We start from the raw sequence: 1,131,739 nt of genomic DNA on the forward strand, positions 1-1,131,739 counted from the left end.
GTTGTCGCCTAACACCAGGTAGCAGCATAAACCAGATGCGGGTGAAGTTCTTGCAGGTGACATCTAACGTCAAATGAGCAAGCCGGCTTACCACAGCTACGGTCCTCTGGCAGTCTGAAAGCTTTGTGCACAAGCCGGATGCTAAGCGCCTTCCTTTGCCTTTTGGCAGTGCTCGTGCATTGCCAGCACTAGGCGGGAATGCTCACTATCCCCCACACACGTGTCGTTGTGCCCGTTGCCAAGCGCTCTGGAGCACTGTTTGTGACGAAAGCGGAACACCTCTTGCCGTTCCATTCTCAGAGCTCCTGAGTTAAGCAACCTGCGACTCTTGGTGCGAATGCCAGAGAAAAACATTTCCAATGTGCCTGGCAGGGAGAAACTGAACCGGGAGAACTCATTTGTCTGGAGCTTGCACCTGCGCCTTCCGCACACACAGATTTGCCGCACATTCCAATGGCCAAGCTCCTTCTTAGGCAAGTTGAAAGCAGCTGTCAGAAGGCTGTGCTCCTTGTCAGATGGAAGCAGCAGCAGGCACAGAGGAGTTTGGCAAGCACTAAAGAGCCACAGAAGAGCGTGGCCTAGCAAAATGAAAGTTGAAAAAGCATTTGCTACATGTGCCCTTGTTGTCGCTTAACAACAGGTAGCAGCATAAACCAGATGCAGGTGAAGTTCTTGCAGGTGACATCTAACGTCAAATGAGCAAGCCGGCTTACCACAGCTACGGTCCTCTGGCAGTCTGAAAGCTTTGCGCACAAGCCGGATCCTAAGCGCCTTCCTTTGCCTTTTGGCAGTGCTCGTGCATTGCCAGCACTAGGCGGGAATGCTCACTATCCCGCACACACGTTTCGTTGTGCCCGTTGCCAAGCGCTCTGGAGCACTGTTTGTGACGAAAGCGGAACACCTCTTGCCGTTCCATTCTCAGAGCTCCTGAGTTAAGCAACCTGCGACTCTTGATTCGAATGCCAGAGGAAAACATTTCCAATCGTCTGGCAGGGAGAAACTGAACCGGGAGAACGCTTTTGTCTGGAGCTTGCACCTGCGCCTTCCGCACACACAGATTTGCCGCACATTCCAATGGCCAAGCTCCTTCTTAGGCAAGTTGAAAGCAGCTGTCAGAAGGCTGTGCTCCTTGTACGATGGAAGCAGCAGCATGCACAGAGGAGTTTGGCAAGCACTAAAGAGCCAAATAAGAGCGTGGCCTAGCAAAATGAAAGAGGAAAAAGCATTTGCTACATGTGCCCTTGTTGTCGCCTAACAACAGGTAGCAGCATAAACCAGATGCGGGTGAAGTTCTTGCAGGTGACATCTAACGTCAAATGAGCAAGCCGGCTTACCACAGCTACGGTCCTCTGGCAGTCTGAAAGCTTTGCGCACAAGCCGGATGCTAAGCGCCTTCCTTTGCCTTTTGGCAGTGCTCGTGCATTGCCAGCACTAGGCGGGAATGCTCACTATCCCCCACACACGTTTCGTTGTGCCCGTTGCCAAGCGCTCTGGAGCACTGTTTGTGACGAAAGCGGAACACCTCTTGCCGTTCCATTCTCAGAGCTCCTGAGTTAAGCAACCTGCGACTCTTGGTGCGAATGCCAGAGAAAAACATTTCCAATGTGCCTGGCAGGGAGAAACTGAGCCGGGAGAACGCTTTTGTCAGGAGCTGGCACCTGCGCCTTCCGCACACACTGATTTGCCGCACATTCCAATGGCCAAGCTCCTTCTTAGGCAATCTGAAAGCTGCTGTCAGAAGGCTGTGCTCCTTGTACGATGGAAGCAGCAGCAGGCACAGATGAGTTTGGCAAGCACTAAAGAGCCACAGAAGAGCGTGGCCTAGCAAAATGAAAGAGGAAAAAGCATTTGCTACATGTGCCCTTGTTGTCGCCTAACAACAGGTAGCAGCATAAACCAGATGCGGGTGAAGTTCTTGCAGGTGACATCTAACGTCAAATGAGCAAGCCGGCTTACCACAGCTACGGTCCTCTGGCAGTCTGAAAGCTTTGCGCACAAGCCGGATGCTAAGCGCCTTCCTTTGCCTTTTGGCAGTGCTCGTGCATTGCCAGCACTAGGCGTGAATGGTCACTATCCCCCACACACGTGTCGTTGTGCCCGTTGCCAAGCGCTCTGGAGCACTGTTTGTGACGAAAGCGGAACACCTCTTGCCGTTCCATTCTCAGAGCTCCTGAGTTAAGCAACCTGCGACTCTTGGTGCGAATGCCAGAGAAAAACATTTCCAATGTGCCTGGCAGGGAGAAACTGAACCGGGAGAACGCTTTTGTCTGGAGCTTGCACCTGCGCCTTCCGCACACACTGATTTGCCGCACATTCCAATGGCCAAGCTCCTTCTTAGGCAAGTTGAAAGCAGCTGTCAGAAGGCTGTGCTCCTTGTACGATGGAAGCAGCAGCAGGCACAGAGGAGTTTGGCAAGCACTAAAGAGCCAAATAAGAGCGTGGCCTAGCAAAATGAAAGAGGAAAAAGCATTTGCTACATGTGCCCTTGTTGTCGCCTAACAACAGGTAGCAGCATAAACCAGATGCAGGTGAAGTTCTTGCAGGTGACATCTAACGTCAAATGAGCAAGCCGGCTTACCACAGCTACGGTCCTCTGGCAGTCTGAAAGCTTTGCGCACAAGCCGGATGCTAAGCGCCTTCCTTTGCCTTTTGGCTGTGCTAGTGCATTGCCAGCACTAGGCGTGAATGGTCACTATCCCCCACACACGTGTCGTTGTGCCCGTTGCCAAGCGCTCTGGAGCACTGTTTGTGACGAAAGCGGAACACCTCTTGCCGTTCCATTCTCAGAGCTCCTGAGTTAAGCAACCTGCGACTCTTGGTGTGAATGCCAGAGAAAAACATTTCCAATGTGCCTGGCAGGGAGAAACTGAACCGGGAGAACGCTTTTGTCTGGAGCTTGCACCTGCGCCTTCCGCACACACAGATTTGCCGCACATTCCAATGGCCAAGCTCCTTCTTAGGCAAGTTGAAAGCAGCTGTCAGAAGGCTGTGCTCCTTGTACGATGGAAGCAGCAGCAGGCACAGAGGAGTTTGGCAAGCACTAAAGAGCCAAATAAGAGCGTGGCCTAGCAAAATGAAAGAGGAAAAAGCATTTGCTACATGTGCCCTTGTTGTCGCCTAACAACAGGTAGCAGCATAAACCAGATGCGGGTGAAGTTCTTGCAGGTGACATCTAACGTCAAATGAGCAAGCCGGCTTACCACAGCTACGGTCCTCTGGCAGTCTGAAAGCTTTGCGCACAAGCCGGATGCTAAGCGCCTTCCTTTGCCTTTTGGCTGTGCTCGTGCATTGCCAGCACTAGGCGGGAATGGTCACTATCCCGCACACACGTTTCGTTGTGCCCGTTGCCAAGCGCTCTGGAGCACTGTTTGTGACGAAAGCAGAACACCTCTTGCCGTTCCATTCTCAGAGCTCCTGAGTTAAGCAACCTGCGACTCTTGGTGCGAATGCCAGTGGAAAACACTTCCAATGTGCCTGGCAGGGAGAAACTGAGCCGGGAGAACGCTTTTGTCAGGAGCTGGCACCTGCGCCTTCCGCACACACTGATTTGCCGCACATTCCAATGGCCAAGCTCCTTCTTAGGCAAGTTGAAAGCTGCTGTCAGAAGGCTGTGCTCCTTGTCAGATGGAAGCAGCAGCAGGCACAGATGAGTTTGGCAAGCACTAAAGAGCCACAGAAGAGCGTGGCCTAGCAAAATGAAAGAGGAAAAAGCATTTGCTACATGTGCCCTTGTTGTCGCTTAACAACAGGTAGCAGCATAAACCAGATGCGGGTGAAGTTCTTGCAGGTGACATCTAACGTCAAATGAGCAAGCCGGCTTACCACAGCTACGGTCCTCTGGCAGTCTGAAAGCTTTGCGCACAAGCCGGATGCTAAGCGCCTTCCTTTGCCTTTTGGCAGTGCTCGTGCATTGCCAGCACTAGGCGGGAATGCTCACTATCCCCCACACACGTTTCGTTGTGCCCGTTGCCAAGCGCTCTGGAGCACTGTTTGTGACGAAAGCGGAACACCTCTTGCCGTTCCATTCTCAGAGCTCCTGAGTTAAGCAACCTGCGACTCTTGGTGCGAATGCCAGAGAAAAACATTTCCAATGTGCCTGGCAGGGAGAAACTGAGCCGGGAGAACGCTTTTGTCAGGAGCTGGCACCTGCGCCTTCCGCACACACTGATTTGCCGCACATTCCAATGGCCAAGCTCCTTCTTAGGCAATCTGAAAGCTGCTGTCAGAAGGCTGTGCTCCTTGTCAGATGGAAGCAGCAGCAGGCACAGATGAGTTTGGCAAGCACTAAAGAGCCACAGAAGAGCGTGGCCTAGCAAAATGAAAGAGGAAAAAGCATTTGCTACATGTGCCCTTGTTGTCGCCTAAAAACAGGTAGCAGCATAAACCAGATGCGGGTGAAGTTCTTGCAGGTGACATCTAACGTCAAATGAGCAAGCCGGCTTACCACAGCTACGGTCCTCTGGCAGTCTGAAAGCTTTGCGCACAAGCCGGATGCTAAGCGCCTTCCTTTGCCTTTTGGCTGTGCTCGTGCATTGCCAGCACTAGGCGGGAATGGTCACTATCCCGCACACACGTTTCGTTGTGCCCGTTGCCAAGCGCTCTGGAGCACTGTTTGTGACGAAAGCGGAACACCTCTTGCCGTTCCATTCTCAGAGCTCCTGAGTTAAGCAACCTGCGACTCTTGGTGCGAATGCCAGTGGAAAACACTTCCAATGTGCCTGGCAGGGAGAAACTGAGCCGGGAGAACGCTTTTGTCAGGAGCTGGCACCTGCGCCTTCCGCACACACTGATTTGCCGCACATTCCAATGGCCAAGCTCCTTCTTAGGCAAGTTGAAAGCTGCTGTCAGAAGGCTGTGCTCCTTGTCAGATGGAAGCAGCAGCAGGCACAGAGGAGTTTGGCAAGCACTAAAGAGCCAAATAAGAGCGTGGCCTAGCAAAATGAAAGAGGAAAAAGCATTTGCTACATGTGCCCTTGTTGTCGCTTAACAACAGGTAGCAGCATAAACCAGATGCGGGTGAAGTTCTTGCAGGTGACATCTAACGTCAAATGAGCAAGCCGGCTTACCACAGCTACGGTCCTCTGGCAGTCTGAAAGCTTTGCGCACAAGCCGGATGCTAAGCGCCTTCCTTTGCCTTTTGGCTGTGCTCGTGCATTGCCAGCACTAGGCGGGAATGGTCACTATCCCGCACACACGTTTCGTTGTGCCCGTTGCCAAGCGCTCTGGAGCACTGTTTGTGACGAAAGCGGAACACCTCTTGCCGTTCCATTCTCAGAGCTCCTGAGTTAAGCAACCTGCGACTCTTGGTGCGAATGCCAGTGGAAAACACTTCCAATGTGCCTGGCACGGAGAAACTGAGCCGGGAGAACGCTTTTGTCTGGAGCTTGCACCTGCGCCTTCCGCACACACAGATTTGCCGCACATTCCAATGGCCAAGCTCCTTCTTAGGCAAGTTGAAAGCAGCTGTCAGAAGGCTGTGCTCCTTGTCAGATGGAAGCAGCAGCAGGCACAGATGAGTTTGGCAAGCACTAAAGAGCCAAATAAGAGCGTGGCCTAGCAAAATGAAAGAGGAAAAAGCATTTGCTACATGTGCCCTTGTTGTCGCCTAACAACAGGTAGCAGCATAAACCAGATGCAGGTGAAGTTCTTGCAGGTGACATCTAACGTCAAATGAGCAAGCCGGCTTACCACAGCTACGGTCCTCTGGCAGTCTGAAAGCTTTGCGCACAAGCCGGATGCTAAGCGCCTTCCTTTGCCTTTTGGCTGTGCTCGTGCATTGCCAGCACTAGGCGGGAATGGTCACTATCCCGCACACACGTTTCGTTGTGCCCGTTGCCAAGCGCTCTGGAGCACTGTTTGTGACGAAAGCGGAACACCTCTTGCCGTTCCATTCTCAGAGCTCCTGAGTTAAGCAACCTGCGACTCTTGGTGCGAATGCCAGTGGAAAACACTTCCAATGTGCCTGGCAGGGAGAAACTGAGCCGGGAGAACGCTTTTGTCAGGAGCTGGCACCTGCGCCTTCCGCACACACTGATTTGCCGCACATTCCAATGGCCAAGCTCCTTCTTAGGCAAGTTGAAAGCTGCTGTCAGAAGGCTGTGCTCCTTGTCAGATGGAAGCAGCAGCAGGCACAGATGAGTTTGGCAAGCACTAAAGAGCCACAGAAGAGCGTGGCCTAGCAAAATGAAAGAGGAAAAAGCATTTGCTACATGTGCCCTTGTTGTCGCTTAACAACAGGTAGCAGCATAAACCAGATGCGGGTGAAGTTCTTGCAGGTGACATCTAACGTCAAATGAGCAAGCCGGCTTACCACAGCTACGGTCCTCTGGCAGTCTGAAAGCTTTGCGCACAAGCCGGATGCTAAGCGCCTTCCTTTGCCTTTTGGCAGTGCTCGTGCATTGCCAGCACTAGGCGGGAATGCTCACTATCCCCCACACACGTTTCGTTGTGCCCGTTGCCAAGCGCTCTGGAGCACTGTTTGTGACGAAAGCGGAACACCTCTTGCCGTTCCATTCTCAGAGCTCCTGAGTTAAGCAACCTGCGACTCTTGGTGCGAATGCCAGAGAAAAACATTTCCAATGTGCCTGGCAGGGAGAAACTGAGCCGGGAGAACGCTTTTGTCAGGAGCTGGCACCTGCGCCTTCCGCACACACTGATTTGCCGCACATTCCAATGGCCAAGCTCCTTCTTAGGCAATCTGAAAGCTGCTGTCAGAAGGCTGTGCTCCTTGTCAGATGGAAGCAGCAGCAGGCACAGATGAGTTTGGCAAGCACTAAAGAGCCACAGAAGAGCGTGGCCTAGCAAAATGAAAGAGGAAAAAGCATTTGCTACATGTGCCCTTGTTGTCGCCTAACAACAGGTAGCAGCATAAACCAGATGCGGGTGAAGTTCTTGCAGGTGACATCTAACGTCAAATGAGCAAGCCGGCTTACCACAGCTACGGTCCTCTGGCAGTCTGAAAGCTTTGCGCACAAGCCGGATGCTAAGCGCCTTCCTTTGCCTTTTGGCTGTGCTCGTGCATTGCCAGCACTAGGCGGGAATGGTCACTATCCCGCACACACGTTTCGTTGTGCCCGTTGCCAAGCGCTCTGGAGCACTGTTTGTGACGAAAGCGGAACACCTCTTGCCGTTCCATTCTCAGAGCTCCTGAGTTAAGCAACCTGCGACTCTTGGTGCGAATGCCAGTGGAAAACACTTCCAATGTGCCTGGCAGGGAGAAACTGAGCCGGGAGAACGCTTTTGTCAGGAGCTGGCACCTGCGCCTTCCGCACACACTGATTTGCCGCACATTCCAATGGCCAAGCTCCTTCTTAGGCAAGTTGAAAGCTGCTGTCAGAAGGCTGTGCTCCTTGTCAGATGGAAGCAGCAGCAGGCACAGAGGAGTTTGGCAAGCACTAAAGAGCCAAATAAGAGCGTGGCCTAGCAAAATGAAAGAGGAAAAAGCATTTGCTACATGTGCCCTTGTTGTCGCTTAACAACAGGTAGCAGCATAAACCAGATGCGGGTGAAGTTCTTGCAGGTGACATCTAACGTCAAATGAGCAAGCCGGCTTACCACAGCTACGGTCCTCTGGCAGTCTGAAAGCTTTGCGCACAAGCCGGATGCTAAGCGCCTTCCTTTGCCTTTTGGCTGTGCTCGTGCATTGCCAGCACTAGGCGGGAATGGTCACTATCCCGCACACACGTTTCGTTGTGCCCGTTGCCAAGCGCTCTGGAGCACTGTTTGTGACGAAAGCGGAACACCTCTTGCCGTTCCATTCTCAGAGCTCCTGAGTTAAGCAACCTGCGACTCTTGGTGCGAATGCCAGTGGAAAACACTTCCAATGTGCCTGGCAGGGAGAAACTGAGCCGGGAGAACGCTTTTGTCTGGAGCTTGCACCTGCGCCTTCCGCACACACAGATTTGCCGCACATTCCAATGGCCAAGCTCCTTCTTAGGCAAGTTGAAAGCAGCTGTCAGAAGGCTGTGCTCCTTGTCAGATGGAAGCAGCAGCAGGCACAGATGAGTTTGGCAAGCACTAAAGAGCCAAATAAGAGCGTGGCCTAGCAAAATGAAAGAGGAAAAAGCATTTGCTACATGTGCCCTTGTTGTCGCCTAACAACAGGTAGCAGCATAAACCAGATGCAGGTGAAGTTCTTGCAGGTGACATCTAACGTCAAATGAGCAAGCCGGCTTACCACAGCTACGGTCCTCTGGCAGTCTGAAAGCTTTGCGCACAAGCCGGATGCTAAGCGCCTTCCTTTGCCTTTTGGCAGTGCTCGTGCATTGCCAGCACTAGGCGGGAATGGTCTCTATCTTCCACACACGTTTCGTTGTGCCTGTTGCCAAGCGCTCTGGAGCACTGTTTATGAGGAAAGCAGAACACCTCTTGCCGTTCCATTCTCAGAGCTCCTGAGTTAAGCAACCTGCGACTCTTGGTGCGAATGCCAGAGAAAAACATTTCCAATGTGCCTGGCAGGGAGAAACTGAACCGGGAGAACGCATTTGTCTGGAGCTTGCACCTGCGCCTTCCGCACACACAGATTTGCCGCACATTCCAATGGCCAAGCTCCTTCTTAGGCAAGTTGAAAGCTGCTGTCAGAAGGCTGTGCTCCTTGTCAGATGGAAGCAGCAGCAGGCACAGAGGAGTTTGGCAAGCACTAAAGAGCCACAGAAGAGCGTGGCCTAGCAAAATGAAAGAGGAAAAAGCATTTGCTACATGTGCCCTTGTTGTCGCCTAACAACAGGTAGCAGCATAAACCAGATGCGGGTGAAGTTCTTGCAGGTGACATCTAACGTCAAATGAGCAAGCCGGCTTACCACAGCTACGGTCCTCTGGCAGTCTGAAAGCTTTGCGCACAAGCCGGATGCTAAGCGCCTTCCTTTGCCTTTTGGCTGTGCTCGTGCATTGCCAGCACTAGGCGGGAATGGTCACTATCCCGCACACACGTTTCGTTGTGCCCGTTGCCAAGCGCTCTGGAGCACTGTTTGTGACGAAAGCGGAACACCTCTTGCCGTTCCATTCACAGAGCTCCTGAGTTAAGCAACCTGCGACTCTTGGTGCGAATGCCAGAGAAAAACATTTCCAATGTGCCTGGCAGGGAGAAACTGAACCGGGAGAACGCTTTTGTCTGGAGCTTGCACCTGTGCCTTCCGCACACACAGATTTGCCGCACATTCCAATGGCCAAGCTCCTTCTTAGGCAAGTTGAAAGCTGCTGTCAGAAGGCTGTGCTCCTTGTCAGATGGAAGCAGCAGCAGGCACAGATGAGTTTGGCAAGCACTAAAGAGCCACAGAAGAGCGTGGCCTAGCAAAATGAAAGAGGAAAAAGCATTTGCTACATGTGCCCTTGTTGTCGCCTAACAACAGGTAGCAGCATAAACCAGATGCGGGTGAAGTTCTTGCAGGTGACATCTAACGTCAAATGAGCAAGCCGGCTTACCACAGCTACGGTCCTCTGGCAGTCTGAAAGCTTTGCGCACAAGCCGGATGCTAAGCGCCTTCCTTTGCCTTTTGGCTGTGCTCGTGCATTGCCAGCACTAGGCGTGAATGGTCACTATCCCCCACACACGTTTCGTTGTGCCCGTTGCCAAGCGCTCTGGAGCACTGTTTGTGACGAAAGCGGAACACCTCTTGCCGTTCCATTCTCAGAGCTCCTGAGTTAAGCAACCTGCGACTCTTGGTGCGAATGCCAGAGAAAAACATTTCCAATGTGCCTGGCAGGGAGAAACTGAACCGGGAGAACGCTTTTGTCAGGAGCTGGCACCTGCGCCTTCCGCACACACTGATTTGCCGCACATTCCAATGGCCAAGCTCCTTCTTAGGCAATCTGAAAGCTGCTGTCAGAAGGCTGTGCTCCTTGTCAGATGGAAGCAGCAGCAGGCACAGATGAGTTTGGCAAGCACTAAAGAGCCACAGAAGAGCGTGGCCTAGCAAAATGAAAGAGGAAAAAGCATTTGCTACATGTGCCCTTGTTGTCGCCTAACAACAGGTAGCAGCATAAACCAGATGCGGGTGAAGTTCTTGCAGGTGACATCTAACGTCAAATGAGCAAGCCGGCTTACCACAGCTACGGTCCTCTGGCAGTCTGAAAGCTTTGCGCACAAGCCGGATGCTAAGCGCCTTCCTTTGCCTTTTGGCTGTGCTCGTGCATTGCCAGCACTAGGCGGGAATGGTCACTATCCCGCACACACGTTTCGTTGTGCCCGTTGCCAAGCGCTCTGGAGCACTGTTTGTGACGAAAGCGGAACACCTCTTGCCGTTCCATTCTCAGAGCTCCTGAGTTAAGCAACCTGCGACTCTTGGTGCGAATGCCAGTGGAAAACATTTCCAATGTGCCTGGCAGGGAGAAACTGAACCGGGAGAACGCTTTTGTCTGGAGCTTGCACCTGCGCCTTCCGCACACACAGATTTGCCGCACATTCCAATGGCCAAGCTCCTTCTTAGGCAAGTTGAAAGCAGCTGTCAGAAGGCTGTGCTCCTTGTACGATGGAAGCAGCAGCAGGCACAGAGGAGTTTGGCAAGCACTAAAGAGCCAAATAAGAGCGTGGCCTAGCAAAATGAAAGAGGAAAAAGCATTTGCTACATGTGCCCTTGTTGTCGCCTAACAACAGGTAGCAGCATAAACCAGATGCGGGTGAAGTTCTTGCAGGTGACATCTAACGTCAAATGAGCAAGCCGGCTTACCACAGCTACGGTCCTCTGGCAGTCTGAAAGCTTTGCGCACAAGCCGGATGCTAAGCGCCTTCCTTTGCCTTTTGGCTGTGCTCGTGCATTGCCAGCACTAGGCGGGAATGCTCACTATCCCCCACACACGTTTCGTTGTGCCCGTTGCCAAGCGCTCTGGAGCACTGTTTGTGATGAAAGCGGAACACCTCTTGCCGTTCCATTCTCAGAGCTCCTGAGTTAAGCAACCTGCGACTCTTGGTGCGAATGCCAGTGGAAAACATTTCCAATGTGCCTGGCAGGGAGAAACTGAACCGGGAGAACGCTTTTGTCTGGAGCTTGCACCTGCGCCTTCCGCACACACTGATTTGCCGCACATTCCAATGGCCAAGCTCCTTCTTAGGCAATCTGAAAGCTGCTGTCAGAAGACTGTGCTCCTTGTACGATGGAAGCAGCAGCAGGCACAGATGAGTTTGGCAAGCACTAAAGAGCCACAGAAGAGCGTGGCCTAGCAAAATGAAAGAGGAAAAAGCATTTGCTACATGTGCCCTTGTTGTCGCCTAACAACAGGTAGCAGCATAAACCAGATGCGGGTGAAGTTCTTGCAGGTGACATCTAACGTCAAATGAGCAAGCCGGCTTACCACAGCTACGGTCCTCTGGCAGTCTGAAAGCTTTGCGCACAAGCCGGATGCTAAGCGCCTTCCTTTGCCTTTTGGCAGTGCTCGTGCATTGCCAGCACTAGGCGTGAATGGTCACTATCCCCCACACACGTGTCGTTGTGCCCGTTGCCAAGCGCTCTGGAGCACTGTTTGTGACGAAAGCGGAACACCTCTTGCCGTTCCATTCTCAGAGCTCCTGAGTTAAGCAACCTGCGACTCTTGGTGCGAATGCCAGTGGAAAACACTTCCAATGTGCCTGGCAGGGAGAAACTGAGCCGGGAGAACGCTTTTGTCAGGAGCTGGCACCTGCGCCTTCCGCACACACTGATTTGCCGCACATTCCAATGGCCAAGCTCCTTCTTAGGCAAGTTGAAAGCTGCTGTCAGAAGGCTGTGCTCCTTGTCAGATGGAAGCAGCAGCAGGCACAGAGGAGTTTGGCAAGCACTAAAGAGCCAAATAAGAGCGTGGCCTAGCAAAATGAAAGAGGAAAAAGCATTTGCTACATGTGCCCTTGTTGTCGCCTAACAACAGGTAGCAGCATAAACCAGATGCAGGTGAAGTTCTTGCAGGTGACATCTAACCTCAAATGAGCAAGCCGGCTTACCACAGCTACGGTCCTCTGGCAGTCTGAAAGCTTTGCGCACAAGCCGGATGCTAAGCGCCTTCCTTTGCCTTTTGGCAGTGCTCGTGCATTGCCAGCACTAGGCGGGAATGGTCACTATCCCGCACACACGTTTCGTTGTGCCCGTTGCCAAGCGCTCTGGAGCACTGTTTGTGACGAAAGCGGAACACCTCTTGCCGTTCCATTCTCAGAGCTCCTGAGTTAAGCAACCTGCGACTCTTGGTGCGAATGCCAGTGGAAAACATTTCCAATGTGCCTGGCAGGGAGAAACTGAACCGGGAGAACGCTTTTGTCTGGAGCTTGCACCTGCGCCTTCCGCACACACAGATTTGCCGCACATTCCAATGGCCAAGCTCCTTCTTAGGCAAGTTGAAAGCAGCTGTCAGAAGGCTGTGCTCCTATTCAGATGGAAGCAGCAGCAGGCACAGAGGAGTTTGGCAAGCACTAAAGAGCCAAATAAGAGCGTGGCCTAGCAAAATGAAAGAGGAAAAAGCATTTGCTACATGTGCCCTTGTTGTCGCCTAACAACAGGTAGCAGCATAAACCAGATGCGGGTGAAGTTCTTGCAGGTGACATCTAACCTCAAATGAGCAAGCCGGCTTACCACAGCTACGGTCCTCTGGCAGTCTGAAAGCTTTGCGCACAAGCCGGATGCTAAGCGCCTTCCTTTGCCTTTTGGCTGTGCTCGTGCATTGCCAGCACTAGGCGGGAATGCTCACTATCCCCCACACACGTTTCGTTGTGCCCGTTGCCAAGCGCTCTGGAGCACTGTTTGTGACGAAAGCGGAACACCTCTTGCCGTTCCATTCTCAGAGCTCCTGAGTTAAGCAACCTGCGACTCTTGGTGCGAATGCCAGTGGAAAACATTTCCAATGTGCCTGGCAGGGAGAAACTGAACCGGGAGAACGCTTTTGTCTGGAGCTTGCACCTGCGCCTTCCGCACACACAGATTTGCCGCACATTCCAATGGCCAAGCTCCTTCTTAGGCAATCTGAAAGCTGCTGTCAGAAGACTGTGCTCCTTGTACGATGGAAGCAGCAGCAGGCACAGATGAGTTTGGCAAGCACTAAAGAGCCACAGAAGAGCGTGGCCTAGCAAAATGAAAGAGGAAAAAGCATTTGCTACATGTGCCCTATTTGTCGCCTAACAACAGGTAGCAGCATAAACCAGATGTGGGTGAAGTTCTTGCAGGTGACATCTAACGTCAAATGAGCAAGCCGGCTTACCACAGCTACGGTCCTCTGGCAGTCTGAAAGCTTTGCGCACAAGCCGGATGCTAAGCGCCTTCCTTTGCCTTTTGGCAGTGCTCGTGCATTGCCAGCACTAGGCGTGAATGGTCACTATCCCCCACACACGTGTCGTTGTGCCCGTTGCCAAGCGCTCTGGAGCACTGTTTGTGACGAAAGCGGAACACCTCTTGCCGTTCCATTCTCAGAGCTCCTGAGTTAAGCAACCTGCGACTCTTGGTGCGAATGCCAGAGAAAAACATTTCCAATGTGCCTGGCAGGGAGAAACTGAGCCGGGAGAACGCTTTTGTCTGGAGCTTGCACCTGCGCCTTCCGCACACACAGATTTGCCGCACATTCCAATGGCCAAGCTCCTTCTTAGGCAAGTTGAAAGCAGCTGTCAGAAGGCTGTGCTCCTTGTCAGATGGAAGCAGCAGCAGGCACAGAGGAGTTTGGCAAGCACTAAAGAGCCAAATAAGAGTGTGGCCTAGAAAAATGAAAGAGGAAAAAGCATTTGCTACATGTGCCCTTGTTGTCGCCTAACAACAGGTAGCAGCATAAACCAGATGCAGGTGAAGTTCTTGCAGGTGACATCTAACGTCAAATGAGCAAGCCGGTTTACCACAGCTACGGTCCTCTGGCAGTCTGAAAGCTTTGCGCACAAGCCGGATGCTAAGCGCCTTCCTTTGCCTTTTGGCAGTGCTCGTGCATTGCCAGCACTAGGTGGGAATGGTCTCTATCCCCCACACACGTTTCGTTGTGCCTGTTGCCAAGCGCTCTGGAGCACTGTTTATGAGGAAAGCAGAACACCTCTTGCCGCTCCATTCTCAGAGCTCCTGAGTTAAGCAACCTGCGACTCTTGGTGCGAATGCCAGAGAAAAACATTTCCAATGTGCCTGGCAGGGAGAAACTGAACCGGGAGAACGCATTTGTCTGGAGCTTGCACCTGCGCCTTCCGCACACACAGATTTGCCGCACATTCCAATGGCCAAGCTCCTTCTTAGGCAAGTTGAAAGCAGCTGTCAGAAGGCTGTGCTCCTTGTCAGATGGAAGCAGCAGCAGGCACAGAGGAGTTTGGCAAGCACTAAAGAGCCACAGAAGAGCGTGGCCTAGCAAAATGAAAGAGGAAAAAGCATTTGCTACATGTGCCCTTGTTGTCGCCTAACAACAGGTAGCAGCATAAACCAGATGCGGGTGAAGTTCTTGCAGGTGACATCTAACGTCAAATGAGCAAGCCGGCTTACCACAGCTACGGTCCTCTGGCAGTCTGAAAGCTTTGCGCACAAGCCGGATGCTAAGCGCCTTCCTTTGCCTTTTGGCTGTGCTCGTGCATTGCCAGCACTAGGCGGGAATGGTCTCTATCCCCCACACACGTTTCGTTGTGCCCGTTGCCAAGCGCTCTGGAGCACTGTTTGTGACGAAAGCGGAACACCTCTTGCCGTTCCATTCTCAGAGCTCCTGAGTTAAGCAACCTGCGACTCTTGGTGCGAATGCCAGTGGAAAACATTTCCAATGTGCCTGGCAGGGAGAAACTGAACCGGGAGAACGCTTTTGTCTGGAGCTTGCACCTGCGCCTTCCGCACACACTGATTTGCCGCACATTCCAATGGCCAAGCTCCTTCTTAGGCAATCTGAAAGCTGCTGTCAGAAGGCTGTGCTCCTTGTCAGATGGAAGCAGCAGCAGGCACAGAGGAGTTTGGCAAGCACTAAAGAGCCACAGAAGAGCGTGGCCTAGCAAAATGAAAGAGGAAAAAGCATTTGCTACATGTGCCCTTGTTGTCGCCTAACACCAGGTAGCAGCATAAACCAGATGCGGGTGAAGTTCTTGCAGGTGACATCTAACGTCAAATGAGCAAGCCGGCTTACCACAGCTACGGTCCTCTGGCAGTCTGAAAGCTTTGTGCACAAGCCGGATGCTAAGCGCCTTCCTTTGCCTTTTGGCAGTGCTCGTGCATTGCCAGCACTAGGCGTGAATGGTCACTATCCCCCACACACGTGTCGTTGTGCCCGTTGCCAAGCGCTCTGGAGCACTGTTTGTGACGAAAGCGGAACACCTCTTGCCGTTCCATTCTCAGAGCTCCTGAGTTAAGCAACCTGCGACTCTTGGTGCGAATGCCAGAGAAAAACATTTCCAATGTGCCTGGCAGGGAGAAACTGAACCGGGAGAACTCATTTGTCTGGAGCTTGCACCTGCGCCTTCCGCACACACAGATTTGCCGCACATTCCAATGGCCAAGCTCCTTCTTAGGCAAGTTGAAAGCAGCTGTCAGAAGGCTGTGCTCCTTGTCAGATGGAAGCAGCAGCAGGCACAGAGGAGTTTGGCAAGCACTAAAGAGCCACAGAAGAGCGTGGCCTAGCAAAATGAAAGTTGAAAAAGCATTTGCTACATGTGCCCTTGTTGTCGCTTAACAACAGGTAGCAGCATAAACCAGATGCAGGTGAAGTTCTTGCAGGTGACATCTAACGTCAAATGAGCAAGCCGGCTTACCACAGCTACGGTCCTCTGGCAGTCTGAAAGCTTTGCGCACAAGCCGGATCCTAAGCGCCTTCCTTTGCCTTTTGGCAGTGCTCGTGCATTGCCAGCACTAGGCGGGAATGCTCACTATCCCGCACACACGTTTCGTTGTGCCCGTTGCCAAGCGCTCTGGAGCACTGTTTGTGACGAAAGCGGAACACCTCTTGCCGTTCCATTCTCAGAGCTCCTGAGTTAAGCAACCTGCGACTCTTGATTCGAATGCCAGAGGAAAACATTTCCAATCGTCTGGCAGGGAGAAACTGAACCGGGAGAACGCTTTTGTCTGGAGCTTGCACCTGCGCCTTCCGCACACACAGATTTGCCGCACATTCCAATGGCCAAGCTCCTTCTTAGGCAAGTTGAAAGCAGCTGTCAGAAGGCTGTGCTCCTTGTACGATGGAAGCAGCAGCATGCACAGAGGAGTTTGGCAAGCACTAAAGAGCCAAATAAGAGCGTGGCCTAGCAAAATGAAAGAGGAAAAAGCATTTGCTACATGTGCCCTTGTTGTCGCCTAACAACAGGTAGCAGCATAAACCAGATGCGGGTGAAGTTCTTGCAGGTGACATCTAACGTCAAATGAGCAAGCCGGCTTACCACAGCTACGGTCCTCTGGCAGTCTGAAAGCTTTGCGCACAAGCCGGATGCTAAGCGCCTTCCTTTGCCTTTTGGCAGTGCTCGTGCATTGCCAGCACTAGGCGGGAATGCTCACTATCCCCCACACACGTTTCGTTGTGCCCGTTGCCAAGCGCTCTGGAGCACTGTTTGTGACGAAAGCGGAACACCTCTTGCCGTTCCATTCTCAGAGCTCCTGAGTTAAGCAACCTGCGACTCTTGGTGCGAATGCCAGAGAAAAACATTTCCAATGTGCCTGGCAGGGAGAAACTGAGCCGGGAGAACGCTTTTGTCAGGAGCTGGCACCTGCGCCTTCCGCACACACTGATTTGCCGCACATTCCAATGGCCAAGCTCCTTCTTAGGCAATCTGAAAGCTGCTGTCAGAAGGCTGTGCTCCTTGTACGATGGAAGCAGCAGCAGGCACAGATGAGTTTGGCAAGCACTAAAGAGCCACAGAAGAGCGTGGCCTAGCAAAATGAAAGAGGAAAAAGCATTTGCTACATGTGCCCTTGTTGTCGCCTAACAACAGGTAGCAGCATAAACCAGATGCGGGTGAAGTTCTTGCAGGTGACATCTAACGTCAAATGAGCAAGCCGGCTTAGCACAGCTACGGTCCTCTGGCAGTCTGAAAGCTTTGCGCACAAGCCGGATGCTAAGCGCCTTCCTTTGCCTTTTGGCAGTGCTCGTGCATTGCCAGCACTAGGCGTGAATGGTCACTATCCCCCACACACGTGTCGTTGTGCCCGTTGCCAAGCGCTCTGGAGCACTGTTTGTGACGAAAGCGGAACACCTCTTGCCGTTCCATTCTCAGAGCTCCTGAGTTAAGCAACCTGCGACTCTTGGTGCGAATGCCAGAGAAAAACATTTCCAATGTGCCTGGCAGGGAGAAACTGAACCGGGAGAACGCTTTTGTCTGGAGCTTGCACCTGCGCCTTCCGCACACACTGATTTGCCGCACATTCCAATGGCCAAGCTCCTTCTTAGGCAAGTTGAAAGCAGCTGTCAGAAGGCTGTGCTCCTTGTACGATGGAAGCAGCAGCAGGCACAGAGGAGTTTGGCAAGCACTAAAGAGCCAAATAAGAGCGTGGCCTAGCAAAATGAAAGAGGAAAAAGCATTTGCTACATGTGCCCTTGTTGTCGCCTAACAACAGGTAGCAGCATAAACCAGATGCAGGTGAAGTTCTTGCAGGTGACATCTAACGTCAAATGAGCAAGCCGGCTTACCACAGCTACGGTCCTCTGGCAGTCTGAAAGCTTTGCGCACAAGCCGGATGCTAAGCGCCTTCCTTTGCCTTTTGGCTGTGCTAGTGCATTGCCAGCACTAGGCGTGAATGGTCACTATCCCCCACACACGTGTCGTTGTGCCCGTTGCCAAGCGCTCTGGAGCACTGTTTGTGACGAAAGCGGAACACCTCTTGCCGTTCCATTCTCAGAGCTCCTGAGTTAAGCAACCTGCGACTCTTGGTGTGAATGCCAGAGAAAAACATTTCCAATGTGCCTGGCAGGGAGAAACTGAACCGGGAGAACGCTTTTGTCTGGAGCTTGCACCTGCGCCTTCCGCACACACAGATTTGCCGCACATTCCAATGGCCAAGCTCCTTCTTAGGCAAGTTGAAAGCAGCTGTCAGAAGGCTGTGCTCCTTGTACGATGGAAGCAGCAGCAGGCACAGAGGAGTTTGGCAAGCACTAAAGAGCCAAATAAGAGCGTGGCCTAGCAAAATGAAAGAGGAAAAAGCATTTGCTACATGTGCCCTTGTTGTCGCCTAACAACAGGTAGCAGCATAAACCAGATGCGGGTGAAGTTCTTGCAGGTGACATCTAACGTCAAATGAGCAAGCCGGCTTACCACAGCTACGGTCCTCTGGCAGTCTGAAAGCTTTGCGCACAAGCCGGATGCTAAGCGCCTTCCTTTGCCTTTTGGCTGTGCTCGTGCATTGCCAGCACTAGGCGGGAATGGTCACTATCCCGCACACACGTTTCGTTGTGCCCGTTGCCAAGCGCTCTGGAGCACTGTTTGTGACGAAAGCGGAACACCTCTTGCCGTTCCATTCTCAGAGCTCCTGAGTTAAGCAACCTGCGACTCTTGGTGCGAATGCCAGTGGAAAACACTTCCAATGTGCCTGGCAGGGAGAAACTGAGCCGGGAGAACGCTTTTGTCAGGAGCTGGCACCTGCGCCTTCCGCACACACTGATTTGCCGCACATTCCAATGGCCAAGCTCCTTCTTAGGCAAGTTGAAAGCTGCTGTCAGAAGGCTGTGCTCCTTGTCAGATGGAAGCAGCAGCAGGCACAGATGAGTTTGGCAAGCACTAAAGAGCCACAGAAGAGCGTGGCCTAGCAAAATGAAAGAGGAAAAAGCATTTGCTACATGTGCCCTTGTTGTCGCTTAACAACAGGTAGCAGCATAAACCAGATGCGGGTGAAGTTCTTGCAGGTGACATCTAACGTCAAATGAGCAAGCCGGCTTACCACAGCTACGGTCCTCTGGCAGTCTGAAAGCTTTGCGCACAAGCCGGATGCTAAGCGCCTTCCTTTGCCTTTTGGCAGTGCTCGTGCATTGCCAGCACTAGGCGGGAATGCTCACTATCCCCCACACACGTTTCGTTGTGCCCGTTGCCAAGCGCTCTGGAGCACTGTTTGTGACGAAAGCGGAACACCTCTTGCCGTTCCATTCTCAGAGCTCCTGAGTTAAGCAACCTGCGACTCTTGGTGCGAATGCCAGAGAAAAACATTTCCAATGTGCCTGGCAGGGAGAAACTGAGCCGGGAGAACGCTTTTGTCAGGAGCTGGCACCTGCGCCTTCCGCACACACTGATTTGCCGCACATTCCAATGGCCAAGCTCCTTCTTAGGCAATCTGAAAGCTGCTGTCAGAAGGCTGTGCTCCTTGTCAGATGGAAGCAGCAGCAGGCACAGATGAGTTTGGCAAGCACTAAAGAGCCACAGAAGAGCGTGGCCTAGCAAAATGAAAGAGGAAAAAGCATTTGCTACATGTGCCCTTGTTGTCGCCTAACAACAGGTAGCAGCATAAACCAGATGCGGGTGAAGTTCTTGCAGGTGACATCTAACGTCAAATGAGCAAGCCGGCTTACCACAGCTACGGTCCTCTGGCAGTCTGAAAGCTTTGCGCACAAGCCGGATGCTAAGCGCCTTCCTTTGCCTTTTGGCTGTGCTCGTGCATTGCCAGCACTAGGCGGGAATGGTCACTATCCCGCACACACGTTTCGTTGTGCCCGTTGCCAAGCGCTCTGGAGCACTGTTTGTGACGAAAGCGGAACACCTCTTGCCGTTCCATTCTCAGAGCTCCTGAGTTAAGCAACCTGCGACTCTTGGTGCGAATGCCAGTGGAAAACACTTCCAATGTGCCTGGCAGGGAGAAACTGAGCCGGGAGAACGCTTTTGTCTGGAGCTTGCACCTGCGCCTTCCGCACACACAGATTTGCCGCACATTCCAATGGCCAAGCTCCTTCTTAGGCAAGTTGAAAGCAGCTGTCAGAAGGCTGTGCTCCTTGTACGATGGAAGCAGCAGCAGGCACAGATGAGTTTGGCAAGCACTAAAGAGCCAAATAAGAGCGTGGCCTAGCAAAATGAAAGAGGAAAAAGCATTTGCTACATGTGCCCTTGTTGTCGCCTAACAACAGGTAGCAGCATAAACCAGATGCAGGTGAAGTTCTTGCAGGTGACATCTAACGTCAAATGAGCAAGCCGGCTTACCACAGCTACGGTCCTCTGGCAGTCTGAAAGCTTTGCGCACAAGCCGGATGCTAAGCGCCTTCCTTTGCCTTTTGGCAGTGCTCGTGCATTGCCAGCACTAGGCGGGAATGGTCTCTATCTTCCACACACGTTTCGTTGTGCCTGTTGCCAAGCGCTCTGGAGCACTGTTTATGAGGAAAGCAGAACACCTCTTGCCGTTCCATTCTCAGAGCTCCTGAGTTAAGCAACCTGCGACTCTTGGTGCGAATGCCAGAGAAAAACATTTCCAATGTGCCTGGCAGGGAGAAACTGAACCGGGAGAACGCATTTGTCTGGAGCTTGCACCTGCGCCTTCCGCACACACAGATTTGCCGCACATTCCAATGGCCAAGCTCCTTCTTAGGCAAGTTGAAAGCTGCTGTCAGAAGGCTGTGCTCCTTGTCAGATGGAAGCAGCAGCAGGCACAGAGGAGTTTGGCAAGCACTAAAGAGCCACAGAAGAGCGTGGCCTAGCAAAATGAAAGAGGAAAAAGCATTTGCTACATGTGCCCTTGTTGTCGCCTAACAACAGGTAGCAGCATAAACCAGATGCGGGTGAAGTTCTTGCAGGTGACATCTAACGTCAAATGAGCAAGCCGGCTTACCACAGCTACGGTCCTCTGGCAGTCTGAAAGCTTTGCGCACAAGCCGGATGCTAAGCGCCTTCCTTTGCCTTTTGGCTGTGCTCGTGCATTGCCAGCACTAGGCGGGAATGGTCACTATCCCGCACACACGTTTCGTTGTGCCCGTTGCCAAGCGCTCTGGAGCACTGTTTGTGACGAAAGCGGAACACCTCTTGCCGTTCCATTCACAGAGCTCCTGAGTTAAGCAACCTGCGACTCTTGGTGCGAATGCCAGAGAAAAACATTTCCAATGTGCCTGGCAGGGAGAAACTGAACCGGGAGAACGCTTTTGTCTGGAGCTTGCACCTGTGCCTTCCGCACACACAGATTTGCCGCACATTCCAATGGCCAAGCTCCTTCTTAGGCAAGTTGAAAGCTGCTGTCAGAAGGCTGTGCTCCTTGTCAGATGGAAGCAGCAGCAGGCACAGATGAGTTTGGCAAGCACTAAAGAGCCACAGAAGAGCGTGGCCTAGCAAAATGAAAGAGGAAAAAGCATTTGCTACATGTGCCCTTGTTGTCGCCTAACAACAGGTAGCAGCATAAACCAGATGCGGGTGAAGTTCTTGCAGGTGACATCTAACGTCAAATGAGCAAGCCGGCTTACCACAGCTACGGTCCTCTGGCAGTCTGAAAGCTTTGCGCACAAGCCGGATGCTAAGCGCCTTCCTTTGCCTTTTGGCTGTGCTCGTGCATTGCCAGCACTAGGCGGGAATGCTCACTATCCCCCACACACGTTTCGTTGTGCCCGTTGCCAAGCGCTCTGGAGCACTGTTTGTGACGAAAGCGGAACACCTCTTGCCGTTCCATTCTCAGAGCTCCTGAGTTAAGCAACCTGCGACTCTTGGTGCGAATGCCAGAGAAAAACATTTCCAATGTGCCTGGCAGGGAGAAACTGAACCGGGAGAACGCTTTTGTCAGGAGCTGGCACCTGCGCCTTCCGCACACACTGATTTGCCGCACATTCCAATGGCCAAGCTCCTTCTTAGGCAATCTGAAAGCTGCTGTCAGAAGGCTGTGCTCCTTGTACGATGGAAGCAGCAGCAGGCACAGATGAGTTTGGCAAGCACTAAAGAGCCACAGAAGAGCGTGGCCTAGCAAAATGAAAGAGGAAAAAGCATTTGCTACATGTGCCCTTGTTGTCGCCTAACAACAGGTAGCAGCATAAACCAGATGCGGGTGAAGTTCTTGCAGGTGACATCTAACGTCAAATGAGCAAGCCGGCTTACCACAGCTACGGTCCTCTGGCAGTCTGAAAGCTTTGCGCACAAGCCGGATGCTAAGCGCCTTCCTTTGCCTTTTGGCTGTGCTCGTGCATTGCCAGCACTAGGCGGGAATGGTCACTATCCCGCACACACGTTTCGTTGTGCCCGTTGCCAAGCGCTCTGGAGCACTGTTTGTGACGAAAGCGGAACACCTCTTGCCGTTCCATTCTCAGAGCTCCTGAGTTAAGCAACCTGCGACTCTTGGTGCGAATGCCAGTGGAAAACATTTCCAATGTGCCTGGCAGGGAGAAACTGAACCGGGAGAACGCTTTTGTCTGGAGCTTGCACCTGCGCCTTCCGCACACACAGATTTGCCGCACATTCCAATGGCCAAGCTCCTTCTTAGGCAAGTTGAAAGCAGCTGTCAGAAGGCTGTGCTCCTTGTACGATGGAAGCAGCAGCAGGCACAGAGGAGTTTGGCAAGCACTAAAGAGCCAAATAAGAGCGTGGCCTAGCAAAATGAAAGAGGAAAAAGCATTTGCTACATGTGCCCTTGTTGTCGCCTAACAACAGGTAGCAGCATAAACCAGATGCGGGTGAAGTTCTTGCAGGTGACATCTAACGTCAAATGAGCAAGCCGGCTTACCACAGCTACGGTCCTCTGGCAGTCTGAAAGCTTTGCGCACAAGCCGGATGCTAAGCGCCTTCCTTTGCCTTTTGGCTGTGCTCGTGCATTGCCAGCACTAGGCGGGAATGCTCACTATCCCCCACACACGTTTCGTTGTGCCCGTTGCCAAGCGCTCTGGAGCACTGTTTGTGATGAAAGCGGAACACCTCTTGCCGTTCCATTCTCAGAGCTCCTGAGTTAAGCAACCTGCGACTCTTGGTGCGAATGCCAGTGGAAAACATTTCCAATGTGCCTGGCAGGGAGAAACTGAACCGGGAGAACGCTTTTGTCTGGAGCTTGCACCTGCGCCTTCCGCACACACTGATTTGCCGCACATTCCAATGGCCAAGCTCCTTCTTAGGCAATCTGAAAGCTGCTGTCAGAAGACTGTGCTCCTTGTACGATGGAAGCAGCAGCAGGCACAGATGAGTTTGGCAAGCACTAAAGAGCCACAGAAGAGCGTGGCCTAGCAAAATGAAAGAGGAAAAAGCATTTGCTACATGTGCCCTTGTTGTCGCCTAACAACAGGTAGCAGCATAAACCAGATGCGGGTGAAGTTCTTGCAGGTGACATCTAACGTCAAATGAGCAAGCCGGCTTACCACAGCTACGGTCCTCTGGCAGTCTGAAAGCTTTGCGCACAAGCCGGATGCTAAGCGCCTTCCTTTGCCTTTTGGCAGTGCTCGTGCATTGCCAGCACTAGGCGTGAATGGTCACTATCCCCCACACACGTGTCGTTGTGCCCGTTGCCAAGCGCTCTGGAGCACTGTTTGTGACGAAAGCGGAACACCTCTTGCCGTTCCATTCTCAGAGCTCCTGAGTTAAGCAACCTGCGACTCTTGGTGCGAATGCCAGAGAAAAACATTTCCAATGTGCCTGGCAGGGAGAAACTGAGCCGGGAGAACGCTTTTGTCTGGAGCTTGCACCTGCGCCTTCCGCACACACAGATTTGCCGCACATTCCAATGGCCAAGCTCCTTCTTAGGCAAGTTGAAAGCAGCTGTCAGAAGGCTGTGCTCCTTGTACGATGGAAGCAGCAGCAGGCACAGAGGAGTTTGGCAAGCACTAAAGAGCCAAATAAGAGTGTGGCCTAGCAAAATGAAAGAGGAAAAAGCATTTGCTACATGTGCCCTTGTTGTCGCCTAACAACAGGTAGCAGCATAAACCAGATGCAGGTGAAGTTCTTGCAGGTGACATCTAACGTCAAATGAGCAAGCCGGCTTACCACAGCTACGGTCCTCTGGCAGTCTGAAAGCTTTGCGCACAAGCCGGATGCTAAGCGCCTTCCTTTGCCTTTTGGCAGTGCTCGTGCATTGCCAGCACTAGGCGGGAATGGTCTCTATCCCCCACACACGTTTCGTTGTGCCTGTTGCCAAGCGCTCTGGAGCACTGTTTATGAGGAAAGCAGAACAGCTCTTGCCGTTCCATTCTCAGAGCTCCTGAGTTAAGCAACCTGCGACTCTTGGTGCGAATGCCAGAGAAAAACATTTCCAATGTGCCTGGCAGGGAGAAACTGAACCGGGAGAACGCATTTGTCTGGAGCTTGCACCTGCGCCTTCCGCACACACAGATTTGCCGCACATTCCAATGGCCAAGCTCCTTCTTAGGCAAGTTGAAAGCAGCTGTCAGAAGGCTGTGCTCCTTGTACGATGGAAGCAGCAGCAGGCACAGAGGAGTTTGGCAAGCACTAAAGAGCCACAGAAGAGCGTGGCCTAGCAAAATGAAACAGGAAAAAGCATTTGCTACATGTGCCCTTGTTGTCGCCTAACAACAGGTAGCAGCATAAACCAGATGCGGGTGAAGTTCTTGCAGGTGACATCTAACGTCAAATGAGCAAGCCGGCTTACCACAGCTACGGTCCTCTGGCAGTCTGAAAGCTTTGTGCACAAGCCGGATGCTAAGCGCCTTCCTTTGCCTTTTGGCTGTGCTCGTGCATTGCCAGCACTAGGCGGGAATGGTCTCTATCCCCCACACATGTTTCGTTGTGCCCGTTGCCAAGCGCTCTGGAGCACTGTTTGTGACGAAAGCGGAACACCTCTTGCCGTTCCATTCTCAGAGCTCCTGAGTTAAGCAACCTGCGACTCTTGGTGCGAATGCCAGTGGAAAACATTTCCAATGTGCCTGGCAGGGAGAAACTGAGCCGGGAGAACGCTTTTGTCTGGAGCTTGCACCTGCGCCTTCCGCACACACTGATTTGCCGCACATTCCAATGGCCAAGCTCCTTCTTAGGCAATCTGAAAGCTGCTGTCAGAAGGCTGTGCTCCTTGTCAGATGGAAGCAGCAGCAGGCACAGAGGAGTTTGGCAAGCACTAAAGAGCCACAGAAGAGCGTGGCCTAGCAAAATGAAAGAGGAAAAAGCATTTGCTACATGTGCCCTTGTTGTCGCCTAACAACAGGTAGCAGCATAAACCAGATGCGGGTGAAGTTCTTGCAGGTGACATCTAACGTCAAATGAGCAAGCCGGCTTACCACAGCTACGGTCCTCTGGCAGTCTGAAAGCTTTGCGCACAAGCCGGATGCTAAGCGCCTTCCTTTGCCTTTTGGCTGTGCTAGTGCATTGCCAGCACTAGGCGTGAATGCTCACTATCCCCCACACACGTTTCGTTGTGCCCGTTGCCAAGCGCTCTGGAGCACTGTTTGTGACGAAAGCGGTACACCTCTTGCCGTTCCATTCTCAGAGCTCCTGAGTTAAGCAACCTGCGACTCTTGGTGCGAATGCCAGAGAAAAACATTTCCAATGTGCCTGGCAGGAAGAAACTGAGCCGGGAGAACGCTTTTGTCAGGAGCTGGCACCTGCGCCTTCCGCACACACTGATTTGCCGCACATTCCAATGGCCAAGCTCCTTCTTAGGCAAGTTGAAAGCTGCTGTCAGAAGGCTGTGCTCCTTGTCAGATGGAAGCAGCAGCAGGCACAGAGGAGTTTGGCAAGCACTAAAGAGCCACAGAAGAGCGTGGCCTAGCAAAATGAAAGAGGAAAAAGCATTTGCTACATGTGCCCTTGTTGTCGCTTAGCAACAGGTAGCAGCATAAACCAGATGCGGGTGAAGTTCTTGCAGGTGACATCTAACGTCAAATGAGCAAGCCGGCTTACCACAGCTACGGTCCTCTGGCAGTCTGAAAGCTTTGCGCACAAGCCGGATGCTAAGCGCCTTCCTTTGCCTTTTGGCTGTGCTCGTGCATTGCCAGCACTAGGCGGGAATGGTCACTATCCCGCACACACGTTTCGTTGTGCCCGTTGCCAAGCGCTCTGGAGCACTGTTTGTGACGAAAGCGGAACACCTCTTGCCGTTCCATTCTCAGAGCTCCTGAGTTAAGCAACCTGCGACTCTTGGTGCGAATGCCAGTGGAAAACACTTCCAATGTGCCTGGCAGGGAGAAACTGAACCGGGAGAACGCTTTTGTCTGGAGCTTGCACCTGCGCCTTCCGCACACACAGATTTGCCGCACATTCCAATGGCCAAGCTCCTTCTTAGGCAAGTTGAAAGCAGCTGTCAGAAGGCTGTGCTCCTTGTCAGATGGAAGCAGCAGCAGGCACAGAGGAGTTTGGCAAGCACTAAAGAGCCAAATAAGAGCGTGGCCTAGCAAAATGAAAGAGGAAAAAGCATTTGCTACATGTGCCCTTGTTGTCGCCTAACAACAGGTAGCAGCATAAACCAGATGCGGGTGAAGTTCTTGCAGGTGACATCTAACCTCAAATGAGCAAGCCGGCTTACCACAGCTACGGTCCTCTGGCAGTCTGAAAGCTTTGCGCACAAGCCGGATGCTAAGCGCCTTCCTTTGCCTTTTGGCTGTGCTCGTGCATTGCCAGCACTAGGCGGGAATGCTCACTATCCCCCACACACGTTTCGTTGTGCCCGTTGCCAAGCGCTCTGGAGCACTGTTTGTGACGAAAGCGGAACACCTCTTGCCGTTCCATTCTCAGAGCTCCTGAGTTAAGCAACCTGCGACTCTTGGTGCGAATGCCAGAGAAAAACATTTCCAATGTGCCTGGCAGGGAGAAACTGAACCGGGAGAACGCTTTTGTCTGGAGCTTGCACCTGCGCCTTCCGCACACACTGATTTGCCGCACATTCCAATGGCCAAGCTCCTTCTTAGGCAAGTTGAAAGCAGCTGTCAGAAGGCTGTGCTCCTTGTACGATGGAAGCAGCAGCAGGCACAGAGGAGTTTGGCAAGCACTAAAGAGCCACAGAAGAGCGTGGCCTAGCAAAATGAAAGAGGAAAAAGCATTTGCTACATGTGCCCTTGTTGTCGCCTAACAACAGGTAGCAGCATAAACCAGATGCAGGTGAAGTTCTTGCAGGTGACATCTAACGTCAAATGAGCAAGCCGGCTTACCACAGCTACGGTCCTCTGGCAGTCTGAAAGCTTTGCGCACAAGCCGGATCCTAAGCGCCTTCCTTTGCCTTTTGGCTGTGCTAGTGCATTGCCAGCACTAGGCGTGAATGGTCACTATCCCCCACACACGTGTCGTTGTGCCCGTTGCCAAGCGCTCTGGAGCACTGTTTGTGACGAAAGCGGAACACCTCTTGCCGTTCCATTCTCAGAGCTCCTGAGTTAAGCAACCTGCGACTCTTGGTGTGAATGCCAGAGAAAAACATTTCCAATGTGCCTGGCAGGGAGAAACTGAACCGGGAGAACGCTTTTGTCAGGAGCTGGCACCTGCGCCTTCCGCACACACAGATTTGCCGCACATTCCAATGGCCAAGCTCCTTCTTAGGCAAGTTGAAAGCAGCTGTCAGAAGGCTGTGCTCCTTGTACGATGGAAGCAGCAGCAGGCACAGAGGAGTTTGGCAAGCACTAAAGAGCCAAATAAGAGCGTGGCCTAGCAAAATGAAAGAGGAAAAAGCATTTGCTACATGTGCCCTTGTTGTCGCCTAACAACAGGTAGCAGCATAAACCAGATGCAGGTGAAGTTCTTGCAGGTGACATCTAACCTCAAATGAGCAAGCCGGCTTACCACAGCTACGGTCCTCTGGCAGTCTGAAAGCTTTGCGCACAAGCCGGATGCTAAGCGCCTTCCTTTGCCTTTTGGCAGTGCTCGTGCATTGCCAGCACTAGGCGGGAATGGTCTCTATCCCCCACACACGTTTCGTTGTGCCTGTTGCCAAGCGCTCTGGAGCACTGTTTATGAGGAAAGCAGAACAGCTCTTGCCGTTCCATTCTCAGAGCTCCTGAGTTAAGCAACCTGCGACTCTTGGTGCGAATGCCAGAGAAAAACATTTCCAATGTGCCTGGCAGGGAGAAACTGAACCGGGAGAACGCATTTGTCTGGAGCTTGCACCTGCGCCTTCCGCACACACAGATTTGCCGCACATTCCAATGGCCAAGCTCCTTCTTAGGCAAGTTGAAAGCAGCTGTCAGAAGGCTGTGCTCCTTGTACGATGGAAGCAGCAGCAGGCACAGAGGAGTTTGGCAAGCACTAAAGAGCCAAATAAGAGCGTGGCCTAGCAAAATGAAAGAGGAAAAAGCATTTGCTACATGTGCCCTTGTTGTCGCCTAACAACAGGTAGCAGCATAAACCAGATGCGGGTGAAGTTCTTGCAGGTGACATCTAACGTCAAATGAGCAAGCCGGCTTACCACAGCTACGGTCCTCTGGCAGTCTGAAAGCTTTGCGCACAAGCCGGATGCTAAGCGCCTTCCTTTGCCTTTTGGCTGTGCTCGTGCATTGCCAGCACTAGGCGGGAATGGTCACTATCCCGCACACACGTTTCGTTGTGCCCGTTGCCAAGCGCTCTGGAGCACTGTTTGTGACGAAAGCGGAACACCTCTTGCCGTTCCATTCTCAGAGCTCCTGAGTTAAGCAACCTGCGACTCTTGGTGCGAATGCCAGTGGAAAACACTTCCAATGTGCCTGGCAGGGAGAAACTGAGCCGGGAGAACGCTTTTGTCAGGAGCTGGCACCTGCGCCTTCCGCACACACTGATTTGCCGCACATTCCAATGGCCAAGCTCCTTCTTAGGCAAGTTGAAAGCTGCTGTCAGAAGGCTGTGCTCCTTGTCAGATGGAAGCAGCAGCAGGCACAGATGAGTTTGGCAAGCACTAAAGAGCCACAGAAGAGCGTGGCCTAGCAAAATGAAAGAGGAAAAAGCATTTGCTACATGTGCCCTTGTTGTCGCCTAACAACAGGTAGCAGCATAAACCAGATGCGGGTGAAGTTCTTGCAGGTGACATCTAACGTCAAATGAGCAAGCCGGCTTACCACAGCTACGGTCCTCTGGCAGTCTGAAAGCTTTGCGCACAAGCCGGATGCTAAGCGCCTTCCTTTGCCTTTTGGCTGTGCTCGTGCATTGCCAGCACTAGGCGGGAATGGTCACTATCCCCCACACACGTTTCGTTGTGCCCGTTGCCAAGCGCTCTGGAGCACTGTTTGTGACGAAAGCGGAACACCTCTTGCCGTTCCATTCTCAGAGCTCCTGAGTTAAGCAACCTGCGACTCTTGGTGCGAATGCCAGTGGAAAACACTTCCAATGTGCCTGGCAGGGAGAAACTGAGCCGGGAGAACGCTTTTGTCAGGAGCTGGCACCTGCGCCTTCCGCACACACTGATTTGCCGCACATTCCAATGGCCAAGCTCCTTCTTAGGCAAGTTGAAAGCTGCTGTCAGAAGGCTGTGCTCCTTGTCAGATGGAAGCAGCAGCAGGCACAGAGGAGTTTGGCAAGCACTAAAGAGCCAAATAAGAGCGTGGCCTAGCAAAATGAAAGAGGAAAAAGCATTTGCTACATGTGCCCTTGTTGTCGCTTAACAACAGGTAGCAGCATAAACCAGATGCGGGTGAAGTTCTTGCAGGTGACATCTAACGTCAAATGAGCAAGCCGGCTTACCACAGCTACGGTCCTCTGGCAGTCTGAAAGCTTTGCGCACAAGCCGGATGCTAAGCGCCTTCCTTTGCCTTTTGGCTGTGCTCGTGCATTGCCAGCACTAGGCGGGAATGGTCACAATCCCGCACACACGTTTCGTTGTGCCCGTTGCCAAGCGCTCTGGAGCACTGTTTGTGACGAAAGCAGAACACCTCTTGCCGTTCCATTCTCAGAGCTCCTGAGTTAAGCAACCTGCGACTCTTGGTGCGAATGCCAGTGGAAAACACTTCCAATGTGCCTGGCAGGGAGAAACTGAACCGGGAGAACGCTTTTGTCTGGAGCTTGCACCTGCGCCTTCCGCACACACAGATTTGCCGCACATTCCAATGGCCAAGCTCCTTCTTAGGCAAGTTGAAAGCAGCTGTCAGAAGGCTGTGCTCCTTGTACGATGGAAGCAGCAGCAGGCACAGAGGAGTTTGGCAAGCACTAAAGAGCCAAATAAGAGCGTGGCCTAGCAAAATGAAAGAGGAAAAAGCATTTGCTACATGTGCCCTTGTTGTCGCCTAACAACAGGTAGCAGCATAAACCAGATGCGGGTGAAGTTCTTGCAGGTGACATCTAACGTCAAATGAGCAAGCCGGCTTACCACAGCTACGGTCCTCTGGCAGTCTGAAAGCTTTGCGCACAAGCCGGATGCTAAGCGCCTTCCTTTGCCTTTTGGCTGTGCTCGTGCATTGCCAGCACTAGGCGGGAATGGTCACTATCCCCCACACACGTTTCGTTGTGCCCGTTGCCAAGCGCTCTGGAGCACTGTTTGTGACGAAAGCGGAACACCTCTTGCCGTTCCATTCTCAGAGCTCCTGAGTTAAGCAACCTGCGACTCTTGGTGCGAATGCCAGTGGAAAGCACTTCCAATGTGCCTGGCAGGGAGAAACTGAGCCGGGAGAACGCTTTTGTCAGGAGCTGGCACCTGCGCCTTCCGCACACACTGATTTGCCGCACATTCCAATGGCCAAGCTCCTTCTTAGGCAAGTTGAAAGCTGCTGTCAGAAGGCTGTGCTCCTTGTCAGATGGAAGCAGCAGCAGGCACAGAGGAGTTTGGCAAGCACTAAAGAGCCAAATAAGAGCGTGGCCTAGCAAAATGAAAGAGGAAAAAGCATTTGCTACATGTGCCCTTGTTGTCGCTTAACAACAGGTAGCAGCATAAACCAGATGCGGGTGAAGTTCTTGCAGGTGACATCTAACGTCAAATGAGCAAGCCGGCTTACCACAGCTACGGTCCTCTGGCAGTCTGAAAGCTTTGCGCACAAGCCGGATGCTAAGCGCCTTCCTTTGCCTTTTGGCTGTGCTCGTGCATTGCCAGCACTAGGCGGGAATGGTCACTATCCCGCACACACGTTTCGTTGTGCCCGTTGCCAAGCGCTCTGGAGCACTGTTTGTGACGAAAGCGGAACACCTCTTGCCGTTCCATTCTCAGAGCTCCTGAGTTAAGCAACCTGCGACTCTTGGTGCGAATGCCAGTGGAAAACATTTCCAATGTGCCTGGCAGGGAGAAACTGAGCCGGGAGAACGCTTTTGTCAGGAGCTGGCACCTGCGCCTTCCGCACACACTGATTTGCCGCACATTCCAATGGCCAAGCTCCTTCTTAGGCAATCTGAAAGCTGCTGTCAGAAGGCTGTGCTCCTTGTCAGATGGAAGCAGCAGCAGGCACAGATGAGTTTGGCAAGCACTAAAGAGCCACAGAAGAGCGTGGCCTAGCAAAATGAAAGAGGAAAAAGCATTTGCTACATGTGCCCTTGTTGTCGCCTAACAACAGGTAGCAGCATAAACCAGATGCGGGTGAAGTTCTTGCAGGTGACATCTAACGTCAAATGAGCAAGCCGGCTTACCACAGCTACGGTCCTCTGGCAGTCTGAAAGCTTTGCGCACAAGCCGGATGCTAAGCGCCTTCCTTTGCCTTTTGGCTGTGCTCGTGCATTGCCAGCACTAGGCGGGAATGGTTACTATCCCCCACACACGTTTCGTTGTGCCCGTTGCCAAGCGCTCTGGAGCACTGTTTGTGACGAAAGCAGAACACCTCTTGCCGTTCCATTCTCAGAGCTCCTGAGTTAAGCAACCTGCGACTCTTGGTGCGAATGCCAGTGGAAAACACTTCCAATGTGCCTGGCAGGGAGAAACTGAACCGGGAGAACGCTTTTGTCTGGAGCTTGCACCTGCGCCTTCCGCACACACAGATTTGCCGCACATTCCAATGGCCAAGCTCCTTCTTAGGCAAGTTGAAAGCAGCTGTCAGAAGGCTGTGCTCCTTGTCAGATGGAAGCAGCAGCAGGCACAGAGGAGTTTGGCAAGCACTAAAGAGCCAAATAAGAGCGTGGCCTAGCAAAATGAAAGAGGAAAAAGCATTTGCTACATGTGCCCTTGTTGTCGCCTAACAACAGGTAGCAGCATAAACCAGATGCGGGTGAAGTTCTTGCAGGTGACATCTAACCTCAAATGAGCAAGCCGGCTTACCACAGCTACGGTCCTCTGGCAGTCTGAAAGCTTTGCGCACAAGCCGGATGCTAAGCGCCTTCCTTTGCCTTTTGGCTGTGCTCGTGCATTGCCAGCACTAGGCGGGAATGCTCACTATCCCCCACACACGTTTCGTTGTGCCCGTTGCCAAGCGCTCTGGAGCACTGTTTGTGACGAAAGCGGAACACCTCTTGCCGTTCCATTCTCAGAGCTCCTGAGTTAAGCAACCTGCGACTCTTGGTGCGAATGCCAGAGAAAAACATTTCCAATGTGCCTGGCAGGGAGAAACTGAGCCGGGAGAACGCTTTTGTCAGGAGCTGGCACCTGCGCCTTCCGCACACACTGATTTGCCGCACATTCCAATGGCCAAGCTCCTTCTTAGGCAATCTGAAAGCTGCTGTCAGAAGGCTGTGCTCCTTGTCAGATGGAAGCAGCAGCAGGCACAGAGGAGTTTGGCAAGCACTAAAGAGCCACAGAAGAGCGTGGCCTAGCAAAATGAAAGAGGAAAAAGCATTTGCTACATGTGCCCTTGTTGTCGCCTAACACCAGGTAGCAGCATAAACCAGATGCAGGTGAAGTTCTTGCAGGTGACATCTAACGTCAAATGAGCAAGCCGGCTTACCACAGCTACGGTCCTCTGGCAGTCTGAAAGCTTTGCGCACAAGCCGGATGCTAAGCGCCTTCCTTTGCCTTTTGGCTGTGCTCGTGCATTGCCAGCACTAGGCGGGAATGCTCACTATCCCCCACACACGTTTCGTTGTGCCCGTTGCCAAGCGCTCTGGAGCACTGTTTGTGACGAAAGCGGAACACCTCTTGCCGTTCCATTCTCAGAGCTCCTGAGTTAAGCAACCTGCGACTCTTGGTGCGAATGCCAGTGGAAAACATTTCCAATGTGCCTGGCAGGGAGAAACTGAACCGGGAGAACGCTTTTGTCTGGAGCTTGCACCTGCGCCTTCCGCACACACAGATTTGCCGCACATTCCAATGGCCAAGCTCCTTCTTAGGCAAGTTGAAAGCTGCTGTCAGAAGACTGTGCTCCTTGTCAGATGGAAGCAGCAGCAGGCACAGATGAGTTTGGCAAGCACTAAAGAGCCACAGAAGAGCGTGGCCTAGCAAAATGAAAGAGGAAAAAGCATTTGCTACATGTGCCCTTGTTGTCGCCTAACAACAGGTAGCAGCATAAACCAGATGCGGGTGAAGTTCTTGCAGGTGACATCTAACGTCAAATGAGCAAGCCGGCTTACCACAGCTACGGTCCTCTGGCAGTCTGAAAGCTTTGCGCACAAGCCGGATGCTAAGCGCCTTCCTTTGCCTTTTGGCAGTGCTCGTGCATTGCCAGCACTAGGCGTGAATGGTCACTATCCCCCACACACATGTCGTTGTGCCCGTTGCCAAGCGCTCTGGAGCACTGTTTGTGACGAAAGCGGAACACCTCTTGCCGTTCCATTCTCAGAGCTCCTGAGTTAAGCAACCTGCGACTCTTGGTGCGAATGCCAGAGAAAAACATTTCCAATGTGCCTGGCAGGGAGAAACTGAACCGGGAGAATGCTTTTGTCTGGAGCTTGCACCTGAGCCTTCCGCACACACAGATTTGCCGCACATTCCAATGGCCAAGCTCCTTCTTAGGCAAGTTGAAAGCTGCTGTCAGAAGACTGTGCTCCTTGTCAGATGGAAGCAGCAGCAGGCACAGATGAGTTTGGCAAGCACTAAAGAGCCACAGAAGAGCGTGGCCTAGCAAAATGAAAGAGGAAAAAGCATTTGCTACATGTGCCCTTGTTGTCGCCTAACAACAGGTAGCAGCATAAACCAGATGCGGGTGAAGTTCTTGCAGGTGACATCTAACGTCAAATGAGCAAGCCGGCTTACCACAGCTACGGTCCTCTGGCAGTCTGAAAGCTTTGCGCACAAGCCGGATGCTAAGCGCCTTCCTTTGCCTTTTGGCTGTGCTCGTGCATTGCCAGCACTAGGCGGGAATGGTCACTATCCCCCACACACGTTTCGTTGTGCCCGTTGCCAAGCGCTCTGGAGCACTGTTTGTGACGAAAGCGGAACACCTCTTGCCGTTCCATTCTCAGAGCTCCTGAGTTAAGCAACCTGCGACTCTTGGTGCGAATGCCAGTGGAAAACACTTCCAATGTGCCTGGCAGGGAGAAACTGAGCCGGGAGAACGCTTTTGTCTGGAGCTTGCACCTGCGCCTTCCGCACACACAGATTTGCCGCACATTCCAATGGCCAAGCTCCTTCTTAGGCAAGTTGAAAGCAGCTGTCAGAAGGCTGTGCTCCTTGTCAGATGGAAGCAGCAGCAGGCACAGATGAGTTTGGCAAGCACTAAAGAGCCAAATAAGAGCGTGGCCTAGCAAAATGAAAGAGGAAAAAGCATTTGCTACATGTGCCCTTGTTGTCGCCTAACAACAGGTAGCAGCATAAACCAGATGCGGGTGAAGTTCTTGCAGGTGACATCTAACCTCAAATGAGCAAGCCGGCTTACCACAGCTACGGTCCTCTGGCAGTCTGAAAGCTTTGCGCACAAGCCGGATGCTAAGCGCCTTCCTTTGCCTTTTGGCTGTGCTCGTGCATTGCCAGCACTAGGCGGGAATGCTCACTATCCCCCACACACGTTTCGTTGTGCCCGTTGCCAAGCGCTCTGGAGCACTGTTTGTGACGAAAGCGGAAAACCTCTTGCCGTTCCATTCTCAGAGCTCCTGAGTTAAGCAACCTGCGACTCTTGGTGCGAATGCCAGAGAAAAACATTTCCAATGTGCCTGGCAGGGAGAAACTGAACCGGGAGAATGCTTTTGTCTGGAGCTTGCACCTGAGCCTTCCGCACACACAGATTTGCCGCACATTCCAATGGCCAAGCTCCTTCTTAGGCAAGTTGAAAGCAGCTGTCAGAAGGCTGTGCTCCTTGTACGATGGAAGCAGCAGCAGGCACAGAGGAGTTTGGCAAGCACTAAAGAGCCACAGAAGAGCGTGGCCTAGCAAAATGAAAGAGGAAAAAGCATTTGCTACATGTGCCCTTGTTGTCGCTTAACAACAGGTAGCAGCATAAACCAGATGCGGGTGAAGTTCTTGCAGGTGACATCTAACGTCAAATGAGCAAGCCGGCTTACCACAGCTACGGTCCTCTGGCAGTCTGAAAGCTTTGCGCACAAGCCGGATGCTAAGCGCCTTCCTTTGCCTTTTGGCTGTGCTCGTGCATTGCCAGCACTAGGCGGGAATGGTCACTATCCCGCACACACGTTTCGTTGTGCCCGTTGCCAAGCGCTCTGGAGCACTGTTTGTGACGAAAGCGGAACACCTCTTGCCGTTCCATTCTCAGAGCTCCTGAGTTAAGCAACCTGCGACTCTTGGTGCGAATGCCAGTGGAAAACATTTCCAATGTGCCTGGCAGGGAGAAACTGAACCGGGAGAACGCTTTTGTCTGGAGCTTGCACCTGCGCCTTCCGCAAACACTCATTTGCCGCACATTCCAATGGCCAAGCTCCTTCTTAGGCAATCTGAAAGCTGCTGTCAGAAGACTGTGCTCCTTGTCAGATGGAAGCAGCAGCAGGCACAGATGAGTTTGGCAAGCACTAAAGAGCCACAGAAGAGCGTGGCCTAGCAAAATGAAAGAGGAAAAAGCATTTGCTACATGTGCCCTTGTTGTCGCCTAACAACAGGTAGCAGCATAAACCAGATGCGGGTGAAGTTTTTGCAGGTGACATCTAACGTCAAATGAGCAAGCCGGCTTACCACAGCTACGGTCCTCTGGCAGTCTGAAAGCTTTGCGCACAAGCCGGATGCTAAGCGCCTTCCTTTGCCTTTTGGCTGTGCTCGTGCATTGCCAGCACTAGGCGTGAATGGTCACTATCCCCCACACACATGTCGTTGTGCCCGTTGCCAAGCGCTCTGGAGCACTGTTTGTGACGAAAGCGGAACACCTCTTGCCGTTCCATTCTCAGAGCTCCTGAGTTAAGCAACCTGCGACTCTTGGTGCGAATGCCAGTGGAAAACACTTCCAATGTGCCTGGCAGGGAGAAACTGAGCCGGGAGAACGCTTTTGTCAGGAGCTGGCACCTGCGCCTTCCGCACACACTGATTTGCCGCACATTCCAATGGCCAAGCTCCTTCTTAGGCAAGTTGAAAGCTGCTGTCAGAAGGCTGTGCTCCTTGTCAGATGAAAGCAGCAGCAGGCACAGAAAAGTTTGGCAAGCACTAAAGAGCCAAATAAGAGCGTGGCCTAGCAAAATGAAAGAGGAAAAAGCATTTGCTACATGTGCCCTTGTTGTCGCTTAACAACAGGTAGCAGCATAAACCAGATGCGGGTGAAGTTCTTGCAGGTGACATCTAACGTCAAATGAGCAAGCCGGCTTAGCACAGCTACGGTCCTCTGGCAGTCTGAAAGCTTTGCGCACAAGCCGGATGCTAAGCGCCTTCCTTTGCCTTTTGGCTGTGCTCGTGCATTGCCAGCACTAGGCGGGAATGCTCACTATCCCCCACACACGTTTCGTTGTGCCCGTTGCCAAGCGCTCTGGAGCACTGTTTGTGACGAAAGCGGAACACCTCTTGCCGTTCCATTCTCAGAGCTCCTGAGTTAAGCAACCTGCGACTCTTGGTGCGAATGCCAGAGAAAAACATTTCCAATGTGCCTGGCAGGGAGAAACTGAGCCGGGAGAACGCTTTTGTCAGGAGCTGGCACCTGCGCCTTCCGCACACACTGATTTGCCGCACATTCCAATGGCCAAGCTCCTTCTTAGGCAATCTGAAAGCTGCTGTCAGAAGGCTGTGCTCCTTGTCAGATGGAAGCAGCAGCAGGCACAGATGAGTTTGGCAAGCACTAAAGAGCCACAGAAGAGCGTGGCCTAGCAAAATGAAAGAGGAAAAAGCATTTGCTACATGTGCCCTTGTTGTCGCCTAACAACAGGTAGCAGCATAAACCAGATGCGGGTGAAGTTCTTGCAGGTGACATCTAACGTCAAATGAGCAAGCCGGCTTAGCACAGCTACGGTCCTCTGGCAGTCTGAAAGCTTTGCGCACAAGCCGGATGCTAAGCGCCTTCCTTTGCCTTTTGGCTGTGCTCGTGCATTGCCAGCACTAGGCGGGAATGGTCACTATCCCGCACACACGTTTCGTTGTGCCCGTTGCCAAGCGCTCTGGAGCACTGTTTGTGACGAAAGCGGAACACCTCTTGCCGTTCCATTCTCAGAGCTCCTGAGTTAAGCAACCTGCGACTCTTGGTGCGAATGCCAGTGGAAAACACTTCCAATGTGCCTGGCAGGGAGAAACTGAGCCGGGAGAACGCTTTTGTCAGGAGCTGGCACCTGCGCCTTCCGCACACACTGATTTGCCGCACATTCCAATGGCCAAGCTCCTTCTTAGGCAAGTTGAAAGCTGCTGTCAGAAGGCTGTGCTCCTTGTCAGATGAAAGCAGCAGCAGGCACAGAGGAGTTTGGCAAGCACTAAAGAGCCAAATAAGAGCGTGGCCTAGCAAAATGAAAGAGGAAAAAGCATTTGCTACATGTGCCCTTGTTGTCGCCTAACAACAGGTAGCAGCATAAACCAGATGCGGGTGAAGTTCTTGCAGGTGACATCTAACGTCAAATGAGCAAGCCGGCTTAGCACAGCTACGGTCCTCTGGCAGTCTGAAAGCTTTGCGCCCAAGCCGGATGCTAAGCGCCTTCCTTTGCCTTTTGGCTGTGCTCGTGCATTGCCAGCACTAGGCGGGAATGGTCACTATCCCGCACACACGTTTCGTTGTGCCCGTTGCCAAGCGCTCTGGAGCACTGTTTGTGACGAAAGCGGAACACCTCTTGCCGTTCCATTCTCAGAGCTCCTGAGTTAAGCAACCTGCGACTCTTGGTGCGAATGCCAGTGGAAAACACTTCCAATGTGCCTGGCAGGGAGAAACTGAACCGGGAGAACGCTTTTGTCTGGAGCTTGCACCTGCGCCTTCCGCACACACTGATTTGCCGCACATTCCAATGGCCAAGCTCCTTCTTAGGCAAGTTGAAAGCTGCTGTCAGAAGGCTGTGCTCCTTGTCAGATGGAAGCAGCAGCAGGCACAGAGGAGTTTGGCAAGCACTAAAGAGCCAAATAAGAGCGTGGCCTAGCAAAATGAAAGAGGAAAAAGCATTTGCTACATGTGCCCTTGTTGTCGCTTAACAACAGGTAGCAGCATAAACCAGATGCGGGTGAAGTTCTTGCAGGTGACATCTAACGTCAAATGAGCAAGCCGGCTTACCACAGCTACGGTCCTCTGGCAGTCTGAAAGCTTTGCGCACAAGCCGGATGCTAAGCGCCTTCCTTTGCCTTTTGGCTGTGCTCGTGCATTGCCAGCACTAGGCGGGAATGGTCACTATCCCGCACACACGTTTCGTTGTGCCCGTTGCCAAGCGCTCTGGAGCACTGTTTGTGACGAAAGCAGAACACCTCTTGCCGTTCCATTCTCAGAGCTCCTGAGTTAAGCAACCTGCGACTCTTGGTGCGAATGCCAGTGGAAAACACTTCCAATGTGCCTGGCAGGGAGAAACTGAACCGGGAGAACGCTTTTGTCTGGAGCTTGCACCTGCGCCTTCCGCACACACAGATTTGCCGCACATTCCAATGGCCAAGCTCCTTCTTAGGCAAGTTGAAAGCAGCTGTCAGAAGGCTGTGCTCCTTGTCAGATGGAAGCAGCAGCAGGCACAGAGGAGTTTGGCAAGCACTAAAGAGCCAAATAAGAGCGTGGCCTAGCAAAATGAAAGAGGAAAAAGCATTTGCTACATGTGCCCTTGTTGTCGCCTAACAACAGGTAGCAGCATAAACCAGATGCGGGTGAAGTTCTTGCAGGTGACATCTAACCTCAAATGAGCAAGCCGGCTTACCACAGCTACGGTCCTCTGGCAGTCTGAAAGCTTTGCGCACAAGCCGGATGCTAAGCGCCTTCCTTTGCCTTTTGGCTGTGCTCGTGCATTGCCAGCACTAGGCGGGAATGCTCACTATCCCCCACACACGTTTCGTTGTGCCCGTTGCCAAGCGCTCTGGAGCACTGTTTGTGACGAAAGCGGAACACCTCTTGCCGTTCCATTCTCAGAGCTCCTGAGTTAAGCAACCTGCGACTCTTGGTGCGAATGCCAGAGAAAAACATTTCCAATGTGCCTGGCAGGGAGAAACTGAGCCGGGAGAACGCTTTTGTCAGGAGCTGGCACCTGCGCCTTCCGCACACACTGATTTGCCGCACATTCCAATGGCCAAGCTCCTTCTTAGGCAATCTGAAAGCTGCTGTCAGAAGGCTGTGCTCCTTGTCAGATGGAAGCAGCAGCAGGCACAGATGAGTTTGGCAAGCACTAAAGAGCCACAGAAGAGCGTGGCCTAGCAAAATGAAAGAGGAAAAAGCATTTGCTACATGTGCCCTTGTTGTCGCCTAACAACAGGTAGCAGCATAAACCAGATGCGGGTGAAGTTCTTGCAGGTGACATCTAACGTCAAATGAGCAAGCCGGCTTACCACAGCTACGGTCCTCTGGCAGTCTGAAAGCTTTGCGCACAAGCCGGATGCTAAGCGCCTTCCTTTGCCTTTTGGCTGTGCTCGTGCATTGCCAGCACTAGGCGGGAATGGTCACTATCCCCCACACACGTTTCGTTGTGCCCGTTGCCAAGCGCTCTGGAGCACTGTTTGTGACGAAAGCGGAACACCTCTTGCCGTTCCATTCTCAGAGCTCCTGAGTTAAGCAACCTGCGACTCTTGGTGCGAATGCCAGTGGAAAACACTTCCAATGTGCCTGGCAGGGAGAAACTGAGCCGGGAGAACGCTTTTGTCTGGAGCTTGCACCTGCGCCTTCCGCACACACAGATTTGCCGCACATTCCAATGGCCAAGCTCCTTCTTAGGCAAGTTGAAAGCAGCTGTCAGAAGGCTGTGCTCCTTGTCAGATGGAAGCAGCAGCAGGCACAGAGGAGTTTGGCAAGCACTAAAGAGCCAAATAAGAGCGTGGCCTAGCAAAATGAAAGAGGAAAAAGCATTTGCTACATGTGCCCTTGTTGTCGCCTAACAACAGGTAGCAGCATAAACCAGATGCGGGTGAAGTTCTTGCAGGTGACATCTAACCTCAAATGAGCAAGCCGGCTTACCACAGCTACGGTCCTCTGGCAGTCTGAAAGCTTTGCGCACAAGCCGGATGCTAAGCGCCTTCCTTTGCCTTTTGGCTGTGCTCGTGCATTGCCAGCACTAGGCGGGAATGCTCACTATCCCCCACACACGTTTCGTTGTGCCCGTTGCCAAGCGCTCTGGAGCACTGTTTGTGACGAAAGCGGAAAACCTCTTGCCGTTCCATTCTCAGAGCTCCTGAGTTAAGCAACCTGCGACTCTTGGTGCGAATGCCAGAGAAAAACATTTCCAATGTGCCTGGCAGGGAGAAACTGAGCCGGGAGAACGCTTTTGTCAGGAGCTGGCACCTGCGCCTTCCGCACACACTGATTTGCCGCACATTCCAATGGCCAAGCTCCTTCTTAGGCAAGTTGAAAGCTGCTGTCAGAAGGCTGTGCTCCTTGTCAGATGGAAGCAGCAGCAGGCACAGATGAGTTTGGCAAGCACTAAAGAGCCACAGAAGAGCGTGGCCTAGCAAAATGAAAGAGGAAAAAGCATTTGCTACATGTGCCCTTGTTGTCGCTTAACAACAGGTAGCAGCATAAACCAGATGCGGGTGAAGTTCTTGCAGGTGACATCTAACGTCAAATGAGCAAGCCAGCTTACCACAGCTACGGTCCTCTGGCAGTCTGAAAGCTTTGCGCACAAGCCGGATGCTAAGCGCCTTCCTTTGCCTTTTGGCTGTGCTCGTGCATTGCCAGCACTAGGCGGGAATGGTCACTATCCCCCACACACGTTTCGTTGTGCCCGTTGCCAAGCGCTCTGGAGCACTGTTTGTGACGAAAGCGGAACACCTCTTGCCGTTCCATTCTCAGAGCTCCTGAGTTAAGCAACCTGCGACTCTTGGTGCGAATGCCAGTGGAAAACATTTCAAATGTGCCTGGCAGGGAGAAACTGAACCGGGAGAACGCTTTTGTCTGGAGCTTGCACCTGCGCCTTCCGCACACACTGATTTGCCGCACATTCCAATGGCCAAGCTCCTTCTTAGGCAATCTGAAAGCTGCTGTCAGAAGACTGTGCTCCTTGTACGATGGAAGCAGCAGCAGGCACAGAGGAGTTTGGCAAGCACTAAAGAGCCACAGAAGAGCGTGGCCTAGCAAAATGAAAGAGGAAAAAGCATTTGCTACATGTGCCCTTGTTGTCGCTTAACAACAGGTAGCAGCATAAACCAGATGCGGGTGAAGTTCTTGCAGGTGACATCTAACGTCAAATGAGCAAGCCGGCTTACCACAGCTACGGTCCTCTGGCAGTCTGAAAGCTTTGCGCACAAGCCGGATGCTAAGCGCCTTCCTTTGCCTTTTGGCTGTGCTCGTGCGTTGCCAGCACTAGGCGGGAATGGTCACTATCCCCCACACACGTTTCGTTGTGCCCGTTGCCAAGCGCTCTGGAGCACTGTTTGTGACGAAAGCGGAACACCTCTTGCCGTTCCATTCTCAGAGCTCCTGAGTTAAGCAACCTGCGACTCTTGGTGCGAATGCCAGTGGAAAACATTTCCAATGTGCCTGGCAGGGAGAAACTGAACCGGGAGAACGCTTTTGTCTGGAGCTTGTACCTGCGCCTTCCGCAAACACTCATTTGCCGCACATTCCAATGGCCAAGCTCCTTCTTAGGCAAGTTGAAAGCTGCTGTCAGAAGGCTGTGCTCCTTGTCAGATGGAAGCAGCAGCAGGCACAGATGAGTTTGGCAAGCACTAAAGAGCCACAGAAGAGCGTGGCCTAGCAAAATGAAAGAGGAAAAAGCATTTGCTACATGTGCCCTTGTTGTCGCTTAACAACAGGTAGCAGCATAAACCAGATGCGGGTGAAGTTCTTGCAGGTGACATCTAACGTCAAATGAGCAAGCCGGCTTACCACAGCTACGGTCCTCTGGCAGTCTGAAAGCTTTGCGCCCAAGCCGGATGCTAAGCGCCTTCCTTTGCCTTTTGGCAGTGCTCGTGCATTGCCAGCACTAGGCGGGAATGGTCACTATCCCCCACACACGTTTCGTTGTGCCCGTTGCCAAGCGCTCTGGAGCACTGTTTGTGACGAAAGCGGAACACCTCTTGCCGTTCCATTCTCAGAGCTCCTGAGTTAAGCAACCTGCGACTCTTGGTGCGAATGCCAGAGAAAAACATTTCCAATGTGCCTGGCAGGGAGAAACTGAGCCGGGAGAACGCTTTTGTCAGGAGCTGGCACCTGCGCCTTCCGCACACACTGATTTGCCGCACATTCCAATGGCCAAGCTCCTTCTTAGGCAATCTGAAAGCTGCTGTCAGAAGGCTGTGCTCCTTGTCAGATGGAAGCAGCAGCAGGCACAGATGAGTTTGGCAAGCACTAAAGAGCCACAGAAGAGCGTGGCCTAGCAAAATGAAAGAGGAAAAAGCATTTGCTACATATGCCCTTGTTGTCGCCTAACAACAGGTAGCAGCATAAACCAGATGCGGGTGAAGTTCTTGCAGGTGACATCTAACGTCAAATGAGCAAGCCGGCTTACCACAGCTACGGTCCTCTGGCAGTCTGAAAGCTTTGCGCACAAGCCGGATGCTAAGCGCCTTCCTTTGCCTTTTGGCTGTGCTCGTGCATTGCCAGCACTAGGCGGGAATGGTCACTATCCCCCACACACGTTTCGTTGTGCCCGTTGCCAAGCGCTCTGGAGCACTGTTTGTGACGAAAGCGGAACACCTCTTGCCGTTCCATTCTCAGAGCTCCTGAGTTAAGCAACCTGCGACTCTTGGTGCGAATGCCAGTGGAAAACATTTCAAATGTGCCTGGCAGGGAGAAACTGAACCGGGAGAACGCTTTTGTCTGGAGCTTGCACCTGCGCCTTCCGCACACACAGATTTGCCGCACATTCCAATGGCCAAGCTCCTTCTTAGGCAAGTTGAAAGCAGCTGTCAGAAGGCTGTGCTCCTTGTCAGATGGAAGCAGCAGCAGGCACAGAGGAGTTTGGCAAGCACTAAAGAGCCAAATAAGAGCGTGGCCTAGCAAAATGAAAGAGGAAAAAGCATTTGCTACATGTGCCCTTGTTGTCGCCTAACAACAGGTAGCAGCATAAACCAGATGCGGGTGAAGTTCTTGCAGGTGACATCTAACCTCAAATGAGCAAGCCGGCTTACCACAGCTACGGTCCTCTGGCAGTCTGAAAGCTTTGCGCACAAGCCGGATGCTAAGCGCCTTCCTTTGCCTTTTGGCTGTGCTCGTGCATTGCCAGCACTAGGCGGGAATGCTCACTATCCCCCACACACGTTTCGTTGTGCCCGTTGCCAAGCGCTCTGGAGCACTGTTTGTGACGAAAGCGGAACACCTCTTGCCGTTCCATTCTCAGAGCTCCTGAGTTAAGCAACCTGCGACTCTTGGTGCGAATGCCAGTGGAAAACATTTCCAATGTGCCTGGCAGGGAGAAACTGAGCCGGGAGAACGCTTTTGTCTGGAGCTTGCACCTGCGCCTTCCGCACACACTGATTTGCCGCACATTCCAATGGCCAAGCTCCTTCTTAGGCAATCTGAAAGCTGCTGTCAGAAGACTGTGCTCCTTGTCAGATGGAAGCAGCAGCAGGCACAGAGGAGTTTGGCAAGCACTAAAGAGCCACAGAAGAGCGTGGCCTAGCAAAATGAAAGAGGAAAAAGCATTTGCTACATGTGCCCTTGTTGTCGCCTAACAACAGGTAGCAGCATAAACCAGATGCGGGTGAAGTTCTTGCAGGTGACATCTAACGTCAAATGAGCAAGCCGGCTTACCACAGCTACGGTCCTCTGGCAGTCTGAAAGCTTTGCGCACAAGCCGGATGCTAAGCGCCTTCCTTTGCCTTTTGGCTGTGCTCGTGCATTGCCAGCACTAGGCGGGAATGGTCTCTATCCCCCACACACGTTTCGTTGTGCCTGTTGCCAAGTGCTCTGGAGCACTGTTTATGAGGAAAGCAGAACACCTCTTGCCGTTCCATTCTCAGAGCTCCTGAGTTAAGCAACCTGCGACTCTTGGTGCGAATGCCAGAGAAAAACATTTCCAATGTGCCTGGCAGGGAGAAACTGAACCGGGAGAACGCTTTTGTCTGGAGCTTGCACCTGCGCCTTCCGCACACACAGATTTGCCGCACATTCCAATGGCCAAGCTCCTTCTTAGGCAAGTTGAAAGCAGCTGTCAGAAGGCTGTGCTCCTTGTCAGATGGAAGCAGCAGCAGGCACAGAGGAGTTTGGCAAGCACTAAAGAGCCAAATAAGAGCGTGGCCTAGCAAAATGAAAGAGGAAAAAGCATTTGCTACATGTGCCCTTGTTGTCGCCTAACAACAGGTAGCAGCATAAACCAGATGCGGGTGAAGTTCTTGCAGGTGACATCTAACGTCAAATGAGCAAGCCGGCTTACCACAGCTACGGTCCTCTGGCAGTCTGAAAGCTTTGCGCACAAGCCGGATGCTAAGCGCCTTCCTTTGCCTTTTGGCTGTGCTAGTGCATTGCCAGCACTAGGCGGGAATGGTCACTATCCCCCACACACGTGTCGTTGTGCCCGTTGCCAAGCGCTCTGGAGCACTGTTTGTGACGAAAGCGGAACACCTCTTGCCGTTCCATTCTCAGAGCTCCTGAGTTAAGCAACCTGCGACTCTTGGTGCGAATGCCAGAGAAAAACATTTCCAATGTGCCTGGCAGGGAGAAACTGAGCCGGGAGAACGCTTTTGTCAGGAGCTGGCACCTGCGCCTTCCGCACACACTGATTTGCCGCACATTCCAATGGCCAAGCTCCTTCTTAGGCAATCTGAAAGCTGCTGTCAGAAGACTGTGCTCCTTGTCAGATGGAAGCAGCAGCAGGCACAGATGAGTTTGGCAAGCACTAAAGAGCCACAGAAGAGCGTGGCCTAGCAAAATGAAAGAGGAAAAAGCATTTGCTACATGTGCCCTTGTTGTCGCCTAACAACAGGTAGCAGCATAAACCAGATGCGGGTGAAGTTCTTGCAGGTGACATCTAACGTCAAATGAGCAAGCTGGCTTACCACAGCTACGGTCCTCTGGCAGTCTGAAAGCTTTGCGCACAAGCCGGATGCTAAGCGCCTTCCTTTGCCTTTTGGCTGTGCTAGTGCATTGCCAGCACTAGGCGTGAATGGTCACTATCCCCCACACACGTGTCGTTGTGCCCGTTGCCAAGCGCTCTGGAGCACTGTTTGTGACGAAAGCGGAACACCTCTTGCCGTTCCATTCTCAGAGCTCCTGAGTTAAGCAACCTGCGACTCTTGGTGCGAATGCCAGAGAAAAACATTTCCAATGTGCCTGGCAGGGAGAAACTGAACCGGGAGAACGCTTTTGTCTGGAGCTTGCACCTGCGCCTTCCGCACACACTGATTTGCCGCACATTCCAATGGCCAAGCTCCTTCTTAGGCAAGTTGAAAGCAGCTGTCAGAAGGCTGTGCTCCTTGTACGATGGAAGCAGCAGCAGGCACAGAGGAGTTTGGCAAGCACTAAAGAGCCACAGAAGAGCGTGGCCTAGCAAAATGAAAGTTGAAAAAGCATTTGCTACATGTGCCCTTGTTGTCGCTTAACAACAGGTAGCAGCATAAACCAGATGCGGGTGAAGTTCTTGCAGGTGACATCTAACGTCAAATGAGCAAGCCGGCTTAGCACAGCTACGGTCCTCTGGCAGTCTGAAAGCTTTGCGCACAAGCCGGATGCTAAGCGCCTTCCTTTGCCTTTTGGCAGTGCTCGTGCATTGCCAGCACTAGGCGGGAATGCTCACTATCCCCCACACACGTTTCGTTGTGCCCGTTGCCAAGCGCTCTGGAGCACTGTTTGTGACGAAAGCGGAACACCTCTTGCCGTTCCATTCTCAGAGCTCCTGAGTTAAGCAACCTGCGACTCTTGGTGCGAATGCCAGAGAAAAACATTTCCAATGTGCCTGGCAGGGAGAAACTGAACCGGGAGAACGCTTTTGTCAGGAGCTGGCACCTGCGCCTTCCGCACACACTGATTTGCCGCACATTCCAATGGCCAAGCTCCTTCTTAGGCAATCTGAAAGCTGCTGTCAGAAGGCTGTGCTCTTTGTCAGATGGAAGCAGCAGCAGGCACAGAGGAGTTTGGCAAGCACTAAAGAGCCAAATAAGAGCGTGGCCTAGCAAAATGAAAGAGGAAAAAGCATTTGCTACATGTGCCCTTGTTGTCGCTTAACAACAGGTAGCAGCATAAACCAGATGCGGGTGAAGTTCTTGCAGGTGACATCTAACGTCAAATGAGCAAGCCGGCTTACCACAGCTACGGTCCTCTGGCAGTCTGAAAGCTTTGTGCACAAGCCGGATGCTAAGCGCCTTCCTTTGCCTTTTGGCAGTGCTCGTGCATTGCCAGCACTAGGCGTGAATGGTCTCTATCCCCCACACACGTTTTGTTGTGCCTGTTGCCAAGCGCTCTGGAGCACTGTTTATGAGGAAAGCAGAACACCTCTTGCCGTTCCATTCTCAGAGCTCCTGAGTTAAGCAACCTGCGACTCTTGGTGCGAATGCCAGAGAAAAACATTTCCAATGTGCCTGGCAGGGAGAAACTGAGCCGGGAGAACGCTTTTGTCAGGAGCTGGCACCTGCGCCTTCCGCACACACTGATTTGCCGCACATTCCAATGGCCAAGCTCCTTCTTAGGCAATCTGAAAGCTGCTGTCAGAAGGCTGTGCTCCTTGTCAGATGGAAGCAGCAGCAGGCACAGATGAGTTTGGCAAGCACTAAAGAGCCACAGAAGAGCGTGGCCTAGCAAAATGAAAGAGGAAAAAGCATTTGCTACATATGCCCTTGTTGTCGCCTAACAACAGGTAGCAGCATAAACCAGATGCGGGTGAAGTTCTTGCAGGTGACATCTAACGTCAAATGAGCAAGCCGGCTTACCACAGCTACGGTCCTCTGGCAGTCTGAAAGCTTTGCGCACAAGCCGGATGCTAAGCGCCTTCCTTTGCCTTTTGGCTGTGCTCGTGCATTGCCAGCACTAGGCGGGAATGGTCACTATCCCCCACACACGTTTCGTTGTGCCCGTTGCCAAGCGCTCTGGAGCACTGTTTGTGACGAAAGCGGAACACCTCTTGCCGTTCCATTCTCAGAGCTCCTGAGTTAAGCAACCTGCGACTCTTGGTGCGAATGCCAGTGGAAAACATTTCAAATGTGCCTGGCAGGGAGAAACTGAGCCGGGAGAACGCTTTTGTCTGGAGCTTGCACCTGCGCCTTCCGCACACACTGATTTGCCGCACATTCCAATGGCCAAGCTCCTTCTTAGGCAATCTGAAAGCTGCTGTCAGAAGACTGTGCTCCTTGTCAGATGGAAGCAGCAGCAGGCACAGAGGAGTTTGGCAAGCACTAAAGAGCCACAGAAGAGCGTGGCCTAGCAAAATGAAAGAGGAAAAAGCATTTGCTACATGTGCCCTTGTTGTCGCCTAACAACAGGTAGCAGCATAAACCAGATGCGGGTGAAGTTCTTGCAGGTGACATCTAACGTCAAATGAGCAAGCCGGCTTACCACAGCTACGGTCCTCTGGCAGTCTGAAAGCTTTGCGCACAAGCCGGATGCTAAGCGCCTTCCTTTGCCTTTTGGCTGTGCTCGTGCATTGCCAGCACTAGGCGGGAATGGTCTCTATCCCCCACACACGTTTCGTTGTGCCTGTTGCCAAGTGCTCTGGAGCACTGTTTATGAGGAAAGCAGAACACCTCTTGCCATTCCATTCTCAGAGCTCCTGAGTTAAGCAACCTGCGACTCTTGGTGCGAATGCCAGAGAAAAACATTTCCAATGTGCCTGGCAGGGAGAAACTGAACCGGGAGAACGCATTTGTCTGGAGCTTGCACCTGCGCCTTCCGCACACACAGATTTGCCGCACATTCCAATGGCCAAGCTCCTTCTTAGGCAAGTTGAAAGCAGCTGTCAGAAGGCTGTGCTCCTTGTACGATGGAAGCAGCAGCAGGCACAGAGGAGTTTGGCAAGCACTAAAGAGCCACAGAAGAGCGTGGCCTAGCAAAATGAAAGAGGAAAAAGCATTTGCTACATGTGCCCTTGTTGTCGCCTAACAACAGGTAGCAGCATAAACCAGATGCGGGTGAAGTTCTTGCAGGTGACATCTAACGTCAAATGAGCAAGCCGGCTTAGCACAGCTACGGTCCTCTGGCAGTCTGAAAGCTTTGCGCACAAGCCGGATGCTAAGCGCCTTCCTTTGCCTTTTGGCTGTGCTCGTGCATTGCCAGCACTAGGCGGGAATGGTCACTATCCCGCACACACGTTTCGTTGTGCCCGTTGCCAAGCGCTCTGGAGCACTGTTTGTGACGAAAGCGGAACACCTCTTGCCGTTCCATTCTCAGAGCTCCTGAGTTAAGCAACCTGCGACTCTTGGTGCGAATGCCAGTGGAAAACATTTCCAATGTGCCTGGCAGGGAGAAACTGAACCGGGAGAACGCTTTTGTCTGGAGCTTGCACCTGCGCCTTCCGCACACACTGATTTGCCGCACATTCCAATGGCCAAGCTCCTTCTTAGGCAATCTGAAAGCTGCTGTCAGAAGACTGTGCTCCTTGTCAGATGGAAGCAGCAGCAGGCACAGATGAGTTTGGCAAGCACTAAAGAGCCACAGAAGAGCGTGGCCTAGCAAAATGAAAGAGGAAAAAGCATTTGCTACATGTGCCCTTGTTGTCGCCTAACAACAGGTAGCAGCATAAACCAGATGCGGGTGAAGTTCTTGCAGGTGACATCTAACGTCAAATGAGCAAGCCGGCTTACCACAGCTACGGTCCTCTGGCAGTCTGAAAGCTTTGCGCACAAGCCGGATGCTAAGCGCCTTCCTTTGCCTTTTGGCAGTGCTCGTGCATTGCCAGCACTAGGCGTGAATGGTCACTATCCCCCACACACGTGTCGTTGTGCCCGTTGCCAAGCGCTCTGGAGCACTGTTTGTGACGAAAGCGGAACACCTCTTGCCGTTCCATTCTCAGAGCTCCTGAGTTAAGCAACCTGCGACTCTTGGTGCGAATGCCAGAGAAAAACATTTCCAATGTGCCTGGCAGGGAGAAACTGAACCGGGAGAACGCTTTTGTCTGGAGCTTGCACCTGAGCCTTCCGCACACACAGATTTGCCGCACATTCCAATGGCCAAGCTCCTTCTTAGGCAATCTGAAAGCTGCTGTCAGAAGGCTGTGCTCCTTGTCAGATGGAAGCAGCAGCAGGCACAGATGAGTTTGGCAAGCACTAAAGAGCCACAGAAGAGCGTGGCCTAGCAAAATGAAAGAGGAAAAAGCATTTGCTACATGTGCCCTTGTTGTCACCTAACAACAGGTAGCAGCATAAACCAGATGCGGGTGAAGTTCTTGCAGGTGACATCTAACGTCAAATGAGCAAGCCGGCTTACCACAGCTACGGTCCTCTGGCAGTCTGAAAGCTTTGCGCACAAGCCGGATGCTAAGCGCCTTCCTTTGCCTTTTGGCAGTGCTCGTGCATTGCCAGCACTAGGCGGGAATGGTCACTATCCTGCACACACGTTTCGTTGTGCCCGTTGCCAAGCGCTCTGGAGCACTGTTTGTGACGAAAGCGGAACACCTCTTGCCGTTCCATTCTCAGAGCTCCTGAGTTAAGCAACCTGCGACTCTTGGTGCGAATGCCAGAGAAAAACATTTCCAATGTGCCTGGCAGGGAGAAACTGAGCCGGGAGAACGCTTTTGTCAGGAGCTGGCACCTGCGCCTTCCGCACACACTGATTTGCCGCACATTCCAATGGCCAAGCTCCTTCTTAGGCAATCTGAAAGCTGCTGTCAGAAGGCTGTGCTCCTTGTACGATGGAAGCAGCAGCAGGCACAGAGGAGTTTGGCAAGCACTAAAGAGCCACAGAAGAGCGTGGCCTAGCAAAATGAAAGAGGAAAAAGCATTTGCTACATGTGCCCTTGTTGTAGCCTAACAACAGGTAGCAGCATAAACCAGATGCGGGTGAAGTTCTTGCAGGTGACATCTAACGTCAAATGAGCAAGCCGGCTTACCACAGCTACGGTCCTCTGGCAGTCTGAAAGCTTTGTGCACAAGCCGGATGCTAAGCGCCTTCCTTTGCCTTTTGGCAGTGCTCGTGCATTGCCAGCACTAGGCGTGAATGGTCTCTATCCCCCACACACGTTTTGTTGTGCCTGTTGCCAAGCGCTCTGGAGCACTGTTTATGAGGAAAGCAGAACACCTCTTGCCGTTCCATTCTCAGAGCTCCTGAGTTAAGCAACCTGCGACTCTTGGTGCGAATGCCAGAGAAAAACATTTCCAATGTGCCTGGCAGGGAGAAACTGAACCGGGAGAACGCATTTGTCTGGAGCTTGCACCTGCGCCTTCCGCACACACAGATTTGCCGCACATTCCAATGGCCAAGCTCCTTCTTAGGCAAGTTGAAAGCAGCTGTCAGAAGGCTGTGCTCCTTGTACGATGGAAGCAGCAGCAGGCACAGAGGAGTTTGGCAAGCACTAAAGAGCCAAATAAGAGCGTGGCCTAGCAAAATGAAAGAGGAAAAAGCATTTGCTACATGTGCCCTTGTTGTCGCCTAACAACAGGTAGCAGCATAAACCAGATGCGGGTGAAGTTCTTGCAGGTGACATCTAACGTCAAATGAGCAAGCTGGCTTACCACAGCTACGGTCCTCTGGCAGTCTGAAAGCTTTGCGCACAAGCCGGATGCTAAGCGCCTTCCTTTGCCTTTTGGCTGTGCTAGTGCATTGCCAGCACTAGGCGGGAATGCTCACTATCCCCCACACACGTTTCGTTGTGCCCGTTGCCAAGCGCTCTGGAGCACTGTTTGTGACGAAAGTGGAACACCTCTTGCCGTTCCATTCTCAGAGCTCCTGAGTTAAGCAACCTGCGACTCTTGGTGCGAATGCCAGAGAAAAACATTTCCAATGTGCCTGGCAGGGAGAAACTGAGCCGGGAGAACGCTTTTGTCAGGAGCTGGCACCTGCGCCTTCCGCACACACTGATTTGCCGCACATTCCAATGGCCAAGCTCCTTCTTAGGCAATCTGAAAGCTGCTGTCAGAAGGCTGTGCTCCTTGTCAGATGGAAGCAGCAGCAGGCACAGATGAGTTTGGCAAGCACTAAAGAGCCACAGAAGAGCGTGGCCTAGCAAAATGAAAGAGGAAAAAGCATTTGCTACATGTGCCCTTGTTGTCACTTAACAACAGGTAGCAGCATAAACCAGATGCGGGTGAAGTTCTTGCAGGTGACATCTAACGTCAAATGAGCAAGCCGGCTTACCACAGCTACGGTCCTCTGGCAGTCTGAAAGCTTTGCGCACAAGCCGGATGCTAAGCACCTTCCTTTGCCTTTTGGCTGTGCTCGTGCATTGCCAGCACTAGGCGGGAATGGTCACTATCCCCCACACACGTTTCGTTGTGCCCGTTGCCAAGCGCTCTGGAGCACTGTTTGTGACGAAAGCGGAACACCTCTTGCCGTTCCATTCTCAGAGCTCCTGAGTTAAGCAACCTGCGACTCTTGGTGCGAATGCCAGTGGAAAACATTTCCAATGTGCCTGGCAGGGAGAAACTGAGCCGGGAGAACGCTTTTGTCAGGAGCTGGCACCTGCGCCTTCCGCACACACTGATTTGCCGCACATTCCAATGGCCAAGCTCCTTCTTAGGCAATCTGAAAGCTGCTGTCAGAAGGCTGTGCTCCTTGTCAGATGGAAGCAGCAGCAGGCACAGATGAGTTTGGCAAGCACTAAAGAGCCACAGAAGAGCGTGGCCTAGCAAAATGAAAGAGGAAAAAGCATTTGCTACATGTGCCCTTGTTGTCGCCTAACAACAGGTAGCAGCATAAACCAGATGCGGGTGAAGTTCTTGCAGGTGACATCTAACGTCAAATGAGCAAGCCGGCTTACCACAGCTACGGTCCTCTGGCAGTCTGAAAGCTTTGCGCACAAGCCGGATGCTAAGCGCCTTCCTTTGCCTTTTGGCTGTGCTCGTGCATTGCCAGCACTAGGCGGGAATGGTTACTATCCCCCACACACGTTTCGTTGTGCCCGTTGCCAAGCGCTCTGGAGCACTGTTTGTGACGAAAGCAGAACACCTCTTGCCGTTCCATTCTCAGAGCTCCTGAGTTAAGCAACCTGCGACTCTTGGTGCGAATGCCAGTGGAAAACACTTCCAATGTGCCTGGCAGGGAGAAACTGAACCGGGAGAACGCTTTTGTCTGGAGCTTGCACCTGCGCCTTCCGCACACACAGATTTGCCGCACATTCCAATGGCCAAGCTCCTTCTTAGGCAAGTTGAAAGCAGCTGTCAGAAGGCTGTGCTCCTTGTCAGATGGAAGCAGCAGCAGGCACAGAGGAGTTTGGCAAGCACTAAAGAGCCAAATAAGAGCGTGGCCTAGCAAAATGAAAGAGGAAAAAGCATTTGCTACATGTGCCCTTGTTGTCGCCTAACAACAGGTAGCAGCATAAACCAGATGCGGGTGAAGTTCTTGCAGGTGACATCTAACGTCAAATGAGCAAGCCGGCTTACCACAGCTACGGTCCTCTGGCAGTCTGAAAGCTTTGCGCACAAGCCGGATGCTAAGCGCCTTCCTTTGCCTTTTGGCTGTGCTCGTGCATTGCCAGCACTAGGCGGGAATGCTCACTATCCCCCACACACGTTTCGTTGTGCCCGTTGCCAAGCGCTCTGGAGCACTGTTTGTGACGAAAGCGGAACACCTCTTGCCGTTCCATTCTCAGAGCTCCTGAGTTAAGCAACCTGCGACTCTTGGTGCGAATGCCAGAGAAAAACATTTCCAATGTGCCTGGCAGGGAGAAACTGAGCCGGGAGAACGCTTTTGTCAGGAGCTGGCACCTGCGCCTTCCGCACACACTGATTTGCCGCACATTCCAATGGCCAAGCTCCTTCTTAGGCAAGTTGAAAGCTGCTGTCAGAAGACTGTGCTCCTTGTCAGATGGAAGCAGCAGCAGGCACAGATGAGTTTGGCAAGCACTAAAGAGCCACAGAAGAGCGTGGCCTAGCAAAATGAAAGAGGAAAAAGCATTTGCTACATGTGCCCTTGTTGTCGCCTAACAACAGGTAGCAGCATAAACCAGATGCGGGTGAAGTTCTTGCAGGTGACATCTAACGTCAAATGAGCAAGCCGGCTTACCACAGCTACGGTCCTCTGGCAGTCTGAAAGCTTTGCGCACAAGCCGGATGCTAAGCGCCTTCCTTTGCCTTTTGGCTGTGCTCGTGCGTTGCCAGCACTAGGCGGGAATGGTCACTATCCCCCACACACGTGTCGTTGTGCCCGTTGCCAAGCGCTCTGGAGCACTGTTTGTGATGAAAACGGAACACCTCTTGCCGTTCCATTCTCAGAGCTCCTGAGTTAAGCAACCTGCGACTCTTGGTGCGAATGCCAGTGGAAAACATTTCCAATGTGCCTGGCAGGGAGAAACTGAACCGGGAGAACGCTTTTGTCAGGAGCTGGCACCTGCGCCTTCCGCACACACTGATTTGCCGCACATTCCAATGGCCAAGCTCCTTCTTAGGCAATCTGAAAGCTGCTGTCAGAAGGCTGTGCTCCTTGTCAGATGGAAGCAGCAGCAGGCACAGATGAGTTTGGCAAGCACTAAAGAGCCACAGAAGAGCGTGGCCTAGCAAAATGAAAGAGGAAAAAGCATTTGCTACATGTGCCCTTGTTGTCACCTAACAACAGGTAGCAGCATAAACCAGATGCGGGTGAAGTTCTTGCAGGTGACATCTAACGTCAAATGAGCAAGCCGGCTTACCACAGCTACGGTCCTCTGGCAGTCTGAAAGCTTTGCGCACAAGCCGGATGCTAAGCGCCTTCCTTTGCCTTTTGGCAGTGCTCGTGCATTGCCAGCACTAGGCGGGAATGGTCACTATCCTGCACACACGTTTCGTTGTGCCCGTTGCCAAGCGCTCTGGAGCACTGTTTGTGACGAAAGCGGAACACCTCTTGCCGTTCCATTCTCAGAGCTCCTGAGTTAAGCAACCTGCGACTCTTGGTGCGAATGCCAGAGAAAAACATTTCCAATGTGCCTGGCAGGGAGAAACTGAGCCGGGAGAACGCTTTTGTCAGGAGCTGGCACCTGCGCCTTCCGCACACACTGATTTGCCGCACATTCCAATGGCCAAGCTCCTTCTTAGGCAATCTGAAAGCTGCTGTCAGAAGGCTGTGCTCCTTGTACGATGGAAGCAGCAGCAGGCACAGAGGAGTTTGGCAAGCACTAAAGAGCCACAGAAGAGCGTGGCCTAGCAAAATGAAAGAGGAAAAAGCATTTGCTACATGTGCCCTTGTTGTAGCCTAACAACAGGTAGCAGCATAAACCAGATGCGGGTGAAGTTCTTGCAGGTGACATCTAACGTCAAATGAGCAAGCCGGCTTACCACAGCTACGGTCCTCTGGCAGTCTGAAAGCTTTGTGCACAAGCCGGATGCTAAGCGCCTTCCTTTGCCTTTTGGCAGTGCTCGTGCATTGCCAGCACTAGGCGTGAATGGTCTCTATCCCCCACACACGTTTTGTTGTGCCTGTTGCCAAGCGCTCTGGAGCACTGTTTATGAGGAAAGCAGAACACCTCTTGCCGTTCCATTCTCAGAGCTCCTGAGTTAAGCAACCTGCGACTCTTGGTGCGAATGCCAGAGAAAAACATTTCCAATGTGCCTGGCAGGGAGAAACTGAACCGGGAGAACGCATTTGTCTGGAGCTTGCACCTGCGCCTTCCGCACACACAGATTTGCCGCACATTCCAATGGCCAAGCTCCTTCTTAGGCAAGTTGAAAGCAGCTGTCAGAAGGCTGTGCTCCTTGTCAGATGGAAGCAGCAGCAGGCACAGAGGAGTTTGGCAAGCACTAAAGAGCCAAATAAGAGCGTGGCCTAGCAAAATGAAAGAGGAAAAAGCATTTGCTACATGTGCCCTTGTTGTCGCCTAACAACAGGTAGCAGCATAAACCAGATGCGGGTGAAGTTCTTGCAGGTGACATCTAACCTCAAATGAGCAAGCCGGCTTACCACAGCTACGGTCCTCTGGCAGTCTGAAAGCTTTGCGCACAAGCCGGATGCTAAGCGCCTTCCTTTGCCTTTTGGCTGTGCTCGTGCATTGCCAGCACTAGGCGGGAATGCTCACTATCCCCCACACACGTTTCGTTGTGCCCGTTGCCAAGCGCTCTGGAGCACTGTTTGTGACGAAAGCGGAACACCTCTTGCCGTTCCATTCTCAGAGCTCCTGAGTTAAGCAACCTGCGACTCTTGGTGCGAATGCCAGAGAAAAACATTTCCAATGTGCCTGGCAGGGAGAAACTGAGCCGGGAGAACGCTTTTGTCAGGAGCTGGCACCTGCGCCTTCCGCACACACTGATTTGCCGCACATTCCAATGGCCAAGCTCCTTCTTAGGCAATCTGAAAGCTGCTGTCAGAAGGCTGTGCTCCTTGTCAGATGGAAGCAGCAGCAGGCACAGAGGAGTTTGGCAAGCACTAAAGAGCCACAGAAGAGCGTGGCCTAGCAAAATGAAAGAGGAAAAAGCATTTGCTACATGTGCCCTTGTTGTCGCCTAACAACAGGTAGCAGCATAAACCAGATGCGGGTGAAGTTCTTGCAGGTGACATCTAACGTCAAATGAGCAAGCCGGCTTACCACAGCTACGGTCCTCTGGCAGTCTGAAAGCTTTGCGCACAAGCCGGATGCTAAGCGCCTTCCTTTGCCTTTTGGCTGTGCTCGTGCATTGCCAGCACTAGGCGGGAATGCTCACTATCCCCCACACACGTTTCGTTGTGCCCGTTGCCAAGCGCTCTGGAGCACTGTTTGTGACGAAAGCGGAACACCTCTTGCCGTTCCATTCTCAGAGCTCCTGAGTTAAGCAACCTGCGACTCTTGGTGCGAATGCCAGAGAAAAACATTTCCAATGTGCCTGGCAGGGAGAAACTGAGCCGGGAGAACGCTTTTGTCAGGAGCTGGCACCTGCGCCTTCCGCACACACTGATTTGCCGCACATTCCAATGGCCAAGCTCCTTCTTAGGCAAGTTGAAAGCTGCTGTCAGAAGACTGTGCTCCTTGTCAGATGGAAGCAGCAGCAGGCACAGATGAGTTTGGCAAGCACTAAAGAGCCACAGAAGAGCGTGGCCTAGCAAAATGAAAGAGGAAAAAGCATTTGCTACATGTGCCCTTGTTGTCGCTTAACAACAGGTAGCAGCATAAACCAGATGCGGGTGAAGTTCTTGCAGGTGACATCTAACGTCAAATGAGCAAGCCGGCTTACCACAGCTACGGTCCTCTGGCAGTCTGAAAGCTTTGCGCACAAGCCGGATGCTAAGCGCCTTCCTTTGCCTTTTGGCTGTGCTCGTGCATTGCCAGCACTAGGCGTGAATGGTCACTATCCCCCACACACGTTTCGTTGTGCCCGTTGCCAAGCGCTCTGGAGCACTGTTTGTGACGAAAGCGGAACACCTCTTGCCGTTCCATTCTCAGAGCTCCTGAGTTAAGCAACCTGCGACTCTTGGTGCGAATGCCAGTGGAAAACATTTCCAATGTGCCTGGCAGGGAGAAACTGAACCGGGAGAACGCTTTTGTCTGGAGCTTGCACCTGCGCCTTCCGCACACACAGATTTGCCGCACATTCCAATGGCCAAGCTCCTTCTTAGGCAAGTTGAAAGCTGCTGTCAGAAGACTGTGCTCCTTGTCAGATGGAAGCAGCAGCAGGCACAGATGAGTTTGGCAAGCACTAAAGAGCCACAGAAGAGCGTGGCCTAGCAAAATGAAAGAGGAAAAAGCATTTGCTACATGTGCCCTTGTTGTCGCCTAACAACAGGTAGCAGCATAAACCAGATGCGGGTGAAGTTCTTGCAGGTGACATCTAACGTCAAATGAGCAAGCCGGCTTACCACAGCTACGGTCCTCTGGCAGTCTGAAAGCTTTGCGCACAAGCCGGATGCTAAGCGCCTTCCTTTGCCTTTTGGCAGTGCTCGTGCATTGCCAGCACTAGGCGTGAATGGTCACTATCCCCCACACACATGTCGTTGTGCCCGTTGCCAAGCGCTCTGGAGCACTGTTTGTGACGAAAGCGGAACACCTCTTGCCGTTCCATTCTCAGAGCTCCTGAGTTAAGCAACCTGCGACTCTTGGTGCGAATGCCAGAGAAAAACATTTCCAATGTGCCTGGCAGGGAGAAACTGAACCGGGAGAATGCTTTTGTCTGGAGCTTGCACCTGAGCCTTCCGCACACACAGATTTGCCGCACATTCCAATGGCCAAGCTCCTTCTTAGGCAAGTTGAAAGCAGCTGTCAGAAGGCTGTGCTCCTTGTACGATGGAAGCAGCAGCAGGCACAGAGGAGTTTGGCAAGCACTAAAGAGCCACAGAAGAGCGTGGCCTAGCAAAATGAAAGAGGAAAAAGCATTTGCTACATGTGCCCTTGTTGTCGCCTAACAACAGGTAGCAGCATAAACCAGATGCGGGTGAAGTTCTTGCAGGTGACATCTAACGTCAAATGAGCAAGCCGGCTTACCACAGCTACGGTCCTCTGGCAGTCTGAAAGCTTTGCGCACAAGCCGGATGCTAAGCGCCTTCCTTTGCCTTTTGGCTGTGCTCGTGCATTGCCAGCACTAGGCGGGAATGGTCACTATCCCCCACACACGTTTCGTTGTGCCCGTTGCCAAGCGCTCTGGAGCACTGTTTGTGACGAAAGCGGAACACCTCTTGCCGTTCCATTCTCAGAGCTCCTGAGTTAAGCAACCTGCGACTCTTGGTGCGAATGCCAGTGGAAAACATTTCCAATGTGCCTGGCAGGGAGAAACTGAACCGGGAGAACGCTTTTGTCTGGAGCTTGCACCTGCGCCTTCCGCACACACAGATTTGCCGCACATTCCAATGGCCAAGCTCCTTCTTAGGCAAGTTGAAAGCTGCTGTCAGAAGACTGTGCTCCTTGTCAGATGGAAGCAGCAGCAGGCACAGATGAGTTTGGCAAGCACTAAAGAGCCACAGAAGAGCGTGGCCTAGCAAAATGAAAGAGGAAAAAGCATTTGCTACATGTGCCCTTGTTGTCGCCTAACAACAGGTAGCAGCATAAACCAGATGCGGGTGAAGTTCTTGCAGGTGACATCTAACGTCAAATGAGCAAGCCGGCTTACCACAGCTACGGTCCTCTGGCAGTCTGAAAGCTTTGCGCACAAGCCGGATGCTAAGCGCCTTCCTTTGCCTTTTGGCAGTGCTCGTGCATTGCCAGCACTAGGCGTGAATGGTCACTATCCCCCACACACGTGTCGTTGTGCCCGTTGCCAAGCGCTCTGGAGCACTGTTTGTGACGAAAGCGGAACACCTCTTGCCGTTCCATTCTCAGAGCTCCTGAGTTAAGCAACCTGCGACTCTTGGTGCGAATGCCAGAGAAAAACATTTCCAATGTGCCTGGCAGGGAGAAACTGAACCGGGAGAATGCTTTTGTCTGGAGCTTGCACCTGAGCCTTCCGCACACACAGATTTGCCGCACATTCCAATGGCCAAGCTCCTTCTTAGGCAAGTTGAAAGCAGCTGTCAGAAGGCTGTGCTCCTTGTACGATGGAAGCAGCAGCAGGCACAGAGGAGTTTGGCAAGCACTAAAGAGCCACAGAAGAGCGTGGCCTAGCAAAATGAAAGAGGAAAAAGCATTTGCTACATGTGCCCTTGTTGTCGCCTAACAACAGGTAGCAGCATAAACCAGATGCGGGTGAAGTTCTTGCAGGTGACATCTAACGTCAAATGAGCAAGCCGGCTTACCACAGCTACGGTCCTCTGGCAGTCTGAAAGCTTTGCGCACAAGCCGGATGCTAAGCGCCTTCCTTTGCCTTTTGGCTGTGCTCGTGCATTGCCAGCACTAGGCGGGAATGGTCACTATCCCGCACACACGTTTCGTTGTGCCCGTTGCCAAGCGCTCTGGAGCACTGTTTGTGACGAAAGCGGAACACCTCTTGCCGTTCCATTCTCAGAGCTCCTGAGTTAAGCAACCTGCGACTCTTGGTGCGAATGCCAGTGGAAAACATTTCCAATGTGCCTGGCAGGGAGAAACTGAACCGGGAGAACGCTTTTGTCTGGAGCTTGCACCTGCGCCTTCCGCAAACACTCATTTGCCGCACATTCCAATGGCCAAGCTCCTTCTTAGGCAATCTGAAAGCTGCTGTCAGAAGACTGTGCTCCTTGTCAGATGGAAGCAGCAGCAGGCACAGATGAGTTTGGCAAGCACTAAAGAGCCACAGAAGAGCGTGGCCTAGCAAAATGAAAGAGGAAAAAGCATTTGCTACATGTGCCCTTGTTGTCGCCTAACAACAGGTAGCAGCATAAACCAGATGCGGGTGAAGTTTTTGCAGGTGACATCTAACGTCAAATGAGCAAGCCGGCTTACCACAGCTACGGTCCTCTGGCAGTCTGAAAGCTTTGCGCACAAGCCGGATGCTAAGCGCCTTCCTTTGCCTTTTGGCTGTGCTCGTGCATTGCCAGCACTAGGCGTGAATGGTCACTATCCCCCACACACATGTCGTTGTGCCCGTTGCCAAGCGCTCTGGAGCACTGTTTGTGACGAAAGCGGAACACCTCTTGCCGTTCCATTCTCAGAGCTCCTGAGTTAAGCAACCTGCGACTCTTGGTGCGAATGCCAGTGGAAAACACTTCCAATGTGCCTGGCAGGGAGAAACTGAGCCGGGAGAACGCTTTTGTCAGGAGCTGGCACCTGCGCCTTCCGCACACACTGATTTGCCGCACATTCCAATGGCCAAGCTCCTTCTTAGGCAAGTTGAAAGCTGCTGTCAGAAGGCTGTGCTCCTTGTCAGATGAAAGCAGCAGCAGGCACAGAGGAGTTTGGCAAGCACTAAAGAGCCAAATAAGAGCGTGGCCTAGCAAAATGAAAGAGGAAAAAGCATTTGCTACATGTGCCCTTGTTGTCGCTTAACAACAGGTAGCAGCATAAACCAGATGCGGGTGAAGTTCTTGCAGGTGACATCTAACGTCAAATGAGCAAGCTGGCTTACCACAGCTACGGTCCTCTGGCAGTCTGAAAGCTTTGCGCACAAGCCGGATGCTAAGCGCCTTCCTTTGCCTTTTGGCTGTGCTCGTGCATTGCCAGCACTAGGCGGGAATGCTCACTATCCCGCACACACGTTTCGTTGTGCCCGTTGCCAAGCGCTCTGGAGCACTGTTTGTGACGAAAGCGGAACACCTCTTGCCGTTCCATTCTCAGAGCTCCTGAGTTAAGCAACCTGCGACTCTTGGTGCGAATGCCAGTGGAAAACATTTCCAATGTGCCTGGCAGGGAGAAACTGAGCCGGGAGAACGCTTTTGTCAGGAGCTGGCACCTGCGCCTTCCGCACACACTGATTTGCCGCACATTCCAATGGCCAAGCTCCTTCTTAGGCAATCTGAAAGCTGCTGTCAGAAGGCTGTGCTCCTTGTCAGATGGAAGCAGCAGCAGGCACAGATGAGTTTGGCAAGCACTAAAGAGCCACAGAAGAGCGTGGCCTAGCAAAATGAAAGAGGAAAAAGCATTTGCTACATGTGCCCTTGTTGTCGCCTAACAACAGGTAGCAGCATAAACCAGATGCGGGTGAAGTTCTTGCAGGTGACATCTAACGTCAAATGAGCAAGCCGGCTTAGCACAGCTACGGTCCTCTGGCAGTCTGAAAGCTTTGCGCCCAAGCCGGATGCTAAGCGCCTTCCTTTGCCTTTTGGCTGTGCTCGTGCATTGCCAGCACTAGGCGGGAATGGTCACTATCCCGCACACACGTTTCGTTGTGCCCGTTGCCAAGCGCTCTGGAGCACTGTTTGTGACGAAAGCGGAACACCTCTTGCCGTTCCATTCTCAGAGCTCCTGAGTTAAGCAACCTGCGACTCTTGGTGCGAATGCCAGTGGAAAACACTTCCAATGTGCCTGGCAGGGAGAAACTGAACCGGGAGAACGCTTTTGTCTGGAGCTTGCACCTGCGCCTTCCGCACACACTGATTTGCCGCACATTCCAATGGCCAAGCTCCTTCTTAGGCAAGTTGAAAGCTGCTGTCAGAAGGCTGTGCTCCTTGTCAGATGGAAGCAGCAGCAGGCACAGAGGAGTTTGGCAAGCACTAAAGAGCCAAATAAGAGCGTGGCCTAGCAAAATGAAAGAGGAAAAAGCATTTGCTACATGTGCCCTTGTTGTCGCTTAACAACAGGTAGCAGCATAAACCAGATGCGGGTGAAGTTCTTGCAGGTGACATCTAACGTCAAATGAGCAAGCCGGCTTACCACAGCTACGGTCCTCTGGCAGTCTGAAAGCTTTGCGCACAAGCCGGATGCTAAGCGCCTTCCTTTGCCTTTTGGCTGTGCTCGTGCATTGCCAGCACTAGGCGGGAATGGTCACTATCCCGCACACACGTTTCGTTGTGCCCGTTGCCAAGCGCTCTGGAGCACTGTTTGTGACGAAAGCAGAACACCTCTTGCCGTTCCATTCTCAGAGCTCCTGAGTTAAGCAACCTGCGACTCTTGGTGCGAATGCCAGTGGAAAACACTTCCAATGTGCCTGGCAGGGAGAAACTGAACCGGGAGAACGCTTTTGTCAGGAGCTGGCACCTGCGCCTTCCGCACACACTGATTTGCCGCACATTCCAATGGCCAAGCTCCTTCTTAGGCAAGTTGAAAGCTGCTGTCAGAAGGCTGTGCTCCTTGTCAGATGGAAGCAGCAGCAGGCACAGAGGAGTTTGGCAAGCACTAAAGAGCCACAGAAGAGCGTGGCCTAGCAAAATGAAAGAGGAAAAAGCATTTGCTACATGTGCCCTTGTTGTCGCTTAACAACAGGTAGCAGCATAAACCAGATGCGGGTGAAGTTCTTGCAGGTGACATCTAACGTCAAATGAGCAAGCCGGCTTACCACAGCTACGGTCCTCTGGCAGTCTGAAAGCTTTGCGCACAAGCCGGATGCTAAGCGCCTTCCTTTGCCTTTTGGCTGTGCTCGTGCATTGCCAGCACTAGGCGGGAATGGTCACTATCCCGCACACACGTTTCGTTGTGCCCGTTGCCAAGCGCTCTGGAGCACTGTTTGTGACGAAAGCGGAACACCTCTTGCCGTTCCATTCTCAGAGCTCCTGAGTTAAGCAACCTGCGACTCTTGGTGCGAATGCCAGTGGAAAACACTTCCAATGTGCCTGGCAGGGAGAAACTGAGCCGGGAGAACGCTTTTGTCTGGAGCTTGCACCTGCGCCTTCCGCACACACAGATTTGCCGCACATTCCAATGGCCAAGCTCCTTCTTAGGCAAGTTGAAAGCAGCTGTCAGAAGGCTGTGCTCCTTGTCAGATGGAAGCAGCAGCAGGCACAGAGGAGTTTGGCAAGCACTAAAGAGCCACAGAAGAGCGTGGCCTAGCAAAATGAAAGAGGAAAAAGCATTTGCTACATGTGCCCTTGTTGTCGCCTAACAACAGGTAGCAGCATAAACCAGATGCGGGTGAAGTTCTTGCAGGTGACATCTAACCTCAAATGAGCAAGCCGGCTTACCACAGCTACGGTCCTCTGGCAGTCTGAAAGCTTTGCGCACAAGCCGGATGCTAAGCGCCTTCCTTTGCCTTTTGGCTGTGCTCGTGCATTGCCAGCACTAGGCGGGAATGCTCACTATCCCCCACACACGTTTCGTTGTGCCCGTTGCCAAGCGCTCTGGAGCACTGTTTGTGACGAAAGCGGAAAACCTCTTGCCGTTCCATTCTCAGAGCTCCTGAGTTAAGCAACCTGCGACTCTTGGTGCGAATGCCAGAGAAAAACATTTCCAATGTGCCTGGCAGGGAGAAACTGAACCGGGAGAATGCTTTTGTCTGGAGCTTGCACCTGAGCCTTCCGCACACACAGATTTGCCGCACATTCCAATGGCCAAGCTCCTTCTTAGGCAAGTTGAAAGCAGCTGTCAGAAGGCTGTGCTCCTTGTACGATGGAAGCAGCAGCAGGCACAGAGGAGTTTGGCAAGCACTAAAGAGCCACAGAAGAGCGTGGCCTAGCAAAATGAAAGAGGAAAAAGCATTTGCTACATGTGCCCTTGTTGTCGCTTAACAACAGGTAGCAGCATAAACCAGATGCGGGTGAAGTTCTTGCAGGTGACATCTAACGTCAAATGAGCAAGCCGGCTTACCACAGCTACGGTCCTCTGGCAGTCTGAAAGCTTTGCGCACAAGCCGGATGCTAAGCGCCTTCCTTTGCCTTTTGGCTGTGCTCGTGCATTGCCAGCACTAGGCGGGAATGGTCACTATCCCGCACACACGTTTCGTTGTGCCCGTTGCCAAGCGCTCTGGAGCACTGTTTGTGACGAAAGCGGAACACCTCTTGCCGTTCCATTCTCAGAGCTCCTGAGTTAAGCAACCTGCGACTCTTGGTGCGAATGCCAGTGGAAAACATTTCCAATGTGCCTGGCAGGGAGAAACTGAACCGGGAGAACGCTTTTGTCTGGAGCTTGCACCTGCGCCTTCCGCAAACACTCATTTGCCGCACATTCCAATGGCCAAGCTCCTTCTTAGGCAATCTGAAAGCTGCTGTCAGAAGACTGTGCTCCTTGTCAGATGGAAGCAGCAGCAGGCACAGATGAGTTTGGCAAGCACTAAAGAGCCACAGAAGAGCGTGGCCTAGCAAAATGAAAGAGGAAAAAGCATTTGCTACATGTGCCCTTGTTGTCGCCTAACAACAGGTAGCAGCATAAACCAGATGCGGGTGAAGTTCTTGCAGGTGACATCTAACCTCAAATGAGCAAGCCGGCTTACCACAGCTATGGTCCTCTGGCAGTCTGAAAGCTTTGCGCACAAGCCGGATGCTAAGCGCCTTCCTTTGCCTTTTGGCTGTGCTCGTGCATTGCCAGCACTAGGCGGGAATGCTCACTATCCCCCACACACGTTTCGTTGTGCCCGTTGCCAAGCGCTCTGGAGCACTGTTTGTGACGAAAGCGGAAAACCTCTTGCCGTTCCATTCTCAGAGCTCCTGAGTTAAGCAACCTGCGACTCTTGGTGCGAATGCCAGAGAAAAACATTTCCAATGTGCCTGGCAGGGAGAAACTGAGCCGGGAGAACGCTTTTGTCAGGAGCTGGCACCTGCGCCTTCCGCACACACTGATTTGCCGCACATTCCAATGGCCAAGCTCCTTCTTAGGCAATCTGAAAGCTGCTGTCAGAAGGCTGTGCTCCTTGTCAGATGGAAGCAGCAGCAGGCACAGAGGAGTTTGGCAAGCACTAAAGAGCCACAGAAGAGCGTGGCCTAGCAAAATGAAAGAGGAAAAAGCATTTGCTACATGTGCCCTTGTTGTCGCCTAACAACAGGTAGCAGCATAAACCAGATGCGGGTGAAGTTCTTGCAGGTGACATCTAACGTCAAATGAGCAAGCCGGCTTAGCACAGCTACGGTCCTCTGGCAGTCTGAAAGCTTTGCGCCCAAGCCGGATGCTAAGCGCCTTCCTTTGCCTTTTGGCTGTGCTCGTGCATTGCCAGCACTAGGCGGGAATGGTCACTATCCCGCACACACGTTTCGTTGTGCCCGTTGCCAAGCGCTCTGGAGCACTGTTTGTGACGAAAGCGGAACACCTCTTGCCGTTCCATTCTCAGAGCTCCTGAGTTAAGCAACCTGCGACTCTTGGTGCGAATGCCAGTGGAAAACACTTCCAATGTGCCTGGCAGGGAGAAACTGAACCGGGAGAACGCTTTTGTCTGGAGCTTGCACCTGCGCCTTCCGCACACACTGATTTGCCGCACATTCCAATGGCCAAGCTCCTTCTTAGGCAAGTTGAAAGCTGCTGTCAGAAGGCTGTGCTCCTTGTCAGATGGAAGCAGCAGCAGGCACAGAGGAGTTTGGCAAGCACTAAAGAGCCAAATAAGAGCGTGGCCTAGCAAAATGAAAGAGGAAAAAGCATTTGCTACATGTGCCCTTGTTGTCGCTTAACAACAGGTAGCAGCATAAACCAGATGCGGGTGAAGTTCTTGCAGGTGACATCTAACGTCAAATGAGCAAGCCGGCTTACCACAGCTACGGTCCTCTGGCAGTCTGAAAGCTTTGCGCACAAGCCGGATGCTAAGCGCCTTCCTTTGCCTTTTGGCTGTGCTCGTGCATTGCCAGCACTAGGCGGGAATGGTCACTATCCCGCACACACGTTTCGTTGTGCCCGTTGCCAAGCGCTCTGGAGCACTGTTTGTGACGAAAGCAGAACACCTCTTGCCGTTCCATTCTCAGAGCTCCTGAGTTAAGCAACCTGCGACTCTTGGTGCGAATGCCAGTGGAAAACACTTCCAATGTGCCTGGCAGGGAGAAACTGAACCGGGAGAACGCTTTTGTCAGGAGCTGGCACCTGCGCCTTCCGCACACACTGATTTGCCGCACATTCCAATGGCCAAGCTCCTTCTTAGGCAAGTTGAAAGCTGCTGTCAGAAGGCTGTGCTCCTTGTCAGATGGAAGCAGCAGCAGGCACAGAGGAGTTTGGCAAGCACTAAAGAGCCACAGAAGAGCGTGGCCTAGCAAAATGAAAGAGGAAAAAGCATTTGCTACATGTGCCCTTGTTGTCGCTTAACAACAGGTAGCAGCATAAACCAGATGCGGGTGAAGTTCTTGCAGGTGACATCTAACGTCAAATGAGCAAGCCGGCTTACCACAGCTACGGTCCTCTGGCAGTCTGAAAGCTTTGCGCACAAGCCGGATGCTAAGCGCCTTCCTTTGCCTTTTGGCTGTGCTCGTGCATTGCCAGCACTAGGCGGGAATGGTCACTATCCCGCACACACGTTTCGTTGTGCCCGTTGCCAAGCGCTCTGGAGCACTGTTTGTGACGAAAGCGGAACACCTCTTGCCGTTCCATTCTCAGAGCTCCTGAGTTAAGCAACCTGCGACTCTTGGTGCGAATGCCAGTGGAAAACACTTCCAATGTGCCTGGCAGGGAGAAACTGAGCCGGGAGAACGCTTTTGTCTGGAGCTTGCACCTGCGCCTTCCGCACACACAGATTTGCCGCACATTCCAATGGCCAAGCTCCTTCTTAGGCAAGTTGAAAGCAGCTGTCAGAAGGCTGTGCTCCTTGTCAGATGGAAGCAGCAGCAGGCACAGAGGAGTTTGGCAAGCACTAAAGAGCCACAGAAGAGCGTGGCCTAGCAAAATGAAAGAGGAAAAAGCATTTGCTACATGTGCCCTTGTTGTCGCCTAACAACAGGTAGCAGCATAAACCAGATGCGGGTGAAGTTCTTGCAGGTGACATCTAACCTCAAATGAGCAAGCCGGCTTACCACAGCTACGGTCCTCTGGCAGTCTGAAAGCTTTGCGCACAAGCCGGATGCTAAGCGCCTTCCTTTGCCTTTTGGCTGTGCTCGTGCATTGCCAGCACTAGGCGGGAATGCTCACTATCCCCCACACACGTTTCGTTGTGCCCGTTGCCAAGCGCTCTGGAGCACTGTTTGTGACGAAAGCGGAAAACCTCTTGCCGTTCCATTCTCAGAGCTCCTGAGTTAAGCAACCTGCGACTCTTGGTGCGAATGCCAGAGAAAAACATTTCCAATGTGCCTGGCAGGGAGAAACTGAACCGGGAGAATGCTTTTGTCTGGAGCTTGCACCTGAGCCTTCCGCACACACAGATTTGCCGCACATTCCAATGGCCAAGCTCCTTCTTAGGCAAGTTGAAAGCAGCTGTCAGAAGGCTGTGCTCCTTGTACGATGGAAGCAGCAGCAGGCACAGAGGAGTTTGGCAAGCACTAAAGAGCCACAGAAGAGCGTGGCCTAGCAAAATGAAAGAGGAAAAAGCATTTGCTACATGTGCCCTTGTTGTCGCTTAACAACAGGTAGCAGCATAAACCAGATGCGGGTGAAGTTCTTGCAGGTGACATCTAACGTCAAATGAGCAAGCCGGCTTACCACAGCTACGGTCCTCTGGCAGTCTGAAAGCTTTGCGCACAAGCCGGATGCTAAGCGCCTTCCTTTGCCTTTTGGCTGTGCTCGTGCATTGCCAGCACTAGGCGGGAATGGTCACTATCCCGCACACACGTTTCGTTGTGCCCGTTGCCAAGCGCTCTGGAGCACTGTTTGTGACGAAAGCGGAACACCTCTTGCCGTTCCATTCTCAGAGCTCCTGAGTTAAGCAACCTGCGACTCTTGGTGCGAATGCCAGTGGAAAACATTTCCAATGTGCCTGGCAGGGAGAAACTGAACCGGGAGAACGCTTTTGTCTGGAGCTTGCACCTGCGCCTTCCGCAAACACTCATTTGCCGCACATTCCAATGGCCAAGCTCCTTCTTAGGCAATCTGAAAGCTGCTGTCAGAAGACTGTGCTCCTTGTCAGATGGAAGCAGCAGCAGGCACAGATGAGTTTGGCAAGCACTAAAGAGCCACAGAAGAGCGTGGCCTAGCAAAATGAAAGAGGAAAAAGCATTTGCTACATGTGCCCTTGTTGTCGCCTAACAACAGGTAGCAGCATAAACCAGATGCGGGTGAAGTTCTTGCAGGTGACATCTAACGTCAAATGAGCAAGCCGGCTTACCACAGCTACGGTCCTCTGGCAGTCTGAAAGCTTTGCGCACAAGCCGGATGCTAAGCGCCTTCCTTTGCCTTTTGGCTGTGCTCGTGCATTGCCAGCACTAGGCGGGAATGCTCACTATCCCCCACACACGTTTCGTTGTGCCCGTTGCCAAGCGCTCTGGAGCACTGTTTGTGACGAAAGCGGAAAACCTCTTGCCGTTCCATTCTCAGAGCTCCTGAGTTAAGCAACCTGCGACTCTTGGTGCGAATGCCAGAGAAAAACATTTCCAATGTGCCTGGCAGGGAGAAACTGAGCCGGGAGAACGCTTTTGTCAGGAGCTGGCACCTGCGCCTTCCGCACACACTGATTTGCCGCACATTCCAATGGCCAAGCTCCTTCTTAGGCAATCTGAAAGCTGCTGTCAGAAGGCTGTGCTCCTTGTCAGATGGAAGCAGCAGCAGGCACAGAGGAGTTTTGCAAGCACTAACGAGCCACAGAAGAGCGTGGCCTAGCAAAATGAAAGAGGAAAAAGCATTTGCTACATGTGCCCTTGTTGTCGCTTAACAACAGGTAGCAGCATAAACCAGATGCGGGTGAAGTTCTTGCAGGTGACATCTAACGTCAAATGAGCAAGCCGGCTTACCACAGCTACGGTCCTCTGGCAGTCTGAAAGCTTTGTGCACAAGCCGGATGCTAAGCGCCTTCCTTTGCCTTTTGGCTGTGCTCGTGCATTGCCAGCACTAGGCGGGAATGGTCACTATCCCCCACACACGTTTCGTTGTGCCCGTTGCCAAGCGCTCTGGAGCACTGTTTGTGACGAAAGCGGAACACCTCTTGCCGTTCCATTCTCAGAGCTCCTGAGTTAAGCAACCTGCGACTCTTGGTGCGAATGCCAGTGGAAAACATTTCCAATGTGCCTGGCAGGGAGAAACTGAACCGGGAGAACGCTTTTGTCTGGAGCTTGTACCTGCGCCTTCCGCAAACACTCATTTGCCGCACATTCCAATGGCCAAGCTCCTTCTTAGGCAAGTTGAAAGCTGCTGTCAGAAGGCTGTGCTCCTTGTCAGATGGAAGCAGCAGCAGGCACAGATGAGTTTGGCAAGCACTAAAGAGCCACAGAAGAGCGTGGCCTAGCAAAATGAAAGAGGAAAAAGCATTTGCTACATGTGCCCTTGTTGTCGCTTAACAACAGGTAGCAGCATAAACCAGATGTGGGTGAAGTTCTTGCAGGTGACATCTAACGTCAAATGAGCAAGCCGGCTTACCACAGCTACGGTCCTCTGGCAGTCTGAAAGCTTTGCGCACAAGCCGGATGCTAAGCGCCTTCCTTTGCCTTTTGGCAGTGCTCGTGCATTGCCAGCACTAGGCGGGAATGCTCACTATCCCCCACACACGTTTCGTTGTGCCCGTTGCCAAGCGCTCTGGAGCACTGTTTGTGACGAAAGCGGAACACCTCTTGCCGTTCCATTCTCAGAGCTCCTGAGTTAAGCAACCTGCGACTCTTGGTGCGAATGCCAGAGAAAAACATTTCCAATGTGCCTGGCAGGGAGAAACTGAGCCGGGAGAACGCTTTTGTCAGGAGCTGGCACCTGCGCCTTCCGCACACACTGATTTGCCGCACATTCCAATGGCCAAGCTCCTTCTTAGGCAATCTGAAAGCTGCTGTCAGAAGGCTGTGCTCCTTGTCAGATGGAAGCAGCAGCAGGCACAGATGAGTTTGGCAAGCACTAAAGAGCCACAGAAGAGCGTGGCCTAGCAAAATGAAAGAGGAAAAAGCATTTGCTACATATGCCCTTGTTGTCGCCTAACAACAGGTAGCAGCATAAACCAGATGCGGGTGAAGTTCTTGCAGGTGACATCTAACGTCAAATGAGCAAGCCGGCTTACCACAGCTACGGTCCTCTGGCAGTCTGAAAGCTTTGCGCACAAGCCGGATGCTAAGCGCCTTCCTTTGCCTTTTGGCTGTGCTCGTGCATTGCCAGCACTAGGCGGGAATGCTCACTATCCCCCACACACGTTTCGTTGTGCCCGTTGCCAAGCGCTCTGGAGCACTGTTTGTGACGAAAGCGGAACACCTCTTGCCGTTCCATTCTCAGAGCTCCTGAGTTAAGCAACCTGCGACTCTTGGTGCGAATGCCAGTGGAAAACATTTCCAATGTGCCTGGCAGGGAGAAACTGAGCCGGGAGAACGCTTTTGTCTGGAGCTTGCACCTGCGCCTTCCGCACACACTGATTTGCCGCACATTCCAATGGCCAAGCTCCTTCTTAGGCAATCTGAAAGCTGCTGTCAGAAGACTGTGCTCCTTGTCAGATGGAAGCAGCAGCAGGCACAGAGGAGTTTGGCAAGCACTAAAGAGCCACAGAAGAGCGTGGCCTAGCAAAATGAAAGAGGAAAAAGCATTTGCTACATGTGCCCTTGTTGTCGCCTAACAACAGGTAGCAGCATAAACCAGATGCGGGTGAAGTTCTTGCAGGTGACATCTAACGTCAAATGAGCAAGCCGGCTTACCACAGCTACGGTCCTCTGGCAGTCTGAAAGCTTTGCGCACAAGCCGGATGCTAAGCGCCTTCCTTTGCCTTTTGGCAGTGCTCGTGCATTGCCAGCACTAGGCGTGAATGGTCACTATCCCCCACACACGTGTCGTTGTGCCCGTTGCCAAGCGCTCTGGAGCACTGTTTGTGACGAAAGCGGAACACCTCTTGCCATTCCATTCTCAGAGCTCCTGAGTTAAGCAACCTGCGACTCTTGGTGCGAATGCCAGAGAAAAACATTTCCAATGTGCCTGGCAGGGAGAAACTGAACCGGGAGAACGCTTTTGTCTGGAGCTTGCACCTGCGCCTTCCGCACACACAGATTTGCCGCACATTCCAATGGCCAAGCTCCTTCTTAGGCAAGTTGAAAGCAGCTGTCAGAAGGCTGTGCTCCTTGTACGATGGAAGCAGCAGCAGGCACAGAGGAGTTTGGCAAGCACTAAAGAGCCAAATAAGAGCCTGGCCTAGCAAAATGAAAGAGGAAAAAGCATTTGCTACATGTGCCCTTGTTGTCGCCTAACAACAGGTAGCAGCATAAACCAGATGCAGGTGAAGTTCTTGCAGGTGACATCTAACGTCAAATGAGCAAGCCGGCTTACCACAGCTACGGTCCTCTGGCAGTCTGAAAGCTTTGCGCACAAGCCGGATGCTAAGCGCCTTCCTTTGCCTTTTGGCTGTGCTCGTGCATTGCCAGCACTAGGCGGGAATGGTCTCTATCCCCCACACACGTTTCGTTGTGCCTGTTGCCAAGTGCTCTGGAGCACTGTTTATGAGGAAAGCAGAACACCTCTTGCCGTTCCATTCTCAGAGCTCCTGAGTTAAGCAACCTGCGACTCTTGGTGCGAATGCCAGAGAAAAACATTTCCAATGTGCCTGGCAGGGAGAAACTGAACCGGGAGAACGCATTTGTCTGGAGCTTGCACCTGCGCCTTCCGCACACACAGATTTGCCGCACATTCCAATGGCCAAGCTCCTTCTTAGGCAAGTTGAAAGCAGCTGTCAGAAGGCTGTGCTCCTTGTACGATGGAAGCAGCAGCAGGCACAGAGGAGTTTGGCAAGCACTAAAGAGCCACAGAAGAGCGTGGCCTAGCAAAATGAAAGAGGAAAAAGCATTTGCTACATGTGCCCTTGTTGTCGCCTAACAACAGGTAGCAGCATAAACCAGATGCGGGTGAAGTTCTTGCAGGTGACATCTAACGTCAAATGAGCAAGCCGGCTTACCACAGCTACGGTCCTCTGGCAGTCTGAAAGCTTTGCGCACAAGCCGGATGCTAAGCGCCTTCCTTTGCCTTTTGGCTGTGCTAGTGCATTGCCAGCACTAGGCGGGAATGGTCACTATCCCCCACACACGTGTCGTTGTGCCCGTTGCCAAGCGCTCTGGAGCACTGTTTGTGACGAAAGCGGAACACCTCTTGCCGTTCCATTCTCAGAGCTCCTGAGTTAAGCAACCTGCGACTCTTGGTGCGAATGCCAGAGAAAAACATTTCCAATGTGCCTGGCAGGGAGAAACTGAGCCGGGAGAACGCTTTTGTCAGGAGCTGGCACCTGCGCCTTCCGCACACACTGATTTGCCGCACATTCCAATGGCCAAGCTCCTTCTTAGGCAATCTGAAAGCTGCTGTCAGAAGGCTGTGCTCCTTGTCAGATGGAAGCAGCAGCAGGCACAGATGAGTTTGGCAAGCACTAAAGAGCCACAGAAGAGCGTGGCCTAGCAAAATGAAAGAGGAAAAAGCATTTGCTACATGTGCCCTTGTTGTCGCCTAACAACAGGTAGCAGCATAAACCAGATGCGGGTGAAGTTCTTGCAGGTGACATCTAACGTCAAATGAGCAAGCTGGCTTACCACAGCTACGGTCCTCTGGCAGTCTGAAAGCTTTGCGCACAAGCCGGATGCTAAGCGCCTTCCTTTGCCTTTTGGCTGTGCTAGTGCATTGCCAGCACTAGGCGTGAATGGTCACTATCCCCCACACACGTGTCGTTGTGCCCGTTGCCAAGCGCTCTGGAGCACTGTTTGTGACGAAAGCGGAACACCTCTTGCCGTTCCATTCTCAGAGCTCCTGAGTTAAGCAACCTGCGACTCTTGGTGCGAATGCCAGAGAAAAACATTTCCAATGTGCCTGGCAGGGAGAAACTGAACCGGGAGAACGCATTTGTCTGGAGCTTGCACCTGCGCCTTCCGCACACACAGATTTGCCGCACATTCCAATGGCCAAGCTCCTTCTTAGGCAAGTTGAAAGCAGCTGTCAGAAGGCTGTGCTCCTTGTCAGATGGAAGCAGCAGCAGGCACAGAGGAGTTTGGCAAGCACTAAAGAGCCACAGAAGAGCGTGGCCTAGCAAAATGAAAGAGGAAAAAGCATTTGCTACATGTGCCCTTGTTGTCGCCTAACAACAGGTAGCAGCATAAACCAGATGCGGGTGAAGTTCTTGCAGGTGACATCTAACGTCAAATGAGCAAGCCGGCTTACCACAGCTACGGTCCTCTGGCAGTCTGAAAGCTTTGCGCACAAGCCGGATGCTAAGCGCCTTCCTTTGCCTTTTGGCTGTGCTAGTGCATTGCCAGCACTAGGCGGGAATGGTCACTATCCCCCACACACGTGTCGTTGTGCCCGTTGCCAAGCGCTCTGGAGCACTGTTTGTGACGAAAGCGGAACACCTCTTGCCGTTCCATTCTCAGAGCTCCTGAGTTAAGCAACCTGCGACTCTTGGTGCGAATGCCAGAGAAAAACATTTCCAATGTGCCTGGCAGGGAGAAACTGAGCCGGGAGAACGCTTTTGTCAGGAGCTGGCACCTGCGCCTTCCGCACACACTGATTTGCCGCACATTCCAATGGCCAAGCTCCTTCTTAGGCAATCTGAAAGCTGCTGTCAGAAGGCTGTGCTCCTTGTCAGATGGAAGCAGCAGCAGGCACAGATGAGTTTGGCAAGCACTAAAGAGCCACAGAAGAGCGTGGCCTAGCAAAATGAAAGAGGAAAAAGCATTTGCTACATGTGCCCTTGTTGTCGCCTAACAACAGGTAGCAGCATAAACCAGATGCGGGTGAAGTTCTTGCAGGTGACATCTAACGTCAAATGAGCAAGCTGGCTTACCACAGCTACGGTCCTCTGGCAGTCTGAAAGCTTTGCGCACAAGCCGGATGCTAAGCGCCTTCCTTTGCCTTTTGGCTGTGCTAGTGCATTGCCAGCACTAGGCGTGAATGGTCACTATCCCCCACACACGTGTCGTTGTGCCCGTTGCCAAGCGCTCTGGAGCACTGTTTGTGACGAAAGCGGAACACCTCTTGCCGTTCCATTCTCAGAGCTCCTGAGTTAAGCAACCTGCGACTCTTGGTGCGAATGCCAGAGAAAAACATTTCCAATGTGCCTGGCAGGGAGAAACTGAACCGGGAGAACGCTTTTGTCTGGAGCTTGCACCTGCGCCTTCCGCACACACTGATTTGCCGCACATTCCAATGGCCAAGCTCCTTCTTAGGCAAGTTGAAAGCAGCTGTCAGAAGGCTGTGCTCCTTGTACGATGGAAGCAGCAGCAGGCACAGAGGAGTTTGGCAAGCACTAAAGAGCCACAGAAGAGCGTGGCCTAGCAAAATGAAAGTTGAAAAAGCATTTGCTACATGTGCCCTTGTTGTCGCTTAACAACAGGTAGCAGCATAAACCAGATGCGGGTGAAGTTCTTGCAGGTGACATCTAACGTCAAATGAGCAAGCCGGCTTAGCACAGCTACGGTCCTCTGGCAGTCTGAAAGCTTTGCGCACAAGCCGGATGCTAAGCGCCTTCCTTTGCCTTTTGGCAGTGCTCGTGCATTGCCAGCACTAGGCGGGAATGCTCACTATCCCCCACACACGTTTCGTTGTGCCCGTTGCCAAGCGCTCTGGAGCACTGTTTGTGACGAAAGCGGAACACCTCTTGCCGTTCCATTCTCAGAGCTCCTGAGTTAAGCAACCTGCGACTCTTGGTGCGAATGCCAGAGAAAAACATTTCCAATGTGCCTGGCAGGGAGAAACTGAACCGGGAGAACGCTTTTGTCAGGAGCTGGCACCTGCGCCTTCCGCACACACTGATTTGCCGCACATTCCAATGGCCAAGCTCCTTCTTAGGCAATCTGAAAGCTGCTGTCAGAAGGCTGTGCTCTTTGTCAGATGGAAGCAGCAGCAGGCACAGAGGAGTTTGGCAAGCACTAAAGAGCCAAATAAGAGCGTGGCCTAGCAAAATGAAAGAGGAAAAAGCATTTGCTACATGTGCCCTTGTTGTCGCTTAACAACAGGTAGCAGCATAAACCAGATGCGGGTGAAGTTCTTGCAGGTGACATCTAACGTCAAATGAGCAAGCCGGCTTACCACAGCTACGGTCCTCTGGCAGTCTGAAAGCTTTGCGCACAAGCCGGATGCTAAGCGCCTTCCTTTGCCTTTTGGCTGTGCTCGTGCATTGCCAGCACTAGGCGGGAATGGTCACTATCCCGCACACACGTTTCGTTGTGCCCGTTGCCAAGCGCTCTGGAGCACTGTTTGTGACGAAAGCGGAACACCTCTTGCCGTTCCATTCTCAGAGCTCCTGAGTTAAGCAACCTGCGACTCTTGGTGCGAATGCCAGTGGAAAACATTTCCAATGTGCCTGGCAGGGAGAAACTGAACCGGGAGAACGCTTTTGTCTGGAGCTTGCACCTGCGCCTTCCGCACACACTGATTTGCCGCACATTCCAATGGCCAAGCTCCTTCTTAGGCAATCTGAAAGCTGCTGTCAGAAGACTGTGCTCCTTGTCAGATGGAAGCAGCAGCAGGCACAGATGAGTTTGGCAAGCACTAAAGAGCCACAGAAGAGCGTGGCCTAGCAAAATGAAAGAGGAAAAAGCATTTGCTACATGTGCCCTTGTTGTCGCCTAACAACAGGTAGCAGCATAAACCAGATGCGGGTGAAGTTCTTGCAGGTGACATCTAACGTCAAATGAGCAAGCCGGCTTACCACAGCTACGGTCCTCTGGCAGTCTGAAAGCTTTGCGCACAAGCCGGATGCTAAGCGCCTTCCTTTGCCTTTTGGCAGTGCTCGTGCATTGCCAGCACTAGGCGTGAATGGTCACTATCCCCCACACACGTGTCGTTGTGCCCGTTGCCAAGCGCTCTGGAGCACTGTTTGTGACGAAAGCGGAACACCTCTTGCCGTTCCATTCTCAGAGCTCCTGAGTTAAGCAACCTGCGACTCTTGGTGCGAATGCCAGAGAAAAACATTTCCAATGTGCCTGGCAGGGAGAAACTGAACCGGGAGAACGCTTTTGTCAGGAGCTGGCACCTGCGCCTTCCGCACACACTGATTTGCCGCACATTCCAATGGCCAAACTCCTTCTTAGGCAAGTTGAAAGCTGCTGTCAGAAGGCTGTGCTCCTTGTCAGATGGAAGCAGCAGCAGGCACAGAGGAGTTTGGCAAGCACTAAAGAGCCACAGAAGAGCGTGGCCTAGCAAAATGAAAGAGGAAAAAGCATTTGCTACATGTGCCCTTGTTGTCGCTTAACAACAGGTAGCAGCATAAACCAGATGCGGGTGAAGTTCTTGCAGGTGACATCTAACGTCAAATGAGCAAGCCGGCTTACCACAGCTACGGTCCTCTGGCAGTCTGAAAGCTTTGCGCACAAGCCGGATGCTAAGCGCCTTCCTTTGCCTTTTGGCTGTGCTCGTGCGTTGCCAGCACTAGGCGGGAATGGTCACTATCCCGCACACACGTTTCGTTGTGCCCGTTGCCAAGCGCTCTGGAGCACTGTTTGTGACGAAAGCGGAACACCTCTTGCCGTTCCATTCTCAGAGCTCCTGAGTTAAGCAACCTGCGACTCTTGGTGCGAATGCCAGTGGAAAACATTTCCAATGTGCCTGGCAGGGAGAAACTGAGCCGGGAGAACGCTTTTGTCAGGAGCTGGCACCTGCGCCTTCCGCACACACTGATTTGCCGCACATTCCAATGGCCAAGCTCCTTCTTAGGCAATCTGAAAGCTGCTGTCAGAAGGCTGTGCTCCTTGTCAGATGGAAGCAGCAGCAGGCACAGATGAGTTTGGCAAGCACTAAAGAGCCAAATAAGAGCGTGGCCTAGCAAAATGAAAGAGGAAAAAGCATTTGCTACATGTGCCCTTGTTGTCGCTTAACAACAGGTAGCAGCATAAACCAGATGCGGGTGAAGTTCTTGCAGGTGACATCTAACGTCAAATGAGCAAGCCGGCTTACCACAGCTACGGTCCTCTGGCAGTCTGAAAGCTTTGTGCACAAGCCGGATGCTAAGCGCCTTCCTTTGCCTTTTGGCAGTGCTCGTGCATTGCCAGCACTAGGCGTGAATGGTCTCTATCCCCCACACACGTTTTGTTGTGCCTGTTGCCAAGCGCTCTGGAGCACTGTTTATGAGGAAAGCAGAACACCTCTTGCCGTTCCATTCTCAGAGCTCCTGAGTTAAGCAACCTGCGACTCTTGGTGCGAATGCCAGAGAAAAACATTTCCAATGTGCCTGGCAGGGAGAAACTGAACCGGGAGAACGCATTTGTCTGGAGCTTGCACCTGCGCCTTCCGCACACTCAGATTTGCCGCACATTCCAATGGCCAAGCTCCTTCTTAGGCAAGTTGAAAGCAGCTGTCAGAAGGCCGTGCTCCTTGTACGATGGAAGCAGCAGCAGGCACAGAGGAGTTTGGCAAGCACTAAAGAGCCAAATAAGAGCGTGGCCTAGCAAAATGAAAGAGGAAAAAGCATTTGCTACATGTGCCCTTGTTGTCGCCTAACAACAGGTAGCAGCATAAACCAGATGCGGGTGAAGTTCTTGCAGGTGACATCTAACGTCAAATGAGCAAGCCGGCTTACCACAGCTACGGTCCTCTGGCAGTCTGAAAGCTTTGCGCACAAGCCGGATGCTAAGCGCCTTCCTTTGCCTTTTGGCTGTGCTCGTGCATTGCCAGCACTAGGCGGGAATGGTCACTATCCCGCACACACGTTTCGTTGTGCCCGTTGCCAAGCGCTCTGGAGCACTGTTTGTGACGAAAGCGGAACACCTCTTGCCGTTCCATTCTCAGAGCTCCTGAGTTAAGCAACCTGCGACTCTTGGTGCGAATGCCAGTGGAAAACATTTCCAATGTGCCTGGCAGGGAGAAACTGAACCGGGAGAACGCTTTTGTCTGGAGCTTGCACCTGCGCCTTCCGCACACACTGATTTGCCGCACATTCCAATGGCCAAGCTCCTTCTTAGGCAATCTGAAAGCTGCTGTCAGAAGACTGTGCTCCTTGTCAGATGGAAGCAGCAGCAGGCACAGATGAGTTTGGCAAGCACTAAAGAGCCACAGAAGAGCGTGGCCTAGCAAAATGAAAGAGGAAAAAGCATTTGCTACATGTGCCCTTGTTGTCGCTTAACAACAGGTAGCAGCATAAACCAGATGCGGGTGAAGTTCTTGCAGGTGACATCTAACGTCAAATGAGCAAGCCGGCTTAGCACAGCTACGGTCCTCTGGCAGTCTGAAAGCTTTGTGCACAAGCCGGATGCTAAGCGCCTTCCTTTGCCTTTTGGCAGTGCTCGTGCATTGCCAGCACTAGGCGTGAATGGTCACTATCCCCCACACACGTGTCGTTGTGCCCGTTGCCAAGCGCTCTGGAGCACTGTTTGTGACGAAAGCGGAACACCTCTTGCCGTTCCATTCTCAGAGCTCCTGAGTTAAGCAACCTGCGACTCTTGGTGCGAATGCCAGAGAAAAACATTTCCAATGTGCCTGGCAGGGAGAAACTGAACCGGGAGAACGCTTTTGTCTGGAGCTTGCACCTGAGCCTTCCGCACACACAGATTTGCCGCACATTCCAATGGCCAAGCTCCTTCTTAGGCAAGTTGAAAGCAGCTGTCAGAAGGCTGTGCTCCTTGTACGATGGAAGCAGCAGCAGGCACAGAGGAGTTTGGCAAGCACTAAAGAGCCAAATAAGAGCGTGGCCTAGCAAAATGAAAGAGGAAAAAGCATTTGCTACATGTGCCCTTGTTGTCGCCTAACAACAGGTAGCAGCATAAACCAGATGCGGGTGAAGTTCTTGCAGGTGACATCTAACGTCAAATGAGCAAGCCGGCTTACCACAGCTACGGTCCTCTGGCAGTCTGAAAGCTTTGCGCACAAGCCGGATGCTAAGCGCCTTCCTTTGCCTTTTGGCTGTGCTAGTGCATTGCCAGCACTAGGCGGGAATGGTCACTATCCCCCACACACGTGTCGTTGTGCCCGTTGCCAAGCGCTCTGGAGCACTGTTTGTGATGAAAGCGGAACACCTCTTGCCGTTCCATTCTCAGAGCTCCTGAGTTAAGCAACCTGCGACTCTTGGTGCGAATGCCAGTGGAAAACATTTCCAATGTGCCTGGCAGGGAGAAACTGAACCGGGAGAACGCTTTTGTCAGGAGCTGGCACCTGCGCCTTCCGCACACACTGATTTGCCGCACATTCCAATGGCCAAACTCCTTCTTAGGCAAGTTGAAAGCTGCTGTCAGAAGGCTGTGCTCCTTGTCAGATGGAAGCAGCAGCAGGCACAGAGGAGTTTGGCAAGCACTAAAGAGCCACAGAAGAGCGTGGCCTAGCAAAATGAAAGAGGAAAAAGCATTTGCTACATGTGCCCTTGTTGTCGCTTAACAACAGGTAGCAGCATAAACCAGATGCGGGTGAAGTTCTTGCAGGTGACATCTAACGTCAAATGAGCAAGCCGGCTTACCACAGCTACGGTCCTCTGGCAGTCTGAAAGCTTTGCGCACAAGCCGGATGCTAAGCGCCTTCCTTTGCCTTTTGGCTGTGCTCGTGCGTTGCCAGCACTAGGCGGGAATGGTCACTATCCCGCACACACGTTTCGTTGTGCCCGTTGCCAAGCGCTCTGGAGCACTGTTTGTGACGAAAGCGGAACACCTCTTGCCGTTCCATTCTCAGAGCTCCTGAGTTAAGCAACCTGCGACTCTTGGTGCGAATGCCAGTGGAAAACATTTCCAATGTGCCTGGCAGGGAGAAACTGAACCGGGAGAACGCTTTTGTCTGGAGCTTGCACCTGCGCCTTCCGCACACACTGATTTGCCGCACATTCCAATGGCCAAGCTCCTTCTTAGGCAATCTGAAAGCTGCTGTCAGAAGGCTGTGCTCCTTGTATGATGGAAGCAGCAGCAGGCACAGATGAGTTTGGCAAGCACTAAAGAGCCACAGAAGAGCGTGGCCTAGCAAAATGAAAGAGGAAAAAGCATTTGCTACATGTGCCCTTGTTGTCGCCTAACAACAGGTAGCAGCATAAACCAGATGCGGGTGAAGTTCTTGCAGGTGACATCTAACGTCAAATGAGCAAGCCGGCTTACCACAGCTACGGTCCTCTGGCAGTCTGAAAGCTTTGCGCACAAGCCGGATGCTAAGCGCCTTCCTTTGCCTTTTGGCTGTGCTCGTGCATTGCCAGCACTAGGCGTGAATGGTCTCTATCCCCCACACACGTTTTGTTGTGCCTGTTGCCAAGCGCTCTGGAGCACTGTTTATGAGGAAAGCAGAACACCTCTTGCCGTTCCATTCTCAGAGCTCCTGAGTTAAGCAACCTGCGACTCTTGGTGCGAATGCCAGAGAAAAACATTTCCAATGTGCCTGGCAGGGAGAAACTGAACCGGGAGAACGCATTTGTCTGGAGCTTGCACCTGCGCCTTCCGCACACTCAGATTTGCCGCACATTCCAATGGCCAAGCTCCTTCTTAGGCAAGTTGAAAGCAGCTGTCAGAAGGCCGTGCTCCTTGTACGATGGAAGCAGCAGCAGGCACAGAGGAGTTTGGCAAGCACTAAAGAGCCAAATAAGAGCGTGGCCTAGCAAAATGAAAGAGGAAAAAGCATTTGCTACATGTGCCCTTGTTGTCGCCTAACAACAGGTAGCAGCATAAACCAGATGCGGGTGAAGTTCTTGCAGGTGACATCTAACGTCAAATGAGCAAGCCGGCTTACCACAGCTACGGTCCTCTGGCAGTCTGAAAGCTTTGCGCACAAGCCGGATGCTAAGCGCCTTCCTTTGCCTTTTGGCTGTGCTCGTGCATTGCCAGCACTAGGCGGGAATGGTCACTATCCCGCACACACGTTTCGTTGTGCCCGTTGCCAAGCGCTCTGGAGCACTGTTTGTGACGAAAGCGGAACACCTCTTGCCGTTCCATTCTCAGAGCTCCTGAGTTAAGCAACCTGCGACTCTTGGTGCGAATGCCAGTGGAAAACATTTCCAATGTGCCTGGCAGGGAGAAACTGAACCGGGAGAACGCTTTTGTCTGGGGCTTGCACCTGCGCCTTCCGCACACACTGATTTGCCGCACATTCCAATGGCCAAGCTCCTTCTTAGGCAATCTGAAAGCTGCTGTCAGAAGACTGTGCTCCTTGTCAGATGGAAGCAGCAGCAGGCACAGATGAGTTTGGCAAGCACTAAAGAGCCACAGAAGAGCGTGGCCTAGCAAAATGAAAGAGGAAAAAGCATTTGCTACATGTGCCCTTGTTGTCGCCTAACAACAGGTAGCAGCATAAACCAGATGCGGGTGAAGTTCTTGCAGGTGACATCTAACGTCAAATGAGCAAGCCGGCTTAGCACAGCTACGGTCCTCTGGCAGTCTGAAAGCTTTGCGCACAAGCCGGATGCTAAGCGCCTTCCTTTGCCTTTTGGCAGTGCTCGTGCATTGCCAGCACTAGGCGTGAATGGTCACTATCCCCCACACACGTGTCGTTGTGCCCGTTGCCAAGCGCTCTGGAGCACTGTTTGTGACGAAAGCGGAACACCTCTTGCCGTTCCATTCTCAGAGCTCCTGAGTTAAGCAACCTGCGACTCTTGGTGCGAATGCCAGAGAAAAACATTTCCAATGTGCCTGGCAGGGAGAAACTGAACCGGGAGAACGCTTTTGTCTGGAGCTTGCACCTGAGCCTTCCGCACACACAGATTTGCCGCACATTCCAATGGCCAAGCTCCTTCTTAGGCAAGTTGAAAGCAGCTGTCAGAAGGCTGTGCTCCTTGTACGATGGAAGCAGCAGCAGGCACAGAGGAGTTTGGCAAGCACTAAAGAGCCAAATAAGTGCGTGGCCTAGCAAAATGAAAGAGGAAAAAGCATTTGCTACATGTGCCCTTGTTGTCGCCTAACAACAGGTAGCAGCATAAACCAGATGCGGGTGAAGTTCTTGCAGGTGACATCTAACGTCAAATGAGCAAGCCGGCTTACCACAGCTACGGTCCTCTGGCAGTCTGAAAGCTTTGCGCACAAGCCGGATGCTAAGCGCCTTCCTTTGCCTTTTGGCTGTGCTAGTGCATTGCCAGCACTAGGCGGGAATGGTCACTATCCCCCACACACGTGTCGTTGTGCCCGTTGCCAAGCGCTCTGGAGCACTGTTTGTGATGAAAGCGGAACACCTCTTGCCGTTCCATTCTCAGAGCTCCTGAGTTAAGCAACCTGCGACTCTTGGTGCGAATGCCAGTGGAAAACATTTCCAATGTGCCTGGCAGGGAGAAACTGAACCGGGAGAACGCTTTTGTCAGGAGCTGGCACCTGCGCCTTCCGCACACACTGATTTGCCGCACATTCCAATGGCCAAACTCCTTCTTAGGCAAGTTGAAAGCTGCTGTCAGAAGGCTGTGCTCCTTGTCAGATGGAAGCAGCAGCAGGCACAGAGGAGTTTGGCAAGCACTAAAGAGCCACAGAAGAGCGTGGCCTAGCAAAATGAAAGAGGAAAAAGCATTTGCTACATGTGCCCTTGTTGTCGCTTAACAACAGGTAGCAGCATAAACCAGATGCGGGTGAAGTTCTTGCAGGTGACATCTAACGTCAAATGAGCAAGCCGGCTTACCACAGCTACGGTCCTCTGGCAGTCTGAAAGCTTTGCGCACAAGCCGGATGCTAAGCGCCTTCCTTTGCCTTTTGGCTGTGCTCGTGCGTTGCCAGCACTAGGCGGGAATGGTCACTATCCCGCACACACGTTTCGTTGTGCCCGTTGCCAAGCGCTCTGGAGCACTGTTTGTGACGAAAGCGGAACACCTCTTGCCGTTCCATTCTCAGAGCTCCTGAGTTAAGCAACCTGCGACTCTTGGTGCGAATGCCAGTGGAAAACATTTCCAATGTGCCTGGCAGGGAGAAACTGAACCGGGAGAACGCTTTTGTCTGGAGCTTGCACCTGCGCCTTCCGCACACACTGATTTGCCGCACATTCCAATGGCCAAGCTCCTTCTTAGGCAATCTGAAAGCTGCTGTCAGAAGGCTGTGCTCCTTGTATGATGGAAGCAGCAGCAGGCACAGATGAGTTTGGCAAGCACTAAAGAGCCACAGAAGAGCGTGGCCTAGCAAAATGAAAGAGGAAAAAGCATTTGCTACATGTGCCCTTGTTGTCGCCTAACAACAGGTAGCAGCATAAACCAGATGCGGGTGAAGTTCTTGCAGGTGACATCTAACGTCAAATGAGCAAGCCGGCTTACCACAGCTACGGTCCTCTGGCAGTCTGAAAGCTTTGCGCACAAGCCGGATGCTAAGCGCCTTCCTTTGCCTTTTGGCTGTGCTAGTGCATTGCCAGCACTAGGCGTGAATGGTCACTATCCCCCACACACGTGTCGTTGTGCCCGTTGCCAAGCGCTCTGGAGCACTGTTTGTGACGAAAGCGGAACACCTCTTGCCGTTCCATTCTCAGAGCTCCTGAGTTAAGCAACCTGCGACTCTTGGTGCGAATGCCAGAGAAAAACATTTCCAATGTGCCTGGCAGGGAGAAACTGAGCCGAGAGAACGCTTTTGTCAGGAGCTGGCACCTGCGCCTTCCGCACACACTGATTTGCCGCACATTCCAATGGCCAAGCTCCTTCTTAGGCAAGTTGAAAGCAGCTGTCAGAAGGCTGTGCTCCTTGTACGATGGAAGCAGCAGCAGGCACAGAGGAGTTTGGCAAGCACTAAAGAGCCAAATAAGAGCGTGGCCTAGCAAAATGAAAGAGGAAAAAGCATTTGCTACATGTGCCCTTGTTGTCGCCTAACAACAGGTAGCAGCATAAACCAGATGCGGGTGAAGTTCTTGCAGGTGACATCTAACGTCAAATGAGCAAGCCGGCTTACCACAGCTACGGTCCTCTGGCAGTCTGAAAGCTTTGCGCACAAGCCGGATCCTAAGCGCCTTCCTTTGCCTTTTGGCAGTGCTCGTGCATTGCCAGCACTAGGCGTGAATGGTCACTATCCCGCACACACGTTTCGTTGTGCCCGTTGCCAAGCGCTCTGGAGCACTGTTTGTGACGAAAGCGGAACACCTCTTGCCGTTCCATTCTCAGAGCTCCTGAGTTAAGCAACCTGCGACTCTTGGTGTGAATGCCAGTGGAAAACACTTCCAATGTGCCTGGCAGGGAGAAACTGAGCCGGGAGAACGCTTTTGTCAGGAGCTGGCACCTGCGCCTTCCGCACACACTGATTTGCCGCACATTCCAATGGCCAAGCTCCTTCTTAGGCAAGTTGAAAGCTGCTGTCAGAAGGCTGTGCTCCTTGTACGATGGAAGCAGCAGCAGGCACAGATGAGTTTGGCAAGCACTAAAGAGCCACAGAAGAGCGTGGCCTAGCAAAATGAAAGTTGAAAAAGCATTTGCTACATGTGCCCTTGTTGTCGCTTAACAACAGGTAGCAGCATAAACCAGATGCGGGTGAAGTTCTTGCAGGTGACATCTAACGTCAAATGAGCAAGCCGGCTTACCACAGCTACGGTCCTCTGGCAGTCTGAAAGCTTTGCGCACAAGCCGGATGCTAAGCGCCTTCCTTTGCCTTTTGGCAGTGCTCGTGCATTGCCAGCACTAGGCGTGAATGGTCACTATCCCCCACACACGTTTCGTTGTGCCCGTTGCCAAGCGCTCTGGAGCACTGTTTGTGACGAAAGCGGAACACCTCTTGCCGTTCCATTCTCAGAGCTCCTGAGTTAAGCAACCTGCGACTCTTGGTGCGAATGCCAGAGAAAAACATTTCCAATGTGCCTGGCAGGGAGAAACTGAGCCGGGAGAACGCTTTTGTCAGGAGCTGGCACCTGCGCCTTCCGCACACACTGATTTGCCGCACATTCCAATGGCCAAGCTCCTTCTTAGGCAATCTGAAAGCTGCTGTCAGAAGGCTGTGCTCCTTGTCAGATGGAAGCAGCAGCAGGCACAGAGGAGTTTGGCAAGCACTAAAGAGCCAAATAAGAGCGTGGCCTAGCAAAATGAAAGAGGAAAAAGCATTTGCTACATGTGCCCTTGTTGTCGCTTAACAACAGGTAGCAGCATAAACCAGATGCGGGTGAAGTTCTTGCAGGTGACATCTAACGTCAAATGAGCAAGCCGGCTTACCACAGCTACGGTCCTCTGGCAGTCTGAAAGCTTTGCGCACAAGCCGGATGCTAAGCGCCTTCCTTTGCCTTTTGGCTGTGCTCGTGCATTGCCAGCACTAGGCGGGAATGGTCACTATCCCGCACACACGTTTCGTTGTGCCCGTTGCCAAGCGCTCTGGAGCACTGTTTGTGACGAAAGCGGAACACCTCTTGCCGTTCCATTCTCAGAGCTCCTGAGTTAAGCAACCTGCGACTCTTGGTGCGAATGCCAGTGGAAAACATTTCCAATGTGCCTGGCAGGGAGAAACTGAACCGGGAGAACGTTTTTGTCTGGAGCTTGCACCTGCGCCTTCCGCACACACAGATTTGCCGCACATTCCAATGGCCAAGCTCCTTCTTAGGCAAGTTGAAAGCAGCTGTCAGAAGGCTGTGCTCCTTGTACGATGGAAGCAGCAGCAGGCACAGAGGAGTTTGGCAAGCACTAAAGAGCCAAATAAGAGCGTGGCCTAGCAAAATGAAAGAGGAAAAAGCATTTGCTACATGTGCCCTTGTCGCCTAACAACAGGTAGCAGCATAAACCAGATGCGGGTGAAGTTCTTGCGGGTGACATCTAACGTCAAATGAGCAAGCCGGCTTACCACAGCTACGGTCCTCTGGCAGTCTGAAAGCTTTGCGCACAAGCCGGATGCTAAGCACCTTCCTTTGCCTTTTGGCAGTGCTCGTGCATTGCCAGCACTAGGCGTGAATGGTCACTATCCCCCACACACGTTTCGTTGTACCCGTTGCCAAGCGCTCTGGAGCACTGTTTGTGACGAAAGCGGAACACCTCTTGCCGTTCCATTCTCAGAGCTCCTGAGTTAAGCAACCTGCGACTCTTGGTGCGAATGCCTGAGAAAAACATTTCCAATGTGCCTGGCAGGGAGAAACTGAGCCGGGAGAACGCTTTTGTCAGGAGCTGGCACCTGCGCCTTCCGCACACACTGATTTGCCGTACATTCCAATGGCCAAGCTCCTTCTTAGGCAATCTGAAAGCTGCTGTCAGAAGGCTGTGCTCCTTGTCAGATGGAAGCAGCAGCAGGCACAGATGAGTTTGGCAAGCACTAAAGAGCCACAGAAGAGCGTGGCCTAGCAAAATGAAAGAGGAAAAAGCATTTGCTACATGTGCCCTTGTTGTCGCCTAACAACAGGTAGCAGCATAAACCAGATGCGGGTGAAGTTCTTGCAGGTGACATCTAACCTCAAATGAGCAAGCCGGCTTACCACAGCTACGGTCCTCTGGCAGTCTGAAAGCTTTGCGCACAAGCCGGATGCTAAGCGCCTTCCTTTGCCTTTTGGCTGTGCTCGTGCATTGCCAGCACTAGGCGTGAATGGTCACTATCCCCCACACACGTTTCGTTGTGCCCGTTGCCAAGCGCTCTGGAGCACTGTTTGTGACGAAAGCGGAACACCTCTTGCCGTTCCATTCTCAGAGCTCCTGAGTTAAGCAACCTGCGACTCTTGGTGCGAATGCCAGAGAAAAACATTTCCAATGTGCCTGGCAGGGAGAAACTGAGCCGGGAGAACGCTTTTGTCAGGAGCTGGCACCTGCGCCTTCCGCACACACAGATTTGCCGCACATTCCAATGGCCAAGCTCCTTCTTAGGCAAGTTGAAAGCAGCTGTCAGAAGGCTGTGCTCCTTGTCAGATGGAAGCAGCAGCAGGCACAGATGAGTTTGGCAAGCACTAAAGAGCCACAGAAGAGCGTGGCCTAGCAAAATGAAAGAGGAAAAAGCATTTGCTACATGTGCCCTTGTCGCCTAACAACAGGTAGCAGCATAAACCAGATGCGGGTGAAGTTCTTGCAGGTGACATCTAACGTCAAATGAGCAAGCCGGCTTACCACAGCTACGGTCCTCTGGCAGTCTGAAAGCTTTGCGCACAAGCCGGATGCTAAGCGCCTTCCTTTGCCTTTTGGCAGTGCTCGTGCATTGCCAGCACTAGGCGGGAATGGTCACTATCCCCCACACACGTTTCGTTGTGCCCGTTGCCAAGCGCTCTGGAGCACTGTTTGTGACGAAAGCGGAACACCTCTTGCCGTTCCATTCTCAGAGCTCCTGAGTTAAGCAACCTGCGACTCTTGGTGCGAATGCCAGAGAAAAACATTTCCAATGTGCCTGGCAGGGAGAAACTGAGCCGGGAGAACGCTTTTGTCAGGAGCTGGCACCTGCGCCTTCCGCACACACTGATTTGCCGTACATTCCAATGGCCAAGCTCCTTCTTAGGCAATCTGAAAGCTGCTGTCAGAAGGCTGTGCTCCTTGTCAGATGGAAGCAGCAGCAGGCACAGAGGAGTTTGGCAAGCACTAAAGAGCCACAGAAGAGCGTGGCCTAGCAAAATGAAAGAGGAAAAAGCATTTGCTACATGTGCCCTTGTTGTCGCCTAACAACAGGTAGCAGCATAAACCAGATGCGGGTGAAGTTCTTGCAGGTGACATCTAACCTCAAATGAGCAAGCCGGCTTACCACAGCTACGGTCCTCTGGCAGTCTGAAAGCTTTGTGCACAAGCCGGATGCTAAGCGCCTTCCTTTGCCTTTTGGCAGTGCTCGTGCATTGCCAGCACTAGGCGTGAATGGTCTCTATCCCCCACACACGTTTTGTTGTGCCTGTTGCCAAGCGCTCTGGAGCACTGTTTATGAGGAAAGCAGAACACCTCTTGCCGTTCCATTCTCAGAGCTCCTGAGTTAACCAACCTGCGACTCTTGGTGCGAATGCCAGAGAAAAACATTTCCAATGTGCCTGGCAGGGAGAAACTGAACCGGGAGAACGCATTTGTCTGGAGCTTGCACCTGCGCCTTCCGCACACACAGATTTGCCGCACATTCCAATGGCCAAGCTCCTTCTTAGGCAATCTGAAAGCTGCTGTCAGAAGACTGTGCTCCTTGTCAGATGGAAGCAGCAGCAGGCACAGATGAGTTTGGCAAGCACTAAAGAGCCACAGAAGAGCGTGGCCTAGCAAAATGAAAGAGGAAAAAGCATTTGCTACATGTGCCCTTGTTGTCGCCTAACAACAGGTAGCAGCATAAACCAGATGCGGGTGAAGTTCTTGCAGGTGACATCTAACGTCAAATGAGCAAGCCGGCTTAGCACAGCTACGGTCCTCTGGCAGTCTGAAAGCTTTGCGCACAAGCCTGATGCTAAGCGCCTTCCTTTGCCTTTTGGCAGTGCTCGTGCATTGCCAGCACTAGGCGTGAATGGTCACTATCCCCCACACACGTGTCGTTGTGCCCGTTGCCAAGCGCTCTGGAGCACTGTTTGTGACGAAAGCGGAACACCTCTTGCCGTTCCATTCTCAGAGCTCCTGAGTTAAGCAACCTGCGACTCTTGGTGCGAATGCCAGAGAAAAACATTTCCAATGTGCCTGGCAGGGAGAAACTGAACCGGGAGAACGCTTTTGTCTGGAGCTTGCACCTGAGCCTTCCGCACACACAGATTTGCCGCACATTCCAATGGCCAAGCTCCTTCTTAGGCAAGTTGAAAGCAGCTGTCAGAAGGCTGTGCTCCTTGTACGATGGAAGCAGCAGCAGGCACAGAGGAGTTTGGCGAGCACTAAAGAGCCAAATAAGAGCGTGGCCTAGCAAAATGAAAGAGGAAAAAGCATTTGCTACATGTGCCCTTGTTGTCCCCTAACAACAGGTAGCAGCATAAACCAGATGCGGGTGAAGTTCTTGCAGGTGACATCTAACGTCAAATGAGCAAGCCGGCTTACCACAGCTACGGTCCTCTGGCAGTCTGAAAGCTTTGCGCACAAGCCGGATGCTAAGCGCCTTCCTTTGCCTTTTGGCAGTGCTCGTGCATTGCCAGCACTAGGCGTGAATGGTCACTATCCCCCACACACGTTTCGTTGTGCCCGTTGCCAAGCGCTCTGGAGCACTGTTTGTGACGAAAGCGGAACACCTCTTGCCGTTCCATTCTCAGAGCTCCTGAGTTAAGCAACCTGCGACTCTTGGTGCGAATGCCAGAGAAAAACATTTCCAATGTGCCTGGCAGGGAGAAACTGAACCGGGAGAACGCTTTTGTCAGGAGCTGGCACCTGCGCCTTCCGCACACACAGATTTGCCGCACATTCCAATGGCCAAGCTCCTTCTTAGGCAATCTGAAAACTGCTGTCAGAAGGCTGTGCTCCTTGTCAGATGGAAGCAGCAGCAGGCACAGATGAGTTTGGCAAGCACTAAAGAGCCACAGAAGAGCGTGGCCTAGCAAAATGAAAGAGGAAAAAGCATTTGCTACATGTGCCCTTGTTGTCGCTTAACAACAGGTAGCAGCATAAACCAGATGCGGGTGAAGTTCTTGCAGGTGACATCTAACGTCAAATGAGCAAGCCGGCTTACCACAGCTACGGTCCTCTGGCAGTCTGAAAGCTTTGCGCACAAGCCGGATGCTAAGCGCCTTCCTTTGCCTTTTGGCTGTGCTCGTGCATTGCCAGCACTAGGCGGGAATGGTCACTATCCCCCACACACGTTTCGTTGTGCCCGTTGCCAAGCGCTCTGGAGCACTGTTTGTGACGAAAGCGGAACACCTCTTGCCGTTCCATTCTCAGAGCTCCTGAGTTAAGCAACCTGCGACTCTTGGTGCGAATGCCAGTGGAAAACATTTCCAATGTGCCTGGCAGGGAGAAACTGAACCGGGAGAACGCTTTTGTCTGGAGCTTGCACCTGCGCCTTCCGCACACACTGATTTGCCGCACATTCCAATGGCCAAGCTCCTTCTTAGGCAATCTGAAAGCTGCTGTCAGAAGACTGTGCTCCTTGTCAGATGGAAGCAGCAGCAGGCACAGAGGAGTTTGGCAAGCACTAAAGAGCCAAATAAGAGCGTGGCCTAGCAAAATGAAAGAGGAAAAAGCATTTGCTACATGTGCCCTTGTTGTCGCCTAACAACAGGTAGCAGCATAAACCAGATGCGGGTGAAGTTCTTGCAGGTGACATCTAACGTCAAATGAGCAAGCCGGCTTACCACAGCTACGGTCCTCTGGCAGTCTGAAAGCTTTGCGCACAAGCCGGATGCTAAGCGCCTTCCTTTGCCTTTTGGCAGTGCTCGTGCATTGCCAGCACTAGGCGTGAATGGTCACTATCCCCCACACACGTTTCGTTGTGCCCGTTGCCAAGCGCTCTGGAGCACTGTTTGTGACGAAAGCGGAACACCTCTTGCCGTTCCATTCTCAGAGCTCCTGAGTTAAGCAACCTGCGACTCTTGGTGCGAATGCCAGAGAAAAACATTTCCAATGTGCCTGGCAGGGAGAAACTGAGCCGGGAGAACGCTTTTGTCAGGAGCTGGCACCTGCGCCTTCCGCACACACTGATTTGCCGCACATTCCAATGGCCAAGCTCCTTCTTAGGCAATCTGAAAGCTGCTGTCAGAAGGCTGTGCTCCTTGTCAGATGGAAGCAGCAGCAGGCACAGATGAGTTTGGCAAGCACTAAAGAGCCACAGAAGAGCGTGGCCTAGCAAAATGAAAGAGGAAAAAGCATTTGCTACATGTGCCCTTGTTGTCACCTAACAACAGGTAGCAGCATAAACCAGATGCGGGTGAAGTTCTTGCAGGTGACATCTAACGTCAAATGAGCAAGCCGGCTTACCACAGCTACGGTCCTCTGGCAGTCTGAAAGCTTTGCGCACAAGCCGGATGCTAAGCGCCTTCCTTTGCCTTTTGGCAGTGCTCGTGCATTGCCAGCACTAGGCGGGAATGGTCACTATCCTGCACACACGTTTCGTTGTGCCCGTTGCCAAGCGCTCTGGAGCACTGTTTGTGACGAAAGCGGAACACCTCTTGCCGTTCCATTCTCAGAGCTCCTGAGTTAAGCAACCTGCGACTCTTGGTGCGAATGCCAGAGAAAAACATTTCCAATGTGCCTGGCAGGGAGAAACTGAGCCGGGAGAACGCTTTTGTCAGGAGCTGGCACCTGCGCCTTCCGCACACACTGATTTGCCGCACATTCCAATGGCCAAGCTCCTTCTTAGGCAATCTGAAAGCTGCTGTCAGAAGGCTGTGCTCCTTGTACGATGGAAGCAGCAGCAGGCACAGAGGAGTTTGGCAAGCACTAAAGAGCCACAGAAGAGCGTGGCCTAGCAAAATGAAAGAGGAAAAAGCATTTGCTACATGTGCCCTTGTTGTAGCCTAACAACAGGTAGCAGCATAAACCAGATGCGGGTGAAGTTCTTGCAGGTGACATCTAACGTCAAATGAGCAAGCCGGCTTACCACAGCTACGGTCCTCTGGCAGTCTGAAAGCTTTGTGCACAAGCCGGATGCTAAGCGCCTTCCTTTGCCTTTTGGCAGTGCTCGTGCATTGCCAGCACTAGGCGTGAATGGTCTCTATCCCCCACACACGTTTTGTTGTGCCTGTTGCCAAGCGCTCTGGAGCACTGTTTATGAGGAAAGCAGAACACCTCTTGCCGTTCCATTCTCAGAGCTCCTGAGTTAAGCAACCTGCGACTCTTGGTGCGAATGCCAGAGAAAAACATTTCCAATGTGCCTGGCAGGGAGAAACTGAGCCGGGAGAACGCTTTTGTCAGGAGCTGGCACCTGCGCCTTCCGCACACACTGATTTGCCGCACATTCCAATGGCCAAGCTCCTTCTTAGGCAATCTGAAAGCTGCTGTCAGAAGGCTGTGCTCCTTGTCAGATGGAAGCAGCAGCAGGCACAGATGAGTTTGGCAAGCACTAAAGAGCCACAGAAGAGCGTGGCCTAGCAAAATGAAAGAGGAAAAAGCATTTGCTACATGTGCCCTTGTTGTCACCTAACAACAGGTAGCAGCATAAACCAGATGCGGGTGAAGTTCTTGCAGGTGACATCTAACGTCAAATGAGCAAGCCGGCTTACCACAGCTACGGTCCTCTGGCAGTCTGAAAGCTTTGCGCACAAGCCGGATGCTAAGCGCCTTCCTTTGCCTTTTGGCAGTGCTCGTGCATTGCCAGCACTAGGCGGGAATGGTCACTATCCTGCACACACGTTTCGTTGTGCCCGTTGCCAAGCGCTCTGGAGCACTGTTTGTGACGAAAGCGGAACACCTCTTGCCGTTCCATTCTCAGAGCTCCTGAGTTAAGCAACCTGCGACTCTTGGTGCGAATGCCAGAGAAAAACATTTCCAATGTGCCTGGCAGGGAGAAACTGAGCCGGGAGAACGCTTTTGTCAGGAGCTGGCACCTGCGCCTTCCGCACACACTGATTTGCCGCACATTCCAATGGCCAAGCTCCTTCTTAGGCAATCTGAAAGCTGCTGTCAGAAGGCTGTGCTCCTTGTACGATGGAAGCAGCAGCAGGCACAGAGGAGTTTGGCAAGCACTAAAGAGCCACAGAAGAGCGTGGCCTAGCAAAATGAAAGAGGAAAAAGCATTTGCTACATGTGCCCTTGTTGTAGCCTAACAACAGGTAGCAGCATAAACCAGATGCGGGTGAAGTTCTTGCAGGTGACATCTAACGTCAAATGAGCAAGCCGGCTTACCACAGCTACGGTCCTCTGGCAGTCTGAAAGCTTTGTGCACAAGCCGGATGCTAAGCGCCTTCCTTTGCCTTTTGGCAGTGCTCGTGCATTGCCAGCACTAGGCGTGAATGGTCACTATCCCCCACACACGTTTTGTTGTGCCTGTTGCCAAGCGCTCTGGAGCACTGTTTATGAGGAAAGCAGAACACCTCTTGCCGTTCCATTCTCAGAGCTCCTGAGTTAAGCAACCTGCGACTCTTGGTGCGAATGCCAGAGAAAAACATTTCCAATGTGCCTGGCAGGGAGAAACTGAACCGGGAGAACGCATTTGTCTGGAGCTTGCACCTGCGCCTTCCGCACACACAGATTTGCCGCACATTCCAATGGCCAAGCTCCTTCTTAGGCAAGTTGAAAGCAGCTGTCAGAAGGCTGTGCTCCTTGTACGATGGAAGCAGCAGCAGGCACAGAGGAGTTTGGCAAGCACTAAAGAGCCAAATAAGAGCGTGGCCTAGCAAAATGAAAGAGGAAAAAGCATTTGCTACATGTGCCCTTGTTGTCGCCTAACAACAGGTAGCAGCATAAACCAGATGCGGGTGAAGTTCTTGCAGGTGACATCTAACGTCAAATGAGCAAGCTGGCTTACCACAGCTACGGTCCTCTGGCAGTCTGAAAGCTTTGCGCACAAGCCGGATGCTAAGCGCCTTCCTTTGCCTTTTGGCTGTGCTAGTGCATTGCCAGCACTAGGCGGGAATGCTCACTATCCCCCACACACGTTTCGTTGTGCCCGTTGCCAAGTGCTCTGGAGCACTGTTTGTGACGAAAGTGGAACACCTCTTGCCGTTCCATTCTCAGAGCTCCTGAGTTAAGCAACCTGCGACTCTTGGTGCGAATGCCAGAGAAAAACATTTCCAATGTGCCTGGCAGGGAGAAACTGAGCCGGGAGAACGCTTTTGTCAGGAGCTGGCACCTGCGCCTTCCGCACACACTGATTTGCCGCACATTCCAATGGCCAAGCTCCTTCTTAGGCAATCTGAAAGCTGCTGTCAGAAGGCTGTGCTCCTTGTCAGATGGAAGCAGCAGCAGGCACAGATGAGTTTGGCAAGCACTAAAGAGCCACAGAAGAGCGTGGCCTAGCAAAATGAAAGAGGAAAAAGCATTTGCTACATGTGCCCTTGTTGTCACTTAACAACAGGTAGCAGCATAAACCAGATGCGGGTGAAGTTCTTGCAGGTGACATCTAACGTCAAATGAGCAAGCCGGCTTACCACAGCTACGGTCCTCTGGCAGTCTGAAAGCTTTGCGCACAAGCCGGATGCTAAGCACCTTCCTTTGCCTTTTGGCTGTGCTCGTGCATTGCCAGCACTAGGCGGGAATGGTCACTATCCCCCACACACGTTTCGTTGTGCCCGTTGCCAAGCGCTCTGGAGCACTGTTTGTGACGAAAGCGGAACACCTCTTGCCGTTCCATTCTCAGAGCTCCTGAGTTAAGCAACCTGCGACTCTTGGTGCGAATGCCAGTGGAAAACATTTCCAATGTGCCTGGCAGGGAGAAACTGAACCGGGAGAACGCTTTTGTCTGGAGCTTGCACCTGCGCCTTCCGCACACACTGATTTGCCGCACATTCCAATGGCCAAGCTCCTTCTTAGGCAATCTGAAAGCTGCTGTCAGAAGACTGTGCTCCTTGTCAGATGGAAGCAGCAGCAGGCACAGATGAGTTTGGCAAGCACTAAAGAGCCACAGAAGAGCGTGGCCTAGCAAAATGAAAGAGGAAAAAGCATTTGCTACATGTGCCCTTGTTGTCGCCTAACAACAGGTAGCAGCATAAACCAGATGCGGGTGAAGTTCTTGCAGGTGACATCTAACGTCAAATGAGCAAGCCGGCTTACCACAGCTACGGTCCTCTGGCAGTCTGAAAGCTTTGCGCACAAGCCGGATGCTAAGCGCCTTCCTTTGCCTTTTGGCAGTGCTCGTGCATTGCCAGCACTAGGCGGGAATGCTCACTATCCCCCACACACGTGTCGTTGTGCCCGTTGCCAAGCGCTCTGGAGCACTGTTTGTGACAAAAGCGGAACACCTCTTGCCGTTCCATTCTCAGAGCTCCTGAGTTAAGCAACCTGCGACTCTTGGTGCGAATGCCAGAGAAAAACATTTCCAATGTGCCTGGCAGGGAGAAACTGAACCGGGAGAACGCTTTTGTCTGGAGCTTGCACCTGAGCCTTCCGCACACACAGATTTGCCGCACATTCCAATGGCCAAGCTCCTTCTTAGGCAAGTTGAAAGCAGCTGTCAGAAGGCTGTGCTCCTTGTCAGATGGAAGCAGCAGCAGGCACAGAGGAGTTTGGCAAGCACTAAAGAGCCAAATAAGAGCGTGGCCTAGCAAAATGAAAGAGGAAAAAGCATTTGCTACATGTGCCCTTGTTGTCGCCTAACAACAGGTAGCAGCATAAACCAGATGCGGGTGAAGTTCTTGCAGGTGACATCTAACGTCAAATGAGCAAGCCGGCTTACCACAGCTACGGTCCTCTGGCAGTCTGAAAGCTTTGCGCACAAGCCGGATGCTAAGCGCCTTCCTTTGCCTTTTGGCTGTGCTAGTGCATTGCCAGCACTAGGCGTGAATGGTCACTATCCCCCACACACGTGTCGTTGTGCCCGTTGCCAAGCGCTCTGGAGCACTGTTTGTGATGAAAGCGGAACACCTCTTGCCGTTCCATTCTCAGAGCTCCTGAGTTAAGCAACCTGCGACTCTTGGTGCGAATGCCAGTGGAAAACATTTCCAATGTGCCTGGCAGGGAGAAACTGAGCCGGGAGAACGCTTTTGTCAGGAGCTGGCACCTGCGCCTTCCGCACACACTGATTTGCCGCACATTCCAATGGCCAAGCTCCTTCTTAGGCAAGTTGAAAGCTGCTGTCAGAAGGCTGTGCTCCTTGTCAGATGGAAGCAGCAGCAGGCACAGAGGAGTTTGGCAAGCACTAAAGAGCCACAGAAGAGCGTGGCCTAGCAAAATGAAAGAGGAAAAAGCATTTGCTACATGTGCCCTTGTTGTCGCTTAACAACAGGTAGCAGCATAAACCAGATGCGGGTGAAGTTCTTGCAGGTGACATCTAACGTCAAATGAGCAAGCCGGCTTAGCACAGCTACGGTCCTCTGGCAGTCTGAAAGCTTTGCGCACAAGCCGGATGCTAAGCGCCTTCCTTTGCCTTTTGGCTGTGCTCGTGCGTTGCCAGCACTAGGCGGGAATGGTCACTATCCCGCACACACGTTTCGTTGTGCCCGTTGCCAAGCGCTCTGGAGCACTGTTTGTGACGAAAGCGGAACACCTCTTGCCGTTCCATTCTCAGAGCTCCTGAGTTAAGCAACCTGCGACTCTTGGTGCGAATGCCAGTGGAAAACATTTCCAATGTGCCTGGCAGGGAGAAACTGAACCGGGAGAACGCTTTTGTCTGGAGCTTGCACCTGCGCCTTCCGCACACACTGATTTGCCGCACATTCCAATGGCCAAGCTCCTTCTTAGGCAAGTTGAAAGCAGCTGTCAGAAGGCTGTGCTCCTTGTACGATGGAAGCAGCAGCAGGCACAGAGGAGTTTGGCAAGCACTAAAGAGCCAAATAAGAGCGTGGCCTAGCAAAATGAAAGAGGAAAAAGCATTTGCTACATGTGCCCTTGTCGCCTAACAACAGGTAGCAGCATAAACCAGATGCGGGTGAAGTTCTTGCAGGTGACATCTAACGTCAAATGAGCAAGCCGGCTTACCACAGCTACGGTCCTCTGGCAGTCTGAAAGCTTTGCGCACAAGCCGGATGCTAAGCGCCTTCCTTTGCCTTTTGGCAGTGCTCGTGCATTGCCAGCACTAGGCGTGAATGGTCACTATCCCCCACACACGTGTCGTTGTGCCCGTTGCCAAGCGCTCTGGAGCACTGTTTGTGACGAAAGCGGAACACCTCTTGCCGTTCCATTCTCAGAGCTCCTGAGTTAAGCAACCTGCGACTCTTGGTGCGAATGCCAGAGAAAAACATTTCCAATGTGCCTGGCAGGGAGAAACTGAGCCGGGAGAACGCTTTTGTCAGGAGCTGGCACCTGCGCCTTCCGCACACACTGATTTGCCGCACATTCCAATGGCCAAGCTCCTTCTTAGGCAATCTGAAAGCTGCTGTCAGAAGGCTGTGCTCCTTGTCAGATGGAAGCAGCAGCAGGCACAGATGAGTTTGGCAAGCACTAAAGAGCCACAGAAGAGCATGGCCTAGCAAAATGAAAGAGGAAAAAGCATTTGCTACATGTGCCCTTGTTGTCGCCTAACAACAGGTAGCAGCATAAACCAGATGCGGGTGAAGTTCTTGCAGGTGACATCTAACGTCAAATGAGCAAGCCGGCTTACCACAGCTACGGTCCTCTGGCAGTCTGAAAGCTTTGCGCACAAGCCGGATGCTAAGCGCCTTCCTTTGCCTTTTGGCTGTGCTCGTGCGTTGCCAGCACTAGGCGGGAATGCTCACTATCCCCCACACACGTTTCGTTGTGCCCGTTGCCAAGCGCTCTGGAGCACTGTTTGTGACGAAAGCGGAACACCTCTTGCCGTTCCATTCTCAGAGCTCCTGAGTTAAGCAACCTGCGACTCTTGGTGCGAATGCCAGAGAAAAACATTTCCAATGTGCCTGGCAGGGAGAAACTGAGCCGGGAGAACGCTTTTGTCAGGAGCTGGCACCTGCGCCTTCCGCACACACTGATTTGCCGCACATTCCAATGGCCAAGCTCCTTCTTAGGCAATCTGAAAACTGCTGTCAGAAGGCTGTGCTCCTTGTCAGATGGAAGCAGCAGCAGGCACAGATGAGTTTGGCAAGCACTAAAGAGCCAAATAAGAGTGTGGCCTAGCAAAATGAAAGAGGAAAAAGCATTTGCTACATGTGCCCTTGTTGTCGCCTAACAACAGGTAGCAGCATAAACCAGATGCGGGTGAAGTTCTTGCAGGTGACATCTAACGTCAAATGAGCAAGCCGGCTTACCACAGCTACGGTCCTCTGGCAGTCTGAAAGCTTTGCGCACAAGCCGGATGCTAAGCGCCTTCCTTTGCCTTTTGGCTGTGCTAGTGCATTGCCAGCACTAGGCGGGAATGGTCACTATCCCCCACACACGTGTCGTTGTGCCCGTTGCCAAGCGCTCTGGAGCACTGTTTGTGACGAAAGCGGAACACCTCTTGCCGTTCCATTCTCAGAGCTCCTGAGTTAAGCAACCTGCGACTCTTGGTGCGAATGCCAGAGAAAAACATTTCCAATGTGCCTGGCAGGGAGAAACTGAGCCGGGAGAACGCTTTTGTCAGGAGCTGGCACCTGCGCCTTCCGCACACACTGATTTGCCGCACATTCCAATGGCCAAGCTCCTTCTTAGGCAATCTGAAAGCTGCTGTCAGAAGGCTGTGCTCCTTGTCAGATGGAAGCAGCAGCAGGCACAGAGGAGTTTGGCAAGCACTAAAGAGCCACAGAAGAGCGTGGCCTAGCAAAATGAAAGAGGAAAAAGCATTTGCTACATGTGCCCTTGTTGTCGCCTAACAACAGGTAGCAGCATAAACCAGATGCGGGTGAAGTTCTTGCAGGTGACATCTAACGTCAAATGAGCAAGCCGGCTTACCACAGCTACGGTCCTCTGGCAGTCTGAAAGCTTTGCGCACAAGCCGGATGCTAAGCGCCTTCCTTTGCCTTTTGGCTGTGCTAGTGCATTGCCAGCACTAGGCGTGAATGGTCACTATCCCCCACACACGTGTCGTTGTGCCCGTTGCCAAGCGCTCTGGAGCACTGTTTGTGACGAAAGCGGAACACCTCTTGCCGTTCCATTCTCAGAGCTCCTGAGTTAAGCAACCTGCGACTCTTGGTGCGAATGCCAGAGAAAAACATTTCCAATGTGCCTGGCAGGGAGAAACTGAACCGGGAGAACGCTTTTGTCTGGAGCTTGCACCTGCGCCTTCCGCACACACAGATTTGCCGCACATTCCAATGGCCAAGCTCCTTCTTAGGCAAGTTGAAAGCAGCTGTCAGAAGGCTGTGCTCCTTGTACGATGGAAGCAGCAGCAGGCACAGAGGAGTTTGGCAAGCACTAAAGAGCCAAATAAGAGTGTGGCCTAGCAAAATGAAAGAGGAAAAAGCATTTGCTACATGTGCCCTTGTTGTCGCCTAACAACAGGTAGCAGCATAAACCAGATGCAGGTGAAGTTCTTGCAGGTGACATCTAACCTCAAATGAGCAAGCCGGCTTACCACAGCTACGGTCCTCTGGCAGTCTGAAAGCTTTGCGCACAAGCCGGATGCTAAGCGCCTTCCTTTGCCTTTTGGCAGTGCTCGTGCATTGCCAGCACTAGGCGTGAATGGTCACTATCCCGCACACACGTTTCGTTGTGCCCGTTGCCAAGCGCTCTGGAGCACTGTTTGTGACGAAAGCGGAACACCTCTTGCCGTTCCATTCTCAGAGCTCCTGAGTTAAGCAACCTGCGACTCTTGGTGTGAATGCCAGTGGAAAACACTTCCAATGTGCCTGGCAGGGAGAAACTGAGCCGGGAGAACGCTTTTGTCAGGAGCTGGCACCTGCGCCTTCCGCACACACAGATTTGCCGCACATTCCAATGGCCAAGCTCCTTCTTAGGCAAGTTGAAAGCAGCTGTCAGAAGGCTGTGCTCCTTGTACGATGGAAGCAGCAGCAGGCACAGAGGAGTTTGGCAAGCACTAAAGAGCCAAATAAGAGCGTGGCCTAGCAAAATGAAAGAGGAAAAAGCATTTGCTACATGTGCCCTTGTTGTCGCCTAACAACAGGTAGCAGCATAAACCAGATGCGGGTGAAGTTCTTGCAGGTGACATCTAACGTCAAATGAGCAAGCCGGCTTACCACAGCTACGGTCCTCTGGCAGTCTGAAAGCTTTGCGCACAAGCCGGATGCTAAGCGCCTTCCTTTGCCTTTTGGCAGTGCTCGTGCATTGCCAGCACTAGGCGGGAATGCTCACTATCCCCCACACACGTTTCGTTGTGCCCGTTGCCAAGCGCTCTGGAGCACTGTTTGTGACGAAAGCGGAACACCTCTTGCCGTTCCATTCTCAGAGCTCCTGAGTTAAGCAACCTGCGACTCTTGGTGCGAATGCCAGAGAAAAACATTTCCAATGTGCCTGGCAGGGAGAAACTGAGCCGGGAGAACGCTTTTGTCAGGAGCTGGCACCTGCGCCTTCCGCACACACTGATTTGCCGCACATTCCAATGGCCAAGCTCCTTCTTAGGCAATCTGAAAGCTGCTGTCAGAAGGCTGTGCTCCTTGTCAGATGGAAGCAGCAGCAGGCACAGATGAGTTTGGCAAGCACTAAAGAGCCACAGAAGAGCGTGGCCTAGCAAAATGAAAGAGGAAAAAGCATTTGCTACATGTGCCCTTGTTGTCGCCTAACAACAGGTAGCAGCATAAACCAGATGCGGGTGAAGTTCTTGCAGGTGACATCTAACGTCAAATGAGCAAGCCGGCTTAGCACAGCTACGGTCCTCTGGCAGTCTGAAAGCTTTGCGCACAAGCCGGATGCTAAGCGCCTTCCTTTGCCTTTTGGCTGTGCTAGTGCATTGCCAGCACTAGGCGTGAATGGTCACTATCCCCCACACACGTGTCGTTGTGCCCGTTGCCAAGCGCTCTGGAGCACTGTTTGTGACGAAAGCGGAACACCTCTTGCCGTTCCATTCTCAGAGCTCCTGAGTTAAGCAACCTGCGACTCTTGGTGCGAATGCCAGAGAAAAACATTTCCAATGTGCCTGGCAGGGAGAAACTGAGCCGGGAGAACGCTTTTGTCAGGAGCTGGCACCTGCGCCTTCCGCACACACTGATTTGCCGCACATTCCAATGGCCAAGCTCCTTCTTAGGCAATCTGAAAGCTGCTGTCAGAAGGCTGTGCTCCTTGTCAGATGGAAGCAGCAGCAGGCACAGAGGAGTTTGGCAAGCACTAAAGAGCCACAGAAGAGCGTGGCCTAGCAAAATGAAAGAGGAAAAAGCATTTGCTACATGTGCCCTTGTTGTCGCCTAACAACAGGTAGCAGCATAAACCAGATGCGGGTGAAGTTCTTGCAGGTGACATCTAACGTCAAATGAGCAAGCCGGCTTACCACAGCTATGGTCCTCTGGCAGTCTGAAAGCTTTGCGCACAAGCCGGATGCTAAGCGCCTTCCTTTGCCTTTTGGCAGTGCTCGTGCATTGCCAGCACTAGGCGTGAATGGTCACTATCCCCCACACACGTGTCGTTGTGCCCGTTGCCAAGCGCTCTGGAGCACTGTTTGTGACGAAAGCGGAACACCTCTTGCCGTTCCATTCTCAGAGCTCCTGAGTTAAGCAACCTGCGACTCTTGGTGCGAATGCCAGAGAAAAACATTTCCAATGTGCCTGGCAGGGAGAAACTGAACCGGGAGAACGCTTTTGTCTGGAGCTTGCACCTGAGCCTTCCGCACACACAGATTTGCCGCACATTCCAATGGCCAAGCTCCTTCTTAGGCAAGTTGAAAGCAGGTGTCAGAAGGCTGTGCTCCTTGTCAGATGGAAGCAGCAGCAGGCACAGAGGAGTTTGGCAAGCACTAAAGAGCCAAATAAGAGCGTGGCCTAGAAAAATGAAAGAGGAAAAAGCATTTGCTACATGTGCCCTTGTTGTCGCCTAACAACAGGTAGCAGCATAAACCAGATGCGGGTGAAGTTCTTGCAGGTGACATCTAACGTCAAATGAGCAAGCCGGCTTACCACAGCTACGGTCCTCTGGCAGTCTGAAAGCTTTGCGCACAAGCCGGATGCTAAGCGCCTTCCTTTGCCTTTTGGCAGTGCTCGTGCATTGCCAGCACTAGGCGTGAATGGTCACTATCCCCCACACACGTGTCGTTGTGCCCGTTGCCAAGCGCTCTGGAGCACTGTTTGTGATGAAAGCGGAACACCTCTTGCCGTTCCATTCTCAGAGCTCCTGAGTTAAGCAACCTGCGACTCTTGGTGCGAATGCCAGTGGAAAACATTTCCAATGTGCCTGGCAGGGAGAAACTGAGCCGGGAGAACGCTTTTGTCAGGAGCTGGCACCTGCGCCTTCCGCACACACTGATTTGCCGCACATTCCAATGGCCAAGCTCCTTCTTAGGCAAGTTGAAAGCTGCTGTCAGAAGGCTGTGCTCCTTGTCAGATGGAAGCAGCAGCAGGCACAGAGGAGTTTGGCAAGCACTAAAGAGCCACAGAAGAGCGTGGCCTAGCAAAATGAAAGAGGAAAAAGCATTTGCTACATGTGCCCTTGTTGTCGCTTAACAACAGGTAGCAGCATAAACCAGATGCGGGTGAAGTTCTTGCAGGTGACATCTAACGTCAAATGAGCAAGCCGGCTTAGCACAGCTACGGTCCTCTGGCAGTCTGAAAGCTTTGCGCACAAGCCGGATGCTAAGCGCCTTCCTTTGCCTTTTGGCTGTGCTCGTGCGTTGCCAGCACTAGGCGGGAATGGTCACTATCCCGCACACACGTTTCGTTGTGCCCGTTGCCAAGCGCTCTGGAGCACTCTTTATGACGAAAGCGGAACACCTCTTGCCGTTCCATTCTCAGAGCTCCTGAGTTAAGCAACCTGCAACTCTTGGTGCGAATGCCAGTGGAAAACATTTCCAATGTGCCTGGCAGGGAGAAACTGAACCGGGAGAACGTATTTGTCAGGAGCTGGCACCTGCGCCTTCCGCACACACTGATTTGCCGCACATTCCAATGGCCAAGCTCCTTCTTAGGCAAGTTGAAAGCAGCTGTCAGAAGGCTGTGCTCCTTGTACGATGGAAGCAGCAGCAGGCACAGAGGAGTTTGGCAAGCACTAAAGAGCCAAATAAGAGCGTGGCCTAGCAAAATGAAAGAGGAAAAAGCATTTGCTACATGTGCCCTTGTCGCCTAACAACAGGTAGCAGCATAAACCAGATGCGGGTGAAGTTCTTGCAGGTGACATCTAACGTCAAATGAGCAAGCCGGCTTACCATAGCTACGGTCCTCTGGCAGTCTGAAAGCTTTGCGCACAAGCCGGATGCTAAGCGCCTTCCTTTGCCTTTTGGCTGTGCTAGTGCATTGCCAGCACTAGGCGTGAATGGTCACTATCCCCCACACACGTTTCGTTGTGCCCGTTGCCAAGCGCTCTGGAGCACTGTTTGTGACGAAAGCGGAACACCTCTTGCCGTTCCATTCTCAGAGCTCCTGAGTTAAGCAACCTGCGACTCTTGGTGCGAATGCCAGAGAAAAACATTTCCAATGTGCCTGGCAGGGAGAAACTGAGCCGGGAGAACGCTTTTGTCAGGAGCTGGCACCTGCGCCTTCCGCACACACTGATTTGCCGCACATTCCAATGGCCAAGCTCCTTCTTAGGCAATCTGAAAGCTGCTGTCAGAAGGCTGTGCTCCTTGTCAGATGGAAGCAGCAGCAGGCACAGATGAGTTTGGCAAGCACTAAAGAGCCACAGAAGAGCGTGGCCTAGCAAAATGAAAGAGGAAAAAGCATTTGCTACATGTGCCCTTGTTGTCGCCTAACAACAGGTAGCAGCATAAACCAGATGCGGGTGAAGTTCTTGCAGGTGACATCTAACGTCAAATGAGCAAGCCGGCTTAGCACAGCTACGGTCCTCTGGCAGTCTGAAAGCTTTGCGCACAAGCCGGATGCTAAGCGCCTTCCTTTGCCTTTTGGCTGTGCTAGTGCATTGCCAGCACTAGGCGTGAATGGTCACTATCCCCCACACACGTGTCGTTGTGCCCGTTGCCAAGCGCTCTGGAGCACTGTTTGTGACGAAAGCGGAACACCTCTTGCCGTTCCATTCTCAGAGCTCCTGAGTTAAGCAACCTGCGACTCTTGGTGCGAATGCCAGAGAAAAACATTTCCAATGTGCCTGGCAGGGAGAAACTGAGCCGGGAGAACGCTTTTGTCAGGAGCTGGCACCTGCGCCTTCCGCACACACTGATTTGCCGCACATTCCAATGGCCAAGCTCCTTCTTAGGCAATCTGAAAGCTGCTGTCAGAAGGCTGTGCTCCTTGTCAGATGGAAGCAGCAGCAGGCACAGAGGAGTTTGGCAAGCACTAAAGAGCCACAGAAGAGCGTGGCCTAGCAAAATGAAAGAGGAAAAAGCATTTGCTACATGTGCCCTTGTTGTCGCCTAACAACAGGTAGCAGCATAAACCAGATGCGGGTGAAGTTCTTGCAGGTGACATCTAACGTCAAATGAGCAAGCCGGCTTAGCACAGCTACGGTCCTCTGGCAGTCTGAAAGCTTTGCGCACAAGCCGGATGCTAAGCGCCTTCCTTTGCCTTTTGGCTGTGCTAGTGCATTGCCAGCACTAGGCGTGAATGCTCACTATCCCCCACACACGTGTCGTTGTGCCCGTTGCCAAGCGCTCTGGAGCACTGTTTGTGACGAAAGCGGAACACCTCTTGCCGTTCCATTCTCAGAGCTCCTGAGTTAAGCAACCTGCGACTCTTGGTGTGAATGCCAGTGGAAAACACTTCCAATGTGCCTGGCAGGGAGAAACTGAGCCGGGAGAACGCTTTTGTCATGAGCTGGCACCTGCGCCTTCCGCACACACAGATTTGCCGCACATTCCAATGGCCAAGCTCCTTCTTAGGCAAGTTGAAAGCAGCTGTCAGAAGGCTGTGCTCCTTGTACGATGGAAGCAGCAGCAGGCACAGAGGAGTTTGGCAAGCACTAAAGAGCCAAATAAGAGCGTGGCCTAGCAAAATGAAAGAGGAAAAAGCATTTGCTACATGTGCCCTTGTTGTCGCCTAACAACAGGTAGCAGCATAAACCAGATGCGGGTGAAGTTCTTGCAGGTGACATCTAACGTCAAATGAGCAAGCCGGCTTACCACAGCTACGGTCCTCTGGCAGTCTGAAAGCTTTGCGCACAAGCCGGATGCTAAGCGCCTTCCTTTGCCTTTTGGCTGTGCTCGTGCATTGCCAGCACTAGGCGGGAATGCTCACTATCCCCCACACACGTTTCGTTGTGCCCGTTGCCAAGCGCTCTGGAGCACTGTTTGTGACGAAAGCGGAACACCTCTTGCCGTTCCATTCTCAGAGCTCCTGAGTTAAGCAACCTGCGACTCTTGGTGTGAATGCCAGTGGAAAACACTTCCAATGTGCCTGGCAGGGAGAAACTGAGCCGGGAGAACGCTTTTGTCAGGAGCTGGCACCTGCGCCTTCCGCACACACAGATTTGCCGCACATTCCAATGGCCAAGCTCCTTCTTAGGCAAGTTGAAAGCAGCTGTCAGAAGGCTGTGCTCCTTGTACGATGGAAGCAGCAGCAGGCACAGAGGAGTTTGGCAAGCACTAAAGAGCCAAATAAGAGCGTGGCCTAGCAAAATGAAAGAGGAAAAAGCATTTGCTACATGTGCCCTTGTTGTTGCCTAACAACAGGTAGCAGCATAAACCAGATGCGGGTGAAGTTCTTGCAGGTGACATCTAACGTCAAATGAGCAAGCCGGCTTACCACAGCTACGGTCCTCTGGCAGTCTGAAAGCTTTGCGCACAAGCCGGATGCTAAGCGCCTTCCTTTGCCTTTTGGCAGTGCTCGTGCATTGCCAGCACTAGGCGGGAATGCTCACTATCCCCCACACACGTTTCGTTGTGCCCGTTGCCAAGCGCTCTGGAGCACTGTTTGTGACGAAAGCGGAACACCTCTTGCCGTTCCATTCTCAGAGCTCCTGAGTTAAGCAACCTGCGACTCTTGGTGCGAATGCCAGAGAAAAACATTTCCAATGTGCCTGGCAGGGAGAAACTGAGCCGGGAGAACGCTTTTGTCAGGAGCTGGCACCTGCGCCTTCCGCACACACTGATTTGCCGCACATTCCAATGGCCAAGCTCCTTCTTAGGCAATCTGAAAGCTGCTGTCAGAAGGCTGTGCTCCTTGTCAGATGGAAGCAGCAGCAGGCACAGATGAGTTTGGCAAGCACTAAAGAGCCACAGAAGAGCGTGGCCTAGCAAAATGAAAGAGGAAAAAGCATTTGCTACATGTGCCCTTGTTGTCGCCTAACAACAGGTAGCAGCATAAACCAGATGCGGGTGAAGTTCTTGCAGGTGACATCTAACGTCAAATGAGCAAGCCGGCTTACCACAGCTACGGTCCTCTGGCAGTCTGAAAGCTTTGCGCACAAGCCGGATGCTAAGCGCCTTCCTTTGCCTTTTGGCTGTGCTAGTGCATTGCCAGCACTAGGCGTGAATGGTCACTATCCCCCACACACGTGTCGTTGTGCCCGTTGCCAAGCGCTCTGGAGCACTGTTTGTGACGAAAGCGGAACACCTCTTGCCGTTCCATTCTCAGAGCTCCTGAGTTAAGCAACCTGCGACTCTTGGTGCGAATGCCAGAGAAAAACATTTCCAATGTGCCTGGCAGGGAGAAACTGAGCCGGGAGAACGCTTTTGTCAGGAGCTGGCACCTGCGCCTTCCGCACACACTGATTTGCCGCACATTCCAATGGCCAAGCTCCTTCTTAGGCAATCTGAAAGCTGCTGTCAGAAGGCTGTGCTCCTTGTCAGATGGAAGCAGCAGCAGGCACAGATGAGTTTGGCAAGCACTAAAGAGCCACAGAAGAGCGTGGCCTAGCAAAATGAAAGAGGAAAAAGCATTTGCTACATGTGCCCTTGTTGTCGCCTAACAACAGGTAGCAGCATAAACCAGATGCGGGTGAAGTTCTTGCAGGTGACATCTAACGTCAAATGAGCAAGCCGGCTTACCACAGCTATGGTCCTCTGGCAGTCTGAAAGCTTTGCGCACAAGCCGGATGCTAAGCGCCTTCCTTTGCCTTTTGGCAGTGCTCGTGCATTGCCAGCACTAGGCGTGAATGGTCACTATCCCCCACACACGTGTCGTTGTGCCCGTTGCCAAGCGCTCTGGAGCACTGTTTGTGACGAAAGCGGAACACCTCTTGCCGTTCCATTCTCAGAGCTCCTGAGTTAAGCAACCTGCGACTCTTGGTGCGAATGCCAGAGAAAAACATTTCCAATGTGCCTGGCAGGGAGAAACTGAACCGGGAGAACGCTTTTGTCTGGAGCTTGCACCTGAGCCTTCCGCACACACAGATTTGCCGCACATTCCAATGGCCAAGCTCCTTCTTAGGCAAGTTGAAAGCAGGTGTCAGAAGGCTGTGCTCCTTGTCAGATGGAAGCAGCAGCAGGCACAGAGGAGTTTGGCAAGCACTAAAGAGCCAAATAAGAGCGTGGCCTAGAAAAATGAAAGAGGAAAAAGCATTTGCTACATGTGCCCTTGTTGTCGCCTAACAACAGGTAGCAGCATAAACCAGATGCGGGTGAAGTTCTTGCAGGTGACATCTAACGTCAAATGAGCAAGCCGGCTTACCACAGCTACGGTCCTCTGGCAGTCTGAAAGCTTTGCGCACAAGCCGGATGCTAAGCGCCTTCCTTTGCCTTTTGGCAGTGCTCGTGCATTGCCAGCACTAGGCGTGAATGGTCACTATCCCCCACACACGTGTCGTTGTGCCCGTTGCCAAGCGCTCTGGAGCACTGTTTGTGATGAAAGCGGAACACCTCTTGCCGTTCCATTCTCAGAGCTCCTGAGTTAAGCAACCTGCGACTCTTGGTGCGAATGCCAGTGGAAAACATTTCCAATGTGCCTGGCAGGGAGAAACTGAGCCGGGAGAACGCTTTTGTCAGGAGCTGGCACCTGCGCCTTCCGCACACACTGATTTGCCGCACATTCCAATGGCCAAGCTCCTTCTTAGGCAAGTTGAAAGCTGCTGTCAGAAGGCTGTGCTCCTTGTCAGATGGAAGCAGCAGCAGGCACAGAGGAGTTTGGCAAGCACTAAAGAGCCACAGAAGAGCGTGGCCTAGCAAAATGAAAGAGGAAAAAGCATTTGCTACATGTGCCCTTGTTGTCGCTTAACAACAGGTAGCAGCATAAACCAGATGCGGGTGAAGTTCTTGCAGGTGACATCTAACGTCAAATGAGCAAGCCGGCTTAGCACAGCTACGGTCCTCTGGCAGTCTGAAAGCTTTGCGCACAAGCCGGATGCTAAGCGCCTTCCTTTGCCTTTTGGCTGTGCTCGTGCGTTGCCAGCACTAGGCGGGAATGGTCACTATCCCGCACACACGTTTCGTTGTGCCCGTTGCCAAGCGCTCTGGAGCACTCTTTATGACGAAAGCGGAACACCTCTTGCCGTTCCATTCTCAGAGCTCCTGAGTTAAGCAACCTGCGACTCTTGGTGCGAATGCCAGTGGAAAACATTTCCAATGTGCCTGGCAGGGAGAAACTGAACCGGGAGAACGTATTTGTCAGGAGCTGGCACCTGCGCCTTCCGCACACACAGATTTGCCGCACATTCCAATGGCCAAGCTCCTTCTTAGGCAAGTTGAAAGCAGCTGTCAGAAGGCTGTGCTCCTTGTACGATGGAAGCAGCAGCAGGCACAGAGGAGTTTGGCAAGCACTAAAGAGCCAAATAAGAGCGTGGCCTAGCAAAATGAAAGAGGAAAAAGCATTTGCTACATGTGCCCTTGTCGCCTAACAACAGGTAGCAGCATAAACCAGATGCGGGTGAAGTTCTTGCAGGTGACATCTAACGTCAAATGAGCAAGCCGGCTTACCACAGCTACGGTCCTCTGGCAGTCTGAAAGCTTTGCGCACAAGCCGGATGCTAAGCGCCTTCCTTTGCCTTTTGGCAGTGCTCGTGCATTGCCAGCACTAGGCGTGAATGGTCACTATCCCGCACACACGTTTCGTTGTGCCCGTTGCCAAGCGCTCTGGAGCACTGTTTGTGACGAAAGCGGAACACCTCTTGCCGTTCCATTCTCAGAGCTCCTGAGTTAAGCAACCTGCGACTCTTGGTGCGAATGCCAGAGAAAAACATTTCCAATGTGCCTGGCAGGGAGAAACTGAGCCGGGAGAACGCTTTTGTCAGGAGCTGGCACCTGCGCCTTCCGCACACACTGATTTGCCGCACATTCCAATGGCCAAGCTCCTTCTTAGGCAATCTGAAAGCTGCTGTCAGAAGGCTGTGCTCCTTGTCAGATGGAAGCAGCAGCAGGCACAGATGAGTTTGGCAAGCACTAAAGAGCCACAGAAGAGCGTGGCCTAGCAAAATGAAAGAGGAAAAAGCATTTGCTACATGTGCCCTTGTTGTCGCCTAACAACAGGTAGCAGCATAAACCAGATGCGGGTGAAGTTCTTGCAGGTGACATCTAACGTCAAATGAGCAAGCCGGCTTAGCACAGCTACGGTCCTCTGGCAGTCTGAAAGCTTTGCGCACAAGCCGGATGCTAAGCGCCTTCCTTTGCCTTTTGGCTGTGCTAGTGCATTGCCAGCACTAGGCGTGAATGGTCACTATCCCCCACACACGTGTCGTTGTGCCCGTTGCCAAGCGCTCTGGAGCACTGTTTGTGACGAAAGCGGAACACCTCTTGCCGTTCCATTCTCAGAGCTCCTGAGTTAAGCAACCTGCGACTCTTGGTGCGAATGCCAGAGAAAAACATTTCCAATGTGCCTGGCAGGGAGAAACTGAGCCGGGAGAACGCTTTTGTCAGGAGCTGGCACCTGCGCCTTCCGCACACACTGATTTGCCGCACATTCCAATGGCCAAGCTCCTTCTTAGGCAATCTGAAAGCTGCTGTCAGAAGGCTGTGCTCCTTGTCAGATGGAAGCAGCAGCAGGCACAGAGGAGTTTGGCAAGCACTAAAGAGCCACAGAAGAGCGTGGCCTAGCAAAATGAAAGAGGAAAAAGCATTTGCTACATGTGCCCTTGTTGTCGCCTAACAACAGGTAGCAGCATAAACCAGATGCGGGTGAAGTTCTTGCAGGTGACATCTAACGTCAAATGAGCAAGCCGGCTTAGCACAGCTACGGTCCTCTGGCAGTCTGAAAGCTTTGCGCACAAGCCGGATGCTAAGCGCCTTCCTTTGCCTTTTGGCTGTGCTAGTGCATTGCCAGCACTAGGCGTGAATGCTCACTATCCCCCACACACGTGTCGTTGTGCCCGTTGCCAAGCGCTCTGGAGCACTGTTTGTGACGAAAGCGGAACACCTCTTGCCGTTCCATTCTCAGAGCTCCTGAGTTAAGCAACCTGCGACTCTTGGTGCGAATGCCAGAGAAAAACATTTCCAATGTGCCTGGCAGGGAGAAACTGAACCGGGAGAACGCTTTTGTCTGGAGCTTGCACCTGCGCCTTCCGCACACACAGATTTGCCGCACATTCCAATGGCCAAGCTCCTTCTTAGGCAAGTTGAAAGCAGCTGTCAGAAGGCTGTGCTCCTTGTACGATGGAAGCAGCAGCAGGCACAGAGGAGTTTGGCAAGCACTAAAGAGCCAAATAAGAGCGTGGCCTAGCAAAATGAAAGAGGAAAAAGCATTTGCTACATGTGCCCTTGTTGTCGCCTAACAACAGGTAGCAGCATAAACCAGATGCGGGTGAAGTTCTTGCAGGTGACATCTAACGTCAAATGAGCAAGCCGGCTTACCACAGCTACGGTCCTCTGGCAGTCTGAAAGCTTTGCGCACAAGCCGGATGCTAAGCGCCTTCCTTTGCCTTTTGGCTGTGCTCGTGCATTGCCAGCACTAGGCGGGAATGCTCACTATCCCCCACACACGTTTCGTTGTGCCCGTTGCCAAGCGCTCTGGAGCACTGTTTGTGACGAAAGCGGAACACCTCTTGCCGTTCCATTCTCAGAGCTCCTGAGTTAAGCAACCTGCGACTCTTGGTGCGAATGCCAGAGAAAAACATTTCCAATGTGCCTGGCAGGGAGAAACTGAGCCGGGAGAACGCTTTTGTCAGGAGCTGGCACCTGCGCCTTCCGCACACACTGATTTGCCGCACATTCCAATGGCCAAGCTCCTTCTTAGGCAATCTGAAAGCTGCTGTCAGAAGGCTGTGCTCCTTGTCAGATGGAAGCAGCAGCAGGCACAGATGAGTTTGGCAAGCACTAAAGAGCCACAGAAGAGCGTGGCCTAGCAAAATGAAAGAGGAAAAAGCATTTGCTACATGTGCCCTTGTTGTCGCCTAACAACAGGTAGCAGCATAAACCAGATGCGGGTGAAGTTCTTGCAGGTGACATCTAACGTCAAATGAGCAAGCCGACTTAGCACAGCTACGGTCCTCTGGCAGTCTGAAAGCTTTGCGCACAAGCCGGATGCTAAGCGCCTTCCTTTGCCTTTTGGCAGTGCTCGTGCATTGCCAGCACTAGGCGGGAATGCTCACTATCCCCCACACACGTTTCGTTGTGCCCGTTGCCAAGCGCTCTGGAGCACTGTTTGTGACGAAAGCGGAACACCTCTTGCCGTTCCATTCTCAGAGCTCCTGAGTTAAGCAACCTGCGACTCTTGGTGCGAATGCCAGAGAAAAACATTTCCAATGTGCCTGGCAGGGAGAAACTGAGCCGGGAGAACGCTTTTGTCAGGAGCTGGCACCTGCGCCTTCCGCACACACTGATTTGCCGCACATTCCAATGGCCAAGCTCCTTCTTAGGCAATCTGAAAGCTGCTGTCAGAAGGCTGTGCTCCTTGTCAGATGGAAGCAGCAGCAGGCACAGATGAGTTTGGCAAGCACTAAAGAGCCACAGAAGAGCGTGGCCTAGCAAAATGAAAGAGGAAAAAGCATTTGCTACATGTGCCCTTGTTGTCGCCTAACAACAGGTAGCAGCATAAACCAGATGCGGGTGAAGTTCTTGCAGGTGACATCTATCGTCAAATGAGCAAGCCGGCTTACCACAGCTACGGTCCTCTGGCAGTCTGAAAGCTTTGCGCACAAGCCGGATGCTAAGCGCCTTCCTTTGCCTTTTGGCAGTGCTCGTGCATTGCCAGCACTAGGCGTGAATGGTCACTATCCCCCACACACGTTTCGTTGTGCCCGTTGCCAAGCGCTCTGGAGCACTGTTTGTGACGAAAGCGGAACACCTCTTGCCGTTCCATTCTCAGAGCTCCTGAGTTAAGCAACCTGCGACTCTTGGTGCGAATGCCAGAGAAAAACATTTCCAATGTGCCTGGCAGGGAGAAACTGAACCGGGAGAACGCTTTTGTCTGGAGCTTGCACCTGAGCCTTCCGCACACACAGATTTGCCGCACATTCCAATGGCCAAGCTCCTTCTTAGGCAAGTTGAAAGCAGGTGTCAGAAGGCTGTGCTCCTTGTCAGATGGAAGCAGCAGCAGGCACAGAGGAGTTTGGCAAGCACTAAAGAGCCAAATAAGAGCGTGGCCTAGAAAAATGAAAGAGGAAAAAGCATTTGCTACATGTGCCCTTGTTGTCGCCTAACAACAGGTAGCAGCATAAACCAGATGCGGGTGAAGTTCTTGCAGGTGACATCTAACGTCAAATGAGCAAGCCGGCTTACCACAGCTACGGTCCTCTGGCAGTCTGAAAGCTTTGCGCACAAGCCGGATGCTAAGCGCCTTCCTTTGCCTTTTGGCTGTGCTAGTGCATTGCCAGCACTAGGCGTGAATGGTCACTATCCCGCACACACGTGTCGTTGTGCCCGTTGCCAAGCGCTCTGGAGCACTGTTTGTGATGAAAGCGGAACACCTCTTGCCGTTCCATTCTCAGAGCTCCTGAGTTAAGCAACCTGCGACTCTTGGTGCGAATGCCAGTGGAAAACATTTCCAATGTGCCTGGCAGGGAGAAACTGAGCCGGGAGAACGCTTTTGTCAGGAGCTGGCACCTGCGCCTTCCGCACACACTGATTTGCCGCACATTCCAATGGCCAAGCTCCTTCTTAGGCAATCTGAAAGCTGCTGTCAGAAGGCTGTGCTCCTTGTCAGATGGAAGCAGCAGCAGGCACAGAGGAGTTTGGCAAGCACTAAAGAGCCACAGAAGAGCGTGGCCTAGCAAAATGAAAGAGGAAAAAGCATTTGCTACATGTGCCCTTGTTGTCGCCTAACAACAGGTAGCAGCATAAACCAGATGCGGGTGAAGTTCTTGCAGGTGACATCTAACGTCAAATGAGCAAGCCGGCTTAGCACAGCTACGGTCCTCTGGCAGTCTGAAAGCTTTGCGCACAAGCCGGATGCTAAGCGCCTTCCTTTGCCTTTTGGCTGTGCTAGTGCATTGCCAGCACTAGGCGTGAATGGTCACTATCCCCCACACACGTGTCGTTGTGCCCGTTGCCAAGCGCTCTGGAGCACTGTTTGTGACGAAAGCGGAACACCTCTTGCCGTTCCATTCTCAGAGCTCCTGAGTTAAGCAACCTGCGACTCTTGGTGCGAATGCCAGAGAAAAACATTTCCAATGTGCCTGGCAGGGAGAAACTGAACCGGGAGAACGCTTTTGTCTGGAGCTTGCACCTGCGCCTTCCGCACACACAGATTTGCCGCACATTCCAATGGCCAAGCTCCTTCTTAGGCAAGTTGAAAGCAGCTGTCAGAAGGCTGTGCTCCTTGTCAGATGGAAGCAGCAGCAGGCACAGAGGAGTTTGGCAAGCACTGAAGAGCCAAATAAGAGCGTGGCCTAGCAAAATGAAAGAGGAAAAAGCATTTGCTACATGTGCCCTTGTTGTCGCCTAACAACAGGTAGCAGCATAAACCAGATGCAGGTGAAGTTCTTGCAGGTGACATCTAACCTCAAATGAGCAAGCCGGCTTACCACAGCTACGGTCCTCTGGCAGTCTGAAAGCTTTGCGCACAAGCCGGATGCTAAGCGCCTTCCTTTGCCTTTTGGCAGTGCTCGTGCATTGCCAGCACTAGGCGTGAATGGTCACTATCCCCCACACACGTTTCGTTGTGCCCGTTGCCAAGCGCTCTGGAGCACTGTTTGTGACGAAAGCGGAACACCTCTTGCCGTTCCATTCTCAGAGCTCCTGAGTTAAGCAACCTGCGACTCTTGGTGCGAATGCCAGAGAAAAACATTTCCAATGTGCCTGGCAGGGAGAAACTGAACCGGGAGAACGCTTTTGTCTGGAGCTTGCACCTGAGCCTTCCGCACACACAGATTTGCCGCACATTCCAATGGCCAAGCTCCTTCTTAGGCAAGTTGAAAGCAGGTGTCAGAAGGCTGTGCTCCTTGTCAGATGGAAGCAGCAGCAGGCACAGAGGAGTTTGGCAAGCACTAAAGAGCCAAATAAGAGCGTGGCCTAGAAAAATGAAAGAGGAAAAAGCATTTGCTACATGTGCCCTTGTTGTCGCCTAACAACAGGTAGCAGCATAAACCAGATGCGGGTGAAGTTCTTGCAGGTGACATCTAACGTCAAATGAGCAAGCCGGCTTACCACAGCTACGGTCCTCTGGCAGTCTGAAAGCTTTGCGCACAAGCCGGATGCTAAGCGCCTTCCTTTGCCTTTTGGCTGTGCTAGTGCATTGCCAGCACTAGGCGTGAATGGTCACTATCCCCCACACACGTGTCGTTGTGCCCGTTGCCAAGCGCTCTGGAGCACTGTTTGTGATGAAAGCGGAACACCTCTTGCCGTTCCATTCTCAGAGCTCCTGAGTTAAGCAACCTGCGACTCTTGGTGCGAATGCCAGTGGAAAACATTTCCAATGTGCCTGGCAGGGAGAAACTGAGCCGGGAGAACGCTTTTGTCAGGAGCTGGCACCTGCGCCTTCCGCACACACTGATTTGCCGCACATTCCAATGGCCAAGCTCCTTCTTAGGCAATCTGAAAGCTGCTGTCAGAAGGCTGTGCTCCTTGTCAGATGGAAGCAGCAGCAGGCACAGAGGAGTTTGGCAAGCACTAAAGAGCCACAGAAGAGCGTGGCCTAGCAAAATGAAAGAGGAAAAAGCATTTGCTACATGTGCCCTTGTTGTCGCCTAACAACAGGTAGCAGCATAAACCAGATGCGGGTGAAGTTCTTGCAGGTGACATCTAACGTCAAATGAGCAAGCCGGCTTACCACAGCTACGGTCCTCTGGCAGTCTGAAAGCTTTGCGCACAAGCCGGATGCTAAGCGCCTTCCTTTGCCTTTTGGCTGTGCTCGTGCATTGCCAGCACTAGGCGTGAATGGTCACTATCCCCCACACACGTGTCGTTGTGCCCGTTGCCAAGCGCTCTGGAGCACTGTTTGTGACGAAAGCGGAACACCTCTTGCCGTTCCATTCTCAGAGCTCCTGAGTTAAGCAACCTGCGACTCTTGGTGCGAATGCCAGAGAAAAACATTTCCAATGTGCCTGGCAGGGAGAAACTGAACCGGGAGAACGCTTTTGTCTGGAGCTTGCACCTGCGCCTTCCGCACACACAGATTTGCCGCACATTCCAATGGCCAAGCTCCTTCTTAGGCAAGTTGAAAGCAGCTGTCAGAAGGCTGTGCTCCTTGTACGATGGAAGCAGCAGCAGGCACAGAGGAGTTTGGCAAGCACTGAAGAGCCAAATAAGAGCGTGGCCTAGCAAAATGAAAGAGGAAAAAGCATTTGCTACATGTGCCCTTGTTGTCGCCTAACAACAGGTAGCAGCATAAACCAGATGCAGGTGAAGTTCTTGCAGGTGACATCTAACCTCAAATGAGCAAGCCGGCTTACCACAGCTACGGTCCTCTGGCAGTCTGAAAGCTTTGCGCACAAGCCGGATGCTAAGCGCCTTCCTTTGCCTTTTGGCAGTGCTCGTGCATTGCCAGCACTAGGCGTGAATGGTCACTATCCCGCACACACGTTTCGTTGTGCCCGTTGCCAAGCGCTCTGGAGCACTGTTTGTGACGAAAGCGGAACACCTCTTGCCGTTCCATTCTCAGAGCTCCTGAGTTAAGCAACCTGCGACTCTTGGTGTGAATGCCAGTGGAAAACACTTCCAATGTGCCTGGCAGGGAGAAACTGAGCCGGGAGAACGCTTTTGTCAGGAGCTGGCACCTGCGCCTTCCGCACACACAGATTTGCCGCACATTCCAATGGCCAAGCTCCTTCTTAGGCAAGTTGAAAGCAGCTGTCAGAAGGCTGTGCTCCTTGTACGATGGAAGCAGCAGCAGGCACAGAGGAGTTTGGCAAGCACTAAAGAGCCAAATAAGAGCGTGGCCTAGCAAAATGAAAGAGGAAAAAGCATTTGCTACATGTGCCCTTGTTGTCGCCTAACAACAGGTAGCAGCATAAACCAGATGCGGGTGAAGTTCTTGCAGGTGACATCTAACGTCAAATGAGCAAGCCGGCTTACCACAGCTACGGTCCTCTGGCAGTCTGAAAGCTTTGCGCACAAGCCGGATGCTAAGCGCCTTCCTTTGCCTTTTGGCTGTGCTCGTGCATTGCCAGCACTAGGCGGGAATGCTCACTATCCCCCACACACGTTTCGTTGTGCCCGTTGCCAAGCGCTCTGGAGCACTGTTTGTGACGAAAGCGGAACACCTCTTGCCGTTCCATTCTCAGAGCTCCTGAGTTAAGCAACCTGCGACTCTTGGTGCGAATGCCAGAGAAAAACATTTCCAATGTGCCTGGCAGGGAGAAACTGAGCCGGGAGAACGCTTTTGTCAGGAGCTGGCACCTGCGCCTTCCGCACACACTGATTTGCCGCACATTCCAATGGCCAAGCTCCTTCTTAGGCAATCTGAAAGCTGCTGTCAGAAGGCTGTGCTCCTTGTCAGATGGAAGCAGCAGCAGGCACAGATGAGTTTGGCAAGCACTAAAGAGCCACAGAAGAGCGTGGCCTAGCAAAATGAAAGAGGAAAAAGCATTTGCTACATGTGCCCTTGTTGTCGCCTAACAACAGGTAGCAGCATAAACCAGATGCGGGTGAAGTTCTTGCAGGTGACATCTAACGTCAAATGAGCAAGCCGACTTAGCACAGCTACGGTCCTCTGGCAGTCTGAAAGCTTTGCGCACAAGCCGGATGCTAAGCGCCTTCCTTTGCCTTTTGGCTGTGCTCGTGCATTGCCAGCACTAGGCGGGAATGCTCACTATCCCCCACACACGTTTCGTTGTGCCCGTTGCCAAGCGCTCTGGAGCACTGTTTGTGACGAAAGCGGAACACCTCTTGCCGTTCCATTCTCAGAGCTCCTGAGTTAAGCAACCTGCGACTCTTGGTGCGAATGCCAGAGAAAAACATTTCCAATGTGCCTGGCAGGGAGAAACTGAGCCGGGAGAACGCTTTTGTCAGGAGCTGGCACCTGCGCCTTCCGCACACACTGATTTGCCGCACATTCCAATGGCCAAGCTCCTTCTTAGGCAATCTGAAAGCTGCTGTCAGAAGGCTGTGCTCCTTGTCAGATGGAAGCAGCAGCAGGCACAGATGAGTTTGGCAAGCACTAAAGAGCCACAGAAGAGCGTGGCCTAGCAAAATGAAAGAGGAAAAAGCATTTGCTACATGTGCCCTTGTTGTCGCCTAACAACAGGTAGCAGCATAAACCAGATGCGGGTGAAGTTCTTGCAGGTGACATCTAACGTCAAATGAGCAAGCCGGCTTACCACAGCTACGGTCCTCTGGCAGTCTGAAAGCTTTGCGCACAAGCCGGATGCTAAGCGCCTTCCTTTGCCTTTTGGCTGTGCTAGTGCATTGCCAGCACTAGGCGTGAATGGTCACTATCCCGCACACACGTGTCGTTGTGCCCGTTGCCAAGCGCTCTGGAGCACTGTTTGTGATGAAAGCGGAACACCTCTTGCCGTTCCATTCTCAGAGCTCCTGAGTTAAGCAACCTGCGACTCTTGGTGCGAATGCCAGTGGAAAACATTTCCAATGTGCCTGGCAGGGAGAAACTGAGCCGGGAGAACGCTTTTGTCAGGAGCTGGCACCTGCGCCTTCCGCACACACTGATTTGCCGCACATTCCAATGGCCAAGCTCCTTCTTAGGCAATCTGAAAGCTGCTGTCAGAAGGCTGTGCTCCTTGTATGATGGAAGCAGCAGCAGGCACAGAGGAGTTTGGCAAGCACTAAAGAGCCACAGAAGAGCGTGGCCTAGCAAAATGAAAGAGGAAAAAGCATTTGCTACATGTGCCCTTGTTGTCGCCTAACAACAGGTAGCAGCATAAACCAGATGCGGGTGAAGTTCTTGCAGGTGACATCTAACGTCAAATGAGCAAGCCGGCTTAGCACAGCTACGGTCCTCTGGCAGTCTGAAAGCTTTGCGCACAAGCCGGATGCTAAGCGCCTTCCTTTGCCTTTTGGCTGTGCTAGTGCATTGCCAGCACTAGGCGTGAATGGTCACTATCCCCCACACACGTGTCGTTGTGCCCGTTGCCAAGCGCTCTGGAGCACTGTTTGTGACGAAAGCGGAACACCTCTTGCCGTTCCATTCTCAGAGCTCCTGAGTTAAGCAACCTGCGACTCTTGGTGCGAATGCCAGAGAAAAACATTTCCAATGTGCCTGGCAGGGAGAAACTGAACCGGGAGAACGCTTTTGTCTGGAGCTTGCACCTGCGCCTTCCGCACACACAGATTTGCCGCACATTCCAATGGCCAAGCTCCTTCTTAGGCAAGTTGAAAGCAGCTGTCAGAAGGCTGTGCTCCTTGTACGATGGAAGCAGCAGCAGGCACAGAGGAGTTTGGCAAGCACTGAAGAGCCAAATAAGAGCGTGGCCTAGCAAAATGAAAGAGGAAAAAGCATTTGCTACATGTGCCCTTGTTGTCGCCTAACAACAGGTAGCAGCATAAACCAGATGCAGGTGAAGTTCTTGCAGGTGACATCTAACCTCAAATGAGCAAGCCGGCTTACCACAGCTACGGTCCTCTGGCAGTCTGAAAGCTTTGCGCACAAGCCGGATGCTAAGCGCCTTCCTTTGCCTTTTGGCAGTGCTCGTGCATTGCCAGCACTAGGCGTGAATGGTCACTATCCCCCACACACGTTTCGTTGTGCCCGTTGCCAAGCGCTCTGGAGCACTGTTTGTGACGAAAGCGGAACACCTCTTGCCGTTCCATTCTCAGAGCTCCTGAGTTAAGCAACCTGCGACTCTTGGTGCGAATGCCAGAGAAAAACATTTCCAATGTGCCTGGCAGGGAGAAACTGAACCGGGAGAACGCTTTTGTCTGGAGCTTGCACCTGAGCCTTCCGCACACACAGATTTGCCGCACATTCCAATGGCCAAGCTCCTTCTTAGGCAAGTTGAAAGCAGGTGTCAGAAGGCTGTGCTCCTTGTCAGATGGAAGCAGCAGCAGGCACAGAGGAGTTTGGCAAGCACTAAAGAGCCAAATAAGAGCGTGGCCTAGAAAAATGAAAGAGGAAAAAGCATTTGCTACATGTGCCCTTGTTGTCGCCTAACAACAGGTAGCAGCATAAACCAGATGCGGGTGAAGTTCTTGCAGGTGACATCTAACGTCAAATGAGCAAGCCGGCTTACCACAGCTACGGTCCTCTGGCAGTCTGAAAGCTTTGCGCACAAGCCGGATGCTAAGCGCCTTCCTTTGCCTTTTGGCTGTGCTAGTGCATTGCCAGCACTAGGCGTGAATGGTCACTATCCCCCACACACGTGTCGTTGTGCCCGTTGCCAAGCGCTCTGGAGCACTGTTTGTGATGAAAGCGGAACACCTCTTGCCGTTCCATTCTCAGAGCTCCTGAGTTAAGCAACCTGCGACTCTTGGTGCGAATGCCAGTGGAAAACATTTCCAATGTGCCTGGCAGGGAGAAACTGAGCCGGGAGAACGCTTTTGTCAGGAGCTGGCACCTGCGCCTTCCGCACACACTGATTTGCCGCACATTCCAATGGCCAAGCTCCTTCTTAGGCAATCTGAAAGCTGCTGTCAGAAGGCTGTGCTCCTTGTCAGATGGAAGCAGCAGCAGGCACAGAGGAGTTTGGCAAGCACTAAAGAGCCACAGAAGAGCGTGGCCTAGCAAAATGAAAGAGGAAAAAGCATTTGCTACATGTGCCCTTGTTGTCGCCTAACAACAGGTAGCAGCATAAACCAGATGCGGGTGAAGTTCTTGCAGGTGACATCTAACGTCAAATGAGCAAGCCGGCTTAGCACAGCTACGGTCCTCTGGCAGTCTGAAAGCTTTGCGCACAAGCCGGATGCTAAGCGCCTTCCTTTGCCTTTTGGCTGTGCTCGTGCATTGCCAGCACTAGGCGTGAATGGTCACTATCCCCCACACACGTGTCGTTGTGCCCGTTGCCAAGCGCTCTGGAGCACTGTTTGTGACGAAAGCGGAACACCTCTTGCCGTTCCATTCTCAGAGCTCCTGAGTTAAGCAACCTGCGACTCTTGGTGCGAATGCCAGAGAAAAACATTTCCAATGTGCCTGGCAGGGAGAAACTGAACCGGGAGAACGCTTTTGTCTGGAGCTTGCACCTGCGCCTTCCGCACACACAGATTTGCCGCACATTCCAATGGCCAAGCTCCTTCTTAGGCAAGTTGAAAGCAGCTGTCAGAAGGCTGTGCTCCTTGTACGATGGAAGCAGCAGCAGGCACAGAGGAGTTTGGCAAGCACTGAAGAGCCAAATAAGAGCGTGGCCTAGCAAAATGAAAGAGGAAAAAGCATTTGCTACATGTGCCCTTGTTGTCGCCTAACAACAGGTAGCAGCATAAACCAGATGCAGGTGAAGTTCTTGCAGGTGACATCTAACCTCAAATGAGCAAGCCGGCTTACCACAGCTACGGTCCTCTGGCAGTCTGAAAGCTTTGCGCACAAGCCGGATGCTAAGCGCCTTCCTTTGCCTTTTGGCAGTGCTCGTGCATTGCCAGCACTAGGCGTGAATGGTCACTATCCCGCACACACGTTTCGTTGTGCCCGTTGCCAAGCGCTCTGGAGCACTGTTTGTGACGAAAGCGGAACACCTCTTGCCGTTCCATTCTCAGAGCTCCTGAGTTAAGCAACCTGCGACTCTTGGTGTGAATGCCAGTGGAAAACACTTCCAATGTGCCTGGCAGGGAGAAACTGAGCCGGGAGAACGCTTTTGTCAGGAGCTGGCACCTGCGCCTTCCGCACACACAGATTTGCCGCACATTCCAATGGCCAAGCTCCTTCTTAGGCAAGTTGAAAGCAGCTGTCAGAAGGCTGTGCTCCTTGTACGATGGAAGCAGCAGCAGCAGGCACAGAGGAGTTTGGCAAGCACTAAAGAGCCAAATAAGAGCGTGGCCTAGCAAAATGAAAGAGGAAAAAGCATTTGCTACATGTGCCCTTGTTGTCGCCTAACAACAGGTAGCAGCATAAACCAGATGCGGGTGAAGTTCTTGCAGGTGACATCTAACGTCAAATGAGCAAGCCGGCTTACCACAGCTACGGTCCTCTGGCAGTCTGAAAGCTTTGCGCACAAGCCGGATGCTAAGCGCCTTCCTTTGCCTTTTGGCTGTGCTCGTGCATTGCCAGCACTAGGCGGGAATGCTCACTATCCCCCACACACGTTTCGTTGTGCCCGTTGCCAAGCGCTCTGGAGCACTGTTTGTGACGAAAGCGGAACACCTCTTGCCGTTCCATTCTCAGAGCTCCTGAGTTAAGCAACCTGCGACTCTTGGTGCGAATGCCAGAGAAAAACATTTCCAATGTGCCTGGCAGGGAGAAACTGAGCCGGGAGAACGCTTTTGTCAGGAGCTGGCACCTGCGCCTTCCGCACACACTGATTTGCCGCACATTCCAATGGCCAAGCTCCTTCTTAGGCAATCTGAAAGCTGCTGTCAGAAGGCTGTGCTCCTTGTCAGATGGAAGCAGCAGCAGGCACAGATGAGTTTGGCAAGCACTAAAGAGCCACAGAAGAGCGTGGCCTAGCAAAATGAAAGAGGAAAAAGCATTTGCTACATGTGCCCTTGTTGTCGCCTAACAACAGGTAGCAGCATAAACCAGATGCGGGTGAAGTTCTTGCAGGTGACATCTAACGTCAAATGAGCAAGCCGACTTAGCACAGCTACGGTCCTCTGGCAGTCTGAAAGCTTTGCGCACAAGCCGGATGCTAAGCGCCTTCCTTTGCCTTTTGGCTGTGCTCGTGCATTGCCAGCACTAGGCGGGAATGCTCACTATCCCCCACACACGTTTCGTTGTGCCCGTTGCCAAGCGCTCTGGAGCACTGTTTGTGACGAAAGCGGAACACCTCTTGCCGTTCCATTCTCAGAGCTCCTGAGTTAAGCAACCTGCGACTCTTGGTGCGAATGCCAGAGAAAAACATTTCCAATGTGCCTGGCAGGGAGAAACTGAGCCGGGAGAACGCTTTTGTCAGGAGCTGGCACCTGCGCCTTCCGCACACACTGATTTGCCGCACATTCCAATGGCCAAGCTCCTTCTTAGGCAATCTGAAAGCTGCTGTCAGAAGGCTGTGCTCCTTGTCAGATGGAAGCAGCAGCAGGCACAGATGAGTTTGGCAAGCACTAAAGAGCCACAGAAGAGCGTGGCCTAGCAAAATGAAAGAGGAAAAAGCATTTGCTACATGTGCCCTTGTTGTCGCCTAACAACAGGTAGCAGCATAAACCAGATGCGGGTGAAGTTCTTGCAGGTGACATCTAACGTCAAATGAGCAAGCCGGCTTACCACAGCTACGGTCCTCTGGCAGTCTGAAAGCTTTGCGCACAAGCCGGATGCTAAGCGCCTTCCTTTGCCTTTTGGCTGTGCTAGTGCATTGCCAGCACTAGGCGTGAATGGTCACTATCCCCCACACACGTGTCGTTGTGCCCGTTGCCAAGCGCTCTGGAGCACTGTTTGTGACGAAAGCGGAACACCTCTTGCCGTTCCATTCTCAGAGCTCCTGAGTTAAGCAACCTGCGACTCTTGGTGCGAATGCCAGAGAAAAACATTTCCAATGTGCCTGGCAGGGAGAAACTGAGCCGGGAGAACGCTTTTGTCAGGAGCTGGCACCTGCGCCTTCCGCACACACAGATTTGCCGCACATTCCAATGGCCAAGCTCCTTCTTAGGCAAGTTGAAAGCAGCTGTCAGAAGGCTGTGCTCCTTGTACGATGGAAGCAGCAGCAGGCACAGAGGAGTTTGGCAAGCACTAAAGAGCCAAATAAGAGCGTGGCCTAGCAAAATGAAAGAGGAAAAAGCATTTGCTACATGTGCCCTTGTTGTCGCCTAACAACAGGTAGCAGCATAAACCAGATGCGGGTGAAGTTCTTGCAGGTGACATCTAACGTCAAATGAGCAAGCCAGCTTACCACAGCTACGGTCCTCTGGCAGTCTGAAAGCTTTGCGCACAAGCCGGATGCTAAGCGCCTTCCTTTGCCTTTTGGCTGTGCTCGTGCATTGCCAGCACTAGGCGGGAATGCTCACTATCCCCCACACACGTTTCGTTGTGCCCGTTGCCAAGCGCTCTGGAGCACTGTTTGTGACGAAAGCGGAACACCTCTTGCCGTTCCATTCTCAGAGCTCCTGAGTTAAGCAACCTGCGACTCTTGGTGCGAATGCCAGAGAAAAACATTTCCAATGTGCCTGGCAGGGAGAAACTGAGCCGGGAGAACGCTTTTGTCAGGAGCTGGCACCTGCGCCTTCCGCACACACTGATTTGCCGCACATTCCAATGGCCAAGCTCCTTCTTAGGCAATCTGAAAGCTGCTGTCAGAAGGCTGTGCTCCTTGTCAGATGGAAGCAGCAGCAGGCACAGATGAGTTTGGCAAGCACTAAAGAGCCACAGAAGAGCGTGGCCTAGCAAAATGAAAGAGGAAAAAGCATTTGCTACATGTGCCCTTGTTGTCGCCTAACAACAGGTAGCAGCATAAACCAGATGCGGGTGAAGTTCTTGCAGGTGACATCTAACGTCAAATGAGCAAGCCGACTTAGCACAGCTACGGTCCTCTGGCAGTCTGAAAGCTTTGCGCACAAGCCGGATGCTAAGCGCCTTCCTTTGCCTTTTGGCTGTGCTCGTGCATTGCCAGCACTAGGCGGGAATGCTCACTATCCCCCACACACGTTTCGTTGTGCCCGTTGCCAAGCGCTCTGGAGCACTGTTTGTGACGAAAGCGGAACACCTCTTGCCGTTCCATTCTCAGAGCTCCTGAGTTAAGCAACCTGCGACTCTTGGTGCGAATGCCAGAGAAAAACATTTCCAATGTGCCTGGCAGGGAGAAACTGAGCCGGGAGAACGCTTTTGTCAGGAGCTGGCACCTGCGCCTTCCGCACACACTGATTTGCCGCACATTCCAATGGCCAAGCTCCTTCTTAGGCAATCTGAAAGCTGCTGTCAGAAGGCTGTGCTCCTTGTCAGATGGAAGCAGCAGCAGGCACAGATGAGTTTGGCAAGCACTAAAGAGCCACAGAAGAGCGTGGCCTAGCAAAATGAAAGAGGAAAAAGCATTTGCTACATGTGCCCTTGTTGTCGCCTAACAACAGGTAGCAGCATAAACCAGATGCGGGTGAAGTTCTTGCAGGTGACATCTAACGTCAAATGAGCAAGCCGGCTTACCACAGCTACGGTCCTCTGGCAGTCTGAAAGCTTTGCGCACAAGCCGGATGCTAAGCGCCTTCCTTTGCCTTTTGGCTGTGCTAGTGCATTGCCAGCACTAGGCGTGAATGGTCACTATCCCCCACACACGTGTCGTTGTGCCCGTTGCCAAGCGCTCTGGAGCACTGTTTGTGACGAAAGCGGAACACCTCTTGCCGTTCCATTCTCAGAGCTCCTGAGTTAAGCAACCTGCGACTCTTGGTGCGAATGCCAGAGAAAAACATTTCCAATGTGCCTGGCAGGGAGAAACTGAGCCGGGAGAACGCTTTTGTCAGGAGCTGGCACCTGCGCCTTCCGCACACACTGATTTGCCGCACATTCCAATGGCCAAGCTCCTTCTTAGGCAATCTGAAAGCTGCTGTCAGAAGGCTGTGCTCCTTGTCAGATGGAAGCAGCAGCAGGCACAGAGGAGTTTGGCAAGCACTAAAGAGCCACAGAAGAGCGTGGCCTAGCAAAATGAAAGAGGAAAAAGCATTTGCTACATGTGCCCTTGTTGTCGCCTAACAACAGGTAGCAGCATAAACCAGATGCGGGTGAAGTTCTTGCAGGTGACATCTAACGTCAAATGAGCAAGCCAGCTTACCACAGCTACGGTCCTCTGGCAGTCTGAAAGCTTTGCGCACAAGCCGGATGCTAAGCGCCTTCCTTTGCCTTTTGGCAGTGCTCGTGCATTGCCAGCACTAGGCGTGAATGGTCACTATCCCCCACACACGTGTCGTTGTGCCCGTTGCCAAGCGCTCTGGAGCACTGTTTGTGACGAAAGCGGAACACCTCTTGCCGTTCCATTCTCAGAGCTCCTGAGTTAAGCAACCTGCGACTCTTGGTGCGAATGCCAGAGAAAAACATTTCCAATGTGCCTGGCAGGGAGAAACTGAACCGGGAGAACGCTTTTGTCTGGAGCTTGCACCTGCGCCTTCCACACACACTGATTTGCCGCACATTCCAATGGCCAAGCTCCTTCTTAGGCAAGTTGAAAGCAGCTGTCAGAAGGCTGTGCTCCTTGTACGATGGAAGCAGCAGCAGGCACAGAGGAGTTTGGCAAGCACTAAAGAGCCAAATAAGAGCGTGGCCTAGCAAAATGAAAGAGGAAAAAGCATTTGCTACATGTGCCCTTGTTGTCGCTTAACAACAGGTAGCAGCATAAACCAGATGCAGGTGAAGTTCTTGCAGGTGACATCTAACCTCAAATGAGCAAGCCGGCTTACCACAGCTACGGTCCTCTGGCAGTCTGAAAGCTTTGCGCACAAGCCGGATGCTAAGCGCCTTCCTTTGCCTTTTGGCAGTGCTCGTGCATTGCCAGCACTAGGCGGGAATGCTCACTATCCCCCACACACGTTTCGTTGTGCCCGTTGCCAAGCGCTCTGGAGCACTGTTTGTGACGAAAGCGGAACACCTCTTGCCGTTCCATTCTCAGAGCTCCTGAGTTAAGCAACCTGCGACTCTTGGTGCGAATGCCAGAGAAAAACATTTCCAATGTGCCTGGCAGGGAGAAACTGAGCCGGGAGAACGCTTTTGTCAGGAGCTGGCACCTGCGCCTTCCGCACACACTGATTTGCCGCACATTCCAATGGCCAAGCTCCTTCTTAGGCAATCTGAAAGCTGCTGTCAGAAGGCTGTGCTCCTTGTCAGATGGAAGCAGCAGCAGGCACAGATGAGTTTGGCAAGCACTAAAGAGCCACAGAAGAGCGTGGCCTAGCAAAATGAAAGAGGAAAAAGCATTTGCTACATGTGCCCTTGTTGTCGCCTAACAACAGGTAGCAGCATAAACCAGATGCGGGTGAAGTTCTTGCAGGTGACATCTAACGTCAAATGAGCAAGCCGGCTTACCACAGCTACGGTCCTCTGGCAGTCTGAAAGCTTTGCGCACAAGCCGGATGCTAAGCGCCTTCCTTTGCCTTTTGGCAGTGCTCGTGCATTGCCAGCACTAGGCGGGAATGGTCACTATCCCCCACACACGTGTCGTTGTGCCCGTTGCCAAGCGCTCTGGAGCACTGTTTGTGACGAAAGCGGAACACCTCTTGCCGTTCCATTCTCAGAGCTCCTGAGTTAAGCAACCTGCGACTCTTGGTGCGAATGCCAGAGAAAAACATTTCCAATGTGCCTGGCAGGGAGAAACTGAACCGGGAGAACGCTTTTGTCTGGAGCTTGCACCTGCGCCTTCCGCACACACAGATTTGCCGCACATTCCAATGGCCAAGCTCCTTCTTAGGCAAGTTGAAAGCAGCTGTCAGAAGGCTGTGCTCCTTGTACGATGGAAGCAGCAGCAGGCACAGAGGAGTTTGGCAAGCACTAAAGAGCCACAGAAGAGCGTGGCCTAGCAAAATGAAAGAGGAAAAAGCATTTGCTACATGTGCCCTTGTTGTCGCTTAACAACAGGTAGCAGCATAAACCAGATGCGGGTGAAGTTCTTGCAGGTGACATCTAACGTCAAATGAGCAAGCCGGTTTACCACAGCTACGGTCCTCTGGCAGTCTGAAAGCTTTGCGCACAAGCCGGATGCTAAGCGCCTTCCTTTGCCTTTTGGCAGTGCTCGTGCATTGCCAGCACTAGGCGGGAATGCTCACTATCCCCCACACACGTTTCGTTGTGCCCGTTGCCAAGCGCTCTGGAGCACTGTTTGTGACGAAAGCGGAACACCTCTTGCCGTTCCATTCTCAGAGCTCCTGAGTTAAGCAACCTGCGACTCTTGGTGCGAATGCCAGAGAAAAACATTTCCAATGTGCCTGGCAGGGAGAAACTGAGCCGGGAGAACGCTTTTGTCAGGAGCTGGCACCTGCGCCTTCCGCACACACAGATTTGCCGCACATTCCAATGGCCAAGCTCCTTCTTAGGCAAGTTGAAAGCAGCTGTCAGAAGGCTGTGCTCCTTGTCAGATGGAAGCAGCAGCAGGCACAGATGAGTTTGGCAAGCACTAAAGAGCCACAGAAGAGCGTGGCCTAGAAAAATGAAAGAGGAAAAAGCATTTGCTACATGTGCCCTTGTTGTCGCTTAACAACAGGTAGCAGCATAAACCAGATGCGGGTGAAGTTCTTGCAGGTGACATCTAACGTCAAATGAGCAAGCCGGCTTACCACAGCTACGGTCCTCTGGCAGTCTGAAAGCTTTGCGCACAAGCCGGATGCTAAGCGCCTTCCTTTGCCTTTTGGCTGTGCTCGTGCATTGCCAGCACTAGGCGGGAATGGTCACTATCCCGCACACACGTTTCGTTGTGCCCGTTGCCAAGCGCTCTGGAGCACTGTTTGTGACGAAAGCGGAACACCTCTTGCCGTTCCATTCTCAGAGCTCCTGAGTTAAGCAACCTGCGACTCTTGGTGCGAATGCCAGTGGAAAACATTTCCAATGTGCCTGGCAGGGAGAAACTGAACCGGGAGAACGCTTTTGTCTGGAGCTTGCACCTGCGCCTTCCACACACACTGATTTGCCGCACATTCCAATGGCCAAGCTCCTTCTTAGGCAAGTTGAAAGCAGCTGTCAGAAGGCTGTGCTCCTTGTACGATGGAAGCAGCAGCAGGCACAGAGGAGTTTGGCAAGCACTAAAGAGCCAAATAAGAGCGTGGCCTAGCAAAATGAAAGAGGAAAAAGCATTTGCTACATGTGCCCTTGTTGTCGCCTAACAACAGGTAGCAGCATAAACCAGATGCGGGTGAAGTTCTTGCAGGTGACATCTAACGTCAAATGAGCAAGCCGGCTTACCACAGCTACGGTCCTCTGGCAGTCTGAAAGCTTTGCGCACAAGCCGGATGCTAAGCGCCTTCCTTTGCCTTTTGACTGTGCTCGTGCATTGCCAGCACTAGGCGGGAATGGTCACTATCCCCCACACACGTTTCGTTGTGCCCGTTGCCAAGCGCTCTGGAGCACTGTTTGTGACGAAAGCGGAACACCTCTTGCCGTTCCATTCTCAGAGCTCCTGAGTTAAGCAACCTGCGACTCTTGGTGCGAATGCCAGAGAAAAACATTTCCAATGTGCCTGGCAGGGAGAAACTGAGCCGGGAGAACGCTTTTGTCAGGAGCTGGCACCTGCGCCTTCCGCACACACTGATTTGCCGCACATTCCAATGGCCAAGCTCCTTCTTAGGCAATCTGAAAGCTGCTGTCAGAAGGCTGTGCTCCTTGTCAGATGGAAGCAGCAGCAGGCACAGATGAGTTTGGCAAGCACTAAAGAGCCACAGAAGAGCGTGGCCTAGCAAAATGAAAGAGGAAAAAGCATTTGCTACATGTGCCCTTGTCGCCTAACAACAGGTAGCAGCATAAACCAGATGCGGGTGAAGTTCTTGCAGGTGACATCTAACGTCAAATGAGCAAGCCGGCTTACCACAGCTACGGTCCTCTGGCAGTCTGAAAGCTTTGCGCACAAGCCGGATGCTAAGCGCCTTCCTTTGCCTTTTGGCAGTGCTCGTGCATTGCCAGCACTAGGCGGGAATGCTCACTATCCCCCACACACGTTTCGTTGTGCCCGTTGCCAAGCGCTCTGGAGCACTGTCTGTGACGAAAGCGGAACACCTCTTGCCGTTCCATTCTCAGAGCTCCTGAGTTAAGCAACCTGCGACTCTTGGTGCGAATGCCAGAGAAAAACATTTCCAATGTGCCTGGCAGGGAGAAACTGAGCCGGGAGAACGCTTTTGTCAGGAGCTGGCACCTGCGCCTTCCGCACACACTGATTTGCCGCACATTCCAATGGCCAAGCTCCTTCTTAGGCAATCTGAAAGCTGCTGTCAGAAGGCTGTGCTCCTTGTCAGATGGAAGCAGCAGCAGGCACAGATGAGTTTGGCAAGCACTAAAGAGCCACAGAAGAGCGTGACCTAGCAAAATGAAAGAGGAAAAAGCATTTGCTACATGTGCCCTTGTTGTCGCCTAACAACAGGTAGCAGCATAAACCAGATGCGGGTGAAGTTCTTGCAGGTGACATCTAACGTCAAATGAGCAAGCCGGCTTACCACAGCTACGGTCCTCTGGCAGTCTGAAAGCTTTGCGCACAAGCCGGATGCTAAGCGCCTTCCTTTGCCTTTTGGCAGTGCTCGTGCATTGCCAGCACTAGGCGGGAATGGTCACTATCCCCCACACACGTTTCGTTGTGCCCGTTGCCAAGCGCTCTGGAGCACTGTTTGTGACGAAAGCGGAACACCTCTTGCCGTTCCATTCTCAGAGCTCCTGAGTTAAGCAACCTGCGACTCTTGGTGCGAATGCCAGAGAAAAACATTTCCAATGTGCCTGGCAGGGAGAAACTGAGCCGGGAGAACGCTTTTGTCAGGAGCTGGCACCTGCGCCTTCCGCACACACTGATTTGCCGCACATTCCAATGGCCAAGCTCCTTCTTAGGCAATCTGAAAGCTGCTGTCAGAAGGCTGTGCTCCTTGTCAGATGGAAGCAGCAGCAGGCACAGATGAGTTTGGCAAGCACTAAAGAGCCACAGAAGAGCGTGACCTAGCAAAATGAAAGAGGAAAAAGCATTTGCTACATGTGCCCTTGTTGTCGCCTAACAACAGGTAGCAGCATAAACCAGATGCGGGTGAAGTTCTTGCAGGTGACATCTAACGTCAAATGAGCAAGCCGGCTTACCACAGCTACGGTCCTCTGGCAGTCTGAAAGCTTTGCGCACAAGCCGGATGCTAAGCGCCTTCCTTTGCCTTTTGGCTGTGCTAGTGCATTGCCAGCACTAGGCGTGAATGGTCACTATCCCCCACACACGTGTCGTTGTGCCCGTTGCCAAGCGCTCTGGAGCACTGTTTGTGACGAAAGCGGAACACCTCTTGCCGTTCCATTCTCAGAGCTCCTGAGTTAAGCAACCTGCGACTCTTGGTGCGAATGCCAGAGAAAAACATTTCCAATGTGCCTGGCAGGGAGAAACTGAACCGGGAGAACGCTTTTGTCTGGAGCTTGCACCTGCGCCTTCCGCACACACAGATTTGCCGCACATTCCAATGGCCAAGCTCCTTCTTAGGCAAGTTGAAAGCTGCTGTCAGAAGGCTGTGCTCCTTGTCAGATGGAAGCAGCAGCAGGCACAGATGAGTTTGGCAAGCACTAAAGAGCCACAGAAGAGCGTGGCCTAGCAAAATGAAAGAGGAAAAAGCATTTGCTACATGTGCCCTTGTTGTCGCTTAACAACAGGTAGCAGCATAAACCAGATGCAGGTGAAGTTCTTGCAGGTGACATCTAACCTCAAATGAGCAAGCCGGCTTACCACAGCTACGGTCCTCTGGCAGTCTGAAAGCTTTGCGCACAAGCCGGATGCTAAGCGCCTTCCTTTGCCTTTTGGCAGTGCTCGTGCATTGCCAGCACTAGGCGGGAATGCTCACTATCCCCCACACACGTTTCGTTGTGCCCGTTGCCAAGCGCTCTGGAGCACTGTTTGTGACGAAAGCGGAACACCTCTTGCCGTTCCATTCTCAGAGCTCCTGAGTTAAGCAACCTGCGACTCTTGGTGCGAATGCCAGAGAAAAACATTTCCAATGTGCCTGGCAGGGAGAAACTGAGCCGGGAGAACGCTTTTGTCAGGAGCTGGCACCTGCGCCTTCCGCACACACAGATTTGCCGCACATTCCAATGGCCAAGCTCCTTCTTAGGCAAGTTGAAAGCAGCTGTCAGAAGGCTGTGCTCCTTGTACGATGGAAGCAGCAGCAGGCACAGATGAGTTTGGCAAGCACTAAAGAGCCACAGAAGAGCGTGGCCTAGAAAAATGAAAGAGGAAAAAGCATTTGCTACATGTGCCCTTGTTGTCGCTTAACAACAGGTAGCAGCATAAACCAGATGCGGGTGAAGTTCTTGCAGGTGACATCTAACGTCAAATGAGCAAGCCGGCTTACCACAGCTACGGTCCTCTGGCAGTCTGAAAGCTTTGCGCACAAGCCGGATGCTAAGCGCCTTCCTTTGCCTTTTGGCTGTGCTCGTGCATTGCCAGCACTAGGCGGGAATGGTCACTATCCCGCACACACGTTTCGTTGTGCCCGTTGCCAAGCGCTCTGGAGCACTGTTTGTGACGAAAGCGGAACACCTCTTGCCGTTCCATTCTCAGAGCTCCTGAGTTAAGCAACCTGCGACTCTTGGTGCGAATGCCAGTGGAAAACATTTCCAATGTGCCTGGCAGGGAGAAACTGAACCGGGAGAACGCTTTTGTCTGGAGCTTGCACCTGCGCCTTCCACACACACTGATTTGCCGCACATTCCAATGGCCAAGCTCCTTCTTAGGCAAGTTGAAAGCAGCTGTCAGAAGGCTGTGCTCCTTGTACGATGGAAGCAGCAGCAGGCACAGAGGAGTTTGGCAAGCACTAAAGAGCCAAATAAGAGCGTGGCCTAGCAAAATGAAAGAGGAAAAAGCATTTGCTACATGTGCCCTTGTTGTCGCCTAACAACAGGTAGCAGCATAAACCAGATGCGGGTGAAGTTCTTGCAGGTGACATCTAACGTCAAATGAGCAAGCCGGCTTACCACAGCTACGGTCCTCTGGCAGTCTGAAAGCTTTGCGCACAAGCCGGATGCTAAGCGCCTTCCTTTGCCTTTTGGCAGTGCTCGTGCATTGCCAGCACTAGGCGGGAATGGTCACTATCCCCCACACACGTTTCGTTGTGCCCGTTGCCAAGCGCTCTGGAGCACTGTTTGTGACGAAAGCGGAACACCTCTTGCCGTTCCATTCTCAGAGCTCCTGAGTTAAGCAACCTGCGACTCTTGGTGCGAATGCCAGTGGAAAACACTTCCAATGTGCCTGGCAGGGAGAAACTGAACCGGGAGAACGCTTTTGTCTGGAGCTTGCACCTGCGCCTTCCGCACACACTGATTTGCCGCACATTCCAATGGCCAAGCTCCTTCTTAGGCAATCTGAAAGCTGCTGTCAGAAGGCTGTGCTCCTTGTCAGATGGAAGCAGCAGCAGGCACAGATGAGTTTGGCAAGCACTAAAGAGCCACAGAAGAGCGTGACCTAGCAAAATGAAAGAGGAAAAAGCATTTGCTACATGTGCCCTTGTTGTCGCCTAACAACAGGTAGCAGCATAAACCAGATGCGGGTGAAGTTCTTGCAGGTGACATCTAACGTCAAATGAGCAAGCCGGCTTACCACAGCTACGGTCCTCTGGCAGTCTGAAAGCTTTGCGCACAAGCCGGATGCTAAGCGCCTTCCTTTGCCTTTTGGCTGTGCTAGTGCATTGCCAGCACTAGGCGTGAATGGTCACTATCCCCCACACACGTGTCGTTGTGCCCGTTGCCAAGCGCTCTGGAGCACTGTTTGTGACGAAAGCGGAACACCTCTTGCCGTTCCATTCTCAGAGCTCCTGAGTTAAGCAACCTGCGACTCTTGGTGCGAATGCCAGAGAAAAACATTTCCAATGTGCCTGGCAGGGAGAAACTGAACCGGGAGAACGCTTTTGTCTGGAGCTTGCACCTGCGCCTTCCGCACACACAGATTTGCCGCACATTCCAATGGCCAAGCTCCTTCTTAGGCAAGTTGAAAGCTGCTGTCAGAAGGCTGTGCTCCTTGTCAGATGGAAGCAGCAGCAGGCACAGATGAGTTTGGCAAGCACTAAAGAGCCACAGAAGAGCGTGGCCTAGCAAAATGAAAGAGGAAAAAGCATTTGCTACATGTGCCCTTGTTGTCGCTTAACAACAGGTAGCAGCATAAACCAGATGCAGGTGAAGTTCTTGCAGGTGACATCTAACCTCAAATGAGCAAGCCGGCTTACCACAGCTACGGTCCTCTGGCAGTCTGAAAGCTTTGCGCACAAGCCGGATGCTAAGCGCCTTCCTTTGCCTTTTGGCAGTGCTCGTGCATTGCCAGCACTAGGCGGGAATGCTCACTATCCCCCACACACGTTTCGTTGTGCCCGTTGCCAAGCGCTCTGGAGCACTGTTTGTGACGAAAGCGGAACACCTCTTGCCGTTCCATTCTCAGAGCTCCTGAGTTAAGCAACCTGCGACTCTTGGTGCGAATGCCAGAGAAAAACATTTCCAATGTGCCTGGCAGGGAGAAACTGAGCCGGGAGAACGCTTTTGTCAGGAGCTGGCACCTGCGCCTTCCGCACACACAGATTTGCCGCACATTCCAATGGCCAAGCTCCTTCTTAGGCAAGTTGAAAGCAGCTGTCAGAAGGCTGTGCTCCTTGTACGATGGAAGCAGCAGCAGGCACAGATGAGTTTGGCAAGCACTAAAGAGCCACAGAAGAGCGTGGCCTAGAAAAATGAAAGAGGAAAAAGCATTTGCTACATGTGCCCTTGTTGTCGCTTAACAACAGGTAGCAGCATAAACCAGATGCGGGTGAAGTTCTTGCAGGTGACATCTAACGTCAAATGAGCAAGCCGGCTTACCACAGCTACGGTCCTCTGGCAGTCTGAAAGCTTTGCGCACAAGCCGGATGCTAAGCGCCTTCCTTTGCCTTTTGGCTGTGCTCGTGCATTGCCAGCACTAGGCGGGAATGGTCACTATCCCGCACACACGTTTCGTTGTGCCCGTTGCCAAGCGCTCTGGAGCACTGTTTGTGACGAAAGCGGAACACCTCTTGCCGTTCCATTCTCAGAGCTCCTGAGTTAAGCAACCTGCGACTCTTGGTGCGAATGCCAGTGGAAAACATTTCCAATGTGCCTGGCAGGGAGAAACTGAACCGGGAGAACGCTTTTGTCTGGAGCTTGCACCTGCGCCTTCCACACACACTGATTTGCCGCACATTCCAATGGCCAAGCTCCTTCTTAGGCAAGTTGAAAGCAGCTGTCAGAAGGCTGTGCTCCTTGTACGATGGAAGCAGCAGCAGGCACAGAGGAGTTTGGCAAGCACTAAAGAGCCAAATAAGAGCGTGGCCTAGCAAAATGAAAGAGGAAAAAGCATTTGCTACATGTGCCCTTGTTGTCGCCTAACAACAGGTAGCAGCATAAACCAGATGCGGGTGAAGTTCTTGCAGGTGACATCTAACGTCAAATGAGCAAGCCGGCTTACCACAGCTACGGTCCTCTGGCAGTCTGAAAGCTTTGCGCACAAGCCGGATGCTAAGCGCCTTCCTTTGCCTTTTGACTGTGCTCGTGCATTGCCAGCACTAGGCGGGAATGGTCACTATCCCCCACACACGTTTCGTTGTGCCCGTTGCCAAGCGCTCTGGAGCACTGTTTGTGACGAAAGCGGAACACCTCTTGCCGTTCCATTCTCAGAGCTCCTGAGTTAAGCAACCTGCGACTCTTGGTGCGAATGCCAGAGAAAAACATTTCCAATGTGCCTGGCAGGGAGAAACTGAACCGGGAGAACGCATTTGTCTGGAGCTGGCACCTGTGCCTTCCGCACACACAGATTTGCCGCACATTCCAATGGCCAAGCTCTTTCTTAGGCAAGTTGAAAGCAGCTGTCAGAAGGCTGTGCTCCTTGTCAGATGGAAGCAGCAGCAGGCACAGAGGAGTTTGGCAAGCACTAAAGAGCCACAGAAGAGCGTGGCCTAGAAAAATGAAAGAGGAAAAAGCATTTGCTACATGTGCCCTTGTTGTCGCCTAACAACAGGTAGCAGCATAAACCAGATGCGGGTGAAGTTCTTGCAGGTGACATCTAACGTCAAATGAGCAAGCCGGCTTAGCACAGCTACGGTCCTCTGGCAGTCTGAAAGCTTTGCGCACAAGCCGGATGCTAAGCGCCTTCCTTTGCCTTTTGGCAGTGCTCGTGCATTGCCAGCACTAGGCGTGAATGGTCTCTATCCCCCACACACGTTTCGTTGTGCCCGTTGCCAAGCGCTCTGGAGCACTCTTTATGACGAAAGCGGAACACCTCTTGCCGTTCCATTCTCAGAGCTCCTGAGTTAAGCAACCTGCGACTCTTGGTGCGAATGCCAGTGGAAAACATTTCCAATGTGCCTGGCAGGGAGAAACTGAGCCGGGAGAACGCTTTTGTCAGGAGCTGGCACCTGCGCCTTCCGCACACACAGATTTGCGCATATTCCAATGGCCAAGCTCCTTCTTAGGCAAGTTGAAAGCTGCTGTCAGAAGGCTGTGCTCCTTGTACGATGGAAGCAGCAGCAGGCACAGAGGAGTTTGGCAAGCACTAAAGAGCCAAATAAGAGCGTGGCCTAGCAAAATGAAAGAGGAAAAAGCATTTGTTACATGTGCCCTTGTTGTCGCCTAACAACAGGTAGCAGCATAAACCAGATGCGGGTGAAGTTCTTGCAGGTGACATCTAACGTCAAATGAGCAAGCCGGCTTACCACAGCTACGGTCCTCTGGCAGTCTGAAAGCTTTGCGCACAAGCCGGATGCTAAGCGCCTTCCTTTGCCTTTTGGCTGTGCTCGTGCATTGCCAGCACTAGGCGTGAATGGTCACTATCCCCCACACACGTGTCGTTGTGCCCGTTGCCAAGCGCTCTGGAGCACTGTTTGTGACGAAAGCGGAACACCTCTTGCCGTTCCATTCTCAGAGCTCCTGAGTTAAGCAACCTGCGACTCTTGGCGCGAATGCCAGAGAAAAACATTTCCAATGTGCCTGGCAGGGAGAAACTGAACCGGGAGAACGCTTTTGTCTGGAGCTGGCACCTGCGCTTTCCTCACACACAGATTTGCCGCACATTCCAATGGCCAAGCTCCTTCTTAGGCAAGTTGAAAGCAGCTGTCAGAAGGCTGTGCTCCTTGTCAGATGGAAGAAGCAGCAGGCACAGATGAGTTTGGCAAGCACTAAAGAGCCACAGAAGAGCGTGGCCTAGCAAAATGAAAGAGGAAAAAGCATTTGCTACATGTGCCCTTGTTGTCGCCTAACAACAGGTAGCAGCATAAACCAGATGCGGGTGAAGTTCTTGCAGGTGACATCTAACGTCAAATGAGCAAGCCGGCTTAGCACAGCTACGGTCCTCTGGCAGTCTGAAAGCTTTGCGCACAAGCCGGATGCTAAGCGCCTTCCTTTGCCTTTTGACTGTGCTCGTGCATTGCCAGCACTAGGCGGGAATGCTCACTATCCCCCACACACGTTTCGTTGTGCCCGTTGCCAAGCGCTCTGGAGCACTGTTTGTGACGAAAGCGGAACACCTCTTGCCGTTCCATTCTCAGAGCTCCTGAGTTAAGCAACCTGCGACTCTTGGTGCGAATGCCAGAGAAAAACATTTCCAATGTGCCTGGCAGGGAGAAACTGAGCCGGGAGAACGCTTTTGTCAGGAGCTGGCACCTGCGCCTTCCGCACACACAGATTTGCGCATATTCCAATGGCCAAGCTCCTTCTTAGGCAAGTTGAAAGCTGCTGTCAGAAGGCTGTGCTCCTTGTACGATGGAAGCAGCAGCAGGCACAGAGGAGTTTGGCAAGCACTAAAGAGCCAAATAAGAGCGTGGCCTAGCAAAATGAAAGAGGAAAAAGCATTTGTTACATGTGCCCTTGTTGTCGCCTAACAACAGGTAGCAGCATAAACCAGATGCGGGTGAAGTTCTTGCAGGTGACATCTAACGTCAAATGAGCAAGCCGGCTTACCACAGCTACGGTCCTCTGGCAGTCTGAAAGCTTTGCGCACAAGCCGGATGCTAAGCGCCTTCCTTTGCCTTTTGGCTGTGCTCGTGCATTGCCAGCACTAGGCGTGAATGGTCACTATCCCCCACACACGTGTCGTTGTGCCCGTTGCCAAGCGCTCTGGAGCACTGTTTGTGACGAAAGCGGAACACCTCTTGCCGTTCCATTCTCAGAGCTCCTGAGTTAAGCAACCTGCGACTCTTGGCGCGAATGCCAGAGAAAAACATTTCCAATGTGCCTGGCAGGGAGAAACTGAACCGGGAGAACGCTTTTGTCTGGAGCTGGCACCTGCGCTTTCCGCACACACAGATTTGCCGCACATTCCAATGGCCAAGCTCCTTCTTAGGCAAGTTGAAAGCAGCTGTCAGAAGGCTGTGCTCCTTGTCAGATGGAAGCAGCAGCAGGCACAGATGAGTTTGGCAAGCACTAAAGAGCCACAGAAGAGCGTGGCCTAGCAAAATGAAAGAGGAAAAAGCATTTGCTACATGTGCCCTTGTTGTCGCCTAACAACAGGTAGCAGCATAAACCAGATGCGGGTGAAGTTCTTGCAGGTGACATCTAACGTCAAATGAGCAAGCCGGCTTAGCACAGCTACGGTCCTCTGGCAGTCTGAAAGCTTTGCGCACAAGCCGGATGCTAAGCGCCTTCCTTTGCCTTTTGACTGTGCTCGTGCATTGCCAGCACTAGGCGGGAATGCTCACTATCCCCCACACACGTTTCGTTGTGCCCGTTGCCAAGCGCTCTGGAACACTGTTTGTGACGAAAGCGGAACACCTCTTGCCGTTCCATTCTCAGAGCTCCTGAGTTAAGCAACCTGCGACTCTTGGTGCGAATGCCAGAGAAAAACATTTCCAATGTGCCTGGCAGGGAGAAACTGAACCGGGAGAACGCATTTGTCTGGAGCTGGCACCTGTGCCTTCCGCACACACAGATTTGCCGCACATTCCAATGGCCAAGCTCTTTCTTAGGCAAGTTGAAAGCAGCTGTCAGAAGGCTGTGCTCCTTGTCAGATGGAAGCAGCAGCAGGCACAGAGGAGTTTGGCAAGCACTAAAGAGCCACAGAAGAGCGTGGCCTAGCAAAATGAAAGAGGAAAAAGCATTTGCTACATGTGCCCTTGTTGTCGCCTAACAACAGGTAGCAGCATAAACCAGATGCGGGTGAAGTTCTTGCAGGTGACATCTAACGTCAAATGAGCAAGCCGGCTTAGCACAGCTACGGTCCTCTGGCAGTCTGAAAGCTTTGCGCACAAGCCGGATGCTAAGCGCCTTCCTTTGCCTTTTGGCAGTGCTCGTGCATTGCCAGCACTAGGCGTGAATGGTCTCTATCCCCCACACACGTTTCGTTGTGCCCGTTGCCAAGCGTTCTGGAGCACTGTTTATGAGGAAAGCAGAACACCTCTTGCCGTTCCATTCTCAGAGCTCCTGAGTTAAGCAACCTGCGACTCTTGGTAAGAATGGCAGTGGAAAACATTTCCAATGTGCCTGGCAGGGAGAAACTGAACCGGGAGAAAGCTTTTGTCTGGAGCTTGCACCTGAGCCTTCCGCACACACAGATTTGCCGCACATTCCAATGGCCAAGCTCCTTCTTAGGCAAGTTGAAAGCAGCTGCCAGAAGGCTGTGCTCCTTGTACGATGGAAGCAGCAGCAGGCACAGAGGAGTTTGGCAAGCACTAAAGAGCCACAGAAGAGCGTGGCCTAGAAAAATGAAAGAGGAAAAAGCATTTGCTACATGTGCCCTTGTTGTCGCCTAACAACAGGTAGCAGCATAAACCAGATGCGGGTGAAGTTCTTGCAGGTGACATCTAACGTCAAATGAGCAAGCCGGCTTAGCACAGCTACGGTCCTCTGGCAGTCTGAAAGCTTTGCGCACAAGCCGGATGCTAAGCGCCTTCCTTTGCCTTTTGGCAGTGCTCGTGCATTGCCAGCACTAGGCGTGAATGGTCTCTATCCCCCACACACGTTTCGTTGTGCCCGTTGCCAAGCGCTCTGGAGCACTCTTTATGACGAAAGCGGAACACCTCTTGCCGTTCCATTCTCAGAGCTCCTGAGTTAAGCAACCTGCGACTCTTGGTGCGAATGCCAGAGAAAAACATTTCCAATGTGCCTGGCAGGGAGAAACTGAGCCGGGAGAACGCTTTTGTCAGGAGCTGGCACCTGCGCCTTCCGCACACACAGATTTGCGCATATTCCAATGGCCAAGCTCCTTCTTAGGCAAGTTGAAAGCTGCTGTCAGAAGGCTGTGCTCCTTGTACGATGGAAGCAGCAGCAGGCACAGAGGAGTTTGGCAAGCACTAAAGAGCCAAATAAGAGCGTGGCCTAGCAAAATGAAAGAGGAAAAAGCATTTGTTACATGTGCCCTTGTTGTCGCCTAACAACAGGTAGCAGCATAAACCAGATGCGGGTGAAGTTCTTGCAGGTGACATCTAACGTCAAATGAGCAAGCCGGCTTACCACAGCTACGGTCCTCTGGCAGTCTGAAAGCTTTGCGCACAAGCCGGATGCTAAGCGCCTTCCTTTGCCTTTTGGCTGTGCTCGTGCATTGCCAGCACTAGGCGTGAATGGTCACTATCCCCCACACACGTGTCGTTGTGCCCGTTGCCAAGCGCTCTGGAGCACTGTTTGTGACGAAAGCGGAACACCTCTTGCCGTTCCATTCTCAGAGCTCCTGAGTTAAGCAACCTGCGACTCTTGGCGCGAATGCCAGAGAAAAACATTTCCAATGTGCCAGGCAGGGAGAAACTGAACCGGGAGAACGCTTTTGTCTGGAGCTGGCACCTGCGCTTTCCGCACACACAGATTTGCCGCACATTCCAATGGCCAAGCTCCTTCTTAGGCAAGTTGAAAGCAGCTGTCAGAAGGCTGTGCTCCTTGTCAGATGGAAGCAGCAGCAGGCACAGATGAGTTTGGCAAGCACTAAAGAGCCACAGAAGAGCGTGGCCTAGCAAAATGAAAGAGGAAAAAGCATTTGCTACATGTGCCCTTGTTGTCGCCTAACAACAGGTAGCAGCATAAACCAGATGCGGGTGAAGTTCTTGCAGGTGACATCTAACGTCAAATGAGCAAGCCGGCTTACCACAGCTACGGTCCTCTGGCAGTCTGAAAGCTTTGCGCACAAGCCGGATGCTAAGCGCCTTCCTTTGCCTTTTGACTGTGCTCGTGCATTGCCAGCACTAGGCGGGAATGCTCACTATCCCCCACACACGTTTCGTTGTGCCCGTTGCCAAGCGCTCTGGAGCACTGTTTGTGACGAAAGCGGAACACCTCTTGCCGTTCCATTCTCAGAGCTCCTGAGTTAAGCAACCTGCGACTCTTGGTGCGAATGCCAGAGAAAAACATTTCCAATGTGCCTGGCAGGGAGAAACTGAACCGGGAGAACGCATTTGTCTGGAGCTGGCACCTGTGCCTTCCGCACACACAGATTTGCCGCACATTCCAATGGCCAAGCTCTTTCTTAGGCAAGTTGAAAGCAGCTGTCAGAAGGCTGTGCTCCTTGTCAGATGGAAGCAGCAGCAGGCACAGAGGAGTTTGGCAAGCACTAAAGAGCCACAGAAGAGCGTGGCCTAGCAAAATGAAAGAGGAAAAAGCATTTGCTACATGTGCCCTTGTTGTCGCCTAACAACAGGTAGCAGCATAAACCAGATGCGGGTGAAGTTCTTGCAGGTGACATCTAACGTCAAATGAGCAAGCCGGCTTAGCACAGCTACGGTCCTCTGGCAGTCTGAAAGCTTTGCGCACAAGCCGGATGCTAAGCGCCTTCCTTTGCCTTTTGGCAGTGCTCGTGCATTGCCAGCACTAGGCGTGAATGGTCTCTATCCCCCACACACGTTTCGTTGTGCCCGTTGCCAAGCGTTCTGGAGCACTGTTTATGAGGAAAGCAGAACACCTCTTGCCGTTCCATTCTCAGAGCTCCTGAGTTAAGCAACCTGCGACTCTTGGTGCGAATGCCAGTGGAAAACATTTCCAATGTGCCTGGCAGGGAGAAACTGAACCGGGAGAACGCTTTTGTCTGGAGCTTGCACCTGAGCCTTCCGCACACACAGATTTGCCGCACATTCCAATGGCCAAGCTCCTTCTTAGGCAAGTTGAAAGCAGCTGTCAGAAGGCTGTGCTCCTTGTACGATGGAAGCAGCAGCAGGCACAGAGGAGTTTGGCAAGCACTAAAGAGCCAAATAAGAGCGTGGCCTAGCAAAATGAAAGAGGAAAAAGCATTTGCTACATGTGCCCTTGTTGTCGCCTAACAACAGGTAGCAGCATAAACCAGATGCGGGTGAAGTTCTTGCAGGTGACATGTAACGTCAAATGAGCAAGCCGGCTTACCACAGCTACGGTCCTCTGGCAGTCGGAAAGCTTTGCGCACAAGCCGGATGCTAAGCGCCTTCCTTTGCCTTTTGGCTGTGCTCGTGCATTGCCAGCACTAGGCGGGAATTGTCACTATCCCGCACACACGTTTCGTTGTGCCCGTTGCCAAGCGCTCTGGAGCACTGTTTGTGACGAAAGCGGAACACCTCTTGCCGTTCCATTCTCAGAGCTCCTGAGTTAAGCAACCTGCGACTCTTGGTGCGAATGCCAGTGGAAAACATTTCCAATGTGCCTGGCAGGGAGAAACTGAGCCGGGAGAACGCTTTTGTCAGGAGCTGGCACCTGCGCCTTCCGCACACACTGATTTGCCGCATATTCCAATGGCCAAGCTCCTTCTTAGGCAAGTTGAAAGCTGCTGTCAGAAGGCTGTGCTCCTTGTCAGATGGAAGCAGCAGCAGGCACAGAGGAGTTTGGCAAGCACTAAAGAGCCAAATAAGAGCGTGGCCTAGCAAAATGAAAGAGGAAAAAGCATTTGCTACATGTGCCTTTGTTGTCGCCTAACAACAGGTAGCAGCATAAACCAGATGCGGGTGAAGTTCTTGCAGGTGACATCTAACGTCAAATGAGCAAGCCGGCTTACCACAGCTACGGTCCTCTGGCAGTCTGAAAGCTTTGTGCACAAGCCGGATGCTAAGCGCCTTTTTTTGCCTTTTGGCAGTGCTCGTGCATTGCCAGCACTAGGCGGGATTGCTCACTATCCCCCACACACGTTTCGTTGTGCCTGTTGCCAAGCGCTCTGGAGCACTGTTTGTGACGAAAGCGGAACACCTCTTGCCGTTCCATTCTCAGAGCTCCTGAGTTAAGCAACCTGCGACTCTTGGTGCGAATGCCAGAGAAAAACATTTCCAATGTGCCTGGCAGGGAGAAACTGAACCGGGAGAACGCATTTGTCTGGAGCTTGCACCTGTGCCTTCCGCACACACAGATTTGCCGCACATTCCAATGGCCAAGCTCTTTCTTAGGCAAGTTGAAAGCAGCTGTCAGAAGGCTGTGCTCCTTGTCAGATGGAAGCAGCAGCAGGCACAGAGGAGTTTGGCAAGCACTAAAGAGCCACAGAAGAGCGTGGCCTAGAAAAATGAAAGAGGAAAAAGCATTTGCTACATGTGCCCTTGTTGTCGCCTAACAACAGGTAGCAGCATAAACCAGATGCGGGTGAAGTTCTTGCAGGTGACATCTAACGTCAAATGAGCAAGCCGGCTTAGCACAGCTACGGTCCTCTGGCAGTCTGAAAGCTTTGCGCACAAGCCGGATGCTAAGCGCCTTCCTTTGCCTTTTGACTGTGCTCGTGCATTGCCAGCACTAGGCGGGAATGCTCACTATCCCCCACACACGTTTCGTTGTGCCCGTTGCCAAGCGCTCTGGAGCACTGTTTGTGACGAAAGCGGAACACCTCTTGCCGTTCCATTCTCAGAGCTCCTCAGTTAAGCAACCTGCGACTCTTGGTGCGAATGCCAGAGAAAAACATTTCCAATGTGCCTGGCAGGGAGAAACTGAACCGGGAGAACGCATTTGTCTGGAGCTGGCACCTGTGCCTTCCGCACACACAGATTTGCCGCACATTCCAATGGCCAAGCTCTTTCTTAGGCAAGTTGAAAGCAGCTGTCAGAAGGCTGTGCTCCTTGTCAGATGGAAGCAGCAGCAGGCACAGAGGAGTTTGGCAAGCACTAAAGAGCCACAGAAGAGCGTGGCCTAGCAAAATGAAAGAGGAAAAAGCATTTGCTACATGTGCCCTTGTTGTCGCCTAACAACAGGTAGCAGCATAAACCAGATGCGGGTGAAGTTCTTGCAGGTGACATCTAACGTCAAATGAGCAAGCCGGCTTAGCACAGCTACGGTCCTCTGGCAGTCTGAAAGCTTTGCGCACAAGCCGGATGCTAAGCGCCTTCCTTTGCCTTTTGGCAGTGCTCGTGCATTGCCAGCACTAGGCGTGAATGGTCTCTATCCCCCACACACGTTTCGTTGTGCCCGTTGCCAAGCGTTCTGGAGCACTGTTTATGAGGAAAGCAGAACACCTCTTGCCGTTCCATTCTCAGAGCTCCTGAGTTAAGCAACCTGCGACTCTTGGTGCGAATGCCAGTGGAAAACATTTCCAATGTGCCTGGCAGGGAGAAACTGAACCGGGAGAACGCTTTTGTCTGGAGCTTGCACCTGAGCCTTCCGCACACACAGATTTGCCGCACATTCCAATGGCCAAGCTCCTTCTTAGGCAAGTTGAAAGCAGCTGTCAGAAGGCTGTGCTCCTTGTACGATGGAAGCAGCAGCAGGCACAGAGGAGTTTGGCAAGCACTAAAGAGCCAAATAAGAGCGTGGCCTAGCAAAATGAAAGAGGAAAAAGCATTTGCTACATGTGCCCTTGTTGTCGCCTAACAACAGGTAGCAGCATAAACCAGATGCGGGTGAAGTTCTTGCAGGTGACATGTAACGTCAAATGAGCAAGCCGGCTTACCACAGCTACGGTCCTCTGGCAGTCGGAAAGCTTTGCGCACAAGCCGGATGCTAAGCGCCTTCCTTTGCCTTTTGGCTGTGCTCGTGCATTGCCAGCACTAGGCGGGAATTGTCACTATCCCGCACACACGTTTCGTTGTGCCCGTTGCCAAGCGCTCTGGAGCACTGTTTGTGACGAAAGCGGAACACCTCTTGCCGTTCCATTCTCAGAGCTCCTGAGTTAAGCAACCTGCGACTCTTGGTGCGAATGCCAGTGGAAAACATTTCCAATGTGCCTGGCAGGGAGAAACTGAGCCGGGAGAACGCTTTTGTCAGGAGCTGGCACCTGCGCCTTCCGCACACACTGATTTGCCGCATATTCCAATGGCCAAGCTCCTTCTTAGGCAAGTTGAAAGCTGCTGTCAGAAGGCTGTGCTCCTTGTCAGATGGAAGCAGCAGCAGGCACAGAGGAGTTTGGCAAGCACTAAAGAGCCACAGAAGAGCGTGGCCTAGCAAAATGAAAGAGGAAAAAGCATTTGCTACATGTGCCTTTGTTGTCGCCTAACAACAGGTAGCAGCATAAACCAGATGCGGGTGAAGTTCTTGCAGGTGACATCTAACGTCAAATGAGCAAGCCGGCTTACCACAGCTACGGTCCTCTGGCAGTCTGAAAGCTTTGTGCACAAGCCGGATGCTAAGCGCCTTCCTTTGCCTTTTGGCAGTGCTCGTGCATTGCCAGCACTAGGCGGGATTGCTCACTATCCCCCACACACGTTTCGTTGTGCCTGTTGCCAAGCGCTCTGGAGCACTGTTTGTGACGAAAGCGGAACACCTCTTGCCGTTCCATTCTCAGAGCTCCTGAGTTAAGCAACCTGCGACTCTTGGTGCGAATGCCAGAGAAAAACATTTCCAATGTGCCTGGCAGGGAGAAACTGAACCGGGAGAACGCATTTGTCTGGAGCTGGCACCTGTGCCTTCCGCACACACAGATTTGCCGCACATTCCAATGGCCAAGCTCTTTCTTAGGCAAGTTGAAAGCAGCTGTCAGAAGGCTGTGCTCCTTGTCAGATGGAAGCAGCAGCAGGCACAGAGGAGTTTGGCAAGCACTAAAGAGCCACAGAAGAGCGTGGCCTAGCAAAATGAAAGAGGAAAAAGCATTTGCTACATGTGCCCTTGTTGTCGCCTAACAACAGGTAGCAGCATAAACCAGATGCGGGTGAAGTTCTTGCAGGTGACATCTAACGTCAAATGAGCAAGCCGGCTTAGCACAGCTACGGTCCTCTGGCAGTCTGAAAGCTTTGCGCACAAGCCGGATGCTAAGCGCCTTCCTTTGCCTTTTGACTGTGCTCGTGCATTGCCAGCACTAGGCGGGAATGCTCACTATCCCCCACACACGTTTCGTTGTGCCCGTTGCCAAGCGCTCTGGAGCACTGTTTGTGACGAAAGCGGAACACCTCTTGCCGTTCCATTCTCAGAGCTCCTGAGTTAAGCAACCTGCGACTCTTGGTGCGAATGCCAGAGAAAAGCATTTCCAATGTGCCTGGCAGGGAGAAACTGAACCGGGAGAACGCATTTGTCTGGAGCTGGCACCTGTGCCTTCCGCACACACAGATTTGCCGCACATTCCAATGGCCAAGCTCTTTCTTAGGCAAGTTGAAAGCAGCTGTCAGAAGGCTGTGCTCCTTGTCAGATGGAAGCAGCAGCAGGCACAGAGGAGTTTGGCAAGCACTAAAGAGCCACAGAAGAGCGTGGCCTAGCAAAATGAAAGAGGAAAAAGCATTTGCTACATGTGCCCTTGTTGTCGCCTAACAACAGGTAGCAGCATAAACCAGATGCGGGTGAAGTTCTTGCAGGTGACATCTAACGTCAAATGAGCAAGCCGGCTTAGCACAGCTACGGTCCTCTGGCAGTCTGAAAGCTTTGCGCACAAGCCGGATGCTAAGCGCCTTCCTTTGCCTTTTGGCAGTGCTCGTGCATTGCCAGCACTAGGCGTGAATGGTCTCTATCCCCCACACACGTTTCGTTGTGCCCGTTGCCAAGCGCTCTGGAGCACTGTTTGTGACGAAAGCGGAACACCTCTTGCCGTTCCATTCTCAGAGCTCCTGAGTTAAGCAACCTGCGACTCTTGGTGCGAATGCCAGAGAAAAACATTTCCAATGTGCCTGGCAGGGAGAAACTGAACCGGGAGAACGCATTTTTCTGGAGCTGGCACCTGTGCCTTCCGCACACACAGATTTGCCGCACATTCCAATGGCCAAGCTCTTTCTTAGGCAAGTTGAAAGCAGCTGTCAGAAGGCTGTGCTCCTTGTCAGATGGAAGCAGCAGCAGGCACAGAGGAGTTTGGCAAGCACTAAAGAGCCACAGAAGAGCGTGGCCTAGCAAAATGAAAGAGGAAAAAGCATTTGCTACATGTGCCCTTGTTGTCGCCTAACAACAGGTAGCAGCATAAACCAGATGCGGGTGAAGTTCTTGCAGGTGACATCTAACGTCAAATGAGCAAGCCGGCTTAGCACAGCTACGGTCCTCTGGCAGTCTGAAAGCTTTGCGCACAAGCCGGATGCTAAGCGCCTTCCTTTGCCTTTTGGCAGTGCTCGTGCATTGCCAGCACTAGGCGTGAATGGTCTCTATCCCCCACACACGTTTCGTTGTGCCCGTTGCCAAGCGCTCTGGAGCACTCTTTATGACGAAAGCGGAACACCTCTTGCCGTTCCATTCTCAGAGCTCCTGAGTTAAGCAACCTGCGACTCTTGGTGCGAATGCCAGTGGAAAACATTTCCAATGTGCCTGGCAGGGAGAAACTGAGCCGGGAGAACGCTTTTGTCAGGAGCTGGCACCTGCGCCTTCCGCACACACTGATTTGCGCATATTCCAATGGCCAAGCTCCTTCTTAGGCAAGTTGAAAGCTGCTGTCAGAAGGCTGTGCTCCTTGTACGATGGAAGCAGCAGCAGGCACAGAGGAGTTTGGCAAGCACTAAAGAGCCAAATAAGAGCGTGGCCTAGCAAAATGAAAGAGGAAAAAGCATTTGTTACATGTGCCCTTGTTGTCGCCTAACAACAGGTAGCAGCATAAACCAGATGCGGGTGAAGTTCTTGCAGGTGACATCTAACGTCAAATGAGCAAGCCGGCTTACCACAGCTACGGTCCTCTGGCAGTCTGAAAGCTTTGCGCACAAGCCGGATGCTAAGCGCCTTCCTTTGCCTTTTGGCTGTGCTCGTGCATTGCCAGCACTAGGCGTGAATGGTCACTATCCCCCACACACGTGTCGTTGTGCCCGTTGCCAAGCGCTCTGGAGCACTGTTTGTGACGAAAGCGGAACACCTCTTGCCGTTCCATTCTCAGAGCTCCTGAGTTAAGCAACCTGCGACTCTTGGCGCGAATGCCAGAGAAAAACATTTCCAATGTGCCTGGCAGGGAGAAACTGAACCGGGAGAACGCTTTTGTCTGGAGCTTGCACCTGCACTTTCCGCACACACAGATTTGCCGCACATTCCAATGGCCAAGCTCCTTCTTAGGCAAGTTGAAAGCAGCTGTCAGAAGGCTGTGCTCCTTGTCAGATGGAAGCAGCAGCAGGCACAGATGAGTTTGGCAAGCACTAAAGAGCCACAGAAGAGCGTGGCCTAGCAAAATGAAAGAGGAAAAAGCATTTGCTACATGTGCCCTTGTTGTCGCCTAACAACAGGTAGCAGCATAAACCAGATGCGGGTGAAGTTCTTGCAGGTGACATCTAACGTCAAATGAGCAAGCCGGCTTACCACAGCTACGGTCCTCTGGCAGTCTGAAAGCTTTGCGCACAAGCCGGATGCTAAGCGCCTTCCTTTGCCTTTTGACTGTGCTCGTGCATTGCCAGCACTAGGCGTGAATGGTCACTATCCCCCACACACGTGTCGTTGTGCCCGTTGCCAAGCGCTCTGGAGCACTGTTTGTGACGAAAGCGGAACACCTCTTGCCGTTCCATTCTCAGAGCTCCTGAGTTAAGCAACCTGCGACTCTTGGTGCGAATGCCAGTGGAAAACATTTCCAATGTGCCTGGCAGGGAGAAACTGAGCCGGGAGAACGCTTTTGTCAGGAGCTGGCACCTGCGCCTTCCGCACACACAGATTTGCGCATATTCCAATGGCCAAGCTCCTTCTTAGGCAAGTTGAAAGCTGCTGTCAGAAGGCTGTGCTCCTTGTACGATGGAAGCAGCAGCAGGCACAGAGGAGTTTGGCAAGCACTAAAGAGCCAAATAAGAGCGTGGCCTAGCAAAATGAAAGAGGAAAAAGCATTTGTTACATGTGCCCTTGTTGTCGCCTAACAACAGGTAGCAGCATAAACCAGATGCGGGTGAAGTTCTTGCAGGTGACATCTAACGTCAAATGAGCAAGCCGGCTTACCACAGCTACGGTCCTCTGGCAGTCTGAAAGCTTTGCGCACAAGCCGGATGCTAAGCGCCTTCCTTTGCCTTTTGGCTGTGCTCGTGCATTGCCAGCACTAGGCGTGAATGGTCACTATCCCCCACACACGTGTCGTTGTGCCCGTTGCCAAGCGCTCTGGAGCACTGTTTGTGACGAAAGCGGAACACCTCTTGCCGTTCCATTCTCAGAGCTCCTGAGTTAAGCAACCTGCGACTCTTGGTGCGAATGCCAGAGAAAAACATTTCCAATGTGCCTGGCAGGGAGAAACTGAACCGGGAGAACGCTTTTGTCTGGAGCTGGCACCTGAGCCTTCCGCACACACAGATTTGCCGCACATTCCAATGGCCAAGCTCCTTCTTAGGCAAGTTGAAAGCAGCTGTCAGAAGGCTGTGCTCCTTGTACGATGGAAGCAGCAGCAGGCACAGAGGAGTTTGGCAAGCACTAAAGAGCCAAATAAGAGCGTGGCCTAGCAAAATGAAAGAGGAAAAAGCATTTGCTACATGTGCCCTTGTTGTCGCCTAACAACAGGTAGCAGCATAAACCAGATGCGGGTGAAGTTCTTGCAGGTGACATGTAACATCAAATGAGCAAGCCGGCTTACCACAGCTACGGTCCTCTGGCAGTCGGAAAGCTTTGCGCACAAGCCGGATGCTAAGCGCCTTCCTTTGCCTTTTGGCTGTGCTCGTGCATTGCCAGCACTAGGCGGGAATTGTCACTATCCCGCACACACGTTTCGTTGTGCCCGTTGCCAAGCGCTCTGGAGCACTGTTTGTGACGAAAGCGGAACACCTCTTGCCGTTCCATTCTCAGAGCTCCTGAGTTAAGCAACCTGCGACTCTTGGTGCGAATGCCAGTGGAAAACATTTCCAATGTGCCTGGCAGGGAGAAACTGAGCCGGGAGAACGCTTTTGTCAGGAGCTGGCACCTGCGCCTTCCGCACACACTGATTTGCCGCATATTCCAATGGCCAAGCTCCTTCTTAGGCAAGTTGAAAGCTGCTGTCAGAAGGCTGTGCTCCTTGTCAGATGGAAGCAGCAGCAGGCACAGAGGAGTTTGGCAAGCACTAAAGAGCCAAATAAGAGCGTGGCCTAGCAAAATGAAAGAGGAAAAAGCATTTGCTACATGTGCCTTTGTTGTCGCTTAACAACAGGTAGCAGCATAAACCAGATGCGGGTGAAGTTCTTGCAGGTGACATCTAACGTCAAATGAGCAAGCCGGCTTACCACAGCTACGGTCCTCTGGCAGTCTGAAAGCTTTGTGCACAAGCCGGATGCTAAGCGCCTTTTTTTGCCTTTTGGCAGTGCTCGTGCATTGCCAGCACTAGGCGGGATTGCTCACTATCCCCCACACACGTTTCGTTGTGCCTGTTGCCAAGCGCTCTGGAGCACTGTTTGTGACGAAAGCGGAACACCTCTTGCCGTTCCATTCTCAGAGCTCCTGAGTTAAGCAACCTGCGACTCTTGGTGCGAATGCCAGAGAAAAACATTTCCAATGTGCCTGGCAGGGACAAACTGAACCGGGAGAACGCATTTGTCTGGAGCTGGCACCTGTGCCTTCCGCACACACAGATTTGCCGCACATTCCAATGGCCAAGCTCTTTCTTAGGCAAGTTGAAAGCAGCTGTCAGAAGGCTGTGCTCCTTGTCAGATGGAAGCAGCAGCAGGCACAGAGGAGTTTGGCAAGCACTAAAGAGCCACAGAAGAGCGTGGCCTAGAAAAATGAAAGAGGAAAAAGCATTTGCTACATGTGCCCTTGTTGTCGCCTAACAACAGGTAGCAGCATAAACCAGATGCGGGTGAAGTTCTTGCAGGTGACATCTAACGTCAAATGAGCAAGCCGGCTTACCACAGCTACGGTCCTCTGGCAGTCTGAAAGCTTTGCGCACAAGCCGGATGCTAAGCGCCTTCCTTTGCCTTTTGGCAGTGCTCGTGCATTGCCAGCACTAGGCGTGAATGGTCTCTATCCCCCACACACGTTTCGTTGTGCCCGTTGCCAAGCGCTCTGGAGCACTCTTTATGACGAAAGCGGAACACCTCTTGCCGTTCCATTCTCAGAGCTCCTGAGTTAAGCAACCTGCGACTCTTGGTGTGAATGCCAGAGAAAAACATTTCCAATGTGCCTGGCAGGGAGAAACTGAGCCGGGAGAACGCTTTTGTCAGGAGCTGGCACCTGCGCCTTCCGCACACACTGATTTGCCGCACATTCCAATGGCCAAGCTCCTTCTTAGGCAATCTGAAAGCTGCTGTCAGAAGGCTGTGCTCCTTGTACGATGGAAGCAGCAGCAGGCACAGATGAGTTTGGCAAGCACTAAAGAGCCACAGAAGAGCGTGGCCTAGCAAAATGAAAGAGGAAAAAGCATTTGCTACATGTGCCCTTGTTGTCGCCTAACAACAGGTAGCAGCATAAACCAGATGCGGGTGAAGTTCTTGCAGGTGACATCTAACGTCAAATGAGCAAGCCGGCTTACCACAGCTACGGGCCTCTGGCAGTCTGAAAGCTTTGCGCACAAGCCGGATGCTAAGCGCCTTCCTTTGCCTTTTGACTGTGCTCGTGCATTGCCAGCACTAGGCGGGAATGGTCACTATCCCCCACACACGTTTCGTTGTGCCCGTTGCCAAGCGCTCTGGAGCACTGTTTGTGACGAAAGCGGAACACCTCTTGCCGTTCCATTCTCAGAGCTCCTGAGTTAAGCAACCTGCGACTCTTGGTGCGAATGCCAGAGAAAAACATTTCCAATGTGCCTGGCAGGGAGAAACTGAACCGGGAGAACGCATTTGTCTGGAGCTGGCACCTGTGCCTTCCGCACACACAGATTTGCCGCACATTCCAATGGCCAAGCTCTTTCTTAGGCAAGTTGAAAGCAGCTGTCAGAAGGCTGTGCTCCTTGTCAGATGGAAGCAGCAGCAGGCACAGAGGAGTTTGGCAAGCACTAAAGAGCCACAGAAGAGCGTGGCCTAGCAAAATGAAAGAGGAAAAAGCATTTGCTACATGTGCCCTTGTTGTCGCCTAACAACAGGTAGCAGCATAAACCAGATGCGGGTGAAGTTCTTGCAGGTGACATCTAACGTCAAATGAGCAAGCCGGCTTAGCACAGCTACGGTCCTCTGGCAGTCTGAAAGCTTTGCGCACAAGCCGGATGCTAAGCGCCTTCCTTTGCCTTTTGGCAGTGCTCGTGCATTGCCAGCACTAGGCGTGAATGGTCTCTATCCCCCACACACGTTTCGTTGTGCCCGTTGCCAAGCGTTCTGGAGCACTGTTTATGAGGAAAGCAGAACACCTCTTGCCGTTCCATTCTCAGAGCTCCTGAGTTAAGCAACCTGCGACTCTTGGTGCGAATGCCAGTGGAAAACATTTCCAATGTGCCTGGCAGGGAGAAACTGAACCGGGAGAACGCTTTTGTCTGGAGCTTGCACCTGAGCCTTCCGCACACACAGATTTGCCGCACATTCCAATGGCCAAGCTCCTTCTTAGGCAAGTTGAAAGCAGCTGTCAGAAGGCTGTGCTCCTTGTACGATGGAAGCAGCAGCAGGCACAGAGGAGTTTGGCAAGCACTAAAGAGCCACAGAAGAGCGTGGCCTAGAAAAATGAAAGAGGAAAAAGCATTTGCTACATGTGCCCTTGTTGTCGCCTAACAACAGGTAGCAGCATAAACCAGATGCGGGTGAAGTTCTTGCAGGTGACATCTAACGTCAAATGAGCAAGCCGGCTTAGCACAGCTACGGTCCTCTGGCAGTCTGAAAGCTTTGCGCACAAGCCGGATGCTAAGCGCCTTCCTTTGCCTTTTGGCAGTGCTCGTGCATTGCCAGCACTAGGCGTGAATGGTCTCTATCCCCCACACACGTTTCGTTGTGCCCGTTGCCAAGCGCTCTGGAGCACTCTTTATGACGAAAGCGGAACACCTCTTGCCGTTCCATTCTCAGAGCTCCTGAGTTAAGCAACCTGCGACTCTTGGTGCGAATGCCAGTGGAAAACATTTCCAATGTGCCTGGCAGGGAGAAACTGAGCCGGGAGAACGCTTTTGTCAGGAGCTGGCACCTGCGCCTTCCGCACACACAGATTTGCGCATATTCCAATGGCCAAGCTCCTTCTTAGGCAAGTTGAAAGCTGCTGTCAGAAGGCTGTGCTCCTTGTACGATGGAAGCAGCAGCAGGCACAGAGGAGTTTGGCAAGCACTAAAGAGCCAAATAAGAGCGTGGCCTAGCAAAATGAAAGAGGAAAAAGCATTTGTTACATGTGCCCTTGTTGTCGCCTAACAACAGGTAGCAGCATAAACCAGATGCGGGTGAAGTTCTTGCAGGTGACATCTAACGTCAAATGAGCAAGCCGGCTTACCACAGCTACGGTCCTCTGGCAGTCTGAAAGCTTTGCGCACAAGCCGGATGCTAAGCGCCTTCCTTTGCCTTTTGGCTGTGCTCGTGCATTGCCAGCACTAGGCATGAATGGTCACTATCCCCCACACACGTGTCGTTGTGCCCGTTGCCAAGCGCTCTGGAGCACTGTTTGTGACGAAAGCGGAACACCTCTTGCCGTTCCATTCTCAGAGCTCCTGAGTTAAGCAACCTGCGACTCTTGGCGCGAATGCCAGAGAAAAACATTTCCAATGTGCCTGGCAGGGAGAAACTGAACCGGGAGAACGCTTTTGTCTGGAGCTGGCACCTGCGCTTTCCGCACACACAGATTTGCCGCACATTCCAATGGCCAAGCTCCTTCTTAGGCAAGTTGAAAGCAGCTGTCAGAAGGCTGTGCTCCTTGTCAGATGGAAGCAGCAGCAGGCACAGATGAGTTTGGCAAGCACTAAAGAGCCACAGAAGAGCGTGGCCTAGCAAAATGAAAGAGGAAAAAGCATTTGCTACATGTGCCCTTGTTGTCGCCTAACAACAGGTAGCAGCATAAACCAGATGCGGGTGAAGTTCTTGCAGGTGACATCTAACGTCAAATGAGCAAGCCGGCTTACCACAGCTACGGTCCTCTGGCAGTCTGAAAGCTTTGCACACAAGCCGGATGCTAAGCGCCTTCCTTTGCCTTTTGACTGTGCTCGTGCATTGCCAGCACTAGGCGGGAATGCTCACTATCCCCCACACACGTTTCGTTGTGCCCGTTGCCAAGCGCTCTGGAGCACTGTTTGTGACGAAAGCGGAACACCTCTTGCCGTTCCATTCTCAGAGCTCCTGAGTTAAGCAACCTGCGACTCTTGGTGCGAATGCCAGAGAAAAACATTTCCAATGTGCCTGGCAGGGAGAAACTGAACCGGGAGAACGCATTTGTCTGGAGCTGGCACCTGTGCCTTCCGCACACACAGATTTGCCGCACATTCCAATGGCCAAGCTCTTTCTTAGGCAAGTTGAAAGCAGCTGTCAGAAGGCTGTGCTCCTTGTCAGATGGAAGCAGCAGCAGGCACAGAGGAGTTTGGCAAGCACTAAAGAGCCACAGAAGAGCGTGGCCTAGCAAAATGAAAGAGGAAAAAGCATTTGCTACATGTGCCCTTGTTGTCGCCTAACAACAGGTAGCAGCATAAACCAGATGCGGGTGAAGTTCTTGCAGGTGACATGTAACGTCAAATGAGCAAGCCGGCTTACCACAGCTACGGTCCTCTGGCAGTCGGAAAGCTTTGCGCACAAGCCGGATGCTAAGCGCCTTCCTTTGCCTTTTGGCTGTGCTCGTGCATTGCCAGCACTAGGCGGGAATTGTCACTATCCCCCACACACGTTTCGTTGTGCCCGTTGCCAAGCGCTCTGGAGCACTGTTTGTGACGAAAGCGGAACACCTCTTGCCGTTCCATTCTCAGAGCTCCTGAGTTAAGCAACCTGCGACTCTTGGTGCGAATGCCAGTGGAAAACATTTCCAATGTGCCTGGCAGGGAGAAACTGAGCCGGGAGAACGCTTTTGTCAGGAGCTGGCACCTGCGCCTTCCGCACACACTGATTTGCCGCATATTCCAATGGCCAAGCTCCTTCTTAGGCAAGTTGAAAGCTGCTGTCAGAAGGCTGTGCTCCTTGTCAGATGGAAGCAGCAGCAGGCACAGAGGAGTTTGGCAAGCACTAAAGAGCCAAATAAGAGCGTGGCCTAGCAAAATGAAAGAGGAAAAAGCATTTGCTACATGTGCCTTTGTTGTCGCCTAACAACAGGTAGCAGCATAAACCAGATGCGGGTGAAGTTCTTGCAGGTGACATCTAACGTCAAATGAGCAAGCCGGCTTACCACAGCTACGGTCCTCTGGCAGTCTGAAAGCTTTGTGCACAAGCCGGATGCTAAGCGCCTTTTTTTGCCTTTTGGCAGTGCTCGTGCATTGCCAGCACTAGGCGGGATTGCTCACTATCCCCCACACACGTTTCGTTGTGCCTGTTGCCAAGCGCTCTGGAGCACTGTTTGTGACGAAAGCGGAACACCTCTTGCCGTTCCATTCTCAGAGCTCCTGAGTTAAGCAACCTGCGACTCTTGGTGCGAATGCCAGAGAAAAACATTTCCAATGTGCCTGGCAGGGACAAACTGAACCGGGAGAACGCATTTGTCTGGAGCTGGCACCTGTGCCTTCCGCACACACAGATTTGCCGCACATTCCAATGGCCAAGCTCTTTCTTAGGCAAGTTGAAAGCAGCTGTCAGAAGGCTGTGCTCCTTGTCAGATGGAAGCAGCAGCAGGCACAGAGGAGTTTGGCAAGCACTAAAGAGCCACAGAAGAGCGTGGCCTAGAAAAATGAAAGAGGAAAAAGCATTTGCTACATGTGCCCTTGTTGTCGCCTAACAACAGGTAGCAGCATAAACCAGATGCGGGTGAAGTTCTTGCAGGTGACATCTAACGTCAAATGAGCAAGCCGGCTTAGCACAGCTACGGTCCTCTGGCAGTCTGAAAGCTTTGCGCACAAGCCGGATGCTAAGCGCCTTCCTTTGCCTTTTGGCAGTGCTCGTGCATTGCCAGCACTAGGCGTGAATGGTCTCTATCCCCCACACACGTTTCGTTGTGCCTGTTGCCAAGCGCTCTGGAGCACTGTTTGTGACGAAAGCGGAACACCTCTTGCCGTTCCATTCTCAGAGCTCCTGAGTTAAGCAACCTGCGACTCTTGGTGCGAATGCCAGAGAAAAACATTTCCAATGTGCCTGGCAGGGACAAACTGAACCGGGAGAACGCATTTGTCTGGAGCTGGCACCTGTGCCTTCCGCACACACAGATTTGCCGCACATTCCAATGGCCAAGCTCTTTCTTAGGCAAGTTGAAAGCAGCTGTCAGAAGGCTGTGCTCCTTGTCAGATGGAAGCAGCAGCAGGCACAGAGGAGTTTGGCAAGCACTAAAGAGCCACAGAAGAGCGTGGCCTAGAAAAATGAAAGAGGAAAAAGCATTTGCTACATGTGCCCTTGTTGTCGCCTAACAACAGGTAGCAGCATAAACCAGATGCGGGTGAAGTTCTTGCAGGTGACATCTAACGTCAAATGAGCAAGCCGGCTTAGCACAGCTACGGTCCTCTGGCAGTCTGAAAGCTTTGCGCACAAGCCGGATGCTAAGCGCCTTCCTTTGCCTTTTGGCAGTGCTCGTGCATTGCCAGCACTAGGCGTGAATGGTCTCTATCCCCCACACACGTTTCGTTGTGCCCGTTGCCAAGCGCTCTGGAGCACTCTTTATGACGAAAGCGGAACACCTCTTGCCGTTCCATTCTCAGAGCTCCTGAGTTAAGCAACCTGCGACTCTTGGTGCGAATGCCAGTGGAAAACATTTCCAATGTGCCTGGCAGGGAGAAACTGAACCGGGAGAACGCATTTGTCAGGAGCTGGCACCTGCGCCTTCCGCACACACTGATTTGCCGCATATTCCAATGGCCAAGCTCCTTCTTAGGCAAGTTGAAAGCAGCTGTCAGAAGGCTGTGCTCCTTGTACGATGGAAGCAGCAGCAGGCACAGAGGAGTTTGGCAAGCACTAAAGAGCCAAATAAGAGCGTGGCCTAGCAAAATGAAAGAGGAAAAAGCATTTGCTACATGTGCCCTTGTTGTCGCCTAACAACAGGTAGCAGCATAAACCAGATGCGGGTGAAGTTCTTGCAGGTGACATCTAACGTCAAATGAGCAAGCCGGCTTAGCACAGCTACGGTCCTCTGGCAGTCTGAAAGCTTTGCGCACAAGCCGGATGCTAAGCGCCTTCCTTTGCCTTTTGGCTGTGCTCGTGCATTGCCAGCACTAGGCGTGAATGGTCACTATCCCGCACACACGTGTCGTTGTGCCCGTTGCCAAGCGCTCTGGAGCACTGTTTGTGACGAAAGCGGAACACCTCTTGCCGTTCCATTCTCAGAGCTCCTGAGTTAAGCAACCTGCGACTCTTGGTGCGAATGCCAGAGAAAAACATTTCCAATGTGCCTGGCAGGGAGAAACTGAACCGGGAGAACGCTTTTGTCTGGAGCTGGCACCTGCGCTTTCCGCACACACAGATTTGCCGCACATTCCAATGGCCAAGCTCCTTCTTAGGCAAGTTGAAAGCAGCTGTCAGAAGGCTGTGCTCCTTGTCAGATGGAAGCAGCAGCAGGCACAGATGAGTTTGGCAAGCACTAAAGAGCCACAGAAGAGCGTGGCCTAGCAAAATGAAAGAGGAAAAAGCATTTGCTACATGTGCCCTTGTTGTCGCCTAACAACAGGTAGCAGCATAAACCAGATGCGGGTGAAGTTCTTGCAGGTGACATCTAACGTCAAATGAGCAAGCCGGCTTACCACAGCTACGGTCCTCTGGCAGTCTGAAAGCTTTGCGCACAAGCCGGATGCTAAGCGCCTTCCTTTGCCTTTTGGCAGTGCTCGTGCATTGCCAGCACTAGGCGGGAATGCTCACTATCCCCCACACACGTTTCGTTGTGCCCGTTGCCAAGCGCTCTGGAGCACTGTCTGTGACGAAAGCGGAACACCTCTTGCCGTTCCATTCTCAGAGCTCCTGAGTTAAGCAACCTGCGACTCTTGGTGCGAATGCCAGAGAAAAACATTTCCAATGTGCCTGGCAGGGAGAAACTGAGCCGGGAGAACGCTTTTGTCAGGAGCTGGCACCTGCGCCTTCCGCACACACTGATTTGCCGCACATTCCAATGGCCAAGCTCCTTCTTAGGCAATCTGAAAGCTGCTGTCAGAAGGCTGTGCTCCTTGTCAGATGGAAGCAGCAGCAGGCACAGAGGAGTTTGGCAAGCACTAAAGAGCCACAGAAGAGCGTGGCCTAGCAAAATGAAAGAGGAAAAAGCATTTGCTACATGTGCCCTTGTTGTCGCCTAACAACAGGTAGCAGCATAAACCAGATGCGGGTGAAGTTCTTGCAGGTGACATCTAACGTCAAATGAGCAAGCCGGCTTACCACAGCTACGGTCCTCTGGCAGTCTGAAAGCTTTGCGCACAAGCCGGATGCTAAGCGCCTTCCTTTGCCTTTTGGCAGTGCTCGTGCATTGCCAGCACTAGGCGGGAATGCTCACTATCCCCCACACACGTTTCGTTGTGCCCGTTGCCAAGCGCTCTGGAGCACTGTTTGTGACGAAAGCGGAACACCTCTTGCCGTTCCATTCTCAGAGCTCCTGAGTTAAGCAACCTGCGACTCTTGGTGCGAATGCCAGAGAAAAACATTTCCAATGTGCCTGGCAGGGAGAAACTGAGCCGGGAGAACGCTTTTGTCTGGAGCTTGCACCTGCGCCTTCCGCACACACAGATTTGCCGCACATTCCAATGGCCAAGCTCCTTCTTAGGCAAGTTGAAAGCAGCTGTCAGAAGGCTGTGCTCCTTGTACGATGGAAGCAGCAGCAGGCACAGATGAGTTTGGCAAGCACTAAAGAGCCACAGAAGAGCGTGGCCTAGCAAAATGAAAGAGGAAAAAGCATTTGCTACATGTGCCCTTGTTGTCGCCTAACAACAGGTAGCAGCATAAACCAGATGCAGGTGAAGTTCTTGCAGGTGACATCTAACGTCAAATGAGCAAGCCGGCTTACCACAGCTACGGTCCTCTGGCAGTCTGAAAGCTTTGCGCACAAGCCGGATGCTAAGCGCCTTCCTTTGCCTTTTGGCAGTGCTCGTGCATTGCCAGCACTAGGCGGGAATGCTCACTATCCCCCACACAGGTTTCGTTGTGCCCGTTGCCAAGCGCTCTGGAGCACTGTTTGTGACGAAAGCGGAACACCTCTTGCCGTTCCATTCTCAGAGCTCCTGAGTTAAGCAACCTGCGACTCTTGGTGCGAATGCCAGAGAAAAACATTTCCAATGTGCCTGGCAGGGAGAAACTGAGCCGGGAGAACGCTTTTGTCAGGAGCTGGCACCTGCGCCTTCCGCACACACTGATTTGCCGCACATTCCAATGGCCAAGCTCCTTCTTAGGCAATCTGAAAGCTGCTGTCAGAAGGCTGTGCTCCTTGTACGATGGAAGCAGCAGCAGGCACAGATGAGTTTGGCAAGCACTAAAGAGCCACAGAAGAGCGTGGCCTAGCAAAATGAAAGAGGAAAAAGCATTTGCTACATGTGCCCTTGTTGTCGCCTAACAACAGGTAGCAGCATAAACCAGATGCGGGTGAAGTTCTTGCAGGTGACATCTAACGTCAAATGAGCAAGCCGGCTTACCACAGCTACGGTCCTCTGGCAGTCTGAAAGCTTTGCGCACAAGCCGGATGCTAAAAGCCTTTTTTTGCCTTTTGGCAGTGCTCGTGCATTGCCAGCACTAGGCGGGAATGCTCACTATCCCCCACACAGGTTTCGTTGTGCCTGTTGCCAAGCGCTCTGGAGCACTGTTTATGACGAAAGCGGAACACCTCATGCCGTTCCATTCACAGAGCTCCTGAGTTAAGCAACCTGCGACTCTTGGTGCGAATGCCAGTGGAAAACATTTCCAATGTGCCTGGCAGGGAGTAACTGAACCGGGAGAACTCATTTGTCTGGAGCTGGCACCTGTGCCTTCCGCACACACAGATTTGCCGCACATTCCAATGGCCAAGCTCTTTCTTAGGCAAGTTGAAAGCAGCTGTCAGAAGGCTGTGCTCCTTGTACGATGGAAGCAGCAACAGGCACAGAGGAGTTTGGCAAGCACTAAAGAGCCACAGAAGAGCGTGGCCTAGAAAAATGAAAGAGGAAAAAGCATTTGCTACATGTGCCCTTGTTGTCGCTTAACAACAGGTAGCAGCATAAACCAGATGCGGGTGAAGTTCTTGCAGGTGACATCTAACGTCAAATGAGCAAGCCGGCTTACCACAGCTACGGTCCTCTGGCAGTCTGAAAGCTTTGCGCACAAGCCGGATGCTAAGCGCCTTCCTTTGCCTTTTGGCAGTGCTCGTGCATTGCCAGCACTAGGCGTGAATGGTCACTATCCCCCACACAGGTTTCGTTGTGCCTGTTGCCAAGCGCTCTGGAACAATGTTTGTGACGAAAGCGGAACACCCCTGCCGTTCCATTCTCAGAGCTCCTGAGTTAAGCAACCTGCGACTCTTGGTGCGAATGCCAGAGAAAAACATTTCCAATGTGCCTGGCAGGGAGAAACTGAACCGGGAGAACGCTTTTGTCTGGAGCTTGCACCTGCGCCTTCCGCACACACAGATTTGCCGCACATTCCAATGGCCAAGCTCCTTCTTAGGCAAGTTGAAAGCAGCTGTCAGAAGGCTGTGCTCCTTGTACGATGGAAGCAGCAGCAGGCACAGATGAGTTTGGCAAGCACTAAAGAGCCACAGAAGAGCGTGGCCTAGCAAAATAAAAGAGGAAAAAGCATTTGCTACATGTGCCCTTGTTGTCGCCTAACAACAGGTAGCAGCATAAACCAGATGCAGGTGAAGTTCTTGCAGGTGACATCTAACGTCAAATGAGCAAGCCGGCTTACCACAGCTACGGTCCTCTGGCAGTCTGAAAGCTTTGTGCACAAGCCGGATGCTAAGCGCCTTTTTTTGCCTTTTGGCTGTGCTCGTGCATTGCCAGCACTAGGCGGGAATGGTCACTATCCCGCACACACGTTTCGTTGTGCCTGTTGCCAAGCGCTCTGGAGCACTGTTTATGACGAAAGCAGAACACCTCTTGCCGTTCCATTCTCAAAGCTCCTGAGTTAAGCAACCTGCGACTCTTGGTGCGAATGCCAGTGGAAAACACTTCCAATGTGCCTGGCAGGGAGAAACTGAACCGGGAGAACGCTTTTGTCTGGAGCTGGCACCTGTGCCTTCCGCACACACAGATTTGCCACACATTCCAATGGCCAAGCTCTTTCTTAGGCAAGTTGAAAGCAGCTGTCAGAAGGCTGTGCTCCTTGTCAGATGGAAGCAGCAGCAGGCACAGAGGAGTTTGGCAAGCACTAAAGAGCCACAGAAGAGCGTGGCCTAGAAAAATGAAAGAGGAAAAAGCATTTGCTACATGTGCCCTTGTTGTCGCTTAACAACAGGTAGCAGCATAAACCAGATGCGGGTGAAGTTCTTGCAGGTGACATCTAACGTCAAATGAGCAAGCCGGCTTACCACAGCTACGGTCCTCTGGCAGTCTGAAAGCTTTGCGCACAAGCCGGATGCTAAGCGCCTTCCTTTGCCTTTTGGCTGTGCTCGTGCATTGCCAGCACTAGGCGTGAATGGTCACTATCCCCCACACACGTGTCGTTGTGCCCGTTGCCAAGCGCTCTGGAGCACTGTTTGTGACGAAAGCGGAACACCTCTTGCCGTTCCATTCTCAGAGCTCCTGAGTTAAGCAACCTGCGACTCTTGGTGCGAATGCCAGTGGAAAACATTTCCAATGTGCCTGGCAGGGAGAAACTGAGCCGGGAGAACGCTTTTGTCAGGAGCTGGCACCTGCGCCTTCCGCACACACTGATTTGCCGCATATTCCAATGGCCAAGCTCCTTCTTAGGCAAGTTGAAAGCTGCTGTCAGAAGGCTGTGCTCCTTGTCAGATGGAAGCAGCAGCAGGCACAGAGGAGTTTGGCAAGCACTAAAGAGCCACAGAAGAGCGTGGCCTAGCAAAATGAAAGAGGAAAAAGCATTTGCTACATGTGCCCTTGTTGTCGCCTAACAACAGGTAGCAGCATAAACCAGATGCGGGTGAAGTTCTTGCAGGTGACATCTAACGTCAAATGAGCAAGCCGGCTTAGCACAGCTACGGTCCTCTGGCAGTCTGAAAGCTTTGCGCACAAGCCGGATGCTAAGCGCCTTCCTTTGCCTTTTGGCAGTGCTCGTGCATTGCCAGCACTAGGCGTGAATGGTGTCTATCCCCCACACACGTTTCGTTGTGCCTGTTTCCAAGCGTTCTGGAGCACTGTTTATGAGGAAAGCAGAACACCTCTTGCCGTTCCATTCTCAGAGCTCCTGAGTTAAGCAACCTGCGACTCTTGGTGCGAATGCCAGAGAAAAACATTTCCAATGTGCCTGGCAGGGAGAAACTGAACCGGGAGAACGCTTTTGTCTGGAGCTTGCACCTGCGCCTTCCGCACACACAGATTTGCCGCACATTCCAATGGCCAAGCTCCTTCTTAGGCAAGTTGAAAGCAGCTGTCAGAAGGCTGTGCTCCTTGTCAGATGGAAGCAGCAGCAGGCACAGAGGAGTTTGGCAAGCACTAAAGAGCCAAATAAGAGCGTGGCCTAGCAAAATGAAAGAGGAAAAAGCATTTGCTACATGTGCCCTTGTTGTCGCCTAACAACAGGTAGCAGCATAAACCAGATGCGGGTGAAGTTCTTGCAGGTGACATCTAACGTCAAATGAGCAAGCCGGCTTAGCACAGCTACGGTCCTCTGGCAGTCTGAAAGCTTTGCGCACAAGCCGGATGCTAAGCGCCTTCCTTTGCCTTTTGGCAGTGCTCGTGCATTGCCAGCACTAGGCGTGAATGGTCTCTATCCCCCACACACGTTTCGTTGTGCCCGTTGCCAAGCGCTCTGGAGCACTCTTTATGACGAAAGCGGAACACCTCTTGCCGTTCCATTCTCAGAGCTCCTGAGTTAAGCAACCTGCGACTCTTGGTGCGAATGCCAGTGGAAAACATTTCCAATGTGCCTGGCAGGGAGAAACTGAGCCGGGAGAACGCTTTTGTCAGGAGCTGGCACCTGCGCCTTCCGCACACACAGATTTGCGCATATTCCAATGGCCAAGCTCCTTCTTAGGCAAGTTGAAAGCTGCTGTCAGAAGGCTGTGCTCCTTGTCAGATGGAAGCAGCAGCAGGCACAGAGGAGTTTGGCAAGCACTAAAGAGCCACAGAAGAGCGTGGCCTAGCAAAATGAAAGAGGAAAAAGCATTTGCTACATGTGCCCTTGTTGTCGCCTAACAACAGGTAGCAGCATAAACCAGATGCGGGTGAAGTTCTTGCAGGTGACATCTAACGTCAAATGAGCAAGCCGGCTTAGCACAGCTACGGTCCTCTGGCAGTCTGAAAGCTTTGCGCACAAGCCGGATGCTAAGCGCCTTCCTTTGCCTTTTGGCAGTGCTCGTGCATTGCCAGCACTAGGCGTGAATGGTCTCTATCCCCCACACACGTTTCGTTGTGCCCGTTGCCAAGCGTTCTGGAGCACTGTTTATGAGGAAAGCAGAACACCTCTTGCCGTTCCATTCTCAGAGCTCCTGAGTTAAGCAACCTGCGACTCTTGGTGCGAATGCCAGTGGAAAACATTTCCAATGTGCCTGGCAGGGAGAAACTGAACCGGGAGAACGCTTTTGTCTGGAGCTTGCACCTGAGCCTTCCGCACACACAGATTTGCCGCACATTCCAATGGCCAAGCTCCTTCTTAGGCAAGTTGAAAGCAGCTGTCAGAAGGCTGTGCTCCTTGTACGATGGAAGCAGCAGCAGGCACAGAGGAGTTTGGCAAGCACTAAAGAGCCACAGAAGAGCGTGGCCTAGAAAAATGAAAGAGGAAAAAGCATTTGCTACATGTGCCCTTGTTGTCGCCTAACAACAGGTAGCAGCATAAACCAGATGCGGGTGAAGTTCTTGCAGGTGACATCTAACGTCAAATGAGCAAGCCGGCTTAGCACAGCTACGGTCCTCTGGCAGTCTGAAAGCTTTGCGCACAAGCCGGATGCTAAGCGCCTTCCTTTGCCTTTTGGCAGTGCTCGTGCATTGCCAGCACTAGGCGTGAATGGTCTCTATCCCCCACACACGTTTCGTTGTGCCCGTTGCCAAGCGCTCTGGAGCACTCTTTATGACGAAAGCGGAACACCTCTTGCCGTTCCATTCTCAGAGCTCCTGAGTTAAGCAACCTGCGACTCTTGGTGCGAATGCCAGTGGAAAACATTTCCAATGTGCCTGGCAGGGAGAAACTGAGCCGGGAGAACGCTTTTGTCAGGAGCTGGCACCTGCGCCTTCCGCACACACAGATTTGCGCATATTCCAATGGCCAAGCTCCTTCTTAGGCAAGTTGAAAGCTGCTGTCAGAAGGCTGTGCTCCTTGTACGATGGAAGCAGCAGCAGGCACAGAGGAGTTTGGCAAGCACTAAAGAGCCAAATAAGAGCGTGGCCTAGCAAAATGAAAGAGGAAAAAGCATTTGTTACATGTGCCCTTGTTGTCGCCTAACAACAGGTAGCAGCATAAACCAGATGCGGGTGAAGTTCTTGCAGGTGACATCTAACGTCAAATGAGCAAGCCGGCTTACCACAGCTACGGTCCTCTGGCAGTCTGAAAGCTTTGCGCACAAGCCGGATGCTAAGCGCCTTCCTTTGCCTTTTGGCTGTGCTCGTGCATTGCCAGCACTAGGCGTGAATGGTCACTATCCCCCACACACGTGTCGTTGTGCCCGTTGCCAAGCGCTCTGGAGCACTGTTTGTGACGAAAGCGGAACACCTCTTGCCGTTCCATTCTCAGAGCTCCTGAGTTAAGCAACCTGCGACTCTTGGCGCGAATGCCAGAGAAAAACATTTCCAATGTGCCTGGCAGGGAGAAACTGAACTGGGAGAACGCTTTGGTCTGGAGCTGGCACCTGCGCTTTCCGCACACACAGATTTGCCGCACATTCCAATGGCCAAGCTCCTTCTTAGGCAAGTTGAAAGCAGCTGTCAGAAGGCTGTGCTCCTTGTCAGATGGAAGCAGCAGCAGGCACAGATGAGTTTGGCAAGCACTAAAGAGCCACAGAAGAGCGTGGCCTAGCAAAATGAAAGAGGAAAAAGCATTTGCTACATGTGCCCTTGTTGTCGCCTAACAACAGGTAGCAGCATAAACCAGATGCGGGTGAAGTTCTTGCAGGTGACATCTAACGTCAAATGAGCAAGCCGGCTTACCACAGCTACGGTCCTCTGGCAGTCTGAAAGCTTTGCGCACAAGCCGGATGCTAAGCGCCTTCCTTTGCCTTTTGACTGTGCTCGTGCATTGCCAGCACTAGGCGGGAATGCTCACTATCCCCCACACACGTTTCGTTGTGCCCGTTGCCAAGCGCTCTGGAGCACTGTTTGTGACGAAAGCGGAACACCTCTTGCCGTTCCATTCTCAGAGCTCCTGAGTTAAGCAACCTGCGACTCTTGGTGCGAATGCCAGAGAAAAACATTTCCAATGTGCCTGGCAGGGAGAAACTGAACCGGGAGAACGCATTTGTCTGGAGCTGGCACCTGTGCCTTCCGCACACACAGATTTGCCGCACATTCCAATGGCCAAGCTCTTTCTTAGGCAAGTTGAAAGCAGCTGTCAGAAGGCTGTGCTCCTTGTACGATGGAAGCAGCAGCAGGCACAGAGGAGTTTGGCAAGCACTAAAGAGCCAAATAAGAGCGTGGCCTAGCAAAATGAAAGAGGAAAAAGCATTTGCTACATGTGCCCTTGTTGTCGCCTAACAACAGGTAGCAGCATAAACCAGATGCGGGTGAAGTTCTTGCAGGTGACATCTAACGTCAAATGAGCAAGCCGGCTTACCACAGCTACGGTCCTCTGGCAGTCTGAAAGCTTTGCGCACAAGCCGGATGCTAAGCGCCTTCCTTTGCCTTTTGGCAGTGCTCGTGCATTGCCAGCACTAGGCGGGAATGCTCACTATCCCCCACACACGTTTCGTTGTGCCCGTTGCCAAGCGCTCTGGAGCACTGTCTGTGACGAAAGCGGAACACCTCTTGCCGTTCCATTCTCAGAGCTCCTGAGTTAAGCAACCTGCGACTCTTGGTGCGAATGCCAGAGAAAAACATTTCCAATGTGCCTGGCAGGGAGAAACTGAGCCGGGAGAACGCTTTTGTCAGGAGCTGGCACCTGCGCCTTCCGCACACACTGATTTGCCGCACATTCCAATGGCCAAGCTCCTTCTTAGGCAATCTGAAAGCTGCTGTCAGAAGGCTGTGCTCCTTGTCAGATGGAAGCAGCAGCAGGCACAGAGGAGTTTGGCAAGCACTAAAGAGCCACAGAAGAGCGTGGCCTAGCAAAATGAAAGAGGAAAAAGCATTTGCTACATGTGCCCTTGTTGTCGCCTAACAACAGGTAGCAGCATAAACCAGATGCGGGTGAAGTTCTTGCAGGTGACATCTAACGTCAAATGAGCAAGCCGGCTTACCACAGCTACGGTCCTCTGGCAGTCTGAAAGCTTTGCGCACAAGCCGGATGCTAAGCGCCTTCCTTTGCCTTTTGGCAGTGCTCGTGCATTGCCAGCACTAGGCGGGAATGCTCACTATCCCCCACACACGTTTCGTTGTGCCCGTTGCCAAGCGCTCTGGAGCACTGTTTGTGACGAAAGCGGAACACCTCTTGCCGTTCCATTCTCAGAGCTCCTGAGTTAAGCAACCTGCGACTCTTGGTGCGAATGCCAGAGAAAAACATTTCCAATGTGCCTGGCAGGGAGAAACTGAGCCGGTAGAACGCTTTTGTCTGGAGCTTGCACCTGCGCCTTCCGCACACACAGATTTGCCGCACATTCCAATGGCCAAGCTCCTTCTTAGGCAAGTTGAAAGCTGCTGTCAGAAGGCTGTGCTCCTTGTCAGATGGAAGCAGCAGCAGGCACAGATGAGTTTGGCAAGCACTAAAGAGCCACAGAAGAGCGTGGCCTAGCAAAATGAAAGAGGAAAAAGCATTTGCTACATGTGCCCTTGTTGTCGCCTAACAACAGGTAGCAGCATAAACCAGATGCAGGTGAAGTTCTTGCAGGTGACATCTAACGTCAAATGAGCAAGCCGGCTTACCACAGCTACGGTCCTCTGGCAGTCTGAAAGCTTTGCGCACAAGCCGGATGCTAAGCGCCTTCCTTTGCCTTTTGGCAGTGCTCGTGCATTGCCAGCACTAGGCGGGAATGCTCACTATCCCCCACACACGTTTCGTTGTGCCCGTTGCCAAGCGCTCTGGAGCACTGTTTGTGACGAAAGCGGAACACCTCTTGCCGTTCCATTCTCAGAGCTCCTGAGTTAAGCAACCTGCGACTCTTGGTGCGAATGCCAGAGAAAAACATTTCCAATGTGCCTGGCAGGGAGAAACTGAGCCGGGAGAACGCTTTTGTCAGGAGCTGGCACCTGCGCCTTCCGCACACACTGATTTGCCGCACATTCCAATGGCCAAGCTCCTTCTTAGGCAATCTGAAAGCTGCTGTCAGAAGGCTGTGCTCCTTGTACGATGGAAGCAGCAGCAGGCACAGATGAGTTTGGCAAGCACTAAAGAGCCACAGAAGAGCGTGGCCTAGCAAAATGAAAGAGGAAAAAGCATTTGCTACATGTGCCCTTGTTGTCGCCTAACAACAGGTAGCAGCATAAACCAGATGCGGGTGAAGTTCTTGCAGGTGACATCTAACGTCAAATGAGCAAGCCGGCTTAGCACAGCTACGGTCCTCTGGCAGTCTGAAAGCTTTGCGCACAAGCCGGATGCTAAGAGCCTTTTTTTGCCTTTTGGCAGTGCTCGTGCATTGCCAGCACTAGGCGGGAATGCTCACTATCCCCCACACAGGTTTCGTTGTGCCTGTTGCCAAGCGCTCTGGAGCACTTTTTATGACGAAAGCGGAACACCTCATGCCGTTCCATTCACAGAGCTCCTGAGTTAAGCAACCTGCGACTCTTGGTGTGAATGCCAGTGGAAAACATTTCCAATGTGCCTGGCAGGGAGTAACTGAACCGGGAGAACTCATTTGTCTGGAGCTGGCACCTGTGCCTTCCGCACACACAGATTTGCCGCACATTCCAATGGCCAAGCTCTTTCTTAGGCAAGTTGAAAGCAGCTGTCAGAAGGCTGTGCTCCTTGTACGATGGAAGCAGCAACAGGCACAGAGGAGTTTGGCAAGCACTAAAGAGCCACAGAAGAGCGTGGCCTAGAAAAATGAAAGAGGAAAAAGCATTTGCTACATGTGCCCTTGTTGTCGCCTAACAACAGGTAGCAGCATAAACCAGATGCGGGTGAAGTTCTTGCAGGTGACATCTAACGTCAAATGAGCAAGCCGGCTTACCACAGCTACGGTCCTCTGGCAGTCTGAAAGCTTTGCGCACAAGCCGGATGCTAAGCGCCTTCCTTTGCCTTTTGGCAGTGCTCGTGCATTGCCAGCACTAGGCGTGAATGGTCTCTATCCCCCACACACGTTTCGTTGTGCCTGTTTCCAAGTGTTCTGGAGCACTGTTTATGAGGAAAGCAGAACACCTCTTGCCGTTCCATTCTCAGAGCTCCTGAGTTAAGCAACCTGCGACTCTTGGTGCGAATGCCAGAGAAAAACATTTCCAATGTGCCTGGCAGGGAGAAACTGAACCGGGAGAACGCATTTGTCAGGAGCTGGCACCTGCGCCTTCCGCACACACTGATTTGCCGCATATTCCAATGGCCAAGCTCCTTCTTAGGCAAGTTGAAAGCAGCTGTCAGAAGGCTGTGCTCCTTGTACGATGGAAGCAGCAGCAGGCACAGAGGAGTTTGGCAAGCACTAAAGAGCCAAATAAGAGCGTGGCCTAGCAAAATGAAAGAGGAAAAAGCATTTGCTACATGTGCCCTTGTTGTCGCCTAACAACAGGTAGCAGCATAAACCAGATGCGGGTGAAGTTCTTGCAGGTGACATCTAACGTCAAATGAGCAAGCCGGCTTAGCACAGCTACGGTCCTCTGGCAGTCTGAAAGCTTTGCGCACAAGCCGGATGCTAAGCGCCTTCCTTTGCCTTTTGGCTGTGCTCGTGCATTGCCAGCACTAGGCGTGAATGGTCACTATCCCGCACACACGTGTCGTTGTGCCCGTTGCCAAGCGCTCTGGAGCACTGTTTGTGACGAAAGCGGAACACCTCTTGCCGTTCCATTCTCAGAGCTCCTGAGTTAAGCAACCTGCGACTCTTGGTGCGAATGCCAGAGAAAAACATTTCCAATGTGCCTGGCAGGGAGAAACTGAACCGGGAGAACGCTTTTGTCTGGAGCTGGCACCTGCGCTTTCCGCACACACAGATTTGCCGCACATTCCAATGGCCAAGCTCCTTCTTAGGCAAGTTGAAAGCAGCTGTCAGAAGGCTGTGCTCCTTGTCAGATGGAAGCAGCAGCAGGCACAGATGAGTTTGGCAAGCACTAAAGAGCCACAGAAGAGCGTGGCCTAGCAAAATGAAAGAGGAAAAAGCATTTGCTACATGTGCCCTTGTTGTCGCCTAACAACAGGTAGCAGCATAAACCAGATGCAGGTGAAGTTCTTGCAGGTGACATCTAACGTCAAATGAGCAAGCCGGCTTACCACAGCTACGGTCCTCTGGCAGTCTGAAAGCTTTGCGCACAAGCCGGATGCTAAGCGCCTTCCTTTGCCTTTTGGCAGTGCTCGTGCATTGCCAGCACTAGGCGGGAATGCTCACTATCCCCCACACAGGTTTCGTTGTGCCCGTTGCCAAGCGCTCTGGAGCACTGTTTGTGACGAAAGCGGAACACCTCTTGCCGTTCCATTCTCAGAGCTCCTGAGTTAAGCAACCTGCGACTCTTGGTGCGAATGCCAGAGAAAAACATTTCCAATGTGCCTGGCAGGGAGAAACTGAGCCGGGAGAACGCTTTTGTCTGGAGCTGGCACCTGCGCCTTCCGCACACACTGATTTGCCGCACATTCCAATGGCCAAGCTCCTTCTTAGGCAATCTGAAAGCTGCTGTCAGAAGGCTGTGCTCCTTGTACGATGGAAGCAGCAGCAGGCACAGATGAGTTTGGCAAGCACTAAAGAGCCACAGAAGAGCGTGGCCTAGCAAAATGAAAGAGGAAAAAGCATTTGCTACATGTGCCCTTGTTGTCGCCTAACAACAGGTAGCAGCATAAACCAGATGCGGGTGAAGTTCTTGCAGGTGACATCTAACGTCAAATGAGCAAGCCGGCTTACCACAGCTACGGTCCTCTGGCAGTCTGAAAGCTTTGCGCACAAGCCGGATGCTAAAAGCCTTTTTTTGCCTTTTGGCAGTGCTCGTGCATTGCCAGCACTAGGCGGGAATGCTCACTATCCCCCACACAGGTTTCGTTGTGCCTGTTGCCAAGCGCTCTGGAGCACTGTTTATGACGAAAGCGGAACACCTCATGCCGTTCCATTCACAGAGCTCCTGAGTTAAGCAACCTGCGACTCTTGGTGCGAATGCCAGTGGAAAACATTTCCAATGTGCCTGGCAGGGAGTAACTGAACCGGGAGAACTCATTTGTCTGGAGCTGGCACCTGTGCCTTCCGCACACACAGATTTGCCGCACATTCCAATGGCCAAGCTCTTTCTTAGGCAAGTTGAAAGCAGCTGTCAGAAGGCTGTGCTCCTTGTACGATGGAAGCAGCAACAGGCACAGAGGAGTTTGGCAAGCACTAAAGAGCCACAGAAGAGCGTGGCCTAGAAAAATGAAAGAGGAAAAAGCATTTGCTACATGTGCCCTTGTTGTCGCTTAACAACAGGTAGCAGCATAAACCAGATGCGGGTGAAGTTCTTGCAGGTGACATCTAACGTCAAATGAGCAAGCCGGCTTACCACAGCTACGGTCCTCTGGCAGTCTGAAAGCTTTGCGCACAAGCCGGATGCTAAGCGCCTTCCTTTGCCTTTTGGCAGTGCTCGTGCATTGCCAGCACTAGGCGTGAATGGTCACTATCCCCCACACAGGTTTCGTTGTGCCCGTTGCCAAGCGCTCTGGAGCAATGTTTGTGACGAAAGCGGAACACCCCTGCCGTTCCATTCTCAGAGCTCCTGAGTTAAGCAACCTGCGACTCTTGGTGCGAATGCCAGAGAAAAACATTTCCAATGTGCCTGGCAGGGAGAAACTGAACCGGGAGAACGCTTTTGTCTGGAGCTTGCACCTGCGCCTTCCGCACACACAGATTTGCCGCACATTCCAATGGCCAAGCTCCTTCTTAGGCAAGTTGAAAGCAGCTGTCAGAAGGCTGTGCTCCTTGTACGATGGAAGCAGCAGCAGGCACAGATGAGTTTGGCAAGCACTAAAGAGCCACAGAAGAGCGTGGCCTAGCAAAATAAAAGAGGAAAAAGCATTTGCTACATGTGCCCTTGTTGTCGCCTAACAACAGGTAGCAGCATAAACCAGATGCAGGTGAAGTTCTTGCAGGTGACATCTAACGTCAAATGAGCAAGCCGGCTTACCACAGCTACGGTCCTCTGGCAGTCTGAAAGCTTTGCGCACAAGCCGGATGCTAAGCGCCTTCCTTTGCCTTTTGGCTGTGCTCGTGCATTGCCAGCACTAGGCGGGAATGGTCACTATCCCCCACACACGTGTCGTTGTGCCCGTTGCCAAGCGCTCTGGAGCACTGTTTGTGACGAAAGCGGAACACCTCTTGCCGTTCCATTCTCAGAGCTCCTGAGTTAAGCAACCTGCGACTCTTGGTGCGAATGCCAGTGGAAAACATTTCCAATGTGCCTGGCAGGGAGAAACTGAGCCGGGAGAACGCTTTTGTCAGGAGCTGGCACCTGCGCCTTCCGCACACACTGATTTGCCGCATATTCCAATGGCCAAGCTCCTTCTTAGGCAAGTTGAAAGCTGCTGTCAGAAGGCTGTGCTCCTTGTCAGATGGAAGCAGCAGCAGGCACAGAGGAGTTTGGCAAGCACTAAAGAGCCACAGAAGAGCGTGGCCTAGCAAAATGAAAGAGGAAAAAGCATTTGCTACATGTGCCCTTGTTGTCGCCTAACAACAGGTAGCAGCATAAACCAGATGCGGGTGAAGTTCTTGCAGGTGACATCTAACGTCAAATGAGCAAGCCGGCTTAGCACAGCTACGGTCCTCTGGCAGTCTGAAAGCTTTGCGCACAAGCCGGATGCTAAGCGCCTTCCTTTGCCTTTTGGCAGTGCTCGTGCATTGCCAGCACTAGGCGTGAATGGTGTCTATCCCCCACACACGTTTCGTTGTGCCTGTTTCCAAGCGTTCTGGAGCACTGTTTATGAGGAAAGCAGAACACCTCTTGCCGTTCCATTCTCAGAGCTCCTGAGTTAAGCAACCTGCGACTCTTGGTGCGAATGCCAGAGAAAAACATTTCCAATGTGCCTGGCAGGGAGAAACTGAACCGGGAGAACGCTTTTGTCTGGAGCTTGCACCTGCGCCTTCCGCACACACAGATTTGCCGCACATTCCAATGGCCAAGCTCCTTCTTAGGCAAGTTGAAAGCAGCTGTCAGAAGGCTGTGCTCCTTGTCAGATGGAAGCAGCAGCAGGCACAGAGGAGTTTGGCAAGCACTAAAGAGCCAAATAAGAGCGTGGCCTAGCAAAATGAAAGAGGAAAAAGCATTTGCTACATGTGCCCTTGTTGTCGCCTTACAACAGGTAGCAGCATAAACCAGATGCGGGTGAAGTTCTTGCAGGTGACATCTAACGTCAAATGAGCAAGCCGGCTTAGCACAGCTACGGTCCTCTGGCAGTCTGAAAGCTTTGCGCACAAGCCGGATGCTAAGCGCCTTCCTTTGCCTTTTGGCAGTGCTCGTGCATTGCCAGCACTAGGCGTGAATGGTCTCTATCCCCCACACACGTTTCGTTGTGCCCGTTGCCAAGCGCTCTGGAGCACTCTTTATGACGAAAGCGGAACACCTCTTGCCGTTCCATTCTCAGAGCTCCTGAGTTAAGCAACCTGCGACTCTTGGTGCGAATGCCAGTGGAAAACATTTCCAATGTGCCTGGCAGGGAGAAACTGAGCCGGGAGAACGCTTTTGTCAGGAGCTGGCACCTGCGCCTTCCGCACACACAGATTTGCGCATATTCCAATGGCCAAGCTCCTTCTTAGGCAAGTTGAAAGCTGCTGTCAGAAGGCTGTGCTCCTTGTCAGATGGAAGCAGCAGCAGGCACAGAGGAGTTTGGCAAGCACTAAAGAGCCACAGAAGAGCGTGGCCTAGCAAAATGAAAGAGGAAAAAGCATTTGCTACATGTGCCCTTGTTGTCGCCTAACAACAGGTAGCAGCATAAACCAGATGCGGGTGAAGTTCTTGCAGGTGACATCTAACGTCAAATGAGCAAGCCGGCTTACCACAGCTACGGTCCTCTGGCAGTCTGAAAGCTTTGCGCACAAGCCGGATGCTAAGCGCCTTCCTTTGCCTTTTGGCAGTGCTCGTGCATTGCCAGCACTAGGCGTGAATGGTCTCTATCCCCCACACACGTTTCGTTGTGCCCGTTGCCAAGCGTTCTGGAGCACTGTTTATGAGGAAAGCAGAACACCTCTTGCCGTTCCATTCTCAGAGCTCCTGAGTTAAGCAACCTGCGACTCTTGGTGCGAATGCCAGTGGAAAACATTTCCAATGTGCCTGGCAGGGAGAAACTGAACCGGGAGAACGCTTTTGTCTGGAGCTTGCACCTGAGCCTTCCGCACACACAGATTTGCCGCACATTCCAATGGCCAAGCTCCTTCTTAGGCAAGTTGAAAGCAGCTGTCAGAAGGCTGTGCTCCTTGTACGATGGAAGCAGCAGCAGGCACAGAGGAGTTTGGCAAGCACTAAAGAGCCACAGAAGAGCGTGGCCTAGAAAAATGAAAGAGGAAAAAGCATTTGCTACATGTGCCCTTGTTGTCGCCTAACAACAGGTAGCAGCATAAACCAGATGCGGGTGAAGTTCTTGCAGGTGACATCTAACGTCAAATGAGCAAGCCGGCTTAGCACAGCTACGGTCCTCTGGCAGTCTGAAAGCTTTGCGCACAAGCCGGATGCTAAGCGCCTTCCTTTGCCTTTTGGCAGTGCTCGTGCATTGCCAGCACTAGGCGTGAATGGTCTCTATCCCCCACACACGTTTCGTTGTGCCCGTTGCCAAGCGCTCTGGAGCACTCTTTATGACGAAAGCGGAACACCTCTTGCCGTTCCATTCTCAGAGCTCCTGAGTTAAGCAACCTGCGACTCTTGGTGCGAATGCCAGTGGAAAACATTTCCAATGTGCCTGGCAGGGAGAAACTGAGCCGGGAGAACGCTTTTGTCAGGAGCTGGCACCTGCGCCTTCCGCACACACAGATTTGCGCATATTCCAATGGCCAAGCTCCTTCTTAGGCAAGTTGAAAGCTGCTGTCAGAAGGCTGTGCTCCTTGTACGATGGAAGCAGCAGCAGGCACAGAGGAGTTTGGCAAGCACTAAAGAGCCAAATAAGAGCGTGGCCTAGCAAAATGAAAGAGGAAAAAGCATTTGTTACATGTGCCCTTGTTGTCGCCTAACAACAGGTAGCAGCATAAACCAGATGCGGGTGAAGTTCTTGCAGGTGACATCTAACGTCAAATGAGCAAGCCGGCTTACCACAGCTACGGTCCTCTGGCAGTCTGAAAGCTTTGCGCACAAGCCTGATGCTAAGCGCCTTCCTTTGCCTTTTGGCTGTGCTCGTGCATTGCCAGCACTAGGCGTGAATGGTCACTATCCCCCACACACGTGTCGTTGTGCCCGTTGCCAAGCGCTCTGGAGCACTGTTTGTGACGAAAGCGGAACACCTCTTGCCGTTCCATTCTCAGAGCTCCTGAGTTAAGCAACCTGCGACTCTTGGCGCGAATGCCAGAGAAAAACATTTCCAATGTGCCTGGCAGGGAGAAACTGAACTGGGAGAACGCTTTGGTCTGGAGCTGGCACCTGCGCTTTCCGCACACACAGATTTGCCGCACATTCCAATGGCCAAGCTCCTTCTTAGGCAAGTTGAAAGCAGGTGTCAGAAGGCTGTGCTCCTTGTCAGATGGAAGCAGCAGCAGGCACAGATGAGTTTGGCAAGCACTAAAGAGCCACAGAAGAGCGTGGCCTAGCAAAATGAAAGAGGAAAAAGCATTTGCTACATGTGCCCTTGTTGTCGCCTAACAACAGGTAGCAGCATAAACCAGATGCGGGTGAAGTTCTTGCAGGTGACATCTAACGTCAAATGAGCAAGCCGGCTTAGCACAGCTACGGTCCTCTGGCAGTCTGAAAGCTTTGCGCACAAGCCGGATGCTAAGCGCCTTCCTTTGCCTTTTGACTGTGCTCGTGCATTGCCAGCACTAGGCGGGAATGCTCACTATCCCCCACACACGTTTCGTTGTGCCCGTTGCCAAGCGCTCTGGAGCACTGTTTGTGACGAAAGCGGAACACCTCTTGCCGTTCCATTCTCAGAGCTCCTGAGTTAAGCAACCTGCGACTCTTGGTGCGAATGCCAGAGAAAAACATTTCCAATGTGCCTGGCAGGGAGAAACTGAACCGGGAGAACGCATTTGTCTGGAGCTGGCACCTGTGCCTTCCGCACACACAGATTTGCCGCACATTCCAATGGCCAAGCTCTTTCTTAGGCAAGTTGAAAGCAGCTGTCAGAAGGCTGTGCTCCTTGTCAGATGGAAGCAGCAGCAGGCACAGAGGAGTTTGGCAAGCACTAAAGAGCCACAGAAGAGCGTGGCCTAGCAAAATGAAAGAGGAAAAAGCATTTGCTACATGTGCCCTTGTTGTCGCCTAACAACAGGTAGCAGCATAAACCAGATGCGGGTGAAGTTCTTGCAGGTGACATCTAACGTCAAATGAGCAAGCCGGCTTAGCACAGCTACGGTCCTCTGGCAGTCTGAAAGCTTTGCGCACAAGCCGGATGCTAAGCGCCTTCCTTTGCCTTTTGGCAGTGCTCGTGCATTGCCAGCACTAGGCGTGAATGGTCACTATCCCCCACACACGTTTCGTTGTGCCCGTTGCCAAGCGCTCTGGAGCACTCTTTATGACGAAAGCGGAACACCTCTTGCCGTTCCATTCTCAGAGCTCCTGAGTTAAGCAACCTGCGACTCTTGGTGCGAATGCCAGTGGAAAACATTTCCAATGTGCCTGGCAGGGAGAAACTGAACCGGGAGAACGCATTTGTCAGGAGCTGGCACCTGCGCCTTCCGCACACACTGATTTGCCGCATATTCCAATGGCCAAGCTCCTTCTTAGGCAAGTTGAAAGCAGCTGTCAGAAGGCTGTGCTCCTTGTACGATGGAAGCAGCAGCAGGCACAGAGGAGTTTGGCAAGCACTAAAGAGCCAAATAAGAGCGTGGCCTAGCAAAATGAAAGAGGAAAAAGCATTTGCTACATGTGCCCTTGTTGTCGCCTAACAACAGGTAGCAGCATAAACCAGATGCGGGTGAAGTTCTTGCAGGTGACATCTAACGTCAAATGAGCAAGCCGGCTTAGCACAGCTACGGTCCTCTGGCAGTCTGAAAGCTTTGCGCACAAGCCGGATGCTAAGCGCCTTCCTTTGCCTTTTGGCTGTGCTCGTGCATTGCCAGCACTAGGCGTGAATGGTCACTATCCCGCACACACGTGTCGTTGTGCCCGTTGCCAAGCGCTCTGGAGCACTGTTTGTGACGAAAGCGGAACACCTCTTGCCGTTCCATTCTCAGAGCTCCTGAGTTAAGCAACCTGCGACTCTTGGTGCGAATGCCAGAGAAAAACATTTCCAATGTGTCTGGCAGGGAGAAACTGAACTGGGAGAACGCTTTTGTCTGGAGCTGGCACCTGCGCTTTCCGCACACACAGATTTGCCGCACATTCCAATGGCCAAGCTCCTTCTTAGGCAAGTTGAAAGCAGCTGTCAGAAGGCTGTGCTCCTTGTCAGATGGAAGCAGCAGCAGGCACAGATGAGTTTGGCAAGCACTAAAGAGCCACAGAAGAGCGTGGCCTAGCAAAATGAAAGAGGAAAAAGCATTTGCTACATGTGCCCTTGTTGTCGCCTAACAACAGGTAGCAGCATAAACCAGATGCGGGTGAAGTTCTTGCAGGTGACATCTAACGTCAAATGAGCAAGCCGGCTTACCACAGCTACGGTCCTCTGGCAGTCTGAAAGCTTTGCGCACAAGCCGGATGCTAAGCGCCTTCCTTTGCCTTTTGGCAGTGCTCGTGCATTGCCAGCACTAGGCGGGAATGCTCACTATCCCCCACACACGTTTCGTTGTGCCCGTTGCCAAGCGCTCTGGAGCACTGTCTGTGACGAAAGCGGAACACCTCTTGCCGTTCCATTCTCAGAGCTCCTGAGTTAAGCAACCTGCGACTCTTGGTGCGAATGCCAGAGAAAAACATTTCCAATGTGCCTGGCAGGGAGAAACTGAGCCGGGAGAACGCTTTTGTCAGGAGCTGGCACCTGCGCCTTCCGCACACACTGATTTGCCGCACATTCCAATGGCCAAGCTCCTTCTTAGGCAATCTGAAAGCTGCTGTCAGAAGGCTGTGCTCCTTGTCAGATGGAAGCAGCAGCAGGCACAGAGGAGTTTGGCAAGCACTAAAGAGCCACAGAAGAGCGTGGCCTAGCAAAATGAAAGAGGAAAAAGCATTTGCTACATGTGCCCTTGTTGTCGCCTAACAACAGGTAGCAGCATAAACCAGATGCGGGTGAAGTTCTTGCAGGTGACATCTAACGTCAAATGAGCAAGCCGGCTTACCACAGCTACGGTCCTCTGGCAGTCTGAAAGCTTTGCGCACAAGCCGGATGCTAAGCGCCTTCCTTTGCCTTTTGGCAGTGCTCGTGCATTGCCAGCACTAGGCGGGAATGCTCACTATCCCCCACACACGTTTCGTTGTGCCCGTTGCCAAGCGCTCTGGAGCACTGTTTGTGACGAAAGCGGAACACCTCTTGCCGTTCCATTCTCAGAGCTCCTGAGTTAAGCAACCTGCGACTCTTGGTGCGAATGCCAGAGAAAAACATTTCCAATGTGCCTGGCAGGGAGAAACTGAGCCGGTAGAACGCTTTTGTCTGGAGCTTGCACCTGCGCCTTCCGCACACACAGATTTGCCGCACATTCCAATGGCCAAGCTCCTTCTTAGGCAAGTTGAAAGCTGCTGTCAGAAGGCTGTGCTCCTTGTCAGATGGAAGCAGCAGCAGGCACAGATGAGTTTGGCAAGCACTAAAGAGCCACAGAAGAGCGTGGCCTAGCAAAATGAAAGAGGAAAAAGCATTTGCTACATGTGCCCTTGTTGTCGCCTAACAACAGGTAGCAGCATAAACCAGATGCAGGTGAAGTTCTTGCAGGTGACATCTAACGTCAAATGAGCAAGCCGGCTTACCACAGCTACGGTCCTCTGGCAGTCTGAAAGCTTTGCGCACAAGCCGGATGCTAAGCGCCTTCCTTTGCCTTTTGGCAGTGCTCGTGCATTGCCAGCACTAGGCGGGAATGCTCACTATCCCCCACACACGTTTCGTTGTGCCCGTTGCCAAGCGCTCTGGAGCACTGTTTGTGACGAAAGCGGAACACCTCTTGCCGTTCCATTCTCAGAGCTCCTGAGTTAAGCAACCTGCGACTCTTGGTGCGAATGCCAGAGAAAAACATTTCCAATGTGCCTGGCAGGGAGAAACTGAGCCGGGAGAACGCTTTTGTCAGGAGCTGGCACCTGCGCCTTCCGCACACACTGATTTGCCGCACATTCCAATGGCCAAGCTCCTTCTTAGGCAATCTGAAAGCTGCTGTCAGAAGGCTGTGCTCCTTGTACGATGGAAGCAGCAGCAGGCACAGATGAGTTTGGCAAGCACTAAAGAGCCACAGAAGAGCGTGGCCTAGCAAAATGAAAGAGGAAAAAGCATTTGCTACATGTGCCCTTGTTGTCGCCTAACAACAGGTAGCAGCATAAACCAGATGCGGGTGAAGTTCTTGCAGGTGACATCTAACGTCAAATGAGCAAGCCGGCTTACCACAGCTACGGTCCTCTGGCAGTCTGAAAGCTTTGCGCACAAGCCGGATGCTAAGCGCCTTCCTTTGCCTTTTGGCAGTGCTCGTGCATTGCCAGCACTAGGCGTGAATGGTCTCTATCCCCCACACACGTTTCGTTGTGCCTGTTTCCAAGTGTTCTGGAGCACTGTTTATGAGGAAAGCAGAACACCTCTTGCCGTTCCATTCTCAGAGCTCCTGAGTTAAGCAACCTGCGACTCTTGGTGCGAATGCCAGAGAAAAACATTTCCAATGTGCCTGGCAGGGAGAAACTGAACCGGGAGAACGCATTTGTCAGGAGCTGGCACCTGCGCCTTCCGCACACACTGATTTGCCGCATATTCCAATGGCCAAGCTCCTTCTTAGGCAAGTTGAAAGCAGCTGTCAGAAGGCTGTGCTCCTTGTACGATGGAAGCAGCAGCAGGCACAGAGGAGTTTGGCAAGCACTAAAGAGCCAAATAAGAGCGTGGCCTAGCAAAATGAAAGAGGAAAAAGCATTTGCTACATGTGCCCTTGTTGTCGCCTAACAACAGGTAGCAGCATAAACCAGATGCGGGTGAAGTTCTTGCAGGTGACATCTAACGTCAAATGAGCAAGCCGGCTTAGCACAGCTACGATCCTCTGGCAGTCTGAAAGCTTTGCGCACAAGCCGGATGCTAAGCGCCTTCCTTTGCCTTTTGGCAGTGCTCGTGCATTGCCAGCACTAGGCGTGAATGGTCTCTATCCCCCACACACGTTTCGTTGTGCCTGTGGCCAAGCGCTCTGGAGCACTCTTTATGACGAAAGCGGAACACCTCTTGCCGTTCCATTCTCAGAGCTCCTGAGTTAAGCAACCTGCGACTCTTGGTGCGAATGCCAGAGAAAAACATTTCCAATGTGTCTGGCAGGGAGAAACTGAACCGGGAGAACGCATTTGTCTGGAGCTGGCACCTGTGCCTTCCGCACACACAGATTTGCCGCACATTCCAATGGCCAAGCTCTTTCTTAGGCAAGTTGAAAGCAGCTGTCAGAAGGCTGTGCTCCTTGTCAGATGGAAGCAGCAGCAGGCACAGAGGAGTTTGGCAAGCACTAAAGAGCCACAGAAGAGCGTGGCCTAGCAAAATGAAAGAGGAAAAAGCATTTGCTACATGTGCCCTTGTTGTCGCCTAACAACAGGTAGCAGCATAAACCAGATGCGGGTGAAGTTCTTGCAGGTGACATCTAACGTCAAATGAGCAAGCCGGCTTAGCACAGCTACGGTCCTCTGGCAGTCTGAAAGCTTTGCGCACAAGCCGGATGCTAAGCGCCTTCCTTTGCCTTTTGGCAGTGCTCGTGCATTGCCAGCACTAGGCGTGAATGGTCTCTATCCCCCACACACGTTTCGTTGTGCCCGTTGCCAAGCGCTCTGGAGCACTCTTTATGACGAAAGCGGAACACCTCTTGCCGTTCCATTCTCAGAGCTCCTGAGTTAAGCAACCTGCGACTCTTGGTGCGAATGCCAGTGGAAAACATTTCCAATGTGCCTGGCAGGGAGAAACTGAACCGGGAGAACGCATTTGTCAGGAGCTGGCACCTGCGCCTTCCGCACACACTGATTTGCCGCATATTCCAATGGCCAAGCTCCTTCTTAGGCAAGTTGAAAGCAGCTGTCAGAAGGCTGTGCTCCTTGTCAGATGGAAGCAGCAGCAGGCACAGAGGAGTTTGGCAAGCACTAAAGAGCCACAGAAGAGCGTGGCCTAGCAAAATGAAAGAGGAAAAAGCATTTGCTACATGTGCCCTTGTTGTCGCCTAACAACAGGTAGCAGCATAAACCAGATGCGGGTGAAGTTCTTGCAGGTGACATCTAACGTCAAATGAGCAAGCCGGCTTACCACAGCTACGGTCCTCTGGCAGTCTGAAAGCTTTGCGCACAAGCCGGATGCTAAGCGCCTTCCTTTGCCTTTTGGCAGTGCTCGTGCATTGCCAGCACTAGGCGTGAATGGTCTCTATCCCCCACACACGTTTCGTTGTGCCCGTTGCCAAGCGCTCTGGAGCACTCTTTATGACGAAAGCGGAACACCTCTTGCCGTTCCATTCTCAGAGCTCCTGAGTTAAGCAACCTGCGACTCTTGGTGCGAATGCCAGAGAAAAACATTTCCAATGTGCCTGGCAGGGAGAAACTGAACCGGGAGAACGCATTTGTCAGGAGCTGGCACCTGCGCCTTCCGCACACACTGATTTGCCGCATATTCCAATGGCCAAGCTCCTTCTTAGGCAAGTTGAAAGCAGCTGTCAGAAGGCTGTGCTCCTTGTACGATGGAAGCAGCAGCAGGCACAGAGGAGTTTGGCAAGCACTAAAGAGCCAAATAAGAGCGTGGCCTAGCAAAATGAAAGAGGAAAAAGCATTTGCTACATGTGCCCTTGTTGTCGCCTAACAACAGGTAGCAGCATAAACCAGATGCGGGTGAAGTTCTTGCAGGTGACATCTAACGTCAAATGAGCAAGCCGGCTTACCACAGCTACGGTCCTCTGGCAGTCTGAAAGCTTTGCGCACAAGCCGGATGCTAAGCGCCTTCCTTTGCCTTTTGGCAGTGCTCGTGCATTGCCAGCACTAGGCGTGAATGGTCACTATCCCCCACACACGTGTCGTTGTGCCCGTTGCCAAGCGCTCTGGAGCACTGTTTGTGACGAAAGCGGAACACCTCTTGCCGTTCCATTCTCAGAGCTCCTGAGTTAAGCAACCTGCGACTCTTGGTGCGAATGCCAGAGAAAAACATTTCCAATGTGCCTGGCAGGGAGAAACTGAACCGGGAGAACGCTTTTGTCTGGAGCTGGCACCTGCGCCTTCCGCACACACAGATTTGCCGCACATTCCAATGGCCAAGCTCCTTCTTAGGCAAGTTGAAAGCAGCTGTCAGAAGGCTGTGCTCCTTGTCAGATGGAAGCAGCAGCAGGCACAGATGAGTTTGGCAAGCACTAAAGAGCCACAGAAGAGCGTGGCCTAGCAAAATGAAAGAGGAAAAAGCATTTGCTACATGTGCCCTTGTTGTCGCCTAACAACAGGTAGCAGCATAAACCAGATGCGGGTGAAGTTCTTGCAGGTGACATCTAACGTCAAATGAGCAAGCCGGCTTAGCACAGCTACGGTCCTCTGGCAGTCTGAAAGCTTTGCGCACAAGCCGGATGCTAAGCGCCTTCCTTTGCCTTTTGACTGTGCTCGTGCATTGCCAGCAGTAGGCGGGAATGCTCACTATCCCCCACACACGTTTCGTTGTGCCCGTTGCCAAGCGCTCTGGAGCACTGTTTGTGACGAAAGCGGAACACCTCTTGCCGTTCCATTCTCAGAGCTCCTGAGTTAAGCAACCTGCGACTCTTGGTGCGAATGCCAGAGAAAAACATTTCCAATGTGTCTGGCAGGGAGAAACTGAACCGGGAGAACGCATTTGTCTGGAGCTGGCACCTGTGCCTTCCGCACACACAGATTTGCCGCACATTCCAATGGCCAAGCTCTTTCTTAGGCAAGTTGAAAGCAGCTGTCAGAAGGCTGTGCTCCTTGTCAGATGGAAGCAGCAGCAGGCACAGATGAGTTTGGCAAGCACTAAAGAGCCACAGAAGAGCGTGGCCTAGCAAAATGAAAGAGGAAAAAGCATTTGCTACATGTGCCCTTGTTGTCGCCTAACAACAGGTAGCAGCATAAACCAGATGCGGGTGAAGTTCTTGCAGGTGACATCTAACGTCAAATGAGCAAGCCGGCTTACCACAGCTACGGTCCTCTGGCAGTCTGAAAGCTTTGCGCACAAGCCGGATGCTAAGCGCCTTCCTTTGCCTTTTGGCAGTGCTCGTGCATTGCCAGCACTAGGCGTGAATGGTCTCTATCCCCCACACACGTTTCGTTGTGCCCGTTGCCAAGCGCTCTGGAGCACTCTTTATGACGAAAGCGGAACACCTCTTGCCGTTCCATTCTCAGAGCTCCTGAGTTAAGCAACCTGCGACTCTTGGTGCGAATGCCAGTGGAAAACATTTCCAATGTGCCTGGCAGGGAGAAACTGAACCGGGAGAACGCATTTGTCAGGAGCTGGCACCTGCGCCTTCCGCACACACTGATTTGCCGCATATTCCAATGGCCAAGCTCCTTCTTAGGCAAGTTGAAAGCAGCTGTCAGAAGGCTGTGCTCCTTGTACGATGGAAGCAGCAGCAGGCACAGAGGAGTTTGGCAAGCACTAAAGAGCCAAATAAGAGCGTGGCCTAGCAAAATGAAAGAGGAAAAAGCATTTGCTACATGTGCCCTTGTTGTCGCCTAACAACAGGTAGCAGCATAAACCAGATGCGGGTGAAGTTCTTGCAGGTGACATCTAACGTCAAATGAGCAAGCCGGCTTAGCACAGCTACGGTCCTCTGGCAGTCTGAAAGCTTTGCGCACAAGCCGGATGCTAAGCGCCTTCCTTTGCCTTTTGGCTGTGCTAGTGCATTGCCAGCACTTGGCGTGAATGGTCACTATCCCCCACACACGTGTCGTTGTGCCCGTTGCCAAGCGCTCTGGAGCACTGTTTGTGACGAAAGCGGAACACCTCTTGCCGTTCCATTCTCAGAGCTCCTGAGTTAAGCAACCTGCGACTCTTGGTGCGAATGCCAGAGAAAAACATTTCCAATGTGCCTGGCAGGGAGAAACTGAACCGGGAGAACGCTTTTGTCTGGAGCTGGCACCTGCGCTTTCCGCACACACAGATTTGCCGCACATTCCAATGGCCAAGCTCCTTCTTAGGCAAGTTGAAAGCAGCTGTCAGAAGGCTGTGCTCCTTGTCAGATGGAAGCAGCAGCAGGCACAGATGAGTTTGGCAAGCACTAAAGAGCCACAGAAGAGCGTGGCCTAGCAAAATGAAAGAGGAAAAAGCATTTGCTACATGTGCCCTTGTTGTCGCCTAACAACAGGTAGCAGCATAAACCAGATGCGGGTGAAGTTCTTGCAGGTGACATCTAACGTCAAATGAGCAAGCCGGCTTAGCACAGCTACGGTCCTCTGGCAGTCTGAAAGCTTTGCGCACAAGCCGGATGCTAAGCGCCTTCCTTTGCCTTTTGATTGTGCTCGTGCATTGCCAGCAGTAGGCGGGAATGGTCACTATCCCCCACACACGTTTCGTTGTGCCCGTTGCCAAGCGCTCTGGAGCACTGTTTGTGACGAAAGCGGAACACCTCTTGCCGTTCCATTCTCAGAGCTCCTGAGTTAAGCAACCTGCGACTCTTGGTGCGAATGCCAGAGAAAAACATTTCCAATGTGTCTGGCAGGGAGAAACTGAACCGGGAGAACGCATTTGTCTGGAGCTGGCACCTGTGCCTTCCGCACACACAGATTTGCCGCACATTCCAATGGCCAAGCTCTTTCTTAGGCAAGTTGAAAGCAGCTGTCAGAAGGCTGTGCTCCTTGTCAGATGGAAGCAGCAGCAGGCACAGAGGAGTTTGGCAAGCACTAAAGAGCCACAGAAGAGCGTGGCCTAGCAAAATGAAAGAGGAAAAAGCATTTGCTACATGTGCCCTTGTTGTCGCCTAACAACAGGTAGCAGCATAAACCAGATGCGGGTGAAGTTCTTGCAGGTGACATCTAACGTCAAATGAGCAAGCCGGCTTAGCACAGCTACGGTCCTCTGGCAGTCTGAAAGCTTTGCGCACAAGCCGGATGCTAAGCGCCTTCCTTTGCCTTTTGGCAGTGCTCGTGCATTGCCAGCACTAGGCGTGAATGGTCTCTATCCCCCACACACGTTTCGTTGTGCCCGTTGCCAAGCGCTCTGGAGCACTCTTTATGACGAAAGCGGAACACCTCTTGCCGTTCCATTCTCAGAGCTCCTGAGTTAAGCAACCTGCGACTCTTGGTGCGAATGCCAGTGGAAAACATTTCCAATGTGCCTGGCAGGGAGAAACTGAACCGGGAGAACGCATTTGTCAGGAGCTGGCACCTGCGCCTTCCGCACACACTGATTTGCCGCATATTCCAATGGCCAAGCTCCTTCTTAGGCAAGTTGAAAGCAGCTGTCAGAAGGCTGTGCTCCTTGTCAGATGGAAGCAGCAGCAGGCACAGAGGAGTTTGGCAAGCACTAAAGAGCCAAATAAGAGCGTGGCCTAGCAAAATGAAAGAGGAAAAAGCATTTGCTACATGTGCCCTTGTTGTCGCCTAACAACAGGTAGCAGCATAAACCAGATGCGGGTGAAGTTCTTGCAGGTGACATCTAACGTCAAATGAGCAAGCCGGCTTACCACAGCTACGGTCCTCTGGCAGTCTGAAAGCTTTGCGCACAAGCCGGATGCTAAGCGCCTTCCTTTGCCTTTTGGCAGTGCTCGTGCATTGCCAGCACTAGGCGTGAATGGTCTCTATCCCCCACACACGTTTCGTTGTGCCCGTTGCCAAGCGCTCTGGAGCACTCTTTATGACGAAAGCGGAACACCTCTTGCCGTTCCATTCTCAGAGCTCCTGAGTTAAGCAACCTGCGACTCTTGGTGCGAATGCCAGAGAAAAACATTTCCAATGTGCCTGGCAGGGAGAAACTGGACCGGGAGAACGTATTTGTCAGGAGCTGGCACCTGCGCCTTCCGCACACACTGATTTGCCGCATATTCCAATGGCCAAGCTCCTTCTTAGGCAAGTTGAAAGCAGCTGTCAGAAGGCTGTGCTCCTTGTACGATGGAAGCAGCAGCAGGCACAGAGGAGTTTGGCAAGCACTAAAGAGCCAAATAAGAGCGTGGCCTAGCAAAATGAAAGAGGAAAAAGCATTTGCTACATGTGCCCTTGTTGTCGCCTAACAACAGGTAGCAGCATAAACCAGATGCGGGTGAAGTTCTTGCAGGTGACATCTAACGTCAAATGAGCAAGCCGGCTTACCACAGCTACGGTCCTCTGGCAGTCTGAAAGCTTTGCGCACAAGCCGGATGCTAAGCGCCTTCCTTTGCCTTTTGGCAGTGCTCGTGCATTGCCAGCACTAGGCGTGAATGGTCACTATCCCCCACACACGTGTCGTTGTGCCCGTTGCCAAGCGCTCTGGAGCACTGTTTGTGACGAAAGCGGAACACCTCTTGCCGTTCCATTCTCAGAGCTCCTGAGTTAAGCAACCTGCGACTCTTGGTGCGAATGCCAGAGAAAAACATTTCCAATGTGCCTGGCAGGGAGAAACTGAACCGGGAGAACGCTTTTGTCTGGAGCTGGCACCTGCGCCTTCCGCACACACAGATTTGCCGCACATTCCAATGGCCAAGCTCCTTCTTAGGCAAGTTGAAAGCAGCTGTCAGAAGGCTGTGCTCCTTGTCAGATGGAAGCAGCAGCAGGCACAGATGAGTTTGGCAAGCACTAAAGAGCCACAGAAGAGCGTGGCCTAGCAAAATGAAAGAGGAAAAAGCATTTGCTACATGTGCCCTTGTTGTCGCCTAACAACAGGTAGCAGCATAAACCAGATGCGGGTGAAGTTCTTGCAGGTGACATCTAACGTCAAATGAGCAAGCCGGCTTAGCACAGCTACGGTCCTCTGGCAGTCTGAAAGCTTTGCGCACAAGCCGGATGCTAAGCGCCTTCCTTTGCCTTTTGACTGTGCTCGTGCATTGCCAGCACTAGGCGTGAATGGTCTCTATCCCCCACACACGTTTCGTTGTGCCCGTTGCCAAGCGCTCTGGAGCACTCTTTATGACGAAAGCGGAACACCTCTTGCCGTTCCATTCTCAGAGCTCCTGAGTTAAGCAACCTGCGACTCTTGGTGCGAATGCCAGTGGAAAACATTTCCAATGTGCCTGGCAGGGAGAAACTGAACCGGGAGAACGCATTTGTCAGGAGCTGGCACCTGTGCCTTCCGCACACACAGATTTGCCGCACATTCCAATGGCCAAGCTCTTTCTTAGGCAAGTTGAAAGCAGCTGTCAGAAGGCTGTGCTCCTTGTCAGATGGAAGCAGCAGCAGGCACAGAGGAGTTTGGCAAGCACTAAAGAGCCACAGAAGAGCGTGGCCTAGCAAAATGAAAGAGGAAAAAGCATTTGCTACATGTGCCCTTGTTGTCGCCTAACAACAGGTAGCAGCATAAACCAGATGCGGGTGAAGTTCTTGCAGGTGACATCTAACGTCAAATGAGCAAGCCGGCTTAGCACAGCTACGGTCCTCTGGCAGTCTGAAAGCTTTGCGCACAAGCCGGATGCTAAGCGCCTTCCTTTGCCTTTTGGCAGTGCTCGTGCATTGCCAGCACTAGGCGTGAATGGTCTCTATCCCCCACACACGTTTCGTTGTGCCCGTTGCCAAGCGCTCTGGAGCACTCTTTATGACGAAAGCGGAACACCTCTTGCCGTTCCATTCTCAGAGCTCCTGAGTTAAGCAACCTGCGACTCTTGGTGCGAATGCCAGTGGAAAACATTTCCAATGTGCCTGGCAGGGAGAAACTGAGCCGGGAGAACGCTTTTGTCTGGAGCTGGCACCTGCGCCTTCCGCACACACTGATTTGCCGCATATTCCAATGGCCAAGCTCCTTCTTAGGCAAGTTGAAAGCAGCTGTCAGAAGGCTGTGCTCCTTGTACGATGGAAGCAGCAGCAGGCACAGAGGAGTTTGGCAAGCACTAAAGAGCCAAATAAGAGCGTGGCCTAGCAAAATGAAAGAGGAAAAAGCATTTGCTACATGTGCCCTTGTTGTCGCCTAACAACAGGTAGCAGCATAAACCAGATGCGGGTGAAGTTCTTGCAGGTGACATCTAACGTCAAATGAGCAAGCCGGCTTAGCACAGCTACGGTCCTCTGGCAGTCTGAAAGCTTTGCGCACAAGCCGGATGCTAAGCGCCTTCCTTTGCCTTTTGGCTGTGCTAGTGCATTGCCAGCACTTGGCGTGAATGGTCACTATCCCCCACACACGTGTCGTTGTGCCCGTTGCCAAGCGCTCTGGAGCACTGTTTGTGACGAAAGCGGAACACCTCTTGCCGTTCCATTCTCAGAGCTCCTGAGTTAAGCAACCTGCGACTCTTGGTGCGAATGCCAGAGAAAAACATTTCCAATGTGCCTGGCAGGGAGAAACTGAACCGGGAGAACGCTTTTGTCTGGAGCTGGCACCTGCGCTTTCCGCACACACAGATTTGCCGCACATTCCAATGGCCAAGCTCCTTCTTAGGCAAGTTGAAAGCAGCTGTCAGAAGGCTGTGCTCCTTGTCAGATGGAAGCAGCAGCAGGCACAGATGAGTTTGGCAAGCACTAAAGAGCCACAGAAGAGCGTGGCCTAGCAAAATGAAAGAGGAAAAAGCATTTGCTACATGTGCCCTTGTTGTCGCCTAACAACAGGTAGCAGCATAAACCAGATGCGGGTGAAGTTCTTGCAGGTGACATCTAACGTCAAATGAGCAAGCCGGCTTAGCACAGCTACGGTCCTCTGGCAGTCTGAAAGCTTTGCGCACAAGCCGGATGCTAAGCGCCTTCCTTTGCCTTTTGATTGTGCTCGTGCATTGCCAGCAGTAGGCGGGAATGGTCACTATCCCCCACACACGTTTCGTTGTGCCCGTTGCCAAGCGCTCTGGAGCACTGTTTGTGACGAAAGCGGAACACCTCTTGCCGTTCCATTCTCAGAGCTCCTGAGTTAAGCAACCTGCGACTCTTGGTGCGAATGCCAGAGAAAAACATTTCCAATGTGTCTGGCAGGGAGAAACTGAACCGGGAGAACGCATTTGTCTGGAGCTGGCACCTGTGCCTTCCGCACACACAGATTTGCCGCACATTCCAATGGCCAAGCTCCTTCTTAGGCAAGTTGAAAGCAGCTGTCAGAAGGCTGTGCTCCTTGTCAGATGGAAGCAGCAGCAGGCACAGAGGAGTTTGGCAAGCACTAAAGAGCCACAGAAGAGCGTGGCCTAGCAAAATGAAAGAGGAAAAAGCATTTGCTACATGTGCCCTTGTTGTCGCCTAACAACAGGTAGCAGCATAAACCAGATGCGGGTGAAGTTCTTGCAGGTGACATCTAACGTCAAATGAGCAAGCCGGCTTACCACAGCTACGGTCCTCTGGCAGTCTGAAAGCTTTGCGCACAAGCCGGATGCTAAGCGCCTTCCTTTGCCTTTTGGCAGTGCTCGTGCATTGCCAGCACTAGGCGGGAATGGTCTCTATCCCCCACACACGTTTCGTTGTGCCCGTTGCCAAGCGCTCTGGAGCACTCTTTATGACGAAAGCGGAACACCTCTTGCCGTTCCATTCTCAGAGCTCCTGAGTTAAGCAACCTGCGACTCTTGGTGCGAATGCCAGTGGAAAACATTTCCAATGTGCCTGGCAGGGAGAAACTGAGCCGGGAGAACGCTTTTGTCAGGAGCTGGCACCTGCGCCTTCCGCACACACTGATTTGCCGCATATTCCAATGGCCAAGCTCCTTCTTAGGCAAGTTGAAAGCAGCTGTCAGAAGGCTGTGCTCCTTGTCAGATGGAAGCAGCAGCAGGCACAGAGGAGTTTGGCAAGCACTAAAGAGCCAAATAAGAGCGTGGCCTAGCAAAATGAAAGAGGAAAAAGCATTTGCTACATGTGCCCTTGTTGTCGCCTAACAACAGGTAGCAGCATAAACCAGATGCGGGTGAAGTTCTTGCAGGTGACATCTAACGTCAAATGAGCAAGCCGGCTTACCACAGCTACGGTCCTCTGGCAGTCTGAAAGCTTTGCGCACAAGCCGGATGCTAAGCGCCTTCCTTTGCCTTTTGGCAGTGCTCGTGCATTGCCAGCACTAGGCGTGAATGGTCTCTATCCCCCACACACGTTTCGTTGTGCCTGTTTCCAAGCGTTCTGGAGCACTGTTTATGAGGAAAGCAGAACACTTATTGCCGTTCCATTCTCAGAGCTCCTGAGTTAAGCAACCTGCGACTCTTGGTGCGAATGCCAGAGAAAAACATTTCCAATGTGCCTGGCAGGGAGAAACTGAACCGGGAGAACGCATTTGTCAGGAGCTGGCACCTGCGCCTTCCGCACACACTGATTTGCCGCATATTCCAATGGCCAAGCTCCTTCTTAGGCAAGTTGAAAGCAGCTGTCAGAAGGCTGTGCTCCTTGTACGATGGAAGCAGCAGCAGGCACAGAGGAGTTTGGCAAGCACTAAAGAGCCAAATAAGAGCGTGGCCTAGCAAAATGAAAGAGGAAAAAGCATTTGCTACATGTGCCCTTGTTGTCGCCTAACAACAGGTAGCAGCATAAACCAGATGCGGGTGAAGTTCTTGCAGGTGACATCTAACGTCAAATGAGCAAGCCGGCTTAGCACAGCTACGGTCCTCTGGCAGTCTGAAAGCTTTGCGCACAAGTTGGATGCTAAGCGCCTTCCTTTGCCTTTTGGCAGTGCTCGTGCATTGCCAGCACTAGGCGGGAATGCTCACTATCCCCCACACACGTTTCGTTGTGCCCGTTGCCAAGCGCTCTGGAGCACTGTTTGTGACGAAAGCGGAACACCTCTTGCCGTTCCATTCTCAGAGCTCCTGAGTTAAGCAACCTGCGACTCTTGGTGCGAATGCCAGTGGAAAACATTTCCAATGTGCCTGGCAGGGAGAAACTGAGCCGGGAGAACGCTTTTGTCAGGAGCTGGCACCTGCGCCTTCCGCACACACTGATTTGCCGCATATTCCAATGGCCAAGCTCCTTCTTAGGCAAGTTGAAAGCAGCTGTCAGAAGGCTGTGCTCCTTGTCAGATGGAAGCAGCAGCAGGCACAGAGGAGTTTGGCAAGCACTAAAGAGCCACAGAAGAGCGTGGCCTAGCAAAATGAAAGAGGAAAAAGCATTTGCTACATGTGCCCTTGTTGTCGCCTAACAACAGGTAGCAGCATAAACCAGATGCGGGTGAAGTTCTTGCAGGTGACATCTAACGTCAAATGAGCAAGCCGGCTTAGCACAGCTACGGTCCTCTGGCAGTCTGAAAGCTTTGCGCACAAGCCGGATGCTAAGCGCCTTCCTTTGCCTTTTGGCAGTGCTCGTGCATTGCCAGCACTAGGCGTGAATGGTCTCTATCCCCCACACACGTTTCGTTGTGCCCGTTGCCAAGCGCTCTGGAGCACTCTTTATGACGAAAGCGGAACACCTCTTGCCGTTCCATTCTCAGAGCTCCTGAGTTAAGCAACCTGCGACTCTTGGTGCGAATGCCAGTGGAAAACATTTCCAATGTGCCTGGCAGGGAGAAACTGAACCGGGAGAACGCATTTGTCAGGAGCTGGCACCTGCGCCTTCCGCACACACTGATTTGCCGCATATTCCAATGGCCAAGCTCCTTCTTAGGCAAGTTGAAAGCAGCTGTCAGAAGGCTGTGCTCCTTGTACGATGGAAGCAGCAGCAGGCACAGAGGAGTTTGGCAAGCACTAAAGAGCCAAATAAGAGCGTGGCCTAGCAAAATGAAAGAGGAAAAAGCATTTGCTACATGTGCCCTTGTTGTCGCCTAACAACAGGTAGCAGCATAAACCAGATGCGGGTGAAGTTCTTGCAGGTGACATCTAACGTCAAATGAGCAAGCCGGCTTAGCACAGCTACGGTCCTCTGGCAGTCTGAAAGCTTTGCGCACAAGCCGGATGCTAAGCGCCTTCCTTTGCCTTTTGGCTGTGCTAGTGCATTGCCAGCACTTGGCGTGAATGGTCACTATCCCCCACACACGTGTCGTTGTGCCCGTTGCCAAGCGCTCTGGAGCACTGTTTGTGACGAAAGCGGAACACCTCTTGCCGTTCCATTCTCAGAGCTCCTGAGTTAAGCAACCTGCGACTCTTGGTGCGAATGCCAGAGAAAAACATTTCCAATGTGCCTGGCAGGGAGAAACTGAACCGGGAGAACGCTTTTGTCTGGAGCTGGCACCTGCGCTTTCCGCACACACAGATTTGCCGCACATTCCAATGGCCAAGCTCCTTCTTAGGCAAGTTGAAAGCAGCTGTCAGAAGGCTGTGCTCCTTGTACGATGGAAGCAGCAGCAGGCACAGAGGAGTTTGGCAAGCACTAAAGAGCCAAATAAGAGCGTGGCCTAGCAAAATGAAAGAGGAAAAAGCATTTGCTACATGTGCCCTTGTTGTCGCCTAACAACAGGTAGCAGCATAAACCAGATGCAGGTGAAGTTCTTGCAGGTGACATCTAACGTCAAATGAGCAAGCCGGCTTAGCACAGCTACGGTCCTCTGGCAGTCTGAAAGCTTTGCGCACAAGCCGGATGCTAAGCGCCTTCCTTTGCCTTTTGACTGTGCTCGTGCATTGCCAGCAGTAGGCGGGAATGCTCACTATCCCCCACACACGTTTCGTTGTGCCCGTTGCCAAGCGCTCTGGAGCACTGTTTGTGACGAAAGCGGAACACCTCTTGCCGTTCCATTCTCAGAGCTCCTGAGTTAAGCAACCTGCGACTCTTGGTGCGAATGCCAGAGAAAAACATTTCCAATGTGTCTGGCAGGGAGAAACTGAACCGGGAGAACGCATTTGTCTGGAGCTGGCACCTGTGCCTTCCGCACACACAGATTTGCCGCACATTCCAATGGCCAAGCTCTTTCTTAGGCAAGTTGAAAGCAGCTGTCAGAAGGCTGTGCTCCTTGTCAGATGGAAGCAGCAGCAGGCACAGAGGAGTTTGGCAAGCACTAAAGAGCCACAGAAGAGCGTGGCCTAGCAAAATGAAAGAGGAAAAAGCATTTGCTACATGTGCCCTTGTTGTCGCCTAACAACAGGTAGCAGCATAAACCAGATGCGGGTGAAGTTCTTGCAGGTGACATCTAACGTCAAATGAGCAAGCCGGCTTAGCACAGCTACGGTCCTCTGGCAGTCTGAAAGCTTTGCGCACAAGCCGGATGCTAAGCGCCTTCCTTTGCCTTTTGGCAGTGCTCGTGCATTGCCAGCACTAGGCGTGAATGGTCTCTATCCCCCACACACGTTTCGTTGTGCCCGTTGCCAAGCGCTCTGGAGCACTCTTTATGACGAAAGCGGAACACCTCTTGCCGTTCCATTCTCAGAGCTCCTGAGTTAAGCAACCTGCGACTCTTGGTGCGAATGCCAGTGGAAAACATTTCCAATGTGCCTGGCAGGGAGAAACTGAACCGGGAGAACGCATTTGTCAGGAGCTGGCACCTGCGCCTTCCGCACACACTGATTTGCCGCATATTCCAATGGCCAAGCTCCTTCTTAGGCAAGTTGAAAGCAGCTGTCAGAAGGCTGTGCTCCTTGTACGATGGAAGCAGCAGCAGGCACAGAGGAGTTTGGCAAGCACTAAAGAGCCAAATAAGAGCGTGGCCTAGCAAAATGAAAGAGGAAAAAGCATTTGCTACATGTGCCCTTGTTGTCGCCTAACAACAGGTAGCAGCATAAACCAGATGCGGGTGAAGTTCTTGCAGGTGACATCTAACGTCAAATGAGCAAGCCGGCTTAGCACAGCTACGGTCCTCTGGCAGTCTGAAAGCTTTGCGCACAAGCCGGATGCTAAGCGCCTTCCTTTGCCTTTTGGCTGTGCTAGTGCATTGCCAGCACTTGGCGTGAATGGTCACTATCCCCCACACACGTGTCGTTGTGCCCGTTGCCAAGCGCTCTGGAGCACTGTTTGTGACGAAAGCGGAACACCTCTTGCCGTTCCATTCTCAGAGCTCCTGAGTTAAGCAACCTGCGACTCTTGGTGCGAATGCCAGAGAAAAACATTTCCAATGTGCCTGGCAGGGAGAAACTGAACCGGGAGAACGCTTTTGTCTGGAGCTGGCACCTGCGCTTTCCGCACACACAGATTTGCCGCACATTCCAATGGCCAAGCTCCTTCTTAGGCAAGTTGAAAGCAGCTGTCAGAAGGCTGTGCTCCTTGTCAGATGGAAGCAGCAGCAGGCACAGATGAGTTTGGCAAGCACTAAAGAGCCACAGAAGAGCGTGGCCTAGCAAAATGAAAGAGGAAAAAGCATTTGCTACATGTGCCCTTGTTGTCGCCTAACAACAGGTAGCAGCATAAACCAGATGCGGGTGAAGTTCTTGCAGGTGACATCTAACGTCAAATGAGCAAGCCGGCTTAGCACAGCTACGGTCCTCTGGCAGTCTGAAAGCTTTGCGCACAAGCCGGATGCTAAGCGCCTTCCTTTGCCTTTTGATTGTGCTCGTGCATTGCCAGCAGTAGGCGGGAATGGTCACTATCCCCCACACACGTTTCGTTGTGCCCGTTGCCAAGCGCTCTGGAGCACTGTTTGTGACGAAAGCGGAACACCTCTTGCCGTTCCATTCTCAGAGCTCCTGAGTTAAGCAACCTGCGACTCTTGGTGCGAATGCCAGAGAAAAACATTTCCAATGTGTCTGGCAGGGAGAAACTGAACCGGGAGAACGCATTTGTCTGGAGCTGGCACCTGCGCCTTCCGCACACACTGATTTGCCGCATATTCCAATGGCCAAGCTCCTTCTTAGGCAAGTTGAAAGCAGCTGTCAGAAGGCTGTGCTCCTTGTACGATGGAAGCAGCAGCAGGCACAGAGGAGTTTGGCAAGCACTAAAGAGCCAAATAAGAGCGTGGCCTAGCAAAATGAAAGAGGAAAAAGCATTTGCTACATGTGCCCTTGTTGTCGCCTAACAACAGGTAGCAGCATAAACCAGATGCGGGTGAAGTTCTTGCAGGTGACATCTAACGTCAAATGAGCAAGCCGGCTTACCACAGCTACGGTCCTCTGGCAGTCTGAAAGCTTTGCGCACAAGCCGGATGCTAAGCGCCTTCCTTTGCCTTTTGGCAGTGCTCGTGCATTGTCAGCACTAGGCGGGAATGCTCACTATCCCCCACACACGTTTCGTTGTGCCCGTTGCCAAGCGCTCTGGAGCACTGTTTGTGACGAAAGCGGAACACCTCTTGCCGTTCCATTCTCAGAGCTCCTGAGTTAAGCAACCTGCGACTCTTGGTGCGAATGCCAGTGGAAAACATTTCCAATGTGCCTGGCAGGGAGAAACTGAGCCGGGAGAACGCTTTTGTCAGGAGCTGGCACCTGCGCCTTCCGCACACACTGATTTGCCGCATATTCCAATGGCCAAGCTCCTTCTTAGGCAAGTTGAAAGCTGCTGTCAGAAGGCTGTGCTCCTTGTCAGATGGAAGCAGCAGCAGGCACAGAGGAGTTTGGCAAGCACTAAAGAGCCAAATAAGAGCGTGGCCTAGCAAAATGAAAGAGGAAAAAGCATTTGCTACATGTGCCCTTGTTGTCGCCTAACAACAGGTAGCAGCATAAACCAGATGCGGGTGAAGTTCTTGCAGGTGACATCTAACGTCAAATGAGCAAGCCGGCTTAGCACAGCTACGGTCCTCTGGCAGTCTGAAAGCTTTGCGCACAAGCCGGATGCTAAGCGCCTTCCTTTGCCTTTTGGCAGTGCTCGTGCATTGCCAGCACTAGGCGTGAATGGTCTCTATCCCCCACACACGTTTCGTTGTGCCTGTTTCCAAGCGTTCTGGAGCACTGTTTATGAGGAAAGCAGAACACCTCTTGCCGTTCCATTCTCAGAGCTCCTGAGTTAAGCAACCTGCGACTCTTGGTGCGAATGCCAGAGAAAAACATTTCCAATGTGCCTGGCAGGGAGAAACTGAACCGGGAGAACGCATTTGTCAGGAGCTGGCACCTGCGCCTTCCGCACACACTGATTTGCCGCATATTCCAATGGCCAAGCTCCTTCTTAGGCAAGTTGAAAGCAGCTGTCAGAAGGCTGTGCTCCTTGTACGATGGAAGCAGCAGCAGGCACAGAGGAGTTTGGCAAGCACTAAAGAGCCAAATAAGAGCGTGGCCTAGCAAAATGAAAGAGGAAAAAGCATTTGCTACATGTGCCCTTGTTGTCGCCTAACAACAGGTAGCAGCATAAACCAGATGCGGGTGAAGTTCTTGCAGGTGACATCTAACGTCAAATGAGCAAGCCGGCTTAGCACAGCTACGGTCCTCTGGCAGTCTGAAAGCTTTGCGCACAAGCCGGATGCTAAGCGCCTTCCTTTGCCTTTTGGCAGTGCTCGTGCATTGCCAGCACTAGGCGGGAATGCTCACTATCCCCCACACACGTTTCGTTGTGCCCGTTGCCAAGCGCTCTGGAGCACTGTTTGTGACGAAAGCGGAACACCTCTTGCCGTTCCATTCTCAGAGCTCCTGAGTTAAGCAACCTGCGACTCTTGGTGCGAATGCCAGAGAAAAACATTTCCAATGTGTCTGGCAGGGAGAAACTGAACCGGGAGAACGCATTTGTCTGGAGCTGGCACCTGCGCCTTCCGCACACACAGATTTGCCGCACATTCCAATGGCCAAGCTCTTTCTTAGGCAAGTTGAAAGCAGCTGTCAGAAGGCTGTGCTCCTTGTCAGATGGAAGCAGCAGCAGGCACAGAGGAGTTTGGCAAGCACTAAAGAGCCACAGAAGAGCGTGGCCTAGCAAAATGAAAGAGGAAAAAGCATTTGCTACATGTGCCCTTGTTGTCGCCTAACAACAGGTAGCAGCATAAACCAGATGCGGGTGAAGTTCTTGCAGGTGACATCTAACGTCAAATGAGCAAGCCGGCTTAGCACAGCTACGGTCCTCTGGCAGTCTGAAAGCTTTGCGCACAAGCCGGATGCTAAGCGCCTTCCTTTGCCTTTTGGCTGTGCTCGTGCATTGCCAGCACTAGGCGTGAATGGTCACTATCCCGCACACACGTGTCGTTGTGCCCGTTGCCAAGCGCTCTGGAGCACTGTTTGTGACGAAAGCGGAACACCTCTTGCCGTTCCATTCTCAGAGCTCCTGAGTTAAGCAACCTGCGACTCTTGGTGCGAATGCCAGAGAAAAACATTTCCAATGTGCCTGGCAGGGAGAAACTGAACCGGGAGAACGCTTTTGTCTGGAGCTGGCACCTGCGCCTTCCGCACACACAGATTTGCCGCACATTCCAATGGCCAAGCTCCTTCTTAGGCAAGTTGAAAGCAGCTGTCAGAAGGCTGTGCTCCTTGTCAGATGGAAGCAGCAGCAGGCACAGATGAGTTTGGCAAGCACTAAAGAGCCACAGAAGAGCGTGGCCTAGCAAAATGAAAGAGGAAAAAGCATTTGCTACATGTGCCCTTGTTGTCGCCTAACAACAGGTAGCAGCATAAACCAGATGCGGGTGAAGTTCTTGCAGGTGACATCTAACGTCAAATGAGCAAGCCGGCTTAGCACAGCTACGGTCCTCTGGCAGTCTGAAAGCTTTGCGCACAAGCCGGATGCTAAGCGCCTTCCTTTGCCTTTTGACTGTGCTCGTGCATTGCCAGCAGTAGGCGGGAATTGTCACTATCCCCCACACACGTTTCGTTGTGCCCGTTGCCAAGCGCTCTGGAGCACTGTTTGTGACGAAAGCGGAACACCTCTTGCCGTTCCATTCTCAGAGCTCCTGAGTTAAGCAACCTGCGACTCTTGGTGCGAATGCCAGAGAAAAACATTTCCAATGTGCCTGGCAGGGAGAAACTGAACCGGGAGAACGCATTTGTCAGGAGCTGGCACCTGCGCCTTCCGCACACACTGATTTGCCGCATATTCCAATGGCCAAGCTCCTTCTTAGGCAAGTTGAAAGCAGCTGTCAGAAGGCTGTGCTCCTTGTACGATGGAAGCAGCAGCAGGCACAGAGGAGTTTGGCAAGCACTAAAGAGCCAAATAAGAGCGTGGCCTAGCAAAATGAAAGAGGAAAAAGCATTTGCTACATGTGCCCTTGTTGTCGCCTAACAACAGGTAGCAGCATAAACCAGATGCGGGTGAAGTTCTTGCAGGTGACATCTAACGTCAAATGAGCAAGCCGGCTTAGCACAGCTACGGTCCTCTGGCAGTCTGAAAGCTTTGCGCACAAGCCGGATGCTAAGCGCCTTCCTTTGCCTTTTGGCTGTGCTCGTGCATTGCCAGCACTAGGCGTGAATGGTCACTATCCCCCACACACGTGTCGTTGTGCCCGTTGCCAAGCGCTCTGGAGCACTGTTTGTGACGAAAGCGGAACACCTCTTGCCGTTCCATTCTCAGAGCTCCTGAGTTAAGCAACCTGCGACTCTTGGTGCGAATGCCAGAGAAAAACATTTCCAATGTGCCTGGCAGGGAGAAACTGAACCGGGAGAACGCTTTTGTCTGGAGCTGGCACCTGCGCTTTCCGCACACACAGATTTGCCGCACATTCCAATGGCCAAGCTCCTTCTTAGGCAAGTTGAAAGCAGCTGTCAGAAGGGTGTGCTCCTTGTCAGATGGAAGCAGCAGCAGGCACAGATGAGTTTGGCAAGCACTAAAGAGCCACAGAAGAGCGTGGCCTAGCAAAATGAAAGAGGAAAAAGCATTTGCTACATGTGCCCTTGTTGTCGCCTAACAACAGGTAGCAGCATAAACCAGATGCGGGTGAAGTTCTTGCAGGTGACATCTAACGTCAAATGAGCAAGCCGGCTTACCACAGCTACGGTCCTCTGGCAGTCTGAAAGCTTTGCGCACAAGCCGGATGCTAAGCGCCTTCCTTTGCCTTTTGACTGTGCTCGTGCATTGCCAGCACTAGGCGGGAATGCTCACTATCCCCCACACACGTTTCGTTGTGCCCGTTGCCAAGCGCTCTGGAGCACTGTTTGTGACGAAAGCGGAACACCTCTTGCCGTTCCATTCTCAGAGCTCCTGAGTTAAGCAACCTGCGACTCTTGGTGCGAATGCCAGAGAAAAACATTTCCAATGTGTCTGGCAGGGAGAAACTGAACCGGGAGAACGCATTTGTCTGGAGCTGGCACCTGTGCCTTCCGCACACACAGATTTGCCGCACATTCCAATGGCCAAGCTCCTTCTTAGGCAAGTTGAAAGCAGCTGTCAGAAGGCTGTGCTCCTTGTCAGATGGAAGCAGCAGCAGGCACAGAGGAGTTTGGCAAGCACTAAAGAGCCAAATAAGAGCGTGGCCTAGCAAAATGAAAGAGGAAAAAGCATTTGCTACATGTGCCCTTGTTGTCGCCTAACAACAGGTAGCAGCATAAACCAGATGCGGGTGAAGTTCTTGCAGGTGACATCTAACGTCAAATGAGCAAGCCGGCTTAGCACAGCTACGGTCCTCTGGCAGTCTGAAAGCTTTGCGCACAAGCCGGATGCTAAGCGCCTTCCTTTGCCTTTTGGCAGTGCTCGTGCATTGCCAGCACTAGGCGTGAATGGTCTCTATCCCCCACACACGTTTCGTTGTGCCTGTTTCCAAGCGTTCTGGAGCACTGTTTATGAGGAAAGCAGAACACCTCTTGCCGTTCCATTCTCAGAGCTCCTGAGTTAAGCAACCTGCGACTCTTGGTGCGAATGCCAGAGAAAAACATTTCCAATGTGCCTGGCAGGGAGAAACTGAACCGGGAGAACGCATTTGTCAGGAGCTGGCACCTGCGCCTTCCGCACACACTGATTTGCCGCATATTCCAATGGCCAAGCTCCTTCTTAGGCAAGTTGAAAGCAGCTGTCAGAAGGCTGTGCTCCTTGTACGATGGAAGCAGCAGCAGGCACAGAGGAGTTTGGCAAGCACTAAAGAGCCAAATAAGAGCGTGGCCTAGCAAAATGAAAGAGGAAAAAGCATTTGCTACATGTGCCCTTGTTGTCGCCTAACAACAGGTAGCAGCATAAACCAGATGCGGGTGAAGTTCTTGCAGGTGACATCTAACGTCAAATGAGCAAGCCGGCTTAGCACAGCTACGGTCCTCTGGCAGTCTGAAAGCTTTGCGCACAAGCCGGATGCTAAGCGCCTTCCTTTGCCTTTTGGCTGTGCTCGTGCATTGCCAGCACTAGGCGGGAATGCTCACTATCCCCCACACACGTTTCGTTGTGCCCGTTGCCAAGCGCTCTGGAGCACTGTTTGTGACGAAAGCGGAACACCTCTTGCCGTTCCATTCTCAGAGCTCCTGAGTTAAGCAACCTGCGACTCTTGGTGCGAATGCCAGAGAAAAACATTTCCAATGTGTCTGGCAGGGAGAAACTGAACCGGGAGAACGCATTTGTCTGGAGCTGGCACCTGTGCCTTCCGCACACACAGATTTGCCGCACATTCCAATGGCCAAGCTCTTTCTTAGGCAAGTTGAAAGCAGCTGTCAGAAGGCTGTGCTCCTTGTCAGATGGAAGCAGCAGCAGGCACAGAGGAGTTTGGCAAGCACTAAAGAGCCACAGAAGAGCGTGGCCTAGCAAAATGAAAGAGGAAAAAGCATTTGCTACATGTGCCCTTGTTGTCGCCTAACAACAGGTAGCAGCATAAACCAGATGCGGGTGAAGTTCTTGCAGGTGACATCTAACGTCAAATGAGCAAGCCGGCTTAGCACAGCTACGGTCCTCTGGCAGTCTGAAAGCTTTGCGCACAAGCCGGATGCTAAGCGCCTTCCTTTGCCTTTTGGCAGTGCTCGTGCATTGCCAGCACTAGGCGGGAATGCTCACTATCCCCCACACACGTTTCGTTGTGCCCGTTGCCAAGCGCTCTGGAGCACTGTTTGTGACGAAAGCGGAACACCTCTTGCCGTTCCATTCTCAGAGCTCCTGAGTTAAGCAACCTGCGACTCTTGGTGCGAATGCCAGAGAAAAACATTTCCAATGTGTCTGGCAGGGAGAAACTGAACCGGGAGAACGCATTTGTCTGGAGCTGGCACCTGTGCCTTCCGCACACACAGATTTGCCGCACATTCCAATGGCCAAGCTCCTTCTTAGGCAAGTTGAAAGCAGCTGTCAGAAGGCTGTGCTCCTTGTCAGATGGAAGCAGCAGCAGGCACAGAGGAGTTTGGCAAGCACTAAAGAGCCACAGAAGAGCGTGGCCTAGCAAAATGAAAGAGGAAAAAGCATTTGCTACATGTGCCCTTGTTGTCGCCTAACAACAGGTAGCAGCATAAACCAGATGCGGGTGAAGTTCTTGCAGGTGACATCTAACGTCAAATGAGCAAGCCGGCTTAGCACAGCTACGGTCCTCTGGCAGTCTGAAAGCTTTGCGCACAAGCCGGATGCTAAGCGCCTTCCTTTGCCTTTTGGCAGTGCTCGTGCATTGCCAGCACTAGGCGTGAATGGTCTCTATCCCCCACACACGTTTCGTTGTGCCTGTTTCCAAGCGTTCTGGAGCACTGTTTATGAGGAAAGCAGAACACCTCTTGCCGTTCCATTCTCAGAGCTCCTGAGTTAAGCAACCTGCGACTCTTGGTGCGAATGCCAGAGAAAAACATTTCCAATGTGCCTGGCAGGGAGAAACTGAACCGGGAGAACGCATTTGTCAGGAGCTGGCACCTGCGCCTTCCGCACACACTGATTTGCCGCATATTCCAATGGCCAAGCTCCTTCTTAGGCAAGTTGAAAGCAGCTGTCAGAAGGCTGTGCTCCTTGTACGATGGAAGCAGCAGCAGGCACAGAGGAGTTTGGCAAGCACTAAAGAGCCAAATAAGAGCGTGGCCTAGCAAAATGAAAGAGGAAAAAGCATTTGCTACATGTGCCCTTGTTGTCGCCTAACAACAGGTAGCAGCATAAACCAGATGCGGGTGAAGTTCTTGCAGGTGACATCTAACGTCAAATGAGCAAGCCGGCTTAGCACAGCTACGGTCCTCTGGCAGTCTGAAAGCTTTGCGCACAAGCCGGATGCTAAGCGCCTTCCTTTGCCTTTTGGCAGTGCTCGTGCATTGCCAGCACTAGGCGGGAATGCTCACTATCCCCCACACACGTTTCGTTGTGCCCGTTGCCAAGCGCTCTGGAGCACTGTTTGTGACGAAAGCGGAACACCTCTTGCCGTTCCATTCTCAGAGCTCCTGAGTTAAGCAACCTGCGACTCTTGGTGCGAATGCCAGAGAAAAACATTTCCAATGTGTCTGGCAGGGAGAAACTGAACCGGGAGAACGCATTTGTCTGGAGCTGGCACCTGTGCCTTCCGCACACACAGATTTGCCGCACATTCCAATGGCCAAGCTCTTTCTTAGGCAAGTTGAAAGCAGCTGTCAGAAGGCTGTGCTCCTTGTCAGATGGAAGCAGCAGCAGGCACAGAGGAGTTTGGCAAGCACTAAAGAGCCAAATAAGAGCGTGGCCTAGCAAAATGAAAGAGGAAAAAGCATTTGCTACATGTGCCCTTGTTGTCGCCTAACAACAGGTAGCAGCATAAACCAGATGCGGGTGAAGTTCTTGCAGGTGACATCTAACGTCAAATGAGCAAGCCGGCTTAGCACAGCTACGGTCCTCTGGCAGTCTGAAAGCTTTGCGCACAAGCCGGATGCTAAGCGCCTTCCTTTGCCTTTTGGCAGTGCTCGTGCATTGCCAGCACTAGGCGGGAATGGTCTCTATCCCCCACACACGTTTCGTTGTGCCCGTTGCCAAGCGCTCTGGAGCACTGTTTGTGACGAAAGCGGAACACCTCTTGCCGTTCCATTCTCAGAGCTCCTGAGTTAAGCAACCTGCGACTCTTGGTGCGAATGCCAGTGGAAAACATTTCCAATGTGCTTGGCAGGGAGAAACTGAGCCGGGAGAACGCTTTTGTCAGGAGCTGGCACCTGCGCCTTCCGCACACACAGATTTGCGCATATTCCAATGGCCAAGCTCCTTCTTAGGCAAGTTGAAAGCTGCTGTCAGAAGGCTGTGCTCCTTGTCAGATGGAAGCAGCAGCAGGCACAGAGGAGTTTGGCAAGCACTAAAGAGCCAAATAAGAGCGTGGCCTAGCAAAATGAAAGAGGAAAAAGCATTTGCTACATGTGCCCTTGTTGTCGCCTAACAACAGGTAGCAGCATAAACCAGATGCGGGTGAAGTTCTTGCAGGTGACATCTAACGTCAAATGAGCAAGCCGGCTTACCACAGCTACGGTCCTCTGGCAGTCTGAAAGCTTTGCGCACAAGCCGGATGCTAAGAGCCTTTTTTTGCCTTTTGGCAGTGCTCGTGCATTGCCAGCACTAGGCGGGAATGCTCACTATCCCCCACACACGTTTCGTTGTGCCCGTTGCCAAGCGCTCTGGAGCACTGTTTGTGACGAAAGCGGAACACCTCTTGCCGTTCCATTCTCAGAGCTCCTGAGTTAAGCAACCTGCGACTCTTGGTGCGAATGCCAGAGAAAAACATTTCCAATGTGTCTGGCAGGGAGAAACTGAACCGGGAGAACGCATTTGTCTGGAGCTGGCACCTGTGCCTTCCGCACACACAGATTTGCCGCACATTCCAATGGCCAAGCTCTTTCTTAGGCAAGTTGAAAGCAGCTGTCAGAAGGCTGTGCTCCTTGTCAGATGGAAGCAGCAGCAGGCACAGAGGAGTTTGGCAAGCACTAAAGAGCCACAGAAGAGCGTGGCCTAGCAAAATGAAAGAGGAAAAAGCATTTGCTACATGTGCCCTTGTTGTCGCCTAACAACAGGTAGCAGCATAAACCAGATGCAGGTGAAGTTCTTGCAGGTGACATCTAACGTCAAATGAGCAAGCCGGCTTACCACAGCTACGGTCCTCTGGCAGTCTGAAAGCTTTGCGCACAAGCCGGATGCTAAGCGCCTTCCTTTGCCTTTTGGCAGTGCTCGTGCATTGCCAGCACTAGGCGTGAATGGTCTCTATCCCCCACACACGTTTCGTTGTGCCCGTTGCCAAGCGCTCTGGAGCACTCTTTATGACGAAAGCGGAACACCTCTTGCCGTTCCATTCTCAGAGCTCCTGAGTTAAGCAACCTGCGACTCTTGGTGCGAATGCCAGTGGAAAACATTTCCAATGTGCCTGGCAGGGAGAAACTGAGCCGGGAGAACGCTTTTGTCAGGAGCTGGCACCTGCGCCTTCCGCACACACTGATTAGCCGCATATTCCAATGGCCAAGCTCCTTCTTAGGCAAGTTGAAAGCTGCTGTCAGAAGGCTGTGCTCCTTGTCAGATGGAAGCTGCAGCAGGCACAGAGGAGTTTGGCAAGCACTAAAGAGCCAAATAAGAGCGTGGCCTAGCAAAATGAAAGAGGAAAAAGCATTTGCTACATGTGCCCTTGTTGTCGCCTAACAACAGGTAGCAGCATAAACCAGATGCGGGTGAAGTTCTTGCAGGTGACATCTAACGTCAAATGAGCAAGCCGGCTTACCACAGCTACGGTCCTCTGGCAGTCTGAAAGCTTTGCGCACAAGCCGGATGCTAAGCGCCTTCCTTTGCCTTTTGGCAGTGCTCGTGCATTGCCAGCACTAGGCGTGAATGGTCTCTATCCCCCACACACGTTTCGTTGTGCCTGTTTCCAAGCGTTCTGGAGCACTGTTTATGAGGAAAGCAGAACACCTCTTGCCGTTCCATTCTCAGAGCTCCTGAGTTAAGCAACCTGCGACTCTTGGTGCGAATGCCAGAGAAAAACATTTCCAATGTGCCTGGCAGGGAGAAACTGAACCGGGAGAAGGCATTTGTCAGGAGCTGGCACCTGCGCCTTCCGCACACACTGATTTGCCGCATATTCCAATGGCCAAGCTCCTTCTTAGGCAAGTTGAAAGCAGCTGTCAGAAGGCTGTGCTCCTTGTACGATGGAAGCAGCAGCAGGCACAGAGGAGTTTGGCAAGCACTAAAGAGCCAAATAAGAGCGTGGCCTAGCAAAATGAAAGAGGAAAAAGCATTTGCTACATGTGCCCTTGTTGTCGCCTAACAACAGGTAGCAGCATAAACCAGATGCGGGTGAAGTTCTTGCAGGTGACATCTAACGTCAAATGAGCAAGCCGGCTTACCACAGCTACGGTCCTCTGGCAGTCTGAAAGCTTTGCGCACAAGCCGGATGCTAAGCGCCTTCCTTTGCCTTTTGGCAGTGCTCGTGCATTGCCAGCACTAGGCGGGAATGCTCACTATCCCCCACACAGGTTTCGTTGTGCCCGTTGCCAAGCGCTCTGGAGCACTGTTTGTGACGAAAGCGGAACACCTCTTGCCGTTCCATTCTCAGAGCTCCTGAGTTAAGCAACCTGCGACTCTTGGTGCGAATGCCAGTGGAAAACATTTCCAATGTGCCTGGCAGGGAGAAACTGAGCCGGGAGAACGCTTTTGTCAGGAGCTGGCACCTGCGCCTTCCGCACACACTGATTTGCCGCACATTCCAATGGCCAAGCTCCTTCTTAGGCAATCTGAAAGCTGCTGTCAGAAGACTGTGCTCCTTGTCAGATGGAAGCAGCAGCAGGCACAGATGAGTTTGGCAAGCACTAAAGAGCCACAGAAGAGCGTGGCCTAGCAAAATGAAAGAGGAAAAAGCATTTGCTACATGTGCCCTTGTTGTCGCCTAACAACAGGTAGCAGCATAAACCAGATGCGGGTGAAGTTCTTGCAGGTGACATCTAACGTCAAATGAGCAAGCCGGCTTAGCACAGCTACGGTCCTCTGGCAGTCTGAAAGCTTTGCACACAAGCCGGATGCTAAGCGCCTTCCTTTGCCTTTTGACTGTGCTCGTGCATTGCCAGCACTAGGCGTGAATGGTCTCTATCCCCCACACACCTTTCGTTGTGCCCGTTGCCAAGCGCTCTGGAGCACTGTTTGTGACGAAAGCGGAACACCTCTTGCCGTTCCATTCTCAGAGCTCCTGAGTTAAGCAACCTGCGACTCTTGGTGCGAATGCCAGTGGAAAACATTTCCAATGTGCCTGGCAGGGAGAAACTGAGTCGGGAGAACGCTTTTGTTTGGAGCTGGCACCTGCGCCTTCCGCACACACTGATTTGCCGCACATTCCAATGGCCAAGCTCCTTCTTAGGCAAGTTGAAAGCTGCTGTCAGAAGGCTGTGCTCCTTGTACGATGGAAGCAGCAGCAGGCACAGATGAATTTGGCAAGCACTAAAGAGCCACAGAAGAGCGTGGCCTAGCAAAATGAAAGAGGAAAAAGCATTTGCTACATGTGCCCTTGTTGTCGCTTAACAACAGGTAGCAGCATAAACCAGATGCGGGTGAAGTTCTTGCAGGTGACATCTAACGTCAAATGAGCAAGCCGGCTTAGCACAGCTACGGTCCTCTGGCAGTCTGAAAGCTTTGCGCACAAGCCGGATGCTAAGCGCCTTTTTTTGCCTTTTGGCTGTGCTCGTGCATTGCCAGCACTAGGCGGGAATGGTCACTATCCCGCACACACGTTTCGTTGTGCCTGTTGCCAAGCGCTCTGGAGCACTGTTTATGACGAAAGCAGAACACCTCTTGCCGTTCCATTCTCAAAGCTCCTGAGTTAAGCAACCTGCGACTCTTGGTGCGAATGCCAGTGGAAAACATTTCCAATGTGCCTGGCAGGGAGAAACTGAACCGGGAGAACGCTTTTGTCTGGAGCTGGCACCTGTGCCTTCCGCACACACAGATTTGCCGCACATTCCAATGGCCAAGCTCTTTCTTAGGCAAGTTGAAAGCAGCTGTCAGAAGGCTGTGCTCCTTGTCAGATGGAAGCAGCAGCAGGCACAGAGGAGTTTGGCAAGCACTAAAGAGCCACAGAAGAGCGTGGCCTAGCAAAATGAAAGAGGAAAAAGCATTTGCTACATGTGCCCTTGTTGTCGCTTAACAACAGGTAGCAGCATAAACCAGATGCGGGTGAAGTTCTTGCAGGTGACATCTAACGTCAAATGAGCAAGCCGGCTTACCACAGCTACGGTCCTCTGGCAGTCTGAAAGCTTTGCGCACAAGCCGGATGCTAAGCGCCTTCCTTTGCCTTTTGGCAGTGCTCGTGCATTGCCAGCACTAGGCGGGAATGCTCACTATCCCCCACACACGTTTCGTTGTGCCCGTTGCCAAGCGCTCTGGAGCACTGTTTGTGACGAAAGCGGAACACCTCTTGCCGTTCCATTCTCAGAGCTCCTGAGTTAAGCAACCTGCGACTCTTGGTGCGAATGCCAGAGAAAAACATTTCCAATGTGCCTGGCAGGGAGAAACTGAACCGGGAGAACGCTTTTGTCTGGAGCTTGCACCTGCGCCTTCCGCACACACAGATTTGCCGCACATTCCAATGGCCAAGCTCCTTCTTAGGCAGGTTGAAAGCAGCTGTCAGAAGGCTGTGCTCCTTGTACGATGGAAGCAGCAGCAGGCACAGAGGAGTTTGGCAAGCACTAAAGAGCCAAATAAGAGCGTGGCCTAGCAAAATGAAAGAGGAAAAAGCATTTGCTACATGTGCCCTTGTTGTCGCCTAACAACAGGTAGCAGCATAAACCAGATGCGGGTGAAGTTCTTGCAGGTGACATCTAACGTCAAATGAGCAAGCCGGCTTACCACAGCTACGGTCCTCTGGCAGTCTGAAAGCTTTGCGCACAAGCCGGATGCTAAGCGCCTTCCTTTGCCTTTTGGCAGTGCTCGTGCATTGCCAGCACTAGGCGTGAATGGTCTCTATCCCCCACACACGTTTCGTTGTGCCCGTTGCCAAGCGCTCTGGAGCACTCTTTATGACGAAAGCGGAACACCTCTTGCCGTTCCATTCTCAAAGCTCCTGAGTTAAGCAACCTGCGACTCTTGGTGCGAATGCCAGTGGAAAACATTTCCAATGTGCCTGGCAGGGAGAAACTGAACCGGGAGAACGCATTTGTCAGGAGCTGGCACCTGCGCCTTCCGCACACACTGATTTGCCGCATATTCCAATGGCCAAGCTCCTTCTTAGGCAAGTTGAAAGCAGCTGTCAGAAGGCTGTGCTCCTTGTACGATGGAAGCAGCAGCAGGCACAGAGGAGTTTGGCAAGCACTAAAGAGCCAAATAAGAGCGTGGCCTAGCAAAATGAAAGAGGAAAAAGCATTTGCTACATGTGCCCTTGTTGTCGCCTAACAACAGGTAGCAGCATAAACCAGATGCGGGTGAAGTTCTTGCAGGTGACATCTAACGTCAAATGAGCAAGCCGGCTTAGCACAGCTACGGTCCTCTGGCAGTCTGAAAGCTTTGCGCACAAGCCGGATGCTAAGCGCCTTCCTTTGCCTTTTGGCTGTGCTCGTGCATTGCCAGCACTAGGCGTGAATGGTCACTATCCCCCACACACGTGTCGTTGTGCCCGTTGCCAAGCGCTCTGGAGCACTGTTTGTGACGAAAGCGGAACACCTCTTGCCGTTCCATTCTCAGAGCTCCTGAGTTAAGCAACCTGCGACTCTTGGTGCGAATGCCAGAGAAAAACATTTCCAATGTGCCTGGCAGGGAGAAACTGAACCGGGAGAACGCTTTTGTCTGGAGCTGGCACCTGCGCTTTCCGCACACACAGATTTGCCGCACATTCCAATGGCCAAGCTCCTTCTTAGGCAAGTTGAAAGCAGCTGTCAGAAGGGTGTGCTCCTTGTCAGATGGAAGCAGCAGCAGGCACAGATGAGTTTGGCAAGCACTAAAGAGCCACAGAAGAGCGTGGCCTAGCAAAATGAAAGAGGAAAAAGCATTTGCTACATGTGCCCTTGTTGTCGCCTAACAACAGGTAGCAGCATAAACCAGATGCGGGTGAAGTTCTTGCAGGTGACATCTAACGTCAAATGAGCAAGCCGGCTTAGCACAGCTACGGTCCTCTGGCAGTCTGAAAGCTTTGCGCACAAGCCGGATGCTAAGCGCCTTCCTTTGCCTTTTGACTGTGCTCGTGCATTGCCAGCAGTAGGCGGGAATGCTCACTATCCCCCACACACGTTTCGTTGTGCCCGTTGCCAAGCGCTCTGGAGCACTGTTTGTGACGAAAGCGGAACACCTCTTGCCGTTCCATTCTCAGAGCTCCTGAGTTAAGCAACCTGCGACTCTTGGTGCGAATGCCAGAGAAAAACATTTCCAATGTGTCTGGCAGGGAGAAACTGAACCGGGAGAACGCATTTGTCTGGAGCTGGCACCTGTGCCTTCCGCACACACAGATTTGCCGCACATTCCAATGGCCAAGCTCCTTCTTAGGCAAGTTGAAAGCAGCTGTCAGAAGGCTGTGCTCCTTGTCAGATGGAAGCAGCAGCAGGCACAGAGGAGTTTGGCAAGCACTAAAGAGCCACAGAAGAGCGTGGCCTAGCAAAATGAAAGAGGAAAAAGCATTTGCTACATGTGCCCTTGTTGTCGCCTAACAACAGGTAGCAGCATAAACCAGATGCGGGTGAAGTTCTTGCAGGTGACATCTAACGTCAAATGAGCAAGCCGGCTTAGCACAGCTACGGTCCTCTGGCAGTCTGAAAGCTTTGCGCACAAGCCGGATGCTAAGCGCCTTCCTTTGCCTTTTGGCAGTGCTCGTGCATTTCCAGCACTAGGCGTGAATGGTCTCTATCCCCCACACACGTTTCGTTGTGCCCGTTGCCAAGCGCTCTGGAGCACTCTTTATGACGAAAGCGGAACACCTCTTGCCGTTCCATTCTCAGAGCTCCTGAGTTAAGCAACCTGCGACTCTTGGTGCGAATGCCAGTGGAAAACATTTCCAATGTGCCTGGCAGGGAGAAACTGAGCCGGGAGAACGCTTTTGTCAGGAGCTGGCACCTGCGCCTTCCGCACACACTGATTTGCCGCATATTCCAATGGCCAAGCTCCTTCTTAGGCAAGTTGAAAGCTGCTGTCAGAAGGCTGTGCTCCTTGTCAGATGGAAGCAGCAGCAGGCACAGAGGAGTTTGGCAAGCACTAAAGAGCCAAATAAGAGCGTGGCCTAGCAAAATGAAAGAGGAAAAAGCATTTGCTACATGTGCCCTTGTTGTCGCCTAACAACAGGTAGCAGCATAAACCAGATGCGGGTGAAGTTCTTGCAGGTGACATCTAACGTCAAATGAGCAAGCCGGCTTACCACAGCTACGGTCCTCTGGCAGTCTGAAAGCTTTGCGCACAAGCCGGATGCTAAGCGCCTTCCTTTGCCTTTTGGCAGTGCTCGTGCATTGCCAGCACTAGGCGTGAATGGTCTCTATCCCCCACACACGTTTCGTTGTGCCTGTTTCCAAGCGTTCTGGAGCACTGTTTATGAGGAAAGCAGAACACCTCTTGCCGTTCCATTCTCAGAGCTCCTGAGTTAAGCAACCTGCGACTCTTGGTGCGAATGCCAGAGAAAAACATTTCCAATGTGCCTGGCAGGGAGAAACTGAACCGGGAGAACGCATTTGTCAGGAGCTGGCACCTGCGCCTTCCGCACACACTGATTTGCCGCATATTCCAATGGCCAAGCTCCTTCTTAGGCAAGTTGAAAGCAGCTGTCAGAAGGCTGTGCTCCTTGTCAGATGGAAGCAGCAGCAGGCACAGAGGAGTTTGGCAAGCACTAAAGAGCCAAATAAGAGCGTGGCCTAGCAAAATGAAAGAGGAAAAAGCATTTGCTACATGTGCCCTTGTTGTCGCCTAACAACAGGTAGCAGCATAAACCAGATGCGGGTGAAGTTCTTGCAGGTGACATCTAACGTCAAATGAGCAAGCCGGCTTAGCACAGCTACGGTCCTCTGGCAGTCTGAAAGCTTTGCGCACAAGCCGGATGCTAAGAGCCTTTTTTTGCCTTTTGGCAGTGCTCGTGCATTGCCAGCACTAGGCGGGAATGCTCACTATCCCCCACACACGTTTCGTTGTGCCCGTTGCCAAGCGCTCTGGAGCACTGTTTGTGACGAAAGCGGAACACCTCTTGCCGTTCCATTCTCAGAGCTCCTGAGTTAAGCAACCTGCGACTCTTGGTGCGAATGCCAGAGAAAAACATTTCCAATGTGTCTGGCAGGGAGAAACTGAACCGGGAGAACGCATTTGTCTGGAGCTGGCACCTGTGCCTTCCGCACACACAGATTTGCCGCACATTCCAATGGCCAAGCTCTTTCTTAGGCAAGTTGAAAGCAGCTGTCAGAAGGCTGTGCTCCTTGTCAGATGGAAGCAGCAGCAGGCACAGAGGAGTTTGGCAAGCACTAAAGAGCCACAGAAGAGCGTGGCCTAGCAAAATGAAAGAGGAAAAAGCATTTGCTACATGTGCCCTTGTTGTCGCCTAACAACAGGTAGCAGCATAAACCAGATGCAGGTGAAGTTCTTGCAGGTGACATCTAACGTCAAATGAGCAAGCCGGCTTACCACAGCTACGGTCCTCTGGCAGTCTGAAAGCTTTGCGCACAAGCCGGATGCTAAGCGCCTTCCTTTGCCTTTTGGCAGTGCTCGTGCATTGCCAGCACTAGGCGTGAATGGTCTCTATCCCCCACACACGTTTCGTTGTGCCCGTTGCCAAGCGCTCTGGAGCACTCTTTATGACGAAAGCGGAACACCTCTTGCCGTTCCATTCTCAGAGCTCCTGAGTTAAGCAACCTGCGACTCTTGGTGCGAATGCCAGTGGAAAACATTTCCAATGTGCCTGGCAGGGAGAAACTGAGCCGGGAGAACGCTTTTGTCAGGAGCTGGCACCTGCGCCTTCCGCACACACTGATTAGCCGCATATTCCAATGGCCAAGCTCCTTCTTAGGCAAGTTGAAAGCTGCTGTCAGAAGGCTGTGCTCCTTGTCAGATGGAAGCTGCAGCAGGCACAGAGGAGTTTGGCAAGCACTAAAGAGCCAAATAAGAGCGTGGCCTAGCAAAATGAAAGAGGAAAAAGCATTTGCTACATGTGCCCTTGTTGTCGCCTAACAACAGGTAGCAGCATAAACCAGATGCGGGTGAAGTTCTTGCAGGTGACATCTAACGTCAAATGAGCAAGCCGGCTTACCACAGCTACGGTCCTCTGGCAGTCTGAAAGCTTTGCACACAAGCCGGATGCTAAGCGCCTTCCTTTGCCTTTTGGCAGTGCTCGTGCATTGCCAGCACTAGGCGTGAATGGTGTCTATCCCCCACACAGGTTTCGTTGTGCCTGTTTCCAAGCGTTCTGGAGCACTGTTTATGAGGAAAGCAGAACACCTCTTGCCGTTCCATTCTCAGAGCTCCTGAGTTAAGCAACCTGCGACTCTTGGTGCGAATGCCAGAGAAAAACATTTCCAATGTGCCTGGCAGGGAGAAACTGAACCGGGAGAAGGCATTTGTCAGGAGCTGGCACCTGCGCCTTCCGCACACACTGATTTGCCGCATATTCCAATGGCCAAGCTCCTTCTTAGGCAAGTTGAAAGCAGCTGTCAGAAGGCTGTGCTCCTTGTCAGATGGAAGCAGCAGCAGGCACAGAGGAGTTTGGCAAGCACTAAAGAGCCAAATAAGAGCGTGGCCTAGCAAAATGAAAGAGGAAAAAGCATTTGCTACATGTGCCCTTGTTGTCGCCTAACAACAGGTAGCAGCATAAACCAGATGCGGGTGAAGTTCTTGCAGGTGACATCTAACGTCAAATGAGCAAGCCGGCTTACCACAGCTACGGTCCTCTGGCAGTCTGAAAGCTTTGCGCACAAGCCGGATGCTAAGCGCCTTCCTTTGCCTTTTGGCAGTGCTCGTGCATTGCCAGCACTAGGCGGGAATGCTCACTATCCCCCACACAGGTTTCGTTGTGCCCGTTGCCAAGCGCTCTGGAGCACTGTTTGTGACGAAAGCGGAACACCTCTTGCCGTTCCATTCTCAGAGCTCCTGAGTTAAGCAACCTGCGACTCTTGGTGCGAATGCCAGTGGAAAACATTTCCAATGTGCCTGGCAGGGAGAAACTGAGCCGGGAGAACGCTTTTGTCAGGAGCTGGCACCTGCGCCTTCCGCACACACTGATTTGCCGCACATTCCAATGGCCAAGCTCCTTCTTAGGCAATCTGAAAGCTGCTGTCAGAAGACTGTGCTCCTTGTCAGATGGAAGCAGCAGCAGGCACAGATGAGTTTGGCAAGCACTAAAGAGCCACAGAAGAGCGTGGCCTAGCAAAATGAAAGAGGAAAAAGCATTTGCTACATGTGCCCTTGTTGTCGCCTAACAACAGGTAGCAGCATAAACCAGATGCGGGTGAAGTTCTTGCAGGTGACATCTAACGTCAAATGAGCAAGCCGGCTTAGCACAGCTACGGTCCTCTGGCAGTCTGAAAGTTTTGCGCACAAGCCGGATGCTAAGCGCCTTCCTTTGCCTTTTGACTGTGCTCGTGCATTGCCAGCACTAGGCGTGAATGGTCTCTATCCCCCACACACCTTTCGTTGTGCCCGTTGCCAAGCGCTCTGGAGCACTGTTTGTGACGAAAGCGGAACACCTCTTGCCGTTCCATTCTCAGAGCTCCTGAGTTAAGCAACCTGCGACTCTTGGTGCGAATGCCAGTGGAAAACATTTCCAATGTGCCTGGCAGGGAGAAACTGAGTCGGGAGAACGCTTTTGTTTGGAGCTGGCACCTGCGCCTTCCGCACACACTGATTTGCCGCACATTCCAATGGCCAAGCTCCTTCTTAGGCAAGTTGAAAGCTGCTGTCAGAAGGCTGTGCTCCTTGTACGATGGAAGCAGCAGCAGGCACAGATGAATTTGGCAAGCACTAAAGAGCCACAGAAGAGCGTGGCCTAGCAAAATGAAAGAGGAAAAAGCATTTGCTACATGTGCCCTTGTTGTCGCTTAACAACAGGTAGCAGCATAAACCAGATGCGGGTGAAGTTCTTGCAGGTGACATCTAACGTCAAATGAGCAAGCCGGCTTAGCACAGCTACGGTCCTCTGGCAGTCTGAAAGCTTTGCGCACAAGCCGGATGCTAAGCGCCTTTTTTTGCCTTTTGGCTGTGCTCGTGCATTGCCAGCACTAGGCGGGAATGGTCACTATCCCGCACACACGTTTCGTTGTGCCTGTTGCCAAGCGCTCTGGAGCACTGTTTATGACGAAAGCAGAACACCTCTTGCCGTTCCATTCTCAAAGCTCCTGAGTTAAGCAACCTGCGACTCTTGGTGCGAATGCCAGTGGAAAACATTTCCAATGTGCCTGGCAGGGAGAAACTGAACCGGGAGAACGCTTTTGTCTAGAGCTGGCACCTGTGCCTTCCGCACACACAGATTTGCCGCACATTCCAATGGCCAAGCTCTTTCTTAGGCAAGTTGAAAGCAGCTGTCAGAAGGCTGTGCTCCTTGTCAGATGGAAGCAGCAGCAGGCACAGAGGAGTTTGGCAAGCACTAAAGAGCCACAGAAGAGCGTGGCCTAGCAAAATGAAAGAGGAAAAAGCATTTGCTACATGTGCCCTTGTTGTCGCTTAACAACAGGTAGCAGCATAAACCAGATGCGGGTGAAGTTCTTGCAGGTGACATCTAACGTCAAATGAGCAAGCCGGCTTACCACAGCTACGGTCCTCTGGCAGTCTGAAAGCTTTGCGCACAAGCCGGATGCTAAGCGCCTTCCTTTGCCTTTTGGCAGTGCTCGTGCATTGCCAGCACTAGGCGTGAATGGTCTCTATCCCCCACACACGTTTCGTTGTGCCCGTTGCCAAGCGCTCTGGAGCACTCTTTATGACGAAAGCGGAACACCTCTTGCCGTTCCATTCTCAAAGCTCCTGAGTTAAGCAACCTGCGACTCTTGGTGCGAATGCCAGTGGAAAACATTTCCAATGTGCCTGGCAGGGAGAAACTGAACCGGGAGAACGCATTTGTCAGGAGCTGGCACCTGCGCCTTCCGCACACACTGATTTGCCGCATATTCCAATGGCCAAGCTCCTTCTTAGGCAAGTTGAAAGCAGCTGTCAGAAGGCTGTGCTCCTTGTACGATGGAAGCAGCAGCAGGCACAGAGGAGTTTGGCAAGCACTAAAGAGCCAAATAAGAGCGTGGCCTAGCAAAATGAAAGAGGAAAAAGCATTTGCTACATGTGCCCTTGTTGTCGCCTAACAACAGGTAGCAGCATAAACCAGATGCGGGTGAAGTTCTTGCAGGTGACATCTAACGTCAAATGAGCAAGCCGGCTTAGCACAGCTACGGTCCTCTGGCAGTCTGAAAGCTTTGCGCACAAGCCGGATGCTAAGCGCCTTCCTTTGCCTTTTGGCTGTGCTCGTGCATTGCCAGCACTAGGCGTGAATGGTCACTATCCCCCACACACGTGTCGTTGTGCCCGTTGCCAAGCGCTCTGGAGCACTGTTTGTGACGAAAGCGGAACACCTCTTGCCGTTCCATTCTCAGAGCTCCTGAGTTAAGCAACCTGCGACTCTTGGTGCGAATGCCAGAGAAAAACATTTCCAATGTGCCTGGCAGGGAGAAACTGAACCGGGAGAACGCTTTTGTCTGGAGCTGGCACCTGCGCTTTCCGCACACACAGATTTGCCGCACATTCCAATGGCCAAGCTCCTTCTTAGGCAAGTTGAAAGCAGCTGTCAGAAGGCTGTGCTCCTTGTCAGATGGAAGCAGCAGCAGGCACAGATGAGTTTGGCAAGCACTAAAGAGCCACAGAAGAGCGTGGCCTAGCAAAATGAAAGAGGAAAAAGCATTTGCTACATGTGCCCTTGTTGTCGCCTAACAACAGGTAGCAGCATAAACCAGATGCGGGTGAAGTTCTTGCAGGTGACATCTAACGTCAAATGAGCAAGCCGGCTTAGCACAGCTACGGTCCTCTGGCAGTCTGAAAGCTTTGCGCACAAGCCGGATGCTAAGCGCCTTCCTTTGCCTTTTGACTGTGCTCGTGCATTGCCAGCAGTAGGCGGGAATGCTCACTATCCCCCACACACGTTTCGTTGTGCCCGTTGCCAAGCGCTCTGGAGCACTGTTTGTGACGAAAGCGGAACACCTCTTGCCGTTCCATTCTCAGAGCTCCTGAGTTAAGCAACCTGCGACTCTTGGTGCGAATGCCAGAGAAAAACATTTCCAATGTGTCTGGCAGGGAGAAACTGAACCGGGAGAACGCATTTGTCTGGAGCTGGCACCTGTGCCTTCCGCACACACAGATTTGCCGCACATTCCAATGGCCAAGCTCCTTCTTAGGCAAGTTGAAAGCAGCTGTCAGAAGGCTGTGCTCCTTGTCAGATGGAAGCAGCAGCAGGCACAGAGGAGTTTGGCAAGCACTAAAGAGCCACAGAAGAGCGTGGCCTAGCAAAATGAAAGAGGAAAAAGCATTTGCTACATGTGCCCTTGTTGTCGCCTAACAACAGGTAGCAGCATAAACCAGATGCGGGTGAAGTTCTTGCAGGTGACATCTAACGTCAAATGAGCAAGCCGGCTTAGCACAGCTACCGTCCTCTGGCAGTCTGAAAGCTTTGCGCACAAGCCGGATGCTAAGCGCCTTCCTTTGCCTTTTGGCAGTGCTCGTGCATTTCCAGCACTAGGCGTGAATGGTCTCTATCCCCCACACACGTTTCGTTGTGCCCGTTGCCAAGCGCTCTGGAGCACTCTTTATGACGAAAGCGGAACACCTCTTGCCGTTCCATTCTCAGAGCTCCTGAGTTAAGCAACCTGCGACTCTTGGTGCGAATGCCAGTGGAAAACATTTCCAATGTGCCTGGCAGGGAGAAACTGAGCCGGGAGAACGCTTTTGTCAGGAGCTGGCACCTGCGCCTTCCGCACACACTGATTTGCCGCATATTCCAATGGCCAAGCTCCTTCTTAGGCAAGTTGAAAGCTGCTGTCAGAAGGCTGTGCTCCTTGTCAGATGGAAGCAGCAGCAGGCACAGAGGAGTTTGGCAAGCACTAAAGAGCCACAGAAGAGCGTGGCCTAGCAAAATGAAAGAGGAAAAAGCATTTGCTACATGTGCCCTTGTTGTCGCCTAACAACAGGTAGCAGCATAAACCAGATGCGGGTGAAGTTCTTGCAGGTGACATCTAACGTCAAATGAGCAAGCCGGCTTAGCACAGCTACCGTCCTCTGGCAGTCTGAAAGCTTTGCGCACAAGCCGGATGCTAAGCGCCTTCCTTTGCCTTTTGGCAGTGCTCGTGCATTGCCAGCACTAGGCGGGAATGCTCACTATCCCCCACATACGTTTCGTTGTGCCCGTTGCCAAGCGCTCTGGAGCACTGTTTGTGACGAAAGCGGAACACCTCTTGCCGTTCCATTCTCAGAGCTCCTGAGTTAAGCAACCTGCGACTCTTGGTGCGAATGCCAGTGGAAAACATTTCCAATGTGCTTGGCAGGGAGAAACTGAGCCGGGAGAACGCTTTTGTCAGGAGCTGGCACCTGCGCCTTCCGCACACACAGATTTGCGCATATTCCAATGGCCAAGCTCCTTCTTAGGCAAGTTGAAAGCTGCTGTCAGAAGGCTGTGCTCCTTGTCAGATGGAAGCAGCAGCAGGCACAGAGGAGTTTGGCAAGCACTAAAGAGCCAAATAAGAGCGTGGCCTAGCAAAATGAAAGAGGAAAAAGCATTTGCTACATGTGCCCTTGTTGTCGCCTAACAACAGGTAGCAGCATAAACCAGATGCGGGTGAAGTTCTTGCAGGTGACATCTAACGTCAAATGAGCAAGCCGGCTTACCACAGCTACGGTCCTCTGGCAGTCTGAAAGCTTTGCGCACAAGCCGGATGCTAAGCGCCTTCCTTTGCCTTTTGGCAGTGCTCGTGCATTGCCAGCACTAGGCGTGAATGGTCTCTATCCCCCACACACGTTTCGTTGTGCCTGTTTCCAAGCGTTCTGGAGCACTGTTTATGAGGAAAGCAGAACACCTATTGCCGTTCCATTCTCAGAGCTCCTGAGTTAAGCAACCTGCGACTCTTGGTGCGAATGCCAGAGAAAAACATTTCCAATGTGCCTGGCAGGGAGAAACTGAACCGGGAGAAGGCATTTGTCAGGAGCTGGCACCTGCGCCTTCCGCACACACTGATTTGCCGCATATTCCAATGGCCAAGCTCCTTCTTAGGCAAGTTGAAAGCAGCTGTCAGAAGGCTGTGCTCCTTGTACGATGGAAGCAGCAGCAGGCACAGAGGAGTTTGGCAAGCACTAAAGAGCCAAATAAGAGCGTGGCCTAGCAAAATGAAAGAGGAAAAAGCATTTGCTACATGTGCCCTTGTTGTCGCCTAACAACAGGTAGCAGCATAAACCAGATGCGGGTGAAGTTCTTGCAGGTGACATCTAACGTCAAATGAGCAAGCCGGCTTACCACAGCTACGGTCCTCTGGCAGTCTGAAAGCTTTGCGCACAAGCCGGATGCTAAGAGCCTTTTTTTGCCTTTTGGCAGTGCTCGTCCATTGCCAGCACTAGGCGGGAATGCTCACTATCCCCCACACAGGTTTCGTTGTGCCCGTTGCCAAGCGCTCTGGAGCACTGTTTATGACGAAAGCAGAACACCTCTTGCCGTTCCATTCTCAAAGCTCCTGAGTTAAGCAACCTGCGACTCTTGGTGCGAATGCCAGTGGAAAACATTTCCAATGTGCCTGGCAGGGAGAAACTGAGCCGGGAGAACGCTTTTGTCAGGAGCTGGCACCTGCGCCTTCCGCACACACTGATTTGCCGCACATTCCAATGGCCAAGCTCCTTCTTAGGCAAGTTGAAAGCTGCTGTCAGAAGGCTGTGCTCCTTGTATGATGGAAGCAGCAGCAGGCACAGAGGAGTTTGGCAAGCACTAAAGAGCCAAATAAGAGCGTGGCCTAGCAAAATGAAAGAGGAAAAAGCATTTGCTACATGTGCCCTTGTTGTCGCCTAACAACAGGTAGCAGCATAAACCAGATGCGGGTGAAGTTCTTGCAGGTGACATCTAACGTCAAATGAGCAAGCCGGCTTACCACAGCTACGGTCCTCTGGCAGTCTGAAAGCTTTGCGCACAAGCCGGATGCTAAGCGTTTTTTTTTGCCTTTTGGCAGTGCTCGTGCATTGCCAGCACTAGGCGTGAATGGTCTCTATCCCCCACACACGTTTCGTTGTGCCCGTTGCCAAGCGCTCTGGAGCACTCTTTATGACGAAAGCGGAACACCTCTTGCCGTTCCATTCTCAGAGCTCCTGAGTTAAGCAACCTGCGACTCTTGGTGCGAATGCCAGTGGAAAACATTTCCAATGTGCCTGGCAGGGAGAAACTGAGCCGGGAGAACGCTTTTGTCAGGAGCTGGCACCTGCGCCTTCCGCACACACTGATTTGCCGCATATTCCAATGGCCAAGCTCCTTCTTAGGCAAGTTGAAAGCTGCTGTCAGAAGGCTGTGCTCCTTGTCAGATGGAAGCAGCAGCAGGCACAGAGGAGTTTGGCAAGCACTAAAGAGCCAAATAAGAGCGTGGCCTAGCAAAATGAAAGAGGAAAAAGCATTTGCTACATGTGCCCTTGTTGTCGCCTAACAACAGGTAGCAGCATAAACCAGATGCGGGTGAAGTTCTTGCAGGTGACATCTAACGTCAAATGAGCAAGCCGGCTTACCACAGCTACGGTCCTCTGGCAGTCTGAAAGCTTTGTGCACAAGCCGGATGCTAAGCGCCTTTTTTTGCCTTTTGGCAGTGCTCGTGCATTGCCAGCACTAGGCGGGAATGCTCACTATCCCCCACACACGTTTCGTTGTGCCCGTTGCCAAGCGCTCTGGAGCACTGTTTATGACGAAAGCGGAACACCTCTTGCCGTTCCATTCTCAGAGCTCCTGAGTTAAGCAACCTGCGACTCTTGGTGCGAATGCCAGTGGAAAACATTTCCAATGTGCCTGGCAGGGAGAAACTGAACCAGGAGAACGCATTTGTCTGGAGCTGGCACCTGCGCCTTCCGCACACACAGATTTGCCGCACATTCCAATGGCCAAGCTCTTTCTTAGGCAAGTTGAAAGCAGCTGTCAGAAGGCTGTGCTCCTTGTCAGATGGAAGCAGCAGCACGCACATAGCAGTTTGGCAAGCACTAAAGAGCCACAGAAGAGCGTGGCCTAGCAAAATGAAAGAGGAAAAAGCATTTGCTACATGTGCCCTTGTTGTCGCCTAACAACAGGTAGCAGCATAAACCAGATGCGGGTGAAGTTCTTGCAGGTGACATCTAACGTCAAATGAGCAAGCCGGCTTAGCACAGCTACCGTCCTCTGGCAGTCTGAAAGCTTTGCGCACAAGCCGGATGCTAAGCGCCTTCCTTTGCCTTTTGGCAGTGCTCGTGCATTGCCAGCACTAGGCGTGAATGGTCTCTATCCCCCACACACGTTTCGTTGTGCCTGTTGCCAAGTGCTCTGGAGCACTGTTTATGAGGAAAGCAGAACACCTCTTGCCGTTCCATTCTCAGAGCTCCTGAGTTAAGCAACCTGCGACTCTTGGTGCGAATGCCAGTGGAAAACATTTCCAATGTGCCTGGCAGGGAGAAACTGAACCGGGAGAACGCATTTGTCTGGAGCTGGCACCTGTGCCTTCCGCACACACAGATTTGCCGCACATTCCAATGGCCAAGCTCTTTCTTAGGCAAGTTGAAAGCAGCTGTCAGAAGGCTGTGCTCCTTGTACGATGGAAGCAGCAGCAGGCACAGAGGAGTTTGGCAAGCACTAAAGAGCCAAATAAGAGCGTGGCCTAGCAAAATGAAAGAGGAAAAAGCATTTGCTACATGTGCCCTTGTTGTCGCCTAACAACAGGTAGCAGCATAAACCAGATGCGGGTGAAGTTCTTGCAGGTGACATCTAACGTCAAATGAGCAAGCCGGCTTACCACAGCTACGGTCCTCTGGCAGTCTGAAAGCTTTGCGCACAAGCCGGATGCTAAGCGCCTTTTTTTGCCTTTTGGCAGTGCTCGTGCATTGCCAGCACTAGGCGTGAATGGTCTCTATCCCCCACACACGTTTCGTTGTGCCCGTTGCCAAGCGCTCTGGAGCACTCTTTATGACGAAAACGGAACACCTCTTGCCGTTCCATTCTCAGAGCTCCTGAGTTAAGCAACCTGCGACTCTTGGTGCGAATGCCAGTGGAAAACATTTCCAATGTGCCTGGCAGGGAGAAACTGAACCGGGAGAACGCATTTGTCTGGAGCTGGCACCTGTGCCTTCCGCACACACAGATTTGCCGCACATTCCAATGGCCAAGCTCTTTCTTAGGCAAGTTGAAAGCAGCTGTCAGAAGGCTGTGCTCCTTGTCAGATGGAAGCAGCAGCAGGCACAGAGGAGTTTGGCAAGCACTAAAGAGCCACAGAAGAGCGTGGCCTAGAAAAATGAAAGAGGAAAAAGCATTTGCTACATGTGCCCTTGTTGTCGCTTAACAACAGGTAGCAGCATAAACCAGATGCGGGTGAAGTTCTTGCAGGTGACATCTAACGTCAAATGAGCAAGCCGGCTTACCACAGCTACGGTCCTCTGGCAGTCTGAAAGCTTTGTGCACAAGCCGGATGCTAAGCGCCTTCCTTTGCCTTTTGGCTGTGCTCGTGCATTGCCAGCACTAGGCGGGAATGGTCACTATCCCGCACACACGTTTCGTTGTGCCCGTTGCCAAGCGCTCTGGAGCACTCTTTATGAGGAAAGCGGAACACCTCTTGCCGTTCCATTCTCAGAGCTCCTGAGTTAAGCAACCTGCGACTCTTGGTGCGAATGCCAGTGGAAAACATTTCCAATGTGCCTGGCAGGGAGAAACTGAGCCGGGAGAACGCTTTTGTCAGGAGCTGGCACCTGTGCCTTCCGCACACACAGATTTGCCGCACATTCCAATGGCCAAGCTCTTTCTTAGGCAAGTTGAAAGCAGCTGTCAGAAGGCTGTGCTCCTTGTCAGATGGAAGCAGCAGCACGCACATAGGAGTTTGGCAAGCACTAAAGAGCCACAGAAGAGCGTGGCCTAGCAAAATGAAAGAGGAAAAAGCATTTGCTACATGTGCCCTTGTTGTCGCCTAACAACAGGTAGCAGCATAAACCAGATGCGGGTGAAGTTCTTGCAGGTGACATCTAACGTCAAATGAGCAAGCCGGCTTACCACAGCTACGGTCCTCTTGCAGTCTGAAAGCTTTGCGCACAAGCCGGATGCTAAGCGCCTTCCTTTGCCTTTTGGCAGTGCTCGTGCATTGCCAGCACTAGGCGTGAATGGTCTCTATCCCCCACACACGTTTCGTTGTGCCCGTTGCCAAGCGCTCTGGAGCACTCTTTATGACGAAAGCGGAACACCTCTTGCCGTTCCATTCTCAGAGCTCCTGAGTTAAGCAACCTGCGACTCTTGGTGCGAATGCCAGTGGAAAACATTTCCAATGTGCCTGGCAGGGAGAAACTGAGCCGGGAGAACGCTTTTGTCAGGAGCTGGCACCTGCGCCTTCCGCACACACTGATTTGCCGCACATTCCAATGGCCAAGCTCCTTCTTAGGCAAGTTGAAAGCTGCTGTCAGAAGGCTGTGCTCCTTGTCAGATGGAAGCAGCAGCAGGCACAGAGGAGTTTGGCAAGCACTAAAGAGCCAAATAAGAGCGTGGCCTAGCAAAATGAAAGAGGAAAAAGCATTTGCTACATGTGCCCTTGTTGTCGCTTAACAACAGGTAGCAGCATAAACCAGATGCGGGTGAAGTTCTTGCAGGTGACATCTAACGTCAAATGAGCAAGCCGGCTTACCACAGCTACGGTCCTCTGGCAGTCTGAAAGCTTTGTGCACAAGCCGGATGCTAAGCGCCTTTTTTTGCCTTTTGGCAGTGCTCGTGCATTGCCAGCACTAGGCGGGAATGCTCACTATCCCCCACACACGTTTCGTTGTGCCCGTTGCCAAGCGCTCTGGAGCACTGTTTATGACGAAAGCAGAACACCTCTTGCCGTTCCATTCTCAGAGCTCCTGAGTTAAGCAACCTGCGACTCTTGGTGCGAATGCCAGTGGAAAACAGTTCCCATTTGCCTGTCAGGGAGAAACTGAACCGGGAGAACGCATTTGTCTGGAGCTGGCACCTGTGCCTTCCGCACACACAGATTTGCCGCACATTCCAATGGCCAAGCTCTTTCTTAGGCAAGTTGAAAGCAGCTGTCAGAAGGCTGTGCTCCTTGTCAGATGGAAGCAGCAGCACGCACATAGGAGTTTGGCAAGCACTAAAGAGCCACAGAAGAGCGTGGCCTAGCAAAATGAAAGAGGAAAAAGCATTTGCTACATGTGCCCTTGTTGTCGCCTAACAACAGGTAGCAGCATAAACCAGATGCGGGTGAAGTTCTTGCAGGTGACATCTAACGTCAAATGAGCAAGCCGGCTTACCACAGCTACCGTCCTCTGGCAGTCTGAAAGCTTTGCGCACAAGCCGGATGCTAAGCGCCTTCCTTTGCCTTTTGGCAGTGCTCGTGCATTGCCAGCACTAGGCGTGAATGGTCTCTATCCCCCACACACGTTTCGTTGTGCCTGTTGCCAAGCGCCCTGGAGCACTGTTTATGAGGAAAGCAGAACACCTCTTGCCGTTCCATTCTCAGAGCTCCTGAGTTAAGCAACCTGCGACTCTTGGTGCGAATGCCAGAGAAAAACATTTCCAATGTGCCTGGCAGGGAGAAACTGAACCGGGAGAACGCTTTTGTCTGGAGCTAGCACCTGTGCCTTCCGCACACACTGATTTGCCGCACATTCCAATGGCCAAGCTCTTTCTTAGGCAAGTTGAAAGCAGCTGTCAGAAGGCTGTGCTCCTTGTCAGATGGAAGCAGCAGCACGCACATAGCAGTTTGGCAAGCACTAAAGAGCCACAGAAGAGCGTGGCCTAGCAAAATGAAAGAGGAAAAAGCATTTGCTACATGTGCCCTATTTGTCGCCTAACAACAGGTAGCAGCATAAACCAGATGCGGGTGAAGTTCTTGCAGGTGACATCTAACGTCAAATGAGCAAGCCGGCTTACCACAGCTACGGTCCTCTGGCAGTCTGAAAGCTTTGCGCACAAGCCGAATGCTAAGCGCCTTCCTTTGCCTTTTGGCAGTGCTCGTGCATTGCCAGCACTAGGCGTGAATGGTCTCTATCCCCCACACACGTTTCGTTGTGCCCGTTGCCAAGCGCTCTGGAGCACTGTTTGTGACGAAAGCGGAACACCTCTTGCCGTTCCATTCTCAGAGCTCCTGAGTTAAGCAACCTGCGACTCTTGGTGCGAATGCCAGTGGAAAACATTTCCAATGTGCCTGGCAGGGAGAAACTGAACCGGGAGAACGCATTTGTCTGGAGCTGGCACCTGTGCCCTCCGCACACACAGATTTGCAGCACATTCCAATGGCCAAGCTCTTTCTTAGGCAAGTTGAAAGCAGCTGTCAGAAGGCTGTGCTCCTTGTCAGATGGAAGCAGCAGCACGCACATAGGAGTCTGGCAAGCACTAAAGAGCCACAGAAGAGCGTGGCCTAGCAAAATGAAAGAGGAAAAAGCATTTGCTACATGTGCCCTTGTTGTCGCCTAACAACAGGTAGCAGCATAAACCAGATGCGGGTGAAGTTCTTGCAGGTGACATCTAACGTCAAATGAGCAAGCCGGCTTAGCACAGCTACCGTCCTCTGGCAGTCTGAAAGCTTTGCGCACAAGCCGGATGCTAAGCGCCTTCCTTTGCCTTTTGGCAGTGCTCGTGCATTGCCAGCACTAGGCGTGAATGGTCTGTATCCCCCACACACGTTTCGTTGTGCCTGTTGCCAAGCGCTCTGGAGCACTGTTTATGAGGAAAGCAGAACACCTCTTGCCGTTCCATTCTCAGAGCTCCTGAGTTAAGCAACCTGCGACTCTTGGTGCGAATGCCAGTGGAAAACATTTCCAATGTGCCTGGCAGGGAGAAACTGAACCGGGAGAACACATTTGTCAGGAGCTGGCACCTGTGCCTTCCGCACACACAGATTTGCCGCACATTCCAATGGCCAAGCTCTTTCTTAGGCAAGTTGAAAGCAGCTGTCAGAAGGCTGTGCTCCTTGTCAGATGGAAGCAGCAGCACGCACATAGGAGTCTGGCAAGCACTAAAGAGCCACAGAAGAGCGTGGCCTAGCAAAATGAAAGAGGAAAAAGCATTTGCTACATGTGCCCTTGTTGTCGCCTAACAACAGGTAGCAGCATAAACCAGATGCGGGTGAAGTTCTTGCAGGTGACATCTAACGTCAAATGAGCAAGCCGGCTTACCACAGCTACGGTCCTCTGGCAGTCTGAAAGCTTTGCGCACAAGCCGGATGCTAAGCGCCTTCCTTTGCCTTTTGGCAGTGCTCGTGCATTGCCAGCACTAGGCGTGAATGGTCTCTATCCCCCACACACGTTTCGTTGTGCCCGTTGCCAAGCGCTCTGGAGCACTCTTTATGACGAAAGCGGAACACCTCTTGCCGTTCCATTCTCAGAGCTCCTGAGTTAAGCAACCTGCGACTCTTGGTGCGAATGCCAGTGGAAAACATTTCCAATGTGTCTGGCAGGGAGAAACTGAGCCGGGAGAACGCTTTTGTCTGGAGCTAGCACCTGTGCCTTCCGCACACACAGATTTGCCGCACATTCCAATGGCCAAGCTCTTTCTTAGGCAAGTTGAAAGCAGCTGTCAGAAGGCTGTGCTCCTTGTCAGATGGAAGCAGCAGCACGCACATAGCAGTTTGGCAAGCACTAAAGAGCCACAGAAGAGCGTGGCCTAGCAAAATGAAAGAGGAAAAAGCATTTGCTACATGTGCCCTATTTGTCGCCTAACAACAGGTAGCAGCATAAACCAGATGCGGGTGAAGTTCTTGCAGGTGACATCTAACGTCAAATGAGCAAGCCGGCTTACCACAGCTACGGTCCTCTGGCAGTCTGAAAGCTTTGCGCACAAGCCGAATGCTAAGCGCCTTTTTTTGCCTTTTGGCAGTGCTCGTGCATTGCCAGCACTAGGCGTGAATGGTCTCTATCCCCCACACACGTTTCGTTGTGCCCGTTGCCAAGCGCTCTGGAGCACTCTTTATGACGAAAGCGGAACACCTCTTGCCGTTCCATTCTCAGAGCTCCTGAGTTAAGCAACCTGCGACTCTTGGTGCGAATGCCAGAGAAAAACATTTCCAATGTGCCTGGCAGGGAGAAACTGAACCGGGAGAACGCATTTGTCTGGAGCTGGCACCTGTGCCCTCCGCACACACAGATTTGCAGCACATTCCAATGGCCAAGCTCTTTCTTAGGCAAGTTGAAAGCAGCTGTCAGAAGGCTGTGCTCCTTGTCAGATGGAAGCAGCAGCACGCACATAGGAGTCTGGCAAGCACTAAAGAGCCACAGAAGAGCGTGGCCTAGCAAAATGAAAGAGGAAAAAGCATTTGCTACATGTGCCCTTGTTGTCGCCTAACAACAGGTAGCAGCATAAACCAGATGCGGGTGAAGTTCTTGCAGGTGACATCTAACGTCAAATGAGCAAGCCGGCTTAGCACAGCTACCGTCCTCTGGCAGTCTGAAAGCTTTGCGCACAAGCCGGATGCTAAGCGCCTTCCTTTGCCTTTTGGCAGTGCTCGTGCATTGCCAGCACTAGGCGTGAATGGTCTGTATCCCCCACACACGTTTCGTTGTGCCTGTTGCCAAGCGCTCTGGAGCACTGTTTATGAGGAAAGCAGAACACCTCTTGCCGTTCCATTCTCAGAGCTCCTGAGTTAAGCAACCTGCGACTCTTGGTGCGAATGCCAGTGGAAAACATTTCCAATGTGCCTGGCAGGGAGAAACTGAGCCGGGAGAACGCTTTTGTCAGGAGCTGGCACCTGCGCCTTCCGCACACACTGATTTGCCGCATATTCCAATGGCCAAGCTCCTTCTTAGGCAAGTTGAAAGCTGCTGTCAGAAGGCTGTGCTCCTTGTCAGATGGAAGCAGCAGCAGGCACAGAGGAGTTTGGCAAGCACTAAAGAGCCACAGAAGAGCGTGGCCTAGCAAAATGAAAGAGGAAAAAGCATTTGCTACATGTGCCCTTGTTGTCGCTTAACAACAGGTAGCAGCATAAACCAGATGCGGGTGAAGTTCTTGCAGGTGACATCTAACGTCAAATGAGCAAGCCGGCTTACCACAGCTACCGTCCTCTGGCAGTCTGAAAGCTTTGCGCACAAGCCGGATGCTAAGCGCCTTCCTTTGCCTTTTGGCAGTGCTCGTGCATTGCCAGCACTAGGCGTGAATGGTCTCTATCCCCCACACACGTTTCGTTGTGCCTGTTGCCAAGCGCTCTGGAGCACTGTTTATGAGGAAAGCAGAACACCTCTTGCCGTTCCATTCTCAGAGCTCCTGAGTTAAGCAACCTGCGACTCTTGGTGCGAATGCCAGTGGAAAACATTTCCAATGTGCCTGGCAGGGAGAAACTGAACCGGGAGAACGCATTTGTCTGGAGCTGGCACCTGTGCCTTCCGCACACACAGATTTGCCGCACATTCCAATGGCCAAGCTCTTTCTTAGTCAAGTTGAAAGCAGCTGTCAGAAGGCTGTGCTCCTTGTACGATGGAAGCAGCAGCAGGCACAGAGGAGTTTGGCAAGCACTAAAGAGCCAAATAAGAGCGTGGCCTAGCAAAATGAAAGAGGAAAAAGCATTTGCTACATGTGCCCTTGTTGTCGCCTAACAACAGGTAGCAGCATAAACCAGATGCGGGTGAAGTTCTTGCAGGTGACATCTAACGTCAAATGAGCAAGCCGGCTTACCACAGCTACCGTCCTCTGGCAGTCTGAAAGCTTTGCGCACAAGCCGGATGCTAAGAGCCTTTTTTTGCCTTTTGGCAGTGCTCGTGCATTGCCAGCACTAGGCGTGAATGGTCTCTATCCCCCACACACGTTTCGTTGTGCCCGTTGCCAAGCGCTCTGGAGCACTCTTTATGACGAAAGCGGAACACCTCTTGCCGTTCCATTCTCAGAGCTCCTGAGTTAAGCAACCTGCGACTCTTGGTGCGAATGCCAGTGGAAAACATTTCCAATGTGCCTGGCAGGGAGAAACTGAGCCGGGAGAACGCTTTTGTCAGGAGCTGGCACCTGCGCCTTCCGCACACACTGATTTGCCGCATATTCCAATGGCCAAGCTCCTTCTTAGGCAAGTTGAAAGCTGCTGTCAGAAGGCTGTGCTCCTTGTACGATGGAAGCAGCAGCAGGCACAGAGGAGTTTGGCAAGCACTAAAGAGCCAAATAAGAGCGTGGCCTAGCAAAATGAAAGAGGAAAAAGCATTTGCTACATGTGCCCTTGTTGTCGCTTAACAACAGGTAGCAGCATAAACCAGATGCGGGTGAAGTTCTTGCAGGTGACATCTAACGTCAAATGAGCAAGCCGGCTTACCACAGCTACGGTCCTCTGGCAGTCTGAAAGCTTTGTGCACAAGCCGGATGCTAAGCGCCTTTTTTTGCCTTTTGGCAGTGCTCGTGCATTGCCAGCACTAGGCGGGAATGCTCACTATCCCCCACACACGTTTCGTTGTGCCCGTTGCCAAGCGCTCTGGAGCACTGTTTATGACGAAAGCAGAACACCTCTTGCCGTTCCATTCTCAGAGCTCCTGAGTTAAGCAACCTGCGACTCTTGGTGCGAATGCCAGTGGAAAACATTTCCAATGTGCCTGGCAGGGAGAAACTGAACCGGGAGAACGCATTTGTCTGGAGCTGGCACCTGTGCCTTCCGCACACACAGATTTGCCGCACATTCCAATGGCCAAGCTCTTTCTTAGGCAAGTTGAAAGCAGCTGTCAGAAGGCTGTGCTCCTTGTACGATGGAAGCAGCAGCAGGCACAGAGGAGTTTGGCAAGCACTAAAGAGCCACAGAAGAGCGTGGCCTAGAAAAATGAAAGAGGAAAAAGCATTTGCTACATGTGCCCTTGTCGCTTAACAACAGGTAGCAGCATAAACCAGATGCGGGTGAAGTTCTTGCAGGTGACATCTAACGTCAAATGAGCAAGCCGGCTTACCACAGCTACGGTCCTCTGGCAGTCTGAAAGCTTTGCGCACAAGCCGGATGCTAAGCGCCTTCCTATGCCTTTTGGCAGTGCTCGTGCATTGCCAGCACTAGGCGTGAATGGTCTCTATCCCCCACACACGTTTCGTTGTGCCCGTTGCCAAGCGCTCTGGAGCACTCTTTATGACGAAAGCGGAACACCTCTTGCCGTTCCATTCTCAGAGCTCCTGAGTTAAGCAACCTGCGACTCTTGGTGCGAATGCCAGTGGAAAACATTTCCAATGTGCCTGGCAGGGAGAAACTGAGCCGGGAGAACGCTTTTGTCAGGAGCTGGCACCTGCGCCTTCCACACACACTGATTTGCCGCACATTCCAATGGCCAAGCTCCTTCTTAGGCAAGTTGAAAGCTGCTGTCAGAAGGCTGTGCTCCTTGTCAGATGGAAGCAGCAGCAGGCACAGAGGAGTTTGGCAAGCACTAAAGAGCCAAATAAGAGCGTGGCCTAGCAAAATGAAAGAGGAAAAAGCATTTGCTACATGTGCCCTTGTTGTCGCCTAACAACAGGTAGCAGCATAAACCAGATGCGGCTGAAGTTCTTGCAGGTGACATCTAACGTCAAATGAGCAAGCCGGCTTACCACAGCTACGGTCCTCTGGCAGTCTGAAAGCTTTGCGCACAAGCCGGATGCTAAGCGCCTTCCTTTGCCTTTTGGCAGTGCTCGTGCATTGCCAGCACTAGGCGTGAATGGTCTCTATCCCCCACACACGTTTCGTTGTGCCTGTTGCCAAGCGCTCTGGAGCACTGTTTATGAGGAAAGCAGAACACCTCTTGCCGTTCCATTCTCAGAGCTCCTGAGTTAAGCAACCTGCGACTCTTGGTGCGAATGCCAGAGAAAAACATTTCCAATGTGCCTGGCAGGGAGAAACTGAACCGGGAGAACGCATTTGTCTGGAGCTTGCACCTGCGCCTTCCGCACACACAGATTTGCCGCACATTCCAATGGCCAAGCTCCTTCTTAGGCAAGTTGAAAGCAGCTGTCAGAAGGCTGTGCTCCTTGTACGATGGAAGCAGCAGCAGGCACAGAGGAGTTTGGCAAGCACTAAAGAGCCAAATAAGAGCGTGGCCTAGCAAAATGAAAGAGGAAAAAGCATTTGCTACATGTGCCCTTGTTGTCGCCTAACAACAGGTAGCAGCATAAACCAGATGCGGGTGAAGTTCTTGCAGGTGACATCTAACGTCAAATGAGCAAGCCGGCTTACCACAGCTACCGTCCTCTGGCAGTCTGAAAGCTTTGCGCACAAGCCGGATGCTAAGGGCCTTTTTTTGCCTTTTGGCAGTGCTCGTGCATTGCCAGCACTAGGCGTGAATGGTCTCTATCCCCCACACACGTTTCGTTGTGCCCGTTGCCAAGCGCTCTGGAGCACTCTTTATGACGAAAGCGGAACACCTCTTGCCGTTCCATTCTCAGAGCTCCTGAGTTAAGCAACCTGCGACTCTTGGTGCGAATGCCAGTGGAAAACATTTCCAATGTGCCTGGCAGGGAGAAACTGAGCCGGGAGAACGCTTTTGTCAGGAGCTGGCACCTGCGCCTTCCGCACACACTGATTTGCCGCATATTCCAATGGCCAAGCTCCTTCTTAGGCAAGTTGAAAGCTGCTGTCAGAAGGCTGTGCTCCTTGTACGATGGAAGCAGCAGCAGGCACAGAGGAGTTTGGCAAGCACTAAAGAGCCAAATAAGAGCGTGGCCTAGCAAAATGAAAGAGGAAAAAGCATTTGCTACATGTGCCCTTGTTGTCGCTTAACAACAGGTAGCAGCATAAACCAGATGCGGGTGAAGTTCTTGCAGGTGACATCTAACGTCAAATGAGCAAGCCGGCTTACCACAGCTACGGTCCTCTGGCAGTCTGAAAGCTTTGTGCACAAGCCGGATGCTAAGCGCCTTTTTTTGCCTTTTGGCAGTGCTCGTGCATTGCCAGCACTAGGCGGGAATGCTCACTATCCCCCACACACGTTTCGTTGTGCCCGTTGCCAAGCGCTCTGGAGCACTGTTTATGACGAAAGCAGAACACCTCTTGCCGTTCCATTCTCAGAGCTCCTGAGTTAAGCAACCTGCGACTCTTGGTGCGAATGCCAGTGGAAAACATTTCCAATGTGCCTGGCAGGGAGAAACTGAACCGGGAGAACGCATTTGTCTGGAGCTGGCACCTGTGCCTTCCGCACACACAGATTTGCCGCACATTCCAATGGCCAAGCTCTTTCTTAGGCAAGTTGAAAGCAGCTGTCAGAAGGCTGTGCTCCTTGTACGATGGAAGCAGCAGCAGGCACAGAGGAGTTTGGCAAGCACTAAAGAGCCACAGAAGAGCGTGGCCTAGAAAAATGAAAGAGGAAAAAGCATTTGCTACATGTGCCCTTGTCGCTTAACAACAGGTAGCAGCATAAACCAGATGCGGGTGAAGTTCTTGCAGGTGACATCTAACGTCAAATGAGCAAGCCGGCTTACCACAGCTACGGTCCTCTGGCAGTCTGAAAGCTTTGCGCACAAGCCGGATGCTAAGCGCCTTCCTATGCCTTTTGGCAGTGCTCGTGCATTGCCAGCACTAGGCGTGAATGGTCTCTATCCCCCACACACGTTTCGTTGTGCCCGTTGCCAAGCGCTCTGGAGCACTCTTTATGACGAAAGCGGAACACCTCTTGCCGTTCCATTCTCAGAGCTCCTGAGTTAAGCAACCTGCGACTCTTGGTGCGAATGCCAGTGGAAAACATTTCCAATGTGCCTGGCAGGGAGAAACTGAGCCGGGAGAACGCTTTTGTCAGGAGCTGGCACCTGCGCCTTCCACACACACTGATTTGCCGCACATTCCAATGGCCAAGCTCCTTCTTAGGCAAGTTGAAAGCTGCTGTCAGAAGGCTGTGCTCCTTGTCAGATGGAAGCAGCAGCAGGCACAGAGGAGTTTGGCAAGCACTAAAGAGCCAAATAAGAGCGTGGCCTAGCAAAATGAAAGAGGAAAAAGCATTTGCTACATGTGCCCTTGTTGTCGCCTAACAACAGGTAGCAGCATAAACCAGATGCGGCTGAAGTTCTTGCAGGTGACATCTAACGTCAAATGAGCAAGCCGGCTTACCACAGCTACGGTCCTCTGGCAGTCTGAAAGCTTTGCGCACAAGCCGGATGCTAAGCGCCTTCCTTTGCCTTTTGGCAGTGCTCGTGCATTGCCAGCACTAGGCGTGAATGGTCTCTATCCCCCACACACGTTTCGTTGTGCCTGTTGCCAAGCGCTCTGGAGCACTGTTTATGAGGAAAGCAGAACACCTCTTGCCGTTCCATTCTCAGAGCTCCTGAGTTAAGCAACCTGCGACTCTTGGTGCGAATGCCAGAGAAAAACATTTCCAATGTGCCTGGCAGGGAGAAACTGAACCGGGAGAACGCATTTGTCTGGAGCTTGCACCTGCGCCTTCCGCACACACAGATTTGCCGCACATTCCAATGGCCAAGCTCTTTCTTAGGCAAGTTGAAAGCAGCTGTCAGAAGGCTGTGCTCCTTGTACGATGGAAGCAGCAGCAGGCACAGAGGAGTTTGGCAAGCACTAAAGAGCCAAATAAGAGCGTGGCCTAGCAAAATGAAAGAGGAAAAAGCATTTGCTACATGTGCCCTTGTTGTCGCCTAACAACAGGTAGCAGCATAAACCAGATGCGGGTGAAGTTCTTGCAGGTGACATCTAACGTCAAATGAGCAAGCCGGCTTGCCACAGCTACGGTCCTCTGGCAGTCTGAAAGCTTTGCGCACAAGCCGGATGCTAAGCGCCTTCCTTTGCCTTTTGGCAGTGCTCGTGCATTGCCAGCACTAGGCGTGAATGGTCTCTATCCCCCACACACGTTTCGTTGTGCCCGTTGCCAAGCGCTCTGGAGCACTCTTTATGACGAAAGCGGAACACCTCTTGCCGTTCCATTCTCAGAGCTCCTGAGTTAAGCAACCTGCGACTCTTGGTGCGAATGCCAGTGGAAAACATTTCCAATGTGTCTGGCAGGGAGAAACTGAGCCGGGAGAACGCTTTTGTCTGGAGCTAGCACCTGTGCCTTCCGCACACACAGATTTGCCGCACATTCCAATGGCCAAGCTCTTTCTTAGGCAAGTTGAAAGCAGCTGTCAGAAGGCTGTGCTCCTTGTCAGATGGAAGCAGCAGCAGGCACAGAGGAGTTTGGCAAGCACTAAAGAGCCACAGAAGAGCGTGGCCTAGCAAAATGAAAGAGGAAAAAGCATTTGCTACATGTGCCCTTGTTGTCGCCTAACAACAGGTAGCAGCATAAACCAGATGCGGGTGAAGTTCTTGCAGGTGACATCTAACGTCAAATGAGCAAGCCGGCTTAGCACAGCTACCGTCCTCTGGCAGTCTGAAAGCTTTGCGCACAAGCCGGATGCTAAGCGCCTTCCTTTGCCTTTTGGCAGTGCTCGTGCATTGCCAGCACTAGGCGTGAATGGTCTCTATCCCCCACACACGTTTCGTTGTGCCTGTTGCCATGCGCTCTGGAGCACTGTTTATGAGGAAAGCAGAACACCTCTTGCCGTTCCATTCTCAGAGCTCCTGAGTTAAGCAACCTGCGACTCTTGGTGCGAATGCCAGTGGAAAACATTTCCAATGTGCCTGGCAGGGAGAAACTGAACCGGGAGAACACATTTGTCAGGAGCTGGCACCTGTGCCTTCCGCACACACAGATTTGCCGCACATTCCAATGGCCAAGCTCTTTCTTAGGCAAGTTGAAAGCAGCTGTCAGAAGGCTGTGCTCCTTGTCAGATGGAAGCAGCAGCAGGCACAGAGGAGTTTGGCAAGCACTAAAGAGCCACAGAAGAGCGTGGCCTAGAAAAATGAAAGAGGAAAAAGCATTTGCTACATGTGCCCTTGTCGCTTAACAACAGGTAGCAGCATAAACCAGATGCGGGTGAAGTTCTTGCAGGTGACATCTAACGTCAAATGAGCAAGCCGGCTTACCACAGCTACGGTCCTCTGGCAGTCTGAAAGCTTTGCGCACAAGCCGGATGCTAAGCGCCTTCCTTTGCCTTTTGGCAGTGCTCGTGCATTGCCAGCACTAGGCGTGAATGGTCTCTATCCCCCACACACGTTTCGTTGTGCCCGTTGCCAAGCGCTCTGGAGCACTCTTTATGACGAAAGCGGAACACCTCTTGCCGTTCCATTCTCAGAGCTCCTGAGTTAAGCAACCTGCGACTCTTGGTGCGAATGCCAGTGGAAAACATTTCCAATGTGTCTGGCAGGGAGAAACTGAGCCGGGAGAACGCTTTTGTCTGGAGCTAGCACCTGTGCCTTCCGCACACACAGATTTGCCGCACATTCCAATGGCCAAGCTCTTTCTTAGGCAAGTTGAAAGCAGCTGTCAGAAGGCTGTGCTCCTTGTCAGATGGAAGCAGCAGCAGGCACAGAGGAGTTTGGCAAGCACTAAAGAGCCAAATAAGAGCGTGGCCTAGCAAAATGAAAGAGGAAAAAGCATTTGCTACATGTGCCCTTGTTGTCGCCTAACAACAGGTAGCAGCATAAACCAGATGCGGGTGAAGTTCTTGCAGGTGACATCTAACGTCAAATGAGCAAGCCGGCTTAGCACAGCTACCGTCCTCTGGCAGTCTGAAAGCTTTGCGCACAAGCCGGATGCTAAGCGCCTTCCTTTGCCTTTTGGCAGTGCTCGTGCATTGCCAGCACTAGGCGTGAATGGTCTCTATCCCCCACACACGTTTCGTTGTGCCTGTTGCCATGCGCTCTGGAGCACTGTTTATGAGGAAAGCAGAACACCTCTTGCCGTTCCATTCTCAGAGCTCCTGAGTTAAGCAACCTGCGACTCTTGGTGCGAATGCCAGTGGAAAACATTTCCAATGTGCCTGGCAGGGAGAAACTGAACCGGGAGAACACATTTGTCAGGAGCTGGCACCTGTGCCTTCCGCACACACAGATTTGCCGCACATTCCAATGGCCAAGCTCTTTCTTAGGCAAGTTGAAAGCAGCTGTCAGAAGGCTGTGCTCCTTGTCAGATGGAAGCAGCAGCAGGCACAGAGGAGTTTGGCAAGCACTAAAGAGCCACAGAAGAGCGTGGCCTAGAAAAATGAAAGAGGAAAAAGCATTTGCTACATGTGCCCTTGTCGCTTAACAACAGGTAGCAGCATAAACCAGATGCGGGTGAAGTTCTTGCAGGTGACATCTAACGTCAAATGAGCAAGCCGGCTTACCACAGCTACGGTCCTCTGGCAGTCTGAAAGCTTTGCGCACAAGCCGGATGCTAAGCGCCTTCCTTTGCCTTTTGGCAGTGCTCGTGCATTGCCAGCACTAGGCGTGAATGGTCTCTATCCCCCACACACGTTTCGTTGTGCCCGTTGCCAAGCGCTCTGGAGCACTCTTTATGACGAAAGCGGAACACCTCTTGCCGTTCCATTCTCAGAGCTCCTGAGTTAAGCAACCTGCGACTCTTGGTGCGAATGCCAGTGGAAAACATTTCCGATGTGCCTGGCAGGGAGAAACTGAGCCGGGAGAACGCATTTGTCTGGAGCTGGCACCTGCGCCTTGCGCACACACTGATTTGCCGCATATTCCAATGGCCAAGCTCCTTCTTAGGCAAGTTGAAAGCAGCTGTCAGAAGGCTGTGCTCCTTGTCAGATGGAAGCAGCAGCAGGCACAGAGGAGTTTGGCAAGCACTAAAGAGCCACAGAAGAGCGTGGCCTAGCAAAATGAAAGAGGAAAAAGCATTTGCTACATGTGCCCTTGTTGTCGCCTAACAACAGGTAGCAGCATAAACCAGATGCGGGTGAAGTTCTTGCAGGTGACATCTAACGTCAAATGAGCAAGCCGGCTTACCACAGCTACGGTCCTCTGGCAGTCTGAAAGCTTTGCGCACAAGCCGGATGCTAAGCGCCTTTTTTTGCCTTTTGGCAGTGCTCGTGCATTGCCAGCACTAGGCGGGAATGCTCACTATCCCCCACACACGTTTCGTTGTGCCTGTTGCCAAGCGCTCTGGAGCACTGTTTATGACGAAAGCAGAACACCTCTTGCCGTTCCATTCTCAGAGCTCCTGAGTTAAGCAACCTGCGACTCTTGGTGCGAATGCCAGTGGAAAACATTTCCAATGTGCCTGGCAGGGAGAAACTGAACCGGGAGAACGCATTTGTCTGGAGCTGGCACCTGTGCCTTCCGCACACACTGATTTGCCGCACATTCCAATGGCCAAGCTCTTTCTTAGGCAAGTTGAAAGCAGCTGTCAGAAGGCTGTGCTCCTTGTACGATGGAAGCAGCAGCAGGCACAGAGGAGTTTGGCAAGCACTAAAGAGCCACAGAAGAGCGTGGCCTAGAAAAATGAAAGAGGAAAAAGCATTTGCTACATGTGCCCTTGTCGCTTAACAACAGGTAGCAGCATAAACCAGATGCGGGTGAAGTTCTTGCAGGTGACATCTAACGTCAAATGAGCAAGCCGGCTTACCACAGCTACGGTCCTCTGGCAGTCTGAAAGCTTTGCGCACAAGCCGGATGCTAAGCGCCTTCCTTTGCCTTTTGGCAGTGCTCGTGCATTGCCAGCACTAGGCGTGAATGGTCTCTATCCCCCACACACGTTTCGTTGTGCCCGTTGCCAAGCACTCTGGAGCACTCTTTATGACGAAAGCGGAACACCTCTTGCCGTTCCATTCTCAGAGCTCCTGAGTTAAGCAACCTGCGACTCTTGGTGCGAATGCCAGTGGAAAACATTTCCAATGTGCCTGGCAGGGAGAAACTGAGGCGGGAGAACGCTTTTGTCAGGAGCTGGCACCTGCGCCTTCCGCACACACTGATTTGCCGCACATTCCAATGGCCAAGCTCCTTCTTAGGCAAGTTGAAAGCTGCTGTCAGAAGGCTGTGCTCCTTGTCAGATGGAAGCAGCAGCAGGCACAGAGGAGTTTGGCAAGCACTAAAGAGCCAAATAAGAGCGTGGCCTAGCAAAATGAAAGAGGAAAAAGCATTTGCTACATGTGCCCTTGTTGTCGCCTAACAACAGGTAGCAGCATAAACCAGATGCGGGTGAAGTTCTTGCAGGTGACATCTAACGTCAAATGAGCAAGCCGGCTTACCACAGCTACGGTCCTCTGGCAGTCTGAAAGCTTTGCGCACAAGCCGAATGCTAAGCGCCTTTTTTTGCCTTTTGGCAGTGCTCGTGCATTGCCAGCACTAGGCGGGAATGGTCTCTATCCCCCACACACGTTTCGTTGTGCCCGTTGCCAAGCGCTCTGGAGCACTCTTTATGACGAAAGCGGAACACCTCTTGCCGTTCCATTCTCAGAGCTCCTGAGTTAAGCAACCTGCGACTCTTGGTGCGAATGCCAGTGGAAAACATTTCCAATGTGCCTGGCAGGGAGAAACTGAGCCGGGAGAACGCTTTTGTCAGGAGCTGGCACCTGCGCCTTCCGCACACACTGATTTGCCGCACATTCCAATGGCCAAGCTCTTTCTTAGGCAAGTTGAAAGCTGCTGTCAGAAGGCTGTGCTCCTTGTCAGATGGAAGCAGCAGCAGGCACAGAGGAGTTTGGCAAGCACTAAAGAGCCAAATAAGAGCGTGGCCTAGCAAAATGAAAGAGGAAAAAGCATTTGCTACATGTGCCCTTGTTGTCGCTTAACAACAGGTAGCAGCATAAACCAGATGCGGGTGAAGTTCTTGCAGGTGACATCTAACGTCAAATGAGCAAGCCGGCTTACCACAGCTACGGTCCTCTGGCAGTCTGAAAGCTTTGTGCACAAGCCGGATGCTAAGCGCCTTTTTTTGCCTTTTGGCAGTGCTCGTGCATTGCCAGCACTAGGCGGGAATGCTCACTATCCCCCACACACGTTTCGTTGTGCCCGTTGCCAAGCGCTCTGGAGTACTGTTTATGACGAAAGCAGAACACCTCTTGCCGTTCCATTCTCAGAGCTCCTGAGTTAAGCAACCTGCGACTCTTGGTGCGAATGCCAGTGGAAAACAGTTCCAATGTGCCTGGCAGGGAGAAACTGAACCGGGAGAACGCATTTGTCTGGAGCTGGCACCTGTGCCTTCCGCACACACAGATTTGCCGCACATTCCAATGGCCAAGCTCCTTCTTAGGCAAGTTGAAAGCAGCTGTCAGAAGGCTGTGCTCCTTGTCAGATGGAAGCAGCAGCACGCACATAGGAGTTTGGCAAGCACTAAAGAGCCACAGAAGAGCGTGGCCTAGCAAAATGAAAGAGGAAAAAGCATTTGCTACATGTGCCCTTGTTGTCGCCTAACAACAGGTAGCAGCATAAACCAGATGCGGGTGAAGTTCTTGCAGGTGACATCTAACGTCAAATGAGCAAGCCGGCTTACCACAGCTACCGTCCTCTGGCAGTCTGAAAGCTTTGCGCACAAGCCGGATGCTAAGCGCCTTCCTTTGCCTTTTGGCAGTGCTCGTGCATTGCCAGCACTAGGCGTGAATGGTCTCTATCCCCCACACACGTTTCGTTGTGCCTGTTGCCAAGCGCTCTGGAGCACTGTTTATGAGGAAAGCAGAACACCTCTTGCCGTTCCATTCTCAGAGCTCCTGAGTTAAGCAACCTGCGACTCTTGGTGCGAATGCCAGAGAAAAACATTTCCAATGTGCCTGGCAGGGAGAAACTGAACCGGGAGAACGCTTTTGTCTGGAGCTTGCACCTGCGCCTTCCGCACACACAGATTTGCCGCACATTCCAATGGCCAAGCTCTTTCTTAGGCAAGTTGAAAGCAGCTGTCAGAAGGCTGTGCTCCTTGTCAGATGGAAGCAGCAGCAGGCACAGAGGAGTTTGGCAAGCACTAAAGAGCCAAATAAGAGCGTGGCCTAGAAAAATGAAAGAGGAAAAAGCATTTGCTACATGTGCCCTTGTTGTCGCCTAACAACAGGTAGCAGCATAAACCAGATGCGGGTGAAGTTCTTGCAGGTGACATCTAACGTCAAATGAGCAAGCCGGCTTACCACAGCTACGGTCCTCTGGCAGTCTGAAAGCTTTGCGCACAAGCCGGATGCTAAGCGCCTTCCTTTGCCTTTTGGCAGTGCTCGTGCATTGCCAGCACTAGGCGTGAATGGTCTCTATCCCCCACACACGTTTCGTTGTGCCTGTTGCCAAGCGCTCTGGAGCACTGTTTATGAGGAAAGCAGAACACCTCTTGCCGTTCCATTCTCAGAGCTCCTGAGTTAAGCAACCTGCGACTCTTGGTGCGAATGCCAGAGAAAAACATTTCCAATGTGCCTGGCAGGGAGAAACTGAACCGGGAGAACGCATTTGTCTGGAGCTTGCACCTGCGCCTTCCGCACACACAGATTTGCAGCACATTCCAATGGCCAAGCTCCTTCTTAGGCAAGTTGAAAGCTGCTGTCAGAAGGCTGTGCTCCTTGTACGATGGAAGCAGCAGCAGGCACAGAGGAGTTTGGCAAGCACTAAAGAGCCAAATAAGAGCGTGGCCTAGCAAAATGAAAGAGGAAAAAGCATTTGCTACATGTGCCCTTGTTGTCGCCTAACAACAGGTAGCAGCATAAACCAGATGCGGGTGAAGTTCTTGCAGGTGACATCTAACGTCAAATGAGCAAGCCGGCTTGCCACAGCTACGGTCCTCTGGCAGTCTGAAAGCTTTGCGCACAAGCCGGATGCTAAGCGCCTTCCTTTGCCTTTTGGCAGTGCTCGTGCATTGCCAGCACTAGGCGTGAATGGTCTCTATCCCCCACACACGTTTCGTTGTGCCCGTTGCCAAGCGCTCTGGAGCACTCTTTATGACGAAAGCGGAACACCTCTTGCCGTTCCATTCTCAGAGCTCCTGAGTTAAGCAACCTGCGACTCTTGGTGCGAATGCCAGTGGAAAACATTTCCAATGTGTCTGGCAGGGAGAAACTGAACCGGGAGAACGCTTTTGTCTGGAGCTAGCACCTGTGCCTTCCGCACACACAGATTTGCCGCACATTCCAATGGCCAAGCTCTTTCTTAGGCAAGTTGAAAGCAGCTGTCAGAAGGCTGTGCTCCTTGTCAGATGGAAGCAGCAGCAGGCACAGAGGAGTTTGGCAAGCACTAAAGAGCCACAGAAGAGCGTGGCCTAGCAAAATGAAAGAGGAAAAAGCATTTGCTACATGTGCCCTTGTTGTCGCCTAACAACAGGTAGCAGCATAAACCAGATGCGGGTGAAGTTCTTGCAGGTGACATCTAACGTCAAATGAGCAAGCCGGCTTACCACAGCTACGGTCCTCTGGCAGTCTGAAAGCTTTGCGCACAAGCCGAATGCTAAGCGCCTTTTTTTGCCTTTTGGCAGTGCTCGTGCATTGCCAGCACTAGGCGTGAATGGTCTCTATCCCCCACACACGTTTCGTTGTGCCCGTTGCCAAGCGCTCTGGAGCACTCTTTATGACGAAAGCGGAACACCTCTTGCCGTTCCATTCTCAGAGCTCCTGAGTTAAGCAACCTGCGACTCTTGGTGCGAATGCCAGTGGAAAACATTTCCAATGTGCCTGGCAGGGAGAAACTGAGCCGGGAGAACGCTTTTGTCAGGAGCTGGCACCTGCGCCTTCCGCACACACTGATTTGCCGCATATTCCAATGGCCAAGCTCCTTCTTAGGCAAGTTGAAAGCTGCTGTCAGAAGGCTGTGCTCCTTGTCAGATGGAAGCAGCAGCAGGCACAGAGGAGTTTGGCAAGCACTAAAGAGCCAAATAAGAGCGTGGCCTAGCAAAATGAAAGAGGAAAAAGCATTTGCTACATGTGCCCTTGTTGTCGCTTAACAACAGGTAGCAGCATAAACCAGATGCGGGTGAAGTTCTTGCAGGTGACATCTAACGTCAAATGAGCAAGCCGGCTTAGCACAGCTACCGTCCTCTGGCAGTCTGAAAGCTTTGCGCACAAGCCGGATGCTAAGCGCCTTCCTTTGCCTTTTGGCAGTGCTCGTGCATTGCCAGCACTAGGCGTGAATGGTCTCTATCCCCCACACACGTTTCATTGTGCCTGTTGCCAAGCGCTCTGGAGCACTGTTTATGAGGAAAGCAGAACACCTCTTGCCGTTCCATTCTCAGAGCTCCTGAGTTAAGCAACCTGCGACTCTTGGTGCGAATGCCAGTGGAAAACATTTCCAATGTGCCTGGCAGGGAGAAACTGAACCGGGAGAACACATTTGTCAGGAGCTGGCACCTGTGCCTTCCGCACACACAGATTTGCCGCACATTCCAATGGCCAAGCTCTTTCTTAGGCAAGTTGAAAGCAGCTGTCAGAAGGCTGTGCTCCTTGTCAGATGGAAGCAGCAGCACGCACATAGGAGTCTGGCAAGCACTAAAGAGCCACAGAAGAGCGTGGCCTAGCAAAATGAAAGAGGAAAAAGCATTTGCTACATGTGCCCTTGTTGTCGCCTAACAACAGGTAGCAGCATAAACCAGATGCGGGTGAAGTTCTTGCAGGTGACATCTAACGTCAAATGAGCAAGCCGGCTTAGCACAGCTACCGTCCTCTGGCAGTCTGAAAGCTTTGCGCACAAGCCGGATGCTAAGCGCCTTCCTTTGCCTTTTGGCAGTGCTCGTGCATTGCCAGCACTAGGCGGGAATGGTCTCTATCCCCCACACACGTTTCGTTGTGCCTGTTGCCAAGCGCTCTGGAGCACTGTTTATGAGGAAAGCAGAACACCTCTTGCCGTTCCATTCTCAGAGCTCCTGAGTTAAGCAACCTGCGACTCTTGGTGCGAATGCCAGTGGAAAACATTTCCAATGTGCCTGGCAGGGAGAAACTGAACCGGGAGAACACATTTGTCAGGAGCTGGCACCTGTGCCTTCCGCACACACAGATTTGCCGCACATTCCAATGGCCAAGCTCTTTCTTAGGCAAGTTGAAAGCAGCTGTCAGAAGGCTGTGCTCCTTGTACGATGGAAGCAGCAGCAGGCACAGAGGAGTTTGGCAAGCACTAAAGAGCCACAGAAGAGCGTGGCCTAGAAAAATGAAAGAGGAAAAAGCATTTGCTACATGTGCCCTTGTCGCTTAACAACAGGTAGCAGCATAAACCAGATGCGGGTGAAGTTCTTGCAGGTGACATCTAACGTCAAATGAGCAAGCCGGCTTACCACAGCTACGGTCCTCTGGCAGTCTGAAAGCTTTGCGCACAAGCCGGATGCTAAGCGCCTTCCTTTGCCTTTTGGCAGTGCTCGTGCATTGCCAGCACTAGGCGGGAATGGTCTCTATCCCCCACACACGTTTCGTTGTGCCCGTTGCCAAGCGCTCTGGAGCACTCTTTATGACGAAAGCGGAACACCTCTTGCCGTTCCATTCTCAGAGCTCCTGAGTTAAGCAACCTGCGACTCTTGGTGCGAATGCCAGTGGAAAACATTTCCAATGTGCCTGGCAGGGAGAAACTGAGCCGGGAGAACGCATTTGTCAGGAGCTGGCACCTGCGCCTTCCGCACACACTGATTTGCCGCATATTCCAATGGCCAAGCTCCTTCTTAGGCAAGTTGAAAGCAGCTGTCAGAAGGCTGTGCTCCTTGTACGATGGAAGCAGCAGCAGGCACAGAGGAGTTTGGCAAGCACTAAAGAGCCAAATAAGAGCGTGGCCTAGCAAAATGAAAGAGGAAAAAGCATTTGCTACATGTGCCCTTGTTGTCGCCTAACAACAGGTAGCAGCATAAACCAGATGCGGGTGAAGTTCTTGCAGGTGACATCTAATGTCAAATGAGCAAGCCGGCTTACCACAGCTACGGTCCTCTGGCAGTCTGAAAGCTTTGCGCACAAGCCGGATGCTAAGCGCCTTCCTTTGCCTTTTGGCAGTGCTCGTGCATTGCCAGCACTAGGCGGGAATGCTCACTATCCCGCACACACGTTTCGTTGTGCCCGTTGCCAAGCGCTCTGGAGCACTGTTTGTGACGAAAGCGGAACACCTCTTGCCGTTCCATTCTCAGAGCTCCTGAGTTAAGCAACCTGCGACTCTTGGTGCGAATGCCAGTGGAAAACATTTCCAATGTGCCTGGCAGGGAGAAACTGAACCGGGAGAACGCTTTTGTCAGGAGCTGGCACCTGCGCCTTCCGCACACACTGATTTGCCGCACATTCCAATGGCCAAGCTCCTTCTTAGGCAAGTTGAAAGCTGCTGTCAGAAGGCTGTGCTCCTTGTCAGATGGAAGCAGCAGCAGGCACAGATGAGTTTGGCAAGCACTAAAGAGCCACAGAAGAGCGTGGCCTAGCAAAATGAAAGAGGAAAAAGCATTTGCTACATGTGCCCTTGTTGTCGCTTAACAACAGGTAGCAGCATAAACCAGATGCGGGTGAAGTTCTTGCAGGTGACATCTAACGTCAAATGAGCAAGCCGGCTTAGCACAGCTACGGTCCTCTGGCAGTCTGAAAGCTTTGTGCACAAGCCGGATGCTAAGCGCCTTTTTTTGCCTTTTGGCAGTGCTCGTGCATTGCCAGCACTAGGCGGGAATGCTCACTATCCCCCACACACGTTTCGTTGTGCCTGTTGCCAAGCGCTCTGGAGCACTGTTTATGAGGAAAGCAGGACACCTCTTGCCGTTCCATTCTCAGAGCTCCTGAGTTAAGCAACCTGCGACTCTTGGTGCGAATGCCAGTGGAAAACATTTCCAATGTGCCTGGCAGGGAGAAACTGAACCGGGAGAACGCATTTGTCTGGAGCTGGCACCTGTGCCTTCCGCACACACAGATTTGCCGCACATTCCAATGGCCAAGCTCTTTCTTAGGCAAGTTGAAAGCAGCTGTCAGAAGGCTGTGCTCCTTGTCAGATGGAAGCAGCAGCAGGCACAGAGGAGTTTGGCAAGCACTAAAGAGCCACAGAAGAGCGTGGCCTAGCAAAATGAAAGAGGAAAAAGCATTTGCTACATGTGCCCTTGTTGTCGCTTAACAACAGGTAGCAGCATAAACCAGATGCGGGTGAAGTTCTTGCAGGTGACATCTAACGTCAAATGAGCAAGCCGGCTTACCACAGCTACGGTCCTCTGGCAGTCTGAAAGCTTTGCGCACAAGCCGGATGCTAAGCGCCTTCCTTTGCCTTTTGGCAGTGCTCGTGCATTGCCAGCACTAGGCGGGAATGGTCTCTATCCCCCACACACGTTTCGTTGTGCCTGTTGCCAAGCGCTCTGGAGCACTGTTTATGAGGAAAGCAGAACACCTCTTGCCGTTCCATTCTCAGAGCTCCTGAGTTAAGCAACCTGCGACTCTTGGTGCGAATGCCAGTGGAAAACATTTCCAATGTGCCTGGCAGGGAGAAACTGAACCGGGAGAACACATTTGTCAGGAGCTGGCACCTGTGCCTTCCGCACACACAGATTTGCCGCACATTCCAATGGCCAAGCTCTTTCTTAGGCAAGTTGAAAGCAGCTGTCAGAAGGCTGTGCTCCTTGTCAGATGGAAGCAGCAGCAGGCACAGAGGAGTTTGGCAAGCACTAAAGAGCCACAGAAGAGCGTGGCCTAGAAAAATGAAAGAGGAAAAAGCATTTGCTACATGTGCCCTTGTCGCTTAACAACAGGTAGCAGCATAAACCAGATGCGGGTGAAGTTCTTGCAGGTGACATCTAACGTCAAATGAGCAAGCCGGCTTACCACAGCTACGGTCCTCTGGCAGTCTGAAAGCTTTGCGCACAAGCCGGATGCTAAGCGCCTTCCTTTGCCTTTTGGCAGTGCTCGTGCATTGCCAGCACTAGGCGGGAATGGTCTCTATCCCCCACACACGTTTCGTTGTGCCCGTTGCCAAGCGCTCTGGAGCACTCTTTATGACGAAAGCGGAACACCTCTTGCCGTTCCATTCTCAGAGCTCCTGAGTTAAGCAACCTGCGACTCTTGGTGCGAATGCCAGTGGAAAACATTTCCAATGTGCCTGGCAGGGAGAAACTGAGCCGGGAGAACGCATTTGTCAGGAGCTGGCACCTGCGCCTTCCGCACACACTGATTTGCCGCATATTCCAATGGCCAAGCTCCTTCTTAGGCAAGTTGAAAGCAGCTGTCAGAAGGCTGTGCTCCTTGTACGATGGAAGCAGCAGCAGGCACAGAGGAGTTTGGCAAGCACTAAAGAGCCAAATAAGAGCGTGGCCTAGCAAAATGAAAGAGGAAAAAGCATTTGCTACATGTGCCCTTGTTGTCGCCTAACAACAGGTAGCAGCATAAACCAGATGCGGGTGAAGTTCTTGCAGGTGACATCTAATGTCAAATGAGCAAGCCGGCTTACCACAGCTACGGTCCTCTGGCAGTCTGAAAGCTTTGCGCACAAGCCGGATGCTAAGCGCCTTCCTTTGCCTTTTGGCAGTGCTCGTGCATTGCCAGCACTAGGCGGGAATGCTCACTATCCCGCACACACGTTTCGTTGTGCCCGTTGCCAAGCGCTCTGGAGCACTGTTTGTGACGAAAGCGGAACACCTCTTGCCGTTCCATTCTCAGAGCTCCTGAGTTAAGCAACCTGCGACTCTTGGTGCGAATGCCAGTGGAAAACATTTCCAATGTGCCTGGCAGGGAGAAACTGAACCGGGAGAACGCTTTTGTCAGGAGCTGGCACCTGCGCCTTCCGCACACACTGATTTGCCGCACATTCCAATGGCCAAGCTCCTTCTTAGGCAAGTTGAAAGCTGCTGTCAGAAGGCTGTGCTCCTTGTCAGATGGAAGCAGCAGCAGGCACAGATGAGTTTGGCAAGCACTAAAGAGCCACAGAAGAGCGTGGCCTAGCAAAATGAAAGAGGAAAAAGCATTTGCTACATGTGCCCTTGTTGTCGCTTAACAACAGGTAGCAGCATAAACCAGATGCGGGTGAAGTTCTTGCAGGTGACATCTAACGTCAAATGAGCAAGCCGGCTTAGCACAGCTACGGTCCTCTGGCAGTCTGAAAGCTTTGTGCACAAGCCGGATGCTAAGCGCCTTTTTTTGCCTTTTGGCAGTGCTCGTGCATTGCCAGCACTAGGCGGGAATGCTCACTATCCCCCACACACGTTTCGTTGTGCCTGTTGCCAAGCGCTCTGGAGCACTGTTTATGAGGAAAGCAGGACACCTCTTGCCGTTCCATTCTCAGAGCTCCTGAGTTAAGCAACCTGCGACTCTTGGTGCGAATGCCAGTGGAAAACATTTCCAATGTGCCTGGCAGGGAGAAACTGAACCGGGAGAACGCATTTGTCTGGAGCTGGCACCTGTGCCTTCCGCACACACAGATTTGCCGCACATTCCAATGGCCAAGCTCTTTCTTAGGCAAGTTGAAAGCAGCTGTCAGAAGGCTGTGCTCCTTGTCAGATGGAAGCAGCAGCAGGCACAGAGGAGTTTGGCAAGCACTAAAGAGCCACAGAAGAGCGTGGCCTAGCAAAATGAAAGAGGAAAAAGCATTTGCTACATGTGCCCTTGTTGTCGCTTAACAACAGGTAGCAGCATAAACCAGATGCGGGTGAAGTTCTTGCAGGTGACATCTAACGTCAAATGAGCAAGCCGGCTTACCACAGCTACGGTCCTCTGGCAGTCTGAAAGCTTTGCGCACAAGCCGGATGCTAAGCGCCTTCCTTTGCCTTTTGGCAGTGCTCGTGCATTGCCAGCACTAGGCGTGAATGGTCTCTATCCCCCACACACGTTTCGTTGTGCCCGTTGCCAAGCGCTCTGGAGCACTGTTTATGAGGAAAGCAGAACACCTCTTGTCGTTCCATTCTCAGAGCTCCTGAGTTAAGCAACCTGCGACTCTTGGTGCGAATGCCAGAGAAAAACATTTCCAATGTGCCTGGCAGGGAGAAACTGAACCGGGAGAACGCTTTTGTCTGGAGCTTGCACCTGCGCCTTCCGCACACACTGATTTGCCGCACATTCCAATGGCCAAGCTCCTTCTTAGGCAAGTTGAAAGCAGCTGTCAGAAGGCTGTGCTCCTTGTCAGATGGAAGCAGCAGCAGGCACAGAGGAGTTTGGCAAGCACTAAATAGCCAAATAAGAGCGTGGCCTAGCAAAATGAAAGAGGAAAAAGCATTTGCTACATGTGCCCTATTTGTCGCCTAACAACAGGTAGCAGCATAAACCAGATGCGGGTGAAGTTCTTGCAGGTGACATCTAACGTCAAATGAGCAAGCCGGCTTACCACAGCTACGGTCCTCTGGCAGTCTGAAAGCTTTGCGCACAAGCCGAATGCTAAGCGCCTTTTTTTGCCTTTTGGCAGTGCTCGTGCATTGCCAGCACTAGGCGTGAATGGTCTCTATCCCCCACACACGTTTCGTTGTGCCCGTTGCCAAGCGCTCTGGAGCACTCTTTATGACGAAAGCGGAACACCTCTTGCCGTTCCATTCTCAGAGCTCCTGAGTTAAGCAACCTGCGACTCTTGGTGCGAATGCCAGTGGAAAACATTTCCAGTGTGCCTGGCAGGGAGAAACTGAACCGGGAGAACGCATTTGTCTGGAGCTTGCACCTGCGCCTTCCGCACACACAGATTTGCCGCACATTCCAATGGCCAAGCTCTTTCTTAGGCAAGTTGAAAGCAGCTGTCAGAAGGCTGTGCTCCTTGTACGATGGAAGCAGCAGCAGGCACAGAGGAGTTTGGCAAGCACTAAAGAGCCACAGAAGAGCGTGGCCTAGAAAAATGAAAGAGGAAAAAGCATTTGGTACATGTGCCCTTGTCGCTTAACAACAGGTAGCAGCATAAACCAGATGCGGGTGAAGTTCTTGCAGGTGACATCTAACGTCAAATGAGCAAGCCGGCTTACCACAGCTACGGTCCTCTGGCAGTCTGAAAGCTTTGCGCACAAGCCGGATGCTAAGCGCCTTCCTTTGCCTTTTGGCAGTGCTCGTGCATTGCCAGCACTAGGCGGGAATGGTCTCTATCCCCCACACACGTTTCGTTGTGCCTGTTGCCAAGCGCTCTGGAGCACTGTTTATGAGGAAAGCAGAACACCTCTTGCCGTTCCATTCTCAGAGCTCCTGAGTTAAGCAACCTGCGACTCTTGGTGCGAATGCCAGAGAAAAACATTTCCAATGTGCCTGGCAGGGAGAAACTGAACCGGGAGAACGCTTTTGTCTGGAGCTTGCACCTGCGCCTTCCGCACACACAGATTTGCCGCACATTCCAATGGCCAAGCTCTTTCTTAGGCAAGTTGAAAGCAGCTGTCAGAAGGCTGTGCTCCTTGTCAGATGGAAGCAGCAGCAGGCACAGAGGAGTTTGGCAAGCACTAAAGAGCCAAATAAGAGCGTGGCCTAGCAAAATGAAAGAGGAAAAAGCATTTGCTACATGTGCCCTTGTTGTCGCCTAACAACAGGTAGCAGCATAAACCAGATGCGGGTGAAGTTCTTGCAGGTGACATCTAACGTCAAATGAGCAAGCCGGCTTACCACAGCTACGGTCCTCTGGCAGTCTGAAAGCTTTGCGCACAAGCCGGATGCTAAGCGCCTTCCTTTGCCTTTTGGCAGTGCTCGTGCATTGCCAGCACTAGGCGTGAATGGTCTCTATCCCCCACACACGTTTCGTTGTGCCTGTTGCCAAGCGCTCTGGAGCACTGTTTATGAGGAAAGCAGAACACCTCTTGCCGTTCCATTCTCAGAGCTCCTGAGTTAAGCAACCTGCGACTCTTGGTGCGAATGCCAGAGAAAAACATTTCCAATGTGCCTGGCAGGGAGAAACTGAACCGGGAGAAGGCATTTGTCTGGAGCTTGCACCTGCGCCTTCCGCACACACAGATTTGCAGCACATTCCAATGGCCAAGCTCCTTCTTAGGCAAGTTGAAAGCAGCTGTCAGAAGGCTGTGCTCCTTGTACGATGGAAGCAGCAGCAGGCACAGAGGAGTTTGGCAAGCACTAAAGAGCCAAATAAGAGCGTGGCCTAGCAAAATGAAAGAGGAAAAAGCATTTGCTACATGTGCCCTTGTTGTCGCCTAACAACAGGTAGCAGCATAAACCAGATGCGGGTGAAGTTCTTGCAGGTGACATCTAACGTCAAATGAGCAAGCCGGCTTGCCACAGCTACGGTCCTCTGGCAGTCTGAAAGCTTTGCGCACAAGCCGGATGCTAAGCGCCTTCCTTTGCCTTTTGGCAGTGCTCGTGCATTGCCAGCACTAGGCGTGAATGGTCTCTATCCCCCACACACGTTTCGTTGTGCCCGTTGCCAAGCGCTCTGGAGCACTCTTTATGACGAAAGCGGAACACCTCTTGCCGTTCCATTCTCAGAGCTCCTGAGTTAAGCAACCTGCGACTCTTGGTGCGAATGCCAGTGGAAAACATTTCCAATGTGTCTGGCAGGGAGAAACTGAGCCGGGAGAACGCTTTTGTCTGGAGCTAGCACCTGTGCCTTCCGCACACACAGATTTGCCGCACATTCCAATGGCCAAGCTCTTTCTTAGGCAAGTTGAAAGCAGCTGTCAGAAGGCTGTGCTCCTTGTCAGATGGAAGCAGCAGCACGCACATAGCAGTTTGGCAAGCACTAAAGAGCCACAGAAGAGCGTGGCCTAGCAAAATGAAAGAGGAAAAAGCATTTGCTACATGTGCCCTTGTTGTCGCCTAACAACAGGTAGCAGCATAAACCAGATGCGGGTGAAGTTCTTGCAGGTGACATCTAACGTCAAATGAGCAAGCCGGCTTACCACAGCTACGGTCCTCTGGCAGTCTGAAAGCTTTGCGCACAAGCCGAATGCTAAGCGCCTTTTTTTGCCTTTTGGCAGTGCTCGTGCATTGCCAGCACTAGGCGTGAATGGTCTCTATCCCCCACACACGTTTCGTTGTGCCCGTTGCCAAGCGCTCTGGAGCACTCTTTATGACGAAAGCGGAACACCTCTTGCCGTTCCATTCTCAGAGCTCCTGAGTTAAGCAACCTGCGACTCTTGGTGCGAATGCCAGTGGAAAACATTTCCAATGTGCCTGGCAGGGAGAAACTGAGCCGGGAGAACGCTTTTGTCAGGAGCTGGCACCTGCGCCTTCCGCACACACTGATTTGCCGCATATTCCAATGGCCAAGCTCCTTCTTAGGCAAGTTGAAAGCTGCTGTCAGAAGGCTGTGCTCCTTGTCAGATGGAAGCAGCAGCAGGCACAGAGGAGTTTGGCAAGCACTAAAGAGCCAAATAAGAGCGTGGCCTAGCAAAATGAAAGAGGAAAAAGCATTTGCTACATGTGCCCTTGTTGTCGCTTAACAACAGGTAGCAGCATAAACCAGATGCGGGTGAAGTTCTTGCAGGTGACATCTAACGTCAAATGAGCAAGCCGGCTTAGCACAGCTACCGTCCTCTGGCAGTCTGAAAGCTTTGCGCACAAGCCGGATGCTAAGCGCCTTCCTTTGCCTTTTGGCAGTGCTCGTGCATTGCCAGCACTAGGCGTGAATGGTCTCTATCCCCCACACACGTTTCATTGTGCCTGTTGCCAAGCGCTCTGGAGCACTGTTTATGAGGAAAGCAGAACACCTCTTGCCGTTCCATTCTCAGAGCTCCTGAGTTAAGCAACCTGCGACTCTTGGTGCGAATGCCAGTGGAAAACATTTCCAATGTGCCTGGCAGGGAGAAACTGAACCGGGAGAACACATTTGTCAGGAGCTGGCACCTGTGCCTTCCGCACACACAGATTTGCCGCACATTCCAATGGCCAAGCTCTTTCTTAGGCAAGTTGAAAGCAGCTGTCAGAAGGCTGTGCTCCTTGTCAGATGGAAGCAGCAGCACGCACAGAGGAGTCTGGCAAGCACTAAAGAGCCACAGAAGAGCGTGGCCTAGCAAAATGAAAGAGGAAAAAGCATTTGCTACATGTGCCCTTGTTGTCGCCTAACAACAGGTAGCAGCATAAACCAGATGCGGGTGAAGTTCTTGCAGGTGACATCTAACGTCAAATGAGCAAGCCGGCTTACCACAGCTACGGTCCTCTGGCAGTCTGAAAGCTTTGCGCACAAGCCGGATGCTAAGCGCCTTCCTTTGCCTTTTGGCAGTGCTCGTGCATTGCCAGCACTAGGCGGGAATGGTCTCTATCCCCCACACACGTTTCGTTGTGCCCGTTGCCAAGCGCTCTGGAGCACTCTTTATGACGAAAGCGGAACACCTCTTGCCGTTCCATTCTCAGAGCTCCTGAGTTAAGCAACCTGCGACTCTTGGTGCGAATGCCAGTGGAAAACATTTCCAATGTGCCTGGCAGGGAGAAACTGAGCCGGGAGAACGCATTTGTCAGGAGCTGGCACCTGCGCCTTCCGCACACACTGATTTGCCGCATATTCCAATGGCCAAGCTCCTTCTTAGGCAAGTTGAAAGCAGCTGTCAGAAGGCTGTGCTCCTTGTACGATGGAAGCAGCAGCAGGCACAGAGGAGTTTGGCAAGCACTAAAGAGCCAAATAAGAGCGTGGCCTAGCAAAATGAAAGAGGAAAAAGCATTTGCTACATGTGCCCTTGTTGTCGCCTAACAACAGGTAGCAGCATAAACCAGATGCGGGTGAAGTTCTTGCAGGTGACATCTAATGTCAAATGAGCAAGCCGGCTTACCACAGCTACGGTCCTCTGGCAGTCTGAAAGCTTTGTGCACAAGCCGGATGCTAAGCGCCTTCCTTTGCCTTTTGGCAGTGCTCGTGCATTGCCAGCACTAGGCGGGAATGCTCACTATCCCGCACACACGTTTCGTTGTGCCCGTTGCCAAGCGCTCTGGAGCACTGTTTGTGACGAAAGCGGAACACCTCTTGCCGTTCCATTCTCAGAGCTCCTGAGTTAAGCAACCTGCGACTCTTGGTGCGAATGCCAGTGGAAAACATTTCCAATGTGCCTGGCAGGGAGAAACTGAACCGGGAGAACGCTTTTGTCAGGAGCTGGCACCTGCGCCTTCCGCACACACTGATTTGCCGCACATTCCAATGGCCAAGCTCCTTCTTAGGCAAGTTGAAAGCTGCTGTCAGAAGGCTGTGCTCCTTGTCAGATGGAAGCAGCAGCAGGCACAGATGAGTTTGGCAAGCACTAAAGAGCCACAGAAGAGCGTGGCCTAGCAAAATGAAAGAGGAAAAAGCATTTGCTACATGTGCCCTTGTTGTCGCTTAACAACAGGTAGCAGCATAAACCAGATGCGGGTGAAGTTCTTGCAGGTGACATCTAACGTCAAATGAGCAAGCCGGCTTACCACAGCTACGGTCCTCTGGCAGTCTGAAAGCTTTGTGCACAAGCCGGATGCTAAGCGCCTTTTTTTGCCTTTTGGCAGTGCTCGTGCATTGCCAGCACTAGGCGTGAATGGTCTCTATCCCCCACACACGTTTCATTGTGCCTGTTGCCAAGCGCTCTGGAGCACTGTTTATGAGGAAAGCAGAACACCTCTTGCCGTTCCATTCTCAGAGCTCCTGAGTTAAGCAACCTGCGACTCTTGGTGCGAATGCCAGTGGAAAACATTTCCAATGTGCCTGGCAGGGAGAAACTGAACCGGGAGAACACATTTGTCAGGAGCTGGCACCTGTGCCTTCCGCACACACAGATTTGCCGCACATTCCAATGGCCAAGCTCTTTCTTAGGCAAGTTGAAAGCAGCTGTCAGAAGGCTGTGCTCCTTGTCAGATGGAAGCAGCAGCACGCACAGAGGAGTCTGGCAAGCACTAAAGAGCCACAGAAGAGCGTGGCCTAGCAAAATGAAAGAGGAAAAAGCATTTGCTACATGTGCCCTTGTTGTCGCCTAACAACAGGTAGCAGCATAAACCAGATGCGGGTGAAGTTCTTGCAGGTGACATCTAACGTCAAATGAGCAAGCCGGCTTACCACAGCTACGGTCCTCTGGCAGTCTGAAAGCTTTGCGCACAAGCCGGATGCTAAGCGCCTTCCTTTGCCTTTTGGCAGTGCTCGTGCATTGCCAGCACTAGGCGGGAATGGTCTCTATCCCCCACACACGTTTCGTTGTGCCCGTTGCCAAGCGCTCTGGAGCACTCTTTATGACGAAAGCGGAACACCTCTTGCCGTTCCATTCTCAGAGCTCCTGAGTTAAGCAACCTGCGACTCTTGGTGCGAATGCCAGTGGAAAACATTTCCAATGTGCCTGGCAGGGAGAAACTGAGCCGGGAGAACGCATTTGTCAGGAGCTGGCACCTGCGCCTTCCGCACACACTGATTTGCCGCATATTCCAATGGCCAAGCTCCTTCTTAGGCAAGTTGAAAGCAGCTGTCAGAAGGCTGTGCTCCTTGTACGATGGAAGCAGCAGCAGGCACAGAGGAGTTTGGCAAGCACTAAAGAGCCAAATAAGAGCGTGGCCTAGCAAAATGAAAGAGGAAAAAGCATTTGCTACATGTGCCCTTGTTGTCGCCTAACAACAGGTAGCAGCATAAACCAGATGCGGGTGAAGTTCTTGCAGGTGACATCTAATGTCAAATGAGCAAGCCGGCTTACCACAGCTACGGTCCTCTGGCAGTCTGAAAGCTTTGTGCACAAGCCGGATGCTAAGCGCCTTCCTTTGCCTTTTGGCAGTGCTCGTGCATTGCCAGCACTAGGCGGGAATGCTCACTATCCCGCACACACGTTTCGTTGTGCCCGTTGCCAAGCGCTCTGGAGCACTGTTTGTGACGAAAGCGGAACACCTCTTGCCGTTCCATTCTCAGAGCTCCTGAGTTAAGCAACCTGCGACTCTTGGTGCGAATGCCAGTGGAAAACATTTCCAATGTGCCTGGCAGGGAGAAACTGAACCGGGAGAACGCTTTTGTCAGGAGCTGGCACCTGCGCCTTCCGCACACACTGATTTGCCGCACATTCCAATGGCCAAGCTCCTTCTTAGGCAAGTTGAAAGCTGCTGTCAGAAGGCTGTGCTCCTTGTCAGATGGAAGCAGCAGCAGGCACAGATGAGTTTGGCAAGCACTAAAGAGCCACAGAAGAGCGTGGCCTAGCAAAATGAAAGAGGAAAAAGCATTTGCTACATGTGCCCTTGTTGTCGCTTAACAACAGGTAGCAGCATAAACCAGATGCGGGTGAAGTTCTTGCAGGTGACATCTAACGTCAAATGAGCAAGCCGGCTTACCACAGCTACGGTCCTCTGGCAGTCTGAAAGCTTTGTGCACAAGCCGGATGCTAAGCGCCTTTTTTTGCCTTTTGGCAGTGCTCGTGCATTGCCAGCACTAGGCGGGAATGCTCACTATCCCCCACACACGTTTCGTTGTGCCTGTTGCCAAGCGCTCTGGAGCACTGTTTATGAGGAAAGCAGGACACCTCTTGCCGTTCCATTCTCAGAGCTCCTGAGTTAAGCAACCTGCGACTCTTGGTGCGAATGCCAGTGGAAAACATTTCCAATGTGCCTGGCAGGGAGAAACTGAACCGGGAGAACGCATTTGTCTGGAGCTGGCACCTGTGCATTCCGCACACACAGATTTGCCGCACATTCCAATGGCCAAGCTCTTTCTTAGGCAAGTTGAAAGCAGCTGTCAGAAGGCTGTGCTCCTTGTCAGATGGAAGCAGCAGCAGGCACAGAGGAGTTTGGCAAGCACTAAAGAGCCACAGAAGAGCGTGGCCTAGCAAAATGAAAGAGGAAAAAGCATTTGCTACATGTGCCCTTGTTGTCGCTTAACAACAGGTAGCAGCATAAACCAGATGCGGGTGAAGTTCTTGCAGGTGACATCTAACGTCAAATGAGCAAGCCGGCTTACCACAGCTACGGTCCTCTGGCAGTCTGAAAGCTTTGCGCACAAGCCGGATGCTAAGCGCCTTCCTTTGCCTTTTGGCAGTGCTCGTGCATTGCCAGCACTAGGCGTGAATGGTCTCTATCCCCCACACACGTTTCGTTGTGCCCGTTGCCAAGCGCTCTGGAGCACTGTTTATGAGGAAAGCAGAACACCTCTTGTCGTTCCATTCTCAGAGCTCCTGAGTTAAGCAACCTGCGACTCTTGGTGCGAATGCCAGAGAAAAACATTTCCAATGTGCCTGGCAGGGAGAAACTGAACCGGGAGAACGCTTTTGTCTGGAGCTTGCACCTGCGCCTTCCGCACACACTGATTTGCCGCACATTCCAATGGCCAAGCTCCTTCTTAGGCAAGTTGAAAGCAGCTGTCAGAAGGCTGTGCTCCTTGTCAGATGGAAGCAGCAGCAGGCACAGAGGAGTTTGGCAAGCACTAAATAGCCAAATAAGAGCGTGGCCTAGCAAAATGAAAGAGGAAAAAGCATTTGCTACATGTGCCCTTGTTGTCGCCTAACAACAGGTAGCAGCATAAACCAGATGCGGGTGAAGTTCTTGCAGGTGACATCTAACGTCAAATGAGCAAGCCGGCTTACCACAGCTACGGTCCTCTGGCAGTCTGAAAGCTTTGCGCACAAGCCGAATGCTAAGCGCCTTTTTTTGCCTTTTGGCAGTGCTCGTGCATTGCCAGCACTAGGCGTGAATGGTCTCTATCCCCCACACACGTTTCGTTGTGCCCGTTGCCAAGCGCTCTGGAGCACTCTTTATGACGAAAGCGGAACACCTCTTGCCGTTCCATTCTCAGAGCTCCTGAGTTAAGCAACCTGCGACTCTTGGTGCGAATGCCAGTGGAAAACATTTCCAGTGTGCCTGGCAGGGAGAAACTGAACCGGGAGAACGCATTTGTCTGGAGCTTGCACCTGCGCCTTCCGCACACACAGATTTGCCGCACATTCCAATGGCCAAGCTCTTTCTTAGGCAAGTTGAAAGCAGCTGTCAGAAGGCTGTGCTCCTTGTACGATGGAAGCAGCAGCAGGCACAGAGGAGTTTGGCAAGCACTAAAGAGCCACAGAAGAGCGTGGCCTAGAAAAATGAAAGAGGAAAAAGCATTTGGTACATGTGCCCTTGTCGCTTAACAACAGGTAGCAGCATAAACCAGATGCGGGTGAAGTTCTTGCAGGTGACATCTAACGTCAAATGAGCAAGCCGGCTTACCACAGCTACGGTCCTCTGGCAGTCTGAAAGCTTTGCGCACAAGCCGGATGCTAAGCGCCTTTTTTTGCCTTTTGGCAGTGCTCGTGCATTGCCAGCACTAGGCGGGAATGCTCACTATCCCGCACACACGTTTCGTTGTGCCCGTTGCCAAGCGCTCTGGAGCACTGTTTGTGACGAAAGCGGAACGCCTCTTGCCGTTCCATTCTCAGAGCTCCTGAGTTAAGCAACCTGCGACTCTTGGTGCGAATGCCAGTGGAAAACATTTCCAATGTGCCTGGCAGGGAGAAACTGAGCCGGGAGAACGCTTTTGTCAGGAGCTGGCACCTGCGCCTTCCGCACACACTGATTTGCCGCACATTCCAATGGCCAAGCTCCTTCTTAGGCAAGTTGAAAGCTGCTGTCAGAAGGCTGTGCTCCTTGTCAGATGGAAGCAGCAGCAGGCACAGAGGAGTTTGGCAAGCACTAAAGAGCCACAGAAGAGCGTGGCCTAGCAAAATGAAAGAGGAAAAAGCATTTGCTACATGTGCCCTTGTTGTCGCCTAACAACAGGTAGCAGCATAAACCAGATGCGGGTGAAGTTCTTGCAGGTGACATCTAACGTCAAATGAGCAAGCCGGCTTACCACAGCTACGGTCCTCTGGCAGTCTGAAAGCTTTGTGCACAAGCCGGATGCTAAGCGCCTTCCTTTGCCTTTTGGCTGTGCTCGTGCATTGCCAGCACTAGGCGGGAATGGTCACTATCCCGCACACACGTTTCGTTGTGCCCGTTGCCAAGCGCTCTGTAGCACTGTTTGTGACGAAAGTGGAACACCTCTTGCCGTTCCATTCTCAGAGCTCCTGAGTTAAGCAACCTGCGACTCTTGGTGCGAATGCCAGTGGAAAACATTTCCAATGTGCCTGGCAGGGAGAAACTGAACCGGGAGAACGCATTTGTCTGGAGCTGGCACCTGTGCCTTCCGCACACACAGATTTGCCGCACATTCCAATGGCCAAGCTCTTTCTTAGGCAAGTTGAAAGCAGCTGTCAGAAGGCTGTGCTCCTTGTCAGATGGAAGCAGCAGCAGGCACAGAGGAGTTTGGCAAGCACTAAAGAGCCACAGAAGAGCGTGGCCTAGCAAAATGAAAGAGGAAAAAGCATTTGCTACGTGTGCCCTTGTTGTCGCCTAACAACAGGTAGCAGCATAAACCAGATGCGGGTGAAGTTCTTGCAGGTGACATCTAACGTCAAATGAGCAAGCCGGCTTACCACAGCTACGGTCCTCTGGCAGTCTGAAAGCTTTGTGCACATGCCGGATGCTAAGCGCCTTTTTTTGCCTTTTGGCAGTGCTCGTGCATTGCCAGCACTAGGCGGGAATGCTCACTATCCCCCACACACGTTTCGTTGTGCCTGTTGCCAAGCGCTCTGGAGCACTGTTTATGAGGAAAGCAGAACACCTCTTGCCGTTCCATTCTCAGAGCTCCTGAGTTAAGCAACCTGCGACTCTTGGTGCGAATGCCAGTGGAAAACATTTCCAATGTGCCTGGCAGGGAGAAACTGAGCCGGGAGAACGCATTTGTCTGGAGCTGGCACCTGTGCCTTCCGCACACACAGATTTGCCGCATATTCCAATGGCCAAGCTCTTTCTTAGGCAAGTTGAAAGCAGCTGTCAGAAGGCTGTGCTCCTTGTACGATGGAAGCAGCAGCAGGCACAGAGGAGTTTGGCAAGCACTAAAGAGCCAAATAAGGGCGTGGCCTAGAAAAATGAAAGAGGAAAAAGCATTTGCTACATGTGCCCTTGTTGTCGCTTAACAACAGGTAGCAGCATAAACCAGATGCGGGTGAAGTTCTTGCAGGTGACATCTAACGTCAAATGAGCAAGCCGGCTTACCACAGCTACGGTCCTCTGGCAGTCTGAAAGCTTTGCGCACAAGCCGGATGCTAAGCGCCTTCCTTTGCCTTTTGGCAGTGCTCGTGCATTGCCAGCACTAGGCGTGAATGGTCTCTATCCCCCACACACGTTTCGTTGTGCCTGTTGCCAAGCGCTCTGGAGCACTGTTTATGAGGAAAGCAGAACACCTCTTGCCGTTCCATTCTCAGAGCTCCTGAGTTAAGCAACCTGCGACTCTTGGTGCGAATGCCAGTGGAAAACATTTCCAATGTGCCTGGCAGGGAGAAACTGAGCCGGGAGAACGCTTTTGTCAGGAGCTGGCACCTGTGCCTTCCGCACACACTGATTTGCCACACATTCCAATGACCAAGCTCTTTCTTAGGCAAGTTGAAAGCTGCTGTCAGAAGGCTGTGCTCCTTGTCAGATGGAAGCAGCAGCAGGCACAGATGAGTTTGGCAAGCACTAAAGAGCCACAGAAGAGCGTGGCCTAGCAAAATGAAAGAGGAAAAAGCATTTGCTACATGTGCCCTTGTTGTCACTTAACAACAGGTAGCAGCATAAACCAGATGCGGGTGAAGTTCTTGCAGGTGACATCTAACGTCAAATGAGCAAGCCGGCTTACCACAGCTACGGTCCTCTGGCAGTCTGAAAGCTTTGTGCACAAGCCGGATGCTAAGCGCCTTTTTTTGCCTTTTGGCAGTGCTCGTGCATTGCCAGCACTAGGCGTGAATGGTCTCTATCCCCCACACACGTTTCGTTGTGCCTGTTGCCAAGCGCTCTGGAGCACTGTTTATGAGGAAAGCAGAACACCTCTTGCCGTTCCATTCTCAGAGCTCCTGAGTTAAGCAACCTGCGACTCTTGGTGCGAATGCCAGAGAAAAACATTTCCAATGTGCCTGGCAGGGAGAAACTGAACCGGGAGAACGCTTTTGTCTGGAGCTTGCACCTGCGCCTTCCGCACACACAGATTTGCCGCACATTCCAATGGCCAAGCTCCTTCTTAGGCAAGTTGAAAGCAGCTGTCAGAAGGCTGTGCTCCTTGTACGATGGAAGCAGCAGCAGGCACAGATGAGTTTGGCAAGCACTCAAGAGCCACAGAAGAGCATGGCCTAGTAAAATGAAAGAGGAAAAAGCATTTGCTACATGTGCCCTTGTTGTCGCTTAACAACAGGTAGCAGCATAAACCAGATGCGGGTGAAGTTCTTGCAGGTGACATCTAACGTCAAATGAGCAAGCCGGCTTACCACAGCTACGGTCCTCTGGCAGTCTGAAAGCTTTGCGCACAAGCCGGATGCTAAGCGCCTTCCTTTGCCTTTTGGCAGTGCTCGTGCATTGCCAGCACTAGGCGTGAATGGTCTCTATCCCCCACACACGTTTCGTTGTGCCCGTTGCCAAGCGCTCTGGAGCACTCTTTATGACGAAAGCGGAACACCTCTTGCCGTTCCATTCTCAGAGCTCCTGAGTTAAGCAACCTGCGACTCTTGGTGCGAATGCCAGTGGAAAACATTTCCAATGTGCCTGGCAGGGAGAAACTGAGCCGGGAGAACGCATTTGTCAGGAGCTGGCACCTGCGCCTTCCGCACACACTGATTTGCCGCATATTCCAATGGCCAAGCTCCTTCTTAGGCAAGTTGAAAGCAGCTGTCAGAAGGCTGTGCTCCTTGTCAGATGGAAGCAGCAGCAGGCACAGATGAGTTTGGCAAGCACTAAAGAGCCACAGAAGAGCGTGGCCTAGCAAAATGAAAGAGGAAAAAGCATTTGCTACATGTGCCCTTGTTGTCGCTTAACAACAGGTAGCAGCATAAACCAGATGCGGGTGAAGTTCTTGCAGGTGACATCTAACGTCAAATGAGCAAGCCGGCTTACCACAGCTACGGTCCTCTGGCAGTCTGAAAGCTTTGTGCACAAGCCGGATGCTAAGCGCCTTTTTTTGCCTTTTGGCAGTGCTCGTGCATTGCCAGCACTAGGCGGGAATGCTCACTATCCCCCACACACGTTTCGTTGTGCCTGTTGCCAAGCGCTCTGGAGCACTGTTTATGAGGAAAGCAGGACACCTCTTGCCGTTCCATTCTCAGAGCTCCTGAGTTAAGCAACCTGCGACTCTTGGTGCGAATGCCAGTGGAAAACATTTCCAATGTGCCTGGCAGGGAGAAACTGAACCGGGAGAACGCATTTGTCTGGAGCTGGCACCTGTGCATTCCGCACACACAGATTTGCCGCACATTCCAATGGCCAAGCTCTTTCTTAGGCAAGTTGAAAGCAGCTGTCAGAAGGCTGTGCTCCTTGTCAGATGGAAGCAGCAGCAGGCACAGAGGAGTTTGGCAAGCACTAAAGAGCCACAGAAGAGCGTGGCCTAGCAAAATGAAAGAGGAAAAAGCATTTGCTACATGTGCCCTTGTTGTCGCTTAACAACAGGTAGCAGCATAAACCAGATGCGGGTGAAGTTCTTGCAGGTGACATCTAACGTCAAATGAGCAAGCCGGCTTACCACAGCTACGGTCCTCTGGCAGTCTGAAAGCTTTGCGCACAAGCCGGATGCTAAGCGCCTTCCTTTGCCTTTTGGCAGTGCTCGTGCATTGCCAGCACTAGGCGTGAATGGTCTCTATCCCCCACACACGTTTCGTTGTGCCCGTTGCCAAGCGCTCTGGAGCACTGTTTATGAGGAAAGCAGAACACCTCTTGTCGTTCCATTCTCAGAGCTCCTGAGTTAAGCAACCTGCGACTCTTGGTGCGAATGCCAGAGAAAAACATTTCCAATGTGCCTGGCAGGGAGAAACTGAACCGGGAGAACGCTTTTGTCTGGAGCTTGCACCTGCGCCTTCCGCACACACTGATTTGCCGCACATTCCAATGGCCAAGCTCCTTCTTAGGCAAGTTGAAAGCAGCTGTCAGAAGGCTGTGCTCCTTGTCAGATGGAAGCAGCAGCAGGCACAGAGGAGTTTGGCAAGCACTAAATAGCCAAATAAGAGCGTGGCCTAGCAAAATGAAAGAGGAAAAAGCATTTGCTACATGTGCCCTTGTTGTCGCCTAACAACAGGTAGCAGCATAAACCAGATGCGGGTGAAGTTCTTGCAGGTGACATCTAACGTCAAATGAGCAAGCCGGCTTACCACAGCTACGGTCCTCTGGCAGTCTGAAAGCTTTGCGCACAAGCCGAATGCTAAGCGCCTTTTTTTGCCTTTTGGCAGTGCTCGTGCATTGCCAGCACTAGGCGTGAATGGTCTCTATCCCCCACACACGTTTCGTTGTGCCCGTTGCCAAGCGCTCTGGAGCACTCTTTATGACGAAAGCGGAACACCTCTTGCCGTTCCATTCTCAGAGCTCCTGAGTTAAGCAACCTGCGACTCTTGGTGCGAATGCCAGTGGAAAACATTTCCAGTGTGCCTGGCAGGGAGAAACTGAACCGGGAGAACGCATTTGTCTGGAGCTTGCACCTGCGCCTTCCGCACACACAGATTTGCCGCACATTCCAATGGCCAAGCTCTTTCTTAGGCAAGTTGAAAGCAGCTGTCAGAAGGCTGTGCTCCTTGTACGATGGAAGCAGCAGCAGGCACAGAGGAGTTTGGCAAGCACTAAAGAGCCACAGAAGAGCGTGGCCTAGAAAAATGAAAGAGGAAAAAGCATTTGGTACATGTGCCCTTGTCGCTTAACAACAGGTAGCAGCATAAACCAGATGCGGGTGAAGTTCTTGCAGGTGACATCTAACGTCAAATGAGCAAGCCGGCTTACCACAGCTACGGTCCTCTGGCAGTCTGAAAGCTTTGCGCACAAGCCGGATGCTAAGCGCCTTTTTTTGCCTTTTGGCAGTGCTCGTGCATTGCCAGCACTAGGCGGGAATGCTCACTATCCCGCACACACGTTTCGTTGTGCCCGTTGCCAAGCGCTCTGGAGCACTGTTTGTGACGAAAGCGGAACGCCTCTTGCCGTTCCATTCTCAGAGCTCCTGAGTTAAGCAACCTGCGACTCTTGGTGCGAATGCCAGTGGAAAACATTTCCAATGTGCCTGGCAGGGAGAAACTGAGCCGGGAGAACGCTTTTGTCAGGAGCTGGCACCTGCGCCTTCCGCACACACTGATTTGCCGCACATTCCAATGGCCAAGCTCCTTCTTAGGCAAGTTGAAAGCTGCTGTCAGAAGGCTGTGCTCCTTGTCAGATGGAAGCAGCAGCAGGCACAGAGGAGTTTGGCAAGCACTAAAGAGCCACAGAAGAGCGTGGCCTAGCAAAATGAAAGAGGAAAAAGCATTTGCTACATGTGCCCTTGTTGTCGCCTAACAACAGGTAGCAGCATAAACCAGATGCGGGTGAAGTTCTTGCAGGTGACATCTAACGTCAAATGAGCAAGCCGGCTTACCACAGCTACGGTCCTCTGGCAGTCTGAAAGCTTTGTGCACAAGCCGGATGCTAAGCGCCTTCCTTTGCCTTTTGGCTGTGCTCGTGCATTGCCAGCACTAGGCGGGAATGGTCACTATCCCGCACACACGTTTCGTTGTGCCCGTTGCCAAGCGCTCTGTAGCACTGTTTGTGACGAAAGTGGAACACCTCTTGCCGTTCCATTCTCAGAGCTCCTGAGTTAAGCAACCTGCGACTCTTGGTGCGAATGCCAGTGGAAAACATTTCCAATGTGCCTGGCAGGGAGAAACTGAACCGGGAGAACGCATTTGTCTGGAGCTGGCACCTGTGCCTTCCGCACACACAGATTTGCCGCACATTCCAATGGCCAAGCTCTTTCTTAGGCAAGTTGAAAGCAGCTGTCAGAAGGCTGTGCTCCTTGTCAGATGGAAGCAGCAGCAGGCACAGAGGAGTTTGGCAAGCACTAAAGAGCCACAGAAGAGCGTGGCCTAGCAAAATGAAAGAGGAAAAAGCATTTGCTACGTGTGCCCTTGTTGTCGCCTAACAACAGGTAGCAGCATAAACCAGATGCGGGTGAAGTTCTTGCAGGTGACATCTAACGTCAAATGAGCAAGCCGGCTTACCACAGCTACGGTCCTCTGGCAGTCTGAAAGCTTTGTGCACATGCCGGATGCTAAGCGCCTTTTTTTGCCTTTTGGCAGTGCTCGTGCATTGCCAGCACTAGGCGGGAATGCTCACTATCCCCCACACACGTTTCGTTGTGCCTGTTGCCAAGCGCTCTGGAGCACTGTTTATGAGGAAAGCAGAACACCTCTTGCCGTTCCATTCTCAGAGCTCCTGAGTTAAGCAACCTGCGACTCTTGGTGCGAATGCCAGTGGAAAACATTTCCAATGTGCCTGGCAGGGAGAAACTGAGCCGGGAGAACGCATTTGTCTGGAGCTGGCACCTGTGCCTTCCGCACACACAGATTTGCCGCATATTCCAATGGCCAAGCTCTTTCTTAGGCAAGTTGAAAGCAGCTGTCAGAAGGCTGTGCTCCTTGTACGATGGAAGCAGCAGCAGGCACAGAGGAGTTTGGCAAGCACTAAAGAGCCAAATAAGGGCGTGGCCTAGAAAAATGAAAGAGGAAAAAGCATTTGCTACATGTGCCCTTGTTGTCGCTTAACAACAGGTAGCAGCATAAACCAGATGCGGGTGAAGTTCTTGCAGGTGACATCTAACGTCAAATGAGCAAGCCGGCTTACCACAGCTACGGTCCTCTGGCAGTCTGAAAGCTTTGCGCACAAGCCGGATGCTAAGCGCCTTCCTTTGCCTTTTGGCAGTGCTCGTGCATTGCCAGCACTAGGCGTGAATGGTCTCTATCCCCCACACACGTTTCGTTGTGCCTGTTGCCAAGCGCTCTGGAGCACTGTTTATGAGGAAAGCAGAACACCTCTTGCCGTTCCATTCTCAGAGCTCCTGAGTTAAGCAACCTGCGACTCTTGGTGCGAATGCCAGTGGAAAACATTTCCAATGTGCCTGGCAGGGAGAAACTGAGCCGGGAGAACGCTTTTGTCAGGAGCTGGCACCTGTGCCTTCCGCACACACTGATTTGCCACACATTCCAATGACCAAGCTCTTTCTTAGGCAAGTTGAAAGCTGCTGTCAGAAGGCTGTGCTCCTTGTCAGATGGAAGCAGCAGCAGGCACAGATGAGTTTGGCAAGCACTAAAGAGCCACAGAAGAGCGTGGCCTAGCAAAATGAAAGAGGAAAAAGCATTTGCTACATGTGCCCTTGTTGTCACTTAACAACAGGTAGCAGCATAAACCAGATGCGGGTGAAGTTCTTGCAGGTGACATCTAACGTCAAATGAGCAAGCCGGCTTACCACAGCTACGGTCCTCTGGCAGTCTGAAAGCTTTGTGCACAAGCCGGATGCTAAGCGCCTTTTTTTGCCTTTTGGCAGTGCTCGTGCATTGCCAGCACTAGGCGTGAATGGTCTCTATCCCCCACACACGTTTCGTTGTGCCTGTTGCCAAGCGCTCTGGAGCACTGTTTATGAGGAAAGCAGAACACCTCTTGCCGTTCCATTCTCAGAGCTCCTGAGTTAAGCAACCTGCGACTCTTGGTGCGAATGCCAGAGAAAAACATTTCCAATGTGCCTGGCAGGGAGAAACTGAACCGGGAGAACGCTTTTGTCTGGAGCTTGCACCTGCGCCTTCCGCACACACAGATTTGCCGCACATTCCAATGGCCAAGCTCCTTCTTAGGCAAGTTGAAAGCAGCTGTCAGAAGGCTGTGCTCCTTGTACGATGGAAGCAGCAGCAGGCACAGATGAGTTTGGCAAGCACTCAAGAGCCACAGAAGAGCATGGCCTAGTAAAATGAAAGAGGAAAAAGCATTTGCTACATGTGCCCTTGTTGTCGCTTAACAACAGGTAGCAGCATAAACCAGATGCGGGTGAAGTTCTTGCAGGTGACATCTAACGTCAAATGAGCAAGCCGGCTTACCACAGCTACGGTCCTCTGGCAGTCTGAAAGCTTTGCGCACAAGCCGGATGCTAAGCGCCTTCCTTTGCCTTTTGGCAGTGCTCGTGCATTGCCAGCACTAGGCGTGAATGGTCTCTATCCCCCACACACGTTTCGTTGTGCCCGTTGCCAAGCGCTCTGGAGCACTCTTTATGACGAAAGCGGAACACCTCTTGCCGTTCCATTCTCAGAGCTCCTGAGTTAAGCAACCTGCGACTCTTGGTGCGAATGCCAGTGGAAAACATTTCCAATGTGCCTGGCAGGGAGAAACTGAGCCGGGAGAACGCATTTGTCAGGAGCTGGCACCTGCGCCTTCCGCACACACTGATTTGCCGCATATTCCAATGGCCAAGCTCCTTCTTAGGCAAGTTGAAAGCAGCTGTCAGAAGGCTGTGCTCCTTGTCAGATGGAAGCAGCAGCAGGCACAGAGGAGTTTGGCAAGCACTAAAGAGCCAAATAAGAGCGTGGCCTAGCAAAATGAAAGAGGAAAAAGCATTTGCTACATGTGCCCTTGTTGTCGCCTAACAACAGGTAGCAGCATAAACCAGATGCAGGTGAAGTTCTTGCAGGTGACATCTAACGTCAAATGAGCAAGCCGGCTTACCACAGCTACGGTCCTCTGGCAGTCTGAAAGCTTTGCGCACAAGCCGGATGCTAAGCGCCTTCCTTTGCCTTTTGGCAGTGCTCGTGCATTGCCAGCACTAGGCGTGAATGGTCTCTATCCCCCACACACGTTTCGTTGTGCCTGTTGCCAAGCGCTCTGGAGCACTGTTTATGAGGAAAGCAGAACACCTCTTGCCGTTCCATTCTCAGAGCTCCTGAGTTAAGCAACCTGCGACTCTTGGTGCGAATGCCAGAGAAAAACATTTCCAATGTGCCTGGCAGGGAGAAACTGAACCGGGAGAATGCATTTGTCTGGAGCTTGCACCTGCGCCTTCCGCACACACTGATTTGCCGCACATTCCAATGGCCAAGCTCCTTCTTAGGCAAGTTGAAAGCTGCTGTCAGAAGGCTGTGCTCCTTGTCAGATGGAAGCAGCAGCAGGCACAGAGGAGTTTGGCAAGCACTAAAGAGCCACAGAAGAGCGTGGCCTAGCAAAATGAAAGAGGAAAAAGCATTTGCTACATGTGCCCTTGTTGTCGCTTAACAACAGGTAGCAGCATAAACCAGATGCGGGTGAAGTTCTTGCAGGTGACATCTAACGTCAAATGAGCAAGCCGGCTTAGCACAGCTACGGTCCTCTGGCAGTCTGAAAGCTTTGTGCACAAGCCGGATGCTAAGCGCCTTTTTTTGCCTTTTGGCAGTGCTCGTGCATTGCCAGCACTAGGCGGGAATGGTCTCTATCCCCCACACACGTTTCGTTGTGCCTGTTGCCAAGCGCTCTGGAGCACTGTTTATGAGGAAAGCAGAACACCTCTTGCCGTTCCATTCTCAGAGCTCCTGAGTTAAGCAACCTGCGACTCTTGGTGCGAATGCCAGTGGAAAACATTTCCAATGTGCCTGGCAGGGAGAAACTGAGCCGGGAGAACGCTTTTGTCAGGAGCTGGCACCTGCGCCTTCCGCACACACTGATTTGCCGCATATTCCAATGGCCAAGCTCCTTCTTAGGCAAGTTGAAAGCTGCTGTCAGAAGGCTGTGCTCCTTGTACGATGGAAGCAGCAGCAGGCACAGAGGAGTTTGGCAAGCACTAAAGAGCCACAGAAGAGCGTGGCCTAGAAAAATGAAAGAGGAAAAAGCATTTGGTACATGTGCCCTTGTCGCTTAACAACAGGTAGCAGCATAAACCAGATGCGGGTGAAGTTCTTGCAGGTGACATCTAACGTCAAATGAGCAAGCCGGCTTACCACAGCTACGGTCCTCTGGCAGTCTGAAAGCTTTGCGCACAAGCCGGATGCTAAGCGCCTTCCTTTGCCTTTTGGCTGTGCTCGTGCATTGCCAGCACTAGGCGGGAATGGTCACTATCCCGCACACACGTTTCGTTGTGCCCGTTGCCAAGCGCTCTGGAGCACTGTTTGTGACGAAAGCGGAACGCCTCTTGCCGTTCCATTCTCAGAGCTCCTGAGTTAAGCAACCTGCGACTCTTGGTGCGAATGCCAGTGGAAAACATTTCCAATGTGCCTGGCAGGGAGAAACTGAGCCGGGAGAACGCTTTTGTCAGGAGCTGGCACCTGCGCCTTCCGCACACACTGATTTGCCGCACATTCCAATGGCCAAGCTCCTTCTTAGGCAAGTTGAAAGCTGCTGTCAGAAGGCTGTGCTCCTTGTCAGATGGAAGCAGCAGCAGGCACAGATGAGTTTGGCAAGCACTAAAGAGCCACAGAAGAGCGTGGCCTAGCAAAATGAAAGAGGAAAAAGCATTTGCTACATGTGCCCTTGTTGTCGCTTAACAACAGGTAGCAGCATAAACCAGATGCGGGTGAAGTTCTTGCAGGTGACATCTAACGTCAAATGAGCAAGCCGGCTTACCACAGCTACGGTCCTCTGGCAGTCTGAAAGCTTTGTGCACAAGCCGGATGCTAAGCGCCTTTTTTTGCCTTTTGGCAGTGCTCGTGCATTGCCAGCACTAGGCGTGAATGGTCTCTATCCCCCACACACGTTTCGTTGTGCCTGTTGCCAAGCGCTCTGGAGCACTGTTTATGAGGAAAGCAGAACACCTCTTGCCGTTCCATTCTCAGAGCTCCTGAGTTAAGCAACCTGCGACTCTTGGTGCGAATGCCAGAGAAAAACATTTCCAATGTGCCTGGCAGGGAGAAACTGAACCGGGAGAACGCTTTTGTCTGGAGCTTGCACCTGCGCCTTCCGCACACACAGATTTGCCGCACATTCCAATGGCCAAGCTCCTTCTTAGGCAAGTTGAAAGCAGCTGTCAGAAGGCTGTGCTCCTTGTACGATGGAAGCAGCAGCAGGCACAGATGAGTTTGGCAAGCACTCAAGAGCCACAGAAGAGCATGGCCTAGTAAAATGAAAGAGGAAAAAGCATTTGCTACATGTGCCCTTGTTGTCGCTTAACAACAGGTAGCAGCATAAACCAGATGCGGGTGAAGTTCTTGCAGGTGACATCTAACGTCAAATGAGCAAGCCGGCTTACCACAGCTACGGTCCTCTGGCAGTCTGAAAGCTTTGCGCACAAGCCGGATGCTAAGCGCCTTCCTTTGCCTTTTGGCAGTGCTCGTGCATTGCCAGCACTAGGCGTGAATGGTCTCTATCCCCCACACACGTTTCGTTGTGCCCGTTGCCAAGCGCTCTGGAGCACTCTTTATGACGAAAGCGGAACACCTCTTGCCGTTCCATTCTCAGAGCTCCTGAGTTAAGCAACCTGCGACTCTTGGTGCGAATGCCAGTGGAAAACATTTCCAATGTGCCTGGCAGGGAGAAACTGAGCCGGGAGAACGCATTTGTCAGGAGCTGGCACCTGCGCCTTCCGCACACACTGATTTGCCGCATATTCCAATGGCCAAGCTCCTTCTTAGGCAAGTTGAAAGCAGCTGTCAGAAGGCTGTGCTCCTTGTCAGATGGAAGCAGCAGCAGGCACAGAGGAGTTTGGCAAGCACTAAAGAGCCAAATAAGAGCGTGGCCTAGCAAAATGAAAGAGGAAAAAGCATTTGCTACATGTGCCCTTGTTGTCGCCTAACAACAGGTAGCAGCATAAACCAGATGCAGGTGAAGTTCTTGCAGGTGACATCTAACGTCAAATGAGCAAGCCGGCTTACCACAGCTACGGTCCTCTGGCAGTCTGAAAGCTTTGCGCACAAGCCGGATGCTAAGCGCCTTCCTTTGCCTTTTGGCAGTGCTCGTGCATTGCCAGCACTAGGCGTGAATGGTCTCTATCCCCCACACACGTTTCGTTGTGCCTGTTGCCAAGCGCTCTGGAGCACTGTTTATGAGGAAAGCAGAACACCTCTTGCCGTTCCATTCTCAGAGCTCCTGAGTTAAGCAACCTGCGACTCTTGGTGCGAATGCCAGAGAAAAACATTTCCAATGTGCCTGGCAGGGAGAAACTGAACCGGGAGAACGCATTTGTCTGGAGCTTGCACCTGCGCCTTCCGCACACACTGATTTGCCGCACATTCCAATGGCCAAGCTCCTTCTTAGGCAAGTTGAAAGCTGCTGTCAGAAGGCTGTGCTCCTTGTCAGATGGAAGCAGCAGCAGGCACAGAGGAGTTTGGCAAGCACTAAAGAGCCACAGAAGAGCGTGGCCTAGCAAAATGAAAGAGGAAAAAGCATTTGCTACATGTGCCCTTGTTGTCGCTTAACAACAGGTAGCAGCATAAACCAGATGCGGGTGAAGTTCTTGCAGGTGACATCTAACGTCAAATGAGCAAGCCGGCTTAGCACAGCTACGGTCCTCTGGCAGTCTGAAAGCTTTGTGCACAAGCCGGATGCTAAGCGCCTTTTTTTGCCTTTTGGCAGTGCTCGTGCATTGCCAGCACTAGGCGGGAATGGTCTCTATCCCCCACACACGTTTCGTTGTGCCTGTTGCCAAGCGCTCTGGAGCACTGTTTATGAGGAAAGCAGAACACCTCTTGCCGTTCCATTCTCAGAGCTCCTGAGTTAAGCAACCTGCGACTCTTGGTGCGAATGCCAGTGGAAAACATTTCCAATGTGCCTGGCAGGGAGAAACTGAGCCGGGAGAACGCTTTTGTCAGGAGCTGGCACCTGCGCCTTCCGCACACACTGATTTGCCGCATATTCCAATGGCCAAGCTCCTTCTTAGGCAAGTTGAAAGCTGCTGTCAGAAGGCTGTGCTCCTTGTACGATGGAAGCAGCAGCAGGCACAGAGGAGTTTGGCAAGCACTAAAGAGCCACAGAAGAGCGTGGCCTAGAAAAATGAAAGAGGAAAAAGCATTTGGTACATGTGCCCTTGTCGCTTAACAACAGGTAGCAGCATAAACCAGATGCGGGTGAAGTTCTTGCAGGTGACATCTAACGTCAAATGAGCAAGCCGGCTTACCACAGCTACGGTCCTCTGGCAGTCTGAAAGCTTTGCGCACAAGCCGGATGCTAAGCGCCTTCCTTTGCCTTTTGGCTGTGCTCGTGCATTGCCAGCACTAGGCGGGAATGGTCACTATCCCGCACACACGTTTCGTTGTGCCCGTTGCCAAGCGCTCTGGAGCACTGTTTGTGACGAAAGCGGAACGCCTCTTGCCGTTCCATTCTCAGAGCTCCTGAGTTAAGCAACCTGCGACTCTTGGTGCGAATGCCAGTGGAAAACATTTCCAATGTGCCTGGCAGGGAGAAACTGAGCCGGGAGAACGCTTTTGTCAGGAGCTGGCACCTGCGCCTTCCGCACACACTGATTTGCCGCACATTCCAATGGCCAAGCTCCTTCTTAGGCAAGTTGAAAGCTGCTGTCAGAAGGCTGTGCTCCTTGTCAGATGGAAGCAGCAGCAGGCACAGAGGAGTTTGGCAAGCACTAAAGAGCCAAATAAGAGCGTGGCCTAGCAAAATGAAAGAGGAAAAAGCATTTGCTACATGTGCCCTTGTTGTCGCCTAACAACAGGTAGCAGCATAAACCAGATGCGGGTGAAGTTCTTGCAGGTGACATCTAACGTCAAATGAGCAAGCCGGCTTACCACAGCTACGGTCCTCTGGCAGTCTGAAAGCTTTGCGCACAAGCCGGATGCTAAGCGCCTTCCTTTGCCTTTTGGCAGTGCTCGTGCATTGCCAGCACTAGGCGGGAATGGTCTCTATCCCCCACACACGTTTCGTTGTGCCTGTTGCCAAGCGCTCTGGAGCACTGTTTATGAGGAAAGCAGAACACCTCTTGCCGTTCCATTCTCAGAGCTCCTGAGTTAAGCAACCTGCGACTCTTGGTGCGAATGCCAGAGAAAAACATTTCCAATGTGCCTGGCAGGGAGAAACTGAACCGGGAGAACGCTTTTGTCTGGAGCTTGCACCTGCGCCTTCCGCACACACAGATTTGCCGCACATTCCAATGGCCAAGCTCCTTCTTAGGCAAGTTGAAAGCAGCTGTCAGAAGGCTGTGCTCCTTGTACGATGGAAGCAGCAGCAGGCACAGATGAGTTTGGCAAGCACTCAAGAGCCACAGAAGAGCATGGCCTAGTAAAATGAAAGAGGAAAAAGCATTTGCTACATGTGCCCTTGTTGTCGCTTAACAACAGGTAGCAGCATAAACCAGATGCGGGTGAAGTTCTTGCAGGTGACATCTAACGTCAAATGAGCAAGCCGGCTTACCACAGCTACGGTCCTCTGGCAGTCTGAAAGCTTTGCGCACAAGCCGGATGCTAAGCGCCTTCCTTTGCCTTTTGGCAGTGCTCGTGCATTGCCAGCACTAGGCGTGAATGGTCTCTATCCCCCACACACGTTTCGTTGTGCCCGTTGCCAAGCGCTCTGGAGCACTCTTTATGACGAAAGCGGAACACCTCTTGCCGTTCCATTCTCAGAGCTCCTGAGTTAAGCAACCTGCGACTCTTGGTGCGAATGCCAGTGGAAAACATTTCCAATGTGCCTGGCAGGGAGAAACTGAGCCGGGAGAACGCATTTGTCAGGAGCTGGCACCTGCGCCTTCCGCACACACTGATTTGCCGCATATTCCAATGGCCAAGCTCCTTCTTAGGCAAGTTGAAAGCAGCTGTCAGAAGGCTGTGCTCCTTGTCAGATGGAAGCAGCAGCAGGCACAGAGGAGTTTGGCAAGCACTAAAGAGCCAAATAAGAGCGTGGCCTAGCAAAATGAAAGAGGAAAAAGCATTTGCTACATGTGCCCTTGTTGTCGCCTAACAACAGGTAGCAGCATAAACCAGATGCGGGTGAAGTTCTTGCAGGTGACATCTAACGTCAAATGAGCAAGCCGGCTTACCACAGCTACGGTCCTCTGGCAGTCTGAAAGCTTTGCGCACAAGCCGGATGCTAAGCGCCTTTTTTTGCCTTTTGGCAGTGCTCGTGCATTGCCAGCACTAGGCGTGAATGGTCTCTATCCCCCACACACGTTTCGTTGTGCCTGTTGCCAAGCGCTCTGGAGCACTGTTTATGAGGAAAGCAGAACACCTCTTGCCGTTCCATTCTCAGAGCTCCTGAGTTAAGCAACCTGCGACTCTTGGTGCGAATGCCAGAGAAAAACATTTCCAATGTGCCTGGCAGGGAGAAACTGAACCGGGAGAACGCATTTGTCTGGAGCTTGCACCTGCGCCTTCCGCACACACAGATTTGCCGCACATTCCAATGGCCAAGCTCCTTCTTAGGCAAGTTGAAAGCAGCTGTCAGAAGGCTGTGCTCCTTGTACGATGGAAGCAGCAGCAGGCACAGAGGAGTTTGGCAAGCACTAAAGAGCCAAATAAGAGCGTGGCCTAGCAAAATGAAAGAGGAAAAAGCATTTGCTACATGTGCCCTTGTTGTCGCCTAACAACAGGTAGCAGCATAAACCAGATGCGGGTGAAGTTCTTGCAGGTGACATCTAACGTCAAATGAGCAAGCCGGCTTAGCACAGCTACGGTCCTCTGGCAGTCTGAAAGCTTTGCGCACAAGCCGGATGCTAAGCGCCTTCCTTTGCCTTTTGGCTGTGCTCGTGCATTGCCAGCACTAGGCGGGAATGGTCACTATCCCGCACACACGTTTCGTTGTGCCCGTTGCCAAGCGCTCTGGAGCACTGTTTGTGACGAAAGCGGAACACCTCTTGCCGTTCCATTCTCAGAGCTCCTGAGTTAAGCAACCTGCGACTCTTGGTGCGAATGCCAGTGGAAAACATTTCCAATGTGCCTGGCAGGGAGAAACTGAACCGGGAGAACACATTTGTCAGGAGCTGGCACCTGCGCCTTCCGCACACACTGATTTGCCGCACATTCCAATGGCCAAGCTCCTTCTTAGGCAAGTTGAAAGCTGCTGTCAGAAGGCTGTGCTCCTTGTCAGATGGAAGCAGCAGCAGGCACAGAGGAGTTTGGCAAGCACTAAAGAGCCACAGAAGAGCGTGGCCTAGCAAAATGAAAGAGGAAAAAGCATTTGCTACATGTGCCCTTGTTGTCGCTTAACAACAGGTAGCAGCATAAACCAGATGCGGGTGAAGTTCTTGCAGGTGACATCTAACGTCAAATGAGCAAGCCGGCTTAGCACAGCTACGGTCCTCTGGCAGTCTGAAAGCTTTGTGCACAAGCCGGATGCTAAGCGCCTTTTTTTGCCTTTTGGCAGTGCTCGTGCATTGCCAGCACTAGGCGGGAATGGTCTCTATCCCCCACACACGTTTCGTTGTGCCTGTTGCCAAGCGCTCTGGAGCACTGTTTATGAGGAAAGCAGAACACCTCTTGCCGTTCCATTCTCAGAGCTCCTGAGTTAAGCAACCTGCGACTCTTGGTGCGAATGCCAGTGGAAAACATTTCCAATGTGCCTGGCAGGGAGAAACTGAGCCGGGAGAACGCTTTTGTCAGGAGCTGGCACCTGCGCCTTCCGCACACACTGATTTGCCGCATATTCCAATGGCCAAGCTCCTTCTTAGGCAAGTTGAAAGCAGCTGTCAGAAGGCTGTGCTCCTTGTCAGATGGAAGCAGCAGCACGCACATAGGAGTCTGGCAAGCACTAAAGAGCCACAGAAGAGCGTGGCCTAGCAAAATGAAAGAGGAAAAAGCATTTGCTACATGTGCCCTTGTTGTCGCTTAACAACAGGTAGCAGCATAAACCAGATGCGGGTGAAGTTCTTGCAGGTGACATCTAACGTCAAATGAGCAAGCCGGCTTACCACAGCTACGGTCCTCTGGCAGTCTGAAAGCTTTGCGCACAAGCCGGATGCTAAGCGCCTTTTTTTGCCTTTTGGCAGTGCTCGTGCATTGCCAGCACTAGGCGTGAATGGTCTCTATCCCCCACACACGTTTCGTTGTGCCTGTTGCCAAGCGCTCTGGAGCACTGTTTATGAGGAAAGCAGAACACCTCTTGCCGTTCCATTCTCAGAGCTCCTGAGTTAAGCAACCTGCGACTCTTGGTGCGAATGCCAGAGAAAAACATTTCCAATGTGCCTGGCAGGGAGAAACTGAACCGGGAGAACGCATTTGTCTGGAGCTTGCACCTGCGCCTTCCGCACACACAGATTTGCCGCACATTCCAATGGCCAAGCTCCTTCTTAGGCAAGTTGAAAGCAGCTGTCAGAAGGCTGTGCTCCTTGTACGATGGAAGCAGCAGCAGGCACAGAGGAGTTTGGCAAGCACTAAAGAGCCAAATAAGAGCGTGGCCTAGCAAAATGAAAGAGGAAAAAGCATTTGCTACATGTGCCCTTGTTGTCGCCTAACAACAGGTAGCAGCATAAACCAGATGCGGGTGAAGTTCTTGCAGGTGACATCTAACGTCAAATGAGCAAGCCGGCTTAGCACAGCTACGGTCCTCTGGCAGTCTGAAAGCTTTGCGCACAAGCCGGATGCTAAGCGCCTTCCTTTGCCTTTTGGCTGTGCTCGTGCATTGCCAGCACTAGGCGGGAATGGTCACTATCCCGCACACACGTTTCGTTGTGCCCGTTGCCAAGCGCTCTGGAGCACTGTTTGTGACGAAAGCGGAACACCTCTTGCCGTTCCATTCTCAGAGCTCCTGAGTTAAGCAACCTGCGACTCTTGGTGCGAATGCCAGTGGAAAACATTTCCAATGTGCCTGGCAGGGAGAAACTGAACCGGGAGAACACATTTGTCAGGAGCTGGCACCTGCGCCTTCCGCACACACTGATTTGCCGCACATTCCAATGGCCAAGCTCCTTCTTAGGCAAGTTGAAAGCTGCTGTCAGAAGGCTGTGCTCCTTGTCAGATGGAAGCAGCAGCAGGCACAGAGGAGTTTGGCAAGCACTAAAGAGCCACAGAAGAGCGTGGCCTAGCAAAATGAAAGAGGAAAAAGCATTTGCTACATGTGCCCTTGTTGTCGCTTAACAACAGGTAGCAGCATAAACCAGATGCGGGTGAAGTTCTTGCAGGTGACATCTAACGTCAAATGAGCAAGCCGGCTTAGCACAGCTACGGTCCTCTGGCAGTCTGAAAGCTTTGTGCACAAGCCGGATGCTAAGCGCCTTTTTTTGCCTTTTGGCAGTGCTCGTGCATTGCCAGCACTAGGCGGGAATGGTCTCTATCCCCCACACACGTTTCGTTGTGCCTGTTGCCAAGCGCTCTGGAGCACTGTTTATGAGGAAAGCAGAACACCTCTTGCCGTTCCATTCTCAGAGCTCCTGAGTTAAGCAACCTGCGACTCTTGGTGCGAATGCCAGTGGAAAACATTTCCAATGTGCCTGGCAGGGAGAAACTGAGCCGGGAGAACGCTTTTGTCAGGAGCTGGCACCTGCGCCTTCCGCACACACTGATTTGCCGCATATTCCAATGGCCAAGCTCCTTCTTAGGCAAGTTGAAAGCAGCTGTCAGAAGGCTGTGCTCCTTGTCAGATGGAAGCAGCAGCACGCACATAGGAGTCTGGCAAGCACTAAAGAGCCACAGAAGAGCGTGGCCTAGCAAAATGAAAGAGGAAAAAGCATTTGCTACATGTGCCCTTGTTGTCGCTTAACAACAGGTAGCAGCATAAACCAGATGCGGGTGAAGTTCTTGCAGGTGACATCTAACGTCAAATGAGCAAGCCGGCTTACCACAGCTACGGTCCTCTGGCAGTCTGAAAGCTTTGTGCACAAGCCGGATGCTAAGCGCCTTTTTTTGCCTTTTGGCAGTGCACGTGCATTGCCAGCACTAGGCGGGAATGCTCACTATCCCCCACACACGTTTCGTTGTGCCTGTTGCCAAGCGCTCTGGAGCACTGTTTATGAGGAAAGCAGAACACCTCTTGCCGTTCCATTCTCAGAGCTCCTGAGTTAAGCAACCTGCGACTCTTGGTGCGAATGCCAGTGGAAGACATTTCCAATGTGCCTGGCAGGGAGAAACTGAACCGGGAGAACGCATTTGTCTGGAGCTGGCACCTGTGCCTTCCGCACACACAGATTTGCCGCACATTCCAATGGCCAAGCTCTTTCTTAGGCAAGTTGAAAGCAGCTGTCAGAAGGCTGTGCTCCTTGTCAGATGGAAGCAGCAGCAGGCACAGAGGAGTTTGGCAAGCACTAAAGAGCCAAATAAGAGCGTGGCCTAGCAAAATGAAAGAGGAAAAAGCATTTGCTACATGTGCCCTTGTTGTCGCCTAACAACAGGTAGCAGCATAAACCAGATGCGGGTGAAGTTCTTGCAGGTGACATCTAACGTCAAATGAGCAAGCCGGCTTAGCACAGCTACGGTCCTCTGGCAGTCTGAAAGCTTTGCGCACAAGCCGGATGCTAAGCGCCTTCCTTTGCCTTTTGGCAGTGCTCGTGCATTGCCAGCACTAGGCGGGAATGGTCTCTATCCCCCACACACGTTTCGTTGTGCCTGTTGCCAAGCGCTCTGGAGCACTGTTTATGAGGAAAGCAGAACACCTCTTGCCGTTCCATTCTCAGAGCTCCTGAGTTAAGCAACCTGCGACTCTTGGTGCGAATGCCAGAGAAAAACATTTCCAATGTGCCTGGCAGGGAGAAACTGAACCGGGAGAACGCTTTTGTCTGGAGCTTGCACCTGCGCCTTCCGCACACACAGATTTGCCGCACATTCCAATGGCCAAGCTCCTTCTTAGGCAAGTTGAAAGCAGCTGTCAGAAGGCTGTGCTCCTTGTACGATGGAAGCAGCAGCAGGCACAGAGGAGTTTGGCAAGCACTAAAGAGCCAAATAAGAGCGTGGCCTAGCAAAATGAAAGAGGAAAAAGCATTTGCTACATGTGCCCTTGTTGTCGCCTAACAACAGGTAGCAGCATAAACCAGATGCGGGTGAAGTTCTTGCAGGTGACATCTAACGTCAAATGAGCAAGCCGGCTTACCACAGCTACGGTCCTCTGGCAGTCTGAAAGCTTTGTGCACAAGCCGGATGCTAAGCGCCTTCCTTTGCCTTTTGGCTGTGCTCGTGCATTGCCAGCACTAGGCGGGAATGGTCACTATCCCGCACACACGTTTCGTTGTGCCCGTTGCCAAGCGCTCTGGAGCACTGTTTGTGACGAAAGCGGAACACCTCTTGCCGTTCCATTCTCAGAGCTCCTGAGTTAAGCAACCTGCGACTCTTGGTGCGAATGCCAGTGGAAAACATTTCCAATGTGCCTGGCAGGGAGAAACTGAACCGGGAGAACACATTTGTCAGGAGCTGGCACCTGCGCCTTCCGCACACACTGATTTGCCGCACATTCCAATGGCCAAGCTCCTTCTTAGGCAAGTTGAAAGCTGCTGTCAGAAGGCTGTGCTCCTTGTCAGATGGAAGCAGCAGCAGGCACAGAGGAGTTTGGCAAGCACTAAAGAGCCACAGAAGAGCGTGGCCTAGCAAAATGAAAGAGGAAAAAGCATTTGCTACATGTGCCCTTGTTGTCGCTTAACAACAGGTAGCAGCATAAACCAGATGCGGGTGAAGTTCTTGCAGGTGACATCTAACGTCAAATGAGCAAGCCGGCTTACCACAGCTACGGTCCTCTGGCAGTCTGAAAGCTTTGTGCACAAGCCGGATGCTAAGCGCCTTTTTTTGCCTTTTGGCAGTGCTCGTGCATTGCCAGCACTAGGCGGGAATGGTCTCTATCCCCCACACACGTTTCGTTGTGCCTGTTGCCAAGCGCTCTGGAGCACTGTTTATGAGGAAAGCAGAACACCTCTTGCCGTTCCATTCTCAGAGCTCCTGAGTTAAGCAACCTGCGACTCTTGGTGCGAATGCCAGTGGAAAACATTTCCAATGTGCCTGGCAGGGAGAAACTGAGCCGGGAGAACGCTTTTGTCAGGAGCTGGCACCTGCGCCTTCCGCACACACTGATTTGCCGCATATTCCAATGGCCAAGCTCCTTCTTAGGCAAGTTGAAAGCTGCTGTCAGAAGGCTGTGCTCCTTGTCAGATGGAAGCAGCAGCAGGCACAGAGGAGTTTGGCAAGCACTAAAGAGCCACAGAAGAGCGTGGCCTAGCAAAATGAAAGAGGAAAAAGCATTTGCTACATGTGCCCTTGTTGTCGCCTAACAACAGGTAGCAGCATAAACCAGATGCGGGTGAAGTTCTTGCAGGTGACATCTAACGTCAAATGAGCAAGCCGGCTTAGCACAGCTACGGTCCTCTGGCAGTCTGAAAGCTTTGCGCACAAGCCGGATGCTAAGCGCCTTCCTTTGCCTTTTGGCAGTGCTCGTGCATTGCCAGCACTAGGCGGGAATGGTCTCTATCCCCCACACACGTTTCGTTGTGCCCGTTGCCAAGCGCTCTGGAGCACTCTTTATGACGAAAACGGAACACCTCTTGCCGTTCCATTCTCAGAGCTCCTGAGTTAAGCAACCTGCGACTCTTGGTGCGAATGCCAGTGGAAAACATTTCCAATGTCCCTGGCAGGGAGAAACTGAACCGGGAGAACGCATTTGTCTGGAGCTTGCACCTGTGCCTTCCGCACACACAGATTTGCCGCACATTCCAATGGCCAAGCTCTTTCTTAGGCAAGTTGAAAGCAGCTGTCAGAAGGCTGTGCTCCTTGTCAGATGGAAGCAGCAGCACGCACATAGGAGTCTGGCAAGCACTAAAGAGCCACAGAAGAGCGTGGCCTAGCAAAATGAAAGAGGAAAAAGCATTTGCTACATGTGCCCTTGTTGTCGCCTAACAACAGGTAGCAGCATAAACCAGATGCGGGTGAAGTTCTTGCAGGTGACATCTAACGTCAAATGAGCAAGCCGGCTTAGCACAGCTACCGTCCTCTGGCAGTCTGAAAGCTTTGCGCACAAGCCGGATGCTAAGCGCCTTCCTTTGCCTTTTGGCAGTGCTCGTGCATTGCCAGCACTAGGCGTGAATGGTCTCTATCCCCCACACACGTTTCGTTGTGCCTGTTGCCAAGCGCTCTGGAGCACTGTTTATGAGGAAAGCAGAACACCTCTTGCCGTTCCATTCTCAGAGCTCCTGAGTTAAGCAACCTGCGACTCTTGGTGCGAATGCCAGTGGAAAACATTTCCAATGTGCCTGGCAGGGAGAAACTGAACCGGGAGAACACATTTGTCAGGAGCTGGCACCTGTGCCTTCCGCACACACAGATTTGCCGCACATTCCAATGGCCAAGCTCTTTCTTAGGCAAGTTGAAAGCAGCTGTCAGAAGGCTGTGCTCCTTGTCAGATGGAAGCAGCAGCACGCACATAGGAGTCTGGCAAGCACTAAAGAGCCACAGAAGAGCGTGGCCTAGCAAAATGAAAGAGGAAAAAGCATTTGCTACATGTGCCCTTGTTGTCGCTTAACAACAGGTAGCAGCATAAACCAGATGCGGGTGAAGTTCTTGCAGGTGACATCTAACGTCAAATGAGCAAGCCGGCTTACCACAGCTACGGTCCTCTGGCAGTCTGAAAGCATTGTGCACAAGCCGGATGCTAAGCGCCTTTTTTTGCCTTTTGGCAGTGCTCGTGCATTGCCAGCACTAGGCGGGAATGCTCACTATCCCCCACACACGTTTCGTTGTGCCCGTTGCCAAGCACTCTGGAGCACTGTTTATGACGAAAGCAGAACACCTCTTGCCGTTCCATTCTCAGAGTTCCTGAGTTAAGCAACCTGCGACTCTTGGTGCGAATGCCAGTGGAAAACATTTCCAATGTGCCTGGCAGGGAGAAACTGAACCGGGAGAACGCATTTGTCTGGAGCTGGCACCTGTGCCTTCCGCACACACAGATTTGCCGCACATTCCAATGGCCAAGCTCTTTCTTAGGCAAGTTGAAAGCAGCTGTCAGAAGGCTGTGCTCCTTGTCAGATGGAAGCAGCAGCACGCACATAGGAGTCTGGCAAGCACTAAAGAGCCACAGAAGAGCGTGGCCTAGCAAAATGAAAGAGGAAAAAGCATTTGCTACATGTGCCCTTGTTGTCGCCTAACAACAGGTAGCAGCATAAACCAGATGCGGGTGAAGTTCTTGCAGGTGACATCTAACGTCAAATGAGCAAGCCGGCTTAGCACAGCTACCGTCCTCTGGCAGTCTGAAAGCTTTGCGCACAAGCCGGATGCTAAGCGCCTTCCTTTGCCTTTTGGCAGTGCTCGTGCATTGCCAGCACTAGGCGTGAATGGTCTCTATCCCCCACACACGTTTCGTTGTGCCTGTTGCCAAGCGCTCTGGAGCACTGTTTATGAGGAAAGCAGAACACCTCTTGCCGTTCCATTCTCAGAGCTCCTGAGTTAAGCAACCTGCGACTCTTGGTGCGAATGCCAGTGGAAAACATTTCCAATGTGCCTGGCAGGGAGAAACTGAGCCGGGAGAACGCTTTTGTCAGGAGCTGGCACCTGCGCCTTCCGCACACACTGATTTGCCGCATATTCCAATGGCCAAGCTCCTTCTTAGGCAAGTTGAAAGCTGCTGTCAGAAGGCTGTGCTCCTTGTCAGATGGAAGCAGCAGCAGGCACAGAGGAGTTTGGCAAGCACTAAAGAGCCACAGAAGAGCGTGGCCTAGCAAAATGAAAGAGGAAAAAGCATTTGCTACATGTGCCCTTGTTGTCGCCTAACAACAGGTAGCAGCATAAACCAGATGCGGGTGAAGTTCTTGCAGGTGACATCTAACGTCAAATGAGCAAGCCGGCTTAGCACAGCTACGGTCCTCTGGCAGTCTGAAAGCTTTGCGCACAAGCCGGATGCTAAGCGCCTTCCTTTGCCTTTTGGCAGTGCTCGTGCATTGCCAGCACTAGGCGGGAATGGTCTCTATCCCCCACACACGTTTCGTTGTGCCCGTTGCCAAGCGCTCTGGAGCACTCTTTATGACGAAAACGGAACACCTCTTGCCGTTCCATTCTCAGAGCTCCTGAGTTAAGCAACCTGCGACTCTTGGTGCGAATGCCAGTGGAAAACATTTCCAATGTGCCTGGCAGGGAGAAACTGAACCGGGAGAACGCATTTGTCTGGAGCTTGCACCTGTGCCTTCCGCACACACAGATTTGCCGCACATTCCAATGGCCAAGCTCTTTCTTAGGCAAGTTGAAAGCAGCTGTCAGAAGGCTGTGCTCCTTGTCAGATGGAAGCAGCAGCACGCACATAGGAGTCTGGCAAGCACTAAAGAGCCACAGAAGAGCGTGGCCTAGCAAAATGAAAGAGGAAAAAGCATTTGCTACATGTGCCCTTGTTGTCGCCTAACAACAGGTAGCAGCATAAACCAGATGCGGGTGAAGTTCTTGCAGGTGACATCTAACGTCAAATGAGCAAGCCGGCTTAGCACAGCTACCGTCCTCTGGCAGTCTGAAAGCTTTGCGCACAAGCCGGATGCTAAGCGCCTTCCTTTGCCTTTTGGCAGTGCTCGTGCATTGCCAGCACTAGGCGTGAATGGTCTCTATCCCCCACACACGTTTCGTTGTGCCTGTTGCCAAGCGCTCTGGAGCACTGTTTATGAGGAAAGCAGAACACCTCTTGCCGTTCCATTCTCAGAGCTCCTGAGTTAAGCAACCTGCGACTCTTGGTGCGAATGCCAGTGGAAAACATTTCCAATGTGCCTGGCAGGGAGAAACTGAACCGGGAGAACACATTTGTCAGGAGCTGGCACCTGTGCCTTCCGCACACACAGATTTGCCGCACATTCCAATGGCCAAGCTCTTTCTTAGGCAAGTTGAAAGCAGCTGTCAGAAGGCTGTGCTCCTTGTCAGATGGAAGCAGCAGCACGCACATAGGAGTCTGGCAAGCACTAAAGAGCCACAGAAGAGCGTGGCCTAGCAAAATGAAAGAGGAAAAAGCATTTGCTACATGTGCCCTTGTTGTCGCTTAACAACAGGTAGCAGCATAAACCAGATGCGGGTGAAGTTCTTGCAGGTGACATCTAACGTCAAATGAGCAAGCCGGCTTACCACAGCTACGGTCCTCTGGCAGTCTGAAAGCATTGTGCACAAGCCGGATGCTAAGCGCCTTTTTTTGCCTTTTGGCAGTGCTCGTGCATTGCCAGCACTAGGCGGGAATGCTCACTATCCCCCACACACGTTTCGTTGTGCCCGTTGCCAAGCACTCTGGAGCACTGTTTATGACGAAAGCAGAACACCTCTTGCCGTTCCATTCTCAGAGTTCCTGAGTTAAGCAACCTGCGACTCTTGGTGCGAATGCCAGTGGAAAACATTTCCAATGTGCCTGGCAGGGAGAAACTGAACCGGGAGAACGCATTTGTCTGGAGCTGGCACCTGTGCCTTCCGCACACACAGATTTGCCGCACATTCCAATGGCCAAGCTCTTTCTTAGGCAAGTTGAAAGCAGCTGTCAGAAGGCTGTGCTCCTTGTCAGATGGAAGCAGCAGCACGCACATAGGAGTCTGGCAAGCACTAAAGAGCCACAGAAGAGCGTGGCCTAGAAAAATGAAAGAGGAAAAAGCATTTGCTACATGTGCCCTTGTTGTCGCCTAACAACAGGTAGCAGCATAAACCAGATGCGGGTGAAGTTCTTGCAGGTGACATCTAACGTCAAATGAGCAAGCCGGCTTAGCACAGCTACCGTCCTCTGGCAGTCTGAAAGCTTTGCGCACAAGCCGGATGCTAAGCGCCTTCCTTTGCCTTTTGGCAGTGCTCGTGCATTGCCAGCACTAGGCGTGAATGGTCTCTATCCCCCACACACGTTTCGTTGTGCCTGTTGCCAAGCGCTCTGGAGCACTGTTTATGAGGAAAGCAGAACACCTCTTGCCGTTCCATTCTCAGAGCTCCTGAGTTAAGCAACCTGCGACTCTTGGTGCGAATGCCAGTGGAAAACATTTCCAATGTGCCTGGCAGGGAGAAACTGAACCGGGAGAACACATTTGTCAGGAGCTGGCACCTGTGCCTTCCGCACACACAGATTTGCCGCACATTCCAATGGCCAAGCTCTTTCTTAGGCAAGTTGAAAGCAGCTGTCAGAAGGCTGTGCTCCTTGTCAGATGGAAGCAGCAGCACGCACATAGGAGTCTGGCAAGCACTAAAGAGCCACAGAAGAGCGTGGCCTAGCAAAATGAAAGAGGAAAAAGCATTTGCTACATGTGCCCTTGTTGTCGCTTAACAACAGGTAGCAGCATAAACCAGATGCGGGTGAAGTTCTTGCAGGTGACATCTAACGTCAAATGAGCAAGCCGGCTTACCACAGCTACGGTCCTCTGGCAGTCTGAAAGCATTGTGCACAAGCCGGATGCTAAGCGCCTTTTTTTGCCTTTTGGCAGTGCTCGTGCATTGCCAGCACTAGGCGGGAATGCTCACTATCCCCCACACACGTTTCGTTGTGCCCGTTGCCAAGCACTCTGGAGCACTGTTTATGACGAAAGCAGAACACCTCTTGCCGTTCCATTCTCAGAGTTCCTGAGTTAAGCAACCTGCGACTCTTGGTGCGAATGCCAGTGGAAAACATTTCCAATGTGCCTGGCAGGGAGAAACTGAACCGGGAGAACGCATTTGTCTGGAGCTGGCACCTGTGCCTTCCGCACACACAGATTTGCCGCACATTCCAATGGCCAAGCTCTTTCTTAGGCAAGTTGAAAGCAGCTGTCAGAAGGCTGTGCTCCTTGTACGATGGAAGCAGCAGCAGGCACAGAGGAGTTTGGCAAGCACTAAAGAGCCACAGAAGAGCGTGGCCTAGCAAAATGAAAGAGGAAAAAGCATTTGCTACATGTGCCCTTGTTGTCGCCTAACAACAGGTAGCAGCATAAACCAGATGCGGGTGAAGTTCTTGCAGGTGACATCTAACGTCAAATGAGCAAGCCGGCTTAGCACAGCTACGGTCCTCTGGCAGTCTGAAAGCTTTGCGCACAAGCCGGATGCTAAGCGCCTTCCTTTGCCTTTTGGCAGTGCTCGTGCATTGCCAGCACTAGGCGGGAATGGTCTCTATCCCCCACACACGTTTCGTTGTGCCCGTTGCCAAGCGCTCTGGAGCACTCTTTATGACGAAAACGGAACACCTCTTGCCGTTCCATTCTCAGAGCTCCTGAGTTAAGCAACCTGCGACTCTTGGTGCGAATGCCAGTGGAAAACATTTCCAATGTGCCTGGCAGGGAGAAACTGAACCGGGAGAACGCATTTGTCTGGAGCTTGCACCTGTGCCTTCCGCACACACAGATTTGCCGCACATTCCAATGGCCAAGCTCTTTCTTAGGCAAGTTGAAAGCAGCTGTCAGAAGGCTGTGCTCCTTGTCAGATGGAAGCAGCAGCACGCACATAGGAGTCTGGCAAGCACTAAAGAGCCACAGAAGAGCGTGGCCTAGCAAAATGAAAGAGGAAAAAGCATTTGCTACATGTGCCCTTGTTGTCGCCTAACAACAGGTAGCAGCATAAACCAGATGCAGGTGAAGTTCTTGCAGGTGACATCTAACGTCAAATGAGCAAGCCGGCTTAGCACAGCTACCGTCCTCTGGCAGTCTGAAAGCTTTGCGCACAAGCCGGATGCTAAGCGCCTTCCTTTGCCTTTTGGCTGTGCTCGTGCATTGCCAGCACTAGGCGTGAATGGTCTCTATCCCCCACACACGTTTCGTTGTGCCTGTTGCCAAGCGCTCTGGAGCACTGTTTATGAGGAAAGCAGAACACCTCTTGCCGTTCCATTCTCAGAGCTCCTGAGTTAAGCAACCTGCGACTCTTGGTGCGAATGCCAGTGGAAAACATTTCCAATGTGCCTGGCAGGGAGAAACTGAACCGGGAGAACACATTTGTCAGGAGCTGGCACCTGTGCCTTCCGCACACACAGATTTGCCGCACATTCCAATGGCCAAGCTCTTTCTTAGGCAAGTTGAAAGCAGCTGTCAGAAGGCTGTGCTCCTTGTCAGATGGAAGCAGCAGCACGCACATAGGAGTCTGGCAAGCACTAAAGAGCCACAGAAGAGCGTGGCCTAGCAAAATGAAAGAGGAAAAAGCATTTGCTACATGTGCCCTTGTTGTCGCCTAACAACAGGTAGCAGCATAAACCAGATGCGGGTGAAGTTCTTGCAGGTGACATCTAACGTCAAATGAGCAAGCCGGCTTAGCACAGCTACCGTCCTCTGGCAGTCTGAAAGCTTTGCGCACAAGCCGGATGCTAAGCGCCTTCCTTTGCCTTTTGGCAGTGCTCGTGCATTGCCAGCACTAGGCGTGAATGGTCTCTATCCCCCACACACGTTTCGTTGTGCCTGTTGCCAAGCGCTCTGGAGCACTGTTTATGAGGAAAGCAGAACACCTCTTGCCGTTCCATTCTCAGAGCTCCTGAGTTAAGCAACCTGCGACTCTTGGTGCGAATGCCAGAGAAAAACATTTCCAATGTGCCTGGCAGGGAGAAACTGAACCGGGAGAACGCATTTGTCTGGAGCTGGCACCTGCGCCTTCCGCACACACTGATTTGCCGCACATTCCAATGGCCAAGCTCCTTCTTAGGCAATCTGAAAGCTGCTGTCAGAAGGCTGTGCTCCTTGTCAGATGGAAGCAGCAGCAGGCACAGATGAGTTTGGCAAGCACTAAAGAGCCACAGAAGAGCGTGGCCTAGCAAAATGAAAGAGGAAAAAGCATTTGCTACATGTGCCCTTGTTGTCGCCTAACAACAGGTAGCAGCATAAACCAGATGCGGGTGAAGTTCTTGCAGGTGACATCTAACGTCAAATGAGCAAGCCGGCTTACCACAGCTACGGTCCTCTGGCAGTCTGAAAGCTTTGCGCACAAGCCGGATGCTAAGCGCCTTCCTTTGCCTTTTGGCAGTGCTCGTGCATTGCCAGCACTAGGCGTGAATGGTCACTATCCCCCACACACGTGTCGTTGTGCCCGTTGCCAAGCGCTCTGGAGCACTGTTTGTGACGAAAGCGGAACACCTCTTGCCGTTCCATTCTCAGAGCTCCTGAGTTAAGCAACCTGCGACTCTTGGTGCGAATGCCAGAGAAAAACATTTCCAATGTGCCTGGCAGGGAGAAACTGAACCGGGAGAACGCTTTTGTCTGGAGCTTGCACCTGCGCCTTCCGCACACACAGATTTGCCGCACATTCCAATGGCCAAGCTCCTTCTCAGGCAAGTTGAAAGCAGCTGTCAGAAGGCTGTGCTCCTTGTACGATGGAAGCAGCAGCAGGCACAGAGGAGTTTGGCAAGCACTAAAGAGCCAAATAAGAGCGTGGCCTAGCAAAATGAAAGAGGAAAAAGCATTTGCTACATGTGCCCTTGTTGTCGCCTAACAACAGGTAGCAGCATAAACCAGATGCGGGTGAAGTTCTTGCAGGTGACATCTAACGTCAAATGAGCAAGCCGGCTTAGCACAGCTACGGTCCTCTGGCAGTCTGAAAGCTTTGCGCACAAGCCGGATGCTAAGCGCCTTCCTTTGCCTTTTGGCTGTGCTAGTGCATTGCCAGCACTAGGCGGGAATGGTCACTATCCCCCACACACGTGTCGTTGTGCCCGTTGCCAAGCGCTCTGGAGCACTGTTTGTGACGAAAGCGGAACACCTCTTGCCGTTCCATTCTCAGAGCTCCTGAGTTAAGCAACCTGCGACTCTTGGTGCGAATGCCAGAGAAAAACATTTCCAATGTGCCTGGCAGGGAGAAACTGAACCGGGAGAACGCATTTGTCTGGAGCTTGCACCTGCGCCTTCCGCACACACAGATTTGCCGCACATTCCAATGGCCAAGCTCCTTCTTAGGCAAGTTGAAAGCAGCTGTCAGAAGGCTGTGCTCCTTGTACGATGGAAGCAGCAGCAGGCACAGAGGAGTTTGGCAAGCACTAAAGAGCCAAATAAGAGCGTGGCCTAGCAAAATGAAAGAGGAAAAAGCATTTGCTACATGTGCCCTTGTTGTCGCCTAACAACAGGTAGCAGCATAAACCAGATGCGGGTGAAGTTCTTGCAGGTGACATCTAACGTCAAATGAGCAAGCCGGCTTACCACAGCTACGGTCCTCTGGCAGTCTGAAAGCTTTGCGCACAAGCCGGATGCTAAGCGCCTTCCTTTGCCTTTTGGCTGTGCTCGTGCATTGCCAGCACTAGGCGGGAATGGTCACTATCCCGCACACACGTTTCGTTGTGCCCGTTGCCAAGCGCTCTGGAGCACTGTTTGTGACGAAAGCGGAACACCTCTTGCCGTTCCATTCTCAGAGCTCCTGAGTTAAGCAACCTGCGACTCTTGGTGCGAATGCCAGTGGAAAACACTTCCAATGTGCCTGGCAGGGAGAAACTGAGCCGGGAGAACGCTTTTGTCAGGAGCTGGCACCTGCGCCTTCTGCACACACTGATTTGCCACACATTCCAATGGCCAAGCTCCTTCTTAGGCAAGTTGAAAGCTGCTGTCAGAAGGCTGTGCTCCTTGTCAGATGGAAGCAGCAGCAGGCACAGAGGAGTTTGGCAAGCACTAAAGAGCCACAGAAGAGCGTGGCCTAGCAAAATGAAAGAGGAAAAAGCATTTGCTACATGTGCCCTTGTTGTCGCTTAACAACAGGTAGCAGCATAAACCAGATGCGGGTGAAGTTCTTGCAGGTGACATCTAACGTCAAATGAGCAAGCCGGCTTAGCACAGCTACGGTCCTCTGGCAGTCTGAAAGCTTTACGCACAAGCCGGATGCTAAGCGCCTTCCTTTGCCTTTTGGCTGTGCTCGTGCATTGCCAGCACTAGGCGGGAATGGTCACTATCAAGCACACACGTTTCGTTGTGCCCGTTGCCAAGCGCTCTGGAGCACTGTTTGTGACGAAAGCGGAACACCTCTTGCCGTTCCATTCTCAGAGCTCCTGAGTTAAGCAACCTGCGACTCTTGGTGCGAATGCCAGTGGAAAACATTTCCAATGTGCCTGGCAGGGAGAAACTGAACCGGGAGAACGCTTTTGTCTGGAGCTTGCACCTTCGCCTTCCGCACACACTGATTTGCCGCACATTCCAATGGCCAAGCTCCTTCTTAGGCAAGTTGAAAGCAGCTGTCAGAAGGCTGTGCTCCTTGTACGATGGAAGCAGCAGCAGGCACAGAGGAGTTTGGCAAGCACTAAAGAGCCAAATAAGAGCGTGGCCTAGCAAAATGAAAGAGGAAAAAGCATTTGCTACATGTGCCATTGTCGCCTAACAACAGGTAGCAGCATAAACCAGATGCGGGTGAAGTTCTTGCAGGTGACATCTAACGTCAAATGAGCAAGCCGGCTTACCACAGCTACGGTCCTCTGGCAGTCTGAAAGCTTTGCGCACAAGCCGGATGCTAAGCGCCTTCCTTTGCCTTTTGGCAGTGCTCGTGCATTGCCAGCACTAGGCGGGAATGCTCACTATCCCCCACACACGTTTCGTTGTGCCCGTTGCCAAGCGCTCTGGAGCACTGTTTGTGACGAAAGCGGAACACCTCTTGCCGTTCCATTCTCAGAGCTCCTGAGTTAAGCAACCTGCGACTCTTGATTCGAATGCCAGAGGAAAACATTTCCAATCGTCTGGCAGGGAGAAACTGAACCGGGAGAACGCTTTTGTCTGGAGCTTGCACCTGCGCCTTCCGCACACACAGATTTGCCGCACATTCCAATGGCCAGGCTCCTTCTTAGGCAAGTTGAAAGCAGCTGTCAGAAGGCTGTGCTCCTTGTCAGATGGAAGCAGCAGCAGGCACAGAGGAGTTTGGCAAGCACTAAAGAGCCAAATAAGAGCGTGGCCTAGCAAAATGAAAGAGGAAAAAGCATTTGCTACATGTGCCCTTGTTGTCGCCTAACAACAGGTAGCAGCATAAACCAGATGCGGGTGAAGTTCTTGCAGGTGACATCTAACGTCAAATGAGCAAGCCGGCTTACCACAGCTACGGTCCTCTGGCAGTCTGAAAGCTTTGCGCACAAGCCGGATGCTAAGCGCCTTCCTTTGCCTTTTGGCAGTGCTCGTGCATTGCCAGCACTAGGCGGGAATGCTCACTATCCCCCACACACGTTTCGTTGTGCCCGTTGCCAAGCGCTCTGGAGCACTGTTTGTGACGAAAGCGGAACACCTCTTGCCGTTCCATTCTCAGAGCTCCTGAGTTAAGCAACCTGCGACTCTTGGTGCGAATGCCAGAGAAAAACATTTCCAATGTGCCTGGCAGGGAGAAACTGAGCCGGGAGAACGCTTTTGTCTGGAGCTGGCACCTGCGCCTTCCGCACACACTGATTTGCCGCACATTCCAATGGCCAAGCTCCTTCTTAGGCAATCTGAAAGCTGCTGTCAGAAGGCTGTGCTCCTTGTCAGATGGAAGCAGCAGCAGGCACAGATGAGTTTGGCAAGCACTAAAGAGCCACAGAAGAGCGTGGCCTAGCAAAATGAAAGAGGAAAAAGCATTTGCTACATGTGCCCTTGTTGTCGCCTAACAACAGGTAGCAGCATAAACCAGATGCGGGTGAAGTTCTTGCAGGTGACATCTAACGTCAAATGAGCAAGCCGGCTTACCACAGCTACGGTCCTCTGGCAGTCTGAAAGCTTTGCGCACAAGCCGGATGCTAAGCGCCTTCTTTTGCCTTTTGGCAGTGCTCGTGCATTGCCAGCACTAGGCGTGAATGGTCACTATCCCCCACACACGTGTCGTTGTGCCCGTTGCCAAGCGCTCTGGAGCACTGTTTGTGACGAAAGCGGAACACCTCTTGCCGTTCCATTCTCAGAGCTCCTGAGTTAAGCAACCTGCGACTCTTGGTGCGAATGCCAGAGAAAAACATTTCCAATGTGCCTGGCAGGGAGAAACTGAACCGGGAGAACGCTTTTGTCTGGAGCTTGCACCTGCGCCTTCCGCACACACTGATTTGCCGCACATTCCAATGGCCAAGCTCCTTCTTAGGCAAGTTGAAAGCAGCTGTCAGAAGGCTGTGCTCCTTGTACGATGGAAGCAGCAGCAGGCACAGAGGAGTTTGGCAAGCACTAAAGAGCCAAATAAGAGCGTGGCCTAGCAAAATGAAAGAGGAAAAAGCATTTGCTACATGTGCCCTTGTTGTCGCCTAACAACAGGTAGCAGCATAAACCAGATGCAGGTGAAGTTCTTGCAGGTGACATCTAACGTCAAATGAGCAAGCCGGCTTACCACAGCTACGGTCCTCTGGCAGTCTGAAAGCTTTGCGCACAAGCCGGATCCTAAGCGCCTTCCTTTGCCTTTTGGCTGTGCTAGTGCATTGCCAGCACTAGGCGGGAATGGTCACTATCCCCCACACACGTGTCGTTGTGCCCGTTGCCAAGCGCTCTGGAGCACTGTTTGTGACGAAAGCGGAACACCTCTTGCCGTTCCATTCTCAGAGCTCCTGAGTTAAGCAACCTGCGACTCTTGGTGTGAATGCCAGAGAAAAACATTTCCAATGTGCCTGGCAGGGAGAAACTGAACCGGGAGAACGCTTTTGTCTGGAGCTTGCACCTGCGCCTTCTGCACACACAGATTTGCCGCACATTCCAATGGCCAAGCTCCTTCTTAGGCAAGTTGAAAGCAGCTGTCAGAAGGCTGTGCTCCTTGTCAGATGGAAGCAGCAGCAGGCACAGAGGAGTTTGGCAAGCACTAAAGAGCCAAATAAGAGCGTGGCCTAGCAAAATGAAAGAGGAAAAAGCATTTGCTACATGTGCCCTTGTTGTCGCCTAACAACAGGTAGCAGCATAAACCAGATGCGGGTGAAGTTCTTGCAGGTGACATCTAACCTCAAATGAGCAAGCCGGCTTACCACAGCTACGGTCCTCTGGCAGTCTGAAAGCTTTGCGCACAAGCCGGATGCTAAGCGCCTTCCTTTGCCTTTTGGCAGTGCTCGTGCATTGCCAGCACTAGGCGTGAATGGTCTCTATCCCCCACACACGTTTCGTTGTGCCTGTTGCCAAGCGCTCTGGAGCACTGTTTATGAGGAAAGCAGAACAGCTCTTGCCGTTCCATTCTCAGAGCTCCTGAGTTAAGCAACCTGCGACTCTTGGTGCGAATGCCAGAGAAAAACATTTCCAATGTGCCTGGCAGGGAGAAACTGAACCGGGAGAACGCATTTGTCTGGAGCTTGCACCTGCGCCTTCCGCACACACAGATTTGCCGCACATTCCAATGGCCAAGCTCCTTCTTAGGCAAGTTGAAAGCAGCTGTCAGAAGGCTGTGCTCCTTGTACGATGGAAGCAGCAGCAGGCACAGAGGAGTTTGGCAAGCACTAAAGAGCCAAATAAGAGCGTGGCCTAGCAAAATGAAAGAGGAAAAAGCATTTGCTACATGTGCCCTTGTTGTCGCCTAACAACAGGTAGCAGCATAAACCAGATGCGGGTGAAGTTCTTGCAGGTGACATCTAACGTCAAATGAGCAAGCCGGCTTACCACAGCTACGGTCCTCTGGCAGTCTGAAAGCTTTGCGCACAAGCCGGATGCTAAGCGCCTTCCTTTGCCTTTTGGCTGTGCTCGTGCATTGCCAGCACTAGGCGGGAATGGTCACTATCCCGCACACACGTTTCGTTGTGCCCGTTGCCAAGCGCTCTGGAGCACTGTTTGTGACGAAAGCGGAACACCTCTTGCCGTTCCATTCTCAGAGCTCCTGAGTTAAGCAACCTGCGACTCTTGGTGCGAATGCCAGTGGAAAACATTTCCAATGTGCCTGGCAGGGAGAAACTGAGCCGGGAGAACGCTTTTGTCAGGAGCTGGCACCTGCGCCTTCCGCACACACTGATTTGCCGCACATTCCAATGGCCAAGCTCCTTCTTAGGCAAGTTGAAAGCTGCTGTCAGAAGGCTGTGCTCCTTGTCAGATGGAAGCAGCAGCAGGCACAGATGAGTTTGGCAAGCACTAAAGAGCCACAGAAGAGCGTGGCCTAGCAAAATGAAAGAGGAAAAAGCATTTGGTACATGTGCCCTTGTTGTCGCTTAACAACAGGTAGCAGCATAAACCAGATGCGGGTGAAGTTCTTGCAGGTGACATCTAACGTCAAATGAGCAAGCCGGCTTACCACAGCTACGGTCCTCTGGCAGTCTGAAAGCTTTGCGCACAAGCCGGATGCTAAGCGCCTTCCTTTGCCTTTTGGCTGTGCTCGTGCATTGCCAGCACTAGGCGGGAATGGTCACTATCCCCCACACACGTTTCGTTGTGCCCGTTGCCAAGCGCTCTGGAGCACTGTTTGTGACGAAAGCGGAACACCTCTTGCCGTTCCATTCTCAGAGCTCCTGAGTTAAGCAACCTGCGACTCTTGGTGCGAATGCCAGTGGAAAACATTTCCAATGTGCCTGGCAGGGAGAAACTGAACCGGGAGAACGCTTTTGTCTGGAGCTTGCACCTGCGCCTTCCGCACACACTGATTTGCCGCACATTCCAATGGCCAAGCTCCTTCTTAGGCAATCTGAAAGCTGCTGTCAGAAGGCTGTGCTCCTTGTCAGATGGAAGCAGCAGCAGGCACAGATGAGTTTGGCAAGCACTAAAGAGCCACAGAAGAGCGTGGCCTAGCAAAATGAAAGAGGAAAAAGCATTTGCTACATGTGCCCTTGTTGTCGCCTAACAACAGGTAGCAGCATAAACCAGATGCGGGTGAAGTTCTTGCAGGTGACATCTAACGTCAAATGAGCAAGCCGGCTTACCACAGCTACGGTCCTCTGGCAGTCTGAAAGCTTTGCGCACAAGCCGGATGCTAAGCGCCTTCCTTTGCCTTTTGGCAGTGCTCATGCATTGCCAGCACTAGGCGTGAATGGTCACTATCCCCCACACACATGTCGTTGTGCCCGTTGCCAAGCGCTCTGGAGCACTGTTTGTGACGAAAGCGGAACACCTCTTGCCGTTCCATTCTCAGAGCTCCTGAGTTAAGCAACCTGCGACTCTTGGTGCGAATGCCAGAGAAAAACATTTCCAATGTGCCTGACAGGGAGAAACTGAACCGGGAGAACGCTTTTGTCTGGAGCTTACACCTGAGCCTTCCGCACACACTGATTTGCCGCACATTCCAATGGCCAAGCTCCTTCTTAGGCAAGTTGAAAGCAGCTGTCAGAAGGCTGTGCTCCTTGTACGATGGAAGCAGCAGCAGGCACAGAGGAGTTTGGCAAGCACTAAAGAGCCAAATAAGAGCGTGGCCTAGCAAAATGAAAGAGGAAAAAGCATTTGCTACATGTGCCCTTGTTGTCGCCTAACAACAGGTAGCAGCATAAACCAGATGCAGGTGAAGTTCTTGCAGGTGACATCTAACCTCAAATGAGCAAGCCGGCTTACCACAGCTACGGTCCTCTGGCAGTCTGAAAGCTTTGCGCACAAGCCGGATGCTAAGCGCCTTCCTTTGCCTTTTGGCAGTGCTCGTGCATTGCCAGCACTAGGCGGGAATGGTCTCTATCCCCCACACACGTTTCGTTGTGCCTGTTGCCAAGCGCTCTGGAGCACTGTTTATGAGGAAAGCAGAACAGCTCTTGCCGTTCCATTCTCAGAGCTCCTGAGTTAAGCAACCTGCGACTCTTGGTGCGAATGCCAGAGAAAAACATTTCCAATGTGCCTGGCAGGGAGAAACTGAACCGGGAGAACGCATTTGTCTGGAGCTTGCACCTGCGCCTTCCGCACACACAGATTTGCCGCACATTCCAATGGCCAAGCTCCTTCTTAGGCAAGTTGAAAGCAGCTGTCAGAAGGCTGTGCTCCTTGTACGATGGAAGCAGCAGCAGGCACAGATGAGTTTGGCAAGCACTAAAGAGCCACAGAAGAGCGTGGCCTAGCAAAATGAAAGAGGAAAAAGCATTTGCTACATGTGCCCTTGTTGTCGCCTAACAACAGGTAGCAGCATAAACCAGATGCGGGTGAAGTTCTTGCAGGTGACATCTAACGTCAAATGAGCAAGCCGGCTTAGCACAGCTACGGTCCTCTGGCAGTCTGAAAGCTTTGCGCACAAGCCGGATGCTAAGCGCCTTCCTTTGCCTTTTGGCTGTGCTCGTGCATTGCCAGCACTAGGCGGGAATGGTCACTATCCCGCACACACGTTTCGTTGTGCCCGTTGCCAAGCGCTCTGGAGCACTGTTTGTGACGAAAGCGGAACACCTCTTGCCGTTCCATTCTCAGAGCTCCTGAGTTAAGCAACCTGCGACTCTTGGTGCGAATGCCAGTGGAAAACACTTCCAATGTGCCTGGCAGGGAGAAACTGAGCCGGGAGAACGCTTTTGTCAGGAGCTGGCACCTGCGCCTTCCGCACACACTGATTTGCCGCACATTCCAATGGCCAAGCTCCTTCTTAGGCAATCTGAAAGCTGCTGTCAGAAGGCTGTGCTCCTTGTCAGATGGAAGCAGCAGCAGGCACAGATGAGTTTGGCAAGCACTAAAGAGCCACAGAAGAGCGTGGCCTAGCAAAATGAAAGAGGAAAAAGCATTTGCTACATGTGCCCTTGTTGTCGCCTAACAACAGGTAGCAGCATAAACCAGATGCGGGTGAAGTTCTTGCAGGTGACATCTAACGTCAAATGAGCAAGCCGGCTTACCACAGCTACGGTCCTCTGGCAGTCTGAAAGCTTTGCGCACAAGCCGGATCCTAAGCGCCTTCCTTTGCCTTTTGGCTGTGCTAGTGCATTGCCAGCACTAGGCGGGAATGGTCACTATCCCCCACACACGTGTCGTTGTGCCCGTTGCCAAGCGCTCTGGAGCACTGTTTGTGACGAAAGCGGAACACCTCTTGCCGTTCCATTCTCAGAGCTCCTGAGTTAAGCAACCTGCGACTCTTGGTGTGAATGCCAGAGAAAAACATTTCCAATGTGCCTGGCAGGGAGAAACTGAACCGGGAGAACGCTTTTGTCTGGAGCTTGCACCTGCGCCTTCCGCACACACAGATTTGCCGCACATTCCAATGGCCAAGCTCCTTCTTAGGCAAGTTGAAAGCAGCTGTCAGAAGGCTGTGCTCCTTGTCAGATGGAAGCAGCAGCAGGCACAGAGGAGTTTGGCAAGCACTAAAGAGCCAAATAAGAGCGTGGCCTAGCAAAATGAAAGAGGAAAAAGCATTTGCTACATGTGCCCTTGTTGTCGCCTAACAACAGGTAGCAGCATAAACCAGATGCAGGTGAAGTTCTTGCAGGTGACATCTAACCTCAAATGAGCAAGCCGGCTTACCACAGCTACGGTCCTCTGGCAGTCTGAAAGCTTTGCGCACAAGCCGGATGCTAAGCGCCTTCCTTTGCCTTTTGGCAGTGCTCGTGCATTGCCAGCACTAGGCGTGAATGGTCTCTATCCCCCACACACGTTTCGTTGTGCCTGTTGCCAAGCGCTCTGGAGCACTGTTTATGAGGAAAGCAGAACAGCTCTTGCCGTTCCATTCTCAGAGCTCCTGAGTTAAGCAACCTGCGACTCTTGGTGCGAATGCCAGAGAAAAACATTTCCAATGTGCCTGGCAGGGAGAAACTGAACCGGGAGAACGCATTTGTCTGGAGCTTGCACCTGCGCCTTCCGCACACACAGATTTGCCGCACATTCCAATGGCCAAGCTCCTTCTTAGGCAAGTTGAAAGCAGCTGTCAGAAGGCTGTGCTCCTTGTACGATGGAAGCAGCAGCAGGCACAGAGGAGTTTGGCAAGCACTAAAGAGCCAAATAAGAGCGTGGCCTAGCAAAATGAAAGAGGAAAAAGCATTTGCTACATGTGCCCTTGTTGTCGCTTAACAACAGGTAGCAGCATAAACCAGATGCGGGTGAAGTTCTTGCAGGTGACATCTAACGTCAAATGAGCAAGCCGGCTTACCACAGCTACGGTCCTCTGGCAGTCTGAAAGCTTTGCGCACAAGCCGGATGCTAAGCGCCTTCCTTTGCCTTTTGGCTGTGCTCGTGCATTGCCAGCACTAGGCGGGAATGGTCACTATCCCGCACACACGTTTCGTTGTGCCCGTTGCCAAGCGCTCTGGAGCACTGTTTGTGACGAAAGCGGAACACCTCTTGCCGTTCCATTCTCAGAGCTCCTGAGTTAAGCAACCTGCGACTCTTGGTGCGAATGCCAGTGGAAAACATTTCCAATGTGCCTGGCAGGGAGAAACTGAACCGGGAGAACGCTTTTGTCTGGAGCTTGCACCTGCGCCTTCCGCACACACTGATTTGCCGCACATTCCAATGGCCAAGCTCCTTCTTAGGCAATCTGAAAGCTGCTGTCAGAAGACTGTGCTCCTTGTCAGATGGAAGCAGCAGCAGGCACAGATGAGTTTGGCAAGCACTAAAGAGCCACAGAAGAGCGTGGCCTAGCAAAATGAAAGAGGAAAAAGCATTTGCTACATGTGCCCTTGTTGTCGCCTAACAACAGGTAGCAGCATAAACCAGATGCGGGTTGTTGAGGGTTAGGTGGGAATTTTTACCCATTATGTGCTGGGAAGCCTAACTACCGGTACTTAAGGGTGCTCACGAAGGACAAAGAGTAGCCGGGCCCAGGGTGGCGGGGAAGGGGGCAGAAAAGGAGGGTGGGGACAGTTTTTTGGCTGTCTTTTTTTTTTCCCTCGGCTTCGGGGAAGAAGGACGTTCGTGCGCTGGGTCGCGGAGCTGCTGCCTCTCCTTCTCCCCTCTTTGGTTGGTGGCCTCGCACCCCCTGTCCTGCCAGGCATCGCCGTGGAGCTGCTGATACACCTCATCCACCAGCCCAGGATCGCAGCTCGTCCCTGCTGTTCCAGCTGACTGTTTCCTCGGAGTCCTGCAGGAGCACCAGGACTGACTGCCCGAGGGGTTTGTGAAAACCAAGCCTCTCCTCCATCCCGTCTCAGCCGAGAAAGCTGTCCCGGGGTCCCTGGTTCTGTTTTCTTGTTATTGCTGTAGTTATTGTTTGTTTGTTTACCTGGTTATACTAGTAAAGGACTGTTATTCCTATCCCCAGATCGCTGCCTGAAAACCCTTTGATTTCAAAATTATAATAATTCGGAGGGAGGGGGTCTACATTCTTTCATCGCAAGGGAGGCTCCTGCTCTCCCTAGCAGACACCTGTCTTCTAGAACCAAGACAGATTTTGGCCGCCCAACGTGGGGCACTGAGAGAAAAAGGGCAAAAAAGGAATAACAGTTCTTAAATAACCTAACTTTTGTGTGCTGGATTTAGAAACCTTGTTAGGTAGAACCATGTTGTTTAGCTTACCCAGGTTCGTGGGCCATGTGGTCACAGCTATATTTCTCCCATTTGCTGCACCTTACCTAAATATGGGTCCTATAACTAAGGCTACTGTGGCTATTATCCAGCTTGTTTTGTGGGTTGATAAGGTGAGGAATTCATGGATGTTTAACGTCCTCTGGACGGCGGGCTCATGGATTCAGAGCTGTCACACACTAACTGGATGGTTTTCAGGTTACTTTAATAATGGTACCTACTGGGAGAAAAAGACAGCTGGGGAAATTTTCTCCCAACCTTTCACCCAGTTCCTTGGGCCTACCCCGCCAGTTTTCAAAGGGCTAAAATCTTCTCTGGATGCTAATGACATCATACAGTGGCTGGTGTTGCTGATAGGCCTGTTCTACCTAGCCTTCAGAGACAAAGGGAAAGAGACAGGGAGTGGTGCTCCAGAGCCTGCCCCTGCCCCAGAGACTAGGGGTGCTGCTCCAGAGCCTGCCCCTGCCCCAGAGACAGGGAGTGCTGCTCCAGAGCCTGCCCCTGCCCCAGGGAGTGCTGCTCCAGAGCCTGCCCCTGCCCCACAGCCCACCTCAGAAATGAACCACCCAGGGTGGGTGGGGGTGCTGGTGAAGGAGATGCATGAGATGGGCCAGATGCTAAAGGAGTGCATTTACTCAGCTGCTGGGAAACCCTTCCCCTGCCCCAAAGAGGGAGAGTCTGATGGTGTAGCAGTGGAACCCACAGATGTTACAACCATCCAGGTTCCAGCTGAACCACAAGGGCAGTCACAGCCAGCAGCTGTTGCCCCTGTGGAAACAAGGAAGTCTAAGATGAAATCACAGCACCCTGCTGATAAGGATAAGAAAGGAGGGTCCTCACAACCCACAGGGGAGCCAGAAGTTGAAATCATTACTGAGTCTCTGACATATGACAGTCTCCGTAAGTTACAAAAAGACATTGTGAGGCGAGGGCGTGAGCCTTATACCACCTGGTTACTTCGGGTCTGGGACCTTATGGGTACAGGTGTACAGCTGGATGGTGGTGAGGCAAGGAATGTGGGACCCTTGACGCAGGACTCAGGTGTGAATCAGATATTCGTCAGGGAGCAAGGGCCCCTTTCCCTCTGGGAGCGGCTTTTGATGAGTGTAAGAGAAAGGTTTGTCCATAGAGAGAGAATGGAGGAGCACTATCATAGAAGGGAATGGAAAACCATTGAGGAAGGGATCCAACAGCTGAGAGAAGTGGCAATATTAGAGGTCCTTTTTGGAAGGGGTGGACAGCATGATAATGACCCCGACAAAGTCAGGTGCACTGGGCAGATGTTGTGGAGTCTAGCAAATCTAGGGCCACGTGACTACACCACCTATATTGCAACGATTAATGCCGATAACGGCCGAGAGACGGTGGGTTCTGTTGCCACCAGGCTTAGAAACTACGACAGTATGGTCCATGGCCCACATCAGGCTAAGATTTCTGCTGTGATTAAGGAACTCAAAGAGGAGATGAGGGAAATGAGGGAAGAGATGAGGAAGAGCAGTTCCCATATGGCACCAGTGCGGGTCACAAGCCCAAAACTCCAAGCCCCACGTCCCCCAGCTAGAGAGAGAGGGTACACCTCACGAACTGAGCTGTGGTTCTTTCTACGTGACCATGGGGAAGACATGGGAAAGTGGGATGGGAAACCCACTTCTGCCCTGGCAGCACGAGTGCGTCAACTCAGGCAGGGAACCAGTAACCAGAAAGGTTCCACTAAAGTGAAGGTAGCTTCAACCTCCCGTGATGAAACTGCCAGATATTACAGAAAAGAGGATGATCCCCTTGAAGGAACCTCTAGCATGTATGCCCAAGGAGGAGAGGATGACCAGTGCTAGAGGGGCCCTGCCTCTAGCCAGGAAGAGGCACGGGAAAACCGGGTCTTTTGGACGGTGTGGATCCGATGGCCTGGCACATCAGAGCCACAAAAATACGAAGCTTTAGTTGATACTGGTGCACAGTGTACCCTAATGCCATCAGGACATGTGGGGGCAGAACCTGTTTCCATTGCTGGGGTGACGGGGGGATCGCAGCAGTTGACTCTGTTGGAAGCTGAGGTGAGCCTGACTGGGAAGGAGTGGCAGAAACATCCCATTGTGACTGGCCCAGAGGCCCCGTGTATTCTGGGCATGGACTTCCTTCGAAATGGCTATTACAAAGACCCAAAGGGACTCAGGTGGGCTTTTGGAATAGCTGCTGTGGAGGCAGAGGACATTAAGCAATTGAACACCTTGCCTGGACTATCAGAGAACCCATCTGCAGTAGGACTCCTGAAGGTGGAAGAACAGCGAGTGCCAATTGCCACCTCGACAGTGCACCGCCGACAGTATAGGACAAATCGAGATGCTGTGATCCCCATCCACAAGATGATCCGAGAACTGGAGAGCCAAGGGGTGGTCAGCAAAACCCACTCACCCTTCAACAGCCCCATCTGGCCTGTGCGCAAGTCTGACAGAGAATGGAGATTGACTGTGGACTATCGTGCATTGAATGAAGTGACTCCACCGCTGAGCGCTGCCGTGCCGGACATGCTGGAGCTCCAGTACGAGCTGGAGTCCAAAGCAGCGAAGTGGTACGCCACTATTGACATTGCTAATGCATTTTTCTCCATTCCCTTGGCAGCAGAATGCAGGCCTCAGTTTGCCTTCACGTGGAGGGGAGTGCAGTACACCTGGAACCGACTGCCCCAGGGGTGGAAGCACAGCCCCACCATCTGCCATGGACTGATCCAGGCTGCCCTGGAAAAGGGTGAGGCTCCAGAACATCTGCAGTACATTGATGACATCATTGTGTGGGGGAACACAGCAGTGGAAGTATTTGAGAAAGGAGAAAAGATCATCCAGATTCTGCTAGAAGCCGGCTTTGCCATCAAGAAGAACAAAGTCAAAGGACCTGCTCGAGAGATCCAGTTCCTGGGAGTAAAGTGGCAAGATGGACGGCGTCAGATTCCCACTGAAGTTGTCAATAAGATCACTGCAATGTCTCCACCAGCCAACAAGAAGGAAACACAAGCTTTCCTAGGTGCCATAGGTTTTTGGAGGATGCACATTCCTGAGTACAGCCAGATCGTGAGCCCTCTCTACCTGGTTACCCGAAAAAAGAATGATTTCCACTGGGGCCCTGAACAGCAGCAAGCCTTTGCTCAGATCAAACAGGAGATTGCTCATGCAGTAGCCCTTGGCCCAGTCAGGACAGGACCAGACGTGAAGAACGTGCTCTACTCTGCAGCTGGGAACAATGGTTTGTCCTGGAGCCTTTGGCAGAAAGTGCCTGGGGAGACTCGAGGCCGACCACTGGGATTCTGGAGCCGAAGCTACAGAGGGTCCGAAGCCAACTACACTCCCACAGAGAAGGAAATCTTAGCTGCCTATGAAGGAGTCCAAGCCGCCTCAGAAGTGATTGGCACAGAAGCACAACTCCTCCTGGCACCCCGACTGCCAGTGCTGGGGTGGATGTTCAAAGGAAAAGTTCCTGCTACTCACCACGCCACCGACGCTACATGGAGCAAGTGGATCGCCCTCATCACGCAGCGCGCCCGTATTGGAAACCCAAATCGCCCTGGGATTTTGGAGATAATTACAAACTGGCCTGAAGGTGAAAACTTTGGTCTCACTGATGAAGAGGAGCAGGAACAAGTGACACGGGCTGAAGAAGCTCCACCGTATAACCAGCTGCCAGCAGAAGAAGCACGCTACGCTCTGTTCACTGATGGTTCCTGTCGCATCGTAGGGATGAACCGGAAGTGGAAAGCAGCCGTATGGAGCCCCACACGACAGGTCGCAGAGGCCACTGAAGGAGAAGGTGGATCAAGCCAACTTGCTGAACTCAAAGCTGTTCAACTGGCCCTGGACATTGCTGAAAGAGAGAGGTGGCCAAAGCTCTACCTCTACACTGATTCATGGATGGTAGCCAATGCTCTGTGGGGATGGTTGGAAAGGTGGAAAAAGGCCAACTGGCAACGCAGAGGAAAGCCAATCTGGGCTGCTGATGAGTGGAAAGACATCGCCACCAGGGTAGAGAAACTGTCTGTGAGGGTCCGTCATGTAGATGCCCATGTCCCCAAGAGTAGGGCTAATGAAGAGCACCGAAACAATGAGCAGGTGGATCAGGCTGCAAAGATGGAGGTGTCAAAGACAGACTTAGATTGGCAACACAAGGGAGAGTTGTTCCTAGCTCGATGGGCCCATGATGCCTCAGGTCATCAGGGTAGAGATGCCACCTATAAGTGGGCACGAGACCGAGGGGTGGACCTAACCATGGACAGTATTTCTCAGGTTATCCATGACTGTGAGACGTGTGCCACGATCAAGCAGGCCAAGCGGTTGAAGCCCCTCTGGTACGGTGGGCGGTGGTCCAGATACAAGTATGGGGAGGCCTGGCAGATTGACTACATCACACTGCCCCAAACCCGCCAAGGCAAGCGCTACGTGCTCACCATGGTAGAAGCCACCACTGGATGGCTGGAAACCTACCCTGTGCCTCATGCCACTGCCCGGAACACCATCCTGGGACTTGAAAAGCAGGTCCTTTGGAGGCATGGCACCCCTGAGAGGATTGAGTCAGACAATGGGACTCATTTCAAGAACAGCCTTATAAACAGCTGGGCTAGGGAACATGGCATTGAGTGGGTGTACCATATCCCCTACCATGCACCTGCTGCTGGAAAAGTTGAACGGTGCAATGGCCTGCTTAAAACCAGCTTGAAGGCGCTGGGTGGGGGAACTTTCAAGAACTGGGAGATTAATTTAGCAAAAGCCACATGGTTAGTGAACACCCGAGGTTCCACTAACCGAGCAGGCCCTGCCCAATCTGAGCCCTTTAGAACGACAGATGGAGATAAGGTTCCAGTGGTACATATGAGAGGTATGCTGGGAAAAACTGTTTGGGTTAATTCTGCCTCCAGCAAAGACAATCCAATCCGTGGGGTTGTCTTTGCTCAAGGACCGGGTTGCACTTGGTGGGTGATGCAAAAAGATGGAGAGACCCGGTGCATACCCCAAGGGGACCTGGTTTTAGGGTGAACTACCCATGACACTGTGCTTGTATCTGTATCTGCATGTACATATGTATATAGTTAAAGTAGTATGTGTTAGTGTATAATTTAAAGGTTTAATATTTGATGTAACATTTTGGTATGGGAAAAAATTCGGGGTGGATAGTGTTGAGGGTTAGGTGGGAATTTTTACCCATTATGTGCTGGGAAGCCTAACTACCGGTACTTAAGGGTGCTCACGAAGGACAAAGAGTAGCCGGGCCCAGGGTGGCGGGGAAGGGGGCAGAAAAGGAGGGTGGGGACAGTTTTTTGGCTGTCTTTTTTTTTTCCCTCGGCTTCGGGGAAGAAGGACGTTCGTGCGCTGGGTCGCGGAGCTGCTGCCTCTCCTTCTCCCCTCTTTGGTTGGTGGCCTCGCACCCCCTGTCCTGCCAGGCATCGCCGTGGAGCTGCTGATACACCTCATCCACCAGCCCAGGATCGCAGCTCGTCCCTGCTGTTCCAGCTGACTGTTTCCTCGGAGTCCTGCAGGAGCACCAGGACTGACTGCCCGAGGGGTTTGTGAAAACCAAGCCTCTCCTCCATCCCGTCTCAGCCGAGAAAGCTGTCCCGGGGTCCCTGGTTCTGTTTTCTTGTTATTGCTGTAGTTATTGTTTGTTTGTTTACCTGGTTATACTAGTAAAGGACTGTTATTCCTATCCCCAGATCGCTGCCTGAAAACCCTTTGATTTCAAAATTATAATAATTCGGAGGGAGGGGGTCTACATTCTTTCATCGCAAGGGAGGCTCCTGCTCTCCCTAGCAGACACCTGTCTTCTAGAACCAAGACACGGGTGAAGTTCTTGCAGGTGACATCTAACGTCAAATGAGCAAGCCGGCTTACCACAGCTACGGTCCTCTGGCAGTCTGAAAGCTTTGCGCACAAGCCGGATGCTAAGCGCCTTCCTTTGCCTTTTGGCAGTGCTCATGCATTGCCAGCACTAGGCGTGAATGGTCACTATCCCCCACACACATGTCGTTGTGCCCGTTGCCAAGCGCTCTGGAGCACTGTTTGTGACGAAAGCGGAACACCTCTTGCCGTTCCATTCTCAGAGCTCCTGAGTTAAGCAACCTGCGACTCTTGGTGCGAATGCCAGAGAAAAACATTTCCAATGTGCCTGACAGGGAGAAACTGAACCGGGAGAACGCTTTTGTCTGGAGCTTGCACCTGAGCCTTCCGCACACACTGATTTGCCGCACATTCCAATGGCCAAGCTCCTTCTTAGGCAAGTTGAAAGCAGCTGTCAGAAGGCTGTGCTCCTTGTACGATGGAAGCAGCAGCAGGCACAGAGGAGTTTGGCAAGCACTAAAGAGCCAAATAAGAGCGTGGCCTAGCAAAATGAAAGAGGAAAAAGCATTTGCTACATGTGCCCTTGTTGTCGCCTAACAACAGGTAGCAGCATAAACCAGATGCAGGTGAAGTTCTTGCAGGTGACATCTAACCTCAAATGAGCAAGCCGGCTTACCACAGCTACGGTCCTCTGGCAGTCTGAAAGCTTTGCGCACAAGCCGGATGCTAAGCGCCTTCCTTTGCCTTTTGGCAGTGCTCGTGCATTGCCAGCACTAGGCGGGAATGGTCTCTATCCCCCACACACGTTTCGTTGTGCCTGTTGCCAAGCGCTCTGGAGCACTGTTTATGAGGAAAGCAGAACAGCTCTTGCCGTTCCATTCTCAGAGCTCCTGAGTTAAGCAACCTGCGACTCTTGGTGCGAATGCCAGAGAAAAACATTTCCAATGTGCCTGGCAGGGAGAAACTGAACCGGGAGAACGCATTTGTCTGGAGCTTGCACCTGCGCCTTCCGCACACACAGATTTGCCGCACATTCCAATGGCCAAGCTCCTTCTTAGGCAAGTTGAAAGCAGCTGTCAGAAGGCTGTGCTCCTTGTACGATGGAAGCAGCAGCAGGCACAGATGAGTTTGGCAAGCACTAAAGAGCCACAGAAGAGCGTGGCCTAGCAAAATGAAAGAGGAAAAAGCATTTGCTACATGTGCCCTTGTTGTCGCCTAACAACAGGTAGCAGCATAAACCAGATGCGGGTGAAGTTCTTGCAGGTGACATCTAACGTCAAATGAGCAAGCCGGCTTAGCACAGCTACGGTCCTCTGGCAGTCTGAAAGCTTTGCGCACAAGCCGGATGCTAAGCGCCTTCCTTTGCCTTTTGGCTGTGCTCGTGCATTGCCAGCACTAGGCGGGAATGGTCACTATCCCGCACACACGTTTCGTTGTGCCCGTTGCCAAGCGCTCTGGAGCACTGTTTGTGACGAAAGCGGAACACCTCTTGCCGTTCCATTCTCAGAGCTCCTGAGTTAAGCAACCTGCGACTCTTGGTGCGAATGCCAGTGGAAAACACTTCCAATGTGCCTGGCAGGGAGAAACTGAGCCGGGAGAACGCTTTTGTCAGGAGCTGGCACCTGCGCCTTCCGCACACACTGATTTGCCGCACATTCCAATGGCCAAGCTCCTTCTTAGGCAATCTGAAAGCTGCTGTCAGAAGGCTGTGCTCCTTGTCAGATGGAAGCAGCAGCAGGCACAGATGAGTTTGGCAAGCACTAAAGAGCCACAGAAGAGCGTGGCCTAGCAAAATGAAAGAGGAAAAAGCATTTGCTACATGTGCCCTTGTTGTCGCCTAACAACAGGTAGCAGCATAAACCAGATGCGGGTGAAGTTCTTGCAGGTGACATCTAACGTCAAATGAGCAAGCCGGCTTAGCACAGCTACGGTCCTCTGGCAGTCTGAAAGCTTTGCGCACAAGCCGGATGCTAAGCGCCTTCCTTTGCCTTTTGGCTGTGCTCGTGCATTGCCAGCACTAGGCGGGAATGGTCACTATCCCCCACACACGTTTCGTTGTGCCCGTTGCCAAGCGCTCTGGAGCACTGTTTATGACGAAAGCGGAACACCTCTTGCCGTTCCATTCTCAGAGCTCCTGAGTTAAGCAACCTGCGACTCTTGGTGCGAATGCCAGTGGAAAACACTTCCAATGTGCCTGGCAGGGAGAAACTGAGCCGGGAGAACGCTTTTGTCAGGAGCTGGCACCTGCGCCTTCCGCACACACAGATTTGCCGCACATTCCAATGGCCAAGCTCCTTCTTAGGCAAGTTGAAAGCTGCTGTCAGAAGGCTGTGCTCCTTGTCAGATGGAAGCAGCAGCAGGCACAGAGGAGTTTGGCAAGCACTAAAGAGCCAAATAAGAGCGTGGCCTAGCAAAATGAAAGAGGAAAAAGCATTTGCTACATGTGCCCTTGTTGTCTCCTAACAACAGGTAGCAGCATAAACCAGATGCAGGTGAAGTTCTTGCAGGTGACATCTAACCTCAAATGAGCAAGCCGGCTTACCACAGCTACGGTCCTCTGGCAGTCTGAAAGCTTTGCGCACAAGCCGGATGCTAAGCGCCTTCCTTTGCCTTTTGGCAGTGCTCGTGCATTGCCAGCACTAGGCGTGAATGGTCACTATCCCGCACACACGTGTCGTTGTGCCCGTTGCCAAGCGCTCTGGAGCACTGTTTGTGACGAAAGCGGAACACCTCTTGCCGTTCCATTCTCAGAGCTCCTGAGTTAAGCAACCTGCGACTCTTGGTGCGAATGCCAGAGAAAAACATTTCCAATGTGCCTGGCAGGGAGAAACTGAACCGGGAGAACGCTTTTGTCTGCAGCTTGCACCTGCGCCTTCCGCACACACAGATTTGCCGCACATTCCAATGGCCAAGCTCCTTCTTAGGCAAGTTGAAAGCAGCTGTCAGAAGGCTGTGCTCCTTGTCAGATGGAAGCAGCAGCAGGCACAGAGGAGTTTGGCAAGCACTAAAGAGCCAAATAAGAGCGTGGCCTAGCAAAATGAAAGAGGAAAAAGCATTTGCTACATGTGCCCTTGTTGTCGCCTAACAACAGGTAGCAGCATAAACCAGATGCGGGTGAAGTTCTTGCAGGTGACATCTAACCTCAAATGAGCAAGCCGGCTTACCACAGCTACGGTCCTCTGGCAGTCTGAAAGCTTTGCGCACAAGCCGGATGCTAAGCGCCTTCCTTTGCCTTTTGGCTGTGCTCGTGCATTGCCAGCACTAGGCGGGAATGCTCACTATCCCCCACACACGTTTCGTTGTGCCCGTTGCCAAGCGCTCTGGAGCACTGTTTGTGACGAAAGCGGAACACCTCTTGCCGTTCCATTCTCAGAGCTCCTGAGTTAAGCAACCTGCGACTCTTGGTGCGAATGCCAGTGGAAAACATTTCCAATGTGCCTGGCAGGGAGAAACTGAACCGGGAGAACGCTTTTGTCTGGAGCTTGCACCTGCGCCTTCCGCACACACTGATTTGCCGCACATTCCAATGGCCAAGCTCCTTCTTAGGCAATCTGAAAGCTGCTGTCAGAAGACTGTGCTCCTTGTCAGATGGAAGCAGCAGCAGGCACAGATGAGTTTGGCAAGCACTAAAGAGCCACAGAAGAGCGTGGCCTAGCAAAATGAAAGAGGAAAAAGCATTTGCTACATGTGCCCTTGTTGTCGCCTAACAACAGGTAGCAGCATAAACCAGATGCGGGTGAAGTTCTTGCAGGTGACATCTAACGTCAAATGAGCAAGCCGGCTTACCACAGCTACGGTCCTCTGGCAGTCTGAAAGCTTTGCGCACAAGCCGGATGCTAAGCGCCTTCCTTTGCCTTTTGGCTGTGCTCGTGCATTGCCAGCACTAGGCGTGAATGGTCACTATCCCCCACACACGTGTCGTTGTGCCCGTTGCCAAGCGCTCTGGAGCACTGTTTGTGACGAAAGCGGAACACCTCTTGCCGTTCCATTCTCAGAGCTCCTGAGTTAAGCAACCTGCGACTCTTGGTGCGAATGCCAGAGAAAAACATTTCCAATGTGCCTGGCAGGGAGAAACTGAACCGGGAGAACGCTTTTGTCTGGAGCTTGCACCTGCGCCTTCCGCACACACAGATTTGCCGCACATTCCAATGGCCAAGCTCCTTCTTAGGCAAGTTGAAAGCAGCTGTCAGAAGGCTGTGCTCCTTGTACGATGGAAGCAGCAGCAGGCACAGAGGAGTTTGGCAAGCACTAAAGAGCCAAATAAGAGCGTGGCCTAGCAAAATGAAAGAGGAAAAAGCATTTGCTACATGTGCCCTTGTTGTCGCTTAACAACAGGTAGCAGCATAAACCAGATGCGGGTGAAGTTCTTGCAGGTGACATCTAACGTCAAATGAGCAAGCCGGCTTAGCACAGCTACGGTCCTCTGGCAGTCTGAAAGCTTTGCGCACAAGCCGGATGCTAAGCGCCTTCCTTTGCCTTTTGGCTGTGCTCGTGCATTGCCAGCACTAGGCGGGAATGGTCACTATCCCGCACACACGTTTCGTTGTGCCCGTTGCCAAGCGCTCTGGAGCACTGTTTGTGACGAAAGCGGAACACCTCTTGCCGTTCCATTCTCAGAGCTCCTGAGTTAAGCAACCTGCGACTCTTGGTGCGAATGCCAGTGGAAAACATTTCCAATGTGCCTGGCAGGGAGAAACTGAACCGGGAGAACGCTTTTGTCTGGAGCTTGCACCTGCGCCTTCCGCACACACAGATTTGCCGCACATTCCAATGGCCAAGCTCCTTCTTAGGCAAGTTGAAAGCAGCTGTCAGAAGGCTGTGCTCCTTGTCAGATGGAAGCAGCAGCAGGCACAGAGGAGTTTGGCAAGCACTAAAGAGCCAAATAAGAGCGTGGCCTAGCAAAATGAAAGAGGAAAAAGCATTTGCTACATGTGCCCTTGTTGTCGCCTAACAACAGGTAGCAGCATAAACCAGATGCAGGTGAAGTTCTTGCAGGTGACATCTAACGTCAAATGAGCAAGCCGGCTTACCACAGCTACGGTCCTCTGGCAGTCTGAAAGCTTTGCGCACAAGCCGGATGCGAAGCGCCTTCCTTTGCCTTTTGGCAGTGCTCGTGCATTGCCAGCACTATGCGTGAATGGTCACTATCCCCCACACACGTGTCGTTGTGCCCGTTGCCAAGCGCTCTGGAGCACTGTTTGTGACGAAAGCGGAACACCTCTTGCCGTTCCATTCTCAGAGCTCCTGAGTTAAGCAACCTGCGACTCTTGGTGCGAATGCCAGAGAAAAACATTTCCAATGTGCCTGGCAGGGAGAAACTGAACCGGGAGAACGCTTTTGTCTGGAGCTTGCACCTGCGCCTTCCGCACACACAGATTTGCCGCACATTCCAATGGCCAAGCTCCTTCTCAGGCAAGTTGAAAGCAGCTGTCAGAAGGCTGTGCTCCTTGTACGATGGAAGCAGCAGCAGGCACAGAGGAGTTTGGCAAGCACTAAAGAGCCAAATAAGAGCGTGGCCTAGCAAAATGAAAGAGGAAAAAGCATTTGCTACATGTGCCCTTGTTGTCGCCTAACAACAGGTAGCAGCATAAACCAGATGCGGGTGAAGTTCTTGCAGGTGACATCTAACGTCAAATGAGCAAGCCGGCTTAGCACAGCTACGGTCCTCTGGCAGTCTGAAAGCTTTGCGCACAAGCCGGATGCTAAGCGCCTTCCTTTGCCTTTTGGCAGTGCTCGTGCATTGCCAGCACTAGGCGTGAATGGTCTCTATCCCCCACACACGTTTCGTTGTGCCTGTTGCCAAGCGCTCTGGAGCACTGTTTATGAGGAAAGCAGAACACCTCTTGCCGTTCCATTCTCAGAGCTCCTGAGTTAAGCAACCTGCGACTCTTGGTGCGAATGCCAGAGAAAAACATTTCCAATGTGCCTGGCAGGGAGAAACTGAACCGGGAGAACGCTTTTGTCTGGAGCTTGCACCTGCGCCTTCCGCACACACAGATTTGCCGCACATTCCAATGGCCAAGCTCCTTCTTAGGCAAGTTGAAAGCAGCTGTCAGAAGGCTGTGCTCCTTGTACGATGGAAGCAGCAGCAGGCACAGATGAGTTTGGCAAGCACTAAAGAGCCAAATAAGAGCGTGGCCTAGCAAAATGAAAGAGGAAAAAGCATTTGCTACATGTGCCCTTGTTGTCGCCTAACAACAGGTAGCAGCATAAACCAGATGCAGGTGAAGTTCTTGCAGGTGACATCTAACGTCAAATGAGCAAGCCGGCTTACCACAGCTACGGTCCTCTGGCAGTCTGAAAGCTTTGCGTACAAGCCGGATGCTAAGCGCCTTCCTTTGCCTTTTGGCAGTGCTCGTGCATTGCCAGCACTAGGCGTGAATGGTCTCTATCCCCCACACACGTTTCGTTGTGCCTGTTGCCAAGCGCTCTGGAGCACTGTTTATGAGGAAAGCAGAACACCTCTTGCCGTTCCATTCTCAGAGCTCCTGAGTTAAGCAACCTGCGACTCTTGGTGCGAATGCCAGAGAAAAACATTTCCAATGTGCCTGGCAGGGAGAAACTGAACCGGGAGAACGCATTTGTCTGGAGCTTGCACCTGCGCCTTCCGCACACACAGATTTGCCGCACATTCCAATGGCCAAGCTCCTTCTTAGGCAAGTTGAAAGCAGCTGTCAGAAGGCTGTGCTCCTTGTACGATGGAAGCAGCAGCAGGCACAGAGGAGTTTGGCAAGCACTAAAGAGCCAAATAAGAGCGTGGCCTAGCAAAATGAAAGAGGAAAAAGCATTTGCTACATGTGCCCTTGTTGTCGCCTAACAACAGGTAGCAGCATAAACCAGATGCGGGTGAAGTTCTTGCAGGTGACATCTAACGTCAAATGAGCAAGCCGGCTTACCACAGCTACGGTCCTCTGGCAGTCTGAAAGCTTTGCGCACAAGCCGGATGCTAAGCGCCTTCCTTTGCCTTTTGGCAGTGCTCGTGCATTGCCAGCACTAGGCGGGAATGCTCACTATCCCGCACACACGTTTCGTTGTGCCCGTTGCCAAGCGCTCTGGAGCACTGTTTGTGACGAAAGCGGAACACCTCTTGCCGTTCCATTAGAGCTCCTGAGTTAAGCAACCTGCGACTCTTGGTGCGAATGCCAGAGAAAAACATTTCCAATGTGCCTGGCAGGGAGAAACTGAGCCGGGAGAACGCTTTTGTCAGGAGCTGGCACCTGCGCCTTCCGCACACACTGATTTGCCGCACATTCCAATGGCCAAGCTCCTTCTTAGGCAATCTGAAAGCTGCTGTCAGAAGGCTGTGCTCCTTGTACGATGGAAGCAGCAGCAGGCACAGATGAGTTTGGCAAGCACTAAAGAGCCACAGAAGAGCGTGGCCTAGCAAAATGAAAGAGGAAAAAGCATTTGCTACATGTGCCCTTGTTGTCGCCTAACAACAGGTAGCAGCATAAACCAGATGCGGGTGAAGTTCTTGCAGGTGACATCTAACGTCAAATGAGCAAGCCGGCTTAGCACAGCTACGGTCCTCTGGCAGTCTGAAAGCTTTGCGCACAAGCCGGATGCTAAGCGCCTTCCTTTGCCTTTTGGCAGTGCTCGTGCATTGCCAGCACTAGGCGTGAATGGTCACTATCCCCCACACACGTGTCGTTGTGCCCGTTGCCAAGCGCTCTGGAGCACTGTTTGTGACGAAAGCGGAACACCTCTTGCCGTTCCATTCTCAGAGCTCCTGAGTTAAGCAACCTGCGACTCTTGGTGCGAATGCCAGAGAAAAACATTTCCAATGTGCCTGGCAGGGAGAAACTGAACCGGGAGAACGCTTTTGTCTGGAGCTTGCACCTGCGCCTTCCGCACACACTGATTTGCCGCACATTCCAATGGCCAAGCTCCTTCTTAGGCAAGTTGAAAGCAGCTGTCAGAAGGCTGTGCTTCTTGTACGATGGAAGCAGCAGCAGGCACAGAGGAGTTTGGCAAGCACTAAAGAGCCAAATAAGAGCGTGGCCTAGCAAAATGAAAGAGGAAAAAGCATTTGCTACATGTGCCCTTGTTGTCGCCTAACAACAGGTAGCAGCATAAACCAGATGCAGGTGAAGTTCTTGCAGGTGACATCTAACGTCAAATGAGCAAGCCGGCTTACCACAGCTACGGTCCTCTGGCAGTCTGAAAGCTTTGCGCACAAGCCGGATGCTAAGCGCCTTCCTTTGCCTTTTGGCTGTGCTAGTGCATTGCCAGCACTAGGCGTGAATGGTCACTATCCCCCACACACGTGTCGTTGTGCCCGTTGCCAAGCGCTCTGGAGCACTGTTTGTGACGAAAGCGGAACACCTCTTGCCGTTCCATTCTCAGAGCTCCTGAGTTAAGCAACCTGCGACTCTTGGTGCGAATGCCAGTGGAAAACACTTCCAATGTGCCTGGCAGGGAGAAACTGAGCCGGGAGAACGCTTTTGTCAGGAGCTGGCACCTGCGCCTTCCGCACACACTGATTTGCCGCACATTCCAATGGCCAAGCTCCTTCTTAGGCAAGTTGAAAGCTGCTGTCAGAAGGCTGTGCTCCTTGTCAGATGGAAGCAGCAGCAGGCACAGATGAGTTTGGCAAGCACTAAAGAGCCACAGAAGAGCGTGGCCTAGCAAAATGAAAGAGGAAAAAGCATTTGCTACATGTGCCCTTGTTGTCGCTTAACAACAGGTAGCAGCATAAACCAGATGCGGGTGAAGTTCTTGCAGGTGACATCTAACGTCAAATGAGCAAGCCGGCTTACCACAGCTACGGTCCTCTGGCAGTCTGAAAGCTTTGCGCACAAGCCGGATGCTAAGCGCCTTCCTTTGCCTTTTGGCTGTGCTCGTGCATTGCCAGCACTAGGCGGGAATGCTCACTATCCCCCACACACGTTTCGTTGTGCCCGTTGCCAAGCGCTCTGGAGCACTGTTTGTGACGAAAGCGGAACACCTCTTGCCGTTCCATTCTCAGAGCTCCTGAGTTAAGCAACCTGCGACTCTTGGTGCGAATGCCAGAGAAAAACATTTCCAATGTGCCTGGCAGGGAGAAACTGAGCCGGGAGAACGCTTTTGTCAGGAGCTGGCACCTGCGCCTTCCGCACACACTGATTTGCCGCACATTCCAATGGCCAAGCTCCTTCTTAGGCAATCTGAAAGCTGCTGTCAGAAGGCTGTGCTCCTTGTCAGATGGAAGCAGCAGCAGGCACAGATGAGTTTGGCAAGCACTAAAGAGCCACAGAAGAGCGTGGCCTAGCAAAATGAAAGAGGAAAAAGCATTTGCTACATGTGCCCTTGTTGTCGCCTAACAACAGGTAGCAGCATAAACCAGATGCGGGTGAAGTTCTTGCAGGTGACATCTAACGTCAAATGAGCAAGCCGGCTTACCACAGCTACGGTCCTCTGGCAGTCTGAAAGCTTTGCGCACAAGCCGGATGCTAAGCGCCTTCCTTTGCCTTTTGGCAGTGCTCGTGCATTGCCAGCACTAGGCGGGAATGGTCACTATCCCCCACACACGTGTCGTTGTGCCCGTTGCCAAGCGCTCTGGAGCACTGTTTGTGACGAAAGCGGAACACCTCTTGCCGTTCCATTCTCAGAGCTCCTGAGTTAAGCAACCTGCGACTCTTGGTGCGAATGCCAGAGAAAAACATTTCCAATGTGCCTGGCAGGGAGAAACTGAACCGGGAGAACGCTTTTGTCTGGAGCTTGCACCTGCGCCTTCCGCACACACAGATTTGCCGCACATTCCAATGGCCAAGCTCCTTCTTAGGCAAGTTGAAAGCAGCTGTCAGAAGGCTGTGCTCCTTGTCAGATGGAAGCAGCAGCAGGCACAGAGGAGTTTGGCAAGCACTAAAGAGCCAAATAAGAGCGTGGCCTAGCAAAATGAAAGAGGAAAAAGCATTTGCTACATGTGCCCTTGTTGTCGCCTAACAACAGGTAGCAGCATAAACCAGATGCAGGTGAAGTTCTTGCAGGTGACATCTAACGTCAAATGAGCAAGCCGGCTTACCACAGCTACGGTCCTCTGGCAGTCTGAAAGCTTTGCGCACAAGCCGGATGCTAAGCGCCTTCCTTTGCCTTTTGGCAGTGCTCGTGCATTGCCAGCACTAGGCGGGAATGGTCTCTATCCCCCACACACGTTTCGTTGTGCCTGTTGCCAAGCGCTCTGGAGCACTGTTTATGAGGAAAGCAGAACACCTCTTGCCGTTCCATTCTCAGAGCTCCTGAGTTAAGCAACCTGCGACTCTTGGTGCGAATGCCAGAGAAAAACATTTCCAATGTGCCTGGCAGGGAGAAACTGAACCGGGAGAACGCATTTGTCTGGAGCTTGCACCTGCGCCTTCCGCACACACTGATTTGCCGCACATTCCAATGGCCAAGCTCCTTCTTAGGCAATCTGAAAGCTGCTGTCAGAAGGCTGTGCTCCTTGTCAGATGGAAGCAGCAGCAGGCACAGATGAGTTTGGCAAGCACTAAAGAGCCACAGAAGAGCGTGGCCTAGCAAAATGAAAGAGGAAAAAGCATTTGCTACATGTGCCCTTGTTGTCGCCTAACAACAGGTAGCAGCATAAACCAGATGCGGGTGAAGTTCTTGCAGGTGACATCTAACGTCAAATGAGCAAGCCGGCTTACCACAGCTACGGTCCTCTGGCAGTCTGAAAGCTTTGCGCACAAGCCGGATGCTAAGCGCCTTCCTTTGCCTTTTGGCTGTGCTCGTGCATTGCCAGCACTAGGCGGGAATGCTCACTATCCCCCACACACGTTTCGTTGTGCCCGTTGCCAAGCGCTCTGGAGCACTGTTTATGACGAAAGCGGAACACCTCTTGCCGTTCCATTCTCAGAGCTCCTGAGTTAAGCAACCTGCGACTCTTGGTGCGAATGCCAGTGGAAAACACTTCCAATGTGCCTGGCAGGGAGAAACTGAGCCGGGAGAACGCTTTTGTCAGGAGCTGGCACCTGCGCCTTCCGCACACACTGATTTGCCGCACATTCCAATGGCCAAGCTCCTTCTTAGGCAAGTTGAAAGCTGCTGTCAGAAGGCTGTGCTCCTTGTCAGATGGAAGCAGCAGCAGGCACAGAGGAGTTTGGCAAGCACTAAAGAGCCAAATAAGAGCGTGGCCTAGCAAAATGAAAGAGGAAAAAGCATTTGCTACATGTGCCCTTGTTGTCTCATAACAACAGGTAGCAGCATAAACCAGATGCAGGTGAAGTTCTTGCAGGTGACATCTAACCTCAAATGAGCAAGCCGGCTTAGCACAGCTACGGTCCTCTGGCAGTCTGAAAGCTTTGCGCACAAGCCGGATGCTAAGCGCCTTCCTTTGCCTTTTGGCAGTGCTCGTGCATTGCCAGCACTAGGCGGGAATGGTCACTATCCCGCACACACGTTTCGTTGTGCCCGTTGCCAAGCGCTCTGGAGCACTGTTTGTGACGAAAGCGGAACACCTCTTGCCGTTCCATTCTCAGAGCTCCTGAGTTAAGCAACCTGCGACTCTTGGTGCGAATGCCAGTGGAAAACATTTCCAATGTGCCTGGCAGGGAGAAACTGAACCGGGAGAACGCTTTTGTCTGGAGCTTGCACCTGCGCCTTCCGCACACACAGATTTGCCGCACATTCCAATGGCCAAGCTCCTTCTTAGGCAAGTTGAAAGCAGCTGTCAGAAGGCTGTGCTCCTTGTCAGATGGAAGCAGCAGCAGGCACAGAGGAGTTTGGCAAGCACTAAAGAGCCAAATAAGAGCGTGGCCTAGCAAAATGAAAGAGGAAAAAGCATTTGCTACATGTGCCCTTGTTGTCGCCTAACAACAGGTAGCAGCATAAACCAGATGTGGGTGAAGTTCTTGCAGGTGACATCTAACGTCAAATGAGCAAGCCGGCTTACCACAGCTACGGTCCTCTGGCAGTCTGAAAGCTTTGCGCACAAGCCGGATGCTAAGCGCCTTCCTTTGCCTTTTGGCAGTGCTCGTGCATTGCCAGCACTAGGCGTGAATGGTCACTATCCCCCACACACGTGTCGTTGTGCCCGTTGCCAAGCGCTCTGGAGCACTGTTTGTGACGAAAGCGGAACACCTCTTGCCGTTCCATTCTCAGAGCTCCTGAGTTAAGCAACCTGCGACTCTTGGTGCGAATGCCAGAGAAAAACATTTCCAATGTGCCTGGCAGGGAGAAACTGAGCCGGGAGAACGCTTTTGTCTGGAGCTTGCACCTGCGCCTTCCGCACACACAGATTTGCCGCACATTCCAATGGCCAAGCTCCTTCTTAGGCAAGTTGAAAGCAGCTGTCAGAAGGCTGTGCTCCTTGTCAGATGGAAGCAGCAGCAGGCACAGAGGAGTTTGGCAAGCACTAAAGAGCCAAATAAGAGTGTGGCCTAGAAAAATGAAAGAGGAAAAAGCATTTGCTACATGTGCCCTTGTTGTCGCCTAACAACAGGTAGCAGCATAAACCAGATGCAGGTGAAGTTCTTGCAGGTGACATCTAACGTCAAATGAGCAAGCCGGTTTACCACAGCTACGGTCCTCTGGCAGTCTGAAAGCTTTGCGCACAAGCCGGATGCTAAGCGCCTTCCTTTGCCTTTTGGCAGTGCTCGTGCATTGCCAGCACTAGGTGGGAATGGTCTCTATCCCCCACACACGTTTCGTTGTGCCTGTTGCCAAGCGCTCTGGAGCACTGTTTATGAGGAAAGCAGAACACCTCTTGCCGTTCCATTCTCAGAGCTCCTGAGTTAAGCAACCTGCGACTCTTGGTGCGAATGCCAGAGAAAAACATTTCCAATGTGCCTGGCAGGGAGAAACTGAACCGGGAGAACGCATTTGTCTGGAGCTTGCACCTGCGCCTTCCGCACACACAGATTTGCCGCACATTCCAATGGCCAAGCTCCTTCTTAGGCAAGTTGAAAGCAGCTGTCAGAAGGCTGTGCTCCTTGTACGATGGAAGCAGCAGCAGGCACAGAGGAGTTTGGCAAGCACTAAAGAGCCAAATAAGAGCGTGGCCTAGCAAAATGAAAGAGGAAAAAGCATTTGCTACATGTGCCCTTGTTGTCGCCTAACAACAGGTAGCAGCATAAACCAGATGCGGGTGAAGTTCTTGCAGGTGACATCTAACGTCAAATGAGCAAGCCGGCTTACCACAGCTACGGTCCTCTGGCAGTCTGAAAGCTTTGCGCACAAGCCGGATGCTAAGCGCCTTCCTTTGCCTTTTGGCTGTGCTCGTGCATTGCCAGCACTAGGCGGGAATGGTCTCTATCCCCCACACACGTTTCGTTGTGCCCGTTGCCAAGCGCTCTGGAGCACTGTTTGTGACGAAAGCGGAACACCTCTTGCCGTTCCATTCTCAGAGCTCCTGAGTTAAGCAACCTGCGACTCTTGGTGCGAATGCCAGTGGAAAACATTTCCAATGTGCCTGGCAGGGAGAAACTGAACCGGGAGAACGCTTTTGTCTGGAGCTTGCACCTGCGCCTTCCGCACACACTGATTTGCCGCACATTCCAATGGCCAAGCTCCTTCTTAGGCAATCTGAAATCTGCTGTCAGAAGGCTGTGCTCCTTGTCAGATGGAAGCAGCAGCAGGCACAGAGGAGTTTGGCAAGCACTAAAGAGCCACAGAAGAGCGTGGCCTAGCAAAATGAAAGAGGAAAAAGCATTTGCTACATGTGCCCTTGTTGTCGCCTAACACCAGGTAGCAGCATAAACCAGATGCGGGTGAAGTTCTTGCAGGTGACATCTAACGTCAAATGAGCAAGCCGGCTTACCACAGCTACGGTCCTCTGGCAGTCTGAAAGCTTTGTGCACAAGCCGGATGCTAAGCGCCTTCCTTTGCCTTTTGGCAGTGCTCGTGCATTGCCAGCACTAGGCGGGAATGCTCACTATCCCCCACACACGTGTCGTTGTGCCCGTTGCCAAGCGCTCTGGAGCACTGTTTGTGACGAAAGCGGAACACCTCTTGCCGTTCCATTCTCAGAGCTCCTGAGTTAAGCAACCTGCGACTCTTGGTGCGAATGCCAGAGAAAAACATTTCCAATGTGCCTGGCAGGGAGAAACTGAACCGGGAGAACTCATTTGTCTGGAGCTTGCACCTGCGCCTTCCGCACACACAGATTTGCCGCACATTCCAATGGCCAAGCTCCTTCTTAGGCAAGTTGAAAGCAGCTGTCAGAAGGCTGTGCTCCTTGTCAGATGGAAGCAGCAGCAGGCACAGAGGAGTTTGGCAAGCACTAAAGAGCCACAGAAGAGCGTGGCCTAGCAAAATGAAAGTTGAAAAAGCATTTGCTACATGTGCCCTTGTTGTCGCTTAACAACAGGTAGCAGCATAAACCAGATGCAGGTGAAGTTCTTGCAGGTGACATCTAACGTCAAATGAGCAAGCCGGCTTACCACAGCTACGGTCCTCTGGCAGTCTGAAAGCTTTGCGCACAAGCCGGATCCTAAGCGCCTTCCTTTGCCTTTTGGCAGTGCTCGTGCATTGCCAGCACTAGGCGGGAATGCTCACTATCCCGCACACACGTTTCGTTGTGCCCGTTGCCAAGCGCTCTGGAGCACTGTTTGTGACGAAAGCGGAACACCTCTTGCCGTTCCATTCTCAGAGCTCCTGAGTTAAGCAACCTGCGACTCTTGATTCGAATGCCAGAGGAAAACATTTCCAATCGTCTGGCAGGGAGAAACTGAACCGGGAGAACGCTTTTGTCTGGAGCTTGCACCTGCGCCTTCCGCACACACAGATTTGCCGCACATTCCAATGGCCAAGCTCCTTCTTAGGCAAGTTGAAAGCAGCTGTCAGAAGGCTGTGCTCCTTGTACGATGGAAGCAGCAGCATGCACAGAGGAGTTTGGCAAGCACTAAAGAGCCAAATAAGAGCGTGGCCTAGCAAAATGAAAGAGGAAAAAGCATTTGCTACATGTGCCCTTGTTGTCGCCTAACAACAGGTAGCAGCATAAACCAGATGCGGGTGAAGTTCTTGCAGGTGACATCTAACGTCAAATGAGCAAGCCGGCTTACCACAGCTACGGTCCTCTGGCAGTCTGAAAGCTTTGCGCACAAGCCGGATGCTAAGCGCCTTCCTTTGCCTTTTGGCAGTGCTCGTGCATTGCCAGCACTAGGCGGGAATGCTCACTATCCCCCACACACGTTTCGTTGTGCCCGTTGCCAAGCGCTCTGGAGCACTGTTTGTGACGAAAGCGGAACACCTCTTGCCGTTCCATTCTCAGAGCTCCTGAGTTAAGCAACCTGCGACTCTTGGTGCGAATGCCAGAGAAAAACATTTCCAATGTGCCTGGCAGGGAGAAACTGAGCCGGGAGAACGCTTTTGTCAGGAGCTGGCACCTGCGCCTTCCGCACACACTGATTTGCCGCACATTCCAATGGCCAAGCTCCTTCTTAGGCAATCTGAAAGCTGCTGTCAGAAGGCTGTGCTCCTTGTACGATGGAAGCAGCAGCAGGCACAGATGAGTTTGGCAAGCACTAAAGAGCCACAGAAGAGCGTGGCCTAGCAAAATGAAAGAGGAAAAAGCATTTGCTACATGTGCCCTTGTTGTCGCCTAACAACAGGTAGCAGCATAAACCAGATGCGGGTGAAGTTCTTGCAGGTGACATCTAACGTCAAATGAGCAAGCCGGCTTACCACAGCTACGGTCCTCTGGCAGTCTGAAAGCTTTGCGCACAAGCCGGATGCTAAGCGCCTTCCTTTGCCTTTTGGCAGTGCTCGTGCATTGCCAGCACTAGGCGTGAATGGTCACTATCCCCCACACACGTGTCGTTGTGCCCGTTGCCAAGCGCTCTGGAGCACTGTTTGTGACGAAAGCGGAACACCTCTTGCCGTTCCATTCTCAGAGCTCCTGAGTTAAGCAACCTGCGACTCTTGGTGCGAATGCCAGAGAAAAACATTTCCAATGTGCCTGGCAGGGAGAAACTGAACCGGGAGAACGCTTTTGTCTGGAGCTTGCACCTGCGCCTTCCGCACACACTGATTTGCCGCACATTCCAATGGCCAAGCTCCTTCTTAGGCAAGTTGAAAGCAGCTGTCAGAAGGCTGTGCTCCTTGTACGATGGAAGCAGCAGCAGGCACAGAGGAGTTTGGCAAGCACTAAAGAGCCAAATAAGAGCGTGGCCTAGCAAAATGAAAGAGGAAAAAGCATTTGCTACATGTGCCCTTGTTGTCGCCTAACAACAGGTAGCAGCATAAACCAGATGCAGGTGAAGTTCTTGCAGGTGACATCTAACGTCAAATGAGCAAGCCGGCTTACCACAGCTACGGTCCTCTGGCAGTCTGAAAGCTTTGCGCACAAGCCGGATGCTAAGCGCCTTCCTTTGCCTTTTGGCTGTGCTAGTGCATTGCCAGCACTAGGCGTGAATGGTCACTATCCCCCACACACGTGTCGTTGTGCCCGTTGCCAAGCGCTCTGGAGCACTGTTTGTGACGAAAGCGGAACACCTCTTGCCGTTCCATTCTCAGAGCTCCTGAGTTAAGCAACCTGCGACTCTTGGTGTGAATGCCAGAGAAAAACATTTCCAATGTGCCTGGCAGGGAGAAACTGAACCGGGAGAACGCTTTTGTCTGGAGCTTGCACCTGCGCCTTCCGCACACACAGATTTGCCGCACATTCCAATGGCCAAGCTCCTTCTTAGGCAAGTTGAAAGCAGCTGTCAGAAGGCTGTGCTCCTTGTACGATGGAAGCAGCAGCAGGCACAGAGGAGTTTGGCAAGCACTAAAGAGCCAAATAAGAGCGTGGCCTAGCAAAATGAAAGAGGAAAAAGCATTTGCTACATGTGCCCTTGTTGTCGCCTAACAACAGGTAGCAGCATAAACCAGATGCGGGTGAAGTTCTTGCAGGTGACATCTAACGTCAAATGAGCAAGCCGGCTTACCACAGCTACGGTCCTCTGGCAGTCTGAAAGCTTTGCGCACAAGCCGGATGCTAAGCGCCTTCCTTTGCCTTTTGGCTGTGCTCGTGCATTGCCAGCACTAGGCGGGAATGGTCACTATCCCGCACACACGTTTCGTTGTGCCCGTTGCCAAGCGCTCTGGAGCACTGTTTGTGACGAAAGCGGAACACCTCTTGCCGTTCCATTCTCAGAGCTCCTGAGTTAAGCAACCTGCGACTCTTGGTGCGAATGCCAGTGGAAAACACTTCCAATGTGCCTGGCAGGGAGAAACTGAGCCGGGAGAACGCTTTTGTCAGGAGCTGGCACCTGCGCCTTCCGCACACACTGATTTGCCGCACATTCCAATGGCCAAGCTCCTTCTTAGGCAAGTTGAAAGCTGCTGTCAGAAGGCTGTGCTCCTTGTCAGATGGAAGCAGCAGCAGGCACAGATGAGTTTGGCAAGCACTAAAGAGCCACAGAAGAGCGTGGCCTAGCAAAATGAAAGAGGAAAAAGCATTTGCTACATGTGCCCTTGTTGTCGCTTAACAACAGGTAGCAGCATAAACCAGATGCGGGTGAAGTTCTTGCAGGTGACATCTAACGTCAAATGAGCAAGCCGGCTTACCACAGCTACGGTCCTCTGGCAGTCTGAAAGCTTTGCGCACAAGCCGGATGCTAAGCGCCTTCCTTTGCCTTTTGGCAGTGCTCGTGCATTGCCAGCACTAGGCGGGAATGCTCACTATCCCCCACACACGTTTCGTTGTGCCCGTTGCCAAGCGCTCTGGAGCACTGTTTGTGACGAAAGCGGAACACCTCTTGCCGTTCCATTCTCAGAGCTCCTGAGTTAAGCAACCTGCGACTCTTGGTGCGAATGCCAGAGAAAAACATTTCCAATGTGCCTGGCAGGGAGAAACTGAGCCGGGAGAACGCTTTTGTCAGGAGCTGGCACCTGCGCCTTCCGCACACACTGATTTGCCGCACATTCCAATGGCCAAGCTCCTTCTTAGGCAATCTGAAAGCTGCTGTCAGAAGGCTGTGCTCCTTGTCAGATGGAAGCAGCAGCAGGCACAGATGAGTTTGGCAAGCACTAAAGAGCCACAGAAGAGCGTGGCCTAGCAAAATGAAAGAGGAAAAAGCATTTGCTACATGTGCCCTTGTTGTCGCCTAACAACAGGTAGCAGCATAAACCAGATGCAGGTGAAGTTCTTGCAGGTGACATCTAATGTCAAATGAGCAAGCCGGCTTACCACAGCTACGGTCCTCTGGCAGTCTGAAAGCTTTGCGCACAAGCCGGATGCTAAGCGCCTTCCTTTGCCTTTTGGCAGTGCTCGTGCATTGCCAGCACTAGGCGGGAATGGTCTCTATCTTCCACACACGTTTCGTTGTGCCTGTTGCCAAGCGCTCTGGAGCACTGTTTATGAGGAAAGCAGAACACCTCTTGCCGTTCCATTCTCAGAGCTCCTGAGTTAAGCAACCTGCGACTCTTGGTGCGAATGCCAGAGAAAAACATTTCCAATGTGCCTGGCAGGGAGAAACTGAACCGGGAGAACGCATTTGTCTGGAGCTTGCACCTGCGCCTTCCGCACACACAGATTTGCCGCACATTCCAATGGCCAAGCTCCTTCTTAGGCAAGTTGAAAGCTGCTGTCAGAAGGCTGTGCTCCTTGTCAGATGGAAGCAGCAGCAGGCACAGAGGAGTTTGGCAAGCACTAAAGAGCCACAGAAGAGCGTGGCCTAGCAAAATGAAAGAGGAAAAAGCATTTGCTACATGTGCCCTTGTTGTCGCCTAACAACAGGTAGCAGCATAAACCAGATGCGGGTGAAGTTCTTGCAGGTGACATCTAACGTCAAATGAGCAAGCCGGCTTACCACAGCTACGGTCCTCTGGCAGTCTGAAAGCTTTGCGCACAAGCCGGATGCTAAGCGCCTTCCTTTGCCTTTTGGCTGTGCTCGTGCATTGCCAGCACTAGGCGGGAATGGTCACTATCCCGCACACACGTTTCGTTGTGCCCGTTGCCAAGCGCTCTGGAGCACTGTTTGTGACGAAAGCGGAACACCTCTTGCCGTTCCATTCACAGAGCTCCTGAGTTAAGCAACCTGCGACTCTTGGTGCGAATGCCAGAGAAAAACATATCCAATGTGCCTGGCAGGGAGAAACTGAACCGGGAGAACGCTTTTGTCTGGAGCTTGCACCTGTGCCTTCCGCACACACAGATTTGCCGCACATTCCAATGGCCAAGCTCCTTCTTAGGCAAGTTGAAAGCTGCTGTCAGAAGGCTGTGCTCCTTGTCAGATGGAAGCAGCAGCAGGCACAGATGAGTTTGGCAAGCACTAAAGAGCCACAGAAGAGCGTGGCCTAGCAAAATGAAAGAGGAAAAAGCATTTGCTACATGTGCCCTTGTTGTCGCCTAACAACAGGTAGCAGCATAAACCAGATGCGGGTGAAGTTCTTGCAGGTGACATCTAACGTCAAATGAGCAAGCCGGCTTAGCACAGCTACGGTCCTCTGGCAGTCTGAAAGCTTTGCGCACAAGCCGGATGCTAAGCGCCTTCCTTTGCCTTTTGGCTGTGCTCGTGCATTGCCAGCACTAGGCGTGAATGGTCACTATCCCCCACACACGTTTCGTTGTGCCCGTTGCCAAGCGCTCTGGAGCACTGTTTGTGACGAAAGCGGAACACCTCTTGCCGTTCCATTCTCAGAGCTCCTGAGTTAAGCAACCTGCGACTCTTGGTGCGAATGCCAGAGAAAAACATTTCCAATGTGCCTGGCAGGGAGAAACTGAACCGGGAGAACGCTTTTGTCAGGAGCTGGCACCTGCGCCTTCCGCACACACTGATTTGCCGCACATTCCAATGGCCAAGCTCCTTCTTAGGCAATCTGAAAGCTGCTGTCAGAAGGCTGTGCTCCTTGTCAGATGGAAGCAGCAGCAGGCACAGATGAGTTTGGCAAGCACTAAAGAGCCACAGAAGAGCGTGGCCTAGCAAAATGAAAGAGGAAAAAGCATTTGCTACATGTGCCCTTGTTGTCGCCTAACAACAGGTAGCAGCATAAACCAGATGCGGGTGAAGTTCTTGCAGGTGACATCTAACGTCAAATGAGCAAGCCGGCTTACCACAGCTACGGTCCTCTGGCAGTCTGAAAGCTTTGCGCACAAGCCGGATGCTAAGCGCCTTCCTTTGCCTTTTGGCTGTGCTCGTGCATTGCCAGCACTAGGCGGGAATGGTCACTATCCCGCACACACGTTTCGTTGTGCCCGTTGCCAAGCGCTCTGGAGCACTGTTTGTGACGAAAGCGGAACACCTCTTGCCGTTCCATTCTCAGAGCTCCTGAGTTAAGCAACCTGCGACTCTTGGTGCGAATGCCAGTGGAAAACATTTCCAATGTGCCTGGCAGGGAGAAACTGAACCGGGAGAACGCTTTTGTCTGGAGCTTGCACCTGCGCCTTCCGCACACACAGATTTGCCGCACATTCCAATGGCCAAGCTCCTTCTTAGGCAAGTTGAAAGCAGCTGTCAGAAGGCTGTGCTCCTTGTACGATGGAAGCAGCAGCAGGCACAGAGGAGTTTGGCAAGCACTAAAGAGCCAAATAAGAGCGTGGCCTAGCAAAATGAAAGAGGAAAAAGCATTTGCTACATGTGCCCTTGTTGTCGCCTAACAACAGGTAGCAGCATAAACCAGATGCGGGTGAAGTTCTTGCAGGTGACATCTAACGTCAAATGAGCAAGCCGGCTTACCACAGCTACGGTCCTCTGGCAGTCTGAAAGCTTTGCGCACAAGCCGGATGCTAAGCGCCTTCCTTTGCCTTTTGGCTGTGCTCGTGCATTGCCAGCACTAGGCGGGAATGCTCACTATCCCCCACACACGTTTCGTTGTGCCCGTTGCCAAGCGCTCTGGAGCACTGTTTGTGATGAAAGCGGAACACCTCTTGCCGTTCCATTCTCAGAGCTCCTGAGTTAAGCAACCTGCGACTCTTGGTGCGAATGCCAGTGGAAAACATTTCCAATGTGCCTGGCAGGGAGAAACTGAGCCGGGAGAACGCTTTTGTCTGGAGCTTGCACCTGCGCCTTCCGCACACACTGATTTGCCGCACATTCCAATGGCCAAGCTCCTTCTTAGGCAATCTGAAAGCTGCTGTCAGAAGACTGTGCTCCTTGTACGATGGAAGCAGCAGCAGGCACAGATGAGTTTGGCAAGCACTAAAGAGCCACAGAAGAGCGTGGCCTAGCAAAATGAAAGAGGAAAAAGCATTTGCTACATGTGCCCTTGTTGTCGCCTAACAACAGGTAGCAGCATAAACCAGATGCGGGTGAAGTTCTTGCAGGTGACATCTAACGTCAAATGAGCAAGCCGGCTTACCACAGCTACGGTCCTCTGGCAGTCTGAAAGCTTTGCGCACAAGCCGGATGCTAAGCGCCTTCCTTTGCCTTTTGGCAGTGCTCGTGCATTGCCAGCACTAGGCGTGAATGGTCACTATCCCCCACACACGTGTCGTTGTGCCCGTTGCCAAGCGCTCTGGAGCACTGTTTGTGACGAAAGCGGAACACCTCTTGCCGTTCCATTCTCAGAGCTCCTGAGTTAAGCAACCTGCGACTCTTGGTGCGAATGCCAGTGGAAAACACTTCCAATGTGCCTGGCAGGGAGAAACTGAGCCGGGAGAACGCTTTTGTCAGGAGCTGGCACCTGCGCCTTCCGCACACACTGATTTGCCGCACATTCCAATGGCCAAGCTCCTTCTTAGGCAAGTTGAAAGCTGCTGTCAGAAGGCTGTGCTCCTTGTCAGATGGAAGCAGCAGCAGGCACAGAGGAGTTTGGCAAGCACTAAAGAGCCAAATAAGAGCGTGGCCTAGCAAAATGAAAGAGGAAAAAGCATTTGCTACATGTGCCCTTGTTGTCTCATAACAACAGGTAGCAGCATAAACCAGATGCAGGTGAAGTTCTTGCAGGTGACATCTAACCTCAAATGAGCAAGCCGGCTTACCACAGCTACGGTCCTCTGGCAGTCTGAAAGCTTTGCGCACAAGCCGGATGCTAAGCGCCTTCCTTTGCCTTTTGGCAGTGCTCGTGCATTGCCAGCACTAGGCGGGAATGGTCACTATCCCGCACACACGTTTCGTTGTGCCCGTTGCCAAGCGCTCTGGAGCACTGTTTGTGACGAAAGCGGAACACCTCTTGCCGTTCCATTCTCAGAGCTCCTGAGTTAAGCAACCTGCGACTCTTGGTGCGAATGCCAGTGGAAAACATTTCCAATGTGCCTGGCAGGGAGAAACTGAACCGGGAGAACGCTTTTGTCTGGAGCTTGCACCTGCGCCTTCCGCACACACAGATTTGCCGCACATTCCAATGGCCAAGCTCCTTCTTAGGCAAGTTGAAAGCAGCTGTCAGAAGACTGTGCTCCTTGTACGATGGAAGCAGCAGCAGGCACAGATGAGTTTGGCAAGCACTAAAGAGCCACAGAAGAGCGTGGCCTAGCAAAATGAAAGAGGAAAAAGCATTTGCTACATGTGCCCTTGTTGTCGCCTAACAACAGGTAGCAGCATAAACCAGATGTGGGTGAAGTTCTTGCAGGTGACATCTAACGTCAAATGAGCAAGCCGGCTTAGCACAGCTACGGTCCTCTGGCAGTCTGAAAGCTTTGCGCACAAGCCGGATGCTAAGCGCCTTCCTTTGCCTTTTGGCAGTGCTCGTGCATTGCCAGCACTAGGCGTGAATGGTCACTATCCCCCACACACGTGTCGTTGTGCCCGTTGCCAAGCGCTCTGGAGCACTGTTTGTGACGAAAGCGGAACACCTCTTGCCGTTCCATTCTCAGAGCTCCTGAGTTAAGCAACCTGCGACTCTTGGTGCGAATGCCAGAGAAAAACATTTCCAATGTGCCTGGCAGGGAGAAACTGAGCCGGGAGAACGCTTTTGTCTGGAGCTTGCACCTGCGCCTTCCGCACACACAGATTTGCCGCACATTCCAATGGCCAAGCTCCTTCTTAGGCAAGTTGAAAGCAGCTGTCAGAAGGCTGTGCTCCTTGTCAGATGGAAGCAGCAGCAGGCACAGAGGAGTTTGGCAAGCACTAAAGAGCCAAATAAGAGTGTGGCCTAGAAAAATGAAAGAGGAAAAAGCATTTGCTACATGTGCCCTTGTTGTCGCCTAACAACAGGTAGCAGCATAAACCAGATGCAGGTGAAGTTCTTGCAGGTGACATCTAACGTCAAATGAGCAAGCCGGTTTACCACAGCTACGGTCCTCTGGCAGTCTGAAAGCTTTGCGCACAAGCCGGATGCTAAGCGCCTTCCTTTGCCTTTTGGCAGTGCTCGTGCATTGCCAGCACTAGGTGGGAATGGTCTCTATCCCCCACACACGTTTCGTTGTGCCTGTTGCCAAGCGCTCTGGAGCACTGTTTATGAGGAAAGCAGAACACCTCTTGCCGTTCCATTCTCAGAGCTCCTGAGTTAAGCAACCTGCGACTCTTGGTGCGAATGCCAGAGAAAAACATTTCCAATGTGCCTGGCAGGGAGAAACTGAACCGGGAGAACGCATTTGTCTGGAGCTTGCACCTGCGCCTTCCGCACACACAGATTTGCCGCACATTCCAATGGCCAAGCTCCTTCTTAGGCAAGTTGAAAGCAGCTGTCAGAAGGCTGTGCTCCTTGTCAGATGGAAGCAGCAGCAGGCACAGAGGAGTTTGGCAAGCACTAAAGAGCCACAGAAGAGCGTGGCCTAGCAAAATGAAAGAGGAAAAAGCATTTGCTACATGTGCCCTTGTTGTCGCCTAACAACAGGTAGCAGCATAAACCAGATGCGGGTGAAGTTCTTGCAGGTGACATCTAACGTCAAATGAGCAAGCCGGCTTACCACAGCTACGGTCCTCTGGCAGTCTGAAAGCTTTGCGCACAAGCCGGATGCTAAGCGCCTTCCTTTGCCTTTTGGCTGTGCTCGTGCATTGCCAGCACTAGGCGGGAATGGTCTCTATCCCCCACACACGTTTCGTTGTGCCCGTTGCCAAGCGCTCTGGAGCACTGTTTGTGACGAAAGCGGAACACCTCTTGCCGTTCCATTCTCAGAGCTCCTGAGTTAAGCAACCTGCGACTCTTGGTGCGAATGCCAGTGGAAAACATTTCCAATGTGCCTGGCAGGGAGAAACTGAACCGGGAGAACGCTTTTGTCTGGAGCTTGCACCTGCGCCTTCCGCACACACTGATTTGCCGCACATTCCAATGGCCAAGCTCCTTCTTAGGCAATCTGAAAGCTGCTGTCAGAAGGCTGTGCTCCTTGTCAGATGGAAGCAGCAGCAGGCACAGAGGAGTTTGGCAAGCACTAAAGAGCCACAGAAGAGCGTGGCCTAGCAAAATGAAAGAGGAAAAAGCATTTGCTACATGTGCCCTTGTTGTCGCCTAACACCAGGTAGCAGCATAAACCAGATGCGGGTGAAGTTCTTGCAGGTGACATCTAACGTCAAATGAGCAAGCCGGCTTACCACAGCTACGGTCCTCTGGCAGTCTGAAAGCTTTGTGCACAAGCCGGATGCTAAGCGCCTTCCTTTGCCTTTTGGCAGTGCTCGTGCATTGCCAGCACTAGGCGTGAATGGTCACTATCCCCCACACACGTGTCGTTGTGCCCGTTGCCAAGCGCTCTGGAGCACTGTTTGTGACGAAAGCGGAACACCTCTTGCCGTTCCATTCTCAGAGCTCCTGAGTTAAGCAACCTGCGACTCTTGGTGCGAATGCCAGAGAAAAACATTTCCAATGTGCCTGGCAGGGAGAAACTGAACCGGGAGAACTCATTTGTCTGGAGCTTGCACCTGCGCCTTCCGCACACACAGATTTGCCGCACATTCCAATGGCCAAGCTCCTTCTTAGGCAAGTTGAAAGCAGCTGTCAGAAGGCTGTGCTCCTTGTCAGATGGAAGCAGCAGCAGGCACAGAGGAGTTTGGCAAGCACTAAAGAGCCACAGAAGAGCGTGGCCTAGCAAAATGAAAGTTGAAAAAGCATTTGCTACATGTGCCCTTGTTGTCGCTTAACAACAGGTAGCAGCATAAACCAGATGCAGGTGAAGTTCTTGCAGGTGACATCTAACGTCAAATGAGCAAGCCGGCTTACCACAGCTACGGTCCTCTGGCAGTCTGAAAGCTTTGCGCACAAGCCGGATCCTAAGCGCCTTCCTTTGCCTTTTGGCAGTGCTCGTGCATTGCCAGCACTAGGCGGGAATGCTCACTATCCCGCACACACGTTTCGTTGTGCCCGTTGCCAAGCGCTCTGGAGCACTGTTTGTGACGAAAGCGGAACACCTCTTGCCGTTCCATTCTCAGAGCTCCTGAGTTAAGCAACCTGCGACTCTTGATTCGAATGCCAGAGAAAAACATTTCCAATGTGCCTGGCAGGGAGAAACTGAGCCGGGAGAACGCTTTTGTCAGGAGCTGGCACCTGCGCCTTCCGCACACACTGATTTGCCGCACATTCCAATGGCCAAGCTCCTTCTTAGGCAATCTGAAAGCTGCTGTCAGAAGGCTGTGCTCCTTGTACGATGGAAGCAGCAGCAGGCACAGATGAGTTTGGCAAGCACTAAAGAGCCACAGAAGAGCGTGGCCTAGCAAAATGAAAGAGGAAAAAGCATTTGCTACATGTGCCCTTGTTGTCGCCTAACAACAGGTAGCAGCATAAACCAGATGCGGGTGAAGTTCTTGCAGGTGACATCTAACGTCAAATGAGCAAGCCGGCTTACCACAGCTACGGTCCTCTGGCAGTCTGAAAGCTTTGCGCACAAGCCGGATGCTAAGCGCCTTCCTTTGCCTTTTGGCAGTGCTCGTGCATTGCCAGCACTAGGCGTGAATGGTCACTATCCCCCACACACGTGTCGTTGTGCCCGTTGCCAAGCGCTCTGGAGCACTGTTTGTGACGAAAGCGGAACACCTCTTGCCGTTCCATTCTCAGAGCTCCTGAGTTAAGCAACCTGCGACTCTTGGTGCGAATGCCAGAGAAAAACATTTCCAATGTGCCTGGCAGGGAGAAACTGAACCGGGAGAACGCTTTTGTCTGGAGCTTGCACCTGCGCCTTCCGCACACACTGATTTGCCGCACATTCCAATGGCCAAGCTCCTTCTTAGGCAAGTTGAAAGCAGCTGTCAGAAGGCTGTGCTCCTTGTACGATGGAAGCAGCAGCAGGCACAGAGGAGTTTGGCAAGCACTAAAGAGCCAAATAAGAGCGTGGCCTAGCAAAATGAAAGAGGAAAAAGCATTTGCTACATGTGCCCTTGTTGTCGCCTAACAACAGGTAGCAGCATAAACCAGATGCAGGTGAAGTTCTTGCAGGTGACATCTAACGTCAAATGAGCAAGCCGGCTTACCACAGCTACGGTCCTCTGGCAGTCTGAAAGCTTTGCGCACAAGCCGGATGCTAAGCGCCTTCCTTTGCCTTTTGGCTGTGCTAGTGCATTGCCAGCACTAGGCGTGAATGGTCACTATCCCCCACACACGTGTCGTTGTGCCCGTTGCCAAGCGCTCTGGAGCACTGTTTGTGACGAAAGCGGAACACCTCTTGCCGTTCCATTCTCAGAGCTCCTGAGTTAAGCAACCTGCGACTCTTGGTGTGAATGCCAGAGAAAAACATTTCCAATGTGCCTGGCAGGGAGAAACTGAACCGGGAGAACGCTTTTGTCTGGAGCTTGCACCTGCGCCTTCCGCACACACAGATTTGCCGCACATTCCAATGGCCAAGCTCCTTCTTAGGCAAGTTGAAAGCAGCTGTCAGAAGGCTGTGCTCCTTGTACGATGGAAGCAGCAGAAGGCACAGAGGAGTTTGGCAAGCACTAAAGAGCCAAATAAGAGCGTGGCCTAGCAAAATGAAAGAGGAAAAAGCATTTGCTACATGTGCCCTTGTTGTCGCCTAACAACAGGTAGCAGCATAAACCAGATGCGGGTGAAGTTCTTGCAGGTGACATCTAACGTCAAATGAGCAAGCCGGCTTACCACAGCTACGGTCCTCTGGCAGTCTGAAAGCTTTGCGCACAAGCCGGATGCTAAGCGCCTTCCTTTGCCTTTTGGCTGTGCTCGTGCATTGCCAGCACTAGGCGGGAATGGTCACTATCCCGCACACACGTTTCGTTGTGCCCGTTGCCAAGCGCTCTGGAGCACTGTTTGTGACGAAAGCGGAACACCTCTTGCCGTTCCATTCTCAGAGCTCCTGAGTTAAGCAACCTGCGACTCTTGGTGCGAATGCCAGTGGAAAACACTTCCAATGTGCCTGGCAGGGAGAAACTGAGCCGGGAGAACGCTTTTGTCAGGAGCTGGCACCTGCGCCTTCCGCACACACTGATTTGCCGCACATTCCAATGGCCAAGCTCCTTCTTAGGCAAGTTGAAAGCTGCTGTCAGAAGGCTGTGCTCCTTGTCAGATGGAAGCAGCAGCAGGCACAGATGAGTTTGGCAAGCACTAAAGAGCCACAGAAGAGCGTGGCCTAGCAAAATGAAAGAGGAAAAAGCATTTGCTACATGTGCCCTTGTTGTCGCTTAACAACAGGTAGCAGCATAAACCAGATGCGGGTGAAGTTCTTGCAGGTGACATCTAACGTCAAATGAGCAAGCCGGCTTACCACAGCTACGGTCCTCTGGCAGTCTGAAAGCTTTGCGCACAAGCCGGATGCTAAGCGCCTTCCTTTGCCTTTTGGCAGTGCTCGTGCATTGCCAGCACTAGGCGGGAATGCTCACTATCCCCCACACACGTTTCGTTGTGCCCGTTGCCAAGCGCTCTGGAGCACTGTTTGTGACGAAAGCGGAACACCTCTTGCCGTTCCATTCTCAGAGCTCCTGAGTTAAGCAACCTGCGACTCTTGGTGCGAATGCCAGAGAAAAACATTTCCAATGTGCCTGGCAGGGAGAAACTGAGCCGGGAGAACGCTTTTGTCAGGAGCTGGCACCTGCGCCTTCCGCACACACTGATTTGCCGCACATTCCAATGGCCAAGCTCCTTCTTAGGCAATCTGAAAGCTGCTGTCAGAAGGCTGTGCTCCTTGTCAGATGGAAGCAGCAGCAGGCACAGATGAGTTTGGCAAGCACTAAAGAGCCACAGAAGAGCGTGGCCTAGCAAAATGAAAGAGGAAAAAGCATTTGCTACATGTGCCCTTGTTGTCGCCTAACAACAGGTAGCAGCATAAACCAGATGCGGGTGAAGTTCTTGCAGGTGACATCTAACGTCAAATGAGCAAGCCGGCTTACCACAGCTACGGTCCTCTGGCAGTCTGAAAGCTTTGCGCACAAGCCGGATGCTAAGCGCCTTCCTTTGCCTTTTGGCTGTGCTCGTGCATTGCCAGCACTAGGCGGGAATGGTCACTATCCCGCACACACGTTTCGTTGTGCCCGTTGCCAAGCGCTCTGGAGCACTGTTTGTGACGAAAGCGGAACACCTCTTGCCGTTCCATTCTCAGAGCTCCTGAGTTAAGCAACCTGCGACTCTTGGTGCGAATGCCAGTGGAAAACACTTCCAATGTGCCTGGCAGGGAGAAACTGAGCCGGGAGAACGCTTTTGTCTGGAGCTTGCACCTGCGCCTTCCGCACACACAGATTTGCCGCACATTCCAATGGCCAAGCTCCTTCTTAGGCAAGTTGAAAGCAGCTGTCAGAAGGCTGTGCTCCTTGTACGATGGAAGCAGCAGCAGGCACAGAGGAGTTTGGCAAGCACTAAAGAGCCAAATAAGAGCGTGGCCTAGCAAAATGAAAGAGGAAAAAGCATTTGCTACATGTGCCCTTGTTGTCGCCTAACAACAGGTAGCAGCATAAACCAGATGCAGGTGAAGTTCTTGCAGGTGACATCTAACGTCAAATGAGCAAGCCGGCTTACCACAGCTACGGTCCTCTGGCAGTCTGAAAGCTTTGCGCACAAGCCGGATGCTAAGCGCCTTCCTTTGCCTTTTGGCTGTGCTAGTGCATTGCCAGCACTAGGCGTGAATGGTCACTATCCCCCACACACGTGTCGTTGTGCCCGTTGCCAAGCGCTCTGGAGCACTGTTTGTGACGAAAGCGGAACACCTCTTGCCGTTCCATTCTCAGAGCTCCTGAGTTAAGCAACCTGCGACTCTTGGTGTGAATGCCAGAGAAAAACATTTCCAATGTGCCTGGCAGGGAGAAACTGAACCGGGAGAACGCTTTTGTCTGGAGCTTGCACCTGCGCCTTCCGCACACACAGATTTGCCGCACATTCCAATGGCCAAGCTCCTTCTTAGGCAAGTTGAAAGCAGCTGTCAGAAGGCTGTGCTCCTTGTACGATGGAAGCAGCAGCAGGCACAGAGGAGTTTGGCAAGCACTAAAGAGCCAAATAAGAGCGTGGCCTAGCAAAATGAAAGAGGAAAAAGCATTTGCTACATGTGCCCTTGTTGTCGCCTAACAACAGGTAGCAGCATAAACCAGATGCGGGTGAAGTTCTTGCAGGTGACATCTAACGTCAAATGAGCAAGCCGGCTTACCACAGCTACGGTCCTCTGGCAGTCTGAAAGCTTTGCGCACAAGCCGGATGCTAAGCGCCTTCCTTTGCCTTTTGGCAGTGCTCGTGCATTGCCAGCACTAGGCGGGAATGGTCACTATCCCGCACACACGTTTCGTTGTGCCCGTTGCCAAGCGCTCTGGAGCACTGTTTGTGACGAAAGCGGAACACCTCTTGCCGTTCCATTCTCAGAGCTCCTGAGTTAAGCAACCTGCGACTCTTGGTGCGAATGCCAGTGGAAAACACTTCCAATGTGCCTGGCAGGGAGAAACTGAGCCGGGAGAACGCTTTTGTCAGGAGCTGGCACCTGCGCCTTCCGCACACACTGATTTGCCGCACATTCCAATGGCCAAGCTCCTTCTTAGGCAAGTTGAAAGCTGCTGTCAGAAGGCTGTGCTCCTTGTCAGATGGAAGCAGCAGCAGGCACAGATGAGTTTGGCAAGCACTAAAGAGCCACAGAAGAGCGTGGCCTAGCAAAATGAAAGAGGAAAAAGCATTTGCTACATGTGCCCTTGTTGTCGCTTAACAACAGGTAGCAGCATAAACCAGATGCGGGTGAAGTTCTTGCAGGTGACATCTAACGTCAAATGAGCAAGCCGGCTTACCACAGCTACGGTCCTCTGGCAGTCTGAAAGCTTTGCGCACAAGCCGGATGCTAAGCGCCTTCCTTTGCCTTTTGGCAGTGCTCGTGCATTGCCAGCACTAGGCGGGAATGCTCACTATCCCCCACACACGTTTCGTTGTGCCCGTTGCCAAGCGCTCTGGAGCACTGTTTGTGACGAAAGCGGAACACCTCTTGCCGTTCCATTCTCAGAGCTCCTGAGTTAAGCAACCTGCGACTCTTGGTGCGAATGCCAGAGAAAAACATTTCCAATGTGCCTGGCAGGGAGAAACTGAGCCGGGAGAACGCTTTTGTCAGGAGCTGGCACCTGCGCCTTCCGCACACACTGATTTGCCGCACATTCCAATGGCCAAGCTCCTTCTTAGGCAATCTGAAAGCTGCTGTCAGAAGGCTGTGCTCCTTGTCAGATGGAAGCAGCAGCAGGCACAGATGAGTTTGGCAAGCACTAAAGAGCCACAGAAGAGCGTGGCCTAGCAAAATGAAAGAGGAAAAAGCATTTGCTACATGTGCCCTTGTTGTCGCCTAACAACAGGTAGCAGCATAAACCAGATGCGGGTGAAGTTCTTGCAGGTGACATCTAACGTCAAATGAGCAAGCCGGCTTACCACAGCTACGGTCCTCTGGCAGTCTGAAAGCTTTGCGCACAAGCCGGATGCTAAGCGCCTTCCTTTGCCTTTTGGCTGTGCTCGTGCATTGCCAGCACTAGGCGGGAATGGTCACTATCCCGCACACACGTTTCGTTGTGCCCGTTGCCAAGCGCTCTGGAGCACTGTTTGTGACGAAAGCGGAACACCTCTTGCCGTTCCATTCTCAGAGCTCCTGAGTTAAGCAACCTGCGACTCTTGGTGCGAATGCCAGTGGAAAACACTTCCAATGTGCCTGGCAGGGAGAAACTGAGCCGGGAGAACGCTTTTGTCTGGAGCTTGCACCTGCGCCTTCCGCACACACAGATTTGCCGCACATTCCAATGGCCAAGCTCCTTCTTAGGCAAGTTGAAAGCAGCTGTCAGAAGGCTGTGCTCCTTGTCAGATGGAAGCAGCAGCAGGCACAGATGAGTTTGGCAAGCACTAAAGAGCCAAATAAGAGCGTGGCCTAGCAAAATGAAAGAGGAAAAAGCATTTGCTACATGTGCCCTTGTTGTCGCCTAACAACAGGTAGCAGCATAAACCAGATGCAGGTGAAGTTCTTGCAGGTGACATCTAACGTCAAATGAGCAAGCCGGCTTACCACAGCTACGGTCCTCTGGCAGTCTGAAAGCTTTGCGCACAAGCCGGATGCTAAGCGCCTTCCTTTGCCTTTTGGCAGTGCTCGTGCATTGCCAGCACTAGGCGGGAATGGTCTCTATCTTCCACACACGTTTCGTTGTGCCTGTTGCCAAGCGCTCTGGAGCACTGTTTATGAGGAAAGCAGAACACCTCTTGCCGTTCCATTCTCAGAGCTCCTGAGTTAAGCAACCTGCGACTCTTGGTGCGAATGCCAGAGAAAAACATTTCCAATGTGCCTGGCAGGGAGAAACTGAACCGGGAGAACGCATTTGTCTGGAGCTTGCACCTGCGCCTTCCGCACACACAGATTTGCCGCACATTCCAATGGCCAAGCTCCTTCTTAGGCAAGTTGAAAGCTGCTGTCAGAAGGCTGTGCTCCTTGTCAGATGGAAGCAGCAGCAGGCACAGAGGAGTTTGGCAAGCACTAAAGAGCCACAGAAGAGCGTGGCCTAGCAAAATGAAAGAGGAAAAAGCATTTGCTACATGTGCCCTTGTTGTCGCCTAACAACAGGTAGCAGCATAAACCAGATGCGGGTGAAGTTCTTGCAGGTGACATCTAACGTCAAATGAGCAAGCCGGCTTACCACAGCTACGGTCCTCTGGCAGTCTGAAAGCTTTGCGCACAAGCCGGATGCTAAGCGCCTTCCTTTGCCTTTTGGCTGTGCTCGTGCATTGCCAGCACTAGGCGGGAATGGTCACTATCCCGCACACACGTTTCGTTGTGCCCGTTGCCAAGCGCTCTGGAGCACTGTTTGTGACGAAAGCGGAACACCTCTTGCCGTTCCATTCACAGAGCTCCTGAGTTAAGCAACCTGCGACTCTTGGTGCGAATGCCAGAGAAAAACATTTCCAATGTGCCTGGCAGGGAGAAACTGAACCGGGAGAACGCTTTTGTCTGGAGCTTGCACCTGTGCCTTCCGCACACACAGATTTGCCGCACATTCCAATGGCCAAGCTCCTTCTTAGGCAAGTTGAAAGCTGCTGTCAGAAGGCTGTGCTCCTTGTCAGATGGAAGCAGCAGCAGGCACAGATGAGTTTGGCAAGCACTAAAGAGCCACAGAAGAGCGTGGCCTAGCAAAATGAAAGAGGAAAAAGCATTTGCTACATGTGCCCTTGTTGTCGCCTAACAACAGGTAGCAGCATAAACCAGATGCGGGTGAAGTTCTTGCAGGTGACATCTAACGTCAAATGAGCAAGCCGGCTTACCACAGCTACGGTCCTCTGGCAGTCTGAAAGCTTTGCGCACAAGCCGGATGCTAAGCGCCTTCCTTTGCCTTTTGGCTGTGCTCGTGCATTGCCAGCACTAGGCGTGAATGGTCACTATCCCCCACACACGTTTCGTTGTGCCCGTTGCCAAGCGCTCTGGAGCACTGTTTGTGACGAAAGCGGAACACCTCTTGCCGTTCCATTCTCAGAGCTCCTGAGTTAAGCAACCTGCGACTCTTGGTGCGAATGCCAGAGAAAAACATTTCCAATGTGCCTGGCAGGGAGAAACTGAACCGGGAGAACGCTTTTGTCAGGAGCTGGCACCTGCGCCTTCCGCACACACTGATTTGCCGCACATTCCAATGGCCAAGCTCCTTCTTAGGCAATCTGAAAGCTGCTGTCAGAAGGCTGTGCTCCTTGTACGATGGAAGCAGCAGCAGGCACAGATGAGTTTGGCAAGCACTAAAGAGCCACAGAAGAGCGTGGCCTAGCAAAATGAAAGAGGAAAAAGCATTTGCTACATGTGCCCTTGTTGTCGCCTAACAACAGGTAGCAGCATAAACCAGATGCGGGTGAAGTTCTTGCAGGTGACATCTAACGTCAAATGAGCAAGCCGGCTTACCACAGCTACGGTCCTCTGGCAGTCTGAAAGCTTTGCGCACAAGCCGGATGCTAAGCGCCTTCCTTTGCCTTTTGGCTGTGCTCGTGCATTGCCAGCACTAGGCGGGAATGGTCACTATCCCGCACACACGTTTCGTTGTGCCCGTTGCCAAGCGCTCTGGAGCACTGTTTGTGACGAAAGCGGAACACCTCTTGCCGTTCCATTCTCAGAGCTCCTGAGTTAAGCAACCTGCGACTCTTGGTGCGAATGCCAGTGGAAAACATTTCCAATGTGCCTGGCAGGGAGAAACTGAACCGGGAGAACGCTTTTGTCTGGAGCTTGCACCTGCGCCTTCCGCACACACAGATTTGCCGCACATTCCAATGGCCAAGCTCCTTCTTAGGCAAGTTGAAAGCAGCTGTCAGAAGGCTGTGCTCCTTGTACGATGGAAGCAGCAGCAGGCACAGAGGAGTTTGGCAAGCACTAAAGAGCCAAATAAGAGCGTGGCCTAGCAAAATGAAAGAGGAAAAAGCATTTGCTACATGTGCCCTTGTTGTCGCCTAACAACAGGTAGCAGCATAAACCAGATGCGGGTGAAGTTCTTGCAGGTGACATCTAACGTCAAATGAGCAAGCCGGCTTAGCACAGCTACGGTCCTCTGGCAGTCTGAAAGCTTTGCGCACAAGCCGGATGCTAAGCGCCTTCCTTTGCCTTTTGGCTGTGCTCGTGCATTGCCAGCACTAGGCGGGAATGCTCACTATCCCCCACACACGTTTCGTTGTGCCCGTTGCCAAGCGCTCTGGAGCACTGTTTGTGATGAAAGCGGAACACCTCTTGCCGTTCCATTCTCAGAGCTCCTGAGTTAAGCAACCTGCGACTCTTGGTGCGAATGCCAGTGGAAAACATTTCCAATGTGCCTGGCAGGGAGAAACTGAACCGGGAGAACGCTTTTGTCTGGAGCTTGCACCTGCGCCTTCCGCACACACTGATTTGCCGCACATTCCAATGGCCAAGCTCCTTCTTAGGCAATCTGAAAGCTGCTGTCAGAAGACTGTGCTCCTTGTACGATGGAAGCAGCAGCAGGCACAGATGAGTTTGGCAAGCACTAAAGAGCCACAGAAGAGCGTGGCCTAGCAAAATGAAAGAGGAAAAAGCATTTGCTACATGTGCCCTTGTTGTCGCCTAACAACAGGTAGCAGCATAAACCAGATGCGGGTGAAGTTCTTGCAGGTGACATCTAACGTCAAATGAGCAAGCCGGCTTACCACAGCTACGGTCCTCTGGCAGTCTGAAAGCTTTGCGCACAAGCCGGATGCTAAGCGCCTTCCTTTGCCTTTTGGCAGTGCTCGTGCATTGCCAGCACTAGGCGTGAATGGTCACTATCCCCCACACACGTGTCGTTGTGCCCGTTGCCAAGCGCTCTGGAGCACTGTTTGTGACGAAAGCGGAACACCTCTTGCCGTTCCATTCTCAGAGCTCCTGAGTTAAGCAACCTGCGACTCTTGGTGCGAATGCCAGAGAAAAACATTTCCAATGTGCCTGGCAGGGAGAAACTGAGCCGGGAGAACGCTTTTGTCTGGAGCTTGCACCTGCGCCTTCCGCACACACAGATTTGCCGCACATTCCAATGGCCAAGCTCCTTCTTAGGCAAGTTGAAAGCAGCTGTCAGAAGGCTGTGCTCCTTGTACGATGGAAGCAGCAGCAGGCACAGAGGAGTTTGGCAAGCACTAAAGAGCCACAGAAGAGCGTGGCCTAGCAAAATGAAAGAGGAAAAAGCATTTGCTACATGTGCCCTTGTTGTCGCCTAACAACAGGTAGCAGCATAAACCAGATGCGGGTGAAGTTCTTGCAGGTGACATCTAACGTCAAATGAGCAAGCCGGCTTACCACAGCTACGGTCCTCTGGCAGTCTGAAAGCTTTGCGCACAAGCCGGATGCTAAGCGCCTTCCTTTGCCTTTTGGCTGTGCTCGTGCATTGCCAGCACTAGGCGGGAATGGTCTCTATCCCCCACACATGTTTCGTTGTGCCCGTTGCCAAGCGCTCTGGAGCACTGTTTGTGACGAAAGCGGAACACCTCTTGCCGTTCCATTCTCAGAGCTCCTGAGTTAAGCAACCTGCGACTCTTGGTGCGAATGCCAGTGGAAAACATTTCCAATGTGCCTGGCAGGGAGAAACTGAACCGGGAGAACGCTTTTGTCTGGAGCTTGCACCTGCGCCTTCCGCACACACTGATTTGCCGCACATTCCAATGGCCAAGCTCCTTCTTAGGCAATCTGAAAGCTGCTGTCAGAAGGCTGTGCTCCTTGTCAGATGGAAGCAGCAGCAGGCACAGAGGAGTTTGGCAAGCACTAAAGAGCCACAGAAGAGCGTGGCCTAGCAAAATGAAAGAGGAAAAAGCATTTGCTACATGTGCCCTTGTTGTCGCCTAACAACAGGTAGCAGCATAAACCAGATGCGGGTGAAGTTCTTGCAGGTGACATCTAACGTCAAATGAGCAAGCCGGCTTACCACAGCTACGGTCCTCTGGCAGTCTGAAAGCTTTGCGCACAAGCCGGATGCTAAGCGCCTTCCTTTGCCTTTTGGCTGTGCTAGTGCATTGCCAGCACTAGGCGTGAATGCTCACTATCCCCCACACACGTTTCGTTGTGCCCGTTGCCAAGCGCTCTGGAGCACTGTTTGTGACGAAAGCGGTACACCTCTTGCCGTTCCATTCTCAGAGCTCCTGAGTTAAGCAACCTGCGACTCTTGGTGCGAATGCCAGAGAAAAACATTTCCAATGTGCCTGGCAGGGAGAAACTGAGCCGGGAGAACGCTTTTGTCAGGAGCTGGCACCTGCGCCTTCCGCACACACTGATTTGCCGCACATTCCAATGGCCAAGCTCCTTCTTAGGCAATCTGAAAGCTGCTGTCAGAAGGCTGTGCTCCTTGTCAGATGGAAGCAGCAGCAGGCACAGATGAGTTTGGCAAGCACTAAAGAGCCACAGAAGAGCGTGGCCTAGCAAAATGAAAGAGGAAAAAGCATTTGCTACATGTGCTCTTGTTGTCGCCTAACAACAGGTAGCAGCATAAACCAGATGCGGGTGAAGTTCTTGCAGGTGACATCTAACGTCAAATGAGCAAGCCGGCTTACCACAGCTACGGTCCTCTGGCAGTCTGAAAGCTTTGCGCACAAGCCGGATGCTAAGCGCCTTCCTTTGCCTTTTGGCTGTGCTAGTGCATTGCCAGCACTAGGCGGGAATGCTCACTATCCCCCACACACGTGTCGTTGTGCCCGTTGCCAAGCGCTCTGGAGCACTGTTTGTGACGAAAGCGGAACACCTCTTGCCGTTCCATTCTCAGAGCTCCTGAGTTAAGCAACCTGCGACTCTTGGTGCGAATGCCAGAGAAAAACATTTCCAATGTGCCTGGCAGGGAGAAACTGAACCGGGAGAACGCTTTTGTCTGGAGCTTGCACCTGCGCCTTCCGCACACACAGATTTGCCGCACATTCCAATGGCCAAGCTCCTTCTTAGGCAAGTTGAAAGCAGCTGTCAGAAGGCTGTGCTCCTTGTCAGATGGAAGCAGCAGCAGGCACAGAGGAGTTTGGCAAGCACTAAAGAGCCACAGAAGAGCGTGGCCTAGCAAAATGAAAGTTGAAAAAGCATTTGCTACATGTGCCCTTGTTGTCGCCTAACAACAGGTAGCAGCATAAACCAGATGCAGGTGAAGTTCTTGCAGGTGACATCTAACCTCAAATGAGCAAGCCGGCTTACCACAGCTACGGTCCTCTGGCAGTCTGAAAGCTTTGCGCACAAGCCGGATGCTAAGCGCCTTCCTTTGCCTTTTGGCAGTGCTCGTGCATTGCCAGCACTAGGCGGGAATGGTCTCTATCCCCCACACACGTTTCGTTGTGCCTGTTGCCAAGCGCTCTGGAGCACTGTTTATGAGGAAAGCAGAACAGCTCTTGCCGTTCCATTCTCAGAGCTCCTGAGTTAAGCAACCTGCGACTCTTGGTGCGAATGCCAGAGAAAAACATTTCCAATGTGCCTGGCAGGGAGAAACTGAACCGGGAGAACGCATTTGTCTGGAGCTTGCACCTGCGCCTTCCGCACACACAGATTTGCCGCACATTCCAATGGCCAAGCTCCTTCTTAGGCAAGTTGAAAGCAGCTGTCAGAAGGCTGTGCTCCTTGTACGATGGAAGCAGCAGCAGGCACAGAGGAGTTTGGCAAGCACTAAAGAGCCAAATAAGAGCGTGGCCTAGCAAAATGAAAGAGGAAAAAGCATTTGCTACATGTGCCCTTGTTGTCGCCTAACAACAGGTAGCAGCATAAACCAGATGCGGGTGAAGTTCTTGCAGGTGACATCTAACGTCAAATGAGCAAGCCGGCTTACCACAGCTACGGTCCTCTGGCAGTCTGAAAGCTTTGCGCACAAGCCGGATGCTAAGCGCCTTCCTTTGCCTTTTGGCTGTGCTCGTGCATTGCCAGCACTAGGCGGGAATGGTCACTATCCCGCACACACGTTTCGTTGTGCCCGTTGCCAAGCGCTCTGGAGCACTGTTTGTGACGAAAGCGGAACACCTCTTGCCGTTCCATTCTCAGAGCTCCTGAGTTAAGCAACCTGCGACTCTTGGTGCGAATGCCAGTGGAAAACACTTCCAATGTGCCTGGCAGGGAGAAACTGAGCCGGGAGAACGCTTTTGTCAGGAGCTGGCACCTGCGCCTTCCGCACACACTGATTTGCCGCACATTCCAATGGCCAAGCTCCTTCTTAGGCAAGTTGAAAGCTGCTGTCAGAAGGCTGTGCTCCTTGTCAGATGGAAGCAGCAGCAGGCACAGATGAGTTTGGCAAGCACTAAAGAGCCACAGAAGAGCGTGGCCTAGCAAAATGAAAGAGGAAAAAGCATTTGCTACATGTGCCCTTGTTGTCGCCTAACAACAGGTAGCAGCATAAACCAGATGCGGGTGAAGTTCTTGCAGGTGACATCTAACGTCAAATGAGCAAGCCGGCTTACCACAGCTACGGTCCTCTGGCAGTCTGAAAGCTTTGCGCACAAGCCGGATGCTAAGCGCCTTCCTTTGCCTTTTGGCTGTGCTCGTGCATTGCCAGCACTAGGCGGGAATGGTCACTATCCCCCACACACGTTTCGTTGTGCCCGTTGCCAAGCGCTCTGGAGCACTGTTTGTGACGAAAGCGGAACACCTCTTGCCGTTCCATTCTCAGAGCTCCTGAGTTAAGCAACCTGCGACTCTTGGTGCGAATGCCAGTGGAAAACACTTCCAATGTGCCTGGCAGGGAGAAACTGAGCCGGGAGAACGCTTTTGTCAGGAGCTGGCACCTGCGCCTTCCGCACACACTGATTTGCCGCACATTCCAATGGCCAAGCTCCTTCTTAGGCAAGTTGAAAGCTGCTGTCAGAAGGCTGTGCTCCTTGTCAGATGGAAGCAGCAGCAGGCACAGAGGAGTTTGGCAAGCACTAAAGAGCCACAGAAGAGTGTGGCCTAGCAAAATGAAAGAGGAAAAAGCATTTGCTACATGTGCCCTTGTTGTCGCTTAACAACAGGTAGCAGCATAAACCAGATGCGGGTGAAGTTCTTGCAGGTGACATCTAACGTCAAATGAGCAAGCCGGCTTACCACAGCTACGGTCCTCTGGCAGTCTGAAAGCTTTGCGCACAAGCCGGATGCTAAGCGCCTTCCTTTGCCTTTTGGCTGTGCTCGTGCATTGCCAGCACTAGGCGGGAATGGTCACAATCCCGCACACACGTTTCGTTGTGCCCGTTGCCAAGCGCTCTGGAGCACTGTTTGTGACGAAAGCGGAACACCTCTTGCCGTTCCATTCTCAGAGCTCCTGAGTTAAGCAACCTGCGACTCTTGGTGCGAATGCCAGTGGAAAACACTTCCAATGTGCCTGGCAGGGAGAAACTGAACCGGGAGAACGCTTTTGTCTGGAGCTTGCACCTGCGCCTTCCGCACACACAGATTTGCCGCACATTCCAATGGCCAAGCTCCTTCTTAGGCAAGTTGAAAGCAGCTGTCAGAAGGCTGTGCTCCTTGTCAGATGGAAGCAGCAGCAGGCACAGAGGAGTTTGGCAAGCACTAAAGAGCCAAATAAGAGCGTGGCCTAGCAAAATGAAAGAGGAAAAAGCATTTGCTACATGTGCCCTTGTTGTCGCCTAACAACAGGTAGCAGCATAAACCAGATGCGGGTGAAGTTCTTGCAGGTGACATCTAACGTCAAATGAGCAAGCCGGCTTACCACAGCTACGGTCCTCTGGCAGTCTGAAAGCTTTGCGCACAAGCCGGATGCTAAGCGCCTTCCTTTGCCTTTTGGCTGTGCTCGTGCATTGCCAGCACTAGGCGGGAATGCTCACTATCCCCCACACACGTTTCGTTGTGCCCGTTGCCAAGCGCTCTGGAGCACTGTTTGTGACGAAAGCGGAACACCTCTTGCCGTTCCATTCTCAGAGCTCCTGAGTTAAGCAACCTGCGACTCTTGGTGCGAATGCCAGAGAAAAACATTTCCAATGTGCCTGGCAGGGAGAAACTGAGCCGGGAGAACGCTTTTGTCAGGAGCTGGCACCTGCGCCTTCCGCACACACTGATTTGCCGCACATTCCAATGGCCAAGCTCCTTCTTAGGCAATCTGAAAGCTGCTGTCAGAAGGCTGTGCTCCTTGTCAGATGGAAGCAGCAGCAGGCACAGATGAGTTTGGCAAGCACTAAAGAGCCACAGAAGAGCGTGGCCTAGCAAAATGAAAGAGGAAAAAGCATTTGCTACATGTGCCCTTGTTGTCGCCTAACAACAGGTAGCAGCATAAACCAGATGCGGGTGAAGTTCTTGCAGGTGACATCTAACGTCAAATGAGCAAGCCGGCTTACCACAGCTACGGTCCTCTGGCAGTCTGAAAGCTTTGCGCACAAGCCGGATGCTAAGCGCCTTCCTTTGCCTTTTGGCTGTGCTCGTGCATTGCCAGCACTAGGCGGGAATGGTCACTATCCCCCACACACGTTTCGTTGTGCCCGTTGCCAAGCGCTCTGGAGCACTGTTTGTGACGAAAGCGGAACACCTCTTGCCGTTCCATTCTCAGAGCTCCTGAGTTAAGCAACCTGCGACTCTTGGTGCGAATGCCAGTGGAAAACACTTCCAATGTGCCTGGCAGGGAGAAACTGAGCCGGGAGAACGCTTTTGTCAGGAGCTGGCACCTGCGCCTTCCGCACACACTGATTTGCCGCACATTCCAATGGCCAAGCTCCTTCTTAGGCAAGTTGAAAGCTGCTGTCAGAAGGCTGTGCTCCTTGTCAGATGGAAGCAGCAGCAGGCACAGAGGAGTTTGGCAAGCACTAAAGAGCCAAATAAGAGCGTGGCCTAGCAAAATGAAAGAGGAAAAAGCATTTGCTACATGTGCCCTTGTTGTCGCTTAACAACAGGTAGCAGCATAAACCAGATGCGGGTGAAGTTCTTGCAGGTGACATCTAACGTCAAATGAGCAAGCCGGCTTACCACAGCTACGGTCCTCTGGCAGTCTGAAAGCTTTGCGCACAAGCCGGATGCTAAGCGCCTTCCTTTGCCTTTTGGCTGTGCTCGTGCATTGCCAGCACTAGGCGGGAATGGTCACTATCCCGCACACACGTTTCGTTGTGCCCGTTGCCAAGCGCTCTGGAGCACTGTTTGTGACGAAAGCGGAACACCTCTTGCCGTTCCATTCTCAGAGCTCCTGAGTTAAGCAACCTGCGACTCTTGGTGCGAATGCCAGTGGAAAACATTTCCAATGTGCCTGGCAGGGAGAAACTGAGCCGGGAGAACGCTTTTGTCAGGAGCTGGCACCTGCGCCTTCCGCACACACTGATTTGCCGCACATTCCAATGGCCAAGCTCCTTCTTAGGCAATCTGAAAGCTGCTGTCAGAAGGCTGTGCTCCTTGTCAGATGGAAGCAGCAGCAGGCACAGATGAGTTTGGCAAGCACTAAAGAGCCACAGAAGAGCGTGGCCTAGCAAAATGAAAGAGGAAAAAGCATTTGCTACATGTGCCCTTGTTGTCGCCTAACAACAGGTAGCAGCATAAACCAGATGCGGGTGAAGTTCTTGCAGGTGACATCTAACGTCAAATGAGCAAGCCGGCTTACCACAGCTACGGTCCTCTGGCAGTCTGAAAGCTTTGCGCACAAGCCGGATGCTAAGCGCCTTCCTTTGCCTTTTGGCTGTGCTCGTGCATTGCCAGCACTAGGCGGGAATGGTTACTATCCCCCACACACGTTTCGTTGTGCCCGTTGCCAAGCGCTCTGGAGCACTGTTTGTGACGAAAGCAGAACACCTCTTGCCGTTCCATTCTCAGAGCTCCTGAGTTAAGCAACCTGCGACTCTTGGTGCGAATGCCAGTGGAAAACACTTCCAATGTGCCTGGCAGGGAGAAACTGAACCGGGAGAACGCTTTTGTCTGGAGCTTGCACCTGCGCCTTCCGCACACACAGATTTGCCGCACATTCCAATGGCCAAGCTCCTTCTTAGGCAAGTTGAAAGCAGCTGTCAGAAGGCTGTGCTCCTTGTCAGATGGAAGCAGCAGCAGGCACAGAGGAGTTTGGCAAGCACTAAAGAGCCAAATAAGAGCGTGGCCTAGCAAAATGAAAGAGGAAAAAGCATTTGCTACATGTGCCCTTGTTGTCGCCTAACAACAGGTAGCAGCATAAACCAGATGCGGGTGAAGTTCTTGCAGGTGACATCTAACGTCAAATGAGCAAGCCGGCTTAGCACAGCTACGGTCCTCTGGCAGTCTGAAAGCTTTGCGCACAAGCCGGATGCTAAGCGCCTTCCTTTGCCTTTTGGCTGTGCTCGTGCATTGCCAGCACTAGGCGGGAATGCTCACTATCCCCCACACACGTTTCGTTGTGCCCGTTGCCAAGCGCTCTGGAGCACTGTTTGTGACGAAAGCGGAACACCTCTTGCCGTTCCATTCTCAGAGCTCCTGAGTTAAGCAACCTGCGACTCTTGGTGCGAATGCCAGAGAAAAACATTTCCAATGTGTCTGGCAGGGAGAAACTGAGCCGGGAGAACGCTTTTGTCAGGAGCTGGCACCTGCGCCTTCCGCACACACTGATTTGCCGCACATTCCAATGGCCAAGCTCCTTCTTAGGCAATCTGAAAGCTGCTGTCAGAAGGCTGTGCTCCTTGTCAGATGGAAGCAGCAGCAGGCACAGAGGAGTTTGGCAAGCACTAAAGAGCCACAGAAGAGCGTGGCCTAGCAAAATGAAAGAGGAAAAAGCATTTGCTACATGTGCCCTTGTTGTCGCCTAACAACAGGTAGCAGCATAAACCAGATGCGGGTGAAGTTCTTGCAGGTGACATCTAACGTCAAATGAGCAAGCCGGCTTACCACAGCTACGGTCCTCTGGCAGTCTGAAAGCTTTGCGCACAAGCCGGATGCTAAGCGCCTTCCTTTGCCTTTTGGCAGTGCTCGTGCATTGCCAGCACTAGGCGTGAATGGTCACTATCCCCCACACACATGTCGTTGTGCCCGTTGCCAAGCGCTCTGGAGCACTGTTTGTGACGAAAGCGGAACACCTCTTGCCGTTCCATTCTCAGAGCTCCTGAGTTAAGCAACCTGCGACTCTTGGTGCGAATGCCAGAGAAAAACATTTCCAATGTGCCTGGCAGGGAGAAACTGAACCGGGAGAATGCTTTTGTCTGGAGCTTGCACCTGAGCCTTCCGCACACACAGATTTGCCGCACATTCCAATGGCCAAGCTCCTTCTTAGGCAAGTTGAAAGCAGCTGTCAGAAGGCTGTGCTCCTTGTACGATGGAAGCAGCAGCAGGCACAGAGGAGTTTGGCAAGCACTAAAGAGCCACAGAAGAGCGTGGCCTAGCAAAATGAAAGAGGAAAAAGCATTTGCTACATGTGCCCTTGTTGTCGCCTAACAACAGGTAGCAGCATAAACCAGATGCGGGTGAAGTTCTTGCAGGTGACATCTAACGTCAAATGAGCAAGCCGGCTTACCACAGCTACGGTCCTCTGGCAGTCTGAAAGCTTTGCGCACAAGCCGGATGCTAAGCGCCTTCCTTTGCCTTTTGGCTGTGCTCGTGCATTGCCAGCACTAGGCGGGAATGGTCACTATCCCCCACACACGTTTCGTTGTGCCCGTTGCCAAGCGCTCTGGAGCACTGTTTGTGACGAAAGCGGAACACCTCTTGCCGTTCCATTCTCAGAGCTCCTGAGTTAAGCAACCTGCGACTCTTGGTGCGAATGCCAGTGGAAAACATTTCCAATGTGCCTGGCAGGGAGAAACTGAACCGGGAGAACGCTTTTGTCTGGAGCTTGCACCTGCGCCTTCCGCACACACAGATTTGCCGCACATTCCAATGGCCAAGCTCCTTCTTAGGCAAGTTGAAAGCTGCTGTCAGAAGACTGTGCTCCTTGTCAGATGGAAGCAGCAGCAGGCACAGATGAGTTTGGCAAGCACTAAAGAGCCACAGAAGAGCGTGGCCTAGCAAAATGAAAGAGGAAAAAGCATTTGCTACATGTGCCCTTGTTGTCGCCTAACAACAGGTAGCAGCATAAACCAGATGCGGGTGAAGTTCTTGCAGGTGACATCTAACGTCAAATGAGCAAGCCGGCTTACCACAGCTACGGTCCTCTGGCAGTCTGAAAGCTTTGCGCACAAGCCGGATGCTAAGCGCCTTCCTTTGCCTTTTGGCAGTGCTCGTGCATTGCCAGCACTAGGCGTGAATGGTCACTATCCCCCACACACATGTCGTTGTGCCCGTTGCCAAGCGCTCTGGAGCACTGTTTGTGACGAAAGCGGAACACCTCTTGCCGTTCCATTCTCAGAGCTCCTGAGTTAAGCAACCTGCGACTCTTGGTGCGAATGCCAGAGAAAAACATTTCCAATGTGCCTGGCAGGGAGAAACTGAACCGGGAGAATGCTTTTGTCTGGAGCTTGCACCTGAGCCTTCCGCACACACAGATTTGCCGCACATTCCAATGGCCAAGCTCCTTCTTAGGCAAGTTGAAAGCAGCTGTCAGAAGGCTGTGCTCCTTGTACGATGGAAGCAGCAGCAGGCACAGAGGAGTTTGGCAAGCACTAAAGAGCCACAGAAGAGCGTGGCCTAGCAAAATGAAAGAGGAAAAAGCATTTGCTACATGTGCCCTTGTTGTCGCCTAACAACAGGTAGCAGCATAAACCAGATGCGGGTGAAGTTCTTGCAGGTGACATCTAACGTCAAATGAGCAAGCCGGCTTACCACAGCTACGGTCCTCTGGCAGTCTGAAAGCTTTGCGCACAAGCCGGATGCTAAGCGCCTTCCTTTGCCTTTTGGCTGTGCTCGTGCATTGCCAGCACTAGGCGGGAATGGTCACTATCCCCCACACACGTTTCGTTGTGCCCGTTGCCAAGCGCTCTGGAGCACTGTTTGTGACGAAAGCGGAACACCTCTTGCCGTTCCATTCTCAGAGCTCCTGAGTTAAGCAACCTGCGACTCTTGGTGCGAATGCCAGTGGAAAACATTTCCAATGTGCCTGGCAGGGAGAAACTGAACCGGGAGAACGCTTTTGTCTGGAGCTTGCACCTGCGCCTTCCGCACACACAGATTTGCCGCACATTCCAATGGCCAAGCTCCTTCTTAGGCAAGTTGAAAGCAGCTGTCAGAAGACTGTGCTCCTTGTCAGATGGAAGCAGCAGCAGGCACAGATGAGTTTGGCAAGCACTAAAGAGCCACAGAAGAGCGTGGCCTAGCAAAATGAAAGAGGAAAAAGCATTTGCTACATGTGCCCTTGTTGTCGCCTAACAACAGGTAGCAGCATAAACCAGATGCGGGTGAAGTTCTTGCAGGTGACATCTAACGTCAAATGAGCAAGCCGGCTTACCACAGCTACGGTCCTCTGGCAGTCTGAAAGCTTTGCGCACAAGCCGGATGCTAAGCGCCTTCCTTTGCCTTTTGGCAGTGCTCGTGCATTGCCAGCACTAGGCGTGAATGGTCACTATCCCCCACACACATGTCGTTGTGCCCGTTGCCAAGCGCTCTGGAGCACTGTTTGTGACGAAAGCGGAACACCTCTTGCCGTTCCATTCTCAGAGCTCCTGAGTTAAGCAACCTGCGACTCTTGGTGCGAATGCCAGAGAAAAACATTTCCAATGTGCCTGGCAGGGAGAAACTGAACCGGGAGAATGCTTTTGTCTGGAGCTTGCACCTGAGCCTTCCGCACACACAGATTTGCCGCACATTCCAATGGCCAAGCTCCTTCTTAGGCAAGTTGAAAGCAGCTGTCAGAAGGCTGTGCTCCTTGTACGATGGAAGCAGCAGCAGGCACAGAGGAGTTTGGCAAGCACTAAAGAGCCACAGAAGAGCGTGGCCTAGCAAAATGAAAGAGGAAAAAGCATTTGCTACATGTGCCCTTGTTGTCGCTTAACAACAGGTAGCAGCATAAACCAGATGCGGGTGAAGTTCTTGCAGGTGACATCTAACGTCAAATGAGCAAGCCGGCTTACCACAGCTACGGTCCTCTGGCAGTCTGAAAGCTTTGCGCACAAGCCGGATGCTAAGCGCCTTCCTTTGCCTTTTGGCTGTGCTCGTGCATTGCCAGCACTAGGCGGGAATGGTCACTATCCCGCACACACGTTTCGTTGTGCCCGTTGCCAAGCGCTCTGGAGCACTGTTTGTGACGAAAGCGGAACACCTCTTGCCGTTCCATTCTCAGAGCTCCTGAGTTAAGCAACCTGCGACTCTTGGTGCGAATGCCAGTGGAAAACATTTCCAATGTGCCTGGCAGGGAGAAACTGAACCGGGAGAACGCTTTTGTCTGGAGCTTGCACCTGCGCCTTCCGCAAACACTCATTTGCCGCACATTCCAATGGCCAAGCTCCTTCTTAGGCAATCTGAAAGCTGCTGTCAGAAGACTGTGCTCCTTGTCAGATGGAAGCAGCAGCAGGCACAGATGAGTTTGGCAAGCACTAAAGAGCCACAGAAGAGCGTGGCCTAGCAAAATGAAAGAGGAAAAAGCATTTGCTACATGTGCCCTTGTTGTCGCCTAACAACAGGTAGCAGCATAAACCAGATGCGGGTGAAGTTTTTGCAGGTGACATCTAACGTCAAATGAGCAAGCCGGCTTACCACAGCTACGGTCCTCTGGCAGTCTGAAAGCTTTGCGCACAAGCCGGATGCTAAGCGCCTTCCTTTGCCTTTTGGCTGTGCTCGTGCATTGCCAGCACTAGGCGTGAATGGTCACTATCCCCCACACACATGTCGTTGTGCCCGTTGCCAAGCGCTCTGGAGCACTGTTTGTGACGAAAGCGGAACACCTCTTGCCGTTCCATTCTCAGAGCTCCTGAGTTAAGCAACCTGCGACTCTTGGTGCGAATGCCAGTGGAAAACACTTCCAATGTGCCTGGCAGGGAGAAACTGAGCCGGGAGAACGCTTTTGTCAGGAGCTGGCACCTGCGCCTTCCGCACACACTGATTTGCCGCACATTCCAATGGCCAAGCTCCTTCTTAGGCAATCTGAAAGCTGCTGTCAGAAGGCTGTGCTCCTTGTCAGATGGAAGCAGCAGCAGGCACAGAGGAGTTTGGCAAGCACTAAAGAGCCACAGAAGAGCGTGGCCTAGCAAAATGAAAGAGGAAAAAGCATTTGCTACATGTGCCCTTGTTGTCGCCTAACAACAGGTAGCAGCATAAACCAGATGCGGGTGAAGTTCTTGCAGGTGACATCTAACGTCAAATGAGCAAGCCGGCTTACCACAGCTACGGTCCTCTGGCAGTCTGAAAGCTTTGCGCACAAGCCGGATGCTAAGCGCCTTCCTTTGCCTTTTGGCTGTGCTCGTGCATTGCCAGCACTAGGCGGGAATGCTCACTATCCCCCACACACGTTTCGTTGTGCCCGTTGCCAAGCGCTCTGGAGCACTGTTTGTGACGAAAGCGGAACACCTCTTGCCGTTCCATTCTCAGAGCTCCTGAGTTAAGCAACCTGCGACTCTTGGTGCGAATGCCAGTGGAAAACACTTCCAATGTGCCTGGCAGGGAGAAACTGAACCGGGAGAACGCTTTTGTCTGGAGCTTGCACCTGCGCCTTCCGCACACACTGATTTGCCGCACATTCCAATGGCCAAGCTCCTTCTTAGGCAAGTTGAAAGCTGCTGTCAGAAGGCTGTGCTCCTTGTCAGATGGAAGCAGCAGCAGGCACAGAGGAGTTTGGCAAGCACTAAAGAGCCAAATAAGAGCGTGGCCTAGCAAAATGAAAGAGGAAAAAGCATTTGCTACATGTGCCCTTGTTGTCGCTTAACAACAGGTAGCAGCATAAACCAGATGCGGGTGAAGTTCTTGCAGGTGACATCTAACGTCAAATGAGCAAGCCGGCTTACCACAGCTACGGTCCTCTGGCAGTCTGAAAGCTTTGCGCACAAGCCGGATGCTAAGCGCCTTCCTTTGCCTTTTGGCTGTGCTCGTGCATTGCCAGCACTAGGCGGGAATGGTCACTATCCCGCACACACGTTTCGTTGTGCCCGTTGCCAAGCGCTCTGGAGCACTGTTTGTGACGAAAGCAGAACACCTCTTGCCGTTCCATTCTCAGAGCTCCTGAGTTAAGCAACCTGCGACTCTTGGTGCGAATGCCAGTGGAAAACACTTCCAATGTGCCTGGCAGGGAGAAACTGAACCGGGAGAACGCTTTTGTCTGGAGCTTGCACCTGCGCCTTCCGCACACACAGATTTGCCGCACATTCCAATGGCCAAGCTCCTTCTTAGGCAAGTTGAAAGCAGCTGTCAGAAGGCTGTGCTCCTTGTCAGATGGAAGCAGCAGCAGGCACAGAGGAGTTTGGCAAGCACTAAAGAGCCAAATAAGAGCGTGGCCTAGCAAAATGAAAGAGGAAAAAGCATTTGCTACATGTGCCCTTGTTGTCGCCTAACAACAGGTAGCAGCATAAACCAGATGCGGGTGAAGTTCTTGCAGGTGACATCTAACGTCAAATGAGCAAGCCGGCTTACCACAGCTACGGTCCTCTGGCAGTCTGAAAGCTTTGCGCACAAGCCGGATGCTAAGCGCCTTCCTTTGCCTTTTGGCTGTGCTCGTGCATTGCCAGCACTAGGCGGGAATGCTCACTATCCCCCACACACATGTCGTTGTGCCCGTTGCCAAGCGCTCTGGAGCACTGTTTGTGACGAAAGCGGAACACCTCTTGCCGTTCCATTCTCAGAGCTCCTGAGTTAAGCAACCTGCGACTCTTGGTGCGAATGCCAGAGAAAAACATTTCCAATGTGCCTGGCAGGGAGAAACTGAGCCGGGAGAACGCTTTTGTCAGGAGCTGGCACCTGCGCCTTCCGCACACACTGATTTGCCGCACATTCCAATGGCCAAGCTCCTTCTTAGGCAATCTGAAAGCTGCTGTCAGAAGGCTGTGCTCCTTGTCAGATGGAAGCAGCAGCAGGCACAGATGAGTTTGGCAAGCACTAAAGAGCCACAGAAGAGCGTGGCCTAGCAAAATGAAAGAGGAAAAAGCATTTGCTACATGTGCCCTTGTTGTCGCCTAACAACAGGTAGCAGCATAAACCAGATGCGGGTGAAGTTCTTGCAGGTGACATCTAACGTCAAATGAGCAAGCCGGCTTACCACAGCTACGGTCCTCTGGCAGTCTGAAAGCTTTGCGCACAAGCCGGATGCTAAGCGCCTTCCTTTGCCTTTTGGCTGTGCTCGTGCATTGCCAGCACTAGGCGGGAATGGTCACTATCCCCCACACACGTTTCGTTGTGCCCGTTGCCAAGCGCTCTGGAGCACTGTTTGTGACGAAAGCGGAACACCTCTTGCCGTTCCATTCTCAGAGCTCCTGAGTTAAGCAACCTGCGACTCTTGGTGCGAATGCCAGTGGAAAACACTTCCAATGTGCCTGGCAGGGAGAAACTGAGCCGGGAGAACGCTTTTGTCAGGAGCTGGCACCTGCGCCTTCCGCACACACTGATTTGCCGCACATTCCAATGGCCAAGCTCCTTCTTAGGCAAGTTGAAAGCTGCTGTCAGAAGGCTGTGCTCCTTGTCAGATGGAAGCAGCAGCAGGCACAGAGGAGTTTGGCAAGCACTAAAGAGCCACAGAAGAGCGTGGCCTAGCAAAATGAAAGAGGAAAAAGCATTTGCTACATGTGCCCTTGTTGTCGCTTAACAACAGGTAGCAGCATAAACCAGATGCGGGTGAAGTTCTTGCAGGTGACATCTAACGTCAAATGAGCAAGCCGGCTTACCACAGCTACGGTCCTCTGGCAGTCTGAAAGCTTTGCGCACAAGCCGGATGCTAAGCGCCTTCCTTTGCCTTTTGGCTGTGCTCGTGCATTGCCAGCACTAGGCGGGAATGGTCACTATCCCGCACACACGTTTCGTTGTGCCCGTTGCCAAGCGCTCTGGAGCACTGTTTGTGACGAAAGCGGAACACCTCTTGCCGTTCCATTCTCAGAGCTCCTGAGTTAAGCAACCTGCGACTCTTGGTGCGAATGCCAGTGGAAAACACTTCCAATGTGCCTGGCAGGGAGAAACTGAGCCGGGAGAACGCTTTTGTCTGGAGCTTGCACCTGCGCCTTCCGCACACACAGATTTGCCGCACATTCCAATGGCCAAGCTCCTTCTTAGGCAAGTTGAAAGCAGCTGTCAGAAGGCTGTGCTCCTTGTCAGATGGAAGCAGCAGCAGGCACAGAGGAGTTTGGCAAGCACTAAAGAGCCAAATAAGAGCGTGGCCTAGCAAAATGAAAGAGGAAAAAGCATTTGCTACATGTGCCCTTGTTGTCGCCTAACAACAGGTAGCAGCATAAACCAGATGCGGGTGAAGTTCTTGCAGGTGACATCTAACGTCAAATGAGCAAGCCGGCTTACCACAGCTACGGTCCTCTGGCAGTCTGAAAGCTTTGCGCACAAGCCGGATGCTAAGCGCCTTCCTTTGCCTTTTGGCTGTGCTCGTGCATTGCCAGCACTAGGCGGGAATGGTCACTATCCCGCACACACGTTTCGTTGTGCCCGTTGCCAAGCGCTCTGGAGCACTGTTTGTGACGAAAGCGGAACACCTCTTGCCGTTCCATTCTCAGAGCTCCTGAGTTAAGCAACCTGCGACTCTTGGTGCGAATGCCAGTGGAAAACATTTCCAATGTGCCTGGCAGGGAGAAACTGAACCGGGAGAACGCTTTTGTCTGGAGCTTGCACCTGCGCCTTCCGCAAACACTCATTTGCCGCACATTCCAATGGCCAAGCTCCTTCTTAGGCAATCTGAAAGCTGCTGTCAGAAGACTGTGCTCCTTGTCAGATGGAAGCAGCAGCAGGCACAGATGAGTTTGGCAAGCACTAAAGAGCCACAGAAGAGCGTGGCCTAGCAAAATGAAAGAGGAAAAAGCATTTGCTACATGTGCCCTTGTTGTCGCCTAACAACAGGTAGCAGCATAAACCAGATGCGGGTGAAGTTTTTGCAGGTGACATCTAACGTCAAATGAGCAAGCCGGCTTACCACAGCTACGGTCCTCTGGCAGTCTGAAAGCTTTGCGCACAAGCCGGATGCTAAGCGCCTTCCTTTGCCTTTTGGCTGTGCTCGTGCATTGCCAGCACTAGGCGTGAATGGTCACTATCCCCCACACACATGTCGTTGTGCCCGTTGCCAAGCGCTCTGGAGCACTGTTTGTGACGAAAGCGGAACACCTCTTGCCGTTCCATTCTCAGAGCTCCTGAGTTAAGCAACCTGCGACTCTTGGTGCGAATGCCAGTGGAAAACACTTCCAATGTGCCTGGCAGGGAGAAACTGAGCCGGGAGAACGCTTTTGTCAGGAGCTGGCACCTGCGCCTTCCGCACACACTGATTTGCCGCACATTCCAATGGCCAAGCTCCTTCTTAGGCAAGTTGAAAGCTGCTGTCAGAAGGCTGTGCTCCTTGTCAGATGAAAGCAGCAGCAGGCACAGAGGAGTTTGGCAAGCACTAAAGAGCCAAATAAGAGCGTGGCCTAGCAAAATGAAAGAGGAAAAAGCATTTGCTACATGTGCCCTTGTTGTCGCTTAACAACAGGTAGCAGCATAAACCAGATGCGGGTGAAGTTCTTGCAGGTGACATCTAACGTCAAATGAGCAAGCCGGCTTACCACAGCTACGGTCCTCTGGCAGTCTGAAAGCTTTGCGCACAAGCCGGATGCTAAGCGCCTTCCTTTGCCTTTTGGCTGTGCTCGTGCATTGCCAGCACTAGGCGGGAATGCTCACTATCCCCCACACACGTTTCGTTGTGCCCGTTGCCAAGCGCTCTGGAGCACTGTTTGTGACGAAAGCGGAACACCTCTTGCCGTTCCATTCTCAGAGCTCCTGAGTTAAGCAACCTGCGACTCTTGGTGCGAATGCCAGAGAAAAACATTTCCAATGTGCCTGGCAGGGAGAAACTGAGCCGGGAGAACGCTTTTGTCAGGAGCTGGCACCTGCGCCTTCCGCACACACTGATTTGCCGCACATTCCAATGGCCAAGCTCCTTCTTAGGCAATCTGAAAGCTGCTGTCAGAAGGCTGTGCTCCTTGTCAGATGGAAGCAGCAGCAGGCACAGATGAGTTTGGCAAGCACTAAAGAGCCACAGAAGAGCGTGGCCTAGCAAAATGAAAGAGGAAAAAGCATTTGCTACATGTGCCCTTGTTGTCGCCTAACAACAGGTAGCAGCATAAACCAGATGCGGGTGAAGTTCTTGCAGGTGACATCTAACGTCAAATGAGCAAGCCGGCTTAGCACAGCTACGGTCCTCTGGCAGTCTGAAAGCTTTGCGCCCAAGCCGGATGCTAAGCGCCTTCCTTTGCCTTTTGGCTGTGCTCGTGCATTGCCAGCACTAGGCGGGAATGGTCACTATCCCGCACACACGTTTCGTTGTGCCCGTTGCCAAGCGCTCTGGAGCACTGTTTGTGACGAAAGCGGAACACCTCTTGCCGTTCCATTCTCAGAGCTCCTGAGTTAAGCAACCTGCGACTCTTGGTGCGAATGCCAGTGGAAAACACTTCCAATGTGCCTGGCAGGGAGAAACTGAACCGGGAGAACGCTTTTGTCTGGAGCTTGCACCTGCGCCTTCCGCACACACTGATTTGCCGCACATTCCAATGGCCAAGCTCCTTCTTAGGCAAGTTGAAAGCTGCTGTCAGAAGGCTGTGCTCCTTGTCAGATGGAAGCAGCAGCAGGCACAGAGGAGTTTGGCAAGCACTAAAGAGCCAAATAAGAGCGTGGCCTAGCAAAATGAAAGAGGAAAAAGCATTTGCTACATGTGCCCTTGTTGTCGCTTAACAACAGGTAGCAGCATAAACCAGATGCGGGTGAAGTTCTTGCAGGTGACATCTAACGTCAAATGAGCAAGCCGGCTTACCACAGCTACGGTCCTCTGGCAGTCTGAAAGCTTTGCGCACAAGCCGGATGCTAAGCGCCTTCCTTTGCCTTTTGGCTGTGCTCGTGCATTGCCAGCACTAGGCGGGAATGGTCACTATCCCGCACACACGTTTCGTTGTGCCCGTTGCCAAGCGCTCTGGAGCACTGTTTGTGACGAAAGCAGAACACCTCTTGCCGTTCCATTCTCAGAGCTCCTGAGTTAAGCAACCTGCGACTCTTGGTGCGAATGCCAGTGGAAAACACTTCCAATGTGCCTGGCAGGGAGAAACTGAACCGGGAGAACGCTTTTGTCTGGAGCTTGCACCTGCGCCTTCCGCACACACAGATTTGCCGCACATTCCAATGGCCAAGCTCCTTCTTAGGCAAGTTGAAAGCAGCTGTCAGAAGGCTGTGCTCCTTGTCAGATGGAAGCAGCAGCAGGCACAGAGGAGTTTGGCAAGCACTAAAGAGCCAAATAAGAGCGTGGCCTAGCAAAATGAAAGAGGAAAAAGCATTTGCTACATGTGCCCTTGTTGTCGCCTAACAACAGGTAGCAGCATAAACCAGATGCGGGTGAAGTTCTTGCAGGTGACATCTAACGTCAAATGAGCAAGCCGGCTTACCACAGCTACGGTCCTCTGGCAGTCTGAAAGCTTTGCGCACAAGCCGGATGCTAAGCGCCTTCCTTTGCCTTTTGGCTGTGCTCGTGCATTGCCAGCACTAGGCGGGAATGCTCACTATCCCCCACACACGTTTCGTTGTGCCCGTTGCCAAGCGCTCTGGAGCACTGTTTGTGACGAAAGCGGAACACCTCTTGCCGTTCCATTCTCAGAGCTCCTGAGTTAAGCAACCTGCGACTCTTGGTGCGAATGCCAGAGAAAAACATTTCCAATGTGCCTGGCAGGGAGAAACTGAGCCGGGAGAACGCTTTTGTCAGGAGCTGGCACCTGCGCCTTCCGCACACACTGATTTGCCGCACATTCCAATGGCCAAGCTCCTTCTTAGGCAATCTGAAAGCTGCTGTCAGAAGGCTGTGCTCCTTGTCAGATGGAAGCAGCAGCAGGCACAGATGAGTTTGGCAAGCACTAAAGAGCCACAGAAGAGCGTGGCCTAGCAAAATGAAAGAGGAAAAAGCATTTGCTACATGTGCCCTTGTTGTCGCCTAACAACAGGTAGCAGCATAAACCAGATGCGGGTGAAGTTCTTGCAGGTGACATCTAACGTCAAATGAGCAAGCCGGCTTACCACAGCTACGGTCCTCTGGCAGTCTGAAAGCTTTGCGCACAAGCCGGATGCTAAGCGCCTTCCTTTGCCTTTTGGCTGTGCTCGTGCATTGCCAGCACTAGGCGGGAATGGTCACTATCCCCCACACACGTTTCGTTGTGCCCGTTGCCAAGCGCTCTGGAGCACTGTTTGTGACGAAAGCGGAACACCTCTTGCCGTTCCATTCTCAGAGCTCCTGAGTTAAGCAACCTGCGACTCTTGGTGCGAATGCCAGTGGAAAACACTTCCAATGTGCCTGGCAGGGAGAAACTGAGCCGGGAGAACGCTTTTGTCAGGAGCTGGCACCTGCGCCTTCCGCACACACTGATTTGCCGCACATTCCAATGGCCAAGCTCCTTCTTAGGCAAGTTGAAAGCTGCTGTCAGAAGGCTGTGCTCCTTGTCAGATGGAAGCAGCAGCAGGCACAGAGGAGTTTGGCAAGCACTAAAGAGCCACAGAAGAGCGTGGCCTAGCAAAATGAAAGAGGAAAAAGCATTTGCTACATGTGCCCTTGTTGTCGCTTAACAACAGGTAGCAGCATAAACCAGATGCGGGTGAAGTTCTTGCAGGTGACATCTAACGTCAAATGAGCAAGCCGGCTTACCACAGCTACGGTCCTCTGGCAGTCTGAAAGCTTTGCGCACAAGCCGGATGCTAAGCGCCTTCCTTTGCCTTTTGGCTGTGCTCGTGCATTGCCAGCACTAGGCGGGAATGGTCACTATCCCGCACACACGTTTCGTTGTGCCCGTTGCCAAGCGCTCTGGAGCACTGTTTGTGACGAAAGCGGAACACCTCTTGCCGTTCCATTCTCAGAGCTCCTGAGTTAAGCAACCTGCGACTCTTGGTGCGAATGCCAGTGGAAAACACTTCCAATGTGCCTGGCAGGGAGAAACTGAGCCGGGAGAACGCTTTTGTCTGGAGCTTGCACCTGCGCCTTCCGCACACACAGATTTGCCGCACATTCCAATGGCCAAGCTCCTTCTTAGGCAAGTTGAAAGCAGCTGTCAGAAGGCTGTGCTCCTTGTACGATGGAAGCAGCAGCAGGCACAGAGGAGTTTGGCAAGCACTAAAGAGCCAAATAAGAGCGTGGCCTAGCAAAATGAAAGAGGAAAAAGCATTTGCTACATGTGCCCTTGTTGTCGCCTAACAACAGGTAGCAGCATAAACCAGATGCGGGTGAAGTTCTTGCAGGTGACATCTAACGTCAAATGAGCAAGCCGGCTTACCACAGCTACGGTCCTCTGGCAGTCTGAAAGCTTTGCGCACAAGCCGGATGCTAAGCGCCTTCCTTTGCCTTTTGGCTGTGCTCGTGCATTGCCAGCACTAGGCGGGAATGCTCACTATCCCCCACACACGTTTCGTTGTGCCCGTTGCCAAGCGCTCTGGAGCACTGTTTGTGACGAAAGCGGAAAACCTCTTGCCGTTCCATTCTCAGAGCTCCTGAGTTAAGCAACCTGCGACTCTTGGTGCGAATGCCAGAGAAAAACATTTCCAATGTGCCTGGCAGGGAGAAACTGAGCCGGGAGAACGCTTTTGTCAGGAGCTGGCACCTGCGCCTTCCGCACACACTGATTTGCCGCACATTCCAATGGCCAAGCTCCTTCTTAGGCAAGTTGAAAGCTGCTGTCAGAAGGCTGTGCTCCTTGTCAGATGGAAGCAGCAGCAGGCACAGATGAGTTTGGCAAGCACTAAAGAGCCACAGAAGAGCGTGGCCTAGCAAAATGAAAGAGGAAAAAGCATTTGCTACATGTGCCCTTGTTGTCGCTTAACAACAGGTAGCAGCATAAACCAGATGCGGGTGAAGTTCTTGCAGGTGACATCTAACGTCAAATGAGCAAGCCAGCTTACCACAGCTACGGTCCTCTGGCAGTCTGAAAGCTTTGCGCACAAGCCGGATGCTAAGCGCCTTCCTTTGCCTTTTGGCTGTGCTCGTGCATTGCCAGCACTAGGCGGGAATGGTCACTATCCCCCACACACGTTTCGTTGTGCCCGTTGCCAAGCGCTCTGGAGCACTGTTTGTGACGAAAGCGGAACACCTCTTGCCGTTCCATTCTCAGAGCTCCTGAGTTAAGCAACCTGCGACTCTTGGTGCGAATGCCAGTGGAAAACATTTCCAATGTGCCTGGCAGGGAGAAACTGAACCGGGAGAACGCTTTTGTCTGGAGCTTGCACCTGCGCCTTCCGCACACACTGATTTGCCGCACATTCCAATGGCCAAGCTCCTTCTTAGGCAATCTGAAAGCTGCTGTCAGAAGACTGTGCTCCTTGTACGATGGAAGCAGCAGCAGGCACAGAGGAGTTTGGCAAGCACTAAAGAGCCACAGAAGAGCGTGGCCTAGCAAAATGAAAGAGGAAAAAGCATTTGCTACATGTGCCCTTGTTGTCGCTTAACAACAGGTAGCAGCATAAACCAGATGCGGGTGAAGTTCTTGCAGGTGACATGTAACGTCAAATGAGCAAGCCGGCTTACCACAGCTACGGTCCTCTGGCAGTCTGAAAGCTTTGCGCACAAGCCGGATGCTAAGCGCCTTCCTTTGCCTTTTGGCTGTGCTCGTGCATTGCCAGCACTAGGCGGGAATGCTCACTATCCCCCACACACGTTTCGTTGTGCCCGTTGCCAAGCGCTCTGGAGCACTGTTTGTGACGAAAGCGGAACACCTCTTGCCGTTCCATTCTCAGAGCTCCTGAGTTAAGCAACCTGCGACTCTTGGTGCGAATGCCAGTGGAAAACATTTCCAATGTGCCTGGCAGGGAGAAACTGAACCGGGAGAACGCTTTTGTCTGGAGCTTGTACCTGCGCCTTCCGCAAACACTCATTTGCCGCACATTCCAATGGCCAAGCTCCTTCTTAGGCAAGTTGAAAGCTGCTGTCAGAAGGCTGTGCTCCTTGTCAGATGGAAGCAGCAGCAGGCACAGATGAGTTTGGCAAGCACTAAAGAGCCACAGAAGAGCGTGGCCTAGCAAAATGAAAGAGGAAAAAGCATTTGCTACATGTGCCCTTGTTGTCGCTTAACAACAGGTAGCAGCATAAACCAGATGCGGGTGAAGTTCTTGCAGGTGACATCTAACGTCAAATGAGCAAGCCGGCTTACCACAGCTACGGTCCTCTGGCAGTCTGAAAGCTTTGCGCCCAAGCCGGATGCTAAGCGCCTTCCTTTGCCTTTTGGCAGTGCTCGTGCATTGCCAGCACTAGGCGGGAATGGTCACTATCCCCCACACACGTTTCGTTGTGCCCGTTGCCAAGCGCTCTGGAGCACTGTTTGTGACGAAAGCGGAACACCTCTTGCCGTTCCATTCTCAGAGCTCCTGAGTTAAGCAACCTGCGACTCTTGGTGCGAATGCCAGAGAAAAACATTTCCAATGTGCCTGGCAGGGAGAAACTGAGCCGGGAGAACGCTTTTGTCAGGAGCTGGCACCTGCGCCTTCCGCACACACTGATTTGCCGCACATTCCAATGGCCAAGCTCCTTCTTAGGCAATCTGAAAGCTGCTGTCAGAAGGCTGTGCTCCTTGTCAGATGGAAGCAGCAGCAGGCACAGATGAGTTTGGCAAGCACTAAAGAGCCACAGAAGAGCGTGGCCTAGCAAAATGAAAGAGGAAAAAGCATTTGCTACATATGCCCTTGTTGTCGCCTAACAACAGGTAGCAGCATAAACCAGATGCGGGTGAAGTTCTTGCAGGTGACATCTAACGTCAAATGAGCAAGCCGGCTTACCACAGCTACGGTCCTCTGGCAGTCTGAAAGCTTTGCGCACAAGCCGGATGCTAAGCGCCTTCCTTTGCCTTTTGGCTGTGCTCGTGCATTGCCAGCACTAGGCGGGAATGGTCACTATCCCCCACACACGTTTCGTTGTGCCCGTTGCCAAGCGCTCTGGAGCACTGTTTGTGACGAAAGCGGAACACCTCTTGCCGTTCCATTCTCAGAGCTCCTGAGTTAAGCAACCTGCGACTCTTGGTGCGAATGCCAGTGGAAAACATTTCAAATGTGCCTGGCAGGGAGAAACTGAACCGGGAGAACGCTTTTGTCTGGAGCTTGCACCTGCGCCTTCCGCACACACAGATTTGCCGCACATTCCAATGGCCAAGCTCCTTCTTAGGCAAGTTGAAAGCAGCTGTCAGAAGGCTGTGCTCCTTGTCAGATGGAAGCAGCAGCAGGCACAGAGGAGTTTGGCAAGCACTAAAGAGCCAAATAAGAGCGTGGCCTAGCAAAATGAAAGAGGAAAAAGCATTTGCTACATGTGCCCTTGTTGTCGCCTAACAACAGGTAGCAGCATAAACCAGATGCGGGTGAAGTTCTTGCAGGTGACATCTAACGTCAAATGAGCAAGCCGGCTTACCACAGCTACGGTCCTCTGGCAGTCTGAAAGCTTTGCGCACAAGCCGGATGCTAAGCGCCTTCCTTTGCCTTTTGGCTGTGCTCGTGCATTGCCAGCACTAGGCGGGAATGCTCACTATCCCCCACACACGTTTCGTTGTGCCCGTTGCCAAGCGCTCTGGAGCACTGTTTGTGACGAAAGCGGAAAACCTCTTGCCGTTCCATTCTCAGAGCTCCTGAGTTAAGCAACCTGCGACTCTTGGTGCGAATGCCAGAGAAAAACATTTCCAATGTGCCTGGCAGGGAGAAACTGAGCCGGGAGAACGCTTTTGTCTGGAGCTTGCACCTGCGCCTTCCGCACACACTGATTTGCCGCACATTCCAATGGCCAAGCTCCTTCTTAGGCAATCTGAAAGCTGCTGTCAGAAGACTGTGCTCCTTGTCAGATGGAAGCAGCAGCAGGCACAGATGAGTTTGGCAAGCACTAAAGAGCCACAGAAGAGCGTGGCCTAGCAAAATGAAAGAGGAAAAAGCATTTGCTACATGTGCCCTTGTTGTCGCTTAACAACAGGTAGCAGCATAAACCAGATGCGGGTGAAGTTCTTGCAGGTGACATCTAACGTCAAATGAGCAAGCCAGCTTACCACAGCTACGGTCCTCTGGCAGTCTGAAAGCTTTGCGCACAAGCCGGATGCTAAGCGCCTTCCTTTGCCTTTTGGCTGTGCTCGTGCATTGCCAGCACTAGGCGGGAATGCTCACTATCCCCCACACACGTTTCGTTGTGCCCGTTGCCAAGCGCTCTGGAGCACTGTTTGTGACGAAAGCGGAACACCTCTTGCCGTTCCATTCTCAGAGCTCCTGAGTTAAGCAACCTGCGACTCTTGGTGCGAATGCCAGTGGAAAACATTTCCAATGTGCCTGGCAGGGAGAAACTGAACCGGGAGAACGCTTTTGTCTGGAGCTTGCACCTGCGCCTTCCGCACACACTGATTTGCCGCACATTCCAATGGCCAAGCTCCTTCTTAGGCAATCTGAAAGCTGCTGTCAGAAGACTGTGCTCCTTGTACGATGGAAGCAGCAGCAGGCACAGAGGAGTTTGGCAAGCACTAAAGAGCCACAGAAGAGCGTGGCCTAGCAAAATGAAAGAGGAAAAAGCATTTGCTACATGTGCCCTTGTTGTCGCTTAACAACAGGTAGCAGCATAAACCAGATGCGGGTGAAGTTCTTGCAGGTGACATCTAACGTCAAATGAGCAAGCCGGCTTACCACAGCTACGGTCCTCTGGCAGTCTGAAAGCTTTGCGCACAAGCCGGATGCTAAGCGCCTTCCTTTGCCTTTTGGCTGTGCTCGTGCATTGCCAGCACTAGGCGGGAATGGTCACTATCCCCCACACACGTTTCGTTGTGCCCGTTGCCAAGCGCTCTGGAGCACTGTTTGTGACGAAAGCGGAACACCTCTTGCCGTTCCATTCTCAGAGCTCCTGAGTTAAGCAACCTGCGACTCTTGGTGCGAATGCCAGTGGAAAACATTTCCAATGTGCCTGGCAGGGAGAAACTGAACCGGGAGAACGCTTTTGTCTGGAGCTTGTACCTGCGCCTTCCGCAAACACTCATTTGCCGCACATTCCAATGGCCAAGCTCCTTCTTAGGCAAGTTGAAAGCTGCTGTCAGAAGGCTGTGCTCCTTGTCAGATGGAAGCAGCAGCAGGCACAGATGAGTTTGGCAAGCACTAAAGAGCCACAGAAGAGCGTGGCCTAGCAAAATGAAAGAGGAAAAAGCATTTGCTACATGTGCCCTTGTTGTCGCTTAACAACAGGTAGCAGCATAAACCAGATGCGGGTGAAGTTCTTGCAGGTGACATCTAACGTCAAATGAGCAAGCCGGCTTACCACAGCTACGGTCCTCTGGCAGTCTGAAAGCTTTGCGCCCAAGCCGGATGCTAAGCGCCTTCCTTTGCCTTTTGGCAGTGCTCGTGCATTGCCAGCACTAGGCGGGAATGGTCACTATCCCCCACACACGTTTCGTTGTGCCCGTTGCCAAGCGCTCTGGAGCACTGTTTGTGACGAAAGCGGAACACCTCTTGCCGTTCCATTCTCAGAGCTCCTGAGTTAAGCAACCTGCGACTCTTGGTGCGAATGCCAGAGAAAAACATTTCCAATGTGCCTGGCAGGGAGAAACTGAGCCGGGAGAACGCTTTTGTCAGGAGCTGGCACCTGCGCCTTCCGCACACACTGATTTGCCGCACATTCCAATGGCCAAGCTCCTTCTTAGGCAATCTGAAAGCTGCTGTCAGAAGGCTGTGCTCCTTGTCAGATGGAAGCAGCAGCAGGCACAGATGAGTTTGGCAAGCACTAAAGAGCCACAGAAGAGCGTGGCCTAGCAAAATGAAAGAGGAAAAAGCATTTGCTACATATGCCCTTGTTGTCGCCTAACAACAGGTAGCAGCATAAACCAGATGCGGGTGAAGTTCTTGCAGGTGACATCTAACGTCAAATGAGCAAGCCGGCTTACCACAGCTACGGTCCTCTGGCAGTCTGAAAGCTTTGCGCACAAGCCGGATGCTAAGCGCCTTCCTTTGCCTTTTGGCTGTGCTCGTGCATTGCCAGCACTAGGCGGGAATGGTCACTATCCCCCACACACGTTTCGTTGTGCCCGTTGCCAAGCGCTCTGGAGCACTGTTTGTGACGAAAGCGGAACACCTCTTGCCGTTCCATTCTCAGAGCTCCTGAGTTAAGCAACCTGCGACTCTTGGTGCGAATGCCAGTGGAAAACATTTCAAATGTGCCTGGCAGGGAGAAACTGAACCGGGAGAACGCTTTTGTCTGGAGCTTGCACCTGCGCCTTCCGCACACACAGATTTGCCGCACATTCCAATGGCCAAGCTCCTTCTTAGGCAAGTTGAAAGCAGCTGTCAGAAGGCTGTGCTCCTTGTCAGATGGAAGCAGCAGCAGGCACAGAGGAGTTTGGCAAGCACTAAAGAGCCAAATAAGAGCGTGGCCTAGCAAAATGAAAGAGGAAAAAGCATTTGCTACATGTGCCCTTGTTGTCGCCTAACAACAGGTAGCAGCATAAACCAGATGCGGGTGAAGTTCTTGCAGGTGACATCTAACCTCAAATGAGCAAGCCGGCTTACCACAGCTACGGTCCTCTGGCAGTCTGAAAGCTTTGCGCACAAGCCGGATGCTAAGCGCCTTCCTTTGCCTTTTGGCTGTGCTCGTGCATTGCCAGCACTAGGCGGGAATGCTCACTATCCCCCACACACGTTTCGTTGTGCCCGTTGCCAAGCGCTCTGGAGCACTGTTTGTGACGAAAGCGGAACACCTCTTGCCGTTCCATTCTCAGAGCTCCTGAGTTAAGCAACCTGCGACTCTTGGTGCGAATGCCAGTGGAAAACATTTCCAATGTGCCTGGCAGGGAGAAACTGAGCCGGGAGAACGCTTTTGTCTGGAGCTTGCACCTGCGCCTTCCGCACACACTGATTTGCCGCACATTCCAATGGCCAAGCTCCTTCTTAGGCAATCTGAAAGCTGCTGTCAGAAGACTGTGCTCCTTGTCAGATGGAAGCAGCAGCAGGCACAGAGGAGTTTGGCAAGCACTAAAGAGCCACAGAAGAGCGTGGCCTAGCAAAATGAAAGAGGAAAAAGCATTTGCTACATGTGCCCTTGTTGTCGCCTAACAACAGGTAGCAGCATAAACCAGATGCGGGTGAAGTTCTTGCAGGTGACATCTAACGTCAAATGAGCAAGCCGGCTTACCACAGCTACGGTCCTCTGGCAGTCTGAAAGCTTTGCGCACAAGCCGGATGCTAAGCGCCTTCCTTTGCCTTTTGGCTGTGCTCGTGCATTGCCAGCACTAGGCGGGAATGGTCTCTATCCCCCACACACGTTTCGTTGTGCCTGTTGCCAAGTGCTCTGGAGCACTGTTTATGAGGAAAGCAGAACACCTCTTGCCGTTCCATTCTCAGAGCTCCTGAGTTAAGCAACCTGCGACTCTTGGTGCGAATGCCAGAGAAAAACATTTCCAATGTGCCTGGCAGGGAGAAACTGAACCGGGAGAACGCATTTGTCTGGAGCTTGCACCTGCGCCTTCCGCACACACAGATTTGCCGCACATTCCAATGGCCAAGCTCCTTCTTAGGCAAGTTGAAAGCAGCTGTCAGAAGGCTGTGCTCCTTGTACGATGGAAGCAGCAGCAGGCACAGAGGAGTTTGGCAAGCACTAAAGAGCCACAGAAGAGCGTGGCCTAGCAAAATGAAAGAGGAAAAAGCATTTGCTACATGTGCCCTTGTTGTCGCCTAACAACAGGTAGCAGCATAAACCAGATGCGGGTGAAGTTCTTGCAGGTGACATCTAACGTCAAATGAGCAAGCCGGCTTACCACAGCTACGGTCCTCTGGCAGTCTGAAAGCTTTGCGCACAAGCCGGATGCTAAGCGCCTTCCTTTGCCTTTTGGCTGTGCTAGTGCATTGCCAGCACTAGGCGGGAATGGTCACTATCCCCCACACACGTGTCGTTGTGCCCGTTGCCAAGCGCTCTGGAGCACTGTTTGTGACGAAAGCGGAACACCTCTTGCCGTTCCATTCTCAGAGCTCCTGAGTTAAGCAACCTGCGACTCTTGGTGCGAATGCCAGAGAAAAACATTTCCAATGTGCCTGGCAGGGAGAAACTGAGCCGGGAGAACGCTTTTGTCAGGAGCTGGCACCTGCGCCTTCCGCACACACTGATTTGCCGCACATTCCAATGGCCAAGCTCCTTCTTAGGCAATCTGAAAGCTGCTGTCAGAAGGCTGTGCTCCTTGTCAGATGGAAGCAGCAGCAGGCACAGATGAGTTTGGCAAGCACTAAAGAGCCACAGAAGAGCGTGGCCTAGCAAAATGAAAGAGGAAAAAGCATTTGCTACATGTGCCCTTGTTGTCGCCTAACAACAGGTAGCAGCATAAACCAGATGCGGGTGAAGTTCTTGCAGGTGACATCTAACGTCAAATGAGCAAGCTGGCTTACCACAGCTACGGTCCTCTGGCAGTCTGAAAGCTTTGCGCACAAGCCGGATGCTAAGCGCCTTCCTTTGCCTTTTGGCTGTGCTAGTGCATTGCCAGCACTAGGCGTGAATGGTCACTATCCCCCACACACGTGTCGTTGTGCCCGTTGCCAAGCGCTCTGGAGCACTGTTTGTGACGAAAGCGGAACACCTCTTGCCGTTCCATTCTCAGAGCTCCTGAGTTAAGCAACCTGCGACTCTTGGTGCGAATGCCAGAGAAAAACATTTCCAATGTGCCTGGCAGGGAGAAACTGAACCGGGAGAACGCATTTGTCTGGAGCTTGCACCTGCGCCTTCCGCACACACAGATTTGCCGCACATTCCAATGGCCAAGCTCCTTCTTAGGCAAGTTGAAAGCAGCTGTCAGAAGGCTGTGCTCCTTGTACGATGGAAGCAGCAGCAGGCACAGAGGAGTTTGGCAAGCACTAAAGAGCCACAGAAGAGCGTGGCCTAGCAAAATGAAAGAGGAAAAAGCATTTGCTACATGTGCCCTTGTTGTCGCCTAACAACAGGTAGCAGCATAAACCAGATGCGGGTGAAGTTCTTGCAGGTGACATCTAACGTCAAATGAGCAAGCCGGCTTACCACAGCTACGGTCCTCTGGCAGTCTGAAAGCTTTGCGCACAAGCCGGATGCTAAGCGCCTTCCTTTGCCTTTTGGCTGTGCTAGTGCATTGCCAGCACTAGGCGGGAATGGTCACTATCCCCCACACACGTGTCGTTGTGCCCGTTGCCAAGCGCTCTGGAGCACTGTTTGTGACGAAAGCGGAACACCTCTTGCCGTTCCATTCTCAGAGCTCCTGAGTTAAGCAACCTGCGACTCTTGGTGCGAATGCCAGAGAAAAACATTTCCAATGTGCCTGGCAGGGAGAAACTGAGCCGGGAGAACGCTTTTGTCAGGAGCTGGCACCTGCGCCTTCCGCACACACTGATTTGCCGCACATTCCAATGGCCAAGCTCCTTCTTAGGCAATCTGAAAGCTGCTGTCAGAAGGCTGTGCTCCTTGTCAGATGGAAGCAGCAGCAGGCACAGATGAGTTTGGCAAGCACTAAAGAGCCACAGAAGAGCGTGGCCTAGCAAAATGAAAGAGGAAAAAGCATTTGCTACATGTGCCCTTGTTGTCGCTTAACAACAGGTAGCAGCATAAACCAGATGCGGGTGAAGTTCTTGCAGGTGACATCTAACGTCAAATGAGCAAGCCGGCTTACCACAGCTACGGTCCTCTGGCAGTCTGAAAGCTTTGTGCACAAGCCGGATGCTAAGCGCCTTCCTTTGCCTTTTGGCAGTGCTCGTGCATTGCCAGCACTAGGCGTGAATGGTCTCTATCCCCCACACACGTTTTGTTGTGCCTGTTGCCAAGCGCTCTGGAGCACTGTTTATGAGGAAAGCAGAACACCTCTTGCCGTTCCATTCTCAGAGCTCCTGAGTTAAGCAACCTGCGACTCTTGGTGCGAATGCCAGAGAAAAACATTTCCAATGTGCCTGGCAGGGAGAAACTGAACCGGGAGAACGCATTTGTCTGGAGCTTGCACCTGCGCCTTCCGCACACTCAGATTTGCCGCACATTCCAATGGCCAAGCTCCTTCTTAGGCAAGTTGAAAGCAGCTGTCAGAAGGCCGTGCTCCTTGTACGATGGAAGCAGCAGCAGGCACAGAGGAGTTTGGCAAGCACTAAAGAGCCAAATAAGAGCGTGGCCTAGCAAAATGAAAGAGGAAAAAGCATTTGCTACATGTGCCCTTGTTGTCGCCTAACAACAGGTAGCAGCATAAACCAGATGCGGGTGAAGTTCTTGCAGGTGACATCTAACGTCAAATGAGCAAGCCGGCTTACCACAGCTACGGTCCTCTGGCAGTCTGAAAGCTTTGCGCACAAGCCGGATGCTAAGCGCCTTCCTTTGCCTTTTGGCTGTGCTCGTGCATTGCCAGCACTAGGCGGGAATGGTCACTATCCCGCACACACGTTTCGTTGTGCCCGTTGCCAAGCGCTCTGGAGCACTGTTTGTGACGAAAGCGGAACACCTCTTGCCGTTCCATTCTCAGAGCTCCTGAGTTAAGCAACCTGCGACTCTTGGTGCGAATGCCAGTGGAAAACATTTCCAATGTGCCTGGCAGGGAGAAACTGAACCGGGAGAACGCTTTTGTCTGGAGCTTGCACCTGCGCCTTCCGCACACACTGATTTGCCGCACATTCCAATGGCCAAGCTCCTTCTTAGGCAATCTGAAAGCTGCTGTCAGAAGACTGTGCTCCTTGTACGATGGAAGCAGCAGCAGGCACAGAGGAGTTTGGCAAGCACTAAAGAGCCAAATAAGTGCGTGGCCTAGCAAAATGAAAGAGGAAAAAGCATTTGCTACATGTGCCCTTGTTGTCGCCTAACAACAGGTAGCAGCATAAACCAGATGCGGGTGAAGTTCTTGCAGGTGACATCTAACGTCAAATGAGCAAGCCGGCTTACCACAGCTACGGTCCTCTGGCAGTCTGAAAGCTTTGCGCACAAGCCGGATGCTAAGCGCCTTCCTTTGCCTTTTGGCTGTGCTCGTGCGTTGCCAGCACTAGGCGGGAATGGTCACTATCCCCCACACACGTGTCGTTGTGCCCGTTGCCAAGCGCTCTGGAGCACTGTTTGTGATGAAAGCGGAACACCTCTTGCCGTTCCATTCTCAGAGCTCCTGAGTTAAGCAACCTGCGACTCTTGGTGCGAATGCCAGTGGAAAACATTTCCAATGTGCCTGGCAGGGAGAAACTGAACCGGGAGAACGCTTTTGTCAGGAGCTGGCACCTGCGCCTTCCGCACACACTGATTTGCCGCACATTCCAATGGCCAAACTCCTTCTTAGGCAAGTTGAAAGCTGCTGTCAGAAGGCTGTGCTCCTTGTCAGATGGAAGCAGCAGCAGGCACAGAGGAGTTTGGCAAGCACTAAAGAGCCACAGAAGAGCGTGGCCTAGCAAAATGAAAGAGGAAAAAGCATTTGCTACATGTGCCCTTGTTGTCGCTTAACAACAGGTAGCAGCATAAACCAGATGCGGGTGAAGTTCTTGCAGGTGACATCTAACGTCAAATGAGCAAGCCGGCTTACCACAGCTACGGTCCTCTGGCAGTCTGAAAGCTTTGCGCACAAGCCGGATGCTAAGCGCCTTCCTTTGCCTTTTGGCTGTGCTCGTGCGTTGCCAGCACTAGGCGGGAATGGTCACTATCCCGCACACACGTTTCGTTGTGCCCGTTGCCAAGCGCTCTGGAGCACTGTTTGTGACGAAAGCGGAACACCTCTTGCCGTTCCATTCTCAGAGCTCCTGAGTTAAGCAACCTGCGACTCTTGGTGCGAATGCCAGTGGAAAACATTTCCAATGTGCCTGGCAGGGAGAAACTGAGCCGGGAGAACGCTTTTGTCAGGAGCTGGCACCTGCGCCTTCCGCACACACTGATTTGCCGCACATTCCAATGGCCAAGCTCCTTCTTAGGCAATCTGAAAGCTGCTGTCAGAAGGCTGTGCTCCTTGTCAGATGGAAGCAGCAGCAGGCACAGATGAGTTTGGCAAGCACTAAAGAGCCAAATAAGAGCGTGGCCTAGCAAAATGAAAGAGGAAAAAGCATTTGCTACATGTGCCCTTGTTGTCGCTTAACAACAGGTAGCAGCATAAACCAGATGCGGGTGAAGTTCTTGCAGGTGACATCTAACGTCAAATGAGCAAGCCGGCTTACCACAGCTACGGTCCTCTGGCAGTCTGAAAGCTTTGTGCACAAGCCGGATGCTAAGCGCCTTCCTTTGCCTTTTGGCAGTGCTCGTGCATTGCCAGCACTAGGCGTGAATGGTCTCTATCCCCCACACACGTTTTGTTGTGCCTGTTGCCAAGCGCTCTGGAGCACTGTTTATGAGGAAAGCAGAACACCTCTTGCCGTTCCATTCTCAGAGCTCCTGAGTTAAGCAACCTGCGACTCTTGGTGCGAATGCCAGAGAAAAACATTTCCAATGTGCCTGGCAGGGAGAAACTGAACCGGGAGAACGCATTTGTCTGGAGCTTGCACCTGCGCCTTCCGCACACTCAGATTTGCCGCACATTCCAATGGCCAAGCTCCTTCTTAGGCAAGTTGAAAGCAGCTGTCAGAAGGCCGTGCTCCTTGTACGATGGAAGCAGCAGCAGGCACAGAGGAGTTTGGCAAGCACTAAAGAGCCAAATAAGAGCGTGGCCTAGCAAAATGAAAGAGGAAAAAGCATTTGCTACATGTGCCCTTGTTGTCGCCTAACAACAGGTAGCAGCATAAACCAGATGCGGGTGAAGTTCTTGCAGGTGACATCTAACGTCAAATGAGCAAGCCGGCTTACCACAGCTACGGTCCTCTGGCAGTCTGAAAGCTTTGCGCACAAGCCGGATGCTAAGCGCCTTCCTTTGCCTTTTGGCTGTGCTCGTGCATTGCCAGCACTAGGCGGGAATGGTCACTATCCCGCACACACGTTTCGTTGTGCCCGTTGCCAAGCGCTCTGGAGCACTGTTTGTGACGAAAGCGGAACACCTCTTGCCGTTCCATTCTCAGAGCTCCTGAGTTAAGCAACCTGCGACTCTTGGTGCGAATGCCAGTGGAAAACATTTCCAATGTGCCTGGCAGGGAGAAACTGAACCGGGAGAACGCTTTTGTCTGGAGCTTGCACCTGCGCCTTCCGCACACACTGATTTGCCGCACATTCCAATGGCCAAGCTCCTTCTTAGGCAATCTGAAAGCTGCTGTCAGAAGACTGTGCTCCTTGTCAGATGGAAGCAGCAGCAGGCACAGATGAGTTTGGCAAGCACTAAAGAGCCACAGAAGAGCGTGGCCTAGCAAAATGAAAGAGGAAAAAGCATTTGCTACATGTGCCCTTGTTGTCGCCTAACAACAGGTAGCAGCATAAACCAGATGCGGGTGAAGTTCTTGCAGGTGACATCTAACGTCAAATGAGCAAGCCGGCTTACCACAGCTACGGTCCTCTGGCAGTCTGAAAGCTTTGTGCACAAGCCGGATGCTAAGCGCCTTCCTTTGCCTTTTGGCAGTGCTCGTGCATTGCCAGCACTAGGCGTGAATGGTCACTATCCCCCACACACGTGTCGTTGTGCCCGTTGCCAAGCGCTCTGGAGCACTGTTTGTGACGAAAGCGGAACACCTCTTGCCGTTCCATTCTCAGAGCTCCTGAGTTAAGCAACCTGCGACTCTTGGTGCGAATGCCAGAGAAAAACATTTCCAATGTGCCTGGCAGGGAGAAACTGAACCGGGAGAACGCTTTTGTCTGGAGCTTGCACCTGAGCCTTCCGCACACACAGATTTGCCGCACATTCCAATGGCCAAGCTCCTTCTTAGGCAAGTTGAAAGCAGCTGTCAGAAGGCTGTGCTCCTTGTACGATGGAAGCAGCAGCAGGCACAGAGGAGTTTGGCAAGCACTAAAGAGCCAAATAAGTGCGTGGCCTAGCAAAATGAAAGAGGAAAAAGCATTTGCTACATGTGCCCTTGTTGTCGCCTAACAACAGGTAGCAGCATAAACCAGATGCGGGTGAAGTTCTTGCAGGTGACATCTAACGTCAAATGAGCAAGCCGGCTTACCACAGCTACGGTCCTCTGGCAGTCTGAAAGCTTTGCGCACAAGCCGGATGCTAAGCGCCTTCCTTTGCCTTTTGGCTGTGCTAGTGCATTGCCAGCACTAGGCGGGAATGGTCACTATCCCCCACACACGTGTCGTTGTGCCCGTTGCCAAGCGCTCTGGAGCACTGTTTGTGATGAAAGCGGAACACCTCTTGCCGTTCCATTCTCAGAGCTCCTGAGTTAAGCAACCTGCGACTCTTGGTGCGAATGCCAGTGGAAAACATTTCCAATGTGCCTGGCAGGGAGAAACTGAACCGGGAGAACGCTTTTGTCAGGAGCTGGCACCTGCGCCTTCCGCACACACTGATTTGCCGCACATTCCAATGGCCAAACTCCTTCTTAGGCAAGTTGAAAGCTGCTGTCAGAAGGCTGTGCTCCTTGTCAGATGGAAGCAGCAGCAGGCACAGAGGAGTTTGGCAAGCACTAAAGAGCCACAGAAGAGCGTGGCCTAGCAAAATGAAAGAGGAAAAAGCATTTGCTACATGTGCCCTTGTTGTCGCTTAACAACAGGTAGCAGCATAAACCAGATGCGGGTGAAGTTCTTGCAGGTGACATCTAACGTCAAATGAGCAAGCCGGCTTAGCACAGCTACGGTCCTCTGGCAGTCTGAAAGCTTTGCGCACAAGCCGGATGCTAAGCGCCTTCCTTTGCCTTTTGGCTGTGCTCGTGCGTTGCCAGCACTAGGCGGGAATGGTCACTATCCCGCACACACGTTTCGTTGTGCCCGTTGCCAAGCGCTCTGGAGCACTGTTTGTGACGAAAGCGGAACACCTCTTGCCGTTCCATTCTCAGAGCTCCTGAGTTAAGCAACCTGCGACTCTTGGTGCGAATGCCAGTGGAAAACATTTCCAATGTGCCTGGCAGGGAGAAACTGAACCGGGAGAACGCTTTTGTCTGGAGCTTGCACCTGCGCCTTCCGCACACACTGATTTGCCGCACATTCCAATGGCCAAGCTCCTTCTTAGGCAATCTGAAAGCTGCTGTCAGAAGGCTGTGCTCCTTGTATGATGGAAGCAGCAGCAGGCACAGATGAGTTTGGCAAGCACTAAAGAGCCACAGAAGAGCGTGGCCTAGCAAAATGAAAGAGGAAAAAGCATTTGCTACATGTGCCCTTGTTGTCGCCTAACAACAGGTAGCAGCATAAACCAGATGCGGGTGAAGTTCTTGCAGGTGACATCTAACGTCAAATGAGCAAGCCGGCTTACCACAGCTACGGTCCTCTGGCAGTCTGAAAGCTTTGCGCACAAGCCGGATGCTAAGCGCCTTCCTTTGCCTTTTGGCTGTGCTCGTGCGTTGCCAGCACTAGGCGGGAATGCTCACTATCCCCCACACACGTGTCGTTGTGCCCGTTGCCAAGCGCTCTGGAGCACTGTTTGTGACGAAAGCGGAACACCTCTTGCCGTTCCATTCTCAGAGCTCCTGAGTTAAGCAACCTGCGACTCTTGGTGCGAATGCCAGAGAAAAACATTTCCAATGTGCCTGGCAGGGAGAAACTGAGCCGGGAGAACGATTTTGTCAGGAGCTGGCACCTGCGCCTTCCGCACACACTGATTTGCCGCACATTCCAATGGCCAAGCTCCTTCTTAGGCAATCTGAAAGCTGCTGTCAGAAGGCTGTGCTCCTTGTCAGATGGAAGCAGCAGCAGGCACAGATGAGTTTGGCAAGCACTAAAGAGCCAAATAAGAGCGTGGCCTAGCAAAATGAAAGAGGAAAAAGCATTTGCTACATGTGCCCTTGTTGTCGCTTAACAACAGGTAGCAGCATAAACCAGATGCGGGTGAAGTTCTTGCAGGTGACATCTAACGTCAAATGAGCAAGCCGGCTTACCACAGCTACGGTCCTCTGGCAGTCTGAAAGCTTTGTGCACAAGCCGGATGCTAAGCGCCTTCCTTTGCCTTTTGGCAGTGCTCGTGCATTGCCAGCACTAGGCGGGAATGGTCTCTATCCCCCACACACGTTTTGTTGTGCCTGTTGCCAAGCGCTCTGGAGCACTGTTTGTGACGAAAGCGGAACACCTCTTGCCGTTCCATTCTCAGAGCTCCTGAGTTAAGCAACCTGCGACTCTTGGTGCGAATGCCAGTGGAAAACATTTCCAATGTGCCTGGCAGGGAGAAACTGAACCGGGAGAACGCTTTTGTCTGGAGCTTGCACCTGCGCCTTCCGCACACACTGATTTGCCGCACATTCCAATGGCCAAGCTCCTTCTTAGGCAATCTGAAAGCTGCTGTCAGAAGACTGTGCTCCTTGTCAGATGGAAGCAGCAGCAGGCACAGATGAGTTTGGCAAGCACTAAAGAGCCACAGAAGAGCGTGGCCTAGCAAAATGAAAGAGGAAAAAGCATTTGCTACATGTGCCCTTGTTGTCGCCTAACAACAGGTAGCAGCATAAACCAGATGCGGGTGAAGTTCTTGCAGGTGACATCTAACGTCAAATGAGCAAGCCGGCTTACCACAGCTACGGTCCTCTGGCAGTCTGAAAGCTTTGCGCACAAGCCGGATGCTAAGCGCCTTCCTTTGCCTTTTGGCAGTGCTCGTGCATTGCCAGCACTAGGCGTGAATGGTCACTATCCCCCACACACGTGTCGTTGTGCCCGTTGCCAAGCGCTCTGGAGCACTGTTTGTGACGAAAGCGGAACACCTCTTGCCGTTCCATTCTCAGAGCTCCTGAGTTAAGCAACCTGCGACTCTTGGTGCGAATGCCAGAGAAAAACATTTCCAATGTGCCTGGCAGGGAGAAACTGAACCGGGAGAACGCTTTTGTCTGGAGCTTGCACCTGAGCCTTCCGCACACACAGATTTGCCGCACATTCCAATGGCCAAGCTCCTTCTTAGGCAAGTTGAAAGCAGCTGTCAGAAGGCTGTGCTCCTTGTACGATGGAAGCAGCAGCAGGCACAGAGGAGTTTGGCAAGCACTAAAGAGCCAAATAAGTGCGTGGCCTAGCAAAATGAAAGAGGAAAAAGCATTTGCTACATGTGCCCTTGTTGTCGCCTAACAACAGGTAGCAGCATAAACCAGATGCGGGTGAAGTTCTTGCAGGTGACATCTAACGTCAAATGAGCAAGCCGGCTTACCACAGCTACGGTCCTCTGGCAGTCTGAAAGCTTTGCGCACAAGCCGGATGCTAAGCGCCTTCCTTTGCCTTTTGGCTGTGCTAGTGCATTGCCAGCACTAGGCGGGAATGGTCACTATCCCCCACACACGTGTCGTTGTGCCCGTTGCCAAGCGCTCTGGAGCACTGTTTGTGATGAAAGCGGAACACCTCTTGCCGTTCCATTCTCAGAGCTCCTGAGTTAAGCAACCTGCGACTCTTGGTGCGAATGCCAGTGGAAAACATTTCCAATGTGCCTGGCAGGGAGAAACTGAACCGGGAGAACGCTTTTGTCAGGAGCTGGCACCTGCGCCTTCCGCACACACTGATTTGCCGCACATTCCAATGGCCAAACTCCTTCTTAGGCAAGTTGAAAGCTGCTGTCAGAAGGCTGTGCTCCTTGTCAGATGGAAGCAGCAGCAGGCACAGAGGAGTTTGGCAAGCACTAAAGAGCCACAGAAGAGCGTGGCCTAGCAAAATGAAAGAGGAAAAAGCATTTGCTACATGTGCCCTTGTTGTCGCTTAACAACAGGTAGCAGCATAAACCAGATGCGGGTGAAGTTCTTGCAGGTGACATCTAACGTCAAATGAGCAAGCCGGCTTACCACAGCTACGGTCCTCTGGCAGTCTGAAAGCTTTGCGCACAAGCCGGATGCTAAGCGCCTTCCTTTGCCTTTTGGCTGTGCTCGTGCGTTGCCAGCACTAGGCGGGAATGGTCACTATCCCGCACACACGTTTCGTTGTGCCCGTTGCCAAGCGCTCTGGAGCACTGTTTGTGACGAAAGCGGAACACCTCTTGCCGTTCCATTCTCAGAGCTCCTGAGTTAAGCAACCTGCGACTCTTGGTGCGAATGCCAGTGGAAAACATTTCCAATGTGCCTGGCAGGGAGAAACTGAACCGGGAGAACGCTTTTGTCTGGAGCTTGCACCTGCGCCTTCCGCACACACTGATTTGCCGCACATTCCAATGGCCAAGCTCCTTCTTAGGCAATCTGAAAGCTGCTGTCAGAAGGCTGTGCTCCTTGTATGATGGAAGCAGCAGCAGGCACAGATGAGTTTGGCAAGCACTAAAGAGCCACAGAAGAGCGTGGCCTAGCAAAATGAAAGAGGAAAAAGCATTTGCTACATGTGCCCTTGTTGTCGCCTAACAACAGGTAGCAGCATAAACCAGATGCGGGTGAAGTTCTTGCAGGTGACATCTAACGTCAAATGAGCAAGCCGGCTTACCACAGCTACGGTCCTCTGGCAGTCTGAAAGCTTTGCGCACAAGCCGGATGCTAAGCGCCTTCCTTTGCCTTTTGGCTGTGCTAGTGCATTGCCAGCACTAGGCGTGAATGGTCACTATCCCCCACACACGTGTCGTTGTGCCCGTTGCCAAGCGCTCTGGAGCACTGTTTGTGACGAAAGCGGAACACCTCTTGCCGTTCCATTCTCAGAGCTCCTGAGTTAAGCAACCTGCGACTCTTGGTGCGAATGCCAGAGAAAAACATTTCCAATGTGCCTGGCAGGGAGAAACTGAGCCGAGAGAACGCTTTTGTCAGGAGCTGGCACCTGCGCCTTCCGCACACACTGATTTGCCGCACATTCCAATGGCCAAGCTCCTTCTTAGGCAAGTTGAAAGCAGCTGTCAGAAGGCTGTGCTCCTTGTACGATGGAAGCAGCAGCAGGCACAGAGGAGTTTGGCAAGCACTAAAGAGCCAAATAAGAGCGTGGCCTAGCAAAATGAAAGAGGAAAAAGCATTTGCTACATGTGCCCTTGTTGTCGCCTAACAACAGGTAGCAGCATAAACCAGATGCAGGTGAAGTTCTTGCAGGTGACATCTAACGTCAAATGAGCAAGCCGGCTTACCACAGCTACGGTCCTCTGGCAGTCTGAAAGCTTTGCGCACAAGCCGGATCCTAAGCGCCTTCCTTTGCCTTTTGGCAGTGCTCGTGCATTGCCAGCACTAGGCGTGAATGGTCACTATCCCGCACACACGTTTCGTTGTGCCCGTTGCCAAGCGCTCTGGAGCACTGTTTGTGACGAAAGCGGAACACCTCTTGCCGTTCCATTCTCAGAGCTCCTGAGTTAAGCAACCTGCGACTCTTGGTGTGAATGCCAGTGGAAAACACTTCCAATGTGCCTGGCAGGGAGAAACTGAGCCGGGAGAACGCTTTTGTCAGGAGCTGGCACCTGCGCCTTCCGCACACACTGATTTGCCGCACATTCCAATGGCCAAGCTCCTTCTTAGGCAAGTTGAAAGCTGCTGTCAGAAGGCTGTGCTCCTTGTACGATGGAAGCAGCAGCAGGCACAGATGAGTTTGGCAAGCACTAAAGAGCCACAGAAGAGCGTGGCCTAGCAAAATGAAAGTTGAAAAAGCATTTGCTACATGTGCCCTTGTTGTCGCTTAACAACAGGTAGCAGCATAAACCAGATGCGGGTGAAGTTCTTGCAGGTGACATCTAACGTCAAATGAGCAAGCCGGCTTACCACAGCTACGGTCCTCTGGCAGTCTGAAAGCTTTGCGCACAAGCCGGATGCTAAGCGCCTTCCTTTGCCTTTTGGCAGTGCTCGTGCATTGCCAGCACTAGGCGGGAATGCTCACTATCCCCCACACACGTTTCGTTGTGCCCGTTGCCAAGCGCTCTGGAGCACTCTTTATGACGAAAGTGGAACACCTCTTGCCGTTCCATTCTCAGAGCTCCTGAGTTAAGCAACCTGCGACTCTTGGTGCGAATGCCAGAGAAAAACATTTCCAATGTGCCTGGCAGGGAGAAACTGAGCCGGGAGAACGCTTTTGTCAGGAGCTGGCACCTGCGCCTTCCGCACACACTGATTTGCCGCACATTCCAATGGCCAAGCTCCTTCTTAGGCAATCTGAAAGCTGCTGTCAGAAGGCTGTGCTCCTTGTCAGATGGAAGCAGCAGCAGGCACAGAGGAGTTTGGCAAGCACTAAAGAGCCAAATAAGAGCGTGGCCTAGCAAAATGAAAGAGGAAAAAGCATTTGCTATATGTGCCCTTGTTGTCGCTTAACAACAGGTAGCAGCATAAACCAGATGCGGGTGAAGTTCTTGCAGGTGACATCTAACGTCAAATGAGCAAGCCGGCTTACCACAGCTACGGTCCTCTGGCAGTCTGAAAGCTTTGCGCACAAGCCGGATGCTAAGCGCCTTCCTTTGCCTTTTGGCTGTGCTCGTGCATTGCCAGCACTAGGCGGGAATGGTCACTATCCCGCACACACGTTTCGTTGTGCCCGTTGCCAAGCGCTCTGGAGCACTGTTTGTGACGAAAGCGGAACACCTCTTGCCGTTCCATTCTCAGAGCTCCTGAGTTAAGCAACCTGCGACTCTTGGTGCGAATGCCAGTGGAAAACATTTCCAATGTGCCTGGCAGGGAGAAACTGAACCGGGAGAACGTTTTTGTCTGGAGCTTGCACCTGCGCCTTCCGCACACACAGATTTGCCGCACATTCCAATGGCCAAGCTCCTTCTTAGGCAAGTTGAAAGCAGCTGTCAGAAGGCTGTGCTCCTTGTACGATGGAAGCAGCAGCAGGCACAGAGGAGTTTGGCAAGCACTAAAGAGCCAAATAAGAGCGTGGCCTAGCAAAATGAAAGAGGAAAAAGCATTTGCTACATGTGCCCTTGTCGCCTAACAACAGGTAGCAGCATAAACCAGATGCGGGTGAAGTTCTTGCGGGTGACATCTAACGTCAAATGAGCAAGCCGGCTTACCACAGCTACGGTCCTCTGGCAGTCTGAAAGCTTTGCGCACAAGCCGGATGCTAAGCACCTTCCTTTGCCTTTTGGCAGTGCTCGTGCATTGCCAGCACTAGGCGTGAATGGTCACTATCCCCCACACACGTTTCGTTGTGCCCGTTGCCAAGCGCTCTGGAGCACTGTTTGTGACGAAAGCGGAACACCTCTTGCCGTTCCATTCTCAGAGCTCCTGAGTTAAGCAACCTGCGACTCTTGGTGCGAATGCCTGAGAAAAACATTTCCAATGTGCCTGGCAGGGAGAAACTGAGCCGGGAGAACGCTTTTGTCAGGAGCTGGCACCTGCGCCTTCCGCACACACTGATTTGCCGTACATTCCAATGGCCAAGCTCCTTCTTAGGCAATCTGAAAGCTGCTGTCAGAAGGCTGTGCTCCTTGTCAGATGGAAGCAGCAGCAGGCACAGATGAGTTTGGCAAGCACTAAAGAGCCACAGAAGAGCGTGGCCTAGCAAAATGAAAGAGGAAAAAGCATTTGCTACATGTGCCCTTGTTGTCGCCTAACAACAGGTAGCAGCATAAACCAGATGCGGGTGAAGTTCTTGCAGGTGACATCTAACCTCAAATGAGCAAGCCGGCTTACCACAGCTACGGTCCTCTGGCAGTCTGAAAGCTTTGCGCACAAGCCGGATGCTAAGCGCCTTCCTTTGCCTTTTGGCTGTGCTCGTGCATTGCCAGCACTAGGCGTGAATGGTCACTATCCCCCACACACGTTTCGTTGTGCCCGTTGCCAAGCGCTCTGGAGCACTGTTTGTGACGAAAGCGGAACACCTCTTGCCGTTCCATTCTCAGAGCTCCTGAGTTAAGCAACCTGCGACTCTTGGTGCGAATGCCAGAGAAAAACATTTCCAATGTGCCTGGCAGGGAGAAACTGAGCCGGGAGAACGCTTTTGTCAGGAGCTGGCACCTGCGCCTTCCGCACACACAGATTTGCCGCACATTCCAATGGCCAAGCTCCTTCTTAGGCAAGTTGAAAGCAGCTGTCAGAAGGCTGTGCTCCTTGTCAGATGGAAGCAGCAGCAGGCACAGATGAGTTTGGCAAGCACTAAAGAGCCACAGAAGAGCGTGGCCTAGCAAAATGAAAGAGGAAAAAGCATTTGCTACATGTGCCCTTGTCGCCTAACAACAGGTAGCAGCATAAACCAGATGCGGGTGAAGTTCTTGCAGGTGACATCTAACGTCAAATGAGCAAGCCGGCTTACCACAGCTACGGTCCTCTGGCAGTCTGAAAGCTTTGCGCACAAGCCGGATGCTAAGCGCCTTCCTTTGCCTTTTGGCAGTGCTCGTGCATTGCCAGCACTAGGCGGGAATGGTCACTATCCCCCACACACGTTTCGTTGTGCCCGTTGCCAAGCGCTCTGGAGCACTGTTTGTGACGAAAGCGGAACACCTCTTGCCGTTCCATTCTCAGAGCTCCTGAGTTAAGCAACCTGCGACTCTTGGTGCGAATGCCAGAGAAAAACATTTCCAATGTGCCTGGCAGGGAGAAACTGAGCCGGGAGAACGCTTTTGTCAGGAGCTGGCACCTGCGCCTTCCGCACACACTGATTTGCCGTACATTCCAATGGCCAAGCTCCTTCTTAGGCAATCTGAAAGCTGCTGTCAGAAGGCTGTGCTCCTTGTCAGATGGAAGCAGCAGCAGGCACAGAGGAGTTTGGCAAGCACTAAAGAGCCACAGAAGAGCGTGGCCTAGCAAAATGAAAGAGGAAAAAGCATTTGCTACATGTGCCCTTGTTGTCGCCTAACAACAGGTAGCAGCATAAACCAGATGCGGGTGAAGTTCTTGCAGGTGACATCTAACCTCAAATGAGCAAGCCGGCTTACCACAGCTACGGTCCTCTGGCAGTCTGAAAGCTTTGTGCACAAGCCGGATGCTAAGCGCCTTCCTTTGCCTTTTGGCAGTGCTCGTGCATTGCCAGCACTAGGCGTGAATGGTCTCTATCCCCCACACACGTTTTGTTGTGCCTGTTGCCAAGCGCTCTGGAGCACTGTTTATGAGGAAAGCAGAACACCTCTTGCCGTTCCATTCTCAGAGCTCCTGAGTTAAGCAACCTGCGACTCTTGGTGCGAATGCCAGAGAAAAACATTTCCAATGTGCCTGGCAGGGAGAAACTGAACCGGGAGAACGCATTTGTCTGGAGCTTGCACCTGCGCCTTCCGCACACACAGATTTGCCGCACATTCCAATGGCCAAGCTCCTTCTTAGGCAATCTGAAAGCTGCTGTCAGAAGACTGTGCTCCTTGTCAGATGGAAGCAGCAGCAGGCACAGATGAGTTTGGCAAGCACTAAAGAGCCACAGAAGAGCGTGGCCTAGCAAAATGAAAGAGGAAAAAGCATTTGCTACATGTGCCCTTGTTGTCGCCTAACAACAGGTAGCAGCATAAACCAGATGCGGGTGAAGTTCTTGCAGGTGACATCTAACGTCAAATGAGCAAGCCGGCTTAGCACAGCTACGGTCCTCTGGCAGTCTGAAAGCTTTGCGCACAAGCCTGATGCTAAGCGCCTTCCTTTGCCTTTTGGCAGTGCTCGTGCATTGCCAGCACTAGGCGTGAATGGTCACTATCCCCCACACACGTGTCGTTGTGCCCGTTGCCAAGCGCTCTGGAGCACTGTTTGTGACGAAAGCGGAACACCTCTTGCCGTTCCATTCTCAGAGCTCCTGAGTTAAGCAACCTGCGACTCTTGGTGCGAATGCCAGAGAAAAACATTTCCAATGTGCCTGGCAGGGAGAAACTGAACCGGGAGAACGCTTTTGTCTGGAGCTTGCACCTGAGCCTTCCGCACACACAGATTTGCCGCACATTCCAATGGCCAAGCTCCTTCTTAGGCAAGTTGAAAGCAGCTGTCAGAAGGCTGTGCTCCTTGTACGATGGAAGCAGCAGCAGGCACAGAGGAGTTTGGCGAGCACTAAAGAGCCAAATAAGAGCGTGGCCTAGCAAAATGAAAGAGGAAAAAGCATTTGCTACATGTGCCCTTGTTGTCCCCTAACAACAGGTAGCAGCATAAACCAGATGCGGGTGAAGTTCTTGCAGGTGACATCTAACGTCAAATGAGCAAGCCGGCTTACCACAGCTACGGTCCTCTGGCAGTCTGAAAGCTTTGCGCACAAGCCGGATGCTAAGCGCCTTCCTTTGCCTTTTGGCAGTGCTCGTGCATTGCCAGCACTAGGCGTGAATGGTCACTATCCCCCACACACGTTTCGTTGTGCCCGTTGCCAAGCGCTCTGGAGCACTGTTTGTGACGAAAGCGGAACACCTCTTGCCGTTCCATTCTCAGAGCTCCTGAGTTAAGCAACCTGCGACTCTTGGTGCGAATGCCAGAGAAAAACATTTCCAATGTGCCTGGCAGGGAGAAACTGAGCCGGGAGAACGCTTTTGTCAGGAGCTGGCACCTGCGCCTTCCGCACACACAGATTTGCCGCACATTCCAATGGCCAAGCTCCTTCTTAGGCAATCTGAAAACTGCTGTCAGAAGGCTGTGCTCCTTGTCAGATGGAAGCAGCAGCAGGCACAGATGAGTTTGGCAAGCACTAAAGAGCCACAGAAGAGCGTGGCCTAGCAAAATGAAAGAGGAAAAAGCATTTGCTACATGTGCCCTTGTTGTCGCTTAACAACAGGTAGCAGCATAAACCAGATGCGGGTGAAGTTCTTGCAGGTGACATCTAACGTCAAATGAGCAAGCCGGCTTACCACAGCTACGGTCCTCTGGCAGTCTGAAAGCTTTGCGCACAAGCCGGATGCTAAGCGCCTTCCTTTGCCTTTTGGCTGTGCTCGTGCATTGCCAGCACTAGGCGGGAATGGTCACTATCCCCCACACACGTTTCGTTGTGCCCGTTGCCAAGCGCTCTGGAGCACTGTTTGTGACGAAAGCGGAACACCTCTTGCCGTTCCATTCTCAGAGCTCCTGAGTTAAGCAACCTGCGACTCTTGGTGCGAATGCCAGTGGAAAACATTTCCAATGTGCCTGGCAGGGAGAAACTGAACCGGGAGAACGCTTTTGTCTGGAGCTTGCACCTGCGCCTTCCGCACACACTGATTTGCCGCACATTCCAATGGCCAAGCTCCTTCTTAGGCAATCTGAAAGCTGCTGTCAGAAGACTGTGCTCCTTGTACGATGGAAGCAGCAGCAGGCACAGATGAGTTTGGCAAGCACTAAAGAGCCACAGAAGAGCGTGGCCTAGCAAAATGAAAGAGGAAAAAGCATTTGCTACATGTGCCCTTGTTGTCACCTAACAACAGGTAGCAGCATAAACCAGATGCGGGTGAAGTTCTTGCAGGTGACATCTAACGTCAAATGAGCAAGCCGGCTTACCACAGCTACGGTCCTCTGGCAGTCTGAAAGCTTTGCGCACAAGCCGGATGCTAAGCGCCTTCCTTTGCCTTTTGGCAGTGCTCGTGCATTGCCAGCACTAGGCGTGAATGGTCACTATCCCCCACACACGTGTCGTTGTGCCCGTTGCCAAGCGCTCTGGAGCACTGTTTGTGACGAAAGCGGAACACCTCTTGCCGTTCCATTCTCAGAGCTCCTGAGTTAAGCAACCTGCGACTCTTGGTGCGAATGCCAGAGAAAAACATTTCCAATGTGCCTGGCAGGGAGAAACTGAACCGGGAGAACGCTTTTGTCTGGAGCTTGCACCTGAGCCTTCCGCACACACAGATTTGCCGCACATTCCAATGGCCAAGCTCCTTCTTAGGCAAGTTGAAAGCAGCTGTCAGAAGGCTGTGCTCCTTGTCAGATGGAAGCAGCAGCAGGCACAGAGGAGTTTGGCAAGCACTAAAGAGCCAAATAAGAGCGTGGCCTAGCAAAATGAAAGAGGAAAAAGCATTTGCTACATGTGCCCTTGTTGTCGCCTAACAACAGGTAGCAGCATAAACCAGATGCGGGTGAAGTTCTTGCAGGTGACATCTAACGTCAAATGAGCAAGCCGGCTTACCACAGCTACGGTCCTCTGGCAGTCTGAAAGCTTTGCGCACAAGCCGGATGCTAAGCGCCTTCCTTTGCCTTTTGGCAGTGCTCGTGCATTGCCAGCACTAGGCGTGAATGGTCACTATCCTGCACACACGTTTCGTTGTGCCCGTTGCCAAGCGCTCTGGAGCACTGTTTGTGACGAAAGCGGAACACCTCTTGCCGTTCCATTCTCAGAGCTCCTGAGTTAAGCAACCTGCGACTCTTGGTGCGAATGCCAGAGAAAAACATTTCCAATGTGCCTGGCAGGGAGAAACTGAGCCGGGAGAACGCTTTTGTCAGGAGCTGGCACCTGCGCCTTCCGCACACACTGATTTGCCGCACATTCCAATGGCCAAGCTCCTTCTTAGGCAATCTGAAAGCTGCTGTCAGAAGGCTGTGCTCCTTGTCAGATGGAAGCAGCAGCAGGCACAGATGAGTTTGGCAAGCACTAAAGAGCCACAGAAGAGCGTGGCCTAGCAAAATGAAAGAGGAAAAAGCATTTGCTACATGTGCCCTTGTTGTCACCTAACAACAGGTAGCAGCATAAACCAGATGCGGGTGAAGTTCTTGCAGGTGACATCTAACGTCAAATGAGCAAGCCGGCTTACCACAGCTACGGTCCTCTGGCAGTCTGAAAGCTTTGCGCACAAGCCGGATGCTAAGCGCCTTCCTTTGCCTTTTGGCAGTGCTCGTGCATTGCCAGCACTAGGCGGGAATGGTCACTATCCTGCACACACGTTTCGTTGTGCCCGTTGCCAAGCGCTCTGGAGCACTGTTTGTGACGAAAGCGGAACACCTCTTGCCGTTCCATTCTCAGAGCTCCTGAGTTAAGCAACCTGCGACTCTTGGTGCGAATGCCAGAGAAAAACATTTCCAATGTGCCTGGCAGGGAGAAACTGAGCCGGGAGAACGCTTTTGTCAGGAGCTGGCACCTGCGCCTTCCGCACACACTGATTTGCCGCACATTCCAATGGCCAAGCTCCTTCTTAGGCAATCTGAAAGCTGCTGTCAGAAGGCTGTGCTCCTTGTACGATGGAAGCAGCAGCAGGCACAGAGGAGTTTGGCAAGCACTAAAGAGCCACAGAAGAGCGTGGCCTAGCAAAATGAAAGAGGAAAAAGCATTTGCTACATGTGCCCTTGTTGTAGCCTAACAACAGGTAGCAGCATAAACCAGATGCGGGTGAAGTTCTTGCAGGTGACATCTAACGTCAAATGAGCAAGCCGGCTTACCACAGCTACGGTCCTCTGGCAGTCTGAAAGCTTTGTGCACAAGCCGGATGCTAAGCGCCTTCCTTTGCCTTTTGGCAGTGCTCGTGCATTGCCAGCACTAGGCGTGAATGGTCTCTATCCCCCACACACGTTTTGTTGTGCCTGTTGCCAAGCGCTCTGGAGCACTGTTTATGAGGAAAGCAGAACACCTCTTGCCGTTCCATTCTCAGAGCTCCTGAGTTAAGCAACCTGCGACTCTTGGTGCGAATGCCAGAGAAAAACATTTCCAATGTGCCTGGCAGGGAGAAACTGAACCGGGAGAACGCTTTTGTCAGGAGCTGGCACCTGCGCCTTCCGCACACACAGATTTGCCGCACATTCCAATGGCCAAGCTCCTTCTTAGGCAAGTTGAAAGCAGCTGTCAGAAGGCTGTGCTCCTTGTACGATGGAAGCAGCAGCAGGCACAGAGGAGTTTGGCAAGCACTAAAGAGCCAAATAAGAGCGTGGCCTAGCAAAATGAAAGAGGAAAAAGCATTTGCTACATGTGCCCTTGTTGTCGCCTAACAACAGGTAGCAGCATAAACCAGATGCGGGTGAAGTTCTTGCAGGTGACATCTAACGTCAAATGAGCAAGCCGGCTTACCACAGCTACGGTCCTCTGGCAGTCTGAAAGCTTTGCGCACAAGCCGGATGCTAAGCGCCTTCCTTTGCCTTTTGGCAGTGCTCGTGCATTGCCAGCACTAGGCGTGAATGGTCACTATCCCCCACACACGTTTCGTTGTGCCCGTTGCCAAGCGCTCTGGAGCACTGTTTGTGACGAAAGCGGAACACCTCTTGCCGTTCCATTCTCAGAGCTCCTGAGTTAAGCAACCTGCGACTCTTGGTGCGAATGCCAGAGAAAAACATTTCCAATGTGCCTGGCAGGGAGAAACTGAGCCGGGAGAACGCTTTTGTCAGGAGCTGGCACCTGCGCCTTCCGCACACACTGATTTGCCGCACATTCCAATGGCCAAGCTCCTTCTTAGGCAATCTGAAAGCTGCTGTCAGAAGGCTGTGCTCCTTGTCAGATGGAAGCAGCAGCAGGCACAGATGAGTTTGGCAAGCACTAAAGAGCCACAGAAGAGCGTGGCCTAGCAAAATGAAAGAGGAAAAAGCATTTGCTACATGTGCCCTTGTTGTCACCTAACAACAGGTAGCAGCATAAACCAGATGCGGGTGAAGTTCTTGCAGGTGACATCTAACGTCAAATGAGCAAGCCGGCTTACCACAGCTACGGTCCTCTGGCAGTCTGAAAGCTTTGTGCACAAGCCGGATGCTAAGCGCCTTCCTTTGCCTTTTGGCAGTGCTCGTGCATTGCCAGCACTAGGCGTGAATGGTCTCTATCCCCCACACACGTTTTGTTGTGCCTGTTGCCAAGCGCTCTGGAGCACTGTTTATGAGGAAAGCAGAACACCTCTTGCCGTTCCATTCTCAGAGCTCCTGAGTTAAGCAACCTGCGACTCTTGGTGCGAATGCCAGAGAAAAACATTTCCAATGTGCCTGGCAGGGAGAAACTGAACCGGGAGAACGCATTTGTCTGGAGCTTGCACCTGCGCCTTCCGCACACACAGATTTGCCGCACATTCCAATGGCCAAGCTCCTTCTTAGGCAAGTTGAAAGCAGCTGTCAGAAGGCTGTGCTCCTTGTACGATGGAAGCAGCAGCAGGCACAGAGGAGTTTGGCAAGCACTAAAGAGCCAAATAAGAGCGTGGCCTAGCAAAATGAAAGAGGAAAAAGCATTTGCTACATGTGCCCTTGTTGTCGCCTAACAACAGGTAGCAGCATAAACCAGATGCGGGTGAAGTTCTTGCAGGTGACATCTAACGTCAAATGAGCAAGCCGGCTTACCACAGCTACGGTCCTCTGGCAGTCTGAAAGCTTTGCGCACAAGCCGGATGCTAAGCGCCTTCCTTTGCCTTTTGGCAGTGCTCGTGCATTGCCAGCACTAGGCGTGAATGGTCACTATCCCCCACACACGTTTCGTTGTGCCCGTTGCCAAGCGCTCTGGAGCACTGTTTGTGACGAAAGCGGAACACCTCTTGCCGTTCCATTCTCAGAGCTCCTGAGTTAAGCAACCTGCGACTCTTGGTGCGAATGCCAGAGAAAAACATTTCCAATGTGCCTGGCAGGGAGAAACTGAGCCGGGAGAACGCTTTTGTCAGGAGCTGGCACCTGCGCCTTCCGCACACACTGATTTGCCGCACATTCCAATGGCCAAGCTCCTTCTTAGGCAATCTGAAAGCTGCTGTCAGAAGGCTGTGCTCCTTGTCAGATGGAAGCAGCAGCAGGCACAGATGAGTTTGGCAAGCACTAAAGAGCCACAGAAGAGCGTGGCCTAGCAAAATGAAAGAGGAAAAAGCATTTGCTACATGTGCCCTTGTTGTCACCTAACAACAGGTAGCAGCATAAACCAGATGCGGGTGAAGTTCTTGCAGGTGACATCTAACGTCAAATGAGCAAGCCGGCTTACCACAGCTACGGTCCTCTGGCAGTCTGAAAGCTTTGCGCACAAGCCGGATGCTAAGCGCCTTCCTTTGCCTTTTGGCAGTGCTCGTGCATTGCCAGCACTAGGCGGGAATGGTCACTATCCTGCACACACGTTTCGTTGTGCCCGTTGCCAAGCGCTCTGGAGCACTGTTTGTGACGAAAGCGGAACACCTCTTGCCGTTCCATTCTCAGAGCTCCTGAGTTAAGCAACCTGCGACTCTTGGTGCGAATGCCAGAGAAAAACATTTCCAATGTGCCTGGCAGGGAGAAACTGAGCCGGGAGAACGCTTTTGTCAGGAGCTGGCACCTGCGCCTTCCGCACACACTGATTTGCCGCACATTCCAATGGCCAAGCTCCTTCTTAGGCAATCTGAAAGCTGCTGTCAGAAGGCTGTGCTCCTTGTACGATGGAAGCAGCAGCAGGCACAGAAGAGTTTGGCAAGCACTAAAGAGCCACAGAAGAGCGTGGCCTAGCAAAATGAAAGAGGAAAAAGCATTTGCTACATGTGCCCTTGTTGTAGCCTAACAACAGGTAGCAGCATAAACCAGATGCGGGTGAAGTTCTTGCAGGTGACATCTAACGTCAAATGAGCAAGCCGGCTTACCACAGCTACGGTCCTCTGGCAGTCTGAAAGCTTTGTGCACAAGCCGGATGCTAAGCGCCTTCCTTTGCCTTTTGGCAGTGCTCGTGCATTGCCAGCACTAGGCGTGAATGGTCTCTATCCCCCACACACGTTTTGTTGTGCCTGTTGCCAAGCGCTCTGGAGCACTGTTTATGAGGAAAGCAGAACACCTCTTGCCGTTCCATTCTCAGAGCTCCTGAGTTAAGCAACCTGCGACTCTTGGTGCGAATGCCAGAGAAAAACATTTCCAATGTGCCTGGCAGGGAGAAACTGAACCGGGAGAACGCTTTTGTCAGGAGCTGGCACCTGCGCCTTCCGCACACACAGATTTGCCGCACATTCCAATGGCCAAGCTCCTTCTTAGGCAAGTTGAAAGCAGCTGTCAGAAGGCTGTGCTCCTTGTACGATGGAAGCAGCAGCAGGCACAGAGGAGTTTGGCAAGCACTAAAGAGCCAAATAAGAGCGTGGCCTAGCAAAATGAAAGAGGAAAAAGCATTTGCTACATGTGCCCTTGTTGTCGCCTAACAACAGGTAGCAGCATAAACCAGATGCGGGTGAAGTTCTTGCAGGTGACATCTAACGTCAAATGAGCAAGCCGGCTTACCACAGCTACGGTCCTCTGGCAGTCTGAAAGCTTTGCGCACAAGCCGGATGCTAAGCGCCTTCCTTTGCCTTTTGGCAGTGCTCGTGCATTGCCAGCACTAGGCGTGAATGGTCACTAACCCCCACACACGTTTCGTTGTGCCCGTTGCCAAGCGCTCTGGAGCACTGTTTGTGACGAAAGCGGAACACCTCTTGCCGTTCCATTCTCAGAGCTCCTGAGTTAAGCAACCTGCGACTCTTGGTGCGAATGCCAGAGAAAAACATTTCCAATGTGCCTGGCAGGGAGAAACTGAGCCGGGAGAACGCTTTTGTCAGGAGCTGGCACCTGCGCCTTCCGCACACACTGATTTGCCGCACATTCCAATGGCCAAGCTCCTTCTTAGGCAATCTGAAAGCTGCTGTCAGAAGGCTGTGCTCCTTGTCAGATGGAAGCAGCAGCAGGCACAGATGAGTTTGGCAAGCACTAAAGAGCCACAGAAGAGCGTGGCCTAGCAAAATGAAAGAGGAAAAAGCATTTGCTACATGTGCCCTTGTTGTCACCTAACAACAGGTAGCAGCATAAACCAGATGCGGGTGAAGTTCTTGCAGGTGACATCTAACGTCAAATGAGCAAGCCGGCTTACCACAGCTACGGTCCTCTGGCAGTCTGAAAGCTTTGCGCACAAGCCGGATGCTAAGCGCCTTCCTTTGCCTTTTGGCAGTGCTCGTGCATTGCCAGCACTAGGCGGGAATGGTCACTATCCTGCACACACGTTTCGTTGTGCCCGTTGCCAAGCGCTCTGGAGCACTGTTTGTGACGAAAGCGGAACACCTCTTGCCGTTCCATTCTCAGAGCTCCTGAGTTAAGCAACCTGCGACTCTTGGTGCGAATGCCAGAGAAAAACATTTCCAATGTGCCTGGCAGGGAGAAACTGAGCCGGGAGAACGCTTTTGTCAGGAGCTGGCACCTGCGCCTTCCGCACACACTGATTTGCCGCACATTCCAATGGCCAAGCTCCTTCTTAGGCAATCTGAAAGCTGCTGTCAGAAGGCTGTGCTCCTTGTACGATGGAAGCAGCAGCAGGCACAGAGGAGTTTGGCAAGCACTAAAGAGCCACAGAAGAGCGTGGCCTAGCAAAATGAAAGAGGAAAAAGCATTTGCTACATGTGCCCTTGTTGTAGCCTAACAACAGGTAGCAGCATAAACCAGATGCGGGTGAAGTTCTTGCAGGTGACATCTAACGTCAAATGAGCAAGCCGGCTTACCACAGCTACGGTCCTCTGGCAGTCTGAAAGCTTTGTGCACAAGCCGGATGCTAAGCGCCTTCCTTTGCCTTTTGGCAGTGCTCGTGCATTGCCAGCACTAGGCGTGAATGGTCTCTATCCCCCACACACGTTTTGTTGTGCCTGTTGCCAAGCGCTCTGGAGCACTGTTTATGAGGAAAGCAGAACACCTCTTGCCGTTCCATTCTCAGAGCTCCTGAGTTAAGCAACCTGCGACTCTTGGTGCGAATGCCAGAGAAAAACATTTCCAATGTGCCTGGCAGGGAGAAACTGAACCGGGAGAACGCATTTGTCTGGAGCTTGCACCTGCGCCTTCCGCACACACAGATTTGCCGCACATTCCAATGGCCAAGCTCCTTCTTAGGCAAGTTGAAAGCAGCTGTCAGAAGGCTGTGCTCCTTGTACGATGGAAGCAGCAGCAGGCACAGAGGAGTTTGGCAAGCACTAAAGAGCCAAATAAGAGCGTGGCCTAGCAAAATGAAAGAGGAAAAAGCATTTGCTACATGTGCCCTTGTTGTCGCCTAACAACAGGTAGCAGCATAAACCAGATGCGGGTGAAGTTCTTGCAGGTGACATCTAACGTCAAATGAGCAAGCTGGCTTACCACAGCTACGGTCCTCTGGCAGTCTGAAAGCTTTGCGCACAAGCCGGATGCTAAGCGCCTTCCTTTGCCTTTTGGCTGTGCTAGTGCATTGCCAGCACTAGGCGGGAATGCTCACTATCCCCCACACACGTTTCGTTGTGCCCGTTGCCAAGCGCTCTGGAGCACTGTTTGTGACGAAAGTGGAACACCTCTTGCCGTTCCATTCTCAGAGCTCCTGAGTTAAGCAACCTGCGACTCTTGGTGCGAATGCCAGAGAAAAACATTTCCAATGTGCCTGGCAGGGAGAAACTGAGCCGGGAGAACGCTTTTGTCAGGAGCTGGCACCTGCGCCTTCCGCACACACTGATTTGCCGCACATTCCAATGGCCAAGCTCCTTCTTAGGCAATCTGAAAGCTGCTGTCAGAAGGCTGTGCTCCTTGTCAGATGGAAGCAGCAGCAGGCACAGATGAGTTTGGCAAGCACTAAAGAGCCACAGAAGAGCGTGGCCTAGCAAAATGAAAGAGGAAAAAGCATTTGCTACATGTGCCCTTGTTGTCACTTAACAACAGGTAGCAGCATAAACCAGATGCGGGTGAAGTTCTTGCAGGTGACATCTAACGTCAAATGAGCAAGCCGGCTTACCACAGCTACGGTCCTCTGGCAGTCTGAAAGCTTTGCGCACAAGCCGGATGCTAAGCACCTTCCTTTGCCTTTTGGCTGTGCTCGTGCATTGCCAGCACTAGGCGGGAATGGTCACTATCCCCCACACACGTTTCGTTGTGCCCGTTGCCAAGCGCTCTGGAGCACTGTTTGTGACGAAAGCGGAACACCTCTTGCCGTTCCATTCTCAGAGCTCCTGAGTTAAGCAACCTGCGACTCTTGGTGCGAATGCCAGTGGAAAACATTTCCAATGTGCCTGGCAGGGAGAAACTGAACCGGGAGAACGCTTTTGTCTGGAGCTTGCACCTGCGCCTTCCGCACACACTGATTTGCCGCACATTCCAATGGCCAAGCTCCTTCTTAGGCAATCTGAAAGCTGCTGTCAGAAGACTGTGCTCCTTGTCAGATGGAAGCAGCAGCAGGCACAGATGAGTTTGGCAAGCACTAAAGAGCCACAGAAGAGCGTGGCCTAGCAAAATGAAAGAGGAAAAAGCATTTGCTACATGTGCCCTTGTTGTCGCCTAACAACAGGTAGCAGCATAAACCAGATGCGGGTGAAGTTCTTGCAGGTGACATCTAACGTCAAATGAGCAAGCCGGCTTACCACAGCTACGGTCCTCTGGCAGTCTGAAAGCTTTGCGCACAAGCCGGATGCTAAGCGCCTTCCTTTGCCTTTTGGCAGTGCTCGTGCATTGCCAGCACTAGGCGGGAATGCTCACTATCCCCCACACACGTGTCGTTGTGCCCGTTGCCAAGCGCTCTGGAGCACTGTTTGTGACAAAAGCGGAACACCTCTTGCCGTTCCATTCTCAGAGCTCCTGAGTTAAGCAACCTGCGACTCTTGGTGCGAATGCCAGAGAAAAACATTTCCAATGTGCCTGGCAGGGAGAAACTGAACCGGGAGAACGCTTTTGTCTGGAGCTTGCACCTGCGCCTTCCGCACACACTGATTTGCCGCACATTCCAATGGCCAAGCTCCTTCTTAGGCAAGTTGAAAGCAGCTGTCAGAAGGCTGTGCTCCTTGTCAGATGGAAGCAGCAGCAGGCACAGAGGAGTTTGGCAAGCACTAAAGAGCCAAATAAGAGCGTGGCCTAGCAAAATGAAAGAGGAAAAAGCATTTGCTACATGTGCCCTTGTTGTCGCCTAACAACAGGTAGCAGCATAAACCAGATGCGGGTGAAGTTCTTGCAGGTGACATCTAACGTCAAATGAGCAAGCCGGCTTACCACAGCTACGGTCCTCTGGCAGTCTGAAAGCTTTGCGCACAAGCCGGATGCTAAGCGCCTTCCTTTGCCTTTTGGCTGTGCTAGTGCATTGCCAGCACTAGGCGTGAATGGTCACTATCCCCCACACACGTGTCGTTGTGCCCGTTGCCAAGCGCTCTGGAGCACTGTTTGTGATGAAAGCGGAACACCTCTTGCCGTTCCATTCTCAGAGCTCCTGAGTTAAGCAACCTGCGACTCTTGGTGCGAATGCCAGTGGAAAACATTTCCAATGTGCCTGGCAGGGAGAAACTGAGCCGGGAGAACGCTTTTGTCAGGAGCTGGCACCTGCGCCTTCCGCACACACTGATTTGCCGCACATTCCAATGGCCAAGCTCCTTCTTAGGCAAGTTGAAAGCTGCTGTCAGAAGGCTGTGCTCCTTGTCAGATGGAAGCAGCAGCAGGCACAGAGGAGTTTGGCAAGCACTAAAGAGCCACAGAAGAGCGTGGCCTAGCAAAATGAAAGAGGAAAAAGCATTTGCTACATGTGCCCTTGTTGTCGCTTAACAACAGGTAGCAGCATAAACCAGATGCGGGTGAAGTTCTTGCAGGTGACATCTAACGTCAAATGAGCAAGCCGGCTTAGCACAGCTACGGTCCTCTGGCAGTCTGAAAGCTTTGCGCACAAGCCGGATGCTAAGCGCCTTCCTTTGCCTTTTGGCTGTGCTCGTGCGTTGCCAGCACTAGGCGGGAATGGTCACTATCCCGCACACACGTTTCGTTGTGCCCGTTGCCAAGCGCTCTGGAGCACTGTTTGTGACGAAAGCGGAACACCTCTTGCCGTTCCATTCTCAGAGCTCCTGAGTTAAGCAACCTGCGACTCTTGGTGCGAATGCCAGTGGAAAACATTTCCAATGTGCCTGGCAGGGAGAAACTGAACCGGGAGAACGCTTTTGTCTGGAGCTTGCACCTGCGCCTTCCGCACACACTGATTTGCCGCACATTCCAATGGCCAAGCTCCTTCTTAGGCAAGTTGAAAGCAGCTGTCAGAAGGCTGTGCTCCTTGTACGATGGAAGCAGCAGCAGGCACAGAGGAGTTTGGCAAGCACTAAAGAGCCAAATAAGAGCGTGGCCTAGCAAAATGAAAGAGGAAAAAGCATTTGCTACATGTGCCCTTGTCGCCTAACAACAGGTAGCAGCATAAACCAGATGCGGGTGAAGTTCTTGCAGGTGACATCTAACGTCAAATGAGCAAGCCGGCTTACCACAGCTACGGTCCTCTGGCAGTCTGAAAGCTTTGCGCACAAGCCGGATGCTAAGCGCCTTCCTTTGCCTTTTGGCAGTGCTCGTGCATTGCCAGCACTAGGCGTGAATGGTCACTATCCCCCACACACGTGTCGTTGTGCCCGTTGCCAAGCGCTCTGGAGCACTGTTTGTGACGAAAGCGGAACACCTCTTGCCGTTCCATTCTCAGAGCTCCTGAGTTAAGCAACCTGCGACTCTTGGTGCGAATGCCAGAGAAAAACATTTCCAATGTGCCTGGCAGGGAGAAACTGAGCCGGGAGAACGCTTTTGTCAGGAGCTGGCACCTGCGCCTTCCGCACACACTGATTTGCCGCACATTCCAATGGCCAAGCTCCTTCTTAGGCAATCTGAAAGCTGCTGTCAGAAGGCTGTGCTCCTTGTCAGATGGAAGCAGCAGCAGGCACAGATGAGTTTGGCAAGCACTAAAGAGCCACAGAAGAGCATGGCCTAGCAAAATGAAAGAGGAAAAAGCATTTGCTACATGTGCCCTTGTTGTCGCCTAACAACAGGTAGCAGCATAAACCAGATGCGGGTGAAGTTCTTGCAGGTGACATCTAACGTCAAATGAGCAAGCCGGCTTACCACAGCTACGGTCCTCTGGCAGTCTGAAAGCTTTGCGCACAAGCCGGATGCTAAGCGCCTTCCTTTGCCTTTTGGCTGTGCTCGTGCGTTGCCAGCACTAGGCGGGAATGCTCACTATCCCCCACACACGTTTCGTTGTGCCCGTTGCCAAGCGCTCTGGAGCACTGTTTGTGACGAAAGCGGAACACCTCTTGCCGTTCCATTCTCAGAGCTCCTGAGTTAAGCAACCTGCGACTCTTGGTGCGAATGCCAGAGAAAAACATTTCCAATGTGCCTGGCAGGGAGAAACTGAGCCGGGAGAACGCTTTTGTCAGGAGCTGGCACCTGCGCCTTCCGCACACACTGATTTGCCGCACATTCCAATGGCCAAGCTCCTTCTTAGGCAATCTGAAAACTGCTGTCAGAAGGCTGTGCTCCTTGTCAGATGGAAGCAGCAGCAGGCACAGATGAGTTTGGCAAGCACTAAAGAGCCAAATAAGAGTGTGGCCTAGCAAAATGAAAGAGGAAAAAGCATTTGCTACATGTGCCCTTGTTGTCGCCTAACAACAGGTAGCAGCATAAACCAGATGCGGGTGAAGTTCTTGCAGGTGACATCTAACGTCAAATGAGCAAGCCGGCTTACCACAGCTACGGTCCTCTGGCAGTCTGAAAGCTTTGCGCACAAGCCGGATGCTAAGCGCCTTCCTTTGCCTTTTGGCTGTGCTAGTGCATTGCCAGCACTAGGCGGGAATGGTCACTATCCCCCACACACGTGTCGTTGTGCCCGTTGCCAAGCGCTCTGGAGCACTGTTTGTGACGAAAGTGGAACACCTCTTGCCGTTCCATTCTCAGAGCTCCTGAGTTAAGCAACCTGCGACTCTTGGTGCGAATGCCAGAGAAAAACATTTCCAATGTGCCTGGCAGGGAGAAACTGAGCCGGGAGAACGCTTTTGTCAGGAGCTGGCACCTGCGCCTTCCGCACACACTGATTTGCCGCACATTCCAATGGCCAAGCTCCTTCTTAGGCAATCTGAAAGCTGCTGTCAGAAGGCTGTGCTCCTTGTCAGATGGAAGCAGCAGCAGGCACAGAGGAGTTTGGCAAGCACTAAAGAGCCACAGAAGAGCGTGGCCTAGCAAAATGAAAGAGGAAAAAGCATTTGCTACATGTGCCCTTGTTGTCGCCTAACAACAGGTAGCAGCATAAACCAGATGCGGGTGAAGTTCTTGCAGGTGACATCTAACGTCAAATGAGCAAGCCGGCTTACCACAGCTACGGTCCTCTGGCAGTCTGAAAGCTTTGCGCACAAGCCGGATGCTAAGCGCCTTCCTTTGCCTTTTGGCTGTGCTAGTGCATTGCCAGCACTAGGCGTGAATGGTCACTATCCCCCACACACGTGTCGTTGTGCCCGTTGCCAAGCGCTCTGGAGCACTGTTTGTGACGAAAGCGGAACACCTCTTGCCGTTCCATTCTCAGAGCTCCTGAGTTAAGCAACCTGCGACTCTTGGTGCGAATGCCAGAGAAAAACATTTCCAATGTGCCTGGCAGGGAGAAACTGAGCCGGGAGAACGCTTTTGTCAGGAGCTGGCACCTGCGCCTTCCGCACACACTGATTTGCCGCACATTCCAATGGCCAAGCTCCTTCTTAGGCAATCTGAAAGCTGCTGTCAGAAGGCTGTGCTCCTTGTCAGATGGAAGCAGCAGCAGGCACAGATGAGTTTGGCAAGCACTAAAGAGCCACAGAAGAGCGTGGCCTAGCAAAATGAAAGAGGAAAAAGCATTTGCTACATGTGCCCTTGTTGTCGCCTAACAACAGGTAGCAGCATAAACCAGATGCGGGTGAAGTTCTTGCAGGTGACATCTAACGTCAAATGAGCAAGCCGGCTTACCACAGCTACGGTCCTCTGGCAGTCTGAAAGCTTTGCGCACAAGCCGGATGCTAAGCGCCTTCCTTTGCCTTTTGGCAGTGCTCGTGCATTGCCAGCACTAGGCGTGAATGGTCACTATCCCCCACACACGTGTCGTTGTGCCCGTTGCCAAGCGCTCTGGAGCACTGTTTGTGATGAAAGCGGAACACCTCTTGCCGTTCCATTCTCAGAGCTCCTGAGTTAAGCAACCTGCGACTCTTGGTGCGAATGCCAGTGGAAAACATTTCCAATGTGCCTGGCAGGGAGAAACTGAGCCGGGAGAACGCTTTTGTCAGGAGCTGGCACCTGCGCCTTCCGCACACACTGATTTGCCGCACATTCCAATGGCCAAGCTCCTTCTTAGGCAAGTTGAAAGCTGCTGTCAGAAGGCTGTGCTCCTTGTCAGATGGAAGCAGCAGCAGGCACAGAGGAGTTTGGCAAGCACTAAAGAGCCACAGAAGAGCGTGGCCTAGCAAAATGAAAGAGGAAAAAGCATTTGCTACATGTGCCCTTGTTGTCGCTTAACAACAGGTAGCAGCATAAACCAGATGCGGGTGAAGTTCTTGCAGGTGACATCTAACGTCAAATGAGCAAGCCGGCTTAGCACAGCTACGGTCCTCTGGCAGTCTGAAAGCTTTGCGCACAAGCCGGATGCTAAGCGCCTTCCTTTGCCTTTTGGCTGTGCTCGTGCGTTGCCAGCACTAGGCGGGAATGGTCACTATCCCCCACACACGTTTCGTTGTGCCCGTTGCCAAGCGCTCTGGAGCACTCTTTATGACGAAAGCGGAACACCTCTTGCCGTTCCATTCTCAGAGCTCCTGAGTTAAGCAACCTGCGACTCTTGGTGCGAATGCCAGTGGAAAACATTTCCAATGTGCCTGGCAGGGAGAAACTGAACCGGGAGAACGCTTTTGTCTGGAGCTTGCACCTGCGCCTTCCGCACACACTGATTTGCCGCACATTCCAATGGCCAAGCTCCTTCTTAGGCAAGTTGAAAGCAGCTGTCAGAAGGCTGTGCTCCTTGTACGATGGAAGCAGCAGCAGGCACAGAGGAGTTTGGCAAGCACTAAAGAGCCAAATAAGAGCGTGGCCTAGCAAAATGAAAGAGGAAAAAGCATTTGCTACATGTGCCCTTGTCGCCTAACAACAGGTAGCAGCATAAACCAGATGCGGGTGAAGTTCTTGCAGGTGACATCTAACGTCAAATGAGCAAGCCGGCTTACCATAGCTACGGTCCTCTGGCAGTCTGAAAGCTTTGCGCACAAGCCGGATGCTAAGCGCCTTCCTTTGCCTTTTGGCAGTGCTCGTGCATTGCCAGCACTAGGCGTGAATGGTCACTATCCCCCACACACGTTTCGTTGTGCCCGTTGCCAAGCGCTCTGGAGCACTGTTTGTGACGAAAGCGGAACACCTCTTGCCGTTCCATTCTCAGAGCTCCTGAGTTAAGCAACCTGCGACTCTTGGTGCGAATGCCAGAGAAAAACATTTCCAATGTGCCTGGCAGGGAGAAACTGAGCCGGGAGAACGCTTTTGTCAGGAGCTGGCACCTGCGCCTTCCGCACACACTGATTTGCCGCACATTCCAATGGCCAAGCTCCTTCTTAGGCAATCTGAAAGCTGCTGTCAGAAGGCTGTGCTCCTTGTCAGATGGAAGCAGCAGCAGGCACAGATGAGTTTGGCAAGCACTAAAGAGCCACAGAAGAGCGTGGCCTAGCAAAATGAAAGAGGAAAAAGCATTTGCTACATGTGCCCTTGTTGTCGCCTAACAACAGGTAGCAGCATAAACCAGATGCGGGTGAAGTTCTTGCAGGTGACATCTAACGTCAAATGAGCAAGCCGGCTTAGCACAGCTACGGTCCTCTGGCAGTCTGAAAGCTTTGCGCACAAGCCGGATGCTAAGCGCCTTCCTTTGCCTTTTGGCTGTGCTAGTGCATTGCCAGCACTAGGCGTGAATGGTCACTATCCCCCACACACGTGTCGTTGTGCCCGTTGCCAAGCGCTCTGGAGCACTGTTTGTGACGAAAGCGGAACACCTCTTGCCGTTCCATTCTCAGAGCTCCTGAGTTAAGCAACCTGCGACTCTTGGTGCGAATGCCAGAGAAAAACATTTCCAATGTGCCTGGCAGGGAGAAACTGAACCGGGAGAACGCTTTTGTCTGGAGCTTGCACCTGCGCCTTCCGCACACACAGATTTGCCGCACATTCCAATGGCCAAGCTCCTTCTTAGGCAAGTTGAAAGCAGCTGTCAGAAGGCTGTGCTCCTTGTACGATGGAAGCAGCAGCAGGCACAGAGGAGTTTGGCAAGCACTAAAGAGCCAAATAAGAGCGTGGCCTAGCAAAATGAAAGAGGAAAAAGCATTTGCTACATGTGCCCTTGTTGTCGCCTAACAACAGGTAGCAGCATAAACCAGATGCAGGTGAAGTTCTTGCAGGTGACATCTAACCTCAAATGAGCAAGCCGGCTTACCACAGCTACGGTCCTCTGGCAGTCTGAAAGCTTTGCGCACAAGCTGGATGCTAAGCGCCTTCCTTTGCCTTTTGGCAGTGCTCGTGCATTGCCAGCACTAGGCGTGAATGGTCACTATCCCGCACACACGTTTCGTTGTGCCCGTTGCCAAGCGCTCTGGAGCACTGTTTGTGACGAAAGCGGAACACCTCTTGCCGTTCCATTCTCAGAGCTCCTGAGTTAAGCAACCTGCGACTCTTGGTGTGAATGCCAGTGGAAAACACTTCCAATGTGCCTGGCAGGGAGAAACTGAGCCGGGAGAACGCTTTTGTCATGAGCTGGCACCTGCGCCTTCCGCACACACAGATTTGCCGCACATTCCAATGGCCAAGCTCCTTCTTAGGCAAGTTGAAAGCAGCTGTCAGAAGGCTGTGCTCCTTGTACGATGGAAGCAGCAGCAGGCACAGAGGAGTTTGGCAAGCACTAAAGAGCCAAATAAGAGCGTGGCCTAGCAAAATGAAAGAGGAAAAAGCATTTGCTACATGTGCCCTTGTTGTCGCCTAACAACAGGTAGCAGCATAAACCAGATGCGGGTGAAGTTCTTGCAGGTGACATCTAACGTCAAATGAGCAAGCCGGCTTACCACAGCTACGGTCCTCTGGCAGTCTGAAAGCTTTGCGCACAAGCCGGATGCTAAGCGCCTTCCTTTGCCTTTTGGCTGTGCTCGTGCATTGCCAGCACTAGGCGGGAATGCTCACTATCCCCCACACACGTTTCGTTGTGCCCGTTGCCAAGCGCTCTGGAGCACTGTTTGTGACGAAAGCGGAACACCTCTTGCCGTTCCATTCTCAGAGCTCCTGAGTTAAGCAACCTGCGACTCTTGGTGCGAATGCCAGAGAAAAACATTTCCAATGTGCCTGGCAGGGAGAAACTGAGCCGGGAGAACGCTTTTGTCAGGAGCTGGCACCTGCGCCTTCCGCACACACTGATTTGCCGCACATTCCAATGGCCAAGCTCCTTCTTAGGCAATCTGAAAGCTGCTGTCAGAAGGCTGTGCTCCTTGTCAGATGGAAGCAGCAGCAGGCACAGATGAGTTTGGCAAGCACTAAAGAGCCACAGAAGAGCGTGGCCTAGCAAAATGAAAGAGGAAAAAGCATTTGCTACATGTGCCCTTGTTGTCGCCTAACAACAGGTAGCAGCATAAACCAGATGCGGGTGAAGTTCTTGCAGGTGACATCTAACGTCAAATGAGCAAGCCGACTTAGCACAGCTACGGTCCTCTGGCAGTCTGAAAGCTTTGCGCACAAGCCGGATGCTAAGCGCCTTCCTTTGCCTTTTGGCAGTGCTCGTGCATTGCCAGCACTAGGCGGGAATGCTCACTATCCCCCACACACGTTTCGTTGTGCCCGTTGCCAAGCGCTCTGGAGCACTGTTTGTGACGAAAGCGGAACACCTCTTGCCGTTCCATTCTCAGAGCTCCTGAGTTAAGCAACCTGCGACTCTTGGTGCGAATGCCAGAGAAAAACATTTCCAATGTGCCTGGCAGGGAGAAACTGAGCCGGGAGAACGCTTTTGTCAGGAGCTGGCACCTGCGCCTTCCGCACACACTGATTTGCCGCACATTCCAATGGCCAAGCTCCTTCTTAGGCAATCTGAAAGCTGCTGTCAGAAGGCTGTGCTCCTTGTCAGATGGAAGCAGCAGCAGGCACAGATGAGTTTGGCAAGCACTAAAGAGCCACAGAAGAGCGTGGCCTAGCAAAATGAAAGAGGAAAAAGCATTTGCTACATGTGCCCTTGTTGTCGCCTAACAACAGGTAGCAGCATAAACCAGATGCGGGTGAAGTTCTTGCAGGTGACATCTAACGTCAAATGAGCAAGCCGGCTTACCACAGCTACGGTCCTCTGGCAGTCTGAAAGCTTTGCGCACAAGCCGGATGCTAAGCGCCTTCCTTTGCCTTTTGGCAGTGCTCGTGCATTGCCAGCACTAGGCGTGAATGGTCACTATCCCCCACACACGTTTCGTTGTGCCCGTTGCCAAGCGCTCTGGAGCACTGTTTGTGACGAAAGCGGAACACCTCTTGCCGTTCCATTCTCAGAGCTCCTGAGTTAAGCAACCTGCGACTCTTGGTGCGAATGCCAGAGAAAAACATTTCCAATGTGCCTGGCAGGGAGAAACTGAACCGGGAGAACGCTTTTGTCTGGAGCTTGCACCTGAGCCTTCCGCACACACAGATTTGCCGCACATTCCAATGGCCAAGCTCCTTCTTAGGCAAGTTGAAAGCAGGTGTCAGAAGGCTGTGCTCCTTGTCAGATGGAAGCAGCAGCAGGCACAGAGGAGTTTGGCAAGCACTAAAGAGCCAAATAAGAGCGTGGCCTAGAAAAATGAAAGAGGAAAAAGCATTTGCTACATGTGCCCTTGTTGTCGCCTAACAACAGGTAGCAGCATAAACCAGATGCGGGTGAAGTTCTTGCAGGTGACATCTAACGTCAAATGAGCAAGCCGGCTTACCACAGCTACGGTCCTCTGGCAGTCTGAAAGCTTTGCGCACAAGCCGGATGCTAAGCGCCTTCCTTTGCCTTTTGGCTGTGCTAGTGCATTGCCAGCACTAGGCGTGAATGGTCACTATCCCCCACACACGTGTCGTTGTGCCCGTTGCCAAGCGCTCTGGAGCACTGTTTGTGATGAAAGCGGAACACCTCTTGCCGTTCCATTCTCAGAGCTCCTGAGTTAAGCAACCTGCGACTCTTGGTGCGAATGCCAGTGGAAAACATTTCCAATGTGCCTGGCAGGGAGAAACTGAGCCGGGAGAACGCTTTTGTCAGGAGCTGGCACCTGCGCCTTCCGCACACACTGATTTGCCGCACATTCCAATGGCCAAGCTCCTTCTTAGGCAATCTGAAAGCTGCTGTCAGAAGGCTGTGCTCCTTGTCAGATGGAAGCAGCAGCAGGCACAGAGGAGTTTGGCAAGCACTAAAGAGCCACAGAAGAGCGTGGCCTAGCAAAATGAAAGAGGAAAAAGCATTTGCTACATGTGCCCTTGTTGTCGCCTAACAACAGGTAGCAGCATAAACCAGATGCGGGTGAAGTTCTTGCAGGTGACATCTAACGTCAAATGAGCAAGCCGGCTTAGCACAGCTACGGTCCTCTGGCAGTCTGAAAGCTTTGCGCACAAGCCGGATGCTAAGCGCCTTCCTTTGCCTTTTGGCTGTGCTAGTGCATTGCCAGCACTAGGCGTGAATGGTCACTATCCCCCACACACGTGTCGTTGTGCCCGTTGCCAAGCGCTCTGGAGCACTGTTTGTGACGAAAGCGGAACACCTCTTGCCGTTCCATTCTCAGAGCTCCTGAGTTAAGCAACCTGCGACTCTTGGTGCGAATGCCAGAGAAAAACATTTCCAATGTGCCTGGCAGGGAGAAACTGAACCGGGAGAACGCTTTTGTCTGGAGCTTGCACCTGCGCCTTCCGCACACACAGATTTGCCGCACATTCCAATGGCCAAGCTCCTTCTTAGGCAAGTTGAAAGCAGCTGTCAGAAGGCTGTGCTCCTTGTACGATGGAAGCAGCAGCAGGCACAGAGGAGTTTGGCAAGCACTGAAGAGCCAAATAAGAGCGTGGCCTAGCAAAATGAAAGAGGAAAAAGCATTTGCTACATGTGCCCTTGTTGTCGCCTAACAACAGGTAGCAGCATAAACCAGATGCAGGTGAAGTTCTTGCAGGTGACATCTAACCTCAAATGAGCAAGCCGGCTTACCACAGCTACGGTCCTCTGGCAGTCTGAAAGCTTTGCGCACAAGCCGGATGCTAAGCGCCTTCCTTTGCCTTTTGGCAGTGCTCGTGCATTGCCAGCACTAGGCGTGAATGGTCACTATCCCCCACACACGTTTCGTTGTGCCCGTTGCCAAGCGCTCTGGAGCACTGTTTGTGACGAAAGCGGAACACCTCTTGCCGTTCCATTCTCAGAGCTCCTGAGTTAAGCAACCTGCGACTCTTGGTGCGAATGCCAGAGAAAAACATTTCCAATGTGCCTGGCAGGGAGAAACTGAACCGGGAGAACGCTTTTGTCTGGAGCTTGCACCTGAGCCTTCCGCACACACAGATTTGCCGCACATTCCAATGGCCAAGCTCCTTCTTAGGCAAGTTGAAAGCAGGTGTCAGAAGGCTGTGCTCCTTGTCAGATGGAAGCAGCAGCAGGCACAGAGGAGTTTGGCAAGCACTAAAGAGCCAAATAAGAGCGTGGCCTAGAAAAATGAAAGAGGAAAAAGCATTTGCTACATGTGCCCTTGTTGTCGCCTAACAACAGGTAGCAGCATAAACCAGATGCGGGTGAAGTTCTTGCAGGTGACATCTAACGTCAAATGAGCAAGCCGGCTTACCACAGCTACGGTCCTCTGGCAGTCTGAAAGCTTTGCGCACAAGCCGGATGCTAAGCGCCTTCCTTTGCCTTTTGGCTGTGCTAGTGCATTGCCAGCACTAGGCGTGAATGGTCACTATCCCCCACACACGTGTCGTTGTGCCCGTTGCCAAGCGCTCTGGAGCACTGTTTGTGATGAAAGCGGAACACCTCTTGCCGTTCCATTCTCAGAGCTCCTGAGTTAAGCAACCTGCGACTCTTGGTGCGAATGCCAGTGGAAAACATTTCCAATGTGCCTGGCAGGGAGAAACTGAGCCGGGAGAACGCTTTTGTCAGGAGCTGGCACCTGCGCCTTCCGCACACACTGATTTGCCGCACATTCCAATGGCCAAGCTCCTTCTTAGGCAATCTGAAAGCTGCTGTCAGAAGGCTGTGCTCCTTGTCAGATGGAAGCAGCAGCAGGCACAGAGGAGTTTGGCAAGCACTAAAGAGCCACAGAAGAGCGTGGCCTAGCAAAATGAAAGAGGAAAAAGCATTTGCTACATGTGCCCTTGTTGTCGCCTAACAACAGGTAGCAGCATAAACCAGATGCGGGTGAAGTTCTTGCAGGTGACATCTAACGTCAAATGAGCAAGCCGGCTTAGCACAGCTACGGTCCTCTGGCAGTCTGAAAGCTTTGCGCACAAGCCGGATGCTAAGCGCCTTCCTTTGCCTTTTGGCTGTGCTAGTGCATTGCCAGCACTAGGCGTGAATGGTCACTATCCCCCACACACGTGTCGTTGTGCCCGTTGCCAAGCGCTCTGGAGCACTGTTTGTGACGAAAGCGGAACACCTCTTGCCGTTCCATTCTCAGAGCTCCTGAGTTAAGCAACCTGCGACTCTTGGTGCGAATGCCAGAGAAAAACATTTCCAATGTGCCTGGCAGGGAGAAACTGAACCGGGAGAACGCTTTTGTCTGGAGCTTGCACCTGCGCCTTCCGCACACACAGATTTGCCGCACATTCCAATGGCCAAGCTCCTTCTTAGGCAAGTTGAAAGCAGCTGTCAGAAGGCTGTGCTCCTTGTACGATGGAAGCAGCAGCAGGCACAGAGGAGTTTGGCAAGCACTGAAGAGCCAAATAAGAGCGTGGCCTAGCAAAATGAAAGAGGAAAAAGCATTTGCTACATGTGCCCTTGTTGTCGCCTAACAACAGGTAGCAGCATAAACCAGATGCAGGTGAAGTTCTTGCAGGTGACATCTAACCTCAAATGAGCAAGCCGGCTTACCACAGCTACGGTCCTCTGGCAGTCTGAAAGCTTTGCGCACAAGCCGGATGCTAAGCGCCTTCCTTTGCCTTTTGGCAGTGCTCGTGCATTGCCAGCACTAGGCGTGAATGGTCACTATCCCGCACACACGTTTCGTTGTGCCCGTTGCCAAGCGCTCTGGAGCACTGTTTGTGACGAAAGCGGAACACCTCTTGCCGTTCCATTCTCAGAGCTCCTGAGTTAAGCAACCTGCGACTCTTGGTGTGAATGCCAGTGGAAAACACTTCCAATGTGCCTGGCAGGGAGAAACTGAGCCGGGAGAACGCTTTTGTCAGGAGCTGGCACCTGCGCCTTCCGCACACACAGATTTGCCGCACATTCCAATGGCCAAGCTCCTTCTTAGGCAAGTTGAAAGCAGCTGTCAGAAGGCTGTGCTCCTTGTACGATGGAAGCAGCAGCAGGCACAGAGGAGTTTGGCAAGCACTAAAGAGCCAAATAAGAGCGTGGCCTAGCAAAATGAAAGAGGAAAAAGCATTTGCTACATGTGCCCTTGTTGTCGCCTAACAACAGGTAGCAGCATAAACCAGATGCGGGTGAAGTTCTTGCAGGTGACATCTAACGTCAAATGAGCAAGCCGGCTTACCACAGCTACGGTCCTCTGGCAGTCTGAAAGCTTTGCGCACAAGCCGGATGCTAAGCGCCTTCCTTTGCCTTTTGGCTGTGCTCGTGCATTGCCAGCACTAGGCGGGAATGCTCACTATCCCCCACACACGTTTCGTTGTGCCCGTTGCCAAGCGCTCTGGAGCACTGTTTGTGACGAAAGCGGAACACCTCTTGCCGTTCCATTCTCAGAGCTCCTGAGTTAAGCAACCTGCGACTCTTGGTGCGAATGCCAGAGAAAAACATTTCCAATGTGCCTGGCAGGGAGAAACTGAGCCGGGAGAACGCTTTTGTCAGGAGCTGGCACCTGCGCCTTCCGCACACACTGATTTGCCGCACATTCCAATGGCCAAGCTCCTTCTTAGGCAATCTGAAAGCTGCTGTCAGAAGGCTGTGCTCCTTGTCAGATGGAAGCAGCAGCAGGCACAGATGAGTTTGGCAAGCACTAAAGAGCCACAGAAGAGCGTGGCCTAGCAAAATGAAAGAGGAAAAAGCATTTGCTACATGTGCCCTTGTTGTCGCCTAACAACAGGTAGCAGCATAAACCAGATGCGGGTGAAGTTCTTGCAGGTGACATCTAACGTCAAATGAGCAAGCCGACTTAGCACAGCTACGGTCCTCTGGCAGTCTGAAAGCTTTGCGCACAAGCCGGATGCTAAGCGCCTTCCTTTGCCTTTTGGCAGTGCTCGTGCATTGCCAGCACTAGGCGGGAATGCTCACTATCCCCCACACACGTTTCGTTGTGCCCGTTGCCAAGCGCTCTGGAGCACTGTTTGTGACGAAAGCGGAACACCTCTTGCCGTTCCATTCTCAGAGCTCCTGAGTTAAGCAACCTGCGACTCTTGGTGCGAATGCCAGAGAAAAACATTTCCAATGTGCCTGGCAGGGAGAAACTGAGCCGGGAGAACGCTTTTGTCAGGAGCTGGCACCTGCGCCTTCCGCACACACTGATTTGCCGCACATTCCAATGGCCAAGCTCCTTCTTAGGCAATCTGAAAGCTGCTGTCAGAAGGCTGTGCTCCTTGTCAGATGGAAGCAGCAGCAGGCACAGATGAGTTTGGCAAGCACTAAAGAGCCACAGAAGAGCGTGGCCTAGCAAAATGAAAGAGGAAAAAGCATTTGCTACATGTGCCCTTGTTGTCGCCTAACAACAGGTAGCAGCATAAACCAGATGCGGGTGAAGTTCTTGCAGGTGACATCTAACGTCAAATGAGCAAGCCGGCTTACCACAGCTACGGTCCTCTGGCAGTCTGAAAGCTTTGCGCACAAGCCGGATGCTAAGCGCCTTCCTTTGCCTTTTGGCTGTGCTAGTGCATTGCCAGCACTAGGCGTGAATGGTCACTATCCCCCACACACGTGTCGTTGTGCCCGTTGCCAAGCGCTCTGGAGCACTGTTTGTGACGAAAGCGGAACACCTCTTGCCGTTCCATTCTCAGAGCTCCTGAGTTAAGCAACCTGCGACTCTTGGTGCGAATGCCAGAGAAAAACATTTCCAATGTGCCTGGCAGGGAGAAACTGAGCCGGGAGAACGCTTTTGTCAGGAGCTGGCACCTGCGCCTTCCGCACACACTGATTTGCCGCACATTCCAATGGCCAAGCTCCTTCTTAGGCAAGTTGAAAGCAGCTGTCAGAAGGCTGTGCTCCTTGTACGATGGAAGCAGCAGCAGGCACAGAGGAGTTTGGCAAGCACTAAAGAGCCAAATAAGAGCGTGGCCTAGCAAAATGAAAGAGGAAAAAGCATTTGCTACATGTGCCCTTGTCGCCTAACAACAGGTAGCAGCATAAACCAGATGCGGGTGAAGTTCTTGCAGGTGACATCTAACGTCAAATGAGCAAGCCGGCTTACCACAGCTACGGTCCTCTGGCAGTCTGAAAGCTTTGCGCACAAGCCGGATGCTAAGCGCCTTCCTTTGCCTTTTGGCTGTGCTAGTGCATTGCCAGCACTAGGCGTGAATGCTCACTATCCCCCACACACGTTTCGTTGTGCCCGTTGCCAAGCGCTCTGGAGCACTGTCTGTGACGAAAGCGGAACACCTCTTGCCGTTCCATTCTCAGAGCTCCTGAGTTAAGCAACCTGCGACTCTTGGTGCGAATGCCAGAGAAAAACATTTCCAATGTGCCTGGCAGGGAGAAACTGAACCGGGAGAACGCTTTTGTCTGGAGCTTGCACCTGCGCCTTCCGCACACACAGATTTGCCGCACATTCCAATGGCCAAGCTCCTTCTTAGGCAAGTTGAAAGCAGCTGTCAGAAGGCTGTGCTCCTTGTACGATGGAAGCAGCAGCAGGCACAGAGGAGTTTGGCAAGCACTGAAGAGCCAAATAAGAGCGTGGCCTAGCAAAATGAAAGAGGAAAAAGCATTTGCTACATGTGCCCTTGTTGTCGCCTAACAACAGGTAGCAGCATAAACCAGATGCAGGTGAAGTTCTTGCAGGTGACATCTAACCTCAAATGAGCAAGCCGGCTTACCACAGCTACGGTCCTCTGGCAGTCTGAAAGCTTTGCGCACAAGCCGGATGCTAAGCGCCTTCCTTTGCCTTTTGGCAGTGCTCGTGCATTGCCAGCACTAGGCGTGAATGGTCACTATCCCGCACACACGTTTCGTTGTGCCCGTTGCCAAGCGCTCTGGAGCACTGTTTGTGACGAAAGCGGAACACCTCTTGCCGTTCCATTCTCAGAGCTCCTGAGTTAAGCAACCTGCGACTCTTGGTGTGAATGCCAGTGGAAAACACTTCCAATGTGCCTGGCAGGGAGAAACTGAGCCGGGAGAACGCTTTTGTCAGGAGCTGGCACCTGCGCCTTCCGCACACACAGATTTGCCGCACATTCCAATGGCCAAGCTCCTTCTTAGGCAAGTTGAAAGCAGCTGTCAGAAGGCTGTGCTCCTTGTACGATGGAAGCAGCAGCAGGCACAGAGGAGTTTGGCAAGCACTAAAGAGCCAAATAAGAGCGTGGCCTAGCAAAATGAAAGAGGAAAAAGCATTTGCTACATGTGCCCTTGTTGTCGCCTAACAACAGGTAGCAGCATAAACCAGATGCGGGTGAAGTTCTTGCAGGTGACATCTAACGTCAAATGAGCAAGCCGGCTTACCACAGCTACGGTCCTCTGGCAGTCTGAAAGCTTTGCGCACAAGCCGGATGCTAAGCGCCTTCCTTTGCCTTTTGGCTGTGCTCGTGCATTGCCAGCACTAGGCGGGAATGCTCACTATCCCCCACACACGTTTCGTTGTGCCCGTTGCCAAGCGCTCTGGAGCACTGTTTGTGACGAAAGCGGAACACCTCTTGCCGTTCCATTCTCAGAGCTCCTGAGTTAAGCAACCTGCGACTCTTGGTGCGAATGCCAGAGAAAAACATTTCCAATGTGCCTGGCAGGGAGAAACTGAGCCGGGAGAACGCTTTTGTCAGGAGCTGGCACCTGCGCCTTCCGCACACACTGATTTGCCGCACATTCCAATGGCCAAGCTCCTTCTTAGGCAATCTGAAAGCTGCTGTCAGAAGGCTGTGCTCCTTGTCAGATGGAAGCAGCAGCAGGCACAGATGAGTTTGGCAAGCACTAAAGAGCCACAGAAGAGCGTGGCCTAGCAAAATGAAAGAGGAAAAAGCATTTGCTACATGTGCCCTTGTTGTCGCCTAACAACAGGTAGCAGCATAAACCAGATGCGGGTGAAGTTCTTGCAGGTGACATCTAACGTCAAATGAGCAAGCCGACTTAGCACAGCTACGGTCCTCTGGCAGTCTGAAAGCTTTGCGCACAAGCCGGATGCTAAGCGCCTTCCTTTGCCTTTTGGCAGTGCTCGTGCATTGCCAGCACTAGGCGGGAATGCTCACTATCCCCCACACACGTTTCGTTGTGCCCGTTGCCAAGCGCTCTGGAGCACTGTTTGTGACGAAAGCGGAACACCTCTTGCCGTTCCATTCTCAGAGCTCCTGAGTTAAGCAACCTGCGACTCTTGGTGCGAATGCCAGAGAAAAACATTTCCAATGTGCCTGGCAGGGAGAAACTGAGCCGGGAGAACGCTTTTGTCAGGAGCTGGCACCTGCGCCTTCCGCACACACTGATTTGCCGCACATTCCAATGGCCAAGCTCCTTCTTAGGCAATCTGAAAGCTGCTGTCAGAAGGCTGTGCTCCTTGTCAGATGGAAGCAGCAGCAGGCACAGATGAGTTTGGCAAGCACTAAAGAGCCACAGAAGAGCGTGGCCTAGCAAAATGAAAGAGGAAAAAGCATTTGCTACATGTGCCCTTGTTGTCGCCTAACAACAGGTAGCAGCATAAACCAGATGCGGGTGAAGTTCTTGCAGGTGACATCTAACGTCAAATGAGCAAGCCGGCTTACCACAGCTACGGTCCTCTGGCAGTCTGAAAGCTTTGCGCACAAGCCGGATGCTAAGCGCCTTCCTTTGCCTTTTGGCTGTGCTAGTGCATTGCCAGCACTAGGCGTGAATGGTCACTATCCCCCACACACGTGTCGTTGTGCCCGTTGCCAAGCGCTCTGGAGCACTGTTTGTGACGAAAGCGGAACACCTCTTGCCGTTCCATTCTCAGAGCTCCTGAGTTAAGCAACCTGCGACTCTTGGTGCGAATGCCAGAGAAAAACATTTCCAATGTGCCTGGCAGGGAGAAACTGAGCCGGGAGAACGCTTTTGTCAGGAGCTGGCACCTGCGCCTTCCGCACACACTGATTTGCCGCACATTCCAATGGCCAAGCTCCTTCTTAGGCAAGTTGAAAGCAGCTGTCAGAAGGCTGTGCTCCTTGTACGATGGAAGCAGCAGCAGGCACAGAGGAGTTTGGCAAGCACTAAAGAGCCAAATAAGAGCGTGGCCTAGCAAAATGAAAGAGGAAAAAGCATTTGCTACATGTGCCCTTGTCGCCTAACAACAGGTAGCAGCATAAACCAGATGCGGGTGAAGTTCTTGCAGGTGACATCTAACGTCAAATGAGCAAGCCGGCTTACCACAGCTACGGTCCTCTGGCAGTCTGAAAGCTTTGCGCACAAGCCGGATGCTAAGCGCCTTCCTTTGCCTTTTGGCTGTGCTAGTGCATTGCCAGCACTAGGCGTGAATGCTCACTATCCCCCACACACGTTTCGTTGTGCCCGTTGCCAAGCGCTCTGGAGCACTGTCTGTGACGAAAGCGGAACACCTCTTGCCGTTCCATTCTCAGAGCTCCTGAGTTAAGCAACCTGCGACTCTTGGTGCGAATGCCAGAGAAAAACATTTCCAATGTGCCTGGCAGGGAGAAACTGAGCCGGGAGAACGCTTTTGTCAGGAGCTGGCACCTGCGCCTTCCGCACACACTGATTTGCCGCACATTCCAATGGCCAAGCTCCTTCTTAGGCAATCTGAAAGCTGCTGTCAGAAGGCTGTGCTCCTTGTCAGATGGAAGCAGCAGCAGGCACAGATGAGTTTGGCAAGCACTAAAGAGCCACAGAAGAGCGTGACCTAGCAAAATGAAAGAGGAAAAAGCATTTGCTACATGTGCCCTTGTTGTCGCCTAACAACAGGTAGCAGCATAAACCAGATGCGGGTGAAGTTCTTGCAGGTGACATCTAACGTCAAATGAGCAAGCCGGCTTACCACAGCTACGGTCCTCTGGCAGTCTGAAAGCTTTGCGCACAAGCCGGATGCTAAGCGCCTTCCTTTGCCTTTTGGCTGTGCTCGTGCATTGCCAGCACTAGGCGGGAATGGTCACTATCCCCCACACACGTTTCGTTGTGCCCGTTGCCAAGCGCTCTGGAGCACTGTTTGTGACGAAAGCGGAACACCTCTTGCCGTTCCATTCTCAGAGCTCCTGAGTTAAGCAACCTGCGACTCTTGGTGCGAATGCCAGAGAAAAACATTTCCAATGTGCCTGGCAGGGAGAAACTGAGCCGGGAGAACGCTTTTGTCAGGAGCTGGCACCTGCGCCTTCCGCACACACTGATTTGCCGCACATTCCAATGGCCAAGCTCCTTCTTAGGCAATCTGAAAGCTGCTGTCAGAAGGCTGTGCTCCTTGTCAGATGGAAGCAGCAGCAGGCACAGATGAGTTTGGCAAGCACTAAAGAGCCACAGAAGAGCGTGACCTAGCAAAATGAAAGAGGAAAAAGCATTTGCTACATGTGCCCTTGTTGTCGCCTAACAACAGGTAGCAGCATAAACCAGATGCGGGTGAAGTTCTTGCAGGTGACATCTAACGTCAAATGAGCAAGCCGGCTTAGCACAGCTACGGTCCTCTGGCAGTCTGAAAGCTTTGCGCACAAGCCGGATGCTAAGCGCCTTCCTTTGCCTTTTGGCTGTGCTAGTGCATTGCCAGCACTAGGCGTGAATGGTCACTATCCCCCACACACGTGTCGTTGTGCCCGTTGCCAAGCGCTCTGGAGCACTGTTTGTGACGAAAGCGGAACACCTCTTGCCGTTCCATTCTCAGAGCTCCTGAGTTAAGCAACCTGCGACTCTTGGTGCGAATGCCAGAGAAAAACATTTCCAATGTGCCTGGCAGGGAGAAACTGAACCGGGAGAACGCTTTTGTCTGGAGCTTGCACCTGCGCCTTCCGCACACACAGATTTGCCGCACATTCCAATGGCCAAGCTCCTTCTTAGGCAAGTTGAAAGCTGCTGTCAGAAGGCTGTGCTCCTTGTCAGATGGAAGCAGCAGCAGGCACAGATGAGTTTGGCAAGCACTAAAGAGCCACAGAAGAGCGTGGCCTAGCAAAATGAAAGAGGAAAAAGCATTTGCTACATGTGCCCTTGTTGTCGCTTAACAACAGGTAGCAGCATAAACCAGATGCAGGTGAAGTTCTTGCAGGTGACATCTAACCTCAAATGAGCAAGCCGGCTTACCACAGCTACGGTCCTCTGGCAGTCTGAAAGCTTTGCGCACAAGCCGGATGCTAAGCGCCTTCCTTTGCCTTTTGGCAGTGCTCGTGCATTGCCAGCACTAGGCGGGAATGCTCACTATCCCCCACACACGTTTCGTTGTGCCCGTTGCCAAGCGCTCTGGAGCACTGTTTGTGACGAAAGCGGAACACCTCTTGCCGTTCCATTCTCAGAGCTCCTGAGTTAAGCAACCTGCGACTCTTGGTGCGAATGCCAGAGAAAAACATTTCCAATGTGCCTGGCAGGGAGAAACTGAGCCGGGAGAACGCTTTTGTCAGGAGCTGGCACCTGCGCCTTCCGCACACACTGATTTGCCGCACATTCCAATGGCCAAGCTCCTTCTTAGGCAATCTGAAAGCTGCTGTCAGAAGGCTGTGCTCCTTGTCAGATGGAAGCAGCAGCAGGCACAGATGAGTTTGGCAAGCACTAAAGAGCCACAGAAGAGCGTGGCCTAGCAAAATGAAAGAGGAAAAAGCATTTGCTACATGTGCCCTTGTTGTCGCCTAACAACAGGTAGCAGCATAAACCAGATGCGGGTGAAGTTCTTGCAGGTGACATCTAACGTCAAATGAGCAAGCCGGCTTACCACAGCTACGGTCCTCTGGCAGTCTGAAAGCTTTGCGCACAAGCCGGATGCTAAGCGCCTTCCTTTGCCTTTTGGCAGTGCTCGTGCATTGCCAGCACTAGGCGGGAATGGTCACTATCCCCCACACACGTGTCGTTGTGCCCGTTGCCAAGCGCTCTGGAGCACTGTTTGTGACGAAAGCGGAACACCTCTTGCCGTTCCATTCTCAGAGCTCCTGAGTTAAGCAACCTGCGACTCTTGGTGCGAATGCCAGAGAAAAACATTTCCAATGTGCCTGGCAGGGAGAAACTGAACCGGGAGAACGCTTTTGTCTGGAGCTTGCACCTGCGCCTTCCGCACACACAGATTTGCCGCACATTCCAATGGCCAAGCTCCTTCTTAGGCAAGTTGAAAGCAGCTGTCAGAAGGCTGTGCTCCTTGTACGATGGAAGCAGCAGCAGGCACAGAGGAGTTTGGCAAGCACTAAAGAGCCACAGAAGAGCGTGGCCTAGCAAAATGAAAGAGGAAAAAGCATTTGCTACATGTGCCCTTGTTGTCGCTTAACAACAGGTAGCAGCATAAACCAGATGCGGGTGAAGTTCTTGCAGGTGACATCTAACGTCAAATGAGCAAGCCGGTTTACCACAGCTACGGTCCTCTGGCAGTCTGAAAGCTTTGCGCACAAGCCGGATGCTAAGCGCCTTCCTTTGCCTTTTGGCAGTGCTCGTGCATTGCCAGCACTAGGCGTGAATGGTCACTATCCCCCACACACGTGTCGTTGTGCCCGTTGCCAAGCGCTCTGGAGCACTGTTTGTGACGAAAGCGGAACACCTCTTGCCGTTCCATTCTCAGAGCTCCTGAGTTAAGCAACCTGCGACTCTTGGTGCGAATGCCAGTGGAAAACATTTCCAATGTGCCTGGCAGGGAGAAACTGAGCCGGGAGAACGCTTTTGTCAGGAGCTGGCACCTGCGCCTTCCGCACACACAGATTTGCCGCACATTCCAATGGCCAAGCTCCTTCTTAGGCAAGTTGAAAGCAGCTGTCAGAAGGCTGTGCTCCTTGTCAGATGGAAGCAGCAGCAGGCACAGATGAGTTTGGCAAGCACTAAAGAGCCACAGAAGAGCGTGGCCTAGAAAAATGAAAGAGGAAAAAGCATTTGCTACATGTGCCCTTGTTGTCGCTTAACAACAGGTAGCAGCATAAACCAGATGCGGGTGAAGTTCTTGCAGGTGACATCTAACGTCAAATGAGCAAGCCGGCTTACCACAGCTACGGTCCTCTGGCAGTCTGAAAGCTTTGCGCACAAGCCGGATGCTAAGCGCCTTCCTTTGCCTTTTGGCTGTGCTCGTGCATTGCCAGCACTAGGCGGGAATGGTCACTATCCCGCACACACGTTTCGTTGTGCCCGTTGCCAAGCGCTCTGGAGCACTGTTTGTGACGAAAGCGGAACACCTCTTGCCGTTCCATTCTCAGAGCTCCTGAGTTAAGCAACCTGCGACTCTTGGTGCGAATGCCAGTGGAAAACATTTCCAATGTGCCTGGCAGGGAGAAACTGAACCGGGAGAACGCTTTTGTCTGGAGCTTGCACCTGCGCCTTCCACACACACTGATTTGCCGCACATTCCAATGGCCAAGCTCCTTCTTAGGCAAGTTGAAAGCAGCTGTCAGAAGGCTGTGCTCCTTGTACGATGGAAGCAGCAGCAGGCACAGAGGAGTTTGGCAAGCACTAAAGAGCCAAATAAGAGCGTGGCCTAGCAAAATGAAAGAGGAAAAAGCATTTGCTACATGTGCCCTTGTTGTCGCCTAACAACAGGTAGCAGCATAAACCAGATGCGGGTGAAGTTCTTGCAGGTGACATCTAACGTCAAATGAGCAAGCCGGCTTACCACAGCTACGGTCCTCTGGCAGTCTGAAAGCTTTGCGCACAAGCCGGATGCTAAGCGCCTTCCTTTGCCTTTTGACTGTGCTCGTGCATTGCCAGCACTAGGCGGGAATGGTCACTATCCCCCACACACGTTTCGTTGTGCCCGTTGCCAAGCGCTCTGGAGCACTGTTTGTGACGAAAGCGGAACACCTCTTGCCGTTCCATTCTCAGAGCTCCTGAGTTAAGCAACCTGCGACTCTTGGTGCGAATGCCAGAGAAAAACATTTCCAATGTGCCTGGCAGGGAGAAACTGAGCCGGGAGAACGCTTTTGTCAGGAGCTGGCACCTGCGCCTTCCGCACACACTGATTTGCCGCACATTCCAATGGCCAAGCTCCTTCTTAGGCAATCTGAAAGCTGCTGTCAGAAGGCTGTGCTCCTTGTCAGATGGAAGCAGCAGCAGGCACAGATGAGTTTGGCAAGCACTAAAGAGCCACAGAAGAGCGTGACCTAGCAAAATGAAAGAGGAAAAAGCATTTGCTACATGTGCCCTTGTTGTCGCCTAACAACAGGTAGCAGCATAAACCAGATGCGGGTGAAGTTCTTGCAGGTGACATCTAACGTCAAATGAGCAAGCCGGCTTACCACAGCTACGGTCCTCTGGCAGTCTGAAAGCTTTGCGCACAAGCCGGATGCTAAGCGCCTTCCTTTGCCTTTTGGCTGTGCTAGTGCATTGCCAGCACTAGGCGTGAATGGTCACTATCCCCCACACACGTGTCGTTGTGCCCGTTGCCAAGCGCTCTGGAGCACTGTTTGTGACGAAAGCGGAACACCTCTTGCCGTTCCATTCTCAGAGCTCCTGAGTTAAGCAACCTGCGACTCTTGGTGCGAATGCCAGAGAAAAACATTTCCAATGTGCCTGGCAGGGAGAAACTGAACCGGGAGAACGCTTTTGTCTGGAGCTTGCACCTGCGCCTTCCGCACACACAGATTTGCCGCACATTCCAATGGCCAAGCTCCTTCTTAGGCAAGTTGAAAGCTGCTGTCAGAAGGCTGTGCTCCTTGTCAGATGGAAGCAGCAGCAGGCACAGATGAGTTTGGCAAGCACTAAAGAGCCACAGAAGAGCGTGGCCTAGCAAAATGAAAGAGGAAAAAGCATTTGCTACATGTGCCCTTGTTGTCGCTTAACAACAGGTAGCAGCATAAACCAGATGCAGGTGAAGTTCTTGCAGGTGACATCTAACCTCAAATGAGCAAGCCGGCTTACCACAGCTACGGTCCTCTGGCAGTCTGAAAGCTTTGCGCACAAGCCGGATGCTAAGCGCCTTCCTTTGCCTTTTGGCAGTGCTCGTGCATTGCCAGCACTAGGCGGGAATGCTCACTATCCCCCACACACGTTTCGTTGTGCCCGTTGCCAAGCGCTCTGGAGCACTGTTTGTGACGAAAGCGGAACACCTCTTGCCGTTCCATTCTCAGAGCTCCTGAGTTAAGCAACCTGCGACTCTTGGTGCGAATGCCAGAGAAAAACATTTCCAATGTGCCTGGCAGGGAGAAACTGAGCCGGGAGAACGCTTTTGTCAGGAGCTGGCACCTGCGCCTTCCGCACACACTGATTTGCCGCACATTCCAATGGCCAAGCTCCTTCTTAGGCAATCTGAAAGCTGCTGTCAGAAGGCTGTGCTCCTTGTCAGATGGAAGCAGCAGCAGGCACAGATGAGTTTGGCAAGCACTAAAGAGCCACAGAAGAGCGTGGCCTAGCAAAATGAAAGAGGAAAAAGCATTTGCTACATGTGCCCTTGTTGTCGCCTAACAACAGGTAGCAGCATAAACCAGATGCGGGTGAAGTTCTTGCAGGTGACATCTAACGTCAAATGAGCAAGCCGGCTTACCACAGCTACGGTCCTCTGGCAGTCTGAAAGCTTTGCGCACAAGCCGGATGCTAAGCGCCTTCCTTTGCCTTTTGGCAGTGCTCGTGCATTGCCAGCACTAGGCGGGAATGCTCACTATCCCCCACACACGTGTCGTTGTGCCCGTTGCCAAGCGCTCTGGAGCACTGTTTGTGACGAAAGCGGAACACCTCTTGCCGTTCCATTCTCAGAGCTCCTGAGTTAAGCAACCTGCGACTCTTGGTGCGAATGCCAGAGAAAAACATTTCCAATGTGCCTGGCAGGGAGAAACTGAACCGGGAGAACGCTTTTGTCTGGAGCTTGCACCTGCGCCTTCCGCACACACAGATTTGCCGCACATTCCAATGGCCAAGCTCCTTCTTAGGCAAGTTGAAAGCAGCTGTCAGAAGGCTGTGCTCCTTGTACGATGGAAGCAGCAGCAGGCACAGAGGAGTTTGGCAAGCACTAAAGAGCCACAGAAGAGCGTGGCCTAGCAAAATGAAAGAGGAAAAAGCATTTGCTACATGTGCCCTTGTTGTCGCTTAACAACAGGTAGCAGCATAAACCAGATGCGGGTGAAGTTCTTGCAGGTGACATCTAACGTCAAATGAGCAAGCCGGCTTACCACAGCTACGGTCCTCTGGCAGTCTGAAAGCTTTGCGCACAAGCCGGATGCTAAGCGCCTTCCTTTGCCTTTTGGCAGTGCTCGTGCATTGCCAGCACTAGGCGGGAATGCTCACTATCCCCCACACACGTTTCGTTGTGCCCGTTGCCAAGCGCTCTGGAGCACTGTTTGTGACGAAAGCGGAACACCTCTTGCCGTTCCATTCTCAGAGCTCCTGAGTTAAGCAACCTGCGACTCTTGGTGCGAATGCCAGAGAAAAACATTTCCAATGTGCCTGGCAGGGAGAAACTGAGCCGGGAGAACGCTTTTGTCAGGAGCTGGCACCTGCGCCTTCCGCACACACAGATTTGCCGCACATTCCAATGGCCAAGCTCCTTCTTAGGCAAGTTGAAAGCAGCTGTCAGAAGGCTGTGCTCCTTGTACGATGGAAGCAGCAGCAGGCACAGATGAGTTTGGCAAGCACTAAAGAGCCACAGAAGAGCGTGGCCTAGAAAAATGAAAGAGGAAAAAGCATTTGCTACATGTGCCCTTGTTGTCGCTTAACAACAGGTAGCAGCATAAACCAGATGCGGGTGAAGTTCTTGCAGGTGACATCTAACGTCAAATGAGCAAGCCGGCTTACCACAGCTACGGTCCTCTGGCAGTCTGAAAGCTTTGCGCACAAGCCGGATGCTAAGCGCCTTCCTTTGCCTTTTGGCTGTGCTCGTGCATTGCCAGCACTAGGCGGGAATGGTCACTATCCCGCACACACGTTTCGTTGTGCCCGTTGCCAAGCGCTCTGGAGCACTGTTTGTGACGAAAGCGGAACACCTCTTGCCGTTCCATTCTCAGAGCTCCTGAGTTAAGCAACCTGCGACTCTTGGTGCGAATGCCAGTGGAAAACATTTCCAATGTGCCTGGCAGGGAGAAACTGAACCGGGAGAACGCTTTTGTCTGGAGCTTGCACCTGCGCCTTCCACACACACTGATTTGCCGCACATTCCAATGGCCAAGCTCCTTCTTAGGCAAGTTGAAAGCAGCTGTCAGAAGGCTGTGCTCCTTGTACGATGGAAGCAGCAGCAGGCACAGAGGAGTTTGGCAAGCACTAAAGAGCCAAATAAGAGCGTGGCCTAGCAAAATGAAAGAGGAAAAAGCATTTGCTACATGTGCCCTTGTTGTCGCCTAACAACAGGTAGCAGCATAAACCAGATGCGGGTGAAGTTCTTGCAGGTGACATCTAACGTCAAATGAGCAAGCCGGCTTACCACAGCTACGGTCCTCTGGCAGTCTGAAAGCTTTGCGCACAAGCCGGATGCTAAGCGCCTTCCTTTGCCTTTTGACTGTGCTCGTGCATTGCCAGCACTAGGCGGGAATGGTCACTATCCCCCACACACGTTTCGTTGTGCCCGTTGCCAAGCGCTCTGGAGCACTGTTTGTGACGAAAGCGGAACACCTCTTGCCGTTCCATTCTCAGAGCTCCTGAGTTAAGCAACCTGCGACTCTTGGTGCGAATGCCAGAGAAAAACATTTCCAATGTGCCTGGCAGGGAGAAACTGAACCGGGAGAACGCATTTGTCTGGAGCTGGCACCTGTGCCTTCCGCACACACAGATTTGCCGCACATTCCAATGGCCAAGCTCTTTCTTAGGCAAGTTGAAAGCAGCTGTCAGAAGGCTGTGCTCCTTGTCAGATGGAAGCAGCAGCAGGCACAGAGGAGTTTGGCAAGCACTAAAGAGCCACAGAAGAGCGTGGCCTAGAAAAATGAAAGAGGAAAAAGCATTTGCTACATGTGCCCTTGTTGTCGCCTAACAACAGGTAGCAGCATAAACCAGATGCGGGTGAAGTTCTTGCAGGTGACATCTAACGTCAAATGAGCAAGCCAGCTTAGCACAGCTACGGTCCTCTGGCAGTCTGAAAGCTTTGCGCACAAGCCGGATGCTAAGCGCCTTCCTTTGCCTTTTGGCAGTGCTCGTGCATTGCCAGCACTAGGCGTGAATGGTCTCTATCCCCCACACACGTTTCGTTGTGCCCGTTGCCAAGCGCTCTGGAGCACTCTTTATGACGAAAGCGGAACACCTCTTGCCGTTCCATTCTCAGAGCTCCTGAGTTAAGCAACCTGCGACTCTTGGTGCGAATGCCAGTGGAAAACATTTCCAATGTGCCTGGCAGGGAGAAACTGAGCCGGGAGAACGCTTTTGTCAGGAGCTGGCACCTGCGCCTTCCGCACACACAGATTTGCGCATATTCCAATGGCCAAGCTCCTTCTTAGGCAAGTTGAAAGCTGCTGTCAGAAGGCTGTGCTCCTTGTACGATGGAAGCAGCAGCAGGCACAGAGGAGTTTGGCAAGCACTAAAGAGCCAAATAAGAGCGTGGCCTAGCAAAATGAAAGAGGAAAAAGCATTTGTTACATGTGCCCTTGTTGTCGCCTAACAACAGGTAGCAGCATAAACCAGATGCGGGTGAAGTTCTTGCAGGTGACATCTAACGTCAAATGAGCAAGCCGGCTTACCACAGCTACGGTCCTCTGGCAGTCTGAAAGCTTTGCGCACAAGCCGGATGCTAAGCGCCTTCCTTTGCCTTTTGGCTGTGCTCGTGCATTGCCAGCACTAGGCGTGAATGGTCACTATCCCCCACACACGTGTCGTTGTGCCCGTTGCCAAGCGCTCTGGAGCACTGTTTGTGACGAAAGCGGAACACCTCTTGCCGTTCCATTCTCAGAGCTCCTGAGTTAAGCAACCTGCGACTCTTGGCGCGAATGCCAGAGAAAAACATTTCCAATGTGCCTGGCAGGGAGAAACTGAACCGGGAGAACGCTTTTGTCTGGAGCTGGCACCTGCGCTTTCCGCACACACAGATTTGCCGCACATTCCAATGGCCAAGCTCCTTCTTAGGCAAGTTGAAAGCAGCTGTCAGAAGGCTGTGCTCCTTGTCAGATGGAAGCAGCAGCAGGCACAGATGAGTTTGGCAAGCACTAAAGAGCCACAGAAGAGCGTGGCCTAGCAAAATGAAAGAGGAAAAAGCATTTGCTACATGTGCCCTTGTTGTCGCCTAACAACAGGTAGCAGCATAAACCAGATGCGGGTGAAGTTCTTGCAGGTGACATCTAACGTCAAATGAGCAAGCCGGCTTAGCACAGCTACGGTCCTCTGGCAGTCTGAAAGCTTTGCGCACAAGCCGGATGCTAAGCGCCTTCCTTTGCCTTTTGACTGTGCTCGTGCATTGCCAGCACTAGGCGGGAATGCTCACTATCCCCCACACACGTTTCGTTGTGCCCGTTGCCAAGCGCTCTGGAGCACTGTTTGTGACGAAAGCGGAACACCTCTTGCCGTTCCATTCTCAGAGCTCCTGAGTTAAGCAACCTGCGACTCTTGGTGCGAATGCCAGAGAAAAACATTTCCAATGTGCCTGGCAGGGAGAAACTGAACCGGGAGAACGCATTTGTCTGGAGCTGGCACCTGTGCCTTCCGCACACACAGATTTGCCGCACATTCCAATGGCCAAGCTCTTTCTTAGGCAAGTTGAAAGCAGCTGTCAGAAGGCTGTGCTCCTTGTCAGATGGAAGCAGCAGCAGGCACAGAGGAGTTTGGCAAGCACTAAAGAGCCACAGAAGAGCGTGGCCTAGCAAAATGAAAGAGGAAAAAGCATTTGCTACATGTGCCCTTGTTGTCGCCTAACAACAGGTAGCAGCATAAACCAGATGCGGGTGAAGTTCTTGCAGGTGACATCTAACGTCAAATGAGCAAGCCGGCTTAGCACAGCTACGGTCCTCTGGCAGTCTGAAAGCTTTGCGCACAAGCCGGATGCTAAGCGCCTTCCTTTGCCTTTTGGCTGTGCTCGTGCATTGCCAGCACTAGGCGTGAATGGTCTCTATCCCCCACACACGTTTCGTTGTGCCCGTTGCCAAGCGCTCTGGAGCACTGTTTGTGACGAAAGCGGAACACCTCTTGCCGTTCCATTCTCAGAGCTCCTGAGTTAAGCAACCTGCGACTCTTGGTGCGAATGCCAGAGAAAAACATTTCCAATGTGCCTGGCAGGGAGAAACTGAACCGGGAGAACGCTTTTGTCTGGAGCTTGCACCTGCGCCTTCCGCACACACAGATTTGCCGCACATTCCAATGGCCAAGCTCCTTCTTAGGCAAGTTGAAAGCAGCTGTCAGAAGGCTGTGCTCCTTGTCAGATGGAAGCAGCAGCAGGCACAGAGGAGTTTGGCAAGCACTAAAGAGCCAAATAAGAGCGTGGCCTAGCAAAATGAAAGAGGAAAAAGCATTTGCTACATGTGCCCTTGTTGTCGCCTAACAACAGGTAGCAGCATAAACCAGATGCGGGTGAAGTTCTTGCAGGTGACATGTAACGTCAAATGAGCAAGCCGGCTTACCACAGCTACGGTCCTCTGGCAGTCTGAAAGCTTTGCGCACAAGCCGGATGCTAAGCGCCTTCCTTTGCCTTTTGGCAGTGCTCGTGCATTGCCAGCACTAGGCGTGAATGGTCTCTATCCCCCACACACGTTTCGTTGTGCCCGTTGCCAAGCGCTCTGGAGCACTCTTTATGACGAAAGCGGAACACCTCTTGCCGTTCCATTCTCAGAGCTCCTGAGTTAAGCAACCTGCGACTCTTGGTGCGAATGCCAGTGGAAAACATTTCCAATGTGCCTGGCAGGGAGAAACTGAGCCGGGAGAACGCTTTTGTCAGGAGCTGGCACCTGCGCCTTCCGCACACACAGATTTGCGCATATTCCAATGGCCAAGCTCCTTCTTAGGCAAGTTGAAAGCTGCTGTCAGAAGGCTGTGCTCCTTGTACGATGGAAGCAGCAGCAGGCACAGAGGAGTTTGGCAAGCACTAAAGAGCCAAATAAGAGCGTGGCCTAGCAAAATGAAAGAGGAAAAAGCATTTGTTACATGTGCCCTTGTTGTCGCCTAACAACAGGTAGCAGCATAAACCAGATGCGGGTGAAGTTCTTGCAGGTGACATCTAACGTCAAATGAGCAAGCCGGCTTACCACAGCTACGGTCCTCTGGCAGTCTGAAAGCTTTGCGCACAAGCCGGATGCTAAGCGCCTTCCTTTGCCTTTTGGCTGTGCTCGTGCATTGCCAGCACTAGGCGTGAATGGTCACTATCCCCCACACACGTGTCGTTGTGCCCGTTGCCAAGCGCTCTGGAGCACTGTTTGTGACGAAAGCGGAACACCTCTTGCCGTTCCATTCTCAGAGCTCCTGAGTTAAGCAACCTGCGACTCTTGGTGCGAATGCCAGAGAAAAACATTTCCAATGTGCCTGGCAGGGAGAAACTGAACCGGGAGAACGCTTTTGTCTGGAGCTGGCACCTGCGCTTTCCGCACACACAGATTTGCCGCACATTCCAATGGCCAAGCTCCTTCTTAGGCAAGTTGAAAGCTGCTGTCAGAAGGCTGTGCTCCTTGTACGATGGAAGCAGCAGCAGGCACAGATGAGTTTGGCAAGCACTAAAGAGCCACAGAAGAGCGTGGCCTAGCAAAATGAAAGAGGAAAAAGCATTTGCTACATGTGCCCTTGTTGTCGCCTAACAACAGGTAGCAGCATAAACCAGATGCGGGTGAAGTTCTTGCAGGTGACATCTAACGTCAAATGAGCAAGCCGGCTTACCACAGCTACGGTCCTCTGGCAGTCTGAAAGCTTTGCGCACAAGCCGGATGCTAAGCGCCTTCCTTTGCCTTTTGACTGTGCTCGTGCATTGCCAGCACTAGGCGGGAATGGTCACTATCCCCCACACACGTTTCGTTGTGCCCGTTGCCAAGCGCTCTGGAGCACTGTTTGTGACGAAAGCGGAACACCTCTTGCCGTTCCATTCTCAGAGCTCCTGAGTTAAGCAACCTGCGACTCTTGGTGCGAATGCCAGAGAAAAACATTTCCAATGTGCCTGGCAGGGAGAAACTGAACCGGGAGAACGCATTTGTCTGGAGCTGGCACCTGTGCCTTCCGCACACACAGATTTGCCGCACATTCCAATGGCCAAGCTCTTTCTTAGGCAAGTTGAAAGCAGCTGTCAGAAGGCTGTGCTCCTTGTCAGATGGAAGCAGCAGCAGGCACAGAGGAGTTTGGCAAGCACTAAAGAGCCACAGAAGAGCGTGGCCTAGCAAAATGAAAGAGGAAAAAGCATTTGCTACATGTGCCCTTGTTGTCGCCTAACAACAGGTAGCAGCATAAACCAGATGCGGGTGAAGTTCTTGCAGGTGACATCTAACGTCAAATGAGCAAGCCGGCTTAGCACAGCTACGGTCCTCTGGCAGTCTGAAAGCTTTGCGCACAAGCCGGATGCTAAGCGCCTTCCTTTGCCTTTTGACTGTGCTCGTGCATTGCCAGCACTAGGCGGGAATGCTCACTATCCCCCACACACGTTTCGTTGTGCCCGTTGCCAAGCGTTCTGGAGCACTGTTTATGAGGAAAGCAGAACACCTCTTGCCGTTCCATTCTCAGAGCTCCTGAGTTAAGCAACCTGCGACTCTTGGTGCGAATGCCAGTGGAAAACATTTCCAATGTGCCTGGCAGGGAGAAACTGAACCGGGAGAACGCTTTTGTCTGGAGCTTGCACCTGAGCCTTCCGCACACACAGATTTGCCGCACATTCCAATGGCCAAGCTCCTTCTTAGGCAAGTTGAAAGCAGCTGTCAGAAGGCTGTGCTCCTTGTACGATGGAAGCAGCAGCAGGCACAGAGGAGTTTGGCAAGCACTAAAGAGCCACAGAAGAGCGTGGCCTAGAAAAATGAAAGAGGAAAAAGCATTTGCTACATGTGCCCTTGTTGTCGCCTAACAACAGGTAGCAGCATAAACCAGATGCGGGTGAAGTTCTTGCAGGTGACATCTAACGTCAAATGAGCAAGCCGGCTTAGCACAGCTACGGTCCTCTGGCAGTCTGAAAGCTTTGCGCACAAGCCGGATGCTAAGCGCCTTCCTTTGCCTTTTGGCAGTGCTCATGCATTGCCAGCACTAGGCGTGAATGGTCTCTATCCCCCACACACGTTTCGTTGTGCCCGTTGCCAAGCGCTCTGGAGCACTCTTTATGACGAAAGCGGAACACCTCTTGCCGTTCCATTCTCAGAGCTCCTGAGTTAAGCAACCTGCGACTCTTGGTGCGAATGCCAGAGAAAAACATTTCCAATGTGCCTGGCAGGGAGAAACTGAGCCGGGAGAACGCTTTTGTCAGGAGCTGGCACCTGCGCCTTCCGCACACACAGATTTGCGCATATTCCAATGGCCAAGCTCCTTCTTAGGCAAGTTGAAAGCTGCTGTCAGAAGGCTGTGCTCCTTGTACGATGGAAGCAGCAGCAGGCACAGAGGAGTTTGGCAAGCACTAAAGAGCCAAATAAGAGCGTGGCCTAGCAAAATGAAAGAGGAAAAAGCATTTGTTACATGTGCCCTTGTTGTCGCCTAACAACAGGTAGCAGCATAAACCAGATGCGGGTGAAGTTCTTGCAGGTGACATCTAACGTCAAATGAGCAAGCCGGCTTACCACAGCTACGGTCCTCTGGCAGTCTGAAAGCTTTGCGCACAAGCCGGATGCTAAGCGCCTTCCTTTGCCTTTTGGCTGTGCTCGTGCATTGCCAGCACTAGGCGTGAATGGTCACTATCCCCCACACACGTGTCGTTGTGCCCGTTGCCAAGCGCTCTGGAGCACTGTTTGTGACGAAAGCGGAACACCTCTTGCCGTTCCATTCTCAGAGCTCCTGAGTTAAGCAACCTGCGACTCTTGGCGCGAATGCCAGAGAAAAACATTTCCAATGTGCCAGGCAGGGAGAAACTGAACCGGGAGAACGCTTTTGTCTGGAGCTGGCACCTGCGCTTTCCGCACACACAGATTTGCCGCACATTCCAATGGCCAAGCTCCTTCTTAGGCAAGTTGAAAGCAGCTGTCAGAAGGCTGTGCTCCTTGTCAGATGGAAGCAGCAGCAGGCACAGATGAGTTTGGCAAGCACTAAAGAGCCACAGAAGAGCGTGGCCTAGCAAAATGAAAGAGGAAAAAGCATTTGCTACATGTGCCCTTGTTGTCGCCTAACAACAGGTAGCAGCATAAACCAGATGCGGGTGAAGTTCTTGCAGGTGACATCTAACGTCAAATGAGCAAGCCGGCTTAGCACAGCTACGGTCCTCTGGCAGTCTGAAAGCTTTGCGCACAAGCCGGATGCTAAGCGCCTTCCTTTGCCTTTTGACTGTGCTCGTGCATTGCCAGCACTAGGCGGGAATGCTCACTATCCCCCACACACGTTTCGTTGTGCCCGTTGCCAAGCGCTCTGGAGCACTGTTTGTGACGAAAGCGGAACACCTCTTGCCGTTCCATTCTCAGAGCTCCTGAGTTAAGCAACCTGCGACTCTTGGTGCGAATGCCAGAGAAAAACATTTCCAATGTGCCTGGCAGGGAGAAACTGAACCGGGAGAACGCATTTGTCTGGAGCTGGCACCTGTGCCTTCCGCACACACAGATTTGCCGCACATTCCAATGGCCAAGCTCTTTCTTAGGCAAGTTGAAAGCAGCTGTCAGAAGGCTGTGCTCCTTGTCAGATGGAAGCAGCAGCAGGCACAGAGGAGTTTGGCAAGCACTAAAGAGCCACAGAAGAGCGTGGCCTAGCAAAATGAAAGAGGAAAAAGCATTTGCTACATGTGCCCTTGTTGTCGCCTAACAACAGGTAGCAGCATAAACCAGATGCGGGTGAAGTTCTTGCAGGTGACATCTAACGTCAAATGAGCAAGCCGGCTTACCACAGCTACGGTCCTCTGGCAGTCTGAAAGCTTTGCGCACAAGCCGGATGCTAAGCGCCTTCCTTTGCCTTTTGGCAGTGCTCGTGCATTGCCAGCACTAGGCGTGAATGGTCTCTATCCCCCACACACGTTTCGTTGTGCCCGTTGCCAAGCGTTCTGGAGCACTGTTTATGAGGAAAGCAGAACACCTCTTGCCGTTCCATTCTCAGAGCTCCTGAGTTAAGCAACCTGCGACTCTTGGTGCGAATGCCAGTGGAAAACATTTCCAATGTGCCTGGCAGGGAGAAACTGAACCGGGAGAACGCTTTTGTCTGGAGCTTGCACCTGAGCCTTCCGCACACACAGATTTGCCGCACATTCCAATGGCCAAGCTCCTTCTTAGGCAAGTTGAAAGCAGCTGTCAGAAGGCTGTGCTCCTTGTACGATGGAAGCAGCAGCAGGCACAGAGGAGTTTGGCAAGCACTAAAGAGCCAAATAAGAGCGTGGCCTAGCAAAATGAAAGAGGAAAAAGCATTTGCTACATGTGCCCTTGTTGTCGCCTAACAACAGGTAGCAGCATAAACCAGATGCGGGTGAAGTTCTTGCAGGTGACATGTAACGTCAAATGAGCAAGCCGGCTTACCACAGCTACGGTCCTCTGGCAGTCGGAAAGCTTTGCGCACAAGCCGGATGCTAAGCGCCTTCCTTTGCCTTTTGGCTGTGCTCGTGCATTGCCAGCACTAGGCGGGAATTGTCACTATCCCGCACACACGTTTCGTTGTGCCCGTTGCCAAGCGCTCTGGAGCACTGTTTGTGACGAAAGCGGAACACCTCTTGCCGTTCCATTCTCAGAGCTCCTGAGTTAAGCAACCTGCGACTCTTGGTGCGAATGCCAGTGGAAAACATTTCCAATGTGCCTGGCAGGGAGAAACTGAGCCGGGAGAACGCTTTTGTCAGGAGCTGGCACCTGCGCCTTCCGCACACACTGATTTGCCGCATATTCCAATGGCCAAGCTCCTTCTTAGGCAAGTTGAAAGCTGCTGTCAGAAGGCTGTGCTCCTTGTCAGATGGAAGCAGCAGCAGGCACAGAGGAGTTTGGCAAGCACTAAAGAGCCACAGAAGAGCGTGGCCTAGCAAAATGAAAGAGGAAAAAGCATTTGCTACATGTGCCTTTGTTGTCGCCTAACAACAGGTAGCAGCATAAACCAGATGCGGGTGAAGTTCTTGCAGGTGACATCTAACGTCAAATGAGCAAGCCGGCTTACCACAGCTACGGTCCTCTGGCAGTCTGAAAGCTTTGTGCACAAGCCGGATGCTAAGCGCCTTTTTTTGCCTTTTGGCAGTGCTCGTGCATTGCCAGCACTAGGCGGGATTGCTCACTATCCCCCACACACGTTTCGTTGTGCCTGTTGCCAAGCGCTCTGGAGCACTGTTTGTGACGAAAGCGGAACACCTCTTGCCGTTCCATTCTCAGAGCTCCTGAGTTAAGCAACCTGCGACTCTTGGTGCGAATGCCAGAGAAAAACATTTCCAATGTGCCTGGCAGGGAGAAACTGAACCAGGAGAACGCATTTGTCTGGAGCTGGCACCTGTGCCTTCCGCACACACAGATTTGCCGCACATTCCAATGGCCAAGCTCTTTCTTAGGCAAGTTGAAAGCAGCTGTCAGAAGGCTGTGCTCCTTGTCAGATGGAAGCAGCAGCAGGCACAGAGGAGTTTGGCAAGCACTAAAGAGCCACAGAAGAGCGTGGCCTAGAAAAATGAAAGAGGAAAAAGCATTTGCTACATGTGCCCTTGTTGTCGCCTAACAACAGGTAGCAGCATAAACCAGATGCGGGTGAAGTTCTTGCAGGTGACATCTAACGTCAAATGAGCAAGCCGGCTTAGCACAGCTACGGTCCTCTGGCAGTCTGAAAGCTTTGCGCACAAGCCGGATGCTAAGCGCCTTCCTTTGCCTTTTGACTGTGCTCGTGCATTGCCAGCACTAGGCGGGAATGCTCACTATCCCCCACACACGTTTCGTTGTGCCCGTTGCCAAGCGCTCTGGAGCACTGTTTGTGACGAAAGCGGAACACCTCTTGCCGTTCCATTCTCAGAGCTCCTGAGTTAAGCAACCTGCGACTCTTGGTGCGAATGCCAGAGAAAAACATTTCCAATGTGCCTGGCAGGGAGAAACTGAACCGGGAGAACGCATTTGTCTGGAGCTGGCACCTGTGCCTTCCGCACACACAGATTTGCCGCACATTCCAATGGCCAAGCTCTTTCTTAGGCAAGTTGAAAGCAGCTGTCAGAAGGCTGTGCTCCTTGTCAGATGGAAGCAGCAGCAGGCACAGAGGAGTTTGGCAAGCACTAAAGAGCCACAGAAGAGCGTGGCCTAGCAAAATGAAAGAGGAAAAAGCATTTGCTACATGTGCCCTTGTTGTCGCCTAACAACAGGTAGCAGCATAAACCAGATGCGGGTGAAGTTCTTGCAGGTGACATCTAACGTCAAATGAGCAAGCCGGCTTAGCACAGCTACGGTCCTCTGGCAGTCTGAAAGCTTTGCGCACAAGCCGGATGCTAAGCGCCTTCCTTTGCCTTTTGGCAGTGCTCGTGCATTGCCAGCACTAGGCGTGAATGGTCTCTATCCCCCACACACGTTTCGTTGTGCCCGTTGCCAAGCGTTCTGGAGCACTGTTTATGAGGAAAGCAGAACACCTCTTGCCGTTCCATTCTCAGAGCTCCTGAGTTAAGCAACCTGCGACTCTTGGTGCGAATGCCAGTGGAAAACATTTCCAATGTGCCTGGCAGGGAGAAACTGAACCGGGAGAACGCTTTTGTCTGGAGCTTGCACCTGAGCCTTCCGCACACACAGATTTGCCGCACATTCCAATGGCCAAGCTCCTTCTTAGGCAAGTTGAAAGCAGCTGTCAGAAGGCTGTGCTCCTTGTACGATGGAAGCAGCAGCAGGCACAGAGGAGTTTGGCAAGCACTAAAGAGCCAAATAAGAGCGTGGCCTAGCAAAATGAAAGAGGAAAAAGCATTTGCTACATGTGCCCTTGTTGTCGCCTAACAACAGGTAGCAGCATAAACCAGATGCGGGTGAAGTTCTTGCAGGTGACATGTAACGTCAAATGAGCAAGCCGGCTTACCACAGCTACGGTCCTCTGGCAGTCGGAAAGCTTTGCGCACAAGCCGGATGCTAAGCGCCTTCCTTTGCCTTTTGGCTGTGCTCGTGCATTGCCAGCACTAGGCGGGAATTGTCACTATCCCGCACACACGTTTCGTTGTGCCCGTTGCCAAGCGCTCTGGAGCACTGTTTGTGACGAAAGCGGAACACCTCTTGCCGTTCCATTCTCAGAGCTCCTGAGTTAAGCAACCTGCGACTCTTGGTGCGAATGCCAGTGGAAAACATTTCCAATGTGCCTGGCAGGGAGAAACTGAGCCGGGAGAACGCTTTTGTCAGGAGCTGGCACCTGCGCCTTCCGCACACACTGATTTGCCGCATATTCCAATGGCCAAGCTCCTTCTTAGGCAAGTTGAAAGCTGCTGTCAGAAGGCTGTGCTCCTTGTCAGATGGAAGCAGCAGCAGGCACAGAGGAGTTTGGCAAGCACTAAAGAGCCAAATAAGAGCGTGGCCTAGCAAAATGAAAGAGGAAAAAGCATTTGCTACATGTGCCTTTGTTGTCGCCTAACAACAGGTAGCAGCATAAACCAGATGCGGGTGAAGTTCTTGCAGGTGACATCTAACGTCAAATGAGCAAGCCGGCTTACCACAGCTACGGTCCTCTGGCAGTCTGAAAGCTTTGTGCACAAGCCGGATGCTAAGCGCCTTTTTTTGCCTTTTGGCAGTGCTCGTGCATTGCCAGCACTAGGCGGGATTGCTCACTATCCCCCACACACGTTTCGTTGTGCCTGTTGCCAAGCGCTCTGGAGCACTGTTTGTGACGAAAGCGGAACACCTCTTGCCGTTCCATTCTCAGAGCTCCTGAGTTAAGCAACCTGCGACTCTTGGTGCGAATGCCAGAGAAAAACATTTCCAATGTGCCTGGCAGGGAGAAACTGAACCGGGAGAACGCATTTGTCTGGAGCTGGCACCTGTGCCTTCCGCACACACAGATTTGCCGCACATTCCAATGGCCAAGCTCTTTCTTAGGCAAGTTGAAAGCAGCTGTCAGAAGGCTGTGCTCCTTGTCAGATGGAAGCAGCAGCAGGCACAGAGGAGTTTGGCAAGCACTAAAGAGCCACAGAAGAGCGTGGCCTAGCAAAATGAAAGAGGAAAAAGCATTTGCTACATGTGCCCTTGTTGTCGCCTAACAACAGGTAGCAGCATAAACCAGATGCGGGTGAAGTTCTTGCAGGTGACATCTAACGTCAAATGAGCAAGCCGGCTTAGCACAGCTACGGTCCTCTGGCAGTCTGAAAGCTTTGCGCACAAGCCGGATGCTAAGCGCCTTCCTTTGCCTTTTGACTGTGCTCGTGCATTGCCAGCACTAGGCGGGAATGCTCACTATCCCCCACACACGTTTCGTTGTGCCCGTTGCCAAGCGCTCTGGAGCACTGTTTGTGACGAAAGCGGAACACCTCTTGCCGTTCCATTCTCAGAGCTCCTGAGTTAAGCAACCTGCGACTCTTGGTGCGAATGCCAGAGAAAAACATTTCCAATGTGCCTGGCAGGGAGAAACTGAACCGGGAGAACGCATTTGTCTGGAGCTGGCACCTGTGCCTTCCGCACACACAGATTTGCCGCACATTCCAATGGCCAAGCTCTTTCTTAGGCAAGTTGAAAGCAGCTGTCAGAAGGCTGTGCTCCTTGTCAGATGGAAGCAGCAGCAGGCACAGAGGAGTTTGGCAAGCACTAAAGAGCCACAGAAGAGCGTGGCCTAGCAAAATGAAAGAGGAAAAAGCATTTGCTACATGTGCCCTTGTTGTCGCCTAACAACAGGTAGCAGCATAAACCAGATGCGGGTGAAGTTCTTGCAGGTGACATCTAACGTCAAATGAGCAAGCCGGCTTAGCACAGCTACGGTCCTCTGGCAGTCTGAAAGCTTTGCGCACAAGCCGGATGCTAAGCGCCTTCCTTTGCCTTTTGGCAGTGCTCGTGCATTGCCAGCACTAGGCGTGAATGGTCTCTATCCCCCACACACGTTTCGTTGTGCCCGTTGCCAAGCGCTCTGGAGCACTGTTTGTGACGAAAGCGGAACACCTCTTGCCGTTCCATTCTCAGAGCTCCTGAGTTAAGCAACCTGCGACTCTTGGTGCGAATGCCAGAGAAAAACATTTCCAATGTGCCTGGCAGGGAGAAACTGAACCGGGAGAACGCATTTTTCTGGAGCTGGCACCTGTGCCTTCCGCACACACAGATTTGCCGCACATTCCAATGGCCAAGCTCTTTCTTAGGCAAGTTGAAAGCAGCTGTCAGAAGGCTGTGCTCCTTGTCAGATGGAAGCAGCAGCAGGCACAGAGGAGTTTGGCAAGCACTAAAGAGCCACAGAAGAGCGTGGCCTAGCAAAATGAAAGAGGAAAAAGCATTTGCTACATGTGCCCTTGTTGTCGCCTAACAACAGGTAGCAGCATAAACCAGATGCGGGTGAAGTTCTTGCAGGTGACATCTAACGTCAAATGAGCAAGCCGGCTTAGCACAGCTACGGTCCTCTGGCAGTCTGAAAGCTTTGCGCACAAGCCGGATGCTAAGCGCCTTCCTTTGCCTTTTGGCAGTGCTCGTGCATTGCCAGCACTAGGCGTGAATGGTCTCTATCCCCCACACACGTTTCGTTGTGCCCGTTGCCAAGCGCTCTGGAGCACTCTTTATGACGAAAGCGGAACACCTCTTGCCGTTCCATTCTCAGAGCTCCTGAGTTAAGCAACCTGCGACTCTTGGTGCGAATGCCAGTGGAAAACATTTCCAATGTGCCTGGCAGGGAGAAACTGAGCCGGGAGAACGCTTTTGTCAGGAGCTGGCACCTGCGCCTTCCGCACACACAGATTTGCGCATATTCCAATGGCCAAGCTCCTTCTTAGGCAAGTTGAAAGCTGCTGTCAGAAGGCTGTGCTCCTTGTACGATGGAAGCAGCAGCAGGCACAGAGGAGTTTGGCAAGCACTAAAGAGCCAAATAAGAGCGTGGCCTAGCAAAATGAAAGAGGAAAAAGCATTTGTTACATGTGCCCTTGTTGTCGCCTAACAACAGGTAGCAGCATAAACCAGATGCGGGTGAAGTTCTTGCAGGTGACATCTAACGTCAAATGAGCAAGCCGGCTTACCACAGCTACGGTCCTCTGGCAGTCTGAAAGCTTTGCGCACAAGCCGGATGCTAAGCGCCTTCCTTTGCCTTTTGGCTGTGCTCGTGCATTGCCAGCACTAGGCGTGAATGGTCACTATCCCCCACACACGTGTCGTTGTGCCCGTTGCCAAGCGCTCTGGAGCACTGTTTGTGACGAAAGCGGAACACCTCTTGCCGTTCCATTCTCAGAGCTCCTGAGTTAAGCAACCTGCGACTCTTGGCGCGAATGCCAGAGAAAAACATTTCCAATGTGCCTGGCAGGGAGAAACTGAACCGGGAGAACGCTTTTGTCTGGAGCTTGCACCTGCACTTTCCGCACACACAGATTCGCCGCACATTCCAATGGCCAAGCTCCTTCTTAGGCAAGTTGAAAGCAGCTGTCAGAAGGCTGTGCTCCTTGTCAGATGGAAGCAGCAGCAGGCACAGATGAGTTTGGCAAGCACTAAAGAGCCACAGAAGAGCGTGGCCTAGCAAAATGAAAGAGGAAAAAGCATTTGCTACATGTGCCCTTGTTGTCGCCTAACAACAGGTAGCAGCATAAACCAGATGCGGGTGAAGTTCTTGCAGGTGACATCTAACGTCAAATGAGCAAGCCGGCTTACCACAGCTACGGTCCTCTGGCAGTCTGAAAGCTTTGCGCACAAGCCGGATGCTAAGCGCCTTCCTTTGCCTTTTGACTGTGCTCGTGCATTGCCAGCACTAGGCGTGAATGGTCTCTATCCCCCACACACGTTTCGTTGTGCCCGTTGCCAAGCGCTCTGGAGCACTCTTTATGACGAAAGCGGAACACCTCTTGCCGTTCCATTCTCAGAGCTCCTGAGTTAAGCAACCTGCGACTCTTGGTGCGAATGCCAGTGGAAAACATTTCCAATGTGCCTGGCAGGGAGAAACTGAGCCGGGAGAACGCTTTTGTCAGGAGCTGGCACCTGCGCCTTCCGCACACACAGATTTGCGCATATTCCAATGGCCAAGCTCCTTCTTAGGCAAGTTGAAAGCTGCTGTCAGAAGGCTGTGCTCCTTGTACGATGGAAGCAGCAGCAGGCACAGAGGAGTTTGGCAAGCACTAAAGAGCCAAATAAGAGCGTGGCCTAGCAAAATGAAAGAGGAAAAAGCATTTGTTACATGTGCCCTTGTTGTCGCCTAACAACAGGTAGCAGCATAAACCAGATGCGGGTGAAGTTCTTGCAGGTGACATCTAACGTCAAATGAGCAAGCCGGCTTACCACAGCTACGGTCCTCTGGCAGTCTGAAAGCTTTGCGCACAAGCCGGATGCTAAGCGCCTTCCTTTGCCTTTTGGCTGTGCTCGTGCATTGCCAGCACTAGGCGTGAATGGTCACTATCCCCCACACACGTGTCGTTGTGCCCGTTGCCAAGCGCTCTGGAGCACTGTTTGTGACGAAAGCGGAACACCTCTTGCCGTTCCATTCTCAGAGCTCCTGAGTTAAGCAACCTGCGACTCTTGGTGCGAATGCCAGAGAAAAACATTTCCAATGTGCCTGGCAGGGAGAAACTGAACCGGGAGAACGCTTTTGTCTGGAGCTGGCACCTGCGCTTTCCGCACACACAGATTTGCCGCACATTCCAATGGCCAAGCTCCTTCTTAGGCAAGTTGAAAGCAGCTGTCAGAAGGCTGTGCTCCTTGTCAGATGGAAGCAGCAGCAGGCACAGATGAGTTTGGCAAGCACTAAAGAGCCACAGAAGAGCGTGGCCTAGCAAAATGAAAGAGGAAAAAGCATTTGCTACATGTGCCCTTGTTGTCGCCTAACAACAGGTAGCAGCATAAACCAGATGCGGGTGAAGTTCTTGCAGGTGACATCTAACGTCAAATGAGCAAGCCGGCTTACCACAGCTACGGTCCTCTGGCAGTCTGAAAGCTTTGCGCACAAGCCGGATGCTAAGCGCCTTCCTTTGCCTTTTGGCAGTGCTCGTGCATTGCCAGCACTAGGCGTGAATGGTCTCTATCCCCCACACACGTTTCGTTGTGCCCGTTGCCAAGCGTTCTGGAGCACTGTTTATGAGGAAAGCAGAACACCTCTTGCCGTTCCATTCTCAGAGCTCCTGAGTTAAGCAACCTGCGACTCTTGGTGCGAATGCCAGTGGAAAACATTTCCAATGTGCCTGGCAGGGAGAAACTGAACCGGGAGAACGCTTTTGTCTGGAGCTTGCACCTGAGCCTTCCGCACACACAGATTTGCCGCACATTCCAATGGCCAAGCTCCTTCTTAGGCAAGTTGAAAGCAGCTGTCAGAAGGCTGTGCTCCTTGTACGATGGAAGCAGCAGCAGGCACAGAGGAGTTTGGCAAGCACTAAAGAGCCAAATAAGAGCGTGGCCTAGCAAAATGAAAGAGGAAAAAGCATTTGCTACATGTGCCCTTGTTGTCGCCTAACAACAGGTAGCAGCATAAACCAGATGCGGGTGAAGTTCTTGCAGGTGACATGTAACGTCAAATGAGCAAGCCGGCTTACCACAGCTACGGTCCTCTGGCAGTCGGAAAGCTTTGCGCACAAGCCGGATGCTAAGCGCCTTCCTTTGCCTTTTGGCTGTGCTCGTGCATTGCCAGCACTAGGCGGGAATTGTCACTATCCCGCACACACGTTTCGTTGTGCCCGTTGCCAAGCGCTCTGGAGCACTGTTTGTGACGAAAGCGGAACACCTCTTGCCGTTCCATTCTCAGAGCTCCTGAGTTAAGCAACCTGCGACTCTTGGTGCGAATGCCAGTGGAAAACATTTCCAATGTGCCTGGCAGGGAGAAACTGAGCCGGGAGAACGCTTTTGTCAGGAGCTGGCACCTGCGCCTTCCGCACACACTGATTTGCCGCATATTCCAATGGCCAAGCTCCTTCTTAGGCAAGTTGAAAGCTGCTGTCAGAAGGCTGTGCTCCTTGTCAGATGGAAGCAGCAGCAGGCACAGAGGAGTTTGGCAAGCACTAAAGAGCCAAATAAGAGCGTGGCCTAGCAAAATGAAAGAGGAAAAAGCATTTGCTACATGTGCCCTTGTTGTCGCTTAACAACAGGTAGCAGCATAAACCAGATGCGGGTGAAGTTCTTGCAGGTGACATCTAACGTCAAATGAGCAAGCCGGCTTACCACAGCTACGGTCCTCTGGCAGTCTGAAAGCTTTGTGCACAAGCCGGATGCTAAGCGCCTTTTTTTGCCTTTTGGCAGTGCTCGTGCATTGCCAGCACTAGGCGGGATTGCTCACTATCCCCCACACACGTTTCGTTGTGCCTGTTGCCAAGCGCTCTGGAGCACTGTTTGTGACGAAAGCGGAACACCTCTTGCCGTTCCATTCTCAGAGCTCCTGAGTTAAGCAACCTGCGACTCTTGGTGCGAATGCCAGAGAAAAACATTTCCAATGTGCCTGGCAGGGACAAACTGAACCGGGAGAACGCATTTGTCTGGAGCTGGCACCTGTGCCTTCCGCACACACAGATTTGCCGCACATTCCAATGGCCAAGCTCTTTCTTAGGCAAGTTGAAAGCAGCTGTCAGAAGGCTGTGCTCCTTGTCAGATGGAAGCAGCAGCAGGCACAGAGGAGTTTGGCAAGCACTAAAGAGCCACAGAAGAGCGTGGCCTAGAAAAATGAAAGAGGAAAAAGCATTTGCTACATGTGCCCTTGTTGTCGCCTAACAACAGGTAGCAGCATAAACCAGATGCGGGTGAAGTTCTTGCAGGTGACATCTAACGTCAAATGAGCAAGCCGGCTTACCACAGCTACGGTCCTCTGGCAGTCTGAAAGCTTTGCGCACAAGCCGGATGCTAAGCGCCTTCCTTTGCCTTTTGGCAGTGCTCGTGCATTGCCAGCACTAGGCGTGAATGGTCTCTATCCCCCACACATGTTTCGTTGTGCCCGTTGCCAAGCGCTCTGGAGCACTCTTTATGACGAAAGCGGAACACCTCTTGCCGTTCCATTCTCAGAGCTCCTGAGTTAAGCAACCTGCGACTCTTGGTGCGAATGCCAGAGAAAAACATTTCCAATGTGCCTGGCAGGGAGAAACTGAACCGGGAGAACGCTTTTGTCTGGAGCTGGCACCTGCGCTTTCCGCACACACAGATTTGCCGCACATTCCAATGGCCAAGCTCCTTCTTAGGCAAGTTGAAAGCAGCTGTCAGAAGGCTGTGCTCCTTGTCAGATGGAAGCAGCAGCAGGCACAGATGAGTTTGGCAAGCACTAAAGAGCCACAGAAGAGCGTGGCCTAGCAAAATGAAAGAGGAAAAAGCATTTGCTACATGTGCCCTTGTTGTCGCCTAACAACAGGTAGCAGCATAAACCAGATGCGGGTGAAGTTCTTGCAGGTGACATCTAACGTCAAATGAGCAAGCCGGCTTACCACAGCTACGGTCCTCTGGCAGTCTGAAAGCTTTGCGCACAAGCCGGATGCTAAGCGCCTTCCTTTGCCTTTTGGCAGTGCTCGTGCATTGCCAGCACTAGGCGGGAATGCTCACTATCCCCCACACACGTTTCGTTGTGCCCGTTGCCAAGCGCTCTGGAGCACTGTCTGTGACGAAAGCGGAACACCTCTTGCCGTTCCATTCTCAGAGCTCCTGAGTTAAGCAACCTGCGACTCTTGGTGCGAATGCCAGAGAAAAACATTTCCAATGTGCCTGGCAGGGAGAAACTGAGCCGGGAGAACGCTTTTGTCAGGAGCTGGCACCTGCGCCTTCCGCACACACTGATTTGCCGCACATTCCAATGGCCAAGCTCCTTCTTAGGCAATCTGAAAGCTGCTGTCAGAAGGCTGTGCTCCTTGTCAGATGGAAGCAGCAGCAGGCACAGAGGAGTTTGGCAAGCACTAAAGAGCCACAGAAGAGCGTGGCCTAGCAAAATGAAAGAGGAAAAAGCATTTGCTACATGTGCCCTTGTTGTCGCCTAACAACAGGTAGCAGCATAAACCAGATGCGGGTGAAGTTCTTGCAGGTGACATCTAACGTCAAATGAGCAAGCCGGTTTACCACAGCTACGGTCCTCTGGCAGTCTGAAAGCTTTGCGCACAAGCCGGATGCTAAGCGCCTTCCTTTGCCTTTTGGCAGTGCTCGTGCATTGCCAGCACTAGGCGGGAATGCTCACTATCCCCCACACACGTTTCGTTGTGCCCGTTGCCAAGCGCTCTGGAGCACTGTTTGTGACGAAAGCGGAACACCTCTTGCCGTTCCATTCTCAGAGCTCCTGAGTTAAGCAACCTGCGACTCTTGGTGCGAATGCCAGAGAAAAACATTTCCAATGTGCCTGGCAGGGAGAAACTGAGCCGGGAGAACGCTTTTGTCTGGAGCTTGCACCTGCGCCTTCCGCACACACAGATTTGCCGCACATTCCAATGGCCAAGCTCCTTCTTAGGCAAGTTGAAAGCTGCTGTCAGAAGGCTGTGCTCCTTGTCAGATGGAAGCAGCAGCAGGCACAGATGAGTTTGGCAAGCACTAAAGAGCCACAGAAGAGCGTGGCCTAGCAAAATGAAAGAGGAAAAAGCATTTGCTACATGTGCCCTTGTTGTCGCCTAACAACAGGTAGCAGCATAAACCAGATGCAGGTGAAGTTCTTGCAGGTGACATCTAACGTCAAATGAGCAAGCCGGCTTACCACAGCTACGGTCCTCTGGCAGTCTGAAAGCTTTGCGCACAAGCCGGATGCTAAGCGCCTTCCTTTGCCTTTTGGCAGTGCTCGTGCATTGCCAGCACTAGGCGGGAATGCTCACTATCCCCCACACAGGTTTCGTTGTGCCCGTTGCCAAGCGCTCTGGAGCACTGTTTGTGACGAAAGCGGAACACCTCTTGCCGTTCCATTCTCAGAGCTCCTGAGTTAAGCAACCTGCGACTCTTGGTGCGAATGCCAGAGAAAAACATTTCCAATGTGCCTGGCAGGGAGAAACTGAGCCGGGAGAACGCTTTTGTCAGGAGCTGGCACCTGCGCCTTCCGCACACACTGATTTGCCGCACATTCCAATGGCCAAGCTCCTTCTTAGGCAATCTGAAAGCTGCTGTCAGAAGGCTGTGCTCCTTGTACGATGGAAGCAGCAGCAGGCACAGATGAGTTTGGCAAGCACTAAAGAGCCACAGAAGAGCGTGGCCTAGCAAAATGAAAGAGGAAAAAGCATTTGCTACATGTGCCCTTGTTGTCGCCTAACAACAGGTAGCAGCATAAACCAGATGCGGGTGAAGTTCTTGCAGGTGACATCTAACGTCAAATGAGCAAGCCGGCTTACCACAGCTACGGTCCTCTGGCAGTCTGAAAGCTTTGCGCACAAGCCGGATGCTAAGCGCCTTCCTTTGCCTTTTGGCAGTGCTCGTGCATTGCCAGCACTAGGCGTGAATGGTCTCTATCCCCCACACATGTTTCGTTGTGCCCGTTGCCAAGCGCTCTGGAGCACTCTTTATGACGAAAGCGGAACACCTCTTGCCGTTCCATTCTCAGAGCTCCTGAGTTAAGCAACCTGCGACTCTTGGTGCGAATGCCAGAGAAAAACATTTCCAATGTGCCTGGCAGGGAGAAACTGAACCGGGAGAACGCTTTTGTCTGGAGCTGGCACCTGCGCTTTCCGCACACACAGATTTGCCGCACATTCCAATGGCCAAGCTCCTTCTTAGGCAAGTTGAAAGCAGCTGTCAGAAGGCTGTGCTCCTTGTCAGATGGAAGCAGCAGCAGGCACAGATGAGTTTGGCAAGCACTAAAGAGCCACAGAAGAGCGTGGCCTAGCAAAATGAAAGAGGAAAAAGCATTTGCTACATGTGCCCTTGTTGTCGCCTAACAACAGGTAGCAGCATAAACCAGATGCGGGTGAAGTTCTTGCAGGTGACATCTAACGTCAAATGAGCAAGCCGGCTTACCACAGCTACGGTCCTCTGGCAGTCTGAAAGCTTTGCGCACAAGCCGGATGCTAAGCGCCTTCCTTTGCCTTTTGGCAGTGCTCGTGCATTGCCAGCACTAGGCGGGAATGCTCACTATCCCCCACACACGTTTCGTTGTGCCCGTTGCCAAGCGCTCTGGAGCACTGTCTGTGACGAAAGCGGAACACCTCTTGCCGTTCCATTCTCAGAGCTCCTGAGTTAAGCAACCTGCGACTCTTGGTGCGAATGCCAGAGAAAAACATTTCCAATGTGCCTGGCAGGGAGAAACTGAGCCGGGAGAACGCTTTTGTCAGGAGCTGGCACCTGCGCCTTCCGCACACACTGATTTGCCGCACATTCCAATGGCCAAGCTCCTTCTTAGGCAATCTGAAAGCTGCTGTCAGAAGGCTGTGCTCCTTGTCAGATGGAAGCAGCAGCAGGCACAGAGGAGTTTGGCAAGCACTAAAGAGCCACAGAAGAGCGTGGCCTAGCAAAATGAAAGAGGAAAAAGCATTTGCTACATGTGCCCTTGTTGTCGCCTAACAACAGGTAGCAGCATAAACCAGATGCGGGTGAAGTTCTTGCAGGTGACATCTAACGTCAAATGAGCAAGCCGGTTTACCACAGCTACGGTCCTCTGGCAGTCTGAAAGCTTTGCGCACAAGCCGGATGCTAAGCGCCTTCCTTTGCCTTTTGGCAGTGCTCGTGCATTGCCAGCACTAGGCGGGAATGCTCACTATCCCCCACACACGTTTCGTTGTGCCCGTTGCCAAGCGCTCTGGAGCACTGTTTGTGACGAAAGCGGAACACCTCTTGCCGTTCCATTCTCAGAGCTCCTGAGTTAAGCAACCTGCGACTCTTGGTGCGAATGCCAGAGAAAAACATTTCCAATGTGCCTGGCAGGGAGAAACTGAGCCGGGAGAACGCTTTTGTCTGGAGCTTGCACCTGCGCCTTCCGCACACACAGATTTGCCGCACATTCCAATGGCCAAGCTCCTTCTTAGGCAAGTTGAAAGCTGCTGTCAGAAGGCTGTGCTCCTTGTCAGATGGAAGCAGCAGCAGGCACAGATGAGTTTGGCAAGCACTAAAGAGCCACAGAAGAGCGTGGCCTAGCAAAATGAAAGAGGAAAAAGCATTTGCTACATGTGCCCTTGTTGTCGCCTAACAACAGGTAGCAGCATAAACCAGATGCAGGTGAAGTTCTTGCAGGTGACATCTAACGTCAAATGAGCAAGCCGGCTTACCACAGCTACGGTCCTCTGGCAGTCTGAAAGCTTTGCGCACAAGCCGGATGCTAAGCGCCTTCCTTTGCCTTTTGGCAGTGCTCGTGCATTGCCAGCACTAGGCGGGAATGCTCACTATCCCCCACACAGGTTTCGTTGTGCCCGTTGCCAAGCGCTCTGGAGCACTGTTTGTGACGAAAGCGGAACACCTCTTGCCGTTCCATTCTCAGAGCTCCTGAGTTAAGCAACCTGCGACTCTTGGTGCGAATGCCAGAGAAAAACATTTCCAATGTGCCTGGCAGGGAGAAACTGAGCCGGGAGAACGCTTTTGTCAGGAGCTGGCACCTGCGCCTTCCGCACACACTGATTTGCCGCACATTCCAATGGCCAAGCTCCTTCTTAGGCAATCTGAAAGCTGCTGTCAGAAGGCTGTGCTCCTTGTACGATGGAAGCAGCAGCAGGCACAGATGAGTTTGGCAAGCACTAAAGAGCCACAGAAGAGCGTGGCCTAGCAAAATGAAAGAGGAAAAAGCATTTGCTACATGTGCCCTTGTTGTCGCCTAACAACAGGTAGCAGCATAAACCAGATGCGGGTGAAGTTCTTGCAGGTGACATCTAACGTCAAATGAGCAAGCCGGCTTACCACAGCTACGGTCCTCTGGCAGTCTGAAAGCTTTGCGCACAAGCCGGATGCTAAGCGCCTTCCTTTGCCTTTTGACTGTGCTCGTGCATTGCCAGCACTAGGCGGGAATGGTCACTATCCCCCACACACGTTTCGTTGTGCCCGTTGCCAAGCGCTCTGGAGCACTGTTTGTGACGAAAGCGGAACACCTCTTGCCGTTCCATTCTCAGAGCTCCTGAGTTAAGCAACCTGCGACTCTTGGTGCGAATGCCAGAGAAAAACATTTCCAATGTGCCTGGCAGGGAGAAAGTGAACCGGGAGAACGCATTTGTCTGGAGCTGGCACCTGTGCCTTCCGCACACACAGATTTGCCGCACATTCCAATGGCCAAGCTCTTTCTTAGGCAAGTTGAAAGCAGCTGTCAGAAGGCTGTGCTCCTTGTCAGATGGAAGCAGCAGCAGGCACAGAGGAGTTTGGCAAGCACTAAAGAGCCACAGAAGAGCGTGGCCTAGCAAAATGAAAGAGGAAAAAGCATTTGCTACATGTGCCCTTGTTGTCGCCTAACAACAGGTAGCAGCATAAACCAGATGCGGGTGAAGTTCTTGCAGGTGACATCTAACGTCAAATGAGCAAGCCGGCTTAGCACAGCTACGGTCCTCTGGCAGTCTGAAAGCTTTGCGCACAAGCCGGATGCTAAGCGCCTTCCTTTGCCTTTTGGCAGTGCTCGTGCATTGCCAGCACTAGGCGTGAATGGTCTCTATCCCCCACACACGTTTCGTTGTGCCCGTTGCCAAGCGTTCTGGAGCACTGTTTATGAGGAAAGCAGAACACCTCTTGCCGTTCCATTCTCAGAGCTCCTGAGTTAAGCAACCTGCGACTCTTGGTGCGAATGCCAGTGGAAAACATTTCCAATGTGCCTGGCAGGGAGAAACTGAACCGGGAGAACGCTTTTGTCTGGAGCTTGCACCTGAGCCTTCCGCACACACAGATTTGCCGCACATTCCAATGGCCAAGCTCCTTCTTAGGCAAGTTGAAAGCAGCTGTCAGAAGGCTGTGCTCCTTGTACGATGGAAGCAGCAGCAGGCACAGAGGAGTTTGGCAAGCACTAAAGAGCCACAGAAGAGCGTGGCCTAGAAAAATGAAAGAGGAAAAAGCATTTGCTACATGTGCCCTTGTTGTCGCCTAACAACAGGTAGCAGCATAAACCAGATGCGGGTGAAGTTCTTGCAGGTGACATCTAACGTCAAATGAGCAAGCCGGCTTAGCACAGCTACGGTCCTCTGGCAGTCTGAAAGCTTTGCGCACAAGCCGGATGCTAAGCGCCTTCCTTTGCCTTTTGGCAGTGCTCGTGCATTGCCAGCACTAGGCGTGAATGGTCTCTATCCCCCACACACGTTTCGTTGTGCCCGTTGCCAAGCGCTCTGGAGCACTCTTTATGACGAAAGCGGAACACCTCTTGCCGTTCCATTCTCAGAGCTCCTGAGTTAAGCAACCTGCGACTCTTGGTGCGAATGCCAGTGGAAAACATTTCCAATGTGCCTGGCAGGGAGAAACTGAGCCGGGAGAACGCTTTTGTCAGGAGCTGGCACCTGCGCCTTCCGCACACACAGATTTGCGCATATTCCAATGGCCAAGCTCCTTCTTAGGCAAGTTGAAAGCTGCTGTCAGAAGGCTGTGCTCCTTGTACGATGGAAGCAGCAGCAGGCACAGAGGAGTTTGGCAAGCACTAAAGAGCCAAATAAGAGCGTGGCCTAGCAAAATGAAAGAGGAAAAAGCATTTGTTACATGTGCCCTTGTTGTCGCCTAACAACAGGTAGCAGCATAAACCAGATGCGGGTGAAGTTCTTGCAGGTGACATCTAACGTCAAATGAGCAAGCCGGCTTACCACAGCTACGGTCCTCTGGCAGTCTGAAAGCTTTGCGCACAAGCCGGATGCTAAGCGCCTTCCTTTGCCTTTTGGCTGTGCTCGTGCATTGCCAGCACTAGGCATGAATGGTCACTATCCCCCACACACGTGTCGTTGTGCCCGTTGCCAAGCGCTCTGGAGCACTGTTTGTGACGAAAGCGGAACACCTCTTGCCGTTCCATTCTCAGAGCTCCTGAGTTAAGCAACCTGCGACTCTTGGCGCGAATGCCAGAGAAAAACATTTCCAATGTGCCTGGCAGGGAGAAACTGAACCGGGAGAACGCTTTTGTCTGGAGCTGGCACCTGCGCTTTCCGCACACACAGATTTGCCGCACATTCCAATGGCCAAGCTCCTTCTTAGGCAAGTTGAAAGCAGCTGTCAGAAGGCTGTGCTCCTTGTCAGATGGAAGCAGCAGCAGGCACAGATGAGTTTGGCAAGCACTAAAGAGCCACAGAAGAGCGTGGCCTAGCAAAATGAAAGAGGAAAAAGCATTTGCTACATGTGCCCTTGTTGTCGCCTAACAACAGGTAGCAGCATAAACCAGATGCGGGTGAAGTTCTTGCAGGTGACATCTAACGTCAAATGAGCAAGCCGGCTTACCACAGCTACGGTCCTCTGGCAGTCTGAAAGCTTTGCACACAAGCCGGATGCTAAGCGCCTTCCTTTGCCTTTTGACTGTGCTCGTGCATTGCCAGCACTAGGCGGGAATGCTCACTATCCCCCACACACGTTTCGTTGTGCCCGTTGCCAAGCGCTCTGGAGCACTGTTTGTGACGAAAGCGGAACACCTCTTGCCGTTCCATTCTCAGAGCTCCTGAGTTAAGCAACCTGCGACTCTTGGTGCGAATGCCAGAGAAAAACATTTCCAATGTGCCTGGCAGGGAGAAACTGAACCGGGAGAACGCATTTGTCTGGAGCTGGCACCTGTGCCTTCCGCACACACAGATTTGCCGCACATTCCAATGGCCAAGCTCTTTCTTAGGCAAGTTGAAAGCAGCTGTCAGAAGGCTGTGCTCCTTGTCAGATGGAAGCAGCAGCAGGCACAGAGGAGTTTGGCAAGCACTAAAGAGCCACAGAAGAGCGTGGCCTAGCAAAATGAAAGAGGAAAAAGCATTTGCTACATGTGCCCTTGTTGTCGCCTAACAACAGGTAGCAGCATAAACCAGATGCGGGTGAAGTTCTTGCAGGTGACATGTAACGTCAAATGAGCAAGCCGGCTTACCACAGCTACGGTCCTCTGGCAGTCGGAAAGCTTTGCGCACAAGCCGGATGCTAAGCGCCTTCCTTTGCCTTTTGGCTGTGCTCGTGCATTGCCAGCACTAGGCGGGAATTGTCACTATCCCCCACACACGTTTCGTTGTGCCCGTTGCCAAGCGCTCTGGAGCACTGTTTGTGACGAAAGCGGAACACCTCTTGCCGTTCCATTCTCAGAGCTCCTGAGTTAAGCAACCTGCGACTCTTGGTGCGAATGCCAGTGGAAAACATTTCCAATGTGCCTGGCAGGGAGAAACTGAGCCGGGAGAACGCTTTTGTCAGGAGCTGGCACCTGCGCCTTCCGCACACACTGATTTGCCGCATATTCCAATGGCCAAGCTCCTTCTTAGGCAAGTTGAAAGCTGCTGTCAGAAGGCTGTGCTCCTTGTCAGATGGAAGCAGCAGCAGGCACAGAGGAGTTTGGCAAGCACTAAAGAGCCAAATAAGAGCGTGGCCTAGCAAAATGAAAGAGGAAAAAGCATTTGCTACATGTGCCTTTGTTGTCGCCTAACAACAGGTAGCAGCATAAACCAGATGCGGGTGAAGTTCTTGCAGGTGACATCTAACGTCAAATGAGCAAGCCGGCTTACCACAGCTACGGTCCTCTGGCAGTCTGAAAGCTTTGTGCACAAGCCGGATGCTAAGCGCCTTTTTTTGCCTTTTGGCAGTGCTCGTGCATTGCCAGCACTAGGCGGGATTGCTCACTATCCCCCACACACGTTTCGTTGTGCCTGTTGCCAAGCGCTCTGGAGCACTGTTTGTGACGAAAGCGGAACACCTCTTGCCGTTCCATTCTCAGAGCTCCTGAGTTAAGCAACCTGCGACTCTTGGTGCGAATGCCAGAGAAAAACATTTCCAATGTGCCTGGCAGGGACAAACTGAACCGGGAGAACGCATTTGTCTGGAGCTGGCACCTGTGCCTTCCGCACACACAGATTTGCCGCACATTCCAATGGCCAAGCTCTTTCTTAGGCAAGTTGAAAGCAGCTGTCAGAAGGCTGTGCTCCTTGTCAGATGGAAGCAGCAGCAGGCACAGAGGAGTTTGGCAAGCACTAAAGAGCCACAGAAGAGCGTGGCCTAGAAAAATGAAAGAGGAAAAAGCATTTGCTACATGTGCCCTTGTTGTCGCCTAACAACAGGTAGCAGCATAAACCAGATGCGGGTGAAGTTCTTGCAGGTGACATCTAACGTCAAATGAGCAAGCCGGCTTACCACAGCTACGGTCCTCTGGCAGTCTGAAAGCTTTGCGCACAAGCCGGATGCTAAGCGCCTTCCTTTGCCTTTTGGCAGTGCTCGTGCATTGCCAGCACTAGGCGTGAATGGTCTCTATCCCCCACACACGTTTCGTTGTGCCCGTTGCCAAGCGCTCTGGAGCACTCTTTATGACGAAAGCGGAACACCTCTTGCCGTTCCATTCTCAGAGCTCCTGAGTTAAGCAACCTGCGACTCTTGGTGCGAATGCCAGTGGAAAACATTTCCAATGTGCCTGGCAGGGAGAAACTGAACCGGGAGAACGCATTTGTCAGGAGCTGGCACCTGCGCCTTCCGCACACACTGATTTGCCGCATATTCCAATGGCCAAGCTCCTTCTTAGGCAAGTTGAAAGCAGCTGTCAGAAGGCTGTGCTCCTTGTACGATGGAAGCAGCAGCAGGCACAGAGGAGTTTGGCAAGCACTAAAGAGCCAAATAAGAGCGTGGCCTAGCAAAATGAAAGAGGAAAAAGCATTTGCTACATGTGCCCTTGTTGTCGCCTAACAACAGGTAGCAGCATAAACCAGATGCGGGTGAAGTTCTTGCAGGTGACATCTAACGTCAAATGAGCAAGCCGGCTTAGCACAGCTACGGTCCTCTGGCAGTCTGAAAGCTTTGCGCACAAGCCGGATGCTAAGCGCCTTCCTTTGCCTTTTGGCTGTGCTCGTGCATTGCCAGCACTAGGCGTGAATGGTCACTATCCCGCACACACGTGTCGTTGTGCCCGTTGCCAAGCGCTCTGGAGCACTGTTTGTGACGAAAGCGGAACACCTCTTGCCGTTCCATTCTCAGAGCTCCTGAGTTAAGCAACCTGCGACTCTTGGTGCGAATGCCAGAGAAAAACATTTCCAATGTGCCTGGCAGGGAGAAACTGAACCGGGAGAACGCTTTTGTCTGGAGCTGGCACCTGCGCTTTCCGCACACACAGATTTGCCGCACATTCCAATGGCCAAGCTCCTTCTTAGGCAAGTTGAAAGCAGCTGTCAGAAGGCTGTGCTCCTTGTCAGATGGAAGCAGCAGCAGGCACAGATGAGTTTGGCAAGCACTAAAGAGCCACAGAAGAGCGTGGCCTAGCAAAATGAAAGAGGAAAAAGCATTTGCTACATGTGCCCTTGTTGTCGCCTAACAACAGGTAGCAGCATAAACCAGATGCGGGTGAAGTTCTTGCAGGTGACATCTAACGTCAAATGAGCAAGCCGGCTTACCACAGCTACGGTCCTCTGGCAGTCTGAAAGCTTTGCGCACAAGCCGGATGCTAAGCGCCTTCCTTTGCCTTTTGGCAGTGCTCGTGCATTGCCAGCACTAGGCGGGAATGCTCACTATCCCCCACACACGTTTCGTTGTGCCCGTTGCCAAGCGCTCTGGAGCACTGTCTGTGACGAAAGCGGAACACCTCTTGCCGTTCCATTCTCAGAGCTCCTGAGTTAAGCAACCTGCGACTCTTGGTGCGAATGCCAGAGAAAAACATTTCCAATGTGCCTGGCAGGGAGAAACTGAGCCGGGAGAACGCTTTTGTCAGGAGCTGGCACCTGCGCCTTCCGCACACACTGATTTGCCGCACATTCCAATGGCCAAGCTCCTTCTTAGGCAATCTGAAAGCTGCTGTCAGAAGGCTGTGCTCCTTGTCAGATGGAAGCAGCAGCAGGCACAGAGGAGTTTGGCAAGCACTAAAGAGCCACAGAAGAGCGTGGCCTAGCAAAATGAAAGAGGAAAAAGCATTTGCTACATGTGCCCTTGTTGTCGCCTAACAACAGGTAGCAGCATAAACCAGATGCGGGTGAAGTTCTTGCAGGTGACATCTAACGTCAAATGAGCAAGCCGGCTTACCACAGCTACGGTCCTCTGGCAGTCTGAAAGCTTTGCGCACAAGCCGGATGCTAAGCGCCTTCCTTTGCCTTTTGGCAGTGCTCGTGCATTGCCAGCACTAGGCGGGAATGCTCACTATCCCCCACACACGTTTCGTTGTGCCCGTTGCCAAGCGCTCTGGAGCACTGTTTGTGACGAAAGCGGAACACCTCTTGCCGTTCCATTCTCAGAGCTCCTGAGTTAAGCAACCTGCGACTCTTGGTGCGAATGCCAGAGAAAAACATTTCCAATGTGCCTGGCAGGGAGAAACTGAGCCGGGAGAACGCTTTTGTCTGGAGCTTGCACCTGCGCCTTCCGCACACACAGATTTGCCGCACATTCCAATGGCCAAGCTCCTTCTTAGGCAAGTTGAAAGCTGCTGTCAGAAGGCTGTGCTCCTTGTCAGATGGAAGCAGCAGCAGGCACAGATGAGTTTGGCAAGCACTAAAGAGCCACAGAAGAGCGTGGCCTAGCAAAATGAAAGAGGAAAAAGCATTTGCTACATGTGCCCTTGTTGTCGCCTAACAACAGGTAGCAGCATAAACCAGATGCAGGTGAAGTTCTTGCAGGTGACATCTAACGTCAAATGAGCAAGCCGGCTTACCACAGCTACGGTCCTCTGGCAGTCTGAAAGCTTTGCGCACAAGCCGGATGCTAAGCGCCTTCCTTTGCCTTTTGGCAGTGCTCGTGCATTGCCAGCACTAGGCGGGAATGCTCACTATCCCCCACACAGGTTTCGTTGTGCCCGTTGCCAAGCGCTCTGGAGCACTGTTTGTGACGAAAGCGGAACACCTCTTGCCGTTCCATTCTCAGAGCTCCTGAGTTAAGCAACCTGCGACTCTTGGTGCGAATGCCAGAGAAAAACATTTCCAATGTGCCTGGCAGGGAGAAACTGAGCCGGGAGAACGCTTTTGTCAGGAGCTGGCACCTGCGCCTTCCGCACACACTGATTTGCCGCACATTCCAATGGCCAAGCTCCTTCTTAGGCAATCTGAAAGCTGCTGTCAGAAGGCTGTGCTCCTTGTACGATGGAAGCAGCAGCAGGCACAGATGAGTTTGGCAAGCACTAAAGAGCCACAGAAGAGCGTGGCCTAGCAAAATGAAAGAGGAAAAAGCATTTGCTACATGTGCCCTTGTTGTCGCCTAACAACAGGTAGCAGCATAAACCAGATGCGGGTGAAGTTCTTGCAGGTGACATCTAACGTCAAATGAGCAAGCCGGCTTACCACAGCTACGGTCCTCTGGCAGTCTGAAAGCTTTGCGCACAAGCCGGATGCTAAGCGCCTTTTTTTGCCTTTTGGCTGTGCTCGTGCATTGCCAGCACTAGGCGGGAATGGTCACTATCCCGCACACACGTTTCGTTGTGCCTGTTGCCAAGCGCTCTGGAGCACTGTTTATGACGAAAGCAGAACACCTCTTGCCGTTCCATTCTCAAAGCTCCTGAGTTAAGCAACCTGCGACTCTTGGTGCGAATGCCAGTGGAAAACACTTCCAATGTGCCTGGCAGGGAGAAACTGAACCGGGAGAACGCTTTTGTCTGGAGCTGGCACCTGTGCCTTCCGCACACACAGATTTGCCGCACATTCCAATGGCCAAGCTCTTTCTTAGGCAAGTTGAAAGCAGCTGTCAGAAGGCTGTGCTCCTTGTCAGATGGAAGCAGCAGCAGGCACAGAGGAGTTTGGCAAGCACTAAAGAGCCACAGAAGAGCGTGGCCTAGAAAAATGAAAGAGGAAAAAGCATTTGCTACATGTGCCCTTGTTGTCGCTTAACAACAGGTAGCAGCATAAACCAGATGCGGGTGAAGTTCTTGCAGGTGACATCTAACGTCAAATGAGCAAGCCGGCTTACCACAGCTACGGTCCTCTGGCAGTCTGAAAGCTTTGCGCACAAGCCGGATGCTAAGCGCCTTCCTTTGCCTTTTGGCTGTGCTCGTGCATTGCCAGCACTAGGCGTGAATGGTCACTATCCCCCACACACGTGTCGTTGTGCCCGTTGCCAAGCGCTCTGGAGCACTGTTTGTGACGAAAGCGGAACACCTCTTGCCGTTCCATTCTCAGAGCTCCTGAGTTAAGCAACCTGCGACTCTTGGTGCGAATGCCAGTGGAAAACATTTCCAATGTGCCTGGCAGGGAGAAACTGAGCCGGGAGAACGCTTTTGTCAGGAGCTGGCACCTGCGCCTTCCGCACACACTGATTTGCCGCATATTCCAATGGCCAAGCTCCTTCTTAGGCAAGTTGAAAGCTGCTGTCAGAAGGCTGTGCTCCTTGTCAGATGGAAGCAGCAGCAGGCACAGAGGAGTTTGGCAAGCACTAAAGAGCCACAGAAGAGCGTGGCCTAGCAAAATGAAAGAGGAAAAAGCATTTGCTACATGTGCCCTTGTTGTCGCCTAACAACAGGTAGCAGCATAAACCAGATGCGGGTGAAGTTCTTGCAGGTGACATCTAACGTCAAATGAGCAAGCCGGCTTAGCACAGCTACGGTCCTCTGGCAGTCTGAAAGCTTTGCGCACAAGCCGGATGCTAAGCGCCTTCCTTTGCCTTTTGGCAGTGCTCGTGCATTGCCAGCACTAGGCGTGAATGGTGTCTATCCCCCACACACGTTTCGTTGTGCCTGTTTCCAAGCGTTCTGGAGCACTGTTTATGAGGAAAGCAGAACACCTCTTGCCGTTCCATTCTCAGAGCTCCTGAGTTAAGCAACCTGCGACTCTTGGTGCGAATGCCAGAGAAAAACATTTCCAATGTGCCTGGCAGGGAGAAACTGAACCGGGAGAACGCTTTTGTCTGGAGCTTGCACCTGCGCCTTCCGCACACACAGATTTGCCGCACATTCCAATGGCCAAGCTCCTTCTTAGGCAAGTTGAAAGCAGCTGTCAGAAGGCTGTGCTCCTTGTCAGATGGAAGCAGCAGCAGGCACAGAGGAGTTTGGCAAGCACTAAAGAGCCAAATAAGAGCGTGGCCTAGCAAAATGAAAGAGGAAAAAGCATTTGCTACATGTGCCCTTGTTGTCGCCTAACAACAGGTAGCAGCATAAACCAGATGCGGGTGAAGTTCTTGCAGGTGACATCTAACGTCAAATGAGCAAGCCGGCTTAGCACAGCTACGGTCCTCTGGCAGTCTGAAAGCTTTGCGCACAAGCCGGATGCTAAGCGCCTTCCTTTGCCTTTTGGCAGTGCTCGTGCATTGCCAGCACTAGGCGTGAATGGTCTCTATCCCCCACACACGTTTCGTTGTGCCCGTTGCCAAGCGCTCTGGAGCACTCTTTATGACGAAAGCGGAACACCTCTTGCCGTTCCATTCTCAGAGCTCCTGAGTTAAGCAACCTGCGACTCTTGGTGCGAATGCCAGTGGAAAACATTTCCAATGTGCCTGGCAGGGAGAAACTGAGCCGGGAGAACGCTTTTGTCAGGAGCTGGCACCTGCGCCTTCCGCACACACAGATTTGCGCATATTCCAATGGCCAAGCTCCTTCTTAGGCAAGTTGAAAGCTGCTGTCAGAAGGCTGTGCTCCTTGTCAGATGGAAGCAGCAGCAGGCACAGAGGAGTTTGGCAAGCACTAAAGAGCCACAGAAGAGCGTGGCCTAGCAAAATGAAAGAGGAAAAAGCATTTGCTACATGTGCCCTTGTTGTCGCCTAACAACAGGTAGCAGCATAAACCAGATGCGGGTGAAGTTCTTGCAGGTGACATCTAACGTCAAATGAGCAAGCCGGCTTAGCACAGCTACGGTCCTCTGGCAGTCTGAAAGCTTTGCGCACAAGCCGGATGCTAAGCGCCTTCCTTTGCCTTTTGGCAGTGCTCGTGCATTGCCAGCACTAGGCGTGAATGGTCTCTATCCCCCACACACGTTTCGTTGTGCCCGTTGCCAAGCGTTCTGGAGCACTGTTTATGAGGAAAGCAGAACACCTCTTGCCGTTCCATTCTCAGAGCTCCTGAGTTAAGCAACCTGCGACTCTTGGTGCGAATGCCAGTGGAAAACATTTCCAATGTGCCTGGCAGGGAGAAACTGAACCGGGAGAACGCTTTTGTCTGGAGCTTGCACCTGAGCCTTCCGCACACACAGATTTGCCGCACATTCCAATGGCCAAGCTCCTTCTTAGGCAAGTTGAAAGCAGCTGTCAGAAGGCTGTGCTCCTTGTACGATGGAAGCAGCAGCAGGCACAGAGGAGTTTGGCAAGCACTAAAGAGCCACAGAAGAGCGTGGCCTAGAAAAATGAAAGAGGAAAAAGCATTTGCTACATGTGCCCTTGTTGTCGCCTAACAACAGGTAGCAGCATAAACCAGATGCGGGTGAAGTTCTTGCAGGTGACATCTAACGTCAAATGAGCAAGCCGGCTTAGCACAGCTACGGTCCTCTGGCAGTCTGAAAGCTTTGCGCACAAGCCGGATGCTAAGCGCCTTCCTTTGCCTTTTGGCAGTGCTCGTGCATTGCCAGCACTAGGCGTGAATGGTCTCTATCCCCCACACACGTTTCGTTGTGCCCGTTGCCAAGCGCTCTGGAGCACTGTTTATGACGAAAGCGGAACACCTCTTGCCGTTCCATTCTCAGAGCTCCTGAGTTAAGCAACCTGCGACTCTTGGTGCGAATGCCAGTGGAAAACATTTCCAATGTGCCTGGCAGGGAGAAACTGAGCCGGGAGAACGCTTTTGTCAGGAGCTGGCACCTGCGCCTTCCGCACACACAGATTTGCGCATATTCCAATGGCCAAGCTCCTTCTTAGGCAAGTTGAAAGCTGCTGTCAGAAGGCTGTGCTCCTTGTACGATGGAAGCAGCAGCAGGCACAGAGGAGTTTGGCAAGCACTAAAGAGCCAAATAAGAGCGTGGCCTAGCAAAATGAAAGAGGAAAAAGCATTTGTTACATGTGCCCTTGTTGTCGCCTAACAACAGGTAGCAGCATAAACCAGATGCGGGTGAAGTTCTTGCAGGTGACATCTAACGTCAAATGAGCAAGCCGGCTTACCACAGCTACGGTCCTCTGGCAGTCTGAAAGCTTTGCGCACAAGCCGGATGCTAAGCGCCTTCCTTTGCCTTTTGGCTGTGCTCGTGCATTGCCAGCACTAGGCGTGAATGGTCACTATCCCCCACACACGTGTCGTTGTGCCCGTTGCCAAGCGCTCTGGAGCACTGTTTGTGACGAAAGCGGAACACCTCTTGCCGTTCCATTCTCAGAGCTCCTGAGTTAAGCAACCTGCGACTCTTGGCGCGAATGCCAGAGAAAAACATTTCCAATGTGCCTGGCAGGGAGAAACTGAACTGGGAGAACGCTTTGGTCTGGAGCTGGCACCTGCGCTTTCCGCACACACAGATTTGCCGCACATTCCAATGGCCAAGCTCCTTCTTAGGCAAGTTGAAAGCAGCTGTCAGAAGGCTGTGCTCCTTGTCAGATGGAAGCAGCAGCAGGCACAGATGAGTTTGGCAAGCACTAAAGAGCCACAGAAGAGCGTGGCCTAGCAAAATGAAAGAGGAAAAAGCATTTGCTACATGTGCCCTTGTTGTCGCCTAACAACAGGTAGCAGCATAAACCAGATGCGGGTGAAGTTCTTGCAGGTGACATCTAACGTCAAATGAGCAAGCCGGCTTACCACAGCTACGGTCCTCTGGCAGTCTGAAAGCTTTGCGCACAAGCCGGATGCTAAGCGCCTTCCTTTGCCTTTTGGCAGTGCTCGTGCATTGCCAGCACTAGGCGGGAATGCTCACTATCCCCCACACACGTTTCGTTGTGCCCGTTGCCAAGCGCTCTGGAGCACTGTCTGTGACGAAAGCGGAACACCTCTTGCCGTTCCATTCTCAGAGCTCCTGAGTTAAGCAACCTGCGACTCTTGGTGCGAATGCCAGAGAAAAACATTTCCAATGTGCCTGGCAGGGAGAAACTGAGCCGGGAGAACGCTTTTGTCAGGAGCTGGCACCTGCGCCTTCCGCACACACTGATTTGCCGCACATTCCAATGGCCAAGCTCCTTCTTAGGCAATCTGAAAGCTGCTGTCAGAAGGCTGTGCTCCTTGTCAGATGGAAGCAGCAGCAGGCACAGAGGAGTTTGGCAAGCACTAAAGAGCCACAGAAGAGCGTGGCCTAGCAAAATGAAAGAGGAAAAAGCATTTGCTACATGTGCCCTTGTTGTCGCCTAACAACAGGTAGCAGCATAAACCAGATGCGGGTGAAGTTCTTGCAGGTGACATCTAACGTCAAATGAGCAAGCCGGCTTACCACAGCTACGGTCCTCTGGCAGTCTGAAAGCTTTGCGCACAAGCCGGATGCTAAGCGCCTTCCTTTGCCTTTTGGCAGTGCTCGTGCATTGCCAGCACTAGGCGGGAATGGTCACTATCCCCCACACACGTTTCGTTGTGCCCGTTGCCAAGCGCTCTGGAGCACTGTTTGTGACGAAAGCGGAACACCTCTTGCCGTTCCATTCTCAGAGCTCCTGAGTTAAGCAACCTGCGACTCTTGGTGCGAATGCCAGAGAAAAACATTTCCAATGTGCCTGGCAGGGAGAAACTGAGCCGGTAGAACGCTTTTGTCTGGAGCTTGCACCTGCGCCTTCCGCACACACAGATTTGCCGCACATTCCAATGGCCAAGCTCCTTCTTAGGCAAGTTGAAAGCTGCTGTCAGAAGGCTGTGCTCCTTGTCAGATGGAAGCAGCAGCAGGCACAGATGAGTTTGGCAAGCACTAAAGAGCCACAGAAGAGCGTGGCCTAGCAAAATGAAAGAGGAAAAAGCATTTGCTACATGTGCCCTTGTTGTCGCCTAACAACAGGTAGCAGCATAAACCAGATGCAGGTGAAGTTCTTGCAGGTGACATCTAACGTCAAATGAGCAAGCCGGCTTACCACAGCTACGGTCCTCTGGCAGTCTGAAAGCTTTGCGCACAAGCCGGATGCTAAGCGCCTTCCTTTGCCTTTTGGCAGTGCTCGTGCATTGCCAGCACTAGGCGGGAATGCTCACTATCCCCCACACACGTTTCGTTGTGCCCGTTGCCAAGCGCTCTGGAGCACTGTTTGTGACGAAAGCGGAACACCTCTTGCCGTTCCATTCTCAGAGCTCCTGAGTTAAGCAACCTGCGACTCTTGGTGCGAATGCCAGAGAAAAACATTTCCAATGTGCCTGGCAGGGAGAAACTGAGCCGGGAGAACGCTTTTGTCAGGAGCTGGCACCTGCGCCTTCCGCACACACTGATTTGCCGCACATTCCAATGGCCAAGCTCCTTCTTAGGCAATCTGAAAGCTGCTGTCAGAAGGCTGTGCTCCTTGTACGATGGAAGCAGCAGCAGGCACAGATGAGTTTGGCAAGCACTAAAGAGCCACAGAAGAGCGTGGCCTAGCAAAATGAAAGAGGAAAAAGCATTTGCTACATGTGCCCTTGTTGTCGCCTAACAACAGGTAGCAGCATAAACCAGATGCGGGTGAAGTTCTTGCAGGTGACATCTAACGTCAAATGAGCAAGCCGGCTTACCACAGCTACGGTCCTCTGGCAGTCTGAAAGCTTTGCGCACAAGCCGGATGCTAAGAGCCTTTTTTTGCCTTTTGGCAGTGCTCGTGCATTGCCAGCACTAGGCGGGAATGCTCACTATCCCCCACACACGTTTCGTTGTGCCTGTTGCCAAGCGCTCTGGAGCACTGTTTATGACGAAAGCGGAACACCTCATGCCGTTCCATTCACAGAGCTCCTGAGTTAAGCAACCTGCGACTCTTGGTGTGAATGCCAGTGGAAAACATTTCCAATGTGCCTGGCAGGGAGTAACTGAACCGGGAGAACTCATTTGTCTGGAGCTGGCACCTGTGCCTTCCGCACACACAGATTTGCCGCACATTCCAATGGCCAAGCTCTTTCTTAGGCAAGTTGAAAGCAGCTGTCAGAAGGCTGTGCTCCTTGTACGATGGAAGCAGCAACAGGCACAGAGGAGTTTGGCAAGCACTAAAGAGCCACAGAAGAGCGTGGCCTAGAAAAATGAAAGAGGAAAAAGCATTTGCTACATGTGCCCTTGTTGTCGCCTAACAACAGGTAGCAGCATAAACCAGATGCGGGTGAAGTTCTTGCAGGTGACATCTAACGTCAAATGAGCAAGCCGGCTTACCACAGCTACGGTCCTCTGGCAGTCTGAAAGCTTTGCGCACAAGCCGGATGCTAAGCGCCTTCCTTTGCCTTTTGGCAGTGCTCGTGCATTGCCAGCACTAGGCGTGAATGGTCTCTATCCCCCACACACGTTTCGTTGTGCCTGTTTCCAAGTGTTCTGGAGCACTGTTTATGAGGAAAGCAGAACACCTCTTGCCGTTCCATTCTCAGAGCTCCTGAGTTAAGCAACCTGCGACTCTTGGTGCGAATGCCAGAGAAAAACATTTCCAATGTGCCTGGCAGGGAGAAACTGAACCGGGAGAACGCATTTGTCAGGAGCTGGCACCTGCGCCTTCCGCACACACTGATTTGCCGCATATTCCAATGGCCAAGCTCCTTCTTAGGCAAGTTGAAAGCAGCTGTCAGAAGGCTGTGCTCCTTGTACGATGGAAGCAGCAGCAGGCACAGAGGAGTTTGGCAAGCACTAAAGAGCCAAATAAGAGCGTGGCCTAGCAAAATGAAAGAGGAAAAAGCATTTGCTACATGTGCCCTTGTTGTCGCCTAACAACAGGTAGCAGCATAAACCAGATGCGGGTGAAGTTCTTGCAGGTGACATCTAACGTCAAATGAGCAAGCCGGCTTAGCACAGCTACGGTCCTCTGGCAGTCTGAAAGCTTTGCGCACAAGCCGGATGCTAAGCGCCTTCCTTTGCCTTTTGGCAGTGCTCGTGCATTGCCAGCACTAGGCGTGAATGGTCTCTATCCCCCACACACGTTTCGTTGTGCCTGTGGCCAAGCGCTCTGGAGCACTCTTTATGACGAAAGCGGAACACCTCTTGCCGTTCCATTCTCAGAGCTCCTGAGTTAAGCAACCTGCGACTCTTGGTGCGAATGCCAGAGAAAAACATTTCCAATGTGTCTGGCAGGGAGAAACTGAACCGGGAGAACGCATTTGTCTGGAGCTGGCACCTGTGCCTTCCGCACACACAGATTTGCCGCACATTCCAATGGCCAAGCTCTTTCTTAGGCAAGTTGAAAGCAGCTGTCAGAAGGCTGTGCTCCTTGTCAGATGGAAGCAGCAGCAGGCACAGAGGAGTTTGGCAAGCACTAAAGAGCCACAGAAGAGCGTGGCCTAGCAAAATGAAAGAGGAAAAAGCATTTGCTACATGTGCCCTTGTTGTCGCCTAACAACAGGTAGCAGCATAAACCAGATGCGGGTGAAGTTCTTGCAGGTGACATCTAACGTCAAATGAGCAAGCCGGCTTAGCACAGCTACGGTCCTCTGGCAGTCTGAAAGCTTTGCGCACAAGCCGGATGCTAAGCGCCTTCCTTTGCCTTTTGGCTGTGCTCGTGCATTGCCAGCACTAGGCGTGAATGGTCACTATCCCGCACACACGTGTCGTTGTGCCCGTTGCCAAGCGCTCTGGAGCACTGTTTGTGACGAAAGCGGAACACCTCTTGCCGTTCCATTCTCAGAGCTCCTGAGTTAAGCAACCTGCGACTCTTGGTGCGAATGCCAGAGAAAAACATTTCCAATGTGCCTGGCAGGGAGAAACTGAACCGGGAGAACGCTTTTGTCTGGAGCTGGCACCTGCGCTTTCCGCACACACAGATTTGCCGCACATTCCAATGGCCAAGCTCCTTCTTAGGCAAGTTGAAAGCAGCTGTCAGAAGGCTGTGCTCCTTGTCAGATGGAAGCAGCAGCAGGCACAGATGAGTTTGGCAAGCACTAAAGAGCCACAGAAGAGCGTGGCCTAGCAAAATGAAAGAGGAAAAAGCATTTGCTACATGTGCCCTTGTTGTCGCCTAACAACAGGTAGCAGCATAAACCAGATGCGGGTGAAGTTCTTGCAGGTGACATCTAACGTCAAATGAGCAAGCCGGCTTACCACAGCTACGGTCCTCTGGCAGTCTGAAAGCTTTGCGCACAAGCCGGATGCTAAGCGCCTTCCTTTGCCTTTTGGCAGTGCTCGTGCATTGCCAGCACTAGGCGGGAATGCTCACTATCCCCCACACACGTTTCGTTGTGCCCGTTGCCAAGCGCTCTGGAGCACTGTTTGTGACGAAAGCGGAACACCTCTTGCCGTTCCATTCTCAGAGCTCCTGAGTTAAGCAACCTGCGACTCTTGGTGCGAATGCCAGAGAAAAACATTTCCAATGTGCCTGGCAGGGAGAAACTGAGCCGGTAGAACGCTTTTGTCTGGAGCTTGCACCTGCGCCTTCCGCACACACAGATTTGCCGCACATTCCAATGGCCAAGCTCCTTCTTAGGCAAGTTGAAAGCTGCTGTCAGAAGGCTGTGCTCCTTGTCAGATGGAAGCAGCAGCAGGCACAGATGAGTTTGGCAAGCACTAAAGAGCCACAGAAGAGCGTGGCCTAGCAAAATGAAAGAGGAAAAAGCATTTGCTACATGTGCCCTTGTTGTCGCCTAACAACAGGTAGCAGCATAAACCAGATGCAGGTGAAGTTCTTGCAGGTGACATCTAACGTCAAATGAGCAAGCCGGCTTACCACAGCTACGGTCCTCTGGCAGTCTGAAAGCTTTGCGCACAAGCCGGATGCTAAGCGCCTTCCTTTGCCTTTTGGCAGTGCTCGTGCATTGCCAGCACTAGGCGGGAATGCTCACTATCCCCCACACACGTTTCGTTGTGCCCGTTGCCAAGCGCTCTGGAGCACTGTTTGTGACGAAAGCGGAACACCTCTTGCCGTTCCATTCTCAGAGCTCCTGAGTTAAGCAACCTGCGACTCTTGGTGCGAATGCCAGAGAAAAACATTTCCAATGTGCCTGGCAGGGAGAAACTGAGCCGGGAGAACGCTTTTGTCAGGAGCTGGCACCTGCGCCTTCCGCACACACTGATTTGCCGCACATTCCAATGGCCAAGCTCCTTCTTAGGCAATCTGAAAGCTGCTGTCAGAAGGCTGTGCTCCTTGTACGATGGAAGCAGCAGCAGGCACAGATGAGTTTGGCAAGCACTAAAGAGCCACAGAAGAGCGTGGCCTAGCAAAATGAAAGAGGAAAAAGCATTTGCTACATGTGCCCTTGTTGTCGCCTAACAACAGGTAGCAGCATAAACCAGATGCGGGTGAAGTTCTTGCAGGTGACATCTAACGTCAAATGAGCAAGCCGGCTTACCACAGCTACGGTCCTCTGGCAGTCTGAAAGCTTTGCGCCCAAGCCGGATGCTAAGCGCCTTCCTTTGCCTTTTGGCAGTGCTCGTGCATTGCCAGCACTAGGCGGGAATGGTCACTATCCCCCACACACGTTTCGTTGTGCCCGTTGCCAAGCGCTCTGGAGCACTGTTTGTGACGAAAGCGGAACACCTCTTGCCGTTCCATTCTCAGAGCTCCTGAGTTAAGCAACCTGCGACTCTTGGTGCGAATGCCAGAGAAAAACATTTCCAATGTGCCTGGCAGGGAGAAACTGAGCCGGTAGAACGCTTTTGTCTGGAGCTTGCACCTGCGCCTTCCGCACACACAGATTTGCCGCACATTCCAATGGCCAAGCTCCTTCTTAGGCAAGTTGAAAGCTGCTGTCAGAAGGCTGTGCTCCTTGTCAGATGGAAGCAGCAGCAGGCACAGATGAGTTTGGCAAGCACTAAAGAGCCACAGAAGAGCGTGGCCTAGCAAAATGAAAGAGGAAAAAGCATTTGCTACATGTGCCCTTGTTGTCGCCTAACAACAGGTAGCAGCATAAACCAGATGCAGGTGAAGTTCTTGCAGGTGACATCTAACGTCAAATGAGCAAGCCGGCTTACCACAGCTACGGTCCTCTGGCAGTCTGAAAGCTTTGCGCACAAGCCGGATGCTAAGCGCCTTCCTTTGCCTTTTGGCAGTGCTCGTGCATTGCCAGCACTAGGCGGGAATGCTCACTATCCCCCACACACGTTTCGTTGTGCCCGTTGCCAAGCGCTCTGGAGCACTGTTTGTGACGAAAGCGGAACACCTCTTGCCGTTCCATTCTCAGAGCTCCTGAGTTAAGCAACCTGCGACTCTTGGTGCGAATGCCAGAGAAAAACATTTCCAATGTGCCTGGCAGGGAGAAACTGAGCCGGGAGAACGCTTTTGTCAGGAGCTGGCACCTGCGCCTTCCGCACACACTGATTTGCCGCACATTCCAATGGCCAAGCTCCTTCTTAGGCAATCTGAAAGCTGCTGTCAGAAGGCTGTGCTCCTTGTACGATGGAAGCAGCAGCAGGCACAGATGAGTTTGGCAAGCACTAAAGAGCCACAGAAGAGCGTGGCCTAGCAAAATGAAAGAGGAAAAAGCATTTGCTACATGTGCCCTTGTTGTCGCCTAACAACAGGTAGCAGCATAAACCAGATGCGGGTGAAGTTCTTGCAGGTGACATCTAACGTCAAATGAGCAAGCCGGCTTACCACAGCTACGGTCCTCTGGCAGTCTGAAAGCTTTGCGCACAAGCCGGATGCTAAGAGCCTTTTTTTGCCTTTTGGCAGTGCTCGTGCATTGCCAGCACTAGGCGGGAATGCTCACTATCCCCCACACACGTTTCGTTGTGCCTGTTGCCAAGCGCTCTGGAGCACTGTTTATGACGAAAGCGGAACACCTCATGCCGTTCCATTCACAGAGCTCCTGAGTTAAGCAACCTGCGACTCTTGGTGTGAATGCCAGTGGAAAACATTTCCAATGTGCCTGGCAGGGAGTAACTGAACCGGGAGAACTCATTTGTCTGGAGCTGGCACCTGTGCCTTCCGCACACACAGATTTGCCGCACATTCCAATGGCCAAGCTCTTTCTTAGGCAAGTTGAAAGCAGCTGTCAGAAGGCTGTGCTCCTTGTACGATGGAAGCAGCAACAGGCACAGAGGAGTTTGGCAAGCACTAAAGAGCCACAGAAGAGCGTGGCCTAGAAAAATGAAAGAGGAAAAAGCATTTGCTACATGTGCCCTTGTTGTCGCCTAACAACAGGTAGCAGCATAAACCAGATGCGGGTGAAGTTCTTGCAGGTGACATCTAACGTCAAATGAGCAAGCCGGCTTACCACAGCTACGGTCCTCTGGCAGTCTGAAAGCTTTGCGCACAAGCCGGATGCTAAGCGCCTTCCTTTGCCTTTTGGCAGTGCTCGTGCATTGCCAGCACTAGGCGTGAATGGTCTCTATCCCCCACACACGTTTCGTTGTGCCTGTTTCCAAGTGTTCTGGAGCACTGTTTATGAGGAAAGCAGAACACCTCTTGCCGTTCCATTCTCAGAGCTCCTGAGTTAAGCAACCTGCGACTCTTGGTGCGAATGCCAGAGAAAAACATTTCCAATGTGCCTGGCAGGGAGAAACTGAACCGGGAGAACGCATTTGTCAGGAGCTGGCACCTGCGCCTTCCGCACACACTGATTTGCCGCATATTCCAATGGCCAAGCTCCTTCTTAGGCAAGTTGAAAGCAGCTGTCAGAAGGCTGTGCTCCTTGTACGATGGAAGCAGCAGCAGGCACAGAGGAGTTTGGCAAGCACTAAAGAGCCAAATAAGAGCGTGGCCTAGCAAAATGAAAGAGGAAAAAGCATTTGCTACATGTGCCCTTGTTGTCGCCTAACAACAGGTAGCAGCATAAACCAGATGCGGGTGAAGTTCTTGCAGGTGACATCTAACGTCAAATGAGCAAGCCGGCTTAGCACAGCTACGGTCCTCTGGCAGTCTGAAAGCTTTGCGCACAAGCCGGATGCTAAGCGCCTTCCTTTGCCTTTTGGCAGTGCTCGTGCATTGCCAGCACTAGGCGTGAATGGTCTCTATCCCCCACACACGTTTCGTTGTGCCTGTGGCCAAGCGCTCTGGAGCACTCTTTATGACGAAAGCGGAACACCTCTTGCCGTTCCATTCTCAGAGCTCCTGAGTTAAGCAACCTGCGACTCTTGGTGCGAATGCCAGAGAAAAACATTTCCAATGTGTCTGGCAGGGAGAAACTGAACCGGGAGAACGCATTTGTCTGGAGCTGGCACCTGTGCCTTCCGCACACACAGATTTGCCGCACATTCCAATGGCCAAGCTCTTTCTTAGGCAAGTTGAAAGCAGCTGTCAGAAGGCTGTGCTCCTTGTCAGATGGAAGCAGCAGCAGGCACAGAGGAGTTTGGCAAGCACTAAAGAGCCACAGAAGAGCGTGGCCTAGCAAAATGAAAGAGGAAAAAGCATTTGCTACATGTGCCCTTGTTGTCGCCTAACAACAGGTAGCAGCATAAACCAGATGCGGGTGAAGTTCTTGCAGGTGACATCTAACGTCAAATGAGCAAGCCGGCTTAGCACAGCTACGGTCCTCTGGCAGTCTGAAAGCTTTGCGCACAAGCCGGATGCTAAGCGCCTTCCTTTGCCTTTTGGCTGTGCTCGTGCATTGCCAGCACTAGGCGTGAATGGTCACTATCCCGCACACACGTGTCGTTGTGCCCGTTGCCAAGCGCTCTGGAGCACTGTTTGTGACGAAAGCGGAACACCTCTTGCCGTTCCATTCTCAGAGCTCCTGAGTTAAGCAACCTGCGACTCTTGGTGCGAATGCCAGAGAAAAACATTTCCAATGTGCCTGGCAGGGAGAAACTGAACCGGGAGAACGCTTTTGTCTGGAGCTGGCACCTGCGCTTTCCGCACACACAGATTTGCCGCACATTCCAATGGCCAAGCTCCTTCTTAGGCAAGTTGAAAGCAGCTGTCAGAAGGCTGTGCTCCTTGTCAGATGGAAGCAGCAGCAGGCACAGATGAGTTTGGCAAGCACTAAAGAGCCACAGAAGAGCGTGGCCTAGCAAAATGAAAGAGGAAAAAGCATTTGCTACATGTGCCCTTGTTGTCGCCTAACAACAGGTAGCAGCATAAACCAGATGCGGGTGAAGTTCTTGCAGGTGACATCTAACGTCAAATGAGCAAGCCGGCTTACCACAGCTACGGTCCTCTGGCAGTCTGAAAGCTTTGCGCACAAGCCGGATGCTAAGCGCCTTCCTTTGCCTTTTGGCAGTGCTCGTGCATTGCCAGCACTAGGCGGGAATGCTCACTATCCCCCACACACGTTTCGTTGTGCCCGTTGCCAAGCGCTCTGGAGCACTGTTTGTGACGAAAGCGGAACACCTCTTGCCGTTCCATTCTCAGAGCTCCTGAGTTAAGCAACCTGCGACTCTTGGTGCGAATGCCAGAGAAAAACATTTCCAATGTGCCTGGCAGGGAGAAACTGAGCCGGTAGAACGCTTTTGTCTGGAGCTTGCACCTGCGCCTTCCGCACACACAGATTTGCCGCACATTCCAATGGCCAAGCTCCTTCTTAGGCAAGTTGAAAGCTGCTGTCAGAAGGCTGTGCTCCTTGTCAGATGGAAGCAGCAGCAGGCACAGATGAGTTTGGCAAGCACTAAAGAGCCACAGAAGAGCGTGGCCTAGCAAAATGAAAGAGGAAAAAGCATTTGCTACATGTGCCCTTGTTGTCGCCTAACAACAGGTAGCAGCATAAACCAGATGCAGGTGAAGTTCTTGCAGGTGACATCTAACGTCAAATGAGCAAGCCGGCTTACCACAGCTACGGTCCTCTGGCAGTCTGAAAGCTTTGCGCACAAGCCGGATGCTAAGCGCCTTCCTTTGCCTTTTGGCAGTGCTCGTGCATTGCCAGCACTAGGCGGGAATGCTCACTATCCCCCACACACGTTTCGTTGTGCCCGTTGCCAAGCGCTCTGGAGCACTGTTTGTGACGAAAGCGGAACACCTCTTGCCGTTCCATTCTCAGAGCTCCTGAGTTAAGCAACCTGCGACTCTTGGTGCGAATGCCAGAGAAAAACATTTCCAATGTGCCTGGCAGGGAGAAACTGAGCCGGGAGAACGCTTTTGTCAGGAGCTGGCACCTGCGCCTTCCGCACACACTGATTTGCCGCACATTCCAATGGCCAAGCTCCTTCTTAGGCAATCTGAAAGCTGCTGTCAGAAGGCTGTGCTCCTTGTACGATGGAAGCAGCAGCAGGCACAGATGAGTTTGGCAAGCACTAAAGAGCCACAGAAGAGCGTGGCCTAGCAAAATGAAAGAGGAAAAAGCATTTGCTACATGTGCCCTTGTTGTCGCCTAACAACAGGTAGCAGCATAAACCAGATGCGGGTGAAGTTCTTGCAGGTGACATCTAACGTCAAATGAGCAAGCCGGCTTACCACAGCTACGGTCCTCTGGCAGTCTGAAAGCTTTGCGCACAAGCCGGATGCTAAGAGCCTTTTTTTGCCTTTTGGCAGTGCTCGTGCATTGCCAGCACTAGGCGGGAATGCTCACTATCCCCCACACAGGTTTCGTTGTGCCTGTTGCCAAGCGCTCTGGAGCACTGTTTATGACGAAAGCGGAACACCTCATGCCGTTCCATTCACAGAGCTCCTGAGTTAAGCAACCTGCGACTCTTGGTGTGAATGCCAGTGGAAAACATTTCCAATGTGCCTGGCAGGGAGTAACTGAACCGGGAGAACTCATTTGTCTGGAGCTGGCACCTGTGCCTTCCGCACACACAGATTTGCCGCACATTCCAATGGCCAAGCTCTTTCTTAGGCAAGTTGAAAGCAGCTGTCAGAAGGCTGTGCTCCTTGTACGATGGAAGCAGCAACAGGCACAGAGGAGTTTGGCAAGCACTAAAGAGCCACAGAAGAGCGTGGCCTAGAAAAATGAAAGAGGAAAAAGCATTTGCTACATGTGCCCTTGTTGTCGCCTAACAACAGGTAGCAGCATAAACCAGATGCGGGTGAAGTTCTTGCAGGTGACATCTAACGTCAAATGAGCAAGCCGGCTTACCACAGCTACGGTCCTCTGGCAGTCTGAAAGCTTTGCGCACAAGCCGGATGCTAAGCGCCTTCCTTTGCCTTTTGGCAGTGCTCGTGCATTGCCAGCACTAGGCGTGAATGGTCTCTATCCCCCACACACGTTTCGTTGTGCCTGTTTCCAAGTGTTCTGGAGCACTGTTTATGAGGAAAGCAGAACACCTCTTGCCGTTCCATTCTCAGAGCTCCTGAGTTAAGCAACCTGCGACTCTTGGTGCGAATGCCAGAGAAAAACATTTCCAATGTGCCTGGCAGGGAGAAACTGAACCGGGAGAACGCATTTGTCAGGAGCTGGCACCTGCGCCTTCCGCACACACTGATTTGCCGCATATTCCAATGGCCAAGCTCCTTCTTAGGCAAGTTGAAAGCAGCTGTCAGAAGGCTGTGCTCCTTGTACGATGGAAGCAGCAGCAGGCACAGAGGAGTTTGGCAAGCACTAAAGAGCCAAATAAGAGCGTGGCCTAGCAAAATGAAAGAGGAAAAAGCATTTGCTACATGTGCCCTTGTTGTCGCCTAACAACAGGTAGCAGCATAAACCAGATGCGGGTGAAGTTCTTGCAGGTGACATCTAACGTCAAATGAGCAAGCCGGCTTAGCACAGCTACGGTCCTCTGGCAGTCTGAAAGCTTTGCGCACAAGCCGGATGCTAAGCGCCTTCCTTTGCCTTTTGGCAGTGCTCGTGCATTGCCAGCACTAGGCGTGAATGGTCTCTATCCCCCACACACGTTTCGTTGTGCCTGTGGCCAAGCGCTCTGGAGCACTCTTTATGACGAAAGCGGAACACCTCTTGCCGTTCCATTCTCAGAGCTCCTGAGTTAAGCAACCTGCGACTCTTGGTGCGAATGCCAGAGAAAAACATTTCCAATGTGTCTGGCAGGGAGAAACTGAACCGGGAGAACGCATTTGTCTGGAGCTGGCACCTGTGCCTTCCGCACACACAGATTTGCCGCACATTCCAATGGCCAAGCTCTTTCTTAGGCAAGTTGAAAGCAGCTGTCAGAAGGCTGTGCTCCTTGTCAGATGGAAGCAGCAGCAGGCACAGAGGAGTTTGGCAAGCACTAAAGAGCCACAGAAGAGCGTGGCCTAGCAAAATGAAAGAGGAAAAAGCATTTGCTACATGTGCCCTTGTTGTCGCCTAACAACAGGTAGCAGCATAAACCAGATGCGGGTGAAGTTCTTGCAGGTGACATCTAACGTCAAATGAGCAAGCCGGCTTAGCACAGCTACGGTCCTCTGGCAGTCTGAAAGCTTTGCGCACAAGCCGGATGCTAAGCGCCTTCCTTTGCCTTTTGGCTGTGCTCGTGCATTGCCAGCACTAGGCGTGAATGGTCACTATCCCGCACACACGTGTCGTTGTGCCCGTTGCCAAGCGCTCTGGAGCACTGTTTGTGACGAAAGCGGAACACCTCTTGCCGTTCCATTCTCAGAGCTCCTGAGTTAAGCAACCTGCGACTCTTGGTGCGAATGCCAGAGAAAAACATTTCCAATGTGCCTGGCAGGGAGAAACTGAACCGGGAGAACGCTTTTGTCTGGAGCTGGCACCTGCGCTTTCCGCACACACAGATTTGCCGCACATTCCAATGGCCAAGCTCCTTCTTAGGCAAGTTGAAAGCAGCTGTCAGAAGGCTGTGCTCCTTGTCAGATGGAAGCAGCAGCAGGCACAGATGAGTTTGGCAAGCACTAAAGAGCCACAGAAGAGCGTGGCCTAGCAAAATGAAAGAGGAAAAAGCATTTGCTACATGTGCCCTTGTTGTCGCCTAACAACAGGTAGCAGCATAAACCAGATGCGGGTGAAGTTCTTGCAGGTGACATCTAACGTCAAATGAGCAAGCCGGCTTACCACAGCTACGGTCCTCTGGCAGTCTGAAAGCTTTGCGCACAAGCCGGATGCTAAGCGCCTTCCTTTGCCTTTTGGCAGTGCTCGTGCATTGCCAGCACTAGGCGGGAATGCTCACTATCCCCCACACACGTTTCGTTGTGCCCGTTGCCAAGCGCTCTGGAGCACTGTCTGTGACGAAAGCGGAACACCTCTTGCCGTTCCATTCTCAGAGCTCCTGAGTTAAGCAACCTGCGACTCTTGGTGCGAATGCCAGAGAAAAACATTTCCAATGTGCCTGGCAGGGAGAAACTGAGCCGGGAGAACGCTTTTGTCAGGAGCTGGCACCTGCGCCTTCCGCACACACTGATTTGCCGCACATTCCAATGGCCAAGCTCCTTCTTAGGCAATCTGAAAGCTGCTGTCAGAAGGCTGTGCTCCTTGTACGATGGAAGCAGCAGCAGGCACAGATGAGTTTGGCAAGCACTAAAGAGCCACAGAAGAGCGTGGCCTAGCAAAATGAAAGAGGAAAAAGCATTTGCTACATGTGCCCTTGTTGTCGCCTAACAACAGGTAGCAGCATAAACCAGATGCGGGTGAAGTTCTTGCAGGTGACATCTAACGTCAAATGAGCAAGCCGGCTTACCACAGCTACGGTCCTCTGGCAGTCTGAAAGCTTTGCGCACAAGCCGGATGCTAAAAGCCTTTTTTTGCCTTTTGGCAGTGCTCGTGCATTGCCAGCACTAGGCGGGAATGCTCACTATCCCCCACACAGGTTTCGTTGTGCCTGTTGCCAAGCGCTCTGGAGCACTGTTTATGACGAAAGCGGAACACCTCATGCCGTTCCATTCACAGAGCTCCTGAGTTAAGCAACCTGCGACTCTTGGTGCGAATGCCAGTGGAAAACATTTCCAATGTGCCTGGCAGGGAGTAACTGAACCGGGAGAACTCATTTGTCTGGAGCTGGCACCTGTGCCTTCCGCACACACAGATTTGCCGCACATTCCAATGGCCAAGCTCTTTCTTAGGCAAGTTGAAAGCAGCTGTCAGAAGGCTGTGCTCCTTGTACGATGGAAGCAGCAACAGGCACAGAGGAGTTTGGCAAGCACTAAAGAGCCACAGAAGAGCGTGGCCTAGAAAAATGAAAGAGGAAAAAGCATTTGCTACATGTGCCCTTGTTGTCGCCTAACAACAGGTAGCAGCATAAACCAGATGCGGGTGAAGTTCTTGCAGGTGACATCTAACGTCAAATGAGCAAGCCGGCTTACCACAGCTACGGTCCTCTGGCAGTCTGAAAGCTTTGCGCACAAGCCGGATGCTAAGCGCCTTCCTTTGCCTTTTGGCAGTGCTCGTGCATTGCCAGCACTAGGCGTGAATGGTCACTATCCCCCACACAGGTTTCGTTGTGCCTGTTGCCAAGCGCTCTGGAGCAATGTTTGTGACGAAAGCGGAACACCCCTGCCGTTCCATTCTCAGAGCTCCTGAGTTAAGCAACCTGCGACTCTTGGTGCGAATGCCAGAGAAAAACATTTCCAATGTGCCTGGCAGGGAGAAACTGAACCGGGAGAACGCTTTTGTCTGGAGCTTGCACCTGCGCCTTCCGCACACACAGATTTGCCGCACATTCCAATGGCCAAGCTCCTTCTTAGGCAAGTTGAAAGCAGCTGTCAGAAGGCTGTGCTCCTTGTACGATGGAAGCAGCAGCAGGCACAGATGAGTTTGGCAAGCACTAAAGAGCCACAGAAGAGCGTGGCCTAGCAAAATAAAAGAGGAAAAAGCATTTGCTACATGTGCCCTTGTTGTCGCCTAACAACAGGTAGCAGCATAAACCAGATGCAGGTGAAGTTCTTGCAGGTGACATCTAACGTCAAATGAGCAAGCCGGCTTACCACAGCTACGGTCCTCTGGCAGTCTGAAAGCTTTGTGCACAAGCCGGATGCTAAGCGCCTTTTTTTGCCTTTTGGCTGTGCTCGTGCATTGCCAGCACTAGGCGGGAATGGTCACTATCCCCCACACACGTTTCGTTGTGCCTGTTGCCAAGCGCTCTGGAGCACTGTTTATGACGAAAGCAGAACACCTCTTGCCGTTCCATTCTCAAAGCTCCTGAGTTAAGCAACCTGCGACTCTTGGTGCGAATGCCAGTGGAAAACACTTCCAATGTGCCTGGCAGGGAGAAACTGAACCGGGAGAACGCTTTTGTCTGGAGCTGGCACCTGTGCCTTCCGCACACACAGATTTGCCGCACATTCCAATGGCCAAGCTCTTTCTTAGGCAAGTTGAAAGCAGCTGTCAGAAGGCTGTGCTCCTTGTCAGATGGAAGCAGCAGCAGGCACAGAGGAGTTTGGCAAGCACTAAAGAGCCACAGAAGAGCGTGGCCTAGAAAAATGAAAGAGGAAAAAGCATTTGCTACATGTGCCCTTGTTGTCGCTTAACAACAGGTAGCAGCATAAACCAGATGCGGGTGAAGTTCTTGCAGGTGACATCTAACGTCAAATGAGCAAGCCGGCTTAGCACAGCTACGGTCCTCTGGCAGTCTGAAAGCTTTGCGCACAAGCCGGATGCTAAGCGCCTTCCTTTGCCTTTTGGCTGTGCTCGTGCATTGCCAGCACTAGGCGTGAATGGTCACTATCCCGCACACACGTGTCGTTGTGCCCGTTGCCAAGCGCTCTGGAGCACTGTTTGTGACGAAAGCGGAACACCTCTTGCCGTTCCATTCTCAGAGCTCCTGAGTTAAGCAACCTGCGACTCTTGGTGCGAATGCCAGAGAAAAACATTTCCAATGTGCCTGGCAGGGAGAAACTGAACTGGGAGAACGCTTTTGTCTGGAGCTGGCACCTGCGCTTTCCGCACACACAGATTTGCCGCACATTCCAATGGCCAAGCTCCTTCTTAGGCAAGTTGAAAGCAGCTGTCAGAAGGCTGTGCTCCTTGTCAGATGGAAGCAGCAGCAGGCACAGATGAGTTTGGCAAGCACTAAAGAGCCACAGAAGAGCGTGGCCTAGCAAAATGAAAGAGGAAAAAGCATTTGCTACATGTGCCCTTGTTGTCGCCTAACAACAGGTAGCAGCATAAACCAGATGCGGGTGAAGTTCTTGCAGGTGACATCTAACGTCAAATGAGCAAGCCGGCTTACCACAGCTACGGTCCTCTGGCAGTCTGAAAGCTTTGCGCACAAGCCGGATGCTAAGCGCCTTCCTTTGCCTTTTGGCAGTGCTCGTGCATTGCCAGCACTAGGCGGGAATGCTCACTATCCCCCACACACGTTTCGTTGTGCCCGTTGCCAAGCGCTCTGGAGCACTGTCTGTGACGAAAGCGGAACACCTCTTGCCGTTCCATTCTCAGAGCTCCTGAGTTAAGCAACCTGCGACTCTTGGTGCGAATGCCAGAGAAAAACATTTCCAATGTGCCTGGCAGGGAGAAACTGAGCCGGGAGAACGCTTTTGTCAGGAGCTGGCACCTGCGCCTTCCGCACACACTGATTTGCCGCACATTCCAATGGCCAAGCTCCTTCTTAGGCAATCTGAAAGCTGCTGTCAGAAGGCTGTGCTCCTTGTCAGATGGAAGCAGCAGCAGGCACAGAGGAGTTTGGCAAGCACTAAAGAGCCACAGAAGAGCGTGGCCTAGCAAAATGAAAGAGGAAAAAGCATTTGCTACATGTGCCCTTGTTGTCGCCTAACAACAGGTAGCAGCATAAACCAGATGCGGGTGAAGTTCTTGCAGGTGACATCTAACGTCAAATGAGCAAGCCGGCTTACCACAGCTACGGTCCTCTGGCAGTCTGAAAGCTTTGCGCACAAGCCGGATGCTAAGCGCCTTCCTTTGCCTTTTGGCAGTGCTCGTGCATTGCCAGCACTAGGCGGGAATGCTCACTATCCCCCACACACGTTTCGTTGTGCCCGTTGCCAAGCGCTCTGGAGCACTGTTTGTGACGAAAGCGGAACACCTCTTGCCGTTCCATTCTCAGAGCTCCTGAGTTAAGCAACCTGCGACTCTTGGTGCGAATGCCAGAGAAAAACATTTCCAATGTGCCTGGCAGGGAGAAACTGAGCCGGTAGAACGCTTTTGTCTGGAGCTTGCACCTGCGCCTTCCGCACACACAGATTTGCCGCACATTCCAATGGCCAAGCTCCTTCTTAGGCAAGTTGAAAGCTGCTGTCAGAAGGCTGTGCTCCTTGTCAGATGGAAGCAGCAGCAGGCACAGATGAGTTTGGCAAGCACTAAAGAGCCACAGAAGAGCGTGGCCTAGCAAAATGAAAGAGGAAAAAGCATTTGCTACATGTGCCCTTGTTGTCGCCTAACAACAGGTAGCAGCATAAACCAGATGCAGGTGAAGTTCTTGCAGGTGACATCTAACGTCAAATGAGCAAGCCGGCTTACCACAGCTACGGTCCTCTGGCAGTCTGAAAGCTTTGCGCACAAGCCGGATGCTAAGCGCCTTCCTTTGCCTTTTGGCAGTGCTCGTGCATTGCCAGCACTAGGCGGGAATGCTCACTATCCCCCACACACGTTTCGTTGTGCCCGTTGCCAAGCGCTCTGGAGCACTGTTTGTGACGAAAGCGGAACACCTCTTGCCGTTCCATTCTCAGAGCTCCTGAGTTAAGCAACCTGCGACTCTTGGTGCGAATGCCAGAGAAAAACATTTCCAATGTGCCTGGCAGGGAGAAACTGAGCCGGGAGAACGCTTTTGTCAGGAGCTGGCACCTGCGCCTTCCGCACACACTGATTTGCCGCACATTCCAATGGCCAAGCTCCTTCTTAGGCAAGTTGAAAGCTGCTGTCAGAAGGCTGTGCTCCTTGTCAGATGGAAGCAGCAGCAGGCACAGATGAGTTTGGCAAGCACTAAAGAGCCACAGAAGAGCGTGGCCTAGCAAAATGAAAGAGGAAAAAGCATTTGCTACATGTGCCCTTGTTGTCGCCTAACAACAGGTAGCAGCATAAACCAGATGCGGGTGAAGTTCTTGCAGGTGACATCTAACGTCAAATGAGCAAGCCGGCTTACCACAGCTACGGTCCTCTGGCAGTCTGAAAGCTTTGCGCACAAGCCGGATGCTAAGAGCCTTTTTTTGCCTTTTGGCAGTGCTCGTGCATTGCCAGCACTAGGCGGGAATGCTCACTATCCCCCACACAGGTTTCGTTGTGCCTGTTGCCAAGCGCTCTGGAGCACTGTTTATGACGAAAGCGGAACACCTCATGCCGTTCCATTCACAGAGCTCCTGAGTTAAGCAACCTGCGACTCTTGGTGTGAATGCCAGTGGAAAACATTTCCAATGTGCCTGGCAGGGAGTAACTGAACCGGGAGAACTCATTTGTCTGGAGCTGGCACCTGTGCCTTCCGCACACACAGATTTGCCGCACATTCCAATGGCCAAGCTCTTTCTTAGGCAAGTTGAAAGCAGCTGTCAGAAGGCTGTGCTCCTTGTACGATGGAAGCAGCAACAGGCACAGAGGAGTTTGGCAAGCACTAAAGAGCCACAGAAGAGCGTGGCCTAGAAAAATGAAAGAGGAAAAAGCATTTGCTACATGTGCCCTTGTTGTCGCCTAACAACAGGTAGCAGCATAAACCAGATGCGGGTGAAGTTCTTGCAGGTGACATCTAACGTCAAATGAGCAAGCCGGCTTACCACAGCTACGGTCCTCTGGCAGTCTGAAAGCTTTGCGCACAAGCCGGATGCTAAGCGCCTTCCTTTGCCTTTTGGCAGTGCTCGTGCATTGCCAGCACTAGGCGTGAATGGTCTCTATCCCCCACACACGTTTCGTTGTGCCTGTTTCCAAGTGTTCTGGAGCACTGTTTATGAGGAAAGCAGAACACCTCTTGCCGTTCCATTCTCAGAGCTCCTGAGTTAAGCAACCTGCGACTCTTGGTGCGAATGCCAGAGAAAAACATTTCCAATGTGCCTGGCAGGGAGAAACTGAACCGGGAGAACGCATTTGTCAGGAGCTGGCACCTGCGCCTTCCGCACACACTGATTTGCCGCATATTCCAATGGCCAAGCTCCTTCTTAGGCAAGTTGAAAGCAGCTGTCAGAAGGCTGTGCTCCTTGTACGATGGAAGCAGCAGCAGGCACAGAGGAGTTTGGCAAGCACTAAAGAGCCAAATAAGAGCGTGGCCTAGCAAAATGAAAGAGGAAAAAGCATTTGCTACATGTGCCCTTGTTGTCGCCTAACAACAGGTAGCAGCATAAACCAGATGCGGGTGAAGTTCTTGCAGGTGACATCTAACGTCAAATGAGCAAGCCGGCTTAGCACAGCTACGGTCCTCTGGCAGTCTGAAAGCTTTGCGCACAAGCCGGATGCTAAGCGCCTTCCTTTGCCTTTTGGCAGTGCTCGTGCATTGCCAGCACTAGGCGTGAATGGTCTCTATCCCCCACACACGTTTCGTTGTGCCTGTGGCCAAGCGCTCTGGAGCACTCTTTATGACGAAAGCGGAACACCTCTTGCCGTTCCATTCTCAGAGCTCCTGAGTTAAGCAACCTGCGACTCTTGGTGCGAATGCCAGAGAAAAACATTTCCAATGTGTCTGGCAGGGAGAAACTGAACCGGGAGAACGCATTTGTCTGGAGCTGGCACCTGTGCCTTCCGCACACACAGATTTGCCGCACATTCCAATGGCCAAGCTCTTTCTTAGGCAAGTTGAAAGCAGCTGTCAGAAGGCTGTGCTCCTTGTCAGATGGAAGCAGCAGCAGGCACAGAGGAGTTTGGCAAGCACTAAAGAGCCACAGAAGAGCGTGGCCTAGCAAAATGAAAGAGGAAAAAGCATTTGCTACATGTGCCCTTGTTGTCGCCTAACAACAGGTAGCAGCATAAACCAGATGCGGGTGAAGTTCTTGCAGGTGACATCTAACGTCAAATGAGCAAGCCGGCTTAGCACAGCTACGGTCCTCTGGCAGTCTGAAAGCTTTGCGCACAAGCCGGATGCTAAGCGCCTTCCTTTGCCTTTTGGCTGTGCTCGTGCATTGCCAGCACTAGGCGTGAATGGTCACTATCCCGCACACACGTGTCGTTGTGCCCGTTGCCAAGCGCTCTGGAGCACTGTTTGTGACGAAAGCGGAACACCTCTTGCCGTTCCATTCTCAGAGCTCCTGAGTTAAGCAACCTGCGACTCTTGGTGCGAATGCCAGAGAAAAACATTTCCAATGTGCCTGGCAGGGAGAAACTGAACCGGGAGAACGCTTTTGTCTGGAGCTGGCACCTGCGCTTTCCGCACACACAGATTTGCCGCACATTCCAATGGCCAAGCTCCTTCTTAGGCAAGTTGAAAGCAGCTGTCAGAAGGCTGTGCTCCTTGTCAGATGGAAGCAGCAGCAGGCACAGATGAGTTTGGCAAGCACTAAAGAGCCACAGAAGAGCGTGGCCTAGCAAAATGAAAGAGGAAAAAGCATTTGCTACATGTGCCCTTGTTGTCGCCTAACAACAGGTAGCAGCATAAACCAGATGCGGGTGAAGTTCTTGCAGGTGACATCTAACGTCAAATGAGCAAGCCGGCTTACCACAGCTACGGTCCTCTGGCAGTCTGAAAGCTTTGCGCACAAGCCGGATGCTAAGCGCCTTCCTTTGCCTTTTGGCAGTGCTCGTGCATTGCCAGCACTAGGCGGGAATGCTCACTATCCCCCACACACGTTTCGTTGTGCCCGTTGCCAAGCGCTCTGGAGCACTGTCTGTGACGAAAGCGGAACACCTCTTGCCGTTCCATTCTCAGAGCTCCTGAGTTAAGCAACCTGCGACTCTTGGTGCGAATGCCAGAGAAAAACATTTCCAATGTGCCTGGCAGGGAGAAACTGAGCCGGGAGAACGCTTTTGTCAGGAGCTGGCACCTGCGCCTTCCGCACACACTGATTTGCCGCACATTCCAATGGCCAAGCTCCTTCTTAGGCAATCTGAAAGCTGCTGTCAGAAGGCTGTGCTCCTTGTCAGATGGAAGCAGCAGCAGGCACAGAGGAGTTTGGCAAGCACTAAAGAGCCACAGAAGAGCGTGGCCTAGCAAAATGAAAGAGGAAAAAGCATTTGCTACATGTGCCCTTGTTGTCGCCTAACAACAGGTAGCAGCATAAACCAGATGCGGGTGAAGTTCTTGCAGGTGACATCTAACGTCAAATGAGCAAGCCGGCTTACCACAGCTACGGTCCTCTGGCAGTCTGAAAGCTTTGCGCACAAGCCGGATGCTAAGCGCCTTCCTTTGCCTTTTGGCAGTGCTCGTGCATTGCCAGCACTAGGCGTGAATGCTCACTATCCCCCACACACGTTTCGTTGTGCCCGTTGCCAAGCGCTCTGGAGCACTGTTTGTGACGAAAGCGGAACACCTCTTGCCGTTCCATTCTCAGAGCTCCTGAGTTAAGCAACCTGCGACTCTTGGTGCGAATGCCAGAGAAAAACATTTCCAATGTGCCTGGCAGGGAGAAACTGAGCCGGGAGAACGCTTTTGTCTGGAGCTTGCACCTGCGCCTTCCGCACACACAGATTTGCCGCACATTCCAATGGCCAAGCTCCTTCTTAGGCAAGTTGAAAGCTGCTGTCAGAAGGCTGTGCTCCTTGTCAGATGGAAGCAGCAGCAGGCACAGATGAGTTTGGCAAGCACTAAAGAGCCACAGAAGAGCGTGGCCTAGCAAAATGAAAGAGGAAAAAGCATTTGCTACATGTGCCCTTGTTGTCGCCTAACAACAGGTAGCAGCATAAACCAGATGCAGGTGAAGTTCTTGCAGGTGACATCTAACGTCAAATGAGCAAGCCGGCTTACCACAGCTACGGTCCTCTGGCAGTCTGAAAGCTTTGCGCACAAGCCGGATGCTAAGCGCCTTCCTTTGCCTTTTGGCAGTGCTCGTGCATTGCCAGCACTAGGCGGGAATGCTCACTATCCCCCACACAGGTTTCGTTGTGCCTGTTGCCAAGCGCTCTGGAGCACTGTTTGTGACGAAAGCGGAACACCTCTTGCCGTTCCATTCTCAGAGCTCCTGAGTTAAGCAACCTGCGACTCTTGGTGCGAATGCCAGAGAAAAACATTTCCAATGTGCCTGGCAGGGAGAAACTGAGCCGGGAGAACGCTTTTGTCAGGAGCTGGCACCTGCGCCTTCCGCACACACTGATTTGCCGCACATTCCAATGGCCAAGCTCCTTCTTAGGCAATCTGAAAGCTGCTGTCAGAAGGCTGTGCTCCTTGTACGATGGAAGCAGCAGCAGGCACAGATGAGTTTGGCAAGCACTAAAGAGCCACAGAAGAGCGTGGCCTAGCAAAATGAAAGAGGAAAAAGCATTTGCTACATGTGCCCTTGTTGTCGCCTAACAACAGGTAGCAGCATAAACCAGATGCGGGTGAAGTTCTTGCAGGTGACATCTAACGTCAAATGAGCAAGCCGGCTTACCACAGCTACGGTCCTCTGGCAGTCTGAAAGCTTTGCGCACAAGCCGGATGCTAAAAGCCTTTTTTTGCCTTTTGGCAGTGCTCGTGCATTGCCAGCACTAGGCGGGAATGCTCACTATCCCCCACACAGGTTTCGTTGTGCCTGTTGCCAAGCGCTCTGGAGCACTGTTTATGACGAAAGCGGAACACCTCATGCCGTTCCATTCACAGAGCTCCTGAGTTAAGCAACCTGCGACTCTTGGTGCGAATGCCAGTGGAAAACATTTCCAATGTGCCTGGCAGGGAGTAACTGAACCGGGAGAACTCATTTGTCTGGAGCTGGCACCTGTGCCTTCCGCACACACAGATTTGCCGCACATTCCAATGGCCAAGCTCTTTCTTAGGCAAGTTGAAAGCAGCTGTCAGAAGGCTGTGCTCCTTGTACGATGGAAGCAGCAACAGGCACAGAGGAGTTTGGCAAGCACTAAAGAGCCACAGAAGAGCGTGGCCTAGAAAAATGAAAGAGGAAAAAGCATTTGCTACATGTGCCCTTGTTGTCGCTTAACAACAGGTAGCAGCATAAACCAGATGCGGGTGAAGTTCTTGCAGGTGACATCTAACGTCAAATGAGCAAGCCGGCTTACCACAGCTACGGTCCTCTGGCAGTCTGAAAGCTTTGCGCACAAGCCGGATGCTAAGCGCCTTCCTTTGCCTTTTGGCTGTGCTCGTGCATTGCCAGCACTAGGCGTGAATGGTCACTATCCCCCACACACGTGTCGTTGTGCCCGTTGCCAAGCGCTCTGGAGCACTGTTTGTGACGAAAGCGGAACACCTCTTGCCGTTCCATTCTCAGAGCTCCTGAGTTAAGCAACCTGCGACTCTTGGTGCGAATGCCAGTGGAAAACATTTCCAATGTGCCTGGCAGGGAGAAACTGAACCGGGAGAACGCTTTTGTCTGGAGCTGGCACCTGCGCCTTCCGCACACACTGATTTGCCGCATATTCCAATGGCCAAGCTCCTTCTTAGGCAAGTTGAAAGCAGCTGTCAGAAGGCTGTGCTCCTTGTCAGATGGAAGCAGCAGCAGGCACAGAGGAGTTTGGCAAGCACTAAAGAGCCAAATAAGAGCGTGGCCTAGCAAAATGAAAGAGGAAAAAGCATTTGCTACATGTGCCCTTGTTGTCGCCTAACAACAGGTAGCAGCATAAACCAGATGCGGGTGAAGTTCTTGCAGGTGACATCTAACGTCAAATGAGCAAGCCGGCTTAGCACAGCTACGGTCCTCTGGCAGTCTGAAAGCTTTGCGCACAAGCCGGATGCTAAGCGCCTTCCTTTGCCTTTTGGCAGTGCTCGTGCATTGCCAGCACTAGGCGTGAATGGTCTCTATCCCCCACACACGTTTCGTTGTGCCCGTTGCCAAGCGCTCTGGAGCACTCTTTATGACGAAAGCGGAACACCTCTTGCCGTTCCATTCTCAGAGCTCCTGAGTTAAGCAACCTGCGACTCTTGGTGCGAATGCCAGTGGAAAACATTTCCAATGTGCCTGGCAGGGAGAAACTGAGCCGGGAGAACGCTTTTGTCAGGAGCTGGCACCTGCGCCTTCCGCACACACAGATTTGCGCATATTCCAATGGCCAAGCTCCTTCTTAGGCAAGTTGAAAGCTGCTGTCAGAAGGCTGTGCTCCTTGTCAGATGGAAGCAGCAGCAGGCACAGAGGAGTTTGGCAAGCACTAAAGAGCCACAGAAGAGCGTGGCCTAGCAAAATGAAAGAGGAAAAAGCATTTGCTACATGTGCCCTTGTTGTCGCCTAACAACAGGTAGCAGCATAAACCAGATGCGGGTGAAGTTCTTGCAGGTGACATCTAACGTCAAATGAGCAAGCCGGCTTAGCACAGCTACGGTCCTCTGGCAGTCTGAAAGCTTTGCGCACAAGCCGGATGCTAAGCGCCTTCCTTTGCCTTTTGGCAGTGCTCGTGCATTGCCAGCACTAGGCGTGAATGGTCTCTATCCCCCACACACGTTTCGTTGTGCCCGTTGCCAAGCGTTCTGGAGCACTGTTTATGAGGAAAGCAGAACACCTCTTGCCGTTCCATTCTCAGAGCTCCTGAGTTAAGCAACCTGCGACTCTTGGTGCGAATGCCAGTGGAAAACATTTCCAATGTGCCTGGCAGGGAGAAACTGAACCGGGAGAACGCTTTTGTCTGGAGCTTGCACCTGAGCCTTCCGCACACACAGATTTGCCGCACATTCCAATGGCCAAGCTCCTTCTTAGGCAAGTTGAAAGCAGCTGTCAGAAGGCTGTGCTCCTTGTACGATGGAAGCAGCAGCAGGCACAGAGGAGTTTGGCAAGCACTAAAGAGCCACAGAAGAGCGTGGCCTAGAAAAATGAAAGAGGAAAAAGCATTTGCTACATGTGCCCTTGTTGTCGCCTAACAACAGGTAGCAGCATAAACCAGATGCGGGTGAAGTTCTTGCAGGTGACATCTAACGTCAAATGAGCAAGCCGGCTTAGCACAGCTACGGTCCTCTGGCAGTCTGAAAGCTTTGCGCACAAGCCGGATGCTAAGCGCCTTCCTTTGCCTTTTGGCAGTGCTCGTGCATTGCCAGCACTAGGCGTGAATGGTCTCTATCCCCCACACACGTTTCGTTGTGCCCGTTGCCAAGCGCTCTGGAGCACTCTTTATGACGAAAGCGGAACACCTCTTGCCGTTCCATTCTCAGAGCTCCTGAGTTAAGCAACCTGCGACTCTTGGTGCGAATGCCAGTGGAAAACATTTCCAATGTGCCTGGCAGGGAGAAACTGAGCCGGGAGAACGCTTTTGTCAGGAGCTGGCACCTGCGCCTTCCGCACACACAGATTTGCGCATATTCCAATGGCCAAGCTCCTTCTTAGGCAAGTTGAAAGCTGCTGTCAGAAGGCTGTGCTCCTTGTACGATGGAAGCAGCAGCAGGCACAGAGGAGTTTGGCAAGCACTAAAGAGCCAAATAAGAGCGTGGCCTAGCAAAATGAAAGAGGAAAAAGCATTTGTTACATGTGCCCTTGTTGTCGCCTAACAACAGGTAGCAGCATAAACCAGATGCGGGTGAAGTTCTTGCAGGTGACATCTAACGTCAAATGAGCAAGCCGGCTTACCACAGCTACGGTCCTCTGGCAGTCTGAAAGCTTTGCGCACAAGCCGGATGCTAAGCGCCTTCCTTTGCCTTTTGGCTGTGCTCGTGCATTGCCAGCACTAGGCGTGAATGGTCACTATCCCCCACACACGTGTCGTTGTGCCCGTTGCCAAGCGCTCTGGAGCACTGTTTGTGACGAAAGCGGAACACCTCTTGCCGTTCCATTCTCAGAGCTCCTGAGTTAAGCAACCTGCGACTCTTGGCGCGAATGCCAGAGAAAAACATTTCCAATGTGCCTGGCAGGGAGAAACTGAACTGGGAGAACGCTTTGGTCTGGAGCTGGCACCTGCGCTTTCCGCACACACAGATTTGCCGCACATTCCAATGGCCAAGCTCCTTCTTAGGCAAGTTGAAAGCAGCTGTCAGAAGGCTGTGCTCCTTGTCAGATGGAAGCAGCAGCAGGCACAGATGAGTTTGGCAAGCACTAAAGAGCCACAGAAGAGCGTGGCCTAGCAAAATGAAAGAGGAAAAAGCATTTGCTACATGTGCCCTTGTTGTCGCCTAACAACAGGTAGCAGCATAAACCAGATGCGGGTGAAGTTCTTGCAGGTGACATCTAACGTCAAATGAGCAAGCCGGCTTACCACAGCTACGGTCCTCTGGCAGTCTGAAAGCTTTGCGCACAAGCCGGATGCTAAGCGCCTTCCTTTGCCTTTTGACTGTGCTCGTGCATTGCCAGCACTAGGCGGGAATGCTCACTATCCCCCACACACGTTTCGTTGTGCCCGTTGCCAAGCGCTCTGGAGCACTGTTTGTGACGAAAGCGGAACACCTCTTGCCGTTCCATTCTCAGAGCTCCTGAGTTAAGCAACCTGCGACTCTTGGTGCGAATGCCAGAGAAAAACATTTCCAATGTGCCTGGCAGGGAGAAACTGAACCGGGAGAACGCATTTGTCTGGAGCTGGCACCTGTGCCTTCCGCACACACAGATTTGCCGCACATTCCAATGGCCAAGCTCTTTCTTAGGCAAGTTGAAAGCAGCTGTCAGAAGGCTGTGCTCCTTGTCAGATGGAAGCAGCAGCAGGCACAGAGGAGTTTGGCAAGCACTAAAGAGCCACAGAAGAGCGTGGCCTAGCAAAATGAAAGAGGAAAAAGCATTTGCTACATGTGCCCTTGTTGTCGCCTAACAACAGGTAGCAGCATAAACCAGATGCGGGTGAAGTTCTTGCAGGTGACATCTAACGTCAAATGAGCAAGCCGGCTTAGCACAGCTACGGTCCTCTGGCAGTCTGAAAGCTTTGCGCACAAGCCGGATGCTAAGCGCCTTCCTTTGCCTTTTGGCAGTGCTCGTGCATTGCCAGCACTAGGCGTGAATGGTCACTATCCCCCACACACGTTTCGTTGTGCCCGTTGCCAAGCGCTCTGGAGCACTCTTTATGACGAAAGCGGAACACCTCTTGCCGTTCCATTCTCAGAGCTCCTGAGTTAAGCAACCTGCGACTCTTGGTGCGAATGCCAGTGGAAAACATTTCCAATGTGCCTGGCAGGGAGAAACTGAACCGGGAGAACGCATTTGTCAGGAGCTGGCACCTGCGCCTTCCGCACACACTGATTTGCCGCATATTCCAATGGCCAAGCTCCTTCTTAGGCAAGTTGAAAGCAGCTGTCAGAAGGCTGTGCTCCTTGTACGATGGAAGCAGCAGCAGGCACAGAGGAGTTTGGCAAGCACTAAAGAGCCAAATAAGAGCGTGGCCTAGCAAAATGAAAGAGGAAAAAGCATTTGCTACATGTGCCCTTGTTGTCGCCTAACAACAGGTAGCAGCATAAACCAGATGCGGGTGAAGTTCTTGCAGGTGACATCTAACGTCAAATGAGCAAGCCGGCTTAGCACAGCTACGGTCCTCTGGCAGTCTGAAAGCTTTGCGCACAAGCCGGATGCTAAGCGCCTTCCTTTGCCTTTTGGCTGTGCTCGTGCATTGCCAGCACTAGGCGTGAATGGTCACTATCCCGCACACACGTGTCGTTGTGCCCGTTGCCAAGCGCTCTGGAGCACTGTTTGTGACGAAAGCGGAACACCTCTTGCCGTTCCATTCTCAGAGCTCCTGAGTTAAGCAACCTGCGACTCTTGGTGCGAATGCCAGAGAAAAACATTTCCAATGTGCCTGGCAGGGAGAAACTGAACTGGGAGAACGCTTTTGTCTGGAGCTGGCACCTGCGCTTTCCGCACACACAGATTTGCCGCACATTCCAATGGCCAAGCTCCTTCTTAGGCAAGTTGAAAGCAGCTGTCAGAAGGCTGTGCTCCTTGTCAGATGGAAGCAGCAGCAGGCACAGATGAGTTTGGCAAGCACTAAAGAGCCACAGAAGAGCGTGGCCTAGCAAAATGAAAGAGGAAAAAGCATTTGCTACATGTGCCCTTGTTGTCGCCTAACAACAGGTAGCAGCATAAACCAGATGCGGGTGAAGTTCTTGCAGGTGACATCTAACGTCAAATGAGCAAGCCGGCTTACCACAGCTACGGTCCTCTGGCAGTCTGAAAGCTTTGCGCACAAGCCGGATGCTAAGCGCCTTCCTTTGCCTTTTGGCAGTGCTCGTGCATTGCCAGCACTAGGCGGGAATGCTCACTATCCCCCACACACGTTTCGTTGTGCCCGTTGCCAAGCGCTCTGGAGCACTGTCTGTGACGAAAGCGGAACACCTCTTGCCGTTCCATTCTCAGAGCTCCTGAGTTAAGCAACCTGCGACTCTTGGTGCGAATGCCAGAGAAAAACATTTCCAATGTGCCTGGCAGGGAGAAACTGAGCCGGGAGAACGCTTTTGTCAGGAGCTGGCACCTGCGCCTTCCGCACACACTGATTTGCCGCACATTCCAATGGCCAAGCTCCTTCTTAGGCAATCTGAAAGCTGCTGTCAGAAGGCTGTGCTCCTTGTCAGATGGAAGCAGCAGCAGGCACAGAGGAGTTTGGCAAGCACTAAAGAGCCACAGAAGAGCGTGGCCTAGCAAAATGAAAGAGGAAAAAGCATTTGCTACATGTGCCCTTGTTGTCGCCTAACAACAGGTAGCAGCATAAACCAGATGCGGGTGAAGTTCTTGCAGGTGACATCTAACGTCAAATGAGCAAGCCGGCTTACCACAGCTACGGTCCTCTGGCAGTCTGAAAGCTTTGCGCACAAGCCGGATGCTAAGCGCCTTCCTTTGCCTTTTGGCAGTGCTCGTGCATTGCCAGCACTAGGCGGGAATGCTCACTATCCCCCACACACGTTTCGTTGTGCCCGTTGCCAAGCGCTCTGGAGCACTGTTTGTGACGAAAGCGGAACACCTCTTGCCGTTCCATTCTCAGAGCTCCTGAGTTAAGCAACCTGCGACTCTTGGTGCGAATGCCAGAGAAAAACATTTCCAATGTGCCTGGCAGGGAGAAACTGAGCCGGTAGAACGCTTTTGTCTGGAGCTTGCACCTGCGCCTTCCGCACACACAGATTTGCCGCACATTCCAATGGCCAAGCTCCTTCTTAGGCAAGTTGAAAGCTGCTGTCAGAAGGCTGTGCTCCTTGTCAGATGGAAGCAGCAGCAGGCACAGATGAGTTTGGCAAGCACTAAAGAGCCACAGAAGAGCGTGGCCTAGCAAAATGAAAGAGGAAAAAGCATTTGCTACATGTGCCCTTGTTGTCGCCTAACAACAGGTAGCAGCATAAACCAGATGCAGGTGAAGTTCTTGCAGGTGACATCTAACGTCAAATGAGCAAGCCGGCTTACCACAGCTACGGTCCTCTGGCAGTCTGAAAGCTTTGCGCACAAGCCGGATGCTAAGCGCCTTCCTTTGCCTTTTGGCAGTGCTCGTGCATTGCCAGCACTAGGCGGGAATGCTCACTATCCCCCACACACGTTTCGTTGTGCCCGTTGCCAAGCGCTCTGGAGCACTGTTTGTGACGAAAGCGGAACACCTCTTGCCGTTCCATTCTCAGAGCTCCTGAGTTAAGCAACCTGCGACTCTTGGTGCGAATGCCAGAGAAAAACATTTCCAATGTGCCTGGCAGGGAGAAACTGAGCCGGGAGAACGCTTTTGTCAGGAGCTGGCACCTGCGCCTTCCGCACACACTGATTTGCCGCACATTCCAATGGCCAAGCTCCTTCTTAGGCAATCTGAAAGCTGCTGTCAGAAGGCTGTGCTCCTTGTACGATGGAAGCAGCAGCAGGCACAGATGAGTTTGGCAAGCACTAAAGAGCCACAGAAGAGCGTGGCCTAGCAAAATGAAAGAGGAAAAAGCATTTGCTACATGTGCCCTTGTTGTCGCCTAACAACAGGTAGCAGCATAAACCAGATGCGGGTGAAGTTCTTGCAGGTGACATCTAACGTCAAATGAGCAAGCCGGCTTAGCACAGCTACGGTCCTCTGGCAGTCTGAAAGCTTTGCGCACAAGCCGGATGCTAAGCGCCTTCCTTTGCCTTTTGACTGTGCTCGTGCATTGCCAGCAGTAGGCGGGAATGCTCACTATCCCCCACACACGTTTCGTTGTGCCCGTTGCCAAGCGCTCTGGAGCACTGTTTGTGACGAAAGCGGAACACCTCTTGCCGTTCCATTCTCAGAGCTCCTGAGTTAAGCAACCTGCGACTCTTGGTGCGAATGCCAGAGAAAAACATTTCCAATGTGTCTGGCAGGGAGAAACTGAACCGGGAGAACGCATTTGTCTGGAGCTGGCACCTGTGCCTTCCGCACACACAGATTTGCCGCACATTCCAATGGCCAAGCTCTTTCTTAGGCAAGTTGAAAGCAGCTGTCAGAAGGCTGTGCTCCTTGTCAGATGGAAGCAGCAGCAGGCACAGAGGAGTTTGGCAAGCACTAAAGAGCCACAGAAGAGCGTGGCCTAGCAAAATGAAAGAGGAAAAAGCATTTGCTACATGTGCCCTTGTTGTCGCCTAACAACAGGTAGCAGCATAAACCAGATGCGGGTGAAGTTCTTGCAGGTGACATCTAACGTCAAATGAGCAAGCCGGCTTAGCACAGCTACGGTCCTCTGGCAGTCTGAAAGCTTTGCGCACAAGCCGGATGCTAAGCGCCTTCCTTTGCCTTTTGGCAGTGCTCGTGCATTGCCAGCACTAGGCGTGAATGGTCTCTATCCCCCACACACGTTTCGTTGTGCCTGTTTCCAAGTGTTCTGGAGCACTGTTTATGAGGAAAGCAGAACACCTCTTGCCGTTCCATTCTCAGAGCTCCTGAGTTAAGCAACCTGCGACTCTTGGTGCGAATGCCAGAGAAAAACATTTCCAATGTGCCTGGCAGGGAGAAACTGAACCGGGAGAACGCATTTGTCAGGAGCTGGCACCTGCGCCTTCCGCACACACTGATTTGCCGCATATTCCAATGGCCAAGCTCCTTCTTAGTCAAGTTGAAAGCAGCTGTCAGAAGGCTGTGCTCCTTGTACGATGGAAGCAGCAGCAGGCACAGAGGAGTTTGGCAAGCACTAAAGAGCCAAATAAGAGCGTGGCCTAGCAAAATGAAAGAGGAAAAAGCATTTGCTACATGTGCCCTTGTTGTCGCCTAACAACAGGTAGCAGCATAAACCAGATGCGGGTGAAGTTCTTGCAGGTGACATCTAACGTCAAATGAGCAAGCCGGCTTAGCACAGCTACGGTCCTCTGGCAGTCTGAAAGCTTTGCGCACAAGCCGGATGCTAAGCGCCTTCCTTTGCCTTTTGGCAGTGCTCGTGCATTGCCAGCACTAGGCGTGAATGGTCTCTATCCCCCACACACGTTTCGTTGTGCCTGTGGCCAAGCGCTCTGGAGCACTCTTTATGACGAAAGCGGAACACCTCTTGCCGTTCCATTCTCAGAGCTCCTGAGTTAAGCAACCTGCGACTCTTGGTGCGAATGCCAGAGAAAAACATTTCCAATGTGTCTGGCAGGGAGAAACTGAACCGGGAGAACGCATTTGTCTGGAGCTGGCACCTGTGCCTTCCGCACACACAGATTTGCCGCACATTCCAATGGCCAAGCTCTTTCTTAGGCAAGTTGAAAGCAGCTGTCAGAAGGCTGTGCTCCTTGTCAGATGGAAGCAGCAGCAGGCACAGAGGAGTTTGGCAAGCACTAAAGAGCCACAGAAGAGCGTGGCCTAGCAAAATGAAAGAGGAAAAAGCATTTGCTACATGTGCCCTTGTTGTCGCCTAACAACAGGTAGCAGCATAAACCAGATGCGGGTGAAGTTCTTGCAGGTGACATCTAACGTCAAATGAGCAAGCCGGCTTAGCACAGCTACGGTCCTCTGGCAGTCTGAAAGCTTTGCGCACAAGCCGGATGCTAAGCGCCTTCCTTTGCCTTTTGGCAGTGCTCGTGCATTGCCAGCACTAGGCGTGAATGGTCTCTATCCCCCACACACGTTTCGTTGTGCCCGTTGCCAAGCGCTCTGGAGCACTCTTTATGATGAAAGCGGAACACCTCTTGCCGTTCCATTCTCAGAGCTCCTGAGTTAAGCAACCTGCGACTCTTGGTGCGAATGCCAGTGGAAAACATTTCCAATGTGCCTGGCAGGGAGAAACTGAACCGGGAGAACGCATTTGTCAGGAGCTGGCACCTGCGCCTTCCGCACACACTGATTTGCCGCATATTCCAATGGCCAAGCTCCTTCTTAGGCAAGTTGAAAGCAGCTGTCAGAAGGCTGTGCTCCTTGTCAGATGGAAGCAGCAGCAGGCACAGAGGAGTTTGGCAAGCACTAAAGAGCCACAGAAGAGCGTGGCCTAGCAAAATGAAAGAGGAAAAAGCATTTGCTACATGTGCCCTTGTTGTCGCCTAACAACAGGTAGCAGCATAAACCAGATGCGGGTGAAGTTCTTGCAGGTGACATCTAACGTCAAATGAGCAAGCCGGCTTACCACAGCTACGGTCCTCTGGCAGTCTGAAAGCTTTGCGCACAAGCCGGATGCTAAGCGCCTTCCTTTGCCTTTTGGCAGTGCTCGTGCATTGCCAGCACTAGGCGTGAATGGTCTCTATCCCCCACACACGTTTCGTTGTGCCCGTTGCCAAGCGCTCTGGAGCACTCTTTATGACGAAAGCGGAACACCTCTTGCCGTTCCATTCTCAGAGCTCCTGAGTTAAGCAACCTGCGACTCTTGGTGCGAATGCCAGAGAAAAACATTTCCAATGTGCCTGGCAGGGAGAAACTGAACCGGGAGAACGCATTTGTCAGGAGCTGGCACCTGCGCCTTCCGCACACACTGATTTGCCGCATATTCCAATGGCCAAGCTCCTTCTTAGGCAAGTTGAAAGCAGCTGTCAGAAGGCTGTGCTCCTTGTACGATGGAAGCAGCAGCAGGCACAGAGGAGTTTGGCAAGCACTAAAGAGCCAAATAAGAGCGTGGCCTAGCAAAATGAAAGAGGAAAAAGCATTTGCTACATGTGCCCTTGTTGTCGCCTAACAACAGGTAGCAGCATAAACCAGATGCGGGTGAAGTTCTTGCAGGTGACATCTAACGTCAAATGAGCAAGCCGGCTTACCACAGCTACGGTCCTCTGGCAGTCTGAAAGCTTTGCGCACAAGCCGGATGCTAAGCGCCTTCCTTTGCCTTTTGGCAGTGCTCGTGCATTGCCAGCACTAGGCGTGAATGGTCACTATCCCCCACACACGTGTCGTTGTGCCCGTTGCCAAGCGCTCTGGAGCACTGTTTGTGACGAAAGCGGAACACCTCTTGCCGTTCCATTCTCAGAGCTCCTGAGTTAAGCAACCTGCGACTCTTGGTGCGAATGCCAGAGAAAAACATTTCCAATGTGCCTGGCAGGGAGAAACTGAACCGGGAGAACGCTTTTGTCTGGAGCTGGCACCTGCGCCTTCCGCACACACAGATTTGCCGCACATTCCAATGGCCAAGCTCCTTCTTAGGCAAGTTGAAAGCAGCTGTCAGAAGGCTGTGCTCCTTGTCAGATGGAAGCAGCAGCAGGCACAGATGAGTTTGGCAAGCACTAAAGAGCCACAGAAGAGCGTGGCCTAGCAAAATGAAAGAGGAAAAAGCATTTGCTACATGTGCCCTTGTTGTCGCCTAACAACAGGTAGCAGCATAAACCAGATGCGGGTGAAGTTCTTGCAGGTGACATCTAACGTCAAATGAGCAAGCCGGCTTACCACAGCTACGGTCCTCTGGCAGTCTGAAAGCTTTGCGCACAAGCCGGATGCTAAGCGCCTTCCTTTGCCTTTTTGCAGTGCTCGTGCATTGCCAGCACTAGGCGGGAATGCTCACTATCCCCCACACACGTTTCGTTGTGCCCGTTGCCAAGCGCTCTGGAGCACTGTTTGTGACGAAAGCGGAACACCTCTTGCCGTTCCATTCTCAGAGCTCCTGAGTTAAGCAACCTGCGACTCTTGGTGCGAATGCCAGAGAAAAACATTTCCAATGTGTCTGGCAGGGAGAAACTGAACCGGGAGAACGCATTTGTCTGGAGCTGGCACCTGTGCCTTCCGCACACACAGATTTGCCGCACATTCCAATGGCCAAGCTCTTTCTTAGGCAAGTTGAAAGCAGCTGTCAGAAGGCTGTGCTCCTTGTCAGATGGAAGCAGCAGCAGGCACAGATGAGTTTGGCAAGCACTAAAGAGCCACAGAAGAGCGTGGCCTAGCAAAATGAAAGAGGAAAAAGCATTTGCTACATGTGCCCTTGTTGTCGCCTAACAACAGGTAGCAGCATAAACCAGATGCGGGTGAAGTTCTTGCAGGTGACATCTAACGTCAAATGAGCAAGCCGGCTTAGCACAGCTACGGTCCTCTGGCAGTCTGAAAGCTTTGCGCACAAGCCGGATGCTAAGCGCCTTCCTTTGCCTTTTGGCAGTGCTCGTGCATTGCCAGCACTAGGCGTGAATGGTCACTATCCCCCACACACGTTTCGTTGTGCCCGTTGCCAAGCGCTCTGGAGCACTCTTTATGACGAAAGCGGAACACCTCTTGCCGTTCCATTCTCAGAGCTCCTGAGTTAAGCAACCTGCGACTCTTGGTGCGAATGCCAGTGGAAAACATTTCCAATGTGCCTGGCAGGGAGAAACTGAACCGGGAGAACGCATTTGTCAGGAGCTGGCACCTGCGCCTTCCGCACACACTGATTTGCCGCATATTCCAATGGCCAAGCTCCTTCTTAGGCAAGTTGAAAGCAGCTGTCAGAAGGCTGTGCTCCTTGTACGATGGAAGCAGCAGCAGGCACAGAGGAGTTTGGCAAGCACTAAAGAGCCAAATAAGAGCGTGGCCTAGCAAAATGAAAGAGGAAAAAGCATTTGCTACATGTGCCCTTGTTGTCGCCTAACAACAGGTAGCAGCATAAACCAGATGCGGGTGAAGTTCTTGCAGGTGACATCTAACGTCAAATGAGCAAGCCGGCTTAGCACAGCTACGGTCCTCTGGCAGTCTGAAAGCTTTGCGCACAAGCCGGATGCTAAGCGCCTTCCTTTGCCTTTTGGCTGTGCTAGTGCATTGCCAGCACTTGGCGTGAATGGTCACTATCCCCCACACACGTGTCGTTGTGCCCGTTGCCAAGCGCTCTGGAGCACTGTTTGTGACGAAAGCGGAACACCTCTTGCCGTTCCATTCTCAGAGCTCCTGAGTTAAGCAACCTGCGACTCTTGGTGCGAATGCCAGAGAAAAACATTTCCAATGTGCCTGGCAGGGAGAAACTGAACCGGGAGAACGCTTTTGTCTGGAGCTGGCACCTGCGCTTTCCGCACACACAGATTTGCCGCACATTCCAATGGCCAAGCTCCTTCTTAGGCAAGTTGAAAGCAGCTGTCAGAAGGCTGTGCTCCTTGTCAGATGGAAGCAGCAGCAGGCACAGATGAGTTTGGCAAGCACTAAAGAGCCACAGAAGAGCGTGGCCTAGCAAAATGAAAGAGGAAAAAGCATTTGCTACATGTGCCCTTGTTGTCGCCTAACAACAGGTAGCAGCATAAACCAGATGCGGGTGAAGTTCTTGCAGGTGACATCTAACGTCAAATGAGCAAGCCGGCTTAGCACAGCTACGGTCCTCTGGCAGTCTGAAAGCTTTGCGCACAAGCCGGATGCTAAGCGCCTTCCTTTGCCTTTTGATTGTGCTCGTGCATTGCCAGCAGTAGGCGGGAATGGTCACTATCCCCCACACACGTTTCGTTGTGCCCGTTGCCAAGCGCTCTGGAGCACTGTTTGTGACGAAAGCGGAACACCTCTTGCCGTTCCATTCTCAGAGCTCCTGAGTTAAGCAACCTGCGACTCTTGGTGCGAATGCCAGAGAAAAACATTTCCAATGTGCCTGGCAGGGAGAAACTGAACCGGGAGAACGCATTTGTCTGGAGCTGGCACCTGTGCCTTCCGCACACACAGATTTGCCGCACATTCCAATGGCCAAGCTCTTTCTTAGGCAAGTTGAAAGCAGCTGTCAGAAGGCTGTGCTCCTTGTCAGATGGAAGCAGCAGCAGGCACAGATGAGTTTGGCAAGCACTAAAGAGCCACAGAAGAGCGTGGCCTAGCAAAATGAAAGAGGAAAAAGCATTTGCTACATGTGCCCTTGTTGTCGCCTAACAACAGGTAGCAGCATAAACCAGATGCGGGTGAAGTTCTTGCAGGTGACATCTAACGTCAAATGAGCAAGCCGGCTTAGCACAGCTACGGTCCTCTGGCAGTCTGAAAGCTTTGCGCACAAGCCGGATGCTAAGCGCCTTCCTTTGCCTTTTGGCAGTGCTCGTGCATTGCCAGCACTAGGCGTGAATGGTCTCTATCCCCCACACACGTTTCGTTGTGCCCGTTGCCAAGCGCTCTGGAGCACTCTTTATGACGAAAGCGGAACACCTCTTGCCGTTCCATTCTCAGAGCTCCTGAGTTAAGCAACCTGCGACTCTTGGTGCGAATGCCAGTGGAAAACATTTCCAATGTGCCTGGCAGGGAGAAACTGAACCGGGAGAACGCATTTGTCAGGAGCTGGCACCTGCGCCTTCCGCACACACTGATTTGCCGCATATTCCAATGGCCAAGCTCCTTCTTAGGCAAGTTGAAAGCAGCTGTCAGAAGGCTGTGCTCCTTGTCAGATGGAAGCAGCAGCAGGCACAGAGGAGTTTGGCAAGCACTAAAGAGCCAAATAAGAGCGTGGCCTAGCAAAATGAAAGAGGAAAAAGCATTTGCTACATGTGCCCTTGTTGTCGCCTAACAACAGGTAGCAGCATAAACCAGATGCGGGTGAAGTTCTTGCAGGTGACATCTAACGTCAAATGAGCAAGCCGGCTTACCACAGCTACGGTCCTCTGGCAGTCTGAAAGCTTTGCGCACAAGCCGGATGCTAAGCGCCTTCCTTTGCCTTTTGGCAGTGCTCGTGCATTGCCAGCACTAGGCGTGAATGGTCTCTATCCCCCACACACGTTTCGTTGTGCCCGTTGCCAAGCGCTCTGGAGCACTCTTTATGACGAAAGCGGAACACCTCTTGCCGTTCCATTCTCAGAGCTCCTGAGTTAAGCAACCTGCGACTCTTGGTGCGAATGCCAGAGAAAAACATTTCCAATGTGCCTGGCAGGGAGAAACTGGACCGGGAGAACGTATTTGTCAGGAGCTGGCACCTGCGCCTTCCGCACACACTGATTTGCCGCATATTCCAATGGCCAAGCTCCTTCTTAGGCAAGTTGAAAGCAGCTGTCAGAAGGCTGTGCTCCTTGTACGATGGAAGCAGCAGCAGGCACAGAGGAGTTTGGCAAGCACTAAAGAGCCAAATAAGAGCGTGGCCTAGCAAAATGAAAGAGGAAAAAGCATTTGCTACATGTGCCCTTGTTGTCGCCTAACAACAGGTAGCAGCATAAACCAGATGCGGGTGAAGTTCTTGCAGGTGACATCTAACGTCAAATGAGCAAGCCGGCTTACCACAGCTACGGTCCTCTGGCAGTCTGAAAGCTTTGCGCACAAGCCGGATGCTAAGCGCCTTCCTTTGCCTTTTGGCAGTGCTCGTGCATTGCCAGCACTAGGCGTGAATGGTCACTATCCCCCACACACGTGTCGTTGTGCCCGTTGCCAAGCGCTCTGGAGCACTGTTTGTGACGAAAGCGGAACACCTCTTGCCGTTCCATTCTCAGAGCTCCTGAGTTAAGCAACCTGCGACTCTTGGTGCGAATGCCAGAGAAAAACATTTCCAATGTGCCTGGCAGGGAGAAACTGAACCGGGAGAACGCTTTTGTCTGGAGCTGGCACCTGCGCCTTCCGCACACACAGATTTGCCGCACATTCCAATGGCCAAGCTCCTTCTTAGGCAAGTTGAAAGCAGCTGTCAGAAGGCTGTGCTCCTTGTCAGATGGAAGCAGCAGCAGGCACAGATGAGTTTGGCAAGCACTAAAGAGCCACAGAAGAGCGTGGCCTAGCAAAATGAAAGAGGAAAAAGCATTTGCTACATGTGCCCTTGTTGTCGCCTAACAACAGGTAGCAGCATAAACCAGATGCGGGTGAAGTTCTTGCAGGTGACATCTAACGTCAAATGAGCAAGCCGGCTTAGCACAGCTACGGTCCTCTGGCAGTCTGAAAGCTTTGCGCACAAGCCGGATGCTAAGCGCCTTCCTTTGCCTTTTGACTGTGCTCGTGCATTGCCAGCACTAGGCGTGAATGGTCTCTATCCCCCACACACGTTTCGTTGTGCCCGTTGCCAAGCGCTCTGGAGCACTCTTTATGACGAAAGCGGAACACCTCTTGCCGTTCCATTCTCAGAGCTCCTGAGTTAAGCAACCTGCGACTCTTGGTGCGAATGCCAGTGGAAAACATTTCCAATGTGCCTGGCAGGGAGAAACTGAACCGGGAGAACGCATTTGTCAGGAGCTGGCACCTGTGCCTTCCGCACACACAGATTTGCCGCACATTCCAATGGCCAAGCTCTTTCTTAGGCAAGTTGAAAGCAGCTGTCAGAAGGCTGTGCTCCTTGTCAGATGGAAGCAGCAGCAGGCACAGAGGAGTTTGGCAAGCACTAAAGAGCCACAGAAGAGCGTGGCCTAGCAAAATGAAAGAGGAAAAAGCATTTGCTACATGTGCCCTTGTTGTCGCCTAACAACAGGTAGCAGCATAAACCAGATGCGGGTGAAGTTCTTGCAGGTGACATCTAACGTCAAATGAGCAAGCCGGCTTAGCACAGCTACGGTCCTCTGGCAGTCTGAAAGCTTTGCGCACAAGCCGGATGCTAAGCGCCTTCCTTTGCCTTTTGGCAGTGCTCGTGCATTGCCAGCACTAGGCGTGAATGGTCTCTATCCCCCACACACGTTTCGTTGTGCCCGTTGCCAAGCGCTCTGGAGCACTCTTTATGACGAAAGCGGAACACCTCTTGCCGTTCCATTCTCAGAGCTCCTGAGTTAAGCAACCTGCGACTCTTGGTGCGAATGCCAGTGGAAAACATTTCCAATGTGCCTGGCAGGGAGAAACTGAACCGGGAGAACGCTTTTGTCTGGAGCTGGCACCTGCGCCTTCCGCACACACTGATTTGCCGCATATTCCAATGGCCAAGCTCCTTCTTAGGCAAGTTGAAAGCAGCTGTCAGAAGGCTGTGCTCCTTGTACGATGGAAGCAGCAGCAGGCACAGAGGAGTTTGGCAAGCACTAAAGAGCCAAATAAGAGCGTGGCCTAGCAAAATGAAAGAGGAAAAAGCATTTGCTACATGTGCCCTTGTTGTCGCCTAACAACAGGTAGCAGCATAAACCAGATGCGGGTGAAGTTCTTGCAGGTGACATCTAACGTCAAATGAGCAAGCCGGCTTAGCACAGCTACGGTCCTCTGGCAGTCTGAAAGCTTTGCGCACAAGCCGGATGCTAAGCGCCTTCCTTTGCCTTTTGGCTGTGCTAGTGCATTGCCAGCACTTGGCGTGAATGGTCACTATCCCCCACACACGTGTCGTTGTGCCCGTTGCCAAGCGCTCTGGAGCACTGTTTGTGACGAAAGCGGAACACCTCTTGCCGTTCCATTCTCAGAGCTCCTGAGTTAAGCAACCTGCGACTCTTGGTGCGAATGCCAGAGAAAAACATTTCCAATGTGCCTGGCAGGGAGAAACTGAACCGGGAGAACGCTTTTGTCAGGAGCTGGCACCTGCGCTTTCCGCACACACAGATTTGCCGCACATTCCAATGGCCAAGCTCCTTCTTAGGCAAGTTGAAAGCAGCTGTCAGAAGGCTGTGCTCCTTGTCAGATGGAAGCAGCAGCAGGCACAGATGAGTTTGGCAAGCACTAAAGAGCCACAGAAGAGCGTGGCCTAGCAAAATGAAAGAGGAAAAAGCATTTGCTACATGTGCCCTTGTTGTCGCCTAACAACAGGTAGCAGCATAAACCAGATGCGGGTGAAGTTCTTGCAGGTGACATCTAACGTCAAATGAGCAAGCCGGCTTAGCACAGCTACGGTCCTCTGGCAGTCTGAAAGCTTTGCGCACAAGCCGGATGCTAAGCGCCTTCCTTTGCCTTTTGATTGTGCTCGTGCATTGCCAGCAGTAGGCGGGAATGGTCACTATCCCCCACACACGTTTCGTTGTGCCCGTTGCCAAGCGCTCTGGAGCACTGTTTGTGACGAAAGCGGAACACCTCTTGCCGTTCCATTCTCAGAGGTCCTGAGTTAAGCAACCTGCGACTCTTGGTGCGAATGCCAGAGAAAAACATTTCCAATGTGTCTGGCAGGGAGAAACTGAACCGGGAGAACGCATTTGTCTGGAGCTGGCACCTGTGCCTTCCGCACACACAGATTTGCCGCACATTCCAATGGCCAAGCTCCTTCTTAGGCAAGTTGAAAGCAGCTGTCAGAAGGCTGTGCTCCTTGTCAGATGGAAGCAGCAGCAGGCACAGAGGAGTTTGGCAAGCACTAAAGAGCCACAGAAGAGCGTGGCCTAGCAAAATGAAAGAGGAAAAAGCATTTGCTACATGTGCCCTTGTTGTCGCCTAACAACAGGTAGCAGCATAAACCAGATGCGGGTGAAGTTCTTGCAGGTGACATCTAACGTCAAATGAGCAAGCCGGCTTACCACAGCTACGGTCCTCTGGCAGTCTGAAAGCTTTGCGCACAAGCCGGATGCTAAGCGCCTTCCTTTGCCTTTTGGCAGTGCTCGTGCATTGCCAGCACTAGGCGTGAATGGTCACTATCCCCCACACACGTTTCGTTGTGCCCGTTGCCAAGCGCTCTGGAGCACTCTTTATGACGAAAGCGGAACACCTCTTGCCGTTCCATTCTCAGAGCTCCTGAGTTAAGCAACCTGCGACTCTTGGTGCGAATGCCAGTGGAAAACATTTCCAATGTGCCTGGCAGGGAGAAACTGAGCCGGGAGAACGCTTTTGTCAGGAGCTGGCACCTGCGCCTTCCGCACACACTGATTTGCCGCATATTCCAATGGCCAAGCTCTTTCTTAGGCAAGTTGAAAGCAGCTGTCAGAAGGCTGTGCTCCTTGTCAGATGGAAGCAGCAGCAGGCACAGATGAGTTTGGCAAGCACTAAAGAGCCACAGAAGAGCGTGGCCTAGCAAAATGAAAGAGGAAAAAGCATTTGCTACATGTGCCCTTGTTGTCGCCTAACAACAGGTAGCAGCATAAACCAGATGCGGGTGAAGTTCTTGCAGGTGACATCTAACGTCAAATGAGCAAGCCGGCTTACCACAGCTACGGTCCTCTGGCAGTCTGAAAGCTTTGCGCACAAGCCGGATGCTAAGCGCCTTCCTTTGCCTTTTGGCAGTGCTCGTGCATTGCCAGCACTAGGCGTGAATGGTCTCTATCCCCCACACACGTTTCGTTGTGCCTGTTTCCAAGCGTTCTGGAGCACTGTTTATGAGGAAAGCAGAACACTTATTGCCGTTCCATTCTCAGAGCTCCTGAGTTAAGCAACCTGCGACTCTTGGTGCGAATGCCAGAGAAAAACATTTCCAATGTGCCTGGCAGGGAGAAACTGAACCGGGAGAACGCATTTGTCAGGAGCTGGCACCTGCGCCTTCCGCACACACTGATTTGCCGCATATTCCAATGGCCAAGCTCCTTCTTAGGCAAGTTGAAAGCAGCTGTCAGAAGGCTGTGCTCCTTGTACGATGGAAGCAGCAGCAGGCACAGAGGAGTTTGGCAAGCACTAAAGAGCCACAGAAGAGCGTGGCCTAGCAAAATGAAAGAGGAAAAAGCATTTGCTACATGTGCCCTTGTTGTCGCCTAACAACAGGTAGCAGCATAAACCAGATGCGGGTGAAGTTCTTGCAGGTGACATCTAACGTCAAATGAGCAAGCCGGCTTAGCACAGCTACGGTCCTCTGGCAGTCTGAAAGCTTTGCGCACAAGTTGGATGCTAAGCGCCTTCCTTTGCCTTTTGGCAGTGCTCGTGCATTGCCAGCACTAGGCGGGAATGCTCACTATCCCCCACACACGTTTCGTTGTGCCCGTTGCCAAGCGCTCTGGAGCACTGTTTGTGACGAAAGCGGAACACCTCTTGCCGTTCCATTCTCAGAGCTCCTGAGTTAAGCAACCTGCGACTCTTGGTGCGAATGCCAGTGGAAAACATTTCCAATGTGCCTGGCAGGGAGAAACTGAGCCGGGAGAACGCTTTTGTCAGGAGCTGGCACCTGCGCCTTCCGCACACACTGATTTGCCGCATATTCCAATGGCCAAGCTCCTTCTTAGGCAAGTTGAAAGCTGCTGTCAGAAGGCTGTGCTCCTTGTCAGATGGAAGCAGCAGCAGGCACAGAGGAGTTTGGCAAGCACTAAAGAGCCAAATAAGAGCGTGGCCTAGCAAAATGAAAGAGGAAAAAGCATTTGCTACATGTGCCCTTGTTGTCGCCTAACAACAGGTAGCAGCATAAACCAGATGCGGGTGAAGTTCTTGCAGGTGACATCTAACGTCAAATGAGCAAGCCGGCTTAGCACAGCTACGGTCCTCTGGCAGTCTGAAAGCTTTGCGCACAAGCCGGATGCTAAGCGCCTTCCTTTGCCTTTTGGCAGTGCTCGTGCATTGCCAGCACTAGGCGTGAATGGTCTCTATCCCCCACACACGTTTCGTTGTGCCTGTTTCCAAGCGTTCTGGAGCACTGTTTATGAGGAAAGCAGAACACCTCTTGCCGTTCCATTCTCAGAGCTCCTGAGTTAAGCAACCTGCGACTCTTGGTGCGAATGCCAGAGAAAAACATTTCCAATGTGCCTGGCAGGGAGAAACTGAACCGGGAGAACGCATTTGTCAGGAGCTGGCACCTGCGCCTTCCGCACACACTGATTTGCCGCATATTCCAATGGCCAAGCTCTTTCTTAGGCAAGTTGAAAGCAGCTGTCAGAAGGCTGTGCTCCTTGTCAGATGGAAGCAGCAGCAGGCACAGAGGAGTTTGGCAAGCACTAAAGAGCCACAGAAGAGCGTGGCCTAGCAAAATGAAAGAGGAAAAAGCATTTGCTACATGTGCCCTTGTTGTCGCCTAACAACAGGTAGCAGCATAAACCAGATGCGGGTGAAGTTCTTGCAGGTGACATCTAACGTCAAATGAGCAAGCCGGCTTAGCACAGCTACGGTCCTCTGGCAGTCTGAAAGCTTTGCGCACAAGCCGGATGCTAAGCGCCTTCCTTTGCCTTTTGGCAGTGCTCGTGCATTGCCAGCACTAGGCGGGAATGGTCTCTATCCCCCACACACGTTTCGTTGTGCCCGTTGCCAAGCGCTCTGGAGCACTCTTTATGACGAAAGCGGAACACCTCTTGCCGTTCCATTCTCAGAGCTCCTGAGTTAAGCAACCTGCGACTCTTGGTGCGAATGCCAGTGGAAAACATTTCCAATGTGCCTGGCAGGGAGAAACTGAACCGGGAGAACGCATTTGTCAGGAGCTGGCACCTGCGCCTTCCGCACACACTGATTTGCCGCATATTCCAATGGCCAAGCTCCTTCTTAGGCAAGTTGAAAGCAGCTGTCAGAAGGCTGTGCTCCTTGTACGATGGAAGCAGCAGCAGGCACAGAGGAGTTTGGCAAGCACTAAAGAGCCAAATAAGAGCGTGGCCTAGCAAAATGAAAGAGGAAAAAGCATTTGCTACATGTGCCCTTGTTGTCGCCTAACAACAGGTAGCAGCATAAACCAGATGCGGGTGAAGTTCTTGCAGGTGACATCTAACGTCAAATGAGCAAGCCGGCTTAGCACAGCTACGGTCCTCTGGCAGTCTGAAAGCTTTGCGCACAAGCCGGATGCTAAGCGCCTTCCTTTGCCTTTTGGCAGTGCTCGTGCATTGTCAGCACTAGGCGGGAATGCTCACTATCCCCCACACACGTTTCGTTGTGCCCGTTGCCAAGCGCTCTGGAGCACTGTTTGTGACGAAAGCGGAACACCTCTTGCCGTTCCATTCTCAGAGCTCCTGAGTTAAGCAACCTGCGACTCTTGGTGCGAATGCCAGAGAAAAACATTTCCAATGTGCCTGGCAGGGAGAAACTGAACCGGGAGAACGCTTTTGTCTGGAGCTGGCACCTGCGCTTTCCGCACACACAGATTTGCCGCACATTCCAATGGCCAAGCTCCTTCTTAGGCAAGTTGAAAGCAGCTGTCAGAAGGCTGTGCTCCTTGTCAGATGGAAGCAGCAGCAGGCACAGATGAGTTTGGCAAGCACTAAAGAGCCACAGAAGAGCGTGGCCTAGCAAAATGAAAGAGGAAAAAGCATTTGCTACATGTGCCCTTGTTGTCGCCTAACAACAGGTAGCAGCATAAACCAGATGCGGGTGAAGTTCTTGCAGGTGACATCTAACGTCAAATGAGCAAGCCGGCTTAGCACAGCTACGGTCCTCTGGCAGTCTGAAAGCTTTGCGCACAAGCCGGATGCTAAGCGCCTTCCTTTGCCTTTTGATTGTGCTCGTGCATTGCCAGCAGTAGGCGGGAATGGTCACTATCCCCCACACACGTTTCGTTGTGCCCGTTGCCAAGCGCTCTGGAGCACTGTTTGTGACGAAAGCGGAACACCTCTTGCCGTTCCATTCTCAGAGCTCCTGAGTTAAGCAACCTGCGACTCTTGGTGCGAATGCCAGAGAAAAACATTTCCAATGTGTCTGGCAGGGAGAAACTGAACCGGGAGAACGCATTTGTCTGGAGCTGGCACCTGCGCCTTCCGCACACACTGATTTGCCGCATATTCCAATGGCCAAGCTCCTTCTTAGGCAAGTTGAAAGCAGCTGTCAGAAGGCTGTGCTCCTTGTACGATGGAAGCAGCAGCAGGCACAGAGGAGTTTGGCAAGCACTAAAGAGCCAAATAAGAGCGTGGCCTAGCAAAATGAAAGAGGAAAAAGCATTTGCTACATGTGCCCTTGTTGTCGCCTAACAACAGGTAGCAGCATAAACCAGATGCGGGTGAAGTTCTTGCAGGTGACATCTAACGTCAAATGAGCAAGCCGGCTTAGCACAGCTACGGTCCTCTGGCAGTCTGAAAGCTTTGCGCACAAGCCGGATGCTAAGCGCCTTCCTTTGCCTTTTGGCAGTGCTCGTGCATTGTCAGCACTAGGCGGGAATGCTCACTATCCCCCACACACGTTTCGTTGTGCCCGTTGCCAAGCGCTCTGGAGCACTGTTTGTGACGAAAGCGGAACACCTCTTGCCGTTCCATTCTCAGAGCTCCTGAGTTAAGCAACCTGCGACTCTTGGTGCGAATGCCAGTGGAAAACATTTCCAATGTGCCTGGCAGGGAGAAACTGAGCCGGGAGAACGCTTTTGTCAGGAGCTGGCACCTGCGCCTTCCGCACACACTGATTTGCCGCATATTCCAATGGCCAAGCTCCTTCTTAGGCAAGTTGAAAGCTGCTGTCAGAAGGCTGTGCTCCTTGTCAGATGGAAGCAGCAGCAGGCACAGAGGAGTTTGGCAAGCACTAAAGAGCCAAATAAGAGCGTGGCCTAGCAAAATGAAAGAGGAAAAAGCATTTGCTACATGTGCCCTTGTTGTCGCCTAACAACAGGTAGCAGCATAAACCAGATGCGGGTGAAGTTCTTGCAGGTGACATCTAACGTCAAATGAGCAAGCCGGCTTAGCACAGCTACGGTCCTCTGGCAGTCTGAAAGCTTTGCGCACAAGCCGGATGCTAAGCGCCTTCCTTTGCCTTTTGGCAGTGCTCGTGCATTGCCAGCACTAGGCGTGAATGGTCTCTATCCCCCACACACGTTTCGTTGTGCCTGTTTCCAAGCGTTCTGGAGCACTGTTTATGAGGAAAGCAGAACACCTCTTGCCGTTCCATTCTCAGAGCTCCTGAGTTAAGCAACCTGCGACTCTTGGTGCGAATGCCAGAGAAAAACATTTCCAATGTGCCTGGCAGGGAGAAACTGAACCGGGAGAACGCATTTGTCAGGAGCTGGCACCTGCGCCTTCCGCACACACTGATTTGCCGCATATTCCAATGGCCAAGCTCCTTCTTAGGCAAGTTGAAAGCAGCTGTCAGAAGGCTGTGCTCCTTGTACGATGGAAGCAGCAGCAGGCACAGAGGAGTTTGGCAAGCACTAAAGAGCCAAATAAGAGCGTGGCCTAGCAAAATGAAAGAGGAAAAAGCATTTGCTACATGTGCCCTTGTTGTCGCCTAACAACAGGTAGCAGCATAAACCAGATGCGGGTGAAGTTCTTGCAGGTGACATCTAACGTCAAATGAGCAAGCCGGCTTAGCACAGCTACGGTCCTCTGGCAGTCTGAAAGCTTTGCGCACAAGCCGGATGCTAAGCGCCTTCCTTTGCCTTTTGGCAGTGCTCGTGCATTGCCAGCACTAGGCGGGAATGCTCACTATCCCCCACACACGTTTCGTTGTGCCCGTTGCCAAGCGCTCTGGAGCACTGTTTGTGACGAAAGCGGAACACCTCTTGCCGTTCCATTCTCAGAGCTCCTGAGTTAAGCAACCTGCGACTCTTGGTGCGAATGCCAGAGAAAAACATTTCCAATGTGTCTGGCAGGGAGAAACTGAACCGGGAGAACGCATTTGTCTGGAGCTGGCACCTGTGCCTTCCGCACACACAGATTTGCCGCACATTCCAATGGCCAAGCTCTTTCTTAGGCAAGTTGAAAGCAGCTGTCAGAAGGCTGTGCTCCTTGTCAGATGGAAGCAGCAGCAGGCACAGAGGAGTTTGGCAAGCACTAAAGAGCCACAGAAGAGCGTGGCCTAGCAAAATGAAAGAGGAAAAAGCATTTGCTACATGTGCCCTTGTTGTCGCCTAACAACAGGTAGCAGCATAAACCAGATGCGGGTGAAGTTCTTGCAGGTGACATCTAACGTCAAATGAGCAAGCCGGCTTAGCACAGCTACGGTCCTCTGGCAGTCTGAAAGCTTTGCGCACAAGCCGGATGCTAAGCGCCTTCCTTTGCCTTTTGGCTGTGCTCGTGCATTGCCAGCACTAGGCGTGAATGGTCACTATCCCGCACACACGTGTCGTTGTGCCCGTTGCCAAGCGCTCTGGAGCACTGTTTGTGACGAAAGCGGAACACCTCTTGCCGTTCCATTCTCAGAGCTCCTGAGTTAAGCAACCTGCGACTCTTGGTGCGAATGCCAGAGAAAAACATTTCCAATGTGCCTGGCAGGGAGAAACTGAACCGGGAGAACGCTTTTGTCTGGAGCTGGCACCTGCGCCTTCCGCACACACAGATTTGCCGCACATTCCAATGGCCAAGCTCCTTCTTAGGCAAGTTGAAAGCAGCTGTCAGAAGGCTGTGCTCCTTGTCAGATGGAAGCAGCAGCAGGCACAGATGAGTTTGGCAAGCACTAAAGAGCCACAGAAGAGCGTGGCCTAGCAAAATGAAAGAGGAAAAAGCATTTGCTACATGTGCCCTTGTTGTCGCCTAACAACAGGTAGCAGCATAAACCAGATGCGGGTGAAGTTCTTGCAGGTGACATCTAACGTCAAATGAGCAAGCCGGCTTAGCACAGCTACGGTCCTCTGGCAGTCTGAAAGCTTTGCGCACAAGCCGGATGCTAAGCGCCTTCCTTTGCCTTTTGACTGTGCTCGTGCATTGCCAGCAGTAGGCGGGAATTGTCACTATCCCCCACACACGTTTCGTTGTGCCCGTTGCCAAGCGCTCTGGAGCACTGTTTGTGACGAAAGCGGAACACCTCTTGCCGTTCCATTCTCAGAGCTCCTGAGTTAAGCAACCTGCGACTCTTGGTGCGAATGCCAGAGAAAAACATTTCCAATGTGCCTGGCAGGGAGAAACTGAACCGGGAGAACGCATTTGTCAGGAGCTGGCACCTGCGCCTTCCGCACACACTGATTTGCCGCATATTCCAATGGCCAAGCTCCTTCTTAGGCAAGTTGAAAGCAGCTGTCAGAAGGCTGTGCTCCTTGTACGATGGAAGCAGCAGCAGGCACAGAGGAGTTTGGCAAGCACTAAAGAGCCAAATAAGAGCGTGGCCTAGCAAAATGAAAGAGGAAAAAGCATTTGCTACATGTGCCCTTGTTGTCGCCTAACAACAGGTAGCAGCATAAACCAGATGCGGGTGAAGTTCTTGCAGGTGACATCTAACGTCAAATGAGCAAGCCGGCTTAGCACAGCTACGGTCCTCTGGCAGTCTGAAAGCTTTGCGCACAAGCCGGATGCTAAGCGCCTTCCTTTGCCTTTTGGCTGTGCTCGTGCATTGCCAGCACTAGGCGTGAATGGTCACTATCCCCCACACACGTGTCGTTGTGCCCGTTGCCAAGCGCTCTGGAGCACTGTTTGTGACGAAAGCGGAACACCTCTTGCCGTTCCATTCTCAGAGCTCCTGAGTTAAGCAACCTGCGACTCTTGGTGCGAATGCCAGAGAAAAACATTTCCAATGTGCCTGGCAGGGAGAAACTGAACCGGGAGAACGCTTTTGTCTGGAGCTGGCACCTGCGCTTTCCGCACACACAGATTTGCCGCACATTCCAATGGCCAAGCTCCTTCTTAGGCAAGTTGAAAGCAGCTGTCAGAAGGCTGTGCTCCTTGTCAGATGGAAGCAGCAGCAGGCACAGATGAGTTTGGCAAGCACTAAAGAGCCACAGAAGAGCGTGGCCTAGCAAAATGAAAGAGGAAAAAGCATTTGCTACATGTGCCCTTGTTGTCGCCTAACAACAGGTAGCAGCATAAACCAGATGCGGGTGAAGTTCTTGCAGGTGACATCTAACGTCAAATGAGCAAGCCGGCTTACCACAGCTACGGTCCTCTGGCAGTCTGAAAGCTTTGCGCACAAGCCGGATGCTAAGCGCCTTCCTTTGCCTTTTGACTGTGCTCGTGCATTGCCAGCAGTAGGCGGGAATGCTCACTATCCCCCACACACGTTTCGTTGTGCCCGTTGCCAAGCGCTCTGGAGCACTGTTTGTGACGAAAGCGGAACACCTCTTGCCGTTCCATTCTCAGAGCTCCTGAGTTAAGCAACCTGCGACTCTTGGTGCGAATGCCAGAGAAAAACATTTCCAATGTGTCTGGCAGGGAGAAACTGAACCGGGAGAACGCATTTGTCTGGAGCTGGCACCTGTGCCTTCCGCACACACAGATTTGCCGCACATTCCAATGGCCAAGCTCCTTCTTAGGCAAGTTGAAAGCAGCTGTCAGAAGGCTGTGCTCCTTGTCAGATGGAAGCAGCAGCAGGCACAGAGGAGTTTGGCAAGCACTAAAGAGCCAAATAAGAGCGTGGCCTAGCAAAATGAAAGAGGAAAAAGCATTTGCTACATGTGCCCTTGTTGTCGCCTAACAACAGGTAGCAGCATAAACCAGATGCGGGTGAAGTTCTTGCAGGTGACATCTAACGTCAAATGAGCAAGCCGGCTTAGCACAGCTACGGTCCTCTGGCAGTCTGAAAGCTTTGCGCACAAGCCGGATGCTAAGCGCCTTCCTTTGCCTTTTGGCAGTGCTCGTGCATTGCCAGCACTAGGCGGGAATGCTCACTATCCCCCACACACGTTTCGTTGTGCCCGTTGCCAAGCGCTCTGGAGCACTGTTTGTGACGAAAGCGGAACACCTCTTGCCGTTCCATTCTCAGAGCTCCTGAGTTAAGCAACCTGCGACTCTTGGTGCGAATGCCAGAGAAAAACATTTCCAATGTGTCTGGCAGGGAGAAACTGAACCGGGAGAACGCATTTGTCTGGAGCTGGCACCTGTGCCTTCCGCACACACAGATTTGCCGCACATTCCAATGGCCAAGCTCTTTCTTAGGCAAGTTGAAAGCAGCTGTCAGAAGGCTGTGCTCCTTGTCAGATGGAAGCAGCAGCAGGCACAGAGGAGTTTGGCAAGCACTAAAGAGCCACAGAAGAGCGTGGCCTAGCAAAATGAAAGAGGAAAAAGCATTTGCTACATGTGCCCTTGTTGTCGCCTAACAACAGGTAGCAGCATAAACCAGATGCGGGTGAAGTTCTTGCAGGTGACATCTAACGTCAAATGAGCAAGCCGGCTTAGCACAGCTACGGTCCTCTGGCAGTCTGAAAGCTTTGCGCACAAGCCAGATGCTAAGCGCCTTCCTTTGCCTTTTGGCTGTGCTCGTGCATTGCCAGCACTAGGCGTGAATGGTCACTATCCCGCACACACGTGTCGTTGTGCCCGTTGCCAAGCGCTCTGGAGCACTGTTTGTGACGAAAGCGGAACACCTCTTGCCGTTCCATTCTCAGAGCTCCTGAGTTAAGCAACCTGCGACTCTTGGTGCGAATGCCAGAGAAAAACATTTCCAATGTGCCTGGCAGGGAGAAACTGAACCGGGAGAACGCTTTTGTCTGGAGCTGGCACCTGCGCCTTCCGCACACACAGATTTGCCGCACATTCCAATGGCCAAGCTCCTTCTTAGGCAAGTTGAAAGCAGCTGTCAGAAGGCTGTGCTCCTTGTCAGATGGAAGCAGCAGCAGGCACAGATGAGTTTGGCAAGCACTAAAGAGCCACAGAAGAGCGTGGCCTAGCAAAATGAAAGAGGAAAAAGCATTTGCTACATGTGCCCTTGTTGTCGCCTAACAACAGGTAGCAGCATAAACCAGATGCGGGTGAAGTTCTTGCAGGTGACATCTAACGTCAAATGAGCAAGCCGGCTTAGCACAGCTACGGTCCTCTGGCAGTCTGAAAGCTTTGCGCACAAGCCGGATGCTAAGCGCCTTCCTTTGCCTTTTGACTGTGCTCGTGCATTGCCAGCACTAGGCGGGAATTGTCACTATCCCCCACACACGTTTCGTTGTGCCCGTTGCCAAGCGCTCTGGAGCACTGTTTGTGACGAAAGCGGAACACCTCTTGCCGTTCCATTCTCAGAGCTCCTGAGTTAAGCAACCTGCGACTCTTGGTGCGAATGCCAGAGAAAAACATTTCCAATGTGCCTGGCAGGGAGAAACTGAACCGGGAGAACGCATTTGTCAGGAGCTGGCACCTGCGCCTTCCGCACACACTGATTTGCCGCACATTCCAATGGCCAAGCTCCTTCTTAGGCAAGTTGAAAGCAGCTGTCAGAAGGCTGTGCTCCTTGTACGATGGAAGCAGCAGCAGGCACAGAGGAGTTTGGCAAGCACTAAAGAGCCAAATAAGAGCGTGGCCTAGCAAAATGAAAGAGGAAAAAGCATTTGCTACATGTGCCCTTGTTGTCGCCTAACAACAGGTAGCAGCATAAACCAGATGCGGGTGAAGTTCTTGCAGGTGACATCTAACGTCAAATGAGCAAGCCGGCTTAGCACAGCTACGGTCCTCTGGCAGTCTGAAAGCTTTGCGCACAAGCCGGATGCTAAGCGCCTTCCTTTGCCTTTTGGCTGTGCTCGTGCATTGCCAGCACTAGGCGTGAATGGTCACTATCCCCCACACACGTGTCGTTGTGCCCGTTGCCAAGCGCTCTGGAGCACTGTTTGTGACGAAAGCGGAACACCTCTTGCCGTTCCATTCTCAGAGCTCCTGAGTTAAGCAACCTGCGACTCTTGGTGCGAATGCCAGAGAAAAACATTTCCAATGTGCCTGGCAGGGAGAAACTGAACCGGGAGAACGCTTTTGTCTGGAGCTGGCACCTGCGCTTTCCGCACACACAGATTTGCCGCACATTCCAATGGCCAAGCTCCTTCTTAGGCAAGTTGAAAGCAGCTGTCAGAAGGCTGTGCTCCTTGTCAGATGGAAGCAGCAGCAGGCACAGATGAGTTTGGCAAGCACTAAAGAGCCACAGAAGAGCGTGGCCTAGCAAAATGAAAGAGGAAAAAGCATTTGCTACATGTGCCCTTGTTGTCGCCTAACAACAGGTAGCAGCATAAACCAGATGCGGGTGAAGTTCTTGCAGGTGACATCTAACGTCAAATGAGCAAGCCGGCTTACCACAGCTACGGTCCTCTGGCAGTCTGAAAGCTTTGCGCACAAGCCGGATGCTAAGCGCCTTCCTTTGCCTTTTGACTGTGCTCGTGCATTGCCAGCAGTAGGCGGGAATGCTCACTATCCCCCACACACGTTTCGTTGTGCCCGTTGCCAAGCGCTCTGGAGCACTGTTTGTGACGAAAGCGGAACACCTCTTGCCGTTCCATTCTCAGAGCTCCTGAGTTAAGCAACCTGCGACTCTTGGTGCGAATGCCAGAGAAAAACATTTCCAATGTGTCTGGCAGGGAGAAACTGAACCGGGAGAACGCATTTGTCTGGAGCTGGCACCTGTGCCTTCCGCACACACAGATTTGCCGCACATTCCAATGGCCAAGCTCCTTCTTAGGCAAGTTGAAAGCAGCTGTCAGAAGGCTGTGCTCCTTGTCAGATGGAAGCAGCAGCAGGCACAGAGGAGTTTGGCAAGCACTAAAGAGCCAAATAAGAGCGTGGCCTAGCAAAATGAAAGAGGAAAAAGCATTTGCTACATGTGCCCTTGTTGTCGCCTAACAACAGGTAGCAGCATAAACCAGATGCGGGTGAAGTTCTTGCAGGTGACATCTAACGTCAAATGAGCAAGCCGGCTTAGCACAGCTACGGTCCTCTGGCAGTCTGAAAGCTTTGCGCACAAGCCGGATGCTAAGCGCCTTCCTTTGCCTTTTGGCAGTGCTCGTGCATTGCCAGCACTAGGCGTGAATGGTCTCTATCCCCCACACACGTTTCGTTGTGCCTGTTTCCAAGCGTTCTGGAGCACTGTTTATGAGGAAAGCAGAACACCTCTTGCCGTTCCATTCTCAGAGCTCCTGAGTTAAGCAACCTGCGACTCTTGGTGCGAATGCCAGAGAAAAACATTTCCAATGTGCCTGGCAGGGAGAAACTGAACCGGGAGAACGCATTTGTCAGGAGCTGGCACCTGCGCCTTCCGCACACACTGATTTGCCGCATATTCCAATGGCCAAGCTCCTTCTTAGGCAAGTTGAAAGCAGCTGTCAGAAGGCTGTGCTCCTTGTACGATGGAAGCAGCAGCAGGCACAGAGGAGTTTGGCAAGCACTAAAGAGCCAAATAAGAGCGTGGCCTAGCAAAATGAAAGAGGAAAAAGCATTTGCTACATGTGCCCTTGTTGTCGCCTAACAACAGGTAGCAGCATAAACCAGATGCGGGTGAAGTTCTTGCAGGTGACATCTAACGTCAAATGAGCAAGCCGGCTTAGCACAGCTACGGTCCTCTGGCAGTCTGAAAGCTTTGCGCACAAGCCGGATGCTAAGCGCCTTCCTTTGCCTTTTGGCAGTGCTCGTGCATTGCCAGCACTAGGCGGGAATGCTCACTATCCCCCACACACGTTTCGTTGTGCCCGTTGCCAAGCGCTCTGGAGCACTGTTTGTGACGAAAGCGGAACACCTCTTGCCGTTCCATTCTCAGAGCTCCTGAGTTAAGCAACCTGCGACTCTTGGTGCGAATGCCAGAGAAAAACATTTCCAATGTGTCTGGCAGGGAGAAACTGAACCGGGAGAACGCATTTGTCTGGAGCTGGCACCTGTGCCTTCCGCACACACAGATTTGCCGCACATTCCAATGGCCAAGCTCTTTCTTAGGCAAGTTGAAAGCAGCTGTCAGAAGGCTGTGCTCCTTGTCAGATGGAAGCAGCAGCAGGCACAGAGGAGTTTGGCAAGCACTAAAGAGCCACAGAAGAGCGTGGCCTAGCAAAATGAAAGAGGAAAAAGCATTTGCTACATGTGCCCTTGTTGTCGCCTAACAACAGGTAGCAGCATAAACCAGATGCGGGTGAAGTTCTTGCAGGTGACATCTAACGTCAAATGAGCAAGCCGGCTTAGCACAGCTACGGTCCTCTGGCAGTCTGAAAGCTTTGCGCACAAGCCGGATGCTAAGCGCCTTCCTTTGCCTTTTGGCAGTGCTCGTGCATTGCCAGCACTAGGCGGGAATGCTCACTATCCCCCACACACGTTTCGTTGTGCCCGTTGCCAAGCGCTCTGGAGCACTGTTTGTGACGAAAGCGGAACACCTCTTGCCGTTCCATTCTCAGAGCTCCTGAGTTAAGCAACCTGCGACTCTTGGTGCGAATGCCAGAGAAAAACATTTCCAATGTGTCTGGCAGGGAGAAACTGAACCGGGAGAACGCATTTGTCTGGAGCTGGCACCTGTGCCTTCCGCACACACAGATTTGCCGCACATTCCAATGGCCAAGCTCCTTCTTAGGCAAGTTGAAAGCAGCTGTCAGAAGGCTGTGCTCCTTGTCAGATGGAAGCAGCAGCAGGCACAGAGGAGTTTGGCAAGCACTAAAGAGCCACAGAAGAGCGTGGCCTAGCAAAATGAAAGAGGAAAAAGCATTTGCTACATGTGCCCTTGTTGTCGCCTAACAACAGGTAGCAGCATAAACCAGATGCGGGTGAAGTTCTTGCAGGTGACATCTAACGTCAAATGAGCAAGCCGGCTTAGCACAGCTACGGTCCTCTGGCAGTCTGAAAGCTTTGCGCACAAGCCGGATGCTAAGCGCCTTCCTTTGCCTTTTGGCAGTGCTCGTGCATTGCCAGCACTAGGCGTGAATGGTCTCTATCCCCCACACACGTTTCGTTGTGCCTGTTTCCAAGCGTTCTGGAGCACTGTTTATGAGGAAAGCAGAACACCTCTTGCCGTTCCATTCTCAGAGCTCCTGAGTTAAGCAACCTGCGACTCTTGGTGCGAATGCCAGAGAAAAACATTTCCAATGTGCCTGGCAGGGAGAAACTGAACCGGGAGAACGCATTTGTCAGGAGCTGGCACCTGCGCCTTCCGCACACACTGATTTGCCGCATATTCCAATGGCCAAGCTCCTTCTTAGGCAAGTTGAAAGCAGCTGTCAGAAGGCTGTGCTCCTTGTACGATGGAAGCAGCAGCAGGCACAGAGGAGTTTGGCAAGCACTAAAGAGCCACAGAAGAGCGTGGCCTAGCAAAATGAAAGAGGAAAAAGCATTTGCTACATGTGCCCTTGTTGTCGCCTAACAACAGGTAGCAGCATAAACCAGATGCGGGTGAAGTTCTTGCAGGTGACATCTAACGTCAAATGAGCAAGCCGGCTTAGCACAGCTACGGTCCTCTGGCAGTCTGAAAGCTTTGCGCACAAGCCGGATGCTAAGCGCCTTCCTTTGCCTTTTGGCAGTGCTCGTGCATTGCCAGCACTAGGCGGGAATGCTCACTATCCCCCACACACGTTTCGTTGTGCCCGTTGCCAAGCGCTCTGGAGCACTGTTTGTGACGAAAGCGGAACACCTCTTGCCGTTCCATTCTCAGAGCTCCTGAGTTAAGCAACCTGCGACTCTTGGTGCGAATGCCAGAGAAAAACATTTCCAATGTGTCTGGCAGGGAGAAACTGAACCGGGAGAACGCATTTGTCTGGAGCTGGCACCTGTGCCTTCCGCACACACAGATTTGCCGCACATTCCAATGGCCAAGCTCTTTCTTAGGCAAGTTGAAAGCAGCTGTCAGAAGGCTGTGCTCCTTGTCAGATGGAAGCAGCAGCAGGCACAGAGGAGTTTGGCAAGCACTAAAGAGCCACAGAAGAGCGTGGCCTAGCAAAATGAAAGAGGAAAAAGCATTTGCTACATGTGCCCTTGTTGTCGCCTAACAACAGGTAGCAGCATAAACCAGATGCGGGTGAAGTTCTTGCAGGTGACATCTAACGTCAAATGAGCAAGCCGGCTTAGCACAGCTACGGTCCTCTGGCAGTCTGAAAGCTTTGCGCACAAGCCGGATGCTAAGCGCCTTCCTTTGCCTTTTGGCAGTGCTCGTGCATTGCCAGCACTAGGCGGGAATGGTCTCTATCCCCCACACACGTTTCGTTGTGCCCGTTGCCAAGCGCTCTGGAGCACTGTTTGTGACGAAAGCGGAACACCTCTTGCCGTTCCATTCTCAGAGCTCCTGAGTTAAGCAACCTGCGACTCTTGGTGCGAATGCCAGTGGAAAACATTTCCAATGTGCTTGGCAGGGAGAAACTGAGCCGGGAGAACGCTTTTGTCAGGAGCTGGCACCTGCGCCTTCCGCACACACAGATTTGCGCATATTCCAATGGCCAAGCTCCTTCTTAGGCAAGTTGAAAGCTGCTGTCAGAAGGCTGTGCTCCTTGTCAGATGGAAGCAGCAGCAGGCACAGAGGAGTTTGGCAAGCACTAAAGAGCCAAATAAGAGCGTGGCCTAGCAAAATGAAAGAGGAAAAAGCATTTGCTACATGTGCCCTTGTTGTCGCCTAACAACAGGTAGCAGCATAAACCAGATGCGGGTGAAGTTCTTGCAGGTGACATCTAACGTCAAATGAGCAAGCCGGCTTACCACAGCTACGGTCCTCTGGCAGTCTGAAAGCTTTGCGCACAAGCCGGATGCTAAGCGCCTTCCTTTGCCTTTTGGCAGTGCTCGTGCATTGCCAGCACTAGGCGTGAATGGTCTCTATCCCCCACACACGTTTCGTTGTGCCTGTTTCCAAGCGTTCTGGAGCACTGTTTATGAGGAAAGCAGAACACCTATTGCCGTTCCATTCTCAGAGCTCCTGAGTTAAGCAACCTGCGACTCTTGGTGCGAATGCCAGAGAAAAACATTTCCAATGTGCCTGGCAGGGAGAAACTGAACCGGGAGAACGCATTTGTCAGGAGCTGGCACCTGCGCCTTCCGCACACACTGATTTGCCGCATATTCCAATGGCCAAGCTCCTTCTTAGGCAAGTTGAAAGCAGCTGTCAGAAGGCTGTGCTCCTTGTACGATGGAAGCAGCAGCAGGCACAGAGGAGTTTGGCAAGCACTAAAGAGCCAAATAAGAGCGTGGCCTAGCAAAATGAAAGAGGAAAAAGCATTTGCTACATGTGCCCTTGTTGTCGCCTAACAACAGGTAGCAGCATAAACCAGATGCGGGTGAAGTTCTTGCAGGTGACATCTAACGTCAAATGAGCAAGCCGGCTTAGCACAGCTACGGTCCTCTGGCAGTCTGAAAGCTTTGCGCACAAGCCGGATGCTAAGAGCCTTTTTTTGCCTTTTGGCAGTGCTCGTGCATTGCCAGCACTAGGCGGGAATGCTCACTATCCCCCACACACGTTTCGTTGTGCCCGTTACCAAGCGCTCTGGAGCACTGTTTGTGACGAAAGCGGAACACCTCTTGCCGTTCCATTCTCAGAGCTCCTGAGTTAAGCAACCTGCGACTCTTGGTGCGAATGCCAGAGAAAAACATTTCCAATGTGTCTGGCAGGGAGAAACTGAACCGGGAGAACGCATTTGTCTGGAGCTGGCACCTGTGCCTTCCGCACACACAGATTTGCCGCACATTCCAATGGCCAAGCTCTTTCTTAGGCAAGTTGAAAGCAGCTGTCAGAAGGCTGTGCTCCTTGTCAGATGGAAGCAGCAGCAGGCACAGAGGAGTTTGGCAAGCACTAAAGAGCCACAGAAGAGCGTGGCCTAGCAAAATGAAAGAGGAAAAAGCATTTGCTACATGTGCCCTTGTTGTCGCCTAACAACAGGTAGCAGCATAAACCAGATGCAGGTGAAGTTCTTGCAGGTGACATCTAACGTCAAATGAGCAAGCCGGCTTACCACAGCTACGGTCCTCTGGCAGTCTGAAAGCTTTGCGCACAAGCCGGATGCTAAGCGCCTTCCTTTGCCTTTTGGCAGTGCTCGTGCATTGCCAGCACTAGGCGTGAATGGTCTCTATCCCCCACACACGTTTCGTTGTGCCCGTTGCCAAGCGCTCTGGAGCACTCTTTATGACGAAAGCGGAACACCTCTTGCCGTTCCATTCTCAGAGCTCCTGAGTTAAGCAACCTGCGACTCTTGGTGCGAATGCCAGTGGAAAACATTTCCAATGTGCCTGGCAGGGAGAAACTGAGCCGGGAGAACGCTTTTGTCAGGAGCTGGCACCTGCGCCTTCCGCACACACTGATTAGCCGCATATTCCAATGGCCAAGCTCCTTCTTAGGCAAGTTGAAAGCTGCTGTCAGAAGGCTGTGCTCCTTGTCAGATGGAAGCTGCAGCAGGCACAGAGGAGTTTGGCAAGCACTAAAGAGCCAAATAAGAGCGTGGCCTAGCAAAATGAAAGAGGAAAAAGCATTTGCTACATGTGCCCTTGTTGTCGCCTAACAACAGGTAGCAGCATAAACCAGATGCGGGTGAAGTTCTTGCAGGTGACATCTAACGTCAAATGAGCAAGCCGGCTTACCACAGCTACGGTCCTCTGGCAGTCTGAAAGCTTTGCGCACAAGCCGGATGCTAAGCGCCTTCCTTTGCCTTTTGGCAGTGCTCGTGCATTGCCAGCACTAGGCGGGAATGCTCACTATCCCCCACACAGGTTTCGTTGTGCCCGTTGCCAAGCGCTCTGGAGCACTGTTTGTGACGAAAGCGGAACACCTCTTGCCGTTCCATTCTCAGAGCTCCTGAGTTAAGCAACCTGCGACTCTTGGTGCGAATGCCAGTGGAAAACATTTCCAATGTGCCTGGCAGGGAGAAACTGAGCCGGGAGAACGCTTTTGTCAGGAGCTGGCACCTGCGCCTTCCGCACACACTGATTTGCCGCACATTCCAATGGCCAAGCTCCTTCTTAGGCAATCTGAAAGCTGCTGTCAGAAGACTGTGCTCCTTGTCAGATGGAAGCAGCAGCAGGCACAGATGAGTTTGGCAAGCACTAAAGAGCCACAGAAGAGCGTGGCCTAGCAAAATGAAAGAGGAAAAAGCATTTGCTACATGTGCCCTTGTTGTCGCCTAACAACAGGTAGCAGCATAAACCAGATGCGGGTGAAGTTCTTGCAGGTGACATCTAACGTCAAATGAGCAAGCCGGCTTAGCACAGCTACGGTCCTCTGGCAGTCTGAAAGCTTTGCGCACAAGCCGGATGCTAAGCGCCTTCCTTTGCCTTTTGACTGTGCTCGTGCATTGCCAGCACTAGGCGTGAATGGTCTCTATCCCCCACACACCTTTCGTTGTGCCCGTTGCCAAGCGCTCTGGAGCACTGTTTGTGACGAAAGCGGAACACCTCTTGCCGTTCCATTCTCAGAGCTCCTGAGTTAAGCAACCTGCGACTCTTGGTGCGAATGCCAGTGGAAAACATTTCCAATGTGCCTGGCAGGGAGAAACTGAGTCGGGAGAACGCTTTTGTTTGGAGCTGGCACCTGCGCCTTCCGCACACACTGATTTGCCGCACATTCCAATGGCCAAGCTCCTTCTTAGGCAAGTTGAAAGCTGCTGTCAGAAGGCTGTGCTCCTTGTACGATGGAAGCAGCAGCAGGCACAGATGAATTTGGCAAGCACTAAAGAGCCACAGAAGAGCGTGGCCTAGCAAAATGAAAGAGGAAAAAGCATTTGCTACATGTGCCCTTGTTGTCGCTTAACAACAGGTAGCAGCATAAACCAGATGCGGGTGAAGTTCTTGCAGGTGACATCTAACGTCAAATGAGCAAGCCGGCTTAGCACAGCTACGGTCCTCTGGCAGTCTGAAAGCTTTGCGCACAAGCCGGATGCTAAGCGCCTTTTTTTGCCTTTTGGCTGTGCTCGTGCATTGCCAGCACTAGGCGGGAATGGTCACTATCCCGCACACACGTTTCGTTGTGCCTGTTGCCAAGCGCTCTGGAGCACTGTTTATGACGAAAGCAGAACACCTCTTGCCGTTCCATTCTCAAAGCTCCTGAGTTAAGCAACCTGCGACTCTTGGTGCGAATGCCAGTGGAAAACATTTCCAATGTGCCTGGCAGGGAGAAACTGAACCGGGAGAACGCTTTTGTCTGGAGCTGGCACCTGTGCCTTCCGCACACACAGATTTGCCGCACATTCCAATGGCCAAGCTCTTTCTTAGGCAAGTTGAAAGCAGCTGTCAGAAGGCTGTGCTCCTTGTCAGATGGAAGCAGCAGCAGGCACAGAGGAGTTTGGCAAGCACTAAAGAGCCACAGAAGAGCGTGGCCTAGCAAAATGAAAGAGGAAAAAGCATTTGCTACATGTGCCCTTGTTGTCGCTTAACAACAGGTAGCAGCATAAACCAGATGCGGGTGAAGTTCTTGCAGGTGACATCTAACGTCAAATGAGCAAGCCGGCTTACCACAGCTACGGTCCTCTGGCAGTCTGAAAGCTTTGCGCACAAGCCGGATGCTAAGCGCCTTCCTTTGCCTTTTGGCAGTGCTCGTGCATTGCCAGCACTAGGCGGGAATGCTCACTATCCCCCACACACGTTTCGTTGTGCCCGTTGCCAAGCGCTCTGGAGCACTGTTTGTGACGAAAGCGGAACACCTCTTGCCGTTCCATTCTCAGAGCTCCTGAGTTAAGCAACCTGCGACTCTTGGTGCGAATGCCAGAGAAAAACATTTCCAATGTGCCTGGCAGGGAGAAACTGAACCGGGAGAACGCTTTTGTCTGGAGCTGGCACCTGCGCTTTCCGCACACACAGATTTGCCGCACATTCCAATGGCCAAGCTCCTTCTTAGGCAAGTTGAAAGCAGCTGTCAGAAGGCTGTGCTCCTTGTCAGATGGAAGCAGCAGCAGGCACAGATGAGTTTGGCAAGCACTAAAGAGCCACAGAAGAGCGTGGCCTAGCAAAATGAAAGAGGAAAAAGCATTTGCTACATGTGCCCTTGTTGTCGCCTAACAACAGGTAGCAGCATAAACCAGATGCGGGTGAAGTTCTTGCAGGTGACATCTAACGTCAAATGAGCAAGCCGGCTTACCACAGCTACGGTCCTCTGGCAGTCTGAAAGCTTTGCGCACAAGCCGGATGCTAAGCGCCTTCCTTTGCCTTTTGGCAGTGCTCGTGCATTGCCAGCACTAGGCGGGAATGCTCACTATCCCCCACACACGTTTCGTTGTGCCCGTTGCCAAGCGCTCTGGAGCACTGTCTGTGACGAAAGCGGAACACCTCTTGCCGTTCCATTCTCAGAGCTCCTGAGTTAAGCAACCTGCGACTCTTGGTGCGAATGCCAGAGAAAAACATTTCCAATGTGCCTGGCAGGGAGAAACTGAGCCGGGAGAACGCTTTTGTCAGGAGCTGGCACCTGCGCCTTCCGCACACACTGATTTGCCGCACATTCCAATGGCCAAGCTCCTTCTTAGGCAATCTGAAAGCTGCTGTCAGAAGGCTGTGCTCCTTGTCAGATGGAAGCAGCAGCAGGCACAGAGGAGTTTGGCAAGCACTAAAGAGCCACAGAAGAGCGTGGCCTAGCAAAATGAAAGAGGAAAAAGCATTTGCTACATGTGCCCTTGTTGTCGCCTAACAACAGGTAGCAGCATAAACCAGATGCGGGTGAAGTTCTTGCAGGTGACATCTAACGTCAAATGAGCAAGCCGGCTTACCACAGCTACGGTCCTCTGGCAGTCTGAAAGCTTTGCGCACAAGCCGGATGCTAAGCGCCTTCCTTTGCCTTTTGGCAGTGCTCGTGCATTGCCAGCACTAGGCGGGAATGCTCACTATCCCCCACACACGTTTCGTTGTGCCCGTTGCCAAGCGCTCTGGAGCACTGTTTGTGACGAAAGCGGAACACCTCTTGCCGTTCCATTCTCAGAGCTCCTGAGTTAAGCAACCTGCGACTCTTGGTGCGAATGCCAGAGAAAAACATTTCCAATGTGCCTGGCAGGGAGAAACTGAGCCGGTAGAACGCTTTTGTCTGGAGCTTGCACCTGCGCCTTCCGCACACACAGATTTGCCGCACATTCCAATGGCCAAGCTCCTTCTTAGGCAAGTTGAAAGCTGCTGTCAGAAGGCTGTGCTCCTTGTCAGATGGAAGCAGCAGCAGGCACAGATGAGTTTGGCAAGCACTAAAGAGCCACAGAAGAGCGTGGCCTAGCAAAATGAAAGAGGAAAAAGCATTTGCTACATGTGCCCTTGTTGTCGCCTAACAACAGGTAGCAGCATAAACCAGATGCAGGTGAAGTTCTTGCAGGTGACATCTAACGTCAAATGAGCAAGCCGGCTTACCACAGCTACGGTCCTCTGGCAGTCTGAAAGCTTTGCGCACAAGCCGGATGCTAAGCGCCTTCCTTTGCCTTTTGGCAGTGCTCGTGCATTGCCAGCACTAGGCGGGAATGCTCACTATCCCCCACACACGTTTCGTTGTGCCCGTTGCCAAGCGCTCTGGAGCACTGTTTGTGACGAAAGCGGAACACCTCTTGCCGTTCCATTCTCAGAGCTCCTGAGTTAAGCAACCTGCGACTCTTGGTGCGAATGCCAGAGAAAAACATTTCCAATGTGCCTGGCAGGGAGAAACTGAGCCGGGAGAACGCTTTTGTCAGGAGCTGGCACCTGCGCCTTCCGCACACACTGATTTGCCGCACATTCCAATGGCCAAGCTCCTTCTTAGGCAATCTGAAAGCTGCTGTCAGAAGGCTGTGCTCCTTGTACGATGGAAGCAGCAGCAGGCACAGATGAGTTTGGCAAGCACTAAAGAGCCACAGAAGAGCGTGGCCTAGCAAAATGAAAGAGGAAAAAGCATTTGCTACATGTGCCCTTGTTGTCGCCTAACAACAGGTAGCAGCATAAACCAGATGCGGGTGAAGTTCTTGCAGGTGACATCTAACGTCAAATGAGCAAGCCGGCTTAGCACAGCTACGGTCCTCTGGCAGTCTGAAAGCTTTGCGCACAAGCCGGATGCTAAGCGCCTTCCTTTGCCTTTTGACTGTGCTCGTGCATTGCCAGCAGTAGGCGGGAATGCTCACTATCCCCCACACACGTTTCGTTGTGCCCGTTGCCAAGCGCTCTGGAGCACTGTTTGTGACGAAAGCGGAACACCTCTTGCCGTTCCATTCTCAGAGCTCCTGAGTTAAGCAACCTGCGACTCTTGGTGCGAATGCCAGAGAAAAACATTTCCAATGTGTCTGGCAGGGAGAAACTGAACCGGGAGAACGCATTTGTCTGGAGCTGGCACCTGTGCCTTCCGCACACACAGATTTGCCGCACATTCCAATGGCCAAGCTCTTTCTTAGGCAAGTTGAAAGCAGCTGTCAGAAGGCTGTGCTCCTTGTCAGATGGAAGCAGCAGCAGGCACAGATGAGTTTGGCAAGCACTAAAGAGCCACAGAAGAGCGTGGCCTAGCAAAATGAAAGAGGAAAAAGCATTTGCTACATGTGCCCTTGTTGTCGCCTAACAACAGGTAGCAGCATAAACCAGATGCGGGTGAAGTTCTTGCAGGTGACATCTAACGTCAAATGAGCAAGCCGGCTTAGCACAGCTACGGTCCTCTGGCAGTCTGAAAGCTTTGCGCACAAGCCGGATGCTAAGCGCCTTCCTTTGCCTTTTGGCAGTGCTCGTGCATTGCCAGCACTAGGCGTGAATGGTCTCTATCCCCCACACACGTTTCGTTGTGCCTGTTTCCAAGTGTTCTGGAGCACTGTTTATGAGGAAAGCAGAACACCTCTTGCCGTTCCATTCTCAGAGCTCCTGAGTTAAGCAACCTGCGACTCTTGGTGCGAATGCCAGAGAAAAACATTTCCAATGTGCCTGGCAGGGAGAAACTGAACCGGGAGAACGCATTTGTCAGGAGCTGGCACCTGCGCCTTCCGCACACACTGATTTGCCGCATATTCCAATGGCCAAGCTCCTTCTTAGGCAAGTTGAAAGCAGCTGTCAGAAGGCTGTGCTCCTTGTACGATGGAAGCAGCAGCAGGCACAGAGGAGTTTGGCAAGCACTAAAGAGCCAAATAAGAGCGTGGCCTAGCAAAATGAAAGAGGAAAAAGCATTTGCTACATGTGCCCTTGTTGTCGCCTAACAACAGGTAGCAGCATAAACCAGATGCGGGTGAAGTTCTTGCAGGTGACATCTAACGTCAAATGAGCAAGCCGGCTTAGCACAGCTACGGTCCTCTGGCAGTCTGAAAGCTTTGCGCACAAGCCGGATGCTAAGCGCCTTCCTTTGCCTTTTGGCAGTGCTCGTGCATTGCCAGCACTAGGCGTGAATGGTCTCTATCCCCCACACACGTTTCGTTGTGCCTGTGGCCAAGCGCTCTGGAGCACTCTTTATGACGAAAGCGGAACACCTCTTGCCGTTCCATTCTCAGAGCTCCTGAGTTAAGCAACCTGCGACTCTTGGTGCGAATGCCAGAGAAAAACATTTCCAATGTGTCTGGCAGGGAGAAACTGAACCGGGAGAACGCATTTGTCTGGAGCTGGCACCTGTGCCTTCCGCACACACAGATTTGCCGCACATTCCAATGGCCAAGCTCTTTCTTAGGCAAGTTGAAAGCAGCTGTCAGAAGGCTGTGCTCCTTGTCAGATGGAAGCAGCAGCAGGCACAGAGGAGTTTGGCAAGCACTAAAGAGCCACAGAAGAGCGTGGCCTAGCAAAATGAAAGAGGAAAAAGCATTTGCTACATGTGCCCTTGTTGTCGCCTAACAACAGGTAGCAGCATAAACCAGATGCGGGTGAAGTTCTTGCAGGTGACATCTAACGTCAAATGAGCAAGCCGGCTTAGCACAGCTACGGTCCTCTGGCAGTCTGAAAGCTTTGCGCACAAGCCGGATGCTAAGCGCCTTCCTTTGCCTTTTGGCAGTGCTCGTGCATTGCCAGCACTAGGCGTGAATGGTCTCTATCCCCCACACACGTTTCGTTGTGCCCGTTGCCAAGCGCTCTGGAGCACTCTTTATGACGAAAGCGGAACACCTCTTGCCGTTCCATTCTCAGAGCTCCTGAGTTAAGCAACCTGCGACTCTTGGTGCGAATGCCAGTGGAAAACATTTCCAATGTGCCTGGCAGGGAGAAACTGAACCGGGAGAACGCATTTGTCAGGAGCTGGCACCTGCGCCTTCCGCACACACTGATTTGCCGCATATTCCAATGGCCAAGCTCCTTCTTAGGCAAGTTGAAAGCAGCTGTCAGAAGGCTGTGCTCCTTGTCAGATGGAAGCAGCAGCAGGCACAGAGGAGTTTGGCAAGCACTAAAGAGCCACAGAAGAGCGTGGCCTAGCAAAATGAAAGAGGAAAAAGCATTTGCTACATGTGCCCTTGTTGTCGCCTAACAACAGGTAGCAGCATAAACCAGATGCGGGTGAAGTTCTTGCAGGTGACATCTAACGTCAAATGAGCAAGCCGGCTTACCACAGCTACGGTCCTCTGGCAGTCTGAAAGCTTTGCGCACAAGCCGGATGCTAAGCGCCTTCCTTTGCCTTTTGGCAGTGCTCGTGCATTGCCAGCACTAGGCGTGAATGGTCTCTATCCCCCACACACGTTTCGTTGTGCCCGTTGCCAAGCGCTCTGGAGCACTCTTTATGACGAAAGCGGAACACCTCTTGCCGTTCCATTCTCAGAGCTCCTGAGTTAAGCAACCTGCGACTCTTGGTGCGAATGCCAGAGAAAAACATTTCCAATGTGCCTGGCAGGGAGAAACTGAACCGGGAGAACGCATTTGTCAGGAGCTGGCACCTGCGCCTTCCGCACACACTGATTTGCCGCATATTCCAATGGCCAAGCTCCTTCTTAGGCAAGTTGAAAGCAGCTGTCAGAAGGCTGTGCTCCTTGTACGATGGAAGCAGCAGCAGGCACAGAGGAGTTTGGCAAGCACTAAAGAGCCAAATAAGAGCGTGGCCTAGCAAAATGAAAGAGGAAAAAGCATTTGCTACATGTGCCCTTGTTGTCGCCTAACAACAGGTAGCAGCATAAACCAGATGCGGGTGAAGTTCTTGCAGGTGACATCTAACGTCAAATGAGCAAGCCGGCTTACCACAGCTACGGTCCTCTGGCAGTCTGAAAGCTTTGCGCACAAGCCGGATGCTAAGCGCCTTCCTTTGCCTTTTGGCAGTGCTCGTGCATTGCCAGCACTAGGCGTGAATGGTCACTATCCCCCACACACGTGTCGTTGTGCCCGTTGCCAAGCGCTCTGGAGCACTGTTTGTGACGAAAGCGGAACACCTCTTGCCGTTCCATTCTCAGAGCTCCTGAGTTAAGCAACCTGCGACTCTTGGTGCGAATGCCAGAGAAAAACATTTCCAATGTGCCTGGCAGGGAGAAACTGAACCGGGAGAACGCTTTTGTCTGGAGCTGGCACCTGCGCCTTCCGCACACACAGATTTGCCGCACATTCCAATGGCCAAGCTCCTTCTTAGGCAAGTTGAAAGCAGCTGTCAGAAGGCTGTGCTCCTTGTCAGATGGAAGCAGCAGCAGGCACAGATGAGTTTGGCAAGCACTAAAGAGCCACAGAAGAGCGTGGCCTAGCAAAATGAAAGAGGAAAAAGCATTTGCTACATGTGCCCTTGTTGTCGCCTAACAACAGGTAGCAGCATAAACCAGATGCGGGTGAAGTTCTTGCAGGTGACATCTAACGTCAAATGAGCAAGCCGGCTTAGCACAGCTACGGTCCTCTGGCAGTCTGAAAGCTTTGCGCACAAGCCGGATGCTAAGCGCCTTCCTTTGCCTTTTGACTGTGCTCGTGCATTGCCAGCAGTAGGCGGGAATGCTCACTATCCCCCACACACGTTTCGTTGTGCCCGTTGCCAAGCGCTCTGGAGCACTGTTTGTGACGAAAGCGGAACACCTCTTGCCGTTCCATTCTCAGAGCTCCTGAGTTAAGCAACCTGCGACTCTTGGTGCGAATGCCAGAGAAAAACATTTCCAATGTGTCTGGCAGGGAGAAACTGAACCGGGAGAACGCATTTGTCTGGAGCTGGCACCTGTGCCTTCCGCACACACAGATTTGCCGCACATTCCAATGGCCAAGCTCTTTCTTAGGCAAGTTGAAAGCAGCTGTCAGAAGGCTGTGCTCCTTGTCAGATGGAAGCAGCAGCAGGCACAGATGAGTTTGGCAAGCACTAAAGAGCCACAGAAGAGCGTGGCCTAGCAAAATGAAAGAGGAAAAAGCATTTGCTACATGTGCCCTTGTTGTCGCCTAACAACAGGTAGCAGCATAAACCAGATGCGGGTGAAGTTCTTGCAGGTGACATCTAACGTCAAATGAGCAAGCCGGCTTACCACAGCTACGGTCCTCTGGCAGTCTGAAAGCTTTGCGCACAAGCCGGATGCTAAGCGCCTTCCTTTGCCTTTTGGCAGTGCTCGTGCATTGCCAGCACTAGGCGTGAATGGTCTCTATCCCCCACACACGTTTCGTTGTGCCCGTTGCCAAGCGCTCTGGAGCACTCTTTATGACGAAAGCGGAACACCTCTTGCCGTTCCATTCTCAGAGCTCCTGAGTTAAGCAACCTGCGACTCTTGGTGCGAATGCCAGTGGAAAACATTTCCAATGTGCCTGGCAGGGAGAAACTGAACCGGGAGAACGCATTTGTCAGGAGCTGGCACCTGCGCCTTCCGCACACACTGATTTGCCGCATATTCCAATGGCCAAGCTCCTTCTTAGGCAAGTTGAAAGCAGCTGTCAGAAGGCTGTGCTCCTTGTACGATGGAAGCAGCAGCAGGCACAGAGGAGTTTGGCAAGCACTAAAGAGCCAAATAAGAGCGTGGCCTAGCAAAATGAAAGAGGAAAAAGCATTTGCTACATGTGCCCTTGTTGTCGCCTAACAACAGGTAGCAGCATAAACCAGATGCGGGTGAAGTTCTTGCAGGTGACATCTAACGTCAAATGAGCAAGCCGGCTTAGCACAGCTACGGTCCTCTGGCAGTCTGAAAGCTTTGCGCACAAGCCGGATGCTAAGCGCCTTCCTTTGCCTTTTGGCTGTGCTAGTGCATTGCCAGCACTTGGCGTGAATGGTCACTATCCCCCACACACGTGTCGTTGTGCCCGTTGCCAAGCGCTCTGGAGCACTGTTTGTGACGAAAGCGGAACACCTCTTGCCGTTCCATTCTCAGAGCTCCTGAGTTAAGCAACCTGCGACTCTTGGTGCGAATGCCAGAGAAAAACATTTCCAATGTGCCTGGCAGGGAGAAACTGAACCGGGAGAACGCTTTTGTCTGGAGCTGGCACCTGCGCTTTCCGCACACACAGATTTGCCGCACATTCCAATGGCCAAGCTCCTTCTTAGGCAAGTTGAAAGCAGCTGTCAGAAGGCTGTGCTCCTTGTCAGATGGAAGCAGCAGCAGGCACAGATGAGTTTGGCAAGCACTAAAGAGCCACAGAAGAGCGTGGCCTAGCAAAATGAAAGAGGAAAAAGCATTTGCTACATGTGCCCTTGTTGTCGCCTAACAACAGGTAGCAGCATAAACCAGATGCGGGTGAAGTTCTTGCAGGTGACATCTAACGTCAAATGAGCAAGCCGGCTTAGCACAGCTACGGTCCTCTGGCAGTCTGAAAGCTTTGCGCACAAGCCGGATGCTAAGCGCCTTCCTTTGCCTTTTGGCAGTGCTCGTGCATTGCCAGCACTAGGCGTGAATGGTCTCTATCCCCCACACACGTTTCGTTGTGCCCGTTGCCAAGCGCTCTGGAGCACTCTTTATGACGAAAGCGGAACACCTCTTGCCGTTCCATTCTCAGAGCTCCTGAGTTAAGCAACCTGCGACTCTTGGTGCGAATGCCAGTGGAAAACATTTCCAATGTGCCTGGCAGGGAGAAACTGAACCGGGAGAACGCATTTGTCAGGAGCTGGCACCTGCGCCTTCCGCACACACTGATTTGCCGCATATTCCAATGGCCAAGCTCCTTCTTAGGCAAGTTGAAAGCAGCTGTCAGAAGGCTGTGCTCCTTGTCAGATGGAAGCAGCAGCAGGCACAGAGGAGTTTGGCAAGCACTAAAGAGCCAAATAAGAGCGTGGCCTAGCAAAATGAAAGAGGAAAAAGCATTTGCTACATGTGCCCTTGTTGTCGCCTAACAACAGGTAGCAGCATAAACCAGATGCGGGTGAAGTTCTTGCAGGTGACATCTAACGTCAAATGAGCAAGCCGGCTTACCACAGCTACGGTCCTCTGGCAGTCTGAAAGCTTTGCGCACAAGCCGGATGCTAAGCGCCTTCCTTTGCCTTTTGGCAGTGCTCGTGCATTGCCAGCACTAGGCGTGAATGGTCTCTATCCCCCACACACGTTTCGTTGTGCCCGTTGCCAAGCGCTCTGGAGCACTCTTTATGACGAAAGCGGAACACCTCTTGCCGTTCCATTCTCAGAGCTCCTGAGTTAAGCAACCTGCGACTCTTGGTGCGAATGCCAGAGAAGAACATTTCCAATGTGCCTGGCAGGGAGAAACTGGACCGGGAGAACGTATTTGTCAGGAGCTGGCACCTGCGCCTTCCGCACACACTGATTTGCCGCATATTCCAATGGCCAAGCTCCTTCTTAGGCAAGTTGAAAGCAGCTGTCAGAAGGCTGTGCTCCTTGTACGATGGAAGCAGCAGCAGGCACAGAGGAGTTTGGCAAGCACTAAAGAGCCAAATAAGAGCGTGGCCTAGCAAAATGAAAGAGGAAAAAGCATTTGCTACATGTGCCCTTGTTGTCGCCTAACAACAGGTAGCAGCATAAACCAGATGCGGGTGAAGTTCTTGCAGGTGACATCTAACGTCAAATGAGCAAGCCGGCTTACCACAGCTACGGTCCTCTGGCAGTCTGAAAGCTTTGCGCACAAGCCGGATGCTAAGCGCCTTCCTTTGCCTTTTGGCAGTGCTCGTGCATTGCCAGCACTAGGCGTGAATGGTCACTATCCCCCACACACGTGTCGTTGTGCCCGTTGCCAAGCGCTCTGGAGCACTGTTTGTGACGAAAGCGGAACACCTCTTGCCGTTCCATTCTCAGAGCTCCTGAGTTAAGCAACCTGCGACTCTTGGTGCGAATGCCAGAGAAAAACATTTCCAATGTGCCTGGCAGGGAGAAACTGAACCGGGAGAACGCTTTTGTCTGGAGCTGGCACCTGCGCCTTCCGCACACACAGATTTGCCGCACATTCCAATGGCCAAGCTCCTTCTTAGGCAAGTTGAAAGCAGCTGTCAGAAGGCTGTGCTCCTTGTCAGATGGAAGCAGCAGCAGGCACAGATGAGTTTGGCAAGCACTAAAGAGCCACAGAAGAGCGTGGCCTAGCAAAATGAAAGAGGAAAAAGCATTTGCTACATGTGCCCTTGTTGTCGCCTAACAACAGGTAGCAGCATAAACCAGATGCGGGTGAAGTTCTTGCAGGTGACATCTAACGTCAAATGAGCAAGCCGGCTTAGCACAGCTACGGTCCTCTGGCAGTCTGAAAGCTTTGCGCACAAGCCGGATGCTAAGCGCCTTCCTTTGCCTTTTGACTGTGCTCGTGCATTGCCAGCACTAGGCGTGAATGGTCTCTATCCCCCACACACGTTTCGTTGTGCCCGTTGCCAAGCGCTCTGGAGCACTCTTTATGACGAAAGCGGAACACCTCTTGCCGTTCCATTCTCAGAGCTCCTGAGTTAAGCAACCTGCGACTCTTGGTGCGAATGCCAGTGGAAAACATTTCCAATGTGCCTGGCAGGGAGAAACTGAACCGGGAGAACGCATTTGTCAGGAGCTGGCACCTGTGCCTTCCGCACACACAGATTTGCCGCACATTCCAATGGCCAAGCTCTTTCTTAGGCAAGTTGAAAGCAGCTGTCAGAAGGCTGTGCTCCTTGTCAGATGGAAGCAGCAGCAGGCACAGAGGAGTTTGGCAAGCACTAAAGAGCCACAGAAGAGCGTGGCCTAGCAAAATGAAAGAGGAAAAAGCATTTGCTACATGTGCCCTTGTTGTCGCCTAACAACAGGTAGCAGCATAAACCAGATGCGGGTGAAGTTCTTGCAGGTGACATCTAACGTCAAATGAGCAAGCCGGCTTAGCACAGCTACGGTCCTCTGGCAGTCTGAAAGCTTTGCGCACAAGCCGGATGCTAAGCGCCTTCCTTTGCCTTTTGGCAGTGCTCGTGCATTGCCAGCACTAGGCGTGAATGGTCTCTATCCCCCACACACGTTTCGTTGTGCCCGTTGCCAAGCGCTCTGGAGCACTCTTTATGACGAAAGCGGAACACCTCTTGCCGTTCCATTCTCAGAGCTCCTGAGTTAAGCAACCTGCGACTCTTGGTGCGAATGCCAGTGGAAAACATTTCCAATGTGCCTGGCAGGGAGAAACTGAACCGGGAGAACGCTTTTGTCTGGAGCTGGCACCTGCGCCTTCCGCACACACTGATTTGCCGCATATTCCAATGGCCAAGCTCCTTCTTAGGCAAGTTGAAAGCAGCTGTCAGAAGGCTGTGCTCCTTGTACGATGGAAGCAGCAGCAGGCACAGAGGAGTTTGGCAAGCACTAAAGAGCCAAATAAGAGCGTGGCCTAGCAAAATGAAAGAGGAAAAAGCATTTGCTACATGTGCCCTTGTTGTCGCCTAACAACAGGTAGCAGCATAAACCAGATGCGGGTGAAGTTCTTGCAGGTGACATCTAACGTCAAATGAGCAAGCCGGCTTAGCACAGCTACGGTCCTCTGGCAGTCTGAAAGCTTTGCGCACAAGCCGGATGCTAAGCGCCTTCCTTTGCCTTTTGGCTGTGCTAGTGCATTGCCAGCACTTGGCGTGAATGGTCACTATCCCCCACACACGTGTCGTTGTGCCCGTTGCCAAGCGCTCTGGAGCACTGTTTGTGACGAAAGCGGAACACCTCTTGCCGTTCCATTCTCAGAGCTCCTGAGTTAAGCAACCTGCGACTCTTGGTGCGAATGCCAGAGAAAAACATTTCCAATGTGCCTGGCAGGGAGAAACTGAACCGGGAGAACGCTTTTGTCTGGAGCTGGCACCTGCGCTTTCCGCACACACAGATTTGCCGCACATTCCAATGGCCAAGCTCCTTCTTAGGCAAGTTGAAAGCAGCTGTCAGAAGGCTGTGCTCCTTGTCAGATGGAAGCAGCAGCAGGCACAGATGAGTTTGGCAAGCACTAAAGAGCCACAGAAGAGCGTGGCCTAGCAAAATGAAAGAGGAAAAAGCATTTGCTACATGTGCCCTTGTTGTCGCCTAACAACAGGTAGCAGCATAAACCAGATGCGGGTGAAGTTCTTGCAGGTGACATCTAACGTCAAATGAGCAAGCCGGCTTAGCACAGCTACGGTCCTCTGGCAGTCTGAAAGCTTTGCGCACAAGCCGGATGCTAAGCGCCTTCCTTTGCCTTTTGATTGTGCTCGTGCATTGCCAGCAGTAGGCGGGAATGGTCACTATCCCCCACACACGTTTCGTTGTGCCCGTTGCCAAGCGCTCTGGAGCACTGTTTGTGACGAAAGCGGAACACCTCTTGCCGTTCCATTCTCAGAGCTCCTGAGTTAAGCAACCTGCGACTCTTGGTGCGAATGCCAGAGAAAAACATTTCCAATGTGTCTGGCAGGGAGAAACTGAACCGGGAGAACGCATTTGTCTGGAGCTGGCACCTGTGCCTTCCGCACACACAGATTTGCCGCACATTCCAATGGCCAAGCTCCTTCTTAGGCAAGTTGAAAGCAGCTGTCAGAAGGCTGTGCTCCTTGTCAGATGGAAGCAGCAGCAGGCACAGAGGAGTTTGGCAAGCACTAAAGAGCCACAGAAGAGCGTGGCCTAGCAAAATGAAAGAGGAAAAAGCATTTGCTACATGTGCCCTTGTTGTCGCCTAACAACAGGTAGCAGCATAAACCAGATGCGGGTGAAGTTCTTGCAGGTGACATCTAACGTCAAATGAGCAAGCCGGCTTAGCACAGCTACGGTCCTCTGGCAGTCTGAAAGCTTTGCGCACAAGCCGGATGCTAAGCGCCTTCCTTTGCCTTTTGGCAGTGCTCGTGCATTGCCAGCACTAGGCGTGAATGGTCTCTATCCCCCACACACGTTTCGTTGTGCCCGTTGCCAAGCGCTCTGGAGCACTCTTTATGACGAAAGCGGAACACCTCTTGCCGTTCCATTCTCAGAGCTCCTGAGTTAAGCAACCTGCGACTCTTGGTGCGAATGCCAGTGGAAAACATTTCCAATGTGCCTGGCAGGGAGAAACTGAGCCGGGAGAACGCTTTTGTCAGGAGCTGGCACCTGCGCCTTCCGCACACACTGATTTGCCGCATATTCCAATGGCCAAGCTCCTTCTTAGGCAAGTTGAAAGCAGCTGTCAGAAGGCTGTGCTCCTTGTCAGATGGAAGCAGCAGCAGGCACAGAGGAGTTTGGCAAGCACTAAAGAGCCAAATAAGAGCGTGGCCTAGCAAAATGAAAGAGGAAAAAGCATTTGCTACATGTGCCCTTGTTGTCGCCTAACAACAGGTAGCAGCATAAACCAGATGCGGGTGAAGTTCTTGCAGGTGACATCTAACGTCAAATGAGCAAGCCGGCTTACCACAGCTACGGTCCTCTGGCAGTCTGAAAGCTTTGCGCACAAGCCGGATGCTAAGCGCCTTCCTTTGCCTTTTGGCAGTGCTCGTGCATTGCCAGCACTAGGCGTGAATGGTCTCTATCCCCCACACACGTTTCGTTGTGCCTGTTTCCAAGCGTTCTGGAGCACTGTTTATGAGGAAAGCAGAACACTTATTGCCGTTCCATTCTCAGAGCTCCTGAGTTAAGCAACCTGCGACTCTTGGTGCGAATGCCAGAGAAAAACATTTCCAATGTGCCTGGCAGGGAGAAACTGAACCGGGAGAACGCATTTGTCAGGAGCTGGCACCTGCGCCTTCCGCACACACTGATTTGCCGCATATTCCAATGGCCAAGCTCCTTCTTAGGCAAGTTGAAAGCAGCTGTCAGAAGGCTGTGCTCCTTGTACGATGGAAGCAGCAGCAGGCACAGAGGAGTTTGGCAAGCACTAAAGAGCCAAATAAGAGCGTGGCCTAGCAAAATGAAAGAGGAAAAAGCATTTGCTACATGTGCCCTTGTTGTCGCCTAACAACAGGTAGCAGCATAAACCAGATGCGGGTGAAGTTCTTGCAGGTGACATCTAACGTCAAATGAGCAAGCCGGCTTACCACAGCTACGGTCCTCTGGCAGTCTGAAAGCTTTGCGCACAAGTTGGATGCTAAGCGCCTTCCTTTGCCTTTTGGCAGTGCTCGTGCATTGCCAGCACTAGGCGGGAATGCTCACTATCCCCCACACACGTTTCGTTGTGCCCGTTGCCAAGCGCTCTGGAGCACTGTTTGTGACGAAAGCGGAACACCTCTTGCCGTTCCATTCTCAGAGCTCCTGAGTTAAGCAACCTGCGACTCTTGGTGCGAATGCCAGTGGAAAACATTTCCAATGTGCCTGGCAGGGAGAAACTGAGCCGGGAGAACGCTTTTGTCAGGAGCTGGCACCTGCGCCTTCCGCACACACAGATTTGCCGCATATTCCAATGGCCAAGCTCCTTCTTAGGCAAGTTGAAAGCTGCTGTCAGAAGGCTGTGCTCCTTGTCAGATGGAAGCAGCAGCAGGCACAGAGGAGTTTGGCAAGCACTAAAGAGCCAAATAAGAGCGTGGCCTAGCAAAATGAAAGAGGAAAAAGCATTTGCTACATGTGCCCTTGTTGTCGCCTAACAACAGGTAGCAGCATAAACCAGATGCGGGTGAAGTTCTTGCAGGTGACATCTAACGTCAAATGAGCAAGCCGGCTTAGCACAGCTACGGTCCTCTGGCAGTCTGAAAGCTTTGCGCACAAGCCGGATGCTAAGCGCCTTCCTTTGCCTTTTGGCAGTGCTCGTGCATTGCCAGCACTAGGCGTGAATGGTCTCTATCCCCCACACACGTTTCGTTGTGCCTGTTTCCAAGCGTTCTGGAGCACTGTTTATGAGGAAAGCAGAACACCTCTTGCCGTTCCATTCTCAGAGCTCCTGAGTTAAGCAACCTGCGACTCTTGGTGCGAATGCCAGAGAAAAACATTTCCAATGTGCCTGGCAGGGAGAAACTGAACCGGGAGAACGCATTTGTCAGGAGCTGGCACCTGCGCCTTCCGCACACACTGATTTGCCGCATATTCCAATGGCCAAGCTCCTTCTTAGGCAAGTTGAAAGCAGCTGTCAGAAGGCTGTGCTCCTTGTACGATGGAAGCAGCAGCAGGCACAGAGGAGTTTGGCAAGCACTAAAGAGCCAAATAAGAGCGTGGCCTAGCAAAATGAAAGAGGAAAAAGCATTTGCTACATGTGCCCTTGTTGTCGCCTAACAACAGGTAGCAGCATAAACCAGATGCAGGTGAAGTTCTTGCAGGTGACATCTAACGTCAAATGAGCAAGCCGGCTTAGCACAGCTACGGTCCTCTGGCAGTCTGAAAGCTTTGCGCACAAGCCGGATGCTAAGCGCCTTCCTTTGCCTTTTGACTGTGCTCGTGCATTGCCAGCAGTAGGCGGGAATGCTCACTATCCCCCACACACGTTTCGTTGTGCCCGTTGCCAAGCGCTCTGGAGCACTGTTTGTGACGAAAGCGGAACACCTCTTGCCGTTCCATTCTCAGAGCTCCTGAGTTAAGCAACCTGCGACTCTTGGTGCGAATGCCAGAGAAAAACATTTCCAATGTGTCTGGCAGGGAGAAACTGAACCGGGAGAACGCATTTGTCTGGAGCTGGCACCTGTGCCTTCCGCACACACAGATTTGCCGCACATTCCAATGGCCAAGCTCTTTCTTAGGCAAGTTGAAAGCAGCTGTCAGAAGGCTGTGCTCCTTGTCAGATGGAAGCAGCAGCAGGCACAGAGGAGTTTGGCAAGCACTAAAGAGCCACAGAAGAGCGTGGCCTAGCAAAATGAAAGAGGAAAAAGCATTTGCTACATGTGCCCTTGTTGTCGCCTAACAACAGGTAGCAGCATAAACCAGATGCGGGTGAAGTTCTTGCAGGTGACATCTAACGTCAAATGAGCAAGCCGGCTTAGCACAGCTACGGTCCTCTGGCAGTCTGAAAGCTTTGCGCACAAGCCGGATGCTAAGCGCCTTCCTTTGCCTTTTGATTGTGCTCGTGCATTGCCAGCAGTAGGCGGGAATGGTCACTATCCCCCACACACGTTTCGTTGTGCCCGTTGCCAAGCGCTCTGGAGCACTGTTTGTGACGAAAGCGGAACACCTCTTGCCGTTCCATTCTCAGAGCTCCTGAGTTAAGCAACCTGCGACTCTTGGTGCGAATGCCAGAGAAAAACATTTCCAATGTGTCTGGCAGGGAGAAACTGAACCGGGAGAACGCATTTGTCTGGAGCTGGCACCTGCGCCTTCCGCACACACTGATTTGCCGCATATTCCAATGGCCAAGCTCCTTCTTAGGCAAGTTGAAAGCAGCTGTCAGAAGGCTGTGCTCCTTGTACGATGGAAGCAGCAGCAGGCACAGAGGAGTTTGGCAAGCACTAAAGAGCCAAATAAGAGCGTGGCCTAGCAAAATGAAAGAGGAAAAAGCATTTGCTACATGTGCCCTTGTTGTCGCCTAACAACAGGTAGCAGCATAAACCAGATGCGGGTGAAGTTCTTGCAGGTGACATCTAACGTCAAATGAGCAAGCCGGCTTAGCACAGCTACGGTCCTCTGGCAGTCTGAAAGCTTTGCGCACAAGCCGGATGCTAAGCGCCTTCCTTTGCCTTTTGGCAGTGCTCGTGCATTGTCAGCACTAGGCGGGAATGCTCACTATCCCCCACACACGTTTCGTTGTGCCCGTTGCCAAGCGCTCTGGAGCACTGTTTGTGACGAAAGCGGAACACCTCTTGCCGTTCCATTCACAGAGCTCCTGAGTTAAGCAACCTGCGACTCTTGGTGCGAATGCCAGTGGAAAACATTTCCAATGTGCCTGGCAGGGAGAAACTGAGCCGGGAGAACGCTTTTGTCAGGAGCTGGCACCTGCGCCTTCCGCACACACTGATTTGCCGCATATTCCAATGGCCAAGCTCCTTCTTAGGCAAGTTGAAAGCTGCTGTCAGAAGGCTGTGCTCCTTGTCAGATGGAAGCAGCAGCAGGCACAGAGGAGTTTGGCAAGCACTAAAGAGCCAAATAAGAGCGTGGCCTAGCAAAATGAAAGAGGAAAAAGCATTTGCTACATGTGCCCTTGTTGTCGCCTAACAACAGGTAGCAGCATAAACCAGATGCGGGTGAAGTTCTTGCAGGTGACATCTAACGTCAAATGAGCAAGCCGGCTTAGCACAGCTACGGTCCTCTGGCAGTCTGAAAGCTTTGCGCACAAGCCGGATGCTAAGCGCCTTCCTTTGCCTTTTGGCAGTGCTCGTGCATTGCCAGCACTAGGCGTGAATGGTCTCTATCCCCCACACACGTTTCGTTGTGCCTGTTTCCAAGCGTTCTGGAGCACTGTTTATGAGGAAAGCAGAACACCTCTTGCCGTTCCATTCTCAGAGCTCCTGAGTTAAGCAACCTGCGACTCTTGGTGCGAATGCCAGAGAAAAACATTTCCAATGTGCCTGGCAGGGAGAAACTGAACCGGGAGAACGCATTTGTCAGGAGCTGGCACCTGCGCCTTCCGCACACACTGATTTGCCGCATATTCCAATGGCCAAGCTCCTTCTTAGGCAAGTTGAAAGCAGCTGTCAGAAGGCTGTGCTCCTTGTACGATGGAAGCAGCAGCAGGCACAGAGGAGTTTGGCAAGCACTAAAGAGCCAAATAAGAGCGTGGCCTAGCAAAATGAAAGAGGAAAAAGCATTTGCTACATGTGCCCTTGTTGTCGCCTAACAACAGGTAGCAGCATAAACCAGATGCGGGTGAAGTTCTTGCAGGTGACATCTAACGTCAAATGAGCAAGCCGGCTTAGCACAGCTACGGTCCTCTGGCAGTCTGAAAGCTTTGCGCACAAGCCGGATGCTAAGCGCCTTCCTTTGCCTTTTGGCAGTGCTCGTGCATTGCCAGCACTAGGCGGGAATGCTCACTATCCCCCACACACGTTTCGTTGTGCCCGTTGCCAAGCGCTCTGGAGCACTGTTTGTGACGAAAGCGGAACACCTCTTGCCGTTCCATTCTCAGAGCTCCTGAGTTAAGCAACCTGCGACTCTTGGTGCGAATGCCAGAGAAAAACATTTCCAATGTGTCTGGCAGGGAGAAACTGAACCGGGAGAACGCATTTGTCTGGAGCTGGCACCTGTGCCTTCCGCACACACAGATTTGCCGCACATTCCAATGGCCAAGCTCTTTCTTAGGCAAGTTGAAAGCAGCTGTCAGAAGGCTGTGCTCCTTGTCAGATGGAAGCAGCAGCAGGCACAGAGGAGTTTGGCAAGCACTAAAGAGCCACAGAAGAGCGTGGCCTAGCAAAATGAAAGAGGAAAAAGCATTTGCTACATGTGCCCTTGTTGTCGCCTAACAACAGGTAGCAGCATAAACCAGATGCGGGTGAAGTTCTTGCAGGTGACATCTAACGTCAAATGAGCAAGCCGGCTTAGCACAGCTACGGTCCTCTGGCAGTCTGAAAGCTTTGCGCACAAGCCGGATGCTAAGCGCCTTCCTTTGCCTTTTGGCTGTGCTCGTGCATTGCCAGCACTAGGCGTGAATGGTCACTATCCCGCACACACGTGTCGTTGTGCCCGTTGCCAAGCGCTCTGGAGCACTGTTTGTGACGAAAGCGGAACACCTCTTGCCGTTCCATTCTCAGAGCTCCTGAGTTAAGCAACCTGCGACTCTTGGTGCGAATGCCAGAGAAAAACATTTCCAATGTGCCTGGCAGGGAGAAACTGAACCGGGAGAACGCTTTTGTCTGGAGCTGGCACCTGCGCCTTCCGCACACACAGATTTGCCGCACATTCCAATGGCCAAGCTCCTTCTTAGGCAAGTTGAAAGCAGCTGTCAGAAGGCTGTGCTCCTTGTCAGATGGAAGCAGCAGCAGGCACAGATGAGTTTGGCAAGCACTAAAGAGCCACAGAAGAGCGTGGCCTAGCAAAATGAAAGAGGAAAAAGCATTTGCTACATGTGCCCTTGTTGTCGCCTAACAACAGGTAGCAGCATAAACCAGATGCGGGTGAAGTTCTTGCAGGTGACATCTAACGTCAAATGAGCAAGCCGGCTTAGCACAGCTACGGTCCTCTGGCAGTCTGAAAGCTTTGCGCACAAGCCGGATGCTAAGCGCCTTCCTTTGCCTTTTGACTGTGCTCGTGCATTGCCAGCAGTAGGCGGGAATTGTCACTATCCCCCACACACGTTTCGTTGTGCCCGTTGCCAAGCGCTCTGGAGCACTGTTTGTGACGAAAGCGGAACACCTCTTGCCGTTCCATTCTCAGAGCTCCTGAGTTAAGCAACCTGCGACTCTTGGTGCGAATGCCAGAGAAAAACATTTCCAATGTGCCTGGCAGGGAGAAACTGAACCGGGAGAACGCATTTGTCAGGAGCTGGCACCTGCGCCTTCCGCACACACTGATTTGCCGCATATTCCAATGGCCAAGCTCCTTCTTAGGCAAGTTGAAAGCAGCTGTCAGAAGGCTGTGCTCCTTGTACGATGGAAGCAGCAGCAGGCACAGAGGAGTTTGGCAAGCACTAAAGAGCCAAATAAGAGCGTGGCCTAGCAAAATGAAAGAGGAAAAAGCATTTGCTACATGTGCCCTTGTTGTCGCCTAACAACAGGTAGCAGCATAAACCAGATGCGGGTGAAGTTCTTGCAGGTGACATCTAACGTCAAATGAGCAAGCCGGCTTAGCACAGCTACGGTCCTCTGGCAGTCTGAAAGCTTTGCGCACAAGCCGGATGCTAAGCGCCTTCCTTTGCCTTTTGGCTGTGCTCGTGCATTGCCAGCACTAGGCGTGAATGGTCACTATCCCCCACACACGTGTCGTTGTGCCCGTTGCCAAGCGCTCTGGAGCACTGTTTGTGACGAAAGCGGAACACCTCTTGCCGTTCCATTCTCAGAGCTCCTGAGTTAAGCAACCTGCGACTCTTGGTGCGAATGCCAGAGAAAAACATTTCCAATGTGCCTGGCAGGGAGAAACTGAACCGGGAGAACGCTTTTGTCTGGAGCTGGCACCTGCGCTTTCCGCACACACAGATTTGCCGCACATTCCAATGGCCAAGCTCCTTCTTAGGCAAGTTGAAAGCAGCTGTCAGAAGGCTGTGCTCCTTGTCAGATGGAAGCAGCAGCAGGCACAGATGAGTTTGGCAAGCACTAAAGAGCCACAGAAGAGCGTGGCCTAGCAAAATGAAAGAGGAAAAAGCATTTGCTACATGTGCCCTTGTTGTCGCCTAACAACAGGTAGCAGCATAAACCAGATGCGGGTGAAGTTCTTGCAGGTGACATCTAACGTCAAATGAGCAAGCCGGCTTACCACAGCTACGGTCCTCTGGCAGTCTGAAAGCTTTGCGCACAAGCCGGATGCTAAGCGCCTTCCTTTGCCTTTTGACTGTGCTCGTGCATTGCCAGCAGTAGGCGGGAATGCTCACTATCCCCCACACACGTTTCGTTGTGCCCGTTGCCAAGCGCTCTGGAGCACTGTTTGTGACGAAAGCGGAACACCTCTTGCCGTTCCATTCTCAGAGCTCCTGAGTTAAGCAACCTGCGACTCTTGGTGCGAATGCCAGAGAAAAACATTTCCAATGTGTCTGGCAGGGAGAAACTGAACCGGGAGAACGCATTTGTCTGGAGCTGGCACCTGTGCCTTCCGCACACACAGATTTGCCGCACATTCCAATGGCCAAGCTCCTTCTTAGGCAAGTTGAAAGCAGCTGTCAGAAGGCTGTGCTCCTTGTCAGATGGAAGCAGCAGCAGGCACAGAGGAGTTTGGCAAGCACTAAAGAGCCAAATAAGAGCGTGGCCTAGCAAAATGAAAGAGGAAAAAGCATTTGCTACATGTGCCCTTGTTGTCGCCTAACAACAGGTAGCAGCATAAACCAGATGCGGGTGAAGTTCTTGCAGGTGACATCTAACGTCAAATGAGCAAGCCGGCTTAGCACAGCTACGGTCCTCTGGCAGTCTGAAAGCTTTGCGCACAAGCCGGATGCTAAGCGCCTTCCTTTGCCTTTTGGCAGTGCTCGTGCATTGCCAGCACTAGGCGTGAATGGTCTCTATCCCCCACACACGTTTCGTTGTGCCTGTTTCCAAGCGTTCTGGAGCACTGTTTATGAGGAAAGCAGAACACCTCTTGCCGTTCCATTCTCAGAGCTCCTGAGTTAAGCAACCTGCGACTCTTGGTGCGAATGCCAGAGAAAAACATTTCCAATGTGCCTGGCAGGGAGAAACTGAACCGGGAGAACGCATTTGTCAGGAGCTGGCACCTGCGCCTTCCGCACACACTGATTTGCCGCATATTCCAATGGCCAAGCTCCTTCTTAGGCAAGTTGAAAGCAGCTGTCAGAAGGCTGTGCTCCTTGTACGATGGAAGCAGCAGCAGGCACAGAGGAGTTTGGCAAGCACTAAAGAGCCAAATAAGAGCGTGGCCTAGCAAAATGAAAGAGGAAAAAGCATTTGCTACATGTGCCCTTGTTGTCGCCTAACAACAGGTAGCAGCATAAACCAGATGCGGGTGAAGTTCTTGCAGGTGACATCTAACGTCAAATGAGCAAGCCGGCTTAGCACAGCTACGGTCCTCTGGCAGTCTGAAAGCTTTGCGCACAAGCCGGATGCTAAGCGCCTTCCTTTGCCTTTTGGCAGTGCTCGTGCATTGCCAGCACTAGGCGGGAATGCTCACTATCCCCCACACACGTTTCGTTGTGCCCGTTGCCAAGCGCTCTGGAGCACTGTTTGTGACGAAAGCGGAACACCTCTTGCCGTTCCATTCTCAGAGCTCCTGAGTTAAGCAACCTGCGACTCTTGGTGCGAATGCCAGAGAAAAACATTTCCAATGTGTCTGGCAGGGAGAAACTGAACCGGGAGAACGCATTTGTCTGGAGCTGGCACCTGTGCCTTCCGCACACACAGATTTGCCGCACATTCCAATGGCCAAGCTCTTTCTTAGGCAAGTTGAAAGCAGCTGTCAGAAGGCTGTGCTCCTTGTCAGATGGAAGCAGCAGCAGGCACAGAGGAGTTTGGCAAGCACTAAAGAGCCACAGAAGAGCGTGGCCTAGCAAAATGAAAGAGGAAAAAGCATTTGCTACATGTGCCCTTGTTGTCGCCTAACAACAGGTAGCAGCATAAACCAGATGCGGGTGAAGTTCTTGCAGGTGACATCTAACGTCAAATGAGCAAGCCGGCTTAGCACAGCTACGGTCCTCTGGCAGTCTGAAAGCTTTGCGCACAAGCCGGATGCTAAGCGCCTTCCTTTGCCTTTTGGCAGTGCTCGTGCATTGCCAGCACTAGGCGGGAATGCTCACTATCCCCCACACACGTTTCGTTGTGCCCGTTGCCAAGCGCTCTGGAGCACTGTTTGTGACGAAAGCGGAACACCTCTTGCCGTTCCATTCTCAGAGCTCCTGAGTTAAGCAACCTGCGACTCTTGGTGCGAATGCCAGAGAAAAACATTTCCAATGTGTCTGGCAGGGAGAAACTGAACCGGGAGAACGCATTTGTCTGGAGCTGGCACCTGTGCCTTCCGCACACACAGATTTGCCGCACATTCCAATGGCCAAGCTCCTTCTTAGGCAAGTTGAAAGCAGCTGTCAGAAGGCTGTGCTCCTTGTCAGATGGAAGCAGCAGCAGGCACAGAGGAGTTTGGCAAGCACTAAAGAGCCACAGAAGAGCGTGGCCTAGCAAAATGAAAGAGGAAAAAGCATTTGCTACATGTGCCCTTGTTGTCGCCTAACAACAGGTAGCAGCATAAACCAGATGCGGGTGAAGTTCTTGCAGGTGACATCTAACGTCAAATGAGCAAGCCGGCTTAGCACAGCTACGGTCCTCTGGCAGTCTGAAAGCTTTGCGCACAAGCCGGATGCTAAGCGCCTTCCTTTGCCTTTTGGCAGTGCTCGTGCATTGCCAGCACTAGGCGGGAATGCTCACTATCCCCCACACACGTTTCGTTGTGCCCGTTGCCAAGCGCTCTGGAGCACTGTTTGTGACGAAAGCGGAACACCTCTTGCCGTTCCATTCTCAGAGCTCCTGAGTTAAGCAACCTGCGACTCTTGGTGCGAATGCCAGAGAAAAACATTTCCAATGTGTCTGGCAGGGAGAAACTGAACCGGGAGAACGCATTTGTCTGGAGCTGGCACCTGTGCCTTCCGCACACACAGATTTGCCGCACATTCCAATGGCCAAGCTCCTTCTTAGGCAAGTTGAAAGCAGCTGTCAGAAGGCTGTGCTCCTTGTACGATGGAAGCAGCAGCAGGCACAGAGGAGTTTGGCAAGCACTAAAGAGCCAAATAAGAGCGTGGCCTAGCAAAATGAAAGAGGAAAAAGCATTTGCTACATGTGCCCTTGTTGTCGCCTAACAACAGGTAGCAGCATAAACCAGATGCGGGTGAAGTTCTTGCAGGTGACATCTAACGTCAAATGAGCAAGCCGGCTTAGCACAGCTACGGTCCTCTGGCAGTCTGAAAGCTTTGCGCACAAGCCGGATGCTAAGCGCCTTCCTTTGCCTTTTGGCAGTGCTCGTGCATTGCCAGCACTAGGCGGGAATGCTCACTATCCCCCACACACGTTTCGTTGTGCCCGTTGCCAAGCGCTCTGGAGCACTGTTTGTGACGAAAGCGGAACACCTCTTGCCGTTCCATTCTCAGAGCTCCTGAGTTAAGCAACCTGCGACTCTTGGTGCGAATGCCAGAGAAAAACATTTCCAATGTGTCTGGCAGGGAGAAACTGAACCGGGAGAACGCATTTGTCTGGAGCTGGCACCTGTGCCTTCCGCACACACAGATTTGCCGCACATTCCAATGGCCAAGCTCCTTCTTAGGCAAGTTGAAAGCAGCTGTCAGAAGGCTGTGCTCCTTGTACGATGGAAGCAGCAGCAGGCACAGAGGAGTTTGGCAAGCACTAAAGAGCCAAATAAGAGCGTGGCCTAGCAAAATGAAAGAGGAAAAAGCATTTGCTACATGTGCCCTTGTTGTCGCCTAACAACAGGTAGCAGCATAAACCAGATGCGGGTGAAGTTCTTGCAGGTGACATCTAACGTCAAATGAGCAAGCCGGCTTAGCACAGCTACGGTCCTCTGGCAGTCTGAAAGCTTTGCGCACAAGCCGGATGCTAAGCGCCTTCCTTTGCCTTTTGGCAGTGCTCGTGCATTGCCAGCACTAGGCGGGAATGCTCACTATCCCCCACACACGTTTCGTTGTGCCCGTTGCCAAGCGCTCTGGAGCACTGTTTGTGACGAAAGCGGAACACCTCTTGCCGTTCCATTCTCAGAGCTCCTGAGTTAAGCAACCTGCGACTCTTGGTGCGAATGCCAGAGAAAAACATTTCCAATGTGTCTGGCAGGGAGAAACTGAACCGGGAGAACGCATTTGTCTGGAGCTGGCACCTGTGCCTTCCGCACACACAGATTTGCCGCACATTCCAATGGCCAAGCTCTTTCTTAGGCAAGTTGAAAGCAGCTGTCAGAAGGCTGTGCTCCTTGTCAGATGGAAGCAGCAGCAGGCACAGAGGAGTTTGGCAAGCACTAAAGAGCCACAGAAGAGCGTGGCCTAGCAAAATGAAAGAGGAAAAAGCATTTGCTACATGTGCCCTTGTTGTCGCCTAACAACAGGTAGCAGCATAAACCAGATGCGGGTGAAGTTCTTGCAGGTGACATCTAACGTCAAATGAGCAAGCCGGCTTAGCACAGCTACGGTCCTCTGGCAGTCTGAAAGCTTTGCGCACAAGCCGGATGCTAAGCGCCTTCCTTTGCCTTTTGGCAGTGCTCGTGCATTGCCAGCACTAGGCGGGAATGGTCTCTATCCCCCACACACGTTTCGTTGTGCCCGTTGCCAAGCGCTCTGGAGCACTGTTTGTGACGAAAGCGGAACACCTCTTGCCGTTCCATTCTCAGAGCTCCTGAGTTAAGCAACCTGCGACTCTTGGTGCGAATGCCAGTGGAAAACATTTCCAATGTGCTTGGCAGGGAGAAACTGAGCCGGGAGAACGCTTTTGTCAGGAGCTGGCACCTGCGCCTTCCGCACACACAGATTTGCGCATATTCCAATGGCCAAGCTCCTTCTTAGGCAAGTTGAAAGCTGCTGTCAGAAGGCTGTGCTCCTTGTCAGATGGAAGCAGCAGCAGGCACAGAGGAGTTTGGCAAGCACTAAAGAGCCAAATAAGAGCGTGGCCTAGCAAAATGAAAGAGGAAAAAGCATTTGCTACATGTGCCCTTGTTGTCGCCTAACAACAGGTAGCAGCATAAACCAGATGCGGGTGAAGTTCTTGCAGGTGACATCTAACGTCAAATGAGCAAGCCGGCTTACCACAGCTACGGTCCTCTGGCAGTCTGAAAGCTTTGCGCACAAGCCGGATGCTAAGCGCCTTCCTTTGCCTTTTGGCAGTGCTCGTGCATTGCCAGCACTAGGCGTGAATGGTCTCTATCCCCCACACACGTTTCGTTGTGCCTGTTTCCAAGCGTTCTGGAGCACTGTTTATGAGGAAAGCAGAACACCTATTGCCGTTCCATTCTCAGAGCTCCTGAGTTAAGCAACCTGCGACTCTTGGTGCGAATGCCAGAGAAAAACATTTCCAATGTGCCTGGCAGGGAGAAACTGAACCGGGAGAACGCATTTGTCAGGAGCTGGCACCTGCGCCTTCCGCACACACTGATTTGCCGCATATTCCAATGGCCAAGCTCCTTCTTAGGCAAGTTGAAAGCAGCTGTCAGAAGGCTGTGCTCCTTGTACGATGGAAGCAGCAGCAGGCACAGAGGAGTTTGGCAAGCACTAAAGAGCCAAATAAGAGCGTGGCCTAGCAAAATGAAAGAGGAAAAAGCATTTGCTACATGTGCCCTTGTTGTCGCCTAACAACAGGTAGCAGCATAAACCAGATGCGGGTGAAGTTCTTGCAGGTGACATCTAACGTCAAATGAGCAAGCCGGCTTAGCACAGCTACGGTCCTCTGGCAGTCTGAAAGCTTTGCGCACAAGCCGGATGCTAAGAGCCTTTTTTTGCCTTTTGGCAGTGCTCGTGCATTGCCAGCACTAGGCGGGAATGGTCACTATCCCCCACACACGTTTCGTTGTGCCCGTTGCCAAGCGCTCTGGAGCACTGTTTGTGACGAAAGCGGAACACCTCTTGCCGTTCCATTCTCAGAGCTCCTGAGTTAAGCAACCTGCGACTCTTGGTGCGAATGCCAGAGAAAAACATTTCCAATGTGTCTGGCAGGGAGAAACTGAACCGGGAGAACGCATTTGTCTGGAGCTGGCACCTGTGCCTTCCGCACACACAGATTTGCCGCACATTCCAATGGCCAAGCTCTTTCTTAGGCAAGTTGAAAGCAGCTGTCAGAAGGCTGTGCTCCTTGTCAGATGGAAGCAGCAGCAGGCACAGAGGAGTTTGGCAAGCACTAAAGAGCCACAGAAGAGCGTGGCCTAGCAAAATGAAAGAGGAAAAAGCATTTGCTACATGTGCCCTTGTTGTCGCCTAACAACAGGTAGCAGCATAAACCAGATGCAGGTGAAGTTCTTGCAGGTGACATCTAACGTCAAATGAGCAAGCCGGCTTACCACAGCTACGGTCCTCTGGCAGTCTGAAAGCTTTGCGCACAAGCCGGATGCTAAGCGCCTTCCTTTGCCTTTTGGCAGTGCTCGTGCATTGCCAGCACTAGGCGTGAATGGTCTCTATCCCCCACACACGTTTCGTTGTGCCCGTTGCCAAGCGCTCTGGAGCACTCTTTATGACGAAAGCGGAACACCTCTTGCCGTTCCATTCTCAGAGCTCCTGAGTTAAGCAACCTGCGACTCTTGGTGCGAATGCCAGTGGAAAACATTTCCAATGTGCCTGGCAGGGAGAAACTGAGCCGGGAGAACGCTTTTGTCAGGAGCTGGCACCTGCGCCTTCCGCACACACTGATTAGCCGCATATTCCAATGGCCAAGCTCCTTCTTAGGCAAGTTGAAAGCTGCTGTCAGAAGGCTGTGCTCCTTGTCAGATGGAAGCTGCAGCAGGCACAGAGGAGTTTGGCAAGCACTAAAGAGCCAAATAAGAGCGTGGCCTAGCAAAATGAAAGAGGAAAAAGCATTTGCTACATGTGCCCTTGTTGTCGCCTAACAACAGGTAGCAGCATAAACCAGATGCGGGTGAAGTTCTTGCAGGTGACATCTAACGTCAAATGAGCAAGCCGGCTTACCACAGCTACGGTCCTCTGGCAGTCTGAAAGCTTTGCGCACAAGCCGGATGCTAAGCGCCTTCCTTTGCCTTTTGGCAGTGCTCGTGCATTGCCAGCACTAGGCGGGAATGCTCACTATCCCCCACACAGGTTTCGTTGTGCCCGTTGCCAAGCGCTCTGGAGCACTGTTTGTGACGAAAGCGGAACACCTCTTGCCGTTCCATTCTCAGAGCTCCTGAGTTAAGCAACCTGCGACTCTTGGTGCGAATGCCAGTGGAAAACATTTCCAATGTGCCTGGCAGGGAGAAACTGAGCCGGGAGAACGCTTTTGTCAGGAGCTGGCACCTGCGCCTTCCGCACACACTGATTTGCCGCACATTCCAATGGCCAAGCTCCTTCTTAGGCAATCTGAAAGCTGCTGTCAGAAGACTGTGCTCCTTGTCAGATGGAAGCAGCAGCAGGCACAGATGAGTTTGGCAAGCACTAAAGAGCCACAGAAGAGCGTGGCCTAGCAAAATGAAAGAGGAAAAAGCATTTGCTACATGTGCCCTTGTTGTCGCCTAACAACAGGTAGCAGCATAAACCAGATGCGGGTGAAGTTCTTGCAGGTGACATCTAACGTCAAATGAGCAAGCCGGCTTAGCACAGCTACGGTCCTCTGGCAGTCTGAAAGCTTTGCGCACAAGCCGGATGCTAAGCGCCTTCCTTTGCCTTTTGACTGTGCTCGTGCATTGCCAGCACTAGGCGTGAATGGTCTCTATCCCCCACACACCTTTCGTTGTGCCCGTTGCCAAGCGCTCTGGAGCACTGTTTGTGAGGAAAGCGGAACACCTCTTGCCGTTCCATTCTCAGAGCTCCTGAGTTAAGCAACCTGCGACTCTTGGTGCGAATGCCAGTGGAAAACATTTCCAATGTGCCTGGCAGGGAGAAACTGAGTCGGGAGAACGCTTTTGTTTGGAGCTGGCACCTGCGCCTTCCGCACACACTGATTTGCCGCACATTCCAATGGCCAAGCTCCTTCTTAGGCAAGTTGAAAGCTGCTGTCAGAAGGCTGTGCTCCTTGTACGATGGAAGCAGCAGCAGGCACAGATGAATTTGGCAAGCACTAAAGAGCCACAGAAGAGCGTGGCCTAGCAAAATGAAAGAGGAAAAAGCATTTGCTACATGTGCCCTTGTTGTCGCTTAACAACAGGTAGCAGCATAAACCAGATGCGGGTGAAGTTCTTGCAGGTGACATCTAACGTCAAATGAGCAAGCCGGCTTAGCACAGCTACGGTCCTCTGGCAGTCTGAAAGCTTTGCGCACAAGCCGGATGCTAAGCGCCTTTTTTTGCCTTTTGGCTGTGCTCGTGCATTGCCAGCACTAGGCGGGAATGGTCACTATCCCGCACACACGTTTCGTTGTGCCTGTTGCCAAGCGCTCTGGAGCACTGTTTATGACGAAAGCAGAACACCTCTTGCCGTTCCATTCTCAAAGCTCCTGAGTTAAGCAACCTGCGACTCTTGGTGCGAATGCCAGTGGAAAACATTTCCAATGTGCCTGGCAGGGAGAAACTGAACCGGGAGAACGCTTTTGTCTGGAGCTGGCACCTGTGCCTTCCGCACACACAGATTTGCCGCACATTCCAATGGCCAAGCTCTTTCTTAGGCAAGTTGAAAGCAGCTGTCAGAAGGCTGTGCTCCTTGTCAGATGGAAGCAGCAGCAGGCACAGAGGAGTTTGGCAAGCACTAAAGAGCCACAGAAGAGCGTGGCCTAGCAAAATGAAAGAGGAAAAAGCATTTGCTACATGTGCCCTTGTTGTCGCTTAACAACAGGTAGCAGCATAAACCAGATGCGGGTGAAGTTCTTGCAGGTGACATCTAACGTCAAATGAGCAAGCCGGCTTACCACAGCTACGGTCCTCTGGCAGTCTGAAAGCTTTGCGCACAAGCCGGATGCTAAGCGCCTTCCTTTGCCTTTTGGCAGTGCTCGTGCATTGCCAGCACTAGGCGGGAATGCTCACTATCCCCCACACACGTTTCGTTGTGCCCGTTGCCAAGCGCTCTGGAGCACTGTTTGTGACGAAAGCGGAACACCTCTTGCCGTTCCATTCTCAGAGCTCCTGAGTTAAGCAACCTGCGACTCTTGGTGCGAATGCCAGAGAAAAACATTTCCAATGTGCCTGGCAGGGAGAAACTGAACCGGGAGAACGCTTTTGTCTGGAGCTTGCACCTGCGCCTTCCGCACACACAGATTTGCCGCACATTCCAATGGCCAAGCTCCTTCTTAGGCAGGTTGAAAGCAGCTGTCAGAAGGCTGTGCTCCTTGTACGATGGAAGCAGCAGCAGGCACAGAGGAGTTTGGCAAGCACTAAAGAGCCAAATAAGAGCGTGGCCTAGCAAAATGAAAGAGGAAAAAGCATTTGCTACATGTGCCCTTGTTGTCGCCTAACAACAGGTAGCAGCATAAACCAGATGCGGGTGAAGTTCTTGCAGGTGACATCTAACGTCAAATGAGCAAGCCGGCTTACCACAGCTACGGTCCTCTGGCAGTCTGAAAGCTTTGCGCACAAGCCGGATGCTAAGCGCCTTCCTTTGCCTTTTGGCAGTGCTCGTGCATTGCCAGCACTAGGCGTGAATGGTCTCTATCCCCCACACACGTTTCGTTGTTCCCGTTGCCAAGCGCTCTGGAGCACTCTTTATGACGAAAGCGGAACACCTCTTGCCGTTCCATTCTCAAAGCTCCTGAGTTAAGCAACCTGCGACTCTTGGTGCGAATGCCAGTGGAAAACATTTCCAATGTGCCTGGCAGGGAGAAACTGAACCGGGAGAACGCATTTGTCAGGAGCTGGCACCTGCGCCTTCCGCACACACTGATTTGCCGCATATTCCAATGGCCAAGCTCCTTCTTAGGCAAGTTGAAAGCAGCTGTCAGAAGGCTGTGCTCCTTGTACGATGGAAGCAGCAGCAGGCACAGAGGAGTTTGGCAAGCACTAAAGAGCCAAATAAGAGCGTGGCCTAGCAAAATGAAAGAGGAAAAAGCATTTGCTACATGTGCCCTTGTTGTCGCCTAACAACAGGTAGCAGCATAAACCAGATGCGGGTGAAGTTCTTGCAGGTGACATCTAACGTCAAATGAGCAAGCCGGCTTAGCACAGCTACGGTCCTCTGGCAGTCTGAAAGCTTTGCGCACAAGCCGGATGCTAAGCGCCTTCCTTTGCCTTTTGGCTGTGCTCGTGCATTGCCAGCACTAGGCGTGAATGGTCACTATCCCCCACACACGTGTCGTTGTGCCCGTTGCCAAGCGCTCTGGAGCACTGTTTGTGACGAAAGCGGAACACCTCTTGCCGTTCCATTCTCAGAGCTCCTGAGTTAAGCAACCTGCGACTCTTGGTGCGAATGCCAGAGAAAAACATTTCCAATGTGCCTGGCAGGGAGAAACTGAACCGGGAGAACGCTTTTGTCTGGAGCTGGCACCTGCGCTTTCCGCACACACTGATTTGCCGCACATTCCAATGGCCAAGCTCCTTCTTAGGCAAGTTGAAAGCAGCTGTCAGAAGGCTGTGCTCCTTGTCAGATGGAAGCAGCAGCAGGCACAGATGAGTTTGGCAAGCACTAAAGAGCCACAGAAGAGCGTGGCCTAGCAAAATGAAAGAGGAAAAAGCATTTGCTACATGTGCCCTTGTTGTCGCCTAACAACAGGTAGCAGCATAAACCAGATGCGGGTGAAGTTCTTGCAGGTGACATCTAACGTCAAATGAGCAAGCCGGCTTAGCACAGCTACGGTCCTCTGGCAGTCTGAAAGCTTTGCGCACAAGCCGGATGCTAAGCGCCTTCCTTTGCCTTTTGACTGTGCTCGTGCATTGCCAGCAGTAGGCGGGAATGCTCACTATCCCCCACACACGTTTCGTTGTGCCCGTTGCCAAGCGCTCTGGAGCACTGTTTGTGACGAAAGCGGAACACCTCTTGCCGTTCCATTCTCAGAGCTCCTGAGTTAAGCAACCTGCAACTCTTGGTGCGAATGCCAGAGAAAAACATTTCCAATGTGTCTGGCAGGGAGAAACTGAACCGGGAGAACGCATTTGTCTGGAGCTGGCACCTGTGCCTTCCGCACACACAGATTTGCCGCACATTCCAATGGCCAAGCTCCTTCTTAGGCAAGTTGAAAGCAGCTGTCAGAAGGCTGTGCTCCTTGTCAGATGGAAGCAGCAGCAGGCACAGAGGAGTTTGGCAAGCACTAAAGAGCCACAGAAGAGCGTGGCCTAGCAAAATGAAAGAGGAAAAAGCATTTGCTACATGTGCCCTTGTTGTCGCCTAACAACAGGTAGCAGCATAAACCAGATGCGGGTGAAGTTCTTGCAGGTGACATCTAACGTCAAATGAGCAAGCCGGCTTACCACAGCTACGGTCCTCTGGCAGTCTGAAAGCTTTGCGCACAAGCCGGATGCTAAGCGCCTTCCTTTGCCTTTTGGCAGTGCTCGTGCATTTCCAGCACTAGGCGTGAATGGTCTCTATCCCCCACACACGTTTCGTTGTGCCCGTTGCCAAGCGCTCTGGAGCACTCTTTATGACGAAAGCGGAACACCTCTTGCCGTTCCATTCTCAGAGCTCCTGAGTTAAGCAACCTGCGACTCTTGGTGCGAATGCCAGTGGAAAACATTTCCAATGTGCCTGGCAGGGAGAAACTGAGCCGGGAGAACGCTTTTGTCAGGAGCTGGCACCTGCGCCTTCCGCACACACTGATTTGCCGCATATTCCAATGGCCAAGCTCCTTCTTAGGCAAGTTGAAAGCTGCTGTCAGAAGGCTGTGCTCCTTGTCAGATGGAAGCAGCAGCAGGCACAGAGGAGTTTGGCAAGCACTAAAGAGCCAAATAAGAGCGTGGCCTAGCAAAATGAAAGAGGAAAAAGCATTTGCTACATGTGCCCTTGTTGTCGCCTAACAACAGGTAGCAGCATAAACCAGATGCGGGTGAAGTTCTTGCAGGTGACATCTAACGTCAAATGAGCAAGCCGGCTTACCACAGCTACGGTCCTCTGGCAGTCTGAAAGCTTTGCGCACAAGCCGGATGCTAAGCGCCTTCCTTTGCCTTTTGGCTGTGCTCGTGCATTGCCAGCACTAGGCGTGAATGGTCACTATCCCCCACACACGTGTCGTTGTGCCCGTTGCCAAGCGCTCTGGAGCACTGTTTGTGACGAAAGCGGAACACCTCTTGCCGTTCCATTCTCAGAGCTCCTGAGTTAAGCAACCTGCGACTCTTGGTGCGAATGCCAGAGAAAAACATTTCCAATGTGCCTGGCAGGGAGAAACTGAACCGGGAGAACGCTTTTGTCTGGAGCTGGCACCTGCGCTTTCCGCACACACAGATTTGCCGCACATTCCAATGGCCAAGCTCCTTCTTAGGCAAGTTGAAAGCAGCTGTCAGAAGGCTGTGCTCCTTGTCAGATGGAAGCAGCAGCAGGCACAGATGAGTTTGGCAAGCACTAAAGAGCCACAGAAGAGCGTGGCCTAGCAAAATGAAAGAGGAAAAAGCATTTGCTACATGTGCCCTTGTTGTCGCCTAACAACAGGTAGCAGCATAAACCAGATGCGGGTGAAGTTCTTGCAGGTGACATCTAACGTCAAATGAGCAAGCCGGCTTAGCACAGCTACGGTCCTCTGGCAGTCTGAAAGCTTTGCGCACAAGCCGGATGCTAAGCGCCTTCCTTTGCCTTTTGACTGTGCTCGTGCATTGCCAGCAGTAGGCGGGAATGCTCACTATCCCCCACACACGTTTCGTTGTGCCCGTTGCCAAGCGCTCTGGAGCACTGTTTGTGACGAAAGCGGAACACCTCTTGCCGTTCCATTCTCAGAGCTCCTGAGTTAAGCAACCTGCAACTCTTGGTGCGAATGCCAGAGAAAAACATTTCCAATGTGTCTGGCAGGGAGAAACTGAACCGGGAGAACGCATTTGTCTGGAGCTGGCACCTGTGCCTTCCGCACACACAGATTTGCCGCACATTCCAATGGCCAAGCTCCTTCTTAGGCAAGTTGAAAGCAGCTGTCAGAAGGCTGTGCTCCTTGTCAGATGGAAGCAGCAGCAGGCACAGAGGAGTTTGGCAAGCACTAAAGAGCCACAGAAGAGCGTGGCCTAGCAAAATGAAAGAGGAAAAAGCATTTGCTACATGTGCCCTTGTTGTCGCCTAACAACAGGTAGCAGCATAAACCAGATGCGGGTGAAGTTCTTGCAGGTGACATCTAACGTCAAATGAGCAAGCCGGCTTACCACAGCTACGGTCCTCTGGCAGTCTGAAAGCTTTGCGCACAAGCCGGATGCTAAGCGCCTTCCTTTGCCTTTTGGCAGTGCTCGTGCATTTCCAGCACTAGGCGTGAATGGTCTCTATCCCCCACACACGTTTCGTTGTGCCCGTTGCCAAGCGCTCTGGAGCACTCTTTATGACGAAAGCGGAACACCTCTTGCCGTTCCATTCTCAGAGCTCCTGAGTTAAGCAACCTGCGACTCTTGGTGCGAATGCCAGTGGAAAGCATTTCCAATGTGCCTGGCAGGGAGAAACTGAGCCGGGAGAACGCTTTTGTCAGGAGCTGGCACCTGCGCCTTCCGCACACACTGATTTGCCGCATATTCCAATGGCCAAGCTCCTTCTTAGGCAAGTTGAAAGCTGCTGTCAGAAGGCTGTGCTCCTTGTCAGATGGAAGCAGCAGCAGGCACAGAGGAGTTTGGCAAGCACTAAAGAGCCAAATAAGAGCGTGGCCTAGCAAAATGAAAGAGGAAAAAGCATTTGCTACATGTGCCCTTGTTGTCGCCTAACAACAGGTAGCAGCATAAACCAGATGCGGGTGAAGTTCTTGCAGGTGACATCTAACGTCAAATGAGCAAGCCGGCTTACCACAGCTACGGTCCTCTGGCAGTCTGAAAGCTTTGCGCACAAGCCGGATGCTAAGCGCCTTCCTTTGCCTTTTGGCAGTGCTCGTGCATTGCCAGCACTAGGCGTGAATGGTCTCTATCCCCCACACACGTTTCGTTGTGCCTGTTTCCAAGCGTTCTGGAGCACTGTTTATGAGGAAAGCAGAACACCTCTTGCCGTTCCATTCTCAGAGCTCCTGAGTTAAGCAACCTGCGACTCTTGGTGCGAATGCCAGAGAAAAACATTTCCAATGTGCCTGGCAGGGAGAAACTGAACCGGGAGAACGCATTTGTCAGGAGCTGGCACCTGCGCCTTCCGCACACACTGATTTGCCGCATATTCCAATGGCCAAGCTCCTTCTTAGGCAAGTTGAAAGCAGCTGTCAGAAGGCTGTGCTCCTTGTACGATGGAAGCAGCAGCAGGCACAGAGGAGTTTGGCAAGCACTAAAGAGCCAAATAAGAGCGTGGCCTAGCAAAATGAAAGAGGAAAAAGCATTTGCTACATGTGCCCTTGTTGTCGCCTAACAACAGGTAGCAGCATAAACCAGATGCGGGTGAAGTTCTTGCAGGTGACATCTAACGTCAAATGAGCAAGCCGGCTTAGCACAGCTACGGTCCTCTGGCAGTCTGAAAGCTTTGCGCACAAGCCGGATGCTAAGCGCCTTCCTTTGCCTTTTGGCAGTGCTCGTGCATTGCCAGCACTAGGCGGGAATGCTCACTATCCCCCACACACGTTTCGTTGTGCCCGTTGCCAAGCGCTCTGGAGCACTGTTTGTGACGAAAGCGGAACACCTCTTGCCGTTCCATTCTCAGAGCTCCTGAGTTAAGCAACCTGCGACTCTTGGTGCGAATGCCAGTGGAAAACATTTCCAATGTGCTTGGCAGGGAGAAACTGAGCCGGGAGAACGCTTTTGTCAGGAGCTGGCACCTGCGCCTTCCGCACACACAGATTTGCGCATATTCCAATGCCCAAGCTCCTTCTTAGGCAAGTTGAAAGCTGCTGTCAGAAGGCTGTGCTCCTTGTCAGATGGAAGCAGCAGCAGGCACAGAGGAGTTTGGCAAGCACTAAAGAGCCAAATAAGAGCGTGGCCTAGCAAAATGAAAGAGGAAAAAGCATTTGCTACATGTGCCCTTGTTGTCGCCTAACAACAGGTAGCAGCATAAACCAGATGCGGGTGAAGTTCTTGCAGGTGACATCTAACGTCAAATGAGCAAGCCGGCTTACCACAGCTACGGTCCTCTGGCAGTCTGAAAGCTTTGCGCACAAGCCGGATGCTAAGCGCCTTCCTTTGCCTTTTGGCAGTGCTCGTGCATTGCCAGCACTAGGCGTGAATGGTCTCTATCCCCCACACACGTTTCGTTGTGCCTGTTTCCAAGCGTTCTGGAGCACTGTTTATGAGGAAAGCAGAACACCTCTTGCCGTTCCATTCTCAGAGCTCCTGAGTTAAGCAACCTGCGACTCTTGGTGCGAATGCCAGAGAAAAACATTTCCAATGTGCCTGGCAGGGAGAAACTGAACCGGGAGAACGCATTTGTCAGGAGCTGGCACCTGCGCCTTCCGCACACACAGATTTGCCGCATATTCCAATGGCCAAGCTCCTTCTTAGTCAAGTTGAAAGCAGCTGTCAGAAGGCTGTGCTCCTTGTACGATGGAAGCAGCAGCAGGCACAGAGGAGTTTGGCAAGCACTAAAGAGCCAAATAAGAGCGTGGCCTAGCAAAATGAAAGAGGAAAAAGCATTTGCTACATGTGCCCTTGTTGTCGCCTAACAACAGGTAGCAGCATAAACCAGATGCGGGTGAAGTTCTTGCAGGTGACATCTAACGTCAAATGAGCAAGCCGGCTTAGCACAGCTACGGTCCTCTGGCAGTCTGAAAGCTTTGCGCACAAGCCGGATGCTAAGCGCCTTCCTTTGCCTTTTGGCAGTGCTCGTGCATTGCCAGCACTAGGCGGGAATGCTCACTATCCCCCACACACGTTTCGTTGTGCCCGTTGCCAAGCGCTCTGGAGCACTGTTTGTGACGAAAGCGGAACACCTCTTGCCGTTCCATTCTCAGAGCTCCTGAGTTAAGCAACCTGCGACTCTTGGTGCGAATGCCAGAGAAAAACATTTCCAATGTGTCTGGCAGGGAGAAACTGAACCGGGAGAACGCATTTGTCTGGAGCTGGCACCTGTGCCTTCCGCACACACAGATTTGCCGCACATTCCAATGGCCAAGCTCTTTCTTAGGCAAGTTGAAAGCAGCTGTCAGAAGGCTGTGCTCCTTGTCAGATGGAAGCAGCAGCAGGCACAGATGAGTTTGGCAAGCACTAAAGAGCCACAGAAGAGCGTGGCCTAGCAAAATGAAAGAGGAAAAAGCATTTGCTACATGTGCCCTTGTTGTCGCCTAACAACAGGTAGCAGCATAAACCAGATGCGGGTGAAGTTCTTGCAGGTGACATCTAACGTCAAATGAGCAAGCCGGCTTACCACAGCTACGGTCCTCTGGCAGTCTGAAAGCTTTGCGCACAAGCCGGATGCTAAGCGCCTTCCTTTGCCTTTTGACTGTGCTCGTGCATTGCCAGCAGTAGGCGGGAATGCTCACTATCCCCCACACACGTTTCGTTGTGCCCGTTGCCAAGCGCTCTGGAGCACTGTTTGTGACGAAAGCGGAACACCTCTTGCCGTTCCATTCTCAGAGCTCCTGAGTTAAGCAACCTGCGACTCTTGGTGCGAATGCCAGAGAAAAACATTTCCAATGTGTCTGGCAGGGAGAAACTGAACCGGGAGAACGCATTTGTCTGGAGCTGGCACCTGTGCCTTCCGCACACACAGATTTGCCGCACATTCCAATGGCCAAGCTCCTTCTTAGGCAAGTTGAAAGCAGCTGTCAGAAGGCTGTGCTCCTTGTCAGATGGAAGCAGCAGCAGGCACAGAGGAGTTTGGCAAGCACTAAAGAGCCAAATAAGAGCGTGGCCTAGCAAAATGAAAGAGGAAAAAGCATTTGCTACATGTGCCCTTGTTGTCGCCTAACAACAGGTAGCAGCATAAACCAGATGCGGGTGAAGTTCTTGCAGGTGACATCTAACGTCAAATGAGCAAGCCGGCTTAGCACAGCTACGGTCCTCTGGCAGTCTGAAAGCTTTGCGCACAAGCCGGATGCTAAGCGCCTTCCTTTGCCTTTTGGCTGTGCTCGTGCATTGCCAGCACTAGGCGTGAATGGTCACTATCCCCCACACACGTGTCGTTGTGCCCGTTGCCAAGCGCTCTGGAGCACTGTTTGTGACGAAAGCGGAACACCTCTTGCCGTTCCATTCTCAGAGCTCCTGAGTTAAGCAACCTGCGACTCTTGGTGCGAATGCCAGAGAAAAACATTTCCAATGTGCCTGGCAGGGAGAAACTGAACCGGGAGAACGCTTTTGTCTGGAGCTGGCACCTGCGCTTTCCGCACACACAGATTTGCCGCACATTCCAATGGCCAAGCTCCTTCTTAGGCAAGTTGAAAGCAGCTGTCAGAAGGCTGTGCTCCTTGTCAGATGGAAGCAGCAGCAGGCACAGATGAGTTTGGCAAGCACTAAAGAGCCACAGAAGAGCGTGGCCTAGCAAAATGAAAGAGGAAAAAGCATTTGCTACATGTGCCCTTGTTGTCGCCTAACAACAGGTAGCAGCATAAACCAGATGCGGGTGAAGTTCTTGCAGGTGACATCTAACGTCAAATGAGCAAGCCGGCTTAGCACAGCTACGGTCCTCTGGCAGTCTGAAAGCTTTGCGCACAAGCCGGATGCTAAGCGCCTTCCTTTGCCTTTTGACTGTGCTCGTGCATTGCCAGCAGTAGGCGGGAATGCTCACTATCCCCCACACACGTTTCGTTGTGCCCGTTGCCAAGCGCTCTGGAGCACTGTTTGTGACGAAAGCGGAACACCTCTTGCCGTTCCATTCTCAGAGCTCCTGAGTTAAGCAACCTGCAACTCTTGGTGCGAATGCCAGAGAAAAACATTTCCAATGTGTCTGGCAGGGAGAAACTGAACCGGGAGAACGCATTTGTCTGGAGCTGGCACCTGTGCCTTCCGCACACACAGATTTGCCGCACATTCCAATGGCCAAGCTCCTTCTTAGGCAAGTTGAAAGCAGCTGTCAGAAGGCTGTGCTCCTTGTCAGATGGAAGCAGCAGCAGGCACAGAGGAGTTTGGCAAGCACTAAAGAGCCACAGAAGAGCGTGGCCTAGCAAAATGAAAGAGGAAAAAGCATTTGCTACATGTGCCCTTGTTGTCGCCTAACAACAGGTAGCAGCATAAACCAGATGCGGGTGAAGTTCTTGCAGGTGACATCTAACGTCAAATGAGCAAGCCGGCTTACCACAGCTACGGTCCTCTGGCAGTCTGAAAGCTTTGCGCACAAGCCGGATGCTAAGCGCCTTCCTTTGCCTTTTGGCAGTGCTCGTGCATTTCCAGCACTAGGCGTGAATGGTCTCTATCCCCCACACACGTTTCGTTGTGCCCGTTGCCAAGCGCTCTGGAGCACTCTTTATGACGAAAGCGGAACACCTCTTGCCGTTCCATTCTCAGAGCTCCTGAGTTAAGCAACCTGCGACTCTTGGTGCGAATGCCAGTGGAAAACATTTCCAATGTGCCTGGCAGGGAGAAACTGAGCCGGGAGAACGCTTTTGTCAGGAGCTGGCACCTGCGCCTTCCGCACACACTGATTTGCCGCATATTCCAATGGCCAAGCTCCTTCTTAGGCAAGTTGAAAGCTGCTGTCAGAAGGCTGTGCTCCTTGTCAGATGGAAGCAGCAGCAGGCACAGAGGAGTTTGGCAAGCACTAAAGAGCCAAATAAGAGCGTGGCCTAGCAAAATGAAAGAGGAAAAAGCATTTGCTACATGTGCCCTTGTTGTCGCCTAACAACAGGTAGCAGCATAAACCAGATGCGGGTGAAGTTCTTGCAGGTGACATCTAACGTCAAATGAGCAAGCCGGCTTACCACAGCTACGGTCCTCTGGCAGTCTGAAAGCTTTGCGCACAAGCCGGATGCTAAGCGCCTTCCTTTGCCTTTTGGCTGTGCTCGTGCATTGCCAGCACTAGGCGTGAATGGTCACTATCCCCCACACACGTGTCGTTGTGCCCGTTGCCAAGCGCTCTGGAGCACTGTTTGTGACGAAAGCGGAACACCTCTTGCCGTTCCATTCTCAGAGCTCCTGAGTTAAGCAACCTGCGACTCTTGGTGCGAATGCCAGAGAAAAACATTTCCAATGTGCCTGGCAGGGAGAAACTGAACCGGGAGAACGCTTTTGTCTGGAGCTGGCACCTGTGCCTTCCGCACACACAGATTTGCCGCACATTCCAATGGCCAAGCTCCTTCTTAGGCAAGTTGAAAGCAGCTGTCAGAAGGCTGTGCTCCTTGTCAGATGGAAGCAGCAGCAGGCACAGAGGAGTTTGGCAAGCACTAAAGAGCCACAGAAGAGCGTGGCCTAGCAAAATGAAAGAGGAAAAAGCATTTGCTACATGTGCCCTTGTTGTCGCCTAACAACAGGTAGCAGCATAAACCAGATGCGGGTGAAGTTCTTGCAGGTGACATCTAACGTCAAATGAGCAAGCCGGCTTACCACAGCTACGGTCCTCTGGCAGTCTGAAAGCTTTGCGCACAAGCCGGATGCTAAGCGCCTTCCTTTGCCTTTTGGCAGTGCTCGTGCATTTCCAGCACTAGGCGTGAATGGTCTCTATCCCCCACACACGTTTCGTTGTGCCCGTTGCCAAGCGCTCTGGAGCACTCTTTATGACGAAAGCGGAACACCTCTTGCCGTTCCATTCTCAGAGCTCCTGAGTTAAGCAACCTGCGACTCTTGGTGCGAATGCCAGTGGAAAACATTTCCAATGTGCCTGGCAGGGAGAAACTGAGCCGGGAGAACGCTTTTGTCAGGAGCTGGCACCTGCGCCTTCCGCACACACTGATTTGCCGCATATTCCAATGGCCAAGCTCCTTCTTAGGCAAGTTGAAAGCTGCTGTCAGAAGGCTGTGCTCCTTGTCAGATGGAAGCAGCAGCAGGCACAGAGGAGTTTGGCAAGCACTAAAGAGCCAAATAAGAGCGTGGCCTAGCAAAATGAAAGAGGAAAAAGCATTTGCTACATGTGCCCTTGTTGTCGCCTAACAACAGGTAGCAGCATAAACCAGATGCGGGTGAAGTTCTTGCAGGTGACATCTAACGTCAAATGAGCAAGCCGGCTTACCACAGCTACGGTCCTCTGGCAGTCTGAAAGCTTTGCGCACAAGCCGGATGCTAAGCGCCTTCCTTTGCCTTTTGGCAGTGCTCGTGCATTGCCAGCACTAGGCGTGAATGGTCTCTATCCCCCACACACGTTTCGTTGTGCCTGTTTCCAAGCGTTCTGGAGCACTGTTTATGAGGAAAGCAGAACACCTCTTGCCGTTCCATTCTCAGAGCTCCTGAGTTAAGCAACCTGCGACTCTTGGTGCGAATGCCAGAGAAAAACATTTCCAATGTGCCTGGCAGGGAGAAACTGAACCGGGAGAACGCATTTGTCAGGAGCTGGCACCTGCGCCTTCCGCACACACTGATTTGCCGCATATTCCAATGGCCAAGCTCCTTCTTAGGCAAGTTGAAAGCAGCTGTCAGAAGGCTGTGCTCCTTGTACGATGGAAGCAGCAGCAGGCACAGAGGAGTTTGGCAAGCACTAAAGAGCCAAATAAGAGCGTGGCCTAGCAAAATGAAAGAGGAAAAAGCATTTGCTACATGTGCCCTTGTTGTCGCCTAACAACAGGTAGCAGCATAAACCAGATGCGGGTGAAGTTCTTGCAGGTGACATCTAACGTCAAATGAGCAAGCCGGCTTAGCACAGCTACGGTCCTCTGGCAGTCTGAAAGCTTTGCGCACAAGCCGGATGCTAAGCGCCTTCCTTTGCCTTTTGGCAGTGCTCGTGCATTGCCAGCACTAGGCGGGAATGCTCACTATCCCCCACACACGTTTCGTTGTGCCCGTTGCCAAGCGCTCTGGAGCACTGTTTGTGACGAAAGCGGAACACCTCTTGCCGTTCCATTCTCAGAGCTCCTGAGTTAAGCAACCTGCGACTCTTGGTGCGAATGCCAGTGGAAAACATTTCCAATGTGCTTGGCAGGGAGAAACTGAGCCGGGAGAACGCTTTTGTCAGGAGCTGGCACCTGCGCCTTCCGCACACACAGATTTGCGCATATTCCAATGCCCAAGCTCCTTCTTAGGCAAGTTGAAAGCTGCTGTCAGAAGGCTGTGCTCCTTGTCAGATGGAAGCAGCAGCAGGCACAGAGGAGTTTGGCAAGCACTAAAGAGCCAAATAAGAGCGTGGCCTAGCAAAATGAAAGAGGAAAAAGCATTTGCTACATGTGCCCTTGTTGTCGCCTAACAACAGGTAGCAGCATAAACCAGATGCGGGTGAAGTTCTTGCAGGTGACATCTAACGTCAAATGAGCAAGCCGGCTTACCACAGCTACGGTCCTCTGGCAGTCTGAAAGCTTTGCGCACAAGCCGGATGCTAAGCGCCTTCCTTTGCCTTTTGGCAGTGCTCGTGCATTGCCAGCACTAGGCGTGAATGGTCTCTATCCCCCACACACGTTTCGTTGTGCCTGTTTCCAAGCGTTCTGGAGCACTGTTTATGAGGAAAGCAGAACACCTCTTGCCGTTCCATTCTCAGAGCTCCTGAGTTAAGCAACCTGCGACTCTTGGTGCGAATGCCAGAGAAAAACATTTCCAATGTGCCTGGCAGGGAGAAACTGAACCGGGAGAACGCATTTGTCAGGAGCTGGCACCTGCGCCTTCCGCACACACTGATTTGCCGCATATTCCAATGGCCAAGCTCCTTCTTAGTCAAGTTGAAAGCAGCTGTCAGAAGGCTGTGCTCCTTGTACGATGGAAGCAGCAGCAGGCACAGAGGAGTTTGGCAAGCACTAAAGAGCCAAATAAGAGCGTGGCCTAGCAAAATGAAAGAGGAAAAAGCATTTGCTACATGTGCCCTTGTTGTCGCCTAACAACAGGTAGCAGCATAAACCAGATGCGGGTGAAGTTCTTGCAGGTGACATCTAACGTCAAATGAGCAAGCCGGCTTAGCACAGCTACGGTCCTCTGGCAGTCTGAAAGCTTTGCGCACAAGCCGGATGCTAAGCGCCTTCCTTTGCCTTTTGGCAGTGCTCGTGCATTGCCAGCACTAGGCGGGAATGCTCACTATCCCCCACACACGTTTCGTTGTGCCCGTTGCCAAGCGCTCTGGAGCACTGTTTGTGACGAAAGCGGAACACCTCTTGCCGTTCCATTCTCAGAGCTCCTGAGTTAAGCAACCTGCGACTCTTGGTGCGAATGCCAGAGAAAAACATTTCCAATGTGTCTGGCAGGGAGAAACTGAACCGGGAGAACGCATTTGTCTGGAGCTGGCACCTGTGCCTTCCGCACACACAGATTTGCCGCACATTCCAATGGCCAAGCTCTTTCTTAGGCAAGTTGAAAGCAGCTGTCAGAAGGCTGTGCTCCTTGTCAGATGGAAGCAGCAGCAGGCACAGATGAGTTTGGCAAGCACTAAAGAGCCACAGAAGAGCGTGGCCTAGCAAAATGAAAGAGGAAAAAGCATTTGCTACATGTGCCCTTGTTGTCGCCTAACAACAGGTAGCAGCATAAACCAGATGCGGGTGAAGTTCTTGCAGGTGACATCTAACGTCAAATGAGCAAGCCGGCTTACCACAGCTACGGTCCTCTGGCAGTCTGAAAGCTTTGCGCACAAGCCGGATGCTAAGCGCCTTCCTTTGCCTTTTGACTGTGCTCGTGCATTGCCAGCAGTAGGCGGGAATGCTCACTATCCCCCACACACGTTTCGTTGTGCCCGTTGCCAAGCGCTCTGGAGCACTGTTTGTGACGAAAGCGGAACACCTCTTGCCGTTCCATTCTCAGAGCTCCTGAGTTAAGCAACCTGCGACTCTTGGTGCGAATGCCAGAGAAAAACATTTCCAATGTGTCTGGCAGGGAGAAACTGAACCGGGAGAACGCATTTGTCTGGAGCTGGCACCTGTGCCTTCCGCACACACAGATTTGCCGCACATTCCAATGGCCAAGCTCCTTCTTAGGCAAGTTGAAAGCAGCTGTCAGAAGGCTGTGCTCCTTGTCAGATGGAAGCAGCAGCAGGCACAGAGGAGTTTGGCAAGCACTAAAGAGCCACAGAAGAGCGTGGCCTAGCAAAATGAAAGAGGAAAAAGCATTTGCTACATGTGCCCTTGTTGTCGCCTAACAACAGGTAGCAGCATAAACCAGATGCGGGTGAAGTTCTTGCAGGTGACATCTAACGTCAAATGAGCAAGCCGGCTTACCACAGCTACGGTCCTCTGGCAGTCTGAAAGCTTTGCGCACAAGCCGGATGCTAAGCGCCTTCCTTTGCCTTTTGGCAGTGCTCGTGCATTTCCAGCACTAGGCGTGAATGGTCTCTATCCCCCACACACGTTTCGTTGTGCCCGTTGCCAAGCGCTCTGGAGCACTCTTTATGACGAAAGCGGAACACCTCTTGCCGTTCCATTCTCAGAGCTCCTGAGTTAAGCAACCTGCGACTCTTAGTGCGAATGCCAGTGGAAAACATTTCCAATGTGCCTGGCAGGGAGAAACTGAGCCGGGAGAACGCTTTTGTCAGGAGCTGGCACCTGCGCCTTCCGCACACACTGATTTGCCGCATATTCCAATGGCCAAGCTCCTTCTTAGGCAAGTTGAAAGCTGCTGTCAGAAGGCTGTGCTCCTTGTCAGATGGAAGCAGCAGCAGGCACAGAGGAGTTTGGCAAGCACTAAAGAGCCAAATAAGAGCGTGGCCTAGCAAAATGAAAGAGGAAAAAGCATTTGCTACATGTGCCCTTGTTGTCGCCTAACAACAGGTAGCAGCATAAACCAGATGCGGGTGAAGTTCTTGCAGGTGACATCTAACGTCAAATGAGCAAGCCGGCTTACCACAGCTACGGTCCTCTGGCAGTCTGAAAGCTTTGCGCACAAGCCGGATGCTAAGCGCCTTCCTTTGCCTTTTGGCAGTGCTCGTGCATTGCCAGCACTAGGCGTGAATGGTCTCTATCCCCCACACACGTTTCGTTGTGCCTGTTTCCAAGCGTTCTGGAGCACTGTTTATGAGGAAAGCAGAACACCTCTTGCCGTTCCATTCTCAGAGCTCCTGAGTTAAGCAACCTGCGACTCTTGGTGCGAATGCCAGAGAAAAACATTTCCAATGTGCCTGGCAGGGAGAAACTGAACCGGGAGAACGCATTTGTCAGGAGCTGGCACCTGCGCCTTCCGCACACACTGATTTGCCGCATATTCCAATGGCCAAGCTCCTTCTTAGGCAAGTTGAAAGCAGCTGTCAGAAGGCTGTGCTCCTTGTACGATGGAAGCAGCAGCAGGCACAGAGGAGTTTGGCAAGCACTAAAGAGCCAAATAAGAGCGTGGCCTAGCAAAATGAAAGAGGAAAAAGCATTTGCTACATGTGCCCTTGTTGTCGCCTAACAACAGGTAGCAGCATAAACCAGATGCGGGTGAAGTTCTTGCAGGTGACATCTAACGTCAAATGAGCAAGCCGGCTTAGCACAGCTACGGTCCTCTGGCAGTCTGAAAGCTTTGCGCACAAGCCGGATGCTAAGCGCCTTCCTTTGCCTTTTGGCAGTGCTCGTGCATTGCCAGCACTAGGCGGGAATGCTCACTATCCCCCACACACGTTTCGTTGTGCCCGTTGCCAAGCGCTCTGGAGCACTGTTTGTGACGAAAGCGGAACACCTCTTGCCGTTCCATTCTCAGAGCTCCTGAGTTAAGCAACCTGCGACTCTTGGTGCGAATGCCAGTGGAAAACATTTCCAATGTGCTTGGCAGGGAGAAACTGAGCCGGGAGAACGCTTTTGTCAGGAGCTGGCACCTGCGCCTTCCGCACACACAGATTTGCGCATATTCCAATGGCCAAGCTCCTTCTTAGGCAAGTTGAAAGCTGCTGTCAGAAGGCTGTGCTCCTTGTCAGATGGAAGCAGCAGCAGGCACAGAGGAGTTTGGCAAGCACTAAAGAGCCAAATAAGAGCGTGGCCTAGCAAAATGAAAGAGGAAAAAGCATTTGCTACATGTGCCCTTGTTGTCGCCTAACAACAGGTAGCAACATAAACCAGATGCGGGTGAAGTTCTTGCAGGTGACATCTAACGTCAAATGAGCAAGCCGGCTTACCACAGCTACGGTCCTCTGGCAGTCTGAAAGCTTTGCGCACAAGCCGGATGCTAAGCGCCTTCCTTTGCCTTTTGGCAGTGCTCGTGCATTGCCAGCACTAGGCGTGAATGGTCTCTATCCCCCACACACGTTTCGTTGTGCCTGTTTCCAAGCGTTCTGGAGCACTGTTTATGAGGAAAGCAGAACACCTCTTGCCGTTCCATTCTCAGAGCTCCTGAGTTAAGCAACCTGCGACTCTTGGTGCGAATGCCAGAGAAAAACATTTCCAATGTGCCTGGCAGGGAGAAACTGAACCGGGAGAACGCATTTGTCAGGAGCTGGCACCTGCGCCTTCCGCACACACTGATTTGCCGCATATTCCAATGGCCAAGCTCCTTCTTAGTCAAGTTGAAAGCAGCTGTCAGAAGGCTGTGCTCCTTGTACGATGGAAGCAGCAGCAGGCACAGAGGAGTTTGGCAAGCACTAAAGAGCCAAATAAGAGCGTGGCCTAGCAAAATGAAAGAGGAAAAAGCATTTGCTACATGTGCCCTTGTTGTCGCCTAACAACAGGTAGCAGCATAAACCAGATGCGGGTGAAGTTCTTGCAGGTGACATCTAACGTCAAATGAGCAAGCCGGCTTAGCACAGCTACGGTCCTCTGGCAGTCTGAAAGCTTTGCGCACAAGCCGGATGCTAAGCGCCTTCCTTTGCCTTTTGGCAGTGCTCGTGCATTGCCAGCACTAGGCGGGAATGCTCACTATCCCCCACACACGTTTCGTTGTGCCCGTTGCCAAGCGCTCTGGAGCACTGTTTGTGACGAAAGCGGAACACCTCTTGCCGTTCCATTCTCAGAGCTCCTGAGTTAAGCAACCTGCGACTCTTGGTGCGAATGCCAGAGAAAAACATTTCCAATGTGTCTGGCAGGGAGAAACTGAACCGGGAGAACGCATTTGTCTGGAGCTGGCACCTGTGCCTTCCGCACACACAGATTTGCCGCACATTCCAATGGCCAAGCTCTTTCTTAGGCAAGTTGAAAGCAGCTGTCAGAAGGCTGTGCTCCTTGTCAGATGGAAGCAGCAGCAGGCACAGATGAGTTTGGCAAGCACTAAAGAGCCACAGAAGAGCGTGGCCTAGCAAAATGAAAGAGGAAAAAGCATTTGCTACATGTGCCCTTGTTGTCGCCTAACAACAGGTAGCAGCATAAACCAGATGCGGGTGAAGTTCTTGCAGGTGACATCTAACGTCAAATGAGCAAGCCGGCTTACCACAGCTACGGTCCTCTGGCAGTCTGAAAGCTTTGCGCACAAGCCGGATGCTAAGCGCCTTCCTTTGCCTTTTGGCAGTGCTCGTGCATTGCCAGCACTAGGCGGGAATGCTCACTATCCCCCACACACGTTTCGTTGTGCCCGTTGCCAAGCGCTCTGGAGCACTGTTTGTGACGAAAGCGGAACACCTCTTGCCGTTCCATTCTCAGAGCTCCTGAGTTAAGCAACCTGCGACTCTTGGTGCGAATGCCAGTGGAAAACATTTCCAATGTGCTTGGCAGGGAGAAACTGAGCCGGGAGAACGCTTTTGTCAGGAGCTGGCACCTGCGCCTTCCGCACACACAGATTTGCGCATATTCCAATGGCCAAGCTCCTTCTTAGGCAAGTTGAAAGCTGCTGTCAGAAGGCTGTGCTCCTTGTCAGATGGAAGCAGCAGCAGGCACAGAGGAGTTTGGCAAGCACTAAAGAGCCAAATAAGAGCGTGGCCTAGCAAAATGAAAGAGGAAAAAGCATTTGCTACATGTGCCCTTGTTGTCGCCTAACAACAGGTAGCAGCATAAACCAGATGCGGGTGAAGTTCTTGCAGGTGACATCTAACGTCAAATGAGCAAGCCGGCTTACCACAGCTACGGTCCTCTGGCAGTCTGAAAGCTTTGCGCACAAGCCGGATGCTAAGAGCCTTTTTTTGCCTTTTGGCAGTGCTCGTGCATTGCCAGCACTAGGCGGGAATGCTCACTATCCCCCACACACGTTTCGTTGTGCCCGTTGCCAAGCGCTCTGGAGCACTGTTTGTGACGAAAGCGGAACACCTCTTGCCGTTCCATTCTCAGAGCTCCTGAGTTAAGCAACCTGCGACTCTTGGTGCGAATGCCAGAGAAAAACATTTCCAATGTGCCTGGCAGGGAGAAACTGAGCCGGGAGAACGCTTTTGTCAGGAGCTGGCACCTGCGCCTTCCGCACACACTGATTTGCCGCACATTCCAATGGCCAAGCTCCTTCTTAGGCAATCTGAAAGCAGCTGTCAGAAGGCTGTGCTCCTTGTCAGATGGAAGCAGCAGCAGGCACAGATGAGTTTGGCAAGCACTAAAGAGCCACAGAAGAGCGTGGCCTAGCAAAATGAAAGAGGAAAAAGCATTTGCTACATGTGCCCTTGTTGTCGCCTAACAACAGGTAGCAGCATAAACCAGATGCGGGTGAAGTTCTTGCAGGTGACATCTAACGTCAAATGAGCAAGCCGGCTTACCACAGCTACGGTCCTCTGGCAGTCTGAAAGCTTTGCGCACAAGCTGGATGCTAAGCGCCTTCCTTTGCCTTTTGGCTGTGCTAGTGCATTGCCAGCACTAGGCGTGAATGGTCACTATCCCCCACACACGTGTCGTTGTGCCCGTTGCCAAGCGCTCTGGAGCACTGTTTGTGACGAAAGCGGAACACCTCTTGCCGTTCCATTCTCAGAGCTCCTGAGTTAAGCAACCTGCGACTCTTGGTGCGAATGCCAGAGAAAAACATTTCCAATGTGCCTGGCAGGGAGAAACTGAACCGGGAGAACGCTTTTGTCTGGAGCTTGCACCTGCGCCTTCCGCACACACAGATTTGCCGCACATTCCAATGGCCAAGCTCCTTCTTAGGCAAGTTGAAAGCTGCTGTCAGAAGGCTGTGCTCCTTGTCAGATGGAAGCAGCAGCAGGCACAGATGAGTTTGGCAAGCACTAAAGAGCCACAGAAGAGCGTGGCCTAGCAAAATGAAAGAGGAAAAAGCATTTGCTACATGTGCCCTTGTTGTCGCTTAACAACAGGTAGCAGCATAAACCAGATGCAGGTGAAGTTCTTGCAGGTGACATCTAACGTCAAATGAGCAAGCCGGCTTACCACAGCTACGGTCCTCTGGCAGTCTGAAAGCTTTGCGCACAAGCCGGATGCTAAGCGCCTTCCTTTGCCTTTTGGCAGTGCTCGTGCATTGCCAGCACTAGGCGGGAATGCTCACTATCCCCCACACACGTTTCGTTGTGCCCGTTGCCAAGCGCTCTGGAGCACTGTTTGTGACGAAAGCGGAACACCTCTTGCCGTTCCATTCTCAGAGCTCCTGAGTTAAGCAACCTGCGACTCTTGGTGCGAATGCCAGAGAAAAACATTTCCAATGTGCCTGGCAGGGAGAAACTGAGCCGGGAGAACGCTTTTGTCAGGAGCTGGCACCTGCGCCTTCCGCACACACTGATTTGCCGCACATTCCAATGGCCAAGCTCCTTCTTAGGCAATCTGAAAGCTGCTGTCAGAAGGCTGTGCTCCTTGTACGATGGAAGCAGCAGCAGGCACAGATGAGTTTGGCAAGCACTAAAGAGCCACAGAAGAGCGTGGCCTAGCAAAATGAAAGAGGAAAAAGCATTTGCTACATGTGCCCTTGTTGTCGCCTAACAACAGGTAGCAGCATAAACCAGATGCGGGTGAAGTTCTTGCAGGTGACATCTAACGTCAAATGAGCAAGCCGGCTTACCACAGCTACGGTCCTCTGGCAGTCTGAAAGCTTTGCGCACAAGCCGGATGCTAAGCGCCTTCCTTTGCCTTTTGGCAGTGCTCGTGCATTGCCAGCACTAGGCGTGAATGGTCTCTATCCCCCACACACGTTTCGTTGTGCCTGTGGCCAAGCGCTCTGGAGCACTCTTTATGACGAAAGCGGAACACCTCTTGCCGTTCCATTCTCAGAGCTCCTGAGTTAAGCAACCTGCGACTCTTGGTGCGAATGCCAGAGAAAAACATTTCCAATGTGTCTGGCAGGGAGAAACTGAACCGGGAGAACGCATTTGTCTGGAGCTGGCACCTGTTCCTTCCGCACACACAGATTTGCCGCACATTCCAATGGCCAAGCTCCTTCTTAGGCAAGTTGAAAGCTGCTGTCAGAAGGCTGTGCTCCTTGTCAGATGGAAGCAGCAGCAGGCACAGAGGAGTTTGGCAAGCACTAAAGAGCCAAATAAGAGCGTGGCCTAGCAAAATGAAAGAGGAAAAAGCATTTGCTACATGTGCCCTTGTTGTCGCCTAACAACAGGTAGCAGCATAAACCAGATGCGGGTGAAGTTCTTGCAGGTGACATCTAACGTCAAATGAGCAAGCCGGCTTACCACAGCTACGGTCCTCTGGCAGTCTGAAAGCTTTGCGCACAAGCCGGATGCTAAGAGCCTTTTTTTGCCTTTTGGCAGTGCTCGTGCATTGCCAGCACTAGGCGGGAATGCTCACTATCCCCCACACACGTTTCGTTGTGCCCGTTGCCAAGCGCTCTGGAGCACTGTTTGTGACGAAAGCGGAACACCTCTTGCCGTTCCATTCTCAGAGCTCCTGAGTTAAGCAACCTGCGACTCTTGGTGCGAATGCCAGAGAAAAACATTTCCAATGTGCCTGGCAGGGAGAAACTGAGCCGGGAGAACGCTTTTGTCAGGAGCTGGCACCTGTGCCTTCCGCACACACTGATTTGCCGCACATTCCAATGGCCAAGCTCCTTCTTAGGCAATCTGAAAGCAGCTGTCAGAAGGCTGTGCTCCTTGTCAGATGGAAGCAGCAGCAGGCACAGATGAGTTTGGCAAGCACTAAAGAGCCACAGAAGAGCGTGGCCTAGCAAAATGAAAGAGGAAAAAGCATTTGCTACATGTGCCCTTGTTGTCGCCTAACAACAGGTAGCAGCATAAACCAGATGCGGGTGAAGTTCTTGCAGGTGACATCTAACGTCAAATGAGCAAGCCGGCTTACCACAGCTACGGTCCTCTGGCAGTCTGAAAGCTTTGCGCACAAGCCGGATGCTAAGCGCCTTCCTTTGCCTTTTGGCAGTGCTCGTGCATTGCCAGCAGTAGGCGGGAATGCTCACTATCCCCCACACACGTTTCGTTGTGCCCGTTGCCAAGCGCTCTGGAGCACTGTTTGTGACGAAAGCGGAACACCTCTTGCCGTTCCATTCTCAGAGCTCCTGAGTTAAGCAACCTGCGACTCTTGGTGCGAATGCCAGAGAAAAACATTTCCAATGTGCCTGGCAGGGAGAAACTGAGCCGGGAGAACGCTTTTGTCAGGAGCTGGCACCTGTGCCTTCCGCACACACAGATTTGCCGCACATTCCAATGGCCAAGCTCCTTCTTAGGCAATCTGAAAGCTGCTGTCAGAAGGCTGTGCTCCTTGTACGATGGAAGCAGCAGCAGGCACAGATGAGTTTGGCAAGCACTAAAGAGCCACAGAAGAGCGTGGCCTAGCAAAATGAAAGAGGAAAAAGCATTTGCTACATGTGCCCTTGTTGTCGCCTAACAACAGGTAGCAGCATAAACCAGATGCGGGTGAAGTTCTTGCAGGTGACATCTAACGTCAAATGAGCAAGCCGGCTTAGCACAGCTACGGTCCTCTGGCAGTCTGAAAGCTTTGCGCACAAGCCGGATGCTAAGCGCCTTCCTTTGCCTTTTGGCAGTGCTCGTGCATTGCCAGCACTAGGCGTGAATGGTCTCTATCCCCCACACACGTTTCGTTGTGCCTGTGGCCAAGCGCTCTGGAGCACTCTTTATGACGAAAGCGGAACACCTCTTGCCGTTCCATTCTCAGAGCTCCTGAGTTAAGCAACCTGCGACTCTTGGTGCGAATGCCAGAGAAAAACATTTCCAATGTGTCTGGCAGGGAGAAACTGAACCGGGAGAACGCATTTGTCTGGAGCTGGCACCTGTGCCTTCCGCACACACAGATTTGCCGCACATTCCAATGGCCAAGCTCTTTCTTAGGCAAGTTGAAAGCAGCTGTCAGAAGGCTGTGCTCCTTGTCAGATGGAAGCAGCAGCAGGCACAGAGGAGTTTGGCAAGCACTAAAGAGCCACAGAAGAGCGTGGCCTAGCAAAATGAAAGAGGAAAAAGCATTTGCTACATGTGCCCTTGTTGTCGCCTAACAACAGGTAGCAGCATAAACCAGATGCGGGTGAAGTTCTTGCAGGTGACATCTAACGTCAAATGAGCAAGCCGGCTTAGCACAGCTACGGTCCTCTGGCAGTCTGAAAGCTTTGCGCACAAGCCGGATGCTAAGCGCCTTCCTTTGCCTTTTGGCTGTGCTCGTGCATTGCCAGCACTAGGCGTGAATGGTCTCTATCCCCCACACACGTTTCGTTGTGCCCGTTGCCAAGCGCTCTGGAGCACTCTTTATGACGAAAGCGGAACACCTCTTGCCGTTCCATTCTCAGAGCTCCTGAGTTAAGCAACCTGCGACTCTTGGTGCGAATGCCAGTGGAAAACATTTCCAATGTGCCTGGCAGGGAGAAACTGAACCGGGAGAACGCATTTGTCAGGAGCTGGCACCTGCGCCTTCCGCACACACTGATTTGCCGCATATTCCAATGGCCAAGCTCCTTCTTAGGCAAGTTGAAAGCAGCTGTCAGAAGGCTGTGCTCCTTGTCAGATGGAAGCAGCAGCAGGCACAGAGGAGTTTGGCAAGCACTAAAGAGCCAAATAAGAGCGTGGCCTAGCAAAATGAAAGAGGAAAAAGCATTTGCTACATGTGCCCTTGTTGTCGCCTAACAACAGGTAGCAGCATAAACCAGATGCGGGTGAAGTTCTTGCAGGTGACATCTAACGTCAAATGAGCAAGCCGGCTTAGCACAGCTACGGTCCTCTGGCAGTCTGAAAGCTTTGCGCACAAGCCGGATGCTAAGCGCCTTCCTTTGCCTTTTGGCAGTGCTCGTGCATTGCCAGCACTAGGCGTGAATGGTCTCTATCCCCCACACACGTTTCGTTGTGCCCGTTGCCAAGCGCTCTGGAGCACTCTTTATGACGAAAGCGGAACACCTCTTGCCGTTCCATTCTCAGAGCTCCTGAGTTAAGCAACCTGCGACTCTTGGTGCGAATGCCAGAGAAAAACATTTCCAATGTGCCTGGCAGGGAGAAACTGAACCGGGAGAACGCATTTGTCAGGAGCTGGCACCTGCGCCTTCCGCACACACTGATTTGCCGCATATTCCAATGGCCAAGCTCCTTCTTAGGCAAGTTGAAAGCAGCTGTCAGAAGGCTGTGCTCCTTGTACGATGGAAGCAGCAGCAGGCACAGAGGAGTTTGGCAAGCACTAAAGAGCCAAATAAGAGCGTGGCCTAGCAAAATGAAAGAGGAAAAAGCATTTGCTACATGTGCCCTTGTTGTCGCCTAACAACAGGTAGCAGCATAAACCAGATGCGGGTGAAGTTCTTGCAGGTGACATCTAACGTCAAATGAGCAAGCCGGCTTAGCACAGCTACGGTCCTCTGGCAGTCTGAAAGCTTTGCGCACAAGCCGGATGCTAAGCGCCTTCCTTTGCCTTTTGGCAGTGCTCGTGCATTGCCAGCACTAGGCGTGAATGGTCACTATCCCCCACACACGTGTCGTTGTGCCCGTTGCCAAGCGCTCTGGAGCACTGTTTGTGACGAAAGCGGAACACCTCTTGCCGTTCCATTCTCAGAGCTCCTGAGTTAAGCAACCTGCGACTCTTGGTGCGAATGCCAGAGAAAAACATTTCCAATGTGCCTGGCAGGGAGAAACTGAACCGGGAGAACGCTTTTGTCTGGAGCTGGCACCTGCGCTTTCCGCACACACAGATTTGCCGCACATTCCAATGGCCAAGCTCCTTCTTAGGCAAGTTGAAAGCAGCTGTCAGAAGGCTGTGCTCCTTGTCAGATGGAAGCAGCAGCAGGCACAGATGAGTTTGGCAAGCACTAAAGAGCCACAGAAGAGCGTGGCCTAGCAAAATGAAAGAGGAAAAAGCATTTGCTACATGTGCCCTTGTTGTCGCCTAACAACAGGTAGCAGCATAAACCAGATGCGGGTGAAGTTCTTGCAGGTGACATCTAACGTCAAATGAGCAAGCCGGCTTAGCACAGCTACGGTCCTCTGGCAGTCTGAAAGCTTTGCGCACAAGCCGGATGCTAAGCGCCTTCCTTTGCCTTTTGACTGTGCTCGTGCATTGCCAGCAGTAGGCGGGAATGGTCACTATCCCCCACACACGTTTCGTTGTGCCCGTTGCCAAGCGCTCTGGAGCACTGTTTGTGACGAAAGCGGAACACCTCTTGCCGTTCCATTCTCAGAGCTCCTGAGTTAAGCAACCTGCGACTCTTGGTGCGAATGCCAGAGAAAAACATTTCCAATGTGTCTGGCAGGGAGAAACTGAACCGGGAGAACGCATTTGTCTGGAGCTGGCACCTGCGCCTTCCGCACACACTGATTTGCCGCATATTCCAATGGCCAAGCTCCTTCTTAGGCAAGTTGAAAGCAGCTGTCAGAAGGCTGTGCTCCTTGTACGATGGAAGCAGCAGCAGGCACAGAGGAGTTTGGCAAGCACTAAAGAGCCAAATAAGAGCGTGGCCTAGCAAAATGAAAGAGGAAAAAGCATTTGCTACATGTGCCCTTGTTGTCGCCTAACAACAGGTAGCAGCATAAACCAGATGCGGGTGAAGTTCTTGCAGGTGACATCTAACGTCAAATGAGCAAGCCGGCTTAGCACAGCTACGGTCCTCTGGCAGTCTGAAAGCTTTGCGCACAAGCCGGATGCTAAGCGCCTTCCTTTGCCTTTTGGCTGTGCTAGTGCATTGCCAGCACTAGGCGTGAATGGTCACTATCCCCCACACACGTGTCGTTGTGCCCGTTGCCAAGCGCTCTGGAGCACTGTTTGTGACGAAAGCGGAACACCTCTTGCCGTTCCATTCTCAGAGCTCCTGAGTTAAGCAACCTGCGACTCTTGGTGCGAATGCCAGAGAAAAACATTTCCAATGTGCCTGGCAGGGAGAAACTGAACCGGGAGAACGCTTTTGTCTGGAGCTGGCACCTGTGCCTTCCGCACACACAGATTTGCCGCACATTCCAATGGCCAAGCTCCTTCTTAGGCAAGTTGAAAGCAGCTGTCAGAAGGCTGTGCTCCTTGTCAGATGGAAGCAGCAGCAGGCACAGAGGAGTTTGGCAAGCACTAAAGAGCCACAGAAGAGCGTGGCCTAGCAAAATGAAAGAGGAAAAAGCATTTGCTACATGTGCCCTTGTTGTCGCCTAACAACAGGTAGCAGCATAAACCAGATGCGGGTGAAGTTCTTGCAGGTGACATCTAACGTCAAATGAGCAAGCCGGCTTAGCACAGCTACGGTCCTCTGGCAGTCTGAAAGCTTTGCGCACAAGCCGGATGCTAAGCGCCTTCCTTTGCCTTTTGGCAGTGCTCGTGCATTGCCAGCACTAGGCGTGAATGGTCTCTATCCCCCACACACGTTTCGTTGTGCCTGTTTCCAAGCGTTCTGGAGCACTGTTTATGAGGAAAGCAGAACACCTCTTGCCGTTCCATTCTCAGAGCTCCTGAGTTAAGCAACCTGCGACTCTTGGTGCGAATGCCAGAGAAAAACATTTCCAATGTGCCTGGCAGGGAGAAACTGAACCGGGAGAACGCATTTGTCAGGAGCTGGCACCTGCGCCTTCCGCACACACTGATTTGCCGCATATTCCAATGGCCAAGCTCCTTCTTAGGCAAGTTGAAAGCAGCTGTCAGAAGGCTGTGCTCCTTGTACGATGGAAGCAGCAGCAGGCACAGAGGAGTTTGGCAAGCACTAAAGAGCCAAATAAGAGCGTGGCCTAGCAAAATGAAAGAGGAAAAAGCATTTGCTACATGTGCCCTTGTTGTCGCCTAACAACAGGTAGCAGCATAAACCAGATGCGGGTGAAGTTCTTGCAGGTGACATCTAACGTCAAATGAGCAAGCCGGCTTAGCACAGCTACGGTCCTCTGGCAGTCTGAAAGCTTTGCGCACAAGCCGGATGCTAAGCGCCTTTTTTTGCCTTTTGGCAGTGCTCGTGCATTGCCAGCACTAGGCGGGAATGCTCACTATCCCCCACACACGTTTCGTTGTGCCCGTTGCCAAGCGCTCTGGAGCACTGTTTGTGACGAAAGCGGAACACCTCTTGCCGTTCCATTCTCAGAGCTCCTGAGTTAAGCAACCTGCGACTCTTGGTGCGAATGCCAGTGGAAAACATTTCCAATGTGCCTGGCAGGGAGAAACTGAGCCGGGAGAACGCTTTTGTCAGGAGCTGGCACCTGCGCCTTCCGCACACACTGATTTGCCGCATATTCCAATGGCCAAGCTCCTTCTTAGGCAAGTTGAAAGCTGCTGTCAGAAGGCTGTGCTCCTTGTCAGATGGAAGCAGCAGCAGGCACAGAGGAGTTTGGCAAGCACTAAAGAGCCAAATAAGAGCGTGGCCTAGCAAAATGAAAGAGGAAAAAGCATTTGCTACATGTGCCCTTGTTGTCGCCTAACAACAGGTAGCAGCATAAACCAGATGCGGGTGAAGTTCTTGCAGGTGACATCTAACGTCAAATGAGCAAGCCGGCTTACCACAGCTACGGTCCTCTGGCAGTCTGAAAGCTTTGCGCACAAGCCGGATGCTAAGCGCCTTCCTTTGCCTTTTGGCAGTGCTCGTGCATTGCCAGCACTAGGCGTGAATGGTCTCTATCCCCCACACACGTTTCGTTGTGCCTGTTTCCAAGCGTTCTGGAGCACTGTTTATGAGGAAAGCAGAACACCTCTTGCCGTTCCATTCTCAGAGCTCCTGAGTTAAGCAACCTGCGACTCTTGGTGCGAATGCCAGAGAAAAACATTTCCAATGTGCCTGGCAGGGAGAAACTGAACCGGGAGAACGCATTTGTCAGGAGCTGGCACCTGCGCCTTCCGCACACACTGATTTGCCGCATATTCCAATGGCCAAGCTCCTTCTTAGGCAAGTTGAAAGCAGCTGTCAGAAGGCTGTGCTCCTTGTACGATGGAAGCAGCAGCAGGCACAGAGGAGTTTGGCAAGCACTAAAGAGCCAAATAAGAGCGTGGCCTAGCAAAATGAAAGAGGAAAAAGCATTTGCTACATGTGCCCTTGTTGTCGCCTAACAACAGGTAGCAGCATAAACCAGATGCGGGTGAAGTTCTTGCAGGTGACATCTAACGTCAAATGAGCAAGCCGGCTTAGCACAGCTACGGTCCTCTGGCAGTCTGAAAGCTTTGCGCACAAGCCGGATGCTAAGCGCCTTCCTTTGCCTTTTGGCAGTGCTCGTGCATTGCCAGCACTAGGCGGGAATGCTCACTATCCCCCACACACGTTTCGTTGTGCCCGTTGCCAAGCGCTCTGGAGCACTGTTTGTGACGAAAGCGGAACACCTCTTGCCGTTCCATTCTCAGAGCTCCTGAGTTAAGCAACCTGCGACTCTTGGTGCGAATGCCAGTGGAAAACATTTCCAATGTGCCTGGCAGGGAGAAACTGAACCGGGAGAACGCATTTGTCAGGAGCTGGCACCTGCGCCTTCCGCACACACTGATTTGCCGCATATTCCAATGGCCAAGCTCCTTCTTAGGCAAGTTGAAAGCAGCTGTCAGAAGGCTGTGCTCCTTGTACGATGGAAGCAGCAGCAGGCACAGAGGAGTTTGGCAAGCACTAAAGAGCCAAATAAGAGCGTGGCCTAGCAAAATGAAAGAGGAAAAAGCATTTGCTACATGTGCCCTTGTTGTCGCCTAACAACAGGTAGCAGCATAAACCAGATGCGGGTGAAGTTCTTGCAGGTGACATCTAACGTCAAATGAGCAAGCCGGCTTAGCACAGTTACGGTCCTCTGGCAGTCTGAAAGCTTTGCGCACAAGCCGGATGCTAAGCGCCTTCCTTTGCCTTTTGGCTGTGCTCGTGCATTGCCAGCACTAGGCGTGAATGGTCACTATCCCCCACACACGTGTCGTTGTGCCCGTTGCCAAGCGCTCTGGAGCACTGTTTGTGACGAAAGCGGAACACCTCTTGCCGTTCCATTCTCAGAGCTCCTGAGTTAAGCAACCTGCGACTCTTGGTGCGAATGCCAGAGAAAAACATTTCCAATGTGCCTGGCAGGGAGAAACTGAACCGGGAGAACGCTTTTGTCTGGAGCTGGCACCTGCGCCTTCCGCACACACAGATTTGCCGCACATTCCAATGGCCAAGCTCCTTCTTAGGCAAGTTGAAAGCAGCTGTCAGAAGGCTGTGCTCCTTGTCAGATGGAAGCAGCAGCAGGCACAGATGAGTTTGGCAAGCACTAAAGAGCCACAGAAGAGCGTGGCCTAGCAAAATGAAAGAGGAAAAAGCATTTGCTACATGTGCCCTTGTTGTCGCCTAACAACAGGTAGCAGCATAAACCAGATGCGGGTGAAGTTCTTGCAGGTGACATCTAACGTCAAATGAGCAAGCCGGCTTAGCACAGCTACGGTCCTCTGGCAGTCTGAAAGCTTTGCGCACAAGCCGGATGCTAAGCGCCTTCCTTTGCCTTTTGACTGTGCTCGTGCATTGCCAGCACTAGGCGGGAATTGTCACTATCCCCCACACACGTTTCGTTGTGCCCGTTGCCAAGCGCTCTGGAGCACTGTTTGTGACGAAAGCGGAACACCTCTTGCCGTTCCATTCTCAGAGCTCCTGAGTTAAGCAACCTGCGACTCTTGGTGCGAATGCCAGAGAAAAACATTTCCAATGTGTCTGGCAGGGAGAAACTGAACCGGGAGAACGCTTTTGTCTGGAGCTGGCACCTGTGCCTTCCGCACACACAGATTTGCCGCACATTCCAATGGCCAAGCTCTTTCTTAGGCAAGTTGAAAGCAGCTGTCAGAAGGCTGTGCTCCTTGTACGATGGAAGCAGCAGCAGGCACAGAGGAGTTTGGCAAGCACTAAAGAGCCAAATAAGAGCGTGGCCTAGCAAAATGAAAGAGGAAAAAGCATTTGCTACATGTGCCCTTGTTGTCGCCTAACAACAGGTAGCAGCATAAACCAGATGCGGGTGAAGTTCTTGCAGGTGACATCTAACGTCAAATGAGCAAGCCGGCTTAGCACAGCTACGGTCCTCTGGCAGTCTGAAAGCTTTGCGCACAAGCCGGATGCTAAGCGCCTTCCTTTGCCTTTTGGCAGTGCTCGTGCATTGCCAGCACTAGGCGGGAATGCTCACTATCCCCCACACACGTTTCGTTGTGCCCGTTGCCAAGCGCTCTGGAGCACTGTTTGTGACGAAAGCGGAACACCTCTTGCCGTTCCATTCTCAGAGCTCCTGAGTTAAGCAACCTGCGACTCTTGGTGCGAATGCCAGAGAAAAACATTTCCAATGTGTCTGGCAGGGAGAAACTGAACCGGGAGAACGCTTTTGTCAGGAGCTGGCACCTGTGCCTTCCGCACACACTGATTTGCCGCACATTCCAATGGCCAAGCTCTTTCTTAGGCAAGTTGAAAGCAGCTGTCAGAAGGCTGTGCTCCTTGTCAGATGGAAGCAGCAGCAGGCACAGAGGAGTTTGGCAAGCACTAAAGAGCCACAGAAGAGCGTGGCCTAGCAAAATGAAAGAGGAAAAAGCATTTGCTACATGTGCCCTTGTTGTCGCCTAACAACAGGTAGCAGCATAAACCAGATGCGGGTGAAGTTCTTGCAGGTGACATCTAACGTCAAATGAGCAAGCCGGCTTAGCACAGCTACGGTCCTATGGCAGTCTGAAAGCTTTGCGCACAAGCCGGATGCTAAGCGCCTTCCTTTGCCTTTTGGCAGTGCTCGTGCATTGCCAGCACTAGGCGTGAATGGTCTCTATCCCCCACACACGTTTCGTTGTGCCCGTTGCCAAGCGCTCTGGAGCACTCTTTATGACGAAAGCGGAACACCTCTTGCCGTTCCATTCTCAGAGCTCCTGAGTTAAGCAACCTGCGACTCTTGGTGCGAATGCCAGTGGAAAACATTTCCAATGTGCCTGGCAGGGAGAAACTGAACCGGGAGAACGCATTTGTCAGGAGCTGGCACCTGCGCCTTCCGCACACACTGATTTGCCGCATATTCCAATGGCCAAGCTCCTTCTTAGGCAAGTTGAAAGCAGCTGTCAGAAGGCTGTGCTCCTTGTACGATGGAAGCAGCAGCAGGCACAGAGGAGTTTGGCAAGCACTAAAGAGCCAAATAAGAGCGTGGCCTAGCAAAATGAAAGAGGAAAAAGCATTTGCTACATGTGCCCTTGTTGTCGCTTAACAACAGGTAGCAGCATAAACCAGATGCGGGTGAAGTTCTTGCAGGTGACATCTAACGTCAAATGAGCAAGCCGGCTTAGCACAGTTACGGTCCTCTGGCAGTCTGAAAGCTTTGCGCACAAGCCGGATGCTAAGCGCCTTCCTTTGCCTTTTGGCTGTGCTCGTGCATTGCCAGCACTAGGCGTGAATGGTCACTATCCCCCACACACGTGTCGTTGTGCCCGTTGCCAAGCGCTCTGGAGCACTGTTTGTGACGAAAGCGGAACACCTCTTGCCGTTCCATTCTCAGAGCTCCTGAGTTAAGCAACCTGCGACTCTTGGTGCGAATGCCAGAGAAAAACATTTCCAATGTGCCTGGCAGGGAGAAACTGAACCGGGAGAACGCTTTTGTCTGGAGCTGGCACCTGCGCCTTCCGCACACACAGATTTGCCGCACATTCCAATGGCCAAGCTCCTTCTTAGGCAAGTTGAAAGCAGCTGTCAGAAGGCTGTGCTCCTTGTCAGATGGAAGCAGCAGCAGGCACAGATGAGTTTGGCAAGCACTAAAGAGCCACAGAAGAGCGTGGCCTAGCAAAATGAAAGAGGAAAAAGCATTTGCTACATGTGCCCTTGTTGTCGCTTAACAACAGGTAGCAGCATAAACCAGATGCGGGTGAAGTTCTTGCAGGTGACATCTAACGTCAAATGAGCAAGCCGGCTTAGCACAGCTACGGTCCTCTGGCAGTCTGAAAGCTTTGCGCACAAGCCGGATGCTAAGCGCCTTCCTTTGCCTTTTGACTGTGCTCGTGCATTGCCAGCAGTAGGCGGGAATTGTCACTATCCCCCACACACGTTTCATTGTGCCCGTTGCCAAGCGCTCTGGAGCACTGTTTGTGACGAAAGCGGAACACCTCTTGCCGTTCCATTCTCAGAGCTCCTGAGTTAAGCAACCTGCGACTCTTGGTGCGAATGCCAGAGAAAAACATTTCCAATGTGTCTGGCAGGGAGAAACTGAACCGGGAGAACGCATTTGTCTGGAGCTGGCACCTGTGCCTTCCGCACACACAGATTTGCCGCACATTCCAATGGCCAAGCTCTTTCTTAGGCAAGTTGAAAGCAGCTGTCAGAAGGCTGTGCTCCTTGTCAGATGGAAGCAGCAGCAGGCACAGAGGAGTTTGGCAAGCACTAAAGAGCCACAGAAGAGCGTGGCCTAGCAAAATGAAAGAGGAAAAAGCATTTGCTACATGTGCCCTTGTTGTCGCCTAACAACAGGTAGCAGCATAAACCAGATGCGGGTGAAGTTCTTGCAGGTGACATCTAACGTCAAATGAGCAAGCCGGCTTAGCACAGCTACGGTCCTCTGGCAGTCTGAAAGCTTTGCGCACAAGCCGGATGCTAAGCGCCTTCCTTTGCCTTTTGGCAGTGCTCGTGCATTGCCAGCACTAGGCGTGAATGGTCTCTATCCCCCACACACGTTTCGTTGTGCCCGTTGCCAAGCGCTCTGGAGCACTCTTTATGACGAAAGCGGAACACCTCTTGCCGTTCCATTCTCAGAGCTCCTGAGTTAAGCAACCTGCGACTCTTGGTGCGAATGCCAGTGGAAAACATTTCCAATGTGCCTGGCAGGGAGAAACTGAACCGGGAGAACGCATTTGTCAGGAGCTGGCACCTGCGCCTTCCGCACACACTGATTTGCCGCATATTCCAATGGCCAAGCTCCTTCTTAGGCAAGTTGAAAGCAGCTGTCAGAAGGCTGTGCTCCTTGTACGATGGAAGCAGCAGCAGGCACAGAGGAGTTTGGCAAGCACTAAAGAGCCACAGAAGAGCGTGGCCTAGCAAAATGAAAGAGGAAAAAGCATTTGCTACATGTGCCCTTGTTGTCGCCTAACAACAGGTAGCAGCATAAACCAGATGCGGGTGAAGTTCTTGCAGGTGACATCTAACGTCAAATGAGCAAGCCGGCTTAGCACAGCTACGGTCCTCTGGCAGTCTGAAAGCTTTGCGCACAAGCCGGATGCTAAGCGCCTTCCTTTGCCTTTTGGCTGTGCTCGTGCATTGCCAGCACTAGGCGTGAATGGTCACTATCCCCCACACACGTGTCGTTGTGCCCGTTGCCAAGCGCTCTGGAGCACTGTTTGTGACGAAAGCGGAACACCTCTTGCCGTTCCATTCTCAGAGCTCCTGAGTTAAGCAACCTGCGACTCTTGGTGCGAATGCCAGAGAAAAACATTTCCAATGTGCCTGGCAGGGAGAAACTGAACCGGGAGAACGCTTTTGTCTGGAGCTGGCACCTGCGCTTTCCGCACACACAGATTTGCCGCACATTCCAATGGCCAAGCTCCTTCTTAGGCAAGTTGAAAGCAGCTGTCAGAAGGCTGTGCTCCTTGTCAGATGGAAGCAGCAGCAGGCACAGATGAGTTTGGCAAGCACTAAAGAGCCACAGAAGAGCGTGGCCTAGCAAAATGAAAGAGGAAAAAGCATTTGCTACATGTGCCCTTGTTGTCGCCTAACAACAGGTAGCAGCATAAACCAGATGCGGGTGAAGTTCTTGCAGGTGACATCTAACGTCAAATGAGCAAGCCGGCTTACCACAGCTACGGTCCTCTGGCAGTCTGAAAGCTTTGCGCACAAGCCGGATGCTAAGCGCCTTCCTTTGCCTTTTGACTGTGCTCGTGCATTGCCAGCAGTAGGCGGGAATGGTCACTATCCCCCACACACGTTTCGTTGTGCCCGTTGCCAAGCGCTCTGGAGCACTGTTTGTGACGAAAGCGGAACACCTCTTGCCGTTCCATTCTCAGAGCTCCTGAGTTAAGCAACCTGCGACTCTTGGTGCGAATGCCAGAGAAAAACATTTCCAATGTGTCTGGCAGGGAGAAACTGAACCGGGAGAACGCATTTGTCTGGAGCTGGCACCTGTGCCTTCCGCACACACAGATTTGCCGCACATTCCAATGGCCAAGCTCCTTCTTAGGCAAGTTGAAAGCAGCTGTCAGAAGGCTGTGCTCCTTGTCAGATGGAAGCAGCAGCAGGCACAGATGAGTTTGGCAAGCACTAAAGAGCCACAGAAGAGCGTGGCCTAGCAAAATGAAAGAGGAAAAAGCATTTGCTACATGTGCCCTTGTTGTCGCCTAACAACAGGTAGCAGCATAAACCAGATGCGGGTGAAGTTCTTGCAGGTGACATCTAACGTCAAATGAGCAAGCCGGCTTAGCACAGCTACGGTCCTCTGGCAGTCTGAAAGCTTTGCGCACAAGCCGGATGCTAAGCGCCTTCCTTTGCCTTTTGGCAGTGCTCGTGCATTGCCAGCACTAGGCGTGAATGGTCTCTATCCCCCACACACGTTTCGTTGTGCCTGTTTCCAAGCGTTCTGGAGCACTGTTTATGAGGAAAGCAGAACACCTCTTGCCGTTCCATTCTCAGAGCTCCTGAGTTAAGCAACCTGCGACTCTTGGTGCGAATGCCAGTGGAAAACATTTCCAATGTGCCTGGCAGGGAGAAACTGAACCGGGAGAACGCATTTGTCAGGAGCTGGCACCTGCGCCTTCCGCACACACTGATTTGCCGCATATTCCAATGGCCAAGCTCCTTCTTAGGCAAGTTGAAAGCAGCTGTCAGAAGGCTGTGCTCCTTGTCAGATGGAAGCAGCAGCAGGCACAGATGAGTTTGGCAAGCACTAAAGAGCCACAGAAGAGCGTGGCCTAGCAAAATGAAAGAGGAAAAAGCATTTGCTACATGTGCCCTTGTTGTCGCCTAACAACAGGTAGCAGCATAAACCAGATGCGGGTGAAGTTCTTGCAGGTGACATCTAACGTCAAATGAGCAAGCCGGCTTACCACAGCTACGGTCCTCTGGCAGTCTGAAAGCTTTGCGCACAAGCCGGATGCTAAGCGCCTTCCTTTGCCTTTTGACTGTGCTCGTGCATTGCCAGCAGTAGGCGGGAATGGTCACTATCCCCCACACACGTTTCGTTGTGCCCGTTGCCAAGCGCTCTGGAGCACTGTTTGTGACGAAAGCGGAACACCTCTTGCCGTTCCATTCTCAGAGCTCCTGAGTTAAGCAACCTGCGACTCTTGGTGCGAATGCCAGAGAAAAACATTTCCAATGTGTCTGGCAGGGAGAAACTGAACCGGGAGAACGCATTTGTCTGGAGCTGGCACCTGTGCCTTCCGCACACACAGATTTGCCGCACATTCCAATGGCCAAGCTCCTTCTTAGGCAAGTTGAAAGCAGCTGTCAGAAGGCTGTGCTCCTTGTCAGATGGAAGCAGCAGCAGGCACAGATGAGTTTGGCAAGCACTAAAGAGCCACAGAAGAGCGTGGCCTAGCAAAATGAAAGAGGAAAAAGCATTTGCTACATGTGCCCTTGTTGTCGCCTAACAACAGGTAGCAGCATAAACCAGATGCGGGTGAAGTTCTTGCAGGTGACATCTAACGTCAAATGAGCAAGCCGGCTTAGCACAGCTACGGTCCTCTGGCAGTCTGAAAGCTTTGCGCACAAGCCGGATGCTAAGCGCCTTCCTTTGCCTTTTGGCAGTGCTCGTGCATTGCCAGCACTAGGCGTGAATGGTCTCTATCCCCCACACACGTTTCGTTGTGCCCGTTGCCAAGCGCTCTGGAGCACTCTTTATGACGAAAGCGGAACACCTCTTGCCGTTCCATTCTCAGAGCTCCTGAGTTAAGCAACCTGCGACTCTTGGTGCGAATGCCAGTGGAAAACATTTCCAATGTGCCTGGCAGGGAGAAACTGAACCGGGAGAACGCATTTGTCAGGAGCTGGCACCTGCGCCTTCCGCACACACTGATTTGCCGCATATTCCAATGGCCAAGCTCCTTCTTAGGCAAGTTGAAAGCAGCTGTCAGAAGGCTGTGCTCCTTGTACGATGGAAGCAGCAGCAGGCACAGAGGAGTTTGGCAAGCACTAAAGAGCCACAGAAGAGCGTGGCCTAGCAAAATGAAAGAGGAAAAAGCATTTGCTACATGTGCCCTTGTTGTCGCCTAACAACAGGTAGCAGCATAAACCAGATGCGGGTGAAGTTCTTGCAGGTGACATCTAACGTCAAATGAGCAAGCCGGCTTAGCACAGCTACGGTCCTCTGGCAGTCTGAAAGCTTTGCGCACAAGCCGGATGCTAAGCGCCTTCCTTTGCCTTTTGGCTGTGCTCGTGCATTGCCAGCACTAGGCGTGAATGGTCACTATCCCCCACACACGTGTCGTTGTGCCCGTTGCCAAGCGCTCTGGAGCACTGTTTGTGACGAAAGCGGAACACCTCTTGCCGTTCCATTCTCAGAGCTCCTGAGTTAAGCAACCTGCGACTCTTGGTGCGAATGCCAGAGAAAAACATTTCCAATGTGCCTGGCAGGGAGAAACTGAACCGGGAGAACGCTTTTGTCTGGAGCTGGCACCTGCGCTTTCCGCACACACAGATTTGCCGCACATTCCAATGGCCAAGCTCCTTCTTAGGCAAGTTGAAAGCAGCTGTCAGAAGGCTGTGCTCCTTGTCAGATGGAAGCAGCAGCAGGCACAGATGAGTTTGGCAAGCACTAAAGAGCCACAGAAGAGCGTGGCCTAGCAAAATGAAAGAGGAAAAAGCATTTGCTACATGTGCCCTTGTTGTCGCCTAACAACAGGTAGCAGCATAAACCAGATGCGGGTGAAGTTCTTGCAGGTGACATCTAACGTCAAATGAGCAAGCCGGCTTACCACAGCTACGGTCCTCTGGCAGTCTGAAAGCTTTGCGCACAAGCCGGATGCTAAGCGCCTTCCTTTGCCTTTTGACTGTGCTCGTGCATTGCCAGCAGTAGGCGGGAATGGTCACTATCCCCCACACACGTTTCGTTGTGCCCGTTGCCAAGCGCTCTGGAGCACTGTTTGTGACGAAAGCGGAACACCTCTTGCCGTTCCATTCTCAGAGCTCCTGAGTTAAGCAACCTGCGACTCTTGGTGCGAATGCCAGAGAAAAACATTTCCAATGTGTCTGGCAGGGAGAAACTGAACCGGGAGAACGCATTTGTCTGGAGCTGGCACCTGTGCCTTCCGCACACACAGATTTGCCGCACATTCCAATGGCCAAGCTCCTTCTTAGGCAAGTTGAAAGCAGCTGTCAGAAGGCTGTGCTCCTTGTCAGATGGAAGCAGCAGCAGGCACAGATGAGTTTGGCAAGCACTAAAGAGCCACAGAAGAGCGTGGCCTAGCAAAATGAAAGAGGAAAAAGCATTTGCTACATGTGCCCTTGTTGTCGCCTAACAACAGGTAGCAGCATAAACCAGATGCGGGTGAAGTTCTTGCAGGTGACATCTAACGTCAAATGAGCAAGCCGGCTTAGCACAGCTACGGTCCTCTGGCAGTCTGAAAGCTTTGCGCACAAGCCGGATGCTAAGCGCCTTCCTTTGCCTTTTGGCAGTGCTCGTGCATTGCCAGCACTAGGCGTGAATGGTCTCTATCCCCCACACACGTTTCGTTGTGCCTGTTTCCAAGCGTTCTGGAGCACTGTTTATGAGGAAAGCAGAACACCTCTTGCCGTTCCATTCTCAGAGCTCCTGAGTTAAGCAACCTGCGACTCTTGGTGCGAATGCCAGAGAAAAACATTTCCAATGTGCCTGGCAGGGAGAAACTGAACCGGGAGAAGGCATTTGTCAGGAGCTGGCACCTGCGCCTTCCGCACACACTGATTTGCCGCATATTCCAATGGCCAAGCTCCTTCTTAGGCAAGTTGAAAGCAGCTGTCAGAAGGCTGTGCTCCTTGTACGATGGAAGCAGCAGCAGGCACAGAGGAGTTTGGCAAGCACTAAAGAGCCACAGAAGAGCGTGGCCTAGCAAAATGAAAGAGGAAAAAGCATTTGCTACATGTGCCCTTGTTGTCGCCTAACAACAGGTAGCAGCATAAACCAGATGCGGGTGAAGTTCTTGCAGGTGACATCTAACGTCAAATGAGCAAGCCGGCTTAGCACAGCTACGGTCCTCTGGCAGTCTGAAAGCTTTGCGCACAAGCCGGATGCTAAGCGCCTTCCTTTGCCTTTTGGCAGTGCTCGTGCATTGCCAGCACTAGGCGGGAATGCTCACTATCCCCCACACACGTTTCGTTGTGCCCGTTGCCAAGCGCTCTGGAGCACTGTTTGTGACGAAAGCGGAACACCTCTTGCCGTTCCATTCTCAGAGCTCCTGAGTTAAGCAACCTGCGACTCTTGGTGCGAATGCCAGTGGAAAACATTTCCAATGTGCTTGGCAGGGAGAAACTGAGCCGGGAGAACGCTTTTGTCAGGAGCTGGCACCTGCCCCTTCCGCACACACTGATTTGCGCATATTCCAATGGCCAAGCTCCTTCTTAGGCAAGTTGAAAGCTGCTGTCAGAAGGCTGTGCTCCTTGTCAGATGGAAGCAGCAGCAGGCACAGAGGAGTTTGGCAAGCACTAAAGAGCCAAATAAGAGCGTGGCCTAGCAAAATGAAAGAGGAAAAAGCATTTGCTACATGTGCCCTTGTTGTCGCCTAACAACAGGTAGCAGCATAAACCAGATGCGGGTGAAGTTCTTGCAGGTGACATCTAACGTCAAATGAGCAAGCCGGCTTAGCACAGCTACGGTCCTCTGGCAGTCTGAAAGCTTTGCGCACAAGCCGGATGCTAAGCGCCTTCCTTTGCCTTTTGGCAGTGCTCGTGCATTGCCAGCACTAGGCGTGAATGGTCTCTATCCCCCACACACGTTTCGTTGTGCCTGTTTCCAAGCGTTCTGGAGCACTGTTTATGAGGAAAGCAGAACACCTCTTGCCGTTCCATTCTCAGAGCTCCTGAGTTAAGCAACCTGCGACTCTTGGTGCGAATGCCAGAGAAAAACATTTCCAATGTGCCTGGCAGGGAGAAACTGAACCGGGAGAACGCATTTGTCAGGAGCTGGCACCTGCGCCTTCCGCACACACTGATTTGCCGCATATTCCAATGGCCAAGCTCCTTCTTAGGCAAGTTGAAAGCAGCTGTCAGAAGGCTGTGCTCCTTGTACGATGGAAGCAGCAGCAGGCACAGAGGAGTTTGGCAAGCACTAAAGAGCCAAATAAGAGCGTGGCCTAGCAAAATGAAAGAGGAAAAAGCATTTGCTACATGTGCCCTTGTTGTCGCCTAACAACAGGTAGCAGCATAAACCAGATGCGGGTGAAGTTCTTGCAGGTGACATCTAACGTCAAATGAGCAAGCCGGCTTAGCACAGCTACGGTCCTCTGGCAGTCTGAAAGCTTTGCGCACAAGCCGGATGCTAAGCGCCTTCCTTTGCCTTTTGGCAGTGCTCGTGCATTGCCAGCACTAGGCGGGAATGCTCACTATCCCCCACACACGTTTCGTTGTGCCCGTTGCCAAGCGCTCTGGAGCACTGTTTGTGACGAAAGCGGAACACCTCTTGCCGTTCCATTCTCAGAGCTCCTGAGTTAAGCAACCTGCGACTCTTGGTGCGAATGCCAGAGAAAAACATTTCCAATGTGTCTGGCAGGGAGAAACTGAACCGGGAGAACGCATTTGTCTGGAGCTGGCACCTGTGCCTTCCGCACACACAGCTTTGCCGCACATTCCAATGGCCAAGCTCTTTCTTAGGCAAGTTGAAAGCAGCTGTCAGAAGGCTGTGCTCCTTGTCAGATGGAAGCAGCAGCAGGCACAGAGGAGTTTGGCAAGCACTAAAGAGCCAAATAAGAGCGTGGCCTAGCAAAATGAAAGAGGAAAAAGCATTTGCTACATGTGCCCTTGTTGTCGCCTAACAACAGGTAGCAGCATAAACCAGATGCGGGTGAAGTTCTTGCAGGTGACATCTAACGTCAAATGAGCAAGCCGGCTTACCACAGCTACGGTCCTCTGGCAGTCTGAAAGCTTTGCGCACAAGCCGGATGCTAAGCGCCTTCCTTTGCCTTTTGGCAGTGCTCGTGCATTGCCAGCACTAGGCGTGAATGGTCTCTATCCCCCACACACGTTTCGTTGTGCCTGTTTCCAAGCGTTCTGGAGCACTGTTTATGAGGAAAGCAGAACACCTATTGCCGTTCCATTCTCAGAGCTCCTGAGTTAAGCAACCTGCGACTCTTGGTGCGAATGCCAGTGGAAAACATTTCCAATGTGCCTGGCAGGGAGAAACTGAACCGGGAGAACGCATTTGTCAGGAGCTGGCACCTGCGCCTTCCGCACACACTGATTTGCCGCATATTCCAATGGCCAAGCTCCTTCTTAGGCAAGTTGAAAGCAGCTGTCAGAAGGCTGTGCTCCTTGTACGATGGAAGCAGCAGCAGGCACAGAGGAGTTTGGCAAGCACTAAAGAGCCAAATAAGAGCGTGGCCTAGCAAAATGAAAGAGGAAAAAGCATTTGCTACATGTGCCCTTGTTGTCGCCTAACAACAGGTAGCAGCATAAACCAGATGCGGGTGAAGTTCTTGCAGGTGACATCTAACGTCAAATGAGCAAGCCGGCTTACCACAGCTACGGTCCTCTGGCAGTCTGAAAGCTTTGCACACAAGCCGGATGCTAAGCGCCTTCCTTTGCCTTTTGGCAGTGCTCGTGCATTGCCAGCACTAGGCGTGAATGGTCTCTATCCCCCACACACGTTTCGTTGTGCCTGTTTCCAAGCGTTCTGGAGCACTGTTTATGAGGAAAGCAGAACACCTCTTGCCGTTCCATTCTCAGAGCTCCTGAGTTAAGCAACCTGCGACTCTTGGTGCGAATGCCAGAGAAAAACATTTCCAATGTGCCTGGCAGGGAGAAACTGAACCGGGAGAAGGCATTTGTCAGGAGCTGGCACCTGCGCCTTCCGCACACACTGATTTGCCGCATATTCCAATGGCCAAGCTCCTTCTTAGGCAAGTTGAAAGCAGCTGTCAGAAGGCTGTGCTCCTTGTACGATGGAAGCAGCAGCAGGCACAGAGGAGTTTGGCAAGCACTAAAGAGCCAAATAAGAGCGTGGCCTAGCAAAATGAAAGAGGAAAAAGCATTTGCTACATGTGCCCTTGTTGTCGCCTAACAACAGGTAGCAGCATAAACCAGATGCGGGTGAAGTTCTTGCAGGTGACATCTAACGTCAAATGAGCAAGCCGGCTTAGCACAGCTACGGTCCTCTGGCAGTCTGAAAGCTTTGCGCACAAGCCGGATGCTAAGCGCCTTCCTTTGCCTTTTGGCTGTGCTCGTGCATTGCCAGCACTAGGCGTGAATGGTCACTATCCCCCACACACGTGTCGTTGTGCCCGTTGCCAAGCGCTCTGGAGCACTGTTTGTGACGAAAGCGGAACACCTCTTGCCGTTCCATTCTCAGAGCTCCTGAGTTAAGCAACCTGCGACTCTTGGTGCGAATGCCAGAGAAAAACATTTCCAATGTGCCTGGCAGGGAGAAACTGAACCGGGAGAACGCTTTTGTCTGGAGCTGGCACCTGCGCTTTCCGCACACACAGATTTGCCGCACATTCCAATGGCCAAGCTCCTTCTTAGGCAAGTTGAAAGCAGCTGTCAGAAGGCTGTGCTCCTTGTCAGATGGAAGCAGCAGCAGGCACAGATGAGTTTGGCAAGCACTAAAGAGCCACAGAAGAGCGTGGCCTAGCAAAATGAAAGAGGAAAAAGCATTTGCTACATGTGCCCTTGTTGTCGCCTAACAACAGGTAGCAGCATAAACCAGATGCGGGTGAAGTTCTTGCAGGTGACATCTAACGTCAAATGAGCAAGCCGGCTTACCACAGCTACGGTCCTCTGGCAGTCTGAAAGCTTTGCGCACAAGCCGGATGCTAAGCGCCTTCCTTTGCCTTTTGGCAGTGCTCGTGCATTGCCAGCACTAGGCGTGAATGGTCTCTATCCCCCACACACGTTTCGTTGTGCCTGTTTCCAAGCGTTCTGGAGCACTGTTTATGAGGAAAGCAGAACACCTCTTGCCGTTCCATTCTCAGAGCTCCTGAGTTAAGCAACCTGCGACTCTTGGTGCGAATGCCAGAGAAAAACATTTCCAATGTGCCTGGCAGGGAGAAACTGAACCGGGAGAACGCATTTGTCAGGAGCTGGCACCTGCGCCTTCCGCACACACTGATTTGCCGCATATTCCAATGGCCAAGCTCCTTCTTAGGCAAGTTGAAAGCAGCTGTCAGAAGGCTGTGCTCCTTGTACGATGGAAGCAGCAGCAGGCACAGAGGAGTTTGGCAAGCACTAAAGAGCCAAATAAGAGCGTGGCCTAGCAAAATGAAAGAGGAAAAAGCATTTGCTACATGTGCCCTTGTTGTCGCCTAACAACAGGTAGCAGCATAAACCAGATGCGGGTGAAGTTCTTGCAGGTGACATCTAACGTCAAATGAGCAAGCCGGCTTAGCACAGCTACGGTCCTCTGGCAGTCTGAAAGCTTTGCGCACAAGCCGGATGCTAAGCGCCTTCCTTTGCCTTTTGGCAGTGCTCGTGCATTGCCAGCACTAGGCGGGAATGCTCACTATCCCCCACACACGTTTCGTTGTGCCCGTTGCCAAGCGCTCTGGAGCACTGTTTGTGACGAAAGCGGAACACCTCTTGCCGTTCCATTCTCAGAGCTCCTGAGTTAAGCAACCTGCGACTCTTGGTGCGAATGCCAGTGGAAAACATTTCCAATGTGCTTGGCAGGGAGAAACTGAGCCGGGAGAACGCTTTTGTCAGGAGCTGGCACCTGCCCCTTCCGCACACACTGATTTGCGCATATTCCAATGGCCAAGCTCCTTCTTAGGCAAGTTGAAAGCTGCTGTCAGAAGGCTGTGCTCCTTGTCAGATGGAAGCAGCAGCAGGCACAGAGGAGTTTGGCAAGCACTAAAGAGCCAAATAAGAGCGTGGCCTAGCAAAATGAAAGAGGAAAAAGCATTTGCTACATGTGCCCTTGTTGTCGCCTAACAACAGGTAGCAGCATAAACCAGATGCGGGTGAAGTTCTTGCAGGTGACATCTAACGTCAAATGAGCAAGCCGGCTTACCACAGCTACGGTCCTCTGGCAGTCTGAAAGCTTTGCGCACAAGCCGGATGCTAAGCGCCTTCCTTTGCCTTTTGGCAGTGCTCGTGCATTGCCAGCACTAGGCGTGAATGGTCTCTATCCCCCACACACGTTTCGTTGTGCCTGTTTCCAAGCGTTCTGGAGCACTGTTTATGAGGAAAGCAGAACACCTCTTGCCGTTCCATTCTCAGAGCTCCTGAGTTAAGCAACCTGCGACTCTTGGTGCGAATGCCAGAGAAAAACATTTCCAATGTGCCTGGCAGGGAGAAACTGAACCGGGAGAACGCATTTGTCAGGAGCTGGCACCTGCGCCTTCCGCACACACTGATTTGCCGCATATTCCAATGGCCAAGCTCCTTCTTAGGCAAGTTGAAAGCAGCTGTCAGAAGGCTGTGCTCCTTGTACGATGGAAGCAGCAGCAGGCACAGAGGAGTTTGGCAAGCACTAAAGAGCCAAATAAGAGCGTGGCCTAGCAAAATGAAAGAGGAAAAAGCATTTGCTACATGTGCCCTTGTTGTCGCCTAACAACAGGTAGCAGCATAAACCAGATGCGGGTGAAGTTCTTGCAGGTGACATCTAACGTCAAATGAGCAAGCCGGCTTAGCACAGCTACGGTCCTCTGGCAGTCTGAAAGCTTTGCGCACAAGCCGGATGCTAAGCGCCTTCCTTTGCCTTTTGGCAGTGCTCGTGCATTGCCAGCACTAGGCGGGAATGCTCACTATCCCCCACACACGTTTCGTTGTGCCCGTTGCCAAGCGCTCTGGAGCACTGTTTGTGACGAAAGCGGAACACCTCTTGCCGTTCCATTCTCAGAGCTCCTGAGTTAAGCAACCTGCGACTCTTGGTGCGAATGCCAGAGAAAAACATTTCCAATGTGTCTGGCAGGGAGAAACTGAACCGGGAGAACGCATTTGTCTGGAGCTGGCACCTGTGCCTTCCGCACACACAGCTTTGCCGCACATTCCAATGGCCAAGCTCTTTCTTAGGCAAGTTGAAAGCAGCTGTCAGAAGGCTGTGCTCCTTGTCAGATGGAAGCAGCAGCAGGCACAGAGGAGTTTGGCAAGCACTAAAGAGCCACAGAAGAGCGTGGCCTAGCAAAATGAAAGAGGAAAAAGCATTTGCTACATGTGCCCTTGTTGTCGCCTAACAACAGGTAGCAGCATAAACCAGATGCGGGTGAAGTTCTTGCAGGTGACATCTAACGTCAAATGAGCAAGCCGGCTTACCACAGCTACGGTCCTCTGGCAGTCTGAAAGCTTTGCGCACAAGCCGGATGCTAAGCGCCTTCCTTTGCCTTTTGGCAGTGCTCGTGCATTGCCAGCACTAGGCGTGAATGGTCTCTATCCCCCACACACGTTTCGTTGTGCCTGTTTCCAAGCGTTCTGGAGCACTGTTTATGAGGAAAGCAGAACACCTATTGCCGTTCCATTCTCAGAGCTCCTGAGTTAAGCAACCTGCGACTCTTGGTGCGAATGCCAGTGGAAAACATTTCCAATGTGCCTGGCAGGGAGAAACTGAACCGGGAGAACGCATTTGTCAGGAGCTGGCACCTGCGCCTTCCGCACACACTGATTTGCCGCATATTCCAATGGCCAAGCTCCTTCTTAGGCAAGTTGAAAGCAGCTGTCAGAAGGCTGTGCTCCTTGTACGATGGAAGCAGCAGCAGGCACAGAGGAGTTTGGCAAGCACTAAAGAGCCAAATAAGAGCGTGGCCTAGCAAAATGAAAGAGGAAAAAGCATTTGCTACATGTGCCCTTGTTGTCGCCTAACAACAGGTAGCAGCATAAACCAGATGCGGGTGAAGTTCTTGCAGGTGACATCTAACGTCAAATGAGCAAGCCGGCTTACCACAGCTACGGTCCTCTGGCAGTCTGAAAGCTTTGCACACAAGCCGGATGCTAAGCGCCTTCCTTTGCCTTTTGGCAGTGCTCGTGCATTGCCAGCACTAGGCGTGAATGGTCTCTATCCCCCACACACGTTTCGTTGTGCCTGTTTCCAAGCGTTCTGGAGCACTGTTTATGAGGAAAGCAGAACACCTCTTGCCGTTCCATTCTCAGAGCTCCTGAGTTAAGCAACCTGCGACTCTTGGTGCGAATGCCAGAGAAAAACATTTCCAATGTGCCTGGCAGGGAGAAACTGAACCGGGAGAAGGCATTTGTCAGGAGCTGGCACCTGCGCCTTCCGCACACACTGATTTGCCGCATATTCCAATGGCCAAGCTCCTTCTTAGGCAAGTTGAAAGCAGCTGTCAGAAGGCTGTGCTCCTTGTACGATGGAAGCAGCAGCAGGCACAGAGGAGTTTGGCAAGCACTAAAGAGCCAAATAAGAGCGTGGCCTAGCAAAATGAAAGAGGAAAAAGCATTTGCTACATGTGCCCTTGTTGTCGCCTAACAACAGGTAGCAGCATAAACCAGATGCGGGTGAAGTTCTTGCAGGTGACATCTAACGTCAAATGAGCAAGCCGGCTTACCACAGCTACGGTCCTCTGGCAGTCTGAAAGCTTTGCGCACAAGCCGGATGCTAAGCGCCTTCCTTTGCCTTTTGGCAGTGCTCGTGCATTGCCAGCACTAGGCGGGAATGCTCACTATCCCCCACACAGGTTTCGTTGTGCCCGTTGCCAAGCGCTCTGGAGCACTGTTTGTGACGAAAGCGGAACACCTCTTGCCGTTCCATTCTCAGAGCTCCTGAGTTAAGCAACCTGCGACTCTTGGTGCGAATGCCAGTGGAAAACATTTCCAATGTGCCTGGCAGGGAGAAACTGAGCCGGGAGAACGCTTTTGTCAGGAGCTGGCACCTGCGCCTTCCGCACACACTGATTTGCCGCACATTCCAATGGCCAAGCTCCTTCTTAGGCAATCTGAAAGCTGCTGTCAGAAGACTGTGCTCCTTGTACGATGGAAGCAGCAGCAGGCACAGATGAGTTTGGCAAGCACTAAAGAGCCACAGAAGAGCGTGGCCTAGCAAAATGAAAGAGGAAAAAGCATTTGCTACATGTGCCCTTGTTGTCGCCTAACAACAGGTAGCAGCATAAACCAGATGCGGGTGAAGTTCTTGCAGGTGACATCTAACGTCAAATGAGCAAGCCGGCTTACCACAGCTACGGTCCTCTGGCAGTCTGAAAGCTTTGCGCACAAGCCGGATGCTAAGCGCCTTCCTTTGCCTTTTGGCTGTGCTCGTGCATTGCCAGCACTAGGCGTGAATGGTCTCTATCCCCCACACACGTTTCGTTGTGCCCGTTGCCAAGCGCTCTGGAGCACTGTTTGTGACGAAAGCGGAACACCTCTTGCCGTTCCATTCTCAGAGCTCCTGAGTTAAGCAACCTGCGACTCTTGGTGCGAATGCCAGTGGAAAACATTTCCAATGTGCCTGGCAGGGAGAAACTGAACCGGGAGAACTCATTTGTCTGGAGCTGGCACCTGTGCCTTCCGCACACACAGATTTGCCGCACATTCCAATGGCCAAGCTCTTTCTTAGGCAAGTTGAAAGCAGCTGTCAGAAGGCTGTGCTCCTTGTCGGATGGAAGCAGCAGCAGGCACAGAGGAGTTTGGCAAGCACTAAAGAGCCACAGAAGAGCGTGGCCTAGCAAAATGAAAGAGGAAAAAGCATTTGCTACATGTGCCCTTGTTGTCGCTTAACAACAGGTAGCAGCATAAACCAGATGCGGGTGAAGTTCTTGCAGGTGACATCTAACGTCAAATGAGCAAGCCGGCTTACCACAGCTACGGTCCTCTGGCAGTCTGAAAGCTTTGCGCACAAGCCGGATGCTAAGCGCCTTCCTTTGCCTTTTGGCAGTGCTCGTGCATTGCCAGCACTAGGCGTGAATGGTCTCTATCCCCCACACACGTTTCGTTGTGCCCGTTGCCAAGCGCTCTGGAGCACTGTTTGTGACGAAAGCGGAACACCTCTTGCCGTTCCATTCTCAGAGCTCCTGAGTTAAGCAACCTGCGACTCTTGGTGCGAATGCCAGAGAAAAACATTTCCAATGTGCCTGGCAGGGAGAAACTGAACCGGGAGAACGCTTTTGTCTGGAGCTGGCACCTGCGCTTTCCGCACACACAGATTTGCCGCACATTCCAATGGCCAAGCTCCTTCTTAGGCAAGTTGAAAGCAGCTGTCAGAAGGCTGTGCTCCTTGTCAGATGGAAGCAGCAGCAGGCACAGAGGAGTTTGGCAAGCACTAAAGAGCCACAGAAGAGCGTGGCCTAGCAAAATGAAAGAGGAAAAAGCATTTGCTACATGTGCCCTTGTTGTCGCCTAACAACAGGTAGCAGCATAAACCAGATGCGGGTGAAGTTCTTGCAGGTGACATCTAACGTCAAATGAGCAAGCCGGCTTACCACAGCTACGGTCCTCTGGCAGTCTGAAAGCTTTGCGCACAAGCCGGATGCTAAGCGCCTTCCTTTGCCTTTTGGCAGTGCTCGTGCATTTCCAGCACTAGGCGTGAATGGTCTCTATCCCCCACACACGTTTCGTTGTGCCCGTTGCCAAGCGCTCTGGAGCACTCTTTATGACGAAAGCGGAACACCTCTTGCCGTTCCATTCTCAGAGCTCCTGAGTTAAGCAACCTGCGACTCTTGGTGCGAATGCCAGTGGAAAACATTTCCAATGTGCCTGGCAGGGAGAAACTGAGCCGGGAGAACGCTTTTGTCAGGAGCTGGCACCTGCGCCTTCCGCACACACTGATTTGCCGCATATTCCAATGGCCAAGCTCCTTCTTAGGCAAGTTGAAAGCTGCTGTCAGAAGGCTGTGCTCCTTGTCAGATGGAAGCAGCAGCAGGCACAGAGGAGTTTGGCAAGCACTAAAGAGCCAAATAAGAGCGTGGCCTAGCAAAATGAAAGAGGAAAAAGCATTTGCTACATGTGCCCTTGTTGTCGCCTAACAACAGGTAGCAGCATAAACCAGATGCGGGTGAAGTTCTTGCAGGTGACATCTAACGTCAAATGAGCAAGCCGGCTTACCACAGCTACGGTCCTCTGGCAGTCTGAAAGCTTTGCGCACAAGCCGGATGCTAAGCGCCTTCCTTTGCCTTTTGGCAGTGCTCGTGCATTGCCAGCACTAGGCGTGAATGGTCTCTATCCCCCACACACGTTTCGTTGTGCCTGTTTCCAAGCGTTCTGGAGCACTGTTTATGAGGAAAGCAGAACACCTCTTGCCGTTCCATTCTCAGAGCTCCTGAGTTAAGCAACCTGCGACTCTTGGTGCGAATGCCAGAGAAAAACATTTCCAATGTGCCTGGCAGGGAGAAACTGAACCGGGAGAACTCATTTGTCAGGAGCTGGCACCTGCGCCTTCCGCACACACTGATTTGCCGCATATTCCAATGGCCAAGCTCCTTCTTAGGCAAGTTGAAAGCAGCTGTCAGAAGGCTGTGCTCCTTGTACGATGGAAGCAGCAGCAGGCACAGAGGAGTTTGGCAAGCACTAAAGAGCCACAGAAGAGCGTGGCCTAGCAAAATGAAAGAGGAAAAAGCATTTGCTACATGTGCCCTTGTTGTCGCCTAACAACAGGTAGCAGCATAAACCAGATGCGGGTGAAGTTCTTGCAGGTGACATCTAACGTCAAATGAGCAAGCCGGCTTAGCACAGCTACGGTCCTCTGGCAGTCTGAAAGCTTTGCGCACAAGCCGGATGCTAAGCGCCTTCCTTTGCCTTTTGGCAGTGCTCGTGCATTGCCAGCACTAGGCGGGAATGCTCACTATCCCCCACACACGTTTCGTTGTGCCCGTTGCCAAGCGCTCTGGAGCACTGTTTGTGACGAAAGCGGAACACCTCTTGCCGTTCCATTCTCAGAGCTCCTGAGTTAAGCAACCTGCGACTCTTGGTGCGAATGCCAGTGGAAAACATTTCCAATGTGCTTGGCAGGGAGAAACTGAGCCGGGAGAACGCTTTTGTCAGGAGCTGGCACCTGCGCCTTCCGCACACACAGATTTGCCGCACATTCCAATGGCCAAGCTCTTTCTTAGGCAAGTTGAAAGCAGCTGTCAGAAGGCTGTGCTCCTTGTCGGATGGAAGCAGCAGCAGGCACAGAGGAGTTTGGCAAGCACTAAAGAGCCACAGAAGAGCGTGGCCTAGCAAAATGAAAGAGGAAAAAGCATTTGCTACATGTGCCCTTGTTGTCGCTTAACAACAGGTAGCAGCATAAACCAGATGCGGGTGAAGTTCTTGCAGGTGACATCTAACGTCAAATGAGCAAGCCGGCTTACCACAGCTACGGTCCTCTGGCAGTCTGAAAGCTTTGCGCACAAGCCGGATGCTAAGCGCCTTCCTTTGCCTTTTGGCAGTGCTCGTGCATTGCCAGCACTAGGCGTGAATGGTCTCTATCCCCCACACACGTTTCGTTGTGCCCGTTGCCAAGCGCTCTGGAGCACTGTTTGTGACGAAAGCGGAACACCTCTTGCCGTTCCATTCTCAGAGCTCCTGAGTTAAGCAACCTGCGACTCTTGGTGCGAATGCCAGAGAAAAACATTTCCAATGTGCCTGGCAGGGAGAAACTGAACCGGGAGAACGCTTTTGTCTGGAGCTTGCACCTGCGCCTTCCGCACACACAGATTTGCCGCACATTCCAATGGCCAAGCTCCGTCTTAGGCAGGTTGAAAGCAGCTGTCAGAAGGCTGTGCTCCTTGTACGATGGAAGCAGCAGCAGGCACAGAGGAGTTTGGCAAGCACTAAAGAGCCAAATAAGAGCGTGGCCTAGCAAAATGAAAGAGGAAAAAGCATTTGCTACATGTGCCCTTGTTGTCGCTTAACAACAGGTAGCAGCATAAACCAGATGCGGGTGAAGTTCTTGCAGGTGACATCTAACGTCAAATGAGCAAGCCGGCTTAGCACAGCTACGGTCCTCTGGCAGTCTGAAAGCTTTGCGCACAAGCCGGATGCTAAGCGCCTTCCTTTGCCTTTTGGCAGTGCTCGTGCATTGCCAGCACTATGCGTGAATGGTCTCTATCCCCCACACACGTTTCGTTGTGCCCGTTGCCAAGCGCTCTGGAGCACTCTTTATGACGAAAGCGGAACACCTCTTGCCGTTCCATTCTCAGAGCTCCTGAGTTAAGCAACCTGCGACTCTTGGTGCGAATGCCAGTGGAAAACATTTCCAATGTGCCTGGCAGGGAGAAACTGAACCGGGAGAACGCTTTTGTCTGGAGCTGGCACCTGCGCTTTCCGCACACACAGATTTGCCGCACATTCCAATGGCCAAGCTCCTTCTTAGGCAAGTTGAAAGCAGCTGTCAGAAGGCTGTGCTCCTTGTACGATGGAAGCAGCAGCAGGCACAGATGAGTTTGGCAAGCACTAAAGAGCCACAGAAGAGCGTGGCCTAGCAAAATGAAAGAGGAAAAAGCATTTGCTACATGTGCCCTTGTTGTCGCCTAACAACAGGTAGCAGCATAAACCAGATGCGGGTGAAGTTCTTGCAGGTGACATCTAACGTCAAATGAGCAAGCCGGCTTACCACAGCTACGGTCCTCTGGCAGTCTGAAAGCTTTGCGCACAAGCCGGATGCTAAGCGCCTTCCTTTGCCTTTTGACTGTGCTCGTGCATTGCCAGCAGTAGGCGGGAATGGTCACTATCCCCCACACACGTTTCGTTGTGCCCGTTGCCAAGCGCTCTGGAGCACTGTTTGTGACGAAAGCGGAACACCTCTTGCCGTTCCATTCTCAGAGCTCCTGAGTTAAGCAACCTGCGACTCTTGGTGCGAATGCCAGAGAAAAACATTTCCAATGTGTCTGGCAGGGAGAAACTGAACCGGGAGAACGCATTTGTCTGGAGCTGGCACCTGTGCCTTCCGCACACACAGATTTACCGCACATTCCAATGGCCAAGCTCCTTCTTAGGCAAGTTGAAAGCAGCTGTCAGAAGGCTGTGCTCCTTGTCAGATGGAAGCAGCAGCAGGCACAGAGGAGTTTGGCAAGCACTAAAGAGCCACAGAAGAGCGTGGCCTAGCAAAATGAAAGAGGAAAAAGCATTTGCTACATGTGCCCTTGTTGTCGCCTAACAACAGGTAGCAGCATAAACCAGATGCGGGTGAAGTTCTTGCAGGTGACATCTAACGTCAAATGAGCAAGCCGGCTTACCACAGCTACGGTCCTCTGGCAGTCTGAAAGCTTTGCGCACAAGCCGGATGCTAAGCGCCTTCCTTTGCCTTTTGGCAGTGCTCGTGCATTTCCAGCACTAGGCGTGAATGGTCTCTATCCCCCACACACGTTTCGTTGTGCCCGTTGCCAAGCGCTCTGGAGCACTCTTTATGACGAAAGCGGAACACCTCTTGCCGTTCCATTCTCAGAGCTCCTGAGTTAAGCAACCTGCGACTCTTGGTGCGAATGCCAGTGGAAAACATTTCCAATGTGCCTGGCAGGGAGAAACTGAGCCGGGAGAACGCTTTTGTCAGGAGCTGGCACCTGCGCCTTCCGCACACACTGATTTGCCGCATATTCCAATGGCCAAGCTCCTTCTTAGGCAAGTTGAAAGCTGCTGTCAGAAGGCTGTGCTCCTTGTCAGATGGAAGCAGCAGCAGGCACAGAGGAGTTTGGCAAGCACTAAAGAGCCAAATAAGAGCGTGGCCTAGCAAAATGAAAGAGGAAAAAGCATTTGCTACATGTGCCCTTGTTGTCGCCTAACAACAGGTAGCAGCATAAACCAGATGCGGGTGAAGTTCTTGCAGGTGACATCTAACGTCAAATGAGCAAGCCGGCTTACCACAGCTACGGTCCTCTGGCAGTCTGAAAGCTTTGCGCACAAGCCGGATGCTAAGCGCCTTCCTTTGCCTTTTGGCAGTGCTCGTGCATTGCCAGCACTAGGCGTGAATGGTCTCTATCCCCCACACACGTTTCGTTGTGCCTGTTTCCAAGCGTTCTGGAGCACTGTTTATGAGGAAAGCAGAACACCTCTTGCCGTTCCATTCTCAGAGCTCCTGAGTTAAGCAACCTGCGACTCTTGGTGCGAATGCCAGAGAAAAACATTTCCAATGTGCCTGGCAGGGAGAAACTGAACCGGGAGAACGCATTTGTCAGGAGCTGGCACCTGCGCCTTCCGCACACACTGATTTGCCGCATATTCCAATGGCCAAGCTCCTTCTTAGGCAAGTTGAAAGCAGCTGTCAGAAGGCTGTGCTCCTTGTACGATGGAAGCAGCAGCAGGCACAGAGGAGTTTGGCAAGCACTAAAGAGCCACAGAAGAGCGTGGCCTAGCAAAATGAAAGAGGAAAAAGCATTTGCTACATGTGCCCTTGTTGTCGCCTAACAACAGGTAGCAGCATAAACCAGATGCGGGTGAAGTTCTTGCAGGTGACATCTAACGTCAAATGAGCAAGCCGGCTTAGCACAGCTACGGTCCTCTGGCAGTCTGAAAGCTTTGCGCACAAGCCGGATGCTAAGCGCCTTCCTTTGCCTTTTGGCAGTGCTCGTGCATTGCCAGCACTAGGCGGGAATGCTCACTATCCCCCACACACGTTTCGTTGTGCCCGTTGCCAAGCGCTCTGGAGCACTGTTTGTGACGAAAGCGGAACACCTCTTGCCGTTCCATTCTCAGAGCTCCTGAGTTAAGCAACCTGCGACTCTTGGTGCGAATGCCAGTGGAAAACATTTCCAATGTGCTTGGCAGGGAGAAACTGAGCCGGGAGAACGCTTTTGTCAGGAGCTGGCACCTGTGCCTTCCGCACACACAGATTTGCGCATATTCCAATGGCCAAGCTCCTTCTTAGGCAAGTTGAAAGCTGCTGTCAGAAGGCTGTGCTCCTTGTACGATGGAAGCAGCAGCAGGCACAGAGGAGTTTGGCAAGCACTAAAGAGCCAAATAAGAGCGTGGCCTAGCAAAATGAAAGAGGAAAAAGCATTTGCTACATGTGCCCTTGTTGTCGCCTAACAACAGGTAGCAGCATAAACCAGATGCGGGTGAAGTTCTTGCAGGTGACATCTAACGTCAAATGAGCAAGCCGGCTTACCACAGCTACGGTCCTCTGGCAGTCTGAAAGCTTTGCGCACAAGCCGGATGCTAAGCGCCTTCCTTTGCCTTTTGGCAGTGCTCGTGCATTGCCAGCACTAGGCGTGAATGGTCTCTATCCCCCACACACGTTTCGTTGTGCCTGTTTCCAAGCGTTCTGGAGCACTGTTTATGAGGAAAGCAGAACACCTCTTGCCGTTCCATTCTCAGAGCTCCTGAGTTAAGCAACCTGCGACTCTTGGTGCGAATGCCAGAGAAAAACATTTCCAATGTGCCTGGCAGGGAGAAACTGAACCGGGAGAACGCATTTGTCAGGAGCTGGCACCTGCGCCTTCCGCACACACTGATTTGCCGCATATTCCAATGGCCAAGCTCCTTCTTAGGCAAGTTGAAAGCAGCTGTCAGAAGGCTGTGCTCCTTGTACGATGGAAGCAGCAGCAGGCACAGAGGAGTTTGGCAAGCACTAAAGAGCCAAATAAGAGCGTGGCCTAGCAAAATGAAAGAGGAAAAAGCATTTGCTACATGTGCCCTTGTTGTCGCCTAACAACAGGTAGCAGCATAAACCAGATGCGGGTGAAGTTCTTGCAGGTGACATCTAACGTCAAATGAGCAAGCCGGCTTAGCACAGCTACGGTCCTCTGGCAGTCTGAAAGCTTTGCGCACAAGCCGGATGCTAAGCGCCTTCCTTTGCCTTTTGGCAGTGCTCGTGCATTGCCAGCACTAGGCGGGAATGCTCACTATCCCCCACACACGTTTCGTTGTGCCCGTTGCCAAGCGCTCTGGAGCACTGTTTGTGACGAAAGCGGAACACCTCTTGCCGTTCCATTCTCAGAGCTCCTGAGTTAAGCAACCTGCGACTCTTGGTGCGAATGCCAGAGAAAAACATTTCCAATGTGTCTGGCAGGGAGAAACTGAACCGGGAGAACGCATTTGTCTGGAGCTGGCACCTGTGCCTTCCGCACACACAGATTTGCCGCACATTCCAATGGCCAAGCTCTTTCTTAGGCAAGTTGAAAGCAGCTGTCAGAAGGCTGTGCTCCTTGTCAGATGGAAGCAGCAGCAGGCACAGAGGAGTTTGGCAAGCACTAAAGAGCCAAATAAGAGCGTGGCCTAGCAAAATGAAAGAGGAAAAAGCATTTGCTACATGTGCCCTTGTTGTCGCCTAACAACAGGTAGCAGCATAAACCAGATGCGGGTGAAGTTCTTGCAGGTGACATCTAACGTCAAATGAGCAAGCCGGCTTAGCACAGCTACGGTCCTCTGGCAGTCTGAAAGCTTTGCGCACAAGCCGGATGCTAAGCGCCTTCCTTTGCCTTTTGGCAGTGCTCGTGCATTGCCAGCACTAGGCGGGAATGCTCACTATCCCCCACACACGTTTCGTTGTGCCCGTTGCCAAGCGCTCTGGAGCACTGTTTGTGACGAAAGCGGAACACCTCTTGCCGTTCCATTCTCAGAGCTCCTGAGTTAAGCAACCTGCGACTCTTGGTGCGAATGCCAGTGGAAAACATTTCCAATGTGCTTGGCAGGGAGAAACTGAGCCGGGAGAACGCTTTTGTCAGGAGCTGGCACCTGCGCCTTCCGCACACACAGATTTGCGCATATTCCAATGGCCAAGCTCCTTCTTAGGCAAGTTGAAAGCTGCTGTCAGAAGGCTGTGCTCCTTGTCAGATGGAAGCAGCAGCAGGCACAGAGGAGTTTGGCAAGCACTAAAGAGCCAAATAAGAGCGTGGCCTAGCAAAATGAAAGAGGAAAAAGCATTTGCTACATGTGCCCTTGTTGTCGCCTAACAACAGGTAGCAGCATAAACCAGATGCGGGTGAAGTTCTTGCAGGTGACATCTAACGTCAAATGAGCAAGCCGGCTTACCACAGCTACGGTCCTCTGGCAGTCTGAAAGCTTTGCGCACAAGCCGGATGCTAAGCGCCTTCCTTTGCCTTTTGGCAGTGCTCGTGCATTGCCAGCACTAGGCGTGAATGGTCTCTATCCCCCACACACGTTTCGTTGTGCCTGTTTCCAAGCGTTCTGGAGCACTGTTTATGAGGAAAGCAGAACACCTATTGCCGTTCCATTCTCAGAGCTCCTGAGTTAAGCAACCTGCGACTCTTGGTGCGAATGCCAGAGAAAAACATTTCCAATGTGCCTGGCAGGGAGAAACTGAACCGGGAGAAGGCATTTGTCAGGAGCTGGCACCTGCGCCTTCCGCACACACTGATTTGCCGCATATTCCAATGGCCAAGCTCCTTCTTAGGCAAGTTGAAAGCAGCTGTCAGAAGGCTGTGCTCCTTGTCAGATGGAAGCAGCAGCAGGCACAGAGGAGTTTGGCAAGCACTAAAGAGCCAAATAAGAGCGTGGCCTAGCAAAATGAAAGAGGAAAAAGCATTTGCTACATGTGCCCTTGTTGTCGCCTAACAACAGGTAGCAGCATAAACCAGATGCGGGTGAAGTTCTTGCAGGTGACATCTAACGTCAAATGAGCAAGCCGGCTTAGCACAGCTACGGTCCTCTGGCAGTCTGAAAGCTTTGCGCACAAGCCGGATGCTAAGCGCCTTCCTTTGCCTTTTGGCAGTGCTCGTGCATTGCCAGCACTAGGCGGGAATGCTCACTATCCCCCACACACGTTTCGTTGTGCCCGTTGCCAAGCGCTCTGGAGCACTGTTTGTGACGAAAGCGGAACACCTCTTGCCGTTCCATTCTCAGAGCTCCTGAGTTAAGCAACCTGCGACTCTTGGTGCGAATGCCAGTGGAAAACATTTCCAATGTGCTTGGCAGGGAGAAACTGAGCCGGGAGAACGCATTTGTCAGGAGCTGGCACCTGCGCCTTCCGCACACACTGATTTGCCGCATATTCCAATGGCCAAGCTCCTTCTTAGGCAAGTTGAAAGCAGCTGTCAGAAGGCTGTGCTCCTTGTACGATGGAAGCAGCAGCAGGCACAGAGGAGTTTGGCAAGCACTAAAGAGCCAAATAAGAGCGTGGCCTAGCAAAATGAAAGAGGAAAAAGCATTTGCTACATGTGCCCTTGTTGTCGCCTAACAACAGGTAGCAGCATAAACCAGATGCGGGTGAAGTTCTTGCAGGTGACATCTAACGTCAAATGAGCAAGCCGGCTTAGCACAGCTACGGTCCTCTGGCAGTCTGAAAGCTTTGCGCACAAGCCGGATGCTAAGCGCCTTCCTTTGCCTTTTGGCTGTGCTCGTGCATTGCCAGCACTAGGCGGGAATGGTCACTATCCCCCACACACGTGTCGTTGTGCCCGTTGCCAAGCGCTCTGGAGCACTGTTTGTGACGAAAGCGGAACACCTCTTGCCGTTCCATTCTCAGAGCTCCTGAGTTAAGCAACCTGCGACTCTTGGTGCGAATGCCAGAGAAAAACATTTCCAATGTGTCTGGCAGGGAGAAACTGAACCGGGAGAACGCATTTGTCTGGAGCTGGCACCTGTGCCTTCCGCACACACAGATTTGCCGCACATTCCAATGGCCAAGCTCTTTCTTAGGCAAGTTGAAAGCAGCTGTCAGAAGGCTGTGCTCCTTGTCAGATGGAAGCAGCAGCAGGCACAGAGGAGTTTGGCAAGCACTAAAGAGCCACAGAAGAGCGTGGCCTAGCAAAATGAAAGAGGAAAAAGCATTTGCTACATGTGCCCTTGTTGTCGCCTAACAACAGGTAGCAGCATAAACCAGATGCGGGTGAAGTTCTTGCAGGTGACATCTAACGTCAAATGAGCAAGCCGGCTTAGCACAGCTACGGTCCTCTGGCAGTCTGAAAGCTTTGCGCACAAGCCGGATGCTAAGCGCCTTCCTTTGCCTTTTGGCAGTGCTCGTGCATTGCCAGCACTAGGCGGGAATGCTCACTATCCCCCACATACGTTTCGTTGTGCCCGTTGCCAAGCGCTCTGGAGCACTGTTTGTGACGAAAGCGGAACACCTCTTGCCGTTCCATTCTCAGAGCTCCTGAGTTAAGCAACCTGCGACTCTTGGTGCGAATGCCAGTGGAAAACATTTCCAATGTGCTTGGCAGGGAGAAACTGAGCCGGGAGAACGCTTTTGTCAGGAGCTGGCACCTGCGCCTTCCGCACACACAGATTTGCGCATATTCCAATGGCCAAGCTCCTTCTTAGGCAAGTTGAAAGCTGCTGTCAGAAGGCTGTGCTCCTTGTCAGATGGAAGCAGCAGCAGGCACAGAGGAGTTTGGCAAGCACTAAAGAGCCAAATAAGAGCGTGGCCTAGCAAAATGAAAGAGGAAAAAGCATTTGCTACATGTGCCCTTGTTGTCGCCTAACAACAGGTAGCAGCATAAACCAGATGCGGGTGAAGTTCTTGCAGGTGACATCTAACGTCAAATGAGCAAGCCGGCTTACCACAGCTACGGTCCTCTGGCAGTCTGAAAGCTTTGCGCACAAGCCGGATGCTAAGCGCCTTCCTTTGCCTTTTGGCAGTGCTCGTGCATTGCCAGCACTAGGCGGGAATGGTCTCTATCCCCCACACACGTTTCGTTGTGCCTGTTTCCAAGCGTTCTGGAGCACTGTTTATGAGGAAAGCAGAACACCTATTGCCGTTCCATTCTCAGAGCTCCTGAGTTAAGCAACCTGCGACTCTTGGTGCGAATGCCAGAGAAAAACATTTCCAATGTGCCTGGCAGGGAGAAACTGAACCGGGAGAAGGCATTTGTCAGGAGCTGGCACCTGCGCCTTCCGCACACACTGATTTGCCGCATATTCCAATGGCCAAGCTCCTTCTTAGGCAAGTTGAAAGCAGCTGTCAGAAGGCTGTGCTCCTTGTACGATGGAAGCAGCAGCAGGCACAGAGGAGTTTGGCAAGCACTAAAGAGCCAAATAAGAGCGTGGCCTAGCAAAATGAAAGAGGAAAAAGCATTTGCTACATGTGCCCTTGTTGTCGCCTAACAACAGGTAGCAGCATAAACCAGATGCGGGTGAAGTTCTTGCAGGTGACATCTAACGTCAAATGAGCAAGCCGGCTTACCACAGCTACGGTCCTCTGGCAGTCTGAAAGCTTTGCGCACAAGCCGGATGCTAAGAGCCTTTTTTTGCCTTTTGGCAGTGCTCGTCCATTGCCAGCACTAGGCGGGAATGCTCACTATCCCCCACACAGGTTTCGTTGTGCCCGTTGCCAAGCGCTCTGGAGCACTGTTTATGACGAAAGCAGAACACCTCTTGCCGTTCCATTCTCAAAGCTCCTGAGTTAAGCAACCTGCGACTCTTGGTGCGAATGCCAGTGGAAAACATTTCCAATGTGCCTGGCAGGGAGAAACTGAACCGGGAGAACGCTTTTGTCTGGAGCTGGCACCTGTGCCTTCCGCACACACAGATTTGCCGCACATTCCAATGGCCAAGCTCTTTCTTAGGCAAGTTGAAAGCAGCTGTCAGAAGGCTGTGCTCCTTGTCAGATGGAAGCAGCAGCAGGCACAGAGGAGTTTGGCAAGCACTAAAGAGCCACAGAAGAGCGTGGCCTAGCAAAATGAAAGAGGAAAAAGCATTTGCTACATGTGCCCTTGTTGTCGCTTAACAACAGGTAGCAGCATAAACCAGATGCGGGTGAAGTTCTTGCAGGTGACATCTAACGTCAAATGAGCAAGCCGGCTTACCACAGCTACGGTCCTCTGGCAGTCTGAAAGCTTTGCGCACAAGCCGGATGCTAAGCGCCTTCCTTTGCCTTTTGGCAGTGCTCGTGCATTGCCAGCACTAGGCGGGAATGCTCACTATCCCCCACACACGTTTCGTTGTGCCCGTTGCCAAGCGCTCTGGAGCACTGTTTGTGACGAAAGCGGAACACCTCTTGCCGTTCCATTCTCAGAGCTCCTGAGTTAAGCAACCAGCGACTCTTGGTGCGAATGCCAGAGAAAAACATTTCTAATGTGTCTGGCAGGGAGAAACTGAACCGGGAGAACGCATTTGTCTGGAGCTGGCACCTGTGCCTTCCGCACACACAGATTTGCCGCACATTCCAATGGCCAAGCTCTTTCTTAGGCAAGTTGAAAGCAGCTGTCAGAAGGCTGTGCTCCTTGTACGATGGAAGCAGCAGCAGGCACAGAGGAGTTTGGCAAGCACTAAAGAGCCACAGAAGAGCGTGGCCTAGCAAAATGAAAGAGGAAAAAGCATTTGCTACATGTGCCCTTGTTGTCGCCTAACAACAGGTAGCAGCATAAACCAGATGCGGGTGAAGTTCTTGCAGGTGACATCTAACGTCAAATGAGCAAGCCGGCTTACCACAGCTACGGTCCTCTGGCAGTCTGAAAGCTTTGCGCACAAGCCGGATGCTAAGCGCCTTCCTTTGCCTTTTGGCAGTGCTCGTGCATTGCCAGCACTAGGCGTGAATGGTCTCTATCCCCCACACACGTTTCGTTGTGCCCGTTGCCAAGCGCTCTGGAGCACTCTTTATGACGAAAGCGGAACACCTCTTGCCGTTCCATTCTCAGAGCTCCTGAGTTAAGCAACCTGCGACTCTTGGTGCGAATGCCAGTGGAAAACATTTCCAATGTGCCTGGCAGGGAGAAACTGAGCCGGGAGAACGCTTTTGTCAGGAGCTGGCACCTGCGCCTTCCGCACACACTGATTTGCCGCATATTCCAATGGCCAAGCTCCTTCTTAGGCAAGTTGAAAGCTGCTGTCAGAAGGCTGTGCTCCTTGTACGATGGAAGCAGCAGCAGGCACAGAGGAGTTTGGCAAGCACTAAAGAGCCACAGAAGAGCGTGGCCTAGCAAAATGAAAGAGGAAAAAGCATTTGCTACATGTGCCCTTGTTGTCGCCTAACAACAGGTAGCAGCATAAACCAGATGCGGGTGAAGTTCTTGCAGGTGACATCTAACGTCAAATGAGCAAGCCGGCTTAGCACAGCTACGGTCCTCTGGCAGTCTGAAAGCTTTGCGCACAAGCCGGATGCTAAGCGCCTTCCTTTGCCTTTTGGCAGTGCTCGTGCATTGCCAGCACTAGGCGGGAATGCTCACTATCCCCCACATACGTTTCGTTGTGCCCGTTGCCAAGCGCTCTGGAGCACTGTTTGTGACGAAAGCGGAACACCTCTTGCCGTTCCATTCTCAGAGCTCCTGAGTTAAGCAACCTGCGACTCTTGGTGCGAATGCCAGTGGAAAACATTTCCAATGTGCTTGGCAGGGAGAAACTGAGCCGGGAGAACGCTTTTGTCAGGAGCTGGCACCTGCGCCTTCCGCACACACAGATTTGCGCATATTCCAATGGCCAAGCTCCTTCTTAGGCAAGTTGAAAGCTGCTGTCAGAAGGCTGTGCTCCTTGTCAGATGGAAGCAGCAGCAGGCACAGAGGAGTTTGGCAAGCACTAAAGAGCCAAATAAGAGCGTGGCCTAGCAAAATGAAAGAGGAAAAAGCATTTGCTACATGTGCCCTTGTTGTCGCCTAACAACAGGTAGCAGCATAAACCAGATGCGGGTGAAGTTCTTGCAGGTGACATCTAACGTCAAATGAGCAAGCCGGCTTACCACAGCTACGGTCCTCTGGCAGTCTGAAAGCTTTGCGCACAAGCCGGATGCTAAGCGCCTTCCTTTGCCTTTTGGCAGTGCTCGTGCATTGCCAGCACTAGGCGTGAATGGTCTCTATCCCCCACACACGTTTCGTTGTGCCTGTTTCCAAGCGTTCTGGAGCACTGTTTATGAGGAAAGCAGAACACCTATTGCCGTTCCATTCTCAGAGCTCCTGAGTTAAGCAACCTGCGACTCTTGGTGCGAATGCCAGAGAAAAACATTTCCAATGTGCCTGGCAGGGAGAAACTGAACCGGGAGAAGGCATTTGTCAGGAGCTGGCACCTGCGCCTTCCGCACACACTGATTTGCCGCATATTCCAATGGCCAAGCTCCTTCTTAGGCAAGTTGAAAGCAGCTGTCAGAAGGCTGTGCTCCTTGTACGATGGAAGCAGCAGCAGGCACAGAGGAGTTTGGCAAGCACTAAAGAGCCAAATAAGAGCGTGGCCTAGCAAAATGAAAGAGGAAAAAGCATTTGCTACATGTGCCCTTGTTGTCGCCTAACAACAGGTAGCAGCATAAACCAGATGCGGGTGAAGTTCTTGCAGGTGACATCTAACGTCAAATGAGCAAGCCGGCTTACCACAGCTACGGTCCTCTGGCAGTCTGAAAGCTTTGCGCACAAGCCGGATGCTAAGAGCCTTTTTTTGCCTTTTGGCAGTGCTCGTCCATTGCCAGCACTAGGCGGGAATGCTCACTATCCCCCACACAGGTTTCGTTGTGCCCGTTGCCAAGCGCTCTGGAGCACTGTTTATGACGAAAGCAGAACACCTCTTGCCGTTCCATTCTCAAAGCTCCTGAGTTAAGCAACCTGCGACTCTTGGTGCGAATGCCAGTGGAAAACATTTCCAATGTGCCTGGCAGGGAGAAACTGAACCGGGAGAACGCTTTTGTCTGGAGCTGGCACCTGTGCCTTCCGCACACACAGATTTGCCGCACATTCCAATGGCCAAGCTCTTTCTTAGGCAAGTTGAAAGCAGCTGTCAGAAGGCTGTGCTCCTTGTCAGATGGAAGCAGCAGCAGGCACAGAGGAGTTTGGCAAGCACTAAAGAGCCACAGAAGAGCGTGGCCTAGCAAAATGAAAGAGGAAAAAGCATTTGCTACATGTGCCCTTGTTGTCGCTTAACAACAGGTAGCAGCATAAACCAGATGCGGGTGAAGTTCTTGCAGGTGACATCTAACGTCAAATGAGCAAGCCGGCTTAGCACAGCTACGGTCCTCTGGCAGTCTGAAAGCTTTGCGCACAAGCCGGATGCTAAGCGCCTTCCTTTGCCTTTTGGCTGTGCTCGTGCATTGCCAGCACTAGGCGTGAATGGTCTCTATCCCCCACACACGTTTCGTTGTGCCCGTTGCCAAGCGCTCTGGAGCACTGTTTGTGACGAAAGCGGAACACCTCTTGCCGTTCCATTCTCAGAGCTCCTGAGTTAAGCAACCTGCGACTCTTGGTGCGAATGCCAGTGGAAAACATTTCCAATGTGCCTGGCAGGGAGAAACTGAACCGGGAGAACTCATTTGTCTGGAGCTGGCACCTGTGCCTTCCGCACACACAGATTTGCCGCACATTCCAATGGCCAAGCTCTTTCTTAGGCAAGTTGAAAGCAGCTGTCAGAAGGCTGTGCTCCTTGTCGGATGGAAGCAGCAGCAGGCACAGAGGAGTTTGGCAAGCACTAAAGAGCCACAGAAGAGCGTGGCCTAGCAAAATGAAAGAGGAAAAAGCATTTGCTACATGTGCCCTTGTTGTCGCTTAACAACAGGTAGCAGCATAAACCAGATGCGGGTGAAGTTCTTGCAGGTGACATCTAACGTCAAATGAGCAAGCCGGCTTACCACAGCTACGGTCCTCTGGCAGTCTGAAAGCTTTGCGCACAAGCCGGATGCTAAGCGCCTTCCTTTGCCTTTTGGCAGTGCTCGTGCATTGCCAGCACTAGGCGGGAATGCTCACTATCCCCCACACACGTTTCGTTGTGCCCGTTGCCAAGCGCTCTGGAGCACTGTTTGTGACGAAAGCGGAACACCTCTTGCCGTTCCATTCTCAGAGCTCCTGAGTTAAGCAACCAGCGACTCTTGGTGCGAATGCCAGAGAAAAACATTTCCAATGTGTCTGGCAGGGAGAAACTGAACCGGGAGAACGCATTTGTCTGGAGCTGGCACCTGTGCCTTCCGCACACACAGATTTGCCGCACATTCCAATGGCCAAGCTCTTTCTTAGGCAAGTTGAAAGCAGCTGTCAGAAGGCTGTGCTCCTTGTCAGATGGAAGCAGCAGCAGGCACAGAGGAGTTTGGCAAGCACTAAAGAGCCACAGAAGAGCGTGGCCTAGCAAAATGAAAGAGGAAAAAGCATTTGCTACATGTGCCCTTGTTGTCGCCTAACAACAGGTAGCAGCATAAACCAGATGCGGGTGAAGTTCTTGCAGGTGACATCTAACGTCAAATGAGCAAGCCGGCTTACCACAGCTACGGTCCTCTGGCAGTCTGAAAGCTTTGCGCACAAGCCGGATGCTAAGCGCCTTCCTTTGCCTTTTGGCAGTGCTCGTGCATTGCCAGCACTAGGCGTGAATGGTCTCTATCCCCCACACACGTTTCGTTGTGCCCGTTGCCAAGCGCTCTGGAGCACTCTTTATGACGAAAGCGGAACACCTCTTGCCGTTCCATTCTCAGAGCTCCTGAGTTAAGCAACCTGCGACTCTTGGTGCGAATGCCAGTGGAAAACATTTCCAATGTGCCTGGCAGGGAGAAACTGAGCCGGGAGAACGCTTTTGTCAGGAGCTGGCACCTGCGCCTTCCGCACACACTGATTTGCCGCATATTCCAATGGCCAAGCTCCTTCTTAGGCAAGTTGAAAGCTGCTGTCAGAAGGCTGTGCTCCTTGTACGATGGAAGCAGCAGCAGGCACAGAGGAGTTTGGCAAGCACTAAAGAGCCAAATAAGAGCGTGGCCTAGCAAAATGAAAGAGGAAAAAGCATTTGCTACATGTGCCCTTGTTGTCGCCTAACAACAGGTAGCAGCATAAACCAGATGCGGGTGAAGTTCTTGCAGGTGACATCTAACGTCAAATGAGCAAGCCGGCTTACCACAGCTACGGTCCTCTGGCAGTCTGAAAGCTTTGCGCACAAGCCGGATGCTAAGCGCCTTCCTTTGCCTTTTGGCAGTGCTCGTGCATTGCCAGCACTAGGCGTGAATGGTCTCTATCCCCCACACACGTTTCGTTGTGCCTGTTTCCAAGCGTTCTGGAGCACTGTTTATGAGGAAAGCAGAACACCTCTTGCCGTTCCATTCTCAGAGCTCCTGAGTTAAGCAACCTGCGACTCTTGGTGCGAATGCCAGAGAAAAACATTTCCAATGTGCCTGGCAGGGAGAAACTGAACCGGGAGAACGCTTTTGTCTGGAGCTGGCACCTGCGCCTTCCGCACACACTGATTTGCCGCATATTCCAATGGCCAAGCTCCTTCTTAGGCAAGTTGAAAGCAGCTGTCAGAAGGCTGTGCTCCTTGTACGATGGAAGCAGCAGCAGGCACAGAGGAGTTTGGCAAGCACTAAAGAGCCAAATAAGAGCGTGGCCTAGCAAAATGAAAGAGGAAAAAGCATTTGCTACATGTGCCCTTGTTGTCGCCTAACAACAGGTAGCAGCATAAACCAGATGCGGGTGAAGTTCTTGCAGGTGACATCTAACGTCAAATGAGCAAGCCGGCTTACCACAGCTACGGTCCTCTGGCAGTCTGAAAGCTTTGCGCACAAGCCGGATGCTAAGCGCCTTCCTTTGCCTTTTGGCAGTGCTCGTGCATTGCCAGCACTAGGCGTGAATGGTCTCTATCCCCCACACACGTTTCGTTGTGCCCGTTGCCAAGCGCTCTGGAGCACTGTTTGTGACGAAAGCGGAACACCTCTTGCCGTTCCATTCTCAGAGCTCCTGAGTTAAGCAACCTGCGACTCTTGGTGCGAATGCCAGTGGAAAACATTTCCAATGTGCCTGGCAGGGAGAAACTGAGCCGGGAGAACGCTTTTGTCAGGAGCTGGCACCTGCGCCTTCTGCACACACTGATTTGCCGCACATTCCAATGGCCAAGCTCCTTCTTAGGCAATCTGAAAGCTGCTGTCAGAAGACTGTGCTCCTTGTACGATGGAAGCAGCAGCAGGCACAGAGGAGTTTGGCAAGCACTAAAGAGCCACAGAAGAGCGTGGCCTAGAAAAATGAAAGAGGAAAAAGCATTTGCTACATGTGCCCTTGTTGTCGCCTAACAACAGGTAGCAGCATAAACCAGATGCGGGTGAAGTTCTTGCAGGTGACATCTAACGTCAAATGAGCAAGCCGGCTTACCACAGCTACGGTCCTCTGGCAGTCTGAAAGCTTTGCGCACAAGCCGGATGCTAAGCGCCTTCCTTTGCCTTTTGGCAGTGCTCGTGCATTGCCAGCACTAGGCATGAATGGTCTCTATCCCCCACACACGTTTCGTTGTGCCCGTTGCCAAGCGCTCTGGAGCACTCTTTATGACGAAAGCGGAACACCTCTTGCCGTTCCATTCTCAGAGCTCCTGAGTTAAGCAACCTGCGACTCTTGGTGCGAATGCCAGTGGAAAACATTTCCAATGTGCTTGGCAGGGAGAAACTGAGCCGAGAGAACGCTTTTGTCAGGAGCTGGCACCTGCGCCTTCCGCACACACTGATTTGCCGCATATTCCAATGGCCAAGCTCCTTCTTAGGCAAGTTGAAAGCTGCTGTCAGAAGGCTGTGCTCCTTGTCAGATGGAAGCAGCAGCAGGCACAGAGGAATTTGGCAAGCACTAAAGAGCCACAGAAGAGCGTGGCCTAGCAAAATGAAAGAGGAAAAAGCATTTGCTACATGTGCCCTTGTTGTCGCTTAACAACAGGTAGCAGCATAAACCAGATGCGGGTGAAGTTCTTGCAGGTGACATGTAACGTCAAATGAGCAAGCCGGCTTACCACAGCTACGGTCCTCTGGCAGTCTGAAAGCTTTGCGCACAAGCCGGATGCTAAGAGCCTTCCTTTGCCTTTTGGCAGTGCTCGTGCATTGCCAGCACTAGGCGGGAATGCTCACTATCCCCCACACAGGTTTCGTTGTGCCTGTTGCCAAGCGCTCTGGAGCACTGTTTATGACGAAAGCGGAACACCTCATGCCGTTCCATTCACAGAGCTCCTGAGTTAAGCAACCTGCGACTCTTGGTGCGAATGCCAGTGGAAAACATTTCCAATGTGCCTGGCAGGGAGAAACTGAACCGGGAGAACGCTTTTGTCTGGAGCTTGCACCTGCGCCTTCCGCACACACAGATTTGCCGCACATTCCAATGGCCAAGCTCCTTCTTAGGCAAGTTGAAAGCAGCTGTCAGAAGGCTGTGCTCCTTGTACGATGGAAGCAGCAGCAGGCACAGAGGAGTTTGGCAAGCACTAAAGAGCCAAATAAGAGCGTGGCCTAGCAAAATGAAAGAGGAAAAAGCATTTGCTACATGTGCCCTTGTTGTCGCCTAACAACAGGTAGCAGCATAAACCAGATGCGGGTGAAGTTCTTGCAGGTGACATCTAACGTCAAATGAGCAAGCCGGCTTAGCACAGCTACGGTCCTCTGGCAGTCTGAAAGCTTTGCGCACAAGCCGGATGCTAAGCGCCTTCCTTTGCCTTTTGGCAGTGCTCGTGCATTGCCAGCACTAGGCATGAATGGTCTCTATCCCCCACACACGTTTCGTTGTGCCCGTTGCCAAGCGCTCTGGAGCACTCTTTATGACGAAAGCGGAACACCTCTTGCCGTTCCATTCTCAGAGCTCCTGAGTTAAGCAACCTGCGACTCTTGGTGCGAATGCCAGTGGAAAACATTTCCAATGTGCTTGGCAGGGAGAAACTGAGCCGAGAGAACGCTTTTGTCAGGAGCTGGCACCTGCGCCTTCCGCACACACAGATTTGCCGCATATTCCAATGGCCAAGCTCCTTCTTAGGCAAGTTGAAAGCTGCTGTCAGAAGGCTGTGCTCCTTGTCAGATGGAAGCAGCAGCAGGCACAGAGGAGTTTGGCAAGCACTAAAGAGCCACAGAAGAGTGTGGCCTAGCAAAATGAAAGAGGAAAAAGCATTTGCTACATGTGCCCTTGTTGTCGCTTAACAACAGGTAGCAGCATAAACCAGATGCGAGTGAAGTTCTTGCAGGTGACATCTAACGTCAAATGAGCAAGCCGGCTTACCACAGCTACGGTCCTCTGGCAGTCTGAAAGCTTTGCGCACAAGCCGGATGCTAAGAGCCTTTTTTTGCCTTTTGGCAGTGCTCGTGCATTGCCAGCACTAGGCGGGAATGCTCACTATCCCCCACACAGGTTTCGTTGTGCCTGTTGCCAAGCGCTCTGGAGCACTGTTTATGACGAAAGCGGAACACCTCATGCCGTTCCATTCACAGAGCTCCTGAGTTAAGCAACCTGCGACTCTTGGTGCGAATGCCAGTGGAAAACATTTCCAATGTGCCTGGCAGGGAGAAACTGAACCGGGAGAACGCTTTTGTCTGGAGCTTGCACCTGCGCCTTCCGCACACACAGATTTGCCGCACATTCCAATGGCCAAGCTCCTTCTTAGGCAAGTTGAAAGCAGCTGTCAGAAGGCTGTGCTCCTTGTACGATGGAAGCAGCAGCAGGCACAGAGGAGTTTGGCAAGCACTAAAGAGCCAAATAAGAGCGTGGCCTAGCAAAATGAAAGAGGAAAAAGCATTTGCTACATGTGCCCTTGTTGTCGCCTAACAACAGGTAGCAGCATAAACCAGATGCGGGTGAAGTTCTTGCAGGTGACATCTAACGTCAAATGAGCAAGCCGGCTTAGCACAGCTACGGTCCTCTGGCAGTCTGAAAGCTTTGCGCACAAGCCGGATGCTAAGCGCCTTCCTTTGCCTTTTGGCAGTGCTCGTGCATTGCCAGCACTAGGCATGAATGGTCTCTATCCCCCACACACGTTTCGTTGTGCCCGTTGCCAAGCGCTCTGGAGCACTCTTTATGACGAAAGCGGAACACCTCTTGCCGTTCCATTCTCAGAGCTCCTGAGTTAAGCAACCTGCGACTCTTGGTGCGAATGCCAGTGGAAAACATTTCCAATGTGCTTGGCAGGGAGAAACTGAGCCGAGAGAACGCTTTTGTCAGGAGCTGGCACCTGCGCCTTCCGCACACACAGATTTGCCGCATATTCCAATGGCCAAGCTCCTTCTTAGGCAAGTTGAAAGCTGCTGTCAGAAGGCTGTGCTCCTTGTCAGATGGAAGCAGCAGCAGGCACAGAGGAGTTTGGCAAGCACTAAAGAGCCACAGAAGAGTGTGGCCTAGCAAAATGAAAGAGGAAAAAGCATTTGCTACATGTGCCCTTGTTGTCGCTTAACAACAGGTAGCAGCATAAACCAGATGCGAGTGAAGTTCTTGCAGGTGACATCTAACGTCAAATGAGCAAGCCGGCTTACCACAGCTACGGTCCTCTGGCAGTCTGAAAGCTTTGCGCACAAGCCGGATGCTAAGAGCCTTTTTTTGCCTTTTGGCAGTGCTCGTGCATTGCCAGCACTAGGCGGGAATGCTCACTATCCCCCACACAGGTTTCGTTGTGCCTGTTGCCAAGCGCTCTGGAGCACTGTTTATGAGGAAAGCGGAACACCTCATGCCGTTCCATTCACAGAGCTCCTGAGTTAAGCAACCTGCGACTCTTGGTGCGAATGCCAGTGGAAAACATTTCCAATGTGCCTGGCAGGGAGTAACTGAACCGGGAGAACTCATTTGTCTGGAGCTGGCACCTGTGCCTTCCGCACACACAGATTTGCCGCACATTCCAATGGCCAAGCTCTTTCTTAGTCAAGTTGAAAGCAGCTGTCAGAAGGCTGTGCTCCTTGTACGATGGAAGCAGCAGCAGGCACAGAGGAGTTTGGCAAGCACTAAAGAGCCACAGAAGAGCGTGGCCTAGAAAAATGAAAGAGGAAAAAGCATTTGCTACATGTGCCCTTGTTGTCGCTTAACAACAGGTAGCAGCATAAACCAGATGCGGGTGAAGTTCTTGCAGGTGACATGTAACGTCAAATGAGCAAGCCGGCTTACCACAGCTACGGTCCTCTGGCAGTCTGAAAGCTTTGTGCACAAGCCGGATGCTAAGCGCCTTCCTTTGCCTTTTGGCAGTGCTCGTGCATTGCCAGCACTAGGCGGGAATGGTCACTATCCCGCACACACGTTTCGTTGTGCCTGTTGCCAAGCGCTGTGGAGCACTGTTTATGATGAAAGCGGAACACCTCTTGCCGTTCCATTCTCAGAGCTCCTGAGTTAAGCAACCTGCGACTCTTGGTGCGAATGCCAGTGGAAAACATTTCCAATGTGCCTGGCAGGGAGAAACTGAGCCGGGAGAACGCTTTTGTCAGGAGCTGGCACCTGCGCCTTCCGCACACACAGATTTGCCGCATATTCCAATGGCCAAGCTCCTTCTTAGGCAAGTTGAAAGCTGCTGTCAGAAGGCTGTGCTCCTTGTCAGATGGAAGCAGCAGCAGGCACATAGGAGTTTGGCAAGCACTAAAGAGCCAAATAAGAGCGTGGCCTAGCAAAATGAAAGAGGAAAAAGCATTTGCTACATGTGCCCTTGCTGTCGCCAAACAACAGGTAGCAGCATAAACCAGATGCGGGTGAAGTTCTTGCAGGTGACATCTAACGTCAAATGAGCAAGCCGGCTTAGCACAGCTACGGTCCTCTGGCAGTCTGAAAGCTTTGCGCACAAGCCGGATGCTAAGCGCCTTCCTTTGCCTTTTGGCTGTGCTCGTGCATTGCCAGCACTAGGCGTGAATGGTCTCTATCCCCCACACACGTTTCGTTGTGCCCGTTGCCAAGCGCTCTGGAGCACTGTTTGTGACGAAAGCGGAACACCTCTTGCCGTTCCATTCTCAGAGCTCCTGAGTTAAGCAACCTGCGACTCTTGGTGCGAATGCCAGTGGAAAACATTTCCAATGTGCCTGGCAGGGAGAAACTGAGCCGGGAGAACGCTTTTGTCAGGAGCTGGCACCTGCGCCTTCCGCACACACTGATTTGCCGCACATTCCAATGGCCAAGCTCCTTCTTAGGCAAGTTGAAAGCTGCTGTCAGAAGGCTGTGCTCCTTGTACGATGGAAGCAGCAGCAGGCACAGAGGAATTTGGCAAGCACTAAAGAGCCACAGAAGAGTGTGGCCTAGCAAAATGAAAGAGGAAAAAGCATTTGCTACATGTGCCCTTGTTGTCGCTTAACAACAGGTAGCAGCATAAACCAGATGCGGGTGAAGTTCTTGCAGGTGACATCTAACGTCAAATGAGCAAGCCGGCTTACCACAGCTACGGTCCTCTGGCAGTCTGAAAGCTTTGCGCACAAGCCGGATGCTAAGAGCCTTTTTTTGCCTTTTGGCAGTGCTCGTGCATTGCCAGCACTAGGCGGGAATGCTCACTATCCCCCACACAGGTTTCGTTGTGCCTGTTGCCAAGCGCTCTGGAGCACTGTTTATGAGGAAAGCGGAACACCTCATGCCGTTCCATTCACAGAGCTCCTGAGTTAAGCAACCTGCGACTCTTGGTGCGAATGCCAGTGGAAAACATTTCCAATGTGCCTGGCAGGGAGTAACTGAACCGGGAGAACTCATTTGTCTGGAGCTGGCACCTGTGCCTTCCGCACACACAGATTTGCCGCACATTCCAATGGCCAAGCTCTTTCTTAGGCAAGTTGAAAGCAGCTGTCAGAAGGCTGTGCTCCTTGTCAGATGGAAGCAGCAGCAGGCACAGAGGAGTTTGGCAAGCACTAAAGAGCCACAGAAGAGCGTGGCCTAGAAAAATGAAAGAGGAAAAAGCATTTGCTACATGTGCCCTTGTTGTCGCTTAACAACAGGTAGCAGCATAAACCAGATGCGGGTGAAGTTCTTGCAGGTGACATGTAACGTCAAATGAGCAAGCCGGCTTACCACAGCTACGGTCCTCTGGCAGTCTGAAAGCTTTGTGCACAAGCCGGATGCTAAGCGCCTTCCTTTGCCTTTTGGCAGTGCTCGTGCATTGCCAGCACTAGGCGGGAATGGTCACTATCCCGCACACACGTTTCGTTGTGCCTGTTGCCAAGCGCTCTGGAGCACTGTTTATGACGAAAGCGGAACACCTCTTGCCGTTCCATTCTCAGAGCTCCTGAGTTAAGCAACCTGCGACTCTTGGTGCGAATGCCAGTGGAAAACATTTCCAATGTGCCTGGCAGGGAGAAACTGAGCCGGGAGAACACTTTTGTCTGGAGCTGGCACCTGCGCCTTCCGCACACACAGATTTGCCGCATATTCCAATGGCCAAGCTCCTTCTTAGGCAAGTTGAAAGCTGCTGTCAGAAGGCTGTGCTCCTTGTCAGATGGAAGCAGCAGCAGGCACATAGGAGTTTGGCAAGCACTAAAGAGCCAAATAAGAGCGTGGCCTAGCAAAATGAAAGAGGAAAAAGCATTTGCTACATGTGCCCTTGTTGTCGCCTAACAACAGGTAGCAGCATAAACCAGATGCGGGTGAAGTTCTTGCAGGTGACATCTAACGTCAAATGAGCAAGCCGGCTTACCACAGCTACGGTCCTCTGGCAGTCTGAAAGCTTTGCGCACAAGCCGGATGCTAAGCGCCTTCCTTTGCCTTTTGGCTGTGCTCGTGCATTGCCAGCACTAGGCGTGAATGGTCTCTATCCCCCACACACGTTTCGTTGTGCCCGTTGCCAAGCGCTCTGGAGCACTGTTTGTGACGAAAGCGGAACACCTCTTGCCGTTCCATTCTCAGAGCTCCTGAGTTAAGCAACCTGCGACTCTTGGTGCGAATGCCAGTGGAAAACATTTCCAATGTGCCTGGCAGGGAGAAACTGAGCCGGGAGAACGCTTTTGTCAGGAGCTGGCACCTGCGCCTTCCGCACACACAGATTTGCCGCATATTCCAATGGCCAAGCTCCTTCTTAGGCAAGTTGAAAGCTGCTGTCAGAAGGCTGTGCTCCTTGTACGATGGAAGCAGCAGCAGGCACAGAGGAATTTGGCAAGCACTAAAGAGCCACAGAAGAGCGTGGCCTAGAAAAATGAAAGAGGAAAAAGCATTTGCTACATGTGCCCTTGTTGTCGCTTAACAACAGGTAGCAGCATAAACCAGATGCGGGTGAAGTTCTTGCAGGTGACATGTAACGTCAAATGAGCAAGCCGGCTTACCACAGCTACGGTCCTCTGGCAGTCTGAAAGCTTTGTGCACAAGCCGGATGCTAAGCGCCTTCCTTTGCCTTTTGGCAGTGCTCGTGCATTGCCAGCACTAGGCGGGAATGGTCACTATCCCGCACACACGTTTCGTTGTGCCTGTTGCCAAGCGCTCTGGAGCACTGTTTATGACGAAAGCAGAACACCTCTTGCCGTTCCATTCTCAAAGCTCCTGAGTTAAGCAACCTGCGACTCTTGGTGCGAATGCCAGAGAAAAACATTTCCAATGTGCCTGGCAGGGAGAAACTGAACCGGGAGAACGCTTTTGTCTGGAGCTTGCACCTGCGCCTTCCGCACACACAGATTTGCCGCACATTCCAATGGCCAAGCTCCTTCTTAGGCAAGTTGAAAGCAGCTGTCAGAAGGCTGTGCTCCTTGTCAGATGGAAGCAGCAGCAGGCACAGAGGAGTTTGGCAAGCACTAAAGAGCCAAATAAGAGCGTGGCCTAGCAAAATGAAAGAGGAAAAAGCATTTGCTACATGTGCCCTTGTTGTCGCTTAACAACAGGTAGCAGCATAAACCAGATGCGGGTGAAGTTCTTGCAGGTGACATCTAACGTCAAATGAGCAAGCCGGCTTACCACAGCTACGGTCCTCTGGCAGTCTGAAAGCTTTGCGCACAAGCCGGATGCTAAGAGCCTTTTTTTGCCTTTTGGCAGTGCTCGTGCATTGCCAGCACTAGGCGGGAATGCTCACTATCCCCCACACAGGTTTCGTTGTGCCTGTTGCCAAGCGCTCTGGAGCACTGTTTATGAGGAAAGCGGAACACCTCATGCCGTTCCATTCACAGAGCTCCTGAGTTAAGCAACCTGCGACTCTTGGTGCGAATGCCAGTGGAAAACATTTCCAATGTGCCTGGCAGGGAGTAACTGAACCGGGAGAACTCATTTGTCTGGAGCTGGCACCTGTGCCTTCCGCACACACAGATTTGCCGCACATTCCAATGGCCAAGCTCTTTCTTAGTCAAGTTGAAAGCAGCTGTCAGAAGGCTGTGCTCCTTGTACGATGGAAGCAGCAGCAGGCACAGAGGAGTTTGGCAAGCACTAAAGAGCCACAGAAGAGCGTGGCCTAGAAAAATGAAAGAGGAAAAAGCATTTGCTACATGTGCCCTTGTTGTCGCTTAACAACAGGTAGCAGCATAAACCAGATGCGGGTGAAGTTCTTGCAGGTGACATGTAACGTCAAATGAGCAAGCCGGCTTACCACAGCTACGGTCCTCTGGCAGTCTGAAAGCTTTGTGCACAAGCCGGATGCTAAGCGCCTTCCTTTGCCTTTTGGCAGTGCTCGTGCATTGCCAGCACTAGGCGGGAATGGTCACTATCCCGCACACACGTTTCGTTGTGCCTGTTGCCAAGCGCTGTGGAGCACTGTTTATGACGAAAGCGGAACACCTCTTGCCGTTCCATTCTCAGAGCTCCTGAGTTAAGCAACCTGCGACTCTTGGTGCGAATGCCAGTGGAAAACATTTCCAATGTGCCTGGCAGGGAGAAACTGAGCCGGGAGAACGCTTTTGTCAGGAGCTGGCACCTGCGCCTTCCGCACACACAGATTTGCCGCATATTCCAATGGCCAAGCTCCTTCTTAGGCAAGTTGAAAGCTGCTGTCAGAAGGCTGTGCTCCTTGTCAGATGGAAGCAGCAGCAGGCACATAGGAGTTTGGCAAGCACTAAAGAGCCAAATAAGAGCGTGGCCTAGCAAAATGAAAGAGGAAAAAGCATTTGCTACATGTGCCCTTGCTGTCGCCAAACAACAGGTAGCAGCATAAACCAGATGCGGGTGAAGTTCTTGCAGGTGACATCTAACGTCAAATGAGCAAGCCGGCTTAGCACAGCTACGGTCCTCTGGCAGTCTGAAAGCTTTGCGCACAAGCCGGATGCTAAGCGCCTTCCTTTGCCTTTTGGCTGTGCTCGTGCATTGCCAGCACTAGGCGTGAATGGTCTCTATCCCCCACACACCTTTCGTTGTGCCCGTTGCCAAGCGCTCTGGAGCACTGTTTGTGACGAAAGCGGAACACCTCTTGCCGTTCCATTCTCAGAGCTCCTGAGTTAAGCAACCTGCGACTCTTGGTGCGAATGCCAGTGGAAAACATTTCCAATGTGCCTGGCAGGGAGAAACTGAGCCGGGAGAACGCTTTTGTCAGGAGCTGGCACCTGCGCCTTCCGCACACACTGATTTGCCGCACATTCCAATGGCCAAGCTCCTTCTTAGGCAAGTTGAAAGCTGCTGTCAGAAGGCTGTGCTCCTTGTACGATGGAAGCAGCAGCAGGCACAGAGGAATTTGGCAAGCACTAAAGAGCCACAGAAGAGTGTGGCCTAGCAAAATGAAAGAGGAAAAAGCATTTGCTACATGTGCCCTTGTTGTCGCTTAACAACAGGTAGCAGCATAAACCAGATGCGGGTGAAGTTCTTGCAGGTGACATCTAACGTCAAATGAGCAAGCCGGCTTACCACAGCTACGGTCCTCTGGCAGTCTGAAAGCTTTGCGCACAAGCCGGATGCTAAGAGCCTTTTTTTGCCTTTTGGCAGTGCTCGTGCATTGCCAGCACTAGGCGGGAATGCTCACTATCCCCCACACAGGTTTCGTTGTGCCTGTTGCCAAGCGCTCTGGAGCACTGTTTATGAGGAAAGCGGAACACCTCATGCCGTTCCATTCACAGAGCTCCTGAGTTAAGCAACCTGCGACTCTTGGTGCGAATGCCAGTGGAAAACATTTCCAATGTGCCTGGCAGGGAGTAACTGAACCGGGAGAACTCATTTGTCTGGAGCTGGCACCTGTGCCTTCCGCACACACAGATTTGCCGCACATTCCAATGGCCAAGCTCTTTCTTAGTCAAGTTGAAAGCAGCTGTCAGAAGGCTGTGCTCCTTGTACGATGGAAGCAGCAGCAGGCACAGAGGAGTTTGGCAAGCACTAAAGAGCCACAGAAGAGCGTGGCCTAGAAAAATGAAAGAGGAAAAAGCATTTGCTACATGTGCCCTTGTTGTCGCTTAACAACAGGTAGCAGCATAAACCAGATGCGGGTGAAGTTCTTGCAGGTGACATGTAACGTCAAATGAGCAAGCCGGCTTACCACAGCTACGGTCCTCTGGCAGTCTGAAAGCTTTGTGCACAAGCCGGATGCTAAGCGCCTTCCTTTGCCTTTTGGCAGTGCTCGTGCATTGCCAGCACTAGGCGGGAATGGTCACTATCCCGCACACACGTTTCGTTGTGCCTGTTGCCAAGCGCTCTGGAGCACTGTTTATGACGAAAGCGGAACACCTCTTGCCGTTCCATTCTCAGAGCTCCTGAGTTAAGCAACCTGCGACTCTTGGTGCGAATGCCAGTGGAAAACATTTCCAATGTGCCTGGCAGGGAGAAACTGAGCCGGGAGAACACTTTTGTCTGGAGCTGGCACCTGCGCCTTCCGCACACACAGATTTGCCGCATATTCCAATGGCCAAGCTCCTTCTTAGGCAAGTTGAAAGCTGCTGTCAGAAGGCTGTGCTCCTTGTCAGATGGAAGCAGCAGCAGGCACATAGGAGTTTGGCAAGCACTAAAGAGCCAAATAAGAGCGTGGCCTAGCAAAATGAAAGAGGAAAAAGCATTTGCTACATGTGCCCTTGTTGTCGCCTAACAACAGGTAGCAGCATAAACCAGATGCGGGTGAAGTTCTTGCAGGTGACATCTAACGTCAAATGAGCAAGCCGGCTTACCACAGCTACGGTCCTCTGGCAGTCTGAAAGCTTTGCGCACAAGCCGGATGCTAAGCGCCTTCCTTTGCCTTTTGGCTGTGCTCGTGCATTGCCAGCACTAGGCGTGAATGGTCTCTATCCCCCACACACGTTTCGTTGTGCCCGTTGCCAAGCGCTCTGGAGCACTGTTTGTGACGAAAGCGGAACACCTCTTGCCGTTCCATTCTCAGAGCTCCTGAGTTAAGCAACCTGCGACTCTTGGTGCGAATGCCAGTGGAAAACATTTCCAATGTGCCTGGCAGGGAGAAACTGAGCCGGGAGAACGCTTTTGTCAGGAGCTGGCACCTGCGCCTTCCGCACACACTGATTTGCCGCACATTCCAATGGCCAAGCTCCTTCTTAGGCAAGTTGAAAGCTGCTGTCAGAAGGCTGTGCTCCTTGTACGATGGAAGCAGCAGCAGGCACAGAGGAATTTGGCAAGCACTAAAGAGCCACAGAAGAGCGTGGCCTAGCAAAATGAAAGAGGAAAAAGCATTTGCTACATGTGCCCTTGTTGTCGCTTAACAACAGGTAGCAGCATAAACCAGATGCGGGTGAAGTTCTTGCAGGTGACATCTAACGTCAAATGAGCAAGCCGGCTTACCACAGCTACGGTCCTCTGGCAGTCTGAAAGCTTTGCGCACAAGCCGGATGCTAAGAGCCTTTTTTTGCCTTTTGGCAGTGCTCGTGCATTGCCAGCACTAGGCGGGAATGCTCACTATCCCCCACACAGGTTTCGTTGTGCCTGTTGCCAAGCGCTCTGGAGCACTGTTTATGAGGAAAGCGGAACACCTCATGCCGTTCCATTCACAGAGCTCCTGAGTTAAGCAACCTGCGACTCTTGGTGCGAATGCCAGTGGAAAACATTTCCAATGTGCCTGGCAGGGAGTAACTGAACCGGGAGAACTCATTTGTCTGGAGCTGGCACCTGTGCCTTCCGCACACACAGATTTGCCGCACATTCCAATGGCCAAGCTCTTTCTTAGTCAAGTTGAAAGCAGCTGTCAGAAGGCTGTGCTCCTTGTACGATGGAAGCAGCAGCAGGCACAGAGGAGTTTGGCAAGCACTAAAGAGCCACAGAAGAGCGTGGCCTAGAAAAATGAAAGAGGAAAAAGCATTTGCTACATGTGCCCTTGTTGTCGCTTAACAACAGGTAGCAGCATAAACCAGATGCGGGTGAAGTTCTTGCAGGTGACATGTAACGTCAAATGAGCAAGCCGGCTTACCACAGCTACGGTCCTCTGGCAGTCTGAAAGCTTTGTGCACAAGCCGGATGCTAAGCGCCTTCCTTTGCCTTTTGGCAGTGCTCGTGCATTGCCAGCACTAGGCGGGAATGGTCACTATCCCGCACACACGTTTCGTTGTGCCTGTTGCCAAGCGCTCTGGAGCACTGTTTATGACGAAAGCAGAACACCTCTTGCCGTTCCATTCTCAAAGCTCCTGAGTTAAGCAACCTGCGACTCTTGGTGCGAATGCCAGAGAAAAACATTTCCAATGTGCCTGGCAGGGAGAAACTGAACCGGGAGAACGCTTTTGTCTGGAGCTTGCACCTGCGCCTTCCGCACACACAGATTTGCCGCACATTCCAATGGCCAAGCTCCTTCTTAGGCAAGTTGAAAGCAGCTGTCAGAAGGCTGTGCTCCTTGTCAGATGGAAGCAGCAGCAGGCACAGAGGAGTTTGGCAAGCACTAAAGAGCCAAATAAGAGCGTGGCCTAGCAAAATGAAAGAGGAAAAAGCATTTGCTACATGTGCCCTTGTTGTCGCCTAACAACAGGTAGCAGCATAAACCAGATGCGGGTGAAGTTCTTGCAGGTGACATCTAACGTCAAATGAGCAAGCCGGCTTACCACAGCTACGGTCCTCTGGCAGTCTGAAAGCTTTGCGCACAAGCCGGATGCTAAGCGCCTTCCTTTGCCTTTTGGCAGTGCTCGTGCATTGCCAGCACTAGGCATGAATGGTCTCTATCCCCCACACACGTTTCGTTGTGCCCGTTGCCAAGCGCTCTGGAGCACTCTTTATGACGAAAGCGGAACACCTCTTGCCGTTCCATTCTCAGAGCTCCTGAGTTAAGCAACCTGCGACTCTTGGTGCGAATGCCAGTGGAAAACATTTCCAATGTGCCTGGCAGGGAGAAACTGAGCCGGGAGAACGCTTTTGTCAGGAGCTGGCACCTGCGCCTTCCGCACACACAGATTTGCCGCATATTCCAATGGCCAAGCTCCTTCTTAGGCAAGTTGAAAGCTGCTGTCAGAAGGCTGTGCTCCTTGTACGATGGAAGCAGCAGCAGGCACAGAGGAATTTGGCAAGCACTAAAGAGCCACAGAAGAGCGTGGCCTAGCAAAATGAAAGAGGAAAAAGCATTTGCTACATGTGCCCTTGTTGTCGCTTAACAACAGGTAGCAGCATAAACCAGATGCGGGTGAAGTTCTTGCAGGTGACATCTAACGTCAAATGAGCAAGCCGGCTTACCACAGCTACGGTCCTCTGGCAGAATGAAAGCTTTGCGCACAAGCCGGATGCTAAGAGCCTTTTTTTGCCTTTTGGCAGTGCTCGTGCATTGCCAGCACTAGGCGGGAATGCTCACTATCCCCCACACAGGTTTCGTTGTGCCTGTTGCCAAGCGCTCTGGAGCACTGTTTATGAGGAAAGCGGAACACCTCATGCCGTTCCATTCACAGAGCTCCTGAGTTAAGCAACCTGCGACTCTTGGTGCGAATGCCAGTGGAAAACATTTCCAATGTGCCTGGCAGGGAGTAACTGAACCGGGAGAACTCATTTGTCTGGAGCTGGCACCTGTGCCTTCCGCACACACAGATTTGCCGCACATTCCAATGGCCAAGCTCTTTCTTAGTCAAGTTGAAAGCAGCTGTCAGAAGGCTGTGCTCCTTGTACGATGGAAGCAGCAGCAGGCACAGAGGAGTTTGGCAAGCACTAAAGAGCCACAGAAGAGCGTGGCCTAGAAAAATGAAAGAGGAAAAAGCATTTGCTACATGTGCCCTTGTTGTCGCTTAACAACAGGTAGCAGCATAAACCAGATGCGGGTGAAGTTCTTGCAGGTGACATGTAACGTCAAATGAGCAAGCCGGCTTACCACAGCTACGGTCCTCTGGCAGTCTGAAAGCTTTGTGCACAAGCCGGATGCTAAGCGCCTTCCTTTGCCTTTTGGCAGTGCTCGTGCATTGCCAGCACTAGGCGGGAATGGTCACTATCCCGCACACACGTTTCGTTGTGCCTGTTGCCAAGCGCTCTGGAGCACTGTTTATGACGAAAGCAGAACACCTCTTGCCGTTCCATTCTCAGAGCTCCTGAGTTAAGCAACCTGCGACTCTTGGTGCGAATGCCAGTGGAAAACATTTCCAATGTGCCTGGCAGGGAGAAACTGAGCCGGGAGAACGCTTTTGTCAGGAGCTGGCACCTGCGCCTTCCGCACACACAGATTTGCCGCATATTCCAATGGCCAAGCTCCTTCTTAGGCAAGTTGAAAGCTGCTGTCAGAAGGCTGTGCTCCTTGTCAGATGGAAGCAGCAGCAGGCACATAGGAGTTTGGCAAGCACTAAAGAGCCAAATAAGAGCGTGGCCTAGCAAAATGAAAGAGGAAAAAGCATTTGCTACATGTGCCCTTGTTGTCGCCTAACAACAGGTAGCAGCATAAACCAGATGCGGGTGAAGTTCTTGCAGGTGACATCTAACGTCAAATGAGCAAGCCGGCTTAGCACAGCTACGGTCCTCTGGCAGTCTGAAAGCTTTGCGCACAAGCCGGATGCTAAGCGCCTTCCTTTGCCTTTTGGCTGTGCTCGTGCATTGCCAGCACTAGGCGTGAATGGTCTCTATCCCCCACACACGTTTCGTTGTGCCCGTTGCCAAGCGCTCTGGAGCACTGTTTGTGACGAAAGCGGAACACCTCTTGCCGTTCCATTCTCAGAGCTCCTGAGTTAAGCAACCTGCGACTCTTGGTGCGAATGCCAGTGGAAAACATTTCCAATGTGCCTGGCAGGGAGAAACTGAGCCGGGAGAACGCTTTTGTCAGGAGCTGGCACCTGCGCCTTCCGCACACACTGATTTGCCGCACATTCCAATGGCCAAGCTCCTTCTTAGGCAAGTTGAAAGCTGCTGTCAGAAGGCTGTGCTCCTTGTACGATGGAAGCAGCAGCAGGCACAGAGGAATTTGGCAAGCACTAAAGAGCCACAGAAGAGTGTGGCCTAGCAAAATGAAAGAGGAAAAAGCATTTGCTACATGTGCCCTTGTTGTCGCTTAACAACAGGTAGCAGCATAAACCAGATGCGGGTGAAGTTCTTGCAGGTGACATCTAACGTCAAATGAGCAAGCCGGCTTACCACAGCTATGGTCCTCTGGCAGTCTGAAAGCTTTGCGCACAAGCCGGATGCTAAGAGCCTTTTTTTGCCTTTTGGCAGTGCTCGTGCATTGCCAGCACTAGGCGGGAATGCTCACTATCCCCCACACAGGTTTCGTTGTGCCTGTTGCCAAGCGCTCTGGAGCACTGTTTATGAGGAAAGCGGAACACCTCATGCCGTTCCATTCACAGAGCTCCTGAGTTAAGCAACCTGCGACTCTTGGTGCGAATGCCAGTGGAAAACATTTCCAATGTGCCTGGCAGGGAGTAACTGAACCGGGAGAACTCATTTGTCTGGAGCTGGCACCTGTGCCTTCCGCACACACAGATTTGCCGCGCATTCCAATGGCCAAGCTCTTTCTTAGTCAAGTTGAAAGCAGCTGTCAGAAGGCTGTGCTCCTTGTACGATGGAAGCAGCAGCAGGCACAGAGGAGTTTGGCAAGCACTAAAGAGCCACAGAAGAGCGTGGCCTAGAAAAATGAAAGAGGAAAAAGCATTTGCTACATGTGCCCTTGTTGTCGCTTAACAACAGGTAGCAGCATAAACCAGATGCGGGTGAAGTTCTTGCAGGTGACATGTAACGTCAAATGAGCAAGCCGGCTTACCACAGCTACGGTCCTCTGGCAGTCTGAAAGCTTTGTGCACAAGCCGGATGCTAAGCGCCTTCCTTTGCCTTTTGGCAGTGCTCGTGCATTGCCAGCACTAGGCGGGAATGGTCACTATCCCGCACACACGTTTCGTTGTGCCTGTTGCCAAGCGCTCTGGAGCACTGTTTATGACGAAAGCGGAACACCTCTTGCCGTTCCATTCTCAGAGCTCCTGAGTTAAGCAACCTGCGACTCTTGGTGCGAATGCCAGTGGAAAACATTTCCAATGTGCCTGGCAGGGAGAAACTGAGCCGGGAGAACGCTTTTGTCAGGAGCTGGCACCTGCGCCTTCCGCACACACAGATTTGCCGCATATTCCAATGGCCAAGCTCCTTCTTAGGCAAGTTGAAAGCTGCTGTCAGAAGGCTGTGCTCCTTGTCAGATGGAAGCAGCAGCAGGCACATAGGAGTTTGGCAAGCACTAAAGAGCCAAATAAGAGCGTGGCCTAGCAAAATGAAAGAGGAAAAAGCATTTGCTACATGTGCCCTTGTTGTCGCCTAACAACAGGTAGCAGCATAAACCAGATGCGGGTGAAGTTCTTGCAGGTGACATCTAACGTCAAATGAGCAAGCCGGCTTACCACAGCTACGGTCCTCTGGCAGTCTGAAAGCTTTGCGCACAAGCCGGATGCTAAGCGCCTTCCTTTGCCTTTTGGCTGTGCTCGTGCATTGCCAGCACTAGGCGTGAATGGTCTCTATTCCCCACACACGTTTCGTTGTGCCCGTTGCCAAGCGCTCTGGAGCACTGTTTGTGACGAAAGCGGAACACCTCTTGCCGTTCCATTCTCAGAGCTCCTGAGTTAAGCAACCTGCGACTCTTGGTGCGAATGCCAGTGGAAAACATTTCCAATGTGCCTGGCAGGGAGAAACTGAGCCGGGAGAACGCTTTTGTCAGGAGCTGGCACCTGCGCCTTCCGCACACACTGATTTGCCGCACATTCCAATGGCCAAGCTCCTTCTTAGGCAAGTTGAAAGCTGCTGTCAGAAGGCTGTGCTCCTTGTACGATGGAAGCAGCAGCAGGCACAGAGGAATTTGGCAAGCACTAAAGAGCCACAGAAGAGTGTGGCCTAGCAAAATGAAAGAGGAAAAAGCATTTGCTACATGTGCCCTTGTTGTCGCTTAACAACAGGTAGCAGCATAAACCAGATGCGGGTGAAGTTCTTGCAGGTGACATCTAACGTCAAATGAGCAAGCCGGCTTAGCACAGCTACGGTCCTCTGGCAGTCTGAAAGCTTTGCGCACAAGCCGGATGCTAAGAGCCTTTTTTTGCCTTTTGGCAGTGCTCGTGCATTGCCAGCAGTAGGCGGGAATGCTCACTATCCCCCACACAGGTTTCGTTGTGCCTGTTGCCATGCGCTCTGGAGCACTGTTTATGAGGAAAGCGGAACACCTCATGCCGTTCCATTCACAGAGCTCCTGAGTTAAGCAACCTGCGACTCTTGGTGCGAATGCCAGTGGAAAACATTTCCAATGTGCCTGGCAGGGAGTAACTGAACCGGGAGAACTCATTTGTCTGGAGCTGGCACCTGTGCCTTCCGCACACACAGATTTGCCGCACATTCCAATGGCCAAGCTCTTTCTTAGTCAAGTTGAAAGCAGCTGTCAGAAGGCTGTGCTCCTTGTACGATGGAAGCAGCAGCAGGCACAGAGGAGTTTGGCAAGCACTAAAGAGCCACAGAAGAGCGTGGCCTAGAAAAATGAAAGAGGAAAAAGCATTTGCTACATGTGCCCTTGTTGTCGCTTAACAACAGGTAGCAGCATAAACCAGATGCGGGTGAAGTTCTTGCAGGTGACATGTAACGTCAAATGAGCAAGCCGGCTTACCACAGCTACGGTCCTCTGGCAGTCTGAAAGCTTTGTGCACAAGCCGGATGCTAAGCGCCTTCCTTTGCCTTTTGGCAGTGCTCGTGCATTGCCAGCACTAGGCGGGAATGGTCACTATCCCCCACACACGTGTCGTTGTGCCTGTTGCCAAGCGCTCTGGAGCACTGTTTATGACGAAAGCAGAACACCTCTTGCCGTTCCATTCTCAAAGCTCCTGAGTTAAGCAACCTGCGACTCTTGGTGCGAATGCCAGAGAAAAACATTTCCAATGTGCCTGGCAGGGAGAAACTGAACCGGGAGAACGCTTTTGTCTGGAGCTTGCACCTGCGCCTTCCGCACACACAGATTTGCCGCACATTCCAATGGCCAAGCTCCTTCTTAGGCAAGTTGAAAGCAGCTGTCAGAAGGCTGTGCTCCTTGTCAGATGGAAGCAGCAGCAGGCACAGAGGAGTTTGGCAAGCACTAAAGAGCCAAATAAGAGCGTGGCCTAGCAAAATGAAAGAGGAAAAAGCATTTGCTACATGTGCCCTTGTTGTCGCCTAACAACAGGTAGCAGCATAAACCAGATGCGGGTGAAGTTCTTGCAGGTGACATCTAACGTCAAATGAGCAAGCCGGCTTAGCACAGCTACGGTCCTCTGGCAGTCTGAAAGCTTTGCGCACAAGCCGGATGCTAAGCGCCTTCCTTTGCCTTTTGGCAGTGCTCGTGCATTGCCAGCACTAGGCATGAATGGTCTCTATCCCCCACACACGTTTCGTTGTGCCCGTTGCCAAGCGCTCTGGAGCACTCTTTATGACGAAAGCGGAACACCTCTTGCCGTTCCATTCTCAGAGCTCCTGAGTTAAGCAACCTGCGACTCTTGGTGCGAATGCCAGTGGAAAACATTTCCAATGTGCCTGGCAGGGAGAAACTGAGCCGGGAGAACGCTTTTGTCAGGAGCTGGCACCTGCGCCTTCCGCACACACAGATTTGCCGCATATTCCAATGGCCAAGCTCCTTCTTAGGCAAGTTGAAAGCTGCTGTCAGAAGGCTGTGCTCCTTGTACGATGGAAGCAGCAGCAGGCACAGAGGAATTTGGCAAGCACTAAAGAGCCACAGAAGAGCGTGGCCTAGCAAAATGAAAGAGGAAAAAGCATTTGCTACATGTGCCCTTGTTGTCGCTTAACAACAGGTAGCAGCATAAACCAGATGCGGGTGAAGTTCTTGCAGGTGACATCTAACGTCAAATGAGCAAGCCGGCTTACCACAGCTGCGGTCCTCTGGCAGTCTGAAAGCTTTGCGCACAAGCCGGATGCTAAGAGCCTTTTTTTGCCTTTTGGCAGTGCTCGTGCATTGCCAGCACTAGGCGGGAATGCTCACTATCCCCCACACAGGTTTCGTTGTGCCTGTTGCCAAGCGCTCTGGAGCACTGTTTATGAGGAAAGCGGAACACCTCATGCCGTTCCATTCACAGAGCTCCTGAGTTAAGCAACCTGCGACTCTTGGTGCGAATGCCAGTGGAAAACATTTCCAATGTGCCTGGCAGGGAGTAACTGAACCGGGAGAACTCATTTGTCTGGAGCTGGCACCTGTGCCTTCCGCACACACAGATTTGCCGCACATTCCAATGGCCAAGCTCTTTCTTAGTCAAGTTGAAAGCAGCTGTCAGAAGGCTGTGCTCCTTGTACGATGGAAGCAGCAGCAGGCACAGAGGAGTTTGGCAAGCACTAAAGAGCCACAGAAGAGCGTGGCCTAGCAAAATGAAAGAGGAAAAAGCATTTGCTACATGTGCCCTTGTTGTCGCCTAACAACAGGTAGCAGCATAAACCAGATGCGGGTGAAGTTCTTGCAGGTGACATCTAACGTCAAATGAGCAAGCCGGCTTAGCACAGCTACGGTCCTCTGGCAGTCTGAAAGCTTTGCGCACAAGCCGGATGCTAAGCGCCTTCCTTTGCCTTTTGGCTGTGCTCGTGCATTGCCAGCACTAGGCGTGAATGGTCTCTATCCCCCACACACGTTTCGTTGTGCCCGTTGCCAAGCGCTCTGGAGCACTGTTTGTGACGAAAGCGGAACACCTCTTGCCGTTCCATTCTCAGAGCTCCTGAGTTAAGCAACCTGCGACTCTTGGTGCGAATGCCAGTGGAAAACATTTCCAATGTGCCTGGCAGGGAGAAACTGAGCCGGGAGAACGCTTTTGTCAGGAGCTGGCACCTGCGCCTTCCGCACACACTGATTTGCCGCACATTCCAATGGCCAAGCTCCTTCTTAGGCAAGTTGAAAGCTGCTGTCAGAAGGCTGTGCTCCTTGTACGATGGAAGCAGCAGCAGGCACAGAGGAATTTGGCAAGCACTAAAGAGCCACAGAAGAGTGTGGCCTAGCAAAATGAAAGAGGAAAAAGCATTTGCTACATGTGCCCTTGTTGTCGCTTAACAACAGGTAGCAGCATAAACCAGATGCGGGTGAAGTTCTTGCAGGTGACATCTAACGTCAAATGAGCAAGCCGGCTTACCACAGCTACGGTCCTCTGGCAGTCTGAAAGCTTTGCGCACAAGCCGGATGCTAAGAGCCTTTTTTTGCCTTTTGGCAGTGCTCGTGCATTGCCAGCACTAGGCGGGAATGCTCACTATCCCCCACACAGGTTTCGTTGTGCCTGTTGCCAAGCGCTCTGGAGCACTGTTTATGAGGAAAGCGGAACACCTCATGCCGTTCCATTCACAGAGCTCCTGAGTTAAGCAACCTGCGACTCTTGGTGCGAATGCCAGTGGAAAACATTTCCAATGTGCCTGGCAGGGAGTAACTGAACCGGGAGAACTCATTTGTCTGGAGCTGGCACCTGTGCCTTCCGCACACACAGATTTGCCGCACATTCCAATGGCCAAGCTCTTTCTTAGTCAAGTTGAAAGCAGCTGTCAGAAGGCTGTGCTCCTTGTACGATGGAAGCAGCAGCAGGCACAGAGGAGTTTGGCAAGCACTAAAGAGCCACAGAAGAGCGTGGCCTAGAAAAATGAAAGAGGAAAAAGCATTTGCTACATGTGCCCTTGTTGTCGCTTAACAACAGGTAGCAGCATAAACCAGATGCGGGTGAAGTTCTTGCAGGTGACATCTAACGTCAAATGAGCAAGCCGGCTTACCACAGCTACGGTCCTCTGGCAGTCTGAAAGCTTTGTGCACAAGCCGGATGCTAAGCGCCTTCCTTTGCCTTTTGGCAGTGCTCGTGCATTGCCAGCACTAGGCGGGAATGGTCACTATCCCGCACACACGTTTCGTTGTGCCTGTTGCCAAGCGCTCTGGAGCACTGTTTATGACGAAAGCAGAACACCTCTTGCCGTTCCATTCTCAAAGCTCCTGAGTTAAGCAACCTGCGACTCTTGGTGCGAATGCCAGTGGAAAACATTTCCAATGTGCCTGGCAGGGAGAAACTGAGCCGGGAGAACGCTTTTGTCTGGAGCTTGCACCTGCGCCTTCCGCACACACAGATTTGCCGCACATTCCAATGGCCAAGCTCTTTCTTAGCCAAGTTGAAAGCAGCTGTCAGAAGGCTGTGCTCCTTGTACGATGGAAGCAGCAGCAGGCACAGAGGAATTTGGCAAGCACTAAAGAGCCACAGAAGAGCGTGGCCTAGAAAAATGAAAGAGGAAAAAGCATTTGCTACATGTGCCCTTGTTGTCGCTTAACAACAGGTAGCAGCATAAACCAGATGCGGGTGAAGTTCTTGCAGGTGACATCTAACGTCAAATGAGCAAGCCGGCTTACCACAGCTACGGTCCTCTGGCAGTCTGAAAGCTTTGCGCACAAGCCGGATGCTAAGCGCCTTCCTTTGCCTTTTGGCAGTGCTCGTGCATTGCCAGCACTAGGCATGAATGGTCTCTATCCCGCACACACGTTTCGTTGTGCCCGTTGCCAAGCGCTCTGGAGCACTCTTTATGACGAAAGCGGAACACCTCTTGCCGTTCCATTCTCAGAGCTCCTGAGTTAAGCAACCTGCGACTCTTGGTGCGAATGCCAGTGGAAAACATTTCCAATGTGCCTGGCAGGGAGAAACTGAGCCGGGAGAACGCTTTTGTCAGGAGCTGGCACCTGCGCCTTCCGCACACACAGATTTGCCGCATATTCCAATGGCCAAGCTCCTTCTTAGGCAAGTTGAAAGCTGCTGTCAGAAGGCTGTGCTCCTTGTCAGATGGAAGCAGCAGCAGGCACATAGGAGTTTGGCAAGCACTAAAGAGCCAAATAAGAGCGTGGCCTAGCAAAATGAAAGAGGAAAAAGCATTTGCTACATGTGCCCTTGTTGTCGCCTAACAACAGGTAGCAGCATAAACCAGATGCGGGTGAAGTTCTTGCAGGTGACATCTAACGTCAAATGAGCAAGCCGGCTTACCACAGCTACGGTCCTCTGGCAGTCTGAAAGCTTTGCGCACAAGCCGGATGCTAAGCGCCTTCCTTTGCCTTTTGGCTGTGCTCGTGCATTGCCAGCACTAGGCGTGAATGGTCTCTATCCCCCACACACCTTTCGTTGTGCCCGTTGCCAAGCGCTCTGGAGCACTGTTTGTGACGAAAGCGGAACACCTCTTGCCGTTCCATTCTCAGAGCTCCTGAGTTAAGCAACCTGCGACTCTTGGTGCGAATGCCAGTGGAAAACATTTCCAATGTGCCTGGCAGGGAGAAACTGAACCAGGAGAACGCTTTTGTCAGGAGCTGGCACCTGCGCCTTCCGCACACACTGATTTGCCGCACATTCCAATGGCCAAGCTCCTTCTTAGGCAAGTTGAAAGCTGCTGTCAGAAGGCTGTGCTCCTTGTACGATGGAAGCAGCAGCAGGCACAGAGGAATTTGGCAAGCACTAAAGAGCCACAGAAGAGCGTGGCCTAGCAAAATGAAAGAGGAAAAAGCATTTGCTACATGTGCCCTTGTTGTCGCTTAACAACAGGTAGCAGCATAAACCAGATGCGGGTGAAGTTCTTGCAGGTGACATCTAACGTCAAATGAGCAAGCCGGCTTACCACAGCTGCGGTCCTCTGGCAGTCTGAAAGCTTTGCGCACAAGCCGGATGCTAAGAGCCTTTTTTTGCCTTTTGGCAGTGCTCGTGCATTGCCAGCACTAGGCGGGAATGCTCACTATCCCCCACACAGGTTTCGTTGTGCCTGTTGCCAAGCGCTCTGGAGCACTGTTTATGAGGAAAGCGGAACACCTCATGCCGTTCCATTCACAGAGCTCCTGAGTTAAGCAACCTGCGACTCTTGGTGCGAATGCCAGTGGAAAACATTTCCAATGTGCCTGGCAGGGAGTAACTGAACCGGGAGAACTCATTTGTCTGGAGCTGGCACCTGTGCCTTCCGCACACACAGATTTGCCGCACATTCCAATGGCCAAGCTCTTTCTTAGTCAAGTTGAAAGCAGCTGTCAGAAGGCTGTGCTCCTTGTACGATGGAAGCAGCAGCAGGCACAGAGGAGTTTGGCAAGCACTAAAGAGCCACAGAAGAGCGTGGCCTAGCAAAATGAAAGAGGAAAAAGCATTTGCTACATGTGCCCTTGTTGTCGCTTAACAACAGGTAGCAGCATAAACCAGATGCGGGTGAAGTTCTTGCAGGTGACATCTAACGTCAAATGAGCAAGCCGGCTTACCACAGCTACGGTCCTCTGGCAGTCTGAAAGCTTTGTGCACAAGCCGGATGCTAAGCGCCTTCCTTTGCCTTTTGGCAGTGCTCGTGCATTGCCAGCACTAGGCGGGAATGGTCACTATCCCGCACACACGTTTCGTTGTGCCTGTTGCCAAGCGCTCTGGAGCACTGTTTATGACGAAAGCAGAACACCTCTTGCCGGTCCATTCTCAAAGCTCCTGAGTTAAGCAACCTGCGACTCTTGGTGCGAATGCCAGAGAAAAACATTTCCAATGTGCCTGGCAGGGAGAAACTGAACCGGGAGAACGCTTTTGTCTGGAGCTTGCACCTGCGCCTTCCGCACACACAGATTTGCCGCACATTCCAATGGCCAAGCTCCTTCTTAGGCAAGTTGAAAGCAGCTGTCAGAAGGCTGTGCTCCTTGTCAGATGGAAGCAGCAGCAGGCACAGAGGAGTTTGGCAAGCACTAAAGAGCCAAATAAGAGCGTGGCCTAGCAAAATGAAAGAGGAAAAAGCATTTGCTACATGTGCCCTTGTTGTCGCCTAACAACAGGTAGCAGCATAAACCAGATGCGGGTGAAGTTCTTGCAGGTGACATCTAACGTCAAATGAGCAAGCCGGCTTAGCACAGCTACGGTCCTCTGGCAGTCTGAAAGCTTTGCGCACAAGCCGGATGCTAAGCGCCTTCCTTTGCCTTTTGGCAGTGCTCGTGCATTGCCAGCACTAGGCATGAATGGTCTCTATCCCCCACACACGTTTCGTTGTGCCCGTTGCCAAGCGCTCTGGAGCACTCTTTATGACGAAAGCGGAACACCTCTTGCCGTTCCATTCTCAGAGCTCCTGAGTTAAGCAACCTGCGACTCTTGGTGCGAATGCCAGTGGAAAACATTTCCAATGTGCCTGGCAGGGAGAAACTGAGCCGGGAGAACGCTTTTGTCAGGAGCTGGCACCTGCGCCTTCCGCACACACAGATTTGCCGCATATTCCAATGGCCAAGCTCCTTCTTAGGCAAGTTGAAAGCTGCTGTCAGAAGGCTGTGCTCCTTGTCAGATGGAAGCAGCAGCAGGCACATAGGAGTTTGGCAAGCACTAAAGAGCCAAATAAGAGCGTGGCCTAGCAAAATGAAAGAGGAAAAAGCATTTGCTACATGTGCCCTTGTTGTCGCCTAACAACAGGTAGCAGCATAAACCAGATGCGGGTGAAGTTCTTGCAGGTGACATCTAACGTCAAATGAGCAAGCCGGCTTACCACAGCTACGGTCCTCTGGCAGTCTGAAAGCTTTGCGCACAAGCCGGATGCTAAGCGCCTTCCTTTGCCTTTTGGCTGTGCTCGTGCATTGCCAGCACTAGGCGGGAATGGTCACTATCCCCCACACACGTTTCGTTGTGCCTGTTGCCAAGCGCTCTGGAGCACTGTTTATGACGAAAGCAGTACACTTCTTGCCGTTCCATTCTCAGAGCTCCTGAGTTAAGCAACCTGCGACTCTTGGTGCGAATGCCAGTGGAAAACACTTCCAATGTGCCTGGCAGGGAGAAACTTAACCGGGAGAACGCTTTTGTCTGGAGCTGGCACCTGTGCCTTCCGCACACACAGATTTGCCGCACATTCCAATGGCCAAGCTCTTTCTTAGGCAAGTTGAAAGCAGCTGTCAGAAGGCTGTGCTCCTTGTCAGATGGAAGCAGCAGCAGGCACAGAGGAGTTTGGCAAGCACTAAAGAGCCAAATAAGAGCGTGGCCTAGCAAAATGAAAGAGGAAAAAGCATTTGCTACATGTGCCCTTGTTGTCGCCTAACAACAGGTAGCAGCATAAACCAGATGCGGGTGAAGTTCTTGCAGGTGACATCTAACGTCAAATGAGCAAGCCGGCTTAGCACAGCTACGGTCCTCTGGCAGTCTGAAAGCTTTGCGCACAAGCCGGATGCTAAGCGCCTTCCTTTGCCTTTTGGCTGTGCTCGTGCATTGCCAGCACTAGGCGTGAATGGTCTCTATCCCCCACACACGTTTCGTTGTGCCCGTTGCCAAGCGCTCTGGAGCACTGTTTGTGACGAAAGCGGAACACCTCTTGCCGTTCCATTCTCAGAGCTCCTGAGTTAAGCAACCTGCGACTCTTGGTGCGAATGCCAGTGGAAAACATTTCCAATTTGCCTGGCAGGGAGAAACTGAGCCGGGAGAACGCTTTTGTCAAGAGCTGGCACCTGTGCCTTCCGCACACACAGATTTGCCGCACATTCCAATGGCCAAGCTCCTTCTTAGGCAAGTTGAAAGCTGCTGTCAGAAGGCTGTGCTCCTTGTACGATGGAAGCAGCAGCAGGCACAGAGGAGTTTGGCAAGCACTAAAGAGCCACAGAAGAGCGTGGCCTAGCAAAATGAAAGAGGAAAAAGCATTTGCTACATGTGCCCTTGTTGTCGCCTAACAACAGGTAGCAGCATAAACCAGATGCGGGTGAAGTTCTTGCAGGTGACATCTAACGTCAAATGAGCAAGCCGGCTTACCACAGCTACGGTCCTCTGGCAGTCTGAAAGCTTTGCGCACAAGCCGGATGCTAAGCGCCTTCCTTTGCCTTTTGGCAGTGCTCGTGCATTGCCAGCACTAGGCGTGAATGGTCTCTATCCCCCACACACGTTTCGTTGTGCCCGTTGCCAAGCGCTCTGGAGCACTGTTTGTGACGAAAGCGGAACACCTCTTGCCGTTCCATTCTCAGAGCTCCTGAGTTAAGCAACCTGCGACTCTTGGTGCGAATGCCAGAGGAAAACATTTCCAATGTGCCTGGCAGGGAGAAACTGAGCCGGGAGAACGCTTTTGTCAGGAGCTGGCACCTGCGCCTTCCGCACACACTGATTTGCCGCACATTCCAAAGGCCAAGCTCCTCCTTAGTCAAGTTGAAAGCAGCTGTCAGAAGGCTGTGCTCCTTGTACGATGGAAGCAGCAGCAGGCACAGAGGAGTTTGGCAAGCACTAAAGAGCCACAGAAGAGCGTGGCCTAGAAAAATGAAAGAGGAAAAAGCATTTGCTACATGTGCCCTTGTTGTCGCTTAACAACAGGTAGCAGCATAAACCAGATGCGGGTGAAGTTCTTGCAGGTGACATGTAACGTCAAATGAGCAAGCCGGCTTACCACAGCTACGGTCCTCTGGCAGTCTGAAAGCTTTGTGCACAAGCCGGATGCTAAGCGCCTTCCTTTGCCTTTTGGCAGTGCTCGTGCATTGCCAGCACTAGGCGGGAATGGTCACTATCCCGCACACACGTTTCGTTGTGCCTGTTGCCAAGCGCTCTGGAGCACTGTTTATGACGAAAGCAGAACACCTCTTGCCGTTCCATTCTCAAAGCTCCTGAGTTAAGCAACCTGCGACTCTTGGTGCGAATGCCAGAGAAAAATATTTCCAATGTGCCTGGCAGGGAGAAACTGAACCGGGAGAACGCTTTTGTCTGGAGCTTGCACCTGCGCCTTCCGCACACACAGATTTGCCGCACATTCCAATGGCCAAGCTCCTTCTTAGGCAAGTTGAAAGCAGCTGTCAGAAGGCTGTGCTCCTTGTCAGATGGAAGCAGCAGCAGGCACAGAGGAGTTTGGCAAGCACTAAAGAGCCACAGAAGAGCGTGGCCTAGCAAAATGAAAGAGGAAAAAGCATTTGCTACATGTGCCCTTGTTGTCGCCTAACAACAGGTAGCAGCATAAACCAGATGCGGGTGAAGTTCTTGCAGGTGACATCTAACGTCAAATGAGCAAGCCGGCTTAGCACAGCTACGGTCCTCTGGCAGTCTGAAAGATTTGCGCACAAGCTGGATGCTAAGCGCCTTCCTTTGCCTTTTGGCAGTGCTCGTGCATTGCCAGCACTAGGCATGAATGGTCTCTATCCCCCACACACGTTTCGTTGTGCCCGTTGCCAAGCGCTCTGGAGCACTCTTTATGACGAAAGCGGAACACCTCTTGCCGTTCCATTCTCAGAGCTCCTGAGTTAAGCAACCTGCGACTCTTGGTGCGAATGCCAGTGGAAAACATTTCCAATGTGCCTGGCAGGGAGAAACTGAGCCGGGAGAACGCTTTTGTCAGGAGCTGGCACCTGCGCCTTCCGCACACACAGATTTGCCGCATATTCCAATGGCCAAGCTCCTTCTTAGGCAAGTTGAAAGCTGCTGTCAGAAGGCTGTGCTCCTTGTCAGATGGAAGCAGCAGCAGGCACATAGGAGTTTGGCAAGCACTAAAGAGCCAAATAAGAGCGTGGCCTAGCAAAATGAAAGAGGAAAAAGCATTTGCTACATGTGCCCTTGTTGTCGCCTAACAACAGGTAGCAGCATAAACCAGATGCGGGTGAAGTTCTTGCAGGTGACATCTAACGTCAAATGAGCAAGCCGGCTTAGCACAGCTACGGTCCTCTGGCAGTCTGAAAGCTTTGCGCACAAGCCGGATGCTAAGCGCCTTCCTTTGCCTTTTGGCTGTGCTCGTGCATTGCCAGCACTAGGCGTGAATGGTCTCTATCCCCCACACACCTTTCGTTGTGCCCGTTGCCAAGCGCTCTGGAGCACTGTTTGTGACGAAAGCGGAACATCTCTTGCCGTTCCATTCTCAGAGCTCCTGAGTTAAGCAACCTGCGACTCTTGGTGCGAATGCCAGTGGAAAACATTTCCAATGTGCCTGGCAGGGAGAAACTGAGCCGGGAGAACGCTTTTGTCAGGAGCTGGCACCTGCGCCTTCCGCACACACTGATTTGCCGCACATTCCAATGGCCAAGCTCCTTCTTAGGCAAGTTGAAAGCTGCTGTCAGAAGGCTGTGCTCCTTGTACGATGGAAGCAGCAGCAGGCACAGAGGAATTTGGCAAGCACTAAAGAGCCACAGAAGAGCGTGGCCTAGCAAAATGAAAGAGGAAAAAGCATTTGCTACATGTGCCCTTGTTGTCGCTTAACAACAGGTAGCAGCATAAACCAGATGCGGGTGAAGTTCTTGCAGGTGACATCTAACGTCAAATGAGCAAGCCGGCTTACCACAGCTGCGGTCCTCTGGCAGTCTGAAAGCTTTGCGCACAAGCCGGATGCTAAGAGCCTTTTTTTGCCTTTTGGCAGTGCTCGTGCATTGCCAGCACTAGGCGGGAATGCTCACTATCCCCCACACAGGTTTCGTTGTGCCTGTTGCCAAGCGCTCTGGAGCACTGTTTATGAGGAAAGCGGAACACCTCATGCCGTTCCATTCACAGAGCTCCTGAGTTAAGCAACCTGCGACTCTTGGTGCGAATGCCAGTGGAAAACATTTCCAATGTGCCTGGCAGGGAGTAACTGAACCGGGAGAACTCATTTGTCTGGAGCTGGCACCTGTGCCTTCCGCACACACAGATTTGCCGCACATTCCAATGGCCAAGCTCTTTCTTAGGCAAGTTGAAAGCAGCTGTCAGAAGGCTGTGCTCCTTGTCAGATGGAAGCAGCAGCAGGCACAGAGGAGTTTGGCAAGCACTAAAGAGCCAAATAAGAGCGTGGCCTAGCAAAATGAAAGAGGAAAAAGCATTTGCTACATGTGCCCTTGTTGTCGCCTAACAACAGGTAGCAGCATAAACCAGATGCGGGTGAAGTTCTTGCAGGTGACATCTAACGTCAAATGAGCAAGCCGGCTTAGCACAGCTACGGTCCTCTGGCAGTCTGAAAGCTTTACGCACAAGCCGGATGCTAAGCGCCTTCCTTTGCCTTTTGGCAATGCTCGTGCATTGCCAGCACTAGGCGTGAATGGTCTCTATCCCCCACACACGTTTCGTTGTGCCCGTTGCCAAGCGCTCTGGAGCACTCTTTATGACGAAAGCGGAACACCTCTTGCCGTTCCATTCTCAGAGCTCCTGAGTTAAGCAACCTGCGACTCTTAGTGCGAATGCCAGTGGAAAACATTTCCAATGTGCCTGGCAGGGAGAAACTGAGCCGGGAGAACGCTTTTGTCAGGAGCTGGCACCTGCGCCTTCCGCACACACAGATTTGCGCATATTCCAATGGCCAAGCTCCTTCTTAGGCAAGTTGAAAGCTGCTGTCAGAAGGCTGTGCTCCTTGTACGATGGAAGCAGCAGCAGGCACAGAGGAGTTTGGCAAGCACTAAAGAGCCAAATAAGAGCGTGGCCTAGCAAAATGAAAGAGGAAAAAGCATTTGTTACATGTGCCCTTGTTGTCGCCTAACAACAGGTAGCAGCATAAACCAGATGCGGGTGAAGTTCTTGCAGGTGACATCTAACGTCAAATGAGCAAGCCGGCTTAGCACAGCTACGGTCCTCTGGCAGTCTGAAAGCTTTGCGCACAAGCCGGATGCTAAGCGCCTTCCTTTGCCTTTTGGCAGTGCTCGTGCATTGCCAGCACTAGGCATGAATGGTCTCTATCCCCCACACACGTTTCGTTGTGCCCGTTGCCAAGCGCTCTGGAGCACTGTTTGTGACGAAAGCGGAACACCTCTTGCCGTTCCATTCTCAGAGCTCCTGAGTTAAGCAACCTGCGACTCTTGGTGCGAATGCCAGTGGAAAACATTTCCAATTTGCCTGGCAGGGAGAAACTGAGCCGGGAGAACGCTTTTGTCAGGAGCTGGCACCTGTGCCTTCCGCACACACTGATTTGCCGCACATTCCAATGGCCAAGCTCCTTCTTAGGCAAGTTGAAAGCTGCTGTCAGAAGGCTGTGCTCCTTGTCAGATGGAAGCAGCAGCAGGCACAGATGAGTTTGGCAAGCACTAAAGAGCCACAGAAGAGCGTGGCCTAGCAAAATGAAAGAGGAAAAAGCATTTGCTACATGTGCCCTTGTTGTCGCCTAACAACAGGTAGCAGCATAAACCAGATGCGGGTGAAGTTCTTGCAGGTGACATCTAACGTCAAATGAGCAAGCCGGCTTAGCACAGCTACGGTCCTCTGGCAGTCTGAAAGCTTTGCGCACAAGCCGGATGCTAAGCGCCTTCCTTTGCCTTTTGGCAGTGCTCGTGCATTGCCAGCACTAGGCGTGAATGGTCACTATCCCCCACACACGTGTCGTTGTGCCCGTTGCCAAGCGCTCTGGAGCACTGTTTGTGACGAAAGCGGAACACCTCTTGCCGTTCCATTCTCAGAGCTCCTGAGTTAAGCAACCTGCGACTCTTGGTGCGAATGCCAGAGAAAAACATTTCCAATGTGCCTGGCAGGGAGAAACTGAACCGGGAGAACGCTTTTGTCAGGAGCTTGCACCTGCGCCTTCCGCACACACAGATTTGCCGAACATTCCAAAGGCCAAGCTCCTTCTTAGGCAAGTTGAAAGCTGCTGTCAGAAGGCTGTGCTCCTTGTCAGATGGAAGCAGCAGCAGGCACATAGGAGTTTGGCAAGCACTAAAGAGCCAAATAAGAGCGTGGCCTAGCAAAATGAAAGAGGAAAAAGCATTTGCTACATGTGCCCTTGTTGTCGCCTAACAACAGGTAGCAGCATAAACCAGATGCGGGTGAAGTTCTTGCAGGTGACATCTAACGTCAAATGAGCAAGCCGGCTTAGCACAGCTACGGTCCTCTGGCAGTCTGAAAGCTTTGCTCGCAAGCCGGATGCTAAGAGCCTTTTTTTGCCTTTTGGCAGTGCTCGTGCATTGCCAGCACTAGGCGGGAATGCTCACTATCCCCCACACAGGTTTCGTTGTGCCTGTTGCCAAGCGCTCTGGAGCACTCTTTATGAGGAAAGCGGAACACCTCATGCCGTTCCATTCTCAGAGCTCCTGAGTTAAGCAACCTGCGACTCTTGGTGCGAATGCCAGTGGAAAACATTTCCAATGTGCCTGGCAGGGAGTAACTGAACCGGGAGAACTCATTTGTCTGGAGCTGGCACCTGTGCCTTCCGCACACACAGATTTGCCGCACATTCCAATGGCCAAGCTCTTTCTAAGGCAAGTTGAAAGCAGCTGTCAGAAGGCTGTGCTCCTTGTCAGATGGAAGCAGCAGCAGGCACAGAGGAGTTTGGCAAGCACTAAAGAGCCACAGAAGAGCGTGGCCTAGAAAAATGAAAGAGGAAAAAGCATTTGCTACATGTGCCCTTGTTGTCGCTTAACAACAGGTAGCAGCATAAACCAGATGCAGGTTAAGTTCTTGCAGGTGACATCTAACGTCAAATGAGCAAGCCGGCTTACCACAGCTACGGTCCTCTGGCAGTCTGAAAGCTTTGCGCACAAGCTGGATGCTAAGCGCCTTTTTTTGCCTTTTGGCAGTGCTCGTGCATTGCCAGCATTAGGCGTGAATGGTCACTATCCCCCACACAGGTTTCGTTGTGCCCGTTGCCAAGCGCTCTGGAGCACTGTTTTTGACGAAAGCGGAACACCTCTTGCCGTTCCATTCTCAGAGCTCCTGAGTTAAGCAACCTGCGACTCTTGGTGCGAATGCCAGAGAAAAACATTTCCAATGTGCCTGGCAGGGAGAAACTGAACCGGGAGAACGCTTTTGTCTGGAGCTTGCACCTGCGCCTTCCGCACACACAGATTTGCCGCACATTCCAATGGCCAAGCTCCTTCTTAGGCAAGTTGAAAGCAGCTGTCAGAAGGCTGTGCTCCTTGTCAGATGGAAGCAGCAGCAGGCACAGATGAGATTGGCAAGCACTAAAGAGCCACAGAAGAGCGTGGCCTAGCAAAATGAAAGAGGAAAAAGCATTTGCTACATGTGCCCTTGTTGTCGCCTAACAACAGGTAGCAGCATAAACCAGATGCGGGTGAAGTTCTTGCAGGTGACATCTAACGTCAAATGAGCAAGCCGGCTTAGCACAGCTACGGTCCTCTGGCAGTCTGAAAGCTTTGCGCACAAGCCGGATGCTAAGCGCCTTCCTTTGCCTTTTGGCAGTGCTCGTGCATTGCCAGCACTAGGCGTGAATGGTCTCTATCCCCCACACACGTTTCGTTGTGCCCGTTGCCAAGCGCTCTGGAGCACTCTTTATGACGAAAGCGGAACACCTCTTGCCGTTCCATTCTCAGAGCTCCTGAGTTAAGCAACCTGCGACTCTTGGTGCGAATGCCAGTGGAAAACATTTCCAATGTGCCTGGCAGGGAGAAACTGAGCCGGGAGAACGCTTTTGTCAGGAGCTGGCACCTGCGCCTTCCGCACACACTGATTTGCCGCACATTCCAATGGCCAAGCTCCTTCTTAGGCAAGTTGAAAGCTGCTGTCAGAAGGCTGTGCTCCTTGTACGATGGAAGCAGCAGCAGGCACAGAGGAATTTGGCAAGCACTAAAGAGCCACAGAAGAGCGTGGCCTAGCAAAATGAAAGAGGAAAAAGCATTTGCTACGTGTGCCCTTGTTGTCGCTTTACAACAGGTAGCAGCATAAACCAGATGCGGGTGAAGTTCTTGCAGGTGACATCTAACGTCAAATGAGCAAGCCGGCTTACCACAGCTACGGTCCTCTGGCAGTCTGAAAGCTTTGCGCACAAGCCGGATGCTAAGAGCCTTTTTTTGCCTTTTGGCAGTGCTCGTGCATTGCCAGCACTAGGCGGGAATGCTCACTATCCCCCACACAGGTTTCTTTGTGCCCGTTGCCAAGCGCTCTGGAGCACTGTTTATGACGAAAGCGGAACACCTCATGCCGTTCCATTCACAGAGCTCCTGAGTTAAGCAACCTGCGACTCTTGGTGCGAATGCCAGTGGAAAACATTTCCAATATGCCTGGCAGGGAGTAACTGAACCGGGAGAACTCATTTGTCTGGAGCTGGCACCTGTGCCTTCCGCACACACAGATTTGCCGCACATTCCAATGGCCAAGCTCTTTCTTAGCCAAGTTGAAAGCAGCTGTCAGAAGGCTGTGCTCCTTGTACGATGGAAGCAGCAGCAGGCACAGAGGAGTTTGGCAAGCACTAAAGAGCCACAGAAGAGCGTGGCCTAGAAAAATGAAAGAGGAAAAAGCATTTGCTACATGTGCCCTTGTTGTCGCTTAACAACAGGTAGCAGCATAAACCAGATGCGGGTGAAGTTCTTGCAGGTGACATCTAACGTCAAATGAGCAAGCCGGCTTACCACAGCTACGGTCCTCTGGCAGTCTGAAAGCTTTGCGCACAAGCTGGATGCTAAGCGCCTTCCTTTGCCTTTTGGCAGTGCTCGTGCATTGCCAGCACTAGGCGTGAATGGTCACTATCCCCCACACAGGTTTCGTTGTGCCCGTTGCCAAGCGCTCTGGAGCACTGTTTGTGACGAAAGCGGAACACCTCTTGCCGTTCCATTCTCAGAGCTCCTGAGTTAAGCAACCTGCGACTCTTGGTGCGAATGCCAGAGAAAAACATTTCCAATGTGCCTGGCAGGGAGAAACTGAACCGGGAGAACGCTTTTGTCTGGAGCTTGCACCTGCGCCTTCCGCACACACAGATTTGCCGCACATTCCAATGGCCAAGCTCCTTCTTAGGCAAGTTGAAAGCAGCTGTCAGAAGGCTGTGCTCCTTGTACGATGGAAGCAGCAGCAGGCACAGATGAGTTTGGCAAGCACTAAAGAGCCAAATAAGAGCGTGGCCTAGCAAAATGAAAGAGGAAAAAGCATTTGCTACATGTGCCCTTGTTGTCGCTTAACAACAGGTAGCAGCATAAACCAGATGCGGGTGAAGTTCTTGCAGGTGACATCTAACGTCAAATGAGCAAGCCGGCTTACCACAGCTACGGTCCTCTGGCAGTCTGAAAGCTTTGCGCACAAGCCGGATGCTAAGAGCCTTTTTTTGCCTTTTGGCAGTGCTCGTGCATTGCCAGCACTAGGCGGGAATGCTCACTATCCCCCACACAGGTTTCGTTGTGCCTGTTGCCAAGCGCTCTGGAGCACTGTTTATGAGGAAAGCGGAACACCTCATGCCGTTCCATTCACAGAGCTCCTGAGTTAAGCAACCTGCGACTCTTGGTGCGAATGCCAGTGGAAAACATTTCCAATGTGCCTGGCAGGGAGTAACTGAACCGGGAGAACTCATTTGTCTGGAGCTGGCACCTGTGCCTTCCGCACACACAGATTTGCCGCACATTCCAATGGCCAAGCTCTTTCTTAGTCAAGTTGAAAGCAGCTGTCAGAAGGCTGTGCTCCTTGTACGATGGAAGCAGCAGCAGGCACAGAGGAGTTTGGCAAGCACTAAAGAGCCACAGAAGAGCGTGGCCTAGCAAAATGAAAGAGGAAAAAGCATTTGCTACATGTGCCCTTGTTGTCGCTTAACAACAGGTAGCAGCATAAACCAGATGCGGGTGAAGTTCTTGCAGGTGACATGTAACGTCAAATGAGCAAGCCGGCTTACCACAGCTACGGTCCTCTGGCAGTCTGAAAGCTTTGTGCACAAGCCGGATGCTAAGCGCCTTTTTTTGCCTTTTGGCTGTGCTCGTGCATTGCCAGCACTAGGCGGGAATGGTCACTATCCCGCACACACGTTTCGTTGTGCCTGTTGCCAAGCGCTCTGGAGCACTGTTTATGACGAAAGCAGAACACCTCTTGCCGTTCCATTCTCAAAGCTCCTGAGTTAAGCAACCTGCGACTCTTGGTGCGAATGCCAGAGAAAAACATTTCCAATGTGCCTGGCAGGGAGAAACTGAACCGGGAGAACGCTTTTGTCTGGAGCTTGCACCTGCGCCTTCCGCACACACAGATTTGCCGCACATTCCAATGGCCAAGCTCCTTCTTAGGCAAGTTGAAAGCAGCTGTCAGAAGGCTGTGCTCCTTGTCAGATGGAAGCAGCAGCAGTCACAGAGGAATTTGGCAAGCACTAAAGAGCCAAATAAGAGCGTGGCCTAGCAAAATGAAAGAGGAAAAAGCATTTGCTACATGTGCCCTTGTTGTCGCCTAACAACAGGTAGCAGCATAAACCAGATGCGGGTGAAGTTCTTGCAGGTGACATCTAACGTCAAATGAGCAAGCCGGCTTAGCACAGCTACGGTCCTCTGGCAGTCTGAAAGCTTTGCGCACAAGCCGGATGCTAAGCGCCTTCCTTTGCCTTTTGGCTGTGCTCGTGCATTGCCAGCACTAGGCATGAATGGTCTCTATCCCCCACACACGTTTCGTTGTGCCCGTTGCCAAGCGCTCTGGAGCACTCTTTATGACGAAAGCGGAACACCTCTTGCCGTTCCATTCTCAGAGCTCCTGAGTTAAGCAACCTGCGACTCTTGGTGCGAATGCCAGTGGAAAACATTTCCAATGTGCCTGGCAGGGAGAAACTGAGCCGGGAGAACGCTTTTGTCAGGAGCTGGCACCTGCGCCTTCCGCACACACAGATTTGCCGCATATTCCAATGGCCAAGCTCCTTCTTAGGCAAGTTGAAAGCAGCTGTCAGAAGGCTGTGCTCCTTGTACGATGGAAGCAGCAGCAGGCACAGATGAGTTTGGCAAGCACTAAAGAGCCACAGAAGAGCGTGGCCTAGCAAAATGAAAGAGGAAAAAGCATTTGCTACATGTGCCCTTGTTGTCGCTTAACAACAGGTAGCAGCATAAACCAGATGCGGGTGAAGTTCTTGCAGGTGACATCTAACGTCAAATGAGCAAGCCGGCTTACCACAGCTACGGTCCTCTGGCAGTCTGAAAGCTTTGCGCACAAGCCGGATGCTAAGAGCCTTTTTTTGCCTTTTGGCAGTGCTCGTGCATTGCCAGCACTAGGCGGGAATGCTCACTATCCCCCACACAGGTTTCGTTGTGCCTGTTGCCAAGCGCTCTGGAGCACTGTTTATGAGGAAAGCGGAACACCTCATGCCGTTCCATTCACAGAGCTCCTGAGTTAAGCAACCTGCGACTCTTGGTGCGAATGCCAGTGGAAAACATTTCCAATGTGCCTGGCAGGGAGTAACTGAACCGGGAGAACTCATTTGTCTGGAGCTGGCACCTGTGCCTTCCGCACACACAGATTTGCCGCACATTCCAATGGCCAAGCTCTTTCTTAGGCAAGTTGAAAGCAGCTGTCAGAAGGCTGTGCTCCTTGTCAGATGGAAGCAGCAGCAGGCACAGAGGAGTTTGGCAAGCACTAAAGAGCCAAATAAGAGCGTGGCCTAGCAAAATGAAAGAGGAAAAAGCATTTGCTACATGTGCCCTTGTTGTCGCCTAACAACAGGTAGCAGCATAAACCAGATGCGGGTGAAGTTCTTGCAGGTGACATCTAACGTCAAATGAGCAAGCCGGCTTAGCACAGCTACGGTCCTCTGGCAGTCTGAAAGCTTTACGCACAAGCCGGATGCTAAGCGCCTTCCTTTGCCTTTTGGCAATGCTCGTGCATTGCCAGCACTAGGCGTGAATGGTCTCTATCCCCCACACACGTTTCGTTGTGCCCGTTGCCAAGCGCTCTGGAGCACTCTTTATGACGAAAGCGGAACACCTCTTGCCGTTCCATTCTCAGAGCTCCTGAGTTAAGCAACCTGCGACTCTTAGTGCGAATGCCAGTGGAAAACATTTCCAATGTGCCTGGCAGGGAGAAACTGAGCCGGGAGAACGCTTTTGTCAGGAGCTGGCACCTGCGCCTTCCGCACACACAGATTTGCGCATATTCCAATGGCCAAGCTCCTTCTTAGGCAAGTTGAAAGCTGCTGTCAGAAGGCTGTGCTCCTTGTACGATGGAAGCAGCAGCAGGCACAGAGGAGTTTGGCAAGCACTAAAGAGCCAAATAAGAGCGTGGCCTAGCAAAATGAAAGAGGAAAAAGCATTTGTTACATGTGCCCTTGTTGTCGCCTAACAACAGGTAGCAGCATAAACCAGATGCGGGTGAAGTTCTTGCAGGTGACATCTAACGTCAAATGAGCAAGCCGGCTTAGCACAGCTACGGTCCTCTGGCAGTCTGAAAGCTTTGCGCACAAGCCGGATGCTAAGCGCCTTCCTTTGCCTTTTGGCAGTGCTCGTGCATTGCCAGCACTAGGCATGAATGGTCTCTATCCCCCACACACGTTTCGTTGTGCCCGTTGCCAAGCGCTCTGGAGCACTGTTTGTGACGAAAGCGGAACACCTCTTGCCGTTCCATTCTCAGAGCTCCTGAGTTAAGCAACCTGCGACTCTTGGTGCGAATGCCAGTGGAAAACATTTCCAATTTGCCTGGCAGGGAGAAACTGAGCCGGGAGAACGCTTTTGTCAGGAGCTGGCACCTGTGCCTTCCGCACACACTGATTTGCCGCACATTCCAATGGCCAAGCTCCTTCTTAGGCAAGTTGAAAGCTGCTGTCAGAAGGCTGTGCTCCTTGTCAGATGGAAGCAGCAGCAGGCACAGATGAGTTTGGCAAGCACTAAAGAGCCACAGAAGAGCGTGGCCTAGCAAAATGAAAGAGGAAAAAGCATTTGCTACATGTGCCCTTGTTGTCGCCTAACAACAGGTAGCAGCATAAACCAGATGCGGGTGAAGTTCTTGCAGGTGACATCTAACGTCAAATGAGCAAGCCGGCTTAGCACAGCTACGGTCCTCTGGCAGTCTGAAAGCTTTGCGCACAAGCCGGATGCTAAGCGCCTTCCTTTGCCTTTTGGCAGTGCTCGTGCATTGCCAGCACTAGGCGTGAATGGTCACTATCCCCCACACACGTGTCGTTGTGCCCGTTGCCAAGCGCTCTGGAGCACTGTTTGTGACGAAAGCGGAACACCTCTTGCCGTTCCATTCTCAGAGCTCCTGAGTTAAGCAACCTGCGACTCTTGGTGCGAATGCCAGAGAAAAACATTTCCAATGTGCCTGGCAGGGAGAAACTGAACCGGGAGAACGCTTTTGTCAGGAGCTTGCACCTGCGCCTTCCGCACACACAGATTTGCCGAACATTCCAAAGGCCAAGCTCCTTCTTAGGCAAGTTGAAAGCTGCTGTCAGAAGGCTGTGCTCCTTGTCAGATGGAAGCAGCAGCAGGCACATAGGAGTTTGGCAAGCACTAAAGAGCCAAATAAGAGCGTGGCCTAGCAAAATGAAAGAGGAAAAAGCATTTGCTACATGTGCCCTTGTTGTCGCCTAACAACAGGTAGCAGCATAAACCAGATGCGGGTGAAGTTCTTGCAGGTGACATCTAACGTCAAATGAGCAAGCCGGCTTAGCACAGCTACGGTCCTCTGGCAGTCTGAAAGCTTTGCTCGCAAGCCGGATGCTAAGAGCCTTTTTTTGCCTTTTGGCAGTGCTCGTGCATTGCCAGCACTAGGCGGGAATGCTCACTATCCCCCACACAGGTTTCGTTGTGCCTGTTGCCAAGCGCTCTGGAGCACTCTTTATGAGGAAAGCGGAACACCTCATGCCGTTCCATTCTCAGAGCTCCTGAGTTAAGCAACCTGCGACTCTTGGTGCGAATGCCAGTGGAAAACATTTCCAATGTGCCTGGCAGGGAGTAACTGAACCGGGAGAACTCATTTGTCTGGAGCTGGCACCTGTGCCTTCCGCACACACAGATTTGCCGCACATTCCAATGGCCAAGCTCTTTCTTAGGCAAGTTGAAAGCAGCTGTCAGAAGGCTGTGCTCCTTGTCAGATGGAAGCAGCAGCAGGCACAGAGGAGTTTGGCAAGCACTAAAGAGCCACAGAAGAGCGTGGCCTAGAAAAATGAAAGAGGAAAAAGCATTTGCTACATGTGCCCTTGTTGTCGCTTAACAACAGGTAGCAGCATAAACCAGATGCAGGTTAAGTTCTTGCAGGTGACATCTAACGTCAAATGAGCAAGCCGGCTTACCACAGCTACGGTCCTCTGGCAGTCTGAAAGCTTTGCGCACAAGCTGGATGCTAAGCGCCTTTTTTTGCCTTTTGGCAGTGCTCGTGCATTGCCAGCATTAGGCGTGAATGGTCACTATCCCCCACACAGGTTTCGTTGTGCCCGTTGCCAAGCGCTCTGGAGCACTGTTTTTGACGAAAGCGGAACACCTCTTGCCGTTCCATTCTCAGAGCTCCTGAGTTAAGCAACCTGCGACTCTTGGTGCGAATGCCAGAGAAAAACATTTCCAATGTGCCTGGCAGGGAGAAACTGAACCGGGAGAACGCTTTTGTCTGGAGCTTGCACCTGCGCCTTCCGCACACACAGATTTGCCGCACATTCCAATGGCCAAGCTCCTTCTTAGGCAAGTTGAAAGCAGCTGTCAGAAGGCTGTGCTCCTTGTCAGATGGAAGCAGCAGCAGGCACAGATGAGATTGGCAAGCACTAAAGAGCCACAGAAGAGCGTGGCCTAGCAAAATGAAAGAGGAAAAAGCATTTGCTACATGTGCCCTTGTTGTCGCCTAACAACAGGTAGCAGCATAAACCAGATGCGGGTGAAGTTCTTGCAGGTGACATCTAACGTCAAATGAGCAAGCCGGCTTAGCACAGCTACGGTCCTCTGGCAGTCTGAAAGCTTTGCGCACAAGCCGGATGCTAAGCGCCTTCCTTTGCCTTTTGGCAGTGCTCGTGCATTGCCAGCACTAGGCGTGAATGGTCTCTATCCCCCACACACGTTTCGTTGTGCCCGTTGCCAAGCGCTCTGGAGCACTCTTTATGACGAAAGCGGAACACCTCTTGCCGTTCCATTCTCAGAGCTCCTGAGTTAAGCAACCTGCGACTCTTGGTGCGAATGCCAGTGGAAAACATTTCCAATGTGCCTGGCAGGGAGAAACTGAGCCGGGAGAACGCTTTTGTCAGGAGCTGGCACCTGCGCCTTCCGCACACACTGATTTGCCGCACATTCCAATGGCCAAGCTCCTTCTTAGGCAAGTTGAAAGCTGCTGTCAGAAGGCTGTGCTCCTTGTACGATGGAAGCAGCAGCAGGCACAGAGGAATTTGGCAAGCACTAAAGAGCCACAGAAGAGCGTGGCCTAGCAAAATGAAAGAGGAAAAAGCATTTGCTACATGTGCCCTTGTTGTCGCTTTACAACAGGTAGCAGCATAAACCAGATGCGGGTGAAGTTCTTGCAGGTGACATCTAACGTCAAATGAGCAAGCCGGCTTACCACAGCTACGGTCCTCTGGCAGTCTGAAAGCTTTGCGCACAAGCCGGATGCTAAGAGCCTTTTTTTGCCTTTTGGCAGTGCTCGTGCATTGCCAGCACTAGGCGGGAATGCTCACTATCCCCCACACAGGTTTCTTTGTGCCCGTTGCCAAGCGCTCTGGAGCACTGTTTATGACGAAAGCGGAACACCTCATGCCGTTCCATTCACAGAGCTCCTGAGTTAAGCAACCTGCGACTCTTGGTGCGAATGCCAGTGGAAAACATTTCCAATATGCCTGGCAGGGAGTAACTGAACCGGGAGAACTCATTTGTCTGGAGCTGGCACCTGTGCCTTCCGCACACACAGATTTGCCGCACATTCCAATGGCCAAGCTCTTTCTTAGCCAAGTTGAAAGCAGCTGTCAGAAGGCTGTGCTCCTTGTACGATGGAAGCAGCAGCAGGCACAGAGGAGTTTGGCAAGCACTAAAGAGCCACAGAAGAGCGTGGCCTAGCAAAATGAAAGAGGAAAAAGCATTTGCTACATGTGCCCTTGTTGTCGCCTAACAACAGGTAGCAGCATAAACCAGATGCGGGTGAAGTTCTTGCAGGTGACATCTAACGTCAAATGAGCAAGCCGGCTTAGCACAGCTACGGTCCTCTGGCAGTCTGAAAGCTTTGCGCACAAGCCGGATGCTAAGCGCCTTCCTTTGCCTTTTGGCAGTGCTCGTGCATTGCCAGCACTAGGCGTGAATGGTCACTATCCCCCACACACGTGTCGTTGTGCCCGTTGCCAAGCGCTCTGGAGCACTGTTTGTGACGAAAGCGGAACACCTCTTGCCGTTCCATTCTCAGAGCTCCTGAGTTAAGCAACCTGCGACTCTTGGTGCGAATGCCAGAGAAAAACATTTCCAATGTGCCTGGCAGGGAGAAACTGAACCGGGAGAACGCTTTTGTCAGGAGCTTGCACCTGCGCCTTCCGCACACACAGATTTGCCGAACATTCCAAAGGCCAAGCTCCTTCTTAGGCAAGTTGAAAGCTGCTGTCAGAAGGCTGTGCTCCTTGTCAGATGGAAGCAGCAGCAGGCACATAGGAGTTTGGCAAGCACTAAAGAGCCAAATAAGAGCGTGGCCTAGCAAAATGAAAGAGGAAAAAGCATTTGCTACATGTGCCCTTGTTGTCGCCTAACAACAGGTAGCAGCATAAACCAGATGCGGGTGAAGTTCTTGCAGGTGACATCTAACGTCAAATGAGCAAGCCGGCTTAGCACAGCTACGGTCCTCTGGCAGTCTGAAAGCTTTGCTCGCAAGCCGGATGCTAAGAGCCTTTTTTTGCCTTTTGGCAGTGCTCGTGCATTGCCAGCACTAGGCGGGAATGCTCACTATCCCCCACACAGGTTTCGTTGTGCCTGTTGCCAAGCGCTCTGGAGCACTCTTTATGAGGAAAGCGGAACACCTCATGCCGTTCCATTCTCAGAGCTCCTGAGTTAAGCAACCTGCGACTCTTGGTGCGAATGCCAGTGGAAAACATTTCCAATGTGCCTGGCAGGGAGTAACTGAACCGGGAGAACTCATTTGTCTGGAGCTGGCACCTGTGCCTTCCGCACACACAGATTTGCCGCACATTCCAATGGCCAAGCTCTTTCTTAGGCAAGTTGAAAGCAGCTGTCAGAAGGCTGTGCTCCTTGTCAGATGGAAGCAGCAGCAGGCACAGAGGAGTTTGGCAAGCACTAAAGAGCCACAGAAGAGCGTGGCCTAGAAAAATGAAAGAGGAAAAAGCATTTGCTACATGTGCCCTTGTTGTCGCTTAACAACAGGTAGCAGCATAAACCAGATGCAGGTTAAGTTCTTGCAGGTGACATCTAACGTCAAATGAGCAAGCCGGCTTACCACAGCTACGGTCCTCTGGCAGTCTGAAAGCTTTGCGCACAAGCTGGATGCTAAGCGCCTTTTTTTGCCTTTTGGCAGTGCTCGTGCATTGCCAGCATTAGGCGTGAATGGTCACTATCCCCCACACAGGTTTCGTTGTGCCCGTTGCCAAGCGCTCTGGAGCACTGTTTTTGACGAAAGCGGAACACCTCTTGCCGTTCCATTCTCAGAGCTCCTGAGTTAAGCAACCTGCGACTCTTGGTGCGAATGCCAGAGAAAAACATTTCCAATGTGCCTGGCAGGGAGAAACTGAACCGGGAGAACGCTTTTGTCTGGAGCTTGCACCTGCGCCTTCCGCACACACAGATTTGCCGCACATTCCAATGGCCAAGCTCCTTCTTAGGCAAGTTGAAAGCAGCTGTCAGAAGGCTGTGCTCCTTGTCAGATGGAAGCAGCAGCAGGCACAGATGAGATTGGCAAGCACTAAAGAGCCACAGAAGAGCGTGGCCTAGCAAAATGAAAGAGGAAAAAGCATTTGCTACATGTGCCCTTGTTGTCGCCTAACAACAGGTAGCAGCATAAACCAGATGCGGGTGAAGTTCTTGCAGGTGACATCTAACGTCAAATGAGCAAGCCGGCTTAGCACAGCTACGGTCCTCTGGCAGTCTGAAAGCTTTGCGCACAAGCCGGATGCTAAGCGCCTTCCTTTGCCTTTTGGCAGTGCTCGTGCATTGCCAGCACTAGGCGTGAATGGTCTCTATCCCCCACACACGTTTCGTTGTGCCCGTTGCCAAGCGCTCTGGAGCACTCTTTATGACGAAAGCGGAACACCTCTTGCCGTTCCATTCTCAGAGCTCCTGAGTTAAGCAACCTGCGACTCTTGGTGCGAATGCCAGTGGAAAACATTTCCAATGTGCCTGGCAGGGAGAAACTGAGCCGGGAGAACGCTTTTGTCAGGAGCTGGCACCTGCGCCTTCCGCACACACTGATTTGCCGCACATTCCAATGGCCAAGCTCCTTCTTAGGCAAGTTGAAAGCTGCTGTCAGAAGGCTGTGCTCCTTGTACGATGGAAGCAGCAGCAGGCACAGAGGAATTTGGCAAGCACTAAAGAGCCACAGAAGAGCGTGGCCTAGCAAAATGAAAGAGGAAAAAGCATTTGCTACATGTGCCCTTGTTGTCGCTTTACAACAGGTAGCAGCATAAACCAGATGCGGGTGAAGTTCTTGCAGGTGACATCTAACGTCAAATGAGCAAGCCGGCTTACCACAGCTACGGTCCTCTGGCAGTCTGAAAGCTTTGCGCACAAGCCGGATGCTAAGAGCCTTTTTTTGCCTTTTGGCAGTGCTCGTGCATTGCCAGCACTAGGCGGGAATGCTCACTATCCCCCACACAGGTTTCTTTGTGCCCGTTGCCAAGCGCTCTGGAGCACTGTTTATGACGAAAGCGGAACACCTCATGCCGTTCCATTCACAGAGCTCCTGAGTTAAGCAACCTGCGACTCTTGGTGCGAATGCCAGTGGAAAACATTTCCAATATGCCTGGCAGGGAGTAACTGAACCGGGAGAACTCATTTGTCTGGAGCTGGCACCTGTGCCTTCCGCACACACAGATTTGCCGCACATTCCAATGGCCAAGCTCTTTCTTAGCCAAGTTGAAAGCAGCTGTCAGAAGGCTGTGCTCCTTGTACGATGGAAGCAGCAGCAGGCACAGAGGAGTTTGGCAAGCACTAAAGAGCCACAGAAGAGCGTGGCCTAGAAAAATGAAAGAGGAAAAAGCATTTGCTACATGTGCCCTTGTTGTCGCTTAACAACAGGTAGCAGCATAAACCAGATGCGGGTGAAGTTCTTGCAGGTGACATCTAACGTCAAATGAGCAAGCCGGCTTACCACAGCTACGGTCCTCTGGCAGTCTGAAAGCTTTGCGCACAAGCCGGATGCTAAGAGCCTTTTTTTGCCTTTTGGCAGTGCTCGTGCATTGCCAGCACTAGGCGGGAATGCTCACTATCCCCCACACAGGTTTCGTTGTGCCTGTTGCCAAGCGCTCTGGAGCACTGTTTATGAGGAAAGCGGAACACCTCATGCCGTTCCATTCACAGAGCTCCTGAGTTAAGCAACCTGCGACTCTTGGTGCGAATGCCAGTGGAAAACATTTCCAATGTGCCTGGCAGGGAGTAACTGAACCGGGAGAACTCATTTGTCTGGAGCTGGCACCTGTGCCTTCCGCACACACAGATTTGCCGCACATTCCAATGGCCAAGCTCTTTCTTAGTCAAGTTGAAAGCAGCTGTCAGAAGGCTGTGCTCCTTGTACGATGGAAGCAGCAGCAGGCACAGAGGAGTTTGGCAAGCACTAAAGAGCCACAGAAGAGCGTGGCCTAGCAAAATGAAAGAGGAAAAAGCATTTGCTACATGTGCCCTTGTTGTCGCTTAACAACAGGTAGCAGCATAAACCAGATGCGGGTGAAGTTCTTGCAGGTGACATGTAACGTCAAATGAGCAAGCCGGCTTACCACAGCTACGGTCCTCTGGCAGTCTGAAAGCTTTGTGCACAAGCCGGATGCTAAGCGCCTTTTTTTGCCTTTTGGCTGTGCTCGTGCATTGCCAGCACTAGGCGGGAATGGTCACTATCCCGCACACACGTTTCGTTGTGCCTGTTGCCAAGCGCTCTGGAGCACTGTTTATGACGAAAGCAGAACACCTCTTGCCGTTCCATTCTCAAAGCTCCTGAGTTAAGCAACCTGCGACTCTTGGTGCGAATGCCAGAGAAAAACATTTCCAATGTGCCTGGCAGGGAGAAACTGAACCGGGAGAACGCTTTTGTCTGGAGCTTGCACCTGCGCCTTCCGCACACACAGATTTGCCGCACATTCCAATGGCCAAGCTCCTTCTTAGGCAAGTTGAAAGCAGCTGTCAGAAGGCTGTGCTCCTTGTCAGATGGAAGCAGCAGCAGTCACAGAGGAATTTGGCAAGCACTAAAGAGCCAAATAAGAGCGTGGCCTAGCAAAATGAAAGAGGAAAAAGCATTTGCTACATGTGCCCTTGTTGTCGCCTAACAACAGGTAGCAGCATAAACCAGATGCGGGTGAAGTTCTTGCAGGTGACATCTAACGTCAAATGAGCAAGCCGGCTTAGCACAGCTACGGTCCTCTGGCAGTCTGAAAGCTTTGCGCACAAGCCGGATGCTAAGCGCCTTCCTTTGCCTTTTGGCTGTGCTCGTGCATTGCCAGCACTAGGCATGAATGGTCTCTATCCCCCACACACGTTTCGTTGTGCCCGTTGCCAAGCGCTCTGGAGCACTCTTTATGACGAAAGCGGAACACCTCTTGCCGTTCCATTCTCAGAGCTCCTGAGTTAAGCAACCTGCGACTCTTGGTGCGAATGCCAGTGGAAAACATTTCCAATGTGCCTGGCAGGGAGAAACTGAGCCGGGAGAACGCTTTTGTCAGGAGCTGGCACCTGCGCCTTCCGCACACACAGATTTGCCGCATATTCCAATGGCCAAGCTCCTTCTTAGGCAAGTTGAAAGCAGCTGTCAGAAGGCTGTGCTCCTTGTACGATGGAAGCAGCAGCAGGCACAGATGAGTTTGGCAAGCACTAAAGAGCCACAGAAGAGCGTGGCCTAGCAAAATGAAAGAGGAAAAAGCATTTGCTACATGTGCCCTTGTTGTCGCTTAACAACAGGTAGCAGCATAAACCAGATGCGGGTGAAGTTCTTGCAGGTGACATCTAACGTCAAATGAGCAAGCCGGCTTACCACAGCTACGGTCCTCTGGCAGTCTGAAAGCTTTGCGCACAAGCCGGATGCTAAGAGCCTTTTTTTGCCTTTTGGCAGTGCTCGTGCATTGCCAGCACTAGGCGGGAATGCTCACTATCCCCCACACAGGTTTCGTTGTGCCTGTTGCCAAGCGCTCTGGAGCACTGTTTATGAGGAAAGCGGAACACCTCATGCCGTTCCATTCACAGAGCTCCTGAGTTAAGCAACCTGCGACTCTTGGTGCGAATGCCAGTGGAAAACATTTCCAATGTGCCTGGCAGGGAGTAACTGAACCGGGAGAACTCATTTGTCTGGAGCTGGCACCTGTGCCTTCCGCACACACAGATTTGCCGCACATTCCAATGGCCAAGCTCTTTCTTAGTCAAGTTGAAAGCAGCTGTCAGAAGGCTGTGCTCCTTGTACGATGGAAGCAGCAGCAGGCACAGAGGAGTTTGGCAAGCACTAAAGAGCCAAATAAGAGCGTGGCCTAGCAAAATGAAAGAGGAAAAAGCATTTGCTACATGTGCCCTTGTTGTCGCCTAACAACAGGTAGCAGCATAAACCAGATGCGGGTGAAGTTCTTGCAGGTGACATCTAACGTCAAATGAGCAAGCCGGCTTACCACAGCTACGGTCCTCTGGCAGTCTGAAAGCTTTGCGCACAAGCCGGATGCTAAGCGCCTTCCTTTGCCTTTTGGCTGTGCTCGTGCATTGCCAGCACTAGGCGTGAATGGTCTCTATCCCCCACACAGGTTTCGTTGTGCCCGTTGCCAAGCGCTCTGGAGCACTGTTTTTGACGAAAGCGGAACACCTCTTGCCGTTCCATTCTCAGAGCTCCTGAGTTAAGCAACCTGCGACTCTTGGTGCGAATGCCAGTGGAAAACATTTCCAATGTGCCTGGCAGGGAGAAACTGAACCGGGAGAACGCTTTTGTCAGGAGCTGGCACCTGCGCCTTCCGCACACACTGATTTGCCGCACATTCCAATGGCCAAGCTCCTTCTTAGGCAAGTTGAAAGCTGCTGTCAGAAGGCTGTGCTCCTTGTACGATGGAAGCAGCAGCAGGCACAGAGGAATTTGGCAAGCACTAAAGAGCCACAGAAGAGCGTGGCCTAGCAAAATGAAAGAGGAAAAAGCATTTGCTACATGTGCCCTTGTTGTCGCTTAACAACAGGTAGCAGCATAAACCAGATGCGGGTGAAGTTCTTGCAGGTGACATCTAACGTCAAATGAGCAAGCCGGCTTACCACAGCTGCGGTCCTCTGGCAGTCTGAAAGCTTTGCGCACAAGCCGGATGCTAAGAGCCTTTTTTTGCCTTTTGGCAGTGCTCGTGCATTGCCAGCACTAGGCGGGAATGCTCACTATCCCCCACACAGGTTTCGTTGTGCCTGTTGCCAAGCGCTCTGGAGCACTGTTTATGAGGAAAGCGGAACACCTCATGCCGTTCCATTCACAGAGCTCCTGAGTTAAGCAACCTGCGACTCTTGGTGCGAATGCCAGTGGAAAACATTTCCAATGTGCCTGGCAGGGAGTAACTGAACCGGGAGAACTCATTTGTCTGGAGCTGGCACCTGTGCCTTCCGCACACACAGATTTGCCGCACATTCCAATGGCCAAGCTCTTTCTTAGTCAAGTTGAAAGCAGCTGTCAGAAGGCTGTGCTCCTTGTCAGATGGAAGCAGCAGCAGGCACAGAGGAGTTTGGCAAGCACTAAAGAGCCAAATAAGAGCGTGGCCTAGCAAAATGAAAGAGGAAAAAGCATTTGCTACATGTGCCCTTGTTGTCGCTTAACAACAGGTAGCAGCATAAACCAGATGCGGGTGAAGTTCTTGCAGGTGACATGTAACGTCAAATGAGCAAGCCGGCTTACCACAGCTACGGTCCTCTGGCAGTCTGAAAGCTTTGTGCACAAGCCGGATGCTAAGCGCCTTCCTTTGCCTTTTGGCAGTGCTCGTGCATTGCCAGCACTAGGCGGGAATGGTCACTATCCCGCACACACGTTTCGTTGTGCCTGTTGCCAAGCGCTCTGGAGCACTGTTTATGACGAAAGCAGAACACCTCTTGCCGTTCCATTCTCAAAGCTCCTGAGTTAAGCAACCTGCGACTCTTGGTGCGAATGCCAGAGAAAAACATTTCCAATGTGCCTGGCAGGGAGAAACTGAACCGGGAGAACGCTTTTGTCTGGAGCTTGCACCTGCGCCTTCCGCACACACAGATTTGCCGCACATTCCAATGGCCAAGCTCTTTCTTAGCCAAGTTGAAAGCAGCTGTCAGAAGGCTGTGCTCCTTGTACGATGGAAGCAGCAACAGGCACAGAGGAGTTTGGCAAGCACTAAAGAGCCACAGAAGAGCGTGGCCTAGAAAAATGAAAGAGGAAAAAGCATTTGCTACATGTGCCCTTGTTGTCGCTTAACAACAGGTAGCAGCATAAACCAGATGCGGGTGAAGTTCTTGCAGGTGACATCTAACGTCAAATGAGCAAGCCGGCTTAGCACAGCTACGGTCCTCTGGCAGTCTGAAAGCTTTGCGCACAAGCCGGATGCTAAGCGCCTTCCTTTGCCTTTTGGCAGTGCTCGTGCATTGCCAGCACTAGGCATGAATGGTCTCTATCCCCCACACACGTTTCGTTGTGCCCGTTGCCAAGCGCTCTGGAGCACTCTTTATGACGAAAGCGGAACACCTCTTGCCGTTCCATTCTCAGAGCTCCTGAGTTAAGCAACCTGCGACTCTTGGTGCGAATGCCAGTGGAAAACATTTCCAATGTGCCTGGCAGGGAGAAACTGAGCCGGGAGAACGCTTTTGTCAGGAGCTGGCACCTGCGCCTTCCGCACACACAGATTTGCCGCATATTCCAATGGCCAAGCTCCTTCTTAGGCAAGTTGAAAGCTGCTGTCAGAAGGCTGTGCTCCTTGTCAGATGGAAGCAGCAGCAGGCACATAGGAGTTTGGCAAGCACTAAAGAGCCAAATAAGAGCGTGGCCTAGCAAAATGAAAGAGGAAAAAGCATTTGCTACATGTGCCCTTGTTGTCGCCTAACAACAGGTAGCAGCATAAACCAGATGCGGGTGAAGTTCTTGCAGGTGACATCTAACGTCAAATGAGCAAGCCGGCTTAGCACAGCTACGGTCCTCTGGCAGTCTGAAAGCTTTGCGCACAAGCCGGATGCTAAGCGCCTTCCTTTGCCTTTTGGCTGTGCTCGTGCATTGCCAGCACTAGGCGTGAATGGTCTCTATCCCCCACACACCTTTCGTTGTGCCCGTTGCCAAGCGCTCTGGAGCACTGTTTGTGACGAAAGCGGAACATCTCTTGCCGTTCCATTCTCAGAGCTCCTGAGTTAAGCAACCTGCGACTCTTGGTGCGAATGCCAGTGGAAAACATTTCCAATGTGCCTGGCAGGGAGAAACTGAGCCGGGAGAACGCTTTTGTCAGGAGCTGGCACCTGCGCCTTCCGCACACACTGATTTGCCGCACATTCCAATGGCCAAGCTCCTTCTTAGGCAAGTTGAAAGCTGCTGTCAGAAGGCTGTGCTCCTTGTACGATGGAAGCAGCAGCAGGCACAGAGGAATTTGGCAAGCACTAAAGAGCCACAGAAGAGCGTGGCCTAGCAAAATGAAAGAGGAAAAAGCATTTGCTACATGTGCCCTTGTTGTCGCTTAACAACAGGTAGCAGCATAAACCAGATGCGGGTGAAGTTCTTGCAGGTGACATCTAACGTCAAATGAGCAAGCCGGCTTACCACAGCTGCGGTCCTCTGGCAGTCTGAAAGCTTTGCGCACAAGCCGGATGCTAAGAGCCTTTTTTTGCCTTTTGGCAGTGCTCGTGCATTGCCAGCACTAGGCGGGAATGCTCACTATCCCCCACACAGGTTTCGTTGTGCCTGTTGCCAAGCGCTCTGGAGCACTGTTTATGAGGAAAGCGGAACACCTCTTGCCGTTCCATTCACAGAGCTCCTGAGTTAAGCAACCTGCGACTCTTGGTGCGAATGCCAGTGGAAAACATTTCCAATGTGCCTGGCAGGGAGTAACTGAACCGGGAGAACTCATTTGTCTGGAGCTGGCACCTGTGCCTTCCGCACACACAGATTTGCCGCACATTCCAATGGCCAAGCTCTTTCTTAGTCAAGTTGAAAGCAGCTGTCAGAAGGCTGTGCTCCTTGTACGATGGAAGCAGCAACAGGCACAGAGGAGTTTGGCAAGCACTAAAGAGCCACAGAAGAGCGTGGCCTAGAAAAATGAAAGAGGAAAAAGCATTTGCTACATGTGCCCTTGTTGTCGCTTAACAACAGGTAGCAGCATAAACCAGATGCGGGTGAAGTTCTTGCAGGTGACATCTAACGTCAAATGAGCAAGCCGGCTTAGCACAGCTACGGTCCTCTGGCAGTCTGAAAGCTTTGCGCACAAGCCGGATGCTAAGCGCCTTCCTTTGCCTTTTGGCAGTGCTCGTGCATTGCCAGCACTAGGCATGAATGGTCTCTATCCCCCACACACGTTTCGTTGTGCCCGTTGCCAAGCGCTCTGGAGCACTCTTTATGACGAAAGCGGAACACCTCTTGCCGTTCCATTCTCAGAGCTCCTGAGTTAAGCAACCTGCGACTCTTGGTGCGAATGCCAGTGGAAAACATTTCCAATGTGCCTGGCAGGGAGAAACTGAGCCGGGAGAACGCTTTTGTCAGGAGCTGGCACCTGCGCCTTCCGCACACACAGATTTGCCGCATATTCCAATGGCCAAGCTCCTTCTTAGGCAAGTTGAAAGCTGCTGTCAGAAGGCTGTGCTCCTTGTCAGATGGAAGCAGCAGCAGGCACATAGGAGTTTGGCAAGCACTAAAGAGCCAAATAAGAGCGTGGCCTAGCAAAATGAAAGAGGAAAAAGCATTTGCTACATGTGCCCTTGTTGTCGCCTAACAACAGGTAGCAGCATAAACCAGATGCGGGTGAAGTTCTTGCAGGTGACATCTAACGTCAAATGAGCAAGCCGGCTTAGCACAGCTACGGTCCTCTGGCAGTCTGAAAGCTTTGCGCACAAGCCGGATGCTAAGCGCCTTCCTTTGCCTTTTGGCTGTGCTCGTGCATTGCCAGCACTAGGCGTGAATGGTCTCTATCCCCCACACACCTTTCGTTGTGCCCGTTGCCAAGCGCTCTGGAGCACTGTTTGTGACGAAAGCGGAACATCTCTTGCCGTTCCATTCTCAGAGCTCCTGAGTTAAGCAACCTGCGACTCTTGGTGCGAATGCCAGTGGAAAACATTTCCAATGTGCCTGGCAGGGAGAAACTGAGCCGGGAGAACGCTTTTGTCAGGAGCTGGCACCTGCGCCTTCCGCACACACTGATTTGCCGCACATTCCAATGGCCAAGCTCCTTCTTAGGCAAGTTGAAAGCTGCTGTCAGAAGGCTGTGCTCCTTGTACGATGGAAGCAGCAGCAGGCACAGAGGAATTTGGCAAGCACTAAAGAGCCACAGAAGAGCGTGGCCTAGCAAAATGAAAGAGGAAAAAGCATTTGCTACATGTGCCCTTGTTGTCGCTTAACAACAGGTAGCAGCATAAACCAGATGCGGGTGAAGTTCTTGCAGGTGACATCTAACGTCAAATGAGCAAGCCGGCTTACCACAGCTGCGGTCCTCTGGCAGTCTGAAAGCTTTGCGCACAAGCCGGATGCTAAGAGCCTTTTTTTGCCTTTTGGCAGTGCTCGTGCATTGCCAGCACTAGGCGGGAATGCTCACTATCCCCCACACAGGTTTCGTTGTGCCTGTTGCCAAGCGCTCTGGAGCACTGTTTATGAGGAAAGCGGAACACCTCATGCCGTTCCATTCACAGAGCTCCTGAGTTAAGCAACCTGCGACTCTTGGTGCGAATGCCAGTGGAAAACATTTCCAATGTGCCTGGCAGGGAGTAACTGAACCGGGAGAACTCATTTGTCTGGAGCTGGCACCTGTGCCTTCCGCACACACAGATTTGCCGCACATTCCAATGGCCAAGCTCTTTCTTAGTCAAGTTGAAAGCAGCTGTCAGAAGGCTGTGCTCCTTGTACGATGGAAGCAGCAACAGGCACAGAGGAGTTTGGCAAGCACTAAAGAGCCACAGAAGAGCGTGGCCTAGAAAAATGAAAGAGGAAAAAGCATTTGCTACATGTGCCCTTGTTGTCGCTTAACAACAGGTAGCAGCATAAACCAGATGCGGGTGAAGTTCTTGCAGGTGACATCTAACGTCAAATGAGCAAGCCGGCTTACCACAGCTACGGTCCTCTGGCAGTCTGAAAGCTTTGCGCACAAGCCGGATGCTAAGCGCCTTCCTTTGCCTTTTGGCAGTGCTCGTGCATTGCCAGCACTAGGCGTGAATGGTCACTATCCCCCACACAGGTTTCGTTGTGCCCGTTGCCAAGCGCTCTGGAGCACTGTTTTTGACGAAAGCGGAACACCTCTTGCCGTTCCATTCTCAGAGCTCCTGAGTTAAGCAACCTGCGACTCTTGGTGCGAATGCCAGAGAAAAACATTTCCAATGTGCCTGGCAGGGAGAAACTGAACCGGGAGAACGCTTTTGTCTGGAGCTTGCACCTGCGCCTTCCGCACACACAGATTTGCCGCACATTCCAATGGCCAAGCTCCTTCTTAGGCAAGTTGAAAGCAGCTGTCAGAAGGCTGTGCTCCTTGTACGATGGAAGCAGCAGCAGGCACAGATGAGTTTGGCAAGCACTAAAGAGCCACAGAAGAGCGTGGCCTAGCAAAATGAAAGAGGAAAAAGCATTTGCTACATGTGCCCTTGTTGTCGCCTAACAACAGGTAGCAGCATAAACCAGATGCGGGTGAAGTTCTTGCAGGTGACATCTAACGTCAAATGAGCAAGCCGGCTTAGCACAGCTACGGTCCTCTGGCAGTCTGAAAGCTTTACGCACAAGCCGGATGCTAAGCGCCTTCCTTTGCCTTTTGGCAGTGCTCGTGCATTGCCAGCACTAGGCGTGAATGGTCTCTATCCCCCACACACGTTTCGTTGTGCCCGTTGCCAAGCGCTCTGGAGCACTCTTTATGACGAAAGCGGAACACCTCTTGCCGTTCCATTCTCAGAGCTCCTGAGTTAAGCAACCTGCGACTCTTGGTGCGAATGCCAGTGGAAAACATTTCCAATGTGCCTGGCAGGGAGAAACTGAACCGGGAGAACGCTTTTGTCAGGAGCTGGCACCTGCGCCTTCCGCACACACAGATTTGCGCATATTCCAATGGCCAAGCTCCTTCTTAGGCAAGTTGAAAGCTGCTGTCAGAAGGCTGTGCTCCTTGTACGATGGAAGCAGCAGCAGGCACAGAGGAGTTTGGCAAGCACTAAAGAGCCAAATAAGAGCGTGGCCTAGCAAAATGAAAGAGGAAAAAGCATTTGTTACATGTGCCCTTGTTGTCGCCTAACAACAGGTAGCAGCATAAACCAGATGCGGGTGAAGTTCTTGCAGGTGACATCTAACGTCAAATGAGCAAGCCGGCTTAGCACAGCTACGGTCCTCTGGCAGTCTGAAAGCTTTGCGCACAAGCCGGATGCTAAGCGCCTTCCTTTGCCTTTTGGCTGTGCTCGTGCATTGCCAGCACTAGGCGGGAATTGTCTCTATCCCCCACACACGTTTCGTTGTGCCCGTTGCCAAGCGCTCTGGAGCACTGTTTGTGACGAAAGCGGAACACCTCTTGCCGTTCCATTCTCAGAGCTCCTGAGTTAAGCAACCTGCGACTCTTGGTGCGAATGCCAGTGGAAAACATTTCCAATTTGCCTGGCAGGGAGAAACTGAGCCGGGAGAACGCTTTTGTCAGGAGCTGGCACCTGTGCCTTCCGCACACACTGATTTGCCGCACATTCCAATGGCCAAGCTCCTTCTTAGGCAAGTTGAAAGCTGCTGTCAGAAGGCTGTGCTCCTTGTACGATGGAAGCAGCAGCAGGCACAGAGGAGTTTGGCAAGCACTAAAGAGCCACAGAAGAGCGTGGCCTAGCAAAATGAAAGAGGAAAAAGCATTTGCTACATGTGCCCTTGTTGTCGCCTAACAACAGGTAGCAGCATAAACCAGATGCGGGTGAAGTTCTTGCAGGTGACATCTAACGTCAAATGAGCAAGCCGGCTTACCACAGCTACGGTCCTCTGGCAGTCTGAAAGCTTTGCGCACAAGCCGGATGCTAAGCGCCTTCCTTTGCCTTTTGGCAGTGCTCGTGCATTGCCAGCACTAGGCGTGAATGGTCTCTATCCCCCACACACGTTTCGTTGTGCCCGTTGCCAAGCGCTCTGGAGCACTGTTTGTGACGAAAGCGGAACACCTCTTGCCGTTCCATTCTCAGAGCTCCTGAGTTAAGCAACCTGCGACTCTTGGTGCGAATGCCAGAGGAAAACATTTCCAATGTGCCTGGCAGGGAGAAACTGAGCCGGGAGAACGCTTTTGTCAGGAGCTGGCACCTGCGCCTTCCGCACACACTGATTTGCCGCACATTCCAATGGCCAAGCTCCTTCTTAGGCAAGTTGAAAGCTGCTGTCAGAAGGCTGTGCTCCTTGTACGATGGAAGCAGCAGCAGGCACAGAGGAATTTGGCAAGCACTAAAGAGCCACAGAAGAGTGTGGCCTAGCAAAATGAAAGAGGAAAAAGCATTTGCTACATGTGCCCTTGTTGTCGCCTAACAACAGGTAGCAGCATAAACCAGATGCGGGTGAAGTTCTTGCAGGTGACATCTAACGTCAAATGAGCAAGCCGGCTTACCACAGCTACGGTCCTCTGGCAGTCTGAAAGCTTTGCGCACAAGCCGGATGCTAAGAGCCTTTTTTTGCCTTTTGGCAGTGCTCGTGCATTGCCAGCACTAGGCGTGAATGCTCACTATCCCCCACACAGGTTTCGTTGTGCCTGTTGCCAAGCGCTCTGGAGCACTGTTTATGAGGAAAGCGGAACACCTCATGCCGTTCCATTCACAGAGCTCCTGAGTTAAGCAACCTGCGACTCTTGGTGCGAATGCCAGTGGAAAACATTTCCAATGTGCCTGGCAGGGAGTAACTGAACCGGGAGAACTCATTTGTCTGGAGCTTGCACCTGTGCCTTCCGCACACACAGATTTGCCGCACATTCCAATGGCCAAGCTCTTTCTTAGTCAAGTTGAAAGCAGCTGTCAGAAGGCTGTGCTCCTTGTACGATGGAAGCAGCAGCAGGCACAGAGGAGTTTGGCAAGCACTAAAGAGCCACAGAAGAGCGTGGCCTAGAAAAATGAAAGAGGAAAAAGCATTTGCTACATGTGCCCTTGTTGTCGCTTAACAACAGGTAGCAGCATAAACCAGATGCGGGTGAAGTTCTTGCAGGTGACATGTAACGTCAAATGAGCAAGCCGGCTTACCACAGCTACGGTCCTCTGGCAGTCTGAAAGCTTTGTGCACAAGCCGGATGCTAAGCGCCTTTTTTTGCCTTTTGGCTGTGCTCGTGCATTGCCAGCACTAGGCGGGAATGGTCACTATCCCGCACACACGTTTCGTTGTGCCTGTTGCCAAGCGCTCTGGAGCACTGTTTATGACGAAAGCAGAACACCTCTTGCCGTTCCATTCTCAAAGCTCCTGAGTTAAGCAACCTGCGACTCTTGGTGCGAATGCCAGAGAAAAACATTTCCAATGTGCCTGGCAGGGAGAAACTGAACCGGGAGAACGCTTTTGTCTGGAGCTTGCACCTGCGCCTTCCGCACACACAGATTTGCCGCACATTCCAATGGCCAAGCTCCTTCTTAGGCAAGTTGAAAGCAGCTGTCAGAAGGCTGTGCTCCTTGTCAGATGGAAGCAGCAGCAGGCACAGAGGAATTTGGCAAGCACTAAAGAGCCAAATAAGAGCGTGGCCTAGCAAAATGAAAGAGGAAAAAGCATTTGCTACATGTGCCCTTGTTGTCGCCTAACAACAGGTAGCAGCATAAACCAGATGCGGGTGAAGTTCTTGCAGGTGACATCTAACGTCAAATGAGCAAGCCGGCTTAGCACAGCTACGGTCCTCTGGCAGTCTGAAAGCTTTGCGCACAAGCCGGATGCTAAGCGCCTTCCTTTGCCTTTTGGCTGTGCTCGTGCATTGCCAGCACTAGGCATGAATGGTCTCTATCCCCCACACACGTTTCGTTGTGCCCGTTGCCAAGCGCTCTGGAGCACTCTTTATGACGAAAGCGGAACACCTCTTGCCGTTCCATTCTCAGAGCTCCTGAGTTAAGCAACCTGCGACTCTTGGTGCGAATGCCAGTGGAAAACATTTCCAATGTGCCTGGCAGGGAGAAACTGAGCCGGGAGAACGCTTTTGTCAGGAGCTGGCACCTGCGCCTTCCGCACACACAGATTTGCCGCATATTCCAATGGCCAAGCTCCTTCTTAGGCAAGTTGAAAGCAGCTGTCAGAAGGCTGTGCTCCTTGTACGATGGAAGCAGCAGCAGGCACAGATGAGTTTGGCAAGCACTAAAGAGCCACAGAAGAGCGTGGCCTAGCAAAATGAAAGAGGAAAAAGCATTTGCTACATGTGCCCTTGTTGTCGCTTAACAACAGGTAGCAGCATAAACCAGATGCGGGTGAAGTTCTTGCAGGTGACATCTAACGTCAAATGAGCAAGCCGGCTTACCACAGCTACGGTCCTCTGGCAGTCTGAAAGCTTTGCGCACAAGCCGGATGCTAAGAGCCTTTTTTTGCCTTTTGGCAGTGCTCGTGCATTGCCAGCACTAGGCGGGAATGCTCACTATCCCCCACACAGGTTTCGTTGTGCCTGTTGCCAAGCGCTCTGGAGCACTGTTTATGAGGAAAGCGGAACACCTCATGCCGTTCCATTCACAGAGCTCCTGAGTTAAGCAACCTGCGACTCTTGGTGCGAATGCCAGTGGAAAACATTTCCAATGTGCCTGGCAGGGAGTAACTGAACCGGGAGAACTCATTTGTCTGGAGCTGGCACCTGTGCCTTCCGCACACACAGATTTGCCGCACATTCCAATGGCCAAGCTCTTTCTTAGTCAAGTTGAAAGCAGCTGTCAGAAGGCTGTGCTCCTTGTACGATGGAAGCAGCAGCAGGCACAGAGGAGTTTGGCAAGCACTAAAGAGCCACAGAAGAGCGTGGCCTAGCAAAATGAAAGAGGAAAAAGCATTTGCTACATGTGCCCTTGTTGTCGCTTAACAACAGGTAGCAGCATAAACCAGATGCGGGTGAAGTTCTTGCAGGTGACATGTAACGTCAAATGAGCAAGCCGGCTTACCACAGCTACGGTCCTCTGGCAGTCTGAAAGCTTTGTGCACAAGCCGGATGCTAAGCGCCTTTTTTTGCCTTTTGGCTGTGCTCGTGCATTGCCAGCACTAGGCGGGAATGGTCACTATCCCGCACACACGTTTCGTTGTGCCCGTTGCCAAGCGCTCTGGAGCACTGTTTATGACGAAAGCAGAACACCTCTTGCCGTTCCATTCTCAAAGCTCCTGAGTTAAGCAACCTGCGACTCTTGGTGCGAATGCCAGAGAAAAACATTTCCAATGTGCCTGGCAGGGAGAAACTGAACCGGGAGAACGCTTTTGTCTGGAGCTTGCACCTGCGCCTTCCGCACACACAGATTTGCCGCACATTCCAATGGCCAAGCTTTTTCTTAGGCAAGTTGAAAGCAGCTGTCAGAAGGCTGTGCTCCTTGTCAGATGGAAGCAGCAGCAGGCACAGAGGAGTTTGGCAAGCACTAAAGAGCCAAATAAGAGCGTGGCCTAGCAAAATGAAAGAGGAAAAAGCATTTGCTACATGTGCCCTTGTTGTCGCCTAACAACAGGTAGCAGCATAAACCAGATGCGGGTGAAGTTCTTGCAGGTGACATCTAACGTCAAATGAGCAAGCCGGCTTAGCACAGCTACGGTCCTCTGGCAGTCTGAAAGCTTTGCGCACAAGCCGGATGCTAAGCGCCTTCCTTTGCCTTTTGGCTGTGCTCGTGCATTGCCAGCACTAGGCATGAATGGTCTCTATCCCCCACACACGTTTCGTTGTGCCCGTTGCCAAGCGCTCTGGAGCACTCTTTATGACGAAAGCGGAACACCTCTTGCCGTTCCATTCTCAGAGCTCCTGAGTTAAGCAACCTGCGACTCTTGGTGCGAATGCCAGTGGAAAACATTTCCAATGTGCCTGGCAGGGAGAAACTGAGCCGGGAGAACGCTTTTGTCAGGAGCTGGCACCTGCGCCTTCCGCACACACAGATTTGCCGCATATTCCAATGGCCAAGCTCCTTCTTAGGCAAGTTGAAAGCTGCTGTCAGAAGGCTGTGCTCCTTGTCAGATGGAAGCAGCAGCAGGCACATAGGAGTTTGGCAAGCACTAAAGAGCCAAATAAGAGCGTGGCCTAGCAAAATGAAAGAGGAAAAAGCATTTGCTACATGTGCCCTTGTTGTCGCCTAACAACAGGTAGCAGCATAAACCAGATGCGGGTGAAGTTCTTGCAGGTGACATGTAACGTCAAATGAGCAAGCCGGCTTAGCACAGCTACGGTCCTCTGGCAGTCTGAAAGCTTTGCGCACAAGCCGGATGCTAAGCGCCTTCCTTTGCCTTTTGGCTGTGCTCGTGCATTGCCAGCACTAGGCGTGAATGGTCTCTATCCCCCACACAGGTTTCGTTGTGCCCGTTGCCAAGCGCTCTGGAGCACTGTTTTTGACGAAAGCGGAACACCTCTTGCCGTTCCATTCTCAGAGCTCCTGAGTTAAGCAACCTGCGACTCTTGGTGCGAATGCCAGTGGAAAACATTTCCAATGTGCCTGGCAGGGAGAAACTGAACCGGGAGAACGCTTTTGTCAGGAGCTGGCACCTGCGCCTTCCGCACACACTGATTTGCCGCACATTCCAATGGCCAAGCTCCTTCTTAGGCAAGTTGAAAGCTGCTGTCAGAAGGCTGTGCTCCTTGTACGATGGAAGCAGCAGCAGGCACAGAGGAATTTGGCAAGCACTAAAGAGCCACAGAAGAGCGTGGCCTAGCAAAATGAAAGAGGAAAAAGCATTTGCTACATGTGCCCTTGTTGTCGCTTAACAACAGGTAGCAGCATAAACCAGATGCGGGTGAAGTTCTTGCAGGTGACATCTAACGTCAAATGAGCAAGCCGGCTTACCACAGCTGCGGTCCTCTGGCAGTCTGAAAGCTTTGCGCACAAGCCGGATGCTAAGAGCCTTTTTTTGCCTTTTGGCAGTGCTCGTGCATTGCCAGCACTAGGCGGGAATGCTCACTATCCCCCACACAGGTTTCGTTGTGCCTGTTGCCAAGCGCTCTGGAGCACTGTTTATGAGGAAAGCGGAACACCTCATGCCGTTCCATTCACAGAGCTCCTGAGTTAAGCAACCTGCGACTCTTGGTGCGAATGCCAGTGGAAAACATTTCCAATGTGCCTGGCAGGGAGTAACTGAACCGGGAGAACTCATTTGTCTGGAGCTGGCACCTGTGCCTTCCGCACACACAGATTTGCCGCACATTCCAATGGCCAAGCTCTTTCTTAGGCAAGTTGAAAGCAGCTGTCAGAAGGCTGTGCTCCTTGTCAGATGGAAGCAGCAGCAGGCACAGAGGAGTTTGGCAAGCACTAAAGAGCCAAATAAGAGCGTGGCCTAGCAAAATGAAAGAGGAAAAAGCATTTGCTACATGTGCCCTTGTTGTCGCTTAACAACAGGTAGCAGCATAAACCAGATGCGGGTGAAGTTCTTGCAGGTGACATGTAACGTCAAATGAGGAAGCCGGCTTACCACAGCTACGGTCCTCTGGCAGTCTGAAAGCTTTGTGCACAAGCCGGATGCTAAGCGCCTTCCTTTGCCTTTTGGCAGTGCTCGTGCATTGCCAGCACTAGGCGGGAATGGTCACTATCCCGCACACACGTTTCGTTGTGCCTGTTGCCAAGCGCTCTGGAGCACTGTTTATGACGAAAGCAGAACACCTCTTGCCGTTCCATTCTCAAAGCTCCTGAGTTAAGCAACCTGCGACTCTTGGTGCGAATGCCAGAGAAAAACATTTCCAATGTGCCTGGCAGGGAGAAACTGAACCGGGAGAACGCTTTTGTCTGGAGCTTGCACCTGCGCCTTCCGCACACACAGATTTGCCGCACATTCCAATGGCCAAGCTCTTTCTTAGCCAAGTTGAAAGCAGCTGTCAGAAGGCTGTGCTCCTTGTACGATGGAAGCAGCAGCAGGCACAGAGGAGTTTGGCAAGCACTAAAGAGCCACAGAAGAGCGTGGCCTAGAAAAATGAAAGAGGAAAAAGCATTTGCTACATGTGCCCTTGTTGTCGCTTAACAACAGGTAGCAGCATAAACCAGATGCGGGTGAAGTTCTTGCAGGTGACATCTAACGTCAAATGAGCAAGCCGGCTTAGCACAGCTACGGTCCTCTGGCAGTCTGAAAGCTTTGCGCACAAGCCGGATGCTAAGCGCCTTCCTTTGCCTTTTGGCAGTGCTCGTGCATTGCCAGCACTAGGCATGAATGGTCTCTATCCCCCACACACGTTTCGTTGTGCCCGTTGCCAAGCGCTCTGGAGCACTCTTTATGACGAAAGCGGAACACCTCTTGCCGTTCCATTCTCAGAGCTCCTGAGTTAAGCAACCTGCGACTCTTGGTGCGAATGCCAGTGGAAAACATTTCCAATGTGCCTGGCAGGGAGAAACTGAGCCGGGAGAACGCTTTTGTCAGGAGCTGGCACCTGCGCCTTCCGCACACACAGATTTGCCGCATATTCCAATGGCCAAGCTCCTTCTTAGGCAAGTTGAAAGCTGCTGTCAGAAGGCTGTGCTCCTTGTCAGATGGAAGCAGCAGCAGGCACATAGGAGTTTGGCAAGCACTAAAGAGCCAAATAAGAGCGTGGCCTAGCAAAATGAAAGAGGAAAAAGCATTTGCTACATGTGCCCTTGTTGTCGCCTAACAACAGGTAGCAGCATAAACCAGATGCGGGTGAAGTTCTTGCAGGTGACATCTAACGTCAAATGAGCAAGCCGGCTTAGCACAGCTACGGTCCTCTGGCAGTCTGAAAGCTTTGCGCACAAGCCGGATGCTAAGCGCCTTCCTTTGCCTTTTGGCTGTGCTCGTGCATTGCCAGCACTAGGCGTGAATGGTCTCTATCCCCCACACACCTTTCGTTGTGCCCGTTGCCAAGCGCTCTGGAGCACTGTTTGTGACGAAAGCGGAACATCTCTTGCCGTTCCATTCTCAGAGCTCCTGAGTTAAGCAACCTGCGACTCTTGGTGCGAATGCCAGTGGAAAACATTTCCAATGTGCCTGGCAGGGAGAAACTGAGCCGGGAGAACGCTTTTGTCAGGAGCTGGCACCTGCGCCTTCCGCACACACTGATTTGCCGCACATTCCAATGGCCAAGCTCCTTCTTAGGCAAGTTGAAAGCTGCTGTCAGAAGGCTGTGCTCCTTGTACGATGGAAGCAGCAGCAGGCACAGAGGAATTTGGCAAGCACTAAAGAGCCACAGAAGAGCGTGGCCTAGCAAAATGAAAGAGGAAAAAGCATTTGCTACATGTGCCCTTGTTGTCGCTTAACAACAGGTAGCAGCATAAACCAGATGCGGGTGAAGTTCTTGCAGGTGACATCTAACGTCAAATGAGCAAGCCGGCTTACCACAGCTGCGGTCCTCTGGCAGTCTGAAAGCTTTGCGCACAAGCCGGATGCTAAGAGCCTTTTTTTGCCTTTTGGCAGTGCTCGTGCATTGCCAGCACTAGGCGGGAATGCTCACTATCCCCCACACAGGTTTCGTTGTGCCTGTTGCCAAGCGCTCTGGAGCACTGTTTATGAGGAAAGCGGAACACCTCATGCCGTTCCATTCACAGAGCTCCTGAGTTAAGCAACCTGCGACTCTTGGTGCGAATGCCAGAGAAAAACATTTCCAATGTGCCTGGCAGGGAGAAACTGAACCGGGAGAACGCTTTTGTCTGGAGCTTGCACCTGCGCCTTCCGCACACACAGATTTGCCGCACATTCCAATGGCCAAGCTCCTTCTTAGGCAAGTTGAAAGCAGCTGTCAGAAGGCTGTGCTCCTTGTCAGATGGAAGCAGCAGCAGGCACAGAGGAGTTTGGCAAGCACTAAAGAGCCAAATAAGAGCGTGGCCTAGCAAAATGAAAGAGGAAAAAGCATTTGCTACATGTGCCCTTGTTGTCGCCTAACAACAGGTAGCAGCATAAACCAGATGCGGGTGAAGTTCTTGCAGGTGACATCTAACGTCAAATGAGCAAGCCGGCTTAGCACAGCTGCGGTCCTCTGGCAGTCTGAAAGCTTTGCGCACAAGCCGGATGCTAAGAGCCTTTTTTTGCCTTTTGGCAGTGCTCGTGCATTGCCAGCACTAGGCGGGAATGCTCACTATCCCCCACACAGGTTTCGTTGTGCCTGTTGCCAAGCGCTCTGGAGCACTGTTTATGAGGAAAGCGGAACACCTCATGCCGTTCCATTCACAGAGCTCCTGAGTTAAGCAACCTGCGACTCTTGGTGCGAATGCCAGAGAAAAACATTTCCAATGTGCCTGGCAGGGAGAAACTGAACCGGGAGAACGCTTTTGTCTGGAGCTTGCACCTGCGCCTTCCGCACACACAGATTTGCCGCACATTCCAATGGCCAACCTCCTTCTTAGGCAAGTTGAAAGCAGCTGTCAGAAGGCTGTGCTCCTTGTCAGATGGAAGCAGCAGCAGGCACAGAGGAGTTTGGCAAGCACTAAAGAGCCAAATAAGAGCGTGGCCTAGCAAAATGAAAGAGGAAAAAGCATTTGCTACATGTGCCCTTGTTGTCGCCTAACAACAGGTAGCAGCATAAACCAGATGCGGGTGAAGTTCTTGCAGGTGACATCTAACGTCAAATGAGCAAGCCGGCTTAGCACAGCTACGGTCCTCTGGCAGTCTGAAAGCTTTGCGCACAAGCCGGATGCTAAGCGCCTTCCTTTGCCTTTTGGCAGTGCTCGTGCATTGCCAGCACTAGGCATGAATGGTCTCTATCCCCCACACACGTTTCGTTGTGCCCGTTGCCAAGCGCTCTGGAGCACTCTTTATGACGAAAGCGGAACACCTCTTGCCGTTCCATTCTCAGAGCTCCTGAGTTAAGCAACCTGCGACTCTTGGTGCGAATGCCAGTGGAAAACATTTCCAATGTGCCTGGCAGGGAGAAACTGAGCCGGGAGAACGCATTTGTCTGGAGCTGGCACCTGTGCCTTCCGCACACACAGATTTGCCGCACATTCCAATGGCCAAGCTCTTTCTTAGGCAAGTTGAAAGCTGCTGTCAGAAGGCTGTGCTCCTTGTCAGATGGAAGCAGCAGCAGGCACAGATGAGTTTGGCAAGCACTAAAGAGCCACAGAAGAGCGTGGCCTAGCAAAATGAAAGAGGAAAAAGCATTTGCTACATGTGCCCTTGTTGTCGCCTAACAACAGGTAGCAGCATAAACCAGATGCGGGTGAAGTTCTTGCAGGTGACATCTAACGTCAAATGAGCAAGCCGGCTTACCACAGCTACGGTCCTCTGGCAGTCTGAAAGCTTTGCGCACAAGCCGGATGCTAAGCGCCTTCCTTTGCCTTTTGGCTGTGCTCGTGCATTGCCAGCACTAGGCGGGAATGGTCACTATCCCCCACACACGTTTCGTTGTGCCTGTTGCCAAGCGCTCTGGAGCACTGTTTATGACGAAAGCAGTACACTTCTTGCCGTTCCATTCTCAGAGCTCCTGAGTTAAGCAACCTGCGACTCTTGGTGCGAATGCCAGTGGAAAACACTTCCAATGTGCCTGGCAGGGAGAAACTTAACCGGGAGAACGCTTTTGTCTGGAGCTGGCACCTGTGCCTTCCGCACACACAGATTTGCCGCACATTCCAATGGCCAAGCTCTTTCTTAGGCAAGTTGAAAGCAGCTGTCAGAAGGCTGTGCTCCTTGTCAGATGGAAGCAGCAGCAGGCACAGAGGAGTTTGGCAAGCACTAAAGAGCCAAATAAGAGCGTGGCCTAGCAAAATGAAAGAGGAAAAAGCATTTGCTACATGTGCCCTTGTTGTCGCCTAACAACAGGTAGCAGCATAAACCAGATGCGGGTGAAGTTCTTGCAGGTGACATCTAACGTCAAATGAGCAAGCCGGCTTAGCACAGCTACGGTCCTCTGGCAGTCTGAAAGCTTTGCGCACAAGCCGGATGCTAAGCGCCTTCCTTTGCCTTTTGGCTGTGCTCGTGCATTGCCAGCACTAGGCGTGAATGGTCTCTATCCCCCACACACGTTTCGTTGTGCCCGTTGCCAAGCGCTCTGGAGCACTGTTTGTGACGAAAGCGGAACACCTCTTGCCGTTCCATTCTCAGAGCTCCTGAGTTAAGCAACCTGCGACTCTTGGTGCGAATGCCAGTGGAAAACATTTCCAATTTGCCTGGCAGGGAGAAACTGAGCCGGGAGAACGCTTTTGTCAAGAGCTGGCACCTGTGCCTTCCGCACACACAGATTTGCCGCACATTCCAATGGCCAAGCTCCTTCTTAGGCAAGTTGAAAGCTGCTGTCAGAAGGCTGTGCTCCTTGTACGATGGAAGCAGCAGCAGGCACAGAGGAGTTTGGCAAGCACTAAAGAGCCACAGAAGAGCGTGGCCTAGCAAAATGAAAGAGGAAAAAGCATTTGCTACATGTGCCCTTGTTGTCGCCTAACAACAGGTAGCAGCATAAACCAGATGCGGGTGAAGTTCTTGCAGGTGACATCTAACGTCAAATGAGCAAGCCGGCTTACCACAGCTACGGTCCTCTGGCAGTCTGAAAGCTTTGCGCACAAGCCGGATGCTAAGCGCCTTCCTTTGCCTTTTGGCAGTGCTCGTGCATTGCCAGCACTAGGCGTGAATGGTCTCTATCCCCCACACACGTTTCGTTGTGCCCGTTGCCAAGCGCTCTGGAGCACTGTTTGTGACGAAAGCGGAACACCTCTTGCCGTTCCATTCTCAGAGCTCCTGAGTTAAGCAACCTGCGACTCTTGGTGCGAATGCCAGAGGAAAACATTTCCAATGTGCCTGGCAGGGAGAAACTGAGCCGGGAGAACGCTTTTGTCAGGAGCTGGCACCTGCGCCTTCCGCACACACTGATTTGCCGCACATTCCAAAGGCCAAGCTCCTTCTTAGTCAAGTTGAAAGCAGCTGTCAGAAGGCTGTGCTCCTTGTACGATGGAAGCAGCAGCAGGCACAGAGGAGTTTGGCAAGCACTAAAGAGCCACAGAAGAGCGTGGCCTAGAAAAATGAAAGAGGAAAAAGCATTTGCTACATGTGCCCTTGTTGTCGCTTAACAACAGGTAGCAGCATAAACCAGATGCGGGTGAAGTTCTTGCAGGTGACATGTAACGTCAAATGAGCAAGCCGGCTTACCACAGCTACGGTCCTCTGGCAGTCTGAAAGCTTTGTGCACAAGCCGGATGCTAAGCGCCTTCCTTTGCCTTTTGGCAGTGCTCGTGCATTGCCAGCACTAGGCGGGAATGGTCACTATCCCGCACACACGTTTCGTTGTGCCTGTTGCCAAGCGCTCTGGAGCACTGTTTATGACGAAAGCAGAACACCTCTTGCCGTTCCATTCTCAAAGCTCCTGAGTTAAGCAACCTGCGACTCTTGGTGCGAATGCCAGAGAAAAATATTTCCAATGTGCCTGGCAGGGAGAAACTGAACCGGGAGAACGCTTTTGTCTGGAGCTTGCACCTGCGCCTTCCGCACACACAGATTTGCCGCACATTCCAATGGCCAAGCTCCTTCTTAGGCAAGTTGAAAGCAGCTGTCAGAAGGCTGTGCTCCTTGTCAGATGGAAGCAGCAGCAGGCACAGAGGAGTTTGGCAAGCACTAAAGAGCCACAGAAGAGCGTGGCCTAGCAAAATGAAAGAGGAAAAAGCATTTGCTACATGTGCCCTTGTTGTCGCCTAACAACAGGTAGCAGCATAAACCAGATGCGGGTGAAGTTCTTGCAGGTGACATCTAACGTCAAATGAGCAAGCCGGCTTAGCACAGCTACGGTCCTCTGGCAGTCTGAAAGATTTGCGCACAAGCTGGATGCTAAGCGCCTTCCTTTGCCTTTTGGCAGTGCTCGTGCATTGCCAGCACTAGGCATGAATGGTCTCTATCCCCCACACACGTTTCGTTGTGCCCGTTGCCAAGCGCTCTGGAGCACTCTTTATGACGAAAGCGGAACACCTCTTGCCGTTCCATTCTCAGAGCTCCTGAGTTAAGCAACCTGCGACTCTTGGTGCGAATGCCAGTGGAAAACATTTCCAATGTGCCTGGCAGGGAGAAACTGAGCCGGGAGAACGCTTTTGTCAGGAGCTGGCACCTGCGCCTTCCGCACACACAGATTTGCCGCATATTCCAATGGCCAAGCTCCTTCTTAGGCAAGTTGAAAGCTGCTGTCAGAAGGCTGTGCTCCTTGTCAGATGGAAGCAGCAGCAGGCACATAGGAGTTTGGCAAGCACTAAAGAGCCAAATAAGAGCGTGGCCTAGCAAAATGAAAGAGGAAAAAGCATTTGCTACATGTGCCCTTGTTGTCGCCTAACAACAGGTAGCAGCATAAACCAGATGCGGGTGAAGTTCTTGCAGGTGACATCTAACGTCAAATGAGCAAGCCGGCTTAGCACAGCTACGGTCCTCTGGCAGTCTGAAAGCTTTGCGCACAAGCCGGATGCTAAGCGCCTTCCTTTGCCTTTTGGCTGTGCTCGTGCATTGCCAGCACTAGGCGTGAATGGTCTCTATCCCCCACACACCTTTCGTTGTGCCCGTTGCCAAGCGCTCTGGAGCACTGTTTGTGACGAAAGCGGAACATCTCTTGCCGTTCCATTCTCAGAGCTCCTGAGTTAAGCAACCTGCGACTCTTGGTGCGAATGCCAGTGGAAAACATTTCCAATGTGCCTGGCAGGGAGAAACTGAGCCGGGAGAACGCTTTTGTCAGGAGCTGGCACCTGCGCCTTCCGCACACACTGATTTGCCGCACATTCCAATGGCCAAGCTCCTTCTTAGGCAAGTTGAAAGCTGCTGTCAGAAGGCTGTGCTCCTTGTACGATGGAAGCAGCAGCAGGCACAGAGGAATTTGGCAAGCACTAAAGAGCCACAGAAGAGCGTGGCCTAGCAAAATGAAAGAGGAAAAAGCATTTGCTACATGTGCCCTTGTTGTCGCTTAACAACAGGTAGCAGCATAAACCAGATGCGGGTGAAGTTCTTGCAGGTGACATCTAACGTCAAATGAGCAAGCCGGCTTACCACAGCTGCGGTCCTCTGGCAGTCTGAAAGCTTTGCGCACAAGCCGGATGCTAAGAGCCTTTTTTTGCCTTTTGGCAGTGCTCGTGCATTGCCAGCACTAGGCGGGAATGCTCACTATCCCCCACACAGGTTTCGTTGTGCCTGTTGCCAAGCGCTCTGGAGCACTGTTTATGAGGAAAGCGGAACACCTCATGCCGTTCCATTCACAGAGCTCCTGAGTTAAGCAACCTGCGACTCTTGGTGCGAATGCCAGTGGAAAACATTTCCAATGTGCCTGGCAGGGAGTAACTGAACCGGGAGAACTCATTTGTCTGGAGCTGGCACCTGTGCCTTCCGCACACACAGATTTGCCGCACATTCCAATGGCCAAGCTCCTTCTTAGGCAAGTTGAAAGCTGCTGTCAGAAGGCTGTGCTCCTTGTACGATGGAAGCAGCAGCAGGCACAGAGGAGTTTGGCAAGCACTAAAGAGCCAAATAAGAGCGTGGCCTAGCAAAATGAAAGAGGAAAAAGCATTTGTTACATGTGCCCTTGTTGTCGCCTAACAACAGGTAGCAGCATAAACCAGATGCGGGTGAAGTTCTTGCAGGTGACATCTAACGTCAAATGAGCAAGCCGGCTTAGCACAGCTACGGTCCTCTGGCAGTCTGAAAGCTTTGCGCACAAGCCGGATGCTAAGCGCCTTCCTTTGCCTTTTGGCAGTGCTCGTGCATTGCCAGCACTAGGCATGAATGGTCTCTATCCCCCACACACGTTTCGTTGTGCCCGTTGCCAAGCGCTCTGGAGCACTGTTTGTGACGAAAGCGGAACACCTCTTGCCGTTCCATTCTCAGAGCTCCTGAGTTAAGCAACCTGCGACTCTTGGTGCGAATGCCAGTGGAAAACATTTCCAATTTGCCTGGCAGGGAGAAACTGAGCCGGGAGAACGCTTTTGTCAGGAGCTGGCACCTGTGCCTTCCGCACACACTGATTTGCCGCACATTCCAATGGCCAAGCTCCTTCTTAGGCAAGTTGAAAGCTGCTGTCAGAAGGCTGTGCTCCTTGTCAGATGGAAGCAGCAGCAGGCACAGATGAGTTTGGCAAGCACTAAAGAGCCACAGAAGAGCGTGGCCTAGCAAAATGAAAGAGGAAAAAGCATTTGCTACATGTGCCCTTGTTGTCGCCTAACAACAGGTAGCAGCATAAACCAGATGCGGGTGAAGTTCTTGCAGGTGACATCTAACGTCAAATGAGCAAGCCGGCTTAGCACAGCTACGGTCCTCTGGCAGTCTGAAAGCTTTGCGCACAAGCCGGATGCTAAGCGCCTTCCTTTGCCTTTTGGCAGTGCTCGTGCATTGCCAGCACTAGGCGTGAATGGTCACTATCCCCCACACACGTGTCGTTGTGCCCGTTGCCAAGCGCTCTGGAGCACTGTTTGTGACGAAAGCGGAACACCTCTTGCCGTTCCATTCTCAGAGCTCCTGAGTTAAGCAACCTGCGACTCTTGGTGCGAATGCCAGAGAAAAACATTTCCAATGTGCCTGGCAGGGAGAAACTGAACCGGGAGAACGCTTTTGTCAGGAGCTTGCACCTGCGCCTTCCGCACACACAGATTTGCCGAACATTCCAAAGGCCAAGCTCCTTCTTAGGCAAGTTGAAAGCTGCTGTCAGAAGGCTGTGCTCCTTGTCAGATGGAAGCAGCAGCAGGCACATAGGAGTTTGGCAAGCACTAAAGAGCCAAATAAGAGCGTGGCCTAGCAAAATGAAAGAGGAAAAAGCATTTGCTACATGTGCCCTTGTTGTCGCCTAACAACAGGTAGCAGCATAAACCAGATGCGGGTGAAGTTCTTGCAGGTGACATCTAACGTCAAATGAGCAAGCCGGCTTAGCACAGCTACGGTCCTCTGGCAGTCTGAAAGCTTTGCTCGCAAGCCGGATGCTAAGAGCCTTTTTTTGCCTTTTGGCAGTGCTCGTGCATTGCCAGCACTAGGCGGGAATGCTCACTATCCCCCACACAGGTTTCGTTGTGCCTGTTGCCAAGCGCTCTGGAGCACTCTTTATGAGGAAAGCGGAACACCTCATGCCGTTCCATTCTCAGAGCTCCTGAGTTAAGCAACCTGCGACTCTTGGTGCGAATGCCAGTGGAAAACATTTCCAATGTGCCTGGCAGGGAGTAACTGAACCGGGAGAACTCATTTGTCTGGAGCTGGCACCTGTGCCTTCCGCACACACAGATTTGCCGCACATTCCAATGGCCAAGCTCTTTCTTAGGCAAGTTGAAAGCAGCTGTCAGAAGGCTGTGCTCCTTGTCAGATGGAAGCAGCAGCAGGCACAGAGGAGTTTGGCAAGCACTAAAGAGCCACAGAAGAGCGTGGCCTAGAAAAATGAAAGAGGAAAAAGCATTTGCTACATGTGCCCTTGTTGTCGCTTAACAACAGGTAGCAGCATAAACCAGATGCAGGTTAAGTTCTTGCAGGTGACATCTAACGTCAAATGAGCAAGCCGGCTTACCACAGCTACGGTCCTCTGGCAGTCTGAAAGCTTTGCGCACAAGCTGGATGCTAAGCGCCTTTTTTTGCCTTTTGGCAGTGCTCGTGCATTGCCAGCATTAGGCGTGAATGGTCACTATCCCCCACACAGGTTTCGTTGTGCCCGTTGCCAAGCGCTCTGGAGCACTGTTTTTGACGAAAGCGGAACACCTCTTGCCGTTCCATTCTCAGAGCTCCTGAGTTAAGCAACCTGCGACTCTTGGTGCGAATGCCAGAGAAAAACATTTCCAATGTGCCTGGCAGGGAGAAACTGAACCGGGAGAACGCTTTTGTCTGGAGCTTGCACCTGCGCCTTCCGCACACACAGATTTGCCGCACATTCCAATGGCCAAGCTCCTTCTTAGGCAAGTTGAAAGCAGCTGTCAGAAGGCTGTGCTCCTTGTCAGATGGAAGCAGCAGCAGGCACAGATGAGATTGGCAAGCACTAAAGAGCCACAGAAGAGCGTGGCCTAGCAAAATGAAAGAGGAAAAAGCATTTGCTACATGTGCCCTTGTTGTCGCCTAACAACAGGTAGCAGCATAAACCAGATGCGGGTGAAGTTCTTGCAGGTGACATCTAACGTCAAATGAGCAAGCCGGCTTAGCACAGCTACGGTCCTCTGGCAGTCTGAAAGCTTTGCGCACAAGCCGGATGCTAAGCGCCTTCCTTTGCCTTTTGGCAGTGCTCGTGCATTGCCAGCACTAGGCGTGAATGGTCTCTATCCCCCACACACCTTTCGTTGTGCCCGTTGCCAAGCGCTCTGGAGCACTCTTTATGACGAAAGCGGAACACCTCTTGCCGTTCCATTCTCAGAGCTCCTGAGTTAAGCAACCTGCGACTCTTGGTGCGAATGCCAGTGGAAAACATTTCCAATGTGCCTGGCAGGGAGAAACTGAGCCGGGAGAACGCTTTTGTCAGGAGCTGGCACCTGCGCCTTCCGCACACACTGATTTGCCGCACATTCCAATGGCCAAGCTCCTTCTTAGGCAAGTTGAAAGCTGCTGTCAGAAGGCTGTGCTCCTTGTACGATGGAAGCAGCAGCAGGCACAGAGGAATTTGGCAAGCACTAAAGAGCCACAGAAGAGCGTGGCCTAGCAAAATGAAAGAGGAAAAAGCATTTGCTACATGTGCCCTTGTTGTCGCTTTACAACAGGTAGCAGCATAAACCAGATGCGGGTGAAGTTCTTGCAGGTGACATCTAACGTCAAATGAGCAAGCCGGCTTACCACAGCTACGGTCCTCTGGCAGTCTGAAAGCTTTGCGCACAAGCCGGATGCTAAGAGCCTTTTTTTGCCTTTTGGCAGTGCTCGTGCATTGCCAGCACTAGGCGGGAATGCTCACTATCCCCCACACAGGTTTCTTTGTGCCCGTTGCCAAGCGCTCTGGAGCACTGTTTATGACGAAAGCGGAACACCTCATGCCGTTCCATTCACAGAGCTCCTGAGTTAAGCAACCTGCGACTCTTGGTGCGAATGCCAGTGGAAAACATTTCCAATATGCCTGGCAGGGAGTAACTGAACCGGGAGAACTCATTTGTCTGGAGCTGGCACCTGTGCCTTCCGCACACACAGATTTGCCGCACATTCCAATGGCCAAGCTCTTTCTTAGCCAAGTTGAAAGCAGCTGTCAGAAGGCTGTGCTCCTTGTACGATGGAAGCAGCAGCAGGCACAGAGGAGTTTGGCAAGCACTAAAGAGCCACAGAAGAGCGTGGCCTAGAAAAATGAAAGAGGAAAAAGCATTTGCTACATGTGCCCTTGTTGTCGCTTAACAACAGGTAGCAGCATAAACCAGATGCGGGTGAAGTTCTTGCAGGTGACATCTAACGTCAAATGAGCAAGCCGGCTTACCACAGCTACGGTCCTCTGGCAGTCTGAAAGCTTTGCGCACAAGCTGGATGCTAAGCGCCTTTTTTTGCCTTTTGGCAGTGCTCGTGCATTGCCAGCACTAGGCGTGAATGGTCACTATCCCCCACACAGGTTTCGTTGTGCCCGTTGCCAAGCGCTCTGGAGCACTGTTTGTGACGAAAGCGGAACACCTCTTGCCGTTCCATTCTCAGAGCTCCTGAGTTAAGCAACCTGCGACTCTTGGTGCGAATGCCAGAGAAAAACATTTCCAATGTGCCTGGCAGGGAGAAACTGAACCGGGAGAACGCTTTTGTCTGGAGCTTGCACCTGCGCCTTCCGCACACACAGATTTGCCGCACATTCCAATGGCCAAGCTCCTTCTTAGGCAAGTTGAAAGCAGCTGTCAGAAGGCTGTGCTCCTTGTACGATGGAAGCAGCAGCAGGCACAGATGAGTTTGGCAAGCACTAAAGAGCCAAATAAGAGCGTGGCCTAGCAAAATGAAAGAGGAAAAAGCATTTGCTACATGTGCCCTTGTTGTCGCTTAACAACAGGTAGCAGCATAAACCAGATGCGGGTGAAGTTCTTGCAGGTGACATCTAACGTCAAATGAGCAAGCCGGCTTACCACAGCTACGGTCCTCTGGCAGTCTGAAAGCTTTGCGCACAAGCCGGATGCTAAGAGCCTTTTTTTGCCTTTTGGCAGTGCTCGTGCATTGCCAGCACTAGGCGGGAATGCTCACTATCCCCCACACAGGTTTCGTTGTGCCTGTTGCCAAGCGCTCTGGAGCACTGTTTATGAGGAAAGCGGAACACCTCATGCCGTTCCATTCACAGAGCTCCTGAGTTAAGCAACCTGCGACTCTTGGTGCGAATGCCAGTGGAAAACATTTCCAATGTGCCTGGCAGGGAGTAACTGAACCGGGAGAACTCATTTGTCTGGAGCTGGCACCTGTGCCTTCCGCACACACAGATTTGCCGCACATTCCAATGGCCAAGCTCTTTCTTAGTCAAGTTGAAAGCAGCTGTCAGAAGGCTGTGCTCCTTGTACGATGGAAGCAGCAGCAGGCACAGAGGAGTTTGGCAAGCACTAAAGAGCCACAGAAGAGCGTGGCCTAGCAAAATGAAAGAGGAAAAAGCATTTGCTACATGTGCCCTTGTTGTCGCTTAACAACAGGTAGCAGCATAAACCAGATGCGGGTGAAGTTCTTGCAGGTGACATGTAACGTCAAATGAGCAAGCCGGCTTACCACAGCTACGGTCCTCTGGCAGTCTGAAAGCTTTGTGCACAAGCCGGATGCTAAGCGCCTTTTTTTGCCTTTTGGCTGTGCTCGTGCATTGCCAGCACTAGGCGGGAATGGTCACTATCCCGCACACACGTTTCGTTGTGCCTGTTGCCAAGCGCTCTGGAGCACTGTTTATGACGAAAGCAGAACACCTCTTGCCGTTCCATTCTCAAAGCTCCTGAGTTAAGCAACCTGCGACTCTTGGTGCGAATGCCAGAGAAAAACATTTCCAATGTGCCTGGCAGGGAGAAACTGAACCGGGAGAACGCTTTTGTCTGGAGCTTGCACCTGCGCCTTCCGCACACACAGATTTGCCGCACATTCCAATGGCCAAGCTCCTTCTTAGGCAAGTTGAAAGCAGCTGTCAGAAGGCTGTGCTCCTTGTCAGATGGAAGCAGCAGCAGTCACAGAGGAATTTGGCAAGCACTAAAGAGCCAAATAAGAGCGTGGCCTAGCAAAATGAAAGAGGAAAAAGCATTTGCTACATGTGCCCTTGTTGTCGCCTAACAACAGGTAGCAGCATAAACCAGATGCGGGTGAAGTTCTTGCAGGTGACATCTAACGTCAAATGAGCAAGCCGGCTTAGCACAGCTACGGTCCTCTGGCAGTCTGAAAGCTTTGCGCACAAGCCGGATGCTAAGCGCCTTCCTTTGCCTTTTGGCTGTGCTCGTGCATTGCCAGCACTAGGCATGAATGGTCTCTATCCCCCACACACGTTTCGTTGTGCCCGTTGCCAAGCGCTCTGGAGCACTCTTTATGACGAAAGCGGAACACCTCTTGCCGTTCCATTCTCAGAGCTCCTGAGTTAAGCAACCTGCGACTCTTGGTGCGAATGCCAGTGGAAAACATTTCCAATGTGCCTGGCAGGGAGAAACTGAGCCGGGAGAACGCTTTTGTCAGGAGCTGGCACCTGCGCCTTCCGCACACACAGATTTGCCGCATATTCCAATGGCCAAGCTCCTTCTTAGGCAAGTTGAAAGCAGCTGTCAGAAGGCTGTGCTCCTTGTACGATGGAAGCAGCAGCAGGCACAGATGAGTTTGGCAAGCACTAAAGAGCCACAGAAGAGCGTGGCCTAGCAAAATGAAAGAGGAAAAAGCATTTGCTACATGTGCCCTTGTTGTCGCTTAACAACAGGTAGCAGCATAAACCAGATGCGGGTGAAGTTCTTGCAGGTGACATCTAACGTCAAATGAGCAAGCCGGCTTACCACAGCTACGGTCCTCTGGCAGTCTGAAAGCTTTGCGCACAAGCCGGATGCTAAGAGCCTTTTTTTGCCTTTTGGCTGTGCTCGTGCATTGCCAGCACTAGGCGGGAATGCTCACTATCCCCCACACAGGTTTCGTTGTGCCTGTTGCCAAGCGCTCTGGAGCACTGTTTATGAGGAAAGCGGAACACCTCATGCCGTTCCATTCACAGAGCTCCTGAGTTAAGCAACCTGCGACTCTTGGTGCGAATGCCAGTGGAAAACATTTCCAATGTGCCTGGCAGGGAGTAACTGAACCGGGAGAACTCATTTGTCTGGAGCTGGCACCTGTGCCTTCCGCACACACAGATTTGCCGCACATTCCAATGGCCAAGCTCTTTCTTAGTCAAGTTGAAAGCAGCTGTCAGAAGGCTGTGCTCCTTGTACGATGGAAGCAGCAGCAGGCACAGAGGAGTTTGGCAAGCACTAAAGAGCCAAATAAGAGCGTGGCCTAGCAAAATGAAAGAGGAAAAAGCATTTGCTACATGTGCCCTTGTTGTCGCCTAACAACAGGTAGCAGCATAAACCAGATGCGGGTGAAGTTCTTGCAGGTGACATGTAACGTCAAATGAGCAAGCCGGCTTACCACAGCTACGGTCCTCTGGCAGTCTGAAAGCTTTGCGCACAAGCCGGATGCTAAGCGCCTTCCTTTGCCTTTTGGCTGTGCTCGTGCATTGCCAGCACTAGGCGTGAATGGTCTCTATCCCCCACACAGGTTTCGTTGTGCCCGTTGCCAAGCGCTCTGGAGCACTGTTTTTGACGAAAGCGGAACACCTCTTGCCGTTCCATTCTCAGAGCTCCTGAGTTAAGCAACCTGCGACTCTTGGTGCGAATGCCAGTGGAAAACATTTCCAATGTGCCTGGCAGGGAGAAACTGAACCGGGAGAACGCTTTTGTCAGGAGCTGGCACCTGCGCCTTCCGCACACACTGATTTGCCGCACATTCCAATGGCCAAGCTCCTTCTTAGGCAAGTTGAAAGCTGCTGTCAGAAGGCTGTGCTCCTTGTACGATGGAAGCAGCAGCAGGCACAGAGGAATTTGGCAAGCACTAAAGAGCCACAGAAGAGCGTGGCCTAGCAAAATGAAAGAGGAAAAAGCATTTGCTACATGTGCCCTTGTTGTCGCTTAACAACAGGTAGCAGCATAAACCAGATGCGGGTGAAGTTCTTGCAGGTGACATCTAACGTCAAATGAGCAAGCCGGCTTACCACAGCTGCGGTCCTCTGGCAGTCTGAAAGCTTTGCGCACAAGCCGGATGCTAAGAGCCTTTTTTTGCCTTTTGGCAGTGCTCGTGCATTGCCAGCACTAGGCGGGAATGCTCACTATCCCCCACACAGGTTTCGTTGTGCCTGTTGCCAAGCGCTCTGGAGCACTGTTTATGAGGAAAGCGGAACACCTCATGCCGTTCCATTCACAGAGCTCCTGAGTTAAGCAACCTGCGACTCTTGGTGCGAATGCCAGTGGAAAACATTTCCAATGTGCCTGGCAGGGAGTAACTGAACCGGGAGAACTCATTTGTCTGGAGCTGGCACCTGTGCCTTCCGCACACACAGATTTGCCGCACATTCCAATGGCCAAGCTCTTTCTTAGTCAAGTTGAAAGCAGCTGTCAGAAGGCTGTGCTCCTTGTCAGATGGAAGCAGCAGCAGGCACAGAGGAGTTTGGCAATCACTAAAGAGCCAAATAAGAGCGTGGCCTAGCAAAATGAAAGAGGAAAAAGCATTTGCTACATGTGCCCTTGTTGTCGCTTAACAACAGGTAGCAGCATAAACCAGATGCGGGTGAAGTTCTTGCAGGTGACATGTAACGTCAAATGAGCAAGCCGGCTTACCACAGCTACGGTCCTCTGGCAGTCTGAAAGCTTTGTGCACAAGCCGGATGCTAAGCGCCTTCCTTTGCCTTTTGGCAGTGCTCGTGCATTGCCAGCACTAGGCGGGAATGGTCACTATCCCGCACACACGTTTCGTTGTGCCTGTTGCCAAGCGCTCTGGAGCACTGTTTATGACGAAAGCAGAACACCTCTTGCCGTTCCATTCTCAAAGCTCCTGAGTTAAGCAACCTGCGACTCTTGGTGCGAATGCCAGAGAAAAACATTTCCAATGTGCCTGGCAGGGAGAAACTGAACCGGGAGAACGCTTTTGTCTGGAGCTTGCACCTGCGCCTTCCGCACACACAGATTTGCCGCACATTCCAATGGCCAAGCTCTTTCTTAGCCAAGTTGAAAGCAGCTGTCAGAAGGCTGTGCTCCTTGTACGATGGAAGCAGCAACAGGCACAGAGGAGTTTGGCAAGCACTAAAGAGCCACAGAAGAGCGTGGCCTAGAAAAATGAAAGAGGAAAAAGCATTTGCTACATGTGCCCTTGTTGTCGCTTAACAACAGGTAGCAGCATAAACCAGATGCGGGTGAAGTTCTTGCAGGTGACATCTAACGTCAAATGAGCAAGCCGGCTTAGCACAGCTACGGTCCTCTGGCAGTCTGAAAGCTTTGCGCACAAGCCGGATGCTAAGCGCCTTCCTTTGCCTTTTGGCAGTGCTCGTGCATTGCCAGCACTAGGCATGAATGGTCTCTATCCCCCACACACGTTTCGTTGTGCCCGTTGCCAAGCGCTCTGGAGCACTCTTTATGACGAAAGCGGAACACCTCTTGCCGTTCCATTCTCAGAGCTCCTGAGTTAAGCAACCTGCGACTCTTGGTGCGAATGCCAGTGGAAAACATTTCCAATGTGCCTGGCAGGGAGAAACTGAGCCGGGAGAACGCTTTTGTCAGGAGCTGGCACCTGCGCCTTCCGCACACACAGATTTGCCGCATATTCCAATGGCCAAGCTCCTTCTTAGGCAAGTTGAAAGCTGCTGTCAGAAGGCTGTGCTCCTTGTCAGATGGAAGCAGCAGCAGGCACATAGGAGTTTGGCAAGCACTAAAGAGCCAAATAAGAGCGTGGCCTAGCAAAATGAAAGAGGAAAAAGCATTTGCTACATGTGCCCTTGTTGTCGCCTAACAACAGGTAGCAGCATAAACCAGATGCGGGTGAAGTTCTTGCAGGTGACATCTAACGTCAAATGAGCAAGCCGGCTTAGCACAGCTACGGTCCTCTGGCAGTCTGAAAGCTTTGCGCACAAGCCGGATGCTAAGCGCCTTCCTTTGCCTTTTGGCTGTGCTCGTGCATTGCCAGCACTAGGCGTGAATGGTCTCTATCCCCCACACACCTTTCGTTGTGCCCGTTGCCAAGCGCTCTGGAGCACTGTTTGTGACGAAAGCGGAACATCTCTTGCCGTTCCATTCTCAGAGCTCCTGAGTTAAGCAACCTGCGACTCTTGGTGCGAATGCCAGTGGAAAACATTTCCAATGTGCCTGGCAGGGAGAAACTGAGCCGGAAGAACGCTTTTGTCAGGAGCTGGCACCTGCGCCTTCCGCACACACTGATTTGCCGCACATTCCAATGGCCAAGCTCCTTCTTAGGCAAGTTGAAAGCTGCTGTCAGAAGGCTGTGCTCCTTGTACGATGGAAGCAGCAGCAGGCACAGAGGAATTTGGCAAGCACTAAAGAGCCACAGAAGAGCGTGGCCTAGCAAAATGAAAGAGGAAAAAGCATTTGCTACATGTGCCCTTGTTGTCGCTTAACAACAGGTAGCAGCATAAACCAGATGCGGGTGAAGTTCTTGCAGGTGACATCTAACGTCAAATGAGCAAGCCGGCTTACCACAGCTGCGGTCCTCTGGCAGTCTGAAAGCTTTGCGCACAAGCCGGATGCTAAGAGCCTTTTTTTGCCTTTTGGCAGTGCTCGTGCATTGCCAGCACTAGGCGGGAATGCTCACTATCCCCCACACAGGTTTCGTTGTGCCTGTTGCCAAGCGCTCTGGAGCACTGTTTATGAGGAAAGCGGAACACCTCTTGCCGTTCCATTCACAGAGCTCCTGAGTTAAGCAACCTGCGACTCTTGGTGCGAATGCCAGTGGAAAACATTTCCAATGTGCCTGGCAGGGAGTAACTGAACCGGGAGAACTCATTTGTCTGGAGCTGGCACCTGTGCCTTCCGCACACACAGATTTGCCGCACATTCCAATGGCCAAGCTCTTTCTTAGTCAAGTTGAAAGCAGCTGTCAGAAGGCTGTGCTCCTTGTACGATGGAAGCAGCAACAGGCACAGAGGAGTTTGGCAAGCACTAAAGAGCCACAGAAGAGCGTGGCCTAGAAAAATGAAAGAGGAAAAAGCATTTGCTACATGTGCCCTTGTTGTCGCTTAACAACAGGTAGCAGCATAAACCAGATGCGGGTGAAGTTCTTGCAGGTGACATCTAACGTCAAATGAGCAAGCCGGCTTAGCACAGCTACGGTCCTCTGGCAGTCTGAAAGCTTTGCGCACAAGCCGGATGCTAAGCGCCTTCCTTTGCCTTTTGGCAGTGCTCGTGCATTGCCAGCACTAGGCATGAATGGTCTCTATCCCCCACACACGTTTCGTTGTGCCCGTTGCCAAGCGCTCTGGAGCACTCTTTATGACGAAAGCGGAACACCTCTTGCCGTTCCATTCTCAGAGCTCCTGAGTTAAGCAACCTGCGACTCTTGGTGCGAATGCCAGTGGAAAACATTTCCAATGTGCCTGGCAGGGAGAAACTGAGCCGGGAGAACGCTTTTGTCAGGAGCTGGCACCTGCGCCTTCCGCACACACAGATTTGCCGCATATTCCAATGGCCAAGCTCCTTCTTAGGCAAGTTGAAAGCTGCTGTCAGAAGGCTGTGCTCCTTGTCAGATGGAAGCAGCAGCAGGCACATAGGAGTTTGGCAAGCACTAAAGAGCCAAATAAGAGCGTGGCCTAGCAAAATGAAAGAGGAAAAAGCATTTGCTACATGTGCCCTTGTTGTCGCCTAACAACAGGTAGCAGCATAAACCAGATGCGGGTGAAGTTCTTGCAGGTGACATCTAACGTCAAATGAGCAAGCCGGCTTAGCACAGCTACGGTCCTCTGGCAGTCTGAAAGCTTTGCGCACAAGCCGGATGCTAAGCGCCTTCCTTTGCCTTTTGGCTGTGCTCGTGCATTGCCAGCACTAGGCGTGAATGGTCTCTATCCCCCACACACCTTTCGTTGTGCCCGTTGCCAAGCGCTCTGGAGCACTGTTTGTGACGAAAGCGGAACATCTCTTGCCGTTCCATTCTCAGAGCTCCTGAGTTAAGCAACCTGCGACTCTTGGTGCGAATGCCAGTGGAAAACATTTCCAATGTGCCTGGCAGGGAGAAACTGAGCCGGGAGAACGCTTTTGTCAGGAGCTGGCACCTGCGCCTTCCGCACACACTGATTTGCCGCACATTCCAATGGCCAAGCTCCTTCTTAGGCAAGTTGAAAGCTGCTGTCAGAAGGCTGTGCTCCTTGTACGATGGAAGCAGCAGCAGGCACAGAGGAATTTGGCAAGCACTAAAGAGCCACAGAAGAGCGTGGCCTAGCAAAATGAAAGAGGAAAAAGCATTTGCTACATGTGCCCTTGTTGTCGCTTAACAACAGGTAGCAGCATAAACCAGATGCGGGTGAAGTTCTTGCAGGTGACATCTAACGTCAAATGAGCAAGCCGGCTTACCACAGCTGCGGTCCTCTGGCAGTCTGAAAGCTTTGCGCACAAGCCGGATGCTAAGAGCCTTTTTTTGCCTTTTGGCAGTGCTCGTGCATTGCCAGCACTAGGCGGGAATGCTCACTATCCCCCACACAGGTTTCGTTGTGCCTGTTGCCAAGCGCTCTGGAGCACTGTTTATGAGGAAAGCGGAACACCTCATGCCGTTCCATTCACAGAGCTCCTGAGTTAAGCAACCTGCGACTCTTGGTGCGAATGCCAGTGGAAAACATTTCCAATGTGCCTGGCAGGGAGTAACTGAACCGGGAGAACTCATTTGTCTGGAGCTGGCACCTGTGCCTTCCGCACACACAGATTTGCCGCACATTCCAATGGCCAAGCTCTTTCTTAGTCAAGTTGAAAGCAGCTGTCAGAAGGCTGTGCTCCTTGTACGATGGAAGCAGCAACAGGCACAGAGGAGTTTGGCAAGCACTAAAGAGCCACAGAAGAGCGTGGCCTAGAAAAATGAAAGAGGAAAAAGCATTTGCTACATGTGCCCTTGTTGTCGCTTAACAACAGGTAGCAGCATAAACCAGATGCGGGTGAAGTTCTTGCAGGTGACATCTAACGTCAAATGAGCAAGCCGGCTTACCACAGCTACGGTCCTCTGGCAGTCTGAAAGCTTTGCGCACAAGCCGGATGCTAAGCGCCTTCCTTTGCCTTTTGGCAGTGCTCGTGCATTGCCAGCACTAGGCGTGAATGGTCACTATCCCCCACACAGGTTTCGTTGTGCCCGTTGCCAAGCGCTCTGGAGCACTGTTTTTGACGAAAGCGGAACACCTCTTGCCGTTCCATTCTCAGAGCTCCTGAGTTAAGCAACCTGCGACTCTTGGTGCGAATGCCAGAGAAAAACATTTCCAATGTGCCTGGCAGGGAGAAACTGAACCGGGAGAACGCTTTTGTCTGGAGCTTGCACCTGCGCCTTCCGCACACACAGATTTGCCGCACATTCCAATGGCCAAGCTCCTTCTTAGGCAAGTTGAAAGCAGCTGTCAGAAGGCTGTGCTCCTTGTACGATGGAAGCAGCAGCAGGCACAGATGAGTTTGGCAAGCACTAAAGAGCCACAGAAGAGCGTGGCCTAGCAAAATGAAAGAGGAAAAAGCATTTGCTACATGTGCCCTTGTTGTCGCCTAACAACAGGTAGCAGCATAAACCAGATGCGGGTGAAGTTCTTGCAGGTGACATCTAACGTCAAATGAGCAAGCCGGCTTAGCACAGCTACGGTCCTCTGGCAGTCTGAAAGCTTTACGCACAAGCCGGATGCTAAGCGCCTTCCTTTGCCTTTTGGCAGTGCTCGTGCATTGCCAGCACTAGGCGTGAATGGTCTCTATCCCCCACACACGTTTCGTTGTGCCCGTTGCCAAGCGCTCTGGAGCACTCTTTATGACGAAAGCGGAACACCTCTTGCCGTTCCATTCTCAGAGCTCCTGAGTTAAGCAACCTGCGACTCTTGGTGCGAATGCCAGTGGAAAACATTTCCAATGTGCCTGGCAGGGAGAAACTGAACCGGGAGAACGCTTTTGTCAGGAGCTGGCACCTGCGCCTTCCGCACACACAGATTTGCGCATATTCCAATGGCCAAGCTCCTTCTTAGGCAAGTTGAAAGCTGCTGTCAGAAGGCTGTGCTCCTTGTACGATGGAAGCAGCAGCAGGCACAGAGGAGTTTGGCAAGCACTAAAGAGCCAAATAAGAGCGTGGCCTAGCAAAATGAAAGAGGAAAAAGCATTTGTTACATGTGCCCTTGTTGTCGCCTAACAACAGGTAGCAGCATAAACCAGATGCGGGTGAAGTTCTTGCAGGTGACATCTAACGTCAAATGAGCAAGCCGGCTTAGCACAGCTACGGTCCTCTGGCAGTCTGAAAGCTTTGCGCACAAGCCGGATGCTAAGCGCCTTCCTTTGCCTTTTGGCTGTGCTCGTGCATTGCCAGCACTAGGCGGGAATTGTCTCTATCCCCCACACACGTTTCGTTGTGCCCGTTGCCAAGCGCTCTGGAGCACTGTTTGTGACGAAAGCGGAACACCTCTTGCCGTTCCATTCTCAGAGCTCCTGAGTTAAGCAACCTGCGACTCTTGGTGCGAATGCCAGTGGAAAACATTTCCAATTTGCCTGGCAGGGAGAAACTGAGCCGGGAGAACGCTTTTGTCAGGAGCTGGCACCTGTGCCTTCCGCACACACTGATTTGCCGCACATTCCAATGGCCAAGCTCCTTCTTAAACAAGTTGAAAGCTGCTGTCAGAAGGCTGTGCTCCTTGTACGATGGAAGCAGCAGCAGGCACAGAGGAGTTTGGCAAGCACTAAAGAGCCACAGAAGAGCGTGGCCTAGCAAAATGAAAGAGGAAAAAGCATTTGCTACATGTGCCCTTGTTGTCGCCTAACAACAGGTAGCAGCATAAACCAGATGCGGGTGAAGTTCTTGCAGGTGACATCTAACGTCAAATGAGCAAGCCGGCTTACCACAGCTACGGTCCTCTGGCAGTCTGAAAGCTTTGCGCACAAGCCGGATGCTAAGCGCCTTCCTTTGCCTTTTGGCAGTGCTCGTGCATTGCCAGCACTAGGCGTGAATGGTCTCTATCCCCCACACACGTTTCGTTGTGCCCGTTGCCAAGCGCTCTGGAGCACTGTTTGTGACGAAAGCGGAACACCTCTTGCCGTTCCATTCTCAGAGCTCCTGAGTTAAGCAACCTGCGACTCTTGGTGCGAATGCCAGAGGAAAACATTTCCAATGTGCCTGGCAGGGAGAAACTGAGCCGGGAGAACGCTTTTGTCAGGAGCTGGCACCTGCGCCTTCCGCACACACTGATTTGCCGCACATTCCAATGGCCAAGCTCCTTCTTAGGCAAGTTGAAAGCTGCTGTCAGAAGGCTGTGCTCCTTGTACGATGGAAGCAGCAGCAGGCACAGAGGAATTTGGCAAGCACTAAAGAGCCACAGAAGAGTGTGGCCTAGCAAAATGAAAGAGGAAAAAGCATTTGCTACATGTGCCCTTGTTGTCGCCTAACAACAGGTAGCAGCATAAACCAGATGCGGGTGAAGTTCTTGCAGGTGACATCTAACGTCAAATGAGCAAGCCGGCTTACCACAGCTACGGTCCTCTGGCAGTCTGAAAGCTTTGCGCACAAGCCGGATGCTAAGAGCCTTTTTTTGCCTTTTGGCAGTGCTCGTGCATTGCCAGCACTAGGCGGGAATGCTCACTATCCCCCACACAGGTTTCGTTGTGCCTGTTGCCAAGCGCTCTGGAGCACTGTTTATGAGGAAAGCGGAACACCTCATGCCGTTCCATTCACAGAGCTCCTGAGTTAAGCAACCTGCGACTCTTGGTGCGAATGCCAGTGGAAAACATTTCCAATGTGCCTGGCAGGGAGTAACTGAACCGGGAGAACTCATTTGTCTGGAGCTTGCACCTGTGCCTTCCGCACACACAGATTTGCCGCACATTCCAATGGCCAAGCTCTTTCTTAGTCAAGTTGAAAGCAGCTGTCAGAAGGCTGTGCTCCTTGTACGATGGAAGCAGCAGCAGGCACAGAGGAGTTTGGCAAGCACTAAAGAGCCACAGAAGAGCGTGGCCTAGAAAAATGAAAGAGGAAAAAGCATTTGCTACATGTGCCCTTGTTGTCGCTTAACAACAGGTAGCAGCATAAACCAGATGCGGGTGAAGTTCTTGCAGGTGACATGTAACGTCAAATGAGCAAGCCGGCTTACCACAGCTACGGTCCTCTGGCAGTCTGAAAGCTTTGTGCACAAGCCGGATGCTAAGCGCCTTTTTTTGCCTTTTGGCTGTGCTCGTGCATTGCCAGCACTAGGCGGGAATGGTCACTATCCCGCACACACGTTTCGTTGTGCCTGTTGCCAAGCGCTCTGGAGCACTGTTTATGACGAAAGCAGAACACCTCTTGCCGTTCCATTCTCAAAGCTCCTGAGTTAAGCAACCTGCGACTCTTGGTGCGAATGCCAGAGAAAAACATTTCCAATGTGCCTGGCAGGGAGAAACTGAACCGGGAGAACGCTTTTGTCTGGAGCTTGCACCTGCGCCTTCCGCACACACAGATTTGCCGCACATTCCAATGGCCAAGCTCCTTCTTAGGCAAGTTGAAAGCAGCTGTCAGAAGGCTGTGCTCCTTGTCAGATGGAAGCAGCAGCAGGCACAGAGGAATTTGGCAAGCACTAAAGAGCCAAATAAGAGCGTGGCCTAGCAAAATGAAAGAGGAAAAAGCATTTGCTACATGTGCCCTTGTTGTCGCCTAACAACAGGTAGCAGCATAAACCAGATGCGGGTGAAGTTCTTGCAGGTGACATCTAACGTCAAATGAGCAAGCCGGCTTAGCACAGCTACGGTCCTCTGGCAGTCTGAAAGCTTTGCGCACAAGCCGGATGCTAAGCGCCTTCCTTTGCCTTTTGGCTGTGCTCGTGCATTGCCAGCACTAGGCATGAATGGTCTCTATCCCCCACACACGTTTCGTTGTGCCCGTTGCCAAGCGCTCTGGAGCACTCTTTATGACGAAAGCGGAACACCTCTTGCCGTTCCATTCTCAGAGCTCCTGAGTTAAGCAACCTGCGACTCTTGGTGCGAATGCCAGTGGAAAACATTTCCAATGTGCCTGGCAGGGAGAAACTGAGCCGGGAGAACGCTTTTGTCAGGAGCTGGCACCTGCGCCTTCCGCACACACAGATTTGCCGCATATTCCAATGGCCAAGCTCCTTCTTAGGCAAGTTGAAAGCAGCTGTCAGAAGGCTGTGCTCCTTGTACGATGGAAGCAGCAGCAGGCACAGATGAGTTTGGCAAGCACTAAAGAGCCACAGAAGAGCGTGGCCTAGCAAAATGAAAGAGGAAAAAGCATTTGCTACATGTGCCCTTGTTGTCGCTTAACAACAGGTAGCAGCATAAACCAGATGCGGGTGAAGTTCTTGCAGGTGACATCTAACGTCAAATGAGCAAGCCGGCTTACCACAGCTACGGTCCTCTGGCAGTCTGAAAGCTTTGCGCACAAGCCGGATGCTAAGAGCCTTTTTTTGCCTTTTGGCAGTGCTCGTGCATTGCCAGCACTAGGCGGGAATGCTCACTATCCCCCACACAGGTTTCGTTGTGCCTGTTGCCAAGCGCTCTGGAGCACTGTTTATGAGGAAAGCGGAACACCTCATGCCGTTCCATTCACAGAGCTCCTGAGTTAAGCAACCTGCGACTCTTGGTGCGAATGCCAGTGGAAAACATTTCCAATGTGCCTGGCAGGGAGTAACTGAACCGGGAGAACTCATTTGTCTGGAGCTGGCACCTGTGCCTTCCGCACACACAGATTTGCCGCACATTCCAATGGCCAAGCTCTTTCTTAGTCAAGTTGAAAGCAGCTGTCAGAAGGCTGTGCTCCTTGTACGATGGAAGCAGCAGCAGGCACAGAGGAGTTTGGCAAGCACTAAAGAGCCACAGAAGAGCGTGGCCTAGCAAAATGAAAGAGGAAAAAGCATTTGCTACATGTGCCCTTGTTGTCGCTTAACAACAGGTAGCAGCATAAACCAGATGCGGGTGAAGTTCTTGCAGGTGACATGTAACGTCAAATGAGCAAGCCGGCTTACCACAGCTACGGTCCTCTGGCAGTCTGAAAGCTTTGTGCACAAGCCGGATGCTAAGCGCCTTTTTTTGCCTTTTGGCTGTGCTCGTGCATTGCCAGCACTAGGCGGGAATGGTCACTATCCCGCACACACGTTTCGTTGTGCCCGTTGCCAAGCGCTCTGGAGCACTGTTTATGACGAAAGCAGAACACCTCTTGCCGTTCCATTCTCAAAGCTCCTGAGTTAAGCAACCTGCGACTCTTGGTGCGAATGCCAGAGAAAAACATTTCCAATGTGCCTGGCAGGGAGAAACTGAACCGGGAGAACGCTTTTGTCTGGAGCTTGCACCTGCGCCTTCCGCACACACAGATTTGCCGCACATTCCAATGGCCAAGCTCCTTCTTAGGCAAGTTGAAAGCAGCTGTCAGAAGGCTGTGCTCCTTGTCAGATGGAAGCAGCAGCAGGCACAGAGGAGTTTGGCAAGCACTAAAGAGCCAAATAAGAGCGTGGCCTAGCAAAATGAAAGAGGAAAAAGCATTTGCTACATGTGCCCTTGTTGTCGCCTAACAACAGGTAGCAGCATAAACCAGATGCGGGTGAAGTTCTTGCAGGTGACATCTAACGTCAAATGAGCAAGCCGGCTTAGCACAGCTACGGTCCTCTGGCAGTCTGAAAGCTTTGCGCACAAGCCGGATGCTAAGCGCCTTCCTTTGCCTTTTGGCTGTGCTCGTGCATTGCCAGCACTAGGCATGAATGGTCTCTATCCCCCACACAGGTTTCGTTGTGCCCGTTGCCAAGCGCTCTGGAGCACTCTTTATGACGAAAGCGGAACACCTCTTGCCGTTCCATTCTCAGAGCTCCTGAGTTAAGCAACCTGCGACTCTTGGTGCGAATGCCAGTGGAAAACATTTCCAATGTGCCTGGCAGGGAGAAACTGAGCCGGGAGAACGCTTTTGTCAGGAGCTGGCACCTGCGCCTTCCGCACACACAGATTTGCCGCATATTCCAATGGCCAAGCTCCTTCTTAGGCAAGTTGAAAGCTGCTGTCAGAAGGCTGTGCTCCTTGTCAGATGGAAGCAGCAGCAGGCACATAGGAGTTTGGCAAGCACTAAAGAGCCAAATAAGAGCGTGGCCTAGCAAAATGAAAGAGGAAAAAGCATTTGCTACATGTGCCCTTGTTGTCGCCTAACAACAGGTAGCAGCATAAACCAGATGCGGGTGAAGTTCTTGCAGGTGACATGTAACGTCAAATGAGCAAGCCGGCTTACCACAGCTACGGTCCTCTGGCAGTCTGAAAGCTTTGCGCACAAGCCGGATGCTAAGCGCCTTCCTTTGCCTTTTGGCTGTGCTCGTGCATTGCCAGCACTAGGCGTGAATGGTCTCTATCCCCCACACAGGTTTCGTTGTGCCCGTTGCCAAGCGCTCTGGAGCACTGTTTTTGACGAAAGCGGAACACCTCTTGCCGTTCCATTCTCAGAGCTCCTGAGTTAAGCAACCTGCGACTCTTGGTGCGAATGCCAGTGGAAAACATTTCCAATGTGCCTGGCAGGGAGAAACTGAACCGGGAGAACGCTTTTGTCAGGAGCTGGCACCTGCGCCTTCCGCACACACTGATTTGCCGCACATTCCAATGGCCAAGCTCCTTCTTAGGCAAGTTGAAAGCTGCTGTCAGAAGGCTGTGCTCCTTGTACGATGGAAGCAGCAGCAGGCACAGAGGAATTTGGCAAGCACTAAAGAGCCACAGAAGAGCGTGGCCTAGCAAAATGAAAGAGGAAAAAGCATTTGCTACATGTGCCCTTGTTGTCGCTTAACAACAGGTAGCAGCATAAACCAGATGCGGGTGAAGTTCTTGCAGGTGACATCTAACGTCAAATGAGCAAGCCGGCTTACCACAGCTGCGGTCCTCTGGCAGTCTGAAAGCTTTGCGCACAAGCCGGATGCTAAGAGCCTTTTTTTGCCTTTTGGCAGTGCTCGTGCATTGCCAGCACTAGGCGGGAATGCTCACTATCCCCCACACAGGTTTCGTTGTGCCTGTTGCCAAGCGCTCTGGAGCACTGTTTATGAGGAAAGCGGAACACCTCATGCCGTTCCATTCACAGAGCTCCTGAGTTAAGCAACCTGCGACTCTTGGTGCGAATGCCAGTGGAAAACATTTCCAATGTGCCTGGCAGGGAGTAACTGAACCGGGAGAACTCATTTGTCTGGAGCTGGCACCTGTGCCTTCCGCACACACAGATTTGCCGCACATTCCAATGGCCAAGCTCTTTCTTAGGCAAGTTGAAAGCAGCTGTCAGAAGGCTGTGCTCCTTGTCAGATGGAAGCAGCAGCAGGCACAGAGGAGTTTGGCAAGCACTAAAGAGCCAAATAAGAGCGTGGCCTAGCAAAATGAAAGAGGAAAAAGCATTTGCTACATGTGCCCTTGTTGTCGCTTAACAACAGGTAGCAGCATAAACCAGATGCGGGTGAAGTTCTTGCAGGTGACATGTAACGTCAAATGAGGAAGCCGGCTTACCACAGCTACGGTCCTCTGGCAGTCTGAAAGCTTTGTGCACAAGCCGGATGCTAAGCGCCTTCCTTTGCCTTTTGGCAGTGCTCGTGCATTGCCAGCACTAGGCGGGAATGGTCACTATCCCGCACACACGTTTCGTTGTGCCTGTTGCCAAGCGCTCTGGAGCACTGTTTATGACGAAAGCAGAACACCTCTTGCCGTTCCATTCTCAAAGCTCCTGAGTTAAGCAACCTGCGACTCTTGGTGCGAATGCCAGAGAAAAACATTTCCAATGTGCCTGGCAGGGAGAAACTGAACCGGGAGAACGCTTTTGTCTGGAGCTTGCACCTGCGCCTTCCGCACACACAGATTTGCCGCACATTCCAATGGCCAAGCTCTTTCTTAGCCAAGTTGAAAGCAGCTGTCAGAAGGCTGTGCTCCTTGTACGATGGAAGCAGCAGCAGGCACAGAGGAGTTTGGCAAGCACTAAAGAGCCACAGAAGAGCGTGGCCTAGAAAAATGAAAGAGGAAAAAGCATTTGCTACATGTGCCCTTGTTGTCGCTTAACAACAGGTAGCAGCATAAACCAGATGCGGGTGAAGTTCTTGCAGGTGACATCTAACGTCAAATGAGCAAGCCGGCTTAGCACAGCTACGGTCCTCTGGCAGTCTGAAAGCTTTGCGCACAAGCCGGATGCTAAGCGCCTTCCTTTGCCTTTTGGCAGTGCTCGTGCATTGCCAGCACTAGGCATGAATGGTCTCTATCCCCCACACACGTTTCGTTGTGCCCGTTGCCAAGCGCTCTGGAGCACTCTTTATGACGAAAGCGGAACACCTCTTGCCGTTCCATTCTCAGAGCTCCTGAGTTAAGCAACCTGCGACTCTTGGTGCGAATGCCAGTGGAAAACATTTCCAATGTGCCTGGCAGGGAGAAACTGAGCCGGGAGAACGCTTTTGTCAGGAGCTGGCACCTGCGCCTTCCGCACACACAGATTTGCCGCATATTCCAATGGCCAAGCTCCTTCTTAGGCAAGTTGAAAGCTGCTGTCAGAAGGCTGTGCTCCTTGTCAGATGGAAGCAGCAGCAGGCACATAGGAGTTTGGCAAGCACTAAAGAGCCAAATAAGAGCGTGGCCTAGCAAAATGAAAGAGGAAAAAGCATTTGCTACATGTGCCCTTGTTGTCGCCTAACAACAGGTAGCAGCATAAACCAGATGCGGGTGAAGTTCTTGCAGGTGACATCTAACGTCAAATGAGCAAGCCGGCTTAGCACAGCTACGGTCCTCTGGCAGTCTGAAAGCTTTGCGCACAAGCCGGATGCTAAGCGCCTTCCTTTGCCTTTTGGCTGTGCTCGTGCATTGCCAGCACTAGGCGTGAATGGTCTCTATCCCCCACACACCTTTCGTTGTGCCCGTTGCCAAGCGCTCTGGAGCACTGTTTGTGACGAAAGCGGAACATCTCTTGCCGTTCCATTCTCAGAGCTCCTGAGTTAAGCAACCTGCGACTCTTGGTGCGAATGCCAGTGGAAAACATTTCCAATGTGCCTGGCAGGGAGAAACTGAGCCGGGAGAACGCTTTTGTCAGGAGCTGGCACCTGCGCCTTCCGCACACACTGATTTGCCGCACATTCCAATGGCCAAGCTCCTTCTTAGGCAAGTTGAAAGCTGCTGTCAGAAGGCTGTGCTCCTTGTACGATGGAAGCAGCAGCAGGCACAGAGGAATTTGGCAAGCACTAAAGAGCCACAGAAGAGCGTGGCCTAGCAAAATGAAAGAGGAAAAAGCATTTGCTACATGTGCCCTTGTTGTCGCTTAACAACAGGTAGCAGCATAAACCAGATGCGGGTGAAGTTCTTGCAGGTGACATCTAACGTCAAATGAGCAAGCCGGCTTACCACAGCTGCGGTCCTCTGGCAGTCTGAAAGCTTTGCGCACAAGCCGGATGCTAAGAGCCTTTTTTTGCCTTTTGGCAGTGCTCGTGCATTGCCAGCACTAGGCGGGAATGCTCACTATCCCCCACACAGGTTTCGTTGTGCCTGTTGCCAAGCGCTCTGGAGCACTGTTTATGAGGAAAGCGGAACACCTCATGCCGTTCCATTCACAGAGCTCCTGAGTTAAGCAACCTGCGACTCTTGGTGCGAATGCCAGTGGAAAACATTTCCAATGTGCCTGGCAGGGAGTAACTGAACCGGGAGAACTCATTTGTCTGGAGCTGGCACCTGTGCCTTCCGCACACACAGATTTGCCGCACATTCCAATGGCCAAGCTCTTTCTTAGTCAAGTTGAAAGCAGCTGTCAGAAGGCTGTGCTCCTTGTACGATGGAAGCAGCAACAGGCACAGAGGAGTTTGGCAAGCACTAAAGAGCCACAGAAGAGCGTGGCCTAGCAAAATGAAAGAGGAAAAAGCATTTGCTACATGTGCCCTTGTTGTCGCTTAACAACAGGTAGCAGCATAAACCAGATGCGGGTGAAGTTCTTGCAGGTGACATGTAACGTCAAATGAGCAAGCCGGCTTACCACAGCTACGGTCCTCTGGCAGTCTGAAAGCTTTGCGCACAAGCCGGATGCTAAGCGCCTTCCTTTGCCTTTTGGCAGTGCTCGTGCATTGCCAGCACTAGGCGTGAATGGTCACTATCCCCCACACAGGTTTCGTTGTGCCCGTTGCCAAGCGCTCTGGAGCACTGTTTTTGACGAAAGCGGAACACCTCTTGCCGTTCCATTCTCAGAGCTCCTGAGTTAAGCAACCTGCGACTCTTGGTGCGAATGCCAGAGAAAAACATTTCCAATGTGCCTGGCAGGGAGAAACTGAACCGGGAGAACGCTTTTGTCTGGAGCTTGCACCTGCGCCTTCCGCACACACAGATTTGCCGCACATTCCAATGGCCAAGCTCCTTCTTAGGCAAGTTGAAAGCAGCTGTCAGAAGGCTGTGCTCCTTGTACGATGGAAGCAGCAGCAGGCACAGATGAGTTTGGCAAGCACTAAAGAGCCACAGAAGAGCGTGGCCTAGCAAAATGAAAGAGGAAAAAGCATTTGCTACATGTGCCCTTGTTGTCGCCTAACAACAGGTAGCAGCATAAACCAGATGCGGGTGAAGTTCTTGCAGGTGACATCTAACGTCAAATGAGCAAGCCGGCTTACCACAGCTACGGTCCTCTGGCAGTCTGAAAGCTTTGTGCACAAGCCGGATGCTAAGCGCCTTTTTTTGCCTTTTGGCTGTGCTCGTGCATTGCCAGCACTAGGCGGGAATGGTCACTATCCCGCACACACGTTTCGTTGTGCCTGTTGCCAAGCGCTCTGGAGCACTGTTTATGACGAAAGCAGTACACTTCTTGCCGTTCCATTCTCAAAGCTCCTGAGTTAAGCAACCTGCGACTCTTGGTGCGAATGCCAGTGGAAAACACTTCCAATGTGCCTGGCAGGGAGAAACTTAACCGGGAGAACGCTTTTGTCTGGAGCTGGCACCTGTGCCTTCCGCACACACAGATTTGCCGCACATTCCAATGGCCAAGCTCTTTCTTAGGCGAGTTGAAAGCAGCTGTCAGAAGGCTGTGCTCCTTGTCAGATGGAAGCAGCAGCAGGCACAGAGGAGTTTGGCAAGCACTAAAGAGCCAAATAAGAGCGTGGCCTAGCAAAATGAAAGAGGAAAAAGCATTTGCTACATGTGCCCTTGTTGTCGCCTAACAACAGGTAGCAGCATAAACCAGATGCGGGTGAAGTTCTTGCAGGTGACATCTAACGTCAAATGAGCAAGCCGGCTTAGCACAGCTACGGTCCTCTGGCAGTCTGAAAGCTTTACGCACAAGCCGGATGCTAAGCGCCTTCCTTTGCCTTTTGGCAGTGCTCGTGCATTGCCAGCACTAGGCGTGAATGGTCTCTATCCCCCACACACGTTTCGTTGTGCCCGTTGCCAAGCGCTCTGGAGCACTCTTTATGACGAAAGCGGAACACCTCTTGCCGTTCCATTCTCAGAGCTCCTGAGTTAAGCAACCTGCGACTCTTGGTGCGAATGCCAGTGGAAAACATTTCCAATGTGCCTGGCAGGGAGAAACTGAGCCGGGAGAACGCTTTTGTCAGGAGCTGGCACCTGCGCCTTCCGCACACACAGATTTGCGCATATTCCAATGGCCAAGCTCCTTCTTAGGCAAGTTGAAAGCTGCTGTCAGAAGGCTGTGCTCCTTGTACGATGGAAGCAGCAGCAGGCACAGAGGAGTTTGGCAAGCACTAAAGAGCCAAATAAGAGCGTGGCCTAGCAAAATGAAAGAGGAAAAAGCATTTGTTACATGTGCCCTTGTTGTCGCCTAACAACAGGTAGCAGCATAAACCAGATGCGGGTGAAGTTCTTGCAGGTGACATCTAACGTCAAATGAGCAAGCCGGCTTAGCACAGCTACGGTCCTCTGGCAGTCTGAAAGCTTTGCGCACAAGCCGGATGCTAAGCGCCTTCCTTTGCCTTTTGGCTGTGCTCGTGCATTGCCAGCACTAGGCGGGAATTGTCTCTATCCCCCACACACGTTTCGTTGTGCCCGTTGCCAAGCGCTCTGGAGCACTGTTTGTGACGAAAGCGGAACACCTCTTGCCGTTCCATTCTCAGAGCTCCTGAGTTAAGCAACCTGCGACTCTTGGTGCGAATGCCAGTGGAAAACATTTCCAATTTGCCTGGCAGGGAGAAACTGAGCCGGGAGAACGCTTTTGTCAGGAGCTGGCACCTGTGCCTTCCGCACACACTGATTTGCCGCACATTCCAATGGCCAAGCTCCTTCTTAGGCAAGTTGAAAGCTGCTGTCAGAAGGCTGTGCTCCTTGTCAGATGGAAGCAGCAGCAGGCACAGAGGAGTTTGGCAAGCACTAAAGAGCCACAGAAGAGCGTGGCCTAGCAAAATGAAAGAGGAAAAAGCATTTGCTACATGTGCCCTTGTTGTCACCTAACAACAGGTAGCAGCATAAACCAGATGCGGGTGAAGTTCTTGCAGGTGACATCTAACGTCAAATGAGCAAGCCGGCTTAGCACAGCTACGGTCCTCTGGCAGTCTGAAAGCTTTGCGCACAAGCCGGATGCTAAGCGCCTTCCTTTGCCTTTTGGCAGTGCTCGTGCATTGCCAGCACTAGGCGTGAATGGTCACTATCCCCCACACACGTGTCGTTGTGCCCGTTGCCAAGCGCTCTGGAGCACTGTTTGTGACGAAAGCGGAACACCTCTTGCCGTTCCATTCTCAGAGCTCCTGAGTTAAGCAACCTGCGACTCTTGGTGCGAATGCCAGAGAAAAACATTTCCAATGTGCCTGGCAGGGAGAAACTGAACCGGGAGAACGCTTTTGTCTGGAGCTTGCACCTGTGCCTTCCGCACACACAGATTTGCCGAACATTCCAATGGCCAAGCTCCTTCTTAGGCAAGTTGAAAGCTGCTGTCAGAAGGCTGTGCTCCTTGTCAGATGGAAGCAGCAGCAGGCACATAGGAGTTTGGCAAGCACTAAAGAGCCAAATAAGAGCGTGGCCTAGCAAAATGAAAGAGGAAAAAGCATTTGCTACATGTGCCCTTGTTGTCGCCTAACAACAGGTAGCAGCATAAACCAGATGCGGGTGAAGTTCTTGCAGGTGACATCTAACGTCAAATGAGCAAGCCGGCTTACCACAGCTACGGTCCTCTGGCAGTCTGAAAGCTTTGCTCGCAAGCCGGATGCTAAGAGCCTTTTTTTGCCTTTTGGCAGTGCTCGTGCATTGCCAGCACTAGGCGGGAATGCTCACTATCCCCCACACAGGTTTCGTTGTGCCTGTTGCCAAGCGCTCTGGAGCACTGTTTATGAGGAAAGCGGAACACCTCATGCCGTTCCATTCTCAGAGCTCCTGAGTTAAGCAACCTGCGACTCTTGGTGCGAATGCCAGTGGAAAACATTTCCAATGTGCCTGGCATGGAGTAACTGAACCGGGAGAACTCATTTGTCTGGAGCTGGCACCTATGCCTTCCGCACACACAGATTTGCCGCACATTCCAATGGCCAAGCTCTTTCTTAGGCAAGTTGAAAGCAGCTGTCAGAAGGCTGTGCTCCTTGTCAGATGGAAGCAGCAGCAGGCACAGAGGAGTTTGGCAAGCACTAAAGAGCCACAGAAGAGCGTGGCCTAGAAAAATGAAAGAGGAAAAAGCATTTGCTACATGTGCCCTTGTTGTCGCTTAACAACAGGTAGCAGCATAAACCAGATGCAGGTTAAGTTCTTGCAGGTGACATCTAACGTCAAATGAGCAAGCCGGCTTACCACAGCTACGGTCCTCTGGCAGTCTGAAAGCTTTGCGCACAAGCTGGATGCTAAGCGCCTTTTTTTGCCTTTTGGCAGTGCTCGTGCATTGCCAGCATTAGGCGTGAATGGTCACTATCCCCCACACAGGTTTCGTTGTGCCCGTTGCCAAGCGCTCTGGAGCACTGTTTTTGACGAAAGCGGAACACCTCTTGCCGTTCCATTCACAGAGCTCCTGAGTTAAGCAACCTGCGACTCTTGGTGCGAATGCCAGTGGAAAACATTTCCAATGTGCCTGGCAGGGAGAAACTGAGCCGGGAGAACGCTTTTGTCTGGAGCTGGCACCTGCGCCTTCCGCACACACAGATTTGCCGCATATTCCAATGGCCAAGCTCCTTCTTAGGCAAGTTGAAAGCTGCTGTCAGAAGGCTGTGCTCCTGGTCAGATAGAAGCAGCAGCAGGCACATAGGAGTTTGGCAAGCACTAAAGAGCCACAGAAGAGCGTGGCCTAGCAAAATGAAAGAGGAAAAAGCATTTGCTACATGTGCCCTTGTTGTCGCCTAACAACAGGTAGCAGCATAAACCAGATGCGGGTGAAGTTCTTGCAGGTGACATCTAACGTCAAATGAGCAAGCCGGCTTACCACAGCTACGGTCCTCTGGCAGTCTGAAAGCTTTGCGCACAAGCCGGATGCTAAGCGCCTTCCTTTGCCTTTTGGCTGTGCTCGTGCATTGCCAGCACTAGGCGTGAATGGTCTCTATCCCCCACACACGTTTCGTTGTGCCCGTTGCCAAGCGCTCTGGAGCACTGTTTGTGACGAAAGCGGAACACCTCTTGCCGTTCTATTCTCAGAGCTCCTGAGTTAAGCAACCTGCGACTCTTGGTGCGAATGCCAGTGGAAAACATTTCCAATGTGCCTGGCAGGGAGAAACTGAGCCGGGAGAACGCTTTTGTCAGGAGCTGGCACCTGCGCCTTCCGCACACACTGATTTGCCACACATTCCAATGGCCAAGCTCCTTCTTAGGCAAGTTGAAAGCTGCTGTCAGAAGGCTGTGCTCCTTGTACGATGGAAGCAGCAGCAGGCACAGAGGAATTTGGCAAGCACTAAAGAGCCACAGAAGAGCGTGGCCTAGCAAAATGAAAGAGGAAAAAGCATTTGCTACATGTGCCCTTGTTGTCGCTTTACAACAGGTAGCAGCATAAACCAGATGCGGGTGAAGTTCTTGCAGGTGACATCTAACGTCAAATGAGCAAGCCGGCTTACCACAGCTACGGTCCTCTGGCAGTCTGAAAGCTTTGCGCACAAGCTGGATGCTAAGCGCCTTTTTTTGCCTTTTGGCAGTGCTCGTGCATTGCCAGCACTAGGCGTGAATGGTCACTATCCCCCACACAGGTTTCGTTGTGCCCGTTGCCAAGCGCTCTGGAGCACTGTTTGTGACGAAAGCGGAACACCTCTTGCCGTTCCATTCTCAGAGCTCCTGAGTTAAGCAACCTGCGACTCTTGGTGCGAATGCCAGAGAAAAACATTTCCAATGTGCCTGGCAGGGAGAAACTGAACCGGGAGAACGCTTTTGTCTGGAGCTTGCACCTGCGCCTTCCGCACACACAGATTTGCCGCACATTCCAATGGCCAAGCTCCTTCTTAGGCAAGTTGAAAGCAGCTGTCAGAAGGCTGTGCTCCTTGTACGATGGAAGCAGCAGCAGGCACAGATGAGTTTGGCAAGCACTAAAGAGCCACAGAAGAGCGTGGCCTAGCAAAATGAAAGAGGAAAAAGCATTTGCTACATGTGCCCTTGTTGTCGCTTAACAACAGGTAGCAGCATAAACCAGATGCGGGTGAAGTTCTTGCAGGTGACATCTAACGTCAAATGAGCAAGCCGGCTTACCACAGCTACGGTCCTCTGGCAGTCTGAAAGCTTTGCGCACAAGCCGGATGCTAAGAGCCTTTTTTTGCCTTTTGGCAGTGCTCGTGCATTGCCAGCACTAGGCGGGAATGCTCACTATCCCCCACACAGGTTTCGTTGTGCCTGTTGCCAAGCGCTCTGGAGCACTGTTTATGAGGAAAGCGGAACACCTCATGCCGTTCCATTCACAGAGCTCCTGAGTTAAGCAACCTGCGACTCTTGGTGCGAATGCCAGTGGAAAACATTTCCAATGTGCCTGGCAGGGAGTAACTGAACCGGGAGAACTCATTTGTCTGGAGCTGGCACCTGTGCCTTCCGCACACACAGATTTGCCGCACATTCCAATGGCCAAGCTCTTTCTTAGTCAAGTTGAAAGCAGCTGTCAGAAGGCTGTGCTCCTTGTACGATGGAAGCAGCAGCAGGCACAGAGGAGTTTGGCAAGCACTAAAGAGCCACAGAAGAGCGTGGCCTAGCAAAATGAAAGAGGAAAAAGCATTTGCTACATGTGCCCTTGTTGTCGCTTAACAACAGGTAGCAGCATAAACCAGATGCGGGTGAAGTTCTTGCAGGTGACATGTAACGTCAAATGAGCAAGCCGGCTTACCACAGCTACGGTCCTCTGGCAGTCTGAAAGCTTTGCGCACAAGCCGGATGCTAAGCGCCTTCCTTTGCCTTTTGGCAGTGCTCGTGCATTGCCAGCACTAGGCGTGAATGGTCACTATCCCCCACACAGGTTTCGTTGTGCCCGTTGCCAAGCGCTCTGGAGCACTGTTTTTGACGAAAGCGGAACACCTCTTGCCGTTCCATTCTCAGAGCTCCTGAGTTAAGCAACCTGCGACTCTTGGTGCGAATGCCAGAGAAAAACATTTCCAATGTGCCTGGCAGGGAGAAACTGAACCGGGAGAACGCTTTTGTCTGGAGCTTGCACCTGCGCCTTCCGCACACACAGATTTGCCGCACATTCCAATGGCCAAGCTCCTTCTTAGGCAAGTTGAAAGCAGCTGTCAGAAGGCTGTGCTCCTTGTACGATGGAAGCAGCAGCAGGCACAGATGAGTTTGGCAAGCACTAAAGAGCCACAGAAGAGCGTGGCCTAGCAAAATGAAAGAGGAAAAAGCATTTGCTACATGTGCCCTTGTTGTCGCCTAACAACAGGTAGCAGCATAAACCAGATGCGGGTGAAGTTCTTGCAGGTGACATCTAACGTCAAATGAGCAAGCCGGCTTACCACAGCTACGGTCCTCTGGCAGTCTGAAAGCTTTGTGCACAAGCCGGATGCTAAGCGCCTTTTTTTGCCTTTTGGCTGTGCTCGTGCATTGCCAGCACTAGGCGGGAATGGTCACTATCCCGCACACACGTTTCGTTGTGCCTGTTGCCAAGCGCTCTGGAGCACTGTTTATGACGAAAGCAGTACACTTCTTGCCGTTCCATTCTCAAAGCTCCTGAGTTAAGCAACCTGCGACTCTTGGAGCGAATGCCAGTGGAAAACACTTCCAATGTGCCTGGCAGGGAGAAACTTAACCGGGAGAACGCTTTTGTCTGGAGCTGGCACCTGTGCCTTCCGCACACACAGATTTGCCGCACATTCCAATGGCCAAGCTCTTTCTTAGGCGAGTTGAAAGCAGCTGTCAGAAGGCTGTGCTCCTTGTCAGATGGAAGCAGCAGCAGGCACAGAGGAGTTTGGCAAGCACTAAAGAGCCAAATAAGAGCGTGGCCTAGCAAAATGAAAGAGGAAAAAGCATTTGCTACATGTGCCCTTGTTGTCGCCTAACAACAGGTAGCAGCATAAACCAGATGCGGGTGAAGTTCTTGCAGGTGACATCTAACGTCAAATGAGCAAGCCGGCTTAGCACAGCTACGGTCCTCTGGCAGTCTGAAAGCTTTACGCACAAGCCGGATGCTAAGCGCCTTCCTTTGCCTTTTGGCAGTGCTCGTGCATTGCCAGCACTAGGCGTGAATGGTCTCTATCCCCCACACACGTTTCGTTGTGCCCGTTGCCAAGCGCTCTGGAGCACTCTTTATGACGAAAGCGGAACACCTCTTGCCGTTCCATTCTCAGAGCTCCTGAGTTAAGCAACCTGCGACTCTTGGTGCGAATGCCAGTGGAAAACATTTCCAATGTGCCTGGCAGGGAGAAACTGAGCCGGGAGAACGCTTTTGTCAGGAGCTGGCACCTGCGCCTTCCGCACACACAGATTTGCGCATATTCCAATGGCCAAGCTCCTTCTTAGGCAAGTTGAAAGCTGCTGTCAGAAGGCTGTGCTCCTTGTACGATGGAAGCAGCAGCAGGCACAGAGGAGTTTGGCAAGCACTAAAGAGCCAAATAAGAGCGTGGCCTAGCAAAATGAAAGAGGAAAAAGCATTTGTTACATGTGCCCTTGTTGTCGCCTAACAACAGGTAGCAGCATAAACCAGATGCGGGTGAAGTTCTTGCAGGTGACATCTAACGTCAAATGAGCAAGCCGGCTTAGCACAGCTACGGTCCTCTGGCAGTCTGAAAGCTTTGCGCACAAGCCGGATGCTAAGCGCCTTCATTTGCCTTTTGGCTGTGCTCGTGCATTGCCAGCACTAGGCGGGAATTGTCTCTATCCCCCACACACGTTTCGTTGTGCCCGTTGCCAAGCGCTCTGGAGCACTCTTTATGACGAAAGCGGAACACCTCTTGCCGTTCCATTCTCAGAGCTCCTGAGTTAAGCAACCTGCGACTCTTGGTGCGAATGCCAGTGGAAAACATTTCCAATTTGCCTGGCAGGGAGAAACTGAGCCGGGAGAACGCTTTTGTCAGGAGCTGGCACCTGTGCCTTCCGCACACACTGATTTGCCGCACATTCCAATGGCCAAGCTCCTTCTTAGGCAAGTTGAAAGCAGCTGTCAGAAGGCTGTGCTCCTTGTCAGATGGAAGCAGCAGCAGGCACAGAGGAGTTTGGCAAGCACTAAAGAGCCACAGAAGAGCGTGGCCTAGCAAAATGAAAGAGGAAAAAGCATTTGCTACATGTGCCCTTGTTGTCACCTAACAACAGGTAGCAGCATAAACCAGATGCGGGTGAAGTTCTTGCAGGTGACATCTAACGTCAAATGAGCAAGCCGGCTTAGCACAGCTACGGTCCTCTGGCAGTCTGAAAGCTTTGCGCACAAGCCGGATGCTAAGCGCCTTCCTTTGCCTTTTGGCAGTGCTCGTGCATTGCCAGCACTAGGCGTGAATGGTCACTATCCCCCACACACGTGTCGTTGTGCCCGTTGCCAAGCGCTCTGGAGCACTGTTTGTGACGAAAGCGGAACACCTCTTGCCGTTCCATTCTCAGAGCTCCTGAGTTAAGCAACCTGCGACTCTTGGTGCGAATGCCAGAGAAAAACATTTCCAATGTGCCTGGCAGGGAGAAACTGAACCGGGAGAACGCTTTTGTCTGGAGCTTGCACCTGCGCCTTCCGCACACACAGATTTGCCGAACATTCCAATGGCCAAGCTCCTTCTTAGGCAAGTTGAAAGCTGCTGTCAGAAGGCTGTGCTCCTTGTCAGATGGAAGCAGCAGCAGGCACATAGGAGTTTGGCAAGCACTAAAGAGCCAAATAAGAGCGTGGCCTAGCAAAATGAAAGAGGAAAAAGCATTTGCTACATGTGCCCTTGTTGTCGCCTAACAACAGGTAGCAGCATAAACCAGATGCGGGTGAAGTTCTTGCAGGTGACATCTAACGTCAAATGAGCAAGCCGGCTTACCACAGCTACGGTCCTCTGGCAGTCTGAAAGCTTTGCTCGCAAGCCGGATGCTAAGAGCCTTTTTTTGCCTTTTGGCAGTGCTCGTGCATTGCCAGCACTAGGCGGGAATGCTCACTATCCCCCACACAGGTTTCGTTGTGCCTGTTGCCAAGCGCTCTGGAGCACTGTTTATGAGGAAAGCGGAACACCTCATGCCGTTCCATTCTCAGAGCTCCTGAGTTAAGCAACCTGCGACTCTTGGTGCGAATGCCAGTGGAAAACATTTCCAATGTGCCTGGCATGGAGTAACTGAACCGGGAGAACTCATTTGTCTGGAGCTGGCACCTATGCCTTCCGCACACACAGATTTGCCGCACATTCCAATGGCCAAGCTCTTTCTTAGGCAAGTTGAAAGCAGCTGTCAGAAGGCTGTGCTCCTTGTCAGATGGAAGCAGCAGCAGGCACAGAGGAGTTTGGCAAGCACTAAAGAGCCACAGAAGAGCGTGGCCTAGAAAAATGAAAGAGGAAAAAGCATTTGCTACATGTGCCCTTGTTGTCGCTTAACAACAGGTAGCAGCATAAACCAGATGCAGGTTAAGTTCTTGCAGGTGACATCTAACGTCAAATGAGCAAGCCGGCTTACCACAGCTACGGTCCTCTGGCAGTCTGAAAGCTTTGCGCACAAGCTGGATGCTAAGCGCCTTTTTTTGCCTTTTGGCAGTGCTCGTGCATTGCCAGCATTAGGCGTGAATGGTCACTATCCCCCACACAGGTTTCGTTGTGCCCGTTGCCAAGCGCTCTGGAGCACTGTTTTTGACGAAAGCGGAACACCTCTTGCCGTTCCATTCTCAGAGCTCCTGAGTTAAGCAACCTGCGACTCTTGGTGCGAATGCCAGAGAAAAACATTTCCAATGTGCCTGGCAGGGAGAAACTGAACCGGGAGAACGCTTTTGTCTGGAGCTTGCACCTGCGCCTTCCGCACACACAGATTTGCCGCACATTCCAATGGCCAAGCTCCTTCTTAGGCAAGTTGAAAGCAGCTGTCAGAAGGCTGTGCTCCTTGTACGATGGAAGCAGCAGCAGGCACAGATGAGTTTGGCAAGCACTAAAGAGCCACAGAAGAGCGTGGCCTAGCAAAATGAAAGAGGAAAAAGCATTTGCTACATGTGCCCTTGTTGTCGCCTAACAACAGGTAGCAGCATAAACCAGATGCGGGTGAAGTTCTTGCAGGTGACATCTAACGTCAAATGAGCAAGCCGGCTTACCACAGCTACGGTCCTCTGGCAGTCTGAAAGCTTTGTGCACAAGCCGGATGCTAAGCGCCTTCCTTTGCCTTTTGGCAGTGCTCGTGCATTGCCAGCACTAGGCGTGAATGGTCTCTATCCCCCACACACGTTTCGTTGTGCCCGTTGCCAAGCGCTCTGGAGCACTCTTTATGACGAAAGCGGAACACCTCTTGCCGTTCCATTCTCAGAGCTCCTGAGTTAAGCAACCTGCGACTCTTGGTGCGAATGCCAGTGGAAAACATTTCCAATGTGCCTGGCAGGGAGAAACTGAGCCGGGAGAACGCTTTTGTCTGGAGCTGGCACCTGCGCCTTCCGCACACACAGATTTGCCGCATATTCCAATGGCCAAGCTCCTTCTTAGGCAAGTTGAAAGCTGCTGTCAGAAGGCTGTGCTCCTGGTCAGATAGAAGCAGCAGCAGGCACATAGGAGTTTGGCAAGCACTAAAGAGCCACAGAAGAGCGTGGCCTAGCAAAATGAAAGAGGAAAAAGCATTTGCTACATGTGCCCTTGTTGTCGCCTAACAACAGGTAGCAGCATAAACCAGATGCGGGTGAAGTTCTTGCAGGTGACATCTAACGTCAAATGAGCAAGCCGGCTTACCACAGCTACGGTCCTCTGGCAGTCTGAAAGCTTTGCGCACAAGCCGGATGCTAAGCGCCTTCCTTTGCCTTTTGGCTGTGCTCGTGCATTGCCAGCACTAGGCGTGAATGGTCTCTATCCCCCACACACGTTTCGTTGTGCCCGTTGCCAAGCGCTCTGGAGCACTGTTTGTGACGAAAGCGGAACACCTCTTGCCGTTCTATTCTCAGAGCTCCTGAGTTAAGCAACCTGCGACTCTTGGTGCGAATGCCAGTGGAAAACATTTCCAATGTGCCTGGCAGGGAGAAACTGAGCCGGGAGAACGCTTTTGTCAGGAGCTGGCACCTGCGCCTTCCGCACACACTGATTTGCCACACATTCCAATGGCCAAGCTCCTTCTTAGGCAAGTTGAAAGCTGCTGTCAGAAGGCTGTGCTCCTTGTACGATGGAAGCAGCAGCAGGCACAGAGGAATTTGGCAAGCACTAAAGAGCCACAGAAGAGCGTGGCCTAGCAAAATGAAAGAGGAAAAAGCATTTGCTACATGTGCCCTTGTTGTCGCTTTACAACAGGTAGCAGCATAAACCAGATGCGGGTGAAGTTCTTGCAGGTGACATCTAACGTCAAATGAGCAAGCCGGCTTACCACAGCTACGGTCCTCTGGCAGTCTGAAAGCTTTGCGCACAAGCTGGATGCTAAGCGCCTTTTTTTGCCTTTTGGCAGTGCTCGTGCATTGCCAGCACTAGGCGTGAATGGTCACTATCCCCCACACAGGTTTCGTTGTGCCCGTTGCCAAGCGCTCTGGAGCACTGTTTGTGACGAAAGCGGAACACCTCTTGCCGTTCCATTCTCAGAGCTCCTGAGTTAAGCAACCTGCGACTCTTGGTGCGAATGCCAGAGAAAAACATTTCCAATGTGCCTGGCAGGGAGAAACTGAACCGGGAGAACGCTTTTGTCTGGAGCTTGCACCTGCGCCTTCCGCACACACAGATTTGCCGCACATTCCAATGGCCAAGCTCCTTCTTAGGCAAGTTGAAAGCAGCTGTCAGAAGGCTGTGCTCCTTGTACGATGGAAGCAGCAGCAGGCACAGATGAGTTTGGCAAGCACTAAAGAGCCACAGAAGAGCGTGGCCTAGCAAAATGAAAGAGGAAAAAGCATTTGCTACATGTGCCCTTGTTGTCGCTTAACAACAGGTAGCAGCATAAACCAGATGCGGGTGAAGTTCTTGCAGGTGACATCTAACGTCAAATGAGCAAGCCGGCTTACCACAGCTACGGTCCTCTGGCAGTCTGAAAGCTTTGCGCACAAGCCGGATGCTAAGAGCCTTTTTTTGCCTTTTGGCAGTGCTCGTGCATTGCCAGCACTAGGCGGGAATGCTCACTATCCCCCACACAGGTTTCGTTGTGCCTGTTGCCAAGCGCTCTGGAGCACTGTTTATGAGGAAAGCGGAACACCTCATGCCGTTCCATTCACAGAGCTCCTGAGTTAAGCAACCTGCGACTCTTGGTGCGAATGCCAGTGGAAAACATTTCCAATGTGCCTGGCAGGGAGTAACTGAACCGGGAGAACTCATTTGTCTGGAGCTGGCACCTGTGCCTTCCGCACACACAGATTTGCCGCACATTCCAATGGCCAAGCTCTTTCTTAGTCAAGTTGAAAGCAGCTGTCAGAAGGCTGTGCTCCTTGTACGATGGAAGCAGCAGCAGGCACAGAGGAGTTTGGCAAGCACTAAAGAGCCACAGAAGAGCGTGGCCTAGCAAAATGAAAGAGGAAAAAGCATTTGCTACATGTGCCCTTGTTGTCGCTTAACAACAGGTAGCAGCATAAACCAGATGCGGGTGAAGTTCTTGCAGGTGACATGTAACGTCAAATGAGCAAGCCGGCTTACCACAGCTACGGTCCTCTGGCAGTCTGAAAGCTTTGCGCACAAGCCGGATGCTAAGCGCCTTCCTTTGCCTTTTGGCAGTGCTCGTGCATTGCCAGCACTAGGCGTGAATGGTCACTATCCCCCACACAGGTTTCGTTGTGCCCGTTGCCAAGCGCTCTGGAGCACTGTTTTTGACGAAAGCGGAACACCTCTTGCCGTTCCATTCTCAGAGCTCCTGAGTTAAGCAACCTGCGACTCTTGGTGCGAATGCCAGAGAAAAACATTTCCAATGTGCCTGGCAGGGAGAAACTGAACCGGGAGAACGCTTTTGTCTGGAGCTTGCACCTGCGCCTTCCGCACACACAGATTTGCCGCACATTCCAATGGCCAAGCTCCTTCTTAGGCAAGTTGAAAGCAGCTGTCAGAAGGCTGTGCTCCTTGTACGATGGAAGCAGCAGCAGGCACAGATGAGTTTGGCAAGCACTAAAGAGCCACAGAAGAGCGTGGCCTAGCAAAATGAAAGAGGAAAAAGCATTTGCTACATGTGCCCTTGTTGTCGCCTAACAACAGGTAGCAGCATAAACCAGATGCGGGTGAAGTTCTTGCAGGTGACATCTAACGTCAAATGAGCAAGCCGGCTTACCACAGCTACGGTCCTCTGGCAGTCTGAAAGCTTTGTGCACAAGCCGGATGCTAAGCGCCTTTTTTTGCCTTTTGGCTGTGCTCGTGCATTGCCAGCACTAGGCGGGAATGGTCACTATCCCGCACACACGTTTCGTTGTGCCTGTTGCCAAGCGCTCTGGAGCACTGTTTATGACGAAAGCAGTACACTTCTTGCCGTTCCATTCTCAAAGCTCCTGAGTTAAGCAACCTGCGACTCTTGGAGCGAATGCCAGTGGAAAACACTTCCAATGTGCCTGGCAGGGAGAAACTTAACCGGGAGAACGCTTTTGTCTGGAGCTGGCACCTGTGCCTTCCGCACACACAGATTTGCCGCACATTCCAATGGCCAAGCTCTTTCTTAGGCGAGTTGAAAGCAGCTGTCAGAAGGCTGTGCTCCTTGTCAGATGGAAGCAGCAGCAGGCACAGAGGAGTTTGGCAAGCACTAAAGAGCCAAATAAGAGCGTGGCCTAGCAAAATGAAAGAGGAAAAAGCATTTGCTACATGTGCCCTTGTTGTCGCCTAACAACAGGTAGCAGCATAAACCAGATGCGGGTGAAGTTCTTGCAGGTGACATCTAACGTCAAATGAGCAAGCCGGCTTAGCACAGCTACGGTCCTCTGGCAGTCTGAAAGCTTTACGCACAAGCCGGATGCTAAGCGCCTTCCTTTGCCTTTTGGCAGTGCTCGTGCATTGCCAGCACTAGGCGTGAATGGTCTCTATCCCCCACACACGTTTCGTTGTGCCCGTTGCCAAGCGCTCTGGAGCACTCTTTATGACGAAAGCGGAACACCTCTTGCCGTTCCATTCTCAGAGCTCCTGAGTTAAGCAACCTGCGACTCTTGGTGCGAATGCCAGTGGAAAACATTTCCAATGTGCCTGGCAGGGAGAAACTGAGCCGGGAGAACGCTTTTGTCAGGAGCTGGCACCTGCGCCTTCCGCACACACAGATTTGCGCATATTCCAATGGCCAAGCTCCTTCTTAGGCAAGTTGAAAGCTGCTGTCAGAAGGCTGTGCTCCTTGTACGATGGAAGCAGCAGCAGGCACAGAGGAGTTTGGCAAGCACTAAAGAGCCAAATAAGAGCGTGGCCTAGCAAAATGAAAGAGGAAAAAGCATTTGTTACATGTGCCCTTGTTGTCGCCTAACAACAGGTAGCAGCATAAACCAGATGCGGGTGAAGTTCTTGCAGGTGACATCTAACGTCAAATGAGCAAGCCGGCTTAGCACAGCTACGGTCCTCTGGCAGTCTGAAAGCTTTGCGCACAAGCCGGATGCTAAGCGCCTTCATTTGCCTTTTGGCTGTGCTCGTGCATTGCCAGCACTAGGCGGGAATTGTCTCTATCCCCCACACACGTTTCGTTGTGCCCGTTGCCAAGCGCTCTGGAGCACTGTTTGTGACGAAAGCGGAACACCTCTTGCCGTTCCATTCTCAGAGCTCCTGAGTTAAGCAACCTGCGACTCTTGGTGCGAATGCCAGTGGAAAACATTTCCAATTTGCCTGGCAGGGAGAAACTGAGCCGGGAGAACGCTTTTGTCAGGAGCTGGCACCTGTGCCTTCCGCACACACTGATTTGCCGCACATTCCAATGGCCAAGCTCCTTCTTAGGCAAGTTGAAAGCAGCTGTCAGAAGGCTGTGCTCCTTGTCAGATGGAAGCAGCAGCAGGCACAGAGGAGTTTGGCAAGCACTAAAGAGCCACAGAAGAGCGTGGCCTAGCAAAATGAAAGAGGAAAAAGCATTTGCTACATGTGCCCTTGTTGTCACCTAACAACAGGTAGCAGCATAAACCAGATGCGGGTGAAGTTCTTGCAGGTGACATCTAACGTCAAATGAGCAAGCCGGCTTAGCACAGCTACGGTCCTCTGGCAGTCTGAAAGCTTTGCGCACAAGCCGGATGCTAAGCGCCTTCCTTTGCCTTTTGGCAGTGCTCGTGCATTGCCAGCACTAGGCGTGAATGGTCACTATCCCCCACACACGTGTCGTTGTGCCCGTTGCCAAGCGCTCTGGAGCACTGTTTGTGACGAAAGCGGAACACCTCTTGCCGTTCCATTCTCAGAGCTCCTGAGTTAAGCAACCTGCGACTCTTGGTGCGAATGCCAGAGAAAAACATTTCCAATGTGCCTGGCAGGGAGAAACTGAACCGGGAGAACGCTTTTGTCTGGAGCTTGCACCTGCGCCTTCCGCACACACAGATTTGCCGAACATTCCAATGGCCAAGCTCCTTCTTAGGCAAGTTGAAAGCTGCTGTCAGAAGGCTGTGCTCCTTGTCAGATGGAAGCAGCAGCAGGCACATAGGAGTTTGGCAAGCACTAAAGAGCCAAATAAGAGCGTGGCCTAGCAAAATGAAAGAGGAAAAAGCATTTGCTACATGTGCCCTTGTTGTCGCCTAACAACAGGTAGCAGCATAAACCAGATGCGGGTGAAGTTCTTGCAGGTGACATCTAACGTCAAATGAGCAAGCCGGCTTACCACAGCTACGGTCCTCTGGCAGTCTGAAAGCTTTGCTCGCAAGCCGGATGCTAAGAGCCTTTTTTTGCCTTTTGGCAGTGCTCGTGCATTGCCAGCACTAGGCGGGAATGCTCACTATCCCCCACACAGGTTTCGTTGTGCCTGTTGCCAAGCGCTCTGGAGCACTGTTTATGAGGAAAGCGGAACACCTCATGCCGTTCCATTCTCAGAGCTCCTGAGTTAAGCAACCTGCGACTCTTGGTGCGAATGCCAGTGGAAAACATTTCCAATGTGCCTGGCATGGAGTAACTGAACCGGGAGAACTCATTTGTCTGGAGCTGGCACCTATGCCTTCCGCACACACAGATTTGCCGCACATTCCAATGGCCAAGCTCTTTCTTAGGCAAGTTGAAAGCAGCTGTCAGAAGGCTGTGCTCCTTGTCAGATGGAAGCAGCAGCAGGCACAGAGGAGTTTGGCAAGCACTAAAGAGCCACAGAAGAGCGTGGCCTAGAAAAATGAAAGAGGAAAAAGCATTTGCTACATGTGCCCTTGTTGTCGCTTAACAACAGGTAGCAGCATAAACCAGATGCAGGTTAAGTTCTTGCAGGTGACATCTAACGTCAAATGAGCAAGCCGGCTTACCACAGCTACGGTCCTCTGGCAGTCTGAAAGCTTTGCGCACAAGCTGGATGCTAAGCGCCTTTTTTTGCCTTTTGGCAGTGCTCGTGCATTGCCAGCATTAGGCGTGAATGGTCACTATCCCCCACACAGGTTTCGTTGTGCCCGTTGCCAAGCGCTCTGGAGCACTGTTTTTGACGAAAGCGGAACACCTCTTGCCGTTCCATTCTCAGAGCTCCTGAGTTAAGCAACCTGCGACTCTTGGTGCGAATGCCAGAGAAAAACATTTCCAATGTGCCTGGCAGGGAGAAACTGAACCGGGAGAACGCTTTTGTCTGGAGCTTGCACCTGCGCCTTCCGCACACACAGATTTGCCGCACATTCCAATGGCCAAGCTCCTTCTTAGGCAAGTTGAAAGCAGCTGTCAGAAGGCTGTGCTCCTTGTACGATGGAAGCAGCAGCAGGCACAGATGAGTTTGGCAAGCACTAAAGAGCCACAGAAGAGCGTGGCCTAGCAAAATGAAAGAGGAAAAAGCATTTGCTACATGTGCCCTTGTTGTCGCCTAACAACAGGTAGCAGCATAAACCAGATGCGGGTGAAGTTCTTGCAGGTGACATCTAACGTCAAATGAGCAAGCCGGCTTACCACAGCTACGGTCCTCTGGCAGTCTGAAAGCTTTGTGCACAAGCCGGATGCTAAGCGCCTTCCTTTGCCTTTTGGCAGTGCTCGTGCATTGCCAGCACTAGGCGTGAATGGTCTCTATCCCCCACACACGTTTCGTTGTGCCCGTTGCCAAGCGCTCTGGAGCACTCTTTATGACGAAAGCGGAACACCTCTTGCCGTTCCATTCTCAGAGCTCCTGAGTTAAGCAACCTGCGACTCTTGGTGCGAATGCCAGTGGAAAACATTTCCAATGTGCCTGGCAGGGAGAAACTGAGCCGGGAGAACGCTTTTGTCTGGAGCTGGCACCTGCGCCTTCCGCACACACAGATTTGCCGCATATTCCAATGGCCAAGCTCCTTCTTAGGCAAGTTGAAAGCTGCTGTCAGAAGGCTGTGCTCCTGGTCAGATAGAAGCAGCAGCAGGCACATAGGAGTTTGGCAAGCACTAAAGAGCCACAGAAGAGCGTGGCCTAGCAAAATGAAAGAGGAAAAAGCATTTGCTACATGTGCCCTTGTTGTCGCCTAACAACAGGTAGCAGCATAAACCAGATGCGGGTGAAGTTCTTGCAGGTGACATCTAACGTCAAATGAGCAAGCCGGCTTACCACAGCTACGGTCCTCTGGCAGTCTGAAAGCTTTGCGCACAAGCCGGATGCTAAGCGCCTTCCTTTGCCTTTTGGCTGTGCTCGTGCATTGCCAGCACTAGGCGTGAATGGTCTCTATCCCCCACACACGTTTCGTTGTGCCCGTTGCCAAGCGCTCTGGAGCACTGTTTGTGACGAAAGCGGAACACCTCTTGCCGTTCCATTCTCAGAGCTCCTGAGTTAAGCAACCTGCGACTCTTGGTGCGAATGCCAGAGAAAAACATTTCCAATGTGCCTGGCAGGGAGAAACTGAACCGGGAGAACGCTTTTGTCTGGAGCTTGCACCTGCGCCTTCCGCACACACAGATTTGCCGCACATTCCAATGGCCAAGCTCCTTCTTAGGCAAGTTGAAAGCAGCTGTCAGAAGGCTGTGCTCCTTGTACGATGGAAGCAGCAGCAGGCACAGATGAGTTTGGCAAGCACTAAAGAGCCACAGAAGAGCGTGGCCTAGCAAAATGAAAGAGGAAAAAGCATTTGCTACATGTGCCCTTGTTGTCGCTTAACAACAGGTAGCAGCATAAACCAGATGCGGGTGAAGTTCTTGCAGGTGACATCTAACGTCAAATGAGCAAGCCGGCTTACCACAGCTACGGTCCTCTGGCAGTCTGAAAGCTTTGCGCACAAGCCGGATGCTAAGAGCCTTTTTTTGCCTTTTGGCAGTGCTCGTGCATTGCCAGCACTAGGCGGGAATGCTCACTATCCCCCACACAGGTTTCGTTGTGCCTGTTGCCAAGCGCTCTGGAGCACTGTTTATGAGGAAAGCGGAACACCTCATGCCGTTCCATTCACAGAGCTCCTGAGTTAAGCAACCTGCGACTCTTGGTGCGAATGCCAGTGGAAAACATTTCCAATGTGCCTGGCAGGGAGTAACTGAACCGGGAGAACTCATTTGTCTGGAGCTGGCACCTGTGCCTTCCGCACACACAGATTTGCCGCACATTCCAATGGCCAAGCTCTTTCTTAGTCAAGTTGAAAGCAGCTGTCAGAAGGCTGTGCTCCTTGTACGATGGAAGCAGCAGCAGGCACAGAGGAGTTTGGCAAGCACTAAAGAGCCACAGAAGAGCGTGGCCTAGCAAAATGAAAGAGGAAAAAGCATTTGCTACATGTGCCCTTGTTGTCGCTTAACAACAGGTAGCAGCATAAACCAGATGCGGGTGAAGTTCTTGCAGGTGACATGTAACGTCAAATGAGCAAGCCGGCTTACCACAGCTACGGTCCTCTGGCAGTCTGAAAGCTTTGCGCACAAGCCGGATGCTAAGCGCCTTCCTTTGCCTTTTGGCAGTGCTCGTGCATTGCCAGCACTAGGCGTGAATGGTCACTATCCCCCACACAGGTTTCGTTGTGCCCGTTGCCAAGCGCTCTGGAGCACTGTTTTTGACGAAAGCGGAACACCTCTTGCCGTTCCATTCTCAGAGCTCCTGAGTTAAGCAACCTGCGACTCTTGGTGCGAATGCCAGAGAAAAACATTTCCAATGTGCCTGGCAGGGAGAAACTGAACCGGGAGAACGCTTTTGTCTGGAGCTTGCACCTGCGCCTTCCGCACACACAGATTTGCCGCACATTCCAATGGCCAAGCTCCTTCTTAGGCAAGTTGAAAGCAGCTGTCAGAAGGCTGTGCTCCTTGTACGATGGAAGCAGCAGCAGGCACAGATGAGTTTGGCAAGCACTAAAGAGCCACAGAAGAGCGTGGCCTAGCAAAATGAAAGAGGAAAAAGCATTTGCTACATGTGCCCTTGTTGTCGCCTAACAACAGGTAGCAGCATAAACCAGATGCGGGTGAAGTTCTTGCAGGTGACATCTAACGTCAAATGAGCAAGCCGGCTTACCACAGCTACGGTCCTCTGGCAGTCTGAAAGCTTTGTGCACAAGCCGGATGCTAAGCGCCTTTTTTTGCCTTTTGGCTGTGCTCGTGCATTGCCAGCACTAGGCGGGAATGGTCACTATCCCGCACACACGTTTCGTTGTGCCTGTTGCCAAGCGCTCTGGAGCACTGTTTATGACGAAAGCAGTACACTTCTTGCCGTTCCATTCTCAAAGCTCCTGAGTTAAGCAACCTGCGACTCTTGGTGCGAATGCCAGTGGAAAACACTTCCAATGTGCCTGGCAGGGAGAAACTTAACCGGGAGAACGCTTTTGTCTGGAGCTGGCACCTGTGCCTTCCGCACACACAGATTTGCCGCACATTCCAATGGCCAAGCTCTTTCTTAGGCGAGTTGAAAGCAGCTGTCAGAAGGCTGTGCTCCTTGTCAGATGGAAGCAGCAGCAGGCACAGAGGAGTTTGGCAAGCACTAAAGAGCCAAATAAGAGCGTGGCCTAGCAAAATGAAAGAGGAAAAAGCATTTGCTACATGTGCCCTTGTTGTCGCCTAACAACAGGTAGCAGCATAAACCAGATGCGGGTGAAGTTCTTGCAGGTGACATCTAACGTCAAATGAGCAAGCCGGCTTAGCACAGCTACGGTCCTCTGGCAGTCTGAAAGCTTTACGCACAAGCCGGATGCTAAGCGCCTTCCTTTGCCTTTTGGCAGTGCTCGTGCATTGCCAGCACTAGGCGTGAATGGTCTCTATCCCCCACACACGTTTCGTTGTGCCCGTTGCCAAGCGCTCTGGAGCACTCTTTATGACGAAAGCGGAACACCTCTTGCCGTTCCATTCTCAGAGCTCCTGAGTTAAGCAACCTGCGACTCTTGGTGCGAATGCCAGTGGAAAACATTTCCAATGTGCCTGGCAGGGAGAAACTGAGCCGGGAGAACGCTTTTGTCAGGAGCTGGCACCTGCGCCTTCCGCACACACAGATTTGCGCATATTCCAATGGCCAAGCTCCTTCTTAGGCAAGTTGAAAGCTGCTGTCAGAAGGCTGTGCTCCTTGTACGATGGAAGCAGCAGCAGGCACAGAGGAGTTTGGCAAGCACTAAAGAGCCAAATAAGAGCGTGGCCTAGCAAAATGAAAGAGGAAAAAGCATTTGTTACATGTGCCCTTGTTGTCGCCTAACAACAGGTAGCAGCATAAACCAGATGCGGGTGAAGTTCTTGCAGGTGACATCTAACGTCAAATGAGCAAGCCGGCTTAGCACAGCTACGGTCCTCTGGCAGTCTGAAAGCTTTGCGCACAAGCCGGATGCTAAGCGCCTTCCTTTGCCTTTTGGCTGTGCTCGTGCATTGCCAGCACTAGGCGGGAATTGTCTCTATCCCCCACACACGTTTCGTTGTGCCCGTTGCCAAGCGCTCTGGAGCACTGTTTGTGACGAAAGCGGAACACCTCTTGCCGTTCCATTCTCAGAGCTCCTGAGTTAAGCAACCTGCGACTCTTGGTGCGAATGCCAGTGGAAAACATTTCCAATTTGCCTGGCAGGGAGAAACTGAGCCGGGAGAACGCTTTTGTCAGGAGCTGGCACCTGTGCCTTCCGCACACACTGATTTGCCGCACATTCCAATGGCCAAGCTCCTTCTTAGGCAAGTTGAAAGCTGCTGTCAGAAGGCTGTGCTCCTTGTCAGATGGAAGCAGCAGCAGGCACAGAGGAGTTTGGCAAGCACTAAAGAGCCACAGAAGAGCGTGGCCTAGCAAAATGAAAGAGGAAAAAGCATTTGCTACATGTGCCCTTGTTGTCACCTAACAACAGGTAGCAGCATAAACCAGATGCGGGTGAAGTTCTTGCAGGTGACATCTAACGTCAAATGAGCAAGCCGGCTTAGCACAGCTACGGTCCTCTGGCAGTCTGAAAGCTTTGCGCACAAGCCGGATGCTAAGCGCCTTCCTTTGCCTTTTGGCAGTGCTCGTGCATTGCCAGCACTAGGCGTGAATGGTCACTATCCCCCACACACGTGTCGTTGTGCCCGTTGCCAAGCGCTCTGGAGCACTGTTTGTGACGAAAGCGGAACACCTCTTGCCGTTCCATTCTCAGAGCTCCTGAGTTAAGCAACCTGCGACTCTTGGTGCGAATGCCAGAGAAAAACATTTCCAATGTGCCTGGCAGGGAGAAACTGAACCGGGAGAACGCTTTTGTCTGGAGCTTGCACCTGCGCCTTCCGCACACACAGATTTGCCGAACATTCCAATGGCCAAGCTCCTTCTTAGGCAAGTTGAAAGCTGCTGTCAGAAGGCTGTGCTCCTTGTCAGATGGAAGCAGCAGCAGGCACATAGGAGTTTGGCAAGCACTAAAGAGCCAAATAAGAGCGTGGCCTAGCAAAATGAAAGAGGAAAAAGCATTTGTTACATGTGCCCTTGTTGTCGCCTAACAACAGGTAGCAGCATAAACCAGATGCGGGTGAAGTTCTTGCAGGTGACATCTAACGTCAAATGAGCAAGCCGGCTTACCACAGCTACGGTCCTCTGGCAGTCTGAAAGCTTTGCTCGCAAGCCGGATGCTAAGAGCCTTTTTTTGCCTTTTGGCAGTGCTCGTGCATTGCCAGCACTAGGCGGGAATGCTCACTATCCCCCACACAGGTTTCGTTGTGCCTGTTGCCAAGCGCTCTGGAGCACTGTTTATGAGGAAAGCGGAACACCTCATGCCGTTCCATTCTCAGAGCTCCTGAGTTAAGCAACCTGCGACTCTTGGTGCGAATGCCAGTGGAAAACATTTCCAATGTGCCTGGCATGGAGTAACTGAACCGGGAGAACTCATTTGTCTGGAGCTGGCACCTATGCCTTCCGCACACACAGATTTGCCGCACATTCCAATGGCCAAGCTCTTTCTTAGGCAAGTTGAAAGCAGCTGTCAGAAGGCTGTGCTCCTTGTCAGATGGAAGCAGCAGCAGGCACAGAGGAGTTTGGCAAGCACTAAAGAGCCACAGAAGAGCGTGGCCTAGAAAAATGAAAGAGGAAAAAGCATTTGCTACATGTGCCCTTGTTGTCGCTTAACAACAGGTAGCAGCATAAACCAGATGCAGGTTAAGTTCTTGCAGGTGACATCTAACGTCAAATGAGCAAGCCGGCTTACCACAGCTACGGTCCTCTGGCAGTCTGAAAGCTTTGCGCACAAGCTGGATGGTAAGCGCCTTTTTTTGCCTTTTGGCAGTGCTCGTGCATTGCCAGCATTAGGCGTGAATGGTCACTATCCCCCACACAGGTTTCGTTGTGCCCGTTGCCAAGCGCTCTGGAGCACTGTTTTTGACGAAAGCGGAACACCTCTTGCCGTTCCATTCTCAGAGCTCCTGAGTTAAGCAACCTGCGACTCTTGGTGCGAATGCCAGAGAAAAACATTTCCAATGTGCCTGGCAGGGAGAAACTGAACCGGGAGAACGCTTTTGTCTGGAGCTTGCACCTGCGCCTTCCGCACACACAGATTTGCCGCACATTCCAATGGCCAAGCTCCTTCTTAGGCAAGTTGAAAGCAGCTGTCAGAAGGCTGTGCTCCTTGTACGATGGAAGCAGCAGCAGGCACAGATGAGTTTGGCAAGCACTAAAGAGCCACAGAAGAGCGTGGCCTAGCAAAATGAAAGAGGAAAAAGCATTTGCTACATGTGCCCTTGTTGTCGCCTAACAACAGGTAGCAGCATAAACCAGATGCGGGTGAAGTTCTTGCAGGTGACATCTAACGTCAAATGAGCAAGCCGGCTTAGCACAGCTACGGTCCTCTGGCAGTCTGAAAGCTTTGCGCACAAGCCGGATGCTAAGCGCCTTCCTTTGCCTTTTGGCAGTGCTCGTGCATTGCCAGCACTAGGCGTGAATGGTCTCTATCCCCCACACACGTTTCGTTGTGCCCGTTGCCAAGCGCTCTGGAGCACTCTTTATGACGAAAGCGGAACACCTCTTGCCGTTCCATTCTCAGAGCTCCTGAGTTAAGCAACCTGCGACTCTTGGTGCGAATGCCAGTGGAAAACATTTCCAATGTGCCTGGCAGGGAGAAACTGAGCCGGGAGAACGCTTTTGTCTGGAGCTGGCACCTGCGCCTTCCGCACACACAGATTTGCCGCATATTCCAATGGCCAAGCTCCTTCTTAGGCAAGTTGAAAGCTGCTGTCAGAAGGCTGTGCTCCTGGTCAGATAGAAGCAGCAGCAGGCACATAGGAGTTTGGCAAGCACTAAAGAGCCACAGAAGAGCGTGGCCTAGCAAAATGAAAGAGGAAAAAGCATTTGCTACATGTGCCCTTGTTGTCGCCTAACAACAGGTAGCAGCATAAACCAGATGCGGGTGAAGTTCTTGCAGGTGACATCTAACGTCAAATGAGCAAGCCGGCTTACCACAGCTACGGTCCTCTGGCAGTCTGAAAGCTTTGCGCACAAGCCGGATGCTAAGCGCCTTCCTTTGCCTTTTGGCTGTGCTCGTGCATTGCCAGCACTAGGCGTGAATGGTCTCTATCCCCCACACACGTTTCGTTGTGCCCGTTGCCAAGCGCTCTGGAGCACTGTTTGTGACGAAAGCGGAACACCTCTTGCCGTTCCATTCTCAGAGCTCCTGAGTTAAGCAACCTGCGACTCTTGGTGCGAATGCCAGAGAAAAACATTTCCAATGTGCCTGGCAGGGAGAAACTGAACCGGGAGAACGCTTTTGTCTGGAGCTTGCACCTGCGCCTTCCGCACACACAGATTTGCCGCACATTCCAATGGCCAAGCTCCTTCTTAGGCAAGTTGAAAGCAGCTGTCAGAAGGCTGTGCTCCTTGTACGATGGAAGCAGCAGCAGGCACAGATGAGTTTGGCAAGCACTAAAGAGCCACAGAAGAGCGTGGCCTAGCAAAATGAAAGAGGAAAAAGCATTTGCTACATGTGCCCTTGTTGTCGCTTAACAACAGGTAGCAGCATAAACCAGATGCGGGTGAAGTTCTTGCAGGTGACATCTAACGTCAAATGAGCAAGCCGGCTTACCACAGCTACGGTCCTCTGGCAGTCTGAAAGCTTTGCGCACAAGCCGGATGCTAAGAGCCTTTTTTTGCCTTTTGGCAGTGCTCGTGCATTGCCAGCACTAGGCGGGAATGCTCACTATCCCCCACACAGGTTTCGTTGTGCCTGTTGCCAAGCGCTCTGGAGCACTGTTTATGAGGAAAGCGGAACACCTCATGCCGTTCCATTCACAGAGCTCCTGAGTTAAGCAACCTGCGACTCTTGGTGCGAATGCCAGTGGAAAACATTTCCAATGTGCCTGGCAGGGAGTAACTGAACCGGGAGAACTCATTTGTCTGGAGCTGGCACCTGTGCCTTCCGCACACACAGATTTGCCGCACATTCCAATGGCCAAGCTCTTTCTTAGTCAAGTTGAAAGCAGCTGTCAGAAGGCTGTGCTCCTTGTACGATGGAAGCAGCAGCAGGCACAGAGGAGTTTGGCAAGCACTAAAGAGCCACAGAAGAGCGTGGCCTAGCAAAATGAAAGAGGAAAAAGCATTTGCTACATGTGCCCTTGTTGTCGCTTAACAACAGGTAGCAGCATAAACCAGATGCGGGTGAAGTTCTTGCAGGTGACATCTAACGTCAAATGAGCAAGCCGGCTTACCACAGCTACGGTCCTCTGGCAGTCTGAAAGCTTTGTGCACAAGCCGGATGCTAAGCGCCTTTTTTTGCCTTTTGGCTGTGCTCGTGCATTGCCAGCACTAGGCGGGAATGGTCACTATCCCGCACACACGTTTCGTTGTGCCTGTTGCCAAGCGCTCTGGAGCACTGTTTATGACGAAAGCAGAACACCTCTTGCCGTTCCATTCTCAAAGCTCCTGAGTTAAGCAACCTGCGACTCTTGGTGCGAATGCCAGAGAAAAACATTTCCAATGTGCCTGGCAGGGAGAAACTGAACCGGGAGAACGCTTTTGTCTGGAGCTGGCACCTGCGCCTTCCGCACACACAGATTTGCCGCACATTCCAATGGCCAAGCTCCTTCTTAGGCAAGTTGAAAGCAGCTGTCAGAAGGCTGTGCTCCTTGTCAGATGGAAGCAGCAGCAGGCACATAGGAGTTTGGCAAGCACTAAAGAGCCAAATAAGAGCGTGGCCTAGCAAAATGAAAGAGGAAAAAGCATTTGCTACATGTGCCCTTGTTGTCGCCTAACAACAGGTAGCAGCATAAACCAGATGCGGGTGAAGTTCTTGCAGGTGACATCTAACGTCAAATGAGCAAGCCGGCTTACCACAGCTACGGTCCTCTGGCAGTCTGAAAGCTTTGCGCACAAGCCGGATGCTAAGCGCCTTCCTTTGCCTTTTGGCAGTGCTCGTGCATTGCCAGCACTAGGCATGAATGGTCTCTATCCCCCACACACGTTTCGTTGTGCCCGTTGCCAAGCGCTCTGGAGCAGTGTTTGTGACGAAAGCGGAACACCTCTTGCCGTTCCATTCTCAGAGCTCCTGAGTTAAGCAACCTGCGACTCTTGGTGCGAATGCCAGTGGAAAACATTTCCAATGTGCCTGGCAGGGAGAAACTGAACCGGGAGAACGCTTTTGTCAGGTGCTGGCACCTGCGCCTTCCGCACACACTGATTTGCCGCACATTCCAATGGCCAAGCTCCTTCTTAGGCAAGTTGAAAGCTGCTGTCAGAAGGCTGTGCTCCTTGTCAGATGGAAGCAGCAGCAGGCACAGTGGAATTTGGCAAGCACTAAAGAGCCACAGAAGAGCGTGGCCTAGCAAAATGAAAGAGGAAAAAGCATTTGCTACATGTGCCCTTGTTGTCGCTTAACAACAGGTAGCAGCATAAACCAGATGCGGGTGAAGTTCTTGCAGGTGACATCTAACGTCAAATGAGCAAGCCGGCTTACCACAGCTACGGTCCTCTGGCAGTCTGAAAGCTTTGTGCACAAGCCGGATGCTAAGAGCCTTTTTTTGCCTTTTGGCAGTGCTCGTGCATTGCCAGCACTAGGCGGGAATGCTCACTACCCCCCACACAGGTTTCGTTGTGCCTGTTGCCAAGCGCTCTGGAGCACTGTTTATGACGAAAGCGGAACACCTCATGCCGTTCCATTCACAGAGCTCCTGAGTTAAGCAACCTGCGACTCTTGGTGCGAATGCCAGTGGAAAACATTTCCAATGTGCCTGGCAGGGAGTAACTGAACCGGGAGAACTCATTTGTCTGGAGCTGGCACCTGTGCCTTCCGCACACACAGATTTGCCGCACATTCCAATGGCCAAGCTCTTTCTTAGTCAAGTTGAAAGCAGCTGTCAGAAGGCTGTGCTCCTTGTACGATGGAAGCAGCAGCAGGCACAGAGGAGTTTGGCAAGCACTAAAGAGCCACAGAAGAGCGTGGCCTAGAAAAATGAAAGAGGAAAAAGCATTTGCTACATGTGCCCTTGTTGTCGCTTAACAACAGGTAGCAGCATTGTCTTGGTTCTAGAAGACAGGTGTCTGCTAGGGAGAGCAGGAGCTTCCCTTGCGATGAAAGAATGTAGACCCCCTCCCTCCGAATTATTATAATTTTGAAATCAAAGGGTTTTCAGGCAGCGATCTGGGGATAGGAATAACAGTTCTTTACTAGTATAACTAGGTAAACAAACAAACAATAACTACAGCAATAACAAGAAAACAGAACCAGGGACCCCGGGACAGCTTTCTCGGCTGAGACGGGATGGAGGAGAGGCTTGGTTTTCACAAACCCCTCGGGCAGTCAGTCCTGGTGCTCCTGCAGGGCTCCGAGGAAACAGTCAGCTGGAACAGCAGGGACGAGCTGCGATCCTGGGCTGGTGGATGAGGTGTATCAGCAGCTCCACGGCGATGCCTGGCAGGACAGGGGGTGCGAGGCCACCAACCAAAGAGGGGAGAAGGAGAGGCAGCAGCTCCGCGACTCAGCGCACGAACGTCCTTCTTCCCCGAAGCCGAGGAAAAAAAGCCAGCCAAAAACTGTCTCCACCCTCCTTTTCTGCCCCCTTCCCCGCCACCCTGGGCCCGGCTACTCTTTGTCCTTCGTGAGCACCCTTAAGTACCGGTAGTTAGGCTTCCCAGCACATAATGGGTAAAAATTCCCACCTAACCCTCAACACTATCCACCCCGAATTTTTTCCCATACCAAAATGTTACATCAAATATTAAACCTTTAAATTATACACTAACACATACTACTTTAACTATATACATATGTACATGCAGATACAGATACAAGCACAATGTCATGGGTAGTTCACCCTAAAACCAGGTCCCCTTGGGGTATGCACCGGGTCTCTCTATCTTTTTGCATCACTTACCAAGTGCAACCCGGTCCTTGAGCAAAGACAACCCCACGGATTGGATTGTCTTTGCTGGAGGCAGAATTAACCTAAACAGTTTTTCCCAGCATACCTCTCATATGTACCACTGGAACTTTATTTCTATCTGTCGTTCTAAAGGGCTCAGATTGGGCAGGGCCTACTCGGTTAGTGGAACCTCGGGTGTTCACTAACCATGTGGCTTTTGCTAAATTAATCTCCCAGTTCTTGAAAGTTCCCCCACTCAGCGCCTTTAAGCTTGTTTTAAGCAGGCCATTGCACCGTTCAACTTTTCCAGCAGCGGGTGCATGGTAGGGGATATGATACACCCACTCAATGCCATGTTCCCTAGCCCAGCTGTTTATAAGGCTGTTCTTGAAATGAGTCTCATTGTCTGACTCAATCCTCTCAGGGGTGCCATGCCTCCAAAGGACCTGCTTTTCAAGTCCCAGGATGGTGTTCCGGGCAGTGGCATGAGGCACAGGGTAGGTTTCCAGCCATCCAGTGGTGGCTTTTACCATGGTGAGCACGTAGCGCTTTTCTTGGCGGGTTTGGGGCAGTGTGATGTAGTCAATCTGCCAGGCCTCTCCATACTTGTATCTGGACCACCGCCCACCGTACCAGAGGGGCTTCAACCGCTTGGCCTGCTTGATCGTGGCACACGTCTCACAGTCATGGATAACTTGAGAAATACTGTCCATGGTTAGATCCACCCCTCGGTCTCGTGCTCACTTATAGGTGGCATCTCTACCCTGATGACCTGAGGCATCATGGGCCCATCGAGCTAGGAACAACTCTCCCTTGTGTTGCCAATCTAAGTCTGTCTTTGACACCTCTATTTTTGCAGCCTGATCCACCTGCTCATTGTTTCGGTGCTCTTCATTAGCCCTACTCTTGGGGACATGGGCATCTACATGACGGACCCTCACAGACAGTTTCTCTACCCTGGTGGCGATGTCTTTCTACTCATCAGCAGCCCAGATTGGCTTTCTTCTGCGTTGCCAGTTGGCCTTTTTCCACCTTTCCAACCATCCCCACAGAGCATTGGCTACCATCCATGAATCAGTGTAGAGGTAGAGCTTTGGCCACCTCTCTCTTTCAGCAATGTCCAGGGCCAGTTGAACAGCTTTGAGTTCAGCAAGTTGGCTTGATCTACCTTCTCCTTCAGTGGCCTCTGCGACCTGTCGTGTGGGGCTCCATACGGCTGCTTTCCACTTCCGGTTCATCTCTACGATGCGACAGGAACCATCAGTGAACAGAGCGTAGCGTGCTTCTTCTGCTGGCAGCTGGTTATACTGTGGAGCTTCTTCAGCCCGTGTCACTTGTTCTTGCTCCTCTTCATCAGTGAGACCAAAGTTTTCACCTTCAGGCCAGTTTGTAATTATCTCCAAAATCCCAGGGCGATTTGGGTTTCCAATACGGGCGCGCTGCGTGATGAGGGCGATCCACTTGCTCCATGTAGCGTCGGTGGCGTGGTGAGTAGAGGGAACCTTTCCTTTAAACATCCAACCCAGCACTGGCAGTCGGGGTGCCAGGAGGAGTTGTGCTTCTGTGCCAATCACTTCTGAGGCGGCTTGGACTCCTTCATAGGCAGCTAAGATTTCTTTCTCTGTGGGAGTGTAGTTGGCTTCGGACCCTCTGTAGCTTCGGCTCCAGAATCCCAGTGGTCGGCCTCGAGTCTTTCCAGGCACTTTCTGCCAAAGGCTCCAGGACAAACCATTGTTCCCGGCTGCAGAGTAGAGCACGTTCTTCACATCTGGTCCTGTCCTGACTGGGCCAAGGGCTACTGCATGAGCAATCTCCTGTTTGATCTGAGCAAAGGCTTGCTGCTGTTCAGGGCCCCAGTGGAAATCATTCTTTTTTCGGGTAACCAGGTAGAGAGGGCTCACGATCTGGCTGTACTCAGGAATGTGCATCTTCTAAAAACCTATGGCACCTAGGAAAGCTTGTGTTTCCTTCTTGTTGGCTGGTGGAGACATTGCAGTGATCTTATTGACAACTTCAGTGGGAATCTGACGCCGTCCATCTTGCCACTTTACTCCCAGGAACTGGATCTCTCGAGCAGGTCCTTTGACTTTGTTCTTTTTGATGGCAAAGCCGGCTTCTAGCAGAATCTGGATGATCTTTTCTCCTTTCTCAAATACTTCCACTGCTGTGTTCCCCCACACAATGATGTCATCAATGTACTGCAGATGTTCTGGAGCCTCACCCTTTTCCAGGGCAGCCTGGATCAGTCCATGGCAGATGGTGGGGCTGTGCTTCCACCCCTGGGGCAGTCGGTTCCAGGTGTACTGCACTCCCCTCCACGTGAAGGCAAACTGAGGCCTGCATTCTGCTGCCAAGGGAATGGAGAAAAATGCATTAGCAATGTCAATAGTGGCGTACCACTTCGCTGCTTTGGACTCCAGCTCGTACTGGAGCTCCAGCATGTCCGGCACGGCAGCGCTCAGAGGTGGAGTCACTTCATTCAATGCACGATAGTCCACAGTCAATCTCCATTCTCTGTCAGACTTGCGCACAGGCCAGATGGGGCTGTTGAAGGGTGAGTGGGTTTTGCTGACCACCCCTTGGCTCTCCAGTTCTCGGATCATCTTGTGGATGGGGATCACAGCATCTCGATTTGTCCTATACTGTCGGCGGTGCACTGTCGAGGTGGCAATTGGCACTCGCTGTTCTTCCACCTTCAGGAGTCCTACTGCAGATGGGTTCTCTGATAGTCCAGGCAAGGTGTTCAATTGCTTAATGTCCTCTGCCTCCACAGCAGCTATTCCAAAAGCCCACCTGAGTCCCTTTGGGTCTTTGTAATAGCCATTTCGAAGGAAGTCCATGCCCAGAATACACGGGGCCTCTGGGCCAGTCACAATGGGATGTTTCTGCCACTCTTTCCCAGTCAGGCTCACCTCAGCTTCCAACAGAGTCAATTGCTGCGATCCCCCCGTCACCCCAGCAATGGAAACAGGTTCTGCCCCCACATGTCCTGATGGCATTAGGGTACACTGTGCACCAGTATCAACTAAAGCTTCGTATTTTTGTGGCTCTGATGTGCCAGGCCATCGGATCTACACCGTCCAAAAGACCCGGTTTTCCCGTGCCTCTTCCTGGCTAGAGGCAGGGCCCCTCTAGCACTGGTCATCCTCTCCTCCTTGGGCATACATGCTAGAGGTTCCTTCAAGGGGATCATCCTCTTTTCTGTAATATCTGGCAGTTTCATCACGGGAGGTTGAGGCTATCTTCACTTTAGTGGAACCTTTCTGGTTACTGGTTCCCTGCCTGAGTTGACGCACTCGTGCTGCCAGGGCAGAAGTGGGTTTCCCATCCCACTTTCCCATGTCTTCCTCATGGTCACGTAGAAAGAACCACAGCTCAGTTCGTGAGGTGTACCCTCTCTCTCTAGCTGGGGGACGTGGGGCTTGGAGTTTTGGGCTTGTGACCCGCACTGGTGCCATATGGGAACTGCTCTTCTTCATCTCTTCCCTCATTTCCCTCATCTCCTCTTTGAGTTCCTTAATCACAGCAGAAATCTTAGCCTGATGTGGGCCATGGACCATACTGTCATAATTTCTAAGCCTGGTGGTAACAGAACCCACCGTCTTTCGGCCGTTATCGGCATTAATCGTTGCAATATAGGTGGTGTAGTCACGTGGCCCTAGATTTGCTAGACTCCACAACATCTGCTCAGTGCACCTGACTTTGTCGGGGTCATTATCATGCTGTCCACCCCTTCTAAAAAGGACCTCTAATATTGCCACTTCTCTCAGCTGTTGGATCCCTTCCTCAATGGTTTTCCATTCCCTTCTATGATAGTGCTCCTCCATTCTCTCTCTATGGACAAACCTTTCTCTTACACTCATCAAAAGCCGCTCCCAGAGGGAAAGGGGCCCTTGCTCCCTGACGAATATCTGATTCACACCTGAGTCCTGCGTCAAGGGTCCCACATTCCTCGCTTCACCACCATCCAGCTGCACGCCTGTACCCATAAGGTCCCAGACCCGAAGTAACCAGGTGGTATAAGGCTCACGCCCTCGCCTCACAATGTCTTTTTGTAACTTACGGAGACTGTCATATGTCAGAGACTCAGTAATGATTTCAACTTCTGGCTCCCCTGTGGGTTGTGAGGACCCTCCTTTCTTATCTTTATCAGCAGGGTGCTGTGATTTCATCTTAGACTTCCTTGTTTCCACAGGGGCAACAGCTGCTGGCTGTGACTGCCCTTGTGGTTCAGCTGGAACCTGGATGGTTGTAACATCTGTGGGTTCCACTGCTGCACCATCAGACTCTCCCTCTTTGGGGCAGGGGAAGGGTTTCCCAGCAGCTGAGTAAATGCACTCCTTTAGCATCTGGCCCATCTCATGCATCTCCTTCACCAGCACCCCCACCCACCCTGGGTGGTTCATTTCTGAGGTGGGCTGTGGGGCAGGGGCAGGCTCTGGAGCAGCACTCCCTGGGGCAGGGGCAGGCTCTGGAGCAGCACTCCCTGTCTCTGGGGCAGGGGCAGGCTCTGGAGCAGCACCCCTAGTCTCTGGGGCAGGGGCAGGCTCTGGAGCACCACTCTCTGTCTCTGGGGCAGGGGCAGGCTCTGGGGCAGCACCTCCGGTCTCTTTCCCTTTGTCTCTGAAGGCTAGGTAGAACAGGCCTATCAGCAACACCAGCCACTGTATGATGTCATTAGCATCTAGAGAAGATTTTAGCCCTTTGAAAACTGGCGGGGTAGGCCCAAGGAACTGGGTGAAAGGTTGGGAGAAAATTTCCCCAGCTGTCTTTTTCTCCCAGTAGGTACCATTATTAAAGTAACCTGAAAACCATCCAGTTAGTGTGTGACAGCTCTGAATCCATGAGCCCGCCGTCCAGAGGACGTTAAACATCCATGAATTCCTCACCTTATCAACCCACAAAACAAGCTGGATAATAGCCACAGTAGCCTTAGTTATAGGACCCATATTTAGGTAAGGTGCAGCAAATGGGAGAAATATAGCTGTGACCACATGGCCCACGAACCTGGGTAAGCTAAACAACATGGTTCTACCTAACAAGGTTTCTAAATCCAGCACACAAAAGTTAGGTTATTTAAGAACTGTTATTCCTTTTTTGCCCTTTTTCTCTCAGTGCCCCACGTTGGGCGCCAAAATCTGTCTTGGTTCTAGAAGACAGGTGTCTGCTAGGGAGAGCAGGAGCCTCCCTTGCGATGAAAGAATGTAGACCCCCTCCCTCCGAATTATTATAATTTTGAAATCAAAGGGTTTTCAGGCAGCGATCTGGGGATAGGAATAACAGTTCTTTACTAGTATAACTAGGTAAACAAACAAACAATAACTACAGCAATAACAAGAAAACAGAACCAGGGACCCCGGGACAGCTTTCTCGGCTGAGACGGGATGGAGGAGAGGCTTGGTTTTCACAAACCCCTCGGGCAGTCAGTCCTGGTGCTCCTGCAGGGCTCCGAGGAAACAGTCAGCTGGAACAGCAGGGACGAGCTGCGATCCTGGGCTGGTGGATGAGGTGTATCAGCAGCTCCACGGCGATGCCTGGCAGGACAGGGGGTGCGAGGCCACCAACCAAAGAGGGGAGAAGGAGAGGCAGCAGCTCCGCGACTCAGCGCACGAACGTCCTTCTTCCCCGAAGCCGAGGAAAAAAAGCCAGCCAAAAACTGTCCCCACCCTCCTTTTCTGCCCCCTTCCCAGCCACCCTGGGCCCGGCTACTCTTTGTCCTTCGTGAGCACCCTTAAGTACCGGTAGTTAGGCTTCCCAGCACATAATGGGTAAAAATTCCCACCTAACCCTCAACAAGCATAAACCAGATGCGGGTGAAGTTCTTGCAGGTGACATGTAACATCAAATGAGCAAGCCGGCTTACCACAGCTACGGTCCTCTGGCAGTCTGAAAGCTTTGTGCACAAGCCGGATGCTAAGCGCCTTCCTTTGCCTTTTGGCAGTGCTCGTGCATTGCCAGCACTAGGCGGGAATGGTCACTATCCCGCACACACGTTTCGTTGTGCCTGTTGCCAAGCGCTCTGGAGCACTGTTTATGACGAAAGCAGAACACCTCTTGCCGTTCCATTCTCAAAGCTCCTGAGTTAAGCAACCTGCGACTCTTGGTGCGAATGCCAGAGAAAAACATTTCCAATGTGCCTGGCAGGGAGAAACTGAACCGGGAGAACGCTTTTGTCTGGAGCTTGCACCTGCGCCTTCCGCACACACAGATTTGCCGCACATTCCAATGGCCAAGCTCCTTCTTAGGCAAGTTGAAAGCAGCTGTCAGAAGGCTGTGCTCCTTGTCAGATGGAAGCAGCAGCAGGCACAGAGGAGTTTGGCAAGCACTAAAGAGCCAAATAAGAGCGTGGCCTAGCAAAATGAAAGAGGAAAAAGCATTTGCTACATGTGCCCTTGTTGTCGCCTAACAACAGGTAGCAGCATAAACCAGATGCGGGTGAAGTTCTTGCAGGTGACATCTAACGTCAAATGAGCAAGCTGGCTTACCACAGCTACGGTCCTCTGGCAGTCTGAAAGCTTTGCGCACAAGCCGGATGCTAAGCGCCTTTTTTTGCCTTTTGGCAGTGCTCGTGCATTGCCAGCACTAAGCATGAATGGTCTCTATCCCCCACACACGTTTCGTTGTGCCCGTTGCCAAGCGCTCTGGAGCAGTGTTTGTGACGAAAGCGGAACACCTCTTGCCGTTCCATTCTCAGAGCTCCTGAGTTAAGCAACCTGCGACTCTTGGTGCGAATGCCAGTGGAAAACATTTCCAATGTGCCTGGCAGGGAGAAACTGAACCGGGAGAACGCTTTTGTCTGGAGCTTGCACCTGCGCCTTCCGCACACACAGATTTGCCGCACATTCCAATGGCCAAGCTCCTTCTTAGGCAAGTTGAAAGCAGCTGTCAGAAGGCTGTGCTCCTTGTACGATGGAAGCAGCAGCAGGCACAGAGGAGTTTGGCAAGCACTAAAGAGCCACAGAAGAGCGTGGCCTAGAAAAATGAAAGAGGAAAAAGCATTTGCTACATGTGCCCTTGTTGTCGCCTAACAACAGGTAGCAGCATAAACCAGATGCGGGTGAAGTTCTTGCAGGTGACATCTAACGTCAAATGAGCAAGCCGGCTTAGCACAGCTACGGTCCTCTGGCAGTCTGAAAGCTTTACGCACAAGCCGGATGCTAAGCGCCTTCCTTTGCCTTTTGGCAGTGCTCGTGCATTGCCAGCACTAGGCGTGAATGGTCTCTATCCCCCACACACGTTTCGTTGTGCCCGTTGCCAAGCGCTCTGGAGCACTCTTTATGACGAAAGCGGAACACCTCTTGCCGTTCCATTCTCAGAGCTCCTGAGTTAAGCAACCTGCGACTCTTGGTGCGAATGCCAGTGGAAAACATTTCCAATGTGCCTGGCAGGGAGAAACTGAGCCGGGAGAACGCTTTTGTCAGGAGCTGGCACCTGCGCCTTCCGCACACACAGATTTGCGCATATTCCAATGGCCAAGCTCCTTCTTAGGCAAGTTGAAAGCTGCTGTCAGAAGGCTGTGCTCCTTGTACGATGGAAGCAGCAGCAGGCACAGAGGAGTTTGGCAAGCACTAAAGAGCCAAATAAGAGCGTGGCCTAGCAAAATGAAAGAGGAAAAAGCATTTGTTACATGTGCCCTTGTTGTCGCCGAACAACAGGTAGCAGCATAAACCAGATGCGGGTGAAGTTCTTGCAGGTGACATCTAACGTCAAATGAGCAAGCCGGCTTACCACAGCTACGGTCCTCTGGCAGTCTGAAAGCTTTGCGCACAAGCCGGATGCTAAGCGCCTTCCTTTGCCTTTTGGCTGTGCTCGTGCATTGCCAGCACTAGGCGGGAATTGTCTCTATCCCCCACACACGTTTCGTTGTGCCCGTTGCCAAGCGCTCTGGAGCACTGTTTGTGACGAAAGCGGAACACCTCTTGCCGTTCCATTCTCAGAGCTCCTGAGTTAAGCAACCTGCGACTCTTGGTGCGAATGCCAGTGGAAAACATTTCCAATGTGCCTGGCAGGGAGAAACTGAGCCGAGAGAACGCTTTTGTCAGGAGCTGGCACCTGTGCCTTCCGCACACACTGATTTGCCGCACATTCCAATGGCCAAGCTCCTTCTTAGGCAAGTTGAAAGCAGCTGTCAGAAGGCTGTGCTCCTTGTACGATGGAAGCAGCAGCAGGCACAGAGGAGTTTGGCAAGCACTAAAGAGCCACAGAAGAGCGTGGCCTAGCAAAATGAAAGAGGAAAAAGCATTTGCTACATGTGCCCTTGTTGTCGCCTAACAACAGGTAGCAGCATAAACCAGATGCGGGTGAAGTTCTTGCAGGTGACATCTAACGTCAAATGAGCAAGCCGGCTTACCACAGCTACGGTCCTCTGGCAGTCTGAAAGCTTTGCGCACAAGCCGGATGCTAAGCGCCTTCCTTTGCCTTTTGGCAGTGCTCGTGCATTGCCAGCACTAGGCGTGAATGGTCACTATCCCCCACACACGTGTCGTTGTGCCCGTTGCCAAGCGCTCTGGAGCACTGTTTGTGACGAAAGCGGAACACCTCTTGCCGTTCCATTCTCAGAGCTCCTGAGTTAAGCAACCTGCAACTCTTGGTGCGAATGCCAGAGAAAAACATTTCCAATGTGCCTGGCAGGGAGAAACTGAACCGGGAGAACGCTTTTGTCTGGAGCTTGCACCTGCGCCTTCCGCACACACAGATTTGCCGAACATTCCAATGGCCAAGCTCCTTCTTAGGCAAGTTGAAAGCTGCTGTCAGAAGGCTGTGCTCCTTGTCAGATGGAAGCAGCAGCAGGCACATAGGAGTTTGGCAAGCACTAAAGAGCCAAATAAGAGCGTGGCCTAGCAAAATGAAAGAGGAAAAAGCATTTGCTACATGTGCCCTTGTTGTCGCCTAACAACAGGTAGCAGCATAAACCAGATGCGGGTGAAGTTCTTGCAGGTGACATCTAACGTCAAATGAGCAAGCCGGCTTAGCACAGCTACGGTCCTCTGGCAGTCTGAAAGCTTTGCGCACAAGCCGGATGCTAAGCGCCTTCCTTTGCCTTTTGGCTGTGCTCGTGCATTGCCAGCACTAGGGGGGAATGGTCTCTATCCCCCACACACGTTTCGTTGTGCCTGTTGCCAAGCGCTCTGGAGCACTGTTTATGAGGAAAGCGGAACACCTCATGCCGTTCCATTCTCAGAGCTCCTGAGTTAAGCAACCTGCGACTCTTGGTGCGAATGCCAGTGGAAAACATTTCCAATGTGCCTGGCAGGGAGTAACTGAACCGGGAGAACTCATTTGTCTGGATCTGGCACCTATGCCTTCCGCACACACAGATTTGCCGCACATTCCAATGGCCAAGCTCTTTCTTAGCCAAGTTGAAAGCAGCTGTCAGAAGGCTGTGCTCCTTGTCAGATGGAAGCAGCAGCAGGCACAGAGGAGTTTGGCAAGCACTAAAGAGCCACAGAAGAGCGTGGCCTAGAAAAATGAAAGAGGAAAAAGCATTTGCTACATGTGCCCTTGTTGTCGCTTAACAACAGGTAGCAGCATAAACCAGATGCGGGTGAAGTTCTTGCAGGTGACATCTAACGTCAAATGAGCAAGCCGGCTTACCACAGCTACGGTCCTCTGGCAGTCTGAAAGCTTTGCGCACAAGCTGGATGCTAAGCGCCTTTTTTTGCCTTTTGGCAGTGCTCGTGCATTGCCAGCACTAGGCGTGAATGGTCACTATCCCCCACACAGGTTTCGTTGTGCCCGTTGCCAAGCGCTCTGGAGCACTGTTTTTGACGAAAGCGGAACACCTCTTGCCGTTCCATTCTCAGAGCTCCTGAGTTAAGCAACCTGCGACTCTTGGTGCGAATGCCAGAGAAAAACATTTCCAATGTGCCTGGCAGGGAGAAACTGAACCGGGAGAACGCTTTTGTCTGGAGCTTGCACCTGCGCCTTCCGCACACACAGATTTGCCGCACATTCCAATGGCCAAGCTCCTTCTTAGGCAAGTTGAAAGCAGCTGTCAGAAGGCTGTGCTCCTTGTACGATGGAAGCAGCAGCAGGCACAGATGAGTTTGGCAAGCACTAAAGAGCCACAGAAGAGCGTGGCCTAGCAAAATGAAAGAGGAAAAAGCATTTGCTACATGTGCCCTTGTTGTCGCCTAACAACAGGTAGCAGCATAAACCAGATGCGGGTGAAGTTCTTGCAGGTGACATCTAACGTCAAATGAGCAAGCCGGCTTAGCACAGCTACGGTCCTCTGGCAGTCTGAAAGCTTTGCGCACAAGCCGGATGCTAAGCGCCTTCCTTTGCCTTTTGGCAGTGCTCGTGCATTGCCAGCACTAGGCGTGAATGGTCTCTATCCCCCACACACGTTTCGTTGTGCCCGTTGCCAAGCGCTCTGGAGCACTCTTTATGACGAAAGCGGAACACCTCTTGCCGTTCCATTCTCAGAGCTCCTGAGTTAAGCAACCTGCGACTCTTGGTGCGAATGCCAGTGGAAAACATTTCCAATGTGCCTGGCAGGGAGAAACTGAACCGGGAGAACGCTTTTGTCTGGAGCTGGCACCTGCGCCTTCCGCACACACAGATTTGCCGCATATTCCAATGGCCAAGCTCCTTCTTAGGCAAGTTGAAAGCTGCTGTCAGAAGGCTGTGCTCCTTGTCAGATGGAAGCAGCAGCAGGCACATAGGAGTTTGGCAAGCACTAAAGAGCCACAGAAGAGCGTGGCCTAGCAAAATGAAAGAGGAAAAAGCATTTGCTACATGTGCCCTTGTTGTCGCCTAACAACAGGTAGCAGCATAAACCAGATGCGGGTGAAGTTCTTGCAGGTGACATCTAACGTCAAATGAGCAAGCCGGCTTACCACAGCTACGGTCCTCTGGCAGTCTGAAAGCTTTGCGCACAAGCCGGATGCTAAGCGCCTTCCTTTGCCTTTTGGCTGTGCTCGTGCATTGCCAGCACTAGGCGTGAATGGTCTCTATCCCCCACACACGTTTCGTTGTGCCCGTTGCCAAGCGCTCTGGAGCACTGTTTGTGACGAAAGCGGAACACCTCTTGCCGTTCTATTCTCAGAGCTCCTGAGTTAAGCAACCTGCGACTCTTGGTGCGAATGCCAGTGGAAAACATTTCCAATGTGCCTGGCAGGGAGAAACTGAGCCGGGAGAACGCTTTTGTCAGGAGCTGGCACCTGCGCCTTCCGCACACACTGATTTGCCGCACATTCCAATGGCCAAGCTCCTTCTTAGGCAAGTTGAAAGCTGCTGTCAGAAGGCTGTGCTCCTTGTCAGATGGAAGCAGCAGCAGGCACATAGGAGTTTGGCAAGCACTAAAGAGCCAAATAAGAGCGTGGCCTAGCAAAATGAAAGAGGAAAAAGCATTTGCTACATGTGCCCTTGTTGTCGCCTAACAACAGGTAGCAGCATAAACCAGATGCGGGTGAAGTTCTTGCAGGTGACATCTAACGTCAAATGAGCAAGCCGGCTTAGCACAGCTACGGTCCTCTGGCAGTCTGAAAGCTTTGCGCACAAGCCGGATGCTAAGCGCCTTCCTTTGCCTTTTGGCTGTGCTCGTGCATTGCCAGCACTAGGCGTGAATGGTCTCTATCCCCCACACACGTTTCGTTGTGCCCGTTGCCAAGCGCTCTGGAGCACTGTTTGTGACGAAAGCGGAACACCTCTTGCCGTTCCATTCTCAGAGCTCCTGAGTTAAGCAACCTGCGACTCTTGGTGCGAATGCCAGAGGAAAACATTTCCAATGTGCCTGGCAGGGAGAAACTGAGCCGGGAGAACGCTTTTGTCAGGAGCTGGCACCTGCGCCTTCCGCACACACTGATTTGCCGCACATTCCAATGGCCAAGCTCCTTCTTAGGCAAGTTGAAAGCTGCTGTCAGAAGGCTGTGCTCCTTGTACGATGGAAGCAGCAGCAGGCACAGAGGAATTTGGCAAGCACTAAAGAGCCACAGAAGAGCGTGGCCTAGCAAAATGAAAGAGGAAAAAGCATTTGCTACATGTGCCCTTGTTGTCGCCTAACAACAGGTAGCAGCATAAACCAGATGCGGGTGAAGTTCTTGCAGGTGACATCTAACGTCAAATGAGCAAGCCGGCTTACCACAGCTACGGTCCTCTGGCAGTCTGAAAGCTTTGCGCACAAGCCGGATGCTAAGAGCCTTTTTTTGCCTTTTGGCAGTGCTCGTGCATTGCCAGCACTAGGCGGGAATGCTCACTATCCCCCACACAGGTTTCTTTGTGCCTGTTGCCAAGCGCTCTGGAGCACTGTTTATGAGGAAAGCGGAACACCTCATGCCGTTCCATTCTCAGAGCTCCTGAGTTAAGCAACCTGCGACTCTTGGTGCGAATGCCAGTGGAAAACATTTCCAATGTGCCTGGCAGGGAGTAACTGAACCGGGAGAACTCATTTGTCTGGAGCTGGCACCTATGCCTTCCGCACACACAGATTTGCCGCACATTCCAATGGCCAAGCTCTTTCTTTGGCAAGTTGAAAGCAGCTGTCAGAAGGCTGTGCTCCTTGTCAGATGGAAGCAGCAGCAGGCACAGAGGAGTTTGGCAAGCACTAAAGAGCCACAGAAGAGCGTGGCCTAGAAAAATGAAAGAGGAAAAAGCATTTGCTACATGTGCCCTTGTTGTCGCTTAACAACAGGTAGCAGCATAAACCAGATGCGGGTGAAGTTCTTGCAGGTGACATCTAACGTCAAATGAGCAAGCCGGCTTACCACAGCTACGGTCCTCTGGCAGTCTGAAAGCTTTGCGCACAAGCTGGATGCTATGCGCCTTTTTTTGCCTTTTGGCAGTGCTCGTGCATTGCCAGCACTAGGCGTGAATGGTCACTATCCCCCACACACGTTTCGTTGTGCCCGTTGCCAAGCGCTCTGGAGCACTGTTTTTGACGAAAGCGGAACACCTCTTGCCGTTCCATTCTCAGAGCTCCTGAGTTAAGCAACCTGCGACTCTTGGTGCGAATGCCAGAGAAAAACATTTCCAATGTGCCTGGCAGGGAGAAACTGAACCGGGAGAACGCTTTTGTCTGGAGCTTGCACCTGCGCCTTCCGCACACACAGATTTGCCGCACATTCCAATGGCCAAGCTCCTTCTTAGGCAAGTTGAAAGCAGCTGTCAGAAGGCTGTGCTCCTTGTACGATGGAAGCAGCAGCAGGCACAGATGAGTTTGGCAAGCACTAAAGAGCCACAGAAGAGCGTGGCCTAGCAAAATGAAAGAGGAAAAAGCATTTGCTACATGTGCCCTTGTTGTCGCCTAACAACAGGTAGCAGCATAAACCAGATGCGGGTGAAGTTCTTGCAGGTGACATCTAACGTCAAATGAGCAAGCCGGCTTAGCACAGCTACGGTCCTCTGGCAGTCTGAAAGCTTTGCGCACAAGCCGGATGCTAAGCGCCTTCCTTTGCCTTTTGGCAGTGCTCGTGCATTGCCAGCACTAGGCGTGAATGGTCTCTATCCCCCACACACGTTTCGTTGTGCCCGTTGCCAAGCGCTCTGGAGCACTCTTTATGACGAAAGCGGAACACCTCTTGCCGTTCCATTCTCAGAGCTCCTGAGTTAAGCAACCTGCGACTCTTGGTGCGAATGCCAGTGGAAAACATTTCCAATGTGCCTGGCAGGGAGAAACTGAGCCGGGAGAACGCTTTTGTCTGGAGCTGGCACCTGCGCCTTCCGCACACACAGATTTGCCGCATATTCCAATGGCCAAGCTCCTTCTTAGGCAAGTTGAAAGCTGCTGTCAGAAGGCTGTGCTCCTTGTCAGATGGAAGCAGCAGCAGGCACATAGGAGTTTGGCAAGCACTAAAGAGCCACAGAAGAGCGTGGCCTAGCAAAATGAAAGAGGAAAAAGCATTTGCTACATGTGCCCTTGTTGTCGCCTAACAACAGGTAGCAGCATAAACCAGATGCGGGTGAAGTTCTTGCAGGTGACATCTAACGTCAAATGAGCAAGCCGGCTTACCACAGCTACGGTCCTCTGGCAGTCTGAAAGCTTTGCGCACAAGCCGGATGCTAAGCGCCTTCCTTTGCCTTTTGGCTGTGCTCGTGCATTGCCAGCACTAGGCGTGAATGGTCTCTATCCCCCACACAGGTTTCGTTGTGCCCGTTGCCAAGCGCTCTGGAGCACTGTTTGTGACGAAAGCGGAACACCTCTTGCCGTTCTATTCTCAGAGCTCCTGAGTTAAGCAACCTGCGACTCTTGGTGCGAATGCCAGTGGAAAACATTTCCAATGTGCCTGGCAGGGAGAAACTGAGCCGGGAGAACGCTTTTGTCAGGAGCTGGCACCTGCGCCTTCCGCACACACTGATTTGCCGCACATTCCAATGGCCAAGCTCCTTCTTAGGCAAGTTGAAAGCTGCTGTCAGAAGGCTGTGCTCCTTGTACGATGGAAGCAGCAGCAGGCACAGAGGAATTTGGCAAGCACTAAAGAGCCACAGAAGAGCGTGGCCTAGCAAAATGAAAGAGGAAAAAGCATTTGCTACATGTGCCCTTGTTGTCGCTTTACAACAGGTAGCAGCATAAACCAGATGCGGGTGAAGTTCTTGCAGGTGACATCTAACGTCAAATGAGCAAGCCGGCTTACCACAGCTACGGTCCTCTGGCAGTCTGAAAGCTTTGCGCACAAGCCGGATGCTAAGCGCCTTCCTTTGCCTTTTGGCTGTGCTCGTGCATTGCCAGCACTAGGCGTGAATGGTCTCTATCCCCCACACACGTTTCGTTGTGCCCGTTGCCAAGCGCTCTGGAGCACTGTTTGTGACGAAAGCGGAACACCTCTTGCCGTTCCATTCTCAGAGCTCCTGAGTTAAGCAACCTGCGACTCTTGGTGCGAATGCCAGAGGAAAACATTTCCAATGTGCCTGGCAGGGAGAAACTGAGCCGGGAGAACGCTTTTGTCAGGAGCTGGCACCTGCGCCTTCCGCACACACTGATTTGCCGCACATTCCAATGGCCAAGCTCCTTCTTAGGCAAGTTGAAAGCTGCTGTCAGAAGGCTGTGCTCCTTGTACGATGGAAGCAGCAGCAGGCACAGAGGAATTTGGCAAGCACTAAAGAGCCACAGAAGAGCGTGGCCTAGCAAAATGAAAGAGGAAAAAGCATTTGCTACATGTGCCCTTGTTGTCGCCTAACAACAGGTAGCAGCATAAACCAGATGCGGGTGAAGTTCTTGCAGGTGACATCTAACGTCAAATGAGCAAGCCGGCTTACCACAGCTACGGTCCTCTGGCAGTCTGAAAGCTTTGCGCACAAGCCGGATGCTAAGAGCCTTTTTTTGCCTTTTGGCTGTGCTCGTGCATTGCCAGCACTAGGCGGGAATGCTCACTATCCCCCACACAGGTTTCTTTGTGCCTGTTGCCAAGCGCTCTGGAGCACTGTTTATGAGGAAAGCGGAACACCTCATGCCGTTCCATTCTCAGAGCTCCTGAGTTAAGCAACCTGCGACTCTTGGTGCGAATGCCAGTGGAAAACATTTCCAATGTGCCTGGCAGGGAGTAACTGAACCGGGAGAACTCATTTGTCTGGAGCTGGCACCTATGCCTTCCGCACACACAGATTTGCCGCACATTCCAATGGCCAAGCTCTTTCTTTGGCAAGTTGAAAGCAGCTGTCAGAAGGCTGTGCTCCTTGTCAGATGGAAGCAGCAGCAGGCACAGAGGAGTTTGGCAAGCACTAAAGAGCCACAGAAGAGCGTGGCCTAGAAAAATGAAAGAGGAAAAAGCATTTGCTACATGTGCCCTTGTTGTCGCTTAACAACAGGTAGCAGCATAAACCAGATGCGGGTGAAGTTCTTGCAGGTGACATCTAACGTCAAATGAGCAAGCCGGCTTACCACAGCTACGGTCCTCTGGCAGTCTGAAAGCTTTGCGCACAAGCTGGATGCTAAGCGCCTTTTTTTGCCTTTTGGCAGTGCTCGTGCATTGCCAGCACTAGGCGTGAATGGTCACTATCCCCCACACACGTTTCGTTGTGCCCGTTGCCAAGCGCTCTGGAGCACTGTTTTTGACGAAAGCGGAACACCTCTTGCCGTTCCATTCTCAGAGCTCCTGAGTTAAGCAACCTGCGACTCTTGGTGCGAATGCCAGAGAAAAACATTTCCAATGTGCCTGGCAGGGAGAAACTGAACCGGGAGAACGCTTTTGTCTGGAGCTTGCACCTGCGCCTTCCGCACACACAGATTTGCCGCACATTCCAATGGCCAAGCTCCTTCTTAGGCAAGTTGAAAGCAGCTGTCAGAAGGCTGTGCTCCTTGTACGATGGAAGCAGCAGCAGGCACAGATGAGTTTGGCAAGCACTAAAGAGCCACAGAAGAGCGTGGCCTAGCAAAATGAAAGAGGAAAAAGCATTTGCTACATGTGCCCTTGTTGTCGCCTAACAACAGGTAGCAGCATAAACCAGATGCGGGTGAAGTTCTTGCAGGTGACATCTAACGTCAAATGAGCAAGCCGGCTTAGCACAGCTACGGTCCTCTGGCAGTCTGAAAGCTTTGCGCACAAGCCGGATGCTAAGCGCCTTCCTTTGCCTTTTGGCAGTGCTCGTGCATTGCCAGCACTAGGCGTGAATGGTCTCTATCCCCCACACACGTTTCGTTGTGCCCGTTGCCAAGCGCTCTGGAGCACTCTTTATGACGAAAGCGGAACACCTCTTGCCGTTCCATTCTCAGAGCTCCTGAGTTAAGCAACCTGCGACTCTTGGTGCGAATGCCAGTGGAAAACATTTCCAATGTGCCTGGCAGGGAGAAACTGAGCCGGGAGAACGCTTTTGTCTGGAGCTGGCACCTGCGCCTTCCGCACACACAGATTTGCCGCATATTCCAATGGCCAAGCTCCTTCTTAGGCAAGTTGAAAGCTGCTGTCAGAAGGCTGTGCTCCTTGTCAGATGGAAGCAGCAGCAGGCACATAGGAGTTTGGCAAGCACTAAAGAGCCACAGAAGAGCGTGGCCTAGCAAAATGAAAGAGGAAAAAGCATTTGCTACATGTGCCCTTGTTGTCGCCTAACAACAGGTAGCAGCATAAACCAGATGCGGGTGAAGTTCTTGCAGGTGACATCTAACGTCAAATGAGCAAGCCGGCTTACCACAGCTACGGTCCTCTGGCAGTCTGAAAGCTTTGCGCACAAGCCGGATGCTAAGCGCCTTCCTTTGCCTTTTGGCTGTGCTCGTGCATTGCCAGCACTAGGCGTGAATGGTCTCTATCCCCCACACAGGTTTCGTTGTGCCCGTTGCCAAGCGCTCTGGAGCACTGTTTGTGACGAAAGCGGAACACCTCTTGCCGTTCTATTCTCAGAGCTCCTGAGTTAAGCAACCTGCGACTCTTGGTGCGAATGCCAGTGGAAAACATTTCCAATGTGCCTGGCAGGGAGAAACTGAGCCGGGAGAACGCTTTTGTCAGGAGCTGGCACCTGCGCCTTCCGCACACACTGATTTGCCGCACATTCCAATGGCCAAGCTCCTTCTTAGGCAAGTTGAAAGCTGCTGTCAGAAGGCTGTGCTCCTTGTACGATGGAAGCAGCAGCAGGCACAGAGGAATTTGGCAAGCACTAAAGAGCCACAGAAGAGCGTGGCCTAGCAAAATGAAAGAGGAAAAAGCATTTGCTACATGTGCCCTTGTTGTCGCTTTACAACAGGTAGCAGCATAAACCAGATGCGGGTGAAGTTCTTGCAGGTGACATCTAACGTCAAATGAGCAAGCCGGCTTACCACAGCTACGGTCCTCTGGCAGTCTGAAAGCTTTGCGCACAAGCCGGATGCTAAGAGCCTTTTTTTGCCTTTTGGCAGTGCTCGTGCATTGCCAGCACTAGGCGGGAATGCTCACTATCCCCCACACAGGTTTCTTTGTGCCTGTTGCCAAGCGCTCTGGAGCACTGTTTATGAGGAAAGCGGAACACCTCATGCCGTTCCATTCACAGAGCTCCTGAGTTAAGCAACCTGCGACTCTTGGTGCGAATGCCAGTGGAAAACATTTCCAATATGCCTGGCAGGGAGTAACTGAACCGGGAGAACTCATTTGTCTGGAGCTGGCACCTGTGCCTTCCGCACACACAGATTTGCCGCACATTCCAATGGCCAAGCTCTTTCTTAGCCAAGTTGAAAGCAGCTGTCAGAAGGCTGTGCTCCTTGTACGATGGAAGCAGCAGCAGGCACAGAGGAGTTTGGCAAGCACTAAAGAGCCACAGAAGAGCGTGGCCTAGAAAAATGAAAGAGGAAAAAGCATTTGCTACATGTGCCCTTGTTGTCGCTTAACAACAGGTAGCAGCATAAACCAGATGCGGGTGAAGTTCTTGCAGGTGACATCTAACGTCAAATGAGCAAGCCGGCTTACCACAGCTACAGTCCTCTGGCAGTCTGAAAGCTTTGCGCACAAGCTGGATGCTAAGCGCCTTTTTTTGCCTTTTGGCAGTGCTCGTGCATTGCCAGCACTAGGCGTGAATGGTCACTATCCCCCACACAGGTTTCGTTGTGCCCGTTGCCAAGCGCTCTGGATCACTGTTTTTGACGAAAGCGGAACACCTCTTGCCGTTCCATTCTCAGAGCTCCTGAGTTAAGCAACCTGCGACTCTTGGTGCGAATGCCAGAGAAAAACATTTCCAATGTGCCTGGCAGGGAGAAACTGAACCGGGAGAACGCTTTTGTCTGGAGCTTGCACCTGCGCCTTCCGCACACACAGATTTGCCGCACATTCCAATGGCCAAGCTCCTTCTTAGGCAAGTTGAAAGCAGCTGTCAGAAGGCTGTGCTCCTTGTACGATGGAAGCAGCAGCAGGCACAGAGGAATTTGGCAAGCACTAAAGAGCCACAGAAGAGCGTGGCCTAGCAAAATGAAAGAGGAAAAAGCATTTGCTACATGTGCCCTTGTTGTCGCTTAACAACAGGTAGCAGCATAAACCAGATGCGGGTGAAGTTCTTGCAGGTGACATCTAACGTCAAATGAGCAAGCCGGCTTAGCACAGCTACGGTCCTCTGGCAGTCTGAAAGCTTTGCGCACAAGCCGGATGCTAAGAGCCTTTTTTTGCCTTTTGGCAGTGCTCGTGCATTGCCAGCACTAGGCGGGAATGCTCACTATCCCGCACACACGTTTCGTTGTGCCTGTTGCCAAGCGCTCTGGAGCACTGTTTATGAGGAAAGCGGAACACCTCATGCCGTTCCATTCACAGAGCTCCTGAGTTAAGCAACCTGCGACTCTTGGTGCGAATGCCAGTGGAAAACATTTCCAATGTGCCTGGCAGGGAGTAACTGAACCGGGAGAACTCATTTGTCTGGAGCTGGCACCTGTGCCTTCCGCACACACAGATTTGCCGCACATTCCAATGGCCAAGCTCTTTCTTAGTCAAGTTGAAAGCAGCTGTCAGAAGGCTGTGCTCCTTGTACGATGGAAGCAGCAGCAGGCACAGAGGAGTTTGGCAAGCACTAAAGAGCCACAGAAGAGCGTGGCCTAGCAAAATGAAAGAGGAAAAAGCATTTGCTACATGTGCCCTTGTTGTCGCTTAACAACAGGTAGCAGCATAAACCAGATGCGGGTGAAGTTCTTGCAGGTGACATGTAACGTCAAATGAGCAAGCCGGCTTACCACAGCTACGGTCCTCTGGCAGTCTGAAAGCTTTGTGCACAAGCCGGATGCTAAGCGCCTTTATTTGCCTTTTGGCTGTGCTCGTGCATTGCCAGCACTAGGCGGGAATGGTCACTATCCCGCACACACGTTTCGTTGTGCCTGTTGCCAAGCGCTCTGGAGCACTGTTTATGACGAAAGCAGAACACCTCTTGCCGTTCCATTCTCAAAGCTCCTGAGTTAAGCAACCTGCGACTCTTGGTGCGAATGCCAGAGAAAAACATTTCCAATGTGCCTGGCAGGGAGAAACTGAACCGGGAGAACGCTTTTGTCTGGAGCTTGCACCTGCGCCTTCCGCACACACAGATTTGCCGCACATTCCAATGGCCAAGCTCCTTCTTAGGCAAGTTGAAAGCAGCTGTCAGAAGGCTGTGCTCCTTGTCAGATGGAAGCAGCAGCAGGCACAGAGGAGTTTGGCAAGCACTAAAGAGCCAAATAAGAGCGTGGCCTAGCAAAATGAAAGAGGAAAAAGCATTTGCTACATGTGCCCTTGTTGTCGCCTAACAACAGGTAGCAGCATAAACCAGATGCGGGTGAAGTTCTTGCAGGTGACATCTAACGTCAAATGAGCAAGCCGGCTTAGCACAGCTACGGTCCTCTGGCAGTCTGAAAGCTTTGCGCACAAGCCGGATGCTAAGCGCCTTCCTTTGCCTTTTGGCAGTGCTCGTGCATTGCCAGCACTAGGCATGAATGGTCTCTATCCCCCACACACGTTTCGTTGTGCTCGTTGCCAAGCGCTCTGGAGCACTGTTTGTGACGAAAGCGGAACACCTCTTGCCGTTCCATTCTCAGAGCTCCTGAGTTAAGCAACCTGCGACTCTTGGTGCGAATGCCAGTGGAAAACATTTCCAATGTGCCTGGCACGGAGAAACTGAACCGGGAGAACGCTTTTGTCAGGAGCTGGCACCTGCGCCTTCCGCACACACTGATTTGCCGCACATTCCAATGGCCAAGCTCCTTCTTAGGCAAGTTGAAAGCAGCTGTCAGAAGGCTGTGCTCCTTGTCAGATGGAAGCAGCAGCAGGCACAGAGGAGTTTGGCAAGCACTAAAGAGCCAAATAAGAGCGTGGCCTAGCAAAATGAAAGAGGAAAAAGCATTTGCTACATGTGCCCTTGTTGTCGCCTAACAACAGGTAGCAGCATAAACCAGATGCGGGTGAAGTTCTTGCAGGTGACATCTAACGTCAAATGAGCAAGCCGGCTTAGCACAGCTACGGTCCTCTGGCAGTCTGAAAGCTTTGCGCACAAGCCGGATGCTAAGAGCCTTTTTTTGCCTTTTGGCAGTGCTCGTGCATTGCCAGCACTAGGCGGGAATGCTCACTATCCCCCACACAGGTTTCTTTGTGCCTGTTGCCAAGCGCTCTGGAGCACTGTTTATGACGAAAGCGGAACACCTCATGCCGTTCCATTCACAGAGCTCCTGAGTTAAGCAACCTGCGACTCTTGGTGCGAATGCCAGTGGAAAACATTTCCAATATGCCTGGCAGGGAGTAACTGAACCGGGAGAACTCATTTGTCTGGAGCTGGCACCTGTGCCTTCCGCACACACAGATTTGCCGCACATTCCAATGGCCAAGCTCTTTCTTAGCCAAGTTGAAAGCAGCTGTCAGAAGGCTGTGCTCCTTGTACGATGGAAGCAGCAGCAGGCACAGATGAGTTTGGCAAGCACTAAAGAGCCACAGAAGAGCGTGGCCTAGAAAAATGAAAGAGGAAAAAGCATTTGCTACATGTGCCCTTGTTGTCGCTTAACAACAGGTAGCAGCATAAACCAGATGCGGGTGAAGTTCTTGCAGGTGACATCTAACGTCAAATGAGCAAGCCGGCTTACCACAGCTACGGTCCTCTGGCAGTCTGAAAGCTTTGTGCACAAGCCGGATGCTAAGCGCCTTCCTTTGCCTTTTGGCAGTGCTCGTGCATTGCCAGCACTAGGCGGGAATGGTCACTATCCCGCACAAACGTTTCGTTGTGCCTGTTGCCAAGCGCTCTGGAGCACTGTTTATGACGAAAGCAGAACACCTCTTGCCGTTCCATTCTCAAAGCTCCTGAGTTAAGCAACCTGCGACTCTTGGTGCGAATGCCAGTGGAAAACATTTCCAATGTGCCTGGCAGGGAGAAACTGAACCGGGAGAACGCTTTTGTCTGGAGCTTGCACCTGCGCCTTCCGCACACACAGATTTGCCGCACATTCCAATGGCCAAGCTCCTTCTTAGGCAAGTTGAAAGCAGCTGTCAGAAGGCTGTGCTCCTTGTCAGATGGAAGCAGCAGCAGGCACAGAGGAGTTTGGCAAGCACTAAAGAGCCAAATAAGAGCGTGGCCTAGCAAAATGAAAGAGGAAAAAGCATTTGCTACATGTGCCCTTGTTGTCGCCTAACAACAGGTAGCAGCATAAACCAGATGCGGGTGAAGTTCTTGCAGGTGACATCTAACGTCAAATGAGCAAGCCGGCTTACCACAGCTACGGTCCTCTGGCAGTCTGAAAGCTTTGCGCACAAGCCGGATGCTAAGCGCCTTCCTTTGCCTTTTGGCAGTGCTCGTGCATTGCCAGCACTAGGCATGAATGGTCTCTATCCCCCACACACGTTTCGTTGTGCCCGTTGCCAAGCGCTCTGGAGCACTGTTTGTGACGAAAGCGGAACACCTCTTGCCGTTCCATTCTCAGAGCTCCTGAGTTAAGCAACCTGCGACTCTTGGTGCGAATGCCAGTGGAAAACATTTCCAATGTGCCTGGCAGGGAGAAACTGAACCGGGAGAACGCTTTTGTCAGGAGCTGGCACCTGCGCCTTCCGCACACACTGATTTGCCGCACATTCCAATGGCCAAGCTCCTTCTTAGGCAAGTTGAAAGCTGCTGTCAGAAGGCTGTGCTCCTTGTACGATGGAAGCAGCAGCAGGCACAGTGGAATTTGGCAAGCACTAAAGAGCCACAGAAGAGCGTGGCCTAGCAAAATGAAAGAGGAAAAAGCATTTGCTACATGTGCCCTTGTTGTCGCTTAACAACAGGTAGCAGCATAAACCAGATGCGGGTGAAGTTCTTGCAGGTGACATCTAACGTCAAATGAGCAAGCCGGCTTACCACAGCTACGGTCCTCTGGCAGTCTGAAAGCTTTGCTCACAAGCCGGATGCTAAGAGCCTTTTTTTGCCTTTTGGCTGTGCTCGTGCATTGCCAGCACTAGGCGGGATTGCTCACTATCCCCCACACAGGTTTCGTTGTGCCTGTTGCCAAGCGCTCTGGAGCACTGTTTATGAGGAAAGCGGAACACCTCATGCCGTTCCATTCACAGAGCTCCTGAGTTAAGCAACCTGCGACTCTTGGTGCGAATGCCAGTGGAAAACATTTCCAATGTGCCTGGCAGGGAGTAACTGAACCGGGAGAACTCATTTGTCTGGAGCTGGCACCTGCGCCTTCCGCACACACAGATTTGCCGCACATTCCAATGGCCAAGCTCCTTCTTAGGCAAGTTGAAAGCAGCTGTCAGAAGGCTGTGCTCCTTGTCAGATGGAAGCAGCAGCAGGCACATAGGAGTTTGGCAAGCACTAAAGAGCCAAATAAGAGCGTGGCCTAGCAAAATGAAAGAGGAAAAAGCATTTGCTACATGTGCCCTTGTTGTCGCCTAACAACAGGTAGCAGCATAAACCAGATGCGGGTGAAGTTCTTGCAGGTGACATCTAACGTCAAATGAGCAAGCCGGCTTAGCACAGCTACGGTCCTCTGGCAGTCTGAAAGCTTTGCGCACAAGCCGGATGCTAAGCGCCTTCCTTTGCCTTTTGGCAGTGCTCGTGCATTGCCAGCACTAGGCATGAATGGTCTCTATCCCCCACACACGTTTCGTTGTGCCCGTTGCCAAGCGCTCTGGAGCACTGTTTGTGACGAAAGCGGAACACCTCTTGCCGTTCCATTCTCAGAGCTCCTGAGTTAAGCAACCTGCGACTCTTGGTGCGAATGCCAGTGGAAAACATTTCCAATGTGCCTGGCAGGGAGAAACTGAACCGGGAGAACGCTTTTGCCAGGAGCTGGCACCTGCGCCTTCCGCACACACAGATTTGCCGCATATTCCAATGGCCAAGCTCCTTCTTAGGCAAGTTGAAAGCAGCTGTCAGAAGGCTGTGCTCCTTGTCAGATGGAAGCAGCAGCAGGCACATAGGAGTTTGGCAAGCACTAAAGAGCCACAGAAGAGCGTGGCCTAGCAAAATGAAAGAGGAAAAAGCATTTGCTACATGTGCCCTTGTTGTCGCCTAACAACAGGTAGCAGCATAAACCAGATGCGGGTGAAGTTCTTGCAGGTGACATCTAACGTCAAATGAGCAAGCCGGCTTAGCACAGCTACGGTCCTCTGGCAGTCTGAAAGCTTTGCGCACAAGCCGGATGCTAAGCGCCTTCCTTTGCCTTTTGGCTGTGCTCGTGCATTGCCAGCACTAGGCGTGAATGGTCTCTATCCCCCACACAGGTTTCGTTGTGCCCGTTGCCAAGCGCTCTGGAGCACTGTTTGTGACGAAAGCGGAACACCTCTTGCCGTTCCATTCTCAGAGCTCCTGAGTTAAGCAACCTGCGACTCTTGGTGCGAATGCCAGTGGAAAACATTTCCAATGTGCCTGGCAGGGAGAAACTGAGCCGGGAGAACGCTTTTGTCAGGAGCTGGCACCTGCGCCTTCCGCACACACTGATTTGCCGCACATTCCAATGGCCAAGCTCCTTCTTAGGCAAGTTGAAAGCTGCTGTCAGAAGGCTGTGCTCCTTGTACGATGGAAGCAGCAGCAGGCACAGAGGAATTTGGCAAGCACTAAAGAGCCACAGAAGAGCGTGGCCTAGCAAAATGAAAGAGGAAAAAGCATTTGCTACATGTGCCCTTGTTGTCGCTTAACAAGAGGTAGCAGCATAAACCAGATGCGGGTGAAGTTCTTGCAGGTGACATCTAACGTCAAATGAGCAAGCCGGCTTACCACAGCTACGGTCCTCTGGCAGTCTGAAAGCTTTGCGCACAAGCCGGATGCTAAGAGCCTTTTTTTGCCTTTTGGCAGTGCTCGTGCATTGCCAGCACTAGGCGGGAATGCTCACTATCCCCCACACAGGTTTCGTTGTGCCTGTTGCCAAGCGCTCTGGAGCACTGTTTATGAGGAAAGCGGAACACCTCTTGCCGTTCCATTCTCAGAGCTCCTGAGTTAAGCAACCTGCGACTCTTGGTGCGAATGCCAGTGGAAAACATTTCCAATGTGCCTGGCAGGGAGTAACTGAACCGGGAGAACTCATTTGTCTGGAGCTGGCACCTGTGCCTTCCGCACACACAGATTTGCCGCACATTCCAATGGCCAAGCTCTTTCTTAGTCAAGTTGAAAGCAGCTGTCAGAAGGCTGTGCTCCTTGTCAGATGGAAGCAGCAGCAGGCACAGAGGAGTTTGGCAAGCACTAAAGAGCCAAATAAGAGCGTGGCCTAGCAAAATGAAAGAGGAAAAAGCATTTGCTACATGTGCCCTTGTTGTCGCCTAACAACAGGTAGCAGCATAAACCAGATGCGGGTGAAGTTCTTGCAGGTGACATCTAACGTCAAATGAGCAAGCCGGCTTAGCACAGCTACGGTCCTCTGGCAGTCTGAAAGCTTTGCGCACAAGCCGGATGCTAAGCGCCTTCCTTTGCCTTTTGGCAGTGCTCGTGCATTGCCAGCACTAGGCATGAATGGTCTCTATCCCCCACACACGTTTCGTTGTGCCCGTTGCCAAGCGCTCTGGAGCACTGTTTGTGACGAAAGCGGAACACCTCTTGCCGTTCCATTCTCAGAGCTCCTGAGTTAAGCAACCTGCGACTCTTGGTGCGAATGCCAGTGGAAAACATTTCCAATGTGCCTGGCAGGGAGAAACTGAACCGGGAGAACGCTTTTGTCAGGAGCTGGCACCTGCGCCTTCCGCACACACAGATTTGCCGCATATTCCAATGGCCAAGCTCCTTCTTAGGCAAGTTGAAAGCTGCTGTCAGAAGGCTGTGCTCCTTGTCAGATGGAAGCAGCAGCAGGCACATAGGAGTTTGGCAAGCACTAAAGAGCCAAATAAGAGCGTGGCCTAGCAAAATGAAAGAGGAAAAAGCATTTGCTACATGTGCCCTTGTTGTCGCTTAACAACAGGTAGCAGCATAAACCAGATGCGGGTGAAGTTCTTGCAGGTGACATCTAACGTCAAATGAGCAAGCCGGCTTACCACAGCTCCGGTCCTCTGGCAGTCTGAAAGCTTTGTGCACAAGCCGGATGCTAAGCGCCTTCCTTTGCCTTTTGGCAGTGCTCGTGCATTGCCAGCACTAGGCGGGAATGCTCACTATCCCCCACACAGGTTTCTTTGTGCCTGTTGCCAAGCGCTCTGGAGCACTGTTTATGAGGAAAGCGGAACACCTCATGCCGTTCCATTCTCAGAGCTCCTGAGTTAAGCAACCTGCGACTCTTGGTGCGAATGCCAGTGGAAAACATTTCCAATGTGCCTGGCAGGGAGTAACTGAACCGGGAGAACTCATTTGTCTGGAGCTGGCACCTAGGCCTTCCGCACACACAGATTTGCCGCACATTCCAATGGCCAAGCTCTTTCTTAGGCAAGTTGAAAGCAGCTGTCAGAAGGCTGTGCTCCTTGTCAGATGGAAGCAGCAGCAGGCACAGAGGAGTTTGGCAAGCACTAAAGAGCCACAGAAGAGCGTGGCCTAGAAAAATGAAAGAGGAAAAAGCATTTGCTACATGTGCCCTTGTTGTCGCTTAACAACAGGTAGCAGCATAAACCAGATGCGGGTGAAGTTCTTGCAGGTGACATCTAACGTCAAATGAGCAAGCCGGCTTACCACAGCTACGGTCCTCTGGCAGTCTGAAAGCTTTGCGCACAAGCTGGATGCTAAGCGCCTTTTTTTGCCTTTTGGCAGTGCTCGTGCATTGCCAGCACTAGGCGTGAATGGTCACTATCCCCCACACACGTTTCGTTGTGCCCGTTGCCAAGCGCTCTGGAGCACTGTTTTTGACGAAAGCGGAACACCTCTTGCCGTTCCATTCTCAGAGCTCCTGAGTTAAGCAACCTGCGACTCTTGGTGCGAATGCCAGAGAAAAACATTTCCAATGTGCCTGGCAGGGAGAAACTGAACCGGGAGAACGCTTTTGTCTGGAGCTTGCACCTGCGCCTTCCGCACACACAGATTTGCCGCACATTCCAATGGCCAAGCTCCTTCTTAGGCAAGTTGAAAGCAGCTGTCAGAAGGCTGTGCTCCTTGTACGATGGAAGCAGCAGCAGGCACAGATGAGTTTGGCAAGCACTAAAGAGCCACAGAAGAGCGTGGCCTAGCAAAATGAAAGAGGAAAAAGCATTTGCTACATGTGCCCTTGTTGTCGCCTAACAACAGGTAGCAGCATAAACCAGATGCGGGTGAAGTTCTTGCAGGTGACATCTAACGTCAAATGAGCAAGCCGGCTTACCACAGCTACGGTCCTCTGGCAGTCTGAAAGCTTTGCGCACAAGCCGGATGCTAAGCGCCTTCCTTTGCCTTTTGGCAGTGCTCGTGCATTGCCAGCACTAGGCGTGAATGGTCTCTATCCCCCACACACGTTTCGTTGTGCCCGTTGCCAAGCGCTCTGGAGCACTCTTTATGACGAAAGCGGAACACCTCTTGCCGTTCCATTCTCAGAGCTCCTGAGTTAAGCAACCTGCGACTCTTGGTGCGAATGCCAGTGGAAAACATTTCCAATGTGCCTGGCAGGGAGAAACTGAGCCGGGAGAACGCTTTTGTCTGGAGCTGGCACCTGCGCCTTCCGCACACACAGATTTGCCGCATATTCCAATGGCCAAGCTCCTTCTTAGGCAAGTTGAAAGCTGCTGTCAGAAGGCTGTGCTCCTTGTCAGATGGAAGCAGCAGCAGGCACATAGGAGTTTGGCAAGCACTAAAGAGCCACAGAAGAGCGTGGCCTAGCAAAATGAAAGAGGAAAAAGCATTTGCTACATGTGCCCTTGTTGTCGCCTAACAACAGGTAGCAGCATAAACCAGATGCGGGTGAAGTTCTTGCAGGTGACATCTAACGTCAAATGAGCAAGCCGGCTTAGCACAGCTACGGTCCTCTGGCAGTCTGAAAGCTTTGCGCACAAGCCGGATGCTAAGAGCCTTTTTTTGCCTTTTGGCAGTGCTCGTGCATTGCCAGCACTAGGCGGGAATGCTCACTATCCCGCACACACGTTTCGTTGTGCCTGTTGCCAAGCGCTCTGGAGCACTGTTTATGAGGAAAGCGGAACACCTCATGCCGTTCCATTCACAGAGCTCCTGAGTTAAGCAACCTGCGACTCTTGGTGCGAATGCCAGTGGAAAACATTTCCAATGTGCCTGGCAGGGAGTAACTGAACCGGGAGAACTCATTTGTCTGGAGCTGGCACCTGTGCCTTCCGCACACACAGATTTGCCGCACATTCCAATGGCCAAGCTCTTTCTTAGTCAAGTTGAAAGCAGCTGTCAGAAGGCTGTGCTCCTTGTACGATGGAAGCAGCAGCAGGCACAGAGGAGTTTGGCAAGCACTAAAGAGCCACAGAAGAGCGTGGCCTAGCAAAATGAAAGAGGAAAAAGCATTTGCTACATGTGCCCTTGTTGTCGCTTAACAACAGGTAGCAGCATAAACCAGATGCGGGTGAAGTTCTTGCAGGTGACATGTAACGTCAAATGAGCAAGCCGGCTTACCACAGCTACGGTCCTCTGGCAGTCTGAAAGCTTTGTGCACAAGCCGGATGCTAAGCGCCTTTATTTGCCTTTTGGCTGTGCTCGTGCATTGCCAGCACTAGGCGGGAATGGTCACTATCCCGCACACACGTTTCGTTGTGCCTGTTGCCAGCGCTCTGGAGCACTGTTTATGACGAAAGCAGAACACCTCTTGCCGTTCCATTCTCAAAGCTCCTGAGTTAAGCAACCTGCGACTCTTGGTGCGAATGCCAGTGGAAAACATTTCCAATGTGCCTGGCAGGGAGAAACTGAACCGGGAGAACGCTTTTGTCTGGAGCTTGCACCTGCGCCTTCCGCACACACAGATTTGCCGCACATTCCAATGGCCAAGCTCCTTCTTAGGCAAGTTGAAAGCAGCTGTCAGAAGGCTGTGCTCCTTGTCAGATGGAAGCAGCAGCAGGCACAGAGGAGTTTGGCAAGCACTAAAGAGCCAAATAAGAGCGTGGCCTAGCAAAATGAAAGAGGAAAAAGCATTTGCTACATGTGCCCTTGTTGTCGCCTAACAACAGGTAGCAGCATAAACCAGATGCGGGTGAAGTTCTTGCAGGTGACATCTAACGTCAAATGAGCAAGCCGGCTTAGCACAGCTACGGTCCTCTGGCAGTCTGAAAGCTTTGCGCACAAGCCGGATGCTAAGCGCCTTCCTTTGCCTTTTGGCAGTGCTCGTGCATTGCCAGCACTAGGCATGAATGGTCTCTATCCCCCACACACGTTTCGTTGTGCCCGTTGCCAAGCGCTCTGGAGCACTGTTTGTGACGAAAGCGGAACACCTCTTGCCGTTCCATTCTCAGAGCTCCTGAGTTAAGCAACCTGCGACTCTTGGTGCGAATGCCAGTGGAAAACATTTCCAATGTGCCTGGCACGGAGAAACTGAACCGGGAGAACGCTTTTGTCAGGAGCTGGCACCTGCGCCTTCCGCACACACTGATTTGCCGCACATTCCAATGGCCAAGCTCCTTCTTAGGCAAGTTGAAAGCAGCTGTCAGAAGGCTGTGCTCCTTGTCAGATGGAAGCAGCAGCAGGCACAGAGGAGTTTGGCAAGCACTAAAGAGCCAAATAAGAGCGTGGCCTAGCAAAATGAAAGAGGAAAAAGCATTTGCTACATGTGCCCTTGTTGTCGCCTAACAACAGGTAGCAGCATAAACCAGATGCGGGTGAAGTTCTTGCAGGTGACATCTAACGTCAAATGAGCAAGCCGGCTTACCACAGCTACGGTCCTCTGGCAGTCTGAAAGCTTTGCGCACAAGCCGGATGCTAAGAGCCTTTTTTTGCCTTTTGGCAGTGCTCGTGCATTGCCAGCACTAGGCGGGAATGCTCACTATCCCCCACACAGGTTTCTTTGTGCCTGTTGCCAAGCGCTCTGGAGCACTGTTTATGACGAAAGCGGAACACCTCATGCCGTTCCATTCACAGAGCTCCTGAGTTAAGCAACCTGCGACTCTTGGTGCGAATGCCAGTGGAAAACATTTCCAATATGCCTGGCAGGGAGTAACTGAACCGGGAGAACTCATTTGTCTGGAGCTGGCACCTGTGCCTTCCGCACACACAGATTTGCCGCACATTCCAATGGCCAAGCTCTTTCTTAGCCAAGTTGAAAGCAGCTGTCAGAAGGCTGTGCTCCTTGTACGATGGAAGCAGCAGCAGGCACAGATGAGTTTGGCAAGCACTAAAGAGCCACAGAAGAGCGTGGCCTAGAAAAATGAAAGAGGAAAAAGCATTTGCTACATGTGCCCTTGTTGTCGCTTAACAACAGGTAGCAGCATAAACCAGATGCGGGTGAAGTTCTTGCAGGTGACATCTAACGTCAAATGAGCAAGCCGGCTTACCACAGCTACGGTCCTCTGGCAGTCTGAAAGCTTTGCGCACAAGCCGGATGCTAAGAGCCTTTTTTTGCCTTTTGGCAGTGCTCGTGCATTGCCAGCACTAGGCGGGAATGCTCACTATCCCCCACACAGGTTTCGTTGTGCCTGTTGCCAAGCGCTCTGGAGCACTGTTTATGAGGAAAGCGGAACACCTCTTGCCGTTCCATTCTCAGAGTTCCTGAGTTAAGCAACCTGCGACTCTTGGTGCGAATGCCAGTGGAAAACATTTCCAATGTGCCTGGCAGGGAGTAACTGAACCGGGAGAACTCATTTGTCTGGAGCTGGCACCTGTGCCTTCCGCACACACAGATTTGCCGCACATTCCAATGGCCAAGCTCTTTCTTAGTCAAGTTGAAAGCAGCTGTCAGAAGGCTGTGCTCCTTGTACGATGGAAGCAGCAGCAGGCACAGAGGAGTTTGGCAAGCACTAAAGAGCCACAGAAGAGCGTGGCCTAGCAAAATGAAAGAGGAAAAAGCATTTGCTACATGTGCCCTTGTTGTCGCTTAACAACAGGTAGCAGCATAAACCAGATGTGGGTGAAGTTCTTGCAGGTGACATGTAACGTCAAATGAGCAAGCCGGCTTACTACAGCTACGGTCCTCTGGCAGTCTGAAAGCTTTGTGCACAAGCCGGATGCTAAGCGCCTTCCTTTGCCTTTTGGCAGTGCTCGTGCATTGCCAGCACTAGGCGGGAATGGTCACTATCCCGCACACACGTTTCGTTGTGCCTGTTGCCAAGCGCTCTGGAGCACTGTTTATGACGAAAGCAGAACACCTCTTGCCGTTCCATTCTCAAAGCTCCTGAGTTAAGCAACCTGCGACTCTTGGTGCGAATGCCAGTGGAAAACATTTCCAATGTGCCTGGCAGGGAGAAACTGAACCGGGAGAACTCATTTGTCTGGAGCTGGCACCTGTGCCTTCCGCACACACAGATTTGCCGCACATTCCAATGGCCAAGCTCTTTCTTAGCCAAGTTGAAAGCAGCTGTCAGAAGGCTGTGCTCCTTGTACGATGGAAGCAGCAGCAGGCACAGTGGAATTTGGCAAGCACTAAAGAGCCACAAAAGAGCGTGGCCTAGCAAAATGAAAGAGGAAAAAGCATTTGCTACATGTGCCCTTGTTGTCGCTTAACAACAGGTAGCAGCATAAACCAGATGCGGGTGAAGTTCTTGCAGGTGACATCTAACGTCAAATGAGCAAGCCGGCTTACCACAGCTACGGTCCTCTGGCAGTCTGAAAGCTTTGCTCACAAGCCGGATGCTAAGAGCCTTTTTTTGCCTTTTGGCTGTGCTCGTGCATTGCCAGCACTAGGCGGGATTGCTCACTATCCCCCACACAGGTTTCGTTGTGCCTGTTGCCAAGCGCTCTGGAGCACTGTTTATGAGGAAAGCGGAACACCTCATGCCGTTCCATTCACAGAGCTCCTGAGTTAAGCAACCTGCGACTCTTGGTGCGAATGCCAGTGGAAAACATTTCCAATGTGCCTGGCAGGGAGAAACTGAACCGGGAGAACGCTTTTGCCAGGAGCTGGCACCTGCGCCTTCCGCACACACAGATTTGCCGCATATTCCAATGGCCAAGCTCCTTCTTAGGCAAGTTGAAAGCAGCTGTCAGAAGGCTGTGCTCCTTGTCAGATGGAAGCAGCAGCAGGCACATAGGAGTTTGGCAAGCACTAAAGAGCCAAATAAGAGCGTGGCCTAGCAAAATGAAAGAGGAAAAAGCATTTGCTACATGTGCCCTTGTTGTCGCCTAACAACAGGTAGCAGCATAAACCAGATGCGGGTGAAGTTCTTGCAGGTGACATCTAACGTCAAATGAGCAAGCCGGCTTAGCACAGCTACGGTCCTCTGGCAGTCTGAAAGCTTTGCGCACAAGCCGGATGCTAAGCGCCTTCCTTTGCCTTTTGGCTGTGCTCGTGCATTGCCAGCACTAGGCGTGAATGGTCTCTATCCCCCACACACGTTTCGTTGTGCCCGTTGCCAAGCGCTCTGGAGCACTGTTTGTGACGAAAGCGGAACACCTCTTGCCGTTCCATTCTCAGAGCTCCTGAGTTAAGCAACCTGCGACTCTTGGTGCGAATGCCAGTGGAAAACATTTCCAATGTGCCTGGCAGGGAGAAACTGAGCCGGGAGAACGCTTTGTCTGGAGCTGGCACCTGCGCCTTCCGCACACACTGATTTGCCGCACATTCCAATGGCCAAGCTCCTTCTTAGGCAAGTTGAAAGCTGCTGTCAGAAGGCTGTGCTCCTTGTACGATGGAAGCAGCAGCAGGCACAGAGGAATTTGGCAAGCACTAAAGAGCCACAGAAGAGCGTGGCCTAGCAAAATGAAAGAGGAAAAAGCATTTGCTACATGTGCCCTTGTTGTCGCTTAACAAGAGGTAGCAGCATAAACCAGATGCGGGTGAAGTTCTTGCAGGTGACATCTAACGTCAAATGAGCAAGCCGGCTTACCACAGCTACGGTCCTCTGGCAGTCTGAAAGCTTTGCGCACAAGCCGGATGCTAAGAGCCTTTTTTTGCCTTTTGGCAGTGCTCGTGCATTGCCAGCACTAGGCGGGAATGCTCACTATCCCCCACACAGGTTTCGTTGTGCCTGTTGCCAAGCGCTCTGGAGCACTGTTTATGAGGAAAGCGGAACACCTCTTGCCGTTCCATTCTCAGAGCTCCTGAGTTAAGCAACCTGCGACTCTTGGTGCGAATGCCAGTGGAAAACATTTCCAATGTGCCTGGCAGGGAGTAACTGAACCGGGAGAACTCATTTGTCTGGAGCTGGCACCTGTGCCTTCCGCACACACAGATTTGCCGCACATTCCAATGGCCAAGCTCTTTCTTAGTCAAGTTGAAAGCAGCTGTCAGAAGGCTGTGCTCCTTGTACGATGGAAGCAGCAGCAGGCACAGAGGAGTTTGGCAAGCACTAAAGAGCCACAGAAGAGCGTGGCCTAGCAAAATGAAAGAGGAAAAAGCATTTGCTACATGTGCCCTTGTTGTCGCTTAACAACAGGTAGCAGCATAAACCAGATGCGGGTGAAGTTCTTGCAGGTGACATGTAACGTCAAATGAGCAAGCCGGCTTACCACAGCTACGGTCCTCTGGCAGTCTGAAAGCTTTGTGCACAAGCCGGATGCTAAGCGCCTTCCTTTGCCTTTTGGCAGTGCTCGTGCATTGCCAGCACTAGGCGGGAATGGTCACTATCCCGCACACACGTTTCGTTGTGCCTGTTGCCAAGCGCTCTGGAGCACTGTTTATGACGAAAGCAGAACACCTCTTGCCGTTCCATTCTCAAAGCTCCTGAGTTAAGCAACCTGCGACTCTTGGTGCGAATGCCAGTGGAAAACATTTCCAATGTGCCTGGCAGGGAGAAACTGAACCGGGAGAACGCTTTTGTCTGGAGCTTGCACCTGCGCCTTCCGCACACACAGATTTGCCGCACATTCCAATGGCCAAGCTCCTTCTTAGGCAAGTTGAAAGCAGCTGTCAGAAGGCTGTGCTCCTTGTCAGATGGAAGCAGCAGCAGGCACAGAGGAGTTTGGCAAGCACTAAAGAGCCAAATAAGAGCGTGGCCTAGCAAAATGAAAGAGGAAAAAGCATTTGCTACATGTGCCCTTGTTGTCGCCTAACAACAGGTAGCAGCATAAACCAGATGCGGGTGAAGTTCTTGCAGGTGACATCTAACGTCAAATGAGCAAGCCGGCTTAGCACAGCTACGGTCCTCTGGCAGTCTGAAAGCTTTGCGCACAAGCCGGATGCTAAGCGCCTTCCTTTGCCTTTTGGCAGTGCTCGTGCATTGCCAGCACTAGGCATGAATGGTCTCTATCCCCCACACACGTTTCGTTGTGCCCGTTGCCAAGCGCTCTGGAGCACTGTTTGTGACGAAAGCGGAACACCTCTTGCCGTTCCATTCTCAGAGCTCCTGAGTTAAGCAACCTGCGACTCTTGGTGCGAATGCCAGTGGAAAACATTTCCAATGTGCCTGGCAGGGAGAAACTGAACCGGGAGAACGCTTTTGTCAGGAGCTGGCACCTGCGCCTTCCGCACACACAGATTTGCCGCATATTCCAATGGCCAAGCTCCTTCTTAGGCAAGTTGAAAGCTGCTGTCAGAAGGCTGTGCTCCTTGTCAGATGGAAGCAGCAGCAGGCACATAGGAGTTTGGCAAGCACTAAAGAGCCAAATAAGAGCGTGGCCTAGCAAAATGAAAGAGGAAAAAGCATTTGCTACATGTGCCCTTGTTGTCGCTTAACAACAGGTAGCAGCATAAACCAGATGCGGGTGAAGTTCTTGCAGGTGACATCTAACGTCAAATGAGCAAGCCGGCTTACCACAGCTCCGGTCCTCTGGCAGTCTGAAAGCTTTGCGCACAAGCCGGATGCTAAGAGCCTTTTTTTGCCTTTTGGCAGTGCTCGTGCATTGCCAGCACTAGGCGGGAATGCTCACTATCCCCCACACAGGTTTCTTTGTGCCTGTTGCCAAGCGCTCTGGAGCACTGTTTATGAGGAAAGCGGAACACCTCATGCCGTTCCATTCTCAGAGCTCCTGAGTTAAGCAACCTGCGACTCTTGGTGCGAATGCCAGTGGAAAACATTTCCAATGTGCCTGGCAGGGAGAAACTGAGCCGGGAGAACTCATTTGTCTAGAGCTGGCACCTGCGCCTTCCGCACACACAGATTTGCCGCACATTCCAATGGCCAAGCTCTTTCTTAGCCAAGTTGAAAGCAGCTGTCAGAAGGCTGTGCTCCTTGTCAGATGGAAGCAGCAGCAGGCACATAGGAGTTTGGCAAGCACTAAAGAGCCACAGAAGAGCGTGGCCTAGCAAAATGAAAGAGGAAAAAGCATTTGCTACATGTGCCCTTGTTGTCGCCTAACAACAGGTAGCAGCATAAACCAGATGCGGGTGAAGTTCTTGCAGGTGACATCTAACGTCAAATGAGCAAGCCGGCTTAGCACAGCTACGGTCCTCTGGCAGTCTGAAAGCTTTGCGCACAAGCCGGATGCTAAGCGCCTTCCTTTGCCTTTTGGCAGTGCTCGTGCATTGCCAGCACTAGGCGTGAATGGTCTCTATCCCCCACACACGTTTCGTTGTGCCCGTTGCCAAGCGCTCTGGAGCACTCTTTATGACGAAAGCGGAACACCTCTTGCCGTTCCATTCTCAGAGCTCCTGAGTTAAGCAACCTGCGACTCTTGGTGCGAATGCCAGTGGAAAACATTTCCAATGTGCCTGGCAGGGAGAAACTGAACCGGGAGAACGCTTTTGTCAGGAGCTGGCACCTGCGCCTTCCGCACACACAGATTTGCCGCATATTCCAATGGCCAAGCTCCTTCTTAGGCAAGTTGAAAGCTGCTGTCAGAAGGCTGTGCTCCTTGTCAGATGGAAGCAGCAGCAGGCACATAGGAGTTTGGCAAGCACTAAAGAGCCAAATAAGAGCGTGGCCTAGCAAAATGAAAGAGGAAAAAGCATTTGCTACATGTGCCCTTGTTGTCGCTTAACAACAGGTAGCAGCATAAACCAGATGCGGGTGAAGTTCTTGCAGGTGACATCTAACGTCAAATGAGCAAGCCGGCTTACCACAGCTACGGTCCTCTGGCAGTCTGAAAGCTTTGCGCACAAGCCGGATGCTAAGCGCCTTCCTTTGCCTTTTGGCTGTGCTCGTGCATTGCCAGCACTAGGCGTGAATGGTCTCTATCCCCCACACACGTTTCGTTGTGCCCGTTGCCAAGCGCTCTGGAGCACTGTTTGTGACGAAAGCGGAACACCTCTTGCCGTTCCATTCTCAGAGCTCCTGAGTTAAGCAACCTGCGACTCTTGGTGCGAATGCCAGTGGAAAACATTTCCAATGTGCCTGGCAGGGAGAAACTGAGCCGGGAGAACGCTTTTGTCAGGAGCTGGCACCTGCGCCTTCCGCACACACTGATTTGCCGCACATTCCAATGGCCAAGCTCCTTCTTAGGCAAGTTGAAAGCTGCTGTCAGAAGGCTGTGCTCCTTGTACGATGGAAGCAGCAGCAGGCACAGAGGAATTTGGCAAGCACTAAAGAGCCACAGAAGAGCGTGGCCTAGCAAAATGAAAGAGGAAAAAGCATTTGCTACATGTGCCCTTGTTGTCGCTTAACAACAGGTAGCAGCATAAACCAGATGCGGGTGAAGTTCTTGCAGGTGACATCTAACGTCAAATGAGCAAGCCGGCTTAGCACAGCTACGGTCCTCTGGCAGTCTGAAAGCTTTGTGCACAAGCCGGATGCTAAGAGCCTTTTTTTGCCTTTTGGCAGTGCTCGTGCATTGCCAGCACTAGGCGGAAATGCTCACTATCCCCCACACAGGTTTCGTTGTGCCTGTTGCCAAGCGCTCTGGAGCACTGTTTATGAGGAAAGCGGAACACCTCTTGCCGTTCCATTCTCAGAGCTCCTGAGTTAAGCAACCTGCGACTCTTGGTGCGAATGCCAGTGGAAAACATTTCCAATGTGCCTGGCAGGGAGTAACTGAACCGGGAGAACTCATTTGTCTGGAGCTGGCACCTGTGCCTTCCGCACACACAGATTTGCCGCACATTCCAATGGCCAAGCTCTTTCTTAGTCAAGTTGAAAGCAGCTGTCAGAAGGCTGTGCTCCTTGTCAGATGGAAGCAGCAGCAGGCACAGAGGAGTTTGGCAAGCACTAAAGAGCCACAGAAGAGCGTGGCCTAGCAAAATGAAAGAGGAAAAAGCATTTGCTACATGTGCCCTTGTTGTCGCTTAACAACAGGTAGCAGCATAAACCAGATGCGGGTGAAGTTCTTGCAGGTGACATCTAACGTCAAATGAGCAAGCCGGCTTACCACAGCTACGGTCCTCTGGCAGTCTGAAAGCTTTGTGCACAAGCCGGATGCTAAGCGCCTTCCTTTGCCTTTTGGCTGTGCTCGTGCATTGCCAGCACTAGGCGGGAATGGTCACTATCCCGCACACACGTTTCGTTGTGCCTGTTGCCAAGCGCTCTGGAGCACTGTTTATGACGAAAGCAGAACACCTCTTGCCGTTCCATTCTCAAAGCTCCTGAGTTAAGCAACCTGCGACTCTTGGTGCGAATGCCAGAGAAAAACATTTCCAATGTGCCTGGCAGGGAGAAACTGAACCGGGAGAACGCTTTTGTCTGGAGCTTGCACCTGCGCCTTCCGCACACACAGATTTGCCGCACATTCCAATGGCCAAGCTCCTTCTTAGGCAAGTTGAAAGCAGCTGTCAGAAGGCTGTGCTCCTTGTCAGATGGAAGCAGCAGCAGGCACATAGGAGTTTGGCAAGCACTAAAGAGCCACAGAAGAGCGTGGCCTAGCAAAATGAAAGAGGAAAAAGCATTTGCTACATGTGCCCTTGTTGTCGCCTAACAACAGGTAGCAGCATAAACCAGATGCGGGTGAAGTTCTTGCAGGTGACATCTAACGTCAAATGAGCAAGCCGGCTTAGTACAGCTACGGTCCTCTGGCAGTCTGAAAGCTTTGCGCACAAGCCGGATGCTAAGCGCCTTCCTTTGCCTTTTGGCAGTGCTCGTGCATTGCCAGCACTAGGCGTGAATGGTCTCTATCCCCCACACACGTTTCGTTGTGCCCGTTGCCAAGCGCTCTGGAGCACTGTTTATGACGAAAGCGGAACACCTCTTGCCGTTCCATTCTCAGAGCTCCTGAGTTAAGCAACCTGCGACTCTTGGTGCGAATGCCAGTGGAAAACATTTCCAATGTGCCTGGCAGGGAGAAACTGAGCCGGGAGAACGCTTTTGTCAGGAGCTGGCACCTGCGCCTTCCGCACACACAGATTTGCCGCATATTCCAATGGCCAAGCTCCTTCTTAGGCAAGTTGAAAGCTGCTGTCAGAAGGCTGTGCTCCTTGTCAGATGGAAGCAGCAGCAGGCACATAGGAGTTTGGCAAGCACTAAAGAGCCAAATAAGAGCGTGGCCTAGCAAAATGAAAGAGGAAAAAGCATTTGCTACATGTGCCCTTGTTGTCGCCTAACAACAGGTAGCAGCATAAACCAGATGCGGGTGAAGTTCTTGCAGGTGACATCTAACGTCAAATGAGCAAGCCGGCTTACCACAGCTACGGTCCTCTGGCAGTCTGAAAGCTTTGCGCACAAGCCGGATGCTAAGAGCCTTCCTTTGCCTTTTGGCTGTGCTCGTGCATTGCCAGCACTAGGCGTGAATGGTGTCTATCCCCCTCACAGGTTTCGTTGTGCCCGTTGCCAAGCGCTCTGGAGCACTGTTTGTGACGAAAGCGGAACACCTCTTGCCGTTCCATTCTCAGAGCTCCTGAGTTAAGCAACCTGCGACTCTTGGTGCGAATGCCAGTGGAAAACATTTCCAATGTGCCTGGCAGGGAGTAACTGAACCGGGAGAACTCATTTGTCTGGAGCTGGCACCTGTGCCTTCCGCACACACAGATTTGCCGCACATTCCAATGGCCAAGCTCTTTCTTAGTCAAGTTGAAAGCAGCTGTCAGAAGGCTGTGCTCCTTGTACGATGGAAGCAGCAGCAGGCACAGAGGAGTTTGGCAAGCACTAAAGAGCCACAGAAGAGCGTGGCCTAGAAAAATGAAAGAGGAAAAAGCATTTGCTACATGTGCCCTTGTTGTCGCTTAACAACAGGTAGCAGCATAAACCAGATGCGGGTGAAGTTCTTGCAGGTGACATGTAACGTCAAATGAGCAAGCCGGCTTACCACAGCTACGGTCCTCTGGCAGTCTGAAAGCTTTGTGCACAAGCCGGATGCTAAGCGCCTTCCTTTGCCTTTTGGCAGTGCTCGTGCATTGCCAGCACTAGGCGGGAATGGTCACTATCCCGCACACACGTTTCGTTGTGCCTGTTGCCAAGCGCTCTGGAGCACTGTTTATGACGAAAGCAGAACACCTCTTGCCGTTCCATTCTCAAAGCTCCTGAGTTAAGCAACCTGCGACTCTTGGTGCGAATGCCAGAGAAAAACATTTCCAATGTGCCTGGCAGGGAGAAACTGAACCGGGAGAACGCTTTTGTCTGGAGCTTGCACCTGCGCCTTCCGCACACACAGATTTGCCGCACATTCCAATGGCCAAGCTCCTTCTTAGGCAAGTTGAAAGCAGCTGTCAGAAGGCTGTGCTCCTTGTACGATGGAAGCAGCAGCAGGCACAGATGAGTTTGGCAAGCACTAAAGAGCCACAGAAGAGCGTGGCCTAGCAAAATGAAAGAGGAAAAAGCATTTGCTACATGTGCCCTTGTTGTCGCCTAACAACAGGTAGCAGCATAAACCAGATGCGGGTGAAGTTCTTGCAGGTGACATCTAACGTCAAATGAGCAAGCCGGCTTAGCACAGCTACGGTCCTCTGGCAGTCTGAAAGCTTTGCGCACAAGCCGGATGCTAAGCGCCTTCCTTTGCCTTTTGGCAGTGCTCGTGCATTGCCAGCACTAGGCGTGAATGGTCTCTATCCCCCACACACGTTTCGTTGTGCCCGTTGCCAAGCGCTCTGGAGCACTCTTTATGACGAAAGCGGAACACCTCTTGCCGTTCCATTCTCAGAGCTCCTGAGTTAAGCAACCTGCGACTCTTGGTGCGAATGCCAGTGGAAAACATTTCCAATGTGCCTGGCAGGGAGAAACTGAACCGGGAGAACGCTTTTGTCAGGAGCTGGCACCTGCGCCTTCCGCACACACTGATTTGCCGCATATTCCAATGGCCAAGCTCCTTCTTAGGCAAGTTGAAAGCTGCTGTCAGAAGGCTGTGCTCCTTGTCAGATGGAAGCAGCAGCAGGCACATAGGAGTTTGGCAAGCACTAAAGAGCCAAATAAGAGCGTGGCCTAGCAAAATGAAAGAGGAAAAAGCATTTGCTACATGTGCCCTTGTTGTCGCCTAACAACAGGTAGCAGCATAAACCAGATGCGGGTGAAGTTCTTGCAGGTGACATCTAACGTCAAATGAGCAAGCCGGCTTACCACAGCTACGGTCCTCTGGCAGTCTGAAAGCTTTGCGCACAAGCCGGATGCTAAGCGCCTTCCTTTGCCTTTTGGCTGTGCTCGTGCATTGCCAGCACTAGGCGTGAATGGTCTCTATCCCCCTCACAGGTTTCGTTGTGCCCGTTGCCAAGCGCTCTGGAGCACTGTTTGTGACGAAAGCGGAACACCTCTTGCCGTTCTATTCTCAGAGCTCCTGAGTTAAGCAACCTGCGACTCTTGGTGCGAATGCCAGTGGAAAACATTTCCAATGTGCCTGGCAGGGAGAAACTGAGCCGGGAGAACGCTTTTGTCAGGAGCTGGCACCTGCGCCTTCCGCACACACTGATTTGCCGCACATTCCAATGGCCAAGCTCCTTCTTAGGCAAGTTGAAAGCTGCTGTCAGAAGGCTGTGCTCCTTGTACGATGGAAGCAGCAGCAGGCACAGAGGAATTTGGCAAGCACTAAAGAGCCACAGAAGAGCGTGGCCTAGCAAAATGAAAGAGGAAAAAGCATTTGCTACATGTGCCCTTGTTGTCGCTTAACAACAGGTAGCAGCATAAACCAGATGCGGGTGAAGTTCTTGCAGGTGACATCTAACGTCAAATGAGCAAGCCGGCTTACCACAGCTACGGTCCTCTGGCAGTCTGAAAGCTTTGCGCACAAGCCGGATGCTAAGCGCCTTCCTTTGCCTTTTGGCTGTGCTCGTGCATTGCCAGCACTAGGCGTGAATGGTCTCTATCCCCCACACAGGTTTCGTTGTGCCTGTTGCCAAGCGCTCTGGAGCACTGTTTGTGACGAAAGCGGAACACCTCTTGCCGTTCCATTCTCAGAGCTCCTGAGTTAAGCAACCTGCGACTCTTGGTGCGAATGCCAGTGGAAAACATTTCCAATGTGCCTGGCAGGGAGAAACTGAGCCGGGAGAACGCTTTTGTCAGGAGCTGGCACCTGCGCCTTCCGCACACACTGATTTGCCGCACATTCCAATGGCCAAGCTCCTTCTTAGGCAAGTTGAAAGCTGCTGTCAGAAGGCTGTGCTCCTTGTACGATGGAAGCAGCAGCAGGCACAGAGGAATTTGGCAAGCACTAAAGAGCCACAGAAGAGCGTGGCCTAGCAAAATGAAAGAGGAAAAAGCATTTGCTACATGTGCCCTTGTTGTCGCTTAACAAGAGGTAGCAGCATAAACCAGATGCGGGTGAAGTTCTTGCAGGTGACATCTAACGTCAAATGAGCAAGCCGGCTTACCACAGCTACGGTCCTCTGGCAGTCTGAAAGCTTTGTGCACAAGCCGGATGCTAAGAGCCTTTTTTTGCCTTTTGGCAGTGCTCGTGCATTGCCAGCACTAGGCGGAAATGCTCACTATCCCCCACACAGGTTTCGTTGTGCCTGTTGCCAAGCGCTCTGGAGCACTGTTTATGAGGAAAGCGGAACACCTCTTGCCGTTCCATTCTCAGAGCTCCTGAGTTAAGCAACCTGCGACTCTTGGTGCGAATGCCAGTGGAAAACATTTCCAATGTGCCTGGCAGGGAGTAACTGAACCGGGAGAACTCATTTGTCTGGAGCTGGCACCTGTGCCTTCCGCACACACAGATTTGCCGCACATTCCAATGGCCAAGCTCTTTCTTAGTCAAGTTGAAAGCAGCTGTCAGAAGGCTGTGCTCCTTGTACGATGGAAGCAGCAGCAGGCACAGAGGAGTTTGGCAAGCACTAAAGAGCCACAGAAGAGCGTGGCCTAGAAAAATGAAAGAGGAAAAAGCATTTGCTACATGTGCCCTTGTTGTCGCTTAACAACAGGTAGCAGCATAAACCAGATGCGGGTGAAGTTCTTGCAGGTGACATGTAACGTCAAATGAGCAAGCCGGCTTACCACAGCTACGGTCCTCTGGCAGTCTGAAAGCTTTGTGCACAAGCCGGATGCTAAGCGCCTTCCTTTGCCTTTTGGCAGTGCTCGTGCATTGCCAGCACTAGGCGGGAATGGTCACTATCCCGCACACAGGTTTCGTTGTGCCTGTTGCCAAGCGCTCTGGAGCACTGTTTATGACGAAAGCAGAACACCTCTTGCCGTTCCATTCTCAAAGCTCCTGAGTTAAGCAACCTGCGACTCTTGGTGCGAATGCCAGAGAAAAACATTTCCAATGTGCCTGGCAGGGAGAAACTGAACCGGGAGAACGCTTTTGTCTGGAGCTTGCACCTGCGCCTTCCGCACACACAGATTTGCCGCACATTCCAATGGCCAAGCTCCTTCTTAGGCAAGTTGAAAGCAGCTGTCAGAAGGCTGTGCTCCTTGTCAGATGGAAGCAGCAGCAGGCACATAGGAGTTTGGCAAGCACTAAAGAGCCACAGAAGAGCGTGGCCTAGCAAAATGAAAGAGGAAAAAGCATTTGCTACATGTGCCCTTGTTGTCGCCTAACAACAGGTAGCAGCATAAACCAGATGCGGGTGAAGTTCTTGCAGGTGACATCTAACGTCAAATGAGCAAGCCGGCTTAGTACAGCTACGGTCCTCTGGCAGTCTGAAAGCTTTGCGCACAAGCCGGATGCTAAGCGCCTTCCTTTGCCTTTTGGCAGTGCTCGTGCATTGCCAGCACTAGGCGTGAATGGTCTCTATCCCCCACACACGTTTCGTTGTGCCCGTTGCCAAGCGCTCTGGAGCACTCTTTATGACGAAAGCGGAACACCTCTTGCCGTTCCATTCTCAGAGCTCCTGAGTTAAGCAACCTGCGACTCTTGGTGCGAATGCCAGTGGAAAACATTTCCAATGTGCCTGGCAGGGAGAAACTGAGCCGGGAGAACGCTTTTGTCAGGAGCTGGCACCTGCGCCTTCCGCACACACAGATTTGCCGCATATTCCAATGGCCAAGCTCCTTCTTAGGCAAGTTGAAAGCTGCTGTCAGAAGGCTGTGCTCCTTGTCAGATGGAAGCAGCAGCAGGCACATAGGAGTTTGGCAAGCACTAAAGAGCCAAATAAGAGCGTGGCCTAGCAAAATGAAAGAGGAAAAAGCATTTGCTACATGTGCCCTTGTTGTCGCCTAACAACAGGTAGCAGCATAAACCAGATGCGGGTGAAGTTCTTGCAGGTGACATCTAACGTCAAATGAGCAAGCCGGCTTACCACAGCTACGGTCCTCTGGCAGTCTGAAAGCTTTGCGCACAAGCCGGATGCTAAGAGCCTTCCTTTGCCTTTTGGCTGTGCTCGTGCATTGCCAGCACTAGGCGTGAATGGTCTCTATCCCCCACACACGTTTCGTTGTGCCCGTTGCCAAGCGCTCTGGAGCACTGTTTGTGACGAAAGCGGAACACCTCTTGCCGTTCCATTCTCAGAGCTCCTGAGTTAAGCAACCTGCGACTCTTGGTGCGAATGCCAGTGGAAAACATTTCCAATGTGCCTGGCAGGGAGTAACTGAACCGGGAGAACTCATTTGTCTGGAGCTGGCACCTGTGCCTTCCGCACACACAGATTTGCCGCACATTCCAATGGCCAAGCTCTTTCTTAGTCAAGTTGAAAGCAGCTGTCAGAAGGCTGTGCTCCTTGTACGATGGAAGCAGCAGCAGGCACAGAGGAGTTTGGCAAGCACTAAAGAGCCACAGAAGAGCGTGGCCTAGCAAAATGAAAGAGGAAAAAGCATTTGCTACATGTGCCCTTGTTGTCGCTTAACAACAGGTAGCAGCATAAACCAGATGCGGGTGAAGTTCTTGCAGGTGACATGTAACGTCAAATGAGCAAGCCGGCTTACCACAGCTACGGTCCTCTGGCAGTCTGAAAGCTTTGTGCACAAGCCGGATGCTAAGCGCCTTCCTTTGCCTTTTGGCAGTGCTCGTGCATTGCCAGCACTAGGCGGGAATGGTCACTATCCCGCACACACGTTTCGTTGTGCCTGTTGCCAAGCGCTCTGGAGCACTGTTTATGACGAAAGCAGAACACCTCTTGCCGTTCCATTCTCAAAGCTCCTGAGTTAAGCAACCTGCGACTCTTGGTGCGAATGCCAGAGAAAAACATTTCCAATGTGCCTGGCAGGGAGAAACTGAACCGGGAGAACGCTTTTGTCTGGAGCTTGCACCTGCGCCTTCCGCACACACAGATTTGCCGCACATTCCAATGGCCAAGCTCCTTCTTAGGCAAGTTGAAAGCAGCTGTCAGAAGGCTGTGCTCCTTGTACGATGGAAGCAGCAGCAGGCACAGATGAGTTTGGCAAGCACTAAAGAGCCACAGAAGAGCGTGGCCTAGCAAAATGAAAGAGGAAAAAGCATTTGCTACATGTGCCCTTGTTGTCGCCTAACAACAGGTAGCAGCATAAACCAGATGCGGGTGAAGTTCTTGCAGGTGACATCTAACGTCAAATGAGCAAGCCGGCTTAGCACAGCTACGGTCCTCTGGCAGTCTGAAAGCTTTGCGCACAAGCCGGATGCTAAGCGCCTTCCTTTGCCTTTTGGCAGTGCTCGTGCATTGCCAGCACTAGGCGGGAATGGTCTCTATCCCCCACACACGTTTCGTTGTGCCCGTTGCCAAGCGCTCTGGAGCACTCTTTATGACGAAAGCGGAACACCTCTTGCCGTTCCATTCTCAGAGCTCCTGAGTTAAGCAACCTGCGACTCTTGGTGCGAATGCCAGTGGAAAACATTTCCAATGTGCCTGGCAGGGAGAAACTGAACCGGGAGAACGCTTTTGTCTGGAGCTTGCACCTGCGCCTTCCGCACACACAGATTTGCCGCACATTCCAATGGCCAAGCTCCTTCTTAGGCAAGTTGAAAGCAGCTGTCAGAAGGCTGTGCTCCTTGTCAGATGGAAGCAGCAGCAGGCACATAGGAGTTTGGCAAGCACTAAAGAGCCACAGAAGAGCGTGGCCTAGCAAAATGAAAGAGGAAAAAGCATTTGCTACATGTGCCCTTGTTGTCGCCTAACAACAGGTAGCAGCATAAACCAGATGCGGGTGAAGTTCTTGCAGGTGACATCTAACGTCAAATGAGCAAGCCGGCTTAGTACAGCTACGGTCCTCTGGCAGTCTGAAAGCTTTGCGCACAAGCCGGATGCTAAGCGCCTTCCTTTGCCTTTTGGCAGTGCTCGTGCATTGCCAGCACTAGGCGTGAATGGTCTCTATCCCCCACACACGTTTCGTTGTGCCCGTTGCCAAGCGCTCTGGAGCACTGTTTATGACGAAAGCGGAACACCTCTTGCCGTTCCATTCTCAGAGCTCCTGAGTTAAGCAACCTGCGACTCTTGGTGCGAATGCCAGTGGAAAACATTTCCAATGTGCCTGGCAGGGAGAAACTGAGCCGGGAGAACGCTTTTGTCAGGAGCTGGCACCTGCGCCTTCCGCACACACAGATTTGCCGCATATTCCAATGGCCAAGCTCCTTCTTAGGCAAGTTGAAAGCTGCTGTCAGAAGGCTGTGCTCCTTGTCAGATGGAAGCAGCAGCAGGCACATAGGAGTTTGGCAAGCACTAAAGAGCCAAATAAGAGCGTGGCCTAGCAAAATGAAAGAGGAAAAAGCATTTGCTACATGTGCCCTTGTTGTCGCCTAACAACAGGTAGCAGCATAAACCAGATGCGGGTGAAGTTCTTGCAGGTGACATCTAACGTCAAATGAGCAAGCCGGCTTACCACAGCTACGGTCCTCTGGCAGTCTGAAAGCTTTGCGCACAAGCCGGATGCTAAGAGCCTTCCTTTGCCTTTTGGCTGTGCTCGTGCATTGCCAGCACTAGGCGTGAATGGTCTCTATCCCCCACACACGTTTCGTTGTGCCCGTTGCCAAGCGCTCTGGAGCACTGTTTGTGACGAAAGCGGAACACCTCTTGCCGTTCCATTCTCAGAGCTCCTGAGTTAAGCAACCTGCGACTCTTGGTGCGAATGCCAGTGGAAAACATTTCCAATGTGCCTGGCAGGGAGTAACTGAACCGGGAGAACTCATTTGTCTGGAGCTGGCACCTGTGCCTTCCGCACACACAGATTTGCCGCACATTCCAATGGCCAAGCTCTTTCTTAGTCAAGTTGAAAGCAGCTGTCAGAAGGCTGTGCTCCTTGTACGATGGAAGCAGCAGCAGGCACAGAGGAGTTTGGCAAGCACTAAAGAGCCACAGAAGAGCGTGGCCTAGCAAAATGAAAGAGGAAAAAGCATTTGCTACATGTGCCCTTGTTGTCGCTTAACAACAGGTAGCAGCATAAACCAGATGCGGGTGAAGTTCTTGCAGGTGACATGTAACGTCAAATGAGCAAGCCGGCTTACCACAGCTACGGTCCTCTGGCAGTCTGAAAGCTTTGTGCACAAGCCGGATGCTAAGCGCCTTCCTTTGCCTTTTGGCAGTGCTCGTGCATTGCCAGCACTAGGCGGGAATGGTCACTATCCCGCACACACGTTTCGTTGTGCCTGTTGCCAAGCGCTCTGGAGCACTGTTTATGACGAAAGCAGAACACCTCTTGCCGTTCCATTCTCAAAGCTCCTGAGTTAAGCAACCTGCGACTCTTGGTGCGAATGCCAGAGAAAAACATTTCCAATGTGCCTGGCAGGGAGAAACTGAACCGGGAGAACGCTTTTGTCTGGAGCTTGCACCTGCGCCTTCCGCACACACAGATTTGCCGCACATTCCAATGGCCAAGCTCCTTCTTAGGCAAGTTGAAAGCAGCTGTCAGAAGGCTGTGCTCCTTGTACGATGGAAGCAGCAGCAGGCACAGATGAGTTTGGCAAGCACTAAAGAGCCACAGAAGAGCGTGGCCTAGCAAAATGAAAGAGGAAAAAGCATTTGCTACATGTGCCCTTGTTGTCGCCTAACAACAGGTAGCAGCATAAACCAGATGCGGGTGAAGTTCTTGCAGGTGACATCTAACGTCAAATGAGCAAGCCGGCTTAGCACAGCTACGGTCCTCTGGCAGTCTGAAAGCTTTGCGCACAAGCCGGATGCTAAGCGCCTTCCTTTGCCTTTTGGCAGTGCTCGTGCATTGCCAGCACTAGGCGGGAATGGTCTCTATCCCCCACACACGTTTCGTTGTGCCCGTTGCCAAGCGCTCTGGAGCACTGTTTATGACGAAAGCGGAACACCTCTTGCCGTTCCATTCTCAGAGCTCCTGAGTTAAGCAACCTGCGACTCTTGGTGCGAATGCCAGTGGAAAACATTTCCAATGTGCCTGGCAGGGAGAAACTGAACCGGGAGAACGCTTTTGTCAGGAGCTGGCACCTGCGCCTTCCGCACACACTGATTTGCCGCATATTCCAATGGCCAAGCTCCTTCTTAGGCAAGTTGAAAGCTGCTGTCAGAAGGCTGTGCTCCTTGTCAGATGGAAGCAGCAGCAGGCACAGAGGAATTTGGCAAGCACTAAAGAGCCACAGAAGAGCGTGGCCTAGCAAAATGAAAGAGGAAAAAGCATTTGCTACATGTGCCCTTGTTGTCGCTTTACAACAGGTAGCAGCATAAACCAGATGCGGGTGAAGTTCTTGCAGGTGACATCTAACGTCAAATGAGCAAGCCGGCTTAGCACAGCTACGGTCCTCTGGCAGTCTGAAAGCTTTGCGCACAAGCCGGATGCTAAGCGCCTTCCTTTGCCTTTTGGCTGTGCTCGTGCATTGCCAGCACTAGGCGTGAATGGTCTCTATCCCCCTCACAGGTTTCGTTGTGCCCGTTGCCAAGCGCTCTGGAGCACTGTTTGTGACGAAAGCGGAACACCTCTTGCCGTTCTATTCTCAGAGCTCCTGAGTTAAGCAACCTGCGACTCTTGGTGCGAATGCCAGTGGAAAACATTTCCAATGTGCCTGGCAGGGAGAAACTGAGCCGGGAGAACGCTTTTGTCAGGAGCTGGCACCTGCGCCTTCCGCACACACTGATTTGCCGCACATTCCAATGGCCAAGCTCCTTCTTAGGCAAGTTGAAAGCTGCTGTCAGAAGGCTGTGCTCCTTGTACGATGGAAGCAGCAGCAGGCACAGAGGAATTTGGCAAGCACTAAAGAGCCACAGAAGAGCGTGGCCTAGCAAAATGAAAGAGGAAAAAGCATTTGCTACATGTGCCCTTGTTGTCGCTTTACAACAGGTAGCAGCATAAACCAGATGCGGGTGAAGTTCTTGCAGGTGACATCTAACGTCAAATGAGCAAGCCGGCTTACCACAGCTACGGTCCTCTGGCAGTCTGAAAGCTTTGCGCACAAGCCGGATGCTAAGAGCCTTTTTTTGCCTTTTGGCAGTGCTCGTGCATTGCCAGCACTAGGCGGGAATGCTCACTATCCCCCACACAGGTTTCTTTGTGCCTGTTGCCAAGCGCTCTGGAGCACTGTTTATGAGGAAAGCGGAACACCTCATGCCGTTCCATTCACAGAGCTCCTGAGTTAAGCAACCTGCGACTCTTGGTGCGAATGCCAGTGGAAAACATTTCCAATATGCCTGGCAGGGAGTAACTGAACCGGGAGAACTCATTTGTCTGGAGCTGGCACCTGTGCCTTCCGCACACACAGATTTGCCGCACATTCCAATGGCCAAGCTCTTTCTTAGGCAAGTTGAAAGCAGCTGTCAGAAGGCTGTGCTCCTTGTCAGATGGAAGCAGCAGCAGGCACATAGGAGTTTGGCAAGCACTAAAGAGCCAAATAAGAGCGTGGCCTAGCAAAATGAAAGAGGAAAAAGCATTTGCTACATGTGCCCTTGTTGTCGCCTAACAACAGGTAGCAGCATAAACCAGATGCGGGTGAAGTTCTTGCAGGTGACATCTAACGTCAAATGAGCAAGCCGGCTTAGCACAGCTACGGTCCTCTGGCAGTCTGAAAGCTTTGCGCACAAGCCGGATGCTAAGCGCCTTCCTTTGCCTTTTGGCAGTGCTCGTGCATTGCCAGCACTAGGCGTGAATGGTCTCTATCCCCCACACACGTTTCGTTGTGCCCGTTGCCAAGCGCTCTGGAGCACTCTTTATGACGAAAGCGGAACACCTCTTGCCGTTCCATTCTCAGAGCTCCTGAGTTAAGCAACCTGCGACTCTTGGTGCGAATGCCAGTGGAAAACATTTCCAATGTGCCTGGCAGGGAGAAACTGAGCCGGGAGAACGCTTTTGTCAGGAGCTGGCACCTGCGCCTTCCGCACACACAGATTTGCCGCATATTCCAATGGCCAAGCTCCTTCTTAGGCAAGTTGAAAGCTGCTGTCAGAAGGCTGTGCTCCTTGTCAGATGGAAGCAGCAGCAGGCACATAGGAGTTTGGCAAGCACTAAAGAGCCAAATAAGAGCGTGGCCTAGCAAAATGAAAGAGGAAAAAGCATTTGCTACATGTGCCCTTGTTGTCGCTTAACAACAGGTAGCAGCATAAACCAGATGCGGGTGAAGTTCTTGCAGGTGACATCTAACGTCAAATGAGCAAGCCGGCTTACCACAGCTACGGTCCTCTGGCAGTCTGAAAGCTTTGCGCACAAGCCGGATGCTAAGCGCCTTCCTTTGCCTTTTGGCTGTGCTCGTGCATTGCCAGCACTAGGCGTGAATGGTCTCTATCCCCCTCACAGGTTTCGTTGTGCCCGTTGCCAAGCGCTCTGGAGCACTGTTTGTGACGAAAGCGGAACACCTCTTGCCGTTCTATTCTCAGAGCTCCTGAGTTAAGCAACCTGCGACTCTTGGTGCGAATGCCAGTGGAAAACATTTCCAATGTGCCTGGCAGGGAGAAACTGAGCCGGGAGAACGCTTTTGTCAGGAGCTGGCACCTGCGCCTTCCGCACACACTGATTTGCCGCACATTCCAATGGCCAAGCTCCTTCTTAGGCAAGTTGAAAGCTGCTGTCAGAAGGCTGTGCTCCTTGTACGATGGAAGCAGCAGCAGGCACAGAGGAATTTGGCAAGCACTAAAGAGCCACAGAAGAGCGTGGCCTAGCAAAATGAAAGAGGAAAAAGCATTTGCTACATGTGCCCTTGTTGTCGCTTTACAACAGGTAGCAGCATAAACCAGATTCGGGTGAAGTTCTTGCAGGTGACATCTAACGTCAAATGAGCAAGTCGGCTTACCACAGCTACGGTCCTCTGGCAGTCTGAAAGCTTTGCGCACAAGCCGGATGCTAAGCGCCTTCCTTTGCCTTTTGGCTGTGCTCGTGCATTGCCAGCACTAGGCGGGAATGCTCACTATCCCCCACACAGGTTTCTTTGTGCCTGTTGCCAAGCGCTCTGGAGCACTGTTTATGAGGAAAGCGGAACACCTCATGCCGTTCCATTCACAGAGCTCCTGAGTTAAGCAACCTGCGACTCTTGGTGCGAATGCCAGTGGAAAACATTTCCAATATGCCTGGCAGGGAGTAACTGAACCGGGAGAACTCATTTGTCTGGAGCTGACACCTGTGCCTTCCGCACACACAGATTTGCCGCACATTCCAATGGCCAAGCTCTTTCTTAGCCAAGTTGAAAGCAGCTGTCAGAAGGCTGTGCTCCTTGTACGATGGAAGCAGCAGCAGGCACAGAGGAGTTTGGCAAGCACTAAAGAGCCAAATAAGAGCGTGGCCTAGCAAAATGAAAGAGGAAAAAGCATTTGCTACATGTGCCCTTGTTGTCGCTTAACAACAGGTAGCAGCATAAACCAGATGCGGGTGAAGTTCTTGCAGGTGACATCTAACGTCAAATGAGCAAGCCGGCTTACCACAGCTACGGTCCTCTGGCAGTCTGAAAGCTTTGCGCACAAGCTGGATGCTAAGCGCCTTTTTTTGCCTTTTGGCAGTGCTCGTGCATTGCCAGCACTAGGCGTGAATGGTCACTATCCCCCACACAGGTTTCGTTGTGCCCGTTGCCAAGCGCTCTGGAGCACTGTTTTTGACGAAAGCGGAACACCTCTTGCCGTTCCATTCTCAGAGCTCCTGAGTTAAGCAACCTGCGACTCTTGGTGCGAATGCCAGAGAAAAACATTTCCAATGTGCCTGGCAGGGAGAAACTGAACCGGGAGAACGCTTTTGTCTGGAGCTTGCACCTGCGCCTTCCGCACACACAGATTTGCCGCACATTCCAATGGCCAAGCTCCTTCTTAGGCAAGTTGAAAGCAGCTGTCAGAAGGCTGTGCTCCTTGTACGATGGAAGCAGCAGCAGGCACATAGGAATTTGGCAAGCACTAAAGAGCCACAGAAGAGCGTGGCCTAGCAAAATGAAAGAGGAAAAAGCATTTGCTACATGTGCCCTTGTTGTCGCTTAACAACAGGTAGCAGCATAAACCAGATGCGGGTGAAGTTCTTGCAGGTGACATCTAACGTCAAATGACCAAGCCGGCTTACCACAGCTACGGTCCTCTGGCAGTCTGAAAGCTTTGTGCACAAGCCGGATGCTAAGCGCCTTTTTTTGCCTTTTGGCTGTGCTCGTGCATTGCCAGCACTAGGCGGGAATGGTCTCTATCCCCCACACACGTTTCGTTGTGCCTGTTGCCAAGCGCTTTGGAGCACTGTTTATGACGAAAGCAGAACACCTCTTGCCGTTCCATTCTCAAAGCTCCTGAGTTAAGCAACCTGCGACTCTTGGTGCGAATGCCAGTGGAAAACATTTCCAATGTGCCTGGCAGGGAGAAACTGAACCGGGAGAACGCTTTTGTCTGGAGCTGGCACCTGTGCCTTCCGCACACACAGATTTGCCGCACATTCCAATGGCCAAGCTCTTTCTTAGGCAAGTTGAAAGCAGCTGTCAGAAGGCTGTGCTCCTTGTCAGATGGAAGCAGCAGCAGGCACATAGGAGTTTGGCAAGCACTAAAGAGCCAAATAAGAGCGTGGCCTAGCAAAATGAAAGAGGAAAAAGCATTTGCTACATGTGCCCTTGTTGTCGCCTAACAACAGGTAGCAGCATAAACCAGATGCGGGTGAAGTTCTTGCAGGTGACATCTAACGTCAAATGAGCAAGCCGGCTTAGCACAGCTACGGTCCTCTGGCAGTCTGAAAGCTTTGCGCACAAGCCGGATGCTAAGCGCCTTCCTTTGCCTTTTGGCAGTGCTCGTGCATTGCCAGCACTAGGCATGAATGGTCTCTATCCCCCACACACGTTTCGTTGTGCCCGTTGCCAAGCGCTCTGGAGCACTCTTTATGACGAAAGCGGAACACCTCTTGCCGTTCCATTCTCAGAGCTCCTGAGTTAAGCAACCTGCAACTCTTGGTGCGAATGCCAGTGGAAAACATTTCCAATGTGCTTGGCAGGGAGAAACTGAGCCGAGAGAACGCTTTTGTCAGGAGCTGGCACCTGCGCCTTCCGCACACACAGATTTGCCGCATATTCCAATGGCCAAGCTCCTTCTTAGGCAAGTTGAAAGCTGCTGTCAGAAGGCTGTGCTCCTTGTCAGATGGAAGCAGCAGCAGGCACATAGGAGTTTGGCAAGCACTAAAGAGCCAAATAAGAGCGTCGCCTAGCAAAATGAAAGAGGAAAAAGCATTTGCTACATGTGCCCTTGTTGTCGCCTAACAACAGGTAGCAGCATAAACCAGATGCGGGTGAAGTTCTTGCAGGTGACATCTAACGTCAAATGAGCAAGCCGGCTTAGCACAGCTACGGTCCTCTGGCAGTCTGAAAGCTTTGCGCACAAGCCGGATGCTAAGCGCCTTCCTTTGCCTTTTGGCAGTGCTCGTGCATTGCCAGCACTAGGCGTGAATGGTCTCTATCCCCCACACACGTTTCGTTGTGCCCGTTGCCAAGCGCTCTGGAGCACTGTTTGTGACGAAAGCGGAACACCTCTTGCCGTTCCATTCTCAGAGCTCCTGAGTTAAGCAACCTGCGACTCTTGGTGCGAATGCCAGTGGAAAACATTTCCAATGTGCCTGGCAGGGAGAAACTGAACCGGGAGAACGCTTTTGTCAGGAGCTGGCACCTGCGCCTTCCGCACACACTGATTTGCCGCACATTCCAATGGCCAAGCTCCTTCTTAGGCAAGTTGAAAGCTGCTGTCAGAAGGCTGTGCTCCTTGTACGATGGAAGCAGCAGCAGGCACAGAGGAATTTGGCAAGCACTAAAGAGCCACAGAAGAGCGTGGCCTAGCAAAATGAAAGAGGAAAAAGCATTTGCTACATGTGCCCTTGTTGTCGCTTAACAAGAGGTAGCAGCATAAACCAGATGCGGGTGAAGTTCTTGCAGGTGACATCTAACGTCAAATGAGCAAGCCGGCTTACCACAGCTACGGTCCTCTGGCAGTCTGAAAGCTTTGCTCACAAGCCGGATGCTAAGAGCCTTTTTTTGCCTTTTGGCAGTGCTCGTGCATTGCCAGCACTAGGCGGGAATGCTCACTATCCCCCACACAGGTTTCGTTGTGCCTGTTGCCAAGCGCTCTGGAGCACTGTTTATGAGGAAAGCGGAACACCTCATGCCGTTCCATTCACAGAGCTCCTGAGTTAAGCAACCTGCGACTCTTGGTGCGAATGCCAGTGGAAAACATTTCCAATGTGCCTGGCAGGGAGTAACTGAACCGGGAGAACTCATTTGTCTGGAGCTGGCACCTGTGCCTTCCGCACACACAGATTTGCCGCACATTCCAATGGCCAAGCTCTTTCTTAGTCAAGTTGAAAGCAGCTGTCAGAAGGCTGTGCTCCTTGTACGATGGAAGCAGCAGCAGGCACATAGGAGTTTGGCAAGCACTAAAGAGCCAAATAAGAGCGTGGCCTAGCAAAATGAAAGAGGAAAAAGCATTTGCTACATGTGCCCTTGTTGTCGCCTAACAACAGGTAGCAGCATAAACCAGATGCGGGTGAAGTTCTTGCAGGTGACATCTAACGTCAAATGAGCAAGCCGGCTTAGCACAGCTACGGTCCTCTGGCAGTCTGAAAGCTTTGTGCACAAGCCGGATGCTAAGCGCCTTCCTTTGCCTTTTGGCTGTGCTCGTGCATTGCCAGCACTAGGCGTGAATGGTCTCTATCCCCCACACACGTTTCGTTGTGCCCGTTGCCAAGCGCTCTGGAGCACTGTTTGTGACGAAAGCGGAACACCTCTTGCCGTTCCATTCTCAGAGCTCCTGAGTTAAGCAACCTGCGACTCTTGGTGCGAATGCCAGTGGAAAACATTTCCAATGTGCCTGGCAGGGAGAAACTGAACCGGGAGAACGCTTTTGTCAGGAGCTGGCACCTGCGCCTTCCGCACACACTGATTTGCCGCACATTCCAATGGCCAAGCTCCTTCTTAGGCAAGTTGAAAGCTGCTGTCAGAAGGCTGTGCTCCTTGTACGATGGAAGCAGCAGCAGGCACAGAGGAATTTGGCAAGCACTAAAGAGCCACAGAAGAGCGTGGCCTAGCAAAATGAAAGAGGAAAAAGCATTTGCTACATGTGCCCTTGTTGTCGCTTAACAACAGGTAGCAGCATAAACCAGATGCGGGTGAAGTTCTTGCAGGTGACATCTAACGTCAAATGAGCAAGCTGGCTTACCACAGCTACGGTCCTCTGGCAGTCTGAAAGCTTTGCGCACAAGCCGGATGCTAAGAGCCTTTTTTTGCCTTTTGGCAGTGCTCGTGCATTGCCAGCACTAGGCGGGAATGCTCACTATCCCCCACACAGGTTTCGTTGTGCCTGTTGCCAAGCGCTCTGGAGCACTGTTTATGAGGAAAGCGGAACACCTCATGCCGTTCCATTCACAGAGCTCCTGAGTTAAGCAACCTGCGACTCTTGGTGCGAATGCCAGTGGAAAACATTTCCAATGTGCCTGGCAGGGAGTAACTGAACCGGGAGAACTCATTTGTCTGGAGCTGGCACCTGTGCCTTCCGCACACACAGATTTGCCGCACATTCCAATGGCCAAGCTCTTTCTTAGTCAAGTTGAAAGCTGCTGTCAGAAGGCTGTGCTCCTTGTCAGATGGAAGCAGCAGCAGGCACATAGGAGTTTGGCAAGCACTAAAGAGCCAAATAAGAGCGTGGCCTAGCAAAATGAAAGAGGAAAAAGCATTTGCTACATGTGCCTTTGTTGTCGCCTAACAACAGGTAGCAGCATAAACCAGATGCGGGTGAAGTTCTTGCAGGTGACATCTAACGTCAAATGAGCAAGCCAGCTTAGCACAGCTACGGTCCTCTGGCAGTCTGAAAGCTTTGCGCACAAGCCGGATGCTAAGCGCCTTCCTTTGCCTTTTGGCAGTGCTCGTGCATTGCCAGCACTAGGCGGGAATGCTCACTATCCCCCACACACGTTTCGTTGTGCCCGTTGCCAAGCGCTCTGGAGCACTGTTTGTGACGAAAGCGGAACACCTCTTGCCGTTCCATTCTCAGAGCTCCTGAGTTAAGCAACCTGCGACTCTTGGTGCGAATGCCAGAGAAAAACATTTCCAATGTGCCTGGCAGGGAGAAACTGAACCGGGAGAACGCTTTTGTCTGGAGCTTGCACCTGCGCCTTCCACACACACAGATTTGCCGCACATTCCAATGGCCAAGCTCCTTCTTAGGCAAGTTGAAAGCAGCTGTCAGAAGGCTGTGCTCCTTGTACGATGGAAGCAGCAGCAGGCACAGAGGAGTTTGGCAAGCACTAAAGAGCCAAATAAGAGCGTCGCCTAGCAAAATGAAAGAGGAAAAAGCATTTGCTACATGTGCCCTTGTTGTCGCTTTACAACAGGTAGCAGCATAAACCAGATGCGGGTGAAGTTCTTGCAGGTGACATCTAACGTCAAATGAGCAAGCCGGCTTAGCACAGCTACGGTCCTCTGGCAGTCTGAAAGCTTTGCGCACAAGCCGGATGCTAAGCGCCTTCCTTTGCCTTTTGGCTGTGCTCGTGCATTGCCAGCACTAGGCGTGAATGGTCTCTATCCCCCTCACAGGTTTCGTTGTGCCCGTTGCCAAGCGCTCTGGAGCACTGTTTGTGACGAAAGCGGAACACCTCTTGCCGTTCTATTCTCAGAGCTCCTGAGTTAAGCAACCTGCGACTCTTGGTGCGAATGCCAGTGGAAAACATTTCCAATGTGCCTGGCAGGGAGAAACTGAGCCGGGAGAACGCTTTTGTCAGGAGCTGGCACCTGCGCCTTCCGCACACACTGATTTGCCGCACATTCCAATGGCCAAGCTCCTTCTTAGGCAAGTTGAAAGCTGCTGTCAGAAGGCTGTGCTCCTTGTACGATGGAAGCAGCAGCAGGCACAGAGGAATTTGGCAAGCACTAAAGAGCCACAGAAGAGCGTGGCCTAGCAAAATGAAAGAGGAAAAAGCATTTGCTACATGTGCCCTTGTTGTCGCTTTACAACAGGTAGCAGCATAAACCAGATGCGGGTGAAGTTCTTGCAGGTGACATCTAACGTCAAATGAGCAAGCCGGCTTACCACAGCTACGGTCCTCTGGCAGTCTGAAAGCTTTGCGCACAAGCCGGATGCTAAGAGCCTTTTTTTGCCTTTTGGCAGTGCTCGTGCATTGCCAGCACTAGGCGGGAATGCTCACTATCCCCCACACAGGTTTCTTTGTGCCTGTTGCCAAGCGCTCTGGAGCACTGTTTATGAGGAAAGCGGAACACCTCATGCCGTTCCATTCACAGAGCTCCTGAGTTAAGCAACCTGCGACTCTTGGTGCGAATGCCAGTGGAAAACATTTCCAATATGCCTGGCAGGGAGTAACTGAACCGGGAGAACTCATTTGTCTGGAGCTGGCACCTGTGCCTTCCGCACACACAGATTTGCCGCACATTCCAATGGCCAAGCTCTTTCTTAGGCAAGTTGAAAGCAGCTGTCAGAAGGCTGTGCTCCTTGTCAGATGGAAGCAGCAGCAGGCACATAGGAGTTTGGCAAGCACTAAAGAGCCAAATAAGAGCGTGGCCTAGCAAAATGAAAGAGGAAAAAGCATTTGCTACATGTGCCCTTGTTGTCGCCTAACAACAGGTAGCAGCATAAACCAGATGCGGGTGAAGTTCTTGCAGGTGACATCTAACGTCAAATGAGCAAGCCGGCTTAGCACAGCTACGGTCCTCTGGCAGTCTGAAAGCTTTGCGCACAAGCCGGATGCTAAGCGCCTTCCTTTGCCTTTTGGCAGTGCTCGTGCATTGCCAGCACTAGGCGTGAATGGTCTCTATCCCCCACACACGTTTCGTTGTGCCCGTTGCCAAGCGCTCTGGAGCACTCTTTATGACGAAAGCGGAACACCTCTTGCCGTTCCATTCTCAGAGCTCCTGAGTTAAGCAACCTGCGACTCTTGGTGCGAATGCCAGTGGAAAACATTTCCAATGTGCCTGGCAGGGAGAAACTGAGCCGGGAGAACGCTTTTGTCAGGAGCTGGCACCTGCGCCTTCCGCACACACAGATTTGCCGCATATTCCAATGGCCAAGCTCCTTCTTAGGCAAGTTGAAAGCTGCTGTCAGAAGGCTGTGCTCCTTGTCAGATGGAAGCAGCAGCAGGCACATAGGAGTTTGGCAAGCACTAAAGAGCCAAATAAGAGCGTGGCCTAGCAAAATGAAAGAGGAAAAAGCATTTGCTACATGTGCCCTTGTTGTCGCTTAACAACAGGTAGCAGCATAAACCAGATGCGGGTGAAGTTCTTGCAGGTGACATCTAACGTCAAATGAGCAAGCCGGCTTACCACAGCTACGGTCCTCTGGCAGTCTGAAAGCTTTGCGCACAAGCCGGATGCTAAGCGCCTTCCTTTGCCTTTTGGCTGTGCTCGTGCATTGCCAGCACTAGGCGTGAATGGTCTCTATCCCCCTCACAGGTTTCGTTGTGCCCGTTGCCAAGCGCTCTGGAGCACTGTTTGTGACGAAAGCGGAACACCTCTTGCCGTTCTATTCTCAGAGCTCCTGAGTTAAGCAACCTGCGACTCTTGGTGCGAATGCCAGTGGAAAACATTTCCAATGTGCCTGGCAGGGAGAAACTGAGCCGGGAGAACGCTTTTGTCAGGAGCTGGCACCTGCGCCTTCCGCACACACTGATTTGCCGCACATTCCAATGGCCAAGCTCCTTCTTAGGCAAGTTGAAAGCTGCTGTCAGAAGGCTGTGCTCCTTGTACGATGGAAGCAGCAGCAGGCACAGAGGAATTTGGCAAGCACTAAAGAGCCACAGAAGAGCGTGGCCTAGCAAAATGAAAGAGGAAAAAGCATTTGCTACATGTGCCCTTGTTGTCGCTTTACAACAGGTAGCAGCATAAACCAGATGCGGGTGAAGTTCTTGCAGGTGACATCTAACGTCAAATGAGCAAGTCGGCTTACCACAGCTACGGTCCTCTGGCAGTCTGAAAGCTTTGCGCACAAGCCGGATGCTAAGCGCCTTCCTTTGCCTTTTGGCTGTGCTCGTGCATTGCCAGCACTAGGCGGGAATGCTCACTATCCCCCACACAGGTTTCTTTGTGCCTGTTGCCAAGCGCTCTGGAGCACTGTTTATGAGGAAAGCGGAACACCTCATGCCGTTCCATTCACAGAGCTCCTGAGTTAAGCAACCTGCGACTCTTGGTGCGAATGCCAGTGGAAAACATTTCCAATATGCCTGGCAGGGAGTAACTGAACCGGGAGAACTCATTTGTCTGGAGCTGACACCTGTGCCTTCCGCACACACAGATTTGCCGCACATTCCAATGGCCAAGCTCTTTCTTAGCCAAGTTGAAAGCAGCTGTCAGAAGGCTGTGCTCCTTGTACGATGGAAGCAGCAGCAGGCACAGAGGAGTTTGGCAAGCACTAAAGAGCCAAATAAGAGCGTGGCCTAGCAAAATGAAAGAGGAAAAAGCATTTGCTACATGTGCCCTTGTTGTCGCTTAACAACAGGTAGCAGCATAAACCAGATGCGGGTGAAGTTCTTGCAGGTGACATCTAACGTCAAATGAGCAAGCCGGCTTACCACAGCTACGGTCCTCTGGCAGTCTGAAAGCTTTGCGCACAAGCTGGATGCTAAGCGCCTTTTTTTGCCTTTTGGCAGTGCTCGTGCATTGCCAGCACTAGGCGTGAATGGTCACTATCCCCCACACAGGTTTCGTTGTGCCCGTTGCCAAGCGCTCTGGAGCACTGTTTTTGACGAAAGCGGAACACCTCTTGCCGTTCCATTCTCAGAGCTCCTGAGTTAAGCAACCTGCGACTCTTGGTGCGAATGCCAGAGAAAAACATTTCCAATGTGCCTGGCAGGGAGAAACTGAACCGGGAGAACGCTTTTGTCTGGAGCTTGCACCTGCGCCTTCTGCACACACAGATTTGCCGCACATTCCAATGGCCAAGCTCCTTCTTAGGCAAGTTGAAAGCAGCTGTCAGAAGGCTGTGCTCCTTGTACGATGGAAGCAGCAGCAGGCACATAGGAATTTGGCAAGCACTAAAGAGCCACAGAAGAGCGTGGCCTAGCAAAATGAAAGAGGAAAAAGCATTTGCTACATGTGCCCTTGTTGTCGCTTAACAACAGGTAGCAGCATAAACCAGATGCGGGTGAAGTTCTTGCAGGTGACATCTAACGTCAAATGACCAAGCCGGCTTACCACAGCTACGGTCCTCTGGCAGTCTGAAAGCTTTGTGCACAAGCCGGATGCTAAGCGCCTTTTTTTGCCTTTTGGCTGTGCTCGTGCATTGCCAGCACTAGGCGGGAATGGTCTCTATCCCCCACACACGTTTCGTTGTGCCTGTTGCCAAGCGCTTTGGAGCACTGTTTATGACGAAAGCAGAACACCTCTTGCCGTTCCATTCTCAAAGCTCCTGAGTTAAGCAACCTGCGACTCTTGGTGCGAATGCCAGTGGAAAACATTTCCAATGTGCCTGGCAGGGAGAAACTGAACCGGGAGAACGCTTTTGTCTGGAGCTGGCACCTGTGCCTTCCGCACACACAGATTTGCCGCACATTCCAATGGCCAAGCTCTTTCTTAGGCAAGTTGAAAGCAGCTGTCAGAAGGCTGTGCTCCTTGTCAGATGGAAGCAGCAGCAGGCACATAGGAGTTTGGCAAGCACTAAAGAGCCAAATAAGAGCGTGGCCTAGCAAAATGAAAGAGGAAAAAGCATTTGCTACATGTGCCCTTGTTGTCGCCTAACAACAGGTAGCAGCATAAACCAGATGCGGGTGAAGTTCTTGCAGGTGACATCTAACGTCAAATGAGCAAGCCGGCTTAGCACAGCTACGGTCCTCTGGCAGTCTGAAAGCTTTGCGCACAAGCCGGATGCTAAGCGCCTTCCTTTGCCTTTTGGCAGTGCTCGTGCATTGCCAGCACTAGGCATGAATGGTCTCTATCCCCCACACACGTTTCGTTGTGCCCGTTGCCAAGCGCTCTGGAGCACTCTTTATGACGAAAGCGGAACACCTCTTGCCGTTCCATTCTCAGAGCTCCTGAGTTAAGCAACCTGCAACTCTTGGTGCGAATGCCAGTGGAAAACATTTCCAATGTGCTTGGCAGGGAGAAACTGAGCCGAGAGAACGCTTTTGTCAGGAGCTGGCACCTGCGCCTTCCGCACACACAGATTTGCCGCATATTCCAATGGCCAAGCTCCTTCTTAGGCAAGTTGAAAGCTGCTGTCAGAAGGCTGTGCTCCTTGTCAGATGGAAGCAGCAGCAGGCACATAGGAGTTTGGCAAGCACTAAAGAGCCAAATAAGAGCGTCGCCTAGCAAAATGAAAGAGGAAAAAGCATTTGCTACATGTGCCCTTGTTGTCGCCTAACAACAGGTAGCAGCATAAACCAGATGCGGGTGAAGTTCTTGCAGGTGACATCTAACGTCAAATGAGCAAGCCGGCTTAGCACAGCTACGGTCCTCTGGCAGTCTGAAAGCTTTGCGCACAAGCCGGATGCTAAGCGCCTTCCTTTGCCTTTTGGCAGTGCTCGTGCATTGCCAGCACTAGGCGTGAATGGTCTCTATCCCCCACACACGTTTCGTTGTGCCCGTTGCCAAGCGCTCTGGAGCACTGTTTGTGACGAAAGCGGAACACCTCTTGCCGTTCCATTCTCAGAGCTCCTGAGTTAAGCAACCTGCGACTCTTGGTGCGAATGCCAGTGGAAAACATTTCCAATGTGCCTGGCAGGGAGAAACTGAACCGGGAGAACGCTTTTGTCAGGAGCTGGCACCTGCGCCTTCCGCACACACTGATTTGCCGCACATTCCAATGGCCAAGCTCCTTCTTAGGCAAGTTGAAAGCTGCTGTCAGAAGGCTGTGCTCCTTGTACGATGGAAGCAGCAGCAGGCACAGAGGAATTTGGCAAGCACTAAAGAGCCACAGAAGAGCGTGGCCTAGCAAAATGAAAGAGGAAAAAGCATTTGCTACATGTGCCCTTGTTGTCGCTTAACAACAGGTAGCAGCATAAACCAGATGCGGGTGAAGTTCTTGCAGGTGACATCTAACGTCAAATGAGCAAGCCGGCTTACCACAGCTACGGTCCTCTGGCAGTCTGAAAGCTTTGCTCACAAGCCGGATGCTAAGAGCCTTTTTTTGCCTTTTGGCAGTGCTCGTGCATTGCCAGCACTAGGCGGGAATGCTCACTATCCCCCACACAGGTTTCGTTGTGCCTGTTGCCAAGCGCTCTGGAGCACTGTTTATGAGGAAAGCGGAACACCTCATGCCGTTCCATTCACAGAGCTCCTGAGTTAAGCAACCTGCGACTCTTGGTGCGAATGCCAGTGGAAAACATTTCCAATGTGCCTGGCAGGGAGTAACTGAACCGGGAGAACTCATTTGTCTGGAGCTGGCACCTGTGCCTTCCGCACACACAGATTTGCCGCACATTCCAATGGCCAAGCTCTTTCTTAGTCAAGTTGAAAGCAGCTGTCAGAAGGCTGTGCTCCTTGTACGATGGAAGCAGCAGCAGGCACATAGGAGTTTGGCAAGCACTAAAGAGCCAAATAAGAGCGTGGCCTAGCAAAATGAAAGAGGAAAAAGCATTTGCTACATGTGCCCTTGTTGTCGCCTAACAACAGGTAGCAGCATAAACCAGATGCGGGTGAAGTTCTTGCAGGTGACATCTAACGTCAAATGAGCAAGCCGGCTTAGCACAGCTACGGTCCTCTGGCAGTCTGAAAGCTTTGTGCACAAGCCGGATGCTAAGCGCCTTCCTTTGCCTTTTGGCTGTGCTCGTGCATTGCCAGCACTAGGCGTGAATGGTCTCTATCCCCCACACACGTTTCGTTGTGCCCGTTGCCAAGCGCTCTGGAGCACTGTTTGTGACGAAAGCGGAACACCTCTTGCCGTTCCATTCTCAGAGCTCCTGAGTTAAGCAACCTGCGACTCTTGGTGCGAATGCCAGTGGAAAACATTTCCAATGTGCCTGGCAGGGAGAAACTGAACCGGGAGAACGCTTTTGTCAGGAGCTGGCACCTGCGCCTTCCGCACACACTGATTTGCCGCACATTCCAATGGCCAAGCTCCTTCTTAGGCAAGTTGAAAGCTGCTGTCAGAAGGCTGTGCTCCTTGTACGATGGAAGCAGCAGCAGGCACAGAGGAATTTGGCAAGCACTAAAGAGCCACAGAAGAGCGTGGCCTAGCAAAATGAAAGAGGAAAAAGCATTTGCTACATGTGCCCTTGTTGTCGCTTAACAACAGGTAGCAGCATAAACCAGATGCGGGTGAAGTTCTTGCAGGTGACATCTAACGTCAAATGAGCAAGCTGGCTTACCACAGCTACGGTCCTCTGGCAGTCTGAAAGCTTTGCGCACAAGCCGGATGCTAAGAGCCTTTTTTTGCCTTTTGGCAGTGCTCGTGCATTGCCAGCACTAGGCGGGAATGCTCACTATCCCCCACACAGGTTTCGTTGTGCCTGTTGCCAAGCGCTCTGGAGCACTGTTTATGAGGAAAGCGGAACACCTCATGCCGTTCCATTCACAGAGCTCCTGAGTTAAGCAACCTGCGACTCTTGGTGCGAATGCCAGTGGAAAACATTTCCAATGTGCCTGGCAGGGAGTAACTGAACCGGGAGAACTCATTTGTCTGGAGCTGGCACCTGTGCCTTCCGCACACACAGATTTGCCGCACATTCCAATGGCCAAGCTCTTTCTTAGTCAAGTTGAAAGCTGCTGTCAGAAGGCTGTGCTCCTTGTCAGATGGAAGCAGCAGCAGGCACATAGGAGTTTGGCAAGCACTAAAGAGCCAAATAAGAGCGTGGCCTAGCAAAATGAAAGAGGAAAAAGCATTTGCTACATGTGCCTTTGTTGTCGCCTAACAACAGGTAGCAGCATAAACCAGATGCGGGTGAAGTTCTTGCAGGTGACATCTAACGTCAAATGAGCAAGCCAGCTTAGCACAGCTACGGTCCTCTGGCAGTCTGAAAGCTTTGCGCACAAGCCGGATGCTAAGCGCCTTCCTTTGCCTTTTGGCAGTGCTCGTGCATTGCCAGCACTAGGCGGGAATGCTCACTATCCCCCACACACGTTTCGTTGTGCCCGTTGCCAAGCGCTCTGGAGCACTGTTTGTGACGAAAGCGGAACACCTCTTGCCGTTCCATTCTCAGAGCTCCTGAGTTAAGCAACCTGCGACTCTTGGTGCGAATGCCAGAGAAAAACATTTCCAATGTGCCTGGCAGGGAGAAACTGAACCGGGAGAACGCTTTTGTCTGGAGCTTGCACCTGCGCCTTCCACACACACAGATTTGCCGCACATTCCAATGGCCAAGCTCCTTCTTAGGCAAGTTGAAAGCAGCTGTCAGAAGGCTGTGCTCCTTGTACGATGGAAGCAGCAGCAGGCACAGAGGAGTTTGGCAAGCACTAAAGAGCCAAATAAGAGCGTCGCCTAGCAAAATGAAAGAGGAAAAAGCATTTGCTACATGTGCCCTTGTTGTCGCCTAACAACAGGTAGCAGCATAAACCAGATGCGGGTGAAGTTCTTGCAGGTGACATCTAACGTCAAATGAGCAAGCCGGCTTAGCACAGCTACGGTCCTCTGGCAGTCTGAAAGCTTTGCGCACAAGCCGGATGCTAAGCGCCTTCCTTTGCCTTTTGGCAGTGCTCGTGCATTGCCAGCACTAGGCGTGAATGGTCTCTATCCCCCACACACGTTTCGTTGTGCCCGTTGCCAAGCGCTCTGGAGCACTGTTTGTGACGAAAGCGGAACACCTCTTGCCGTTCCATTCTCAGAGCTCCTGAGTTAAGCAACCTGCGACTCTTGGTGCGAATGCCAGTGGAAAACATTTCCAATGTGCCTGGCAGGGAGAAACTGAACCGGGAGAACGCTTTTGTCAGGAGCTGGCACCTGCGCCTTCCGCACACACAGATTTGCCGCACATTCCAATGGCCAAGCTCTTTCTTAGTCAAGTTGAAAGCTGCTGTCAGAAGGCTGTGCTCCTTGTCAGATGGAAGCAGCAGCAGGCACATAGGAGTTTGGCAAGCACTAAAGAGCCAAATAAGAGCGTGGCCTAGCAAAATGAAAGAGGAAAAAGCATTTGCTACATGTGCCCTTGTTGTCGCTTAACAACAGGTAGCAGCATAAACCAGATGCGGGTGAAGTTCTTGCAGGTGACATCTAACGTCAAATGACCAAGCCGGCTTACCACAGCTACGGTCCTCTGGCAGTCTGAAAGCTTTGTGCACAAGCCGGATGCTAAGCGCCTTTTTTTGCCTTTTGGCTGTGCTCGTGCATTGCCAGCACTAGGCGGGAATGGTCTCTATCCCCCACACACGTTTCGTTGTGCCTGTTGCCAAGCGCTCTGGAGCACTGTTTATGACGAAAGCAGAACACCTCTTGCCGTTCCATTCTCAAAGCTCCTGAGTTAAGCAACCTGCGACTCTTGGTGCGAATGCCAGTGGAAAACATTTCCAATGTGCCTGGCAGGGAGAAACTGAACCGGGAGAACGCTTTTGTCTGGAGCTGGCACCTGTGCCTTCCGCACACACAGATTTGCCGCACATTCCAATGGCCAAGCTCTTTCTTAGGCAAGTTGAAAGCAGCTGTCAGAAGGCTGTGCTCCTTGTCAGATGGAAGCAGCAGCAGGCACATAGGAGTTTGGCAAGCACTAAAGAGCCAAATAAGAGCGTGGCCTAGCAAAATGAAAGAGGAAAAAGCATTTGCTACATGTGCCCTTGTTGTCGCCTAACAACAGGTAGCAGCATAAACCAGATGCGGGTGAAGTTCTTGCAGGTGACATCTAACGTCAAATGAGCAAGCCGGCTTAGCACAGCTACGGTCCTCTGGCAGTCTGAAAGCTTTGCGCACAAGCCGGATGCTAAGCGCCTTCCTTTGCCTTTTGGCAGTGCTCGTGCATTGCCAGCACTAGGCATGAATGGTCTCTATCCCCCACACACGTTTCGTTGTGCCCGTTGCCAAGCGCTCTGGAGCACTCTTTATGACGAAAGCGGAACACCTCTTGCCGTTCCATTCTCAGAGCTCCTGAGTTAAGCAACCTGCAACTCTTGGTGCGAATGCCAGTGGAAAACATTTCCAATGTGCTTGGCAGGGAGAAACTGAGCCGAGAGAACGCTTTTGTCAGGAGCTGGCACCTGCGCCTTCCGCACACACAGATTTGCCGCATATTCCAATGGCCAAGCTCCTTCTTAGGCAAGTTGAAAGCTGCTGTCAGAAGGCTGTGCTCCTTGTACGATGGAAGCAGCAGCAGGCACAGAGGAATTTGGCAAGCACTAAAGAGCCACAGAAGAGCGTGGCCTAGCAAAATGAAAGAGGAAAAAGCATTTGCTACATGTGCCCTTGTTGTCGCTTAACAACAGGTAGCAGCATAAACCAGATGCGGGTGAAGTTCTTGCAGGTGACATCTAACGTCAAATGAGCAAGCTGGCTTACCACAGCTACGGTCCTCTGGCAGTCTGAAAGCTTTGCGCACAAGCCGGATGCTAAGAGCCTTTTTTTGCCTTTTGGCAGTGCTCGTGCATTGCCAGCACTAGGCGGGAATGCTCACTATCCCCCACACACGTTTCGTTGTGCCCGTTGCCAAGCGCTCTGGAGCACTCTTTATGACGAAAGCGGAACACCTCTTGCCGTTCCATTCTCAGAGCTCCTGAGTTAAGCAACCTGCAACTCTTGGTGCGAATGCCAGTGGAAAACATTTCCAATGTGCTTGGCAGGGAGAAACTGAGCCGAGAGAACGCTTTTGTCAGGAGCTGGCACCTGCGCCTTCCGCACACACAGATTTGCCGCATATTCCAATGGCCAAGCTCCTTCTTAGGCAAGTTGAAAGCTGCTGTCAGAAGGCTGTGCTCCTTGTACGATGGAAGCAGCAGCAGGCACAGAGGAATTTGGCAAGCACTAAAGAGCCACAGAAGAGCGTGGCCTAGCAAAATGAAAGAGGAAAAAGCATTTGCTACATGTGCCCTTGTTGTCGCTTAACAACAGGTAGCAGCATAAACCAGATGCGGGTGAAGTTCTTGCAGGTGACATCTAACGTCAAATGAGCAAGCTGGCTTACCACAGCTACGGTCCTCTGGCAGTCTGAAAGCTTTGCGCACAAGCCGGATGCTAAGAGCCTTTTTTTGCCTTTTGGCAGTGCTCGTGCATTGCCAGCACTAGGCGGGAATGCTCACTATCCCCCACACAGGTTTCGTTGTGCCTGTTGCCAAGCGCTCTGGAGCACTGTTTATGAGGAAAGCGGAACACCTCATGCCGTTCCATTCACAGAGCTCCTGAGTTAAGCAACCTGCGACTCTTGGTGCGAATGCCAGTGGAAAACATTTCCAATGTGCCTGGCAGGGAGTAACTGAACCGGGAGAACTCATTTGTCTGGAGCTGGCACCTGTGCCTTCCGCACACACAGATTTGCCGCACATTCCAATGGCCAAGCTCTTTCTTAGTCAAGTTGAAAGCTGCTGTCAGAAGGCTGTGCTCCTTGTCAGATGGAAGCAGCAGCAGGCACATAGGAGTTTGGCAAGCACTAAAGAGCCAAATAAGAGCGTGGCCTAGCAAAATGAAAGAGGAAAAAGCATTTGCTACATGTGCCTTTGTTGTCGCCTAACAACAGGTAGCAGCATAAACCAGATGCGGGTGAAGTTCTTGCAGGTGACATCTAACGTCAAATGAGCAAGCCAGCTTAGCACAGCTACGGTCCTCTGGCAGTCTGAAAGCTTTGCGCACAAGCCGGATGCTAAGCGCCTTCCTTTGCCTTTTGGCAGTGCTCGTGCATTGCCAGCACTAGGCGGGAATGCTCACTATCCCCCACACACGTTTCGTTGTGCCCGTTGCCAAGCGCTCTGGAGCACTGTTTGTGACGAAAGCGGAACACCTCTTGCCGTTCCATTCTCAGAGCTCCTGAGTTAAGCAACCTGCGACTCTTGGTGCGAATGCCAGAGAAAAACATTTCCAATGTGCCTGGCAGGGAGAAACTGAACCGGGAGAACGCTTTTGTCTGGAGCTTGCACCTGCGCCTTCCACACACACAGATTTGCCGCACATTCCAATGGCCAAGCTCCTTCTTAGGCAAGTTGAAAGCAGCTGTCAGAAGGCTGTGCTCCTTGTACGATGGAAGCAGCAGCAGGCACAGAGGAGTTTGGCAAGCACTAAAGAGCCAAATAAGAGCGTCGCCTAGCAAAATGAAAGAGGAAAAAGCATTTGCTACATGTGCCCTTGTTGTCGCCTAACAACAGGTAGCAGCATAAACCAGATGCGGGTGAAGTTCTTGCAGGTGACATCTAACGTCAAATGAGCAAGCCGGCTTAGCACAGCTACGGTCCTCTGGCAGTCTGAAAGCTTTGCGCACAAGCCGGATGCTAAGCGCCTTCCTTTGCCTTTTGGCAGTGCTCGTGCATTGCCAGCACTAGGCGTGAATGGTCTCTATCCCCCACACACGTTTCGTTGTGCCCGTTGCCAAGCGCTCTGGAGCACTGTTTGTGACGAAAGCGGAACACCTCTTGCCGTTCCATTCTCAGAGCTCCTGAGTTAAGCAACCTGCGACTCTTGGTGCGAATGCCAGTGGAAAACATTTCCAATGTGCCTGGCAGGGAGAAACTGAACCGGGAGAACGCTTTTGTCAGGAGCTGGCACCTGCGCCTTCCGCAAACACTGATTTGCCGCACATTCCAATGGCCAAGCTCCTTCTTAGGCAAGTTGAAAGCTGCTGTCAGAAGGCTGTGCTCCTTGTACGATGGAAGCAGCAGCAGGCACAGAGGAATTTGGCAAGCACTAAAGAGCCACAGAAGAGCGTGGCCTAGCAAAATGAAAGAGGAAAAAGCATTTGCTACATGTGCCCTTGTTGTCGCTTAACAACAGGTAGCAGCATAAACCAGATGCGGGTGAAGTTCTTGCAGGTGACATCTAACGTCAAATGAGCAAGCCGGCTTACCACAGCTACGGTCCTCTGGCAGTCTGAAAGCTTTGCGCACAAGCCGGATGCTAAGAGCCTTTTTTTGCCTTTTGGCAGTGCTCGTGCATTGCCAGCACTAGGCGGGAATGCTCACTATCCCCCACACAGGTTTCGTTGTGCCTGTTGCCAAGCGCTCTGGAGCACTGTTTATGAGGAAAGCGGAACACCTCATGCCGTTCCATTCACAGAGCTCCTGAGTTAAGCAACCTGCGACTCTTGGTGCGAATGCCAGTGGAAAACATTTCCAATGTGCCTGGCAGGGAGTAACTGAACCGGGAGAACTCATTTGTCTGGAGCTGGCACCTGTGCCTTCCGCACACACAGATTTGCCGCACATTCCAATGGCCAAGCTCTTTCTTAGTCAAGTTGAAAGCAGCTGTCAGAAGGCTGTGCTCCTTGTACGATGGAAGCAGCAGCAGGCACAGAGGAGTTTGGCAAGCACTAAAGAGCCAAATAAGAGCGTGGCCTAGCAAAATGAAAGAGGAAAAAGCATTTGCTACATGTGCCCTTGTTGTCGCTTAACAACAGGTAGCAGCATAAACCAGATGCGGGTGAAGTTCTTGCAGGTGACATCTAACGTCAAATGAGCAAGCCGGCTTAGCACAGCTACGGTCCTCTGGCAGTCTGAAAGCTTTGCGCACAAGCCGGATGCTAAGCGCCTTCCTTTGCCTTTTGGCAGTGCTCGTGCATTGCCAGCACTAGGCATGAATGGTCTCTATCCCCCACACACGTTTCGTTGTGCCCGTTGCCAAGCGCTCTGGAGCACTCTTTATGACGAAAGCGGAACACCTCTTGCCGTTCCATTCTCAGAGCTCCTGAGTTAAGCAACCTGCGACTCTTGGTGCGAATGCCAGTGGAAAACATTTCCAATGTGCTTGGCAGGGAGAAACTGAGCCGAGAGAACGCTTTTGTCAGGAGCTGGCACCTGCGCCTTCCGCACACACAGATTTGCCGCATATTCCAATGGCCAAGCTCCTTCTTAGGCAAGTTGAAAGCTGCTGTCAGAAGGCTGTGCTCCTTGTCAGATGGAAGCAGCAGCAGGCACATAGGAGTTTGGCAAGCACTAAAGAGCCAAATAAGAGCGTGGCCTAGCAAAATGAAAGAGGAAAAAGCATTTGCTACATGTGCCCTTGTTGTCGCCTAACAACAGGTAGCAGCATAAACCAGATGCGGGTGAAGTTCTTGCAGGTGACATCTAACGTCAAATGAGCAAGCCGGCTTAGCACAGCTACGGTCCTCTGGCAGTCTGAAAGCTTTGCGCACAAGCCGGATGCTAAGCGCCTTCCTTTGCCTTTTGGCAGTGCTCGTGCATTGCCAGCACTAGGCGTGAATGGTCTCTATCCCCCACACACGTTTCGTTGTGCCCGTTGCCAAGCGCTCTGGAGCACTGTTTGTGACGAAAGCGGAACACCTCTTGCCGTTCCATTCTCAGAGCTCCTGAGTTAAGCAACCTGCGACTCTTGGTGCGAATGCCAGTGGAAAACATTTCCAATGTGCCTGGCAGGGAGAAACTGAACCGGGAGAACGCTTTTGTCAGGAGCTGGCACCTGCGCCTTCCGCACACACTGATTTGCCGCACATTCCAATGGCCAAGCTCCTTCTTAGGCAAGTTGAAAGCTGCTGTCAGAAGGCTGTGCTCCTTGTACGATGGAAGCAGCAGCAGGCACAGAGGAATTTGGCAAGCACTAAAGAGCCACAGAAGAGCGTGGCCTAGCAAAATGAAAGAGGAAAAAGCATTTGCTACATGTGCCCTTGTTGTCGCTTAACAACAGGTAGCAGCATAAACCAGATGCGGGTGAAGTTCTTGCAGGTGACATCTAACGTCAAATGAGCAAGCCGGCTTACCACAGCTACGGTCCTCTGGCAGTCTGAAAGCTTTGCGCACAAGCCGGATGCTAAGAGCCTTTTTTTGCCTTTTGGCAGTGCTCGTGCATTGCCAGCACTAGGCGGGAATGCTCACTATCCCCCACACAGGTTTCGTTGTGCCTGTTGCCAAGCGCTCTGGAGCACTGTTTATGAGGAAAGCGGAACACCTCATGCCGTTCCATTCACAGAGCTCCTGAGTTAAGCAACCTGCGACTCTTGGTGCGAATGCCAGTGGAAAACATTTCCAATGTGTCTGGCAGGGAGTAACTGAACCGGGAGAACGCATTTGTCAGGAGCTGGCACCTGTGCCTTCCGCACACACAGATTTGCCGCACATTCCAATGGCCAAGCTCTTTCTTAGGCAAGTTGAAAGCAGCTGTCAGAAGGCTGTGCTCCTTGTCAGATGGAAGCAGCAGCAGGCACATAGGAGTTTGGCAAGCACTAAAGAGCCAAATAAGAGCGTGGCCTAGCAAAATGAAAGAGGAAAAAGCATTTGCTACATGTGCCCTTGTTGTCGCCTAACAACAGGTAGCAGCATAAACCAGATGCGGGTGAAGTTCTTGCAGGTGACATCTAACGTCAAATGAGCAAGCCGGCTTAGCACAGCTACGGTCCTCTGGCAGTCTGAAAGCTTTGCGCACAAGCCGGATGCTAAGCGCCTTCCTTTGCCTTTTGGCAGTGCTCGTGCATTGCCAGCACTAGGCATGAATGGTCTCTATCCCCCACACACGTTTCGTTGTGCCCGTTGCCAAGCGCTCTGGAGCACTGTTTTTGACGAAAGCGGAACACCTCTTGCCGTTCCATTCTCAGAGCTCCTGAGTTAAGCAACCTGCGACTCTTGGTGCGAATGCCAGTGGAAAACATTTCCAATGTGCCTGGCAGGGAGAAACTGAGCCGGGAGAACGCTTTTGTCAGGAGCTGGCACCTGCGCCTTCCGCACACACTGATTTGCCGCACATTCCAATGGCCAAGCTCCTTCTTAGGCAAGTTGAAAGCTGCTGTCAGAAGGCTGTGCTCCTTGTACGATGGAAGCAGCAGCAGGCACAGAGGAATTTGGCAAGCACTAAAGAGCCACAGAAGAGCGTGGCCTAGCAAAATGAAAGAGGAAAAAGCATTTGCTACATGTGCCCTTGTTGTCGCTTAACAACAGGTAGCAGCATAAACCAGATGCGGGTGAAGTTCTTGCAGGTGACATCTAACGTCAAATGAGCAAGCCGGCTTACCACAGCTACGGTCCTCTGGCAGTCTGAAAGCTTTGCGCACAAGCCGGATGCTAAGCGCCTTCCTTTGCCTTTTGGCTGTGCTCGTGCATTGCCAGCACTAGGCGGGAATGGTCTCTATCCCCCACACACGTTTCGTTGTGCCCGTTGCCAAGCGCTCTGGAGCACTGTTTGTGACGAAAGCGGAACACCTCTTGCCGTTCCATTCTCAGAGCTCCTGAGTTAAGCAACCTGCGACTCTTGGTGCGAATGCCAGTGGAAAACATTTCCAATGTGCCTGGCAGGGAGAAACTGAACCGGGAGAACGCTTTTGTCAGGAGCTGGCACCTGCGCCTTCCGCACACACTGATTTGCCGCACATTCCAATGGCCAAGCTCCTTCTTAGGCAAGTTGAAAGCTGCTGTCAGAAGGCTGTGCTCCTTGTACGATGGAAGCAGCAGCAGGCACAGAAGAATTTGGCAAGCACTAAAGAGCCACAGAAGAGCGTGGCCTAGAAAAATGAAAGAGGAAAAAGCATTTGCTACATGTGCCCTTGTTGTCGCTTAACAACAGGTAGCAGCATAAACCAGATGCGGGTGAAGTTCTTGCAGGTGACATCTAACGTCAAATGAGCAAGCCGGCTTACCACAGCTACGGTCCTCTGGCAGTCTGAAAGCTTTGCTCACAAGCCGGATGCTAAGAGCCTTTTTTTGCCTTTTGGCAGTGCTCATGCATTGCCAGCACTAGGCGGGAATGCTCACTATCCCCCACACACGTTTCGTTGTGCCCGTTGCCAAGCGCTCTGGAGCACTGTTTGTGACGAAAGCGGAACACCTCTTGCCGTTCCATTCTCAGAGCTCCTGAGTTAAGCAACCTGCGACTCTTGGTGCGAATGCCAGAGAAAAACATTTCCAATGTGCCTGGCAGGGAGAAACTGAACCGGGAGAACGCTTTTGTCTGGAGCTTGCACCTGCGCCTTCCGCACACACAGATTTGCCGCACATTCCAATGGCCAAGCTCCTTCTTAGGCAAGTTGAAAGCAGCTGTCAGAAGGCTGTGCTCCTTGTACGATGGAAGCAGCAGCAGGCACAGAGGAGTTTGGCAAGCACTAAAGAGCCAAATAAGAGCGTGGCCTAGCAAAATGAAAGAGGAAAAAGCATTTGCTACATGTGCCCTTGTTGTCGCCTAACAACAGGTAGCAGCATAAACCAGATGCGGGTGAAGTTCTTGCAGGTGACATCTAACGTCAAATGAGCAAGCCGGCTTAGCACAGCTACGGTCCTCTGGCAGTCTGAAAGCTTTGCGCACAAGCCGGATGCTAAGCGCCTTCCTTTGCCTTTTGGCAGTGCTCGTGCATTGCCAGCACTAGGCATGAATGGTCTCTATCCCCCACACACGTTTCGTTGTGCCCGTTGCCAAGCGCTCTGGAGCACTGTTTTTGACGAAAGCGGAACACCTCTTGCCGTTCCATTCTCAGAGCTCCTGAGTTAAGCAACCTGCGACTCTTGGTGCGAATGCCAGTGGAAAACATTTCCAATGTGCCTGGCAGGGAGAAACTGAGCCGGGAGAACGCTTTTGTCAGGAGCTGGCACCTGCGCCTTCCGCACACACTGATTTGCCGCACATTCCAATGGCCAAGCTCCTTCTTAGGCAAGTTGAAAGCTGCTGTCAGAAGGCTGTGCTCCTTGTACGATGGAAGCAGCAGCAGGCACAGAGGAATTTGGCAAGCACTAAAGAGCCACAGAAGAGCGTGGCCTAGCAAAATGAAAGAGGAAAAAGCATTTGCTACATGTGCCCTTGTTGTCGCTTAACAACAGGTAGCAGCATAAACCAGATGCGGGTGAAGTTCTTGCAGGTGACATCTAACGTCAAATGAGCAAGCCGGCTTACCACAGCTACGGTCCTCTGGCAGTCTGAAAGCTTTGCGCACAAGCCGGATGCTAAGCGCCTTCCTTTGCCTTTTGGCTGTGCTCGTGCATTGCCAGCACTAGGCGGGAATGGTCTCTATCCCCCACACACGTTTCGTTGTGCCCGTTGCCAAGCGCTCTGGAGCACTGTTTGTGACGAAAGCGGAACACCTCTTGCCGTTCCATTCTCAGAGCTCCTGAGTTAAGCAACCTGCGACTCTTGGTGCGAATGCCAGTGGAAAACATTTCCAATGTGCCTGGCAGGGAGAAACTGAACCGGGAGAACGCTTTTGTCAGGAGCTGGCACCTGCGCCTTCCGCACACACTGATTTGCCGCACATTCCAATGGCCAAGCTCCTTCTTAGGCAAGTTGAAAGCTGCTGTCAGAAGGCTGTGCTCCTTGTACGATGGAAGCAGCAGCAGGCACAGAAGAATTTGGCAAGCACTAAAGAGCCACAGAAGAGCGTGGCCTAGAAAAATGAAAGAGGAAAAAGCATTTGCTACATGTGCCCTTGTTGTCGCTTAACAACAGGTAGCAGCATAAACCAGATGCGGGTGAAGTTCTTGCAGGTGACATCTAACGTCAAATGAGCAAGCCGGCTTACCACAGCTACGGTCCTCTGGCAGTCTGAAAGCTTTGCTCACAAGCCGGATGCTAAGAGCCTTTTTTTGCCTTTTGGCAGTGCTCATGCATTGCCAGCACTAGGCGGGAATGCTCACTATCCCCCACACACGTTTCGTTGTGCCCGTTGCCAAGCGCTCTGGAGCACTGTTTGTGACGAAAGCGGAACACCTCTTGCCGTTCCATTCTCAGAGCTCCTGAGTTAAGCAACCTGCGACTCTTGGTGCGAATGCCAGAGAAAAACATTTCCAATGTGCCTGGCAGGGAGAAACTGAACCGGGAGAACGCTTTTGTCTGGAGCTTGCACCTGCGCCTTCCGCACACACAGATTTGCCGCACATTCCAATGGCCAAGCTCCTTCTTAGGCAAGTTGAAAGCAGCTGTCAGAAGGCTGTGCTCCTTGTACGATGGAAGCAGCAGCAGGCACAGAGGAGTTTGGCAAGCACTAAAGAGCCAAATAAGAGCGTGGCCTAGCAAAATGAAAGAGGAAAAAGCATTTGCTACATGTGCCCTTGTTGTCGCCTAACAACAGGTAGCAGCATAAACCAGATGCGGGTGAAGTTCTTGCAGGTGACATCTAACGTCAAATGAGCAAGCCGGCTTAGCACAGCTACGGTCCTCTGGCAGTCTGAAAGCTTTGCGCACAAGCCGGATGCTAAGCGCCTTCCTTTGCCTTTTGGCAGTGCTCGTGCATTGCCAGCACTAGGCATGAATGGTCTCTATCCCCCACACACGTTTCGTTGTGCCCGTTGCCAAGCGCTCTGGAGCACTCTTTATGACGAAAGCGGAACACCTCTTGCCGTTCCATTCTCAGAGCTCCTGAGTTAAGCAACCTGCGACTCTTGGTGCGAATGCCAGTGGAAAACATTTCCAATGTGCTTGGCAGGGAGAAACTGAGCCGAGAGAACGCTTTTGTCAGGAGCTGGCACCTGCGCCTTCCGCACACACAGATTTGCCGCATATTCCAATGGCCAAGCTCCTTCTTAGGCAAGTTGAAAGCTGCTGTCAGAAGGCTGTGCTCCTTGTCAGATGGAAGCAGCAGCAGGCACATAGGAGTTTGGCAAGCACTAAAGAGCCAAATAAGAGCGTGGCCTAGCAAAATGAAAGAGGAAAAAGCATTTGCTACATGTGCCCTTGTTGTCGCCTAACAACAGGTAGCAGCATAAACCAGATGCGGGTGAAGTTCTTGCAGGTGACATCTAACGTCAAATGAGCAAGCCGGCTTAGCACAGCTACGGTCCTCTGGCAGTCTGAAAGCTTTGCGCACAAGCCGGATGCTAAGCGCCTCCCTTTGCCTTTTGGCAGTGCTCGTGCATTGCCAGCACTAGGCATGAATGGTCTCTATCCCCCACACACGTTTCGTTGTGCCCGTTGCCAAGCGCTCTGGAGCACTCTTTATGACGAAAGCGGAACACCTCTTGCCGTTCCATTCTCAGAGCTCCTGAGTTAAGCAACCTGCGACTCTTGGTGCGAATGCCAGTGGAAAACATTTCCAATGTGCTTGGCAGGGAGAAACTGAGCCGAGAGAACGCTTTTGTCAGGAGCTGGCACCTGTGCCTTCCGCACACACAGATTTGCCGCATATTCCAATGGCCAAGCTCCTTCTTAGGCAAGTTGAAAGCTGCTGTCAGAAGGCTGTGCTCCTTGTCAGATGGAAGCAGCAGCAGGCACAGAGGAGTTTGGCAAGCACTAAAGAGCCACAGAAGAGCGTGGCCTAGAAAAATGAAAGAGGAAAAAGCATTTGCTACATGTGCCCTTGTTGTCGCCTAACAACAGGTAGCAGCATAAACCAGATGCGGGTGAAGTTCTTGCAGGTGACATCTAATGTCAAATGAGCAAGCCGGCTTAGCACAGCTACGGTCCTCTGGCAGTCTGAAAGCTTTGCGCACAAGCCGGATGCTAAGCGCCTTCCTTTGCCTTTTGGCTGTGCTCGTGCATTGCCAGCACTAGGCGTGAATGGTCTCTATCCCCCACACACGTTTCGTTGTGCCCGTTGCCAAGCGCTCTGGAGCACTGTTTGTGACGAAAGCGGAACACCTCTTGCCGTTCCATTCTCAGAGCTCCTGAGTTAAGCAACCTGCGACTCTTGGTGCGAATGCCAGTGGAAAACATTTCCAATGTGCCTGGCAGGGAGAAACTGAACCGGGAGAACGCTTTTGTCAGGAGCTGGCACCTGCGCCTTCCGCACACACTGATTTGCCGCACATTCCAATGGCCAAGCTCCTTCTTAGGCAAGTTGAAAGCTGCTGTCAGAAGGCTGTGCTCCTTGTACGATGGAAGCAGCAGCAGGCACAGAGGAATTTGGCAAGCACTAAAGAGCCACAGAAGAGCGTGGCCTAGCAAAATGAAAGAGGAAAAAGCATTTGCTACATGTGCCCTTGTTGTCGCTTAACAACAGGTAGCAGCATAAACCAGATGCGGGTGAAGTTCTTGCAGGTGACATCTAACGTCAAATGAGCAAGCCGGCTTACCACAGCTACGGTCCTCTGGCAGTCTGAAAGCTTTGCGCACAAGCCGGATGCTAAGAGCCTTTTTTTGCCTTTTGGCAGTGCTCGTGCATTGCCAGCACTAGGCGGGAATGCTCACTATCCCCCACACAGGTTTCGTTGTGCCTGTTGCCAAGCGCTCTGGAGCACTGTTTATGAGGAAAGCGGAACACCTCATGCCGTTCCATTCACAGAGCTCCTGAGTTAAGCAACCTGCGACTCTTGGTGCGAATGCCAGTGGAAAACATTTCCAATGTGCCTGGCAGGGAGTAACTGAACCGGGAGAACTCATTTGTCTGGAGCTGGCACCTGCGCCTTCCGCACACACAGATTTGCCGCACATTCCAATGGCCAAGCTCCTTCTTAGGCAAGTTGAAAGCAGCTGTAAGAAGGCTGTGCTCCTTGTCAGATGGAAGCAGCAGCAGGCACAGAGGAGTTTGGCAAGCACTAAAGAGCCAAATAAGAGCGTGGCCTAGCAAAATGAAAGAGGAAAAAGCATTTGCTACATGTGCCCTTGTTGTCGCCTAACAACAGGTAGCAGCATAAACCAGATGCGGGTGAAGTTCTTGCAGGTGACATCTAACGTCAAATGAGCAAGCCGGCTTAGCACAGCTACGGTCCTCTGGCAGTCTGAAAGCTTTGCGCACAAGCCGGATGCTAAGAGCCTTTTTTTGCCTTTTGGCAGTGCTCGTGCATTGCCAGCACTAGGCGGGAATGCTCACTATCCCCTACACAGGTTTCGTTGTGCCTGTTGCCAAGCGCTCTGGAGCACTGTTTATGAGGAAAGCGGAACACCTCATGCCGTTCCATTCACAGAGCTCCTGAGTTAAGCAACCTGCGACTCTTGGTGCGAATGCCAGTGGAAAACATTTCCAATGTGCCTGGCAGGGAGAAACTGAACCGGGAGAACGCTTTTGTCAGGAGCTGGCACCTGCGCCTTCCGCACACACAGATTTGCCGCATATTCCAATGGCCAAGCTCCTTCTTAGGCAAGTTGAAAGCTGCTGTCAGAAGGCTGTGCTCCTTGTCAGATGGAAGCAGCAGCAGGCACAGAGGAGTTTGGCAAGCACTAAAGAGCCAAATAAGAGCGTGGCCTAGCAAAATGAAAGAGGAAAAAGCATTTGCTACATGTGCCCTTGTTGTCGCCTAACAACAGGTAGCAGCATAAACCAGATGCGGGTGAAGTTCTTGCAGGTGACATCTAACGTCAAATGAGCAAGCCGGCTTAGCACAGCTACGGTCCTCTGGCAGTCTGAAAGCTTTGCGCACAAGCCGGATGCTAAGCGCCTTCCTTTGCCTTTTGGCTGTGCTCGTGCATTGCCAGCACTAGGTGTGAATGGTCTCTATCCCCCACACACGTTTCGTTGTGCCCGTTGCCAAGCGCTCTGGAGCACTCTTTATGACGAAAGCGGAACACCTCTTGCCGTTCCATTCTCAGAGCTCCTGAGTTAAGCAACCTGCGACTCTTGGTGCGAATGCCAGTGGAAAACATTTCCAATGTGCTTGGCAGGGAGAAACTGAGCCGAGAGAACGCTTTTGTCAGGAGCTGGCACCTGCGCCTTCCGCACACACAGATTTGCCGCATATTCCAATGGCCAAGCTCCTTCTTAGGCAAGTTGAAAGCTGCTGTCAGAAGGCTGTGCTCCTTGTCAGATGGAAGCAGCAGCAGGCACATAGGAGTTTGGCAAGCACTAAAGAGCCAAATAAGAGCGTGGCCTAGCAAAATGAAAGAGGAAAAAGCATTTGCTACATGTGCCCTTGTTGTCGCCTAACAACAGGTAGCAGCATAAACCAGATGCGGGTGAAGTTCTTGCAGGTGACATCTAACGTCAAATGAGCAAGCCGGCTTAGCACAGCTACGGTCCTCTGGCAGTCTGAAAGCTTTGCGCACAAGCCGGATGCTAAGCGCCTTCCTTTGCCTTTTGGCTGTGCTCGTGCATTGCCAGCACTAGGCGTGAATGGTCTCTATCCCCCACACACGTTTCGTTGTGCCCGTTGCCAAGCGCTCTGGAGCACTGTTTGTGACGAAAGCGGAACACCTCTTGCCGTTCCATTCTCAGAGCTCCTGAGTTAAGCAACCTGCGACTCTTGGTGCGAATGCCAGTGGAAAACATTTCCAATGTGCCTGGCAGGGAGAAACTGAACCGGGAGAACGCTTTTGTCAGGAGCTGGCACCTGCGCCTTCCGCACACACTGATTTGCCCCACATTCCAATGGCCAAGCTCCTTCTTAGGCAAGTTGAAAGCTGCTGTCAGAAGGCTGTGCTCCTTGTACGATGGAAGCAGCAGCAGGCACAGAGGAATTTGGCAAGCACTAAAGAGCCACAGAAGAGCGTGGCCTAGCAAAATGAAAGAGGAAAAAGCATTTGCTACATGTGCCCTTGTTGTCGCTTAACAACAGGTAGCAGCATAAACCAGATGCGGGTGAAGTTCTTGCAGGTGACATCTAACGTCAAATGAGCAAGCCGGCTTACCACAGCTACGGTCCTCTGGCAGTCTGAAAGCTTTGCGCACAAGCCGGATGCTAAGAGCCTTTTTTTGCCTTTTGGCAGTGCTCGTGCATTGCCAGCACTAGGCGGGAATGCTCACTATCCCCCACACAGGTTTCGTTGTGCCTGTTGCCAAGCGCTCTGGAGCACTGTTTATGAGGAAAGCAGAACACCTCATGCCGTTCCATTCACAGAGCTCCTGAGTTAAGCAACCTGCGACTCTTGGTGCGAATGCCAGTGGAAAACATTTCCAATGTGCCTGGCAGGGAGTAACTGAACCGGGAGAACTCATTTGTCTGGAGCTGGCACCTGTGCCTTCCGCACACACAGATTTGAAGCACATTCCAATGGCCAAGCTCTTTCTTAGTCAAGTTGAAAGCAGCTGTCAGAAGGCTGTGCTCCTTGTCAGATGGAAGCAGCAGCAGGCACATAGGAGCTTGGCAAGCACTAAAGAGCCAAATAAGAGCGTGGCCTAGCAAAATGAAAGAGGAAAAAGCATTTGCTACATGTGCCCTTGTTGTCGCCTAACAACAGGTAGCAGCATAAACCAGATGCGGGTGAAGTTCTTGCAGGTGACATCTAACGTCAAATGAGCAAGCCGGCTTAGCACAGCTACGGTCCTCTGGCAGTCTGAAAGCTTTGCGCACAAGCCGGATGCTAAGCGCCTTCCTTTGCCTTTTGGCTGTGCTCGTGCATTGCCAGCACTAGGCGTGAATGGTCTCTATCCCCCACACACGTTTCGTTGTGCCCGTTGCCAAGCGCTCTGGAGCACTCTTTATGACGAAAGCGGAACACCTCTTGCCGTTCCATTCTCAGAGCTCCTGAGTTAAGCAACCTGCGACTCTTGGTGCGAATGCCAGTGGAAAACATTTCCAATGTGCCTGGCAGGGAGAAACTGAACCGGGAGAACGCTTTTGTCAGGAGCTGGCACCTGCGCCTTCCGCACACACTGATTTGCCGCACATTCCAATGGCCAAGCTCCTTCTTAGGCAAGTTGAAAGCTGCTGTCAGAAGGCTGTGCTCCTTGTACGATGGAAGCAGCAGCAGGCACAGAGGAATTTGGCAAGCACTAAAGAGCCACAGAAGAGCGTGGCCTAGCAAAATGAAAGAGGAAAAAGCATTTGCTACATGTGCCCTTGTTGTCGCTTAACAACAGGTAGCAGCATAAACCAGATGCGGGTGAAGTTCTTGCAGGTGACATCTAACGTCAAATGAGCAAGCCGGCTTACCACAGCTACGGTCCTCTGGCAGTCTGAAAGCTTTGCGCACAAGCCGGATGCTAAGAGCCTTTTTTTGCCTTTTGGCAGTGCTCGTGCATTGCCAGCACTAGGCGGGAATGCTCACTATCCCCCACACAGGTTTCGTTGTGCCTGTTGCCAAGCGCTCTGGAGCACTGTTTATGAGGAAAGCGGAACACCTCATGCCGTTCCATTCACAGAGCTCCTGAGTTAAGCAACCTGTGACTCTTGGTGCGAATGCCAGTGGAAAACATTTCCAATGTGCCTGGCAGGGAGTAACTGAACCGGGAGAACGCTTTTGTCTGGAGCTGGCACCTGTGCCTTCCGCACACACAGATTTGCCGCACATTCCAATGGCCAAGCTCTTTCTTAGTCAAGTTGAAAGCAGCTGTCAGAAGGCTGTGCTCCTTGTCAGATGGAAGCAGCAGCAGGCACATAGGAGTTTGGCAAGCACTAAAGAGCCAAATAAGAGCGTGGCCTAGCAAAATGAAAGAGGAAAAAGCATTTGCTACATGTGCCCTTGTTGTCGCCTAACAACAGGTAGCAGCATAAACCAGATGCGGGTGAAGTTCTTGCAGGTGACATCTAACGTCAAATGAGCAAGCCGGCTTAGCACAGCTACGGTCCTCTGGCAGTCTGAAAGCTTTGTGCACAAGCCGGATGCTAAGCGCCTTCCTTTGCCTTTTGGCAGTGCTCGTGCATTGCCAGCACTAGGCGTGAATGGTCTCTATCCCCCACACACGTTTCGTTGTGCCCGTTGCCAAGCGCTCTGGAGCACTGTTTGTGACGAAAGCGGAACACCTCTTGCCGTTCCATTCTCAGAGCTCCTGAGTTAAGCAACCTGCGACTCTTGGTGCGAATGCCAGTGGAAAACATTTCCAATGTGCCTGGCAGGGAGAAACTGAACCGGGAGAACGCTTTTGTCAGGAGCTGGCACCTGCGCCTTCCGCACACACTGATTTGCTGCACATTCCAATGGCCAAGCTCCTTCTTAGGCAAGTTGAAAGCTGCTGTCAGAAGGCTGTGCTCCTTGTACGATGGAAGCAGCAGCAGGCACAGAGGAATTTGGCAAGCACTAAAGAGCCACAGAAGAGCGTGGCCTAGCAAAATGAAAGAGGAAAAAGCATTTGCTACATGTGCCCTTGTTGTCGCTTAACAACAGGTAGCAGCATAAACCAGATGCAGGTGAAGTTCTTGCAGGTGACATCTAACGTCAAATGAGCAAGCCGGCTTACCACAGCTACGGTCCTCTGGCAGTCTGAAAGCTTTGCGCACAAGCCGGATGCTAAGAGCCTTTTTTTGCCTTTTGGCAGTGCTCGTGCATTGCCAGCACTAGGCGGGAATGCTCACTATCCCCCACACAGGTTTCGTTGTGCCTGTTGCCAAGCGCTCTGGAGCACTGTTTATGAGGAAAGCGGAACACCTCATGCCGTTCCATTCACAGAGCTCCTGAGTTAAGCAACCTGCGACTCTTGGTGCGAATGCCAGTGGAAAACATTTCCAATGTGCCTGGCAGGGAGTAACTGAACCGGGAGAACTCATTTGTCTGGAGCTGGCACCTGTGCCTTCCGCACACACAGATTTGCCGCACATTCCAATGGCCAAGCTCTTTCTTAGTCAAGTTGAAAGCAGCTGTCAGAAGGCTGTGCTCCTTGTCAGATGGAAGCAGCAGCAGGCACATAGGAGTTTGGCAAGCACTAAAGAGCCAAATAAGAGCGTGGCCTAGCAAAATGAAAGAGGAAAAAGCATTTGCTACATGTGCCCTTGTTGTCGCCTAACAACAGGTAGCAGCATAAACCAGATGCGGGTGAAGTTCTTGCAGGTGACATCTAACGTCAAATGAGCAAGCCGGCTTAGCACAGCTTCGGTCCTCTGGCAGTCTGAAAGCTTTGCGCACAAGCCGGATGCTAAGCGCCTTCCTTTGCCTTTTGGCTGTGCTCGTGCATTGCCAGCACTAGGCGTGAATGGTCTCTATCCCCCACACACCTTTCGTTGTGCCCGTTGCCAAGCGCTCTGGAGCACTGTTTGTGACGAAAGCGGAACACCTCTTGCCGTTCCATTCTCAGAGCTCCTGAGTTAAGCAACCTGCGACTCTTGGTGCGAATGCCAGTGGAAAACATTTCCAATGTGCCTGGCAGGGAGAAACTGAACCGGGAGAACGCTTTTGTCAGGAGCTGCCACCTGCGCCTTCCGCACACACTGATTTGCCGCACATTCCAATGGCCAAGCTCCTTCTTAGGCAAGTTGAAAGCTGCTGTCAGAAGGCTGTGCTCCTTGTACGATGGAAGCAGCAGCAGGCACAGATGAGTTTGGCAAGCACTAAAGAGCCACAGAAGAGCGTGGCCTAGCAAAATGAAAGAGGAAAAAGCATTTGCTACATGTGCCCTTGTTGTCGCTTAACAACAGGTAGCAGCATAAACCAGATGCGGGTGAAGTTCTTGCAGGTGACATCTAACGTCAAATGAGCAAGCCGGCTTACCACAGCTACGGTCCTCTGGCAGTCTGAAAGCTTTGCGCACAAGCCGGATGCTAAGAGCCTTTTTTTGCCTTTTGGCAGTGCTCGTGCATTGCCAGCACTAGGCGGGAATGCTCACTATCCCCCACACAGGTTTCGTTGTGCCTGTTGCCAAGCGCTCTGGAGCACTGTTTATGAGGAAAGCGGAACACCTCATGCCGTTCCATTCACAGAGCTCCTGAGTTAAGCAACCTGCGACTCTTGGTGCGAATGCCAGTGGAAAACATTTCCAATGTGCCTGGCAGGGAGTAACTGAACCGGGAGAACTCATTTGTCTGGAGCTGGCACCTGTGCCTTCCGCACACACAGATTTGCCGCACATTCCAATGGCCAAGCTCTTTCTTAGTCAAGTTGAAAGCAGCTGTCAGAAGGCTGTGCTCCTTGTCAGATGGAAGCAGCAGCAGGCACATAGGAGTTTGGCAAGCACTAAAGAGCCAAATAAGAGCGTGGCCTAGCAAAATGAAAGAGGAAAAAGCATTTGCTACATGTGCCCTTGTTGTCGCCTAACAACAGGTAGCAGCATAAACCAGATGCGGGTGAAGTTCTTGCAGGTGACATCTAACGTCAAATGAGCAAGCCGGCTTAGCACAGCTACGGTCCTCTGGCAGTCTGAAAGCTTTGCGCACAAGCCGGATGCTAAGCGCCTTCCTTTGCCTTTTGGCTGTGCTCGTGCATTGCCAGCACTAGGCGTGAATGGTCTCTATCCCCCACACACGTTTCGTTGTGCCCGTTGCCAAGCGCTCTGGAGCACTGTTTTTGACGAAAGCGGAACACCTCTTGCCGTTCCATTCTCAGAGCTCCTGAGTTAAGCAACCTGCGACTCTTGGTGCGAATGCCAGTGGAAAACATTTCCAATGTGCCTGGCAGGGAGAAACTGAACCGGGAGAACGCTTTTGTCAGGAGCTGGCACCTGCGCCTTCCGCACACACTGATTTGCCGCACATTCCAATGGCCAAGCTCCTTCTTAGGCAAGTTGAAAGCTGCTGTCAGAAGGCTGTGCTCCTTGTACGATGGAAGCAGCAGCAGGCACAGAGGAATTTGGCAAGCACTAAAGAGCCACAGAAGAGCGTGGCCTAGCAAAATGAAAGAGGAAAAAGCATTTGCTACATGTGCCCTTGTTGTCGCTTAACAACAGGTAGCAGCATAAACCAGATGCGGGTGAAGTTCTTGCAGGTGACATCTAACGTCAAATGAGCAAGCCGGCTTACCACAGCTACGGTCCTCTGGCAGTCTGAAAGCTTTGCGCACAAGCCGGATGCTAAGAGCCTTTTTTTGCCTTTTGGCAGTGCTCGTGCATTGCCAGCACTAGGCGTGAATGCTCACTATCCCCCACACAGGTTTCGTTGTGCCTGTTGCCAAGCGCTCTGGAGCACTCTTTATGACGAAAGCGGAACACCTCTTGCCGTTCCATTCTCAGAGCTCCTGAGTTAAGCAACCTGCGACTCTTGGTGCGAATGCCAGTGGAAAACATTTCCAATGTGCTTGGCAGGGAGAAACTGAGCCGAGAGAACGCTTTTGTCAGGAGCTGGCACCTGCGCCTTCCGCACACACAGATTTGCCGCATATTCCAATGGCCAAGCTCCTTCTTAGGCAAGTTGAAAGCTGCTGTCAGAAGGCTGTGCTCCTTGTCAGATGGAAGCAGCAGCAGGCACATAGGAGTTTGGCAAGCACTAAAGAGCCAAATAAGAGCGTGGCCTAGCAAAATGAAAGAGGAAAAAGCATTTGCTACATGTGCCCTTGTTGTCGCCTAACAACAGGTAGCAGCATAAACCAGATGCGGGTGAAGTTCTTGCAGGTGACATCTAACGTCAAATGAGCAAGCCGGCTTAGCACAGCTACGGTCCTCTGGCAGTCTGAAAGCTTTGCGCACAAGCCGGATGCTAAGCGCCTTCCTTTGCCTTTTGGCTGTGCTCGTGCATTGCCAGCACTAGGCGTGAATGGTCTCTATCCCCCACACACGTTTCGTTGTGCCCGTTGCCAAGCGCTCTGGAGCACTGTTTGTGACGAAAGCGGAACACCTCTTGCCGTTCCATTCTCAGAGCTCCTGAGTTAAGCAACCTGCGACTCTTGGTGCGAATGCCAGTGGAAAACATTTCCAATGTGCCTGGCAGGGAGAAACTGAACCGGGAGAACGCTTTTGTCAGGAGCTGGCACCTGCGCCTTCCGCACACACTGATTTGCCCCACATTCCAATGGCCAAGCTCCTTCTTAGGCAAGTTGAAAGCTGCTGTCAGAAGGCTGTGCTCCTTGTACGATGGAAGCAGCAGCAGGCACAGAGGAATTTGGCAAGCACTAAAGAGCCACAGAAGAGCGTGGCCTAGCAAAATGAAAGAGGAAAAAGCATTTGCTACATGTGCCCTTGTTGTCGCTTAACAACAGGTAGCAGCATAAACCAGATGCGGGTGAAGTTCTTGCAGGTGACATCTAACGTCAAATGAGCAAGCCGGCTTACCACAGCTACGGTCCTCTGGCAGTCTGAAAGCTTTGCGCACAAGCCGGATGCTAAGAGCCTTTTTTTGCCTTTTGGCAGTGCTCGTGCATTGCCAGCACTAGGCGGGAATGCTCACTATCCCCCACACAGGTTTCGTTGTGCCTGTTGCCAAGCGCTCTGGAGCACTGTTTATGACGAAAGCAGAACACCTCATGCCGTTCCATTCACAGAGCTCCTGAGTTAAGCAACCTGCGACTCTTGGTGCGAATGCCAGTGGAAAACATTTCCAATGTGCCTGGCAGGGAGTAACTGAACCGGGAGAACTCATTTGTCTGGAGCTGGCACCTGTGCCTTCCGCACACACAGATTTGAAGCACATTCCAATTGCCAAGCTCTTTCTTAGTCAAGTTGAAAGCAGCTGTCAGAAGGCTGTGCTCCTTGTCAGATGGAAGCAGCAGCAGGCACATAGGAGCTTGGCAAGCACTAAAGAGCCAAATAAGAGCGTGGCCTAGCAAAATGAAAGAGGAAAAAGCATTTGCTACATGTGCCCTTGTTGTCGCCTAACAACAGGTAGCAGCATAAACCAGATGCGGGTGAAGTTCTTGCAGGTGACATCTAACGTCAAATGAGCAAGCCGGCTTAGCACAGCTACGGTCCTCTGGCAGTCTGAAAGCTTTGCGCACAAGCCGGATGCTAAGCGCCTTCCTTTGCCTTTTGGCTGTGCTCGTGCATTGCCAGCACTAGGCGTGAATGGTCTCTATCCCCCACACACGTTTCGTTGTGCCCGTTGCCAAGCGCTCTGGAGCACTCTTTATGACGAAAGCGGAACACCTCTTGCCGTTCCATTCTCAGAGCTCCTGAGTTAAGCAACCTGCGACTCTTGGTGCGAATGCCAGTGGAAAACATTTCCAATGTGCCTGGCAGGGAGAAACTGAACCGGGAGAACGCTTTTGTCAGGAGCTGGCACCTGCGCCTTCCGCACACACTGATTTGCCGCACATTCCAATGGCCAAGCTCCTTCTTAGGCAAGTTGAAAGCTGCTGTCAGAAGGCTGTGCTCCTTGTACGATGGAAGCAGCAGCAGGCACAGAGGAATTTGGCAAGCACTAAAGAGCCACAGAAGAGCGTGGCCTAGCAAAATGAAAGAGGAAAAAGCATTTGCTACATGTGCCCTTGTTGTCGCTTAACAACAGGTAGCAGCATAAACCAGATGCGGGTGAAGTTCTTGCAGGTGACATCTAACGTCAAATGAGCAAGCCGGCTTACCACAGCTACGGTCCTCTGGCAGTCTGAAAGCTTTGCGCACAAGCCGGATGCTAAGAGCCTTTTTTTGCCTTTTGGCAGTGCTCGTGCATTGCCAGCACTAGGCGGGAATGCTCACTATCCCCCACACAGGTTTCGTTGTGCCTGTTGCCAAGCGCTCTGGAGCACTGTTTATGAGGAAAGCGGAACACCTCATGCCGTTCCATTCACAGAGCTCCTGAGTTAAGCAACCTGTGACTCTTGGTGCGAATGCCAGTGGAAAACATTTCCAATGTGCCTGGCAGGGAGTAACTGAACCGGGAGAACGCTTTTGTCTGGAGCTGGCACCTGTGCCTTCCGCACACACAGATTTGCCGCACATTCCAATGGCCAAGCTCTTTCTTAGTCAAGTTGAAAGCAGCTGTCAGAAGGCTGTGCTCCTTGTCAGATGGAAGCAGCAGCAGGCACATAGGAGTTTGGCAAGCACTAAAGAGCCAAATAAGAGCGTGGCCTAGCAAAATGAAAGAGGAAAAAGCATTTGCTACATGTGCCCTTGTTGTCGCCTAACAACAGGTAGCAGCATAAACCAGATGCGGGTGAAGTTCTTGCAGGTGACATCTAACGTCAAATGAGCAAGCCGGCTTAGCACAGCTACGGTCCTCTGGCAGTCTGAAAGCTTTGTGCACAAGCCGGATGCTAAGCGCCTTCCTTTGCCTTTTGGCAGTGCTCGTGCATTGCCAGCACTAGGCGTGAATGGTCTCTATCCCCCACACACGTTTCGTTGTGCCCGTTGCCAAGCGCTCTGGAGCACTGTTTGTGACGAAAGCGGAACACCTCTTGCCGTTCCATTCTCAGAGCTCCTGAGTTAAGCAACCTGCGACTCTTGGTGCGAATGCCAGTGGAAAACATTTCCAATGTGCCTGGCAGGGAGAAACTGAACCGGGAGAACGCTTTTGTCAGGAGCTGGCACCTGCGCCTTCCGCACACACTGATTTGCTGCACATTCCAATGGCCAAGCTCCTTCTTAGGCAAGTTGAAAGCTGCTGTCAGAAGGCTGTGCTCCTTGTACGATGGAAGCAGCAGCAGGCACAGAGGAATTTGGCAAGCACTAAAGAGCCACAGAAGAGCGTGGCCTAGCAAAATGAAAGAGGAAAAAGCATTTGCTACATGTGCCCTTGTTGTCGCTTAACAACAGGTAGCAGCATAAACCAGATGCAGGTGAAGTTCTTGCAGGTGACATCTAACGTCAAATGAGCAAGCCGGCTTACCACAGCTACGGTCCTCTGGCAGTCTGAAAGCTTTGCGCACAAGCCGGATGCTAAGAGCCTTTTTTTGCCTTTTGGCAGTGCTCGTGCATTGCCAGCACTAGGCGGGAATGCTCACTATCCCCCACACAGGTTTCGTTGTGCCTGTTGCCAAGCGCTCTGGAGCACTGTTTATGAGGAAAGCGGAACACCTCATGCCGTTCCATTCACAGAGCTCCTGAGTTAAGCAACCTGCGACTCTTGGTGCGAATGCCAGTGGAAAACATTTCCAATGTGCCTGGCAGGGAGTAACTGAACCGGGAGAACTCATTTGTCTGGAGCTGGCACCTGTGCCTTCCGCACACACAGATTTGCCGCACATTCCAATGGCCAAGCTCTTTCTTAGTCAAGTTGAAAGCAGCTGTCAGAAGGCTGTGCTCCTTGTCAGATGGAAGCAGCAGCAGGCACATAGGAGTTTGGCAAGCACTAAAGAGCCAAATAAGAGCGTGGCCTAGCAAAATGAAAGAGGAAAAAGCATTTGCTACATGTGCCCTTGTTGTCGCCTAACAACAGGTAGCAGCATAAACCAGATGCGGGTGAAGTTCTTGCAGGTGACATCTAACGTCAAATGAGCAAGCCGGCTTAGCACAGCTTCGGTCCTCTGGCAGTCTGAAAGCTTTGCGCACAAGCCGGATGCTAAGCGCCTTCCTTTGCCTTTTGGCTGTGCTCGTGCATTGCCAGCACTAGGCGTGAATGGTCTCTATCCCCCACACACCTTTCGTTGTGCCCGTTGCCAAGCGCTCTGGAGCACTGTTTGTGACGAAAGCGGAACACCTCTTGCCGTTCCATTCTCAGAGCTCCTGAGTTAAGCAACCTGCGACTCTTGGTGCGAATGCCAGTGGAAAACATTTCCAATGTGCCTGGCAGGGAGAAACTGAACCGGGAGAACGCTTTTGTCAGGAGCTGGCACCTGCGCCTTCCGCACACACTGATTTGCCGCACATTCCAATGGCCAAGCTCCTTCTTAGGCAAGTTGAAAGCTGCTGTCAGAAGGCTGTGCTCCTTGTCAGATGGAAGCAGCAGCAGGCACATAGGAGTTTGGCAAGCACTAAAGAGCCAAATAAGAGCGTGGCCTAGCAAAATGAAAGAGGAAAAAGCATTTGCTACATGTGCCCTTGTTGTCGCCTAACAACAGGTAGCAGCATAAACCAGATGCGGGTGAAGTTCTTGCAGGTGACATCTAACGTCAAATGAGCAAGCCGGCTTAGCACAGCTTCGGTCCTCTGGCAGTCTGAAAGCTTTGCGCACAAGCCGGATGCTAAGCGCCTTCCTTTGCCTTTTGGCTGTGCTCGTGCATTGCCAGCACTAGGCGTGAATGGTCTCTATCCCCCACACACGTTTCGTTGTGCCCGTTGCCAAGCGCTCTGGAGCACTGTTTTTGACGAAAGCGGAACACCTCTTGCCGTTCCATTCTCAGAGCTCCTGAGTTAAGCAACCTGCGACTCTTGGTGCGAATGCCAGTGGAAAACATTTCCAATGTGCCTGGCAGGGAGAAACTGAACCGGGAGAACGCTTTTGTCAGGAGCTGGCACCTGCGCCTTCCGCACACACTGATTTGCCGCACATTCCAATGGCCAAGCTCCTTCTTAGGCAAGTTGAAAGCTGCTGTCAGAAGGCTGTGCTCCTTGTACGATGGAAGCAGCAGCAGGCACAGAGGAATTTGGCAAGCACTAAAGAGCCACAGAAGAGCGTGGCCTAGCAAAATGAAAGAGGAAAAAGCATTTGCTACATGTGCCCTTGTTGTCGCTTAACAACAGGTAGCAGCATAAACCAGATGCGGGTGAAGTTCTTGCAGGTGACATCTAACGTCAAATGAGCAAGCCGGCTTACCACAGCTACGGTCCTCTGGCAGTCTGAAAGCTTTGCGCACAAGCCGGATGCTAAGAGCCTTTTTTTGCCTTTTGGCAGTGCTCGTGCATTGCCAGCACTAGGCGTGAATGCTCACTATCCCCCACACAGGTTTCGTTGTGCCTGTTGCCAAGCGCTCTGGAGCACTGTTTATGAGGAAAGCGGAACACCTCATGCCGTTCCATTCACAGAGCTCCTGAGTTAAGCAACCTGCGACTCTTGGTGCGAATGCCAGTGGAAAACATTTCCAATGTGCCTGGCAGGGAGTAACTGAACCGGGAGAACTCATTTGTCTGGAGCTGGCACCTGTGCCTTCCGCACACACAGATTTGCCGCACATTCCAATGGCCAAGCTCTTTCTTAGTCAAGTTGAAAGCAGCTGTCAGAAGGCTGTGCTCCTTGTCAGATGGAAGCAGCAGCAGGCACATAGGAGTTTGGCAAGCACTAAAGAGCCAAATAAGAGCGTGGCCTAGCAAAATGAAAGAGGAAAAAGCATTTGCTACATGTGCCCTTGTTGTCGCCTAACAACAGGTAGCAGCATAAACCAGATGCGGGTGAAGTTCTTGCAGGTGACATCTAACGTCAAATGAGCAAGCCGGCTTAGCACAGCTACGGTCCTCTGGCAGTCTGAAAGCTTTGCGCACAAGCCGGATGCTAAGCGCCTTCCTTTGCCTTTTGGCTGTGCTCGTGCATTGCCAGCACTAGGTGTGAATGGTCTCTATCCCCCACACACGTTTCGTTGTGCCCGTTGCCAAGCGCTCTGGAGCACTGTTTGTGACGAAAGCGGAACACCTCTTGCCGTTCCATTCTCAGAGCTCCTGAGTTAAGCAACCTGCGACTCTTGGTGCGAATGCCAGTGGAAAACATTTCCAATGTGCCTGGCAGGGAGAAACTGAACCGGGAGAACGCTTTTGTCAGGAGCTGGCACCTGCGCCTTCCGCACACACTGATTTGCCGCACATTCCAATGGCCAAGCTCCTTCTTAGGCAAGTTGAAAGCAGCTGTCAGAAGGCTGTGCTCCTTGTACGATGGAAGCAGCAGCAGGCACAGAGGAGTTTGGCAAGCACTAAAGAGCCACAGAAGAGCGTGGCCTAGCAAAATGAAAGAGGAAAAAGCATTTGCTACATGTGCCCTTGTTGTCGCCTAACAACAGGTAGCAGCATAAACCAGATGCGGGTGAAGTTCTTGCAGGTGACATCTAACGTCAAATGAGCAAGCCGGCTTAGCACAGCTACGGTCCTCTGGCAGTCTGAAAGCTTTGCGCACAAGCCGGATGCTAAGAGCCTTTTTTTGCCTTTTGGCAGTGCTCGTGCATTGCCAGCACTAGGCGGGAATGCTCACTATCCCCCACACAGGTTTCGTTGTGCCTGTTGCCAAGCGCTCTGGAGCACTGTTTATGAGGAAAGCGGAACACCTCATGCCGTTCCATTCACAGAGCTCCTGAGTTAAGCAACCTGCGACTCTTGGTGCGAATGCCAGTGGAAAACATTTCCAATGTGCCTGGCAGGGAGTAACTGAACCGGGAGAACGCTTTTGTCAGGAGCTGGCACCTGTGCCTTCCGCACACACAGATTTGCCGCATATTCCAATGGCCAAGCTCCTTCTTAGGCAAGTTGAAAGCTGCTGTCAGAAGGCTGTGCTCCTTGTCAGATGGAAGCAGCAGCAGGCACAGAGGAGTTTGGCAAGCACTAAAGAGCCAAATAAGAGCGTGGCCTAGCAAAATGAAAGAGGAAAAAGCATTTGCTACATGTGCCCTTGTTGTCGCCTAACAACAGGTAGCAGCATAAACCAGATGCGGGTGAAGTTCTTGCAGGTGACATCTAACGTCAAATGAGCAAGCCGGCTTAGCACAGCTACGGTCCTCTGGCAGTCTGAAAGCTTTGCGCACAAGCCGGATGCTAAGCGCCTTCCTTTGCCTTTTGGCTGTGCTCGTGCATTGCCAGCACTAGGTGTGAATGGTCTCTATCCCCCACACACGTTTCGTTGTGCCCGTTGCCAAGCGCTCTGGAGCACTCTTTATGACGAAAGCGGAACACCTCTTGCCGTTCCATTCTCAGAGCTCCTGAGTTAAGCAACCTGCGACTCTTGGTGCGAATGCCAGTGGAAAACATTTCCAATGTGCTTGGCAGGGAGAAACTGAGCCGAGAGAACGCTTTTGTCAGGAGCTGGCACCTGCGCCTTCCGCACACACAGATTTGCCGCATATTCCAATGGCCAAGCTCCTTCTTAGGCAAGTTGAAAGCTGCTGTCAGAAGGCTGTGCTCCTTGTCAGATGGAAGCAGCAGCAGGCACATAGGAGTTTGGCAAGCACTAAAGAGCCAAATAAGAGCGTGGCCTAGCAAAATGAAAGAGGAAAAAGCATTTGCTACATGTGCCCTTGTTGTCGCCTAACAACAGGTAGCAGCATAAACCAGATGCGGGTGAAGTTCTTGCAGGTGACATCTAACGTCAAATGAGCAAGCCGGCTTAGCACAGCTACGGTCCTCTGGCAGTCTGAAAGCTTTGCGCACAAGCCGGATGCTAAGAGCCTTTTTTTGCCTTTTGGCAGTGTTCGTGCATTGCCAGCACTAGGCGGGAATGCTCACTATCCCCCACACAGGTTTCGTTGTGCCTGTTGCCAAGCGCTCTGGAGCACTGTTTATGACGAAAGCAGAACACCTCATGCCGTTCCATTCACAGAGCTCCTGAGTTAAGCAACCTGCGACTCTTGGTGCGAATGCCAGTGGAAAACATTTCCAATGTGCCTGGCAGGGAGTAACTGAACCGGGAGAACTCATTTGTCTGGAGCTGGCACCTGTGCCTTCCGCACACACAGATTTGAAGCACATTCCAATGGCCAAGCTCTTTCTTAGTCAAGTTGAAAGCAGCTGTCAGAAGGCTGTGCTCCTTGTCAGATGGAAGCAGCAGCAGGCACATAGGAGTTTGGCAAGCACTAAAGAGCCAAATAAGAGCGTGGCCTAGCAAAATGAAAGAGGAAAAAGCATTTGCTACATGTGCCCTTGTTGTCGCCTAACAACAGGTAGCAGCATAAACCAGATGCGGGTGAAGTTCTTGCAGGTGACATCTAACGTCAAATGAGCAAGCCGGCTTAGCACAGCTACGGTCCTCTGGCAGTCTGAAAGCTTTGCGCACAAGCCGGATGCTAAGCGCCTTCCTTTGCCTTTTGGCTGTGCTCGTGCATTGCCAGCACTAGGCGTGAATGGTCTCTATCCCCCACACACGTTTCGTTGTGCCTGTTGCCAAGCGCTCTGGAGCACTGTTTGTGACGAAAGCGGAACACCTCTTGCCGTTCCATTCTCAGAGCTCCTGAGTTAAGCAACCTGCGACTCTTGGTGCGAATGCCAGTGGAAAACATTTCCAATGTGCCTGGCAGGGAGAAACTGAACCGGGAGAACGCTTTTGTCAGGAGCTGGCACCTGCGCCTTCCGCACACACTGATTTGCCGCACATTCCAATGGCCAAGCTCCTTCTTAGGCAAGTTGAAAGCTGCTGTCAGAAGGCTGTGCTCCTTGTACGATGGAAGCAGCAGCAGGCACAGAGGAATTTGGCAAGCACTAAAGAGCCACAGAAGAGCGTGGCCTAGCAAAATGAAAGAGGAAAAAGCATTTGCTACATGTGCCCTTGTTGTCGCTTAACAACAGGTAGCAGCATAAACCAGATGCGGGTGAAGTTCTTGCAGGTGACATCTAACGTCAAATGAGCAAGCCGGCTTACCACAGCTACGGTCCTCTGGCAGTCTGAAAGCTTTGCGCACAAGCCGGATGCTAAGCGCCTTTTTTTGCCTTTTGGCAGTGCTCGTGCATTGCCAGCACTAGGCGGGAATGCTCACTATCCCCCACACAGGTTTCGTTGTGCCTGTTGCCAAGCGCTCTGGAGCACTGTTTATGAGGAAAGCGGAACACCTCATGCCGTTCCATTCACAGAGCTCCTGAGTTAAGCAACCTGTGACTCTTGGTGCGAATGCCAGTGGAAAACATTTCCAATGTGCCTGGCAGGGAGTAACTGAACCGGGAGAACTCATTTGTCTGGAGCTGGCACCTGCGCCTTCCGCACACACAGATTTGCCGCACATTCCAATGGCCAAGCTCTTTCTTAGTCAAGTTGAAAGCAGCTGTCAGAAGGCTGTGCTCCTTGTACGATGGAAGCAGCAGCAGGCACATAGGAGTTTGGCAAGCACTAAAGAGCCAAAAAGGAGCGTGGCCTAGCAAAATGAAAGAGGAAAAAGCATTTGCTACATGTGCCCTTGTTGTCGCCTAACAACAGGTAGCAGCATAAACCAGATGCGGGTGAAGTTCTTGCAGGTGACATCTAACGTCAAATGAGCAAGCCGGCTTAGCACAGCTACGGTCCTCTGGCAGTCTGAAAGCTTTGCGCACAAGCCGGATGCTAAGCGCCTTCCTTTGCCTTTTGGCTGTGCTCGTGCATTGCCAGCACTAGGCGTGAATGGTCTCTATCCCCCACACACGTTTCGTTGTGCCCGTTGCCAAGCGCTCTGGAGCACTGTTTGTGACGAAAGCGGAACACCTCTTGCCGTTCCATTCTCAGAGCTCCTGAGTTAAGCAACCTGCGACTCTTGGTGCGAATGCCAGTGGAAAACATTTCCAATGTGCCTGGCAGGGAGAAACTGAACCGGGAGAACGCTTTTGTCAGGAGCTGCCACCTGCGCCTTCCGCACACACTGATTTGCCGCACATTCCAATGGCCAAGCTCCTTCTTAGGCAAGTTGAAAGCTGCTGTCAGAAGGCTGTGCTCCTTGTACGATGGAAGCAGCAGCAGGCACAGAGGAATTTGGCAAGCACTAAAGAGCCACAGAAGAGCATGGCCTAGCAAAATGAAAGAGGAAAAAGCATTTGCTACATGTGCCCTTGTTGTCGCTTAACAACAGGTAGCAGCATAAACCAGATGCGGGTGAAGTTCTTGCAGGTGACATCTAACGTCAAATGAGCAAGCCGGCTTACCACAGCTACGGTCCTCTGGCAGTCTGAAAGCTTTGCGCACAAGCCGGATGCTAAGAGCCTTCCTTTGCCTTTTGGCAGTGCTCGTGCATTGCCAGCACTAGGCATGAATGGTCTCTATCCCCCACACACGTTTCGTTGTGCCCGTTGCCAAGCGCTCTGGAGCACTCTTTATGACGAAAGCGGAACACCTCTTGCCGTTCCATTCTCAGAGCTCCTGAGTTAAGCAACCTGCGACTCTTGGTGCGAATGCCAGTGGAAAACATTTCCAATGTGCTTGGCAGGGAGAAACTGAGCCGAGAGAACGCTTTTGTCAGGAGCTGGCACCTGCGCCTTCCGCACACACAGATTTGCCGCATATTCCAATGGCCAAGCTCCTTCTTAGGCAAGTTGAAAGCTGCTGTCAGAAGGCTGTGCTCCTTGTCAGATGGAAGCAGCAGCAGGCACAGAGGAATTTGGCAAGCACTAAAGAGCCACAGAAGAGCGTGGCCTAGCAAAATGAAAGAGGAAAAAGCATTTGCTACATGTGCCCTTGTTGTCGCTTAACAACAGGTAGCAGCATAAACCAGATGCGGGTGAAGTTCTTGCAGGTGACATCTAACGTCAAATGAGCAAGCCGGCTTACCACAGCTACGGTGCTCTGGCAGTCTGAAAGCTTTGTGCACAAGCCGGATGCTAAGCGCCTTCCTTTGCCTTTTGGCTGTGCTCGTGCATTGCCAGCACTAGGCGGGAATGCTCACTATCCCCCACACAGGTTTCGTTGTGCCTGTTGCCAAGCGCTCTGGAGCACTGTTTATGAGGAAAGCGGAACACCTCATGCCGTTCCATTCACAGAGCTCCTGAGTTAAGCAACCTGCGACTCTTGGTGCGAATGCCAGTGGAAAACATTTCCAATGTGCCTGGCAGGGAGAAACTGAACCGGGAGAACGCTTTTGTCAGGAGCTGGCACCTGCGCCTTCCGCACACACAGATTTGCCGCATATTCCAATGGCCAAGCTCCTTCTTAGGCAAGTTGAAAGCTGCTGTCAGAAGGCTGTGCTCCTTGTCAGATGGAAGCAGCAGCAGGCACAGAGGAGTTTGGCAAGCACTAAAGAGCCAAATAAGAGCGTGGCCTAGCAAAATGAAAGAGGAAAAAGCATTTGCTACATGTGCCCTTGTTGTCGCCTAACAACAGGTAGCAGCATAAACCAGATGCGGGTGAAGTTCTTGCAGGTGACATCTAACGTCAAATGAGCAAGCCGGCTTAGCACAGCTACGGTCCTCTGGCAGTCTGAAAGCTTTGCGCACAAGCCGGATGCTAAGCGCCTTCCTTTGCCTTTTGGCTGTGCTCGTGCATTGCCAGCACTAGGTGTGAATGGTCTCTATCCCCCACACACGTTTCGTTGTGCCCGTTGCCAAGCGCTCTGGAGCACTCTTTATGACGAAAGCGGAACACCTCTTGCCGTTCCATTCTCAGAGCTCCTGAGTTAAGCAACCTGCGACTCTTGGTGCGAATGCCAGTGGAAAACATTTCCAATGTGCTTGGCAGGGAGAAACTGAGCCGAGAGAACGCTTTTGTCAGGAGCTGGCACCTGCGCCTTCCGCACACACAGATTTGCCGCATATTCCAATGGCCAAGCTCCTTCTTAGGCAAGTTGAAAGCTGCTGTCAGAAGGCTGTGCTCCTTGTCAGATGGAAGCAGCAGCAGGCACATAGGAGTTTGGCAAGCACTAAAGAGCCAAATAAGAGCGTGGCCTAGCAAAATGAAAGAGGAAAAAGCATTTGCTACATGTGCCCTTGTTGTCGCCTAACAACAGGTAGCAGCATAAACCAGATGCGGGTGAAGTTCTTGCAGGTGACATCTAACGTCAAATGAGCAAGCCGGCTTAGCACAGCTACGGTCCTCTGGCAGTCTGAAAGCTTTGCGCACAAGCCGGATGCTAAGAGCCTTTTTTTGCCTTTTGGCAGTGTTCGTGCATTGCCAGCACTAGGCGGGAATGCTCACTATCCCCCACACAGGTTTCGTTGTGCCTGTTGCCAAGCGCTCTGGAGCACTGTTTATGACGAAAGCAGAACACCTCATGCCGTTCCATTCACAGAGCTCCTGAGTTAAGCAACCTGCGACTCTTGGTGCGAATGCCAGTGGAAAACATTTCCAATGTGCCTGGCAGGGAGTAACTGAACCGGGAGAACTCATTTGTCTGGAGCTGGCACCTGTGCCTTCCGCACACACAGATTTGAAGCACATTCCAATGGCCAAGCTCTTTCTTAGTCAAGTTGAAAGCAGCTGTCAGAAGGCTGTGCTCCTTGTCAGATGGAAGCAGCAGCAGGCACATAGGAGTTTGGCAAGCACTAAAGAGCCAAATAAGAGCGTGGCCTAGCAAAATGAAAGAGGAAAAAGCATTTGCTACATGTGCCCTTGTTGTCGCCTAACAACAGGTAGCAGCATAAACCAGATGCGGGTGAAGTTCTTGCAGGTGACATCTAACGTCAAATGAGCAAGCCGGCTTAGCACAGCTACGGTCCTCTGGCAGTCTGAAAGCTTTGCGCACAAGCCGGATGCTAAGCGCCTTCCTTTGCCTTTTGGCTGTGCTCGTGCATTGCCAGCACTAGGCGTGAATGGTCTCTATCCCCCACACACGTTTCGTTGTGCCTGTTGCCAAGCGCTCTGGAGCACTGTTTGTGACGAAAGCGGAACACCTCTTGCCGTTCCATTCTCAGAGCTCCTGAGTTAAGCAACCTGCGACTCTTGGTGCGAATGCCAGTGGAAAACATTTCCAATGTGCCTGGCAGGGAGAAACTGAACCGGGAGAACGCTTTTGTCAGGAGCTGGCACCTGCGCCTTCCGCACACACTGATTTGCCGCACATTCCAATGGCCAAGCTCCTTCTTAGGCAAGTTGAAAGCTGCTGTCAGAAGGCTGTGCTCCTTGTACGATGGAAGCAGCAGCAGGCACAGAGGAATTTGGCAAGCACTAAAGAGCCACAGAAGAGCGTGGCCTAGCAAAATGAAAGAGGAAAAAGCATTTGCTACATGTGCCCTTGTTGTCGCTTAACAACAGGTAGCAGCATAAACCAGATGCGGGTGAAGTTCTTGCAGGTGACATCTAACGTCAAATGAGCAAGCCGGCTTACCACAGCTACGGTCCTCTGGCAGTCTGAAAGCTTTGCGCACAAGCCGGATGCTAAGCGCCTTTTTTTGCCTTTTGGCAGTGCTCGTGCATTGCCAGCACTAGGCGGGAATGCTCACTATCCCCCACACAGGTTTCGTTGTGCCTGTTGCCAAGCGCTCTGGAGCACTGTTTATGAGGAAAGCGGAACACCTCATGCCGTTCCATTCACAGAGCTCCTGAGTTAAGCAACCTGTGACTCTTGGTGCGAATGCCAGTGGAAAACATTTCCAATGTGCCTGGCAGGGAGTAACTGAACCGGGAGAACGCTTTTGTCTGGAGCTGGCACCTGTGCCTTCCGCACACACAGATTTGCCGCACATTCCAATGGCCAAGCTCTTTCTTAGTCAAGTTGAAAGCAGCTGTCAGAAGGCTGTGCTCCTTGTCAGATGGAAGCAGCAGCAGGCACATAGGAGTTTGGCAAGCACTAAAGAGCCAAATAAGAGCGTGGCCTAGCAAAATGAAAGAGGAAAAAGCATTTGCTACATGTGCCCTTGTTGTCGCCTAACAACAGGTAGCAGCATAAACCAGATGCGGGTGAAGTTCTTGCAGGTGACATCTAACGTCAAATGAGCAAGCCGGCTTAGCACAGCTACGGTCCTCTGGCAGTCTGAAAGCTTTGCGCACAAGCCGGATGCTAAGCTCCTTTTTTTGCCTTTTGGCAGTGCTCGTGCATTGCCAGCACTAGGCGTGAATGGTCTCTATCCCCCACACAGGTTTCGTTGTGCCCGTTGCCAAGCGCTCTGGAGCACTGTTTTTGACGAAAGCGGAACACCTCTTGCCGTTCCATTCTCAGAGCTCCTGAGTTAAGCAACCTGCGACTCTTGGTGCGAATGCCAGTGGAAAACATTTCCAATGTGACTGGCAGGGAGTAACTGAACCGGGAGAACTCATTTGTCTGGAGCTGGCACCTGTGCCTTCGGCACACACAGATTTGCCGCACATTCCAATGGCCAAGCTCCTTCTTAGGCAAGTTGAAAGCAGCTGTCAGAAGGCTGTGCTCCTTGTCAGATGGAAGCAGCAGCAGGCACAGAGGAGTTTGGCAAGCACTAAAGAGCCACAGAAGAGCGTGGCCTAGAAAAATGAAAGAGGAAAAAGCATTTGCTACATGTGCCCTTGTTGTCGCTTAACAACAGGTAGCAGCATAAACCAGATGCGGGTGAAGTTCTTGCAGGTGACATCTAACGTCAAATGAGCAAGCCGGCTTAGCACAGCTATGGTCCTCTGGCAGTCTGAAAGCTTTGTGCACAAGCCGGATGCTAAGCGCCTTCCTTTGCCTTTTGGCAGTGCTCGTGCATTGCCAGCACTAGGCGTGAATGGTCTCTATCCCCCACACACGTTTCGTTGTGCCCGTTGCCAAGCGCTCTGGAGCACTGTTTGTGACGAAAGCGGAACACCTCTTGCCGTTCCATTCTCAGAGCTCCTGAGTTAAGCAACCTGCGACTCTCGGTGCGAATGCCAGTGGAAAACATTTCCAATGTGCCTGGCAGGGAGAAACTGAACCGGGAGAACGCTTTTGTCAGGAGCTGGCACCTGCGCCTTCCGCACACACTGATTTGCCGCACATTCCAATGGCCAAGCTCCTTCTTAGGCAAGTTGAAAGCTGCTGTCAGAAGGCTGTGCTCCTTGTACGATGGAAGCAGCAGCAGGCACAGAGGAATTTGGCAAGCACTAAAGAGCCACAGAAGAGCGTGGCCTAGCAAAATGAAAGAGGAAAAAGCATTTGCTACATGTGCCCTTGTTGTCGCTTAACAACAGGTAGCAGCATAAACCAGATGCGGGTGAAGTTCTTGCAGGTGACATCTAACGTCAAATGAGCAAGCCGGCTTACCACAGCTACGGTCCTCTGGCAGTCTGAAAGCTTTGCGCACAAGCCGGATGCTAAGAGCCTTTTTTTGCCTTTTGGCAGTGCTCGTGCATTGCCAGCACTAGGCGGGAATGCTCACTATCCCCCACACAGGTTTCGTTGTGCCTGTTGCCAAGCGCTCTGGAGCACTGTTTATGAGGAAAGCGGAACACCTCATGCCGTTCCATTCACAGAGCTCCTGAGTTAAGCAACCTGCGACTCTTGGTGCGAATGCCAGTGGAAAACATTTCCAATGTGCCTGGCAGGGAGTAACTGAACCGGGAGAACTCATTTGTCTGGAGCTGGCACCTGTGCCTTCCGCACACACAGATTTGCCGCACATTCCAATGGCCAAGCTCTTTCTTAGTCAAGTTGAAAGCAGCTGTCAGAAGGCTGTGCTCCTTGTCAGATGGAAGCAGCAGCAGGCACATAGGAGTTTGGCAAGCACTAAAGAGCCAAATAAGAGCGTGGCCTAGCAAAATGAAAGAGGAAAAAGCATTTGCTACATGTGCCCTTGTTGTCGCCTAACAACAGGTAGCAGCATAAACCAGATGCGGGTGAAGTTCTTGCAGGTGACATCTAACGTCAAATGAGCAAGCCGGCTTAGCACAGCTTCGGTCCTCTGGCAGTCTGAAAGCTTTGCGCACAAGCCGGATGCTAAGCGCCTTCCTTTGCCTTTTGGCTGTGCTCGTGCATTGCCAGCACTAGGCGTGAATGGTCTCTATCCCCCACACACGTTTCGTTGTGCCCGTTGCCAAGCGCTCTGGAGCACTGTTTGTGACGAAAGCGGAACACCTCTTGCCGTTCCATTCTCAGAGCTCCTGAGTTAAGCAACCTGCGACTCTTGGTGCGAATGCCAGTGGAAAACATTTCCAATGTGCCTGGCAGGGAGAAACTGAACCGGGAGAACGCTTTTGTCAGGAGCTGGCACCTGCGCCTTCCGCACACACTGATTTGCCGCACATTCCAATGGCCAAGCTCCTTCTTAGGCAAGTTGAAAGCTGCTGTCAGAAGGCTGTGCTCCTTGTACGATGGAAGCAGCAGCAGGCACAGAGGAATTTGGCAAGCACTAAAGACCCACAGAAGAGCGTGGCCTAGCAAAATGAAAGAGGAAAAAGCATTTGCTACATGTGCCCTTGTTGTCGCTTAACAACAGGTAGCAGCATAAACCAGATGCGGGTGAAGTTCTTGCAGGTGACATCTAACGTCAAATGAGCAAGCCGGCTTACCACAGCTACGGTCCTCTGGCAGTCTGAAAGCTTTGCGCACAAGCCGGATGCTAAGAGCCTTTTTTTGCCTTTTGGCAGTGCTCGTGCATTGCCAGCACTAGGCGGGAATGCTCACTATCCCCCACACACGTTTCGTTGTGCCTGTTGCCAAGCGCTCTGGAGCACTGTTTATGAGGAAAGCGGAACACCTCATGCCGTTCCATTCACAGAGCTCCTGAGTTAAGCAACCTGCGACTCTTGGTGCGAATGCCAGTGGAAAACATTTCCAATGTGACTGGCAGGGAGTAACTGAACCGGGAGAACTCATTTGTCTGGAGCTGGCACCTGCGCCTTCCGCACACACAGATTTGCCGCACATTCCAATGGCCAAGCTCTTTCTTAGTCAAGTTGAAAGCAGCTGTCAGAAGGCTGTGCTCCTTGTACGATGGAAGCAGCAGCAGGCACATAGGAGTTTGGCAAGCACTAAAGAGCCAAATAAGAGCGTGGCCTAGCAAAATGAAAGAGGAAAAAGCATTTGCTACATGTGCCCTTGTTGTCGCCTAACAACAGGTAGCAGCATAAACCAGATGCGGGTGAAGTTCTTGCAGGTGACATCTAACGTCAAATGAGCAAGCCGGCTTAGCACAGCTACGGTCCTCTGGCAGTCTGAAAGCTTTGCGCACAAGCCGGATGCTAAGCGCCTTCCTTTGCCTTTTGGCTGTGCTCGTGCATTGCCAGCACTAGGCGTGAATGGTCTCTATCCCCCACACACGTTTCGTTGTGCCTGTTGCCAAGCGCTCTGGAGCACTGTTTGTGACGAAAGCGGAACACCTCTTGCCGTTCCATTCTCAGAGCTCCTGAGTTAAGCAACCTGCGACTCTTGGTGCGAATGCCAGTGGAAAACATTTCCAATGTGCCTGGCAGGGAGAAACTGAACCGGGAGAACGCTTTTGTCAGGAGCTGCCACCTGCGCCTTCCGCACACACTGATTTGCCGCACATTCCAATGGCCAAGCTCCTTCTTAGGCAAGTTGAAAGCTGCTGTCAGAAGGCTGTGCTCCTTGTACGATGGAAGCAGCAGCAGGCACAGAGGAATTTGGCAAGCACTAAAGAGCCACAGAAGAGCATGGCCTAGCAAAATGAAAGAGGAAAAAGCATTTGCTACATGTGCCCTTGTTGTCGCTTAACAACAGGTAGCAGCATAAACCAGATGCGGGTGAAGTTCTTGCAGGTGACATCTAACGTCAAATGAGCAAGCCGGCTTACCACAGCTACGGTCCTCTGGCAGTCTGAAAGCTTTGCGCACAAGCCGGATGCTAAGAGCCTTTTTTTGCCTTTTGGCAGTGCTCGTGCATTGCCAGCACTAGGCGGGAATGCTCACTATCCCCCACACAGGTTTCGTTGTGCCTGTTGCCAAGCGCTCTGGAGCACTGTTTATGAGGAAAGCGGAACACCTCATGCCGTTCCATTCACAGAGCTCCTGAGTTAAGCAACCTGTGACTCTTGGTGCGAATGCCAGTGGAAAACATTTCCAATGTGCCTGGCAGGGAGTAACTGAACCGGGAGAACGCTTTTGTCTGGAGCTGGCACCTGTGCCTTCCGCACACACAGATTTGCCGCACATTCCAATGGCCAAGCTCTTTCTTAGTCAAGTTGAAAGCAGCTGTCAGAAGGCTGTGCTCCTTGTCAGATGGAAGCAGCAGCAGGCACATAGGAGTTTGGCAAGCACTAAAGAGCCAAATAAGAGCGTGGCCTAGCAAAATGAAAGAGGAAAAAGCATTTGCTACATGTGCCCTTGTTGTCGCCTAACAACAGGTAGCAGCATAAACCAGATGCGGGTGAAGTTCTTGCAGGTGACATCTAACGTCAAATGAGCAAGCCGGCTTAGCACAGCTACGGTCCTCTGGCAGTCTGAAAGCTTTGCGCACAAGCCGGATGCTAAGCGCCTTCCTTTGCCTTTTGGCAGTGCTCGTGCATTGCCAGCACTAGGCGTGAATGGTCTCTATCCCCCACACACCTTTCGTTGTGCCCGTTGCCAAGCGCTCTGGAGCACTGTTTTTGACGAAAGCGGAACACCTCTTGCCGTTCCATTCTCAGAGCTCCTGAGTTAAGCAACCTGCGACTCTTGGTGCGAATGCCAGTGGAAAACATTTCCAATGTGCCTGGCAGGGAGAAACTGAACCGGGAGAACGCTTTTGTCAGGAGCTGGCACCTGCGCCTTCCGCACACACTGATTTGCCGCACATTCCAATGGCCAAGCTCCTTCTTAGGCAAGTTGAAAGCTGCTGTCAGAAGGCTGTGCTCCTTGTACGATGGAAGCAGCAGCAGGCACAGAGGAATTTGGCAAGCACTAAAGAGCCACAGAAGAGCGTGGCCTAGCAAAATGAAAGAGGAAAAAGCATTTGCTACATGTGCCCTTGTTGTCGCTTAACAACAGGTAGCAGCATAAACCAGATGCGGGTGAAGTTCTTGCAGGTGACATCTAACGTCAAATGAGCAAGCCGGCTTACCACAGCTACGGTCCTCTGGCAGTCTGAAAGCTTTGCGCACAAGCCGGATGCTAAGAGCCTTTTTTTGCCTTTTGGCAGTGCTCGTGCATTGCCAGCACTAGGCGGGAATGCTCACTATCCCCCACACAGGTTTCGTTGTGCCTGTTGCCAAGCGCTCTGGAGCACTGTTTATGAGGAAAGCGGAACACCTCATGCCGTTCCATTCACAGAGCTCCTGAGTTAAGCAACCTGCGACTCTTGGTGCGAATGCCAGTGGAAAACATTTCCAATGTGCCTGGCAGGGAGTAACTGAACCGGGAGAACTCATTTGTCTGGAGCTGGCACCTGTGCCTTCCGCACACACAGATTTGCCGCACATTCCAATGGCCAAGCTCTTTCTTAGTCAAGTTGAAAGCAGCTGTCAGAAGGCTGTGCTCCTTGTCAGATGGAAGCAGCAGCAGGCACATAGGAGTTTGGCAAGCACTAAAGAGCCAAATAAGAGCGTGGCCTAGCAAAATGAAAGAGGAAAAAGCATTTGCTACATGTGCCCTTGTTGTCGCCTAACAACAGGTAGCAGCATAAACCAGATGCGGGTGAAGTTCTTGCAGGTGACATCTAACGTCAAATGAGCAAGCCGGCTTAGCACAGCTACGGTCCTCTGGCAGTCTGAAAGCTTTGCGCACAAGCCGGATGCTAAGCGCCTTCCTTTGCCTTTTGGCTGTGCTCGTGCATTGCCAGCACTAGGCGTGAATGGTCTCTATCCCCCACACACGTTTCGTTGTGCCCGTTGCCAAGCGCTCTGGAGCACTGTTTGTGACGAAAGCGGAACACCTCTTGCCGTTCCATTCTCAGAGCTCCTGAGTTAAGCAACCTGCGACTCTTGGTGCGAATGCCAGTGGAAAACATTTCCAATGTGCCTGGCAGGGAGAAACTGAACCGGGAGAACGCTTTTGTCAGGAGCTGGCACCTGCGCCTTCCGCACACACTGATTTGCCGCACATTCCAATGGCCAAGCTCCTTCTTAGGCAAGTTGAAAGCTGCTGTCAGAAGGCTGTGCTCCTTGTCAGATGGAAGCAGCAGCAGGCACAGAGGAATTTGGCAAGCACTAAAGACCCACAGAAGAGCGTGGCCTAGCAAAATGAAAGAGGAAAAAGCATTTGCTACATGTGCCCTTGTTGTCGCTTTACAACAGGTAGCAGCATAAACCAGATGCGGGTGAAGTTCTTGCAGGTGACATCTAACGTCAAATGAGCAAGCCGGCTTACCACAGCTACGGTCCTCTGGCAGTCTGAAAGCTTTGCGCACAAGCCGGATGCTAAGAGCCTTTTTTTGCCTTTTGGCAGTGCTCGTGCATTGCCAGCACTAGGCGGGAATGCTCACTATCCCCCACACAGGTTTCGTTGTGCCTGTTGCCAAGCGCTCTGGAGCACTGTTTATGAGGAAAGCGGAACACCTCATGCCGTTCCATTCACAGAGCTCCTGAGTTAAGCAACCTGCGACTCTTGGTGCGAATGCCAGTGGAAAACATTTCCAATGTGACTGGCAGGGAGTAACTGAACCGGGAGAACTCATTTGTCTGGAGCTGGCACCTGCGCCTTCCGCACACACAGATTTGCCGCACATTCCAATGGCCAAGCTCTTTCTTAGTCAAGTTGAAAGCAGCTGTCAGAAGGCTGTGCTCCTTGTACGATGGAAGCAGCAGCAGGCACATAGGAGTTTGGCAAGCACTAAAGAGCCAAATAAGAGCGTGGCCTAGCAAAATGAAAGAGGAAAAAGCATTTGCTACATGTGCCCTTGTTGTCGCCTAACAACAGGTAGCAGCATAAACCAGATGCGGGTGAAGTTCTTGCAGGTGACATCTAACGTCAAATGAGCAAGCCGGCTTAGCACAGCTACGGTCCTCTGGCAGTCTGAAAGCTTTGCGCACAAGCCGGATGCTAAGAGCCTTTTTTTGCCTTTTGGCAGTGCTCGTGCATTGCCAGCACTAGGCGTGAATGGTCTCTATCCCCCACACACGTTTCGTTGTGCCCGTTGCCAAGCGCTCTGGAGCACTGTTTGTGACGAAAGCGGAACACCTCTTGCCGTTCCATTCTCAGAGCTCCTGAGTTAAGCAACCTGCGACTCTTGGTGCGAATGCCAGTGGAAAACATTTCCAATGTGCCTGGCAGGGAGAAACTGAACCGGGAGAACGCTTTTGTCAGGAGCTGGCACCTGCGCCTTCCGCACACACTGATTTGCCGCACATTCCAATGGCCAAGCTCCTTCTTAGGCAAGTTGAAAGCTGCTGTCAGAAGGCTGTGCTCCTTGTCAGATGGAAGCAGCAGCAGGCACAGAGGAATTTGGCAAGCACTAAAGAGCCACAGAAGAGCGTGGCCTAGCAAAATGAAAGAGGAAAAAGCATTTGCTACATGTGCCCTTGTTGTCGCTTAACAACAGGTAGCAGCATAAACCAGATGCGGGTGAAGTTCTTGCAGGTGACATCTAACGTCAAATGAGCAAGCCGGCTTACCACAGCTACGGTCCTCTGGCAGTCTGAAAGCTTTGCGCACAAGCCGGATGCTAAGAGCCTTTTTTTGCCTTTTGGCAGTGCTCGTGCATTGCCAGCACTAGGCGGGAATGCTCACTATCCCCCACACAGGTTTCGTTGTGCCTGTTGCCAAGCGCTCTGGAGCACTGTTTATGAGGAAAGCGGAACACCTCATGCCGTTCCATTCACAGAGCTCCTGAGTTAAGCAACCTGCGACTCTTGGTGCGAATGCCAGTGGAAAACATTTCCAATGTGCCTGGCAGGGAGTAACTGAACCGGGAGAACTCATTTGTCTGGAGCTGGCACCTGTGCCTTCCGCACACACAGATTTGCCGCACATTCCAATGGCCAAGCTCTTTCTTAGTCAAGTTGAAAGCAGCTGTCAGAAGGCTGTGCTCCTTGTCAGATGGAAGCAGCAGCAGGCACATAGGAGTTTGGCAAGCACTAAAGAGCCAAATAAGAGCGTGGCCTAGCAAAATGAAAGAGGAAAAAGCATTTGCTACATGTGCCCTTGTTGTCGCCTAACAACAGGTAGCAGCATAAACCAGATGCGGGTGAAGTTCTTGCAGGTGACATCTAACGTCAAATGAGCAAGCCGGCTTAGCACAGCTACGGTCCTCTGGCAGTCTGAAAGCTTTGCGCACAAGCCGGATGCTAAGCGCCTTCCTTTGCCTTTTGGCTGTGCTCGTGCATTGCCAGCACTAGGCGTGAATGGTCTCTATCCCCCACACACGTTTCGTTGTGCCCGTTGCCAAGCGCTCTGGAGCACTGTTTGTGACGAAAGCGGAACACCTCTTGCCGTTCCATTCTCAGAGCTCCTGAGTTAAGCAACCTGCGACTCTTGGTGCGAATGCCAGTGGAAAACATTTCCAATGTGCCTGGCAGGGAGAAACTGAACCGGGAGAACGCTTTTGTCAGGAGCTGGCACCTGCGCCTTCCGCACACACTGATTTGCCGCACATTCCAATGGCCAAGCTCCTTCTTAGGCAAGTTGAAAGCTGCTGTCAGAAGGCTGTGCTCCTTGTACGATGGAAGCAGCAGCAGGCACAGAGGAATTTGGCAAGCACTAAAGAGCCACAGAAGAGCGTGGCCTAGCAAAATGAAAGAGGAAAAAGCATTTGCTACATGTGCCCTTGTTGTCGCTTAACAACAGGTAGCAGCATAAACCAGATGCGGGTGAAATTCTTGCAGGTGACATCTAACGTCAAATGAGCAAGCCGGCTTACCACAGCTACGGTCCTCTGGCAGTCTGAAAGCTTTGCGCACAAGCCGGATGCTAAGAGCCTTTTTTTGCCTTTTGGCAGTGCTCGTGCATTGCCAGCACTAGGCGGGAATGCTCACTATCCCCCACACAGGTTTCGTTGTGCCTGTTGCCAAGCGCTCTGGAGCACTGTTTATGAGGAAAGCGGAACACCTCATGCCGTTCCATTCACAGAGCTCCTGAGTTAAGCAACCTGTGACTCTTGGTGCGAATGCCAGTGGAAAACATTTCCAATGTGCCTGGCAGGGAGTAACTGAACCGGGAGAACGCTTTTGTCTGGAGCTGGCACCTGTGCCTTCCGCACACACAGATTTGCCGCACATTCCAATGGCCAAGCTCTTTCTTAGTCAAGTTGAAAGCAGCTGTCAGAAGGCTGTGCTCCTTGTCAGATGGAAGCAGCAGCAGGCACATAGGAGTTTGGCAAGCACTAAAGAGCCAAATAAGAGCGTGGCCTAGCAAAATGAAAGAGGAAAAAGCATTTGCTACATGTGCCCTTGTTGTCGCCTAACAACAGGTAGCAGCATAAACCAGATGCGGGTGAAGTTCTTGCAGGTGACATCTAACGTCAAATGAGCAAGCCGGCTTAGCACAGCTTCGGTCCTCTGGCAGTCTGAAAGCTTTGCGCACAAGCCGGATGCTAAGCGCCTTCCTTTGCCTTTTGGCTGTGCTCGTGCATTGCCAGCACTAGGCGTGAATGGTCTCTATCCCCCACACACGTTTCGTTGTGCCCGTTGCCAAGCGCTCTGGAGCACTGTTTGTGACGAAAGCGGAACACCTCTTGCCGTTCCATTCTCAGAGCTCCTGAGTTAAGCAACCTGCGACTCTTGGTGCGAATGCCAGTGGAAAACATTTCCAATGTGCCTGGCAGGGAGAAACTGAACCGGGAGAACGCTTTTGTCAGGAGCTGGCACCTGCGCCTTCCGCACACACTGATTTGCCGCACATTCCAATGGCCAAGCTCCTTCTTAGGCAAGTTGAAAGCTGCTGTCAGAAGGCTGTGCTCCTTGTACGATGGAAGCAGCAGCAGGCACAGAGGAATTTGGCAAGCACTAAAGACCCACAGAAGAGCGTGGCCTAGCAAAATGAAAGAGGAAAAAGCATTTGCTACATGTGCCCTTGTTGTCGCTTAACAACAGGTAGCAGCATAAACCAGATGCGGGTGAAGTTCTTGCAGGTGACATCTAACGTCAAATGAGCAAGCCGGCTTACCACAGCTACGGTCCTCTGGCAGTCTGAAAGCTTTGCGCACAAGCCGGATGCTAAGAGCCTTTTTTTGCCTTTTGGCAGTGCTCGTGCATTGCCAGCACTAGGCGGGAATGCTCACTATCCCCCACACACGTTTCGTTGTGCCTGTTGCCAAGCGCTCTGGAGCACTGTTTATGAGGAAAGCGGAACACCTCATGCCGTTCCATTCACAGAGCTCCTGAGTTAAGCAACCTGCGACTCTTGGTGCGAATGCCAGTGGAAAACATTTCCAATGTGACTGGCAGGGAGTAACTGAACCGGGAGAACTCATTTGTCTGGAGCTGGCACCTGCGCCTTCCGCACACACAGATTTGCCGCACATTCCAATGGCCAAGCTCTTTCTTAGTCAAGTTGAAAGCAGCTGTCAGAAGGCTGTGCTCCTTGTACGATGGAAGCAGCAGCAGGCACATAGGAGTTTGGCAAGCACTAAAGAGCCAAATAAGAGCGTGGCCTAGCAAAATGAAAGAGGAAAAAGCATTTGCTACATGTGCCCTTGTTGTCGCCTAACAACAGGTAGCAGCATAAACCAGATGCGGGTGAAGTTCTTGCAGGTGACATCTAACGTCAAATGAGCAAGCCGGCTTAGCACAGCTACGGTCCTCTGGCAGTCTGAAAGCTTTGCGCACAAGCCGGATGCTAAGCGCCTTCCTTTGCCTTTTGGCTGTGCTCGTGCATTGCCAGCACTAGGCGTGAATGGTCTCTATCCCCCACACACGTTTCGTTGTGCCTGTTGCCAAGCGCTCTGGAGCACTGTTTGTGACGAAAGCGGAACACCTCTTGCCGTTCCATTCTCAGAGCTCCTGAGTTAAGCAACCTGCGACTCTTGGTGCGAATGCCAGTGGAAAACATTTCCAATGTGCCTGGCAGGGAGAAACTGAACCGGGAGAACGCTTTTGTCAGGAGCTGCCACCTGCGCCTTCCGCACACACTGATTTGCCGCACATTCCAATGGCCAAGCTCCTTCTTAGGCAAGTTGAAAGCTGCTGTCAGAAGGCTGTGCTCCTTGTACGATGGAAGCAGCAGCAGGCACAGAGGAATTTGGCAAGCACTAAAGAGCCACAGAAGAGCATGGCCTAGCAAAATGAAAGAGGAAAAAGCATTTGCTACATGTGCCCTTGTTGTCGCTTAACAACAGGTAGCAGCATAAACCAGATGCGGGTGAAGTTCTTGCAGGTGACATCTAACGTCAAATGAGCAAGCCGGCTTACCACAGCTACGGTCCTCTGGCAGTCTGAAAGCTTTGCGCACAAGCCGGATGCTAAGAGCCTTTTTTTGCCTTTTGGCAGTGCTCGTGCATTGCCAGCACTAGGCGGGAATGCTCACTATCCCCCACACAGGTTTCGTTGTGCCTGTTGCCAAGCGCTCTGGAGCACTGTTTATGAGGAAAGCGGAACACCTCATGCCGTTCCATTCACAGAGCTCCTGAGTTAAGCAACCTGTGACTCTTGGTGCGAATGCCAGTGGAAAACATTTCCAATGTGCCTGGCAGGGAGTAACTGAACCGGGAGAACGCTTTTGTCTGGAGCTGGCACCTGTGCCTTCCGCACACACAGATTTGCCGCACATTCCAATGGCCAAGCTCTTTCTTAGTCAAGTTGAAAGCAGCTGTCAGAAGGCTGTGCTCCTTGTCAGATGGAAGCAGCAGCAGGCACATAGGAGTTTGGCAAGCACTAAAGAGCCAAATAAGAGCGTGGCCTAGCAAAATGAAAGAGGAAAAAGCATTTGCTACATGTGCCCTTGTTGTCGCCTAACAACAGGTAGCAGCATAAACCAGATGCGGGTGAAGTTCTTGCAGGTGACATCTAACGTCAAATGAGCAAGCCGGCTTAGCACAGCTACGGTCCTCTGGCAGTCTGAAAGCTTTGCGCACAAGCCGGATGCTAAGCGCCTTCCTTTGCCTTTTGGCAGTGCTCGTGCATTGCCAGCACTAGGCGTGAATGGTCTCTATCCCCCACACAGGTTTCGTTGTGCCCGTTGCCAAGCGCTCTGGAGCACTGTTTTTGACGAAAGCGGAACACCTCTTGCCGTTCCATTCTCAGAGCTCCTGAGTTAAGCAACCTGCGACTCTTGGTGCGAATGCCAGTGGAAAACATTTCCAATGTGACTGGCAGGGAGTAACTGAACCGGGAGAACTCATTTGTCTGGAGCTGGCACCTGTGCCTTCGGCACACACAGATTTGCCGCACATTCCAATGGCCTAGCTCCTTCTTAGGCAAGTTGAAAGCAGCTGTCAGAAGGCTGTGCTCCTTGTCAGATGGAAGCAGCAGCAGGCACAGAGGAGTTTGGCAAGCACTAAAGAGCCACAGAAGAGCGTGGCCTAGAAAAATGAAAGAGGAAAAAGCATTTGCTACATGTGCCCTTGTTGTCGCTTAACAACAGGTAGCAGCATAAACCAGATGCGGGTGAAGTTCTTGCAGGTGACATCTAACGTCAAATGAGCAAGCCGGCTTAGCACAGCTACGGTCCTCTGGCAGTCTGAAAGCTTTGTGCACAAGCCGGATGCTAAGCGCCTTCCTTTGCCTTTTGGCAGTGCTCGTGCATTGCCAGCACTAGGCGTGAATGGTCTCTATCCCCCACACACGTTTCGTTGTGCCCGTTGCCAAGCGCTCTGGAGCACTGTTTGTGACGAAAGCGGAACACCTCTTGCCGTTCCATTCTCAGAGCTCCTGAGTTAAGCAACCTGCGACTCTTGGTGCGAATGCCAGTGGAAAACATTTCCAATGTGCCTGGCAGGGAGAAACTGAACCGGGAGAACGCTTTTGTCAGGAGCTGGCACCTGCGCCTTCCGCACACACTGATTTGCCGCACATTCCAATGGCCAAGCTCCTTCTTAGGCAAGTTGAAAGCTGCTGTCAGAAGGCTGTGCTCCTTGTACGATGGAAGCAGCAGCAGGCACAGAGGAATTTGGCAAGCACTAAAGAGCCACAGAAGAGCGTGGCCTAGCAAAATGAAAGAGGAAAAAGCATTTGCTACATGTGCCCTTGTTGTCGCTTAACAACAGGTAGCAGCATAAACCAGATGCGGGTGAAGTTCTTGCAGGTGACATCTAACGTCAAATGAGCAAGCCGGCTTACCACAGCTACGGTCCTCTGGCAGTCTGAAAGCTTTGCGCACAAGCCGGATGCTAAGAGCCTTTTTTTGCCTTTTGGCAGTGCTCGTGCATTGCCAGCACTAGGCGGGAATGCTCACTATCCCCCACACAGGTTTCGTTGTGCCTGTTGCCAAGCGCTCTGGAGCACTGTTTATGAGGAAAGCGGAACACCTCATGCCGTTCCATTCACAGAGCTCCTGAGTTAAGCAACCTGCGACTCTTGGTGCGAATGCCAGTGGAAAACATTTCCAATGTGCCTGGCAGGGAGTAACTGAACCGGGAGAACTCATTTGTCTGGAGCTGGCACCTGTGCCTTCCGCACACACAGATTTGCCGCACATTCCAATGGCCAAGCTCTTTCTTAGTCAAGTTGAAAGCAGCTGTCAGAAGGCTGTGCTCCTTGTCAGATGGAAGCAGCAGCAGGCACATAGGAGTTTGGCAAGCACTAAAGAGCCAAATAAGAGCGTGGCCTAGCAAAATGAAAGAGGAAAAAGCATTTGCTACATGTGCCCTTGTTGTCGCCTAACAACAGGTAGCAGCATAAACCAGATGCGGGTGAAGTTCTTGCAGGTGACATCTAACGTCAAATGAGCAAGCCGGCTTAGCACAGCTACGGTCCTCTGGCAGTCTGAAAGCTTTGCGCACAAGCCGGATGCTAAGCGCCTTCCTTTGCCTTTTGGCTGTGCTCGTGCATTGCCAGCACTAGGCGTGAATGGTCTCTATCCCCCACACACGTTTCGTTGTGCCCGTTGCCAAGCGCTCTGGAGCACTGTTTGTGACGAAAGCGGAACACCTCTTGCCGTTCCATTCTCAGAGCTCCTGAGTTAAGCAACCTGCGACTCTTGGTGCGAATGCCAGTGGAAAACATTTCCAATGTGCCTGGCAGGGAGAAACTGAACCGGGAGAACGCTTTTGTCAGGAGCTGGCACCTGCGCCTTCCGCACACACTGATTTGCCGCACATTCCAATGGCCAAGCTCCTTCTTAGGCAAGTTGAAAGCTGCTGTCAGAAGGCTGTGCTCCTTGTCAGATGGAAGCAGCAGCAGGCACAGAGGAATTTGGCAAGCACTAAAGACCCACAGAAGAGCGTGGCCTAGCAAAATGAAAGAGGAAAAAGCATTTGCTACATGTGCCCTTGTTGTCGCTTTACAACAGGTAGCAGCATAAACCAGATGCGGGTGAAGTTCTTGCAGGTGACATCTAACGTCAAATGAGCAAGCCGGCTTACCACAGCTACGGTCCTCTGGCAGTCTGAAAGCTTTGCGCACAAGCCGGATGCTAAGAGCCTTTTTTTGCCTTTTGGCAGTGCTCGTGCATTGCCAGCACTAGGCGGGAATGCTCACTATCCCCCACACAGGTTTCGTTGTGCCTGTTGCCAAGCGCTCTGGAGCACTGTTTATGAGGAAAGCGGAACACCTCATGCCGTTCCATTCACAGAGCTCCTGAGTTAAGCAACCTGCGACTCTTGGTGCGAATGCCAGTGGAAAACATTTCCAATGTGACTGGCAGGGAGTAACTGAACCGGGAGAACTCATTTGTCTGGAGCTGGCACCTGCGCCTTCCGCACACACAGATTTGCCGCACATTCCAATGGCCAAGCTCTTTCTTAGTCAAGTTGAAAGCAGCTGTCAGAAGGCTGTGCTCCTTGTCAGATGGAAGCAGCAGCAGGCACATAGGAGTTTGGCAAGCACTAAAGAGCCAAATAAGAGCGTGGCCTAGCAAAATGAAAGAGGAAAAAGCATTTGCTACATGTGCCCTTGTTGTCGCCTAACAACAGGTAGCAGCATAAACCAGATGCGGGTGAAGTTCTTGCAGGTGACATCTAACGTCAAATGAGCAAGCCGGCTTAGCACAGCTACGGTCCTCTGGCAGTCTGAAAGCTTTGCGCACAAGCCGGATGCTAAGAGCCTTTTTTTGCCTTTTGGCAGTGCTCGTGCATTGCCAGCACTAGGCGTGAATGGTCTCTATCCCCCACACACGTTTCGTTGTGCCCGTTGCCAAGCGCTCTGGAGCACTGTTTGTGACGAAAGCGGAACACCTCTTGCCGTTCCATTCTCAGAGCTCCTGAGTTAAGCAACCTGCGACTCTTGGTGCGAATGCCAGTGGAAAACATTTCCAATGTGCCTGGCAGGGAGAAACTGAACCGGGAGAACGCTTTTGTCAGGAGCTGGCACCTGCGCCTTCCGCACACACTGATTTGCCGCACATTCCAATGGCCAAGCTCCTTCTTAGGCAAGTTGAAAGCTGCTGTCAGAAGGCTGTGCTCCTTGTCAGATGGAAGCAGCAGCAGGCACAGAGGAATTTGGCAAGCACTAAAGAGCCACAGAAGAGCGTGGCCTAGCAAAATGAAAGAGGAAAAAGCATTTGCTACATGTGCCCTTGTTGTCGCTTAACAACAGGTAGCAGCATAAACCAGATGCGGGTGAAGTTCTTGCAGGTGACATCTAACGTCAAATGAGCAAGCCGGCTTACCACAGCTACGGTCCTCTGGCAGTCTGAAAGCTTTGCGCACAAGCCGGATGCTAAGAGCCTTTTTTTGCCTTTTGGCAGTGCTCGTGCATTGCCAGCACTAGGCGGGAATGCTCACTATCCCCCACACAGGTTTCGTTGTGCCTGTTGCCAAGCGCTCTGGAGCACTGTTTATGAGGAAAGCGGAACACCTCATGCCGTTCCATTCACAGAGCTCCTGAGTTAAGCAACCTGCGACTCTTGGTGCGAATGCCAGTGGAAAACATTTCCAATGTGCCTGGCAGGGAGTAACTGAACCGGGAGAACTCATTTGTCTGGAGCTGGCACCTGTGCCTTCCGCACACACAGATTTGCCGCACATTCCAATGGCCAAGCTCTTTCTTAGTCAAGTTGAAAGCAGCTGTCAGAAGGCTGTGCTCCTTGTCAGATGGAAGCAGCAGCAGGCACATAGGAGTTTGGCAAGCACTAAAGAGCCAAATAAGAGCGTGGCCTAGCAAAATGAAAGAGGAAAAAGCATTTGCTACATGTGCCCTTGTTGTCGCCTAACAACAGGTAGCAGCATAAACCAGATGCGGGTGAAGTTCTTGCAGGTGACATCTAACGTCAAATGAGCAAGCCGGCTTAGCACAGCTACGGTCCTCTGGCAGTCTGAAAGCTTTGCGCACAAGCCGGATGCTAAGCGCCTTCCTTTGCCTTTTGGCTGTGCTCGTGCATTGCCAGCACTAGGCGTGAATGGTCTCTATCCCCCACACACGTTTCGTTGTGCCCGTTGCCAAGCGCTCTGGAGCACTGTTTGTGACGAAAGCGGAACACCTCTTGCCGTTCCATTCTCAGAGCTCCTGAGTTAAGCAACCTGCGACTCTTGGTGCGAATGCCAGTGGAAAACATTTCCAATGTGCCTGGCAGGGAGAAACTGAACCGGGAGAACGCTTTTGTCAGGAGCTGGCACCTGCGCCTTCCGCACACACTGATTTGCCGCACATTCCAATGGCCAAGCTCCTTCTTAGGCAAGTTGAAAGCTGCTGTCAGAAGGCTGTGCTCCTTGTACGATGGAAGCAGCAGCAGGCACAGAGGAATTTGGCAAGCACTAAAGAGCCACAGAAGAGCGTGGCCTAGCAAAATGAAAGAGGAAAAAGCATTTGCTACATGTGCCCTTGTTGTCGCTTAACAACAGGTAGCAGCATAAACCAGATGCGGGTGAAGTTCTTGCAGGTGACATGTAACGTCAAATGAGCAAGCCGGCTTACCACAGCTACGGTCCTCTGGCAGTCTGAAAGCTTTGCGCACAAGCCGGATGCTAAGAGCCTTTTTTTGCCTTTTGGCAGTGCTCGTGCATTGCCAGCACTAGGCGGGAATGCTCACTATCCCCCACACAGGTTTCGTTGTGCCTGTTGCCAAGCGCTCTGGAGCACTGTTTATGAGGAAAGCGGAACACCTCATGCCGTTCCATTCACAGAGCTCCTGAGTTAAGCAACCTGTGACTCTTGGTGCGAATGCCAGTGGAAAACATTTCCAATGTGCCTGGCAGGGAGTAACTGAACCGGGAGAACGCTTTTGTCTGGAGCTGGCACCTGTGCCTTCCGCACACACAGATTTGCCGCACATTCCAATGGCCAAGCTCTTTCTTAGTCAAGTTGAAAGCAGCTGTCAGAAGGCTGTGCTCCTTGTCAGATGGAAGCAGCAGCAGGCACATAGGAGTTTGGCAAGCACTAAAGAGCCAAATAAGAGCGTGGCCTAGCAAAATGAAAGAGGAAAAAGCATTTGCTACATGTGCCCTTGTTGTCGCCTAACAACAGGTAGCAGTATAAACCAGATGCGGGTGAAGTTCTTGCAGGTGACATCTAACGTCAAATGAGCAAGCCGGCTTACCACAGCTACGGTCCTCTGGCAGTCTGAAAGCTTTGTGCACAAGCCGGATGCTAAGCGCCTTTTTTTGCCTTTTGGCAGTGCTCGTGCATTGCCAGCACTAGGCGGGAATGCTCACTATCCCCCACACAGGTTTCGTTGTGCCTGTTGCCAAGCGCTCTGGAGCACTGTTTATGAGGAAAGCGGAACACCTCATGCCGTTCCATTCACAGAGCTCCTGAGTTAAGCAACCTGCGACTCTTGGTGCGAATGCCAGTGGAAAACATTTCCAATGTGCCTGGCAGGGAGTAACTGAACCGGGAGAACTCATTTGTCTGGAGCTGGCACCTGTGCCTTCCGCACACACAGATTTGCCGCACATTCCAATGGCCAAGCTCTTTCTTAGTCAAGTTGAAAGCAGCTGTCAGAAGGCTGTGCTCCTTGTCAGATGGAAGCAGCAGCAGGCACATAGGAGTTTGGCAAGCACTAAAGAGCCACAGAAGAGCGTGGCCTAGAAAAATGAAAGAGGAAAAAGCATTTGCTACATGTGCCCTTGTTGTCGCTTAACAACAGGTAGCAGCATAAACCAGATGCGGGTGAAGTTCTTGCAGGTGACATCTAACGTCAAATGAGCAAGCCGGCTTACCACAGCTACGGTCCTCTGGCAGTCTGAAATCTTTGTGCACAAGCCGGATGCTAAGCGCCTTCCTTTGCCTTTTGGCAGTGCTCGTGCATTGCCAGCACTAGGCGGGAATGCTCACTATCCCCCACACACGTTTCGTTGTGCCCGTTGCCAAGCGCTCTGGAGCACTGTTTGTGACGAAAGCGGAACACCTCTTGCCGTTCCATTCTCAGAGCTCCTGAGTTAAGCAACCTGCGACTCTTGGTGCGAATGCCAGTGGAAAATATTTCCAATGTGCTTGGCAGGGAGAAACTGAGCCGAGAGAACGCTTTTGTCAGGAGCTGGCACCTGCGCCTTCCGCACACACAGATTTGCCGCATATTCCAATGGCCAAGCTCCTTCTTAGGCAAGTTGAAAGCTGCTGTCAGAAGGCTGTGCTCCTTGTCAGATGGAAGCAGCAGCAGGCACAGAGGAGTTTGGCAAGCACTAAAGAGCCAAATAAGAGCGTGGCCTAGCAAAATGAAAGAGGAAAAAGCATTTGCTACATGTGCCCTTGTTGTCGCCTAACAACAGGTAGCAGCATAAACCAGATGCGGGTGAAGTTCTTGCAGGTGACATCTAACGTCAAATGAGCAAGCCGGCTTAGCACAGCTACGGTCCTCTGGCAGTCTGAAAGCTTTGCGCACAAGCCGGATGCTAAGCGCCTTCCTTTGCCTTTTGGCTGTGCTCGTGCATTGCCAGCACTAGGCGTGAATGGTCTCTATCCCCCACACACGTTTCGTTGTGCCCGTTGCCAAGCGCTCTGGAGCACTGTTTTTGACGAAAGCGGAACACCTCTTGCCGTTCCATTCTCAGAGCTCCTGAGTTAAGCAACCTGCGACTCTTGGTGCGAATGCCAGTGGAAAACATTTCCAATGTGCCTGGCAGGGAGAAACTGAGCCGGGAGAACGCTTTTGTCAGGAGCTGGCACCTGCGCCTTCCGCACACACTGATTTGCCGCATATTCCAATGGCCAAGCTCCTTCTTAGGCAAGTTGAAAGCTGCTGTCAGAAGGCTGTGCTCCTTGTCAGATGGAAGCAGCAGCAGGCACATAGGAGTTTGGCAAGCACTAAAGAGCCACAGAAGAGCGTGGCCTAGCAAAATGAAAGAGGAAAAAGCATTTGCTACATGTGCCCTTGTTGTCGCCTAACAACAGGTAGCAGCATAAACCAGATGCGGGTGAAGTTCTTGCAGGTGACATCTAACGTCAAATGAGCAAGCCGGCTTAGCACAGCTTCGGTCCTCTGGCAGTCTGAAAGCTTTGCGCACAAGCCGGATGCTAAGCGCCTTCCTTTGCCTTTTGGCTGTGCTCGTGCATTGCCAGCACTAGGCGTGAATGGTCTCTATCCCCCACACACGTTTCGTTGTGCCCGTTGCCAAGCGCTCTGGAGCACTCTTTATGACGAAAGCGGAACACCTCTTGCCGTTCCATTCTCAGAGCTCCTGAGTTAAGCAACCTGCGACTCTTGGTGCGAATGCCAGTGGAAAACATTTCCAATGTGCTTGGCAGGGAGAAACTGAGCCGAGAGAACGCTTTTGTCAGGAGCTGGCACCTGCGCCTTCCGCACACACAGATTTGCCGCATATTCCAATGGCCAAGCTCCTTCTTAGGCAAGTTGAAAGCTGCTGTCAGAAGGCTGTGCTCCTTGTCAGATGGAAGCAGCAGCAGGCACATAGGAGTTTGGCAAGCACTAAAGAGCCAAATAAGAGCGTGGCCTAGCAAAATGAAAGAGGAAAAAGCATTTGCTACATGTGCCCTTGTTGTCGCCTAACAACAGGTAGCAGCATAAACCAGATGCGGGTGAAGTTCTTGCAGGTGACATCTAACGTCAAATGAGCAAGCCGGCTTAGCACAGCTACGGTCCTCTGGCAGTCTGAAAGCTTTGCGCACAAGCCGGATGCTAAGCGCCTTCCTTTGCCTTTTGGCTGTGCTCGTGCATTGCCAGCACTAGGCGTGAATGGTCTCTATCCCCCACACACGTTTCGTTGTGCCCGTTGCCAAGCGCTCTGGAGCACTGTTTGTGACGAAAGCGGAACACCTCTTGCCGTTCCATTCTCAGAGCTCCTGAGTTAAGCAACCTGCGACTCTTGGTGCGAATGCCAGTGGAAAACATTTCCAATGTGCCTGGCAGGGAGAAACTGAACCGGGAGAACGCTTTTGTCAGGAGCTGGCACCTGCGCCTTCCGCACACACTGATTTGCCGCACATTCCAATGGCCAAGCTCCTTCTTAGGCAAGTTGAAAGCTGCTGTCAGAAGGCTGTGCTCCTTGTACGATGGAAGCAGCAGCAGGCACAGAGGAATTTGGCAAGCACTAAAGAGCCACAGAAGAGCGTGGCCTAGCAAAATGAAAGAGGAAAAAGCATTTGCTACATGTGCCCTTGTTGTCGCTTAACAACAGGTAGCAGCATAAACCAGATGCAGGTGAAGTTCTTGCAGGTGACATCTAACGTCAAATGAGCAAGCCGGCTTACCACAGCTACGGTCCTCTGGCAGTCTGAAAGCTTTGCGCACAAGCCGGATGCTAAGAGCCTTTTTTTGCCTTTTGGCAGTGCTCGTGCATTGCCAGCACTAGGCGGGAATGCTCACTATCCCCCACACAGGTTTCGTTGTGCCTGTTGCCAAGCGCTCTGGAGCACTGTTTATGAGGAAAGCGGAACACCTCATGCCGTTCCATTCACAGAGCTCCTGAGTTAAGCAACCTGCGACTCTTGGTGCGAATGCCAGTGGAAAACATTTCCAATGTGCCTGGCAGGGAGTAACTGAACCGGGAGAACTCATTTGTCTGGAGCTGGCACCTGCGCCTTCCGCACACACAGATTTGCCGCACATTCCAATGGCCAAGCTCTTTCTTAGTCAAGTTGAAAGCAGCTGTCAGAAGGCTGTGCTCCTTGTCAGATGGAAGCAGCAGCAGGCACATAGGAGTTTGGCAAGCACTAAAGAGCCAAATAAGAGCGTGGCCTAGCAAAATGAAAGAGGAAAAAGCATTTGCTACATGTGCCCTTGTTGTCGCCTAACAACAGGTAGCAGCATAAACCAGATGCGGGTGAAGTTCTTGCAGGTGACATCTAACGTCAAATGAGCAAGCCGGCTTAGCACAGCTACGGTCCTCTGGCAGTCTGAAAGCTTTGCGCACAAGCCGGATGCTAAGCGCCTTCCTTTGCCTTTTGGCTGTGCTCGTGCATTGCCAGCACTAGGCGTGAATGGTCTCTATCCCCCACACACGTTTCGTTGTGCCCGTTGCCAAGCGCTCTGGAGCACTGTTTGTGACGAAAGCGGAACACCTCTTGCCGTTCCATTCTCAGAGTTCCTGAGTTAAGCAACCTGCGACTCTTGGTGCGAATGCCAGTGGAAAACATTTCCAAAGTGCTTGGCCGGGAGAAACTGAGCCGAGAGAACGCTTTTGTCAGGAGCTGGCACCTGCGCCTTCCGCACACACAAATTTGCCGCATATTCCAATGGCCAAGCTCCTTCTTAGGCAAGTTGAAAGCTGCTGTCAGAAGGCTGTGCTCCTTGTCAGATGGAAGCAGCAGCAGGCACATAGGAGTTTGGCAAGCACTAAAGAGCCAAATAAGAGCGTGGCCTAGCAAAATGAAAGAGGAAAAAGCATTTGCTACATGTGCCCTTGTTGTCGCCTAACAACAGGTAGCAGCATAAACCAGATGCGGGTGAAGTTCTTGCAGGTGACATCTAACGTCAAATGAGCAAGCCGGCTTAGCACAGCTACGGTCCTCTGGCAGTCTGAAAGCTTTGCGCACAAGCCGGATGCTAAGCGCCTTCCTTTGCCTTTTGGCTGTGCTCGTGCATTGCCAGCACTAGGCGTGAATGGTCTCTATCCCCCACACACGTTTCGTTGTGCCCGTTGCCAAGCGCTCTGGAGCACTGTTTGTGACGAAAGCGGAACACCTCTTGCCGTTCCATTCTCAGAGCTCCTGAGTTAAGCAACCTGCGACTCTTGGTGCGAATGCCAGTGGAAAACATTTCCAATGTGCCTGGCAGGGAGAAACTGAACCGGGAGAACGCTTTTGTCAGGAGCTGGCACCTGCGCCTTCCGCACACACTGATTTGCCGCACATTCCAATGGCCAAGCTCCTTCTTAGGCAAGTTGAAAGCTGCTGTCAGAAGGCTGTGCTCCTTGTACGATGGAAGCAGCAGCAGGCACAGAGGAATTTGGCAAGCACTAAAGAGCCACAGAAGAGCGTGGCCTAGCAAAATGAAAGAGGAAAAAGCATTTGCTACATGTGCCCTTGTTGTCGCTTAACAACAGGTAGCAGCATAAACCAGATGCAGGTGAAGTTCTTGCAGGTGACATCTAACGTCAAATGAGCAAGCCGGCTTACCACAGCTACGGTCCTCTGGCAGTCTGAAAGCTTTGCGCACAAGCCGGATGCTAAGAGCCTTTTTTTGCCTTTTGGCAGTGCTCGTGCATTGCCAGCACTAGGCGGGAATGCTCACTATCCCCCACACAGGTTTCGTTGTGCCTGTTGCCAAGCGCTCTGGAGCACTGTTTATGAGGAAAGCGGAACACCTCATGCCGTTCCATTCACAGAGCTCCTGAGTTAAGCAACCTGCGACTCTTGGTGCGAATGCCAGTGGAAAACATTTCCAATGTGCCTGGCAGGGAGTAACTGAACCGGGAGAACTCATTTGTCTGGAGCTGGCACCTGTGCCTTCCGCACACACAGATTTGCCGCACATTCCAATGGCCAAGCTCTTTCTTAGTCAAGTTGAAAGCAGCTGTCAGAAGGCTGTGCTCCTTGTCAGATGGAAGCAGCAGCAGGCACATAGGAGTTTGGCAAGCACTAAAGAGCCAAATAAGAGCGTGGCCTAGCAAAATGAAAGAGGAAAAAGCATTTGCTACATGTGCCCTTGTTGTCGCCTAACAACAGGTAGCAGCATAAACCAGATGCGGGTGAAGTTCTTGCAGGTGACATCTAACGTCAAATGAGCAAGCCGGCTTAGCACAGCTACGGTCCTCTGGCAGTCTGAAAGCTTTGCGCACAAGCCGGATGCTAAGCGCCTTCCTTTGCCTTTTGGCTGTGCTCGTGCATTGCCAGCACTAGGCGTGAATGGTCTCTATCCCCCACACACGTTTCGTTGTGCCCGTTGCCAAGCGCTCTGGAGCACTGTTTATGACGAAAGCGGAACACCTCTTGCCGTTCCATTCTCAGAGCTCCTGAGTTAAGCAACCTGCGACTCTTGGTGCGAATGCCAGTGGAAAACATTTCCAATGTGCCTGGCAGGGAGAAACTGAACCGGGAGAACGCTTTTGTCAGGAGCTGGCACCTGCGCCTTCCGCACACACTGATTTGCCGCACATTCCAATGGCCAAGCTCCTTCTTAGGCAAGTTGAAAGCTGCTGTCAGAAGGCTGTGCTCCTTGTACGATGGAAGCAGCAGCAGGCACAGAGGAATTTGGCAAGCACTAAAGAGCCACAGAAGAGCGTGGCCTAGCAAAATGAAAGAGGAAAAAGCATTTGCTACATGTGCCCTTGTTGTCGCTTAACAACAGGTAGCAGCATAAACCAGATGCGGGTGAAGTTCTTGCAGGTGACATCTAACGTCAAATGAGCAAGCCGGCTTACCACAGCTACGGTCCTCTGGCAGTCTGAAAGCTTTGCGCACAAGCCGGATGCTAAGAGCCTTTTTTTGCCTTTTGGCAGTGCTCGTGCATTGCCAGCACTAGGCGGGAATGCTCACTATCCCGCACACACGTTTCGTTGTGCCTGTTGCCAAGCGCTCTGGAGCACTGTTTATGAGGAAAGCGGAACACCTCATGCCGTTCCATTCACAGAGCTCCTGAGTTAAGCAACCTGCGACTCTTGGTGCGAATGCCAGTGGAAAACATTTCCAATGTGCCTGGCAGGGAGTAACTGAACCGGGAGAACTCATTTGTCTGGAGCTGGCACCTGTGCCTTCCGCACACACAGATTTGCCGCACATTCCAATGGCCAAGCTCTTTCTTAGTCAAGTTGAAAGCAGCTGTCAGAAGGCTGTGCTCCTTGTCAGATGGAAGCAGCAGCAGGCACATAGGAGTTTGGCAAGCACTAAAGAGCCAAATAAGAGCGTGGCCTAGCAAAATGAAAGAGGAAAAAGCATTTGCTACATGTGCCCTTGTTGTCGCCTAACAACAGGTAGCAGCATAAACCAGATGCGGGTGAAGTTCTTGCAGGTGACATCTAACGTCAAATGAGCAAGCCGGCTTAGCACAGCTACGGTCCTCTGGCAGTCTGAAAGCTTTGCGCACAAGCCGGATGCTAAGCGCCTTCCTTTGCCTTTTGGCTGTGCTCGTGCATTGCCAGCACTAGGCGGGAATGGTCTCTATCCCCCACACACCTTTCGTTGTGCCCGTTGCCAAGCGCTCTGGAGCACTGTTTTTGACGAAAGCGGAACACCTCTTGCCGTTCCATTCTCAGAGCTCCTGAGTTAAGCAACCTGCGACTCTTGGTGCGAATGCCAGTGGAAAACATTTCCAATGTGCCTGGCAGGGAGAAACTGAGCCGGGAGAACGCTTTTGTCAGGAGCTGGCACCTGCGCCTTCCGCACACACTGATTTGCCGCACATTCCAATGGCCAAGCTCCTTCTTAGGCAAGTTGAAAGCTGCTGTCAGAAGGCTGTGCTCCTTGTACGATGGAAGCAGCAGCAGGCACAGATGAATTTGGCAAGCACTAAAGAGCCACAGAAGAGCGTGGCATAGCAAAATGAAAGAGGAAAAAGCATTTGCTACATGTGCCCTTGTTGTCGCTTAACAACAGGTAGCAGCATAAACCAGATGCGGGTGAAGTTCTTGCAGGTGACATCTAACGTCAAATGAGCAAGCCGGCTTACCACAGCTACGGTCGTCTGGCAGTCTGAAAGCTTTGTGCACAAGCCGGATGCTAAGCGCCTTTTTTTGCCTTTTGGCAGTGCTCGTGCATTGCCAGCACTAGGCGGGAATGCTCACTATCCCCCACACAGGTTTCGTTGTGCCTGTTGCCAAGCGCTCTGGAGCACTGTTTGTGACGAAAGCGGAACACCTCTTGCCGTTCCATTCTCAGAGCTCCTGAGTTAAGCAACCTGCGACTCTTGGTGCGAATGCCAGTGGAAAACATTTCCAATGTGCCTGGCAGGGAGAAACTGAACCGGGAGAACGCTTTTGTCAGGAGCTGGCACCTGCGCCTTCCGCACACACAGATTTGCCGCACATTCCAATGGCCAAGCTCTTTCTTAGTCAAGTTGAAAGCAGCTGTCAGAAGGCTGTGCTCCTTGTACGATGGAAGCAGCAGCAGGCACAGAGGAGTTTGGCAAGCACTAAAGAGCCAAATAAGAGCGTGGCCTAGCAAAATGAAAGAGGAAAAAGCATTTGCTACATGTGCCCTTGTTGTCGCTTAACAACAGGTAGCAGCATAAACCAGATGCGGGTGAAGTTCTTGCAGGTGACATCTAACGTCAAATGAGCAAGCCGGCTTAGCACAGCTACGGTCCTCTGGCAGTCTGAAAGCTTTGCGCACAAGCCGGATGCTAAGCGCCTTCCTTTGCCTTTTGGCAGTGCTCGTGCATTGCCAGCACTAGGCATGAATGGTCTCTATCCCCCACACACGTTTCGTTGTGCCCGTTGCCAAGCGCTCTGGAGCACTCTTTATGACGAAAGCGGAACACCTCTTGCCGTTCCATTCTCAGAGCTCCTGAGTTAAGCAACCTGCGACTCTTGGTGCGAATGCCAGTGGAAAACATTTCCAATGTGCTTGGCAGGGAGAAACTGAGCCGAGAGAACGCTTTTGTCAGGAGCTGGCACCTGCGCCTTCCGCACACACAGATTTGCCGCATATTCCAATGGCCAAGCTCCTTCTTAGGCAAGTTGAAAGCTGCTGTCAGAAGGCTGTGCTCCTTGTCAGATGGAAGCAGCAGCAGGCACATAGGAGTTTGGCAAGCACTAAAGAGCCACAGAAGAGCGTGGCCTAGCAAAATGAAAGAGGAAAAAGCATTTGCTACATGTGCCCTTGTTGTCGCCTAACAACAGGTAGCAGCATAAACCAGATGCGGGTGAAGTTCTTGCAGGTGACATCTAACGTCAAATGAGCAAGCTGGCTTAGCACAGCTACGGTCCTCTGGCAGTCTGAAAGCTTTGCGCACAAGCCGGATGCTAAGCGCCTTCCTTTGCCTTTTGGCTGTGCTCGTGCATTGCCAGCACTAGGCGTGAATGGTCTCTATCCCCCACACACGTTTCGTTGTGCCCGTTGCCAAGCGCTCTGGAGCACTGTTTGTGACGAAAGCGGAACACCTCTTGCCGTTCCATTCTCAGAGCTCCTGAGTTAAGCAACCTGCGACTCTTGGTGCGAATGCCAGTGGAAAACATTTCCAATGTGCCTGGCAGGGAGAAACTGAACCGGGAGAACGCTTTTGTCAGGAGCTGGCACCTGCGCCTTCCGCACACACTGATTTGCCGCACATTCCAATGGCCAAGCTCCTTCTTAGGCAAGTTGAAAGCTGCTGTCAGAAGGCTGTGCTCCTTGTACGATGGAAGCAGCAGCAGGCACAGAGGAATTTGGCAAGCACTAAAGAGCCACAGAAGAGCGTGGCCTAGCAAAATGAAAGAGGAAAAAGCATTTGCTACATGTGCCCTTGTTGTCGCTTAACAACAGGTAGCAGCATAAACCAGATGCAGGTGAAGTTCTTGCAGGTGACATCTAACGTCAAATGAGCAAGCCGGCTTACCACAGCTACGGTCCTCTGGCAGTCTGAAAGCTTTGCGCACAAGCCGGATGCTAAGAGCCTTTTTTTGCCTTTTGGCAGTGCTCGTGCATTGCCAGCACTAGGCGGGAATGCTCACTATCCCCCACACAGGTTTCGTTGTGCCTGTTGCCAAGCGCTCTGGAGCACTGTTTATGAGGAAAGCGGAACACCTCTTGCCGTTCCATTCACAGAGCTCCTGAGTTAAGCAACCTGCGACTCTTGGTGCGAATGCCAGTGGAAAACATTTCCAATGTGCCTGGCAGGGAGTAACTGAACCGGGAGAACTCATTTGTCTGGAGCTGGCACCTGCGCCTTCCGCACACACAGATTTGCCGCACATTCCAATGGCCAAGCTCTTTCTTAGTCAAGTTGAAAGCAGCTGTCAGAAGGCTGTGCTCCTTGTCAGATGGAAGCAGCAGCAGGCACAGAGGAGTTTGGCAAGCACTAAAGAGCCAAATAAGAGCGTGGCCTAGCAAAATGAAAGAGGAAAAAGCATTTGCTACATGTGCCCTTGTTGTCGCCTAACAACAGGTAGCAGCATAAACCAGATGCGGGTGAAGTTCTTGCAGGTGACATCTAACGTCAAATGAGCAAGCCGGCTTAGCACAGCTACGGTCCTCTGGCAGTCTGAAAGCTTTGCGCACAAGCCGGATGCTAAGCGCCTTCCTTTGCCTTTTGGCTGTGCTCGTGCATTGCCAGCACTAGGCGGGAATGGTCTCTATCCCCCACACACGTTTCGTTGTGCCCGTTGCCAAGCGCTCTGGAGCACTGTTTGTGACGAAAGCGGAACACCTCTTGCCGTTCCATTCTCAGAGCTCCTGAGTTAAGCAACCTGCGACTCTTGGTGCGAATGCCAGTGGAAAACATTTCCAAAGTGCTTGGCAGGGAGAAACTGAGCCGAGAGAACGCTTTTGTCAGGAGCTGGCACCTGCGCCTTCCGCACACACAGATTTGCCGCATATTCCAATGGCCAAGCTCCTTCTTAGGCAAGTTGAAAGCTGCTGTCAGAAGGCTGTGCTCCTTGTCAGATGGAAGCAGCAGCAGGCACATAGGAGTTTGGCAAGCACTAAAGAGCCAAATAAGAGCGTGGCCTAGCAAAATGAAAGAGGAAAAAGCATTTGCTACATGTGCCCTTGTTGTCGCCTAACAACAGGTAGCAGCATAAACCAGATGCGGGTGAAGTTCTTGCAGGTGACATCTAACGTCAAATGAGCAAGCCGGCTTAGCACAGCTACGGTCCTCTGGCAGTCTGAAAGCTTTGCGCACAAGCCGGATGCTAAGCGCCTTCCTTTGCCTTTTGGCTGTGCTCGTGCATTGCCAGCACTAGGCGTGAATGGTCTCTATCCCCCACACACGTTTCGTTGTGCCCGTTGCCAAGCGCTCTGGAGCACTGTTTGTGACGAAAGCGGAACACCTCTTGCCGTTCCATTCTCAGAGCTCCTGAGTTAAGCAACCTGCGACTCTTGGTGCGAATGCCAGTGGAAAACATTTCCAATGTGCCTGGCAGGGAGAAACTGAACCGGGAGAACGCTTTTGTCTGGAGCTTGCACCTGCGCCTTCCGCACACACTGATTTGCCGCACATTCCAATGGCCAAGCTCTTTCTTAGGCAAGTTGAAAGCAGCTGTCAGAAGGCTGTGCTCCTTGTACGATGGAAGCAGCAGCAGGCACATAGGAGTTTGGCAAGCACTAAAGAGCCAAATAAGAGCGTGGCCTAGCAAAATGAAAGAGGAAAAAGCATTTGCTACATGTGCCCTTGTTGTCGCCTAACAACAGGTAGCAGCATAAACCAGATGCGGGTGAAGTTCTTGCAGGTGACATCTAACGTCAAATGAGCAAGCCGGCTTAGCACAGCTACGGTCCTCTGGCAGTCTGAAAGCTTTGCGCACAAGCCGGATGCTAAGCGCCTTCCTTTGCCTTTTGGCAGTGCTCGTGCATTGCCAGCATTAGGCGTGAATGGTCTCTATCCCCCACACACGTTTCGTTGTGCCCGTTGCCAAGCGCTCTGGAGCACTCTTTATGACGAAAGCGGAACACCTCTTGCCGTTCCATTCTCAGAGCTCCTGAGTTAAGCAACCTGCGGCTCTTGGTGCGAATGCCAGTGGAAAACATTTCCAATGTGCCTGGCAGGGAGAAACTGAGCCGGGAGAACGCTTTTGTCAGGAGCTGGCACCTGCGCCTTCCGCACACACAGATTTGCCGCATATTCCAATGGCCAAGCTCCTTCTTAGGCAAGTTGAAAGCTGCTGTCAGAAGGCTGTGCTCCTTGTCAGATGGAAGCAGCAGCAGGCACATAGGAGTTTGGCAAGCACTAAAGAGCCAAATAAGAGCGTGGCCTAGCAAAATGAAAGAGGAAAAAGCATTTGCTACATGTGCCCTTGTTGTCGCTTAACAACAGGTAGCAGCATAAACCAGATGCGGGTGAAGTTCTTGCAGGTGACATGTAACGTCAAATGAGCAAGCCGGCTTACCACAGCTACGGTCCTCTGGCAGTCTGAAAGCTTTGTGCACAAGCCGGATGCTAAGCGCCTTCCTTTGCCTTTTGGCTGTGCTCGTGCATTGCCAGCACTAGGCGTGAATGGTCTCTATCCCCCACACACGTTTCGTTGTGCCCGTTGCCAAGCGCTCTGGAGCACTGTTTGTGACGAAAGCGGAACACCTCTTGCCGTTCCATTCTCAGAGCTCCTGAGTTAAGCAACCTGCGACTCTTGGTGCGAATGCCAGTGGAAAACATTTCCAATGTGCTTGGCAGGGAGAAACTGAGCCGAGAGAACGCTTTTGTCAGGAGCTGGCACCTGCGCCTTTCGCACACACAGATTTGCCGCATATTCCAATGGCCAAGCTCCTTCTTAGGCAAGTTGAAAGCTGCTGTCAGAAGGCTGTGCTCCTTCTCAGATGGAAGCAGCAGCAGGCACATAGGAGTTTGGCAAGCACTAAAGAGCCAAATAAGAGCGTGGCCTAGCAAAATGAAAGAGGAAAAAGCATTTGCTACATGTGCCCTTGTTGTCGCCTAACAACAGGTAGCAGCATAAACCAGATGCGGGTGAAGTTCTTGCAGGTGACATCTAACGTCAAATGAGCAAGCCGGCTTACCACAGCTACGGTCCTCTGGCAGTCTGAAAGCTTTGCGCACAAGCCGGATGCTAAGAGCCTTTTTTTGCCTTTTGGCAGTGCTCGTGCATTGCCAGCACTAGGCGGGAATGCTCACTATCCCCCACACAGGTTTCGTTGTGCCTGTTGCCAAGCGCTCTGGAGCACTGTTTATGAGGAAAGCGGAACACCTCATGCCGTTCCATTCACAGAGCTCCTGAGTTAAGCAACCTGCGACTCTTGGTGCGAATGCCAGTGGAAAACATTTCCAATGTGCCTGGCAGGGAGTAACTGAACCGGGAGAACTCATTTGTCTGGAGCTGGCACCTGTGCCTTCCGCACACACAGATTTGCCGCACATTCCAATGGCCAAGCTCTTTCTTAGTCAAGTTGAAAGCAGCTGTCAGAAGGCTGTGCTCCTTGTCAGATGGAAGCAGCAGCAGGCACATAGGAGTTTGGCAAGCACTAAAGAGCCAAATAAGAGCGTGGCCTAGCAAAATGAAAGAGGAAAAAGCATTTGCTACATGTGCCCTTGTTGTCGCCTAACAACAGGTAGCAGCATAAACCAGATGCGGGTGAAGTTCTTGCAGGTGACATCTAACGTCAAATGAGCAAGCCGGCTTAGCACAGCTACGGTCCTCTGGCAGTCTGAAAGCTTTGCGCACAAGCCGGATGCTAAGCGCCTTCCTTTGCCTTTTGGCTGTGCTCGTGCATTGCCAGCACTAGGCGTGAATGGTCTCTATCCCCCACACACGTTTCGTTGTGCCCGTTGCCAAGCGCTCTGGAGCACTGTTTGTGACGAAAGCGGAACACCTCTTGCCGTTCCATTCTCAGAGCTCCTGAGTTAAGCAACCTGCGACTCTTGGTGCGAATGCCAGTGGAAAACATTTCCAATGTGCCTGGCAGGGAGAAACTGAACCGGGAGAACGCTTTTGTCAGGAGCTGGCACCTGCGCCTTCCGCACACACTGATTTGCCGCACATTCCAATGGCCAAGCTCCTTCTTAGGCAAGTTGAAAGCTGCTGTCAGAAGGCTGTGCTCCTTGTACGATGGAAGCAGCAGCAGGCACAGAGGAATTTGGCAAGCACTAAAGAGCCACAGAAGAGCGTGGCCTAGCAAAATGAAAGAGGAAAAAGCATTTGCTACATGTGCCCTTGTTGTCGCTTAACAACAGGTAGCAGCATAAACCAGATGCGGGTGAAGTTCTTGCAGGTGACATGTAACGTCAAATGAGCAAGCCGGCTTAGCACAGCTACGGTCCTCTGGCAGTCTGAAAGCTTTGCGCACAAGCCGGATGCTAAGTGCCTTTTTTTGCCTTTTGGCTGTGCTCGTGCATTGCCAGCACTAGGCGTGAATGGTCTCTATCCCCCACACACGTTTCGTTGTGCCCGTTGCCAAGCGCTCTGGAGCACTGTTTGTGACGAAATCGGAACACCTCTTGCCGTTCCATTCTCAGAGCTCCTGAGTCAAGCAACCTGCGACTCTTGGTGCGAATGCCAGTGGAAAACATTTCCAATGTGCCTGGCAGGGAGAAACTGAACCGGGAGAACGCTTTTGTCAGGAGCTGGCACCTGCGCCTTCCGCACACACTGATTTGCCGCATATTCCAATGGCCAAGCTCCTTCTTAGGCAAGTTGAAAGCTGCTGTCAGAAGGCTGTGCTCCTTGTACGATGGAAGCAGCAGCAGGCACAGAGGAATTTGGCAAGCACTAAAGAGCCACAGAAGAGCGTGGCCTAGCAAAATGAAAGAGGAAAAAGCATTTGCTACATGTGCCCTTGTTGTCGCTTAACAACAGGTAGCAGCATAAACCAGATGCGGGTGAAGTTCTTGCAGGTGACATCTAACGTCAAATGAGCAAGCCGGCTTAGCACAGCTACGGTCCTCTGGCAGTCTGAAAGCTTTGCGCACAAGCCGGATGCTAAGCGCCTTCCTTTGCCTTTTGGCTGTGCTCGTGCATTGCCAGCACTAGGCGTGAATGGTCTCTATCCCCCACACACGTTTCGTTGTGCCCGTTGCCAAGCGCTCTGGAGCACTGTTTGTGACGAAAGCGGAACACCTCTTGCCGTTCCATTCTCAGAGCTCCTGAGTTAAGCAACCTGCGACTCTTGGTGCGAATGCCAGTGGAAAACATTTCCAATGTGCCTGGCAGGGAGAAACTGAACCGGGAGAACGCTTTTGTCAGGAGCTGGCACCTGCGCCTTCCGCACACACTGATTTGCCGCACATTCCAATGGCCAAGCTCCTTCTTAGGCAAGTTGAAAGCTGCTGTCAGAAGGCTGTGCTCCTTGTACGATGGAAGCAGCAGCAGGCACAGAGGAATTTGGCAAGCACTAAAGAGCCACAGAAGAGCGTGGCCTAGCAAAATGAAAGAGGAAAAAGCATTTGCTACATGTGCCCTTGTTGTCGCTTAACAACAGGTAGCAGCATAAACCAGATGCGGGTGAAGTTCTTGCAGGTGACATCTAACGTCAAATGAGCAAGCCGGCTTACCACAGCTACGGTCCTCTGGCAGTCTGAAAGCTTTGCGCACAAGCCGGATGCTAAGAGCCTTTTTTTGCCTTTTGGCAGTGCTCGTGCATTGCCAGCACTAGGCGGGAATGCTCACTATCCCCCACACAGGTTTCGTTGTGCCTGTTGCCAAGCGCTCTGGAGCACTGTTTATGAGGAAAGCGGAACACCTCATGCCGTTCCATTCACAGAGCTCCTGAGTTAAGCAACCTGCGACTCTTGGTGCGAATGCCAGTGGAAAACATTTCCAATGTGCCTGGCAGGGAGTAACTGAACCGGGAGAACTCATTTGTCTGGAGCTGGCACCTGTGCCTTCCGCACACACAGATTTGCCGCACATTCCAATGGCCAAGCTCTTTCTTAGTCAAGTTGAAAGCAGCTGTCAGAAGGCTGTGCTCCTTGTCAGATGGAAGCAGCAGCAGGCACATAGGAGTTTGGCAAGCACTAAAGAGCCAAATAAGAGCGTGGCCTAGCAAAATGAAAGAGGAAAAAGCATTTGCTACATGTGCCCTTGTTGTCGCCTAACAACAGGTAGCAGCATAAACCAGATGCGGGTGAAGTTCTTGCAGGTGACATCTAACGTCAAATGAGCAAGCCGGCTTAGCACAGCTACGGTCCTCTGGCAGTCTGAAAGCTTTGCGCACAAGCCGGATGCTAAGCGCCTTCCTTTGCCTTTTGGCAGTGCTCGTGCATTGCCAGCACTAGGCGTGAATGGTCTCTATCCCCCACACACCTTTCGTTGTGCCCGTTGCCAAGCGCTCTGGAGCACTGTTTTTGACGAAAGCGGAACACCTCTTGCCGTTCCATTCTCAGAGCTCCTGAGTTAAGCAACCTGCGACTCTTGGTGCGAATGCCAGTGGAAAACATTTCCAATGTGCCTGGCAGGGAGAAACTGAGCCGGGAGAACGCTTTTGTCAGGAGCTGGCACCTGCGCCTTCCGCACACACTGATTTGCCGCACATTCCAATGGCCAAGCTCCTTCTTAGGCAAGTTGAAAGCTGCTGTCAGAAGGCTGTGCTCCTTGTACGATGGAAGCAGCAGCAGGCACAGATGAATTTGGCAAGCACTAAAGAGCCACAGAAGAGCGTGGCCTAGCAAAATGAAAGAGGAAAAAGCATTTGCTACATGTGCCCTTGTTGTCGCTTAACAACAGGTAGCAGCATAAACCAGATGCGGGTGAAGTTCTTGCAGGTGACATCTAACGTCAAATGAGCAAGCCGGCTTACCACAGCTACGGTCCTCTGGCAGTCTGAAAGCTTTGCGCACAAGCCGGATGCTAAGAGCCTTTTTTTGCCTTTTGGCAGTGCTCGTGCATTGCCAGCACTAGGCGGGAATGCTCACTATCCCCCACACAGGTTTCGTTGTGCCTGTTGCCAAGCGCTCTGGAGCACTGTTTATGAGGAAAGCGGAACACCTCATGCCGTTCCATTCACAGAGCTCCTGAGTTAAGCAACCTGCGACTCTTGGTGCGAATGCCAGTGGAAAACATTTCCAATGTGCCTGGCAGGGAGTAACTGAACCGGGAGAACTCATTTGTCTGGAGCTGGCACCTGTGCCTTCCGCACACACAGATTCGCCGCACATTCCAATGGCCAAGCTCTTTCTTAGTCAAGTTGAAAGCAGCTGTCAGAAGGCTGTGCTCCTTGTACGATGGAAGCAGCAGCAGGCACAGAGGAGTTTGGCAAGCACTAAAGAGCCACAGAAGAGCGTGGCCTAGAAAAATGAAAGAGGAAAAAGCATTTGCTACATGTGCCCTTGTTGTCGCTTAACAACAGGTAGCAGCATAAACCAGATGCGGGTGAAGTTCTTGCAGGTGACATGTAACGTCAAATGAGCAAGCCGGCTTACCACAGCTACGGTCCTCTGGCAGTCTGAAAGCTTTGTGCACAAGCCGGATGCTAAGCGCCTTTTTTTGCCTTTTGGCAGTGCTCGTGCATTGCCAGCACTAGGCGGGAATGGTCACTATCCCGCACACACGTTTCGTTGTGCCTGTTGCCAAGCGCTCTGGAGCACTGTTTATGACGAAAGCAGAACACCTCTTGCCGTTCCATTCTCAAAGCTCCTGAGTTAAGCAACCTGCGACTCTTGGTGCGAATGCCAGAGAAAAACATTTCCAGTGTGCCTGGCAGGGAGAAACTGAACCGGGAGAACGCTTTTGTCTGGAGCTTGCACCTGCGCCTTCCGCACACACAGATTTGCCGCACATTCCAATGGCCAAGCTCCTTCTTAGGCAAGTTGAAAGCTGCTGTCAGAAGGCTGTGCTCCTTGTCAGATGGAAGCAGCAGCAGGCACAGAGGAGTTTGGCAAGCACTAAAGAGCCAAATAAGAGCGTGGCCTAGCAAAATGAAAGAGGAAAAAGCATTTGCTACATGTGCCCTTGTTGTCGCCTAACAACAGGTAGCAGCATAAACCAGATGCGGGTGAAGTTCTTGCAGGTGACATCTAACGTCAAATGAGCAAGCCGGCTTAGCACAGCTACGGTCCTCTGGCAGTCTGAAAGCTTTGCGCACAAGCCGGATGCTAAGCGCCTTCCTTTGCCTTTTGGCAGTGCTCGTGCATTGCCAGCACTAGGCATGAATGGTCTCTATCCCCCACACACGTTTCGTTGTGCCCGTTGCCAAGCGCTCTGGAGCACTGTTTGTGACGAAAGCGGAACACCTCTTGCCGTTCCATTCTCAGAGCTCCTGAGTTAAGCAACCTGCGACTCTTGGTGCGAATGCCAGTGGAAAACATTTCCAATGTGCCTGGCAGGGAGAAACTGAACCGGGAGAACGCTTTTGTCAGGAGCTGGCACCTGCGCCTTCCGCACACACTGATTTGCCGCACATTCCAATGGCCAAGCTCCTTCTTAGGCAAGTTGAAAGCTGCTGTCAGAAGGCTGTGCTCCTTGTACGATGGAAGCAGCAGCAGGCACAGATGAATTTGGCAAGCACTAAAGAGCCAAATAAGAGCGTGGCCTAGCAAAATGAAAGAGGAAAAAGCATTTGCTACATGTGCCCTTGTTGTCGCCTAACAACAGGTAGCAGCATAAACCAGATGCGGGTGAAGTTCTTGCAGGTGACATCTAACGTCAAATGAGCAAGCCGGCTTAGCACAGCTACGGTCCTCTGGCAGTCTGAAAGCTTTGCGCACAAGCCGGATGCTAAGCGCCTTCCTTTGCCTTTTGGCAGTGCTCGTGCATTGCCAGCACTAGGCGTGAATGGTCTCTATCCCCCACACACGTTTCGTTGTGCCCGTTGCCAAGCGCTCTGGAGCACTGTTTGTGACGAAAGCGGAACACCTCTTGCCGTTCCATTCTCAGAGCTCCTGAGTTAAGCAACCTGCGACTCTTGGTGCGAATGCCAGTGGAAAACATTTCCAATGTGCCTGGCAGGGAGAAACTGAACCGGGAGAACGCTTTTGTCAGGAGCTGGCACCTGCGCCTTCCGCACACACTGATTTGCCGCACATTCCAATGGCCAAGCTCCTTCTTAGGCAAGTTGAAAGCTGCTGTCAGAAGGCTGTGCTCCTTGTACGATGGAAGCAGCAGCAGGCACAGATGAATTTGGCAAGCACTAAAGAGCCACAGAAGAGCGTGGCCTAGCAAAATGAAAGAGGAAAAAGCATTTGCTACATGTGCCCTTGTTGTCGCTTAACAACAGGTAGCAGCATAAACCAGATGCGGGTGAAGTTCTTGCAGGTGACATCTAACGTCAAATGAGCAAGCCGGCTTACCACAGCTACGGTCCTCTGGCAGTCTGAAAGCTTTGTGCACAAGCCGGATGCTAAGCGCCTTTTTTTGCCTTTTGGCAGTGCTCGTGCATTGCCAGCACTAGGCGGGAATGGTCACTATCCCGCACACACGTTTCGTTGTGCCTGTTGCCAAGCGCTCTGGAGCACTGTTTATGACGAAAGCAGAACACCTCTTGCCGTTCCATTCTCAAAGCTCCTGAGTTAAGCAACCTGCGACTCTTGGTGCGAATGCCAGTGGAAAACATTTCCAATGTGCCTGGCAGGGAGAAACTGAACCGGGAGAACGCTTTTGTCAGGAGCTGGTACCTGTGCCTTCCGCACACACAGATTTGCCGCACATTCCAATGGCCAAGCTCCTTCTTAGGCAAGTTGAAAGCTGCTGTCAGAAGGCTGTGCTCCTTGTCAGATGGAAGCAGCAGCAGGCACATAGGAGTTTGGCAAGCACTAAAGAGCCAAATAAGAGCGTGGCCTAGCAAAATGAAAGAGGAAAAAGCATTTGCTACATGTGCCCTTGTTGTCGCCTAACAACAGGTAGCAGCATAAACCAGATGCGGGTGAAGTTCTTGCAGGTGACATCTAACGTCAAATGAGCAAGCCGGCTTAGCACAGCTACGGTCCTCTGGCAGTCTGAAAGCTTTGCGCACAAGCCGGATGCTAAGCGCCTTCCTTTGCCTTTTGGCAGTGCTCGTGCATTGCCAGCACTAGGCATGAATGGTCTCTATCCCCCACACACGTTTCGTTGTGCCCGTTGCCAAGCGCTCTGGAGCACTGTTTGTGACGAAAGCGGAACATCTCTTGCCGTTCCATTCTCAGAGCTCCTGAGTTAAGCAACCTGCGACTCTTGGTGCGAATGCCAGTGGAAAACATTTCCAATGTGCCTGGCAGGGAGAAACTGAACCGGGAGAACGCTTTTGTCAGGAGCTGGCACCTGCGCCTTCCGCACACACTGATTTGCCGCACATTCCAATGGCCAAGCTCCTTCTTAGGCAAGTTGAAAGCTGCTGTCAGAAGGCTGTGCTCCTTGTACGATGGAAGCAGCAGCAGGCACAGATGAATTTGGCAAGCACTAAAGAGCCAAATAAGAGCGTGGCCTAGCAAAATGAAAGAGGAAAAAGCATTTGCTACATGTGCCCTTGTTGTCGCCTAACAACAGGTAGCAGCATAAACCAGATGCGGGTGAAGTTCTTGCAGGTGACATCTAACGTCAAATGAGCAAGCCGGCTTAGCACAGCTACGGTCCTCTGGCAGTCTGAAAGCTTTGCGCACAAGCCGGATGCTAAGCGCCTTCCTTTGCCTTTTGGCAGTGCTCGTGCATTGCCAGCACTAGGCATGAATGGTCTCTATCCCCCACACACGTTTCGTTGTGCCCGTTGCCAAGCGCTCTGGAGCACTGTTTGTGACGAAAGCGGAACACCTCTTGCCGTTCCATTCTCAGAGCTCCTGAGTTAAGCAACCTGCGACTCTTGGTGCGAATGCCAGTGGAAAACATTTCCAATGTGCCTGGCAGGGAGAAACTGAACCGGGAGAACGCTTTTGTCAGGAGCTGGCACCTGCGCCTTCCGCACACACTGATTTGCCGCACATTCCAATGGCCAAGCTCCTTCTTAGGCAAGTTGAAAGCTGCTGTCAGAAGGCTGTGCTCCTTGTACGATGGAAGCAGCAGCAGGCACAGATGAATTTGGCAAGCACTAAAGAGCCAAATAAGAGCGTGGCCTAGCAAAATGAAAGAGGAAAAAGCATTTGCTACATGTGCCCTTGTTGTCGCCTAACAACAGGTAGCAGCATAAACCAGATGCGGGTGAAGTTCTTGCAGGTGACATCTAACGTCAAATGAGCAAGCCGGCTTAGCACAGCTACGGTCCTCTGGCAGTCTGAAAGCTTTGCGCACAAGCCGGATGCTAAGCGCCTTCCTTTGCCTTTTGGCAGTGCTCGTGCATTGCCAGCACTAGGCGTGAATGGTCTCTATCCCCCACACACGTTTCGTTGTGCCCGTTGCCAAGCGCTCTGGAGCACTGTTTGTGACGAAAGCGGAACACCTCTTGCCGTTCCATTCTCAGAGCTCCTGAGTTAAGCAACCTGCGACTCTTGGTGCGAATGCCAGTGGAAAACATTTCCAATGTGCCTGGCAGGGAGAAACTGAACCGGGAGAACGCTTTTGTCAGGAGCTGGCACCTGCGCCTTCCGCACACACTGATTTGCCGCACATTCCAATGGCCAAGCTCCTTCTTAGGCAAGTTGAAAGCTGCTGTCAGAAGGCTGTGCTCCTTGTACGATGGAAGCAGCAGCAGGCACAGATGAATTTGGCAAGCACTAAAGAGCCACAGAAGAGCGTGGCCTAGCAAAATGAAAGAGGAAAAAGCATTTGCTACATGTGCCCTTGTTGTCGCTTAACAACAGGTAGCAGCATAAACCAGATGCGGGTGAAGTTCTTGCAGGTGACATCTAACGTCAAATGAGCAAGCCGGCTTACCACAGCTACGGTCCTCTGGCAGTCTGAAAGCTTTGTGCACAAGCCGGATGCTAAGCGCCTTTTTTTGCCTTTTGGCAGTGCTCGTGCATTGCCAGCACTAGGCGGGAATGGTCACTATCCCGCACACACGTTTCGTTGTGCCTGTTGCCAAGCGCTCTGGAGCACTGTTTATGACGAAAGCAGAACACCTCTTGCCGTTCCATTCTCAAAGCTCCTGAGTTAAGCAACCTGCGACTCTTGGTGCGAATGCCAGTGGAAAACATTTCCAATGTGCCTGGCAGGGAGAAACTGAACCGGGAGAACGCTTTTGTCAGGAGCTGGTACCTGTGCCTTCCGCACACACAGATTTGCCGCACATTCCAATGGCCAAGCTCCTTCTTAGGCAAGTTGAAAGCTGCTGTCAGAAGGCTGTGCTCCTTGTCAGATGGAAGCAGCAGCAGGCACATAGGAGTTTGGCAAGCACTAAAGAGCCAAATAAGAGCGTGGCCTAGCAAAATGAAAGAGGAAAAAGCATTTGCTACATGTGCCCTTGTTGTCGCCTAACAACAGGTAGCAGCATAAACCAGATGCGGGTGAAGTTCTTGCAGGTGACATCTAACGTCAAATGAGCAAGCCGGCTTAGCACAGCTACGGTCCTCTGGCAGTCTGAAAGCTTTGCGCACAAGCCGGATGCTAAGCGCCTTCCTTTGCCTTTTGGCAGTGCTCGTGCATTGCCAGCACTAGGCATGAATGGTCTCTATCCCCCACACACGTTTCGTTGTGCCCGTTGCCAAGCGCTCTGGAGCACTGTTTGTGACGAAAGCGGAACATCTCTTGCCGTTCCATTCTCAGAGCTCCTGAGTTAAGCAACCTGCGACTCTTGGTGCGAATGCCAGTGGAAAACATTTCCAATGTGCCTGGCAGGGAGAAACTGAACCGGGAGAACGCTTTTGTCAGGAGCTGGCACCTGCGCCTTCCGCACACACTGATTTGCCGCACATTCCAATGGCCAAGCTCCTTCTTAGGCAAGTTGAAAGCTGCTGTCAGAAGGCTGTGCTCCTTGTACGATGGAAGCAGCAGCAGGCACAGATGAATTTGGCAAGCACTAAAGAGCCAAATAAGAGCGTGGCCTAGCAAAATGAAAGAGGAAAAAGCATTTGCTACATGTGCCCTTGTTGTCGCCTAACAACAGGTAGCAGCATAAACCAGATGCGGGTGAAGTTCTTGCAGGTGACATCTAACGTCAAATGAGCAAGCCGGCTTAGCACAGCTACGGTCCTCTGGCAGTCTGAAAGCTTTGCGCACAAGCCGGATGCTAAGCGCCTTCCTTTGCCTTTTGGCAGTGCTCGTGCATTGCCAGCACTAGGCGTGAATGGTCTCTATCCCCCACACACGTTTCGTTGTGCCCGTTGCCAAGCGCTCTGGAGCACTGTTTGTGACGAAAGCGGAACACCTCTTGCCGTTCCATTCTCAGAGCTCCTGAGTTAAGCAACCTGCGACTCTTGGTGCGAATGCCAGTGGAAAACATTTCCAATGTGCCTGGCAGGGAGAAACTGAACCGGGAGAACGCTTTTGTCAGGAGCTGGCACCTGCGCCTTCCGCACACACTGATTTGCCGCACATTCCAATGGCCAAGCTCCTTCTTAGGCAAGTTGAAAGCTGCTGTCAGAAGGCTGTGCTCCTTGTACGATGGAAGCAGCAGCAGGCACAGATGAATTTGGCAAGCACTAAAGAGCCACAGAAGAGCGTGGCTTAGCAAAATGAAAGAGGAAAAAGCATTTGCTACATGTGCCCTTGTTGTCGCTTAACAACAGGTAGCAGCATAAACCAGATGCGGGTGAAGTTCTTGCAGGTGACATCTAACGTCAAATGAGCAAGCCGGCTTACCACAGCTACGGTCCTCTGGCAGTCTGAAAGCTTTGTGCACAAGCCGGATGCTAAGCGCCTTTTTTTGCCTTTTGGCAGTGCTCGTGCATTGCCAGCACTAGGCGGGAATGGTCACTATCCCGCACACACGTTTCGTTGTGCCTGTTGCCAAGCGCTCTGGAGCACTGTTTATGACGAAAGCAGAACACCTCTTGCCGTTCCATTCTCAAAGCTCCTGAGTTAAGCAACCTGCGACTCTTGGTGCGAATGCCAGTGGAAAACATTTCCAATGTGCCTGGCAGGGAGAAACTGAACCGGGAGAACGCTTTTGTCAGGAGCTGGTACCTGTGCCTTCCGCACACACAGATTTGCCGCACATTCCAATGGCCAAGCTCCTTCTTAGGCAAGTTGAAAGCTGCTGTCAGAAGGCTGTGCTCCTTGTCAGATGGAAGCAGCAGCAGGCACATAGGAGTTTGGCAAGCACTAAAGAGCCAAATAAGAGCGTGGCCTAGCAAAATGAAAGAGGAAAAAGCATTTGCTACATGTGCCCTTGTTGTCGCCTAACAACAGGTAGCAGCATAAACCAGATGCGGGTGAAGTTCTTGCAGGTGACATCTAACGTCAAATGAGCAAGCCGGCTTAGCACAGCTACGGTCCTCTGGCAGTCTGAAAGCTTTGCGCACAAGCCGGATGCTAAGCGCCTTCCTTTGCCTTTTGGCAGTGCTCGTGCATTGCCAGCACTAGGCGTGAATGGTCTCTATCCCCCACACACGTTTCGTTGTGCCCGTTGCCAAGCGCTCTGGAGCACTCTTTATGACGAAAGCGGAACACCTCTTGCCGTTCCATTCTCAGAGCTCCTGAGTTAAGCAACCTGCGACTCTTGGTGCGAATGCCAGTGGAAAACATTTCCAATGTGCCTGGCAGGGAGAAACTGAACCGGGAGAACGCTTTTGTCAGGAGCTGGCACCTGCGCCTTCCGCACACACTGATTTGCCGCACATTCCAATGGCCAAGCTCCTTCTTAGGCAAGTTGAAAGCTGCTGTCAGAAGGCTGTGCTCCTTGTCAGATGGAAGCAGCAGCAGGCACATAGGAGTTTGGCAAGCACTAAAGAGCCAAATAAGAGCGTGGCCTAGCAAAATGAAAGAGGAAAAAGCATTTGCTACATGTGCCCTTGTTGTCGCCTAACAACAGGTAGCAGCATAAACCAGATGCGGGTGAAGTTCTTGCAGGTGACATCTAACGTCAAATAAGCAAGCCGGCTTAGCACAGCTACGGTCCTCTGGCAGTCTGAAAGCTTTGCGCACAAGCCGGATGCTAAGCGCCTTCCTTTGCCTTTTGGCAGTGCTCGTGCATTGCCAGCACTAGGCATGAATGGTCTCTATCCCCCACACACGTTTCGTTGTGCCCGTTGCCAAGCGCTCTGGAGCACTCTTTATGACGAAAGCGGAACACCTCTTGCCGTTCCATTCTCAGAGCTCCTGAGTTAAGCAACCTGCGACTCTTGGTGCGAATGCCAGTGGAAAACATTTCCAATGTGCCTGGCAGGGAGAAACTGAGCCGGGAGAACGCTTTTGTCAGGAGCTGGCACCTGCGCCTTCCGCACACACAGATTTGCCGCATATTCCAATGGCCAAGCTCCTTCTTAGGCAAGTTGAAAGCTGCTGTCAGAAGGCTGTGCTCCTTGTCAGATGGAAGCAGCAGCAGGCACATAGGAGTTTGGCAAGCACTAAAGAGCCAAATAAGAGCGTGGCCTAGCAAAATGAAAGAGGAAAAAGCATTTGCTACATGTGCCCTTGTTGTCGCTTAACAACAGGTAGCAGCATAAACCAGATGCGGGTGAAGTTCTTGCAGGTGACATCTAACGTCAAATGAGCAAGCCGGCTTACCACAGCTACGGTCCTCTGGCAGTCTGAAAGCTTTGTGCACAAGCCGGATGCTAAGCGCCTTCCTTTGCCTTTTGGCAGTGCTCGTGCATTGCCAGCACTAGGCGGGAATGCTCACTATCCCCCACACACGTTTCGTTGTGCCCGTTGCCAAGCGCTCTGGAGCACTGTTTGTGACGAAAGCGGAACACCTCTTGCCGTTCCATTCTCAGAGCTCCTGAGTTAAGCAACCTGCGACTCTTGGTGCGAATGCCAGAGAAAAACATTTCCAATGTGCCTGGCAGGGAGAAACTGAACCGGGAGAACGCTTTTGTCTGGAGCTTGCACCTGCGCCTTCCGCACACACAGATTTGCCGCACATTCCAATGGCCAAGCTCCTTCTTAGGCAAGTTGAAAGCAGCTGTCAGAAGGCTGTGCTCCTTGTACGATGGAAGCAGCAGCAGGCACAGAGGAGTTTGGCAAGCACTAAAGAGCCAAATAAGAGCGTGGCCTAGCAAAATGAAAGAGGAAAAAGCATTTGCTACATGTGCCCTTGTTGTCGCCTAACAACAGGTAGCAGCATAAACCAGATGCGGGTGAAGTTCTTGCAGGTGACATCTAACGTCAAATGAGCAAGCCGGCTTAGCACAGCTACGGTCCTCTGGCAGTCTGAAAGCTTTGCGCACAAGCCGGATGCTAAGCGCCTTCCTTTGCCTTTTGGCAGTGCTCGTGCATTGCCAGCACTAGGCGGGAATGCTCACTATCCCCCACACAGGTTTCGTTGTGCCTGTTGCCAAGCGCTCTGGAGCACTGTTTATGAGGAAAGCGGAACACCTCATGCCGTTCCATTCACAGAGCTCCTGAGTTAAGCAACCTGCGACTCTTGGTGCGAATGCCAGTGGAAAACATTTCCAATGTGCTTGGCAGGGAGAAACTGAGCCGAGAGAACGCTTTTGTCAGGAGCTGGCACCTGCGCCTTCCGCACACACAGATTTGCCGCATATTCCAATGGCCAAGCTCCTTCTTAGGCAAGTTGAAAGCTGCTGTCAGAAGGCTGTGCTCCTTGTCAGATGGAAGCAGCAGCAGGCACATAGGAGTTTGGCAAGCACTAAAGAGCCAAATAAGAGCATGGCCTAGCAAAATGAAAGAGGAAAAAGCATTTGCTACATGTGCCCTTGTTGTCGCCTAACAACAGGTAGCAGCATAAACCAGATGCGGGTGAAGTTCTTGCAGGTGACATCTAACGTCAAATGAGCAAGCCGGCTTAGCACAGCTACGGTCCTCTGGCAGTCTGAAAGCTTTGCGCACAAGCCGGATGCTAAGCGCCTTCCTTTGCCTTTTGGCTGTGCTCGTGCATTGCCAGCACTAGGCGTGAATGGTCTCTATCCCCCACACACGTTTCGTTGTGCCCGTTGCCAAGCGCTCTGGAGCACTGTTTGTGACGAAAGCGGAACACCTCTTGCCGTTCCATTCTCAGAGCTCCTGAGTTAAGCAACCTGCGACTCTTGGTGCGAATGCCAGTGGAAAACATTTCCAATGTGCCTGGCAGGGAGAAACTGAACCGGGAGAACGCTTTTGTCAGGAGCTGGCACCTGCGCCTTCCGCACACACTGATTTGCCGCACATTCCAATGGCCAAGCTCCTTCTTAGGCAAGTTGAAAGCTGCTGTCAGAAGGCTGTGCTCCTTGTACGATGGAAGCAGCAGCAGGCACAGAGGAATTTGGCAAGCACTAAAGAGCCACAGAAGAGCGTGGCCTAGCAAAATGAAAGAGGAAAAAGCATTTGCTACATGTGCCCTTGTTGTCGCTTAACAACAGGTAGCAGCATAAACCAGATGCGGGTGAAGTTCTTGCAGGTGACATCTAACGTCAAATGAGCAAGCCGGCTTACCACAGCTACGGTCCTCTGGCAGTCTGAAAGCTTTGCGCACAAGCCGGATGCTAAGAGCCTTTTTTTGCCTTTTGGCAGTGCTCGTGCATTGCCAGCACTAGGCGGGAATGCTCACTATCCCCCACACAGGTTTCGTTGTGCCTGTTGCCAAGCGCTCTGGAGCACTGTTTATGAGGAAAGCGGAACACCTCATGCCGTTCCATTCACAGAGCTCCTGAGTTAAGCAACCTGCGACTCTTGGTGCGAATGCCAGTGGAAAACATTTCCAATGTGCTTGGCAGGGAGAAACTGAACCGGGAGAACTCATTTGTCTGGAGCTGGCACCTGCGCCTTCCGCACACACAGATTTGCCGCATATTCCAATGGCCAAGCTCCTTCTTAGGCAAGTTGAAAGCTGCTGTCAGAAGGCTGTGCTCCTTGTCAGATGGAAGCAGCAGCAGGCACAGAGGAGTTTGGCAAGCACTAAAGAGCCAAATAAGAGCGTGGCCTAGCAAAATGAAAGAGGAAAAAGCATTTGCTACATGTGCCCTTGTTGTCGCCTAACAACAGGTAGCAGCATAAACCAGATGCGGGTGAAGTTCTTGCAGGTGACATCTAACGTCAAATGAGCAAGCCGGCTTAGCACAGCTACGGTCCTCTGGCAGTCTGAAAGCTTTGCGCACAAGCCGGATGCTAAGCGCCTTCCTTTGCCTTTTGGCTGTGCTCGTGCATTGCCAGCACTAGGCGTGAATGGTCTCTATCCCCCACACACGTTTCGTTGTGCCCGTTGCCAAGCGCTCTGGAGCACTGTTTGTGACGAAAGCGGAACACCTCTTGCCGTTCCATTCTCAGAGCTCCTGAGTTAAGCAACCTGCGACTCTTGGTGCGAATGCCAGTGGAAAACATTTCCAATGTGCCTGGCAGGGAGAAACTGAACCGGGAGAACGCTTTTGTCAGGAGCTGGCACCTGCGCCTTCCGCACACACTGATTTGCCGCACATTCCAATGGCCAAGCTCCTTCTTAGGCAAGTTGAAAGCTGCTGTCAGAAGGCTGTGCTCCTTGTACGATGGAAGCAGCAGCAGGCACAGAGGAATTTGGCAAGCACTAAAGAGCCACAGAAGAGCGTGGCCTAGCAAAATGAAAGAGGAAAAAGCATTTGCTACATGTGCCCTTGTTGTCGCTTAACAACAGGTAGCAGCATAAACCAGATGCGGGTGAAGTTCTTGCAGGTGACATCTAACGTCAAATGAGCAAGCCGGCTTACCACAGCTACGGTCCTCTGGCAGTCTGAAAGCTTTGCGCACAAGCCGGATGCTAAGAGCCTTTTTTTGCCTTTTGGCAGTGCTCGTGCATTGCCAGCACTAGGCGGGAATGCTCACTATCCCGCACACACGTTTCGTTGTGCCTGTTGCCAAGCGCTCTGGAGCACTGTTTATGAGGAAAGCGGAACACCTCATGCCGTTCCATTCACAGAGCTCCTGAGTTAAGCAACCTGCGACTCTTGGTGCGAATGCCAGTGGAAAACATTTCCAATGTGCCTGGCAGGGAGTAACTGAACCGGGAGAACTCATTTGTCTGGAGCTGGCACCTGTCCCTTCCGCACACACAGATTTGCCGCACATTCCAATGGCCAAGCTCTTTCTTAGTCAAGTTGAAAGCAGCTGTCAGAAGGCTGTGCTCCTTGTCAGATGGAAGCAGCAGCAGGCACATAGGAGTTTGGCAAGCACTAAAGAGCCAAATAAGAGCGTGGCCTAGCAAAATGAAAGAGGAAAAAGCATTTGCTACATGTGCCCTTGTTGTCGCCTAACAACAGGTAGCAGCATAAACCAGATGCGGGTGAAGTTCTTGCAGGTGACATCTAACGTCAAATGAGCAAGCCGGCTTAGCACAGCTACGGTCCTCTGGCAGTCTGAAAGCTTTGCGCACAAGCCGGATGCTAAGCGCCTTCCTTTGCCTTTTGGCTGTGCTCGTGCATTGCCAGCACTAGGCGTGAATGGTCTCTATCCCCCACACACCTTTCGTTGTGCCCGTTGCCAAGCGCTCTGGAGCACTGTTTTTGACGAAAGCGGAACACCTCTTGCCGTTCCATTCTCAGAGCTCCTGAGTTAAGCAACCTGCGACTCTTGGTGCGAATGCCAGTGGAAAACATTTCCAATGTGCCTGGCAGGGAGAAACTGAGCCGGGAGAACGCTTTTGTCAGGAGCTGGCACCTGCGCCTTCCGCACACACTGATTTGCCGCACATTCCAATGGCCAAGCTCCTTCTTAGGCAAGTTGAAAGCTGCTGTCAGAAGGCTGTGCTCCTTGTACGATGGAAGCAGCAGCAGGCACAGATGAATTTGGCAAGCACTAAAGAGCCACAGAAGAGCGTGGCCTAGCAAAATGAAAGAGGAAAAAGCATTTGCTACATGTGCCCTTGTTGTCGCTTAACAACAGGTAGCAGCATAAACCAGATGCGGGTGAAGTTCTTGCAGGTGACATCTAACGTCAAATGAGCAAGCCGGCTTACCACAGCTACGGTCCTCTGGCAGTCTGAAAGCTTTGTGCACAAGCCGGATGCTAAGCGCCTTTTTTTGCCTTTTGGCAGTGCTCGTGCATTGCCAGCACTAGGCGGGAATGCTCACTATCCCCCACACAGGTTTCGTTGTGCCTGTTGCCAAGCGCTCTGGAGCACTGTTTGTGACGAAAGCGGAACACCTCTTGCCGTTCCATTCTCAGAGCTCCTGAGTTAAGCAACCTGCGACTCTTGGTGCGAATGCCAGTGGAAAACATTTCCAATGTGCCTGGCAGGGAGAAACTGAACCGGGAGAACGCTTTTGTCAGGAGCTGGCACCTGCGCCTTCCGCACACACTGATTTGCCGCACATTCCAATGGCCAAGCTCCTTCTTAGGCAAGTTGAAAGCTGCTGTCAGAAGGCTGTGCTCCTTGTACGATGGAAGCAGCAGCAGGCACAGAGGAATTTGGCAAGCACTAAAGAGCCACAGAAGAGCGTGGCCTAGCAAAATGAAAGAGGAAAAAGCATTTGCTACATGTGCCCTTGTTGTCGCTTAACAACAGGTAGCAGCATAAACCAGATGCGGGTGAAGTTCTTGCAGGTGACATCTAACGTCAAATGAGCAAGCCGGCTTACCACAGCTACGGTCCTCTGGCAGTCTGAAAGCTTTGCGCACAAGCCGGATGCTAAGAGCCTTTTTTTGCCTTTTGGCAGTGCTCGTGCATTGCCAGCACTAGGCGGGAATGCTCACTATCCCCCACACAGGTTTCGTTGTGCCTGTTGCCAAGCGCTCTGGAGCACTGTTTATGAGGAAAGCGGAACACCTTATGCCGTTCCATTCACAGAGCTCCTGAGTTAAGCAACCTGCGACTCTTGGTGCGAATGCCAGTGGAAAACATTTCCAATGTGCCTGGCAGGGAGTAACTGAACCGGGAGAACTCATTTGTCTGGAGCTGGCACCTGTGCCTTCCGCACACACAGATTTGCCGCACATTCCAATGGCCAAGCTCTTTCTTAGTCAAGTTGAAAGCAGCTGTCAGAAGGCTGTGCTCCTTGTACGATGGAAGCAGCAGCAGGCACAGAGGAGTTTGGCAAGCACTAAAGAGCCAAATAAGAGCGTGGCCTAGCAAAATGAAAGAGGAAAAAGCATTTGCTACATGTGCCCTTGTTGTCGCTTAACAACAGGTAGCAGCATAAACCAGATGCGGGTGAAGTTCTTGCAGGTGACATCTAACGTCAAATGAGCAAGCCGGCTTAGCACAGCTACGGTCCTCTGGCAGTCTGAAAGCTTTGCGCACAAGCCGGATGCTAAGCGCCTTCCTTTGCCTTTTGGCAGTGCTCGTGCATTGCCAGCACTAGGCATGAATGGTCTCTATCCCCCACACACGTTTCGTTGTGCCCGTTGCCAAGCGCTCTGGAGCACTCTTTATGACGAAAGCGGAACACCTCTTGCCGTTCCATTCTCAGAGCTCCTGAGTTAAGCAACCTGCGACTCTTGGTGCGAATGCCAGTGGAAAACATTTCCAATGTGCTTGGCAGGGAGAAACTGAGCCGAGAGAACGCTTTTGTCAGGAGCTGGCACCTGCGCCTTCCGCACACACAGATTTGCCGCATATTCCAATGGCCAAGCTCCTTCTTAGGCAAGTTGAAAGCTGCTGTCAGAAGGCTGTGCTCCTTGTCAGATGGAAGCAGCAGCAGGCACATAGGAGTTTGGCAAGCACTAAAGAGCCAAATAAGAGCGTGGCCTAGCAAAATGAAAGAGGAAAAAGCATTTGCTACATGTGCCCTTGTTGTCGCCTAACAACAGGTAGCAGCATAAACCAGATGCGGGTGAAGTTCTTGCAGGTGACATCTAACGTCAAATGAGCAAGCTGGCTTAGCACAGCTACGGTCCTCTGGCAGTCTGAAAGCTTTGCGCACAAGCCGGATGCTAAGCGCCTTCCTTTGCCTTTTGGCTGTGCTCGTGCATTGCCAGCACTAGGCGTGAATGGTCTCTATCCCCCACACACGTTTCGTTGTGCCCGTTGCCAAGCGCTCTGGAGCACTGTTTGTGACGAAAGCGGAACACCTCTTGCCGTTCCATTCTCAGAGCTCCTGAGTTAAGCAACCTGTGACTCTTGGTGCGAATGCCAGTGGAAAACATTTCCAATGTGCCTGGCAGGGAGAAACTGAACCGGGAGAACGCTTTTGTCAGGAGCTGGCACCTGCGCCTTCCGCACACACTGATTTGCCGCACATTCCAATGGCCAAGCTCCTTCTTAGGCAAGTTGAAAGCTGCTGTCAGAAGGCTGTGCTCCTTGTACGATGGAAGCAGCAGCAGGCACAGAGGAATTTGGCAAGCACTAAAGAGCCACAGAAGAGCGTGGCCTAGCAAAATGAAAGAGGAAAAAGCATTTGCTACATGTGCCCTTGTTGTCGCTTAACAACAGGTAGCAGCATAAACCAGATGCAGGTGAAGTTCTTGCAGGTGACATCTAACGTCAAATGAGCAAGCCGGCTTACCACAGCTACGGTCCTCTGGCAGTCTGAAAGCTTTGCGCACAAGCCGGATGCTAAGAGCCTTTTTTTGCCTTTTGGCAGTGCTCGTGCATTGCCAGCACTAGGCGGGAATGCTCACTATCCCCCACACAGGTTTCGTTGTGCCTGTTGCCAAGCGCTCTGGAGCACTGTTTATGAGGAAAGCGGAACACCTCTTGCCGTTCCATTCTCAGAGCTCCTGAGTTAAGCAACCTGCGACTCTTGGTGCGAATGCCAGTGGAAAACATTTCCAATGTGCCTGGCAGGGAGTAACTGAACCGGGAGAACTCATTTGTCTGGAGCTGGCACCTGCGCCTTCCGCACACACAGATTTGCCGCACATTCCAATGGCCAAGCTCTTTCTTAGTCAAGTTGAAAGCAGCTGTCAGAAGGCTGTGCTCCTTGTCAGATGGAAGCAGCAGCAGGCACATAGGAGTTTGGCAAGCACTAAAGAGCCAAATAAGAGCGTGGCCTAGCAAAATGAAAGAGGAAAAAGCATTTGCTACATGTGCCCTTGTTGTCGCCTAACAACAGGTAGCAGCATAAACCAGATGCGGGTGAAGTTCTTGCAGGTGACATCTAACGTCAAATGAGCAAGCCGGCTTACCACAGCTACGGTCCTCTGGCAGTCTGAAAGCTTTGCGCACAAGCCGGATGCTAAGCGCCTTCCTTTGCCTTTTGGCAGTGCTCGTGCATTGCCAGCATTAGGCGTGAATGGTCTCTATCCCCCACACACGTTTCGTTGTGCCCGTTGCCAAGCGCTCTGGAGCACTCTTTATGACGAAAGCGGAACACCTCTTGCCGTTCCATTCTCAGAGCTCCTGAGTTAAGCAACCTGCGACTCTTGGTGCGAATGCCAGTGGAAAACATTTCCAATGTGCCTGGCAGGGAGAAACTGAGCCGGGAGAACGCTTTTGTCAGGAGCTGGCACCTGCGCCTTCCGCACACACAGATTTGCCGCATATTCCAATGGCCAAGCTCCTTCTTAGGCAAGTTGAAAGCTGCTGTCAGAAGGCTGTGCTCCTTGTCAGATGGAAGCAGCAGCAGGCACATAGGAGTTTGGCAAGCACTAAAGAGCCAAATAAGAGCGTGGCCTAGCAAAATGAAAGAGGAAAAAGCATTTGCTACATGTGCCCTTGTTGTCGCCTAACAACAGGTAGCAGCATAAACCAGATGCGGGTGAAGTTCTTGCAGGTGACATCTAACGTCAAATGAGCAAGCCGGCTTACCACAGCTACGGTCCTCTGGCAGTCTGAAAGCTTTGCGCACAAGCCGGATGCTAAGCGCCTTCCTTTGCCTTTTGGCTGTGCTCGTGCATTGCCAGCACTAGGCGTGAATGGTCTCTATCCCCCACACACGTTTCGTTGTGCCCGTTGCCAAGCGCTCTGGAGCACTGTTTGTGACGAAAGCGGAACACCTCTTGCCGTTCCATTCTCAGAGCTCCTGAGTTAAGCAACCTGCGACTCTTGGTGCGAATGCCAGTGGAAAACATTTCCAATGTGCCTGGCAGGGAGAAACTGAGCCGAGAGAACGCTTTTGTCAGGAGCTGGCACCTGCGCCTTTCGCACACACAGATTTGCCGCATATTCCAATGGCCAAGCTCCTTCTTAGGCAAGTTGAAAGCTGCTGTCAGAAGGCTGTGCTCCTTCTCAGATGGAAGCAGCAGCAGGCACATAGGAGTTTGGCAAGCACTAAAGAGCCAAATAAGAGCGTGGCCTAGCAAAATGAAAGAGGAAAAAGCATTTGCTACATGTGCCCTTGTTGTCGCCTAACAACAGGTAGCAGCATAAACCAGATGCGGGTGAAGTTCTTGCAGGTGACATCTAACGTCAAATGAGCAAGCCGGCTTAGCACAGCTACGGTCCTCTGGCAGTCTGAAAGCTTTGCGCACAAGCCGGATGCTAAGCGCCTTCCTTTGCCTTTTGGCAGTGCTCGTGCATTGCCAGCATTAGGCGTGAATGGTCTCTATCCCCCACACACGTTTCGTTGTGCCCGTTGCCAAGCGCTCTGGAGAACTCTTTATGACGAAAGCGGAACACCTCTTGCCGTTCCATTCTCAGAGCTCCTGAGTTAAGCAACCTGCGACTCTTGGTGCGAATGCCAGTGGAAAACATTTCCAATGTGCCTGGCAGGGAGAAACTGAGCCGGGAGAACGCTTTTGTCAGGAGCTGGCACCTGCGCCTTCCGCACACACAGATTTGCCGCATATTCCAATGGCCAAGCTCCTTCTTAGGCAAGTTGAAAGCTGCTGTCAGAAGGCTGTGCTCCTTGTCAGATGGAAGCAGCAGCAGGCACATAGGAGTTTGGCAAGCACTAAAGAGCCAAATAAGAGCGTGGCCTAGCAAAATGAAAGAGGAAAAAGCATTTGCTACATGTGCCCTTGTTGTCGCCTAACAACAGGTAGCAGCATAAACCAGATGCGGGTGAAGTTCTTGCAGGTGACATCTAACGTCAAATGAGCAAGCCGGCTTAGCACAGCTACGGTCCTCTGGCAGTCTGAAAGCTTTGCGCACAAGCCGGATGCTAAGCGCCTTCCTTTGCCTTTTGGCTGTGCTCGTGCATTGCCAGCACTAGGCGTGAATGGTCTCTATCCCCCACACAGGTTTCGTTGTGCCCGTTGCCAAGCGCTCTGGAGCACTGTTTGTGACGAAAGCGGAACACCTCTTGCCGTTCCATTCTCAGAGCTCCTGAGTTAAGCAACCTGCGACTCTTGGTGCGAATGCCAGTGGAAAACATTTCCAATGTGCTTGGCAGGGAGAAACTGAGCCGAGAGAACGCTTTTGTCAGGAGCTGGCACCTGCGCCTTTCGCACACACAGATTTGCCGCATATTCCAATGGCCAAGCTCCTTCTTAGGCAAGTTGAAAGCTGCTGTCAGAAGGCTGTGCTCCTTCTCAGATGGAAGCAGCAGCAGGCACATAGGAGTTTGGCAAGCACTAAAGAGCCAAATAAGAGCGTGGCCTAGCAAAATGAAAGAGGAAAAAGCATTTGCTACATGTGCCCTTGTTGTCGCCTAACAACAGGTAGCAGCATAAACCAGATGCGGGTGAAGTTCTTGCAGGTGACATCTAACGTCAAATGAGCAAGCCGGCTTACCACAGCTACGGTCCTCTGGCAGTCTGAAAGCTTTGCGCACAAGCCGGATGCTAAGAGCCTTTTTTTGCCTTTTGGCAGTGCTCGTGCATTGCCAGCACTAGGCGGGAATGCTCACTATCCCCCACACAGGTTTCGTTGTGCCTGTTGCCAAGCGCTCTGGAGCACTGTTTATGAGGAAAGCGGAACACCTCATGCCGTTCCATTCACAGAGCTCCTGAGTTAAGCAACCTGCGACTCTTGGTGCGAATGCCAGTGGAAAACATTTCCAATGTGCCTGGCAGGGAGTAACTGAACCGGGAGAACTCATTTGTCTGGAGCTGGCACCTGTGCCTTCCGCACACACAGATTTGCCGCACATTCCAATGGCCAAGCTCTTTCTTAGTCAAGTTGAAAGCAGCTGTCAGAAGGCTGTGCTCCTTGTCAGATGGAAGCAGCAGCAGGCACAGAGGAGTTTGGCAAGCACTAAAGAGCCAAATAAGAGCGTGGCCTAGCAAAATGAAAGAGGAAAAAGCATTTGCTACATGTGCCCTTGTTGTCGCCTAACAACAGGTAGCAGCATAAACCAGATGCGGGTGAAGTTCTTGCAGGTGACATCTAACGTCAAATGAGCAAGCCGGCTTAGCACAGCTACGGTCCTCTGGCAGTCTGAAAGCTTTGCGCACAAGCCGGATGCTAAGCGCCTTCCTTTGCCTTTTGGCTGTGCTCGTGCATTGCCAGCACTAGGCGTGAATGGTCTCTATCCCCCACACACGTTTCGTTGTGCCCGTTGCCAAGCGCTCTGGAGCACTGTTTGTGACGAAAGCGGAACACCTCTTGCCGTTCCATTCTCAGAGCTCCTGAGTTAAGCAACCTGCGACTCTTGGTGCGAATGCCAGTGGAAAACATTTCCAATGTGCCTGGCAGGGAGAAACTGAACCGGGAGAACGCTTTTGTCAGGAGCTGGCACCTGCGCCTTCCGCACACACTGATTTGCCGCACATTCCAATGGCCAAGCTCCTTCTTAGGCAAGTTGAAAGCTGCTGTCAGAAGGCTGTGCTCCTTGTACGATGGAAGCAGCAGCAGGCACAGAGGAATTTGGCAAGCACTAAAGAGCCACAGAAGAGCGTGGCCTAGCAAAATGAAAGAGGAAAAAGCATTTGCTACATGTGCCCTTGTTGTCGCTTAACAACAGGTAGCAGCATAAACCAGATGCGGGTGAAGTTCTTGCAGGTGACATGTAACGTCAAATGAGCAAGCCGGCTTAGCACAGCTACGGTCCTCTGGCAGTCTGAAAGCTTTGCGCACAAGCCGGATGCTAAGCGCCTTCCTTTGCCTTTTGGCTGTGCTCGTGCATTGCCAGCACTAGGCGTGAATGGTCTCTATCCCCCACACACGTTTCGTTGTGCCCGTTGCCAAGCGCTCTGGAGCACTGTTTGTGACGAAATCGGAACACCTCTTGCCGTTCCATTCTCAGAGCTCCTGAGTTAAGCAACCTGCGACTCTTGGTGCGAATGCCAGTGGAAAACATTTCCAATGTGCCTGGCAGGGAGAAACTGAACCGGGAGAACGCTTTTGTCAGGAGCTGGCACCTGCGCCTTCCGCACACACTGATTTGCCGCATATTCCAATGGCCAAGCTCCTTCTTAGGCAAGTTGAAAGCTGCTGTCAGAAGGCTGTGCTCCTTGTACGATGGAAGCAGCAGCAGGCACAGAGGAATTTGGCAAGCACTAAAGAGCCACAGAAGAGCGTGGCCTAGCAAAATGAAAGAGGAAAAAGCATTTGCTACATGTGCCCTTGTTGTCGCTTAACAACAGGTAGCAGCATAAACCAGATGCGGGTGAAGTTCTTGCAGGTGACATCTAACGTCAAATGAGCAAGCCGGCTTAGCACAGCTACGGTCCTCTGGCAGTCTGAAAGCTTTGCGCACAAGCCGGATGCTAAGCGCCTTCCTTTGCCTTTTGGCTGTGCTCGTGCATTGCCAGCACTAGGCGTGAATGGTCTCTATCCCCCACACACGTTTCGTTGTGCCCGTTGCCAAGCGCTCTGGAGCACTGTTTGTGACGAAAGCGGAACACCTCTTGCCGTTCCATTCTCAGAGCTCCTGAGTTAAGCAACCTGCGACTCTTGGTGCGAATGCCAGTGGAAAACATTTCCAATGTGCCTGGCAGGGAGAAACTGAACCGGGAGAACGCTTTTGTCAGGAGCTGGCACCTGCGCCTTCCGCACACACTGATTTGCCGCACATTCCAATGGCCAAGCTCCTTCTTAGGCAAGTTGAAAGCTGCTGTCAGAAGGCTGTGCTCCTTGTACGATGGAAGCAGCAGCAGGCACAGAGGAATTTGGCAAGCACTAAAGAGCCACAGAAGAGCGTGGCCTAGCAAAATGAAAGAGGAAAAAGCATTTGCTACATGTGCCCTTGTTGTCGCTTAACAACAGGTAGCAGCATAAACCAGATGCGGGTGAAGTTCTTGCAGGTGACATCTAACGTCAAATGAGCAAGCCGGCTTACCACAGCTACGGTCCTCTGGCAGTCTGAAAGCTTTGCGCACAAGCCGGATGCTAAGAGCCTTTTTTTGCCTTTTGGCAGTGCTCGTGCATTGCCAGCACTAGGCGGGAATGCTCACTATCCCCCACACAGGTTTCGTTGTGCCTGTTGCCAAGCGCTCTGGAGCACTGTTTATGAGGAAAGCGGAACACCTCATGCCGTTCCATTCACAGAGCTCCTGAGTTAAGCAACCTGCGACTCTTGGTGCGAATGCCAGTGGAAAACATTTCCAATGTGCCTGGCAGGGAGTAACTGAACCGGGAGAACTCATTTGTCTGGAGCTGGCACCTGTGCCTTCCGCACACACAGATTTGCCGCACATTCCAATGGCCAAGCTCTTTCTTAGTCAAGTTGAAAGCAGCTGTCAGAAGGCTGTGCTCCTTGTCAGATGGAAGCAGCAGCAGGCACATAGGAGTTTGGCAAGCACTAAAGAGCCAAATAAGAGCGTGGCCTAGCAAAATGAAAGAGGAAAAAGCATTTGCTACATGTGCCCTTGTTGTCGCCTAACAACAGGTAGCAGCATAAACCAGATGCGGGTGAAGTTCTTGCAGGTGACATCTAACGTCAAATGAGCAAGCCGGCTTAGCACAGCTACGGTCCTCTGGCAGTCTGAAAGCTTTGCGCACAAGCCGGATGCTAAGCGCCTTCCTTTGCCTTTTGGCAGTGCTCGTGCATTGCCAGCACTAGGCGTGAATGGTCTCTATCCCCCACACACCTTTCGTTGTGCCCGTTGCCAAGCGCTCTGGAGCACTGTTTTTGACGAAAGCGGAACACCTCTTGCCGTTCCATTCTCAGAGCTCCTGAGTTAAGCAACCTGCGACTCTTGGTGCGAATGCCAGTGGAAAACATTTCCAATGTGCCTGGCAGGGAGAAACTGAGCCGGGAGAACGCTTTTGTCAGGAGCTGGCACCTGCGCCTTCCGCACACACTGATTTGCCGCACATTCCAATGGCCAAGCTCCTTCTTAGGCAAGTTGAAAGCTGCTGTCAGAAGGCTGTGCTCCTTGTACGATGGAAGCAGCAGCAGGCACAGATGAATTTGGCAAGCACTAAAGAGCCACAGAAGAGCGTGGCCTAGCAAAATGAAAGAGGAAAAAGCATTTGCTACATGTGCCCTTGTTGTCGCTTAACAACAGGTAGCAGCATAAACCAGATGCGGGTGAAGTTCTTGCAGGTGACATCTAACGTCAAATGAGCAAGCCGGCTTACCACAGCTACGGTCCTCTGGCAGTCTGAAAGCTTTGCGCACAAGCCGGATGCTAAGCGCCTTCCTTTGCCTTTTGGCAGTGCTCGTGCATTGCCAGCACTAGGCGGGAATGCTCACTATCCCCCACACACGTTTCGTTGTGCCCGTTGCCAAGCGCTCTGGAGCACTGTTTGTGACGAAAGCGGAACACCTCTTGCCGTTCCATTCTCAGAGCTCCTGAGTTAAGCAACCTGCGACTCTTGGTGCGAATGCCAGAGAAAAACATTTCCAATGTGCCTGGCAGGGAGAAACTGAACCGGGAGAACGCTTTTGTCTGGAGCTTGCACCTGCGCCTTCCGCACACACAGATTTGCCGCACATTCCAATGGCCAAGCTCCTTCTTCGGCAAGTTGAAAGCAGCTGTCAGAAGGCTGTGCTCCTTGTCAGATGGAAGCAGCAGCAGGCACAGAGGAGTTTGGCAAGCACTAAAGAGCCACAGAAGAGCGTGGCCTAGCAAAATGAAAGAGGAAAAAGCATTTGCTACATGTGCCCTTGTTGTCGCCTAACAACAGGTAGCAGCATAAACCAGATGCGGGTGAAGTTCTTGCAGGTGACATCTAACGTCAAATGAGCAAGCCGGCTTAGCACAGCTACTGTCCTCTGGCAGTCTGAAAGCTTTGCGCACAAGCCGGATGCTAAGAGCCTTTTTTTGCCTTTTGGCAGTGCTCGTGCATTGCCAGCACTAGGCGGGAATGCTCACTATCCCCCACACAGGTTTCGTTGTGCCTGTTGCCAAGCGCTCTGGAGCACTGTTTATGAGGAAAGCGGAACACCTCATGCCGTTCCATTCACAGAGCTCCTGAGTTAAGCAACCTGCGACTCTTGGTGCGAATGCCAGTGGAAAACATTTCCAATGTGCCTGGCAGGGAGTAACTGAACCGGGAGAACTCATTTGTCTGGAGCTGGCACCTGTGCCTTCCGCACACACAGATTCGCCGCACATTCCAATGGCCAAGCTCTTTCTTAGTCAAGTTGAAAGCAGCTGTCAGAAGGCTGTGCTCCTTGTACGATGGAAGCAGCAGCAGGCACAGAGGAGTTTGGCAAGCACTAAAGAGCCAAATAAGAGCGTGGCCTAGCAAAATGAAAGAGGAAAAAGCATTTGCTACATGTGCCCTTGTTGTCGCCTAACAACAGGTAGCAGCATAAACCAGATGCGGGTGAAGTTCTTGCAGGTGACATCTAACGTCAAATGAGCAAGCCGGCTTAGCACAGCTACGGTCCTCTGGCAGTCTGAAAGCTTTGCGCACAAGCCGGATGCTAAGCGCCTTCCTTTGCCTTTTGGCAGTGCTCGTGCATTGCCAGCACTAGGCATGAATGGTCTCTATCCCCCACACACGTTTCGTTGTGCCCGTTGCCAAGCGCTCTGGAGCACTCTTTATGACGAAAGCGGAACACCTCTTGCCGTTCCATTCTCAGAGCTCCTGAGTTAAGCAACCTGCGACTCTTGGTGCGAATGCCAGTGGAAAACATTTCCAATGTGCCTGGCAGGGAGTAACTGAACCGGGAGAACTCATTTGTCTGGAGCTGGCACCTGTGCCTTCCGCACACACAGATTTGCCGCACATTCCAATGGCCAAGCTCTTTCTTAGTCAAGTTGAAAGCAGCTGTCAGAAGGCTGTGCTCCTTGTCAGATGGAAGCAGCAGCAGGCACATAGGAGTTTGGCAAGCACTAAAGAGCCACAGAAGAGCGTGGCCTAGCAAAATGAAAGAGGAAAAAGCATTTGCTACATGTGCCCTTGTTGTCGCCTAACAACAGGTAGCAGCATAAACCAGATGCGGGTGAAGTTCTTGCAGGTGACATCTAACGTCAAATGAGCAAGCCGGCTTAGCACAGCTACGGTCCTCTGGCAGTCTGAAAGCTTTGCGCACAAGCCGGATGCTAAGCGCCTTCCTTTGCCTTTTGGCAGTGCTCGTGCATTGCCAGCACTAGGCATGAATGGTCTCTATCCCCCACACACGTTTCGTTGTGCCCGTTGCCAAGCGCTCTGGAGCACTGTTTGTGACGAAAGCGGAACACCTCTTGCCGTTCCATTCTCAGAGCTCCTGAGTTAAGCAACCTGCGACTCTTGGTGCGAATGCCAGTGGAAAACATTTCCAATGTGCCTGGCAGGGAGAAACTGAACCGGGAGAACGCTTTTGTCAGGAGCTGGCACCTGCGCCTTCCGCACACACAGATTTGCCGCACATTCCAATGGCCAAGCTCCTTCTTAGGCAAGTTGAAAGCTGCTGTCAGAAGGCTGTGCTCCTTGTACGATGGAAGCAGCAGCAGGCACAGATGAATTTGGCAAGCACTAAAGAGCCAAATAAGAGCGTGGCCTAGCAAAATGAAAGAGGAAAAAGCATTTGCTACATGTGCCCTTGTTGTCGCCTAACAACAGGTAGCAGCATAAACCAGATGCGGGTGAAGTTCTTGCAGGTGACATCTAACGTCAAATGAGCAAGCCGGCTTAGCACAGCTACGGTCCTCTGGCAGTCTGAAAGCTTTGCGCACAAGCCGGATGCTAAGCGCCTTCCTTTGCCTTTTGGCAGTGCTCGTGCATTGCCAGCACTAGGCGTGAATGGTCTCTATCCCCCACACACGTTTCGTTGTGCCCGTTGCCAAGCGCTCTGGAGCACTGTTTGTGACGAAAGCGGAACACCTCTTGCCGTTCCATTCTCAGAGCTCCTGAGTTAAGCAACCTGCGACTCTTGGTGCGAATGCCAGTGGAAAACATTTCCAATGTGCCTGGCAGGGAGAAACTGAACCGGGAGAACGCTTTTGTCAGGAGCTGGCACCTGCGCCTTCCGCACACACTGATTTGCCGCACATTCCAATGGCCAAGCTCCTTCTTAGGCAAGTTGAAAGCTGCTGTCAGAAGGCTGTGCTCCTTGTACGATGGAAGCAGCAGCAGGCACAGATGAATTTGGCAAGCACTAAAGAGCCACAGAAGAGCGTGGCCTAGCAAAATGAAAGAGGAAAAAGCATTTGCTACATGTGCCCTTGTTGTCGCTTAACAACAGGTAGCAGCATAAACCAGATGCGGGTGAAGTTCTTGCAGGTGACATCTAACGTCAAATGAGCAAGCCGGCTTACCACAGCTACGGTCCTCTGGCAGTCTGAAAGCTTTGTGCACAAGCCGGATGCTAAGCGCCTTTTTTTGCCTTTTGGCAGTGCTCGTGCATTGCCAGCACTAGGCGGGAATGGTCACTATCCCGCACACACGTTTCGTTGTGCCTGTTGCCAAGCGCTCTGGAGCACTGTTTATGACGAAAGCAGAACACCTCTTGCCGTTCCATTCTCAAAGCTCCTGAGTTAAGCAACCTGCGACTCTTGGTGCGAATGCCAGTGGAAAACATTTCCAATGTGCCTGGCAGGGAGAAACTGAACCGGGAGAACGCTTTTGTCAGGAGCTGGTACCTGTGCCTTCCGCACACACAGATTTGCCGCACATTCCAATGGCCAAGCTCCTTCTTAGGCAAGTTGAAAGCTGCTGTCAGAAGGCTGTGCTCCTTGTCAGATGGAAGCAGCAGCAGGCACATAGGAGTTTGGCAAGCACTAAAGAGCCAAATAAGAGCGTGGCCTAGCAAAATGAAAGAGGAAAAAGCATTTGCTACATGTGCCCTTGTTGTCGCCTAACAACAGGTAGCAGCATAAACCAGATGCGGGTGAAGTTCTTGCAGGTGACATCTAACGTCAAATGAGCAAGCCGGCTTAGCACAGCTACGGTCCTCTGGCAGTCTGAAAGCTTTGCGCACAAGCCGGATGCTAAGCGCCTTCCTTTGCCTTTTGGCAGTGCTCGTGCATTGCCAGCACTAGGCATGAATGGTCTCTATCCCCCACACACGTTTCGTTGTGCCCGTTGCCAAGCGCTCTGGAGCACTGTTTGTGACGAAAGCGGAACATCTCTTGCCGTTCCATTCTCAGAGCTCCTGAGTTAAGCAACCTGCGACTCTTGGTGCGAATGCCAGTGGAAAACATTTCCAATGTGCCTGGCAGGGAGAAACTGAACCGGGAGAACGCTTTTGTCAGGAGCTGGCACCTGCGCCTTCCGCACACACTGATTTGCCGCACATTCCAATGGCCAAGCTCCTTCTTAGGCAAGTTGAAAGCTGCTGTCAGAAGGCTGTGCTCCTTGTACGATGGAAGCAGCAGCAGGCACAGATGAATTTGGCAAGCACTAAAGAGCCAAATAAGAGCGTGGCCTAGCAAAATGAAAGAGGAAAAAGCATTTGCTACATGTGCCCTTGTTGTCGCCTAACAACAGGTAGCAGCATAAACCAGATGCGGGTGAAGTTCTTGCAGGTGACATCTAACGTCAAATGAGCAAGCCGGCTTAGCACAGCTACGGTCCTCTGGCAGTCTGAAAGCTTTGCGCACAAGCCGGATGCTAAGCGCCTTCCTTTGCCTTTTGGCAGTGCTCGTGCATTGCCAGCACTAGGCGTGAATGGTCTCTATCCCCCACACACGTTTCGTTGTGCCCGTTGCCAAGCGCTCTGGAGCACTGTTTGTGACGAAAGCGGAACACCTCTTGCCGTTCCATTCTCAGAGCTCCTGAGTTAAGCAACCTGCGACTCTTGGTGCGAATGCCAGTGGAAAACATTTCCAATGTGCCTGGCAGGGAGAAACTGAACCGGGAGAACGCTTTTGTCAGGAGCTGGCACCTGCGCCTTCCGCACACACTGATTTGCCGCACATTCCAATGGCCAAGCTCCTTCTTAGGCAAGTTGAAAGCTGCTGTCAGAAGGCTGTGCTCCTTGTACGATGGAAGCAGCAGCAGGCACAGATGAATTTGGCAAGCACTAAAGAGCCACAGAAGAGCGTGGCCTAGCAAAATGAAAGAGGAAAAAGCATTTGCTACATGTGCCCTTGTTGTCGCTTAACAACAGGTAGCAGCATAAACCAGATGCGGGTGAAGTTCTTGCAGGTGACATCTAACGTCAAATGAGCAAGCCGGCTTACCACAGCTACGGTCCTCTGGCAGTCTGAAAGCTTTGTGCACAAGCCGGATGCTAAGCGCCTTTTTTTGCCTTTTGGCAGTGCTCGTGCATTGCCAGCACTAGGCGGGAATGGTCACTATCCCGCACACACGTTTCGTTGTGCCTGTTGCCAAGCGCTCTGGAGCACTGTTTATGACGAAAGCAGAACACCTCTTGCCGTTCCATTCTCAAAGCTCCTGAGTTAAGCAACCTGCGACTCTTGGTGCGAATGCCAGTGGAAAACATTTCCAATGTGCCTGGCAGGGAGAAACTGAACCGGGAGAACGCTTTTGTCAGGAGCTGGTACCTGTGCCTTCCGCACACACAGATTTGCCGCACATTCCAATGGCCAAGCTCCTTCTTAGGCAAGTTGAAAGCAGCTGTCAGAAGGCTGTGCTCCTTGTCAGATGGAAGCAGCAGCAGGCACATAGGAGTTTGGCAAGCACTAAAGAGCCAAATAAGAGCGTGGCCTAGCAAAATGAAAGAGGAAAAAGCATTTGCTACATGTGCCCTTGTTGTCGCCTAACAACAGGTAGCAGCATAAACCAGATGCGGGTGAAGTTCTTGCAGGTGACATCTAACGTCAAATGAGCAAGCCGGCTTAGCACAGCTACGGTCCTCTGGCAGTCTGAAAGCTTTGCGCACAAGCCGGATGCTAAGCGCCTTCCTTTGCCTTTTGGCAGTGCTCGTGCATTGCCAGCACTAGGCGTGAATGGTCTCTATCCCCCACACACGTTTCGTTGTGCCCGTTGCCAAGCGCTCTGGAGCACTCTTTATGACGAAAGCGGAACACCTCTTGCCGTTCCATTCTCAGAGCTCCTGAGTTAAGCAACCTGCGACTCTTGGTGCGAATGCCAGTGGAAAACATTTCCAATGTGCCTGGCAGGGAGAAACTGAACCGGGAGAACGCTTTTGTCAGGAGCTGGCACCTGCGCCTTCCGCACACACTGATTTGCCGCACATTCCAATGGCCAAGCTCCTTCTTAGGCAAGTTGAAAGCTGCTGTCAGAAGGCTGTGCTCCTTGTCAGATGGAAGCAGCAGCAGGCACATAGGAGTTTGGCAAGCACTAAAGAGCCAAATAAGAGCGTGGCCTAGCAAAATGAAAGAGGAAAAAGCATTTGCTACATGTGCCCTTGTTGTCGCCTAACAACAGGTAGCAGCATAAACCAGATGCGGGTGAAGTTCTTGCAGGTGACATCTAACGTCAAATAAGCAAGCCGGCTTAGCACAGCTACGGTCCTCTGGCAGTCTGAAAGCTTTGCGCACAAGCCGGATGCTAAGCGCCTTCCTTTGCCTTTTGGCAGTGCTCGTGCATTGCCAGCACTAGGCATGAATGGTCTCTATCCCCCACACACGTTTCGTTGTGCCCGTTGCCAAGCGCTCTGGAGCACTCTTTATGACGAAAGCGGAACACCTCTTGCCGTTCCATTCTCAGAGCTCCTGAGTTAAGCAACCTGCGACTCTTGGTGCGAATGCCAGTGGAAAACATTTCCAATGTGCCTGGCAGGGAGAAACTGAGCCGGGAGAACGCTTTTGTCAGGAGCTGGCACCTGCGCCTTCCGCACACACAGATTTGCCGCATATTCCAATGGCCAAGCTCCTTCTTAGGCAAGTTGAAAGCTGCTGTCAGAAGGCTGTGCTCCTTGTCAGATGGAAGCAGCAGCAGGCACATAGGAGTTTGGCAAGCACTAAAGAGCCAAATAAGAGCGTGGCCTAGCAAAATGAAAGAGGAAAAAGCATTTGCTACATGTGCCCTTGTTGTCGCTTAACAACAGGTAGCAGCATAAACCAGATGCGGGTGAAGTTCTTGCAGGTGACATGTAACGTCAAATGAGCAAGCCGGCTTACCACAGCTACGGTCCTCTGGCAGTCTGAAAGCTTTGTGCACAAGCCGGATGCTAAGCGCCTTCCTTTGCCTTTTGGCAGTGCTCGTGCATTGCCAGCACTAGGCGGGAATGCTCACTATCCCCCACACACGTTTCGTTGTGCCCGTTGCCAAGCGCTCTGGAGCACTGTTTGTGACGAAAGCGGAACACCTCTTGCCGTTCCATTCTCAGAGCTCCTGAGTTAAGCAACCTGCGACTCTTGGTGCGAATGCCAGAGAAAAACATTTCCAATGTGCCTGGCAGGGAGAAACTGAACCGGGAGAACGCTTTTGTCTGGAGCTTGCACCTGCGCCTTCCGCACACACAGATTTGCCGCACATTCCAATGGCCAAGCTCCTTCTTAGGCAAGTTGAAAGCAGCTGTCAGAAGGCTGTGCTCCTTGTACGATGGAAGCAGCAGCAGGCACAGAGGAGTTTGGCAAGCACTAAAGAGCCAAATAAGAGCGTGGCCTAGCAAAATGAAAGAGGAAAAAGCATTTGCTACATGTGCCCTTGTTGTCGCCTAACAACAGGTAGCAGCATAAACCAGATGCGGGTGAAGTTCTTGCAGGTGACATCTAACGTCAAATGAGCAAGCCGGCTTAGCACAGCTACGGTCCTCTGGCAGTCTGAAAGCTTTGCGCACAAGCCGGATGCTAAGCGCCTTCCATTGCCTTTTGGCAGTGCTCGTGCATTGCCAGCACTAGGCGGGAATGCTCACTATCCCCCACACAGGTTTCGTTGTGCCTGTTGCCAAGCGCTCTGGAGCACTGTTTATGAGGAAAGCGGAACACCTCATGCCGTTCCATTCACAGAGCTCCTGAGTTAAGCAACCTGCGACTCTTGGTGCGAATGCCAGTGGAAAACATTTCCAATGTGCTTGGCAGGGAGAAACTGAGCCGAGAGAACGCTTTTGTCAGGAGCTGGCACCTGCGCCTTCCGCACACACAGATTTGCCGCATATTCCAATGGCCAAGCTCCTTCTTAGGCAAGTTGAAAGCTGCTGTCAGAAGGCTGTGCTCCTTGTCAGATGGAAGCAGCAGCAGGCACATAGGAGTTTGGCAAGCACTAAAGAGCCAAATAAGAGCATGGCCTAGCAAAATGAAAGAGGAAAAAGCATTTGCTACATGTGCCCTTGTTGTCGCCTAACAACAGGTAGCAGCATAAACCAGATGCGGGTGAAGTTCTTGCAGGTGACATCTAACGTCAAATGAGCAAGCCGGCTTAGCACAGCTACGGTCCTCTGGCAGTCTGAAAGCTTTGCGCACAAGCCGGATGCTAAGCGCCTTCCTTTGCCTTTTGGCTGTGCTCGTGCATTGCCAGCACTAGGTGTGAATGGTCTCTATCCCCCACACACGTTTCGTTGTGCCCGTTGCCAAGCGCTCTGGAGCACTGTTTGTGACGAAAGCGGAACACCTCTTGCCGTTCCATTCTCAGAGCTCCTGAGTTAAGCAACCTGCGACTCTTGGTGCGAATGCCAGTGGAAAACATTTCCAATGTGCCTGGCAGGGAGAAACTGAACCGGGAGAACGCTTTTGTCAGGAGCTGGCACCTGCGCCTTCCGCACACACTGATTTGCCGCACATTCCAATGGCCAAGCTCCTTCTTAGGCAAGTTGAAAGCTGCTGTCAGAAGGCTGTGCTCCTTGTACGATGGAAGCAGCAGCAGGCACAGAGGAATTTGGCAAGCACTAAAGAGCCACAGAAGAGCGTGGCCTAGCAAAATGAAAGAGGAAAAAGCATTTGCTACATGTGCCCTTGTTGTCGCTTAACAACAGGTAGCAGCATAAACCAGATGCGGGTGAAGTTCTTGCAGGTGACATCTAACGTCAAATGAGCAAGCCGGCTTACCACAGCTACGGTCCTCTGGCAGTCTGAAAGCTTTGCGCACAAGCCGGATGCTAAGAGCCTTTTTTTGCCTTTTGGCAGTGCTCGTGCATTGCCAGCACTAGGCGGGAATGCTCACTATCCCCCACACAGGTTTCGTTGTGCCTGTTGCCAAGCGCTCTGGAGCACTGTTTATGAGGAAAGCGGAACACCTCATGCCGTTCCATTCACAGAGCTCCTGAGTTAAGCAACCTGCGACTCTTGGTGCGAATGCCAGTGGAAAACATTTCCAATGTGCTTGGCAGGGAGAAACTGAACCGGGAGAACTCATTTGTCTGGAGCTGGCACCTGCGCCTTCCGCACACACAGATTTGCCGCATATTCCAATGGCCAAGCTCCTTCTTAGGCAAGTTGAAAGCTGCTGTCAGAAGGCTGTGCTCCTTGTCAGATGGAAGCAGCAGCAGGCACAGAGGAGTTTGGCAAGCACTAAAGAGCCAAATAAGAGCGTGGCCTAGCAAAATGAAAGAGGAAAAAGCATTTGCTACATGTGCCCTTGTTGTCGCCTAACAACAGGTAGCAGCATAAACCAGATGCGGGTGAAGTTCTTGCAGGTGACATCTAACGTCAAATGAGCAAGCCGGCTTAGCACAGCTACGGTCCTCTGGCAGTCTGAAAGCTTTGCGCACAAGCCGGATGCTAAGCGCCTTCCTTTGCCTTTTGGCTGTGCTCGTGCATTGCCAGCACTAGGCGGGAATGGTCTCTATCCCCCACACAGGTTTCGTTGTGCCCGTTGCCAAGCGCTCTGGAGCACTGTTTGTGACGAAAGCGGAACACCTCTTGCCGTTCCATTCTCAGAGCTCCTGAGTTAAGCAACCTGCGACTCTTGGTGCGAATGCCAGTGGAAAACATTTCCAATGTGCCTGGCAGGGAGAAACTGAACCGGGAGAACGCTTTTGTCAGGAGCTGGCACCTGCGCCTTCCGCACACACTGATTTGCCGCACATTCCAATGGCCAAGCTCCTTCTTAGGCAAGTTGAAAGCTGCTGTCAGAAGGCTGTGCTCCTTGTACGATGGAAGCAGCAGCAGGCACAGAGGAATTTGGCAAGCACTAAAGAGCCACAGAAGAGCGTGGCCTAGCAAAATGAAAGAGGAAAAAGCATTTGCTACATGTGCCCTTGTTGTCGCTTAACAACAGGTAGCAGCATAAACCAGATGCGGGTGAAGTTCTTGCAGGTGACATCTAACGTCAAATGAGCAAGCCGGCTTACCACAGCTACGGTCCTCTGGCAGTCTGAAAGCTTTGCGCACAAGCCGGATGCTAAGAGCCTTTTTTTGCCTTTTGGCAGTGCTCGTGCATTGCCAGCACTAGGCGGGAATGCTCACTATCCCCCACACAGGTTTCGTTGTGCCTGTTGCCAAGCGCTCTGGAGCACTGTTTATGAGGAAAGCGGAACACCTCATGCCGTTCCATTCACAGAGCTCCTGAGTTAAGCAACCTGCGACTCTTGGTGCGAATGCCAGTGGAAAACATTTCCAATGTGCCTGGCAGGGAGTAACTGAACCGGGAGAACTCATTTGTCTGGAGCTGGCACCTGTGCCTTCCGCACACACAGATTTGCCGCACATTCCAATGGCCAAGCTCTTTCTTAGTCAATTTGAAAGCAGCTGTCAGAAGGCTGTGCTCCTTGTACGATGGAAGCAGCAGCAGGCACAGAGGAGTTTGGCAAGCACTAAAGAGCCACAGAAGAGCGTGGCCTAGAAAAATGAAAGAGGAAAAAGCATTTGCTACATGTGCCCTTGTTGTCGCTTAACAACAGGTAGCAGCATAAACCAGATGCGGGTGATGTTCTTGCAGGTGACATCTAACGTCAAATGAGCAAGCCGGCTTACCACAGCTACGGTCCTCTGGCAGTCTGAAAGCTTTGTGCACAAGCCGGATGCTAAGCGCCTTCCTTTGCCTTTTGGCAGTGCTCGTGCATTGCCAGCACTAGGCGGGAATGGTCACTATCCCGCACACACGTTTCGTTGTGCCTGTTGCCAAGCGCTCTGGAGCACTGTTTATGACGAAAGCAGAACACCTCTTGCCGTTCCATTCTCAAAGCTCCTGAGTTAAGCAACCTGCGACTCTTGGTGCGAATGCCAGAGAAAAACATTTCCAATGTGCCTGGCAGGGAGAAACTGAACCGGGAGAACGCTTTTGTCTGGAGCTTGCACCTGCGCCTTCCGCACACACAGATTTGCCGCACATTCCAATGGCCAAGCTCCTTCTTAGGGAAGTTGAAAGCAGCTGTCAGAAGGCTGTGCTCCTTGTCAGATGGAAGCAGCAGCAGGCACAGAGGAGTTTGGCAAGCACTAAAGAGCCAAATAAGAGCGTGGCCTAGCAAAATGAAAGAGGAAAAAGCATTTGCTACATGTGCCCTTGTTGTCGCCTAACAACAGGTAGCAGCATAAACCAGATGCGGGTGAAGTTCTTGCAGGTGACATCTAACGTCAAATGAGCAAGCCGGCTTAGCACAGCTACGGTCCTCTGGCAGTCTGAAAGCTTTGCGCACAAGCCGGATGCTAAGCGCCTTCCTTTGCCTTTTGGCAGTGCTCGTGCATTGCCAGCACTAGGCATGAATGGTCTCTATCCCCCACACACGTTTCGTTGTGCCCGTTGCCAAGCGCTCTGGAGCACTCTTTATGACGAAAGCGGAACACCTCTTGCCGTTCCATTCTCAGAGCTCCTGAGTTAAGCAACCTGCGACTCTTGGTGCGAATGCCAGTGGAAAACATTTCCAATGTGCCTGGCAGGGAGAAACTGAGCCGGGAGAACGCTTTTGTCAGGAGCTGGCACCTGCGCCTTCCGCACACACAGATTTGCCGCATATTCCAATGGCCAAGCTCCTTCTTAGGCAAGTTGAAAGCTGCTGTCAGAAGGCTGTGCTCCTTGTCAGATGGAAGCAGCAGCAGGCACATAGGAGTTTGGCAAGCACTAAAGAGCCAAATAAGAGCGTGGCCTAGCAAAATGAAAGAGGAAAAAGCATTTGCTACATGTGCCCTTGTTGTCGCCTAACAACAGGTAGCAGCATAAACCAGATGCGGGTGAAGTTCTTGCAGGTGACATCTAACGTCAAATGAGCAAGCCGGCTTAGCACAGCTACGGTCCTCTGGCAGTCTGAAAGCTTTGCGCACAAGCCGGATGCTAAGCGCCTTCCTTTGCCTTTTGGCTGTGCTCGTGCATTGCCAGCACTAGGCGTGAATGGTCTCTATCCCCCACACACGTTTCGTTGTGCCCGTTGCCAAGCGCTCTGGAGCACTGTTTGTGACGAAAGCGGAACACCTCTTGCCGTTCCATTCTCAGAGCTCCTGAGTTAAGCAACCTGCGACTCTTGGTGCGAATGCCAGTGGAAAACATTTCCAATGTGCCTGGCAGGGAGAAACTGAGCCGGGAGAACGCTTTTGTCAGGAGCTGGCACCTGCGCCTTCCGCACACACTGATTTGCCGCACATTCCAATGGCCAAGCTCCTTCTTAGGCAAGTTGAAAGCTGCTGTCAGAAGGCTGTGCTCCTTGTACGATGGAAGCAGCAGCAGGCACAGAGGAATTTGGCAAGCACTAAAGAGCCACAGAAGAGCGTGGCCTAGCAAAATGAAAGAGGAAAAAGCATTTGCTACATGTGCCCTTGTTGTCGCTTAACAACAGGTAGCAGCATAAACCAGATGCGGGTGAAGTTCTTGCAGGTGACATCTAACGTCAAATGAGCAAGCCGGCTTACCACAGCTACGGTCCTCTGGCAGTCTGAAAGCTTTGCGCACAAGCCGGATGCTAAGAGCCTTTTTTTGCCTTTTGGCAGTGCTCGTGCATTGCCAGCACTAGGCGGGAATGCTCACTATCCCCCACACAGGTTTCGTTGTGCCTGTTGCCAAGCGCTCTGGAGCACTGTTTATGAGGAAAGCGGAACACCTCATGCCGTTCCATTCACAGAGCTCCTGAGTTAAGCAACCTGCGACTCTTGGTGCGAATGCCAGTGGAAAACATTTCCAATGTGCTTGGCAGGGAGAAACTGAACCGGGAGAACTCATTTGTCTGGAGCTGGCACCTGCGCCTTCCGCACACACAGATTTGCCGCATATTCCAATGGCCAAGCTCCTTCTTAGGCAAGTTGAAAGCTGCTGTCAGAAGGCTGTGCTCCTTGTCAGATGGAAGCAGCAGCAGGCACAGAGGAGTTTGGCAAGCACTAAAGAGCCAAATAAGAGCGTGGCCTAGCAAAATGAAAGAGGAAAAAGCATTTGCTACATGTGCCCTTGTTGTCGCCTAACAACAGGTAGCAGCATAAACCAGATGCGGGTGAAGTTCTTGCAGGTGACATCTAACGTCAAATGAGCAAGCCGGCTTAGCACAGCTACGGTCCTCTGGCAGTCTGAAAGCTTTGCGCACAAGCCGGATGCTAAGCGCCTTCCTTTGCCTTTTGGCTGTGCTCGTGCATTGCCAGCACTAGGCGGGAATGGTCTCTATCCCCCACACAGGTTTCGTTGTGCCCGTTGCCAAGCGCTCTGGAGCACTGTTTGTGACGAAAGCGGAACACCTCTTGCCGTTCCATTCTCAGAGCTCCTGAGTTAAGCAACCTGCGACTCTTGGTGCGAATGCCAGTGGAAAACATTTCCAATGTGCCTGGCAGGGAGAAACTGAACCGGGAGAACGCTTTTGTCAGGAGCTGGCACCTGCGCCTTCCGCACACACTGATTTGCCGCACATTCCAATGGCCAAGCTCCTTCTTAGGCAAGTTGAAAGCTGCTGTCAGAAGGCTGTGCTCCTTGTACGATGGAAGCAGCAGCAGGCACAGAGGAATTTGGCAAGCACTAAAGAGCCACAGAAGAGCGTGGCCTAGCAAAATGAAAGAGGAAAAAGCATTTGCTACATGTGCCCTTGTTGTCGCTTAACAACAGGTAGCAGCATAAACCAGATGCGGGTGAAGTTCTTGCAGGTGACATCTAACGTCAAATGAGCAAGCCGGCTTACCACAGCTACGGTCCTCTGGCAGTCTGAAAGCTTTGCGCACAAGCCGGATGCTAAGAGCCTTTTTTTGCCTTTTGGCAGTGCTCGTGCATTGCCAGCACTAGGCGGGAATGCTCACTATCCCCCACACAGGTTTCGTTGTGCCTGTTGCCAAGCGCTCTGGAGCACTGTTTATGAGGAAAGCGGAACACCTCATGCCGTTCCATTCACAGAGCTCCTGAGTTAAGCAACCTGCGACTCTTGGTGCGAATGCCAGTGGAAAACATTTCCAATGTGCCTGGCAGGGAGTAACTGAACCGGGAGAACTCATTTGTCTGGAGCTGGCACCTGTGCCTTCCGCACACACAGATTTGCCGCACATTCCAATGGCCAAGCTCTTTCTTAGTCAATTTGAAAGCAGCTGTCAGAAGGCTGTGCTCCTTGTACGATGGAAGCAGCAGCAGGCACAGAGGAGTTTGGCAAGCACTAAAGAGCCACAGAAGAGCGTGGCCTAGAAAAATGAAAGAGGAAAAAGCATTTGCTACATGTGCCCTTGTTGTCGCTTAACAACAGGTAGCAGCATAAACCAGATGCAGGTGATGTTCTTGCAGGTGACATCTAACGTCAAATGAGCAAGCCGGCTTACCACAGCTACGGTCCTCTGGCAGTCTGAAAGCTTTGTGCACAAGCCGGATGCTAAGCGCCTTCCTTTGCCTTTTGGCAGTGCTCGTGCATTGCCAGCACTAGGCGGGAATGGTCACTATCCCGCACACAGGTTTCGTTGTGCCTGTTGCCAAGCGCTCTGGAGCACTGTTTATGACGAAAGCAGAACACCTCTTGCCGTTCCATTCTCAGAGCTCCTGAGTTAAGCAACCTGCGACTCTTGGTGCGAATGCCAGTGGAAAACATTTCCAATGTGCCTGGCAGGGAGAAACTGAGCCGGGAGAACGCTTTTGTCAGGAGCTGGCACCTGCGCCTTCCGCACACACAGATTTGCCGCATATTCCAATGGCCAAGCTCCTTCTTAGGCAAGTTGAAAGCTGCTGTCAGAAGGCTGTGCTCCTTGTCAGATGGAAGCAGCAGCAGGCACATAGGAGTTTGGCAAGCACTAAAGAGCCAAATAAGAGCGTGGCCTAGCAAAATGAAAGAGGAAAAAGCATTTGCTACATGTGCCCTTGTTGTCGCCTAACAACAGGTAGCAGCATAAACCAGATGCGGGTGAAGTTCTTGCAGGTGACATCTAACGTCAAATGAGCAAGCCGGCTTAGCACAGCTACGGTCCTCTGGCAGTCTGAAAGCTTTGCGCACAAGCCGGATGCTAAGCGCCTTCCTTTGCCTTTTGGCTGTGCTCGTGCATTGCCAGCACTAGGCGTGAATGGTCTCTATCCCCCACACACGTTTCGTTGTGCCCGTTGCCAAGCGCTCTGGAGCACTGTTTGTGACGAAAGCGGAACACCTCTTGCCGTTCCATTCTCAGAGCTCCTGAGTTAAGCAACCTGCGACTCTTGGTGCGAATGCCAGTGGAAAACATTTCCAATGTGCCTGGCAGGGAGAAACTGAGCCGGGAGAACGCTTTTGTCAGGAGCTGGCACCTGCGCCTTCCGCACACACTGATTTGCCGCACATTCCAATGGCCAAGCTCCTTCTTAGGCAAGTTGAAAGCTGCTGTCAGAAGGCTGTGCTCCTTGTACGATGGAAGCAGCAGCAGGCACAGAGGAATTTGGCAAGCACTAAAGAGCCACAGAAGAGCGTGGCCTAGCAAAATGAAAGAGGAAAAAGCATTTGCTACATGTGCCCTTGTTGTCGCTTAACAACAGGTAGCAGCATAAACCAGATGCGGGTGAAGTTCTTGCAGGTGACATCTAACGTCAAATGAGCAAGCCGGCTTACCACAGCTACGGTCCTCTGGCAGTCTGAAAGCTTTGCGCACAAGCCGGATGCTAAGAGCCTTTTTTTGCCTTTTGGCAGTGCTCGTGCATTGCCAGCACTAGGCGGGAATGCTCACTATCCCCCACACAGGTTTCGTTGTGCCTGTTGCCAAGCGCTCTGGAGCACTGTTTATGAGGAAAGCGGAACACCTCATGCCGTTCCATTCACAGAGCTCCTGAGTTAAGCAACCTGCGACTCTTGGTGCGAATGCCAGTGGAAAACATTTCCAATGTGCCTGGCAGGGAGTAACTGAACCGGGAGAACTCATTTGTCTGGAGCTGGCACCTGTGCCTTCCGCACACACAGATTTGCCGCACATTCCAATGGCCAAGCTCTTTCTTAGTCAATTTGAAAGCAGCTGTCAGAAGGCTGTGCTCCTTGTACGATGGAAGCAGCAGCAGGCACAGAGGAGTTTGGCAAGCACTAAAGAGCCACAGAAGAGCGTGGCCTAGAAAAATGAAAGAGGAAAAAGCATTTGCTACATGTGCCCTTGTTGTCGCTTAACAACAGGTAGCAGCATAAACCAGATGCGGGTGAAGTTCTTGCAGGTGACATCTAACGTCAAATGAGCAAGCCGGCTTACCACAGCTACGGTCCTCTGGCAGTCTGAAAGCTTTGTGCACAAGCCGGATGCTAAGCGCCTTCCTTTGCCTTTTGGCAGTGCTCGTGCATTGCCAGCACTAGGCGGGAATGGTCACTATCCCGCACACACGTTTCGTTGTGCCTGTTGCCAAGCGCTCTGGAGCACTGTTTATGACGAAAGCAGAACACCTCTTGCCGTTCCATTCTCAAAGCTCCTGAGTTAAGCAACCTGCGACTCTTGGTGCGAATGCCAGAGAAAAACATTTCCAATGTGCCTGGCAGGGAGAAACTGAACCGGGAGAACGCTTTTGTCTGGAGCTTGCACCTGCGCCTTCCGCACACACAGATTTGCCGCACATTCCAATGGCCAAGCTCCTTCTTAGGGAAGTTGAAAGCTGCTGTCAGAAGGCTGTGCTCCTTGTCAGATGGAAGCAGCAGCAGGCACAGAGGAGTTTGGCAAGCACTAAAGAGCCAAATAAGAGCGTGGCCTAGCAAAATGAAAGAGGAAAAAGCATTTGCTACATGTGCCCTTGTTGTCGCCTAACAACAGGTAGCAGCATAAACCAGATGCGGGTGAAGTTCTTGCAGGTGACATCTAACGTCAAATGAGCAAGCCGGCTTAGCACAGCTACGGTCCTCTGGCAGTCTGAAAGCTTTGCGCACAAGCCGGATGCTAAGCGCCTTCCTTTGCCTTTTGGCAGTGCTCGTGCATTGCCAGCACTAGGCATGAATGGTCTCTATCCCCCACACACGTTTCGTTGTGCCCGTTGCCAAGCGCTCTGGAGCACTCTTTATGACGAAAGCGGAACACCTCTTGCCGTTCCATTCTCAGAGCTCCTGAGTTAAGCAACCTGCGACTCTTGGTGCGAATGCCAGTGGAAAACATTTCCAATGTGCCTGGCAGGGAGAAACTGAGCCGGGAGAACGCTTTTGTCAGGAGCTGGCACCTGCGCCTTCCGCACACACAGATTTGCCGCATATTCCAATGGCCAAGCTCCTTCTTAGGCAAGTTGAAAGCTGCTGTCAGAAGGCTGTGCTCCTTGTACGATGGAAGCAGCAGCAGGCACAGAGGAATTTGGCAAGCACTAAAGAGCCACAGAAGAGCGTGGCCTAGCAAAATGAAAGAGGAAAAAGCATTTGCTACATGTGCCCTTGTTGTCGCTTAACAACAGGTAGCAGCATAAACCAGATGCGGGTGAAGTTCTTGCAGGTGACATCTAACGTCAAATGAGCAAGCCGGCTTACCACAGCTACGGTCCTCTGGCAGTCTGAAAGCTTTGCGCACAAGCCGGATGCTAAGAGCCTTTTTTTGCCTTTTGGCAGTGCTCGTGCATTGCCAGCACTAGGCGGGAATGCTCACTATCCCCCACACAGGTTTCGTTGTGCCTGTTGCCAAGCGCTCTGGAGCACTGTTTATGAGGAAAGCGGAACACCTCATGCCGTTCCATTCACAGAGCTCCTGAGTTAAGCAACCTGCGACTCTTGGTGCGAATGCCAGTGGAAAACATTTCCAATGTGCCTGGCAGGGAGAAACTGAGCCGAGAGAACGCTTTTGTCAGGAGCTGGCACCTGCGCCTTCCGCACACACAGATTTGCCGCATATTCCAATGGCCAAGCTCCTTCTTAGGCAAGTTGAAAGCTGCTGTCAGAAGGCTGTGCTCCTTGTCAGATGGAAGCAGCAGCAGGCACAGAGGAGTTTGGCAAGCACTAAAGAGCCAAATAAGAGCGTGGCCTAGCAAAATGAAAGAGGAAAAAGCATTTGCTACATGTGCCCTTGTTGTCGCCTAACAACAGGTAGCAGCATAAACCAGATGCGGGTGAAGTTCTTGCAGGTGACATCTAACGTCAAATGAGCAAGCCGGCTTAGCACAGCTACGGTCCTCTGGCAGTCTGAAAGCTTTGCGCACAAGCCGGATGCTAAGCGCCTTCCTTTGCCTTTTGGCTGTGCTCGTGCATTGCCAGCACTAGGCGTGAATGGTCTCTATCCCCCACACACGTTTCGTTGTGCCCGTTGCCAAGCGCTCTGGAGCACTGTTTGTGACGAAAGCGGAACACCTCTTGCCGTTCCATTCTCAGAGCTCCTGAGTTAAGCAACCTGCGACTCTTGGTGCGAATGCCAGTGGAAAACATTTCCAATGTGCCTGGCAGGGAGAAACTGAACCGGGAGAACGCTTTTGTCAGGAGCTGGCACCTGCGCCTTCCGCACACACTGATTTGCCGCACATTCCAATGGCCAAGCTCCTTCTTAGGCAAGTTGAAAGCAGCTGTCAGAAGGCTGTGCTCCTTGTCAGATGGAAGCAGCAGCAGGCACATAGGAGTTTGGCAAGCATTAAAGAGCCAAATAAGAGCGTGGCCTAGCAAAATGAAAGAGGAAAAAGCATTTGCTACATGTGCCCTTGTTGTCGCTTAACAACAGGTAGCAGCATAAACCAGATGCGGGTGAAGTTCTTGCAGGTGACATCTAACGTCAAATGAGCAAGCCGGCTTACCACAGCTACGGTCCTCTGGCAGTCTGAAAGCTTTGCGCACAAGCCGGATGCTAAGAGCCTTTTTTTGCCTTTTGGCAGTGCTCGTGCATTGCCAGCACTAGGCGGGAATGCTCACTATCCCCCACACAGGTTTCGTTGTGCCTGTTGCCAAGCGCTCTGGAGCACTGTTTATGAGGAAAGCGGAACACCTCATGCCGTTCCATTCTCAGAGCTCCTGAGTTAAGCAACCTGCGACTCTTGGTGCGAATGCCAGTGGAAAACATTTCCAATGTGCTTGGCAGGGAGAAACTGAGCCGAGAGAACGCTTTTGTCAGGAGCTGGCACCTGCGCCTTTCGCACACACAGATTTGCCGCATATTCCAATGGCCAAGCTCCTTGTTAGGCAAGTTGAAAGCTGCTGTCAGAAGGCTGTGCTCCTTGTCAGATGGAAGCAGCAGCAGGCACATAGGAGTTTGGCAAGCATTAAAGAGCCAAATAAGAGCGTGGCCTAGCAAAATGAAAGAGGAAAAAGCATTTGCTACATGTGCCCTTGTTGTCGCTTAACAACAGGTAGCAGCATAAACCAGATGCGGGTGAAGTTCTTGCAGGTGACATCTAACGTCAAATGAGCAAGCCGGCTTACCACAGCTACGGTCCTCTGGCAGTCTGAAAGCTTTGCGCACAAGCCGGATGCTAAGAGCCTTTTTTTGCCTTTTGGCAGTGCTCGTGCATTGCCAGCACTAGGCGGGAATGCTCACTATCCCCCACACAGGTTTCGTTGTGCCTGTTGCCAAGCGCTCTGGAGCACTGTTTATGAGGAAAGCGGAACACCTCATGCCGTTCCATTCACAGAGCTCCTGAGTTAAGCAACCTGCGACTCTTGGTGCGAATGCCAGTGGAAAACATTTCCAATGTGCCTGGCAGGGAGAAACTGAACCGGGAGAACGCTTTTGTCAGGAGCTGGCACCTGCGCCTTCCGCACACACTGATTTGCCGCACATTCCAATGGCCAAGCTCCTTCTTAGGCAAGTTGAAAGCTGCTGTCAGAAGGCTGTGCTCCTTGTACGATGGAAGCAGCAGCAGGCACAGAGGAATTTGGCAAGCACTAAAGAGCCACAGAAGAGCGTGGCCTAGCAAAATGAAAGAGGAAAAAGCATTTGCTACATGTGCCCTTGTTGTCGCTTAACAACAGGTAGCAGCATAAACCAGATGCGGGTGAAGTTCTTGCAGGTGACATCTAACGTCAAATGAGCAAGCCGGCTTACCACAGCTACGGTCCTCTGGCAGTCTGAAAGCTTTGCGCACAAGCCGGATGCTAAGAGCCTTTTTTTGCCTTTTGGCAGTGCTCGTGCATTGCCAGCACTAGGCGGGAATGCTCACTATCCCCCACACAGGTTTCGTTGTGCCTGTTGCCAAGCGCTCTGGAGCACTGTTTATGAGGAAAGCGGAACACCTCATGCCGTTCCATTCACAGAGCTCCTGAGTTAAGCAACCTGCGACTCTTGGTGCGAATGCCAGTGGAAAACATTTCCAATGTGCCTGGCAGGGAGTAACTGAACCGGGAGAACTCATTTGTCTGGAGCTGGCACCTGTGCCTTCCGCACACACAGATTTGCCGCACATTCCAATGGCCAAGCTCTTTCTTAGTCAATTTGAAAGCAGCTGTCAGAAGGCTGTGCTCCTTGTACGATGGAAGCAGCAGCAGGCACAGAGGAGTTTGGCAAGCACTAAAGAGCCACAGAAGAGCGTGGCCTAGAAAAATGAAAGAGGAAAAAGCATTTGCTACATGTGCCCTTGTTGTCGCTTAACAACAGGTAGCAGCATAAACCAGATGCGGGTGATGTTCTTGCAGGTGACATCTAACGTCAAATGAGCAAGCCGGCTTACCACAGCTACGGTCCTCTGGCAGTCTGAAAGCTTTGTGCACAAGCCGGATGCTAAGCGCCTTCCTTTGCCTTTTGGCAGTGCTCGTGCATTGCCAGCACTAGGCGGGAATGGTCACTATCCCGCACACACGTTTCGTTGTGCCTGTTGCCAAGCGCTCTGGAGCACTGTTTATGACGAAAGCAGAACACCTCTTGCCGTTCCATTCTCAAAGCTCCTGAGTTAAGCAACCTGCGACTCTTGGTGCGAATGCCAGAGAAAAACATTTCCAATGTGCCTGGCAGGGAGAAACTGAACCGGGAGAACGCTTTTGTCTGGAGCTTGCACCTGCGCCTTCCGCACACACAGATTTGCCGCACATTCCAATGGCCAAGCTCCTTCTTAGGGAAGTTGAAAGCAGCTGTCAGAAGGCTGTGCTCCTTGTCAGATGGAAGCAGCAGCAGGCACAGAGGAGTTTGGCAAGCACTAAAGAGCCAAATAAGAGCGTGGCCTAGCAAAATGAAAGAGGAAAAAGCATTTGCTACATGTGCCCTTGTTGTCGCCTAACAACAGGTAGCAGCATAAACCAGATGCGGGTGAAGTTCTTGCAGGTGACATCTAACGTCAAATGAGCAAGCCGGCTTAGCACAGCTACGGTCCTCTGGCAGTCTGAAAGCTTTGCGCACAAGCCGGATGCTAAGCGCCTTCCTTTGCCTTTTGGCAGTGCTCGTGCATTGCCAGCACTAGGCATGAATGGTCTCTATCCCCCACACACGTTTCGTTGTGCCCGTTGCCAAGCGCTCTGGAGCACTCTTTATGACGAAAGCGGAACACCTCTTGCCGTTCCATTCTCAGAGCTCCTGAGTTAAGCAACCTGCGACTCTTGGTGCGAATGCCAGTGGAAAACATTTCCAATGTGCCTGGCAGGGAGAAACTGAGCCGGGAGAACGCTTTTGTCAGGAGCTGGCACCTGCGCCTTCCGCACACACAGATTTGCCGCATATTCCAATGGCCAAGCTCCTTCTTAGGCAAGTTGAAAGCTGCTGTCAGAAGGCTGTGCTCCTTGTCAGATGGAAGCAGCAGCAGGCACATAGGAGTTTGGCAAGCACTAAAGAGCCAAATAAGAGCGTGGCCTAGCAAAATGAAAGAGGAAAAAGCATTTGCTACATGTGCCCTTGTTGTCGCCTAACAACAGGTAGCAGCATAAACCAGATGCGGGTGAAGTTCTTGCAGGTGACATCTAACGTCAAATGAGCAAGCCGGCTTAGCACAGCTACGGTCCTCTGGCAGTCTGAAAGCTTTGCGCACAAGCCGGATGCTAAGCGCCTTCCTTTGCCTTTTGGCTGTGCTCGTGCATTGCCAGCACTAGGCGTGAATGGTCTCTATCCCCCACACACGTTTCGTTGTGCCCGTTGCCAAGCGCTCTGGAGCACTGTTTGTGACGAAAGCGGAACACCTCTTGCCGTTCCATTCTCAGAGCTCCTGAGTTAAGCAACCTGCGACTCTTGGTGCGAATGCCAGTGGAAAACATTTCCAATGTGCCTGGCAGGGAGAAACTGAGCCGGGAGAACGCTTTTGTCAGGAGCTGGCACCTGCGCCTTCCGCACACACTGATTTGCCGCACATTCCAATGGCCAAGCTCCTTCTTAGGCAAGTTGAAAGCTGCTGTCAGAAGGCTGTGCTCCTTGTACGATGGAAGCAGCAGCAGGCACAGAGGAATTTGGCAAGCACTAAAGAGCCACAGAAGAGCGTGGCCTAGCAAAATGAAAGAGGAAAAAGCATTTGCTACATGTGCCCTTGTTGTCGCTTAACAACAGGTAGCAGCATAAACCAGATGCGGGTGAAGTTCTTGCAGGTGACATCTAACGTCAAATGAGCAAGCCGGCTTACCACAGCTACGGTCCTCTGGCAGTCTGAAAGCTTTGCGCACAAGCCGGATGCTAAGAGCCTTTTTTTGCCTTTTGGCAGTGCTCGTGCATTGCCAGCACTAGGCGGGAATGCTCACTATCCCCCACACAGGTTTCGTTGTGCCTGTTGCCAAGCGCTCTGGAGCACTGTTTATGAGGAAAGCGGAACACCTCATGCCGTTCCATTCACAGAGCTCCTGAGTTAAGCAACCTGCGACTCTTGGTGCGAATGCCAGTGGAAAACATTTCCAATGTGCCTGGCAGGGAGTAACTGAACCGGGAGAACTCATTTGTCTGGAGCTGGCACCTGTGCCTTCCGCACACACAGATTTGCCGCACATTCCAATGGCCAAGCTCTTTCTTAGTCAATTTGAAAGCAGCTGTCAGAAGGCTGTGCTCCTTGTACGATGGAAGCAGCAGCAGGCACAGAGGAGTTTGGCAAGCACTAAAGAGCCACAGAAGAGCGTGGCCTAGAAAAATGAAAGAGGAAAAAGCATTTGCTACATGTGCCCTTGTTGTCGCTTAACAACAGGTAGCAGCATAAACCAGATGCGGGTGAAGTTCTTGCAGGTGACATCTAACGTCAAATGAGCAAGCCGGCTTACCACAGCTACGGTCCTCTGGCAGTCTGAAAGCTTTGTGCACAAGCCGGATGCTAAGCGCCTTCCTTTGCCTTTTGGCAGTGCTCGTGCATTGCCAGCACTAGGCGGGAATGGTCACTATCCCGCACACACGTTTCGTTGTGCCTGTTGCCAAGCGCTCTGGAGCACTGTTTATGACGAAAGCAGAACACCTCTTGCCGTTCCATTCTCAAAGCTCCTGAGTTAAGCAACCTGCGACTCTTGGTGCGAATGCCAGAGAAAAACATTTCCAATGTGCCTGGCAGGGAGAAACTGAACCGGGAGAACGCTTTTGTCTGGAGCTTGCACCTGCGCCTTCCGCACACACAGATTTGCCGCACATTCCAATGGCCAAGCTCCTTCTTAGGGAAGTTGAAAGCTGCTGTCAGAAGGCTGTGCTCCTTGTCAGATGGAAGCAGCAGCAGGCACAGAGGAGTTTGGCAAGCACTAAAGAGCCAAATAAGAGCGTGGCCTAGCAAAATGAAAGAGGAAAAAGCATTTGCTACATGTGCCCTTGTTGTCGCCTAACAACAGGTAGCAGCATAAACCAGATGCGGGTGAAGTTCTTGCAGGTGACATCTAACGTCAAATGAGCAAGCCGGCTTAGCACAGCTACGGTCCTCTGGCAGTCTGAAAGCTTTGCGCACAAGCCGGATGCTAAGCGCCTTCCTTTGCCTTTTGGCAGTGCTCGTGCATTGCCAGCACTAGGCATGAATGGTCTCTATCCCCCACACACGTTTCGTTGTGCCCGTTGCCAAGCGCTCTGGAGCACTCTTTATGACGAAAGCGGAACACCTCTTGCCGTTCCATTCTCAGAGCTCCTGAGTTAAGCAACCTGCGACTCTTGGTGCGAATGCCAGTGGAAAACATTTCCAATGTGCCTGGCAGGGAGAAACTGAGCCGGGAGAACGCTTTTGTCAGGAGCTGGCACCTGCGCCTTCCGCACACACAGATTTGCCGCATATTCCAATGGCCAAGCTCCTTCTTAGGCAAGTTGAAAGCTGCTGTCAGAAGGCTGTGCTCCTTGTACGATGGAAGCAGCAGCAGGCACAGAGGAATTTGGCAAGCACTAAAGAGCCACAGAAGAGCGTGGCCTAGCAAAATGAAAGAGGAAAAAGCATTTGCTACATGTGCCCTTGTTGTCGCTTAACAACAGGTAGCAGCATAAACCAGATGCGGGTGAAGTTCTTGCAGGTGACATCTAACGTCAAATGAGCAAGCCGGCTTACCACAGCTACGGTCCTCTGGCAGTCTGAAAGCTTTGCGCACAAGCCGGATGCTAAGAGCCTTTTTTTGCCTTTTGGCAGTGCTCGTGCATTGCCAGCACTAGGCGGGAATGCTCACTATCCCCCACACAGGTTTCGTTGTGCCTGTTGCCAAGCGCTCTGGAGCACTGTTTATGAGGAAAGCGGAACACCTCATGCCGTTCCATTCACAGAGCTCCTGAGTTAAGCAACCTGCGACTCTTGGTGCGAATGCCAGTGGAAAACATTTCCAATGTGCCTGGCAGGGAGAAACTGAGCCGAGAGAACGCTTTTGTCAGGAGCTGGCACCTGCGCCTTCCGCACACACAGATTTGCCGCATATTCCAATGGCCAAGCTCCTTCTTAGGCAAGTTGAAAGCTGCTGTCAGAAGGCTGTGCTCCTTGTCAGATGGAAGCAGCAGCAGGCACAGAGGAGTTTGGCAAGCACTAAAGAGCCAAATAAGAGCGTGGCCTAGCAAAATGAAAGAGGAAAAAGCATTTGCTACATGTGCCCTTGTTGTCGCCTAACAACAGGTAGCAGCATAAACCAGATGCGGGTGAAGTTCTTGCAGGTGACATCTAACGTCAAATGAGCAAGCCGGCTTAGCACAGCTACGGTCCTCTGGCAGTCTGAAAGCTTTGCGCACAAGCCGGATGCTAAGCGCCTTCCTTTGCCTTTTGGCTGTGCTCGTGCATTGCCAGCACTAGGCGTGAATGGTCTCTATCCCCCACACACGTTTCGTTGTGCCCGTTGCCAAGCGCTCTGGAGCACTGTTTGTGACGAAAGCGGAACACCTCTTGCCGTTCCATTCTCAGAGCTCCTGAGTTAAGCAACCTGCGACTCTTGGTGCGAATGCCAGTGGAAAACATTTCCAATGTGCCTGGCAGGGAGAAACTGAACCGGGAGAACGCTTTTGTCAGGAGCTGGCACCTGCGCCTTCCGCACACACTGATTTGCCGCACATTCCAATGGCCAAGCTCCTTCTTAGGCAAGTTGAAAGCAGCTGTCAGAAGGCTGTGCTCCTTGTCAGATGGAAGCAGCAGCAGGCACATAGGAGTTTGGCAAGCATTAAAGAGCCAAATAAGAGCGTGGCCTAGCAAAATGAAAGAGGAAAAAGCATTTGCTACATGTGCCCTTGTTGTCGCTTAACAACAGGTAGCAGCATAAACCAGATGCGGGTGAAGTTCTTGCAGGTGACATCTAACGTCAAATGAGCAAGCCGGCTTACCACAGCTACGGTCCTCTGGCAGTCTGAAAGCTTTGCGCACAAGCCGGATGCTAAGAGCCTTTTTTTGCCTTTTGGCAGTGCTCGTGCATTGCCAGCACTAGGCGGGAATGCTCACTATCCCCCACACAGGTTTCGTTGTGCCTGTTGCCAAGCGCTCTGGAGCACTGTTTATGAGGAAAGCGGAACACCTCATGCCGTTCCATTCTCAGAGCTCCTGAGTTAAGCAACCTGCGACTCTTGGTGCGAATGCCAGTGGAAAACATTTCCAATGTGCTTGGCAGGGAGAAACTGAGCCGAGAGAACGCTTTTGTCAGGAGCTGGCACCTGCGCCTTTCGCACACACAGATTTGCCGCATATTCCAATGGCCAAGCTCCTTGTTAGGCAAGTTGAAAGCTGCTGTCAGAAGGCTGTGCTCCTTGTCAGATGGAAGCAGCAGCAGGCACATAGGAGTTTGGCAAGCATTAAAGAGCCAAATAAGAGCGTGGCCTAGCAAAATGAAAGAGGAAAAAGCATTTGCTACATGTGCCCTTGTTGTCGCTTAACAACAGGTAGCAGCATAAACCAGATGCGGGTGAAGTTCTTGCAGGTGACATCTAACGTCAAATGAGCAAGCCGGCTTACCACAGCTACGGTCCTCTGGCAGTCTGAAAGCTTTGCGCACAAGCCGGATGCTAAGAGCCTTTTTTTGCCTTTTGGCAGTGCTCGTGCATTGCCAGCACTAGGCGGGAATGCTCACTATCCCCCACACAGGTTTCGTTGTGCCTGTTGCCAAGCGCTCTGGAGCACTGTTTATGAGGAAAGCGGAACACCTCATGCCGTTCCATTCACAGAGCTCCTGAGTTAAGCAACCTGCGACTCTTGGTGCGAATGCCAGTGGAAAACATTTCCAATGTGCCTGGCAGGGAGAAACTGAACCGGGAGAACGCTTTTGTCAGGAGCTGGCACCTGCGCCTTCCGCACACACTGATTTGCCGCACATTCCAATGGCCAAGCTCCTTCTTAGGCAAGTTGAAAGCTGCTGTCAGAAGGCTGTGCTCCTTGTACGATGGAAGCAGCAGCAGGCACAGAGGAATTTGGCAAGCACTAAAGAGCCACAGAAGAGCGTGGCCTAGCAAAATGAAAGAGGAAAAAGCATTTGCTACATGTGCCCTTGTTGTCGCTTAACAACAGGTAGCAGCATAAACCAGATGCGGGTGAAGTTCTTGCAGGTGACATGTAACGTCAAATGAGCAAGCCGGCTTACCACAGCTACGGTCCTCTGGCAGTCTGAAAGCTTTGCGCACAAGCCGGATGCTAAGAGCCTTTTTTTGCCTTTTGGCAGTGCTCGTGCATTGCCAGCACTAGGCGGGAATGCTCACTATCCCCCACACAGGTTTCGTTGTGCCTGTTGCCAAGCGCTCTGGAGCACTGTTTATGAGGAAAGCGGAACACCTCATGCCGTTCCATTCACAGAGCTCCTGAGTTAAGCAACCTGCGACTCTTGGTGCGAATGCCAGTGGAAAACATTTCCAATGTGCCTGGCAGGGAGTAACTGAACCGGGAGAATTCATTTGTCTGGAGCTGGCACCTGTGCCTTCCGCACACACAGATTTGCCGCACATTCCAATGGCCAAGCTCTTTCTTAGTCAAGTTGAAAGCAGCTGTCAGAAGGCTGTGCTCCTTGTACGATGGAAGCAGCAGCAGGCACAGAGGAGTTTGGCAAGCACTAAAGAGCCACAGAAGAGCGTGGCCTAGAAAAATGAAAGAGGAAAAAGCATTTGCTACATGTGCCCTTGTTGTCGCTTAACAACAGGTAGCAGCATAAACCAGATGCGGGTGAAGTTCTTGCAGGTGACATCTAACGTCAAATGAGCAAGCCGGCTTACCACAGCTACGGTCCTCTGGCAGTCTGAAAGCTTTGTGCACAAGCCGGATGCTAAGCGCCTTCCTTTGCCTTTTGGCAGTGCTCGTGCATTGCCAGCACTAGGCGGGAATGGTCACTATCCCGCACACACGTTTCGTTGTGCCTGTTGCCAAGTGCTCTGGAGCACTGTTTATGACGAAAGCAGAACACCTCTTGCCGTTCCATTCTCAAAGCTCCTGAGTTAAGCAACCTGCGACTCTTGGTGCGAATGCCAGAGAAAAACATTTCCAATGTGCCTGGCAGGGAGAAACTGAACCGGGAGAACGCTTTTGTCTGGAGCTTGCACCTGCGCCTTCCGCACACACAGATTTGCCGCACATTCCAATGGCCAAGCTCCTTCTTAGGCAAGTTGAAAGCAGCTGTCAGAAGGCTGTGCTCCTTGTCAGATGGAAGCAGCAGCAGGCACAGAGGAGTTTGGCAAGCACTAAAGAGCCAAATAAGAGCGTGGCCTAGCAAAATGAAAGAGGAAAAAGCATTTGCTACATGTGCCCTTGTTGTCGCCTAACAACAGGTAGCAGCATAAACCAGATGCGGGTGAAGTTCTTGCAGGTGACATCTAACGTCAAATGAGCAAGCCGGCTTAGCACAGCTACGGTCCTCTGGCAGTCTGAAAGCTTTGCGCACAAGCCGGATGCTAAGCGCCTTCCTTTGCCTTTTGGCAGTGCTCGTGCATTGCCAGCACTAGGCATGAATGGTCTCTATCCCCCACACACGTTTCGTTGTGCCCGTTGCCAAGCGCTCTGGAGCACTCTTTATGACGAAAGCGGAACACCTCTTGCCGTTCCATTCTCAGAGCTCCTGAGTTAAGCAACCTGCGACTCTTGGTGCGAATGCCAGTGGAAAACATTTCCAATGTGCCTGGCAGGGAGAAACTGAGCCGGGAGAACGCTTTTGTCAGGAGCTGGCACCTGCGCCTTCCGCACACACAGATTTGCCGCATATTCCAATGGCCAAGCTCCTTCTTAGGCAAGTTGAAAGCTGCTGTCAGAAGGCTGTGCTCCTTGTCAGATGGAAGCAGCAGCAGGCACATAGGAGTTTGGCAAGCATTAAAGAGCCAAATAAGAGCGTGGCCTAGCAAAATGAAAGAGGAAAAAGCATTTGCTACATGTGCCCTTGTTGTCGCCTAACAACAGGTAGCAGCATAAACCAGATGCGGGTGAAGTTCTTGCAGGTGACATCTAACGTCAAATGAGCAAGCCGGCTTAGCACAGCTACGGTCCTCTGGCAGTCTGAAAGCTTTGCGCACAAGCCGGATGCTAAGCGCCTTCCTTTGCCTTTTGGCTGTGCTCGTGCATTGCCAGCACTAGGCGTGAATGGTCTCTATCCCCCACACACGTTTCGTTGTGCCCGTTGCCAAGCGCTCTGGAGCACTCTTTATGACGAAAGCGGAACACCTCTTGCCGTTCCATTCTCAGAGCTCCTGAGTTAAGCAACCTGCGACTCTTGGTGCGAATGCCAGTGGAAAACATTTCCAATGTGCCTGGCAGGGAGAAACTGAACCGGGAGAACGCTTTTGTCAGGAGCTGGCACCTGCGCCTTCCGCACACACTGATTTGCCGCACATTCCAATGGCCAAGCTCCTTCTTAGGCAAGTTGAAAGCTGCTGTCAGAAGGCTGTGCTCCTTGTACGATGGAAGCAGCAGCAGGCACAGAGGAATTTGGCAAGCACTAAAGAGCCACAGAAGAGCGTGGCCTAGCAAAATGAAAGAGGAAAAAGCATTTGCTACATGTGCCTTTGTTGTCGCTTAACAACAGGTAGCAGCATAAACCAGATGCGGGTGAAGTTCTTGCAGGTGACATCTAACGTCAAATGAGCAAGCCGGCTTACCACAGCTACGGTCCTCTGGCAGTCTGAAAGCTTTGCGCACAAGCCGGATGCTAAGAGCCTTTTTTTGCCTTTTGGCTGTGCTCGTGCATTGCCAGCACTAGGCGGGAATGCTCACTATCCCCCACACAGGTTTCGTTGTGCCTGTTGCCAAGCGCTCTGGAGCACTGTTTATGAGGAAAGCGGAACACCTCATGCCGTTCCATTCACAGAGCTCCTGAGTTAAGCAACCTGCGACTCTTGGTGCGAATGCCAGTGGAAAACATTTCCAATGTGCTTGGCAGGGAGTAACTGAACCGGGAGAACTCATTTGTCTGGAGCTGGCACCTGTGCCTTCCGCACACACAGATTTGCCGCACATTCCAATGGCCAAGCTCTTTCTTAGTCAAGTTGAAAGCAGCTGTCAGAAGGCTGTGCTCCTTGTACGATGGAAGCAGCAGCAGGCACAGAGGAGTTTGGCAAGCACTAAAGAGCCACAGAAGAGCGTGGCCTAGAAAAATGAAAGAGGAAAAAGCATTTGCTACATGTGCCCTTGTTGTCGCTTAACAACAGGTAGCAGCATAAACCAGATGCGGGTGAAGTTCTTGCAGGTGACATGTAACGTCAAATGAGCAAGCCGGCTTACCACAGCTACGGTCCTCTGGCAGTCTGAAAGCTTTGTGCACAAGCCGGATGCTAAGCGCCTTCCTTTGCCTTTTGGCAGTGCTCGTGCATTGCCAGCACTAGGCGGGAATGGTCACTATCCCGCACACACGTTTCGTTGTGCCTGTTGCCAAGCGCTCTGGAGCACTGTTTATGACGAAAGCAGAACACCTCTTGCCGTTCCATTCTCAAAGCTCCTGAGTTAAGCAACCTGCGACTCTTGGTGCGAATGCCAGAGAAAAACATTTCCAATGTGCCTGGCAGGGAGAAACTGAACCGGGAGAACGCTTTTGTCTGGAGCTTGCACCTGCGCCTTCCGCACACACAGATTTGCCGCACATTCCAATGGCCAAGCTCCTTCTTAGGCAAGTTGAAAGCAGCTGTCAGAAGGCTGTGCTCCTTGTCAGATGGAAGCAGCAGCAGGCACAGAGGAGTTTGGCAAGCACTAAAGAGCCAAATAAGAGCGTGGCCTAGCAAAATGAAAGAGGAAAAAGCATTTGCTACATGTGCCCTTGTTGTCGCCTAACAACAGGTAGCAGCATAAACCAGATGCGGGTGAAGTTCTTGCAGGTGACATCTAACGTCAAATGAGCAAGCCGGCTTAGCACAGCTACGGTCCTCTGGCAGTCTGAAAGCTTTGCGCACAAGCCGGATGCTAAGCGCCTTCCTTTGCCTTTTGGCAGTGCTCGTGCATTGCCAGCACTAGGCATGAATGGTCTCTATCCCCCACACACGTTTCGTTGTGCCCGTTGCCAAGTGCTCTGGAGCACTCTTTATGACGAAAGCGGAACACCTCTTGCCGTTCCATTCTCAGAGCTCCTGAGTTAAGCAACCTGCGACTCTTGGTGCGAATGCCAGTGGAAAACATTTCCAATGTGCCTGGCAGGGAGAAACTGAGCCGGGAGAACGCTTTTGTCAGGAGCTGGCACCTGCGCCTTCCGCACACACAGATTTGCCGCATATTCCAATGGCCAAGCTCCTTCTTAGGCAAGTTGAAAGCTGCTGTCAGAAGGCTGTGCTCCTTGTCAGATGGAAGCAGCAGCAGGCACATAGGAGTTTGGCAAGCATTAAAGAGCCAAATAAGAGCGTGGCCTAGCAAAATGAAAGAGGAAAAAGCATTTGCTACATGTGCCCTTGTTGTCGCTTAACAACAGGTAGCAGCATAAACCAGATGCGGGTGAAGTTCTTGCAGGTGACATCTAACGTCAAATAAGCAAGCCGGCTTACCACAGCTACGGTCCTCTGGCAGTCTGAAAGCTTTGCGCACAAGCCGGATGCTAAGAGCCTTTTTTTGCCTTTTGGCAGTGCTCGTGCATTGCCAGCACTAGGCGGGAATGCTCACTATCCCCCACACAGGTTTCGTTGTGCCTGTTGCCAAGCGCTCTGGAGCACTGTTTATGAGGAAAGCGGAACACCTCATGCCGTTCCATTCACAGAGCTCCTGAGTTAAGCAACCTGCGACTCTTGGTGCGAATGCCAGTGGAAAACATTTCCAATGTGCTTGGCAGGGAGAAACTGAGCCGAGAGAACGCTTTTGTCAGGAGCTGGCACCTGCGCCTTCCGCACACACAGATTTGCCGCATATTCCAATGGCCAAGCTCCTTCTTAGGCAAGTTGAAAGCTGCTGTCAGAAGGCTGTGCTCCTTGTCAGATGGAAGCAGCAGCAGGCACATAGGAGTTTGGCAAGCACTAAAGAGCCAAATAAGAGCGTGGCCTAGCAAAATGAAAGAGGAAAAAGCATTTGCTACATGTGCCCTTGTTGTCGCCTAACAACAGGTAGCAGCATAAACCAGATGCGGGTGAAGTTCTTGCAGGTGACATCTAACGTCAAATGAGCAAGCCGGCTTAGCACAGCTACGGTCCTCTGGCAGTCTGAAAGCTTTGCGCACAAGCCGGATGCTAAGCGCCTTCCTTTGCCTTTTGGCTGTGCTCGTGCATTGCCAGCACTAGGCGGGAATGGTCTCTATCCCCCACACAGGTTTCGTTGTGCCCGTTGCCAAGCGCTCTGGAGCACTGTTTGTGACGAAAGCGGAACACCTCTTGCCGTTCTATTCTCAGAGCTCCTGAGTTAAGCAACCTGCGACTCTTGGTGCGAATGCCAGTGGAAAACATTTCCAATGTGCCTGGCATGGAGAAACTGAACCGGGAGAACGCTTTTGTCAGGAGCTGGCACCTGCGCCTTCCGCACACACTGATTTGCCGCACATTCCAATGGCCAAGCTCCTTCTTAGGCAAGTTGAAAGCTGCTGTCAGAAGGCTGTGCTCCTTGTACGATGGAAGCAGCAGCAGGCACAGAGGAATTTGGCAAGCACTAAAGAGCCACAGAAGAGCGTGGCCTAGCAAAATGAAAGAGGAAAAAGCATTTGCTACATGTGCCCTTGTTGTCGCTTAACAACAGGTAGCAGCATAAACCAGATGCGGGTGAAGTTCTTGCAGGTGACATCTAACGTCAAATGAGCAAGCCGGCTTACCACAGCTACGGTCCTCTGGCAGTCTGAAAGCTTTGCGCACAAGCCGGATACTAAGAGCCTTTTTTTGCCTTTTGGCAGTGCTCGTGCATTGCCAGCACTAGGCGGGAATGCTCACTATCCCCCACACAGGTTTCTTTGTGCCTGTTGCCAAGCGCTCTGGAGCACTGTTTATGAGGAAAGCGGAACACCTCTTGCCGTTCCATTCTCAGAGCTCCTGAGTTAAGCAACCTGCGACTCTTGGTGCGAATGCCAGTGGAAAACATTTCCAATGTGCCTGGCAGGGAGAAACTGAACCGGGAGAACGCTTTTGTCAGGAGCTGGCACCTGCGCCTTCCGCACACACTGATTTGCCGCACATTCCAATGGCCAAGCTCCTTCTTAGGCAAGTTGAAAGCTGCTGTCAGAAGGCTGTGCTCCTTGTACGATGGAAGCAGCAGCAGGCACAGAGGAATTTGGCAAGCACTAAAGAGCCACAGAAGAGCGTGGCCTAGCAAAATGAAAGAGGAAAAAGCATTTGCTACATGTGCCCTTGTTGTCGCTTAACAACAGGTAGCAGCATAAACCAGATGCGGGTGAAGTTCTTGCAGGTGACATGTAACGTCAAATGAGCAAGCCGGCTTACCACAGCTACGGTCCTCTGGCAGTCTGAAAGCTTTGCGCACAAGCCGGATGCTAAGAGCCTTTTTTTGCCTTTTGGCAGTGCTCGTGCATTGCCAGCACTAGGCGGGAATGCTCACTATCCCCCACACAGGTTTCGTTGTGCCTGTTGCCAAGCGCTCTGGAGCACTGTTTATGAGGAAAGCGGAACACCTCATGCCGTTCCATTCACAGAGCTCCTGAGTTAAGCAGCCTGCGACTCTTGGTGCGAATGCCAGTGGAAAACATTTCCAATGTGCCTGGCAGGGAGTAACTGAACCGGGAGAACTCATTTGTCTGGAGCTGGCACCTGTGCCTTCCGCACACACAGATTTGCCGCACATTCCAATGGCCAAGCTCTTTCTTAGTCAAGTTGAAAGCAGCTGTCAGAAGGCTGTGCTCCTTGTACGATGGAAGCAGCAGCAGGCACAGAGGAGTTTGGCAAGCACTAAAGAGCCACAGAAGAGCGTGGCCTAGAAAAATGAAAGAGGAAAAAGCATTTGCTACATGTGCCCTTGTTGTCGCTTAACAACAGGTAGCAGCATAAACCAGATGCGGGTGAAGTTCTTGCAGGTGACATGTAACGTCAAATGAGCAAGCCGGCTTACCACAGCTACGGTCCTCTGGCAGTCTGAAAGCTTTGTGCACAAGCCGGATGCTAAGCGCCTTCCTTTGCCTTTTGGCAGTGCTCGTGCATTGCCAGCACTAGGCGGGAATGGTCACTATCCCGCACACACGTTTCGTTGTGCCTGTTGCCAAGCGCTCTGGAGCACTGTTTATGACGAAAGCAGAACACCTCTTGCCGTTCCATTCTCAAAGCTCCTGAGTTAAGCAACCTGCGACTCTTGGTGCGAATGCCAGAGAAAAACATTTCCAATGTGCCTGGCAGGGAGAAACTGAACCGGGAGAACGCTTTTGTCTGGAGCTTGCACCTGCGCCTTCCGCACACACAGATTTGCCGCACATTCCAATGGCCAAGCTCCTTCTTAGGCAAGTTGAAAGCAGCTGTCAGAAGGCTGTGCTCCTTGTCAGATGGAAGCAGCAGCAGGCACAGAGGAGTTTGGCAAGCACTAAAGAGCCAAATAAGAGCGTGGCCTAGCAAAATGAAAGAGGAAAAAGCATTTGCTACATGTGCCCTTGTTGTCGCCTAACAACAGGTAGCAGCATAAACCAGATGCGGGTGAAGTTCTTGCAGGTGACATCTAACGTCAAATGAGCAAGCCGGCTTAGCACAGCTACGGTCCTCTGGCAGTCTGAAAGCTTTGCGCACAAGCCGGATGCTAAGCGCCTTCCTTTGCCTTTTGGCAGTGCTCGTGCATTGCCAGCACTAGGCATGAATGGTCTCTATCCCCCACACACGTTTCGTTGTGCCCGTTGCCAAGCGCTCTGGAGCACTCTTTATGACGAAAGCGGAACACCTCTTGCCGTTCCATTCTCAGAGCTCCTGAGTTAAGCAACCTGCGACTCTTGGTGCGAATGCCAGTGGAAAACATTTCCAATGTGCCTGGCAGGGAGAAACTGAGCCGGGAGAACGCTTTTGTCAGGAGCTGGCACCTGCGCCTTCCGCACACACAGATTTGCCGCATATTCCAATGGCCAAGCTCCTTCTTAGGCAAGTTGAAAGCTGCTGTCAGAAGGCTGTGCTCCTTGTCAGATGGAAGCAGCAGCAGGCACATAGGAGTTTGGCAAGCACTAAAGAGCCAAATAAGAGCGTGGCCTAGCAAAATGAAAGAGGAAAAAGCATTTGCTACATGTGCCCTTGTTGTCGCCTAACAACAGGTAGCAGCATAAACCAGATGCGGGTGAAGTTCTTGCAGGTGACATCTAACGTCAAATGAGCAAGCCGGCTTAGCACAGCTACGGTCCTCTGGCAGTCTGAAAGCTTTGCGCACAAGCCGGATGCTAAGCGCCTTCCTTTGCCTTTTGGCTGTGCTCGTGCATTGCCAGCACTAGGCGTGAATGGTCTCTATCCCCCACACACATTTCGTTGTGCCCGTTGCCAAGCGCTCTGGAGCACTGTTTGTGACGAAAGCGGAACACCTCTTGCCGTTCCATTCTCAGAGCTCCTGAGTTAAGCAACCTGCGACTCTTGGTGCGAATGCCAGTGGAAAACATTTCCAATGTGCTTGGCAGGGAGAAACTGAGCCGAGAGAACGCTTTTGTCAGGAGCTGGCACCTGCGCCTTTCGCACACACAGATTTGCCGCATATTCCAATGGCCAAGCTCCTTCTTAGGCAAGTTGAAAGCTGCTGTCAGAAGGCTGTGCTCCTTGTCAGATGGAAGCAGCAGCAGGCACATAGGAGTTTGGCAAGCATTAAAGAGCCAAATAAGAGCGTGGCCTAGCAAAATGAAAGAGGAAAAAGCATTTGCTACATGTGCCCTTGTTGTCGCTTAACAACAGGTAGCAGCATAAACCAGATGCGGGTGAAGTTCTTGCAGGTGACATCTAACGTCAAATGAGCAAGCCGGCTTACCACAGCTACGGTCCTCTGGCAGTCTGAAAGCTTTGCGCACAAGCCGGATGCTAAGAGCCTTTTTTTGCCTTTTGGCAGTGCTCGTGCATTGCCAGCACTAGGCGGGAATGCTCACTATCCCCCACACAGGTTTCGTTGTGCCTGTTGCCAAGCGCTCTGGAGCACTGTTTATGAGGAAAGCGGAACACCTCATGCCGTTCCATTCACAGAGCTCCTGAGTTAAGCAACCTGCGACTCTTGGTGCGAATGCCAGTGGAAAACATTTCCAATGTGCCTGGCAGGGAGTAACTGAACCGGGAGAACTCATTTGTCTGGAGCTGGCACCTGTGCCTTCCGCACACACAGATTTGCCGCACATTCCAATGGCCAAGCTCTTTCTTAGTCAAGTTGAAAGCAGCTGTCAGAAGGCTGTGCTCCTTGTACGATGGAAGCAGCAGCAGGCACAGAGGAGTTTGGCAAGCACTAAAGAGCCACAGAAGAGCGTGGCCTAGAAAAATGAAAGAGGAAAAAGCATTTGCTACATGTGCCCTTGTTGTCGCTTAACAACAGGTAGCAGCATAAACCAGATGCGGGTGAAGTTCTTGCAGGTGACATGTAACGTCAAATGAGCAAGCCGGCTTACCACAGCTACGGTCCTCTGGCAGTCTGAAAGCTTTGTGCACAAGCCGGATGCTAAGCGCCTTCCTTTGCCTTTTGGCAGTGCTCGTGCATTGCCAGCACTAGGCGGGAATGCTCACTATCCCCCACACACGTTTCGTTGTGCCTGTTGCCAAGTGCTCTGGAGCACTGTTTATGACGAAAGCAGAACACCTCTTGCCGTTCCATTCTCAAAGCTCCTGAGTTAAGCAACCTGCGACTCTTGGTGCGAATGCCAGAGAAAAACATTTCCAATGTGCCTGGCAGGGAGAAACTGAACCGGGAGAACGCTTTTGTCTGGAGCTTGCACCTGCGCCTTCCGCACACACAGATTTGCCGCACATTCCAATGGCCAAGCTCCTTCTTAGGCAAGTTGAAAGCAGCTGTCAGAAGGCTGTGCTCCTTGTCAGATGGAAGCAGCAGCAGGCACAGAGGAGTTTGGCAAGCACTAAAGAGCCAAATAAGAGCGTGGCCTAGCAAAATGAAAGAGGAAAAAGCATTTGCTACATGTGCCCTTGTTGTCGCCTAACAACAGGTAGCAGCATAAACCAGATGCGGGTGAAGTTCTTGCAGGTGACATCTAACGTCAAATGAGCAAGCCGGCTTAGCACAGCTACGGTCCTCTGGCAGTCTGAAAGCTTTGCGCACAAGCCGGATGCTAAGCGCCTTCCTTTGCCTTTTGGCAGTGCTCGTGCATTGCCAGCACTAGGCATGAATGGTCTCTATCCCCCACACACGTTTCGTTGTGCCCGTTGCCAAGCGCTCTGGAGCACTCTTTATGACGAAAGCGGAACACCTCTTGCCGTTCCATTCTCAGAGCTCCTGAGTTAAGCAACCTGCGACTCTTGGTGCGAATGCCAGTGGAAAACATTTCCAATGTGCCTGGCAGGGAGAAACTGAGCCGGGAGAACGCTTTTGTCAGGAGCTGGCACCTGCGCCTTCCGCACACACAGATTTGCCGCATATTCCAATGGCCAAGCTCCTTCTTAGGCAAGTTGAAAGCTGCTGTCAGAAGGCTGTGCTCCTTGTCAGATGGAAGCAGCAGCAGGCACATAGGAGTTTGGCAAGCATTAAAGAGCCAAATAAGAGCGTGGCGTAGCAAAATGAAAGAGGAAAAAGCATTTGCTACATGTGCCCTTGTTGTCGCCTAACAACAGGTAGCAGCATAAACCAGATGCGGGTGAAGTTCTTGCAGGTGACATCTAACGTCAAATGAGCAAGCCGGCTTACCACAGCTACGGTCCTCTGGCAGTCTGAAAGCTTTGCGCACAAGCCGGATGCTAAGCGCCTTCCTTTGCCTTTTGGCTGTGCTCGTGCATTGCCAGCACTAGGCGTGAATGGTCTCTATCCCCCACACACGTTTCGTTGTGCCCGTTGCCAAGCGCTCTGGAGCACTGTTTGTGAAGAAAGCGGAACACCTCTTGCCGTTCCATTCTCAGAGCTCCTGAGTTAAGCAACCTGCGACTCTTGGTGCGAATGCCAGTGGAAAACATTTCCAATGTGCCTGGCAGGGAGAAACTGAGCCGGGAGAACGCTTTTGTCAGGAGCTGGCACCTGCGCCTTCCGCACACACTGATTTGCCGCACATTCCAATGGCCAAGCTCCTTCTTAGGCAAGTTGAAAGCTGCTGTCAGAAGGCTGTGCTCCTTGTACGATGGAAGCAGCAGCAGGCACAGAGGAATTTGGCAAGCACTAAAGAGCCACAGAAGAGCGTGGCCTAGCAAAATGAAAGAGGAAAAAGCATTTGCTACATGTGCCCTTGTTGTCGCCTAACAACAGGTAGCAGCATAAACCAGATGCGGGTGAAGTTCTTGCAGGTGACATCTAACGTCAAATGAGCAAGCCGGCTTACCACAGCTACGGTCCTCTGGCAGTCTGAAAGCTTTGCGCACAAGCCGGATGCTAAGAGCCTTTTTTTGCCTTTTGGCAGTGCTCGTGCATTGCCAGCACTAGGCGGGAATGCTCACTATCCCCCACACACGTTTCGTTGTGCCTGTTGCCAAGCGCTCTGGAGCACTGTTTATGAGGAAAGCGGAACACCTCATGCCGTTCCATTCACAGAGCTCCTGAGTTAAGCAACCTGCGACTCTTGGTGCGAATGCCAGTGGAAAACATTTCCAATGTGCCTGGCAGGGAGTAACTGAACCGGGAGAACTCATTTGTCTGGAGCTGGCACCTGTGCCTTCCGCACACACAGATTTGCCGCACATTCCAATGGCCAAGCTCTTTCTTAGTCAAGTTGAAAGCAGCTGTCAGAAGGCTGTGCTCCTTGTACGATGGAAGCAGCAGCAGGCACAGAGGAGTTTGGCAAGCACTAAAGAGCCACAGAAGAGCGTGGCCTAGAAAAATGAAAGAGGAAAAAGCATTTGCTACATGTGCCCTTGTTGTCGCTTAACAACAGGTAGCAGCATAAACCAGATGCGGGTGAAGTTCTTGCAGGTGACATGTAACGTCAAATGAGCAAGCCGGCTTACCACAGCTACGGTCCTCTGGCAGTCTGAAAGCTTTGTGCACAAGCCGGATGCTAAGCGCCTTCCTTTGCCTTTTGGCAGTGCTCGTGCATTGCCAGCACTAGGCGGGAATGGTCACTATCCCGCACACACGTTTCGTTGTGCCTGTTGCCAAGCGCTCTGGAGCACTGTTTATGACGAAAGCAGAACACCTCTTGCCGTTCCATTCTCAGAGCTCCTGAGTTAAGCAACCTGCGACTCTTGGTGCGAATGCCAGAGAAAAACATTTCCAATGTGCCTGGCAGGGAGAAACTGAACCGGGAGAACGCTTTTGTCTGGAGCTTGCACCTGCGCCTTCCGCACACACAGATTTGCCGCACATTCCAATGGCCAAGCTCCTTCTTAGGCAAGTTGAAAGCAGCTGTCAGAAGGCTGTGCTCCTTGTCAGATGGAAGCAGCAGCAGGCACATAGGAGTTTGGCAAGCACTAAAGAGCCACAGAAGAGCGTGGCCTAGAAAAATGAAAGAGGAAAAAGCATTTGCTACATGTGCCCTTGTTGTCGCTTAACAACAGGTAGCAGCATAAACCAGATGCGGGTGAAGTTCTTGCAGGTGACATCTAACGTCAAATGAGCAAGCCGGCTTACCACAGCTACGGTCCTCTGGCAGTCTGAAAGCTTTGCGCACAAGCCGGATGCTAAGCGTCTTTTTTTGCCTTTTGGCAGTGCTCGTGCATTGCCAGCACTAGGCGTGAATGGTCACTATCCCCCGCACAAGTTTCGTTGTGCCCGTTGCCAAGCGCTCTGGAGCACTGTTTTTGACGAAAGCGGAACACCTCTTGCCGTTCCATTCTCAGAGCTCCTGAGTTAAGCAACCTGCGACTCTTGGTGCGAATGCCAGAGAAAAACATTTCCAATGTGCCTGGCAGGGAGAAACTGAACCGGGAGAACGCTTTTGTCTGGAGCTTGCACCTGCGCCTTCCGCACACACAGATTTGCCGCACATTCCAATGGCCAAGCTCCTTCTTCGGCAAGTTGAAAGCAGCTGTCAGAAGGCTGTGCTCCTTGTCAGATGGAAGCAGCAGCAGGCACATAGGAGTTTGGCAAGCACTAAAGAGCCACAGAAGAGCGTGGCCTAGCAAAATTAAAGAGGAAAAAGCATTTGCTACATGTGCCCTTGTTGTCGCCTAACAACAGGTAGCAGCATAAACCAGATGCAGGTGAAGTTCTTGCAGGTGACATCTAACGTCAAATGAGCAAGCCGGCTTACCACAGCTACGGTCCTCTGGCAGTCTGAAAGCTTTGTGCACAAGCCGGATGCTAAGCGCCTTCCTTTGCCTTTTGGCTGTGCTCGTGCATTGCCAGCACTAGGCGGGAATGGTCACTATCCCGCACACACGTTTCGTTGTGCCTGTGGCCAAGCGCTCTGGAGCACTGTTTATGACGAAAGCAGAACACCTCTTGCCCTTCCATTCTCAAAGCTCCTGAGTTAAGCAACCTGCGACTCTTGGTGCAAATGCCAGTGGAAAACATTTCCAATGTGCCTGGCATGGAGAAACTGAACCGGGAGAACGCTTTTGTCAGGAGCTGGCACCTGCGCCTTCCGCACACACTGATTTGCCGCACATTCCAATGGCCAAGCTCCTTCTTAGGCAAGTTGAAAGCTGCTGTCAGAAGGCTGTGCTCCTTGTACGATGGAAGCAGCAGCAGGCACAGAGGAATTTGGCAAGCACTAAAGAGCCACAGAAGAGCGTGGCCTAGCAAAATGAAAGAGGAAAAAGCATTTGCTACATGTGCCCTTGTTGTCGCCTAACAACAGGTAGCAGCATAAACCAGATGCGGGTGAAGTTCTTGCAGGTGACATCTAACGTCAAATGAGCAAGCCGGCTTACCACAGCTACGGTCCTCTGGCAGTCTGAAAGCTTTGCGCACAAGCCGGATGCTAAGAGCCTTTTTTTGCCTTTTGGCAGTGCTCGTGCATTGCCAGCACTAGGCGGGAATGCTCACTATCCCCCACACACGTTTCGTTGTGCCTGTTGCCAAGCGCTCTGGAGCACTGTTTATGAGGAAAGCGGAACACCTCATGCCGTTCCATTCACAGAGCTCCTGAGTTAAGCAACCTGCGACTCTTGGTGCGAATGCCAGTGGAAAACATTTCCAATGTGCCTGGCAGGGAGAAACTGAACCGGGAGAACGCTTTTGTCTGGAGCTTGCACCTGCGCCTTCCGCACACACAGATTTGCCGCACATTCCAATGGCCAAGCTCCTTCTTAGGCAAGTTGAAAGCAGCTGTCAGAAGGCTGTGCTCCTTGTCAGATGGAAGCAGCAGCAGGCACAGAGGAGTTTGGCAAGCACTAAAGAGCCAAATAAGAGCGTGGCCTAGCAAAATGAAAGAGGAAAAAGCATTTGCTACATGTGCCCTTGTTGTCGCCTAACAACAGGTAGCAGCATAAACCAGATGCGGGTGAAGTTCTTGCAGGTGACATCTAACGTCAAATGAGCAAGCCGGCTTAGCACAGCTACGGTCCTCTGGCAGTCTGAAAGCTTTGCGCACAAGCCGGATGCTAAGCGCCTTCCTTTGCCTTTTGGCAGTGCTCGTGCATTGCCAGCACTAGGCATGAATGGTCTCTATCCCCCACACACGTTTCGTTGTGCCTGTTGCCAAGCGCTCTGGAGCACTGTTTATGACGAAAGCAGAACACCTCTTGCCGTTCCATTCTCAAAGCTCCTGAGTTAAGCAACCTGCGACTCTTGGTGCGAATGCCAGAGAAAAACATTTCCAATGTGCCTGGCAGGGAGAAACTGAACCGGGAGAACGCTTTTGTCTGGAGCTTGCACCTGCGCCTTCCGCACACACAGATTTGCCGCACATTCCAATGGCCAAGCTCCTTCTTAGGCAAGTTGAAAGCAGCTGTCAGAAGGCTGTGCTCCTTGTCAGATGGAAGCAGCAGCAGGCACATAGGAGTTTGGCAAGCACTAAAGAGCCACAGAAGAGCGTGGCCTAGAAAAATGAAAGAGGAAAAAGCATTTGCTACATGTGCCCTTGTTGTCGCTTAACAACAGGTAGCAGCATAAACCAGATGCGGGTGAAGTTCTTGCAGGTGACATCTAACGTCAAATGAGCAAGCCGGCTTACCACAGCTACGGTCCTCTGGCAGTCTGAAAGCTTTGCGCACAAGCCGGATGCTAAGCGCCTTTTTTTGCCTTTTGGCAGTGCTCGTGCATTGCCAGCACTAGGCGTGAATGGTCACTATCCCCCACACAGGTTTCGTTGTGCCCGTTGCCAAGCGCTCTGGAGCACTGTTTTTGACGAAAGCGGAACACCTCTTGCCGTTCCATTCTCAGAGCTCCTGAGTTAAGCAACCTGCGACTCTTGGTGCGAATGCCAGAGAAAAACATTTCCAATGTGCCTGGCAGGGAGAAACTGAACCGGGAGAACGCTTTTGTCTGGAGCTTGCACCTGCGCCTTCCGCACACACAGATTTGCCGCACATTCCAATGGCCAAGCTCCTTCTTCGGCAAGTTGAAAGCAGCTGTCAGAAGGCTGTGCTCCTTGTACGATGGAAGCAGCAGCAGGCACAGATGAGTTTGGCAAGCACTAAAGAGCCACAGAAGAGCGTGGCCTAGCAAAATTAAAGAGGAAAAAGCATTTGCTACATGTGCCCTTGTTGTCGCCTAACAACAGGTAGCAGCATAAACCAGATGCACGTGAAGTTCTTGCAGGTGACATCTAACGTCAAATGAGCAAGCCGGCTTACCACAGCTACGGTCCTCTGGCAGTCTGAAAGCTTTGTGCACAAGCCGGATGCTAAGCGCCTTTTTTTGCCTTTTGGCTGTGCTCGTGCATTGCCAGCACTAGGCGGGAATGCTCACTATCCCCCACACACGTTTCGTTGTGCCTGTGGCCAAGCGCTCTGGAGCACTGTTTATGACGAAAGCAGAACACCTCTTGCCGTTCCATTCTCAAAGCTCCTGAGTTAAGCAACCTGCGACTCTTGGTGCGAATGCCAGTGGAAAACACTTCCAATGTGCCTGGCAGGGAGAAACTGAACCGGGAGAACGCTTTTGTCTGGAGCTGGCACCTGTGCCTTCCGCACACACAGATTTGCCGCACATTCCAATGGCCAAGCTCTTTCTTAGGCAAGTTGAAAGCAGCTGTCAGAAGGCTGTGCTCCTTGTCAGATGGAAGCAGCGGCAGGCACAGAGGAGTTTGGCAAGCACTAAAGAGCCACAGAAGAGCGTGGCCTAGAAAAATGAAAGAGGAAAAAGCATTTGCTACATGTGCCCTTGTTGTCGCTTAACAACAGGTAGCAGCATAAACCAGATGCGGGTGAAGTTCTTGCAGGTGACATCTAACGTCAAATGAGCAAGCCGGCTTAGCACAGCTACGGTCCTCTGGCAGTCTGAAAGCTTTGCGCACAAGCCGGATGCTAAGAGCCTTTTTTTGCCTTTTGGCTGTGCTCGTGCATTGCCAGCACTAGGCGTGAATGGTCTCTATCCCCCACACACCTTTCGTTGTGCCTGTTGCCAAGCGCTCTGGAGCACTGTTTGTGACGAAAGCGGAACACCTCTTGCCGTTCCATTCTCAGAGCTCCTGAGTTAAGCAACCTGCGACTCTTGGTGCGAATGCCAGTGGAAAACAATTCCAATGTGCCTGGCAGGGAGTAACTGAACCGGGAGAACTCATTTGTCTGGAGCTGGCACCTGTGCCTTCCGCACACACAGATTTGCCGCACATTCCAATGGCCAAGCTCCTTCTTAGGCAAGTTGAAAGCAGCTGTCAGAAGGCTGTGCTCCTTGTACGATGGAAGCAGCAACAGGCACAGAGGAGTTTGGCAAGCACTAAAGAGCCACAGAAGAGCGTGGCCTAGAAAAATGAAAGAGGAAAAAGCATTTGCTACATGTGCCCTTGTTGTCGCTTAACAACAGGTAGCAGCATAAACCAGATGCGGGTGAAGTTCTTGCAGGTGACATCTAACGTCAAATGAGCAAGCCGGCTTACCACAGCTACGGTCCTCTGGCAGTCTGAAAGCTTTGCGCACAAGCCGGATGCTAAGCGCCTTTTTTTGCCTTTTGGCAGTGCTCGTGCATTGCCAGCACTAGGCGTGAATGGTCACTATCCCCCACACAGGTTTCGTTGTGCCCGTTGCCAAGCGCTCTGGAGCACTGTTTGTGACGAAAGCGGAACACCTCTTGCTGTTCCATTCTCAGAGCTCCTGAGTTAAGCAACCTGCGACTCTTGGTGCGAATGCCAGAGAAAAACATTTCCAATGTGCCTGGCAGGGAGAAACTGAACCGGGAGAACGCTTTTGTCTGGAGCTTGCACCTGCGCCTTCCGCACACACAGATTTGCCGCACATTCCAATGGCCAAGCTCCTTCTTCGGCAAGTTGAAAGCAGCTGTCAGAAGGCTGTGCTCCTTGTACGATGGAAGCAGCAGCAGGCACATAGGAGTTTGGCAAGCACTAAAGAGCCAAATAAGAGCGTGGCCTAGCAAAATGAAAGAGGAAAAAGCATTTGCTACATGTGCCCTTGTTGTCGCCTAACAACAGGTAGCAGCATAAACCAGATGCGGGTGAAGTTCTTGCAGGTGACATCTAACGTCAAATGAGCAAGCCGGCTTACCACAGCTACGGTCCTCTGGCAGTCTGAAAGCTTTGCGCACAAGTCGGATGCTAAGAGCCTTTTTTTGCCTTTTGGCTGTGCTCGTGCATTGCCAGCACTAGGCGTGAATGGTCTCTATCCCCCACACACCTTTCGTTGTGCCTGTTGCCAAGCGCTCTGGAGCACTGTTTATGAGGAAAGCGGAACACCTCATGCCGTTCCATTCACAGAGCTCCTGAGTTAAGCAACCTGCGACTCTTGGTGCGAATGCCAGTGGAAAACATTTCCAATGTGCCTGGCAGGGAGTAACTGAACCGGGAGAACTCATTTGTCTGGAGCTGGCACCTGTGCCTTCCGCACACACAGATTTGCCGCACATTCCAATGGCCAAGCTCTTTCTTAGTCAAGTTGAAAGCAGCTGTCAGAAGGCTGTGCTCCTTGTACGATGGAAGCAGCAGCAGGCACAGAGGAGTTTGGCAAGCACTAAAGAGCCACAGAAGAGCGTGGCCTAGAAAAATGAAAGAGGAAAAAGCATTTGCTACATGTGCCCTTGTTGTCGCTTAACAACAGGTAGCAGCATAAACCAGATGCGGGTGAAGTTCTTGCAGGTGACATCTAACGTCAAATGAGCAAGCCGGCTTACCACAGCTACGGTCCTCTGGCAGTCTGAAAGCTTTGTGCACAAGCCGGATGCTAAGCGCCTTCCTTTGCCTTTTGGCAGTGCTCGTGCATTGCCAGCACTAGGCGGGAATGGTCACTATCCCGCACACACGTTTCGTTGTGCCTGTTGCCAAGCGCTCTGGAGCACTGTTTATGACGAAAGCAGAACACCTCTTGCCGTTCCATTCTCAAAGCTCCTGAGTTAAGCAACCTGCGACTCTTGGTGCGAATGCCAGAGAAAAACATTTCCAATGTGCCTGGCAGGGAGAAACTGAACCGGGAGAACGCTTTTGTCTGGAGCTTGCACCTGCGCCTTCCGCACACACAGATTTGCCGCACATTCCAATGGCCAAGCTCCTTCTTAGGCAAGTTGAAAGCAGCTGTCAGAAGGCTGTGCTCCTTGTCAGATGGTAGCAGCAGCAGGCACATAGGAGTTTGGCAAGCACTAAAGAGCCACAGAAGAGCGTGGCCTAGAAAAATGAAAGAGGAAAAAGCATTTGCTACATGTGCCCTTGTTGTCGCTTAACAACAGGTAGCAGCATAAACCAGATGCGGGTGAAGTTCTTGCAGGTGACATCTAACGTCAAATGAGCAAGCCGGCTTACCACAGCTACGGTCCTCTGGCAGTCTGAAAGCTTTGCGCACAAGCCGGATGCTAAGCGCCTTTTTTTGCCTTTTGGCAGTGCTCGTGCATTGCCAGCACTAGGCGTGAATGGTCACTATCCCCCACACAGGTTTCGTTGTGCCCGTTGCCAAGCGCTCTGGAGCACTGTTTTTGACGAAAGCGGAACACCTCTTGCCGTTCCATTCTCAGAGCTCCTGAGTTAAGCAACCTGCGACTCTTGGTGCGAATGCCAGAGAAAAACATTTCCAATGTGCCTGGCAGGGAGAAACTGAACCGGGAGAACGCTTTTGTCTGGAGCTTGCACCTGCGCCTTCCGCACACACAGATTTGCCGCACATTCCAATGGCCAAGCTCCTTCTTCGGCAAGTTGAAAGCAGCTGTCAGAAGGCTGTGCTCCTTGTACGATGGAAGCAGCAGCAGGCACAGATGAGTTTGGCAAGCACTAAAGAGCCACAGAAGAGCGTGGCCTAGCAAAATTAAAGAGGAAAAAGCATTTGCTACATGTGCCCTTGTTGTCGCCTAACAACAGGTAGCAGCATAAACCAGATGCAGGTGAAGTTCTTGCAGGTGACATCTAACGTCAAATGAGCAAGCCGGCTTACCACAGCTACGGTCCTCTGGCAGTCTGAAAGCTTTGTGCACAAGCCGGATGCTAAGAGCCTTTTTTTGCCTTTTGGCTGTGCTCGTGCATTGCCAGCACTAGGCGGGAATGCTCACTATCCCCCACACACGTTTCGTTGTGCCTGTGGCCAAGCGCTCTGGAGCACTGTTTATGACGAAAGCAGAACACCTCTTGCCGTTCCATTCTCAAAGCTCCTGAGTTAAGCAACCTGCGACTCTTGGTGCGAATGCCAGTGGAAAACACTTCCAATGTGCCTGGCAGGGAGAAACTGAACCGGGAGAACGCTTTTGTCTGGAGCTGGCACCTGTGCCTTCCGCACACACAGATTTGCCGCACATTCCAATGGCCAAGCTCTTTCTTAGGCAAGTTGAAAGCAGCTGTCAGAAGGCTGTGCTCCTTGTCAGATGGAAGCAGCGGCAGGCACAGAGGAGTTTGGCAAGCACTAAAGAGCCACAGAAGAGCGTGGCCTAGAAAAATGAAAGAGGAAAAAGCATTTGCTACATGTGCCCTTGTTGTCGCTTAACAACAGGTAGCAGCATAAACCAGATGCGGGTGAAGTTCTTGCAGGTGACATCTAACGTCAAATGAGCAAGCCGGCTTAGCACAGCTACGGTCCTCTGGCAGTCTGAAAGCTTTGCGCACAAGCCGGATGCTAAGAGCCTTTTTTTGCCTTTTGGCTGTGCTCGTGCATTGCCAGCACTAGGCGTGAATGGTCTCTATCCCCCACACACCTTTCGTTGTGCCTGTTGCCAAGCGCTCTGGAGCAGTGTTTGTGACGAAAGCGGAACACCTCTTGCCGTTCCATTCTCAGAGCTCCTGAGTTAAGCAACCTGCGACTCTTGGTGCGAATGCCAGAGAAAAACATTTCCAATGTGCCTGGCAGGGAGAAACTGAACCGGGAGAACGCTTTTGTCTGGAGCTTGCACCTGCGCCTTCCGCACACACAGATTTGCCGCACATTCCAATGGCCAAGCTCCTTCTTCGGCAAGTTGAAAGCAGCTGTCAGAAGGCTGTGCTCCTTGTACGATGGAAGCAGCAGCAGGCACAGAGGAGTTTGGCAAGCACTAAAGAGCCAAATAAGAGCGTGGCCTAGCAAAATGAAAGAGGAAAAAGCATTTGCTACATGTGCCCTTGTTGTCGCCTAACAACAGGTAGCAGCATAAACCAGATGCGGGTGAAGTTCTTGCAGGTCAAATGAGCAAGCCGGCTTAGCACAGCTACGGTCCTCTGGCAGTCTGAAAGCTTTGCGCACAAGCCGGATGCTAAGCGCCTTCCTTTGCCTTTTGGCAGTGCTCGTGCATTGCCAGCACTAGGCGTGAATGGTCTCTATCCCCCACACACGTTTCGTTGTGCCCGTTGCCAAGCGCTCTGGAGCACTGTTTGTGACGAAAGCGGAACACCTCTTGCCGTTCCATTCTCAGAGCTCCTGAGTTAAGCAACCTGCGACTCTTGGTGCGAATGCCAGTGGAAAACATTTCCAATGTGCCTGGCAGGGAGAAACTGAGCCGGGAGAACGCTTTTGTCAGGAGCTGGCACCTGTGCCTTCCGCACACACAGATTTGCCGCACATTCCAATGGCCAAGCTCTTTCTTAGGCAAGTTGAAAGCAGCTGTCAGAAGGCTGTGCTCCTTGTCAGATGGAAGCAGCGGCAGGCACAGAGGAGTTTGGCAAGCACTAAAGAGCCACAGAAGAGCGTGGCCTAGAAAAATGAAAGAGGAAAAAGCATTTGCTACATGTGCCCTTGTTGTCGCTTAACAACAGGTAGCAGCATAAACCAGATGCGGGTGAAGTTCTTGCAGGTGACATCTAACGTCAAATGAGCAAGCCGGCTTAGCACAGCTACGGTCCTCTGGCAGTCTGAAAGCTTTGCGCACAAGCCGGATGCTAAGAGCCTTTTTTTGCCTTTTGGCTGTGCTCGTGCATTGCCAGCACTAGGCGTGAATGGTCTCTATCCCCCACACACGTTTCGTTGTGCCTGTTGCCAAGCGCTCTGGAGCACTGTTTGTGACGAAAGCGGAACACCTCTTGCCGTTCCATTCTCAGAGCTCCTGAGTTAAGCAACCTGCGACTCTTGGTGCGAATGCCAGTGGAAAACATTTCCAATGTGCCTGGCAGGGAGTAACTGAACCGGGAGAACTCATTTGTCTGGAGCTGGCACCTGTGCCTTCCGCACACACAGATTTGCCGCACATTCCAATGGCCAAGCTCTTTCTTAGTCAAGTTGAAAGCAGCTGTCAGAAGGCTGTGCTCCTTGTACGATGGAAGCAGCAACAGGCACAGAGGAGTTTGGCAAGCACTAAAGAGCCACAGAAGAGCGTGGCCTAGAAAAATGAAAGAGGAAAAAGCATTTGCTACATGTGCCCTTGTTGTCGCTTAACAACAGGTAGCAGCATAAACCAGATGCGGGTGAAGTTCTTGCAGGTGACATCTAACGTCAAATGAGCAAGCCGGCTTACCACAGCTACGGTCCTCTGGCAGTCTGAAAGCTTTGCGCACAAGCCGGATGCTAAGCGCCTTTTTTTGCCTTTTGGCAGTGCTCGTGCATTGCCAGCACTAGGCGTGAATGGTCACTATCCCCCACACAGGTTTCGTTGTGCCCGTTGCCAAGCGCTCTGGAGCACTGTTTTTGACGAAAGCGGAACACCTCTTGCCGTTCCATTCTCAGAGCTCCTGAGTTAAGCAACCTGCGACTCTTGGTGCGAATGCCAGAGAAAAACATTTCCAATGTGCCTGGCAGGGAGAAACTGAACCGGGAGAACGCTTTTGTCTGGAGCTTGCACCTGCGCCTTCCGCACACACAGATTTGCCGCACATTCCAATGGCCAAGCTCCTTCTTCGGCAAGTTGAAAGCAGCTGTCAGAAGGCTGTGCTCCTTGTACGATGGAAGCAGCAGCAGGCACATAGGAGTTTGGCAAGCACTAAAGAGCCAAATAAGAGCGTGGCCTAGAAAAATGAAAGAGGAAAAAGCATTTGCTACATGTGCCCTTGTTGTCGCCTAACAACAGGTAGCAGCATAAACCAGATGCGGGTGAAGTTCTTGCAGGTGACATCTAACGTCAAATGAGCAAGCCGGCTTAGCACAGCTACGGTCCTCTGGCAGTCTGAAAGCTTTGCGCACAAGCCGGATGCTAAGCGCCTTCCTTTGCCTTTTGGCAGTGCTCGTGCATTGCCAGCACTAGGCGTGAATGGTCTCTATCCCCCACACACGTTTCGTTGTGCCCGTTGCCAAGCGCTCTGGAGCACTGTTTGTGACGAAAGCGGAACACCTCTTACCGTTCCATTCTCAGAGCTCCTGAGTTAAGCAACCTGCGACTCTTGGTGCGAATGCCAGTGGAAAACATTTCCAATGTGCCTGGCAGGGAGAAACTGAGCCGGGAGAACGCTTTTGTCAGGAGCTGGCACCTGCGCCTTCCGCACACACAGATTTGCCGCATATTCCAATGGCCAAGCTCCTTCTTAGGCAAGTTGAAAGCTGCTGTCAGAAGGCTGTGCTCCTTGTCAGATGGAAGCAGCAGCAGGCACATAGGAGTTTGGCAAGCATTAAAGAGCCAAATAAGAGCGTGGCCTAGCAAAATGAAAGAGGAAAAAGCATTTGCTACATGTGCCCTTGTTGTCGCCTAACAACAGGTAGCAGCATAAACCAGATGCGGGTGAAGTTCTTGCAGGTGACATCTAACGTCAAATGAGCAAGCCGGCTTAGCACAGCTACGGTCCTCTGGCAGTCTGAAAGCTTTGCGCACAAGCCGGATGCTAAGCGCCTTCCTTTGCCTTTTGGCTGTGCTCGTGCATTGCCAGCACTAGGCGTGAATGGTCTCTATCCCCCACACACGTTTCGTTGTGCCCGTTGCCAAGCGCTCTGGAGCACTGTTTGTGACGAAAGCGGAACACCTCTTGCCGTTCCATTCTCAGAGCTCCTGAGTTAAGCAACCTGCGACTCTTGGTGCGAATGCCAGTGGAAAACATTTCCAATGTGCCTGGCAGGGAGAAACTGAACCGGGAGAACGCTTTTGTCAGGAGCTGGCACCTGCGCCTTCCGCACACACTGATTTGCCGCACATTCCAATGGCCAAGCTCCTTCTTAGGCAAGTTGAAAGCTGCTGTCAGAAGGCTGTGCTCCTTGTACGATGGAAGCAGCAGCAGGCACAGAGGAATTTGGCAAGCACTAAAGAGCCACAGAAGAGCGTGGCCTAGCAAAATGAAAGAGGAAAAAGCATTTGCTACATGTGCCCTTGTTGTCGCTTAACAACAGGTAGCAGCATAAACCAGATGCGGGTGAAGTTCTTGCAGGTGACATCTAACGTCAAATGAGCAAGCCGGCTTACCACAGCTACGGTCCTCTGGCAGTCTGAAAGCTTTGCGCACAAGCCGGATGCTAAGAGCCTTCCTTTGCCTTTTGGCAGTGCTCGTGCATTGCCAGCACTAGGCGGGAATGCTCACTATCCCCCACACACGTTTCGTTGTGCCCGTTGCCAAGCGCTCTGGAGCACTGTTTGTGACGAAAGCGGAACACCTCTTGCCGTTCCATTCTCAGAGCTCCTGAGTTAAGCAACCTGCGACTCTTGGTGCGAATGCCAGTGGAAAACATTTCCAATGTGCCTGGCAGGGAGAAACTGAGCCGGGAGAACGCTTTTGTCAGGAGCTGGCACCTGCGCCTTCCGCACACACTGATTTGCCGCACATTCCAATGGCCAAGCTCCTTCTTAGGCAAGTTGAAAGCTGCTGTCAGAAGGCTGTGCTCCTTGTACGATGGAAGCAGCAGCAGGCACAGAGGAATTTGGCAAGCACTAAAGAGCCACAGAAGAGCGTGGCCTAGCAAAATGAAAGAGGAAAAAGCATTTGCTACATGTGCCCTTGTTGTCGCTTAACAACAGGTAGCAGCATAAACCAGATGCGGGTGAAGTTCTTGCAGGTGACATCTAACGTCAAATGAGCAAGCCGGCTTAGCACAGCTACGGTCCTCTGGCAGTCTGAAAGCTTTGTGCACAAGCCGGATGCTAAGCGCCTTCCTTTGCCTTTTGGCAGTGCTCGTGCATTGCCAGCACTAGGCGGGAATGGTCACTATCCCGCACACACGTTTCGTTGTGCCTGTTGCCAAGCGCTCTGGAGCACTGTTTATGACGAAAGCAGAACACCTCTTGCCGTTCCATTCTCAAAGCTCCTGAGTTAAGCAACCTGCGACTCTTGGTGCGAATGCCAGAGAAAAACATTTCCAATGTGTCTGGCAGGGAGAAACTGAACCGGGAGAACGCTTTTGTCTGGAGCTTGCACCTGCGCCTTCCGCACACACAGATTTGCCGCACATTCCAATGGCCAAGCTCCTTCTTAGGCAAGTTGAAAGCAGCTGTCAGAAGGCTGTGCTCCTTGTCAGATGGAAGCAGCAGCAGGCACAGAGGAGTTTGGCAAGCACTAAAGAGCCAAATAAGAGCGTGGCCTAGCAAAATGAAAGAGGAAAAAGCATTTGCTACATGTGCCCTTGTTGTCGCCTAACAACAGGTAGCAGCATAAACCAGATGCGGGTGAAGTTCTTGCAGGTGACATCTAACGTCAAATGAGCAAGCCGGCTTAGCACAGCTACGGTCCTCTGGCAGTCTGAAAGCTTTGCGCACAAGCCGGATGCTAAGCGCCTTCCTTTGCCTTTTGGCAGTGCTCGTGCATTGCCAGCACTAGGCATGAATGGTCTCTATCCCCCACACACGTTTCGTTGTGCCCGTTGCCAAGCGCTCTGGAGCACTCTTTATGACGAAAGCGGAACACCTCTTGCCGTTCCATTCTCAGAGCTCCTGAGTTAAGCAACCTGCGACTCTTGGTGCGAATGCCAGTGGAAAACATTTCCAATGTGCCTGGCAGGGAGAAACTGAGCCGGGAGAACGCTTTTGTCAGGAGCTGGCACCTGCGCCTTCCGCACACACAGATTTGCCGCATATTCCAATGGCCAAGCTCCTTCTTAGGCAAGTTGAAAGCTGCTGTCAGAAGGCTGTGCTCCTTGTCAGATGGAAGCAGCAGCAGGCACATAGGAGTTTGGCAAGCACTAAAGAGCCACAGAAGAGCGTGGCCTAGCAAAATGAAAGAGGAAAAAGCATTTGCTACATGTGCCCTTGTTGTCGCCTAACAACAGGTAGCAGCATAAACCAGATGCGGGTGAAGTTCTTGCAGGTGACATCTAACGTCAAATGAGCAAGCCGGCTTAGCACAGCTACGGTCCTCTGGCAGTCTGAAAGCTTTGCGCACAAGCCGGATGCTAAGCGCCTTTTTTTGCCTTTTGGCAGTGCTCGTGCATTGCCAGCACTAGGCGTGAATGGTCTCTATCCCCCACACACGTTTCGTTGTGCCCGTTGCCAAGCGCTCTGGAGCACTGTTTGTGACGAAAGCGGAACATCTCTTGCCGTTCCATTCTCAGAGCTCCTGAGTTAAGCAACCTGCGACTCTTGGTGCGAATGCCAGTGGAAAACATTTCCAATGTGCCTGGCATGGAGAAACTGAACCGGGAGAACGCTTTTGTCAGGAGCTGGCACCTGCGCCTTCCGCACACACTGATTTGCCGCACATTCCAATGGCCAAGCTCCTTCTTAGGCAAGTTGAAAGCTGCTGTCAGAAGGCTGTGCTCCTTGTACGATGGAAGCAGCAGCAGGCACAGAGGAATTTGGCAAGCACTAAAGAGCCACAGAAGAGCGTGGCCTAGCAAAATGAAAGAGGAAAAAGCATTTGCTACATGTGCCCTTGTTGTCGCCTAACAACAGGTAGCAGCATAAACCAGATGCAGGTGAAGTTCTTGCAGGTGACATCTAACGTCAAATGAGCAAGCCGGCTTACCACAGCTACGGTCCTCTGGCAGTCTGAAAGCTTTGTGCACAAGCCGGATGCTAAGCGCCTTTTTTTGCCTTTTGGCTGTGCTCGTGCATTGCCAGCACTAGGCGGGAATGGTCACTATCCCGCACACAGGTTTCGTTGTGCCTGTGGCCAAGCGCTCTGGAGCACTGTTTATGACGAAAGCAGAACACCTCTTGCCGTTCCATTCTCAAAGCTCCTGAGTTAAGCAACCTGCGACTCTTGGTGCGAATGCCAGTGGAAAACACTTCCAATGTGCCTGGCAGGGAGAAACTGAACCGGGAGAACGCTTTTGTCTGGAGCTGGCACCTGTGCCTTCCGCACACACAGATTTGCCGCACATTCCAATGGCCAAGCTCTTTCTTAGGCAAGTTGAAAGCAGCTGTCAGAAGGCTGTGCTCCTTGTACGATGGAAGCAGCAGCAGGCACAGAGGAGTTTGGCAAGCACTAAAGAGCCACAGAAGAGCGTGGCCTAGAAAAATGAAAGAGGAAAAAGCATTTGCTACATGTGCCCTTGTTGTCGCTTAACAACAGGTAGCAGCATAAACCAGATGCGGGTGAAGTTCTTGCAGGTGACATGTAACGTCAAATGAGCAAGCCGGCTTACCACAGCTACGGTCCTCTGGCAGTCTGAAAGCTTTGTGCACAAGCCGGATGCTAAGCGCCTTCCTTTGCCTTTTGGCAGTGCTCGTGCATTGCCAGCACTAGGCGGGAATGGTCACTATCCCGCACACACGTTTCGTTGTGCCTGTTGCCAAGCGCTCTGGAGCACTCTTTATGACGAAAGCAGAACACCTCTTGCCGTTCCATTCTCAAAGCTCCTGAGTTAAGCAACCTGCGACTCTTGGTGCGAATGCCAGAGAAAAACATTTCCAATGTGCCTGGCAGGGAGAAACTGAGCCGGGAGAACGCTTTTGTAAGGAGCTGGCACCTGCGCCTTCCGCACACACAGATTTGCCGCATATTCCAATGGCCAAGCTCCTTCTTAGGCAAGTTGAAAGCTGCTGTCAGAAGGCTGTGCTCCTTGTCAGATGGAAGCAGCAGCAGGCACATAGGAGTTTGGCAAGCATTAAAGAGCCAAATAAGAGCGTGGCCTAGCAAAATGAAAGAGGAAAAAGCATTTGCTACATGTGCCCTTGTTGTCGCCTAACAACAGGTAGCAGCATAAACCAGATGCGGGTGAAGTTCTTGCAGGTGACATCTAACGTCAAATGAGCAAGCCGGCTTACCACAGCTACGGTCCTCTGGCAGTCTGAAAGCTTTGCGCACAAGCCGGATGCTAAGCGCCTTCCTTTGCCTTTTGGCAGTGCTCGTGCATTGCCAGCACTAGGCGTGAATGGTCACTATCCCCCACACACGTTTCGTTGTGCCCGTTGCCAAGCGCTCTGGAGCACTGTTTGTGACGAAAGCGGAACACCTCTTGCCGTTCCATTCTCAGAGCTCCTGAGTTAAGCAACCTGCGACTCTTGGTGCGAATGCCAGTGGAAAACATTTCCAATGTGCCTGGCAGGGAGTAACTGAACCGGGAGAACTCATTTGTCTGGAGCTGGCACCTGTGCCTTCCGCACACACAGATTTGCCGCACATTCCAATGGCCAAGCTCTTTCTTAGTCAAGTTGAAAGCAGCTGTCAGAAGGCTGTGCTCCTTGTACGATGGAAGCAGCAGCAGGCACAGAGGAGTTTGGCAAGCACTAAAGAGCCACAGAAGAGCGTGGCCTAGAAAAATGAAAGAGGAAAAAGCATTTGCTACATGTGCCCTTGTTGTCGCTTAACAACAGGTAGCAGCATAAACCAGATGCGGGTGAAGTTCTTGCAGGTGACATGTAACGTCAAATGAGCAAGCCGGCTTACCACAGCTACGGTCCTCTGGCAGTCTGAAAGCTTTGTGCACAAGCCGGATGCTAAGCGCCTTCCTTTGCCTTTTGGCAGTGCTCGTGCATTGCCAGCACTAGGCGGGAATGGTCACTATCCCGCACACACGTTTCGTTGTGCCCGTTGCCAAGCGCTCTGGAGCACTGTTTATGACGAAAGCAGAACACCTCTTGCCGTTCCATTCTCAAAGCTCCTGAGTTAAGCAACCTGCGACTCTTGGTGCGAATGCCAGAGAAAAACATTTCCAATGTGCCTGGCAGGGAGAAACTGAACCGGGAGAACGCTTTTGTCTGGAGCTGGCACCTGCGCCTTCCGCACACACAGATTTGCCGCACATTCCAATGGCCAAGCTCCTTCTTAGGCAAGTTGAAAGCAGCTGTCAGAAGGCTGTGCTCCTTGTCAGATGGAAGCAGCAGCAGGCACATAGGAGTTTGGCAAGCACTAAAGAGCCACAGAAGAGCGTGGCCTAGAAAAATGAAAGAGGAAAAAGCATTTGCTACATGTGCCCTTGTTGTCGCTTAACAACAGGTAGCAGCATAAACCAGATGCGGGTGAAGTTCTTGCAGGTGACATCTAACGTCAAATGAGCAAGCCGGCTTAGCACAGCTACGGTCCTCTGGCAGTCTGAAAGCTTTGCGCACAAGCCGGATGCTAAGCGCCTTTTTTTGCCTTTTGGCAGTGCTCGTGCATTGCCAGCACTAGGCGTGAATGGTCACTATCCCCCACACAGGTTTCGTTGTGCCCGTTGCCAAGCGCTCTGGAGCACTGTTTTTGACGAAAGCGGAACACCTCTTGCCGTTCCATTCTCAGAGCTCCTGAGTTAAGCAACCTGCGACTCTTGGTGCGAATGCCAGAGAAAAACATTTCCAATGTGCCTGGCAGGGAGAAACTGAACCGGGAGAACGCTTTTGTCTGGAGCTTGCACCTGCGCCTTCCGCACACACAGATTTGCCGCACATTCCAATGGCCAAGCTCCTTCTTCGGCAAGTTGAAAGCAGCTGTCAGAAGGCTGTGCTCCTTGTACGATGGAAGCAGCAGCAGGCACAGATGAGTTTGGCAAGCACTAAAGAGCCACAGAAGAGCGTGGCCTAGCAAAATGAAAGAGGAAAAAGCATTTGCTACATGTGCCCTTGTTGTCGCCTAACAACAGGTAGCAGCATAAACCAGATGCAGGTGAAGTTCTTGCAGGTGACATCTAACGTCAAATGAGCAAGCCGGCTTACCACAGCTACGGTCCTCTGGCAGTCTGAAAGCTTTGTGCACAAGCCGGATGCTAAGCGCCTTTTTTTGCCTTTTGGCTGTGCTCGTGCATTGCCAGCACTAGGCGGGAATGCTCACTATCCCGCACACACGTTTCGTTGTGCCTGTGGCCAAGCGCTCTGGAGCACTGTTTATGACGAAAGCAGAACACCTCTTGCCGTTCCATTCTCAAAGCTCCTGAGTTAAGCAACCTGCGACTCTTGGTGCGAATGCCAGTGGAAAACACTTCCAATGTGCCTGGCAGGGAGAAACTGAACCGGGAGAACGCTTTTGTCTGGAGCTGGCACCTGTGCCTTCCGCACACACAGATTTGCCGCACATTCCAATGGCCAAGCTCTTTCTTAGGCAAGTTGAAAGCAGCTGTCAGAAGGCTGTGCTCCTTGTCAGATGGAAGCAGCGGCAGGCACAGAGGAGTTTGGCAAGCACTAAAGAGCCACAGAAGAGCGTGGCTTAGAAAAATGAAAGAGGAAAAAGCATTTGCTACATGTGCCCTTGTTGTCGCTTAACAACAGGTAGCAGCATAAACCAGATGCGGGTGAAGTTCTTGCAGGTGACATCTAACGTCAAATGAGCAAGCCGGCTTAGCACAGCTACGGTCCTCTGGCAGTCTGAAAGCTTTGCGCACAAGCCGGATGCTAAGAGCCTTTTTTTGCCTTTTGGCTGTGCTCGTGCATTGCCAGCACTAGGCATGAATGGTCTCTATCCCCCACACACCTTTCGTTGTGCCTGTTGCCAAGCGCTCTGGAGCACTGTTTGTGACGAAAGCGGAACACCTCTTGCCGTTCCATTCTCAGAGCTCCTGAGTTAAGCAACCTGCGACTCTTGGTGCGAATGCCAGTGGAAAACATTTCCAATGTGCCTGGCAGGGAGTAACTGAACCGGGAGAACTCATTTGTCTGGAGCTGGCACCTGTGCCTTCCGCACACACAGATTTGCCGCACATTCCAATGGCCAAGCTCTTTCTTAGTCAAGTTGAAAGCAGCTGTCAGAAGGCTGTGCTCCTTGTACGATGGAAGCAGCAACAGGCACAGAGGAGTTTGGCAAGCACTAAAGAGCCACAGAAGAGCGTGGCCTAGAAAAATGAAAGAGGAAAAAGCATTTGCTACATGTGCCCTTGTTGTCGCTTAACAACAGGTAGCAGCATAAACCAGATGCGGGTGAAGTTCTTGCAGGTGACATCTAACGTCAAATGAGCAAGCCGGCTTACCACAGCTACGGTCCTCTGGCAGTCTGAAAGCTTTGCGCACAAGCCGGATGCTAAGCGCCTTTTTTTGCCTTTTGGCAGTGCTCGTGCATTGCCAGCACTAGGCGTGAATGGTCACTATCCCCCACACAGGTTTCGTTGTGCCCGTTGCCAAGCGCTCTGGAGCACTGTTTGTGACGAAAGCGGAACACCTCTTGCTGTTCCATTCTCAGAGCTCCTGAGTTAAGCAACCTGCGACTCTTGGTGCGAATGCCAGAGAAAAACATTTCCAATGTGCCTGGCAGGGAGAAACTGAACCGGGAGAACGCTTTTGTCTGGAGCTTGCACCTGCGCCTTCCGCACACACAGATTTGCCGCACATTCCAATGGCCAAGCTCCTTCTTCGGCAAGTTGAAAGCAGCTGTCAGAAGGCTGTGCTCCTTGTACGATGGAAGCAGCAGCAGGCACATAGGAGTTTGGCAAGCACTAAAGAGCCAAATAAGAGCGTGGCCTAGCAAAATGAAAGAGGAAAAAGCATTTGCTACATGTGCCCTTGTTGTCGCCTAACAACAGGTAGCAGCATAAACCAGATGCGGGTGAAGTTCTTGCAGGTGACATCTAACGTCAAATGAGCAAGCCGGCTTAGCACAGCTACGGTCCTCTGGCAGTCTGAAAGCTTTGCGCACAAGTCGGATGCTAAGAGCCTTTTTTTGCCTTTTGGCTGTGCTCGTGCATTGCCAGCACTAGGCGTGAATGGTCTCTATCCCCCACACACCTTTCGTTGTGCCTGTTGCCAAGCGCTCTGGAGCACTGTTTATGAGGAAAGCGGAACACCTCATGCCGTTCCATTCACAGAGCTCCTGAGTTAAGCAACCTGCGACTCTTGGTGCGAATGCCAGTGGAAAACATTTCCAATGTGCCTGGCAGGGAGTAACTGAACCGGGAGAACTCATTTGTCTGGAGCTGGCACCTGTGCCTTCCGCACACACAGATTTGCCGCACATTCCAATGGCCAAGCTCTTTCTTAGTCAAGTTGAAAGCAGCTGTCAGAAGGCTGTGCTCCTTGTACGATGGAAGCAGCAGCAGGCACAGAGGAGTTTGGCAAGCACTAAAGAGCCACAGAAGAGCGTGGCCTAGAAAAATGAAAGAGGAAAAAGCATTTGCTACATGTGCCCTTGTTGTCGCTTAACAACAGGTAGCAGCATAAACCAGATGCGGGTGAAGTTCTTGCAGGTGACATCTAACGTCAAATGAGCAAGCCGGCTTACCACAGCTACGGTCCTCTGGCAGTCTGAAAGCTTTGTGCACAAGCCGGATGCTAAGCGCCTTCCTTTGCCTTTTGGCAGTGCTCGTGCATTGCCAGCACTAGGCGGGAATGGTCACTATCCCGCACACACGTTTCGTTGTGCCTGTTGCCAAGCGCTCTGGAGCACTGTTTATGACGAAAGCAGAACACCTCTTGCCGTTCCATTCTCAAAGCTCCTGAGTTAAGCAACCTGCGACTCTTGGTGCGAATGCCAGAGAAAAACATTTCCAATGTGCCTGGCAGGGAGAAACTGAACCGGGAGAACGCTTTTGTCTGGAGCTTGCACCTGCGCCTTCCGCACACACAGATTTGCCGCACATTCCAATGGCCAAGCTCCTTCTTAGGCAAGTTGAAAGCAGCTGTCAGAAGGCTGTGCTCCTTGTCAGATGGTAGCAGCAGCAGGCACATAGGAGTTTGGCAAGCACTAAAGAGCCACAGAAGAGCGTGGCCTAGAAAAATGAAAGAGGAAAAAGCATTTGCTACATGTGCCCTTGTTGTCGCTTAACAACAGGTAGCAGCATAAACCAGATGCGGGTGAAGTTCTTGCAGGTGACATCTAACGTCAAATGAGCAAGCCGGCTTAGCACAGCTACGGTCCTCTGGCAGTCTGAAAGCTTTGCGCACAAGCCGGATGCTAAGCGCCTTTTTTTGCCTTTTGGCAGTGCTCGTGCATTGCCAGCACTAGGCGTGAATGGTCACTATCCCCCACACAGGTTTCGTTGTGCCCGTTGCCAAGCGCTCTGGAGCACTGTTTTTGACGAAAGCGGAACACCTCTTGCCGTTCCATTCTCAGAGCTCCTGAGTTAAGCAACCTGCGACTCTTGGTGCGAATGCCAGAGAAAAACATTTCCAATGTGCCTGGCAGGGAGAAACTGAACCGGGAGAACGCTTTTGTCTGGAGCTTGCACCTGCGCCTTCCGCACACACAGATTTGCCGCACATTCCAATGGCCAAGCTCCTTCTTCGGCAAGTTGAAAGCAGCTGTCAGAAGGCTGTGCTCCTTGTACGATGGAAGCAGCAGCAGGCACAGATGAGTTTGGCAAGCACTAAAGAGCCACAGAAGAGCGTGGCCTAGCAAAATGAAAGAGGAAAAAGCATTTGCTACATGTGCCCTTGTTGTCGCCTAACAACAGGTAGCAGCATAAACCAGATGCAGGTGAAGTTCTTGCAGGTGACATCTAACGTCAAATGAGCAAGCCGGCTTACCACAGCTACGGTCCTCTGGCAGTCTGAAAGCTTTGTGCACAAGCCGGATGCTAAGCGCCTTTTTTTGCCTTTTGGCTGTGCTCGTGCATTGCCAGCACTAGGCGGGAATGCTCACTATCCCCCACACACGTTTCGTTGTGCCTGTGGCCAAGCGCTCTGGAGCACTGTTTATGACGAAAGCAGAACACCTCTTGCCGTTCCATTCTCAAAGCTCCTGAGTTAAGCAACCTGCGACTCTTGGTGCGAATGCCAGTGGAAAACACTTCCAATGTGCCTGGCAGGGAGAAACTGAACCGGGAGAACGCTTTTGTCTGGAGCTGGCACCTGTGCCTTCCGCACACACAGATTTGCCGCACATTCCAATGGCCAAGCTCTTTCTTAGGCAAGTTGAAAGCAGCTGTCAGAAGGCTGTGCTCCTTGTCAGATGGAAGCAGCGGCAGGCACAGAGGAGTTTGGCAAGCACTAAAGAGCCACAGAAGAGCGTGGCCTAGCAAAATGAAAGAGGAAAAAGCATTTGCTACATGTGCCCTTGTTGTCGCTTAACAACAGGTAGCAGCATAAACCAGATGCGGGTGAAGTTCTTGCAGGTGACATCTAACGTCAAATGAGCAAGCCGGCTTAGCACAGCTACGGTCCTCTGGCAGTCTGAAAGCTTTGCGCACAAGCCGGATGCTAAGAGCCTTTTTTTGCCTTTTGGCTGTGCTCGTGCATTGCCAGCACTAGGCGTGAATGGTCTCTATCCCCCACACACCTTTCGTTGTGCCCGTTGCCAAGCGCTCTGGAGCACTGTTTGTGACGAAAGCGGAACACCTCTTGCCGTTCCATTCTCAGAGCTCCTGAGTTAAGCAACCTGCGACTCTTGGTGCGAATGCCAGTGGAAAACATTTCCAATGTGCCTGGCAGGGAGTAACTGAACCGGGAGAACTCATTTGTCTGGAGCTGGCACCTGTGCCTTCCGCACACACAGATTTGCCGCACATTCCAATGGCCAAGCTCTTTCTTAGTCAAGTTGAAAGCAGCTGTCAGAAGGCTGTGCTCCTTGTACGATGGAAGCAGCAACAGGCACAGAGGAGTTTGGCAAGCACTAAAGAGCCACAGAAGAGCGTGGCCTAGAAAAATGAAAGAGGAAAAAGCATTTGCTACATGTGCCCTTGTTGTCGCTTAACAACAGGTAGCAGCATAAACCAGATGCGGGTGAAGTTCTTGCAGGTGACATCTAACGTCAAATGAGCAAGCCGGCTTACCACAGCTACGGTCCTCTGGCAGTCTGAAAGCTTTGCGCACAAGCCGGATGCTAAGCGCCTTTTTTTGCCTTTTGGCAGTGCTCGTGCATTGCCAGCACTAGGCGTGAATGGTCACTATCCCCCACACAGGTTTCGTTGTGCCCGTTGCCAAGCGCTCTGGAGCACTGTTTTTGACGAAAGCGGAACACCTCTTGCCGTTCCATTCTCAGAGCTCCTGAGTTAAGCAACCTGCGACTCTTGGTGCGAATGCCAGAGAAAAACATTTCCAATGTGCCTGGCAGGGAGAAACTGAACCGGGAGAACGCTTTTGTCTGGAGCTTGCACCTGCGCCTTCCGCACACACAGATTTGCCGCACATTCCAATGGCCAAGCTCCTTCTTCGGCAAGTTGAAAGCAGCTGTCAGAAGGCTGTGCTCCTTGTACGATGGAAGCAGCAGCAGGCACATAGGAGTTTGGCAAGCACTAAAGAGCCAAATAAGAGCGTGGCCTAGCAAAATGAAAGAGGAAAAAGCATTTGCTACATGTGCCCTTGTTGTCGCCTAACAACAGGTAGCAGCATAAACCAGATGCGGGTGAAGTTCTTGCAGGTGACATCTAACGTCAAATGAGCAAGCCGGCTTAGCACAGCTACGGTCCTCTGGCAGTCTGAAAGCTTTGCGCACAAGTCGGATGCTAAGCGCCTTCCTTTGCCTTTTGGCTGTGCTCGTGCATTGCCAGCACTAGGCGTGAATGGTCTCTATCCCCCACACACCTTTCGTTGTGCCTGTTGCCAAGCGCTCTGGAGCACTGTTTATGAGGAAAGCGGAACACCTCATGCCGTTCCATTCACAGAGCTCCTGAGTTAAGCAACCTGCGACTCTTGGTGCGAATGCCAGTGGAAAACATTTCCAATGTGCCTGGCAGGGAGTAACTGAACCGGGAGAACTCATTTGTCTGGAGCTGGCACCTGTGCCTTCCGCACACACAGATTTGCCGCACATTCCAATGGCTAAGCTCTTTCTTAGTCAAGTTGAAAGCAGCTGTCAGAAGGCTGTGCTCCTTGTACGATGGAAGCAGCAGCAGGCACAGAGGAGTTTGGCAAGCACTAAAGAGCCACAGAAGAGCGTGGCCTAGAAAAATGAAAGAGGAAAAAGCATTTGCTACATGTGCCCTTGTTGTCGCTTAACAACAGGTAGCAGCATAAACCAGATGCGGGTGAAGTTCTTGCAGGTGACATCTAACGTCAAATGAGCAAGCCGGCTTACCACAGCTACGGTCCTCTGGCAGTCTGAAAGCTTTGTGCACAAGCCGGATGCTAAGCGCCTTCCTTTGCCTTTTGGCAGTGCTCGTGCATTGCCAGCACTAGGCGGGAATGGTCACTATCCCGCACACACGTTTCGTTGTGCCTGTTGCCAAGCGCTCTGGAGCACTGTTTATGACGAAAGCAGAACACCTCTTGCCGTTCCATTCTCAAAGCTCCTGAGTTAAGCAACCTGCGACTCTTGGTGCGAATGCCAGAGAAAAACATTTCCAATGTGCCTGGCAGGGAGAAACTGAACCGGGAGAACGCTTTTGTCTGGAGCTTGCACCTGCGCCTTCCGCACACACAGATTTGCCGCACATTCCAATGGCCAAGCTCCTTCTTAGGCAAGTTGAAAGCAGCTGTCAGAAGGCTGTGCTCCTTGTCAGATGGTAGCAGCAGCAGGCACATAGGAGTTTGGCAAGCACTAAAGAGCCACAGAAGAGCGTGGCCTAGAAAAATGAAAGAGGAAAAAGCATTTGCTACATGTGCCCTTGTTGTCGCTTAACAACAGGTAGCAGCATAAACCAGATGCGGGTGAAGTTCTTGCAGGTGACATCTAACGTCAAATGAGCAAGCCGGCTTAGCACAGCTACGGTCCTCTGGCAGTCTGAAAGCTTTGCGCACAAGCCGGATGCTAAGCGCCTTTTTTTGCCTTTTGGCAGTGCTCGTGCATTGCCAGCACTAGGCGTGAATGGTCACTATCCCCCACACAGGTTTCGTTGTGCCCGTTGCCAAGCGCTCTGGAGCACTGTTTTTGACGAAAGCGGAACACCTCTTGCCGTTCCATTCTCAGAGCTCCTGAGTTAAGCAACCTGCGACTCTTGGTGCGAATGCCAGAGAAAAACATTTCCAATGTGCCTGGCAGGGAGTAACTGAACCGGGAGAACGCTTTTGTCTGGAGCTTGCACCTGCGCCTTCCGCACACACAGATTTGCCGCACATTCCAATGGCCAAGCTCCTTCTTCGGCAAGTTGAAAGCAGCTGTCAGAAGGCTGTGCTCCTTGTACGATGGAAGCAGCAGCAGGCACAGATGAGTTTGGCAAGCACTAAAGAGCCACAGAAGAGCGTGGCCTAGCAAAATGAAAGAGGAAAAAGCATTTGCTACATGTGCCCTTGTTGTCGCCTAACAACAGGTAGCAGCATAAACCAGATGCAGGTGAAGTTCTTGCAGGTGACATCTAACGTCAAATGAGCAAGCCGGCTTACCACAGCTACGGTCCTCTGGCAGTCTGAAAGCTTTGTGCACAAGCCGGATGCTAAGCGCCTTTTTTTGCCTTTTGGCTGTGCTCGTGCATTGCCAGCACTAGGCGGGAATGCTCACTATCCCCCACACACGTTTCGTTGTGCCTGTGGCCAAGCGCTCTGGAGCACTGTTTATGACGAAAGCAGAACACCTCTTGCCGTTCCATTCTCAAAGCTCCTGAGTTAAGCAACCTGCGACTCTTGGTGCGAATGCCAGTGGAAAACACTTCCAATGTGCCTGGCAGGGAGAAACTGAACCGGGAGAACGCTTTTGTCTGGAGCTGGCACCTGTGCCTTCCGCACACACAGATTTGCCGCACATTCCAATGGCCAAGCTCTTTCTTAGGCAAGTTGAAAGCAGCTGTCAGAAGGCTGTGCTCCTTGTCAGATGGAAGCAGCGGCAGGCACAGAGGAGTTTGGCAAGCACTAAAGAGCCACAGAAGAGCGTGGCCTAGAAAAATGAAAGAGGAAAAAGCATTTGCTACATGTGCCCTTGTTGTCGCTTAACAACAGGTAGCAGCATAAACCAGATGCGGGTGAAGTTCTTGCAGGTGACATCTAACGTCAAATGAGCAAGCCGGCTTAGCACAGCTACGGTCCTCTGGCAGTCTGAAAGCTTTGCGCACAAGCCGGATGCTAAGAGCCTTTTTTTGCCTTTTGGCTGTGCTCGTGCATTGCCAGCACTAGGCGTGAATGGTCTCTATCCCCCACACACCTTTCGTTGTGCCCGTTGCCAAGCGCTCTGGAGCACTGTTTGTGACGAAAGCGGAACACCTCTTGCCGTTCCATTCTCAGAGCTCCTGAGTTAAGCAACCTGCGACTCTTGGTGCGAATGCCAGTGGAAAACATTTCCAATGTGCCTGGCAGGGAGTAACTGAACCGGGAGAACTCATTTGTCTGGAGCTGGCACCTGTGCCTTCCGCACACACAGATTTGCCGCACATTCCAATGGCCAAGCTCTTTCTTAGTCAAGTTGAAAGCAGCTGTCAGAAGGCTGTGCTCCTTGTACGATGGAAGCAGCAACAGGCACAGAGGAGTTTGGCAAGCACTAAAGAGCCACAGAAGAGCGTGGCCTAGAAAAATGAAAGAGGAAAAAGCATTTGCTACATGTGCCCTTGTTGTCGCTTAACAACAGGTAGCAGCATAAACCAGATGCGGGTGAAGTTCTTGCAGGTGACATCTAACGTCAAATGAGCAAGCCGGCTTACCACAGCTACGGTCCTCTGGCAGTCTGAAAGCTTTGCGCACAAGCCGGATGCTAAGCGCCTTTTTTTGCCTTTTGGCAGTGCTCGTGCATTGCCAGCACTAGGCGTGAATGGTCACTATCCCCCACACAGGTTTCGTTGTGCCCGTTGCCAAGCGCTCTGGAGCACTGTTTTTGACGAAAGCGGAACACCTCTTGCCGTTCCATTCTCAGAGCTCCTGAGTTAAGCAACCTGCGACTCTTGGTGCGAATGCCAGAGAAAAACATTTCCAATGTGCCTGGCAGGGAGAAACTGAACCGGGAGAACGCTTTTGTCTGGAGCTTGCACCTGCGCCTTCCGCACACACAGATTTGCCGCACATTCCAATGGCCAAGCTCCTTCTTCGGCAAGTTGAAAGCAGCTGTCAGAAGGCTGTGCTCCTTGTACGATGGAAGCAGCAGCAGGCACATAGGAGTTTGGCAAGCACTAAAGAGCCAAATAAGAGCGTGGCCTAGCAAAATGAAAGAGGAAAAAGCATTTGCTACATGTGCCCTTGTTGTCGCCTAACAACAGGTAGCAGCATAAACCAGATGCGGGTGAAGTTCTTGCAGGTGACATCTAACGTCAAATGAGCAAGCCGGCTTAGCACAGCTACGGTCCTCTGGCAGTCTGAAAGCTTTGCGCACAAGCCGGATGCTAAGCGCCTTCCTTTGCCTTTTGGCAGTGCTCGTGCATTGCCAGCACTAGGCGTGAATGGTCTCTATCCCCCACACACGTTTCGTTGTGCCCGTTGCCAAGCGCTCTGGAGCACTGTTTGTGACGAAAGCGGAACACCTCTTACCGTTCCATTCTCAGAGCTCCTGAGTTAAGCAACCTGTGACTCTTGGTGCGAATGCCAGTGGAAAACATTTCCAATGTGCCTGGCAGGGAGAAACTGAGCCGGGAGAACGCTTTTGTCAGGAGCTGGCACCTGCGCCTTCCGCACACACTGATTTGCCGCACATTCCAATGGCCAAGCTCCTTCTTAGGCAAGTTGAAAGCTGCTGTCAGAAGGCTGTGCTCCTTGTACGATGGAAGCAGCAGCAGGCACAGAGGAATTTGGCAAGCACTAAAGAGCCACAGAAGAGCGTGGCCTAGCAAAATGAAAGAGGAAAAAGCATTTGCTACATGTGCCCTTGTTGTCGCTTAACAACAGGTAGCAGCATAAACCAGATGCGGGTGAAGTTCTTGCAGGTGACATCTAACGTCAAATGAGCAAGCCGGCTTAGCACAGCTACGGTCCTCTGGCAGTCTGAAAGCTTTGTGCACAAGCCGGATGCTAAGCGCCTTCCTTTGCCTTTTGGCAGTGCTCGTGCATTGCCAGCACTAGGCGGGAATGGTCACTATCCCGCACACACGTTTCGTTGTGCCTGTTGCCAAGCGCTCTGGAGCACTGTTTATGACGAAAGCAGAACACCTCTTGCCGTTCCATTCTCAAAGCTCCTGAGTTAAGCAACCTGCGACTCTTGGTGCGAATGCCAGAGAAAAACATTTCCAATGTGTCTGGCAGGGAGAAACTGAACCGGGAGAACGCTTTTGTCTGGAGCTTGCACCTGCGCCTTCCGCACACACAGATTTGCCGCACATTCCAATGGCCAAGCTCCTTCTTAGGCAAGTTGAAAGCAGCTGTCAGAAGGCTGTGCTCCTTGTACGATGGAAGCAGCAACAGGCACAGAGGAGTTTGGCAAGCACTAAAGAGCCAAATAAGAGCGTGGCCTAGCAAAATGAAAGAGGAAAAAGCATTTGCTACATGTGCCCTTGTTGTCGCCTAACAACAGGTAGCAGCATAAACCAGATGCGGGTGAAGTTCTTGCAGGTGACATCTAACGTCAAATGAGCAAGCCGGCTTAGCACAGCTACGGTCCTCTGGCAGTCTGAAAGCTTTGCGCACAAGCCGGATGCTAAGCGCCTTCCTTTGCCTTTTGGCAGTGCTCGTGCATTGCCAGCACTAGGCATGAATGGTCTCTATCCCCCACACACGTTTCGTTGTGCCCGTTGCCAAGCGCTCTGGAGCACTCTTTATGACGAAAGCGGAACACCTCTTGCCGTTCCATTCTCAGAGCTCCTGAGTTAAGCAACCTGCGACTCTTGGTGCGAATGCCAGTGGAAAACATTTCCAATGTGCCTGGCAGGGAGAAACTGAGCCGGGAGAACGCTTTTGTCAGGAGCTGGCACCTGCGCCTTCCGCACACACAGATTTGCCGCATATTCCAATGGCCAAGCTCCTTCTTAGGCAAGTTGAAAGCTGCTGTCAGAAGGCTGTGCTCCTTGTCAGATGGAAGCAGCAGCAGGCACATAGGAGTTTGGCAAGCACTAAAGAGCCACAGAAGAGCGTGGCCTAGCAAAATGAAAGAGGAAAAAGCATTTGCTACATGTGCCCTTGTTGTCGCCTAACAACAGGTAGCAGCATAAACCAGATGCGGGTGAAGTTCTTGCAGGTGACATCTAACGTCAAATGAGCAAGCCGGCTTAGCACAGCTACGGTCCTCTGGCAGTCTGAAAGCTTTGCGCACAAGCCGGATGCTAAGCGCCTTTTTTTGCCTTTTGGCAGTGCTCGTGCATTGCCAGCACTAGGCGTGAATGGTCTCTATCCCCCACACACGTTTCGTTGTGCCCGTTGCCAAGCGCTCTGGAGCACTGTTTGTGACGAAAGCGGAACATCTCTTGCCGTTCCATTCTCAGAGCTCCTGAGTTAAGCAACCTGCGACTCTTGGTGCGAATGCCAGTGGAAAACATTTCCAATGTGCCTGGCATGGAGAAACTGAACCGGGAGAACGCTTTTGTCAGGAGCTGGCACCTGCGCCTTCCGCACACACTGATTTGCCGCACATTCCAATGGCCAAGCTCCTTCTTAGGCAAGTTGAAAGCTGCTGTCAGAAGGCTGTGCTCCTTGTACGATGGAAGCAGCAGCAGGCACAGAGGAATTTGGCAAGCACTAAAGAGCCACAGAAGAGCGTGGCCTAGCAAAATGAAAGAGGAAAAAGCATTTGCTACATGTGCCCTTGTTGTCGCCTAACAACAGGTAGCAGCATAAACCAGATGCAGGTGAAGTTCTTGCAGGTGACATCTAACGTCAAATGAGCAAGCCGGCTTACCACAGCTACGGTCCTCTGGCAGTCTGAAAGCTTTGCGCACAAGCCGGATGCTAAGCGCCTTTTTTTGCCTTTTGGCAGTGCTCGTGCATTGCCAGCACTAGGCGTGAATGGTCACTATCCCCCACACAGGTTTCGTTGTGCCCGTTGCCAAGCGCTCTGGAGCACTGTTTTTGACGAAAGCGGAACACCTCTTGCCGTTCCATTCTCAGAGCTCCTGAGTTAAGCAACCTGCGACTCTTGGTGCGAATGCCAGAGAAAAACATTTCCAATGTGCCTGGCAGGGAGAAACTGAACCGGGAGAACGCTTTTGTCTGGAGCTTGCACCTGCGCCTTCCGCACACACAGATTTGCCGCACATTCCAATGGCCAAGCTCCTTCTTCGGCAAGTTGAAAGCAGCTGTCAGAAGGCTGTGCTCCTTGTACGATGGAAGCAGCAGCAGGCACAGAGGAGTTTGGCAAGCACTAAAGAGCCAAATAAGAGCGTGGCCTAGCAAAATGAAAGAGGAAAAAGCATTTGCTACATGTGCCCTTGTTGTCGCCTAACAACAGGTAGCAGCATAAACCAGATGCGGGTGAAGTTCTTGCAGGTGACATCTAACGTCAAATGAGCAAGCCGGCTTAGCACAGCTACGGTCCTCTGGCAGTCTGAAAGCTTTGCGCACAAGCCGGATGCTAAGCGCCTTCCTTTGCCTTTTGGCAGTGCTCGTGCATTGCCAGCACTAGGCGTGAATGGTCTCTATCCCCCACACACGTTTCGTTGTGCCCGTTGCCAAGCGCTCTGGAGCACTGTTTGTGACGAAAGCGGAACACCTCTTACCGTTCCATTCTCAGAGCTCCTGAGTTAAGCAACCTGTGACTCTTGGTGCGAATGCCAGTGGAAAACATTTCCAATGTGCCTGGCAGGGAGAAACTGAGCCGGGAGAACGCTTTTGTCAGGAGCTGGCACCTGCGCCTTCCGCACACACTGATTTGCCGCACATTCCAATGGCCAAGCTCCTTCTTAGGCAAGTTGAAAGCTGCTGTCAGAAGGCTGTGCTCCTTGTACGATGGAAGCAGCAGCAGGCACAGAGGAATTTGGCAAGCACTAAAGAGCCACAGAAGAGCGTGGCCTAGCAAAATGAAAGAGGAAAAAGCATTTGCTACATGTGCCCTTGTTGTCGCTTAACAACAGGTAGCAGCATAAACCAGATGCGGGTGAAGTTCTTGCAGGTGACATCTAACGTCAAATGAGCAAGCCGGCTTAGCACAGCTACGGTCCTCTGGCAGTCTGAAAGCTTTGTGCACAAGCCGGATGCTAAGCGCCTTCCTTTGCCTTTTGGCAGTGCTCGTGCATTGCCAGCACTAGGCGGGAATGGTCACTATCCCGCACACACGTTTCGTTGTGCCTGTTGCCAAGCGCTCTGGAGCACTGTTTATGACGAAAGCAGAACACCTCTTGCCGTTCCATTCTCAAAGCTCCTGAGTTAAGCAACCTGCGACTCTTGGTGCGAATGCCAGAGAAAAACATTTCCAATGTGTCTGGCAGGGAGAAACTGAACCGGGAGAACGCTTTTGTCTGGAGCTTGCACCTGCGCCTTCCGCACACACAGATTTGCCGCACATTCCAATGGCCAAGCTCCTTCTTAGGCAAGTTGAAAGCAGCTGTCAGAAGGCTGTGCTCCTTGTACGATGGAAGCAGCAACAGGCACAGAGGAGTTTGGCAAGCACTAAAGAGCCAAATAAGAGCGTGGCCTAGCAAAATGAAAGAGGAAAAAGCATTTGCTACATGTGCCCTTGTTGTCGCCTAACAACAGGTAGCAGCATAAACCAGATGCGGGTGAAGTTCTTGCAGGTGACATCTAACGTCAAATGAGCAAGCCGGCTTAGCACAGCTACGGTCCTCTGGCAGTCTGAAAGCTTTGCGCACAAGCCGGATGCTAAGCGCCTTTTTTTGCCTTTTGGCAGTGCTCGTGCATTGCCAGCACTAGGCGTGAATGGTCTCTATCCCCCACACACGTTTCGTTGTGCCCGTTGCCAAGCGCTCTGGAGCACTGTTTGTGACGAAAGCGGAACATCTCTTGCCGTTCCATTCTCAGAGCTCCTGAGTTAAGCAACCTGCGACTCTTGGTGCGAATGCCAGTGGAAAACATTTCCAATGTGCCTGGCATGGAGAAACTGAACCGGGAGAACGCTTTTGTCAGGAGCTGGCACCTGCGCCTTCCGCACACACTGATTTGCCGCACATTCCAATGGCCAAGCTCCTTCTTAGGCAAGTTGAAAGCTGCTGTCAGAAGGCTGTGCTCCTTGTACGATGGAAGCAGCAGCAGGCACAGAGGAATTTGGCAAGCACTAAAGAGCCACAGAAGAGCGTGGCCTAGCAAAATGAAAGAGGAAAAAGCATTTGCTACATGTGCCCTTGTTGTCGCCTAACAACAGGTAGCAGCATAAACCAGATGCAGGTGAAGTTCTTGCAGGTGACATCTAACGTCAAATGAGCAAGCCGGCTTACCACAGCTACGGTCCTCTGGCAGTCTGAAAGCTTTGTGCACAAGCCGGATGCTAAGCGCCTTTTTTTGCCTTTTGGCTGTGCTCGTGCATTGCCAGCACTAGGCGGGAATGGTCACTATCCCGCACACACGTTTCGTTGTGCCTGTGGCCAAGCGCTCTGGAGCACTGTTTATGACGAAAGCAGAACACCTCTTGCCGTTCCATTCTCAAAGCTCCTGAGTTAAGCAACCTGCGACTCTTGGTGCGAATGCCAGTGGAAAACATTTCCAATGTGCCTGGCAGGGAGTAACTGAACCGGGAGAACTCATTTGTCTGGAGCTGGCACCTGTGCCTTCCGCACACACAGATTTGCCGCACATTCCAATGGCCAAGCTCTTTCTTAGTCAAGTTGAAAGCAGCTGTCAGAAGGCTGTGCTCCTTGTACGATGGAAGCAGCAACAGGCACAGAGGAGTTTGGCAAGCACTAAAGAGCCACAGAAGAGCGTGGCCTAGAAAAATGAAAGAGGAAAAAGCATTTGCTACATGTGCCCTTGTTGTCGCTTAACAACAGGTAGCAGCATAAACCAGATGCGGGTGAAGTTCTTGCAGGTGACATCTAACGTCAAATGAGCAAGCCGGCTTACCACAGCTACGGTCCTCTGGCAGTCTGAAAGCTTTGCGCACAAGCCGGATGCTAAGCGCCTTTTTTTGCCTTTTGGCAGTGCTCGTGCATTGCCAGCACTAGGCGTGAATGGTCACTATCCCCCACACAGGTTTCGTTGTGCCCGTTGCCAAGCGCTCTGGAGCACTGTTTTTGACGAAAGCGGAACACCTCTTGCCGTTCCATTCTCAGAGCTCCTGAGTTAAGCAACCTGCGACTCTTGGTGCGAATGCCAGAGAAAAACATTTCCAATGTGCCTGGCAGGGAGAAACTGAACCGGGAGAACGCTTTTGTCTGGAGCTTGCACCTGCGCCTTCCGCACACACAGATTTGCCGCACATTCCAATGGCCAAGCTCCTTCTTCGGCAAGTTGAAAGCAGCTGTCAGAAGGCTGTGCTCCTTGTACGATGGAAGCAGCAGCAGGCACATAGGAGTTTGGCAAGCACTAAAGAGCCAAATAAGAGCGTGGCCTAGCAAAATGAAAGAGGAAAAAGCATTTGCTACATGTGCCCTTGTTGTCGCCTAACAACAGGTAGCAGCATAAACCAGATGCGGGTGAAGTTCTTGCAGGTGACATCTAACGTCAAATGAGCAAGCCGGCTTAGCACAGCTACGGTCCTCTGGCAGTCTGAAAGCTTTGCGCACAAGCCGGATGCTAAGCGCCTTCCTTTGCCTTTTGGCAGTGCTCGTGCATTGCCAGCACTAGGCGTGAATGGTCTCTATCCCCCACACACGTTTCGTTGTGCCCGTTGCCAAGCGCTCTGGAGAACTGTTTGTGACGAAAGCGGAACACCTCTTACCGTTCCATTCTCAGAGCTCCTGAGTTAAGCAACCTGCGACTCTTGGTGCGAATGCCAGTGGAAAACATTTCCAATGTGCCTGGCAGGGAGAAACTGAGCCGGGAGAACGCTTTTGTCAGGAGCTGGCACCTGCGCCTTCCGCACACACTGATTTGCCGCACATTCCAATGGCCAAGCTCCTTCTTAGGCAAGTTGAAAGCTGCTGTCAGAAGGCTGTGCTCCTTGTACGATGGAAGCAGCAGCAGGCACAGAGGAATTTGGCAAGCACTAAAGAGCCACAGAAGAGCGTGGCCTAGCAAAATGAAAGAGGAAAAAGCATTTGCTACATGTGCCCTTGTTGTCGCTTAACAACAGGTAGCAGCATAAACCAGATGCGGGTGAAGTTCTTGCAGGTGACATCTAACGTCAAATGAGCAAGCCGGCTTAGCACAGCTACGGTCCTCTGGCAGTCTGAAAGCTTTGTGCACAAGCCGGATGCTAAGCGCCTTCCTTTGCCTTTTGGCAGTGCTCGTGCATTGCCAGCACTAGGCGGGAATGGTCACTATCCCGCACACACGTTTCGTTGTGCCTGTTGCCAAGCGCTCTGGAGCACTGTTTATGACGAAAGCAGAACACCTCTTGCCGTTCCATTCTCAAAGCTCCTGAGTTAAGCAACCTGCGACTCTTGGTGCGAATGCCAGAGAAAAACATTTCCAATGTGTCTGGCAGGGAGAAACTGAACCGGGAGAACGCTTTTGTCTGGAGCTTGCACCTGCGCCTTCCGCACACACAGATTTGCCGCACATTCCAATGGCCAAGCTCCTTCTTAGGCAAGTTGAAAGCAGCTGTCAGAAGGCTGTGCTCCTTGTCAGATGGAAGCAGCAGCAGGCACAGAGGAGTTTGGCAAGCACTAAAGAGCCAAATAAGAGCGTGGCCTAGCAAAATGAAAGAGGAAAAAGCATTTGCTACATGTGCCCTTGTTGTCGCCTAACAACAGGTAGCAGCATAAACCAGATGCGGGTGAAGTTCTTGCAGGTGACATCTAACGTCAAATGAGCAAGCCGGCTTAGCACAGCTACGGTCCTCTGGCAGTCTGAAAGCTTTGCGCACAAGCCGGATGCTAAGCGCCTTCCTTTGCCTTTTGGCAGTGCTCGTGCATTGCCAGCACTAGGCATGAATGGTCTCTATCCCCCACACACGTTTCGTTGTGCCCGTTGCCAAGCGCTCTGGAGCACTCTTTATGACGAAAGCGGAACACCTCTTGCCGTTCCATTCTCAGAGCTCCTGAGTTAAGCAACCTGCGACTCTTGGTGCGAATGCCAGTGGAAAACATTTCCAATGTGCCTGGCAGGGAGAAACTGAGCCGGGAGAACGCTTTTGTCAGGAGCTGGCACCTGCGCCTTCCGCACACACAGATTTGCCGCATATTCCAATGGCCAAGCTCCTTCTTAGGCAAGTTGAAAGCTGCTGTCAGAAGGCTGTGCTCCTTGTCAGATGGAAGCAGCAGCAGGCACATAGGAGTTTGGCAAGCACTAAAGAGCCACAGAAGAGCGTGGCCTAGCAAAATGAAAGAGGAAAAAGCATTTGCTACATGTGCCCTTGTTGTCGCCTAACAACAGGTAGCAGCATAAACCAGATGCGGGTGAAGTTCTTGCAGGTGACATCTAACGTCAAATGAGCAAGCCGGCTTAGCACAGCTACGGTCCTCTGGCAGTCTGAAAGCTTTGCGCACAAGCCGGATGCTAAGCGCCTTCCTTTGCCTTTTGGCAGTGCTCGTGCATTGCCAGCACTAGGCGTGAATGGTCTCTATCCCCCACACACGTTTCGTTGTGCCCGTTGCCAAGCGCTCTGGAGCACTGTTTGTGACGAAAGCGGAACACCTCTTGCCGTTCCATTCTCAGAGCTCCTGAGTTAAGCAACCTGCGACTCTTGGTGCGAATGCCAGTGGAAAACATTTCCAATGTGCCTGGCATGGAGAAACTGAACCGGGAGAACGCTTTTGTCAGGAGCTGGCACCTGCGCCTTCCGCACACACTGATTTGCCGCACATTCCAATGGCCAAGCTCCTTCTTAGGCAAGTTGAAAGCTGCTGTCAGAAGGCTGTGCTCCTTGTCAGATGGAAGCAGCAGCAGGCACAGAGGAATTTGGCAAGCACTAAAGAGCCACAGAAGAGCGTGGCCTAGCAAAATGAAAGAGGAAAAAGCATTTGCTACATGTGCCCTTGTTGTCGCCTAACAACAGGTAGCAGCATAAACCAGATGCGGGTGAAGTTCTTGCAGGTGACATCTAACGTCAAATGAGCAAGCCGGCTTACCACAGCTACGGTCCTCTGGCAGTCTGAAAGCTTTGCGCACAAGCCGGATGCTAAGCGCCTTCCTTTGCCTTTTGGCAGTGCTCGTGCATTGCCAGCACTAGGCGTGAATGGTCTCTATCCCCCACACACGTTTCGTTGTGCCTGTTTCCAAGCGTTCTGGAGCACTGTTTATGAGGAAAGCAGAACACCTCTTGCCGTTCCATTCTCAGAGCTCCTGAGTTAAGCAACCTGCGACTCTTGGTGCGAATGCCAGAGAAAAACATTTCCAATGTGCCTGGCAGGGAGAAACTGAACCGGGAGAACGCATTTGTCAGGAGCTGGCACCTGCGCCTTCCGCACACACTGATTTACCGCATATTCCAATGGCCAAGCTCCTTCTTAGGCAAGTTGAAAGCAGCTGTCAGAAGGCTGTGCTCCTTGTACGATGGAAGCAGCAGCAGGCACAGAGGAGTTTGGCAAGCACTAAAGAGCCAAATAAGAGCGTGGCCTAGCAAAATGAAAGAGGAAAAAGCATTTGCTACATGTGCCCTTGTTGTCGCCTAACAACAGGTAGCAGCATAAACCAGATGCGGGTGAAGTTCTTGCAGGTGACATCTAACGTCAAATGAGCAAGCCGGCTTACCACAGCTACGGTCCTCTGGCAGTCTGAAAGCTTTGCGCACAAGCCGGATGCTAAGCGCCTTCCTTTGCCTTTTGGCTGTGCTCGTGCATTGCCAGCACTAGGCGGGAATGGTCTCTATCCCCCACACACGTTTCGTTGTGCCCGTTGCCAAGCGCTCTGGAGCACTGTTTGTGACGAACGCGGAACACCTCTTGCCGTTCCATTCTCAGAGCTCCTGAGTTAAGAAACCTGCGACTCTTGGTGCGAATGCCAGTGGAAAACATTTCCAATGTGCCTGGCAGGGAGAAACTGAGCCGGGAGAACGCTTTTGTCAGGAGCTGGCACCTGCGCCTTCCGCACACACTGATTTGCCGCACATTCCAATGGCCAAGCTCCTTCTTAGGCAAGTTGAAAGCTGCTGTCAGAAGGCTGTGCTCCTTGTACGATGGAAGCAGCAGCAGGCACAGATGAATTTGGCAAGCACTAAAGAGCCACAGAAGAGCGTGGCCTAGCAAAATGAAAGAGGAAAAAGCATTTGCTACATGTGCCCTTGTTGTCGCTTAACAACAGGTAGCAGCATAAACCAGATGCGGGTGAAGTTCTTGCAGGTGACATCTAACGTCAAATGAGCAAGCCGGCTTACCACAGCTACGGTCCTCTGGCAGTCTGAAAGCTTTGTGCACAAGCCGGATGCTAAGCGCCTTTTTTTGCCTTTTGGCTGTGCTCGTGCATTGCCAGCACTAGGCGGGAATGGTCACTATCCCCCACACACGTTTCGTTGTGCCTGTTGCCAAGCGCTCTGGAGCACTGTTTATGACGAAAGCAGAACACCTCTTGCCGTTCCATTCTCAAAGCTCCTGAGTTAAGCAACCTGCGACTCTTGGTGCGAATGCCAGTGGAAAACATTTCCAATGTGCCTGGCAGGGAGAAACTGAACCGGGAGAACGCTTTTGTCTGGAGCTGGCACCTGTGCCTTCCGCACACACAGATTTGCCGCACATTCCAATGGCCAATCTCTTTCTTAGGCAAGTTGAAAGCAGCTGTCAGAAGGCTGTGCTCCTTGTCAGATGGAAGCAGCAGCAGGCACAGAGGAGTTTGGCAAGCACTAAAGAGCCACAGAAGAGCGTGGCCTAGAAAAATGAAAGAGGAAAAAGCATTTGCTACATGTGCCCTTGTTGTCGCTTAACAACAGGTAGCAGCATAAACCAGATGCGGGTGAAGTTCTTGCAGGTGACATCTAACGTCAAATGAGCAAGCCGGCTTACCACAGCTACGGTCCTCTGGCAGTCTGAAAGCTTTGCGCACAAGCCGGATGCTAAGCGCCTTCCTTTGCCTTTTGGCAGTGCTCGTGCATTGCCAGCACTAGGCGGGAATGCTCACTATCCCCCACACACGTTTCGTTGTGCCCGTTGCCAAGCGCTCTGGAGCACTGTTTGTGACGAAAGCGGAACACCTCTTGCCGTTCCATTCTCAGAGCTCCTGAGTTAAGCAACCTGCGACTCTTGGTGCGAATGCCAGAGAAAAACATTTCCAATGTGCTTGGCAGGGAGAAACTGAGCCGAGAGAACGCTTTTGTCAGGAGCTGGCACCTGCGCCTTCCGCACACACAGATTTGCCGCATATTCCAATGGCCAAGCTCCTTCTTAGGCAAGTTGAAAGCAGCTGTCAGAAGGCTGTGCTCCTTGTCAGATGGAAGCAGCAGCAGGCACAGAGGAGTTTGGCAAGCACTAAAGAGCCAAATAAGAGCGTGGCCTAGCAAAATGAAAGAGGAAAAAGCATTTGCTACATGTGCCCTTGTTGTCGCCTAACAACAGGTAGCAGCATAAACCAGATGCGGGTGAAGTTCTTGCAGGTGACATCTAACGTCAAATGAGCAAGCCGGCTTACCACAGCTACGGTCCTCTGGCAGTCTGAAAGCTTTGCGCACAAGCCGGATGCTAAGCACCTTCCTTTGCCTTTTGGCTGTGCTCGTGCATTGCCAGCACTAGGCGTGAATGGTCTCTATCCCCCACACACCTTTCGTTGTGCCCGTTGCCAAGCGCTCTGGAGCACTGTTTGTGACGAAAGCGGAACACCTCTTGCCGTTCCATTCTCAGAGCTCCTGAGTTAAGCAACCTGCGACTCTTGGTGCGAATGCCAGAGAAAAACATTTCCAATGTGCCTGGCAGGGAGAAACTGAACCGGGAGAACGCATTTGTCAGGAGCTGGCACCTGCGCCTTCCGCACACACTGATTTACCGCATATTCCAATGGCCAAGCTCCTTCTTAGGCAAGTTGAAAGCAGCTGTCAGAAGGCTGTGCTCCTTGTACGATGGAAGCAGCAGCAGGCACAGAGGAGTTTGGCAAGCACTAAAGAGCCAAATAAGAGCGTGGCCTAGCAAAATGAAAGAGGAAAAAGCATTTGCTACATGTGCCCTTGTTGTCGCCTAACAACAGGTAGCAGCATAAACCAGATGCGGGTGAAGTTCTTGCAGGTGACATCTAACGTCAAATGAGCAAGCCGGCTTACCACAGCTACGGTCCTCTGGCAGTCTGAAAGCTTTGCGCACAAGCCGGATGCTAAGCGCCTTCCTTTGCCTTTTGGCTGTGCTCGTGCATTGCCAGCACTAGGCGGGAATGGTCTCTATCCCCCACACACGTTTCGTTGTGCCCGTTGCCAAGCGCTCTGGAGCACTGTTTGTGACGAACGCGGAACACCTCTTGCCGTTCCATTCTCAGAGCTCCTGAGTTAAGAAACCTGCGACTCTTGGTGCGAATGCCAGTGGAAAACATTTCCAATGTGCCTGGCAGGGAGAAACTGAGCCGGGAGAACGCTTTTGTCAGGAGCTGGCACCTGCGCCTTCCGCACACACTGATTTGCCGCACATTCCAATGGCCAAGCTCCTTCTTAGGCAAGTTGAAAGCTGCTGTCAGAAGGCTGTGCTCCTTGTACGATGGAAGCAGCAGCAGGCACAGATGAATTTGGCAAGCACTAAAGAGCCACAGAAGAGCGTGGCCTAGCAAAATGAAAGAGGAAAAAGCATTTGCTACATGTGCCCTTGTTGTCGCTTAACAACAGGTAGCAGCATAAACCAGATGCGGGTGAAGTTCTTGCAGGTGACATCTAACGTCAAATGAGCAAGCCGGCTTACCACAGCTACGGTCCTCTGGCAGTCTGAAAGCTTTGTGCACAAGCCGGATGCTAAGCGCCTTTTTTTGCCTTTTGGCTGTGCTCGTGCATTGCCAGCACTAGGCGGGAATGGTCACTATCCCCCACACACGTTTCGTTGTGCCTGTTGCCAAGCGCTCTGGAGCACTGTTTATGACGAAAGCAGAACACCTCTTGCCGTTCCATTCTCAAAGCTCCTGAGTTAAGCAACCTGCGACTCTTGGTGCGAATGCCAGTGGAAAACATTTCCAATGTGCCTGGCAGGGAGAAACTGAACCGGGAGAACGCTTTTGTCTGGAGCTGGCACCTGTGCCTTCCGCACACACAGATTTGCCGCACATTCCAATGGCCAATCTCTTTCTTAGGCAAGTTGAAAGCAGCTGTCAGAAGGCTGTGCTCCTTGTCAGATGGAAGCAGCAGCAGGCACAGAGGAGTTTGGCAAGCACTAAAGAGCCACAGAAGAGCGTGGCCTAGAAAAATGAAAGAGGAAAAAGCATTTGCTACATGTGCCCTTGTTGTCGCTTAACAACAGGTAGCAGCATAAACCAGATGCGGGTGAAGTTCTTGCAGGTGACATCTAACGTCAAATGAGCAAGCCGGCTTACCACAGCTACGGTCCTCTGGCAGTCTGAAAGCTTTGCGCACAAGCCGGATGCTAAGCGCCTTCCTTTGCCTTTTGGCAGTGCTCGTGCATTGCCAGCACTAGGCGGGAATGCTCACTATCCCCCACACACGTTTCGTTGTGCCCGTTGCCAAGCGCTCTGGAGCACTGTTTGTGACGAAAGCGGAACACCTCTTGCCGTTCCATTCTCAGAGCTCCTGAGTTAAGCAACCTGCGACTCTTGGTGCGAATGCCAGAGAAAAACATTTCCAATGTGCTTGGCAGGGAGAAACTGAGCCGAGAGAACGCTTTTGTCAGGAGCTGGCACCTGCGCCTTCCGCACACACAGATTTGCCGCATATTCCAATGGCCAAGCTCCTTCTTAGGCAAGTTGAAAGCAGCTGTCAGAAGGCTGTGCTCCTTGTCAGATGGAAGCAGCAGCAGGCACAGAGGAGTTTGGCAAGCACTAAAGAGCCAAATAAGAGCGTGGCCTAGCAAAATGAAAGAGGAAAAAGCATTTGCTACATGTGCCCTTGTTGTCGCCTAACAACAGGTAGCAGCATAAACCAGATGCGGGTGAAGTTCTTGCAGGTGACATCTAACGTCAAATGAGCAAGCCGGCTTACCACAGCTACGGTCCTCTGGCAGTCTGAAAGCTTTGCGCACAAGCCGGATGCTAAGCACCTTCCTTTGCCTTTTGGCTGTGCTCGTGCATTGCCAGCACTAGGCGTGAATGGTCTCTATCCCCCACACACCTTTCGTTGTGCCCGTTGCCAAGCGCTCTGGAGCACTGTTTGTGACGAAAGCGGAACACCTCTTGCCGTTCCATTCTCAGAGCTCCTGAGTTAAGCAACCTGCGACTCTTGGTGCGAATGCCAGTGGAAAACATTTCCAATGTGCCTGGCAGGGAGAAACTGAGCCGGGAGAACGCTTTTGTCAGGAGCTGGCACCTGCGCCTTCCGCACACACTGATTTGCCGCACATTCCAATGGCCAAGCTCCTTCTTAGGCAAGTTGAAAGCTGCTGTCAGAAGGCTGTGCTCCTTGTACGATGGAAGCAGCAGCAGGCACAGAGGAATTTGGCAAGCACTAAAGAGCCACAGAAGAGCGTGGCCTAGCAAAATGAAAGAGGAAAAAGCATTTGCTACATGTGCCCTTGTTGTCGCTTAACAACAGGTAGCAGCATAAACCAGATGCGGGTGAAGTTCTTGCAGGTGACATCTAACGTCAAATGAGCAAGCCGGCTTACCACAGCTACGGTCCTCTGGCAGTCTGAAAGCTTTGCGCACAAGCCGGATGCTAAGCGCCTTCCTTTGCCTTTTGGCAGTGCTCGTGCATTGCCAGCACTAGGCGTGAATGGTCTCTATCCCCCACACACGTTTCGTTGTGCCTGTTTCCAAGCGTTCTGGAGCACTGTTTATGAGGAAAGCAGAACACCTCTTGCCGTTCCATTCTCAGAGCTCCTGAGTTAAGCAACCTGCGACTCTTGGTGCGAATGCCAGAGAAAAACATTTCCAATGTGCCTGGCAGGGAGAAACTGAACCGGGAGAACGCTTTTGTCTGGAGCTTGCACCTGCGCCTTCCGCACACACAGATTTGCCGCACATTCCAATGGCCAAGCTCCTTCTTCGGCAAGTTGAAAGCAGCTGTCAGAAGGCTGTGCTCCTTGTACGATGGAAGCAGCAGCAGGCACATAGGAGTTTGGCAAGCACTAAAGAGCCAAATAAGAGCGTGGCCTAGCAAAATGAAAGAGGAAAAAGCATTTGCTACATGTGCCCTTGTTGTCGCCTAACAACAGGTAGCAGCATAAACCAGATGCGGGTGAAGTTCTTGCAGGTGACATCTAACGTCAAATGAGCAAGCCGGCTTAGCACAGCTACGGTCCTCTGGCAGTCTGAAAGCTTTGCGCACAAGCCGGATGCTAAGCGCCTTCCTTTGCCTTTTGGCAGTGCTCGTGCATTGCCAGCACTAGGCGTGAATGGTCTCTATCCCCCACACACGTTTCGTTGTGCCCGTTGCCAAGCGCTCTGGAGCACTGTTTGTGACGAAAGCGGAACACCTCTTACCGTTCCATTCTCAGAGCTCCTGAGTTAAGCAACCTGCGACTCTTGGTGCGAATGCCAGTGGAAAACATTTCCAATGTGCCTGGCAGGGAGAAACTGAGCCGGGAGAACGCTTTTGTCAGGAGCTGGCACCTGCGCCTTCCGCACACACTGATTTGCCGCACATTCCAATGGCCAAGCTCCTTCTTAGGCAAGTTGAAAGCTGCTGTCAGAAGGCTGTGCTCCTTGTACGATGGAAGCAGCAGCAGGCACAGAGGAATTTGGCAAGCACTAAAGAGCCACAGAAGAGCGTGGCCTAGCAAAATGAAAGAGGAAAAAGCATTTGCTACATGTGCCCTTGTTGTCGCTTAACAACAGGTAGCAGCATAAACCAGATGCGGGTGAAGTTCTTGCAGGTGACATCTAACGTCAAATGAGCAAGCCGGCTTACCACAGCTACGGTCCTCTGGCAGTCTGAAAGCTTTGTGCACAAGCCGGATGCTAAGCGCCTTCCTTTGCCTTTTGGCAGTGCTCGTGCATTGCCAGCACTAGGCGGGAATGGTCACTATCCCGCACACACGTTTCGTTGTGCCTGTTGCCAAGCGCTCTGGAGCACTGTTTATGACGAAAGCAGAACACCTCTTGCCGTTCCATTCTCAAAGCTCCTGAGTTAAGCAACCTGCGACTCTTGGTGCGAATGCCAGAGAAAAACATTTCCAATGTGTCTGGCAGGGAGAAACTGAACCGGGAGAACGCTTTTGTCTGGAGCTTGCACCTGCGCCTTCCGCACACACAGATTTGCCGCACATTCCAATGGCCAAGCTCCTTCTTAGGCAAGTTGAAAGCAGCTGTCAGAAGGCTGTGCTCCTTGTACGATGGAAGCAGCAGCAGGCACAGAGGAGTTTGGCAAGCACTAAAGAGCCAAATAAGAGCGTGGCCTAGCAAAATGAAAGAGGAAAAAGCATTTGCTACATGTGCCCTTGTTGTCGCCTAACAACAGGTAGCAGCATAAACCAGATGCGGGTGAAGTTCTTGCAGGTGACATCTAACGTCAAATGAGCAAGCCGGCTTAGCACAGCTACGGTCCTCTGGCAGTCTGAAAGCTTTGCGCACAAGCCGGATGCTAAGCGCCTTCCTTTGCCTTTTGGCAGTGCTCGTGCATTGCCAGCACTAGGCATGAATGGTCTCTATCCCCCACACACGTTTCGTTGTGCCCGTTGCCAAGCGCTCTGGAGCACTCTTTATGACGAAAGCGGAACACCTCTTGCCGTTCCATTCTCAGAGCTCCTGAGTTAAGCAACCTGCGACTCTTGGTGCGAATGCCAGTGGAAAACATTTCCAATGTGCCTGGCAGGGAGAAACTGAGCCGGGAGAACGCTTTTGTCAGGAGCTGGCACCTGCGCCTTCCGCACACACAGATTTGCCGCATATTCCAATGGCCAAGCTCCTTCTTAGGCAAGTTGAAAGCTGCTGTCAGAAGGCTGTGCTCCTTGTCAGATGGAAGCAGCAGCAGGCACATAGGAGTTTGGCAAGCACTAAAGAGCCACAGAAGAGCGTGGCCTAGCAAAATGAAAGAGGAAAAAGCATTTGCTACATGTGCCCTTGTTGTCGCCTAACAACAGGTAGCAGCATAAACCAGATGCGGGTGAAGTTCTTGCAGGTGACATCTAACGTCAAATGAGCAAGCCGGCTTAGCACAGCTACGGTCCTCTGGCAGTCTGAAAGCTTTGCGCACAAGCCGGATGCTAAGCGCCTTCCTTTGCCTTTTGGCAGTGCTCGTGCATTGCCAGCACTAGGCGTGAATGGTCTCTATCCCCCACACACGTTTCGTTGTGCCCGTTGCCAAGCGCTCTGGAGCACTGTTTGTGACGAAAGCGGAACACCTCTTGCCGTTCCATTCTCAGAGCTCCTGAGTTAAGCAACCTGCGACTCTTGGTGCGAATGCCAGTGGAAAACATTTCCAATGTGCCTGGCATGGAGAAACTGAACCGGGAGAACGCTTTTGTCAGGAGCTGGCACCTGCGCCTTCCGCACACACTGATTTGCCGCACATTCCAATGGCCAAGCTCCTTCTTAGGCAAGTTGAAAGCTGCTGTCAGAAGGCTGTGCTCCTTGTACGATGGAAGCAGCAGCAGGCACAGAGGAATTTGGCAAGCACTAAAGAGCCACAGAAGAGCGTGGCCTAGCAAAATGAAAGAGGAAAAAGCATTTGCTACATGTGCCCTTGTTGTCGCCTAACAACAGGTAGCAGCATAAACCAGATGCGGGTGAAGTTCTTGCAGGTGACATCTAACGTCAAATGAGCAAGCCGGCTTAGCACAGCTACGGTCCTCTGGCAGTCTGAAAGCTTTGCGCACAAGCCGGATGCTAAGCGCCTTCCTTTGCCTTTTGGCAGTGCTCGTGCATTGCCAGCACTAGGCGTGAATGGTCTCTATCCCCCACACACGTTTCGTTGTGCCTGTTTCCAAGCGTTCTGGAGCACTGTTTATGAGGAAAGCAGAACACCTCTTGCCGTTCCATTCTCAGAGCTCCTGAGTTAAGCAACCTGCGACTCTTGGTGCGAATGCCAGAGAAAAACATTTCCAATGTGCCTGGCAGGGAGAAACTGAACCGGGAGAACGCATTTGTCAGGAGCTGGCACCTGCGCCTTCCGCACACACTGATTTACCGCATATTCCAATGGCCAAGCTCCTTCTTAGGCAAGTTGAAAGCAGCTGTCAGAAGGCTGTGCTCCTTGTCAGATGGAAGCAGCAGCAGGCACAGAGGAGTTTGGCAAGCACTAAAGAGCCAAATAAGAGCGTGGCCTAGCAAAATGAAAGAGGAAAAAGCATTTGCTACATGTGCCCTTGTTGTCGCCTAACAACAGGTAGCAGCATAAACCAGATGCGGGTGAAGTTCTTGCAGGTGACATCTAACGTCAAATGAGCAAGCCGGCTTACCACAGCTACGGTCCTCTGGCAGTCTGAAAGCTTTGCGCACAAGCCGGATGCTAAGCGCCTTCCTTTGCCTTTTGGCTGTGCTCGTGCATTGCCAGCACTAGGCGGGAATGGTCTCTATCCCCCACACACGTTTCGTTGTGCCCGTTGCCAAGCGCTCTGGAGCACTGTTTGTGACGAACGCGGAACACCTCTTGCCGTTCCATTCTCAGAGCTCCTGAGTTAAGAAACCTGCGACTCTTGGTGCGAATGCCAGTGGAAAACATTTCCAATGTGCCTGGCAGGGAGAAACTGAGCCGGGAGAACGCTTTTGTCAGGAGCTGGCACCTGCGCCTTCCGCACACACTGATTTGCCGCACATTCCAATGGCCAAGCTCCTTCTTAGGCAAGTTGAAAGCTGCTGTCAGAAGGCTGTGCTCCTTGTACGATGGAAGCAGCAGCAGGCACAGATGAATTTGGCAAGCACTAAAGAGCCACAGAAGAGCGTGGCCTAGCAAAATGAAAGAGGAAAAAGCATTTGCTACATGTGCCCTTGTTGTCGCTTAACAACAGGTAGCAGCATAAACCAGATGCGGGTGAAGTTCTTGCAGGTGACATCTAACGTCAAATGAGCAAGCCGGCTTACCACAGCTACGGTCCTCTGGCAGTCTGAAAGCTTTGTGCACAAGCCGGATGCTAAGCGCCTTTTTTTGCCTTTTGGCTGTGCTCGTGCATTGCCAGCACTAGGCGGGAATGGTCACTATCCCCCACACACGTTTCGTTGTGCCTGTTGCCAAGCGCTCTGGAGCACTGTTTATGACGAAAGCAGAACACCTCTTGCCGTTCCATTCTCAAAGCTCCTGAGTTAAGCAACCTGCGACTCTTGGTGCGAATGCCAGTGGAAAACATTTCCAATGTGCCTGGCAGGGAGAAACTGAACCGGGAGAACGCTTTTGTCTGGAGCTGGCACCTGTGCCTTCCGCACACACAGATTTGCCGCACATTCCAATGGCCAATCTCTTTCTTAGGCAAGTTGAAAGCAGCTGTCAGAAGGCTGTGCTCCTTGTCAGATGGAAGCAGCAGCAGGCACAGAGGAGTTTGGCAAGCACTAAAGAGCCACAGAAGAGCGTGGCCTAGAAAAATGAAAGAGGAAAAAGCATTTGCTACATGTGCCCTTGTTGTCGCTTAACAACAGGTAGCAGCATAAACCAGATGCGGGTGAAGTTCTTGCAGGTGACATCTAACGTCAAATGAGCAAGCCGGCTTAGCACAGCTACGGTCCTCTGGCAGTCTGAAAGCTTTGCGCACAAGCCGGATGCTAAGCGCCTTCCTTTGCCTTTTGGCAGTGCTCGTGCATTGCCAGCACTAGGCGGGAATGCTCACTATCCCCCACACACGTTTCGTTGTGCCCGTTGCCAAGCGCTCTGGAGCACTGTTTGTGACGAAAGCGGAACACCTCTTGCCGTTCCATTCTCAGAGCTCCTGAGTTAAGCAACCTGCGACTCTTGGTGCGAATGCCAGTGGAAAACATTTCCAATGTGTCTGGCAGGGAGAAACTGAACCGGGAGAACGCTTTTGTCTGGAGCTTGCACCTGCGCCTTCCGCACACACAGATTTGCCGCACATTCCAATGGCCAAGCTCCTTCTTAGGCAAGTTGAAAGCAGCTGTCAGAAGGCTGTGCTCCTTGTACGATGGAAGCAGCAGCAGGCACAGAGGAGTTTGGCAAGCACTAAAGAGCCAAATAAGAGCGTGGCCTAGCAAAATGAAAGAGGAAAAAGCATTTGCTACATGTGCCCTTGTTGTCGCCTAACAACAGGTAGCAGCATAAACCAGATGCGGGTGAAGTTCTTGCAGGTGACATCTAACGTCAAATGAGCAAGCCGGCTTAGCACAGCTACGGTCCTCTGGCAGTCTGAAAGCTTTGCGCACAAGCCGGATGCTAAGCGCCTTCCTTTGCCTTTTGGCAGTGCTCGTGCATTGCCAGCACTAGGCATGTATGGTCTCTATCCCCCACACACGTTTCGTTGTGCCCGTTGCCAAGCGCTCTGGAGCACTCTTTATGACGAAAGCGGAACACCTCTTGCCGTTCCATTCTCAGAGCTCCTGAGTTAAGCAACCTGCGACTCTTGGTGCGAATGCCAGAGAAAAACATTTCCAATGTGCTTGGCAGGGAGAAACTGAGCCGAGAGAACGCTTTTGTCAGGAGCTGGCACCTGCGCCTTCCGCACACACAGATTTGCCGCATATTCCAATGGCCAAGCTCCTTCTTAGGCAAGTTGAAAGCAGCTGTCAGAAGGCTGTGCTCCTTGTCAGATGGAAGCAGCAGCAGGCACAGAGGAGTTTGGCAAGCACTAAAGAGCCAAATAAGAGCGTGGCCTAGCAAAATGAAAGAGGAAAAAGCATTTGCTACATGTGCCCTTGTTGTCGCCTAACAACAGGTAGCAGCATAAACCAGATGCGGGTGAAGTTCTTGCAGGTGACATCTAACGTCAAATGAGCAAGCCGGCTTACCACAGCTACGGTCCTCTGGCAGTCTGAAAGCTTTGCGCACAAGCCGGATGCTAAGCACCTTCCTTTGCCTTTTGGCTGTGCTCGTGCATTGCCAGCACTAGGCGTGAATGGTCTCTATCCCCCACACACGTTTCGTTGTGCCCGTTGCCAAGCGCTCTGGAGCACTGTTTGTGACGAAAGCGGAACACCTCTTGCCGTTCCATTCTCAGAGCTCCTGAGTTAAGCAACCTGCGACTCTTGGTGCGAATGCCAGTGGAAAACATTTCCAATGTGCCTGGCAGGGAGAAACTGAGCCGGGAGAACGCTTTTGTCAGGAGCTGGCACCTGCGCCTTCCGCACACACTGATTTGCCGCACATTCCAATGGCCAAGCTCCTTCTTAGGCAAGTTGAAAGCTGCTGTCAGAAGGCTGTGCTCCTTGTACGATGGAAGCAGCAGCAGGCACAGAGGAATTTGGCAAGCACTAAAGAGCCACAGAAGAGCGTGGCCTAGCAAAATGAAAGAGGAAAAAGCATTTGCTACATGTGCCCTTGTTGTCGCTTAACAACAGGTAGCAGCATAAACCAGATGCGGGTGAAGTTCTTGCAGGTGACATCTAACGTCAAATGAGCAAGCCGGCTTACCACAGCTACGGTCCTCTGGCAGTCTGAAAGCTTTGCGCACAAGCCGGATGCTAAGAGCCTTTTTTTGCCTTTTGGCAGTGCTCGTGCATTGCCAGCACTAGGCGGGAATGGTCACTATCCCGCACACACGTTTCGTTGTGCCTGTTGCCAAGCGCTCTGGAGCACTGTTTATGACGAAAGCAGAACACCTCTTGCCGTTCCATTCTCAAAGCTCCTGAGTTAAGCAACCTGCGACTCTTGGTGCGAATGCCAGAGAAAAACATTTCCAATGTGTCTGGCAGGGAGAAACTGAACCGGGAGAACGCTTTTGTCTGGAGCTTGCACCTGCGCCTTCCGCACACACAGATTTGCCGCACATTCCAATGGCCAAGCTCCTTCTTAGGCAAGTTGAAAGCAGCTGTCAGAAGGCTGTGCTCCTTGTCAGATGGAAGCAGCAGCAGGCACAGAGGAGTTTGGCAAGCACTAAAGAGCCAAATAAGAGCGTGGCCTAGCAAAATGAAAGAGGAAAAAGCATTTGCTACATGTGCCCTTGTTGTCGCCTAACAACAGGTAGCAGCATAAACCAGATGCGGGTGAAGTTCTTGCAGGTGACATCTAACGTCAAATGAGCAAGCCGGCTTAGCACAGCTACGGTCCTCTGGCAGTCTGAAAGCTTTGCGCACAAGCCGGATGCTAAGCGCCTTCCTTTGCCTTTTGGCAGTGCTCGTGCATTGCCAGCACTAGGCATGAATGGTCTCTATCCCCCACACACGTTTCGTTGTGCCCGTTGCCAAGCGCTCTGGAGCACTCTTTATGACGAAAGCGGAACACCTCTTGCCGTTCCATTCTCAGAGCTCCTGAGTTAAGCAACCTGCGACTCTTGGTGCGAATGCCAGTGGAAAACATTTCCAATGTGCCTGGCAGGGAGAAACTGAGCCGGGAGAACGCTTTTGTCAGGAGCTGGCACCTGCGCCTTCCGCACACACAGATTTGCCGCATATTCCAATGGCCAAGCTCCTTCTTAGGCAAGTTGAAAGCTGCTGTCAGAAGGCTGTGCTCCTTGTCAGATGGAAGCAGCAGCAGGCACATAGGAGTTTGGCAAGCACTAAAGAGCCACAGAAGAGCGTGGCCTAGCAAAATGAAAGAGGAAAAAGCATTTGCTACATGTGCCCTTGTTGTCGCCTAACAACAGGTAGCAGCATAAACCAGATGCGGGTGAAGTTCTTGCAGGTGACATCTAACGTCAAATGAGCAAGCCGGCTTACCACAGCTACGGTCCTCTGGCAGTCTGAAAGCTTTGCGCACAAGCCGGATGCTAAGCGCCTTCCTTTGCCTTTTGGCAGTGCTCGTGCATTGCCAGCACTAGGCGTGAATGGTCTCTATCCCCCACACACGTTTCGTTGTGCCCGTTGCCAAGCGCTCTGGAGCACTGTTTGTGACGAAAGCGGAACACCTCTTGCCGTTCCATTCTCAGAGCTCCTGAGTTAAGCAACCTGCGACTCTTGGTGCGAATGCCAGTGGAAAACATTTCCAATGTGCCTGGCATGGAGAAACTGAACCGGGAGAACGCTTTTGTCAGGAGCTGGCACCTGCGCCTTCCGCACACACTGATTTGCCGCACATTCCAATGGCCAAGCTCCTTCTTAGGCAAGTTGAAAGCTGCTGTCAGAAGGCTGTGCTCCTTGTACGATGGAAGCAGCAGCAGGCACAGAGGAATTTGGCAAGCACTAAAGAGCCACAGAAGAGCGTGGCCTAGCAAAATGAAAGAGGAAAAAGCATTTGCTACATGTGCCCTTGTTGTCGCCTAACAACAGGTAGCAGCATAAACCAGATGCGGGTGAAGTTCTTGCAGGTGACATCTAACGTCAAATGAGCAAGCCGGCTTACCACAGCTACGGTCCTCTGGCAGTCTGAAAGCTTTGCGCACAAGCCGGATGCTAAGCGCCTTCCTTTGCCTTTTGGCAGTGCTCGTGCATTGCCAGCACTAGGCGTGAATGGTCTCTATCCCGCACACACGTTTCGTTGTGCCTGTTTCCAAGCGTTCTGGAGCACTGTTTATGAGGAAAGCAGAACACCTCTTGCCGTTCCATTCTCAGAGCTCCTGAGTTAAGCAACCTGCGACTCTTGGTGCGAATGCCAGAGAAAAACATTTCCAATGTGCCTGGCAGGGAGAAACTGAACCGGGAGAACGCATTTGTCAGGAGCTGGCACCTGCGCCTTCCGCACACACTGATTTACCGCATATTCCAATGGCCAAGCTCCTTCTTAGGCAAGTTGAAAGCAGCTGTCAGAAGGCTGTGCTCCTTGTACGATGGAAGCAGCAGCAGGCACAGAGGAATTTGGCAAGCACTAAAGAGCCACAGAAGAGCGTGGCCTAGCAAAATGAAAGAGGAAAAAGCATTTGCTACATGTGCCCTTGTTGTCGCCTAACAACAGGTAGCAGCATAAACCAGATGCGGGTGAAGTTCTTGCAGGTGACATCTAACGTCAAATGAGCAAGCCGGCTTAGCACAGCTACGGTCCTCTGGCAGTCTGAAAGCTTTGCGCACAAGCCGGATGCTAAGCGCCTTCCTTTGCCTTTTGGCAGTGCTCGTGCATTGCCAGCACTAGGCGTGAATGGTCTCTATCCCCCACACACGTTTCGTTGTGCCTGTTTCCAAGCGTTCTGGAGCACTGTTTATGAGGAAAGCAGAACACCTCTTGCCGTTCCATTCTCAGAGCTCCTGAGTTAAGCAACCTGCGACTCTTGGTGCGAATGCCAGAGAAAAACATTTCCAATGTGCCTGGCAGGGAGAAACTGAACCGGGAGAACGCATTTGTCAGGAGCTGGCACCTGCGCCTTCCGCACACACTGATTTACCGCATATTCCAATGGCCAAGCTCCTTCTTAGGCAAGTTGAAAGCAGCTGTCAGAAGGCTGTGCTCCTTGTACGATGGAAGCAGCAGCAGGCACAGAGGAGTTTGGCAAGCACTAAAGAGCCAAATAAGAGCGTGGCCTAGCAAAATGAAAGAGGAAAAAGCATTTGCTACATGTGCCCTTGTTGTCGCCTAACAACAGGTAGCAGCATAAACCAGATGCGGGTGAAGTTCTTGCAGGTGACATCTAACGTCAAATGAGCAAGCCGGCTTAGCACAGCTACGGTCCTCTGGCAGTCTGAAAGCTTTGCGCACAAGCCGGATGCTAAGCGCCTTCCTTTGCCTTTTGGCTGTGCTCGTGCATTGCCAGCACTAGGCGGGAATGGTCTCTATCCCCCACACACGTTTCGTTGTGCCCGTTGCCAAGCGCTCTGGAGCACTGTTTGTGACGAACGCGGAACACCTCTTGCCGTTCCATTCTCAGAGCTCCTGAGTTAAGAAACCTGCGACTCTTGGTGCGAATGCCAGTGGAAAACATTTCCAATGTGCCTGGCAGGGAGAAACTGAGCCGGGAGAACGCTTTTGTCAGGAGCTGGCACCTGCGCCTTCCGCACACACTGATTTGCCGCACATTCCAATGGCCAAGCTCCTTCTTAGGCAAGTTGAAAGCTGCTGTCAGAAGGCTGTGCTCCTTGTACGATGGAAGCAGCAGCAGGCACAGATGAATTTGGCAAGCACTAAAGAGCCACAGAAGAGCGTGGCCTAGCAAAATGAAAGAGGAAAAAGCATTTGCTACATGTGCCCTTGTTGTCGCTTAACAACAGGTAGCAGCATAAACCAGATGCGGGTGAAGTTCTTGCAGGTGACATCTAACGTCAAATGAGCAAGCCGGCTTACCACAGCTACGGTCCTCTGGCAGTCTGAAAGCTTTGTGCACAAGCCGGATGCTAAGCGCCTTTTTTTGCCTTTTGGCTGTGCTCGTGCATTGCCAGCACTAGGCGGGAATGGTCACTATCCCCCACACACGTTTCGTTGTGCCTGTTGCCAAGCGCTCTGGAGCACTGTTTATGACGAAAGCAGAACACCTCTTGCCGTTCCATTCTCAAAGCTCCTGAGTTAAGCAACCTGCGACTCTTGGTGCGAATGCCAGTGGAAAACATTTCCAATGTGCCTGGCAGGGAGAAACTGAACCGGGAGAACGCTTTTGTCTGGAGCTGGCACCTGTGCCTTCCGCACACACAGATTTGCCGCACATTCCAATGGCCAATCTCTTTCTTAGGCAAGTTGAAAGCAGCTGTCAGAAGGCTGTGCTCCTTGTCAGATGGAAGCAGCAGCAGGCACAGAGGAGTTTGGCAAGCACTAAAGAGCCACAGAAGAGCGTGGCCTAGAAAAATGAAAGAGGAAAAAGCATTTGCTACATGTGCCCTTGTTGTCGCTTAACAACAGGTAGCAGCATAAACCAGATGCGGGTGAAGTTCTTGCAGGTGACATCTAACGTCAAATGAGCAAGCCGGCTTACCACAGCTACGGTCCTCTGGCAGTCTGAAAGCTTTGCGCACAAGCCGGATGCTAAGCGCCTTCCTTTGCCTTTTGGCAGTGCTCGTGCATTGCCAGCACTAGGCGGGAATGCTCACTATCCCCCACACACGTTTCGTTGTGCCCGTTGCCAAGCGCTCTGGAGCACTGTTTGTGACGAAAGCGGAACACCTCTTGCCGTTCCATTCTCAGAGCTCCTGAGTTAAGCAACCTGCGACTCTTGGTGCGAATGCCAGAGAAAAACATTTCCAATGTGTCTGGCAGGGAGAAACTGAACCGGGAGAACGCTTTTGTCTGGAGCTTGCACCTGCGCCTTCCGCACACACAGATTTGCCGCACATTCCAATGGCCAAGCTCCTTCTTAGGCAAGTTGAAAGCAGCTGTCAGAAGGCTGTGCTCCTTGTACGATGGAAGCAGCAGCAGGCACAGAGGAGTTTGGCAAGCACTAAAGAGCCAAATAAGAGCGTGGCCTAGCAAAATGAAAGAGGAAAAAGCATTTGCTACATGTGCCCTTGTTGTCGCCTAACAACAGGTAGCAGCATAAACCAGATGCGGGTGAAGTTCTTGCAGGTGACATCTAACGTCAAATGAGCAAGCCGGCTTAGCACAGCTACGGTCCTCTGGCAGTCTGAAAGCTTTGCGCACAAGCCGGATGCTAAGCGCCTTCCTTTGCCTTTTGGCAGTGCTCGTGCATTGCCAGCACTAGGCATGTATGGTCTCTATCCCCCACACACGTTTCGTTGTGCCCGTTGCCAAGCGCTCTGGAGCACTCTTTATGACGAAAGCGGAACACCTCTTGCCGTTCCATTCTCAGAGCTCCTGAGTTAAGCAACCTGCGACTCTTGGTGCGAATGCCAGAGAAAAACATTTCCAATGTGCTTGGCAGGGAGAAACTGAGCCGAGAGAACGCTTTTGTCAGGAGCTGGCACCTGCGCCTTCCGCACACACAGATTTGCCGCATATTCCAATGGCCAAGCTCCTTCTTAGGCAAGTTGAAAGCAGCTGTCAGAAGGCTGTGCTCCTTGTCAGATGGAAGCAGCAGCAGGCACAGAGGAGTTTGGCAAGCACTAAAGAGCCAAATAAGAGCGTGGCCTAGCAAAATGAAAGAGGAAAAAGCATTTGCTACATGTGCCCTTGTTGTCGCCTAACAACAGGTAGCAGCATAAACCAGATGCGGGTGAAGTTCTTGCAGGTGACATCTAACGTCAAATGAGCAAGCCGGCTTACCACAGCTACGGTCCTCTGGCAGTCTGAAAGCTTTGCGCACAAGCCGGATGCTAAGCACCTTCCTTTGCCTTTTGGCTGTGCTCGTGCATTGCCAGCACTAGGCGTGAATGGTCTCTATCCCCCACACACCTTTCGTTGTGCCCGTTGCCAAGCGCTCTGGAGCACTGTTTGTGACGAAAGCGGAACACCTCTTGCCGTTCCATTCTCAGAGCTCCTGAGTTAAGCAACCTGCGACTCTTGGTGCGAATGCCAGTGGAAAACACTTCCAATGTGCCTGGCAGGGAGAAACTGAGCCGGGAGAACGCTTTTGTCAGGAGCTGGCACCTGCGCCTTCCGCACACACTGATTTGCCGCACATTCCAATGGCCAAGCTCCTTCTTAGGCAAGTTGAAAGCTGCTGTCAGAAGGCTGTGCTCCTTGTACGATGGAAGCAGCAGCAGGCACAGAGGAATTTGGCAAGCACTAAAGAGCCACAGAAGAGCGTGGCCTAGCAAAATGAAAGAGGAAAAAGCATTTGCTACATGTGCCCTTGTTGTCGCTTAACAACAGGTAGCAGCATAAACCAGATGCGGGTGAAGTTCTTGCAGGTGACATCTAACGTCAAATGAGCAAGCCGGCTTACCACAGCTACGGTCCTCTGGCAGTCTGAAAGCTTTGCGCACAAGCCGGATGCTAAGAGCCTTTTTTTGCCTTTTGGCAGTGCTCGTGCATTGCCAGCACTAGGCGGGAATGGTCACTATCCCGCACACACGTTTCGTTGTGCCTGTTGCCAAGCGCTCTGGAGCACTGTTTATGACGAAAGCAGAACACCTCTTGCCGTTCCATTCTCAAAGCTCCTGAGTTAAGCAACCTGCGACTCTTGGTGCGAATGCCAGAGAAAAACATTTCCAATGTGTCTGGCAGGGAGAAACTGAACCGGGAGAACGCTTTTGTCTGGAGCTTGCACCTGCGCCTTCCGCACACACAGATTTGCCGCACATTCCAATGGCCAAGCTCCTTCTTAGGCAAGTTGAAAGCAGCTGTCAGAAGGCTGTGCTCCTTGTCAGATGGAAGCAGCAGCAGGCACAGAGGAGTTTGGCAAGCACTAAAGAGCCAAATAAGAGCGTGGCCTAGCAAAATGAAAGAGGAAAAAGCATTTGCTACATGTGCCCTTGTTGTCGCCTAACAACAGGTAGCAGCATAAACCAGATGCGGGTGAAGTTCTTGCAGGTGACATCTAACGTCAAATGAGCAAGCCGGCTTAGCACAGCTACGGTCCTCTGGCAGTCTGAAAGCTTTGCGCACAAGCCGGATGCTAAGCGCCTTCCTTTGCCTTTTGGCAGTGCTCGTGCATTGCCAGCACTAGGCATGAATGGTCTCTATCCCCCACACACGTTTCGTTGTGCCCGTTGCCAAGCGCTCTGGAGCACTCTTTATGACGAAAGCGGAACACCTCTTGCCGTTCCATTCTCAGAGCTCCTGAGTTAAGCAACCTGCGACTCTTGGTGCGAATGCCAGTGGAAAACATTTCCAATGTGCCTGGCAGGGAGAAACTGAGCCGGGAGAACGCTTTTGTCAGGAGCTGGCACCTGCGCCTTCCGCACACACAGATTTGCCGCATATTCCAATGGCCAAGCTCCTTCTTAGGCAAGTTGAAAGCTGCTGTCAGAAGGCTGTGCTCCTTGTCAGATGGAAGCAGCAGCAGGCACATAGGAGTTTGGCAAGCACTAAAGAGCCACAGAAGAGCGTGGCCTAGCAAAATGAAAGAGGAAAAAGCATTTGCTACATGTGCCCTTGTTGTCGCCTAACAACAGGTAGCAGCATAAACCAGATGCGGGTGAAGTTCTTGCAGGTGACATCTAACGTCAAATGAGCAAGCCGGCTTACCACAGCTACGGTCCTCTGGCAGTCTGAAAGCTTTGCGCACAAGCCGGATGCTAAGCGCCTTCCTTTGCCTTTTGGCAGTGCTCGTGCATTGCCAGCACTAGGCGTGAATGGTCTCTATCCCCCACACACGTTTCGTTGTGCCCGTTGCCAAGCGCTCTGGAGCACTGTTTGTGACGAAAGCGGAACACCTCTTGCCGTTCCATTCTCAGAGCTCCTGAGTTAAGCAACCTGCGACTCTTGGTGCGAATGCCAGTGGAAAACATTTCCAATGTGCCTGGCAGGGAGAAACTGAACCGGGAGAACGCTTTTGTCAGGAGCTGGCACCTGCGCCTTCCGCACACACTGATTTGCCGCACATTCCAATGGCCAAGCTCCTTCTTAGGCAAGTTGAAAGCTGCTGTCAGAAGGCTGTGCTCCTTGTACGATGGAAGCAGCAGCAGGCACAGAGGAATTTGGCAAGCACTAAAGAGCCACAGAAGAGCGTGGCCTAGCAAAATGAAAGAGGAAAAAGCATTTGCTACATGTGCCCTTGTTGTCGCCTAACAACAGGTAGCAGCATAAACCAGATGCGGGTGAAGTTCTTGCAGGTGACATCTAACGTCAAATGAGCAAGCCGGCTTACCACAGCTACGGTCCTCTGGCAGTCTGAAAGCTTTGCGCACAAGCCGGATGCTAAGCGCCTTCCTTTGCCTTTTGGCAGTGCTCGTGCATTGCCAGCACTAGGCGTGAATGGTCTCTATCCCCCATACACGTTTCGTTGTGCCTGTTTCCAAGCGTTCTGGAGCACTGTTTATGAGGAAAGCAGAACACCTCTTGCCGTTCCATTCTCAGAGCTCCTGAGTTAAGCAACCTGCGACTCTTGGTGCGAATGCCAGAGAAAAACATTTCCAATGTGCCTGGCAGGGAGAAACTGAACCGGGAGAACGCATTTGTCAGGAGCTGGCACCTGCGCCTTCCGCACACACTGATTTACCGCATATTCCAATGGCCAAGCTCCTTCTTAGGCAAGTTGAAAGCAGCTGTCAGAAGGCTGTGCTCCTTGTACGATGGAAGCAGCAGCAGGCACAGAGGAGTTTGGCAAGCACTAAAGAGCCAAATAAGAGCGTGGCCTAGCAAAATGAAAGAGGAAAAAGCATTTGCTACATGTGCCCTTGTTGTCGCCTAACAACAGGTAGCAGCATAAACCAGATGCGGGTGAAGTTCTTGCAGGTGACATCTAACGTCAAATGAGCAAGCCGGCTTAGCACAGCTACGGTCCTCTGGCAGTCTGAAAGCTTTGCGCACAAGCCGGATGCTAAGCGCCTTCCTTTGCCTTTTGGCTGTGCTCGTGCATTGCCAGCACTAGGCGGGAATGGTCTCTATCCCCCACACACGTTTCGTTGTGCCCGTTGCCAAGCGCTCTGGAGCACTGTTTGTGACGAACGCGGAACACCTCTTGCCGTTCCATTCTCAGAGCTCCTGAGTTAAGAAACCTGCGACTCTTGGTGCGAATGCCAGTGGAAAACATTTCCAATGTGCCTGGCAGGGAGAAACTGAGCCGGGAGAACGCTTTTGTCAGGAGCTGGCACCTGCGCCTTCCGCACACACTGATTTGCCGCACATTCCAATGGCCAAGCTCCTTCTTAGGCAAGTTGAAAGCTGCTGTCAGAAGGCTGTGCTCCTTGTACGATGGAAGCAGCAGCAGGCACAGATGAATTTGGCAAGCACTAAAGAGCCACAGAAGAGCGTGGCCTAGCAAAATGAAAGAGGAAAAAGCATTTGCTACATGTGCCCTTGTTGTCGCTTAACAACAGGTAGCAGCATAAACCAGATGCGGGTGAAGTTCTTGCAGGTGACATCTAACGTCAAATGAGCAAGCCGGCTTACCACAGCTACGGTCCTCTGGCAGTCTGAAAGCTTTGTGCACAAGCCGGATGCTAAGCGCCTTTTTTTGCCTTTTGGCTGTGCTCGTGCATTGCCAGCACTAGGCGGGAATGGTCACTATCCCCCACACACGTTTCGTTGTGCCTGTTGCCAAGCGCTCTGGAGCACTGTTTATGACGAAAGCAGAACACCTCTTGCCGTTCCATTCTCAAAGCTCCTGAGTTAAGCAACCTGCGACTCTTGGTGCGAATGCCAGTGGAAAACATTTCCAATGTGCCTGGCAGGGAGAAACTGAACCGGGAGAACGCTTTTGTCTGGAGCTGGCACCTGTGCCTTCCGCACACACAGATTTGCCGCACATTCCAATGGCCAATCTCTTTCTTAGGCAAGTTGAAAGCAGCTGTCAGAAGGCTGTGCTCCTTGTCAGATGGAAGCAGCAGCAGGCACAGAGGAGTTTGGCAAGCACTAAAGAGCCACAGAAGAGCGTGGCCTAGAAAAATGAAAGAGGAAAAAGCATTTGCTACATGTGCCCTTGTTGTCGCTTAACAACAGGTAGCAGCATAAACCAGATGCGGGTGAAGTTCTTGCAGGTGACATCTAACGTCAAATGAGCAAGCCGGCTTACCACAGCTACGGTCCTCTGGCAGTCTGAAAGCTTTGCGCACAAGCCGGATGCTAAGCGCCTTCCTTTGCCTTTTGGCAGTGCTCGTGCATTGCCAGCACTAGGCGGGAATGCTCACTATCCCCCACACACGTTTCGTTGTGCCCGTTGCCAAGCGCTCTGGAGCACTGTTTGTGACGAAAGCGGAACACCTCTTGCCGTTCCATTCTCAGAGCTCCTGAGTTAAGCAACCTGCGACTCTTGGTGCGAATGCCAGAGAAAAACATTTCCAATGTGTCTGGCAGGGAGAAACTGAACCGGGAGAACGCTTTTGTCTGGAGCTTGCACCTGCGCCTTCCGCACACACAGATTTGCCGCACATTCCAATGGCCAAGCTCCTTCTTAGGCAAGTTGAAAGCAGCTGTCAGAAGGCTGTGCTCCTTGTACGATGGAAGCAGCAGCAGGCACAGAGGAGTTTGGCAAGCACTAAAGAGCCAAATAAGAGCGTGGCCTAGCAAAATGAAAGAGGAAAAAGCATTTGCTACATGTGCCCTTGTTGTCGCCTAACAACAGGTAGCAGCATAAACCAGATGCGGGTGAAGTTCTTGCAGGTGACATCTAACGTCAAATGAGCAAGCCGGCTTAGCACAGCTACGGTCCTCTGGCAGTCTGAAAGCTTTGCGCACAAGCCGGATGCTAAGCGCCTTCCTTTGCCTTTTGGCAGTGCTCGTGCATTGCCAGCACTAGGCATGTATGGTCTCTATCCCCCACACACGTTTCGTTGTGCCCGTTGCCAAGCGCTCTGGAGCACTCTTTATGACGAAAGCGGAACACCTCTTGCCGTTCCATTCTCAGAGCTCCTGAGTTAAGCAACCTGCGACTCTTGGTGCGAATGCCAGAGAAAAACATTTCCAATGTGCTTGGCAGGGAGAAACTGAGCCGAGAGAACGCTTTTGTCAGGAGCTGGCACCTGCGCCTTCCGCACACACAGATTTGCCGCATATTCCAATGGCCAAGCTCCTTCTTAGGCAAGTTGAAAGCAGCTGTCAGAAGGCTGTGCTCCTTGTCAGATGGAAGCAGCAGCAGGCACAGAGGAATTTGGCAAGCACTAAAGAGCCACAGAAGAGCGTGGCCTAGCAAAATGAAAGAGGAAAAAGCATTTGCTACATGTGCCCTTGTTGTCGCTTAACAACAGGTAGCAGCATAAACCAGATGCGGGTGAAGTTCTTGCAGGTGACATGTAACGTCAAATGAGCAAGCCGGCTTAGCACAGCTACGGTCCTCTGGCAGTCTGAAAGCTTTGTGCACAAGCCGGATGCTAAGCGCCTTCCTTTGCCTTTTGGCAGTGCTCGTGCATTGCCAGCACTAGGCGGGAATGGTCACTATCCCGCACACACGTTTCGTTGTGCCTGTTGCCAAGCGCTCTGGAGCACTGTTTATGACGAAAGCAGAACACCTCTTGCCGTTCCATTCTCAAAGCTCCTGAGTTAAGCAACCTGCGACTCTTGGTGCGAATGCCAGAGAAAAACATTTCCAATGTGCCTGGCAGGGAGAAACTGAACCGGGAGAACGCTTTTGTCTGGAGCTTGCACCTGCGCCTTCCGCACACACAGATTTGCCGCACATTCCAATGGCCAAGCTCCTTCTTAGGCAAGTTGAAAGCTGCTGTCAGAAGGCTGTGCTCCTTGTCAGATGGAAGCAGCAGCAGGCACATAGGAGTTTGGCAAGCACTAAAGAGCCAAATAAGAGCGTGGCCTAGCAAAATGAAAGAGGAAAAAGCATTTGCTACATGTGCCCTTGTTGTCGCCTAACAACAGGTAGCAGCATAAACCAGATGCGGGTGAAGTTCTTGCAGGTGACATCTAACGTCAAATGAGCAAGCCGGCTTAGCACAGCTACGGTCCTCTGGCAGTCTGAAAGCTTTGCGCACAAGCCGGATGCTAAGCGCCTTCCTTTGCCTTTTGGCTGTGCTCGTGCATTGCCAGCACTAGGCGTGAATGGTCTCTATCCCCCACACACGTTTCGTTGTGCCCGTTGCCAAGCGCTCTGGAGCACTGTTTGTGACGAAAGCGGAACACCTCTTGCCGTTCCATTCTCAGAGCTCCTGAGTTAAGCAACCTGCGACTCTTGGTGCGAATGCCAGTGGAAAACATTTCCAATGTGCCTGGCAGGGAGAAACTGAGCCGGGAGAACGCTTTTGTCAGGAGCTGGCACCTGCGCCTTCCGCACACACTGATTTGCCGCACATTCCAATGGCCAAGCTCCTTCTTAGGCAAGTTGAAAGCTGCTGTCAGAAGGCTGTGCTCCTTGTACGATGGAAGCAGCAGCAGGCACAGAGGAATTTGGCAAGCATTAAAGAGCCACAGAAGAGTGTGGCCTAGCAAAATGAAAGAGGAAAAAGCATTTGCTACATGTGCCCTTGTTGTCGCTTAACAACAGGTAGCAGCATAAACCAGATGCGGGTGAAGTTCTTGCAGGTGACATCTAACGTCAAATGAGCAAGCCGGCTTACCACAGCTATGGTCCTCTGGCAGTCTGAAAGCTTTGCGCACAAGCCGGATGCTAAGCGCCTTCCTTTGCCTTTTGGCAGTGCTCGTGCATTGCCAGCACTAGGCGTGAATGGTCACTATCCCCCACACACGTGTCGTTGTGCCCGTTGCCAAGCGCTCTGGAGCACTGTTTGTGACGAAAGCGGAACACCTCTTGCCGTTCCATTCTCAGAGCTCCTGAGTTAAGCAACCTGCGACTCTTGGTGCGAATGCCAGAGAAAAACATTTCCAATCTGCCTGGCAGGGAGAAACTGAACCGGGAGAACGCTTTTGTCTGGAGCTTGCACCTGCGCCTTCCGCACACACAGATTTGCCGAACATTCCAATGGCCAAGCTCCTTCTTAGGCAAGTTGAAAGCTGCTGTCAGAAGGCTGTGCTCCTTGTCAGATGGAAGCAGCAGCAGGCACATAGGAGTTTGGCAAGCACTAAAGAGCCAAATAAGAGCGTGGCCTAGCAAAATGAAAGAGGAAAAAGCATTTGCTACATGTGCCCTTGTTGTCGCCTAACAACAGGTAGCAGCATAAACCAGATGCGGGTGAAGTTCTTGCAGGTGACATCTAACGTCAAATGAGCAAGCCGGCTTAGCACAGCTACGGTCCTCTGGCAGTCTGAAAGCTTTGCGCACAAGCCGGATGCTAAGCGCCTTCCTTTGCCTTTTGGCTGTGCTCGTGCATTGCCAGCACTAGGCGTGAATGGTCTCTATCCCCCACACAGGTTTCGTTGTGCCCGTTGCCAAGCGCTCTGGAGCACTGTTTGTGACGAAAGCGGAACACCTCTTGCCGTTCCATTCTCAGAGCTCCTGAGTTAAGCAACCTGCGACTCTTGGTGCGAATGCCAGAGGAAAACATTTCCAATGTGCCTGGCAGGGAGAAACTGAGCCGGGAGAACGCTTTTGTCAGGAGCTGGCACCTGCGCCTTCCGCACACACTGATTTGCCGCACATTCCAATGGCCAAGCTCCTTCTTAGGCAAGTTGAAAGCTGCTGTCAGAAGGCTGTGCTCCTTGTCAGATGGAAGCTGCAGCAGGCACAGAGGAGTTTGGCAAGCACTAAAGAGCCAAATAAGAGCGTGGCCTAGCAAAATGAAAGAGGAAAAAGCATTTGCTACATGTGCCCTTGTTGTCGCCTAACAACAGGTAGCAGCATAAACCAGATGCGGGTGAAGTTCTTGCAGGTGACATCTAACGTCAAATGAGCAAGCCGGCTTACCACAGCTACGGTCCTCTGGCAGTCTGAAAGCTTTGCGCACAAGCCGGATGCTAAGAGCCTTTTTTTGCCTTTTGGCAGTGCTCGTGCATTGCCAGCACTAGGCGGGAATGCTCACTATCCCCCACACAGGTTTCTTTGTGCCTGTTGCCAAGCGCTCTGGAGCACTGTTTATGAGGAAAGCGGAACACCTCATGCCGTTCCATTCTCAGAGCTCCTGAGTTAAGCAACCTGCGACTCTTGGTGCGAATGCCAGTGGAAAACATTTCCAATGTGCCTGGCAGGGAGTAACTGAACCGGGAGAACTCATTTGTCTGGAGCTGGCACCTATGCCTTCCGCACACACAGATTTGCCGCACATTCCAATGGCCAAGCTCTTTCTTAGCCAAGTTGAAAGCAGCTGTCAGAAGGCTGTGCTCCTTGTCAGATGGAAGCAGCAGCAGGCACATAGGAGTTTGGCAAGCACTAAAGAGCCAAATAAGAGCGTGGCCTAGCAAAATGAAAGAGGAAAAAGCATTTGCTACATGTGCCCTTGTTGTCGCCTAACAACAGGTAGCAGCATAAACCAGATGCGGGTGAAGTTCTTGCAGGTGACATCTAACGTCAAATGAGCAAGCCGGCTTACCACAGCTACGGTCCTCTGGCAGTCTGAAAGCTTTGCGCACAAGCTGGATGCTAAGCGCCTTTTTTTGCCTTTTGGCAGTGCTCGTGCATTGCCAGCACTAGGCGTGAATGGTCACTATCCCCCACACAGGTTTCGTTGTGCCCGTTGCCAAGCGCTCTGGATCACTGTTTTTGACGAAAGCGGAACACCTCTTGCCGTTCCATTCTCAGAGCTCCTGAGTTAAGCAACCTGCGACTCTTGGTGCGAATGCCAGAGAAAAACATTTCCAATGTGCCTGGCAGGGAGAAACTGAACCGGGAGAACGCTTTTGTCTGGAGCTTGCACCTGCGCCTTCCGCACACACAGATTTGCCGCACATTCCAATGGCCAAGCTCCTTCTTAGGCAAGTTGAAAGCAGCTGTCAGAAGGCTGTGCTCCTTGTACGATGGAAGCAGCAGCAGGCACAGAGGAATTTGGCAAGCACTAAAGAGCCACAGAAGAGCGTGGCCTAGCAAAATGAAAGAGGAAAAAGCATTTGCTACATGTGCCCTTGTTGTCGCTTAACAACAGGTAGCAGCATAAACCAGATGCGGGTGAAGTTCTTGCAGGTGACATCTAACGTCAAATGAGCAAGCCGGCTTAGCACAGCTACGGTCCTCTGGCAGTCTGAAAGCTTTGCGCACAAGCCGGATGCTAAGAGCCTTTTTTTGCCTTTTGGCAGTGCTCGTGCATTGCCAGCACTAGGCGGGAATGCTCACTATCCCCCACACAGGTTTCGTTGTGCCTGTTGCCAAGCGCTCTGGAGCACTGTTTATGAGGAAAGCGGAACACCTCATGCCGTTCCATTCACAGAGCTCCTGAGTTAAGCAACCTGCGACTCTTGGTGCGAATGCCAGTGGAAAACATTTCCAATGTGCCTGGCAGGGAGTAACTGAACCGGGAGAACTCATTTGTCTGGAGCTGGCACCTGTGCCTTCCGCACACACAGATTTGCCGCACATTCCAATGGCCAAGCTCTTTCTTAGTCAAGTTGAAAGCAGCTGTCAGAAGGCTGTGCTCCTTGTACGATGGAAGCAGCAGCAGGCACAGAGGAGTTTGGCAAGCACTAAAGAGCCAAATAAGAGTGTGGCCTAGAAAAATGAAAGAGGAAAAAGCATTTGCTACATGTGCCCTTGTTGTCGCTTAACAACAGGTAGCAGCATAAACCAGATGCGGGTGAAGTTCTTGCAGGTGACATGTAACGTCAAATGAGCAAGCCGGCTTACCACAGCTACGGTCCTCTGGCAGTCTGAAAGCTTTGTGCACAAGCCGGATGCTAAGCGCCTTTTTTTGCCTTTTGGCTGTGCTCGTGCATTGCCAGCACTAGGCGGGAATGGTCACTATCCCGCACACACGTTTCGTTGTGCCTGTTGCCAAGCGCTCTGGAGCACTGTTTATGACGAAAGCAGAACACCTCTTGCCGTTCCATTCTCAAAGCTCCTGAGTTAAGCAACCTGCGACTCTTGGTGCGAATGCCAGAGAAAAACATTTCCAATGTGCCTGGCAGGGAGAAACTGAACCGGGAGAACGCTTTTGTCTGGAGCTTGCACCTGCGCCTTCCGCACACACAGATTTGCCGCACATTCCAATGGCCAAGCTCCTTCTTAGGCAAGTTGAAAGCAGCTGTCAGAAGGCTGTGCTCCTTGTCAGATGGAAGCAGCAGCAGGCACAGAGGAGTTTGGCAAGCACTAAAGAGCCAAATAAGAGCGTGGCCTAGCAAAATGAAAGAGGAAAAAGCATTTGCTACATGTGCCCTTGTTGTCGCCTAACAACAGGTAGCAGCATAAACCAGATGCGGGTGAAGTTCTTGCAGGTGACATCTAACGTCAAATGAGCAAGCCGGCTTAGCACAGCTACGGTCCTCTGGCAGTCTGAAAGCTTTGCGCACAAGCCGGATGCTAAGCGCCTTCCTTTGCCTTTTGGCAGTGCTCGTGCATTGCCAGCACTAGGCATGAATGGTCTCTATCCCCCACACAGGTTTCGTTGTGCCCGTTGCCAAGCGCTCTGGAGCACTCTTTATGACGAAAGCGGAACACCTCTTGCCGTTCCATTCTCAGAGCTCCTGAGTTAAGCAACCTGCGACTCTTGGTGCGAATGCCAGTGGAAAACATTTCCAATGTGCCTGGCAGGGAGAAACTGAGCCGGGAGAACGCTTTTGTCAGGAGCTGGCACCTGCGCCTTCCGCACACACTGATTTGCCGCACATTCCAATGGCCAAGCTCCTTCTTAGGCAAGTTGAAAGCTGCTGTCAGAAGGCTGTGCTCCTTGTCAGATGGAAGCAGCAGCAGGCACATAGGAGTTTGGCAAGCACTAAAGAGCCACAGAAGAGCGTGGCCTAGCAAAATGAAGGAGGAAAAAGCATTTGCTACATGTGCCCTTGTTGTCGCCTAACAACAGGTAGCAGCATAAACCAGATGCGGGTGAAGTTCTTGCAGGTGACATCTAACGTCAAATGAGCAAGCCGGCTTAGCACAGCTACGGTCCTCTGGCAGTCTGAAAGCTTTGCGCACAAGCCGGATGCTAAGCGCCTTCCTTTGCCTTTTGGCAGTGCTCGTGCATTGCCAGCACTAGGCGTGAATGGTCTCTATCCCCCACACATGTTTCGTTGTGCCCGTTGCCAAGCGCTCTGGAGCACTGTTTGTGACGAAAGCGGAACACCTCTTGCCGTTCCATTCTCAGAGCTCCTGAGTTAAGCAACCTGCGACTCTTGGTGCGAATGCCAGAGAAAAACATTTCCAATGTGTCTGGCAGGGAGAAACTGAACCGGGAGAACGCTTTTGTCTGGAGCTTGCACCTGCGCCTTCCGCACACACAGATTTGCCGCACATTCCAATGGCCAAGCTCCTTCTTAGGCAAGTTGAAAGCAGCTGTCAGAAGGCTGTGCTCCTTGTACGATGGAAGCAGCAGCAGGCACAGAGGAGTTTGGCAAGCACTAAAGAGCCAAATAAGAGCGTGGCCTAGCAAAATGAAAGAGGAAAAAGCATTTGCTACATGTGCCCTTGTTGTCGCCTAACAACAGGTAGCAGCATAAACCAGATGCGGGTGAAGTTCTTGCAGGTGACATCTAACGTCAAATGAGCAAGCCGGCTTAGCACAGCTACGGTCCTCTGGCAGTCTGAAAGCTTTGCGCACAAGCCGGATGCTAAGCGCCTTCCTTTGCCTTTTGGCAGTGCTCGTGCATTGCCAGCACTAGGCATGTATGGTCTCTATCCCCCACACACGTTTCGTTGTGCCCGTTGCCAAGCGCTCTGGAGCACTCTTTATGACGAAAGCGGAACACCTCTTGCCGTTCCATTCTCAGAGCTCCTGAGTTAAGCAACCTGCGACTCTTGGTGCGAATGCCAGAGAAAAACATTTCCAATGTGCTTGGCAGGGAGAAACTGAGCCGAGAGAACGCTTTTGTCAGGAGCTGGCACCTGCGCCTTCCGCACACACAGATTTGCCGCATATTCCAATGGCCAAGCTCCTTCTTAGGCAAGTTGAAAGCAGCTGTCAGAAGGCTGTGCTCCTTGTCAGATGGAAGCAGCAGCAGGCACAGAGGAGTTTGGCAAGCACTAAAGAGCCAAATAAGAGCGTGGCCTAGCAAAATGAAAGAGGAAAAAGCATTTGCTACATGTGCCCTTGTTGTCGCCTAACAACAGGTAGCAGCATAAACCAGATGCGGGTGAAGTTCTTGCAGGTGACATCTAACGTCAAATGAGCAAGCCGGCTTACCACAGCTACGGTCCTCTGGCAGTCTGAAAGCTTTGCGCACAAGCCGGATGCTAAGCACCTTCCTTTGCCTTTTGGCTGTGCTCGTGCATTGCCAGCACTAGGCGTGAATGGTCTCTATCCCCCACACACCTTTCGTTGTGCCCGTTGCCAAGCGCTCTGGAGCACTGTTTGTGACGAAAGCGGAACACCTCTTGCCGTTCCATTCTCAGAGCTCCTGAGTTAAGCAACCTGCGACTCTTGGTGCGAATGCCAGTGGAAAACATTTCCAATGTGCCTGGCAGGGAGAAACTGAGCCGGGAGAACGCTTTTGTCAGGAGCTGGCACCTGCGCCTTCCGCACACACTGATTTGCCGCACATTCCAATGGCCAAGCTCCTTCTTAGGCAAGTTGAAAGCTGCTGTCAGAAGGCTGTGCTCCTTGTACGATGGAAGCAGCAGCAGGCACAGAGGAATTTGGCAAGCACTAAAGAGCCACAGAAGAGCGTGGCCTAGCAAAATGAAAGAGGAAAAAGCATTTGCTACATGTGCCCTTGTTGTCGCTTAACAACAGGTAGCAGCATAAACCAGATGCGGGTGAAGTTCTTGCAGGTGACATCTAACGTCAAATGAGCAAGCCGGCTTACCACAGCTACGGTCCTCTGGCAGTCTGAAAGCTTTGCGCACAAGCCGGATGCTAAGAGCCTTTTTTTGCCTTTTGGCAGTGCTCGTGCATTGCCAGCACTAGGCGGGAATGCTCACTATCCCCCACACAGGTTTCGTTGTGCCTGTTGCCAAGCGCTCTGGAGCACTGTTTATGAGGAAAGCGGAACACCTCATGCCGTTCCATTCACAGAGCTCCTGAGTTAAGCAACCTGCGACTCTTGGTGCGAATGCCAGTGGAAAACATTTCCAATGTGCCTGGCAGGGAGTAACTGAACCGGGAGAACTCATTTGTCTGGAGCTGGCACCTGTGCCTTCCGCACACACAGATTTGCCGCACATTCCAATGGCCAAGCTCTTTCTTAGTCAAGTTGAAAGCAGCTGTCAGAAGGCTGTGCTCCTTGTACGATGGAAGCAGCAGCAGGCACAGAGGAGTTTGGCAAGCACTAAAGAGCCACAGAAGAGCGTGGCCTAGAAAAATGAAAGAGGAAAAAGCATTTGCTACATGTGCCCTTGTTGTCGCTTAACAACAGGTAGCAGCATAAACCAGATGCGGGTGAAGTTCTTGCAGGTGACATGTAACGTCAAATGAGCAAGCCGGCTTAGCACAGCTACGGTCCTCTGGCAGTCTGAAAGCTTTGTGCACAAGCCGGATGCTAAGCGCCTTCCTTTGCCTTTTGGCAGTGCTCGTGCATTGCCAGCACTAGGCGGGAATGGTCACTATCCCGCACACACGTTTCGTTGTGCCTGTTGCCAAGCGCTCTGGAGCACTGTTTATGACGAAAGCAGAACACCTCTTGCCGTTCCATTCTCAAAGCTCCTGAGTTAAGCAACCTGCGACTCTTGGTGCGAATGCCAGAGAAAAACATTTCCAATGTGCCTGGCAGGGAGAAACTGAACCGGGAGAACGCTTTTGTCTGGAGCTTGCACCTGCGCCTTCCGCACACACAGATTTGCCGCACATTCCAATGGCCAAGCTCCTTCTTAGGCAAGTTGAAAGCTGCTGTCAGAAGGCTGTGCTCCTTGTCAGATGGAAGCAGCAGCAGGCACATAGGAGTTTGGCAAGCACTAAAGAGCCAAATAAGAGCGTGGCCTAGCAAAATGAAAGAGGAAAAAGCATTTGCTACATGTGCCCTTGTTGTCGCCTAACAACAGGTAGCAGCATAAACCAGATGCGGGTGAAGTTCTTGCAGGTGACATCTAACGTCAAATGAGCAAGCCGGCTTAGCACAGCTACGGTCCTCTGGCAGTCTGAAAGCTTTGCGCACAAGCCGGATGCTAAGCGCCTTCCTTTGCCTTTTGGCTGTGCTCGTGCATTGCCAGCACTAGGCGTGAATGGTCTCTATCCCCCACACACGTTTCGTTGTGCCCGTTGCCAAGCGCTCTGGAGCACTGTTTGTGACGAAAGCGGAACACCTCTTGCCGTTCCATTCTCAGAGCTCCTGAGTTAAGCAACCTGCGACTCTTGGTGCGAATGCCAGTGGAAAACATTTCCAATGTGCCTGGCAGGGAGAAACTGAGCCGGGAGAACGCTTTTGTCAGGAGCTGGCACCTGCGCCTTCCGCACACACTGATTTGCCGCACATTCCAATGGCCAAGCTCCTTCTTAGGCAAGTTGAAAGCTGCTGTCAGAAGGCTGTGCTCCTTGTACGATGGAAGCAGCAGCAGGCACAGAGGAATTTGGCAAGCATTAAAGAGCCACAGAAGAGTGTGGCCTAGCAAAATGAAAGAGGAAAAAGCATTTGCTACATGTGCCCTTGTTGTCGCTTAACAACAGGTAGCAGCATAAACCAGATGCGGGTGAAGTTCTTGCAGGTGACATCTAACGTCAAATGAGCAAGCCGGCTTACCACAGCTATGGTCCTCTGGCAGTCTGAAAGCTTTGCGCACAAGCCGGATGCTAAGCGCCTTCCTTTGCCTTTTGGCAGTGCTCGTGCATTGCCAGCACTAGGCGTGAATGGTCACTATCCCCCACACACGTGTCGTTGTGCCCGTTGCCAAGCGCTCTGGAGCACTGTTTGTGACGAAAGCGGAACACCTCTTGCCGTTCCATTCTCAGAGCTCCTGAGTTAAGCAACCTGCGACTCTTGGTGCGAATGCCAGAGAAAAACATTTCCAATCTGCCTGGCAGGGAGAAACTGAACCGGGAGAACGCTTTTGTCTGGAGCTTGCACCTGCGCCTTCCGCACACACAGATTTGCCGAACATTCCAATGGCCAAGCTCCTTCTTAGGCAAGTTGAAAGCTGCTGTCAGAAGGCTGTGCTCCTTGTCAGATGGAAGCAGCAGCAGGCACATAGGAGTTTGGCAAGCACTAAAGAGCCAAATAAGAGCGTGGCCTAGCAAAATGAAAGAGGAAAAAGCATTTGCTACATGTGCCCTTGTTGTCGCCTAACAACAGGTAGCAGCATAAACCAGATGCGGGTGAAGTTCTTGCAGGTGACATCTAACGTCAAATGAGCAAGCCGGCTTAGCACAGCTACGGTCCTCTGGCAGTCTGAAAGCTTTGCGCACAAGCCGGATGCTAAGCGCCTTCCTTTGCCTTTTGGCTGTGCTCGTGCATTGCCAGCACTAGGCGTGAATGGTCTCTATCCCCCACACAGGTTTCGTTGTGCCCGTTGCCAAGCGCTCTGGAGCACTGTTTGTGACGAAAGCGGAACACCTCTTGCCGTTCCATTCTCAGAGCTCCTGAGTTAAGCAACCTGCGACTCTTGGTGCGAATGCCAGAGGAAAACATTTCCAATGTGCCTGGCAGGGAGAAACTGAGCCGGGAGAACGCTTTTGTCAGGAGCTGGCACCTGCGCCTTCCGCACACACTGATTTGCCGCACATTCCAATGGCCAAGCTCCTTCTTAGGCAAGTTGAAAGCTGCTGTCAGAAGGCTGTGCTCCTTGTCAGATGGAAGCTGCAGCAGGCACAGAGGAGTTTGGCAAGCACTAAAGAGCCAAATAAGAGCGTGGCCTAGCAAAATGAAAGAGGAAAAAGCATTTGCTACATGTGCCCTTGTTGTCGCCTAACAACAGGTAGCAGCATAAACCAGATGCGGGTGAAGTTCTTGCAGGTGACATCTAACGTCAAATGAGCAAGCCGGCTTACCACAGCTACGGTCCTCTGGCAGTCTGAAAGCTTTGCGCACAAGCCGGATGCTAAGAGCCTTTTTTTGCCTTTTGGCAGTGCTCGTGCATTGCCAGCACTAGGCGGGAATGCTCACTATCCCCCACACAGGTTTCTTTGTGCCTGTTGCCAAGCGCTCTGGAGCACTGTTTATGAGGAAAGCGGAACACCTCATGCCGTTCCATTCTCAGAGCTCCTGAGTTAAGCAACCTGCGACTCTTGGTGCGAATGCCAGTGGAAAACATTTCCAATGTGCCTGGCAGGGAGTAACTGAACCGGGAGAACTCATTTGTCTGGAGCTGGCACCTATGCCTTCCGCACACACAGATTTGCCGCACATTCCAATGGCCAAGCTCTTTCTTAGTCAAGTTGAAAGCAGCTGTCAGAAGGCTGTGCTCCTTGTACGATGGAAGCAGCAGCAGGCACAGAGGAGTTTGGCAAGCACTAAAGAGCCACAGAAGAGCGTGGCCTAGAAAAATGAAAGAGGAAAAAGCATTTGCTACATGTGCCCTTGTTGTCGCTTAACAACAGGTAGCAGCATAAACCAGATGCGGGTGAAGTTCTTGCAGGTGACATGTAACGTCAAATGAGCAAGCCGGCTTAGCACAGCTACGGTCCTCTGGCAGTCTGAAAGCTTTGTGCACAAGCCGGATGCTAAGCGCCTTCCTTTGCCTTTTGGCAGTGCTCGTGCATTGCCAGCACTAGGCGGGAATGGTCACTATCCCGCACACACGTTTCGTTGTGCCTGTTGCCAAGCGCTCTGGAGCACTGTTTATGACGAAAGCAGAACACCTCTTGCCGTTCCATTCTCAAAGCTCCTGAGTTAAGCAACCTGCGACTCTTGGTGCGAATGCCAGAGAAAAACATTTCCAATGTGCCTGGCAGGGAGAAACTGAACCGGGAGAACGCTTTTGTCTGGAGCTTGCACCTGCGCCTTCCGCACACACAGATTTGCCGCACATTCCAATGGCCAAGCTCCTTCTTAGGCAAGTTGAAAGCTGCTGTCAGAAGGCTGTGCTCCTTGTCAGATGGAAGCAGCAGCAGGCACATAGGAGTTTGGCAAGCACTAAAGAGCCAAATAAGAGCGTGGCCTAGCAAAATGAAAGAGGAAAAAGCATTTGCTACATGTGCCCTTGTTGTCGCCTAACAACAGGTAGCAGCATAAACCAGATGCGGGTGAAGTTCTTGCAGGTGACATCTAACGTCAAATGAGCAAGCCGGCTTAGCACAGCTACGGTCCTCTGGCAGTCTGAAAGCTTTGCGCACAAGCCGGATGCTAAGCGCCTTCCTTTGCCTTTTGGCTGTGCTCGTGCATTGCCAGCACTAGGCGTGAATGGTCTCTATCCCCCACACACGTTTCGTTGTGCCCGTTGCCAAGCGCTCTGGAGCACTGTTTGTGACGAAAGCGGAACACCTCTTGCCGTTCCATTCTCAGAGCTCCTGAGTTAAGCAACCTGCGACTCTTGGTGCGAATGCCAGTGGAAAACATTTCCAATGTGCCTGGCAGGGAGAAACTGAGCCGGGAGAACGCTTTTGTCAGGAGCTGGCACCTGCGCCTTCCGCACACACTGATTTGCCGCACATTCCAATGGCCAAGCTCCTTCTTAGGCAAGTTGAAAGCTGCTGTCAGAAGGCTGTGCTCCTTGTACGATGGAAGCAGCAGCAGGCACAGAGGAATTTGGCAAGCATTAAAGAGCCACAGAAGAGTGTGGCCTAGCAAAATGAAAGAGGAAAAAGCATTTGCTACATGTGCCCTTGTTGTCGCTTAACAACAGGTAGCAGCATAAACCAGATGCGGGTGAAGTTCTTGCAGGTGACATCTAACGTCAAATGAGCAAGCCGGCTTACCACAGCTATGGTCCTCTGGCAGTCTGAAAGCTTTGCGCACAAGCCGGATGCTAAGCGCCTTCCTTTGCCTTTTGGCAGTGCTCGTGCATTGCCAGCACTAGGCGTGAATGGTCACTATCCCCCACACACGTGTCGTTGTGCCCGTTGCCAAGCGCTCTGGAGCACTGTTTGTGACGAAAGCGGAACACCTCTTGCCGTTCCATTCTCAGAGCTCCTGAGTTAAGCAACCTGCGACTCTTGGTGCGAATGCCAGAGAAAAACATTTCCAATCTGCCTGGCAGGGAGAAACTGAACCGGGAGAACGCTTTTGTCTGGAGCTTGCACCTGCGCCTTCCGCACACACAGATTTGCCGAACATTCCAATGGCCAAGCTCCTTCTTAGGCAAGTTGAAAGCTGCTGTCAGAAGGCTGTGCTCCTTGTCAGATGGAAGCAGCAGCAGGCACATAGGAGTTTGGCAAGCACTAAAGAGCCAAATAAGAGCGTGGCCTAGCAAAATGAAAGAGGAAAAAGCATTTGCTACATGTGCCCTTGTTGTCGCCTAACAACAGGTAGCAGCATAAACCAGATGCGGGTGAAGTTCTTGCAGGTGACATCTAACGTCAAATGAGCAAGCCGGCTTAGCACAGCTACGGTCCTCTGGCAGTCTGAAAGCTTTGCGCACAAGCCGGATGCTAAGCGCCTTCCTTTGCCTTTTGGCTGTGCTCGTGCATTGCCAGCACTAGGCGTGAATGGTCTCTATCCCCCACACAGGTTTCGTTGTGCCCGTTGCCAAGCGCTCTGGAGCACTGTTTGTGACGAAAGCGGAACACCTCTTGCCGTTCCATTCTCAGAGCTCCTGAGTTAAGCAACCTGCGACTCTTGGTGCGAATGCCAGAGAAAAACATTTCCAATGTGCCTGGCAGGGAGAAACTGAACCGGGAGAACGCTTTTGTCAGGAGCTGGCACCTGCGCCTTCCGCACACACTGATTTGCCGCACATTCCAATGGCCAAGCTCCTTCTTAGGCAAGTTGAAAGCTGCTGTCAGAAGGCTGTGCTCCTTGTCAGATGGAAGCTGCAGCAGGCACAGAGGAGTTTGGCAAGCACTAAAGAGCCAAATAAGAGCGTGGCCTAGCAAAATGAAAGAGGAAAAAGCATTTGCTACATGTGCCCTTGTTGTCGCCTAACAACAGGTAGCAGCATAAACCAGATGCGGGTGAAGTTCTTGCAGGTGACATCTAACGTCAAATGAGCAAGCCGGCTTACCACAGCTACGGTCCTCTGGCAGTCTGAAAGCTTTGCGCACAAGCCGGATGCTAAGAGCCTTTTTTTGCCTTTTGGCAGTGCTCGTGCATTGCCAGCACTAGGCGGGAATGCTCACTATCCCCCACACAGGTTTCTTTGTGCCTGTTGCCAAGCGCTCTGGAGCACTGTTTATGAGGAAAGCGGAACACCTCATGCCGTTCCATTCTCAGAGCTCCTGAGTTAAGCAACCTGCGACTCTTGGTGCGAATGCCAGTGGAAAACATTTCCAATGTGCCTGGCAGGGAGTAACTGAACCGGGAGAACTCATTTGTCTGGAGCTGGCACCTATGCCTTCCGCACACACAGATTTGCCGCACATTCCAATGGCCAAGCTCTTTCTTAGCCAAGTTGAAAGCAGCTGTCAGAAGGCTGTGCTCCTTGTCAGATGGAAGCAGCAGCAGGCACATAGGAGTTTGGCAAGCACTAAAGAGCCAAATAAGAGCGTGGCCTAGCAAAATGAAAGAGGAAAAAGCATTTGCTACATGTGCCCTTGTTGTCGCCTAACAACAGGTAGCAGCATAAACCAGATGCGGGTGAAGTTCTTGCAGGTGACATCTAACGTCAAATGAGCAAGCCGGCTTACCACAGCTACGGTCCTCTGGCAGTCTGAAAGCTTTGCGCACAAGCTGGATGCTAAGCGCCTTTTTTTGCCTTTTGGCAGTGCTCGTGCATTGCCAGCACTAGGCGGGAATGCTCACTATCCCCCACACAGGTTTCGTTGTGCCCGTTGCCAAGCGCTCTGGATCACTGTTTTTGACGAAAGCGGAACACCTCTTGCCGTTCCATTCTCAGAGCTCCTGAGTTAAGCAACCTGCGACTCTTGGTGCGAATGCCAGAGAAAAACATTTCCAATGTGCCTGGCAGGGAGAAACTGAACCGGGAGAACGCTTTTGTCTGGAGCTTGCACCTGCGCCTTCCGCACACACAGATTTGCCGCACATTCCAATGGCCAAGCTCCTTCTTAGGCAAGTTGAAAGCAGCTGTCAGAAGGCTGTGCTCCTTGTACGATGGAAGCAGCAGCAGGCACAGAGGAATTTGGCAAGCACTAAAGAGCCACAGAAGAGCGTGGCCTAGCAAAATGAAAGAGGAAAAAGCATTTGCTACATGTGCCCTTGTTGTCGCTTAACAACAGGTAGCAGCATAAACCAGATGCGGGTGAAGTTCTTGCAGGTGACATCTAACGTCAAATGAGCAAGCCGGCTTACCACAGCTACGGTCCTCTGGCAGTCTGAAAGCTTTGCGCACAAGCCGGATGCTAAGAGCCTTTTTTTGCCTTTTGGCAGTGCTCGTGCATTGCCAGCACTAGGCGGGAATGCTCACTATCCCCCACACAGGTTTCGTTGTGCCTGTTGCCAAGCGCTCTGGAGCACTGTTTATGAGGAAAGCGGAACACCTCATGCCGTTCCATTCACAGAGCTCCTGAGTTAAGCAACCTGCGACTCTTGGTGCGAATGCCAGTGGAAAACATTTCCAATGTGCCTGGCAGGGAGTAACTGAACCGGGAGAACTCATTTGTCTGGAGCTGGCACCTGTGCCTTCCGCACACACAGATTTGCCGCACATTCCAATGGCCAAGCTCTTTCTTAGTCAAGTTGAAAGCAGCTGTCAGAAGGCTGTGCTCCTTGTACGATGGAAGCAGCAGCAGGCACAGAGGAGTTTGGCAAGCACTAAAGAGCCAAATAAGAGTGTGGCCTAGAAAAATGAAAGAGGAAAAAGCATTTGCTACATGTGCCCTTGTTGTCGCTTAACAACAGGTAGCAGCATAAACCAGATGCAGGTGAAGTTCTTGCAGGTGACATGTAACGTCAAATGAGCAAGCCGGCTTACCACAGCTACGGTCCTCTGGCAGTCTGAAAGCTTTGTGCACAAGCCGGATGCTAAGCGCCTTTTTTTGCCTTTTGGCTGTGCTCGTGCATTGCCAGCACTAGGCGGGAATGGTCACTATCCCGCACACACGTTTCGTTGTGCCTGTTGCCAAGCGCTCTGGAGCACTGTTTATGACGAAAGCAGAACACCTCTTGCCGTTCCATTCTCAAAGCTCCTGAGTTAAGCAACCTGCGACTCTTGGTGCGAATGCCAGAGAAAAACATTTCCAATGTGCCTGGCAGGGAGAAACTGAACCGGGAGAACGCTTTTGTCTGGAGCTTGCACCTGCGCCTTCCGCACACACAGATTTGCCGCACATTCCAATGGCCAAGCTCCTTCTTAGGCAAGTTGAAAGCAGCTGTCAGAAGGCTGTGCTCCTTGTACGATGGAAGCAGCAGCAGGCACAGAGGAGTTTGGCAAGCACTAAAGAGCCAAATAAGAGCGTGGCCTAGCAAAATGAAAGAGGAAAAAGCATTTGCTACATGTGCCCTTGTTGTCGCCTAACAACAGGTAGCAGCATAAACCAGATGCGGGTGAAGTTCTTGCAGGTGACATCTAACGTCAAATGAGCAAGCCGGCTTAGCACAGCTACGGTCCTCTGGCAGTCTGAAAGCTTTGCGCACAAGCCGGATGCTAAGCGCCTTCCTTTGCCTTTTGGCAGTGCTCGTGCATTGCCAGCACTAGGCATGAATGGTCTCTATCCCCCACACAGGTTTCGTTGTGCCCGTTGCCAAGCGCTCTGGAGCACTCTTTATGACGAAAGCGGAACACCTCTTGCCGTTCCATTCTCAGAGCTCCTGAGTTAAGCAACCTGCGACTCTTGGTGCGAATGCCAGTGGAAAACATTTCCAATGTGCCTGGCAGGGAGAAACTGAGCCGGGAGAACGCTTTTGTCAGGAGCTGGCACCTGCGCCTTCCGCACACACTGATTTGCCGCACATTCCAATGGCCAAGCTCCTTCTTAGGCAAGTTGAAAGCTGCTGTCAGAAGGCTGTGCTCCTTGTCAGATGGAAGCAGCAGCAGGCACATAGGAGTTTGGCAAGCACTAAAGAGCCACAGAAGAGCGTGGCCTAGCAAAATGAAGGAGGAAAAAGCATTTGCTACATGTGCCCTTGTTGTCGCCTAACAACAGGTAGCAGCATAAACCAGATGCGGGTGAAGTTCTTGCAGGTGACATCTAACGTCAAATGAGCAAGCCGGCTTAGCACAGCTACGGTCCTCTGGCAGTCTGAAAGCTTTGCGCACAAGCCGGATGCTAAGCGCCTTCCTTTGCCTTTTGGCAGTGCTCGTGCATTGCCAGCACTAGGCGTGAATGGTCTCTATCCCCCACACACGTTTCGTTGTGCCCGTTGCCAAGCGCTCTGGAGCACTGTTTGTGACGAAAGCGGAACACCTCTTGCCGTTCCATTCTCAGAGCTCCTGAGTTAAGCAACCTGCGACTCTTGGTGCGAATGCCAGTGGAAAACATTTCCAATGTGCCTGGCAGGGAGAAACTGAGCCGGGAGAACGCTTTTGTCAGGAGCTGGCACCTGCGCCTTCCGCACACACTGATTTGCCGCACATTCCAATGGCCAAGCTCCTTCTTAGGCAAGTTGAAAGCTGCTGTCAGAAGGCTGTGCTCCTTGTCAGATGGAAGCTGCAGCAGGCACAGAGGAGTTTGGCAAGCACTAAAGAGCCAAATAAGAGCGTGGCCTAGCAAAATGAAAGAGGAAAAAGCATTTGCTACATGTGCCCTTGTTGTCGCCTAACAACAGGTAGCAGCATAAACCAGATGCGGGTGAAGTTCTTGCAGGTGACATCTAACGTCAAATGAGCAAGCCGGCTTACCACAGCTACGGTCCTCTGGCAGTCTGAAAGCTTTGCGCACAAGCCGGATGCTAAGAGCCTTTTTTTGCCTTTTGGCAGTGCTCGTGCATTGCCAGCACTAGGCGGGAATGCTCACTATCCCCCACACAGGTTTCTTTGTGCCTGTTGCCAAGCGCTCTGGAGCACTGTTTATGAGGAAAGCGGAACACCTCATGCCGTTCCATTCTCAGAGCTCCTGAGTTAAGCAACCTGCGACTCTTGGTGCGAATGCCAGTGGAAAACATTTCCAATGTGCCTGGCAGGGAGTAACTGAACCGGGAGAACTCATTTGTCTGGAGCTGGCACCTATGCCTTCCGCACACACAGATTTGCCGCACATTCCAATGGCCAAGCTCTTTCTTAGCCAAGTTGAAAGCAGCTGTCAGAAGGCTGTGCTCCTTGTCAGATGGAAGCAGCAGCAGGCACATAGGAGTTTGGCAAGCACTAAAGAGCCAAATAAGAGCGTGGCCTAGCAAAATGAAAGAGGAAAAAGCATTTGCTACATGTGCCCTTGTTGTCGCCTAACAACAGGTAGCAGCATAAACCAGATGCGGGTGAAGTTCTTGCAGGTGACATCTAACGTCAAATGAGCAAGCCGGCTTACCACAGCTACGGTCCTCTGGCAGTCTGAAAGCTTTGCGCACAAGCTGGATGCTAAGCGCCTTTTTTTGCCTTTTGGCAGTGCTCGTGCATTGCCAGCACTAGGCGGGAATGGTCACTATCCCCCACACAGGTTTCGTTGTGCCCGTTGCCAAGCGCTCTGGATCACTGTTTTTGACGAAAGCGGAACACCACTTGCCGTTCCATTCTCAGAGCTCCTGAGTTAAGCAACCTGCGACTCTTGGTGCGAATGCCAGAGAAAAACATTTCCAATGTGCCTGGCAGGGAGAAACTGAACCGGGAGAACGCTTTTGTCTGGAGCTTGCACCTGCGCCTTCCGCACACACAGATTTGCCGCACATTCCAATGGCCAAGCTCCTTCTTAGGCAAGTTGAAAGCAGCTGTCAGAAGGCTGTGCTCCTTGTACGATGGAAGCAGCAGCAGGCACAGAGGAATTTGGCAAGCACTAAAGAGCCACAGAAGAGCGTGGCCTAGCAAAATGAAAGAGGAAAAAGCATTTGCTACATGTGCCCTTGTTGTCGCTTAACAACAGGTAGCAGCATAAACCAGATGCGGGTGAAGTTCTTGCAGGTGACATCTAACGTCAAATGAGCAAGCCGGCTTACCACAGCTACGGTCCTCTGGCAGTCTGAAAGCTTTGCGCACAAGCCGGATGCTAAGAGCCTTTTTTTGCCTTTTGGCAGTGCTCGTGCATTGCCAGCACTAGGCGGGAATGCTCACTATCCCCCACACAGGTTTCGTTGTGCCTGTTGCCAAGCGCTCTGGAGCACTGTTTATGAGGAAAGCGGAACACCTCATGCCGTTCCATTCACAGAGCTCCTGAGTTAAGCAACCTGCGACTCTTGGTGCGAATGCCAGTGGAAAACATTTCCAATGTGCCTGGCAGGGAGTAACTGAACCGGGAGAACTCATTTGTCTGGAGCTGGCACCTGCGCCTTCCGCACACACTGATTTGCCGCACATTCCAATGGCCAAGCTCTTTCTTAGTCAAGTTGAAAGCAGCTGTCAGAAGGCTGTGCTCCTTGTACGATGGAAGCAGCAGCAGGCACAGAGGAGTTTGGCAAGCACTAAAGAGCCACAGAAGAGCGTGGCCTAGAAAAATGAAAGAGGAAAAAGCATTTGCTACATGTGCCCTTGTTGTCGCTTAACAACAGGTAGCAGCATAAACCAGATGCGGGTGAAGTTCTTGCAGGTGACATGTAACGTCAAATGAGCAAGCCGGCTTAGCACAGCTACGGTCCTCTGGCAGTCTGAAAGCTTTGTGCACAAGCCGGATGCTAAGCGCCTTTTTTTGCCTTTTGGCTGTGCTCGTGCATTGCCAGCACTAGGCGGGAATGGTCACTATCCCGCACACACGTTTCGTTGTGCCTGTTGCCAAGCGCTCTGGAGCACTGTTTATGACGAAAGCGGAACACCTCTTGCCGTTCCATTCTCAAAGCTCCTGAGTTAAGCAACCTGCGACTCTTGGTGCGAATGCCAGAGAAAAACATTTCCAATGTGCCTGGCAGGGAGAAACTGAACCGGGAGAACGCTTTTGTCTGGAGCTTGCACCTGCGCCTTCCGCACACACAGATTTGCCGCACATTCCAATGGCCAAGCTCCTTCTTAGGCAAGTTGAAAGCAGCTGTCAGAAGGCTGTGCTCCTTGTCAGATGGAAGCAGCAGCAGGCACAGAGGAGTTTGGCAAGCACTAAAGAGCCAAATAAGAGCGTGGCCTAGCAAAATGAAAGAGGAAAAAGCATTTGCTACATGTGCCCTTGTTGTCGCCTAACAACAGGTAGCAGCATAAACCAGATGCGGGTGAAGTTCTTGCAGGTGACATCTAACGTCAAATGAGCAAGCCGGCTTAGCACAGCTACGGTCCTCTGGCAGTCTGAAAGCTTTGCGCACAAGCCGGATGCTAAGCGCCTTCCTTTGCCTTTTGGCAGTGCTCGTGCATTGCCAGCACTAGGCATGAATGGTCTCTATCCCCCACACACGTTTCGTTGTGCCCGTTGCCAAGCGCTCTGGAGCACTCTTTATGACGAAAGCGGAACACCTCTTGCCGTTCCATTCTCAGAGCTCCTGAGTTAAGCAACCTGCGACTCTTGGTGCGAATGCCAGTGGAAAACATTTCCAATGTGCCTGGCAGGGAGAAACTGAGCCGGGAGAACGCTTTTGTCAGGAGCTGGCACCTGCGCCTTCCGCACACACAGATTTGCCGCATATTCCAATGGCCAAGCTCCTTCTTAGGCAAGTTGAAAGCTGCTGTCAGAAGGCTGTGCTCCTTGTCAGATGGAAGCAGCAGCAGGCACATAGGAGTTTGGCAAGCACTAAAGAGCCAAATAAGAGCGTGGCCTAGCAAAATGAAAGAGGAAAAAGCATTTGCTACATGTGCCCTTGTTGTCGCCTAACAACAGGTAGCAGCATAAACCAGATGCGGGTGAAGTTCTTGCAGGTGACATCTAACGTCAAATGAGCAAGCCGGCTTAGCACAGCTACGGTCCTCTGGCAGTCTGAAAGCTTTGCGCACAAGCCGGATGCTAAGCGCCTTCCTTTGCCTTTTGGCAGTGCTCGTGCATTGCCAGCACTAGGCGTGAATGGTCTCTATCCCCCACACACGTTTCGTTGTGCCCGTTGCCAAGCGCTCTGGAGCACTGTTTGTGACGAAAGCGGAACACCTCTTGCCGTTCCATTCTCAGAGCTCCTGAGTTAAGCAACCTGCGACTCTTGGTGCGAATGCCAGTGGAAAACATTTCCAATGTGCCTGGCAGGGAGAAACTGAGCCGGGAGAACGCTTTTGTCAGGAGCTGGCACCTGCGCCTTCCGCACACACTGATTTGCCGCACATTCCAATGGCCAAGCTCCTTCTTAGGCAAGTTGAAAGCTGCTGTCAGAAGGCTGTGCTCCTTGTCAGATGGAAGCAGCAGCAGGCACAGAGGAGTTTGGCAAGCACTAAAGAGCCAAATAAGAGCGTGGCCTAGCAAAATGAAAGAGGAAAAAGCATTTGCTACATGTGCCCTTGTTGTCGCCTAACAACAGGTAGCAGCATAAACCAGATGCGGGTGAAGTTCTTGCAGGTGACATCTAACGTCAAATGAGCAAGCCGGCTTAGCACAGCTACGGTCCTCTGGCAGTCTGAAAGCTTTGCGCACAAGCCGGATGCTAAGCGCCTTCCTTTGCCTTTTGGCAGTGCTCGTGCATTGCCAGCACTAGGCATGAATGGTCTCTATCCCCCACACACGTTTCGTTGTGCCCGTTGCCAAGCGCTCTGGAGCACTCTTTATGACGAAAGCGGAACACCTCTTGCCGTTCCATTCTCAGAGCTCCTGAGTTAAGCAACCTGCGACTCTTGGTGCGAATGCCAGTGGAAAACATTTCCAATGTGCCTGGCAGGGAGAAACTGAGCCGGGAGAACGCTTTTGTCAGGAGCTGGCACCTGCGCCTTCCGCACACACTGATTTGCCGCACATTCCAATGGCCAAGCTCCTTCTTAGGCAAGTTGAAAGCTGCTGTCAGAAGGCTGTGCTCCTTGTCAGATGGAAGCAGCAGCAGGCACATAGGAGTTTGGCAAGCACTAAAGAGCCAAATAAGAGCGTGGCCTAGCAAAATGAAAGAGGAAAAAGCATTTGCTACATGTGCCCTTGTTGTCGCCTAACAACAGGTAGCAGCATAAACCAGATGCGGGTGAAGTTCTTGCAGGTGACATCTAACGTCAAATGAGCAAGCCGGCTTAGCACAGCTACGGTCCTCTGGCAGTCTGAAAGCTTTGCGCACAAGCCGGATGCTAAGCGCCTTCCTTTGCCTTTTGGCAGTGCTCGTGCATTGCCAGCACTAGGCGTGAATGGTCTCTATCCCCCACACACGTTTCGTTGTGCCCGTTGCCAAGCGCTCTGGAGCACTGTTTGTGACGAAAGCGGAACACCTCTTGCCGTTCCATTCTCAGAGCTCCTGAGTTAAGCAACCTGCGACTCTTGGTGCGAATGCCAGTGGAAAACATTTCCAATGTGCCTGGCAGGGAGTAACTGAACCGGGAGAACTCATTTGTCTGGAGCTGGCACCTGTGCCTTCCGCACACACAGATTTGCCGCACATTCCAATGGCCAAGCTCTTTCTTAGCCAAGTTGAAAGCAGCTGTCAGAAGGCTGTGCTCCTTGTCAGATGGAAGCAGCAGCAGGCACATAGGAGTTTGGCAAGCACTAAAGAGCCAAATAAGAGCGTGGCCTAGCAAAATGAAAGAGGAAAAAGCATTTGCTACATGTGCCCTTGTTGTCGCCTAACAACAGGTAGCAGCATAAACCAGATGCGGGTGAAGTTCTTGCAGGTGACATCTAACGTCAAATGAGCAAGCCGGCTTACCACAGCTACGGTCCTCTGGCAGTCTGAAAGCTTTGCGCACAAGCTGGATGCTAAGCGCCTTTTTTTGCCTTTTGGCAGTGCTCGTGCATTGCCAGCACTAGGCGGGAATGGTCACTATCCCCCACACAGGTTTCGTTGTGCCCGTTGCCAAGCGCTCTGGATCACTGTTTTTGACGAAAGCGGAACACCACTTGCCGTTCCATTCTCAGAGCTCCTGAGTTAAGCAACCTGCGACTCTTGGTGCGAATGCCAGAGAAAAACATTTCCAATGTGCCTGGCAGGGAGAAACTGAACCGGGAGAACGCTTTTGTCTGGAGCTTGCACCTGCGCCTTCCGCACACACAGATTTGCCGCACATTCCAATGGCCAAGCTCCTTCTTAGGCAAGTTGAAAGCAGCTGTCAGAAGGCTGTGCTCCTTGTACGATGGAAGCAGCAGCAGGCACAGAGGAATTTGGCAAGCACTAAAGAGCCAAATAAGAGCGTGGCCTAGCAAAATGAAAGAGGAAAAAGCATTTGCTACATGTGCCCTTGTTGTCGCTTAACAACAGGTAGCAGCATAAACCAGATGCGGGTGAAGTTCTTGCAGGTGACATCTAACGTCAAATGAGCAAGCCGGCTTACCACAGCTACGGTCCTCTGGCAGTCTGAAAGCTTTGCGCACAAGCCGGATGCTAAGAGCCTTTTTTTGCCTTTTGGCAGTGCTCGTGCATTGCCAGCACTAGGCGGGAATGCTCACTATCCCCCACACAGGTTTCGTTGTGCCTGTTGCCAAGCGCTCTGGAGCACTGTTTATGAGGAAAGCGGAACACCTCATGCCGTTCCATTCACAGAGCTCCTGAGTTAAGCAACCTGCGACTCTTGGTGCGAATGCCAGTGGAAAACATTTCCAATGTGCCTGGCAGGGAGTAACTGAACCGGGAGAACTCATTTGTCTGGAGCTGGCACCTGCGCCTTCCGCACACACTGATTTGCCGCACATTCCAATGGCCAAGCTCTTTCTTAGTCAAGTTGAAAGCAGCTGTCAGAAGGCTGTGCTCCTTGTCAGATGGAAGCAGCAGCAGGCACATAGGAGTTTGGCAAGCACTAAAGAGCCACAGAAGAGCGTGGCCTAGAAAAATGAAAGAGGAAAAAGCATTTGCTACATGTGCCCTTGTTGTCGCCTAACAACAGGTAGCAGCATAAACCAGATGCGGGTGAAGTTCTTGCAGGTGACATCTAACGTCAAATGAGCAAGCCGGCTTAGCACAGCTACGGTCCTCTGGCAGTCTGAAAGCTTTGCGCACAAGCCGGATGCTAAGCGCCTTCCTTTGCCTTTTGGCAGTGCTCGTGCATTGCCAGCACTAGGCGTGAATGGTCTCTATCCCCCACACACGTTTCGTTGTGCCCGTTGCCAAGCGCTCTGGAGCACTGTTTGTGACGAAAGCGGAACACCTCTTGCCGTTCCATTCTCAGAGCTCCTGAGTTAAGCAACCTGCGACTCTTGGTGCGAATGCCAGTGGAAAACATTTCCAATGTGCCTGGCAGGGAGAAACTGAGCCGGGAGAACGCTTTTGTCAGGAGCTGGCACCTGCGCCTTCCGCACACACTGATTTGCCGCACATTCCAATGGCCAAGCTCCTTCTTAGGCAAGTTGAAAGCTGCTGTCAGAAGGCTGTGCTCCTTGTCAGATGGAAGCAGCAGCAGGCACAGAGGAGTTTGGCAAGCACTAAAGAGCCAAATAAGAGCGTGGCCTAGCAAAATGAAAGAGGAAAAAGCATTTGCTACATGTGCCCTTGTTGTCGCCTAACAACAGGTAGCAGCATAAACCAGATGCGGGTGAAGTTCTTGCAGGTGACATCTAACGTCAAATGAGCAAGCCGGCTTAGCACAGCTACGGTCCTCTGGCAGTCTGAAAGCTTTGCGCACAAGCCGGATGCTAAGCGCCTTCCTTTGCCTTTTGGCAGTGCTCGTGCATTGCCAGCACTAGGCATGAATGGTCTCTATCCCCCACACACGTTTCGTTGTGCCCGTTGCCAAGCGCTCTGGAGCACTCTTTATGACGAAAGCGGAACACCTCTTGCCGTTCCATTCTCAGAGCTCCTGAGTTAAGCAACCTGCGACTCTTGGTGCGAATGCCAGTGGAAAACATTTCCAATGTGCCTGGCAGGGAGAAACTGAGCCGGGAGAACGCTTTTGTCAGGAGCTGGCACCTGCGCCTTCCGCACACACTGATTTGCCGCACATTCCAATGGCCAAGCTCCTTCTTAGGCAAGTTGAAAGCTGCTGTCAGAAGGCTGTGCTCCTTGTCAGATGGAAGCAGCAGCAGGCACATAGGAGTTTGGCAAGCACTAAAGAGCCAAATAAGAGCGTGGCCTAGCAAAATGAAAGAGGAAAAAGCATTTGCTACATGTGCCCTTGTTGTCGCCTAACAACAGGTAGCAGCATAAACCAGATGCGGGTGAAGTTCTTGCAGGTGACATCTAACGTCAAATGAGCAAGCCGGCTTAGCACAGCTACGGTCCTCTGGCAGTCTGAAAGCTTTGCGCACAAGCCGGATGCTAAGCGCCTTCCTTTGCCTTTTGGCAGTGCTCGTGCATTGCCAGCACTAGGCATGAATGGTCTCTATCCCCCACACACGTTTCGTTGTGCCCGTTGCCAAGCGCTCTGGAGCACTGTTTGTGACGAAAGCGGAACACCTCTTGCCGTTCCATTCTCAGAGCTCCTGAGTTAAGCAACCTGCGACTCTTGGTGCGAATGCCAGTGGAAAACATTTCCAATGTGCCTGGCAGGGAGAAACTGAGCCGGGAGAACGCTTTTGTCAGGAGCTGGCACCTGCGCCTTCCGCACACACTGATTTGCCGCACATTCCAATGGCCAAGCTCCTTCTTAGGCAAGTTGAAAGCTGCTGTCAGAAGGCTGTGCTCCTTGTCAGATGGAAGCAGCAGCAGGCACAGAGGAGTTTGGCAAGCACTAAAGAGCCAAATAAGAGCGTGGCCTAGCAAAATGAAAGAGGAAAAAGCATTTGCTACATGTGCCCTTGTTGTCGCCTAACAACAGGTAGCAGCATAAACCAGATGCGGGTGAAGTTCTTGCAGGTGACATCTAACGTCAAATGAGCAAGCCGGCTTACCACAGCTACGGTCCTCTGGCAGTCTGAAAGCTTTGCGCACAAGCCGGATGCTAAGAGCCTTTTTTTGCCTTTTGGCAGTGCTCGTGCATTGCCAGCACTAGGCGGGAATGCTCACTATCCCCCACACAGGTTTCTTTGTGCCTGTTGCCAAGCGCTCTGGAGCACTGTTTATGAGGAAAGCGGAACACCTCATGCCGTTCCATTCTCAGAGCTCCTGAGTTAAGCAACCTGCGACTCTTGGTGCGAATGCCAGTGGAAAACATTTCCAATGTGCCTGGCAGGGAGTAACTGAACCGGGAGAACTCATTTGTCTGGAGCTGGCACCTATGCCTTCCGCACACACAGATTTGCCGCACATTCCAATGGCCAAGCTCTTTCTTAGCCAAGTTGAAAGCAGCTGTCAGAAGGCTGTGCTCCTTGTCAGATGGAAGCAGCAGCAGGCACATAGGAGTTTGGCAAGCACTAAAGAGCCAAATAAGAGCGTGGCCTAGCAAAATGAAAGAGGAAAAAGCATTTGCTACATGTGCCCTTGTTGTCGCCTAACAACAGGTAGCAGCATAAACCAGATGCGGGTGAAGTTCTTGCAGGTGACATCTAACGTCAAATGAGCAAGCCGGCTTACCACAGCTACGGTCCTCTGGCAGTCTGAAAGCTTTGCGCACAAGCTGGATGCTAAGCGCCTTTTTTTGCCTTTTGGCAGTGCTCGTGCATTGCCAGCACTAGGCGGGAATGGTCACTATCCCCCACACAGGTTTCGTTGTGCCCGTTGCCAAGCGCTCTGGATCACTGTTTTTGACGAAAGCGGAACACCTCTTGCCGTTCCATTCTCAGAGCTCCTGAGTTAAGCAACCTGCGACTCTTGGTGCGAATGCCAGAGAAAAACATTTCCAATGTGCCTGGCAGGGAGTAACTGAACCGGGAGAACGCTTTTGTCTGGAGCTTGCACCTGCGCCTTCCGCACACACAGATTTGCCGCACATTCCAATGGCCAAGCTCCTTCTTCGGCAAGTTGAAAGCAGCTGTCAGAAGGCTGTGCTCCTTGTACGATGGAAGCAGCAGCAGGCACATAGGAGTTTGGCAAGCACTAAAGAGCCAAATAAGAGCGTGGCCTAGCAAAATGAAAGAGGAAAAAGCATTTGCTACATGTGCCCTTGTTGTCGCCTAACAACAGGTAGCAGCATAAACCAGATGCGGGTGAAGTTCTTGCAGGTGACATCTAACGTCAAATGAGCAAGCCGGCTTAGCACAGCTACGGTCCTCTGGCAGTCTGAAAGCTTTGCGCACAAGCCGGATGCTAAGCGCCTTCCTTTGCCTTTTGGCAGTGCTCGTGCATTGCCAGCACTAGGCGTGAATGGTCTCTATCCCCCACACACGTTTCGTTGTGCCCGTTGCCAAGCGCTCTGGAGCACTGTTTGTGACGAAAGCGGAACACCTCTTACCGTTCCATTCTCAGAGCTCCTGAGTTAAGCAACCTGCGACTCTTGGTGCGAATGCCAGTGGAAAACATTTCCAATGTGCCTGGCAGGGAGAAACTGAGCCGGGAGAACGCTTTTGTCAGGAGCTGGCACCTGCGCCTTCCGCACACACTGATTTGCCGCACATTCCAATGGCCAAGCTCCTTCTTAGGCAAGTTGAAAGCTGCTGTCAGAAGGCTGTGCTCCTTGTACGATGGAAGCAGCAGCAGGCACAGAGGAATTTGGCAAGCACTAAAGAGCCACAGAAGAGCGTGGCCTAGCAAAATGAAAGAGGAAAAAGCATTTGCTACATGTGCCCTTGTTGTCGCTTAACAACAGGTAGCAGCATAAACCAGATGCGGGTGAAGTTCTTGCAGGTGACATCTAACGTCAAATGAGCAAGCCGGCTTAGCACAGCTACGGTCCTCTGGCAGTCTGAAAGCTTTGTGCACAAGCCGGATGCTAAGCGCCTTCCTTTGCCTTTTGGCAGTGCTCGTGCATTGCCAGCACTAGGCGGGAATGGTCACTATCCCGCACACACGTTTCGTTGTGCCTGTTGCCAAGCGCTCTGGAGCACTGTTTATGACGAAAGCAGAACACCTCTTGCCGTTCCATTCTCAAAGCTCCTGAGTTAAGCAACCTGCGACTCTTGGTGCGAATGCCAGAGAAAAACATTTCCAATGTGTCTGGCAGGGAGAAACTGAACCGGGAGAACGCTTTTGTCTGGAGCTTGCACCTGCGCCTTCCGCACACACAGATTTGCCGCACATTCCAATGGCCAAGCTCCTTCTTAGGCAAGTTGAAAGCAGCTGTCAGAAGGCTGTGCTCCTTGTCAGATGGAAGCAGCAGCAGGCACAGAGGAGTTTGGCAAGCACTAAAGAGCCAAATAAGAGCGTGGCCTAGCAAAATGAAAGAGGAAAAAGCATTTGCTACATGTGCCCTTGTTGTCGCCTAACAACAGGTAGCAGCATAAACCAGATGCGGGTGAAGTTCTTGCAGGTGACATCTAACGTCAAATGAGCAAGCCGGCTTAGCACAGCTACGGTCCTCTGGCAGTCTGAAAGCTTTGCGCACAAGCCGGATGCTAAGCGCCTTTTTTTGCCTTTTGGCAGTGCTCGTGCATTGCCAGCACTAGGCGTGAATGGTCTCTATCCCCCACACACGTTTCGTTGTGCCCGTTGCCAAGCGCTCTGGAGCACTGTTTGTGACGAAAGCGGAACATCTCTTGCCGTTCCATTCTCAGAGCTCCTGAGTTAAGCAACCTGCGACTCTTGGTGCGAATGCCAGTGGAAAACATTTCCAATGTGCCTGGCAGGGAGAAACTGAACCGGGAGAACGCTTTTGTCAGGAGCTGGCACCTGCGCCTTCCGCACACACAGATTTGCCGCACATTCCAATGGCCAAGCTCTTTCTTAGGCAAGTTGAAAGCAGCTGTCAGAAGGCTGTGCTCCTTGTCAGATGGAAGCAGCGGCAGGCACAGAGGAGTTTGGCAAGCACTAAAGAGCCACAGAAGAGCGTGGCCTAGAAAAATGAAAGAGGAAAAAGCATTTGCTACATGTGCCCTTGTTGTCGCTTAACAACAGGTAGCAGCATAAACCAGATGCGGGTGAAGTTCTTGCAGGTGACATCTAACGTCAAATGAGCAAGCCGGCTTAGCACAGCTACGGTCCTCTGGCAGTCTGAAAGCTTTGCGCACAAGCCGGATGCTAAGAGCCTTTTTTTGCCTTTTGGCTGTGCTCGTGCATTGCCAGCACTAGGCGTGAATGGTCTCTATCCCCCACACACCTTTCGTTGTGCCTGTTGCCAAGCGCTCTGGAGCACTGTTTGTGACGAAAGCGGAACACCTCTTGCCGTTCCATTCTCAGAGCTCCTGAGTTAAGCAACCTGCGACTCTTGGTGCGAATGCCAGTGGAAAACATTTCCAATGTGCCTGGCAGGGAGTAACTGAACCGGGAGAACTCATTTGTCTGGAGCTGGCACCTGTGCCTTCCGCACACACAGATTTGCCGCACATTCCAATGGCCATGCTCTTTCTTAGTCAAGTTGAAAGCAGCTGTCAGAAGGCTGTGCTCCTTGTACGATGGAAGCAGCAACAGGCACAGAGGAGTTTGGCAAGCACTAAAGAGCCACAGAAGAGCGTGGCCTAGAAAAATGAAAGAGGAAAAAGCATTTGCTACATGTGCCCTTGTTGTCGCTTAACAACAGGTAGCAGCATAAACCAGATGCGGGTGAAGTTCTTGCAGGTGACATCTAACGTCAAATGAGCAAGCCGGCTTACCACAGCTACGGTCCTCTGGCAGTCTGAAAGCTTTGCGCACAAGCCGGATGCTAAGCGCCTTTTTTTGCCTTTTGGCAGTGCTCGTGCATTGCCAGCACTAGGCGTGAATGGTCACTATCCCCCACACAGGTTTCGTTGTGCCCGTTGCCAAGCGCTCTGGAGCACTGTTTTTGACGAAAGCGGAACACCTCTTGCCGTTCCATTCTCAGAGCTCCTGAGTTAAGCAACCTGCGACTCTTGGTGCGAATGCCAGAGAAAAACATTTCCAATGTGCCTGGCAGGGAGAAACTGAACCGGGAGAACGCTTTTGTCTGGAGCTTGCACCTGCGCCTTCCGCACACACAGATTTGCCGCACATTCCAATGGCCAAGCTCCTTCTTCGGCAAGTTGAAAGCAGCTGTCAGAAGGCTGTGCTCCTTGTACGATGGAAGCAGCAGCAGGCACAGAGGAGTTTGGCAAGCACTAAAGAGCCAAATAAGAGCGTGGCCTAGCAAAATGAAAGAGGAAAAAGCATTTGCTACATGTGCCCTTGTTGTCGCCTAACAACAGGTAGCAGCATAAACCAGATGCGGGTGAAGTTCTTGCAGGTGACATCTAACGTCAAATGAGCAAGCCGGCTTAGCACAGCTACGGTCCTCTGGCAGTCTGAAAGCTTTGCGCACAAGCCGGATGCTAAGCGCCTTCCTTTGCCTTTTGGCAGTGCTCGTGCATTGCCAGCACTAGGCGGGAATGGTCTCTATCCCCCACACACGTTTCGTTGTGCCCGTTGCCAAGCGCTCTGGAGCACTGTTTGTGACGAAAGCGGAACACCTCTTACCGTTCCATTCTCAGAGCTCCTGAGTTAAGCAACCTGCGACTCTTGGTGCGAATGCCAGTGGAAAACATTTCCAATGTGCCTGGCAGGGAGAAACTGAGCCGGGAGAACGCTTTTGTCAGGAGCTGGCACCTGCGCCTTCCGCACACACTGATTTGCCGCACATTCCAATGGCCAAGCTCCTTCTTAGGCAAGTTGAAAGCTGCTGTCAGAAGGCTGTGCTCCTTGTACGATGGAAGCAGCAGCAGGCACAGAGGAATTTGGCAAGCACTAAAGAGCCACAGAAGAGCGTGGCCTAGCAAAATGAAAGAGGAAAAAGCATTTGCTACATGTGCCCTTGTTGTCGCTTAACAACAGGTAGCAGCATAAACCAGATGCGGGTGAAGTTCTTGCAGGTGACATCTAACGTCAAATGAGCAAGCCGGCTTAGCACAGCTACGGTCCTCTGGCAGTCTGAAAGCTTTGTGCACAAGCCGGATGCTAAGCGCCTTCCTTTGCCTTTTGGCAGTGCTCGTGCATTGCCAGCACTAGGCGGGAATGGTCACTATCCCGCACACACGTTTCGTTGTGCCTGTTGCCAAGCGCTCTGGAGCACTGTTTATGACGAAAGCAGAACACCTCTTGCCGTTCCATTCTCAAAGCTCCTGAGTTAAGCAACCTGCGACTCTTGGTGCGAATGCCAGAGAAAAACATTTCCAATGTGTCTGGCAGGGAGAAACTGAACCGGGAGAACGCTTTTGTCTGGAGCTTGCACCTGCGCCTTCCGCACACACAGATTTGCCGCACATTCCAATGGCCAAGCTCCTTCTTAGGCAAGTTGAAAGCAGCTGTCAGAAGGCTGTGCTCCTTGTCAGATGGAAGCAGCAGCAGGCACAGAGGAGTTTGGCAAGCACTAAAGAGCCAAATAAGAGCGTGGCCTAGCAAAATGAAAGAGGAAAAAGCATTTGCTACATGTGCCCTTGTTGTCGCCTAACAACAGGTAGCAGCATAAACCAGATGCGGGTGAAGTTCTTGCAGGTGACATCTAACGTCAAATGAGCAAGCCGGCTTAGCACAGCTACGGTCCTCTGGCAGTCTGAAAGCTTTGCGCACAAGCCGGATGCTAAGCGCCTTCCTTTGCCTTTTGGCAGTGCTCGTGCATTGCCAGCACTAGGCATGAATGGTCTCTATCCCCCACACACGTTTCGTTGTGCCCGTTGCCAAGCGCTCTGGAGCACTCTTTATGACGAAAGCGGAACACCTCTTGCCGTTCCATTCTCAGAGCTCCTGAGTTAAGCAACCTGCGACTCTTGGTGCGAATGCCAGTGGAAAACATTTCCAATGTGCCTGGCAGGGAGAAACTGAGCCGGGAGAACGCTTTTGTCAGGAGCTGGCACCTGCGCCTTCCGCACACACTGATTTGCCGCACATTCCAATGGCCAAGCTCCTTCTTAGGCAAGTTGAAAGCTGCTGTCAGAAGGCTGTGCTCCTTGTCAGATGGAAGCAGCAGCAGGCACATAGGAGTTTGGCAAGCACTAAAGAGCCACAGAAGAGCGTGGCCTAGCAAAATGAAAGAGGAAAAAGCATTTGCTACATGTGCCCTTGTTGTCGCCTAACAACAGGTAGCAGCATAAACCAGATGCGGGTGAAGTTCTTGCAGGTGACATCTAACGTCAAATGAGCAAGCCGGCTTACCACAGCTACGGTCCTCTGGCAGTCTGAAAGCTTTGCGCACAAGCCGGATGCTAAGCGCCTTTTTTTGCCTTTTGGCAGTGCTCGTGCATTGCCAGCACTAGGCGTGAATGGTCTCTATCCCCCACACACGTTTCGTTGTGCCCGTTGCCAAGCGCTCTGGAGCACTGTTTGTGACGAAAGCGGAACACCTCTTGCCGTTCCATTCTCAGAGCTCCTGAGTTAAGCAACCTGCGACTCTTGGTGCGAATGCCAGTGGAAAACATTTCCAATGTGCCTGGCATGGAGAAACTGAACCGGGAGAACGCTTTTGTCAGGAGCTGGCACCTGCGCCTTCCGCACACACTGATTTGCCGCACATTCCAATGGCCAAGCTCCTTCTTAGGCAAGTTGAAAGCTGCTGTCAGAAGGCTGTGCTCCTTGTACGATGGAAGCAGCAGCAGGCACAGAGGAATTTGGCAAGCACTAAAGAGCCACAGAAGAGCGTGGCCTAGCAAAATGAAAGAGGAAAAAGCATTTGCTACATGTGCCCTTGTTGTCGCCTAACAACAGGTAGCAGCATAAACCAGATGCGGGTGAAGTTCTTGCAGGTGACATCTAACGTCAAATGAGCAAGCCGGCTTACCACAGCTACGGTCCTCTGGCAGTCTGAAAGCTTTGCGCACAAGCCGGATGCTAAGCGCCTTCCTTTGCCTTTTGGCAGTGCTCGTGCATTGCCAGCACTAGGCGTGAATGGTCTCTATCCCCCACACACGTTTCGTTGTGCCTGTTTCCAAGCGTTCTGGAGCACTGTTTATGAGGAAAGCAGAACACCTCTTGCCGTTCCATTCTCAGAGCTCCTGAGTTAAGCAACCTGCGACTCTTGGTGCGAATGCCAGAGAAAAACATTTCCAATGTGCCTGGCAGGGAGAAACTGAACCGGGAGAACGCATTTGTCTGGAGCTTGCACCTGCGCCTTCCGCACACACAGATTTGCCGCACATTCCAATGGCCAAGCTCTTTCTTAGGCAAGTTGAAAGCAGCTGTCAGAAGGCTGTGCTCCTTGTCAGATGGAAGCAGCAGCAGGCACAGAGGAGTTTGGCAAGCACTAAAGAGCCAAATAAGAGCGTGGCCTAGCAAAATGAAAGAGGAAAAAGCATTTGCTACATGTGCCCTTGTTGTCGCCTAACAACAGGTAGCAGCATAAACCAGATGCGGGTGAAGTTCTTGCAGGTGACATCTAACGTCAAATGAGCAAGCCGGCTTAGCACAGCTACGGTCCTCTGGCAGTCTGAAAGCTTTGCGCACAAGCCGGATGCTAAGCGCCTTCCTTTGCCTTTTGGCAGTGCTCGTGCATTGCCAGCACTAGGCATGAATGGTCTCTATCCCCCACACACGTTTCGTTGTGCCCGTTGCCAAGCGCTCTGGAGCACTCTTTATGACGAAAGCGGAACACCTCTTGCCGTTCCATTCTCAGAGCTCCTGAGTTAAGCAACCTGCGACTCTTGGTGCGAATGCCAGTGGAAAACATTTCCAATGTGCCTGGCAGGGAGAAACTGAGCCGGGAGAACGCTTTTGTCAGGAGCTGGCACCTGCGCCTTCCGCACACACAGATTTGCCGCATATTCCAATGGCCAAGCTCCTTCTTAGGCAAGTTGAAAGCTGCTGTCAGAAGGCTGTGCTCCTTGTCAGATGGAAGCAGCAGCAGGCACATAGGAGTTTGGCAAGCACTAAAGAGCCACAGAAGAGCGTGGCCTAGCAAAATGAAGGAGGAAAAAGCATTTGCTACATGTGCCCTTGTTGTCGCCTAACAACAGGTAGCAGCATAAACCAGATGCGGGTGAAGTTCTTGCAGGTGACATCTAACGTCAAATGAGCAAGCCGGCTTACCACAGCTACGGTCCTCTGGCAGTCTGAAAGCTTTGCGCACAAGCTGGATGCTAAGCGCCTTTTTTTGCCTTTTGGCAGTGCTCGTGCATTGCCAGCACTAGGCGGGAATGGTCACTATCCCCCACACAGGTTTCGTTGTGCCCGTTGCCAAGCGCTCTGGATCACTGTTTTTGACGAAAGCGGAACACCTCTTGCCGTTCCATTCTCAGAGCTCCTGAGTTAAGCAACCTGCGACTCTTGGTGCGAATGCCAGAGAAAAACATTTCCAATGTGCCTGGCAGGGAGTAACTGAACCGGGAGAACGCTTTTGTCTGGAGCTTGCACCTGCGCCTTCCGCACACACAGATTTGCCGCACATTCCAATGGCCAAGCTCCTTCTTCGGCAAGTTGAAAGCAGCTGTCAGAAGGCTGTGCTCCTTGTCAGATGGAAGCAGCAGCAGGCACATAGGAGTTTGGCAAGCACTAAAGAGCCAAATAAGAGCGTGGCCTAGCAAAATGAAAGAGGAAAAAGCATTTGCTACATGTGCCCTTGTTGTCGCCTAACAACAGGTAGCAGCATAAACCAGATGCGGGTGAAGTTCTTGCAGGTGACATCTAACGTCAAATGAGCAAGCCGGCTTAGCACAGCTACGGTCCTCTGGCAGTCTGAAAGCTTTGCGCACAAGCCGGATGCTAAGCGCCTTCCTTTGCCTTTTGGCAGTGCTCGTGCATTGCCAGCACTAGGCGTGAATGGTCTCTATCCCCCACACACGTTTCGTTGTGCCCGTTGCCAAGCGCTCTGGAGCACTGTTTGTGACGAAAGCGGAACACCTCTTACCGTTCCATTCTCAGAGCTCCTGAGTTAAGCAACCTGCGACTCTTGGTGCGAATGCCAGTGGAAAACATTTCCAATGTGCCTGGCAGGGAGAAACTGAGCCGGGAGAACGCTTTTGTCAGGAGCTGGCACCTGCGCCTTCCGCACACACTGATTTGCCGCACATTCCAATGGCCAAGCTCCTTCTTAGGCAAGTTGAAAGCTGCTGTCAGAAGGCTGTGCTCCTTGTACGATGGAAGCAGCAGCAGGCACAGAGGAATTTGGCAAGCACTAAAGAGCCACAGAAGAGCGTGGCCTAGCAAAATGAAAGAGGAAAAAGCATTTGCTACATGTGCCCTTGTTGTCGCTTAACAACAGGTAGCAGCATAAACCAGATGCGGGTGAAGTTCTTGCAGGTGACATCTAACGTCAAATGAGCAAGCCGGCTTAGCACAGCTACGGTCCTCTGGCAGTCTGAAAGCTTTGTGCACAAGCCGGATGCTAAGCGCCTTCCTTTGCCTTTTGGCAGTGCTCGTGCATTGCCAGCACTAGGCGGGAATGGTCACTATCCCGCACACACGTTTCGTTGTGCCTGTTGCCAAGCGCTCTGGAGCACTGTTTATGACGAAAGCAGAACACCTCTTGCCGTTCCATTCTCAAAGCTCCTGAGTTAAGCAACCTGCGACTCTTGGTGCGAATGCCAGAGAAAAACATTTCCAATGTGTCTGGCAGGGAGAAACTGAACCGGGAGAACGCTTTTGTCTGGAGCTTGCACCTGCGCCTTCCGCACACACAGATTTGCCGCACATTCCAATGGCCAAGCTCCTTCTTAGGCAAGTTGAAAGCAGCTGTCAGAAGGCTGTGCTCCTTGTCAGATGGAAGCAGCAGCAGGCACAGAGGAGTTTGGCAAGCACTAAAGAGCCAAATAAGAGCGTGGCCTAGCAAAATGAAAGAGGAAAAAGCATTTGCTACATGTGCCCTTGTTGTCGCCTAACAACAGGTAGCAGCATAAACCAGATGCGGGTGAAGTTCTTGCAGGTGACATCTAACGTCAAATGAGCAAGCCGGCTTAGCACAGCTACGGTCCTCTGGCAGTCTGAAAGCTTTGCGCACAAGCCGGATGCTAAGCGCCTTCCTTTGCCTTTTGGCAGTGCTCGTGCATTGCCAGCACTAGGCGTGAATGGTCTCTATCCCCCACACACGTTTCGTTGTGCCCGTTGCCAAGCGCTCTGGAGCACTGTTTGTGACGAAAGCGGAACATCTCTTGCCGTTCCATTCTCAGAGCTCCTGAGTTAAGCAACCTGCGACTCTTGGTGCGAATGCCAGTGGAAAACATTTCCAATGTGCCTGGCATGGAGAAACTGAACCGGGAGAACGCTTTTGTCAGGAGCTGGCACCTGCGCCTTCCGCACACACTGATTTGCCGCACATTCCAATGGCCAAGCTCCTTCTTAGGCAAGTTGAAAGCTGCTGTCAGAAGGCTGTGCTCCTTGTACGATGGAAGCAGCAGCAGGCACAGAGGAATTTGGCAAGCACTAAAGAGCCACAGAAGAGCGTGGCCTAGCAAAATGAAAGAGGAAAAAGCATTTGCTACATGTGCCCTTGTTGTCGCCTAACAACAGGTAGCAGCATAAACCAGATGCAGGTGAAGTTCTTGCAGGTGACATCTAACGTCAAATGAGCAAGCCGGCTTACCACAGCTACGGTCCTCTGGCAGTCTGAAAGCTTTGTGCACAAGCCGGATGCTAAGCGCCTTTTTTTGCCTTTTGGCTGTGCTCGTGCATTGCCAGCACTAGGCGGGAATGGTCACTATCCCGCACACACGTTTCGTTGTGCCTGTGGCCAAGCGCTCTGGAGCACTGTTTATGACGAAAGCAGAACACCTCTTGCCGTTCCATTCTCAAAGCTCCTGAGTTAAGCAACCTGCGACTCTTGGTGCGAATGCCAGTGGAAAACACTTCCAATGTGCCTGGCAGGGAGAAACTGAACCGGGAGAACGCTTTTGTCTGGAGCTGGCACCTGTGCCTTCCGCACACACAGATTTGCCGCACATTCCAATGGCCAAGCTCTTTCTTAGGCAAGTTGAAAGCAGCTGTCAGAAGGCTGTGCTCCTTGTCAGATGGAAGCAGCGGCAGGCACAGAGGAGTTTGGCAAGCACTAAAGAGCCACAGAAGAGCGTGGCCTAGAAAAATGAAAGAGGAAAAAGCATTTGCTACATGTGCCCTTGTTGTCGCTTAACAACAGGTAGCAGCATAAACCAGATGCGGGTGAAGTTCTTGCAGGTGACATCTAACGTCAAATGAGCAAGCCGGCTTAGCACAGCTACGGTCCTCTGGCAGTCTGAAAGCTTTGCGCACAAGCCGGATGCTAAGAGCCTTTTTTTGCCTTTTGGCTGTGCTCGTGCATTGCCAGCACTAGGCGTGAATGGTCTCTATCCCCCACACACCTTTCGTTGTGCCTGTTGCCAAGCGCTCTGGAGCACTGTTTGTGACGAAAGCGGAACACCTCTTGCCGTTCCATTCTCAGAGCTCCTGAGTTAAGCAACCTGCGACTCTTGGTGCGAATGCCAGTGGAAAACATTTCCAATGTGCCTGGCAGGGAGTAACTGAACCGGGAGAACTCATTTGTCTGGAGCTGGCACCTGTGCCTTCCGCACACACAGATTTGCCGCACATTCCAATGGCCATGCTCTTTCTTAGTCAAGTTGAAAGCAGCTGTCAGAAGGCTGTGCTCCTTGTACGATGGAAGCAGCAACAGGCACAGAGGAGTTTGGCAAGCACTAAAGAGCCACAGAAGAGCGTGGCCTAGAAAAATGAAAGAGGAAAAAGCATTTGCTACATGTGCCCTTGTTGTCGCTTAACAACAGGTAGCAGCATAAACCAGATGCGGGTGAAGTTCTTGCAGGTGACATCTAACGTCAAATGAGCAAGCCGGCTTACCACAGCTACGGTCCTCTGGCAGTCTGAAAGCTTTGCGCACAAGCCGGATGCTAAGCGCCTTCCTTTGCCTTTTGGCAGTGCTCGTGCATTGCCAGCACTAGGCGTGAATGGTCACTATCCCCCACACAGGTTTCGTTGTGCCCGTTGCCAAGCGCTCTGGAGCACTGTTTTTGACGAAAGCGGAACACCTCTTGCCGTTCCATTCTCAGAGCTCCTGAGTTAAGCAACCTGCGACTCTTGGTGCGAATGCCAGAGAAAAACATTTCCAATGTGCCTGGCAGGGAGAAACTGAACCGGGAGAACGCTTTTGTCTGGAGCTTGCACCTGCGCCTTCCGCACACACAGATTTGCCGCACATTCCAATGGCCAAGCTCCTTCTTCGGCAAGTTGAAAGCAGCTGTCAGAAGGCTGTGCTCCTTGTACGATGGAAGCAGCAGCAGGCACATAGGAGTTTGGCAAGCACTAAAGAGCCAAATAAGAGCGTGGCCTAGCAAAATGAAAGAGGAAAAAGCATTTGCTACATGTGCCCTTGTTGTCGCCTAACAACAGGTAGCAGCATAAACCAGATGCGGGTGAAGTTCTTGCAGGTGACATCTAACGTCAAATGAGCAAGCCGGCTTAGCACAGCTACGGTCCTCTGGCAGTCTGAAAGCTTTGCGCACAAGCCGGATGCTAAGCGCCTTCCTTTGCCTTTTGGCAGTGCTCGTGCATTGCCAGCACTAGGCGGGAATGGTCTCTATCCCCCACACACGTTTCGTTGTGCCCGTTGCCAAGCGCTCTGGAGCACTGTTTGTGACGAAAGCGGAACACCTCTTACCGTTCCATTCTCAGAGCTCCTGAGTTAAGCAACCTGCGACTCTTGGTGCGAATGCCAGTGGAAAACATTTCCAATGTGCCTGGCAGGGAGAAACTGAGCCGGGAGAACGCTTTTGTCAGGAGCTGGCACCTGCGCCTTCCGCACACACTGATTTGCCGCACATTCCAATGGCCAAGCTCCTTCTTAGGCAAGTTGAAAGCTGCTGTCAGAAGGCTGTGCTCCTTGTACGATGGAAGCAGCAGCAGGCACAGAGGAATTTGGCAAGCACTAAAGAGCCACAGAAGAGCGTGGCCTAGCAAAATGAAAGAGGAAAAAGCATTTGCTACATGTGCCCTTGTTGTCGCTTAACAACAGGTAGCAGCATAAACCAGATGCGGGTGAAGTTCTTGCAGGTGACATCTAACGTCAAATGAGCAAGCCGGCTTAGCACAGCTACGGTCCTCTGGCAGTCTGAAAGCTTTGTGCACAAGCCGGATGCTAAGCGCCTTCCTTTGCCTTTTGGCAGTGCTCGTGCATTGCCAGCACTAGGCGGGAATGGTCACTATCCCGCACACACGTTTCGTTGTGCCTGTTGCCAAGCGCTCTGGAGCACTGTTTATGACGAAAGCAGAACACCTCTTGCCGTTCCATTCTCAAAGCTCCTGAGTTAAGCAACCTGCGACTCTTGGTGCGAATGCCAGAGAAAAACATTTCCAATGTGTCTGGCAGGGAGAAACTGAACCGGGAGAACGCTTTTGTCTGGAGCTTGCACCTGCGCCTTCCGCACACACAGATTTGCCGCACATTCCAATGGCCAAGCTCCTTCTTAGGCAAGTTGAAAGCAGCTGTCAGAAGGCTGTGCTCCTTGTCAGATGGAAGCAGCAGCAGGCACAGAGGAGTTTGGCAAGCACTAAAGAGCCAAATAAGAGCGTGGCCTAGCAAAATGAAAGAGGAAAAAGCATTTGCTACATGTGCCCTTGTTGTCGCCTAACAACAGGTAGCAGCATAAACCAGATGCGGGTGAAGTTCTTGCAGGTGACATCTAACGTCAAATGAGCAAGCCGGCTTACCACAGCTACGGTCCTCTGGCAGTCTGAAAGCTTTGCGCACAAGCCGGATGCTAAGCGCCTTCCTTTGCCTTTTGGCAGTGCTCGTGCATTGCCAGCACTAGGCATGAATGGTCTCTATCCCCCACACACGTTTCGTTGTGCCCGTTGCCAAGCGCTCTGGAGCACTCTTTATGACGAAAGCGGAACACCTCTTGCCGTTCCATTCTCAGAGCTCCTGAGTTAAGCAACCTGCGACTCTTGGTGCGAATGCCAGTGGAAAACATTTCCAATGTGCCTGGCAGGGAGAAACTGAGCCGGGAGAACGCTTTTGTCAGGAGCTGGCACCTGCGCCTTCCGCACACACAGATTTGCCGCATATTCCAATGGCCAAGCTCCTTCTTAGGCAAGTTGAAAGCTGCTGTCAGAAGGCTGTGCTCCTTGTCAGATGGAAGCAGCAGCAGGCACATAGGAGTTTGGCAAGCACTAAAGAGCCACAGAAGAGCGTGGCCTAGCAAAATGAAAGAGGAAAAAGCATTTGCTACATGTGCCCTTGTTGTCGCCTAACAACAGGTAGCAGCATAAACCAGATGCGGGTGAAGTTCTTGCAGGTGACATCTAACGTCAAATGAGCAAGCCGGCTTACCACAGCTACGGTCCTCTGGCAGTCTGAAAGCTTTGCGCACAAGCCGGATGCTAAGCGCCTTTTTTTGCCTTTTGGCAGTGCTCGTGCATTGCCAGCACTAGGCGTGAATGGTCTCTATCCCCCACACACGTTTCGTTGTGCCCGTTGCCAAGCGCTCTGGAGCACTGTTTGTGACGAAAGCGGAACACCTCTTGCCGTTCCATTCTCAGAGCTCCTGAGTTAAGCAACCTGCGACTCTTGGTGCGAATGCCAGTGGAAAACATTTCCAATGTGCCTGGCATGGAGAAACTGAACCGGGAGAACGCTTTTGTCAGGAGCTGGCACCTGCGCCTTCCGCACACACAGATTTGCCGCACATTCCAATGGCCAAGCTCCTTCTTAGGCAAGTTGAAAGCTGCTGTCAGAAGGCTGTGCTCCTTGTACGATGGAAGCAGCAGCAGGCACAGAGGAATTTGGCAAGCACTAAAGAGCCACAGAAGAGCGTGGCCTAGCAAAATGAAAGAGGAAAAAGCATTTGCTACATGTGCCCTTGTTGTCGCCTAACAACAGGTAGCAGCATAAACCAGATGCGGGTGAAGTTCTTGCAGGTGACATCTAACGTCAAATGAGCAAGCCGGCTTACCACAGCTACGGTCCTCTGGCAGTCTGAAAGCTTTGCGCACAAGCCGGATGCTAAGCGCCTTCCTTTGCCTTTTGGCAGTGCTCGTGCATTGCCAGCACTAGGCGTGAATGGTCTCTATCCCCCACACACGTTTCGTTGTGCCTGTTTCCAAGCGTTCTGGAGCACTGTTTATGAGGAAAGCAGAACACCTCTTGCCGTTCCATTCTCAGAGCTCCTGAGTTAAGCAACCTGCGACTCTTGGTGCGAATGCCAGAGAAAAACATTTCCAATGTGCCTGGCAGGGAGAAACTGAACCGGGAGAACGCATTTGTCTGGAGCTTGCACCTGCGCCTTCCGCACACACAGATTTGCCGCACATTCCAATGGCCAAGCTCTTTCTTAGTCAAGTTGAAAGCAGCTGTCAGAAGGCTGTGCTCCTTGTCAGATGGAAGCAGCAGCAGGCACAGAGGAGTTTGGCAAGCACTAAAGAGCCAAATAAGAGCGTGGCCTAGCAAAATGAAAGAGGAAAAAGCATTTGCTACATGTGCCCTTGTTGTCGCCTAACAACAGGTAGCAGCATAAACCAGATGCGGGTGAAGTTCTTGCAGGTGACATCTAACGTCAAATGAGCAAGCCGGCTTAGCACAGCTACGGTCCTCTGGCAGTCTGAAAGCTTTGCGCACAAGCCGGATGCTAAGCGCCTTCCTTTGCCTTTTGGCTGTGCTCGTGCATTGCCAGCACTAGGCATGAATGGTCTCTATCCCCCACACACGTTTCGTTGTGCCCGTTGCCAAGCACTCTGGAGCACTCTTTATGACGAAAGCGGAACACCTCTTGCCGTTCCATTCTCAGAGCTCCTGAGTTAAGCAACCTGCGACTCTTGGTGCGAATGCCAGTGGAAAACATTTCCAATGTGCCTGGCAGGGAGAAACTGAGCCGGGAGAACGCTTTTGTCAGGAGCTGGCACCTGCGCCTTCCGCACACACAGATTTGCCGCATATTCCAATGGCCAAGCTCCTTCTTAGGCAAGTTGAAAGCTGCTGTCAGAAGGCTGTGCTCCTTGTCAGATGGAAGCAGCAGCAGGCACATAGGAGTTTGGCAAGCACTAAAGAGCCACAGAAGAGCGTGGCCTAGCAAAATGAAAGAGGAAAAAGCATTTGCTACATGTGCCCTTGTTGTCGCTTAACAACAGGTAGCAGCATAAACCAGATGCGGGTGAAGTTCTTGCAGGTGACATCTAACGTCAAATGAGCAAGCCGGCTTAGCACAGCTACGGTCCTCTGGCAGTCTGAAAGCTTTGCGCACAAGCCGGATGCTAAGAGCCTTTTTTTGCCTTTTGGCTGTGCTCGTGCATTGCCAGCACTAGGCGTGAATGGTCTCTATCCCCCACACACCTTTCGTTGTGCCTGTTGCCAAGCGCTCTGGAGCACTGTTTGTGACGAAAGCGGAACACCTCTTGCCGTTCCATTCTCAGAGCTCCTGAGTTAAGCAACCTGCGACTCTTGGTGCGAATGCCAGTGGAAAACATTTCCAATGTGCCTGGCAGGGAGTAACTGAACCGGGAGAACTCATTTGTCTGGAGCTGGCACCTGTGCCTTCCGCACACACAGATTTGCCGCACATTCCAATGGCCATGCTCTTTCTTAGTCAAGTTGAAAGCAGCTGTCAGAAGGCTGTGCTCCTTGTACGATGGAAGCAGCAACAGGCACAGAGGAGTTTGGCAAGCACTAAAGAGCCACAGAAGAGCGTGGCCTAGAAAAATGAAAGAGGAAAAAGCATTTGCTACATGTGCCCTTGTTGTCGCTTAACAACAGGTAGCAGCATAAACCAGATGCGGGTGAAGTTCTTGCAGGTGACATCTAACGTCAAATGAGCAAGCCGGCTTACCACAGCTACGGTCCTCTGGCAGTCTGAAAGCTTTGCGCACAAGCCGGATGCTAAGCGCCTTTTTTTGCCTTTTGGCAGTGCTCGTGCATTGCCAGCACTAGGCGTGAATGGTCACTATCCCCCACACAGGTTTCGTTGTGCCCGTTGCCAAGCGCTCTGGAGCACTGTTTTTGACGAAAGCGGAACACCTCTTGCCGTTCCATTCTCAGAGCTCCTGAGTTAAGCAACCTGCGACTCTTGGTGCGAATGCCAGAGAAAAACATTTCCAATGTGCCTGGCAGGGAGAAACTGAACCGGGAGAACGCTTTTGTCTGGAGCTTGCACCTGCGCCTTCCGCACACACAGATTTGCCGCACATTCCAATGGCCAAGCTCCTTCTTCGGCAAGTTGAAAGCAGCTGTCAGAAGGCTGTGCTCCTTGTACGATGGAAGCAGCAGCAGGCACATAGGAGTTTGGCAAGCACTAAAGAGCCAAATAAGAGCGTGGCCTAGCAAAATGAAAGAGGAAAAAGCATTTGCTACATGTGCCCTTGTTGTCGCCTAACAACAGGTAGCAGCATAAACCAGATGCGGGTGAAGTTCTTGCAGGTGACATCTAACGTCAAATGAGCAAGCCGGCTTAGCACAGCTACGGTCCTCTGGCAGTCTGAAAGCTTTGCGCACAAGCCGGATGCTAAGCGCCTTCCTTTGCCTTTTGGCAGTGCTCGTGCATTGCCAGCACTAGGCGGGAATGGTCTCTATCCCCCACACACGTTTCGTTGTGCCCGTTGCCAAGCGCTCTGGAGCACTGTTTGTGACGAAAGCGGAACACCTCTTACCGTTCCATTCTCAGAGCTCCTGAGTTAAGCAACCTGCGACTCTTGGTGCGAATGCCAGTGGAAAACATTTCCAATGTGCCTGGCAGGGAGAAACTGAGCCGGGAGAACGCTTTTGTCAGGAGCTGGCACCTGCGCCTTCCGCACACACTGATTTGCCGCACATTCCAATGGCCAAGCTCCTTCTTAGGCAAGTTGAAAGCTGCTGTCAGAAGGCTGTGCTCCTTGTACGATGGAAGCAGCAGCAGGCACAGAGGAATTTGGCAAGCACTAAAGAGCCACAGAAGAGCGTGGCCTAGCAAAATGAAAGAGGAAAAAGCATTTGCTACATGTGCCCTTGTTGTCGCTTAACAACAGGTAGCAGCATAAACCAGATGCGGGTGAAGTTCTTGCAGGTGACATCTAACGTCAAATGAGCAAGCCGGCTTACCACAGCTACGGTCCTCTGGCAGTCTGAAAGCTTTGTGCACAAGCCGGATGCTAAGCGCCTTCCTTTGCCTTTTGGCAGTGCTCGTGCATTGCCAGCACTAGGCGGGAATGGTCACTATCCCGCACACACGTTTCGTTGTGCCTGTTGCCAAGCGCTCTGGAGCACTGTTTATGACGAAAGCAGAACACCTCTTGCCGTTCCATTCTCAAAGCTCCTGAGTTAAGCAACCTGCGACTCTTGGTGCGAATGCCAGAGAAAAACATTTCCAATGTGTCTGGCAGGGAGAAACTGAACCGGGAGAACGCTTTTGTCTGGAGCTTGCACCTGCGCCTTCCGCACACACAGATTTGCCGCACATTCCAATGGCCAAGCTCCTTCTTAGGCAAGTTGAAAGCAGCTGTCAGAAGGCTGTGCTCCTTGTCAGATGGAAGCAGCAGCAGGCACAGAGGAGTTTGGCAAGCACTAAAGAGCCAAATAAGAGCGTGGCCTAGCAAAATGAAAGAGGAAAAAGCATTTGCTACATGTGCCCTTGTTGTCGCCTAACAACAGGTAGCAGCATAAACCAGATGCGGGTGAAGTTCTTGCAGGTGACATCTAACGTCAAATGAGCAAGCCGGCTTAGCACAGCTACGGTCCTCTGGCAGTCTGAAAGCTTTGCGCACAAGCCGGATGCTAAGCGCCTTCCTTTGCCTTTTGGCAGTGCTCGTGCATTGCCAGCACTAGGCATGAATGGTCTCTATCCCCCACACACGTTTCGTTGTGCCCGTTGCCAAGCGCTCTGGAGCACTCTTTATGACGAAAGCGGAACACCTCTTGCCGTTCCATTCTCAGAGCTCCTGAGTTAAGCAACCTGCGACTCTTGGTGCGAATGCCAGTGGAAAACATTTCCAATGTGCCTGGCAGGGAGAAACTGAGCCGGGAGAACGCTTTTGTCAGGAGCTGGCACCTGCGCCTTCCGCACACACTGATTTGCCGCACATTCCAATGGCCAAGCTCCTTCTTAGGCAAGTTGAAAGCTGCTGTCAGAAGGCTGTGCTCCTTGTCAGATGGAAGCAGCAGCAGGCACATAGGAGTTTGGCAAGCACTAAAGAGCCACAGAAGAGCGTGGCCTAGCAAAATGAAAGAGGAAAAAGCATTTGCTACATGTGCCCTTGTTGTCGCCTAACAACAGGTAGCAGCATAAACCAGATGCGGGTGAAGTTCTTGCAGGTGACATCTAACGTCAAATGAGCAAGCCGGCTTACCACAGCTACGGTCCTCTGGCAGTCTGAAAGCTTTGCGCACAAGCCGGATGCTAAGCGCCTTTTTTTGCCTTTTGGCAGTGCTCGTGCATTGCCAGCACTAGGCGTGAATGGTCTCTATCCCCCACACACGTTTCGTTGTGCCCGTTGCCAAGCGCTCTGGAGCACTGTTTGTGACGAAAGCGGAACACCTCTTGCCGTTCCATTCTCAGAGCTCCTGAGTTAAGCAACCTGCGACTCTTGGTGCGAATGCCAGTGGAAAACATTTCCAATGTGCCTGGCATGGAGAAACTGAACCGGGAGAACGCTTTTGTCAGGAGCTGGCACCTGCGCCTTCCGCACACACTGATTTGCCGCACATTCCAATGGCCAAGCTCCTTCTTAGGCAAGTTGAAAGCTGCTGTCAGAAGGCTGTGCTCCTTGTACGATGGAAGCAGCAGCAGGCACAGAGGAATTTGGCAAGCACTAAAGAGCCACAGAAGAGCGTGGCCTAGCAAAATGAAAGAGGAAAAAGCATTTGCTACATGTGCCCTTGTTGTCGCCTAACAACAGGTAGCAGCATAAACCAGATGCGGGTGAAGTTCTTGCAGGTGACATCTAACGTCAAATGAGCAAGCCGGCTTACCACAGCTACGGTCCTCTGGCAGTCTGAAAGCTTTGCGCACAAGCCGGATGCTAAGCGCCTTCCTTTGCCTTTTGGCAGTGCTCGTGCATTGCCAGCACTAGGCGTGAATGGTCTCTATCCCCCACACACGTTTCGTTGTGCCTGTTTCCAAGCGTTCTGGAGCACTGTTTATGAGGAAAGCAGAACACCTCTTGCCGTTCCATTCTCAGAGCTCCTGAGTTAAGCAACCTGCGACTCTTGGTGCGAATGCCAGAGAAAAACATTTCCAATGTGCCTGGCAGGGAGAAACTGAACCGGGAGAACGCATTTGTCTGGAGCTTGCACCTGCGCCTTCCGCACACACAGATTTGCCGCACATTCCAATGGCCAAGCTCTTTCTTAGGCAAGTTGAAAGCAGCTGTCAGAAGGCTGTGCTCCTTGTCAGATGGAAGCAGCAGCAGGCACAGAGGAGTTTGGCAAGCACTAAAGAGCCAAATAAGAGCGTGGCCTAGCAAAATGAAAGAGGAAAAAGCATTTGCTACATGTGCCCTTGTTGTCGCCTAACAACAGGTAGCAGCATAAACCAGATGCGGGTGAAGTTCTTGCAGGTGACATCTAACGTCAAATGAGCAAGCCGGCTTAGCACAGCTACGGTCCTCTGGCAGTCTGAAAGCTTTGCGCACAAGCCGGATGCTAAGCGCCTTCCTTTGCCTTTTGGCAGTGCTCGTGCATTGCCAGCACTAGGCATGAATGGTCTCTATCCCCCACACACGTTTCGTTGTGCCCGTTGCCAAGCGCTCTGGAGCACTCTTTATGACGAAAGCGGAACACCTCTTGCCGTTCCATTCTCAGAGCTCCTGAGTTAAGCAACCTGCGACTCTTGGTGCGAATGCCAGTGGAAAACATTTCCAATGTGCCTGGCAGGGAGAAACTGAGCCGGGAGAACGCTTTTGTCAGGAGCTGGCACCTGCGCCTTCCGCACACACAGATTTGCCGCATATTCCAATGGCCAAGCTCCTTCTTAGGCAAGTTGAAAGCTGCTGTCAGAAGGCTGTGCTCCTTGTCAGATGGAAGCAGCAGCAGGCACATAGGAGTTTGGCAAGCACTAAAGAGCCACAGAAGAGCGTGGCCTAGCAAAATGAAAGAGGAAAAAGCATTTGCTACATGTGCCCTTGTTGTCGCCTAACAACAGGTAGCAGCATAAACCAGATGCGGGTGAAGTTCTTGCAGGTGACATCTAACGTCAAATGAGCAAGCCGGCTTACCACAGCTACGGTCCTCTGGCAGTCTGAAAGCTTTGCGCACAAGCTGGATGCTAAGCGCCTTTTTTTGCCTTTTGGCAGTGCTCGTGCATTGCCAGCACTAGGCGGGAATGGTCACTATCCCCCACACAGGTTTCGTTGTGCCCGTTGCCAAGCGCTCTGGATCACTGTTTTTGACGAAAGCGGAACACCTCTTGCCGTTCCATTCTCAGAGCTCCTGAGTTAAGCAACCTGCGACTCTTGGTGCGAATGCCAGAGAAAAACATTTCCAATGTGCCTGGCAGGGAGTAACTGAACCGGGAGAACGCTTTTGTCTGGAGCTTGCACCTGCGCCTTCCGCACACACAGATTTGCCGCACATTCCAATGGCCAAGCTCCTTCTTCGGCAAGTTGAAAGCAGCTGTCAGAAGGCTGTGCTCCTTGTACGATGGAAGCAGCAGCAGGCACATAGGAGTTTGGCAAGCACTAAAGAGCCAAATAAGAGCGTGGCCTAGCAAAATGAAAGAGGAAAAAGCATTTGCTACATGTGCCCTTGTTGTCGCCTAACAACAGGTAGCAGCATAAACCAGATGCGGGTGAAGTTCTTGCAGGTGACATCTAACGTCAAATGAGCAAGCCGGCTTAGCACAGCTACGGTCCTCTGGCAGTCTGAAAGCTTTGCGCACAAGCCGGATGCTAAGCGCCTTCCTTTGCCTTTTGGCAGTGCTCGTGCATTGCCAGCACTAGGCGTGAATGGTCTCTATCCCCCACACACGTTTCGTTGTGCCCGTTGCCAAGCGCTCTGGAGCACTGTTTGTGACGAAAGCGGAACACCTCTTACCGTTCCATTCTCAGAGCTCCTGAGTTAAGCAACCTGCGACTCTTGGTGCGAATGCCAGTGGAAAACATTTCCAATGTGCCTGGCAGGGAGAAACTGAGCCGGGAGAACGCTTTTGTCAGGAGCTGGCACCTGCGCCTTCCGCACACACTGATTTGCCGCACATTCCAATGGCCAAGCTCCTTCTTAGGCAAGTTGAAAGCTGCTGTCAGAAGGCTGTGCTCCTTGTACGATGGAAGCAGCAGCAGGCACAGAGGAATTTGGCAAGCACTAAAGAGCCACAGAAGAGCGTGGCCTAGCAAAATGAAAGAGGAAAAAGCATTTGCTACATGTGCCCTTGTTGTCGCTTAACAACAGGTAGCAGCATAAACCAGATGCGGGTGAAGTTCTTGCAGGTGACATCTAACGTCAAATGAGCAAGCCGGCTTAGCACAGCTACGGTCCTCTGGCAGTCTGAAAGCTTTGTGCACAAGCCGGATGCTAAGCGCCTTCCTTTGCCTTTTGGCAGTGCTCGTGCATTGCCAGCACTAGGCGGGAATGGTCACTATCCCGCACACACGTTTCGTTGTGCCTGTTGCCAAGCGCTCTGGAGCACTGTTTATGACGAAAGCAGAACACCTCTTGCCGTTCCATTCTCAAAGCTCCTGAGTTAAGCAACCTGCGACTCTTGGTGCGAATGCCAGAGAAAAACATTTCCAATGTGTCTGGCAGGGAGAAACTGAACCGGGAGAACGCTTTTGTCTGGAGCTTGCACCTGCGCCTTCCGCACACACAGATTTGCCGCACATTCCAATGGCCAAGCTCCTTCTTAGGCAAGTTGAAAGCAGCTGTCAGAAGGCTGTGCTCCTTGTCAGATGGAAGCAGCAGCAGGCACAGAGGAGTTTGGCAAGCACTAAAGAGCCAAATAAGAGCGTGGCCTAGCAAAATGAAAGAGGAAAAAGCATTTGCTACATGTGCCCTTGTTGTCGCCTAACAACAGGTAGCAGCATAAACCAGATGCGGGTGAAGTTCTTGCAGGTGACATCTAACGTCAAATGAGCAAGCCGGCTTAGCACAGCTACGGTCCTCTGGCAGTCTGAAAGCTTTGCGCACAAGCCGGATGCTAAGCGCCTTCCTTTGCCTTTTGGCAGTGCTCGTGCATTGCCAGCACTAGGCGTGAATGGTCTCTATCCCCCACACACGTTTCGTTGTGCCCGTTGCCAAGCGCTCTGGAGCACTGTTTGTGACGAAAGCGGAACATCTCTTGCCGTTCCATTCTCAGAGCTCCTGAGTTAAGCAACCTGCGACTCTTGGTGCGAATGCCAGTGGAAAACATTTCCAATGTGCCTGGCATGGAGAAACTGAACCGGGAGAACGCTTTTGTCAGGAGCTGGCACCTGCGCCTTCCGCACACACTGATTTGCCGCACATTCCAATGGCCAAGCTCCTTCTTAGGCAAGTTGAAAGCTGCTGTCAGAAGGCTGTGCTCCTTGTACGATGGAAGCAGCAGCAGGCACAGAGGAATTTGGCAAGCACTAAAGAGCCACAGAAGAGCGTGGCCTAGCAAAATGAAAGAGGAAAAAGCATTTGCTACATGTGCCCTTGTTGTCGCCTAACAACAGGTAGCAGCATAAACCAGATGCAGGTGAAGTTCTTGCAGGTGACATCTAACGTCAAATGAGCAAGCCGGCTTACCACAGCTACGGTCCTCTGGCAGTCTGAAAGCTTTGTGCACAAGCCGGATGCTAAGCGCCTTTTTTTGCCTTTTGGCTGTGCTCGTGCATTGCCAGCACTAGGCGGGAATGGTCACTATCCCGCACACACGTTTCGTTGTGCCTGTTGCCAAGCGCTCTGGAGCACTGTTTGTGACGAAAGCGGAACACCTCTTGCCGTTCCATTCTCAGAGCTCCTGAGTTAAGCAACCTGCGACTCTTGGTGCGAATGCCAGTGGAAAACATTTCCAATGTGCCTGGCAGGGAGTAACTGAACCGGGAGAACTCATTTGTCTGGAGCTGGCACCTGTGCCTTCCGCACACACAGATTTGCCGCACATTCCAATGGCCATGCTCTTTCTTAGTCAAGTTGAAAGCAGCTGTCAGAAGGCTGTGCTCCTTGTACGATGGAAGCAGCAACAGGCACAGAGGAGTTTGGCAAGCACTAAAGAGCCACAGAAGAGCGTGGCCTAGAAAAATGAAAGAGGAAAAAGCATTTGCTACATGTGCCCTTGTTGTCGCTTAACAACAGGTAGCAGCATAAACCAGATGCGGGTGAAGTTCTTGCAGGTGACATCTAACGTCAAATGAGCAAGCCGGCTTACCACAGCTACGGTCCTCTGGCAGTCTGAAAGCTTTGCGCACAAGCCGGATGCTAAGCGCCTTCCTTTGCCTTTTGGCAGTGCTCGTGCATTGCCAGCACTAGGCGTGAATGGTCACTATCCCCCACACAGGTTTCGTTGTGCCCGTTGCCAAGCGCTCTGGAGCACTGTTTTTGACGAAAGCGGAACACCTCTTGCCGTTCCATTCTCAGAGCTCCTGAGTTAAGCAACCTGCGACTCTTGGTGCGAATGCCAGAGAAAAACATTTCCAATGTGCCTGGCAGGGAGAAACTGAACCGGGAGAACGCTTTTGTCTGGAGCTTGCACCTGCGCCTTCCGCACACACAGATTTGCCGCACATTCCAATGGCCAAGCTCCTTCTTCGGCAAGTTGAAAGCAGCTGTCAGAAGGCTGTGCTCCTTGTACGATGGAAGCAGCAGCAGGCACATAGGAGTTTGGCAAGCACTAAAGAGCCAAATAAGAGCGTGGCCTAGCAAAATGAAAGAGGAAAAAGCATTTGCTACATGTGCCCTTGTTGTCGCCTAACAACAGGTAGCAGCATAAACCAGATGCGGGTGAAGTTCTTGCAGGTGACATCTAACGTCAAATGAGCAAGCCGGCTTAGCACAGCTACGGTCCTCTGGCAGTCTGAAAGCTTTGCGCACAAGCCGGATGCTAAGCGCCTTCCTTTGCCTTTTGGCAGTGCTCGTGCATTGCCAGCACTAGGCGGGAATGGTCTCTATCCCCCACACACGTTTCGTTGTGCCCGTTGCCAAGCGCTCTGGAGCACTGTTTGTGACGAAAGCGGAACACCTCTTACCGTTCCATTCTCAGAGCTCCTGAGTTAAGCAACCTGCGACTCTTGGTGCGAATGCCAGTGGAAAACATTTCCAATGTGCCTGGCAGGGAGAAACTGAGCCGGGAGAACGCTTTTGTCAGGAGCTGGCACCTGCGCCTTCCGCACACACTGATTTGCCGCACATTCCAATGGCCAAGCTCCTTCTTAGGCAAGTTGAAAGCTGCTGTCAGAAGGCTGTGCTCCTTGTACGATGGAAGCAGCAGCAGGCACAGAGGAATTTGGCAAGCACTAAAGAGCCACAGAAGAGCGTGGCCTAGCAAAATGAAAGAGGAAAAAGCATTTGCTACATGTGCCCTTGTTGTCGCTTAACAACAGGTAGCAGCATAAACCAGATGCGGGTGAAGTTCTTGCAGGTGACATCTAACGTCAAATGAGCAAGCCGGCTTAGCACAGCTACGGTCCTCTGGCAGTCTGAAAGCTTTGTGCACAAGCCGGATGCTAAGCGCCTTCCTTTGCCTTTTGGCAGTGCTCGTGCATTGCCAGCACTAGGCGGGAATGGTCACTATCCCGCACACACGTTTCGTTGTGCCTGTTGCCAAGCGCTCTGGAGCACTGTTTATGACGAAAGCAGAACACCTCTTGCCGTTCCATTCTCAAAGCTCCTGAGTTAAGCAACCTGCGACTCTTGGTGCGAATGCCAGAGAAAAACATTTCCAATGTGTCTGGCAGGGAGAAACTGAACCGGGAGAACGCTTTTGTCAGGAGCTTGCACCTGCGCCTTCCGCACACACAGATTTGCCGCACATTCCAATGGCCAAGCTCCTTCTTAGGCAAGTTGAAAGCAGCTGTCAGAAGGCTGTGCTCCTTGTCAGATGGAAGCAGCAGCAGGCACAGAGGAGTTTGGCAAGCACTAAAGAGCCAAATAAGAGCGTGGCCTAGCAAAATGAAAGAGGAAAAAGCATTTGCTACATGTGCCCTTGTTGTCGCCTAACAACAGGTAGCAGCATAAACCAGATGCGGGTGAAGTTCTTGCAGGTGACATCTAACGTCAAATGAGCAAGCCGGCTTAGCACAGCTACGGTCCTCTGGCAGTCTGAAAGCTTTGCGCACAAGCCGGATGCTAAGCGCCTTCCTTTGCCTTTTGGCAGTGCTCGTGCATTGCCAGCACTAGGCATGAATGGTCTCTATCCCCCACACACGTTTCGTTGTGCCCGTTGCCAAGCGCTCTGGAGCACTCTTTATGACGAAAGCGGAACACCTCTTGCCGTTCCATTCTCAGAGCTCCTGAGTTAAGCAACCTGCGACTCTTGGTGCGAATGCCAGTGGAAAACATTTCCAATGTGCCTGGCAGGGAGAAACTGAGCCGGGAGAACGCTTTTGTCAGGAGCTGGCACCTGCGCCTTCCGCACACACAGATTTGCCGCATATTCCAATGGCCAAGCTCCTTCTTAGGCAAGTTGAAAGCTGCTGTCAGAAGGCTGTGCTCCTTGTCAGATGGAAGCAGCAGCAGGCACATAGGAGTTTGGCAAGCACTAAAGAGCCACAGAAGAGCGTGGCCTAGCAAAATGAAAGAGGAAAAAGCATTTGCTACATGTGCCCTTGTTGTCGCCTAACAACAGGTAGCAGCATAAACCAGATGCGGGTGAAGTTCTTGCAGGTGACATCTAACGTCAAATGAGCAAGCCGGCTTACCACAGCTACGGTCCTCTGGCAGTCTGAAAGCTTTGCGCACAAGCCGGATGCTAAGCGCCTTTTTTTGCCTTTTGGCAGTGCTCGTGCATTGCCAGCACTAGGCGTGAATGGTCTCTATCCCCCACACACGTTTCGTTGTGCCCGTTGCCAAGCGCTCTGGAGCACTGTTTGTGACGAAAGCGGAACACCTCTTGCCGTTCCATTCTCAGAGCTCCTGAGTTAAGCAACCTGCGACTCTTGGTGCGAATGCCAGTGGAAAACATTTCCAATGTGCCTGGCATGGAGAAACTGAACCGGGAGAACGCTTTTGTCAGGAGCTGGCACCTGCGCCTTCCGCACACACAGATTTGCCGCACATTCCAATGGCCAAGCTCCTTCTTAGGCAAGTTGAAAGCTGCTGTCAGAAGGCTGTGCTCCTTGTACGATGGAAGCAGCAGCAGGCACAGAGGAATTTGGCAAGCACTAAAGAGCCACAGAAGAGCGTGGCCTAGCAAAATGAAAGAGGAAAAAGCATTTGCTACATGTGCCCTTGTTGTCGCCTAACAACAGGTAGCAGCATAAACCAGATGCGGGTGAAGTTCTTGCAGGTGACATCTAACGTCAAATGAGCAAGCCGGCTTACCACAGCTACGGTCCTCTGGCAGTCTGAAAGCTTTGCGCACAAGCCGGATGCTAAGCGCCTTCCTTTGCCTTTTGGCAGTGCTCGTGCATTGCCAGCACTAGGCGTGAATGGTCTCTATCCCCCACACACGTTTCGTTGTGCCTGTTTCCAAGCGTTCTGGAGCACTGTTTATGAGGAAAGCAGAACACCTCTTGCCGTTCCATTCTCAGAGCTCCTGAGTTAAGCAACCTGCGACTCTTGGTGCGAATGCCAGAGAAAAACATTTCCAATGTGCCTGGCAGGGAGAAACTGAACCGGGAGAACGCATTTGTCTGGAGCTTGCACCTGCGCCTTCCGCACACACAGATTTGCCGCACATTCCAATGGCCAAGCTCTTTCTTAGTCAAGTTGAAAGCAGCTGTCAGAAGGCTGTGCTCCTTGTCAGATGGAAGCAGCAGCAGGCACAGAGGAGTTTGGCAAGCACTAAAGAGCCAAATAAGAGCGTGGCCTAGCAAAATGAAAGAGGAAAAAGCATTTGCTACATGTGCCCTTGTTGTCGCCTAACAACAGGTAGCAGCATAAACCAGATGCGGGTGAAGTTCTTGCAGGTGACATCTAACGTCAAATGAGCAAGCCGGCTTAGCACAGCTACGGTCCTCTGGCAGTCTGAAAGCTTTGCGCACAAGCCGGATGCTAAGCGCCTTCCTTTGCCTTTTGGCAGTGCTCGTGCATTGCCAGCACTAGGCATGAATGGTCTCTATCCCCCACACACGTTTCGTTGTGCCCGTTGCCAAGCGCTCTGGAGCACTCTTTATGACGAAAGCGGAACACCTCTTGCCGTTCCATTCTCAGAGCTCCTGAGTTAAGCAACCTGCGACTCTTGGTGCGAATGCCAGTGGAAAACATTTCCAATGTGCCTGGCAGGGAGAAACTGAGCCGGGAGAACGCTTTTGTCAGGAGCTGGCACCTGCGCCTTCCGCACACACAGATTTGCCGCATATTCCAATGGCCAAGCTCCTTCTTAGGCAAGTTGAAAGCTGCTGTCAGAAGGCTGTGCTCCTTGTCAGATGGAAGCAGCAGCAGGCACATAGGAGTTTGGCAAGCACTAAAGAGCCACAGAAGAGCGTGGCCTAGCAAAATGAAAGAGGAAAAAGCATTTGCTACATGTGCCCTTGTTGTCGCTTAACAACAGGTAGCAGCATAAACCAGATGCGGGTGAAGTTCTTGCAGGTGACATCTAACGTCAAATGAGCAAGCCGGCTTAGCACAGCTACGGTCCTCTGGCAGTCTGAAAGCTTTGCGCACAAGCCGGATGCTAAGAGCCTTTTTTTGCCTTTTGGCTGTGCTCGTGCATTGCCAGCACTAGGCGTGAATGGTCTCTATCCCCCACACACCTTTCGTTGTGCCTGTTGCCAAGCGCTCTGGAGCACTGTTTGTGACGAAAGCGGAACACCTCTTGCCGTTCCATTCTCAGAGCTCCTGAGTTAAGCAACCTGCGACTCTTGGTGCGAATGCCAGTGGAAAACATTTCCAATGTGCCTGGCAGGGAGTAACTGAACCGGGAGAACTCATTTGTCTGGAGCTGGCACCTGTGCCTTCCGCACACACAGATTTGCCGCACATTCCAATGGCCATGCTCTTTCTTAGTCAAGTTGAAAGCAGCTGTCAGAAGGCTGTGCTCCTTGTACGATGGAAGCAGCAACAGGCACAGAGGAGTTTGGCAAGCACTAAAGAGCCACAGAAGAGCGTGGCCTAGAAAAATGAAAGAGGAAAAAGCATTTGCTACATGTGCCCTTGTTGTCGCTTAACAACAGGTAGCAGCATAAACCAGATGCGGGTGAAGTTCTTGCAGGTGACATCTAACGTCAAATGAGCAAGCCGGCTTACCACAGCTACGGTCCTCTGGCAGTCTGAAAGCTTTGCGCACAAGCCGGATGCTAAGCGCCTTTTTTTGCCTTTTGGCAGTGCTCGTGCATTGCCAGCACTAGGCGTGAATGGTCACTATCCCCCACACAGGTTTCGTTGTGCCCGTTGCCAAGCGCTCTGGAGCACTGTTTTTGACGAAAGCGGAACACCTCTTGCCGTTCCATTCTCAGAGCTCCTGAGTTAAGCAACCTGCGACTCTTGGTGCGAATGCCAGAGAAAAACATTTCCAATGTGCCTGGCAGGGAGAAACTGAACCGGGAGAACGCTTTTGTCTGGAGCTTGCACCTGCGCCTTCCGCACACACAGATTTGCCGCACATTCCAATGGCCAAGCTCCTTCTTCGGCAAGTTGAAAGCAGCTGTCAGAAGGCTGTGCTCCTTGTACGATGGAAGCAGCAGCAGGCACATAGGAGTTTGGCAAGCACTAAAGAGCCAAATAAGAGCGTGGCCTAGCAAAATGAAAGAGGAAAAAGCATTTGCTACATGTGCCCTTGTTGTCGCCTAACAACAGGTAGCAGCATAAACCAGATGCGGGTGAAGTTCTTGCAGGTGACATCTAACGTCAAATGAGCAAGCCGGCTTAGCACAGCTACGGTCCTCTGGCAGTCTGAAAGCTTTGCGCACAAGCCGGATGCTAAGCGCCTTCCTTTGCCTTTTGGCAGTGCTCGTGCATTGCCAGCACTAGGCGTGAATGGTCTCTATCCCCCACACACGTTTCGTTGTGCCCGTTGCCAAGCGCTCTGGAGCACTGTTTGTGACGAAAGCGGAACACCTCTTACCGTTCCATTCTCAGAGCTCCTGAGTTAAGCAACCTGCGACTCTTGGTGCGAATGCCAGTGGAAAACATTTCCAATGTGCCTGGCAGGGAGAAACTGAGCCGGGAGAACGCTTTTGTCAGGAGCTGGCACCTGCGCCTTCCGCACACACTGATTTGCCGCACATTCCAATGGCCAAGCTCCTTCTTAGGCAAGTTGAAAGCTGCTGTCAGAAGGCTGTGCTCCTTGTACGATGGAAGCAGCAGCAGGCACAGAGGAATTTGGCAAGCACTAAAGAGCCACAGAAGAGCGTGGCCTAGCAAAATGAAAGAGGAAAAAGCATTTGCTACATGTGCCCTTGTTGTCGCTTAACAACAGGTAGCAGCATAAACCAGATGCGGGTGAAGTTCTTGCAGGTGACATCTAACGTCAAATGAGCAAGCCGGCTTAGCACAGCTACGGTCCTCTGGCAGTCTGAAAGCTTTGTGCACAAGCCGGATGCTAAGCGCCTTCCTTTGCCTTTTGGCAGTGCTCGTGCATTGCCAGCACTAGGCGGGAATGGTCACTATCCCGCACACACGTTTCGTTGTGCCTGTTGCCAAGCGCTCTGGAGCACTGTTTATGACGAAAGCAGAACACCTCTTGCCGTTCCATTCTCAAAGCTCCTGAGTTAAGCAACCTGCGACTCTTGGTGCGAATGCCAGAGAAAAACATTTCCAATGTGTCTGGCAGGGAGAAACTGAACCGGGAGAACGCTTTTGTCTGGAGCTTGCACCTGCGCCTTCCGCACACACAGATTTGCCGCACATTCCAATGGCCAAGCTCCTTCTTAGGCAAGTTGAAAGCAGCTGTCAGAAGGCTGTGCTCCTTGTCAGATGGAAGCAGCAGCAGGCACAGAGGAGTTTGGCAAGCACTAAAGAGCCAAATAAGAGCGTGGCCTAGCAAAATGAAAGAGGAAAAAGCATTTGCTACATGTGCCCTTGTTGTCGCCTAACAACAGGTAGCAGCATAAACCAGATGCGGGTGAAGTTCTTGCAGGTGACATCTAACGTCAAATGAGCAAGCCGGCTTAGCACAGCTACGGTCCTCTGGCAGTCTGAAAGCTTTGCGCACAAGCCGGATGCTAAGCGCCTTCCTTTGCCTTTTGGCAGTGCTCGTGCATTGCCAGCACTAGGCATGAATGGTCTCTATCCCCCACACACGTTTCGTTGTGCCCGTTGCCAAGCGCTCTGGAGCACTCTTTATGACGAAAGCGGAACACCTCTTGCCGTTCCATTCTCAGAGCTCCTGAGTTAAGCAACCTGCGACTCTTGGTGCGAATGCCAGTGGAAAACATTTCCAATGTGCCTGGCAGGGAGAAACTGAGCCGGGAGAACGCTTTTGTCAGGAGCTGGCACCTGCGCCTTCCGCACACACTGATTTGCCGCACATTCCAATGGCCAAGCTCCTTCTTAGGCAAGTTGAAAGCTGCTGTCAGAAGGCTGTGCTCCTTGTCAGATGGAAGCAGCAGCAGGCACATAGGAGTTTGGCAAGCACTAAAGAGCCACAGAAGAGCGTGGCCTAGCAAAATGAAAGAGGAAAAAGCATTTGCTACATGTGCCCTTGTTGTCGCCTAACAACAGGTAGCAGCATAAACCAGATGCGGGTGAAGTTCTTGCAGGTGACATCTAACGTCAAATGAGCAAGCCGGCTTACCACAGCTACGGTCCTCTGGCAGTCTGAAAGCTTTGCGCACAAGCCGGATGCTAAGCGCCTTCCTTTGCCTTTTGGCTGTGCTCGTGCATTGCCAGCACTAGGCGTGAATGGTCTCTATCCCCCACACACCTTTCGTTGTGCCCGTTGCCAAGCGCTCTGGAGCACTGTTTGTGACGAAAGCGGAACACCTCTTGCCGTTCCATTCTCAGAGCTCCTGAGTTAAGCAACCTGCGACTCTTGGTGCGAATGCCAGTGGAAAACATTTCCAATGTGCCTGGCATGGAGAAACTGAACCGGGAGAACGCTTTTGTCAGGAGCTGGCACCTGCGCCTTCCGCACACACTGATTTGCCGCACATTCCAATGGCCAAGCTCCTTCTTAGGCAAGTTGAAAGCTGCTGTCAGAAGGCTGTGCTCCTTGTACGATGGAAGCAGCAGCAGGCACAGAGGAATTTGGCAAGCACTAAAGAGCCACAGAAGAGCGTGGCCTAGCAAAATGAAAGAGGAAAAAGCATTTGCTACATGTGCCCTTGTTGTCGCCTAACAACAGGTAGCAGCATAAACCAGATGCGGGTGAAGTTCTTGCAGGTGACATCTAACGTCAAATGAGCAAGCCGGCTTACCACAGCTACGGTCCTCTGGCAGTCTGAAAGCTTTGCGCACAAGCCGGATGCTAAGCGCCTTCCTTTGCCTTTTGGCAGTGCTCGTGCATTGCCAGCACTAGGCGTGAATGGTCTCTATCCCCCACACACGTTTCGTTGTGCCTGTTTCCAAGCGTTCTGGAGCACTGTTTATGAGGAAAGCAGAACACCTCTTGCCGTTCCATTCTCAGAGCTCCTGAGTTAAGCAACCTGCGACTCTTGGTGCGAATGCCAGAGAAAAACATTTCCAATGTGCCTGGCAGGGAGAAACTGAACCGGGAGAACGCATTTGTCTGGAGCTTGCACCTGCGCCTTCCGCACACACAGATTTGCCGCACATTCCAATGGCCAAGCTCTTTCTTAGGCAAGTTGAAAGCAGCTGTCAGAAGGCTGTGCTCCTTGTCAGATGGAAGCAGCAGCAGGCACAGAGGAGTTTGGCAAGCACTAAAGAGCCAAATAAGAGCGTGGCCTAGCAAAATGAAAGAGGAAAAAGCATTTGCTACATGTGCCCTTGTTGTCGCCTAACAACAGGTAGCAGCATAAACCAGATGCGGGTGAAGTTCTTGCAGGTGACATCTAACGTCAAATGAGCAAGCCGGCTTAGCACAGCTACGGTCCTCTGGCAGTCTGAAAGCTTTGCGCACAAGCCGGATGCTAAGCGCCTTCCTTTGCCTTTTGGCAGTGCTCGTGCATTGCCAGCACTAGGCATGAATGGTCTCTATCCCCCACACACGTTTCGTTGTGCCCGTTGCCAAGCGCTCTGGAGCACTCTTTATGACGAAAGCGGAACACCTCTTGCCGTTCCATTCTCAGAGCTCCTGAGTTAAGCAACCTGCGACTCTTGGTGCGAATGCCAGTGGAAAACATTTCCAATGTGCCTGGCAGGGAGAAACTGAGCCGGGAGAACGCTTTTGTCAGGAGCTGGCACCTGCGCCTTCCGCACACACAGATTTGCCGCATATTCCAATGGCCAAGCTCCTTCTTAGGCAAGTTGAAAGCTGCTGTCAGAAGGCTGTGCTCCTTGTCAGATGGAAGCAGCAGCAGGCACATAGGAGTTTGGCAAGCACTAAAGAGCCACAGAAGAGCGTGGCCTAGCAAAATGAAAGAGGAAAAAGCATTTGCTACATGTGCCCTTGTTGTCGCCTAACAACAGGTAGCAGCATAAACCAGATGCGGGTGAAGTTCTTGCAGGTGACATCTAACGTCAAATGAGCAAGCCGGCTTACCACAGCTACGGTCCTCTGGCAGTCTGAAAGCTTTGCGCACAAGCTGGATGCTAAGCGCCTTTTTTTGCCTTTTGGCAGTGCTCGTGCATTGCCAGCACTAGGCGGGAATGGTCACTATCCCCCACACAGGTTTCGTTGTGCCCGTTGCCAAGCGCTCTGGATCACTGTTTTTGACGAAAGCGGAACACCTCTTGCCGTTCCATTCTCAGAGCTCCTGAGTTAAGCAACCTGCGACTCTTGGTGCGAATGCCAGAGAAAAACATTTCCAATGTGCCTGGCAGGGAGTAACTGAACCGGGAGAACGCTTTTGTCTGGAGCTTGCACCTGCGCCTTCCGCACACACAGATTTGCCGCACATTCCAATGGCCAAGCTCCTTCTTCGGCAAGTTGAAAGCAGCTGTCAGAAGGCTGTGCTCCTTGTACGATGGAAGCAGCAGCAGGCACATAGGAGTTTGGCAAGCACTAAAGAGCCAAATAAGAGCGTGGCCTAGCAAAATGAAAGAGGAAAAAGCATTTGCTACATGTGCCCTTGTTGTCGCCTAACAACAGGTAGCAGCATAAACCAGATGCGGGTGAAGTTCTTGCAGGTGACATCTAACGTCAAATGAGCAAGCCGGCTTAGCACAGCTACGGTCCTCTGGCAGTCTGAAAGCTTTGCGCACAAGCCGGATGCTAAGCGCCTTCCTTTGCCTTTTGGCAGTGCTCGTGCATTGCCAGCACTAGGCGTGAATGGTCTCTATCCCCCACACACGTTTCGTTGTGCCCGTTGCCAAGCGCTCTGGAGCACTGTTTGTGACGAAAGCGGAACACCTCTTACCGTTCCATTCTCAGAGCTCCTGAGTTAAGCAACCTGCGACTCTTGGTGCGAATGCCAGTGGAAAACATTTCCAATGTGCCTGGCAGGGAGAAACTGAGCCGGGAGAACGCTTTTGTCAGGAGCTGGCACCTGCGCCTTCCGCACACACTGATTTGCCGCACATTCCAATGGCCAAGCTCCTTCTTAGGCAAGTTGAAAGCTGCTGTCAGAAGGCTGTGCTCCTTGTACGATGGAAGCAGCAGCAGGCACAGAGGAATTTGGCAAGCACTAAAGAGCCACAGAAGAGCGTGGCCTAGCAAAATGAAAGAGGAAAAAGCATTTGCTACATGTGCCCTTGTTGTCGCTTAACAACAGGTAGCAGCATAAACCAGATGCGGGTGAAGTTCTTGCAGGTGACATCTAACGTCAAATGAGCAAGCCGGCTTAGCACAGCTACGGTCCTCTGGCAGTCTGAAAGCTTTGTGCACAAGCCGGATGCTAAGCGCCTTCCTTTGCCTTTTGGCAGTGCTCGTGCATTGCCAGCACTAGGCGGGAATGGTCACTATCCCGCACACACGTTTCGTTGTGCCTGTTGCCAAGCGCTCTGGAGCACTGTTTATGACGAAAGCAGAACACCTCTTGCCGTTCCATTCTCAAAGCTCCTGAGTTAAGCAACCTGCGACTCTTGGTGCGAATGCCAGAGAAAAACATTTCCAATGTGTCTGGCAGGGAGAAACTGAACCGGGAGAACGCTTTTGTCTGGAGCTTGCACCTGCGCCTTCCGCACACACAGATTTGCCGCACATTCCAATGGCCAAGCTCCTTCTTAGGCAAGTTGAAAGCAGCTGTCAGAAGGCTGTGCTCCTTGTCAGATGGAAGCAGCAGCAGGCACAGAGGAGTTTGGCAAGCACTAAAGAGCCAAATAAGAGCGTGGCCTAGCAAAATGAAAGAGGAAAAAGCATTTGCTACATGTGCCCTTGTTGTCGCCTAACAACAGGTAGCAGCATAAACCAGATGCGGGTGAAGTTCTTGCAGGTGACATCTAACGTCAAATGAGCAAGCCGGCTTAGCACAGCTACGGTCCTCTGGCAGTCTGAAAGCTTTGCGCACAAGCCGGATGCTAAGCGCCTTCCTTTGCCTTTTGGCAGTGCTCGTGCATTGCCAGCACTAGGCGTGAATGGTCTCTATCCCCCACACACGTTTCGTTGTGCCCGTTGCCAAGCGCTCTGGAGCACTGTTTGTGACGAAAGCGGAACATCTCTTGCCGTTCCATTCTCAGAGCTCCTGAGTTAAGCAACCTGCGACTCTTGGTGCGAATGCCAGTGGAAAACATTTCCAATGTGCCTGGCATGGAGAAACTGAACCGGGAGAACGCTTTTGTCAGGAGCTGGCACCTGCGCCTTCCGCACACACTGATTTGCCGCACATTCCAATGGCCAAGCTCCTTCTTAGGCAAGTTGAAAGCTGCTGTCAGAAGGCTGTGCTCCTTGTACGATGGAAGCAGCAGCAGGCACAGAGGAATTTGGCAAGCACTAAAGAGCCACAGAAGAGCGTGGCCTAGCAAAATGAAAGAGGAAAAAGCATTTGCTACATGTGCCCTTGTTGTCGCCTAACAACAGGTAGCAGCATAAACCAGATGCAGGTGAAGTTCTTGCAGGTGACATCTAACGTCAAATGAGCAAGCCGGCTTACCACAGCTACGGTCCTCTGGCAGTCTGAAAGCTTTGTGCACAAGCCGGATGCTAAGCGCCTTTTTTTGCCTTTTGGCTGTGCTCGTGCATTGCCAGCACTAGGCGGGAATGGTCACTATCCCGCACACACGTTTCGTTGTGCCTGTGGCCAAGCGCTCTGGAGCACTGTTTATGACGAAAGCAGAACACCTCTTGCCGTTCCATTCTCAAAGCTCCTGAGTTAAGCAACCTGCGACTCTTGGTGCGAATGCCAGTGGAAAACACTTCCAATGTGCCTGGCAGGGAGAAACTGAACCGGGAGAACGCTTTTGTCTGGAGCTGGCACCTGTGCCTTCCGCACACACAGATTTGCCGCACATTCCAATGGCCAAGCTCTTTCTTAGGCAAGTTGAAAGCAGCTGTCAGAAGGCTGTGCTCCTTGTCAGATGGAAGCAGCGGCAGGCACAGAGGAGTTTGGCAAGCACTAAAGAGCCACAGAAGAGCGTGGCCTAGAAAAATGAAAGAGGAAAAAGCATTTGCTACATGTGCCCTTGTTGTCGCTTAACAACAGGTAGCAGCATAAACCAGATGCGGGTGAAGTTCTTGCAGGTGACATCTAACGTCAAATGAGCAAGCCGGCTTAGCACAGCTACGGTCCTCTGGCAGTCTGAAAGCTTTGCGCACAAGCCGGATGCTAAGAGCCTTTTTTTGCCTTTTGGCTGTGCTCGTGCATTGCCAGCACTAGGCGTGAATGGTCTCTATCCCCCACACACCTTTCGTTGTGCCTGTTGCCAAGCGCTCTGGAGCACTGTTTGTGACGAAAGCGGAACACCTCTTGCCGTTCCATTCTCAGAGCTCCTGAGTTAAGCAACCTGCGACTCTTGGTGCGAATGCCAGTGGAAAACATTTCCAATGTGCCTGGCAGGGAGTAACTGAACCGGGAGAACTCATTTGTCTGGAGCTGGCACCTGTGCCTTCCGCACACACAGATTTGCCGCACATTCCAATGGCCATGCTCTTTCTTAGTCAAGTTGAAAGCAGCTGTCAGAAGGCTGTGCTCCTTGTACGATGGAAGCAGCAACAGGCACAGAGGAGTTTGGCAAGCACTAAAGAGCCACAGAAGAGCGTGGCCTAGAAAAATGAAAGAGGAAAAAGCATTTGCTACATGTGCCCTTGTTGTCGCTTAACAACAGGTAGCAGCATAAACCAGATGCGGGTGAAGTTCTTGCAGGTGACATCTAACGTCAAATGAGCAAGCCGGCTTACCACAGCTACGGTCCTCTGGCAGTCTGAAAGCTTTGCGCACAAGCCGGATGCTAAGCGCCTTCCTTTGCCTTTTGGCAGTGCTCGTGCATTGCCAGCACTAGGCGTGAATGGTCACTATCCCCCACACAGGTTTCGTTGTGCCCGTTGCCAAGCGCTCTGGAGCACTGTTTTTGACGAAAGCGGAACACCTCTTGCCGTTCCATTCTCAGAGCTCCTGAGTTAAGCAACCTGCGACTCTTGGTGCGAATGCCAGAGAAAAACATTTCCAATGTGCCTGGCAGGGAGAAACTGAACCGGGAGAACGCTTTTGTCTGGAGCTTGCACCTGCGCCTTCCGCACACACAGATTTGCCGCACATTCCAATGGCCAAGCTCCTTCTTCGGCAAGTTGAAAGCAGCTGTCAGAAGGCTGTGCTCCTTGTACGATGGAAGCAGCAGCAGGCACATAGGAGTTTGGCAAGCACTAAAGAGCCAAATAAGAGCGTGGCCTAGCAAAATGAAAGAGGAAAAAGCATTTGCTACATGTGCCCTTGTTGTCGCCTAACAACAGGTAGCAGCATAAACCAGATGCGGGTGAAGTTCTTGCAGGTGACATCTAACGTCAAATGAGCAAGCCGGCTTAGCACAGCTACGGTCCTCTGGCAGTCTGAAAGCTTTGCGCACAAGCCGGATGCTAAGCGCCTTCCTTTGCCTTTTGGCAGTGCTCGTGCATTGCCAGCACTAGGCGGGAATGGTCTCTATCCCCCACACACGTTTCGTTGTGCCCGTTGCCAAGCGCTCTGGAGCACTGTTTGTGACGAAAGCGGAACACCTCTTACCGTTCCATTCTCAGAGCTCCTGAGTTAAGCAACCTGCGACTCTTGGTGCGAATGCCAGTGGAAAACATTTCCAATGTGCCTGGCAGGGAGAAACTGAGCCGGGAGAACGCTTTTGTCAGGAGCTGGCACCTGCGCCTTCCGCACACACTGATTTGCCGCACATTCCAATGGCCAAGCTCCTTCTTAGGCAAGTTGAAAGCTGCTGTCAGAAGGCTGTGCTCCTTGTACGATGGAAGCAGCAGCAGGCACAGAGGAATTTGGCAAGCACTAAAGAGCCACAGAAGAGCGTGGCCTAGCAAAATGAAAGAGGAAAAAGCATTTGCTACATGTGCCCTTGTTGTCGCTTAACAACAGGTAGCAGCATAAACCAGATGCGGGTGAAGTTCTTGCAGGTGACATCTAACGTCAAATGAGCAAGCCGGCTTAGCACAGCTACGGTCCTCTGGCAGTCTGAAAGCTTTGTGCACAAGCCGGATGCTAAGCGCCTTCCTTTGCCTTTTGGCAGTGCTCGTGCATTGCCAGCACTAGGCGGGAATGGTCACTATCCCGCACACACGTTTCGTTGTGCCTGTTGCCAAGCGCTCTGGAGCACTGTTTATGACGAAAGCAGAACACCTCTTGCCGTTCCATTCTCAAAGCTCCTGAGTTAAGCAACCTGCGACTCTTGGTGCGAATGCCAGAGAAAAACATTTCCAATGTGTCTGGCAGGGAGAAACTGAACCGGGAGAACGCTTTTGTCTGGAGCTTGCACCTGCGCCTTCCGCACACACAGATTTGCCGCACATTCCAATGGCCAAGCTCCTTCTTAGGCAAGTTGAAAGCAGCTGTCAGAAGGCTGTGCTCCTTGTCAGATGGAAGCAGCAGCAGGCACAGAGGAGTTTGGCAAGCACTAAAGAGCCAAATAAGAGCGTGGCCTAGCAAAATGAAAGAGGAAAAAGCATTTGCTACATGTGCCCTTGTTGTCGCCTAACAACAGGTAGCAGCATAAACCAGATGCGGGTGAAGTTCTTGCAGGTGACATCTAACGTCAAATGAGCAAGCCGGCTTAGCACAGCTACGGTCCTCTGGCAGTCTGAAAGCTTTGCGCACAAGCCGGATGCTAAGCGCCTTCCTTTGCCTTTTGGCAGTGCTCGTGCATTGCCAGCACTAGGCATGAATGGTCTCTATCCCCCACACACGTTTCGTTGTGCCCGTTGCCAAGCGCTCTGGAGCACTCTTTATGACGAAAGCGGAACACCTCTTGCCGTTCCATTCTCAGAGCTCCTGAGTTAAGCAACCTGCGACTCTTGGTGCGAATGCCAGTGGAAAACATTTCCAATGTGCCTGGCAGGGAGAAACTGAGCCGGGAGAACGCTTTTGTCAGGAGCTGGCACCTGCGCCTTCCGCACACACAGATTTGCCGCATATTCCAATGGCCAAGCTCCTTCTTAGGCAAGTTGAAAGCTGCTGTCAGAAGGCTGTGCTCCTTGTCAGATGGAAGCAGCAGCAGGCACATAGGAGTTTGGCAAGCACTAAAGAGCCACAGAAGAGCGTGGCCTAGCAAAATGAAAGAGGAAAAAGCATTTGCTACATGTGCCCTTGTTGTCGCCTAACAACAGGTAGCAGCATAAACCAGATGCGGGTGAAGTTCTTGCAGGTGACATCTAACGTCAAATGAGCAAGCCGGCTTACCACAGCTACGGTCCTCTGGCAGTCTGAAAGCTTTGCGCACAAGCCGGATGCTAAGCGCCTTTTTTTGCCTTTTGGCAGTGCTCGTGCATTGCCAGCACTAGGCGTGAATGGTCTCTATCCCCCACACACGTTTCGTTGTGCCCGTTGCCAAGCGCTCTGGAGCACTGTTTGTGACGAAAGCGGAACACCTCTTGCCGTTCCATTCTCAGAGCTCCTGAGTTAAGCAACCTGCGACTCTTGGTGCGAATGCCAGTGGAAAACATTTCCAATGTGCCTGGCATGGAGAAACTGAACCGGGAGAACGCTTTTGTCAGGAGCTGGCACCTGCGCCTTCCGCACACACAGATTTGCCGCACATTCCAATGGCCAAGCTCCTTCTTAGGCAAGTTGAAAGCTGCTGTCAGAAGGCTGTGCTCCTTGTACGATGGAAGCAGCAGCAGGCACAGAGGAATTTGGCAAGCACTAAAGAGCCACAGAAGAGCGTGGCCTAGCAAAATGAAAGAGGAAAAAGCATTTGCTACATGTGCCCTTGTTGTCGCCTAACAACAGGTAGCAGCATAAACCAGATGCGGGTGAAGTTCTTGCAGGTGACATCTAACGTCAAATGAGCAAGCCGGCTTACCACAGCTACGGTCCTCTGGCAGTCTGAAAGCTTTGTGCACAAGCCGGATGCTAAGCGCCTTCCTTTGCCTTTTGGCAGTGCTCGTGCATTGCCAGCACTAGGCATGAATGGTCTCTATCCCCCACACACCTTTCGTTGTGCCCGTTGCCAAGCGCTCTGGAGCACTGTTTTTGACGAAAGCGGAACACCTCTTGCCGTTCCATTCTCAGAGCTCCTGAGTTAAGCAACCTGCGACTCTTGGTGCGAATGCCAGTGGAAAACATTTCCAATGTGCCTGGCAGGGAGAAACTGAGCCGGGAGAACGCTTTTGTCAGGAGCTGGCACCTGCGCCTTCCGCACACACAGATTTGCCACATATTCCAATGGCCAAGCTCCTTCTTAGGCAAGTTGAAAGCTGCTGTCAGAAGGCTGTGCTCCTTGTCAGATGGAAGCAGCAGCAGGCACATAGGAGTTTGGCAAGCACTAAAGAGCCACAGAAGAGCGTGGCCTAGCAAAATGAAAGAGGAAAAAGCATTTGCTACATGTGCCCTTGTTGTCGCCTAACAACAGGTAGCAGCATAAACCAGATGCGGGTGAAGTTCTTGCAGGTGACATCTAACGTCAAATGAGCAAGCCGGCTTACCACAGCTACGGTCCTCTGGCAGTCTGAAAGCTTTGCGCACAAGCCGGATGCTAAGCGCCTTTTTTTGCCTTTTGGCAGTGCTCGTGCATTGCCAGCACTAGGCGTGAATGGTCTCTATCCCCCACACACGTTTCGTTGTGCCTGTTTCCAAGCGTTCTGGAGCACTGTTTATGAGGAAAGCAGAACACCTCTTGCCGTTCCATTCTCAGAGCTCCTGAGTTAAGCAACCTGCGACTCTTGGTGCGAATGCCAGAGAAAAACATTTCCAATGTGCCTGGCAGGGAGAAACTGAACCGGGAGAACGCATTTGTCAGGAGCTGGCACCTGCGCCTTCCGCACACACTGATTTACCGCATATTCCAATGGCCAAGCTCCTTCTTAGGCAAGTTGAAAGCAGCTGTCAGAAGGCTGTGCTCCTTGTACGATGGAAGCAGCAGCAGGCACAGAGGAGTTTGGCAAGCACTAAAGAGCCAAATAAGAGCGTGGCCTAGCAAAATGAAAGAGGAAAAAGCATTTGCTACATGTGCCCTTGTTGTCGCCTAACAACAGGTAGCAGCATAAACCAGATGCGGGTGAAGTTCTTGCAGGTGACATCTAACGTCAAATGAGCAAGCCGGCTTACCACAGCTACGGTCCTCTGGCAGTCTGAAAGCTTTGCGCACAAGCCGGATGCTAAGCGCCTTCCTTTGCCTTTTGGCTGTGCTCGTGCATTGCCAGCACTAGGCGGGAATGGTCTCTATCCCCCACACACGTTTCGTTGTGCCCGTTGCCAAGCGCTCTGGAGCACTGTTTGTGACGAACGCGGAACACCTCTTGCCGTTCCATTCTCAGAGCTCCTGAGTTAAGAAACCTGCGACTCTTGGTGCGAATGCCAGTGGAAAACATTTCCAATGTGCCTGGCAGGGAGAAACTGAGCCGGGAGAACGCTTTTGTCAGGAGCTGGCACCTGCGCCTTCCGCACACACTGATTTGCCGCACATTCCAATGGCCAAGCTCCTTCTTAGGCAAGTTGAAAGCTGCTGTCAGAAGGCTGTGCTCCTTGTACGATGGAAGCAGCAGCAGGCACAGATGAATTTGGCAAGCACTAAAGAGCCACAGAAGAGCGTGGCCTAGCAAAATGAAAGAGGAAAAAGCATTTGCTACATGTGCCCTTGTTGTCGCTTAACAACAGGTAGCAGCATAAACCAGATGCGGGTGAAGTTCTTGCAGGTGACATCTAACGTCAAATGACCAAGCCGGCTTACCACAGCTACGGTCCTCTGGCAGTCTGAAAGCTTTGTGCACAAGCCGGATGCTAAGCGCCTTTTTTTGCCTTTTGGCTGTGCTCGTGCATTGCCAGCACTAGGCGGGAATGGTCACTATCCCCCACACACGTTTCGTTGTGCCTGTTGCCAAGCGCTCTGGAGCACTGTTTATGACGAAAGCAGAACACCTCTTGCCGTTCCATTCTCAAAGCTCCTGAGTTAAGCAACCTGCGACTCTTGGTGCGAATGCCAGTGGAAAACATTTCCAATGTGCCTGGCAGGGAGAAACTGAACCGGGAGAACGCTTTTGTCTGGAGCTGGCACCTGTGCCTTCCGCACACACAGATTTGCCGCACATTCCAATGGCCAATCTCTTTCTTAGGCAAGTTGAAAGCAGCTGTCAGAAGGCTGTGCTCCTTGTCAGATGGAAGCAGCAGCAGGCACAGAGGAGTTTGGCAAGCACTAAAGAGCCACAGAAGAGCGTGGCCTAGAAAAATGAAAGAGGAAAAAGCATTTGCTACATGTGCCCTTGTTGTCGCTTAACAACAGGTAGCAGCATAAACCAGATGCGGGTGAAGTTCTTGCAGGTGACATCTAACGTCAAATGAGCAAGCTGGCTTACCACAGCTACGGTCCTCTGGCAGTCTGAAAGCTTTGCGCACAAGCCGGATGCTAAGCGCCTTCCTTTGCCTTTTGGCAGTGCTCGTGCATTGCCAGCACTAGGCGGGAATGCTCACTATCCCCCACACAGGTTTCGTTGTGCCCGTTGCCAAGCGCTCTGGAGCACTGTTTGTGACGAAAGCGGAACACCTCTTGCCGTTCCATTCTCAGAGCTCCTGAGTTAAGCAACCTGCGACTCTTGGTGCGAATGCCAGAGAAAAACATTTCCAATGTGTCTGGCAGGGAGAAACTGAACCGGGAGAACGCTTTTGTCTGGAGCTTGCACCTGCGCCTTCCGCACACACAGATTTGCCGCACATTCCAATGGCCAAGCTCCTTCTTAGGCAAGTTGAAAGCAGCTGTCAGAAGGCTGTGCTCCTTGTACGATGGAAGCAGCAGCAGGCACAGAGGAGTTTGGCAAGCACTAAAGAGCCAAATAAGAGCGTGGCCTAGCAAAATGAAAGAGGAAAAAGCATTTGCTACATGTGCCCTTGTTGTCGCCTAACAACAGGTAGCAGCATAAACCAGATGCGGGTGAAGTTCTTGCAGGTGACATCTAACGTCAAATGAGCAAGCCGGCTTAGCACAGCTACGGTCCTCTGGCAGTCTGAAAGCTTTGCGCACAAGCCGGATGCTAAGCGCCTTCCTTTGCCTTTTGGCAGTGCTCGTGCATTGCCAGCACTAGGCATGAATGGTCTCTATCCCCCACACAGGTTTCGTTGTGCCCGTTGCCAAGCGCTCTGGAGCACTCTTTATGACGAAAGCGGAACACCTCTTGCCGTTCCATTCTCAGAGCTCCTGAGTTAAGCAACCTGCGACTCTTGGTGCGAATGCCAGAGAAAAACATTTCCAATGTGCTTGGCAGGGAGAAACTGAGCCGAGAGAACGCTTTTGTCAGGAGCTGGCACCTGCGCCTTCCGCACACACAGATTTGCCGCATATTCCAATGGCCAAGCTCCTTCTTAGGCAAGTTGAAAGCAGCTGTCAGAAGGCTGTGCTCCTTGTCAGATGGAAGCAGCAGCAGGCACAGAGGAGTTTGGCAAGCACTAAAGAGCCAAATAAGAGCGTGGCCTAGCAAAATGAAAGAGGAAAAAGCATTTGCTACATGTGCCCTTGTTGTCGCCTAACAACAGGTAGCAGCATAAACCAGATGCGGGTGAAGTTCTTGCAGGTGACATCTAACGTCAAATGAGCAAGCCGGCTTAGCACAGCTACGGTCCTCTGGCAGTCTGAAAGCTTTGCGCACAAGCCGGATGCTAAGCGCCTTCCTTTGCCTTTTGGCTGTGCTCGTGCATTGCCAGCACTAGGCGTGAATGGTCTCTATCCCCCACACACCTTTCGTTGTGCCCGTTGCCAAGCGCTCTGGAGCACTGTTTGTGACGAAAGCGGAACACCTCTTGCCGTTCCATTCTCAGAGCTCCTGAGTTAAGCAACCTGCGACTCTTGGTGCGAATGCCAGTGGAAAACATTTCCAATGTGCCTGGCAGGGAGAAACTGAGCCGGGAGAACGCTTTTGTCAGGAGCTGGCACCTGCGCCTTCCGCACACACTGATTTGCCGCACATTCCAATGGCCAAGCTCCTTCTTAGGCAAGTTGAAAGCTGCTGTCAGAAGGCTGTGCTCCTTGTACGATGGAAGCAGCAGCAGGCACAGAGGAATTTGGCAAGCACTAAAGAGCCACAGAAGAGCGTGGCCTAGCAAAATGAAAGAGGAAAAAGCATTTGCTACATGTGCCCTTGTTGTCGCTTAACAACAGGTAGCAGCATAAACCAGATGCGGGTGAAGTTCTTGCAGGTGACATGTAACGTCAAATGAGCAAGCCGGCTTACCACAGCTACGGTCCTCTGGCAGTCTGAAAGCTTTGCGCACAAGCCGGATGCTAAGAGCCTTTTTTTGCCTTTTGGCAGTGCTCGTGCATTGCCAGCACTAGGCGGGAATGCTCACTATCCCCCACACAGGTTTCGTTGTGCCTGTTGCCAAGCGCTCTGGAGCACTGTTTATGAGGAAAGCGGAACACCTCATGCCGTTCCATTCACAGAGCTCCTGAGTTAAGCAACCTGCGACTCTTGGTGCGAATGCCAGTGGAAAACATTTCCAATGTGCCTGGCAGGGAGTAACTGAACCGGGAGAACTCATTTGTCTGGAGCTGGCACCTGTGCCTTCCGCACACACAGATTTGCCGCACATTCCAATGGCCAAGCTCTTTCTTAGTCAAGTTGAAAGCAGCTGTCAGAAGGCTGTGCTCCTTGTACGATGGAAGCAGCAGCAGGCACAGAGGAGTTTGGCAAGCACTAAAGAGCCACAGAAGAGCGTGGCCTAGAAAAATGAAAGAGGAAAAAGCATTTGCTACATGTGCCCTTGTTGTCGCTTAACAACAGGTAGCAGCATAAACCAGATGCGGGTGAAGTTCTTGCAGGTGACATGTAACGTCAAATGAGCAAGCCGGCTTAGCACAGCTACGGTCCTCTGGCAGTCTGAAAGCTTTGTGCACAAGCCGGATGCTAAGCGCCTTCCTTTGCCTTTTGGCAGTGCTCGTGCATTGCCAGCACTAGGCGTGAATGGTCACTATCCCCCACACACGTGTCGTTGTGCCCGTTGCCAAGCGCTCTGGAGCACTGTTTGTGACGAAAGCGGAACACCTCTTGCCGTTCCATTCTCAGAGCTCCTGAGTTAAGCAACCTGCGACTCTTGGTGCGAATGCCAGAGAAAAACATTTCCAATGTGCCTGGCAGGGAGAAACTGAACCGGGAGAACGCTTTTGTCTGGAGCTTGCACCTGTGCCTTCCGCACACACAGATTTGCCGAACATTCCAATGGCCAAGCTCCTTCTTAGGCAAGTTGAAAGCTGCTGTCAGAAGGCTGTGCTCCTTGTCAGATGGAAGCAGCAGCAGGCACATAGGAGTTTGGCAAGCACTAAAGAGCCAAATAAGAGCGTGGCCTAGCAAAATGAAAGAGGAAAAAGCATTTGCTACATGTGCCCTTGTTGTCGCCTAACAACAGGTAGCAGCATAAACCAGATGCGGGTGAAGTTCTTGCAGGTGACATCTAACGTCAAATGAGCAAGCCGGCTTAGCACAGCTACGGTCCTCTGGCAGTCTGAAAGCTTTGCGCACAAGCCGGATGCTAAGCGCCTTCCTTTGCCTTTTGGCAGTGCTCGTGCATTGCCAGCACTAGGCGTGAATGGTCTCTATCCCCCACACACGTTTCGTTGTGCCCGTTGCCAAGCGCTCTGGAGCACTGTTTGTGACGAAAGCGGAACACCTCTTGCCGTTCCATTCTCAGAGCTCCTGAGTTAAGCAACCTGCGACTCTTGGTGCGAATGCCAGAGGAAAACATTTCCAATGTGCCTGGCAGGGAGAAACTGAGCCGGGAGAACGCTTTTGTCAGGAGCTGGCACCTGCGCCTTCCGCACACACTGATTTGCCGCACATTCCAATGGCCAAGCTCCTTCTTAGGCAAGTTGAAAGCTGCTGTCAGAAGGCTGTGCTCCTTGTCAGATGGAAGCTGCAGCAGGCACAGAGGAGTTTGGCAAGCACTAAAGAGCCAAATAAGAGCGTGGCCTAGCAAAATGAAAGAGGAAAAAGCATTTGCTACATGTGCCCTTGTTGTCGCCTAACAACAGGTAGCAGCATAAACCAGATGCGGGTGAAGTTCTTGCAGGTGACATCTAACGTCAAATGAGCAAGCCGGCTTACCACAGCTACGGTCCTCTGGCAGTCTGAAAGCTTTGCGCACAAGCCGGATGCTAAGAGCCTTTTTTTGCCTTTTGGCAGTGCTCGTGCATTGCCAGCACTAGGCGGGAATGCTCACTATCCCCCACACAGGTTTCTTTGTGCCTGTTGCCAAGCGCTCTGGAGCACTGTTTATGAGGAAAGCGGAACACCTCATGCCGTTCCATTCTCAGAGCTCCTGAGTTAAGCAACCTGCGACTCTTGGTGCGAATGCCAGTGGAAAACATTTCCAATGTGCCTGGCAGGGAGTAACTGAACCGGGAGAACTCATTTGTCTGGAGCTGGCACCTATGCCTTCCGCACACACAGATTTGCCGCACATTCCAATGGCCAAGCTCTTTCTTAGCCAAGTTGAAAGCAGCTGTCAGAAGGCTGTGCTCCTTGTCAGATGGAAGCAGCAGCAGGCACATAGGAGTTTGGCAAGCACTAAAGAGCCAAATAAGAGCGTGGCCTAGCAAAATGAAAGAGGAAAAAGCATTTGCTACATGTGCCCTTGTTGTCGCCTAACAACAGGTAGCAGCATAAACCAGATGCGGGTGAAGTTCTTGCAGGTGACATCTAACGTCAAATGAGCAAGCCGGCTTACCACAGCTACGGTCCTCTGGCAGTCTGAAAGCTTTGCGCACAAGCTGGATGCTAAGCGCCTTTTTTTGCCTTTTGGCAGTGCTCGTGCATTGCCAGCACTAGGCGGGAATGGTCACTATCCCCCACACAGGTTTCGTTGTGCCCGTTGCCAAGCGCTCTGGATCACTGTTTTTGACGAAAGCGGAACACCACTTGCCGTTCCATTCTCAGAGCTCCTGAGTTAAGCAACCTGCGACTCTTGGTGCGAATGCCAGAGAAAAACATTTCCAATGTGCCTGGCAGGGAGAAACTGAACCGGGAGAACGCTTTTGTCTGGAGCTTGCACCTGCGCCTTCCGCACACACAGATTTGCCGCACATTCCAATGGCCAAGCTCCTTCTTAGGCAAGTTGAAAGCTGCTGTCAGAAGGCTGTGCTCCTTGTACGATGGAAGCAGCAGCAGGCACAGAGGAATTTGGCAAGCACTAAAGAGCCACAGAAGAGCGTGGCCTAGCAAAATGAAAGAGGAAAAAGCATTTGCTACATGTGCCCTTGTTGTCGCTTAACAACAGGTAGCAGCATAAACCAGATGCGGGTGAAGTTCTTGCAGGTGACATCTAACGTCAAATGAGCAAGCCGGCTTACCACAGCTACGGTCCTCTGGCAGTCTGAAAGCTTTGCGCACAAGCCGGATGCTAAGAGCCTTTTTTTGCCTTTTGGCAGTGCTCGTGCATTGCCAGCACTAGGCGGGAATGCTCACTATCCCCCACACAGGTTTCGTTGTGCCTGTTGCCAAGCGCTCTGGAGCACTGTTTATGAGGAAAGCGGAACACCTCATGCCGTTCCATTCACAGAGCTCCTGAGTTAAGCAACCTGCGACTCTTGGTGCGAATGCCAGTGGAAAACATTTCCAATGTGCCTGGCAGGGAGTAACTGAACCGGGAGAACTCATTTGTCTGGAGCTGGCACCTGCGCCTTCCGCACACACTGATTTGCCGCACATTCCAATGGCCAAGCTCTTTCTTAGTCAAGTTGAAAGCAGCTGTCAGAAGGCTGTGCTCCTTGTACGATGGAAGCAGCAGCAGGCACAGAGGAGTTTGGCAAGCACTAAAGAGCCACAGAAGAGCGTGGCCTAGAAAAATGAAAGAGGAAAAAGCATTTGCTACATGTGCCCTTGTTGTCGCTTAACAACAGGTAGCAGCATAAACCAGATGCGGGTGAAGTTCTTGCAGGTGACATCTAACGTCAAATGAGCAAGCCGGCTTAGCACAGCTACGGTCCTCTGGCAGTCTGAAAGCTTTGTGCACAAGCCGGATGCTAAGCGCCTTTTTTTGCCTTTTGGCTGTGCTCGTGCATTGCCAGCACTAGGCGGGAATGGTCACTATCCCGCACACACGTTTCGTTGTGCCTGTTGCCAAGCGCTCTGGAGCACTGTTTATGAGGAAAGCAGAACACCTCATGCCGTTCCATTCACAGAGCTCCTGAGTTAAGCAACCTGCGACTCTTGGTGCGAATGCCAGTGGAAAACATTTCCAATGTGCCTGGCAGGGAGAAACTGAACCGGGAGAACTCATTTGTCTGGAGCTGGCACCTGTGCCTTCCGCACACACAGATTTGCCGCACATTCCAATGGCCAAGCTCTTTCTTAGTCAAGTTGAAAGCAGCTGTCAGAAGGCTGTGCTCCTTGTACGATGGAAGCAGCAGCAGGCACAGAGGAGTTTGGCAAGCACTAAAGAGCCACAGAAGAGCGTGGCCTAGAAAAATGAAAGAGGAAAAAGCATTTGCTACATGTGCCCTTGTTGTCGCTTAACAACAGGTAGCAGCATAAACCAGATGCGGGTGAAGTTCTTGCAGGTGACATGTAACGTCAAATGAGCAAGCCGGCTTAGCACAGCTACGGTCCTCTGGCAGTCTGAAAGCTTTGTGCACAAGCCGGATGCTAAGCGCCTTCCTTTGCCTTTTGGCAGTGCTCGTGCATTGCCAGCACTAGGCGTGAATGGTCACTATCCCCCACACACGTGTCGTTGTGCCCGTTGCCAAGCGCTCTGGAGCACTGTTTGTGACGAAAGCGGAACACCTCTTGCCGTTCCATTCTCAGAGCTCCTGAGTTAAGCAACCTGCGACTCTTGGTGCGAATGCCAGAGAAAAACATTTCCAATGTGCCTGGCAGGGAGAAACTGAACCGGGAGAACGCTTTTGTCTGGAGCTTGCACCTGTGCCTTCCGCACACACAGATTTGCCGAACATTCCAATGGCCAAGCTCCTTCTTAGGCAAGTTGAAAGCTGCTGTCAGAAGGCTGTGCTCCTTGTCAGATGGAAGCAGCAGCAGGCACATAGGAGTTTGGCAAGCACTAAAGAGCCAAATAAGAGCGTGGCCTAGCAAAATGAAAGAGGAAAAAGCATTTGCTACATGTGCCCTTGTTGTCGCCTAACAACAGGTAGCAGCATAAACCAGATGCGGGTGAAGTTCTTGCAGGTGACATCTAACGTCAAATGAGCAAGCCGGCTTAGCACAGCTACGGTCCTCTGGCAGTCTGAAAGCTTTGCGCACAAGCCGGATGCTAAGCGCCTTCCTTTGCCTTTTGGCAGTGCTCGTGCATTGCCAGCACTAGGCGTGAATGGTCTCTATCCCCCACACACGTTTCGTTGTGCCCGTTGCCAAGCGCTCTGGAGCACTGTTTGTGACGAAAGCGGAACACCTCTTGCCGTTCCATTCTCAGAGCTCCTGAGTTAAGCAACCTGCGACTCTTGGTGCGAATGCCAGAGGAAAACATTTCCAATGTGCCTGGCAGGGAGAAACTGAGCCGGGAGAACGCTTTTGTCAGGAGCTGGCACCTGCGCCTTCCGCACACACTGATTTGCCGCACATTCCAATGGCCAAGCTCCTTCTTAGGCAAGTTGAAAGCTGCTGTCAGAAGGCTGTGCTCCTTGTCAGATGGAAGCTGCAGCAGGCACAGAGGAGTTTGGCAAGCACTAAAGAGCCAAATAAGAGCGTGGCCTAGCAAAATGAAAGAGGAAAAAGCATTTGCTACATGTGCCCTTGTTGTCGCCTAACAACAGGTAGCAGCATAAACCAGATGCGGGTGAAGTTCTTGCAGGTGACATCTAACGTCAAATGAGCAAGCCGGCTTACCACAGCTACGGTCCTCTGGCAGTCTGAAAGCTTTGCGCACAAGCCGGATGCTAAGAGCCTTTTTTTGCCTTTTGGCAGTGCTCGTGCATTGCCAGCACTAGGCGGGAATGCTCACTATCCCCCACACAGGTTTCTTTGTGCCTGTTGCCAAGCGCTCTGGAGCACTGTTTATGAGGAAAGCGGAACACCTCATGCCGTTCCATTCTCAGAGCTCCTGAGTTAAGCAACCTGCGACTCTTGGTGCGAATGCCAGTGGAAAACATTTCCAATGTGCCTGGCAGGGAGTAACTGAACCGGGAGAACTCATTTGTCTGGAGCTGGCACCTATGCCTTCCGCACACACAGATTTGCCGCACATTCCAATGGCCAAGCTCTTTCTTAGCCAAGTTGAAAGCAGCTGTCAGAAGGCTGTGCTCCTTGTCAGATGGAAGCAGCAGCAGGCACATAGGAGTTTGGCAAGCACTAAAGAGCCAAATAAGAGCGTGGCCTAGCAAAATGAAAGAGGAAAAAGCATTTGCTACATGTGCCCTTGTTGTCGCCTAACAACAGGTAGCAGCATAAACCAGATGCGGGTGAAGTTCTTGCAGGTGACATCTAACGTCAAATGAGCAAGCCGGCTTACCACAGCTACGGTCCTCTGGCAGTCTGAAAGCTTTGCGCACAAGCTGGATGCTAAGCGCCTTTTTTTGCCTTTTGGCAGTGCTCGTGCATTGCCAGCACTAGGCGGGAATGGTCACTATCCCCCACACAGGTTTCGTTGTGCCCGTTGCCAAGCGCTCTGGATCACTGTTTTTGACGAAAGCGGAACACCACTTGCCGTTCCATTCTCAGAGCTCCTGAGTTAAGCAACCTGCGACTCTTGGTGCGAATGCCAGAGAAAAACATTTCCAATGTGCCTGGCAGGGAGAAACTGAACCGGGAGAACGCTTTTGTCTGGAGCTTGCACCTGCGCCTTCCGCACACACAGATTTGCCGCACATTCCAATGGCCAAGCTCCTTCTTAGGCAAGTTGAAAGCTGCTGTCAGAAGGCTGTGCTCCTTGTACGATGGAAGCAGCAGCAGGCACAGAGGAGTTTGGCAAGCACTAAAGAGCCACAGAAGAGCGTGGCCTAGCAAAATGAAAGAGGAAAAAGCATTTGCTACATGTGCCCTTGTTGTCGCTTAACAACAGGTAGCAGCATAAACCAGATGCGGGTGAAGTTCTTGCAGGTGACATCTAACGTCAAATGAGCAAGCCGGCTTACCACAGCTACGGTCCTCTGGCAGTCTGAAAGCTTTGCGCACAAGCCGGATGCTAAGAGCCTTTTTTTGCCTTTTGGCAGTGCTCGTGCATTGCCAGCACTAGGCGGGAATGCTCACTATCCCCCACACAGGTTTCGTTGTGCCTGTTGCCAAGCGCTCTGGAGCACTGTTTATGAGGAAAGCGGAACACCTCATGCCGTTCCATTCACAGAGCTCCTGAGTTAAGCAACCTGCGACTCTTGGTGCGAATGCCAGTGGAAAACATTTCCAATGTGCCTGGCAGGGAGTAACTGAACCGGGAGAACTCATTTGTCTGGAGCTGGCACCTGCGCCTTCCGCACACACTGATTTGCCGCACATTCCAATGGCCAAGCTCTTTCTTAGTCAAGTTGAAAGCAGCTGTCAGAAGGCTGTGCTCCTTGTACGATGGAAGCAGCAGCAGGCACAGAGGAGTTTGGCAAGCACTAAAGAGCCACAGAAGAGCGTGGCCTAGAAAAATGAAAGAGGAAAAAGCATTTGCTACATGTGCCCTTGTTGTCGCTTAACAACAGGTAGCAGCATAAACCAGATGCGGGTGAAGTTCTTGCAGGTGACATCTAACGTCAAATGAGCAAGCCGGCTTAGCACAGCTACGGTCCTCTGGCAGTCTGAAAGCTTTGTGCACAAGCCGGATGCTAAGCGCCTTTTTTTGCCTTTTGGCTGTGCTCGTGCATTGCCAGCACTAGGCGGGAATGGTCTCTATCCCCCACACACGTTTCGTTGTGCCCGTTGCCAAGCGCTCTGGAGCACTGTTTGTGACGAAAGCGGAACACCTCTTGCCGTTCCATTCTCAGAGCTCCTGAGTTAAGCAACCTGCGACTCTTGGTGCGAATGCCAGTGGAAAACATTTCCAATGTGCCTGGCAGGGAGAAACTGAGCCGGGAGAACGCTTTTGTCAGGAGCTGGCACCTGCGCCTTCCGCACACACTGATTTGCCGCACATTCCAATGGCCAAGCTCCTTCTTAGACAAGTTGAAAGCTGCTGTCAGAAGGCTGTGCTCCTTGTCAGATGGAAGCAGCAGCAGGCACAGAGGAGTTTGGCAAGCACTAAAGAGCCAAATAAGAGCGTGGCCTAGCAAAATGAAAGAGGAAAAAGCATTTGCTACATGTGCCCTTGTTGTCGCCTAACAACAGGTAGCAGCATAAACCAGATGCGGGTGAAGTTCTTGCAGGTGACATCTAACGTCAAATGAGCAAGCCGGCTTAGCACAGCTACGGTCCTCTGGCAGTCTGAAAGCTTTGCGCACAAGCCGGATGCTAAGCGCCTTCCTTTGCCTTTTGGCAGTGCTCGTGCATTGCCAGCACTAGGCGTGAATGGTCTCTATCCCCCACACACGTTTCGTTGTGCCCGTTGCCAAGCGCTCTGGAGCACTGTTTGTGACGAAAGCGGAACACCTCTTGCCGTTCCATTCTCAGAGCTCCTGAGTTAAGCAACCTGCGACTCTTGGTGCGAATGCCAGTGGAAAACATTTCCAATGTGCCTGGCAGGGAGTAACTGAACCGGGAGAACTCATTTGTCTGGAGCTGGCACCTATGCCTTCCGCACACACAGATTTGCCGCACATTCCAATGGCCAAGCTCTTTCTTAGCCAAGTTGAAAGCAGCTGTCAGAAGGCTGTGCTCCTTGTCAGATGGAAGCAGCAGCAGGCACATAGGAGTTTGGCAAGCACTAAAGAGCCAAATAAGAGCGTGGCCTAGCAAAATGAAAGAGGAAAAAGCATTTGCTACATGTGCCCTTGTTGTCGCCTAACAACAGGTAGCAGCATAAACCAGATGCGGGTGAAGTTCTTGCAGGTGACATCTAACGTCAAATGAGCAAGCCGGCTTAGCACAGCTACGGTCCTCTGGCAGTCTGAAAGCTTTGCGCACAAGCTGGATGCTAAGCGCCTTTTTTTGCCTTTTGGCAGTGCTCGTGCATTGCCAGCACTAGGCGGGAATGGTCACTATCCCCCACACAGGTTTCGTTGTGCCCGTTGCCAAGCGCTCTGGATCACTGTTTTTGACGAAAGCGGAACACCTCTTGCCGTTCCATTCTCAGAGCTCCTGAGTTAAGCAACCTGCGACTCTTGGTGCGAATGCCAGAGAAAAACATTTCCAATGTGCCTGGCAGGGAGTAACTGAACCGGGAGAACGCTTTTGTCAGGAGCTGGCACCTGCGCCTTCCGCACACACAGATTTGCCGCATATTCCAATGGCCAAGCTCCTTCTTAGGCAAGTTGAAAGCTGCTGTCAGAAGGCTGTGCTCCTTGTCAGATGGAAGCAGCAGCAGGCACATAGGAGTTTGGCAAGCACTAAAGAGCCACAGAAGAGCGTGGCCTAGCAAAATGAAAGAGGAAAAAGCATTTGCTACATGTGCCCTTGTTGTCGCCTAACAACAGGTAGCAGCATAAACCAGATGCGGGTGAAGTTCTTGCAGGTGACATCTAACGTCAAATGAGCAAGCCGGCTTACCACAGCTACGGTCCTCTGGCAGTCTGAAAGCTTTGCGCACAAGCTGGATGCTAAGCGCCTTTTTTTGCCTTTTGGCAGTGCTCGTGCATTGCCAGCACTAGGCGGGAATGGTCACTATCCCCCACACAGGTTTCGTTGTGCCCGTTGCAAAGCGCTCTGGATCACTGTTTTTGACGAAAGCGGAACACCTCTTGCCGTTCCATTCTCAGAGCTCCTGAGTTAAGCAACCTGCGACTCTTGGTGCGAATGCCAGAGAAAAACATTTCCAATGTGCCTGGCAGGGAGAAACTGAACCGGGAGAACGCTTTTGTCTGGAGCTTGCACCTGCGCCTTCCGCACACACAGATTTGCCGCACATTCCAATGGCCAAGCTCCTTCTTAGGCAAGTTGAAAGCAGCTGTCAGAAGGCTGTGCTCCTTGTACGATGGAAGCAGCAGCAGGCACAGAGGAATTTGGCAAGCACTAAAGAGCCACAGAAGAGCGTGGCCTAGAAAAATGAAAGAGGAAAAAGCATTTGCTACATGTGCCCTTGTTGTCGCTTAACAACAGGTAGCAGCATAAACCAGATGCGGGTGAAGTTCTTGCAGGTGACATGTAACGTCAAATGAGCAAGCCGGCTTAGCACAGCTACGGTCCTCTGGCAGTCTGAAAGCTTTGTGCACAAGCCGGATGCTAAGCGCCTTTTTTTGCCTTTTGGCTGTGCTCGTGCATTGCCAGCACTAGGCGGGAATGGTCACTATCCCGCACACACGTTTCGTTGTGCCTGTTGCCAAGCGCTCTGGAGCACTGTTTATGACGAAAGCAGAACACCTCTTGCCGTTCCATTCTCAAAGCTCCTGAGTTAAGCAACCTGCGACTCTTGGTGCGAATGCCAGAGAAAAACATTTCCAATGTGCCTGGCAGGGAGAAACTGAACCGGGAGAACGCTTTTGTCTGGAGCTTGCACCTGCGCCTTCCGCACACACAGATTTGCCGCACATTCCAATGGCCAAGCTCCTTCTTAGGCAAGTTGAAAGCAGCTGTCAGAAGGCTGTGCTCCTTGTCAGATGGAAGCAGCAGCAGGCACAGAGGAGTTTGGCAAGCACTAAAGAGCCAAATAAGAGCGTGGCCTAGCAAAATGAAAGAGGAAAAAGCATTTGCTACATGTGCCCTTGTTGTCGCCTAACAACAGGTAGCAGCATAAACCAGATGCGGGTGAAGTTCTTGCAGGTGACATCTAACGTCAAATGAGCAAGCCGGCTTAGCACAGCTACGGTCCTCTGGCAGTCTGAAAGCTTTGCGCACAAGCCGGATGCTAAGCGCCTTCCTTTGCCTTTTGGCAGTGCTCGTGCATTGCCAGCACTAGGCGTGAATGGTCTCTATCCCCCACACACGTTTCGTTGTGCCCGTTGCCAAGCGCTCTGGAGCACTGTTTGTGACGAAAGCGGAACACCTCTTGCCGTTCCATTCTCAGAGCTCCTGAGTTAAGCAACCTGCGACTCTTGGTGCGAATGCCAGTGGAAAACATTTCCAATGTGCCTGGCAGGGAGAAACTGAGCCGGGAGAACGCTTTTGTCAGGAGCTGGCACCTGCGCCTTCCGCACACACTGATTTGCCGCACATTCCAATGGCCAAGCTCTTTCTTAGCCAAGTTGAAAGCAGCTGTCAGAAGGCTGTGCTCCTTGTCAGATGGAAGCAGCAGCAGGCACATAGGAGTTTGGCAAGCACTAAAGAGCCAAATAAGAGCGTGGCCTAGCAAAATGAAAGAGGAAAAAGCATTTGCTACATGTGCCCTTGTTGTCGCCTAACAACAGGTAGCAGCATAAACCAGATGCGGGTGAAGTTCTTGCAGGTGACATCTAACGTCAAATGAGCAAGCCGGCTTACCACAGCTACGGTCCTCTGGCAGTCTGAAAGCTTTGCGCACAAGCTGGATGCTAAGCGCCTTTTTTTGCCTTTTGGCAGTGCTCGTGCATTGCCAGCACTAGGCGGGAATGGTCACTATCCCCCACACAGGTTTCGTTGTGCCCGTTGCCAAGCGCTCTGGATCACTGTTTTTGACGAAAGCGGAACACCTCTTGCCGTTCCATTCTCAGAGCTCCTGAGTTAAGCAACCTGCGACTCTTGGTGCGAATGCCAGAGAAAAACATTTCCAATGTGCCTGGCAGGGAGTAACTGAACCGGGAGAACGCTTTTGTCTGGAGCTTGCACCTGCGCCTTCCGCACACACAGATTTGCCGCACATTCCAATGGCCAAGCTCCTTCTTAGGCAAGTTGAAAGCAGCTGTCAGAAGGCTGTGCTCCTTGTACGATGGAAGCAGCAGCAGGCACAGAGGAATTTGGCAAGCACTAAAGAGCCACAGAAGAGCGTGGCCTAGCAAAATGAAAGAGGAAAAAGCATTTGCTACATGTGCCCTTGTTGTCGCTTAACAACAGGTAGCAGCATAAACCAGATGCGGGTGAAGTTCTTGCAGGTGACATCTAACGTCAAATGAGCAAGCCGGCTTAGCACAGCTACGGTCCTCTGGCAGTCTGAAAGCTTTGTGCACAAGCCGGATGCTAAGAGCCTTTTTTTGCCTTTTGGCAGTGCTCGTGCATTGCCAGCACTAGGCGGGAATGCTCACTATCCCCCACACAGGTTTCGTTGTGCCTGTTGCCAAGCGCTCTGGAGCACTGTTTATGAGGAAAGCGGAACACCTCATGCCGTTCCATTCACAGAGCTCCTGAGTTAAGCAACCTGCGACTCTTGGTGCGAATGCCAGTGGAAAACATTTCCAATGTGCCTGGCAGGGAGAAACTGAACCGGGAGAACGCTTTTGTCTGGAGCTTGCACCTGCGCCTTCCGCACACACAGATTTGCCGCACATTCCAATGGCCAAGCTCCTTCTTAGGCAAGTTGAAAGCAGCTGTCAGAAGGCTGTGCTCCTTGTCAGATGGAAGCAGCAGCAGGCACAGAGGAGTTTGGCAAGCACTAAAGAGCCAAATAAGAGCGTGGCCTAGCAAAATGAAAGAGGAAAAAGCATTTGCTACATGTGCCCTTGTTGTCGCCTAACAACAGGTAGCAGCATAAACCAGATGCGGGTGAAGTTCTTGCAGGTGACATCTAACGTCAAATGAGCAAGCCGGCTTAGCACAGCTACGGTCCTCTGGCAGTCTGAAAGCTTTGCGCACAAGCCGGATGCTAAGCGCCTTCCTTTGCCTTTTGGCAGTGCTCGTGCATTGCCAGCACTAGGCGTGAATGGTCTCTATCCCCCACACACGTTTCGTTGTGCCCGTTGCCAAGCGCTCTGGAGCACTGTTTGTGACGAAAGCGGAACACCTCTTGCCGTTCCATTCTCAGAGCTCCTGAGTTAAGCAACCTGCGACTCTTGGTGCGAATGCCAGTGGAAAACATTTCCAATGTGCCTGGCAGGGAGAAACTGAGCCGGGAGAACGCTTTTGTCAGGAGCTGGCACCTGCGCCTTCCGCACACACTGATTTGCCGCACATTCCAATGGCCAAGCTCTTTCTTAGCCAAGTTGAAAGCAGCTGTCAGAAGGCTGTGCTCCTTGTCAGATGGAAGCAGCAGCAGGCACATAGGAGTTTGGCAAGCACTAAAGAGCCAAATAAGAGCGTGGCCTAGCAAAATGAAAGAGGAAAAAGCATTTGCTACATGTGCCCTTGTTGTCGCCTAACAACAGGTAGCAGCATAAACCAGATGCGGGTGAAGTTCTTGCAGGTGACATCTAACGTCAAATGAGCAAGCCGGCTTACCACAGCTACGGTCCTCTGGCAGTCTGAAAGCTTTGCGCACAAGCTGGATGCTAAGCGCCTTTTTTTGCCTTTTGGCAGTGCTCGTGCATTGCCAGCACTAGGCGGGAATGGTCACTATCCCCCACACAGGTTTCGTTGTGCCCGTTGCCAAGCGCTCTGGATCACTGTTTTTGACGAAAGCGGAACACCTCTTGCCGTTCCATTCTCAGAGCTCCTGAGTTAAGCAACCTGCGACTCTTGGTGCGAATGCCAGAGAAAAACATTTCCAATGTGCCTGGCAGGGAGTAACTGAACCGGGAGAACGCTTTTGTCTGGAGCTTGCACCTGCGCCTTCCGCACACACAGATTTGCCGCACATTCCAATGGCCAAGCTCCTTCTTAGGCAAGTTGAAAGCAGCTGTCAGAAGGCTGTGCTCCTTGTACGATGGAAGCAGCAGCAGGCACAGAGGAATTTGGCAAGCACTAAAGAGCCACAGAAGAGCGTGGCCTAGCAAAATGAAAGAGGAAAAAGCATTTGCTACATGTGCCCTTGTTGTCGCTTAACAACAGGTAGCAGCATAAACCAGATGCGGGTGAAGTTCTTGCAGGTGACATCTAACGTCAAATGAGCAAGCCGGCTTAGCACAGCTACGGTCCTCTGGCAGTCTGAAAGCTTTGTGCACAAGCCGGATGCTAAGAGCCTTTTTTTGCCTTTTGGCAGTGCTCGTGCATTGCCAGCACTAGGCGGGAATGCTCACTATCCCCCACACAGGTTTCGTTGTGCCTGTTGCCAAGCGCTCTGGAGCACTGTTTATGAGGAAAGCGGAACACCTCATGCCGTTCCATTCACAGAGCTCCTGAGTTAAGCAACCTGCGACTCTTGGTGCGAATGCCAGTGGAAAACATTTCCAATGTGCCTGGCAGGGAGTAACTGAACCGGGAGAACTCATTTGTCTGGAGCTGGCACCTGTGCCTTCCGCACACACAGATTTGCCGCACATTCCAATGGCCAAGCTCTTTCTTAGTCAAGTTGAAAGCAGCTGTCAGAAGGCTGTGCTCCTTGTACGATGGAAGCAGCAGCAGGCACAGAGGAGTTTGGCAAGCACTAAAGAGCCACAGAAGAGCGTGGCCTAGCAAAATGAAAGAGGAAAAAGCATTTGCTACATGTGCCCTTGTTGTCGCCTAACAACAGGTAGCAGCATAAACCAGATGCGGGTGAAGTTCTTGCAGGTGACATCTAACGTCAAATGAGCAAGCCGGCTTAGCACAGCTACGGTCCTCTGGCAGTCTGAAAGCTTTGTGCACAAGCCGGATGCTAAGCGCCTTCCTTTGCCTTTTGGCAGTGCTCGTGCATTGCCAGCACTAGGCATGAATGGTCTCTATCCCCCACACACGTTTCGTTGTGCCCGTTGCCAAGCGCTCTGGTGCACTCTTTATGACGAAAGCGGAACACCTCTTGCCGTTCCATTCTCAGAGCTCCTGAGTTAAGCAACCTGCGACTCTTGGTGCGAATGCCAGTGGAAAACATTTCCAATGTGCCTGGCAGGGAGAAACTGAGCCGGGAGAACGCTTTTGTCAGGAGCTGGCACCTGCGCCTTCCGCACACACAGATTTGCCGCACATTCCAATGGCCAAGCTCCTTCTTAGGCAAGTTGAAAGCTGCTGTCAGAAGGCTGTGCTCCTTGTCAGATGGAAGCAGCAGCAGGCACATAGGAGTTTGGCAAGCACTAAAGAGCCAAATAAGAGCGTGGCCTAGCAAAATGAAAGAGGAAAAAGCATTTGCTACATGTGCCCTTGTTGTCGCCTAACAACAGGTAGCAGCATAAACCAGATGCGGGTGAAGTTCTTGCAGGTGACATCTAACGTCAAATGAGCAAGCCGGCTTAGCACAGCTACGGTCCTCTGGCAGTCTGAAAGCTTTGCGCACAAGCCGGATGCTAAGCGCCTTCCTTTGCCTTTTGGCAGTGCTCGTGCATTGCCAGCACTAGGCGTGAATGGTCTCTATCCCCCACACACGTTTCGTTGTGCCCGTTGCCAAGCGCTCTGGAGCACTGTTTGTGACGAAAGCAGAACACCTCTTGCCGTTCCATTCTCAGAGCTCCTGAGTTAAGCAACCTGCGACTCTTGGTGCGAATGCCAGTGGAAAACATTTCCAATGTGCCTGGCAGGGAGAAACTGAGCCGGGAGAACGCTTTTGTCAGGAGCTGGCACCTGCGCCTTCCGCACACACTGATTTGCCGCACATTCCAATGGCCAAGCTCCTTCTTAGGCAAGTTGAAAGCTGCTGTCAGAAGGCTGTGCTCCTTGTACGATGGAAGCAGCAGCAGGCACAGATGAATTTGGCAAGCACTAAAGAGCCACAGAAGAGCGTGGCCTAGCAAAATGAAAGAGGAAAAAGCATTTGCTACATGTGCCCTTGTTGTCGCTTTACAACAGGTAGCAGCATAAACCAGATGCGGGTGAAGTTCTTGCAGGTGACATCTAACGTCAAATGACCAAGCCGGCTTACCACAGCTACGGTCCTCTGGCAGTCTGAAAGCTTTGTGCACAAGCCGGATGCTAAGCGCCTTTTTTTGCCTTTTGGCTGTGCTCGTGCATTGCCAGCACTAGGCGGGAATGGTCACTATCCCGCACACACGTTTCGTTGTGCCTGTTGCCAAGCGCTCTGGAGCACTGTTTATGACGAAAGCGGAACACCTCTTGCCGTTCCATTCTCAAAGCTCCTGAGTTAAGCAACCTGCGACTCTTGGTGCGAATGCCAGTGGAAAACATTTCCCATGTGCCTGGCAGGGAGAAACTGAGCCGGGAGAACGCTTTTGTCAGGAGCTGGCACCTGCGCCTTCCGCACACACAGATTTGCCGCACATTCCAATGGCCAAGCTCTTTCTTAGGCAAGTTGAAAGCAGCTGTCAGAAGGCTGTGCTCCTTGTCAGATGGAAGCAGCAGCAGGCACAGAGGAGTTTGGCAAGCACTAAAGAGCCACAGAAGAGCGTGGCCTAGAAAAATGAAAGAGGAAAAAGCATTTGCTACATGTGCCCTTGTTGTCGCTTAACAACAGGTAGCAGCATAAACCAGATGCGGGTGAAGTTCTTGCAGGTGACATCTAACGTCAAATGAGCAAGCCGGCTTACCACAGCTACGGTCCTCTGGCAGTCTGAAAGCTTTGCGCACAAGCCGGATGCTAAGCGCCTTCCTTTGCCTTTTGGCAGTGCTCGTGCATTGCCAGCACTAGGCGTGAATGGTCTCTATCCCCCACACACGTTTCGTTGTGCCCGTTGCCAAGCGCTCTGGAGCACTGTTTGTGACGAAAGCGGAACACCTCTTGCCGTTCCATTCTCAGAGCTCCTGAGTTAAGCAACCTGCGACTCTTGGTGCGAATGCCAGAGAAAAACATTTCCAATATGCCTGGCAGGGAGAAACTGAACCGGGAGAACGCTTTTGTCTGGAGCTTGCACCTGCGCCTTCCGCACACACAGATTTGCCGCACATTCCAATGGCCAAGCTCTTTCTTAGGCAAGTTGAAAGCAGCTGTCAGAAGGCTGTGCTCCTTGTACGATGGAAGCAGCAGCAGGCACAGAGGAGTTTGGCAAGCACTAAAGAGCCAAATAAGAGCGTGGCCTAGCAAAATGAAAGAGGAAAAAGCATTTGCTACATGTGCCCTTGTTGTCGCCTAACAACAGGTAGCAGCATAAACCAGATGCGGGTGAAGTTCTTGCAGGTGACATCTAACGTCAAATGAGCAAGCCGGCTTAGCACAGCTACGGTCCTCTGGCAGTCTGAAAGCTTTGCGCACAAGCCGGATGCTAAGCGCCTTCCTTTGCCTTTTGGCAGTGCTCGTGCATTGCCAGCACTAGGCATGAATGGTCTCTATCCCCCACACACGTTTCGTTGTGCCCGTTGCCAAGCGCTCTGGAGCACTGTCTGTGACGAAAGCGGAACACCTCTTGCCGTTCCATTCTCAGAGCTCCTGAGTTAAGCAACCTGCGACTCTTGGTGCGAATGCCAGTGGAAAACATTTCCAATGTGCTTGGCAGGGAGAAACTGAGCCGAGAGAACGCTTTTGTCAGGAGCTGGCACCTGTGCCTTCCGCACACACAGATTTGCCGCATATTCCAATGGCCAAGCTCCTTCTTAGGCAAGCTGAAAGCTGCTGTCAGAAGGCTGTGCTCCTTGTCAGATGGAAGCAGCAGCAGGCACATAGGAGTTTGGCAAGCACTAAAGAGCCAAATAAGAGCGTGGCCTAGCAAAATGAAAGAGGAAAAAGCATTTGCTACATGTGCCCTTGTTGTCGCCTAACAACAGGTAGCAGCATAAACCAGATGCGGGTGAAGTTCTTGCAGGTGACATCTAACGTCAAATGAGCAAGCCGGCTTAGCACAGCTACGGTCCTCTGGCAGTCTGAAAGCTTTGCGCACAAGCCGGATGCTAAGCGCCTTCCTTTGCCTTTTGGCTGTGCTCGTGCATTGCCAGCACTAGGCGTGAATGGTCTCTATCCCCCACACACGTTTCGTTGTGCCCGTTGCCAAGCGCTCTGGAGCACTGTTTGTGACGAAAGCGGAACACCTCTTGCCGTTCCATTCTCAGAGCTCCTGAGTTAAGCAACCTGCGACTCTTGGTGCGAATGCCAGTGGAAAACATTTCCAATGTGCCTGGCAGGGAGAAACTGAGCCGGGAGAACGCTTTTGTCAGGAGCTGGCACCTGCGCCTTCCGCACACACTGATTTGCCGCACATTCCAATGGCCAAGCTCCTTCTTAGGCAAGTTGAAAGCTGCTGTCAGAAGGCTGTGCTCCTTGTACGATGGAAGCAGCAGCAGGCACAGAGGAATTTGGCAAGCACTAAAGAGCCACAAAAGAGCGTGGCCTAGCAAAATGAAAGAGGAAAAAGCATTTGCTACATGTGCCCTTGTTGTCGCTTAACAACAGGTAGCAGCATAAACCAGATGCGGGTGAAGTTCTTGCAGGTGACATCTAACGTCAAATGAGCAAGCCGGCTTAGCACAGCTACGGTCCTCTGGCAGTCTGAAAGCTTTGCGCACAAGCCGGATGCTAAGAGCCTTTTTTTGCCTTTTGGCAGTGCTCGTGCATTGCCAGCACTAGGCGGGAATGCTCACTATCCCCCACACAGGTTTCGTTGTGCCTGTTGCCAAGCGCTCTGGAGCACTGTTTATGAGGAAAGCGGAACACCTCATGCCGTTCCATTCACAGAGCTCCTGAGTTAAGCAACCTGCGACTCTTGGTGCGAATGCCAGTGGAAAACATTTCCAATGTGCCTGGCAGGGAGTAACTGAACCGGGAGAACTCATTTGCCTGGAGCTGGCACCTGTGCCTTCCGCACACACAGATTTGCCGCACATTCCAATGGCCAAGCTCTTTCTTAGTCAAGTTGAAAGCAGCTGTCAGAAGGCTGTGCTCCTTGTACGATGGAAGCAGCAGCAGGCACAGAGGAGTTTGGCAAGCACTAAAGAGCCACAGAAGAGCGTGGCCTAGAAAAATGAAAGAGGAAAAAGCATTTGCTACATGTGCCCTTGTTGTCGCTTAACAACAGGTAGCAGCATAAACCAGATGCGGGTGAAGTTCTTGCAGGTGACATGTAACGTCAAATGAGCAAGCCGGCTTAGCACAGCTACGGTCCTCTGGCAGTCTGAAAGCTTTGTGCACAAGCCGGATGCTAAGCGCCTTCCTTTGCCTTTTGGCAGTGCTCGTGCATTGCCAGCACTAGGCGGGAATGCTCACTATCCCGCACACACGTTTCGTTGTGCCTGTTGCCAAGCGCTCTGGAGCACTGTTTATGACGAAAGCAGAACACCTCTTGCCGTTCCATTCTCAAAGCTCCTGAGTTAAGCAACCTGCGACTCTTGGTGCGAATGCCAGAGAAAAACATTTCCAATGTGCCTGGCAGGGAGAAACTGAACCGGGAGAACGCTTTTGTCTGGAGCTTGCACCTGCGCCTTCCGCACACACAGATTTGCCGCACATTCCAATGGCCAAGCTCCTTCTTAGGCAAGTTGAAAGCAGCTGTCAGAAGGCTGTGCTCCTTGTCAGATGGAAGCAGCAGCAGGCACATAGGAGTTTGGCAAGCACTAAAGAGCCAAATAAGAGCGTGGCCTAGCAAAATGAAAGAGGAAAAAGCATTTGCTACATGTGCCCTTGTTGTCGCCTAACAACAGGTAGCAGCATAAACCAGATGCGGGTGAAGTTCTTGCAGGTGACATCTAATGTCAAATGAGCAAGCCGGCTTACCACAGCTACGGTCCTCTGGCAGTCTGAAAGCTTTGCGCACAAGCCGGATGCTAAGCGCCTTCCTTTGCCTTTTGGCTGTGCTCGTGCATTGCCAGCACTAGGCGTGAATGGTCTCTATCCCCCACACACGTTTCGTTGTGCCCGTTGCCAAGCGCTCTGGAGCACTGTTTGTGACGAAAGCGGAACACCTCTTGCCGTTCCATTCTCAGAGCTCCTGAGTTAAGCAACCTGCGACTCTTGGTGCGAATGCCAGAGAAAAACATTTCCAATGTGCCTGGCAGGGAGAAACTGAACCGGGAGAACGCTTTTGTCTGGAGCTTGCACCTGCGCCTTCCGCACACACTGATTTGCCGCACATTCCAATGGCCAAGCTCCTTCTTAGGCAAGTTGAAAGCTGCTGTCAGAAGGCTGTGCTCCTTGTACGATGGAAGCAGCAGCAGGCACAGAGGAGTTTGGCAAGCACTAAAGAGCCACAGAAGAGCGTGGCCTAGAAAAATGAAAGAGGAAAAAGCATTTGCTACATGTGCCCTTGTTGTCGCTTAACAACAGGTAGCAGCATAAACCAGATGCGGGTGAAGTTCTTGCAGGTGACATCTAACGTCAAATGAGCAAGCCGGCTTAGCACAGCTACGGTCCTCTGGCAGTCTGAAAGCTTTGCGCACAAGCCGGATGCTAAGCGCCTTCCTTTGCCTTTTGGCAGTGCTCGTGCATTGCCAGCACTAGGCATGAATGGTCTCTATCCCCCACACACGTTTCGTTGTGCCCGTTGCCAAGCGCTCTGGAGCACTCTTTATGACGAAAGCGGAACACCTCTTGCCGTTCCATTCTCAGAGCTCCTGAGTTAAGCAACCTGCGACTCTTGGTGCGAATGCCAGTGGAAAACATTTCCAATGTGCTTGGCAGGGAGAAACTGAGCCGAGAGAACGCTTTTGTCAGGAGCTGGCACCTGCGCCTTCCGCACACACAGATTTGCCGCATATTCCAATGGCCAAGCTCCTTCTTAGGCAAGTTGAAAGCTGCTGTCAGAAGGCTGTGCTCCTTGTCAGATGGAAGAAGCAGCAGGCACATAGGAGTTTGGCAAGCACTAAAGAGCCAAATAAGAGCGTGGCCTAGCAAAATGAAAGAGGAAAAAGCATTTGCTACATGTGCCCTTGTTGTCGCCTAACAACAGGTAGCAGCATAAACCAGATGCGGGTGAAGTTCTTGCAGGTGACATCTAACGTCAAATGAGCAAGCCGGCTTACCACAGCTACGGTCCTCTGGCAGTCTGAAAGCTTTGCGCACAAGCCGGATGCTAAGCGCCTTCCTTTGCCTTTTGGCTGTGCTCGTGCATTGCCAGCACTAGGCGTGAATGGTCTCTATCCCCCACACACCTTTCGTTGTGCCCGTTGCCAAGCGCTCTGGAGCACTGTTTGTGACGAAAGCGGAACACCTCTTGCCGTTCCATTCTCAGAGCTCCTGAGTTAAGCAACCTGCGACTCTTGGTGCGAATGCCAGTGGAAAACATTTCCAATGTGCCTGGCAGGGAGAAACTGAGCCGGGAGAACGCTTTTGTCAGGAGCTGGCACCTGCGCCTTCCGCACACACTGATTTGCCGCACATTCCAATGGCCAAGCTCCTTCTTAGGCAAGTTGAAAGCTGCTGTCAGAAGGCTGTGCTCCTTGTACGATGGAAGCAGCAGCAGGCACAGAGGAATTTGGCAAGCACTAAAGAGCCACAGAAGAGCGTGGCCTAGAAAAATGAAAGAGGAAAAAGCATTTGCTACATGTGCCCTTGTTGTCGCTTAACAACAGGTAGCAGCATAAACCAGATGCGGGTGAAGTTCTTGCAGGTGACATGTAACGTCAAATGAGCAAGCCGGCTTACCACAGCTACGGTCCTCTGGCAGTCTGAAAGCTTTGTGCACAAGCCGGATGCTAAGCGCCTTCCTTTGCCTTTTGGCAGTGCTCGTGCATTGCCAGCACTAGGCGGGAATGGTCACTATCCCGCACACACGTTTCGTTGTGCCTGTTGCCAAGCGCTCTGGAGCACTGTTTATGACGAAAGCAGAACACCTCTTGCCGTTCCATTCTCAAAGCTCCTGAGTTAAGCAACCTGCGACTCTTGGTGCGAATGCCAGAGAAAAACATTTCCAATGTGCCTGGCAGGGAGAAACTGAACCGGGAGAACGCTTTTGTCTGGAGCTTGCACCTGCGCCTTCCGCACACACAGATTTGCCGCACATTCCAATGGCCAAGCTCCTTCTTAGGCAAGTTGAAAGCAGCTGTCAGAAGGCTGTGCTCCTTGTACGATGGAAGCAGCAGCAGGCACAGAGGAGTTTGGCAAGCACTAAAGAGCCAAATAAGAGCGTGGCCTAGCAAAATGAAAGAGGAAAAAGCATTTGCTACATGTGCCCTTGTTGTCGCCTAACAACAGGTAGCAGCATAAACCAGATGCGGGTGAAGTTCTTGCAGGTGACATCTAACGTCAAATGAGCAAGCCGGCGTAGCACAGCTACGGTCCTCTGGCAGTCTGAAAGCTTTGCGCACAAGCCGGATGCTAAGCGCCTTCCTTTGCCTTTTGGCAGTGCTCGTGCATTGCCAGCACTAGGCATGAATGGTCTCTATCCCCCACACACGTTTCGTTGTGCCCGTTGCCAAGCGCTCTGGAGCACTCTTTATGACGAAAGCGGAACACCTCTTGCCGTTCCATTCTCAGAGCTCCTGAGTTAAGCAACCTGCGACTCTTGGTGCGAATGCCAGTGGAAAACATTTCCAATGTGCCTGGCAGGGAGAAACTGAGCCGAGAGAACGCTTTTGTCAGGAGCTGGCACCTGCGCCTTCCGCACACACAGATTTGCCGCATATTCCAATGGCCAAGCTCCTTCTTAGGCAAGTTGAAAGCTGCTGTCAGAAGGCTGTGCTCCTTGTCAGATGGAAGCAGCAGCAGGCACATAGGAGTTTGGCAAGCACTAAAGAGCCAAATAAGAGCGTGGCCTAGCAAAATGAAAGAGGAAAAAGCATTTGCTACATGTGCCCTTGTTGTCGCCTAACAACAGGTAGCAGCATAAACCAGATGCGGGTGAAGTTCTTGCAGGTGACATCTAACGTCAAATGAGCAAGCCGGCTTACCACAGCTACGGTCCTCTGGCAGTCTGAAAGCTTTGCGCACAAGCCGGATGCTAAGCGCCTTCCTTTGCCTTTTGGCAGTGCTCGTGCATTGCCAGCACTAGGCGTGAATGGTCTCTATCCCCCACACACGTTTCGTTGTGCCCGTTGCCAAGCGCTCTGGAGCACTGTTTGTGACGAAAGCGGAACACCTCTTGCCGTTCCATTCTCAGAGCTCCTGAGTTAAGCAACCTGCGACTCTTGGTGCGAATGCCAGTGGAAAACATTTCCAATGTGCCTGGCAGGGAGAAACTGAGCCGGGAGAACGCTTTTGTCAGGAGCTGGCACCTGCGCCTTCCGCACACACTGATTTGCCGCACATTCCAATGGCCAAGCTCCTTCTTAGGCAAGTTGAAAGCAGCTGTCAGAAGGCTGTGCTCCTTGTACGATGGAAGCAGCAGCAGGCACAGAGGAATTTGGCAAGCACTAAAGAGCCACAGAAGAGCGTGGCCTAGCAAAATGAAAGAGGAAAAAGCATTTGCTACATGTGCCCTTGTTGTCGCTTAACAACAGGTAGCAGCATAAACCAGATGCGGGTGAAGTTCTTGCAGGTGACATGTAACGTCAAATGAGCAAGCCGGCTTAGCACAGCTACGGTCCTCTGGCAGTCTGAAAGCTTTGCGCACAAGCCGGATGCTAAGAGCCTTTTTTTGCCTTTTGGCAGTGCTCGTGCATTGCCAGCACTAGGCGGGAATGCTCACTATCCCCCACACAGGTTTCGTTGTGCCTGTTGCCAAGCGCTCTGGAGCACTGTTTATGAGGAAAGCGGAACACCTCATGCCGTTCCATTCACAGAGCTCCTGAGTTAAGCAACCTGCGACTCTTGGTGCGAATGCCAGTGGAAAACATTTCCAATGTGCCTGGCAGGGAGTAACTGAACCGGGAGAACTCATTTGCCTGGAGCTGGCACCTGTGCCTTCCGCACACACAGATTTGCCGCACATTCCAATGGCCAAGCTCTTTCTTAGTCAAGTTGAAAGCAGCTGTCAGAAGGCTGTGCTCCTTGTACGATGGAAGCAGCAGCAGGCACAGAGGAGTTTGGCAAGCACTAAAGAGCCACAGAAGAGCGTGGCCTAGAAAAATGAAAGAGGAAAAAGCATTTGCTACATGTGCCCTTGTTGTCGCTTAACAACAGGTAGCAGCATAAACCAGATGCGGGTGAAGTTCTTGCAGGTGACATGTAACGTCAAATGAGCAAGCCGGCTTAGCACAGCTACGGTCCTCTGGCAGTCTGAAAGCTTTGTGCACAAGCCGGATGCTAAGCGCCTTCCTTTGCCTTTTGGCAGTGCTCGTGCATTGCCAGCACTAGGCGGGAATGCTCACTATCCCGCACACACGTTTCGTTGTGCCTGTTGCCAAGCGCTCTGGAGCACTGTTTATGACGAAAGCAGAACACCTCTTGCCGTTCCATTCTCAAAGCTCCTGAGTTAAGCAACCTGCGACTCTTGGTGCGAATGCCAGAGAAAAACATTTCCAATGTGCCTGGCAGGGAGAAACTGAACCGGGAGAACGCTTTTGTCTGGAGCTTGCACCTGCGCCTTCCGCACACACAGATTTGCCGCACATTCCAATGGCCAAGCTCCTTCTTAGGCAAGTTGAAAGCAGCTGTCAGAAGGCTGTGCTCCTTGTCAGATGGAAGCAGCAGCAGGCACATAGGAGTTTGGCAAGCACTAAAGAGCCAAATAAGAGCGTGGCCTAGCAAAATGAAAGAGGAAAAAGCATTTGCTACATGTGCCCTTGTTGTCGCCTAACAACAGGTAGCAGCATAAACCAGATGCGGGTGAAGTTCTTGCAGGTGACATCTAACGTCAAATGAGCAAGCCGGCTTACCACAGCTACGGTCCTCTGGCAGTCTGAAAGCTTTGCGCACAAGCCGGATGCTAAGCGCCTTCCTTTGCCTTTTGGCTGTGCTCGTGCATTGCCAGCACTAGGCGTGAATGGTCTCTATCCCCCACACACGTTTCGTTGTGCCCGTTGCCAAGCGCTCTGGAGCACTGTTTGTGACGAAAGCGGAACACCTCTTGCCGTTCCATTCTCAGAGCTCCTGAGTTAAGCAACCTGCGACTCTTGGTGCGAATGCCAGAGAAAAACATTTCCAATGTGCCTGGCAGGGAGAAACTGAACCGGGAGAACGCTTTTGTCTGGAGCTTGCACCTGCGCCTTCCGCACACACTGATTTGCCGCACATTCCAATGGCCAAGCTCCTTCTTAGGCAAGTTGAAAGCTGCTGTCAGAAGGCTGTGCTCCTTGTACGATGGAAGCAGCAGCAGGCACAGAGGAGTTTGGCAAGCACTAAAGAGCCACAGAAGAGCGTGGCCTAGAAAAATGAAAGAGGAAAAAGCATTTGCTACATGTGCCCTTGTTGTCGCTTAACAACAGGTAGCAGCATAAACCAGATGCGGGTGAAGTTCTTGCAGGTGACATCTAACGTCAAATGAGCAAGCCGGCTTACCACAGCTACGGTCCTCTGGCAGTCTGAAAGCTTTGCGCACAAGCCGGATGCTAAGCGCCTTCCTTTGCCTTTTGGCAGTGCTCGTGCATTGCCAGCACTAGGCGGGAATGCTCACTATCCCCCACACACGTTTCGTTGTGCCCGTTGCCAAGCGCTCTGGAGCACTGTTTGTGACAAAAGCGGAACACCTCTTGCCGTTCCATTCTCAGAGCTCCTGAGTTAAGCAACCTGCGACTCTTGGTGCGAATGCCAGAGAAAAACATTTCCAATGTGCCTGGCAGGGAGAAACTGAACCGGGAGAACGCTTTTGTCTGGAGCTGGCACCTGCGCCTTCCGCACACACAGATTTGCCGCACATTCCAATGGCCAAGCTCCTTCTTAGGCAAGTTGAAAGCAGCTGTCAGAAGGCTGTGCTCCTTGTACGATGGAAGCAGCAGCAGGCACAGAGGAGTTTGGCAAGCACTAAAGAGCCAAATAAGAGCGTGGCCTAGCAAAATGAAAGAGGAAAAAGCATTTGCTACATGTGCCCTTGTTGTCGCCTAACAACAGGTAGCAGCATAAACCAGATGCGGGTGAAGTTCTTGCAGGTGACATCTAACGTCAAATGAGCAAGCCGGCTTAGCACAGCTACGGTCCTCTGGCAGTCTGAAAGCTTTGCGCACAAGCCGGATGCTAAGCGCCTTCCTTTGCCTTTTGGCAGTGCTCGTGCATTGCCAGCACTAGGCATGAATGGTCTCTATCCCCCACACACGTTTCGTTGTGCCCGTTGCCAAGCGCTCTGGAGCACTGTTTGTGACGAAAGCGGAACACCTCTTGCCGTTCCATTCTCAGAGCTCCTGAGTTAAGCAACCTGCGACTCTTGGTGCGAATGCCAGTGGAAAACATTTCCAATGTGCTTGGCAGGGAGAAACTGAGCCGAGAGAACGCTTTTGTCAGGAGCTGGCACCTGCGCCTTCCGCACACACAGATTTGCCGCATATTCCAATGGCCAAGCTCCTTCTTAGGCAAGTTGAAAGCTGCTGTCAGAAGGCTGTGCTCCTTGTCAGATGGAAGAAGCAGCAGGCACATAGGAGTTTGGCAAGCACTAAAGAGCCAAATAAGAGCGTGGCCTAGCAAAATGAAAGAGGAAAAAGCATTTGCTACATGTGCCCTTGTTGTCGCCTAACAACAGGTAGCAGCATAAACCAGATGCGGGTGAAGTTCTTGCAGGTGACATCTAACGTCAAATGAGCAAGCCGGCTTAGCACAGCTACGGTCCTCTGGCAGTCTGAAAGCTTTGCGCACAAGCCGGATGCTAAGCGCCTTCCTTTGCCTTTTGGCTGTGCTCGTGCATTGCCAGCACTAGGCGTGAATGGTCTCTATCCCCCACACACCTTTCGTTGTGCCCGTTGCCAAGCTCTCTGGAGCACTGTTTGTGACGAAAGCGGAACACCTCTTGCCGTTCCATTCTCAGAGCTCCTGAGTTAAGCAACCTGCGACTCTTGGTGCGAATGCCAGTGGAAAACATTTCCAATGTGCCTGGCAGGGAGAAACTGAGCCGGGAGAACGCTTTTGTCAGGAGCTGGCACCTGCGCCTTCCGCACACACTGATTTGCCGCACATTCCAATGGCCAAGCTCCTTCTTAGGCAAGTTGAAAGCTGCTGTCAGAAGGCTGTGCTCCTTGTACGATGGAAGCAGCAGCAGGCACAGAGGAGTTTGGCAAGCACTAAAGAGCCACAGAAGAGCGTGGCCTAGAAAAATGAAAGAGGAAAAAGCATTTGCTACATGTGCCCTTGTTGTCGCTTAACAACAGGTAGCAGCATAAACCAGATGCGGGTGAAGTTCTTGCAGGTGACATCTAACGTCAAATGAGCAAGCCGGCTTACCACAGCTACGGTCCTCTGGCAGTCTGAAAGCTTTGTGCACAAGCCGGATGCTAAGCGCCTTTTTTTGCCTTTTGGCAGTGCTCGTGCATTGCCAGCACTAGGCGGGATTGCTCACTATCCCCCACACACGTTTCGTTGTGCCTGTTGCCAAGCGCTCTGGAGCACTCTTTATGACGAAAGCGGAACACCTCTTGCCGTTCCATTCTCAGAGCTCCTGAGTTAAGCAACCTGCGACTCTTGGTGCGAATGCCAGTGGAAAACATTTCCAATGTGCCTGGCAGGGAGAAACTGAACCGGGAGAACGCATTTGTCAGGAGCTGGCACCTGCGCCTTCCGCACACACTGATTTGCCGCATATTCCAATGGCCAAGCTCCTTCTTAGGCAAGTTGAAAGCAGCTGTCAGAAGGCTGTGCTCCTTGTACGATGGAAGCAGCAGCAGGCACAGAGGAGTTTGGCAAGCACTAAAGAGCCACAGAAGAGCGTGGCCTAGCAAAATGAAAGAGGAAAAAGCATTTGCTACATGTGCCCTTGTTGTCGCCTAACAACAGGTAGCAGCATAAACCAGATGCGGGTGAAGTTCTTGCAGGTGACATCTAACGTCAAATGAGCAAGCCGGCTTAGCACAGCTACGGTCCTCTGGCAGTCTGAAAGCTTTGCGCACAAGCCGGATGCTAAGCGCCTTCCTTTGCCTTTTGGCTGTGCTCGTGCATTGCCAGCAGTAGGCGGGAATGGTCACTATCCCCCACACACGTTTCGTTGTGCCCGTTGCCAAGCGCTCTGGAGCACTGTTTGTGACGAAAGCGGAACACCTCTTGCCGTTCCATTCTCAGAGCTCCTGAGTTAAGCAACCTGCGACTCTTGGTGCGAATGCCAGAGAAAAACATTTCCAATGTGTCTGGCAGGGAGAAACTGAACCGGGAGAACGCTTTTGTCTGGAGCTGGCACCTGTGCCTTCCGCACACACAGATTTGCCGCACATTCCAATGGCCAAGCTCTTTCTTAGGCAAGTTGAAAGCTGCTGTCAGAAGGCTGTGCTCCTTGTCAGATGGAAGCAGCAGCAGGCACAGAGGAGTTTGGCAAGCACTAAAGAGCCAAATAAGAGCGTGGCCTAGCAAAATGAAAGAGGAAAAAGCATTTGCTACATGTGCCCTTGTTGTCGCCTAACAACAGGTAGCAGCATAAACCAGATGCGGGTGAAGTTCTTGCAGGTGACATCTAACGTCAAATGAGCAAGCCGGCTTAGCACAGCTACGGTCCTCTGGCAGTCTGAAAGCTTTGCGCACAAGCCGGATGCTAAGCGCCTTCCTTTGCCTTTTGGCAGTGCTCGTGCATTGCCAGCACTAGGCGGGAATGCTCACTATCCCCCACACACGTTTCGTTGTGCCCGTTGCCAAGCGCTCTGGAGCACTGTTTGTGACGAAAGCGGAACACCTCTTGCCGTTCCATTCTCAGAGCTCCTGAGTTAAGCAACCTGCGACTCTTGGTGCGAATGCCAGAGAAAAACATTTCCAATGTGCCTGGCAGGGAGAAACTGAACCGGGAGAACGCTTTTGTCTGGAGCTGGCACCTGCGCCTTCCGCACACACAGATTTGCCGCACATTCCAATGGCCAAGCTCCTTCTTAGGCAAGTTGAAAGCAGCTGTCAGAAGGCTGTGCTCCTTGTACGATGGAAGCAGCAGCAGGCACAGAGGAGTTTGGCAAGCACTAAAGAGCCAAATAAGAGCGTGGCCTAGCAAAATGAAAGAGGAAAAAGCATTTGCTACATGTGCCCTTGTTGTCGCCTAACAACAGGTAGCAGCATAAACCAGATGCGGGTGAAGTTCTTGCAGGTGACATCTAACGTCAAATGAGCAAGCCGGCTTAGCACAGCTACGGTCCTCTGGCAGTCTGAAAGCTTTGCGCACAAGCCGGATGCTAAGCGCCTTCCTTTGCCTTTTGGCAGTGCTCGTGCATTGCCAGCACTAGGCATGAATGGTCTCTATCCCCCACACACGTTTCGTTGTGCCCGTTGCCAAGCGCTCTGGAGCACTGTTTGTGACGAAAGCGGAACACCTCTTGCCGTTCCATTCTCAGAGCTCCTGAGTTAAGCAACCTGCGACTCTTGGTGCGAATGCCAGTGGAAAACATTTCCAATGTGCTTGGCAGGGAGAAACTGAGCCGAGAGAACGCTTTTGTCAGGAGCTGGCACCTGCGCCTTCCGCACACACAGATTTGCCGCATATTCCAATGGCCAAGCTCCTTCTTAGGCAAGTTGAAAGCTGCTGTCAGAAGGCTGTGCTCCTTGTCAGATGGAAGAAGCAGCAGGCACAGAGGAGTTTGGCAAGCACTAAAGAGCCAAATAAGAGCGTGGCCTAGCAAAATGAAAGAGGAAAAAGCATTTGCTACATGTGCCCTTGTTGTCGCCTAACAACAGGTAGCAGCATAAACCAGATGCGGGTGAAGTTCTTGCAGGTGACATCTAACGTCAAATGAGCAAGCCGGCTTAGCACAGCTACGGTCCTCTGGCAGTCTGAAAGCTTTGCGCACAAGCCGGATGCTAAGCGCCTTCCTTTGCCTTTTGGCTGTGCTCGTGCATTGCCAGCACTAGGCGGGAATGGTCTCTATCCCCCACACACCTTTCGTTGTGCCCGTTGCCAAGCGCTCTGGAGCACTGTTTGTGACGAAAGCGGAACACCTCTTGCCGTTCCATTCTCAGAGCTCCTGAGTTAAGCAACCTGCGACTCTTGGTGCGAATGCCAGTGGAAAACATTTCCAATGTGCCTGGCAGGGAGAAACTGAGCCGGGAGAACGCTTTTGTCAGGAGCTGGCACCTGCGCCTTCCGCACACACTGATTTGCCGCACATTCCAATGGCCAAGCTCCTTCTTAGGCAAGTTGAAAGCTGCTGTCAGAAGGCTGTGCTCCTTGTACGATGGAAGCAGCAGCAGGCACAGAGGAGTTTGGCAAGCACTAAAGAGCCACAGAAGAGCGTGGCCTAGAAAAATGAAAGAGGAAAAAGCATTTGCTACATGTGCCCTTGTTGTCGCTTAACAACAGGTAGCAGCATAAACCAGATGCGGGTGAAGTTCTTGCAGGTGACATGTAACGTCAAATGAGCAAGCCGGCTTACCACAGCTACGGTCCTCTGGCAGTCTGAAAGCTTTGTGCACAAGCCGGATGCTAAGCGCCTTCCTTTGCCTTTTGGCAGTGCTCGTGCATTGCCAGCACTAGGCGGGAATGGTCACTATCCCGCACACACGTTTCGTTGTGCCTGTTGCCAAGCGCTCTGGAGCACTGTTTATGACGAAAGCAGAACACCTCTTGCCGTTCCATTCTCAAAGCTCCTGAGTTAAGCAACCTGCGACTCTTGGTGCGAATGCCAGAGAAAAACATTTCCAATGTGCCTGGCAGGGAGAAACTGAACCGGGAGAACGCTTTTGTCTGGAGCTTGCACCTGCGCCTTCCGCACACACAGATTTGCCGCACATTCCAATGGCCAAGCTCCTTCTTAGGCAAGTTGAAAGCAGCTGTCAGAAGGCTGTGCTCCTTGTACGATGGAAGCAGCAGCAGGCACAGAGGAGTTTGGCAAGCACTAAAGAGCCAAATAAGAGCGTGGCCTAGCAAAATGAAAGAGGAAAAAGCATTTGCTACATGTGCCCTTGTTGTCGCCTAACAACAGGTAGCAGCATAAACCAGATGCGGGTGAAGTTCTTGCAGGTGACATCTAACGTCAAATGAGCAAGCCGGCTTACCACAGCTACGGTCCTCTGGCAGTCTGAAAGCTTTGCGCACAAGCCGGATGCTAAGAGCCTTTTTTTGCCTTTTGGCAGTGCTCGTGCATTGCCAGCACTAGGCGTGAATGCTCACTATCCCCCACACAGGTTTCGTTGTGCCTGTTGCCAAGCGCTCTGGAGCACTGTTTATGACGAAAGCGGAACACCTCATGCCGTTCCATTCACAGAGCTCCTGAGTTAAGCAACCTGCGACTCTTGGTGCGAATGCCAGTGGAAAACATTTCCAATGTGCCTGGCAGGGAGTAACTGAACCGGGAGAACTCATTTGTCTGGAGCTGGCACCTGTGCCTTCCGCACACACAGATTTGCCGCACATTCCAATGGCCAAGCTCTTTCTTAGTCAAGTTGAAAGCAGCTGTCAGAAGGCTGTGCTCCTTGTACGATGGAAGCAGCAACAGGCACAGAGGAGTTTGGCAAGCACTAAAGAGCCACAGAAGAGCGTGGCCTAGAAAAATGAAAGAGGAAAAAGCATTTGCTACATGTGCCCTTGTTGTCGCTTAACAACAGGTAGCAGCATAAACCAGATGCGGGTGAAGTTCTTGCAGGTGACATCTAACGTCAAATGAGCAAGCCGGCTTACCACAGCTACGGTCCTCTGGCAGTCTGAAAGCTTTGCGCACAAGCCGGATGCTAAGCGCCTTTTTTTGCCTTTTGGCTGTGCTCGTGCATTGCCAGCACTAGGCGTGAATGGTCACTATCCCCCACACAGGTTTCGTTGTGCCCGTTGCCAAGCGCTCTGGAGCACTGTTTGTGACGAAAGCGGAACACCTCTTGCCGTTCCATTCTCAGAGCTCCTGAGTTAAGCAACCTGCGACTCTTGGTGCGAATGCCAGAGAAAAACATTTCCAATGTGCCTGGCAGGGAGAAACTGAACCGGGAGAACGCTTTTGTCTGGAGCTTGCACCTGCGCCTTCCGCACACACAGATTTGCCGCACATTCCAATGGCCAAGCTCCTTCTTAGGCAAGTTGAAAGCAGCTGTCAGAAGGCTGTGCTCCTTGTACGATGGAAGCAGCAGCAGGCACAGATGAGTTTGGCAAGCACTAAAGAGCCACAGAAGAGTGTGGCCTAGGAAAATGGGGCAGGAAAAAGCATATCGCTACATGTGCCCTTGTTGTCGCCTAACAACAGGTAGCAGCATAAACCAGATGCGGGTGAAGTTCTTGCAGGTGACATCTAACGTCAAATGAGCAAGCCGGCTTACCACAGCTACGGTCCTCTGGCAGTCTGAAAGCTTTGCGCACAAGCCGGATGCTAAGCGCCTTCCTTTGCCTTTTGGCAGTGCTCGTGCATTGCCAGCACTAGGCGGGATTGCTCACTATCCCCCACACACGTTTCGTTGTGCCTGTTGCCAAGCGCTCTGGAGCACTCTTTATGACGAAAGCGGAACACCTCTTGCCGTTCCATTCTCAGAGCTCCTGAGTTAAGCAACCTGCGACTCTTGGTGCGAATGCCAGTGGAAAACATTTCCAATGTGCCTGGCAGGGAGAAACTGAACCGGGAGAACGCATTTGTCAGGAGCTGGCACCTGCGCCTTCCGCACACACTGATTTGCCGCATATTCCAATGGCCAAGCTCCTTCTTAGGCAAGTTGAAAGCAGCTGTCAGAAGGCTGTGCTCCTTGTACGATGGAAGCAGCAGCAGGCACAGAGGAGTTTGGCAAGCACTAAAGAGCCACAGAAGAGCGTGGCCTAGCAAAATGAAAGAGGAAAAAGCATTTGCTACATGTGCCCTTGTTGTCGCCTAACAACAGGTAGCAGCATAAACCAGATGCGGGTGAAGTTCTTGCAGGTGACATCTAACGTCAAATGAGCAAGCCGGCTTAGCACAGCTACGGTCCTCTGGCAGTCTGAAAGCTTTGCGCACAAGCCGGATGCTAAGCGCCTTCCTTTGCCTTTTGGCTGTGCTCGTGCATTGCCAGCAGTAGGCGGGAATGGTCACTATCCCCCACACACGTTTCGTTGTGCCCGTTGCCAAGCGCTCTGGAGCACTGTTTGTGACGAAAGCGGAACACCTCTTGCCGTTCCATTCTCAGAGCTCCTGAGTTAAGCAACCTGCGACTCTTGGTGCGAATGCCAGAGAAAAACATTTCCAATGTGTCTGGCAGGGAGAAACTGAACCGGGAGAACGCTTTTGTCTGGAGCTGGCACCTGTGCCTTCCGCACACACAGATTTGCCGCACATTCCAATGGCCAAGCTCTTTCTTAGGCAAGTTGAAAGCTGCTGTCAGAAGGCTGTGCTCCTTGTACGATGGAAGCAGCAGCAGGCACAGAGGAGTTTGGCAAGCACTAAAGAGCCAAATAAGAGCGTGGCCTAGCAAAATGAAAGAGGAAAAAGCATTTGCTACATGTGCCCTTGTTGTCGCCTAACAACAGGTAGCAGCATAAACCAGATGCGGGTGAAGTTCTTGCAGGTGACATCTAACGTCAAATGAGCAAGCCGGCTTAGCACAGCTACGGTCCTCTGGCAGTCTGAAAGCTTTGCGCACAAGCCGGATGCTAAGCGCCTTCCTTTGCCTTTTGGCAGTGCTCGTGCATTGCCAGCACTAGGCGGGAATGCTCACTATCCCCCACACACGTTTCGTTGTGCCCGTTGCCAAGCGCTCTGGAGCACTGTTTGTGACGAAAGCGGAACACCTCTTGCCGTTCCATTCTCAGAGCTCCTGAGTTAAGCAACCTGCGACTCTTGGTGCGAATGCCAGTGGAAAACATTTCCAATGTGCCTGGCAGGGAGAAACTGAGCCGGGAGAACGCTTTTGACAGGAGCTGGCACCTGCGCCTTCCGCACACACTGATTTGCCGCATATTCCAATGGCCAAGCTCCTTCTTAGGCAAGTTGAAAGCTGCTGTCAGAAGGCTGTGCTCCTTGTCAGATGGAAGCAGCAGCAGGCACATAGGAGTTTGGCAAGCACTAAAGAGCCAAATAAGAGCGTGGCCTAGCAAAATGAAAGAGGAAAAAGCATTTGCTACATGTGCCCTTGTTGTCGCCTAACAACAGGTAGCAGCATAAACCAGATGCGGGTGAAGTTCTTGCAGGTGACATCTAACGTCAAATGAGCAAGCCGGCTTACCACAGCTACGGTCCTCTGGCAGTCTGAAAGCTTTGCGCACAAGCCGGATGCTAAGCGCCTTCCTTTGCCTTTTGGCAGTGCTCGTGCATTGCCAGCACTAGGCGTGAATGGTCTCTATCCCCCACACACGTTTCGTTGTGCCCGTTGCCAAGCGCTCTGGAGCACTCTTTATGACGAAAGCGGAACACCTCTTGCCGTTCCATTCTCAGAGCTCCTGAGTTAAGCAACCTGCGACTCTTGGTGCGAATGCCAGTGGAAAACATTTCCAATGTGCCTGGCAGGGAGAAACTGAGCCGGGAGAACGCTTTTGTCAGGAGCTGGCACCTGCGCCTTCCGCACACACAGATTTGCCGCATATTCCAATGGCCAAGCTCCTTCTTAGGCAAGTTGAAAGCTGCTGTCAGAAGGCTGTGCTCCTTGTCAGATGGAAGCAGCAGCAGGCACAGAGGAGTTTGGCAAGCACTAAAGAGCCAAATAAGAGCGTGGCCTAGCAAAATGAAAGAGGAAAAAGCATTTGCTACATGTGCCCTTGTTGTCGCCTAACAACAGGTAGCAGCATAAACCAGATGCGGGTGAAGTTCTTGCAGGTGACATCTAACGTCAAATGAGCAAGCCGGCTTACCACAGCTACGGTCCTCTGGCAGTCTGAAAGCTTTGCGCACAAGCCGGATGCTAAGCGCCTTCCTTTGCCTTTTGGCAGTGCTCGTGCATTGCCAGCACTAGGCGGGAATGCTCACTATCCCCCACACACGTTTCGTTGTGCCCGTTGCCAAGCGCTCTGGAGCACTGTTTGTGACGAAAGCGGAACACCTCTTGCCGTTCCATTCTCAGAGCTCCTGAGTTAAGCAACCTGCGACTCTTGGTGCGAATGCCAGTGGAAAACATTTCCAATGTGCCTGGCAGGGAGAAACTGAGCCGGGAGAACGCTTTTGTCAGGAGCTGGCACCTGCGCCTTCCGCACACACTGATTTGCCGCATATTCCAATGGCCAAGCTCCTTCTTAGGCAAGTTGAAAGCTGCTGTCAGAAGGCTGTGCTCCTTGTCAGATGGAAGCAGCAGCAGGCACAGAGGAGTTTGGCAAGCACTAAAGAGCCACAAAAGAGCGTGGCCTAGCAAAATGAAAGAGGAAAAAGCATTTGCTACATGTGCCCTTGTTGTCGCCTAACAACAGGTAGCAGCATAAACCAGATGCGGGTGAAGTTCTTGCAGGTGACATCTAACGTCAAATGAGCAAGCCGGCTTACCACAGCTACGGTCCTCTGGCAGTCTGAAAGCTTTGCGCACAAGCCGGATGCTAAGCGCCTTCCTTTGCCTTTTGGCTGTGCTCGTGCATTGCCAGCACTAGGCGTGAATGGTCTCTATCCCCCACACACCTTTCGTTGTGCCCGTTGCCAAGCGCTCTGGAGCACTCTTTATGACGAAAGCGGAACACCTCTTGCCGTTCCATTCTCAGAGCTCCTGAGTTAAGCAACCTGCGACTCTTGGTGCGAATGCCAGTGGAAAACATTTCCAATGTGCCTGGCAGGGAGAAACTGAACCGGGAGAACGCATTTGTCAGGAGCTGGCACCTGCGCCTTCCGCACACACAGATTTGCCGCATATTCCAATGGCCAAGCTCCTTCTTAGGCAAGTTGAAAGCAGCTGTCAGAAGGCTGTGCTCCTTGTACGATGGAAGCAGCAGCAGGCACAGAGGAGTTTGGCAAGCACTAAAGAGCCAAATAAGAGCGTGGCCTAGCAAAATGAAAGAGGAAAAAGCATTTGCTACATGTGCCCTTGTTGTCGCCTAACAACAGGTAGCAGCATAAACCAGATGCGGGTGAAGTTCTTGCAGGTGACATCTAACGTCAAATGAGCAAGCCGGCTTAGCACAGCTACGGTCCTCTGGCAGTCTGAAAGCTTTGCGCACAAGCCGGATGCTAAGCGCCTTCCTTTGCCTTTTGGCTGTGCTCGTGCATTGCCAGCACTAGGCGTGAATGGTCTCTATCCCCCACACACCTTTCGTTGTGCCCGTTGCCAAGCGCTCTGGAGCACTGTTTGTGACGAAAGCGGAACACCTCTTGCCGTTCCATTCTCAGAGCTCCTGAGTTAAGCAACCTGCGACTCTTGGTGCGAATGCCAGAGAAAAACATTTCCAATGTGCCTGGCAGGGAGAAACTGAACCGGGAGAACGCTTCTGTCTGGAGCTGGCACCTGCGCTTTCCGCACACACAGATTTGCCGCACATTCCAATGGCCAAGCTCCTTCTTAGGCAAGTTGAAAGCTGCTGTCAGAAGGCTGTGCTCCTTGTCAGATGGAAGCAGCAGCAGGCACAGATGAGTTTGGCAAGCACTAAAGAGCCACAGAAGAGCGTGGCCTAGCAAAATGAAAGAGGAAAAAGCATTTGCTACATGTGCCCTTGTTGTCGCCTAACAACAGGTAGCAGCATAAACCAGATGCGGGTGAAGTTCTTGCAGGTGACATCTAACGTCAAATGAGCAAGCCGGCTTAGCACAGCTACGGTCCTCTGGCAGTCTGAAAGCTTTGCGCACAAGCCGGATGCTAAGCGCCTTCCTTTGCCTTTTGGCAGTGCTCGTGCATTGCCAGCAGTAGGCAGGAATGGTCACTATCCCCCACACACGTTTCGTTGTGCCCGTTGCCAAGCGCTCTGGAGCACTGTTTGCGACGAAAGCGGAACACCTCTTGCCGTTCCATTCTCAGAGCTCCTGAGTTAAGCAACCTGCGACTCTTGGTGCGAATGCCAGAGAAAAACATTTCCAATGTGTCTGGCAGGGAGAAACTGAACCGGGAGAACGCATTTGTCTGGAGCTGGCACCTGTGCCTTCCGCACACACAGATTTGCCGCACATTCCAATGGCCAAGCTCTTTCTTAGGCAAGTTGAAAGCAGCTGTCAGAAGGCTGTGCTCCTTGTACGATGGAAGCAGCAGCAGGCACAGAGGAGTTTGGCAAGCACTAAAGAGCCACAGAAGAGCGTGGCCTAGCAAAATGAAAGAGGAAAAAGCATTTGCTACATGTGCCCTTGTTGTCGCCTAACAACAGGTAGCAGCATAAACCAGATGCGGGTGAAGTTCTTGCAGGTGACATCTAACGTCAAATGAGCAAGCCGGCTTAGCACAGCTACGGTCCTCTGGCAGTCTGAAAGCTTTGCGCACAAGCCGGATGCTAAGCGCCTTCCTTTGCCTTTTGGCAGTGCTCGTGCATTGCCAGCACTAGGCGTGAATGGTCTCTATCCCCCACACACGTTTCGTTGTGCCCGTTGCCAAGCGCTCTGGAGCACTCTTTATGACGAAAGCGGAACACCTCTTGCCGTTCCATTCTCAGAGCTCCTGAGTTAAGCAACCTGCGACTCTTGGTGCGAATGCCAGTGGAAAACATTTCCAATGTGCCTGGCAGGGAGAAACTGAACCGGGAGAACGCATTTGTCAGGAGCTGGCACCTGCGCCTTCCGCACACACAGATTTGCCGCATATTCCAATGGCCAAGCTCCTTCTTAGGCAAGTTGAAAGCAGCTGTCAGAAGGCTGTGCTCCTTGTACGATGGAAGCAGCAGCAGGCACAGAGGAGTTTGGCAAGCACTAAAGAGCCAAATAAGAGCGTGGCCTAGCAAAATGAAAGAGGAAAAAGCATTTGCTACATGTGCCCTTGTTGTCGCCTAACAACAGGTAGCAGCATAAACCAGATGCGGGTGAAGTTCTTGCAGGTGACATCTAACGTCAAATGAGCAAGCCGGCTTACCACAGCTACGGTCCTCTGGCAGTCTGAAAGCTTTGCGCACAAGCCGGATGCTAAGCGCCTTCCTTTGCCTTTTGGCAGTGCTCGTGCATTGCCAGCACTAGGCGTGAATGGTCACTATCCCCCACACACGTGTCGTTGTGCCCGTTGCCAAGCGCTCTGGAGCACTGTTTGTGACGAAAGCGGAACACCTCTTGCCGTTCCATTCTCAGAGCTCCTGAGTTAAGCAACCTGCGACTCTTGGTGCGAATGCCAGAGAAAAACATTTCCAATGTGCCTGGCAGGGAGAAACTGAACCGGGAGAACGCTTTTGTCTGGAGCTGGCACCTGCGCTTTCCGCACACACAGATTTGCCGCACATTCCAATGGCCAAGCTCCTTCTTAGGCAAGTTGAAAGCAGCTGTCAGAAGGCTGTGCTCCTTGTCAGATGGAAGCAGCAGCAGGCACAGATGAGTTTGGCAAGCACTAAAGAGCCACAGAAGAGCGTGGCCTAGCAAAATGAAAGAGGAAAAAGCATTTGCTACATGTGCCCTTGTTGTCGCCTAACAACAGGTAGCAGCATAAACCAGATGCGGGTGAAGTTCTTGCAGGTGACATCTAACGTCAAATGAGCAAGCCGGCTTAGCACAGCTACGGTCCTCTGGCAGTCTGAAAGCTTTGCGCACAAGCCGGATGCTAAGCGCCTTCCTTTGCCTTTTGACTGTGCTCGTGCATTGCCAGCAGTAGGCGGGAATGGTCACTATCCCCCACACACGTTTCGTTGTGCCCGTTGCCAAGCGCTCTGGAGCACTGTTTGTGACGAAAGCGGAACACCTCTTGCCGTTCCATTCTCAGAGCTCCTGAGTTAAGCAACCTGCGACTCTTGGTGCGAATGCCAGAGAAAAACATTTCCAATGTGCCTGGCAGGGAGAAACTGAACCGGGAGAACGCATTTGTCTGGAGCTGGCACCTGTGCCTTCCGCACACACTGATTTGCCGCACATTCCAATGGCCAAGCTCCTTCTTAGGCAAGTTGAAAGCTGCTGTCAGAAGGCTGTGCTCCTTGTACGATGGAAGCAGCAGCAGGCACAGAGGAATTTGGCAAGCACTAAAGAGCCACAGAAGAGCGTGGCCTAGCAAAATGAAAGAGGAAAAAGCATTTGCTACATGTGCCCTTGTTGTCGCTTAACAACAGGTAGCAGCATAAACCAGATGCGGGTGAAGTTCTTGCAGGTGACATCTAACGTCAAATGAGCAAGCCGGCTTACCACAGCTACGGTCCTCTGGCAGTCTGAAAGCTTTGCGCACAAGCCGGATGCTAAGAGCCTTTTTTTGCCTTTTGGCAGTGCTCGTGCATTGCCAGCACTAGGCGGGAATGCTCACTATCCCCCACACACGTTTCGTTGTGCCTGTTGCCAAGCGCTCTGGAGCACTGTTTATGAGGAAAGCGGAACACCTCATGCCGTTCCATTCACAGAGCTCCTGAGTTAAGCAACCTGCGACTCTTGGTGCGAATGCCAGTGGAAAACATTTCCAATGTGCCTGGCAGGGAGTAACTGAACCGGGAGAACTCATTTGTCTGGAGCTGGCACCTGTGCCTTCCGCACACACAGATTTGCCGCACATTCCAATGGCCAAGCTCTTTCTTAGTCAAGTTGAAAGCAGCTGTCAGAAGGCTGTGCTCCTTGTCAGATGGAAGCAGCAGCAGGCACAGAGGAGTTTGGCAAGCACTAAAGAGCCAAATAAGAGCGTGGCCTAGCAAAATGAAAGAGGAAAAAGCATTTGCTACATGTGCCCTTGTTGTCGCCTAACAACAGGTAGCAGCATAAACCAGATGCGGGTGAAGTTCTTGCAGGTGACATCTAACGTCAAATGAGCAAGCCGGCTTAGCACAGCTACGGTCCTCTGGCAGTCTGAAAGCTTTGCGCACAAGCCGGATGCTAAGCGCCTTCCTTTGCCTTTTGGCAGTGCTCGTGCATTGCCAGCACTAGGCATGAATGGTCTCTATCCCCCACACACGTTTCGTTGTGCCCGTTGCCAAGCGCTCTGGAGCACTCTTTATGACGAAAGCGGAACACCTCTTGCCGTTCCATTCTCAGAGCTCCTGAGTTAAGCAACCTGCGACTCTTGGTGCGAATGCCAGTGGAAAACATTTCCAATGTGCCTGGCTGGGAGAAACTGAGCCGGGAGAACGCTTTTGTCAGGAGCTGGCACCTGCGCCTTCCGCACACACAGATTTGCCGCATATTCCAATGGCCAAGCTCCTTCTTAGGCAAGTTGAAAGCTGCTGTCAGAAGGCTGTGCTCCTTGTCAGATGGAAGCAGCAGCAGGCACATAGGAGTTTGGCAAGCACTAAAGAGCCAAATAAGAGCGTGGCCTAGCAAAATGAAAGAGGAAAAAGCATTTGCTACATGTGCCCTTGTTGTCGCCTAACAACAGGTAGCAGCATAAACCAGATGCGGGTGAAGTTCTTGCAGGTGACATCTAACGTCAAATGAGCAAGCCGGCTTAGCACAGCTACGGTCCTCTGGCAGTCTGAAAGCTTTGCGCACAAGCCGGATGCTAAGCGCCTTCCTTTGCCTTTTGGCTGTGCTCGTGCATTGCCAGCACTAGGCGTGAATGCTCACTATCCCCCACACACGTTTCGTTGTGCCCGTTGCCAAGCGCTCTGGAGCACTGTTTGTGACGAAAGCGGAACACCTCTTGCCGTTCCATTCTCAGAGCTCCTGAGTTAAGCAACCTGCGACTCTTGGTGCGAATGCCAGTGGAAAACATTTCCAATGTGCCTGGCAGGGAGAAACTGAGCCGGGAGAACGCTTTTGTCAGGAGCTGGCACCTGCGCCTTCCGCACACACTGATTTGCCGCACATTCCAATGGCCAAGCTCTTTCTTAGTCAAGTTGAAAGCAGCTGTCAGAAGGCTGTGCTCCTTGTCAGATGGAAGCAGCAACAGGCACAGAGGAGTTTGGCAAGCACTAAAGAGCCACAGAAGAGCGTGGCCTAGAAAAATGAAAGAGGAAAAAGCATTTGCTACATGTGCCCTTGTTGTCGCTTAACAACAGGTAGCAGCATAAACCAGATGCAGGTGAAGTTCTTGCAGGTGACATCTAACGTCAAATGAGCAAGCCGGCTTACCACAGCTACGGTCCTCTGGCAGTCTGAAAGCTTTGCGCACAAGCCGGATGCTAAGCGCCTTTTTTTGCCTTTTGGCTGTGCTCGTGCATTGCCAGCACTAGGCGTGAATGGTCACTATCCCCCACACAGGTTTCGTTGTGCCCGTTGCCAAGCGCTCTGGAGCACTGTTTGTGACGAAAGCGGAACACCTCTTGCCGTTCCATTCTCAGAGCTCCTGAGTTAAGCAACCTGCGACTCTTGGTGCGAATGCCAGAGAAAAACATTTCCAATGTGCCTGGCAGGGAGAAACTGAACCGGGAGAACGCTTTTGTCTGGAGCTTGCACCTGCGCCTTCCGCACACACAGATTTGCCGCACATTCCAATGGCCAAGCTCCTTCTTAGGCAAGTTGAAAGCAGCTGTCAGAAGGCTGTGCTCCTTGTACGATGGAAGCAGCAGCAGGCACAGATGAGTTTGGCAAGCACTAAAGAGCCACAGAAGAGCGTGGCCTAGCAAAATTAAAGAGGAAAAAGCATTTGCTACATGTGCCCTTGTTGTCGCCTAACAACAGGTAGCAGCATAAACCAGATGCAGGTAAAGTTCTTGCAGGTGACATCTAACGTCAAATGAGCAAGCCGGCTTACCACAGCTACGGTCCTCTGGCAGTCTGAAAGCTTTGTGCACAAGCCGGATGCTAAGCGCCTTTTTTTGCCTTTTGGCTGTGCTCGTGCATTGCCAGCACTAGGCGGGAATGGTCACTATCCCGCACACACGTTTCGTTGTGCCTGTTGCCAAGCGCTCTGGAGCACTGTTTATGACGAAAGCAGAACACCTCTTGCCGTTCCATTCTCAAAGCTCCTGAGTTAAGCAACCTGCGACTCTTGGTGCGAATGCCAGTGGAAAACACTTCCAATGTGCCTGGCAGGGAGAAACTGAACCGGGAGAACGCTTTTGTCTGGAGCTGGCACCTGTGCCTTCCGCACACACAGATTTGCCGCACATTCCAATGGCCAAGCTCTTTCTTAGGCAAGTTGAAAGCAGCTGTCAGAAGGCTGTGCTCCTTGTCAGATGGAAGCAGCAGCAGGCACAGAGGAGTTTGGCAAGCACTAAAGAGCCACAGAAGAGCGTGGCCTAGAAAAATGAAAGAGGAAAAAGCATTTGCTACATGTGCCCTTGTTGTCGCTTAACAACAGGTAGCAGCATAAACCAGATGCGGGTGAAGTTCTTGCAGGTGACATCTAACGTCAAATGAGCAAGCCGGCTTAGCACAGCTACGGTCCTCTGGCAGTCTGAAAGCTTTGCGCACAAGCCGGATGCTAAGCGCCTTCCTTTGCCTTTTGGCTGTGCTCGTGCATTGCCAGCACTAGGCGTGAATGGTCACTATCCCCCACACACGTGTCGTTGTGCCCGTTGCCAAGCGCTCTGGAGCACTGTTTGTGACGAAAGCGGAACACCTCTTGCCGTTCCATTCTCAGAGCTCCTGAGTTAAGCAACCTGCGACTCTTGGTGCGAATGCCAGTGGAAAACATTTCCAATGTGCCTGGCAGGGAGAAACTGAACCGGGAGAACGCATTTGTCTGGAGCTTGCACCTGCGCCTTCCGCACACACAGATTTGCCGCACATTCCAATGGCCAAGCTCCTTCTTAGGCAAGTTGAAAGCAGCTGTCAGAAGGCTGTGCTCCTTGTACGATGGAAGCAGCAGCAGGCACAGAGGAGTTTGGCAAGCACTAAAGAGCCAAATAAGAGCGTGGCCTAGCAAAATGAAAGAGGAAAAAGCATTTGCTACATGTGCCCTTGTTGTCGCCTAACAACAGGTAGCAGCATAAACCAGATGCGGGTGAAGTTCTTGCAGGTGACATCTAACGTCAAATGAGCAAGCCGGCTTAGCACAGCTACGGTCCTCTGGCAGTCTGAAAGCTTTGCGCACAAGCCGGATGCTAAGCGCCTTCCTTTGCCTTTTGGCAGTGCTCGTGCATTGCCAGCACTAGGCGTGAATGGTCTCTATCCCCCACACACGTTTCGTTGTGCCCGTTGCCAAGCGCTCTGGAGCACTCTTTATGAGGAAAGCAGAACACCTCTTGCCGTTCCATTCTCAGAGCTCCTGAGTTAAGCAACCTGCGACTCTTGGTGCGAATGCCAGTGGAAAACATTTCCAATGTGCCTGGCAGGGAGAAACTGAGCCGGGAGAACGCTTTTGTCAGGAGCTGGCACCTGCGCCTTCCGCACACACAGATTTGCGCATATTCCAATGGCCAAGCTCCTTCTTAGGCAAGTTGAAAGCTGCTGTCAGAAGGCTGTGCTCCTTGTACGATGGAAGCAGCAGCAGGCACAGAGGAGTTTGGCAAGCACTAAAGAGCCAAATAAGAGCGTGGCCTAGCAAAATGAAAGAGGAAAAAGCATTTGTTACATGTGCCCTTGTTGTCGCCTAACAACAGGTAGCAGCATAAACCAGATGCGGGTGAAGTTCTTGCAGGTGACATGTAACGTCAAATGAGCAAGCCGGCTTACCACAGCTACGGTCCTCTGGCAGTCTGAAAGCTTTGCGCACAAGCCGGATGCTAAGCGCCTTCCTTTGCCTTTTGGCTGTGCTCGTGCATTGCCAGCACTAGGCGTGAATGGTCACTATCCCCCACACACGTGTCGTTGTGCCCGTTGCCAAGCGCTCTGGAGCACTGTTTGTGACGAAAGCGGAACACCTCTTGCCGTTCCATTCTCAGAGCTCCTGAGTTAAGCAACCTGCGACTCTTGGTGCGAATGCCAGTGGAAAACATTTCCAATGTGCCTGGCAGGGAGAAACTGAGCCGGGAGAACGCTTTTGTCAGGAGCTGGCACCTGCGCCTTCCGCACACACTGATTTGCCGCATATTCCAATGGCCAAGCTCCTTCTTAGGCAAGTTGAAAGCTGCTGTCAGAAGGCTGTGCTCCTTGTCAGATGGAAGCAGCAGCAGGCACAGAGGAGTTTGGCAAGCACTAAAGAGCCAAATAAGAGCGTGGCCTAGCAAAATGAAAGAGGAAAAAGCATTTGCTACATGTGCCTTTGTTGTCGCCTAACAACAGGTAGCAGCATAAACCAGATGCGGGTGAAGTTCTTGCAGGTGACATCTAACGTCAAATGAGCAAGCCGGCTTACCACAGCTACGGTTCTCTGGCAGTCTGAAAGCTTTGTGCACAAGCCGGATGCTAAGCGCCTTTTTTTGCCTTTTGGCAGTGCTCGTGCATTGCCAGCACTAGGCGGGATTGCTCACTATCCCCCACACACGTTTCGTTGTGCCTGTTGCCAAGCGCTCTGGAGCACTGTTTGTGACGAAAGCGGAACACCTCTTGCCGTTCCATTCTCAGAGCTCCTGAGTTAAGCAACCTGCGACTCTTGGTGCGAATGCCAGTGGAAAACATTTCCAATGTGCCTGGCAGGGAGAAACTGAGCCGGGAGAACGCATTTGTCAGGAGCTGGCACCTGCGCCTTCCGCACACACTGATTTGCCGCATATTCCAATGGCCAAGCTCCTTCTTAGGCAAGTTGAAAGCTGCTGTCAGAAGGCTGTGCTCCTTGTACGATGGAAGCAGCAGCAGGCACAGAGGAGTTTGGCAAGCACTAAAGAGCCAAATAAGAGCGTGGCCTAGCAAAATGAAAGAGGAAAAAGCATTTGCTACATGTGCCTTTGTTGTCGCCTAACAACAGGTAGCAGCATAAACCAGATGCGGGTGAAGTTCTTGCAGGTGACATCTAACGTCAAATGAGCAAGCCGGCTTACCACAGCTACGGTCCTCTGGCAGTCTGAAAGCTTTGTGCACAAGCCGGATGCTAAGAGCCTTTTTTTGCCTTTTGGCAGTGCTCGTGCATTGCCAGCACTAGGCGGGATTGCTCACTATCCCCCACACACGTTTCGTTGTGCCTGTTGCCAAGCGCTCTGGAGCACTGTTTGTGACGAAAGCGGAACACCTCTTGCCGTTCCATTCTCAGAGCTCCTGAGTTAAGCAACCTGCGACTCTTGGTGCGAATGCCAGTGGAAAACATTTCCAATGTGCCTGGCAGGGAGAAACTGAACCGGGAGAACGCTTTTGTCTGGAGCTTGCACCTGCGCCTTCCGCACACACAGATTTGCCGCACATTCCAATGGCCAAGCTCCTTCTTAGGCAAGTTGAAAGCAGCTGTCAGAAGGCTGTGCTCCTTGTACGATGGAAGCAGCAGCAGGCACAGAGGAGTTTGGCAAGCACTAAAGAGCCAAATAAGAGCGTGGCCTAGCAAAATGAAAGAGGAAAAAGCATTTGCTACATGTGCCCTTGTTGTCGCTTAACAACAGGTAGCAGCATAAACCAGATGCGGGTGAAGTTCTTGCAGGTGACATCTAACGTCAAATGAGCAAGCCGGCTTAGCACAGCTACGGTCCTCTGGCAGTCTGAAAGCTTTGCGCACAAGCCGGATGCTAAGCGCCTTCCTTTGCCTTTTGGCAGTGCTCGTGCATTGCCAGCACTAGGCGTGAATGGTCTCTATCCCCCACACACGTTTCGTTGTGCCCGTTGCCAAGCGCTCTGGAGCACTGTTTATGAGGAAAGCAGAACACCTCTTGCCGTTCCATTCTCAGAGCTCCTGAGTTAAGCAACCTGCGACTCTTGGTGCGAATGCCAGTGGAAAACATTTCCAATGTGCCTGGCAGGGAGAAACTGAACCGGGAGAACGCTTTTGTCAGGAGCTGGCACCTGCGCCTTCCGCACACACAGATTTGCGCATATTCCAATGGCCAAGCTCCTTCTTAGGCAAGTTGAAAGCTGCTGTCAGAAGGCTGTGCTCCTTGTACGATGGAAGCAGCAGCAGGCACAGAGGAGTTTGGCAAGCACTAAAGAGCCACAGAAGAGCGTGGCCTAGAAAAATGAAAGAGGAAAAAGCATTTGTTACATGTGCCCTTGTTGTCGCCTAACAACAGGTAGCAGCATAAACCAGATGCGGGTGAAGTTCTTGCAGGTGACATGTAACGTCAAATGAGCAAGCCGGCTTACCACAGCTACGGTCCTCTGGCAGTCTGAAAGCTTTGCGCACAAGCCGGATGCTAAGCACCTTCCTTTGCCTTTTGGCTGTGCTCGTGCATTGCCAGCACTAGGCGTGAATGGTCACTATCCCCCACACACGTGTCGTTGTGCCCGTTGCCAAGCGCTCTGGAGCACTGTTTGTGACGAAAGCGGAACACCTCTTGCCGTTCCATTCTCAGAGCTCCTGAGTTAAGCAACCTGCGACTCTTGGTGCGAATGCCAGAGAAAAACATTTCCAATGTGCCTGGCAGGGAGAAACTGAACCGGGAGAACTCATTTGTCTGGAGCTGGCACCTGTGCCTTCCGCACACACAGATTTGCCGCACATTCCAATGGCCAAGCTCTTTCTTAGTCAAGTTGAAAGCAGCTGTCAGAAGGCTGTGCTCCTTGTCAGATGGAAGCAGCAGCAGGCACAGAGGAGTTTGGCAAGCACTAAAGAGCCAAATAAGAGCGTGGCCTAGCAAAATGAAAGAGGAAAAAGCATTTGCTACATGTGCCCTTGTTGTCGCCTAACAACAGGTAGCAGCATAAACCAGATGCGGGTGAAGTTCTTGCAGGTGACATCTAACGTCAAATGAGCAAGCCGGCTTAGCACAGCTACGGTCCTCTGGCAGTCTGAAAGCTTTGCGCACAAGCCGGATGCTAAGCGCCTTCCTTTGCCTTTTGGCAGTGCTCGTGCATTGCCAGCACTAGGCATGAATGGTCTCTATCCCCCACACACGTTTCGTTGTGCCCGTTGCCAAGCGCTCTGGAGCACTCTTTATGACGAAAGCGGAACACCTCTTGCCGTTCCATTCTCAGAGCTCCTGAGTTAAGCAACCTGCGACTCTTGGTGCGAATGCCAGTGGAAAACATTTCCAATGTGCCTGGCTGGGAGAAACTGAGCCGGGAGAACGCTTTTGTCAGGAGCTGGCACCTGCGCCTTCCGCACACACAGATTTGCCGCATATTCCAATGGCCAAGCTCCTTCTTAGGCAAGTTGAAAGCTGCTGTCAGAAGGCTGTGCTCCTTGTCAGATGGAAGCAGCAGCAGGCACATAGGAGTTTGGCAAGCACTAAAGAGCCAAATAAGAGCGTGGCCTAGCAAAATGAAAGAGGAAAAAGCATTTGCTACATGTGCCCTTGTTGTCGCCTAACAACAGGTAGCAGCATAAACCAGATGCGGGTGAAGTTCTTGCAGGTGACATCTAACGTCAAATGAGCAAGCCGGCTTAGCACAGCTACGGTCCTCTGGCAGTCTGAAAGCTTTGCGCACAAGCCGGATGCTAAGCGCCTTCCTTTGCCTTTTGGCTGTGCTCGTGCATTGCCAGCACTAGGCGTGAATGCTCACTATCCCCCACACACGTTTCGTTGTGCCCGTTGCCAAGCGCTCTGGAGCACTGTTTGTGACGAAAGCGGAACACCTCTTGCCGTTCCATTCTCAGAGCTCCTGAGTTAAGCAACCTGCGACTCTTGGTGCGAATGCCAGTGGAAAACATTTCCAATGTGCCTGGCAGGGAGAAACTGAGCCGGGAGAACGCTTTTGTCAGGAGCTGGCACCTGCGCCTTCCGCACACACTGATTTGCCGCACATTCCAATGGCCAAGCTCTTTCTTAGTCAAGTTGAAAGCAGCTGTCAGAAGGCTGTGCTCCTTGTACGATGGAAGCAGCAACAGGCACAGAGGAGTTTGGCAAGCACTAAAGAGCCACAGAAGAGCGTGGCCTAGAAAAATGAAAGAGGAAAAAGCATTTGCTACATGTGCCCTTGTTGTCGCTTAACAACAGGTAGCAGCATAAACCAGATGCGGGTGAAGTTCTTGCAGGTGACATCTAACGTCAAATGAGCAAGCCGGCTTACCACAGCTACGGTCCTCTGGCAGTCTGAAAGCTTTGCGCACAAGCCGGATGCTAAGCGCCTTTTTTTGCCTTTTGGCTGTGCTCGTGCATTGCCAGCACTAGGCGTGAATGGTCACTATCCCCCACACAGGTTTCGTTGTGCCCGTTGCCAAGCGCTCTGGAGCACTGTTTGTGACGAAAGCGGAACACCTCTTGCCGTTCCATTCTCAGAGCTCCTGAGTTAAGCAACCTGCGACTCTTGGTGCGAATGCCAGAGAAAAACATTTCCAATGTGCCTGGCAGGGAGAAACTGAACCGGGAGAACGCTTTTGTCTGGAGCTTGCACCTGCGCCTTCCGCACACACAGATTTGCCGCACATTCCAATGGCCAAGCTCCTTCTTAGGCAAGTTGAAAGCAGCTGTCAGAAGGCTGTGCTCCTTGTACGATGGAAGCAGCAGCAGGCACAGATGAGTTTGGCAAGCACTAAAGAGCCACAGAAGAGCGTGGCCTAGCAAAATTAAAGAGGAAAAAGCATTTGCTACATGTGCCCTTGTTGTCGCCTAACAACAGGTAGCAGCATAAACCAGATGCAGGTAAAGTTCTTGCAGGTGACATCTAACGTCAAATGAGCAAGCCGGCTTAGCACAGCTACGGTCCTCTGGCAGTCTGAAAGCTTTGTGCACAAGCCGGATGCTAAGCGCCTTTTTTTGCCTTTTGGCTGTGCTCGTGCATTGCCAGCACTAGGCGGGAATGGTCACTATCCCGCACACACGTTTCGTTGTGCCTGTTGCCAAGCGCTCTGGAGCACTGTTTATGACGAAAGCAGAACACCTCTTGCCGTTCCATTCTCAAAGCTCCTGAGTTAAGCAACCTGCGACTCTTGGTGCGAATGCCAGTGGAAAACACTTCCAATGTGCCTGGCAGGGAGAAACTGAACCGGGAGAACGCTTTTGTCTGGAGCTGGCACCTGTGCCTTCCGCACACACAGATTTGCCGCACATTCCAATGGCCAAGCTCTTTCTTAGGCAAGTTGAAAGCAGCTGTCAGAAGGCTGTGCTCCTTGTCAGATGGAAGCAGCAGCAGGCACAGAGGAGTTTGGCAAGCACTAAAGAGCCACAGAAGAGCGTGGCCTAGAAAAATGAAAGAGGAAAAAGCATTTGCTACATGTGCCCTTGTTGTCGCTTAACAACAGGTAGCAGCATAAACCAGATGCGGGTGAAGTTCTTGCAGGTGACATCTAACGTCAAATGAGCAAGCCGGCTTAGCACAGCTACGGTCCTCTGGCAGTCTGAAAGCTTTGCGCACAAGCCGGATGCTAAGCGCCTTCCTTTGCCTTTTGGCTGTGCTCGTGCATTGCCAGCACTAGGCGTGAATGGTCACTATCCCCCACACACGTGTCGTTGTGCCCGTTGCCAAGCGCTCTGGAGCACTGTTTGTGACGAAAGCGGAACACCTCTTGCCGTTCCATTCTCAGAGCTCCTGAGTTAAGCAACCTGCGACTCTTGGTGCGAATGCCAGTGGAAAACATTTCCAATGTGCCTGGCAGGGAGAAACTGAACCGGGAGAACGCATTTGTCTGGAGCTTGCACCTGCGCCTTCCGCACACACAGATTTGCCGCACATTCCAATGGCCAAGCTCCTTCTTAGGCAAGTTGAAAGCAGCTGTCAGAAGGCTGTGCTCCTTGTACGATGGAAGCAGCAGCAGGCACAGAGGAGTTTGGCAAGCACTAAAGAGCCAAATAAGAGCGTGGCCTAGCAAAATGAAAGAGGAAAAAGCATTTGCTACATGTGCCCTTGTTGTCGCCTAACAACAGGTAGCAGCATAAACCAGATGCGGGTGAAGTTCTTGCAGGTGACATCTAACGTCAAATGAGCAAGCCGGCTTACCACAGCTACAGTCCTCTGGCAGTCTGAAAGCTTTGCGCACAAGCCGGATGCTAAGCGCCTTCCTTTGCCTTTTGGCAGTGCTCGTGCATTGCCAGCACTAGGCGTGAATGGTCTCTATCCCCCACACACGTTTCGTTGTGCCCGTTGCCAAGCGCTCTGGAGCACTCTTTATGAGGAAAGCAGAACACCTCTTGCCGTTCCATTCTCAGAGCTCCTGAGTTAAGCAACCTGCGACTCTTGGTGCGAATGCCAGTGGAAAACATTTCCAATGTGCCTGGCAGGGAGAAACTGAGCCGGGAGAACGCTTTTGTCAGGAGCTGGCACCTGCGCCTTCCGCACACGCAGATTTGCGCATATTCCAATGGCCAAGCTCCTTCTTAGGCAAGTTGAAAGCTGCTGTCAGAAGGCTGTGCTCCTTGTACGATGGAAGCAGCAGCAGGCACAGAGGAGTTTGGCAAGCACTAAAGAGCCAAATAAGAGCGTGGCCTAGCAAAATGAAAGAGGAAAAAGCATTTGTTACATGTGCCCTTGTTGTCGCCTAACAACAGGTAGCAGCATAAACCAGATGCGGGTGAAGTTCTTGCAGGTGACATCTAACGTCAAATGAGCAAGCCGGCTTAGCACAGCTACGGTCCTCTGGCAGTCTGAAAGCTTTGCGCACAAGCCGGATGCTAAGCGCCTTCCTTTGCCTTTTGGCTGTGCTCGTGCATTGCCAGCACTAGGCGTGAATGGTCACTATCCCCCACACACGTGTCGTTGTGCCCGTTGCCAAGCGCTCTGGAGCACTGTTTGTGACGAAAGCGGAACACCTCTTGCCGTTCCATTCTCAGAGCTCCTGAGTTAAGCAACCTGCGACTCTTGGTGCGAATGCCAGTGGAAAACATTTCCAATGTGCCTGGCAGGGAGAAACTGAGCCGGGAGAACGCTTTTGTCAGGAGCTGGCACCTGCGCCTTCCGCACACACTGATTTGCCGCATATTCCAATGGCCAAGCTCCTTCTTAGGCAAGTTGAAAGCTGCTGTCAGAAGGCTGTGCTCCTTGTCAGATGGAAGCAGCAGCAGGCACAGAGGAGTTTGGCAAGCACTAAAGAGCCAAATAAGAGCGTGGCCTAGCAAAATGAAAGAGGAAAAAGCATTTGCTACATGTGCCTTTGTTGTCGCCTAACAACAGGTAGCAGCATAAACCAGATGCGGGTGAAGTTCTTGCAGGTGACATCTAACGTCAAATGAGCAAGCCGGCTTACCACAGCTACGGTTCTCTGGCAGTCTGAAAGCTTTGTGCACAAGCCGGATGCTAAGCGCCTTTTTTTGCCTTTTGGCAGTGCTCGTGCATTGCCAGCACTAGGCGGGATTGCTCACTATCCCCCACACACGTTTCGTTGTGCCTGTTGCCAAGCGCTCTGGAGCACTGTTTGTGACGAAAGCGGAACACCTCTTGCCGTTCCATTCTCAGAGCTCCTGAGTTAAGCAACCTGCGACTCTTGGTGCGAATGCCAGTGGAAAACATTTCCAATGTGCCTGGCAGGGAGAAACTGAGCCGGGAGAACGCATTTGTCAGGAGCTGGCACCTGCGCCTTCCGCACACACTGATTTGCCGCATATTCCAATGGCCAAGCTCCTTCTTAGGCAAGTTGAAAGCTGCTGTCAGAAGGCTGTGCTCCTTGTACGATGGAAGCAGCAGCAGGCACAGAGGAGTTTGGCAAGCACTAAAGAGCCAAATAAGAGCGTGGCCTAGAAAAATGAAAGAGGAAAAAGCATTTGCTACATGTGCCTTTGTTGTCGCCTAACAACAGGTAGCAGCATAAACCAGATGCGGGTGAAGTTCTTGCAGGTGACATCTAACGTCAAATGAGCAAGCCGGCTTACCACAGCTACGGTCCTCTGGCAGTCTGAAAGCTTTGTGCACAAGCCGGATGCTAAGCGCCTTTTTTTGCCTTTTGGCAGTGCTCGTGCATTGCCAGCACTAGGCGGGATTGCTCACTATCCCCCACACACGTTTCGTTGTGCCTGTTGCCAAGCGCTCTGGAGCACTGTTTGTGACGAAAGCGGAACACCTCTTGCCGTTCCATTCTCAGAGCTCCTGAGTTAAGCAACCTGCGACTCTTGGTGCGAATGCCAGTGGAAAACATTTCCAATGTGCCTGGCAGGGAGAAACTGAACCGGGAGAACGCTTTTGTCTGGAGCTTGCACCTGCGCCTTCCGCACACACAGATTTGCCGCACATTCCAATGGCCAAGCTCCTTCTTAGGCAAGTTGAAAGCAGCTGTCAGAAGGCTGTGCTCCTTGTACGATGGAAGCAGCAGCAGGCACAGAGGAGTTTGGCAAGCACTAAAGAGCCAAATAAGAGCGTGGCCTAGCAAAATGAAAGAGGAAAAAGCATTTGCTACATGTGCCCTTGTTGTCGCCTAACAACAGGTAGCAGCATAAACCAGATGCGGGTGAAGTTCTTGCAGGTGACATCTAACGTCAAATGAGCAAGCCGGCTTAGCACAGCTACGGTCCTCTGGCAGTCTGAAAGCTTTGCGCACAAGCCGGATGCTAAGCACCTTCCTTTGCCTTTTGGCTGTGCTCGTGCATTGCCAGCACTAGGCGTGAATGGTCACTATCCCCCACACACGTGTCGTTGTGCCCGTTGCCAAGCGCTCTGGAGCACTGTTTGTGACGAAAGCGGAACACCTCTTGCCGTTCCATTCTCAGAGCTCCTGAGTTAAGCAACCTGCGACTCTTGGTGCGAATGCCAGAGAAAAACATTTCCAATGTGCCTGGCAGGGAGAAACTGAACCGGGAGAACGCTTTTGTCTGGAGCTGGCACCTGCGCTTTCCGCACACACAGATTTGCCGCACATTCCAATGGCCAAGCTCCTTCTTAGGCAAGTTGAAAGCAGCTGTCAGAAGGCTGTGCTCCTTGTCAGATGGAAGCAGCAGCAGGCACAGATGAGTTTGGCAAGCACTAAAGAGCCACAGAAGAGCGTGGCCTAGCAAAATGAAAGAGGAAAAAGCATTTGCTACATGTGCCCTTGTTGTCGCCTAACAACAGGTAGCAGCATAAACCAGATGCGGGTGAAGTTCTTGCAGGTGACATCTAACGTCAAATGAGCAAGCCGGCTTAGCACAGCTACGGTCCTCTGGCAGTCTGAAAGCTTTGCGCACAAGCCGGATGCTAAGCGCCTTCCTTTGCCTTTTGACTGTGCTCGTGCATTGCCAGCAGTAGGCGGGAATGGTCACTATCCCCCACACACGTTTCGTTGTGCCCGTTGCCAAGCGCTCTGGAGCACTGTTTGTGACGAAAGCGGAACACCTCTTGCCGTTCCATTCTCAGAGCTCCTGAGTTAAGCAACCTGCGACTCTTGGTGCGAATGCCAGAGAAAAACATTTCCAATGTGCCTGGCAGGGAGAAACTGAACCGGGAGAACGCATTTGTCTGGAGCTGGCACCTGTGCCTTCCGCACACACTGATTTGCCGCACATTCCAATGGCCAAGCTCTTTCTTAGGCAAGTTGAAAGCAGCTGTCAGAAGGCTGTGCTCCTTGTACGATGGAAGCAGCAGCAGGCACAGAGGAGTTTGGCAAGCACTAAAGAGCCACAGAAGAGCGTGGCCTAGCAAAATGAAAGAGGAAAAAGCATTTGCTACATGTGCCCTTGTTGTCGCCTAACAACAGGTAGCAGCATAAACCAGATGCGGGTGAAGTTCTTGCAGGTGACATCTAACGTCAAATGAGCAAGCCGGCTTAGCACAGCTACGGTCCTCTGGCAGTCTGAAAGCTTTGCGCACAAGCCGGATGCTAAGCGCCTTCCTTTGCCTTTTGGCAGTGCTCGTGCATTGCCAGCACTAGGCGTGAATGGTCTCTATCCCCCACACACGTTTCGTTGTGCCCGTTGCCAAGCGCTCTGGAGCACTCTTTATGACGAAAGCGGAACACCTCTTGCCGTTCCATTCTCAGAGCTCCTGAGTTAAGCAACCTGCGACTCTTGGTGCGAATGCCAGTGGAAAACATTTCCAATGTGCCTGGCAGGGAGAAACTGAGCCGGGAGAACGCTTTTGTCAGGAGCTGGCACCTGCGCCTTCCGCACACACTGATTTGCCGCATATTCCAATGGCCAAGCTCCTTCTTAGGCAAGTTGAAAGCTGCTGTCAGAAGGCTGTGCTCCTTGTCAGATGGAAGCAGCAGCAGGCACAGAGGAGTTTGGCAAGCACTAAAGAGCCAAATAAGAGCGTGGCCTAGCAAAATGAAAGAGGAAAAAGCATTTGCTACATGTGCCCTTGTTGTCGCCTAACAACAGGTAGCAGCATAAACCAGATGCGGGTGAAGTTCTTGCAGGTGACATCTAACGTCAAATGAGCAAGCCGGCTTACCACAGCTACGGTCCTCTGGCAGTCTGAAAGCTTTGCGCACAAGCCGGATGCTAAGCGCCTTCCTTTGCCTTTTGGCAGTGCTCGTGCATTGCCAGCACTAGGCGTGAATGGTCTCTATCCCCCACACACGTTTCGTTGTGCCCGTTGCCAAGCGCTCTGGAGCACTCTTTATGACGAAAGCGGAACACCTCTTGCCGTTCCATTCTCAGAGCTCCTGAGTTAAGCAACCTGCGACTCTTGGTGCGAATGCCAGTGGAAAACATTTCCAATGTGCCTGGCAGGGAGAAACTGAGCCGGGAGAACGCTTTTGTCAGGAGCTGGCACCTGCGCCTTCCGCACACACTGATTTGCCGCATATTCCAATGGCCAAGCTCCTTCTTAGGCAAGTTGAAAGCTGCTGTCAGAAGGCTGTGCTCCTTGTCAGATGGAAGCAGCAGCAGGCACAGAGGAGTTTGGCAAGCACTAAAGAGCCAAATAAGAGCATGGCCTAGCAAAATGAAAGAGGAAAAAGCATTTGCTACATGTGCCCTTGTTGTCGCCTAACAACAGGTAGCAGCATAAACCAGATGCGGGTGAAGTTCTTGCAGGTGACATCTAACGTCAAATGAGCAAGCCGGCTTAGCACAGCTACGGTCCTCTGGCAGTCTGAAAGCTTTGCGCACAAGCCGGATGCTAAGCGCCTTTTTTTGCCTTTTGGCAGTGCTCGTGCATTGCCAGCACTAGGCGGGATTGCTCACTATCCCCCACACACGTTTCGTTGTGCCTGTTGCCAAGCGCTCTGGAGCACTGTTTGTGACGAAAGCGGAACACCTCTTGCCGTTCCATTCTCAGAGCTCCTGAGTTAAGCAACCTGCGACTCTTGGTGCGAATGCCAGTGGAAAACATTTCCAATGTGCCTGGCAGGGAGAAACTGAACCGGGAGAACGCATTTGTCTGGAGCTTGCACCTGCGCCTTCCGCACACACAGATTTGCCGCACATTCCAATGGCCAAGCTCCTTCTTAGGCAAGTTGAAAGCAGCTGTCAGAAGGCTGTGCTCCTTGTACGATGGAAGCAGCAGCAGGCACAGAGGAGTTTGGCAAGCACTAAAGAGCCAAATAAGAGCGTGGCCTAGCAAAATGAAAGAGGAAAAAGCATTTGCTACATGTGCCCTTGTTGTCGCCTAACAACAGGTAGCAGCATAAACCAGATGCGGGTGAAGTTCTTGCAGGTGACATCTAACGTCAAATGAGCAAGCCGGCTTAGCACAGCTACGGTCCTCTGGCAGTCTGAAAGCTTTGCGCACAAGCCGGATGCTAAGCGCCTTCCTTTGCCTTTTGGCAGTGCTCGTGCATTGCCAGCACTAGGCGTGAATGGTCTCTATCCCCCACACACGTTTCGTTGTGCCCGTTGCCAAGCGCTCTGGAGCACTCTTTATGAGGAAAGCAGAACACCTCTTGCCGTTCCATTCTCAGAGCTCCTGAGTTAAGCAACCTGCGACTCTTGGTGCGAATGCCAGTGGAAAACATTTCCAATGTGCCTGGCAGGGAGAAACTGAGCCGGGAGAACGCTTTTGTCAGGAGCTGGCACCTGCGCCTTCCGCACACACAGATTTGCGCATATTCCAATGGCCAAGCTCCTTCTTAGGCAAGTTGAAAGCTGCTGTCAGAAGGCTGTGCTCCTTGTACGATGGAAGCAGCAGCAGGCACAGAGGAGTTTGGCAAGCACTAAAGAGCCAAATAAGAGCGTGGCCTAGCAAAATGAAAGAGGAAAAAGCATTTGTTACATGTGCCCTTGTTGTCGCCTAACAACAGGTAGCAGCATAAACCAGATGCGGGTGAAGTTCTTGCAGGTGACATGTAACGTCAAATGAGCAAGCCGGCTTACCACAGCTACGGTCCTCTGGCAGTCTGAAAGCTTTGCGCACAAGCCGGATGCTAAGCGCCTTCCTTTGCCTTTTGGCTGTGCTCGTGCATTGCCAGCACTAGGCGTGAATGGTCACTATCCCCCACACACGTGTCGTTGTGCCCGTTGCCAAGCGCTCTGGAGCACTGTTTGTGACGAAAGCGGAACACCTCTTGCCGTTCCATTCTCAGAGCTCCTGAGTTAAGCAACCTGCGACTCTTGGTGCGAATGCCAGAGAAAAACATTTCCAATGTGCCTGGCAGGGAGAAACTGAACCGGGAGAACGCTTTTGTCTGGAGCTGGCACCTGCGCTTTCCGCACACACAGATTTGCCGCACATTCCAATGGCCAAGCTCCTTCTTAGGCAAGTTGAAAGCAGCTGTCAGAAGGCTGTGCTCCTTGTCAGATGGAAGCAGCAGCAGGCACAGATGAGTTTGGCAAGCACTAAAGAGCCACAGAAGAGCGTGGCCTAGCAAAATGAAAGAGGAAAAAGCATTTGCTACATGTGCCCTTGTTGTCGCCTAACAACAGGTAGCAGCATAAACCAGATGCGGGTGAAGTTCTTGCAGGTGACATCTAACGTCAAATGAGCAAGCCGGCTTAGCACAGCTACGGTCCTCTGGCAGTCTGAAAGCTTTGCGCACAAGCCGGATGCTAAGCGCCTTCCTTTGGCTTTTGACTGTGCTCGTGCATTGCCAGCAGTAGGCGGGAATGGTCACTATCCCCCACACACGTTTCGTTGTGCCCGTTGCCAAGCGCTCTGGAGCACTGTTTGTGACGAAAGCGGAACACCTCTTGCCGTTCCATTCTCAGAGCTCCTGAGTTAAGCAACCTGCGACTCTTGGTGCGAATGCCAGAGAAAAACATTTCCAATGTGCCTGGCAGGGAGAAACTGAACCGGGAGAACGCATTTGTCTGGAGCTGGCACCTGTGCCTTCCGCACACACAGATTTGCCGCACATTCCAATGGCCAAGCTCTTTCTTAGGCAAGTTGAAAGCAGCTGTCAGAAGGCTGTGCTCCTTGTACGATGGAAGCAGCAGCAGGCACAGAGGAGTTTGGCAAGCACTAAAGAGCCACAGAAGAGCGTGGCCTAGCAAAATGAAAGAGGAAAAAGCATTTGCTACATGTGCCCTTGTTGTCGCCTAACAACAGGTAGCAGCATAAACCAGATGCGGGTGAAGTTCTTGCAGGTGACATCTAACGTCAAATGAGCAAGCCGGCTTAGCACAGCTACGGTCCTCTGGCAGTCTGAAAGCTTTGCGCACAAGCCGGATGCTAAGCGCCTTCCTTTGCCTTTTGGCAGTGCTCGTGCATTGCCAGCACTAGGCGTGAATGGTCTCTATCCCCCACACACGTTTCGTTGTGCCCGTTGCCAAGCGCTCTGGAGCACTCTTTATGACGAAAGCGGAACACCTCTTGCCGTTCCATTCTCAGAGCTCCTGAGTTAAGCAACCTGCGACTCTTGGTGCGAATGCCAGTGGAAAACATTTCCAATGTGCCTGGCAGGGAGAAACTGAGCCGGGAGAACGCATTTGTCAGGAGCTGGCACCTGCGCCTTCCGCACACACTGATTTGCCGCATATTCCAATGGCCAAGCTCCTTCTTAGGCAAGTTGAAAGCTGCTGTCAGAAGGCTGTGCTCCTTGTACGATGGAAGCAGCAGCAGGCACAGAGGAGTTTGGCAAGCACTAAAGAGCCAAATAAGAGCGTGGCCTAGCAAAATGAAAGAGGAAAAAGCATTTGCTACATGCGCCCTTGTTGTCGCCTAACAACAGGTAGCAGCATAAACCAGATGCGGGTGAAGTTCTTGCAGGTGACATGTAACGTCAAATGAGCAAGCCGGCTTACCACAGCTACGGTCCTCTGGCAGTCGGAAAGCTTTGCGCACAAGCCGGATGCTAAGCGCCTTCCTTTGCCTTTTGGCTGTGCTCGTGCATTGCCAGCACTAGGCGGGAATTGTCACTATCCCGCACACACGTTTCGTTGTGCCCGTTGCCAAGCGCTCTGGAGCACTGTTTGTGACGAAAGCGGAACACCTCTTGCCGTTCCATTCTCAGAGCTCCTGAGTTAAGCAACCTGCGACTCTTGGTGCGAATGCCAGTGGAAAACATTTCCAATGTGCCTGGCAGGGAGAAACTGAGCCGGGAGAACGCATTTGTCAGGAGCTGGCACCTGCGCCTTCCGCACACACTGATTTGCCGCATATTCCAATGGCCAAGCTCCTTCTTAGGCAAGTTGAAAGCTGCTGTCAGAAGGCTGTGCTCCTTGTACGATGGAAGCAGCAGCAGGCACAGAGGAGTTTGGCAAGCACTAAAGAGCCAAATAAGAGCGTGGCCTAGCAAAATGAAAGAGGAAAAAGCATTTGCTACATGTGCCCTTGTTGTCGCCTAACAACAGGTAGCAGCATAAACCAGATGCGGGTGAAGTTCTTGCAGGTGACATGTAACGTCAAATGAGCAAGCCGGCTTACCACAGCTACGGTCCTCTGGCAGTCGGAAAGCTTTGCGCACAAGCCGGATGCTAAGCGCCTTCCTTTGCCTTTTGGCTGTGCTCGTGCATTGCCAGCACTAGGCGGGAATTGTCACTATCCCGCACACACGTTTCGTTGTGCCCGTTGCCAAGCGCTCTGGAGCACTGTTTGTGACGAAAGCGGAACACCTCTTGCCGTTCCATTCTCAGAGCTCCTGAGTTAAGCAACCTGCGACTCTTGGTGCGAATGCCAGTGGAAAACATTTCCAATGTGCCTGGCAGGGAGAAACTGAGCCGGGAGAACGCTTTTGTCAGGAGCTGGCACCTGCGCCTTCCGCACACACTGATTTGCCGCATATTCCAATGGCCAAGCTCCTTCTTAGGCAAGTTGAAAGCTGCTGTCAGAAGGCTGTGCTCCTTGTCAGATGGAAGCAGCAGCAGGCACAGAGGAGTTTGGCAAGCACTAAAGAGCCAAATAAGAGCGTGGCCTAGAAAAATGAAAGAGGAAAAAGCATTTGCTACATGTGCCTTTGTTGTCGCCTAACAACAGGTAGCAGCATAAACCAGATGCGGGTGAAGTTCTTGCAGGTGACATCTAACGTCAAATGAGCAAGCCGGCTTACCACAGCTACGGTCCTCTGGCAGTCTGAAAGCTTTGTGCACAAGCCGGATGCTAAGCGCCTTTTTTTGCCTTTTGGCAGTGCTCGTGCATTGCCAGCACTAGGCGGGATTGCTCACTATCCCCCACACACGTTTCGTTGTGCCTGTTGCCAAGCGCTCTGGAGCACTGTTTGTGACGAAAGCGGAACACCTCTTGCCGTTCCATTCTCAGAGCTCCTGAGTTAAGCAACCTGCGACTCTTGGTGCGAATGCCAGAGAAAAACATTTCCAATGTGCCTGGCAGGGAGAAACTGAACCGGGAGAACGCATTTGTCTGGAGCTGGCACCTGTGCCTTCCGCACACACAGATTTGCCGCACATTCCAATGGCCAAGCTCTTTCTTAGGCAAGTTGAAAGCAGCTGTCAGAAGGCTGTGCTCCTTGTACGATGGAAGCAGCAGCAGGCACAGAGGAGTTTGGCAAGCACTAAAGAGCCACAGAAGAGCGTGGCCTAGAAAAATGAAAGAGGAAAAAGCATTTGCTACATGTGCCCTTGTTGTCGCCTAACAACAGGTAGCAGCATAAACCAGATGCGGGTGAAGTTCTTGCAGGTGACATCTAACGTCAAATGAGCAAGCCGGCTTACCACAGCTACGGTCCTCTGGCAGTCTGAAAGCTTTGCGCACAAGCCGGATGCTAAGCGCCTTCCTTTGCCTTTTGGCAGTGCTCGTGCATTGCCAGCACTAGGCGTGAATGGTCTCTATCCCCCACACACGTTTCGTTGTGCCCGTTGCCAAGCGCTCTGGAGCACTCTTTATGACGAAAGCGGAACACCTCTTGCCGTTCCATTCTCAGAGCTCCTGAGTTAAGCAACCTGCGACTCTTGGTGCGAATGCCAGTGGAAAACATTTCCAATGTGCCTGGCAGGGAGAAACTGAACCGGGAGAACGCATTTGTCAGGAGCTGGCACCTGCGCCTTCCGCACACACTGATTTGCCGCATATTCCAATGGCCAAGCTCCTTCTTAGGCAAGTTGAAAGCAGCTGTCAGAAGGCTGTGCTCCTTGTACGATGGAAGCAGCAGCAGGCACAGAGGAGTTTGGCAAGCACTAAAGAGCCACAGAAGAGCGTGGCCTAGCAAAATGAAAGAGGAAAAAGCATTTGCTACATGTGCCCTGGTTGTCGCCTAACAACAGGTAGCAGCATAAACCAGATGCGGGTGAAGTTCTTGCAGGTGACATCTAACGTCAAATGAGCAAGCCGGCTTACCACAGCTACGGTCCTCTGGCAGTCTGAAAGCTTTGCGCACAAGCCGGATGCTAAGCGCCTTCCTTTGCCTTTTGACTGTGCTCGTGCATTGCCAGCAGTAGGCGGGAATGGTCACTATCCCCCACACACGTTTCGTTGTGCCCGTTGCCAAGCGCTCTGGAGCACTGTTTGTGACGAAAGCGGAACACCTCTTGCCGTTCCATTCTCAGAGCTCCTGAGTTAAGCAACCTGCGACTCTTGGTGCGAATGCCAGAGAAAAACATTTCCAATGTGTCTGGCAGGGAGAAACTGAACCGGGAGAACGCATTTGTCTGGAGCTGGCACCTGTGCCTTCCGCACACACAGATTTGCCGCACATTCCAATGGCCAAGCTCTTTCTTAGGCAAGTTGAAAGCAGCTGTCAGAAGGCTGTGCTCCTTGTCAGATGGAAGCAGCAGCAGGCACAGAGGAGTTTGGCAAGCACTAAAGAGCCACAGAAGAGCGTGGCCTAGAAAAATGAAAGAGGAAAAAGCATTTGCTACATGTGCCCTTGTTGTCGCCTAACAACAGGTAGCAGCATAAACCAGATGCGGGTGAAGTTCTTGCAGGTGACATCTAACGTCAAATGAGCAAGCCGGCTTACCACAGCTACGGTCCTCTGGCAGTCTGAAAGCTTTGCGCACAAGCCGGATGCTAAGCGCCTTCCTTTGCCTTTTGGCAGTGCTCGTGCATTGCCAGCACTAGGCGTGAATGGTCTCTATCCCCCACACACGTTTCGTTGTGCCCGTTGCCAAGCGCTCTGGAGCACTCTTTATGACGAAAGCGGAACACCTCTTGCCGTTCCATTCTCAGAGCTCCTGAGTTAAGCAACCTGCGACTCTTGGTGCGAATGCCAGTGGAAAACATTTCCAATGTGCCTGGCAGGGAGAAACTGAGCCGGGAGAACGCTTTTGTCAGGAGCTGGCACCTGCGCCTTCCGCACACACAGATTTGCGCATATTCCAATGGCCAAGCTCCTTCTTAGGCAAGTTGAAAGCTGCTGTCAGAAGGCTGTGCTCCTTGTACGATGGAAGCAGCAGCAGGCACAGAGGAGTTTGGCAAGCACTAAAGAGCCAAATAAGAGCGTGGCCTAGCAAAATGAAAGAGGAAAAAGCATTTGTTACATGTGCCCTTGTTGTCGCCTAACAACAGGTAGCAGCATAAACCAGATGCGGGTGAAGTTCTTGCAGGTGACATGTAACGTCAAATGAGCAAGCCGGCTTACCACAGCTACGGTCCTCTGGCAGTCTGAAAGCTTTGCGCACAAGCCGGATGCTAAGCGCCTTCCTTTGCCTTTTGGCTGTGCTCGTGCATTGCCAGCACTAGGCGTGAATGGTCACTATCCCCCACACACGTGTCGTTGTGCCCGTTGCCAAGCGCTCTGGAGCACTGTTTGTGACGAAAGCGGAACACCTCTTGCCGTTCCATTCTCAGAGCTCCTGAGTTAAGCAACCTGCGACTCTTGGTGCGAATGCCAGAGAAAAACATTTCCAATGTGCCTGGCAGGGAGAAACTGAACCGGGAGAACGCTTTTGTCTGGAGCTGGCACCTGCGCTTTCCGCACACACAGATTTGCCGCACATTCCAATGGCCAAGCTCCTTCTTAGGCAAGTTGAAAGCAGCTGTCAGAAGGCTGTGCTCCTTGTCAGATGGAAGCAGCAGCAGGCACAGATGAGTTTGGCAAGCACTAAAGAGCCACAGAAGAGCGTGGCCTAGCAAAATGAAAGAGGAAAAAGCATTTGCTACATGTGCCCTTGTTGTCGCCTAACAACAGGTAGCAGCATAAACCAGATGCGGGTGAAGTTCTTGCAGGTGACATCTAACGTCAAATGAGCAAGCCGGCTTAGCACAGCTACGGTCCTCTGGCAGTCTGAAAGCTTTGCGCACAAGCCGGATGCTAAGCGCCTTCCTTTGGCTTTTGACTGTGCTCGTGCATTGCCAGCAGTAGGCGGGAATGGTCACTATCCCCCACACACGTTTCGTTGTGCCCGTTGCCAAGCGCTCTGGAGCACTGTTTGTGACGAAAGCGGAACACCTCTTGCCGTTCCATTCTCAGAGCTCCTGAGTTAAGCAACCTGCGACTCTTGGTGCGAATGCCAGAGAAAAACATTTCCAATGTGCCTGGCAGGGAGAAACTGAACCGGGAGAACGCATTTGTCTGGAGCTGGCACCTGTGCCTTCCGCACACACAGATTTGCCGCACATTCCAATGGCCAAGCTCTTTCTTAGGCAAGTTGAAAGCAGCTGTCAGAAGGCTGTGCTCCTTGTACGATGGAAGCAGCAGCAGGCACAGAGGAGTTTGGCAAGCACTAAAGAGCCACAGAAGAGCGTGGCCTAGCAAAATGAAAGAGGAAAAAGCATTTGCTACATGTGCCCTTGTTGTCGCCTAACAACAGGTAGCAGCATAAACCAGATGCGGGTGAAGTTCTTGCAGGTGACATCTAACGTCAAATGAGCAAGCCGGCTTAGCACAGCTACGGTCCTCTGGCAGTCTGAAAGCTTTGCGCACAAGCCGGATGCTAAGCGCCTTCCTTTGCCTTTTGGCAGTGCTCGTGCATTGCCAGCACTAGGCGTGAATGGTCTCTATCCCCCACACACGTTTCGTTGTGCCCGTTGCCAAGCGCTCTGGAGCACTCTTTATGACGAAAGCGGAACACCTCTTGCCGTTCCATTCTCAGAGCTCCTGAGTTAAGCAACCTGCGACTCTTGGTGCGAATGCCAGTGGAAAACATTTCCAATGTGCCTGGCAGGGAGAAACTGAGCCGGGAGAACGCATTTGTCAGGAGCTGGCACCTGCGCCTTCCGCACACACTGATTTGCCGCATATTCCAATGGCCAAGCTCCTTCTTAGGCAAGTTGAAAGCTGCTGTCAGAAGGCTGTGCTCCTTGTACGATGGAAGCAGCAGCAGGCACAGAGGAGTTTGGCAAGCACTAAAGAGCCAAATAAGAGCGTGGCCTAGCAAAATGAAAGAGGAAAAAGCATTTGCTACATGCGCCCTTGTTGTCGCCTAACAACAGGTAGCAGCATAAACCAGATGCGGGTGAAGTTCTTGCAGGTGACATGTAACGTCAAATGAGCAAGCCGGCTTACCACAGCTACGGTCCTCTGGCAGTCGGAAAGCTTTGCGCACAAGCCGGATGCTAAGCGCCTTCCTTTGCCTTTTGGCTGTGCTCGTGCATTGCCAGCACTAGGCGGGAATTGTCACTATCCCGCACACACGTTTCGTTGTGCCCGTTGCCAAGCGCTCTGGAGCACTGTTTGTGACGAAAGCGGAACACCTCTTGCCGTTCCATTCTCAGAGCTCCTGAGTTAAGCAACCTGCGACTCTTGGTGCGAATGCCAGTGGAAAACATTTCCAATGTGCCTGGCAGGGAGAAACTGAGCCGGGAGAACGCATTTGTCAGGAGCTGGCACCTGCGCCTTCCGCACACACTGATTTGCCGCATATTCCAATGGCCAAGCTCCTTCTTAGGCAAGTTGAAAGCTGCTGTCAGAAGGCTGTGCTCCTTGTACGATGGAAGCAGCAGCAGGCACAGAGGAGTTTGGCAAGCACTAAAGAGCCAAATAAGAGCGTGGCCTAGCAAAATGAAAGAGGAAAAAGCATTTGCTACATGTGCCCTTGTTGTCGCCTAACAACAGGTAGCAGCATAAACCAGATGCGGGTGAAGTTCTTGCAGGTGACATGTAACGTCAAATGAGCAAGCCGGCTTACCACAGCTACGGTCCTCTGGCAGTCGGAAAGCTTTGCGCACAAGCCGGATGCTAAGCGCCTTCCTTTGCCTTTTGGCTGTGCTCGTGCATTGCCAGCACTAGGCGGGAATTGTCACTATCCCGCACACACGTTTCGTTGTGCCCGTTGCCAAGCGCTCTGGAGCACTGTTTGTGACGAAAGCGGAACACCTCTTGCCGTTCCATTCTCAGAGCTCCTGAGTTAAGCAACCTGCGACTCTTGGTGCGAATGCCAGTGGAAAACATTTCCAATGTGCCTGGCAGGGAGAAACTGAGCCGGGAGAACGCTTTTGTCAGGAGCTGGCACCTGCGCCTTCCGCACACACTGATTTGCCGCATATTCCAATGGCCAAGCTCCTTCTTAGGCAAGTTGAAAGCTGCTGTCAGAAGGCTGTGCTCCTTGTCAGATGGAAGCAGCAGCAGGCACAGAGGAGTTTGGCAAGCACTAAAGAGCCAAATAAGAGCGTGGCCTAGAAAAATGAAAGAGGAAAAAGCATTTGCTACATGTGCCTTTGTTGTCGCCTAACAACAGGTAGCAGCATAAACCAGATGCGGGTGAAGTTCTTGCAGGTGACATCTAACGTCAAATGAGCAAGCCGGCTTACCACAGCTACGGTCCTCTGGCAGTCTGAAAGCTTTGTGCACAAGCCGGATGCTAAGCGCCTTTTTTTGCCTTTTGGCAGTGCTCGTGCATTGCCAGCACTAGGCGGGATTGCTCACTATCCCCCACACACGTTTCGTTGTGCCTGTTGCCAAGCGCTCTGGAGCACTGTTTGTGACGAAAGCGGAACACCTCTTGCCGTTCCATTCTCAGAGCTCCTGAGTTAAGCAACCTGCGACTCTTGGTGCGAATGCCAGAGAAAAACATTTCCAATGTGCCTGGCAGGGAGAAACTGAACCGGGAGAACGCATTTGTCTGGAGCTGGCACCTGTGCCTTCCGCACACACAGATTTGCCGCACATTCCAATGGCCAAGCTCTTTCTTAGGCAAGTTGAAAGCAGCTGTCAGAAGGCTGTGCTCCTTGTACGATGGAAGCAGCAGCAGGCACAGAGGAGTTTGGCAAGCACTAAAGAGCCACAGAAGAGCGTGGCCTAGAAAAATGAAAGAGGAAAAAGCATTTGCTACATGTGCCCTTGTTGTCGCCTAACAACAGGTAGCAGCATAAACCAGATGCGGGTGAAGTTCTTGCAGGTGACATCTAACGTCAAATGAGCAAGCCGGCTTACCACAGCTACGGTCCTCTGGCAGTCTGAAAGCTTTGCGCACAAGCCGGATGCTAAGCGCCTTCCTTTGCCTTTTGGCAGTGCTCGTGCATTGCCAGCACTAGGCGTGAATGGTCTCTATCCCCCACACACGTTTCGTTGTGCCCGTTGCCAAGCGCTCTGGAGCACTCTTTATGACGAAAGCGGAACACCTCTTGCCGTTCCATTCTCAGAGCTCCTGAGTTAAGCAACCTGCGACTCTTGGTGCGAATGCCAGTGGAAAACATTTCCAATGTGCCTGGCAGGGAGAAACTGAACCGGGAGAACGCATTTGTCAGGAGCTGGCACCTGCGCCTTCCGCACACACTGATTTGCCGCATATTCCAATGGCCAAGCTCCTTCTTAGGCAAGTTGAAAGCAGCTGTCAGAAGGCTGTGCTCCTTGTACGATGGAAGCAGCAGCAGGCACAGAGGAGTTTGGCAAGCACTAAAGAGCCACAGAAGAGCGTGGCCTAGCAAAATGAAAGAGGAAAAAGCATTTGCTACATGTGCCCTGGTTGTCGCCTAACAACAGGTAGCAGCATAAACCAGATGCGGGTGAAGTTCTTGCAGGTGACATCTAACGTCAAATGAGCAAGCCGGCTTACCACAGCTACGGTCCTCTGGCAGTCTGAAAGCTTTGCGCACAAGCCGGATGCTAAGCGCCTTCCTTTGCCTTTTGACTGTGCTCGTGCATTGCCAGCAGTAGGCGGGAATGGTCACTATCCCCCACACACGTTTCGTTGTGCCCGTTGCCAAGCGCTCTGGAGCACTGTTTGTGACGAAAGCGGAACACCTCTTGCCGTTCCATTCTCAGAGCTCCTGAGTTAAGCAACCTGCGACTCTTGGTGCGAATGCCAGAGAAAAACATTTCCAATGTGTCTGGCAGGGAGAAACTGAACCGGGAGAACGCATTTGTCTGGAGCTGGCACCTGTGCCTTCCGCACACACAGATTTGCCGCACATTCCAATGGCCAAGCTCTTTCTTAGGCAAGTTGAAAGCAGCTGTCAGAAGGCTGTGCTCCTTGTCAGATGGAAGCAGCAGCAGGCACAGAGGAGTTTGGCAAGCACTAAAGAGCCACAGAAGAGCGTGGCCTAGAAAAATGAAAGAGGAAAAAGCATTTGCTACATGTGCCCTTGTTGTCGCCTAACAACAGGTAGCAGCATAAACCAGATGCGGGTGAAGTTCTTGCAGGTGACATCTAACGTCAAATGAGCAAGCCGGCTTACCACAGCTACGGTCCTCTGGCAGTCTGAAAGCTTTGCGCACAAGCCGGATGCTAAGCGCCTTCCTTTGCCTTTTGGCAGTGCTCGTGCATTGCCAGCACTAGGCGTGAATGGTCTCTATCCCCCACACACGTTTCGTTGTGCCCGTTGCCAAGCGCTCTGGAGCACTCTTTATGACGAAAGCGGAACACCTCTTGCCGTTCCATTCTCAGAGCTCCTGAGTTAAGCAACCTGCGACTCTTGGTGCGAATGCCAGTGGAAAACATTTCCAATGTGCCTGGCAGGGAGAAACTGAGCCGGGAGAACGCTTTTGTCAGGAGCTGGCACCTGCGCCTTCCGCACACACTGATTTGCCGCATATTCCAATGGCCAAGCTCCTTCTTAGGCAAGTTGAAAGCTGCTGTCAGAAGGCTGTGCTCCTTGTCAGATGGAAGCAGCAGCAGGCACAGAGGAGTTTGGCAAGCACTAAAGAGCCAAATAAGAGCGTGGCCTAGCAAAATGAAAGAGGAAAAAGCATTTGCTACATGTGCCCTTGTTGTCGCCTAACAACAGGTAGCAGCATAAACCAGATGCGGGTGAAGTTCTTGCAGGTGACATCTAACGTCAAATGAGCAAGCCGGCTTAGCACAGCTACGGTCCTCTGGCAGTCTGAAAGCTTTGCGCACAAGCCGGATGCTAAGCGCCTTCCTTTGCCTTTTGGCAGTGCTCGTGCATTGCCAGCACTAGGCGGGAATGCTCACTATCCCCCACACACGTTTCGTTGTGCCCGTTGCCAAGCGCTCTGGAGCACTGTTTGTGACGAAAGCGGAACACCTCTTGCCGTTCCATTCTCAGAGCTCCTGAGTTAAGCAACCTGCGACTCTTGGTGCGAATGCCAGTGGAAAACATTTCCAATGTGCCTGGCAGGGAGAAACTGAGCCGGGAGAACGCTTTTGTCAGGAGCTGGCACCTGCGCCTTCCGCACACACTGATTTGCCGCATATTCCAATGGCCAAGCTCCTTCTTAGGCAAGTTGAAAGCTGCTGTCAGAAGGCTGTGCTCCTTGTCAGATGGAAGCAGCAGCAGGCACAGAGGAGTTTGGCAAGCACTAAAGAGCCAAATAAGAGCGTGGCCTAGCAAAATGAAAGAGGAAAAAGCATTTGCTACATGTGCCCTTGTTGTCGCCTAACAACAGGTAGCAGCATAAACCAGATGCGGGTGAAGTTCTTGCAGGTGACATCTAACGTCAAATGAGCAAGCCGGCTTACCACAGCTACGGTCCTCTGGCAGTCTGAAAGCTTTGCGCACAAGCCGGATGCTAAGCGCCTTCCTTTGCCTTTTGGCAGTGCTCGTGCATTGCCAGCACTAGGCGGGAATGCTCACTATCCCCCACACACGTTTCGTTGTGCCCGTTGCCAAGCGCTCTGGAGCACTGTCTGTGACGAAAGCGGAACACCTCTTGCCGTTCCATTCTCAGAGCTCCTGAGTTAAGCAACCTGCGACTCTTGGTGCGAATGCCAGTGGAAAACATTTCCAATGTGCCTGGCAGGGAGAAACTGAACCGGGAGAACGCATTTGTCTGGAGCTTGCACCTGCGCCTTCCGCACACACAGATTTGCCGCACATTCCAATGGCCAAGCTCCTTCTTAGGCAAGTTGAAAGCAGCTGTCAGAAGGCTGTGCTCCTTGTACGATGGAAGCAGCAGCAGGCACAGAGGAGTTTGGCAAGCACTAAAGAGCCAAATAAGAGCGTGGCCTAGCAAAATGAAAGAGGAAAAAGCATTTGCTACATGTGCCCTTGTTGTCGCCTAACAACAGGTAGCAGCATAAACCAGATGCGGGTGAAGTTCTTGCAGGTGACATCTAACGTCAAATGAGCAAGCCGGCTTACCACAGCTACGGTCCTCTGGCAGTCTGAAAGCTTTGCGCACAAGCCGGATGCTAAGCGCCTTCCTTTGCCTTTTGGCAGTGCTCGTGCATTGCCAGCACTAGGCGGGAATGCTCACTATCCCCCACACACGTTTCGTTGTGCCCGTTGCCAAGCGCTCTGGAGCACTGTTTGTGACGAAAGCGGAACACCTCTTGCCGTTCCATTCTCAGAGCTCCTGAGTTAAGCAACCTGCGACTCTTGGTGCGAATGCCAGTGGAAAACATTTCCAATGTGCCTGGCAGGGAGAAACTGAACCGGGAGAACGCATTTGTCTGGAGCTTGCACCTGCGCCTTCCGCACACACAGATTTGCCGCACATTCCAATGGCCAAGCTCCTTCTTAGGCAAGTTGAAAGCAGCTGTCAGAAGGCTGTGCTCCTTGTACGATGGAAGCAGCAGCAGGCACAGAGGAGTTTGGCAAGCACTAAAGAGCCAAATAAGAGCGTGGCCTAGCAAAATGAAAGAGGAAAAAGCATTTGCTACATGTGCCCTTGTTGTCGCCTAACAACAGGTAGCAGCATAAACCAGATGCGGGTGAAGTTCTTGCAGGTGACATCTAACGTCAAATGAGCAAGCCGGCTTAGCACAGCTACGGTCCTCTGGCAGTCTGAAAGCTTTGCGCACAAGCCGGATGCTAAGCGCCTTCCTTTGCCTTTTGGCAGTGCTCGTGCATTGCCAGCACTAGGCGTGAATGGTCTCTATCCCCCACACACGTTTCGTTGTGCCCGTTGCCAAGCGCTCTGGAGCACTCTTTATGAGGAAAGCAGAACACCTCTTGCCGTTCCATTCTCAGAGCTCCTGAGTTAAGCAACCTGCGACTCTTGGTGCGAATGCCAGTGGAAAACATTTCCAATGTGCCTGGCAGGGAGAAACTGAGCCGGGAGAACGCTTTTGTCAGGAGCTGGCACCTGCGCCTTCCGCACACACAGATTTGCGCATATTCCAATGGCCAAGCTCCTTCTTAGGCAAGTTGAAAGCTGCTGTCAGAAGGCTGTGCTCCTTGTACGATGGAAGCAGCAGCAGGCACAGAGGAGTTTGGCAAGCACTAAAGAGCCAAATAAGAGCGTGGCCTAGCAAAATGAAAGAGGAAAAAGCATTTGTTACATGTGCCCTTGTTGTCGCCTAACAACAGGTAGCAGCATAAACCAGATGCGGGTGAAGTTCTTGCAGGTGACATGTAACGTCAAATGAGCAAGCCGGCTTACCACAGCTACGGTCCTCTGGCAGTCTGAAAGCTTTGCGCACAAGCCGGATGCTAAGCGCCTTCCTTTGCCTTTTGGCTGTGCTCGTGCATTGCCAGCACTAGGCGTGAATGGTCACTATCCCCCACACACGTGTCGTTGTGCCCGTTGCCAAGCGCTCCGGAGCACTGTTTGTGACGAAAGCGGAACACCTCTTGCCGTTCCATTCTCAGAGCTCCTGAGTTAAGCAACCTGCGACTCTTGGTGCGAATGCCAGAGAAAAACATTTCCAATGTGCCTGGCAGGGAGAAACTGAACCGGGAGAACGCTTTTGTCTGGAGCTGGCACCTGCGCTTTCCGCACACACAGATTTGCCGCACATTCCAATGGCCAAGCTCCTTCTTAGGCAAGTTGAAAGCAGCTGTCAGAAGGCTGTGCTCCTTGTCAGATGGAAGCAGCAGCAGGCACAGATGAGTTTGGCAAGCACTAAAGAGCCACAGAAGAGCGTGGCCTAGCAAAATGAAAGAGGAAAAAGCATTTGCTACATGTGCCCTTGTTGTCGCCTAACAACAGGTAGCAGCATAAACCAGATGCGGGTGAAGTTCTTGCAGGTGACATCTAACGTCAAATGAGCAAGCCGGCTTAGCACAGCTACGGTCCTCTGGCAGTCTGAAAGCTTTGCGCACAAGCCGGATGCTAAGCGCCTTCCTTTGGCTTTTGACTGTGCTCGTGCATTGCCAGCAGTAGGCGGGAATGGTCACTATCCCCCACACACGTTTCGTTGTGCCCGTTGCCAAGCGCTCTGGAGCACTGTTTGTGACGAAAGCGGAACACCTCTTGCCGTTCCATTCTCAGAGCTCCTGAGTTAAGCAACCTGCGACTCTTGGTGCGAATGCCAGAGAAAAACATTTCCAATGTGCCTGGCAGGGAGAAACTGAACCGGGAGAACGCATTTGTCTGGAGCTGGCACCTGTGCCTTCCGCACACACAGATTTGCCGCACATTCCAATGGCCAAGCTCTTTCTTAGGCAAGTTGAAAGCAGCTGTCAGAAGGCTGTGCTCCTTGTACGATGGAAGCAGCAGCAGGCACAGAGGAGTTTGGCAAGCACTAAAGAGCCACAGAAGAGCGTGGCCTAGCAAAATGAAAGAGGAAAAAGCATTTGCTACATGTGCCCTTGTTGTCGCCTAACAACAGGTAGCAGCATAAACCAGATGCGGGTGAAGTTCTTGCAGGTGACATCTAACGTCAAATGAGCAAGCCGGCTTAGCACAGCTACGGTCCTCTGGCAGTCTGAAAGCTTTGCGCACAAGCCGGATGCTAAGCGCCTTCCTTTGCCTTTTGGCAGTGCTCGTGCATTGCCAGCACTAGGCGTGAATGGTCTCTATCCCCCACACACGTTTCGTTGTGCCCGTTGCCAAGCGCTCTGGAGCACTCTTTATGACGAAAGCGGAACACCTCTTGCCGTTCCATTCTCAGAGCTCCTGAGTTAAGCAACCTGCGACTCTTGGTGCGAATGCCAGTGGAAAACATTTCCAATGTGCCTGGCAGGGAGAAACTGAGCCGGGAGAACGCATTTGTCAGGAGCTGGCACCTGCGCCTTCCGCACACACTGATTTGCCGCATATTCCAATGGCCAAGCTCCTTCTTAGGCAAGTTGAAAGCTGCTGTCAGAAGGCTGTGCTCCTTGTACGATGGAAGCAGCAGCAGGCACAGAGGAGTTTGGCAAGCACTAAAGAGCCAAATAAGAGCGTGGCCTAGCAAAATGAAAGAGGAAAAAGCATTTGCTACATGCGCCCTTGTTGTCGCCTAACAACAGGTAGCAGCATAAACCAGATGCGGGTGAAGTTCTTGCAGGTGACATGTAACGTCAAATGAGCAAGCCGGCTTACCACAGCTACGGTCCTCTGGCAGTCGGAAAGCTTTGCGCACAAGCCGGATGCTAAGCGCCTTCCTTTGCCTTTTGGCTGTGCTCGTGCATTGCCAGCACTAGGCGGGAATTGTCACTATCCCGCACACACGTTTCGTTGTGCCCGTTGCCAAGCGCTCTGGAGCACTGTTTGTGACGAAAGCGGAACACCTCTTGCCGTTCCATTCTCAGAGCTCCTGAGTTAAGCAACCTGCGACTCTTGGTGCGAATGCCAGTGGAAAACATTTCCAATGTGCCTGGCAGGGAGAAACTGAGCCGGGAGAACGCATTTGTCAGGAGCTGGCACCTGCGCCTTCCGCACACACTGATTTGCCGCATATTCCAATGGCCAAGCTCCTTCTTAGGCAAGTTGAAAGCTGCTGTCAGAAGGCTGTGCTCCTTGTACGATGGAAGCAGCAGCAGGCACAGAGGAGTTTGGCAAGCACTAAAGAGCCAAATAAGAGCGTGGCCTAGCAAAATGAAAGAGGAAAAAGCATTTGCTACATGTGCCCTTGTTGTCGCCTAACAACAGGTAGCAGCATAAACCAGATGCGGGTGAAGTTCTTGCAGGTGACATGTAACGTCAAATGAGCAAGCCGGCTTACCACAGCTACGGTCCTCTGGCAGTCGGAAAGCTTTGCGCACAAGCCGGATGCTAAGCGCCTTCCTTTGCCTTTTGGCTGTGCTCGTGCATTGCCAGCACTAGGCGGGAATTGTCACTATCCCGCACACACGTTTCGTTGTGCCCGTTGCCAAGCGCTCTGGAGCACTGTTTGTGACGAAAGCGGAACACCTCTTGCCGTTCCATTCTCAGAGCTCCTGAGTTAAGCAACCTGCGACTCTTGGTGCGAATGCCAGTGGAAAACATTTCCAATGTGCCTGGCAGGGAGAAACTGAGCCGGGAGAACGCTTTTGTCAGGAGCTGGCACCTGCGCCTTCCGCACACACTGATTTGCCGCATATTCCAATGGCCAAGCTCCTTCTTAGGCAAGTTGAAAGCTGCTGTCAGAAGGCTGTGCTCCTTGTCAGATGGAAGCAGCAGCAGGCACAGAGGAGTTTGGCAAGCACTAAAGAGCCAAATAAGAGCGTGGCCTAGAAAAATGAAAGAGGAAAAAGCATTTGCTACATGTGCCTTTGTTGTCGCCTAACAACAGGTAGCAGCATAAACCAGATGCGGGTGAAGTTCTTGCAGGTGACATCTAACGTCAAATGAGCAAGCCGGCTTACCACAGCTACGGTCCTCTGGCAGTCTGAAAGCTTTGTGCACAAGCCGGATGCTAAGCGCCTTTTTTTGCCTTTTGGCAGTGCTCGTGCATTGCCAGCACTAGGCGGGATTGCTCACTATCCCCCACACACGTTTCGTTGTGCCTGTTGCCAAGCGCTCTGGAGCACTGTTTGTGACGAAAGCGGAACACCTCTTGCCGTTCCATTCTCAGAGCTCCTGAGTTAAGCAACCTGCGACTCTTGGTGCGAATGCCAGAGAAAAACATTTCCAATGTGCCTGGCAGGGAGAAACTGAACCGGGAGAACGCATTTGTCTGGAGCTGGCACCTGTGCCTTCCGCACACACAGATTTGCCGCACATTCCAATGGCCAAGCTCTTTCTTAGGCAAGTTGAAAGCAGCTGTCAGAAGGCTGTGCTCCTTGTACGATGGAAGCAGCAGCAGGCACAGAGGAGTTTGGCAAGCACTAAAGAGCCACAGAAGAGCGTGGCCTAGAAAAATGAAAGAGGAAAAAGCATTTGCTACATGTGCCCTTGTTGTCGCCTAACAACAGGTAGCAGCATAAACCAGATGCGGGTGAAGTTCTTGCAGGTGACATCTAACGTCAAATGAGCAAGCCGGCTTACCACAGCTACGGTCCTCTGGCAGTCTGAAAGCTTTGCGCACAAGCCGGATGCTAAGCGCCTTCCTTTGCCTTTTGGCAGTGCTCGTGCATTGCCAGCACTAGGCGTGAATGGTCTCTATCCCCCACACACGTTTCGTTGTGCCCGTTGCCAAGCGCTCTGGAGCACTCTTTATGACGAAAGCGGAACACCTCTTGCCGTTCCATTCTCAGAGCTCCTGAGTTAAGCAACCTGCGACTCTTGGTGCGAATGCCAGTGGAAAACATTTCCAATGTGCCTGGCAGGGAGAAACTGAACCGGGAGAACGCATTTGTCAGGAGCTGGCACCTGCGCCTTCCGCACACACTGATTTGCCGCATATTCCAATGGCCAAGCTCCTTCTTAGGCAAGTTGAAAGCAGCTGTCAGAAGGCTGTGCTCCTTGTACGATGGAAGCAGCAGCAGGCACAGAGGAGTTTGGCAAGCACTAAAGAGCCACAGAAGAGCGTGGCCTAGCAAAATGAAAGAGGAAAAAGCATTTGCTACATGTGCCCTGGTTGTCGCCTAACAACAGGTAGCAGCATAAACCAGATGCGGGTGAAGTTCTTGCAGGTGACATCTAACGTCAAATGAGCAAGCCGGCTTACCACAGCTACGGTCCTCTGGCAGTCTGAAAGCTTTGCGCACAAGCCGGATGCTAAGCGCCTTCCTTTGCCTTTTGACTGTGCTCGTGCATTGCCAGCAGTAGGCGGGAATGGTCACTATCCCCCACACACGTTTCGTTGTGCCCGTTGCCAAGCGCTCTGGAGCACTGTTTGTGACGAAAGCGGAACACCTCTTGCCGTTCCATTCTCAGAGCTCCTGAGTTAAGCAACCTGCGACTCTTGGTGCGAATGCCAGAGAAAAACATTTCCAATGTGTCTGGCAGGGAGAAACTGAACCGGGAGAACGCATTTGTCTGGAGCTGGCACCTGTGCCTTCCGCACACACAGATTTGCCGCACATTCCAATGGCCAAGCTCTTTCTTAGGCAAGTTGAAAGCAGCTGTCAGAAGGCTGTGCTCCTTGTCAGATGGAAGCAGCAGCAGGCACAGAGGAGTTTGGCAAGCACTAAAGAGCCACAGAAGAGCGTGGCCTAGAAAAATGAAAGAGGAAAAAGCATTTGCTACATGTGCCCTTGTTGTCGCCTAACAACAGGTAGCAGCATAAACCAGATGCGGGTGAAGTTCTTGCAGGTGACATCTAACGTCAAATGAGCAAGCCGGCTTACCACAGCTACGGTCCTCTGGCAGTCTGAAAGCTTTGCGCACAAGCCGGATGCTAAGCGCCTTCCTTTGCCTTTTGGCAGTGCTCGTGCATTGCCAGCACTAGGCGTGAATGGTCTCTATCCCCCACACACGTTTCGTTGTGCCCGTTGCCAAGCGCTCTGGAGCACTCTTTATGACGAAAGCGGAACACCTCTTGCCGTTCCATTCTCAGAGCTCCTGAGTTAAGCAACCTGCGACTCTTGGTGCGAATGCCAGTGGAAAACATTTCCAATGTGCCTGGCAGGGAGAAACTGAGCCGGGAGAACGCTTTTGTCAGGAGCTGGCACCTGCGCCTTCCGCACACACTGATTTGCCGCATATTCCAATGGCCAAGCTCCTTCTTAGGCAAGTTGAAAGCTGCTGTCAGAAGGCTGTGCTCCTTGTCAGATGGAAGCAGCAGCAGGCACAGAGGAGTTTGGCAAGCACTAAAGAGCCAAATAAGAGCGTGGCCTAGCAAAATGAAAGAGGAAAAAGCATTTGCTACATGTGCCCTTGTTGTCGCCTAACAACAGGTAGCAGCATAAACCAGATGCGGGTGAAGTTCTTGCAGGTGACATCTAACGTCAAATGAGCAAGCCGGCTTAGCACAGCTACGGTCCTCTGGCAGTCTGAAAGCTTTGCGCACAAGCCGGATGCTAAGCGCCTTCCTTTGCCTTTTGGCAGTGCTCGTGCATTGCCAGCACTAGGCGGGAATGCTCACTATCCCCCACACACGTTTCGTTGTGCCCGTTGCCAAGCGCTCTGGAGCACTGTTTGTGACGAAAGCGGAACACCTCTTGCCGTTCCATTCTCAGAGCTCCTGAGTTAAGCAACCTGCGACTCTTGGTGCGAATGCCAGTGGAAAACATTTCCAATGTGCCTGGCAGGGAGAAACTGAGCCGGGAGAACGCTTTTGTCAGGAGCTGGCACCTGCGCCTTCCGCACACACTGATTTGCCGCATATTCCAATGGCCAAGCTCCTTCTTAGGCAAGTTGAAAGCTGCTGTCAGAAGGCTGTGCTCCTTGTCAGATGGAAGCAGCAGCAGGCACAGAGGAGTTTGGCAAGCACTAAAGAGCCAAATAAGAGCGTGGCCTAGCAAAATGAAAGAGGAAAAAGCATTTGCTACATGTGCCCTTGTTGTCGCCTAACAACAGGTAGCAGCATAAACCAGATGCGGGTGAAGTTCTTGCAGGTGACATCTAACGTCAAATGAGCAAGCCGGCTTACCACAGCTACGGTCCTCTGGCAGTCTGAAAGCTTTGCGCACAAGCCGGATGCTAAGCGCCTTCCTTTGCCTTTTGGCAGTGCTCGTGCATTGCCAGCACTAGGCGGGAATGCTCACTATCCCCCACACACGTTTCGTTGTGCCCGTTGCCAAGCGCTCTGGAGCACTGTCTGTGACGAAAGCGGAACACCTCTTGCCGTTCCATTCTCAGAGCTCCTGAGTTAAGCAACCTGCGACTCTTGGTGCGAATGCCAGAGAAAAACATTTCCAATGTGTCTGGCAGGGAGAAACTGAACCGGGAGAACGCATTTGTCTGGAGCTGGCACCTGTGCCTTCCGCACACACAGATTTGCCGCACATTCCAATGGCCAAGCTCTTTCTTAGTCAAGTTGAAAGCAGCTGTCAGAAGGCTGTGCTCCTTGTACGATGGAAGCAGCAGCAGGCACAGAGGAGTTTGGCAAGCACTAAAGAGCCACAGAAGAGCGTGGCCTAGAAAAATGAAAGAGGAAAAAGCATTTGCTACATGTGCCCTTGTTGTCGCCTAACAACAGGTAGCAGCATAAACCAGATGCGGGTGAAGTTCTTGCAGGTGACATCTAACGTCAAATGAGCAAGCCGGCTTAGCACAGCTACGGTCCTCTGGCAGTCTGAAAGCTTTGCGCACAAGCCGGATGCTAAGCGCCTTCCTTTGCCTTTTGGCAGTGCTCGTGCATTGCCAGCACTAGGCGGGAATGCTCACTATCCCCCACACACGTTTCGTTGTGCCCGTTGCCAAGTGCTCTGGAGCACTCTTTATGACGAAAGCGGAACACCTCTTGCCGTTCCATTCTCAGAGCTCCTGAGTTAAGCAACCTGCGACTCTTGGTGCGAATGCCAGTGGAAAACATTTCCAATGTGCCTGGCAGGGAGAAACTGAGCCGGGAGAACGCTTTTGTCAGGAGCTGGCACCTGCGCCTTCCGCACACACTGATTTGCCGCATATTCCAATGGCCAAGCTCCTTCTTAGGCAAGTTGAAAGCTGCTGTCAGAAGGCTGTGCTCCTTGTCAGATGGAAGCAGCAGCAGGCACAGAGGAGTTTGGCAAGCACTAAAGAGCCAAATAAGAGCGTGGCCTAGCAAAATGAAAGAGGAAAAAGCATTTGCTACATGTGCCCTTGTTGTCGCCTAACAACAGGTAGCAGCATAAACCAGATGCGGGTGAAGTTCTTGCAGGTGACATCTAACGTCAAATGAGCAAGCCGGCTTACCACAGCTACGGTCCTCTGGCAGTCTGAAAGCTTTGCGCACAAGCCGGATGCTAAGCGCCTTCCTTTGCCTTTTGGCAGTGCTCGTGCATTGCCAGCACTAGGCGGGAATGCTCACTATCCCCCACACACGTTTCGTTGTGCCCGTTGCCAAGCGCTCTGGAGCACTGTCTGTGACGAAAGCGGAACACCTCTTGCCGTTCCATTCTCAGAGCTCCTGAGTTAAGCAACCTGCGACTCTTGGTGCGAATGCCAGAGAAAAACATTTCCAATGTGTCTGGCAGGGAGAAACTGAACCGGGAGAACGCATTTGTCTGGAGCTGGCACCTGTGCCTTCCGCACACACAGATTTGCCGCACATTCCAATGGCCAAGCTCTTTCTTAGTCAAGTTGAAAGCAGCTGTCAGAAGGCTGTGCTCCTTGTACGATGGAAGCAGCAGCAGGCACAGAGGAGTTTGGCAAGCACTAAAGAGCCACAGAAGAGCGTGGCCTAGAAAAATGAAAGAGGAAAAAGCATTTGCTACATGTGCCCTTGTTGTCGCCTAACAACAGGTAGCAGCATAAACCAGATGCGGGTGAAGTTCTTGCAGGTGACATCTAACGTCAAATGAGCAAGCCGGCTTACCACAGCTACGGTCCTCTGGCAGTCTGAAAGCTTTGCGCACAAGCCGGATGCTAAGCGCCTTCCTTTGCCTTTTGGCAGTGCTCGTGCATTGCCAGCACTAGGCGTGAATGGTCTCTATCCCCCACACACGTTTCGTTGTGCCCGTTGCCAAGTGCTCTGGAGCACTCTTTATGACGAAAGCGGAACACCTCTTGCCGTTCCATTCTCAGAGCTCCTGAGTTAAGCAACCTGCGACTCTTGGTGCGAATGCCAGTGGAAAACATTTCCAATGTGCCTGGCAGGGAGAAACTGAGCCGGGAGAACGCTTTTGTCAGGAGCTGGCACCTGCGCCTTCCGCACACACTGATTTGCCGCATATTCCAATGGCCAAGCTCCTTCTTAGGCAAGTTGAAAGCTGCTGTCAGAAGGCTGTGCTCCTTGTCAGATGGAAGCAGCAGCAGGCACAGAGGAGTTTGGCAAGCACTAAAGAGCCAAATAAGAGCGTGGCCTAGCAAAATGAAAGAGGAAAAAGCATTTGCTACATGTGCCCTTGTTGTCGCCTAACAACAGGTAGCAGCATAAACCAGATGCGGGTGAAGTTCTTGCAGGTGACATCTAACGTCAAATGAGCAAGCCGGCTTACCACAGCTACGGTCCTCTGGCAGTCTGAAAGCTTTGCGCACAAGCCGGATGCTAAGCGCCTTCCTTTGCCTTTTGGCAGTGCTCGTGCATTGCCAGCACTAGGCGGGAATGCTCACTATCCCCCACACACGTTTCGTTGTGCCCGTTGCCAAGCGCTCTGGAGCACTGTCTGTGACGAAAGCGGAACACCTCTTGCCGTTCCATTCTCAGAGCTCCTGAGTTAAGCAACCTGCGACTCTTGGTGCGAATGCCAGAGAAAAACATTTCCAATGTGTCTGGCAGGGAGAAACTGAACCGGGAGAACGCATTTGTCTGGAGCTGGCACCTGTGCCTTCCGCACACACAGATTTGCCGCACATTCCAATGGCCAAGCTCTTTCTTAGTCAAGTTGAAAGCAGCTGTCAGAAGGCTGTGCTCCTTGTACGATGGAAGCAGCAGCAGGCACAGAGGAGTTTGGCAAGCACTAAAGAGCCACAGAAGAGCGTGGCCTAGAAAAATGAAAGAGGAAAAAGCATTTGCTACATGTGCCCTTGTTGTCGCCTAACAACAGGTAGCAGCATAAACCAGATGCGGGTGAAGTTCTTGCAGGTGACATCTAACGTCAAATGAGCAAGCCGGCTTACCACAGCTACGGTCCTCTGGCAGTCTGAAAGCTTTGCGCACAAGCCGGATGCTAAGCGCCTTCCTTTGCCTTTTGGCAGTGCTCGTGCATTGCCAGCACTAGGCGTGAATGGTCTCTATCCCCCACACACGTTTCGTTGTGCCCGTTGCCAAGTGCTCTGGAGCACTCTTTATGACGAAAGCGGAACACCTCTTGCCGTTCCATTCTCAGAGCTCCTGAGTTAAGCAACCTGCGACTCTTGGTGCGAATGCCAGTGGAAAACATTTCCAATGTGCCTGGCAGGGAGAAACTGAGCCGGGAGAACGCTTTTGTCAGGAGCTGGCACCTGCGCCTTCCGCACACACTGATTTGCCGCATATTCCAATGGCCAAGCTCCTTCTTAGGCAAGTTGAAAGCTGCTGTCAGAAGGCTGTGCTCCTTGTCAGATGGAAGCAGCAGCAGGCACAGAGGAGTTTGGCAAGCACTAAAGAGCCAAATAAGAGCGTGGCCTAGCAAAATGAAAGAGGAAAAAGCATTTGCTACATGTGCCCTTGTTGTCGCCTAACAACAGGTAGCAGCATAAACCAGATGCGGGTGAAGTTCTTGCAGGTGACATCTAACGTCAAATGAGCAAGCCGGCTTAGCACAGCTACGGTCCTCTGGCAGTCTGAAAGCTTTGCGCACAAGCCGGATGCTAAGCGCCTTCCTTTGCCTTTTGGCAGTGCTCGTGCATTGCCAGCACTAGGCGGGAATGCTCACTATCCCCCACACACGTTTCGTTGTGCCCGTTGCCAAGCGCTCTGGAGCACTGTTTGTGACGAAAGCGGAACACCTCTTGCCGTTCCATTCTCAGAGCTCCTGAGTTAAGCAACCTGCGACTCTTGGTGCGAATGCCAGTGGAAAACATTTCCAATGTGCCTGGCAGGGAGAAACTGAGCCGGGAGAACGCTTTTGTCAGGAGCTGGCACCTGCGCCTTCCGCACACACTGATTTGCCGCATATTCCAATGGCCAAGCTCCTTCTTAGGCAAGTTGAAAGCTGCTGTCAGAAGGCTGTGCTCCTTGTCAGATGGAAGCAGCAGCAGGCACAGAGGAGTTTGGCAAGCACTAAAGAGCCAAATAAGAGCGTGGCCTAGCAAAATGAAAGAGGAAAAAGCATTTGCTACATGTGCCCTTGTTGTCGCCTAACAACAGGTAGCAGCATAAACCAGATGCGGGTGAAGTTCTTGCAGGTGACATCTAACGTCAAATGAGCAAGCCGGCTTAGCACAGCTACGGTCCTCTGGCAGTCTGAAAGCTTTGCGCACAAGCCGGATGCTAAGCGCCTTCCTTTGCCTTTTGGCAGTGCTCGTGCATTGCCAGCACTAGGCGGGAATGCTCACTATCCCCCACACACGTTTCGTTGTGCCCGTTGCCAAGCGCTCTGGAGCACTGTCTGTGACGAAAGCGGAACACCTCTTGCCGTTCCATTCTCAGAGCTCCTGAGTTAAGCAACCTGCGACTCTTGGTGCGAATGCCAGAGAAAAACATTTCCAATGTGTCTGGCAGGGAGAAACTGAACCGGGAGAACGCATTTGTCTGGAGCTGGCACCTGTGCCTTCCGCACACACAGATTTGCCGCACATTCCAATGGCCAAGCTCTTTCTTAGGCAAGTTGAAAGCAGCTGTCAGAAGGCTGTGCTCCTTGTACGATGGAAGCAGCAGCAGGCACAGAGGAGTTTGGCAAGCACTAAAGAGCCACAGAAGAGCGTGGCCTAGCAAAATGAAAGAGGAAAAAGCATTTGCTACATGTGCCCTTGTTGTCGCCTAACAACAGGTAGCAGCATAAACCAGATGCGGGTGAAGTTCTTGCAGGTGACATCTAACGTCAAATGAGCAAGCCGGCTTACCACAGCTACGGTCCTCTGGCAGTCTGAAAGCTTTGCGCACAAGCCGGATGCTAAGCGCCTTCCTTTGCCTTTTGGCTGTGCTCGTGCATTGCCAGCACTAGGCATGAATGGTCTCTATCCCCCACACACGTTTCGTTGTGCCCGTTGCCAAGCGCTCTGGAGCACTCTTTATGACGAAAGCGGAACACCTCTTGCCGTTCCATTCTCAGAGCTCCTGAGTTAAGCAACCTGCGACTCTTGGTGCGAATGCCAGTGGAAAACATTTCCAATGTGCCTGGCAGGGAGAAACTGAACCGGGAGAACGCATTTGTCAGGAGCTGGCACCTGCGCCTTCCGCACACACTGATTTGCCGCATATTCCAATGGCCAAGCTCCTTCTTAGGCAAGTTGAAAGCAGCTGTCAGAAGGCTGTGCTCCTTGTACGATGGAAGCAGCAGCAGGCACAGAGGAGTTTGGCAAGCACTAAAGAGCCACAGAAGAGCGTGGCCTAGCAAAATGAAAGAGGAAAAAGCATTTGCTACATGTGCCCTTGTTGTCGCCTAACAACAGGTAGCAGCATAAACCAGATGCGGGTGAAGTTCTTGCAGGTGACATCTAACGTCAAATGAGCAAGCCGGCTTAGCACAGCTACGGTCCTCTGGCAGTCTGAAAGCTTTGCGCACAAGCCGGATGCTAAGCGCCTTCCTTTGCCTTTTGGCTGTGCTCGTGCATTGCCAGCACTAGGCGTGAATGGTCACTATCCCCCACACACGTGTCGTTGTGCCCGTTGCCAAGCGCTCTGGAGCACTGTTTGTGACGAAAGCGGAACACCTCTTGCCGTTCCATTCTCAGAGCTCCTGAGTTAAGCAACCTGCGACTCTTGGTGCGAATGCCAGAGAAAAACATTTCCAATGTGCCTGGCAGGGAGAAACTGAACCGGGAGAACGCTTTTGTCAGGAGCTGGCACCTGCGCTTTCCGCACACACAGATTTGCCGCACATTCCAATGGCCAAGCTCCTTCTTAGGCAAGTTGAAAGCAGCTGTCAGAAGGCTGTGCTCCTTGTCAGATGGAAGCAGCAGCAGGCACAGATGAGTTTGGCAAGCACTAAAGAGCCACAGAAGAGCGTGGCCTAGCAAAATGAAAGAGGAAAAAGCATTTGCTACATGTGCCCTTGTTGTCGCCTAACAACAGGTAGCAGCATAAACCAGATGCGGGTGAAGTTCTTGCAGGTGACATCTAACGTCAAATGAGCAAGCCGGCTTAGCACAGCTACGGTCCTCTGGCAGTCTGAAAGCTTTGCGCACAAGCCGGATGCTAAGCGCCTTCCTTTGCCTTTTGGCAGTGCTCGTGCATTGCCAGCAGTAGGCGGGAATGGTCACTATCCCCCACACACGTTTCGTTGTGCCCGTTGCCAAGCGCTCTGGAGCACTGTTTGTGACGAAAGCGGAACACCTCTTGCCGTTCCATTCTCAGAGCTCCTGAGTTAAGCAACCTGCGACTCTTGGTGCGAATGCCAGAGAAAAACATTTCCAATGTGTCTGGCAGGGAGAAACTGAACCGGGAGAACGCATTTGTCTGGAGCTGGCACCTGTGCCTTCCGCACACACAGATTTGCCGCACATTCCAATGGCCAAGCTCTTTCTTAGGCAAGTTGAAAGCAGCTGTCAGAAGGCTGTGCTCCTTGTCAGATGGAAGCAGCAGCAGGCACAGAGGAGTTTGGCAAGCACTAAAGAGCCACAGAAGAGCGTGGCCTAGCAAAATGAAAGAGGAAAAAGCATTTGCTACATGTGCCCTTGTTGTCGCCTAACAACAGGTAGCAGCATAAACCAGATGCGGGTGAAGTTCTTGCAGGTGACATCTAACGTCAAATGAGCAAGCCGGCTTAGCACAGCTACGGTCCTCTGGCAGTCTGAAAGCTTTGCGCACAAGCCGGATGCTAAGCGCCTTCCTTTGCCTTTTGGCAGTGCTCGTGCATTGCCAGCACTAGGCGTGAATGGTCTCTATCCCCCACACACGTTTCGTTGTGCCCGTTGCCAAGCGCTCTGGAGCACTCTTTATGACGAAAGCGGAACACCTCTTGCCGTTCCATTCTCAGAGCTCCTGAGTTAAGCAACCTGCGACTCTTGGTGCGAATGCCAGTGGAAAACATTTCCAATGTGCCTGGCAGGGAGAAACTGAACCGGGAGAACGCATTTGTCAGGAGCTGGCACCTGCGCCTTCCGCACACACTGATTTGCCGCATATTCCAATGGCCAAGCTCCTTCTTAGGCAAGTTGAAAGCTGCTGTCAGAAGGCTGTGCTCCTTGTACGATGGAAGCAGCAGCAGGCACAGAGGAGTTTGGCAAGCACTAAAGAGCCACAGAAGAGCGTGGCCTAGCAAAATGAAAGAGGAAAAAGCATTTGCTACATGTGCCCTTGTTGTCGCCTAACAACAGGTAGCAGCATAAACCAGATGCGGGTGAAGTTCTTGCAGGTGACATCTAACGTCAAATGAGCAAGCCGGCTTAGCACAGCTACGGTCCTCTGGCAGTCTGAAAGCTTTGCGCACAAGCCGGATGCTAAGCGCCTTCCTTTGCCTTTTGGCAGTGCTCGTGCATTGCCAGCACTAGGCGTGAATGGTCTCTATCCCCCACACACGTTTCGTTGTGCCCGTTGCCAAGCGCTCTGGAGCACTCTTTATGACGAAAGCGGAACACCTCTTGCCGTTCCATTCTCAGAGCTCCTGAGTTAAGCAACCTGCGACTCTTGGTGCGAATGCCAGTGGAAAACATTTCCAATGTGCCTGGCAGGGAGAAACTGAACCGGGAGAACGCATTTGTCAGGAGCTGGCACCTGCGCCTTCCGCACACACTGATTTGCCGCATATTCCAATGGCCAAGCTCCTTCTTAGGCAAGTTGAAAGCAGCTGTCAGAAGGCTGTGCTCCTTGTACGATGGAAGCAGCAGCAGGCACAGAGGAGTTTGGCAAGCACTAAAGAGCCACAGAAGAGCGTGGCCTAGCAAAATGAAAGAGGAAAAAGCATTTGCTACATGTGCCCTTGTTGTCGCCTAACAACAGGTAGCAGCATAAACCAGATGCGGGTGAAGTTCTTGCAGGTGACATCTAACGTCAAATGAGCAAGCCGGCTTAGCACAGCTACGGTCCTCTGGCAGTCTGAAAGCTTTGCGCACAAGCCGGATGCTAAGCGCCTTCCTTTGCCTTTTGGCTGTGCTCGTGCATTGCCAGCACTAGGCGTGAATGGTCACTATCCCCCACACACGTGTCGTTGTGCCCGTTGCCAAGCGCTCTGGAGCACTGTTTGTGACGAAAGCAGAACACCTCTTGCCGTTCCATTCTCAGAGCTCCTGAGTTAAGCAACCTGCGACTCTTGGTGCGAATGCCAGAGAAAAACATTTCCAATGTGCCTGGCAGGGAGAAACTGAACCGGGAGAACGCTTTTGTCTGGAGCTGGCACCTGCGCTTTCCGCACACACAGATTTGCCGCACATTCCAATGGCCAAGCTCCTTCTTAGGCAAGTTGAAAGCAGCTGTCAGAAGGCTGTGCTCCTTGTCAGATGGAAGCAGCAGCAGGCACAGATGAGTTTGGCAAGCACTAAAGAGCCACAGAAGAGCGTGGCCTAGCAAAATGAAAGAGGAAAAAGCATTTGCTACATGTGCCCTTGTTGTCGCCTAACAACAGGTAGCAGCATAAACCAGATGCGGGTGAAGTTCTTGCAGGTGACATCTAACGTCAAATGAGCAAGCCGGCTTAGCACAGCTACGGTCCTCTGGCAGTCTGAAAGCTTTGCGCACAAGCCGGATGCTAAGCGCCTTCCTTTGCCTTTTGGCAGTGCTCGTGCATTGCCAGCAGTAGGCGGGAATGGTCACTATCCCCCACACACGTTTCGTTGTGCCCGTTGCCAAGCGCTCTGGAGCACTGTTTGTGACGAAAGCGGAACACCTCTTGCCGTTCCATTCTCAGAGCTCCTGAGTTAAGCAACCTGCGACTCTTGGTGCGAATGCCAGAGAAAAACATTTCCAATGTGTCTGGCAGGGAGAAACTGAACCGGGAGAACGCATTTGTCTGGAGCTGGCACCTGTGCCTTCCGCACACACAGATTTGCCGCACATTCCAATGGCCAAGCTCTTTCTTAGGCAAGTTGAAAGCAGCTGTCAGAAGGCTGTGCTCCTTGTCAGATGGAAGCAGCAGCAGGCACAGAGGAGTTTGGCAAGCACTAAAGAGCCACAGAAGAGCGTGGCCTAGCAAAATGAAAGAGGAAAAAGCATTTGCTACATGTGCCCTTGTTGTCGCCTAACAACAGGTAGCAGCATAAACCAGATGCGGGTGAAGTTCTTGCAGGTGACATCTAACGTCAAATGAGCAAGCCGGCTTACCACAGCTACGGTCCTCTGGCAGTCTGAAAGCTTTGCGCACAAGCCGGATGCTAAGCGCCTTCCTTTGCCTTTTGGCAGTGCTCGTGCATTGCCAGCACTAGGCGTGAATGGTCTCTATCCCCCACACACGTGTCGTTGTGCCCGTTGCCAAGCGCTCTGGAGCACTGTTTGTGACGAAAGCGGAACACCTCTTGCCGTTCCATTCTCAGAGCTCCTGAGTTAAGCAACCTGCGACTCTTGGTGCGAATGCCAGAGAAAAACATTTCCAATGTGCCTGGCAGGGAGAAACTGAACCGGGAGAACGCTTTTGTCTGGAGCTGGCACCTGCGCTTTCCGCACACACAGATTTGCCGCACATTCCAATGGCCAAGCTCCTTCTTAGGCAAGTTGAAAGCAGCTGTCAGAAGGCTGTGCTCCTTGTCAGATGGAAGCAGCAGCAGGCACAGATGAGTTTGGCAAGCACTAAAGAGCCACAGAAGAGCGTGGCCTAGCAAAATGAAAGAGGAAAAAGCATTTGCTACATGTGCCCTTGTTGTCGCCTAACAACAGGTAGCAGCATAAACCAGATGCGGGTGAAGTTCTTGCAGGTGACATCTAACGTCAAATGAGCAAGCCGGCTTACCACAGCTACGGTCCTCTGGCAGTCTGAAAGCTTTGCGCACAAGCCGGATGCTAAGCGCCTTCCTTTGCCTTTTGGCAGTGCTCGTGCATTGCCAGCACTAGGCGGGAATGCTCACTATCCCCCACACACGTTTCGTTGTGCCCGTTGCCAAGCGCTCTGGAGCACTGTTTGTGACGAAAGCAGAACACCTCTTGCCGTTCCATTCTCAGAGCTCCTGAGTTAAGCAACCTGCGACTCTTGGTGCGAATGCCAGTGGAAAACATTTCCAATGTGCCTGGCAGGGAGTAACTGAACCGGGAGAACGCTTTTGTCAGGAGCTGGCACCTGTGCCTTCCGCACACACTGATTTGCCGCATATTCCAATGGCCAAGCTCCTTCTTAGGCAAGTTGAAAGCTGCTGTCAGAAGGCTGTGCTCCTTGTCAGATGGAAGCAGCAGCAGGCACAGAGGAGTTTGGCAAGCACTAAAGAGCCAAATAAGAGCGTGGCCTAGCAAAATGAAAGAGGAAAAAGCATTTGCTACATGTGCCCTTGTTGTCGCCTAACAACAGGTAGCAGCATAAACCAGATGCGGGTGAAGTTCTTGCAGGTGACATCTAACGTCAAATGAGCAAGCCGGCTTACCACAGCTACGGTCCTCTGGCAGTCTGAAAGCTTTGCGCACAAGCCGGATGCTAAGCGCCTTCCTTTGCCTTTTGGCAGTGCTCGTGCATTGCCAGCACTAGGCGTGAATGGTCTCTATCCCCCACACACGTTTCGTTGTGCCCGTTGCCAAGCGCTCTGGAGCACTCTTTATGACGAAAGCGGAACACCTCTTGCCGTTCCATTCTCAGAGCTCCTGAGTTAAGCAACCTGCGACTCTTGGTGCGAATGCCAGAGAAAAACATTTCCAATGTGTCTGGCAGGGAGAAACTGAACCGGGAGAACGCATTTGTCTGGAGCTGGCACCTGTGCCTTCCGCACACACAGATTTGCCGCACATTCCAATGGCCAAGCTCTTTCTTAGGCAAGTTGAAAGCAGCTGTCAGAAGGCTGTGCTCCTTGTCAGATGGAAGCAGCAGCAGGCACAGAGGAGTTTGGCAAGCACTAAAGAGCCAAATAAGAGCGTGGCCTAGCAAAATGAAAGAGGAAAAAGCATTTGCTACATGTGCCCTTGTTGTCGCCTAACAACAGGTAGCAGCATAAACCAGATGCGGGTGAAGTTCTTGCAGGTGACATGTAACGTCAAATGAGCAAGCCGGCTTACCACAGCTACGGTCCTCTGGCAGTCTGAAAGCTTTGCGCACAAGCCGGATGCTAAGCGCCTTCCTTTGCCTTTTGGCAGTGCTCGTGCATTGCCAGCACTAGGCGTGAATGGTCACTATCCCCCACACACGTGTCGTTGTGCCCGTTGCCAAGCGCTCTGGAGCACTGTTTGTGACGAAAGCGGAACACCTCTTGCCGTTCCATTCTCAGAGCTCCTGAGTTAAGCAACCTGCGACTCTTGGTGCGAATGCCAGAGAAAAACATTTCCAATGTGCCTGGCAGGGAGAAACTGAACCGGGAGAACGCTTTTGTCTGGAGCTGGCACCTGCGCTTTCCGCACACACAGATTTGCCGCACATTCCAATGGCCAAGCTCTTTCTTAGTCAAGTTGAAAGCAGCTGTCAGAAGGCTGTGCTCCTTGTCAGATGGAAGCAGCAGCAGGCACAGAGGAGTTTGGCAAGCACTAAAGAGCCACAGAAGAGCGTGGCCTAGCAAAATGAAAGAGGAAAAAGCATTTGCTACATGTGCCCTTGTTGTCGCCTAACAACAGGTAGCAGCATAAACCAGATGCGGGTGAAGTTCTTGCAGGTGACATCTAACGTCAAATGCGCAAGCCGGCTTAGCACAGCTACGGTCCTCTGGCAGTCTGAAAGCTTTGCGCACAAGCCGGATGCTAAGCGCCTTCCTTTGCCTTTTGGCAGTGCTCCTGCATTGCCAGCACTAGGCGGGAATGCTCACTATCCCCCACACAGGTTTCGTTGTGCCCGTTGCCAAGCGCTCTGGAGCACTGTTTGTGACGAAAGCGGAACACCTCTTGCCGTTCCATTCTCAGAGCTCCTGAGTTAAGCAACCTGCGACTCTTGGTGCGAATGCCAGTGGAAAACATTTCCAATGTGCCTGGCAGGGAGAAACTGAGCCGGGAGAACGCTTTTGTCAGGAGCTGGCACCTGCGCCTTCCGCACACACTGATTTGCCGCATATTCCAATGGCCAAGCTCCTTCTTAGGCAAGTTGAAAGCTGCTGTCAGAAGGCTGTGCTCCTTGTCAGATGGAAGCAGCAGCAGGCACAGAGGAGTTTGGCAAGCACTAAAGAGCCAAATAAGAGCGTGGCCTAGCAAAATGAAAGAGGAAAAAGCATTTGCTACATGTGCCCTTGTTGTCGCCTAACAACAGGTAGCAGCATAAACCAGATGCGGGTGAAGTTCTTGCAGGTGACATGTAACGTCAAATGAGCAAGCCGGCTTACCACAGCTACGGTCCTCTGGCAGTCTGAAAGCTTTGCGCACAAGCCGGATGCTAAGCGCCTTCCTTTGCCTTTTGGCAGTGCTCGTGCATTGCCAGCACTAGGCGTGAATGGTCTCTATCCCCCACACACGTTTCGTTGTGCCTGTTTCCAAGCGTTCTGGAGCACTGTTTATGAGGAAAGCAGAACACCTCTTGCCGTTCCATTCTCAGAGCTCCTGAGTTAAGCAACCTGCGACTCTTGGTGCGAATGCCAGAGAAAAACATTTCCAATGTGCCTGGCAGGGAGAAACTGAACCGGGAGAACGCATTTGTCAGGAGCTGGCACCTGCGCCTTCCGCACACACTGATTTGCCGCATATTCCAATGGCCAAGCTCCTTCTTAGGCAAGTTGAAAGCAGCTGTCAGAAGGCTGTGCTCCTTGTACGATGGAAGCAGCAGCAGGCACAGAGGAGTTTGGCAAGCACTAAAGAGCCACAGAAGAGCGTGGCCTAGAAAAATGAAAGAGGAAAAAGCATTTGCTACATGTGCCCTTGTTGTCGCCTAACAACAGGTAGCAGCATAAACCAGATGCGGGTGAAGTTCTTGCAGGTGACATCTAACGTCAAATGAGCAAGCCGGCTTACCACAGCTACGGTCCTCTGGCAGTCTGAAAGCTTTGCGCACAAGCCGGATGCTAAGCGCCTTCCTTTGCCTTTTGGCAGTGCTCGTGCATTGCCAGCACTAGGCGGGAATGCTCACTATCCCCCACACACGTTTCGTTGTGCCCGTTGCCAAGCGCTCTGGAGCACTGTTTGTGACGAAAGCGGAACACCTCTTGCCGTTCCATTCTCAGAGCTCCTGAGTTAAGCAACCTGCGACTCTTGGTGCGAATGCCAGAGAAAAACATTTCCAATGTGTCTGGCAGGGAGAAACTGAACCGGGAGAACGCATTTTTCTGGAGCTGGCACCTGTGCCTTCCGCACACACAGATTTGCCGCACATTCCAATGGCCAAGCTCTTTCTTAGGCAAGTTGAAAGCAGCTGTCAGAAGGCTGTGCTCCTTGTCAGATGGAAGCAGCAGCAGGCACAGAGGAGTTTGGCAAGCACTAAAGAGCCACAGAAGAGCGTGGCCTAGCAAAATGAAAGAGGAAAAAGCATTTGCTACATGTGCCCTTGTTGTCGCCTAACAACAGGTAGCAGCATAAACCAGATGCGGGTGAAGTTCTTGCAGGTGACATCTAACGTCAAATGAGCAAGCCGGCTTACCACAGCTACGGTCCTCTGGCAGTCTGAAAGCTTTGCGCACAAGCCGGATGCTAAGCGCCTTCCTTTGCCTTTTGGCAGTGCTCGTGCATTGCCAGCACTAGGCGTGAATGGTCTCTATCCCCCACACACGTTTCGTTGTGCCCGTTGCCAAGCGCTCTGGAGCACTCTTTATGACGAAAGCGGAACACCTCTTGCCGTTCCATTCACAGAGCTCCTGAGTTAAGCAACCTGCGACTCTTGGTGCGAATGCCAGTGGAAAACATTTCCAATGTGCCTGGCAGGGAGAAACTGAGCCGGGAGAACGCTTTTGTCAGGAGCTGGCACCTGCGCCTTCCGCACACACTGATTAGCCGCATATTCCAATGGCCAAGCTCCTTCTTAGGCAAGTTGAAAGCTGCTGTCAGAAGGCTGTGCTCCTTGTCAGATGGAAGCTGCAGCAGGCACAGAGGAGTTTGGCAAGCACTAAAGAGCCAAATAAGAGCGTGGCCTAGCAAAATGAAAGAGGAAAAAGCATTTGCTACATGTGCCCTTGTTGTCGCCTAACAACAGGTAGCAGCATAAACCAGATGCGGGTGAAGTTCTTGCAGGTGACATCTAACGTCAAATGAGCAAGCCGGCTTACCACAGCTACGGTCCTCTGGCAGTCTGAAAGCTTTGCGCACAAGCCGGATGCTAAGCGCCTTCCTTTGCCTTTTGGCAGTGCTCGTGCATTGCCAGCACTAGGCGTGAATGGTCTCTATCCCCCACACACCTTTCGTTGTGCCTGTTTCCAAGCGTTCTGGTGCACTGTTTATGAGGAAAGCAGAACACCTCTTGCCGTTCCATTCTCAGAGCTCCTGAGTTAAGCAACCTGCGACTCTTGGTGCGAATGCCAGAGAAAAACATTTCCAAAGTGCCTGGCAGGGAGAAACTGAACCGGGAGAACGCTTTTGTCAGGAGCTGGCACCTGCGCCTTCCGCACACACTGATTTGCCGCATATTCCAATGGCCAAGCTCCTTCTTAGGCAAGTTGAAAGCAGCTGTCAGAAGGCTGTGCTCCTTGTACGATGGAAGCAGCAGCAGGCACAGAGGAGTTTGGCAAGCACTAAAGAGCCAAATAAGAGCGTGGCCTAGCAAAATGAAAGAGGAAAAAGCATTTGCTACATGTGCCCTTGTTGTCGCCTAACAACAGGTAGCAGCATAAACCAGATGCGGGTGAAGTTCTTGCAGGTGACATGTAACGTCAAATGAGCAAGCCGGCTTAGCACAGCTACGGTCCTCTGGCAGTCTGAAAGCTTTGCGCACAAGCCGGATGCTAAGCGCCTTCCTTTGCCTTTTGGCAGTGCTCGTGCATTGCCAGCACTAGGCGGGAATGCTCACTATCCCCCACACAGGTTTCGTTGTGCCCGTTGCCAAGCGCTCTGGAGCACTGTTTGTGACGAAAGCGGAACACCTCTTGCCGTTCCATTCTCAGAGCTCCTGAGTTAAGCAACCTGCGACTCTTGGTGCGAATGCCAGTGGAAAACATTTCCAATGTGCCTGGCAGGGAGAAACTGAGCCGGGAGAACGCTTTTGTCAGGAGCTGGCACCTGCACCTTCCGCACACACTGATTTGCCGCACATTCCAATGGCCAAGCTCCTTCTTAGGCAAGTTGAAAGCTGCTGCCAGAAGACTGTGCTCCTTGTCAGATGGAAGCAGCAGCAGGCACAGATGAGTTTGGCAAGCACTAAAGAGCCACAGAAGAGCGTGGCCTAGCAAAATGAAAGAGGAAAAAGCATTTGCTACATGTGCCCTTGTTGTCGCTTAACAACAGGTAGCAGCATAAACCAGATGCGGGTGAAGTTCTTGCAGGTGACATCTAACGTCAAATGACCAAGCCGTCTTAGCACAGCTACGGTCCTCTGGCAGTCTGAAAGCTTTGTGCATAAGCCGGATGCTAAGCGCCTTTTTTTGCCTTTTGGCTGTGCTCGTGCATTGCCAGCACTAGGCGGGAATGCTCACTATCCCGCACACACGTTTCGTTGTGCCTGTTGCCAAGCGCTCTGGAGCACTGTTTATGAGGAAAGCGGAACACCTCTTGCCGTTCCATTCTCAAAGCTCCTGAGTTAAGCAACCTGCGACTCTTGGTGCGAATGCCAGTGGAAAACATTTCCAATGTGCCTGGCAGGGAGAAACTGAACCGGGAGAACGCTTTTGTCTGGAGCTGGCACCTGTGCCTTCCGCACACACAGATTTGCCGCACATTCCAATGGCCAAGCTCTTTCTTAGTCAAGTTGAAAGCAGCTGTCAGAAGGCTGTGCTCCTTGTCAGATGGAAGCAGCAGCAGGCACAGAGGAGTTTGGCAAGCACTAAAGAGCCACAGAAGAGCGTGGCCTAGCAAAATGAAAGAGGAAAAAGCATTTGCTACATGTGCCCTTGTTGTCGCCTAACAACAGGTAGCAGCATAAACCAGATGCGGGTGAAGTTCTTGCAGGTGACATGTAACGTCAAATGAGCAAGCCGGCTTACCACAGCTACGGTCCTCTGGCAGTCTGAAAGCTTTGCGCACAAGCCGGATGCTAAGCGCCTTCCTTTGCCTTTTGGCAGTGCTCGTGCATTGCCAGCACTAGGCGTGAATGGTCTCTATCCCCCACACACGTTTCGTTGTGCCTGTTTCCAAGCGTTCTGGAGCACTGTTTATGAGGAAAGCGGAACACCTCTTGCCGTTCCATTCTCAGAGCTCCTGAGTTAAGCAACCTGCGAGTCTTGGTGCGAATGCCAGAGAAAAACATTTCCAATGTGCCTGGCAGGGAGAAACTGAACCGGGAGAACGCATTTGTCAGGAGCTGGCACCTGCGCCTTCCGCACACACTGATTTGCCGCATATTCCAATGGCCAAGCTCCTTCTTAGGCAAGTTGAAAGCAGCTGTCAGAAGGCTGTGCTCCTTGTACGATGGAAGCAGCAGCAGGCACAGAGGAGTTTGGCAAGCACTAAAGAGCCACAGAAGAGCGTGGCCTAGCAAAATGAAAGAGGAAAAAGCATTTGCTACATGTGCCCTTGTTGTCGCCTAACAACAGGTAGCAGCATAAACCAGATGCGGGTGAAGTTCTTGCAGGTGACATCTAACGTCAAATGAGCAAGCCGGCTTACCACAGCTACGGTCCTCTGGCAGTCTGAAAGCTTTGCGCACAAGCCGGATGCTAAGAGCCTTCCTTTGCCTTTTGGCAGTGCTCGTGCATTGCCAGCACTAGGCGGGAATGCTCACTATCCCCCACACACGTTTCGTTGTGCCCGTTGCCAAGCGCTCTGGAGCACTGTTTGTGACGAAAGCGGAACACCTCTTGCCGTTCCATTCTCAGAGCTCCTGAGTTAAGCAACCTGCGACTCTTGGTGCGAATGCCAGTGGAAAACATTTCCAATGTGCCTGGCAGGGAGAAACTGAGCCGGGAGAACGCTTTTGTCAGGAGCTGGCACCTGCGCCTTCCGCACACACTGATTTGCCGCACATTCCAATGGCCAAGCTCCTTCTTAGGCAATCTGAAAGCTGCTGTCAGAAGGCTGTGCTCCTTGTCAGATGGAAGCAGCAGCAGGCACAGAGGAGTTTGGCAAGCACTAAAGAGCCACAGAAGAGCGTGGCCTAGAAAAATGAAAGAGGAAAAAGCATTTGCTACATGTGCCCTTGTTGTCGCCTCACAACAGGTAGCAGCATAAACCAGATGCGGGTGAAGTTCTTGCAGGTGACATCTAACGTCAAATGAGCAAGCCGGCTTACCACAGCTACGGTCCTCTGGCAGTCTGAAAGCTTTGCGCACAAGCCGGATGCTAAGCGCCTTCCTTTGCCTTTTGGCAGTGCTCGTGCATTGCCAGCACTAGGCATGAATGGTCTCTATCCCCCACACACGTTTCGTTGTGCCCGTTGCCAAGCGCTCTGGAGCACTGTTTAT

Source organism: Poecile atricapillus, chromosome 7 (genome assembly GCF_030490865.1).
Source record: "Poecile atricapillus isolate bPoeAtr1 chromosome 7, bPoeAtr1.hap1, whole genome shotgun sequence".
Lineage (NCBI taxonomy): Eukaryota > Metazoa > Chordata > Aves > Passeriformes > Paridae > Poecile > Poecile atricapillus.